This window comes from Coregonus lavaretus, assembly GCF_964263955.1.
Source record: "Coregonus lavaretus genome assembly, chromosome: 21".
NCBI classification, from domain to species: domain Eukaryota; kingdom Metazoa; phylum Chordata; class Actinopteri; order Salmoniformes; family Salmonidae; genus Coregonus; species Coregonus lavaretus.
Genome location: NC_140008.1, coordinates 21,727,308 through 22,842,597, shown reverse-complemented (window position 1 = coordinate 22,842,597; position 1,115,290 = coordinate 21,727,308). Strand labels below are relative to the sequence as shown.

Below are 1,115,290 nucleotides of genomic sequence, written 5' to 3'. Positions count from 1 at the left end.
TGTTGTAGCAATTTGTCAACTGTTGGTTGATGCGTCGCCTCACCTTAGCTGTGGAACGCGCCCGTTATGATTTTGGGGTTTCTGTCATTGAGACCTCAGCATCAGCAAACTTTCTATTCCACATTAAAGCTGTTATATTATTTATGCCATTTGTCTATTTGGCCAGTAGGCTATGGGCTGTCCCTGTCTGAAAGATATGAATTAGAGTTTTTGTGTTTGACTCTAAACTGTGTACGTCTGCATGCTGTACTCAATTAGCGAACATGGGAAGCTTCCTGTGTAAAAACCAGGCAGTGGAAAAGACTACATTATCAGTGCCACTAAAATGGTAAATACTAGTTTGCGTTTCCTAAGAAGAGTTATTTGCGTCATTGTCTTGTTTTATAGCAATATTTTCCAGACATCTAGTATAATCTGCCACAAAGGCTAATTTTCTCAGTTCAGCAATGAGCTTATAGGCTTATCTCTCCATCTGCAATGGAGTTCTTTTGACAGCAAAAGGCAAAGTTTGATCCGGCACAGTGGGCCCAACAGTAGAGGCCGCATTTTTCACTGAGAATTTTTATCAAAAGATGCAGGTTTCGGGAATCAGGATTAGTGCTCTCAATGCATGCCTCTAATGAAATGACCAGAATAGATTTGGTGTTATTTCTGGCATTCTTGTTTCTCATTTGGGTGGAGCGTCAGTCATTAAGGTAGAACAGGAGCTCATGCAGCGGGTTTCAGAACAGGAGAATGTGCGTTGGGTCATTGGTGAAAACAGGTGGCGAGCAAATAAGAAAATCCAGAAATTCTTAATCTTCTTGTCATATTGTGTGCATCTGACCTGTGAAGAGAAAATAATCTCTCCATCCTGGAGGCAAATTCAGCCCTCTGCAACATTCCCACAGCTTTCTTGGTTCTCACGCAAGGAATTTGAATGTTTAATGTGTTCAATCAGTCAGACTTCCACAGGCTTCTGTGTGTGCCTGGTGAGACAGAGCTGAGCATGCGTCAGTCGGTCCCCTTCACAACCTGACACACCCTGTCAGTAACCTACTGCTCAAAAGACACTCACAGAATTGTATCCCTCATTTGAATTATCCAGGTTTATACATAGATACAGGTGTAGGATCTTCATTTGATCATCCTGTTGCAGGTTAACTTTAAATTGTCTAGTGTATTTGAGGTTTTAAAAGGCTTCTGAAGTTTGTAATTTCCACTTTGAAATTTCAGACTTGATTTTTCCCTTATGAAAAATGAATCAACCTCTACAAAAATGTCCTTTAATTATAATCCACATAATTCAAATGTTCTGTTGCTGCAGGATTATTTTCCTGCTGTATGAAACTGGTTCAAATTAAGATCATACATATGTACATGGATTCTAGTGATTTAGCTAGTCATTACTCTTTCCAATGTTTGAGAAACGGATGGTGAGTACTAGGAGTGACAAGTTCATGTCACAGCGGAGACTGAACAGGGCATTTACAGGATGTGGTTGCAGATTCCTAAGGTTATCAATCACTCAATTTGTTATCCTGATTTGTGACATTTTTGTGACTGTTCCTGATACCCTGGCAAAACTAATAGCTGTCGCAGTTAAACTTCCCTCATGCATTCACACTTTAAGGTCCCACAACTATGACTTGTTGAAAAAGGTCAAATGTAGATTTTTAATTTAAGGAGCTTGCATGTCAGAAGTGTGCACATCCAGTTTACAGAGTTACCTATTTTGACCCAGAGTGCCATCATGGTTGTAAAAGTATGGAATCCTGAACAGAGCTTAAGGTAGAGGAGAGGTCACCGCAAGGTCAGGATGTTCATTGAACATGAGCTGGGTTCACATAAGCAAGAGACGGGTGCATCATTCTTGTCAGGCCTTCTTCCCCAGGGAACTATGTGGATTGTGCAACTCCTCTGATGTGTGACATTACAGTTTCAATCATTGAATGATTCACTAATGCACTTGGGCAACTTTTTTGTACAGCTGCAACTAATGATGATGATGCAGTCGGAAATGCCTATTGGATATTATATTTCTCTCAACTTGATCCAGCTTGTCACCTGATTTTTTTGTTGTTGTAACTGCCATGCTAAAAATATTATAGCCTACTAGAATTGCAATATGTTCTGTTAGATAATTTTATTTCAGAGGATTGGTTGGTTAATGTATTGATGTGTACATGGTTAATCAAAACGACCTCCTTACTAAATCATTGGTCTGTAAAGTTCTATTTTTAACAGTTTTACTGAAGTTTGTAGGTGTCATTATAGTCCCCAGGACATCCGTTCTCAAACATAGTGTTGCAGTAAACTGTGAGTGACGACCTTTGGATGTCTCAATCAGTGCGTCTTAAAGACCCTGGCTGTCACTCAGGGTCTCATCTTTAAGTAAAGCCTCCGCTGTTAAATCTCACATTTTGAGAATGTGGCTGTGTGACAATGGACCTATTCTCTGGCTTCCTGTGGCACAGATTCACTGGTGGCAACATCAGGTGGTGACTTTATTATTCCCTAACAAAAGGGAAGCGTTCAATAATGTTTAACCAGTCTTCCAGGGTCAAGAATGTTGGCCCCTGGTGATGGAACAGAATTCCCGATGCAAGTGATCTCTCCTTTGAAGTAAGATGTGATCCCACAGCATCCAGCATTTTAAATCCACTCACCCAGTGATGGAGGGATCCCAGACTAAACTAACCTGGAGGGTCACTCAACGTTTACTTTCTCAGAGATGTTGGCACTCAATGAGCGCCAAAGAAACAATCTATGCAGCTTAAACTGTTGGGCACAAAAGGGGGCTCATTTCTCTCTGGGTTTCTTGTTCAATAAGAGTGTGTGTGTGTGTGAGTGAGGGGGGGGGTGAGTAAGGAGAGTCTGGATGTGTGTGTGCATGATGGAAAGTGGGTAGGGGAGGTGGAGGAGGGGTCAAAAACGTTCATCTTAAACTTTTTTCTAATCAATGCATAATTGTACCTCCCTTTACAGCATAGCATCAGAAGATGTATGATTAATAAGGTTTAACAGCCTTATGATGATCCTGTCATTATTGTCTAATAACCAACCCTAATGCCAAAGTTATATTAATTTTTAAAGTCAATTTAGCTTTTGGCTCATGCAAGTATAAAGGTTCTGATATTAAAACCTATGGAAATGCTAATAGTTGTGAAAAATCAAAAATAAATATGATATATACTATAGGTAAAGTAGCTATGTAGAACACAAATCGGTGACCTGCATATTTATTTAATATGCGATGAAAGCCTATACCCCTACATGTATACAATACATTGGACCATTAAACACTCAAATATATGATTAAAGCAAGAGCCCCTAGTAATAAAACTCAAATCGGTTTTTCGATTGAAATTAAGAGAATTTATATCATTAAAAATGTATCATTAGTTTTTTATTCTTTCTCGCATTAATGTTGTTGCCTTTTATTTACTTCAAATTGAATGAAGTTATTTGATTTGATTTACCTCGAGGCCACCATTAAGCGTCTGTAGGCCTATAGGCTATGAAAATTAAATGAATGAAAGCGTTTTTATAAAATGTTGTCCTTTTAGGTAAATTAAACCAGGAATAATAACTATTTTGGATAACATAGACTATTTCAAATGCAGTTTCAAACATAGGCACAACAACAATATCCTATGTTTAATTATTTACATATATATTGGTTCGATGTAGCCTAGTTTGGACTGTAGGTCTTTATCAATATGTTCCGTTTTTAGGCCGTTTTTATTTTGATAGAATATAATAATTACAGGCTCCGTCTCCGTAAACCACAGGGTACACATAAATGATGCCATGTCCTATACTAAGACTGAGTGGTAGCTTTTGCAATTATGTTTTTGAAAGTTTTTTTTATCCATCATCACTAAAACCATGAGATAGTGAAAGGTGATATGCAGAGCGGGATTTTAATATAGCCTATTTCTGACTGCATGAATAACCAACCGTGCTGCATTTTAAAATAAACTATATAGGCGCATACAACAGGAGACAATATGTTATTGTTTCCCTCATGTAAATTAGATCATGAGAAACTAAATGTTGTGTGGCCTAATATAGCCTTTCAGTTATTACAAGAGCTGAAATTCTGACAATTGTGAACTCTTGTCAATAATTTCAGCTCTTGTAATAAAAGGTAAGGCAATAATTATGATCAAAGCCCACTCACCATCAGGCCTATAGGAGATGATGTTTGCAGTTTTGTAATTGTAGTAAATTGGTAATAGGTTAAACTCAAATTAACGCTTAATTGACTTGTTATTATGGGTCATAAAGTCATAACATCCGGCTAAACGTTATGTCTGATTAGAAGGCTACAATTCAACAGGCTATAATTGCAACGACATGGAACATTAAGTTATTTAACGATTCCCACATCCATTTATATGCTATTTTTTGTTAAACGTGAAAGAAAAAAGCTTAAACATGTGGCATTTGGATTATCATGCCCTCGAATAAAGCATTAAACAGGGCTAAAGGGGTTTGAATGGGAGCAGTGGTAGTGCGAAGTGAAGCAGAGTAATTATTGCTTCATAATTGTGTTCTTTTTCTTTTTGAACACGGTCTTGAGGCCAGTCACACTTGGAACCGGCGCGGTTGTGACATTTAGGAGGCTAGTCTTTGTACTGAACATTTCAAGTTTAAAAAACAAGGCCAATTGAAGCGGCAGAGCTCAAAGCCCAGACCATTGTAGCAGAACACATTGAGTTTTGATTGGGGACAATGGTGTTTCTCAAATTTCGCGCAAAAACCCAAACTCCATCTGTGATCTCAATGAACGACCATTCATAGGCTACCTTCTTTTCTGTACCATTCGTTTGCAAAGGAGGCAGATGTGGAAGGATAGAGCCTGCATTTTAATTGGCTGTGCGTACTTAACACACACACATTGAGGCTACTCTAAAACCGTGTTTAACATTTTACAATTGGAGGTGTGGAATGGCTGTAAATAAATAGCTTGATTACTTTTATTGACATACTTGTATGCACACTGTTGTCATTATTGTAGCCTAATACATACGTATGAAACATATTAAATGAATCTCCTCCTTATGGCTGAATAATTGTAGCCCACTCTATGTAAAGTGAGGGATGACACGCACTGCCAACCTGCCTTGAGGGCAGAAGAAACGGCCTGGCTTTGGAGAACGGTACGTGCGTGTGTGCTTGGTGCATGCACTGAGAGGTGGGAAAAAGGTTTGTCAAAGAGACTTTAAATTCATATGCGATTTCGGGTTTTAGAAATGCGTGTTGTTCCATCAGTCAAGAGCGGGAGAGAAGGACTCTCAGGCTCAAGTGTTTGTTGAGGAACTGAGACCTTTTCCCACTTATTCGCAGAGAAATACAGCAATGTCAGTATCTTCCATTGAGCCTATAGGCCTCATTTTTTTTGTCAAGAGTAGTCCGTGAGTTATGGGTAACCTAGGCTATCCTCATCTTCCAAGTTTTGGATATCAACATCGACCTAATCCATTTTTACTGGGGTAGCCTGTAAGGTTCGATATTGCCAAACCATTTCAGGTCCTATACAATAGTGGGCAATAGCTTTACCTCACAGTAATAAATTAATAGTTATTTTTCTGAAGTTATTTTAAGGTTGTGATCTACAATATCTTCAGGGAAATGCAACCATTCGCTTAAACTCCATCATCATCGCCAGAGCCTCATGTGAACTAGAGGTTAACAACGTAATGAGCACTTGGTGAGTAGATGAAGCGTGTAAATACGCACTGGTTTTCCCAAACCCTGTGCCTCTTACACCTTGTATAACTGCTACTCTAACCTCTGTCGCTGTTAATAGACTATGCGATTTCATCGGGAGACCCCAGGAGGCAATCCGTGTCCAGCCGTGCTCAGGCAGGGCAGCAGCAGCGAAAGAGGTCGCTCAAATACCTCACCAGGGTGCTGCGGCAGCAGAAACATGCTGCTACATATGTTGGGTCAAGCACTCCCTTTGTGGCTGCCTAAAATGGTGTAAAAACCCAGTCATCTGTAGCCTTTCTTAAAGAAATGAAAGCCTCGCATGGGTTTTTGAAGCATAGGCCTAATGAACTGTTCAAAGAATGTTGAATTTCTTAAGTGCCCACAGTCACGTTTTAATTGCGCTGGGGCATTTAATTGGAAGCCATGAGAGAACCCACATAAGAATGTTTTATGGTAGGCCTATTGGATTCTTATTTTATTAGATTTGTATTAAACTACCATATTAACTCACTTTATTAAGGCTGTTATATTTCCAACTTTAACCGATAGAATTGTCCATGCTTGTAGACTAATAGGCTAGTAGCCTACATTTAGGCCTAATTATTGTTAGATTAATGCCTCCAAATGGTCATTTATTGTGCCTGTGTTTTTTAGCATGTTGAGGTTTATCCTCAATCTATTAATCAACTAACTTTGTTCAACATTGACTATAAGTGACATCAACTCCACCTCAATGTTTATATATTAGGCTATGCCACACCGTGATTTATTATAAAAACGCAAATTAACACCTCTTGCTTGGCAATTTTCATGCGTGTGAGATTGCTGCGGAGATAATTAGTCTGAATGTCAAAAATATGTAGTTTAATTTCATCTCTATTAGGTAATTAAAGGTGCAGATGACAGCGGCGGGGGAAACAGATGGCATTTGCTTACTGTGGTTCATAGGTAAACAATGAGAAGAGCCGCAGGTCCGCGTGCTGGACACGCAGCGCGCGGAGCAGAGTGCAGCATGCACCCCTAGTAGAAGGGACCAGAAAAGTCCTAGCCTAAATGTGGAAAGGTGCTCAGGGTTACAGAGGAACAGGTTATGATGTTTTGGTTTGTTGTTATGAAATTACTCATGCAGCCCTATTCACTCAATATAAACCCACATTCGTTATAATACAATTAATGCAGTGTCCCATGTAGGCCTAAGGTTTAGTCGGTCTGTATTTGTAAATTATGAGAATTATTGCTAAATGTTACTAGAGAGGGGGCATGCAATGTTTTGGTTTTCTGCAATCCATCAATATTACTGTGAAATTACAGAATTTGGTGCAAATAAAACATACCACTCAACATTGCATGATCCACAAGGCCTAGTTCAGAAGAAAACATCATTGCCTAGCATAGACCTACATTTCACGTTCTTGGTAGGCCTATTTACATTTGTTTATCAATCTTGTGCCATTGCAAATAGTTATTAGAGTCCACTAAATAAAGTTATTGAATTGATGCACTCGAATGAACATTTCATATAAAACCTTTAAATATATATTATTGAATCGATCCTTATCGTTAGATATAGCCTATTCCTCCTTATTTAAATAAATGGTTTGTACAATGTTAAAATGGCGTTCTGTGGTTGATGAGAATTGACCAAGGGAAGCATACACCGCGAAGTTTCATCCAATGTATCAACCATATCCACATCATTTTTAAATTTGATTGTAGGCATTGGTCAACGAGAGCATGGATCCACAGGCAACATCAGGATCCCAAGTTCAGCCTGTAGTGACATCGGACATTTTACATTTTAGTCATTTAGCAGACGCTCTTATCCAGAGCGACTTACAGTAGTGAGTTCATACGTTATTTGTATTTTTTTTTCATACGGACGACTGCAACATCATCCCCGGGTATCCATGCATGGCCAGCAACCTCCAACAAGTTAGTAGGCTATATCACCTGCAAACTGGTCGACCAAAAATAGCCTACAAATTAGAAATCTTGATATCTTGTGAGAAAAATGTAAACAGTTCAATGTGCACTAATAAAAGTTGAATAATGGGTTCATACAGGCTAAGTTGGAATTCATTAGTCACATTGAATTATTGCAACTTTTTTGAGTAAAGGCTCAGAAAATGTGTAATAATAGTGATCATTATAATTATAATAATCGTACAAAAAATGACTGCATTATCGTTATCACTTCATTTGAGTAAACAATGATTTATTGATTCTCGCATTGTCAGTGTCGTTTTAAATGATTACATCTAAAAATAGGGTAATATGAATGAAACAACGAAAACACTTTTGTTATCAACATCTATGATTAATAGCAAATAGAAATTAGCTTGATTGCAGGAAAATATAGGCTTAAAACACGCGGTCTTCAAATTTCGAGCTGGCTGTAAAGGATTTGTTTAGGCTATAGCCTATGTACTCATAAAGGGTTAATAGTTTTTTCGCCATTTTATTTATGTATGTTGACGGTATTTGGTAGCTATGTGCTTGAATTTAAATATTGTAAAAATAATAGTAATAATAATAGTAATAATAAATAATAATATTAATAATAAAAAACAACTTTCAAATAAAACGAAAATTATGTTGGTTCATTGTTTGCTGAGTACATAAATAATATTTACTGCTTTGGGATATACTTTTAGACAACATGGTCTTCTATAGGCCTATATATTGTTTTCCTAAATATAACCAGACTGATTTATTAGTATATTTTAGTATTTTTTTTTTTTTTACATAATAAGATAAGTAGCGTATCGATGTAGCTAAGGGTCCGGCTTGCCTCAATCGCATAATGCATGTCCATGAGTAGCATTAAAATCGTGTCATAATTTGGATTAGGCCTATCATTGTACAATGAAAACACTTACAACGTTACTATTGTAAAACAAATACGTTACTATTGTTATTATAAAAAGTTGGGTTTATAATAAGGCAACCTCATTTTATTATTTTTTATTTATATGATAAAGACGTTCTTTTCCAACTCCATGCACACAATTCTACCAGCAATTGCATAGCATAGGCTAGTCTATTTGAATCAATATGTAAACGTCACTTACCTTGTGATTTGACAGAATTAAAAGGGCAGTGACGTCAGTGAGACTTTAATTATTGTCTGTCTCGAAAAAGGTGTAAATAAAATTGAAGGATCAATAACGGCTTTTTATACAAGCAAGACACGTGATGTACAACATCAATAAAAATAATCAAGCAAAGCAATATGGATCAACTTCAGATAGCTTAGGCCAATCGAATTATTGCCTGAAAATGTCTCTATTGAGAAAATTGCATTTAATTTGATCTTGGGAATCTTTTCCCATACTATTTCCCATAACAAATATGACTTAATTTAAAACGTAGTTCCATTTGCTTTGGAATTCGAGTTAGTTAAAAATAATGTATTTTAGCTCTGCAGGATCCCATTCAGATTCTAAACACTTGTTATTTGAGAAAGAACTCTGGTGGACACAGTTGAAAAAGGGACAAGCCAATCAGATTGCACCTTCCCCCTTTGGCCAATGACAGGCGCCACATTGTTGTCAAATTTGTCTAATGAAAACGTAGGAGCAACAATGGAGAGAGAGGGGATCTGTATCTAGTGGCAATCTCTTGAGTAAGTTAGTGTCTCACGCTGGTGCGAGTATAGCAACCTCGGCTCCTTTTGGTGAAATTAAGTTAAACAGGGGAGAGCACTAATTTCTGCAAGTCTCTTGGATTTTTCATCGTAAATAACACCTTTAAAGTTCGATTTCAGTATAGATTGTTGCAGAGTTCATCAAGTATTGACAGGTTGCACGGCGTTTTTATACCTTATTAGCGTAAATTGACGGCTATTTGACAACAGGTCCTTTATCTTGGTGAAGCTTTAGGTGAGGCTACATTCCGTTCTCTTCAATGGACAGAAAACACCAGTAGAAGATTACTTAATAAGTTGTGCAGATATGTTGAAAACTGTTCAGCTGTTGTGAACAATCCTCGATACATCATCACGTAACTTTTTCCCAATTGATAGTAGATATTGGTCAGCGACAGGACATGGATCTGAGACCAGAGCTCTCCACGGCGCCATCAGGATCTCAGGTCCACCCTGGAGGGTCTGTCAACATCCCTGTCTCCATGGCCAGTAGCCTCCTGCGGGGTCCGATGCTATATCGCACAACGGAGAAGTATCCCCGCACCCCGAAGTGCGCCCGCTGCAGGAATCATGGCGTGGTATCTGCGCTGAAGGGCCATAAACGCTATTGCCGCTGGAAGGACTGTATGTGCGCCAAATGCACCCTAATCGCCGAGAGACAGCGCGTCATGGCCGCACAAGTGGCACTCCGTAGACAACAAGCTCAGGAGGAGAACGAAGCCCGGGAGCTGCAGCTCCTGTACGGGACAGCAGAAGGGCTAGCTCTGGCGGCCGCAAACGGCATCATACCACCTCGTCAGAATTATGAGGTCTTCGGTTCTGTCAACAACGAAAGTAACTCAGGTGAGGGAATTTATAGATTATCCTGCTCAGATTAGCCTGTTCATAAACATGTTTAGGCCTAAATATTGGTGCAAGGTAGGTCAGGTTGTTTTGTGCGTAAATCCTGTGCATAGCATGTGCTTTGCGCATTGGTTTTTGGTAACTTTGAAGAGTAATGTAAAGGACCCCGATAGAGAAATAATGTTCTTATGTGATGCATATTTCAAGAGGACATATTGGCATTTAATTTATCAAACTGTCAAGTGAAAGTGACCATCTTGATAACGGTAACAAAATCAAACGTAGCCTATTAGGCGCCTCTTTTATTTAAGTGACATCAACATCTCATCGATTCTTTTTTTATGTATCTATTTCACAGATTCAAGCATGCAGAAGTATGAATTGTTTCCGAAGTCCCAAATGTCGGGATCAGTGACCCAGCAGCAGACGGTGGGCAAATCGGTTTCCACTGACAGCGAACCAGGGATCTCCTCCCCAGACGCGCGTCATGGCTCTGGCTCTGAGAATGGAGACGGAGAGTCGTTCATCAGCTCTCCTGTCTCCAAGGCTCTGAAAGACGGAGAGGACACCCCGGGTTCGATTAGCCCCCTAGGTTCTGACTCGGGTTCGGAGACCGACAAAGATGATCAAGAACCCTCCCCCTCCTCGGCCGTCTCCAGGCAAATGAACCCCATCGACATCCTGACCAGAGTGTTCCCCAGCCACAAGCGCAGTGTTCTGGAACTGGTTCTACAAGGCTGCGGGAAAGACGTGGTGCAGGCCATCGAGCAAATTCTCAACAACAGTGGACAAGCCAAGGCCCCCGAGCAGGTGTGGACAGCAGAACGCATACTCCAGAGCGCACAGCCTCCCCTCTCCTCCACTCCAAGGCCCATGTTACCGGGAGCCATGACGCTGAGCAACCGCTCTGCCTTCTCCCCACTGCAGCCAAACGCGACACATTTTGGCGCTGATCCCAGCACCTACCCCCTGAGCACCCATCTGGGACTAAACCCCTTGCGTCTGGCCTACTCGGCCCACAGCAGAGGGCTCACCTTCATGACACCTTACTCCACCACGGGGTTGATGCCAACTCTGGGCTTCAGACCGCCCATGGACTACGCATTCAGTGACCTCATACGGGACAGGACACTCTTGCACAAGGACCAGGGGTACACCAATGGGCTGTACAGGCCCCTCGGCAACAACAACACAGACAAACCGTGAGACTGAGAATGTACAATGTGTCATTAACTCAGTCGTGTTGGGACTATGATTCAAGTGGACACATTCATAGAGGGACAATGTCTTTGTAGCCACAAGTGTTGAATGTTATGGAGAGATCAGTAACGTGTTTGGCTATTGCACTGCTGTACACAATGCTTTGCTTTTAGTTGGTTTACTTGCCCAAAATGGCATGAGAAACCAAGCTCACTTATAAATAACGCTGTTTTCTTAGAGATAGCCTATTATTCCTTAAACATATGTCTTGCTAGAAATCCCCCGCCAAGTGTGTAACCTGAAAATATCTAGTCAATTAAAGTATTTTGTCTGAAAACATTACTAAAGCGGTTGCAATTCCCGAAAAATGGACAGGCAAACTATTCATCACACCATAATGTTTGCAGTAGCATAATAATGGAGTGCATATATGGAGAAGATACAAATTATAACTTCGATATGATTCCTGTAAATTGTGGGGTTTTGAGATTGGTCGCAACCCAATATCACTTTAAAACAAATGTGTTGTTGGATGATCCTGGTGCAATTGTTACTTTTACCTTTTCATTCCGAGTAATTTTTTTCTGGATGAAAACATCCAACCTTACTAACGAATTTTTGCTCACTCTTTTATAGTAGCCTACATCCATGCTTAACAAATGTTTAAGTGGGGTGTCTTAAATTATTACCATAACGTGTAAATTACTGACGTTGAACATTTAAAATCGGAAGCTTAATTGTAAAACTATTGATGTATTGGCATTCCTTCCCTGACTTTGTTTTGATTGTTTTCTCCAACAGTACAGTGTGTATTTAATTACAGTTAAGATTATTATATTACAGTTGACTTTACCTGTGTACTTGACCCAGCATTTATCAGCTACAACCCTTTTTCTCTATTTTGTGAAATAGCATTTTTTTGTGCTGAAAATATTTATTTTCTGTCACAAGCTGTACCTTCACGTGAAATTGCTGGAAATAAATGTTATTTTATACAAAATGATTGCCAATTCATTCTAGGCACTAATAAAGCATTTCTTTTCACACACACGCACGCGCACACGCGCGCACACACGCACACACACACACACACACACACACACACACACACACACACACACACACACTTATTACTAGGCTATTATTAGTAGTTGTTATTAGCCTATTATTTGCAGTAATTGGGGGTCGTCAGAATCTTGTCTTGTCTCATCATTACAATATTTTCATTCCCCATTTTGCCTTTATTCATTTATAATAATCGTATAGACTTAGACTCAGTCCTTGGAAACGGAAACACACAGGGAAGGGGCAAAGAACATATTCATTTAGGAATTAAAAATCCACTACACTTGGAATATGATGCTGTGGAAACATAATCTCTCTTGCTCGCAGGAATCGAAGTGTTTACTCACGCCCGCCAAATACTGTATAACAATGTAAACTAAGTATTTGACAGTGTGCCTTCATAATGACAAACGGAAAACGAAACCCAACACCTATTGAGAGCCCCTTATTCCACATTGCATGGCTTTGATGGCTTTAATTTAACTGGAAATACATGTTTTCTGTTATTCGATTAATTTCTTTGAATTAATATTTGTCCATTGATACATGTACAAAATAAGAATAAATCAAATCAAATCACATTTTATTTGTAGACCTTACAGTGAAATGCTTACTTACAAGCCCTTAACCAACAATGCAGTTTTAAGAAAGAATACCAAAACAAATTTCACAAAAAAATACAATATAAAATAATACAAAGTAAAAGTAACAAATAATTAAAGAGCAGCAGTAAAAATAACAATAGCGAGGCTATATACAGGGGGTACCGGTACCAAGTCAATGTGTGGGGGCACTGGTTAGTCGAGGTAATTGGACATGTAGGTAGAGTTATTAAAGTGACTATGCATAGATAATAAACAGAGAGTAGCAGCAGCGTAAAATAGGGGTGGGGGGGCAATGCAAATAGTCTGGGTAGCCATTTGGTAGATGTTCAGGAGTCTTATGGCTTGGGGGTAGAAGCTGTCAAGAAGCCTTTTGGACCTAGACGTGACGCTCCGGTAACGCTTGACATGCGGTAGCAGAGAGAACAGTCTATGACTAGGGTGGCTGGAGTATTTTACAATTTTTAGGGCCTTCCTCTGACACCGCCTGGTATAGAGGTCCTGGATGGCAGGAAGCTTGGCCCCAGTGATGTACTGGGCCGTACGCACTACCCTCTGTAGTACCTTGCGGTCGGGGGCAGAGCAGTTGCCATACCAGGCAGTGATGCAACCAGTCAGGATGCTCTCGATGGTGCAGCTGTAGAACCTTTTGAGGATCTGAGGACACATGCCAAATCTTTTCAGTCTCCTTAGGGGGAATAGGTTTTGTCGCGCCCTCTTCACGACTATCTTAGTGTGCTTGGACCATGTTAGTTTGTTGGTGATGTGGACACCAAGGAACTTGAAGCTCTCAACCTTCTCCACTACAGCCCTGTCGATGAGAAGGGAGGCGTGTCCTCGGTCCTCTTCTTTTTCCTGTAGTCCACAATCATCTCCTTTGTCTTGATCACGTTGAGGGAGAGGTTGTTGTCCTGGCACCACACGGCCAGGTCTCTGACCTCCTCCCTATGAGTTGTCTCGTCATGGTTGGTGATCAGGCCTACCACTGTTGTGTCATCGGCAAACTTAATGATGGTGTTGGAGTCGTGCCTGACCATGCAGTCATGAGTGAACAGGGAGTACAGGAGGGGACTGAGCATGCACCCCTGAGGGGCCCCCGTGTTGAGGATCAGCGTTGGCGAATGTGTTGTTACCTACCCTTACCACCTGGGGGCGGCCTGTCAGGAAGTCCAGGATCCAGTTGCAGAAGGAGGTGTTTAGTCCCAGGGTCCTTAGCTTAGTGATGAGCTTTGAGGGCACTATGGTGTTGAACGCTGAGCTGTAGTCAATGAATAGCATTCTCACATAGGTGTTCCTTTTGTCCAGGTGTGAAAGGGCAGTGTGGAGCGCAATAGAGATTGCTTCATCTGTGGATCTGTTGGGACGGTATGCAAATTGGAGTGGGTCTAGGGTTTCTGGGATAATGGTGTTGATGTGAGCCATGACCAGCCTTTCAAAGCACTTCATGGCTACAGACGTGAGTGCTATGGGTTCGGTAGTCATTTAGGCAGGTTACATTAGTGTTCTTGGGCACAGGGACTATGGTGGTCTGCTTGAAACATGTTGGTATTACAGACTCAGACAGGGACATGTTGAAAATGTCAGTGAAGACACTTGCCAGTTGGTCAGCACATGCTCAGAGTACATGTCCTGGTAATCCGTCTGGCCCTGTGGCCTTGTGAATGTTGACCTGTTTAAAGGTCTTACTCACATCGGCTATGGAGAGCGTGATCACACAGTCATCCGGAACAGCTGATGCTCTCATGCATGTTTCAGTGTTACTTGCTTCGAAGCGAGCATTGAAGTAATTTAGCTCGTCTGGTAGGCTCGTGTCACTGGGCAGCTTGCGGCTGTGCTTCCCTTTCTAGTCTGTAATAGTTTGCCAGCCCTGCCACATCCGAACGAGCGTCGGAGCCGGTGTATTACGATTCGATCTTAGTCCTGTATTGACGCTTTGCCTGTTTGATGGTTCGTCGGAGGGCATAGCGGGATTTCTTATAAGCTTCCGGGTTAGAGTCCCGCTCCTTGAAAGCGGCAGCTCTACCCTTTAGCTCAGTGCGGATGTTGCCTGTAATCCATGGCTTCTGGTTGGGGTATGTACGTATAGTCACTGTTGGGACGACGACATCAATGCACTTATTGATGAAGCCAGTGACTGATGTGGTGTACTCCTCAATGCCATCGGAAGAATCCCGGAACATATTTCAGTATGTGCTAGCAAAACAGTCCTGTAGCTTAGCATCTGCTTCATCTGACCACTTTTTGATTGACCGAGTCAATAGGCCTAGGCTATATTCGATGACAAACAATTCCAAGGTGTTCCATAGGCCTACATCTTGACCAAATTTAAGTTTCCCTTTGTTATTTTCTATTATCTGCATTTTTATTTGCTTTTATACAATGTACAATGTTTAAAGTGCATACAATGATACTCTGTATCAAAACATATTCCATACCTCAAACAGCAATTATGTAAACATTGTAGACTTTTGTTTTATTATAGACATGGCTTTACTACATCTGATCATCTTTAGCCAGAGTTGAAAGCTCTGTGAAACAGTTTAGCAGACTAAGGCCAGAACAGTTATGCTACAATGGCTTAAGGTCCAATGCAGCCGTTTTTATCTCAGTATCAAATCATTTCTGGGTAACAATTAAATACCTTACTGTGATTGTTTACAATTAAATTGGTCAAAAAGAAACAAAAATAGCTTCTTAGCATAAAGCAATATCTCAAGCAAGAATTTTGCTAGGACTGTCTGGGAGTGGGGAGGGGAAAACTGAAAATGATTTGTTATTGGCAGAGAGGTTTGGGACTCTGTTTCTAATTGGTCTATTAACTAATTTACCACATGGTGATGTCACCATGGAAGGCCAAAACCTAATCCCACCAAAACATGCTGAAATTTCAAAACAGCCCTGAAAGCTTTTAGGGAGATGAGCAGGCAGTCACTTCAGTTCAAGTTCAGGTACAGTGAGGGAAAAAAGTATTTGATCCCCTGCTGATTTTGTACGTTTGCCCACTGACAAAGACATGATCAGTCTATAATTTTAAAGGTAGGTTTATTTGAACAGTGAGAGACAGAATAACAAAATACAAATCCAGAAAAACACATGTCAAAAATGTTATAAATTGATTTGCATTTGAAATAAGTATTTGACCCCCTCTAATCAGAAAGATTTCTGGCTCCCAGGTGTCATTTATACAGGTAACGAGCTGAGATTTGGAGCACACTCTTAAAGGGAGGGCTCCTAATCTCAGTTTGTTACCTGTATAAAAGACACCAGTCCACAGAAGCAATCAATCAATCAGATTCCAAACTCTCCACCATAGCCAAGACCAAAGAGCTCTCCAAGGATGTCAGGGACAAGATTGTAGACCTACACAAGGCTGTCAGTGGGCAAATGTACAAAATCAGCAGGGGATCAAATACTTTGTTCCCTCACTGTATATATATGAGAGACCTCTTTGTAATTTAGGCAGCTACACGACTCCATATCTGGGCCCATATTCAATAGGTAACTGCATACCTTTGACCTGCCATTGTTGAATCACTCCCTTCGATGGGACAGAATTTGATAGGTGTAAGCTCCAGGTAGGTAAGCCCTATGTCAGACACTCCACCTGGCCTTCTAGCAGGCTTAGGTGGAGCTACTACCATATTGCTCAAACACATCCAATCCTTTCAGATAAGCAAGGGGTACTCAACAAGGGCAGAAAAAAGGGAGCAGGTTATTGATTTGGGATTCATCCCTGTTTACAGCCTATGTGACTAACTGGTGTCTGCCCTTCTCTCAGCTGTGCAAGTGAGAGGAGAGTAAATCCAGGAGTGGGCGGAAAACATCAGATCTGAGAATGCAGTTCAGTGCATATTCATTGCAGTTCACTGGGAGTTTTCTCTCTTTTCTTTTTTTATGACAATTAAATAAAGTCACATTTATGTCTTGACCTAGTTTTGATTCATTCTGTTTGAGTACTCTGTGACTACTCAAACTTCAGTGAAGGAAACTGTGAAATCCGTACCTAGTGTACCTAATGCTGTATCGGCTTTGGCCTGTCATCCTCCATCTTCATCATCAAGTTGAATACAGACAAGGAAAATACTTTTTGTTGTTATGATTCCAGAACTTGTCTGACAGCGGCTTCTTCTGTAAAACATTGGTGGGTAAACTAAACTCTTATCGCTAGTCACCGTGAAAAAAGTAACGCTTCCTATATTTCAATGCATTTTTCTGGAAAGGTGGGTAAACTGTTGGGCAAAAAAAGTGAGTAAACTGCGTTTCCTTGCATTTACCCTCAACTACACTGGTTATAACAACTAAACTTGGCAGCTCCTGTGTGACATCCTTCTCTATTTGTCCATCCTCTATTTTCTTTACAACAATACCACCTGGTGGTCAACTTGATAGATAATAGTACTCAGTTGCATCCCTACGTTTTCTTTCTCTTACAGAAGGGCAGCTAGCATTGCCATTTGGACCTGTTTGGGTTGAATCTCAATTTTTATATATATATATATATACATACATATGCATTCATAAAAAATAACAAATAGAAATACCTTATTTACATAAATATTCAGACCCTTTGCTATGAGACTCAGAATTGAGCTCAGGTGCATCCTGTTACCATTGATCATCCTTGAGATGTTTCTACAACTTGATTGGAGTCCACCTGTGGTAAATTCAATTGATTGGACATGATTTAGAAAGGCACACACCTGTCTATATAAGGTCCCACAGTTGACAGTGCATGTCAGAGCAAAAACCAAGAAATGAGGTCGAAGGAATTGTCCGTAGAGCTCAGAGACAGGATTGTGTAGAGGCACAGATATGGGGAAGGGTACCAAAACATTTCTGCAGCATTGAAGGTCCCCAAGAACACAGTGGCCTCCATCATTCTTAAATGGAAGAAGTTAAGAACCACCAAGACTCTTCCTAGAGCTGGCTGCCCGGCCAAACTGAGTAATTGGGGGAGAAGAGCCTTGGTCAAGGAGGTGACCAAGAACCCGATGGTCACTCTCACAGAGCTCCAGAGTTCCTCTGTGGAGATGGGAGAACCTTCCAGAAGGACAACCAACTCTGCAGCACTCCACCAATCCGGCCTTTATGGTAGAGTGGCCAGACGGAAGCCACTCCTCAGTAAAAGGCACATGACAGCCCGCTTGGAGTTTGCCAAAAGGCACCCAAACTACTCTCCGACCATGAGAAACAAGATTCTCTGGTCTGATGAAACCAAGATTGAACTCTTTGGCCTGAATGCCAAGCGTCACGTCTGGAGGAAACCTGGCACCATCCCTACGGTGAAGCATGGTGGTGGCAGCATCATGCTGTGGGGATCCTAGTCAGGATCGAGGGAAAGTTGAACGGAGCAAAGTACAGAGAGTTCCTTGATGAAAACCTACTCCAGAGTGCTCAGGACCTCAGATTGGGGCAAAGGTTCATCTTCCAACAGGACAACGACCCTAAGCACACAGCCAAGACAACGCAGGAGTGGCTTTGGGACAAGTCTCTGAATGTCCTTGAGTGGCCCAGCCAGAGCCCGGACTTGAACCTGATCGAACATCTCTGGCGAGACCTGAAAATAGCTGTGCAGCGATGCTCCCCGTCCAACCTGACAGAGCTTGAGAGGATCTGCAGAGAAGAATGGGAGAAACTCCCCAAATACAGCCTTGAGTCTTCTTGGGCATGACGCTACAAGCTTGGCACATCTGTATTTGGGGAGTTTCTGCCATTCTTCTCTGCAGATCCTCTCAAGCTCTGTCAGGTTGGATGGTCTGAATACTTATATAAATAAGGTATTTCTGTTTTTTATTTGTAATACATTTGCAAACATAAAAAAAAAACTGTTTTCGCTTTGTCATTATGGGGTATTGTGTGTAGATTGGTGAGGGAATTCTAAAAAATAAACAATTTTAGAATAAGGCTGTAACGTAACAAAATGTGGAAAAAGTAAAGGGGTCTGAATACTTTCCGAATGCACTGTGTTATGATATGTTTTTGGAAGGAGATGACGCCACTTTAGACTGGTAAGTGAAATACGTTTTTTCTACTCATGCTAATGCAGTTGTTTGAATGGTTGCATATTATTCATTTGAGATACATTTTAGATTTTTTCTTTGATTGCTTTATATACAGCTCTGATAAAATTAAGAGACCACTGCAAAAATATAAGTTTATCTGGTTTTACTATTTATAGGTATGTGTTTGGGTGAAATTAACATTTTTGTTTTATTCTATAAACTACTGACAACATTTCTCCCAAATTCCAAATAAAAATATTGTCATTTAGAGCATTTATTTGCAGAAAATGACAACTGGTCAAAATAACAAAAAATATACTGTGTTGTCAGACCTCGAATAATGCAAAGAAAATAAATTCATGTTCATTTTAAACAACACAATACTAATGTTTTAACTTAGGAAGAGTTCAGAAATCAATATTTGGTGGAATAACCTTGATTTTCAATCACAGCTTTCATGCGTCTTGGCATGCTCTCCACCAGTCTTTCACATTGATGTTGGGTGACTTTATGCCACTCCTGGCGCAAAAATTCAAGCAGCTCGGCTTTGTTTGATGGCTTGTGACCATCCATCTTCCTCTTGATCACATTCCAGAAGTTTTCAATGGGGTTCAGGTCTGGAGATTGGGCTGGCCATGACAGGGTCTTGATCTGGTGGTCCTCCATCCACACCTTGATTGACCTGGCTGTGTGGCATGGCGCATTGTCCTGCTGGAAAAACCAATCCTCAGAGTTGGGGAACAATGTCAGAGCAAAAGGAAGCAAGTTTTCTTCCAGGACAACCTTGTACGTGGCTTGATTCATGCGTCCTTCACAAATACAAATCTGCCCGATTCCAGCCTTGCTGAAGCACCCCCAGATCATCACCGATCCTCCACCAAATTTCACAGTGGGTGCGAGACACTGTGGCTTGTAGGCCTCTCCAGGTCTCCGTCTAACCATTAGACGACCAGGTGTTGGGCAAAGCTGAAAATTGGACTCATCAGAGAAGATTACCTTACTCCAGTCCTCTACGGGCCAATCCTTATGGTCTTTTGCAAACCTCAGCCTGGCTCTTCTTTGCTTCTCATTGATGAAGGGCTTTTTTCTAGCTTTGCACGACTTCAGCCCTGCCCCTAGGAGCCTGTTTCGAACCGTCCTCGCTGTGCACTTCACCCCAGCTGCCATTTGCCATTCTTTTTGTAGGTCACTTTATGTCATCCTATGGTTGTTGAGTGACATTCGAATGAGTTGGCGGTCATCCCGGTCAGTAGAGAGTCGTTTTCGCCCTCTGACGGCCTGTAGCTTTGTTGTCCCCAATGTCTGCTGCTTGACCTTGTTCTTATGAACCGCCATCTATGAAATTTTAAGGATGGAAGCAACCTGACGCTCACTGTATCCCTCTGCCAGTAAAGCCAGAATTGAACCCTTCTTTTCCTCACTCAAAACTTTCCTTTTCAACTCTTTTGGCATGGTCAATAGTTATTTTTTGATTAATATTACTTTTGAGGTACTATTAGCACTGTTTTTGCCATCCAGCTGGTCCTATTGCAAGAGGATAGTGATGACCACAGCAGTGGTTTTTATACTTTTCCTTGTTAAATAAGATTTGGTTCAGGTGATCACCTAATCAGTACCTAATTCAGTAGAATGAGGTGTGCCTGTGTTGGAATTCAACAGACACTGGAATGGAATGGCTGTCATACATGTAGAGATGCTGATTTAAGAAACATTTGCAGTGGTCTCTTAATTATTTCCTGAGCTGTATATATATATACATATATATATACTTATTTTTTTAAATCAATGATTGGCTTTAAAATTACATTTAGTCTAGATTTACATTTGAGTAATTTAGTAATTTTAGTCATCTTATACAGAGTGACTTAGTTAGTGCATTCATGTTAAGGTAGCTAGGTGAGACAACCACATCACAATCATAGCAAGTAAAACTTTATCAAAATGATCATGCATTTATTATTGCATCTTTTATATTATTTATTTCTTATGCTTATTATATATATTTAGTTTCTATCTGATTTATTGATAGGATGTTTAGCAGCACTATGCCTTTCTTGATAAAAGCAACTGAAAGCACCTGCCAGTTCAGTGTGAAGAGGAGGATTATTTGGAAACTACACTACCCATGAGGATCTCATCCATGATTCGATGTTCATGACTTGAGGAATTTAGTGTTGCATGCAAGTCTGATTTAAAACACTAGATGGTAGCCTATCCATACAAATGCCACTTTGGTCTGAGATATGCAGCATGGATGTGTCTGTCATATAAACAATAAGGTCAAACAGAACCCTGCATGCCCCCTAATAACTGCACTTCATATCGCACATTCAAGTAGTTGACATCGCATGTTGAAATGTTCTAAATTTAAGACACACTATCCTATTGCTTAAAATGATTGTTTTCTCTCTTAACGGAGATTGAGTAAATCCCACCAAAACAGTCCCAGGAATTGTAATCTCTCTGGTAATCAGATCCATTTGATGCTTTTAAGTTTACATTCTTACATAGGCCTACTACCTTTTTTAATGGTTAAGTGACTTGGTGATTGATGGATGTGAATATACTGTATGTTTCCAGGACATGGTTGAGGAGCCATGGAAATACAGATTGTGGAATACCACCACAGTCTATTCCCTGAGAATATATCTAATGCCCACAGAGCTGCATGTGTCTCTACAAGATAATGCTTTAATCCATTTATTTATCTGACTCAGTTCTGACTGCCCTCAGTTCTGTTGCCCTGACAACAGCAGTCTGCATTGGTGATTGGTTAGTTTAGCATGTTGGAGTGTGTCTTTGTGTAGTGCAGAGGTTAGAGAGGGGCCAGGTGGGTGTGTGGGGGAGGGGCTGTGGAGCATCAGTAGAGTAGGAGTTAGGGAACAACCGAGTTAAAGGTTAATTACAGTGGAAGTGTGTTGGTAAACAGAACCACAGTTTGTATTACCTAAAGGAGAGGGAGAGCTCCATCTTCTGGATTTAACCTGGTAGAGCACTTATTGCAGTTAAATAATTCCTAGTGCCGTATGCCCCACACTGATGATGGCGCTGCAATAGATAGCAACTGTTTTTACTTGCTCCTGACCAATTCTGCTATTTTGTGTTTTCTTTACGCTGATCATAATTTTTTTTCTACATAAAGTTTCCGCCATCATTTCCTACGACCGAAAACAGCTTATGGAGATCAGAACATCTCACTGACTTTTCCATGCATCGTCAAGACTGGTCGGCAGCCTCGGGCAAGATGAGGGGTGTGTCTCTTTGTTAACAACAGCTGGTGCGCGATCTCTAATGTTAAGGAAGTCTCACGTTTTTGCTCGCCTGAGTTAGAATACCTCATGATAAGCTGCAGACCATACTATTTACCAAGAGAGTTTTCATCTATATTTTTTGTAGCTGTCTATTCACCACCACAAACTGATGCTGGCATGAAGACAACACTCAACGAGCTGTTAAGGCCATAAGCAAACAAGAAAATGCACACCCAGAGGCAATGCTTCTCGTGGCCGGTGATTTTAAGGCCAAGGTATCCTGTCTAAATGACTATCGCCCTGTGGCACTCACATCTGTAGCCATGAAATGCTTTGAAAGGCTGATCATAGCTCACATCAACACCATCATCCCAGATACCCTGGACCCACTCGAAATCGCATACCGCCCCAACAGATCCACAGATGATGCAATCTCTATTGCACACTACCCTCTCCCACCTGGACAAGAAGAACACCTATGTGAAAATGCTGTTTATCGACTACAGCTCAGCGTTCAACACCATAGTGCCCTCCAAGCTCATCACTAAGCTCAGGACCCTGGGACTGAACACCTCCCACTGCAACTGGATCCTGGACTTCCTGATGGGCCGCCCCCAGATGGTGAGGGTAGGCTACAACACATTCGCCATGCTGACCCTTAACACGGGGGCCCCTCAGGGGTGCGTGCTTAGTCCCCTCCTGTTCCCCTTGTTCACCCATGACTGCATTGCATGGCCGCGCACGACTCAAACACCATCATTAAGTTTCCTACGACACGACGGTGGTAGGCCTGATCACCGACGACGATGAGACAGCCTATGGGGAGGAGGTCAGTGATCTGGCAGTGTGGTGCCAGGACAACAACCTCTCCCTCAACTTCAGCAAGACAAAGGAGCTGATCGTGGACTACAGGAAACAGAGGGCCGAGCACGCCCCCATCCATATCGACAGGGCTGTAGTGGAGTGGGTCGAGAGCTTCAAGTTCCTCGCTGTCCACATCACTAAGGTCCACACACACCAACACATTCGTGAAGAAGGCACGACAAGGCCTCTTGATCGACAACGGCCCTCAGATCCTCAAAAAGTTATACAGCTGCACCATTGAGAGCATCTTGACTGGCTGCATCACTGCTTGGTATGGCAACTGATTTGCAACCAACTGCAAGGCGCTATGGAGGGTTGCGCGTCCGGCCCAGTACATCACTGGGGCCGAGCTCCCTGCCATCCAGGACCTCTATACAAGGCGGTGTCAGAGAAAGGCCCTAAAAATTGTCAAAGACTCCAGCCACCCAAGTCACCGACTGTTCTCACTGCTACCTCATGGCAAGCGGTATTGACACACCAAGTTTGGAACCAACAGGATCCTGAACAGCTTCTACCCCAAGCCATAAGATTGCTAAATAGTTAACCAAGTAGCTACCCAGAATATCTGCATTGACCCTTTTTGCAATAACATTTTTGACTCATCACATACGCTGCTGCTACTGTTTATTATCTATCCTGTTGCCTAGTCACTTTACCCCTACCTACAGTATATGCACATCAACTCAGTACTGGTGATCCGTGTATTTAGCCAATTAATCGTTACTCATTATGTATTTACTCCCCATGTTATTATTTTCTTATATCATTTTTCTCTCTGCATTGTTGGGAAGGGCCCGCAAGTAAGCATTTCACTGTTAGTCTACACCTGTTGTTTACGAAGCATGTGACAAAGAAACATTTGATGTGAAATCAGTGATCACCACAATCTTTAGAAGATGTGCTAATCAAATGATCGATTTCTACAGTAAGTCAAAGCACACCAAAATCATTGTCATGTCAGTAATGAGGATATATTTAAAAATATATATATATTCAAGGACAGAAAATAGTCAAATTTTACCATTATTGCAGTGTAACTATAAGATAATACTATGTAACTTCTGCTCTTTCAATTATTCTCCCAAATAAGGGCTTTCCGGATGAAATCTGAAGGAAAAATCTGCCAGGACCAGAGTGCTAAAAGAAGAAACTAATTTGAGGTGCTATTTTAAGAAATGCTGTGCTGCTATCTGACTGTATGCTTTCCATGGTTCCCCTCAGTGTTTTGTAATGAATAATTAGCTAGGAGAAGATAAATAGCCACAGGGCCTCCTAGTGCAGAGAAAATCCATTTAGGTTATTACTCCTTACATAAAACTCATTTTCATTTTAAGAGCCCTGTTTACTGTCTGCACGGAATAGCAAATAGATAACCATAAACAAACAAAGAAAATAAAACAATTGCTTTCTTTCTACTGAATAGACAGAACTAAACACAACTAGCTAGCATACCAACTTTTAATTTGCTTTTCCTCTTAAAGGGTGTTATACACTGAGTGTACAAAGCATTAGAAACATCCTAACATTGAGTTGCAAAGGCACTTCAATCTTTTGTCTTGCCCATTCGCCCTCTGAATGGCACACATACACAATCCATGTCTCAATTGTCTCAAGGCTTCAAAATCCTTCTTTAACCTGTCTCCTCCCCTTCAACTACACTGATTGAAGTAGATTTAGCAAGTGACATCAATAAGGGATCATAGCTTTCACCTGGATTCACCTGGTCAGTCTGTGTTATGGAATGGAAAGGGGGATACCTAGTTAGTTGTACAACTGAATGCATTCAACTGAAATGTGTCTTCCGCATTTAACCCAACCCCTCTGAATCAGAGAGGTGCGGAGGGCTGTCTTAATCGACATCCACATCATTGGAGCCCGGGGAACAGTGGGTTAACTGCCTTGCTCAGGGGCAGAATGACAGATGTTTACCTTTTCAGCACGGGATTCGGTCCAGCAACCTTTTGGTTAGTGGCTCAACGCTCCTACTCGCCAGGCTACCTGAAATTGCAGGTGTTCCTAATGTTTTGTACTCTCAGTCTATGTACAGTATTTGGGTGTATTGCATTATTAATTATGACCCTGGTGTGGTGATGGGAATGATGATTGACTCCTTTGTCTTGCCATCTGTATTTTTGTGTCAGGTCAAGTTAAGGTATCTAAACCGGAGAGGGGTGGGGGAAGAGAGTCCGAGGTTGCTATTGAACATAGGTCATCTCTGCATGCATTGATAGTGGAGCACCTTGAGATATATTGATTCAAGAATCACATTTTTAACTGTCCTTTGAAAGGTCCTTCAATTATTCTGGCCCTGGGACTCCCTCCCTAATCCCTTTGACCCTCACGCTAAGGATTTAATCCATATCGCGGAAGTATCGCGGAAGAGCCACATAATAAAAAAAAATGTTATTTGTCACATGTGGAGAATACAACAGGTGAAATGCTTACTTACAAGCCTTTTCCCAACAATGTAGATTTAAATAAGTAGATAAAAACACAAGCATGATTTAAACCTGCTTGGGAACCTACGGCTCGATGTAATCATAATCAGAGTGTGTATGTATGTCAAAGTTCACAGAAAATGGGCCTTTTAATGCAAGAGTGAGATATCAGAAGCTGGTGATTACTGAGAAGGGAAGCGAGGGAATCTGCCTCCTAATATTATGGCAATGTAAACCAGGAGCTATGTATTGGGGGAACAGTCCTGACACAATGTAGTGTGCAGCGTGCACGGAGAGGTTGAGGTGCTCGTTGAAATTGCTCATACACCCGACCCACAGTTTGAGTCCGGAGGGAGCAGGAGTTATTCGGTCCACTGGCTTGGTGCGAGGAGCAGGAACATGCCGGGCCGGGCTGGCGACGCGCACCACTGGCTTGGTGCGAGGAGCAGGAGCAGGAACAGGCCGGGCCGGACTGGCGACGCGCACCACTGGCTTGGTGCGAGGAGCAGGAACAGGCCGGGCCGGGCTGGCGACGCGCACCACTGGCTTGGTGCGAGGAGCAGGAACAGGCCGGGCCGGACTGGCGACGCGCAGCACTGGCTTGGTGCGAGGAGCAGGAACAGGCCGGGCCGGGCTGGCGACACGCACCACTGGCTTGGTGCGAGGAGCAGGAACAGGCCGGGCCGGGCTGGCGACGCGCACCACTTGCTTGGTGCGAGGAGCGGGACTGGGTTCCTTTATTAACCCCCGCTCCTTCTGCTGCCTAACCAGCTCCTCTCGCCGTGCCTCTACACTTTCCTTCTCCCTTTTAGCCTCCTGTAGCGCCTCCCTCTGACCGAATAACTCCTGCTCCCTCTGAACCAATAGCCCCCGTAACATGGTGGCCTCCTCTCCTAACCTGCAGATTCGCCCTTCCACGGCCTCCTGCTGCCTCGTCATCCACCCCGTGTGCCCCCCCCAAAGATTTTCTTGGGGTTGCCTCTCGGGTCTCCGTCGTCGGCACGGTTGGCGCCGTTTCTCCTCTCCTACCTGGGCATCAACCTTCATCGCCTCCCGATAACGGACGGCCTCCTCCTCAGTAATTCTCCCCCAACCGAGGAGGACATCTACTAAAGTTACCTCACGTTGAATCCCCGGCGTTTGCTCCTTCTGGGCACGCTGCTTGGTCCTTGTTTGGTGGGATCTTCTGTCACGTTCGTTCATAGACGGGTCAGACCAAGGCGCAGCGTGATATGCATACATGTTTATTTTAAACTAAATAAACAACGACAAAACAATAAACCAACGAAACGTGCCGTCCAAAGGTAACACACAACGAACCTCACACGGAACAAGATCCCACAACCCACTAGTGCCAATAGGCTGCCTAAGTATGGTCCCCAATCAGAGACAACGAGCGACAGCTGCCTCTGATTGGGAACCACACCGGCCAACATAGATCTAGACCTACTAGATCCTATAACATAGAACAAGCACAACACGGAATATACACACCCTGACTCAACATATAAGCGTCCCCTGAGTCAGGGCGTGACAATTACTGTCAATAAAAAAGATCAGTGCATGAATGTACACCTTTCCTTTGCCATAAATCAAATGCTCTCTTTTCACATGATGGTGGGAACATAAGGTTCTTGCTTATTGACATGCAAATAGAAGCTGTGGAGCCATATTCTCATAGACTGTTTAACATTGGATTTGATGTATACCTAGATATTGGCAGAGGTAAGGGTGAACATCAAAGTGCAGATAAAGACGTGATATCACAAGCTGATTCTTCAATTTGCACCCAGAAAGGATGGGTGGATAGTTATGAGAGTCAAGGCAGTATGTCATATTTCTGATGTTTGCAGACCAATAGTAGAACTCAAATCAAATCAAATTAACGTTTATTGGTTGCGTACACAGATTTGCAGATGTTATCGCAGGTACAGCAATTTTGGCCCACTCCTCATTTTACATTTACATTTTAGTCATTCAGCAGACGCTCTTATCCAGAGCGACTTACAGTTAGTGCATACATTTAAAAATAAATAAATAAATGTCATACCCCTGTGGGAATCAAACCCACAACCCTGGCATTGCAAACGCCATGCTCTATCAACTGAGCTACATCCCTGCCGGCCATTCCCTCCCCTACCCTGGACGACACTGGGCCAATTGCGCGCCGCCCCATGGGTCTCCCGGTCGCGGCCGGCTACGACAGAGCCTGGATTCGAACCAGGATCTCCAGTGGCACAGCTAGCACTGCGATGCAGTGCCTTAGACCACTGCGCCACTCGGGAGACAAGTCCTCCATACAGACATTCTCCAGATCCTTCAGGTTTCGGGGCTGTCACTGGGCAATACGGACTTTCAGCTCCCTCCAAAGATTTTCTATTGGGTTCAGGTCTGGAGACTGGCTAGGCCACTCCAGGACCTTAAGATGCTTCTTATGGAGCCACTCCTTAGTTGCCCAGCCACGACCCATCTTCAATGCTCTTACTGAGGGAAGGAGGTTGTTGGCCAAGATCTCGCGATACATGGCCCCATCCATCCTCTCCTCAATACGGTGCAGTCGTCCTGTCCCCTTTGCAGAAAAGCATCCCCAAAGAATGATGTTTCCACCTCCATGCTTCACGGTTGGGATGGTGTTCTTGGGGTTGTACTCATCCTTCTTCTTCCTCCAAACACGGCGAGTGTTTAGACCAAAAAAGCTCTATTTTTGTCTCATCAGACCACATGACCTTCTCCCATTCCTCCTCTGGATCATCCAGATGGTCATTGGCAAACTTCAGACGGGCCTGGACATGCGCTGGCTTGAGCAGGGGGACCTTGCGTGTGCTGCAGGATTTTAATCCATGACGGCGTAGTGTGTTACTAATGGTTTTCTTTGAGACTGTGGTCCCAGCTCTCTTCAGGTCATTGACCAGGTCCTGCCGTGTAGTTCTGGGATGATCCCTCCCCTTCCTCATGATCATTGATGCCACACGAGGTGAGATCTTGCATGGAGCCCCAGACCGAGGGTGATTGACCGTCATCTTGAACTTCTTCCATTTTCTAATAATTGCGCCAACAGTTGATGCCTTCTCACCAAGCTGCTTGCCTATTGTCATGTAGCCCATCCCAGCCTTGTGCAGGTCTACAATTTTATCCCGGATGTCCTTACACAGCTCTCTGGTCTTGGCCATTGTGTAGAGGTTGGAGTCTGTTTGATTGAGTGTGTGGACAGGTGTCTTTTATACAGGTAACAAGTTCAAACAGGTGCAGTTAATACAGGTGATGAGTGGAGAACAGGAGGGCTTCTTACAGAAAAACGAACAGGTCTGTGAGAGCCGGAATTCTTACTGGTTGGTAGGTGATCTAATACTTATGTCATGCAATAAAATGCAAATTAATTACTTAAAAATCATAAAATGTGATTACAGACCTCTACATGCTTTGTAAGTAGGAAAACCGCAAAATCGGCAGTGTATCAAATACTTGTTCTCCCCAGTGTATATATATATATATAGGTGTGTATAGACAGTATGGGCAGTATGTGAATAGAAAAGGTGTGTACAGCAGTAGTTATATAGGATGAGCCATGACTAGAATACAGCATTTACACTGAGTGTACAAAACATTAAGGACCCCCCCCCCCCCCTTTTGCTCTCAGAATAGCCTCAATTTGTTGGGGCATGGACTCTACAAGGTGTCGAAAGCGTGCCATAGGGATGCTGTCAAGTTGGCTGGATGTCCTTTGGGTGGTGGACCATTCTTGATACACACGGGAAACTGTTGAGCATGAAAAACCCAGCAGTGTTGCAGTTCTTGACACAAACCGGTGCTCCTGGCACCTACTACCATACCCTGTTAAAAGGCACTTACATTTTTTGTCTTGCCCATTCACCCTCTGAATGGAACACATACACAATCCATGTCTCAAGGCTTAAAAATCCTTCTTTAACCTGTCTCCTCCCCTTCATCTACACTGATTGAAGTGGATTTAACAAGTGACATCCATAAGGGATTACATTTACATTACATTTTAGTCATTTAGCAGACACTCTTATCCAGAGCAACTTACAGTTAGTGAATATATATATTTTTTTATATTGGCCCCCCGTGGGAATTGAACCCACAACCCTGGCGTTGCAAACGCCATGCTCTATCAACTGAGCTACATCCCTGCCGGCCATTCCCTCCCCTACCCTGGACGAATTGTGCGCCGCCCATGAATCTCCCGGTCGCGGCCGGCTGCGACAGAGCCTGGATTCGAACCAGGATCTAGTGGCACAGTTAGCACTGCGATGCAGTGCCTTAGACCACTGCGCCACTCAGGAGTTATCATAGCTTTCAACTGAATTCACCTGGTCAGTTTATGTCATGGAAAGAGCAGGTGTCCTTAATGTTTTGTACACTCAGTGTACATATGAAGTGGGTAAAACAGTATGTAAACATTATTGAAGTGACCAGCGTTCAATGACTATGTACACAGGGCAGCAGTCTCCAAGGTGCAGGGTAGAGTACCGGGTGGTAGCCAGCTAGTAACAGTGACCAAAGATCACGGCAGGGTACTGTGCGAACTGCATGTTAGGTGTGGTCCTCTGTAGCTTAGCTGGTAGAGCACGGTGCTTGTAACGCCAAGGTAGTGGGTTCGATCCCCGGGACCACCCATACACAAAAATGTATGCACGCATGACTGTAAGTCGCTTTGGATAAAAGCATCTGCTAAATGACATATTATTAGGCAATGCCAGGCCACATTGGTTTTTAGGCCTTTGAAGGAAAACTTTATGTCGTCGGGGGGTTTTCTTTTTCCAAATGATAGAGGTAATACGTTGATCTAGATTGTTGAAGAAGGATATGGAGAGAACAATTGCAACACATTGAAATAGGTGGATAAACCTTGGCAGGACATTCCTTTTTACAGTATTTATACGCACAGATAGAGAAAAGTGAAGAAGTCGAGTTTGGCATTTTCCAGTAACTTTGTAAAGTTTGCCTTTAGGAGGCATTTTGCATCATCATGATGATGCGGCCGGTGACATTTTGCTTATTGAAAGTCCAATATCTTGAAAACTTGACTGCTGACATGCAAAACATTTTGGGACTGTATCAACAGTGGCCTAATGAAAAAATAATAATTTGAGTGGATTTTCCCTTTAAGATGGTGGGAAACTGAGACACCCAAATATGTAAATGAATTGAGACCCCTTTGAATGGAAGTGTAGCCAAAATTAAGGAGCTATCATGCGGGAGAACACAAAACATTTGACTTTCATTTTATGTAATTTTTTTCAAATTAAGCTTGTACCCAGATATTTTCCCAAAAGTTTCAATAGTATTCAAAATCATTGGTGCAGATGACATTGGATCAAAATGAAAGAAAAGTATATAATCAGCATAAAGTGAGATTTTATGATCGAGATCACCTCATGGTACCGCTTTCACTTCCTCACTGCTGCATAGAGCAATGTCTAGTGGCTTTATGGCTATAGAAAATTGGAGTGGACACATCAAACAGCCCTGCCTAGTAGAGTGTTGTAAAGGAAAGTATTCAGAAATCCATCCATCAAAATAACTATTTCTGAATTTGCAGATGGTCCCCCACCAGACTGCTAGTCGTTTAAACAGTCTGATTTGAAATAAGAGTATGGAAGCTGTCAGACTTCAGCAGTTTTAAAGGCGACCATCTAAAAATAGCAATTTTCTTAGAAAGAATTGAATCTTCAGGATGTGACTTTCCTCATGCTTTGATATTTCTGGGATGAAAACAAGCACTACAATGTGCAGAAAAAACCCTTCACTCCACACCCGGCATGTAGTGTGTTCAGTCAGTGGGGGTGTGGACGCTTTTCAAGTGTATGACTCAACAGATGAGAGACACCCCCAGCCTGAATGACAGAAGTAGGTCTGTATGAAATCTGCCACCTCCCTTCCATGCTACCTCTCTGTCTCTCTCACAATGAATTATGCTACGCCAGCTGACACTGAGTGAAAGTCATCAAATGAAGATTAAAGACGAGGCTGTTTCTATTGACAGGCACTGTCGCCAGGCTTGTCCCTGGGCCTCTGGGGAATGGAGACAATTACATTTAGAATGGGATTCATTCAAAGCGTTCAACAACTCATTAATTCCATATTGCAAACAGTACATTTCAGCAAAAAGCATTGATGAGGAACAGCAAGAAGCCTTTAGAGAAGCCGCCACCATTTTAATGTGTATTCGGAATTCGTTATTAGCATACCACATGGAGAGATGGGTAGGTTGGAATAAATTATTTTGCACATATTGCCCTCATATAAGCCTGCTTCGATTTGTTCACTGAAGTTTGCTTAAAGTTAATTTGTTATTTTTTACGTAAAGAACCAGGGTTCTCATTGTGCTGATAATATTGCAGGTATGTAGATACAGTAACGGCTTAGAGTGAACAAAAACTGTTGTAAGTTTGCTGTTCCAATGATGTTTAGGAGATCCTACAGCCAAAGGGGTACCTCTCCAACAGATACATGTTTCCTCTGCTAGTGTAAGCAGAAGAAGAGGATGACAGTCCAAACACAAAGCAGTCAGAGGGATCCCCGGCGAGCTGTCGTACGGGAACGGGTGGTTGGGATAACTAGATGGAAAACAGATCCTTACAGGCAGTGTGGGCTTTGTAGAGAATGGCTCTGCAATAGATAGCAGCCGTTTTACGGGCTCCTGACCAATTTTGTGTTGTTTTTGCACTGATCTTAATTTTTTGGGGACATAATGTTTCCGTCATCGTTTCCTATGACCGAAAAGAGCTTCTGGACATCAGAGCAATGATCACTAACCTCGATTTGGATGAAGATTTCTACTTCAACGAGTAGAAGGCGCAATAGAGGCCGACGTGTGGGCACCCTGACAAAACTACGTCGGCGAGTACATAAACCGCCTCCACCCTCCGTTCTATTGGCAAATGTACAATCACTGGAGAACAAACTTGACAAGCGCCGTTCGAGACTATCCTATCAACGGGACCTGAAGAACTATAACATCCTATGTTTCTGTAAGTCGTGGCTGAACAAGCACATGGATAATACACAGTGCCTTCAGAAAGTATTCATATCCCTTGACTTAATCCACATTTGTTGTGTTACAAATCTCACCCATCTACTCACAATACCCCAAAATGACAAAGTGAAAACATGTTTTTAGAAATTTTTGCAAATGTATTGAAAATGAAATACAGAAATATCTAATTTACATAAGTATTCACACCCCTTTGCTATGACACTCCAAACTGAGCTCAGGTGTGTCCAATTTCTTTGGTCATCCTTGAGATGTCACTACAACTTGATTGGAGTCCACCTGTGGCCAATTCAATTGTTTGAACATGATTTAGAAAGAAACACACCTGTCTATATAAGGTCCCACAGTTGACACTGCATGTCAGAGCAGAAACTATACCATGAAGTCCAAGGAACTGTTTGTAGATCTCTGAGATCTCTGTGATGAGGCATATATCTGGGGAAGGGTATAAAACAATTTCTAAAATGTTGAAAGTTTCCAAGAGCACAGTGGTCTCCATCATTGGGAAATTAAAAAATATGGAACTACCCAGACTCTGCCTAGAGCTGGCCGTCCGACCAAACTGAACAACCGGGCAAGAAGGACCTTGGTCAAGGAGGTGACCAAGAATCCAATGACCACTCTGACAGAACTACAGAGTTCCTTGGCAGAGATGGGAGAACTTGCCAGAAGGACAACAGTCTGTTCAGCACTTCACCAATCTGGGTTTATGGGAGAGTGACCAGATGGAAGCCACTACTGAGAAAAAGGCACATGACAGCATGCCCGGAGTTTGCAAAAAGGCATGTGAAATACTTTGAGAGCGTAAGGCAAAATATTCTATGGTCTGAAGAGACAAAAATTGAACTCTTTGGCCTGAATGCGAAGCGCCATGTCTGGAGAAAAAACACAGGCACAGCTCATCACCCGTCTAACACCATACCTACTGTGAAGCATGGTGGTGGCAGCATCATGCTATGGGGATGCTTTTCAGTGAAAGGACTGGTAGACTGGAAAGGATAGAGGGAACAATGAATTGACCAAAATACAGGCATATCCTTGATGAGAACCTGCTGAAGCAGGTTCTCATCAAGGATATGCCTGTATTTTGGTCAATTCATTGTGCAAATGACCTTAGACTGGGGTGAAGATGTACTTTCCAACAGGACAAGGACCTCAAGCATACAGCCAAATCATGTGAAATCATGTGAAAGTATTTGAGTCGCCCAGCCAAAGCCCAGACTTGAAAATCTGTGGAAAGACTTGAAGATTGCTGTTCACTGCCGCTCCCATTTAACTTAACAGAGCTTGAGAAAATCTGCAATGAAGAATGGGAACAAATCCCCAAATCCGGATGTGCAAAGCTAATACAGACATACCCAAGACGACTCAAAGCTGTAATCGCCGCCAAAGGTGCTTCTACAAAGTATTGACTCAGGGGTGTCAATACTTATGTAAATCAGATATTTCTGTGTTTCATTTTCAATAAATTTGCAAACATTTCTAAAAACATATTTTCACTTTGTCATTATGGAGTATTGTGTATAGATGGGTGAGAAAAACAAATCAATGTAATAATGTTTTTATTCGGGCTGTAACATAATGTGGAATAAGTCAAGGGGTATGAATACTTTCTGAAGACACTGTACATCTAGCTGGTATTTCTATGCATCGGCAGACCAGAACGGCAGTGTCGGGTAAGCTCAAGGGGGGAGGTGTGTGTCTCTTTGTTAACAACAGCTGGTGCGAAATCTCTAATATTAAGGAATTCTCAAGGTTCTGCTCGCCTGAGTTAGAATACCTCATGGTAAGCTGTAGACCACACTCTTTACCAAGAGTTTTCATCTATATGTTTTTGTCTATTTACCACCACAAACTGATGCTGGCACTAAGACCTCACTCAATGAGCTGTATAGGGCCATAAGCAAACAAGAAAATGCTCACCCAGAGGTGGCGCTCCTAGTGGCTGGTGATTTTAATGCAGGGAAACTGAAATCCGTCTTACCAAATTTCGAACATCATGTTACCTGTGAAACTAGAGGCGAAAAAACTCTAAATCACCTTTACTCCACACACAGAAACACATACAAAGCTCTCCCTCGCCCTCCATTTGGCAAATCTGACCATAACTCTATCCTCCTGATTCCTGCTTACAAGCAAAAACTCAAACAGGAAGTACCAGTGACGCGCTCAATACGGAAGTGGTTCGATGAAGCGGATGCTAAACTACAGGACTATTTCGCTAGCACAGACTGGAATATTTTCCGGGATTCATCCGATGGCATTGAGGAGTCTACCACAACAGTCATGGCTTCATTAATAACTGCATCGACAACATTGTCCCCACAGTGACCGTACGTACATATCCCAACCAGAAACCATGGATTACAGGCAACATCCGCACTGAGCTAAAGGCTAGAGCTGCCGCTTTCAAGGAGCGGGACACTAATCCAGATGCTTATAAAAAATCCAGCTACGCCCTCCGACGAATCATCAAACAGGCAAAGCGTCAATACAGTACTAAGATCAAATTCTACTACACCGGCTCTGACGCTCATTGGATGTGATAGGGCTAGGAAACTATCAGGGATTACAAAGGGAAACCCAGCCGCGAGCTGCCCAGTGAAGCTATCCTACCAGATGAGCTAAATGGCTTCAATGCTCGCTTCGAGGTAAGCAATGCTGAACCATGCATGAGAGCACCAGCTGTTCCAGACGACTTTGCAATCACACTCTCTGTGGTCGATGTGAGTAAGACCTTTAAACCGGTTAACATTCACAAAGCCGCTGGGCCAGACGGATTACCAGGACACGTACTCAGAGCATGCGCTGACCAACTGGCAAGTGTCTTCACTGACATTTTCAACCTCTCCCTGTCTGTCTGTAAATACCTACATGTTTCAAGCAGACCACCATAGTCCCAAGAACGCCAAGATAACCTGCCTAAATGACTATCGCCCCATAGCACTCACGTCTGTACCCATTAAATGCTTTGAAAGGCTGGTCATAGCTCACATCAACACCATCATCCCAGAAACCCTGGACCCACTCCAATTTGCATACCGCCCCAACAGATCCACAGATGACGCAATCTCTATTTCACTCCACACTGCCCTTTCCCACTTGGACAAGAGGAACACCTATGTGAGAATGCTGTTCATTGACTACAGCTCAGCGTTCAACACCATAGTGCCCTCAAAGCTCATCAATAAGCTCAGGACCCTGGGACTGAACACCTCCCTCTGCAATTAGATCCTGGACGTCCTGATGGGCCGCCCTCAGGTGGTGAGGGTAGGCTACAACATATCCGCCATGCTGACTCTCAACACGTGGGCATGTGCTTAGTCCCCTCCTGTACTCCCTGTTCACCCACAACTGCGTGGCTGCGCACGACTTCAACACCATCATTAAGTTTGCCGACAACACGACGGTGGTAGGCCTGATCACAGACGACGATGAGACAGCCTATAGGGAGGAGGTCAGAGACCTGGCAGTGTGGTGCCAGGAAAACAACCTCTCCCTCAACGTCAACAAGACAAAAGAGCTGATCGTGGACTACAGGAAACGGTGGGCTGAGCACGCCCCCATTCACATCGATGGGGCTCTAGTGGAGCGGGTCGAGAGCTTCAAGTTTCTAGGTATCCACATGACTTACAATCTATCATGGTCCACACAAACCAACACAGTCGTGAAGAGGGCACGACAACGCATCTTTCCCCTCAGAAAATTCTACAGCTGCACCATTAAAAGCATTTTGACTGGCCGCATCACCGCTTGGTATGGCAACTGCTTGGCATCCGACCGCAAGGCACTACAGAGGGTAGTGCGTACAGCCCAGTACATCACTGGGACCGAGCTCCCTGTCATCCAGGACCTCTATACCAGGCGGTGTCAGAGGAAGGCCCTAAAATTGTCAGACTCCAGCCACCCAAGTCATAGACTGTTCTCTCTGCTAGCGCACGGCAAGTGGTACTGATGCACCAAGTTTGGAACCAACAGGACCCTGAACAGCTTCTATCCCCAAGCCATGAGACGGCTAAATAGTTGGTCCGGGTAGCTATTTGGTTAACTATTTAATTATCTACATTGACCCTGTATTAACTTTTTTGACTCATCACATTCAATGCTGCTACTAGTCACTTTATTCCTGGTTATATTTATATATCTACCTCAATTACCTCGTACCCCTGCACATCTACTCCATACTGGTAACCGTGTATCTAGCCAAGTTATCGTTACTCATTGTGCTATACATTTTATTATACATTTTATTATTACATGTTCTACTTTTCTATTATTTCTTTATCTTCTTTCTCTCTGCATTATTGGGAAGGGCCCGTAAGTAAGTTAGTCTATACCTGTTGTTTACGAAGCATGTGACGAATAATATATAGTTTTATTTTATTTTATTTGAGGAGGTGGCTTAAGGGTGGGCACACTTCCAGAGTTGTTAAGGCCATTCATATTTCGAGGGCCCTTTCCATGAGGGTGATCTTTTACAAGCAGCCAATTAGTAGCTTAGGATTCACATGGGCCGGGGCTTTTCTTACTCACTGGCCGTCAATTAGTGCCCATGTGCCTGTGGATTGTACAGCTGTGCATTGACAAATCGTGGGACCCACTTGTTTGTCCAGTGCCAAACTGTGGAGATATCCCTCTTGGCTTGCATTGCTGTTGGCGCAGAAAACACCAGAAAAACTATTCAATTAGAAGATAGCCTAAATGTTCTTGGGCATTAGAATGAGTCAACACCCTGTCCTAATTTCCCACAAATAACTTCGCTTGATTTGATAATCATATCACCACATTCTGACTTGTGTTATGATTATTTTTAAATAGGGAATATCAGTGGTTAACAGCAGCAGTTAGCACAGTCCTGGGATTTCTTTTTTCTCAAGGTAAATTAATTAACAGTGTTTCGTTATGTGGAAACGTTGGATGCAGCTGATTGCTTCACTTACTCTGCAAGCAGCGCAGAGATTTGTGGTCCCTTGACAGCTCAAAACACACCCTCTGTGGAGGAACTCACAGAATCAACACCACCAGACCCTCAAGCACACACATTTAGACTCACAGAGTTACTTTGTTAATAATTCCTTTTATATTTTCTCTCTATTTAAAAAATCAACAATGGTTAACTAACTTTAAGTATAAAAATGTAGAGACACACAGGCCTTAAAGTGTGAGGGTTGTTTTTGTTGGGTTGTGTGTTTTCTTATAGTCTTGAAGAGAAGGAGGGAATTAGGAGTCAGAAGGAAATTAAGAAGAAGAAGAAGAAGAAGAAAGTGGGTCAGGTTGAGAGGTGGGCAGAGTGGTGGCCTGTGATAACATTAATGGACTCTCTTTCTCCGACCAGCAATTACAGCCCTCCAAATTATGATCTATACTGGCAGAGTGTGCTCAGCTACGCAATGGAGATGGATGGAGAGGGCGCAAGACACTGCAGATTGATTATTGATTGGGAGGACAGTGATGGATCGGGACTTGGAGAGGACCCCAAGAGTACAGAGAGTGGGTGGATTTAAAGGAATGTATGTTTTTGGAGTGTGGCTGGTGGGATGGTGATGAGGGGTGGGGGACGGGGGGGGGTGTGTATTGATCAACTGCCCGTTGCAACCTTGAGAGGGAGCTGTTCACTACAGTTCACACATTTCCTAGTTGCCAAGTTTTCATAGGACTAAGCAGAATGTTGTAAGGGAAAATGTTGTTGTCTGAAGAGATAGCATTGAATTGTACACAGCATCTCCTCTCCCTCTATCTTGGGTCGTGCAGGTGACTGTGACCTCCTCCTCGCCCAGAACATTGTTCTGAAAACCAAAAGGAATATCTCAGTTTCAAGGTTTCAGATTGGAGAGAAGAAGCCTCGTGAAGTATTGGTCAGTCACATGCAGGAACCAAATGTTAATGATGAATTAATTATGAATAATGAATAATGTAAATAATGCAAATGTAACTTGTCTGTGTAAGCAGTATATAAGAGAACTAACGGTACTGCCCCGACGGAGCTCCTGACAGAGGTGTACTACTTGGTGCATTAAGTTTGTTGGAACCTCTCCAGCTTGCTGATAATAAAGAATGATTCATTTAAGTTTGACTTTGAAACCCTGGTGGTAATTTCCATGACAATGTTGTTCATCATAAAAGTTGTAATATTTTTATTCTCCAAAGATACTTAATTGAAACAAAAATTAGAAATGTCTTCATTTTGGAATATACAGTTGAAGTCGGAAGTTTACATTCACCTTAGCTAAATACATTTAAACTCAGTTTTTCACAATTCCTGACATTTAATCCTAGTAAAAATTACATGTCTGAGGTCAGTTAGGATCACCACTTTATTTTAAGCTTTAATTTTTCCAACAATTGTTTACAGACAGATTATTTCACTTATAATTCACTGTATCACAATTCCAGTGGGTCAGAAGTTTACATACACTAAGTTGACTGTGCCTTTAAACAGCTTGGAAAATTCCAGAAAATGATGTTGTAGTGTATTAGGATTATGCCTTTGTTAAATGTTTTTCATGAAGAAATGGAATGTTGTTTATGTTAGGTCAAAAGTAGCCAGTTGTAGGGTGACGCCCCAGGGGAGACAGGTGATTGGACCGCAGAGGGAGCAACCCATATTTTTACATTGTTTATAAGTATATGCTGGGGGCACAGGAGAGCAGAGCAGCCATTAGAATTCGAGGACACTGCTCTCCGGGGGATCTTGACTCCTGTAACTCATGCTGAAAGCTTGTGATATGAATAAAACTTATGATCAAAGGTTCAGTATGAGCGGACTCTTTGTTTGACAGCAATAACCACCAGCATCCCACTTCGGACACGAGAGACGACAATGTCATGGCTTTAGAAGCTTCTGATAGGCTAATTGACATAATTTGAGTCAATTGGAGGTGTACCTGCGGATGTATTTCAAGGCCTACCTTCAAACCCAGTGCGTCTTTGCTTGACGTCATGGGAAAATCAAAAGAAATCAGCCAAGAACTCAGATTTGTTTTTCTCCAAACGCCTGAAGGTACCACGTTCATCTGTACAAACAATAGTATGCAAGGACAACAAAGTCAAGGTATTGGAGTGGCCATCACAAAGCCCTGCCCTCAATCCTATAGAAAATGTGTGGGCAGAACTGAAAAAGCGTGTGCGAGCAAGGAGGCCTACAAACCTGACTCAGTTACACCAGCTCTGTCAGGAGGAATGGGACAAAATTCACCCAACTTATTGTGGGAAGCTTGTGGAAGGCTACCCAAAACGTTTGACCCAAGTTAAACAATTTAAAGGCAATGCTACCAAATACTAATTGAGTGTATGTAAACTTCTGACCCACTGGGAATGTGATGAAAGAAATAAAAGCTTAAATAAATCATTCTCTACTATTATTCTGACATTTCACATTCTTATAATAAAGTGGTGATCCTAACTGACCGAAGACAGGGAATATTTACTAGGATTAAATGTCAGGAATTGTGAAAAACTGAGTTTAAATGTATTTGGCTAAGGTGTATGTAAACTTCCGACTTCAACTGTATATTACAATGGTATACAGTACCTTCTTATATCTTAAACACCACGTTCAGACTTTGTGATACACAAATTAATACTGCAAATTAAACAATGGAAGAAAGTAGGCATAAGAATGGACCATAACAGAGCACGACTAGTGAATGTGTTTGCCCAGAACACTGAGCCAATTTAAAGTGGGCAAATATTTGGTCCATTCATTTATTGCCCATTTCCAAATTATTAATTTCTGGCTGTGAGCAACACCTTAATGCAGTACAAATACTCTCACATTTGCTGTTAGAATTTACAAACCATTTTCCACTTCACACAACAGGTGGTCAAGGGTAGCACATACTGTATGAATGTAAATAGAAAAGCACAATGTGTTGGAAAGAAAGCTGATGCATCATGTGTTGACAGTTGGTACAATGAATGGGTATACATAACATAACATTTATTTCAGTTTACCCAATGGCCATATCCTAGCTTTGTTGCAGAGGTAAGCTGTACATATACAGTTTTAATGCTATTTCAGACCTCAATGCTGTTAGACGTATACTATTTCAGGATTCTATTACTTGTAAGACCATACTTTCCTCTTACACTTCTAGTTTTGATAACAGAATATGGTCCATATCTCAGAGTAACGAAGTATTTTAACACACAGGTCATGGTTGCACAGTGAGTATTTTTCATGCTGGCCTTGTCAACATCCGAACTGCAGTGAGGCGAGCAACTGTCCTGAGAGAACATTCGATGCTCTTATAATGGGCTATTTTGCTGTATTTTAAATTATTTTAGTTTTAAACTGTGCGCTGAGCTCCTCCTCTGCTTTAGATTAATCACTCGCAAAAGACTGATGAGGGGTAAATTAATGGCAGTAATGAAGCCATTAGTGTAATTAGAAGCGTGGCAATCAGCCCATGTTTTGACAAAAAATGTTTGCGTGTAGCTGGCAGAAAACACCTCACCAACGTGTGAAGGGGGGCTCTTAAACCTCCAACCCTCCATCAGTCGCCCCCTCTCCCTCTCCTCCACTCCCCAACCCAGTTCACCCATACCCCCCCACACACATGCTCCCCAGGGGGGGCTGCTGTGTGGGTGTAGTGGGTATGATGGGTGCTGGGTGGTCTCTATGGACCCTAGGTTTGTTGTTTAGTCCCTAGGGAAGCCTGCTGAGTCTGAAGGAGAGAGGGAGACCAGGGTAAGGAGCTACGGAGAGGTGTGGAGCATTCTTGTTAAAATAAGACCACCTCTTAACGAGTTAGCTGGTGTGTGTGATGCATTGCGCAGCTTATATTCCTGCCAATTAGCCACTGTTTACAGCTTTAAAAAGCTCCTTTAAGCCACATTAAACATGCACATCTCAATAAATGGTTGTGTGGCAGGGAGGTTAATGAATTTTCTCTCCACCAAGGCACAGGACATTATCAAGTGGATCAGGAAGAGATGGCCGCTTCTGAGAGTAAACAAACACTGTGTAAATCCCCTCTCCACTACACACATCTACCTGCCTCTTCCTATTGCACACACACACACACACACGCACGCACACGCGCACACACACACACACACACACACACACACACACACACACACACACACACACACACACACAAACACGTACATACACACACGCTTAGGCACTCGCACACGCACGCACAGGCGCACACACAAATAACCAGTCTATATGAAACGTTTTCTCTCCCGCAGATCACAGTTGTGAGTGTGTGGATTCTTCCTGACTGGTACAAATCAATGAGGGAGAGGGGAAATTGTGCAAATTATGAAAGAAGTGTGAAATATCTTGAGGCCTGTATCAAAGAGCATGCAGGACTACTACGTGTTAACAGGTATGATAATATATAGGTATAGACCATGAGGCTCCTTCTTCAACCCAGAGTCCACGCATATACACTGAGTGTACAAAATACCTGCTCTTTTCATGACATAGGTATGATCCTTTATTGATGTCACTTGTTAAATCCACTTCAATCCGTGTAGATGAAGGGGAGGAGACATGTTAAAGAAGGATTTCTAAGCCTTGAGACAATTGAGACAATTGAGACATGGATTGTGTATGTGTGCCATTTAGAGGGTGATTTGGCAAGACAAAATATTTAAGTGCCTTTGAACAGGGTATGGTAGTAGGTGCCTGGGGCACCAATTTGAGTGTGTCAAGAACTGCAACGCTGCAGCGTTTTTCACGCTCAACAGTTTCCTGTGTGTATCAAGAATGGTCCACCACCCAAAGGACATCCAGCCAACTTGACACAACTGTGGGAAGCATCGGAGTCAAAATGTATTTTTCTTCTTTCATTTCTGAGCAATTCGGAAAGTATTCAGACCTCTTGACTTTTTCCACATTTTGTTACGTTACAGCCGTATTCTAAAATGGATTAAATTGTTTTCCCCCCTCATCAATCTACACACAATACCCCATAATGACAAAGCAAAAACAGGTTTTTAGAAATTTTTGCAAATGTATTACAAATAAAAAACTGAAATATCACATAAGTATTCAGACTGTTTACGCAGTACTTTGTTGAAGCCCCTTTGGCAGCGATTACAGCCTCGAGTCTTCTTCGGTATGACACTACAAGCTTGGCACACCTGTACTTGGGGAGTTTCTCCTATTCTTGTCTGCTGATCCTCTCAAGCTCTGTCAGGTTGGATGGGGAGCGTCGCTGCACAGCTATTTTCAGGTCTCTCCAGAGATGTTCGATCGGGTTCAAGTCCGGGCTCTGGCTGGGCCACTCAAGGACATTCAGGGACTTGTCCCGAAGCCACTCCTGCGTTGTCTTGGATGTGTGCTTAGGGTCATTGTCCTGTTGGAAGGTGAACCTTCGCCCCAGTCTGAGGTCCAAAGCACTCTGGAGCAGGTTTTCATCAAGGATCTCTCTGTACTTTGCTCAGTTCATCTTTCCCTCGATTCTGACTAGTTTCCCAGTCCCTGCCGCTGAAAAACATCCCCACAGCATGATGCTGCCACCCCCATGCTTCACCGTAGGGATGGTGCCTGGTTTCATCCAGACGTGACGCTTGGCATTCAGGCCAAAGAGTTCAATCTTGGTTTCATCACAGAGAATCTTGTTTCTCATGGTCGGAGAGTCCTTTAGGTGCCTTTTGGCAAACTTCAAGCGGGCTGTCATGTACCTTTTATTGAGGAGTGGCTTCTTTCTGGCCGCTCTACCATAAAGGCCTGATTGGTGGAGTGCTGCAGAGATGGTTGTCCTTCTGGAAGGTTCTCCCATCTCCACAGAGGAACTCTGGAGCTCTGTCAGAGTGACCATCGGGTCCTTGGTCACCTCCCTGACCAAGGCCCATCTCCCCCGATTGCTCAGTTTGGCCAGGAGGCCAGCTCTAGGAAGAGTCTTGGTGGTTCCAAACTTCTTCCATTTAAGAATGATGGAGGCCACTGTGTTCTTGGGGACCTTCAATGCCGCAGACATTATCCTGTCTTGGAGCTCTACTGACAATTCCTTCAACCTCATGGCTTGGTTTTTGCTCTGACATGCACTGTCAGCTGTGGGACCTTATATAGACAGGTGTGTGCCTTTCCAAATCATGTCCAATCAATTGAATTTACCACAGGTGGACTCCAATCAAATTGTAGAAACATCTCAAGGATGATCAATGGAAACAGGATGCACCTGAGCTCAATTTCGAGTCTCATAGCAAGGTTCGGAATACTTATGTAAATAAGGTATTTCTGTTTTTAAGACAAAAATGTCTAAAAACCTGTTTTCGCTTTGTCATTATGGGGTATTGTGTGTAGATTGATAAGGATTTTTATTTATTTAATCAATTTTAGAATAAGGCTGTAACGTAACAAAATATGGAAAAAGGTAACGTAACAAAATATGAAAAAAGGTAAGGGGTCTGAATACTTTCCGAATGCACTGTACATTTGACTGCTGTATAGTTAAATTTGGGGGATATCACAATTTCCTGTTATTAAAGATCACACAATTCAAAATCATTGGGGGTAAAAAATGTGTCTTATTGGAATGGTTTGTTCTATACTGTGTGAGATGTTTTATTCAGACTTCTCCCACTGGTGTGTTCCACTCTGAGAAACCTTTTGGTGTTTACATAGCGAAAACAAACCTGACCTGATTAAGCCCACTGTAGCTAGTTCTCAGACGGCGAGGCTGGTGGAGAATATTGAGAGACAACAAGGAAGAGCAGAGGGGGAATCTGCTCTGCAGCCAGGAGATGAGCGCCAAACAGTTCCTCTGGACCAGAAGTGGCAGGTCCCTTTAACGACTCAGCAGGGAGGAGAGATGAGGCTGCCTATATAGGATATTCCACTGAGGAGGAACATATTTCTGGGAAGGGGATGATGTGTGATGTGTTATTTATAACGTTAGGTAGGTATCCTTTGTTGCCATTGGAGATGATATAAAAAAAATAAATTAAATGTGTTTATTTTCAAGAAAACAGGAAGGAAAACATTCTCACACATGCTCTCTCTCACACATTCACATACAAATAGTTACTATAAATCTTTGTAGTCATCCTAGTATTATATTTACTGGTGCACACTATTTTGTATTACACTTATACAGTCGTGGTCAAAAGTTTTGAGAATGACACAAGTATTGGTCTTCACAAAGTTCGCTGCTTCAGTGTTATGAGATATTTTTGTCAGATGTTACTATGGTATACTGAAGTATAATTACAAGCATTCCATAAGTGTCAAAGGCTTTTATTGACAATTACATTAAGTTTATGCAAAGAGTCAATATTTGCAGTGTTGACCCTTCTTTTTCAAGAGCTCTGAAATCGCCCTGGCATGCTGTCAATTAACTTCTGGGCCACATCCACTGATGGCAGCCCATTCTTGCATAATCAATGCTTGGAGTTTGTCAGAATTTGTGGGTTGTTGTTTGTCCACCCGCCTCTTGAGGATCGACCACAAGTTCTCAATGGGATTAAGGTCTGGGGAGTTTCCTGGCCATGGACCCAAAATGTTGATGTTTTGTTCCCCAAGCCACTTAGTTATCACTTTTGCCTTATGGCAAGGTGCTCCATCATGCTGGAAAAGGCATTGGTCGCCACCAAACTGTTCTTGGATGGTTGGGAGAAGTTGCTCTCTGAGGATGTGTTAGTACCATTCTTTATTCATGGCTGTGTTCTTAGGCAAAATTGTGAGTGAGCCCACTCCCTTGGCTGAGAAGCAACCCCACACATGAATGGTCTCAGGATGCTTTACTGTTGGCATGACACAGGACTGATGGTAGTGCTCACCTTGTCTTCTCCGGACAAGGTGTTTTCCGGATGCCCCAAACAATCGGAAAGGGGATTCATCAGAGTAAATGACTTTACCCCAGTCCTCAGCAGTCCAATCCCTGTACCTTTTGCAGAATATCAGTCTGTCCCTGATGTTTTTCCTGGAGAGAAGTGGCTTCTTTGCTGCCCTTCTTGACACCAGGCCATCCTCCAAAAGTCTTTGCCTCACTGTGCGTGCAGATGTACTCACACCTACCTGCTGCCATTCCTGAGCAAGCTCTGCACTGGTGGTGCCCTGATCCCGCAGCTGAATCAACTTTAGGAGACCGTTCTGGCGCTTGCTGGACTTTCTTGGGCGCCCTGACGCCTTCTTCACAACAATTGAACCTCTCTCCTTGAAGTTCTTGATGATCCGATAAATGGTTGATTTAGGTGCAATCTTACTAGCAGCAATATCCTTGCCTGTGAAGCCCTTTTTGTGCAAAGCAATGATGACGGCACGTGTTTCCTTGCAGGTAACCATGGTTAACAGAGGAAGAACAATGATTTCAAGCACCACCCTCCTTTTAAAGCTTCCAGTCTGTTATTCTAACTCAATCAGCATGACAGAGTGATCTCCAGAGTGATCTCACCTGTGTTAACGAGAGAATCACTGACATGATGGCAGCTGGTCCTTTTGTGGCAGGGCTGAAATGCAGTGGAAATGTTTTTTTGGCATTAAGTTCATTTTCATGGCAAAGAGGGACTTTGCAATTCATCTGATCACTCTTTGTGACATTCTGGAGTATATGCAAATTGCCATCATCAAAACTGAGGCAGCAGACTTTGTGAAAATTAGTATTTCTGTAATTCTCAAAACTTTCGACCACGACTGTATGGTAGTTCAGTTGTTTTCTTTAGTGGCTCATCACATCATGCTATAAATGGCTGCCTTGGGTTTGGCCCATTGGCATCTATTGATGGGTTACTACGGAAGATTTTGTAAGCTCAGAGGACCAGAGGGGTTGGGGTGAAGAGGGAGAGCACCAAGTGGAGGGGAGGGGGGCTGCCCCTGAATAGGTATTAAGGAAGAGTTCAATATGGCATTTGTTTTGAGCTGAAAGGAAAGGGCCAAAATTATTCGGAATAATGTATCACTGGCCTCTAATGCCTTCTGTTTAAGACTCGCCTAAATCCTTCAACTTCTCGTAAAACTTCAACAATTTCGCAGTCGAGTAATCTTCAGATTTAATAACCTTAAGCTTCCCTAGCTCCATAAATCTGACGTTCCTACGCCCCCTCCCTTCCTCCTCCTTCCCCCGTTCAGAGCGCCTGTGCATTTTATCTCCATAATAACACAAAGCCTCGTTCACAGCCTCGGTGGGCGAGATAAGGGAAATTCCTGCCCATATTTAATAGCTTCTCTCAGCTATCTCTGGCTCCCAATTCCTCAGGACCGAGCACACTCACCTTGGAAGCGGTGCCTGGAGGAGATTCCCTGAGAAAGGCGTGACTAGCGTGTGTGAGCACACGGGGAGAATCTTAATGTCACGGCTGCTCTCGCTCTGTCTGTCTCCTCTCTGTTACCTCTCACTGACCACTCCTTCATATACCAGTAGTCACTGCCTCAGCAGAGAAAAACACAACGAGATGGTTTGAAAGGAGACCACTTCTGTTGTTCTAAAACATACACTATGGCAAAACTGAAAGAACACCAAGGCTCCAATGACCAGCAAAAGTGTCGGTATGAATCTGTGATACTCTGTCTTCAAGATGGAGAACGTGGATGTCATATATAAAGAATTATTATTACGATGAGTTCAGCGGCTTTTAGGTCGGCAGGTAGCCTAGCGGTTAGAGCGTTGGGCCAGTAACCTTAAAGTCGCTGGTTCAAATACCTGAGACTGCAGGGTGAAAAATCTGTCAATGTGCCCTTCTGCTGGACACTTAATCAAAATTTGCTCAAGGGGTGCTATGCTACGATGCCTGACCCTATATAACAACACATTTCACTGCACCTATCTGGTGTATGTGACAATGAAACATATGTTTATAAAAAAAAATTGCTCTGACCAAGCTGGCCTCAGGCTGTGACCTCAGTTTTACTATAAACCTCTAAATAATAAATGATCTGGCAAACCTATCCTAGAGGTAGATAAGTGTTTTTTCAGTGCGTACTTGTGTTTTTCTTTATTTTCATACTGATGTTGTTTGGCCGTAGTGCATGGTCAAGCAAGTTAATGTTTCCGACATTTTCGTACCACTGAACAACTATTGATTTAGAACCACTGAGAGTTATTGCAAGTTACAAAGAAAACAGGAGCTGCCGCCACTATTCCAGAACCATTTCAACTTCAACATGTCAACATCATCAAATCACCTCTGCTTAGTCTAATACAGTGACAACTAAAAGATACCAAAATAATTTAGTCCAGTCAATGTAAGCTAAATATGATGTGGCTGTCCATGTTTCTGATTTCTCTGTGTGTGTGTGTGTGTGTGGTGTGTGTGTGTGCGTGCGTGTTCGTGCAAGTAGAAAAAACATGTTGACTCACCCTACTTGTAGAGAAATGCTTTCATGTTGACGAAACAGCCTATCACTCTGTCATACAGTACACACTTAGATTTTTTGTTGTCTTAGGTTACCTGGCTAAAATGCTTGCTCGCTAGCCTAACTTCCTTTCATGGGCAACGTTATCTAGTTAACATTATCCTTTTACATATAGCCACATATTGAACTTCCATCCTCTCAGGCCAGGGGCAACATTTATGAATTTATGGTTGGATCAGAATCACCACTATAATCATTGGCCAGTACATCTAAGGAATAGTTTTCTCTAATTTTCTCAAACCCCAAACTTCGGCCTGGTCTGCATGGTCTGTTTCGCAAGCGTTCCCGGAAGTCTTGCGATGTTGCGCCTCTGGGTTTAGAAACTCTGTGGCTTTACTCTACACAGAGTAAAAATTACACAACCACACTCAACTCTGGTTATTAATACAAACACGGGTTCTAGTGTTATGTTAATTTAACTCCTGAATCAACACTAGAAATGTTACATTGAAAAATCAACACTAGATATAAAAGGCCTATTTGCTGTGTACCATACAATACACTGCTGGTTCACTCATACTTGCCTATACTCTCTGCTCAATAAAATCATAGGAAAAAATAATTTGAAAGACAGACACTTAACGATATAAACTATGTTGGTTATCTATTGTGACGGGTCGAGTGGGACTCTGGCAAATGGTATATACAGTGGGGAGAACAAGTACTTGATATACTGCCGATTTTGCAGGTTTTCCTACTTACAAAGCATGTAGAGGTCTGTAATTTTTATCATAGGTACACTTCAACTGTGAGAGACGGAATCTAAAACAAAAATCCAGAAAATCACATTGTATGATTTTTAAGTAATTAATTTGCATTTTATTGCATGACATAAGTATTTGATCACCTACCAACCAGTAAGAATTCCGGCTCTCACAGACCTGTTAGTTTTTCTTTAAGAAGCCCTCCTGTTTGAACTCGTTACCTGTATAAAAGACACCTGTCCACACACTCAATCAAACAGACTCCAACCTCTCCACAATGGCCAAGACCAGAGAGCTGTGTAAGGACATCAGGGATAAAATTGTAGACCTGCACAAGGCTGGGATGGGCTACAGGACAATAGGCAAGCAGCTTGGTGAGAAGGCAACAACTGTTGGCGCAATTATTAGAAAATGGAAGAAGTTCAAGATGAAGGTCAATCACCCTCGGTCTGGGGCTCCATGCAAGATCTCATCTCGTGGGGCATCAATGATCATGAGGAAGGTGAGGGAACAGCCCAGAACTACACGGCAGGACCTGGTCAATGACCTGAAGAGAGCTGGGACCACAGTCTCAAAGAAAACCATTAGTAACACACTACGCCGTCATGGAATAAAATCCTGCAGCGCACGCAAGGTCCCCCTGCTCAAGCCAGCGCATGTCCAGGCCCGTCTGACGTTTGCCAATGACCATCTGGATGATCCAGAGGAGGAATGGGAGGTCATGTGGTCTGATGAGACAAAAATATAGCTTTTTGGTCTAAACTCCACTCGCTGTGTTTGTAGGAAGAAGAAGGATGAGTACAACCCCAAGAACACCATCCCAACCGTGAAGCATGGAGGTGGAAACATCATTCTTTGGGGATGCTTTTCTGCAAAGGGGACAGGACGACTGCACCGTATTGAGGGGAAGATGGAAGGGGCCATGTATCGCGAGATCTTGGCCAACAACCTCCTTCCCTGAGTAAGAGCATTGAAGATGGGTCGTGGCTGGGTCTTCCAGCATGACAACGACCCGAAACACACAGCCAGGGCAACTAAGGAGTGGCTCCGTAAGAAGCATCTCAAGGTCCTGGGTGGCCTAGCCAGTCTCCAGACCTGAACCCAATAGAAAATCTTTGGAGGGAGCTGAAAGTCCGTATTGCCCAGCGACAGCCCCGAAACCTGAAGGATCTGGAGAAGGTCTGTATGGAGGAGTGGGCCAAAATCCCTGCTGCAGTGTGTGCAAACCTGGTCAAGACCTACAGGAAACGTATGATCTCTGTAATTGCAAACAAAGGTTTCTGTACCAAATATTAAGTTCTGCTTTTCTGATGTATCAAATACTTTTGTCATGCAATAAAATGCAAATTAATTACTTAAAAATCATACAATGTGATTTTCTGGATTTTTGTTGATTTTCTGGATCTCACAGTTGAAGTGTACCTATGATAAAAATTACAGACCTCTACATGCTTTGTAAGTAGGAAAACCTGCAAAATCGGCAGTGTATCAAATACTTGTTCTCTCCACTGTATTTTGTTGTGTTACAGCCTGAATTTTAAATTGATTAAATTGAGTATTTGTGTCACTGGCCTACACACAATACCCCATAATGTCAACATGGAATTATGTTTTTAGACGTTTTTACAAAAAATTAATAAATGAAAAGATGAATAAGTAGTCAACTTGTTTGTTATGGCAAGCCTAAATAAGGTCAGGAGTAAAAATGTGCTTAACAAGTCACATAATAAATTGCATGGACTCACTGTGTGTGCAATAACCGTGTTTAACATGATTTTTGAATGACTACCTCATCTCTGTACCCACACATACAATTATCAGTCTAGCAAGCAGTGAATTTCAAACACAGATTCAACCACAAAGTCCAGGGAGGTTTTCCAATGCCTTGCAAAAAAGGGCACTTATTGGTAGATGGGTAAAAAAAAAACAGACATTGAATATCCCTTTGAGCATGGTGAAGTTATTAATTACACTTTGGATATAGGCGTCCTTCCTAACTCAGTTGCTGGAGAGGAAGGAAACTGCTCAGCGATTTCAGCATGAGGCAAATGGTGACTTTAAACATTTACAGAGTTTAAAAAATGTATGGCTGTGATAGGAGAAAACTGTGGATGGATTAATAACATTGTAGCTACTCATTTTTTACATTTTTACATTTTCGTCATTTAGCAGACACTCTTATCCAGAGCGACTTACAAATTGGTGCATTCACCTTATGATAGCCAGTGGGACAACCACTTGACAATATAATTTTTATTTTTGTCGTTTTTTTTATTTTTTAAAAACTTTTTTGGGTGGGGTAAGGGGGGGTAGAAGGATTACTTTATCGTATCCCAGGTATTCCTTAAAGAGGTGGGGTTTCAAGTGTCTCCGGAAGGTGGTGAGTGACTCCGCTGTCCTGGCGTCGTGAGGGAGCTTGTTCCACCATTGGGGTGCCAGAGCAGCGAACAGTTTTGACTGGGCTGAGCGGGAACTTTGCTTCCGCAGAGGTAGGGGGGCCAGCAGGCCAGAGGTGGATGAACGCAATGCCCTCGTTTGGGTGTAGGGACTGATCAGAGCCTGAAGGTACGGAGGCAAGCACCATGGTCTTGTAGCAGATGCAAGCTTCAACTGGAAGCCAGTGGAGTGTGCGGAGGAGTGGGGTGACGTGAGAGAACTTGGGAAGGTTGAACACCAGACGGGCTGCGGCATTCTGGATGAGTTGTAGGGGTTTAATGGCACAGGCAGGGAGCCCAGCCAACAGCGAGTTGCAGTAATCCAGACGGGAGATGACAAGTGCCTGGATTAGGACTACTCCACAATACTAACCTAAATGACAGAGTGAAAAGTAGGAAGCTTGTACAGAATAAAAATATTCCAAAACATGCATCCTGTTTGCATAAGCCACTGAAGTAAAACTGCAAAAAATGTGGCAAAGAAATTAACTTTATGTCCTGAATACAAATCGTTATGTTTGGGGCAAATCCAACACAACACATCACTGAGTACCAATCTTCATTTTCAAGCATGGTGGTGGCTGCATCATGTTATGGGTATGCTTGTCATCGACAAGGACTAGGGAGTTATTTTTTTAGGATAAAAAGAAACGGAATAGAGCTAAGCACAGGCAAGATCCTAGAGGAAAACCTGGTTCACTTTTTTTCCAACACTGGGAGACAAATTCACCTTTCAGTAGGACAATAACCTAAAACACAAGGCCAAATATACACTGGAGTTGCTTACCAAGACAACATTAAATGTGGCCTAGTTAAAGTTTGGACTTAATTCGGCTTAAAAGTATGTCAAGACTTGAAAATGGCTGTCTAGCAATGATCAACAACCAACTTGACAGAGGCTGAAGAATTTAAAAAAGAATAATGTGCAAATATTGTACAATCCAGGTGTGCAAAGATCTTAGAGACTTCCCCAAAAAGACTCACAGCTGTAATCACTGCCAAAGGTGATTCTAACAGGGGTTGACTCAGGGTTGTGAATACTTATGTAAATTAGATATTTCTGTATTTAATTTTCAATAAATTGAGAATAAATCTATTTAATCCATTTGGAATTCAGGCTGTAACACAACAAAAATGTAGAATAAGTCAAGGGGTATGAATACTTTCTGAAGGAACTGTAATATGATTAAGGGAATACCAGAGACATGCACAAATATTCCCATATAGGTACAGTTTAAAACATTCTCACACCTATCTTTTTAAATTTATCAGATTACTCCAACTCCTGATGTTAAAGTATAAACACTGATATAAACACCAATGCTCAGGCACTGTTTAAAAGAAAGAAAAAAATACAATAAAAAAGCTTATTCAGATTCAGAAGAGTTCTACAGTGCATTCGGAAATTATTCAGACCCTTCCCTTTTTCCACATTTTGTTACGTTACAGCTTATTCGAACATTTATTAAATATTTATTTTTTCATCATTCTACACACAATACCCCATTATGACGAAGCAGAAACTGGTTTTTATCATTTTTTGCAAATGTATAAAATATAAAAACAGAAATACCTTATTTACATTAGTATTCAGACCCTTTGCTATGAGACTCGAAATTGAGCTCAGGTGCATCCTGTTTCCATTGATCATCCTTGAGATGTTTCTACAACTTGATTGGAGTTCACCTTTGGTAAATTCAATTGATTGGACATGATTTGGAAAGGAACACACCTGTCCATATAAGGTCCCACAGTTGACAGTGCATGTCAGAGGAAAAACCAAGCCATGAGGTCGAAGGAATTGTCCGTAGATTTCCGAGACAGGATTGCGTCGAGGCACAGATCTGGGGAAGGGTACCAAAACTTATCTGCAGCATTGAAGGTTCCCAAGAACACAGTAGCCTCCATTATTCTTATATGGAAAAAGTTTGGAACCACCAAGACTCTTACCAGAGCTGGCCACCTGGCCAAACTGAGCAATCGGGGGAGAAGGGCCTTGGTCAGGGAGGTGACCAAGAACCCGATGGTCACTCTGACAGAGCTCCAGAGTTCCTCTGTGGAGATGGGAGAACCTTACAGAAGGACAACCATCTCTGCAGCAGTCCACCAATCAGGCCTTTATGGTAGAGTGGCCAGACGGAAGCCACCCCTCAGTAAAAGGGAGTTTGCCAAAAGGCACCTAAAGGACTCTCAGACCATGACAAACAAGATTCTCTGGTCTGATGAAACCATGATTGAACTCTTTGGCCTGAATGCCAAGTGTCACGTCTGGAGGAAACCTGACACCATCCCTACGGTGAAGCATGGTGGTGGCAGCATCATGCTGTGGGGATGTTTTTCAGCGGCAGGGACTGGGAGATGAGTCAGGATCGAGGGAAAGATGAACTGAGCAAAGTACAGAGAGATCCTTGATGAAAACCTGCTCCAGAGCACTCAGGATCTCAGACTGGGGCGAAGGTTCACCTTCCAACAGGCCAACAACACTAAGCACACATCCAAGACAACGCAGGAGTGGCTTCGGGACAAGTCTCTGAATGTATTTGAGTGGCCCAGCCAGAGCACGGACTTGAACCCGATTGAACATGTCTGGAGAGAACTGAAAATAGCTGTGCAGCGACGCTCCCCATCAAACCTGACAGAGCTTGAGAGGATCTGCAGAGAAGAATGGGAGAAACTCCCCAAATACAGGTGTGCCAAGCTTGTAGCATCATACCCAAGAAGACTCGAGGCTGTAATCGCTGCCGAAGGTGCTTCAACAAAGTACTGAGTAAAAGGACTGATATTTCCTTCTTTTTTTTATACATTTGCAAACATTTCTAAAAACCTGTTTTTCTTTGCCATTATGGGGTAGTGTGTGTAATCCATTTTAGAATAAGGCTGTAATGTAACAAAATGTGGAAAAAGTCAAGGGGTCTGAATACTTTCCGAATGCACTGTATGTAGAACCCTTCTTACCTTCCAAAGAATCCTTCTTGTCTTCCAAATAGTCACCAAAGAATCCTGTCTTTCAAAAACAGTTCTTAAGATGAAAAAGGTTCTTATTAGAACCCTATCCCTCTTCAAAGAACCCCTTTGGACCCCTTTTTTTCTAAGAGCGTAGGCTTGGAGGATGACACTTGAATCTCACCAGTATTTCCAACACCATAAGTGTGATCTAAGGAAGGGAGACATGTTTATCGCAGCTTGAGGAAGGAAACCTCACTGTCAGAGAGCTGTAAATCCAGAGGAGATCAGTGAAGGGAGATCCACAAAGAGGCATTCTGGTTGCAAGAACAGCATAATTGAAAGTCCTCCTTTTTCCTAGCAGCATCTTTGAAATTAAACAGTATGAGTAGTGCAAGTCAGAGTTGGGATCAATTACATTGCTATTCCTCTTCCTACTTAGAGGTTGAACATAATATGTATGGGATTTGAATAGTGAAAATTATCTGTTTATATTACTGGCCATTTCTTTATAATCCATATCCAACTTTGTCCCTGAACTGTAAAGTGGGAGTATGACATGTTTAGGATATAGTTTATTAGTTTATGTTTCAACCTTAAATGTGGATTGGAGAACTCTAAACTTTAGATTCCCTCTGACTTATAAACTATTCATGAACTCAATCAGTGGTTAGGGTGTCTGACTCTCTCTCTCTCTGTCTGGTTAATTACTGGTTAATTACTTCTTTAGACACAGGTCGCCATGGCAAATATTAGCTGTAACTTCCTAAGCTGACAGGGACTGAACCCGTGGAGACTTTGCTTACTTGCTGAACTATTCCCGAAGTGGGAATTTGAACAGACTAGCCTCTGTCTGAGAATTCCCCACAGTGGGCTAATGAAGAGAGGCTGTGAGAGAGAAAGGGGAGGTGCCTTCCCCTCTAAAGGACTCATCCAAAGGACACTGTATACCTCAGTGTGACAGATCTGCTTATATTGACAGCTATCCGTCCTGTCAGCATAAATAAGATGAATGGCACCGAATGAAAGGAAAATTATACATATAAAAGCTTAGTGTGCACATACGGTCCATTAAGCATTTTCCTGTTGTTTTTTTGACTGGTTTAATCTTTTTTAATTGGTCAGAAAATCTATTTGTTCATGTTGCTGCCAAGTTGTTGAGTGGGACACTCCATCATATTTACAGAGTGTCCGTCTGAGGCTGACTGGACGAGGCCTTATACCTTGTTCATCACTCATCCGACGTGCCACAGGCCACCACTGCAAAGACTGACAATCTGTAAATACTGCATGACTTATTGTTCTTGTTCTGCCCATTTTTGAAGGCATCAGTTTAATCGATGATAATTTAACACAACATCAATTCCATCATGGACTTTATTCCTTTGTCATCACTGTGGTGCACTTTGTCTCGCTTTGCAGTGGAGAACTGCATGATTTTGCTAGATATGTGCATTCAGATTGTCCTGTACGAATATACTAGTCTTGTTAGTGTGTGAAAATGTACATTGATGTCATTTGGGTCTCCTGATGATACACTATATATACAAAAGTATGTGGACACCCCTTCAAATTAGTGTATTTGGCTATTTCAGCCACACCCATTGCTGACAGGTATATAGAATTGAGCACACAGCCAAGCAATCTCCATAGACAAACATTGGCAGTATAATTACTGAAGAGTTACTGAAGAGCTCAATGGCCTTTAACGTGGCACCATCATAGGAATCCACCTTTTCAACAAGTCAGTTCGTCAAATTTCTGCCCTGCTAGAGCTGCCCTGGTCAACTGTAAGGGCTGTTATTGTGAAGTGGAAACGTTTAGGGGCAACAACGGCTCAGCCGCGCAGTGGTAGGCTACACAAGCTCACAGAACGGGATAGCCGAGTGCTGAAGCGCGTAGCGCGTAACAATCGTCTGTCCTTGATTGTAATACTCCCTACCGAGTTCCAAACTACCTCTGGAAGCAACGTCAGCACAATAACTATTCGTCGGGAGCTTAATGGAATGGGTTTTCATGGCCGAGCAGCCGCACACAAGCCTAAGATTACCATGCACAATGCCAAGCGTCGGCTGGAGTGGTGTAAAGCTCGCCGCCATTGGACTCTGGAGCAGTGGAAATGCGTTTTCTGGAGTGAGGAATCACTCTTCACCATCTGGCAGCCCGACGGATGAATCTGGGTCTGGTGGATGCCAGGCAAATGCTATCTGCCCGAATGCATTGTGCCAACTGTAAAGTTTGGTGGAGGAGGAATAATGGTCTGGGGCTGTTTGGTTCGGGCTAGGCCCCTTAGTTCCAGTGAAGGGAAATCTTAACGCTACAGCAGACAATGACATTCTAGACGATTCTGTGCTTGCAATTTTGTGGCAACAGTTTGGGGAAGGCCTTTTCCTGTTTCAGCATGATAATGCCCCGGTGCACAAAACGAGGTCCATACATCAATGGTTTGTCGAGATCAGTGTGGAAGAACTGGACTGCACAGAGCCCAGACCCCAACCCCATTGAACACCTTTGGGATGAATTGGAACGCCGACTGCGAGCCAGGTCCATGATTTTGGAATAAGATGTTCGACGAGCAGGTGTCCACATACTTTTGGTCATGTAGTGTACCTTTCTAGTATGTGGTATTATATTGTATTACACTGAACAAAAATATAAACGCAACATGGAAAGTGTTGGTCCCATGTTTCATGAGCTGAAATAAAATATCCCAGAAATGTTCCATACTCATAAAAAGCTTATTTCTCTAAAATGTTGTGCAAAAATTTGTTTAAATCCCTGTTAGTGAGCATTTCTCCTTTGTCAAGATAATCCATCCACCTGACAGGTGTGGCATATCAAGAAGCTGATTAAACAGCATGATCATTACACAGGTGCACCTTGTGCTGGGGACAATAAAGGGCCACAGTTTTGTCTCACAACACAATGCCACAGATATCTCAAGTTTTGAGGGAGTGTGCAATTGGCATGCTGATTGCAGGAATGTTCACCAGAGCTGTTGCCAGAGAATTTAACGTTAATTTCTCTATCAGAAGCCACCTCCAACGTCGTTTTAGAGAATTTAGCAGTGCGTCCAACCGGCTTCACATTCGCAGACCACATGTTACCACGCCAGCCCAGGACCTCCACATCCGGCTTCTTCACCTGTGGGATCGTCTGAGACCAGCCACCTGGACAGCTAATGAAACTGTGGGTTTGCACAACCAAATAATTTCTGCACAAACTGTCAGAAACTGTCTCAGGGAAGCTCACCTGCATGCTCATCGTCCTCAACAGGGTCTTGACCTGACTGCAGTTCGGCGTCGTAACCGACTTCAGTGGACAAACGCTCACCTTTGATGGCCAATCGCATTCTGGAGAAGTGTGCTCTTCACGGATTAATCCCAGTTTCAACTGTCCCGGGCAGATGGCAGACAGCGTGTATGCTGTCGTGTGGCCGAGCAGTTTGCTGATGTCAATGTTATGAACAGAGTTATGGGGTTATGGTATGGGAAGGCATAAGCTACGGAGAACGAACACAATTGCATTTTATCGATGGCAATTTTAATGCACAGAGATACCATGACGAGATCCTGAGGCCCATTGTCATGCCATTCATCCGCCACCATTACCTCATGTTTCAGCATGATAATGCATGTTGCTTTTATATTTTTGTTCAATGTATATATGTTCCTCTGGATGACATGACACTGCATCTGTTCCATCTAATGCTGGAGAATCTCCTATAGCAAGATGGCTCTTCATGTCATGGATTCTGAACATGTGTTGATTTCTATTTGGGTTTGTCTCTGGGGTCTGGAGAGAAAGACAGGTGGGGATACGTGTTTTCAATGTAGAAATGTATGTTTTCAACCTGTCAAACGTAAGATGCAAGTTGAATGGTAAGCTAATTCCCTTGCATATTCATGAATCACCATTTATCTTGCCACATAAAGAAACAATACATTTCACTATGGTGTGCCTCAGTCAGTATCCTTATTTCCATAAATTAAATATTGCCATGAATCTGATCCAAGCCAGACCTGGCATATGTTCACTGAGAATCCTACATGTAAAGTCTCCTGGTACTTGCTAGACTGTGTAAGACTGTAAGGGAATTCATCACATTCTGTGGCTCAAAGAGAAGGTGAGAATTCCCTCTGACATCAGATCAGTCATTGTGGGGGAACAGAACTCTGGGTGTTCCTTCTAAACCCTCAGTGAAATCTTGATTATCTGCATTCAGCAAAAATGAAATAAGTATGTAATTCCAGTGGGGGGAGGATGCTAAAATACCTAATTTGGCATAACAAGTATTACTATAAAAAATTATTTATATAATCATCAAGGGATTTAGCCGAGAACCTAGGCTACCTGGAGTGGGTTTACTGAATCCATTACTGCTGTAGGGAATCCATTACTGCTGTAGGGATTATTAACATCGCACCAGTTGCAATAACTGATAAATTCCACATTAAGACATAGCAGGGCATTGAAATATGTCATTTTTATTCACAGTGGCAGTGCCTCTGAAGCAAAAACCATTACAATTGCAAGCAATTTATTTGTCAGCTTAAAAAAAAGAGCTGTATCTTGTAGAAACCTTTTTTGCAAGATTTTTTCCCCCTTGAGCTCACTGGCTTATTAGAGAGACACAGAGCGTTATTTGCTTATGCAGTGAAGCCTAAAACAGTGGAGCAGCAGTATTTAAAAGCGTTTCGCCCCTCCATTTCCCTGAATGATTACCTCCGTCAAGGCTCCAGCAGACCTCAGAGCCCCCGATCACAGATATATCTCTGTTGGAGCCGTACACCTGTCTCTTAAAACGCTCCAGAAAACCTGCCAGGCCTTTTTGACACACCTCAGGGTGCGTTAACTCTAGCAGAAGAAGTCTTTAAATGCCTGCCCATAAAACCAGTAAGAGACTGAACCATTACATGACTACTATTGGCATCGAGATGAAGCTGCACACCAGCTAGAAAACATTATCTAACCATTACTCCCCCATCCTTAGACTGTACATTTTAATAATCTTCCAAACAGTGTTCTCCATATTGTACTGTACATGTCAGGGTAGGGGTGTTGAGTGGTCTAGGACTGCACCAAGGGAACATGAGATATCAAGTGAATGAAGGCTACTGCATAGTGTGCAGTGCTGTCTACCATGACCTTACAGTGAGAGGATGGGGTGGTGTAGAAGAGGAAGGTTAAGGGTGAGGTCATGTGTTGCACTGTCCAATGCCCAAATGTAAGGCCCTCAGTGCAATGTTCAGGGCCAGCAAAGTGTTAAGGCCCTGTGATGGGTTAAGGCTAAATGAGAGAGCTTACTGGATGCTGTCACGCTTGGACTGTCTCTATCTCTCACTCGCAGACACAGAGAGCAAGAGAGCAAGAGAGAGAGAGAGAGAGAGAGAGAGAGAGAGAGAGAGAGAGAGAGAGAGAGAGAGAGAAAGCGGGGGGGGGGGGGGGGGGGGAGAGAGACGGCCTACGTCTGCACAATTCTAATTTCCTCTCTCCTTTATGTTAATGGAAGGTAGTGGAGCAGGTCGAGAGCTTCAAGTTCCTCGGTGTCCACATCACTAAGGATCTATCATTGTCCAAACACACCAACACAGTCGGAAGAGGGCACGACAATGCTTCTTCCCCCTCAGGAGGCTGACAAGACTACAGCTGCACCATTAAGAGCATTTTGACTGGCTGCATCACCGCTTGGTATGGCAGCTGCTTGGCATCCAACCACAAGGCGCTACAGAGGGTAGTGCGGACGGCCCAGTACATCACTGGGGCTGAGCTCCCTGCATTCCAGGACCTCTGTACCAGGCAGTATCAGAGGAAGACCCTCAAAACTGTCAAAGACTCCAGCCACCCAAGTAATAGACTGTTCTCTCTGCTACTGCACGGCAAGCGTTACCGATGCACCAAGTCTGGAACAAACAGGAGCCTGAAAAGCTTCTACCCCCAAGCCATAAGACTGCTAAATAGTTAGTCAAATCGTTAACCAAATAGCTACCCGGACTATCTGCATTGACTCTTTTTGCTCTAACTTTTTTGATTCATCACATACGCTACTGCTACTGCTACTGTTTACTATCTGTCACTTTATTCCTAGTTATATGGACATATCTACCTCAATTATCTCGTACCCCTGCACATCGACTCGGTACTGGTACCCCTTGTATATAGCCAAGTTATCGCTATTCATTGTGCATCTATTATTACCTTTATTATTACCTGTTACTTTTCTATTATTTCTCTATTTTCTTTTTCTCTGCATTGTTGGGAAGGGCCTCTAAGTAAGCATTTAACTGTTAGTCTACACCTGTTGTTTATGAAGCATGTGACTTATAACATTTGATTTGATTTGATTTGATGGAATAAGGGGAGGAAAACCAACTGAGTCATTCCACCTCAAAAAGCACAAGATAGAGGATTATGACACCAACCATCTCAAATTGTTCTGAAGTCGTTTCTGTGGTTAGAAACAAATAAGATTAGCATTCCTGAAGCATTATTTTGTTGAAATATAATTTGAACTCTGAGATTAAGCTAATTGATTACACTCAAATTGGCCATTTTAATTTATAGGATTCATATAATCTTAAATAAATATACTGTAGTACCTAACATCCGATTTGGACCATAATTCTTCCTAGCAATGAGTAAGACATGAGGAATCCAATATAATGATCAAAAGCCACCCATGGACCCCCCCACACCCTATGCCAATCCCATCCCACCAACCAGTATACAGTATACATTTTCTATGTTTGACATGTAGTATGGAGCTGCTGCTTGGAGTTTTGCTTCTTCAACCTTTGTAATGTATTCCCTGTGAATCTGGTGATGTTTTTTTCCTTTGTTCAGAGAAATTAGGCAATGAAGTTGCTTGCATTATTTACCATAAAGTATTAGCTAAGTGTGTCATTCATACAGCTCAAAAGTCCTTACTATCAAACAAAATGCAATGGTTCTGGACCCGGTTTCTTGATAGCGATGGAATTTAGGCTTCCGAGTGTTTTAACAATGCATTTTTCCTACAAATGCTGAAGATGTAACATGCGTTTCCTAAAACACCACGCAGAGAGAACGTTCGCTAAATGCGTCATTGAGGCATGTGCCAATACTGATAGGATCGAAAGAAAGGCAGCGCAGCTCTCAGGTCAGCTTTCTCCATTCAAATCTTACGTTAACATTAGAATTATTACACAATACTGATGGCGGATCAGCTTCAAGAGAGATATTATCACCTATGGCTGCAAATATTGAGGTGGCTTATTCTAATGCTTACCCTATAATAATGCACTAAATCAGTGGTCACCAACCTTTTCTGAGTCAAGATCTTTTTTCTTTTTTACATTACATAAAAAAATGCAAGCCTTTGCAACATTAACCTATGACCTGCCCTGTCTGGAACTGGGAGGAGTAACAGCTTAACCTACATTGCTAGCTACCATGACAAAGACCAAAGCCGGCGGGAGTACCGTTGAGAACAGGTGAAGGATCTTTTAAACAAACAAAAATAGTTCTACAAGCAGTTGTTACAACAAAAAGAAAATAGCTTTGTGTTTTGTCCAAATACTGGTAGATTCAACTAATAAAAGAATGGACGACCTGACCAGAAAGGTCCAGGACCTGAAGAACAGTTTGCAGTTCTCCCAGGGTCAGCTCGATGACTTGAAACAGGAGAATGTCAAGATGACAGCAATCTGTAAGTCATTGAGAGAGTACATCAATTCTGTTTGTGAATCCATGATAACAATGACGGAGAAATCAGGGGACAATCAAGGCGGAACAACATGGTTGCGGATGGAATTGCAGAATCTCCACATGAGACCTGGACGGAGTCTGAGGACAAAGTGAGGCAAATGATCTCTGAGAAATTGAAGATGGACCACAGGAATATTGTGGTGGAGCACTCCCACAGGACTGGAAAACCCACCACCGGCCCAGGTGACAGGCCCAGGCTGATAGTGGTCAAGTTCCTGAGGTTCAAGGACAAGGTAGCTTTTCTGGAAAGAGCCAAGAACTTGAGAAGAACGTATATCTTCCTCAACTATCCTGAAGCTTTGCGCCAGAAGAGGAAAGAACTTATCCCAGCCATGAAAGCTGCCAGAGCGCGTGGGGACATTGCTTACATCCGCTATGACAGGCTCATTGTCCACCCTCCCTCTCAGAAGCTTGGAAGGGATGAGAGAGCCAAGCCTATGGGTTCGGAGCTTCAACCCCGCAGCACACACACACACCAATTGATTAATGGACTGCTGAATGTATATTGTTTTCTCTTGCTTTGTTTGCTCTTTTCCATATTATGTCTATCTGATAAGCTACCCAGGAAAGGGCTGAAAATAGCCCATATTAATATATGTAGCCTTAGAAATAAAACTCGCTAACATCAGATAACATTCATATATTAGCCATTTCTGAGACTCACTTAGAAAATTCATTTGATGATATGAAAATGTATGCACTCACTAACTGTAAGTCGCTCTGGATAAGAGCGTCTGCTAAATGACTAAAATGTAAAATGTAATGATACAGCAGTAGCAATACAAGGATATAACATCTACAGAAGAGACAGAAATGCTTATGGGGGAGATGTTCTTGTACATATTCAGAGCCATATCCCTTTAATGCTTAGAGAAGATCTTATGTCAAGTGTTATTGACGTGTTGTGGTTGCAGGTTTACTTGGCACATCTAAAGCCTTTTCTTTTGGGGTGTTGCTATAGGCCACCAAGTGCTAACAGTCAGTATCTAAATCATATGTGTGAAATGCTTGATAGTATATGTGATGTAAACAGAGAGGTCTACTTTCTTTGGGACCTGAATATTGACTGGTTTTCATCAAGCTGTCCGCTCAAGAGGGAGCTTCTCACTGTAACCAGTGTAACCAGTGGTTCAGGTTATTAATCAACCTACCAGGGTGTTTACAAACACTACAGGAACAAGATCATCCACATGTATCGATCACATTTTTACTAATACTGTAGAACTTTGTTCTAAAGCTGTATCCGTATCGATTGGATGCAGTGATCACAATATAGTGGCTATATCCAGGGAAGCCAAAGTTCCAAAAGCTGGGCCTAAAATAGTGTATAAGAGATCATACAAAAGATTTTGCTGTGACTCTTATGTGGATGATGGTAAAATTATTTGTTGGTCTGATGGGAGCATCCAGACGTTGCACTTGATTAATTTATTAAATTGCTTCTTCCAATTATTGATAAACATGCACCTGTTAAGAAACTGACTGTTAGAACTGTTAAGGCTCCATGGATTGATGAGGAATTGAAAAACTGTATGGTTGAAAGAGATGGGGCAAAAGGAGTGGCTAATAAGTCTGGCTGCATATCTGACTGGCTGACTTACTGCAAATTGAGAAATTATGTGACTAAACTGAACAAAAAGAAGAAGAAGCTACAGTGGGGGAAAAAAGTATTTAGTCAGCCACCAATTGTGCAAGTTCTCCCACTTAAAAAGATGAGAGAGGCCTGTAATTTTCATCATAGGTACACGTCAACTATGACAGACAAATTGAGATTTTTTTTCTCCAGAAAATCACATTGTAGGATTTTTAATGAATTTATTTGCAAATTATGGTGGAAAATAAGTATTTGGTCACCTACAAACAAGCAAGATTTCTGGCTCTCACAGACCTGTAACTTCTTCTTTAAGAGGCTCCTCTGTCCTCCACTCATTACCTGTATTAATGGCACCTGTTTGAACTTGTTATCAGTATAAAAGACACCTGTCCACAACCTCAAACAGTCACACTCCAAACTCCACTATGGCCAAGACCAAAGAGCTGTCAAAGGACACCAGAAACAAAATTGTAGACCTGCACCAGGCTGGGAAGACTGAATCTGCAATAGGTAAGCAGCTTGGTTTGAAGAAATCAACTGTGGGAGCAATTATTAGGAAATGGAAGACATACAAGACCACTGATAATCTCCCTCGATCTGGGGCTCCACGCAAGATCTCACCCCGTGGGGTCAAAATGATCACAAGAACGGTGAGCAAAAATCCCAGAACCACACAGGGGGACCTAGTGAATGACCTGCAGAGAGCTGGGACCAAAGTAACAAAGCCTACCATCAGTAACACACTACGCCGCCAGGGACTCAAATCCTGCAGTGCCAGACATGTCCCCCTGCTTAAGCCAGTACATGTCCAGGCCCGTCTGAAGTTTGCTAGAGTGCATTTGGATGATCCAGAAGAGGATTGGGAGAATGTCATATGGTCAGATGAAACCAAAATATAACTTTTTGGTAAGAACTCAACTCGTCGTGTTTGGAGGACAAAGAATGCTGAGTTGCATCCAAAGAACACCATACCTACTGTGAAGCATGGGGGTGGAAACATCATCGTGTTCATGCATAAAAAAACAAATTATGAAAGAAAAGCGTAGCAAGTTTGAATTTTGTAAAGTTAGTGTGGGAGAAGTGGAAGAATTATTGTTATCAATCAATAATGACAAGCCTCCTGGCATTGACAACTTAGATGGAAAGCTAGTGAGGATGGTAGCTGACTCTATAGCCACTCCTATCTGTCATATCTTTAATCTGAGCCTAGAGGAAAGTATTTGTCCTCAGGCCTGGAGGGAAGCCAAAGTAATTCCGCTACCCAAGAGTGGTAAAGCGGCCTTTACTGGTTCTAACAGCAGACCTATCAGCTTGCTGCAAGCTCTGCCATATGGTGGATGCAGAGCTATATATCTAATAGGACTCAAATGATTTTCTTTAATGGAAGCTTCTCTAATGTCAAACATGTAAAGTGTGGTGTACCACAGGGCAGCTTTCTAGGCCCTCTATGCTTTTCTATTTTTACCAATGACCTGCCACTGGCATTAAATAAAGCATGTGTGTCCATGTATGCTGATGATTCAACCATATACGCATCAGCAACCACAGCTAATGAAGTCACTGAAACCCTTAAAAAATAGTTTCAATCTGTTTTGGAATGTGTGGCCAGTAATAAACTGGCCCTGAACATCTCTAAAACTAAGAGCATTGCATTTGGTACAAATCATTCCCTAAGTTCTAGACCTCAGCTGAATCTGGTAATGAATGGTGTAGCTGTTGAACAAGTTGAGGAGACTAAATTGTTTGGCGTTACCTTAGATTGTAAACTGTCATGGTCAAAACATATAGATTCAATGGTTGTAAATATGGGGAGAGGTCTGTCCGTAATAAAGAGATGCTCTGCTTTTTTTGACACCACACTCCAAAAAGCAAGTCCTGCAGGCACTAGTTTTGTCTTATCTTTATTATTGTCCAGTCGTGTGGTCGAGTGCTGCAAGGGAAGACCTAGTTAAACTGCAGCTGGCCCAGAATAGAGCGGCATGTTTTGCTCTTCATTGTAATCAGAGGGCTGATATAAATATAATGCGTGCCAGTCTCTCTTGGCCAAGAGTTGAGGAGAGACTGACTGCATCACCTCTTCTTTTTATAAGAAACATTAATGTGTTGAAAATCCCCAATTGTTTGCATCGTCAACTTACACACAGCTCTGACACACACACTTACCCCACCAGACGTCTTTTCACTGTCCCCAAATCCAGCACAAATTCAAGAAAGCGTACAGTATTATATAGAGCCATTATTGCATCAAACTCCATTCCATCTCATATTGCTCAAACGAACAGCAAACCTGGTTTCAAAAAACAGATAAAGCAACACCTCACGGCACAACGCCTCGCCCCTATTTGACCTAGATAGTTTGTGTGTATGTATTGATATGTTGGCTAATGGGGATCCTAATAAAATACCAAAAACCAAATACTGTACCAATTAAAAACAGTACTGTAGCAATGAGGTTTTGTGCAGTAGGCTATAGGCCCAATACATTATCACCGCATATTGGCTTTGCCCTGCATTGTTGTTCGGTCCATTTCTTAAATTATATTAAAAGGTAGGCAATATTTGAGGTAGGCAATATGATCACACCGGTAATAGATAAGTTGTTGTATTACTTGTGAGGTGCAGCTGAGTGAGCATACATTTAAATACTTTGCTTTTCATTTTACTGGGCTGACGGTGCCTGCACCTGATGGCAGTGGTGGAAAAAGTACCCAATTGTCATACTTGAGTAAAAGTAAAGATACCTTAACAGAAAATGACTCAAGTAAAAGTCAAAGTCACCCAGTAAAATACTACAAGAGTAAAAGTCTAAAAGTATTTGATTTTAAATATACTGAAGTATCAAAAGTAAATGTAATTTAAAAAATATACTTAAGTATCAAAAGTAAAAGTAAAAGTATACATAATTTCCAATTCCTTATATCAGGCAAACCAGACCGAAAGATTTTCTTGTTTTTTTAATTTACGGATAGTCAAGGGGCACACTCCAACTCTCAGACATAATTTACAAATGAACCATTTGTTTTTAGTGAGTCCGCCAAATCAGAGGCAGTAGGGATGAGCAGGGATGTTCTCTTGATAAGTGCGTGAACTGGACAATTTTCCTGTCCTGTTAAGCATTGAACATTTGAGTAATTTTGGGTTTCAGGGAAAATGTATGGAGTAAAAAGTACATAATTTTTTTTAGGAATGTAGTGGAGTAAAAGTAGAAGTTGTAAAAAATATTAATAGTAAAGTAAAGATACCCCAAAAAACGACTTAAGTAGTACTTTAAAGTATTTTTACTTAAGTACTTTACACCACTGCCTGATGGTCAGTGTCAGCGGAGGGATAGAGCAGCAGACTGAGGGTCCGCCTCTCAAAATCCCTCCGCTCTCCCTTTCCTTTACTGACACTGGCCAAAAAGGGACACTGTCTTCCAGCTGATTGCGAAACTCGAGTCGCACAGCGTCATTTATGCCTCATGCACAAATTCATGTTGTTACTCTGTAGCTCAATTGGTAGAGCATGGCGCTTGTAACGCCAGGGTAGTGGGTTCGATCCCCGGGACCACCCATACGTAAAAATGTATGCACACATGACTGTAAGTCGCTTTGGATAAAAGCGTCTGCTAAATGGCATATTATTACTATGAACAGAGAAAATGAAATATTCCTCAATATTAAAAAAGACCCAAGTAGCTAATAATAATAACACAAGCCTATCGATACACGTTCCTACTCATTCATTACAGCTGCAGTGCTGGTTGTAGCATGAGTGGAAGTAGGAAGATCGCACATTTTATGGCTTATAAGTGTTGAATAAAAGGTGTTGACAGTGCTGAGTAAGAACTTAAACATGGACTCACTCATAAAAACAGCAGCTCTTTGCTGTATTCATTGACAATCTTTCTCTGGTCATGGTTTTAAAATTTTAGAAATATCACAGTATCAACATTGCTGTAGCTTTCTTTTATACCTGCTACTTTACTGCAGACACGGTAATCTGAGCCATCCGATTGGTCAGCGGTAGGCCTAATGTGCACTTGATTTGCTGAAAAAATAAACACTCATGTAGTCATCCAGTATTCATAAACCCACGCATAGACATAACCTCCTCTGATCAATTGCTATTTATTTAAAATGTTTCATAAGTTTGAGCAAAAAAGTATGGAAAGCCTTTTCAAATGTCAGACCATTCATGTGTGTTATTTCTTCCTCCATTACTTGATGTGTTGTCTGCTTGGTTTTTGCAGCCCAAGTTCAATGAATGTACCGATTTCCCTTGAAATCAACTGTGCCATATGCAAGAAAAAAACAAACAAAGGCCTATTTGGTAAGAAAAAAAGAAAATCAAATGTTTGCAGGATTCTGAAGGCCAAAGTATCCAATCAATATCCATCAAATGGAATTTGCTGTTTCTCCAGGATTGGGCAGTTCTTCTGGATGACTCATCCGTGCTTCCCCCTCTCTCAATTATGGAGAGACCATTATTCCTCCTCACCATAGCAGTCATGTTGTTCCGCTCTTCTCTACCCACCACAGATTTATTCAAGAATGTAAAGTGTGATCATCTCACACCTCTGGCTTGTACAAACATTTTATTCCAAGGGAGGTGTACAAGAGAATACTATTGAGAACGTGTCAGACCAAAGTGCTCTTCTGAATCAAGCAGCTCTCCTAAGACATGCCCTGCTCTGATATACAGTGTGACCTGTCAGCTAAGCGGCAAACAAAGGGGAAAGGAGAAAGGCTTCCACTAGTAATCTTAAGAGAGGGTTGTGAGCTACAAAAGAGGCAGGCAAATCATTTAAACAAGTTCCCTTACTACAATCTTAGAAAAAAAGGGTTCCAAAAGGGTTCTGCGGCTTTCCAAATAACCTTTTTTGGTTCTAGATAGCACCTTTTTTTTAAAGAGTGTACTCACATCATACTCTTCCTACTTAATTAGCTGTTCTGGTCACTGAGGTTCTCTCACCAACAGCAATCTCTGTTTTTAACATATTTATTTCCAACAAGTTTGAAGTTTGGTAAGAGCTCATGCATTACAATGAAATATCTGCTATTTCTATCCATCATGAAGTTTTCTTCAGAGCCAGGCCTGTTTACAGCGAGCTAGGTGTGAATGATGAATCAGTGCTGCGTAAAGCAGGCAAACAGATGTTTTCTCCTCCAGTTTGTAGAGAAATGCCCACTGCTTCCTGCATGGGACATTTGGCACCCTGATGTCCTCATTATTCATTGGGAGAAGGTTTCCAATAACAAGGGCAGACAGGGGACATCTTTGAACACATTATTCATTGAGAAATGCATAATGTATGGTGTGGTGCACACATAGGTAGTCATCACCTGGCCTCTGAGCCACTGAGATCGTGGGAGAGATTTAATTAGCGTGTGAAATGGCTCAGCCTATGGTAATCTGCCATCCTGCTGACACAGGTAGTCAGAGAGAGAGCGAGAGAGAGAGAGAGAGAGAGAGAGAGAGACCGAGACCGAGAGAGAGAGAGAGAGAGAGAGAGAGAGAGAGAGAGAGAGAGAGAGAGAGAGAGAGAGAGAGAGAGAGAGAGAGAGAGAGAGAGAGAGAGAGAGAGAGAGAGAGAAAGAGAGAGAAACACCTAATTTCACTTTGTTTTCCACTTTTTTTGCAGCCATTTCCCAATGTTCTTGAACCTGGGAATTAATTTGAAGTCATTGTCACATATAGCAGAGCACCCAGCTAATACAGCGCACCTGTTACCCACTCGACAATAAACATGTTCCTAGTTGGAAGTTTATGCTGCCGAAACTTGTTATTGTTAATCAGTGTTATCATAGCAATAGCAATAAAGGCTAATCAATCAACTTTATTTAAGCAATAAAGCACGAGAGGGTGTGGTATATGGCCAATATACCACGGCTAAGGGCTGTTCTTATGCACGACGCAAAGCGGAGTGCCTGGATACAGCCCTTAGCCATGGTATATTGGCCATATACCACACCCCCAAGTGCCTTATTGCTATTATAAACTGGTTACCAATGTAATTAGAGAAGTAAAAATACATGTTTTGTCATACACATGGTATTCGGTCTGATATACCACGGCTGTCAGCCAATCAGCATTCAGGGCTCGATTAACCCAGTTTATAATTGTGTTTATACCATGGCATTGTTGAATACTCGTTTCTGATTGGCTTTAAGGGCATTATTTCCCTATAACGCACAGTATATTTCCATGGTAGAATGATGGAATGATGGAATTCAATGACTATAGTTCATTCTTACATGTTCTATGTTTGAGCTGCTTTTGAAAGCAAAGGTCGAATTGAAAACATTATTGGCATTGTTGAATTCGATTTTCATAATAGCAAGCTAGGACTCATGGTTTGGTTAGCTAAACTAGCTAGTCTGTTTGTTTGGTTACCAAGGCAACTACTGTCGCTATCTAATAAACTTGCTAGCTACTTCACATTTGTAGCTGTAAATGATCACATTTCTAGAGGCTAACGTGTTAAATTATAGCCATGGTATGAAAGGGAAAATCAACTCTATTGGTTCTCTGGAAAATAATGCAACTTCGTGGAAGGTTAGTTCCACTCCGCTAGCGCGTCGTGGAACACACATTCCACGTCGTTCATTCTTTTCCATAGAACGCACAGCCACTTGTTGATTATCCCTTATATAATTCAGTTATACTTGTTCTGTGTAGTGTTCAAACTCATGTTCTGTCTGTTGTAGTGAAACCTAGTTAGGTAAAGATTGTAATGAAATTATACTGCATTTTATACAATTGCAGTCATTAATGCCTAGTTGGTTTATTATTACATTTACATTACATTTTAGTCATTTAGCAGATGCTCTTATCCAGAGCGACTTACAGTTAAGTGAGTGCATACATTATTTTTTTCATACTGCCCCCCCGTGGGAATCGAACCCACAACCCTGGCGTTGCAAACGCCATGCTCTACCAACTGAGCTACATCCCTGCCGGCCAATCCCCCCATTAAAATGCTTAAGTGATTCCTTGTGTTCTCTACAGCAATGGTCTCTACAGACAAGTCTTCTGGCAAGATACTGTACCTGATCATTTCCTAATACATCAAGGAGAGACATTATCAGGGAGAAAATGGGGAGTGGGACAATTAAGAGAGAAAGATAGACAGAACATATCAGCTATTTTCCTGAGATGGCCTCCCTTGGGAGGATTCACTGTTTCTGTTGGCATTAAGATGTGAGATCTTTTTAAAGGTACAAGTATGAGTGAAAGTAACATTAGTGGGAGTAGGAGTATAATGTTGGAATAAAAATGACATTTGGGATTCATCAGCACCTCTCTGAGGGTCTGGTACATGTATGACTCAAACCCCCCATCTCCCCCAAACACACTCTATCACTCCCTGCTGGGACATGCATTTCATTTAATCTTTAAACGAAGTCTATCTTTCTGAGTGAATGGATCATGGGCAGCTTTTAGATCAGACAGCCATCAGGTTGTCACTATGTCATTGTAACCACAGTCACTGCACTGCCTTGGACACCAGGGGACTGGATTCCTGAGAACTAGGTTTGACATTGAATACTTTGTTAGGGGCATGTGTTTTAGCAGATCACCCTCTTTACAAGTTGTATCCCTGTTGTCCAGAGGCGAGGGGAATTTTGTGTGCTGTGTGTTTTGCCATTCAGAGCAGCAAGACATCAGGGACATACAGTATATCATTTCTGTCCTGTCTTTTCTACAGAGCAAACCCAATGTACAGCATGCCATCTATAATTAGGATGAATTGCTTGACTTATTGATTGACTGATTGTTTGATTGGTTGCATTGCATGGCTGTCTACAATGTTAACACAAGTGTCATCATTTGGATACATGTCAGACTTGCCAATAGTGTGACAGCAACTAAGCTTTTCAGAGAAAAGATAAACCCAATAGAAAGTTGTATATTCCATTGGCTCTGTCTCCCTTTGTAGGTGGGTAGAGGGAGGAGTACTCCCTTGGACTAAAAAGAGCCTGTCCCCCTTATTTTTATACCAACCAGTTTCATCCTGATTAAAAGACCAGAGAGCGAAAAAAATCTGTTTTAATGAGAAAATAAAATCTATGATCTGCTCTTGTGGATAATTTGTTCCAACTGTTAAAGCTATTAGGAGTACAGGGGTGTTAGGTTGGAAATGTGGCTACCTACAAAGGCTGACTCTAATCTAAAGTAATTAGATCGTTTTAACAATCAGGAAATGGGATGCTCAGTTTGTTATGGTATTCATCGTAAACATTCCCCCGTCAAAAACAAAAGAGGTATATTTGAATAGGGAATTCCTAAAACAGAGCCATTTCATTTGAGTCAGATTACCAGGTAGGCCTAATTAGAAAGGATTTCAAAACGTTATAGTTTTTTGTAAAATTAAGCGTTGTATTGTGAGTTGAGAGTAAAGAAGATTGTTTGAAAGGGAACAGATTGTGGTTGTTGATGTTCTCGTTGACAGGTAGCATGTTGTCAATGCTTTGTGTTGTTATCATACAGCAGCTTTGAGTCTTAATTGGGACCCAGAAGGATTTTGCTTCAGAGCTGGGAGTGGAGGAAAAGAGAGAAGCAGAGACAGGAGAGAGCAGACAGAGCTTTTTTTCTCCAAGTGGCATGTGTATACTTAAAGAGCCAGAAATCTGTTTTCAGTCACTGTGTGTTGATAGAAATTGAATATGTCTGTTTATTTATTACATTTTTGGTGCAGTGCATGGCTAATGTAACATCAGAGTTCTTTCTAGTCGATATCCAAAACCTACTTTTATAATTTTAAACCCATATCCACTATTTTCCAACCATCTGAAAGTACCATGTTGTAGTAGTCGGTACCTGCACTCTAACGTGCCTTGTATTTAAACTTGGCCCAAGTTCAAAACCTTCATGTCAACTTTAATGAGTTTACAAAAAAAGGAAGACAGCAAGTTATTGACATTTCTCACAAGTTAGAGAGCTACAGCTGCAAACACAGATAGTTCATCTCAAAGAGAAAGCATCCCATGACCTTATTATGTAGAGAAAGGGAGCAGTTTGTGTTTGTTTTCTGACCATATGGCTCCATTAGTGGAGTAATGACCTCTGAGCCCCCCAGGACATTTAAACACTGCCTCTAGTGGCCATTCAGATTGAATAGTCTTTTCAATGCACCAGTTGGCATGTGCCAGTTTGGGTGCATTCTTGCATGTATGCGTGCACGTGTCGTGTGTGCGTGTATGTGTGTGTTTGGCAAAGGCTTGCGAGTATGTGCAGGAATATAAAATTGAAGTTCATGTCTTTGAGAACTTTGTGACTAAGAGGGTTGGTGAATGAGAGTACCGAATAGCTTTTGAAACAGAGCACAGCAGAGTGCAATAAACAGAAAAAGGCAAAATAGTGAGGACGCCCCAGAGATATTTGCATAGAGATCTCCAATTGAATAATGGTTCAGGATAAAAGCGGCCAGGATGGCTGAAGATACCGATTATGATATGAAAATCCTATATATGACTTAGTGGTGAAGGGGAATGAGAATCCATCTGACCTCCGGTAGCCTTCCCACAGTGTTGATAAATGGAAGACCAGGGACATACAGTATAATAATGTATATATTTATCTTATTATGATAACAACAATGGCAGCCAACTTTTTAAAAGTCAGTCTCCTTGTTATATCAAGGTGAACATCCAAAGAGACAAATAAAGTTAACATCATGACAATTAAAGATGAGTAACGAATACAGGTGATAACTCAATAAATGCTTCTGGATGTTTTACATTTACATTTACATTTACGTCATTTAGCAGACGCTCTTATCCAGAGCGACTTACAAATTGGTGCATTCACCTTATAGCCAGTGGGATAACCACTTTACAATATGTTTTTTTTTTGGGGGGGGGGGTAAAGGGGGGTAGAAGGATTACTTTATCCTATCCCAGGTATTCCTTAAAGAGATGGGGTTTCAAGTGTCTCCGGAAGGTGGTGAGTGACTCCGCTGTCCTGGCGTCGTGAGGGAGCTTGTTCCACCATTGGGGTGCCAGAGCAGCGAACAGTTTTGACTGGGCTGAGCGGGAACTGTGCTTTCGCAGAGGTAGGGGGGCCAGCAGGCCAGAGGTGGATGAACGCAATGCCGTCGTTTGGGTGTAGGGACTGATCAGAGCCTGAAGGTACGGAGGTGCCGTTCCCCTCACAGCTCCGTAGGCAAGCACCATGGTCTTGTAGCAGATGCGAGCTTCAACTGGAAGTGTGTGGAGGAGGAGCGGAGGAGCAGGGTGACGTGAGAGAACTTGGGAAGGTTGAACACCAGATGGGCTGCGGCATTATGGATGAGTTGTAGGGGTTTAATGGCACAGGCAGGGAGCCCAGCCAACAGCGAGTTGCAGTAATCCAGACGGGAGATGACAAGTGCCTGGATTAGGACCTGTGCCGCTTCCTGTGTAAGGCAGGGTCGTACTCTCCAAATGTTGTAGAGCATGAACCTACAGGATAGGGTCACCACCTTGATGTTAGCGGACAACAACAGGGTGTTGTCCAGGGTCACGCCAAGGCTCTTTGCACTCTGGGAGGAGGACACAACGGAGTTGTCAACCGTGATGGCGAGATCATGGAACGGGCAGTCCTTCCCCGGAGGAAGAGCAGCTCCGTCTTGCCGAGGTTCAGCTTGAGGTGGTGATCCGTCATCCACACTGATATGTCTGCCAGACATGCAGAGATGCGATTCGCCACCTGGTTATCAGAAGGGGGAAAGGAGAAGATTAGTTGTGTGTTGTCTGCGTAGCAATGTTAGGAGAGGCCATGTGAGGATATGACAGAGCCAAGTGACTTGGTGTATAGCGAGAATAGGAGAAGGTCTAGAACTGAGCCCTGGGGGACACCAGTGGTGAGAGCACGTGGTGCGGAGACAGATTCTCGCCACGCCACTTGGTAGGAGCGACCTGTCAGGTAGGACGCAATCCAAGAGTGAGCCGCGCCGGAGATGCCCAACTCGGAGAGGGTGGAGAGGAGGATCTGATGGTTCACAGTATCAAAGGCAGCAGACAGGTCTAGAAGGACAAGAGCAGAGGAGAGAGAGTTAGCTTTAGCTGTGCGGAGAGCCTCCGTGACACAGAGAAGAGCAGTCTCAGTTGAATGACCAGTCTTGAAACCGGACTGGTTTGGATCAAGAAGGTCATTCTGAGAGAGATAGCAAGAGAGTTGGCTAAAGACGGCACGCTCAAGAGTTTTGGAGAGAAAAGAAAGAAGGGATACTGGTCTGTAGTTGTTGACATCGGAGGGATCGAGTGTAGGTTTTTTGAGAAGGGGTGCAACTCTCGCTCGCTTGAAGACGGAAGGGACATAGCCAGCGGTCAAGGATGAGTTGATGAGCGAGGTGAGGTAAAGGAGAAGGTCTCCGGAATGGTCTGGAGAAGAGAGGAGGGGATAGGGTCAAGCAGGCAGGTTGTTGGGTGGCCGGCCGTCACAAGTCGCAATATTTCATCTGGAGAGAGAGGGGAGAAAGAAGTTAAAGCATAGGGTAGGGCAGTGTGAGCAGGACCAGAAGTGTCATTTGACTTAACAAACGAGGATCGGATGTCGTCAACCTTCTTTTCAAAATGGTTGACGAAGTCATCCACAGAGAGGGAGGAGGGGGGAGGGGGAGGAGGATTCAGCAGGGAGGAGAAGGTGGCAAAGAGCTTCCTAGGGTTAGAGGCAGATGCTTGGAATTTAGAGTGGTAGAACGTGGCTTTAGCAGCAGAAACAGAGGAAGAAAATGTAGAGAGGAGGGAGTGAAAAGATGCCAGGTCCGCAGGGAGTTTAGTTTTTCTCCATTTCCGCTCGGCTGCCCGGAGCCCTGTTCTGTGAGCTCGCAATGAGTCACGGAGCAGGAGGGGAGGACCGAGCTGGCCGGGAGGATATGGGACATAGAGAGTCAAAGGATGCAGAAAGGGAGGAGAGGAGGGTTGAGGAGGCAGAATCAGGAGATTGGAGGGAGAAGGATTGAGCAGAGGGAAGAGATGATAGGATGGAAGAGGAGAGAGTAGCGGGAGAGAGAGAGCGAAGGTTGCGACGGCGCATTACCATCTAAGTAGGGGCAGAGTGAGTAGTGTTGGAGGAGAGCGAGAGAGAAAAGGATACAAAGTAGTGGTCGGAGACCTGGAGGGGAGTTACAGTGAGATTAGTAGAAGAACAGCATCTAGTAAAGATTAGGTCAAGCGTATTGCCTGCCTTGTGAGTGGGGGGGACGGTGAGAGGGTGAGGTCAAAAGAGGAGAGGAGTGGAAAGAAGGAGGCAGAGAGAAATGAGTCAAAGGTAGACGTAGGGAGGTTAAAGTCACCCAGAACTGTGAGGGGTGAGCCATCCTCAGGAAAGGAACTTATCAAGGCGTCAAGCTCATTGATGAACTCTCCAAGGGAACCTGGAGGGCGATAAATGCTAAGAATGTTAAGCTTGAATGGGCTAGTGACTGTGACAGCATGGAATTCAAATGAGGAGATAGACAGATGGGTCAGGGGAAAAAGAGAGAATGTCCACTTGGGAGAGATGAGGATTCCTGTGCCACCACCCCGCTGACCAGATGCTCTCGGGGTATGCGAGAACACATGGTCAGACGAGGAGAGAGCAGTAGGAGTAGCAGTGTTTTCAGTGGTAATCCATGTTTCCGTCAGCGCCAAGAAGTCGAGGGACTGGAGGGTTGCATAGGCTGAGATGAACTCTGCCTTGTTGGCCGCGGAATGGCAGTTCCAGAGGCTGCCGGAGACCTGGAACTCCACGTTGGTCGTGCGTTCAGGGACCACCAGGTTAGAGTGGCAGCAGCCACGCGGTGTGAGGTGTTTGTATAGCCTGTGCGGAGAGGAGAGAACAGGGATAGACAGACACATAGTTGACAGGCTACAGAAAATGGCTACAATAATGCAAAGGAGATCGGAATTAAATGAACTAAACATCTGGGAAAGCGAGAGAGCGGGGCCTCCCTCACTTACATTTCACTGAAACACCCAAATATAACTCTCCCAACTTCCACCTCAGAAACTATAATTGTTGTAAACTATAGCAGTTCAATGTTTTCTAGGAATAGACTAACTTAGTTTATTCAGCTAGCTAACTTGGTACAGTATTCTTCCGTGAAAACCGTCCAGGGCACCGAATCTTATGACGCCACAGCCAACTAGCATGCCAGCCTCCAACAACACGGTTTAGCACCAATACTCGGCCACAACAAACCACCAGTGTGTCAACACGCCAAGCAGAACATTTGTGTCCATGTCTAACGTTGTGTAAAGTTCTGGGTTAGTCCCAACAGCTTGAGCGAGTCCGTCGTTAACTTATTCAGCCAGTTAGTTAGCTAGAATAGTTAGCATACTAGCTAGCCATTGCTTTCTGCCAACGAAAAAACTCCTCCTCCCACGGCACGAACACACAGAGAGAGCCAAGCTAACGTTAACTTGTCACCCATGTCCCGAATTCCCTTGAACAACTCTGGTTACCAGTATGTAAAAACAAAACACAAATGTAGGTTATAACTTCCCCTAGCAGCTACTGTTAGCTAGCCAAGTGCAAAGCTAGCCACTGAATCGACTCAGCCAGTCTGTTCGCTAGGTCGTTCCAGCTATTGTTTAGTTAGCTATCCAGGTAGCAACAAGCTAGCTACATTTCGAGCACAGTAGCTACTAACTACCTAACGTTAACGCTTCAGACTTCTTGTTCTGCAAAACAAAATGACTAATCGTAATGACTTATCATAATCAATCACTTTAATAGATGTATCAGAACGAATATACCCTGGGGTGAATGAGTTATCAGTCATAAAACAAAACGATCTACACCAAAAGATGACTGTTAATTAAATCAGATGGCATTTAGATTTAATTTAAAAACATCTCTGATAATCCAGACATAGGAAAAATTGTCAAATACTCGTAATTGCTGTAAATGTGGAACTTTGCCTAGGAATACATTACAAGGATTCTGAGTGCTGTCTAGGATAACAATTATCTTTGAAAGCGTCCACCTTCTCATCTAACCAAATACGTAGAAGTATCAGACACACTCATACGTCGAACTTTAGAACTGTCTAAAAATTATGAATACAAATCAATTGAACACATTATTTTTTCTCTAGTTAAAAGAAAAAACAACAGAAATATATAAATCTAAAAATATTTTGTTATGCCATGTATAAGGTTAGTCCACCCCTGTATTCTATCTTCTGCTAATTAGCTTTTAAGATGCCATGCAGGGTCTGCTGCTGGGGAGAATAATGTGGATAGATTTATCTCGTTGTCGTTTGATAGTTAGCAATCATTTGCAGAACTCTGATAGACGAATACATCAAAGCTGAACTTTGATGATTCCACCTCCAAATCAAATCAAATGTTATTTGTCACATGCTTCGTAAACAACAGGTGTAGATTAACAGTGTAATGCTTACTTACGGGTCCTTTTCCAACAATGCGGAGTTAAAGATAAAAAAATATGAATAAAAAATAGAAATAGTGACATGAGGAATAAATACACAGTGAATGACGAATAACAATGATCAGTAGAAATATCATGACTATATACTAGCAGTACCAGTACTGAGTCGATGTGGAGGGGTACGAGGTAATTGAGGTAGACACACTACATGACCAAAAGTTTGTGGACACCTGCTCGTCAAACATCTCATTCCAAAATCATGGGTATTAATATGGAGTTGGTCCCCCATTTGCTGCTATAACAGCCTCCACTCTTCTGGGAAGGCTTTCCACTAGATGTTGGAACATTACTGCAGGGACTTGCTTCCATTCAGCCACAAGAGCATTAGTGAGGTCGGGCACTGATATTGGGCGATTAGGCCTGGCTCGCAGTCGGTGTTCCAATTCATCCCAAAGGTGTTCAATGGGGTTGAGGTCAGGGCACTGTGCAGGCCAGTCAAGTTCTTCCACACCAATCTCCACAAATAATTTCTATATGGACCTCGCTTTGTGCACAGGGGCATTGTCATGCTGAAACAGGAAAGGGCCGTCCCTAAACTGTTGCCACAAAGTTGGAAGCACAGAATCGTCTAGAATGTCATTGTATGCTGTAGCATTAAGATTTCCCTTCACTGGAACTAAGGGGCCTAGCCCAAACCTTGAAAAACAGCCCCAGACCATTATTCCTCCTCCACCAAACTTTACAGTTGGCACTGTGCATTGGGACAGGTAGCGTTCTCTTGTCATCCGCCAAACCCAGATTCGTATGTCGGACTGCCAGATGGTGAAGCGTGATTCATCATTCCAGAGAACACGTTTCCACTGCTCCAGAGTCCAATGGCGGCGAGCTTTACATCACTCCAGCCGACGCTTGGCATTGCGCATGGTGATCTTAGGCTTGCATGCGGCTGCTCGGCCATAGAAACACATTTCATGAAGCTTCCGACGAACAGTTCTTGTGCTGACGTTGCTTTCAGAGGCAGTTTGGTAGTGAGTGTTGCAACCGAGGACAGACAATTTTTACGGGCTACGCGCTTCAGCACTCGGCAGTCCCGTTCTGTGAGCTTGTGTGGCCTACCACTTCGCGGCTGAGCCGTTGTTACTCCTAGATGTTTCCACTTCACAATAACAGCACTTACAGTTGACCAGGGCAGCTCTAGCAGGACAGAAATTTGACGAACTGACTTGTTGGAAAGGTGGCATCCTATAACGGTGCCACGTTGAAAGTCACTGAGATCTTCAGTAAGGCCATTCTACTGCCAATGTTTGTCTCCTGAGTGGCGCAGTGGTCTAAGGCACTGCATCGCAGTGCTAGTAGTGCCACTAGAGATCCTGGTTCAAAGCCAGTCGTAGCCAGCCGCGACTGGGAGACCCATGGGGCGGTGTACAATTGGCCCAGGGTAGGGGAGGGAATGGCCGGCAAGGATGTAGTTCAGTTGGTAGAGCATGGCGTTTGCAACACCAGGGTTGTGGGTTTGTTTCCCACGGGTGGCCAGTATATAAAATTAAAATAACATATTAGCACTCGCTAACTGAGATAAAATAAATAACATATTAGCACTCACTAACTGTAAGTCGCTCTGGGTAAGAGCGTCTGCTAAATGACTAAAATGGAGATTGCATGGCTGTGTGCTCAATTTTATATACCTGTCAGCAACTTGGTGTGGCTGAAATAGCCGAATCCACTAATTTGAAGTGGTGTCCACATACTTTTGTATATATAGTGTATGTACATATAATTTAGTAGGGGTAAAGTGACTAGGCAACAGCATAGATAATAGACAGCAGCAGCAGCGCATGTGGTGAGTGTGTGAGTGTGTGTGTGTGTGTGTGTGTGTGTGTGTGTGTGGCATCAGTATGCATGTGTTATGTGTGTGTGGGCATTGTGGTATGTGTGTGTGTGTATGTATGTATGTATGTGTGTGTTGGGGTGTCAGTGTAAGTATGTGTGAGTGTATGGGTAGAGTTCAGTGTGTGTGCATAGAGTCAGTGCAGGAGAGTTAGTGCAAAAAAGTGTATGTGTGTGATGGGGTGTGTGTGTTGGGATGTCAGTGTAAGTATGTGTGAGTGTGTGGGTAGAGTCCAGTGTGTGTGCATAGAGCCAGTGGACGAGAGTCAATGCAGGTAGTCCGGGTAGCCATTTGATGAGCTATTTAGCAGTCTTGTTTAGCAGTCATATGGCTTGGGGGTAGAAGCTGTTCAGGGTCCTATTGTTTCCAGACGCTGGTACCACTTGCCGTGCGGTAGCAGAGAGAACAGTCAATGGCTTGGGTGGCTGGAGTCTTTGCAAGGCACCCGCCTGGTATAGAGGTCCTGGATGGCAGGGAGCTTGGCCCCAGTGATGTAATAGGCTGCACTCTCCACCATCTGTAGCGCCTTGTGGTTGGGTGCCTTGCAGTTGCTGTAGTGATAACCAAAAGATACCTGTGTTTCAGGGTCAATGGTGCAGCTGTATAACTTTTTGAGGATCTGAGGGCCCATACCAAATCTTTTCAGCCTCCTAAGGGGGAAGAGGTTCGGGTGGGCCATCTTCACAACTGTGTGGGTGTGAGTGGACCACGTTAATTCCTTAGTGATGTGGACACTGAGGAACTCGAAGCTCTCGACCCACTCCACTACAGCCCAATCGAAGTGGATGGGGGCGTGCTCGCCCCTCCGTTTCCTGTAGTCCATGATCAGCTCCTTTGTCTTGCTGATGTTGAGGGAGAGGTTGTTGTCCTGGCACCACACTGCCAGGTCTATGACCTCCTCCCTATAAACTGCCTCGTTGTCGTCCTACCACGCTTGTGTCATCAGCAAACTTGATGATGGTGTTGGAGTCGTGATCAGCCATGCAGTCGTGGGTGAATAGGGAGTACAGAAGGAGACCAAGCACACATACCTGACGGGCCACCGTGTTTATGGAGGGAGGGGTTCAGTCCCAGGGTCCTGAGCTTGGTGATGCGCTTGGAGGGGATGATGGTGTTGAATGCTGAGCTGTAGTCAATTAACATTATTCTTACATAGGTATTACTTGTCCAGGTGGGTGAGGGAAGTGTGGAGTGCAATAGAGATTGAGTCATCTGTGGATCTGTTGGGGCGGTATGCGAATTGGAGTGGGTCCAGGGTGTCAGAGATGATCGTATTGACGCGAGCCATGACCAGCCTTTCAAAGCATTTCATTGCTCTAGCTGTGAGTGCTACGGGGTGGTAGTGATTCAGGCAGGTTACCTTGGCGTTCTTGGGCACGGGGACTATGGTGGTCCGCTTGAAACAAGTTGGTATTACAGACTGGGTCAGGGAGAGGTTGAAAATATCAGTGAAGACACTTACCAGCTGGTCAGCGCATGCTCTGAGTATGCGTCCTGGTAATCTGTCTGGCCCCGCAGCCTTGTGAATGTTAACTGGTTTTAAGGTCTTACTCACATCGGCTATGGAGAGCGAGATCACACAGTTGTCCAGAACAACTGGTGCTCTCATGCATGGTTCAGTGTTGCTTACCTCGAAGCGAGCATAGAAGGCATTTAGCTCATCTTGTAGGCTCACATCGCTGGGCATCTCGCGGCTGAGTTTCCCTTTGTAATCTGTGATAGTTTGCAAGCCCTGCCATATCCGTCGAGCGTCAGAGCCGGCGTAGTAGGATTCGATCTTAGTCATGTTTTGACGCTTTGCCTGTTTGATGGCTCGTCGGAAGTCATAGCGGGATTTTTTATAAGCGTCCGGATTAGTGTCCGCTCCTTGAAAGCGACAGCTCAAGCCTTTAGCTCAGTTCGGATGTTGCCTGTAATCCATGCTTTCTGGTTGGGGTATACAGTGCATTCAGAAAGTATTCAGACCCCTTGACTTTTTCCACATTTTGTTAAGTTACAGTCTTATTCTAAAATTGATCACATTTGATTACATACAATACCCCACAATGACAAAGCAAAAACAGGTTTTTAGTAAAAGTCAAGGGGTCTGAATACTTTCTGAATGCACTGTATATTTACGGTCACTGTGGGGACGACATCGTCGATGCAGTTATTAATGAAGCTGGTGATTGATGTGGTAAACTCCACTATCATGAGGTATTCTAACTCAGGGGAGCAAGCGTACATGCATAGAAAAACCAGTGAGATGTATAGTGAGGGAAAAAAATATTTGATCCCCTGCTGATTTTGTACGTTTGCCCACTGACAAAGAAATGATCAGTCTATAATTTTAATGTTAGGTTTATTTGAACAGTGAGAGACAGAATAATAACAACAAAAATCCAGAAAAACGCATGTCAAAAATGTTATAAATTGATTTGCATTTTAATGAGGGAAATAAGTATTTGACCCCTCTGCAAAACATGACTTAGTACTTTGTGGCAAAACCCTTGTTGGCAATCACAGAGGTCAGATGTTTCTTGTAGTTGGCCACCAGGTTTGCACACATCTCAGGAGGGATTTTGTTCCACTCCTCTTTGCAGATCTTCTCCAAGTCATTAAGGTTTTGAGCCTGACGTTTGGCAACTCGAACCTTCAGCTCCCTCCACAGATTTTTTATGGGATTAAGGTCTGGAGACTGGCTAGGCCACTCCAGGACCTTAATGTGCTTCTTCTTGAGCCACTCCTTTGTTGCCTTGGCAGTGTGTTTTGGGTCATGTCATGCTGGAATACCCATCCACGACCCATTTTCAATGCCCTGGCTGAGGGAAGGAGGTTCTCACCCAAGATTTGACGGTACATGGCCCCGTCCATTGTCCCTTTGATGCAGTGAAGTTGTCCTGTCCCTTAGCAGAAAAACACTCCCAAAGCATAATGTTTCCACCTCCATGTTTGACGGTGGGGATGGTGTTCTTGGGGTCATGGGCAGCATTCCTCCTCCTCCAAACACGGCGAGTTGAGTTGATGCCAAAGAGCTCCATTTTGGTCTCATCTGACCACAACATTTTCACCCAGTTCTCCTCTGAATCATTCAGATGTTCATTGGCAAACTTCAGACGGCCCTGTATATGTGCTTTCTTGAGCAGGGGGACCTTGTGGGCGCTGCAGGATTTCAGTCCTTCACGGCGTAGTGTGTTACCAATTGTTTTCTTGGTGACTATGGTCCCAGCTACCTTGAGATCATTGACAAGATCCTCCCATGTAGTTCTGGGCTGATTCCTCACTGTTCTCATGATCATTGCAACTCCACGAGGTGAGATCTTGCATGGAGCCTCAGGCCGAGGGAGATTTGACAGTTATTTTGTGTTTCTTCCATTTGCGAATAATCGCACCAACTGTTGTCACCTTCTCACCAAGCTGCTTGGCGATGGTCTTGTAGCCTTGTGTAGGTCTACAATATTGTCCCTGACATCCTTGGAGAGCTATTTGGTCTTGGCCATGGTGGAGAGTTTGGAATCTGATTGATTGATTGCTTCTGTGGACAGGTGTCTTTATACAGGTAACAAACTGAGATTAGGAGCACTCCCTTTAAGAGTGTGCTCCAAATCTCAGCTCGTTACCTGTATAAAAGACACCTGTGAGCCAGAAATCTTTCTGATTGAGAGGGGGTCAAATACTTATTTCCCTCATTAAAATGCAAATCAATTTATAACATTTTTGACATGCGTTTTTCTGGATTTTGTTGTTGTTATTCTGTCTCTCACTGTTCAAATAAACCTAGCATTAAAATTATAGACTGATCATTTCTTTGTCAGTGGGCAAATGTACAAAATCAGCAGGGGATCAAATACTTTTTTCCCTCACTGTATATTATCTATGTCAGGGGTGTCAAACTCATTTTAGCTCAGGGGCCACATGGAGGAAAATCTATTCCCAAGTGGGCCGGACCGGTAAAATCATGGTATATATAACTTAAAAACAACAACTTCAGATTGTTTTCTTTGTTTTAATACTATCAACATAAAACATAAAGCTGGAGCCTGAGGACAGTGTGTCCAAAATAGTACAAGCACAACATCACTATTAATCATAAAACACCTGAAGTTTATTTGAAAATTCTAAAGAAAAAGAACACACAAACACACAATGCCTCAGTGATTCACATAACTGTTTCACAGATCACAGAACTATATCAGGGTGTCATTTCTCAGGCAGAAATGTAGATACAAAAAATGAAATCCTGTTCCCCAAACAAGTGCAAGAACCACAGAGTCAAGAATAGGTTAAATATACAAATAAAATAAAATCAATTAAAAACAATAGCACATCAACATAAAAACATATAAACATAAAGCTGGAGCCTGAGGACAGTGTGTCCAAAAGCACAACATCACTATTAATCATAAAACACCTCAAGTTATTTGAAATTCTGAGGACAAACAACACACAAACACACAATGCCTCAGTGATTCACAGAAGTATATCACAGATCACAGAACTATATCAGGGTGTCTCATGCAGCACTTTAAGTGGGGTTCCTGATACCTGGCATCTTTTAGCTTTCACCAGCGCATCAATATCAGGCGTCACATCCTGAGTGGCAGCCAACTTCAGGATGTGATTCAAGTGCTTGTGCGTGAGCCTTGAGCGCAGCTTTGTTTTATTCATGACGTTATCCATCTTTAATGACTTGCAACACAAAGCCTCCTGGTGCAAAATACAGTGAAAAGTCCAAAAATCACGTCCTCCATTTGCAGATTGCACAACGCCTGCTTTTTTCCCGATAATTGAGGGCGCACCATCTGTAGCCAGGCTGACAGCGCGGGACCAGTCCACTCCGACCCTGTCCAGCGCGCCGACGAGTGCAGTGAAAATATCAGCTGCTGTCGTTGTATCTGTCATCGGCACCAACTCCACGAACTCCTCGGTGACGGTCAATGTGTCATCAACTCCGCGGATGAAAATGGCCAGTTGTGCAACATCTGTAATGTCCGTGCTTTCATCAATTGCAACCGAAAACGCAATAAATGACTTTACTTTTTGCTTCAACTGGCTGTCCAAATCCACTGAAAGATCGGAAATCCTGTCTGCAACTGTGTTTCTTGTCAGGCTGATATTTGCAAAAGCCTGGTGCTTTTCAGGGCACACAATCTCTGCTGCCTTCATCATGCATGTTTTTACAAATTCACCCTCACTAAATGGTTTTGAAGCCACTGCGATTTCATTAGCAATGAGGTAGCTAGCTTTCACTGCAGCGTCATTGATGTCTCGGCTGTGAGTAAACACAGACTGCTGTTTCTTCAGACCCACCAACAGTTCATTCACCTTCTCTCTTCTCCGCTGTCCTTGAAAGTTGTCATATTTGTCGGCATGAAGACTCACATAGTGGCGACGAAGGTTATATTCTTTCAGCACTGCAACATGCTGTGAACACACCAAACATACAGCTTTCCCATTCAATTCCGTGAATAAATAGAAGGATGACAATTTTTCTTGGAACACTCTGCACTCTGCGTCCACTTTTCTATTTTTTGACAGAGACATATTGGGGCAATGAGGGTGCCAAAGCACATAATGTTAAAAGTAGAAGCCGTAATAAATATCGCGGGCAAAACAAAGTAGCTCATCCGGACTGGCTGCACTTGCTTGACCTATTTGCTCTGCCCCGGTATAAACAGTTTGCTTGCTTAACACAATTGCTATTGCGCCATCCAGTGGACACAATTGGAACAGCAGTTTCTTTTATTGAAAAATTGCAGCTCATTTTTATACTTTACAAAATCATCTCGCGGGCCGGATTAAACCCGTTTGCGGGCCTGATCCGGCCCGCGGGCCGGACGTTTGACACCCCTGATCTATGTCCTCGTACAGCCACGACTCTGAGAAACAGTTTTTCAGGTCCTGTTGATGGGATTGTCTTGAGTGGAGCTCATCCAGTTTGTTCTCCAGTGACTGCATGTTCGCCAATAGAACAGAGGACAATGGCAGTCTATTCGGTCGCTGACGTAGTCTTGTCAGAACGCCTTCTCGCCTGCCTCTCTTTCGTCGCTGCTTCCTCTTTCGAGTCGTGGGGATTAGGGCTTGGTCCGGAGTAAGCAGAACGTCCAGAGCTGCCGACTCGTTGAAGTAGAAATCTTTATCCAAATGGAGGTTAGTGATCGCTGTCCTGATGTCCAGAAGCTGTTTTTGGTCATTGAAAATGATGGCGGAGTCATTGTGTACAAAAAAGTTAAGACCAGCATAGAAAAACACACAAAATAGCAGAATTAGTCAGGAGCCCGTAAGATGGCTACTATCCACTGCAGCGCCATCTTTTTCAAATCAGTACGGCTGTGATGTCACTGATGACAAAATCAATATATTGTTGTGCGTTGCTGGAAAGCTGCAAAAGAACCAGATATTCTGTACTACTTTATCAAATATCATCACAGTGCAGAGTTAGGGATGAAGCCACCCTGTTTAAAAGTTTTGTTTCCTGGTTGAAGAGACATCCATCTGACTTTCCATCTCAAGTTATTTCTCTGCAGTTGATGTTAAGTTAATAAGGAAGGCCTGGAATTAAAAAGGGAGAAAATTCCTGGGCTGCTGGCTAGATGGAGCGAATGGGAGGTTGATGAGTGCGGTTTGTTGGCCCATTGTCTCCTAGTGGAGTTGCTCTATGATTAGTCAGACAGTGTTCTGACTAGATGGAGACCCCCCGCCTGGATGCGCTGACTCAGGGAAGCCCACCACATCATTACATTCAGTTGTTGTGTCACTGAGGTAGACTCACCCTCTCATTACAGTCCTGCATTCTTCACACCCACACACCCACTTCAGGAGACCCTGTCTTTCTGTCTGTCTGTGTCTGTCTGACTGTCTGTGTCTGTCTGACTGTCTACCAGTCTGGAGGTAAAATTATCCAGTCATAGACATATAGTGAATTTTGATGTCCCCTTTACTTGTTACAGTTACAGGCTTTCTGATCTTATGAGCTTTCATGCTTTTGTGCATTTACTTAGGAACTAATTCCTCTGTTATAGTCTAAAAGCAGGTGGAGTGCACATAATTCCCTAAAAGTTTTATATTGGTGGTTGTCAGTTTGTATCCTATGTCATTGTATTCATTCCCTATCATTTCTGCTTCAATTATCTCAGCACTCTGACTGTCTTCTCCAGTGCTAGCTGCACTTGAGTTACTTCGCTGAGGATGTATGCCCTTGAATAAACATTACACTGACGGGCTGATATTCATGAGCTGCCACTCCTCAGCCCTGTGTATTTCCACACTCTGTCCCATGGAGCAGTGTCTAGACACCAGACACACCAGACACCCAACATCATCACAGATGCCTGCCTCGGACATCATTACGCATCCACCACTGTCATCTCTGAGCTCTACAGCCATATAAGCCCTGAGCTTGTTTGTGCTCCAACATGGATCACATAGCAGGGCCCCTTCTGCCTGCTGCAGCCTGCGGGGGCCCTGGAATGCTGGGTACGCTCGCCCATGGGGAGGCATGTCCCTGGGCCCTGACAGTGGCTGCTGCTGCCTGGCCCTGCTGATGGAGTATGCCTGGCCAGCTGCTGTTTCACGCCAGATTAGCCCTCCTGTGGTCAATTTGCTTTTCCTAATGTCAGGTCCCCTCTGCTGCTGGATCGCCTGTCGCCTAGCAACGCTGGCTGCAGCCAAGAAGCTCAGCCATGCATGTGAAATTCCACCTGCACGGTAGAGGGCGGGATGGCCTGTGTGAACTGCCTCCAAATGTTGTGTGGTGTGCACGCTTTCTACTGCAGGAACAGTGCAGAGGTGGCCAAGAAATCACTGGAAACCAGCGATCTCTCTCTCCAAAGCTCATTTCCACTAGACCCACTTGTCCCCCCTCCAGACTAGCAGAGTTGATTTAGTGGCTGTAGGGCTGGTGGTGTTTCGCTCTAGCTGGTGCAACAGCACTGTCTGTATCTCTCCCGCAGTCTCTGGGCTCTGAGCTGTAGGCTCTGACTCAGTCTCTCTTATAGAGTGTACTGCTGGATAGGTTTGAGGTGCTGGTGGGTTATAGATCTTCCCTGGATGTACAGCACATGCCAGAATGGGTTTGCCGGGGCATAGCTGCGATAGCTGCATTTGATTACATTTGCAAGGCATGAGCTCACAGAAGGTCAGTGAATCAGATACCAGTTCAATACTGCACACTTTAATGCAGGGCCTGTGGTAGTTGTTCGGGCCGAATGCAGAGGAAGCGTTTTTTTGTGAACGTGTTAAAGAATGGGACCACGCCAATGCTTAAGAGCTGACTTTGAGAACTGGCAACAGTCCTACTCATTTCCTAAAGAGGAAACATTGTTGCTGAGCAGATTTCAAAGTAGGGCGGGACCATAACAAATACCCTGTCACCATTATGTGGCTGCACCAGCAGACATCTTACTCTGCTCTTGTAAGTGAATGACATTTAGTAGACTTAAATCAAATAGACTGTATATATTATCTCTTACTTGTATTCAGGCAGTACTTCAGGAGTTTTTTCTCCCTGTTTCCTATCTATTACACCATTGGTGGACAGTGTGATCAAGAGGGTCAAGGTTTTAGTGTACTCCAGCGCTGTGCATTCAATTGGATTATAATTGACCCACTGCCTGTGAGTGAAACCCTCTGTAAAAGGTACTAGCGGCTAATTGTGAATAATCCACCAGGAGACCAGTTCATATCCATTAGCACTTCCCCTGGTCTTGGTCAGAAGAGGACTAAATGCACTGGTGGTCTGACAGCCCTCTGCTCTGCCTGGTGATTCTGGTGACCAATGCCATTGCACTCACTCTGCTTTTTATAACCATGAGTGTCCAATGCAGACCTTTTCCGACTGACATATGATTTAAAAACCCTGTACTTACATTTACGTCATTTAGCAGACACTCTTATTCAGAGCGACTTACAGTTAGTGCATAAATTTTTTCATACTGGCCCCCTGTGGGAAGCGAACCCACAACCCTGGCGTTGCAAACGCCATGCTCTACCAACTGAGCTACACGGGACGTACTTCAATGTTTTCCCACAGATGTCATTAAATTCACTGCGTTTCAGTTTCACTATGTTTGTAGCAGGGAAAATATGAGGGGATTGTAATGTCCACCAGATTAATAAACACCAAACAAAGCAATACCAAAAGCTTCAGTGAGGGTCCAGAATCAGTGTAAATGTAAATCACAATCTAAATCCCTGTAGAGTAGTGATGTGGCCAGGCCAGAACATGGGAGAGGGGGCCTACAGACAGTACTGTGGTTAATTAGACCTGGAGGTGAAGCTGAGGTGAGATGATGTTGAGTCTGTTGACCTAGAAGGGAAGTGAAGCATTCAGGCAGACAGTGGTGACAGCGGGAAGGAAGAGGGTGCCCACCAGTTGAACCACTACTTGTCTGACCCCAGCTGGCCTGTGTGTGGTGAGTGTGTGAGTATGCATGTGTGTGTGCTCCCTGTGTTTTTGCAATGCTCACAACCTCCTCTTCTACGGACCAAGGGCCAAATTAAATTCACCCTGTGCCTGACCTGCTGATTTCAAATTATAAGCACAGTGCTGATGATAGGTTCACCTCAGGCCTGAGACAGGAGCCGTTAGAATCCAAGAGCAAGTACCTGCCAGGCAACTGGATATGTGCAGGAGGGTCAGTGTTTATATCTAATCATAGCCTGTGGCTGGTGTTTGGATGTTTTTATGCCTCTAGCAGCTTTAGACAGCTGGTGGCATGTTTGGTAATCTCAAACAGGCTGCCCATTTCCAGAGCTGCTTTCAGTGTGGAGGTGCTGAGCTGTACCTGTAATGTCAAGTGCAATGGAGGATTTAGTGATTTGGAGGCCCCAGGCAGAAGCCAGTCTGAGCCCCCCCCTCCCCTTATATATATATATATATATATATATATATATATATATACAGTGGGGAGAACAAGTATTTGATATACTGCCGATTTTGCAGGTTTTCCTACTTACAAAGCATGTAGAGGTCTGTAATTTTTATCATAGGTACACTTAAACTGTGAGAGACGGAATCTAAAACAAAAATCCAGAAAATCACATTGTATGATTTTTAAGTAATTAATTTGCATTTTATTGCATGACCATAAGTATTTGATACATCAGAAAAGCAGAACTTAATATTTGGTACAGAAACCTTTGTTTGCAATTACAGAAATCATATGTTTCCTGTAGGTCTTGACCAGGTTTGCACACACTGCAGCAGGGATTTTGGCCCACTCCTCCATACAGAGCTTCTCCAGATCCTTCAGGTTTCGGGGCTGTCGCTGGGCAATACGGACTTTCAGATCCCTCCAAAGATTTTCTATTGGGTTCAGGTCTGGAGACTGGCTAGGCCACTCCAGGACCTTGAGATGCTTCTTATGGAGCCACTCCTTAGTTGCCCTGGCTGTGTGTTTCGGGTCGTTGTCATGCTGGAAGACCCAGCCACGACCCATCTTCAATGCTCTTACTGAGGGAAGGAGGTTGTTGGCCAAGATCTCACGATACATGGCCCCATCCATCCTCCCCTCAATACGGTGCAGTCGTCCTGTCCCCTTTGCAGAAAAGCATCCCCAAAGAATGATGTTTCGACCTACATGCTTCATGGTTGGGATGGTGTTCTTGGGGTTGTACTCATCCTTCTTCTTCCTCCAAACCCGGCGAGTGGAGTTTAGACCAAAAAGCTCTATTTTTGTCTCATCAGACCACATGACCTCCCATTCCTCCTCTGGATCATCCAGATGGTCATTGGCAAACTTCAGACGGGCCTGGACATGCGCTGGCTTGAGCAGGGGGACCTTGCGTGCGCTGCAGGATTTTAATCCATGACGGCGTAGTGTGTTACTAATGGTTTTCTTTGAGACTGTGGTCCCAGCTCTCTTCAGGTCATTGACCAGGTCCTGCCGTGTAGTTCTGGGCTGATCCCTCACCTTCCTCATGATCATTGATGCCCCACGAGGTGAGATCTTGCATGGAGCCCCAGACCGAGGGTGATTGACCGTCATCTTGAACTTCTTCCATTTTCTAATAATTGCGCCAACAGTTATTGCCTTCTCACCAAGCTGCTTGCCTATTGTCCTGTAGCCCATCCCAGCCTTGTGCAGGTCTACAATTTTATCCCTGATGTCCTTACACAGCTCTCTGGTCTTGGCCATTGTGGAGAGGTTGGAGTCTGTTTGATTGAGTGTGTGGACAGGTGTCTTTTATACAGGTAACGAGTTCAAACAGGTGCAGTTAATACAGGTAATGAGTGGAGAACAGGAGGGCTTCTTAAAGAAAAACTAACAGGTCTGTGAGAGCCGGAATTCTTACTGGTTGGTAGGTGATCAAATACTTATGTCATGCAATAAAATGCAAATGAATTACTTAAAAATCATACAATGTGATTTTCTGGATTACAGACCTCTACATGCTTTGTAAGTAGGAAAACCTGCAAAATCGGCAGTGTATCAAATACTTGTTCTCCCCCCCTATATATATATGTAAAAGAGTAAAGATAGTAATTTTACTTAAAAAATGTATTACCTTTTACAGTGGGGAAAAAAAGTATTTAGTCAGCCACCAATTGTTCAAGTTCTCCCACTTAAAAAGATGAGAGAGGCCTGTAATTTTCATCATAGGTACATGTCAACTATGACAGACAAAATGAGAAAAAAAAATCCAGAAAATCACATTGTAGGATTTTTAATGAATTTATTTGCAAATTATGGTGGAAAATAAGTATTTGGTCAATAACAAAAGTTTCTCAATACTTTGTTATATACCCTTTGTTGGCAATGACACAGGTCAAACGTTTTCTGTAAGTCTTCACAAGGTTTTCACACACTGTTGCTGGTATTTTGGCCCATTCCTCCATGCAGATCTCCTCTAGAGCAGTGATGTTTTGGGGCTGTCGCTGGGCAACACAGACTTTCAACTCCCTCCAAAGATTTTCTATGGGGTTGAGATCTGGAGACTGGCTAGGCCAATCCAGGACCTTGAAATGCTTCTTACGAAGCCACTCCTTCGTTGCCCAGGCGGTGTGTTTGGGATCATTGTCATGTTGAAAGACCCAGCCACGTTTCATCTTCAATGCCCTTGCTGATGGAAGGAGGTTTTCACTCAAAATCTCACGATACATGGCCCCATTCATTCTTTCCTTTACATGGATCAGTCGTCCTGGTCCCTTTGCAGAAAAACAGCCCCAAAGCATGATGTTTCCACCCCCATGCTTCACAGTAGGTATGGTGTTCTTTGGATGCAACTCAGCATTCTTTGTCCTCCAAACACGACGGCTTGAGTTTTTACCAAAAAGTTCTATTTTGGTTTCATCTGACCATATGACATTCTCCCAATCCTCATCCAAATGCACTCTAGCAAACTTCAGACGGGCCTGGACATGTACTGGCTTAAGCAGGGGGACACGTCTGGCACTGCAGGATTTGAGTCCCTGGCGGCGTAGTGTGTTACTGATGGTAGGCTTTGTTACTTTGGTCCCAGCTCTCTGCAGGTCATTCACTAGGTCCCCCCGTGTGGTTCTGGGATTTTTGCTCACCGTTCTTGTGATCATTTTGACCCCACGGGGTGAGATCTTGCGTGGAGCCCCAGATCGAGGGAGATTATCAGTGGTCTTGTATGTCTTCCATTTCCTAATAATTGCTCCCACAGTTGATTTCTTCAAACCAAGCTGCTTACCTATTGCAGATTCAGTCTTCCCAGCCTGGTGCAGGTCTACAATTTTGTTTCTGGTGTCCTTTGACAGCTCTTTGGTCTTGGCCATAGTGGAGTTTGGAGTGTGACTGTTTGAGGTTGTGGACAGGTGTCTTTTACACTGATAACAAGTTCAAACAGGTGCCATTAATACAGGTAACGAGTGGAGGACAGAGGAGCCTCTTAAAGAAGAAGTTACAGGTCTGTGAGAGCCAGAAATCTTGCTTGTTTGTAGGTGACCAAATACTTATTTTCCACCATAATTTGCAAATAAATTCATAAAAAATCCTACAATGTGATTTTCTGTATTTTTTTTCTCAATTTGTCTGTCATAGTTGACGTGTACCTATGATGAAAATTACAGGCCTCTCTCATCTTTTTCAGTGGGAGAATTTGACAATTGGTAGCTGACTAAATACTTTTTTCCCCCACTGTATCATGATGTTTTCATCTAATTGTCAAACAAATCACTATAAAAAGTAGGTTACATTCACACGTTCATCTAAAATAATTTCAGCATCCGAACAGTGCACTGTGCACCTGCCAACATTCCTTCAATTCGCAAGTGGCTGAAACTATCTCACCGGAAAAAGCATCCGAGTGAGCGAAACAGCACCCTTCTGTCTTACTATATGCATGTCATACTCTTTTTGGCCAGACAGCATCAGATACATTGGCTACACATACATTTACATTTTAGTCATTTAGCAGACGCTCTTATCCAGAGCGACTTACAGTTAGTGAGTGCATACATTTTCATACTGGCCCTCCTTGGGAAACGAACCCACAACCCTGGCGTTGCAAGCGCCATGCTCTACCAACTGAGCTACAGGGCACTCTGTCTCTGCCACAACGACAATGGCAGTATTATCAGCAGCACCTATCTTTTTACTAAAGAAATGCGTTAACTTAGGCAATTTCTGTTCAAATTATATCTTCTTACTTTATTTTTTATTTTCTTTGCCCAGCTCTGAAAGCTCCTCATTGCTGCATCTTAATTTCAATGAAAGTCATGTTTGCAAACATATTGAGTGAAAACAATGCACTGGAACTCTGTCAGGGTGAAGTAGTCCATTATTATGAATCAGCACGTGGGTGATTAATGACACTTGTTTCTACTATTATGAGAAAAACTTTCATCATATTAATACTGATACGAAATATATGTATATGTATGGAAATAAATTATTAATCTATTACTAATTATAATTAGGCTGTATGGATTAATTAACTTTTTTGAAGGCCTTTTTTGTCAACAATGTAGCAACATATTTTATTTACTTGATTTATTTCTTAATACCTTAGATAAAGTTAGGGAGGGGGGGCTGGAGAAGGAGGGGCTAGGAAGGGGAGGGTGGGAGGGGAACGACCAATGGGTGGGTTTCCCTGTGGGTCCTGCTTTTTGTTTCACATCCATGGGTTTATCAACACTAAAGATAACAATTACACAATTTTTAAACAATGTCAACGCTAGCTATTCTCTCTTGGAATTTGAAAGAACTTAATAGTCCTATCAAACGTTCTAGCTGTCTTGATATCCTAGCAAGAAACCATATTGATATAGAAATGCTCCAAGAAACACACCTGCTCCAAAAGGACGTGCATAGAATAGAGAACCATTTGTACAAACTGGCTGCTTGAAAAAATAAAGAAATGTTTAATCCAGTGGAGGCTGGTGGGAGGAGCTATAGGAGGACGGGCTCATTCTAATGGCTGGAAAGGAATTTATGGAACGGTATCAAACCCATCAAACATATGAAAGCCACGTTTGACTCAATTCCATTTACTCCATTTCAGCTATTACAATGAGTCCGTCCTTCTATAGCTCCTCCCACCAGCCTCCACTAGTGTAATCATAATGATACATAAGAAACACAAAATCACCATCTTGGGTAAATCACTTTCCTTAAATGTATCCTTAATGAAAAGAAAATGTTCTTTATTAATGTGTACGCTCGAAGTTCATCTGATCCTAAAAAAAATTATTCTCTGAACAGCATATTGTTAGAATTAACTAAATTCCATCTGGTTATTGGGACAGACATTAATGTCATTTTGGACATGCGAGACAACTCTAATAAGACCAACTACAATCTACACCTCTATTAACTTTCATCAAGAAAATAGAAATTCGACATATGAGCTTGTCTGACAACCACGCTTACTGCCAGTGGTGTAAAGTACTTAAGTAAAAATACTTTAAAGTACTACTTAAGTAGTTTTTATGGGAATCTGTATTTTACTTTACTATTTATATTTTTGACAAATTTGACTTTTACTTCACTACATTCCGAAATAAAATAATGTACTTTTTACTCCATACAGTGCATTCGGAGAGTTCTCAGACACCTTGACCTTTTCCATATTTTGTTACATTACAGCCTTATTCTAAAATTGATTAAATCGTTTTTTTTCCTCATCAATCTACACACAACACCCCATAATGAAAAAGCAAAAACAGGTTTTAAGAAATTGCTGTAAATTTATAAAACCAAAAAACTGAAATATCACATTTACATAAGTATTCAGACCCTTTACACAGTACTTCGTTGAAGCACCTTTGGCAGCGATTACAGCCTCGAGTCTTCTTGGGTATGACGCTACAAACTTGGCACACCTGTATTTGGGGAGTTTCTCCCATTCTTCTCTACAGATCCTCCCAAGCTCTGTCAGGTTGGATGGGGAGCGTCGCTGCACAGCTATTTTCAGGTCTCTCGTGAGATGTTCGATCAGCTGCAAGTCCGGGCTCAGGGCCGTTGTCCTGTTGGAAGGTGAACTTTCGCCCCAGTCAGAGGTCCTGAGCGCTCTGGAGCAGGTTTTCATCAAGGATCTCTCTGTTCTTTGATCCATTCATCTTTCCCTCGATCCTGACTCATCTCCCAGTCCCTGCCGCTGAAAAACATCCCCACAGCATGATGCTGCCACCACAGAGTTCAATCTTGGTTTCATCAGACCAGAGAATCTTATTTCTCATGGTCGGAGAGTCTTTAGGTGCCTTTTGGCAAACTCCAATCGGGCTGTCATGTGCCTTTTACTGAGGAGTGGCTTCCGTCTGGCCACTCTACCATAAAGGCCTGATTGGTGGAGTGCTGCAAAGATTGTCTGTCCTTCTGGATGGTTCTCCCATCTCCACAGAGGACCTCTGGAGCTCTGTCAGGGTGACCATCGGGTTCTTGGTCACCTCCCTGACCAAGGCCCTTCTCCCCCGATTGCTCAGTTTGGCCGGGCTGCCAGCTCTAGGAAGAGTCTTGCTGGTTCCAAACTTCTTCCATTTAAAAATGATGGAGACCACTGTGTTCTTGGGGACCTTCAATGCTGCAGAAATGTTTTGGTACCCTTCCCCAGATCTGTGCCTCAATACAATCCTGTCTCAGAGCTCTACGGACAATTCCTTCGACCTCATGGATTGGTTTTTGCTCTGACATGCACTGTCAACTGTGGGACCTTATAAAGACAGGTGTGTGCCTTTCCAAATCATGTCCAATCAATAGAATCTACCACAGGTGGACTCCAATCAAGTTGTAGAAACATCTCAAGGAATATCAATGGAAACAGGATGCACCTGAGCTCAATTTTGAGTCTCATAGCAAAGGGTCTGTAAATAAGGTATTTCAGTTTTTTATTTTTAATAAATGTGCAACATTTTCTAAAAACCTGTTTTTGCTTTGTCATTATGGGGTATTGTGTGTAGATTGATGAGGAAATGTTTTTATTTAATCAATTTTTGAATAAGGCTGTAAGGTAACAAAATGTGGAAAAAGTCAAGGGGTCTGAAAACTTTCCGAATGCATTGTACATTTTACCTGACACCCAAAAGTACTCGTTACATTTTGAATGCTGAGCAGGACAGAAAAATTGTCCAATTCACGGACTTATCAAGAGAACACGTGGTCATCCCTGCTACCTCTGATCTGGTGGACTCACTAAACACAAAGACATCTTTTTTAAACGATGTCTGAGGGTTGGAGTGTGCCCCTGGTTATCCGTTAATTTTTAAAACAAGAAAATGGTTCCGTCTGCTTTGCTTAATATAAGGAATTCTAAATGATTTATACTTTTACTTTTACTTTTGATACTTAAGTATATTTTAGCAATTACATTTACATTTGGTACTTAAGTATATTTAGAACCGAATACTTTTAGACTTTTACTCAAGTAGTATTTTACTGGGTCACTTTTATTTGAGTAACTTTCTATTAAGGTATCTACACCTTTACTCAAGTATGACAATTGGGTACTTTCCCACCACTGCTTACTGCTGCCAACTTCAAATCTTTTAATCTCCTAAAAGAGCCACAAGATGGCATTTCAACGTTTCATTACTACAAAATCCTAAATTAATTCATAATGATCAATACAAATTTAGTCGATGACCACAGGATTCTATGGGATGCCACCAAAGGTTTTAGTACAAATAATGCAACTGCATTTGCATCTGGGTTGAATAAATCACAGTTAAAGAAGATATCAGAATTGACAATGTTTTTAACTGCTTTAGAGCGTTCTCAACAAACACTATTTTCAGACCAGGTAGCTATTACTCTTTCCAAAGTTAAGACAGAACTTAATTTATTGATAAGACAGCGAGCAGAATTAGCCTTCCATCGAGTTAGACTCAAACATTACTTCCATAGTAATCATCAGATTCGTTTACTGGCCAACAAGCTACGCAGTAACGATCCATTGGCTGACATAACAACTATTGAATATAAAACAGGGGAATTACTATCAGAACCCAAATTAATCAATCAACGATTCTATCTTCTATAAAGAACTGTAAATGGTTGTCGAAGTTGCTCCAAACGTCACATTTTGAAGTTAAGGGTTAAGTTTAGGCACTCAGCATTACGAATGGTTAAGATAAGAGTTAAGGTTTGGGATAGGGTTAAAACAAAAGATACAAAAACAGTCTCCATGACTAGGATTGAACACGCTACCTTCTGATCAAGATTCATGGGATTACGCATAGCCTTCATCCTCGTCCACAACGCCCTAGCAAAACCCAAGCCTACTTGATCGTAATAGCGCTCACTGTTGCCACTACTGGCCACTTTTGAAGGCATTTTCCGTTATCAACAGTGCCTTGCAAAAGTATTCATCCCCCTTGGCGTTTTTCCTATTTTGTTGCATTACAACCTTTATTTTAAATATATTTTTATTTGGATTTCATGTAATGGACATACACAAAATAGTCCAAATTGGTGAAGTGAAATGAAAAAAATGACTTGTTTCAAAAAATTCAAAGAAATTAATAATGGAAAAGTGGTGCGTGCATATGTATTCACCCCTTTGCTATAAAGCCCCTAAATAATATCTGGTGCAACCAATTACCTTCAGAAGTCACATAATTAGTTAAATAAAGTCCACCTGTGTGCAATTAAAGTGTCACGTGATCTGTCACATGATCTCAGTATATATACACCTGTTCTGAAAGGCCCCAGAGTCTGCAAGACCACTAAGCAAGGGGCACCAACAAGCAAGCGGCACCATGAAGACTAAGGAGCTCTTCAAACAGGTTAGGGACAAAGTTGTGGTGAAGTACAGATCAGGGTTGGGTTATAAAAAAATATCCAAAACTTTGAACATCCCACGGAGCACCATTAAATCCATTATTAAAAAATTGAAAGAATATGGCACCAAACCTGTCAAGAGAGGGCCGCCCACCAAAACTCACGGACCAGGCAAAGAGGGCATTAATCAGAGAGGCAACAAAGAGACCAAAGATAACCCTGAAGGAGCTGAAAAGCTCCACAGCAGAGATTGGAGTATCTGTCCATAGGACCACTCCACAGAGCTGGGCTTTACGGAAGAGTGCCCAGAAAAAAGCCATTGCTTAAAGAAAAAAATAAGCAAACCTGTTTGGTGTTCGCCAAAAGGCATGTGGGAGACTCCCCAAACATATGGAAGAAGGTATTCTGGTCAGATGAGACTAAAATTGAGCTTTTTAGCCATCAAGGAAAACGCTATGTCTGGCGCAAACCCAACACCTCTCATTACCCCGAGAACACCATCCCCACAGTGAAGAATGGTGGTGGAGCATGGTGGTGGCAGTATCATGCTGTGGGGATGTTTTTCATCAGCAGGGACTGGGAAACTGATTGAAGGAAGGATGGATGGCGCTAAATACAGGGAAATTCTTGAGGGAAACCTGTTTCAGTCTTCCAGAGATTTGAGACTGGGACGGAGGTTCACCTTCCAGCAGGACAATGACTCTAAGCATACTGCTAAAACAACACTTGAGTGGTTTAAGGGGAAACATTTCAAATGTCTTGGAATGGCCTAGTCAAAGCCCAGACCTCAATCCAATTGAGAATCTGTGGTATGACATAAAGATTGCTGTACACCAGCGGAACCCATCCAACTTGAAGGAGCTGGAGCAGTTTTGCCTTGACGAATGGGCAAAAATCCCAGTGGCTAGATGTGCCAAGCTTATAGAGACATACCCCAAGAGACTTGCAGCTGTAATTGCTGCAAAAGGTGGCTCTACAAAGTATTAACTTTGGGGGGGGGGGGTGAATAGTTATGCACGCTCAAGTTTTCTTCAGTCTCCCCTGGTTTCTCAGCGGCAGCTGTAAGTGGTGGTCGTGTCAGTGGCGGTTTTGTGGAAAAACCAAGACCGTTGTCAAAAACAAAGATGGTTCTGCGGAGTTGTTCGAGGAAGGAAAGAGAGGAAGGCTCCACATCACTCTCTCACTTGAGTATTTTATCTAGTTATTTACAGATTTGCTCTTTTGTAGCTTTGTAAACTACGTGTGTTTTCTATACCTGTTCGCACCTCTCTCTGTAGGCTTTACAGATGCTCCCCACCCCTTGGCTGCAATCCTTCTAAAGTCCCAGCCCATCTCCTGAAAACATCTGAAACCCTACCTATTCAAGCAGTATCTTAAATAATCCTCCTCCTCACCATGCACTAACTCTAAGTCGCTCTGGATAAGAGCGTCTGCTAAATGCCAAAAATGTAAATGTAAAATGTATACTCACTTCCATCGGGCGTTGCACACCAAGCTAGCATTACTGGTGCAGACTTGGGGACCGACAAACTCCAAGCACCTATTCCGCATACTAGGGTCCTTCGGCAGGGCATGCAAACCATAGAACGTCAATCCGTATAGGGCTTTTCAGGGCTTTTCAGTCCTTTGAACACGTTGGGGCCAATGAAACAACAGAGCCCCATTAATGAAGGTAAGCGGAGTGGGCGGAGTGGCGATTTGCACATGAAGCTTGGCAAAAGGGGGCATGATTTGTTGACATAACTGTAATTCAAACCCAACCTTAATTTACTCTGTTTTAGACGAGACTGACTTTATGACCAAAATGATCCTATTTACACTTTATAGTGAATTTTGACACTAGAATAAATGTTTCTGACTCATATCGATGCCACATAGGCAGTTTTCAAAGGGATTAGTTGTTACATGCTTCATTAGAAACAACAGCTGCTTGGGCTGTATTATCTCTTGATGCAAAAAAAGCTTTTGATAGACTAGAATGGTCGTATATCTGGTCTTGGAACATATGGGAATTGCTGCCCATTTCATTAATAAGATAACAATTCTATATTCAATCCCTCAGCCATAGTTATAACAGCAATATCTGCTCCTTTCAGAAGCACTAAAAACAACAGACAAGGTGATCCAATTTCTCCTTTGCTATTTTTATTATCCATGCAACGCCTGGCCCAGACAATTCGTAAATCGAAGGAAATAACATCAATTTCCCTCAAATCTACTGACTCATTATGATCAGACGATATTTTACTATGTCTCAATCGCTCCCAAACTCATTGAAGATCATAGATAAATTGATCTTAACCAAATCAGCCCTGCTGCCCCTCAAGACCCCGATGGAGGACTCCATCTCTACTTATGGAATCCCAATTGTTTCCCATTTTAAATATTTGGGAGTAGATATATTTCCTTCCTTAGATAAAACCATTGCCAGAAACTGTAACAGAACTCCCAAATCAATTAAATCCGACCTCAGTAGATTGAATAACATCCCAGTTGCTTTAACTGGCAGAATATTTATTGTCAAAATGAATATATTGCCACGGCATAATTTCTGTATTTCAATGCTTCCCATGGCTCCGCTTACTAGCTATTGGGATATAATTAATAGTGCGGTTTCAAAAGAATATAGCAAGTTAAGCGATTCCGGATAACATTAACAAACTTACAAAGAGGGAAAGACGAAGGAGGACTATCCATACCAAACTTTAAATTGTATTTCCAGGCACTAGCTGAGTATAGAGAGAAATGTTGGCTGGGTGGGGTTGGGGGAATGGGAAGGGAGGGAGAAAACGTAATTCTCTACATACAAAACTCTCCCTCAGTTTTTAAAAGTATTTTATTACTATTTTTTATTTTTTATTTTGCGCAGCTCACAAGGCCCCTAGATGATGTGAGGCCTGAGGCAATTGCCTCTTCTGCGCCACTGGTCAGGTGTTAAAATACAGTGAACAGGAGGGGTGAAACCTCTGACAGGAAGGCCTGTGTACTGTGTGCTACATCAGACTGTAGCTAGTCATAGATCACTATGTCCTGTCAACTTCCACTAGAACTTGCTGTCCATTCCCCTTTTGAACTCTATCTTTGAATCATTTCAAATACAGCATGAAGTCAGTGGATCACGGTATATCTGTTTCAAGGGTTCATTATCACTGATATTCTCCTCAGCATTTGAGGAGAGGGCAGGATTATGGCATACTCATATTTCAAGGTTTGTTAAATCCTCTTTTCATGACCACCACTTTAAATGAGTCTGTTCTGCAACCTAATGGGCCTCAGGGATTTAGAACCAAGGCAAGCACATATTTGACTCTAACCTGTCTCGACCCTCTTCAAAAGTTCACTGTGCATATGCATGGTTCAGATATCCAATGAGATATACCACACAGACTATACCGTGTTGTTGAGAAATGATCAGCACGGTTAGAGCCATCATGTCATGAAACTCAGGAATTGTTGTGTCCTTACTGGCTGTGCAATAATTAAATAATATTCTCTCAATTGGTTATCTTCCAGCTGGCCAGGAGTGTATGTTCAGCAAGGTTGCCATTTGGTTGCTCTCTTTGAACTTGAGGTATTGTAAAGCAAGTATTTGTTGGGGAACCAAAGAGAGACATAAGTCATGTTTTGAAAGCATGGTATGTGTATGTGAAAGATGTGGCTAGTGTGTATGCCGACAGATGCATGTGGCATAGTTTGTCATTGTCTGACTATGAATGTGAGCCTGGTGTTGGGTTGTGTCCCAGTTTGATGTTGAAATGCGTAGCAAGGATTCTAGGGACATTGAAATTAGATGATTGGCTTTGGAACATGGCACCCTCTGTGACAGATGGTTGGAAGCTGTGGATGCTGAGATGAGATACTCACAGATCTACGGACAGTTTCTGTCCACAGCCATGCTGTGCTTTGGGAAAGGATAGATTAAATTGATGATGGATCTACTAGCAGATGATGAGCTATGTTTTTCAAAATATCTGACATTTTTTCTGCAATTTTCAGAGAATTTAAAATGTTTTATCTGAGTATGTATTCTGTATAACATGGAGCATCTCAGGATCTTAGATGTATCTACAGTCCCAATTCTGATATTATTTCCACTAATTGGTATTTTGACCAATCAGATCAGCTCTGAAAAAGCTCTGATAAGAAAAGATCTGATGTGATTGGTCAAAAGACCAATTAGGGGAAAAAAGATCAGAATTGGGCTGCCTGTCTAAATGCAGCCAAATGACAAAAAAAGAGAGAGAATCCAGCATGTGCTGCCTGGTGCTAGTGTCAGTGTGAGGGGCTTTAGCAGATTCCTGCCGTCTGTCTCTAAACAAACAGGCAGTATTGTGCGCCCAGTGCTCCTGCCAGCCACCTCCACCATGCTGCCACGCAGCCCGAAGACTTCTGCTGCCTGGGGAGGTGACAGAGGGGCGAGGAGAGGGGCGCAGCCACACTCTCCTTCATGCTTTCCTTTGGTAGCTTTGCTCTCTATCACACCAGAGCAGGATGCTGACATTCTCACGACGTAACAAGTGTGATCAGAGGTTTGTAAAAACTGAGAATCACGATCATATGGCACCACCACCTATCAGAAGAGAAGCCTTAGGGGATGAGAGATATCCAGGGAACATACAGTATCACTACACTGCCTTTGTTCTCATTAGAACTTAGAACTAGTTTGTTTGAGAAACTGTGTAGTGCTGTATGTAAACGTAAAGGTCATGTTGCAAGTTAAATTTGCCAATATAAATAGAATACACCACGTGTGGATGGCAATAAAAATAAACGTTTTTTCCACCGGGCTGATAAAGAAAGAAGCACATGCGCTAGTAAAATTTTGCATGTGATGTTCATTCAGGTGAAGACTCTGGAGCTGACTGGGGACTACATCTGGTGAAGATGCCAGTTCTACAAACAAGTAGCCATTACTCCTCGGCCTGAAGTCCTAGAATAAAACTAAAATGATCTGCTTGAAGGTAATTGCCTCCTTTATAAGTGTACATGAATTTTGTTGGTAAAAGGCATGAACTTGGCATTGCTAGCTGGCTTCTAACTTATTCATCCTACTTTACTAGCAACTGGCAAGCTGTATCAGATGCGAGGGGAAATCAAATAGCTACTGTGCCTTCAAAGTATTCAGACCCCTTGACTTTTTCCACATTTTGTTACGTTACAGCCTTATTCTAAAATTGATTAAATAAATACAAATCCTCAGCAATCTACACACAATACCCCATAATGACAAAGCGAAAACAGGTATTTATATAAGTATTCAGACCCTTTGCTATGAGACACAAAATTGAGGTCAGGTCCATCCTGTTTCCATTGATCATCCTTGAGGTGTTTCTACATCTTGATTGGAGTCCACCTGTGGTAAATCAATTGATTGGACATGATTTGGAAAGGCATATATAAGATCCCCAGTTGACAGTGCATGTCAGAGCAAAAACCAAACCATGAGGTCGAAGGAGTTGTCTGTACAGCTCCGAGACAGGATTGTGTCGAGGCACAGATCTGGGGAAGGGTACCAAAACATTTCTGCAGCATTGAAGGTCCCCAAGAACACAGTGGTCTTCATCATTCTTAAATGGAAGATGTTTGGAACCACCAAGACTCTTCCTAGAGCTGGCCGCCTGGCCAAACTGAGCAATCGGGGGAGAAGGGAGGTGACCAAGATCCCGATGGTCACTCTGACAGAGCTCTAGAGTTCCTCTGTGGAGATGGGAGAACCTTCCAGAAGGACAACCATCTCTGCAGCACTCCACTAATCAGGCCTTTATGGTAGAAGCCACTCCTCAGTAAAAGGCACATGACAGCCCACTTGGAGTTTGCCAAAAGGCACCTAAAGACTCTCAGACCATGAGAAACAAGATTATTCTGATGAAACCAAGATTGAATGCCTGAATGCTAAGCATCACATCTGGAGGAAACCTGCCACCATCCCTACGGTGAAGCATTGTGGTGGGAGCATCATGCTGTGGGAATGTTTTTCAGCGGCAGAGACTGGGACACTAGTCAGGATCGAGGGAAAGATGAACGGAACAGAGAGATCCTTGATGAAAACCTGCTCCAGAGCACTCAGGACCTCAGACTGGGGCGAAGGTTCACCTTCCAACAGGACAACGACCCTAAGCACACAGCCAAGACCACGCATGAGTGGCTTCGGGACAAGTCTCTGAATATCCTTGAGTGGCCCAGCCAGAACCCGGACTTGAACCCGATCGAACATCTCTGGAGAGACCTGAAAATAGCTGTGCAGCAACGCTCCCCATCCAACCTGACAGAGCTTGAGATTATCTGCAGAGAAGAATGGGAGAAACTCCCCAAATACAGGTGTGCCAAGCTTGTAGCGTCATGCCTAAGAAGACTCAAAGCTGTAATTGCTGCCAAAGATGCTTCAACAAAGTGGGGGCGGCAGGTAGCTTAGTGGTTAAGAGCGATGTGCCAGTAACCGAAAGGTCGCTGGTTCTAATCCCCGAGCCGACTAGGTGAAAAATCTGTCGTTGTGCCCTTTAGCAAGGCACTTAACCCTAATTGCTCCTGTAAGTCGCTCTGGATAAGAGTGTCTGCTAAATGACTAAAATGTAAAGTACTGAGTAAAGGGTCTGAATACTTATGTAAATGTGATATTTTGCAAAGATTTCTAAAAACCTGTTTTTGCTTTGTCATTATGGGGTATTGTGTGTAGATTGATGAGGGTAAAAAACTATTTAATCAGTTTTAGAATAAGGCTGTAACCTAACAAAATGTGGAAAAAGTCAAGTGGTCTGAATACTTTCCGAAGGCACTGTATATTTGCTAAGCTATCAATCTGATTGATAAAGTTGATAAAAAATGCCATTATCTATCTAGCTAGCTAGCTAGATTGAAACTGCTGTGGGAAAGTTAGCTAACATTGCCTAACTCCCACCATTAGTCTGAGTTCACCACCTTAGCTAGCTAAGTGGACTGTAGCTAGGTTTCTAGAAAATAACAGCTATATATTTGCTAGCTACGGTATAATATTGACTCAAGAACACTTTTTGTCAAACTACTTTGTTCCCCTGCTCGTTTATTGATGCACTGGTAACTGAAAAAGTTGGCAAGAAAAATGCCCCTCTTGGTTTCACTGCAAATAGGCTGTTTTTGTATAATATGGCTGAATAGGCTTGTGCACATTTACATTAGTGTTTCATTTGTTAACTAAGTTACTGACTGACTAGGCTAATTCTTATTCATGTTTTTGGTGTTGCATTTCCGATGAAGAGGGATTTAGATCACTAGAAAGCAGCATTCAGACAGACCAGGGCCAGTATTCACAAAGCATCTCAGAGTAGGAGTACTGATTTTAGGATCAGATTTGCCTTTTATATCACAATGAATGATTACATTGACAAGGGGGAGCTGGTCCTAGATGACTATTCCTACTCTGAAGACGCTTTGTGAATACGGGCCTGGGAAGAAAGCTGTTGCTCAATACCTTGCACAGCAGTCTTTCACCACAGGACCCTAGAGGTATTACAGTCAATGCTTATGAACTGAATATTTGTATGTGAATTTCCATATCAATGACACTAACAAATGGGTTGAATTGTTCAGCAACATGTGCAGTGAACATGGCTTTGGTGATGAAAGGTACATCATGCATTTGTCATCTCCCTATCAGGCAACTGCATACTGTGACATGGGCTTGGATCGCGACACTGATATTCTTCATGCTTCCTGACTTAATACTGGGGTCTTCAGTGGTTCCGGAAGCAAGGGCCTTACCTGGGAGTACAGCAACAGTCTCTCTGTCTCGCAGCAATTCTGTCAACATGTATTGTAAGTAACCACTCAAATTCATACAAACTAATATGGACGCAAGCTCTGACTTATATTCACTTTGTCCCATTCTTTAATCTTGTCTGGGATACTGTATATATTTTTGTTGCGAAACCTGTATGATATACATTAATAAAAATGTATTCACTCTGGACTTGAGACTTGCATTTATTTTAGACCTAAGTGTATTTGTCTGGATGTTTAAGTTATCACAGAAGTTAGTAAAAATGTGAAGACCAGCATGACAAACATGCTATGAAAAAGTTATTGTTTTGTAAAATACAATTTAAAAAATGAAAATGAGATGTTTATAAAAAACTATTACATTTGGTCATCCCCAAAATGTGGCCATTGAAAGTCTGCGGATAGCTGACAACAGGGTCGCAGTTTTTTTGATGTGCTGCTCTAGAGTTCCATAGCCCAGCAGACTCACCTAGAGGAAAGGGGGATGGACACATGTTAGTTCTGATATAAGTCTGGGAGACTTTTACAGGGAGGAGAGAGTTGGAGTTGGAGTGAGTACAGTAACTCCAATCCAACTATTGGCCCTGTATAATATGCTAGCATCACACAAGCAGACTGCCATAGTGAAGGGGGTTTACATAGTGCATTAAGTATACTATTATGAGTGGAGCTGACTTCTCTGTGCTCTGGAGAAATCGCAGGTAGTTGGTCAGAAGGCTCTGGAGCTCCTTGGACCAGTCTGTCTCTGTAGCACCTGGAGAGAGACAGATAGAGGTAGTGAGTGTGCTTGAAAGAGTGAGCCCTTACCGCTGACTTACCACTGGCCCAGGGCCTCCTGCCTAACCCTCTAATCGCAGTCTCTCTTACAGGGAGTTACTACAGGAGTAGACCATTGTATATAGGGCTTCTCCACTTATATGAGTGTAGCATTAGTTATTGAAATGGTATAATGCAATGTAAAGGAAAAAGCAATATCATGACTTACTCCATGTTCCTGCTGATAGCAAGCCTCAACCTAGATGCATGATTCATGCCTGTAAATGGCAACAGAGCCACTAGTTACCACAACCAGCCTATTTCTACAATTTATCTTCTTAAAATCTGATTTTAAGCCTAACCTAACCACACTGATAAGCTTATACCTAACCTTAAATTAAGACCAAAAAGCAAAAGTTTGTTATGAATTTTTACGATTTGGCCAATTTTGACTTTGTGGCTGTGGTAACTAGTGGAAACCCAACAGAGCTGATAAAAAATATGCATGCAATTTTAGGAGAAGGGTTATGACAAATTACATCGCATCCATGTGAATTTATAGCTAAGATATTATTTAGATTATGGCACCATGTATAATTTCACTAACAATTGCAACCTCAATTTATTCCATCATGACATCAATGACAACATGCTCCTTATCTGACTATAGTTGGCTGCTAGCTTAGCCAGATGCAGCATGTGAGGCCGGGCTAATTTTGTAGCCAAACTGCTTCACATAGGGTGATTTGTCTAGTTAGCTAGCTAGCTAAATTACAACCCTATTAATTCTAGAAGTATCGACTATTGCTTAATTCAGAAAGTAGGCATCAGCTCCGAGTTACATCTGTAGGCATTAACTCGCTAGCTAGCGTTATCTAGCTAACATAAGCTGGCTAGCCAACATGCCTTGTTTCTGACATGCCACGATCCTGCTTACTTTACATCTGACAGATATTTAGCTACTCTAGCTAGCTAGATAATAATGGTTAATGATAATTGCAGTTACAGCGCCTTGCAAAAGTATTCATCCACCTTGGTTATTTTCCTATTTTGTTGCATTACAACCTGTAATTTAAATGGATTTTTATTTGGATTTCATGTAATGGACATACACAAAATAGTCCAAATTGGTGAAGTGAAATGAAAAAAATTACTTGTTTCAAAAAATTCAAAAAAATAAATAACAGAAAAGTGGTGCGTGCATATGTATTCACCCCCTTTGCTATGAAGCCCCTAAAATAAGATCTGGTGCAACCAATTACCTTCAGAAGTCACATAATTAGTTAAATAAAGTCCACCTGTGTGCAATCTAAGTGTTTCATGATCTCAGTATATATACACCTGTTCTGAAAGGCCCCAGAGTCTGCAACACCACTAAGCAAGGGGCACCACCAAGCAAGCGGCACCATGAAGACCAAGGAGCTCTCCAAACAGGTCAGGGACAAAGTTGTGGTGAAGTACAGATCAGGGTTGGGTTATAACAAAATATCCAAAACTTTGAACATCCCACGGAGCACCATTAAATCCATTATTAAAAAATTGAAAGAATATGGCACCACAACAAACCTGCCAAGAGAGGGCCACCCACTAAAACTCACGGACCAGGCAAGGAGGGCATTAATCAGAGAGGCAACAAAGAGACCAAAGATAACCCTGAAGGAATTGCAAAGCTCCACAGCAGAGATTGGAGTATCTGTCCATAGGACCACTTTAAGCCGTACACTCCACAGAGCTGGGCTTTACGGAAGAGTGGCCAGAAAAAAGCCATTGCTTAAAGAAAAAAATAAGCAAACACGTTTGGTGTTCACCAAAAGGCATGTCGGAGACTAAAATTTAGCTTTTTGGCCATCAAGGAAAACGCTATGTCTGGCACAAACCCAACACCTCTCATCACCCCGAGAACACCATCCCCGCAGTGAAGCATGGTGGTGGCAGCATCATGCTGTAGAGATGCTTTTCGTCGGCAGGGACTGGGAAACTGGTCAGAATTGAAGGAATGATGGATGGCGCTAAATACAGGGAAATTCTTGAGGGAAACCTGTTTCAGTCTTCCAGAAATTTGAGACTGGGACGGAGGTTCACCTTCCAGCAGGACAATGACCCTAAGCATACTGCTAAAGCAACACTCGAGTGGTTTAAGGGGAAACATCTAAATGTCTTGGAATGGCCTAGTCAAAGCCCAGACCTCAATCCAATTGAGAATCGGTGGTATGACTTAAAGATTGCTGTACACCAGTGGAACCCATCCAACTTGAAGGAGCTGGAGCAGTTTTGCCTTGACGAATGGGCAAAAATCCCAGTGGCTAGATGTGCCAAGCTTATAGAGACATACCCCAAGAGACTTGCAGCTGTAATTGCTGCAAAAGGTGGCTCTACAAAGTATTAACTTTGGCGGGGGGGGTGGGTGGGGGGGTGAATAGTTATGCACGCTCAAGTTTTCTTCAGTCTCCCCTGGTTTCTCAGCGGCAGCTGTAAGTGGCAGTCGTGTCAGTGGCGGTTTTGTGGAAAAACCAAGACCGTTGTCAAAAACAAAGATGGTTCTGCGGAGTTGTTCGAGGAAGGAAAGAGAGGAAGGCTCCACATCACTCTCTCACTTGAGTATTTTATCTAGTTATTTACAGATTTGCTCTTTTGTAGCTTTGTAAACTACGTGTGTTTTCTATACCTGTTCGCACCTCTCTCTGTAGGCTTTACAGATGCTCCCCACCCCTTGGCTGCAATCCTTCTAAAGTCCCAGCCCATCTCCTGAAAACATCTGAAACCCTACCTATTCAAGCAGTATCTTAAATAATCCTCCTCCTCACCATGCACTAACTCTAAGTCGCTCTGGATAAGAGCGTCTGCTAAATACCAAAAATGTAAATGTAAAATGTATACTCACTTCCATCGGGCGTTGCACACCAAGCTAGCATTACTGGTGCAGACTTGGGGACCGACAAACTATTCCGCATACTAGGGTCCTTCGGCAGGGCATGCAAACCATAGAACGTCAATCCGTATAGGGCTTTTCAGGGCTGAATAGTAATGCACGCTCAAGTTTTCTGTTTATTTGTCTTATTTCTTGTTTGTTTCACAAGGAAAAATATTTTGCTTCTTCAAGGTGGTAGGCATGTTGTGTAAATCAAATGATACAAACCCCAAAAAGATCAAATTTAATTCCAGGTTGTAAGGCAACAAAATAGGAAAAATGCCAAGGGCGGTGAATACTTTCGGAAGGCACTGTAGTTAATTATCTAACTAGCTAAGTGTAAAACGCAGCCATTGACTGCCTGGCTGCACCAGATGGCAGTGTGTGAGTGGGTGTCTTTTGACAATGCAGCACCGGACTACAGCCATATCGTTTTATCCTAAGCCAGCTAGCTAACCAACTAGGCAACTTTTCTGACCAACTAGATATTACTTTAGCCAACATCGCCCGACATCTTCTTGGCTACTCCCATCTATTTCTTCTTCTAGGTTGAAAACGATATGGCTGTAGTACTGTGCTTAATTATTTTAAGAAACCCACTCGCACACTGCCATCTGGTGCAGCCAGGCAGTCAATGGCTAGGCGTTCCAAAAGTATTCACCTGAATCTAAGTCAAACCTGGACAACATTCTATTTCAGATTTTTATGGTGCGCGTATTATATCTCCAATTTACAATGTCAGATTGAAAAAAAAGGTGACATATCAGATTCATACATATATGCACTACTCATTATTATATGTTTTTTAAGTGAAACATGGCCTTTAATGGCCAGGGCCTCATTTCTCAGTTGTGATGTAACTTAAGCATTACAACGATCATACCAGATGCATCGTTATTTACGAGCCAACTTTTTAAGAGCGATTTCCAAACAAGTACGTAGAGAGAACGTGCTCTAAGTGTGTTGTTAGACCCACTATGCTGTTTACTTTCTGCATCTACATCCTATCGCTGAGTCTACCTTTACCATTATAATTATTCCACAATACTGACGAAGGATCAGCTCCTAAAGAGATACATTTTCTTAGGTTACAGCCTTATTCTAAAATTGATTAAATTGTTTTTCCCTCATCAATCTACACACAATATCCCATCATGAAAAAACTGGTTTTTAGAAATTTTTGCAAATGTATAAAAAATTTAAAACTGAAATATCACATTGACATAAGTATTCAGACCCTTTACTCAGTACTTTGTTGAAGCACCTTTGGTAGTGATTACAGCCTCGAGACTTCTTGGGTATGATGCTACAAGCTTGGCACACCTATATTTGGGGAGTTTCTCCCATTCTTCTCTGCAGATCATCTCAAGCTCTGTCAGGTTGGATGGGGAGCGTTGCTGCACAGCTATTTTCAGGTCTCTCCAGAGATGTTCGATCGGGTTCAAGTCTGGGCTCTGGCTGCGACACTCAAGGACATTCAGAGACTTGTCCCGAAGCCACTCCTGCGTGGTCTTGGCTGTGTGCTTAGGGTCGTTATCCTGTTGGAAGGTGAACCTTCGCCCCAGTCTGAGGTCCTGAGCGCTCTGGAGCAGGTTTTCATCAAGGATCAGTATGAAAAAATTTATGCACTCACTAACTGTAAGTCGCTCTGGATAAGAGCGTCTGCTAAATGACTAAAATGTAAATGTAAATCTCTCTACTTTGCTCCGTTCATCTTTCCCTCGATCCTGACTAGTGTCCCAGTCCCTGCCGCTGAAAAAAATCCCCACAGCATGATGCTGCCACCACCATGCTTCACCGTAGGGATGGTGTCAGGTTTCCTCCAGACGTGACTCTTGGCATTCATGGTCTGAGAGACCAAGTGGGCTGTCATGTGCTTTTTACTGAGGAGTGGCTTCCGTCTGGCCACTCTACCATAAAGGCCTGATCGGTGGAGCGCTGCACAGATGGTTGTCCTTCTCGAAGGTTTTCCCATCTCTACAGCTCTGTCAGAGTGACCATCGGGTTCTTGGTCACCTCCCTGACCAAGGCCCTTCTCCCCCGATTGCTCAGTTTGGCCGGGCGGCCAGCTCTAGGAAGAGTCTTGCTTGTTCCAAACTTCTTCCATTTAAGAATGATGGAGGCCACTGTGTTCTTGGGGACCTTCAATGCTGCAGAAATGTTTTGGTACCCTTCCCCAGATCTGTGCCTCGACACAATCCTGTCTCGGAGCTCTACGGACAATTCCTTTGACCTCATAGCTTGGTGTTTGCTCTGACATGCACTGTCACCTGTGGGACCTTATATAGACAGGTGTGTGCCTTTCCAAATCATGTCCAATCAATTTAATTTACCACAGGTGGACTCCAATCAAGTTGTAGAAACATCTCAAGGATGATTAATGGAAACAGGATGCACCTGAGCAAGGTATTTCTATTTTTAATTTTAATTATGTCATTATGGGGTATTGTATGTAGATGAATGAGGATTTTTTAACATTTATTTAATTTTAGATTAAGGCTGTAACGTAACAAAATGTGGAAAAAGTCAAGGGGTCTGAATACTTTCCGAAGGCACTGTATTACCACATATGGCTGCAAATAGGCTATTGAGGCGGCTTATTATTCTTACCTAATAATAATGCACTAAATCACAGATTGGGCACATTGTGCACATGTTATCACACATCATGAAACACATGGAGGCCAAAACAATTACAGACAGACAGCCTAGTCTCAAAATATAACTAAATTGATTGAACATGAAATAGATGTCAATATGATTGAAATAGCCTATATAGGCCCATGTAGCCTAGGTATCTTTTAATGCAGTCATCTCAGTTTTCATTTGAAGCAACATTTTATCCTTCACTTCAATTTCGTTCTGAAGTTATCGGCAGTCACAGTCAGACGCATAGAATCAGGATTTTTAGGCTATGTTTAGCGGAGATCTTCTTTGAATAAAGTGACGCGGAAGGGATAAAAAAACAGCCAACGATGCACTTTGGCTGCTCTATGAGTGGTCAGGATCACTCACAGATGTGCAAAGGTTTTTAAGAGCCACGTTACTAAAGAAGGCTCTGGGAAACACCTTGGCTACTAAATATACATCGTAATAAGTTTCTAACGATGATCTTAACGGTGTGAAGGCTCTGGGAAACGAGGCCCAGATTATTCCATCAGTAGGCTAAAGGCAGAGACTGAGGGCAGCTTTGAAGGGGACTCCAGAGCAGTGGAACAGAGTGACTCATGTTCTCAGAACCCGGCCTTGATGGGATTCTTGCCTCATTAAACCACTAACAACTGGAAAACACAAGGCTGGCTGGACAGCGCCTCTTACATCCATAATCTCCTCAGCATCCACAATGGCCTTTGTTTTTATTTAAGAGATTATTGTTGTTGGAAAATGTATTACATGAAAGGACACGATTGGCAGGGCCGGACTACCGCATTTGGGGCCCTGGGGCACCAACCTTTTTTTGCATTTCAACACATTTTGCCATGGTGCAGAGACAAATATGCAGTTTTATGCTATTCTATACATTTTGTCATGAGGCTAAGAGAAAATGTTGCAGTTTTAAAGCAAATTTCCTGCGTAATTCTACACTTTTTGCCATGGGGCAGAGAAAAATAATTGCTGTTTTATAGCTCATCTCATGCTTTTGTTCACATTTTGCCGTGAGGCTTAGAGAATGTGAAGTTTTAAACGTTCGATTTTTTTTCTCCTTGAGACTGAAAACGTTTTGAAGCTAATTCCCAGCAATTCAACACATTTCGCTATCATATGCTATCTGGGGGACCGTTCGGTAATCCGTCCCTGAAGGTTGGGCTATATTTCTGCAGTTTGTACATCAGTGTCAACAATGTGAGCTGTGATCAGCTCTGATGTTAAAATACTCCAGCAGGGATGCAGGGGGCACTATTATCTCACAATTGTACTTCTCCACATGCCACCTGACTGGGTTTTATATGACTCTCTCAGACAGAGAATGAATGCCTTTATTTTATTACTATATCAATATACTGTATTTCATGGTATTCAAAATGCCATGGTTTCGAGTGTTTGAGAAAGATACGAAGCAGTCATGAATTATGATAGGGACATTTTATATTGAGCAGTGAATAATTATCTATGAAATCTATATTCCAGGACCTCTATACCAGGCGGTGTCAGAGGAAGGCCCTCAAAATTGTCAAAGACTCCAGCCACCCTAGTCATAGACTGTTCTCTCTGCTACCGCACGGCAAGCGGTACCGGAGTGCCAAGTCTAGGTCCAAAAGACTTCTCAACAGCTTCTACCCCCAAGCCATAAGACTCCTGAACAGCTAATCATGGCTACCCGGACTATTTGCACTGCCCCCCCACCCCATCCTTTTACGCTGCTGCTACTCTGTTAATTACTTATGCATAGTCACTTTAACTCTACCCACATGTACATATTACTTCAACTACCTCAACTAGCCGGTGCCCCCGCACATTGACTCTGCACCGGTACCCCCCTGTATATATAGCCTCCCTACTGTTATTTTATTTTACTTCTGCTCTTTTCTTCTCAACACTTTTTTTGTTGTTGTTTTATTTTTACTTTTTTGTAAAAAATAAATGCACTGTTGGTTAAGGGCTGTAAGTAAGCATTTCACTGTAATGTCTGCACCTGTTGTATTCAGCGCATGTGGCCAATAAAATTTGATTTGATTTGATTTGATTTATTGACATATATATTTAGTATTACCAAGGCAGCAGTTATGTGAAGCTTTACATACATCACTCTGGATCTGCAGGATCTAGCTTCTAATCGTCCATTATTCTGCTTCTAAAAGGTGAGTGTGCAATTGATAATGTAATAACGCCATTAACGAGAAGAAACAACAAAGCTCTTCAACACCTCATTTTATTGTCCCAACATTCAAAAGTACAAATAATTCAAACACAACAGTTTTATGAGAAAAAAAAAACATTTACAGCAAGATTTTTATTTTGTTTCCAGTTTCAGAAATTACCTAAACTAGCAAGGATAACATGAAGTCATTCATCGCAGTAATTGGATTAAGAATAAGAATACTAAGAATAACAGCAATAATAATAATAATAATAACAATAATCAATAATCGATAATTGATAAGTGATAGCATAAGTAAGAGAGACCAGTAAGGCCCTGTGAACTTTTTTCTTATTTTTTTGTCTTTAAAGATAGATAATAGATTTTCAGATAGTAAACAAACACATTTCAGGAGAAAATGAAAAATAACAAGAGCCTTGTTCCTCTCTTTACCTTCCCTCCTACACTACTGGCTGTTGATTTCCTATTGGCAGGCTGCCACTATAAGGCGCTACAGGGGATGGTGTGAGCCATAGGGGTTGGACATAGACCGAGATGACACAGCCCCATGTTTCAAACACCCTTACAAACACACACACACACACAGAAACGTTTTCACTAACACACTCACACGCATGAACACACAGACGCACAAGAGGGTCTAGACGAAACACAGGCACACATCATAAGAGTTCAAAAGACATAGGAAATATGTTCACACATCAGAACGACATTCTACTGGGGTTGTTGCATAATTCAAGCTCCCAACAGCTCTGGAGCATGAAAAGGGGTCCGTTGGCGTTCTGAGGTCAGAACCTTATAGTGGTTGGATGATGTCAGATGGGCTGCCTAAGACGTAGTTATGAGAGAGTATGTATATGCATGTCAGTGTTTACAATTTCCCTACACCTCATGTTTTCTGGCTCAACAAAATCCAATTCAGTACTTCTGGAACCATTCCCTACCGTTACCTTTCAAAATATATATAATATTATAGTATATAAAATATAGAATGGGTACAATCCATGAAATACCTTCAGTCTTTTTAAATTGCAACAACTGCCATAAGTACAGTTAGTGTGCAATGCTCAAGATCTCTTTAAAGAGATGTTCTTATGTCATTTTCAAACATGATGATTCTCTAAAAATAAGTTTCACTCTTAGGTGAGTTGACTGATTACTCCAGTACAATGAATGACCCTCAAATACAATGGACATATATTTGCTCATCAAATTCATGTGCCCGAGCCTCCAAAATTGGATGTTATAAAATGTTTGAAAACTGAAAACTATGCTTCAGACCCACATTTTTGCATAAAGTTTCATCACAAAGCGGTAGTGTGGAGGGAGGGTGCGGAGTGGCTTTAAAACGACACAAACTTATCACAGGTTATATTGAACCAGAACAACTGTTATAACATTCTATTAAGACTAAACTGTATTGAAAAAGATTTTAACAAGACAAGAAAAAAGCAATAGCAAATTTAACTATCAACTAGGTTATGCATAGCGAGTAACTGTTTCTAGTAATAAGGGAAGAGCGTCACCAACCCTCTTGACATTTTTTTTAGTTTTCAACTTTTTGATTTTTTATACTGTAATTCTGATATATCGGTACAAAGCACAAACATACTAAAAGTTCTCAGTGCAGTGGACTAACGGAAGAGCCTCTCCCCTAGTCGCTTGGTTCCCTTTTGCTCAGAAACGTCCCCCCTCCCTGTACCAGAATCACGCAAATACACAGACGGAACAAATAAATACAAATATAAATAAATAATCAATATAAATAAATAAATACATAAATAAATAGTTGAAGCAATGAAACAATAAATAAATAAATGAATAAATAAGTTATTTTCTAAGCTTTTGTTCAATTTCTTTTGCCGCGGTAGTTAACAAAAATGTAATCCAAAATGTTTTTTTTCTTCCCACAAGCGACATGACAACATATTAAACAGGATTCCTCACTAGTTTTCTAAGTAACTGAACCATCACTTCATAAAGTTGTCATATGAAAAAGACAAGCTAAAACAAAAAACAGTGACAACTCATATAGATATAGATATTGTAAAACAAATGTAGACTATATATTATCTATTTGTACACAACAAATAAAGACACAGTTGTAATAGATCCTTTGAGGAAACAAATATCTAGACTAACAGAACTAGCTAATTATTATAGAATTTTGACAATGCTTCACACTCAGCAAGTAACCTAAAAGTCAGCAAGTCAAAGAAAACTCGTTAAGTGATTCTTACACGGCCCAAAGTCCGTCATCTGGTTTTTCAGCAAGGAATAGTCTAACCAGATGGGGGCCAACAATAAAAATAAAAAAGAACAGCAGCTCAATTCAATGTCAACATCAAAGTAGTTTTTTCCTCTAAACAACACATAGAACAACAAACTTGGATATTTAAGATATGTGAATCATGTAATATAGCACCTACTGTTGATCGCTAAAGGACGTTATTTTCAAAGTCCACAAAATGATAGCAAAGAAAACAATAGATAATGTATGTTTTCTAAATGGATAGATGTGTATATATTCATTACTGATATCCCATAGACTGATGACAAAAATAAAACAAGTGGACAATGCTTCTTGCTTTGGGCTCTGGACTGTGAGGATGGTTAGGCCTTGAAAGGCCTCTTTCCCTTCCCTTTTGGGTATCGCTGTTGAATAATTAAGCACTATGAAAAATTACGAATATCACCTGCCTCAATTTGCATCCCTTGACAAAACCTTCCATCTACAAAATCCTCACCAATCCATTTCTCCTACAAACAACCTTTGATCCTAAAAAGTACCACAGCAGAACGAACAAGACAAGGTGGCGCACATCCCTCCCCCCACCCTCTAATTAGCCAGTCAAAATATTTTTCTATTTTTTTCAAATCCAGATTCTTGTAAAAATTCTTCAATAATTATTATTTTAATTATCATATTATAAAAATAGATTTTCTTCTCTTTATTTTTTATTTTTCTAAACGCATTTTCAAGCAAAGAGATTTTCTCTTTGGCAATAGTGTTTTTTAAATCACTTAACGTGTCACCAGGAATGCTAACCCATCCCCTCCCTCTCCCGATCTCCCAAACCCCAGTGAGGAAAGACATGTTTTGTTTGCAATACAAAACATTTTTTTAATATACTTTTTTTCTGCATCAGAGAAAACAGGATTGTGTAATCCCTTAGAATTTATAGGGGTTTTTAAATATACACAAAAAATGAATGAATGGTCACCAATTTAAAAAAAGAGCCCCCTCCCTTCTTCTGTCAGGGAGACCTAATTCTAACGACAGTGGATCCGGATTTTAAAAAGAAAGAAATCCTGAATCAAGACCAAGAAAGTTCAATCTAAAAAGGATATTCTCTTCTTTGAAATAAGGGGACTGGTTTTGCTACTGTTTACATAGAAGAGAAAATAATTTAACAACCACAAGAACAGAAAGGATATACAACAGGAATCCTGTATTATCACAGAGGTTCCCAAATCATGGATATTTTTATCTTTCATTTTGTAATACTTAGGCAACATTGGCTTATAGGTCCAAAGCTATATTATAAGCCGTTTCTAGTTCTTTTTTGTTTGTTTGTTTGCTGTGTTCCTGTTGGAGAGTTGCTGTGTTGGGCGACTATAAGGGTGGTGGTGGTGACAGGGGATTTGGAGTGAGGAAGGGTTCAGGACTTGTGGGTCTTGTTGGTCTTGAACGAGACTTGCAAGACGCGGTCGCCCAACCGGTACCCATTGAGACTGGCGATGGCCATGGCTGCCTCGTCGTAGTTCGTCATGGTGACGAAGCCGAAGCCCTTGCACTTGTTAGTGTTGAAGTCGCGGATGACCTTGACGTTGTTGACTGCTCCGAAGGGCCCGAACAGCTGCCACAGGACGCTCTCGTCAGAGTCTGGAGACAGGTTGTAGACAAAGATGCACCAGCCAGTGCCTGTGTGGCCAGGGATGTTCATGCCCACCAGGCTAGTCATGCTGTCAATGGTGATGGGAGAAAACCTGCACCACAAGATAGACAGGGAGAGAGAGAGGGAGGGAGAGAAAGAGCACAATGTTAAGTGAAACAAATGTCAAATTGAGATAAATTGGAAACCTACTGCGTGTGCATGGATTTACAAGCTCTGAGCTTGTAGGACAAGCCATTTCCCAATACACTCAAGTTCCCAAAGTGAAACCAAACTCTGCAATCCCAAGCATCTACTGTATTGGTTTTAAGTCTTTATAACTAGCTCCAACCAGCCCTCAGTACATACAGTACCAACCAAACAGCTCTAGCATTCCTATCCATCCAACATGGATTATTACCAGTGCTATCCAGTGCACGATGCACTATGGGTATGTCTGTCTGTATACTGTATCCTCCTGCTAGACTATCTCCCTTCTATCGCTCCTCCATATTGACTGAGCGGCTTCTTCTCAAGGCTGACTGCTCTGTGGGGGCCTGCTGGGAAATGGCTCCAGCAGCAGCATCCGAGGGAGGGAGGCACAGGGGAAGCTTTTCTCCTTCTGTCTTCCTGAGTGCCTCTATTGGGAACTAAATTGCAGGAACTTGCTGACTTAAAACATTTGGAAATTCATTGATATTGAGTATGCAACCAAGTAAATCTGCTCTTATTCGTCCTGTAATCTTCTCCCTTTTTGCGATACAGAGATTTGAATGCTCAGTTGACTTCACTTATTGCCTTTCCGCTTAAAGGAAATTATCACTTTAAATAAAAGGTAAATTGGATAAAAGGTTCATTTCTTATGCCACCTCTGTAGGAATGACTATAAGCATTATTGGGTATGCTTTAATTGAGATTTCCGCTTTACTGCAGCTGTGTCAGAGAAGCCTCCCCCTTATTAAGGAAGGAGCAAACTAAATGGAAAATGGAAGCACTTTACAGCCCAGTACCAGTAGCATTACGAACAAGTGTATTCCATCCACCAACACTGCAGTCATCTGTTTTGGGGTGGATGAGGATGACAGTGATCAATAGTCTTGCTCAGACCCCAGAGCCTCTAAGTATCGGCAAGAATCAGTACTACATGAGCTTTAACATCTTTGTCAACACAATATGCTTTTTGGTTATTGTTTGTGTCTCATTACAGCCACTCTATCACCCTGTGTAAAATGTATATTTTTAACAGCAAGTCTTCCCTTGACTAGAGGTCTTAAAACGTACAGTTATGAATATAACTACTGTTCCCTGAAGGCGGGAACGAGGTATAACATACTATGGACAGTCAACGACCAATCATACTCACCTGAAAACTGAAACCACGCCCAAACCCCCTGGGCCAAAATATGTTATACCTCACTCCCTCCTTCAGGGAACAGTAGTTATATTCATAACTGTACACTCCCTTTCAGTCGGTCACTTGGTATAACATACTATGGGGACATAAAATCACGCCCCAAGCCGGCTCAGAGGGTACCAAACTAGGAGGCCCACAGCAGCCCAAGCACAGACAGGTTCCACCAGCTCCAAAAAGGGGTTACAGAAGCCACCTTTTCCCCTAAGGCCTGAACTGTCAGACCCCATATAGGGAAACAGAACCTGCTGCAACTTGGCTATGCCCACTGACACGCTACCACTGCAGCCCAAGTCCATAGACCCCATGTTTCCAAGAACAATACGTACCTTGCGAACCTGAAATGTCAGAACTCGTACAAGAAACGGTCCAAAACAACAGAACACCTGTCTTGACTTGGTAAAGAGCACACGCGCGCTGCATAGCATCGACCAGATGCGATGAAACACGGCAGCCCAAGGCTCAAACCCACAGGTAACTGTGATAAATGCACAACCTGCGCCCACTCCCAGACCCAGCCATAAGAACACTATGAGCCACACTGTTACATCCAAGCGATAAAACCTCACAAAGTTATGTGGGGAACCCAAACTCGCTGCAGCACAGACATTACCAATCGTCATTCCTCTGAAAAAGCCCAATGCCTGGTCCCAGGTCGGTGCCATAGGCTTAGACACTGGTCTGAGCCGACGCACACCTTTCAGGAACCGCACCACCAGAGGTTGAGACCCCGGGGTAGAGCCATCAATTCCTACAGGACATGCCAAAATGGCTACCATATAAACCTTCAATGTGGAAAAAGAAATGCCCTGCTCAAAAAGCTCTTGCGGGAACATCAAAATGTCCACCAAAGAGCTCTGAAAAGGAGAAACTCTTTTACACTGAAACCAAACCCTCAAATGCGCACCACTTACTGTATATGGATTGATGACCGAAATATTCAGCTTTTACAAAATGTTATGCTGTTTTCAAATTAAACAAAATACCTTGCTCTTGTTAAAGCTTTTAGAATAGTTTTTGTTGTTGTAGCGGGCGCATGCGCCAACTGTTTAGTCGTAATCACATTTGAGTGTAAACCCCTAGCCGTCAAATTCAACCTTTCAGAGGCCAAACCCACAGATTCCATATCTAAGGTCGTGGGTGCCAAACTCTCCTATGCATCTGGGACAATAGATCCCGACAACACGGAACCCTCCACGGGTCCCCGCCTAACAGGCAGATGATCTCCGGGAACCAGGGTTGTCTGGGCCAATGGGGAGCCACCAGAATCAACAACAGACCCTCCTGACGGACCCGCTCCATGGTGGCCTGAATCAGGTCCACTGGAGGAAACTCAGCTAGAGCAGGGTCCAACGGAGCACCCAGATCCCTCATTGAGAAGAATAGACGACAATGCACGTTTTCTCGCGATGCGTAAAGATCTACGGCAGCCCTGCCGAACCGGTCCCATATCTGGGCAACCACCAAGGGGTGCAGTCTCCACTCCATAGAGATATAACCCCCCCTGGAAAGTAGAACAACACCCACGTTGAGAGATCCGGGAAGATACGTTGCCCTGAGCGACAGGAAATGCGCACTGCTCCATACGAGCAGATAACGGGCGAGGAGAGAGAGAGACCGCGTCCCCCCTGCCTTGCTGATGTACATCACTGCCATCCTGATGTCGAACCTTACCAACACATGATGCCCCTCCAACATCGGAAGGAAATGCCTCAGCACTAGCAAAACAGTCAGTAGCTCTTGGTAATTGATATGCAGCGCCCTTTGCGCTGTTGACCAAATCCCTCTTTCCAAGTAGCCCACACACAGAGCTCCCCATCCCAGTAAGGATACGTCTGTCATGATCACCCTGCGGGACACTACCCAGCCCATGAGAACCCCCTGCAAACAGCAGTCACGGGTACCTCAAAGGAGTCAACGTCCTTAGGCACGACAGGAATACCTTGATAACTGATGTGGCGAGATGCGTCCAGACGCGTAGCAATCACCCAGCGCTGAAACAGACGCATCAACAGAAGTCCCAGAGGCACCACAGCTATCATAGAGGCCATCAGACCCAATAACCGCAGGCACAAGTGAAAAGGCACTGAGTGCCCCAGCTGAAACCGTGCCAGACAGAGCCGGAATGCAAACTTTTCTTGTGATCCACTATGAACCCCACAGACTGAATATGGGAAACCAGTGTGGCAGTGTGGAGCTCCACCTATTCCCTTGACTCCGCTATGACCAGCCAATCATCCAGATAGGCCAATACTCTGATCCCCTGGAGGGACAGGAAGTGTGTATGTATGTACGTGTATATATATATATATATATATATATATATATATATATATATATATATATATATATATATATATATATATATATATATATATATATATATATATATATATATATATATATTAGATGATAGGGAGAGCCCGAAAGGCAGGACCAGAAACTCTTAGGCCATACCCTCGAAATGGAGGATGTATAGCCACATGAAAATACGCATCCTTCAGATATATGGACGTGAACCAATCGCAGGGACGCACCGACTGCGAAGTGTGAGCATTTTAAACTTGCAAACCTTGAGGTGTTTGTTTAAAACACGCAAGTCCAGGATGGGATGCAATGTTCCATCACTCTTGGGAACTAAAAAGTACCGGCTGTACCAACCACTCTGTACTTCTGACACGTGGACCACCAGAATAGCCTGCTTTTGAAGGAGAGAAGAAATCTCCTCTCTCAAGACAGGCGCTAGGACCTTGGGGACCATTGACGTAATGACGCCACGAAAAGGAGGATGCACAGCATTGTGACCACATTCAAAGACCGGGCTGCCACACCCTCAGCCAGGTGATCTGCCACTCTACGACACAGCTACATCAAAGGCGCATTAACCACCAATGGTTCACTCTCCCCCGCCGATTCCAAAGCCGGGGCTTTAGGCTGCCCCGGACTGATGTCATCCGATTTACACTCTGAAAACCCTCCAGAGCCAACCAGAGATAGTATATCATCCCCGGAATCCGGACTCTGAACACAGCCGGAGAAACCGGAATGAGCCTCACTCGGCTTGGATGACACCCCAATAAACTCAGACCACCACTGCTGCTCTTTCCTGGCCTCAGACAACCCCATTCCTGAGGTCGCTTAACCCAATTTTTCTCACAAAGTCAGCCCGACCCCCAATGGAAGTTGAACCCAGCCGGAGACAATAGTCACATGAACTGGTCCGAGCCAAAGCCTCCTGAGCGTGTCTCCACCCCAGGCAAACAGGACAGCACTCGTGAGTGTCTTTTATTTTAATTGTGAAACCACATGCCCTAGGGAAAGGTCGGAGGTTCAAACTCAGGTTAGCCTTTTTTAACTTACTCTTACCACTGGCCATCTTACTCAAGCAAGGAAGCACTGACTACACAAGCAGAGCAGAAAATCGTGGGTTTTTAGCAAACACGAATCCTACCCAAGCAAGGAAGCATTAGCTACACAAGCAGAGCAGAAAGTAGTTAGCTTTTAGCAAACACAAAAACCAATACCAAGACCCAAGACTCGCAACATCTAGGGGGATGAGTACTCTCTCCCCACTAACAGACACCTAAGTCGGAGCCGAATCTCGTAGTCTTTGTGTGCTTGAAAAGCTTGTAAATTGCGTGACATGCGAGCTGAAGAGCGAAGAATTGAGGAAATGAATGCGAGCCCTGGTATTATAGCCAGGAAGGCAGGGTTTCTGAGGGTGGGCTCGGCATCCATTGGCCCGTTGGCCGTAATTTCAGTTTTCTTCAGGTGAATATGATTGGTCTTTGACTCCCAATAGTATGTTATACCGAGTGACAGACTGAAAGGTAACCTCTAGTAACTTCAAGGCCTTTTCTAACACGTTCAATTGTATTCTGATTTCTCTGTCTGGGAGAAAGAACAACTTCATGGTCATATGGATGCAAATGCAGGTGTGTGTGAGTGTGTGAGGGTCAGAGACATGCAGGCTGGCTAACAGAGCCACAGAAGAGACTACAGTGGTGTGTTGTTCTTCCATAGCTGACCTGCAGCGATCCCACCCTCCACTAGCTCCCACCTCCACCTTGTACTGCTCACTTTTAAAGCATACTGACTACTATTACTACGCCTGCCTTTGTTCATTAATCACCACTTCAAACCATGTGCTAAGCAGGCAAGAGGCTATTCTAAACGCATGGCCTGTTGGATTTCTGTATTCCAAACACTACTGCTTTGACAGTTTGTACATATTCAATAGTCTTTGCCTTGGTGCTGTGTTGTTGAACCAACAGGCACTGCAGCATATTAGTAAATATATTTAAGTAAATGTTTTCTCTTCTTTTTGTGGTAATTTTCTTGGTCAGATCATTTGCATCTCCCTTCCGTACAAATAGTGCTGCGTCGCCCGAGGAATGCTAGACAAACGAGTTGCTGCCTGGGACATTGAGGGAGAGCTAGGTGTTATTCTTTCCAATGCATCATTCTGTCACTGTGTTATAGTAGAGCCTTCGCTCTCTGATTCTGCCGAGCAGAAATGAATGCTAATCACTATTATGGAAACCGATGAATTCAGGGGATTGGCCCTCATCATAGAACAAGCTATTTAATCATTCCATTTAAAAATAGAAAAAAAGAAAATACTTCTTTTTTTCATGCTACATCTGGGATCACAGCCTTTCCATTCGAGTGCGGGAACATCAAAGGAACTCACTGATTACTGTAACATGCAACAAAATGTAATCAGCTGATATCATGTCTCAGAGCCGCTTCACTTTATGTAACATCAACAGTAGCAAAAGCAAAAGATATGAGCAAACGGAGGTGATCAAAAGTCGAACTGGCTTCAGTGAAACAGCATTTCCTGCAGGGATCCAGGTGTCTCCAGCCTCGCCTGCCTCGCCCCCTACTGACCGCTGACCCCTTAACCCCAACACCCATCACTACTTGTGCCTGTTGTTATAACCTATTGTAATACATGTATTATTACAAAAAATGGTGGCAAAGTCCTATTGAATTGGGTGGTTTCATACAGTAAATCTGCTTTAAAATGAGGTGATTCCAAACTGAGCTTGATCCCAATGTAACATATAGATCTGGACAGAGGTTAGACTAGAGTACCTGCATCTGGTAGAAAACCACACCTGAAAACAAGAGCTACACACAAGAGAACAGAAATATACACATAAACTATCCAAAGCATCGAAATGTAAAAGTCAGCAGTCATCATACAAAGCAAATGGAACATTAGAAAACAAAATACAATTTTTTCCCCTTTTGGACTAGTGGTTGGTGGATTCAAATTAAACAAGCCTAAAGAAAACCAAACAAATCAACGCAGAATAACCTTGAACTGAATCAAATGCAAGTGACTTCCAAAAATGAAGAAAACAAGATATAAATCATTTTGTCAACATGGACATTTGGCATTCAGTGAAGTTTTAATTACCTCTTTACGCCATAGGCCATATTAAGCAAATTGTCCAGCCTGTAAAGAGAAGGAGGGTTCTGGGGTTAATGCCAGGCAGATGGTCGACTCACTCAATGGAACTAATGCTACATCCCTGCCTCAATCAAAGAAGAAAGCCATCCAGAGATGGGCCATTACACTGAGGAGCCACACCGGTCAGGGTTGGTGTCATTCACACAGTAACAAAGCAGCAGGCTAGCTAGCAACAGTACTGTACAGCGCTATCACAACAGGTCACTTTGACGCCCAATCAGCCAGCACACTGAGAGCATGAGGCCCTATGGACAGCACTCTCACTCTCTACACATTCTTATGCTGAATGTGGCTTTCAGAGGTTCCGTTGTACATCTCTGCTGTTGTGTTGAGGTCAAATAATTGATAAGTGATTTATAATTGGGAGTTAAGCCATAGTACTTACGTCAAAGAAAATTTAGAAATCTTATCTTTCTCATTAAATTCAATGTCGATCCTGAGTCTGGACAGCATAATGAAATAATGATTATTCATTATTCATAAACTGTGAGGCATCATTATTCCAATTGCCCCTCAGGTACTTTGGCATTATGTTTGTAATTTTCAAGAAGGTTGTGAGATAAATTGTACTTATATTATAGTACTAAATAGAAGCCTACAATAATAATAAAAAAATGAAGACATGTCCCCTTCTCCAGAGTTCTGTCAGTGTAATGGTTTGGCATTTTGTGAGAGATGGTAACGGTTTTAAGAGAGGAAGATGACAGGTATAACGTTGCATGGTTTAAAAATAACTAAAAACACTACCTGAACAGTAACTGACCAAAACATTTTGTTTTCTGTTGACACCTTTCCATGTGGAAAGGGTATAACATTTCCAATGGGATGGTGTGTGTTAAGCCCAAATCAAACGAAAAGTGTTTTTTTTACGCACGTGAACACGCTGGAATTAGAATGCACGGTAGTGAATGAGAGAAAACAGACGGGCCGCGAGCGTCAACGGCGTCAACAGCATCATAGCGCGTCAAATTTAGAAAGCAAGTCTATTTTTCTTGCGTCTACGCAGCTACGCAAAGCCATGCTGGTAAAATGAACAGATAAATTACCAGAAAATAGGCATTGTTACATCTATTTAGTGTTTATAATAATACTGCCAGTGCCAATAATACATATTTGAAAACAATAATGTTATGCCTACCTGTGTTGATTTCGATCACAGGCATATAGACTAGGCAGGCTACGGCTGGGAAACTCGAGGAACTCCGATTTCAAGAGAGAATACTGTTAGTAGAAAGAACGAGACTAGATACATTCTTTACAAACTGCTTGGGTGTATTAGCTACAACTGTCCTCACAAACGTTTGTGAGCTAACATAACAGCTGTTTAGAGCAGGCAGGTACGGTGGCTCCCGTAGGACATATAAGGTGAGTCAAAGGAACATACAACAACAATTCACAAGGGCTACATAGCGAACTTAACAAACACAACTGTTTATTATGGATTCTCATGACAATTAAGTTGGCATACGCTATGCAGTGTATGTGAATTGACGCTCTCTACTCTTGCGTGCAAATTTGGACACCATTGACGGCGTCTCTCCGTGTGATTTGGGCTTTAGTCAGTGCTGCTAGCTGGCTGGGAGGAACAACTAGGCTGGTCATGCAGACAGATAGTCACTGTGCTCAGTGGGCCAAGGATGGAAGCCACTCAGCCACATAAATCAGAGGCTTTTTGGATGCGGCCTGCTTGGCCACTCAATGACCTTCATGTGTCACATGGGTCTGCACTGTCTCATGTCTTATTAAGCCCTTCAGCCTAATGGAAGGGTTGGGAACTTGGGGCCATTCTAAAGTACTTCAAAACACACTGAATGTGCTACAGGTCATCAGTGGGCAGAGATGCAGTCTGTGAACCTGACAAAAAAAATCTAAACAAAGCACAAAAATATGTTGACTCATTAAGGCAGCAATTACACCATTATGTGGGCTGGGACTGAGCAATCTGCTTTGTGGGTAAATGAGTCAATTGACTGGAAGCTCTGAGGAGGCTGTGCTGGAGACATCTGCTGGGCTGCTGCTGCAAAAACCAACCTACCTTGGATGCCAGCTTTTCATACAGCCTCTCCAAGCCCACAGCACACAATAGGGCCTTTGTGATGCCTCTCAATGCATGTAAATGGGAAAGGTCCGTTTAAAAAATCTGTTCAATTAAAACCTGCTCATACCTTAGATATAATAAACTTAATTGACTTATTACTGTAATTAGTAATGTGGAGCATCACTAATAACTGAAATCTACTGTTTTTCAATTTTTTTTGTTTGCTTCTTAGAGGAGGACCAGACAAACAGGCATTATATTTAATGGTGGCAAATGGGCGACATTGACAGGATATGTGATGCATTTCTGTCGGAGTTTGTGGATTAGGTTTAGTCCTGGGGCTGTTGGTTGTAATGGTGAGGCCTATGTGTATTACAGGCAGTGAGCTAGCTCTGTATCTCCTAACTTTGTTGGTCTAACCTTTCTGTAATATGCGCCACAATCTAAAATACATTTTTCATTAAGATCATAATTTAAATATTCTCATTGGGATTACAGTCTGGAATCAGTGAGTATCATGGGGTATATTTGATTTGGAAATGAACCTTGGATGGTGAGAGGGGATGACAGTTTGTTTCATTATGGAATAAGGAGGGTGATCTGATGAGGTGATGTGATGGAGACATTGTGAACGACAGAACCCCACTGTCTCTTGTGAACAGTTCTTCTCTGATATGGGTGGAGCTGCAGGAAACCCACTCTTTTGGAACAAAAATGCGTTCTTGGTTGAATGCACCAAGAATCAGAGATCTCATTGGTGATTGATGACTCACAAGGTGGTTGATCGTTGCAATTAGACATTAAAATCCCATACTCAACTTTACAGTACATATTACAGTAAAAACATCTCTCTGAACCAATATCCCAATGGCTGAACCTGACCACGACCTTCTGACCCTTGTTGTGAGCCCCAGGTGTTTACCTGAACCTCTGGGCCTGGTGGTGGAGGGGGCCTGGGTACCGGCGGTTGGGGGACTGGTACAGCTGGGACAGCAGGGCTTGGCTGGTCTTCTGGCTGGGGTTGTTGGCGAACTTGACAGTGATGGGCTCGGCAGCTCCAGAGGGTTTCTGTCCATTCAGCCCCTTGATGGCCTCCTCAGCCTCTATCCTCTTATCAAAGCGAATGAATCCCACACCCCGCGAACCACCTGTGGGGCCAACACATCACAAACAGGAGGGGCGTCCTTTTACTTCACGTGGTTCCAGTTAGATCACACACATCTACACACACATACTGTACATTTCACATCCCATGTTCTCTTTTTCATACATGGTACAGAGAGGATGTCTGTTATCTTATTAGTCATGTATAAAGCAATGTTTTGTAAAAGGGATACAATGAGTTGGAAATGATTTGTTTTCCATTCTGAGAGGGATTGTTTTATGGGTTATTTGAAGAAGACAGGATAGGGCAGAGGGAAAAGCGAAGGCACCACCATGATTTCCTGTGCTGTCAAAGAGACAGTTAATTTGTCTTCCTCTCTCACGAAGAGCATGAGAGCAGGCTATAGTGGAGCTGATGCTTGCTGATGCAGAAATGCTGTTACGTTGTTTGGGTGCTAGCTGCTGTAGTGCTGCGTCTCCTCACAGCTCGTTGAGGCTACAGCGTGAGGCACTTTGGACTCAGCACACACTGCAGCTCTCCTCCTAGCTGAAGGCCACGCACTCAGGCCTCACATCATGTTGCCGGCGACATTTGAGTCGTTTCCAAGGCAATGTTTTTTGACCGCCACCTGAAAGTAACATTTGAGAGACGCAATGCCCGGAAGGTCTTTTGTTGGTCTCCATAAACGCGTGCTTCTCATTTTGTTAATGAGGCTCGCTGACTGGCCCTGGGGACGCTCACTCAGTAACGGCACGCTGCCAGGACTATTTGCATAATACTGTGTGTGCACAGACTGGCATCTCTACACCACACACAGAAACACTTTTTATTGTCATTTCACTCTCCGCTCTCAAAATGCAGCTTGCGCTTATTGAAGTTTTTCTGTTCCGCTATCTCATTGTCTTCTTGTGCAGCCCTGAACAAACATTTACACACAATCTCTCCAATGCCGAATACTTTCATTCACTCTAATGCTGTATTATTTTCACTGAGGGTTGCTGCCACTCTTGACAATCTCTCTAAATCCCTTCCCTGCCTTCCCTGTATCTGTAATTTATAATTAGGTTGTCACAGGTAGAAAATAATGAACACATAGCCTGTTATTCCAAAGGGGTTTGAATTGTTGGCATACAGCTCTGGCTCCGGTGTGAAACTAGGGTCACTGCTGCTTCGGGAGAAAATAGTGTCATACCAGTATTCCTAGGTGGTAACTAGTGCATACTGTTTTTGTATATTCTGTTGATTTGTTTGTCACTTTACGCTGAGTGTACAAACTTTAGGAACACCTGCTCTTTCCATGACATAGCTTTCACCCGGATTCACCAGTCTATGATTCCTTATTGATGTCACTTGTTAAATCCACTTCAAATCAGTGTAGATGAAGGGGAGGAGACAGGTTAAAGAAGGATTTCTAAGCCTTGAGACAATTGAGACATGGATTGTGTATGTGTGCCATTCAGAGGGTGAATGGGCAAGACAAAAGATTTAAGTGCCTTTGAACGGAGTATGGTAGTAGGTGCCAGGTACACCGGTTTGAGTGTGTCAAGAACTGTAAAGCTGCTGTGTTTTTCACGCTCAATAGATTCCCGTGTGTATCAAGAATGGTCCACCACCCAAAGGACATCCAGCAAACTTAACACAACTGTGGGAAGCATTGGAGTCAACATGGGCCAGTATCCCTGTGGAACGCTTTCGACACCTTGTAGAGTCCATGCCCCGACGAATTGAGGCTGTTCTGAGGGTAAAAGGGGAAAAGGGAGAGGGTGCAACTGTAACACTCTGGCTCCGGGACTTTTGTATTTGAGCCAGGGTGTATTGTGTTTTGTTGGGTTTTGGGTGATTTTCTATGTTGGTAGTTCTGTTGTGTGTGTTTCTAGGTTTGGTCATTGACTCCCAATCGGAGGTAACGAGTGTCAGCTGTCGGCTCGTTATCTCTGATTGGGAGCCATATTTATTTCTGTATGTTTTCCTGTGGGGGTTGTGGGTTATTGTTCCGTGTTTCAGTCGTTGTACTGTGGACTTCACGAGTCGTCTTTTGTTTTGTATTTCGGTGCTTTTTCAATTAAAGTCATGTTCGTTCAACGCGCTGCGCTTTGGTCTCCTTCACTCCTAGACGATCGTGACAGAATAACCCACCATAAAAGGACCAAGCAGCGCGTCCAGGAGCAAAGGGTCTGGACATGGATGGAACTGTTGGACGGTAAAGGGTCCTGGACTTGGGAGGAGATCCTGGATGGTATGGATCGCCGACCATGGAACGAGACGGTGGAGAGGCGACGGCGAGAGGAGCAACGGCATCGGCAGGGCCATCGTCGGAAGGACGAGAGGCAACCCCAAAAAGTTTTTTGGGGGGGGCACATGGCTTGGGCGACTGAGCAGCAGGAGGCTGCCACAAGGCAGATTCAGAAGGCTACCAGGTTAAGGGGGCTGACGGAGGCAGAGAAGGGACGGATTCAGGAGGCTACCAGGTTAAGAGGGCGACTGGGAAAGGCAGGGAAGGAAGGTGTAGAGGCACGGCGAGAGGTACTGGGGTGTGTAACCAGTCCGGTCCGGCCCGTTCCTAATCCCGAGGTACAGCCAGTAGTGTGTGTCCCCAGTACGGTACGGCCTGTTCCGGCCCCTCGCACTAAGTGTACGGTGCGCGTCGCCAGCCCAGCCCGGCCTGTTCCTGAGCCTCATACGAAGCCTACGGTGCGCGTCGCCAGCCCAGCCCGGCCTGTTCCGGCCACTCGCACCAGGGATACGGTGCGCGTCGCCAGCCCAGCCCGGCCTGTTCCTACTCCACGCACCAGGGATACGGTGCGCTTCGCCAGCCCGGCCCGGCCTGTTCCGGCCACTCGCACCAGGGATACGGTGCGCGTCGCCAGCCCAGCCCGGCCTGTTCCTACTCCACGCACCAGGGATACGGTGCGCTTCGCCAGCCCGGCCCGGCCTGTTCCGGCCTCTCGCACCAGAGATACGGTGCGCGTCGCCAGCCCAGCCCGGCCTGTTCCTGCTCTCCGCACTAGGCCTTATGTGCGTCCCCAGGGTCCAGCATGCCCTGTTGCTGCTCTCCGCACTAGGCCTTATGTGCGTCCCCAGGGCCAAGCATGCCCTGTTGCTTCTCCCCGCACTAGCCCTGAGATGCGTGTCCTCAGCCCGGTACCTCCAGTTCCGGCACCACGCCTCAGGCCTACGGTGCGTCCCCAGGGCCAAGCATGCCCTGTTGCTTCTCCCCGCACTAGCCCTGAGAGGCGTGTCCTCAGCCCGGTACCTCCAGTTCCGGCACCACGCATCAGGCCTACGGTGCGTCTCAGACGGCCAGAGTCTGCCGTCTGCCCAACGGGGCCTGAACTGTCCGTCTGCCCAACGCCGCCTGAACTGCCCGTCTGCCTAAAGCCTGCAAAGCCGCCCGTCTGCCATGAGCCATCAGAGCCGTCCGCCAGACCAGAGCCGCTAGAGCCTTCCGCCAGACAGGATCAGCCAGAGCCTTCTGCCAGACAGGATCAGCCAGAGCCTTCTGCCAGACAGGATCAGCCAGAGCCTTCCGCCAGACAGGATCAGCCAGAGCCTTCCGCCAGACAGGATCAGCCAGAGCCTTCCGCCAGCCATGAGCAGCCAGATCCGTCGGCCAGCCATGAGCAGCCAGATCCGTTGGCCAGCCATGAGCAGCCAGATCCGTCGGCCAGCCATGAGCAGCCAGATCCGTCAGCCAGCCATGAGCAGCCAGATCCGTCAGCCAGCCATGAGCAGCCAGATCCTTCAGCCTGCCATGAGCCGTCCAGCCAGGATCCGCCAGAGCCAGCCAGCCAGGATCCGCCCCTTAGCCAGGTGCTGTCCCTTAGCCCGGTGCTGCCCCTAAATCCAGGTGGAGTAAGTTGGAGGGTGGTCATGTGGAGGAGGCTAGGGAAGCGGGTGGTGACTAAGGTGGGGTGGGGACCACGACCAGGGCCAGAACCGCCACCGTGGACAGACGCCCACCCAGACCCTCCCCGAGACTGTATGCTGGTGCGCCCGGAGTGCGCACCTTTAGGGGGGGGTACTGTAACACTCTGGCTCCGGGACTTTTGTATTTGAGCCAGGGTGTATTGTGTTTTGTTGGGTTTTGGGTGATTTTCTATGTTGGTAGTTCTGTTGTGTGTGTTTCTAGGTTTGGTCATTGACTCCCAATCGGAGGTAACGAGTGTCAGCTGTCGGCTCGTTATCTCTGATTGGGAGCCATATTTATTTCTGTATGTTTTCCTGTGGGGGTTGTGGGTTATTGTTCCGTGTTTCAGTCGTTGTACTGTGGACTTCACGAGTCGTCTTTTGTTTTGTATTTCGGTGCTTTTTCAATTAAAGTCATGTTCGTTCAACGCGCTGCGCTTTGGTCTCCTTCACTCCTAGACGATCGTGACAGCAACTTAATATTAGGAAGGTGCTCCTAATGTTTTGGACACTTAGTGTGTAAAAACGTAGTTGGGCTTTGTTTTACTAACTTTACTTTATGCATACCCACTGTGCAAAAACTGGTTGAATCAACATTGTTTCCACGTCATTTCAACCCAAAAAATCTATATGACGTCGTTAAATCAATTGGATTTTTTTTAACCCAACTTTTAACCTAAATCCAATGACATGGTGAATGTTTTTGTTGATTTCACGTTGAATTCACGGTAGCTGAAAACTCAACCAAATGTAATTCAAAACTTGACGTTGAACTGACGTCTGTGCCCAGTGGGTAGTTTGTTTGTTATACATAAACCCACTAGCTACTCCTGTCAAGAATGTCCCTTGTGGAATAGGAGGGGTTGCATTATAAGACTACAGTATTTTGAGATGCAAGGTGCTTATTTCACTGTTTCTAGAGCTGTGAAAGACATGTTGACACCCTGTGGACTCTTCTCCTGTGGGGATATGATCACACCTCATTGGAAGAGAGAAGACAAGCACCAGTCCTCTAAGCCCATTGGCCTTGAACTGCACCAGGCTGCAGCTGCTTGAAGAGGTCTACACACCAGCAGTGCTTGGCATAGAGATGAAGGCTGCAAACACATTCAGGGTGGGATCTGAGGAAAACACCCCAGCCACTTGAATGAAGTGATGAATTTAAGTGGTGTCTTTAAGAAATGGGTGTGAAGAGTGGAGGGCTACTGCATTGGTATATGGGGACTAGCTCAGTCCTTGTGTATGTGGAGAGGTAGGAGGGTCTTGTGCCTATACACTAGTGCTGTGGAGAGGTGGATGGTCTTGTGCCTATATGGAAGTGCTGTGGAGAGAGGTGAGAGGGTCTTGTGCCTATATGGAAGTGCTGTGGAGAGAGGTGAGAGGGTCTTGTGCCTATATGGAAGTGCTGTGGAGAGAGGTGAGAGGGTCTTGTGCCTATATGGAAGTGCTGTGGAGAGAGGTGAGAGGGTCTTGTGCCTATATGGAAGTGCTGTGGAGAGAGGCGAGAGGGTCTTGTGCCTATATGGAAGTGCTGTGGAGAGAGGTGAGAGGGTCTTGTGCCTATATGGAAGTGCTGTGGAGAGAGGTGAGAGGGTCTTGTGCCTATATGGAAGTGCTGTGGAGAGAGGTGAGAGGGTCTTGTGCCTATATGGAAGTGCTGTGGAGAGAGGTGAGAGGGTCTTGTGCCTATACGCTAGTGCTGTGGAGAGAGGTGAGAGAGTCTTTGACCCCACTAACAGTAACACCTCTCATTTCTCCTTTCACTGCCCTATAGACCTTCTGGGCATGAAGAGAAACACTGCTACTGCACTGCAAGGTCGGCTGGCCTAATGCAATTACACCACAGCAGGTTAGGCGACATTGCCCTTTGACTGTGATACAGCGGCAGAGAGACTCCATACAAGCAGGTCTGTGTGTCAGACTGCTGATAGCTGGTGCTTCGGAGGACAATCTAATGTAGGGTATCATTTGGATTCCATCTGGGGTTCCTCAAGCAAGGCAGAAATCGAAGAAAACGATCCCAGAAGTCATCTACCTAATAGTAAAAAAAAAACTAAATGACTGTCTTAGTGTTGATATAGTGGCTTTTTTTTACTAGCTTTTTCAGCATTAACATAATGAGCTTCTAGCGGTTTTTTTGTTTTTTTACAGCATACCAAAACAAAGCAAACAGGCAGGCTGAGGGAGGCTGGGAAGCAGACGGTACAGGCAGGCAGCTTCAGCCGGTTCCAGCACTTACACACAGGCCATACAGCGTTAGGCCACAAATGTACTACGTGCTACAGGCACTTTCCTCCACAGTAATCAGCAGGGCTTATGTAACTCTACCTGTACGTATCTATTCCCAGCACACAGGAACCCGGAGAATGGCTGGTTTATTAATAACCCCAACCAGAACAAGGAAAGACAGTGGCAAGGAGCTGCCGGTGCCCTGACAAAGATTTCTGCACGCCCACTGCACCTGGGCGCTACCAGGGCGCTCCACAACACTACGCTCGCAGTCCGGGGACAATAAGGCAAACATTCCTCTGGGAAATCTGGAGATCTGATAATCTGGCCAGGTGGCTGATGAAAGCCTTCGCTCTGCTCTCCAAACCTGAGCACTTCCTGCCGTTTCTCATTCCACTCTTTTAAGTGGCTATGCCAACTGTATGGAACATTTATTAAACACACACACTAAATAGAATGGAAGAAGAAAATAATCTTACCGCCTCCTAATCAGAGAGAGAGAGAAATAGAACAAGAGAGAAAAAATGTCCTTGTTTTATGTAACTTTGTTTGTGGGGATAGATACATATGGACATTGAAAAGGCAGTGGGATAGAAACCTACCTCTGAAGAGCTTACAGTAGGTGCTCTCTGCTGAGTTAAAGCCATCTGTCTGCTTCTATGTGTGACCGCAGGCCAAAGTAACCATGTAATACACTCCATGTTATGGAGTCTGGTGGGTTATAGACACCAGGACAGAGAGGACTTGTACAAGGTCTTATTTTATCTGAGCCAGAATGTATTACACCATTTATCATCAACCTCCACTGTAAGAGTGTAGATGTGTCTATGGAGAGGAAGTCACATACTGATTGATAAAGTAGAAATTCAATAGGGGTTGTATGTACAGTATGTGTGTAGTGCATATTAATGTTCTACATGCTCATTATTGTAATATATAATAATATACAGTGCCTTCGGAAAGTATTCAGACCCCTTGACTTTTTCCAAGCTCTGTCAGGTTGGATGGGGAGCGTTGCTGCACAGCTATTTCCAGGTATCTCCAGAGATGTTCAATCGGGTTCATGTCCAGGCTCTGGCTGGGCCACTCAAGGATATTCAGAGACTTGTCCCAAAGGCACTCCTGCGTTGTCTTGGCTGTGTGCTTATGGTCGTTGTCCTGTTGGAAGGTGAACCTTCGCCCCAGTCTGAGGTCCTGAGTGCTCTGGAGCAGATTTTCATCAAGGATCTCTCTGTACTTTGCTCCGTTCATCTTTGCCTCGATCCTGACTAGTCTCCCAGTCTCTGCCACTGAAAAACACCCCCACAGCATGATGCTGCCACCACCATGCTTCACCGTAGGGATGGTGCCAGGTTTCCTCCAGACATGACGCTTGGCATTCAGGCCAAATAGTTTAATCTTGGTTTCATCAGACCAGAGAATCTTGTTTCTCATGGTTTGAGAGTCTTTAGGTGCCTTTTGGCAAACTCCAACCGGGCTGTCGTGTGCCTTTTATTGAGGATTGGCTTTCGTCTGGCCACTCTACCATAAAGGCCTGTTTATTCAGTAGGCCCATTGTGTAACAACCGGTTGTAAATTATGGTGTAGGGTAGGTTCCATAAGGATAGGTCCCGAGATCCATGAGTGACATTACATCGGAGGGAGTGGAGAATCTATGCGAAATGCCAGGGGAATGGATTCTAAGAAGATAACAAATAAAAATTACCAGGCCAAACACTCCTTGCGAACTCAGAAAACCTTGTTAAAAAAAAAAATATCTTGGGACATTTTGTCTTATTATGAAATAGATTTGCATTTTATGTCGTCTTATTCTGAAATAGATTTATAGAATTGATGAAAGGGTGGATGGGTCATGAGGAATTAGATTGGAGTTAATATTGTGAGTAATTGTTAGAGTTTTAAAGAAGCAATTCTGTCAAGCGACAGCATTGGGGTTAACAAACCTAAAATTACCTTTTACAATTTTTGTTCATGAACATGAAGGGCATTGTGGTGTGGTGGTTACGGAGAATCATGGGCAAAAGAGACTCCAGTCATATACGGGAGTAAATTGTTAGACTCTGTGGCAAGATGAATGTTGCCGTGTTTAAGGGTAGTACATGCTAAATTAAGGGCACAGAAACGTTGGGGTAGATTAAAACAAACGATTAATGATTGGAGGGAGGACAGTGGACTTATCCTTTTCATGTTTTGTTTGTAATTAACACTTTTGGGTTGCTGATTAAGATGTAGCATAGTGAATACTAACGAAATGTACACTTTCTCTTCTAGGTGAGGAGGGGGTGTCATTATCTCTCTCTTTGAAATGTTTCCCGAGATGGTTGTCTTGGGAGAGCAGGTAGAGAAATTCTGCAGTTTTATAAATATAAAGGTATCTGGATCCGGCTGTAAAGGGAGCTCCCAGATAAGTAAGGCCTGGCCATTTGTGTGTTTTTGCTCTGCGTTTTACTACACACACCAGCACACACACACACAACCCAACTGTTATGAATATTTGTTAGTGGTGTTAATACCGTGTTAGATTTACTGTGTGGGGTCTTTTTGAATTTGGTTGTAAAATGAGTACGCAGAATGATGGAAATGTTTGAAATGTTTTTAAAGGGTTTCTGAAGTACAGGGACAGAAAAGTGACAGAAAATACTTAATGGTGTTGAATGACCTTTGTCCTGACTTTCTGGTGAGGCCTGATCAATCTCACTAGAAATGATAGACATTAGGATTTGTTAAGTATAATATTTTACCATTACCTTATGGGATACAATTATTTCCTTACGGAGTGTTCAAGAGTTGTAATTCTAATGGGATGTTAATATTCTAATTTGTTTATTTTTTATTTAATAGGCAGTGCTATTATTTTGGTTCTTGTTTTTGTTTTGATACAAGTGTCACCAGATTGGGTATGCTGTATTGTCGGGATCTCTCCCTAGGGGTTAGCACTCTCACTCCCTGACCCGGGGTGGTCAACTGTGCCCATAAAATGATTTAGGGTTGCCCTAAACTGTTTATTTGGGGTATCAGGTTGATTTCAGAGGTCTACACACTGGGAAATATATTGTAATCTAGGTTAAGAATGCATTGAGATACCGATCTGTCATTAACTTGCCACTCGCGACAGTAAAACAGGGACAAAACGGGGGCTGTAACGGGAAAAGTTAAAGCTGTGATATAAGTAGTAACATTACATACTGTTTATATATTTTCTCGGTTTATAAATGTACATTCTAACAGTGTAAGTTGAGGGTCTTGAATTCGAGTGGTAGACTCAACGTGAAGCACTAAGGACTGTCATTCTACATTTGGGTTGGATAATTTATCAGATGTTTTAATTATGATTTGGATAAAGAGAGAGAGTGCGTGGCTCCTAAGACATGAGAGGAGGGTGCACTGCTCAATTTTATTGGGTCTAGGGTTTTTTTTTTTTCTCCCTAGGAACCTTATTTTTTAGTGTCGTACGAGGGAGGTTATTAGAGAACTCACTCGATGATTGCTTGGGCTAACCATGAGGGGGTATTTGATAAAGGAATTTTGTTTACAATGTCATCAGAATCCTAATGTTAAAACACATCAATACATATGGCTTGCTGGATGATACAGTATAATTAATCATGTACAAGGCTGTGTCTGGCATGGAGAATAGCATTTCATTGGCATAGAAAATAAAGAATGGACGGTCCTTTCTCCAATCTGGTGAAATTATTAAACATGTATTTTCTCTCTTCCCTGTTCAAGTCAATATGTTTTCTAGGTGTCGTGGAACATAAGATTGATCATTGTTCCAGAGGAGGGATGAGGATTGTTGGAAATTGACTAATTGACCTGAAATTATAGATGTGGATTAGTAGTAGTGACTAATGTGTTATGGGTTAGATGGAAAGATGTATGTGCAAATGTATTTATCAGTGTATTCTGAGGAGTCCCAAAAACCAATGCATTAACGTTTTAAGGAATTGTGAGAGCGGAATGGAATGTGACTGGGGGTGGAGATCTGGGTGGCTGATAAATTAAGGAAGTGGGTAATAGAGTCTCTGGGAAATGGTACCACTCCTCTATGTATATTGTTACAGGAGACAGCTTGTAGGAGATGACAGCTAACTGTGCACAATATAGAGACTACTATTAAGTTAAATTGAACGTCACACATACCCAGATCATGGTGGGAGTAGCAGATATAGTGTAGTAATTTCAGACACTATTGTCAACTTTCAGTGAGGGGTTTGTCAAAGAAGGTACAACGCTTGAAAGAATAGCTACAGATCCCTGTTTACAGGAGGCAACATCACCGGAAGGGAAGTTCACTGTAATAATATCATCACATCTCCTGAAGAGCATGATTAAGGAACATATGACTCAGAGTTTTGTTAGGTTGGATACTCTTCCAAAGCCACCACAGGACTCATGCCACATGAAGTGGTAACTGGGAGACCGATGGGAGTAGACCGATGCTGTTATTCACATGTCACAAATTAGTGATCTGGCCATAATGGGAGAGTCTATGTTGTCCTATTGTTAGGAAATTACCCATGTGTTGCAATGTGTATATTCCCAGGTGAAAGCTGCACATGAGAAGCAGGCACCAGGAGATAACCGAGAGCACAGGCTGAATTCTGGAGATCGAGTGTACATCAAGATCTACCAGGCGGGGGGTGTTGGGACGGCGTTGGTCTGGTCCACACACAGTCCTCCTTACAGCACCTGCAGCGGTAAAGGCCACAGCCGCTCCTCGGTGGGTTCACACTTCTCACGTGAAGCGAGATCCAGCTGCATAATATGTGAGCCGGAAGCCGCCATGATGGAGGAGGAAGGAGATGGGGAGCAATGTGAAAATGACATGACTTGGGAACACCTCTTATAACCTGTGGCCGGAGGGGGAAGACTGGGTGAAAGCATGAGGAGGTTTTTTAGGGCCTTCATTTTTGTGGAACCCAGCAGAAAAGTATCCTGAAGGCATAGAGTCACGTGAAGAGAGAGTGGGAATAGTCACATTATCAAACTTTGTTTTTTCTTTGCATTTATAATTATACATAGCTTAACACATTGTTAATACTGTTATGTTTTGTGTTTCTCTTTGCTTTTCAAGTCTTGTGCTATCACTCTCTTAGGAACCAGAAGCTGAAATGGAGGAAGTCAACAGCTCCAGCGAACATGTTATTATCAGTGTTTGACAAGAAATGAAAATAAGAGTGTGCATGGTGTGATTATAGAACAGAGGCCATAAGTCTCGGAGTTTGTAAACCTAAGTGTTTAATTTTTTGTTCATGTTTTATTATCATTGTTTGTCCATTCATAAGTAATTCCCAAGTTTATATAATTGTGAACAGTATGGAGTTAAATGTTCAAAGGGGGGACTGATGGGTTCTGACTTCTAAACTTGAAATATTGTTAATCATCAGTTATCCTATAGACATGAGGAGTGACAGTCTGGTTTATACACCAGAAGTTAATGGTTATCTGTAGGAGGAATGTATATGGTGGAGGAAATTAAGCTTGGAATGTACTGCGTAAAGGAAAGGTTGCAGTCACTGATAAGGGTGGAGAGCTGTGGATTAGTGAGGAATGGGGTCGAGGTCAGGTCAGGTCACATTAAGGGAGAAGGAACAGTTTATTGCCTGCATCACTTAACGTCCTGCCTAGCAATGAAGATGTAATGTTTAGAGGGAAGGAGGAGGTCACCTACATTGGAGTATATACAGTGAGGGAAAAAAGTATTTGATCCCCTGCTGATTTTGTACGTTTGCCCACTGACAAAGAAATGATCAGTCTATCATTTTAATGGTAGGTTTATTTGAACAGTGAGAGACAGAATAACAACAACAAAATCCAGAAAAACGCATGTCAAAATGTTATAAATTGATTTGCATTTTAATGAGGGAAATAAGTATTTGACCCCCTCTCAATTAGAAAGATTTCTGGCTCCCAGGTGTCTTTTATACAGGTAACGAGCTGAGATTAGGAGCACACTCTTAAAGGGAGTGCTCCTAATCTCAGCTTGTTACCTGTATAAAAGACACCTGTCCACAGAAGCAATCAATCAATCAGATTCCAAACTCTCCACCATGGCCAAGACCAAAGAGCTCTCCAAGGATGTCAGGGACAAGGTTGTAGACCTACACAAGGCTGGAATGGGCTACAAGACCATTGCCAAGCAGCTTGGTGAGAAGGTGACAACAGTTGGTGCGATTATTCGCAAATGGAAGAAACACAAAAGAACTGTCAATCTCCCTCGGCCTGGGGCTCCATGCAAGATCTCACCTCGTGGAGTTGCAATGACATGAGAACGGTGAGGAATCAGCCCAGAACTACACGGGAGGATCTTGTCAATGATCTCAAGGCAGCTGGGACCATAGTCACCAAGAAAACAATTGGTAACACAATACGCTGTGAAGGACTGAAATCCTGCAGTGCCCGCAAGGTCCCCCTGCTCAAGAAAGCACATATACAGGGCCGTCTGAAGTTTGACAATGAACATCTGAACGATTCAGAGGAGAACTGGGTGAAAGTGTTGTGGTCAGATGAGACCAAAATCGAGCTCTTTGGCATCAACTCAACTCGCCGTGTTTGGAGGAGGAGGAATGCTGCCTATGACCCCAAGAACACCATCCCCACCGTCAAACATGGAGGTGGAAACATTATGCTTTGGGGGTGTTTTTCTGCTAAGGGGACAGGACAACTTCACCGCATCAAAGGGACGATGGACGGGGCCATGTACCGTCAAATCTTGGGTGTGAACCCCCTTCCCTCAGCCAGGGCATTGAAAATGGGTCGTGGATGGGTATTCCAGCATGACAATGACCCAAAACACACGGCCAAGGCAACAAAGGAGTGGCTCAAGAAGAAGCACATTAAGGTCCTGGAGTGGCCTAGCCAGTCTCCAGACCTTAATCCCATAGAACATCTGTGGAGGGAGCTGAAGGTTCGAGTTGCCAAACGTCAGGCTCGAAACCTTAATAACTTGGAGAAGATCTGCAAAGACGAGTGGGACAAATTCCCTCCTGAGATGTGTGCACACCTGGTGGCCAACTACAAGAAACGTCTGACCTCTGTGATTGCCAACAAGGGTTTTGCCACCAAGTACTAAGTCATGTTTTGCAGAGGGGTCAAATACTTATTTCCCTCATTAAAATGCAAATCAATTTCTAACATTTTTGACATGCATTTTTCTGGATTATTTTGTTGTTATTCTGTCTCTCACTGTTCAAATAAACCTACCATTAAAATTATAGACTGATCATGTCTTTGTCAGTGGGCAAACATACAAAATCAACAGGGGATCAAATACTTTTTTCCCTCACTGTATATCTGTGCTGGTTGGAACATGTCTTATGCAGCTATGTGACCCAGTGGGTGAATAAACTTGGTTTGAGCTTTACTAGTCGTCCATCGGTTTTGACCTTGTTATTTAGAACCTAACAATAGCAAATGGTCTGAATACTTATGTAAATAAGGTATTTCTGTTTTTGTTTTTTTATACATTTGCAAAAATTTATAAAAACCTTTTTTCACTTTGTCATTATGTGGTATTGTGTGTAGATTGTTGAGGATTTTTATTTATTTAATCCATTTTAGAATAAAGCTGTAATGTAACAAAATGTGGAAAAAGTCAAGGGGTCTGAATACTTTCCGAAGGCACTGTATGATCAATAGTAGTCTGTGTGACTAGGGGTAGACAACAACCCTCAGTAACATAAGAGAAACAGGCATTTCTAACTTGTAAAAGAGTTTAACTTGTAAAAGCAAGCTCACCGGATCAATTGTATTTGCTCTCATTGATGAGACGTGTATTAACTGACTGCTGTATGCCTGGGACCTGCAGAGATGTTCAGAATATTTAACTATTGATCAAAGCCTCTCATATTATATTTCCTTCACATTGATGTTAGCTTAAACCGGCTGTTAGTATTGAACATCATGATCTGACAACATTCCCTAAAGGTTAGCGAGAGTGATGCAGTATAAAAATGCTGCTCCGCGATATTTGTTCCAATAGAGGGGAAATTATGCAAATCCATTCTGCAGGGATCAATAGAAAGAGAGGGAGAGAAGAGAAGAGAAAGATACTAATATTGACAAAACACTTTGGTTACATGATGGATGTGTTACGCAATGACTGCCAGGCCTGCATCAGAGAGGTTGCGCCAAAGGGCTTCTGTGTGATATTCTGATTGTGTTGGAGAGAAGAATCTTCATGATCAGGACATTGCCACTCATGTGCGCTAAGGCTCTGTAATAACAGAACTCCCCAGTCCTGACTTATTGTTAAGTCAATGTGAGTTCACTCAGAAATCCTTGGACTATTTGTAACAGAACATTGTCTTCTCTGACTCCATGAACTATGCAAACTGTGACTCAACAAAGTTATTTCTGGACGATACTGAGCAGGAGACTGACTGCAATTTTCATCAGGTTGATGAAGGTCTGTGAAAATGAACTAAATCACCCCTTCAGTGGATTTAAGAACATTTGTCTATACCAAACTGATTCCTAGATTGGGCTTTGGAGCTTGTGGCTCACTCTGAACCACAGTCATGTGGGCTTGGCATCTACTGTCAGAACAGACATGTCTGAAACTGAACATATGGAGTGAAATTCTGATTTGGAATACCAACATTTGTTGATGCTATTGGATATTTGTGTGTGTAATGATGTTGAAATCAATACATGATTAACTGTCCTATACTGTACATATGAATGGTTAACCACTAAAAACTAAAGGACAAAGGCAAAGCTTTTGAACTCATCTCGTTTTCTTTTCCCCTCTCTCTCTCACCCACAGTTACACTTGTGCGAGTCGCAGGAGAGTTTTAATTTGCGGTCCATTCCTCTTTATAGCGGTACTTGTGAACTGGGAAGATGTGCCAGCGCTGAGCTCTCGTGGTCCTCTAAAATCCTCCTTGTTTCTTAATCACCAGCAACTAAAATGTAATTAGTCATTAAAATTCTTCCAGCGGATCCCCCTGCCTCAGGGGAGCCATTTCTGGGCTGGGTCTGCATGTGCTGCTGGGCCAGACACTGTGTGTATGTGAGAGAAGGAGAGAAGAAGAGAATAGAGGAGAGGAGAGAGAGGGAGAGACAGAGAGAGAGTGCGTGTACACGCATCTGAGGAGGCAGAAGCTTTGTCTGTCTCTCTGTGGAGTGGTTCTGGCACTGTGAGACATGTAAGGTTATGATCCTGCCTACTGTTCCCTTCAAGAGTGTGGTTGGGAAACAATGGAGAAGCAGAAGAGACTATTGGCAGATCAGCAGGCTGAGCACTGGGCTTGTGAAGAACCTGCTTGGGAAACTGTTCTGCTTTTTAAGACTGAAACTGTGCAACCATGGAAATACCATGAATTATTGAGACGCAGAATGTGTCAGACATTCTATTCCATGACCATTTAGGCTATGCCGAGGTTGATTTATTTATGATGGTGGTTTGAAACTAGGTAAAAAAAAACGGGAGTCTAATTAGCATTATAATTAGAACGCTTTTATTAATCAAAATCCCTGAGTTTGCATGGGCTGCGTCTCAATCCACTGCATCCGCCGGTGTCGGCCATTATGCCCTGCGGTGGAAGGCACCTGAACTATAACAGTGTTTATGAGACCAGGAGACATCCCGGAAATGGCGCTAGAAACGATTTGGACCCAGTTCTGAAAGCTGATACTCTCCCGAACACGAACGTGTCATCCGTTTTGCTCTACGAAGGCTAATTGCATTAAGGCCGAATTCAATGTTCCATCAAATATTTTCTTTACATGTATTTTTTATACATACAGGGGTACTAAAATTCCAAATCAAATAGCTAAAAGGTCCATCTTATGACAATCTTAAAATAATGACATATGTTAGCTAAGTAGATATCACCATCTAGACGCTTAGACTCTAGGGGGTAAGGGGAATATCAAGCTGGCTAGCTAGTACTATAGTCATATGAACAGATGTGTTTTTCACGGCCTTGACTTTGCGTGTTGTTGTTTGTGGGCTGTGTGGAACAGGTCTTGTGGAAGCATACAGTAGTTGCAAATAAACCGGCATGCTCTAAACTTGATCCTGCTCTGCTCTGCTCTGCCCCAGTACCAGGGCTGATTTATTCTGCTTAGGCAAATGAGTGTGGCTTACAATGTGCTGTACTCGTTCTGCTTCATCAATACACATTACACATAACATTGGAGCCTGCCGCAGGCAGACGAAACCTCTGAAATGGATCTAAGAGCTGTGCAATGGAAGTCATGCTGCATGATTCTGCATCATGACAATGGTTTCATCTCTTTGTGTGCCTGTGCTCGGGTTGTGAGTAGGGTGTATTAACTCTGATGAACATACGTTTGTGTTTTTATGTATGTGTTTGCGCACATTTGTGTGTGTTTAGACCAATGCATGTGTGCTGTGCTGGCTAGGGAGTTTGTTTCTGTGGGTGTGTGTGTGCATGTGCGTGTTAGTTTGTGTGTGTGTATAAACGAAAAGGCGACCCATGGATACCTGTGACCTGGTCCACCAGGATACGGGAGGTGATGATGCGTCCATACTGGGAGAAGAGCTGCTCCAGGTCCTTCTGGGTCATGGTCTTGGGCAGACCACTCACATACAGGTTAGCGTCTCGAATGGAGGCTGAGCTGGGTCGTGCATATGACACCTGAGGAGAAGGGGAGAATGGGGTAGAGATGGGTATTAGATATACAGTGAGGGAAAAAAGTATTTGATCACCTGCTGATTTTGTACGTTTGCCCACTGACAAAGACATGATCAGTCTATAATTTTAATGGTAGGTTTATTTGAACAGTGAGAGACAGAATAACAACAAAAACATCCATAAAAACGCATGTCAAAAATGTTATGAATTGATTTGCATTTTAATGAGGGAAATAAGTATTTGACCCCTCTGCAAAACATGACTTAGTACTTGGTGGCAAAACCCTTGTTGGCAATCACAGAGGTCAGACGTTTCTTGTAGTTGGCCACCAGGTTTGCACACATCTCAGGAGGGATTTTGTCCCACTCCTCTTTGCAGATCTTCTCCAAGTCATTAAGGTTTCGAGCCTGACGTTTGGCAACTCGAACCTTCAGCTCCCTCCACAGATGTTCTATGGGATTAAGGTCTGGAGACTGGCTAGGCCACTCCAGGACCTTAATGTGCATATTCTTGAGCCACTCCTTTGTTGCCTTGGCCGTGTGTTTTGGGTCATTGTCATGCTGGAATACCCATCCACAACCTATTTTCAATGCCCTGGCTGAGGGAAGGAGGTTCTCACCCAAGATTTGACGGTACATGGCCCCGTCCATCGTCCCTTTGATGCAGTGAAGTTGTCCTGTCCCCTTAGCAGAAAAACACCCCCAAAGCATAATGTTTCCACCTCCATGTTTGACGGTGGGGATGGTGTTCTTGGGGTCATAGGCAGCATTCCTCCTCCTCCAAACACGGCGAGTTGAGTTGATGCCAAAGAGCACTATTTTGGTCTCATCTGACCACAACACTTTCACCCAGTTCTCCTCTGAATCATTCAGATGTTCATTGGCAAACTTCAGACGGCCCTGTATATGTGCTTTCTTGAGCAGGGGGACCTTGTGGGCGCTGCAGGATTTCAGTCCTTCACGGCGTAGTGTGTTACCAATTGTTTTCTTGGTGACTATGGTCCCAGCTGCCTTGAGATCATTGACAAGATCCTCCCGTGTAGTTCTGGGCTGATTCCTCACCGTTCTCATGATCATTGCAACTCCACAAGGTGAGATCTTGCATGGAGCTCCAGGCCGAGGGAGATTGACAGTTATTTTGTGTCTCTGCCATTTGCGAATAATCGCACCAACTGTTGTCACCTTCTCACCAAGCTGCTTGGCGATGGTCTTGTAGCCCATTCCAGCCTTGTGTAGGTCTACAACCTTGTCCCTGACATCCTTGGAGAGCTCTTTGGTCTTGGCCATGGTGGAGAGTTTGGAATCTGATTGATTGATTGCTTCTGTGGACAGGTGTCTTTTATACAGGTAACAAACTGAGATTAGGAGCACTCCCTTTAAGAGTGTGCTCCTAATCTCAGCTCGTTACCTGTATAAAAGACACCTGGGAGCCAGAAATCTTTCTGATTGAGAGGGGGTCGAATACTTATTTCCCTCATTAAAATGCAAATCAATTTATAACATTTTTGACATGCGTTTTTATGGATTTTTCTGTTGTTATTCTGTCTTTCACTGTTCAAATAAACCTACCATTAAAATTATAGACTGATCATTTCTTTGTCAGTGGGCAAACATACAAAATCAGCAGGGGATCAAATACTTTTTTCCCTCACTGTAAGAGATGATGGACGTGACTGTAGCATAGCTTTTGTCTTACATCTATGAGAACATTTTGGGCCTACATCATTGGATTGTATTTTGTCCATGGCATTGGCAGAGATGTCTGTGTAACTTGTTTTTAATGACTTGAATCACAGGGCTTCACCTGACTGAGCTCGTTTTAATTAGCACATTAGTTTTCATCTAAAATCCATTTACACATTAGCCTTGCAGACCCCACGCAGAAGAGGTGTGAGGAAAGGTAGGTAGGCGCCAATTTATCTTCCGTTTCATTTGTTGTATTACATTTTATTTGTGTACTGTAGCGAAAGGCTCACACATGAACCCTCATCCCCATCAACCCTCATCCCCATCATTAATATGGAAGTATTGGACAAAAATATATCTGTCGCTATCTTGTTAATGCTGACAAAAAAACAAATGCACTCACGCATACATTAGATGTGTGTGTGTGTGAGAGAGAGAGAACGGGAGAGAAAGTGTGTTTACAGCCTGTGCATGAGGGTGTGAGAGAGAGAGAGATGAGAGCGCGAGAAAGAGAGAGAGAAAGAGGGTGAGACAAAAAGAGGTGGTTTGGCAATCCTAATTTGGTAAGGGGGGGTTGTATGGGGATGGCTTGTGCTGACTCTAACTGTGCGAGCTGAGCGAGGTGGGTGCCTTCTCTCACAGATCCCTCCACAGCTTTGCAACACCCATTTAGAAGCTATCATTTCGTTAACTTTTATTTTCAAAGGCAATATAAGCTGTAGAATTACACTACATTGGAAGCTAGTATTTTAATGAGTTTAATGAGACCTTGATGTTTAAGTTGTGCCATCGTAGCTCTCTCCTGAAAAAGTCCCTGTGCTTTGTCAAACGCTGTTCTAATTTCTCGATTGCGATCTGGTTTTCCTCTTTCAAAATGTTAATCTGATTAACATTGCTGACTGGGGGAGCTTTTCTATCCAGGGTTTTCATTAGGTTTAACATTTAGAGGCATAAGCCATCAAACACTGTTAAACTTGTACAAATATGATGGATATGCAAAACATCTCAGTGTAATCACAGGATATCCAGTTTAACTCTGAAGGCAAAATAATCGGATCACTGGCAGTTAGCTTCCCCTTTGCCCTTCTTTCCTTTCAAACTGTCTTTCCTTCTATCCCCTTTGGTTCTAATCCATCCCTTTCTCTCCTTCGCTCCCTGTCAGCCAGCCCCAGATCCATCAACACCTTCACTAGCTGTAAGAAGTACTTCTGCATGTGAGAGTGAAGTGTGTGTTGGAGTTTGACGAGCGTGTGTGTGTGTGTTCTTTCCCAGCATGTAGCCCTGCTCTTCTCACCTCCAGCGGGCTCCTTCCTCTCACACCTCCACAGGGTAGCAGCACCAGAGGTGCGCTGAGAAACTCTGAGGTGTCATGGAGGTGGAAACCACGTTTTAAAAGACAGAAAAAGACCCCAGAAAGACACCACCTGCGTGTGTGAAACTCTGTGGTGAACTGTGCCGCCCCTCTTTGTTTTCCCCCTACAGTGAGGCAGCACTGTGAGGAAGTGTTATGAGGGTACCAGAAGGGAGAAGTGTGTAGGGACTAGGAAGTGATGTGTCTGTGAATATTATGTCCACAAACAAATGGATGGATATTCCCAAAGGCTTACTGTACACTACCATGAGAGCCTACATACTAACTACAGTATTGTACTACATCAAAAACACGTTTCATCAGTTGAAGCCTTGTGTGAAACTGGAAAGTCATATCAAGGACACTGAGTTCTTTAAGTGTCTTCTGTAAAGAGGGCTCAAAATGTTTCCTCTGCACATTGGCGTATCAACTGTCGTTCAGTGACACCACAAGCAGCTCTCTCTTCTCTCCCACCAGAGCCTCACACTGGGCTGCAAGACAGAGCTGTCTGCTGCTATTAGGGAGTCTGTCTTCATTTTCATGGCAGCTTAAGATAACCTCTGGTGCAGATAGAAAGGCCCGTAGCACTGAATGGATATTTCAAGAAGATAATGACCTTGAACACACTTTACTAGAAGTTGTAAAAGGGGCCTTTTTCTTCAGTGCTACTCAGAAAAGGCTTATTGATATGGGTAGCACAGTCAAAATAATGGGTTTCGCAGTGGCAAGAATACAAAGGGCTGGCCTTACTCTCTCATGCAGAGAGGGACTCTGCTGCTATAACTGAGAGCCAGGGTGAAGTCTAGATGCTGCTCCGTCTGACTGGATAAGATGGATAGAGACAGACAGAGGGAGCTGTACAATGTGGAACGCTGTGTGTTTGAGAGAGAGAGAGAGAGAGAGAGAGAGAGAGAGAGAGAGAGAGAGAGAGAGAGAGAGAGAGAGAGAGAGAGAGAGAGAGAGAGAGAGAGAGAGAGAGAGAGAGAGAGAGAGAGAGAGAGAGAGAGAGAGAGAGAGAGAAGAGGACTGTGCGTGTGGGGGAAGCGGACGTCACTTACTGGTGTGATTGCTCTTTGGACGGTGTGTGTGCTCCAGGATGATAGACACGGAAGATTGTTCCCGCTTTATTACACACAAGCTGTGGGAGGAAAGAGGCTGTGCTAGGGCTGGAGATGGGATGAGAGCGTGTGTGTGCATATGTGTAGCTCTGAATATGTTATGGTTTTTGACAGCGTCATCAAGAAGGCTCTTCTCTCTAGCCCAAGGGGACTGGCCATGGCACGCTGGTGATTCCTAAGTGAGCTGGCTTCCTAAAAACATGCCTGGTGCATTGGGGACTGGGGAGGACTGGGGAGGACTGGGGAGCGTCACTGCTACAGTAGTGTGGGTTGGGGGCCTGGGTGCTAGCTTGGCCCTCTGGTGCCCCATCTCAGCAGAGTTCATTAGTGAGGGAGAGTGGCAGAGGGACATTACACACACGGACCCTGTGACTCATCCTAACTCCTGTCAGCTACGCTCAGTGGGTGAGACCTGCGCTGGAGTAACTGTGGGTCATGCTGACTGCGTCACACTGACACGCACATGGATACGCGGAGGCATATACACACTCACACAGCTCTGGTTGGCTGTCTCCCACGACCTTGCCTCTCAGAGCCCACTTCAAAGCACTGTGCTGGATTGAAAACAGGCCGGGCTGTGTTGATCTGGTGTGGCTGCTTCCCTTCACAAAGTTGACTTATCATGTTCAAGGCTGTCGAGGGATTGGGGATTCTGTATGGGCTTTTCCCATTCAGCTCGGCAGGGTAATCCGATCTGATTAGATTTAGAAATATGTTACTGAGAGGGCTTGGATTATGGTAGCAGAGCAGATTACAGTATGGCTTAAAGCGAACAGCATAACGGAGCTATATGAGAGGATATAGTATTTCTGCTCAACAAGTAGAGATAAAGTAGGCCTACTATATAAAATGGATGTTGAGTACACTAATACAACCATACCACTAATTAAATTATACTTACACATTTACCCTTCATCTTTATTTGACGTCCCAACCAATGCAATATCAATTTGAGTCCTCTAACTTTAGGCAGCATGTAATAAATGTGTTTTCCTTACTCCGTCTGAAAATCGTTCTAATTTCACCTTCATTTTGACATTTATAAATTAATTAGCATATCAGTTATACCTCACGGCTTTTAATGCGTCTGACTCTTTGATTCAGCCACCCATTCATTTGAATTCGCTCTCTCTCTGCATGTATGCAAATGAATTCCAACAATCTACATGGGAACTGAAGCAGTGCAGTCCTTATCACATGGACGCTGGGTGAATTGATATTCAGTGTACAGAAGGTGTTTTCCAAACGGACTTACCTTAATCGTTTTGGTTTGAAGTCTGAGTCCGTTTAATGTGTTGATGGCTTTCTCTGCATCCTTTGGGTCGATGTAGTTGACAAACCCATAGCCTAGACTCTGCCCTGTAAAACAAGAAAGAAGAGCATTTTTACAATACAGAATTCTACCCAGTACATATTAAATTGGTACAGATACAAGTCAAAATAATGTCTTGACAACTGGCTTTTAGATGTGATTTTTATTTTAAAAAACATCTGATAGCGTCATTAATACCAGATTTACTTTGACTCAATATTTTCCTGACATCTGTAGATATTTCTTTCAGGCATTGCCTGCTTTCATGAGCTAGTTGACTTTCAACAGAAGCCCAGAGCCACTGTGGCTGTGTGATAGTTACAAAAAAATCTAGCCACACAAGTGCCTGGCAAGTCCAAGTGGAGCAACGCACTTGTAGCCATTAATGGAAACAGACAACAGTAAGTCCACAGTGGAAAAGACAAAGTGAATCACAAATGTAGAACAGTGCTGCTCTAGCACCAAATAAATAGCATCCAAGGCAGGCAGGCTGCAGCTTTGGGCCAAAGGGGAGCTGTACTCCTCGCATGAAACACCTTGTGTCCTGGAGAGAATCTCATTGGTTCACAGCAATTCTTACCGCTCATCTCGCTGACACTAATCTGACAGCACCCTTCGGAAAGTTAGGACACTAAAATAGAACTACGCCGTTAACGCCAATATATCCGTTGGCCTGTGGACATGTGTTCAATATCAAAGTGCCTTTTACAAAGACTTCTCTTCTCATACTCCTCAATGTGGGTTGACAATAATTAGCCAACACAGCCAACTGCTGAGCGGCTCCCCACTCCCTGTCACCTTCTTCCTCCCATTTCCGCTGCTTCACAAGTAGAATTTAAGACTAAACAAGCGTAGCTTACAAAAGGTTAGCAGAAATTAAGTGTGCTTCCGAAGCGCACTCATGCAGAGCTGCCTGGATGTGCTGGGTTGTGGTTAATGATACAGTCCCACAGCACTCATGCAGGCAGACAGGCGCTGTGTGTGGAGAGAGTCTCCCATCATAGCCCCTCCATGCTCACCCTGGCCATCAGGGCCCACACTGTCATGTCTGCTCTGCCAATCACCTTCATACAGTACAGGTGTGTGTGTGTGTACAATATTTGTAGGCAGATGTACTGTATGTACACACTCCCTCCGTTTCTGGTGCAGTCCACAGTCCAGTGTGTCTTTGGGAGTTCACACCAGTCACTGTGCCCAATCCCACCTTGGCAAGGCTGGAGGGGAGATCGGGGTGTGCCTGCACCCCCACCCCTACCTGCCTGGCACCACTCCCCAGGTGAGTGGAGAGATGGGGCGAGGCAGCTGCTTTCAGCACGAGGCAGCTCCAAGAGGGGATTCCACCCACCAGTAAGAGCCCACAGTAGGGGGCCATGGACTGGCTGCCTTCCGGAGACAACGCCAACGCACAGACAAACACACTCATGCTGTATGCATGCATGCAAGTTAGGAAAATGTTGAAATTATCGGAGCAAACTATTAGCAGCGGAGGAGAATACACTGCTCAAAGTTACGCAATGAAGAGAATGTACACACACGCATCACACACACCCTGACAAGGTCAGAAAGCGGTGGTGCACTGACTGTGGGCCAACATATGCAGGCAAACTCATCTAGGCCTGTTACAACAACGGCTCGCTCCGCACGCACGCAGCCCAGCAGGTTCAGCCCAGCATGCTGCCTGCCTGAAATAAACACGCAGGCCTAGCACAGCACAGCACGGTTCAGAACAGCACAGATCAGCCAAGCACGGCGCAGCATAGCACACAGCATGCCTTAACACAGTTCTACACAGCTCAGCAAAGCTACTACTGTAAGATCACTAAATAGCAGTACATAACAGGATAGCACAGGTGTTTTAGCACAAGCCTTAAATGTTATATTTTTATATAAAGGCGTATTTTCTGGTTGTTTACTGTGTGAGATATATAGGAATCTAGATCAATGTGTTACTAGAAAGGCTGAGTGCCATTTTTAAGGATTGTACAAACGCCATTAAGGATATTATAGACAAACATCTGAAAGAAATGCATCTCAGGAAGCTGAAAGAACCCATTAAGATAGCATAATAAATACCCTTTAATGGAGGAGCAAACCGAAAACTATCCCTATGCCGTTTAATTAGTCTAATGGATACATTCATGTATATATATTTTAATTAACAATTAAATTCGCAAACCGAAATGATGCATTGCTGTTATAATGAGTTTTTAATGATGATAGATCTTAATTTCCTTGACTTTCCGTTCCTAACCACGGCATGTCCATCCCATCCCCAAATCTGGAGGCGTTTGAACAACATGTACAAAGACAATGCTTAACATCCATTAAAGGGATATTTTTCATAAATAAACAGCTTAGTAATGTCAGTGGTGGGATCGTGCTCAGCTCCCTCATTAGGATGAGTTGAGCTGAAAGCACAGGGCTAATAGTTGTGTGTGACATAGTGGATCCCCCCCTCTTCGTGATCCAGAGTGGTGCGTTGATTCGTAGCAGGTGAGCGTGGGGGTAATTGAGCTCATTAGTTGTGACATTACCACAGTAGTGCCATAATGCTTCATAACAGCTGTCCCATTATAGCTCAAGCCACTACTAATGAGAGAGAGGGCCGGGGTAATTGACACCACCTCACCAGGTCTTCACCGCTCCCTGTACAGTCGAAAATAAATACGAGAGGGAAATAGGTACAAGTGTACCAAATGTTTTTCCTTGGCAAATCACTGCTATTTCCAGTGAGTGGCTCCTCTCGGTGGTGCTACAGTATGACTAAGCCATTATTTGTTTCATGAAGAGCAGCAGGCTGCCGAATGTGTGAGATGAGAAAATGGGTGTGTTTCTAGCAGGTGTCCTGCCTCTCCCAATGTGGTGACTTATAGTGCCACACACACACACACACACACACACACACACACACACACACACACTCACACACACACACACACACAGAGTTTCCTGCTGGGGCCTCCTGTGTCACTGCTTTCATGCACTTATGGTCTTCTTTCCTTTTGTATGACCTTACCTTCTAGATATTAACAGTACCTTCCATTCTATTTATTGATACGCATGACTGTCCACAATATAGGATCTAACCTAGCAGCAAACAATATCCTTCTGTGATTGTGCCCTTAATAAAAATAAACATGAATTGCCTGTCCTTAATATTTCACAATGGTTAAGACAACATTGTGATGCGCTGTATTAATATGACAGACATTATTATATCCTAAGCTGACCTCTTCTCTCTAAACCCCCATGGTCTGTCTCTGAGTCCCCACTCCCTCCCTGTCAGTGAACATGGCTTCAGTCTGTCATATAAGATGCCAAGGGATGAGAGGGAAAAGTGCACTGTGCACAGGATGACAGTGCTATGAACAGCTGACGATAACATACCTTGATAGCACCAGGTTCCTAAGGTAGAAACAGGTAAATTGGTTTGGTCAGTCTTAAACTTAGCCACATTTAAGATATGGAGGAAGAAAGAAAACATTTCCGTTTGTCAAAACAGATGTGAATCATCGTGTTGGTTCCTTAACAATTTGCCCTTGCTGCAACAGCAACTTGGGATGGTGCTATTTTAGACCAGCACCCTTCAAAATATTTGCGGGAGAAGTCACCAACTAAAATCCAGATGATGAAATATACACTTATACAAACTTATAGAAGTTCCCAGTTCAGTATTATGTTTTTAGATGGGAGGAGAGAGTACAACAACTTTTGTTTGCTAATCTCCTAAAGAAAGTTAAATTACCTAATGTACAGAATTATAATATGATTGAATATACATTCATAATTCATACTTTGAATCTACATAAACCACTTACTGAGTGCTTTTAATAGGAAAAGCTGACAGAGGCTAAGTTCATTCTGACTGGCCGTAAATAGCTAAAGTAATTTAATTACAGCAAACGTGGACTCAGAGCTATTAAGCACATTTTGTATGCCACTATTTACCATTGCCTTTTTGGATATGTTTCACTGTTTTTCTCTATTAGCTTACAGCAACAGTATAACACTGTACAATTGACAAATATTAGGTCATAATATATTCAAACCTTTGACTATAATGGCATTCAAATGCTAATACAGCCTTACTGTAGCTTTATGTGCTTACATTAGTGTGACTAAAATGCTGACCAAATAAACAGTAGCACACATACACTGGCTACGCTCAGATGTCTGTTCTCTGGGGTTGCCAAGGTAGCAGCAACTGTAATATGCAGGAGTCTCCCACCCACCCCGAGTGGCTGCTGCCTGAGGTGAGTTGGATGGAAGCCTGAAATGTGTGGGATGTCTGGGATGATAGCAGCATAGCAGGAGAGAATCTGGGACACCCCAGCTCCGTGACGTCAGGCCTGGATATGACAACAGTGACAGCAGCAGCCGGAGCCGGGGGAGTCCTGCAGAGAGGGAGGGGACCAGTGATGAGCCAGCCCGGCCCTCAGGCCCTCCAGATCTGAGGCCCACAGGGGACTGGCTTACTGGCCCACTCTCTCTCCCAGGTATAGGCCACTCAAACAACACAGAGTGTGGGGGGAGAACGGAGGAGAGAGCAAGGATGTTTTTAGGCCTGGAACGCTAAAACCTATGTGTCTCCTGCTGGCGTCTGTACTTATGGGCCTGGCTAGTCTGTAATACCTGGATTAAGGGAAGATGCCAGGTGATCCTTCTAGCTCTGACTCTACTGATAGCTAAGTTATTGAGGAAAAATGTGCTTTCTATGCCTGTGATATGTGGTTGTCCAACCTAGCTATTTTAAGATGAATGCACTAACTGTAAGTCGCTCTGGATAAGAGTGTCTGCTAAATTACTAAAATGTAAAATGTAAAGCGCCTTTCAAAAAACCCAAGGACACGGTACAGCAAAGAAAATAAAGAAATAATATGACAATAACATAATAAAAAGCTACTTAGCTTAGCTAGGGCTGAGTAACGGGGAAGCTAAGTTGAGGGGAAAGCCAGACTGAACAGGTGGGGTTTGAGATTGTTTTTGAAGGTGCAATAGAGTCAGAGCTGCGGGATGCTGGGATGCTAGGGGGAGAGAGTTCCAGAGTTTGGGGGATGCTAGGGGGAGAGAGTTCCAGAGTTTGGGGGATGCTAGGGGGAGAGAGTTCCAGTGTTTGGGGGATGCTAGGGGGAGAGAGTTCCAGTGTTTGGGGGATGCTAGGGGGAGAGAGTTCCAGAGTTTGGGGGATGCTACGGGGAGAGAGTTCCAGAGTTTGGGGGATGCTAGGGGGAGAGAGTTCCAGAGTTTGGGGTCAGCGCAGCTGAATGCCCGGTCCCCCATGGTGCACAGTTTTGTTTTGGGGATGGTGAGTAGTCCAGAACCAGAGGAGCAGAGACAGCAGGAGGGTGTGTGTGTGTGTGGAGGAGGTCAGAAAGGTATGAGGGGGCTAGGCCATGTAGGGCCTTGTAGGTGAGCAGTAGGATCTTGTAGGTGATGCGGAATTTGACAGGAAGACAGTGAAGGTGATGTGTTCTCAGGGTTTGCTGCATGTGAGGAGCCTGGCAACGGAGGTCTGGACATACTGGAGCCTATCCAGGCCTTTCCTGGACACCCCGAATAAGACTCCATTGCAGTAGACCAGACGTGATGTAGCAAAGTCATGTATGAGGGTCTCCGCTATCGGGTCCATGAAGGATGGTCGAAGTCGGGAGATGTTACGGAGGTGGAAGAAGGCGGATTTGGTGATGGATTTGATGTGGGGCTGGAAGGAGAGAGTGGGGTCCAGGATGACACCCAGGTTTCTGACCTCGGATGTTGGACAGATGGAGCAGTGGTGTACCACACACCCCCACAGCCCCTGCAAGGGGGGGCCCCACACCCCAAAAAAATTACAAATAAAATGTTTTCCTGGAGGTCGCCCCCCCCCTCCCCAAATGACATATGAACACATAATAAGCCATGGTAAAAACATTTTAGAATTACAGGAAATTAGCTGTAAAACTGCAAAATGTTCTGTCTGCCCTATAGCAAAATGTGTAGAATTGCTGGAAATGTGTTTTAAAAATGCTAGATTCTCTCAGCCTCATTGCAAAATGTGTAGTATAGCATGAGATTAGCTACGAAACTGCAACATTTTCTCTCTGCCCCATAGCAATATGTGTAGAATTGCAGGAAATTAGCTTTAAAACAGCAACCTTGTGGCACACATTTGTTGACAGCAGCTGGGGAGGAATTGGAGTTCCAAGGGACACACTGCTTTCTGTCAGCCAGGTAGGCCCGGAACCAGCTGAGCGGATACTGATTCAGATACGTGTTCATCTCATCCAATGCCAGCTATATTCCCGCTTTCTTTTACCTTCTATAGAGCTGTGACGGTCATGGAATTTTGGATGACGCTAATTGGCCAGCCAATTGACCGCGGTCTACATAATAACCATTTGAATAGCAACAACAACAAAAAATGTCCCTCACCCCTGACTGCATGTGCTGCTATAGAAATAGAATGAATAGAACAGGCGTCCCTATTCAAGTCAGTGATGGCATAATGGGTGGACTGGCGGCCAATGCGAGTGTACCCATAGGAGCAACGTAAGAAGTAAGGAGCAGGAAGTAAAAGCAGGACGTGTACCTAGGGCCGTTACGGTGACCGTATTACCGACTTAAGGTCACCGAAGGCAGTCAAATTCCACGTGACTGTTTAGTCACGGTAATTAGGCTTCTCCAAGCTCTGATGCTGCTGATGGTCATTAGTAGCCTACCAAACTTGATAACTGCCTGGTACTCAGCACTCTATTGTCCCTCTAAACACTCTGACCTCAATGCAAATGTGTTCGAAAATCGAATCAAACACTTCATGAGAGCCCATGAGCTCATGTTGCGCAACATTTCTATAGGCTATGCAATTGTGTGAGAAAACAGACTGATGGCCTCTATTAAAAAGAGTAGGATCCCATCAGCTTTCTATAGGCTAGGCCTACTGTATTTATTTCTCAACTTTCCTAATATTAAGCACATTGCTTCTCTTTACAACAGGAGTATAGCCTACCTGGCTGGCATGAAAATGAACCACAGGAAAAGCGTCCTCCATTCACTATTTAAGTGCATAGATGACATGCCAGGTAGGCTCGAGACAGGTGCATGATAATGGTCCGTTCTAAATCAAAACAAATTTCACACATATATTTTTTTGTATACAGTGGGGAGAACAAGTATTTGATACTCTGCCGATTTTGCAGGTTTTCCTACGTACAAAGCATGTAGAGGTCTGTAATTTTTATCATAGGTACACTTCAACTGTGAGAGACGGAATCTAAAACAAAAATCCAGAAAATCACATTGTATGATTTTTAAGTAATTAATTTGCATTTTATTGCATGACATAAGTATTTGATACATCAGAAAAGCAGAACTTAATATTTGGTACAGAAACCTTTGTTTGCAATTACAGAGATCATACGTTTCCTGTAGGTCTTGACCAGGTTTGCACACACTGCAGCAGGGATTTTGGCCCACTCCTCCATACAGACCTTCTCCAGATCCTTCAGGTTTCGGGGCTGTCGCTGGGCAATACGGACTTTCAGCTCCCTCCAAAGATTTTCTATTGGGTTCAGGTCTGGAGACTGGCTAGGCCACTCCAGGACCTTGAGATGCTTCTTACGGAGCCACTCCTTAGTTGCCCTGGCTGTGTGTTTCAGGTCATTGTCATGCTGAAAGACCCAGCCACGACCCATCTTCAATGGTCTTACTGAGGGAAGGAGGTTGTTGGCCAAGATCTCGCAATACATGGCCCCATCCATCCTCCCCTCAATACGGTGCAGTCGTCCTGTCCCCTTTGCAGAAAAGCATCCCCAAAGAATGATGTTTCCACTGCCATGCTTCACGGTTGGGATGGTGTTCTTGGGGTTGTACTCATCCTTCTTCTTCCTCCAAACATGGTGAGTGGAGTTTAGACCAAAAAGCTCTATTTTTGTCTCATCAGACCACATGACCTTCTCCCATTCCTCCTCTGGATCATCCAGATGGTCATTGGCAAACTTCAGACGGGCCTGGACATGCGCTGGCTTGAGCAGGGGGACCTTGCGTGCGCTGCAGGATTTGAATCCATGACAGCGTAGTGTGTTACTAATGGTTTTCTTTGAGACTGTGGTCCCAGCTCTCTTCAGGTCATTGACCAGGTCCTGCCGTGTAGTTCTGGGCTGATCCCTCACCTTCCTCATGATCATTGATGCCCCACGAGGTGAGATCTTGCATGGAGCCCCAGACCGAGGGTGATTGACCGTCATCTTGAACTTCTTCCATTTTCTAATAATTGCGCCGACAGTTGTTGCCTTCTCACCAAGCTGCTTGCCTATTGTCCTGTAGCCCATCCCAGCCTTGTGCAGGTCTACAATTTTATCCCTGATGTCCTTACACAGCTCTCTGGTCTTGGCCATTGTGTAGAGGTTGGAGTCTGTTTGATTGAGTGTGTGGACAGGTGTCTTTTATACAGGTAACGAGTTCAAACAGGTGCAGTTAATACAGGTAATGAGTGGAGAACAGGATGGCTTCTTAAAGAAAAACTAACAGGTCTGTGAGAGCTGGAATTCTTACTGGTTGGTAGGTGATCAAATACTTATGTCATGCAATTAAATGCAAATTAATTACTTAAAAATCATACAATGTGATTTTCTGGATTTTTGTTGTAGATTCCGTCTCTCACAGTTGAAGTGTACCTATGATAAAAATTACAGACCTCTACATGCTTTGTAAGTAGGAAAACCTGCAAAATCGGCAGTGTATCAAATACTTGTTCTCCCCACTGTATGTAAAGACAAGATTAAATTAAGAATAGTGTGATGGGTGACAATATTAGCCTATCATTATATATTATCACTTGTGAATGATGCCCAGCGTAAGGCAAGAAACAATGCATACCTTTTTTTTGCAACTTTTTCAAATCACACCTAGCCCATAGGCCTATATGTTTTTATAAGGTTTGTATCACAACCAAAGTGCCCAAATAACTTCTTAAAATTAAGCACATTAATCCGCTTTACAACGGATGTAGATCCTAACTGGCATACATACGCAGCGCGTGAGTTTCAAGTTTTGGGAAGATAATTTTCATCATAAAAATGCACCTTTATAATAAAAGCATTACATGCATAATCACATTTGATAATGGTGTTTTCCCGCTAATAGAACATTCACGCTTATAGCCTACTGCTGTGTGTGCATTGCTGCGCTTATAATGTGAAGAAATAGCCTAATAGTTTATCAACATTTAATTTGGGATCTATCGCATCCTACAACTGTCCCAGACTATGTTTGGAATATTATTTTTTCCCGCACATAATAGAATGCCAACTTTTGTACTATGGGGGATAGTATATTGACATAGGCTAGTGCTTTTGCTGTTCATTAGGCCTACTCATCTTGTTGGCTGACAAAAAGTAAATGTGAACAGTTCTTCCAGTATCTTCAATATGCGCCTCGGAATTGGATGAGGACGTGCAGTTGCATCCCTGATGTGTCTGTTTTCACTTGTAGCCTGTGAGAAAGACCCGATCACGTGACTGAGAGCCATGTGAGTCAGAGGTGCTTCGGACCAAGCAGCACGAAGGGAAAAGGGCATTATAATGATTATATTCAGCCCAAGGGCACAATGGACACTGGCCGCAAAAGGCATGTTTTTTTTAGGGGGCATTACGGCCACACAAAGGGGATGCTGCCGGGAAATTCGAGGCATTATAATAATAAATAATAATAATATGCCATTTAGCAGACACTTTTATCCAAAGCGACTTACAGTCATGCTTGTGAAATTGTGAATGAGAGACTGATGAAATGTGTACAGCCTGCACAAAAAAAATGCATAATTAGAGTCGCATCATGCAGCCTTAGAATGTATAAAAAATTAATACATATAGCCCAATGTTTGTATCACAACTAAAGTTACATAAATAACTCTAAATTAAGCATATAGGAGTACCTGTTTCTTCGTTAACCGCTCAACACAGAATAGCTGCATGTGCGCACTCCCTCAAATCGTTTGGAGAAAATATCCTTTCTATTTTATTCAATTGTATTCTTCATAATATAAAATACTATAAAATAATGCCACAGAATTCTAAGCAAATCTTGTCTGCTAAATGAACTAGTGTAGCCCACAGCCATATGATATAGCCAGATCAGGGCCTAACTTAAGGACAACTTAGAGTATGCTATTCTGTTCTTCTGAAACAGGCTAGATTTTCTTCATATCATGTTTCTTTAGACCTGTCTAAAATAAATAATGGATTTATTGTGAAGGTGTAGACTATATTACATGGATTTATTTGACTTTTTAAAATGTAGATGTTCCAAAGGTCTGCATCAGTGGCTTGTACGCTATGTGTGGAAGCCAGAAGATACTAAATGTGTTTTTGTTAATTAACGGTCAATTACCGTGAGACCCGGCAGTTATATGCTCGACAATCACCAGCTGATGAAATGTCATGACCGCCACAGCTCTAAGTGTACCCATCAATATGTACTGTGATTTGTTGATTCAACTCAACTGACATTACAAAAAACACATTCCATTGCATTTGCCACATTAGTTAACATCATTTGAATGAACATTATACATTACCATGGAAATGATTGCATCGAGTGTACCCATGAGCTTACCAGTCAAATTGCCAGAGTTAGAGGTTCAAAGCCCATTCTATTCATGGTTTGCTACAACACCTTGCTTGTTTCAGCAAGGGGCAACAAAGTTTTATCACGTTGTTAAGAGTCCATTTTATTGCAGAAACGGACTCAACCACACAAATACTGTCCCGTCTTTAGTCAGTTCTTCGATACAAAAAACTATTTTTTTTAAACGGTTATTTTATTTTCATGACGGTCTTCATCCATTACCGTCGGTTACACAGTTATACGGTAATTGTGCCAGCCCTAACCTTTTATGATTTCTGTCTTACAGTATATTAATGTATTCTGGATTCAACATGCGAAAGTTGATTTGAAATTAAGTCAATAACGTTAGGTGTTTCACTTTGGTCCAATGTAAGAGCTACCAGCCTAATTGTCATACTAGCTAAATTGATTATATGACACTGTTTTTATCCTCAGTGTTCTACGGAGGAAGCTATTTTACGCATGCTTGCATCATATTAATTGTTATATGAACCAGTGAGATTCATGTGAACCGGAGGAGGGCGAATAAACACTGTGTTTCTCTCTGTAATGCACCGCCATTAATTCCTGATGCTCATCACTATGGAAGGTTTGATTGCGCAAGAGCTTGGTAAACAAACAGTTCCAGCAACAAACCAACAATACAAACCACGTACTGCAAGTAAATAAAACAATATTGGTTTTGACTGTGAACTCAATCTGAATGTATATTTTAGTATCAACAAAGAGATGTGGGTAAACTGAGTGAAACAGTGCATTTTTTATTTCCTCCCTGTCAGACCAATAAGTTAGCTGTGTGTGTCACAAGGAGGATTGGAGAGATTCCACACACACCTGTCTCAAACACGAGTTTCACACTCTCTCGGCTCTCAGATGCACAGCGAGGTGTTTCAGGGCCTACTACGCCGTAGCAGACATCAAGTAGGATGAATAATACATACACTACATCTGCTTTTCTTTTTTTTGCATTGTCAGAGTAATTTGCGTCAGTTGACCCATATAGGTAAAACTAAGGGAAGGTGACTGCATTGATTTGTACAGGGATCATTGTTGTCCTTGGTCAAACCTTACAGAGTGGGGTATACGCTGTAACTTAACATAGTGTCCCGTGATACAGCCAGGCTCAAAATGGCACCACCCAAAAGAGTGAGACCAAAGGCCAGTGCTATCACCATAGGACCAAATGGAAAACTAAAACAGAGGAGGGACACAGCAGTCATTGGACCAAAACTGTGTCCACTCCCTGGGTCTTCAGTGAAGGCCACTTCAAATGAAGAAAATATTTGAAGAAGATGGGTCTTGTATTCCAGTGCAGTAAGCATTTACTGTGTGGAGAATATGAACAGATGATTGTCTCAGCATGTAAAAAGTATCTCTCTTATCAGGAACCAAATCACAGGCACATTCAATTCCTGTTACATTTATTTTCTGCCATGTCATTATGAATACAAATGCATTCATTTTCCTAAAGAAATGCAGCCAGCGCAGAAAATGATCCAGAAAAATGGGCAACTGACGAGGAACCAATTCCTGCCTTGGCGGTGTCTGATCAGTAATTTCCATTCTCTGTGTGCTGATGGCCAGAAACACTAACACATTCCTAATGTATTCCATTAAAGGTTGTCATTCAATATGCTGCCAGGTCCACAAGAAAATCACCAGCTCTCTCCAAAGGCGTATGTTTATTTATTTTATTAGAGGCTAATAAAACTGAGGATTTTCATCTTAATAGCGGTCTTTAAAAAGAATCTGTTGGAGAACCATCTGTCAACGCCTCAAACATACCCTGTCCTTCACTTTAATAATTACATACAGCTTCTCCCTTCCCAGAGAAAGATGGAACCTACTACCACTCAATACAACTCACTTTATGTCTCTCTCTTTAGTTTGGTCGTTAGCCTGAGAGAAAGTTGAGGGGCTGATGTGCCAGTGTCAGTGAGGGCATGTATGGGCTCTAGCGATGTGCATGTAGGTTTGCCTTAAATAAAAGATTAACCTGCAGGTCCCTGGTGTATTACATGCACAGCAGGAATGCGTAGGTAAACAATCTGAGGTGGCACTTCACTGAGCTGAAGTCAGCTGGCCTGACAGACGAGCGCAGAGTGGATGGGCTGGCTGGTACCTCATGCCGCTCTTGCTTCATCAAAGCTGACAGCACCCGGTCCGGAGAAAGGAGAAGCCTGTCTCTTACAGCGCTGAGGCTTAGGTAGCTCTCCTCACCTTGTCCACAAAGACATCCTCCTTCCTTTTGAACTGCCGTGTAAAGGAATTTCACATTCTGTACTTCAAAAATGGACAGTAACTGAAAGGGCAGGAGGGTGAGGCCTAGAAGCACTATTGTCCTGTATGTGGTGCTTGAGAATGTAGCGTTTAAATGGTGTTCTGGTCAAATGTCTAAAAATGGATGTTTGGAAATGCACAAGAGAGAGGGCTCAGGGCCCGTATCCACAAAGCGTCGATCAGCACTCCTACTCTGAGACTCTTTTTGGATAAGGGCCCTAGTGCTTCAAAAATAGTCCTCCCTGAAACCTAGCTAAGTCAGTTAATGATGCCAACTGGTTTGCATGCAGCCTCCTGGCATTCCCTCTACTGAGAGGGAGAAGCGCTTTGTTAGTCTAAAGGTTTGAACGATAAAATTGCACCCATGGGAGCACAACACAGACATGCACCGCAGGAGGGGAATATTTATAACATATTTTGTGTTCCTAAGTCATACGAGACCTCGTACGGTAGAAAATAACTTTAAACGTTAACAGAAATGGCTTCACTTTCCCATTTAGGCCAGGGAGAGCTTCCTGTTAATCATGTCTCCTTTTACTCTCTCCAATATAAACTATTAGGTCTCCCCGTCTACTGTGAATCACACATATGGGAGAAATAGATGAAAAATGAGTGTACAGTCGTGGTCAAAAGTTTTGAGAATGACACACATATTAATTTTCACCAAGTCTGCTGCCTCAGTTTTTATGACGGTAATTTGCATATACTCCAGAATGTTATGAAGAGTGATCAGATGAATTGCAATTAATTGCAAAGTCCCTCTTTGCCATGAAAATGAACTTAACCCCCAAAAAACATTTCCACTGCATTTCAGCCCTGCCCAAAAGGACCAGCTGACATCATGTCAGTGATTCTCTCGTTAATACAGGTGAGAGTGTTGACGAGGACAAGGCTGGAGATCACTCTGTCATGCTGATTGAGTTAGAATAACAGACTGGAAGCTTTAAAAGGAGGGTGGTGCTTGATATCATTGTTCTTCCTCTGTTAACCATGGTTACCTGCAAGGAAAAACATGCCGTCATCATTGCTTTGCACAAAAAGGGCTTCACAGGCAAGGATATTGCTGCTAGTAAGATTGCACCTAAATCAACCATTTGTCGGATCATCAAGAACTTCAAGGAGAGAGGTTCAATTGTTGTGAAGAAGGCGTCAGGGCGCCCAAGAATGTCCAGCAAGCGCCAGGACTGTCTCCTAAAGTTGATTCAGCTGCGGGATCGGGGCACCACCAGTGCAGAGCTTGCTCAGGAATGGCAGCAGGCAGGTGTGAGTGCATCTGCACCCACAGTGAGGCGAAGACTTTTGGAGGATGGCCTGGTGTCAAGAAGGGCAGCGAGGAAGCCACTTCTCTCCCCAAAAAAAAACATCAGGGACAGACTGATATTCTGCAAAAGGTAACGGGATTGGACTGCTGAGGACTGGGGTAAAGTCATTTTCTCTGATGAATCCCCTTTCCGATTGTTTGGGGCATCCGGAAAAAAGCTTGTCCGGAGAAGACAAGGTGAGCGCTACCATCAGTCCTGTGTCATGCCAACAGTAAAGCATCCTGAGACCATTCATGTGTGGGGTTGCTTCTCAGCCAAGGGAGTGGGCTCACTTACAATTTTGCCTAAAGAACACAGCCATGAATAAAGAATGGTACCAACACATCCTCCGAGAGCAACTTCTCCCAACCATCCAAGAACAGTTTGGTGACGAACAATGCCTTTTCCAGCATGATGGAGCACCTTGCCATAAGGCAAAAGTGATAACTAAGTGGCTTGGGGAACAAAACATTGAAATGTTGGGTCCATGGCCAGGAAACTCCCCAGACCTTAATCCCATTGAGAACTTGTGGTCTATCCTCAAGAGGCGGGTGGACAAACAAAAACCCACAAATTCTGACAAACTCCAAGCATTGATTATGCAAGAATGGGCTGCCATTAGTCAGGATGTGGCCCAGAAGTTAATTGACAGCATTTCAGGGCAGATTGCAGAGGTCTTGAAAAAGAAGGGTCAACACTGCAAATATTGACTCTTTGCATAAACTTAATGTAATTGTCAATAAAAGCCTTTGACACTTATGGAATGCTTGTAATTATACTTCAGTATACCATAGTAACATCTGACAAAAATATCTAAAAACACTGAAGCAGCAAACTTTGTGAAGACCAAAACTTTCGACCACGACTGTAGTGTGGTTTCCAGGTGCTATTCTTGTATTACTACATATTACCTTCCTGCCAGTTCGGGCCCATTATTGTAAAAGATGGCCCTGTACTTCCACCAGCCTGAGCCTCAGTCTAGCCTGGCTTAATCTCATTGTCAAGAGTGGATGTTGCTCTTCAACACTGGCCCTTTTTAATGAGATTATCAAGGAAGAAGTGTCACTAAGTAGGATCTAAAATGAAAGCTATTATCTGACATTATCTAAGAGCAGCCTCCCCCATTTCATCTGCTATGCCACCCACACAGCCGCTGGGCTGGGATTAGAGGCATGACTAGCTGGGAAACACCTCTGTGCCACGTAGCGCTGGGCTCTGTCGCGTTGCCGCTAATCAGCCAGCTCCAGCCCCAGCCTCCTGCTCTGTGGTAACCAGCTGGAGTCCCGTCCAGGATCATAGGCCTCCAGCACCATGCCATCCCACCCTGCACCACACCCCGCCCACCAGGCCCACTTCCTTACACCTGCCTGAGTGTGTCATTGCCCCAATCTTCCCATGGCCTGTGTGTGTCATCGTACCTGTGATCTTGTCGCGAACCAGCTTGCAGGACTCGATCTCTCCAATGCTGCCGAACAGGCTGCGGAATTCCTCCTGGGTCATGTTCTGGGGCAGGTAGTTGACGATGAGGTTGGTCTTGCTGTCGTCGGTGGGGCCTCCAGTCTGCATGGGCGAAGGGCAGCTGCGGCTGTTGCTGGACGGCCCATTGGCCGTGGTGCCGTTGGGGCCGTTCGTCACCTGAGGCTCCATGTTGCTGATTATCTGAGAGAGGGAAGGGTCGGGAAGAAGACTCAAAGGAGAGGTAGAAGGTAGGGCTTCTCAATCTGAGAACCAGGATTCATTATTGTCCTTCACATTGAATCTACATTCCAGGCCATCAAAACTCAAAGACAAAAGAAAGACAACGTTTGACTCAGTATGAGACCATAAAATAAACACTATACAGTACGCATGCAACTTAAACTGCTAAATATTCATGCAGAAATGGCTTTTAGAGACATATGAGTGATATTTTTGAGTTCCTTTCTGTGCTTTGTTTAGCTGGTACAGTTAGAGAGGGGTAACAATTTGAGCCCTTCAGCAGGGCACTGCTGTCTGTCACAGGGAACAATAGTCTTTGCGGATGGTTTTGCAGTGCGCTTTAAGAGCAGGTGTTTGAAGTAGAGCTTGCTGGCCCCTGAGGGAGAAGGCAGTGAAAAGAAGACAGTCTGCTGTGCTTATCTACCGACAAACACTTACTTCAAGATCCCAAGACTGCCACCAAATGTATTCCGCCATTAGCATAAAATGTGTATGTGTTTAATTTAATTATTTGATTCTCAGTTAGTCAGTTGATTTCCATCATCCACTTACAAAGAAAAGCTGAACCTAAGAGGTTTATGGAAGGTGTGTGCATGTGTGGCGTGTTTGTGTTTGGAGATGTGGGGTGACAGGATAGGGACCTCAGGGTGCCTGCTATTAAAAGCATCATCCCCACATAGGGGTGAAAACTCCCCAAACAAGGTCCTTTGGTGTCAACATCAGCCACAGCACTGATTACTTTTCCGTGTTTTACTGAAAGTCTGTATCAGACAGAGGCACTGGGGAGTGGCTGTGTAGCCTATGAGTTATATCTGTCAGTGTCTGACCTGAAAAAACGATACAAAATCATTAACAAAGAACCTTGGAAAAAACACAGGTCAACACTTCCAGAGGAGAACCCAATTAACTATTATAAAGCTCACTTATAAAATGACTGACTGTGGTTAATTTGGTATCATTTAAATAAAGATCTAAAATATGAAGAAAATAGGTTACGTGTTCCTGCTGAATCATAGAGCAGGAGAAAAGGAAAGATCTTAGCAGAGGTTTGGGCATATTTATTTTTAACTATTCAAAAATACATTCAGTCTGCACTTCAAAGTTTGGCCCTCTCTATTTAAAACCAGCACATTTAGAAAGGTTAGAAAAAATGTAACACACCATAAACCTCTTTATTTCCCATCTGACTTACTGTAAGTTCATGTTTGGATAGCAATGAAGTTGCTGAAAACTGGTCTAAAAACTAAAATAGACAATATTTTATCACAATATTGCGAACAATCATTATCAGTCACGTAGACCGCAACTCTGTAGTTTTCTCCGTTGGTTTTCTAAAACTATCCTCAAGCCTATGTCAGAACTGAAACATATCTACAGTGGAGGATGGTATATAAATGTCAGACATGAATGTGAATTGTCTAAGCAGCTTCTCATTCCACACACACAGTCTTCTCTACAGTGGAACAACACACAAGACAATGCCTGGAGCCCACAGCAGAATACAAACAGAGAACTGCCTGTTTAAAAGCTCTCAAGATCTATTTTGCATGCAAATTGTGCTTTTGACAGTATCCTCACTACTCCACCAAAGACGGAGCATGGTGACAGTGAGGAAGGAGGAATAAAGTACCTCGCAGTAACAAAGTTGATTGGGGGGCCTTATTAAATCTGTTTACACATCCTGCTGAGCTCCATTCTGTCAAAAATACATTCAACTCCATGGGACGTGTGCTTTGAGTTTTCACCAGAAGAATCAACAAAATGGCTACCTTTAATCACCCAAGACCTGCCGATTCAGACTGACCAATTATAATTTCTACCCCCTGCCACCGGCACTACCCGTGCGCAGCTGTCCATTGTGCCTCATTGGCTGGGTATCTATGCTCTCCCACAGAGTAGCCCAGTGCTGAGGAAGGCAGTATCTCTCTGAGTTCCTTCCTGGCTGAGGCACTACAGCACACAGGCAAATCCTTCAGAGCAGCTCTAGTGTCAGCCTGAGGATGGGGTCTACTGATTCAACAGAACACTATCTAGCTAGCTAACACTAGCTTCAGATTACAGCTTGTTTCCCCTGACCGGGCTGAAATGCTGGATTTACAGCCTCCATTAATGCAGCTGGACATGGTGTGTGGGAGGGACCTGCTTCTTCTGGACTTAAATGGAGGCCTTAATGGGTTCCGAGTGGAGGAATTAAATATGGGTTCATGAATCTAATGTGTGTGAGTCATGCGAGGACTGAGTAAGGCAGTGTCTCTGGAGGCTGTGGGGAGGAGGACAGGGGAGATAGAGGTCCATTAGAAAAGGTTTTAAAGTTCACCCTTTGGATGAATGAGTTCACAAAAAACGATTATCCAGGCCTATCCTTAATACTTTAATTTAATGTAATTGGTTTGTTGTGTATTTTTTATTTTATTCATATTTGACATAAAATTGTATTTACGTGGCTATGAAACAGTAGCTCACATTGGGAGAAGTGATTTGTAAGACTATTTTACTCAGCTTGACAAAATGCACAATTCCTTCCATTACCTATACTGTCTTGATTTTTCAATAAATTACACAACAGATGCAAGAACAAAATTATGTAAGGGGAAATATAACCTACTACATAAAAACATTTGGATGCATATTTTAGAGCATTTATATTGAGCAGATAAAAAATGTAAATGTTAAGATTTATGAAAACTTAAAGAATAACACCTTTACATCCAATTTTGTAAACATAGAAAATTATACATAAAGCTACATTTACTCTGTATTTTTTCAGATTCAGAGTAAATCAATCAGCATCCTCCCAGCACACAGTACATTAGGTTGGCAGAAAAAGTAGCTGGCGTAGAGTGCCTTCCTTCCAGCTGTCCGGCATCAGGGCCCCTCCCCTCTGGTCCAGTAGACAGCCAGACAGCTCTGCTCCTTCAGCAGCACTGTCATCACCATTGGTAATGTTAGGTAAAAGGCAATTTGTGGCGGTCTCCTTACCATCTTTGGCTGTGTCAGCAATCCCTTCTCTGCCCAGCCCTGTAGCTGTGGGAGTTCTGCCTGACGCCACTGTGTCTCTGTCGATCCCTAGGAGGTTTCAGGGTCAAGATTTAACATGCTTGTTTTTCTACACAGGCCTTACGGTCACCAGTCACACTAAAACACACAGGTGGCTTGGCTTTCCTTCTAGGTAGGGGTTGGTTATTCTAGAAGATTACTGCTTATTGAGACTGTTTGGAAACAGGAATAATTCAGATAGGGGACAATTACTGTAATGTTGGTGTTGAGTATGAAGTGGTCTACTTGGGGAGAGGAGGGTGGAGCTGACATGGGAACTATGGTGCCCTCTGTAGTGGTAATGATGTGGGTATCCCTCTCACTCCTGGGGAGTAAAAAGGCCCTTGACAAAGACTGCTCCTCAAATGAGCGACAGGCTGCAGGCAGCAGCAGGCAGCATCCTCTGCAGAATATAGAGCTGAGGCTATAACGACAATAGCTAATACAGCCAATTTAGGAGGGGAGGAGATGACTTTGAGGCTGACCTCTGTCTTCATTTACTCTCTCAGACAGAGGGATGAGAAGGTAGAGGAATGCAATGGGAGGTATCCAGTCAGGGCAGGGTGGTGGAGGAGACACTTCATCCTCTAGGAGGGGGAGGGAGGGTGGGTGGGTGTGTTACTGTTGCCCATACATCTTAATAATGTTAATAAGGATGCATCATTGGGTTCTAAATGAGAATGGACTGTCAGCTAGAGAGGGACATGGGGAAGAGCAGCTTGTGTCTGCTGACAGGTCGGAGTGTGTCTGGATGTTTGGGTTGATCATTTGAGGAATATAAATTGAGCCAATTAATTATGGGTACCTTTCCTTTACCAGACGCCACCTCTGTTTTAGTTTAGGTGAAGACCGAAGGTTATAGCAACAACGTCTTACAGCTTTACAATATAAAGAACACACTGTATTACACATTATTCATCTATTGGGGAATTAATACTTATGTTAATATGCATTTTTGATATATATTTTTCTTATAATTTTTCAATTTACAGGGATTCAGAGGGAACAACAATCTGCTTGAGTCAACCAGAACCACCATATGCACAGGATTTGTCATAGAGAATACAGGTATATGACACAGACTACTACTTTTATCCAATAGAACCAGCATGGGCTGGACAGAGCATTAGATAGATATGCCCTCAAGGCTTGGATACCCAGTGACAATGAGAGGTCACCCAATATGGTGGACCAACGTCCATTTTAAAGGAGAGGGCACACTATAAATACAAATGGATATAGAGCTGGCACAGTTTTTATCTCATTTAAATATTTGAAAGCTAACCTGAAAAAAGAAATGTTAGACAGAGGTGAAACATCAAAACATTTTTCACTCCATCTGTTATGGATAGCTAGTCTAAAAAGGAATGGTTTGCCGAAGCAAGCATAATATGCAGCATGTTCAAATGAGGTACCAAAATGTTGTGAAAAGCAGCAAGCAGGTGTAGGACTAAACATTGGCTATGGTTAAGTTGACATTTTAGCAACTAATGTACTACCCACTGTACTGAGGGGTTGTGGGTAGTATTGCAACAAAAGGGTAGTTTGTATTTACATATTGTAGCTTCAATATTACTAACTCTATGCAAACAAAGATATCTATTTTAAATCCAATTTCCATGCAAGTATAAACTTACTGAAATATTGAAATATTTTAGAGGAGATGAGATAAAGTGGTATGGTAGCTAGAATCTACATACTATTGTTTTATAACCAGTACCAGTATAAACAGATATGCAGCCAAGTGTATCAGTATCAGACTCTAATATTGATTCTCTCCCTCTTTCTATCTCTGTCTGCCTCTCTCCAGTATGAACGTACTCTCTCACACACGCACGCGCGTACGCACACACAAAGACACACACACACACATTTCCTGATAATATCTCAAATAACATTTGAATAAAGGGAGAGTGCAATTACGTTTAAAAAAAACATAGGCGAGATGAGAAATCGCTCATGGGTACAATTATAATTATTCAGAGAATACATTTTGGTTGTGCGCAGCAGTCATTAGACAGACTTATTATATAATCAATATTCTCTGTAGTGTTCCATAAATATTTGACACCCTGTAAGCGTTCCCTCTCTCCTTGAACTCCTGAGGTGAGTGGTGTGTGTCTGGTATGGCAGTCATGTAGGACATTATCTCCCTCCACAGCCTGCATCCTCTAGCAAATCTCACATGACCAGACTCCTCTCCTATGCCACGGTGCCACCGTAAAAACTGCCGCTTTGCTGCCAGCCAAAACTCCCCTGCCCAAACGAACTTAGACAATACATTTCCTGTGGCTTTGCTGGGATGGATGCAGAGACGAGACACTGCAGTGGATCACAATGCGGCAGTAGTATCATTTAACTGATAGCGCCTGACACAAAATGGAGGTCAGATGGATGGTTACTTCTGATTTCAACGTCTCGCCACATCCCAGCATTCTGCTCTCTGCCGGTACAGAGGATGATCTGATGACCCCAACAGGATATTATACACTGAATCATTGGACTATCAGTAAAATGATCCTTTCAGATTTCCTGTTTACTGGGGAATATTAAATCATGAAACATGGAATGAAATCCAATCTGTTAGCTAAATGTTTTAAATAAATGGGTTGTTCATAGCACAGTATTCTGTAAATCTGTCCTCTAACAAGCACACTCTAATACAGTGGACGGACATAGAGTGTCCTCCATCCATTGAAATGGTAATTCCATGGCTCCAAGGAGACGGTAGGTCACAAACCCAACCCTTTAAACCCCAGCATGCCCCAACTCCCCCAAAGTGCTTCAGAGTAAGAGGGAACTTGAGTTATCAAACCCATTCAGACAAAGGGATTTATACAATTGTTGTATATTAACTCCTGGTCAGTGAAGTTCCCTCCATGCTTTCGATGTGTTATTTTTCCATATTTTTTTGGTTGCCTCTCCACATCCATCAGACACATCCTGGCTTCTCCACATCCTGCAGGTCAGACGGAAGGCTGGATCAATCAGGAAAGTAATCTGGGACACCTCGCCCGCCTGCCTCCACCAACATCGATCCGCATCTACTTTGCCAAATTGATTTTTTTTCTCTTCTTCTCTGTGTGACTCAGAATAATACGTGTTTAGGTGCTGTATGCACGCAATTTTTCACTTAACTTTGCTTGACTTTTTTCCCTTATGATGTCCACTGTTTCATAGGATCGATAGAACATTCCCAGAACCCCCAGCATGCCCCAACTCCCTCAAAGTGCACTCCACGCTTCCTAGGGTCAAAGGTCAGGAGATGAGAAGGCAGCCTGTCACTTTTAATTGCAGAAGCGGCGGTGAGCATCAGAGTCGAGCTCTTTAAATATCTACTCTAATCTCAGACTACCTTCGAGACATAAATCCTACATTTTGATTAATTCCCTATTTTATTGTCCAAATCCCAGAATATATCCTCAAAACAAACGTAAACTAATCACTGGTTATACAATAAATATGATGCGAGTGCATCCAAGGTCTGCTTTCTTGAAGGTCACAGCTAGCTGCGTCTCTGTCTGTGTAACTCCACTTCTTCTGAAAGCACCATGTACATCAAATGGACTTCTCACGCTAACTCACTGGCTGTTAAAGCTTTCTGCTAGCTCCTTAAATCACCCTCTCCTTCTCCCAGCTCTGATGATAATGGAAAATACAATTTATTAACACTAAAGCACAAGTAAATGTCAGCCAGACTATGTTCAGGGAACGTAAAATTATAAACAAAATACCACTTAATAACCACTAGAAGGGATAAGTTGGGAGAGTCTGAAACTTTTTCTTACACAACTGAATTGTAATTAGGCCTGAATTCAATCAACATTTAATCTAGCTTCTCTGCAGTGCACTTTCTTCTTGATTGTTTTCATGGTATTGGAGTTGTAAACTGTCTTAGTCTAGAGAATGAGTAGCCCATGAATAGTGACAGTAGGGACCTACAGACTGCAGTCCAATGCCACAGCCAAACCCTAGGTGGACTCAAGCCATTTGTACATTGGCTAAATCCCAACTCGGCACCAATGCATGGAAGCAGAAAATTGGTGAGCATCTTGATTCTGAGATGACAATTCAATTTATGTGGCTTTACTGACCTGTGCTATCCTTCGCCTCCCCTGCAGTGGTGTGAGAATTCCTGGCCACCTGCCTGGCAGCTTGGCCGTACCCTGTACCCAGTACCCTGGGCCTGTATGTTTGGCCCCAGCCCTGGGCCCAGGGGCCTCTGGAGGTCCTGTCCATGAGCCAGCATGGGGAGAGATGCTGTGATCTCTGCAGGCTGCCAAAGGCCTGCTGGAACTGAACTCTGAACACAGTGGTCCACCCAGAGGGCCTCACAGCCTCATCACTGACTAATCATCAATACTACATGCAGTGGACTAATCATACTGCTCATGAGGGATATGAATGATCCCTTAATATGTTATTAAGTCTTCATGACAGATTATGTGATTTAATTTAATATAGTTTAACTAAAGCAGATAGTAACTCAGTACACATATTCTAGAGAGAGAGAGAAAATTAGATTCTGTCAGTCTGTATCACCCATGTCAGCTTACCCCAGTCCTAAGGCTGATTCTCAGTGACAGGGCCAATACACTGTCACCCCTCACAGCACACACACGCCACTCTCTCACTACTAAATCCGTGATTGGACCCTCATCTACACGAGTGGGATACTTCTGAATGAAGGTGACATTGCCTTTGGAGAACAAGGAAAGCTACCTTTGACTAGAGTACAATGCGACCTTGGTTTGTATTAGTTTGCATTTCAAGCGAATGCTCATTTTTAGCCAGTGTAGAAGCCATGCACGGTTCCACTGCATCAGCACCAAGTGCCATGAGGACGTCTCTACAGGTAGCTGGCAAGCAGCCAGGTTCCTGATCAACCATCCGCTCATCTCCTTGCTAACTAAGTAAGGTCTAAAATATAAATAATATGTAAAAACCCCAGCCTAGTCGTAATTAAATATTTAAATGTTTTAGTTCAAATTAGAATGAACTAATGTACTTGGGAATCTAGTTCATCAAACCTTTGAGCATGCCTAAAGACCTTCTCCTGATTGTACTTTTAATTAATGCTGATTTGAAGCTAGGATGAGTCATAATTCCTCGGATAAAACAGGTATTTAAAGATGTACAAATAGCCTGTAGGTAAAAGACCAGAAAAGAAGCTGCAGCAGGTTAGCCAGCCTGTAAGACAGAGAGAGAGAGGAAGAGACCAAGGCTCCCTGCACAGACACACACACTAAGGCCCATCCTGAGCAGAGCAAGACTCCTCCTAATCTAATAACTGCTTCCCCATCAGCTGCTTCTCAGGCTGCCTGCCTGCCTGTGTGTGTCTCCAATGACCAGAATGTGTCCCTGACAGTGGGAAGGGGCCCTGCAGCTCACGCAGGAAGCTAAATCACACAGACGCCAGCCGTTGCATAGAGCTTCATTCCAAGGCCCACGATAACGGTACATTGCTAGGAGCTAATCTGGTTATTGATTAGGATGTGAACCGGAGCTCATATAATCAAATAGCTGCAAGAGGAAAGGACAACCTTCTATCATCTATCTTAATAAGTAAATAATATGATCGAAAATACAGAATTCATTAGAATATCCTTGTATGACAGTTTAATGGAAATGTCTGTATTAGTATCCATTATTTTATGGATCTATCTATGTGCAATACATTTCATTGAACTGGTATTTATCATACTATGTAGTGCAAGCTCTATTATGCATCTAAACAGTAATATTCCACTAAAACTGGTGTGTATGTGAAACTAACCCTCTAATTATTAGTAATATTATATACTAACTTGGAGCATATTAGGTCATTCGAAAATTGGAAAGATTTCAATATTTTAGGTCCAATAAAAATCGACTCTGTGTAGATTGGAAAAGGCTTCAATCATAAATTAGCTTCTGCTGCAGCAAGAAGACAAAAAGCCTAAATGTATACTCACAGCTAAAAGATTACCCTTCCTGCATATCAACTAAACCATAAAATGTTGCATGCATTCAAAATAGAAGATTAATCTCCTTCTGCCGTGGTACAGTGTAATTGAAAATGCCCACAGGAGACTATCTATGTTAATATAGTATGTGCCATGGAAAATTCTGGAACAGAGTTTTATTTCAATAGCATGCCGGGGAGACATGTATTTGGAAGATAGCAGATCACATCTATCTCTCTGGATCCCAACATGCCGGTTCTATTTATTGCTTCGAATGTTTATCTCTTTATAGATATCTGTAGTAAAATGTATATTTCCATCTAGTTTGAGGAGAACATGTTACAGTTGATATGAAGGGAATAGGCATTTACAGGATGAATCCCTTTCCCAAATGTCTACTCTACTGGCAGTGATCAAATCTCATGGCCCTCATGTTTGCCTCAGCTGTTGACAGAGATAGTAACATAAAGGTATGAGCCATATTCCTATTCATTCTTGAATACTTTTAGGTAGTAAAGCTTTCCACATGTTCTTAATAGGGAGTTAAGGAAGATACTGTCAGTTCCACAGTCATTACCCCTTGTCTGTGGGTGCTCTGTCCTCTACTGGTCTGTTGGGTTGGAAGGATGTCCTTGAAACATCCTTTAACATCACAGTACGAGGCCACTTCACTTGGCAACGTTGAACAATGAGACAGAGCAACTGCTAGCGACACCAAGCCTGCTGCTATCTTTTCTCCTTTTCCTGGGATGCAAAATGTAGATCAGAGGAGTGTGCGGTTTGTGAAACTGCCACTCAAACCCAAATGTCTGTATGAATACCAAAACACACGGAACACAGAGGAGGATTATGAAGAAAGAGAACCGTAGAAATAAGGAAGTCAGGGTTCTACTTACATCTTTGAATGAGCAGAGATGTAGATAGGATATATGAATATATATTCCCTGATTTTCCTTTAGAATATTTACTCAGAAAAGCAGGAGCAAAAACACAACAAGAACATGACCCTGTGTTTTCTACCGGGTTGTGTGCGCTAAGAATTTGCAGCTGATTATTGTCTGTCTGTGGCAATTTGAATTTCCCCCAAAGGAATTAGGCTTGTATTATTAAAGCATTTTCCCCTCACAGCTGAATTCCTTCGCCTCTGCTTTTCTGTGGAAGCCTATTACATTTTTTAAGAAACCGTTTTGTTGATATTCATGTATGTTTAGTCTTCAAACAAAAGGCATTTTTAAGAACGAAGCCATATAATTGAGATAATGGTTCAGTGTGGCTTATTCAAATAGGCATTAGCTCATTACTCCTTGCTGTTTTGGTCTGAGTATAGGCTAAGGTATGTTGAAAAGGAGTAAATACATTCACTGGAAAATGTTTGTGTGTGTTTTTCTCTACTACATTAGTATTATTAATAACGCCAAAACATTTATAGGGATACACTTATTTCACTGTTTTCAAATTCATAGTATTATCAATAACACTAACTGCTTTATTAAATCAATTATACACAAGCGACATTTATGGCATAAGTTTGAAGTTGAAATACGAATCTACTTTACAAAGCTAATTTTCTACTTGCATACATATGTGACTTATCATCCTGCTTTAAATCTCATTCCTATAGATCCCTTTCAGGGCATGAATAATCCAAACATGCAATTATCTAACAACTGTCACTTTGATTCAGATACTCCCATGTTAGTGACTATGCCTGACCGGAAGCAGGCAGGCAGCAGATAGATAGCATGAGACGATTGAGAGGACACCAACATGAGCGTGTCATTTCAGCTGGGAGTTGCATGTGACTAATTACCCACGCTGCTCAGGGACTGGAGACTCAGTCCAAGTCCTCTCCCAGAGGCACCTCAGCATGTCAACAGCAACAACACCATACCATCTCACACAAAATATTGGAGAGCTGCAGGGCGTTTATGGGTGATTTGTCCACATCTGGCTATTCAACGGTTCTACGGTATGATTCAGTTGCTATGTAAGGGCGAGGCATGTGGTCAGTTATATTACTGTAATGAATGGTTAGATGCCTCTATGATAGAGATGGTCCTGAACATTGATATCATGTACTGACCACAGATGGGTAGAAAGAAACTGCCATGTGGATTAATGGAGAAGCATTCCACTGTCCGTTTCAGTCAGCCTTACTCCTCTCTTAATTTGTCTAATAGTAACCTTTTACTGCAGTGGGCTAAATAAGGGTCACACAGTGTTTCTTGGTAGTCTTAAACAAACCACTTTGAAACAAAAGTATACACCTCACACACACAGTTATGGGCTTAAAAAAAAGAAGACACCTGTACCGTCAGATTTAGAGTTGAAATGTATTCAATTTTGAGTTTGCATCCCAATATTACACTTCATATATATCACAGAAGACTGAAACATAACAAAACTGTTTGACATAGAAACACTAGCTTTTTGGCTGTAAAAATAAATAAATATATATATATATATATAAATTATGAAAAAACATTCCACCCATGAGGCCACTAGAGGGCGATTTGGTCATTTGACTGCACGAAAGGGGTCTGGCTCTCATTTGCAATGTCTATCTACATCTGTACACTTGTCAGTTTTACTTTATCTTAGCTCTATGAACAACTGCATCAGCAAAGCATAGGAGAAAAGAAAAACATGAACTAACAGACAGCCATGACAAAACATATATAAGTGGTTTAGCATTTTTTTCCTAATCAGTATTATTTTGAAGCCAATATGTTATTTACTGTTTATCATGTAACTATCATGTAATCCTTTTAAATATGTATTTTTATACATGTAACAACGGTAACCATGATATTTAATACCTGATTGGATGGATGGAAACAGCACTCATTAAGTTGAACTTTGCCTTTACATGTTTAATTGTAGTACACTATTCTCAAGAGCACAGATTCTAAGGCGGAGCAAGACAAGCTAATTTAATCACCACAAATCACCTTCACTGTCGTTCGGCTGAGCCTCTACTAGCTTTAATACTCTTCTAACACCCACACTTATATCTCCTTCACCCATGACTTGATTCAGGTATATTCTTTTGTAAAAGCAGCTGTTGGCTTGCTGGAGGCTTAGGCCTATGAGCAGGGTGGAATTAAGATACAATAAAATCACAGATCACAACATTAAAAACTTGATGACTTGGTTTGAAGCACTAAAAGTACAAAACTAGATACTTAATGCATTTAAACATAGTATTTTCTAATTTTTATGACTTACAGTGGCTTGCGAAAGTATTCAACCCCCTTGGTATTTTTCCTATTTTGTTGCCTTACAACCTGGAATTAAAATTAATTTTGGGGGGGGTTTGTATCATTTCATTTACACAACATGCCTACCACTTTGAAGATGCAAAATATTTTTGGGGGTCAAACAAACAAGAAATCAGAGAAAAAAATTGAAACCTTGAGCGTGCATAACTATTCACCCCCCCAAAGTCAATACTTTGTAGAGCCACCTTTTGCAGCAATTATAGCTGCAAGTATCTTGGGGTAGGTCTCTATAAGCTTGGTACATCTAGCCACTGGGATTTTTGCCCATTCTTCGAGGCAAAACTGCTCCAGCTCCTTCAAGTTGGATGGGTTCCGCTGGTGTACAGCAATCTTTAAGTCATACCACAGATTCTAAATTGGATTGAGGTCTGGGCATTGACTAGGCCATTCCAAGACATTTAAATGTTTCCCCTTAAACCACTTGAGTGTTGCTTTAGCAGTATGCTTAGGGTCTCAAATCTTTGGAAGACTGAAACAGGTTTCCCTCAAGAATGTCCCTGTTTTTAGCGCCATCCATCATTCCTTCAATTCTGACCAGTTTCCCAGTCCCTGCCAATGAAAAACATCCCCACAGCATGATGCTGCCACCACCATGCTTCACTGTGGGGATGGTGTTCTCGGGGTGATGAGAGGTGTTGGGTTTGCGCCAGACATAGCGTTTTCCTTGATGGCCAAAAAGCTCCATTTTAGTCTCATCTGACCAGAGTGCCTTCTTCCATATGTTTGGGGAGTCTCCCACATGCCTTTTGGCGAACACCAAACGTGTTTGCTTATTTCTTTCTTTAAGCAATGGCTTTTTTCTGGCCACTCTTCCGTAAAGCCCAGCTCTCTGGAGTGTACGGCTTAAAGTGGTCCTATGGACAGATACTCCAATCTCTGCTCTGGAGCTTTGCAGCTCCTTCAGGGTTACCTTTGGTCTCTTTGTTGCCTCTCTGATTAATGCCCTCCTTGCCTGGTCCGTGAGTTTTGGTGGGTGGCCCTCTCTTGGCAGGTTTGTTGTGGTGCCATATTCTTTCAATTTTTTAATAATGGATTTAATGGTGCTCCGTAGGACATTCAAAGTTTTTGATCTTTTTTTATAACCTAACCCTGATCTGTACTTCTCCACAACTTTGTCCCTGACCTGTTTGGAGAGCTCCTTGGTCTTCATGGTGCCGCTTGCTTGGTGGTGCCCCTTGCTTAGTGGTGTTGCAGACTCTGGGGCCTTTCAGAACAGGTGTATATATACTGAGATCATGTGACAGATCATGTGACACTTAGATTGCACACAGGTGGACTTTATTTAACTAATTATGTGACTTCTGAAGGTAATTGGTTGCACCAGATCTTATTTAGGGGCTTCATAGCAAAGGGGGTGAATACATATGCACGCACCATTTTTTGAAACAAGTAATTTTTTTCATTTCACTTCACCAATTTTGACTATTTTGTGTATGTCTATTACATGAAATCCAAATAAAAATCCATTTAAATTACAGGTTGTAATGCAACAAAATTGGAAAAACGCCAAGGGGGATGAATACTTTTGCAAGGCACTGTACAACACTGTTCAAGACATAAAACAAGCAGTTGCACCAGCAAAACAGGGAAGAAATTGAATAATAGAAGACGTATGGAGAATAACATTAGTGTTCTTGCTGACACAAGCACACTAATTATTACCCTGCATTTTTGCCAATTTTAAGGAATGAGAATTGTTCTACTGACTAACATTAGCTATTGTGAAAGACTAAACAAGTTGTGTGGAAAATGTGAGTTGGTCAAGGTTGGAAGCAAAAATACTGAACGGATTCTGTATTTGGGCCTATTTATTTGTATTATTGTTCATTGAGATACATTAAATATACTACCAAAAGTGGGTTTTGTTTCATTCAGGGCCCTACTAAAAGTGGGTTTGGTTTCATTCAGGGCCCTAGGAATTGTTTGTTGTTTTGAAGCTAATTTCCTGCAATTCTACATAATGTACAGTGGGGAAAAAAAGTATTTAGTCAGCCACCAATTGTGCAAGTTCTCCCACTTAAAAAGATGAGAGAGGCCTGTAATTTTCATCATAGGTACACGTCAACTATGACAGACAAAATGAGAATTTTTTTTCCAGAAAATCACATTGTAGGATTTTTAATGAATTTATTTGCAAATTATGGTGAAAAATAAGTATTTGGTCAATAACAAAAGTTTCTCAATACTTTGTTATATACCCTTTGTTGGCAATGACACAGGTCAAACGTTTTCTGTAAGTCTTCACAAGGTTTTCACACACTGTTGCTGGTATTTTGGCCCATTCCTCCATGCAGATCTCCTCTAGAGCAGTGATGTTTTGGGGCTGTCGCTGGGCAACACGGACTTTCAACTCCCTCCAAAGATTGTCTATGGGGTTGAGATCTGGAGACTGGCTAGGCCACTCCAGGACCTTGAAATGCTTCTTACGAAGCCACTCCTTCGTTGCCCGGGCGGTGTGTTTGGGATCATTGTCATGCTGAAAGACCCAGCCACGTTTCATGTTCAATGCCCTTGCTGATGAAAGGAGGTTTTCACTCAAAATCTCACGATACATGGCCCCATTCATTCTTTCCTTTACACGGATCAGTCGTCCTGGTCCCTTTGCAGAAAAACAGCCCCAAAGCATGATGTTTCCACCCCCATGCTTCACAGTAGGTATGGTGTTCTTTGGATGCAACTCAGCATTCTTTGTCCTCCAAACACGACGAGTTGAGTTTTTACCAAAAAGTTATATTTCGGTTTCATCTGACCATATGACATTCTCCCAATCCTCTTCTGGATCATCCAAATGCACTCTAGCAAACTTCAGATGGGCCTGGACATGTACTGGCTTAAGCATGGGGACACGTCTGGCACTGCGTAGTGTGTTACTGATGGTAGGCTTTGTTACTTTGGTCCCAGCTCTCTGCAGGTCATTCACTAGGTCCCCCCGTGTGGTTCTGGGATTTTTGCTCACCGTTCTTGTGATCATTTTGACCCCACGGGGTGAGATCTTGCGTGGAGCCCCAGATCGAGGGAGATTATCAGTGGTCTTGTATGTCTTCCATTTCCTAATAATTGCTCCCACAGTTGATTTCTTCAAACCAAGCTGCTTACCTATTGCAGATTCAATCTTCCCAGCCTGGTGCAGGTCTACAATTTTGTTTCTCGTGTCCTTTGACAGCTCTTTGGTCTTGGCCATAGTGGAGTTTGGAGTGTGACTGTTTGAGGTTGTGGACAGGTGTCTTTTATACTGATAACAAGTTCAAACAGGTGCCATTAATACAGGTAACGAGTGGAGGACAGAGGAGCCTCTTAAAGAAGAAGTTACAAGTCTGTGAGAGCCAGAAATCTTGCTTGTTTTAGGTGACCAAATACTTATTTTCCACCATAATTTGCAAATAAATTCATAAAAAATCCTACAATGTAGTTTTCTGGATTTTTTTTTCTCAATTTGTCTGTCATAGTTGACGTGTACCTATGATGAAAATGACAGGCCTCTCTCATATTTTTAAGTGGGAGAACTTGCACAATTGGTGGCTGACTAAATACTTTTTTTCCCCACTGTAACATGACTCATGACATCTTTTGAGTAGGCTATTTAATTATAATTACATATAATATTTCATATAATATGGATAGGGAAAATAAAGTCTAGACTATTTTCACAAATGCTATTTCACTAACAAATATGTTCTAGAATTGTATTTCAACCATCAAGTATCAATTTAGTTAAACATATTTTTAAGAAAGTGATTAGCTCAATTGATAGCAACAGAGTCAGTCACACATTAGATTACTTCTGTAAGGATGATAATTGGATGTTCATGAGTGTGTCTATAAATTCCTGTTTGTCACGTGAACTAATTGAGATGATGGTTGCCTAACCCAGAATAAAGTAAAGTCCTGTTGAGCTTCGTATGTTGTCTCATTTCCAAGTCTTATCTTTCATATAGTTGATGTTCCACTCCCCGAACCCTCCAAACTGCGCGTAACACTTCCAAAGTATTTTTTAAATTATTTTTTTTTTACTTTAGAAGGTCGTAACTCAGCCTCAGATTGCCATAGAGACGAACCAAAAATGTGCATCGGAGTCGCGTCTTTCTCGTGGAATGTACAGCTTGTTTGTAGCCTAAAGAGCAGTTATAAATTGCTTAATATAATCGGGATCCATTTTTTCCCCTTCAAATTTTTACCCTAACAAGGCATACCCCCTCAAATTGAGCACTGCCTACAACCCTCTGTGCAATGCCTCCCACCTGCTCACAAAACCCTACTTTATATTAATTTGATCAACTTTACTTATTAGCATTGATATATAAGCTTGGTGCTGAACAGTAGAGACTGCACCGTGAGTGTTGTAGCTCTGCTGGAGGGCAGTAGTAGTGTAGCTCTGAGTGTGGTGACACTGCCCAGTGCTTGAGCTCCACTGACAGACAGCAGGGTGCTGCTCAACGAGGAGCATGCTCAGTTCCACACCATAAACACTGGATATCTCCCCCTATCTCTCTCTCTCCTTCCTTCTCTCTCTCCCAACGCCCCCGCCTCCTCTAGCACTGAGTTACTGGCAAGTCCCTCCATCATTACGCTACAGCGAGCAGTTAGGGAGACAGGGTGCTATCGCTGTCACCATGGTTGGGAATTGCATTATTTTCAATTAGCATTTTGATTGCACGGGAAAAGCCCACACACAAACAATCAAATATTCACTTCGAAAAATGAATAATGCTTCCCACATTCAAGATGCTAAGATGCTATGGAAGCTGGCAAATTCCCTTTGTGACAGGGACAACATTTTAAAATCAGTATAATGCCATTTTAACATTTTATGAATCTTATTATTAACAGCATACAATAAGAGAAAGTTTGATATGGATACAGGAATTTAGAGGTCAGGGAAGACAGCCTCCTTGTGTATGCAGAAAAAGTTAGTCAGCCCTGCCATGTTGTTTTGGATGGAAAGAGAATTAAACTGAGTCCCTGGCAGGCACTGCCTCCAACCAGTTGGGGGACAGCCCGGGGAGGCAGTCACTCTGAGCCCTTTGTCAACAATGGACACACAAACAAACACATCCAACATGCAGCACAGATGAGCGCTACCAGCAGCATCAGAGGCAGAAGCAGAGGAGGCACAGGCGAAAACCTGTCTAAGTGAAGGGAAATGTAAACACACACACACTCTATTACTCTCTCGGATACACTACACATTCACAAATGCAAGCTCACGACTGTAGCGCCATACACTGTCAAACGTTACAAAAATAAAACCTACCAAAATGTACACTATAATCCTTTGTATAGATACATAAATATACCAAGCCTACAAAAGTACTATCTACTATTTACAATGCACAACATGATAAAGAGATTTGATGCAGGCAAAATATCAGACATAAAACAACACAATGTACTGTATGTTTGCTGTTTGCAGGTAACATGAATAGTTATCTAAGACTTGTGCAAACCGATACCCATCTCCTTCTCCCAAAACTGGATGAACAACACCCCATTAACTGTTAAGGAAGGAAGGCACACTGAGTGAGGCATGGTGCTACTGCTACTGCTACAGGCTGTCGGGTGGATGCAAGGGCACAATGAGCGGCTGGCTAGCTGCAGCCTCCTTACCATTTTAAACCCATTCCACTCCATTTGTGAGCAGGCAGCCGTTTTCTATCCCCAGCGCCTGAGCAAATTTCCCCCTGACTTGGAGCTCTCTTTTTCTTTCTTTCTTTCTCTCTTAGTGGTGGTCAGACAGTGAAAGCAGGCATTCCCTTCTTCCAGAGACGCTGGGTGAGAATGCAAAAGGCTTCAGAGTGAGCTCTGGGCTGCAGTCCCCACCCCTGTCTCCTCCTCATCTGTGAGGTCAGAGCTCCCCTCTCTCTGGAAGGGTGTGCTGCAGCTTTCTCATTGGTTCCTGCGCCTGTCTGTCCAACACTCTCCTCCACAAAGTTAACACCTTCACTCTGGCAACCTTGCTGATTCAAGGAGCGCTTGGCAAAGAAAAGTATTTTGGTACCAAAAAAAGCTTTCAATCACTGCTAAGATCTTTGCTTGAGTGAGTGCAAAGAGTGATTGTACCAGTGGCGCAGGCAGAAATCCGTTAATGGCAGGGCCAGCAAATATTTAGGTGGGCCAAAATCTGGGCACTCAAATCATCATTAAATTATCAAAATAGCATAGCCTACCCTATACTCTACTGTAATCGATTGCACACAACAAACCATCTAACATGTGATTTCGCATTACAGATCAAATAGTCTTGTAGCTTACGTAAATCCACAACTCTTGTATTTAACACGCGACTCACATAGACCTACACATAATAAACCATTGTTTTCTTTATTTTTTATTAATAGAATACAAGACTAGAACATAGCGCCCTGATATAACAGGAATGATCACAATAGGCATCCATAGCTTATATAGACTAGAACAGTGGTCACCAACCTTTTCTTAGTCGAGATCACTTTATGAGTCAAAATGCAACCCGAGTGCAATTCTCAGCTGGGCGCAGGAGATCAAGTGCGCCTACAATGTATTGTGTGATATCAACTGAATGATCAATAGCCATACAGGGCCTAATACAGGGCCTAACTATAGTGCATGGGCGGAGAAGCACAGGGCAAAGTTATACTTCCAATTAATCTTAAAAATGACTGGAAATAAATATTGTTTCATGCATTTGCCTATTTTCATATATAATAAGGGAGGTCCGATTTTCTCCATGTAGGCCTACCCCTTATCATAAATAACGTAGAGTCCCTTATATATATTACAACTTGAGTCTCAAGCTAGGCTATATGATAACACTGGTAATAGGTCAGTTGTTGTAGCCTATTACTTGCGAGGCACATTGAAATAAATAGAAGAAAAAAAACATTCACTGGACTGATGGTCATGTCTCAGCGGAGGGTGGGAGAGAGTGCAAGTCGAAGTGTGTTACATGATTTCTAAAAGTGTTGAATAAAAACAGTGTTGTAGTGCTGATCATTGTCTCTGAATGTACTGAAACTGTCTTTAAGTCCCTCGTTAGAGCAATGCAATCAGTGATTGATATAGAGGGGGACTGGAGGCACTTCATGGCGAAATCACTGATATCAAATAACTTGGCAAATGCTTCAACATCCTCTTCTATACACGGTCTCTTGATTATTTTTTTTACTGAGCTTTGTTTGGCCATTACTTGTTTTTGCTAGCCAAGCTGGCTAGTGTGTCTTAGCTAGCTAGCTAACAGTGAGTAGCCTAGCCTACACAGCGATAGCTACTGTTTACTGCACATGGTATCAGTGCAAAGTGATACATGCCAGAACCCGCCCATTATTTTGCAACTGGATCCTGGACTTCCTGACGTCTGACCCCAGGTGTTAAGGGTAGGTAACAACACATCTGCCACGCTGACCCTCAACACGGGGGCCCCTCAGGGGTGCGTGCTCAGTCCCCTCCTGTACTCCCTGTTCACCCATGACTGCATAGCCAGGCACGACTCCAACACCATCATTAAATTTGCCGACGACACAACAGTGGTAGGCCTGATCACCAACAACGATGAGACAGCCTATAGGGAGGAGGCCAGAGACCTGGCTGTGTGGTGCCAGGATAACAACCTCTCCCTCAACGTGTAACTTATTTTGTACATAACGTTTCTGCCACCGTCTCTTATGACCGAAAAGAGCTTCTGGATAGCAGGACAGCGATTACTCACCTCATACTAGACGAAGATTTTTTCTTTAACGAGTCGGATGCAAAGGATTTTCTTCAGACACCCGACAAGGCCCAAATCCCTGTGATCAAGACAATGGAGATGATTGTGGCCTACAGGAAAAAGAGTACCGAGCACGCCCCCATTCTCATGGACAGGGCTGTGGTGGAGCAGGTTGAGAGCTTCAAGTTCCTTAGTGTCCACATCACCAACAAACTATCATGGTCCAAACACACCAAGACAGTCATGAAGAGGGCACGACAAAGCCTATTCCCCCTCAGGAGACTGAAAAGATTTGGCATTGTTCCTCAGATCTTTAAAAAGTTATACAGCTGCACCATCGAGAGCATCCTGACTGGTTGCATCACTGCCTGGTATGGTAACTGCTCGGCCTCCGACCACAAGGCACTACAGAGGGTAGTGTGTACGGCCCAGTACATCACTGGGGCCAAGCTTCCTGCCATCCAGGACATCTATACCAGGCAGTGTCAGAGGAAGGCCCTGAAAATTGTCAAAGACTCCAGCCACCCTAGTCATAGACTGTTCTCTCTGCTACCGCACGGCAAGCGGTACCGGAGCGCCAAGTCTAGGTCCAAAAGGCTTCTTAACAGCTTTTACCCCCAAGCCATAAGACTCCTGAACAGCTAATCAAATGGCTACCCGGACTATTTGCATTGTCCCACCCCCCACCCTTAACAAAAACATATGGAAATGTCTGCTCTACCCAAAATTACAACCAAATAATTCCAGCATTACCGCAAAAATGGAAGAGGAAAGTGGAAGGGGGAAAAAGTAAGGAACTTGTCTGTCGGCCCTGCATTAAAGACCATAATTGGTTAAAGAAAATTGTGATAAATAAAAAAGTATCCCAGTTTCATTTAAGGACCAAAGGATTGACAGCCGTCCCATATAGATTGGAAAATAGTTGGGAAGAGATTTTTTACGTACCGATTCCATGGCAAACGGTTTATGAACTGAAACGCAAAACGACGCCTGATTCAAAACTTAGAATTGTTCAATTTAAATTATTATACAAAATTATTGCAACCAATAGAATGTTATTTATATGGGGGATACAATCTTCCCAGCTCTGCAGATTTTGCTGCGAAGAGACAGAATCATTAGATCATTTGTTTTGGTACTGTCCATTTGTAGCTTGTTTTTGGTCACAGGTCCAGGAATGGCTGAAGGATTGCAATATTTACCTGGAGCTAACCCTGCAGATAGCACTACTGGGTGATCTGAAAAGTCATAGTCAATTGATCAATAATATAATAATACTTTTAGCAAAAATGTTTATTTTCAATCTGTAGAAACAATGAGAATAGAAGGGTTCATGACTTTTGTGAAACATTTTAGTCATTTAGCAGACACTCTTATCCAGAGCAACTTACAGTTAGTGAGTGCATACATGATTTTTTTTTCTCATACTGGCCCCCTGTGGGAATCGAACCCACAACCCTGGCGTTGCAAGCGCCATGCTCTACTGAGCTACACGGGGCCCCAGCTAGCAAAAAGACAGTACTAGACAACAACAAATTAAGACAAAAGTATAAAAACCACTGCTGTGGTCATCACTATCCTCTTGCAATAGGACCAGCTGGATGGCAAAAACTGTGCTAATAGTACCTCAAAAGTAATATAACTCTTCCTAAGTTAAAACATTACTATTGTGTTGTTTAAAAATGAACATTAACTTATTTTCTTTGCATTATTCGAGGTCTGACAACACTGCATCTTTTTTTGTTATTTTGACCAGTTGACATTTTCTGCAAATAAATGCTCTAAATGACAATATTTTTTAATTTGGAATTTGGGAGAAATGTTGTCAGTAGTTTATAGAATCAAACAAAAATGTTATTTTTACCCAAACACATACCTATAAATAGTAAAACCAGAGAAACGGATCATTTTGCAGTGGTCTCTTAATTTTTTCCCCAGCTGTATATTTATATATATTTGCAAAAATAAACATATGGGGGATTGGAAGTTATGCAGACAATTACATTGATGGAAGTTACAATCTATCTGCAGTATTAAAGCTGATCTACCCCCTAAAATATATATATATATATATATATATATATATATATATATATATATATATATATATATATATATATATATATACATATTCTATAGGCGGTGCAGGAACTCAAGCAGAAGAACATATGAGGTGCCGGTACTCAGTTCCGGTGAGCTCCTGCCCAAGTAAAGTACTGTGCTTAGGTAAAAAGACAAATAATGTCCCGTTGGGAACACTGACAAGTGTAGCAAAAAATTTATCTATATTTTTTTGTTGCTCAATCTGATTGGGTGGGTCTGCCTCCCCAGTGGGTGGGCCTGTGCCCACCCAGGCCCACCCGTGCCAACTCCCCTGGATTGTACCCTCAGGCACTACAGGATGTCTGAACAGCACTATGTATATCAATTAGCTATTACTGCATGCATGTTAAAGCCTGCAAATATACACTAGTTATATACATTGATACATGCTCATATTTGTTGCATGTATCTTTCCTATTCAAAGGAAAATCCAGTTAAAATGTTGATAATTTACAATTCATGATTCATATTACATTTCACCCACACAATCACACATTCACAAAATCACCCACATATGTTTACTAACAACTAAGCAAGCCTTGGCTTATCAGACACAGGCTACTGATATGAAATACTCACGTCAAACATGTACATTTCACACACAGATGCACGCACGCACGGACACACACACCTGCATGAGCAGCACGACTATGAACAACAAAGCGCCAAAAAAATAGGGATAGCTACGGATTAAAACGCAAACCGAAGTTTATCACCTGGCTAGAGGCTACTGCTGCGGAGGTGCAATAATGTCGCTGGTGACACAAAGCAGTTTATAAAATGTAGACAAATAATAACCTATGGTAGATATAGCCTATAAGACAGATGCGCTTAGCATAGGCTAAATAAATTGTTCCCTACTCACCATGACCATTCTTGTTTCGGGTTGAGCAGGATAAAGCGAAAGGAGAGCGGCTAGTGCTTAGTCTTCCTGTGGTTAAAGAAAATCGGTTGCTATCAAGAGTAGGTCCTCTTGCCGGGAGCGCGTGGTCCCAAGGACAATCCGATAGATAAGGCGCGTGTGAGTGGATGAATGAGCTTGCAGTGTGTGCGGCGTGTCGGAGACTGAGAGCCCTGGGTGGAAATCTCGTTGTTTCTCTTCGGGATCGTCGGAGGAAAGATACGGTCCCAAAAAAAGAAAACTAAAAAACTAAAAGGACAAGTCTTCACTGAAACGAAACAGCTAGTGCAAGCAGCTCTTTTTCCTACAACCGATTTATGGGTTATTCAGTCTGTCGGGTGTAGAATCTCATTGGCTGCGATAGAGCAAGGAAGGGGTGGTGCGCTAGCGGATGAGAGTGTTGGAGGAGGGCTAGAGCGAGGAGGGAACGACGGGGGCGATGCTACCAACGTAAGGTGCGATTGACATTATGCACTACAGCATAGACAGTGTTGATTTGACCTCCAAATCACCAAGCAAAGGCAAAGAAGATAATTGACAATTGCTAAATAACTAAAATGTTAAATGTAACATAGAGCAAGATAATCAATAACCATCTCGCACCGCCACACACCGTGTGACAAGGTTTTGTAGACATACCACAATCATCATTGTATAGAGAAGTAGCTTAATTGTTCCTCTTTGTGACATTACACAGTAGTCTATCTACCCTTTTGATGTTGGTGATGATGTTGTTCATGCCCCATGTCTCCACTCTATCCCCCCTGCTCCCTCCTCTCTTTTCTGTGAGCTTCAATCACCTGTGCTCCCCTTCACAGCTGCATGCAAGCATCATTAATAATTAACATGAGGCCCCTCAGCTCCCACCTCTGACAAAACCAATTTCAGCGCTGTGGTTGTAGAACTCTGGTGAGGGGCCTTTTGTACCTGTATAGTAGGAGATGCATAACATCCCATACCTATAAGCCTACTACTGCAGTCCTCTCAATCCTACCATGCACAAGCTAATTACAGTGCATGCCACATCTCATAAACATGAACTTCAGTAATGCCACCTGACCTACAATGCCACCTTTGCATTGTAAGAATGCCTCCATAAATGTATTCAATTTTGTCTCCAACACACAGAGGTGTGATTCGATGAACACAGTAATTAAAAAAATATTTTACAATGTTAAAATAACAATGCATCTTTCATACAGTATTTTAGATGCAATACACAATGCATATTTTATACAGTATCTCTTATCCCTTATCTACCTTGAAACCTAGCAGCCACATCCCCTTGGGGCAAGTCTGATTTGATTAGAATAGCTTTGGGTATGAGAGAGCAGCAGTGACCAGAGAGGCCATAACATATGAAGCAGATATACACTAGCTGGCCCCAGACTCACAGAGACAAGGAGAGCGAGCACCTGCGACAAGGAGAGCGAGCACCTGCATACTCTAATTCACTTAGTTATCATGGCACAATATATTACTCTTTGCTTTGTGGTTGTTTTGTAACGGCCCAATGTTTTGTTACAGCATTTGCCTGTGTGTTAGGCAGCAGTAGGCCTATTTGATCCATTATTTTATCCATTGTTCAACACTGCGTCATTACAGTACATTGTTTTATTCCAGACATCAGAGACAGAGAGACATCTAGCTGGTCCTCTCGTTCACATGCTGGTTTTTATTCAATTAGGAGGAGGCTCTCATGGCAGGCAGACTAACTTGAGTAAGTCCATTAACCTCCAGCTGAACAAGCACTGATAGGAAATCCCACAGAGCTCTTTACATCCTACAAAACACTGCAGCACTGTTAAACTAATCTATAATATGCCCAAAACATTTTCAGGAGTTTTTTGGTGTAGACGTGGGCTCGGAATGACTCAACTGTTCATTTCTCAATATGTAAAGTAGGCCTATCGTACAGATGTAACAATGTATGTATTTTTTTTATGAATGGATGCTTTACATTCAGTATAGTATATCTGCAAGTGATATGTTTGCATTGTATGTATATTTGTACATGTACAGTAGCATAATGAGAATGAGAAGAGACCAATGCGTTGGTCAGCTTTCACAGGGCACAGAATTTGCCCACAGTTGCATTCATTGAATAAAAAAGCGAGAGACTGAGCTTTGAAGCTCTCCAATCTCTCCACTACACCTCTGGCCCCTCCACCTCACTGAGTATTAAAGCCACGCACAACAATGTGCTTGAAATACTAATGAGCGTTAAAGCCACAGCTAAAGCATCGCCAACCTCAATTAGGAAGCAAAAGGATTTGGTTGTTTCCCGAATGGACGTGTTTGCTGGAGTTATTTTAATTATGTGTGGTATCTTCCTCCACGCCTTACTGCCAGGGACAACAACAGATACCAACTGCCTTTTGTTTGGGGTGCGTTCTGGTAAAATGCTTCTCAGTCTAGAAACCTGCAATGAATACCAGACCTGTTTTTTTCTATCGCTTTTATTCTTCTGACTTGACCTTTTTGAATTCAGTGCATTCTGTGCAAGCTTGGGAAATAATTATCAGCTTCACTGACTTTAATATTCTCTCTGGCACCATGTTTTTATTACCACCTTTTAATTATTGGCTGAAAATAATAGAACATAACACAGATGAATAACAATCATTTTTATTTTTGACTGCAGTCAACATTAACTATTGGATTAATAGGTACACAGTTAAGGAGAGTTCCAGGAAGCAGAAGATTCTTATCTATGGACAACATCCTCAATTACGTCAATTGATTTCTCTTAATGGGATTTCATTTGAGCAATCCATATCCTCTTCTGTACTTGCTTTCTTTTACCGAATTGTTTTAATAAATAGAAAGTGATGAGAGTGAATGGGTTCTTAAAGCAGTGCTACATATGACTCTCTCCTGCCCTGTGTTGTCAGATGGGGCGGTTGGCTGTCTGCTGGGAGATTTCAGACCTAGTCACTGGAGTTGCTGGGCAGGAAGGTTTGCCTCCCGTGGGCTTTGGCTCTTCCTACGTATTTTGTCAAATGTTGCATAAAAATAAAAGTGAATTTAGCTTTAGCCTTATGTACTGTACAGGCTAATGTATTTTGACTAAAGACTATGATAGCTATTTTCAGGAAAGTTTTTTTGTTCTTTTTTTTGTATATTCCTTAATTTTTTTAAGTGAAAAGCTAGACTGGCTCTAACCCAGGATGATTGCCAATCGTACAGTCAGCAATGTAAAGCCCATCTCATTGATTGTCTCTGCCTGGATAGGTACTGACACTCTCTCTCACCCACCCTCCTGAAGTACCTCTGACCTGACGCACCGATTGCTGTAGCCCCAATTATAGAGCCCCACCAGCATGGCTCCTGCCTCTGCTGAAAGCCTGCTAATTTTGAGACCAGAATCGGGCTAATTGTCATGAACTGCGCCTGCTCTCTCCTGCCCTCCCTACTCACCCCAAACCCCTCCCTCTCAAAACCACTCCACGGATTAACATCCAGTGAATGTTTTTTTCTGCTGCTGAAAATTGAGGCCCGTCCTCAATGCTGACTTGAATTTCAACTAAGAATTTTAAGGATTTCCACTGCTGACTGCACACATACACACTGTGTGGGTGATCTCCCCCCCCCCCCCCTCTCTCTCTCTCTCTCTCTCTCTCTCTCTCTCTCTCTCTCTCTCTCTCTCTCTCTCTCTCTCTCTCTCTCTCTCTCTCACCACACACACGAACACACAATTTGATATTACACTTAGATGTAGCAACATTGTAAGATAATATCTCTTCTGTATGTAGCTAGTATGAAACTAGACATGCAGCAGACAGTCTTATAGAATCAACTTCATCTAAGTCAGAGCAATCTAACTGTTAGATCCAGTGTCTTCACACCTTTCTCATGTTTCACTCTGAATAATCACAAGTTTATTTAAAGGTAGCAATGTGTTGGTGTCACCTGAAATGTGTGATGTGTGTCAAAAACTGTTAACATTGTAAGAAGTTTTAATTTGTCACGCTCATCCATGTACATGTAATCTTCTGCGCTCAATGCCAAACATGTATTTTCAATAAACACAATATAGATTTTTCAGAATTTGTTACGTTCATCCTTGGACTCATCCACCGGTATTGTACTCAGTGCCATATTTTAAATATCACAAATTGATATATTTGTATGAATATATGTATTAAGTTGTCTGAAATTCCCTTTGATTTTACAGAACAATAAAAAAAGTTATCTGTAAAGAAATGGTAACTTTCACAATGCGGTTTGTTTTAATGAACACCAGCCAACCATGTCACACTGGGCCTGTAGTTAGATCCTCTCAGCTTTTTTAACAGGGGGCCTCTCCCAGCTCACCTCTGCATTTCCAATTAGGGACACTAACCGGATTGGAAGTGTCGTCCCCTGCTTGCTTTTATAGCCCATTTGTGCCTGATCTGGCAGAGAAAGAGAGACCTCCAAAAAATTATGTTCATCATGCACTTTCCATGGAACTGAGCCTATCATGGAAAAATCCCAGTACAGTATGTCCCTAACTCCATCATAAACAAACCAACTACTTTTTATGACACCCTGGTTTGTCTTCTTAGGAGCTTATTTGGAGGAGCTTATTTGGCTCTCTTTGATTTGCCCTTGAAGAATCCATTTACTTCCTGTATAGAAGTTTTGGCAGCACCTGGCAGTGCAACTCAGATTGATCATTCTCTGGCTTAAGTCCATTCTCCACCCATAACAATCAACAAATTGGTGTCAGACCTTTTGTCTTGATACAGTGTGACAAACTCAGCATTGCTTACTCCGAGACATCAGGCATCAATTACAAATCTGCATTTAGCCTAGGACAGCAGTAGTTGTCCCTCGGGACTGGCTTTTGTTATCTTTGATGTTTAAGATGACTGACAAGCATTCTGCCAAATCCTTACTCATCAGCTCCTTAACTGCCCGAGACACATTTATCCTGTAAATACCTATCTTTCCATGTCATTGTACATGAATCACGGTCATTTCAACTCATGCTCATGTCACCACCTAAGAGAAACTTCTCAACAAGAAATGAATTCTTCATGGCGACTTCAGGACAAGGCTGTGCTATATTTGTCACAGGCGTTTGTCATTCCCTTGAACTCAAATCCATTTTATATAAATGGAGCAATTGAGAAGTGGCATGGCTTGTCTAACTGCGTAAGATATTCCTGTCTGTGGAACAGAATGTGACGGGAGAAAACCACATACTCTATATATGGAGAGATGGCCACCTTTATCACAAAATGCAGTATTAAGACAGTTATTACAATTCAATAGCGGTGCTAGAAGCAGTGGCCGTGCCAAAGGAAAGTGTTTCATAAATACTGAAGGGAGCCTACATCTGAAGTATAATTCAAAAAATACCATTGTAGAATAAGCATATGTACATATAACTACCTTTGTTTGCGAGCAAGGACTGAGGCCCCCATAACCTTTAACAGAAATGAGAGGGCTGTAAAATTGCACAGAGGGGTTTCCATGGTTGACATGTATTCTGGCACAGAGGGTGCAGTCACAGCAGGAGATTATGGATTACTGTCCATTTGGATTACAGAGGTGTTGCCACTTGATAAATGACATTCAACCGCAACAATACATTGCCGGCTCCCCTTGTCATTACCAGTGTTGCCCCTCGTCGCTATTGGCGTCTGTGTTGCCACTGTGTGTGGTGAGTGCTGTCATGGTGGTGTAGTGGTTGGCTGTGGGGCAGCCTGCTCTGTGTTTGATCCCAGTTGGGGTACCTCCACGCTCTGAGGGTGACCGCTGCGGTCCATCTGGCTGGGGCTTTAATCAGCACCTCCCCTCAGAGAGGGGACGCATTCTCCTGCCTGGCCCTAGCCCTTCGCTGTGCTGCCAGCCTGCCTCAGAGCACTGGAGCCCTTCTAACATGCCCACACTGAACATTTCATCTTTCTAAATGTCACTTCATGGTTTACTGCTCCTTCTTAAGATGCTAGTAGGAAAACGAGTGCACAATGCTACTCTGCCATATTTTAGTTTAACAGCATATATGCTTGGCGAATAGCTTTATCTCATATGTGTTGTATTAGCTGTTTATTTTTGTTGGTCAATGTAAAATGTTCTGTTTAGGTAGGCGTAGACCTATGTTTGATAAAATGCAATGCATTAATAAAGTATGTTGTGTTTCTCCCTGCCCTTGACCACTTTAGCTATGAAAGGAATGAACGCAGTGTTCTGTGTTCTGTCCACCTCTCTTTTTCTACCCCCTCCCCCCCAGACCCTCAGGAGGAAAGAGAATGAGATAGGGAGAGTAAAGAAATCAAGAATGGAGTGAGCAGCAAAGAAGGATACCTTAAGGAATAATTACCATACATAAATATGCTTTTCTCCTGCTTTAAATTGGGTTATTTTAGTCTTGTCACTGATGTCCCAGCCATCTAAACCTGAATGCTGCTGTTAGAAAGGATTCATTATTAATGGCTTGGAAAACTACTGGGGATGATGCTTTCCCAGGGCTGTGAAGAGAACCGCTATGTCTCTAAGGAAGTAATGCCTGGCCTCGCAGGTTTCCCTCAGTAATGCACACGTCAGGCACATATCATTTATTCATGACAACAGCCATCACTTTTATAGCTCCTAAACAATTAGTAAATCAATAAAAGGCATCGGCTAAGAAACTATAAATTCTGGAAAACAGCATTGTTCGTTAAGATGTCATGATTCGGCCACAGCCAACGCTCAAGTGTTGCCCACATTTGTCACTTCCTACCAAAAGGCAGTAAGCTGTGAGCTAAAGCATTCTCTAATCTCAGTTTTTAAGATGGCGGCCCGATACTGATGGCTCTCGAATAGCAGGTGCAGCCATTTGACTGGCCTTTTTTTGACATATTTTTATGCGTCTTAATGTGTTTTTTTTTAAATAATAGAAACTTGGATTTTATCTCCAGAAAAGGTAGAATGTGTCTTTTGTGAGGAGATAATCTTGACTTTAGCATAATGGTCATTGTTATTGTTATTGCTATTTTGAGCCCAGTCAGCTAAGAGAGATTACAATATAACTACACTGGTCAGTGGGGCTCAAGCTGGGTAATGCCTCCTTTGTAATGGCTGGAAGTGAGTGTATGGAAACAGTTGACTGAAAACGGTCAACCTTGCTCTCAGGCAATTTTCCTCCAAACTATTCAACATGGTTCCTTTTCTAATTACTCTGTTAAAAGCAGTGAAATAACTGTGATTTGATATAAAACAATGGTCACAGTAAGCATACAGTATATAAATGTGGCTCTAAAATTAAATGCTGGTTTAATCAACACAATAGAAGTGCTCTTTGGGGTTATAAGAGGAAAAAGCATTTGTTAAGCGCTCTTACATAACGGTCAAAGTAAAATTTTTTTTCTCAAAGTCATGGTTTTCAAGCTATCATCATCTTCTGTGTTTTCTCTGCAGTCTTTTCTTGGCACTGCTGTCTTCAAATGAAAGCTTTTATTTCTACTACAAAGTTTTCACTGTTCACAATTACACTGTTCAGATGTTCATTTTCGCAGCAACATAATCACATGCAACTCTCAGTCGATAAATAGACCCCTGTCACGTACGCGCACAGAGCAACGTGAGTGGCTTCTCCTCGGAAACCTTACCATTCGCCTCTCTACGGGGGAAATCACAGGCTGTTACTTCCAGGTCAGGGTACGTGTATCCAGAAAGCTGACCGTTAGCTGGGTGTAAGCTTCAGCTGTTTCTTTTGGGTGGCTATGTTTTATGGATCACAACCACCTCCCCTTGTACAGTGCCTTCAGAAGGTATTCATTTTGTTGTGTTACAGCCTGAATTCAAAATGGATTAAATATATTTTTTTCTCACCCATCTACACACAATACCTCATAATGACAAAGTGAAAACATGTTTTTCGAAGTCTTTGCAAATATATTGAAAAGGAAATACAGAAATATCTAATTTAAATAAGTATTCACACCCCTGAGTCAATACATGTTAGAATCATAATATAATAATAATATAATATAATAATAATATGCCATTTAGCAGACGCTTTTATCCAAAGCGACTTACAGTCATGCGTGCATACATTTTTTTTTTGTATATCTTTGGCAGCGATTACAGCTGTGAGTCTTTCTGGGTAAGTCTCTAATAGCTTTGCACACCTGGATTGTACAATATTTGCACATTGTTATTTTTTTAATCCTTGAAACTCTGTCAAGTTGATCATTGCTAGAAAGCTATTTTCAAGTCTTGCCATAGATTTTCAAGCCGATTTAAGTCAGAACTGTAACTAGGCAACTCAGGAACATTTAATGTCGTCTTGGTAAGCAACTCCAGTACATATTTGGCCTTGTGTTTTAGGTTATTGTCCTGCTAAAATGTGAATTTGTCTCCCAGTGTCTGTTGGAAAGCAGACTGAACCATGTTTTCCTCTAGGATTTTGCCTGTGCTTAGCTCTATTCCGTTTCTTTTTATGCTAAAAAATAACTCCCTAGTCCTTGCCGATGACAAGCATACCCATAACATGATGCAGCCACCCCAAACATAACGCTTTGTATTCAGGACATAAAGTTAATTTCTTTGCCACATTTTTTGCCGTTTTAGTTTAGTGCCTTATTGCAAACAGGATGCATGTTTTGGAATATTTCTATTCTGTACAAGCTTCCTTCTTTTCACTCTGGTTAATATTGTGGAGTAGCTACAATGTTGTTGATCCATCCTCAGTTTTCTCATATCACAGCCATTAAACTCGAACTGTTTTAAAGTCACCATTGGCCTCATGGTGAAATCCCTGAACGGTTTCTTTCCTCTCCGGCAACTGAGTTAGTAAGGACGCCTGTATCTTTGTAGTGACTGGGTCTATTGATACACCATCCAAAGTGTAAATAATAATTTCACCATGCTCAAAGGGATATGTCTGCTCTTCTTTGCGAGGTATTGGAAAAACTCCCTGGTGTTTGTGGTTGAATCTGTGTTTGAAATTCAATGCTCGACTGAGGGACCTTACATATAATTGAATGTGTGGGGTACAGAGATGAGGTAGTCATTCAAAAATCATGTTAAACACCATTTGCCATAACAAAGGGGTTGAATTCTTCTTGACTCAAGACATTTCATATTTCTATTTTTCAAACATTTGTAAAAAACTATTTGTGTAGTTCAGAGACACAAAGTCTCAATTTAATCCATTTTAAATTCAGGCTGTAACACAACAAAATGTGGAAAAAGTCAAGGGGTGTGAATACTTTCTGAAGGCACTGTATATCCATCTGGTACTTCAGCGCCATGGACAGCGACATTGCTAGCTAACATGCTAATGTGGTCACTCTGCAGACAAGATACACAATAGGAGAAAGAGAGAGAGAGAGAGAGAGAGAGTGGGCCACCTGTCCTCTGCGGGGCACACAGAGTCATGGCCGGCCCTGCCTCCTCTCTTCTCCTCTGGCTTAGGGAAGCTCTTTGCCTGGCTGGAGACACCTGCTCCACTCAGCAGTAACGGTTCCCAGCGGGACTCTGGCTCAGCTGCTGCTCACCAGGCCCCCCCATGCAGCACTGGCCCCCTCTTGGTGTGGCACTGCCAGCCTGCCCTCCTGGCCCTGCCTTGCTTGCAGGCACACACAGTACAGTAGCTACCACACCCATCTCAGGAACGAGAGAATCATGCAGGGTGACTGGGAAAGTAGCCCATGAATTGTAACCTACAACAGACAATGACCCCTTTTAATGTGTGATATCCGAAATTAATTGTTATATGATGGCACTGACTTGACACGGTCAGGGTAATTGGCATTCATTGGATCTTTACTGGGTTCTTTACAAGAAGCTGACAAAGCATACCCTATGCCACACAGGCCACCCAACAGCTATTGTTTCTTTATGGTCGTAATTAGGATGTAGCAAGCATGTAACTATTCAAGTAGCATAGTATATTCCCTCAACATATTCTCTAACATCCTTTTTTGTGGACATACACTACAATAATCTATGATAAGAGCTTCTACAGCCTATATGTATTTAACAGTTGTACTGCAGTGTGAGATGGGCTGTTCTCTTGCAGCTGTGTGCAGGTGACCGCTGATTGACCTGCATGATAAATAGCACTTTCGTGTGCCATCCTGATGATTGAGCAAAGTTCTCGTACCTCTGCTGAAAAAGGAAGTGCTCCTTTATTTTCACTGAGTAGTCGTGTGTCTTGGCTCTTTCTTACTCATTCTGCTGTGTTTTCAAAGAATCTAAATCTGGTTCAATGATTCATGTTGGTATTTGCATGTTATGAATTGGGATATCTTAGATATTTTATTTATATTTTTATAATTTGTTTTATTTCACCTTAATTTAACCAGGTAAGCCAGTTGAGAACAAGTTCTCATTTACAACTGTGACCTGGCCAAGATAAAGCAAAGCAGTGCGATAAAAACAACAACAACACAGAGTTACATATGGGATAAACAAAACGTACAGTCAAAAACACAATAGAAAATCTATATACAGTGTGTGCAAATATAGTAAGTTATGGAGGTAAGGCAATAAATAGGCCATAGTGCAAAATAATTACTATTTAGTATTAACACTCGTATTAACACTGGAGTAATAGATGTGCAGAAGACGATGCGCAAATAGAGATACTGGGGTGCAAATGAGCAAAATAAATAACAATATGGGGATGAGGTAGTTGGGTGGACTAATTACAGATGGGCTGTGTACAGGTGCAGTGATCGGTAAGCTGCTCTGACAACTGATGCTTAAAGTTAGTGAGGGAGATAAGAGTCTCCAGCTTCAGAGATTTTTGCAGTTCGTTCCAGTCATTGGCAGCAGAGAACTGGAAGGAATGGCGGCCAAAGGAGGTGTTGGCTTTGGGGATGACCAGTGAGATATACCTGCTGGAGCGCATACTACGGGTGGGTGTTGCTATGGGACCAATGAGCTAAGATAAGGCGGGGATTTGCCTAGCAGTGATTTATAGATGACCTGGAGCCAGTGGGTTTGGCGACGAATATGTAGTGAGGGCCAGCCAACGAGAGCGTACAGGTCACAATGGTGGGTAGTATATGGGGCTTTGGTGACAAAACGGATGGCACTGTGATAGACTACATCCAATTTGCTGATTAGTGTTGGAGGCTATTTTGTAAATTACATCACCGAAGTCAAGGATCGGTAGGATAGTCAGTTTTACAAGGGCATGTTTGGCAGCATGAGTGAAGGAGGCTTTGTTGCGAAATAGGAAGCAGATTCTAGATTTAACTTTGGATTGGAGATGCTTAATGTGAGTCTGGAAGGATAGTTTACGGTCTAACCAGATACCTAGGTATTTGTAGTTGTCCACATATTCTAAGTCAGACCCGCCGAGAGTAGTGATTCTAGTCGGGCGGGCGGGTGCAAGCAGCGTTCAATTGAAGAGCATGCAATTAGTTTTACTAACGTTTAAGAGCAGTTGGAGGCTACGGAAGGAGTGTTGTATGGCATTGAAGCTCGTTTGGAGGTTTGTTAACACAGTGTCCAATGAAGGGCCAGATGTATACAAAATGATGTCGTCTGCGTAGAGGTGGATCTGAGAGTCACCAGCAGCAAGAGCGACATCATTGATATACACAGAGAATAGAGTCGGCCCGAGAATTGAACCCTGTGGCACCCCCATAGAGACTGCCAGAGGTCCAGACAACAGGCCCTCCGATTTGACACATTGAACCCTATTTGAGAAGTAGTTGGTGAACAAGGCGAGGCAGTCATTTGAGAAACCAAGGCTATTTAGTCTGCAAATAAGAATGCGGTGATTGACAGAGTCTAAAGCCTTGGCCAGGTCGATGAAGATGACTGCACAGTACTGTCTTTTATCGATTGCGGTTATAATATTGTTTAGGACTTTGAGCATGGCTGAGGTGCACCCATGACCAGCTCGGAAACCAGATTGCATAGCGGAGAAGGTACGGTGGGATTCGAAATGGTCGGTGATCTGTTTGTTAACTTGGCTTTCAAATACTTTCGAAAGGCAGGGCATGGATATAGGTCTGTAACAGTTTGAATCTAGAGTGTCACCCCCTTTGAAGAGGGGGATGACCGCGGCAGCTTTCCAATCTCTGGGGATCTCAGACGATACAAAAGAGAGGTTGAACAGGCTAGTAATAGTGGTTGTGACAATTTCAGGCGGCTAATTTTAGAAAGAAAGGGTCCAGATTGTCTAGCCCAGCTGATTTGTAGGGGTCCAGATTTTGCAGCTCTTTCAGAACATCAGCTGTCTGAATTTAGGTGAAGGAGAAGCGGGGGGTGCAGAGCTGGTGGCTGGGGTAGGGGTAGCCAGGTGGAAAGCATGGCCAGCCGTAGCAAATTGCTTGTTGAAATTCTCAATTATCGTAGATTTATCGGTGGTGACAGTGTTTCCTAGCCTCAGTGCAGTGGGTAGCTGGGAGGAGGTGCCCTTATTCTCCATGGACTTTACAGTGTCCCAAAACCTTTTGGAGTTAGTGCTACAGGATGCACATTTCTGTTTGAAAAAGCTAGCCTTTGCTTTCCTAACTGATTGTGTATATTGGTTCCTGACTTCCCTGAAAAGTTGCATATCGCGGGGGCTTTTCGATGCTAATGCAGTACGCCACAGGATGTTTTTGTGCTGGTCAAGGGTAGTCAAGTCTGGGGTGAACCAGGGGCTATATCTGTTCTTAGTTCTGAATTTTTTGAATGGGGCATGCTTATTTAAGATGGAGAGGAATGTACTTTTAAAGAACAACCAGGCATCCTCTACTGACGGAATGAGGTCAATATCCATCCAGGATACCTGGGCCAGGTCAATTAGAAAGGCCTGCTCGCTAAAGTGTTTTAGGGAGCGTTTGACAGTGATGAGGGGTGGTTGTTTGACCGCGGACCCATTACGGACGTAGGCAATGAGGCAGTGATCGCTGAGATCCTCGTTGAAGACAGCGGAGGTGTATTTAGAGGGTAAATTAGTCAGGATGATATCTATGAGGGTGCCCATGTTTACGGATTTAGGGTTGTACCTGGTAGGTTCCTTGAAAATGTGTGTGAGATTGAGGGCATCTAGTTTAGATTGTAGGACGGCCGGGGAGTTAAGCATATCCCAGTTTAGGTCACCAAGCAGTACGAACTCTGAGGATAGATGGGGGGCAATCAATTCACATATGGTGTCCAGGGCACAGCTGGGGTCTGAGGGGGGTCTGTAGCAAGCGGCAACAGTGAGAGACTTGTTCCTGGAAAGGTGGATATTTAGAAGTAGAAGCTCAAACTGTTTGGGCACAGACCTGGATAGTATGATAGAGCTCTGCAGGCTATCTCTACAGTAGATTGCAATTTCTGAATTTTTGGTGGCCTTCCTAAGCCAGGATTCAGACACTGCAAGAACATCAGGGTTGGCGGAGTGTGCTAACACAGTGAATAACTCAAACTTAGGGAGGAGGCTTCTGATGTTAACATGCAAGAAACCAAGGCTTTTATGGTTACAGAAGTCAACAAATGATAGCGCCTGGGGAGTAGGAGTGATACTGGGGGCTACAGGGCCTGGGTTAACCTCTACATCACCAGAGGAACAGAGGAGGAATAGAATAAGGATAAGGCTAAAGGCTTTAAGAACTGGTCTTCTAGTGCGTTGGGTACAGAAAATAAAAGGGGCAGATTTCCAGGCGTTGTAGAATAGATTCAGGGCATTATGTACAGACAAGGATATGGAAGGATATGAGTACAGTGGAGGTAAACCTAAGCGTTGGTTAACGATTAAAGAGATAGCATCACTGGAGGCACCGATTGAGCCGGTCTCCGCGTGTATGGGGGGTGGGACAAAGGAGCTATCTGAGGCAGGTTGAGCGGGACTGGGGGCTCTACAGTGAAATAGTACAATAAGAACTAACCGAAACAGCAATAGGCAAGGCATATTGACATTGGAGAGAGGCATAAAGCAATCACAGGTGTTATTCGAGAGAGCTAAGACAACAGCTGGTAATGGTGATGAAAGTTTGGGCTGAGGCTAAACAGATAAACAGGATGGGGTACCGTATAAAGGAACAGTCCAGCAGGCATCAGCTGTGTAGCTGAGTGATCATAAGGTCCAGTGAACAGCAATAGGTGAGTTCGGGAGCATTTCGGTGGCTGCTACGGCACAGACGAGCAGGAGGCACGGATGTTGATTGCGTGTGCTAGCGGGCCGGGGCTAGCAGATGGCCCCGGCCCGCTAGCACTCAATATTGGTCCAAATCCACCATTCAACAAATCCAGGTTACTTCATAATTTCATTCTTCATAGATAGTAAATCCTAAAATGATGCTCCTGTCAGTTAATCAATATCAATCTATGGCCTTTGTATCCAATATTTGATTTTGTGTCGCAGTTAGGCTGGTGATTCTACCTCCTTGGCACAGTGCGCTGCCTCTCTCAGAGATGATACGTGCCTGTCTTTATACTGCACCTGTTTGTGCGTCAGCAAAGGCAGGGTTGTTGAGCATAAATTAACTAATTTCCTGGGGTAGATTATCCAGAGACACACTGCAATCAGGGAAGGAGGAAGTGATAGAAGCGGCAGATGGAAAGAGCTAATCATTGTTGTGAAATAGAGATGACCCTTACAATCTCGGGGGTGCCAATATGCCTTTGCCAATTGCTGTACAATCCCCTCTCTACTCGCCATGCTTCTGATTGTTGTGGTGATACATCAAATGAGTTTGAAGTCAAATCTAACCTTTTTTTGTTGAACCGAAGAATGGAGTTACCAAACAAAGCACAGCATTCTATGAAAAACAACAGCTGCATGATGACAGTAATCACAGGCTCGCAAATTAACATCATTCAGAACATAACAGACACTAGGTTCTGATAGAGAACTCAGTAGAAGTTGTTAGACATCCTTTCAAACACAATGTTCTCTAGGTCCCCTGCAGCCTGACAAATGGCTGCCTGGACTCCAGGGACATTGTTCAAGACTGCAGCCATTTAGCTATGTATGTATCTTGCTCAACCAAGTGATGTCTTTTGCTTTATCACTTTGCTATACTGGATTCCCTTTAAATATACTTGAAGGTGATCAGTATCATACCAGTAAAATAATAGCTTTTTATTATGGCTTTTGATTTAAGCTAGATCATAATTTCAATTTTGTCAATCCTACTGCTGTGATAATATCATAATGTAGCACAGCCATAGCCATACAGTGGTATCATGCAGATCACACACTGTACACATCTCAGACATCTAGGACTCAACATTTTGGTCTCTAGTATTATAATAGTATGCCTCGCATCCACCAAAATAATAAAATAATCCTGATCTCCAACAGCAAAGCCTCAACATTCTTCCAGCACATGTATCTAATGTATGTAAATGATCTAGCTGTGCTTAATGAAGGTACCATTAATCATTGTAACGATGGTCTGTTTTAACCAGGGTAATCACAATCCCAGTCACGTCTCATATATTCTGACTTACATACAACTAATGTAGTCACATTTATTTTAACAGGAAGTAGAATAGTATTTGTGGGTTTTCAGGGTCACATAGAAACAGGGTGATAAAACATTCTTCCTGGTTTGTGCGTATTCCAATCATAGCTTTAGAACGGTCTGCATAATCATGATCAGATATCATAAAAATGTATACAAACATCCACATCAAGTTCTTTAGCTCACCCAAATGCTAAATGCTTTTTTATGTGTTGCAATTAAAAGGCTTGAAAGAGTTGATTTAATAACTTGCCATAACCTCTCACTATCCATTATTACAATCTACTATTCAATTTTAATTTCAGCAGAAATTAAGGCACTGTGTGGTACTATTGTTATGTGAGAGAGAAATTACAGCATCAAGCTACTTTTCATCTGTAATTTAAGTCTATTTCATCTGTAGTACAACTAGGATTCTTCACAGGCAGCTAGTGAGCATGACTGTGTAGCCTATGCGAGAATAGTCTGTATGAGTGAATAAGATGGTTCTACCAGGTGAATAAGAACATTAAGTCTTTATAGATGACCAAACATTTCTTCTGCATTCGTGTACAGTCAACGGAAGACCTCAATGCTGTCAGCATTACAACAATTTCAGAAAAATTCTGGAAAGCTCTAGGGTGGGAAGCTGAGCCTGTTTGAAGGGAAGCCGAATGAGAGCCCATCACAGATTAGACACCCACAGTTTCATGTCGATTTAATGCACAGAGTAAGGGATTTTCTCTCAACAATTTCCAGTGAGGGTTTTCTCATGCCTCTCTTCCCCTTGAACAACACTCTACATTAGAAACAGCACATACTGTAGACTCACGTTCTAACAATGAGGATGAAGACTGGAATAAATTATCTCAAAGACCAGACTAAATGTACCTTTATTGCTGCTACCTCTTCTAATTCCGCACAGAATTTATCTGTTAATATATCCATAATGGTTTAACTTCAGGTTTACTTAGTTGCCTGCTTTACATAATGGCCATCAAGAGCAACTATCTGCATTACATAATGAAATCAGATCAGTATCATGTCTAAACAAATCTCTTATGTAGAAAAATGTCAAAATGTTAAACAAATAAACTACACTATATCCATACTTCTATATTCTCTCCATACAGAGCATCAGGCATTAAAGGTAACATCAATGTCTTACAGTATTTCATCATTGTGGCAAGGTTTCAGTGTATTGCAGTAGCCCTGTATTTCTAAGTTGCCGCACATCACATCTGCCAGTTACGAGTGTCAAGATGGTGAATGTACCCAACCCCACACTTTTCAATGAAAAACGATTACCTGACACCATATTACATACTACTTTCCATATTCTAATTTAGTCTCTGTTTCAGATTCAAATGTAGTTTAAAAATACATTGTTTATAAATATTGAGGTAACATTATTTTCATGCACATACAACACATAAAGCCATAAGCGCGCGCACACACACACACACACACACACACACACAACACACACACACACACACACACACACACACACACACACACACACACACACACACACATAGAAAATGCACATAAAGATGCAGGCATTGGCAAACTATGCATGCAGTGAGCCTGCTACACTGAATTCATACACACTGCACATGCACTCTGCCGCTCTTACTCCCAAGATAACGGACTGATTGACAGAGGGTTAAGGCAGAGTAGGCGGATGTAATTGAACACACATAAGCATGTTAATAGCTGCTAATACAATTCCTGGGGATACAGTCATCTTCCTAAACGGATCTATTATTTACTGCTCTCTCTCTCTCTCTCTCTCTCTCTCTCTCTCTCTCTCTCTCTCTCTCTCTATCTCTCTTTCTCGCTCTCTCTCTGTTATTTTTTCTCCTGTTTGTGTTTTAAGAGATGGAGATATTTCTGTCTATCCTCTTACCAAAAGTGACCTGGACCCCATCTGGGTGGATGGGAGATCCCTGGGAAATAGCGGCGAGAGCCTCTCAGGGACGGAGCCGTCAGCAGTGGCTAGTCCCGAGAGCTGGGGGTACCTCACCATCATCTTGAGATGCTGCTCACAGAGTGCACGCTCACACACAGATAGAGAGAGGGGGAGAGGGAGAGGAAGGAAGAGCAGAAACAGGAAAGTAGGAAGGACAGAAACAGAATGGCAAAGGACAGCGGGAGTGAGGGGGAGAGAGGAAGAGGAGGCAGAGGGAAATCACAGTACACTATGCACACACACAATCACACACACTCAGACATGCAGACACACAGGCACAGACACACAATCACACGCTCACACACATATGCACACACACACATGATCGGCGATTCCTCAAGCAAGCTTAGCAATGATAGCCACCTTGCTTTGGGGAAATTAGGGGAAATAAAACAGTTGTCACATAAATCAGCCAGCCGCCTAGCCTTCCATTTGTTACTGCAAGCAAGAATGAGTGAGAAGCGTAGTGATCCTTTTTCTACTAGCAACCATCGAGCTTGGCTAATACGCTAAGCTCTGGTCATGAATCAACCCTGCGTCTTTACACTTTACACAGAAATGTACACACACAATAATACACAAGACAGAATGGTAGGCAGCACATACACTGGGGAGGTGAGAAAAAACGAAACCAATTTGTCTTTACCTCATTGCTCAACAAAGCAGCGTTGAGTGTTCGGCTGATTTCGAACATCTTGTAGTCAATGCTTTTTCTCGTCCTTTTCTTATTTTCTAAGGGTTCCCTTTCAGTGATTTTCTCCCTCTTTCTACTGGAAATGAGAGTCAGTCCCAGGAAAAAAGAAAGAAAAAATTAATCAATTAAAAAATAGGAAAAAATCCTCTATAATTTCTTTTGTGTCAGATTTTTGTCCCCTTTTCCCCCTGTTTTGGTACACCTCTGGTGGATGTGGAGCTTGTGCCCAGGGTCTCGGCACACAACTGAAGAGTCAATTTTTTTTATCTCCCCAGAGTCAGCACATTAAAACAAGCAGTCAGGCTGGCGGGCTTGTTCCCTTATCTGTCCCCCGCACACTCGCTCACACAATGCGCTCCGATCCTCACACTGCTCTCTGGCAGATTAGCTTGTCCCAAAACATAGCTCTTGGTTTAAACTCCCTCTCTCTCTCTCTCTCTCTCTCTCTCTCTCTCTCTCTCTCTCTCTCTCTCTCTCTCTCTCTCTCTCTCTCTCTCTCTCTCTCTCTCTCTCTCTCTCTCTCTCTCTCTCTCTCTCTCTCTCTCTCTCTCTCACCCTTTCTCTCTCTCTCTCGCACTCTCATTCCATCTCTCTCTGTGTCACTCTCTCCCAACTTACTCGCTCACGCTCTCATGCAGGCGACTACAGTTCACTGTGCTACCACAAGGTGGGAAGACTGTTCTAACAACAACAGCTGCCTGTTCTCCCTGCTTTCTCTGTGTTTCCCATCTCCTCTTTCTCTATGTATATAAGACATGAGACACAGGGATCAGGCTCATTCCTTCTCTTTTTCTGCCCAGTCTTCATCTCAATAGGAGTACTTAGTAGTAGGATGATGGAGCACCATCATAAATTACAGGATTCTTGAAAGAAGGGGCAATTCCAACTTTTTCTCCACAAATATTTGTCTTAATATTAACCAAATTTGAAATATATATTTTTATCGACCAACATATCAGCTATCTCACCATGTAAAGGAACAACCTCTTTAAAAAAAAATGTTTATCATAAAATGCAACTAAGTAGATTTAAGTCAACTCCGTCAGACACCATAAAATACATTTCATTTTTACATTTACTATCCAACAACTGTTTAAAGGCCTTGATTGTTTAATTCTAACATTAGATTAATTACATATGCAATACAAATCTCCAAACTTAATTTTGTTTTGTTTTATACCACTATATAATTCTCCAGGGCTAATTTCATTAGCATTTTGGCATGTCTACCACAGCACATATTTCAATAGTTTAAGCAATTATTGCAGAACAGTGATGAACATATTTTTCAGAACATTTACAAAAAAAACTATCTTAAGGGGGTTAACAATCACTTACGGAGATGACAACAGTTACTCAAAACAGACATATTCTTGCCTCTAAAAGTAAAAGTTCAATACAAACATTGGTAAAATATGGAAAATGGTTCATTTGACAATCCTAAACAAAAACATAACCATTCTATAAGATCTTTCAGCACTCTGACGAGTTTACGTTTTACGGAGTTGACAAATCGTATATTTTTCTTCTTTACTCAAGTGGTATACAAAGTAGCAATTTAGTTTTTCCTCAGTTGCTTTATGACTATAAAAACGAATTAAAATGAACATATTTGAACTAAAAGTCATATTCTATCTTAATCTATAAGGGAGATGGAGTTGACAGGTTATGGTTGTGACTATGGTGATATCAATAATGTTTGTTTAAATCTATCAAAAGTAGAGGACTTTAGGGACCATGAGTCTTGTTGCAGTACATGTAATCAGGAGATGGTATAACTGACCCTCCTCATTTCTGATTAATTTAAGATTTGAGACAAATCTGAGTTAACCAAAACATTTTTTAGGAATCACGGTTTTGAGATAAATATTCCTTAAAGTCAGAGAGGGCTTTTGCAAGAAACTACATGAGATCCTTTTAAATAAATATTAATTTTGCCCGTTTTTAAACTTTTAAACACTTTTCTGGAGAGTTTGAAATTGTGATCCTTTGCTCTGGACAAGGGCATTTCCTGGCACACAGCCGGCAGTGCATGCCTTTTCAGCATGACATGTGGGAAATAGCCAGGTCAAATCAATGGTCAAAGGTCAAGGTCAGATGTTTGATCATTATCACATTATTGTCTGCATCACATCATGTTATTTTCCTATAGTTTCCTGTATATGTACAGTATTTCTACAGAATATAATAAACTGTGTGATGATACCGTTCATCAGCTTGGTGTGACTTCATCATCTTAAAATACAGTAAAAAGGTAAAAGTATCAGTACCTCCACAAGCAGCATGGCTTGTCTTTGTCTCCAGTACACTGTATGTGCTTTTTCTCCTGGCCCCAGGAGAGGACTGTGGCCAGTTAATAGCAACCTATTGACACTGGACCATCTGCTGGTATGGACCACAGCCAGCAGAGAGGAGAGAGTCACTGCAAGCAGAGAGGCGAGATAGAGTCACTTCAATTCTCCCCTAATGCTGTTAATGATGTGTATTTGAACGTGTGATTATGTGCATATGTGCATGGATATGTAAACGATAGTTAGAGAGAGTGAGAATATGGCTGAAATCTTACTCACATAGAGAACAAGTGAGACCATACAGCACTATCAGTGAATATTACAACTACTAGTTTCAACTACTGGCTTCTGAGTCATTCCATGTCATTTCAGCAAGCCATGACACCCACCATCTCAGATTGTTCTGAAATTGTTTCTGTAGTTAGATTATTTTGTTGAAATTTAAATTAATCTTGGAGAAATTAAGCTAATTGATTGCACCCAAATTGACAATTTTAATTTATAGGATTCAGATAATACTCAATAAATATAGTACCCAATATCCAATTTGGACCAAGCTTATTCCTGCCAATGAGTAAGACATGAGGAATAACAGAAAATGGTCAAAAGCCACCCACTGACCCCCCACATCCCATGCCAATCAAATAAAATAAAATTGTATTTGTCACATGCACCGAATACTACAGGTGTAGACCTTACAGTGAAATGCTTACTTACAAGCCCTTAACCAACAATGCAGTTTTAAGAAAAATAAGTGTTAAGTAAAAAATGTATAACTAAAAAACAAAAATAACAAATAATTAAAGAGCAGAAGTAAAATAACAGTAGCGAGGCTATATACAAGGGGTACCAGTACAGAGTCAATGTGTGGGGGCACAGGTTAGTCGAGGTAACTGAGGTAATATGTACGTGTAGGTAGAGTTAAAGTGACTATGCATAGATAATAAACAGAGAGTAGCAGCAGCGTAAAAGGGGGGGGGGGGGGACAATGCAAATAGTCTGGGTAGCCATGTTTAGCTGTTCAGGAGTCTTATGGCTTGGGGGTAGAAGCTGTTAAGAAGCCTTTTGGACCTAGACGTGGCGCTCCGGTAACGCTTGACGTGCGGTAGCAGAGAGAACAGTCTATGACTAGGGTGGCTGGATTCTTTGACAATTTCTAGGGCCTTCCTCTGACAGCGCCTGGTATAGAGGTCCTGGATGGCAGGAAGCTTGGCCCCAGTGATGTACTGGGCCGTACGCACTACCCTCTGTAGTGCCTTGCGGTCGGAGGCCGAGCAGTTGCCATACCAGGCAGTGATGCAACCAGTTAGGATGCTCTCGATGGTGCAGCTGTAGAACTTTTGAGGATCTGAGGACCCATGCCAAATCTTTTCAGTCTCCTGAGGGGGAATAGGCTTTGTCGTGCCCTCTTCACGACTGTCTTGGTGTGTTTGGACCATGATAGTTTGTTGGTGAAGTGGACACCAAGGAACTTGAAGGTCTCAACTTGAAGCTCTCAACAATCCCACCCCAACAACCAGTATAAAGTATCAGTTCTCTATGTTTGACAACTAGTATGAAGCTGCGGCTTGGAATATTGCTTCTCCATACTATGTAATGTATGAATCTGGTAATGGTTATTTTCCTTCATTCAGAGAAATTAGTAATTGAAGTCCCTTGCATTATTTACCATAAAGTAGTGTGAAACTACCAGGTTTTGCTCATTAGATGCCACTGTTTATGCTATAGCGCCACACTCTTCAAATCAAATGTTATTTGTCACATGCGTCGTAAACAACAGGTGTAGACTAACAATGAAATACTTACTTATGGTTTCTTTTCGGACAATGCAGAGTTAAAGATAAAGATGAAAAATACTGTAAAAAAATTGATGTGTGATGATACCGTTCATCAGCTTGAAATAGTCACATGAGGAATAAGTATACTGTGAATAATGAATAACGAATAACGAGTTAAAATAACATGGCTATATACAGAGAGTACCAGTACCGAGTCGATGTGTATGTGTACGATGTAATTGAGGTAGCTATGTACATATAGGTAGGGGTAAAGTGACTAGGCAACATGCACATTATATACTTACTTAGTCCTATTCAACTATCAATAAAATAGGCTAATAAATAGCCAAATGCGTGGCTGACTACTACTGTCTGCATTTATTCCAGATTAAGGTAGGCAAATTTACTTTGCCCCACATATTGTTAAATTTTCGAGAGGAGCAAAACTTTTCTCTCCCGACACATACGCCACATTTGTACAATCAATATAAACGAACCATACGGCCTCAGCAAAGTCGACTGGAAATAACTAGATTGAACAACAATGACTAGCTACGGATTCTGATTCATAAACGATGTTTGGAGAAGGGGAGACTTGAGCGCTGAGACGAGTAACTGTGAGTGAGTGAAACAGAAAATGGGGAATTGAGAGCAGAGGGAGAGCGGCTTGTTCTAATCCAATTGTTGCAGCAGGCTCAACCGATAACCCCGCCCGTTTCTTTACAGACAGAAGAACTGGCCAATAGTTGTTTAAAGCACAAAGCGCTTCACACTGTTTGAGTGAAAGAGAGGTGCGTGCTGGCAGCTGAACATTTCTTTTTTTACCGATCATGGATAATTACAAAACATACTTGTGTCATAATCGTATTAGAATACTTCTCCATATCCATTACGATACTCATTTTGTCTGAGTACTCGGCACACTGCTACTCACCACCCTCTGTAGCGCCTTGCGGTCGGGTGCCTTGCAGTTGCCGTACCAAGCGGTGATGCAGCCAGTCAAGATGCATTCAATGGTGCAGCTGTAGACGTTTTCTTGAGGATCTGAGGGCCCATGCCAAATCTTTTCAGCCTCCTGAGGGGGAAGAGGTGCGTGGTGCCCTCTTCACAACTGTGTTGGTGTGTGTGGACCATGTTCATTCCTTGGTGATGTGGACACCAAGGAACTTGAACCTCGAGACCCGCTCCACTACATCGATGTGGATGGGGGCGCGCTCGACCCTCCATTTCCTGTTGTCCACGATCAGCTCCTTTATCTTGCTGACGTTGAGGGAGAGGTTGTTGTCCTGGCACCAGGTCTCTGACCTCCCTATAGGCTGCCTCATCTTCGTCTGTGATCAGCCCTACCACCGTCTTGTCGTCAGCAAACTTGATATTGGTGTTGGAGTCGTGCGCAGCCACACAGTTGTGGGTGAACAGGGAGTACAGGAGGGGAATAAGCACACACCCCTGATGGGCCCCCGTGTTGATGGTCAGCAAGCCCTCACTGCCTGGGGGGCGGCCCGTCAGGAATTCCAGGCTCCAGTTGCAGAGGAAGGTGTTCAGTCCCAGGGCACTATGGTGTTGAACGCTGAGCTGTAGTCAATGAACAGCATTCTAACTGTTATTTTTGTCCAAGTGGGAAAGGGCAGTGTGTAGTACAATTGAGATTGCATCGTCTGTGGATCTGTTGGGGCGATACGCGAATTGGAGTGGGTCCAGGGTGTTTGGGATGATGGTGTTGATGTGAGCCATGACCAGCCTTTCAAAGCATTTAATGGCTATAGGTGTGAGTGATACGGGCTGATAGTCATTTAGGCAGGTTACCTTAGTGTTCTTGGGCACGGGGACTATGGTGGTCTGCTTGAAACAAGTTGGTATTACAGACCGGGTCAGGGATAGGTTCATAATGTCAGTGTAGACACTTGACAGCTGGTCAGCACATACTCTTTTATTCATTTTGCTGGTCTCTTGTATTTATTAAATAGATCACAACATTTCCTTTGCAACTTTGGGTTAAGAAAAAAAGGATTTGGCTCATGATAAAAAATGTATTGTGTGGTCATCCTTACAATTCAAGCCAGTCCTCCATGAAAGCAATTCAGTTTGTCCTCTTTTACTTCCAGGAAACAGACCTTTGTGTGTGGTTTATTATTGATTAGTTACTGTTAGACCATTCCTGGTGAACAAGCAAACCATTAGGCAACAGCAGTTCTAATGGTTTCAATGTTATGGTCTCTAATGGTGTGTAATGGTAAAAGTCCCAAACACACACTGTATAGTGTTTTGTAATTTTAATGGTATTGGGTTTGGTTGGGTTTAATGGTAAATGTAACTGATCACAGTACATACAGTTGTAGGCAAATATATTGGCACAATTTTCTTAAATAATTCCCTATTTCTTCTAAAATAAGTTTAAATAAAAAGAAAACGTTCTGTCTCCACACGTTGTAATTGGATTTTCAACATTGCAGAACCAATTTTATTTTTGTAAACTTAAGTTTACTATTTTAATTGAGAAAATAAAGACGAATGGCATGGACAAAATTATTGACACCCTGGAGCTAGTACTTGCTTGCACAGCCTTTGTCAAAGATAACTGCATTCAAATGCTTCTTGTAGCCATCAATGAGCTTGCTGCACCTTTCTACTGGCAAATTGGCCAAACTGCACACATTTTTCAATGTTTGAGGGGTGCCCTCCACCAATTGCTGTTTACAGATCTCGCCATAGGTTTGCTTTGCTGCCCATTGTACTGGGGACATGGAATGTATGCAAGACATCATGAAATCAGTAGTTAGTCAAGGTTTTTTGGAGTGCAATGTTCAACAAAGTGTCCAAAAACGGGGTCTCTGTTGAAGGTTGTTGGTCTTCCAGCAGCACAACAAGCCCAAACACACATCTAAAGCACACAGGAATGGCACAAGAAGAGGCGCTGGAGAGTTCTGGAGTGGCCAGCGAAGAGTCCAGATCTGAATCACATCCAAAACCTATGACGAGAGCTGAAAACAGCAGTTAGCGTAGGGCACCTCTTAAACATTGAAGAACTAGATACATTTTACATATTTAGCACACGCTCTTATCCAGATCGACTTACAGTTAGTGAGTGCATACCTTTTTCATACTGGCCCCCCATGGGAATCGAACCCACAACCCTGGCGTTGCAAACGCCATGCTCTACCAACTGAGCTACACGGGACTGATACTGTACACTGGTTGTTGGGGTGGGAATGGCATGGGGTGTGGGGTGTCCCGTGGGTGGCTTTTTAATTTATCCTGTCTAACTCATTGGTAGGAAGAAGTTTGGTCCAAATCGGATGCTAGGTACTATATTTATTGAATATTATCTGAAATCCCATAAATTAAAATGCCCAATTGGGGTGCAATCAATTAGTTTAATTTCTCAGAGATAAAATTATGTTTCAACAAAGTAATGTTTCAGGAATACTAATCGTATCTGTTACTAACTACAGAAACAATTTCAGAACAATCTGAGATGGTGGGTGTCAAAATCCTCTTTCTTGTGCTTTTTGAGGTGGAACGACCCTTCTCAAAACAGTCTCTGTGGGGACAGCCAGGCTTCCTGTACTCTGGGATGAGCTGTCACTTGAATCATCCAGTCTGAGGGTTGATTTCTCTGTCAGCTGCCTCTCAAGCCCTCTTCTCTGACCTGCTCAGTCCCAAGAGTCTCTTGATTGCTGTCGCCATAGTGACTGTCTTCATGCTGCCTGTTCTTCCCAATCCCCCATGTCCTGCCTTTTGATTTTGCATGACTTCCTTTTCGTTGATGGTGCTTTATATGCCTACATGGTCAAACTAAAAAGGGTTTCCCTGTTCCAATACTGCACATGAAAACACATGCAGAGTTCCATCTGAAAAGACAAGACTAGAAGCTATCTCTAAGAAAAGTAGCCATGAAAACAGTATGGATTTTTTTTAAAATCATTTCAGTCATGCTATAAATACAAATATTTTAAAATTGTAACAGTGAAAAGAGAGTTTTGAAAATATAATTTGAGGAGGATGATCTGAGGATCATGGACTGGACTGTACTTTAATTTTATTTTCGATGATTGATGTGTTCATTAAATGATATTTTCAGTCTGCAAACTTGATGAAAGATTACAGATGTGCAGATGTGGAGATGTATTGTCAGGAGTTCCTGGGCTTCATCATCATCCTCTAAAACTTTGATACCACTGAGATGAGTCCAGAGATATACAAACCTTATCCCAGGTAGACACATCCAAGTTGATGATCTGGGCAATTCCACGGAAACAGAATGACGCAAAAACCAATGATTGCAAAGTTAAACAAACCATTCACACCCCCTTGACTTTTTCCACATTTTGTTGTGTGACAGCCTGAATTTAAAATGGATTAAATTAAGATTTTGTGTCACTGGCCTACACACAATACCCCATAATGTCAAAGTGGAAAAAATCACTACCTCATCTCTGTACCTGTCACGTCTCCTCCCGTTGCTCCCCTCCGGCGCTCTGATTCGCCGGTCTACTGAGCCACCGGTCTGAGCGCACCACCTCGGCAACACCGGAATGGAAACCCAATGCACCCTAATCACCTCCAGCGCAACTGCACCTCATCATCTCATCATGGGGCATCTCCATCGGACCAAGCCAGGATAGCGCTGGTGATTTCTCTACTGAAGGGAAAGGTGCTGGATTGGGCCACGGCAGTCTGTGAAGGAAGTGAGGGTGCGGCACTTCCCTACTCCACCTTCCTCGCTCGGTTCAGGGCGGTGTTCGATCATCCCACGGAGGGAAAGGACGGGGGTGAGCATCTACTCCGGCTACAACAGGGAGAGGGGGCCGCGTGCGAGTACGCCCTGAGCTTTCGCACGGTGGCGGCGTCTTCCGGCTGGAATGAGCGTGCTCTGTGCACGGCCTTCAGGAGAGGCTTACGGGAGGACATTATGACGGAACTCGCATGTCGGGACGACGAGATGGACCTTGATACCCTCATCGCCACGTCCATTCATCTTGAAGAGAGAGAGAGACCGACGGCGTTCCCAACACCTCCCGGAGCCTCGACGCTCACCCCATCTGAGCTTTGGAAGCCGCCCTGCCTCCGAGTCCTCACCCATGGAGGTGGGCAGCACCCCCTACACCACCACGGACCACAGATCTCCTGGCGGCTCCTTATCTAGGCGGTATGACTCCCGTTGCCGCTCTGTGAGTGTTCCGTCATCACCTGTCACCAAACCATTGTTTTTAGTTCCCTAACGGTGAATGGTTCTTCCTTCTCTTTGCTTTCCACGGCAATGATAGATTCCGGATCAGCGGGGAACCTTATAAATAAGGAGCTGGTCTCTGAATGGGGGTTTCCCACCGTGCCACTGCCATCTCCGCTACACGTCACCTCGATGGACAATAAACCACTTGGATCAAGCACCATTACGCACGTCACTCTCCCCATCACCATCACCATTCCCACACTACCGGAGCTGTCCTTCCACATCGTCACGTGACCCCTTCACCGGATCGTCTTTGGATTGCCCTGGCTCAGACTACACAACCCCACCATCAATTGGATCACCAAGAGGATCACAGCCTGGTCCGCCTCATGCCGGTGGACCTGCCTGCCGGTGGTTTGTTGTTCCACGTCAAGTACCGGTACCCCCTCCCTCTGGTTCCGTCGGCCATTGAGCAGCTGCGAGTGGCCCGGTACTTTACCAAGTTGGACCTGAGGAGTGCCTACAACCTGATCCGAATCCGGGAAGGAGACGAGTGGAAGACGGCACTCAGCACTACCTCAGGCCACTATGAATACTGCGTCATGCCCTACGGCCTCACCAACGCACCTTCCATGTTCCAGTCCTTCGTCAATGACGTGTTCCGAGACATGCTGAGTAGACAGGTGGGGGTGTACATCGATGATATACTGATCTACTCGGCTGCGTGAAGGGGGAGAAATGTGAATTCCACCAACAGGCCATCTCCTTCCTAGGATACAGGTTCAGTCCTCAGGGGGTGTTCATGGAAAGGGCGAAGATGGACGCCGTCAGGTCAGGGCCAGTTCCCACCACCATCAAGGGCCTACAGAGCTTCCTGGGCTTCGCAAATTTCTACCGGCGTTTCATCAGGTGCTTCAGCTCCATAGCCGCCCCGCTCACCTCTCTCCTTAAGGGGGGGCCTCAGAAGCTGGCCTGGAACCCTGAGGCTGACGCTGCCTTCAAGAGGCTGAAGGAGAGGTTCACCACAGCGCCCCTCCTAAAACACCCAGATCCAGCTCGTCCTTTCATCCTGGAGGTGGACGCATCTGAGGAGGGCGTGGGTGGGGTCCTCTCCCAGTGGCAAGGTAAGCCAGAGAAAATGTATCCCTGTGCCTTTTTCTCGAAAAATGAACTATGGAGTTGGAGACAGGGAGCTGTTGGCGGTGGTCCTCGCTCTGGAGGAATGGAGACACTGCATGGAGAGCGCAGTCCATCGATTCCGGATTCTCACTGACCACCGGAATTTGAAGCACATACGGGCAGCGAAACGGATGAACTCTCGTCAAGCCAGGTGGGCCCAATTGCTTACTCGCTTTCAGTTTATTCTATCCTACCGCCCAGGATCCCAGAATGTGAAAGCCGAAGCACTCTCCAGGATGCACCATACAGGAGAAAGGAAGGATCTGGGGGGTCCTATCCTGCCACCGTCTCTCATCGTGGCACCTGTCATTTGGGATGTGGACGAAGACATCCGCCTGGCGGCTCAGGAGGACCCAGCACCTGCCAACGCCCCTCCGGGGCGCGTGAATGTACCCACCGTGTCCGTGACCGCCTGCTGATCTGGGCGCACACCACCCTTACGGCAGGGCACTCCGGTATGACGCGCACCCTACATTCTCTCTCACAAAAATACTGGTGGCCCTCCTTGGCTACTGATGTCTCCCGCTATATCAACTCCTGTTCCGTATGTGCCCAAAAGAACACACCTCGGAACGCCCAGTGCCTCAGCAACCTTGGTCACACCTGTCCATAGACTTTGTCACCGACCTCCCACGTTCTGACTGCTTCACCACAGTCCTGGTGGTCGTAGATCGGTTCTCCAAATCATGCCGTGTTTTGCCACTAACTGGTCTTCCTTCTGCTCTCCAGGTCGCTGAGGTCCTGTTCCAACAGGTCTTCTGGCATTATGGACTTCCAGAGGACATCGTCTCGGACCGTGGCCCCCAATTCACCTCCCGAGTGTGGAAGGCTTTCCTGGAGAAGATCGGGGCCACGGCCAGCCTCACTTCCGGGTATAGGCCTCAGTCGAATGGGCAGGTGGAGCGCATTAACCAGGAGCTGGGGAGGTTTCTTCGCTGCCACTGTCAGGACCGGCAGGGTGAGTGGGCGAGGTTTCTACCCTGGTCAGAATATGCCCAGAACTCCCTCGTTCACTCCTCCATGGGGCTCACTCCCTTCCAGTGCGTCCTGGGGTACCAGCCGGCCCTGGCCCCTTGGACACCCAGCCAGACCGATGCGCCCGCTGTCGACGAGTGGTTCCGCAGGACCGGACATTCGTCGGCAGAAGGACCAAGCCGACCGCCACCGCAGCGAGGCCCCCGTATTCCAGCCTGGTGATTTTGTCTGGTTGTCCTCAAAAAACCTCCCTCTCCACCTGCAAGAAACTGAGCCCCCGGTTTGTGGGGCTGTTTAAGGTCCTCCTGCAAATAAATGAGGTATCGTACCGGCTGCTCTTCCCCATCACTACCGTGTCTCACCCACTTTTCATTGTGTCTCTCCTCAGGCCGGTAGTTCCTGGTCCTCTGGCGGATGCCGTCCCCCGGGGTACGCCCCCGCCACCCCTGGACATTGACGGGAGTCCGGCGTATGCGGTGAAGGACCTGCTGGACTCCAGGTTCCGTGGGGGAAGGCTCCATTACCTGGTGGACTGGGAGGGGTATGGTCCTGAGGAGAGGAGCTGGGGACCTTCTGGACCCCAACCTAATTCGGGACTTCCACCGTCGCCGCCCTGACCGGCCTGCTCCTCGTCGCCGGCAACGTCCTGCAGCAGGAGTCGCGCGTCCGGGGGGGGGGGGGGGGGGGGGGGGGTACTCTCACGTCTCCTCCCGTTGCTCCCCTCCGGTGCGCTGATTTGCCGGTCTACTGAGCCACCGGTCTGAGCGCACCACCTCGGCAACACCGGAATGGAAACCCAACGCACCCTAATCAACTCCAGCGCACCTGCACCTCATCATCTCATCACCATCCCTATTTAGCCCTGGACTGTTCAGTGTGTGATTGTTAGTGTCTTGTCGTGGACTCACTCTTTGTTGTTCTCTTGCTCAGTGTTAAGTAAACCTTTACATTGTTGGTTCCTGCGTCTGCGTCCTGCCTCTTCGTATCCTCAGTACTCGTCACAGTACCCCACACATACAATTGTCTGTAAGGTCCTTAAGTCGAGCAGTGAATTTCAAACACAGATTCAATCACAAAGACGAGGGAGGTTTCTCAATGCCTTGCAAAGAAGGGCACCTATTGGTTGATGGGGGAAAAAACAGACATTGAATATGCCTTTGAGCATGGTGAAGTTATTAAATACACTTTGGATGGTGTATCAATACACCCAGTCACTACAAAGACACACGCGTCTATCCTAATTCAGTTGCCGGAGAGGAAGGAAACCGCTCAGGGATTATACCATGAGGCCAATGGTGATTTTAAAACAGTTACATAGTTTAATGGCTGTGATATGAGAAAACTGAAAACACTGTAGTTACTCCACAATACTAAACTAAATGACAAAGTGAAAAGAAGGACGCTTGTACAGAATACAATTCCATAATTCCACAACATGCATCCTGTTTGCAATAAGGTACTAAAGTGAAACTGCAAAACATTTGGCAAAGAAATTAACTTTATGTCCTGAATACAAAGCGTTATGTTTGGGGCAAACACAACATATCAATGAGTACCACTCTTTCAAGCACGGTTGTGTTATGGGTATGCTTGTCATCGGCAAGGACTAGGGAGGTTTTTGTTAGGATAAAAAGAAACGGAATAGAGCTAAGCACAGGCAAAATCCTAGAGAAAAACCTGGTTCAATCTGCTTTCCAACAGACGCTGGGAGACAAATTCACCTTTCAGCAGGACAACCTAAAACACAAGGTCAAATCTACACTGGAGTTGCTTACCAAGATTACATTGAATGTTCCTGAGAGGCCTAGTTACAGTTTTGACTTAAATCGTCTTGAAAATCTATGGCAGGACTTGAAAATGTCTGTCTAGCAATGATCAACAACCAACTTGACAGAGCTTGAAGAATAAAAAAAAAAAAAAAAAGTGCAAATATTGTACAATCCAGGTGTGCAAATCTCTTAGAGATTTACCCAGAAAGACTCACAGCCGTAATCGCTGCCAAAGGTGATTCTAACATGTATTGACTCAGGGGTGTGATTACTTATGTAATGAGATATTTCTGTATTATATTTCCAATCAATTTGCAAAAAATTCAAAAAAGATGATTTCACTTTGTCATTATGGTGTATTGTGTGTAGATGGGTGAGAATTGGTATTTATTTAATCGATTTGTAGGTCTACAAATGGAACAGTAAAGACTAGAAACGTTTAATGTTTAACACATAATTTTGTTTCTTGTCTCATAGTAATTTCATTGAACATCAGTCCAAAAATAAATCCAGCACCATGGAGCCCATTAATTGGCTAGAGTTAAGGGATGACATACCATGAAGGACAGTTATTCAATTTTCTATTTTAAGGAAATATTGCACAGCAGTTCTTTATCATTAAGAAATAATCATGCCATCCTAGCTGTTCAGCTGCCTGTAGCTTGCCATTAAACATCATCACAGGGAGAAAAATCCTTTCCCTCCTCCCAGCCTTATTCAGTTTCTCCTGTTACACAAAGCTTATAACCTGAAAAGTAGCAACAGAAAGTCTATATGTCTCTTGCTCTGGAGTCATATGGCCATTAATTTGACACAGCTAATAATAATAATAATAATAATAGATTGGATTTACAGTGGGGAAAAAAAGTATTTAGTCAGCCACCAATTGTGCAAGTTCTCCCACTTAAAAAGATGAGAGAGGCCTGTAATTTTCATCATAGGTACACGTCAACTATGACAGACAAAATGAGATTTTTTCCCCCAGAAAATCACATTGTAGGATTTTTTATGAATTTATTTGCAAATTATGGTGGAAAATAAGTATTTGGTCACCTACAAACAAGCAAGATTTCTGGCTCTCACAGACCTGTAACTTCTTCTTTAAGAGGCTCCTCTGTCCTCCACTCATTACCTGTATTAATGGCACCTGTTTGAACTTGTTATCAGTATAAAAGACACCTGTCCACAACCTCAAACAGTCACACTCCAAACTCCACTATGGCCAAGACCAAAGAGCTGTCAAAGGACACCAGAAACAAAATTGTAGACCTGCACCAGGCTGGGAAGACTGAATCTGCAATAGGTAAGCAGCTTGGTTTGAAGAAATCAACTGTGGGAGCAATTATTAGGAAATGGAAGACATACAAGACCACTGATAATCTCCCTCGATCTGGGGCTCCACACAAGATCTCACCCCGTGAGGTCAAAATGATCACAAGAACGGTGAGCAAAAATCCCAGAACCACACGGGGGGACCTAGTGAATGACCTGCAGAGAGCTGGGACCAAAGTAACAAAGCCTACCATCAGTAACACACTACGCCGCCAGGCACTCAAATCCTGCAGTGCCAGACGTGTCCCCCTGCTTAAGCCAGTACATGTCCAGGCCCGTCTGAAGTTTGCTAGAGTGCATTTGGATGATCCAGAAGAGGATTGGGAGAATGTCATATGGTCAGATGAAACCAAAATATAACTTTTTGGTAAAAACTCAACTCGTCGTGTTTGGAGGACAAAGAATGCTGAGTTGCATCCAAAGAACACCATACCTACTGTGAAGCATGGGGGTGGAAACATCATGCTTTGGGGCTGTTTTTCTGCAAAGGGACCAGGACGACTGATCCGTGTAAAGGAAAGAATGAATGGGGCCATGTATCGTGAGATTTTGAGTGAAAACCTCCTTCCATCAGCAAGGGCATTGAAGATGAAACGTGGCTGGGTCTTTCAGCATGACAATGATCCCAAACACACCGCCCGGGCAACGAAGGAGTGGCTTCGTAAGAAGCATTTCAAGGTCCTGGAGTGGCCTAGCCAGTCTCCAGATCTCAACCCCATAGAAAATATTTGGAGGGAGTTGAAAGTCCGTGTTGCCCAGCGACAGCCCCAAAACATCACTGCTCTAGAGGAGATCTGCATGGAGGAATGGGCCAAAATACCAGCAACAGTGTGTGAAAACCTTGTGAAGACTTACAGAAAACGTTTGACCTGTGTCATTGCCAACAAAGGGTATATAACAAAGTATTGAGAAACTTTTGTTATTGACCAAATACTTATTTTCCACCATAATTTGCAAATAAATTCATAAAAAATCCTACAATGTGATTTTCTGGATTTTTTTTCCTCATTTTGTCTGTCATAGTTGACGTGTACCTATGATGAAAATTACAGGCCTCTCTCATCTTTTTAAGTGGGAGAACTTGCACAATTGGTGGCTGACTAAATACTTTTTTCCCCCACTGTATATAGCGTTTGTCTACCAAGTGAGGTACTCAAAGCGCTTTGCATAGTAGCGGGGCACTCACCTCGTCCACCATAAATGTGCGGCACCCCCTTGGGTGATGCACAGGGACCATTTTGTGCCAGAACGCTCACCACACATCAGCTATCAGGTGGAGAGGTGAGGAGTTATACAGTTGAAGTCGGAAGTTTACATACACCTTAGCCAAATACATTTAAACTCAGTTTTTCACAATTCCTGACATTTAATCCTTGTAAAAATTCCCTGTCTTAGGTCAGTTAGGATCATCACTTTATTTTAAGAATGTGAAATGTCAGAATACTAGTAGAGAGAATGATTTATTTCAGCTTTTATTTCTTTCATCACATTCTCAGTGGGTCAGTTTACATACACTCAATTGGTATTTGGTAGCATTGCCTTTAAATTGTTTAACTTTTAAGTCGGAAGTTTACATACACTTAGGTTGGAGTCATTAAAACTCGTTTTTCAACCACTCCACAAATTTCTTGTTAACAAACTATAGTTTTGGCAAGTCGGTTAGGACATCTACTTTGTGCATGACACAAGTAATTTTTCCAACAATTGTTTACAGACAGATTATTTCACTTATAATTCACTGTATCACAATCCCAGTTGGTCAGAAGTTTACATGCACTAAGTTGACTGTGCCTTTAAACAGCATGGAAAATTCCAGAAAATTAAGTCATGGCTTTAGAAGCTTCTGATAGGCTAATTGACATAATTTGAGTAAATTGGAGGTGTACCTGTAGATGTATTTCAAGGCCTACCTTCAAACTCAGTGCCTCTTTGCTTGACATCATGGGAAAATCAAAAGAAATCAGCCAAGACCTCAGAGAAAAATGTGTAGACCTCCACAAGTCTGGTCCATCTTTGGGAGCAATTTCCAAACGCCTGAAGGTACCACGTTCATCTGTACAAACAATAGTACGCAAGTATAAACACCATGGGACCACGCAGCCGTCATACCACTCAGGAAGGAGATGCGTTCTGTCTCCTAGAGATGAACGTACTTTGGTGCGAAAAGTGCAAATCAACCCCAGAACAACAACAAAGGACCTTGTGAAGATGCTGCAGGAGGGACTGGTGCACTTCACAAAATAGATGGCATCATGAGGAAGGAAAATTATGTGGATATATTGAAGCAACATCTCAAGACATCAGTCAGGAAGTTAAAGCTTGGTCGCAAATGGGTCTTCCAAATGGACAATGACCCCAAGCATACTTCCAAAGTCGTGGCAAAATGGCTTAAGAACAACAAAGTAAAGGTATTGGAGTGGCCATCACAAAGCCCTGACCTCAATCCTATAGAAAATGTGTGGGCAGAACTGAAAAAAACGTGTACGAACAAGGAGGCCTACAAACCTGACTCAGTTACACCAGCTCTGTCAGGAGGAATGGGCCAAAATTCATCCAACTTATTGTGGGAAGCTTGAAGAAGGCTACTCAAAATGTTTGACCCAAGTTAAACGATTTAAAAGCAATGCTACCAAATACTAATTGAGTGTATGTAAACTTCTGACCCACTGGGAATGTGATGAAAGAAATAAAAGCTGAAATAAATCATTCTCTCTACTATTATTCTGACATTTCACATTCTTAAAATAAAATGGTGATCCTAATTGACCTAAAACAGGGAATGTTTACAAGGATTAAATGTCAGGAATTGTGAAAAACTGAGTTTAAATGTATTTGGCTAAGGTGTATGTAAACCTCTGACTTCAACTGTAACTAGAGAGGCTATGTCATAAACCCTCAAAGTTTCAAAATGGGGTGAAATGGCAGCCATATTGGTCAGGAAGAAATCCAAACCAGTGTAATTGGAATAAATGGCAGTAGAGACATAATCCTGATTTTACTTATGCAGAAAAATCTATATTACTTTAAACTGTGTTCTTACTTTAAACAGTTCACAAAGTTATTTAACTACATTTAAATGTCAAACACCATTATTCTATTTGTGTGCCCTTCACCACTCTTGGCTAGTACATGGTCTTGAATAACTAATTTCTTATACCCAATTAACTTAAAAGGAGTCAAGGCAATCTGAGTCCAGAAACGTCTTACTTGGTTACACAATTTCATTGCAGTATTAATTCATAAAATGATTCAGTGACAGTGAAAATAACTCTTCAATATGGATCAAGCAATAGACGTCAAAATAAACCAATCAGTATGGCATCATGATCAAGCAATAGACGTCAAAACTACATTGAAACAACTTTGTTGCATTTACAACTTGTCTAACAAGCCATATCATCAACTGATTTCAGCCAGTGTATGGCTGTGGATTGACTGCATTGTTTGAATGGAATGTTGGCATATTGGCAGTCAATTTGAGAAAATAATGGAATCATGACTCTAAAACTGTCTGGCTAGCTAGATAACAAACAGTGCAGATACATTCTTAAAATGCATTATTTTACACAATATCTTATCACAGCACTGGTCAGCACTCCCTGACCAAAATGGCTGACATTTAAACCATTACAAGAAGGTTAATGTCCATTATAGTATTTTAATTCATAATTATATGGAATAAACAACCAACTAAAAAACCAAAAACATTGCAGTGGCATGACTTAACAAAATAAACATTTAAAATATTGTCAAACTTGAATAAACAGACACTGATACAAATATTCTCAGAAAACTTTTGACCAGACTCTAACACTTCTTCAAAAATAGCATGGTCACATAATGGTTGCTCTCACACCAATGGATTAGTACACCCAGAGATATGAGGAGGTGATTAAGGTGCGGAGGTAAGGAGTTTTTGTATGGGGGGCAATGAGAGTGTCGAATTTAGTCAAGATAAACATGAATTGCTATTTTGATACGTGAGGCATTTTTATTTATTATTATTATTATTATTATTTTTGATCTAATAGAAGTCATGCTTAGGTTGTTGAGAGTGTACTGATATAAGTTTGATGCACTTGACATCCCAGCAACTTTGAGAAAAAACACTATATATCGGAGTTGTCCCTGTCGAGACAGTCTATGCATATCCCCTTATCCCCCTCACGCTGCGTTGCCGTGGCAACACTCAGCCAGAGACGTGCACTGTGCCGGTGTATTGTGCAAAAATGGAAAGGAAGATGGAGGAGAACATGGGAGACGTCGACACTGGTGTGTAAATACAGTAGTGCTAGCTAGATACCTCTATAGTACCTATATGAGAGTGCATAGCAGGTTGCTGCACATTTAGTTAGTGCATGAGTATGGACTGCTGCATCACTCACCTAGACCGACGCATCATCGTCTGTGAACATCAACATATAGCTAGCTTGTTAGCTAGCTAACCTGTTACTGTACCTAGCTAGCTAACGTTCCTAGTTTAGCTACCTGAGCTAAATAATACTAGTTAGTATCATCAATATTAAAATGTTCAGCAAATTGAACTGTTTGCCGTGAACATTCTGCCTGGACATGTTAGCTACTTGCCATTCAGTTTATGCTGTTTTGCTATGAATTTAGCTAACAGCTATTGTTAGCTAGCTAGCTCTGGTCCAGGGCGTCTTGTCCAGGGCGTCGTTCTGCTGTACTCAGCGAACGACGTCCAGGACCAGAGTTAGCAAATACCTGATGTCTGTTGTAGCAACTGGCAGTGGCAAGAAATAGTGGCTACCTATGTCGATTCGCTCTGTATCTAGCTATGGTAATAGCATGGTAGTGGGTACACATAATTGTACGGCTTTTAATTAGTCTACAATTACAAGACTTGAGTTCATAGAGTTAAATCCTAATCCACATCATGTGTAAGATCCATGGCATGGCATGGTATTAGCTACCTAGGCTGTACTGTAATTAAATGCAACACTAGCAGTGCCACTTGATTTATAAAGTGAGATTATTATTAATGCATTAGTCCCCTGTATCTCAGTTGGTAGAGCATGGCGTTTGCAACGTCAGGGTTGTGGGTTCGTTTCCCACGGGGGGCCAGTATGAACATGTATGCACTCACTAACTGTAAGTCGCTCTGGATAAGAGCGTCTGCTAAATGACTAAAATGTAAATGTAATAAATGTAATTAGCTGCTGTTAATGGACAGTATGTTCACTTCAAATAGCATAGGCTATTTAACCACCTGCTTTAGCACCTGTCAACAAAGCAGGGCCAAGCACTTGTTATACCTGACTATAGGCCTAGCTGTTTGTGGTTGTGAGGTTTAAACTAGTAACAATCCATTTGTTTACAATAGTGAAATGTCTGAAGTCACCAAAATAAATAATTTATCACACCTTTTTGTTGTTTTGAGGTTTTTATTTTGTTCTAATACAAGTAGATATATTTCTGCAAGGATACTTCAGTTAAGGCTTTGCCAACAGTATGCCTTATTTACTATGCATAAGGCAGGCATGGACCAATGGTCACTTTTCAAACCTCGGCTAGCCACATTCGATGCATGAAGAAACCTTGTCATATGTACTTCTGATTCAATTTGTTTTTGTGGAATCAAGGCACAAAGTGTCATATTTAGATATCTAGCCTTAATATTATATTTAGCCCATGTGATATCCTAAAACTGATTGGGTGTTTAATAGAGATTAGTTCAGATTAAGTGGTTTGACAAGTGATATGTGGTTGTCCTAGGCAGTGAAGCTGGAAGAGAGGAAGCCTTAGTGGGCAATGTGAACAAGCTGATGGTGACTCCACCAGGATACACAGGAGTTTCACGGAAAAGCCACCTTATCTTTGATGCTTGCTTTGAGAGTGGTAAGTACAAACTGTACTGTCTAATGTCAGAATTTACTACTGCAACATTTGATACATTTGTACTTAATATTTGTAAATATATCCACAGACTAGGCTTACTCTTATTAGGCTAATTTGGAATTGTATTTTACCTAGCTTAATTAGTTATAGGCTATGTAAATCTACTTTGGATCACAAAAAAATCCAGTGTTATCAAGCTATTATACAACGGGTGGGTCTAATCCTGAATGCTCATTGGTTAAAAGCGCATTCCAGCCGGTGTCTATTCCACAAGTTACCACCGGCTAAATCCATTATGACATTATAGTCGGTCCCTCAATTTAAAAAAGGCAGTATTTGGCAAAGAGATGGTGGGACTTAGGCTTATAGTAAATAATGTATTTAATGTAGGCTATGCCTGCTCATACAAGGCAAGTTGACAGGTCGTTCATCACCAGATACCATATTTCTGGGTCCTGTACTACATTTTCAGCCACAATTTTTCTTGTTTACTAATATACAAGAAGACCCATTTAAACACAAAAAGGTTGTTTTGTAGTGCGATCCTCTCTGTCTGATCCTCCTTTACAGTCCTCTGTAGCTCAATTGGTAGAGCATGGCGCTTGTAACGCCAGGGCAGTGGGTTCGATCCCCGGGACCACCCATACGTAAAAATGTATGCACACATGACTGTAAGTCGCTTTGGATAAAAGCGTCTGCTAAATGGAATATTATATTATTATTATATTATATACTTTAGTTACACTTTTTTTTTTTTCTTAGATATGTTTCTGTGATTTGAATTGCATCATATCAAAGCAGTAAAATTATATTAAATATTGCCTTTATGTTCTCAATTATTAATAAAAGCAGAATATTCTATACATCAACTATGCCTAAATCATCTCTTTGATTGTGGCTTTTAATGGTTAATCATCTATAGAAAAGGGTAACACATTTTTTTTTTTACCTTGTCCATCGTCCTGGTTGAAGACTATTAAACAAGTTAATATGTTCCAGAATGCTTTGTAAATGGCCTTTGTTTAGCACTTTTCAACCAAATGAATGGCACTGCAATGAAAATAAAGTGCTTTCCCCTGTGACAAGGTCAAGTGGGCAGCAAAGTGAGTGGCTCTGGGCTGGAGTGACAGTGAATCAGTGGGCCTGTGGAACATTCACAATATCATTCTCTGCTGGGAGATTAGGTTCAGGGTCTTCAACAGATGATACACAGCTTTCATATTCTTGACAGGCAACCAATTTTTGGCTGTGCAGAGATGAGAAGTTTAACTTGTGTTTCTATGCTGTTTAGCTCAGTTGTCAGAGGATAGACTTTATAAGTTTATTACATTTTAAAAAGTTATTTGGATATAGTTTGAAACTTCTGAGAAGATTCTCTGTTTTTCTCCCAGACGTCATACTGAGCAAAACAAGCCATTAGAGGTTTATAAGACACTATTTTTTAAAGGTAAGCTTAAACTACCGAACGGAACTGTCAATCAAATTAAATTCAGATGATAGGGGTATTACTACAATATAATATATATTATTGTCCGTCACACCATGGCACCACATAACAGGTGAGAGGTTTGACAGTTAAGAGATAAACAAAGAGCTTCTAAGGATCACGGGAGCCATGAGGATTTAAGGATATGTCTTAAAGTGAGTGTTACGCTAGATCCAGAGTTATGAATGAGGATAAAAACAGCTATGCGTGTGGGCTGTCAAGGGGTGTGAGTAGAGGTTAGACTAGATACAAATATGGTTTAGGAGGTTGATATGAATAAATAATCAGGAGCCTTTTAATTTTATTTTTACATTTCCCTATTTTCCCAGATGACATGCTCGGAGGACCTCAGACATTGATTAATGGGCGTTAAGCTCCCAGACGGAGATCAGCTAACATATATGACATTATCCCGATGACTCTAGGTCTGAAAATTCTCCTGAATGATTTATGGAATTGATATTAATCTCTTTCCAGTAAATGCATTACCAAAGTTGGAAACAGAGAGGGATTGATGTTACTGCGCTAATGTCATATTAATGTCCTGTTGCTGTTTCAGCGAAGCAACACTGTAGCTAGGCTAAATGTTTTTAAATGTTTGTAAGCCAACAGGACTGAATGAGTAATTTTTCGCATCAGTGGTCATACTGTATGTTGTCTACAGCGTATCTGTCAATCTGTTTTTTTAGGGCTTAGCCCTCACTCGCTTTAAATAATTGGGGTTTGCTTTGTTGGTGGAATTGAGAAACAAGGAGAACTATTCATAATACATCAATTTCGTATCGCATACCTTGACTAGCAACACACATTCAACATCAATGTGTTTACGTTGAAGAAGAATGCCTTTCATATTACCAAGGTGTAAGCTTATTTCAAACATGTCTGTTTGTTTGTTTGTCATACTTACTAAGAGGATTCAAGATCTACTGTTAATGTAGTGCTTAAATTGACCCTTTAGGCTGTGTTTACACAGGCAGTCTAATTCTGATCTTTTGACCGTAATTGGTGTTTTGACCAATCAGATCTTTTGCCAATAATTGGGCAAAAGATTAGAATTAGGCTGCCTGTGAAAATGCAGCCTTAGAGGACATCCATATCTAGACAGTATCACATGGTAAAATAATTAGCATCCATATTCCATGCAGTCACAGTGATATCTGTGAATGTCTCACATTTCCAATTCATGCATATGTTAGGCCTATATGATACGACACTGACAGGAAGGAAATTAGAGTACCCTCATAGAGGCTACTGAATGGATCACATGCAAATGCCCTCAAATCTATATTGTAATGGCCTTTCATGCCAGTAAAAGTCATTTTTACTCTCCTCAAACTAATGTATTGCCTGAAACATGGGAATTCAAGCAGACATCTTTTTTTGAATTTATGCAGAGATATCACTCAGCGAGGTTCATGCTGCCAATATTGCAGCTTTTTTTGTAGGACAGCTGTCAGCATGTTGCATACATTTTAGAAACTAGAGATTTTATTAGATTTCTTTAGTATCCCTGGTAATAAATTCTAATGGTTTATTAAAACAGACTATGGCAATGTAAGCTGTTTACTAAAGGTATAAAACACCTAATTTACATTTAGATGAGAGATTCAGTTTCTTGTCAACCAAATGCAGATTAGGTCAGTGGTATATATTTTCATGGGCATTGCGGCCCACAGGTCTCTGAGTCACACTAAAATGCTTCAGCAGTCCTCCATTTGCTTTTTAAGATAATACAAGAGCATTACCTCCATTATGCAGACTTTGATAGTACAGAAACATAATGACTATTTCCTCTAGGAGTCATTAAAACCATATTGATGGTCCTGTTGATATAGAGGTATGAGAAACAATATGCACATTTCCATAGACTCCTATATGCTAATTGAGTTTTAATAGTTATAATTATCTCTTTAGTGCCTCAATTTCATTTTTGTTATGGATGTTTATTAATCAATGGGTTTTTATTTAGAGAAAGGAACATATTTGTATATATAATTACTTGGACCTTTATCATTAGTTATACGATGTTTACATGGAGAAATGAAATGTTTATATCTCTTTGACAGTTATTTTCTATCAATGTCAGACAGAAATATGGCATTGTTTTAATGTGAAAGCATGATTAGTGCTCAAAACATAATTCTTTACATTGGGAATATTAATCACCAATCAGAATTCACATGTGCTCACAGATCCATTAGTGTTACGAAGAAACAGAAATAATCTAACAGTCAAATTAGATATATATATATTCTATACAGTAAATTATTTCCCAGAATACAACATGTGCATCCATCTGTGCACATTCAGGATTTACCTAAAACATACTGTAGCATATATTTTTGGGAAATTATTTTCTGTATATCAACTAATTGCCAATATCTTTGTCAAAGTAGCAGTTCAGCAAACTTTGTATTTTGGTAAACAGACAGTTATTTCCCCTTGTTTAGTGCACTGGTTTGTTGTAGACCTATTGTAAGTCACTGCTGTTTTTATTAAGTATTATTCCTCTTTCTGGGGTTACAGCTTTGATATTGTCATGTGAGTTGAGGGAATTAGTAATAAGTCAGGTTAAGAAAAAGACAGAGGCAGGGATGTTATGATGGTATGCCAGAGTATAGGGTGAAAGTTTGTCACTGGTCTGGAAGAAAAGGTGATTTATCAGGGCTAAACAGATGCTCTGTTCATAGACCTGGATGTGCCAGTGAGTGTTTTTTTATTTGCTATGCAGATAACTTGAGTCCACCACTGTATCCTCTGCTGTAGGAAGCCATTTCCCTTCACACTTCATCAACTGTCTTACCTGCATGCGTCTGCGTTTGCCACTCGCTTTCACCATTTTTGTGGAATATCAGGCTGATGCACCCCATCGCATTTGGGCTCTGGGCAAATCCTGTGCGCACCTATCAGACAAGGCAGATGGGCAGACTTACTTGCTAGTGTTGTTTTTCCTGCTGAGATAACACTGAATGTAGGAAGGGGGGACAGGGGTTTCCTTCCAAAATATTTAAAGTTCTGTACCGTAGTGTTTATTCAAATTTGGTATTTTGTGTTTCTAACCATTTGTGATGGAAATGTTTTATCCAAACTTGGAAAGTGAATCTAATTCATGCAACATTTAAATGGCTATAATGTAACAGATAAAATATTTATTATTGTGTACTGCTGACTGCTAAATTACATCAAAGAATGACAAAATAAGACCAAATGATTGTGTACAAATAGTTTTTTTAATGGAAGTTCTGTTCTTTATGATACCGATACCTCTGAAAGGCCTACTAAATCTGTTGAAGTAGTCTAAGAGGAGTAAGTAGCATAATACAGTGGCTTGCAAAAGTATTCACCCCCCTTGGCATTTTTCCTATTTTGTTGCCTTACAACCTGTAATTAAAATTGATTTTGGGGGGGTTTGTATCATTTGATTTACATAACATGCCTACCACTTTGAAGATGCAAAATATTTTTTATTGTGAAACAAACAAGAAATAAGACACAAAAACTGAAAACTTGAGCGTGCATAACTATTCACCCCCCCCAAAGTCAATACTTTGTAGAGCCAACTTTTGCAGCAATTACAACTGCAATTATCTTGGGGTATGTCTCTATAAGCTTGGCACATCTAGCAACTGGGATTTTTGCCCATTCTTCAAGGCAAAACTGCTCCAGCTCCTTCAAGTTGGATGGGTTCCGCTGGTGTACAGCAATCTTTAAGTCATACCACAGATTCTCAATTGGATTGAGGTCTGGGCTTTGACTAGGCCATTCCAAGACATTTGAAATGTTTCCCCTTAAACCACTCAAGTGTTGTTTTAGCAGTATGCTTAGAGTCATTGTCCTGCTGGAAGGTGAACCTCCGTCCCAGTCTCAAATCTCTGGAAGACTGAAACAGGTTTCCCGCAAGAATTTCCCTGTATTTAGCGCCATCCATCATTCCTTCAATTCTGACCAGTTTCCCAGTCCCTGCCGAGGAAAAACATCCCCACAGCATGATGCTGCCACCACCATGCTGCACTGTGGGGATGGTGTTCTCGGGGTGATGAGAGGTGTTGGGTTCGCGGCAGACATACAGTGGGGAAAAAAAGTATTTAGTCAGCCACCAATTGTGCAAGTTCTCCCACTTAAAAAGATGAGAGAGGCCTGTAATTTTCATCATAGGTACACGTCAACTATGACAGATAAAATGAGGGAAAAAAATCCAGAAAATCACATTGTAGGATTTTTAATGAATTAATTTGCTAATTATGGTGGGAAAATAAGTATTTGGTCAATAACTAAAGTTTCTCAATACTTTGTTATATACCCTTTGTTGGCAATGACACAGGTCAAACGTTTTCTGTAAGTCTTCACAAGGTTTTCACACACTGTTGCTGGTATTTTGGCCCATTCCTCCATGCAGATCTCCTCTAGAGCAGTGATGTTTTGGGGCTGTCGCTGGGCAACACGGACTTTCAACTCCCTCCAAAGATTTTCTATGGTGTTGAGATCTGGAGACTGGCTAGGCCACTCCAGGACCTTGAAATGCTTCTTACGAAGCCACTCCTTCGTTGCCCGGGCGGTGTGTTTGGGATCATTGTCATGCTGAAAGACCCAGCCACGTTTCATCTTCAATGCCCTTGCTGATGGAAGGAGGTTTTCACTCAAAATCTCACGATACATGGCCCCATTCATTCTTTCCTTTACACGGATCAGTCGTCCTGGTCCCTTTGCAGAAAAACAGCCCCAAAGCATGATGTTTCCACCCCCATGCTTCACAGTAGGTATGGTGTTCTTTGGATGCAACTCAGCATTCTTTGTCCTCCAAACACGACGAGTTGAGTTTTTACCAAAAAGTTATATTTTGGTTTCATGTGACCATATGACATTCTCCCAATCCTCTTCTGGATCATCCAAATGCACTCTAGCAAACTTCAGACGGGCCTGGACATGTACTGGCTTAAGCAGGGGGACACGTCTGCTGGCACTGCAGGATTTGAGTCCCTGGCGGCGTAGTGTGTTACTGATGGTAGGCTTTGTTACTTTGGTCCCAGCTTTCTGCAGGTCATTCACTAGGTCCCCCCGTGTGGTTCTGGGATTTTTGCTCACCGTTCTTGTGATCATTTTGACCCCACGGGGTGAGATCTTGCATAGAGCCCCAGATCGAGGGAGATTATCAGTGGTCTTGTATGTCTTCCATTTCCTAATAATTGCTCCCACAGTTGATTTCTTCAAACCAAGCTGCTTATCTATTGCAGATTCAGTCTTCCCAGCCTGGTGCAGGTCTACAATTTTGTTTCTGGTGTCCTTTGACAGCTCTTTGGTCTTGGCCATAGTGGAGTTTGGAGTGTGACTGTTTGAAGTTGTGGACAGGTGTCTTTTATACTGATAACAAGTTCAAACAGGTGCCATTAATACAGGTAACGAGTGGAGGACAGAGGAGCCTCTTAAAGAAGAAGTTACAGGTCTGTGAGAGCCAGAAATCTTGCTTGTTTGTAGGTGACCAAATACTTATTTTCCACCATAATTTGCAAATAAATTCATTAAAAATCCTACAATGTGATTTTCTGGAAAAAATTTCTCAATTTGTCTGTCATAGTTGACTTGTACCTATGATTAAAATTACAGGCCTCTCTCATCTTTTAAAGTGGGAAAACTTGCACAATTGGTGGCTGACTAAATACTTTTTCCCCCCACTGTAGCTTTTTCCTTGATGGCCAGAAAGCTCAATTTTAGTCTCATCTGACCAGAGTACCTTCTTCCATATGTTTGGGGAGTCTCCCACATGCCTTTTGGTGAACACCAAACGTGTTTGCTTATTTTTTTCTTTAAGCAATGGCTTTTTATCTGGCCACTCTGTGGAGTGTACGGCTTAAAGTGGTCCTATGGACAGATACTCCAATCTCCGCTGTGGAGCTTTGCAGCTCCTTCAGGGTTATCTTTGGTCTCTTTGTTGCCTCTCTGATTAATGCCCTCCTTGCCTGGTCTGTGAGTTTTGGTGGGCGGCCCTCTCTTGGCAGGTTTGTTGTGGTGCCATATTCTTTCAATTTTTTAATAATGGATTTAATGGTGCGCCGTGGGATGTTCAATGTTTCAGATATTTTTTTATAACTGTTATGATGAGTTTCTCGGGTATCAAGTAATTAAGAATGTAATTATATACTTAGACACTTTTGATGGGGAGTTCATATAAGATATTTAATATGGTACCATGGTTCGTATAACAGAATAAGGACATAGCCCTGCCTCTACCATCTCCGAACTCCAGAACAAAGAGCCACTCTCTCTATATATACACTCTGTTACACGTTTCTTCACGAACATCTGGTACCCATCAGTGGGCATTACCTTCTTTGATGTTATTATCCTTTACCCCAAGTCAGTATATCCTGTCCATCAATTATTCTAAGATCAACATCAGTCATCTCCTTTGACATAAGGAATGCAGACTGTGGCACCAAGTCACTTATCTACCAACTCTCCCCTGGGTCACACAACACTATGAAATGACATCATTACAATAACCCAACCCTGATCTTTACTTCTCCACAACTTTGTCCCTGACCTGTTTGGAGAGCTCCTTGGTCTTCATGGTGCCGCTTACTTGCTAGTGCCCCTTGCTTAGTGGTGTTGCAGACTCTGGGGCCTTTCAGAACAGGTGTATATATACTGAGAACATGTGACACTTAGATTGCACACAGTTGGACTTTATTTAACTAATTATGTGACTGAAGGTAATTGGTTGCACCAGATCATATTTAGGGGCTTCATAGCAAAGGGTGTGAATACATATGCACGCACCACTTTTCCGTTATTTATTTTGTAATTTTTTTTTACACAAGTTATTTTTTTCATTTCACTTCACCAATTTGGACTATTTTGTGTATGTCCATTACATGAAATCCAAATAAAAATCAATTTAAATTACAGGTTGTAATGCAACAAATTAGGAAAAACGCAGAGGGGGATGAATACTTTTCCAAGGCACTGTATAACTCAGGACAATCCAAACTTTTTGTTCACAAATATTTTCTTAAGAATAACAAGAGTTGAAATATATATTTATATAGACCAAAGAATCAGCTATCACACCATGTAAAGGAACAACCTCTTATTAAAACATTTTTTCCATATAATGCACCTAACTGGTGATTGTTTTTATATTTATTGTCCAACAAGTGTTGAAAGGCCTTGATTGTTTTATTCTGACATTAAATTATTAAAATATGTAATATAAATTTTTGTTTTATTTTATACCACTGTAAAATGCTCCATGGCTAATTTCGTCAGCATTTTGGTATGTTTTTCTAGATTCAGAACATAAAACAAGATTTATAAATAAAACATGATCATTTATGTCTAGCACAGCAAATACTTCAATAGTTTAAACATATATTGCAGAACAATGATTAACATATATTTTCAGAATATTTACAAAAGCATTATCTTAAGGGGGTTAGCAACTAGCGACGGAATTGACAAGCCACTGACAGAGTTGAAAACAGATACTCAAAACAGACATATTTCTGTCTCTAAAAATAAGTTCTATACCAACATTAGTAAAATATGGAAAATGATGTATTTAAATTTCCCCAACAAAAACATAACCATTCTCTCAGATCTTTCAGCACTCTGACAGAGTTGACGTTAGACAAAAATCTGACAGAGTTTGTTTTACCGAGTTGACAAATTGCATATTTTCCTTCTTTATTCAAGTGTTATACTACGAAGCAATTTTGTTTTTCCTCAGTTAAAATGAACATATTTGAACCAAAATTAATATTCTGTCTTTACAAGGGAGATGGAGTTGACAGGTTATGATTGTGACCATGGTAATATCAATAATGTTTGTTTGAATCTCTGTTGCACTACATGTAATCAGGAGATGAAGAAGGGGTTCCCATGTTATACTGCCCTGCAAAGGTAAAACGCAGTAACTATGTTTTAATGCAAAATCTGACTTCAAAGTATTTTTCTGTCTAGACAGACAGCAATTTCTGATACTCCATGATATATTATGATCCACTGGCTTGTTCTTGTGTCAGGAAACTAAATACCACATTAATCACATTAACTCAATGAGCTGTATAAGGCCATAAGCAAACAGGAAAACGCTCATCCAGAGGCAGCGCTCCTAGTGGCCGGGGACTTTAATGCAGGGAAACTGAAATCCGTTCTACCTAATTTCTACTAGCATGTTAAATGTGAACCAGAGGAAAAAAAACTCTAGACCACCTTTACTCCACACACAGAGACGCGTACAGAGCTCTCCCTTGCCCTCCATTTGGCAAATCTGACCATAATTCTATCCTCCTGATTCCTGCTTATGAGCACAAACTAAAGCAGGAAGCACCAGTGACTTGGTTAATGAGGAAGTAGTCAGATAACGCAGATGCTAAGCTACAGGACTGTTTTGCTAGCACAGACTGGAATATGTTCTGAGATTCTTCCGATGGCATTGAGGAGTACACTACATCAGTCACTGGCTTCATCAATAAGTGCATTGATGACGTCCTCTCCACAGTGACCGGACGTACATACCCCAACCAGAAGCCATGGATTACAGGCAACATCTGTACTGAGCTAAAGGGTAGAGCTGCCGCTTTCAAGGAGCAGGACTCTAACCCGTACGCTTATAAGAAATCCCGCTATGCCCTCCGACGAACCATCCAACAGGCAAATAGTCAAAACAGGACTAAGATTGAATCGTACTACACCGGCTCCGACACTTGTCGGATGTGGCAGAGTTTGCAAACTATTACAGACCACAAAGGGAAGCACAGCCGCGAGCCTACCGGATGAGCTAAATCACTTCTATACTCGCTTCGTGGCAAGCAACACTGAAGTATGCATGAGTGCATCAGCTGTTCCGGATGACTACAGTGGGGAAAAAAAGTATTTAGTCAGCCACCAATTGTGCAAGTTGTCCCACTTAAAAAGATGAGAGAGGCCTGTAATTTTCATCATAGGTACACGTCAACTATGACAGACAAATTGAGATTTTTTTTTCCAGAAAATCACATTGTAGGATTTTGAATGAATTTATTTGCAAATTATGGTGGAAAATAAGTATTTGGTCACCTACAAACAAGCAAGATTTCTGGCTCTCACAGACCTGTAACTTCTTCTTTAAGAGGCTCCTCTGTCCTCCACTCGTTACCTGTATTAATGGCACCTGTTTGAACTTGTTATCAGTATAAAAGACACCTGTCCACAGCCTCAAACAGTCACACTCCAAACTCCACTATGGCCAAGACCAAAGAGCTGTCAAAGGACACCAGAAACAAAATTGTAGACCTGCACCAGGCTGGGAAGACTGAATCTGCAATAGGTAAGCAGCTTGGTTTGAAGAAATCAACTGTGGGAGCAATTATTAGGAAATGGAAGACATACAAGACCACTGATAATCTCCCTCGATCTGGGGCTCCACGCAAGATCTCACCCCGTGGGGTCAAAATGATCACAAGAACGGTGAGCAAAAATCCCAGAACCACACGGGGGGACCTAGTGAATGACCTGCAGAGAGCTGGGACCAAAGTAACAAAGCCTACCATCAGTAACACACTACGCCGCCAGGGACTCAAATCCTGCAGTGCCAGACGTGTCCCCCTGCTTAAGCCAGTACATATCCAGGCCCGTCTGAAGTTTGCTAGAGTGCATTTGGATGATCCAGAAGAGGATTGGGAGAATGTCATATGGTCAGATGAAACCAAAATATAACTTTTTGGTAAAAACTCAACTCGTCGTGTTTGGAGGACAAAGAATGCTGAGTTGCATCCAAAGAACACCATACCTACTGTGAAGCATGGGGGTGGAAACATCATGCTTTGGGGCTGTTTTTCTGCAAAGGGACCAGGACGACTGATCCGTGTAAAGGAAAGAATGAATGGGGCCATGTATCGTGAGATTTTGAGTGAAAACCTCCTTCCATCAGCAAGGGCATTGAAGATGAAACGTGGCTGGGTCTTTCAGCATGACAATGATCCCAAACACACCGCCCGGGCAACGAAGGAGTGGCTTCGTAAGAAGCATTTCAAGGTCCTGGAGTGGCCTAGCCAGTCTCCAGATCTCAACCCCATAGAAAATCTTTGGAGGGAGTTGAAAGTCCGTGTTGCCCAGCGACAGCCCCAAAACATCACTGCTCTAGAGGAGATCTGCATGGAGGAATGGGCCAAAATACCAGCAACAGTGTGTGAAAACCTTGTGAAGACTTACAGAAAACGTTTGACCTGTGTCATTGCCAACAAAGGGTATATAACAAAGTATTGAGAAACTTTTGTTATTGACCAAATACTTATTTTCCACCATAATTTGCAAATAAATTCATTAAAAATCCTACAATGTGATTTTCTGGATTTTTTTTCTAATTTTGTCTGTCATAGTTGACGTGTACCTATGATGAAAATTACAGGCCTCTCTCATCTTTTTAAGTGGGAGAACTTGCACAATTGGTGGCTGACTAAATACTTTTTTTCCCCACTGTATGTGATCACGCTCTCCGTAGCCGATGTGAGTAAGACTTTTAAGCAGGTCAACATTCACAAGGCTGCAGGACCAGACAGATTACCAGAATGTGTACTCCGAGCATGACCAACTGGCAAGTGTCTTCACTGACATTTTCAACATGTCCCTGACTGAGTCTGTAATACCAACATGTTTCAAGCAGACCACCATAGTCTCTGTGCCCAAGAACAGTAAGGTAACCTGCCTAAATGACTACCGACCCGTAGCACTGATGTCTGTAGCCATGAAGTGCTTTGAAAGGCTGGTCATGGCTCACATCAACAGCATAATCCCAGAAACCCTAGACCCACTCCAATTTGCATACCGCCCCAACAGATCCACAGATGATGCAATCTCTATTGCACTCCACACTGCCCTTTCCCACCTGGACAAGAGGAACACCTACGTGAGAATGCTATTCTTTGACTACAGCTCAGCGTTTAACACCATACTGCCATCAAAGCTCATCACTAAGCTAAGGACACTGGGACTAAACACCTCCCTCTGCAACTGGATCCTGGACGTCCTGACGGGCCGCCCCAGGTGGTAAGGGTAGGTAACAACACATCTGGCCCTCCTGTAGCTCAGTTGGTAGAGCATGACTCTTGCAACGCCAGGGTTGTGGGTTCGATTCCCACGGGGGGCCAGTATGAGAAATGTATGCACTCACTAACTGTAAGTCGCTCTGGATAAGAGCATCTGCTAAATTTCTAAAATGTAAAATGTAAATCTGCCACGCTGATCCTCAACACGGGGGCCCCTCAGGGGTGCGTGCTCAGTCCCCTCCTGTACTCCCTGTTCACCCATGACTGCATGGCCAGGCACGACTCCAATACCATCATTAAGTTTGCCGACGACACAACAGAGGTAGGCCTGATCACCGACAACGATGAGACAGTCTATAGGGAGGGGGTCAGAGACCTGGCCGTGTGGTGCCAGGATAACAACCTCTCCCTCAACGTGATCAAGACAAAGGAGATGATTGTGGACTACAGGAGAAAAAAGAGGACTGCGCATGCCCCCATTCTCATCGACGGGGCTGTAGTGGAACAGGTTGAGAGCTTCAAGTTCCTTGGTGTCTACATCACCAACAAACTATCATGGTCCAAACACACCAAGACAGTCGTGAAGAGGGCACGACAAAGCCTATTCCCCCTCAGGAGATTGAAAAGATTTGGCATGGGTCCTCAGATCCTCAAAAAGTTATACAGCTGCACCATCGAGGGCATCCTGACTGGTTGCATCACCGCCTGGTATGGCAACTGCTCGGCCTCTGACCGCAAGGCGCTACAGAGGGTAGTGCGTACGGCCCAGTACATCATTGGGGCCAAGCTTCCTGCCATCCAGGACCTCTATACTGTTATTTTATTTTACTGCTGCTCTTTAATTATTTTCTATTTGTATTTTTTACTTATCTATTTTTTACTTAACACTGCATTGCTGGTTAAGGGCTTGTAAGTAAGCATTTCACTGTAAGGTCTACACCAGTTGTATTCGGCGCATGTGGCAAATAACATTTGATTTGATTTGAGATAATATACCTGGCCATTACAACAGATCAAAGATTGTTGACCAAATTCGTACTTACTCCGTTTTGCCTTTGTAGGGCAGTATAGTTGACCCTGCTCATTTTTTATTAAAGTGGAAGTTTACCTAAAATCAAACATTTCTCAAGAGATTCCGTACATAGAAACTAGTTACAGTGAGGGAAAAAAGTATTTGATCCCCTGCTAATTTTGTATGTTTGCCCACTGACAAAGAAATGATCAGTCTATAATTTTAATGGTAGGTTTATTTGAACAGTGAGAGACAGAATAACAACAACAAAATCCAGAAAAACTTATGTCAAAAATGTTATAAATTGATTTGCATTTTAATGAGGGAAATAAGTATTTGACCCCCTCTCAATCAGAAAGATTTCTTGCTCCCAGGGGTCTTTTATACAGGTAACGAGCTGAGATTAGGAGCACACTCTTAAAGGGAGTGCTCCTAATCTCAGTTTCTTACCTGTATAAAATACACCTGTCCACAGAAGCAATCAATTAATCAGATTCCAAACTCTCCACCATGGCCAAGACCAAAGAGCTCTCCAAGGATGTCAGAGACAAGATTGTAGACCTACACAAGGCATGAATGTGTAGGTCTACAATTTGTGGAGGGAGCTGAAGGTTCGAGTTGCCAAACGTCAGCCGCGAAACCTTAATGACTTGGAGAAGATCTGCAAAGAGGAGTGGGAAAAAATCCCTCCTGAGATGTGTGCAAACCTGGTGGCCAACTACAAGAAACGTCTGACCACTGTGATTGCCAGCAAGGGTTTTGCCACCAAGTACTAAGTCATGTTTTGTCAAATACTTATTTCCCTCATTAAAATGCAAATCAATTTATAACATTTTTGACATGCGTTTTTCTGGATTTTTTTGTTGTTATTCTGTCTCTCACTGTTCAAATAAACCTACCATTAAAATTATAAACTGATCATTTCTTTGTCAGTGGGTAAACTTACAAAATCAGCAGGGGATCAAATACTTTTTCCCCTCACTGTAGGTGTAGTTTGCCTTCTCCCCCTCTCTCCCTGCTGTCTAGAACTGGAAAGCTGCAAAATTGGGTCATGTGACTCGTGACATGTCTTTATGCACTACTAGCGCTGCTCTGTTGTCAGCCAAAGAGCGATTGAGAAATCTTTGTATTATTGAAAGCGTACGGTCGAATTAGCTATTCTTATCACAAGTACTATCCGTTTCGAGTCAGGAAATATGTACTTTTTCACCTAAAACTATGGCGATTATTTTATATCATTATTTTATGTGTCTGACTGCAACAACAGAGGAAATAGGTGACAACTGCGCATGTGCGCTCTCGTGGGGGAATCCCTTTACATAAAAACTGCACGTAATGTCCTTATTCACAATCATAGATGCACATTTTTTGGGGTGGGAAGCAAAGAAGGTAGCCTAGCATTACAGATGAGTTATACAAAGTTAACTTCAACCTACAGGGAGGTGGGGGTTACGAATACACAATATACCAGTCTACATGCAACCAAATAGACCTACCCCAGGTGGTTCCTGGGGCCATGTATTTCACGCAAGGCTATACAGTTGTTAAAAGCATGAAATGTTGTCATGCAAATAAACCATGGCTAGCCAACACATCCGACATTTGAGATTATGATTATGAAGAAAAGCAAGTAGACCCGATCCTAAGTAATTAAAATGCAGCAACACCTTTCATTTTTATTCTAAGATGGCACAATTACTGTATATTACAATGTAAGGTGACACAATTACTGTCTATTATCTCCTGAACATACAGTGCCTTCGGAAAGTATTCAGACCCCTTGACTTTTTCCACATTTTGTTATGTTACAGCCTTATTCTAAAATTGATGAGGAAATGTTTTATTTAATCTATCTACAAACAATACTCCATAAAGCGAAAAACAGGTTTTTAGAAATGTTTGCAAATGTATTAAAAATAAAAAACAGAAATACCTTATTTACATAAGTATTCATACCCTTTGCAATGAGAATCGAAATTGAGCTCAGGTGCATCCTGTTTCCATTGATCATCCTTGAAATGTTTCTAAAACTTGATTGGAGGCCACCTGTCTATATAAGGTCCCACAGTTGACAGTGCATGTCAGAGCAAAAATCAAGCCATGAGGTTGAAGGAATTGTTCATAGAGCTCCAAGACAGGATTGTGTCAAGGCACAGATCTGGGGAAGGGTACCAAAACATTTATGCAGTATTGAAGGTCCCCAAGAACACAGTGGCTCCATCATTCTTAAATTGAAGAAGTTTGGAACCACCAAGACTCTTCCTAGAGCTGGCCGCCCGGCAAAACTGAGCAATCGGGGAAGAAGTGCCTTGGTCAGGGAGGTGCCAAGAACCCAATGGTCACACTGACAGAGCTCCAGAGTTCCTCTGTGGAGATGGGAGAACCTTCCAGAAGGACAATCATCTCTGCAGCACTCCACCAATCAGGCCTTTATGGTAGAGTGTCCAGACGGAAGCCACTCCTCAGTAAAAGGCACATGACAGCCCGCTTGGCATTTGCCAGAAGGCACATAATGACTCTCAGACCATGAGAAACAAGATTCTCTGCTCTGATGAAACCAAGATTGAACTCTTTGGCCTGAATGCCAAGCGTCACGTCTGGAGGAAACCTGGAACAATCCATAGGGGACGCATGGTGGTGGCAGGGACTGGGAGCAGCAGGGACTGGGAGACTAGTCAGGATCGAGACAAATATGAACGGAGCAAAGCACAGAGAGATCCTTGATGAAAACCTGCTCCAGAGCGCTCAGGACCTCAGACTGGGGCGAACGTTCACCTTCCAACAGGACAACGACCCTAAGCACACAGCCAAGACAACACAGGAGTGGCTTCGGGACAAGTCTCTAAATGTCCTTGAGTGGCCCAGCCAGAGCCTGGGCTTGAACCTGATCGAACATCTCTGAAGAGACCTCAATATAGCTGTGCAGCAACGCTCCCCAGCCAACCTGACAGAGCTTGAGAGGATCTGCAGAGAAGAATGGGAGAAACTCCCCAAATACAGGTGTGCCAAGCTTGTAGTGTCAAACCCAAGAAGACTTGAGGCTGTAATCGCTGCCAAAGGTGTGTCAACGAAGTACTGAGTAAAGGGTCTGAATACTTATGTAAATCTATATTTCAGTTTTTGATTTTTAATACATTTGCAAACATTTCTAAAAACCTGTTTTTGCTTTGTCATTATGGGGTATTGTGTGTAGATTGATGAGGGGAAAAAAACAATTTTAATCAATTTTAGAATAAGGCTGTAACATAACAAAATGTGGAAAAGGTAAAGGGGTCTGAATACTTTCCGAATGCACTGTATGCTAACCGGTAGAGCGCCTAGTCTACCACACAATAAGATCAACTCGAATAGCAATGATTAGACAACATACCTCTGCAAGATTGCATTGACACTTTCTCTTCTTAAAAGTGCCTCTGTATTTTGGCACGGCACCAGATCCAGTCCATGGGAATACAGAAGGTACAGCTGTGTCTTCGTGTTTTCTTTTGTGATTTGTTCCCATCATTTCCGATTGTATGTCTCTTTCGTAGTCCTCGTCGATGAAGTGCTTACAAAAAAAATGTAAATGTAAAAAATGTGGTTTTGGAAGATTGGCTGTAGGAGGGTTTACATCGTATTTCCTATTTTTTTATCGCTACTAGACATTTTCTGCATCTTTCAACAGGAAAATGTAGTGCCTTCTTCCCTAGATTTCCTATATAAAGTGCAGCCAGGGACCGATCACCAGCTTGCTCTTGCTGCCATCTCTTTGGATTTCCACTTTTCAGAACTTTAGGCTACCTGTGATAAGTCTTTCAACTTTTGTGCCAGCTCCCCCCCCCCCCCCCCCCCCCCCCATAAAACTTGCATCTGTGACGTCAAGCTCCAAATAAGGGCATACAGTATAGAATGCCTTCAGAAATAATTCATACTCCTTGACTTATTCCACATTTTGTTGTGTTACAGCCTGAATTCAGAATGGATTTTTTTCTTTCACCCATCTGCACACAATAACCCATAATTACAAAGTGAAAATAAAATACAGCAATACAGCAATGTTTACGTAAGTATTCACACCCCTGAGTCAGTACTTTGTAGAAGCATCTTTGGAAGCGATTACAAATGTGAGTCTTTCTGGGTAAGTCTCTAAGAGCTTTCCACCCCTGGATTGTGCAACATTTGCCCATTATTCTTTTCAAAATTCTTCAAGCTCTGTCAAATGTGTTGTTGATCATTGCTAGACAACCATTTCAAGGTCTTGCCATAGATTGTCAAGTAGATTTAAGCCAAAACTGTAACTTGACTACTCAGGAACATTCACTGTCTTCTTGGTAAGCAACTCCAGTGTAGATTTGGCCTTTTAAGTTAATTTGCTGCTGAAAGGTGAATTCATCTCCCAGTGTCTGGTGGAAAGCAGACTGAACCAGGTTTTCCTCTAGGATTTTGCCTGTGCTTAGCCCCATTCCATTTATTTTTTATCCTGAAAAACTCCCCAGTCCTTAACGATTACAAGCATACCCACAACATGGTTCATCCACCAATAGTCGGGAAAATATGGAGAGTGGTACTTAGTAATGTGTTGTATTGGATTTACTCCAAACATAACACTTTGTATTCAGGACAAAAAGTGAATTGCTTTGCCACGGTATTACTTTAGTGCCTTGTTGCAAACAGGATGTGTCAGAATGGTGTGTGTAGGTGAGTGGAAGGAATCAAGCGCAGGACCCAGGATGACTTCAACCGTCTTTAGTAATGTTCCCAAAGCAACGAGAACAAGGAGTAGCCAACCCAACCGGGTGGCGCACACAATTACGCACAAAACACACAGTGCGTCAAAACAAGAAAAGCGCACACAGTGCGAGCTCTCGGTAAAACACAACGAGAGAAATAATCCGAACTTCACAGAGGCAGGCTGACAATGAACAATCACGCATAACACCTGACCCAAACACACGAACTAAATAAGGGAAACAATTAATACACAAATAAGGGACAGGTGTTATGAAACAGACAAAACCAAAAGAACATGAAACATAGAACGGTGGCAGCTAGTACTCCGGAGACGACGACCGCCGAAGCCTGCCCGAACAAGGAAGAGGAGCAGCCTCGGCCGAAACCGTGACAGGATGCATGTTTTGGAATATTTTTTTATTCTGTACAAGCTTCCTTCTTTTCACTCTGTCAATCAGGTTAGTATTGTGGAGTAACTATAATGTTGTTGATCCATCCTCCTATCACAGCCATTACACTCTGTAACTGTTTTACAGTTGGCCTCATGGTAAAATCCCTGAGCGGTTTCCTTCCTCTCCGGCAACTGAGTTAGGAAGGACGCCTGCATCTGTATAGTGTCTGGGTGTATTGATACACCATCCAAAGTGTAATGAATAACTTCACCATGCTCAAAGGGATTTTCAATGTTTGCTTTATTTTTTTATTTTTTACCCATCTATCAATAGGTGGCCTTCTTTGCGAGGCATTGGAAACCTCCCTGGTCTTTGTGGTTAAATCTGTTTTTGAAATTTACTGCTCGACTGGGAGACCTTACAGATAATTGTATGTGTGGGGTACAGAGATGAGGTAGTCATTAAAAAATCACGTTAAACATTATTATTGCATACAGAGCGAGTCCATGCAAATTATTATTTGACTTGTTAAGCAAATATTTACTCCTGAACTTATTTAGGCTTGCCATAACAAAGGGGTTGAATACTTGTTGACTGAAGACATAACCAGCTTTACATTTTTTATGAATTTGTAAACATTTCTAAAAACATAATTCCACTTTGACATTATGGGGTATTGTGTGTAAGCCAATGACAAAAAATCTACATTTAATCAATTTAAAATTCACGCTGTAACACAACATGTTGAAAAAGTCAAGGGGTGTGAATACATTCTGAAGGCACTGTATACTTATGTTTATTCTTGATGATCAAATTATTTCCAAATGCAAAAATGATGTATCTGCCAATTATATTATAGAAAGTATGGAACCTCTTCAACATTTCATGGATTTGCTCCTTGGATTTTAAATCTTGCACAGTAATGATAATAGATGAAAAAATATTTTTTCAATCGGCAAACAAAAGAAAAGGGTATAAAATGGCCTTAAAGGATTCTGCAGAGAGATTACTAATGAGGATAAACACTATGGAAAATTCCTCCACAGTTCACTGCTTTTTTCCTGAGCTGTTTGCGGAATCTATCTTGCCTTATCTTCTCTCAGAAGTGTTCATGTTGCAATTGCAGGGCCCATGTACAGGATGAGTGATTACAGCCAGAGCTAAACCAACATTTTGAGGGGAAAAAACAAAACAGGAACCAAATGTACGCTGGGGGATAATGCAGTCAATCTTGTCAGAATATATTTATATACTCCAGAGTACCCATGAATCAAGACAGTTGGGTCTTCATTGATTAAAGTACAGGGAAACGTTTTAATAATCAAGATAGTTGCTTAGCACAAGTGACTTGGAGAGGGCTGAGCTACAGTGCCACTCCTAATGTCCTGTTGTTGGCTTTATTCTAAGACTAAAAGGTGATTAAAACATAACATAGGGGAAGGCAGTTGACAAAACATGTTTTTTTCTTCTGAAAAGGAAAAACAGAACTTAAAAGGGAAATCTTTAGTTCTAACAATAACAAAGTGGACCCTGCCACTGTTTTGATATACAGCTATGGGATGGGGCTGGAGAAAAGTAATCACTTTAAAATTCATGGACAGAGCAAAGGATACTGACCATCCATGCTATCAAAGTTAAAGTTTTAACTATGTTTTGAGGTTATATGGTATTTGTTTACAATTACATTACATTGTTTACAAATGAAGGAGTAAAACAAGCTTTTGGTTTCTGATGGGGTACGACAGTTGAACTAAGCTCATGAGGCATCGGTAAATTGTATTCTATAATAATTAATGTAATTATTCAGAAAGTATTCACACCCCTTGACTTTCTCCACATTTTGTTGTGTTACAAAGTGGGATTAAAATGGATTGAATTGTCATTTTTTTGTCAACGATCTACCCAAAATAGTCTTTAATGTCAAAGTGGACGACAAATTTTAACATTTTCAAAAAATTAATGGGAAATAAAACACTAATATATTTTGATTAGGTAAGTATTCAACCCCCTGAGTCAATACATGTTAGAATCACCTTTGGCAGAGATTACAGCTGTGAGTCTTTCTGGGTAAGTCTTTAAATATTTGCCCATTATTCTTTAAACATTTCTTCAAGCTCTGTCAAGTTGGTTGTTGATCATTGCCAGACAGCCATTTTCAAGTCGATTTAAGTCAAAACTGTAACCAGGCCACTCAGGAACATTCAATGTCGTCTTGGTAAGCAACTCTGGTGTTTATTTGGCCTTGTGTTTTAGGTAATTGTCTTGCTAAAAAGTGAATTTGTCTCCCAGTGTCTGTTGGAAAGCAGACTGAACCAGGTTTTTCTCTAAGATTTTGCCTGTGCTTAGCTCTATTCTGTTTAAAAAGCCACCACCATGCTTGAAAATATAAAGAGTGATACTCAGTGATGTGTTGTGTTGGATTTGCCCCAAACATAATGCTTTGTATTCAGGAAAAAAAGTACATTTCTTTGCCACATTTTTTGCAGTATTACTTTAGTGCCTTATTGCAAACGGGATACATGTTTTGGAATATTTGTATTCTGTACAGGCGTCATTCTTTTCACTCTGTAATTTATGTTAGTATTATGGAGAAACTACAGTGTTGTTGATCCATATTCAGTTATCTTCTATCACAGCCATTAAACTCTGTAACTGTTTTAAAATCACCATTGGTCTCATGTTGAAATCCCTGAATGGTTTTCTTCCTCTCCGGCAACTGAGTTAGGAAAGGCACCTGTTTCTTCGTAGTGACTGGGTGTATTGATACACCATCCAAAGTGTAATTAATAACTGCACCATGCTCAAAGGGACATTCAATGTCAGTTTTTTTTTTTTTTACCAATCTACCAATAGGTGCCCTTCTATGCAAACCATTGGAAAACCTACCTGGTCTTTGTGGTTGAATCTGTGCTTGAAATTCACTACTCAACTGAGGGACGTTACAGATAATTATACAGTGGGGGAAAAAAGTATTTAGTCAGCCACCAATTGTGCAAGTTCTCCCACTTAAAAAGATGAGAGAGGCCTGTAATTTTCATCATAGGTACACGTCAACTATGACAGATAAAATGAGGAAAAAAAATCCAGAAAATCACATTGTAGGATTTTTTATGAATTTATTTGCAAATTATGGTGGAAAATAAGTATTTGGTCAATAACAAAAGTTTCTCAATACTTTGTTATATACCCTTTGTTGGCAATGACACAGGTCAAACGTTTTCTGTAAGTCTTCACAAGGTTTTCACACACTGTTGCTGATATTTTGGCCCATTCCTCCATGCAGATCTCCTCTAGAGCAGTGATGTTTTGGGGCTGTCGCTGGGCAACACGGACTTTCAACTCCCTCCAAATATTTTCTATGGGGTTGAGATCTGGAGACTGGCTAGGCCACTCCAGGACCTTGAAATGCTTCTTACGAAGCCACTCCTTCGTTGCCCGGGCGGTGTGTTTGGGATCATTGTCATGCTGAAGGACCCAGCCACGTTTCATCTTCATTGCCCTTGCTGATGGAAGGAGGTTTTCATTCAAAATCTCACGATACATGGCCCCATTCATTCTTTCCTTTACACGGATCAGTCGTCCTGGTCCCTTTGCAGAAAAACAGCCCCAAAGCATGATGTTTCCACCCCCATGCTTCACAGTAGGTATGGTGTTCTTTGGATGCAACTCAGCATTCTTTGTCCTCCAAACACGACGAGTTGAGTTTTTACCAAAAAGTTATATTTTGGTTTCATCTGACCATATGACATTCTCCCAATCCTCTTCTGGATCATCCAAATGCACTCTAGCAAACTTCAGACGGGCCTGGACACGTCTGGCACTGCAGGATTTGAGTCCCTGGCGGCGTAGTGTGTTACTGATGGTAGGCTTTGTTACTTTGGTCCCAGCTCTCTGCAGGTCACTCACTAGGTCCCCCCGTGTGGTTCTGGGATTTTTGCTCACCGTTCTTGTGATCATTTTGACCCCACGGGGTGAGATCTTGCGTGGAGCCCCAGATCGAGGGAGATTATCAGTGGTCTTGTATGTCTTCCATTTCCTAATAATTGCTCCCACAGTTGATTTCTTCAAACCAAGCTGCTTACCTATTGCAGATTCAGTCTTCCCAGCCTGGTGCAGGTCTACAATTTTGTTTCTGGTGTCCTTTGACAGCTCTTTGGTCTTGGCCATAGTGGAGTTTGGAGTGTGACTGTTTGAGGTTGTGGACAGGTGTCTTTTATACTGATAACAAGTTCAAACAGGTGCCATTAATACAGGTAACGAGTGGAGGACAGAGGAGCCTCTTAAAGAAGAAGTTACAGGTCTGTGAGAGCCAGAAATCTTGCTTGTTTGTAGGTGACAAAATTCTTATTTTCCACCATAATTTGCAAATAAATTCATAAAAAATCCTACAATGTGATTTTCAGGATTTTTTTTCTCAATTTGTCTGTCATAGTTGACGTGTACCTATGATGAAAATTACAGGCCTCTCTCATCTTTTTAAGTGGGAGAACTTGCACAATTGGTGGCTGACTAAATACTTTTTCCCCCCACTGTATGTGTGGGGTACAGAGATGGGGTAGTCATTTAAAAATCATGTTAAACACTATTATTGCACACAGAGTGAATCCATGTAACTTATGTGACTTGTTAAGCACATTTTTACTCCTGTACTTATTTAGGCTTGCCATAGCAAAATGGTTGTATAATTATTGACTGAAGAATTTTCAAAACTGATTTCCACTTGACATTATGGGATATTGTGTGTAGATCAGTGACACAAAATCTCAATTTAGTCCATTTTAAATTCATGCTGTAACACAACAAAGTGTGGAAAAAGTCAAGGGGTGTGAATACTTTCTGAAGGCACTGTATATAAATAATTGAAGTCTAAAAATGTATGTAGGACTCATTATTACTTGATTTGTGATTAGATTGGTACGTAAATATATTTTAATTGAGGATATATTGTAAAAGTACATTAAATACTTCTGATATTTTCTGATTTTATGTGTGTGTAATTTTGGAAGTAATCTCTTTTCACAGTCACATGCTAGCCATTCGACATCGGCTACACTTGGGATCCATGTTTTAACTTTGTCTTATGTAAGCTTATATAACTTTAACTGAGTGACAGGTTTTCCAGCGGAAGATTTTGCCATGCAGTAACACATATGACTCTGATGTATTGAGAGGAACTCTGGCCTCTCCGTCTCCCTTACTTGTCCTTGGTACTGAAGTGGCTTCACTTCCCAACACACTAAATGGGCTTTTAACATTTTCCTTTTTTTCTTATTTTAATTCGGGAGGAGAATATGAAGATACATTTGGGCTGTCAAGTGAGCGTCGGCTGGACTATTCCTTTTGATTTATTCTAGTTTTCAACCATTTATAACTGTAATAGTTAATTTTGTATTATTATTTTATTTTTCTATGTCCATTGCCTGCTTTCTCTCTCTCTTTCCCGTGGACTCTTTTGTCAATTGTATTTCCTTATACTGTACGTCCCATCTGATACCTAGTGAGTGTGGTGTCGTTATATAGGCATGACCCTGAAGGAAACATAATAATAATAATAATAATATGCCATTTAGCAGACGCTTTTATCCAAAGCGACTTACAGTGATGCGTGCATACATTTTTGTGTATGGGTGGTCCCGGGGATCGAACCCACTACCCTGGCGTTACAAGCGCCGTGCTCTACCAGCTGAGCTACAGAGGACCACAGCTACAACATCCCAAGACTAAGGTGCCACGCTTAAGGAGGCACATAGCTTTGTAGCTCTGGAGACATGGGCAGCCTATTGCGCTTAACCAAGGGTCATAACGTGAGCAAAATCCTTGCCAATCCCCGTGCTTGACTTTCAACTGTAGGAGACACTTAACTTTGCAAAGGTGGGTCGATGAAATGGGTGCATTTTGCGTCACTTTTTGTATTTTAAGTAGAAATTATGCACAAATATTGAATTTGAAAGCCTGTTATATTAAATGAAGTGAACTTTATTATAGACCACATGGAGAATTCAATATATCAGGTTTTTTGTATTCTTTATGTAAGAATACTTGCTCTATTTTCTCGTTGCTTGCTGGAGCAGAGCACACTTTCCTTCAAGAGTCCCATGTAGTGTCATAATATTTGCAAACTACAGTAGTTTCAGTTATCATATGTGTCTTTGCCATGCCACTGAACGAGGCAGGGGAGGTGATATCAGGGTTGTGCAAAAGCAGAGCAAATGAAACAGGCGATAATCCTGTCTGACATTCCTCGCCTGCTGCACTTGGTTTCATCTAATCAGAGAGGGAACACATGGCCCAGTTTGCTGTGGTTTCAGGCACTTCTCCTGGCAGAAGTAGTACAAACATCTTCAGTTCTTTGAAAGTTAATTGTTGATTGCTGAGATACATAGACATATTGAGCTGACATCTCTTGTTCTCCAGTATGAAAAATGTATGCACTCACTAATTGTAAGTCGCTCTGGATAAGAGCGTCTGCTAAATGACTAAAATGTCAATTGGATCACAAAAAAATTTTTTTTCTCAAAATGTCACAAAATGCTAGTCATCACACAAAAGTTTTGTAGGATAAATGCTGAAACAAAATATTCCTATTGCTGGCAACTTTTCCCACTACATGGTGGAGCTTTAGCGATAGGAAGAAAAGGTTTTAACAAGTTAATATATGCGTATGATTTTGTAATGCAGCAGTCGTGCACTTTATTGCCACTAATGTTTTGCTCATGGAGCCTAGTTAAAGCATCTTATATTAGGTTAATGTTGGCTTGCTTCCCTTTAGTGTCGACATGTGTTTGTGTGCACATATACTTCTGTCTTTGTTGTGTGTTTGGCTGTGATCAATCATGTATTCGTTGTCTCTTAAATATCCAGAGATGGAGGTATGGGGATTGTGAGCCTCTGAGTCATAGTCCACAGGGTCCAAGCCATGCTTCTCCATCTCTCAGCGATATAAATATGTTGTAAGTGAAAATGAAGGCTAAAAGCTTCTATTGCACATTTTGGTGTGTGAACGCAGGGCTCCAATGATGGAGTAATTAATTTCCAAGCAATCCTGATGCCATAAAAACAGTTTCAAGGCAGACATGCCATTTTTCATCTGAGGCAAGAGGATGCAGTTTGTGAAAATGGCAAGGATTTGTAACATTTTACCAGTTCATGTTTTTTAAGCTGCCTCTGTTATTGTGCTGATTTATTTAGAATGCCTTCCTGAGATGAGCTTTATTCATGTGTCAGGTTTTGTTTGATATCACAAATTCATGCACAGAATATGTTTGCAAAGCGAAGTGCAAAATATAGACTGGAGAGGAATTTTGATAGAATACATGAGATTTTGATACTGACAGCTGTCTTGCACTATGCAGAGTAAACAACATTAAGATGTACACCACATATTTTCCAGGAGCTCTTGCAAGGGAGGTTTAACAAGATCTCATATTGAATGTAAGCATGTATCCCCTTTGAAATAATAAAGTTCAAGATGCATAGATACTTCGGTGTCACAAGCAGAATAGAAGATAGAATCTTTAGCCAAGTACAAAATGCTTTGAGTGGTTTTCATTTGTTTGTGATGACCAGTTGCTTCAGGGTAGGTAGAGATTTAACAGAGCTTCCTACCAGGATAATGACTTTAGATTGTTTCTGTCTTCCCTCTGCCAAACACTGTGCATAATATGCAGGCAGGGATCCGACAGATTGGGAGAGAAGTGAAGCTATTAGACAATCATATTCTCAAAGGCTAGGCTATAATTCAATGTCTGCCTCCACAATATTCATTGATGGGGCAACCACCTATGAATGTCATCTTGGTAGAAATTGTGTTTTAGCACATTTGAACGATTCTTTCCTGATTCATTTTGACACATGAGGATAGTAGATGTACGGCAAATCAAGATTCAGTTGTAATCAGAGGAGGCTGGTGGAATGAGCTATAGGAGGACGGGATCATTGTAATAGCTGGAATATAATAAATGGAACGTTATCAAACACATCAAACATATGGAAACCACTCCTTCCATTCCAGCCATTACAATGAGCCCGTCCTCATATAGCTCCTCCCACCAGCCTCCTCTGGTTGAAATGTGCAAGGGGCAAACTAGTCATGATTTTCAAGTGGTATAGGTTAATATGCATATGCATATCACAATGATTGTCATTTCCCAGTAACATATTGCCATGATATGCAGTACAGACAAGTCAACAAATGGATTTAATCTTATCTGATTTTGACATGGATAGCAAATACAGACATAAAAACCTCTGTAGCCAAAATATCATGACAGACATCTTATTTTATAAAGCAAGCCTGGTCCTTCACATACATAGGCATCACATTGTGAGAGATATGTCTCTTCAAAACACTTGAAATTATTTTTTTTGCAAGCTATGAGATGCCTCTGTGGACTCTGTCGTTTACCAGAAAACCAATTTGAGACTGCCCACTGGCTGTGAATAAGGGCTATTTGAGTATTTGAGCACTCTCCTTCTAATGAAAGGGAAACTTTGCATTCGTCTTCTGAAGAATGGTAAATCTGCACTCTGCTCTTGGCAACCTCTGTTGGGATCTGCACTTCCTGCAGTGATAGCCAAAATGCCCTCATCAAAAAAAAATCCTGGTAAAAGATTTTTGTAAATTGATATGTCCAAATTATGCATTTTCTCTCACATCCGATGCATTTTATACGGATTAGGATGTCTGTGAATGGCATTTTTGAAAATCTGGTATTTTTCTTTTCTTTTTCTTTGTACTTTTTGACTTTGTAATATATATTTATTGCGCTGTTGCTTAATTTCTCTTAAGTAATTGCACCATGCTTGGGTACAGCTTGCCAGAGTGATTACACAAAAACCTGATACTCTGCCAAGCCTTTTGAATGGTTTCAGTAGAGCCTTTTTCCTGCCCTTTTACATTTTTATGTAAAGCTGGCTGTGCATTGACAGTAGCAGCACTTTGTGTAATTCCTCAGATTGAAAAGCTGTTTCACAATGAGAGATTTCCTCAGCGTTGCTCCTGACGGTTGGAAACCATACTGGGATTTGCAGACATCCTCTATCCGACTAGCTCAACTCTCAGATTCAGTCTGATTAACTTCAACCTCCCCTTCTTAACTATGGACCGATACGATTAACACACAATACTGGACAGGTGCAGGTAAAAAAATATATATATATTTGCTAACAAAATCATAGCAGTGATGTTGGTCCTCAGTTTGACCTGTGACATTGACTCTGAGGGTTACACCCCCCTCTCTGTTACACTGTATTGTAGGTCAAGAGTCACTTACTGCCAGATTAGCCCCTCATTGGGGACCCTTCCCCCTCCTTTACTATTGGAAAGATTTGTTTGGTTTCAAATGGAAGGGTGGGCATGGAGAGAAGAACCATCCTAGTAGTTCACTCTCCTTTTGTCTCACTTGCATTTTCAGTGAAACCTTTCAATTTTTTCTTCTTCTGACCTATCGGAGTGGCCGTTGATTTCTAGCCTCCATTGTTTCTCCCCTTTTCTCTTGTTCACTCCCTGTGTTCCTGAACTCATTACAGAGCAATAGGCCCCAAGCGCTGAAGTGTGCACCCAGAGGGAGCAGTTAACTGTAAATAACCAGGACTGCAGGCTTCCTGATAACATGTTACCAAGATGATAACAGCCCTTCTTAGCAGTCCTGTTGACCTTCTCCTTGCCTTGGGCTCGCCAAGGACCTTTCAGCTCTCTCTGTTTTTATCTCCAAACTCTCTGCAGGAAAGATTATTCTCCTGTGTTCTCCTGGGAGGAGAAGAAGCAAACAAAACAACAGATAAAACAACAATGAACAGACTGGACTGTTGTCCCTCTGCCAAAGCCTCTCCTGTCCTTTGTAGGCCTTCACATAATTAACTTGTAAAAAGATAGCATTAAATTGGAACATACTTGTATTTACTCTCTGAAGAGGCTACCACTGCACAGCACTCAAAATGATAAGAGAGAAAAAACACAACCAAAACAATGCACAAGCGTACTATAGATTCCACTGGTAAAGCATGATCCTTTAAGGCTTCAAAAATCAATAAAAGTAAAGATGATCATTTTTAAGTGCTTTTACAGGTTCATGTCATGGGCTAGCTTGATGTGACTAGAGCTTGTGGGCAAAAACATTGGCTGGCTGAGATTGATAATACAATTAAGCCAATTTGACTAAGAATGCATCAATATGACCCATTACCACACCAACTGCTCTGGATGTAACAAATTTGATTTAGGGTCTTTTGAAAACGATTATAAAAGGGCAGAGAGAAAATGTGGTCTCTTTTGAATATACAGGCTTCCACATCATTCGTGCCAAATATGTGGGTGGCATATCTCACTGGTATCCCCAGGCTGAGTCATTTTCATATCTGTTGAGTTTGCTGGTGCTCAAATGGTTTCATAAAGACATGATATTGTTTACCTATTCTCTCCTGTTCAGTTGTTATCACCTTTTTTCACATACAGATTCACCTTCTTTTCAGGTCTGTCTCTAGGACCATATTTCAGCGAGGCATTCCATTAATGCCAAACAATGTAATATAGTTTTAACAAAAAGTTATTTAAATTCACTATGTTTTGACACCTGTTACAGATTTTGGTGGAACTTGGAGTCACCTCTTTACTCTGGCTTGGAGATTTAATGATAAGGCAGAGGAAAAAAAGGTTTTTAAGAAGTCATGAAGCAAGAGATTGATGTTTTCTCTGTGACAACTTGCCTTTAGACACCGGAGGAAAAGTGCAAGGACAGACATTTTGCTCCAGGTCTAAACTGAGACACCTCTGCTGGATGGAATCAATTCCGTCTTTATCAGTTGTCTGTACCCTGGAATTCCCACACCAGGGGCAAGCTGATGTGTTTCCAATAATGGAGCGCATAGCAAAAATAAGTTAAAAAGGTTCCCACTCTCATGTCCCTTTTTAATTTCCAGTGCAGCTTGTATCACAGAGGAAAGCCCCGGAGAAGGATAGAGGGATGTCTTTGTCCAGCCCAGTTTATTTTGTGTTAAAATGGTTGAGGTGGAATTTGCAGCATTATTTTTTATTTGGATTCAGTTGTCAGTGCCAAGAGCCACTATATGTACTGGTGCTTTATACCAATATTATAGTAAGTCATGACTATATCAAGCAATATTCAGCAAGTTATTGGTGTTGGTATTTAATTGATTTTAAACACCTCACTCCATGTGGGCAGTCAATTTGTCTTAATGTGTATAGTCAATTTCCATTCTAAAGCCTTTTATGCTATTTCATTTCAGACATACGCTACCAGTCAAAAGTTTGGACATACCTACTCATTCAAGGGCTTTTCTTTATTTTTACTATTTTTTACATTGTATAAAAAAAGTGAAGACATCAAAACTATGATATAACACTTGGAATCCTGTAGTAAACAAAAAAGTGTTAAACAAATCAAAATATATTTTATATTTGAGATTCTTCAAATAGCCACCCTTTGCCTTGATGACAGCTTTGCACACTCTTGGCATTCTTTCAACCAGCTTCATGAGATAGTCACCTGGAATGCATTTCAATTAACAGGTGTGCCTTCTTAAAAGTTAATTTGTGGAATTTCTTTCCTTCTTAATGCGTTTGAGCCAATCAGTTGTGTTGTAACAAGGTAGGGGGGTATACAGAAGATAGCCCTATTTGGTAAAAGACCAAGTCCATATTATGGCAAGAACTGCTCAAATAAGCAGAGAGAAACAACAGTCCATCATTACTTTAAGACATGAAGATCAGTCAATACGGAACATTTCAAGAACTTTTAAAGTTTCTTCAAGTGCAGTTGCAAAAACCATCAAGTGCTATGATGAAACTGGCTCTCATGAGGAACGCCACAGGAATGCAAGACCCAGAGTTACCTCTGCTGCAGAGGATAAGTTCATTAGAGTTACCAGCCTCAGAAATTTCAGCCCAAATAAATGCTTCACAGAGTTCAAGTAACAGACACATCTCAACATCAACTGTTCAGAGGAGAATGTGTGAATCAGGACTTCATTATCAAATTGCTGCAAAGAAACCACTACTAAAGGACACCAATAAGAAGAAGAGGCTTGCTTGGGCCAAGAAACACGAGCAATGGACATTAGACCGGTGGAAATGTGTCCTTTGGTCTGGAGTCCAGGTTGTGAGACGCGGTGTGGGTGAACGGATGATCTCCGCATGTGTATTTCCCACCGTAAAGCATGGAGGAGGAGGTGTTATGGTGTAGGGGTGCTTTGCTGGTGACACTGTCTGTGATTTATTTAGAATTCAAGGCACACTTAACCAGCATGGCTACCACAGTATTCTGCAGCGATACGCCATCCCATCTGGTTTGGCCTTCCTTCTTCAAGATCCCTTTTACCCTGTACAAATCTCCCACTTTACCACCACCAAAGCACCCCCAGACCATCACATTGCCTCCACCATGCTTGACAGATGGCATCAAGCACTCCTCCAGCCTCTTTTCATTTGGTCTGCGTCTCACAAATGTTATTCTTTGTGATCCAAACACCTCAAACTTAGATTTGTCTGTCCATAACACTTTTTTTCCAATCTTCCTCTGGCCAGTGTCTATGTTCTTTCGCCCATGTTAATCTTTTCTTTTTATTGGCCAGTCTGAGATATGGCTTTTTCTTTGCAACTCTGCCTAGAAGGTCAGCATCCCGGAGTCTCCTTTTCACTGTTGACGTTGAGACAAGTGTTTTACGGGTACTATTTAATGAAGTTGCCAGTTGAGGACCTGTGAGGCGTCTGTTTCTCAAACTAGACACTCTAATGTATTTGTCCTCTTGCTCAGTTGTGCACCGGGGCCTCCCACTCCTCTTTCTATTCTGGTTAGAGCCAGTTTGCGCTGTTCTGTGAAGGGAGTAGTACACAGCGTTGTACGAGATCTTCAGTTTCTTGGCAATTTCTCGCATGGAATAGCCTTCATTTCTCAGAACAAGAATAGACTGACGAGTTTCAGAAGAAAGTTATTTGTTTCTGGCCATTTTGAGCCTGTAATTGAACCCACAATTGCTGATGCTCCAGATACTCAACTAGTCTCAAGAAGGCCAGTTTTATTGCTTCTTTAATCAGCACAACAGTTTTCAGCTGTGCTAACATAATTGCAAAAGGGTTTTCTAATAATCAATTAGCCTTTTAAAGTGATAAACTTGGATTAGCAAACACAACGTGCCATTGGAACACAGGACTGATGGTTGCTGATAATGGGCCTTTGTACGCCTATGTAGATATTCCATTAAAAATCAGCCATTTCCAGCTACAATAGCCATTTACAACATTAAAAATGTCTACACTGTATTTCTGATACATTTGCTGTTATTTTAATGGACAAAAAAATTGCTTTTCTTTCGAAAACAAGGACATTTCTTAGTGACCCCAAACTTTTGAACGGTAGTGTAGAAAATAGTAAAAATAAAGATAAACTCTGGAATGAGTAGTTGTGTCCAAACTTTTGACTGGTACTGTATGTTATCCTTTTTATTGTGCCGTGAGGAAAAGTGTGGGAGAGCAAAATGTTGTGGAAAATGTTTATTTGTTATTGTAGTTAGGCTACCATAAATGGAAGCCATCACAAGAAAACCCATAAATCAATAATTGAAATAATGCTCCAAAATCTCCATTACCATGGCTCTGTTGAACAGAGCACCTCGGGCATGCTGCATGATACATCTGCATGGGATAGGCACACAGGACATCCATCCAGTGCAGCTGCAGGCTGTCCCATTGTGTGGGCTGAGCACTGACTGCTCCCCATTGTACCTCCGTAATGTGATTTGATTAGCCATGGAATGACCCTTTGCTTGCCTTGCCCATGCACTTGCACACTCCTGCAGTTACAGGTTTTTCAGCTCTCATGTTACTGTCAAATGAACAGTGTTACATTCATAATTTTCTTTTTCAGTAATGTTGTTCTTCTATGCATGAAATTCAGCAACTTGTAAAAAAAAAAAAGTAGCTTTTTTTTAACAAAGCACATAAGTGAATGTATAAAACCAGTTTACCATTGTAAAATAGGGACCTGTTATCAGTCGTAACAGCAGAAATGTTGTAGGAGGCAGGCAGGTTCAGGTGCAGAAGTTGTGCTTTCATTTGTATGACGATAGTGGTCCAGAGTCCAGACGTGCAACAAAATAATCAAAATAGATATTTTAAATAAATAGATAAACTTCTCAATATAACTTCTTGAAATGTAAAGGCCCTGGAGCAGGCAAACCTGTCTATTACATTTAGGTTGGGGTATACCAGGCTCAAATAAGCCTCCCCTCACAATGACCAAAATCAATCTGCCAAAGAAGCCAAAAACAGGCACTTTCAATTATTAGCCCCTCCCAGGAACACACCACTGTCAAAATGACAACCACATAAATGTTATTCACTTTAAAAGGCCTAGGCCCTATTCCAAAGTACTTCATTACAACGTTTTCTATAAATCCAAAGCAGACATTATCAGAATCAGAACCCGCTCACAAAGGACATCTCTAATTTGCAATTCTCGACTCATTAATTGGCGTCCTCGCCGGGAAAGCCACGTATAACTGTTGGAATGCACACGCGCCCGCACTCCTTACTTCGAGAGGTAGGCCAAAGATGGTGGATAAATGAAGATGTCTTACTCAGGCCATTTACAGTGAGGGAAAAAATATTTGATCCCCTGCTGATTTTGTACGTTTGCCCACTGACAAAGACATGATCAGTCTATAATTTTAATGGTAGGTTTATTTGAACAGTGAGAGACAGAATAACAACAAAAAAATCCAGAAAAACGCATGTCAAAAATGTTATAAATTGATTTGCATTTTAATGAGGGAAATAAGTATTTGACCCCTCTGCAAAACATGACTTAGTACTTTGTGGCAAAACCCTTGTTGGCAATCACAGAGGTCAGACGATTCTTGTAGTTGGCCACCAGGTTTGCACACATCTCAGGAGGGATTTTGTCCCACTCCTCTTTGCAGATCTTCTCCAAGTCATTAAGGTTTTGAGGCTGACGTTTGGCAACTCGAACCTTCAGCTCCCTCCATAGATTTTCTATGGGATTAAGGTCTGGAGACTGGCTACTCCAGGACCTTAATGTGCTTCTTCTTGAGCCACTCCTTTGTTGCCTTGGCCGTGTGTTTTGGGTCATTGTCATGCTGGAATACCCATCCACGACCCATTTTCAATGCCCTGGCTGAGGGAAGGAGATTCTCACCCAAGATTTGACGGTACATGGCCCCGTCCATCGTCCCTTTGTTGCGGTGAAGTTGTCCTGTCCCCTTAGCAGAAAAACACCCCCAAAGCATAATGTTTCCACTTCCATGTTTGATGGTGGGGATGGTGTTCTTGGGGTCATAGGCAGCATTCCTCCTCCTCCAAACACGGCGAGTTGAGTTGATGCCAAAGAGCTCGATTTTGGTCTCATCTGACAACAACACTTTCACCCAGTTACATTTACATTTACATTTACGTCATTTAGCAGACGCTCTTATCCAGAGCGACTTACAGTTCTCCTCTGAATCATTCAGATGTTCATTGGCAAACTTCAGACGGGACTGTATATGTGCTTTCTTGAGCAGGGGGACCTTGCGGGCGCTGCAGGATTTCAGTCCTTCACGGCGTAGTGTGTTACCAATTGTTTTCTTGGTGACTATGGTCCCAGCTGCCTTGAGATCATTGACAAGATCCTCCCGTGTAGTTCTGGGCTGATTCCTCACCGATCTCATGATCATTGCAACTCCACGAGGTGAGTTCTTGCATGGAGCCGCAGGCTTTTTTTTTTTTTACATGCTGCCCAATGCTCCTCAGCTTGGCAACAAAAACAATGGTTGTGGGGCGGCCAGTGGCACTGTTTCCCCTACTGCGGATTCCAGCTTTAAGGTGTGGCACTCCCATAGGCACCAATGTGATAGCAACTGGGTCTGGTCTGCCTAATTCAATGTCTGTATATGAACCAGAAAAAAGGAGCCAGTGAGATGTCTTGCTGCCTCTTCCTTCTCTCGGTAGGCTACCGTACATGACAAACGGTGCGACAATGACTAAATAGCAAACAAAAACATTTATTGGAGATAATATTAACTTCTACCTCGTGAGTCTACCAAATGTTCATGTGCACTTGTCGACAATGTTGCAATAAACGGTAAGGGAATGAAATTGTGTAACAATATTGTAAGATTGTCTATCGATTAGGCTACTGTAAGATTATATGGAATATACACTCAGTGGCCAGTTTATATACACTCAGCCCCTGTTCACAAAAATGGTTCCCATGTGGCCGTGGCTTGCTATATAAAGCAGGCAGACAGGCATTGAGGCATTCAGTTACTGTTAGAACATTAGAATGGGCAAATCAAGTGACCTAAGCGACATACAATTAAACAACTTTCGTCTAAGAACCAAACAGCTTTTACGTCATGTTGAAGAGTGTTTGGAGTAAACGGTATCTGTTGCAAAACGTTTTGCCTCCTCGACTAATGAATACACCCCCGGTATACATTTCTGATGGTTCAACATTACCTCCAATCAAATTTAATTAAGAAAATAAATACATAGACTAGAGAAAAAGAGAGAGAGAGGGAGAGAGTTTTGTATGAACTACATAGAGTCCTTAAGGAGAACCTGTCATGTTTAAACTGATTGTCCAAGAACAGCAAAGTCTTCAGTACTCAGCCTACTGGGTGGGTTCTTAAAGTTAAGCTGTTTGTTGAAACCCAATTTATTAAATAGTAAGTGCTGCATATGTTTCTCCCAATGGTTGATGATTAATATGGAACATAACTTATGAAGACTCTCCACTGAGTACGAATGTAGACACACAAGCCTCCAGAGGAATCATGCAGTATTAACTCTCTTAAAGAGAACGGAGGTTTTTTTCTGTTGCTTGCTCCCTCCATCTTTTATCTTTCTATTTCCTCAGGTCTATACTAGTTACACTATAGTTTGAGTGCATCTTTGTGCAAATGAGTAAAATAACTTTGGCTAAGGCATTCTCACTGTTCCAAGTAGTCCTGCATAGGCTACCAATATGAAGGCTATCAAGAATGTATATTTTTTCCTAATGGTATTTTTATGCTTTAGGATTTTAGAGATTTGTTTGCCATTTATGTTTGTTAAAAACTGAACAATATGGAATTTATTAAAGGACTGCAGCATAAAATTAAAACTGAAATCAATACCGTGTCATATCTCTGCTTCACAAGTTGAACATGCAATTCTAACCTTGAGGCCTGTGTTATCCCTCACGTCAGGTCTTTAAGCATCAAGCTCAATAACCTAGCAGCGCATGGCTGCTGTGCTTTGAATTAGAGAGACCGTTTTGTATCGCCATGCGACAACATCCGCAGTGTGTTTTAAAAGTTTGTTGATCAACTTTCTATTTGTCTGTTACTCTTCTGATTAGTAACTTCTACCTCACCAGTTTGTGGTAGGGTAAATGCACTTTTGGTTGGACTCTCTCACCATGCAATGAAGACATTCAGTGCTGTTGTTGAAATTCTGTTGTTGAAATTCCTCTGAACCTCTTGTTGCAGTAGTGCCTGAGAGATTCCTCAGCTATGTGCTCAGATGCTGTCCATGGTCCTGAAAGGCCAAACGAGTGGAGAGACAGAAAGTTAGTGAAATTTTGTATAGCTATTTATGTTGCCGCATTAGTGTATGCAAGGTTCCGATTTAGTTGTGGCTCCATAAACATATGCAGGCGTGTGCTCTGAGGAGTCATTTACCCGATTCAATGGACTTAGTTATTATTTTAGGTATAAAAAGCATACTGCATGCAATATTTTTGGCTCTTCAGAAATCATATGCAATTGAAAAGCATCAATCTCTTGAAGTGTATTTTTAACACACTTCCGGGTCTATGTTTAATCCATGTTTACATGTCTCTAGTTTAGAAACTTAGATAAATCCTTCATTGTATTAATTTGAATACTGAAAGTAGCCTAAATATATCAGTCAAGAAAAACAGTAGCTGTGTTATCCACACATCCATATGAAACAACCTTTAGAGACTTATCTGCGTTCTCTAATAGCCAATATTTGGTTGTGTAAACCAGATAAATGGCTAAGACATTGGTATTCAAGATGATAAATTATACAGCACATCTGGTTGGAACAGGTGCGGTTCTCATATCCCCATCATGCTATCTGCAGCTGTGGGTGTTTCAGCTAACTCTTGGCTTTATCTGTTGTCAATGGCTCTGGATTGCTTTGCCAGCGCCTGCCACTTCTCAGTCGGTCTGTACAGTACAGTGAGGGAAAAAGGTTTTTGATCCCCTGCTGATTTTGTACGTTTGCCCACTGACAAAGACATGATCAGTCTATAATTTTAATGGTAGGTTTATTTGAACAGTGAGAGACAGAATAACAACAACAAAAATCCAGAAAAACGCATGTCAAAAATGTTATAAATTGATTTGCATTTTAATGAGGGAAATAAGTATTTGACCCCTCTGCAAAACATGACATAGTACTTTGTGGCAAAACCCTTGTTGGCAATCACAGAGGTCAGACATTTCTTGTAGTTGGCCACCAGGTTTGCACACATCTCAGGACGGATTTTGTTCCATTCCTCTATGCAGATCTTCTCCAAGTCATTAAGGTTTTGAGGCTGACGTTTGGAAACTCGAACCTTCAGCTCCCTCCACAGATTTTCTATGGGATTAAGGTCTGGAGACTGGCTAGGCCACTCCAGGACCTTAATGTGCTTCTTCTTGAGCCACTCCTTTGTTGCCTTGGCCGTGTGTTTTGGGTCATTGTCATGCTGGAATACCCATCCACGACCCATTTTCAATGCCCTGGCTGAGGGAAGGAGGTTCTCACCCAGGATTTGACGGTACATGGCCCCGTCCATCGTCCCTTTGATGCGGTGAAGTTGTCCTGTCCCCTTAGCAGAAAAACACCCCCAAAGCATAATGTTTCCACCTCCATGTTTGACGGTGGGGATGGTGTTCTTGGGGTCATAGGCAGCATTCCTCCTCCTCCAAACACGGCGAGTTGAGTTGATACCAAAGAGCTCGATTTTGGTCTCATCTGACCACAACACTTTCACCCAGTTCTCCTCTGAATCATTCAGATGTTCATTGGCAAACTTCAGACGGGCCTGTATATGTGCTTTCTTGATCAGGGGGACCTTGCGGGCGCTGCAGGATTTCAGTCCTTCACGGCGTAGTGTGTTACCAATTGTTTTCTTGGTGACTATGGTCCCAGCTGCCTTGAGATCATTGACAAGATCCTCCCGTGTAGTTCTGGCCTGATTCCTCACCGATCTCATGATCATTGCAACTCCACAAGGTGAGATCTTGCATGGAGCCCCAGGCCGAGGGAGATTGACAGTTCTTTTGTGTTTCTTCCATTTGCGAATAATCACACCAACTGTTTTCACCTTCTCACCAAGCTGCTTGGCGATGGTCTTGTAGCCCATTCCAGCCTTGTGTAGGTCTACAATCTTGTCCCTGACATCCTTGGAGAGCTCTTTGGTCTTGGCCATGGTGGAGAGTTTGGAATCTGATTGATTGATTGCTTCTGTGGACAGGTGTCTTTTATACAGGTAACAAACTGAGATTAGGAGCACTCCCTTTAAGAGTGTGCTCCTAATCTCAGCTCGTTACCTGTATAAAAGACACCTGGGAGCCAGAAATCTTTCTGATTGAGAGGGGGTCAAATACTTATTTCCCTCATTAAAATGCAAATCAATTTATAACATTTTTGACATGCGTTTTTCTGGATTTTGTTGTTGTTATTCTGTTCTCACTGTTCAAATAAACCTACCATAAAAATGATAGACTGATCATTTCTTTGTCAGTGGGCAAACGTACACCCTCACTGTATGTGGTTTTAAATAAGTTATTTAATGTAAGGATTGTAAAACAGATGCGTCTTTGGTTTGAGGTACAGTATGTTTCACTTATCTTCTCCCAGCCACCACCAAGTGTAGCAATATGTGGAGTAGGTTGTGTGTCATTAAATGAAATAGCTCTGATGATATGTTACGCCCTTATAAACTACATGCACGCAAGCACACACACCATGTTTGTTCATGCAATGGACACGGTAAAGGTTAGTTGTAAAGTTGTAAAAGGCTCTCACTATGTCTGACCGTATTTATATTCTTACAGCTCTACCATTGTTCACAAGAGCTACAGGCTCACTCTAGTGCCAATATACATTTTTGCAGAGAGAATTTCCATTTTGCAACCAATGTGTTGGAATGGAACACCGGGACGCTGTTAGAGAATGGCAGACATATACACTGAGTATACAAACATTAGTAACACCTTTCTAATATTGAGTTGCACCCCCTTTTGTCCTCAGAACAGCCTCAATTCGTCAGGGTATGGACTCTACAAGGTGTCGAAAGCATTCCACAGGGATGCTGGCCCATGTTGACTCCAATACTTCCCACAGATGTGTCAAGTTGGCTTGATACATACGGGAAACTGTTGAGCATGAAAAACCCAGCAGTTCTTGACACACTCAAACCGGTGCGCCTGGCACCTACTACCATACCCCATTCAAAGGCACTTAAATATTTTGTCTTGCCCATTCACCCTCTGAATGGCACACATACACAATCCATGTCTCAGTTGTCTCAAGGCTTAAAAATCCTTCTTTAACCTGTCTCCTCCCCTTCATCTACACTGATTAAAGTGGATTTAACAGGTGACGTCAATAAGGGATCATAGCTTTCACCTGGATTCACCTGGTCAGTCTGTCATGGAAAGAGCAGGTTTTCCTAATGTTTTGTACACAGTGTGAATACAACATCATGTGTTACAAAATAAACATAGACACGTCCAAAATTATTTCCAGATAATATTCTGTAGGGTTCTGTTATCCATCTTCCATTTTCCCAGTAGGGTGTTTGATGTATTTGTATGAAAATAATAATGCATATATTTTAAAGCTCATTAAGGAGCATCATGCAGTGTCCTGTGAGGGTTGGCAGATGATGGTGTTTCTGTGGACAGTGAGACGAGTGAAGGGATTTTCAGGAAGCGGGTGGATTAGCCCTCTCAGATGGCAGAAGGAGAACGATCTGCTCTGATGGTGTGGTGGTTACCCCATCTGTCAATAATTAGCTCAGTGCTACCTGGCACCAGGTGGTCGTTCGCTTCCACACTCCTTCCACACCACATGGACAGGCTGAGGTACGCAGAGTAGAGCACGTTGTCCTCTTGCCTAGGGAGTTAACTCTGTGAGCCAGTGGGCAAGCTGGGCTAGGTTTATATGCCAATGTATAAATCACACAGCGGTGGATGATGCAACTTTGCTGTTAATCTATATGTATCCCGCTGCATGTAGAGACAAGATGAAAATCTTTGAAGGCTTGTTATTTTGAAGTTACCACCATCCAAAGCTGTCCCAGTTGTCACCTGAACAGTAGCTAAGTTCCATTCTCTTCATCCCACCCATTGTCACTGTCCCTGTGCCTGCTGGGAGGAGCTATGGTGAGGGATGGACAGGGTTAGTCTTCCCGTCCGTGTCTGATACATTTCAATGTTGACATTTTAGTAATTTAGCAGACACTCTTATCCAGAGTGACTTATAGGAGCAATTAGGTTTAAGTTCCTTGCTCAAGGGCACATCGGTAGATGTTTCACCTAGTCGGCGCTGGGATTCGAACCAGCGACCATTTGGTTACTGGCCCAACGCTCTTAACCCGCTAGGCTACTTACATTATATACACATTAAATCTACACAGTTTACAATGGATATTATTTGATCACTTGCATTTTTATTAATCCATTGGGAAATATCTCCCAAGTGTCTAGCCACCTGAGCTGTCTAGGAGATGCCTGGGAGGTAAATTGATGAAACATTTTTCAGATTTATGTCAGGCTATACTTCACTTTTTTTTTACATGTTGGTTAGCCCTAACTGTTGGTAGCCCAACATGATTCCTGATAGTCTGAATGTGATCTTTATTTTCCCAGGTAACCTTGGACGCGTTGATTGCATCAGTGAATTTGAATTTGACCTTTTCATCAGACCGGACACCTGTAACCCTCGCTTCAGACTATGGTTCAACTTCACAGTGGAGAATGTGCAGGAGACACAGGTAGGTGATTGATTTACCTGAAATTGTATGAATACTGTAGTATACACTAAAATGTTATTCTATAATTTTCTATAACTGGTAGAGCTATCAACCTGTCTGTATTCATTCAAATGTCTATGCACACTTTGAGTTTTTTTAAAACGTAGCCCACAATTCAAAATGATTTGAAGTTTTGTTGTTTCACAGACCTTCAGAAGAGTTGTTTGTTTGTACCTGATTCCTTTTTAAAATACTGAGCCACTTGCCTGCGTTGAGCTCTAGGATTGGCTGAGAGCAGTGGTCACATGCCAAGGGCATTTGCTTAGTTTTATCAACCCTGATTGGAGCTTCATAAGTTCTGTAATTTCAATGTAATTCAGAGAGAGAAAACAAGATACTAAAAAGGAGACAATCAGCAGCAAATTCTATTCCTGCTATCTAATGTGTAGGTATACACGCCTGGGTAGGTCTATGCTGAAAAGAGAGATAGGGAAAACAGAAAAAGACTAAGAGAGAGGGGGAGAGCGCAAGCGTGCATGAAAATGTGGAATGCTGCAGCTGTCTCCTGCAGCCCGGCCCTATCGGCCCCATCTCCCTGCAGTGCTGTAGTCAGCGCTAATCAAATTTTATGGCCAAGGGATGAATGGGAGCCCTTTGCCAGGAGCCTGATCGATTCTAGGGCCAGATACCGCCCGGCATCCTGTGCCATCAGGATATTTGCTGTTGTGGCAAAAAAAAGAGGAGAAAGAAAGGGTAGTGAGAAGCCCACACAAACCAGTTGAAGAAATATATCTTTCTATCTCTCCAATTTCTGTTTAGAAATGTAATCTACTTCAGTAGAGGTTGTTAGGGGATCTGGTGCTTGTGTGCTTTGGTACGGTGTGTGTTATACCTATGTGCACTGTGAGAGAGAGAGAGTAATTGTGAATTTACTTTAAAAATTGTAATAGAAATAAAAAATAATGAGTAAGTAAATAAATAGAGCTATCTGGAAGCTGTGCTATAGAGATATCGGTACATTCACAGGGAACTGGGCTGGAGTGTTTTATCCAGCTAAGCCTGCCAACTCTCAGTTGAGAATAGGGAAATTGGAAACAGTAAAAGCCCGTGATATTGGAACTGAGATGACCATTTTGAAGGAATGTAAGCTGGTGAAACAGATTTGGTCGGCCTCAATCAGTTTAGCAGCTTTGTGGAAATTGGCTGCACCAGCTTTTAATTTTATTTTCTTCTCCCCAAAATCTTCACCTCAAACCGTATCTTACATATTGATGAACACTGATAGTGATGTCAGTGATGAATTGGTGTTAGACTGCCTCTCCTTGTGATATACTCTTTTTAATTTTTTTATATACCACTTTAGCCATTTTTGTAAATAAGCCACTGTTATTACAAATACATCTCTTTCATATTTCGAATTGAGAGAGCATGGAAACGATTCAATATTCTTGCCCATCATTTCTCACCTCTGAAAAATATATCTTGAGGTTTTTATCCAGTGGAAACAGTGATGTGCTGTGGCCTAGAGTCGATGTCCGTGCCCGTGCGGAATCGCCGTTTTAGTCATTAAAATCCGTCTGATTAATCTAGAGACTTCCGGGTTTTTGCCTGGGTTGCGTCTCAACCAACCGCATCCGCCGATGTCGGACTTCCGCATCTGCGGTGGAAGGCGGCTGTAGTACAACACTGTCAGACCAGGAGTAATCCTTTTTTTTGTGACCAACTTTTTATTTGTTTTTTTACAGGTACAAAAAAACAATCAAAGAAATGCATACAAAGATAACCCCAACCTATTGTTCTTTACAGAGTCAAGTATTTTTGACCAGGCCTCAATTGTTCTTTGACTAGCACCATTCATTCTCGCTGTCGATAATTCTAATGATATATATTCTAATACAGTAGTAACTGTATCCACTGGTTAAATCGGAGAGAGTGAGGTGGTTGCCATCTTACAGACACATTTGTTTTTGCAGCAGTGATGCCTACCATCAGTAATCTTCTCTGATTGATTGAGAGATTCAAGGGGCTATCATTGTTAAGTAACATAATATATGCAAAGCGTTGAATATTTAAATTCTTGCACTTCAAAATGAATTTTGTAACTTTGCCCCAGAAGCATTTTACGGCAGAGCACTCCCATATCATATGAGGGAATGTGCCTACCTGATTTAGGGGACACAGTGAACAGTTGGGAGTTGGGGACAATTTAATCGTAAAAAGTTTCCTTGGTGTGAACAAACTTGTATAAGTTGATGGTTCGGATTACGGGATGCCAAGGTCATATCTTTTCCATATTCTGTTCCAGTTAAAGAGTCGATTGACGCACCCGTGTGTCACACAGTGATGTCATTTTGAATATTGAATAGCTCCCTGTGTGTTTATGCTAGAGACACACCGTTTGTTGTAGTGGCTGCAGCTAAATCCCCTCTTTCCGCCTATATAAAGTTTGCGCCTATTCCATAACATGGGGCTTGTGAAAGCAGCCTTTTTCTAAAAACAATCGTCACAAAACTATCAGTAAAACCCAAACCGTGTGAACTACAAACGGATATGTCACCAATATCGAAAGGGGAGACTCTCACGTACACTGAGGTGTTCTGGTCTAGGACGCACACAAGCTTCAGGGGAGACGTCTGTAAAAAATTGCAAAAATTATGTGTCCACAAAAAAACATTCCCCTAAGTTTTCTTATCTCTCAGATATAGGACAGACACTTCAAAACCTTGTTCCTTATGATTTATTTTTTTGACTTTCTGTTTTGCCATTTATGAATATGTTATTCAATGCATTTCTATGGGCTATAGCAATAAAGGTCAAATTCAATGTTTCATCACATTTTTGTTTTGTTTATACCTACAGGGGTCCTAAAATTCTAAATCAAATGGCTAAAAGATACATTTTATGACCATCTTAAAACAATTCAAAATGTTAGCTTAGTAGATATTCTGATCTAAGGGCTTAGACCTAAACAGGTTTTAAAGGGTTGTTCAGATTCAATTAGATCTATGGACCATACTTTTTTAATCTCTAGCTCAGAATATGTTTTTTTAGTATATTATAAAGATCAGTCCTTTCGGAAGCCCAGATAATGTATTTATAAATCCCATCATTGGATGGTTCAGTAGTGAGTTTCCCAAGGGACTCCATAGGCCAGCATAGCTAACCTAAATTGTAAATATAGAAAAAAGGAGTTGCCTTGGAATGTGTATGTATCTTTCAAATCTTGGAATGTTCTCAAACCATTACTGTCCATGATATCGGTAAGGGCACGGATTCTACATTTGGACCATTGGGGGGATGCAAAATGCCACTCTCTAGATCGCCAGGCATTATTGTGAAAAATGGGATTATGGGCATGCCATTTTGATTCCCAGTTACGTTGTTTTTCAATTTTGCGCCAAATAGAAATTGTGTGAGCAATATTAGGACCAAACGTATTTTACATTGTTTAAGGGATATATCAGTGAAGACCACCTCTTCCAGGGCAATAGGATACTCAGCCAGGGGGCAGAAGAATCATGTTTGGTCCCTTTTACTCTATGAAACTCACAAGCTTCACATGACTTGTGAGAAGGTCACCTGTGATTGTGCAGTGAAAAATGAATGAAATGAATAGTTTTTTTAGGAACCAGGGTTACACATGTAACCTCTTTTGTTTTTGTTTATTGTCCCTGATGCTTATCATATATCTCTCAGATGCATTTCAGACACATCAAACCGTACTAATTTTTTGGGCTATCTTTTTTGCCATTCATGAATATGTATTATTCATTGTGTTTCTATGGGCTAATAGCAGTAACGCCAAATTCTATGTTTACATTTGTACATTTTAGTCATTTAGCAGATCCAGAGAAACTTACAGGAGCAATTAGGGTTAAGTGCATTGTTCAAGGGTATTTCTGTATTTTGAAAGTTATATATCTTGAAGACTTGCCTTATGTTTCATAAGATCATTTATATATAGTTTTGGGGGATACCTACAGCTGTCCTAAAACTTCAAATCAAATAGCTAAATGGGCCATCTTATGACCATATAAAATAAATATATATATATATACAGTGGGGGAAAAAAGTATTTAGTCAGCCACCAATTGTGCAAGTTCTCCCACTTAAAAAGATGAGAGAGGCCTGTAATTTTCATCATAGGTACACGTCAACTATGACAGACAAATGGAGATTTTTTTCCCCAGAAATTCACATTGTAGGATTTTTAATGAATTTATTTGCAAATTATGGTGGAAAATAAGTATTTGGTCACCTACAAACAAGCAAGATTTCTGGCTCTCACAGACCTGTAACTTCTTCTTTAAGAGGCTCCTCTGTCCTCCACTCGTTACCTGTATTAATGGCACCTGTTTGAACTTGTTATCAGTATAAAATACACCTGTCCACAACCTCAAACAGTCACACTCCAAACTCCACTATGGCCAAGACCAAAGAGCTGTCAAAGGACACCAGAAACAAAATTGTAGACCTGCACCAAGCTGGGAAGACTGAATCAGCAATAGATAAGCAGCTTGGTTTGAAGAAATCAACTGTGGGAGCAATTATTAGGAAATGGAAGACATACAAGACCACTGATAATCTCCCTTGATCTGGGGCTCCATGCAAGTTCTCACCCCGTGGGGTCAAAATGATCACAAGAACGGTGAGCAAAAATCCCAGAACCACACGGGGGGACCTAGTGAATGACCTGCAGAGAGCTGGGACCAAAGTAACAAAGCCTACCATCAGTAACGCACTACGCCGCCAGGGACTCAAATCCTGCAGTGCCAGACGTGTCCCCCTGCTTAAGCCAGTACATGTCCAGGCCCGTCTGAAGTTTGCTAGAGTGCATTTGGATGATCCAGAAGAGGATTGGGAGAATGTCATATGGTCAGATGAAACCAAAATAGAACTTTTTGGTAAAAACTCAACTCGTCGTGTTTGGAGGACAAAGAATGCTGAGTTGCATCCAAAGAACACCATACCTACTGTGAAGCATGGGTGTGGAAACATCATGTGTTGGGGCTGTTTTTCTGCAAAGGGACCAGGACGACTGATCCGTGTAAAGGAAAGAATGAATGGGGCCATGTATCGTGAGATTTTGAGTGAAAACCTCCTTCCATCAGCAAGGGCATTGAAGATGAAACGTGGCTGGGTCTTTCAGCATGACAATGATCCCAAACACACCGCCCGGGCAACGAAGGAGTGGCTTCGTAAGAAGCATTTCAAGGTCCTGGAGTGGCCTAGCCAGTCTCCAGATCTCAACCCCATAGAAAATCTTTGGAGGGAGTTGAAGTCCGTGTTGCCCAGCGACAGCCCCAAAACATCACTGCTCTAGAGGAGATCTGTATGGAGGAATGGGCCAAAATAGTGTGTGAAAACCTTGTGAAGACTTACAGAAAACGTTTGACCTGTGTCATTGCCAACAAAGGGTATATAACAAAGTATTGAGAAACTTTTGTTATTGACCAAATACTTATTTTCCACCATAATTTGCAAATAAATTCATTAAAAATCCTACAATGTGATTTTCTGGATTTCTTTTTTCCCCCACAGTATCTTAGCCATCTAAAGGGTTAGACTCTTATGGGTTAAAATATTGAATGAGTTGGAGGCGAAAGACATATTAATTATCCCGGACCAGGCCCTAATCCCCGACACTCATAGATGGCGAAGACGGCGCTATAGAGGCCGGCACGCGTTCACCCTGGTGAGACTACGGCGGCTAATGAATTAGGGCTGACCCCAATTAGTCGACTGGTCGATTGTTTGGTCGATAGGCTGTTGGTCGACCAAGATAATTTTTTTTGTCAAGCAGTAGTAAATATATACAGTTGAAATCGGAAGTTTACATACACCTTAGCCAAATACATTTAAACTCAGTTTTTCACAATTCCTGACATTTAATCCTAGTAAAAATTCCCTGTTTTAGGTCAGTTAGGATCACCACTTTATTTTAAGAATGGGAAATGTCAGAATAATAGTAGAGAGAATGATTTATTTCAGCTTTTATTTCTTTCATCACATTCCCAGTGGGTCAGAAGTTTACAAACACTCAATAAGTATTTGGTAGCATTGCCCTTAAATTGTTTAACTTGGGTCAAACGTTTCGGGTAGCCTTCCACATGCTTCCCACAATAAGTTGGGTGAATTTTGGCCCATTCCTCCTGACAGAGCTGGTGTAACTGAGTCAGGTTTGTAGGCCTCCTTGATCGCACACACTTTTTCAGTTCTGCCCACAAATGTTCTATAGGATTGAGGTCAGGGCTTTGTGATGGCCACTCCAATACCTTGACTTTGTTGTCCTTAAGCCATTTTGCCACAGCTTTGGAAGTATGCTTGGGGTCAAGACCCATTTGCAACCAAGCTTTAACTTCCTGACTGATGTCTTGAGATGTTGCTTCAATATATCCACATAATTTTCCTTCCTCATGATGCTATCTATTTTGTGAAGTGCACCAGTCCCTCCTGCAGCAAAGCACCCCAACAGCATGATGCTTTTTTATGATGGTTTTGGAGCAGTGGCTTCTTCCTTGCTGAGCGGCTTTTCAGGTTACTGTGGATATAGATACTTTTTGTACCTGTTTCCTCCAGCATCTTCACAAGGTCCTTTGCTGTTGTTCTGGGATTGATTTGCACTTTTAGCACCAAAGTACGTTCATCTCTAGGAGACAGAACGCGTCTCCTTCCTGAGCGGTATGACAGCTGCGTGGTCCCATGGTGTTTATACTTGCGTACTATTGTTTGTACAGATGAACGTGGTACCTTCAGGCGTTTGGAAATTGTTCCCAAGGATGAACCAGACTTGTGGAGGTCTACACTTTTTTTTCTTGGCTGATTTCTTTAGATTTTCCCATGATGTCAAGCAAAGAGGCACTGAGTTTGAAGGTAGGCCTTGAAATACATCCACAGGTACACCTCCAATTTACTCAAATGATGTCAATTAGCCTATCAAAAGCTTTTAAAGCCATGACATAATTTTCTGGAATTGTTCAAGCTGTTTAAAGGCACAGTCAACTTAGTGTATGTAAATTTCTGACCCACTGGAATTGTGATACAGTGAATTATAAGTGAAATAATCTGTCTGTAAACAATTGTTGGAAAAATGACTTGTGTCATGCACAAAGTAGATGTCCTAACCGATTTGCCAAAACTATAGTTTGTTAAGAAGAAATTTGTGGAGTGGTTGAAAAACTAGTTTTAATGACTCCAACCTAAGTGTATGTAAACTTCCGATATATATATATATATATATATATATATATATATATTCACTACCGTTCAAAAGTTTGGGGTCACTTAGAATTTTCCTTGTTTTCCATGAAAACATACATTAAATGAGTTTGAATAGGAAATACAGTGAGGGAAAAAAGTATTTGATCCCCTGCTGATTTTGTACGTTTGCCCACTGACAAAGACATGATCAGTCTATCATTTGAATGGTAGGTTTATTTGAACAGTGAGAGACAGAATAACAACAATAAAATCCAGAAAAACGCATGTCAAAAATGTTATAAATTGATTTGCATTTTAATGAGGGAAATAAGTATTTGACCCCTCTGCAAAACATGACTTAGTACTTTGTGGCAAAACCCTTGTTAGCAATCACAGAGGTCAGAGGTTTCTTGTAGTTGGCCACCAGGTTTGCACACATCTCAGCAGGGATTTTGTCCCACTCCTCTTTGCAGATCTTCTCCAAGTCATTAAGGTTTCGAGGCTGACGTTTGGCAACTCGAACCTTCAGCTCCCTCCACAGATTTTCTATGGGATTAAGGTCTGGAGACTGGCTAGGCCACTCCAGGACCTTAATGTGCTTCTTCTTGAGCCACTCCTTTGTTGCCTTGGCCGTGTGTTTTGGGTCATTGTCATGCTGGAATACCCATCCACGACCCATTTTCAATGCCCTGGCTGAGGGAAGGAGGTTCTCACCCAGGATTTGACGGTACATGGCCCCGTCCATCGTCCCTTTGATGCGGTGAAGTTGTCCTGTCCCCTTAGCAGAAAAACACCCCCAATGCATAATGTTTCCACCTCCATGTTTGACGGTGGGGATGGTGTTCTTGGGGTCATAGGCAGCATTCCTCCTCCTCCAAACACGGCGAGTTGAGTTGATGCCAAAGAGCTCGATTTTGGTCTCATCTGACCACAACACTTTCACCCAGTTCTCCTCTGAATCATTCAGATGTTCATTGGCAAACTTCAGACGGGCATGTATATGTGCTTTCTTGAGCAGGGGGACCTTGCGGGCGCTGCAGGATTTCAGTCCTTCACGGCGTAGTGTGTTTCCAATTGTTTTCTTGGTGACTATGGTCCCAGCTGCCTTGAGATCATTGACAAGATCCTCCCGTGTAGTTCTGGGCTGATTCCTCACCGTTCTCATGATCATTGCAACTCCACAAGGTGAGATCTTGCATGGAGCCCCAGGCCGAGGGAGATTGACAGTTATTTTGTGTTTCTTCCATTTGCGAATAATCGCACCAACTGTTGTCACCTTCTCACCAAGCTGCTTGGCGATGGTCTTGTAGCCCATTCCAGCCTTGTGTAGGTCTACAATCTTGTCCCTGACATCCTTGGAGAGCTCTTTGGTCTTGGCCATGGTGGAGAGTTTGGAATCTGATTGATTGATTGCTTCTGTGGATAGGTGTCTTTTATACAGGTAACAAGCTGAGATTAGGAGCACTCCCTTTAAGAGTGTGCTCCTAATCTCAGCTTGTTACCTGTATAAAAGACACCTGGGAGCCAGAAATCTTTCTGATTTCCCTCATTAAAATGCAAATCAATTTATAACATTTTTGACATGTGTTTTTCTGGATGTTTTTGTTGTTATTCTGTCTCTCATTGTTCAAATAAACCTACCATTAAAATTATAGACTCTCACTATATAGCGAAATGCATAGGAAATGTCGTCATTGACGAGGTTAGAAATAATGATTTTTGTGTCTTTTAAACTTTGCTTTCGTCAAAGAATCCTCCATTTGCAACAATTACAGCCTTGCAGACCTTGGACCAGGAAATTGGCTCCAATCAAGCACCGTCCACAGGGTATGGCATGGTGTTGCAAAATGGAGTGATAGCCTTCCTTCTTCAAGATCCCTTTTACCCTGTACAAATCTCCCACTTTACCACCACCAAAGCACCCCCAGACCATCACATTGCCTCCACCATGCTTGACAGATGGCATCAAGAACTCCTCCAGCATCTTTTCATTTAGTCTGCGTCTCACAAATGTTCTTCTTTGTGATCCAAACACCTCAAACTTCGATTCGTCTGTCCATAACAGATGACCTCGTCTGTTGTCCCAATCTTCCTCTGTCCAGTGTCTGTGTTCTTTTGCCCATCTTAATCTTTTCTTTTTATTTGTCAGTCTGAGAAATTGCTTTTTCTTAGCTACTCTGCCTAGAAGGTCAGCATCCCGGAGTCACCTGTTCACTGTTGACATTGAGACTGGTGTTTTGCAGGTACTATTTCATGAAGCTGCCAGTTGAGGACCTGTGAGGCGTCTGTTTCTCAAACTAGACACTATAATGTATTTGTCCTCTTGCTCAGTTGTGCACCGTGGCCTCCCACTCCTCTTTCTATTCTGGTTAGAGCCAGTTTGCGCTGTTCTGTGAAGGGAGTAGTACACAGCGTTGTACGAGATCTTCAGTTTCTTGGCAATTTCTCGCATGGAATAGCCTTCATTTCTCAGAACAAGAATAGACTGACGAGTTTCAGAAGAAAGTTATTTGTTTCTGGCCATTTTGATCCTGAAAATGAACCCACAATTGCTGATGCTCCAGATACTCAACTAGTCTCAAGAAGGCCAGTTTTATAGCACAACAGTTTTCAGCTGTGCTAACATAATTGCAAAATGGTTTTCTAATGATCAATTAGCCTTTTAAAATGATCAACTTGGATTAGCAAACACAATGTGCCATTGGAACACAGGACTGATGGTTTCTGATAATGGGCCTCTGTATGCCTATGTAGATATTCCATAAAAAATCAGCCGTTTCCAGCTACAATAGCCATTTACAACATTTAACAATGTCTACACTGTATTTCTGATCAATTTGATGTTATTTTAATGGACAAAAAATTGCTTTTCTTTCGAAAACAAGGACATTTCTAAGTGTCCCCAAACTTTTGAATGGTAGTATATATATATATATATATATATATATATATATATATATATATATATATATATATATATATATATATATATATATATACAGTGGGGAGAACAAGTATTTGATACACTGCCGATTTTGCAGGTTTTCCTACTTACAAAGCATGTAGAGGTCTGTAATTTTTATCATAGGTGCACTTCAACTGTGAGAGACCAGAAAATCACATTGTATGATTTTTAAGTAATTAATTTGCATTTTATTGCATGACAAGTATTTGATACATCAGAAAAGCAGAACTTAATATTTGGTACAGAAACCTTTGTTTGCAATTACAGAGATCATACGTTTCCTGAAGGTCTTGACCAGTTTTGCACACACTGCAGCAGGGATTTTGGCCCACTCCTCCATACAGACCTTCTCCAGATCCTTCAGGTTTCGGGGCTGTCGCTGGGCAATACAGACTTTCAGCTCCCTCCAAAGATTTTCTATTGGGTTCAGGTCTGGAGACTGGCTAGGCCACTCCAGGACCTTGAGATGCTTCTTACGGAGCCACTCCTTAGTTGCCCTGGCTGTGTGTTTCGGGTCGTTGTCATGCTGGAAGACCCAGCCACGACCCATCTTCAATGGTCTTACTGAGGGAAGGAGGTTGTTGGCCAAGATCTTGCGATACATGGCCCCATCCATCCTCCCCTCAATACGGTGGACGTCCTGTCCCCTTTGCAGAAAAGCATCCCCAAAGAATGATGTTTCCACCTCCATGCTTCACGGTTGGGATGGTGTTCTTGGGGTTGTACTCATCCTTCTTCTTCCTCCAAACACAGCGAGTGGAGTTTATTTTTGTCTCATCAAACCACATGACCTTCTCCCATTCCTCCTCTGGATCATCCAGATGGTCATTGGCAAACTTCAGACGGGCCTGGACATGTGCTGGCTTGAGCAGGGGGACCTTGCTTGCACTGCAGGATTTTAATCCATGACGGCGTAGTGTGTTACAATTTTATCCCTGATGTCCTTACACAGCTCTCTGGTCATGGCCATTGTGGAGAGGTTGGAGTCTGTTTGATTGAGTGTGTGGACAGGTGTCTTTTATACAGGTAACGAGTTCAAACAGGTGCAGTTAATACAGGTAATGAGTGGAGAACAGGAGGGCTTCTTAAAGAAAAACTAACAGGTCTGTGAGAGCCGGAATTCTTACTGGTTGGTAGGTGATCAAATACTTATGTCATGCAATAAAATGCAAATTAATTACTTAAAAATCATACAATGTGATGATTTCTGGATTTTTGTTTTAGATTCCGTCTCTCACAGTTGAAGTGTACCTATGATAAAAATTACAGACTTCTACATGCTTTGTAAGTAGGAAAATCGGCAGGGTATCAAATACTTGTTCTCCCCACTGTATATATATATATATGTAAAAGAGTAAAGATAGTAATTTTATATTATATATATATATATATATATACACAGTTGAAGTCGGAAGATTAAAACTAGTTTTTCAACCACTCCACAAATTTCTTGTTAACAAACTATAGTTTTGGCAAGTCTGTTAGGACTTCTACTTTGTGCATGACACAAGTAATTTTTCCAACAATTGTTTACAGACAGATTATTTCACTTATAATTCACTGTATCACAATTCCAGTGGGTCAGAAGTTTACATACACTAAGATTCACTAAAATTCCCCAAAAAAATGTCATGGCTTTAGAAGCTTCTGATAGGCTAATTGACATGTATTTCAGGGCCTAACTTCAAACTCAGTGCATCTTTGCTTGACATCATGGGAAAATGAAAATAAATCAGCCAAGACCTCCGAAAAAAGCGTTCTGTCTACTTGAGATTAACGTACTTTGGTGTGAAAAGTGCAAATCAATCCCAGAACAACAGCAAAGGACCTTGTGAAGATGCTGGAGGAAACAGGTACAAAAGTATCTATATCCACAGTAAAACGAGTCCTATATCGACATAACCTGAAAGGCCGCTCAGCAAGGAAGAAGCCACTGCTCCAAAAGCGCCATAAAAAAGCCAGACTACGGTTTGCAACTGCAAATGGGGACAAAGATTGTACTTTTGGGAGAAATGTCCTCTGGTCTGATGAATCAAAAATAGAACTGTTTGGCCATAATGACCATTGTTTTGTTTGGAGGAAAAAGGGGAGATTGCGAGCCGAAGAACACCATCCCAACCGTGAAGTACGGAGGTGGCAGCATCATGCTTTGGGGGTGCTTTGCTGCAGGAGGGACTGGTGCACTTCACAAAATAGATGGCATCATGAGGAAGGAAATTTATGTGGATATATTGAAGCAACATCTCAAGACATCAGTCAGGAAGTTAAAGCTAGGTCGCAAATGGGTCTTCCAAATGGACAATGACCCCAAGCATACTTCCAAAGTTGTGGCAAAATGGTTAAGGACAACAAAGTCAAGGTATTGAAGTGGCCATCACAAAGCCCTGACCTCAGTCCTATAGAACATTTGTGGGCAGAACTGAAAAAGCGTGTGCGAACAAGGAGGACTACAAACCTGACTCAGTTACACCAGCTCTGTCAGGAGGAATGGTCCATATCACTAAGGACCTATCATGGTCCAAACACACCAACACAGTCATGAAGAGAGCATGACAACGCCTCTTCCCCCTCAGGAGGTTTAAAAGATTTCGCATGGGCCCTCAGATCCTCAAAAAGTTATACAGCTGCACCATTGAGAGCATCTTGACTGGCTGCATTAACGCTTGGTATGGCAACTGCTCGGCATCCGACCGCAAGGTGCTACAGAGCGTAGTGCGTACGGCCCAGTACATCACTGGAGCCAAACTCCCTGCCACCCAGGACCTCTATACCAGGCGGTGTCATTGGAAGGCCCATAAAATTGTCAAAGACCCCAGCCACCCAAGTCATAATCTGTGTTCGAATACTCATACTAACCACACTATTTGTGACGTAAATTGAGTATGTAGTATGCTTATTTGTCATAGTATGGATGTCTTGCTAATTGCCTATAATTGCCTATAATTGCCACTGCTCAAAAAAATAAAGGGAACACAATGTAACTCCAAGTCAATCACACTTCTGTGAAATCAAACTGTCCACTTAGGAAGCAACACTGATTGACAATAAATTTCACATGCTGTTGTGCAAATGGAATAGACAACAGGTGGAAATTATAGGCAATTAGCAAGACACCCCCAATAAAGAAGTGGTTCTGCAGGTGGTGACCACAGACCACTTCTCAGTTCCTATGCTTCCTGGCTGATGTTTTGGTCACTTTTGAATGCTGGCGGTGCTTTCACTCTAGTGGTAGCATGAGACGGAGTCTACAACCCACACAAGTGGCTCAGGTAGTGCAGCTCATCCAGGATGGCACATCAATGCGAGCTGTGGCAAGAAGGTTTTCTGTGTCGGTCAGCGTAGTGTCCAGAGCATGGAGGCGCTACCAGGAGACAGGCCAGTACATCAGGAGACGTGGAGGAGGCCGTAGGAGGGCAACAACCCAGCAGCAGGACCGCTACCTCTGCCTTTGTGCAAGGAGGAGCAGGAGGAGCACTGCCAGAGCCCTGCAAAATGACCTCCAGCAGGCCACAAATGTGCATGTGTCTGCTCAAACGGTCAGAAACAGACTCCATGAGGGTGGTATGAGGGCCCGACGTCCACAGGTGGGGGTTGTGCTTACAGCCCAACACCGTGCAGGACGTTTGGCATTTGCCAGAGAACACCAAGATTGGCAAATTCGCCACTGGCGCCCTGTGCTCTTCACAGATGAAAGCAGGTTCACACTGAGCACATGTGACAGACGTGACAGAGTCTGGAGACGCCGTGGAGAACATTCTGCTGCCTGCAACATCCTCCAGCATGACCGGTTTGGCGGTGGGACAGTCATGGTGTGGGGTGGCATTTCTTTGGGGGGCCGCACAGCCCTCCATGTGCTCGCCAGAGGTAGCCTGACTGCCATTAGGTACCGAGATGAGATCCTCAGACCCCTTGTGAGACCATATGCTGGTGCGGTTGGCCCTGGGTTCCTCCTAATGCAAGACAATGCTAGACCTCATGTGGCTGGAGTGTGTCAGCAGTTCCTGCAAGAGGAAGGCATTGATGCTATGGACTGGCCCGCCCGTTCCCCAGACCTGAATCCAATTGAGCACATCTGGGACATCATGTCTCGCTCCATCCACCAACGCCACGTTGCACCACAGACTGTCCAGGAGTTGGCGGATGCTTTAGTCCAAAGTCTGGGAGGAGATCCCTCAGGAGACCATCTGCCACCTCATCAGGAGCATGCCCAGGCGTTGTAGGGAGGTCATACAGGCACGTGGAGGCCACACACACTACTGAGCCTCATTTTGACTTGTTTTAAGGACATTACATCAAAGTTGGATCAGCCTGTAGTGTGGTTTTCCACTTTAATTTTGAGGGTGACTCCAAATCCAGACCTCCATGGGTTGATACATTTGATTTCCATTGATAATTTTTGTGTGATTTTGTTGTCAGCACATTCAACTATGTAAAGAAAAAAGTATTTAATAAGATTATTTCATTCATTCAGATCTAGGATGTGTTGTTTAAGTGTTCCCTTATGCCAAAAGTTCCTGGATGTTGTACTACATACACCAAAATAAGAAGTATACAAGCAGTCACCACGATTTCTGTGCTTTTAGGGCCCATAATGTAATTCTTCAGAAAATGGGCATGGCTTCACAACGTTTTCAGATTTGAAGAAAATGGCGGAAAATATGCAGCCGAAGTCCGACAGGAGCGGATACAAATTCATTGCTTTAACTAATTATGACAAATGTTAAGAAAATGTTGTTTAATGTAATAAAGTAATTACTTTTCAAATAAGTTACGTTACACGTTATGTTGGCTAACAATTTGTTAGCTGCGCTATCCTTACGAACCGCATAGCATATCATTACAGCAGTATCTACCGGTATGTTAGCTAGCTACCTAACTTTTGTTGGCTACTAATACATCAAACTTGCTAGTATATTAACTATATGCTATCTAACTAACTACCCAACGTTTAGGGTGTGTTCGTAAATTCAAAGTGTTGTCAGATTGTCAGTAAATTCAGAGCGTAACTGGCTAACGTTGGGTAGCTTGCTAGCTACTTCCAGACACAAATGAGAGAACACCTCACTCTGACCATTTTACTCGTCCTAGCAGAGCTGGTTAGGCTGTTTTCATGTTGTCCAGAGCGTTGGTGACTGTAACTGTGCTGCTGGCAACAATTTAACTACGCTTTTTGCCGACATTTACTGACACCGGACATATTCAACGGGTGTTGAGCGTTCGTAAATTCGACAGTTATTCTGCGCTCTAGCACACAGATGAAAGTGCGCTGAAATCGGAGTAGATAGCCAGAGTGAATTTACGAACGCACCCTTATTGACTTGATTATTCACGTCATTCTTAGCTTAGGTAAGTGGTGTAGTCGTTGTGCGTTCTCAATGGACATTGTTAATGAAGTCGTAAGATGTCTAGCTAGTAATTTGTTATGCTAACAAGCTAGCAAGAAGTTGCATAGCAACAGCATCAACTTCCGGTAGACAGGCGAAGCGCTAGTACGCTCAACTGAAAGGATACCATTCATTTACAGTATACTAAAATGAACTAATAGTATATAGTATGTAGTATAAACTCATTAAGTATGTAGTATACAGTATGTTATTATGGGTATTTGAACACAGCTATAGACTGTTCTCTCTTCTACTGCACGGCAAGCGGTACCGGAGCGCCAAGTATGTGACCAAAAGGCTCCTGAACAGCTTCTACCCCCAAGCCATAAGACTGCTGAACAGTTAATCAAATAGCTACCCGGACAATTTACATTGATCCTCTTTATTATATATTTCTTTATCTTAATTGTTTTGCACTGACTCCCTTGCCCTGGCTCTATTCACACTCAGTAGACTCTACCTACACACTCACACGTACTACGCTGCCACTCTAACACACACACACACACACACACACAGACACAGACACAGACTGCATACGCACACACAGACAAAACACACCCACACACTCATATTGACTCCAAGCGCACACACACACACACACACACACTCACACATAGACACACTTTACATACGCTGCTGCTACTCTGTTTATTATAATACCTGATTGCCTAATCACTTTTACCCCTACCCAGATGTACATACTGTATTACCTCAACTACCTCGTACCCCTGCACATTGACTCGGTACTGGTACTCCTTGTATATAGCCTCGTTATTGTTTTTATTGTGTTACACTTTCCTTTTCTTTTTTTTCTTTTTGCAAATATTTGCCTTACTTTTTAATTCTGCACTGTTGGGAATGGGCTCGTAAGTAAGCATTTCACCTGTTGTATTCGGCGCATGTGACCAATAACCTTTTTTTTTTATCATAGAAATCTTTGGGGAGTGATACTTGGAGGCAGTGAAACGACTGCCTTCAGCTACTGAAATCCATGTGTGATTTGCAAGCTTCACTTGTCTAGGAACAGCTCAGCAGAGGCAGTTATTCTCCATAACGGAAAAAGCAGTAGTGGTTTGTGGGTAAAATCACTGAGGAAGCCAGGGAAAAAAAGCCATATTACAACCTATGTGTTGTGATAATTGCGTTGTTTGATCTATAACCTGTTAGTTCATGTCCCTTGCCACCGTGATATGTAGGCCTAAAGCCGAGACAATAAGAAGACACAGTGTCAGAATAAATTCAACTGCACCTTTGTTTCATCACAAATCCGGAGAGCAACATCTGTCCGGTGATGTCCGCAAACAAACAGTTACATGACCTACTACAGCATGGTCAAGCAAGTTAATGTTTCCAAAAAGGTTGGACTCCTAAACAACTATTGATTTAGAACAATGGAGAGTTAATGCAAGTCTCAAAGAAAACAGGAGCTGCCTCCACTATTCCAGCACCATTTCAACTTCAATATTTCAATATAATCTAATCACCTATGCATAGTCTAATACATTGACAACTAAGATACCAAAAACGATTTAGTCTAATCAACGTAAGCTAAATAGGATATGGCTGTCCATGGTACTGATTTCTGTGTGTGTGTGTGTGTGTGCAAGTAGAAAAAACAACAACATGTTGACTCACCCAGAAACGCCAATGCCATCCTCCTCTCTTTCATAACTCTGTCATACAGTACACGCTTTTAGTTTTTGTTGTCCTAGGCTACCTGGCTAAAATGCTTGCTTGCTAGCCTAACTTCCATTCATGGGCAACGTTGCGCCAGGCCAGCTAGTTAACATTATCCTACTACATCTAGCGACAAATTGAACTTCCATCCTCTCAGGCCAGGGCAACAATGTATGAATTTATGGTTAGATCAGAATCGCCGTTATAATCATTGGCCAGTACGGATAATTAAGTAAAAACAGAAATCTAAACCCCAATCTCCATCCATGGCTAATATAGAAAAGGGACAATTTTAGCTAGCTAGCTACCGAAGTACAACGACACAACGAGATGCAACAATTCAAGTTTTTTCTGTATATTACGTTTGGCTTGTAATTGGTGTGATGCCAAATCCAAACTGGCTTCGCTTTACACTTTTTTTTGGTGCGCCAGGACCATTCACAGTTGAGCTCACTCAGTTTAGCTCAATGCTGATTGGCTATTATTTTGTATAATTTTTTTATCAAGGGAAGTCAAATGCTCGCTGGCTTCCCTTGCATTCAATGCTATGAGCGGCAACAGTGTCATAATCTTTTTGACCAGACAGCATCAGATATATGGCCTACACATACTTAGACAGAGGGGCGCTGTTTCGCTTGCTCGAATGCTTTCTCCGGTGAGATACAGTACATTCAGCCTCTTGCGAATTGAAGGGAAATTATGAAACACAGAGAGACGAAAGATAAATCATTTTTAAAAAATCTTGGTCAATTTTTTGGGGAAGCCTGGGTTCCCTTGGCACCCATGAATACACGGCACTCTAATTTAGTTAGAATGTGAGCTATCTTGAATTTCTAACGGACAATAATTTATCCTCTTTTACTCCAGAACAGACTTTTTACATTTGTGACTAGTTTCAGGAAACTAGGTGTATGTCGTGCTTCACTACTTCACAGGAGAGCCATTTGAATGTAAACTTTAATTTTTTATCAAAATGCGTTTTTTGGCAGAAATGCCTTCTGGAACATGTGAACTTTCATATGCCTTAATAACAAACTTGTATGCCATCTGTAAATACAAATAAAATTACGAGCCTAGTTGGTTTAGCCACAGAAAAAGACAGCAAACTTCCCGCTAGCCATGATTGGCTGAGATAATGAGTGGGTTGGACATGCCAAGAGATGAGTTTGGATTGGTCTGCCATGTAGCCCGCTTCTTTCTATTTGAGCTGGTCAGTATGTGTACGTAATCCTGCCTATCGCGGCTTTAAAAAATATATATCTCATAGTAGAACTGCGTAAGTGTTGTGTTGCTCTCCACTTTCTGGAGGACTGAGTTTTGATATCAGTGGAATTAGAGTATGATAGCTAAGGAGATGGAGAAAACACCTGTCTCCGGATTACATCTTCAAACTAAGGGCAACCATGGCATCCATGAGAGAGGGAGAAGTGTCCATCCATGTATATGGGTAAGATTTTCAGATATTACATGTTTCTAATTTTGTCAGAAAGTCGTTTTCATTTCAAGTTCTGTTAGCTAGCTAGCTAATGTTAGCTGGCTCGCTAGCTAACGTTGCGTGTATGATCTGTGTAGTAATATTATTAGTGTCTCAGAGCCATTTGCTTTGCTAGTTATAGCCTAATGTTAGTTAGCTAACATTGAACCTGTTTGGTTAGCTACCTGCAGATTCATACAGGGTAGTAATGTCATGAGTTGGGATTATGGTTCATTGTTTAGCTAGCTAGCTACATGTCTTAACAAAAGACTCCACTATGCAAGTATCCATTTCAATAGGGCGAGTAAAATGGTCAGAGTGAGCTGTTCTCTCATTTGTGTCTGGAAGTAGCTAGCAAGCTAGCCAACGTTAGCCAGTTAGATTGGGCGCTTGACTGCTGTTGTTAGGACAGAACGCTCGGATCAACCCTTAAAGATATGGGTGGGGCTAAAGCTTAAGAGGGTGTGAACGATGCTGAATGGGTGTAGACAAAGAAGAGTACCAAAAAGGCAATATTCTCAAAAGTGAGGTTACAAGTTGATCAACTTTCAAAGCAGAATTACTTTCCCATTGTTCCTGAACTGTAGTGGATGATATACCATTTTCTATCTCTGAGTCTCTACTTTTATCCAATGTACAAAATACAATTTCAAATTTTGCTACATAAGACCGAATCGAGCCGGTCGGTCACATTTATTGAAGATGATGTTATGTAATCTAACATGAGATATATGGCACATACAGTGCAAGATTAAAGGACATTTAATCTCAGGTGACTGACTAATTATGTGCAGTGTCATGCTGATAGGAGCTATTAGATCACTCAATCGTGAACGAGTATAACAATTTAACTGCCGTCAATGGGCATGCCATAGCTTTCTCAGATTGATGAATATTTTTTATTGGGCTTAAAAGGTCTTTAGATTTCCTCTGCACTTTGCTATATTCTGAATAGAATGTGAAATGTACATTTGCACATTAGTTTAAGAGATGTGAATGGTTGGACGTCTTTCTGCAGTGTATTGAGGAGAAAATAAACACTCAGTAGTTTGGAGTCCCTGTCTTGTCCACGAGCACGGTAATGGATGTGAAGCACATAGATTTTTTTTCGCCGAGAAGGGAGGGAGGGAAATATAGTTATGAGAATTGGCCTGTTTATATATACACTACCGTTCAAAAGTTTGGGGTCACTTAGAAATGTCCTTGTTTTCCATGAAAACATACATGAAATGAGTTTGAATAGGAAATATAGCAAAATCCATAGGAAATGTAGTCATTGACAAGGTTAGAAATAATGATTTTTAATTGAAATAATAATTGTGTCCTTCAAACTTTGCTTTCATCAAAGAATCCTCCATTTGCAGCAATTACAGCCTTGCAGACCTTTGGCATTCTAGTTGTCAATTTGTTGAGGTAATCTGAAAAGATTTCACCCATGCTTCCTGAAGCACCTCCCACAAGTTGGATTGGCTTGATGGGCACTTCTTACGTACCATACGGTCAAGCTGCTCCCACAACAGCTCAATAGGGTTGAGATCCGGTGACTGTGCTGGCCACTCCATTATAGACAGAATACCAGCTGACTGCTTCTTCCCTAAATAGTTATTGCATAGTTTGGAGCTGTGCTTTGGGTCATTGTCCTGTTGTAGGAGGAAATTGGCTCCAATCAAGTGCCGTCAACAGGGTAAGGCATGGCGTTGCAAAATGGAGTGATAGCTTTCCTTCTTCAAGGTCCCTTTTACCCTGTACAAATCTCCCACTTTACCACCACCAAAGCACCCCCAGACCATCACATTGCCTCCACCATGCTTGACAGATGGCATCAAGCACTCCTCCAGCATCTTTTCATTTGGATTAGCAAACACAACGTGCCATTGGAACACAGGACTGATGGTTACTGATAATGGGCCTTTGTACGCCTATGTAGATATTCCATTAAAAATCAGCCATTTCCAGCTACAATAGCCATTTACAACATTAACAATGTCTACACTGTATTTCTGATCAATTTGATGTTATTTTAATGGACCAAAAAATTGCTTAGCTTTCGAAAACAAGGAAACTTCTAAGTGACCCCAAACTTTATATATATATATATATATATATATATATATATAAAGACAATTGAGACATGGATTGTGTATGTGTGCCATTCAGAGGGTGAATGGGCAAGACAAAATATTGAAGTTCCTTTGATCCGGGTATGGTAGTAGGTGCCACGCGCACCGATTTGTGTCAGGAACTGCAACGCTGCTGGGTTTTACTGGAACCATGTCGTCCAAAAAGTTATATTTTTGAATAATCTGTCCATAGAACGTTCTTCCAAGAGTCTTGATGATCATCCAGGTGCTTTTTGGCAAACTTGAGTCAACTTTTTGGACGAGATGGGTCCCATTATGCTTAGCGAAAACCAAACTCTGCATTCCACAGTAAGAACATCATACCAAAGGTCAAGCATGGTGGTGGTGGTGTGATGGTTTGGGGATGCTTTGCTGCCTCAGGACCTGGACGACTTGCCTTAATAGAAGGAACCATGAATTCTGCTCTGTATCAGAGAATTCTACAGGAGAATGTCAGACCATCCGTCTGTGAGCTGAAGCTGAAGCGCAGCTGGGTCATGCAGCAAGACAATGATCCAAAACACACAATCAAGTCTACATGAAAATTGCTAAAAAGCAACAAATTGGATGTTTTGGAATGGCCTAGTCAAAGTCCAGACCTAATCCCAATTGAGATGTTGTGGCAGGACTTGAAACGAGCAGTTCATGCTTGAAAACCTACACGTCACTGAGTTAAAGCAGTTCTGCATGGAAGAGTGGGCCACAATTCCTCCACAGCGACGTGAGAGACTGATCAACAACTACAGGAAGCATTTGGTTGGAGTCATTGCAGCTAAAGGTGGCACAACCAGTTATTGAGTGTAAGGGGGCAATTCCTTTTTCACACAGGGGAATTGGGTGTTGCATAAATGAAATAAATATGTAATTTTTGTGTTATTTGTTCACTTATGTTCCCTTTATCTAATATTAGGTTTTGGTTGAAGATCTGATAACATTCAGTATCACAAATATGCAAAAGTAGAGAAAATTAGAAAGGGGGCAAATACTTTTTCATAGCACTGTATTTTCTTTGTTATTTTTGGAGCAAATATTTTCTTACTCACTCTTTAAAAAATTATTGTAAGGGCTTGTAAGTAAGCATTTCACGGTAAGGTCTGCACTTGTTATATTGTGACAAATACAATTTGATTTGATTTGGCTGTACTTGTGTATGTGACATTAAAACTTGAATCTTGAAACAGAGTCTTTTCTGGGAAGCCTTCTGGTTATCGTGCTGCGTAATATCAGTGCTTGCCAGAGCCGGGCCCCTGCACCTCTTGAATGCTGCATAATGTGTTTTTTTTATCTGTGATGGCAGGTTTGACCTGACACCCTGTGGAAGGAGGCCTTGGTCCATGTCTGGATGTGGCTGTTTAACCTCTCCTCTCCTCTGTTGCCTGATGTCCTTCACTGCTGATGGGGACGGCCGGGTCCCCCGTGACTGCTGGCAGATGAGTGTAATCATGGCCGGCGGCAGCTCAATGTGGGGCCCGCCTGTGGGAGGGCTTACGGCTCTGAGCTCCTGGATTAGAGACTGCACAAGCAGTTTATCAGGTCTCCCCACTCTGGCACCCCCACTCTGCAACAGGTCTCGTCCTCTGTTTTCTCTGCAATGCTAAAAAGACTGCACAGGCAGAGTCCCTGTTTTTTTATTCTTTGGCTTTTTCCTTCTTCCTCTGCTTTGGGAATAGGATAGCCATTTATGTTTCCTATGCCTCTGCTCTGCTGTGGGGAATGCTTTCAGGGTTTCTCTCCCAGTCACTATAGAAGAGGAATGGGCGTTTGTGGTATGCCAAAGGGATTATTCAACAAAGCGGTATTTGGGAACAAATAGGCCTACACCGGATACAACGTTTTGGATTGTAGGTTTAAACCTTAGTAGAAACATAGTAAGAGAACATTGTGATTTTGAAAGACATAGCTAGGCCTACAAGTCATTAAACAGTGCACTCAGAGAGTTATCATGATATCAAGTAGCTTTCCTCTCCAAGGGGAACTAATAGATCTTATTCTTTGTCAAGACTGAAAGTCTTCAGATTTTGCATAATGACATAGACAAAAGGATATGAGGGCACACATTGGATTTTCTAATTATAGCTAAATACGTTTCCATGGGTTATCTTCTGAGACAGACTCATCAGAATGTATAGCTTTATTTTTTAGCTTTATTCAGTCTACGCCTCCTAGTAAAATCCATTCTGATATGAGTTTTGTTTTTAAATAGAACAGACACCAAGTAGACTAAAGCCAACTTAGCAGTAGGCGTACTTCTGTTTCTATACAGTGTTTGAAATATGATCACTATAACAGAATTGATCTCAGTATTTACAGTATTACTGTGGATTGTTATTTAACAGATAAGCAATCTTGTTTAGGATTTGACAGTATAGAACCCCATCTCTGTGTCCTGTGTTCATCAGGAATGTATGCATCTGTGCGCCATATGGATACCAACAGAGTGACACTGTGAATCACTGCCAAATCCAGTCACAGACTGGTCCTCAATTATATCTGTATGGCACTGCTACTACAAATATCAGGCAGACACAGGAGGCTAATTTACATTAAAAGAGCAAAATATCTCACGCTTTAACTTTTGATGTCTGCACCTTTTCATACTCCCTGCCATGGGCGGTGGGGATGTGCCTGGGAGGCCTTTTGAGTTCCTAAAAGGCTAAAATTGTCTGAGCAGCGCTGCTGAGCCCAGCATGTGAGGCGGCAGAGAGGAGCTTAGCAGAGCCGTTGTAAGGGAAGCACTGGGGCCATTTGGAGCGCTGTGCATCTGCATGAAATTATCAGTGCAGAGTCAGGACATGGATCATCCTTTACACAGCGTAATGAATACAGATTGCACACCGGATAAAGATGCTCTGCAATCTGCTGCGCCACAAATGAAACAACTGCAGTTCTAATCAAATAGTATTTTCATGCCAGCGCAGCCTTAAGTTGGACTAAATTAAATTCCAGATTTGGGGTTATAAATGTTGTAATTAGGTTATTGTTTAAAAAGGGGGCCTGGTGTTGGCTCCCTCGCAGTGTGTGAGCAGTCCCCGGTCTGTTGTTGTAACCCGGTGGTGTCCAGATAGTAGAAGGACTGAGTGCAATCACAGCACCGATGGGTTTAACGCCAGCATTCAGACACAGAAACATTCATTATGCCAACTAGCGGCCTGGGAGCACACATTTTTCCCTGTTTATTAAACATCAAGGATCTACTAAGCAGCACCGTGGTGCTGCTTTGATGCTGCTTTTGTTTCTATTTACAGTATGTGGTTAATTCAATCAGAAAACGACCTCCTTCTTGCTGCACTGTTTGTTCATCGTGGCTAATTACTTGGTAAATTGTTCTCATGATGTTACATCTGTAAATTTATATCCAATGAGGGGCATGCTGATGGCTATCATTTAGAAGTGTTGAGTTAGGCTACACTATTGTTGTTGACTGTCTGGAGATTCTGGTAATGAGCTAGAGATGCTTAGGTAAAGTGTTTCAGTTGTTCATATGCTTACCCTTCACTTTGGAGTTGGTATAACAAAACTGATTGTCTAGTGAAACAATCAACACAGGTCGGTGAGCTAACGCAGTGAGGTTTTGGGGGGTTGCGAGTGTGAAACTGAATGGGAAAAATATATATTTTTTCATACATATTTTAATAGGCTACACATAGCCTACCATTTGTATTTTATATTTATACCTTTGCTTATTTGATCTGGTCACTAACATAGGCCTACAGTATTGCACCAAAATCTTGTTTCAAAAACCTTTAATCTCTGCTTCAGAACCAAAACGTTGCGCGTCTTGACTGTTGACCAATGACCAGTCATCAGCATTGGTGCGCAAAGGCGGGTGCACATATCCAGATTAGTGACCAGAAAGTGCTTGTTTAATTTTCTACGGTTTTGCCTGGCAAAAACAGAGTAGCCTACCTACGTTAATATTATCCATATAAAGTACCATTTAGCAATTACATTTTTACATTTTAGTCATTTAGCAGACACTCTTATCCAGAGCGACTTACAGTTAGCAAGTGCATAAATTATTTTTTTGATACTGGTCCCCCGTGGGAATCGAACCCACAACCCTGGCGTTGCAAACACCATGCTCTACCAACTGAGCTACGTCCCTGCCGGCCATTCCCTCCCCTACCCTGGACGACGCTGGGCCAATTGTGCACCGCCCCATGGGTCTCCCGGTCACGGCTGGCTACGACAGAGCCTGGATTCGAACCAGGATCTCTAGTGGCACAGCTAGCACTGCGATGCAGTGCCTTAGACCACTGCGCCACTCGGGAGGTAGGCGCAGTGGTGCAATCTGCTATGGACGCATATTTCCCACAACAATAGGCTACCCGGTGATTTTATTGATCGTTTTCATATTTCAGAAAGGCCTAGTTTGGGTGGGTTATAATCAAGGGTTGGAATCGGTTCAGTGAATGGTGATCTATACTGTTCCAGAACAGAACCGTTATTTTAAAAGCATGGGAACCGGTTAATGACGTTATTTTACGTTCCAGCATTTTTTTCCAGTCCCACAAAAATCGCAACAAAGCGCCTATGCAAAGCCTTCACTCTGTCACTCAGAAACGTATTCTAGCGTCTGCCTGCCAGCTGGAAATCTTTGCCAGTGGGTGTAAATGTATGTGTAGGCTAACTGCCCCTCCCCTCTGAAGCATAGGTTACTGTAACCAACTGACGACGTTACATGTGTAATTCAGAAATTAGGGAGAGTTGTTTAATTAGAGAAGAATGGATTTACTTTTTCAGTGCTAGTTAAGAATACTATAGTTATCACGTTTCATGTTGGATTTATTAACTACAAAAAGGTAAGACATGTTTTTTTATTCTAGTGCTGCTCTGCACACACAAGCTTGTTAGCTAGCTAGCATTTACTCTGGTTCAACGTTAAATCAACTCGGAAGTTCAAAGACATTCAAAGTTCCTCCATAGAAGCCGCTCCTCCGTAGGACATCAGTATCAAGCCCGTCTGTCAGTCTGGACTTCATCACATCATCTTGCAAGTCTCCATGTGCTGGCTCCATACATGTTTCTGTGAACACATACACACGTAGTCACTGTTCTATTACCAATGGCAGTTAGGATAGGTAATATCTGACACACAAACAGGTACTATGTTGAAGTTTGAACAGGTCAGATAAAACCTACCCAATTATGGTCTCCCCATCAAACGACTGAGGTTGCCATCTGGCAAAAGCACCTCCAGGCCATCTGTAGAAATAGGCAGAGTTGAGTTGAGGCAGTGACACATGGAATGAAAAGGGTGTTGCTATTACTGGACATTTGTGCTGTACTGTATTATTAGTAATCATCTCATTGTGGATGTGTTGAGTGGATGTGTTGAGTGCCACGTCTCTCTGCATCTCATGCATCTGTGAACACATACAGTCACTGGTCTATTACCAATGGCAGTTAGGGATAGGTGATATCTGACACACAAACATATACTATGTTGAACAGGTCAGACTAAACCCACCTAATTCTGTTCTCCCCGACCGTTGGTGAGCAGGCAAGAGTTGAGGCTGGAGGTGAGGTTAGCTAGCTAGCTAGTTAGGGTAGCTAGCTAGCTAATGTTTCTTCAGCTATGCTAGTGATGATAGTGATAATGATTATCAAAATATACATAACCAAATACATAACCAGCAGTCGAACTCCAACCACCTATTCCGCATGATAGGGTCCTTCGGCAGGGCATGCAAACCAGTTGGCTGTGCATCCTGCTGGAAGCATGCATTGCATGGCTAATCCATATAGGGCTTTACAGTCTCTCTCTCTCTCTCTCTCTCTCTCTCTCTCTCTCTCTCTCTCTCTCTCTCTCTCTCTCTCTCTCTCTCACACTCACACTCACACACACACACACACACACACACACACACACACACACACTCTCTCGCTCTCTCTCTCTCTCTCTCTCTCTCTCTCTCTCTCTCTCTCTCTCTCTCTCTCTCTCTCTCTCTCTCTCTCTCTCTCTCTCTCTCTCTCTCTCTCTCTCTCTCTCTCTCTCTCTCTCTCTCACACACACACACACTCTAAAACACACTCTAAGACACACTCTTTAAAACCCACACCACACATTATTCTTAGTATTGTAATGTAATAATGGAGTAGTGTAAATTCGTATAATGCACAATGTTTTGTTTGATGTAATGTTTTTACCCCGTTTTGTTACCCAGCAAGAGTAGCTGCTGCCTTGTCAACAGATAATGGGGATGCTAATAAAATACTAAATACTCAGAACCATCACTCTGTAGGAGTGCAGACTGAAGCATTGACTAGGCTTCATATGGAATAGCTGATTAAATCTCCATGTTGTTGGTGTAATTATCACTCATGTAACCAAATCAACCGTAAAACTAAATTAGCGCTTCTAGGAAAAAAACAACCCTCTTGTAAGATATTAGAGGGACCACAGAGGATAAACACATTTTTTCACAACAGTTCGATGCCCCTAATGTACTGTATGTGTTTGAAAAGCCAGGCAGGAGGTTTGTCTTGTTTTGAAACATGCGAGTCCTCAGCCCACATTTGCATTTTCATTCTATTCAGTGGCTTTCACTTATTACTTTAAAATTGTTTTTGAATCTCTAATTCCCTGGATGGCTCGCTGTATTGAATGCTATTTGCTCTGTATTATTTGATGTAGGAGGCTGTGGGGAGCTGCTGTCAATCTGTGTTCACGGTTAATGTTCTTAAGTAAAGCCAATATGGTTGTTTTCGCTGCGTGTTGTCATAAAGGTGGGGCGGGCAGGCCTGGTAACATGATGGATGAGCGTGGGCATCTGACGCCCCTGCTGCAGGAGACGAGAGGAGAAGAGAGGAGCCCATGCTGGGAGAGCCATTGAGAGCCACTGCACTGCAGAGGGGGCTCAGTGGGTTAGAGGGCCAGCATAATACAAACTCACAATGGGCTGCAGTTTAATATAGGGCTATGATAGGACTCTGACTGTGCTCTCACACTGAACCATGCTGAGGCAAGTTCAGGTGCTCCTGCTACAAATGCCCAAATGGTGCCTAAATGCTTTGAGATAGACTAATTATTTTAGGTAGAGGCAATGTGAATATTAGTAACGTGTAATTCTATCTATATAAAAGTGGGCAAATTATTTGAACTGCTCTTTTTATTTCCTTGCTGAATTTACCTTTCTTAAGAAGGATAAGCTAGTATTAGTATATGTTGTCCAATTGATATAAATAGGAAAAAATAACTATTTTGAAATGTTTTAATGAGTGAATTCATCAGTATTGTTCCTTGACATTTACAGCTTTGTTAAACCTAACAGATCAGGCGTGTGGTTGCTAGTTGGTCCGTTTAGGGCTGTGAAAGGGTGGTGTGTCGCAGCTAGCTATGGCATGATATGATGTTTCGGCCTTGGAGGTGAAGCGTGCGGTGCAACTAGCAGAGAGGGGAGTGTGAGATGGTTGTCCGTGATGGCCGTTGGTCCATGCAGGATTTTATCTCCCAGCTGCACCTTGGGGTCGGTGCCGCCTGAACTCTGCAGTGCCATAAATCAGAGCCGGGGCCTTGACAGTGTGTATTCTTCCTGTCATGGCTGAAGTTAGATCCAGAGAGGAAGGATGTCAATGAAACAAAGCAGCACTTATTCACACTGTGGTGATTCAGTGCAGACCAGAGCCCTGGGGGATTTCTCATTGTCCCTTTTTTCACTTCCTCCTCTATGATGCCTGCACAGCAAATTGGCCAGTGTTACCTAGTGTTGATTTTTCAGTGTAACATTTCTAGTTTTGATTCAGGTGTTAAATTAACACCCATTGGTGTAAAAGAACCCCAGTGTTGGTGTTAATAACCAGTTTTAAACCAAAACCACACCCATCATTATCATATTTCTTGCCAATTAACATCTGAATGATTCAGAGGGGAACTGGGTGAATGTGTTGTGGTCAGATGAGACCAAAATCGAGCTCTTTGGCATCAACTCAACTCGCCGTGTTTGGAGGAGGAGGAATGCTGCCTATGACCCCAAGTACCGTCAAATCTTGGGTGAGAACCTCCTTCCCTCAGCCAGGGCATTGAAAATGGGTCGTGGATGGGTATTCCAGCATGACAATGACCCAAAACACACGGCCAAGGCAACAAAGGAGTGGCTCAAGAAGAAGCACATTAAGGTCCTGGAGTGGCCTAGCCAGTCTCCAGACCTTAATCCCATAGAAAATCTGTGGAGGGAGCTGAAGGTTCGAGTTGCCAAACGTCAGGCTCGAAACCTTAATGATTTGGAGAAGATCTGCAAAGAGGAGTGGGACAAAATCCCTCCTGAGATGTGTGCAAACCTGGTGGCCAACTACAAGAAACGTCTGACCTCTGTGATTGCCAACAAGGGTTTTGCCACCAAGTACTAAGTCATGTTTTGCAGAGGGGTCAAATACTTATTTCCCTCATTAAAATGCAAATCAATTTATAACATTTTTGACATGCGTTTTTCTGGATATTATTGTTGTTATTCTGTCTCTCACTGTTCAAATAAACCTACCATTAAAATTATAGACTGATCATTTCTTTGTCAGTGGGCAAACGTACAAAATCAGCAGGGGATCAAATACTTTTTTCCCTCACTGTAGCTGCAAGCAACAATGAACAGGGTTCACAGGACAGAAAGGACACAAGATCAGTTGGATAACAAAGCGAGCACTCTATCATGTAAGAACTATCTCCTTTCATGTGCAATCATGAGTCTAAATGCAAAATCTGGAGGGAATCTGACATATGGTTCATGAGGAGAAGATGTTTTTGAGCATTAGAGTTACATATGCAAAGAATTAGTCAATAGTTTGCTTGTTTTTTGATATATCAATACCAAATTCAGTGTGGTTCAACTTAGGGACGTCCATGATAGCGTTATCAAGTTTCAAGTTGATAGGCCACTGTGGAGTGGATCTATAGTGGTTTAAAGGACACGTAAAATCAGATTTTAGATTTGTCAATTACTCAGCCATCTTTTGACCAATTCCTTAGTTTAAGTTAAGACATGTACCATGGGCCTAAACATTACACATTTGGTGCAATTTTGTCCTATAGTTCATGAGAAGAAGATTTTAAAAGTATTTTTTGCATATTTTAGCATGTTAGCGTATGTGCTAATCTGCATCTACTGGTATAGTGTGGCTACATTTAAGAAAGGTTCCCTAACGTTCTCACTACTTAGAGAAATTGAATATTGTAGGGCTTCCCTCATGCCCCTTTTCATGACGGTGCTAGCAGCCACGTCGTGAGTGAGTGCTAGCTAGCTACCGACTGGAACATTAAGTTAGCCAAGAACAACAACACAAACAAACGGACTATGCAGCTACAAGTAGTGAGTGGAGTTACAAACAGACTATACTAAACAAGTTAAATGTCTTACCTGTGATTAAATGTTTTCCACACACATACAGTGGGGAGAACAAGTATTTGATACACTGCCGATTTTGCAGGTTTTCCTACTTACAAAGCATGTAGAGGTCTGTAATTTTTATCATAGGTACACTTCAACTCTGAGAGACGGAATCTAAAACAAAAATCCAGAAAATCACATTGTATGATTTTTAAGTAATTAATTTGCATTTTATTGCATGACATAAGTATTTGATCACCTACCAACCAGTAAGAATTCCGACTCTCACAGACCTGTTAGTTTTTCTTTAAGAAGCCCTCCTGTTCTCCACTCATTACCTGTATTAACTGCACCTGTTTGAACTCGTTACCTGTATAAAAGACACCTGTCCACACACTCAATCAAACAGACTCCAACCTCTCCACAATGGCCAAGAACAGAGAGCTGTGTAAGGACATCAGGGATAAAATTGTAGACCTGCACAAGGCTGGGATGGGCTACAGGACAATAGGCAAGCAGCTTGGTGAGAAGGCAACAACTGTTGGCGCAATTATTAGAAAATGGAAGAAGTTCAAGATGACGGTCAATCACCCTCGGTCTGGGACTCCATGCAAGATCTCACCTCGTGGGGCATCAATGATCATGAGGAAGGTGAGGGATCAGCCCAGAACTACACGGCAGGACCTGGTCAATGACCTGAAGAGAGCTGGGACCACAGTCTCAAAGAAGACCATTAGTAACACACTACGCCGTCATGGATTCAAATCCTGCAGCGCACGCAAGGTCCCCCTGCTCAAGCCAGCGCATGTCCAGGCCCGTCTGAAGTTTGCCAATGACCATCTGGATGATCCAGAGGAGGAATGGGAAAAGGTCATGTGGTCTGATGGGACAAAAATAGAGCTTTTTGGTCTAAACTCCACTCGCCGTGTTTGGAGGAAGAAGAAGGATGAGTACAACCCCAAGAACACCATCCCAACCGTGAAGCATGGAGGTGGAAACATCATTCTTTGGGGATGCTTTTCTGCAAAGGGGACAGGACGACTGCACCGTATTGAGGGGAGGATGGATGGGGCCATGTATCGCGAGATCTTACTTCCCTCAGTAAGAGCATTGAAGATGGGTCGTGGCTGGGTCTTCCAGCATGACAATGACCCGAAACACACAGCCAGGGCAACTAAGGAGTGGCTCCGTAAGAAGCATCTCAAGGTCCTGGAGTGGCCTAGCCAGTCTCCAGACCTGAACCCAATAGAAAATCTTTGGAGGGAGCTGAAAGTCTGTATTGCCCAGCGACAGCCCCGAAACCTGAAGGATCTGGAGAAGGTCTGTATGGAGTAGTGGGCCAAAATCCCTGCTGTAGTGTATGCAAACCTGGTCAAGACCTACAGGAAACGTATGATCTCTGTAATTGTCACGCCCTGACTTATGGGACTCTTGTATGTTAAGTCAGGGTGTGGAGATCTGTGTTATTATTTCTATGTTCTCGTTCTAGGTTTTGTGTTTCTATGTTTCGCCGGGTGTGATTCCCAATCAGAGGCAGCTGTCGCTCGTTGTCTCTGATTGGGGATCATACTTTAGCAGCCTGTTTGTTATCATTAGTTGTGGGATCTTGTTCCGTGTAGAGGCTTGTATTGTGTTAAGCCTGTGGACTTCATTTCACGTTACGTTGTTTTGTTCGTGTGTTTTTGTTATAATAAACATATATGCATTCCATGCTGCATCTTGGTCTGACCCGTCCTTCAACAAACGTGACAGTAATTGCAAACAAAGGTTTCTGTACCAAATATTAAGTTCTGCTTTTCTGATGTATCAAATACTTATGTCATGCAATAAAATGCAAATGAATTACTTAAAAATCATACAATGTGATTTTCTGGATTTTTGTTTTAGATTCCGTCTCTCACAGTTGAAGTGTACCTATGACAAAAATTACAGACCTCTACATGCTTTGTAAGTAGGAAAACCTGCAAAATCGTATCAAATACTTGTTCTCCCCACTGTAGCTACGTGTAGCCTACTTGGACACAGGGTCCTCACATTTCCCACTCTCCCACGCCGAATAGCCTGAAGCAACAGGGCTCTTCTCGCAGGCTCTTTTTCCCTACGTGGGACCATTGCGAACCTTAGGTCAGGTTTTTTACCTGGTTACATGTACATTAAACAACACAGCAACTTTTCGGCATGCTTTGTTATTTCTGTATTACAAAAAATCGACGACGAAGTTGGCTCTTTTACAGTGGTTGTTAATGGGACAGAATGTTTTATTTTCCCTAATTTGTGGGCGTGGTCGAGGGGATTTCCTTATTATTACGTGAATATCGAGAATGCCTCAACCCAGGCATGCTGGGTTTCTCTGCAAAATGCTCTCATGGTCAACAGAGCTGATCATGGACTGTTGGATTGCATTACTATTGTTTTAGAACTAATTACAGAATACAGTTCACTGATACACCTTAGAAGCTTGAAAACAGCATACATGACAGAACATGAAAACCGCATACAATAAGTGTATTGGACTGTTTATTAATTAAGCATTAGCATTATAAATTACAATATGTTCAGAATTGTACAGTATGTATTGATCAGACATGTATTTGATCATTTACAATAGGACAGCATAGCCAAAATATTGATCAACATGAACACTCATAAAAAATAAAGGTGAGAAATATTGGAGAGACATCCTTTGACATTAAAACATATTAGAGCCTTAAGCCTAATATAGGCCTTGGCCGCCCTACAGTGTGCAGGACCCCATTGATTCTTACAATTTGTAACACTTATCTCTTGTCTGAATGCTTAAAAAAACAATACAAAGTAACAAAATGTGATATCATATCACGTTAAAGTGAATTACTTAGGCTTTAAGAAATGCAACCAACTACAGAGATTGATGGGGAGATGAGGGTGACCTATGTACCCCACTTCAATCAAGCAGGCTTCAGTCACCCACTTGGCTTCAGTCACCCCCAAGATTGAAGCGGGAGACAAATCCAGCTATGGCCTCCTCCTTGTCAGGCCTCTCACACTGGGCAGACAGGGGTCCTGGGATGGACAGCTCACACAGCTTCCCCACATACAGTGCTGGATCAAAGATGAGCTTGTTGAAGAGGAGATCCAGGAGCCTGTCTACGTAGCCTGTAATGTTTTTGAAAAAGGAAATGTTTGTTAAATGGGTAGTGAATTTAATTTCCTTTTATTTACTGTTCTGAGTTATGATGCTATCAATTCATTGATGTAGTGATCTATTCATTCTACGTTTTCTGGTGTTTTTCTAAGTACTCAGTTTGAAATATGCTATATTTAATATTTAGTTTTTGTGAAACTTTTCAATGTTTGTATTTGGAATTTTTGTGTGCCTGAAATGCTGAGTTGATGCAGATTTGAAAGGAATAACAATGACGTACAGTATATTGGGTCTGTCTTCACAGGCTTCACAGCATATCCCCCCTTCTTTGCCTTGGGAAAGCTCTTTTTGTATCACAGCATTCCTGATGCCGTGGGTGCCTGTGAAGCTGTCCAGACAGAGTAGATGTTGGATTTTCTAAAATGTCTATCATTACAGCTTGATGATAGTGGAAAGATAAAAGGATATCGAAAGTGAAATAATAATAATAAGGCTTTGTGATGTTGCATAAAGCCGGAAGTACATCCTTTGTAATGCCTGCCTCCTGAATCCAAGTGTTTGACACAGGGGGAGGGGACCAGTAACTTTATGATAAAACTTTATCAATGTACCAGATAGTCATTTTCCATACTTGGGTCACCCTATTTTGAACTGGTTTCATCCAAATATCATCCACAAACATGATTTTCACTGTACGGGACAGTTAAGAGATGTACCATGGGCATACAGTGCATTCGGAAAGTATTCAGTCCCCTTCACTTTTTCCACATTTGGTCTGTTACAGCCTTATTCTAAAATGGATTAAATAGTTTTTTTCCCCCTCATCAATCTACACACTATACCCCATAATGACAAAGCAAAAACAGTTTTTTTTTAAATGTTTGGAAAATATATATATTTTAAAACTAATACATTTACATAAGTATTCAGACCCTTTACTCAGTACTTTGTTGAAGCACCTTTGGCAGCGATTACTGCCTCAAGTCTTCTTGGGTATGACACTACATGCTTGGTACACCTGTATTTGGGGAGTTTCTTCCATTCTTCTCTGCAGATCCTCTCAAGCTCTGTCAGGTTGGAGGGGAGCGTTACTGCACAGCTATTTTCAGGTCTCTCCGGAGATCGGGTTCAAGTCCGGGCTCTGGCTGGGCCCCTCAAGGACATTCAGAGACTTGTCCCGAAGCAACTCCTGCGTTGTCTTGGCTGTGTGCTTAGGGTCGTTGTCCTGTTGGAAGGTGAACCTTAGCCCCAGTCTGAGGTCCTGAGCGCTCTGGAGCAGGTTTTAATCAAGGAGCTCTCTGTACATTGCTTCGTTCATCTTTCCCTCGATCCTGACTAGTCTCCCAGTTCTTGCCGCTGAAAAACATCCCCACAGCATGATGCTGCCACCACCATTCTTCACCATAGGGATGGTATTGGCCAGGTGATGAGCGGTGCCTGGTTTCCTCCAGATGGGATGCTTGGCATTCGGGCCAAAGAGTTCAATCTTGGTTTCATCAGACCAAAGAATCTTGTTTCTCATGGTTTGAGAGTCCTTTAGGTGCCTTTTGGCAAACTACAAGTGGGCTGTCATGTGCCTTTAACTGAGGAGTGGCTTCCGTCTGGCCACTCTACCATAAAGGCCTGATTGGTGGAGTGCTTCAGAGATGGTTGTCCTTCTAGAAGGTTCTCCCATCTCCACAGAGGAACTCTGGAGCTCTGTCAGAGTGACCATCGGGTTCTTGGTCACCTCCCTGACCAAGGCCCTTCTCCCCCAATTGCTCAGTTTGGCTGGGCGGCCAGCTCTAGGAAGAGTCTTGCTGGTTCCAAACTTCTTCCATTTAAGAATGATGGAGGCCACTGTGTTCTTGGGGACCTTCAATGCTGGATAAGTTTTTTTGGTACCCTTCCCCAGATCTGTGCCCCGACACAATCCTGTCTCGGAGCTCTACGGACAATTCCTTCGACCTCATGGCTTTGTTTTTGCTCTGACATGCACTGTCAACTATATAGACAGGTGTGTGCCTTTCCAAATCATGTCCATTCAATTGAATTTACCACAGGTGTACGCCAATCAAGTTGTAGAGACATCTCAAGGATGGTCAATGGAAACAGGATGCACCTGAGCTCAATTTCGAGTCTCATAGCAAAGGGTCTGAATACTTATGTAAATAAGGTATTTATGTTTCTTACTTTTAATAAATCCGCAAACATTTCTGAAAACCTGTTTTCGCTATGTCATTATGGGGTATTGTGTGTAGATTGATGAGGAAAAACTTTAATTTAATCAATTTTAGAATAAGGCTGTAACGTAACAAAATGTGGAAAAATTGAAGGGGTCTGAATACTTTCCGAATGCACTGTACATACCGAATTTTGTGATATTTTGACTTATGGTTCATGAGAATACGTTTTTCAAAGGTTTGCTGTGAACCCCCTAATTATAACATATTTGCTTAGGATCTCGTTTGGTGAAGGCCACAGGACTGAAAATGGATGAATGCAACAACCATGTCTCTGTCATTAACAAATAAAATCATGGGTTGTAACTCCACAATTCACTGAAAAGGCACCCACACCCACATTGAATGCAACATGTTCATAATGTTTTTTATCAGTTGCTTTTTGGGTTAAATCATGCCTTTTGTGGGTGCATCATGTCAAGGAAAGTGCATGGATGCAAAACCAATAGTCTATCCCGGTCATTTTTTATTTATTTGACAACAGAAGCAGAATAGCTGTGACTAAAATTGTATCTTGAATATAACCTGTTAATCCCAGTGTGATACACACTTAAAAAACCCACTGCTTGTACATCCTGTGTATGATATTTCCACCACAGCTTCACCAGAGATTGTTTGCTGGGAGTAAACAGATGTTGTTTGTCTTTCAGATGTAGATATTTAGCTTCTCCAGGGAGCCAATAGACCTGTGCAACTTCCTAACTGAATTAAAAGTTGACTCATTGTTATCATATTAGGCTAAGAGTGTTAAAGAGAAAGGTGAATGTTAGAAAGAGGATGAGACGACACCTCTATCTAGTGTCAATACGGAACTGTATTTATTGTTTTTAATAACATACATTCTTTTTAAATCATCAAAAGAGTATTTTCTCCCCAATTTTGTGATATCCAATTGGACGTTACAGTCTTGTCCCATCGCTGCAACTCCCGTACGGACTCAGGAGAGGCAAAGGTCGAGAGCCATGCGTCCTCCGAAATACGACCCTGCCACGCCGCACTGCTTCTTGACACACTGCTCGCTTAACCCGGAAGCCAGCCGCACCAATGTGTCGGAGTAAACACCGTACAACTGGGGACCGAAGTCAGCTTGCAGGCGCCCCGGCCCGCCACAAGGAGTCGCTAGAGCACGATGGGACAAGGAAATCCCGGCCGGCTAAACCCTCACCTACCCGGACGATGCTGGGCCAATTGTGCGCCGCCTCATGGGAACCCGGGTCTGTAGTGACGCCTCAAGCACTGCGAAGCAGTGCCTTAGACCGCGGCGCCACTCGGGAAGCGTTAGCTAGCTATCTTAACAATGAACCGTAATCCGAACTCATACTACCATGCATGAATCTGCAGATAGCTAAAGCTAACCAACTAGGTTCAATGTTAGCTAGCTAGCTAACATTAGGCTATAACTAACAATGCAAATGGCTTACTGAGATACGAATAATATTACTACACAGATCATACACATAACGTTAGCTAGCGAGCCATCCAGCTAACGTTAGCCAGCTAGCAAACAGTACGCTTTAACTTGCAATGAAAACGATTTTCGGACAAAATTAGGAATGTATAATATCTGAAAATGTGCTAGACTCTTACCCGTATGCATGGATGAATGCTTCTCCCTCTGTCATGGATGCCAAGGTTGCCCGTAGTTTGAAGATGTAATCCGGAGACAGGTGTTTTATACAACAGCCTCCTGTGTTTTCTTTTCGACTCTCTCCGCATTTGGCAAGCATCTCTCTGCTTCCACCGCACATTCCACTGATTTCAAAAGTTGGTCAACTTCTTCTGTGACAACAACATTGTTGATCGCCATTTCTTCCCCCATCACGGTCATCAGAAGAATCTACAATGTCTGGTTCAATGAAAATGTTTTTACCTAAATCAGGGATTTCCTCATTGTCTGATTCAGAGAGAGTCAGCATGGCACGATCATCCTCCAGAAAGTAGCCCATCACAACTTTTTCCCACTGATCTTTGTTGATAGCGTTATTAACTTCAGGGCAGCAATGCAACACTTTTTCAGTTCTTCATTAAAAAACAAAAGCCGCGGTATAAAGGATTATCCACACATACTAAGCAGACAGTAGCAGCTACAACTCATCTCTCGGCATGTCCAGCCAATCATGGCTAGCGGGAAGGTTCTTGGCTGTGACACAGCCTGGGATCGAACACGGGTCTGTAGTGACCGCTGCGCCACTCGGGAGGCCCCGTGATTAAATTGAACTATAACTATAGATTGGAATTTAAATTGCACAATAATTATTTTTACATTTAAGTCATTTAGCAGACGCTCTTATCCAGAGCGACTTACAAATTGGTGCATTCAACTTAGGATAGCCAGTGGGACAACCACCACTGGGGGGGGGGGGGGGGGGTGTAGAAGGATTACTGTTAGACTATTCCAGGTATTCCTTAAAGAGGTAGGGTTTCAAGTGTCTCCGGAAGGTGGTCAGTGACTCCGCTGTCCTGGCGTCATGGGGGAGCTTGTTCCACCATTGGGGTGCCAGAGCCGCGAATAGCTTTGACTGGGCTGAGCAGGAACTGTGCTTCCGTAGAGGTAGGGGGGCTAGCAGGCCAGAGGTGGATGAACGTAGTGCCCTTGTTTGGGTGTAGGGTCTGATCAGAGCCTGAAGGTAAGGAGGTGCCGTTCCCCACACAGCTCCGTAGGCAAACACCATGGTTTTGTAGTAGATGCTAGCTTCAACTGGAAGCCAGTGGCGTGTGCGGAGGAGCGGGGTGACATGAGAGAACTTGGGAAGGTTGAACACCAGACGGGCTGCAGCGTTCTGGGTAAGTTGTAGGGGTTTAATGGCACAGGCAGGGAGCCCAGCCAACAGCGAGTTGCAGTAATCCAGACGGAAGATGACAAGTGCCTGGATTAGGACCTGTGCCGCTTTCTGTGTAAGGTAGGGTTGTCCTCTGCGAATGTTGTAGAGCATGAACCTGCAGGATCGGGTCACCGCTTTGATGTTAGCGGAGAACGACAGGGTGTTGTCCAGGGTCACGCCAAGGTTCTTTGCACTCTGGGAGGAGGACACAATGGAGTTGCCAACCGTGATGGCGAGATCATGGAGCGGGCAGTCCTCCCCCGGGAGGAAGAGCAGCTCCGTCTTGCCGAGGTTCAGCTTGAGGTGGTGATCCGACATCCACACTGATATGTCTGCCAGACATGCAGAGATGCAATTTGCCACCTGGTTATCAGAAGGGGGAAAGGAGAAAATTAATTGTGTTTAATCTGCGTAGCAATGATAGGAGAGACCATGTGAGGATATGACAGAGCCAAGTGACTTGGTGTATAGAGAGAATAGGAGAAGGCCTAGAACTGAGCCCTGGGGGGACACCAGTGGTGAGAGCACGTGGTGCAGAGACAGATTCTCGCCACGCCACCTGGTAGGAGCGACCTGTCAGGTAGGACGCAATCCAAGAGGGAGCAGCGCCAGAGATGCCCAACTCGGTGAGAGTGGAGAGGAGGATCTGATGGTTCACAGTATCAAAGGCAGCAGATAGGTCTAGAAGGATAAGAGCAGAGGAGAGAGAGTTAACTTTAGCAGTGCGGAGAGCCTCCGTGACACAGAGAAGAGCAGTCTCAGTTGAATGAGCAGTCTTGAAACCTGACTTGTTTGGATCAAGAAGGTCATTCTGAGAGAGATAGCAGGAGAGTGGGCTAGAGACGGCACACTCAAGAGTTTTGGAGAGAAAAGAAAGAAGGGATACTGGTCTGTAGTTGTTGACATTGGAGGGTTCGTAGGTTTTTTGAGGAGGGGTGCAACTCTTGCTCTCTTGAAGACGGAAGGGACATAGCCAGCGATCAAGGATGAGTTGATGAGCGAGGTGAGGTAAGGGAGAAGGTCTCTGGAAATGTTCTGGAGAAGAGAGGAAGGGATAGGGTCAAGCGGGCAGGTTGTTGGGTGGCCGGCCGTCACAAGTCGCAAGATTTCATCTGGAGAGAGAGGGGAGAAAGAAGTCAAAGCATAGGGTAGGGCAGTGTGAGCAGGACCAGCGGTGTCATTTAACTTAATAAATGAGGATCGGATGTCGTTAACCTTCTTTTCAAAAGAAGGGAAGAGGGAGGGGGAGGAGGAGGAGGATTCAGCAGGGAGGAGAAGGTGGCAAAGAGCTTCCTAGTGTTAGAGGCAGAGGCTTGAAATTTAGAGTGGTAGAAAGTGGCTTTAGCAGCAGAAACAGAGGAAGAAAATGTAGAGAGGAGGGAGTGAAAAGATGACAGGTCCGCAGGGAGTCTAGTTTTCCTCCATTTCCGCTCGGCTGCCCGGAGCCCTGTTCTGTGAGCTCGCAATGAGTCGTCAAGCCACGGAGCAGGAGGGGAGGACCGAGCCGGCCGGGAGGATAGGGGACATAGAGACATTTACATTTCCTATTAGTGTTGGCCAACATACTGTGACAGGCTATCAGTGCTGTCAAACTATTTCTCCAAAAATGCACTACCACTGGCTGGCAGTGAATACATGACGCTACTCAGTTGAAAAGCGTGAAATGCTGAGGACTGGAAAAGAAAGGAAAATTAAGTGGAAAAGACATACATAAAAGCCAAGAAAGTAAAAGTTTGGAGTATAATGAGCAGTTGGAATGTGGGTTTTGCTGAATAAATCAGCTGGAGTGCTATTAGAACACATAAAAAGTAGGCTGAATGCTTTTCATGTGACAAATGTGTAATTAAGAATGATTTTATACTCCCTGTATTCACAGGCTTGTAGATAGAGGACAAAGAACGTTCATCTCCTTCTGTAGTTGATGAGATGCAGCTTTTAATTACACCCCCATTAGAATGACACAATTTCCCATTCCAAATGTAAATCTGAGCTTCATACTTGAATGTTGTCATGTTTTGAGAGAGGGCCCTTTTGAGACGTCTGTATATACTCTGACACCACACCATCTCTACAGCCAGAACATTCTGTATTAGACTCACTGACTCACTTTGACACTTGGAGAAAAGTGTGTTCTCTCTTTGTCTGTAACAAATGTATAATCCATCCTTGTCTGTCTTGTATATGCCCAAAATCAGAGCTGAGTTTTACAGGTCAGCAGGACACTTATATCCCTTTGATACTAAGACGTTTTTCCGCCGACTTTATCATACCGCCAACTTCTTTATGCCTTTTCTATATATCTGAAAGTTATTACAGGTATCAAAGACAAAACTTTTATTTTCGCCTAACGACCTAGTTAGTAATAATTTCGGTAAAGTTCTGCCTACGGCTTAGTATGAAACGTAACCGTAATGCTGAGGCGGCTTTGACACGCACTACGCTCTTAAACTCTTGATGGTTGCTAGGCAGCACCCGTTAACCATCCTCCTGCCAGTTCTAAAATTGGCAAGGCATGTCACTTCGTTCATCTCTGCGCATAGCCCACCACTAAGCATGCACTGTTTTCGTAACCACAACTGGATGGATCCATAAAGAATTAGACAGCTGTGGGAATAAATATCACTAAATGATGAAAATATTGGAATAAAGTAGCTAATGCAATTGAAGGCATGTATCAAACTGTTGCTTACTGAAACTCCCAAAGTCATCCAATCCTTGTAATAAATTTGAAGCAATAGTCTACTGCGTGTGGTCAACTAGATGATCATTTCAGTACCGTTTTGATTGGGACAGCGCCATCGCGCTGCTTTGAGACAAGCGTGGGGACTCGTCTTGATAAATCAATAAATGTCAGATTTTAGTTAGCTAAATTGAGGTGAGTGCTACCCATCTTCGTCTTGTCTAGTTGGCTAATTTATTAGCACATTTTGCCATGTTAAACTATGTAGTTCACAAGTGGATTATTTTGCTCTTCACTCGCCGTCGTTTAGGAGCCTAGGCCTACTCCCGACCAAAAGCCTGTGACTTCACTGACTTGTCTGATAATCAATCAATGTGATTTTGTTTGAGACTCAAATGCTTTTGAAAATAGGATTGCTATTATTTTCTATCTGTATCATGATGAAGGTAAGACCCTACACCTGCTCCCTAACAAAGCGGAGTGAGGATAGGAAAGAGATTAAACTTGGATTTAAAAAGCATGGGCTTGGGCTCTGTTTCAAAATATCATTTTATTTATATGACAGAGGTTGCACACGTTCTCGTGACACAAGTTATGTAGGAAAAATATTTATTGTATTTTATTTTGTTATATTATATTCTTACTATAAAATATATGTGTGTTGACTGTGATTGTGTAGGTGTGTCTTGTCTGTTTAACTAACAAAATAACTAACTATTTGGATGGTGCAGCCATGGCTGCAGAGACCCGTAACATAGCCCTAATTAAACAAAAAATATTATATTATATTATTTTGAAAATAAATTGTATTAGTCTTATAATGTTTCTTAGGACCTGCCTAAATGAATTAATAATGGTTTTCTTTTTGATGATGTATATTCTCAATGAATTTATTAAAGATGCACTATGCAGAAATCATTCCGCCATTTCCTGGTTGCTAAAATTATAATAGTTTGTCAGTTTATGTGACAAAACAAGCAAGTATAGTGTAGAGAATCATTGTACAATCTAAACCGCTGTGAAATATATTTTCCATAACCAAAAATATTGTATTTTCAACTGTATGAAGCTGGTGTACAAAACCGAAAGTAAAAGATGCAAAAGATACACTTAAGATACACTTAAGAACGGGATGCATAGAAATAGAGCACATAGAACATATCTAACTCTTCTGAGATTTGCTTTTAATGAGAATCACAGATCTATAACAGACAGTCGGGTAGCCCAAATATTTACATATTGCATCCTTAATTTAGACACCCACCTGCACCTGCACACCACTACTACCCAGTGGTGGAAAAAGTACACAATTGTCATAATTGACTAAAAGTAAAGATACCTTAATAGATACTACTTGAGTAAAAGTATTTGGTTTTAAAAGTACTTAAGTATCAAAAGTAAATGTAATTGCTAAAATATACTTAAGTATCAAAAGTCAAATCATTTCAAATTCCTTATATTTAGCAAACCAGACGGCACAATTATTATAATTTTTGTAAATTTATGGATAGCCAGGGGCACACTCCAACACTCAGACATAATTTACAAACGAAGCATTTGTGTTTAGTGAGTCTGCCAGATCAGAGGCAGTTGGGATGACAAGGGATGTTCTCTTGATACAGTGGCTTGCGAAAGTATTCACCCCCCTTGGCATTTTTCCTATTTTGTTGCCTTACAACCTGGAATTAAAATTGATTTTTGGGAGGTTTGTATCATTTGATTTACACAACATGCCTACCACTTTGAAGATGCACCATTTTTTGTTGTTGTGTGAAACAAACAAGAAATAAGACAAAATAACAGAAAACTTGAGCGTGCGTAACTATTCACCCCCCCCAAAGTCAATACTTTGTAGAGCCACCTTTTGCAGCAATTACAGCTGCAAGTCTCTTGGGGTATGTCTCTATAAGCTTGGCACATCTAGCCACTGGGATTTTTTCCCATTCTTCAAGGGAAAACTGTTCCAGTTCCTTCAAGTTGGATGGGTTCCGCTGGTGTACAGCAATCTTTAAGTCATACCACAGATTCTCAATTGGATTGAGGTCTGGGCTTTGACTAGGCCATTCCAAGACATTTAAATGTTTCCCCTTAAACCACTCAAGTGTTGCTTTAGCAGTATGCTTAGGGTCATTGTCCTGCTGGAAGGAGAACCTCCGTCCCAGTCTCAAATTTCTGGAAGACTGAAACAGGTTTCCCTCAAGAATTTCCCTGTATTTAGCGCCATCCATCAGTCCTTCAATTCTGACCAGTTTCCCAGTCCCTGCCGATGAAAAACATCCCCACAGAATGATGCTGCCACCACCATGCTTCACTGTGGGGATGGTGTTCTCGGGGTGATGAGAGGTGTTGGGTTTGCGCCAGACATAGCGTTTTCCTTGATGGCCAAAAAGCTCACTTTTAGTCTCATCTGACCAGAGTACCTTCTTCCATATGTTTGGGGAGTCTCCCACATGACTTTTGGCGAACACCAAACGTGTTTGCTTATTTATTTTTTTTAATGCTTTTTTTCTGGCCACTCTTCCATAAAGCCCAGCTCTGTGGAGTGTATGGTTAAAGTGGTCCTATGGACAGATACTCCAACCTCCGCTGTGGAGCTTTGCAGCTCCTTCAGGGTTATCTTTGGTCTCTTTGTTGCCTCTCTGATTAATGCCCTCCTTGCCTGGGCCGTTAGTTTTGATGGGCGGCCCTCTCTTGGCAGGTTTGTTGTGGTGCCATATTCTTTCCATTTTTTAATAATGGATTTAATGGTGCTCCGTGGGATGTTCAACATTTCTGATATTTTTTTATAACCCAACCCTGATCTGTACTTCTCCACAACTTTGTCCCTGACCTGTTTGGAGAGCTCCTTGGTCTTCATGGTGCCGCTTGCTTGGTGGTGCCCCTTGCTTAGTCGTGTTGCAGACTCTGGGGCCTTTCAGAACAGGTGTATATATACTGAGATCATGTGACAGATCATGTGACACTTAGATTGCACACAGGTGGACTTTATTTAACTAATTATGTGACTTCTGAAGGTAATTGGTTGCACCAGATCTTATTTAGGGGCTTCATAGCAAAGGGGGTGAATACATATGCACGCACCACTTTTTCATTATTTATTTTTTAGAATTTTTTGAAACAAGTTATTTTCTTCATTTCACTTCACCAATTTGGACTATTTTGTGTATGTCCATTACATAAAATCCAAATAAAAATCAATTTAAATTACAGGTTGTAATGCAACAGAATAGGAAAAACGCCAAGGGGATGAATACTTTTACAAGGTACTGTAAGTGCGTGAATTTGACAATTTTCCTGTCCTGCTAAGTACATTATTTATTTAGGAATATAGTGGATTAAAAGTAAAAGTTGTCAAACATATAGATAGTAAAGAATAGTACAGATACACCAAAAAACGACTTAAGTAGTATTTTAAAGTAATTTTACTTAAGTACTTTACACCACTGCTACTACCACTCTTTCCCGGCATGCCGGTTTGGTAGGTATAAAAGGTGTATGCAGGCAAGAATGTGGTAAAAATGGGCCTGTTTGTAAGGGGGTCATATAAACATTGGCCAATTTTTTTTAAAGACTAAATACCGTAATTCCTATGTAAAAACAGTATAAGAGCAAAATCAAAGCCCCAAAAGAGCGGATGATGGAGCGTTGGTGTTATGGAGACAGACTGGCGGACTGCCAGGTGCCATCATCTCACTGAGCAGACAGGAGTGGCAGACAGAGGGCATGGCACTGGACAGGTATATCTGCTCAGGGTTGTCTCTGCTGTCTCAATTTGACATGGTTATGTCATCAATGTTTTCTATTGTATGGAGAGGAATTGGTAATGCTGTTTGTTTTGTTAGTCTTGAAATACACAGAAAACGAACAAATTCTCCCTTCTACAGTATCATACACCAAATGTTAATGTTATGTCACGTTGAAATTATTAGGATTTCGTGTTCTGCAATTCCAGCTAAACAACTTATTTCACTTGTCCGATGGTACTGGAGATGTGCTGGAGGAAAGATACCACAACAAATATAGGCCTTTTTCTTGTCGGTTTGCAAAATCTCATGTCTTTACTTTAGCGAGCCGAGAAGCAATACATATCCATAAAAAATATAATTTCATCGTTATAAAATCAAGCAACGAAATATCCATTGAAATGATTGCTATCAAAATATTATGGATAAGTAATTGCATGGTATCTAGTAGACAGATGGGCCTTGCAGACTGGCTGGAGCCTATTTTTAACAACGGTTTCAGTTGGAGAGTTGTTGTTGCTGAGCCCCTCATCAACACAAACTACATTAACCTTAGCAGCCATGCCTGTGGGGCTCATTCTTCAATTTCTTAGAGAGAAATAAAGGTCCTGACTCAGGGTACACAGGCAGGCAGCATTGTTAATGGCTTATTTACTGGTTAATGGCTATACTGAACCACAACAGCAATTAATGTGGAAAAATGGCAATCAAACAGCACGGTTTGGTGGAAGTTATTTGCTAACTGCATTTTGCATACCTAATAATAATATAATATGCCATTTAGCAGACGCTTTTATCCAAAGCGACTTACAGTCATGTGTGCATAAATTTTTACGTATGGGTGGTCCCGGGGATCGAACCCACTACCCTGGCGTTACAAGCGCCATGCTCTACCAATTGAGCTACAGAGGACCTCTAACTTTGGCTCACTTTATGTGGAAGCTGGTTTACAGTTACAGTGGGGAGAACAAGTATTTGATACACTGCCGATTTTGCAGGTTTTCCTATTTACAAAGGATGTAGAGGTCTGTAATTTTTATCATAGGTACACTTCAACTGTGAGAGACGGAATCTAAAACAAAAATCCAGAAAATCACATTGTATGATTTTTAAGTAATTAATTTGCATTTTATTGCATGACATAAGTATTTGATCACCTACCAACCAGTAAGAATTCCGGCTCTCACAAACCTGTTAGTTTTTCTTTAAGAAGCCCTCCTGTTCTCCACTCATTTCCTGTATTAACTGCACCTGTTTGAACTCGTTACCTGTATAAAAGACACCTGTCCACACACTCAATCAAACAGACTCCAACCTCTCCACAATGGCCAAGACCAGAGAGCTGTGTAAGGACATCAGGGATAAATTGTAGACCTGCACAAGGCTGGGATGGACTACAGGACAATAGGCAAGCAGCTTGGTGAGAAGGCAACAACTGTTGGCGTAATTATTAGAAAATGGAAGAAGTTCAAGATGACGGTCAATCACCCTCGGTCTGGGGCTCCATGCAAGATCTCACCTCGTGGGGCATCAATGATCATGAGGAAGGTGAGGGATCAGCCCAGAACTACACGGCAGGACCTGGTCAATGACCTGAAGAGAGCTGGGACCACAGTCTCAAAGAAAACCATTAGTAACACACTATGCCGTCATGGATTAAAATCCTGCAGCGCACGCAAGGTCCCCCTGCTCAAGCCAGCGCATGTCCAGGCCCGTCTGAAGTTTGCCAATGACCATCTGGATGATCCAGAGGAGGAATGGGAGAAGGTCATGTGGTCTGATGAGACATAAATAGAGCTTTTTGGTCTAAACTCCACTCGCCGTGTTTGGAGGAAGAAGAAGGATGAGTACAACCCCAAGAACACCATCCCAACCATGAAGCATGGAGGTGGAAACATCATTCTTTGGGGATGCTTTTCTGCAAAGGGGACAGACGACTGCACCGTATTGAGGGGAGGATGGATGGGGCCATGTATCGCGAGATCTTGGCCAACAACCTCCTTCCCTCAGTAAGAGCATTGAAGATGGGTCGTGGCTGGGTCTTCCAGCATGACAACGACCCGAAACACACAGCCAGGGCAACTAAGGAGTGGCTCCGTAAGAAGCATCTCAAGGTCCTGGAGTGGCTTAGCCAGTCTCCAGACCTGAACCCAATAGAAAATCTTTGGAGGGAGCTGAAAGTCCGTATTTCCCAGCGACAGCCCCGAAACCTGAAGGATCTGGAGAAGGTCTGTATGGAGGAGTGGGCCAAAATCCCTTCTGCAGTGTGTGCAAACCTGGTCAAGACCTACAGGAAACGTATGATCTCTGTAATTGCAAACAAAGGTTTCTGTACCAAATATTAAGTTCTGCTTTTCTGATGTATCAAATACTTATGTCATGCAATAAAATGCAAATTAATTACTTAAAAATCATACAATGTGATTTTCTGGATTACAGACCTCTACATGCTTTGTAAGTAGGGAAACCTGCAAAATCGGCAGTGTATCAAATACTTGTTCTCCCCACTGTACTTCCAACTCAGGAAACAGGCTAGTATACACAACCTTATCCTCTCTTTCCTATAGGCCTGCTCCAGATGCTGGTCTTTATTCAACGCTTTTCATTTATTCTACAGAATAAGCTTTTGATTTAGCTTACCATCAACCTTTACTCAATGTTTTAGTATTCCAGACCATGAAAATCCAACAAAACAACTCAAAGTACAACACATATTTGCTCCATAATATCTTTATCTCCTCTTCTCCTTTATCTCCTTTTCTTTTTCCCTCAATCCCACTCCCAACAATCTCTGTCTCTCATTTTCTCTGTTTCACTGTGGCTCTCTCTAGCTTTGTGAATACCATTGTTCAAGCAGTGAGGTGTTGCGGGCACTTTGTTGCTGACCATGGTGCTGAAAGACTCCTGCCTTCAAATTGCCAGAGTGTTCATTTCATGGTTCGTATACCCCAGTCTCCATTTGTCAGGGTGCCATTAGCGTGGGTGCTTATTTCTTTAACCCCTTCCCTTACAAATGATAACAAATCAAACACACATTTGTTTCGGCTCATGGGGACGGCTCTCTGCCATGGCCGTGATTGGGTAAATGTTGAGTGAGAGGTTATTTGAGCTGTGTGCCACCCTTGAACATTGTTCTACTTGCTGTTTTGTCTTTGAATTCCCCTTTCGAGAGGCCAGGTCAATATTGCAGTCATGTATGGTACTTAATCATTGTAGTCATCATGTGATATGTATTGCACTGTACTCATTACACTGCAACGACTCACATTAACAGGCTGGTGATATTATGGACTTGATTTCTCAGAATAGTGAGATAGTTTCAAAGCAAAAGAGCCAAATAAGATGAAATGGTCTTGACTATATGTCATGACTCATGAAGCATATTATGCTCCTGAACTAGATGCTGCAGCTTTGCTCTTTTAAATGTGAAAGGAGCGTGACACACTTCTACTGTTCTTTGGTAACTAAGGCATTCACATTCTGGGGACTTTGGCCTCATGTCCTGTAGCAGGCATCTTTATTTGCATTTGCAAAAGTTGAAGATGAGATGACCTTATCTAGGTTCTGCCAAGGTAGAGGGAGATCTGCAGGATGAGTAAATGTGGTGAGCTCTCCCACCAAAGCTAGCCCCTTGCTCCCTCCCACTTACTCTCCAGTGTCCTTGATTTAGAATGCGTCTTCTCTGAGGTCCAAATTGTCCGTCATGCCAAGCTGGATTTGTGAGCAGTAAGCCAAACACAAAGTAAATGTGTTTTTCAATCTATCAGCTCCGCTACCACCCCCTCCCCACGCCCTAATTCCCCATGCTTTCTAGAACCTTCTTTCTCTCTGTCTTCTGCTCCTGCCTGGCTGTTGTTGACACAATCCTAGCGCGTCGTCCCTCCCAGGCCTCGATAAATAACCCTGTACCTTTGCCCCTGAGCTCCACTGAATCACATTTGTTAAACCATCACCTGCAGTGAAGGAATTTATGCTCTTGCTATTTGCTGAAGGGGATTGAGTTTTAAAATGCTACAGTACAACCTTGGGTGCTAGAAGGCTTTGGATTACAAAAAAAACCCAGACAGAATATTTACACCATGAATTTCTATTGTTTTATAAAATAGTGATTAATAATTTCTACGGAGAAGTCTCCAACTGTAAATCTGTACTGCAGTCCTTGGCAAAACAAGTACTAAGTTGCATTGAAAGGAACACACAGCAAAACAAATATTTGTTCAAAAAAAGAAAAGAAAATGGGGCAATTAATTTGCGGAGTTCGCTAGCTCCCCAAATGCAGTTGCTTTTGCATAGAAATTAAGATTAAGCAGGGCCTCTTGTACACACACAGAGGCAAATATGCTAGTTGAGGAGTTAAATAGGAACGTCATTAAAAATGAAAAACAGTTTCTCTTTCGGTTATACTCCATTGCTCTAGAGCCTGGTAGAACGGAAAATCCCCAGATGACCAGATAAGAAGTCTTCTCTGAAATCGCCATTATCCAGATGGCACCATTAACGATTAAGCCAGTACATTTTCCTTTTATAATTGACTAGGCTATTAGGCAGGTTGGCACAAGGTTGGCTCTGTGAAAGTTGTCCAGATGTTCTCCTGCAGACAGCAGTGCGTCAAGTGGAGATTTATTTTGGGGAGTGCAGGTTGTTGTTGTGGATGCGTGCGGTAGGTCCAAGGCTGTGTGCAGAAGGATGGAGGGGTGGGTGGTGGAAGAAGTCCGACTCAATTATATCAGTTTCTCTATCAGTCCGGCTCTCTCCCTCTTTCTGTAACCTCAGGGAATGATCCAAGACTGATATGCTCTCCTTCCTGTTCGAAGTATTTGTCTGTTTTGGGTTTGTTTACATATTGAGTTAGCTTTTACATCCCTGTATACATGAACAGAAAGTAGTTTAACATTTTGACTTTAAATTATGCTGTTACACATATTTTTGTATAGAGCAGTTTCACTTATCAAGTATCATGCAACATGAGATAGCAATGTTTTTGGTAAGTTTTAGCATGTCAGTGACTGGCATCATTGAAGATGTGCAATTGGATGATGAACAGTAGGCCATTTGTCTTGATGTAGATAAGGTCCAAAGATCATGTTTTATATCTCCTTTCATTGAAACATAACAAATCTCATGTTTAGAATGGTGGTCTATACTCAATATATCCATTGTGAGTTGATAAATCCTCCCACAAGGAAGTAAATATGGTGTAAATGTTGCTTTCTCTCAATAATAGATGTCTTCTAAAACATTTAGCAGAAAGTACAATTGGTGGATATATTTGATTTACATATTCTGTCAAATAGCTATTAAATCAGTTTACATAGCGGTATTGTAATCTGACACCATTAATGTGGATGCTACCATGATTACGGATAATCCTAAATTAATCGTGAATAATGATGAGTGAGAAAGTTACAGATGCACAAATATCATACCCCCCCCCCCCCCCCAAAATGCTAACCTCCCCTGTTATTGTAATGGTGAGTTAGCATGTCTTGGGGGTATGATATTTGTGTGTCTGTAACTTTTGTCACTCATCATTATTCACGATTCATTCAGGATTATCTGTAATCATGGTAGTAAGTTGCCTTGCACGAGCCTTGGCTTGTGCGAGCCGGAACGGCTCATAGGGCAGGAGCCGATCTCCTGTTTCTGTAGTGTGATATACAAGTACCTCCCCTGGAAAGGACGCTAGTCTATCGCAGGGCCTGAACCCCAATCTATCTCCTTAATGCTGAGTGCCAAGAGGAGATGACTCGGCCAGGGATTGAACTCACAACCTTCCAATCTCAGGGTGCACACTCATAATCATGGTAGCATCCATATTAATGTAGAAGTGTTTAGCAACATATTATATTCTTATTTACAATAAAAGTGACTTCAAAATGCACAATACATTATTGACCATTCATTTCTATTGGGCACAAAATAATCTGAAACACAACCAAAACAAACAGAAAATGCATCCAACAAATTTGTAGAGTTACAAGCTTGATGTAGTCATTGTGTGCTATGAATATGGGACCAAATACTTAACTTTTTACTACTTGAATACACATATAAGTGAATTTGTCCCAAAACTTTTGGTCTCCTAAAATGGGGGGACTATGAACAAAAAAAAAGGGCTGTAATTTCTAAACGATTCACCCAATATGGATGAAAATACCCTGAAATTAAAACTGACAGTCTGCACTTTAACCTCATAGCTTTTGGAGCTCACTGTCTTAGGTTATGAAATCTGACTTTTTGGATTAAATGTTAATGATATGTTAGAGAAAGACCCCACTGAACGATTTAGAACATTAATAATCATATTTGTCTTGGTAAAATATATTTTATAAGTGCAATTTCATCACCCAAACGCATTTTCACCCACTCTGGGCGGAGTGGGTGAACACCCTACCAGATATTGAGTACATTTACATTACAGTCATTTAGCAGACGCTCTTATCCAGAGCAACTTACAGTTAGTGAGTGCATACATTATTTTTTATATTTTTCATACTGGCCCCCCGTGGGAATCGAACCCACAACCCTGCCGTTGCAAACGCCATGCTCTACATCCCTGCCGGCCATTCCCTCCCCTACCCCGGACGAATTGTGCGCCACCCCATGGGTCTCCCGATCGCGGCCGGCTACGACAGAGCCTGGATTCGAACCAGGATCTCTAGTGGCACAGTAGACCACTGCGCCACTCGGGAGACAGTAGCCTACAATCAGCTTTCACAGAGTCTAAAACTATCTCTACACAATATTCTCAGTTTAGGGAAGCCTGGTGAAGCTAATTAAGAATTGTGAATGCTACACAATTTTTGTGAAAATATATTATTAGTCTAACAACATGTATTTTCCTCTATCTGGGTACTCAGTCTAGGCTGTAGATAGGCTACAGCTGGGTCTTGATTCCGAGAACATACAGCTTGGTTGAAAGGCTGGTTGTATAATGTCTGTGTTATATTACTGATCAGACTTTCAGCAATCCCTTTAACAAAAAGGCTATTGATTATTCAATACTCTGCCTGGTTTGAAAACAGAGAGCTAGGCTACTGTTTCCAGACGCTTTTAGTAAACAAATCAATGCGACAGACTTAGCACGATGTCGATTCATGCTGATCAGCCCTTTCTCTGACTTTCAAGACCAGCTTAGAAAACAGGCATACATGATACATGATATATTTTTTTTTTTTTAAGATTCAGAAATAGAGAGAAGATTTGATTGTGTTCTGCTGATAATATTAGACTCACTACAGCTATTTTTTTTACTTTTCCTGTTGAAAAACAATATCCCACCTATAAATACAATAATGTACACACAGAAGCAGAAATCCGCAGGCCATGGGTGACCTTATGTCGCCCCACTTCTTGTGTAGTGTTTTTTCGACTTTGAATGAAAACAAGGGGGTTGAGCCATGAGCCGCCTTGGGCTGGCCTTCTGGACTAGGTGTGCCTTTGCGCTAATCGCGCCTACTCGAATGTCCCTGCTCCCCAAGCATCATTCTCTGTTCTTGGATCTGAACAGTGGCGGCTCCTGAAAAAATTCTCAGGGGGGGCAATTTTTCTGATGATTTAGGTGACCTACACACATTTTAAAAAATATATGTCCAGCAACAACATGAAGACAGGGGCAGCATATAAGTCAATACCAGAAGCATTTATTGACTGATCTCAAAAGTGTTGGCTTACCAGGGTTGGTGGAGCCCTCAGTTTCATCTTTGCCTCGCAAAGCTAACTCAAACACTCCGCAAAACTTCACACACTGGATTAGCCGGCTGAGGATGTGGCGGTTCTTGCTAATGTCGTAGTAAATATATTTGTTATAGTGAATATGGAATATGATATGTTGAGTAAAATGTTGTGCTAAGATCTATTTAGGTCAGGAGCTGGTTATAAGTTCTGTTCCTATCCAATAACAATGGACAAAAGGGTCCTATCTTGTCAGCCTTGTCAGTTTCAGTTCTCCAGTAAACTTGTGATTATCAACACTAACCTCATCGTTGTGGCGGCGGACAGCTAGCCTGTATCCCTCATCCAGTTGAGTGGGAATGTTCACTCTCCCCAAAGCAGACAATCTCAAACAGCTATCCATGTGGGTCTTTGACAGCTCATGTTTCTTAATCTTTCCTGAAAGATGGTGCATGTCCGTTACACACCAGTCGCTGTCCAAGCGGTGCTGTCTGCCGTGCCGCCTTCAGGGTGAAAGAGTAAGCAGGGGGTAGCAGAAGACTGCATTAGCTACATCGCAGCCTGCTAGCCAGGTTTTTCGTTCGTACCAATTTTTGGAAAATCCTCGGGTGTAGGACTTCCCCCCTTTAGTAGAAACCTGTTGAATTATTAAATTTGGTCTGGGAGGTCCTAATTGTTTCGTTGCCAATTTATCTTCATTTGTTCGCCGACAAAAAGGAACTTCTTTCAAAGACACAATCGAGTTGCACTGAAGCCTAGCCATTTTGATAGTAGTAGTGAATTGATTGACGCTCACGCTGCTACCCGCTCTTTTCTTAGTTACGTTCATGGTTATGTTACGTATGACGAAAGCGCGTAAGTGCAAGCCCTCAGAAACCCATAGAGATTGTATTGAAAGCTCTGATATTTGAAAAAAAATAGATTTTACATGGGAGTCTATGACATACTTCTGGGCGATTTTCAACCTGACTGAAATCGCCCCAAAAGGGGGGGGGGCCATTTGAAGCACGACTTTATCCTGATTGGACATTTAGTGGCACTGTGGCAGATCAGACGTCTAGATTACAACACTGATAACTACTGTTGCCGTGATATAATTGATTAGAAAAAAAATCCCTTCCTTTTCCCGTTTGGCAGTGCGTCGCCCATATCGCCCTATTGAACACACCGCCCCTGGATCTGAATCAACACGACCCTAAAAGAGAAAAAGACTGATAATGACCAATCCATGAAACAAATAAACATTATTAATTTTGAAAGGCGGAAGAGTGACACCGAAATGGCCACCGTTCTCATGGACTGGTAACGTTAGATAAGTGTTGGGTTGTGTTTTTAGCCTGCTAGCTACGTTAGCTGCTAACCTTAGTGTGTTCAATGTTCAAGCTAGCTAACAAGGCTACTTAGCTAGCTAACATCTTCTGTATTCAGACTGTTTTGTACTCAAAGGAATCTAATGATAGCATCATGTAGCTGAACTGCATAAACTTCACAATATGCCCAATGCCTTTATTTCAACCAGCTAACATTAGCTAGCTAAAGCTAGATATGCAAATTGTTGACATGATGTTGTGTTTCGTTTGTAGATGATCATGCTAGCTAGCTAGGTGGTCGACAACATTTTCTGCCAAGGACCACCCTCCCCAAAAAACACTTATAGGACTGCAGGTAGCCTAGCGGTTAAGAGCATTGGGCCAGTAACCGAAAGGTTGCTGGTTCGAATCCCTGAGCTGACTAGGTGAAAAATCTGTCGATGTGCCCTTGAGCAAGACACTTAACCCTAATTGCTCCTGTAAGTCACTCTGAATAAGAGCGTCTGCTAAATGACTAAAGTGTAAATGTAATGTCTTCCCATCCATTTAGCTGTAGTCAACAAAGCATTGATGGTGATTCACAACCCTGGAGAGCATTGAAGATGATGTGGTTGAATGTGTAAATGGTGCGTACATTCTCACTATAATGTGCTCCTCCTTCATCAGTATTATGTTATCAAATAAAAATATAAAATAATTTGGTATATTTACAGGATACAATGTGATGTATACAGGAATATGACATTGCATTGTACCGTGTACTTTTGAAGTAGAATTATTTTAATATTTTCCCAATGTCAACCTATAATGCACAGGATAGCTTGGACCTGTTGGATGGAGGAAACAAAGTCAGCCATAGATGATGACGAACATCCTAACCCTTCAGCTGCAATACATGCGTCGCCATCAGCCATTTTCATGTGACGTTCTACCTGCTACACCAGAAACCAACCAATCAACTTGCGCATCAGCCATTGAGAATTGAACCTCTGTAGCAGGGCCGTAAGGATGCATTACGTTCATACTGGCTCTGATGACCTCCTAGTAGGGGGTGAAAGGTGGGAACCAGGAGCAGCACATAACAGTTTGTGGCCTGGATGTGTGGGACCTGGCAACAGGGTCGTCATTCCAAGCTTCTGTGTGTGGCGAGTACTGTCCTCCCGTGATCCACTGCGGCACCATGTAGGCTTTTTTTATCCTGGGAGCTGGTAGCTAGCTGTATATGTCCTGCCTTGCATGTGTGTTTTATTTAAGTGTTCAATTGTAATTGTCCCATATTGTTTTTTGAAAACTCACTTTTACCTTGCAAAGTTTTTAATGGTGGATTATGTGGATTTTTACATAACAGAGATTTATGTGGTCAGTTTATCATGCAGCAAGTAGTCCACGTGATCCATGGTTCTGTTAGTGTTGATGCTAATGGGAGAAAAAAAAGTAATATCAATGTATTGAAATCACTTATTAGCGCAAGTGTCAATGGCCTTTTCATAGTATTGATTATAACTCAATGTAATTGTGTATTAATTTCTCAAGTTTCATCAGGAAAGGTCAAATACAGTACTTGTAATGAGCATAATGTCTGCCATTCTGTATGAACAAAAGTTTCCTACCAAGCCCTTTGCACTGATGTTCCTGGAGATAATCTTGCTTGTTTGGTAGTGGGACAGGAGGGACGAGTCTGTGGGGGTTGTTGGCACTGTGGGAAAACATAAAACAAATTGTTACTTCAATAGTACACGATACAATGCAATGTCATATTCCCGTATACACCCTACTGTATCCTTTGCATATGACAAATAAACGTTGATTTTGATAACATAATATGGATGGAATATGTGTTGTTGTGCTGCTGTAACCAGTGTAACATGCTAATGTCACCATCCTATGACTTGATGGCCCATAGTCCACCAATATGTCATGCAGATGAGCCATTGTTTACTTGACTGACCACGCTGGATATTCATTCAGTCGTTCTTGTTGGTAGTTCACACTAGGTAGGAATCAATGCTGTATATAGGCAGGCAATGTGCTGAACAGGCAAACATAGCTTATTATTTTGGTCGATTACCAACAAAATAATTATTGAATCACAAAGCATAACAGAAAATGCATACAGCATTTCTTACCTCTCTTTCAGTGTTGGGGTTTGCACAACCACAACGTATATGTAGCCTCAGGTTCCCTCGAAATCAGATTGCCTCCACCTGTATCGCCCCCTGAGAAATACATGTTTGTGTGATGGTACTGTACCGAATTGTATAGCTAGATGCATTTTTTAGGGTGGTCCTGGGCCGATCACCTAGCTAGCTAGCATTATCATCTGCAAACGAAACACACTATCATGTCAACTTTCTGCATATCTAGCTTTAGCTAGCTAACCTTAGCTAGTTGAAATAAAGGCATTGGGCATCTTGTGGGGTTTATGCAGTGTAGCTACATGAGGCTATCATTAGATAGCTGATGGCTGAGTTGTACTTTGGAAGGCCTTCACATCGTTTACCCAGAGCATACTTGCCAGCTGGTCAGCACATCTTCACTGACATTTTCAACCTCTCCCTGACCCAGTCCGTAATACCTGCATGTTTCAAGCTGACCACCATAGTCCCTGTGCCCAAGAACGCCAAGGTAACCTGTCTAACTGATTATCGCCCCGTAACACTCACATCTGTAGCCATGAAATGCTTCGAAATGCTGGTCATGGCTCACATCATCCCAGACACCCTGGACCCACACCAATTCGCATACTGCCGCAACAGATCCACAGATGACGTAATCTCTATTGCACTCCACACTGCCCTTTCCCACCTGGACAAAAGGAACACCTACGTGAGAATGCTGTTCATTGACTACAGCTCAGCGTTCAACACCATAGTGCCCTCAAAGCTCATTACTAAGTTAAGGACTCTGGGACTGAACACCTCCCTCAGCAACTGGATCCTGGACTTCCTGACGGGCCGCCCCCAGGTGGTGAGGATAGGCAACAACACATCTGCCACGCTGGATGTGATTTTTACATGTAGAATCACATGAAAAAGTCAGCAGTCAGACATCAGCAGCGCGCTGAACGATCCGTAGACAAACGGAGATCCACATTCCAGTGCAACCGTTTAGTTTAGCCTACTTCTTCCAGTGGGGAGAACAAGTATTTGATACACTGCCGATTCTGCAGGTTTTCCTACTTACAAAGCATGTAGAGGTCTGTAATTATTATCATAGGTACACTTCAACTGTGAGAGACGGAATCTAAAACAAAAATCCAGAAAATCACATTGTGTGATTTTTAAGTAATTAATTTGCATTTTATTGCATGACATAAGTATTTGATCACCTACCAACCAGTAAGAATTCCGGCTCTCACAGACCTGTTAGTTTTTCTTTAAGAAGCCCTCCTGTTCTCCACTCATTACCTGTATTAACTGCACCTGTTTGAACTCGTTACCTGTATAAAAGACACCTGTCCACACACTCAATCAAACAGACTCCAACCTCTCCACAATGGCCAAGACCAGAGAGCTGTATAAGGACATCAGGGATAAAATTGTCGACCTGCACAAGGCTGGGATGGGCTACAGGACAATAGGCAAGCAGCTTGGTGAGAAGGCAACAACTGTTGGCGCAATTATTAGAAAATGGAAGAAATTCAAGATGACGGTCAATCACCCTCGGTCTGGGGCTCCATGCAAGATCTCACCTCGTGGGGCATCAATGATCATGAGGAAGGTGAGGGATCAGCCCAGAACTACACAGCAGGACCTGGTCAATGACCTGAAGAGAGCTGGGACCACAGTCTCAAAGAAAACCATCAGTAACACACTACGCCGTCATGGATTAAAATCCTGCAGCGCACGCAAGGTCCCCCTGCTCAAGCCAGCGCATGTCCAGGACCGTCTGAAGTTTGCCAATGACCATCTGGATGATCCAGAGGAGGAACGGGAGAAGGTCATGTGGTCTGATGAGACAAAAATAGAGCTTTTTGGTCTAAACTCCACTCGCCGTGTTTGGAGGAAGAAGAAGGATGAGTACAACCCCAAGAACACCATCCCAACCGTGAAGCATGGAGGTGGAAACATCATTCTTTGGGGATGCTTTTCTGCAAAAGGGACAGGACGACTGCACCGTATTGAGGGGAGGATGGATGGGGCCATGTATCGCGAGATCTTGGCCAACAACCTCCTTCCCTCAGTAAGAGCATTGAAGATGGGTCGTGGCTGGGTCTTCCAGCATGACAACGACCCGAAACACACAGCCAGGGCAACTAAGGAGTGGCTCCGTAAGAAGCATCTCAAGGTCCTGGAGTGGCCTAGCCAGTCTCCAGACCTGAACCCAATAGAAAATCTTTGGAGGGAGCTGAAAGTCCGTATCGCCCAGCGACAGCCCCGAAACCTGAAGGATCTGGAGAAGGTCTGTATGGAGGAGTGGGCCAAAATCCCTGCTGCAGTGTGTGCAAACCTGGTCAAGACCTACAGGAAACGTATGATCTCTGTAATTGCAAACAAAGGTTTCTGTACCAAATATTAAGTTCTGCTTTTCTGATGTATCAAATACTTATGTCATGCAATAAAATGCAAATTATTACTTAAAAATCATACAATGGGATTTTCTGGATTTTTGTTTTAGATTCCGTCTCTCACAGTTGAAGTGTACCTATGATAAAAAATTACAGACCTCTACATGCTTTGTAAGTAGGAAAACCTGCAAAATCGGCAGTGTATCAAATACTTGTTCTCCCCACTGTATATATATATATATATATATATATACACTGCTAAAAAAAATAAAGGGAACACTTAAACAACACAATGTTTGCAATGTTTGCAAAAAAAAAAAAAAAAAGATATTGTAAAGTGGTTATCCCACTGGCTATAGGGTGAATGCACCTATTTGTAAGTCGCTCTGGATAAGAGCGTCTGCTAAATGACGTAAATGTAAATGTAAATGTAACTCCAAGTCAATCACACTTCTGTGAAATCAAACTGTCCACTTAGGAAGCAACACTGATTGACAATAAATGTCACATGCTGTTGTGCAAATGGAATAGACAACAGGTGGAAATTATAGGCAATTAGCAAGACACCCCCAATAAAGGACTGGTTTTGCAGGTGGTGACCACAGACCACTTCTCAGTTCCTATGCTTCCTGGCTGATGTTTTGGTCACTTTTGAATGCTGGCGGTGCTTTCACTCTAGTGGTAGCATGAGACAGAGTCTACAACCCACACAAGTGGCTCAGGTAGTGCAGCTCATCCAGGATGGCACATCAATGCGAGCTGTGGCAAGAAGGTTTGCTGTGTCTGTCAGCGTAGTGTCCAGAGCATGGAGGCGCTACCAGGAGACAGCCAGTACATCAGGAGACGTGGAGGAGGCCGTAGGAGGGCAACAACCCAGCAGCAGGACTGCTACCTCCGCCTTTGTGCAAGGAGGAGCAGGAGGACCACTGCCAGAGCCCTGCAAAATGACCTCCAGCAGGCCACAAATGTGCATGTGTCTGCTCAAACGGTCAGAAACAGACTCCATGAGGGTGGTATGAGGGCCCGACGTCCACAGGTGGGGGTTGTGCTTACAGCCCAACACCGTGCAGTACGTTTGGCATTTGCCAGAGAACACCAAGATTGGCAATTCGCCACTGGCGCCCTGTGCTCTTCACAGATGAAAGCAGGTTCACACTGAGCACGTGACAGACGTGACAGAGTCTGGAGACGCCGTGGAGAACGTTCTGCTGCCTGCAACATCCTCCAGCATGACCGGTTTGGCGGTGGGTCAGTCATGGTGTGGGGTGGCAAAAATACAGCCCAACACCGTGCAGTACGTTTGGCATTTGCCAGAGAACACCAAGATTGGCAATTCGCCACTGGCGCCCTGTGCTCTTCACAGATGAAAGCAGGTTCACACTGAGCACGTGACAGACGTGACAGAGTCTGGAGACGCCGTGGAGAATGTTCTGCTGCCTGCAACATCCTCCAGCATGACCGGTTTGGCGGTGGGTCAGTCATGGTGTGGGGTGGCATTTCTTTGGGGGGCCGCACAGCCCTCCATGTGCTCGCCAGAGGTAGCCTGACTGCCATTAGGTACCGAGATGAGATCCTCAGACCCCTTGTGAGACCATATGCTGGTGCGGTTGGCCCTGGGTTCCTCCTAATGCAAGACAATGCTAGACCTCATGTGGCTGGAGTGTGTCAGCAGTTCCTGCAAGAGGAAGGCATTGATGCTATGGACTGGCCCGCTCGTTCCCGCACATCTGGGACATCATGTCTCGCGCCATCCACCAACGCCACGTTGCACCACAGACTGTCCAGGAGTTGGCGGATGCTTTAGTCCAGATCTGGGAGGAGATCCCTCAGGAGACCATCCGCCACCTCATCAGGAGCATGCCCAGGCGTTGTAGGGAGGTCATACAGGCACGTGGAGGCCACACACACTACTGAGCCTCATTTTGACTTGTTTTAAGGACATTACATCAAAGTGGGATCAGCCTGTAGTGTGGTTTTCCACTTTAATTTTGAGGGTGACTCCAAATCCAGACCTCCATGGGTTGATACATTTGATTTCCATTGATAGTTTTTGTGTGATTTTGTTGTCAGCACATTCAACTATGTAAAGAAAAAAGTATTTAATAAGATTATTTCATTCATTCAGATCTAGGATGTGTTATTTTAGTGTTCCCTTTATTTTTTTGAGCAGTGTATATACATACATACATACATACACTACCAGTCAAAAGTTTGGACACCTACTCGTTCAAGGGTTTTTCTTTAATTTTTTACTATTTTTTACATTGTAGAATAATAGTGAAGACGTCAAAACTATTAAATAACACATATGGAATCATGTAGTAAACAAATCAAAATATATTTTATATTTGAGATTCTTCAAATAGCCACCCTTTGCCTTGATGACAGCTTTGCACACTCTTGGCATTCTCTCAACCAGCTTCATGAGGTAGTCACCTGGAATGCATTTCAATTAACAGGTGTGCCTTCTTACATTTACATTTTAGTCATTTAGCAGACACTCTTATCCAGAGCGACTTACAATTAGTGAGTGCATACATTTATAAGTTCATTTGTGGAATTTCTTTCCTTCTTAATGCGTTTGAGCCAATCAGTTGTGTTGTGACAAGGTAGGGGGGTACACAGAAGATAGCCCTATTTGGTAAAATACCAAGTCCATATAATGGCAAGAACAGCTCAAATAAGCAAATAGAAATGACAGTCCATCATTATTTTAAGACATGAAGGTCAGTCAATATGGAACATTTCAAGAACTTTGAAAGTTTCTTCAAGTGCAGTCACAAAAACCATCAAGTGCTATGATGAAATTGGCTCTCATGAGGACCGCCACATGAATGGAAGACCCAGAGTTACCTCTGCTGCAGAGGATAAGTTCATTAGAGTTACCAGCCTCAGAAAATGCAGCCCAAATAAATGCTTCACAGAGTTCAAGTCAGACACATCTCAACATCATCTGTTCAGAGGGGACTGTGTGAATCAGGCCTTCATGGTCTAATTGCTACAAAGAAACCACTACTAAAGGACACCAATAATAAGAAGAGACCTGCTTGGGCCAAGAAACACGAGCAATGGACATTAGACCGGTGGAAATGTGTCCTTTGGTCTGGAGTCCAAATTTGAGATTTTTGGTTCCAACCACCGTGTCTTTGTGAGACGCGGTGTGGGTGAACGGATTATCTCCACATGTGTTGTTCCCACCGTAAAGTCCTTCTAGACCTGTCTTGTCCTTCTAGACCTGTCTGCTGCCTTTGATACAGTGAACCATCAGATCCTCCTCTCCACCCTCTCCGAGCTGGGCATCTCCGGCGCGGCTCACTCCTGGATTGCGTCCTACCTGACCGGTCGCTCCTACCAAGTGGCGTGGCGAGAAGCTGTCTCCGCACCACGTGCTCTCACCACTGGTGTCCCCCAGGGCTCAGTTCTAGGCCCTCTCCTTTTCTCCCTATACACCAAGTCACTTGGCTCTGTCATATCCTCACATGGCCTCTCCTATCATTGCTACGCTGACGATACACAACTAATCTTCTCCTTTCCCCCTTCTGATAACCAGGTGGCGAATCGCATCTCTGCATGTCTGGCCGACATATCAGTATGGATGACGGATCACCACCTCAAGCTGAACCCTGGCAAGACGGAGCTGCTCTTCCTCCCAGGGAAGGACTGCCCGTTCCATGATCTCGCCATCACGGTTGACAACTCCGTTGTGTCCTCCTCCCAGAGTGCGAAGAGCCTTGGCGTGACCCTGGACAACACCCTGTCGTTCTCCGCTAACATCAAGGCGGTGACCCGATCCTGCAGGTTCATGCTCTACAACATTCGGAGAGTACGACCCTGCCTTACACAGGAAGCGGCACAGGTCCTAATCCAGGCACTTGTCATCTCCCGTCTGGATTACTGCAACTCGCTGTTGGCTGGGCTCCCTGCCTGTGCCATTAAACCCCTACAACTCATCCAGAATGCCGCAGCCCGTCTGGTGTTCAACCTTCCCAAGTTCTCTCACGTCACCCCCCTCCTCCGCACACTCCACTGGCTTCCAGTTGAAGCTCGCATCCATTACAAGACCATGGTGCTTGCCTATGGAGCAGTGAGGGGAACGGCACCTCCGTACCTTCAGGCTCTGATCAGTCCCTACACCCAGGCGAGGGCATTGCGTTCATCCACCTCTGGCCTGCTGGCTCCCCTTCCTCTGCGGAAGCATAGTTCCCGCTCAGCCCAGTCAAAGCTGTTCGCTGCTCTGGCACCCCAATGGTGGAACAAGCTCCCTCACGACGCCAGGACAGCGGAGTCACTCACCACCTTCCGGAGACATTTGAAACCCCACCTCTTTAAGGAACACCTGGGATAGGATAAAGTAATCCTTCTACCCACCCCCCCCCCCCAAAAAAAATAAAAAAAATATGTATAATTGTAAAGTGGTTATCCCACTGGCTATAGGGTGAATGCACCAATTTGTAGTCGCTCTGGATAAGAGCGTCTGCTAAATGACGTAAATGTGCCCTTGAGCAAGGCACTTAACCCTAATTGCTCCTGTAAGTCGCTCTGGATAAGAGCGTCTGCTAAATGACTAAAATATAACTGTAAAATGTAAAGCATGGAGGAAAATGTGTTATGGTGTGGGGGTGCTTTGCTGGTGACACTGTCTTTGATTTATTTTGAATTCAAGGCACACTTAACCAGCATGGCTACCACAGCATTCTGCAGTGATACGCCATCCCATCTGGTTACACCATCCCGTGTGTGTGTGTATGTGTGTGTGTGTGTGTGTATACATATACACACACTCACACACAGTCAGGTCCATAAATATTTGGACATTGACACAATTTGCATCATTTTGGCTCTGTATGCCACCACAATGGATTTGAAAGGAAACAATATATTTTAGAATACTTCGTGTTTGTCTGGGCTTGCTAGCAGTAGCCACTAGCCAGCCAGAAGGGTCCAGCCACTGAGGTATAATAAGACCTGGAGACTGTGTCCAAGATGTCCGCCCGTTGTGTTCAAGGTAATCTACTCACATTCGCATACGCCGATTCATGGCCAATCTACTGTATATCCGGGTTGCATCCGGTTGATACGGACCAACATCACATACACTAGCACTCAGTGCGCACAGGGAGCAGTGCAAGCAGCGACGACATCATCACTGTATTATCCAAAAACATGGGAGACAGATGAATATAAAATGTTATTATCTTCGGCTGTGAGTGATGGAAATAGAAATCCCAGATCACGCTTGTAGGCGATGTGATAGCGACGTTGGATAGCTAAGCTCATGCGCAAAAAGACGTTATCGGGTCTAACGGTCGTCTCGCACCGAACTGCACATGTGCAGGCCGTCAAATCAAAGTCACGCCTTCGATATACAGTTGTTTTTGACAAATGAAAATGTGTCTGTCACTTTCTCGAGGTAGGAGTAATAACATGTTCAACTACAGTACTTAAGACATTGGCTCGAATCTAGGTTGTGCCTTTAGATTTCGAGAAAAATTAACAACTAAGGAAGAATGTTTCACTTCTCTCATTGACTTCTTAAACCCCAAACCCCGGCCTTGTCTGCTTGGTTGTGTCACGCTCTGGCTCCGGGACTTTGTATGTTGAGCCAGGGTGTGTTCGTTTCGTGGTGTTCTGTTTGGTTGGGTTGTTCTATGTGGTTGTATTTCTTTGTTTGAATGAGTGACTCCCAATCAGAGGTAACGAGTGTCAGCTGTTGGCTCGTTGTCTCTGATTGGGAGCCATATTTATACTGGCTGTTTTCACCTTGGGGTTGTGGGTTTTTGTTCCGTGTTCAGTCAGTGTTACTGTGGACTTCACGATCGTGTTTTGTTTTGTACTTGTGCTTTAACATATTAAAGTCATGTTCGTTTCACACGCTGCGCCTTGGTCTACTCCTTCTCGTCAAGACGATCGTGACAGAAAAACCCACCGTACAAGGACCAAGCAGCGTGTCCAGGAGCAGGCAGCCTGGTCATGGGAGGAAGCGCCAGGAAAGGAGATAGAGAGGCTGGCGATGGCCCAGGTGGGCAAAGTGTGGTCCTGGGAGGACATGCTCGGGGGCAAGGGACCTTGGGGTAGGATCAAGGCCCTGGCGAGAGAGGAGCAGCGGCGTCAGCAGTGCCATCGTCGGAGGGACGAGAGGCACCCCCAAGAAATTTTTAGGGGGGGGCACACGGCATGGGCGACTGGGCAGCAGGATGCTGCCACAGGGCGAAATAGGAGAAGAGGAGAGAAGGCCACCGGGTTACGGGAGCCATTGGCGAGAGGAGGGAAGGAAGTCGTAGAGGCACGGCGAGAGGGACTGAGGTGGATTGCCAGTCCGGTCCGGCCCGTTCCTGATCCCCGTTTAAAGCCAGTGGTGTGTGTTCCCAGTACGGTCCGGCCTGTCCCTGCTCCACGCACCAAACCTACGGTGTGCGTCGCCAGCCCAGCCCGGCCTGTCCCTGCTCCACGCACCAAACCTACGGTGTGTGTCGCCAGCCCAGCCCGGCCTGTCCCTGCTCCACGCATCAAACCTACGGTGTGCGTCGCCAGCCCTGCCCGGCCTGTTCCTGCTCCACGCACCAAGTCTACGGTGTGCGTCGACAGCCCTGCCCGGCCTGTTCCTGCTCCACGCACCAAGTCTACGGTGTGCGTCGACAGCCCTGCCCGGCCTGTTCCTGCTCCACGCACCAAGTCTACGGTGTGCGTTGACAGCCCTGCCCGGCCTGTTCCTGCTCCACGCACCAAGTCTACGGTGTGCGTCGACAGCCCTGCCCGGCCTGTTCCTGCTCCACGCACCAAGTCTACGGTGTGCGTCGTCAGCCCTGCCCGGCCTGTTCCTGCTCCACGCACCAAGTCTACGGTGTGCGTCGACAGTCCTGCCCGGCCTGTTCCTGCTCCACGCACCAAGTCTACGGTGTGCGTCGACAGCCCTGCCCGGCCTGTTCCTGCTCCACGCACCAAGTCTACGGTGTGCGTCGTCAGCCCGGCCCGGCCTGTCCCTGCTCCACGCACCAAACCTACGGTGTGCGTCGCCAGCCCTGCCCGGCCTGTTCCTGCTCCACGCACTAAGCCTACGGTGTGCGTCGCCAGCCCAGCCCGGCCTGTTCCTGCTCCACGCACCAAGCCTACGGGGTGCGTCGTCGGCCTGGTCCAGCTCGTTCCTGCTACTCGCACCAAGCCAAGGGTGCGAGTCGTCAGCCTGATCCAGCCCATTCCTGCTACTCGCACCAAGCCAAGGATGCGAGTCGTCAGCCTGGTGAGGTCCGTTCCGGCTCCACGCACCAAGCCAAGGGTGCGTATCGTCAGCCAGGTCCGGTCCGTTCCTGCCTCACGCGCCAAGCCAGGGGTGCGCGTCGTCAGTCCGGTGCCTGGTCAGGTCAGCTACTCCACTACGGAGTTTGAGCAATCCGCTCCGTCTATGTCCGGTCCAGATCCAGCCAGCGGGGTCAGACCGGACCGGGGGCGCTACGGGGGGATTGTGGAAGGGTGGTGGTCAAGCCCGGAGCCGGAGCCGCCTCCGAGGAGAAATGCCCACCCAGCCCTCCCCTGTTTGGGGTTTTGAGGCGCGGTCGCAGTCCGCGCCTTTAGGGGGGGGTACTGTCACGCTCTGGCTCCGGGACTTTGTATGTTGAGCCAGGGTGTGTTCGTTTCGTGGTGTTCTGTTTGGTTGGGTTGTTCTATGTGGTTGTATTTCTTTGTTTGGATGAGTGACTCCCAATCAGAGGTAACGAGTGTCAGCTGTTGGCTCGTTGTCTCTGATTGGGAGCCATATTTATACTGTCTGTTTTCACCTTGGGGTTGTGGGTTTTTGTTCCGTGTTCAGTCAGTGTTACTGTGGACTTCACGATCGTGTTTTGTTTTGTACTTGTGCTTTAACATATTAAAGTCATGTTCGTTTCACACGCTGCGCCTTGGTCTACTCCTTCTCGTCAAGACGATCGTGACAGGTTGCTTCACACGTGTTCCCAGAAGTCTCGCCATGTTGCGCCTCTGGGTTTAGAAACTCTATGCCTGAACTCTGGCCCCTTGGGTCCAGCAGCCCTGGGCAGAGCATTGCACCCTGGGAGATGAAATGCACTATGGAAATCGTAGTATGCTGTGTAAAATCCATTGTATTTCTATGGTGTGAAGACTATTGCAATATAGAAGCTTCAGAAATGAATTGTTTGCAACTAAACTTCATTTAATACATTTAAATATTTAGCTGTAATGATTAATGAGTCATTAGTCAAATGAATGTCATTTGACCCAATATTATCGCCATAGATGAGCAAATAACCCTGATGTACGAAAAAAAACAAATGTATGCACTCACTAACTGTAAGTCGCTAAATGACTAAAATGTAAATGTAATGTAATTAGATTCCTTTGAGTACAAAACAGTCCGAATACAGAAGATGTTAGCAAGCTAGATAGCTAGCTAAGTAGCCTTGTTAGCTAGCTTGAACATTGAACACACTAAGGTTAGCAGTTAACGTAGCTAGCAGGTAAAAACTCAACCCAACACTTACCTAACGTTACCAGTCCATGAGAACGGTGGCTATTTTGGTGTCACTCTTCTACCTTTCAAAATTAATTCCAATGTTTATCCGGTTTATGGATTGGTTATGAGCAGTCTTTTTCTCGCTTCTTTTTCTCTTTTGGGGTTGAGTTGATTCAGATCCAAGAACAGAGAATGATGCTTGTTGGCTTCGTTTGCTCTTTTTGTTTCTAGCGGTTGTAACATTACGTTGCAAGTGACTTTCACTTCCAGCTCCAGGGCAGCAGGGTCATTCGAATAGGCGGGATTTGCATAAAGACACACCTAGCCCAGAAGGCCAGCCCAAGGGCTCAACCCCCTTGTTTTCGTTCAAAGTGAAAACACTACACAAGGAGTAGGGCGACATAGGATCGCCCACGACCTGCGGATTTCTTTGTTAAGGGAAAAAAAAAATGTTTTAAGCAAAATAGTGTTTTTTTACATAAAAGTGCAAACTTCATGGAGTAGGTCATTCAAGGAGTTGGTCTGATGTCATTGGCCTCTCCCGTGCTTGAGGAGCAATAGAGAACAAAAGAGGAAAGGACACTTGGACCACCTACTGAGATGTGCCCTTTTATAAAGTGCAACTGAACCAAAAAATGACTTTGAACTTTTGAATACAGCCTATGTGGCATCGATATGTGGCATCGATATGAGTCAGAAACATTTATTCTAGTGTCAAAATTGACTATAAAGTGTAAATAACATAATTTTGGTCATAAAGTCAGTCTCGTCCAAAACGGAGATTTGCGAGATAATTAGGAAAAAAGTGTATGTCACGAAATGAAGGGTAGGCCTACCGTAACAGTTTTCCTTGATTTGAGTTGATTTCAATCCTGCCCACAGCTGGCAGCACCCAAGTATTCATCAATTCGGAGCACAGCTGCACGCGACCCGATTGTAATGCCCATGGTCAATTTGGTTTGACATTCAATATCCCTATGGGGCTAGTTAGGGACCATCTGTATATTATGTACATGGGACAATATAAAAAAATTAAATAGCTCCAAATTTCAATGACTTAAAAACCTCAAACCAACTATCAGTTGTAGAAATTCATATACAAATATTGAAAACATTTAATGTGTCTTAAAGGTGTGCAATATGAAAATATTGTCCCATTTACATTGTGTAATTTATTGACGGAACCTAACTATCTCCACAGATAGGATATCCAAAGACAAATCAACTTTGCCACGGTCACACACCGACCAGCTGACGCTAATTGGCAAAAGAGGTTGGCTAGCTTGCTAGCTAGTCTAGGCTATTTCCAGACACAAGGTTAGGCTATTGTAAGTTATCTAGAAGGGTGAGTGACTGTAACTGTGTACTGTTTTGGCAGAGTGAAAGTACAAACGCTTCCCACGTTCGAACACACACCCAAGAGACACCCACATCTAAGCACGCCTCCAAAAACCAAATCTCGTTCTCAGTCGCATTTCCTAATGAGGAAATGAAACCAAGGCTAAATCAGGAAGTTTAGCCCCCCTTTAAGTAAATCAGTTGATTAATGAGCTGAAAAGGAAACTGGAGTAGGACTTTAACTTTATTGCAGATTTTGTTGTCTGATCTGGATGTTTATTTCAAACATATTATAGTTTCCTCATGCACCCAACTGTGGGAACCTCGTATGATGGATTTCTGCTATAATAACACGGCTCAGTTTGTCGCTGTAATCCAATTACTTTAGCAAGTTACATAGTAATTCGGTATTGTGGTAATTATGAACTGAGTTGTGAACCGCCTGTAATGGAATGGAATTAGCTCAGTGAAGAAGTATAATATGATAGGGAATACAGAAAATCAATACAGTTCTGCTCATCTAAACAATATGTATGCTGAATGAATCTCTATCATGAGGGATTCACCTTAATTAAATCTGGTAAAGCTAACATGTTCTTTGTCCCATTCACTGTGTTGACAACAGTTCCATCTTGATTTGAGTTGCCAGGCATCCCCCTCTGTAGAATCCATCAGCTAAGTTGTTTGATTAAATCCTCAGCAGGCAGTGTGGGCAGTATATGCAGTGTATGAAGAATACTATAGGCATATAGGCAAATTTGATTTGTCACATGCACTGAATACCTTACCGTGAAATGTTTACTTACAAGCCCTTAACCAACAATGTAGTTTTAAGAAAAATAAGAGTTAAGAAAAATATTTACTAAATAAACTAAAGTTAAAAATAAAAGAGCAATAATAAAATAACAATAACGAGGCTATATACAGGGGGTACCGGTACCGTGTCAATGTGTGGGGGTACAGGTTAGTCTAGGTAATTGAGGTAATATGTACATGTAGGTAGGGGTAAAGTGACTATGCATAGATAATAGGTAATAAACAGCGAGTAGCAGCAGGGTAAAAAAGGGAGGGGGGGTCAATGCAAATAGTCCGGGTAGCCATTTTATTAGCTGTTCAGCCGTCATATGGTTTGGAGATAGAAGCTGTTAAGAAGCCATTTGGACCTAGACTTGGCACTCCGATACCGCTTGCCGTGCGGTAGCAGAAAGAACAGTGTATGACTAGGGTGGCTGGAGTCTTTGACAATTTTTAGGGCCTTCCTCTGACAGCGCCTGGTATAGAGGTCCTGGATGGCAGGAAGCTTGGCCCCAGTGATGTACTGGGTCGTACGTACTACCCTCTGTAGTGCCTTGTGGTCGGAGGCCGAGCAGTTGCCATACCAGGCGGTGATGCAACCAGTCAGGATGCTCTCGATGGTGCAGCTGTATAACGTTTTGAGGATATGAGGAACAATGCCAAATCTTTTCAGTCTCCTGAGGGGGAATAGGCTTTGTCGTGCCCTCTTCATGACTGTCTTGGTGTGTTTGGACCATGATAGTTTGTTGGTGATGTGGACACTAAGGAACTTGAAGCTCTCAACCTGCTCCACTACAGTCCCGTCGATGAGAATGGGGGCGTGCTCGGCCCTCCTTTTCCTGTAGTCCACGATCATCTCCTTTGTCTTGATCATGTTGAGGGAGAGGTTGTTGTCCTGGCACCACACTACCAGGTCTCTGACCTTCTCCCTATAGGCTGTATCATCGTTGTCGGTGATCAGGCCTAACACCGTTGTGTCGTCGGCAAACTTAATGATGGTGTTGGAGTCATGCTTGGCCACGCAGTCATGGGTGAACAGGGAGTACAGGAGGGGACTAAGCACGCACCCCAGAGGGGCCCCCGTGTTGAGGATCAGTTTGGCAGATGTATTGTTGCCTACCCTTACCACCTGGGGGCGGCCATCAGGAAGTCCAGGATCCAGTTGCAAAGGGAGGTGTTTAGTCCCAGGGTCCTTAGCTTAGTGATGAGCTTTGAGGGCACTATGGTGTTGAACGCTGAGCTGTAGTCAATGAACAGCATTCTCAGTAGGTGTTCCTTTTGTCCAGGTGGGAAAGGGCAGTGTTGAGTGCAATAGAGATTGCGTCATCTGTGGATCTGTTGGGGCGGTATGCAAATTGGAGTGGGTGTAGGGTTTCTGGGATGATGGTGTTGATGTGAAGTCACCAAATGTATTATTGGTGGCTTGCTGAGGTTTTCAGAAAATGCATGAATGGCTAGTTACAGTCAAGACACATTAATCCCAGCCAATGAAATATAGCCTATGTACAGGGGTTAAATTGGGCCAGGGCCCGCTGGGACCGAGACCCGGCACCTATGATCCAAATGAGAGCCAGGCCGCCTACTTGCACACCAACTTAAAAAAGAACATTTATTTACATAATTTAGCAGACGCTCTTATCCAGAGCGACTTACAGTTTAGTGCATACATTATTATTTTTCATACCCCCTGTGGGAATCGAACCCACAACCCTGGCGTTGCAAACGCCATGCTCTACCAAGTGAGCTACATCCCTGCCGGCCATTCCCTCCCCTACCCTGGACGACGCTGGGCCAATTGCGCGCCGCCCCATGGGTCTCCCGGTCGTGGCCGGCTACGACAGAGCCTGGATTCGAACCAGGATCTCTAGTGGCACAGCTAGCACTGCGATGCAGTGCCTTAGACCACTGCGCCACTCGGGAGACACAGAGTGAAATATCTATAAAGTCTATAAGAATGGCAGATGGCTCCACTACTTATGATCCATTGCTTATCAATAATACATTTGGTGACTTCTATAAATCTCTTTATACTTTTTTAATTTTAATTTTATTTAACCGTTATTTAACCAGGTTAGCCAGTTGAGAACAAGTTCTCATTTACAACTGCAACCTGGCCAAGATAAAGCAAAGCAGTGCGATAAAAACAACAACAACACAGAGTTACATATGGAATAAACAAAACGTAAAGTCAATAACACAATATAAAATCTATATAGAGTGTGTGCAAATGTCACATTCGTTGTGTAAAGGATCGGACCATGGTGCAGCGTGGTATGCGTACATAGTCGTTTATTTTAATAAACACCGACAAAATAGCAAAATCCAACAGAACGTGAAGTTCAAGAGGCTAAACATTAAACAAGCCAAACAGAAACAAGATCCCACAACTAAGGTAGGCAACATGGCTGCCTAAGTATGATCCCCAATCAGAGACAACGACCGACAGCTACCTCTGATTGGGAACCACACCCGGCCAACATAGAAATATATAAATTAGATTTCACACCCTGACCAACCCATTGCCTACCTTAGTTGTGGGATCCCCCTCTCCGGCCGCAAAAACCTGACTCATTAGGGGAGGGTCCGGGTGGGCATCTAGCCTCGGTGGCGGCTCCGGCTTCGGACGTGACGTAGGCAGTAAACTCTTCTCCCATCCTGCCTCCCCTTTGCACGCCCGGTCCGGTCTGGACCCCGGCATGATGCTCCCCCTCTCAGTCATCCCACAATGCACCAAGCCCTGTCTGGACCCTGGTGTGGGAGCCCTTGACCCTGGAGAGGGGCTGACGTCTGGTCCCGGCCCAGCAGTCCTCCCGCGATGCACCAAGTCCTGTCTGGACACTGGTGTGGGAGACCCCGATCCTGGAGAGGGGTTGACGTCTGGCTCCGGCTTGGACCGCGGTGGAGCGGATGGATCCGGCATGGGGGAAGAGTAGACGACCGGACCCGGACTGGGCAACGGTGAAGCGGACTGCCCTGGCTCTGGTAGGGAGCAGATAACCGGAGCTGGACTAAGCACCGGTGGAGCGGACTGCTCTGGCACTGGAGTGAAGCTGCTGACCGGAGCTGGACTAGGCACCGGTGGAGCGGACTGCTCTGGCACTGGAGTGGAGCAGCTGACCGGAGCTGGATTAGGCACCGGTGGAGTGGACTGCTCTGGCACTGGAGTGGAGCAGCTGACCGTCGCTGGAGGTCGGGTGCGTGGCGCTGGAACGGGCCATACCGGCCTGGGGACACACACCACTGGCTTGGTGCGAGGAGCAGGAACGGGCCGTACCGGACTGGAGACACGCACCACTGGTTTGGTGTGAGGAGCAGGAACGGGCTGTACCGGACTGGATACACGCACCACTGGTTTGGTGCGAGGAGCACGAACGGGCCGTACCGGACTGGAGACACGCACCACTGGTTTGGTGCGAGGGGCAGGAACGGGCCGTACCGGACTGGAGACACGCACCACTGGTTTGGTGCGAGGAGCAGGCACGGGCCGTACCGGACTGGAGACACGCACCACTGGTTTGGTGCGAGGAGCAGGCACGGGCCTACCGGACTGGAGACACGCACCACTGGTTTGGTGCGAGGAGCAGGCACGGGTCGTACCGGACTGGAGACATACACCACTGGTTTGGTGCGAGGAGCAGGCACGACCCGTCCTGGCTGAACGCTCACTTTAGCCCGGCAAGAGCGGGGCGCGGGCACCAAGCGCACCGGGCTGTGAATGCGCACTGGAGATACAGTGCGTATCACAGCATAACAGGGTGCCTGAACGGTCCCACGCTCCTTAACGCGAGTGCGGGGAGTTGGCTCTACTCTGAAACCTGGCTCCGCCAGCCTCTGCTCTAAGGACTGCGTTCTCTGCTGATGTAGGGTTAACTCCTCTCTCAGCTCCTCTTGCTGCCTAGCATCCACAGACTCCTTCTCCCTGTGGGCCTCCTGCAGCGCCTCCTTCTGAAGGGAGAGCTCCTACTCCCTCTTCGCTAACAGCCCCCGTAAGGTGGTGGTCTCCTCTCTCAGAGTACTGAGCTGCAGGTCTTGGAGGGCATCTATCATAGCAGCTTCTTCTATCGCTATCTCCCTCTCCACAATCAGCTCTTCCAGGGCCTCCTGCTGCTCCGCCAACCACCCCGTGTGCCCCCCCCCCCCCAACTTTTTTTTTATTGGGGCTGCCTCTCGGGCTTCCTTCGCGGTCTTGAACTACGATGTCGCCGTTGATCCTTTCCTGCCTGGGCTTCTTCCTTCGCCCAGGTTCCCTTACCGGCCAATATCTCCTCCCATGTCCAGAATGTTTTCTCCACCTTTGTCCAGCATGTCTGCTCCTCCTGGCCACGCTGCTAGATCCGTTGGTGGTGGGATCTTCTGTCACGTTCGTTGTGTAAAGGATCGGACCATGGTGCAGCGTGGTATGCGTACATAGTCGTTTATTTTAATAAACACAGACAAAATAGCAAAATCCAACAGAACGTGAAGTTCAAGAGGCTAAACATCAAACAAGCCAAACAGAAACAAGATCCCACAACTAAGGTAGGCAACATGGCTGCCTAAGTATGATCCCCAATCAGAGACAACGACCGACAGCTGCCTCTGATTGGGAACCACACCCGGCCAACATAGAAATATATAAATTAGATTTCGCACCCTGACCAACCCAACTAGAGATCTCAATGTCAGGGCGTGACAGCAAATGTAGTAAGTTATGGAGGTAAGGCAATAAATAGGCCATAGTGCAAAATAATTACAATTTAGTATTAACACTGGAGTGATAGATGTGCAGAAGATGATGTGCAAATAGAGATACTTCTCAATATACAGGAGCGACTGACGAAATCACAAAATATCTGAATAAGATCACTTTACCCACTGTATTGGAAGAGCCCCCTTTACTTCTGAAGAGGTTTGAGAAGCTATTAAGACAATGCCCTCAGGAAAACCACCTGGTCTAGATGGCTACTCGGTAGAGTTTTGTAAGAAGTCTTGGCCTGAGATATGCCCTATCTTTATGCCTGCTCTTAAGGATATGTTTGAAAGAGACATACCAGAGTCCTAGAAAACTGACTCCATGAGCTTGTTACAAAAAAATAAAAAAAATCCATTAGAGTGCTTTTCTTTTAGACCAATCAGTTTGTGAGACGCACTTTGAATATCATAAACCATCTTGGCAGGAATAAAGAGCCTGCACTCATTGTTTCTCTCGATGCCGAAAAGGCTTTGGACAGAGTTGAGTGAGAATTATTTTTTGCTGTACTAGAAATGGTGAATCTGGGTTACCATTTTATGAATTTAGTAAAATTACTATACTCTGATCCATCATCAGCAGTTTTTTCTATCGGTAGGGGTTGTCGGCAACGCTGTCCTCTGTCGCCTGGACTGTTCTCATTGGACATAGAACCATTGGCTGAGGCAGTAAGGACATCAGAGCCATTTTCGTGAGAGATGAAGAACATTATTTGCTTATGATGTGCTTTTATACATATCCAAACTAGGGATGGGCACGGTTATTCAACTATCCAAAGACGTTAGTATTCTAATATTGTGAGAGTATTCATTTTCTAGGAAAATAATATAATTGGCCTATTTCTACAATGAAAAGGCTTTGTCTCAATTAAATATCATTATTTATGTGACATTGCTACACACAAGGATACACCATGACATTTGAAACTCTTAATTTAATAAAACAAACTTTTGAATATAGTTTTAATGACGTGCGCCACGTAAAAAGACGTACCATGCGTGTAGTTTGTTGTTATTGTCTGCCAATAAACGTGGCACGCGCTACAGTCAGAGGCTCCATGTGTAGCAACGTGAAGTTGGAGATCTCTAATCAATGAAAAATTGAATTACAATTATGGAATTAAGTTACCTAAATGAGAAGGGTTAGGCCACAACGAGCAACCGAAAGGTAGGCTGTTATTTAATCTGAATGAAGTTGTTGTAGACAAGGATGGGGAGCGCAGCAAAATAGCCTCAACTAGCTAGCTTCTTTACATCGATTCAATGCAGTAAAGACAGCCACTGCCAGATGCGATGATAGATGAACTAGGCATTTACAAGTTTGTGTAACTAGCGCAAGTCAGTGGCCACTTTTACCTCTCTCTGCCTCAGTGTCACACACACCGGCTCATCCCCGGCCCTGCTAGAGTGCGCACCGTCTCTCCCGAGTCGACTCTTCCGAAAGCCGAAAAAAGTTCATGATATTATTTGAATAGTGAAATTATTTCAAATGCCCATCCCTAGTCCAAACCAGAGACCTCTGTTGCTGCAGTAATGGACATTATACACTATATATACAAAAGTATGTGGACACCACTTCAAATTAGTGGATTCGGCTATTTCAGCCACACCTAACAGGTGTATAAAATCTAGTACACAGCCATGCAATCTCCATAGACAAACATTGGCAGTAGAATGGCCTTACTGAAGAGCTCAGTGACTTTTAACGTGGCACTGTCATACAGTAGGATGCCACCTTTCCAACCTTTCCAACAAGTGAGTTCCTCAAATGTCTGCCCTGCTTGAGCTGCCCCGGTCAACTGTTATTGTGAAGTGGAAACATCTAGGAGCAACAATGGCTCAGCCCTGAAGTGGTAGGCCACACAAGCTCACAGAACAGGTTGCAACACTCACTACTGAGTTCCAAACTGCCTCGGGAAGCAACGTCTTCACAAGAACTGTTCGTCGGGAGCTTCATGAAATGGGTTTCCATGGCCGAGCAGCTGCACACAAGCCTAAGATCACCATGCGCAATGCCAAGAGTGCAGCCATTGGACACTGGAGCAGTGGAAACGCGTTATCTGGAGTGATGACTCACTCTTCACCATCTGGCAGTTCGACGGACGAATCTGGGTTTGGCAGATGCCAGGAGAAGGCTACCTGCCCCAATGCATAGTGGCAACTGTAAAGTTTGGTGGAGGAGGAATAATGGTATCAGGCTGTTTGTTTACATTTACATTTACGTCATTTAGCAGACGCTCTTATCCAGAGCGACTTACAAATTGGTGCATTCACCTTATAGCCAGTGGGATAACCACTTTACAATGTTTTTTATTTTTTTTTATTTTTTTATTTTTTGGGGGGGCCCAAAAAATAGGATTACTTTATCCTATCCCAGGTATTCCTTAAAGGAGGTGGGGTTTCAAATGTCTCCGGAAGGTGCCGAGGGGTGCGCTCGGTGTCAGCCCCCCCCCCCCCCCCCCCTTCGTCTCTGTTTAACTGATGTACTGTACTTATCAATATGTGCCTCATGTTTTAGACAGGTTTAAAAAGGACTGCTAAAATGTAGCAGAATCTTGGCTTTATATTAACATCTTAGAGCTAGCAACATTGATAAAATATGTAAAAATCTAAGTGACAATAGTGTTCTAGAAAGTCTATGGCTGAGCCACAGCTCCATAAACCAGTTAAACTTTTTAGTGTGATAAAAACACACTGGGTGACAAGACTGGATCTTTTCAGCTAGCACAAAGTAATTTAATCTCAGCTGCCTCCAGGCTCTCAGACCCCCACTGTGCCCCTACCAATGAGCTGGGCAGTGTCATCGTCTGAGGGGTGGGAGTCCACCCCTCCCTCCTCAGTATCAGAGTCTGATTCCTCCTGAGGGGAGTAGTAGCCCTCATATTCCAGGATGGGCGAGTCACAGTGAGTGAGAGAGCCTAGGCACTGGGCGGTGGTTACTGTAGTGACAGTGGCAGAATAGGCCCCTGGATTGCCAGAGGGGAAGCCTGGGTTGGAGGGGCGGAGCAGAGGGGTGCGCTCGGTGTCAGCTTCGCCCTCCCCCCCTCTTCGTCTCGACCACTTGCCCTCTCATCCTCAGACTCGGACTCAGAGTACTCCGGATTGGGCCGGGTTACACGTTGTTTGCACACAGGGCAAGTTTTCTTAGTCCCTGTAAGCCAGGGATCCACACACTTGCTGTGGTACGCGTGTGAGCAAGGCAACAATTTACTGTTGTAAATTTACTGTGGTACGCGTGTGTTTGTCATGGTTCGGGCTAGGCCCCTTAGTTCCAGTGAAGGGAAATCTTAATGCTACAGCATACAATTACATTCTAGATGATTCTGTGCATCTTTGTGGCAACAGTTTGGGGAAGGCCCATTTCCTGTTTCACCATCACAATGCCCCTGTGCACAAAGCAAGGTCCATACAGAAATGGTTTGTCGAGATTGGTGTGGAAGAACTTGACTGTCCTGCACAGAGCCCTGACCTCAACCTCATCAAACACCTTTGGGATAAATTGGAACGCCGACTGCGAGCCAGATCTAATCGCCCAACATCAGTGCCCGACCTCACTAATGCTCTTGTGGCTGAATGGAAGCAAGTCCCCGCAGCAATGTTTCAACATCTAGTGGAAAGCCTTTCCAGAAGAGTGGAGGCTGTTGATTTTGGAATGAGATGTTCGACGAGTAGATGTCCACATTGGTCATCTAGTGTATCTGCAGTGGTGGAAAAAGTACCGAATTGTCATACTTGAGTCAAAGTAAAAATACCTTAATAGAAAATGACTCAAGTAAAAGTAAAAGTCACCAAGTAAAATACCACTTGAGTAAAAGTATTTGGTTTTAAATATACTTAAGTATCAAAAGTAAATGTAATTGCTAAAATATACCTAAGTATCAAAGGTAAAAATAAAAGTATGAATCATTTCAAATTCCTTATATTTAGCAAAACAACCGGCACCATTTCATTTTTTTTAAAGGATAGCCAGGAGCACACTCCAACACTCAGACGTCATTTACAAACGAAGCATGTGTGTTTGGTGAGTTTGCCAGATCAGAGGCAGTAGGGATGACCAGGGATGTTCTCTTGATAAGTGCATGAATTGGACCATTTTCCTGTCCTGCTAAGAATTCAAAATGTAGCGAGTACTTTTGGGTGTCAGGGAAAATGTATGGAGTAAAAAGTACATTATTTTCTTAAGGAATGTAGTTAAGTAAAAATAAAAGTTGTCAAAAATATAAATTTAAACTTAAGTACTACTTTCAAGTAGTTTTACGCCACTGCATACCTGAATATGGTAGCCTGTCAGGGTACAAAATAATGTGGGGAAATCCATGGCTTTACCTTTGAATATCCCCTCTACCATCAATTTAGAATCAATATCCCCATTCCAATTGGCCGAAACAGGCTTCAAATACTTGGGCATATACAGTATGTCACACCAGACCTTAAAGACCAGTTCTCTTCAAATGATGTGCCTTTGCTCAGAAAAATTAAGCAGGATCTGGCTAACTGGTCTGTTTTACCAAACTCCGTTTTGGGCGGGATTAATGTAGTCCAGATGAACATCCTCCCTCAATTAAAATGATCTATTCCAAAATATTCTCTGACACATCTCAGTCCTTTTTTCAGGAAGTTAATGCCAGTGTCACTAAATATATCTGGAACAATAAAAAACCTAGAATCAAATTTACCAAACTAATTAAGCATAAGGATTTGGGAGTGGTCTCTTTGCCAAATTTGCAAGTATATTATTGGTCTGCTCAGATCAAGCACATGATTAGTTGGTGCCTAGACAGACATGGCACACTTTGAGTTGGGATGGAATCAACAGCATGTCATCCAATTATTAATCATTTTGAAAAAATTAATAATTCTAGAATTCTGTTTCTCTATATCTAGAATCCACTCCAGGAAGAAGCACAGGCACCACACAGTATTGTCTATAAGACAAAAAATGATAATAAATGATACTCTATTGTACAGTTTGAACTACAGTTGAACTGTGCCAGCATAACATCAACATTAGGGTAGGCTTACATGTGTACAGGCACATAGATTACATTTAGAACAATATCTAGCCTAATAGAAAGAAATATGGCATAACCCTCAACTTGTGCATAGCGACCAGACCGTACAAATGTACCAAGGAAGGTAGGCAGACATTATCTAGCTACAGCCATGTCTATCAGGCATGCTTGGGCAAATATTTTACTAGTAAAACCAGCTTATCTGTTTTAGAGATTTACAACAGTAAATTGTTGTATTATTGTTTCTCCTCACTGTTAGTAAACTAGCTAGCTTGCTGGATAGCCAATAATTGTTATTTACATCTGTTTGGAATCCTATCTTGTATCATGCCTTTAATTTTGTGAGATCGAAATGCATCCACTGTCATAATCATAACCAATGTCAACCCACTTCAATTATGTTACATAGCTAGCTAGTAAAATTATTTACAGTTGCTGATGTTACATGTTTGCTAACAAGTTACAAAGTTAGCAGGCGCCAGGCTAAATAGCTAGCCAACTCCAGTTATGTGATAACATTTGCTGGTAAACCTAGCTTTAGGTGGCTGGTTGTAATGTTGTAGCTTGCTGTTTAATAGCCATATCTACGACTAAAAAGAGAAGAGGTTTTACAAAATAACTATGATTTAACAGACTTATTTTCTAATAATTGTCAACATATAACATCACATTAAGGTGTATTACTGTATTACAGGGAACAATAGCAGGTCTATTTGGCTCCAGAAAAGTAACTCATTGTTTCCTCGTTGGCGCAGACGCTAGCCTAGCTTCTAACTAACGTTAGCTAGCTATGAAGCTAGACAGATTTCCATAGCAGCTTGTACACAACCCACAGCCCTTGCGGCTAGGTCCACGGATTGTTCCGGGAGTGTGACTGTTTGAATCCTTGCTGTTTGTTGCTGTTTCCATCTGCTCTGTGACATGCCCTGTCTGGAACTGTGAGGAGTAACGGCGTAGCCTACGTTGCTACCATGACAAAGACCAAAACTGGTGTGAGTACCATTGAAGACAGTGGTGTCTCTCTATCACAGGTGAAGGATCTTTTAAACGAACAAACATAGTTCTACAAGCAGTTGTTTGAACAAAAAGAAAATAGCTTTGTGTTGTGTACAAATACCGGTGGAGTCAACTAATAAAATAATGGACGATCTGACCAGAGAGGTCCATGACCTGAAGAACAGTTTGCAGTTCTCCCAGGGTCAGTCCAATGAGTTTAAACAGGAGAACCACAAGAAGACAGCAATCTGTCAGCATGCAGTCATTTAGAGAAGACATCATTTTTGTATGTGAATCCATGATAACAATGACAGGGAAATCTGATTATCTCGAGGGACAATCAAGGTGGAACAACATTGTTGTGGACGGAATTGCAGAATCTCCACATGAGACCTGGACAGAGTCTGAGGACAAAGGGAGGTAAATTATCACTGAGAAACTAAAGATGGACCACAGGAAGATTGAGGTGGAGTGCGCCCACAGGATTGGAAAACCCACCACCGGCACAGGTGACAGGCCCAGTCCGATAGTGGTCAAGTTCCTGAGGTTCAAGGACAAGGTAGCTGTTCTGGAAAGAGTCAAGAACTTGAGAGGAACGTACATCATCCACAATGAGGACTACCCTGAATCTGTGCGCCAGAAGAGGAAATAACTTATCCCAGCCATGAAAGCTGCCAGAGCGCATGGGGATATTACTTACATCCACTATGAGAGGCACATTGTCCACCCTCCCTCCCAAAAGCCTCGAAGGGAAGCGAGGGCCAAGCCTGTGGGTTCATAGCTTCAACCCCGCAGCACACACACAGTTACTCACACCAACTGATTTATGGAATGCTGAATAATCTTTTAATCTTCTCTTGCTTTGTTTGTTCCTTTCCATATTATGTCTATCTCTGATAAGCTACCAACGAAGGGGCAAAAAATATCCCATATTAATATATGTAGCCTTACAAATAAGGTTCATGAAATCAATAACTTGCTAACATCAGATAACATTATTATTAATGTTAATAGATAATTCCTTTGATGATACAGCAGTAACAATACAAAGATATGACATCTACAGAAGAGACAGGAATGCCTATGGGGGAGGTGTTGCTGTATATGTTCAGAGCCATATCCCTGTAAAGCTTAGAGAAGATCTCATGTCAAGTGTTATTGAAGTGTTGTGGTTGCTGGTTCACCTGCAACATCTAAAGCCTATTATTTGAGGTTGTTGCTATAGGCCATCAAGTGCTAACAGTCAGTATCTAGATAATGTGTGCAGAATGCTTGATAGTGTATGTGATGTAAACAGAAAGGTCTACTTTCTTGGGTACCTGAATATTGACTGATTTTCATCAAGCTTTCTGCTCAAGAGGGAACTTCTCACTGTAACCAGTGCCTGTAATCTGGTTCAGATCATTAATCAACCTACCAGGGTGTTTACAAACACTACAGGTATCAGGACTCAGGCTAAGACCCAGATGCAGACACAGGAGGCGGATAGCACCAGTCTCAGAGTTTATTATAGTACAAAGGGCAGGCAAAGGGTAAGTCAAGGCAGGCAAAGAGTCGTAATCTAAATCAGAGTCAGACAGGTACAGGACGGCAGGCAGGATCAAGCTCAGGACAGGCAGAAAGGTCAGAACTGGGAAGACTATGAAAAACAAAAACTAGCGCACAGGAAACACAGGAACACGATGGTAGGACTTGACGGAACAAGACGAACTGGCAACAGACAAACAGAGAACACTGGTGTAAATACACAGGGGATAATGGGGACAAGTGGGAGACACCTGGTGGGGGATGGAGACAAGCACAAGACAGGTGAAACAGATCAGGGCGTGACAACAGGAACTATATCATCCACATGTATGGATCACATTTTTACTAATACTATATAACTTTGTTCTAACGGTGTATTCGTACCCATTGGATGCAGTGACCACAATATAGTGGCTTTATCCAGGAAAGACAAGGTTCCAAAAGCTGGGCCTAAAATATTGTATAAGAGATTGTACAAACGATTTTTCTGTGACTCTTATGTGGATGATGTTAAAAATATTTGTTGGTCTGATGTGATTAATAAGGAGCATCCAGACACGGCACTTGATGAATTTATGAAATTGCTTCTTCTAATTATTGATAAACATGCACCTGTTAAGAAGATCGGAAAGGGGATTCATCAGAGAAAATGACTTTACCCCAGTCCTCAGCAGTCCAATCCCTGTACCTTTTGCAGAATATCAGTCTGTCCCTGATGTTTTTCCTGGAGAGAAGTGGCTTCTTTGCTGCCCTTCTTGACACCAGGACATCCTCCAAAAGTCTTCGCCTCACTGTGCGTGCAGATGCACTCACACCTGCCTGCTGCCATTCCTGAGCAAGCTCTGCACTGGTGGTGCCCCAATCCCGCAGCTGAATCAACTTTAGGAGACGGTCCTGGAGCTTGCTGGACTTTCTTGGGCGCCCTGACGCCTTCTTCACAACAATTGAACCTCTCTCCTTGAAGTTGTTGATGATCCGATAAATGGTTGATTTAGGTGCAATCTTACTAGCAGCAATATCCTTGCCTGTGAAGCCCTTTTTGTGCAAAGCAATGATGACGGCACGTGTTTCCTTGCAGGTAACCATGGTTAACAGAGGAAGAACAATGATTTCAAGCACCACCCTCCTTTTAAAGCTTCCAGTCTGTTATTCTAACTCAATCAGCATGACAGAGTGATCTCCAGCCTTGTCCTCGTCAACACTCTCACCTGTGTTAACGAGAGAATCGCTGACATGATGGCAGCTGGTCCTTTTGTGGCAGGGCTGAAATGCAGTGGAAATTTTTTGGGGGGATTAAGTTCATTTTCATGGCACAGAGGGACTTTGCAATTAATTGCAATTCATCTGATCACTCTTCATGACATTCTGGAGCATATGCAAATTGCCATCATCAAAACTGAGGCAGCAGACTTTGTGAAAATTAGTATTTGTGTCATTCTCAAAACATTTACCACGACTGTATATTTAGCAATGCATCCGCTGATAGGAACATCGCTGAAAGACGTCCAATGGCTCTATCAAACAAGGACAACCATATAAAAAACATACAGTGCGATCGGTATAACATAGAGGCTTCGCAAAATACCAAAAAGCAGGACTACATTTATTTTCAGATCTCGCACCCCCCTCTCAATACACCGGAAGTTGTCATAGGGTGTATCGTTCGGCACGTGAAGCCCAGTCCCGCCCTCTTCGTGGCCAATGATGTGTGAAATAAATCTCACTGACCTAGAAACAAGTCCAGGGGTCCCCCAGGGTGAAATTCCCCTTTAATTAATAGCCTGTAGTATGCTATCATACGTACTTTTGTTGGATATTGTTTAGGTTAGTGCATTTTAGCAAAATCCCCCCCCCCCCCCCCCACAGCTCTCTATTGCATTCTACTGTTTGTACTGTATGAGAAATGTATAAGATATCACCAGCTGTATTGACAAATGTGTTACATCTACATGCGTGGGGTTACTAGTGCTTGGCTTGAAGGACACGTGACAGTCCACCTCCCTGGTGATTGAGCCTGTGACCTGAGGAGATGGTGGAAATGCCTTTTAATGTGCGGCAGAACAGCAGTCCCTCCTGATGGATGGGCCCTGTAAAGCTGTAGCATTTCCTCAGACATATTGGGGACTGCAGGCTCATGCTGCCTTTCTTTATCTCCATCTTTATTCCCCTCCTTTACTTTTGTCACGGAATCTGCCGAGGCTGCTCCTCCTCCTTGCTCGGGCAGGTTTCGGCGGTCGTCGTCCCCGGAATACTAGCTACCACCGTTGTATGTTTCTATGTTCGTTTGCTTTTGTCTGATTGTTGTACACCTGTGGTTAGTTAGCGTTGATTATGTGTCCTATAAGTTCTCGTTTTGTTAGTCTTGTGTTGTGTGTTATTGAGCTTCCTGTCTTCGTGTCTGTATTGGTTTTCCCTCCTTGGTTTTTAGAAGAGGTTTTCGCACTTGTTGTGCGCTTTAGTATTTTTCCTGTTCATTTACGCCTGTGTGCGTATCGCTCGTCTCCGGGCACTTTTGCTCGTATTGATTCACTAAAGACTGTTGAACGTAGCTTCTGTGTCCTGCGCCTGATTCCCGCACCTTCCACATACAGCACTCCTGACAACTTTGACTGTTTCTCAGTCATTTAACCAGTCCTGAATTATTCAACTGTTATGGGGGAAGTAACAGAGGGCACAAGGCTTTTGTTCCACTCTGTCTTGAAAATGCACACAGTATTGTGTTTAATGTTTGACATTCCAATAAGGTCCAATACTCTTTGTAGACTTGATAAGAACTTGATAGCTACAGTGCCTTCAAAAAGTATTCATACCCATTTACATTTACATCATTTAGCAGACGCTCTTATCCAGAGCGACTTACAATACCCCTTAACTTAATCCACATTTTGTTGTGTAACAGCCTGAATTAAAAAAAGTATTACATATATTTTTCTCTCTCACCCATCTTCACACAATACCCCATAATGACAAAGTGAAAATGTGTTTTTCTATTTTTTTCTCCAAATTTATTGAAAATGAAATACAGAAATATCTCATTTACATAGGTATTCACACCACTGAATCAATACATGTTAGAATCACCTTTGGCAGCGATTATAGCTGTGAGTCTTTCTGGGTAAGTCTCTAAGAGCTTTGCACACCTGGATTGTACAATATTTGGAAAACCTGCTTCAGTCTGCTTTCCAACAGACACTGGGAGACAAATTAACCTTTCAGCAGGAAAATAACCTAAAGCACAAGGCCAAATATACACTGGAGTTGCTTACTAAGATGACATTGAATGTGGCCTAGTTACAGTTTTGACTTAAATCTGCTTGAAAATCTATGGCAACACTTGACAATGGCTGTCTAGCAATGATCAACAACCAATTTGACAGAGCTTGAAGAATTTTGAAAAGAATAATGGGCAAATATTGTACAATCCAGGTGTGCAAAGCGCTTACCCAGAAAGCTCTTACCCAGACTTACCCAGAAAGACTAACCGCTTTAATCTCTGCCAAAGGTGATTCTAACATGTATTGACTCAAGGGTGTGAATACTTATGTAAATGAGATATTTATGTATTTCATTTTCAATAAATCTGCAAAAATGTGTCATTAAGAGATATTGTGTGTAGATGGGTGAGAAAAAAAAATCAATTTTGAATTCAGGCTGTAACACAACAAAATGTGGAAAAGGGTGTGAATACTTTCTGAAGGCACTGTACTGTATGTGCTCAAATACTTTTAGCCTCTCTACTCATAGGTAGTTTTTCCAATTCGAAGACACATTTTTATTTGAGTGAACTTGATTTGATTATGCACATTGTGTTGTCTATATAGAATATAGAGTGTAGTGAAATACATCTCATTCAGTGATAGAAGAGGAGGGAAGATCCCTGGAGCTATGGAGAATTGGTTTTGTAACCTGATGGGTTTTTCTAGCTTCTTTAAAACAATTTTTTTTTTTTTTCACCTTTATTTAACTAGGTAAGCCAGTTGAGAACAAGTTCTCATTTACAACTGCGACCTGGCCAAGATAAAGCAAAGCAGTGCGATAAAAACAACAACACAGATTTACATATGGGGTAAAACAAAACATAAAGTCAAAAATATTAAGGATGCAGTGTTAAGGTGGTGAACACACTGAAGGGTGCTCACTGTTTTGGACTTTTACAAATCATCAGGAGATCAACTCACTGTCATTCTGCCATCATGCATGATTATTATTTCATCCATCATCTCTTTTTCCCATCATTTAGTTGGTTACATCAGCAGCATTGCATCCTATTACCCAAGGTCATGGCTTTAATTCTATAGATTCTGCTCTATTTAGGAGGGAGGGGAGGGGGAGAAGATATTCCGATGCTATATATCCCCTTTACAATGATGGAATAGTTTGAGGGAAACAGGAAGAAATCATTGCTAGCCTCAGAGAAGCGAAAGCTATTCAACAGGGATGCCCACGGTACCAAAGCCATTTCCAATAATGTCCTCTTTCTGCAACAACAATTGCACTTAATGCCAGTGGCTTCAGCTAGCCTCTAATTTTCTTTCCCCCTCCCTGCCATCACACTGGCAATGGGAATGGGAATCAGTCCCTGTTTTGGCTGGTATTTTATAATGTGACTCATTGAGTTAGTTTGCAATTTCGTCATGTAAAAACTGATGCACTGGCATATTCCATCCCTAATGCCAGGTTTGGTAATTTACCTGTCTAACATCAGCATGCTTTCGCTCAGATGGGAGCGGTGGAAATATTTGAGGCATGTCCTTAAAAACATGATCCAAAGTGCTAATTTCAGGCAGCGCTGGTAGGGATATTTAAGACCAACCAAAAGCTTGTTGTAGCGGTAACGCAGTTGGTTATGGCATGGATTTTGATGGTGGAAATGCAGCCTATCCAGCCGTGACGCTCACTGCCCATATGCGCATGGAACAAGATGTGCTTTTGGTATTTAGAAACATAAAACAGTAATATTTTTTTCCTATTTCGGTTTATTTAATTTAAAAAGCTTAGCCTCCCCTCCTCTCAAGGAAGGCTGTTTTCTTTTTGTCCTGCCCAATGTAATCAAGTAGGCTAGTCAAGACCGTTGATAAAGTGTTTGGCTCGTGAGACCACTTGGAAATAAATCGTAATCACCAAAGCTTTATTAATAAAATATCAAGTTTGAGAGGAGTAAAACAGTGAGCCGACATTCCATTTTTATCTATGTATTGTAGGCAGGCCTACATTATTTTAGCCATGCTTTGGACCTGCGTAAAAACCCCTCCATGATGTAGGCTACATGTGTCCATGCCTATCATGAAACAAGTGATGAGAACCTTAGTGAATACTGGTGAACCTTGTATTTAGAAGTTATTTTCCGGTAACAATTGTTTGTTTTCCGTTACATATTTTTAAAACCCAAGCCCTCCATAGGCTACCCTTACCGTAGGCCTACTATAAAGAAGGCTGGTTCAACAGCAGTGCGCTGTCTTCTTTTTAATCCTGGCGATTTTATGATATCATTACATTTTACGTGCATTTATTGTTGTTTAAAATAATTTGATTAAAACCAAATTTATTAGAATTATTCACTGTCCTGGTTTGATGGTGAGAAAGTCCATGGTGCTCATGCAATGCAACTTCTGGAGAAGTGTGAATGCGATCTGTAAGATGGTTCCATGATGTTTATAAAACATTATATTTGGGAGCAGTATAACGGTGAGTGGACATTCCCCCTTTCTCTTTTTATTGGTTCTTTATCCAGCTCCTATGAAAAGTTTAGATGTGTGTAAAACCCTCCATAGTCTGCGTTGTTTTAATATTATATGCCCACGGGAAGCAATTATGGTGCCCTTAAATGTATTTAGACATAGCCTATTTGACAACATTTGGCATGTGCGTGCTCAGCCATAATTCAATTTACAGTAGTCTGGGTCTATATTTCAACATTGAAGCCATGCAATTATTTAGAACAAAGTGGACTGCAAACAGGTTCAAGTTAACATATTTTTTATTTTGTTTCTGTAAGCTATTTAACAAACTATAACGGACTAACAATGGAATTGGAGTTGATTCCAACGCAATACATGAAAGACCATAAATACACAACTTGAAACAACCACATATATAGCCATGGAGCACGTTCTGATTGGCCAGTGAGGGGCCAAGCCTCACACCCACAACTTGTTTATTCATCAAAAACCAGCCCTTTCGCACCAACGCCAGCAACTGCGCCGATAATTGTGCTTGTGAAAATAGCAAAAATATTTCTGACACAACCCCAAACCTATAGCGCTACCACCCAGCACTTAGATTGACCATTGCGTTAGGTTTGTTAAAATAGAGCCCTTAGTCTAATAATTTTCCCATAATCTCCTAACTGTTCCCTTTTAATTGCTGCCATGGTTACGCATGTGCTTTTCATATTTCTTCTGTAAGAAACATTTCAATTTAGCCCTATCCCACGAGTGTAAGGGGTTAAAAGACTAATTACAAGGAGAGTTTCAAACCTCTCGGCCAATACAGCTAGTTTTCAGGTTACATATTCTCCTCCAATCAGGCCCTTCACTTGCTAAGAAGCTATTTTATTTATTTTTGACCATTTTAATTGAAAACCATCACAATAAGGTACTTAATTGTTACTCAGAAATAATTTGATATTGAAATAAAAACGGCTGTATTGGACCTTTAAATGTGGTCAATGGAGCAGATCTGAAGGTCAAATTTAACCTCAGTCTCCAAAGTGAGGAAGGAAAGAAAGTTGAGCAATGAAATCATACATCTATCTCAAAACCTCTGCTTCATATAAAATACGCTGAACAAAAATATAAGCGCAACATTCAACAATTTCAGAGATTTTACTGAGTTACAGTTCATTTAAGGAAATCAGTCAATTGAAATACATTCATTAGGCCCTAATCTATGAATTTCACATGACTGGGAATACAGATATGAATCAGTTGGTGACAGATACCTAAAGAAAAAAGGAATGGCCGTGGATCAGAAAACCAGTCAGTATCTGGTGTGACCACCATTTGCCTCATGCAGCGCGACACATCTCCTTCACATAGAGTTGATCAGGCTGTTGATTGTGGCCTGTGGAATGTTCTCCCACTCCTCTTCAATGGCTGTGCGAAGTTGCTGAATATTGGCAGGAACTGGAACACGCAGTCGTACACGTCGATCCAGAGCATTCCAAACATGCTCAATAGGTGACATGTCTGGTGAGTATGCAGGCCATGGAAGAACTGGGACATTTTCAGTTTCCAAGAATTGTGTACAGATCCTTGCGACATGGAGCCGTGCATTATCATGAGGTAATGGCGGCGGATGAATGGCACGACAATTGGCCTCAGGATCTCGTCACGGTATCTCTGTGCATTCAAATTGCCATCGATAAAATGCAATTGTGTTCGTTGTAAGTAGCTTATGTCTGCCCATAGCATAACCACACCGCCACCATGGGGCACACTGTTCATAATGTCTGCCATCTTCCTGGTACAGTTGAAACCGGGATTAATCCGTGAAGAGCACACTTCTCCAGCGTGCCAGTGGCCATCGAAGGTGAGCATTTGCCCACTGAAGTCGGTTAACTGAACTGCAGTCAGGTCAAGACCCTGGTGAGGACGATGAGCATGCAGATGAGCTCCCCTGAGACAGTTTCTGACAGTTTGTGCAGAAATTCCTTGGTAGTGCAAACCCACAGTTTCATCAGCTGTCTGGGTGGATGGTCTCAGTAGATCCCGCAGGTGAAGAAGCCAGATGTGGAGGTCCTGGGCTGGCGTGGTTACACGTGGTCTGTGGTTGTGAGGCCGGTTGGACGTACTGCCAATTTATCTAAAACGATGTTGGAGGCGGCTTATGGTAGAGAAATAAACATTTAATTTCTCTGGCAATAGCTCTGGTGGACATTCCTGCAGTCTGCATACCAATTGCATGCTCCCTCAACTTGTGGCATTGTGTTGTGTGACAAAACTGCACATTTTAGAGTGGCCTTTCATTGTCCCCAGCACAAGGTGCACCTGTGTAAACATCATGCTGTTTAATTAGCTTATTGATATGCCACACCTGTCAGGTGGCTGGATTATCTTGGCAAAGGAGAAATGCTCACTAACAGGGATGTAAACAAATTTGTGCACAAAATGTGACAGAAATAAGCTTTTTGTGCATATGGAACATTTCTGGGATCTTTTATATCAGCTCATGAAACATTGGACCAACACTTTACATGTTGCGTTTATATTTTTGTCCAGTATAAATCTCATACTGTAGTTTGGATGAGATCCAGTTCCTGTTTTCTGTTCAGCTTCAAGACTGAGGAAAATATTATCTGTATTACTATTGTATTCAGTGTGTGTCTTTTTTCTGGTACTATGAAATAAAAAAAGATGGGCTTATTCACCCAAACTCAGTAAGATGTTCTCTGAAACTAAGTTAGATCCCGGTACATCATACTCATGTACTGTGAGAATATACAGCACCAGTCAAAAGTTTGGACACACCTACTCATTCCAGGGTTTTTCTTAATTTTTACTATTTTCTACATTGTAGAATAATAGTGAAGACATCAAAACTATGAAATAACACATATGGAATCGTGTAGTAACCAAAAAAGTGTTAAACAAATCAAAATGTATTTTATATTTGAGATTCTTCAAAGTAGCCACCCTTTGCATTGATGGCAGCTTTGCACACTCGTGGCATTCTCTCAACCAGATTCATGAGGTGTTCACCTGGAATGCATTTCAATGAACAGGTGTGCCTTGTTAAAAGTTAATTTCTGGAATTTCTTTCCTTCTTAATGGGTTTGAGCCAATCAGTTGTGTTGTGACAAGGTAGGGGTTTTCGATACAGTCAATACCGTATAAATTATTTATTTGAAGTTTTTTTTAAATACATTTGAATATTTGTAGCTAAAATCAAGAATTTGCTTGGTAACAGTAGAGAATCCCCTCCTGGATCAAGAGCCTTGCTTGCTAACAGTTGTTTTGTGCGTGCAGCAAACCGTGAGTTGCATTTTTGAGGTATTTGTATACTTGTATAGTTTAGGTCAGAAACCGTACAAAATGTTCGCGCTCGTAAGCATTTAGTTAGCATTCTCTACGGGATTAAACATTTACTTGTTAGCATTGCTAACCTTTGGATTACAGAGTATCAGTGGGGTATGAAAACAGCGCCCCTTGTGTTCAGTGCCGATATTATTGAATATCCCTGTATGGCACAAGGTCGGTATGAAGGTATGACAATCTGGATACCGCCAAAGCCTATTCAAGATACAGTGGGGAGAACAAGTATTTGATACACTGCCAATTTTGCAGGTTTTCCTACTTACAAAGCATGTGGAGGTCTTTAATTTTTATCATAGGTACACTTCAACTGTGAGAGATGGAATCTAAAACAAAAATCCAGAAAAACACATTGTATGATTTTTAAGTAATTAATTTGCATTTTATTGCATGACATAAGTATTTGATCACCTACCAACCAGTAAGAATTCCGGCTCTCACAGACCTGTTAGTTTTTCTTTAAGAAACCCTCCTGTTCTCCACTCATTACCTGTATTAACTGCACCTGTTTGAACTCATTACCTCATTCCCTGATGTCCTTACACAGCTCTCCACAATGGCCAAGACCAGAGAGCTGTGTAAGGACATCAGGGATAAAATTGTAGACCTGCACAAGGCTGGGATGGGCTTCAGGACAATAGGCAAGCAGCTTGGTGAGAAGGCAACAACTGTTGGCGCAATTATTAGAAAATGGAAGAAGTTCAAGATGACGGTCAATCACCCTCGGTCTGGGGCACCATGCAATATCTCACCTCGTGGGGCATCAATGATCATGAGGAAGGTGAGGGATCAGCCCAGAACTACACGGCAGGACCTGGTCAATGACCTGAAGAGAGCTGGGACCACAGTCTCAAAGAAAACCATTAGTATAACACTACGCCGTCATGGATTAAAATCCTGCAGCGCACGCAAGGTCCCCCTGCTCAAGCCAGCGCATGTCCAGGCCCGTCTGAAGTTTGCCAATGACCATCTGGATGATCCAGAGGAGGAATGGGAGAAGGTCATGTGGTCGATGAGACAAAAATATAGCTTTTTGGTCTAAACTCCACTCGCCGTGTTTGGAGGAAGAAGAAGGATGAGTACAACCCCAAGAACACCATCCCAACCGTGAAGCATGGAGGTGGAAACATCATTATTTGGGGATGCTTTTCTGCAAAGGGGACAGGACGACTGCACCGTATTGAGGGGAGGATGGATGGGGCCATGTATCGCGAGATCTTGGCCAACAACCTCCTTCCCTCAGTAAGAGCATTGAAGATGGGTCGTGGCTGGGTTTTCCAGCATGACAACGACCCGAAACACACAGCCAGGGCAACTAAGGAGTGGCTCTGTAAGAAGCTTCTCAAGGTCCTGGAGTGGCCTAGCCAGTCTCCAGACCTGAACCCAATAGAAAATCTTTGGAGGGAGCTGAAAGTCCGTATTGCCCAGCGACAGCCCCGAAACCTGAAGGATCTGGAGAAGGTCTGTATGGAGGAGTGGGCCAAAATCCCTGCTGCAGTGTGTGCAAACCTGGTCAAGACCTACAGGAAACGTATGATCTCTGTAATTGCAAACAAAGGTTTCTGTACCAAATATTAAGTTCTGCTTTTCTGATGTATCAAATACTTATGTCATGCAATAAAATGCAAATTAATTACTTAAAAATCATACAATGTGATTTTCTGGATTTTTGTTTTAGATTCCGTCTCTCACAGTTGAAGTGTACCTATGATAAAAATGACAGACCTCTACATGCTTTGTAAGTAGGAAAACCTGCAAAATCAGCAGTGTATCAAATACTTGTTCTCCCCACTGTAGATAGATTTATAAACTGGATGGTTCGAGCACCGAATGCTGATAAGCCGCCTCCAACATCGTTTTAGAGAATTTGGCAGTACGTCCAACCGGCCTCACAACCACAGACCACGTGTAACCACGCCAGCCCAGGACCTCCACATCTGGCTTCTTCACCTGCGGGATCTACTGAGACCACGGGTATGACAAAACATTTATTTTTACTCTTCTAATTATGTTGATAACCAGTTTATAATAGCATATAGACGCATTGCGTCTTGCATAAGAACAGCCCTTAGCCGTGGTATATTGGCCATATATCACACCCCCTCTGGCCTTAAATATAAATGAATGAATGAATGAATGAAGAGAGAGGTCCTAGCCTACCTCTTTCAGGTAATACATTCAATGCAGTATTAGCCTTATATGTAGATAATGCATGATGCATAAGCTTCTAACTTACAGCCTCTGTCTCTTGCACAATACGCACCTGCGCTCCGCTGTCCTTTCTCCTTTAAAAACGCTCCTTAGCTCTTGGAGACCCATGAAAAGCTAGACTAGAAAAGCTTAATGGACTTTTTCTTTTTTCTTTTCTAATAGATTTTTCGAAGAGGAATGCAAGCTCTTGTTTGCTGAATGTTAAATACAGCAGCCAATAGAACTCACAGGGAGTTTGAAAGAAGAGAGAACGTGCGATGGCAGTAGGCTATAGCAGTTATTTATTCAGACTCATAACCATTCAATCAATGGTCCGACTCTTTTCTCTGTGTATATCAATGATGTCGCTCTTGCTGCTGGTGATACGCAGATGACACCATTTTGTATACATCTGGCCCTTCATTGGACACTGTGTTAACAAACCTCCAAACGAGCTTCAATGCCATTCAACACTCCTTCCGTAGCCTCCAACTGCTCTTAAACACAAGTAAAACTAAATGCATGCTCTTCAATCGAACGCTGCTGGCACCCGCCCACCCGACTAGAATCACTACTCTCGACGGGTCTGACCTAGAGTATGTGGACAACTACAAATACCTAGGTGTCTGGTTAGACTGTAAACACTCCTTCCAGACTCACATTAAGCATCTCCAATCCAAAGTTAAATCCAGAATCGTCTTCCTATTTCGCAACAAAGCCTCCTTCACTCATGCTGCCAAACATGCCCTCGGAAAACTGACTATCCTACCGATCCTTGACTTTGGCGATGTCATTTACAAAATTGGATGTAGTCTATCACAGTGCCATCCGTTTTGTCACCAAAGCCCCATATACTACCCACCACTGTGACCTGTACGCTCGTTGGCTGGTCCTCACTACATATTCGTCGCCAAACCCACTGGCTCCAGGCCATCTACAAATCACTGCTAGGCATATCCCCGCCTTATCTTAGCTCATTGGTCACCATAGCAACACCCACCCGTAGTATGTGCTCCAGCAGTTATATCTCACTGGTCATCCCCAAAGCCAACACCTCCTTTGGCCGCCATTCCTTCCAGTTCTCTGCTGCCAATGACTGGAACGAACTGCAAAAATCTCTGAAGCTGGAGACTCTTATCTCCCTCACTAACTTTAAGCATCAGTTGTCAGAGCACCTTACCGATCACTGCACCTGTAAGCCCATCTGAAATTAGCCCACCCAACTACCTCATCCCCATATTGTTATTTATTTTGCTAATTTGCACCCCAGTATCTCTATTTGCACATCATCTCTTGCACATCTATCATTCCAGTGGTAATACTAATTGTAATTATTTTGCACTATGGCCTATTTATTGCCTTACCTCCATAACTTGCTACATTTGCACACACTTTATATATGTTTTCTGTTTTCTGTTGTATTTTTGACTTTATGTTTTGTTTTACCCCATATGTAACTCTGTGTTGTTGTTTTTATCGCACTGCTTTGCTTTATCTTGGCCAGGTCGCAGTTGTAAATGAGAACTTGTTCTCAACTGGCATACCTGGTTAAATAAAGGTGAACAATTAAAAATTAAAATCTTCATGAAGAGAAGTGAAAGCCGTATGCATCTTATTCAAGTCCTACATTATTCAAGCATGTCAGTACAATGATGAAGGTAAGGACAACAGAAGGTATTTAACTGTTGAAAGTGAGGAAGGAGTGAAGCAACAGTAGAGAGAGAAAGAGGTGGGAGGCTAATACACAACATTAGGGGAAATATTATGAACGTTTTAGAACACCTACTCATTCCAGGGTTTTTCTTTATCGTTGCTATTTTCTATATTTTAGAATAATAGTGAAGACATCAAATCTATGAAATAACACATGGAATCAAAGTGTTAAACAAATCAAAATATATTTTAAATTTGAGATTCTTCAAATAGCCACCCTTTGCTTTGATGACAGCTTTGCACACTCTTGGCATTCTCTCAACCAGCTTCATGGAGGTAGTCACCTGGAATGCATTTCAATTAACAGGTGTGCCTTCTTAAAAGTTCATTTGTGGAATTTATTTTCTTCTTAATGCGTTTCAGCCAATCAGTTGTGTTGTGACAAGGTATGAGTGGTATACAGAAGATAGCCCTATTTGGTAAAAGACCAAGTCCATATTATGGCAAGAACAGCTGAAATAAGCAAAGAGAAACGACAGTACATCATTACCTTAAGACATGAAGGTCAGTCAATACGGAACATTTCAAGAACTTTGAAAGTTTCTTCAAATGCAGTTGCAAAAACCATTAAGCGCTATGATGAAACTGGCTCTCATGAGGACCGCCACAGGAAAGGAAGACCCAGAGTTACCTTTGCTGCAGAGGATAAGTTCATTAGAGTTAACTGCACCTCAAATTGCAGCCCAAATAAATGCTTCACAGAGTTCAAGTAACAGACACATCTCAACATCAACTGTTCAGAGGAGACTGCGTGAATCAGGCCTTCATGGTTGAATTGCTGCAAAGACACCATTACTAAAGGACACCAATAAGAAGAAGAGACTTGCTTGGGCCAAGAAACACGAGCAATGGACATTAGACTGGTGGAAATATGTCCTTTGGTCTGATGAGTCCAAATTGAAGATTTTTGGTTCCAACCGCCGTGTCTTTGTGAGACGCAGAGTAGGTGAACGGATGATCTCTGCATGTGTAGTTCCCACCGTGAAGCATGGAGGAGGAGGTGTGATGGTGTGGGGATGCTTTGCTGGTGACACTGTCTGTGATTTATTTAGAATTCAAGGCACACTTAACCAGCATGGCTACCACAGCATTTTGCAGCGATACGCCATCCCATCTGGTTTGCGCTTAGTGGGACTATCATTTGTTTTTCAACAGGACAATGACCCAAAACACACCTCCAGGATGTGTAAGAGCTATTTGACCAAGAAGGAGAGTGATGGAATGCTGCATCAGATGACCTGGCCTCCACAATCACCCGACCTCAACCCAATTGAGATGGTTTGGGATGAGTTTTACCGCAGAGTGAAGGAAAAGCAGCCAACAAGTGCTCAGCATATGTGGGAACTCCTTCAAGACTGTTGGAAAAGCATTCCTCATGAAGCTGGTTGAGAGAATGCCAAGAGTGTGCAAAGCTGTCATCAAGGCAAAGGGTGACTACTTTGAAGAATCTAACATAAAATATATTTTGATTTGTTTAACACTCTTTTGGTTACTACATGATTCCATATGTGTTATTTCATAGTTTTGATGTCTTCAGTATTATTCTACAATGTAGAAAATAGTAAAAATAAAGAAAATCCCTTGAATGAGTAGGGGTGGCCAAACTTTTGACTGGTACTGTATGTTTACATTTACATTTACGTCATTTAGAAGACGCTCTTATCCAGAGCGACTTACATTATTGAGTGCATACATTATTTTTGATTTTTTCATACTGGCCCCCCCTGGGAATCAAACCCACAACCCTGGCGTTGCAAACACCATGCTCTACCAACTGAGCTACATCCCTGCCGGCCATTCCCTCCCTTACCCTGGACGACGCTGTGCCAATTGTGCGCCACCCCATGGGTCTCCCGGTCACGGCCGGCTACGACAGAGCCTGGATTCGAACCAGGATCTCTAGTGGCACAGCTAGCACTGCGATGCAGTGCCTTTGTCACACCCTGGCTCTGGGGACTCTATATGTTGAGCCAGGGTGTGTAGATTCTATGTGTTTGTGTTCTGTGTTGATATTCTATGTGTGCTATTTCTATGTTGGCCAGTGTGGTTCTCAATCAGAGGCAACGAGTGTCAGCTGTGGCTGGTTGTCTCTGATTGGGAACCACATTTAAACAGGCAGTTTACCCACAGTAGTTGTGGGATCTTGTTCCGTTTGGTTTGTTCCGTGTTGGTTGTTAACCTAGGACGTCACGTCATCATTTTGTTGTTTTGTTTGTTCGTATTATCACTAAAGATAATAAAGATTGAATATGTTCGTTCATCACGCTGCGCCTTGGTCTACTCCGTATAACGATCCTGACAGAAGATCCCACCATACCAGGACCAAGCAGCGTGTCCAGGAGCAGGCAGCCTGGACGTGGGAACAGATCATGGACGGGCAGGGGTCCTGGACCTGGGAGGAAATCCAGGCCGGGATGGATCGCCGTCCATGGAGGGAGACGGTAGAGGCGCGACGGAGAGAGGAGCAACGGCGTCAACAGTGTTGTCGTCGGACGGACGAGAGGCAACCCCAAACATTTTTTAGGGGGGGGCACACGGCATGGGCGACGGGGCAGCAGGAGGCAGCTACAGGGCGTATTAGGAGGTTAGGTGAGGAGGCCACCAGGTTAAGGGGGCTATTGGTGCAGAGGGAGCAGGAGTTAGTGGTGCAGAGGGTAGAGTTACTGGAGGCGATAAGGGAGAAGGTGAGAATAGAGGCACGGCGAGAGGAACTAGGTAGGCAGCTGAGGGAGCGGAGGGTTATGACGAAACCCAGTCCCGCTCCTCACACCAAGCAAGTGGTGTGCGTCACCAGTCCGGTCCGGCCCGTTCCTGCTCCCCGCACTAAGTTAATGGTGCGCGTCGCCAGTCCGGCCCGGCCTGTTCCTGCCACTCGCACCAAGCCTACGGTGCGCGTCGCCAGCCCGGCCCGGCCTGTTCCTGCTCCACGCACCAAGCCTACGGTGCGCATCGCCAGCCCGGCCCGGCCTGTTCCTGCCACTCGCACCAAGCCTACGGTGCGCGTCGCCAGCCCGGCCCGGCCTGTTCCTGCCACTCGCACCAAGCCTACGGTGCGCGTCGCCAGCCCGGCCCGGCCTGTTCCTGCCCCACGCACCAAGCCTATGGTGCGCGTCGCCAGCCCGGCCCGGCCTGTTCCTGCCACTCGCACCAAGCCAGAGGTGCGAGTCGTCAGCCCGGTAAGGCCCGTTCCTGCTCCACGCACCAAGCCAGGGGTGCGCATCGTCAGCCCGGTACGGCCCGTTCCGGCTCCACGCACCAAGCCAGGGGTGCGCATCGTCAGCCCGGTCCGGCCCGTAGCTGCTCCACGCACCAAGCCAGAGGTGCGCATCGTCAGCCCGGTCCGGCCCGTCCCTGCTCCACGCACCAAGCCAGGGGTACGCATCGTCAGCCCGGTCCGGCCCGTTGCTGCTCCACGCACCAAGCCAGGGGTGCGCATCGTCAGCCCGGTCCGGCCCGTTCCTGCTCCACGCACCAGGCCAGGGGTGTGCGTCGTCAGTCCGGCACAACCCGTGCCTGGGTCACCGGTGCCTGGTCAGGTACCGGTCAGCTGCTCCACACCGGAGCTGAAGCAATCCGCTCCTACGATGTCCAGTCCAGCTCCAGCCAGCGGGGCCAGACCGGACCAGGGGCGCTACGGGGGGATTATTAGAGGGTGGTGGTCAAGCCCGGAGCCGGAACCGCCTCCGTGGAGGAATGCCCACCCAGCCCTCCCCTGTTTTGTTTATGTTGAGGCGCGGTCGCAGTCCGCGCCTTTGGTGGGGGGTACTGTCACACCCTGGCTCTGGGGACTCTATATGTTGAGCCAGGGTGTGTAGGTTCTATGTGTTTGTGTTCTGTGTTGATATTCTATGTGTGCTATTTCTATGTTGGCCAGTGTGGTTCTCAATCAGAGGCAACGAGTGTCAGCTGTGGCTGGTTGTCTCTGATTGGGAACCACATTTAAACAGGCAGTTTACCCACAGTAGTTGTGGGATCTTGTTCCGTTTGGTTTGTTCCGTGTTGGCTGTTAACCTAGGACGTCACGTCATCGTTTTGTTGTTTTGTTTGTTCGTATTATCACTAAAGATAATAAAGATTGAATATGTTCGTTCATCACGCTGCGCCTTGGTCTACTCCGTATAACGATCCTGACAGCCTTAGACCACTGCGCCACTCGTATGTTCCTCATATGCGGTCTTATTTATAGTAACAGTTTATAGTAACAATAATTAGGATAGATTAGGATCATAATTATCAATAGGGATGTATCTTGTTTTTATTATGTCTCTAAAATTCTCAAATCATTAGAAGTGGAATGAAAATGTAAGTCCTGTTATCCCTCTGTCCCTTCCTGTGTCAAGTTTTTTAATTTAGTTTAAATCCCTACCTCTCTCCTTCACCCCATCTTACTTTTTCTTTCTCCCTCCCCCTCTCTTGCTCTCCCTCTAATCTCTTTCCCATTCCCCCTGTCCCTGTGCTGTGTAACTGTGTGTGGAAGTGATTTATCTGACAGTCACTGGGGTCCCAGTGCAGTCTCCCACACACAGACAGGTATGTCTGCATCTGTGATATATTTTAATTACACATTTAGTCAGAAGTAATTAAGGTTTTATATCGGGGGGCGGGGGGGCAGCCCCTCCCTCCCTCCCTCCCATCCTCCCTCCATCCTCTACCACCACCCCCCCCCCCCCCCATGACAAACATGAACACATGCATGTGTGCTTTTTGACACAGCCACTAACACACACACACATTCACACACTCATCCTCCATTGCCTGTGTGGCTCCTCTCCTGTGTCTCTCATTGTTTTTCTGTATTTTCGTTTTCTAAAAAGGTAGCTAGCCTACTTGTTTCTGAAGTCAACACCCAAAGTTAGTTGCCACCATACAAATTGATGGATTGCAAAGTTTCAGTCATAGAGGTGTGAATATGTGGTGAAACCTCTGATAACCTTCAGAGGAATAGAGAGTAGTGCACAATGAATTATGAATGGAGTAGTAAATCTGTTTTTGTCTTGTTCTTTTTTTAAAGAGGAATCTTAGGTGATTATTTACACCCTCAAGCAGAAACATCCATCTGAAGGGTGATTCAGTCCCAGCAGATAAATATTACGTAGAGAGAGAACCCCCACAGAACGAAGCTAATGTTTCTGAGTGTAGTCGAAGTGGCCAAAGGATAGAATGGATGAGGAAACAGACTATTATTGTAGATGTGCAGCACATAAAGGAGGGGAAGCTAAAGGGAGAATGCTGTTGAGGTGAGGAGGAGATGGTAGGCTGAATATGGCACAGATGGAATGACTTCTCTGGGATTACTGTGTTGCTGGGGGAGGAGAGAGGTGGTAATTGCATTTTAATTACAGTGTTGATGGTTTTGTGCTCTGCCAGATGGAAGGTTCTTTACAGATATGCACAAAATAAATCAGCCCTTTGCAGCACCCCTCCCATCTCTATACCAGAGCTCACAATTAGCTTAGCACTAGTCTAATTCCCACCCAGCTCTATTTCGCCTTTGGCAGCCTTTCCAGCTAAAACAGTTCGGAAGAGTTTGTACATATATTATGATTACATTTTGTGAGGTTTTTGTTCGTTTTGGACTTCGGTAAGGGTTTTGTCGGCTGTTCGGGCACACAACATTTTTTCTCAAGACCAGCCGAAGTTCGGGAGCCGAAGTCTACTCCCCATTGTCGGTGATTGGTCAACAGTAGGGATTCTTCAATAAAGTGTTTGTTGTCATTCAACGAGAGACGACTCATTTTCATGCACATTTTTTCATTGAGAAATACTGCACCAAACATCTTAGTTAGATGTAAAACTGCACGACTAAGATCTCCTCGGCAAAAACGTCCAAATGAATGACAGATTTCTTGAGTTATCTTAGATTAATTCTGACTATTTTGAGGAATTGTATACTGGCTACGGCGTCTCAAAATGGACAAACAGTACTATTGTCGCTTTTTTCTCATTTTTCAAACGAAGGTCTTTTAAGGGAGTGTGCGCCTAGCCGACACAGGCTAGCCACCAGCCGAACTGAAGCATGCTGACGGCTTTACTCAAGACTTTCACCCCTCCCGTGCACTGATCCATAGAAGGGTGAGAGATAAATGTAGGTGTAGGCCTATTCTTTTTAACATTATGACATGAAAGAAAACCCACTCATCAAACATCAGTAATAAGTAATTAAGAATTTCTTAGTCACATTTAGCATAAATCTTATTTTTTATGCATGCCCTGGCATTGTTTTTGCATAATTTCTTCAAACACATTAGCATTTTGTTCAGAAAAGTTTCAGTTGACTTCCTCTCCACATCAAGGTGAGACTTTCACCTTAGTTGTTAATGACAGGATCCCCCTTAAAGGGTTTCACTCCTAACATTCCACGGATTTCTGGGGGTGGATGACCTGTAGCTGTGCTGTTACCTCAGTCTATACATGTCCACTGATAAGCTGTCTGGCATCAAATGCTCTCCCATATCCTTGGAACTGAACCTTAGAGGAAAATGTATTTATATATCACAGGCTAACATGGGTGTTGGGGAGGTGATAGTAACTTAATAGGTTTATTATACAGGGGAGAAAATGCCTCCTGTCTTACCTTTTCAGCCTAATGCCTGGATTGCAACTTGAGAGAGATGGAGACAGGGGGAAATACCTCTGGGTTTCATCGACCAGAACTGGTGGCTATTTTTCCTCAGCAAAAGAGGTTAACTTACATATTAAACCGGCAACAAATGTTCACCTTTCAATTAAAATTGCCAAGACACATTCCAACTCCTCCAGAGATATGTTCAGTGGTTTGTGGTGGCAGGTTTACAGGCTTAATGGTGTTGGTGTGCAGGTCATTTGAATAAATTCAACAATTATAACAGCGTTCATTCTATCTTGTCTGGAGCCAAACCATTACTGTTGTGATATTTTCGAGAACATTACAGTTGCAACGTTTCCCTCGTTGTAAAAAATAAAAAATAAAAAATAAAAATAAAAATAAAATAGGTGGTTGTCCCACTGGCTATCATAAGTTGAATGCACCAATTTGTAAGTCGCTCTGGATAAGAGCGTCTGCTAAATGATGTAAATGTAAATGTAAATGTTGTAGAAATGGACAGGGTAATTTGCTGAGAAATGACCTGTGTTTCCTTGTAATGTAAGCTTGGCAGTGCAATTTCGAAACACAATGACACTGGCACAATGCTCCGAGCTTAATCCACATTATACGGACATGTGAAGGTTCGGAAATGTATTTCTATGCTAGTCAAATAACTATTTGTGTTGAAATGTGCAGTATTTTATACCTGCCGTTTTCTGTCTTCCTGTTCCTGGGTTAATCTGACACATTTACCAAAGGAATTCCATTTTAGAAAGCAACAATAAACTCCAAGATGGATGGACGCTTTTTGTAGGGGCTTGTATGTTTTTCCATGTTTTCTACATGTTGCTAGAGTGCTGATTTGGCAGAAAGGGTTGTGTTTAGTGGGATTAAACCTGATTTCTCTTCCTGTGGTGTCTGGCAACACAATTATCAGCTTAATCTATTTACTTTCTACTGTATTCTCAATAATCCTTTTATATGAAAGCGAAAACAATGCCTGTTATCGAGTTCCAACATTAGTTTAACTAACTTGTCTCCTGCTTTTCCAATGAAGAAGTATAGACTAGCTGTCTATTGAACTCTTGGTGAAGTCCTTATGTTGAGAAACCAGAGATATTTTCCAGTTTTTGTACTGTAGCTGTGTCTATTACAGTACCCATGGAACTCTGAAAGTGCAGTAACATTGTCATGCACTGTAGATATACAATGCATTCGGAAAGTATTCAGAACCCTTGACTTTTTCCAAATGTTGTTACGTTAGACTTATTCTAAAATGGATTAAATTGTTTTTTATTTTCCCTCATCAATCTACACACAATACCCCATAATGACAAAGCAAAAACAGGTTTTTAGAGATTTTGTAAATTACATTTACATAAGTATTCAGACCCTTTACTCAGCACTTTGTTGACGCACCTTTGGCAGTGATTACAGACACGAGTCTTCTTGGTATGACACTACAAGCTTGGCACGCCTGTATTTGGGGAGTTTCTCCCATTCTTCTCTGCAGATCCTCTCAAGCTCTGTCAGGTTGGATGAGGAGCGTCGCTGCACAGCTATTTTCAGGTCTCTCCAGAGATGTTAGATCGGGTTCGAGTCCGGGCTCTGGCTGGGCCACTCAAGGACATTCAGAGACTTGTCTCTAAGCCACTCCTGCGTTGTCTCGGCTGTGTGCTTAGGGTCATTGTCCTGTTGGAAGGTGAACCTTTGCCCCAGTCTGAGGTCCTGAGCCCTCTGGAGCTGGTTTTCATCAAGGATCTCTCTGTACTTTGCTCCATTCATCTTGCCCTCGATCCTGACTAGTCTCCCAGTCACTGCCACTGAAAAACATCCCCACAGCATGATGCTGCCACCACCATGCTACACCGTAGGAATAGTGCCAGGTTTCCTCCAGATGTGACTCTTGGCATTCAGGCCAAAGAGTTTAATCTTGGTTTCATCAGACCAGAGATTCTTGTTTCTCATGGTCTGAGAGTCCTTTAGGTGCCTTTTGGCAAACTCCAAGCGGGCTGTCATGTGCCTTTTACTGAGGAGTGGCTTCCGTCTGGCCACTCTACAATAAAGGCCTGATTGGTGGAGTGCTGCAGAGATGGTTGTCCTTCTGGAAGGTTCTCCCATCTCCACAGAGGAACTCTGGAGCTCTGTCAGAGTGACCATCAGGTTCTTGGTCACCTCCCTGACCAAGGCCCTTCTCCCCTGATTGCTCAGTTTGGCCTGGAGGCCAGCTCTAGTAAGAGTCTTGGTGGTTCCAAACTTCTTCCATTTAAGAATGATGGAGGACACTGTGTTCTTGGGGACCTTCAATGCTGCAGAAATTTTTTGGTACCTTTCCCCAGATCTGTGCCTCGACACAATCCTGTCTCAGAGCTCTACGGCCAATTCCTTCGACCTCATGGCTTTGTTTTTGCTCTGACATGCACTGTCAACTGTGGGGCCTTATATAGACAGGTGTGCCTTTCCAAATCATGTCCAATCAATTGAATTGACCACAGGTGGACTCCAATGACGTTGTGGAAACATCTCAAGGATGGTCAATGGAAACATGATGCACCTGAGCTCAATTTCAAGTCTCATAGCAAAGGGTCTGAATACTAATGTAAATAAGGTATTTCTGTTTTTTTATTTTAAATTCATTTGCAAAAATGTCTTAAAGCATGTTTTTGCCTTATCATTATAGGGTATTGTGTGTAGATTGATGAAAACAAAATACATATTTAATACATTTTAGAATAAGGCTGTAATGTAACAAAGTGTGGAAAAAGTGAAGTGGCCTGAATACTTTCCGAATGCACTGTATGTAACACATAGGCCTAAGTCTGTGGTAAGCTAAATGCTAATTTAAGGCAGGAATGGCTGCAGAAGTTTGTGTTATGGACATGTTAGTATTAAAGATTATACAAAACGTCCTCTTGTGCCTCCCCCCTCCCCCCACTCTTCCCCCACATCCCTTGTTTCTGATCTGCCAACATTAGTTGATAATGAGTTCCTACACGATGGGGAATTCCAGTGAGACAAGAGGCCCACTTTAAATGCTGCTGGCTTCTACAGCCTATGTCCTCAGAGAGGTAGAGTATTGAATAAAATGGAAAGGAAAAACTGTGTAAACACACACAATCAATGGGGAATTTCTGGTGTCCTGTGGTTTTGTTGAAATAAACCACTGCGAAGTGTCTGAGTTGGGTGCTTTAGATTATGATTTTAAATATCAGAAGATGACGAACCACTGCCATGTGTAAACATGTTGTTGAGGTGTGGTCATAGTAATGTTTCCCCTATATTAATTAATAGTTGCAGCCACAAAAAAAATAAAAAGATAGATATTCAGGGAGAATCTAAACCTAAAGAAATGTCATTGATTTTGTTATAACATTTGAGTCACTCATATAGAATAATAACACGGCATAAACCATGGCTAAATGTGTAGAATTGCAGGAAATATTTTGTCTCTGTCTCGGAGGGCCTCTAAATGTTTTGGTCAGAGACCGTGCTATTGCCCATGCCCACTACCATGCCCTCCTACCTAGGGTATCTTTGCCACCGCTGCTGAAACAAATCCTTGGGGAAACACTGGGTCATAGAGCACTGTACATTGTACTGCTAGTACCAACCCATTCAACACTGTGTTCAGTGTGTTGGTATGATTGGGGCCCCAGCGTAATACAGGATAAGTGTTTGGAGAGGGCTTGTTGATTTGCCTTTTTCCGTCCTCAAATCACATTTGTGCCGCTTTCTAGGCTGTGATAATCCTAGCCAAATGAAAAGCATTACCAGTTGATAATCCAGGTGTTTGAATGTCCTCTGAGTGTCTCATTTAAACAACCTGGGCTGCATGAAGCTTTTTCTGGGATGCTGCTGAGGACATGAACAACTGGCTGCACTGCTCTCTGTAATCATTCAAAATGTAAAACAAAAAAGATTGTGTCTTCTTGCATGGATTCAATGCAGCTCAAAAACAAACCCAAAAGTTAGATTGTCATCTCCTCTGTAAATTATCCATTATAGACAAAGCAAGCCTCAAGTAACATGGATTTCCACTGTTCTCCCAGTCGTCGATTAAGATTCCCTCCAGGCTTTATCTGCACCCCAAACTGTCTACTGTATATCCAACACATTGAATCTGTAGGCAGTTTTTTCAATCCCAGATCGAATGGCGCATTCACACTTATGCCACATAGTAATCTGTGGCATCAGCCGTTTTACACCAGCCATTTTAATCCATTTACCCTTTTCATATTAATTAGAATGCATGTGATTTTATTGGTGTTATTCTGGCTGCACTGTTTGACGTGACTGTAAATTAGCTCTAGTTGGCTAGCTAGCAAGCAAGGGATAAGAACGTTGCCAGCCAGTATGGCAATGGAACATTTTCAACGAATGACTGGGTCGCGTCCATAGATACAGAACAAAAAGACTGAACGACTGGTTCGTGTCTCTGGCAACCGAACCGATAGAACGAACGACCAGCCGGCATGGGTAGCAACCCAAGGTTTATGTCGGGACTATATCTTGTGGAAGGATCAAAATAGGAATAAATTGATCAAAATAATGTTTTTAATGAAAATATGTCTGTCATTATTTGAATATGTTGGTAACCCGTTGTATAAAAGCAATAATACCCTTTTGGAGCTGGATTTAGCATAAAGAATCGCGGAGGAAAGCGTCGTTACAGATCGCTTTATAAAATCACAAACCATTTTCATTTCTTCTAATTCTTAAGCTAAAAAGGGGTATGCTTTTTGCCATTTTCTTTAACAAAAAGTAGGCTATTGCATACCCTCACATAGGCCTACCTCCTCAATTTGAGCACTGGTTTTAACCTAAGACACCAAGCCCTCTGATTCAGAGGGGTTGGGTTAAATGCGGAAGACACATTTCAGTTGAATGCATTCAGTTGTACAACTGACTAGGTATCCCCCTTTACCTTGCCTTTCCTTCACGGACACAGGGGTATTTAAGGAGTGGTGATACTATTGGAGGCATTGTCCGAGCTATCTATGGATAGCCTATAATGTTGTCTGTCAAACAGGTCTTATAGGAAGAAATAGGCTCCAACGCAAAGCCCTCTTGTTGTTAGTTAATTCGAATTAAAATGAAGACTGTTAAAATGAATTACTTGAATTAGCCTAATTTCAGCACCATGTGCTGCCCATATCCCGATTGATTGTGCCGTGGCTACCGCTTCACGTTTCAGCACCACAAAGCTGTCATGGATGTTACTCAAATCCTTCTTATTGTGAGGTCAATAACTATGATAAAAAGCCTCATCATGGGCAATGAAACATGTTGTTTCGTGGCCTTTCGAGACGCAAATATCAAAGGTGCGAGTGGGACGAATATGAGCCAAGAGCCGACGGCAGCAACCCATGTGGGTACTGTGACATATACAGTAGGCTAGTGTATAAGTAAAGTACCAAAACCCCGTGATAGGAGAGGCGCATGCAAGCAGATGGAGAAAGTTGGCTAGGATAGGGTGGAATAAATTATATAGGAAAACCTACAAAACTCCCCTGTGCCCAATAAAAATCCACATAACCCTCCCCAAAGCAAAAAGAAAAGTTATACACCACTCCCCTATTTTGGACCTCCCCTCCCCCAGTAATATTCGAACGGTCCCCTGATATGAGTGATATAAGAGACAGTGGAAGAACAAACATATAACAATAATGAAGCTTGGGAAAATATACAGAGAAATAGTATTCATCTGTCTATAACTTCACCTTTGAAGACAATTGGCTGAACATAGTGCGAGTGCACTCTTATTTCTTAGGAGAAAAATAGACCATGATGATAATATAGAGGAGAAAAGTGGAGTAGAGATTTGATACAGTCGAGTGCAATAGTCCATTGCAAGTGTGGCAGGGGTCACAGTCAATTTCAAAAGGAGCATTCCTTCTGTATTAGAGTCTAGAGACTAGAGACTTTCCTGCTCTCAATCATCAAATCCCTCTGTTAGAGCAGGGTCCCAACAGTACTCTTTTTGTAAGGGGTTGTATAACAATACAAAGGAATACACAGACTGTAAATTAGATATTAATATTCAGGACCCTGTTAAATCTTTTTTTTGTACTTGACCAGAACTTCACAGAACGATAGTGTATTACTGTGTCTTCAAAAAGTGAAGAAAAACAGTAGTGTGTTCGCGAATGTCTGTGTGTGTGCATTCGTGCGTACATATGTGATGTGTATGTGTATTCACCAGTGAGTGTGTGAAAGACCTGAGGAGTTGAGGGCTCTCTTCCTGTTTACATGGTCACTGTGCCCCTCGCCCCCAACTCTGCCATGCACTCACCCCATCCCCATTGCTATTCATTGGGACAGCTGTCTTTTTTCTGCTGCACTGAGACAGACGCCACTGTCTTAGTTACCGTGAGCCTGAGGACTCTCCCACCAGCCATCAGTTTGAAGGCCTCATTCATTTCCCTCCTCAGGGTCTGTTTAGCACTCGCCTTGATGAACCGGCAGCCACCACCAGCCTTAACCTTTCCACTCGCTTTGTTAGCTTACCCATGCTTAGTTTGTAGACATAATAGTTGATGCACAGTTCCTGTTTTGATTTCATGCCCTAGACTGGATGTGCTATGAAGTCTTGGTGTGACTGCCAACATGCCATCTTTTCTTGAAATGCCCATGACTGTTCCTCCTTGGCTCTCTCAGTATTATGGAGACCAATGTGAAGGCTGTGCTAATTGACGTGAGTAGAGTTGACATTCCGGGCAACGCAGCACAGGTTTATTCTCGACTGGGACAGCGCAGCCCATCATTGCCAGTTATTAAGCACCTTGTGCTTGGCTGCACTCACTCAGTGGGAGGGAGGCAGCGGTGGAAAGAAACCCATGTGTCTGGTGGCGGAGCGGCAGAGGTAATGTACCAGGCTGAATTAGCCTCCCCATCCAACAACTTCCAAACAGGTCAGGCCAGGACTCTAGTCCACACAGTTCTTCAGCGGGGCCAATGTGTGGTCTGTTTCCCCCCCACCACACACACACACACAGAGAGAGTTACACAGCCAATGGTGCTCAAGGAGCAATGCAGTCATTTAATTTGATAAGCTCTACTGGTTAACACCATGATGATGTTAATGCCATTTATTAACTTCAGTATGTAGGTATAGACGTGAATGGTAAAACACATTTTACAAATCTCATATCGAACACACTCCAACCAATTGCCATTCAGGTAGTATATGTATCAATATTTAATGCTTGGTTCATAAACCAGCTGATTAACCTGTTTGAAACTTAATCCAGACATAGTCCATGATTGGGAGAAAGGTCAAGATGCTCACAGGAAAAATATGCTCTGGGCTCCAGGCAACACTGGGCTTCCTCTGCCTTGTTGGACCCTGTTTCCCGGATGATAGAGTAAGCGTGGTCTGCTCAGTGTTGTGAAATCTGCCCTGACATGGTGCTTACCCTTGAAAACTCACATCCATCAATTCCAGCCATCATCCAATCAGACTCCAAATGATAGCTGTTCCGCCTTTGATGGAGTGTTCCTCTTACTGAGGTAAGCAGGTGTGACTCTACCCACACTCTGCTGTATTCATATTCAATTACAGATGCACGTGCCATCACACCTCTTTGTTCTCATTCGATAGGCTATCATCTTTTGGATATTCTCTATAGCAACTGAACAGGAAGGACTCTGTTCTCTACATTTGTGTTGTTACTGAAACTGTGGTGAAAAAGTGCTGGTCAATCCCGTAAGAAATCAAGGCACACTTACAGTGCCTTGCAAAAGTATTCAGATCCTTTGGATTTCTTCAAACGTTATTGTGTTACAAAGTGTGATTTAAAAAAATGTATTGTCATTTTTGGTCAACCATCTACACAAAATACTCTGTAATGTCAGTGGAAGAATATATATATATATATATTTTAAAGACAAATAAAAAATGCATAACTAAAATATACTGAGTATACAAAACATTAAGAACACCCAATAGAGTCGTCCTTTTGAACTGAGCTGCAGTACAGGAATGAAACTGCTTAGGGATGTTACCATGAGGCCATTGGTGATTTTAAAACAGCTACAGAGTTCAATGGCAGTGATGGGAGAAAATGGAGGATGGATCAACAACATTGTAGTGACTCCACAACAATGACCTAAATGCCAGAGTGAAAAGAATAATACAAATATACAGAATAAATTAAATCCTAAACATGCATCTTGAATGTACACAAGGCACTAAATTAATACTGGGAAAAAATACAGCAAAGGAATACACTTTTTGGCCTAAATGCAAAGCCTTTTATTTGGGGCAAATCCAACACAACACATCACTGAGTAACTGCCTCCTTATTTTCAAGCATGGTGGTGACTGCACCATGGTATGGGTGTGCTTGACAAATACTGGGGAGTTTTTCAGGATACAAATAAACGTATTGGAGCTAAGCACAGTCAAAATCCTAGAGGAAAACCTGCTTCAGTCTGCTTTACATCAGAGACTGGGAGAGGAATTCACCTTTCAGCAGGACAATAACCTACAACACAAGGCCAAATCTACACTGGAATGTTCCTGAGTGGCCAAGTTACAGTTTTGACTTAAATCTGCTTGAAAATCTATGGCAATACATGAAAACTGCTGGCTAGCCATGATTCCCAACATCTTGACAGAGCTTGAAGAATTTGTAAAATAATAATGGGCAAATATTGGCACAATCCAGGTGTGCAAAGCTCTTATAGACTTACCCAAGAAGACTCACAGCTGTAATCGATGAGAAAGGTGTTTCTAACATGTATTGACTCAGGGAGCTGAAAGTTATGCAACTACTATATTTTTGTTGTTTAATTTCTATGAATCTTAAAAAAATGGAGAGAAGAAAATCTTCCACTTTGACATTACAGAGTATTTTGTGTAGATTGTTGACAAAATAAAGACAATTAAATAAATGATTATCCCACTTTGTAACAAAATAAAATGTGAAGAAACCCAAGGGGTCTGAATACTTTTGCAAGGCACTGTATGTGGGCTCCCCTATCTGCTTCAAAAATATTAATGTGGGTCGAGCACTATCTTTAGGGCACCCCCAAGAGTCAATTTTTAATTCAAAACCTGCTTTATAGGTATCCTTCCCCTTATGGGGCAGCTAGGATGGTTGTAGGTTTTTGGAGAATTAGATTTTCAGATATGATATGCATAGGCACTGAGTAGCCACTGTGAAATGGAGCACATTACTTTTAGCTCCTAACCAGTTAGGGAATACAGAGCAACAGTGGTTAAGCACACTTTTGAGTGAGACTTCAAAGAGTTGTGTAACTGCCACTGCTTTACTTACAGTCTGCCTCAATGGGAGAAGTGATTGCACACACGTACTTGGAGATACAGTACAGTGTCTAGTCTACGGATTGTAGAGTATGAGCAGCTACGTTTTAAACAGACAGTCGACTTGGCTGGCTCCTACCTTTGATGCTATTCCAAGTGCTGTCAATCAGACTTCATGTCTGAGAGAGGAAAGACAGTTGAGCAGATCCTTCCTTGGTCTACAACTCTGATGAAGGCAATGAGTGCCAACACATATCAACAGAGGAATAGCTCCAGTGAGTTTATTCTCTTTTCATTATAGTTTAACAGCTTTTCTTTGACTCAGAAGAAAACACACTGATAGAGGTCTCAATAATCGAAATATTTACCGTTGCCATCCATCCTTACATTTAATACAGCAAGGATTTGTTGATATGTGCAGTGGACAAGTAGGTATGACTAACTTTGGAGAATAAAAACAATCCCTGTGTTAGAAAAGTGTTCTGGATGCTTTGAATTATACCGAGGTCATGTATTAACAACAACGTGCCATTCTTAAAGCTATTTTATCACAGTGTGTTACCTAGGTATTAATAGGCATTCAGCATCTCATGTCTAGGCAAGAGTAATGATGTCAAATTCTTTCTTCATTACCAGGATCCAGCAGTCTTGGCAGTATATCATTAGTATTGTGACTCGGGATCGATCTGCCCGTCTAATTATTATTGTTGTTGATGTTAGGAAGAAGAAATGTGGCCCCTATAGTGCATCTCTCTGCCTGACATTTCCACCTGCCTAATCTACCTCTCTCTGCCACAATGAGTTTGCAGTCTGTGCAAAAACTTTGAAGTGGATTGAGATAAATATAAAAATGGCAGAACCACCAATGAATAGGCCTTTTGCTTTCATTCCTCAAATGTTTTCTCTGTCACTTTTTTCATCCCTTACAGTAGATCCATAATTGGACATTTCCTCTGCTTAGCTGTCAATCTGACTCATCATGTACTTATGTTATTGTAGGGGGAGACCAGTTCTCCAACTCTCAAGTTTTACTTTACTTTTCTGCTGTGTTATGCTGTATTTTAATGTACAGTGTGTGTACAAAACATTATGAACACCTGCTTTTTCCATGTCACTTGTTAAATCCACTTCAGTGTAGATGAAGGGGAGGAGACAGGTTAAAGAAGGACTTTTAAGCCTTGAGACAATTGAGTCATGGATTGTGTATGTGTGTTATCAGAGGGTGAATGGTCAAGACAAAATATTTAAGTGCCTTTGAACAGGGTATGATAGTAGGCAGGGGTTGGAACTGAAATTATTTTCCAATCGTTTTGTTTTGTTTTGAACTATAATTTTTTTCATTCCATTCCACTTTTCCGACCAGCATAATAAGGTTCAGAACCGGTTCTAACCAAAAAAAAGTCACAGTTTATATCGTTCCTTTCTGTTCCTTTTTAAACCTCTGAAATCAACATTTTGTTTTACATTTAGCTCGACATTAAATTACTTCACCAATGGATAGCAGCTTGCTATGAAGCGGGCAAGCTTTGTACATGCATTGGTCTGACAAGCGACTGAAACTTTGCAGGTGAGGATGCATTATCTGAATTAGGCCCACAGAATTATACCTACAGAGGAGCGGCTTCTATGAAGGAACTTTGAATGTATTTTAACTTCAGAGAGTTGGCTTAGCTAGCTAACGTTGGACCAAAGCTAGACATTGATCATGACTCTCAGTTCCATTACATTACACATAATGCCGCCTAGAGTTTTCGAGAGCTAGACCAGAGCTAGCTAAGAAGCTAGCTAGCTAACAAGCTTGTGTGTGCAGAGCGACACCAGAATTAAAATAAAAGCACGTCTTAACTTCTTGTAGTTAATAAAATGTGAAACCTGATAATTATAGTATCCTTAACTAGCATTGAAAAAAGTTAATCCATTGTTCTCTAATTAAAAATATGTCCCTAATTTCTGAAAAATACCTGTAACGTCAGTGGCTACAGTAGACTATGCATGCTTCGGAGGGAGGGGCAGGTAGCCTACACACACTGGCAAAGATTTTCAGCTGGCAGGCAGGCAGACACTGGAATAAGTTTCTGAGTGACAGTTTTTTTTTAAATGCCCGGAACTTAAAATAACGTTATTAACCGGTTCCCATGCTTTTAAAATAATGGTTCTGTTTCGGAACAGTATAGATCACTTTCATACTCGGTTCTGGTTCTTTTCCTCAAACCATTTTGTTATTTTCCGGTTTTCGGTTCTGTTCCCTGAACCGGTTCCAACCACTGGTAGTAGATGCCAGGCACACTGGTTTGTGTGAAGAACTGCAATGCTGCTGAGTTTTCCGTGTGTATCAAGAATGGTCCACCACGCAAAGGACATCCAGCCAACTTGACACAACTGTGGGAAGCATTGGAGTCAACATGGGCCAGCATCACTGTGGAACGCTTTTGACACCTTGTAGATCAAACCAGTGCAGCTGGCACCTACTACCATACCCTGTACAAAGGCACTTAAATATTTTGTCTTGCCCATTCACCCTCAGAATGGCACACATACACAATCCATGTCTCAATTGTTGCAAGGCTTAAAAATCCTACTTGAACCTGTCTCTTCCCCTTCATCTACATTGATTGAAGTGGATTTAACATCAATAAGGGATCATAGCTTTCACGTGGATTCACCTGGTCAGTCTTCACCTGGTCAGTCATGGAAAGAGCAGGTGTTCCTAATGTTTTGTACACTTAGTGTATATATTATTAGGCTGGATGTAGTTTTTGATATAGGCCTATTGGAAATGTTTATTATTGTAGCGTCACCATCTTTATTGCAAAAATAAATACAAATACAAACATAACTTTAAGCTACATATTCATTTGACAGAGGTAATGAACTGTCCATTGATCATTATAACAACTGATAAAACAGGACCATGTTTGCAAAATATTACACACGAAAGCTAATCAGGAATGCAGACAAGCTAGCTCATTATATCTATATGAGTGACTGTGTCCAACACACCACCACCTGTTGTTATGTTGGGCACCTACTGACCAAAAAAAAGAAAGTTATTACGAAATATATATTTTTCTCAATTACATGTATTGCTAAAGGTTTAAAGAAATACAGCAGGCACCACATTATTACAAGACAAAACAGCTCACACTATCAAGCATGATGGTCTTGTAAGTATAAAAGCAAAGCTAAGCTTGCTTTCATCTAGGCCTAATAAAAATGGGATAATGTCTTGGTGTGGTGTGTGAAGAATCCAATACTTTACCTTGTATGTGGTACAGATCATGTTAAGAGAATGAATTAGGCTGTTTGAGAAGGTTTGAATCCTAAGCAAGTACAATAAACCAACACCTGCTCATCGAACATCTCATTCCAAAATCATGGGCAATAATATGGAGTTGGTCCCCCCTTTGCTGCTATAACAGCCTCCACTCTTCTGGGAAGGCTTTCCACTAGATGTTGGAAACTTGCTGTGGGGACTTGCTTCCATTCAGCCACAAAAGCATTAGTGAGGTCGGGCACTGATGTTGGGCGATTAGGCCTGGCTCGCAGTCGGCATTCCAATTCATCCCAAAGGTGTTTGATTGGGTTGAGGTCAGGGCTCTCTGCAAGCTAGTCAAGTTCTTCCACACCGATCTCGACAAACCATTTCTGTATGGACCTCGCTTTGTGCACGGGGGCATTGCCATGCTGAAACAGGAAAGGGCCTTCCCCAAACTGTTGCCACAAAGTTGGAGACACAGAATCTTCTAGAATGTCAGTGTATGCTGTAGCGTTAAGATTTCCCTTCACTGGAACTAAGGGGCCTAGCCCGAACCATGAAAAACAGCCCCAGACCATTATTCCTCCTCCAAACTTTACAGTTGCCACTATGCATTGGGGCAGGTAGCATTCTCCTGGCATCCGCCAAACCCAGATTCGTCCGTCGGACTACCAGATGTTGAAGCATGATTCATCACTCCAGAGAACGCGTTTCTACTGCTTCAGAGTCCAATGGCTGACGCTTGGCATTGCGCATGGTGATCTTAGTCTTGTGCGCGGCTGCTCGGCCATGGAAACCCATTTCATGAAGCTCCCGACAAACAGTTATTGTGCTGACGTTGCTTCCAGAGGCAGTTTGGAACTCGGTAGTGAGTGTTGCAACCGAGAACAGACAATTTTTATGCACTACACACTTCAGCACTCAGCGTTCTCGTTCTTCTGAGCTTGTGTGGCCTACCACTTCGCGGCTGAGCCGTTGTTGCTCCTAGACATTTCCCCTTCACAATATCAGCACCTACAGTTGACCTTGGCAGCTCTAGCAGGGCAGAAATTTGACGAACTGACTTGTTGGAAAGGTGGCATCATATGACGGTGCAGCGTTGAAAGTCACTGAGCTCTTCAGTAAGGCCATTCTACTGCCAATGTTTGTCCATGGAGATTGCATGGCTGTACCTAGTTGTGCTTATATTTGGCTAGTGGCAGTTCAACTCTTTCAACCCACCTCTGCTAAAGCCTAATCACACTGCATGACAAATAATGCCTTCAATATGGTTTTGCTGGCTTTTCATTTCGGAGGTACAATAGCACAGCCAAAATGGTTATTGAATTGGGTTGTTCCTTTAACCTTGTGTTTTGATTAGATGAGTATTCAACCCCCTGAGTTAATGCATGTTAGAATCACCTTTGGCAACGATTACAGATTTGAGTCTTTCTGGGTAAGACTCTTCAGAGCTTTGCAAACCTGGTTTGTACAATATTTTGTCCATTATTCTTTTTAAAATTCTACAAGCCTTGTCAAGTTGGTTGTTGATTATTGCCAGACAAGCCATTTTCAAGTCTTGCCATAGATTTTCAAGCTGATTTAAGCCAAAACTGTAACTAGGCCACTCAGGAACATTCAATGTTGTCTTGGTAAGTAACTCCAATGTGTATTTGGCTTTGCGTTTTAGGTTATTGTCCTGCTGAAAGGTGGATTTGCAAATAAAAAAAATGCAAATAGTCCGGGTAGCCATTTGATTAGCTGTTCAGCAGTCTTATGGCTTGGGGGTAGAAGCTGTTAAGAAGCCTTTTGGACCTAGACTTGGCGCTCCGGTACTGTTTGCCATGGGGCAGCAGAGAGAACAGTATGACTAGGGTGGTTGGAGTCTTTGGCAATTTCTCGGGCATTCCTCTGACACCCCCTGGCATAGAGATCCTGGATGGCAGGAAGCTTGGCCCCAGTGATGTACTGGGCCGTACGCACTACACTCTGTAGCGCTTTGCGGTCGGAGGCTGAGCAGTTGCCATACCAGGCAGTGATGCAACCAGTCAGGATGCTCTCAATGGTGCAGCTGTAGAACATTTTGAGGATCTGAGGACCCATGCCAAATCTTTTCAGTCTCCTGAAGGGGAATAGGCATTGTCGTACCCTCTTCATGATTGTCTTGGTATGTTTGGACCATGATAATTTGTTGGTGATGTGGACACCAAGGAACTCAAAGCTCTCAACTTGCTCCACTACAGCCCCGTCGATGAGAATGGGGGCGTGCTCGGCCCTCCTTTTCCTGTAGTCTACGATCATCTCCTTTGTCTTGATCACGTTGAGGGAGAGATTATTCAGTCCCTCCAGAATTGTTTTTGTGATTTCTGCGGCCAAAAATGCTTGATTCTTTTTCTGAACAAAAAATTGGTGGAAGCTAGCTCAAAGTTCCAACATAAAAAAATGCATGCCCCCATAATCTGTAGGTACTAAAAAAGATTAAACTAGGACAAAAGAAACACCTGGGGTCTATTTGCAATTAAGACATATTATATCTCAAGTTCATCTTCCATGAAATCAATTAGAGACAAAGTGCTCTTTTGGGCTGTTTCTTTTTTTGAACAAGCACAGCTCTTTTTCTGAACATAACGAGAGGTGGGGTGTGACCAAGGGCCTAGCTCATCTAGGCCTATATCTCAATGTAATCATCCATTTCATCCTCCATTTCATCCTCCCTATCCTCCATATCAATTGCTCCACTGCGGAGTCGTTGGTTGTGGTACATGAAGACCAAGGCTCGTAGGTTGATTGACTATTGCTGGACAGCACAAGCTTGTAGATACTATTGCTTCGCTCAGCATCAGCTGAGTTTGAGACTGCATCTTTGTAGCGTTTGGCCAGGGTGCTCAGCACAGGAAGTTTCTCTTGGAGTCCATCCCAGAAGATATCCAAATCCACCACCCCACTCACTGTGTCTCTCAGTGCTGCTGGTCCTACATTGGTCAAGTAGGCATCCAGTTCATCTCTCTGTACCTTACTGAAGCCTGGAATAGCCTTGCAGCTGGACACTCTGTCATCCATAAACGCAAAGTGACGTGGATCAAACACCCTAACTTCTTGGAGGAACGCCATGGCAGGCTGCTCATCTGACATGTACTTTGTACGTTTTTCCTCTGCATTGCTGTATGCCTCTTCAACAGTGCTCAAGATGTTTGTTTTCACAGCAAAGGGCAAGTCGTCAACTGCGTCAAAGTAATGTGAACAAGCCTCATACTGTAGTTCTTTGTTGGCTGCAATGTTCCTCTGTAAGTCCTCTAAATAGTGAAAGATCTTTGTTGTCACGGGGTGTCTGCTCTGGAAGATGTTGAGAAGCTGCAGGATGACTTTGCACTTGTCTGCCATGATGTTCAGCTGAATCTGCAGCGGCTGAACCAGCTCTTGGTCTTGTAGCATCTCATGGAGTTTCTCTACAGACTGTGGTGCACTTCGGCCACACACCTGTGAATGACAAGGAATAAAAAAGAGGAACATAAGAAATTTTACTTATACTCACTGTGAAATGCCATCACGGCTTACAAAAAATGTAGGCCACTTTTTTTCAGCATAATTACAATGATATAAATGACAATGACTAAAGCAATTGTAGAATGCAAGTAGATTTAAATCATACCTGTATTTCCGTCTCTATGAACCCCTTGTAGAGGGCAAACTGCTCTGAGTGGTACTGCACTGCTGAGAACCATGAGTTCCAGCGTGTTGCACATGGATTGGGAGCCATAGTTGCTCTCTTCCGTCCTGCCAGTTTGGTGGTGAGGAAGGTAAGGTATCTTCTTTTGCATGCCCCTGCCTGGTAAAACATCTGCGAAAAACTTAGCATGAATGCGTTCAGCTGATGAAAAGGTTTGCGGAAAGCACTCCCTATCAGATTCATGATGTGAGCCATGCATGTTATGTGCAGGGAGTTGGGGAACAATGACTGAAGTGCAGCTTTGTAGGCTTCTGTGTCAAAGACAATGACGTCATCATTGGAGATATTGTAGTCTTGTAGACATTTCACCACCGCCATGGAAACTGTTGAATGGTTGCACTGCTCCAGAAACACTGTCTCTGCGAGGTAGGCAAGAATTCTCCCCGAGGGATCCTTTTCAAGTGGTGCGATGAGGATGTTTAGTACACATCTTCCTTCAACATCTGGAGTTTCATCAAAGATGACTGCCACTGGCTTCCCTGCAAGATGTTGCTGAGTTCTTCCTTCACCTTCAGGTAGACATCTCCCAAGTACTTCTCCTGTAGCTGGTGGTATCCAGGGATGGCACCTCCATTGATGACTTTCTCCTTCAGAAACTGCCTCATTGAGGGGTGACCACTTTTGGAAAGGGGCATTTTGACTGCTGTGCAAGTGCATACCCAATCTGAAAAATAACAATTAATTAGATAAAATATATATATCCGTGTGTCATAATCCACTCACACACACCTCTCCTCTCCATCAGGCTTGGGGCTTGCTATCAACACGAGATGCTCATCCCATTCCCACTCACACTCTCTTTCTCTCTCAAAAAACCCCAAATAGATTCAAAGCTGATCAATCACTTTCAATTTGAGGATCGATATTTCTTTCGCACAAGTTGTCTTCAAAATACTTGAGATTGTGATTTTTTCTGAAAGGGTAGCAAGGGAGATAAAGAACAGATAACATAAAAATAGAGTATTATGGTTGATATGTACTTTTAAAACACTATTACCATTTCTAAAAAATACAGAAACATTGTACTTTCGTGATCCGTATTAAGTTTTACAGAGAGTTTAAAACGGCAAAGCTGACAAATTGCACTCAGTGCTTTGAGCAGCGCTCTCCATAGACAGACTGGGGAGAGCAGAGTGCCGACCACCCTACTAAAGCCCAGAATAGCGGAGTAAAAGTTTGAGTAAAACGCCACTCACCTTGATTCTTTCAGCGCTTGCCACGGTCTTCCCTGCTACCGCTTCAGTCATGGTGATCTGCTGCTGCTGTGGGAACTGTTCTGACATTCTCATATGCTTTGCTGATTCGAAGTGACTGTTGATTGTCGACTTTCTCTTGTGTTCCAGCACAACGTTACACGGAGTGCAAAACAATTTCCCCCCACTTTCATGTAAAACATTTGGAAATTGTTTCGCACGGTCTTTAGCTGTTATTTTTATTGGCAAATGAGATTGAGTCAATGTCTGTTTTCTTCTTTTTTTTTACCCATTTACCAATAGGTGCCCTTCTTTGTGAGGCATTGGAAAACCTCCCTGGTCTTTGTCGTTGAATATGTGCTTGAAATTGACTGCTCGACTGAGGGACCTTAAAGATAATTGTATGGGGTACAGAGATGAGGTAGTCATTCAAAAATCATGTTAAACACTATTATTGCACACAAAGTTATTATCTGACTTGTTAAGCAAATGTTTCCTCCTGAAGTTATTTAGGCTTGCCATAACAAAGGGGTTGAATACTTATTGACTCAAGACATTTCAGCTTTTCATTTTTATTAATTTGTAAACATTTCTAAAAACATAATTCCACTTTACCATTATGGGGTATTGTGTGTAGATCAGTGACACAAAATCTAAATGTAATCCATTTTAAATTCAGGCTGCAACACAACAAAATGTGGAAAAAGTCAAGGGGTGTGAATACTTTCTGAAGGCACTGTATCTATGCTATTCTGTCATAATGTTAAATCCACTGTGGTCTTCAAGGGCAGTAAAGTTCTGCTATATTTAATTCAATATTACTTAATAATAAAAATGTATTATTAAAGAGGAAATCTTATTTAACCTCAAAGGAAGGTTTACAATAGCAAGACAACAACTTAGTACCTACAACGTGTCAGTTTGGTACAAGACAATAAACTTTCCATAATGATGAGACAGTTAGTCTTTAGGAGCATATTAAACACGCAGAGGGCTGTAGCTAGATGACTGATGGGCAGACAGACTATGAGAGACCCTGCCACTCAGGAGTCTGGATGGACGCGCGAGCAGTCTCTATCACTGTCACAGCCTCTCAAGACAACACAGGGCCACTCACACACAGAGACTAAGAGACCAATCTCATATGTCCATCCAACACACACAGACCATCAGACAAGCTTGTTTTCAAAGAAAACCTTTGGTTGTTTTTGTTTCTTTCGTGTTTTTGTTTTAGAGGAGGAACATTTGGCCCTATTTAGCATTGGGAAACAGATCCACTGTTGCGTCTGATGTTGATGATAGCTGTATCGCGTCGCACAGGTTCCCTCTAAATTTCATCCCAGATTAATTACATATAATCTGTGCTGGATGAGTAGGCCTACCCAAATGGATTTGTATGAGCATTCCCAAGTTAATTCATTTTCTCTCAAATGTTTTAACATTTGGGATTGTTTTTCCTCCAGAATGAAAACTAGTGGAAGATAGATGTGCTTAGTGTACTCACAAGACTTCTCGCTAACAGGATTGCTAATTAACACTAGATAAAACAGTAGGAGTAGGTGAGAATCTCTGAGTAGGAATAGAAGTGTTAGTTCTCACATGCACTTGTATTACAGTAGTTCTGCCAAGTGCCTTTGATGAATATACCTTGTTGAAGTTGAACTGGACTATGTTTTCATGGAATCTCTTCTCAGTATCACCAAGGTAGCTAACTTGTTTCGGTAATGCTCACAAGCTGCACTCATAACAGCTTTATTGCAAATAGAAGGCTAACATCCATTTGAACTTTCCTGATAAGGCAGTGATCAAAGTATCAAGTAGTTTATGGCACAATATCATGATCACTGTATATCCACCCCTTCAACTAAAGACTCTGGGTGGCTGACTCCAACAAAATCCTGGCCTTTTTCTTTGTCAGTCTGGTTTGAAAGGAGATTGAATGCAAAAAGATCTGACCTTTCAGTCATTAGAGAGGGAAGATAAAAGAGTGAGTGTGTAGTAGGGAGGGGTGTGTGTGGGGTAAAATAGATCTGCCTTCAGAGAGAACTATTAGAGCTAAAGATCGCTCAGGCCGTCTCTGAGCTCATGCCTTTTAAAAGGTTGAAATGGGTCCTCATGGCTCCATTATCGGCAATTGCCATTGTTTGTTTGTTTTTAATGTAACATGAACCCCTGTTGAAGCTCAAGGCCTTTTAACAGCTCAATATGTGGTTATTGCCAGGCTCCATACTGCTGAACTGCATGCTGACACCCCTCTCAACCCCCTCTCAGGGAAAGCGCTTTGACAAGAGGGAGCACTGACTCTGAGCACTTGGAGATTAAGTGATTTATAATGAAAACTCACTGCCTTTAGTTAATGTACTGAGCTACTGCAGGAAACTATTGACACACCAGAAAACATTTGAAAATAAAGTGCAGTCTATCTGGTTATCTACACTATTCTAACTATTGCCCTTGTCAATAGTCACCCTTCAAAAGTTATTGAAGCAGTGGTTTGTTGAACCTGTCTCAAGTATAGTGCTTGCTAACTGAGATCCATTGTGGACCTCTACCTGCTACAGAGAGAGAGAGCTTCGGAACACTGCTGCTACAGTACAGGCCTAGTGTTTGTGTCCAAGGTCATCTGGCTGATGGCTGAGACTGTGACCTCTTCCCCCAGTGATGTTAGACATCCCTCCAGGCCTGTCATACTGATCAGCTCAGGGTGGGTGACTCCTGGGTAATGGATTGAGCTGGCTAGCCAGTCAGAAATCACGCTGATGAAGTTCCTCAGACTGATCAATGACTTATGTGGACTTCTGGCAGACAGACAGCAGTTTGTCCTGTGCTTTCTCCTAAGACATATGGGGAACATTATCTTGTTCCGCCTCTTACCTTGGCCTAACTTGTAGCTCTACTGCAGTTGGGTTTGAAACCAAATAAGCATAAGGTACTGTAGTGTTGTAATATTCATTAATTCTAATCAAGGCATATGAAGATGTAGCTCAAAAATGTCCCTCCCCTTAGCTCCTGTCTCTGGCAACCCTTTGCGAAGGTCATCTCTAAATTTGGAAAGTGCACGAAACTGATGCAGAGCACAGATACTGCAGTGTTTATCTAATCTTGTATCAGCTGCTGTAACGAAGTACAAACACAAAGTCCCGGAATCAGATGGGAGCTTTTTTGTCAAGGCAAGTATTTTGTCAAGGCAAGTTGGTTGAGGAAGAGTTTGCACAAAACACTCACCACTGTAGCTCACGGTGAGGGTCCCTTTGGAATACAAGCCAGGTAACACTCCCTGCAACCCTATTCCTCCATTCTTTGACGCTCTGATTCACATCCCCTGATTTTCTCCCTCTTAAGCAAATGAGTGCTCCAGAAATGTACTGCATTTTCCATGGGTAGCTGTGGACCCTGAGTAAATGTCTGGGAGCTGAAGCAGGACCTAGACTCTGGGCTGAATAATGATAGTCATACATTGACTGAGGTCTTACATTAAGGGTACTTATCTTAATTGAACATCTGAAATAATGTTTTATTTACAACAAAGGGAAGGTGCAAGAGAAATCAACCGATTGCTAGTGCTGTCAAGCGCTCGCCTCTCCGTCATTTGCTCTTGTTGGCAGAGGTGCGGTACATTACTGATGAACTGGCTGCGGCTCACACATTTGGAAAAGTCAAGGTCATTATGACAGGAATCAGGTTTGAGTGACTGTTAGGGTCACCATGGTCAAGTGTTGATAACTGGGAAATAATCATCTTAAATGGTAGTAGGCTACTGTGTATATGTGTTAAATATTAGTACACTGTTATTGTATAGCTTATGTAGACCTGTAGTTTTAGTTGTGAGTTCATAATTGTTGTAGTGAAGTCTGCAGACAGTGCTGATGGTGGGAGGAATCATTTTTGTGTGGACCAACAGTATATTAGGTGACGTGGCAAAGGACAAAGAAAAATGCCCATGACTTTTCCAGCTTGATTATAAGGCCACTGTTTCCCATCAGAACTAATCAACTGTATTGTACTGCAGTCAATTTGATTCCACTTTCATCAATGTGATTATGCTGATTAAACCCCAAGTAACACCTTCTGTGAAGTAATGTGACTTGAAGATTTATATATGGGATATTTGAGCAAAACCAGTGAACTTCTTTATCCATTCATTTACATTTACATTTTAGTCATTTAGCAGACGCTCTTATCCAGAGCGACTTACAGTTAGTGAGTGCATACATTTTTGTAAATTTTTAAAAACATTTTCATACTGGTCCCCCGTGGGAAATGAACCCACAACCCTGGCGTTGCAAACGGCATGCTCTACCAACTGAGCTACAGTGATTACTTTAAATTACCAGTTTGAATAATAGATTGGCGAATATAGCATTTAGCACACAGAAATAGCAGTGATTTTGATTAAAATGTCAAGTAGTTATTCATATACCTAAATTCACTATACAGTGCTTTCCTTTGGTTATATGAGTCCCTATATATAGGTCCCTATATGACTAGCAGTGGTACTAACAGAAATAGATGGAGGGGAATGTGTAGGAACGTGGCCCAATGTTGTGACAGGCTGGAGAGAGACAGGGTCCAGAGTGTGATGCATAACAACCCAACCCACTGCCCTCCACCAGAATCCCCAGACAATATTTCATCTCAATAGTCTGTTTTCTAAGTCTGGCTCTGGGATCACAGAGAGTCTATCTATCGGCCGTCCTGTCTTTCTCTCACTGTCTGCTGTCCACATGTGGACAAGGAGAGGCCTGATTGCAATGTGACAACATCCTCCTCTTCTGAAGGGGAATGGCAAGTGTAGTAGTTGTCTACTTTAAATAAGAATTTTCTCATCCAAACACGTCATTGACTGACCAAATATTATATCCCAAATCTGCTCTTGCTATTGTTTGATGCTCTTGCTTTGAAATAACTTTTTTGAGCAATTGTAAGGAATTAGCTGCAGTGTAGTGTGAAATATATCACCTTCTAATGAAATAGGCTAATACACATTGGTGTTCGGGAGTTCATGTATGTCTGGCATAACATTATCACCAGGAAAGCAAACAGCAAGTAGAACTAATGAACTCAGCACAATCATTTGAAAGAGTTAAATTGCACAGTGGGTTATGTATAATGGATGCGTTTCCTGACAGTATCACTTAGACATTTGAACAATATTCCACATCTGAAGTTGGAGATCAATGCTGAACTATCCGTGCTGTCTGTACTGTCAGTCATGTCTATGCCTCGTAGAGTGTAGTATATCAGACAGCAGAGCGAGGCTGCTCCAGGGTCCAGCAGGGTGGAGATAAGTGGAGAGGACTTAGTGGGGACGGTAATGGCCCCCAGACCTCATCCCTGACCACGGCTGATAGATAGTTAGCCTTCCGGTCAAGGGTGATAAAAAAAAAAAAAAAAAAAGAAATTGGTTGGATACATATATTTAGCAGATGTTATTGCAGGGTTAGCGAAATGCTTGTGTTCCTAGCTCCAACAGTATAGTAATATCTAACAATACACACAAATCTAAAAAGTAAAAGAATGGAATTAAGAAATATATAAATATTGGGACGAGCAATGTCAGAGTCTGGAGTATATATATATATGCATTACCAGTCAAAGGTTTGGACACACCTACTCATTCAAGGGTTTTTCTTTATTTTTACTCTTTTCTACATTGTAGAATAATACTGAAGACATCAAAGCTATGAAATAACACATATGGAATCATGTAGGAACCAAAAAAGTGTTAAACAAATCAAAATATATTTTATATTTGAGATTCTTCAAAGAGCCACCCTTTGCCTTGATGACAGCTTTGCACACTCTTGGCATTCTCTCAACCAGCTTCATGAGGTAGTCACCTGGAATGCATTTCAATTAACAGGTGTTCTACAATGTAGAAAATAGTAAAAATAAAGAAAAACCCTTGAATGAGTAGGTGTGTCCAAACTTTTGACTGGTACTGTCTATACAGTGCATTCGGAAAGTATTCAGATCCCTTAACTTTTTCCACATTTTGTTACTTTACAGCCTTATTCTAAAATTGAATTTTTTTATTTATTCCCTCATCAATCTACACACAATACCCCATAATGACAAAGCAGAAACAGGTTTTTAGAAATGTTTGTACATGTATTAAAAATAAAAACTGATAACACATTTACATAAGTATTCCAATCCTTTACTCAGTACTTTCTTGAAGCACCTTTCGCAGCAATTACAGCCTCGAGTCATCTTGGGTATGACACTACAAGCTTGGCACACCTGTATTTGGGGAGTTTCTCCCATTCTTCTCTGCAGATCCTCTCAAGCTCTGTCAGGTTGGAGGGGAGCGTTACTGCACAGCTATTTTCAGATCTCTCCAGAGATGTTTGATCTGGTTCAAGTCCGGGCTCTGGCTGGGCCACTCAAGGACATTCAGAGACTTGTCCCGAAGCCACTCCTGTGTTGTCTTGGCTGTGTGCTTAGTGTCATTGTCCTGTTGGAAGGTGAACCTTCACCCCAGTCTGAGGTCCTGAGCCCTCTGGATCAAGTTTTCATCAAGGATCTCTCTGTACTTTGCTCCGTTCATCTTTCCCTTGATCCTGACTAGTCTCCCAGTCCCTGCCACTGAAAAACATCCCCACAGCATGATGCAGCCACCACCATGCTTCACTGTAGGGATGGTGCCAGGTTTCCTCCAGACTTGACACTTGGCATTCAGGCCAAAGAGTTCAATCTTGGTTTCATCAGACCAGAAAATCTTGTTTCTCATGGTCTGAGAATCCTTTAGATGCCTTTTGGCAAACTCCAAGCGGGCTGTCATGTGCCTTTTACTGAGGAGTGGCTTTAGTCTGGCGACTGTACCATAAAGGCCTGATTGGTGGAGTGCTGCAGAGATGGTTGTCCTTCTGGATGGTTCTCCCATCTCCACAGAGGAACCCTGGAGCTCTGTCAGAGTGACCATCGGGTTCTTGGTCACCTCCCTGACCAAGGCCCTTCTCCCCTGATTGCTCAGTTTGGCCTGGCGGCCAGCTCTAGGAAAAGTCTTGGTGGTTCCAAACTTCTTCCATTTAAGAATGATGGAGGCCACTGTGTTCTTGGGGACCTTCAATGCTGCAGACATTTTTTTGGTACCCTTCCCCAGATCTGTGCCTCGACACAATCCTGTCTCGGGGCTCTACGGACAATCACTTCGACCTCATGGCTTGGTTTTTGCTCTGACATGCACTCTCAACTGTGGGACCTTATATAGACAGGTGTATGCCTTTACAAATCATGTCCAATCAATTGAAATTACCACAGGTGGACTCCAATCAAGTTGTAGAAACATCTCAAGGATGATCAATTGAAACAGGATGCACCGGAGCTCAAGGGTCTGAATATTTATGTAAATAAGGTATTTCTGCTTTTTTATTTTTAATACATTTGCAAAAATGTCAAAAAACCTGTTTTCACTTTGTCATTATGAGGTATTGTGTGTAGATTGATGAAGATTATATATATAAAAAAACATTTTTAGAATAAGGCTGTAACATAACAACATATGGAAAAAGTCAAGGGGTCTGAATACTTTCCAAATGCACTGTATATGATGGGATGCATAGACATTATGTACAGTATATGGATAGAATATGCAGTATATCTGTAGAATACGTAAGATATAATGGTATATAGGGCGGCAGGTAGCTTAGTGGGTAAGAGCGTTGTGCCAGTAACCGAAAGGTCGCTGGTTCTAATCCCCGAGCCGACTAGGTGAAAAATCTGTTGATGTGCCCTTAAGCAAGGCACTTAACCCTAATTGCTCATGTAAGTCGCTCTGGATAAGAGCGTCTGCTAAATGACTAAAATGTAAAAATGTATATGTATAGCTATATTTAAAAAGGATAGGCCTTGAGTAGAATACAGTATATACTGTACATATGAAGTGGTTAAAACAGTTTGTAAACATTATTAAAGTGACCAGTGTTCATTGACTATGTACATAGCGCAGCAGCCTCTAAGATGCAGGGTTGAGTAACCAGGTGTTAGCCGGCTAGTAACAGTGACTAAAGTTTAGGTCAGGGTACTGTACTGGGCGGAGGCCAGCTAGTGGTGACTATTTAACAGTCGGATGGCCTTCAGATAGAAGCTGTTTTTCAGTCTCTCGGTCCCAGCTTTGATGCACTTGTACTGACCTCGCCTTTAGGATGGTAGCGGGGCCCTTGATGATCTTCTTGGCCTTCCTGTGACACCGGTTGATTCGTTGGTCAGACCGCATCCCACTCTGGAGAGTACGCCGAGGAACTTGAAGCTTTTCACATTCTCCACTGCTGCCCCGTCGATGTTGATGGGGGCGTGCACCCTCTGCTGTCTCCTTAAGTCCACGATCAGCTCCTTCGTTTTGTTGACGTTGAGGGAGAGGATATTTTCCTGGCACCACTCCGCCAGGGTGCTCACCTCCTCCCTGTAGGCTGTCTCATCGTTGTTATTAATCAGGCCTGCCACTGTTGTGTCTTCTGCAAATTTAATGATTGAGTTGGAGACGTGTGTGGCCACGTAGTCATGGGTAAACAGGGAGTACAGGAGGGGGCTGAGCACGCACCCTTGTGGGGCCCCAGCGTTGAGGATCAGCGTAGTGGAGGTGTTGCCTATCTTCATCACCTGCGGGTGGCCCGTCCGGATGTCCAGTTGCACAGGGCGTGGTTCAGACCCAGGGCCCCAAGCTTAATGATGATCCTTAACTAGCCTCTCAAAGCACTTCATGATGACACTTCATGATCCTCCTCTCACACAGGGTTCTTACAATGGGAGACTCAATGCACCCTCTTTTCAAAACTCTGAGGGTCAATTCTAACCCCACTCTGTTCATAGGACCAACTTCTGGTTTACAACCCGAGGTTCTTCCTGAGATTTAAAGGCCGCTTGTTGGCCACACATTCACTGCTGCGCAGTGCTTGAAGATACTTAGGGCTGTTAAGTTTTATCCAAGTGGTTTCTCTTAATTAACCTCAAATTAAAAATTAAATAATTAGAGTCAGAGTGTATCCCGTGTGGTGTGATACTTGTTTTTGTGTCTGAGAGAGTGAAAGAGTAGCTTCTTTCTGGCTCCAACTCTGGCTCCCATCTCCCTGTGCTCCTTCCACAACTTCCCCTTGAGTTTGCAGGCTCTCATGGTGACAAATGGAGCATCTCTGGCTCCGAGTTTGAGTCCAGGTGGATATTTCTTCATTCTCTGTCAGCCTGGGCTGCAGCAGTGCTTCTTTAGACTCACAAGCTAATGAAGTAGCAGATGCTGGCAGTCTCACCACCCCGTCCATCTCACACTTTTTTTTCTTGTGGCTGCAAGCTCCCAGCTCGGTGCTAGCTACCTCCCAACTGCCTATTTGTTCCACCTGAACCAAATGAAATCAGGTGGAACTGGCAGAGAATGATGTAGGCCCACCTGAGTAGAGGGGCCCTCCAGCACCACAGCCATGGAGCCCCAGGCCTCCCCAGGCACAAGGCGCCGCAGACGCACACTGCCTGCAGTAACTCCATCTATAAAACAACCACTCTGAAAAAACAACCCCAACTCAAAAGCAACAAAGACATACATAAAAGCTGTGTTTTATGAGTTTTGATTTATTTGTTTTTCACTTTTATTCTGCCTACTCGCTTCTAACTATTTTACATAATGTTGATTTCTACAGTCCGAATGTAGTGCTATGATGAATTCTTGTGTGGCTTAATTTTTTGTGATTAATCATATACCGGGGAAAGGGAGACAGTGTGTTTCTGTTCTAAAAAGTGCCCTCGCACTGAGCACTTATAATTGTCACCCGCTACCAGCTCTGCTGCCTTGGCTTGGCTTGAGATCACTGTGTCAATTATATATATTTTTTCAATGTTAATTATCTTATGAACCGAGAAAATTATAGAATGATTCATGTCAGATCTTGACTTTATTAAGGGAGGAACGCTAGTAAAAATGTTGGGGGGTTGGAAGAGGGATATCATTATTACTGATATGTATTGATCCCCCACACTACCCTGCACCACCCCATATTGAGTTACTGGTCTGCAGTAATTTGTAATGGGCATTCACTGCAGTTGCAGTGGAGATATCCTATTTTGTGATGGCTGGATAATGTGATCAGGAGCATTTTAAGCTGCTGTTTTTGGTCCTCTGAAATTACATCTCCTCAGAACCCTCTTTCCTATTTGATTTGATTAGAAGAACGAACTGCCCTGCTGGTTTTGTTTGCTTCCTGCCGCAGACAGTTAACCTTGACATGGCAGACTTGTCCTGCAAGTCCCATCTTCTCAAAATAAGCGGTGTATGACTCAACATCCTGTGGGAAGCCAACAAGCACTGCCAAGCTTCTCTGTTCTCTCTGAATCAGAAGAACACTCATATGTCTAATGCAAAATGTAATTAGCATAACTGATTCTGGATGACTTCTAGAATATTAGGTAGTATACTACTAGCTACACTGAACAAAAATATAAACGCAACATGTAAAGTGTTGGTCCCATGTTTCATTAGCTGAAGTAAAAGATCCCAGAAATGTTCCATATGCACAAAAAGCATATTTCTCTAAAATGTTGTGCACAAATTTGTTTACATCCCTGTTAGTGAGCATGTCTCCTTTGCCAAGATAATCCGTCCACCTGACAGGTGTGGCATATCAAGAAGCTGATTAAACAGCATGATCATTACACAGGTGCACCTTTTGCTGGGGACAATGAAAGGCCACTCTAACATGTGCAGTTTTGTCACACAACACAATGCCACAGATGTCTCAGATTTTGAGGGAGTGTGCAATTGGCATGCTGACTGCGGAAATGTCCACCAGAGCTGTTGCCAGAGAATTTAATGTGCATTTCTCTACCATAAGTCGCCTCCAACGTCATTTTACAGAATTTGGCAGTACATCCAACCGGCCTCACAACCACAGACCATGTGTATGGCGTCGTGTGGGTGATCAGTTTGCTAATGTCAACGTTGTGAACAGAGTGCCCCATGGTGGTGGTGGGGTTATGGTATGGGCAGGCATAAGCTATGGACAACAAGCACAATTGCATTTTATCTATAGCAATTTGAATGCACAAAAATACAGTGACAAGATCCTGAGGCCCATTGTGAGGCCCATTTTTTTAAGGTATCTGTGTCCAACAGATGCATATCTGTATTCCCAGTCATGTGAAATCCATAGATTAGGACCTAATGAATTTATTTCAATTGACTGATTTCCTCATATGACCTGTAAAATATTTGAAATTGTTGCATGTTGCGTTTATATTTTTGTTCAGTGTAGTAGTATAATTCTACAACTATTATTAGCGGTATTTGTATTACTTTTATGATTAAATTAATATTTTAATTTGCCATTGAAAACTGTGGTACTTACACAGGCCTAAATGTGCCGTAGCTGTATGAACTGAAAGAGAAATGTCTTCATCTCAGGAGTAGCCAAGAGCATTTCCATGAACAATAATAAATGCAAAGATATTAAAGTACTGTCAGGCAGCATCATCTCTGAATACCGCAACATATTGTAGGAAAACACTCACACTTACAGCTCACAGTTGCCGCTGCCAAACTTTGTAACACTCACTGTGCAGTGCGAGGTTCTGTCAGAAACTCTGGCGTCAGGAAACATATTTATTTCCTCCCTGCCTCTTGTCCCAAGGGAGCTGTTTAGTGTGAAGGCAGTGATTTGTGGGAGTGAGGGTTTTGCACATTCCGAGAATCAGAAGTGTGCATGTGGAAGCTGAGTGTTAGGTGGCGGTGGCAGTGAAAGGCGAGCCGATCTGTGCAATGCTGTGCTGTGCTGTGTGGCAGACAGGGCGCGGCACGGCGTGCTGGGGTGTAGGGAGGAGGTGAAAGCTGAGAGCTCGCCCTTGTGCTCCCCAGACGCTGGCAACGAGGAGGGGGAGAGCTGCTCACATTCTGCTGAACCAACAGCCATCGCTCCCCGCTCAACACTGCTCTCCTCTCCCCTGCTTTTTATGGTGAAGCAGCCAGGTCACCTTCTCAGCTGGTAAATGTAATACTGGGGAGAAAAAAAGAAAAGAAGAGGGGGAAAAATGAAGTCATAGATATGTTATGGTATGGATTTTGAGCTGGGCTGAGGCTCAGGGACAGTGGTGCAGATGGACAGCTGCTGAGGACTCAACTAGAGTTGATGCTTAATACGGCAAGATTAAAGGCCCAGTGCAGTCAAAAACATGATTTTCCTGTGTTTTATATATTTTCCATTTATGAGGTTGGACTAATACTGTGAAAATGTGAAAATTATGATAATGCCCTTTTAATGTAAGAGCTGTATGAAAAGACAGCCGGACATTTCAGCCTATTTTGGTGGGATAGAGTTTTGGCCAATTAGTTAATAGACCAATAACTGCCAATAACAGTTTTCAGTTTTCCCCTCCCCACTCAGACCACTCCCAGACAGTCCTAGCAAAATTCCTGCTTGAGAAATTGCTCTTTGCTAAGAAGCTATTGTTTCTTTTTGACCATTTTAATTTAAAACAATCACAGTAAGGTACTTAATTGTTATCCAGAAATGATGTGATATTGCGATAAAAATGTCTGCATTGGACCTTTAATAAGAGTATGGGAATAAACACACACATAAATACCCAGTAAACAAAAATTGCCTCTGTGAATGTTCCCAGAACATTCGTTAGGTTGTGGCAAATGTTTTCATAACACAAAAACTGTCCAGTTGTGCTGATGATTATACAATATTTGTATAAAACATTCTCCTGACGTTGCAAGAATGTTCCCAGAACACATTTTGTCTGTTATTTAAAGGTTCCCAGAATGTTTCATTAGGTTGTGGGAACAGTCTGGTGGGAACATTGTTGGGACAGCACAAAAAATATGTCCCCAAAACAGAAACTGTCCAGTTGTGCAGATGATTATACAATGTTTATTTTAGGGCGCAAAAACATTCACCTAATGTTGCAAAAACATTCCCAGAACAATTTGTTTTATGTTCTTTAAAAGTTCTTAAAACATTTATTTAGGTTGTGGGAACATTGTGGAGATAGAGTCCCAAAACACTAAAACTGTCCAGTTGTGCTGACATTCAGACAATGTTTGTATCAGGGTGCACAAAACATTCCTTTGATGTTTTAAGAATGTTGACAGAACAGCCATTATGAGTTCTTTAAAGGTTTCCAAAACATATATTTAAGTTGTGGGAACAGTGTGGGTACATTACAAGTGATGGGTTCCCAAAACACAAAATCTGTCCAGTTGTGATGACATTCTTACAATGAGTGTATCAGGGTGCACAAAATATTCCCTCAATGTTCTTAGAATGTTATTCCTATGTTCCCAGAATTATACAATAAAGTTTTGAACAGTCCATGGAGGTTTATTTCGTGTGGAAGTGTTATCTTACTGTTGAGGTTAGTTGTACAATAATCCACGCAGAAACACATATGCCTATGAAAATTATTTGGAATCACATGACAATTTATTACACATTTCTTGTACAAACATAGTTTTACCGTATTTTGTTGATAATCGCAAGCGGGGTTGAAACCTGGGAGCTTTGGAGTGTTATCCCTGGAATTAATCCACTGCGCCACTGGGATGGGACTAACACAAATATAAAGCTATTTACACCTTTACTCTGACTTCCAGGTTGGGGTATTTGTCTTTGCAAAAGCGAGGATAACTAAATCTAGAAAAGTATCCTCTATTATTTCTAACTCTACTAATCTTCTTTATATACTTTAAAGTTGGGATGTTTTGACTTATTTTCCCTACAAACTTGATTTCAGAAATCATGTTAAATTATTGCCTGGCAGGTTGCGGTGAGGTGTGCATAGATGTGCGTATGTACTAAGACATACAGTGGGGAAAAAAAGTATTTAGTCAGCCACTATTTGTGCAAGTTCTCCCACTTAAAAAGATGAGAGAGGCCTGTAATTTTCATCATAGGTACATGTCAACTATGAAAGACAAATTGAGAAAAAAAAATCCAGAAAATCACATTGTAGGATTTTTAATGAATTTATTTGCAAATGATGGTGGAAAATAAGTATTTGGTCACCTACAAACAAGCAAGATTTCTGGCTCTCACAGACCTGTAACTTCTTCTTTAAGAGGCTCCTCTGTCCTCCACTCGTTACCTGTATTAATGGCATCTGTTTGAACTTGTTATCAGTATAAAAGACACCTGTCCACAACCTCAAACAGTCACACTCCAAACTCCACTATGGCCAAGACCAAAGAGCTGACAAAGGACACCAGAAACAAAATTGTAGACCTGCACCAGGCTGGGAAGACTGAATCTGCAATAGGTAAGCAGCTTGGTTTGAAGAAATCAACTGTGGGAGCAATTATTAGGAAATGGAAGACATACAAGACCACTGATAATCTCCCTCGATCTGGGGCTCCACGCAAGATCTCACCCCGTAGGGTCAAAATGATCACAAGAACGGTGAGCAAAAATCCCAGAACCACACGGGGGGACCTAGTGAATGACCTGCAGAGAGCTGGGACCAAAGTAACAAAGCCTACCATCAGTAACACACTACGCCGCCAGGGACTCAAATCCTGCAGTGCAAGACGTGTCCGCCTGCTTAAGCCAGTACATGTCCAGGCCTGTCTGAAGTTTGCTAGAGTGCATTTGGATGATCCAGAAGAGGATTGGGAGAATGTCATATGGTCACATGAAACCAAAATATAACTTTTTGGTAAAAACTCAACTCGTCGTGTTTGGAGGACAAAGAATGCTGAGTTGCATCCAAATAACACCATACCTACTGTGAAGTATGGGGGTGGAAACATCATGCTTTGGGGCTGTTTTTCTGCAAAGGGACCAGGACGACTGATCCGTGTAAAGGAACGAATGAATGGGGCCATGTATCGTGAGATTTTGAGTGAAAAACTCCTTCCATCAGCAAGGGCATTGAAGATGAAACGTGGCTGGGTCTTTCAGCATGACAATGATCCCAAACACACCGCCCGGGCAATGAAGGAGTGGCTTCGTAAGAAGCATTTCAAGGTCCTGGAGTGGCCTAGCCAGTCTCCTGATCTCAACCCCATAGAAAATCTTTGGAGGGAGTTGAAAGTCTGTGTTGCCCAGCGACAGCCCCAAAACATCACTGCTCTAGTGGAGATCTGCATGGAGGAATGGGCCAAAATACCAGCAACAGTGTGTGAAAACCTTGTGAAGACTTACAGAAAACGTTTGACCTGTGTCATTGCCAACAAAGGGTATATAACAAAGTATTGAGAAACTTTTGTTATTGACCAAATACTTATTTTCCACCATAATTTGCAAATAAATTCATTAAAAATCCTACAATGTGATTTTCTGGATTTTTTTTTCTCATTTTGTCTGTCATAGTTGACGTGTACCTATGATGAAAATTACAGGCCTCTCTCATCTTTTTAAGTGGGAGAACTTGCACAATTGGTGGCTGACTAAATACTTTTTTTCCCCACTGTATAGCCATAGTTTAGATTATAATTTAAGGATTTAATTACAAAGGGAAATTAAATCCACTAGAAACATTAGGATCCTGTTGGCACAGCAGACTACGTAGCCTACAGGGCTTTAAGTTCAAATCTACTTGATTACCATTCTTTAAAAAAGCTATAGAGACCGGTGTGTTTGGTCAATACCCTAATAAAATATAATGATGTAAGAAGATTGAAATGCCATTTGTTTAAAAGTTTGACAACTATATATAATAATGTTAAATTCCATTCCTTACTAGATTTGTGTATATTGGGTATATGTTGTGAAATTGTTAGATATTACTTGTTAGATATTACTGCACTATCGGAGCTAGAAGCACAAGCATTTCGCTACATCTGCAATAACATCTGCTAAGCACGTGTATGTGTCAAATAAAATTTGATTTGATTTGATGTTACAGTGAGGGAAAAAAGTATTTGATCCCCTGCTGATTTTGTACGTTTGCCCACTGACAAAGACATGATCAGTCTATAATTTTTATGATAGGTTTATTTGAACAGTGGGAGACAGAATAACAACAACAAAAATCCAGAAAAACGCATGTCAAAAATGTTATAAATTGATTTGCATTTTAATGAGGGAAATAAGTATTTGACCCCTCTGCAAAACATAACTTAGGACTTGGTGGCAAAACCCTTGTTGGCAATCACAGAGGTCAGACGTTTCTTGTAGTTGGCCACCAGGTTTGCACACATCTCAGGAGGGATTTTGTTCCACTCCTCTTTGCAGATCTTCTCCAAGTCATTAAGGTTTTGAGGCTGACGTTTGGCAACTCGAACCTTCAGCTCCCTCCACAGATTTTCTATGGGATTAAGGTCTGGAGACTGGCTAGGCCACTCCAGGCCCTTAATGTGCTTCTTCTTGAGCCACTCCTTTGTTGCCTTGGCCGTGTGTTTTGGGTCATTGTCATGCTGCAATACCCATCCACGACCCATTTTCAATGCCCTGGCTGAGGGAAGGAGGTTCTCACCCAAGATTTGACGGTACATGGCCCCGTCCATCGTCCCTTTGATGCGGTGAAGTTGTCCTGTCCCCTTAGCAGAAAAACACCCCCAAAACATAATGTTTCCACCTCCATGTTTGACGGTGGGGATGGTGTTCTTGGGGTCATAGGCAGCATTCCTCCTCCTCCAAACACGGTGAGTTGAGTTGATGCCAAAGAGCTCCATTTTGGTCTCATCTGACCACAACACTTTCACCCAGTTCTCCTCTGAATCATTCAGATGTTCATTGGCAAACTTCAGATGGCCCTGTATATGTGCTTTCTTGAGCAGGGGGACCTTGCGGGCGCTGCAGGATTTCAGTCCTTCACGGCGTAGTGTGTTACCAATTGTTTTCTTGGTGACTATGGTCCCAGCTGCCTTGAGATCATTGACAAGATCCTCCCGTGTAGTTCTGGGCTGATTCCTCACCGTTCTCATGATCATTGCAACTCCACGAGGTGAGATCTTGCATGGAGCCCCAGGCCGACGGAGATTTACAGTTCTTTTGTGTTTCTTCCATTTGCAAATAATCGCACCAACTGTTGTCACCTTCTCACCAAGCTGCTTGGCGATGGTCTTGTAGCCCATTCCAGCCTTGTGTAGGTCTACAATCTTGTCCCTGACATCCTTGGAGAGCTCTTTGGTCTTGGCCATGGTAGAGAGTTTGGAATCTGATTGATTGATTCCTTCTGTGGACAAGTGTCTTTTATACAGGTAACAAACTGAGATTAGGAGCACTCCCTTTAAGAGTGTGCTCCTAATCTCAGCTCGTTACCTGTATAAAAGACACCTGGGAGCCAGAAATCTTTCTGATTGAGAGGGGGTCAAATACTTATTTCCTTCATTAAAATGCAAATCAATTTATAACATTTTTCCCTCACTGTACATTACACATCAATATTAGCAGAACATTGCAGCAAAGTTTTCAGAACTACTTCCATTATCGTTGAAGTATGTTTTACAGAATAACTTCATGAGTCTCACAGGAATGTTTCTTGTTTGTTGTTATACAGTAGGAGTTAGTAATAATATCTCCATCAACATTAGATGAATATTCCAGGAATGTTTTTTTAGAACAACTTCTATTGTTCCAACATTTTATTGCTGAAGTATGTTCAGGGAACGGTATTATAACCATCATGTAATAATGTCATACTAGAACTTTATGAGACCATTGTAGGAATATTCACTGCTTGTTGTTATAGGTGTTTTGAATAACATATCCATCAACATTAGCAGAACGTTTCTGTAATGTTTCCTCAGAACCACTTCTATTGCTCCCACATTTTGTTGTGGCAGTATATTCTAAGAACTGTACCGGAACATTGTGATATTACATTATTTGGCAATCTAATGAGAACCTAAGGGTAATGTTTTGTGGTAGTTTCTACAGATGTTGTGAACAACATTTTAGTGAATGTTAAGAGAACATTCCAAGGATATTTCATTTCAAACATTTTCTTAGAAAAAAATATTTGGTGATCAAAAACATTCTTTGAATGTTTGTGGGACATTATCATCTTAATGTTAGCTCAAACCCTAACTTAATGGGAATGTTAGCTAATGTAATGGGTATGTTCCCGGTTGGCTGGGCGGTTTGTTGTTATCAATACACGTAATTGGTTGTTAGGCCTATACAGGATCTTAATTTGACCACCCTGTTGCAGGAGAAATGTTCCTGCGCTTTAGGAAATGAAAACTTGTAGTGTACTTGAGGTTTAAAAATGCTTCTAAAGTTTGTAATTTTCACTTTAAAATGTTAGACTTCATTTACCCTAACGAAAAAATGTTCAACCCATACAAAAATGTCCATTATATATAATCCACATAGTAATTCACATTTCCTGTTGTTGCAGGATTATTTTCCTGCTATGAGAAACTGGTCAAATTAAGATCCTATACCTGGGTAGGTGTCTCGGATGACATCTCCATTAATGTTAGTGGAACGTTCCAGTAATGTTCAATTTAATTGAATCCAGACATGATTGTTGAAGAATGTTTAGGTAACGCTATTGAAACAACCATGTCATAACGTCACACTATAACTTTGAGAGCATTGCGGAAATATTCCCTGCTTGTTGTTATGGGTGTTTTTAATAACATCTCCATCAACATTAGCAGAATGTTCCGGTAATGTTTTTTCAGAACCATTTTGATTGCTCTCACATTTTGTTGTGGCAGTATGTTCTAAAAACATGAATGGTACAATGTGTTATTACAGTACCTGGAAACCTAATGAGAATGTTTGTGGAATGTTCTGTGGTGGTTGTTACGGATTTTAGTGAACGTTAGGAGAACATTCCAAGCAAGGCCCACCTCACAGGCAAAACATTTTAGTGGTCCCCCTCTTGATGGAGGATAGAAAAATGTATGTTTTAATGTTAATTACTACACATTTTGCCATGGGGTGAAGAGAAAAATTTGCAATTTTATAGCTAATTTCCTGCAATTCTACCCATTTTGCCATGGGGTGGAGATAATTATTTTCAGTTTTAAAGCTAATTTCCTGCAATTCTACACATTTTGCCATGACTAATGCCATGTTAATGTTATCTCATGTGAGAGTCAATGGGGCCCCCCTAGAGTCCAAATAGGAGATGTTTGGTTCAAACCGCCATGTCTTTGTGAGACACGGTGTGGGTGAACGGATGATCTCCGCATGTGTAGTTCCCACCGTAAAGCATGGAGGAGGAGGTGTTATGGTGTGGGGGTGCAGTGGTCTAAGGCACTGCATCACAGTGCTAACTGTGCCACTAGAGATCCTGGTTCGAATCCAGGCTCTGTCGCAGCCGGCCGCGACCGGGAGACTCATGGGCGGCGCACAATTGGCCCAGCGTTGTCCAGGGTAGGGGAGGGAATGGCCGGCAGGGATGTAGCTCAGTTGATAGAGCATGGCGTTTGCAACGCCAGGGTTGTGGGTTCGATTCCCACGGGGGGCCAGTATAAAAAATAATAATAAAATGTATTCACTAACTGTAAGTCGCTCTGGATAAGAGCGTCTGCTAAATGACTAAAATGTAAAAATGTAAATGTGCTTTGCTGGTGACACTGTCTGTGATTTATTTAGAATTCAAGGCACACTTTACCAGCATGGCTAGCACAGCATTCTGCAGCGATACGCCATCCCATCTGGTTTGGGCTTAGTGGAACTATCATTTGTTTTTCAACAGGACAATGACCCAACACACCTCCAGGTTGTGCAAGGGCTATTTTACCAAGAAGCAGAGTGATGGAGTGCTGCATCAGATGACCTGGCCTCCACAATCCCCCGACCTCAACCCAATTGAGATGGTTTGGGATGAGTCGGACGGCAGAGTGAAGGAAAAGCAGCCAACAAGTGCTCAGCATATGTGGGAACTCCTTCAAAACTGTTGGAAAAGCATTCCAGGTGAAGCTGGTTGAGAGAATGCCAAGAGTGTGCAAAGCTGTCATCAAGGCAAAGGGTGGCTATTTGAAGAATCTCAAATATAAAATATATTTTGATTTGTTTAAAAAATAAAATGTTACTACATGATTCTATATGTGTTATTTCAAAGTTTTGATGTCTTCACTATTATCCTACAATATAAAAAATTTACAAAAACCTTTGAATGAGTAGGTGTGTCCAAACTTTTGACTAGTACTGTATGGTACTGTATATATATATATATATATATATATATATATATATATATATATATATACACTCAGTGTAGAAAATGTTAGGAACACCTAAAATTGAGTTGCACCCCATTTTGCCCTCAGAACAGTCTCAGTTCGTTGGGGCATGGCCTCTACAAGGTGTCGAAAGCATTCCACAGGGATGCTGGCACATGTTGACTCCAATGCTTCCCACAGTTGTGTCAAGTTGGCTGGATGTCTTTTGGGTGATGGACCATTCGTGATACACACGGGAAACTGTTGAGCGTGAAAAACCCAGCAGCGTTGCAGTTCTTGACACAAACCGGTGCGCCTGGCACCTACTACCATACCCCGTTCAAAGGCACTTAAATCTTTTGTCTGGCCCATTCACCCTCTGAATGGCACACATAAACAATCCATGTCTCAATTGTCTCAAGGCTTAAAAATCATTTTTTAACCTGTCTCTTCCCCTTCATCCACACTGATTTTAAGTGGATTTAACAAGTGACATCAATAAGGGATCATAGCTTTTTCATGGAAAGAGCAGGTGTTCTTAATGTTTTGTGTACTCATTGTATATATATTTATTTATTTTTGGTCGGGGGCTCCCTAGCGGCCTGGGGCTCTAAGAAACCGTTTATGCCTTGAGCTGGCCCTGATTCCAAGGATATTTTTTTTTTCTTCATATTTTTATCTGGAAAAATAAACATTTTGTTATGTTTTTTGGGCTGTTTTTGGGATGTTATCATCCTAATGTTAGATAAAACCCTAACTTGAACTTAATGGGAATCTTAGGTAATGTTCTGGCAATGTTCCCGGTTTGCTAGGTATGCTGTGGCATGTACGGCTCATTAGCAAGCAGGTTACCTTTTTCCAGCTGTGAGTTTGATTAATTTAGATTTGAATGATACAACAGAAAACATAGCTTCAAGCTGAGATAACAGTGACCGAGAGTAACAACAACAACAACATAGCTTGGCTTGCAGACAATATGGAATAATTTTCTATATATTACAGACATACAGTGCATTCGGAAAGTATTCAGACCCCTTGACTTTTTCCATATTTTGTTATGTTACAGCCTTATTTTAAAATGGATTAAATACCCCATAATGACAAAGCAAAAACAGATTTTTTGAAATGATTGCAAATGTGTATATAAAAAAATAAAATACAAATATTACATAAGTATTCAGACTCTTTACTCAGTACTTTGTTGAAGCATCTTTGGCAGCGATTACAGCTTTGAGTGTTCTTGGGTATGACGCTACAAGCTTGGCTCACCTGTATTTGGGGAGTTTCTCCCATTCTTCTCTGCAGATCCTCTCAAGCTCTGTCAGGTTGGATGGGGAGCGTCACTGCACAGCTATTTTCAGGTCTCTCCAGAGATGTTCAATCGGGTTCAAGTCCGGCTCTGGCTGGGCCACTCAAGGACATTCAGAGACTCCTGTGTTGTCTTGGCTGTGTGCTTAGGGTCGTTGTCCTGTTGGAAGGTGAACCTTCGCCCCAGCCTGAGGTCCTGAGCGCCTCTGGAGCAGATTTTCATTAAGGATCTCTCTGTACTTTGCTCAGTTCATCTTTCCCTCGATCCTGACTAGTCTCCCAGTCCCCTGCCGCTGAATAACATCCCCACAGCATGATGGTGCCACTACCATGCTTCACCGTAGGGATGGTGCCAGGTTTTCTCCAGACGGGACACTTGGCATTCAGGCCAAAGAGTTCAATCTTGGTTTCATCAGACCAGAGAATCTTGTTTCTCATGGTCTGAGAATCCTTTAGGTGCCTTTTGGCAAACTCCAAGCGGCTGTCATGTGCCTTTTACTGAGGAGTGGCTTCCATGTGGCCACTCTACCATAAAGGTCTGATTGGTGGAGTGCTGCAGAGATGGTTGTCCTTCTGGAAGGTTCTCCCATCTCCACAGAGGAACTCTGGAGCTCTGTCAGAGTGACCATCAGGTTCTTGGTCACCTCTCTGACCAAGGCCCTTCTCCCCGATTGCTCAGTTTGGCCGGGTGGCCAGCTCTAGGAAGAGTCTTGGTGGTTCAAAACTTCTTCCATTTAAGAATGATGAAGGCCACTGTGTTCTTGGGGACCTTCAATGCTGCAGAAATGTTTTGGTACCCTTCTCCAGATCTGTGCCTCGACACAATTGAATCACGGAGCTCTGCGGACAATTCCTTCGACCTCATGGCTTGTTTTGTTGCTCTGACATGCACTGTCAGCTGTGGGACCTTATATAGACAGGTGTGTGCCTTTCCAAATCATGTCCAATCACTTGCATTTACCACAGGTGGACTCCAATCAAGATGTAGAAACATCTCAAGGATGATAAATAGAAACAGGATGCACCTGAGCTCAATTTCGAGTCTCATAGCAAAGGGTCTGAGTACATATGTAAATAAGATATTTCTGTTTTTTATTTTTAATAAGTTTGCAAAAATGTCTAAAATCATGTTTTCTCTTTGTCATTATGGGGTATTGTGTGTAGATTGATGAGGGGAAAAAAGTAATGTAATACATTTTAGAATAAGGCTGTAACGTAACAAGATGTGGAAAAAGTCAAGGGGGCTGAATATTTTCTGAATGCACTGTATGAGGATTTATGTTTTTACCAAATATTTTGCAATTGGACCCCATGCCAGATTTGACAACAACACCTTTTATGGCTATTCCTTTCACTGTTCTGTGCATTGGTCTGTAGTGTGCCCAGTACCTGAAACTTTTGGCTCCCTGGATTGTTGTTTGTGTACTTTTCATGTTTTTTTCCCTATAAGAAACTGTCTGTGTGAGTATTCTTTGAAACAGTACAGTATATTGAACTGTTTTGCTTATGTAAGAAACTCTCTGACATGTAGTCTAAAATAACCTTTTTGGTATTTTTGCTGTGACTGGCATTTTAGAATGGTTTGCATGCTAGAGCTCTCTGTGGAGCAGGATGATGGTCTGTGGCAGTCAGAAAAGAGAAAACACACAGACAGAAAGGGAGGGAGAGATAAATATATTGGCTCTACTGGGACTCTTAGTGTCTGTATAGCAAAACTAGTGCTAACCATACAAGGTGACGACTGCCCATGCACCTCATACGAGCCTCTGTTTTCATTTTTTGTACTAGTACTACACTTAAACCTGGTTACAGTTAGGTCATAATTGTAGGTTGTTGAATTGTAGGTGTAATTCTGAAGAGGTATTTAGTTATGGGAATGTAAGTTATGATTCTAATATTCCATTTGGGAGACCCCTGATCATCATCATCGTCATCATCATCATCATCCTCATCATCATCATCATCACCATCCTCATTATCTGCAGAAACATTAAAGCCATATAGTCCAGCTACATCCTATCATAACAACAGAATAGTGCCATACACAAATTACAAAGCATCAATGTAATTTTGTACAGATTAATCAGTGAAATGAATCTGTTATCCCCCTAAGGCAAGCTCAACTATGAAAAGGAGACTGATTGGAAAACACAGTATGGAGCCTAGTCTCGTGTAGCCATATCTCCAAATCAAGACTTTGTCGCCCCTCCTTTGGAGGTCTGGAGAATTTGGTATTAGCCGAAACGTCTAGAATGGTCCGCTGGCTTCCAGCAACTACAGCAAATGTTTATGCCCGTAGAAGGAGCGCTGAGTGTTATGTTCGTCACGGTGAGAGACGTTATGGCGTGTCTACTTGCAGGCATGGTAAAAGCTTTTTTAGTATATCAATATTGTGGCCGACAGTTAGCCATTTATTGACATTGAAAGTCACCACAAACACAGCATACATCAACATATTATGATGGGGTTTTAATCAGCGATTTCCTGGCCATCTTCACGCACTGTTGCTCCTACGGCACTAATCTTAGTGAGCAGTGAGAACCTTTTCAGCTCCGGCCAAGCAAGGCATTTGGTTTGTGGCTTCCACCCCTTTGTAGCTACCTTCTGCCATAGACTTCACCAGGCTTTCCGATTAGGGAGGCCTGGTTCTCGACGAGGCTACATGGAGCCCAACATCCTTCTGAATGCCCTGTTGCTGAGAGATTGTGCATCAGCCAGGTCCACTCAGTGACTGCAGAAGAGCAGGCTGAGTGCCCAGCCCAGCATCCAAACAGGGCTCACATATGGCGTGGACTGGCTCTACTGCCAGAGCTCCAGAGTTGGGAGAGGAGCGGGTGAATCATTGCTGGGTATTGTGTGGGCTGCAGCTGGCCCTTTGAAACCTGGCGCTACCTCCTGTTTCATCTCAGTACTGTCAAACTTACTTACGACCGCTGGTAATGGTATTCTATCTGAAAGTGTTCAAGTTGTTGCCCAAGGTACACATGGTTGTGTTTGCCGTCTGTCAGTCATCATAAATCTTCTCATGCCAGTTATTTCTTTATTTCAGTAGGCAGCAGTGTGAAGGGTCCTCACCTGGTGCAAAACGGAGCTGTGTTGATTAGTGACGGGGGGAAAAATGGATACAGTTACATATCGGAATATGTTTTCTCATGGCTCTCTCTTGTCCCTCTGCAGCAGACATATTGTGAGCAATATGTTTGGAACAGCGAATCGCAATAAAATCAAAGTATCGAATCACAATACATATAGAATCGTGAAAATCGCAATACATATCGTATCGACACCAAAGTATCGTGATAATATCATATCGTGAGGTCCCTGGCAATTCCCAGACCTAGTGTTGATGTGTGCGCATCTGTGGAGGTGGAGAGCTGAAGTGAGTGTTGAGGGAATACTAGGTGAAATGGAAGGGCTCATCAGAGATATTTGGTTATGCAGTAGTTGTAACATTCATATTCTTGCCATTTTGAGTCAACATTATTTATCTACCTGGCACAGTATTATATTAGAGCATTGAAATTGATACAGTAGCATACACGCCTACATCATAATGTTTATGTGCAATCACCTCCATGTAACCTCGCTGGCCCAGCATCAACACAGCCACTGCCAAGCTGCTCTCTGAGAGGGGCTCATACACACACACACGCATTTAGAGCTGTAACGTGAACATATAAACATCAACGGCTCCCCCTGTGGCAACTTTTAATATGCTTTTTGAATTCTCCTCTGTGCTCAGGGAGCTTTATGCTGTTTACTTCTAAAATAAATAGATATATCGGCTGGCAGCGCTGATGCCAACCCTTTTATGTTATTTTATTAACCGCTTGGTAACCTTGCTCAGGCAGAGGTTTTGACACGGCATAAAATGATTTTGGTGCAATGCACATAACCCTGGAATAGTGTTGTCAGATGAGGAATCTCTATCTGTTCCAAATGACAGGCAGATTTACGACATGTATTGACTAACTGCAGAATGCACTTTTTTGTACTGCTATAATTAATTTGCCATTATTTTTGCCAGACAAATATTCGTACAAACTGCTGAAAATGCCATGTTTTATACTCCTCATCTCTCCTCGATCTAGACAGTTTTGTATTTGAGCTTTGATTCCAGTGACAGAAAAAGAAAGCCCTTTGACAAAATGGCTTCAGTCTATCTTAGTGTGTGTGGTATTTGAGCCCAAAAGAAGGTTAGAAATTAAAAAGAAATTAGAAATTGATTTCATAAATGAAAATATTTGTGCCAGAATCTAAATACGTTTGGGCAGTGGATCGCCCGCTGAGTGCTCTGGCTGGGGGGTTGGGTACGATAGGGTGAGGAGGGTGCTGCTGTTGGTTGCTGTGATTGGGCTACAGAGGTAATATTACAGTAAATATAAATTACAGTAATTTACTTTCAAACAACGTTTTTTTTGTGTTTGACACGTCCATTAACCCCAGCTAGAAATATCATACATTTTTCACCAATGAAGAAATTAGTCATTTGAGTGACTTTCATTACTGTCTGCTGCACAGGCGAAATGGAGCCAGATCTCATTGCCCATAGCCATCGCCAGACAGACACAGTGAGAGAGAGAGACTCACTGGCTTCTCTAGCGTGGCTTATCGGGGGCTTTATTGTTCCACACAATGCTGGGTAATTAGGTGTCCTCTGCTATGCCTGGCTCTTTTATAAAACTGGAGAGAAATAGACCTGTCAGTATTTGGGCACCAAAGAAATTCAACAAATGGTAAGCAGTAATTACTTTCTTTGTATACTGGTGATGCTTTGCATTGACAGGGATTCTTATAAAAAATACTTTCTCTGTTCTCTTTCAATTTGACCTTTATCTCTAAATGTGAGGCAGAACTCCAAAAATTGCATATGTAGCAAGAAGATTACTACCACTGTTATTAAACTGAACTGATGACACTCGTTGGAAGAGGAAGCAGTGTGAATTATGGAGCTATATTAACAACAAAGATATTGATAATGCTCAATATTATACACTGAGTATACCAAACATTAGGAACACCTTCCTAAAATTGAGTTGCATATCGCGGGGGCTGTTCAATGCTAATGTAGTACGCCACAGGATGTTTTTGTGCTGGTCAAGGGCAGTCAAGTCTGGGGTGAACCAGGGGCTATATCTGTTCTTAGTTCTGAATTTTTTGAATGGGGCATGCTTATTTAAGATGGAGAGGAAAGCACTTTTAAAGAACAACCAGGCATCCTCTACTGACGGAATGAGGTCAATATCCATCCAGGACACCCGGGCCAGGTCAATTAGAAAGGCCTGCTCGCTAAAGTGTTTTATGGAGCGTTTGACAGTGATGAGAGGTGGTCGTTTGACCGCGGACCCATTACGGACACAGGCAATGAGGCAGTGATCGCTGAGATCCTGGTTGAAGACAGCGGAGGTGTATTTAGAGGATCATAGCTTTCACCTGGATTCAGCTGGTCAGACTATGTCATGAAAAGAGCAGTATTTAATGTTTTGTGAAGTGTCAAGAACAAATCGCCATCTCATTGTACTAAATGGTTTGTGGCTGACTTGCTGAGTGATATCTAGCAGGCAGAGCTTGAAAACAACACCAGCATCCATTTTAGTCATTTAGTAAACGCTCCTATCCAGAGCGAGTTACAGTTAGTGCATACATCTTAAGATAGCTACAGTGCCTTCCAAAAGTATTCATCCCCCTTGGCGTTTTCCTATTTTGTTGCATTACTTGGATTATTTGGATTTCATGTAATGGACATGCACAAATTAGTCCAAATTGGTGAAGTGAAATGAAAAAATAACTTAATTCAAAAAATAAATAACGGAAAAGGGGTGCGTGCATATGTATTCACCCCCTTTGCTATGAAGCCCCTAAATAAGATCTGGTGCAACCAATTACCTTCAGAAGTCACATTAGATAAATAAAGTCCACCTGTGCGCAATCTAAGTGTCACATGATCTGTCACATGATCTCAGTATATATACACCTGTTCTGAAAGTGTCTGCAACACCACTAAGCAAGGGGCACCACCAAGCAAGCGGCACCATGAAGACCAATGAGCTCTCCAAACAGATCAGGGTTGGGTTATAAAAAAATATCAGAAACTTTGAACATCCCACGGAGCACCATTAAATCCATTATTTAAAAATGGAAAGAATATGGCACCACAACAAACCTGCCAAGAGAGGGCCGCCCACCAAAACTCACGGACCAGGCAAGGAGGGCATTAATCAGAGAGGCAACAAAGAGACCAAAGATAACCCTGAAGGAGCTGCAAAGCTCCACAGCGGAGATTGGAGTATCTGTCCATAGGACCACTTTAAGCCGTACACTCCACAGAGCTGGGCTTTACGGAACAGTGGCCAGAAAAAAGCCATTGCTTAAAGTAAAAAATAAGCAAACACATTTGGTGTTCGCCAAAAGGCATGTGGGAGACTCCCCAAACATATGGAAGAAGGTACTCTGGCCATCAAGGAAAACGCTATGTCTGGCGCAAACCCAACACCTCTCATCATCCCGAGAACACCATCCCCACAGTGAAGCATGGTGGTGGCAGCATCATGCTGTGGGGATGTTTTTCATTGGCAGGGACTGGGAAACTGGTCAGACTTGAAGGAATGATGGATGGCGCTAAATACAGGGAAATTCTTGAGGGAAACCTGTTTCAGTTTTCCAGAGATTTGAGACTGGGAGGTTCACCTTCCAGCAGGACAATGACCCTAAGCATACTGCTAAAGCAATACTCGAGTGGTTTAAGGGGAAACATTTAAATGTCTTGGAATGGCTTAGTCAAAGCCCAGATCTCAATCCAATTGAGAATCTGTGGTATGACTTAAAGATTGCTGTACACCAGCGGAACCCATCCAACTTGAAGGCGCTGGAGCAGTTTTGCCTTGAAGAATGGGCAAAGATTCCAGTGGCTAGATGTGCCAAGCTCATAGAGACATACCCCAAGAGACTTGCAGCTGTAATTGCTGCAAAAGGTGGCTCTACAAAGTATTGACTTTGGGGGGGTGAATAGTTATGCATGCTCAAGTCTTCTTTTTTTTTCTTATTTCTTGTTTGTTTCACAATAAAAAATATTTGCATCTTCAAATGGTAGGCATGTTGTGTAAATCAAATGATACAAACCCCCCAAAAATCAATTTTAATTCCAGGTTGCAAGGCAACGAAGTTCCCTGTAGCTCAGTTGGTAGAGCATGGCGCTTGCAACGCCAGGGTTGTGGGTTCGTTTCCCTCTGGGGGCCAGTATGAAAAATGAATGCACTCACTAACTGTAAGTCGCTCTGGATAAGAGTGTCTGCTAAAATGACTAAAATGTAAATGCAACAAAATAGGAAAAATGCCAAGGGGGGTGAATACGATCGCAAGCCACTGTAGGTGTGACATCCACATATCTCATTCATAGTAAGTACATTTTTCCTCAATAAAGTAGCAATCAGCTAAATCAGTGCTAGTAGGGGGGAAAAGAGTCAAGTGCTAGTGTTAGTTCACAAAAGGCAATTTATTTATTTTATTTAGGGGGGAGGGGGTTGAAGGGTGAGGGCGGGGTGCGAGGGGGTTGCTGTGGTATTATTTAAGATACTATTTTAATAGGTAGGGTTTCAGATGTTTTCGGAAGATGGGGAGGGACTCTGCTGTCCTAGCTTCAGGGGGAAGCTGGTTCACCATTGGGGTGCCAGGACAGAGAAGCGCTTTGACTGGGCTGAGTGGGAATTGCCCTCCCGTAGGGGTGAGAGGGCCAAGAGAGCAGAGGTGGCAGAACATACTCGGGTGTAGGGTTTGAGTATAGCCTGAAGGTAGGAAGGGGCAGTTCCTCTTGCTCGGTAGACAAGTACCATGGTCTTGTAGGTTGCCGGGTGGCCGGACCTCACTAGTTGCAGGATTTCATCTGGAGAGAAGGGGGAAAGAGGTCAAGGTGTAGGGTAGTTCTGTGTTAGTGGGACCAGTGGACTCAATAGGCTGAGTGAATGAGGAGTGGATGTCGTCAACCTTTTCAAAGTGGTTGACAAAGTCATCCGCAGAGAGGGAGGAGGGAAAGGGTGGAGGATTAAGGAGGGAGGAGAAAGTGGAAAATAGTTTCCTAGTGTTAGAGGCAGAAGCTTGAAATTTAGATTACATTTTACATTTACATTTTAGTCATTTAGCAGACGCTCTCATCCAGAGCGACTTACAGTTAGTAGATTGATAGAAAGTGGCTTTAGCAGTGGATACAGAGGAAGAGAAGGTAGAGAGGAGGCAGTTAAAAGATGATACGTCCTCCAGAAGTTTAGTTTTCCTCCATTTACGCTCAGCTGCCCGCAGCCCTGTTCTGTAAGCTCACAATGAGTCACTCAGCAATGGAGCGGGAGGGGACGGCAGATCCAGCCGGGAGGAAAGGGGACAGTGTAAGGCGGAAAGGGAGGAGAGTAGGGTCGAAGAGGCATAATCAGGAGACGAGGGAGAAGGATTTAGCAGAAGGGAGAGATGATAGGATAAAAGAAGGGAGAGTAGTGGGAGAGAGAGTGAAGATTGTGACGGCGCATGACCATCTGGGTAGGGGATGAGTGGGTAGGTTTGGAGGAGAAGGAGAAAGAAAAGTTAACAAAGTAGTGATCAGAGACTTCAAATGAAATCTCAAGTTCAAGAAACATTGATAAACGGCAGCACTCCAAAAAGTAAAAAAATGACAAAAAGACGTCACCTCATTTCACCTTTTTATTTTCGGCCGGACAGGCTGTGATCAGAGACCTGGACGGGAGTTGCAGTGAGATTAGTAGGCGAACAGCCTCTAGTAAAGATGAGGTCAAGCGAATTGCCTGCCTTGTGAGTGGGAGGGGACTGGGAAAAGGTGAAGTCAAAAGAGACAAGGAGGGGAAAGAGAGGTGGAAAGAAATGAATCGGTGGCAGACGTCAGGATGTTGAAGTCACCCAGTACGATGAGCAGCGAGCCATCGTCATGGAATGAGCTTATCAAGGTGTCAAGCTCATTGAGGAACTCTCTAAGGGCACTTGGTGGGCGATAGATGACAACAATGTTAAGCGTGAGTGGACAAGGGACAGTGGCAGCATGGAATTCAAATGAGGAGTTTGACTGGTAAATTAGGGAGAAAATAGAAAATCTCCACTTAGGAGAAATGAATAGCCCTGTGCCACCACCGCGACGACCGGATGCTCTCGGACTATGACAGAACAAGTAGTCAGATGAAGAGAGAGCAGCTTGAGTAGTGGTGTTCTCTGGGGTGATCCATGTCTCTGTCAGGGCCAAAAGGTTTAGGGACTGAAGGGTAGCATAGGCTGAGATGAACTAGGCATTCTTGACCGCAGATCAGCAGTTCCAAACGCTTCCGGAGACCAGGATTTCCACATGGGTTGTGCACGCAAGGTACACTAAAATAGAAGGGTTGCAGCCAAGGGGTGTCGAGCGTCTGTAAAGCCTACAGGGAGTGGAGCGAACAGGTATAGAAAACACACATAGTTGGTAAAGCTACAAAAGAGCAAAATAAGATAATCTGAAAATAACTATGTAAAATACTCAAATGAGAGAGTGGTGTGGAGCCTTCCTTTCTTTACATCCTCGAATAACTCTGCTGAACAACTCGGCAGAACCGTCGTTGTTTCGGCGACGGTCTTAGTTTTGGCGATGAGACCGCCACTGACACGAACGCTTACATCTGCCGCTGAGAAAACAGGGGAGACTGAAGCACTAACACTAATTGCTAATTGCCTAGCAGAGGTAAAGAGCACACCTCCCGGTACTAATTGCTGATTGCCTAGGAGAGGAGAAACCAATCTCCCTCTAATTCGGCTGACTAGCTAGCAAAAAGACAGTACTAGACAACAACAGATTAAGACAAAAATTATACTTATCACTCCTGGAGATGTCAGGAGTCCTCTACCTATAGATTGAAGGACACATCCAGCAACATAATGTGTTTATGTGAATTTCAAGGGCACTACCTCAATATGGCAGAGAGGGAGAAATCTCTTCAGGTTAATCCTTACATTCCTGACCTGTCAGTACAATGTCACATAAAACCAGGAGGACGGGAGAAGGTGTTAGAACGCTCAGCAGAGAGATCCAAACAAACACATGGCTGTCCCAGCCCTAAACCCCCACAAGCACAGAAACACACACATAGACAGGATAGACAGGCAAACAAATAAGAAGTGAACACAGGGCTATTAAAGGGCTGGATATGGGGTCATGGTTTTAGGAACCATAACCCCATGGTTCCTAAAACCCCAAGTCCAATCAAGTCCAATCGCAAGTTTAGACAAAACCAGGTGTCATTCATAGCTGTCATGCCTGTCAAATCCAGAGAGGGTAAGAGGAGTGAGACGCTACCTTCAACCTACTCTCTCTGTGGTGTGTGTCATGTCAAGGTGACCTGCTGTAGAAAATACTACCGTATGCAGATGAGAGAGAATCCCTGTTATACAGCACCTCTCATTTACTGCACTTTCAACAGGTCAAAACACTCTCAAATATGTAGTGACATGGGTTGAATATTGTACATTAGAATGTCACTCAGAAATTCAAGGAAAAACTAACTTTTATCATCCCTTAGTAATGTATATTTGTATAGATCTTTCTACATTGTATTTTAGACAGCAGGTAAAACATTGAAAGCTCAGTGACCACTGCATAGTTCCTAACTGTAATTATTATGACAGTTTAGTAGTTTAGTGAACTTGAAGTAAAAATAGCATAGCATGGCTTTTCAAAGATTTTGACATTCTGAATCCGTCAAAAGAAGACACAATTCATTAGGGTCTGTTGTATAAATAGATAATGGATCAGAGCGAGATATTATATTTATCCAACTCAATAAAGCAAGATGAAGAAGATTATTCTGTCCTGAGTCACAGAGATAATGATATCTGGCTCCAGCGCCTTACAGGCTGCAGCTCTCTATAAAAACCCTCTGCTTTCGCCATATAGAGAGGCTGGTGCTGTGAGACTCCTGTGGCCTGCCTAAGCCCAGGACTGCTTGAGTCAGCCCTCTGCTGTTCCATGAAAGTCACCTTCCCCTGTACTCCATCCCCACACTGGGGTTAAGGGAGGGAGGATTTATTCGTGCGGCTCCAGAATTCCAGGGGCCAGGTGGGCTCGTTACTCATGTCAAATGGAAGTCGTGATAAAATGACAGGTCTCACAACTGGTTGCTGCCATCAGATTAATTCTGCCCTATTAGTGTAACGAGAACAGCGCTTTCCAAGTCACATTAAAACACTGCAGATCAATTAGCCAGGAGAGCTGTAACCTTGGCCCAGGGAGCGGTGGTGGGAAGTCTGAGCTGCTACCTGAAGCTCTGGCCCTGTTCTGATGAACCCTCCCTGGCTTTCAGTACATCTCTCTCTCCCTCCACTCCCATTCTCCTCCCCTCAGCTCACATGTAATCCTCCCAAACTCCTTAGAAATGGCTGCTTTCTGCTGGCTCCCTATGGTGTCATGTGGTAATCATTTTATAACATCATATTGCAGTTTTCTTTTTCTTTGTCTTCTGACATGGAATAGTGGTTTCTGTCTCTTGGTCAACTGTTGCACTTAGTATTAAAAATACAAATTATTTTAACAAAGTATACATTTGTCTCAAATCCACATTTGAGGGAGTGCTCCAAAAGGCTTAGCCAGTGAGAGGCAAACAAATGTGAAGACTAGGCTACTTTGTTATACTTTGTGTTTGGTGGTCCTCCTCGGTCTAAAGTACATCACTTGCACAACTTTGTCAGCCATTCCATTCCCATTTCTACCTCTTTGAATACGGCTGATAAGAATGGAATTAGTATGAGTGCCTTAAATTCATCTACATAATCCCTTGACAAAGCTTTGACATCTTTGCATGGTGTTCTTCACTTAAAATGTAGCGCTAAATTATGTGTTTTGTGCTCTCACTAAATTTGACTCTGTAAAGTCGTTCTAATCAAGACTTCATAGACACATGATTTGGGTTCCTGCCGTTCAACAGATTTGACATTTTCCAAAGCAGCAGCTCAATTCTTCCGAGGACCCAGCCCCTCTCTGTCTGATTGCAATGGAAATACATATGATTGGATTGTCTCTTATTGAAATTATGTTGGTCTACCAAAGTAATGGCCCCACGATCCACAGAACAATGGCATATTATTTTTATTTTTGTATTATTTTTATACAAGTATGATGCACTACCATCTCAGAGATTTTCATCCTCTGGAAGCCAAAAAGTGGTGTTGACGGTGTGCGATGTGATTTTATGGAATGGTGACAGTGATTTTATGTTATTTCTAAAGAGCAAACAAAGACCATTTGTCTTGCAGCAAGTAAATGTTTGTAATAGCCTGGCTCTCTAGCATTCTCAGGATAATAAATACAGTGCATTTGGAAAGTATTCAGACCCCTTCACTTTTTCCACATTTTGTTACGTTACAGCCTTATTCTAAAATGGATTGAATAAAAAATGTTCCTCATCAATCTACACATAATACCCCATAATGACAAAGCTTTCGAAATTTTCGAAATGTAGACATTTTTGCAAATTTATTAAAAAATAAAAAACAGAAATACCTTATTTACATAAGTATTCAGACCCTTTGCTATGAGACTCGAAATTGAGCTCAGGTGCATCCTGTTTCCATTGATCATCCTTGAGATGTTTCTACAACTTGATTGGAGTCCACATGTGGTAAATTTAATTGATTAGACATGATTTGGAAAGGCACACAACTGTCTTTATAAGGTCCCACAGTTCACAATGCAAAACAAAGACTCTTCCTAGAGCTGGCCACCCGGCCAAATTGAGCAATCGGGGGAGAAGGGCCTTGGTCAGGGAGGTGACCAAGAACCCGATGGTCACTCTGACAGAGCTCCAGAGTTCCTCTGTGGAGATGGGAGAACCTTCCAGAAGGACAACCATCACTGCAGCACATCACTCCACCAATCAGGCCTTTATGGTAGAGTGACTAGACGGAAGCCACTCCACAGTAAAAGGCACATGACAGCCCGCTTGGAGTTTGCCAAAAGGTACCTAAAGACTCTCAGACCATGAGAAACAAGATTCTCTGGTCTGATGAAACCAAGATTGAACTCTTTGGCCTGAATACCAAGTGTCCCATCTGGAGGAAACCTGGCACCGCGCATCACCTGGCCAATACCATCCCTACAGTGAAGCATGGTGGTGGCAGCATCATGCTGTGGGGATGTTTTTCAGTGGCAGGGACTGGGAGACAAGTCAGGATCGAGGGAAAGATGAATGGAGCAAAGTACAGAGAGATCCTTGATGACAACTTGCTCCAGAGCGCTCAGGACCTCAGACTTGGGCAAAGGTTCACCTTCCAACAGGACAACGAGCCAAGACAATGCAGGAGTGGCTTCGGGATAAGTCTCTGAATGTCCTTGAGTGGCCCAGGCTCATTGTAATGGCTGAAATGGAATTAATGGAACGGAGTCAAACATGTGGTTTCCATGTGTGTGATGTGTTTGATATACGTTCCATTAATTCCATTCCAGCCATTACAATGAGCCCGTCCTCCTATAGCTCCTCCCACCAGCCTCCACTGATATGTATATTTTTTGGGGGAACTCAGTCGGTGTCTCATCTTACTGTTGAGAGGTAGAATAGTAGAAACTAAGTCGCTCTGGATAAGAGCGTCTGCTAAATGATGTAAATGTAAATGTAGAAACAGGGTGCAAGTTTGAAATTTGGTTGTGCATCAGCAATCTTTCTCTTGTTATCTCAGTCACGGACGTTCACTCAATTAGCAATGTCAGCTAACAATTTTTAGATTGGTAAAACCCTTGAATGAGTAAGTGTGTCCAAACTTTTGACTGGTACTGTATGTAAATGTGATATTTTAGATTTTCCTAAATATATTAAAATTAGCAAAAATGTCAAAAAACCTGTTTTTGCTTTGTCATTAAGGGGTATTGTGTGTGGATTGATGGGGCGAAAAAACATAGACCATACTATTTACCAACAGAGTTTTCATCAAAAGTGAGCTACAAAAGTATTGGGACAGTTGCAATTTTGTTGTTGTTTTTGCTCTGTACTCCACTTTGGATTTGAAATGATACACTGACTATGAAGGAAAAGTGCAGACTGTCAGCTTTAATTTGAGGGTATTTTCATCCATATCGGGTGAACCGTTACATCACTTTTTGTACATAGTCCCCCACAAGCTTGATGTAGTCATTGCATGCTATGAATATGGGACTAGATACTTAACTTTTCACTACTTTGATACACATATAATTAATTTGTCCCAATACTTTATGTCCCCTAAAATGGGGGGACTATGTACAAAAAGCTGACAGTCTGCACTTTAACCTTATAGTCATTGTCTCATTTCAAATCCAAAGTGCTGGAGTACAGAGCCAAAATAACAAAAAATGTGTCACTGTTCCAATACTTTTGGAGCTCATTGTATATTTTTCGTAGCTGTCTATTTACCACCACAAACCGATGCTGGCACCAAGACCGTGCTCAACGAGCTATACACTGAGTATTCCAAACATTAGGAACACCTTCCTAATATTGACTTGCACGCCCCCCTTTTACCCTCAGAACTGCCTCAATTCGTCAGGGCATGGACTCTACAAGGTGTCGAAAGCGTTCCACGGGGATGCTGGCCTATGTTGACTCCAATGCTTCCCACAGTTGTGTCATGTTGGTTGGATGTCCTTTGGGTGGTGGACCATTCGTGATACACACGGGAAACTGTTGAGCATGAAAAACCCAGCAGCGTTGCAGTTCTTGACACAAACCGGTGTGTCTGGTACCTACTACCATACCCCGTTCAAAGGCACTTAAATATTTTGTCTTGCCCATTCACCCTTTGAATGGCACACACACAATCCATATCTCAATTGTCTCAAGGCTTAGAAATCCATCTTTAACCTGTCTCCTCCCCTTCATCTACATTGATTGAAGTGGATTTAACAAGTGACATCAATAAGGAATCATAGCTTCCAACTGGATTCACCTGGTCAATCTAAATCATGGAAAGAGCAGGTGTTCTTAATGTTTTGTATACTCAGTGTTAGAGCTGACCCCATTTAGTCGACTGGTCGATTGTTTGGTCCATAGGCTTTTGGTCGACAATAGGCTGTTTAGTCGAGCAGTGGCAAATATATGTAAAACAATTATGGCACACGAGACACCTGTCTGATTCAGGCCTGTCTGAGTGGACTAATCCATTGCGGAGGCCGCGGGGATGGCACACCAGTGTCACCAGTAGTACATTTACCGATAATTCCCATAATTTCTTATCAACGTTTTTTTGGTTATGGTCATTTCTGTTAATGCATTCAATATATTATTATTACAGTCTTACCGTTGTGATTGTAGGAGTGGACACGTTGTTTGCAGAGCGCACAACCTAGGCTACACTTGTGAGAAAAAAGGTTTGGTTTATTTAATTCTATTTACGAGTTGTCAATTTATTCATTGTCTTTTGTTTGGAGCGCTCCTGTCAATCTTGAGTAAGGACACGCACATGATTACTCATAGAACTAGGCCTAGGCTACCTGGCCTGTGCGCAAATGTAAGCCTTTAAATGTGCCCATTTGGGGATCTGATATTATTTCTGATTGTCTTAACTCACCATCACTGTGGAGCTTCTCAAAGTAATGTTTTCTTTGCCTCAAACAGTAAGTAAACAAAGTCTGTTTTTACATCCATTAAGAATGACAATAGTTCCTGAACGTAGCCCATTTGAAACATCTGTGATGCGTGTGATAGAAGGAGTCAGGCGCAGGAGAGTAATACGCATCCAAAAAGTTTATTCCGTCGATAAACAGTTGAGCAAGCATGCGACAACAAAACTCAGGCACAGGGGAAATATCTACCCTGGGAAACAACATGGTAAGGGTAGCTCAACCGAGCTACACACAGCTCACAACAAACAATCACCCACACAGACAAGGAAGCAGAGGGACGACTTATACGATGACTAATTGGGGATAAGGACCAGGTGTGTGTGATTACTTAGACAAGACAAGTGGAGTGATGAAAAATGGATTGGCAGCATCTAGTAAGCCGATGACGACGAACGCCGACACCTGCCCGAACAAGGTGGGGAGACAGCCTCGGCGGAAGTCGTGACAGTACCCCCCCACCTTGAGCCGCGCGCCGACCCTGGCCTCGACGTCCAGAGGAGGTGGAGGGACCTCCCGCACCTCAGACTCCTGGAGCGGACCAGCTACCACCGGCCTGAGGAGAGACACATGAAACGAGGGGTTAATATGGTAATCAGGGGGAAGTAATAACCTATATGTAACCTCGTTGACTCTCCTCAGGGCTTTGAACGGCCCCACAAACCGGGAGCTCAGCTTCCGGCAGGGCAGGCGGAGGGGCAGATTCTGGGTCGAGAGCCAGACACGATCCCACGGTACAAAGACGGGGGCCTCACTGTGGTGGCAGTCAGCGTTGGCCTTCTGACGACGCACGGCGCGTTGGAGGTGAACGTGGGCAGCATCCCACGTCTCCTCTGCGCCCCGAAACCAGTCATCCACCGCAGGAGCTTCGGTCTGGCTCTGGTGCCACGGTGCCAGAACCGGTTGGTAACCTAGAACACACTGGAAAGGCGTTAGGTTAGTGGAGGAGTGGCGGAGAGAGTTCTGGGCATATTCTGCCCATGGCAAGAACACCGACCACTCCCCCGGCCGGTCCTGGCAGTAGGACCGCAGGAACCTACCCACGTCCTGATTTACCCGTTCCACCTGCCCATTACTCTCTGGGTGGAACCCAGAGGTCAGGCTGACCGAGACCCCCAGACGTTCCATGAACGCCTTCCAGACCTTGGACGTGAACTGGGGATCCCGGTCAGACACTATATCCTCTGGTACACCGTAGTGCCGGAAGTCGTTAGTAAAAAGGGCCTCTGCAGTCTGCAGGGCCGTGGGGAGACCGGGCAGAGGAAGGAGGCAGCAGGACTTGGAAAAGTGGTCCACAACGACCAGGATGGTGGTGTTACCTTGGGAGAGGGGAAGATCAGTTAGAAAATCAATGCTAAGGTGAGACCATGGTCGTTGTGGAACTGGTAACGGTTGTAGCTTACCCGCTGGGAGGTGCCTAGGTGCCTTACTCTGGGCGCACACCGAGCAGGAGGAGACGTACACCCTCACGTCCTTAGCCAAGGTAGGCCACCAGTACTTTCCGCTCAGGCAGCGCACTGTACAGCCGATACCTGGGTGACCAGAGGAGGGTGCCTTGTGTGCCCAGGAGATTAGACTTTCACGGATAAGAGCAGGCACGTACTGCAGCCCATCTGGACACTGAGGTGAAGAGGGATCCGTGCGTAATGCCTGCTCTATATCCGCGTCCATCGCCCATACTACCGGCGCTACAATGCAGGAGGCCGGCAGTATGGGAGTGTTGTCTCTGGGCCTCTCCTCTGTGTCATACAGCCGGGACAGCGTGTCTGCCTTCACGTTCTTCGTACCCGGGATGTATGATAGAGTGAAATCAAACCGGATGAAGAATAGAGTCCATCTGGCCTGGCGAGGATTCAGCCTCCTCGCTGCCCGGATGTACTCCAGGTTACGGTGGTCCGTCCAGACGAGGAAAGGGTGTTTTGTCCCCTCGAGCCAATGCCTCCACACGGTCAAGGCTCGAACAACAGCCAACAGCTCCCGATAACCAACGCCATAGTTCTGCTCCGCCGGGCTGAGCTTCTTCGAAAAGAACGCACAGGGTCGGAGCTTGGGTGGCGTACCCGAGCGTTGAGACAGGACAGCTCCTATCCCAAACTCGGACGCATCCACCTCCACTATGAACGGTAGTGATGAATCGGGGTGAGCCAGTACTGGGGCTGAGGTGAACAGACCCCGCAGTTTGCAGAAGGCCAGGTCAGCCTCAGCAGACCAGCGGAGCCGGGATGGCCCACCCTTCAACAGGGAGGTAATGAAAGCTGCGACCTTGCCAAAGCCTCGGATAAACCTCCAATAATAGTTGGCAAAGCCAAGGAAGCGCTGCACCTCCTTAACCGTGGTTGGAGTCGGCCAATTACGCACGGCTGAAATGCGATCTCCCTCCTTCTCCACACCTGAGGTGGAAATGCGATATCCAAGGAAGGAGACGGACTGCTGGAAAAACATACACTTCTCTGCCTTAGCATAAAGGTCATTTTCCAACAGTCGGGCCAGCACCTTGCGAACCAGGGACACATGCTCGGCGCGCGTAGCGAAATACACCAGGATGTCATCGATGTAGACCACTACACCGCGACCAAGCATGTCCCGAAACACCTCTTTCACAAAGGACTGGAAAACTGAGAGAGCATTCATCAAACCATAGGGCATCACCTGAATGCTGTCTTCCACTCATCTCCCTCTCGGATACGCACCAGGTTGTACGCACTCCTGAGATCTAATTTGGTGTAGAAGCACGCCCCATGCATTGATTCAATCACTGAAGGAATGAGGGGGAGAGGATAACTAAATCTTATCGTTCAGTGGTCGATAATCAATGCACGGGCGCAGACCTCCGTCCTTCTTCTTCACAAAGAAGAAACTCGAGGAGGCGGGTGAAGTGGAGGGACGTATATACCCCTGGCGTAGGGACTCAGTGACATATGTTTCCATAGCCACCGTTTCAGCCTGTGACAGGGGGTATATATGACTCCTGGGAGGTACAGCATCTACCCGGAGGTTTATCGCGCAATCCCCCGCCCGATGAGGTGGTAATTTAGTAGCCTGCGTTTTAGAGAACGCTTGGGCCAGATCTAGGTATTCAGGGGGAATGCGCATGGTAGAGGTACTGTCTGGACTTTCCACCGTGGTTGCACCAACAGAAACACCTAGACACCTACCCTGACACTCTCGCGACCACCCCGTGAGAACCCTCTGCGGCCATGAAAAGGTGGGGTTGTGGAGTGCTAGCCAAGGGATACCTAATACCACAGGGAAAGCAGGAGACTCAATAATGGAAAAAGTCACCTGCTCACAATGATTCTCCTGGGTAATCATGGTGACTGGTGCAGTAACTTCCTTAACCAACCCGGACCCTAATGGTCGATTATCAAGTGCTCTGATGGGGCGTGGAATGAATAGGGGAATCAATGGAATGCCTATACGGTGTGCGAATGCCCTGTCCATAAAGTTCCCAGCTGCGCCTGAATCGACTAGCGCCTTACACTGGTGAACATCCATGTGCTCAGGAAAGGAGACGAGTATTTTACAGTGCGCAGCAGAGGGCTCTGAACGAGTGTGGGTGTTCGATACCTGGGGTGATGCGAGAGTGCCCTGCCTTCCGCCTCCAGGCTCAAAAGAATGTTGACTACGACGTGTGGTGAAATGTGTCCTCCCTCGTTCCACACTGCGTTGGCCCACTCCAGGGCTTTCCCACAGAGGCAGGAAACGAGGACGGACACCTTCTCCCGCTCAGATGGTGCCGGCCTGATGCTGGTAAAGTAAAGCTCCAATTGGAGGAGGAATCCCTGGCACAGCGCCGCTGTCCCCTCAAACGCCCGTGGTCGGGATATCTGGATTCCTCCTGGTGCTGGGGTATAGGTGGCTGGATCCGGTTGGCCAGCTGGTCTCGACAGATCGGGTCTGTTCTTCTCCAGGCGTTGGACTACCTGAAGAACCCGATCCATTGCTTCCCCCAAGCTGGCCAGCATCGTGGAGTGCTCCTGGACCCGTGCCACGACTCCAGGCATGCGCTCTTCTCCCGCTGACTCCATAGCGGGTGGGTGATTCTGTGATGCGTGTGATAGAAGGAGTCAGGCGCAGGAAAGTAATACGCATCCAAAAAGTTTATTCCGTCGATAAACAGTTGAGCAAGCATGCGACAACAAAACTCAGGCACAGGGGAAATATCTACCCTGGCAAACAACAAGGTAAGGGTAGCTCAACCGAGCTACACACAGCTCACAACAAACAATCACCCACACAGACAAGGAAGCAGAGGGAACACTTATACAATGACTAATTGGGGATAAGGACCAGGGGTGTGTGATTACTTAGACAAGACAAGTGGAGTGATGAAAAATGGATCGGCAGCAGCTAGTAATCCGGTGACAACGAACGCCGAAACCTGCCCGAACAAGGAGGGGAGGCAGCCTCGGCGGAAGTCGTGACAACATCTTTCCAGCTGTCTACCTTTCGATAACAACTCAGCTTGAAATGGGAAGAAATGTAATGTATATGTATATTGGGCAGCAGCCGCTAAGGTGCAGGGTTACGTAACCGGGTGGAAGTCGCCTAGTGATGGCTATTTAACAGTCTGATGGCCTTGAGATAGAAGTAGTTTTTCAGTCTCTCAGTCCCAGCATTGATGCACCTGTACTGACCTCGCCTTCTGGATGATAGCGGGGTGAACAGGCAGTGGCTCAGGTGGTTGTTGTCCTTGATGATCTTTTTGGCCTTGCTGAGACATCGGGTGCTGTAGGTGTCCTGGAGGGCAGGTAGTTCGCCCCTGGTGATGCGTTGGGCAGACCGCACCACCCTCTGGAGAGCCCTGCGGTTGCGGGCGATGCAGTTGCCATGTCAGGCGGTGATACAGCCCGTCAGGATGCTCTCAAATGTGTATCTGTAAAAGTTTGTGAGGGTTTTAGGTGCCAAGCCAAATTTCTTCAGCCTCCTGAGGTTGAAAAGGCGCTGTTGTGCCTTCTTCACCACACTGTCTGTGTGGGTGGACCATTTCAGATTGTCAGTGATGTGTACGCCGAGGAACTTGAAGCTTTCCACCTGCTCCACAGCGGTCGATGTGGATAGGGGCATGCTCCCTCTGCTGTTTCCTGAAGTCCACGATCAGCAACTTTGTTTTGTCGACATTGAGGGAGAAGTTATTTTCCTGGCACCACACTCCCAGGGCCTTCACCTCCTCTCTGTAGGCTGTCTCGTCATTGTTGGTAATCAGTCCTACTACTGTTGTGTCGTCTGCAAACTTGATGATTGAGTTGGAGGCATGCGTGGCCACGCAGTCATGGGTGAACAGGGAGCACAGGAGGGGGCTGAGCACGCACCCTTGTGGGGCCCCTGTGTTGAGGATCAGCGAAGTGGAGGCGTTGTTTCCTACCTTCACCACCTGGGGGCGGCCCGTCAGGAAGTCTAGGACCCAGTTGCACAGGGCGGGGTTCAGACCCAGAGCCCTGAGCTTAACGATGAGCTTGGAGGCTACTATGGTGTTGAATGCTGAGCTATAGTCAATAAACAGCATTCTTACATAGGTATTCCTCTTGTCCAGATGGGATAGGGCAGTGTGCAGTCCGATGGCGATTGCCTCATCTGTGGATCTATTGGGGCGGTAAGGAAATTAAAGTGGGTCTAGGGTGTCAGGTAAGGTAGAGGTTATATGATCCTTAATTAGCCTCTCAAAGCACTTAATGATGACAGAAGTGAGTGCTATGGGTCGATAGCCATTTAGTTCATTTACCTTTGATTTCTTGGATACAGGAACAATGGTGGACATCTTGAAGCAAGTGGGGACAGCAGACTGGGATAGAGAGAGATTGAATATGTCTGTAAACACTCCAGCCAGCTGGTCTGCGCATGCTCTGAGGACGCGGCTAGGGATGTCGTCTGGGCCGGCAGCCTTGCGAGGGTTAACACGCTTAAATGTCTTACTCACATTGGCCACGGAGAAGGAGAGCCCACAGTCCTTGGTAGCAGGCCACGTCGGTGGCACTTGTCCGGAAGCAAGACATCGGTGTCCGCGACGTGGCTGGTTTACCCTTTGTATTCCGTGATTGCCTGTAGACCCTGCCACAGACGTCTCGTGTCTGAGCCGTTGAATTGCGACTCCACTTTGTCTCTATACTGACGTTTTGCCTGTTTGATTGCCTTATGGAGGGAATAACTACACTGTTTGTATTCGGCCATATTCCCAGACACCTTGCCATGGTTAAATGCGGTGGTTCGCACTTTCAGTTTTGCACAAATGCTGCCATCTATCCACGGTTTCTGGTTAGGGTAGGTTTTAATAGTCACAGTGGGTACAACATCTCCTATACACTTCCTAATAAACTCAGTCACCGTATCCGTGTATTCGTCGATGTTATTCTCGGAGGGTACCCGGAACATATCCCAATCCGCGTGATCAAAACAATCTTGAAGCGTGGATTCCGATTGGTCAGACCAGCGTTGAATAGTCCTTAGCATGGGTACTTCCTGTTTCTGCCTATAGGAAGGGAGGAGCAAAATGAAGTCATGATCAGATTTGCCGTAGGGAGGGCGGGGGAGGGTCTTGTAGGCATCCCAGAAGTTGGAGTAGCAGTGGTTGAGTGTTTTAGCAATGCGAGTACTACAGTCAATGTGTTGATAGAACTTCGGTAGCGTTTTCCTCAAATTTACTTTGTTAAAATCTCCATCTACAATAAATGCGGCTGTGACTATAACTGAAGAGAACTGAAGAGCATTTGATTGTGAAGTATTTTAGGTCGGGTGAACAAAAGGACTTGAGTTCCTGTATGTTATCACAATCACACCATGAGTGGTTAATCATGAAACAAACACCCCTGCCTTTCTTCTTCCCGTAGAGTATTTTATTTCTGTCTGTGCGATATACTGAGAACCCAGCTGGCTGTATGGACAAGCCAGTATATCCCGAGAGAGCCATGTTTCTGTGAAACAGAGTGTATTACAATCCCTGATGTCTCTCTGGAAGGAGATTCTTGCCCTGAGCTCTACTTTATTATCCAGAGACTGAACAGTAGCGAGTAATATACTTGGAAGCGGTGGATGGTGTGCGCTCTTCTCCGCCGGCGGTGTTTTGGATCAGCCTCTGGAATCAGTTCAGTTGCCCTGGGGGGTACGAACAAAGGATCCAATTCGGGAAAGTCGTGTTCCCGGTCGTAATGCTAGTGAGTTACTGCCGCTCTGATATCCAATGGTTATTTCCGGCTGTATGTTATAACATAAAAAATGTCCTGGGCTAATAATGTAAGAAATAACACACAAAAAAACAAAATACGGCAAAGTTGCTTAGGAGCTAGAAGCAGAGCTGCCATGTCTGTCGGCGCCATTTTCAAGTGGTCCGATGAAGTGAATGCTAAGCTACAGGACTGTTTTGCTAGCACAGACTGGAATATGTTCAGGGATTCATCCGATTGCATTGAGGAGTTTACCACGAGTCACCGGCTTCATTAATAAGCGCAACGACGATGTCGTCCCCACAGTGCTCTTACCTACATATGCTTATAAGAAATCCCGCTAGGCCCTCCGACGAACCATCAAACAAGCAAAGGGTCAATACAGGACTAAGATCGAATCCTATTACACTGGCTCTGACACTCGTCGGATGTGGCAGGGCTTGCAAACTATAATGGATTACAAAGGGAAACCCAGCCACGAGCTGCCAAGTGACACAAACCTACCAGACGAGCTAAATGCCTTCTATGCTCGCTTCGAGGCAAGCAACACTGAAGCATGCGTGAGAGCACCAGCTTTTCCGGACTATTGTGTGATCTCGGTAGCCGATGTGAGTAAGACCTTTAAACACCCCAACACGCACACACACACAGTACAAATGCCACACACACATGACATGCACACACATGCATACTGATGCCACACAAACACAAACTCACTCACACACACACACGCACACACACAGACACACACACACACACACACACTTTCACACTCACCACATACGCTGCAGCTATCCTGTTGCCTTGTCACTTTACCTCTACCTATATGTACAGTACATAGCTACCTCAATTACCTCGTAACCTTGCACATCGACTCGGTAAAACAACCTCTCCCTCAACGTTAGTAAGACAAAGGAGCTGATCGTGGACTACAGAAAACAGAGGGCTGAGCACACCCCCATTCACATCGACGGGGCTGTAAGTATTGTATATAGCCATGTTATTTTCTACTCCCTATATACAGTATATCCATGTCATTTTTACTTTTTATTCGTTATTCACTGTGTATTTATTCACTATTTCTATTTTTTTATTTTTTTAAAAGTATTATCTTTAACTTTGCATTGTTGGAAAAGGACACCTGTTGTCTACGAAGCATGTGATAAATACAATTTTATTTTATTTGAATTAGTAGGCTATTCATACTTAGTTGTGGAGCCGTGTATCACTCTGGACTGAAATTGAACTACTGTAGATGTGGAAAAAGATGAATGGGTCAGTCACTAAACATCACTTTCCTTTGAACCATCAGTAACAGTCTCTTTCATTGCTGGATATTCTCTAATGAAACTGAAGTGGTGCCTAGAAGGCTCTGCCTGAGTGGTGAAGATCACAGCTGCCCTCATCTACAATCTTGTTTTGACTCGCGCTGAGCCTGGAATGACAGCCATTTGTGTTTGCAGTTGATGTAGTGGTGACTCCCTGGGTCTTCAAACCCATTTCTCCTCCCTCTGTGTTTGGAGCGAAGGGAATTCCACATCGTCCCACAGTATCCTTTGAACGTATTTTCATTTAATCATTTCGTAAAAAGATTTTGGTGCGAGGTCACAGATCACATCAGGGCTGCTTTCCGACTCAGTGACCATTTAATCAAGCTCGAGTCCATTTGCAGTGCTCTTTCATGGTCCCTTTTGTTCATGGTGTGCAAAGGTGATGTCAGTCAGCACAGACCTGAAAATCCCATTCCTCCTAGCTTTAGGGGTTGAGTGGGTGATTTACTAGTCTGGGTACCAGTCATTTTAGCTAACATTCCACTCCTTGCCACTCCTGTCATTTGCCAAAGAGACTGGCTTTTCAGCAATGTCACCGTTCAATATGCAGCCGGATTTACGGTGCAATTGCTGATTGGTAGTTGGAAACAACATTAATATTTTCCATGATAACGTTATGGGACATGGGGTGCGCAGAAACACACACACCCTAAAATGATCCATCAATCAAAGCCAACAGCGCACCTCACACACACAAATCACATTTCTCCTTTCCTAAAAACATAATCAAAACCTAGGCTCACCTTCAAATCTAGGCTGTAGTCCATCAGAAGCAAGGCCTACATTATAGTATAATACTAAAATAATGTAGCCTATCAAATTAATTGACAAGGAAAGTTTGAAGGGGGGAGAGAGACAACTATAGTTTTACAAGAGATGTTGCGTTGGTTATGTAATTATCCCAGCATGTGCCTTATTCCAGAGAAAGATTTGCACAGGATTCGTTTTTCCGAACTGCCCCCCGTAATTCTTAATGTTTTTTCATTCAGTTGAGTCTATATCTGAAGCCTTGTGGTTTTTATTCTAGGTGTGAATATATTTTAACATCGTATAGACGGCTGCCAAATGTATACAGTGCCTTCAGAAAGTATTCACACCCCTTGACTGTGTTTCACCCTGAATTTAAAATGGATTAAATTAAGATTTTGTGTCACTGGCCTACACACAATATCCCATAATGTCAAAGTGGAATTATGTTTATAGACATTTTTACACATTAATAAAAAATGAAAAGCTGAAATGTCTTGATTCAGTAAGTATTCAACCCCTTTGTTATGGCAAGCCTAAATAAGTTCAGGAGTAAAAATGTGTTTAACATGATTTTGGAATGACGACCTCATCTCTGTACCCCACGCATTCTGTACAATTATCTGTAAGGTCCCTCAGTCTAGCAGTGAATTTCAAACACAGATTCAACCACAAAGACCAGGGAGGATTTCCAATGCCTCACAAAGAAGGGCATCTATTGGTAGATGGGTAAAAATAAAAACGCAGACATTGAATATCCCTTTGAGCATGGTGAAGTTATTAATTACACTTTGGATGTTGTATCAATACACCCATTCACTACAAAGATACAGGCGTCCTTCCTAACTCAGTTGCCGGAGAGGAAGGAATCCGCTCAGGGATTTCACCATGAGGCCAATGGTGACTTTAAAACAGTTACAGAGTTTAATGGCTGTGATAGGAGAAAACTGAGGATGGATCAACAACATTGTAGTTACTCCACAATACTAACCTAAATGACAGAGTGAAAAGAAGGAAGCCTGTACAGAATACAAATATTCCAAAACCTGCATCCTGTTTGCAATAAGGCACTAAAGTAAAACTGCAAAAAATGTGGCAAAGAAAATTTGTCCTGAGTACAAAGCATTATGTTTGGGGCAAATCCAACATAACACATCGCTGAGTATCACTCTTTATATTTTCAAGCATGGTAGAGTTTATTGGTGGTGGCTGCATCATGTTATGGGTATGCTTGTCATGGGCAAGGACTAGGGAGTTTTCTAGAATAAAAAGAAACAGTTCAAACAATTCTTGAGGAAAACCTGGTTCAGTCTACTTTCCAACAGACACTGGGTGAAATATTAACCGTTCAGCAGGACAATAACCTAAAACACAAGGCCAAATATACACTGGAGTTGCTTACCAAGACGACATTGAATGTTCCTGAGTGGCCTAGTTACAGTTTTGTCTTAAATTGGCTTGAAAATCTATGGCAAGACTTGAAAATTGCTGTCTAGCAACGATCAGCAACCAACTCGACAGAGCTTGAAGAATTTAAAAAGAATAATGTGCAAATATTGTACAAACCAAGTATGCAAAGCTCTTAGAGACTTACCCAGAACGACTCACAGCTGTAATCACTGCCAAAGGTGATTCTAACATGTATTGACTCAGGTATGTGTATACTTATGTAAATTAGATATTTTATTTTTCATTCCCCCCCCCCCACAAAACATGCGTCTGTAGCGGGTGATTTGGACGGAGTCAGACGCAGGAGGTGTAAATCACAGAATAATGGTTTATTCGACCAATACAGCGGTTCGCAGCAATGCGTAAAACAGCTACAGTGCGAATTAACGGCGCACTGGGAAAAACAAAACACGGGTGAATATCCCGGCAATAAAGTACATAATGCTCCACCGAGCTATCGACACCTCCACATGGAAACAATCACACACAAAGACATGGGGGGCAGAGGGAATACTTATACAGGGACTGGTGATGGGATATGTACCAGGTGTGTGTAATAAACAAGACAAAACAAATGGATTGATGAGAAGAGGAGCGGCAGTGGCTAGAAGGCCGGTGACGACGAACGCCGAAGCCTGCCAGAACAAGGAGAGGAGGCAACTTCGGAGGAAGTCGTGACAGTACCCCCCCCCCCCCCCCCCCCCCCCCCCCACCTTGATGCACAGCTCCAGCAGCGCGCCGACACCGGCTTCGGGGATGGCCAGGAGGACGCGGAGCAGGGCGATCCGGATGGCGACGGTGGAAATCCCACAACACGGAGGGATCGAGGACATCCTTCACCGGGACCCAGCACCGCTCCTCCGGACCGTACCCCTCCCACTCCAAGAGGTACTCAAGTCCCCCCACCCGACGCCTCGAATCCAGGATGGAACGGAAGGAGTACGCCGGGGCCGCCTCGATGTCCAGAGGGGGCAGAGGAACCTCCCGCACCTCAGAATCCTGGAGCGGACCAGCCACCACCGGCCTGAGGAGAGACACGTGAAACAAGGGGTTAATACGGTAATCAAGAGGGAGTAGCAACCTATACATAACCTAATTTTCTCTCCTCAGGACTTTGAACGGCCCCAGAAATCGCGGCCTCAGCTTCCGGCAGGGCAGGCGGAGGGGCAGGTTCTGGGTCGAGAGCCAGACCCGATCACCCGGTACAAAGACCGGGGCCTCACTGCGGTGGCGGTCAGCGCTGGCATTCTGGCAACGCACGGCGCGCTGGAGGTGGACATGGGCAGCGTTCCACGTCTCCTCTGTGCGCCGAAACCAGTTGTCCACCACAGGAGCTTCGGTCTGGCTCTGATGCCACAGTTCCAGGACCGGCTGATACCCTAAAACACATTGAAATGGTGACAGGTTAGTGGAGGAGTGGCGGAGAGAGTTCTGTGCATATTCGACCCAGGGCAAGAACACAGACCACTCCCCCGGCCGGTCCTGTCAGTAGGACCACAGGAACCTACCCACATCCTGATTCACCCGTTCCATCTGCCCATTAGATTCGGGGTGAAACACAGAGGTCAGGCTGACCGAGACCCCTAGACGTTCCATGAACGCCTTCCAGACCCTGGACGTAAACTGGGGACCCCAGTCAGACACTATGTCCTCTGGCACCCCGTAGTGCCGGAAGACATGAGTAAACAGGGCTTCCGCAGTTTGCAGGGCCGTGGGGAGACCGGGCAGAGGAAGGAGGCGGCAAGCTTTAGAGAAGCGGTCCACAATGACCAGGATGGTGGTGTTACCCTGAGAGAGGGGAAGATCAGTTATGAAATCAATGGATAAGTGGTACCATGGCCGTTGTGGAACTGGTAAGGGATGTAACTTACCCGCTGGAAGGTGCCTAGGTGCCTTACTCTGGGTGCACACCGAGCAGGAGGAGACATACACCCTCACGTCCTTAGTCAAGGTAGGCCACCAGTACTTCCCGGTCAGGCAGCGCACTGTACGGCCGATGCCTGGGTGACCAGAGGATGGGGACGTGTGTGCCCAATAGATAAGACGGTCACGGACACTAGACGGCATGTACCGAAGCCCAGCGGGGCACTGAGGTGGAGATGGCTTTGTGTGTAACGCCCGCTCTATGTCCACGTCCACCGCCCACACCACCGGCGCCACAATGCAGGAGGCTGGGAGTATGGGGGTGTTGTCAATGGTACTCTCCTCTGGGTCGTACAGCCGTGACAGTGTGTCTGCCTTCACGTTCTTTGTGCCTGGTATATAGGACAGCGTGAAATCAAACCGGGTGAAGAACAAGACCCACCTGGCCTGGCGAGGGTTCAGCCTCCTCGCTGCCCGGATGTACTCCAGGCTACGGTGATCAGTCCAGACGAGGAAAGGGTGTTTCGCACCCTCAAGCCAGTGCCTCCACGCTGTCAGGGCTCTAACAACAGCCAACAGCTCCCGATCACCAACGTCATAGTTCTGCTCCGCCGGGCTGATCTTCTTAGAGAAGAAGGCACAGGGGCGGAGCTTGAGTGGCGTACCCGAGCGTTGGGATAGGACAGCGCCTACCCCTACCTCGGACGCATCCACCTCCACTACGAACGGTAGTGATGGATCGGGATGGGCCAGTACCGGGACTGAGGTGAACAGAGCCCTCAGGTTACTGAAAGCCCTGTCAGCCTCAGCAGACCAGCGGAGCCGGGACGGCCCACCCTTCAACAGAGAGGTGATGGGAGCTGCGACCTTGCCAAAGCCCCGGATAAACCTCCGATAGTAATTGGCAAAGCCAATGAAGCGCTGCACCTCCTTTACCATGGTTGAAGTCGGCCAATTATGCACGGCTGAAATGCGGTCTCCCTCCATCTCCACACCTGAGGTCGTGATGTGGTATCCGAGGAAGGAGACGGATTGTTGGAAGAACAGACACTTTTCAGCCTGGGCATACAGGTCATGCTCCAACAGTCGGCCCAGCACTCTGCGAACCAGGGACACATGCTCGGCGCGCGTAGCGGAATACACCAGGATGTCATCGATGTAGACCACTACACCGCGACCAAGCATGTCCCGAAACATCTCGTTCACAAAGGACTGGAAGACGGATGGTGCATTCATCAAACCATAGGGCATCACCAGGTATTCATAATGCCCCGTGGTTGTGCTAAATGCTGTCTTCCACTCGTCCCCTTCCCGGACACGCACCAGGTTGTACGCACTCCTGAGATCTAATTTCGTGAAGAAGCGCGCCCCATGCATTGATTCGATCACAGAGGAAATTAGGGGTAAAGGATAACTATAGCGAATGGTCGTTTTATTAAGTGCATGGTAATCAATGCAAGTGTATATATTCCTTTATTATTATTTTTTTATATTTTTTATTCCTCTTGGGCCCCCAATGGGCCTGGGCCTCCCACGGGCCTGGGCCCAGGGGCTTTAGCCCCGGTAAGTACCTGCATTAATCCGGCCCTGGACACACTCATTCAAAGCAACTTGCAATCAGTCCATTCGATTTGAAGGATGGATAATGGTACAAATATAGGGATCACAATCACTTCAACAGTAAGAAGCTAGTCATAACATTCAGTGACATACACTTTTTTATAAAGTGCACAAACACTGGTTATAAAAAGGAGAGGGAAATGCTGGAGGCCCTGCACACTTTTACCATTTCAATGCTGCAGCTCGTTGTTGATGGTGTGGCTCAGCGGTTGTGTTGCTCCACCGTACCAAGACATGGGAAGTCAGCTCTCCTGTAATCCCCTTATGGCACATAGGGAATAAACCAGTCAAATGAATCTGATCTCTAAAGTCAGCGCCTCCCTGTTTCTGAATTGTTTGCTTTGTTGTGGAGTTGCACGTAGTACGCTTTGAAGGGAATTTTCACTCAAATAGCTGTGACTGTTGCAATTGCACATAGCAGGAAAATCCATTCAGTGGTCTTCAGATGGGCAATGTGACACACAAAACTTTATCTGATTTTTCATGTCTTAACCTCTTACACTTGTGGGAATTGGCCTATATGGATAGGGCTAAATTGAAATGTTTCTTACAGAAGAAATATGGAAAGCATATGCATAACCATGGTAACAATTAAAAGGATATTATGGGGAAACTATTAGGTGAGGACACAACAGTTCACCTGACACAAGACTGAATCCAAACATTACACTGTTGATTTTATGTGCATTTTACATGTACTATACTTTTAGAAATCTGAAAATACTCTGGATATATTCAGTGACATGATATTCAGAATATTCTTGGAAAATGTGGGGTAGGTGCAACATAAGACAAAAAATGACAAGGGTTTGAGTGAGAGGACTAACTGGTGTCTCCAAGTGGCCACACACCTCTCCAAAGGGTGCACAGTTCCTAAGTAATTTCAATGCACTTTTATGACTCAAAGAAGAGTCTTCAACTATAAGGTACTTTTTAGAGATCTCCTTGCTGTACCATTGAGGAACTAAAGCAAGCACACTTTTGTAGTTGTTTTGTTTGGAACACAACCCTGCATCCCTGCCTTTACACTATTACTGTTATTGTTTACGCAATCTAAAAACTGTCCGTTATAAACCACAATCTGGTTCAGGTGGGCATGATTTGAAAGCTTGTTCTATTGCCATCATTCTGTTCAGAACAACCCAGGGTATAATGACATGTCATCTTGTAACTGTACATCAAACATAGTGATCATAAACGTTGACACTGTATATTACATGAGTTTTATGATATGGAAATGTGAAGTGCACATTTGGACTCACGGGTGTTTGGCTTGCTTGTATGACATCAAAGCGCTATTTATTATAATCCTCAACGTCTCATCTTTCAAAACACATAGAGTCCTCTTTATTTACAGCATTTCCCTCACTCAGACAAAAACATTTGCAAAAGTTGCCCAATTAGTGGGAGGGATGGGGCAACTTCTTGTCGCACGGTGCTCAAGTTCAGAACGGCTGTCAGTCAAAACCCACACAGAGCTGTGAAGCGGTGATCTGACGTCATGTATAGCATGTTCCAATTTAGGCGCTTATCAGTGTCCAAATCTGCCATTTTCTACCCGTATACGGGTACGAGTGTAAAGGGCTACGTCTAAAGTTTCAGTGGGGGAAGCTGATTGAAAGGAAACTGTTAATGAGCAATGATAAAATACTACTGAAACCACCAAACTCATTATTTCTGCTGCTCATATAGGGCCTATGTGAGCTTTACTTCTGATGGATTTGTTTTCTTTGAGATTCCATAAGAGAGATGTTACATATAGGCATCTTTGTGCCTCTCTCAGTCATTGGCCAATCATGTGGTGGTAAAGCATTTAGCTAAAGCTACTGTACAAATACTAATGATCCTTATTAATATGCAAGAGTGACACAACTCCTTCCTGTCACCTCATATTCATCAACATAACCTTTTTTTTCTCGCTAAACATGTTTCTCTTTCTTTCTCTCTCTCTCTCGCTCTCTGTCTCCCTCTCTCTCTTTCTCCTCTTTCATTCTGTCTAAACTTTCCTCCCTCTTCTTGTTTTATCTATGTTGTGCCAGGTGGTGGATTCATTAATTTGATCTCCTGGACTGATATTCTCTCTAGCATCTTTATGGTTGTTACTCCTGCATTGGAATTAGGCCTCTCTTTTATACTGAAAGATGAGAGGAGAATAGTGTTTATATGACTTTATCTATGCATATCTCAGATCCTTTAGGGCACACATTTTGTATTGATTAATTTTATACGGTAGTGTAATGAATTTAAACCTTGGCATGTAAGCCAACATTCTTCATCTCTTTTCTCTGTTTTTCTCACCTGTTTCTTTTTCTGTGACCTTACCTGCAGTCTGCCTCCACTTATATTTGCAATGCTAGTATGTGCTGCACATACTGAAGTAATGACATGACTGTAATTCTATTGAGGTCCTATTTCAGAGGGAAATCAATATCAGGATACAATGCCAAATTTGTTCTTGTGATTTATTCTGTTATATTCACATTCAGTTAATATAATGCAGCATGATTCACCATAAGTGAACAGGAAAACACTCATCCAGAGGCAGCGCTCCTAGTGGCCGGGGACTTTAATGCAGGGAAACTTAAATCCGTTCTCCCTAATTTCTACCAGCATGTTAAATGTGCAACCAGAGGAAAAAAAACTCTAGACCACCTTTACTCCACACACAGAGACGCATACAAAGCTCTCCCTCGCCCTCCATTTGGCAAATCTGACCATAACTATATCCTCCTGATTCCTGCTTATAAGCAAAAACTAAAGCAGGAAGCACCAGTGACTCGGTTAATAAAAAAGTGGTCAGATGACGCAGATGCTAAGCTACAGGACTGTTTTGCTACCACAGACTGGAACATGTTCCGGGATTCTTCAGATAGCATTGAGGAGTACACCACATCAGTCACTGGCTTCATCAATAAGTGCATCGATGATGTCGTCCCCACAGTGACCGTACGTACATACCCCAAACAGAAGCCATGGATTACAGGAAACATCCGCACTGAGCTAAAGGGTAGAGCTGCCGCTTTCAAGGAGCGGGACTCTAACCCGGACGCTTATAAGAAATCCTGCTATGCCCTCCGACGAACCATCAAACAGGCAAAGAGTCAATACAGGACTAAGATTGAATCGTACTACACCGGCTCTGACGCTCGTCGGATGTGGCAGGGCTTGAAAACTATTACAGACTACAAAGGGAAGCACAGCCGCGAGCTGCCCAGTGACACAAGACTTCCAGACGAGCTAAACCACTTCTATGCTCGCTTCGAGGCAAGCAACACTGAAGCATGCATGAGAGCACCAGCTGTTCCGGATGACTATGTGATCACGCTCTCCGTAGCCGATGTGAGTAAGACTTTTAAGCAGGTCAACATTCACAAGGCCGCAGGGCCAGACGGATTACCAGGACGTGTACTCCGAGCATGTGCTGACCAATTGGCAAGTGTCTTCACTGACATTTTCAACATGTCCCTGACTGAGTCTGTAATACCAACATGTTTCAAGCAGACCACCATAGTCCCCGTGCCCAAGGACACTAAGATAACCTGCCTAAATGACTACCGACCCGTAGCACTGACGTCTGTAGCCATGAAGTGCTTTGAAAGGCTGGTCATGACTCACATCAACACCATTATCCCAGAAACCCTAGACCCACTCCAATTTGCATACCGCCCCAACAGATCCACAGATGATGCAATCTCTATTGCACTCCACACTGCCCTTTCCCACCTGGACAAGAGGAACACCTACGTGAGAATGCTATTCATTGACTACAGCTCAGCATTCAACACCGTAGTGCCCTCAAAGCTCATCACTAAGCTAAGGATCCTGGGACTAAACACCTCCCTCTGCAACTGGATCCTGGACTTCCTGACGGGCCGCCCCCAGGTGGTAAGGGTAGGTAACAACACATCTGCCACACTGATCCTCAACACGGGGGCCCCTCAGGGGTGCGTGCTCAGTCCCCTCCTGTACTCCCTGTTCACCCATGACTGCATGGCCAGGCACGACTCCAACACCTTCATTAAGTTTGCCGACGACACAACAGTGGTAGGCCTGATCACCGACAACGATGAGACAGCCTATAGGGAGGAGGTCAGAGACCTGGCCGTGTGGTGCCAGCATAACAACCTCTCCCTCAACGTGAACAAGACAAAGGAGATGATTGTGGACTACAGGGAAAAAAAAGAGGACTGAGCAAGCCCCCATTCTCATCGACGGGGCTGTAGTGGAACAGGTTGAGAGCTTCAAGTTCCTTGGTGTCCACATCACCAATGAACTATCATGGTCCAAACACACCAAGACAGTCGTGAAGAGGGCACGACAAAGCCTATTCCCCCTCAGGAGACTGAAAAGATTTGGCATGGGTCCTCAGATCCTCAAAAAATTCTACAGCTGCACCATCGAGAGCATCCTGACTGGTTGCATCACCGCCTGGTATGGCAACTGCTCGGCCTCTGACCGCAAGGTACTACAGAGGGTAGTGCGTACGGCCCAGTACATCACTGGGGCCAAGCTTCCTGCCATCCAGGACCTCTATACCAGGCGGTGTCAGAGGAAGGCCCTCAAAATTGTCAAAGACTCCAGCCACCCTAGTCATAGACTGTTCTCTCTGCTACCACACGGCAAGCGGTACCGGAGTGCCAAGTCTAGGTCCAAAAGACTTCTCAACAGCTTCTACCCCCAAGCCATAAGACTCCTGAACAGCTAATCATGGCTACCCAGACTATTTGCACTGCCCCCCTACCCCCACCTCATCTTTTTACGCTGCTGCTACTCTGTTAATTATTTATGCATAGTCACTTTAACTCTACCCACATGTACATATTACTTCAACTACCTCAACTAGCCGGTGCCCCCGCACATTGACTCTGCACCGGTACCCCCCTGTATATATAGCCTCCCTACTGTTATTTTATTTTACTTCTGCTCTTTTTTTCTCAACACTTTTTTGTTGTTGTTTTATTTTACTTTTTTATTAAAAATAAATGCACTGTTGGTTAAGGGCTGTAAGTAAGCATTTCACTGTAATGTCTGCACCTGTTGTATTCTGCGCATGTGGCCAATAAAATTTGATTTGATTTGATTTGATTTAGGTAGGCATGCTGTACCCTGTCGGGACATGGGTACAATAATTTTGTTTCAAGGCTTTCAATAGAGAGATATTCCTAAAGACCGGAGAAGACAGACTGAAAATAAATCAGGATTACGTTCTCAACTCACAAATCCCTTTCTTTTACAAACTTAGGCTATATGAATATGGTTTGTCAATGTCAGTGGAGAAATGCTCATCAAGAGGTTTTGATGGGCTAGGTTATGTCTTTTCATCATGAGTAATGTCAAATATTATTGCTACAAGAGCATGTTTAATTGCTTGAAATGTTTGCTTTCCTCCTGTAATTCCCATTTACTCATATACACTGCAAATGTCTTCAATAGGGACAGCTCATACGTAACCACTTAAAATGTACACTATGTTACACTATGATTGAATCATGTATTCCACTAGAACTAGATAACTTTATGAGTGGTGTCAACTAAGATACATGGAAGTCTGTATATAGGGGGATGAGGGAACAGCACAAGTTCCTTTATTTTGTTCTAAATGTAACAAGAAACATCTACAGTCATTCTTTATGGTATGGATTTGCTGTAAGGTGTGCCGGTTGTATGTTTTGAGCTTTTAGAATTCTTGGATTTCCTGTGTTGTGTTTTTGTGTTTATTGATCTGTTTGCCTGGGAATCGATGGTGGGTGTGGTGTTTTCCATGGTTATCAGACTGTAATCAGTCAACTGCAGGAAAACCATCACTTTTTGTTACGCGTGACATTCCAAAGGTTACTCTGTGCATTAATGCGATCATGCATTCAATAAAAAGCGGGCATTTTTGGAGTCATGATGCATTACATTAGAGGAATGGTATAAAGGCATCACAGAAAGCCATTAGACACCTCAACACATTTTTCAAGTGATGAGCCTGAGACTATTATCCTGTTTCTTGTCCTTCTTTACTCTGCTCTCTTGCTTTTCGAAGCTGTTGATGTGAGCTGTCCATTTCAATCCTTTTTCATCATCTGCAGACAGAGGCCCTTGGAGCTGATACCAGCATGGCTCCACAATAAACTGTGTGCTATGTTTTAACGGTCTGCCTCGGAGGCATGTGGGCAGACACGCGGTGTGCATGTAGATGAGCCCCAGTCTAGAAGATTGCTTTTTTTACTGCCTCCCAATCAAGAGCTTACCTCTCGCATTACAATACTCTCCCACAGCCATTGTTGCTGTATGATGTGCTAAGATACAGAGGAGTTAAAGAATAGGGGAGGGAAATAAAAAGCATGGAGCGACCGCACAGAGGCAGTTGATTGATTAATGAGGATGTTAGCTCACGTGTGAGAAGTGCGCAGCAACCAGATTGATATTTTAAAGCCATTCACATTGAGTTCTGCTGCTGATCCAGCAGGGCTGTGGGGTCCAAGTCCCCTGGATTCTGCATTAAAAACATTGACCTGTGACATTACTTCTTGCCAACGTGGCACTGCTTTCATGACTGTGATGTCCTTCGACCCCCTTGTTGTTGGTCCTGTTGACCCCGTTATTTATTGATTATTTATATTTTTCTCAAATTGTTCTCTGTTATTTTGAGGTGTGCTGTTGTTAAGGCCTTCGGCAGCGAGGCTGAAAATACACTACATGACCAAAAGAAGCCCTTCAAATTAGTGGATTCGGCTATTTAAGCCACACTCGTTGCTGACAGGTGTATAAAATCTAGGTGTATAAAAGCCATGCAATCTCCATAAACAAACATTGGCAGTAGAATGGCCCGTACTGAAGATCTCAGTGACTTTCAACGTGGCACCTTTCCAACAAGTTTGTCAAATTTATGCCCTGCTAGAGCTGCCCCGGTCAACTGAACTGTAAGTGCTGTTATTGTGAAGTGGAAATGTCTAGGAGCAACAAAAGCTGAGCCACAAAGTGGTAGGCCACACAAGCTCACAGAGTGATGTAGCGCGTAAAAATCTTCTTTCCTCGGTTGCAACACTCACTACCAAGTTCCAAACTGCCTCTGGAAGCAACGTCAGCACAATAACTGTTCATCGGGAGCTTCAGGAAATGGGTTTCCATGGTCGAGCAGCCACACACAAGCCTAAGATCACCATGCGCAATGCCAAGCGTCGGCTGGAGTAGTGTAAAACTCGCTGCCATTGGACACAGTTGAAACGTGTTCTCCGGAGTGATGAATCACGCTTCACCATCTGGCAGTCCGATGGACGAATCCGGATTTGGCGGATGCCAGGAGAACGCTACCTGCCCGACTGCATAGTGCCAACTGTTAAGTTTGGTGGAGGAGGAATAATGGTCTGGGGCTGTTTTTCATGGTTCGGGCTAGGCCCCTTTGTTCCAGTGAAGGGAAATCTTAACGCTACAGCATACATTCTAAATGATTCTGTGCTTCCAACTTTGTGGCAACAGTTTGGGGAAGGCCCTTTCCTGTTTCAGCATGACAATGCCCCCGTGCACAAAGCGAGGTCCATACAGAAATGGTTTGTTGAGATCGGTGTGGAAAACTTGACTGGCCTGCACAGAACCCTGACCTCAACCCCATCGAACACCTTTGGGATGAATTGGAACGCCGACTGCGAGCCAGGCCTAATCGCCCAACATCAGTGCCTGACCTCACTAATGCTATTGTGGTTGAATGCAGCAATGTTCCAACATCTAGTAGAAAGCCTTCCCAGAAAAGTGGAGGCTGTTATAGCAGCAAAGGGGAGACCAACTCCATATTAATGCCCATGATTTTGGAATGAGATGTTCGACGAGCAGGTGTCTACATACTTTTGACCATGTAGTGTATGCTCTGCCAACAGCGCTGGACATTCATTAACCTCCCCCTCTCCATCAGCACGGCCCTGACGCATCACCCTGCTGAGTGTCACAAGCAATAAAGCCGCGCCACTTTCATTTTTTAATTTGGGCTGCTGTTGATGTTTGAACAGCTGCAGGATGGAAGGACATATCTATCATCTTCCGCCTCAGAATGGCACAGTTACTATCACAGGAAACCCCTGATGCTTTTATTTATTTGGTCTTTTCTCAGATCTGCATATTCATGTGCGTACTAGAGAGATGCAAGAGCACCTGCTGGGGTGGGCTCTATGAGATGTCCAGCACTGTTATTTATAGCCAGGATCCTGGGATCCTGGGTTCACTCTCCGATGTTGGCGCTTCCCATCTAGACAGTAATGCATTATTAATCTCAAAATGACTCATATATTGCCCCATGGCTCTTGGCAGTGTTCCAGGCTTGACCAAGGGCTGTTTTGTAATTATTGCAGATCGAGCAAAAAGCAAAATAACATATTTACTTTCAGTCTTGATATTATTCGCATGCTCGACTGAAACACTGCCGGTGGCTACATTTACAGTGGGGAAAAAAGTATTTAGTCAGCCACCAATTGTGCAAGTTCTCCCACTTAAAAAGATGAGAGAGGCCTGTAATTTTCATCATAGGTACACGTCAACTATGACAGACAAAATGAGGAAAAAAAATCCAGAAAATCACATTGTAGGATTTTTAATGAATTTATTTGCAAATGATGGTGGAAAATAAGGATTTGGTCAATAACAAAAGTTTCTCAATACTTTGTTATATACCCTTTGTTGGCAATGACACAGGTCAAACGTTTTCTGTAAGTCTTCACAAGGTTTTCACACACTGTTGCTGGTATTTTGGCCCATTCCTCCATGCAGATCTCCTCTAGAGCAGTGATGTTTTGGGGCTGTCGCTGGGCAACACGGACTTTCAACTCCCTCCAAAGATTTTCTATGGGGTTGAGATCTGGAGACTGGCTAGGCCACTCCAGGACCTTGAAATGCTTCTTTTACGAAGCCACTCCTTCGTTGCCCGGGCGGTGTGTTTGGGATCATTGTCATGCTGAAAGACCCAGCCACGTTTCATCTTCAATGCCCTTGCTGATGGAAGGAGGTTTTCACTCAAAATCTCACTATACATGGCCCCATTCATTCTTTCCTTTACACGGATCAGTCGTCCTGGTCCCTTTGCAGAAAAACAGCCCCAAAGCATGATGTTCCCACCCCCATGCTTCACAGTAGGTATGGTGTTCTGTGGATGCCACTCAGCATTCTTTGTCCTCCAAACACGACGAGTTGAGTTTTTACCAAAAAGTTATATTTTGGTTTCATCTGACCATATGACATTCTCCCAATCCTCTTCTGGATCATCCAAATGCACTCTAGCAAACTTCAGACGGGCCTGGACATGTACTGGCTTAAGCAGGGGGACACGTCTTGCACTGCAGGATTTGAGTCCCTGGCGGCATAGTGTGTTACTGATGGTAGGCTTTGTTACTTTGGTCCCAGCTTTCTGCAGGTCATTCACTAGGTCCCCCCGTGTGGTTCTGGGATTTTTGCTCACCGTTCTTGTGATCATTTTGACCCCACGGGGTGAGATCTTGCGTGGAGCCCCAGATCGAGGGAGATTATCAGTGGTCTTGTATGTCTTCCATTTCCTAATAATTGCTCCCACAGTTGATTTCTTCAAACCCAGCTGCTTACCTATTGCAGATTCAGTCTTCCCAGCCTGGTGCAGGTCTACAATTTTGTTTCTGGTGTCCTTTGACAGCTCTTTGGTCTTGGCCATAGTGGAGTTTGGAGTGTGACTGTTTGAGGTTGTGGACAGGTGTCTTTTATACTGATAACAAGTTCAAACAGGTGCCATTAATACAGGTAACGAGTGGAGGACAGAGGAGCCTCTTAAAGAATAAGTTACAGGTCTGTGAGAGCCAGAAATCTTGCTTGTTTGTAGGTGACCAAATACTTATTTTCCACCATAATTTGCAAATAAATTCATAAAAAATCCTACAATGTGATTTTCTGGATTTTTTTCCCTAATTTTGTCTGTCATAGTTGACGTGTACCTGTGATGAAAATTACAGGCCTCTCTCATCTTTTTAAGTGGGAGAACTTGCACAATTGGTGGCTGACTAAATACTTTTTTCCCCCACTGTAAAATACTCAACCAACACCAGACATAGAGATAGCAAGACCAGATTGGTTCTCTGCAATGCACATCTGTCTCCTCACAATATCATTGGTTTCTGGCCCAAAGGTCACTGGGATTTGAAGTTCAAACTGTAGGATGAAGCAACCATGGTGGATAAATGAAGATAGTTCACTCATGCCGTTTGCCATTAAAGAAAAAGTTAGTTCCTGTGGCTCTTCCATAGCCTAGCAGTTAAGAGCGTTAGGCTAGTAACCGGAAGGTTGCTGGTTTGAATCCCCGAGCCGACTAGGTGAGAAATCTGTCTGTGTCCTTGAATAAGGCACTTAACCCTAGTTGCTCTGGATAAGAGTAGCTGCTAAAATGTAATGTGATAGCAGCTGGTTCTGGTCTATTGACTTCCGTTGATCCGAAAAGAAACTGTAAGTGGGGTGTCTTGCTTCCTCTTCCGTCTCTGGATGAAGGTTTAAATGTAGACAGAGCAGTGGGAGAGAAGGTAAAGCCTAAAAATGCTGAACAGCTCCATTGTGTCACCTTCAAGTGGGCATAGGAACTCACTGTGTGGTTATAGACTGATGATCAGACTAGTCACCATACATACTCTAACCAGAGCAATGGAAACCATCCCCAAAAGAGTGATTCTCTGTCAGGGAATGGCTTCATCGTGAGAGTGGTTAAAAATAACCCAGGACACCATTAGCTGATGCTTTTCAGCTTGTGTGTGTGCAAAGCTCTGTGATGGTATATTTCAGCCTTCCTGTCTAGGTGTTCATTGTAATCACACCACCCTGTCTCTGCTCCAGTGAAAAAAGAGACAGACAAATAAACATGTCTCAGCACAGAAACGAGATTCCAATCTGGGAGAAATTTGGGCCCTCTGAAGATTTCATTGGAATGTAATGTGCCACAGAATATAAATGGAAAGTGTGAACATGTCTGATTAAGCTCAGCATAAACTGTGTAATAGGCTGACAGATAGGCTAGAGATCATTCGCTCAGGTACCATTACAGTGGCTTCCAGTGAATTCACGAGTAGGAGGTGGCCACGTTTCTCAAGCTCAAATAATTGATAAGGCTACTCAGAACACTCTTTTGCATTTTATTAGACTGCTATCTAAATAACATTTGCATGTTATTTATGTATATTACCCTCTTTTCTGAAGCTCTGTGTCAGCTCCATATACTTAAATAGAAATGTATTCCACCATTCAGCATGTCTCCTTTGAAAAATGTGCCAATTAATGCAAATATTATGTTTCTTCCTAGATAGTCCATTTTTAGAACCGAAAAGTCATAGATCTACATTTTGTCATATAAACATAAATGTAACATCAAATTGATTGAGTCGTGACCTATGTCTTTGTCCAGTAAATTTCCCTTAGGCCTAAATGTACAATCTGTAGTTTCATTTCTGGTATAGAAAGAAACTATTGATCTGGTAGGACAGAGGAAGAGGGTTTTTGCATGAGCTAAAAGTGATCCTCTATTGTTTTCACATTATAGTCTATTTCCACTTGTGTCAGTACATTCTATGAATTTTATATGGTTTGCACAGTTTAGTCCACTCCTGTTCTTCTTTTCTGTTTTTTAGCCCAAAGTAGTGTTTAGATGCAACTTTGCTTATTTAAGGACTTGCGCCTGGAAAATACCCCCAATTAGTGGGGGAATAATAGTAATGAAACCGTTTAATTACATTAACATAATGCCTTCTAACAATCATTATGTCCACCAAGTCATGATAATAAAGCAATTACTTTTTCTAACTTTTTTATTTATTTAAAATGTTAACCCCTTTATTACAGTCTTGTCCCATCGCTGCCACTCCCGTACAGACTCGGGAGAGGCGAAGGTCGAGAGCCATGCGTCCTCCGAAAAACAACCCAACCGCACTGCTTCTTGACACAATGCCCGCTTAACCCGGAAGCCAGCCGCACCATTGTGTCGGAGGAAACACTGTACACCTGGCGACCGTGTCAGTGTGCACTGCGCCCAGCCCGCCACAGGAGTCGCTAGTGCGCGATGGGACAAAACATCCCTGCCGGCCAAACCCTCCCCTAACCTGGACAACGCTGGGCCAATTGTGCGCCGCCCCATGGGTCTCCCGGTCGCGGCCGGCTGCGACAGAGCCTAGACTCGAACCAGGATCTCTAGTGGCACAGCTAGCGCTGCGATGCAGTGCCTTATACCACTGCGCCACTTGGGAGGCCCAGCAATTACTTTTTTGTGAGCGCAATTAGCCTCACACCTTTTTGATGCTATAATTTCAACACATACAGTACATGTAGATGGATATTTTCAGTGACTTGGCCTGTGGAGAAGTTGGACGTAGAGAGAGGTTGTCAGAGAACAGCCAGTCAGTTTAAAGATGTTATGGTGTAGTGACATTCAAGAGACAAATTGGTTTTTCTGTTTGCGTGAATATTTGTGTTGTTTTGCACACTTTTAGGAACAGAGGTGGTTTAAATGGAGAGAATTAGGTGGTGTGAAGGACGGAGGGAGAGAGGGAGGAATGAGAAAGAGGGATTGGTTTTCATGCCTGGTAGTCAGCGGGCCTGTAAATCTCCCAGGAGCGGTCCGGAAGACAGCCGAAAGTTGATAGTCATCCATCACTTCTGACAATTCCAGCGCTCTGGAGTGGCTTGATGGGGGACCCCGAGCAAAATCGCTGCAAGAGTTAGGCCTAGAGAGAACTGCTAGACTAAGCAAATGAACTCTGCCATGTTTAAAGCAGGAGGAACATCAGTTGGCTCTGAATTAGGTTAGCAGGAGACTGGTGTCTGTACAGGCTGTCATTAGTTCTAGCCTGGCCATATGAAGTGAGTGATCCTGTAGGACTAGCAACTCTTCTAAATCATACAGGAGGGAATCGTAGAGGGAAAATGCTTCAGTGGGAGAAAAAAATTAGCCAGGTCTCCTCAAGAGACCAGAGATTGTGCTTAATATTTAGAGCACAGGCATTTCTCTTGCTAAGGTGAATATATTAAAATAATGGGCTGTCAGTATGCATCGCTCTGCTCTTGTGTGGATAGTGGAGAAGGCACATGTTTGACAGGGGAGGGTTGCGTGAGCACAGAGATACAGTACTTTGTGGTGCACGGACATCAATATTCCTCATATTTATCTGGTTGTGGGTTTATCCATCTGAAAATTCAGCAGGAAAGAAATGAAGACCAGGCTAATAAAGAGAGCTGCGTGTTCACAGCATGCACCAAAGCTCACTGTGTCTTATTGCCTGGGAGCTGTCAACACTGTCAATTAAACTGGAGGCAGTGGAGTCTATTCATATCTAAAGGAGTGTGGCAAGCTGACCATGAAAACACACACACACAAACACAATCAATTGAACAAATAAAAAGTATGCATACATAATAACACTGTATATAAGTATCTACTATAGCCTACATATGGCATACATAAAGCTGCAATATGTAACTTTTGGGGCGACCCGACCAAATTCACATAGAAATGTGAGTTAAAGATCTGTCATTCTCATTGAAATCAAGTCTAAGAAGCGGTAGATCGGTTCTATGTGCATTATTTCTATGCTTCCCATTCTTAAGTTTAGTTTTTGCGTCTTACTTTCGGTTTTGTACACCAGCTTCAAACAAGCTGAAAATGCAATATTTTGGGTTATTGAAAATATATTTCACAGCGGTTTAGATGGTACAATGTTTCTCCAAAAAAGTGCTTGTTTTGTCACGTATACTGAAATTACTATTAGAATTTTTGCAACCAATAAATGGCGGAGCAATTTCTACATAAGGCACCTTTAATTACCGGTATATGCAGAATATTAGCAAAGGTCATCGAAATTGTTAAAATGTTTTAAAAACAATTCTAATAAATGCAACAGTTGGACAATGGATGAAATTACTTCAAACTTTTAGAATTATTATAATCCATCAGATATTGACTGAATTATAGCACATACAAATTTTTACTGGCACGGACAAATAATGAATGGAGTTCAGTGATTTTGGTGGAAATTCAGGTATTCCATTTATTCTCAAATTTCACTTATTCATTTTTTAGAATGCACTTATATATAAATGTTCTTATTGTATCAGGTATGCAAAAAAAGTATGTTTTGTGTTCAAATTAAGACAATTATATGTGCTGAATTTGCACAAATACACTGGGTGTATTTACACATATGAATAAATTAACATAAAGGGGAGGAACAGGGATGAAACCACCAAACACTTGCTCTGTTTACCATACCTGTGCTCACCTGTGCTGTCTAGACTGCCTCATTAATTACTGTTGTTGTCACGTTACCTTGCATAATTCAACAAGTGTGCTAATGGCAGGATACCCTCGGATTAAAAATCAACACGCTTGGCTCTAGATTACACCTATCTAAACATACTTTACATTGTTTGCGAGATCAGACATAATATCACTATAATCTGAGTGTTCATTTTCAGAGATTGCTTTCATTTCAGCTCATCTAATTTTTCAACTGCATTAAATTATAAAGAAATTCAATTCCACAAAAAATGAACACCCATCAAAATAAAGTTATCTTTCTTCTCTTTCTTGTGATGTAAGCATTGAGACGGTGCACTAAATCCCTGACGAAGCTTTAGCGTTCTTATTGTTTCAACGGAAAGCCAATGTATCTCACTGAGCCCATCTCAGCCATTACCGGGGTGTGTTTGACAGGTCATTACAAACATTTCCGCGGTCGTAACGTTAACCGGAAAAAACGACAGGCACAAGCCAAGAGTATGAAAAAGTTACAGGAGTAAAATGGAAGCAGTCAATCCAGCGACATTTAAGTGACAAGTGGATTTTTCACCCGTCAAACACAGGAAATAGATGGCTGAAAAAGACAAATCCTCAGCTGGGCGAGGCATGCGCGTTGCTAAGTATATATGCTTGAAAATGCACGCATAGTGCAGTAGCGCAGTCTGTTATACACAGTAATTTAGCAGTTTTATTTTATTATTGCCTCAGCTGTAGAAATGTCCTCAATAGGTTAATGGAATGCTTTTCGAACTCAGAGAGTATTATTGACTCTCTTTGTCTGACCTCCTACATTGTCTGGAGGATATTGCACTTCACTGTCAGTCACTCAAAGGAAAGGCCAATTAAACGTATTTAAATCGTACATTGCCATACAATGGACTACTTCCTGGTTCTCCGGTGGAATAATAGAGACCGATACGAATGTAAATGCCTATCCAAACAAAAGGTCCTGTGGCTGCTTTAAAGGATTGTCACCATTTCCTGCAATCTGATTGCTCTGAAACAATTCTTTTTAATACATATTTTTGGGGGAGGGAGAAGGAAATGAAAAGCTGACATTTAAAGGCTGCCCAGCAGGTCTTCAGATCAATAAGTAGGTATCTGAGACTTCACTACTTTATTTTCCAGAGGACATTTCAAAACAATACAAAACCTCAAAAAACAGCATCTTTTTTTTGTTTTGTCCATATGAGGCTCAGGTGGCGACAGGAAGACAACAGGAGATTCCCGACATTGGAATAGTTTTAACCTGAGGTCAGTGTCTCCTCTACAGGCCGCCATCCTGAGCTGACATTGGCTGCTTGTGAGCAACCTGTCAGGTCTTCCATAGCCAACCCTGTACCTCTGCATCTTGAACTCATGGCCACTTTATGGCCAAGCAGCTTTTCGCAACAAGTGTGATGAAGGGAGGTTAACCACAGGTCATGATTGTGTGGCATTAGACTGGGCTTTCACCACTGGGGCCAATGGAGTAATGCCTTGGGATTGCAGTGATCTGACTGTGTGAATCCACAAAGGCATACTCCACAACACTAAAAGTGTGAAATGAAACCCTTTGCCGTATCTTTAGTTTGTTGGTCTAGTCCTATGTTTTATTGGGAGGGACTGTGGCTGGCGCCCTTGCTTTTCCCCTCTGTATTCCTGTCTGCCGTGGCATCAGGGCTGTGTCAGTCACTGTGAATCTGTTGGCCTGGTTGTGATGCTTTGCCAGCGATCTAGTGATCAAAGCCTGCTGGAGAGGAACAGGTAGGCTGCCATGAAAAATAAGCCTGGGTGTCTGTGATGGCTGAGGGGCTCTCTGCTGTGTACTGTGAGCCAGACAGACACCGCTCCACTAGTTCTACAGTCCAGTCTGTGTTCCACAGAGGGCAATGGGTCACTTCCTGTTCATTCCCTGTATCCTGCTTAGTACCCATGACCCTCTGCTGATTCTCAATGTAAACAAAAGTGTCTACCATTCAACTCTGAATCATGTACCATGATTTCTCAACTTGCACTTCTAGCTAGCTAGTTCACGTTGTTGTTTTTCCCCAGAATTTGTTCCATGGGTAGAGGGATTGCATTGTCCAGATAGGCTACCACCCCATTTAGAATAGTCTCTTTAATATTTCAGTGTTTTTTTCCCAGGATCGATGGGAATCAAAAGACAACATTTGCCCCCGAACCGCGTTTGACATGGAGCTATTTTAGTGTGGAGCCTGCCATGGTCTGGGTTATCTGTGCCTGAGAGCTCTTGAGTGCCGTGTCTCTGTAGAAGTCAGTGGGGAGGTGAGGGCCACACACCCTTTACATGAACTATCCTGCTGCCTGTCTCTGCTGCTTACAGTCAACACATTGGAGCTAGATCAAAACATTCACAAATGTAAGAGATGGTACTCAAAGTAGAATTTCTGGTTTTCTATTAATTTTACATTATTTCACCAGAATGGATACATAGTGGTTACATGGTGCTTGTATGATGTGTGCTGCAGGGTGACACTGAGACACCTGGTTTGGCCTTCACTCTGGCAGTGACTGGACATAGGGGGGTTTGACATGCTTCATTGAGATGACAGCTCAGACAGCCTGGATGTTAATCTGTTCTAACTGTTCTATGTGTAATTACATTTCCAGGACAGCGCTCCCCGCACACGCACATAGGGAGACAGGTGCCCAAATTGGTCCTGGGTGTAGGTAGAGTTATAACGAGAGCACCCAACCACCAGCCTGCGTGCGTGTGATGAGGGGGCTCCAGGCGGCGTGGCCCAGACAAACCATTTAAGATAAAAAGACTCTCCAATTTACCTCCTCACTCGTCCTCACCTCAAACTAATCCCCCAATTTGCCTCCATGATGATGCTGTTGGTAGTGTGCTGACGGTTGCTGGAGAGCCACTGCTCATGGTAGCTAACACAGCTAACACATCCAGAAGTGAGCAGCAGCAGCAGTAGCAGCAGTGTTGGATGTGGAAAGGTGAATGTGTGCATAAGCACAGACAGGAATTCAGGAAAGGAAAGGGAAAGGGGGGGCTAGTGATGACGTGCCATTATAAAGGACAGGGACACATATGAGTTATGATGCCGTGTAGGGTACATGTGAGAGGCTTGGTGTCAGGGAAGTGGACGATGAATGATGAAATTGGAAGCTGAATGATGACCCCTCGGGTGTAGATCTGTCACACTCATGCCACTTCTGTTCCCAGTTAAAGCCCCCATGCAGTCTTTTTAATTACATTTTTAAATCATCACTTTATGTCTAATAAATCACTGTTTGTTATTATTTTTTGAATATAACTTTTTTTTAATCATTTATTTCCCTGAGCCTCCTTGGGCCCCTGAAATGCTCAGTCTGATCGTGTGGGCGTTAGGAAACAAATTTGAATATGAAATTAGATATTTACATACACAGCACAGCCCTGATTAGCTGATAGGATGGTCTAGAGCCCACCCCCTTACCCCTTCAAAAAAAAATAAGCACATGGTATTCAACCTGTCAGTTAGAGCTGGAGTTGGACCCTGAAAGCGACGAACTTCCACAAGTTTGTAGGCTACTTTGTCTGGTCATCAAAACAAAAGTGCATCTTAATTTACTATATCATTGTTGTACAATTTTCAATAGGTCACCAGAAGATGCAGGACCAGAACAGCCTGTTTTTCATGGTGGACCGACCATCCTGGCCTATATCCTGCAGATTATCTACAGGGCAGACTGTGGTATAATCTTCAGTATCATCCCAAAGTCTATTTAATAGTTTTACTAAATAGACATTGTGATGATACTGGAGATTATAACTTATTAAACATTTTCTAATGTGTAAACACTCTTGAATTACACATTTTGGAATGTTTTCTGCTGTTGAAAGTAAATAAAGAAACCAGACTGCAATGAAAGTTTGTTGTCATTCTTCAAATATTATCTCATCAGTTATTTACATAACATAATAAACTGATCATAAACAAGGTTATAATGAAAGTCTGAATCATGGCTTGTAAGTATCTTATCAAGTTATTGTTGTACATGTGTGCAAGCTCTGTAAGGTGTTCCTGTGAGAGGAAAACAGATCATGGTGAAAGTAAGATGGTGTTAGCTAAACATAATCATATAGGAGGTATAGCGCAGTGGTCTAAGGCTGTGCCACTAGAGATCCTGGTTCGAATCCAAGCTCTGTCATAGCCGGCCGCGACCGGGAGACCCATAGGGCGGCGCACAATTGGCCCAGCGTCATCCAGGGTAGGGGAGGGAATGGCCGGCAGGGATGTAGCTCAGTTGGTAGAGCATGGCGTTTGCAACGCCAAGGTTGTGGGTTCGATTCCCACAGGGGGCCAGTATGAAAAATTTAAAAATAATGTATGCACTCACTAACTGTAAGTCGCTCTGGATAAGAGCGTCTGCTAAATTACTAAAATGTAAACAGAGTAGTCATCGATTGTATAAAGTAAAAAAAAACTAGTGGTTGTATTTACATTGTCATCACCAGCTTTCTCCAACACTGACATTACTATACACAACTATAATTTCATCCTGTGACAGGAAAGGTGGAGGAGTTAGTATTTCACACTTATTGGCAGAATCTGTTGTGATATGTGATGGTTGGGGTGAACATCTACCGGAGAATAGATCTCCAAGAGGATAGTTGGTGACGACTGCCCCTACACACACTACAAATGGGTTTTAAAATAGTCATACACTCAATCACAGAGAGACCCGTAGACCCTACCCATTGACAAGTCCTATTAAGCAGTTATAGGGCATGGTTCAACCACTACACTCTCAGAAAAAAAGTAATTTATAGAACTTTTGTCCCCATAACAGAACATTCTTGGATCTATATAGTACTCTTTTTCAGTACATGTAGTGGTTAAACCATGCCCTTTCAAATCAAATCAAATCAAATGTTATATGTCACATGCGCCGAATACAACAGCTTTGACGCTTTGCCTGTTTGATGGTTCATTGGAAGGGCGTAGCGGGATTTCTTGTAAGCGTCCGGATTAATGTCCCATTCCTTGAAAGCGGCAGCTCTAGCCTTTAGCTCAGTGTGGATGTTGCCTGTAATCCATGGCTTCTGGTTGGGATATGTACGTACGGTCACTGTGGGGCCGACATCGTCAATGCACTTATTAATGAAGCCAGTGACTGATGAGGTATACTCCTCAATGCCATCAGATGAATCCCGGAACATATTCCAGTCTGTGCTACCGAAACAGTCCTGTAGCTTAGCATCCACTTCATCGGACCACTTCCGTATTGAGCGCGTCATTGGTACTTCCTGTTTGAGTTTTTGCTTGTAAGCAGGAATCAGCAGGATAGAGTTATGGTCAGATTTGCCAAATGGAGGGTGAGAGAGCTTTGTACGCATCTCTGTGTGTGGAGTAAAGGTTAGTTTTTTTCAGTTTTCCTGCATTAAAGCCCCCGGCCACTGGGAGCGCCGCCTCTGGATGAGCATTTTCTTGTTTGCTTATGGGCTTATACAGTTTGTTGAGTGTGGTCTTAGTGCCAGCATCAGTTTGTGGTGGTAAATAGACAGCTACTAAGAATATTGATGAAAACTCTCTTGGTAAATAGTATGGTCTACAGCTTATAATGAGGTATTCTAACTCAGGCGAACAAAACCTTGAGGCTTCCTTAATATTAGAGATTGCACATCAGCTGTTGTTAACAAAGAGACACACACCACCCCCCCTGATCATACCGGAGGCTGCTGTTCTGTCTTGCCGATGCACGGAAAACCCAGTTAACTGTATATGATCCATGTCCTTGTTCAGCCACGACTCAGTGAAACATAGGATATTAAAGTTTTTAATGTCCCGTTGATAGGATAGTCTTGAACGGCGCTCATCCAGTTTGACAGACTTAGTAGGACTTGTCAATGGACAGGGGAGTGGCTGTATGACCAATAGAATACATGGGTAGTCATTACAGGTATCTGGCCTATAGGAGCTTTGTCAGTTGGTGCTGGGGCTATCTGGGCCGTAGGAACTGAGTGGTGCTGCAGCCTGAGTAGTCATTCACATTTACCAGGAGTTCCGGGATGCCCAGGGAACCCATCCTGGATGGATTTGGGAACTTGTCTGCAGAAAGAAATGGACAGACAAACAAAATATGCCCTGTAATACAACAGAACCACTTTCATATCCATACCATAATTTGCTAGATTGAAACTGAATATTCACTGCCTTACATCTTATTTTCTGTTTATAGAATGTGGTGACATCATTTCGTTTTTATTGGTAAGTGGTAACCCAATCAACAGCTAAAGTTTACTTTTTTATTTGGGGCTATGACAGTCTATTACAAATCAGTCTGACTGTACTTTGACAGTATGTCAATCTGAAGGAAGTATGGTTTGAAGTCACTGAAATGATTCAGAAAGGTATTGGAAAGTGATCAGAAGATCACCAGGCAATAATCTTCTGTGTAGAAAATAACATAATTGACATTGCTTTCAGTGATGTGATGCTCCCCCCCCAGTCTGATTATGCCTGGTCCTGTCCACTCTCTGTTCTAATGAGTCCTGCGCAGCTTGTGTGCATCAGATTCGTGTTCCTGATAGTTTATAGCTCCAACCGTTCAAAAGTTAGAGACATATTTGCAGGAGAAAAACAGAAAGCACTCTGTTTATCACAACCGTATTTAGGCTATCGGAGGTTAGCCCTAGGTTGGGGAGTTAGCTAGTAAGGATACTGACGTGACATACAGTACATTAACATTGCCTTTAGAAAGTATTGTTGTTGTTACAAAGTGGGATTAAAATGGATTTGTCATTTTTTGTGAACGACACAAAATACTCTAACATTTGTAAAAACAAAAGAAAATAAGAAAGAAAAGAAAAATATACTGAAGAAAAATATAAACGCAAGTGTTGGTCCAATGTTTCATGAGCTGAAATAAAAGATACCAGAACTTTTCCATACGCACAAAAAGCTTATTTCTCACAAAATGTTGTGCACAAATTAGTTTACTTCCCTGTTAGTGAGCATTTCTCCTTTGCCAAGATAATCCATCCACCTGACAGGTGTGGGATATCAAGAAGCTGATTAAACGGCATGATCCCGAGTGGCGCAGCGGTCTAAGGCTGTGCCACTAGAGATCCTGGTTCGAATCCAGGCTCTGTCGTAGCCGGCCGCGACCGGGAGACCCATGGGGCGGCACGCAAATGACGCAGCGTCGTCCAGGGTAGGGGAGGGAATGGCCGGCAGGGATGTAGCTCAGTTGATAGAGCATGGCGTTTGCAACGCCAGGGTTGTGGGTTCGATTCCCACAGGGGGTATGAAAAAAAAATAATGTATGCACTAACTGTAAGTTGCTCTGGATAAGAGCATCTGCTAAATGACTCAAATGTAAAATGACGGCCGTGATTGGGAGTCCCATAGGCCAGCGCACAATTGGCCAAGCATTGTCCGGGTTTGGCCGGTGTAGGCCGTCATTGTAAATAAGAATTTGTTCTTAACTGACATTCCTAGTTAAGTAAAAAATAAACGAATTACACAGGTGCAGCTTGTGCTGGGGACAATAAAAGGCCACTTTAAAATGTGCAGTTTTGTAACACAACACAATGCCACAGATGTCTCAAGTTTTGAGGGAGCGTGCAATTGGCATGCTGACTGCAGGAATGTCCACCATTCTGATTGGCTGGGCCTGGTTCCCCAGTGGGTGGGCCTGGCTCCCAAGTGGGTGGCAGGGGTGCCCAGTCATGTGAAATACATAGATTAGGGCCTAATTTATTCATTTCAATTGACTTATTTCCTTATATGAACTATAACTCAGTAAAACCGTTGAAATTGTTGCATGTTGTGTTTATATTTCTGTTCAGTTGCTGGAGTTGCTTACCAAGACGACATGAAAGGTTCCTGAGTGGCCTAGTTCCAGTTTTGACTTAACGGCCTGAAAATCTATGGCAAGACTTGAAAAGGGCTGTCTAGCAATGATCAACAGCCAACTTGACAGAGCTTGAAGAATTATAAAAAGAATAATGTGCAAATACTGTACAATCCATGTGTGCAAAGCTCTTAGAGACTTACCCAGAAAGACTCACAACTGTAATCGCTACCAAAGGTGATTATGTCTGTCTGTCTGTCTGTCTGTATGTCTGTCTGTCTGTCTGTCTGTCTGTCTGTCTGTCTGTCTGTCTGTCTGTCTGTCTGTCTGTCTGTCTGTCTGTCTGTCTGTCTCTCTCTGCCTGCCTGCCTGCCTAATGTGTTGTGTTGGATTTGCCCCAAACATAACGCTTTGTACCCAGGACATAAAGTTAATTTCCTTGCCGCAGTTTTACTTTAGTGCCTTATTGCAAACAGGATGCATGTTTTGGAATATTTGTATTCTGTACAGGCTTCCTTTTTTTCACTCTGTCAATTAGGTTAGTATTGTGGAGTAACTACAATGTTGTTGATCCATCCTCAGTTTTCTCCTATCACAGCAAATAAACTCTGTAACTATTTTAAAGTCACCATTGGCCTCATGTTGAAATCCCTGAGCGGTTTCCTTCCTCTCCGGCAACTGAGTTAGGAAGGACGCCTGTATCTTTGTAGTGACTGGATGTATTGATACACCGTCCAAAGTATATTTAATAACTTGGAAAAACTGCCCTGATCTTTATGGTTGAATCTGTGTTTGAAATTCACTGCTCAACTGAGGGACCTTACATATAGTTGTATGTGTGGGGTACAGAGATGAGGTAGTCATTCAAACATCATGTTAAAAACTATTATTGCACACAGAGTGAGTCCATGCAACTTATTACGTGACTTGTTAAGCAAACCTTTACTTCTGAACTTATTTAGGCTTGCCATAACAAAGGGGTTGAATACTTATTGACTCAAGACATTACAGCTTTTCATTTTTTATAACAAATTCGAAAAACTTGATTCCACTCTGTCAATTAGGCTAGCATTGTGGCGTAACTACAATGTTGTTGACTAAAAGATCTGTCGTAGGCACATTTTTATCATTTTAATAATGATTTAGTCTTGTTATTGTAAAAATATCAAAAACAGCGGGCCATTTTAGTCAACTAAAAGCCCTTTCATTTTAGTCACATTTTAGTCAAGTCACATTTGTATTGCCTCATTAACCTATATTAAACAAACATACATCACAGACATCCATGTGCACAAACATACTGTTCAAATAAACCTATCATTAAAATGATAGACTGATAATTTCTTTGTCAGTGGGCAAACGTACAAAATCATCAGGGGATCAAATACTTTTTTCCCTCACTGTATATAATATGTTTCTAAACGCTTCTACATTATTGTGGATGCTACCATGATTACGAATAATCCTGAATGAATCGTGAATAATGATGAGTGAGAAAGTTACAGACGCACAAATATCATACCCCCCAAAAAATGCTAACCTCCCGTTATTGTAATGGTGAGAGGTTAGCATGTCTTCGGAGTATGATATTTGTGCATCTGTAACTTTCTTACTCATCATTATTCACGATTAATTCAGGTGTTTAGAAACATATAATATATATTTTTTGCGAAATCAGACTAATTGACTGTTCTGATGGAAGACAGTGCAAAGAATCAATCGCTGCCTTACAGCCAGCTACTCCACAATCTCTCTTGCTTTTGGCCGTGCATCACTAGCTACCTCTCCTGTGCATGTCAACATTTTGACCGGGCGGGATAGTAGGAGGGGATATGGAAATCAAAGATGAATTGTCATTGGTCTATTACAATCAGACCACCAGGTGACGTTATGCGGCGGACAAAAACACCTACAGTGCCTTGTCTTAACAGAAGTACAGAGACTGTTGTAGCCTGCCTGCCTTGGTGGAGTACAGAGCTCCATCTTGGAGTTAAAGAAGCTTGACAAATAGATTACAGGCATGAGACACAGCCACTAAATAAGACAATCTGAATTGGTGAAAAAGAAGAAAGAGGACCAATGTAAGTCAGAAAATGAGGATGTATTTGCCTGAGGAAAAGCCGAAAGTAGGGTTGGCAACAGATGTGCAGGGCAGTAAAGTTTAATTGAAATGCCAGCAGCGATGGTCTTATCTCCACGGTACAGGAGCCTGCTGCCAGTCAGAACATCAGTTAAATGTCATTTTACCTAAGTCTGAATCAGCCTGCCACAATCCCTGCTCCTGTGATGGCAATGAGTGAGAGGGAGGGAGGGGGAGGCGGAGGGGGGGTTGTAATAGGATTTCAGTAGCACACAGTTCACTTCCACCACCTGGACTTAGTTGGTAATTTGATATGGTCCATCAATAGGATTCATTTACTGCACAGTGATAATAGTATTGTCATTTTTTATTTTATTTATTATTTATACATTTATTCATCTCTCCCCCTTCATATTTCTTCCCCTGATCCTAATCAGGATCCTGGTGTAGGAGGGGGGTCCCAGTGCATTTCCTGGGAGAGTAGGACATATCCCTCATCTAGTCATGAATGAATGTTTTAAAGCCAAGCTGGCCCCACGGTAGCCTGTCTGTTTCAGCATGATCATCTGCTAGGCCACCGTTTCACCACGCTATCTGTTGACAGATATGTCTTTTCATCTCTACTTTATAATGTGTTGTGCTATCATGCTTTGAAGCACACTTTCTTATCTCTACTCAGGCATAATAATCAGTCATTATGTACGATTGACGGTGGTGTGTTGACATCATGAACTTTCCTCCGTTTCTCATTCATTGCTCCATTTCTGATATTTCACTTTCATAGCATCCCCATTTTGTTGTTCACAAATTCTTCCAATCTAATGGAATGTTCACATTTGTCTTTCAGAGGGTGATTTTCAACATTGTCAACTTCAGCAAGACCAAGAGCCTGTACAGGGATGGCATGTCTCCAGTGGTGAAGTCCACCAGCCGGCCTAAATGGTACAGTCACAGTTTAAAGAAAACAAAAACAAAGAACACTTCACTTCATGCGATACAAGGGACTGTCCTATCTTATGATGAAAGCTTAAACCCAAACATTAACAGATAGCTATATCCAGCAAAACTTGTCCAAACTGTCAGAATCAGAGTAATCTAACAGGTGCATAAAGGGGCTGTTTGATCACACTCAAACACATCTATACCAATGAAGTTGAGGGTAGATTTGTAGATGTTCTATTTGTCCAAAGTACTACTTGCTTGAGGATTATTTACTTGTGCTCTAATTTCTCTGCTACAATCTGTTCAACCTGTATGTCTTTAGTTTTCCAGACGTTAAAAATAGTGTTTGAAGTTGTGAGATTGGAGATCTTGCTAGAGATGTTCTGTTTCCATGACAGCGATGGCCTGGTAGCTAGAGGGACAGTGACAGGGATGCTGATTAGATAATTAGACCTGAGGCGAGAGCAGCTGCACACATAACACTTTGTCGTAGACGTGGACCTACATAGGTTTCATTTTCTCTTGTAACTGAAAACCTGTCCTCTGTGTCACACTGCTATGTGTCAAATGTAAGACCCCTTTAACAGCTATATTAAGTAGTTCCACAGACCTGCTTAGTCATATTTTACCTATTCATCTCTAACTCTCAATGTTACTTTATCTGTGATCATGTATAGTTTTGCAACATTCTTTTAAAATCCATTGATTTGTGGGTCGTTCCACGAAATGAGTGCCTTTTGCGAACTTTTGATTTTTTCAGTAGACGTGCACAAATACAGAATTTTAAAAGCCTTTTATATTAAATGAAGTGCCCTTTAATATATAGACCACATGGACATTCAATGAATCTGATTTTTTTTATATGAATGAAGACTTGCTAAAGTGCCAAAATTCAGCCTTTTGACATGGCCCCTGTGCATCCTTTATGACTTCTAGGAAGATTTTAACCCACTTCAAATCAAATGTTATTGGTCACGTACACATATTTTGCAGATGTTATTGCAGGTGCAGGGAAATGCTTGTGTTTCTAGCTCCAACAGTGCAGTAATACCTAACAATACAAAACAATGCACACAAAAGAAAGGAATTAAGAAATATCAGGATGAGCAATGTCAGGGTCGGGAATATACAGTGAGGGAAAAAAGTATTTGATCCCCTGCTGATTTTGTACGTTTGCCCACTGACAAAGACATGATCAGTCTATAATTTTAATGGTAGGTTTATTTGAACAGTGAGAGACAGAATAAAAACAAAACAAAATCCAGAAAAACGCATGTCAAAAATGTTATAAATTGATTTGAATTTTAATGAGGGAAATAAGTATTTGACCCCTCTGCAAAACATGACTTAGTACTTGGTGGCAAAACCCTTGTTGGCAATCACAGAGGTCAGACGTTTCTTGTAGTTGGCCACCAGGTTTGCACACATCTCAGGAGGGATTTTGTCCAACTCCTCTTTGCAGATCTTCTCCAGGTCATTAAGGTTTCGAGGCTGACGTTTGGAAACTCGAACCTTCAGCTCCCTCCACAGATTTTCTATGGGATTAAGGTCTGAAGACTGGCTAGGCCACTCCAGGACCTTAATGTGCTTCTTCTTGAGCCACTCCTTTGTTGCCTTGGCCGTGTGTTTTGGGTCATTGTCATGCTGGAATACCCATCCACGACCCATTTTCAATGCCCTGGCTGAGGGAAGGAGGTTCTCACCCAAGATTTGACGGTACATGGTCCCGTCCATCGTCCCTTTGATGCGGTGAAGTTGTCCTGTCCCCTTAGCAGAAAAACACCCCCAAAGCATAATGTTTCCACCTCCATGTTTGACGGTGGGGATGGTGTTCTTGGGGTCATAGGCAGCATTCCTCCTCCTCCAAACACGGCGAGTTGAGTTGATGCCAAAGAGCTCGATTTTGGTCTCATCTGACCACAACACTTTCACCCAGTTCTCCTCTGAATCATTCAGATGTTCATTGGCAAACTTCAGACGGGACTGTATATGTGCTTTCTTGAGCAGGGGGACCTTGCGGGCGCTGCAGGATTTCAGTCCTTCACGGCGTAGTGTGTTACCAATTGTTTTCTTGGTGACTATGGTCCCAGCTGCCTTGAGATCATTGACAATATCCTCCCGTGTAGTTCTGGGCTGATTCCTCACCGTTCTCATGATCATTGCAACTCCACGAGGTGAGATCTTGCATGGAGCCCCAGGACGAGGAAGATTGACAGTTATTTTGTGTTTCTTCCATTTGCGAATAATCACACCAACTGTTGTCACCTTCTCACCAAGCTGCTTGGTGATGGTCTTGTAGCCCATTCCAGCCTTGTGTAGGTCTACAATCATGTCCCTGACATCCTTGGAGAGCTCTTTGGTCTTGGCCATGGTAGAGAGTTTGGAATCTGATTGATTGATTGCTTCTGTGGACAGGTGTCTTTTATACAGGTAACAAGCTGAGATTAGGAGCACTCCCTTTAAGAGTGTGCTCCTAATCTCAGCTCATTACCTGTATAAAAGACACCTGGGAGCCAGAAATCTTTCTGTTTGAGAGGGGGTCAAATACTTATTTCCCTCATTAAAATTCAAATCAATTTATAACATTTTTGACATGCATTTTTCTGGATTTTTTGGTTGTTATTCTGTCTCTCACTGTTCAAATAAACCTACCATTAAAATTATAGACTGATCATTTCTTTGTCAGTGGGCAAACGGACAAAATCAGCAGGGGATCAAATACTTTTTTCCCTCACTGTATATTCCCGACCCTGACATTGCTCATCCTGATATTTCTTAATTCCTTTCTTTGAATTTTTTGGATTTGTGTGCATATATATGTATATGATGGTGTGTATAGACATTATGGACAGTATGAATAGAAAATGTGTGTACAGCAGTAGTTATATAAGATGAGCCTTGACTAGAATACAATATATACATATGAAGTGGGTCAAAGCGGGAGCTGGTTCTACTCTTTTTGGCCATTTTCTGGTGTTTTGTGGTGGAAAACTGAGCGGGTCAAGCATATCACATCAACGGTGTTACACGTAGATAGACAGGCTAGAAATGTTTTAACAATTTAAAAAATGTTGTGAAGCATGCATACAATTGCCCCTCCTTGTTGCACACAACAAGCTTCCAATCCCCCTGTCACAAGGGGATTTATGGCTGATTTAAGATGAAGTCGTCAACCCTGTTACTTTATTTGGCACTTAATAGGCACTTACTATAGTCATTTTTTTATTTAACCTCTTGAGATGGGAAAATGTGTTTTATATTAAGTTGAACTTGTGCTCTTTATGACAGAATGTTAAAATTAAACAGTTTATTTTTCTCACCAAGTTATGCTACTCAAAAGGCACCTAATTGGTGGAACAACCCATGTACTGCAGCTGCCTGCTTCTTTGGTATTGATGCTAATTAGAGACTGCTATTGATAAAATGACAGACACCGACATTGCCTTCCTCTTACTGAAGCATTTCGCTTTCGTTGGTAATTTTATGTGATTTTGCTACACAGCAGTCCTGTAAATTGTTCTAAAACCATTATTTGGTCAACAGTTATAGCCTATGCATTATGTTGAACCCTGCCATGAAAGTATCTGCCTGTCCCTGTTTCGCTGTCGGCTGCTGACACTCACTCCCTCTGAGAAGCACAAACATATGACTGTTGCTCAAAATGCTATTACAGTTTTCAAAGCAACTACTGTTGTTCTCGTTACAGAGATGAGTCAGCTTTCTGTGAGTATATGATGTATTTCTCACCTCTTATTTATTATGTTTTTTTTTATGTACCCCCTTTTTCACCCCAATTTCGTGATATCCAATTGCAATCTTGTCTCAACTCTGCAACTCCCCAACGGGCTCGGGAGAGGCGAAGGTCGAGTCATGCATCCTCCGAAACATGACCTGCCAAACCACTCTTCTTAACACCCGCCCGCTTAACCCGGAAGCACCAATATGTCGGAGGAAACACTGTTCAACTGACGACTGAAGTCACCCTGTAGGCTCCTGGCCCGCCACAAGGAGTTGCTACAGCGCGATGAGCCAAGTAAAGCCCTCCCGGCCAAACCCTCCCCTAACCCGGTCGACGTTGGGCCAATTGTGTGCCGCCCTATGGGACTCCTGGTCACGGCCGGTTGTGACACAGCCTGGGATCGAACCCGGTTCTGTAGTGAAGCAGTGCCTAAGACCGCTGCGCCACTCGGGAGGCCTTCACCTCTTAATATTGAGTTCATGGCACCACTTTACAACCGGAGTAAGCTGTAGTTAGTATGGTTTTGATACACCCGTGGAGCCGAGCAGAGTGCTTCTTCTGGCGGCGGACGGCACATTGGAGCCTGACGTGGGCAGCGTTCCAAACCTCCTCAGTGCGCCGGAAACACTCGTCCACCGCAGGAGTGTTGGTCTGGCACAGGGTCCATGGAGCCAGGGCCGGCTGGTACCCCAGGACACATTGGAAGGGAAACTAAGTGAATTCTGGGCAAATTTAGCCCAAGAAAGGAATCGGGCCCACTCCCCCTGTCGGTCCTGGCAGTGACTCCTCAGGAACCTCCCCAGCTCCTGGTTCATCCTCTCCACCTGCCCGTTAGATTGAGGCCGGTACCCGGAAGTGAGGCTGACCATGACCCCCAGCTTCTCCATGAAAGCCTTCCATATACAGTGGGGGAAAAAAGTATTTAGTCAGCCACCAATTGTGCAAGTTCTCCCACTTAAAAAGATGAGAGAGGCCTGTAATTTTCATCGTAGGTACACGTCAACTATGACAGACAAAATGAGAAAATAAAATCCAGAAAATCACATTGTAGGATTTTTAATGAATTTATTTGCAAATGATGGTGGAAAATAAGTATTTGGTCAATAACAAAAGTTTCTCAATACTTTGTTACATACCCTTTGTTGGCAATGACACAGGTCAAACGTTTTCTGTAAGTCTTCACACGGTTTTCACACACTGTTGCTGGTATTTTGGCCCATTCCTCCATGCAGATCTCCTCTAGAGCAGTGATGTTTTGGGGCTGTCGCTGGGCAACACGGACTTTCAACTCCCTCCAAAGATTTTCTATGGGGTTGAGATCTGGAGACTGGCTAGGCCACTCCAGGACCTTGAAATGCTTCTTACGAAGCCACTCCTTCGTTGCCCGGGCGGTGTGTTTGGAATCATTGTCATGCTGAAAGACCCAGCCACGTTTCATCTTCAATGCCCTTGCTGATGGAAGGAGGTTTTCACTCAAAATCTCACGATACATGGCCCCATTCATTCTTTCCTTTACACGGATCAGTCGTCCTGGTCCCTTTGCAGAAAAACAGCCCCAAAGCATGATGTTTCCACCCCCATGCTTCACAGTAGGTATGGTGTTCTTTGGATGCAACTCAGCATTCTTTGTCCTCCAAACACGACGAGTTGAGTTTTTACCAAAAAGTTATATTTTGGTTTCATCTGACCATATGACATTCTCCCAATCCTCTTCTGGATCATCCAAATGCACTCTAGCAAACTTCAGACGGGCCTGGACATGTACTGGCTTAAGCAGGGGGACACGTCTGGCACTGCAGGATTTGAGTCCCTGGCGGTGTAGTGTGTTACTGATGGTAGGCTTTGTTACTTTGGTCCCAGCTCTCTGCAGGTCATTCACTAGGTCCCCCCGTGTGGTTCTGGGATTTTTGCTCACCGTTCTTGTGATCATTTTGACCCCACGGGGTGAGATCTTGCGTGGAACCCCAGATCGAGGGAGATTATCAGTGGTCTTGTATGTCTTCCATTTCCTAATAATTGCTCCCACAGTTGATTTCTTCAAACCAAGCTGCTTACCTATTGCAGATTCAGTCTTCCCAGCCTGGTGCAGGTCTACAATTGTGTTTCTGGTGTCCTTTGACAGCTCTTTGGTCTTGGCCATAGTGGAGTTTGGAGTGTGACTGTTTGAGGTTGTGGACAGGTGTCTTTTATACTGATAACAAGTTCAAACAGGTGCCATTAATACAGGTAACGAGTGGAGGACAGAGGAGCCTCTTAAAGAAGAAGTTACAGGTCTGTAAGAGCCATAAATCTAGCTTGTTTGTAGGTGACCAAATACTTATTTTCCACCATAATTTGCAAATAAATTCATTAAAAATCCTACAATGTGATTTTCTGGATTTCTTTTTCTCAATTTGTCTGTCATAGTTGACGTGTACCTATGATGAAAATTACAGGCCTCTCTCATTTTTTTAAGTGGGAGAACTTGCACAATTGGTGTCTGACTAAATACTTTTTTTCCCCACTGTACGTGATACACGATCGGAGACGATATCCTCCGGAAGGCCATAGTGCCGGAAGACCTGCTGGAACAGTGCCTCAGCGACCTGGAGAGTGGTAGGGAGACCAGAGAGAGGGATGAAACGGCATGATTTTGAGAATCTGTCCACAACCACCAACATGGAGATCAGTGACGAAATCAATGGACAGATGAGACCAGGGACACTGAGGCACGGGAAGGGGAAGGAGTTTTCCTGCTGGAGTGTGCCGGGGAGATTTAGATTGAGTACATACTGAGAGCGGGTATGAGGTGATGTGCTGGGAGGAGGCAAGGGCCTGGTCAATAAAATTCCCAGCGGCACCGGAATCCACTAGAGCTGTAGAAACAATAGATGAGGGACAGCCAGCCAGTGAAATCGATACTAAAAAAGGTTTGGCGGAAAGTGATAGAGTACTCACGCCTAACCCAGGACACGGATGATCACGGGGCCGGCCCTCTGCTCTCGTGGATTCCGTTGAAGCTGGTGCCCCTTCTGGCCGCAATAGGGACAGAGCCCTAACAGCCTCGGTGAGGTGTGTGGCCCCTACCTCCATGGGTTCAGGCTCTGACTCAGAATGGTCAACGAAGGAGGGAGAGAGACGATGGGGATGCCGACACGCCCAAAGTTTTTATCCAGACGGATGGCCATCGCAATGACTGTGTCCAAGGTTAGATTGTCATCTCGGCACACCAACTCCATCTGGACCTCTTCACGCAAACCTCTTCTGAATAGAGGTTTGGACAGTGCCAGCATCCGCTGGATGCTGGCACTGTCCAAAAGGTTAGTGCGTACTCCGCCGTGGTCTGACCATCCTGCCTTAGTTGGATTAGGCGCTCACCCCCCTCTACGTTCTCACTCATTACTCATCTCATATGTATATACTGTGTTCTATACTATTCTGCTGTATCTTAGTCTATGCCGCATTGACATTGCTCGTCCATATATTGATATATTCTTAATTCCATTGCTTTACTTAGATTTGTGTGTATTGGGTATATGTTGAGATATTTTTAAATATTACTTGTTAGATATTACTGCACTGTCGGAGCTAGAAACACAAGCATTTCGCTACACCCGCAATAACATCTGCTAAACAGTAGCCCACTCCAATGCCCGTCCGGTCAGCAGGGAAATAACTGTGGCAACCTTGGACCTCTCCATGGTCGGGGCTCCCATCTGATGAGTGAAATAGAGGGAGCACTGGAGTATGAAGCCACGATATTTGGAGGGAGACGTCATATTTGTCCAGGAGGGACAAACGGGCATCGCTGACCTGGGCAGCCTGTTGGATGGGCTGGGGTTCTGGCTCGCTGGGTCGACTTGTGGTAGAGAATCCTCCGCTTGTTGGAGGTGACACCCCTTGGGAAATGTCGAGACGTTGAAGAACGCGGAGGACCTCATCCATAGCCGTCCCCAGTTGTGCCAGCTGGTCGTAGTGTTGGCGAAGTAGGTGTCTGGGAGATGTCCTGATTAACTTCTGCTCCATTTGGTGAGGCAGTATACTGTAACGTGGACACAGGGACTCAGGAAGCAAGTGCAGTTTTTTGGCCCATTCCTCCTGACAGAACTGGTGTAACTGAGTCAGGTTTGTAGGCCTCCTTGCTCGCACATGCTTTTTCAGTTCTGCCCACAAATGTTCTATAGGATTGAGGTCAAGGCTTTGTGATGGCCATTCCAATACCTTGCTTGGGGTCATTGTCCATTTGGAAGACCCATTTGCGACCAAGCTTTAACTTCCTGACTGATGTCTTGAGATGTTGCTTCAATATAACCACATAATTTTCCTTCCTCATGATGCCATCTATTTTATGAAGTGCACCAGTCCCTCCTGCAGCAAAGCACCCCCACAGCATGATGTTGCCACCCCCCGTGCTTCACGGTTGGGATGGTGTTCTTTGGCTTGCAAGCCTACCCCTTTTTCCTCCAAACATAACGATGGTCATTATGGCCAAACAGTTCTATATTTGTGTCGTCAGACCAGAGGACATTTCTCCAAAAAGTACGGTCTTTGTCCCCATGTGCAGTTGCAAACCGTAGTCTAGCTTTTTTATGGCAGTTTTGGAGCAGTGGCTTCTTCCTTGCTGAGCGGCCTTTCAGGTTATGTCGATATAGGACTCGTTTTACTGTGGATATAGATACTTTTGTACCTGTTTCCACCAGCATCTTCACAAGGTCCTTTGCTGTTGTTCAGAGATTGATTTGCACTTTTCGTACCAAAGTACGTTCATCTCTAGGAGACAGAACGCGTCTCCTTCCTGAGCGGTATGATAGCTGTGTGGTCCCATGGTGTTTATACTTGCGTACTATTGTTTGTACAGATGAACGTGGTACCTTCAGGCATTTGGAAATTGCTCCCAAGGATGAACCAGACTTTTGGAGGGCTACCATTGTTTTTCTGAGGTCTTGGCTGATTTCTTTTGATTTCCATGATGTCAAGCAAAGAGTCACTGAGTTTGAAGGTAGGTCTTGAAATACATCCACAGGTACACCTACAATTGACTCAAATTATGTCAATTAGCCTATCAGAAGCTTCTAAAGCCATGACATAATTTTCTGGAATTCTGGAAGCTGTTTAAAGGCACAGTCAACTTAGTGTTTGTAAACTTCTGACACACTGGAATTGTGATACAGTGAATTATAAGTGAAATAATATGTCTGTAAACAATTGTTGAAAGAATCACTTGTGTCATGCACAAAGTAGATGTCCTAACCGACTTGCCAAAACTATAGTTTGTTAACAAGAAATTTGTGGAGTGGTTGAAAAACGAGTTTTAATGACTCCAACCTAAGTGTATGTAAACTTCCGACTTCAACTGTACATCTGTATGTTGTTACATGAAGTACTGTAGCTTAATTTGTGAATCATAGGCTACCATCTTAGTTGTCTTACTTGGCACTAATGTAAAGTAACTGTCCTTTAAAACTTTTTTATTGTTTCGTTTGTTGTTATCGAGAAAAATAGCTACATTTCTCACAATATGACTTTTTGTCCATATCGCCCAGCTCTAGCACCTCCCCCAAAAAAGTATTTATCGTAATTTCAGGTTTCACGTTTTTCACGTCCAACGAAATGCTTACTTGCAGGTTCCTTTTCAACAATGCAACAACAATAAGAAATAATAAAAGATAAGAATACGAACGTAAAGTAAATGTCTCAGTAGAATAGAATAAACATTTTAGCATAATACAGGAAGGCACAATTTATAGTCCAATATTTACATGTGTTTTGGGGACTCTTAGCAATAAGAGTCTAGTAGCAGTGGTTGTATATATGTGTGGGTGTGTGCGTGAGTGAGTGCGTGTGTGCTAAGGTGTTATTGCATAAAATTGGTAGATTTTTCGCAAATATGGATTTTTGTCCATATCTCCCAACTCTAATTGAAACCATTCACATACATTTTTGAGGACTTCTAGTAGGCCTATCTCTGTCATGGCCATTGTAATAGTCAAACATTGCAGCACCTCAACTTTTCTTTTTTAAAGAATGAAACTTTAGAATTCCAAAACGGATGTTTCTGGCACCATTTGCAGATGAACCGTTGGTTGCTTATGTGATTGCTGTCGGAGGTAATAGTCGTGGACTGATGGATGCAGAGGTGGGGGCGGGAGGGTGTCGTGGGGCTGGGTGCGTCTGCCAGACATGCCGAGGCACAGGGCTGACGTGGGAAACAGGGTTACGTGATCGAGTGTGCCCATTCAACAGGAGCCTTGACATCTGTCATAAGGCGATCAAGGGCAGCCATCGAAACGCCAGGCATCTGCCACAGGAAACTGTCGACATCTGCCAACCCCTGGTTACAGGCTAATGGGGAGAGACAATGAGAACGAGATGCCAGAGAGCAACAATAAACTACACCGCATCTCACAGCCAGATTCACACTTTTTACACTCCATGTTACCTAAGGGCTGTTCTGACTCGTTGAGCTCCACTTTATGTCTGTGTTCTGTTCAGATGCTTTGTGTCCAAATGTATTTGATCTTGATCTGCTGGGAGAAACTATGGCAAATCCTTTGAAATCAAAAAAATATAACTTGCTGTGCTGTAAGAAATTGTATTACTCTATTCTACATTGTTCTGAGAGAAAAAGTGGATACCTGTAAATATTTTCTACAAGATGTGTTAAGGGATACAATGGGGAATAGATAGAGTTGTACATTAGGGACTGCTTTTGATGTCAGTGTTAGAATGTTGCCCAGAAGTCAAGTCCTTCCTAACTGTATTTTCAAATCCCGGGCCTGTTTGTGGCTATATGCAGAATTATAATGACCCTCTGCCATTTATGAAAGGGGAGTATCCAACTGAGAACAATTCTGCCTACATTATGCCATACTCCCCTCATTTCAAATTGTTGGTCATTTAGCAGACACTCTTATCCAGAGCAACTTAGGGTTAAGTACCTTGATCAAGGGCACATCGGCATATTTTTCACCTAGCCTGCGTGGGGATTCAAACCAGCAACTTTACAGTTACTGGCCCAGCGCTCTTAACCACTAAGCGCTCTACCTGCCGCACATCAAAGGACTGCATGGGGAGGCCTAATCAAACAGAGGCCTGCCACCTGCAACGCCTGCATCCACAGCCACAACCTGAGTGAACTGTGGTCAAGATACAGAGTTGGAAGGCGACTAAAAGGCTACAGTAAACATCTGCTGTCACCCAACAGGAGCTTGGGCCTACATTAGGAGGTTACCGTAAGCCTATTGGTTTTAAGCTGTTTAATACTGCACTAATCGTATAAAGCTGGTTTAATTGCTACATAAACTTTTGGACTTATAAACTGTTGATTTTTGAAGAATATAAATTATAAATGCCTCATGAGCTTAGTTCAACAGTCGTACCCCATCAGAGCCCAAAATAGAAGCTTGTTTTACTCCATTGTTTGTAAACAAAGTAAATGTAAACAAACACCTCAAAACATGGTTAAAACTATACTTTTGAAATCATGGATGGTCAGTCCTTGCATCCATACTTCTGTCTATTCATTTGAGAGTGTTTAATTTCTCTTGTGGCTAAATATTTAAGGGACAGGCACAGCATGAGTACCTCACTATTCTAATACCTTTTTATTTTTAACCCTAATTGGTAGTTACAGTCTTGTCCCATCGCTGCAACGCCTGTATGGACTAGGAGAGGCGAAGGTTGAGAGTCATGCATCCTCCAAAACACGACCTTCTTGACACACTGCTCACTTAACCCGGAAGCCAGCCACACCAATGTGTTGGAGGAAACACTGTACAACTGGTGACCGTGTCAGCGTGCATGCGCCCAGCCCGCCACATGAGTCGCTAAAGAGCGATGGGACAGCCAAATCATCCTCTAACCTGCACGACGCTGGGTCAATTGTTCGCCGCCTCATGGATCTCCCGGTCGCGACACAGCCAGGGATCGAACCCGGATCTGTAGTGATGCCTTAAGCACTGCGATGCAGTGTCTTAGACCACTGCGCCACTTGGGAAGCCCTCTAATACCTTGTTTAAACAACTCTTTCAGTAAAACTGTAGAAAGGGAGCCTCAGTTCTTTTTTTAAAGACATCTGAAGGAATGAATAAAACTCTGTGAGCTTACTAAGACCGAACATGGCATTGTTTGTTTGGCCACGTGGTCAAGATGCTTTTAACAGCTTCTCCGTTTCCTTTCCATAATGACAAGCAGGCTCAAAATGAGCAATCGTCTTTTGACAGTCACAGATATGGAATAAATCAAGCAAATGGCAAAGAGTTTTAACTGTCTGATCAATGCCGGATGGAATAATGAAGAAAGGGAGACATAGAGAAGAGAGAGAGGGTGACAGACAGGGAGAAAAGGGAGAATACATTGCTTTTGCTGTATTTATCATTGGAAAAGTCCCTTTTAACCCAGAAGTTGAAGCCGTTATCCCTATCCGCAGGAGCAGTTCTTCCTGGGGCCCCTGATTGCGCTACTGGTGGCTAGGTTGTGTTCCCCTGTTTGAGATAGCAATCCGATTAGAGCCCATTGCCAAGTGCAGGGATCCATCGTGAGCCTGAAGGTGCAGTAATTAGAGGAGAAAGAGCACTGTATTTACACTGTGTTACAGCAAGCAGGTTATGCCAGGTGATAAATGCTAGCGTTGAGGGAGCTGACATAGCTGGAGCACCATGTGAGCTGCTGGTCCATTCTGACACCCTTCATCAGTATTAGTTGGATAAGAGGGTGGAGAGATGGGAAGATGTCAGCCGGTGTAATGTTTAGGAGCCGGTGAGTTAATGTAATGTGAAAGCCCCCGGGTCATTGTTATCCAAATGGGACTTTTTATTGGAAGCACTCTCACTTCTTGATATATCTCCCAAGTGAACTTCACTGCTCTCTAGTTAAGTGGATCGAAGCCAATGTACAGCTCATGCGTGGGTGTGTGGAGTCAGCCTGCTCTCAACAGGTCTGTGGGCTTTTTAACATTCTGCTCATCCACCCCTGAGCTGCATGATGAAGAGCTTGCAGACAATTGAACTGTCCGACTTCTGATCTCTCTGGTTTCCTTCGAGGAATATAGGTTTTCCCTGGGAGGGGGCGGGCTCAAGCTAGGACATGACTCATCACTTTGCAGTGTGATTCTCTGATTTTACCATTGCAAAGCTCTCCACCACCAGCCCAGCTCAATCCACCACTAGCAATAGCAGCAGATAATCACATCTTTCCTTTGTGTATTCTAAGACCGAGGTACTTATTGTTGGAGCCAAAGCACAGAGACAGAATCTGGCCGCACATTTTAATTCACAGGCAATAAAGATAAAACACCAGGGAAGAAACCTAGGAGTTATTTTAGATTCTGAACTCAATTTCGAATAACACATTAGGAATGTGACCAAAATAGCTTTTTACCACCTGGTGAACATCGCCAAGGTGATGCTGTTTCTTTCTCAGGCTGATACAGAGAGACTCATCCATGCTTTTATTACAAGCAGGCTTGACTACTGTAATGCTCTCCTGTCTGGTCTACCCAAGAAAGCCATTGGTCAACTGCAAAACATACAGAATGCTGCAGCACGGGTACTGACCAAGACCAGACGGAGAGCACACATTACACTGGTTTTAAAGTCTCTGCACTGGCTGCCTGTGAGTTTTAAAATTCATTTTAAGATTATTCTATTGGTTTTTAAATAAATCCACGATTGTGCACCCCAATACATGTCAGACATGCTTTTAAGTTATGTACCCAGTAGGTCCCTCAGGTCCTCTGGCACTGGCCTTTTAACTATCCCAAAACCTAGGAGGCAGCCTTTAGTTATTATGCCCCCTGCCTCTGGAATAGCCTACCAGAGAACCTGACGGAGGTGAAACTGTGGACATAGAGATCTTAAAACACACGTTTTTAGCTTTGCTTTTCCTTAGGGTGCTTGTTATTCTTTAGTTTTTTATCCTCTTATGTTTGTTGTGTAGTAAATATTTCAGTTTTCATTGTTCTTATTCGTTTTTTCCTGTGGAGAACATTGTGATGCATTCCATGTCTGAAATGTGCTGTATAAATAAAGCTTGATTTGATATTGTCCTTCTCCTCTCTCTTTGGAGGAGCTCTCCTTCTCCAGTTTGTTGTTGCATTACAAATGGATGTGAAACTGTGATGAGAGGGTGCAGCCATGGGACTGGCATGCTGAGTTGTTTGTGTGTTGTGTTTGTGTAAGCTCAGAGAGAGTGTGACATACTTTCCTCTGCTTTTCTTTCCAAGTTGTTGACCTTGACAATGCATTCTTGACAAAGAATTACTAATCATTATTTTTACAAAGCAAATAAAACAAATCTCTGTTTGTAATGTATTTCAGCGTGTGGCATCCGGGCTTTTTCTAGTTGGGAGCATGGTGAACGGTAGAGTGGCTCAACCCACATACAGTGGGGAAAAAAAGTATTTAGTCAGCCACCAATTGTGCAAGTTCTCCCACTTAAAAAGATGAGAGAGGCCTGTAATTTTCATCATAGGTACACGTCAACTATGACAGACAAAATGAGGATTTTTAATGAATTTATTTGCAAATTATGGTGGAAAATAAGTATTTGGTCAATAACAAAAGTTTCTCAATACTTTGTTATATACCCTTTGTTGGCAATGACCCAGGTCAAACGTTTTATGTAAGTCTTCACAAGGTTTTCACACACTGTTGCTGGTATTTTGGCCCATTCCTCCATGCAGATCTCCTCTAGAGCAGTGATGTTTTGGGGCTGTCACTGGGCAACACGGACTTTCAACTCCCTCCAAAGATTTTCTATGGGGTTGAGATCTGGAGACTGGCTAGGCCACTCCAGGACCTTGAAATGCTTCTTACGAAGCCACTCCTTCGTTGCCCGGGCGGTGTGTTTGGGATCATTGTCATGCTGAAAGACCCAGCCACGTTTCATCTTCAATGCCCTTGCTGATGGAAGGAGGTTTTCACTCAAAATCTCACGATACATGGCCCCATTCATTCTTTCCTTTACACAGATCAGTCGTCCTGGTCCCTTTGCAGAAAAACAGCCCCAAAGCATGATGTTTCCACCCCCATGCTTTACAGTAGGTATGGTGTTCTTTGGATGCAACTCAGCATTCTTTGTCCTCCAAACACGACGAGTTGAGTTTTTACCAAAAATTTATATTTTGGTTTCATCTGACCATATGACATTCTCCCAATCCTCTTCTGGATCATCCAAATGCACTCTAGCAAACTTCAGACGGGCCTGGACATGTACTGGCTTAAGCAGGGGGACACGTCTGGCACTGCAGGATTTGAGTCCCTGGTGGCGTAGTGTGTTACTGATGGTAGGCTTTGTTACTTTGGTCCCAGCTCTCTGCAGGTCATTCACTAGGTCCCCCCGTGTGGTTCTGGGATTTTGCTCACCGTTCTTGTGATAATTTTGACCCCACGGGGTGAGATCTTGCGTGGAGCCCCAGATCAAGGGAGATTATTAGTGGTCTTGTATGTCTTCAATTTCCTAATAATTGCTCCCACAGTTGATTTCTTCAAACCAAGCTGCTTACCTATTGCAGATTCAGTCTTCCCAGCCTGGTGCAGGTCTACAATTTTGTTTCTGGTGTCCTTTGACAGCTCTTTGGTCTTGGCCATAGTGGAGTTTGCAGTGTGACTGTTTGAGGTTGTGGACAGGTGTCTTTTATACTGATAACAAGTTCAAACAGGTGCCATTAATACAGGTAACGAGTGAAGGACAGAGGAGCCTCTTAAAGAAGAAGTTACAGGTCTGTGAGAGCCAGAAATCTTGCTTGTTTGTAGGTGACCAAATTCTTATTTTCCACCATAATTTGCAAATAAATTCATTAAAAATCCTACAATTTGATTTTCTGGATTTCTTTTTCTCAATTTTGTCTGTCATAGTTGACATGTACCTATGATGAAAATTACAGGCCTCTCTCATCTTTTTAAGTGGGAGAACTTGCACAATTGGTGGTTGACTAAATACTTTTTTCCCCACTGTATGCTGCTGGGAGCTCCCAGGTTGTGAGGAAGAGAAGGAGAGCATTGCTGTCTACAAAAAGCTCTCATTATATTTATTTGGAAGCGGTCGTCTTTCTGCTTTGTATGCGTTATCCTACCTATTGAATTAAAAGCACCTCTTTGTCACATTATTCAGACACTCTCAGCATTCGCTGCTTCAAGTTCAGTAGCCTACCTCCCCTTTCCTAGTTGGGTATGCAAGATTAAATGTGCTTATGCACAGAGTTTACAAAACATTCCATTGAGACACCTGCTCTTTCCATTGAGACAATTGAGACATGGATTGTGTATGTGTGCCATTCCGAGGGTGAATGGGAAAGACAAAATATTTAAGTGCCTTTGAATGGGGTATGGTAGTAGGTGCCAGGCGCACCGGTTTGTGTCAAGAACTGCAACGCTGCTGAGTTTTTCATGCTCAACAGTTTCCCATGTGTATCAAGAATGGTCCACCACCCAAAGGACATCCAGCCAACTTGACACAACTGTGGGAAGCATTGGAGTCAACATGGACCAGCATCCCTGTGAAACACTTTCGACACCTTGTAGAGTCCACGTCCCAACGAACTGAGGCTGTTCTGAGGGCAAAAGGGGGTGCAACTCAATATTAGGAAGGTGTTCCTAATGTTTGTTATACTCAGTGTATGTGTGGTCACAATTAAATAGAGTAGGCTGCCTTATGCATGGGCGGAGAATCACTTGGCAGTAATCTTTCCAAGGAAATTAACTTATATATGATTAGGCTATAGTTTACTACAGTGTCTGTAAATAAATATTGATAATGGAAAGAAGTGGTGGGCAATCAACCAACTTGAGTAGAGGTGCAATCAAAAATGTGTATCATCATTGAAAAGGAAAAGGCTCAAGTAGTAGAATACACAAGGTGCGATAAAAAATGTAGCTTCAAAATTTTTTGTGTATTTTGATATTGCTTATAGGGGGCAAAATTGCTGGGACCATAGCTGGCAAGCTGCATCATACGCCTAAAATAACATTGCGGGACTGCGGTTGGGTTCGGGACCAGTTGTTGCGGGTGGGAGTTGGACAGAAAGCCAGTGGGAGGTGGGCGGCGGGCGGTTGCGGTGTGAAAAGCTACGTGCGGGAGCAGGATGAAGAAATCAGACCTCTAAGCTGAAGTAAGTGAAAAAGCAGCATAGATCCGCCACAATGCTGCAATAACTTTTAAACAGGCTTTTTTTGCACTCAAACTTATATGATTTATAGATCATTATATTCAAGTCCAGAATTCTGTCAGATGTAATTAGCAATTTAGTTTTTCAAAACTCAGCAGCTCACAGCCTTTCAAGTAAAAATAGACAGCCCTCTAACTGAGCAAACAAATTAATAGTTTGAGGAAGGAAAAGTATAACAAAACAGTGACAAAAGTTAGAAGAAGCCAACCTTGGACAAGGGTATATGTTTTCTCTCAAAGGAGAAAAAACACAAACACAGAAGTTCTCCGCAAGCAGAGGTGCTCCGTTTTCAGTCGGTCGGGCAAATATGGTTTTGCACAAAATCCTTCCTGTAAGCATCTGATGCAACAAAATAGTGAAATTCTATTTGGAGATGTCTCCAGCTCCATCAGGGCCCATGTTAGCAGTAATTGCTCTGTCAATCACAGCAGGTCCTGCTGCTCTCTGGACTCGTTAAGCCCTGGGTAAGGGAGGCTGGCCTCAGCGGGGGGGTGACAGACAGACAGCGTCTCTAGTCTCTCCTCTTCCCTGCCCATCCGTCTCAAACGTCCTGCTCTCTGATCACTACTGGCCCACACCAACCTTTGTCTTTATCAAAGCCCAGACACAGTCGACACACAGTCCATCTTAAATGTCTGGACATTTTAAAGCTAGAATCCTTAATTGCTACATCCATTGTTGGACTTTTAAATTAATGATATACAGTGCCCTCCTTAATTATTGGGACAGTGAAGCATTTTTTCTTATTTTGGCTCTATACTCCAAAAGTTTGGATTTGAAATCAAACAATGACTGAAGTTAAAGTGCATATCGGGTGAACTATTTAGAAATTACAGCCCTTTTTGTACATAGTGCCCCCATTTTAGGAGACCAAAAGTATTGGGACAAATTCACTTATATGTGTATTAAAGTATTTGGTCCCATATTCATAGCACTCAATGACTACATCAAGCGTGTGACTCTACACATTTATTGGATGCATTTGCTGTTTGTTTTGGTTGTGTTTAAGATTATTTTGTGCCCAATAGAAATGAATGGTCAAAAATGTATTGTGCATTTTGGAGTCACTTTTATTGTAAATAAGAATATAATGTGTTTCTAAACACTTCTACATTATTGTGGATGCTACCATGATTAGGATAATCCTGAATGAATTGTGAATAATGATGAGTGAGAAAGTTACAGACGCACAAATGTCATACCCCCAAGACATGCTAACTTCTCACCATTACAAAAACATGGGTGTCACGTCTCCTCCCGTTGCTCCCCTCCGGCGCTCTGATTCGCCGGTCTACTGAGCCACCGGTCTGAGCGCACCACCTGAATGGAAACCCAACGCACCATAATCACCTCCAGCGCACCTGCACATCATCTTCTCATCACCACCCCTATTTAGCCCTGGACTGTTCTGCATTGTGTTGTGTGATTGTTAAGCGTTGTGTCGTTCACTCTCTCTTTGTTATTCTCTTTCTCGTTATTAAGTAAACCTTGACCTTGTTAATTCCTGCGTCTGCGTCCTGCCTCTTCGTATACTCAGTACTCGTCACTATGGGAGGTTAGCATTTTTTGGGGGGTATGATATTTGTGAGTCTCTTGGGCGGGCAGTCTTCTTTCCAACTCGTTACACTGGTGGTGGGAAAAACACTCTCAGGATCATGTCGTCTTTAGTATCTGGGGGACAAAGACATAACAAGCTTTTAGGGGACAGACAAAATGGATAAACGTGGATGAACATTTGAGACACTACTTTCATTTATGTAGCTACCTGCATTCAGCACACTGGTGGCGGGAGAAGCACTGTCAGGGCCATGCAGCCTCTAGTATCTGGGCAGTGGTGGACATTGACATAACGTTAACACAGTTTAAGTGGAGAGTAAAAATGGATAGCCTAAACTTGGATGAACAATTTCAACATAATGTTAAAGTAACTGTCTGCATCCAAACTGAGACTAGCTAGTTAGCTAGCTAGCTCAGAAACAATTAGGCTATAAAAACATAAAGTAACTGAACCACCATAAAAGCATGAGTTATAAGCTTGCCAACTAGCTACAACCATGTTAAATTAACTCAGAGACAGGGATTATCTAAAATTGTCAATGACTGAGATAATCTGTAATTATGATAACTAGGTCTATTAACTAACCTGAATGGATAATTAGTAATGTTAGCTAGCTAGCTTTTTACTCACCGTTTTTGGTCAGACACAACGCATTGCCCAGTTGTCCGTCGAAAAGTAATTCTGCACAGCTGCAACAATCTCATTCACGAGCTTGCCAGATCACTTTGATCTTCTGGATTTGGCAGGAGAATTAACCCACCCACTGGGTCATATCTCAATAACCCAGCATCAATAACCTAGCATCAACAACCCAAACTTGCTCTTTTTATAGAAAACAACCCAAATAAGTGATCCAATGCCTGCAACCCAGCAGTTGGGTCATCCAAACAACCCAGATTTTGTTTGTGTAAAGAAGTGGCTGCGTTTACATACTCTATTTGTTTAGAGAGTTTTGTGATGTAAAAAAATATATAAAGAAAGTCAAAGTTGAATGAACTTGGCAGCCAAGGACTGTCTGAGGGTCTGTCTGTGAGAGGTAAACTCCTGCCCCACTGAACACCAGAGGAGTCTGTGTTTGCCAGGCAGGCACACTGTGTACCACAGAGAGATCGTTCCCAACACACAGGGAGGGAGAACGCTTGGCCACAGCACCCAGGAGAACCTCTCTGAAACGACACAGCATGCAGATCAACCCTCCTACGAATCCCTATTGTCCAAGAACAAACATTTTTTATTTTCAATTCGCCCACTGCAAACCTGGCTGGAAGTGAACAGTAGGTGTTTGACGGGCGCAAGGACAAGTTATTTCCTCCTGAAGAGTACAAGAGCAGAACAGGAGGGAATTCATACTTTTTTTCCAACAACGAGACAAGACAGACAGGAAAGGTTGCAGGGACTACTTTGACTCCCAACTCCTGTAGTCTGTCAGGGCAATCTCTTCACTTGCCGGACTGCTCGAACAATTAACTGTGTGGCATTCTTTTAATAATAAGCCTTTTAATTGTCTTTAAATGAAGAGTGATGTAAAATAGCTAATAGCTTGTGCTAATTAATAGAGGAATTGAATGCCTGTTAATTAAGGGCAAACAGGACAAGGACCGGCTCTGGTAATTTGAACAATAAAGCCGGGCCTAATTACTAATTTCCAAACAGACGTGATTCATAAAAACGTCAAACACCCCATTCCACTCCTGATGAACCCCCCTGCCCCAACCCCCACCCTCAACCTCATTCCCTTCCCCCATCAAGCATACAAACACATAAACACACACACATACAAAGCCCTGCATGTACTCGGTTTCTGTGAATACCTTCAATTGTGGAAAACTCATTTCCATTTCCTTACAGAAAATCATGTATTTCAAATGATGCTTGTGCTCACATCCCTTGGTGCGTACTGAATACTTTCATGTTTTGGTTAAATTGTTTTCTACCATCCCTTAACCCATTTGGATATTCAACATGTTACACAGTGATATTAGAGTTCAGTGGTACTATCTAGAATGTAAGTACCGGCCATATACCAGGGCAATTTCTTATACTGCAACCTGGGTTTAGCAGACTTTAGGCTTTGTCAAAGAGTAATTACAGAATTATATTTATTAGATGAAATGGAACTCCATTTTCAGCTTCCAATTCCATCTTGGAGGCTTCATTCACATGTTTATTATATTAGGAAAAATAGGAAATGGAGAGCAAGTGGGGGCTCCAATCGGAATAATCTATGGAGCGCTGTTGTTCAGAGGAACTCATTAGCATTCATGAAGAGAGGAGGTAAAAGAGGATTATTTGAGAAATAATGGGAGAAAATGTAACAAATAGATTAATAGCCTTCCAATGAGGATAAGGGAGTGTAATTGTGTGTGTGTGTGTGTGTGTGTGTGTGTGTGTGTGTGTGTGTGTGTGTGTGTGTGTGTGTGTGTGTGTGTGTGTGTGTGTGTGTGTGTGTGTGTGTGTGTGTGTGTGTGTGTGTGTGTGTTCCTGCTGCAACCTAATAGTATAAGGACCCACAAATGACGCTTGCCTTTTGAGCCTAGCAGGATTTGCATTGCTTACTGGCCAGGCCTGCATGTGGTGCAGAAATAAGGCGGGTTTGCAGTTGATACGGGTTGCGGTGCTGTGCAGAGGTTTATTGGGCGTGCTCAGCACATTGGTGAGGTGACCTTTGAACTAAGTGGGGAGATTATGGGTATCTCAGTGATTCCACAAAGCTCTCCTGTCAGCCGCTTAGGGACACATTAGGACACTCCGAAGGGCTTGTTGATATCTGCATTCTGTTCTGCAAAGACTTTGTGGGTTTTTTCGGCAGCGTACAAGAGAGTGTGGCAAATTCAAACAGCTCTGCTAAGTCAACAGCTTGGCTGGAGGAGCCCAGACAGATGCTTCTGCTGCACGTATCGGCACAGAGCAGGCCTGGAAACCATTTTCCTCCCTTTTGAAGATGGACCCTTGAAGAAATCCTCCTCGTCCTAATTGCATTCGCCCTCCTCGTCTCTCTCTCTCTCCCTTTCTCCTCTCTCCCTCTTTCTCTCCTCTGCCAGCTATCAACTAAAGTATCCCCCGTCAGACCACGGGCCATGCTGAGAAGTTTAATCTATTTGATCGCACAGCTCTCAAACATTTAAATGTATACTTCATATATAAATATATGATATGTTCTTGATATTAATCTCTGTGACAACTGTTTTCATTCACGTGTTGTTTACCATTTTGTATTTTAAATGGTTATTTTGGTCATGCTCTGGTGCGCCTCTGTGTCAGAAATGTGAATGAGTAAATTGAGTGTGAAGCTTGGGGGATTGGGCTGTCTCACAAATCAGAGCTGGGATTTAATTAATGCGGCAGAGAAATAATCAAATTTAGTCTGATAGAATAATGATTATTTATTCTGTGGGAGCACTGTTTGCTGTCCAGGTACTGCCTTCCAGCACTCAGGTATAACCCATATACTATATTGTCAAACATCTATTTTAATTGTTAAAGTCTTTACATAAAGATTGATGAGCCTCCTGTAGCTCAGTTGGTAGAGCATGGCACTTGCAATGCCAGGGTTGTGGGTTTGATTCCCACGGGGGGCCAGTATGAAAAATGTATGCACTCACTAACCGTAAGTTGCTCTGGATAAGAGCGTCTGCTAAATGACTAAAATGTAAATGACTGTTTTGAGTTATTTATATTAATTGTAGCATTTTAAGCTATGTTCAATTAGCAAATCTGTGTCTTGAGTCATATTTGTTGTAAAGGGTTACAGTAAACTGTTTTGGTCATGCTTTTGTTTATATTGTTGTCCCTATCTCAGGCTGCAGTTTGGTTTACATAACAGTTTGCATATAACCGGGTTGGTCTTGTCATTCATTCAGAAAAGTAAAGGATGTTGAGATTGTAGGACAACAGTGTAGATTATTATGGATCTGAGGAAACAGCTAATATGAATATAGATTGGTCCCATTTGGTTTGGCACCACTCGCCTGTAATCTGGTAAGCATCTGGAGCTGCTAATGAAACAAAAGGCACATGAGAGGCTAAGGGAGAATTTGTCAGTATTTGGCTTGATGGGAAAGGTGGGGCATCATGAATATCTCCCAGAGTGTGCTGAGAATATTAAAGGGCCATAGCTCTGGGCTACAGGACACCATGATACCTATAACTCATCATATACAAGTAAAAGTATCCTCTAATGTGCTTTATTAACTCCTATATTCAGAGAGATAGGCCCCACTACATGTGATGATAGGGTTGAGGGCATACTAGTTGTATTATTGCATACAAATCTAGTCGTCGTCCTACAGCACGTGTATAACATTTTATAAGACACTTAACTCTTCATAATGTGGATGGGGTGGCGATCAGAAACACAGTAGTACTAGAGAGCCTCAGCATGAGAGTCATTCCAGGCTTTAACACCAGCCCACCCTGTCAGCCTTCTGCACCCAGGGCCAATGTCGCACTGTGTTGCCACTTTAGGGTCTCCTGTTCACCAAAACAAACATTATTACAGTATCACTCCGCCACTGCTGAAATGAAGAGGTATTAAATGTGACTGACCCTCATACCTGTGTTGGATTACACAGGGAATGGAAAGCTACAGGTTCCTCTTAAACTTTATTATTGTATTGCATTTATTTCTCTCAACAGATTTCCCGGTGGAAATGAAATGAAAAAGCAATTGTTTTCCTTTTTATTACGGTCTCTTTGTTTTTGGCCTGTGAAGTAAATTGCCTTGCTTTGAGAGGACAGAAGTTGCACTTTTACCCCATTTGAAGTAGGAAAACAGTAACAACAACAAAAATATACAGGCTTCAAAGTGAATGTGTTGGAGAGTGGAATATGGTGGCCTGTGTGGCAGCATGTATTCTGTAAAAGGTGCCAATCGTTGCCCTGGTGAGCCCTGCATTACTCAGACTTATTTATGATTAGATGAGTCAGTTCATAACCTTCATGTTTCCAGATAGCAGTGTGGTCATGGAGTTGAGGAAATGATGTTTTGAAGAGATTAGGAGCAGAGTATTTGCCTGTGGAGCCCAAGGGGCCCGTCCCAGCCCAGCCATGCTGTGAGGGAGGGATTGAGGGAGGGCGGGAGGGAGAGAGATAGAGAGGGAGAGAGAGGGAGAGAGAGAGAGAGGAGAGAGAGAGAGAGAGAGAGAGAGAGAGAGAGAGAGAGAGAGAGAGAGAGAGAGAGAGAGAGGGAGAGGGAGAGAGAGAGAGAGAGAGAGAGAGAGAGAGAGAGAGAGAGAGAGAGAGAGAGAGAGTGAGAGATCATGCAGAACGACTAAAACATTTATATATTACCTTAATTAGAGAGAATTACAAGGCTGCTCATGACCACAGGTGACTCACTATTGGTCTTTACTTGTATTCTTTACAAAAAGCTTTTTTACTGTATCTTAATTCACAGCTATTTGCAGATTCATGGAGTGGTTTATGTAGATACTAAGGGACATATTTTGTAAACATTTGCATATTTAATTCAAAAGGGAATAATAGAACTAAAATATTAAAGCTGCAATATGTAACTTTTTGGGTGACCTGACCAAATTCACATAGAAATATGAGTTATAGGTCTGTCATTCTCATTGAAAGCAAGTCTTAGAAGCAGTAGATATGTTCTATGTGTGCTATTTCTATGCATTGTGTTCTTAAGTTTCGTTTTTGCGTCTTTTACATTCGGTTTTGTACACAAGATTCAAACAGCGGAAAATGCTATATTTTTAGTTATTGCAAAGATACAGTATTTCACAGCGGTTTAGATGGTACAATGATTCTCTACACTACACATTGCTTGTTTGGTCACATAAACTGAAATCAGGCAAACTATTAGAATTTTAGCAACCAGGGAATGGCGGAGCGATTTCTGGATGTTGCACCTTTAATATACTGTATTTTCATGTTTGTTTTCCAGTTATTATTTTCTGAAAGTACCAAGTACATAGTGTGCTAGTTCTTAATGTATCAGACCCTAAGAATAATGAAATGTTTACTACCAGTCACATTAACACTTCATTAACATTTACCATTGATTGCTACTATAAAATAAACTATTCCAGCATATAACATCCCCACTTTGTATAGCACATTCATTTCCCAATGACTCAACAGTAGCTAGCAGTCATAATTTGAGAAGACTGGGAAAATGGTGAGTGTCCCGTAGACCTCGATCTGCATAATTATAACTTTGAAATACAATTAAGGAGGCGGAGAAGGAAACAGATTCTATAATTTATTGAACAATGCAGCCCAATTCTCTCATGTTGATTCGGCACAGTAAATTAGTAACTGACATGTCCATGCAATCAGTCTGCTTTGCACAGAGCTTGTTTGGAAACATGACCAGTGCTTCCCAAAATAGGCAAAGTCTGAATGTCAATACGAAACATCTCATCTAGTTTAGACCCTCCTGGTGGGAAACTAAATATGCGTTGCAGAGGTTAGGCTAGTATTCAGACTGGGATTTCTGTCCCTTGAGTTTCTTCCAGATTATTTAGTCAACAAAAACGATTTACCCCGGGTTCAATATAAAATGTAAGCTGCTCAAACCCACAAAGATGGCAGTGTCCACTTAAATCTGGAATCCTTAATGGTGAAAAATGTCAGTTTGTGATATTCCGACAACAAAGAAATTACTGCCAACAACAACAGTGTTTTTTCCCCTCGGACATCATTGCACGTGCGATAGAACAGCAGAATATGTACTGCCATTTTCTTTTACCACACTGCTCAAAAACAATAACAAAGGTGCTGGGGCGGACAGTGGCACTGTTCTTCCTAATAGGGATTCCATCTTTAAGTCAAATACCTATTGATCAAAATTCCTTGCACAGGTCAGCCAGTATCAGTAGTGGAATAAAGCACCAAGCAGAATCTGCAATGCGCCATGAAATAATGTCCCTTGAAGATAAAAGAGAATTCTCTAGCAGAATGTCATTCAAGTTTATTTTCTAACTTCCTCTTTTTGCCCTTACATATTCTGCTGCTCTCCTCCTCCTGCCATATTAGAAGACCGTTTTTATCTGATATGTTTGCTAACAGACAGTCTCTGACTGGCTCCATTAAAGTGACTGGTGGTTCAATGAATTCTGCGGGTCCACTCGATCAAAGAGTTACATATTAACCCATTAGGGGGAAGCAGGGCCACTGGTGACTGTGTTTGAGCAGGATTTGGAGGGTTTCTAGCCGCCCGGCCCTATCCCCCTAATGGCTTTTCTAATGATGTGTCCCTCCCAGCCTGCACAGGCACAGTGTGCATCCCCATGCCTTCTGTAGCACGCCCTCCTCCACTCCACGCTAGGCTCAAATCAGCCCCTTCACTGGCAGCCAGTCTGACCCACTCTGCAGGCCACAGCAACAGGGAGTTACACTGCTTATGGCCTGTTTAGTTTTCTTTGCATAAGAGTGAATGGAAGATGCAGTACCACATTGACCAAAAGCCAAGGTATTTCATGGCTATCGTGGTGTCAGAGAAATGCAGTTCTGTGCTCTGTGTGTTGGCCAGCCCTCTGTGGGTCCAGTCCTACCAGGGTCTGGCTGTGACTAGAATGAGAGGAGGGGTGGGAGGGGCCACAGCCAAGCGGTTGATTACTGTGGAGCGCCTGCCACTGAGGGGTTCAAGTCAAGTTCATTTGAGAGACTCCAACTCCTCCGGCTACTTGATGAGATGGGACATCAAATCTTCACCTCTCCATTGCTTGAGTAATGTTGGAAGTGTTGGCGCATCCCTCTCTCCCTCCCCACCCACAGAGACATTTATCATCAACTGGGCTCATCGAGGAGGGGGGGTAGGGTGGCGGGTAGTGGGTAGTGCTGAGCAACTGAACAGAAATGTCATGCATTTTTCCGTTTAAAAAAAACGAATTGACCAACGTCGGTTCAATTATTTGAATTCCATTTTGTTATTTTCTTTTTTTGTGAGCTCAATGTGCAGTTTCTGTATACATACATCAGATCAAGCCGGAACTGTGCGATGTAGTAGGGAGTTGTAGTTTCCAACAGGCCAATATTCTACATAGTTTAGTGCCGAAAACGTGGGAATTAACTACAATGACCATAATCCATTGCACGCCCGCTTAAACTGTCTGTCCGGGACATGGAGACTGAGAGAAGAGAGAACACGCGGTTGAGAGGGATAGAAAGCAGTTGCTTCATGAGCCTGAAAATACATGATGATCTAAGTGATTGATAGTTGATATTCAGCATTATGCCTTATTTACTTTGAAGAACTACTAAAATAGTGATTTTGTCAGACAGCAAAGGCAGCAGCTCTATAGAGATGAGATGATGACTTGGAATGAAATAATAAAGTCATCAAATAAAACAATATTTTATTAAAGTAATGTGAATAAATTGATGGTTAATAAGTGATAAGCAGTAATGGACAGTCACTACCATCATGGGACTTTTATTAATTGTTTTATTCTGTGTTGTTACAACATTCAACCCACATAATGCATATTGCATTTATTTAAAAAATATATATAATCGAAACCGAAAACCGTGATTATTTTTTTCTAATCGAACCAAAACCAAACCGACCTCAAAAAGCAAAAATCGCTCAGCACTAGTAGTGGGAGACTGTATGGTGGGACTCCTCACCACTAATTATTGTGATCTGTGTTTTGGAGGCGGCGGCATTATTTCTCTCTTGATCTTTATGTTTTTTCAAGATATGAAGAAGAAGTCATCAGAATCACTCTTTCTTCCTTTCTTCACAGACAGAGCATACTCATTTTAGAAGATCCATATGGGACTGTTAATGGTATCTTTTAAGGAGGAGAAATTAGGGGAGAAAAAATACTTTTGGGCAGTTTCCATTCAGCATAATTTCAGGGAAATATGTTATAATCAAATTAGACAGACACAGCAACGTGATGATCAATGAAATGGGATTAAATGTTCCTCCTGTCATTGGTAAAATGGGGCATTTCCTGTGGTGAATGGTGAAGTTCAATGTGTCTGATCAGTTGGCAAAGCTCCTTTCTGTGTGTTTTGATGTGCCAGGTCTCTCAGCGGTCAAACAGAATAGAATAGTTCCCTCGTGTAGCACATTAAGCAGATTCTCTGGCCCACTGATGCATGCTAGCTCCCTCACTGGACCTCCTGAAGGACGTGTGATGTCATAGCCTGAGGGCACCCACTTCCCCACAAACGTGTCTGACAGTTTTTTGCCTTTTAGAGAAGGGACTGTCATTTGGGCAAAGGCCTGAGAATGAGCTGTTTAAGTTGAACTGGTTCTCATTTGTCAGGACCTGTCAGTGCTTTGGATGTCTATATCTCAGCCATGTCACCAGGGTGCATGGCTCTGAGATATTTTCAGTAGTCACTCCGGAGAGAGAGGCTGTGGCTTTGCCCTGAGACAGTTTTCGGTAGGTGAGCTGGTCTTCACTCACAGTGGCACCTCACCAGTTGTAGGAGCCAGCTGAGCAGCTGGGAGACAGAGATTGCCAGCTCATCAAGGCGGTTTAACACGATGCAAAAAAATTCAAGTATGCCATCAGACTTATACTGAGCTCTTTACCTTAACAAAAAGTAGGGAATCACACAATAAATCTGTCCGTTGGCATTTATGTTGAAACGTGACGGCATCATTGAAGAAGAGGGTTTCATACTAGGAACTAATAAGAGTTGATTGGGTAACAGTGAATTATAGGATCTCTATGAACGGCACACACACACACACTATTCTAGCAAATATCATCACCAGTGAATCCCCAACTGTAAGGGATCGGGGGTTGGCTGGTTCTAGACAGAGTCTGACACTTCCCCGATCTACAGAGAGGGGGAGTCATCAGACTCGATCTGGTTCACCTGAGTTCTGAGCACACCTGTCAGTAATTAGTGTAGGATTTAAGGTGTGCTCAGAAGCTCAGTCGGTGCGAGGTATTGTTCCATTGTGACTTGCTAAGCGTTTTGTTCCGAGAGAGAGAGAGAGAGAGAGAGTTTGTTGTTTTTGATTACCCGTGTATCCGACCAGTGCCTTGTTGTTTGACTACCCGTATTGCTTAACCCTCTGCTTGTCTATCTCAGTGATTACCGTACTCTGACCCTGTGCCTGTGCCCTCGACTACGACTACGCCCGCTCCCTTGGTACCTCTGCCTGTATATGCCTGGCCCGGTTTTGACCATAGCCCGCCCGACCACGATTAAGCTATTCCCTTGTCTGTACTCTAATAAAGCATCGCAATTCTGCGATTGGATCTTACCACTCTGTCCGAGTATTCATTACACCAACTGTAAATTACGTCTACTAAATAGGAAAAATGTTTGCAATTTGCTCCTGGTTTGGAGGTTAATATTTTGTAGTAATCAAGTGGTTTTCTTGGGTGAGGCTCAAATCAGTGTTTGGGCCATTAAAGGCTGATCATTTTGCTATTCTAGTCTGTTTGACAGATCAGCAGATACCACTTTACCACTGTAAAATCACTTTAACCTTCCGCCCATTGCTTCACTGCTAATATACATTAGCAACCAGCAGTAATCTGTAACAAGCCTCTCTCCTCCTGTTGGGATAATGTCTTTTCTGACACTTTTCCCATTAAATTTGGTCAGACAGCTTGCAGGAACCCTCGGTGTTAGCTATTGTGCTAAATATGTTATATAACTCCCATAAACAAGCTAGGAAGTGTAAATGACTTTTAGAGTGCCTCTCAGCTCCTCTTCAGAACGGGCGGGAGGGGAGGGAAATGATTGTGTGAAAATATTCATTGGCAAGATTCCCTTGTGCAAGTTCCTTGTCTTCTCTTCGTGTGAAGGCAAACAAAATATCTGTTTAAGAAAGCCAAAGCAATTGCTTTCGGTGGGCAAGCGGCTTTGTAACATTTGCATTTGTGTGCATGGCTGTTGTACCAGTGTGTAGCCCTGTCCTGATTCTATGGCCATTTAACTCTTATTCAGAAATACCACCATGAGTGTGCATTTTGTATGTTGTCAATGAGTATTGTCTTTTGATGAATCTGTACTCACTCACTGAGGCAGAGCTAATAGGGTACTGTATATCCAGAGATTCCTATGCAATAGTGTTGAATGAGCATGCATAGTAGTCATACACAAGCAGCTCATAGAAAAGCAGCTCAGTTGTGTGTATAATACGGATAGTAAACAGTATTGGTTTCAAGCAGAATAAAGTCCCTGCAGCATTTGGCCCTCATATAAAATGGCCTCCATCACTGTAATAAGGAGAGCGGAGCTACCTCATCAGATTAAGATATAAATAAGTAGACATGTCTCCTGCATCTAATGAGATGTTACAGCCACACATAAATGTGTATATATCATCTCACCGATAGGAGATAAGATCGATTTTCTTTCTGTGTGATGAAATTTCTTATAGGTCTCTAGATAACATTATCAGCGTCCTTAACTATTACTGTAACAAATGAGAGCGTTGATCCCGTACGATAAGCACCACATTCATTTGTTTAATTAAAACAGGTTGTCTGTTCGTAGTGAGGGGGCATTTAAAAAATGTTAGAATTAAAGCACGTAATTAAGTGGAGCCCAGATAAGGACCCCTGTGTGGTGGTTGCTTCTGCTAGTGGGGAAGGGAAACTTCATTTATCCCCTGTACAATCCCACAAGGTCGTTCAGTTTATTAAAGTTAGCGGGGCGCCATCACGATAAAATATTTTATGTGCTTGTTGGAAGGGAGGGTTAGGGTGAGTCGGTGCCTAATGCTCACAGAGTCTATGGGATGGAAGTAATTAAGGCGGCATGTTATTGTGTCTTTGAGAACAGGAGAAGGACTTGTATGGCAACAAGCACCTTGACAAAGATATTTGTTTGGCCAGTGGAGTGTAGCATTAATTATCACACTCTTTGATTAAATGAGTCGTCCGGAAATGAATGTAATTTGTCTTGCCTGGTTTTAACATGGGTGTCAGAGAGGGTAATATTTTGGTTGACTGAGCTATTTTTGTATGCCAGTGTCACAAGCAGTTGAATGGAAGCCCACTCTCTGTGGCCTCTACGACTATCTGGTCTCACGGGAAGGATTGCTTTCATGCATTCCGACTTGGAAGCTTTGTCGCTTTTACAAGATAATTTGTAGTCGTGTAATACCTCAATCTCACAGAATTCAAAGAGTAATCCAGATATTCAACAAATAATCAGCTCTGCACTCTGTCAATATTGTCTATCCCAAACAAACAACCAAGGAGATCAATCCAAGGTAGGCTTTCTAGTACATTTCTTACAATCAAATGAGTCATGTCACAGATGTGACTTTGTCTTGGTAGGTGGGTTTAGAGGGAGGAACCATCAGAGGCTAAATATGATCAAGAGTTTGTTTGAAGAAATTGGAATCACATTCCATCATTTATCTCACAGGATTACAGGGGTTATGTATTCTTTCTGATTTTTTTGTTGAACTCAATTAAATGAAGAGGGGGGCTTCAAGACTTCAATGTAATCATACTGTTCTACAGTCTTCTGTGAGTTAGGGAGTTTTCTCTAACTGGTTGAGCTTTCGCAATATGAAAAAGCTGGTAATTGTTTTGTTAAGGATTATAATAACACAAAGAGCACGAGTGGCGCAGTGGTCTAAGGCACTGCATTGCAGTGCTAGCTGTGCCACTAGAGATCCTGGTTCGAGTCCAGGCTCTGTCGCAGCCGGCCACGACCGGGAGACCCATGGGCGGTGCACAATTGGTCCAAGGTAGGGGAGGTTTTGGCCGGCAGGGATGTGGGTTTGTTTCCCACGGGGGCCAGTATAAAACAAAAAAACATGTATGCATTCACTAACTGTAAGTCGCTCTGGATAAGAGCGTCATGTAAAATGTAAGTATGTTTTGATCTTGTCGTGGTTATTTGTTATGCAGTGAAAGTAGTGCAGGATTGAGAGTGACATCTTTTAGTCACTTATGCAAATAAAACATTGGCCACAAGAAATGCTTGCAGACTCCTGTATAACCACAATAAACTCACATACAATTCACCCAGTAGACTCCTGCTGTGTGAAATAGCAGACATTCCCATTACGGAAATGCGTGAAGACTACAGGATATATATATTTTTTAATCTCTTTAGCAACTTTTCCTGAGAGTTAGTCTCGCCATGTATCCATTGAAGCAGTTGGTGTTTGTAAATAAGATATGCCTATATCTTATATTTTTCATTGCTATTCCTTCATCATCCTGTTTTAATACTGAACAAAAATATATACTCAACATGCAACAATTTAAAAGATTTTGCTGAGTTACAGTTCATATAAGGAAATCAGTCAATTTAAATAAATAAATTAGGCCCTAATCTATGGATTTCACATAACTGGGCAGGGGTGCAGCCATAGTTGGCCATAGGCCCACCCACTTGGGAGCCAGGCCCAGCCAATCAGAATGAGTTTTTCCCCACAAAAAGACAGAAATATTATGTAGTTAGAACAGGTGCTTTCACACTCATCCCTGTAGCCTTCTCATTATCATTCTATGTCCCTCTCTTGCCTCTTTTAGACTCCACTCCATGAAGGCTGGTGCGTACTGCAGTATCACTGGCTCCAGATGAGGGAGGACTAAATTATCTGGTTAATATTACCAGCAATGCTCCTTGTTTGGTTACATAAATCATCAGATGAGCACCTGGAGCTATATTACAAAGGTCACTTCAAATGTGAAATCAAATGGAGCTGGGAGGGGGGGCTTCTGGCTGTAGAAGGCACGTCCAGGGCCAGTAGCAGCTAGTGGGGAGTCAGAGCTGAAGCACATTGTCTTCTGTCAAAGCTATACGACAGGGGAGAAGAGTCCAGTGCGATCTGCTAGGAGCAAAACACAAGTACACTCAAAGATGGTGGTTTATTAAGATGATGCAAAAAGGCCTTTTACCATTGAAAAAAAATGGTCACAGTTCCGGTTGACTTAAAGGGAAACTTCACCACTAGACACTATTTGGGGTATTTTCCAGTCTCCCTACATAATTCTGATTGATGAGAGGGTGTTTCAGACATAATTATGCACTATAGCTGTATTTTTTTATTTTTGCGCCGGGAGAGTTCAACCAATGACATCATTGGTTGATTGAGCCTGCTGTCTGATCTAAAAATTAATGGAGTCATGTTTTGTAGCAATTATTGTGGCCTTTGAGTATCGCCGATTGCACGATCATGCTAGCAGCGAGTAGATATGGTTGTCCTTGTTCAATAAAACCATTGGACTTGTCTCAATGATGTTCCTATCTGCCAGGACATTGCAAGATATCTAGGTTGACTCATAAAGACTACTTCCTTGTTCCCACCCTCGAAGGCTGGCTTTTCAAAATGGGGCAGTACTAGTTTACAGGTTCGCAGGAGCTATGTTACCGTGCACTGTCTATCCGAAATTGCTAAATAATTAGCTACAATGGCTGCTTCTGATGATTCCTCTTTCCAAGAAGAGCTGGACGACTAAACATTTTTTGATGTTCTTTTACATAGGAACATACAGCCCTATTTATTTGAGCCGGAATACACTGAAGAGGAGTTGAGACAGCGAGAAAAAGAATTGCGAGACCAGTAAGCAGAGGTGGCAGCCTAGACAAGTAAGTTGTTTTGCTCTTGGTCGCGAGCTAGCAATATAAGCTCTCTTTTCACACTAGGCACTGTTGTTCAGTACAGTACAATTTGGTGATCAATTTAGCCATAACGGAGTTTGCTAGTACCACTACAAACCAAGCTAGCCAAGTTAAGCTAGCTAGCTAACTAGCTGTGTTTGCTATACCTAAAATGTATTGTAGTCTGACGTTATAACTAGCAAGCTAAATAGCCTAGCTAGCCTCAGTGCCTCTCATTAGGAGCAAAACTGGAGAAATGTTTTGATGATGATGGAGGAGAGTAAAGGAATGACTTTGGCTTGATGACTCATATTAGTCTTGGAGTAATTATACCTGTGTAATGTAGCTAGCTAGCTAACGTGTGTTTGTCAGATGTCTCATATTCTACACCATGTTGCTACAGTAGGAATACAGACAGTACACAGTGATTACCTATGAATGTATAATAGCGTTTTCATCTTTCTCTCACAGACTGCTTGGATACAAAGAAGTTGATGACTCTCAAGAGGAGATGTGAAAGGTCCCATAACAACAATCTCTCCTGGTATCAAAGTGACTCCAAACACCTCACTGCACCACCCAAACACACCATATGCAAGTATTCTCTTTGTAGAACTGTAGTATTTACAGTGCATTCGGAAATTATTCAGACACCTTCCCTTTTTCCACATTTTGTTACATTACAGCCTTATTCTAAAATGGACTCAATATTTATTTTTTTACCCCGTAATGACAAAGCGAAAAAAACAGGTTTTAATTTTGGGGGGCAAATAAAACAAATAATTACAAAAAATAGCTTATTTACATAAATATTCAGACCCTTTGCAATGAGATTCTAAATTGAGCTCAGGTGCATCCTGTTTCCATTGATCATCCTTGAGATGTTTCTACAACATGATTGGAGTCCACCTGTGGTAAATTCAATTGATTGGACATGATTTGGAAAGGCACACCTGTCTATATAAGGTCCCACAGTTGACAGTGCATATCAGAGCAAAAACCAAGCCATGAGGTCTAAAAACCTTTTTTTTCTTCTTCTAAAAACCTGTTTTCGCTTTGTCATTATGGGGTATTGTGTGTAGACTGATGAGGGGGAAAAACGATTTAACCCATTTTATAATAAGGCTGTAACATAACAAAATGTGGAAAAAGTCAAGGGGTCTGAATACTTTCCGAATGCACTGTATTATAAGCATTAGTAGTATATTTTTCTTCTGCTGTATACAGTATATGTCATACATTGCCATAACTGTTCCTGCATACTGCTGTGTAAACTCACCTCGGTATCCAAAGCAAATAAACTTTGTCTTGAAAACAAGCATGTATACTTATTTGCTATATTGAGACTAATCTACTATTTTATTAAAACATGTTTACTTGCCAACAAATGTATGTTTAAATGATAAACCAACTCTCTGCATCATTTGTTTTAGCAGTAAGACTGAGGTTAGTTTATCCAAATACATTTCATGTATCACAATGAATTGATCAAGAAGTTGAAGTCAACACTTTATTGGTTTCTGATACAGCTGGAATCATTTAGTCACTTGTCAGTACACTGAAAAAGTAAAGTGTTGGTCCCATGTTTCATGAGCTGAAATAAAAGATTCCAGAAATGTTCCATATGCACAAAAAATGTATTTCTCTAAAATGTTGTGCACAAATTTGTTTACATCCCTGTTAGTGAGCATTTCAACTTTGCCAAGATAATCCATCCACCTGACAGGTGTGGCACATCAAGAAGCTGATTAAAGAGCATGATCATTACACAGGTGCACCTTGTGCTGGGGACAATTAAAGGCCACTCTAAAATGTGCAGTTTTGTCACACAACACTATGCCATAGATGTCTCAAGTTTTGAGGGAGTGTGCAATTGGCATGCTGACTGCAGGAATGTCCACCAGAGCTGTTGCCTTTCGGTTACTGGCACAACGCTCTTACCCACTAAGCTACCTGCCACCCTATGTTCATCTGTAAACAAAAAAGGGTACAGTAGACTGGTATGTATTTTGTTACACTCAGAGTTAATAATGGGGCATTGATGGGCTGTTAGCAAAGATGTGAAAAGTTTGAGAGGGGCTTGACTTGTAGACAGTTTAGTCGTGTATTGTTGTGTATGAGCACCAACAGTTGTGCTGTTGAGTAGACAAGCACTGCCAACAATAGAGTGAATAGGCTAGAAAAGTATACTAACAGCCCCTCTCCCCCATGCCAAAGAACTGACTGCAAGGGTGTGAAATGTTTGAGGAGCACTTGTCTTGTAGACAGTTTAGTGTATTGGTGATTTTATTTTTTATGTCAATAGGTCAGGCATACTAACGTTCACATAATACCCACCCCCAAGACACCAGTCAGTCACCCACACCATTCCCTCCTTACTAATTCCTCCTTTTCTCAGAAAGTATTAAACTGTCAAGAGGAGTGAAACAGGGTTGTCCACTAACTGCATATCTATTTATTATGACCATTGAAATGTTAGTTATTAAAATTAGATCCAACAATAATATCAAGGGGCTAGAAATCCAGGGCTTAAATACAAAGGTGTCATTGTACGCTGATGACTCATGTTTTCTTTTAAATCCTCAATTTGAATCCCTGCACAGCCTCATAGAGAATCTAGATAATTTCTAACCTCTCTGGATTACAACTGAACTATAATAAGTGTTAGGTATTACGTATAGGACCGCTAAAAAATACAACTTTTACATTACCATGTAGTTTACCAATAAAATTGTCTGACGGTGAAGTAGACATACTCAGTATTCATATCCCGAAAGAAAGAAACAATCTCACTACAATACATTTTAATATAAAGTTAGATCAGATCTTGCTAACATGGAAAGGTAAATACCTGTCTATTTGTGGAGAAATCACCCTGATTAATTCTTTAGTCATATCCCAGTTTACCTATTTACTTATGGCCCTGCCTACACTGAACAACTTGTTTTTTAAATTATATGAGCAAAAAACGATTCCACTTTATTCGGAACAGCAAGCCAGACAAAATTAAACGGGCCTATTTATATAATGAATATGATTTCGGAGGGCTGAAATTATTACATATTAAAGCATTGAACCTCTCACTAAAGGCTTCAGTCATACAAAAGTTGTACTTTTGGTTTTCCAGCAGATTAGTAACAATGGCTCACACCATGTAAAAAAAATTGCCATTTCCCCTTTATTCAGATTACAACCTCTCACTTTTGGTTATTTGAAAATGAAATAATCTCCAGAATATTGCTATTTTTAAAACAAGCCATAGAAAGCTGGTTGCAATTTCAGTTTAAGCCACCAGAAAAGACAGAACAAATATTACAACAAATATAATGGTGAAACTCAAATATACAAATTGATAAAAAAAACGTTTTCATAAAAAATGTTTAAAAACGTTTGAATCTTTGTTAATGATATCATAAATAGGACTGGTGGAGTTATGTCACACATGCAGCTAACAAAAATATATGAAATGTCAGCTCTATCCAAAATTACAACCAACTGATTGCAGCATTACCGCAAAAATGGAAGAGGCAAGTGGAAAGGGGAGAAGGTAAGGAACTTGTCTGTCGGCTAAAATTGGTTAAAGAAAATTTTAATCAATAAAAAGGTATACCAGTTTCATTTAAGGACCAAAAAATTGGCAGCTGTGCCACACAGGTTGCAAAATAGTTGGGAAGAGATTTTCGATGTGCCGATTCCATGGCACATGGTTTATGAACTGATACATAAAACAATGCCGGATTCTAAACTTTGAGTTTTTCAATTTAAATGATTATACAAAATTCTTGCAAACCAATAGAATGTTATGAATATGGGGGCTACAACCATCCTAACTCTGCAGAGTTTGCTTTTACTGGTCCAGTCCAGTAGTAATTCCCCACTGGAATGGGAGCCAAGCCTAAATGTATGAATTACAGTCAGAGTCAGAGGTTCTTGTGTCCTGTGGTACCAATGAAGATGTCAGTAGTCTCACTAGGGCAGGGGTAGGCAACTAGATTCAGCCACAGGATGATTTTTGTCAGAGCTTATGTGGCCAGAACATAATTATAAATATAGCTGTGAGCAGCAATGAACGGGGTTCAAAGGATGACAGAAAGGAAACAAGATCAGTTGGATAACAAAGCAAGCACTCTATCATGTAGGAACTATCTTCCTTTACGTGCAATCAGTGAAAGCATTACCATGTTTATCTCTCAATACTACAAGGATGACACAAGTGACGTTTAGTCTAGTTTGTGTAAATTATTTAAATCTCACTTACACTCTCACAGCTGTAATTTTTTAAAAATCTTTATTTTAACAGGGAAAAACAGACTGAGACCTGGATCTCTTTTACGGCTGTGCCCTGTGTAAACATGTTGACATGTACAGTTTTAGACATACAGACAAGAACATTTCAAACATACAAAACAAAAAACACAATTCAACAGAAACAATCACAGACAACATCATATTGATCCTCCATAACATTTTTAAAATGGGCAGGGACACCAGAGTGTCTAACTTAAGTTGGATCTGCAGTTTGTTCCATAAATAAGGTGCAAAGGAACTGAAGGCAGTCCTACCCAACTCCGTGGAGACCACAGAAGTCTCTAATGTAATCCACATCTGTGATCTGGTTTTAAAATTAGTATATCTAGTGGAAATTGATGATGATATATATGGAGGTAGTTTTAAAAGAAGTGCTTTATAAATAAACAAGAGAGCATGTTGCTCTCGCCTCACAGATAGAGAGGCCCAACCCACATGTTGATATAGGATACAGTGATGAGTTTTGTAACTATCACCCGTGATAAACCTGAGTGCACAATGGTAAATAGCATCCAGTGGTTTTAATATGTTTGCCGATGCATGCATATAGATAATATCACCATAATCTAAAACGGACATAAAAATAGCCTGCACAATTTGTTTTCTATTTACGGAGGACAGACAAGCCCTGTTTCTGTAAAATATGCTGACTGCCCAAGCGGCAGGACTTCTAGTTTAACATTTTCCTGAATAAAATAGACACTTTTCACTACGTTCAGACCACATGCTAGGGCAACAATATGTGATTATACAGATATACTAATCACGATATTTCACATTGTTCATCTGCATAATTTAAATCTAATCTATAGTGCCACCAACTGGTCTGGTGCAGCCATCTAAGGTTGCAGTGACTTTATATTCACACAGTTGCTAAGGACATATACTGTACATAAGGTTTACATACCCAACTGGTGTGATATGATACCATCTAGTGGTGTAGCATGGCCAACTTTGAATGCAGTAACTAATCATTCTCAAATTAATTAGAGGCTAATTCATTGAGTCTATATACCAAATCTGGAGTCAATTTGACTAATAGTTCATGAGAACAAGATTTTGTATTTTTTTCATTAGCATATATGCTAATGTTCATCTACAGGTACAATTCGGTCCTATTTGAATGCAGAAAAAAAATGATCTAAACTATTAAAGACTAATATAATGAGTCAAAATACAAAATCTTGAGTGAATCTGGCGTACGGTTCATCACGAGAAGATGATTGCAGATTATTTTGAACATTAGTGTTACATATTCAAAGAAGTTGTTGTTAATAGTTTCCTTGTTTTTATAGATAATAATAATTTGTTACACTTTAATAGCACTTTTCATTACAGACAGAATCTCAAAGCGCTTGTTGAGGAAAATAAACAACAATAAGTACTTTAAAAAGAAATATAGGCTACAACAGTAGCTAGATCAGCTAGATCAAGTCTGTTTAAGTGCTTCTTGGAGCCTCCAGCAGATGGGCAGCCCAGTCATGAGAGGATCTGGAAGCTCATAGCTACTGTAGATGGTCAGCAGAGGTGGTGGTCGGAGGTGGTGGTCAGGTCAGCATGTCCGAGGGTAGGTAGGTAGGCAGGCAGCTCGATGTCATCAGGGCATCTCACTGTCTGCAAATTCTCTGTATTGGGACTCTGTGATGAAGTTTGAGCTCCCCACAGAGAACAGCCCACTCCTTACTTCAGAAGTATCCTCCTGAGCAATGAAAAAGCTGACCCACTGCCAACTCTGCATGCATAGCCTCCACTTGGGTCACCGTTGGTGAAAAATAACCCAAAGTCAGTATGTGTAATTCAAATGAAAACACACCGGCTAGCTAGCATTAGCTAGCTTGTTGACAATGCTCATTTTCATCAATTTACCGGCCTGAATCCAATTCATGATATCAAGACTTGATCTACACACATTTATCTATTGAAAAATAAAAATATTTACATAAAAAATAAATACATATGATAAAATATGTACAGAATTTACATGAGCTCTCTGCCTAGGCTGCCACTAGGCGCCATGGCAACTATAGAACTAGTTGCTATTTAAATATCAATAATGTTTCTTTGGCATATTTTAGCATATTAGCTTATGTGCTACTGCTATAGTGTCGCCATCTTTGAATGCGTCAACGTTATTTTCTCAAACTCTTTAGGGACTGTTGTGATAAGTGAATCTCACTTTTAGTCCATGAGAAGATGTTTTATGATTGTTTTAAGCATTAGCGTGATATAGTCAAAAAAGTGAATTGTTAATAGTTGAGAGATGTACCATGGGCCTACATGTTTGGTGTTATTTGGACTTATGGCTCATGATACGTTTTTCAAAGGTTTTCAAAAATATCCAAGATGTGACGGATCTTATGAGTCCTTGAGGCAAATTTGTTCAGCACGAGGAAAGACACCTACATACAACGTTTCAAGTCTTTAGGTCAAACGAGGCGATGGATATGAGGGTCTAAGTGAGACTGCTTATAACAGCGCCACCAATAGGTCAATCGGTGCCATTATTTTTGACCAAGTTACTCATGGCCTCTACTTTCTGTGTGGCAAATTAGTAAAAAAGTTATGAATCTATGCTTGAGTTATTTGACCATGTCAACAAGAAGAAAAAAAATAAAAAAAAATAACTAATAATTTGTACACTACAAATTGACCACAACTAAACACCAAAATAGATTGTATTTGAAAATAACAATCATTTCATATCTTCATTACGTGGGAATACTTGGGAACAGATTTCCTAAAGTAAACTAATTTTTAGTTGAATTCCTGGTGATTTTACAGTCCCCCCCCCATCACTTGCGGGCCACATGTTGCTGTTGCTGACCCCTGCTCTAGGACCTGTGGGGCTGTGTGTATGTGTCTCTGTAGAGCCATGATGCTGCGGACCCAGAGCACGTCTGCCTTCACCGGCACCAGGGGTGCCCGGGGTTGCTAACAGACACCCGGTTGCACTCCATGATTCAACATCACGGTCTCAAGGCCGAGGAAACAAACATCCTGATTTTCCTATTTCATTGCGTGTCAGTATGAAGAAGAAGGGCGACAGGTGTAATGCATAAAACGGCCCCGCGGCTCCATCAGCCCTCTGACAGCTTTATGGGGAGAGGTGTTTCAATCACGCAACAGTGTCAGCGCACATCAATCTCCACACCACTGCACAGCACAGGCAGCCCACCGCATGGCGCATCCACCCCGGCACAGGGCGTAGGAGGGGGGAGCAGAGAGAGAGAGAGAGAAAGAGGGGACGATTCCTGACAAACACAGAAGGAAGATTTTTAACAGACCAGCAGGACTTCAGGGAACACACACTAGGACAGAAATGCACATATACAGTCTTTGTACCTTAGTTAGGTAGTACATACTTTGGCTGGAGCCAAACACTGTGAGCAGCTATTTCAGGCAGGGTGAACAGCAGCAATAAAGTATCTCTCTAAGGTACCAGCTGTAATGAATATGGGTGAGGACTGCCTGTGGAGGACATGCCTAAATGACCTCCATTTAGTGAATTCAACCAAACACAGGGATCACATTTGTGTGTGTGTGTGTGTGTGTGTGTGTGTGTGTGTATTGTGGGGGGTTAAATGAATGTCACTGAGCACACACAGAACGTCATAAGCAGACAATGAAAAATGACTGGCGAAACTCTCCTGCAATTTCACAGTGGGAGTACAAGCAGGAGAGTGTTGGGGCGATAATCACTGGGCTGGCGCTAGTGGACTGCTAATTCATCCAGGCCTGTTGTCCCCTCTCCCAGCTCAGGTGCAGGTTATTGCCTTTCTCTGTGTAATTCTGAGTGGGGTTGACGAGGGCACCTGCTGTACTGGACAATTACTCTCAGCTTGTTCTGAAGCTCACTCAAACATAAGCCCAGTGATTTCACCATCGGGGGTGTATTGTAAGGCAGATGTGACTGAGGGTGATTTGCTATGATTTGGCCATATACGGCCCATCCTCCTGGTCACACACTATCTCTGCCTGGTCTGCTCCAAGTTAGGTTAACCCATAATGCCCCAAAGGACACCACAACTGTAACAAAGGTTGATTTAAAGGAGGAATGTAATCCTTGGAAATATCATCTTGATGTCAAAATATTTTAGTTTGCTTGGTTGCTTTTTTATGCAGTTGTATTTTCCCTTGTACATTCCCTCAGCCTTGATCTCTGTGTTGTTTTTATCAACCACAGGCCGGCCCATTACAGTTTAGTAGTGTGTTAAAGAGATTTCTGCCGTATAACAGTGTTGGCAGGAGGGATGCCATCATGGCAACAGTCATCTGCAGTCCAGCTCGCTGCTAGCTCACTAAATCCCACTCCTCTGCCAGAAAAATAAATAAGTAATATTTTCATTAATCCTCACACACCTTCAAAATAATAACCCTGTTGCTTAATTGAACATTGATGTGGATCGTCCATTATTCATAGTGGAGGTCCTGTTCTTTTGTTCTGGAGAGGAAATGAAAGATGGGTGACAAGGGGTAAAACAGTCGGGAGGAAGACAACATGCATGTGTTGAGGACGGTGATACCTTCCAGGACACTGTTAGGCATCACTCTTTATCTCTACTCTGGCCAACTGCTTATTTCCTGCTGTGGGATATTTGATTTGGTGCAGGGTGACAGCATGCCAATCTGCTGTGAAAGGGATGGATCTGTGTGTACGTGTCACAGCACCAAGGTGTAAAATGCCATTTGTCTTTTCATTACATGAGACTGTTGAACCATGTCAGAGAAAATTGTGGGTATGCACTCAACAGGAGAGTGAAAATTGGCATTATACATAATGGGAAAATGGACTATTGCCTAGTGTTTTTGTTGTGCGGTCTCCTCATTTACATATTGCTCGTATGAGAAAATGTTTTTGACGTCACTGAAAGGGATGGCTCTGTGGGTGGCAGGTAGCCTAGAGGTTAGAGCACTGGGCCAGTAACTGAAACCATGCTAGTTCGAATCCCAGAGCTGACAAGGTGAAATATCTGTTGATCTGCGCTTGAGCAAGGCACTTAACCCTAATTCCTCCAGGGTTAAGGCTAATCCCTGGCTGTGACCCCACTCTCGGGGGGAGTTGGGATATGCAAAAAACACATTTCCATTTCATAGGTTATGGACTTATACATGCAGTGAAACAGGACAAAAATAAGCACCCTCTATTTGATGTAGGTGTAACCATGCTATGTTCAGATTTGAATATTTTGTAATAAGGTGCATAGAGGAAAAGGTCATTGTGTTTTTCCCAGAACCCTGTTTCTTAATTAAGACAAATCGTGAAAGCCTAACGTGATATTTTTCTCAAGGACGTACTTTGAACTATGGTTAGATGAGATATTGGTTGTATGAAGCAGGTTTGATAGTTTATTAGGGCCAACAAATGATCTCCAGCAGCATTTCCATGGTGTGTGATGGTGAGTGGAGGAGAATGGAGTGGTTGGGGGAGTCTGACATGTATTATGAGGTGAAATGTTCTAATGATGTTAGATGACATGGAACACATACCATCAATCAGTCATCCTGCCTTGCTTCATGCCAATGGAAACATGCCATAAGGTGTTGAGGGGAAACGTACAGTACCAATATGTAGTTTAAGGGTTTGCTGTGAAATGATATTATTTTGGCAAGACATGCAAAAGCATATTTTATTTTTCAATAACATGAATATTCTTGTCACAATGTTAGAGGTCTTAATGGGTTCCTGTGTCATTAGTGTACACACTATGGCAGCCCAGGGGAGTCAGGTGAAACTCAAAATAAAATAAGACAGCGGGAGACTGTTTTGCAGAGCTCAAACAAAAGTTGTACTTTAAAGGTTGGGGGAACGGGAGGGAAGAAATCCAAGTGAAAGGCCTCCCAGGTAACGGGTGGGTCACTGTGTCCGACGTGGAGGCTCCTCGGACCGCCTGTGTTAATGAAAAAAAAAAAAAATAGGACTGGTGGAGTTGTCGCACATGCAGCTAACAAAAACATATGGAAATGTGTGCTCTACCCAAAATTACAACCAAATAATTGCAGCATTACCTCAAAAATGGAAGAGGAAAATGGAAGGGGGAAAGTAAGGAACTTGGTCAGCCCTGCATTAAAGAACATAATTGGTTAAAGAAAGTGGTGATAAATAAAAAAGTACACCAGTTTCATTTAAGGACCAAAGGATTGAAAGCCGTCCCATATAGATTGCAAAATAGTTGGGAAGAGATTTTTGATGTACCGATTCCATGGCATAGTGTTTATGAACTGATACGCAAAACGACACTGGATTCAAAACTTATAATTATTCAATTTAAATTATGCAAAATTTTTGCTACCAATATAATGTTATTTATATGGGGGATACAATCTTCTTTTTGAATAAAAAAAAAAAAAAAGGTATAATCTTCGTAAATGATATCATAGGTAGGACTCCTCGGACCGCCTGTGTTAATGAAGAAAAAAAAAATGAAAACAAAAAAAGCGAGAGAGTAGGACTGGTGGAGTTATGTCGCACATGCAGCTAACAAAAACATATGGAAATGTCTGCTCTACCCACAATTACAACCAGATAATTGCAGCATTACCGCAAAAATGGAAGAGGAAATTGTAAGGTAGAAAAAGTAAGGAACTTGTCTGTCGGCCCTGCATTAAAGAACATAATTGTTCAAAGAAAATTGTGATAAATAAAAAAGTATACCAGTTTCATTTAAGGACCAAAGGATTGACAGCCGTCCCATATAGATTGCAAAATAGTTGGGAAGAGATTTTTGACGTACTGATTCCATGGCATAGTGTTTATGAACTGATACACAAAACGACGCCGATACACAAAACTTAGAATTGTTCAATTTAAATTATTATACAATATTCTTGCTACCAATAGAATGTCATTTATATATACAATCTTCCCAGCTCTGCAGATTTTGCTGCGAAGAGACAGAATCATTAGATCATTCGTTTTGGTACTGTCCATTTGTAGCTTGTTTTTGGTCACAGGTCCAGGAATGGCTGAAGGATTGCAATATTTACCTGGAGCTAACCCTGCAGATAGCACTACTGGGTGATCTGAAAGTCATAGTCAATCAATCAATAATATAATAACACCTTTAGCAAAAATGTTTATTTTCAAACTGTAGAAACAATGAGAATAGAAGGGTTCAGAACTTGTGAAACATCACAATACAGTTGAAAAATATATGGCAAATAGAAATCCAATATGATGGTGTTAAGACATAGATGGGAGGTATTGAATGGAACTGAAGATGGACTAATAACAAGATAACTAATGTAAAGCATACTGTGTATACATAATAAGTATATAGGTTATAGGTTGAGAGCTTTTGTGAAAGAGCACAGTTAGAAAGATATGGCATATAGAAGCAAATCAGATGGACATCATGAAACTGATCAGAGAGGTCGAGGGTAGAGGAAGTTCAGGAGTAAAAACAAACAAAATATAATTATTGTAAAATTGACTGTGTCCATAAAATGTATATATGCAGTTTAGGCATACCCTCTGCCTGTCTGCCCAAGCACCCAACTGACTGCACCTCTACTTATACCCATTTTGGGTAACGAGGGACAGGTGGGACCAATTCCAGGTGCCAATTGGTTGCAGCACCTGGACTGGATAGTATTGGTGTTGAATCACCAGCCCCTGTTGGTGCCTGTAGAGCTGTCCATGGTGCTGACTCACCTTGGCCTCTCTAGCCCTCTGGAGCTGACCAAGGTCCTGATCCTTCCTTTGTAGCTCCCTGCTGGGCCCCGGATTGCCACAACACACACACACACACAGTCGTGTACAACTAACCTTGTGGGGACACAAAATTCAGTCCCATTCAAAATCCTGTTTTCCCTAACCCCTAACCTTAACTCTAACCCTTACCCTAACCTTAACCCTAACCTTAACCCCAAAACCTAACCTTAACCCTAACCCTAAACCTAACCCTAGCTCCTAACCCTAACCCTAAAACTAACCCTAGCTCCTAACCCTAAACCTAATTTTAACCCTAACACTAATTCTAACCTTAACCCTAAACCCCCTAGAAATAGCGTCTGAACTTGTGGGGACTTCTGGTCCTCACAAGTATAGTTATAACCGTCCACACACACACACACACACACACACACACACACACACACACACACACACACACACACACACACACACACGCACACGCACACACAGCAAGAGGGAAATAAAAATGTATTTGCATATGAAAATGCATGGATATGTGTAAATTACATTCTGGGAGCTCCAGCACATTGATTGATTTACCTTTGTGGCGTAATGGAGCAATTTTGTTCTTCTCTCTTTTTTTCTGCTTTTCAATCTGCAGTAAAATTCTCGCTTCGCTCTGCGACAAGTCATCTGTCACTCTGCGCATGGCGGATTAGACTCTGGTGACAAAGTGGCCCCAAGACTTGCGAATCTATTGCCCATCAGGGATATTAAAGAGCAAGCATCAAGTAAATACCCGCTGCTTTATAGAAGGGAATAAATATAGTTCTGCTTAGTGCAAGGCAATGCTGCATAGTCATGCAGTTGATTAGTTGGTGATCTGCGATAGTGTGTTGTATACAGATGAAGGATCTTCATTTGAGCCAGTTTGCTACAGCAGGAAAATAATCCTGCAGCAACAGGAAATGTGAATTATTATGTGGATTATAGTTAGTCTACATGTTTTGTAAGGGTTGATAGATTTTTCGTAAGGGAAAATCAAGTCTGACTTTTTAAACCTCAAATACACTACAAGTTTTACATTTTAGAAAAGGTATCCTGCAACAGGGTGATCAAATTAAGATCCTACATCTGTATGGATGGTTAGCTTAGTGATGATGGGGGTCAGATGTGATGGACGAGGTTATGGAACATCAGTGTTATGTTTTTTTGTTCGTTTTTCTGTACATTAGGCATGCAGGTTTGTATTTTGTTGACATGACAATATAAATATAAATGTTGTTTGAGAGAGTGTTGGGGCTTTAAGGGCAAGACTTTTGCAGCCAGAATCTCTCCATAATGTCCAGTAATTCCCAGTGTCCAGGGTAATTACTGCAATGGCCTGTCAACACAGCCAGAGGAAACAAGCAAACAATGCACATGTTACTTACCCACCGCCAACTAATCCCTGCTTGGTGTGTGTGGTGAGAGAGAAAGAGAGAGAATCCCTGACAGTAAAACCCCTGCTCTTCAGTTAGGGGTTGATCCCCTTTCCTGCCCAATGTCATGGCTGTCACATCCTTTTTGTGCTGTGTGTGTGTGTGTGTGTGTGTGTGTGTGTGTGTGTTTGTGTGTGTGTGTGTGTGTGTGAGGGAGAGAAAAAGAGAGGGCAGGGTGGGCTGTGGTCCAGGGGTCACCCGAGAGGAGCAGCTGGCCCCTGTTTTCACACTGCTGTCCTGTGGCCAAGCAGGGCTGTCACTCAAACCCACAACCCACATCAGAGAGGCTGAGAGGTGGTCTCCCCACCTACCTGTGAGATACAGTCCCTCATGCCCCTCCACTCATCACAATCTCTTCCTCCTCTGCACCTCACTTGTTGGAGGCCATTTTTTTCTCTCACCCCCAATTGATGAGCTCTCCATGTCATGTCATCCATCCCTATTCCACTACACCTACAGCTATACTCCTACCATCTCTTAGAGAGGCTACGGTCTAGCTGGTCTTTTTTCATCCCACAAGGTTGCCTTTTGTTATTCTGACTTCGCTACAATTCGCTAGGTTCAATCAAAAACTGAGATTGCCATCCCAGCTGTGATAAAAGTACACTCGGCTCGAAATTAAATTAAACATAACTGTGAAATGAAGCAAATGTGAATAAACAAAAGGGATGCTGGAGTGATTTGACTGTGAGTGATGGCGCTGGAGTGTGAAGGGTAATGTATTGTTTCCACCCTACCATAATTGAGCTGTGCCTCTCAGAGGCTCTGAAGTGACATGTGGTGCCCCGGGACAGGGCACAAAGACAGTAAGAGGATAGCAGCACTCTGCTCGGCCTGTGACGCGCTAGCTTACTCCAGTCAACCTCAATAAGTGCTGTGCCCGCTCCCGCTCCCCTAGCCCCTCTTCCAGCCTGTGGCGTGGAAGTTAATTGGCAGCATCTGCTGTCTGGGAGCCCGAGTGCCCAGCTACCCCCCTGGCTACCCCCTGGCACCTGGAGTCACCAGCCTGGCTGCAGCAGCGAGCGGAGAAAGCCCAAACCCCACAGCTGCCACCAGTACCAGGGGAGATGTGGTCAGACAAGCTTGCCGGCTGTGCCAGGCAGGGACGCCCTCAGGGGACAGATGGTTTACAGATCTGGGTGGGAGTGGAGAGGGGGAGAGGGAGAGAGGATGGAAAGAGAGGGTGAAAGAGACTCACCTGCCATGCCCTAACAGGCACAATACTGAGTAGGCAAAGAGCCTGCTGGATTCGGTTGTAGTATAAAATTGCCTTATTTTTAAACAACAAAAGTGAAAATGTTGCATTTTTGTAGGAGAATCATAATTATTGTAATGCCGGTTGTGGTGAAATTATACTTTAGACCAGTAGTTCTCAACTGGTTTAGCCTTTATATATATATATATATATATATATATATATATATATATATATATATATATATATATATATATACAGTGGGGAGAACAAGTATTTGATACACTGCCGATTTTGCAGGTTTTCCTACTTACAAAGCAGGTAGAGGTCTGTAATTTTTGTCATAGATACACTTCAACTGTGAGAGACGGAATCTCAAACAAAAATCCAGAAAATCACATTGTATGATTTTTAAGTAATTAATTTGCATTTTATTGCATGACATAAGTATTTGATCACCTAACAACCAGTAAGAATTCCGGCTCTCGCAGACCTGTTAGTTTTTCTTTAAGAAGCCCTCCTGTTCTCCACTCATTACCTGTATTAACTGCACCTGTTTGAACTTGTTACCTGTATAAAAGACACCTGTCCACACACTCAATCAAACAGACTCCAACCTCTCCACAATGGCCAAGACCAGAGAGCTGTGTAAGGACATCAGGGATACAATTGTAGACCTGCACAAGGCTGGGATGGGATACAGGACAATAGGCAAACAGCTTGGTGAGAAGGCAACAACTGTTGGCGCAATTATTAGAAAATGGAAGAAGTTCAAGATGACGGTCAATCACCCTCGGTCTGGGGCTCCATGCAAGATCTCATCTCGTGGGGCATCAATGATCATAAGGAAGGTGAGGGATCAGCCCAGAACTACAAGGCAGGACCTGGTCAATGACCTGAAGAGAGCTGGGACCACAGTCTTAAAGAAAACCATTAGTAACACACTACGCCGTCATGGATTAAAATCCTGCAGCGCACGCAAGGTCCCCCTGCTCAAGCCAGCGCATGTCCAGGCGCGTCTGAAGTTTGCCAATGACCATCTGGATGATCCAGAGGAGGAATGGGAGAAGGTCATGTGGTCTGATGAGACAAAAATAGAGCTTTTTGGTCTAAACTCCACTCGCCGTGTTTGGAGGAAGAAGAAGGATGAGTACAACCCCAAGAACACCATCCCAACCGTGAAGCATGGAGGTGGAAACATCATTCTTTGGGGATGCTTTTCTGCAAAGGGGACAGGACGACTGCACCGTATTGAGGGGAGGATGGATGGGGCCATGTATCGCGAGATCTTGGCCAACAACCTCCTTCCCTCAGTAAGAGCATTGAAGATGGGTCATGGCTGGGTCTTCCAGCATGACAACAACCCGAAACACACAGCCAGGGCAACTAAGGAGTGGCTCCGTAAGAAGCTTCTCAAGGTCCTGGAGTGGCCTAGCCAGTCTCCAGACCTGAACCCAATAGAAAATCTTTGGAGGGAGCTGAAAGTCCGTATTGCCCAGCGACAGCCCCGAAACCTGAAGGATCTGGAGAAGGTCTGTATGGAGGAGTGGGCCAAAATCCCTGCTGAAGTGTGTGCAAACCTGGTCAAGACCTACAGGAAACGTATGATCTCTGTAATTGCAAACAAAGGTTTCTGTACCAAATATTAAGTTCTGCTTTTCTGATGTATCAAATACTTATGTCATGCAATAAAATGCAAAGTAATTACTTAAAAATCATACAATGTGATTTTCTGGATTTTTGTTTTAGATTCCGTCTCTCACAGTTGAAGTGTACCTATGATAAAAATTACAGACCTCTACATGCTTTGTAAGTAGGAAAACCTGCAAAATCGGCAGTGTATCAAATACTTGTTCTCCCCACTGTATATATATATATATTCTTTTTTGTTATCTTCTCTCTGTATTTTTGTTAAAAAATAAATAGTAATTAAATTAAAATATATTTCCCTTTATTACTTTACAACCCCACCACATCATCCCTAATTTGAGTAAACTAGTGAACAACAACGCTAGGCCTCTACTTCCAGCTTATACATACTACAGTGGGGAAAAAATGTATTTAGTCAGCCACCAATTGTGCAAGTTCTCCCACTTTAAAAGATGAGAGAGGCCTGTAATCTTCATCATAGGTACACATCAACTATGACAGACAAATTGAGAAAAGAAAATCCAGAAAATCACATTGTAGGATTTTTTATGAATTTATTTGCAAATTATGGTGGAAAATAAGTATTTGGTCACCTACAAACAAGCAAGATTTCTGGCTCTCACAGACCTGTAACTTCTTCTTTAAGAGGCTCCTCTGTCCTCCACTCGTTACCTTTATTAATGGCACCTGTTTGAACTTGTTATCAGTATAAAAGACACCTGTCCACAACCTCAAACAGTCACACTCCAAACTCCACTATGGCCAAGACCAAAGAGCTGTCAAAGGACACCAGAAACAAAATTGTAGACCTGCACCAGGCTGGGAAGACTGAATCTGCAATAGGTAAGCAGCTTGGTTTGAAGAAATCAACTGTGGGAGCAATTATTAGGAAATGGAAGACATACAAGACCACTGATAATCTCCCTCGATCTGGGGCTCCATGCAAGATCTCACCCTGTGGGGTCAAAATGATCACAAGAACGGTGATTAAAAATCCCAGAACCACACGGGGGGACCTAGTGAATGACCTGCAGAGAGCTGGGACCAAAGTAACAAAGCCTACCATCAGTAACACACTACGCCGCCAGGGACTCAAATCCTGCAGTGCCAGACGTGTCCCCCTGCTTAAGCCAGTATATGTCCAGGCCCATCTGAAATTTGCTAGAGTGCATTTGGATGATCCAGAAGAGGATTGGGAGAATGTCATATGGTCAGATGAAACCAAAATAGAACTTTTTGGTAAAAACTCAACTCGTCGTGTTTGGAGGACAAAGAATGCTGAGTTGCATCCAAAGAACACCATACCTACTGTGAAGCATGGGGGTGGAAACATCATGCTTTGGGGCTGTTTTTCTGCAAAGGGACCAGGACGACTGATCCGTGTAAAGGAAAGAATAAATGGGGCCATGTATGGTGAGATTTTGAGTGAAAACCTCCTTCCATCAGCAAGGGCATTGAAGATGAAACGTGGCTGGGTCTTTCAGCATGACAATGATCCCAAACACACCGCCCGGGCAACGAAGGAGTGGCTTCGTAAGAAGCATTTCAATAATAATAATAATAATATGCCATTTAGCAGACGCTTTTATCCAAAGCGACTTACAGTCATGCTTGCATACATTTTTGTGTATGGGTGGTCCCGGGGATCGAACCCACTACCTTGGCGTTACATGTGCTGTGCTCTGCTCTACCAGCTGAGCTACAGAGGACCATTTCAAGGTCCTGGAGTGGCCTAGCCAGTCTCCAGATCTCAACCCCATAGAAAATCTTTGGAGGGAGTTGAAAGTCCGTGTTGCCCAGCGACAGCCCCAAAACATCACTGCTCTAGAGGAGATCTGCATGGAGGAATGGGCCAAAATACCACCAACAGTGTGTGAAAACCTTGTGAAGACTTACAGAAAACGTTTGACCTGTGTCATTGCCAACAAAAGGTATATAACAAAGTATTGAGAAACTTTTGTTATTGACCAAATACTTATTTTCCACCATAATTTGCAAATAAATTCATTAAAAATCCTACAATGTGATTTTCTGGATTTTTTTTCTCATTTTGTCTGTCATAGTTGACGTGTACCTATGATGAAAATTACAGGCCTCTCTCATCTTTTTAAGTGGGAGAACTTGCACAATTGGTGGCTGACTAAATACTTTTTTCCCCCACTGTATATAAATTTTATGGACACAGTCAATTTTACAATAATTCTATTTTGTTTGTTTTTACTCCTGAACTTCCTCTACCCTCAACCTCTCCGATCATTTTCATGATGTCCATCCGGTTTGCTTCTATATGCCATATCTTTCTAAATGTGCTCTTTCACAAAAGCTCTCAACCTATAACCTATATACTTATTATGGACACAGTATGCTTTACATTAGTTATATTGTTGTTATTAGTTGTTGTTAGTTCTGAACCCTTCTATTCTAATTGTTTCTACAGATTGTAAATTGAAAATATTTTTTTTTGCTAAAAGTATTATTATATTATTGATCGATTGACTATGACTTTCAGATCACCCAGTAGTGCTATCTGCAGGGTTATCTCCAGGTAAATATTGCAATTCTTCTGCCATTCCTGGACCTGTGACCAAAAACAAGCTACAAATGGACAGTACCAAAACAAATGATCTAATGATTCTGTCTCTTCGCAGCAAAATCTGCAGAGCTGGGAAGATTGTATATATAAATGACATTCTATTGGTAGCAAGAATATTGTATAATAATTTAAATTGAACAATTCTAAGTTTTGTGTATCGGCGTCGTTTTGTGTATCAGTTCATAAACACTATGCCATGGAATCAGTACGTCAAAAATCTCTTCCCAACTATTTTGCAATCTATATGGGACGGCTGTCAATCCTTTGGTCCTTAAATGAAACTGGTATACTTTTTTATTTATCACAATTTTCTTTAACCAATTATGTTCTTTAATGCAGGGCCGACAGACAAGTTCCTTACTTTTTCTCCCTTACACTTTCCTCTTCAATTTTTGCGGTAATGCTGCAATTATCTGGTTGTAATTGTGGGTAGAGCAGACATTTCCATATGTTTTTGTTAGCTGCATGTGCGACATAACTCCACCAGTCCTACCTATGATATCATTTACGAAGATTATACCTTTTTTTTTTTACAATTCAAAAAATTATGTTTTTTTATCAATTAGTATATTTGAGTTTAACCACAATATTTGTTGCATTATTTGTTCTGTCGTTTCTGGAGGATTCAATTGAAATTGCAACCAACTTTCTATGGCTTGTTTTAGAAATAGTGATATTTGGGAGATTATTTCCTTTTCAAATAACTGAAAGTGAGATGTTGTAATCTGAATAACGGGGAAAAGGCCATTCTTGAACATGGGGTGAGACAATCTTACTAATTTGCTAGAGAACCAGTTCGGATTTAAGTCTAACTTTTGAATGACTGAAGCTTTCAGTGATAGGTCTAATCCTTTAATATTTAATAATTTCTGTCCTCCGAATTCATATTCATTATATAAATCGGACGTTTAATTTTGTCTGGCTTGCCGTTCCAAATAAAATGGAAAAAATGTTTCTCATATAATTTAAAAAACTGTTCGCTAGGCGTAGGCAAGACCATAAGCAAATAGGTAAACTGGGATAATACTAAAGGGCTAATCAGGGTGATTTTTCCACAAATAGACAGGTATTTTACCTTTCCATGGTAGCAAGATCTTATCTATTTTTGCTAACCTTCTATTAAAATCTATTGGAGTGAGATCATTTATTTCATTTGGGATATATATTCAGAGTATATCCACATCACCATCAGACCATTATATTGGTAAACTACATGGTAATGTAAAAATTGTATTTTTTAGTGATCCAATACGTAATATAGTACATTTATCATAATTTGGTTGTAATCCAGAGTGGTTCGAAAATGTATCTAGATCCTCTATGAGGCTGTGGAGGGATTCAAGTTGTGGATTTAAAAGAAAACATGAATCATTAGCGTACAATGACACCTTTGTTTTTAAGCCCTGGATTTCTAATCCCTTGATATTATTGTTGGATCTGATTTTAATAGCTAACATTTCGATGGCCATAATAAATAGATATGCCGATATTGGACAACCTTGTTTTACTCCTCTTGACAGTTTAAAACTTTCTGAGAAATATCCATTATTTACTATTTTACACCTAGGGTTACTATACATGATTTTAACCCATTTTATAAGAGATTCTCCAAAATTGAAATGCTCCAGGCATTTATATATAAACTCCAGTCGTACTTTATCAAATGCCTTTTCAAAGTCTGCTATGAATAACAGGCCTGGTTTCCCAGGTTTTTCATGGTGTCTATTGTTTCCAGTACTTGCTTTATATTATCTCCAATGTATCGTCCATGTAAAAAACCTGTCTGATTAGAATGAATAATGTCCGACAATACCTTTTTAATTCTATGCGCTATACATTTTGCTAGAATTTTTGCATCACAACACTGAAGTGTAAGGGGCCCCCAATTTTTTAAATGGACTGGATCTTTATATTTCCCACTTGTATCCTGTTTCAGTAATAATGAAATCAGACCTTTTTCTTGAGTTTCTGATAATCTACCATTTACATAGGAGTGGTTAAAACATGCTAATAACGGTCCTCTGAGTATATCAAAAAAAGGTTTGGTATTCCTCGACTGGTATGCCATCCAACCCTGGAGTTTTCCCAGACTTAAAGTCTTTAGTTGCATCCAGAAGTTCCCTCTCTGTAATTTCACCTTCACATGAGTCTTTCTGTATGGCTGTTAATTTTACATTATTAAGAGAAAAAAAATCCCTACAATTAGCTTAAATTAGAGGAGATTGAGGTGACTGAAACGAAAACATATGCTTAAAGTACTTTGCTTCCTCTTTCAAAATATAACTTGGTGAATCATGGGTGACTCCGTCATTTGTAACCAGTTTCAGTAAATTATTTTTGGTATCATTTCTATGTTGAAGATAAAAAAATTATTTGGTGCATTTTTCCCCATATTCCATCCAGTTTGATTTATTATTTATTATATATTACACTTGATCTTTCTTGAATAAGTTTCTCAATTTCTTTTTGTTTTTAATTTTAATTTATTCTGAGCCTATATGTTACAGTTTTTATTGTTATATATTTGTTCTGTTTGACCTTCTATTTCCTTTGTTAGTGTGGACTCTTTTGACCTAAATTGCTTTTGTTTTCGAGATGAGTACTGAATTGCATGGCCTCTAAAGGCACATTTAAAAGTGTCCCATACAATAAGGGGATTTGCTGTACCTATGTTATGTCGGAAACAATCAGTTATAAATTCCTCTGTCCTAGTTAAAAACAAGTTATCATCCAAAAGGCTTTGATTAAATTTCCAATATCCTCGCCCACGTGGAAATTCAGTAAGAGTAATGTATATGCCAATTATATGATGGTCCGACCGCAATCTGTCCCTATCAACACTTTTTAAACTTTTGGTGCCAACGAGAATGACATAAGAAAGAAGTCAAGACGACTAGCTTGATTGAGTCTCCACCATGTACATCTCACTAGGTCAGGATATTTAAGCCTCCATATACAGTTGAAGTCGGAAGTATACGTACACTTAGGTTGGAGTCATTAAAACTCGTTTTTCAACCACTCCACAAATGTATTGTTAACAAACTATAGTTTTGGCAAGTCGGTTAGGACATCTACTTTGTGCATGACACAAGTAATTTTTCCAACAATTGTTTACAGACAGATTATTTCACTTATAATTCACTGTATCACAATTCCAGTGGGTCAGAAATGTACATACACTAAGTTGACTGTGCCTTTAAACAGCTTGGAAAATTCCAGCAAATGATGTCATGGCTTTAGAAGCTTCTGATAGGCTCATTTGAGTCAATTGGTGGTGTACCTGTGGATGTATTTCAAGGCCTACCTTCAAACTCAGTGCCTCTTTGCTTGACATCATGGGAAAATCTAAATAAATCAGCCAAGACCTCAGAAAAAAATTGGTAGACCTCCACAAGTCTGGTTCATCCTTGGGAGCAATTTCCAAATGCCTGAAGGTACCACGTTCATCTGTACAAACAATAGTACGCAAGTATAAACACCATGGGACCACGCAGCTGTCATACCGCTCAGGAAGGAGACGCGTTCTGTCTCCTAGAGATGAACGTACTTTGGTGCGAAAAGTGTTAATCAATCCCAGAACAACAGCAAGGGACCTTGTGAAGATGCTGGAGGAAACAGGTACAAAAGTATCTATATCCACAGTAAAACAAATCCTATATCGACATAACCTGAAAGGCCGCTCAGAAAGGAAGAAGCCACTGCTCCATAAAAAGCCCGACTACGGTTTGAAACTGCACATGGGGACAAAGATTGTACTTTTTGGAGAAATGTCCTCTGGTCTGATGAAACAAAAATAGAACTGTTTGGCCATAATGACCATTGTTATGTTTGGAGGAAAAAGGGGGTAGGCTTGCAAGCCGGAGAACACCATCCCAACTGTGAAGCACGGGGGTGGCAGCATCATGCTGTGGGGGTGCTTTGCTGCAGGAGGAATGGGACAAAATTCACCCAACGTATTGTGGGAAGCTTGTGGAAGGCTACCCGAAACGTTTGACCCAAGTTAAACAATTTAAAGGCAATGCTACCAAATACCAACTGAGTGTATGTAAACTTCTGACCCACTGGGAATGTGATGAAATAAATAAAAGCTGAAATAAATCATTCTCTCTACTATTATTCTGACATTTCACATTCTTAAAATAAAGTGGTGATCCTAACTGACCTAAGACAGGGAATTTGTATTAGGATTAAATGTCAGGAATTGTGAAATATACCGTTTAAAAGTATTTGGCATATGTAAACTTCCAACTTCAAATACTAGTTATTTTTTTGTCATTTAGCAGACGCTCTTATCCAGAGCGACTTACAGTTAGTGAGTGCATACATTTTCATACTGGCCCCCCGTGGGAAACGAACCCACAACCCTGGCATTGCAAGCGCCATGCTCTACCAACTGAGCTACATCACATTCATGATTTCCTTAAGAGAATGAGGGTGATAGTTTGTAGTGTGATTTCCTTTTCGGTCCATTGAGCGATTTAAAACAGTATTATAATCTCCCACCATAATAATAGAGTATTGTATTGCTTGCAGGGTTGATAATTTATTATATACAGTGAGGAGAACAAGTATTTTATACACTGCCGATTTTGCAGGTTTTCCTACTTACAAAGCATGTAGAGGTCTGTAATTTTTATCATAGGTACACTTCAACTGTGAGAGACGGAATCTAAAACAAAAATTCAGAAAATCACATTGTATGATTTTTAAGTAATTAATTTGCATTTTATTGCATGACATAAGTATTTGATCACCTACCAACCAGTAAGAATTCCGGCTCTCACAGACCTGTTAGTTTTTCTTTAAGAAGCCCTCCTGTTCTCCACTCATTACCTGTATTAACTGCACCTGTTTGAACTCGTTACCTGTATAAAAGACACCTGTCCACACACTCAATCAAACAGACTCCAACCTCTCCACAATGACCAAGACCAGAGAGCTGTGTAAGGACATCAGGGATAAAATTGTAGACCTGCACAAGGCTGGGATGGGCTACAGGACAATAGGCAAGCAGCTTGGTGAGAAGGCAACAACTGTTGGCGCAATTATTAGAAAATGGAAGAAGTTCAAGATTACGGTCAATCACCCTCGGTCTGGGGCTCCATGCAAGATCTCACCTCGTGGGGCATCAATGATCATGAGGAAGGTGAGGGAACAGCCCAGAACTACATGGCAGGACCTGGTCAATGACCTGAAGAGAGCTGGGACCACAGTCTCAAAGAAAACCATTAGTAACACACTACGCCGTCATGGATTAAAATCCTGCAGCACACGCAAGGTCCCCCTGCTCAAGCCAGCGCATGTCCAGGCCCGTCTGAAGTTTGCCAATGACCATCTGGATGATCCAGAGGAGGAATGGGAGAAGGTCATGTGGTCTGATGAGACAAAAATAGAGCTTTTTGGTCTAAACTCCACTCGCCATGTTTGGAGGAAGAAGAAGGATGAGTACAACCCCAAGAACACCATCCCAACCGTGAAGCATGGAGGTGGAAACATCATTCTTTGGGGATGCTTTTCTGCAAAGGGGACAGGACGACTGCACCTTATTGAGGGGAAGATGGATGGGGCCATGTATCGCGAGATCTTGGCCAACAACCTCCTTCCCTCAGTAAGAACATTGAAGATGGGTCGTGGCTGGGTCTTCCAGCATGACAACGACCCGAAACACACAGCCAGGGCAACTAAGGAGTGGCTCCGTAAGAAGCATCTCAAGGTCCTGGGTGGCCTAGCCAGTCTCCAGACCTGAACCCAATAGAACATCTTTGGAGGGAGCTGAAAGTCCGTATTGCCCAGCGATAGCCCCGAAACCTGAAGGATCTGGAGAAGGTCTGTATGGAGGAGTGGGCCAAAATCCCTGCTGCAGTGTGTGCAAACCTGGTCAAGACCTACAGGAAATCTGTAATTGCAAACAAAGGTTTCTGTACCAAATATTAAGTTCTGCTTTTCTGATGTATCAAATACTTATGTCATGCAATAAAATGCAAATTAATTACTTAAAAATCATACAATGTGATTTTCTGGATTTTTGTTTTAGATTCCGTCTCTCACAGTTGAAGTGTACCTATGATAAAAATTACAGACCTCTACATGCTTTGTAAGTAGGAAAACATGCAAAATCGGCAGTGTATCAAATACTTGTTCTCCCCACTGTAGCTGTACCATGATATTTGCATTGCTACTAAGTAACCCTCCAATTGTTCTCCACTATTACCCCCGCTAAAGCCCCTCCCCATCCCACGTTGGGTTGTCATCCCAGTGATCGTCATACCACCCCCGTCCCCACGGATCCCTAGGCCCCCCGAGAGGCCAGTACTCATCCTTCGAAAACAGCTCACAGTGCCACCCACAAAACAGAAGCAGGTCAACCGCCAAAAGCATTTCCAATGCTCTCACCTCAATATTTATATATATATATATATATATATATATATATATATATATATATATATAGCTATTAAAAATATCTATTCAAATATCTTGCATATCTTAATTTCCATCATTATCAATTAATGTGCGTAATAATGTCGGCAGTTCATGCGAAGGATTGTTATCTATAACCCGGAATGCCATTGTATTACATTACATTTTTGTCATGGTCCTCTGTAGCTCAGCTGGTAGAGCAGAGCACAGCACATGTAACGCCAAGGTAGTGGGTTCGATCCCCGGGACCACCCATACACAAAAATGTATGCACGCACGACTGTAAGTCGCTTTGGATAAAAGCGTCTGCTAAATGGCATATTATTATTGTCAAGCAATTATTATTTTAGCAAACAGTTATTGTGGTTCATCCTATATTCTCCCTAACATCCTTAGCCCCTTGCAACAGATGTGGGATACACACACACACACACGCACATACTCTAACACACTCAACCCCTTTCCTCCACAATCAACCATAAGCTCAGATGCTCAACAGTTTTTACATCCCAGAGCCCAACTCAAGAAATGATCTGATTTACGAATGCATATACAGTTACAGCTATTTGAGAAAGCATGCAAAATTGAGCAAAAATTGACAAACGTTTGAGATTTGATTAACCTATGTCAAGTCCTAGGTGATGGAAATCAGATCCACCCTCTTCCCCTGAGACACAAACACTCTGGTCCCCCGTTGTAACCATTTTTCCCAAGCATCTCCGTGCAGTCAGACCTTTTGTTATTTTGTGCCACCAGGGCCACAATTATATGCCCCCTCTCTGATTGTCCGAGTGTGACCCCCTCCCCATGGGTTACTGCAGCCAGTGTTGCCAGCACTGCCACTACCTGGGTGGGGGTACCCCACCGGAATCCCCACCGGCTAGGTACAAGGTCGTCAAGGTTCTCATTAGCAGCTTGGAGAATTTCCTTGTATATTATGCTCTCCCATCAGGGGGCTCTGGCGTTGTAGGACCAACCCTGCCAGGCAGGTTCAGAATCTTGAGGGGGCAGTGCTGCTCTAGTAGGTCTCTGACTGCATTTAACTTTCTGTTTTGGCTGCATATAGGCGACTTACAGCAGGGCCATAAAACAGATGGGGACTTCTCTTTGTTGTATGGGTCGCTCTGGTGGGTGTCTAGGATATAGGGTTGGGGACTGTTCCATCATGATAGGACAATAAAAAAATAGATTAGATGTATACTTTATTTTAAAATGTATATCCCTCATTTTAGTCGTGAACCAATATTCGCATCGCGAAAAAGTATCCGCAAAATACAATCTGGAAAACTTTTTTTAATGCTATAATGATAGTAAATGTAGCAATTATATGACATGGGAACAACATTTCCACCTATTTCATTGTCAGTAAAAAAAAAAGCTAATATTCTTGATGAAGAATGTTAATAAACTCACTGGCTTAAGGCCAAAATACTATGATTGAAGTTTTTTCCCCAAGATTGTTAAGTTCATTATTTCTACCTGGTTTAAGTCATTTAAGTTCAGACTGGAGTATTTCTTCATTTAAAAAAATTATATGTTTTTGGATTTTTTACACCCACGACCCACTCAAAACCTCCAGCAACCCAAATGTGGGTCGCGACCCACCAGTTGAGAATCGCTGCTTTAGACTTTTGTTGAGGCAGTATCCTGAATTCAAAGTGCAGATCCTATCCAATATGATGTTATTGTTTTGAATGAAGGATTGTAGCTATCCTGAATCTGTAGCTGTCCTGGAATGTCCTTGTGTAGGTGTGAGGTCATTCTCCTAACCAGTCAGTGTAATTACTGGTTCTTGCTCTTCATTTCTCGTATATAGTATGACATCACTCCAAGTGTATGACATCTTTATGATGACCTCAGTGTGATCTCATGGTTTGTCGTGTTGCCATCAGGAGAGCAACATCACTGTGAGGGGATGATCTCATCATTCTAACCTCTATCTGATGAGTCATACTGACACAGACTCAGTAACATGGTTATGATACGGCTGAGACCATTGTTATACTCTAATGAGTATGTGGATGTACATTTCAAGACTTTATGACTCAGAGAAAACAACAAAGATGTTCTACATAGAGAGCTGAGATGGGAATACTTTCACCATTGGAATTTAATTAGCAGAAAACATGTCTCCTTTGATGAACACATTTCCAACACAACTTATATATTTCAGTAACCTGCAGGTGGATTTACTGTATATGGATTACTCTACAGAAATCATTACATATTAGACTCCAGTCCTATCCCAGTATGGATGTTTATGTAAATACCTGAGGTAAGCCTTACTATTCAGTGCACAGACAACAAAGGAGTGAGAGGGGAGATTGTTTGTATGGGAAGATAATGCTATCAGAGTGCAGGCAAATTGAATCTGGAGATGCAGCTGGATAAGCCCTCAAAAAGCCCTGTCACTCCCCCATCTCTCCCCCATCTCTCCTCCATCTCTCCCCCATCTCTCCTCCATCTCTACAGCATCTCTCCAGCACACTGCCCCGGGCTACATTAAGCTACATGTCTGCCTTCCTGTAATTAAGAGAGAGAGCCATTGTTCGCCTTCGAAGGAGAATGAGATGCCGTCCAGTTGTCAGGAGCAGACTGCTCTATGTCTGGGTTCTAACCAATGTGTGTGTGTGTGTGTGTTTTAAGTTTCTTAGCTTTTTGTGTGTGTGTGTGTGTGTGTATGTGAGTGCAGTGTTGTTAGCCAGGCATGCAGACTGGTGCCAGGCTGTCTACCTGGGTCCACTCCACCCAGTGAGCTGATGCAGACAGCAGACATCCCCAGCTCCCCTGGGAGAGGAGAGAGGTCTCAACCACTCCACCTGCGCTCTCCTCTCCTCTCTCAATTCTTTATCTCATTGACACTGTTTTTGTTTACAACAGGCTTTTAAGTCTCAGACACTTTTAGATGGTTTATCAATGTTTCTAATAGAATTTTGCTATTCTCTGTTGTGCTTGCGGCTGGACAAGGTCAGCAGCTTTTTTGTTGCTTACAGGAGTGCATCTCAAAGTTATTATGACATTAGCTTTACTCCATATTTAGCATTCTCATTAGCTGTACTCCTAGTATGATGGGTGTGTTGGTATCAGCTGTGATCCAGACCACTCTGTGGCGTTGTGGCTCCCCTGGGACCGGAGACTGAACACTAATGTGGGGTGGGGTCTACTGCTGCATGCTGTGGATGCATGGGGAGCTGGTGTTTGTTCCTGTTATCATAACCCCTCATATACTTTCACACATTTATAAACACACACACACACACACACCAGGGTACAACGCTGACATCATGGTTTCTGCGTGTTAGTGCCCCCCCACAGACGAATTCCACCTGCCCTCTTGCCCCAGATGGGGGTGGCGGCGCCACGCTGGCGATGGCAGGGTGATCATCTGCTCTCAGCTAATTGCCCCATCACCTCCCAGCACAGTGGGACCTGTAGCTGAACCAGAATGGAGCCATGGGTGGAGGCTGGGGGCTGGGAGCTGGGGGAGGGAGGGAGGGTACAGTGGTGTTACAGTCAACCCTCTGCCCTGTCTGGCACATAGGCCACTCTGGCACTGTCTCTAGCAGAGATGGGAAGGTCATGCTACTACTCATCACCACCAAGAGGTGTGGCCATCTGCTGGCCAATCAGGGTGCTGGCACAGCCATACTCCTCTCTGGCATTTTGCTGAGCACAGAGTCCAAGGTTGCCTGATCAGACATGACATGATTCTCAATAATTTATTTAAGACATGTATGCCCTGGTTTTGTCTCTGAATGCTATCACAAGCCTCTGGCCCTACATCACACCTGTCTGTCTGTCAGACCTGCTGTGTATGAGTGCGATGTATATGAATGAGATCCAGTGTTTACACACAGATGTGAGTAGAATATCTCCACACTACAGAGTAATGGCCTGATACTGGATAATGCAGCTATCTCACCAGAGGGGTTGTAGAAGGACTATCGTCAGCCATCACAAGGCTCTGTGTTTCACCACTAACCCTACTGTATAAACCCACTTTACAGTGCTGCCTGCTGGGCTCACTCCATACCACCACTACCCAGCCCAGACTGGATATAAATCTTCCACTGCGTTTCAAAGAACTGTCAGGAGTACTACAATGTATCACCCCTGAGCCCACTGAGTAATCCTAATGGCATGTGCAGACCACTTGTATTTTGATTACTTATTTTGATATAATTAATGACGCCATAAAGTGAACTCTGAAGTTGAGTCGATGCCTCTAGCTGAAGTACGCAGTGTGTGTATGTGTGTGTGTCCTGAGTGAATTGTCCAAGAGCATTTGCAACACTCTTAAAACCATAATAAGTGAGCTGGGTGATCTGAAAAGTCATAGTCAATCGATCAATAATATAATAATACTTTTAGCAAAAATGTTTATTTTCAATTCACAATCTGTAGAAACAATGAGAATAGAAAGGTTCAGAACTTTTGTAAGACATCACAGTACAGTTGAAATATATATGGCAAATAGAAATCCTATATGGATGGTGTTAAGAGATAGATGGGAGGTGTTGAATGGAATTGAAGGATGGGACTAATAACAACTAACAACAAATAATAACAAGATAACTAATAATGTAAGCATACTGTGTCCATAATAAGTATATAGGTTGTAGGTTGGGAGCTTTTGTGAAAGAGCAAAGTTAGAAAGATATGGCATATAGAAGCAAACCGGATGGACATTATGAAAATGATCGGAGAGGTTGAGAGTAGAAGAAGTTCAGGAGAAAAAACAAACAAAATATAATTATTGTAAAATTGACTGTGTCCATAAAATGTAGATAGTAAGTATAAGCTGGAAGTAGAGGCCTAAGCATTGTTGTTCACTAGTTTACTCCAAGTAGGGAAAGGGTGGCGGGGTTGGAAAGTAATAAAGGGGAATCTTTTTTTTTCAAAGGATATGTATGTGTATGTGTATGTATGTATGTGTGTATGTATGTATGTGTGTATATGTGTATATATATGTATATATATATATATATATATATATATATATATATATATATATATATATATATATATATATATATGTATGTGTATATATATATATATATATATATATATATATATATATATATATATATATATATATATATATATATAAACATGGGGGATTGGAAGTGATGCAGACAATTACATTGATAGAAGTTACAATCTATCTGCAATATTAAGTTGATCTACCCCCCCCCCCCACAAAAAAAAATAAAAAAATAAAAAAATAAAACAATAAGTGAGCTGGGGAGCAGTGCCTTATTTGTGTAATAAACAGAATAGGCACAGCAGTAATACGCAGCAACCTTACATGGTCTCATGTGACCTGATACCTCTCTGCAATGATAGCCCTCATCTAGTTTTTTATTTATTTTCATGCTACCTGTTCCCATAGACTTCCAGTCATTGTGCTAACGATAGTTAGCAATTGTACTATTGCTGGTTAGCAACTTCCTTCAAACTGCACACATACATAAAAATGGTATCCACAAGTTCTTCTGACTCTGGGGAAGTGGATAAAGGGCCTTTGCCAAAATCCCAAACTATCTCTTTAAAATCCACTCTGTGCTTGTCTATGATGTCACATTTCATCACTAGTCCAAATAGAGATAAATTAAGAATTAAAGGGTTTGGGCATTTTGATAGATGTAAGAAACCGTATATGAATGAATGCCCTATTGCTATCAGTTAATATCAACTTAGTGTCTTAGACCTGGCTCAAGTTCCTCCTAGTTTCCATTTTTGCATGCAAGCAGTAGTCGTAAAAGCACTATACTGGAATATACAACAGTGCATTTCCTCCAATTACTCTGGGGCTTTGAGTTTATGATTTCAGTTTATGATTTAAGGTCTGGGAGGCTGTGTGTTGCTGTTCGCCAGGCACTTAGCTTTAACACGGCTACGTCCCAATAGCATTTATGAGTGGATTTGATGCCGCACCCCTATGCTCCTGCAATAGAACAAACAGTACTACTGAGCCCAGCCATTTTGTGCACTTACACATTGGGTGCTTTTAGGTGGGATTTAGGACTATTTGGTTCAACTCTGGTAGAAATACTGTATCTGCTGCTGCATTCTATTAACTCAAGTGAAGCACTATGAATGTGATCTGGTATTGATTGTTGGCCTGTTTGATCTAATTCACCCAAGGGTTTGTAATTTATTGAAGTCTCTAAAGGGAAATTATATTTTAAAAGCCGATATCAGATAGCTTAACGTTGGGAAGACAAATAAACTAATGTACTTAGAGGGAATAGAGTAATCAAATCATGCGGGTTGAATGGTGAAAAGAGAACAACAATGCTGACATAGATGTGTGACGTCTTTTATCACTTCTGTCTTTCCCCAAAAAATGCTGTTGAAAAAGAGATTAAATAGAAAATTTAATGACTTTATGGTTTTGATGTCTCTTGTAAACTGCTGATTGTCTCTACAGTAAGTGGGCTTTGAGATGCCTTTCCAAAGGAAAGCCCGGAGCCTACTAATTACCCATGACTACTGTACATTGTTTCAAACCCACTCACTGATTTGATGCTTTCCAGGCCATTCAATGACTTGCAATGGCAACTGCTTTACATGGTATTCCAGTATACCATCAGTGATCACATATTGCCAACAGAATGACAAAGCAAGAGAGGTTGCTTAGTAACAGTGACATTGGATACCGTCTTTATGCCTGATCTGCATCCAAAATGATGGATAGATACATTACATGTGTGAGAGTAGGAGGCATACTTGACTTTTTTTCGGATATTTCTAAAGCTATTTTCTTCTTGGATTAGTATTCAAAACAAGGAGGCTGTGCCATGTTTTAACAACAGTGGAATTCTACAACATCTGGCAGCGTTTGCGTTAGGAAGAGAAATTGGCTCTTCAAATGCTGCTAGTAGTATATTATCTTTGTGAAAAATATCATTCAAAAAATAAATAAATATATTTTAGGAACAGAGCTTCCATTAGTCACAAAATTGAGCTGGTGACTAGTTTTATGCACTTATTCTAAACCATTTAACCTTCCCATCATTAATATAATATGCCATTTAGTAGACACTTTTACCAAAGCTACTTACAGTCTTGTATGCATGCACTTTACATATGGGTGGTCCCAGTGGGAATCGAACCCACGACCCTTGGTATTGTAAGCGCCATGCTCTACAGACTAAGCCACACAGGATCGCATTGAGCATTTGACAGCCTCAGATCTAAAAGGAAGCAGAGAGAGAAGAGAGAAGCGAGAAGCGAGAAGTGTGACTGCAGTGACCTCTACGCTTGATTGATTTGAGAATATAGACAAGATGTCCCCCAGTATGAAAGCAACCAATTTTATCCCTCATCTCTGAGACTTCTGAGGGAAACAGATCAACATCAAAGTCAAAGCCCTTCTTGTATCTGCTAACAGTTGAGAAGTTGAAAAGCAGAGGGAAGAGGAGTGGCATCAATAAAGGCTTGCTTTTAGCTGCCAGTGCTCTGCGCTCTTTGGTGCCTGCATATAAACGTTGACCGGGATTCTGCTGGGGCAGCCATGTTATCACATAAGGAATTTCAAGCAGAGAGTTGCGTTTTTCTTATCTTCCTGTATGCCTGCTCTTGTATAGAAGTTGTGTTGTTGTCTCACAGCCCTCGTTCAGTTGATGACCTTGAGCTCTAGGATGGAGCTTTCTGTGGTGTAGAATGTGTTTGTGGCGTGTGTGTGAGTGTGTGTTGTCTGCGGCGCTGAGTTGTGAAACCACGTGTGCATATTATTATCCGGGGGTGGCTTTTTTTGAGCCACATGCAGCGATAAATCTGTTTGGGAATGGGGGCACTGTACCACATCCTGAAGTACGAGACACATGGGGCGTCTCGTACTTCAGCAAAACAAATTGCCAGCAGCCGTTCAGGGGCAGCTACTGCCGAGATATAAACCAGGGGGACAGCAGTCTCTGCATCGCTGCTCTCCAGAGGAAGACTCAAAGCTATTTTCTTTGGCCAATAACAGTAAAGCAGTCCTGGGATGGCCAGCAGTAAATTCCTGTCAGGTAATTAAAGTCAATAGCGAAGCCTCGCTCAGTCAGTAGCCAACAAGGTCAAATGGTACAGAGGAGAGCTGCACGGTTGGATAATGCCAAACAAATATATAAATAAATAAAGTGTCATCTTATTTCATTAACTGAGCGGTGTGGGATGTGACAGGGTAATGCAGCCCGCCCCCTGTTCTCAGCCTGCCACGCCTCCTGTGTGTGCAGGGAACAGCAGGAGCTCCTGATCTCAGCTCTGGACTAACACAGGAGAAGGCAAAACACCTGGGACCTCCTGACACAAACTATCATGCATGTGTACGTGTGTGTGTTTGTGCATCTGTGCGTAATTCGTCTTTGTCTTCTTCACATTACCAGGACAAACACTTCTCCAAGATAAACACATTTTTCATCCAACAATAAACCAATATGGTTGATATTAATGAAACCCTTTGATTTAAAAAGAAGGTCATATATTTAATTGTAATCAAAGGTAACTGCATGAGCCATGAAACCAAAATATCACACTGAGTATACATATATTTGATTACACAAGCAGATCAAACAAGTAGGGAACATTTAGAAATTCTTCAAAGATTACGTTTTTCATTATTGCTTCCCTGTTCTTCCTTCTCCTCTTCATGGCGCTTGTTGAGCACATGCATACATACAGTACCAGTCCAAAGTTTGGACACACCTACTCATTCCAGGGTTTTTCTTTATTTTGACTATTTTCAACATTGTAGAATATTAGTGAAGACATCAAAACTATGAAATAACACATATGGAATCATGTAGTAACCAAAAAAGTTAACAGGTGTGCCTTGTTCAAAGTTAATTTGTGGAATTTCTTTCCTTCTTAAATGTGTTTCAGCCTATCAGTTGTGTTGTGACAAGGTAGGGGTGGTATACAGAAGATAGCCCTATTAGGTAAAAGACCAAGTCCAGATTATGGCAAGAACAGCTCAAATAAGCAAAGAGAAACGACAGTCCATCATCACTTTAAGACATGATGGTTAGTCAATCAGGAAAATGTCATGAACTTTGAACGTTTCTTCAAGTGCAGTCGCAAAAACCATCAAGCGCTATGATGAAACTGGCTCTCATGAGGACCGCCACAGGAAAGGAAGACCCAGAGTTACCTCTGCTGCAGAGGATAAGTTCATTAGAGTTAACTGCACCTCAGATTGCAGCCCAAATAAATGCTTCACAGAGTTCAAGTAACAGACACATCTCAACATCAACTGTTCAGAGGAGACTGCGTGAATCAGACCTTCATGGTCGAATTGCTGCAAAGAAACCACTACTAAAGGACACCAATAAGAAGAAGAGACTTGATTGGGCCAAGAAACACAAGCAATGGACATTAGACCGGTGGAAATCTGTCCTTTGGTCTGATGAGTCTAAATTTGAGATTTTTGGTTCCAACCGCCGTGTCTTTGTGAGACGCAGAGTAGGTGAACGGATGATCTCCACATGTGTGGTTCCCACCGTGAAGCATGAAGGAGGAGGTGAGATGGTGTGGGGGTGCGTTGCTGGTGATACTGTCTGTGATTTATTTAGAATTCAAGGCACACTTAACCATCATGGCTACCACAGCATTCTGCAGCGATACGCCATCCCATCTGGTTTGCGCTTAGTGGGACTATCATTTGTTTTTCAACAGGACAATGACCCAAAACACACCTCCAGGTTGTGTAAGGGCTATTTGACCAAGAAGGAGAGTGATGGAGTGCTGCATCAGATGACCTGGCCTCCACAATCACCCGACCTCAACCCAATTGAAATGGTTTGGGATGAGTTGGACCGCAGAGTGAAGGAAAAGCAGCCAACAAGTGCTCAGCATATGTGGGAACTCCATCAAGACTGTTGGAAAAGCATTCCAGGTGACTACCTCATGAAGCTGGTTGAGAGAATGCCAAGAGTGTGCAAAGTTGTCATCAAGGCAACGGGTGGCTACTTTGAAGAATCTAAAATCTAAAATATATTTTGATTTGTTTAACACTTTTTTGGTTACTTCATGATTCCATATGTGTTATTTCATAGTTTTGATGTCTTCACTAATATTCTACAATGTTGAAAATAGTCCAAATAAAGAAAAACCCTTGAATAAGTAGGTGTGTCCAAACTTTTGACTGGTACTGTACGTATGTGTGGTGTATTTTCTGTGCCTGTGCCCAGTAGTATTGTTAACAAGCTCGTGAGTCCCCTAATGCCCTGTAGGATGCAGTGCACTGATGTGGAATAGACACCCGCCCAGGCAGCCAGCCTTGGGACTCTGCAGACACTGGATAAGAGCCTGCTCTGGAGGGAGGAGGGGTCCAGGGGCAGGCCAGCACTGCTCACTGCCCCCTCTTCTCTCAATCCCCTCTCTCAACCTCCTTCCCTTCAGCCAGGCATGAGGCAGGGTGGCTGCATTAGTATTCTGCTGAGACAGGCACACAGAGATAGGAACTCTTTCTCCTCTACCAGTGGATTTATCAGCTTGGCCTTTTTCCCCTTTCTTTCCTTTGCCTTACTAAGCTAGGCTAATTTTGTTTAATTTTAATTTAGTGTTTCACTTTGTAGCTGCATTAAAAACAAAAGCCTTTTCCCACCTCTGCCCATCCCTAGTTGAGAGGATATACAGTAGAGTATGGGGTTTATTGAGAGGGGGGTCAGTGAGTCCCAGGTTCATTTGAGACAGGTTGCCTGTTCCTTCTGCTTACCAGACGGGCTGTTCAGGACTGCAGGCTGCTATCAGACATTGATAGCATCTCCATCTGATCCTGGTCCTACAGGAGAGACACCGGCAGCCTGTCGTCACAGCCTCTGATCTGCCTCCTCCTTCTCATCCTGTCCTTATCTTCTGTTTCCTCCTCCTCCCTAACTTCCTCTCTGTCTTCCTCCTCCTCCCTAACTTCCTCTCTGTCTCCCTCCTCCTCACTCTCTTACCCTCTCTCTCTCCCTCCAGTCCTCCTCTCTGTGGCCTTAGATCAGTGCCTTTCCGTTATTGCGTTTTCAAAAGATTTTCAAAAGATTCACTCTCTTCTACTCCTCTTCTCAAGCATTTGTTGTGGATCGTTATTCCCTGTCTTCCCCACCACCTTTTCTCTCACATTTCATTTCTGTCAGATTTTTGATTAGCATGTGCACAGCTTTATATGCAGTTATCAGCTGCGTAGACATTCATTCAGCCAGGCTGTACCATTATTTGTTAGCCTGTATGAAATGTCCTCCTTTATTTACTGCTTAATACAGTTAGTTTGGGATGCAACTCAGGGTGATGAAGCCCAGTGAACAGGAGAGATGTAGAGGCAGCCAGGGGAATAGAGCAGAGCAGAGCAGTAAACTGAGCGCCTGTAGGGGATGCGGTAGTGTCACATTTCTCATTGATCGCTACCTAAGGCCCATTAATCACTCTGTCCTTGCAGCCCTTGGCATTACCACCAGATGATAGTAAGACTAGAAATATCCACTATTGGTCAGTCCCTGTAGGGTTTTGCGATTCTGAGATCACAATACATTTTAGCAAAATCAACAATTCCCTGCATATTATGCGAGGGCTTGCAAATTTGACCAATCATTGCACTATTACCGCATAAAACTGTCTGATCCTTACTCTATGAAAAGAGGGCTCGCAATTTTAACCAATCACCAGACTTTTACCGCATTAAATCAAGCCACACATCAACAAATGTTTTCCCCCATCAGCGCATTTTTTTTGTGACAATTTGGACAAAATCATTGCATATTGCCATGCAAAATGTCAGAATTGCCGCAGCAAAGTCACGCATTTTTGCTATCTATCACAAAAAACTGCCGCGAAACCATGGAGGGACTGATTGGTCCATGCACTCACATTGGTACCATGACCTTATAGACATAAATCTGTCATCAATTGTCATCAATGATCACCATGTATTGTATATGAGAGATGAATTCACTGTAAATCCTTTATATGTCCTTCTGCCATTGCAGGCAAAGACTCCCAGCTAAGAATGTATACTACTACCGCTGCCCTGACCATCGGAGGAACTATGTGATGTCCTTCGCCTTCTGCTTTGACCGAGAGGATGATGTGTACCAGTTTGCCTACTGTTACCCCTACACCTATACCAGACTGCAGCACTACCTGGACAGCTTGGAGCGCAGGAACCTGGACTACCTGCAGAGAGAGCAGCTGGGGCTCAGTGTGGTGAGTGTGTGCATGCTTGCTTGCATGCGTGCGTATACGTGTGTGTGTTTGTGTCGTTGTGTGTCATCTCTCCCTCATCATACTGTTTTCAACAGACTACCAGAGAGCCCCCAGCCCAGGTCCAGCAGTCCTCTGCTTCATCTTTTCATGTTATCAGTATGACTGTTCAACTCTTTGTGATTGTAGCCTGAGAGAGGACAGGATTAGCGTCCTTGACTGTGCTAGAAGGTGTGGTGTGGTGTGGAGGCTGGTGGAGCCAGCCAGAGTGTGTCTCTCTGCCTCTCTCTGTGTTGTGCCTGTGCAGCATTGCACGCTGGTTGCCCTCTGAGGGATAACACTGCTGCGTGTAATCAGGAGAGCTCTCACCTTTCACAGGAGCAGGTGCTGGATCATGCACGCTGCCTGCAGTACTGTTTTCTCTTATCAAATAATTGTAGGAGAAAATCTCATTAGAAATGCTTGAGAGTTAATTTTTTTTACATTTTTCAAGGAAAGCTAGCTGCAAGCGCCAATGATGAAATTGCATTTATTGATAAAAAGGAGTCAAATATTTATGAAATTTGGTTTGAAGGGCAGATGATGTTGGTGATGGTGATATCTCAACCAATAGGAGCCCAGAATTGGCAACAAAGACAAGAACAGGCATCAGCATATTCCTTCCATAGTTCCCATCATAGAATTAGAATTAAATTGAATTGTATTTATATGCTTCCCACTGTCCTATCACACTTTCAAGTACAAATGAGGGCTTTTATGCCTCACCAGCACTTTGTTCAGACATAAAACGGAGTGAGTTGGCACTCAGACTAAGGATTAGTATGCATAGTCATAGAGGTGTTTTATGGCCTTATTTGTCTTTTAATGTCCTGTGGTCCTGGGTCTTTGACAGCCCGGCCCAACCCTCTCATTACGACCTGCAATGAGAGAGGGATGAGGGGACCTTTCCGTCTGCTGCAGTAAAGAGCCCCAGTCCCTCCAGTGGCTCCACACACCCACATGATACATGTTTGCTGGAGGAGCTTACCATACGTGTATGGAGATAATATACTCCACACGCACACGCACACGCACACACACACACACACACACACAGATCACATGTGCATATCTACACACACAGTGAAAGAATGATTTTTGTCCCATTGCCCTTTCAGATGCAGCGATGGCACCATGGCATTAAATAGCAAATGGACCCTATAGGAAATCATCAGGGGGTAAGAAAAAAGCCTTGCCATTTAGTGTGACATTCTCCAGTGTCCTTGACTGAGTGCCTTATCATGAATAATAGCATTTTCAATCAGCCTCTCACTCTCAGTTTAAGTTGTGCATGAAGGCATAAGATAGAAAGTGCTTTACAATCCTCATTATTTCTGATCATTAGGTATGGCTTGCTCATAGGCTAGTCATAGCTCCAAATGGAACTGATTGGAAAGATGTATCTACACTTTTGAGGTGTGATTATAAATGTAAAATGTGATTATAAATCAGCAGGTGCTTAGATTGTTTCAGCCCAGAATGAGCCTGGAAGTGCTTGTCAGATCTGCAGGGCTGGAATTTGTGACACAGGTCCTCCACTTTTACTTTAAAAACCTCTGTTAGCCACCTGGGCTGCATCTTTGTTGGAATCTTGGGGGGTGTGAGCATGGCCAATAAAATGCTAGGGAAGGTTAATGCTAGGACCAAGTTTTGGGCTAGAAAGTGCAAGCTGCTTGATAAGGACTCAATGAGAGTGCTAGCCACTGCCCTCATTCAATGCCATTTTGACATACGCTACTCTGGTTTTGGGGCTTATTTAAGCTTCTGAAGGGGAAGCTCCAGATAGCCCAGAATAAGCTGATCAGGGTAATATTGAAGGTGAGTCCATGTAATCACATATGCAGGAGCTGCTTTCAGGAACTCAACTGGCTGCCTGTTGAGGCTAGGGTGTCCCAGATTAGACTGGGTTTGGTTTACAGGAGTATTTATGGTTCTGCGCCCAGATATGGAACTGATTACTTTCCCCATGTTAGGGATGCACACAACCACAGCACCAGATCAGGTGTTGCTAATGTGTGCTTATACAGGTTCAGGAATAATGCTGGGAAAGGCACTTTCTTGTATACAGGAGCCTCAGAGTGCCCATAAAAACGACGCCCTCTCTGGGAAGCTTTAAAAAGAAGGTTAAAAACTGTCTGTCTTGTGTGCCCATATGAATGTTCCCTCCGATGTAACAGTCATAATGAAATAGATGTTTTTATTTTGTATATGTTTTGCTGCCATACTGTGTAACGCTGTGTTGCCGATCTTGCCGAGCCATCTTGTCACAAGAGGACCACAATGGAAATAAGTCCTAGATTTTGTTTGTTATCCTCCATGAATTTACTTATGTACATGTATGTCTTTTTTGAGTTTTATGTATGCTTGTTTTAATAATATGTACTAAAACCCCCTCTTCTACTCAGAGTTTACTGATGCACAGTCCCTCATTGTTGGAGGGATTTGAAAGGAGAGTCAAGTCTGTGAGTACATTGGCTGCTGTCTCAGGGAAAGTAAACAAAGCCAGAAAAGAGGAGGAGGAGAGAAACTCGACTGAGAGTGGAAGACAAGCAGACAGAGGAAAGCAGGCCTCAGGGCCGAGCTGCTGTAGCACACTAGGTCTACCTGCCTACCGATAAACAGCTGCAGTAATTGTGATGTCTCATCTCCACCAAACGCACAGAGAGAACATAGCTCCACTGTAATAGGGGAGGACTACTATAATTGCACTTCTGGGATAATAACAAATGCTTGAACTGCGTATTGCCTTTCAGCCTCCCTCTCTCTACCATCCCTTTATCGTTCTCTTTCACTTTTCCCCACTCCCTTTACATGCAGTCGGTTTTTATAAGCACCTAGATCTGCTGCAGGGACCAGTAGTAAAACTGCTTTTTGATGGCGTATGTGCCAGGTGAAGACAAAGGCATTGTAAGCATAGTAAGCAGTGTGTGTGTGTGCATGTTTGTGTCAGTGAGTGTATGGAAATATTTTTGCCATCTGCATTTGCCCAGGTGTCAATCAATGAGATGTGGGGTGAGGTTTGAAAAACCTCTGTTCATCTGTGACAACTTGAAACAGCAGAACAGACAGCTCAGGCTTTTTTTAATGGTCAGAGGTTTCTTTCCTTTGTCTCTTTTAAGGCAGACTTTACGGATATAGCTGATGTCTCTCTTGCTACTTGTACCCTAACACATTCTTTGTGATGGTCTACAGGCCTGTGATGGACTAGTGGATTTTATAGAGGGTTTTATAGAGTTTCTGTGGAAGGGTCATGCACTGTATCCATTCCCCTGTTCTCTCACTGTCTGAAGATTTCTCCAACAATCCATTCCTTGACAGTTGTGTGAGCTATCTCCCACCAGAGGGACAAGTCCATGGAGACAGAGTGGATTCTGCCTGGACCTTTCTCTGCTAACAAGTGTGCGCACTCCAGGCATAAGTTTCCTTAAAACTATTCCACCATTTATTTCGTATTGACTGCTAGAAAGACAGTCAGGGCCCAGTATTGGTGCTAGTACACAAGTTGACAAAGCATTTTCTTATGGGCAGAGTAGGAGTTGCAGAGAAAGCATTTTTACCATTCCTTTCCTGTCATGATGGCCAACTGTGACACATTTTGTTTTACCTCTAACAAAGCAGCCTGTATCTGCAGCCATCTAAGATGAATGTGCAAATGAGAGTGAGGAGTCGATAGCCATCCTTAAGTCTGCACCCCTAAGTTCCACAATACTTATCATGTTTCAAGAGGAAATAATCACCCTAAAAGTATTGCGCAACATACAGGATTTGTTTAATTTTTAAGTGTGCAGCTGAATAAGAAACATAAGTTCCTCAAATTTGACTTAGGAAAACAATAAACGCACATGGTTGCAATGGAGCGTACACAATGCTTGCTGTAATATCCACAACACCCTTTGCTCCTTTAGGTATTTTGAATTCTTCACAAAACCGAGCTCGTCTAGAATAATAGGCCTTCTACAGTGCCCTGTGGATGTCACCTTCAAACGTTTAAGGCTCTGTGGGACCCGGCAGCTCACACAGACTGAGGACTAAGAGGCTCCTCCATCCAAAGGCTCCAAGGAGGGGGAGGCGTGTGGAAGCTGGAGATGATATGCTGGTCTGGGAAGGTGATATTCTGCGGTCGTAATGTCACTGGGTCTCCTGCAGACAGGCTGTAGTGGACTGTGTCCTGGTGCCTGTTAGTGGGAATAAAGGATGAGAGGGGCCTTTGGCCCACGGAGTGGGCACTGCGGCTGTCTACTGAGCTTATCGCTGTGTTTGTACACTGGGTGCCAAGATTTAATCAATAGCGACTTTACCTTCCGCTAGGAGATAAGGTCAAACTGACTGGAACGTTAGTAGCTGATGCTAGAGAAGAGTGAGACTAGGCTTGTCTTTCCTACTGCATGGCGGATGGATGGCTGTGCCGTGTGAAACCAGGCTGCTGGGTAATTGAATGAAGTCTTGTCATTTACTGGCTTAACAGCAGCCAAAGTGTCTCTCGCAATATCATGAAGCATCCTGCTCTTCTTTGTGTGTCCACTCTTTCACATCCCCCGTTCAAGGATGCTGTTGACATGTCGGTTCTTCTATGAATTATTCTATGATGGTGTTCTAATTTGGAGAGCTCACCAACAGCGGACCAAATTATTATTATTATTGTTGGTCCACCATCAGACCGCCTGCCAATCTACCCTCATTATCATCTATATGAGCTGAGAGCACAATATCACATACAGCAACAGTACTAAGTGGAAGTCCTTAGGAACATGTAGAGGGAATAGATTATATCTAGTTCTGCTGTCACCCTGAACTAGAGAGATAGTGTTTGCCCATATGTGAATAGCCTGGAATGTCTACACCAGACCTCGACTCAACCTTTCTGATTGGGTTGTGGGATCATGCATGATCACTTCTGATTGACGGTTGTCCCTGGCTCTGGTTTCTATGAGAAGAAGCTGGTGGACTGTCAGTATTTTCCATTGGCTTTTATTGGTATTTGACCTCTATTCCAACAGAAAGTGCTGATGTGACTGGATGTGCATAGGGATATAAATGGGTCGGTTTCACCTGTTCTATCTCAGCGAGGTTGCATCAATGGCTTGGCCTCTGACCCCAACAGTAGAGCAGGGAACTTATTCCACATGAAATTGAAGATAAAAGGGTTTATCTGAGCCCATGCTATTAAGCTGGCCTTTCATCTAGAACAATGATTCCTCCAGGCTGTAGTCCCAGTGCTTTATTGCATATCAAGACCCCTATATCAATGCCATCTTACTGTATAGTACAGTAATGAAGGAAAGATGGAATGGGCTGGAGAAAAGGTAGGTATGGCTTGTGTGGTGGAGACAGTGGCCATTGGCAGTAACATACTTAATATTAAGTGGAATTGGAGGCCATAGCCTATATGTGGTCGAAAGATTATTCAGTAGAGGGGTTGTCAGACAGTGGTGTATTTTCCAAGTTGACTTCCAAAATTGTAAGTTGATCCTCTGACAGCAGACTTGCTGTCAGAGATATTTATTTTTGAAATTGGAAATTGCACACACCTTTAAGTGTTAACTCTCTCTCAACCTTGTGCAGCAGATAGAATGTCTGAGTGGTGAGAGAGGAGAGAGAGGTGCTTTATGGAGAGGAGAATATCACCCAGCATGGCTTCATGTTGTCACTTAGCTGGCAGCAGCTCTCTCTCTGCCTCAGATACAACATCATGCCAGAGCCTCCTCTCTCAGTCTGTCCTATATGCACTCACCTGTACTAGATAGAACTCCTCCATCATCAACAACCCTGTCCTCACACCCTGAAGACTTCTGCAACGGAGGAGAAGTGGTACTGTAGCTGACCCTGGAGCCTCAGTTTGGGCCAGAGACTTCTCACTCTCAGTGGTGTAGCTAGCTGGGTAATGGTGGTGCAGTGTGGGAAGGAAGGCTCTGTGGAGGGAGGTGGGTACTGTAGGTGCTGCCTAGCGGCAGGCAGGGCGGCATTGGAGTCATGTGGAGGTGGTTTGGGGAGTGAGTTATCGAGTGACAGAGGACGAGGGATGCGTTCTCAAATGGAGCCCCTGCAGTGTTCAGAGTCTCACTCTCTCAGAGAAATCTAATCCCAGCCGCAGAGCTCTGTACTGCTGTCTATCTCTCTCTCTCTGCTGCCCGCCAATTAATATTTACTAACAACTGCTTTCTAGATGACTCCAAAAAGTGTCTGTTTAATTTTGTTGTCAGGCTTCCTCTCCCATGGGGCCAAGGAAGAGGAAAAAAATGAATCGTTTTCTGAGAGTTTTCAGGTTTTTAATAAGACAGAATATACTTTTCTGACAGTGTAATTGCTTTCCATTCCTAGATCCATAGTTGGGACCCTGGAAAGAAGAAAAGAGGAGAGAGAGAACGAGAGGGAAGGGGAGAGATAGGAGCAAGCAGTACAGTAGATAATGTGTTAGGAGAAAACAATGAAAATTAATAGAAAGAGTTGCTCACCCTCCAAATGCAGCCAAGCTTGAAATGTACTTTGATGGAAACTTAATTTGTTGTAAATGGGTGAAAAACATATTTAGGTATAGGGAGGAGCGGCTGTGGCGCCTGTCTGTGGCAGATGAGGATGCTATGCTCTGAATGCTTCAGCTGAATGGGGAGAAAAATACATAGCCTGTAGTATGCTCATTCAATTTGGAGATGGATATTCATTATCACTCCCTCCTTTCACATCTTTTGGGCTGCAGATAAGTCTGTGATACTAGTGTATTTCTGATAACTTCAGCCTGTAAAACGTTACCTAGAAGGATGATAGTGTGTGTGTGTGACCAAGTTGGTTTGGGGACAGATCTTATGTGTCTGCGTGTCTAATTCCACAGGGGAAGATTATCTTGCGCTGGTTTTGAATCTTCAGTACTGTATAGATCAATACAGACAAATTTGTTTTCTGATAAACTGGAGGCTAGGGTATGGAATTACTGTCAGATACTGTGAACCTCAACATACAGTACCAGTCAAAAGTTTGGACACACCTACTCATTCAAGGGTTTTTCTTTATTTTTACTATTTTCTACATTGTAGAATAATAGTGAAGACATCAAAACTATGAAATAACACATATGGAATCATGTAGTAACCAAAAAAGTGTTAAACAAATGAAAATATATTTTATATTTGAGATTCTTCAAAGTAGCCACCCTTTGCCTTGATGACAGCTTTGCACACTCTTGGCATTCTCTCAACCAGCTTCATGAGGTAGTCACCTGGAATGCATTTCAATTAACAGGTGTGCCTTCTTAAAAGTTCATTTGTGGAATTTATTTCCGTGATAATGCGTTTGAGCCAATCAGTTGTGTTGTGACAAGGTAGGGGTGGTATACAGAAGATAGCCCTATTTGTTAAAAGACCAAGTCAATATTATGGCAAGAACAGCTCAAATAAGCAAAGCGAAACGACAGTCCATCATTACTTTAAGACATGATGGTTAGTCAATCTGGAAAATGTCATGAACTTTTAAAGTTTCTTCAAGTGCAGTCGCAAAAACCATCAAGCGCTATGATGAAACTGGCTCTCATGAGGACCGCCACAGGAAAGGAAGAACCAGAGTTACCTCTGCTGCAGAGGATAAGTTCATTAGAGTTAACTGCACCTCAGATTGCAGCCCAAATAAATGCTTCACAGAGTTCAAGTAACAGACACATCTCAACATCAACTGTTCAGAGGAGACTGCGTGAATCAGACCTTCATGGTCGAAATGCTGCAAAGAAACCAGTACTAAAGGACACCAATAAGAAGAAGAGACTTGCTTGGGCCAAGAAACACGAGCAATGGACATTACTCCGGTGGAAATTTGTCCATTGGTCTGATGAGTCAAAATTTGAGATTTTTGGTTCCAACCGCCGTGTCTTTGTGAGACGCAGAGTAGGTGAACGGATGATCTCCGCATTTGTGGTTCCCACCATGAAGCATGGAGGAGGAGGTGTAAGGGGAGAGGTTGTCGGGTGAGGTCGTCGGGTAAGCTTGGCTTTATACATAGTTTGGGCTTTGTCGAGTAAGGCTTAAACTATGTATTTAGATTGTAGTTAGGTATTGTAGTTAGGTATTGTAGGTAGTTATCGTGGGTTGTTGTATGTAATTATTGTAGGTTAGTATTGTATTCGGCTGAGCCCGGTGAAGCACGAAGCTAGCTGGCTAACCCACTACCTAGCGGGTAGCTACTGGCAACTATTAGCAACGGCATAGTTGTTTCACGCCTGAGAGTGCCTGTAATTACGCCAGCTGGCTGCCTACAATAATTACATACAATAATTGCCTACCATTCAGCTGTTTTCTAACCTCATTGTCTGAACCGTTAACGTTAGGTAGTAAGTGGCTACTGTGCTTGAAATTTAGCTAGCTTGTTGCTACCTGGATAGCAACTAGTAAACAATAGCTGGAACGACCTAGCGAACAGACGCGAACTGGCTGAGTCAATTCAGTGGCTAGCTTTGCACTTGGCTATCTAACAGTAGCTGCTAGGGGTAAGTCATAACCTACATTTGTGTTTTATTTTTACATATTGGTAGCTAGAGTCGTTCAAGGAATTCGGGACATGGGTGACTAGTTAACGTTAGTTTTGCTCTCTCTGTGTGTTCGTGCCGTGAAAGGAGGGGTTTCTTCTTTGTCTGAAAGCAATGGCTAGCTAGTATGCTAACTATTCTAGCTAACTAACTGGCTGAATAAGTTGACGACGGACTCGCTCAAGCTGTCGGGACTAACCCACAACGTTAGACACGGACACGAACGATCTGCTTGGCGTGTTGACACACTGGTGGTTTGTTGTGGCCGAGTATTGGTGCTAAACCGTGTTGTTGGAGTCCGGCATGCTAACTGGCTGTGGCGTCTTATGACTAGGTGCCCTGGACGATTTTCACGGAAGAATACTGTACCTAGTTAGCTAGCTGAATAAACTAAGTTAGTCTATTCCTAGAAAACATTGAACCGCTGTAGTTTACAACAATTATAGTTTCTGAGGTGGAAGTTGGGAGAGTTATATTTGGGTGTTGTGGTGAGGGAGGCCCCGCTCTCTCCTTTCCCAGATGTTTAGTTAATTTCATTCCGATCTCCTTTGCATTATTGTAGCCATTTTCTGCAGCCTGTCAACTATGCCTCTGTCTATCCCTGTTCTCTCCTCTCCGCACAGGCTATACAAACGCCTCACACCGCGTGGCTGCTGCCTCTCTAACCTGGTGGTCCCTGCACGCACCACCCACGTGGAGTTCCAGGTCTCAGGCAGCCTCTGGAACTGCCGTTCTGCTGCCATCAAGGCAGAGTTCATCTCAGCCTATGCTACCCTCCAGTCCCTCGACTTCTTGGCGCTGACAGAAACATGGATTACCACTGAAAACACTGCTACTCCTACTGCTCTCTCCTCGTCTGACCATGTGTTCTCGCATACCCCGAGAGCATCTGGTCAGCGGGGTGGTGGCACAGGAATCCTCATCTCTCCCAAATGGACATTCTCTATTTTTCCCCTGACCCATCTGTCTATCTCTGACTGCTCTTCTCTGTGTCACGGAGGCTCTCCGCACTGCTAAAGCTAACTCTCTCTCCTCTGCTCTTGTCCTTCTAGACCTGTCTGCTGCCTTTGATACTGTGAACCATCAGATCCTCCTCTCCACCCTCTCCGAACTGGGCATCTCCGGCGCGGCTCACTCTTGGATTGCGTCCTACCTGACCGGTCGCTCCTACCAAGTGGCGTGGCGAGAAGCTGTCTCCGCACCACGTGCTCTCACCACTGGTGTCCCCCAGGGCTCAGTTCTAGGCCCTCTCCTATTCTCGCTATACACCAAGTCACTTGGCTCTGTCATATCCTCACATGGCCTCTCCTATCATTGCTACGCAGACGACACACAACTAATCTTCTCCTTTCCCCCTTCTGATAACCAGGTGGCGAATCGCATCTCTGCATGTCTGGCAGACATATCAGTATGGATGACGGATCACCACCTCAAGCTGAACCTTGGCAAGACGGAGCTGCTCTTCCTCCCGGGGAAGGACTGCCCGTTCCATGATCTCGCCATCACGGTTGACAACTCCGTTGTGTCCAAGGCGAAGAGCCTTGGCGTGTGTCACGATCGTCGTAGGAGTGAGTAGACCAAGGCGCAGCGTGTGAAACAAACATGACTTTATTTAATTAAAGTATCAAACAAAACACGACTCGTGAAGTCCACGGTTAACAATACCGACACGGAACAAAAACCCACAACACCCAAGGTAAAACATACAGTTTAAATATGGCTCCCAATCAGAGACAACCAGCCGACAGCTGACACTCGTTGCCTCTGATTGGGAGTCACACAGGCAAACATAGAAACAGACAACCTAGAACACCCAAACAAAGAAACAGAACACATAGAATAAACACACCCTGGCTCAACATATAGAGTCCCAGAGCCAGGGTGTGACAGTACCCCCCCCTAAAGGCGCGGACTGCGACCGCGCCTCAACTAAAGCAAAACAGGGGAGGGCTGGGCGGGCATACCTCCTCGGCGGCGGCTCCGGCTCCGGGCTTGCCCACCACCCTCCAACAAACCCCCCATAGCGCCCCTGGTCCGGTCTGGCCCCGCTGGCTGGAGCTGGACTGGACGTAGCAGGAGCGGTAGGCTTCAGCTCCTTAGTGGAGCAGTAGAGCGGTACCTGAATTGGCACCGATGACCCAGGCACGGGTTGTGCCGGACTGACGACTCGCACCCCTGGCTTGGTGCGAGTGGCAGGAACGGGCCGGGCCGGGCTGGCGACGCGCACCGTAGACTTGGTGCGAGTGGCAGGAACAGGCCGGACCGGGCTGGCGACGCGCACCGTAGACTTGGTGCGTGGAGCAGGGACAGGCCGGGCCGGGCTGGCGACGCACCCCGTAGGCTTGGTGCGTGGAGCAGGGACAGGCCGGGCTGGGCTGACGACGCACACCGTAGGCTTGGTGCGTGGAGCAGGGACAGGCCGGACAGGGCTGGCGACGCACACCGTAGGCTTGGTGCGTGGAGCAGGGACAGGCCGGACTGGGCTGACGACGCACACCGTAGGTTTGGTGCGTGGAGCAGGGACAGGCCGGGCTGGGCTGTCGACGCACACCGTAGGCTTGGTGCGTGGAGCAGGAACAGGCCGGACTGGGCTGGCGACGCACACCGTAGGCTTGGTGCGTGGAGCAGGAACAGGCCGGGCAGGGCTGGCGACGCACACCGTAGGCTTGGTGCGTGGAGCAGGAACAGGCCGGGCTGGGCTGTCGACGCACACCGTAGGCTTGGTGCGTGGAGCAGGAACAGGCCGGGCAGGGCTGGCGACGCACACCGTAGGCTTGGTGCGTGGAGCAGGAACAGGCCGGGCAGGGCTGGCGACGCACACCGTAGGCTTGGTGCGTGGAGCAGGAACAGGCCGGGCTGGGCTGTCGACGCACACCGTAGGCTTGGTGCGTGGAGCAGGGACAGGCCGGACAGGGCCGTCGACGCACACCGTAGGCTTGGTGCGTGGAGCAGGGACAGGCCGGACTGGGCTGGCGACGCACACCGTAGGCTTGGTGCGTGGAGCAGGGACAGGCCGGACTGGGCTGGCGACGCACACCGTAGGCTTGGTGCGTGGAGCAGGAACAGGCCGGACCGTACTGGGAACACACACCACTGGCCTTAAACGGGGATCAGGAACGGGCCGGACCGGACTGGCAATACACCTCAGTACCTCTCGCCGTGCCTCTACAACTTCCTTCCCTCCTCCCGCCAATGGCTCCCGTAACCCGGTGGCCTTCTCTCCTCGTCTCCCATTTCGCCCTGTGGCAGCCTCCTGCTGCCCAGTCGCCCATGCCGTGTGCCCCCCCCTAAAAATTTATTGGGGTTGCCTCTCGCCTGTCCGACGTTGACCCGTTTGGCGCCGCTGCTCCTCTCCTGCCTGGGTCTCCCCCTTTATCGCCTTCCGGTACCGGACGGCCTCCTCCTCAGTAATCTGCCCCCAACCGAGGAGGACATCCACAAGAGTCACCTCCTGCGTGTGTTCCTGGACACGCTGCTTGGTCCTGGTATGGTGGGTTTTTCTGTCACGATCGTCGTAGGAGTGAGTAGACCAAGGCGCAGCGTGTGAAACAAACATGACTTTATTTAATTAAAGTATCAAACAAAACACGACTCGTGAAGTCCACGGTTAACAATACCGACACGGAACAAAAACCCACAACACCCAAGGTAAAACATACAGAACACATAGAATAAACACACCCTGGCTCAACATATAGAGTCCCAGAGCCAGGGTGTGACAGCGTGACCCTGGACAACACCCTGTCGTTCTCCGCTAACATCAAGGCGGTGACCCGATCCTGTAGGTTCATGCTCTACAACATTCGGAGAGTACGACCCTGCCTTACACAGGAAGCGGCACAGGTCCTAATCCAGGCACTTGTCATCTCCCGTCTGGATTACTGCAACTCGCTGTTGGCTGGGCTCCCTGCCTGTGCCATTAAACCCCTACAACTCATCCAGAATGCCGCAGCCCGTCTGGTGTTCAACCTTCCCAAGTTCTCTCACGTCACCCCGCTCCTCCGCACACTACACTGGCTTCCAGTTGAAGCTCGCATCTGCTACAAGACCATGGTGCTTGCCTACGGAGCTGTGAGGGGAACGGCACCTCCGTACCTTCAGGCTCTGATCAGTCCCTACACCCAAACGAGGGCATTACGTTCATCCACCTCTGGCCTGCTGGCTCCCCTACCTCTGCTGAAGCACAGTTCCCGCTCAGCCCAGTCAAAACTGTTCGCTGCTCTGGCACCCCAATGGTGGAACAAGCTCCCTCACGACGCCAGGACAGCGGAGTCACTCACCACCTTCCGGAGACATTTGAAACCCCACCTCTTTAAGGAACACCTGGGATAGGATAAAGTAATCCTTCTAACACCCCCCTTACCCCACCCCCCCCCCCCCAAAAAAAAATAAAAATAAAAAATAAAAAAATGGTAAAGTGGTTATCCCACTGGCTATAAGGTGAATGCACCAATTTGTAAGTCGCTCTGGATAAGAGCGTCTGCTAAATGACGTAAATGTAAATGTAATGGTGTGGGCATGCGTTGCTGGTGATACTGTCTGTGATTTATTTAGAATTCAAGGCACACTTAACCATCATGGCTACCACAGCATTCTGCAGCGATACGCCATCCCATCTGGTTTGCTCTTAGTGGGAATATCATTTGTTTTTCAACAGTACAATGACCCAAAACACACCTCCAGGCTGTCTAAGGGCTATTTGACCAAGAAGGAGAGTGATGGAGTGCTGCATCAGATGACCTGGCCTCCACAATCACCCGACCTCAACCCAATTGAGATGGCTTGGGATGAGTTGGATCGCAGAGTGAAGCAAAAGATGCCAACAAGTGCTCAGCATATGTGGGAACTCCTTCAAGACTGTTGGAAAAGCGTGACAGTACCCCCCCCCCCCCCCCCCCCAAAAGGCGCGGACTGCGACCGCGCCAACCGAGTCCCCAGAGCCAGGGTGTGACAGTGTGTCCAAACTTTTGACTGGTACTGTATATATAATGTTCCAAGATAGCGTGGCAGTGCGGACGTGTTCTCTTGTGTGTCCATGTAAATAGCCTGTTTTTTGTATTTTTTTTGTATTTTTCATCCTTCTACTAAATATACTTTTCTGCAACCCGCCTCACTCAATGTGGAATGGATTATATTATTTACTCACCTTTATCTAGAATCTCCAGTTGAAACTAGCCAGCCAGCTAACTAGCTAACTAGCTACTTGCTATTAGCCACCGTTAGCGATTTTCACCCAGAACATCGGATTTTCTGCCGGAATAACTGAATCACTGGACCTTAACACCGGATCTAGCTAGCCGCAACAGAATGGATGTCGAATGGATGTTGCTGTAGGCTAATCACCACTGCCCCCGTAGCACCAGTTAGCCTTGAGCCTTGAGCTAGCCCCGGCTATCTACCTCTCTGTCTACTGGACGGGAGTAGCCAGCTAACCAGCTAACTAGCTACTTGCTATTAGCCACCGTTAGCGGCTTTTTCTCCATTGTCCATGGCCTGTACTACCTACCAGCCAGCTCTAGCCTGGACTATTATCGGCCAGTCTGCACTGTCTGCACAGCGAGTTATCGACCCAGAACCTATCGGATTTTCTGCCGGAATCACTGAATCACTGGACCTTTAACACTGAATAATCGCAACTAGCTAGCTGCAACCAAATGAGCGTTGTTGTTGGCTAATTAGCCTTGAGCTAGCCTTGAGTCAAGCACATCTCCCGGCTATCTACCTCTCTGTCAACCGGACGGGACCTCCTAGAGTCGACACGTAGCCCTGCCGATCCATCACGATTGGTCTGCCGACGTAATCATCTTTGGTTTCAACAGGCTTCCCGTTGCGACGACCACGAAGATCCATCTGCTAGCCCCAGCCCGCTAGCACACGCAAACTACAACCGTGCTTCCTGCTCGCTGTGCTGAAGCACCAATTTCAACTGCTCTCTGACTCACATATTGTTCACTGGACCTTATTATCACTCAGCTGCACAGCTGATGCCTGCTGGACTGTTCCTTTACACGGTACCCTGTCCTGTTTATTCTGTTTAGCCTCAGCCCAAACTTTATCGCCATTACCAGTTGTTGTCTTAGCTCTCTCTAATAACACCCGTGATTGCTTTATGCCTCTCTCCCATGTCAATATGCCTTGCCTATTGCTGTTCCAGTTAGTTCTTATTATACAATTTCACTGTAGAACCCCAAGTCCCTCTCAAACTGCCTCAAATAGTTCCTTTGTTCCACCCCCCATACACGCCGAGACCGGCTCAATCGGTGCCTCCAGTGATGCTATCTCTTTCATTGTTACCCAACGCTTAGGTTTACCTCCACTGTACTCATATCTTTCCATATCCTTGTCTGTACATAATGCCCTGAATCTTTTCTACAACGCCCGGAAATCTGCCCCCTTTATTCTCTGTACCCAACGCACTAGAAGACCAGTTCTTATAGCCTTTAGCCGTATCCTTATTCTAGTCCTCCTCTGTTCCTCTGGTGATGTAGAGGCTAACCCAGGCCCTGCAGCCCCTAGTATCACTCCTACTCCCCAGGAGCTATCATTTGTTCACTTCTGTAACCATAAAAGCTTTGGTTTTCTGCACGTTAACATCAGAAGCCTCCTCCCTATTCACTGTGTTAGCACACTCCGCCAACCCTGATGTTCTAGCAGTGTCTGAATCCTGGCTTAGGAAGGCCACCAAAAATTCTGAAATTTCCATCCCCAACTTTTCAGTCTAGATAGAACTGCCAAAGGGGGTGGAGTTGCAATCTACTGTAGAGATAGCCTGCAGAGCTCTATCAGACTATCCAGGTCTGTGCCCAAACAGTTTGAGCTTCTACTTCTAAAAATCCACCTTTCCAGAAATAAGTCTCTCACTGTTGCCGCTTGCTACAGACCCCCCTCAGCCCCCAGCTGTGCCCTGGACACCATATGTGAATTGATTGCCGCCCATTTATCCTCAGAGTTTGTACTGCTTGGTGACCTAAATTGGGATATGCTTAACATCCCGGCCATCCTACAATCCAAACTAGATGCCCTCAATGTCACACAAATTATCAAGGAACCTACCAGGTACAACCCTAAATCCGTAATCATGGGTACCCTCATAGATATCATCCTGACTAACTTACCCTCTAAATACACCTCCGTCTTCAACCAGGATCTCAGCGATCACTGCCTTATTGCCTGTGTCCGTAACGGGTCCGCGGTCAAGCGACCACCCCTCATCACTGTCAAACGCTCCCTAAAACACTTTAGCGAGCAGGCCTTCCTAATTGACCTGGCCCAGGTATCCTGGATGGATATAGATCTCATTCCGTCAGTAGAGGATGCCTGGTTGTTCTTTAAAAGTAATTTCCTCTCAATCTTAAATAAACATGCCCCATTCAAAAAATACAGAACTAAGAACAGATATAGCCCCTGGTTCTCCTCAGACTTGACTGCCCTTGACCAGCACAAAAACATCCTGTGGCGTACTGCATTAGCATCAAATAGCCCCCGCGATATGCAACTTTTCAGGGAAGTTAGGAACCAATATACACAAGCAGTTAGGAAAGCAAAGGCTAACTTTTTCAAACAGAAATTTGCATCCTGTAGCACTAACTCCAAAAGTTTTGGGACACTGTAAAGTCCATGGAGAATAAGAGCACCTCCTCCCAGCTGCCCACTGCACTGAGGCTAGGAAACACTATCACCACCGATAAATCTACAATAATCGAGAATTTCAACAAGCATTTTGCTACGGCTGGCCATGCTTTCCACCTGGATACCACTACCCCGGCCACCAGCTCTGCACCCTCCGCTGCAACTTGCCCATGCCCCCCCCCCCCCCCCCCCCCCCCGCTTCTCCTTCACACAAATTCAGACAGCTGATGTTCTGAAAGAGCTGCAAAATCTGGACCCCTACAAATCATCTGGGCTAGACAATCTGGACCCTTTCTTTCTAAAACTAGCCGCCGAAATTGTCGCAACCCCTATTACTAGCCTGTTCAACCTCTCTTTCGTAACGTCTGAGATCCCCAGGGATTGGAAAGCTGCCGCGGTCATCCCCCTCATCAAAGGGGGTGACACTCTAGATCCAAACTGTTACAGACCTATATCCATCTTGCCCTGCCTTTCGAAAGTTTTTGAAAGCCAAGTTAACATACAGATCACCAACCATTTCGAATCCCACCGTACCTTCTCCGCTATGCAATCCGGTTTCCGAGCTGGTCATGGGTGCACCTCAGCCACGCTCAAGGTCCTAAACGATATTATAACCACGATCGATAATAGACAGTACTGTGCAGCCGTCTTCATCGACCTGGCCAAGGCTTTCGACTCTGTCAACCACCGCATTCTTATTGGCAGACTAAATAGCCTTGGTTTCTCAAATGACTGCCTCGCCTGGTTCACCAACTACTTCTCAGATGGAGTTCAATGTGTCAAATCGGAGGGCCTGTTGTCTGGAACTATGGCAGTCTCTATGGGGGTGCCACAGGGTTCAATTCTTGGGCCGACTCTTTTCTCTGTGTATATCAATGATGTCGCTCTTGCTGCTGGTGACTCTCAGATCCACCTCTACGCAGACAACACCATTTTGTATACATCTGGCCCTTCATTGGACACTGTGTTAACAAACCTCCATACGAGCTTCAATGCCATACAACACTCCTTCAGTAGCCTCCAACTGCTCTTAAACACTAGTAAAACTAAATGCATGCTCTTCAATCGAACGCTGCTGGCACCAGCCCACCCGACTAGAATCACTACTCTCGACGGGTCTGACCTAGAGTATGTGGACAACTACAAATACCTAGGTGTCTGGTTAGACTGTAAACTCTCCTTCCAGACTCACATTAAGAATCTCCAATCCAAAGTTAAATCTAGAATCGGCTTCCTATTTCGCAACAAAGCCTCCTTCACTCATGCTGCCAAACATGCCCTCGTAAAACTGACTATCCTACCGATCCTTGACTTCGGCGATGTCATTTACAAAATAGCCTCCAACACTCTACTCAGCAAATTGGATGTAGTCTATCACAGTGCCATCCGTTTTGTCACCAAAGCCCCATATACTACCCACACTGTGACCTGTACGCTCTTGTTGGCTGGTCCTCACTACATATTCGTCGCCAAACCCACTGGCTCCAGGCCATCTATAAATCACTGCTAGGCAAATCCCCGCCTTATCTTAGCTCATTGGTCACCATAGCAACACCCACCTGTAGTATGCGCTCCAGCAGGTATATCTCACTGGTCATCCCCAAAGCCAACACCTCCTTTGGCCGCCATTCCTTCCAGTTCTCTGCTGCCAATGACTGGAACAAACTGCAAAAATCTCTGAAGCTGGAGACTCTTATCTCCCTCACTAACTTTAAGCATCAGTTGTCAGAGCACCTTACCGATCACTGCACCTGTACACAGCCCATCTGTAATTAGCCCACACAACTACCTCATCCCCATATTGTTATTTATTTTGCTCATTTGCACCCCAGTATCTCTATTTGCACATCATCTCTTGCACATCTATCATTCCAGTGTTAATACTAATTGTAATTATTTTGCACTATAGCCTATTTATTGCCTTACTTCCATAACTTGCTACATTTGCACACACTGTATATATATTTTCTGTTGTATTTTTGACATTTCTGTTTTGTTTTACCCCATATGTAACTCTGTGTTGTTGTTTTTATCGCACTGTTTTAATTTATCTTGGCCAGGTCGTAGTTGTAAATGAGAACATGTTCTCAACTGGCTTACCTGGTTAAATAAAGGTGAAATAAAAAAATTAATAAAAATATGTGATGGGATGTATATAGGCGTTATGGACAGTATGTGGATAGAATATATATTATATCTGAAGAATAGGTGGATAGAATAGTAGCTATATACAGCAATAGTTGAATAGGATGGCATTGACTAGAATACAGTATATACATATGAAATGAGTAAAACAGTATGTAAACATTATTAAAGTGACCAGTGTTCCATTATTAAAGTGACCAGTGTTACATGTCTATGTACTTAGGGCAGCAGCCTTTAAGGTGCAGGAATGAGTACTCGGGAGGTAGCCGGCTAGTGACAGTGACTAAGTTCAAGGCAGGGTACTGGGTGGAGGCCGGCTAGAGATGGCTATTCAACAGTTTGATGGCCTTGAGATAGAAGTTGTTTTTCAGTTTCTCGGTCCTAGCTTTGATGCACCTGTACTGACCTTACCTTCTGGATGATAGCGGGGTGAACAGGCCGTGGTTCGGGTGGCTGAGGTCCTTGATGATCTTCTTGGCCTTCTTGTGATACCGTGGATGTCTTGAAGGGCAGGCAGTGTGCTCCCGGTGACGCGTTGGGCTGACCACACCACCCTCTTGAGAGCCCTGCAGTTGCGGACGGTGCCGTTGCCGTACCAGGCGGTGATACAGCCCGACAGAATGCTCTTAATGGTGCATCTGTAAAATTATGTGAGGGTCTTAGGGGCCAAGCTGAATTTCTTCAGCCTCCTGAGGTTGAAGAGACGCTGTTGTGTCGTCTTCACCACAATGTCTGTGTGGGTGGACCATTTCAGATTGTCAGTGATGTGTACGCTGAGTAATTTGAAGCTTTTCACCTTCTCCACTGTGTCCCTGTCAATGTGGAAGGGGGATTGCTCCCTCTGCTGTCTCCTGAAGTCCACGATCAGCTCCTTCGTTTTGTTGACGTTGAGGGAGAGGTTATTTTCCTGGAACCACTCCACCAGGGCCCTCACCTCCTCCCTGTAGGCTATCAGGCCTACCACTGGCGTCTGCAAACTTGATGATTGAGTTGGAGGCGTGCGTGGCCACTCAGTCATGGGTAAACAGGGAGTACAGGAGGGGGCTGAGCACGCACCCTTGTGGGGCCCCCGTGTTGAGGATCAGCGTAGTGGAGGTGTTGCCACCTGGGGGCGGCCCATCAGGAAGTCCAGGACCCAGTTGTACAGGGCGGGGTTCAGATCCAGGGCCCCGAGCTTAATGATGAGGATGGAAGGTACTATGGTGTTGAAGGCTGAGCTGGAGTCAATGAACAGCATTCTTACATAGGTATTCCTCTTGTCCAGATGGGATAGGGCAGTGATGGTGATTGCATCATCCGTGGATCTATTGGGGCGAATTGGGTCTAGTGTGTCGGGTAAGGTGGAGGTGATATGATCCTTAACTAGCCTCTCAAGGCACTTTATGATGACAGAAGTGAGTGCTATGGGGCAATAGTCATTTAGTTCAGTTACCTTCGCTTTCTTGGGTACAGGAACAATAGTGGACATCTTGAAGCAAGTGGGGACAGCAGACTGGAATAGGGAGGGATTGAATATGCCCGTCAACACTGGTCTGCGCATGCTCTGAGGACGCGGCTAGGGATGCCGTCTGGGCCAGCAGCCTTGCGAGGGTTAACATGCTTAAATGTCTTACTCATGTCGGCCACAGAGAACGAGAGCTCACATTCTGTGACCAACAGATGGAAATCAGTCAATTGAAATAAATTCATTAGGCCCTAATTTATGGATTTTACATGACTGGGAATACAGATATGCATCTGTTGGTCACAGATACCTTTTTAAAAAAGGTAGGGGCATGGATCAGAAAACCAGTCAGTATCTCCTTTGCATATAGTTGATCAGGCTGTTGATTGTGGCCTGTGGAATATTGTCCAACTCCTCTTCAATGGCTGTGTGAAGTTGCTGGATATTGGTGGGAACTGGAACACGCTGTCGTACACGTCGATCCTCCCAAACATGCTCAATGGGTGACATGCCTGGTGAGTATGCAGGCCATGGAATAACTTGGACATTTTCAGCTTCCTGGAATTGTGGACAAATCCTTGTGACATGGGTCTGTGCATTATCATGCTGAAACATGAGGTGATGGCAGCGGATGAATGGCATGACAATGGGCCTCAGGATCTTGACACGGTATCTCTGTGCATTTAAATAGCTGTCGATAAAATGCAATTGTGTTTGTTGTGCGTAGCTTATGCCTGCCCATACCATAACCCCACCGCCACCATGGGGCACACTGTTCACAACGTTGGCATCAGCAAACCGCTCACCCACACAACGTCATGCATGTGGTCTGCGGTTATAAGGTCGGTTGGACGGTCTGACAAATTCTCTAAAATGACGTTGGAAGCGGCTTATGGTAGAGAAATGAACATTCCGTTCTCTGGCAAAAGCTCTGGTGGACATTCCTACAGTCAGCATGCCAATTGCACGCTCCCTCAAAACTTGAGACATCTGTGACATTGTGTTGTGTGACAAAACTGCACATTTTAAAGTGGCCTTTTATTGTCCCCAGCACAAAGTGCACCTGTGTAATGATCATGCTGTTTAATCAGCTTCTTGATATGCCACACCTGTTAGGTGGTTGGATTATCTTGGCAAAGCAGAAATGCTCACTAACAGGGATGTAAACTAATTTGTGCACAACATTTGTGAGAAATAAGCTTTTTGTGCGTATGGAACATTTCTGGGATCTTTTATTTCAGCTGAAACATTGGACCAACACTTTACATGTTGCGTTTATATTTGTATATATATTATAACTAAAAAACACATTTCCCATCTCAAGAGGTTAAATTAAAAAAAGTACTATAGTACATGCCTATTAAGTGCCAAATAAAGTAACAGGGTTGACCGTAACAGGGTTGACCGTAACAGGGTTGACGATTTTATCTTAAATCAGCCATAAATCCCTGTGACAAGGGGAATGAAGACTTGTTGTGTGCAACAGGGATGGGCATATATGAGTAACAGGGTTGATGTGTTATTGTCACGCCCTGACTTATGGGACTCTTGTATGTTGAGTCAGGGTGTGGATATCTATGTTAGTATTTCTAGGTTTACTTTCTAGGTGTTGTATTTCTATGTTTGGCCGGGTGTGATTCCCAATCAGAGACAGCTGTCGCTCGTTGTCTCTGATTGGGGATCATACTTAGGCAGCCTGTTTGCAATCATTAGTTGTGGGATCTTGTTCCGTGTATAGGCTTGTTTTGTGTTTAGCCTTAGGACTTCACGTGTCGTTGGTTTGTTGTTTTGTTCATGTGTTTATCGGTGAAATAAACATGTACGCATTTCACGCTGCGCCTTGGTCTGACCCGTCCTTAAACGAACGTGACAGAAGATCCCACCCAACACGGACCAAGCAGCGTGCCCAGGAGCAGCAGGCACCCTGGACACAGGTAGTGGAGCAGAGATCATGGACTTGGGGGGAGATAAGAGAGGATCTGGCTAAGCAGATGGAGGCCCTGAAAGGGATGAGGGTGGAGAAGGAGAGAGTAGCCGGTAGAGGATCCTGGGCGAAGGAGGAAGCCCAGGCAGGAGAGGAGAAACGGCGGCCCAAGAGGACGCGGTCACAACGAAAGCCTGAGAAGCAGCCCCAATAATTTTTTTTGGGGGGGTACACGGGGTGGTTGGCGGAGCCTGGGTTCAGAGCAGAGCCAACTCCCCGTACTCACGCTAGGAAGTGTGTGACCGTGCAGGTTCCGTGTTATGCAGAGCTGCGCACTGTGTCGCCAGTGCGCCGGCACAGTCCAGTGCGTCCTGTGCTAGCACCACGCACGTGCCGTGCAAAAGTGGGCATCCAGCCAGGACGGGTTGTGCCAGCTCTCTGCTCCAGACCTCCAGTCCGCCTCCACAGTCCGGTACGGCCTGTGCCTGCTCCCCGCACCAAGCCAGTGGTGCATGTTCCCAGTCCGGCCCGGCCCGTTCCTGCTCCTCGCACCAGGCCAGTGGTGCGTGTCGCCAGTCCGGCTCGGCCCGCTCCTGCTCCTCGCACCAGACCAGTGGTGCGTGTTCCCAGTGCAGTCCGGCCCATATCTGTTCCTCGCACCAAGCCAGTGGTGTGTGGTCCCAGTCCAGCCCGGCCCGTTCCTGCTCCTCGCACCAAGCCAGTGGTGCGTGTTCCCAGTCCGGTACGGCCCGTGCCTGCTCCCCGCACCAAGCCAGTGGTGCGTGTCGCCAGCCCGGTACGCCCCGTACCTGCTCCCCGCACCAAGCCAGTGGTGTGTGTCCCCAGTCCGGCCCGGCCCGTTCCTGCTCCTCGCACCAGACTAGTGGTGCGTGTTCCCAGTCCAGCCCGGCCCGTTCCTGTTCCTCGCACCAGGCCAGTGGTGCGTGTCGCCAGTCCGGCCCGGCCCGTCCCTGCTCCTCGCACCAGACCAGTGGTGCATGTTCCCAGTTCGGTCCTGCCCGTTCCTGTTCCTCGCACCAAGCCAGTGGTGCATGTTCCTAGTCCGGTACGGCCCGTGCCTGCTCCTCGCACCAGACCAGTGGTGCGTATGTCCAGTCCGGCACGGCCCGTGCTCGGTCCACCGGTGCCTGGTCCGGCACCGGTCAGCTGCTCCTCTCTGGAGCCAGAGCAGTCCGCTCCAACGGGGTCCAGTCCAGCTCCGGTCAGCTGCTCCACTCCGGAGCTAGAGCAGTCCGCTCCACCGGTGCCCAGTCCAGCTCCGGTCAGCGGCTCCACTCCGGAGCCAGAGCAGTCCGTTCCACCGGTGCCCAGCTCCGGTCAGCGGATCAACTCCGGAACCAGAGCAGTCCGCTCCACCGGGGTATAGTCCAGCTCCGGTCAACAGCTTCACTCCGGAGCCAGAGCAGTCCGCTCCACCGGTGCCTAGTCCAGCTCCGGTCAGCGGCTCCAGTCCAGACCCAGACGTCAGCCCCTCTCCAGGTTCGGGGTCTCCCACACCAGGGCCCACCACTTGGTGCATCGTGGGAGGAAGGAGAGGGGAAGCAGCGCGCCGAGGTCCAGACCAGACCAGGGGCGCAATGGGGAGGCTGAGAGAATGTGGTCGTCACGCCCGGAGCCGGATCCGCCTCCCGGACCCTACCCTGTTATGTCAGGTTTGTGCGGTCGGAGTCCGCACCTTTTGGGGGGGGGGGGGGGGGGTACTGTCACGCCCTGACTTATGGGACTCTTGTATGTTGAGTCAGGGTGTGGATATCTATGTTAGTATTTCTAGGTTTACTTTCTAGGTGTTGTATTTCTATGTTTGGCCGGGTGTGATTCCCAATCAGAGACAGCTGTCGCTCGTTGCCTCTGATTGGGGATCATACTTAGGCAGCCTGTTTGCAATAATTAGTTGTGGGATCTTGTTCCGTGTAGAGGCTTGTTTTGTGTTTAGCCTTAGGACTTCACGTTACGTTGTTTTGTTCGTATGTTTATCGGTGAAATAAACATGTATGCATTTCACGCTGCGCCTTGGTCTGACCCGTCCTTCAACGAACGTGACAGTTATGCTCGACCCGTTCAGTTTTCCACCATAAAACACCATAAAATTGCCAAAAAGAGTAGAACCAGCTCACCTGCTTTTACACTATGATATTTTTTTGCAAAATGCTATATATCCGCCTTACTCTCAGAGAAACAGGTAGTACTGCTAGGTTTTACATGGTCAAATGTAAAAAATACCTTATTTTTTTATATTATAAAGAACTGTAATATTTTACACACATGAAGGTATTCATAAGCAATCATTTCTGATGAAAAAAACACAAATGTGATTTTTTGGGGATATAGCGTTTTGGAAATAAACTCTTAATATATTTAATTTTCCATGTGGTTTAGTTTAGTTTAATAATTCAACCATTTAAAAAAACAAGCACACATAAAACTTGAAAAAGCCATACATGCACATTAGTAAAATCATTGAAGATAACACACAATAAAGTCTGGGACTTACTTCCATTGTGGTCCTCTTGAAATAAGATGGCTAGGCAAGATCGAACACGGTTGAACACAGTATGACAACGAGACAATAAAACAAAAAACAAAGGAGAAGAACATCTATCTCATTATTGCAGTTACATCATAGGGGTCATTCATATGGGCACAGAAGACATCAAACAGTGTTTTACTTTATTTTTTAAAGCTGCCCAGAGAGGACGTCGTTTTTATGGGCAGAGACAACTCATTCCACTCTGAGGCTCCAGTATACAATAAAGTATTACTCCTGAACCTGTATAAGCACACATTAGCAACACCTGATCTGGTGCTGTGATTGTGTGTATCCCTAACATGGGGAAAGTAATCAGTTAGATATCTGGGCGCAGAACCATAAATTCTCCTGTAAAGCAAACCCAGTCTAATCTGGGACACCCTAGCCTCAACAGGCAGCCAGTTGAGTTCCTGAAAGTAGCTCCTGCCTATGTGATTACGTGGACTCACCTTCAATACTACCCTGATCAGCTTATTCTGGGCTATCTGGAGCTTCCCCTTCAGAAGCTTAGATAAGCCCCCCAACCAGGAAGTACTAGCATAGTCAAAATGGCATTGAATAAGGGCAGTGGCTAGCACTTTCATGGAGTCTTTCTAGCCAAAAACTTGATCTATATTAAAGGGCACTTCATTCAATATAACAGGCTTTTCAAATTCAATATTAGGGTTAGGCACTTTTAAAGGCACTTTTTTCGTGGAACGACCCCTCTACAGTATGTGTCTGAGTGGGTGTGGGTGAGATGCACTGCCATGGAATTGAATGTGAGGATAAGAGTCAATGAAGAGGAGCATCCTATCTTCTTTCATGAGCCTGTCACACACAAGGCATCCTCAGATGCTGCTGATCACAGCAAGATAAACACAGGTGAGGAGAGGAAGTAGTGTACCTGATTAATAAAACAACAAGAGGCAGTCTCACTCTAAATAAAACACATAGGGCCTTGAGGCAGTCATAGGCAGGACAGGACAGCCCATGGGTGAGGGCGTGTTTAGGGCGGTCAGGGTTGGGGATGGGGGCCACTGAAGCACTCTCTCACTCTCTCTCTGTGGTCCTGGGGTCCTCCACAGAACAGTGGCCTCCACCCTGGCCACAGGCCACAGGCCCTAACCCCATACTCCTCCGGGCTCAGCCCCTCTACCTCGCCTTGCCAAGCGCCCTGACGTGTGGGGACTGGAGACGACTGATAACAAACATTTCCAGTCATCCTCCTCTGCGTCTTACGCCCACCAGGCCCCTTATCCGCCCGCACAGATAATGTTGTCCATTCCACACTTCTCTTTTCACTCTCCTGTTGCACAAAAAATACATTTATTCTCCTTTTTACCTGACGTAAAGAAAAAATGAAGGACGTGACGGGCCCGTATTTCCTCCACTTTCTATTCTCTCCTGTTCCTTTCTCCGTCAGCTCCCCCCTGCCCCCCTGCGTGTGTGTCTGCTCCTCCCCCCAGAGCTGAAGCGTCTGCCTGAGAGAGATGGATGCCAGCTCCTCTCTCTCCAAAGGCACAATGTCTCTCCTCTTCAGCACGCCTGCACCTGCATATTGTGATATAGTGCCTCTATTCACTGAGTCGATTGCCTTTAACGGCACCCGGGCAGACTGGGGAAAATTGAAAGGGATTGCGGCCTGCTTTTCATCAGAGCAGGAGCGGAGCAGGCTGGAGGGTCCGGAGCGTGGGGGGCTCAGGGGGAGCCTGACTGGAGAGGGGGCATGGGGGGACGGGAGGGGAGGGGAGGGAGGGAGGGAAAGGGGACATGGCTGTCAAGGAGATGCACCTGGACCTGCAGCCAAGTGGGGTTCCAGTTGATTTCAGTCGATTCACTCCTATCTGCATGGCTATTCATCTATATAGCGCTGGTTATGTTAGGAAATACTGTAATGGTGCATGACATTATTCTCAGGAGAAGGGAGTAAAAGTAGAAGCCGTTTGTTCTTGTATCAACTGGTTTCTATGTGGGAGTTCCTTTTGATCAGTTAAGTATTGGAATAAAGAGGGAAACGCAGAAAGAAATACTGTACTGTACTTCAAGGAATAGGTCTTGGTTTTCTTCATTTCATATCAATATTTAGTTGATTCTTTGAACGTGTTATCTGTAAGCTTTCCCCTTACCATCTTCATTCCTTTTGGAGAGAATCTCTGAATGTAATTATTGCATTTTTATTTAGAAATCCTTGGTCATTCTAACGAGTTAGCAACACATTTACAGCAGCTTGTTATCACTTTGAAGTGACAGATCGGCAGCTATATGCAAATGAGCAGTCGACTGTGCTGCTAAAGAAGAGAGATTACCTGAAAATATAGCCAGCCCTAAGAACAAATATATATCTTTTTAGAATGCCTATTGATATCAAAGGGAATTAAATTATTCCAATTAAAATGACAAACTATTGACTATAGTTATGTAGGATTTATGATGAGAACGGTGTGGTTCATATAGAGGATTTCGCTCTCTAGATGTTTTTTCTTGAACCTCTGTAGGCTATATCTGACTGTTACCTCTATCTTCCTCTGTGTGGCCCACAGTAGTGTGTCTGATGCATTAGCCCTGATAGTCTTTGAATGGGATCCACACAAAGCTCAGCATTTCTCCACTCTCCCCAAATATACAGTACTGTATTACTGTAAACCCCTAGCAAAATTATACACAGAACGTGTCTTAATTTCTTTGTATGGTCAGTTGTTCATTAGGTTGGACACCTACGGTTATGTAAGATTTGTACATGTTTGTTTGTGTGAGGGCAGAGTAAAAGGAGAGGGCTGTGGCCAAAGAGCATGGCTCTACCAAGAATGGATTCTCCTCTGATCACTGCTACTGTAGCAGACACTTAAAGATCTCTTTAGAATGTAATAATAAAAGATAACTGCATTAAACCCCATCCCAATATAATTGGATTATGTTAAGATAAATTACTCATGTCACTTTCATGCCAGGCTGCATTTGGAAGTTTCGACCTGTCATACATAATAAAGTTTATGCCATTCCTGAAAGATGTTTAAATATTAGGGATTTGTGGATGAGGAATGGTGACAGCACTTCCTTATCCATTCCTCGTTTCTATGGAAACACCGTAGAGACGGCCAGATTTTTAGCTTGCTGTCACCTATTATTTCTATTATGAATTGAAGACATTAAACTTTTGTCCCATAAAGACCTCTGTAAGAGATCTTCACATTTTCCCCCGCTGCTACCACAGAGCATGGAGGGAAAATAACACAGTCTCATCCACATGCACAAAAGCGCTCTGTCATGAGAAGAATCTGATATCTATTCAGTGACTTACCCTCAGATGTTCAATGACTTTTCCCCATTGATTTGAAGGAGATGAAGAGGCTGAGGGATGAGGGAGAGAAGGGGATGGAGGGGCAACTTGAAAAGGAAATAACCTTTCTGACGATGGATGTCAGATATAGCATCCCATAGATGCCCATTGTGGAGCCGTCAAGCTGCCACCCTATGATTTGAAACTTGCATTGGAAAGGCACAAAGCGGCTGCACTGGGCTTCCAGTGTCCATCTCTTTTCACTGAGCGATCAATTGTCTTTGTCTCCCTCGCTCTCCTCTTGACAGGCCTGCTTTTAAATGGCTGGTTTAACTAGTTACTCACCGGTCTCCTCAGCCTGCCATTTACATCCAAATCAATCACTGTAATGAAAATTCATGGCACAGTGAAAGTGTAAGAATTGGGGGACAACAATTCTCTCTCCATGATAGACCCGTTTTTTTTTTTCATGTACACTATACTGTAAATGCATAATTACTGTTTTTTCTACATATCATTGACTCCCTCACTTGGCTGTATGTATGAAGAATGCCTATTGAAATAGGATGCATTGGTCCATTCAGATTAGTGTCTAGTGTGCAGTAATATGTGGTGTCCCAGTCAGCTCCATTCTGCAGAGAGAACTGCAGGGCTTTCCTAATGATTCAATACTGTAAATTAATTATGCTGATGAAGGGCATCGCCTCCCTCTCAAAGCCAGCCTGCTCATTCTAAGACGGAGCAGCTCTTCCTTGGGACTGACTAGGGTTGCAAAATTCCCTGTTTTTCTCGAAATCCCAGTTGAAGGATTCCTAGAATTAGGAGGGAATAAGCAGGAAATCCGAAATCCTCCAACCAGGATTTCTGGAAAACCAGGGAATTTATTGAAAGTTCCCGGAATAATGCAACCCTAGGACTGACTGAGGCACTAGTGAGAGGCAAAACGATATGACAGAATGATGGAAGCCCTCTGATTATAGAGCTTTGGAACAACAATTACACTGTACTACAACTACAGGAAGGCTAAATTGGGTAGGTTTCATGTGTATCTGTTTTATTTTTATCAACCAAAACTTAGAGTTGTTACTCTGTCCTTGATCAACTAGGGGAGATCATAGGCTAGGGTGTACTGGCATGTAACTGTGTTTATTTCAATATAACCAAAAGACCGTCAACTTACTTTAGAGCAGAAAGTGTAAATAATTTTCAGTTTATCACCCCAAATACAGTAGTTACATTGTTGAGAGTACACTTATTTCAAGCCATTTGAAATTTATATTTGATATTTTAGTCATTTAGCAGATGCTCTTATCCAGAGCGACTTACAGTTAGTGAATTTATCTTAAGATAGCTAGGTGAGACAACCACATACCTCATTCGTAGTAAGTACATTTTTCGTCAATAAAGAAGTTATCAGCAAAGTCAATGCTAGTGGGAAAAGTCAAGTGCAATTTTATTAAAAACATTTTGGGGGGAGGGTGGGATAAGACTGAGATGTCTTATTTAAGATACTCTTTGAAGAGGTAGGGTTTCAGATGTTTCCGGAAGATGGGCAGGGACTCTGCTGTCCTAGCATCAGAAGGAAGCTGGTTACACCATTGGGGTGCCAGGAAGGAGAAGAGCTTTGACTGGGCTGAGCGGGAGCTGACCTCCCATAGGGGTGGGATGGCCAAGAGACCAGAGGTGGCAGAACGCAGTACTTGGGTTGGGATGTAAGGTTTGAGCATAGCCTGAAGGTAGGGAGAGGCAGTTCCCCTTGCTGCTCCATAGGCAGGCATCATGGTCTTGTAGTGGATGCGAGCGGAGGAGAGGGGTGACATGGGAGAATTTGGGAAGGTTGAACACCAGGCTGGCACCAGTGTTCTGGATAAGTTGCAGGCATTCGATGGCACAAACGGGGAGCCTAGCCAGCAGAGAGTTGCAATAGTCCAGACAGGATATGATGAGTGCCTGGATTAGGACCTGCGCCACTTCGTTTTTTTGTGAACAATTGTTTTTTATTGGGTCACAAGGGCAATAGAAAGATCGTACTCTACGGATGATGTAGAGCATGAACCTGCAGGAGCGAGTCAATGCTCTGATGTTTGCAGAGAACGACAGGGTGTTGTCCAGGGTCGCGCCAAGATTATTTGCACTCTGGGAGGGGAACACCGTGGAGTTGTCGACCGTGATGGAGAGGTCTTGGAGCTGGCAGTCCTTCCCCGGGAGGAAGAGCAGCTCCATCTTGTCGAGGTTGAGCTTGAGGTGGTGGACCAACATACCAGCTGAGATAGCTGCCAGACATGCGTGTCGCCACCTGGGTGTCAGAGGGGGGGATGAGAAAAGTAGTTTAGTGTCATCCGCATAGCAATGATAGGAGGGACCATGAGAGGACATGACAGAACCAAGTGACTTGGTGTATAGAGAAAAGAGAAAAGGGCCTAGAACCGAGCCCTGGGGAACACCAGTAGTGAGAGTACATGGTGCAGACACAGATCCTCGCCACGTCACCTGGTAGGAGCGACCTGCCAGGTAGGATGTAATCCAAGAGCATGCAGAGCCTGAGACACCCAGCCTGAGAGTGTGGAGAGGAGAATCTGATGGTTCATGGTGTCGAAGGCAGCGGATAGATCTAGGAGGATGTCACGTTCGTTGAATGATGGGTCAGACCAAGGCGCAGCGTGATATGCGTACATGTTTATTTTAACTATTAAACACACGACAAAACAACAAAGGAAACGAAACGTGAAGTCCAAGGTAGAACACACAACATACCTTACAAGGAACAAGATCCCACAACTAGACAGTGCCACTAGGCTGCCTAAGTATGGTCCCCAATCAGAGACAACGAGCGACAGCTGCCTCTGATTGGGAACCACACCGGCCAACATAGAACTAGACATACTAGATCCTAAAACATAGACAAAGCACAACAAGGAATATACACACCCTGACTCAACATATAAGCGTCCCCTGAGTCAGGGCGTGACAGAGGATGAGAACAGAGGGGAGAGAGTCCGTTTTGGCAGTGCGGAGAGCCTCCGTGACACAGAGGAGAGAAGTCAGTTGAGTGACCCGTTTTGAAGCCTGACTGGTTAGGGTCAAGAAGATCTTTCTGCGAGAGAGTTGGTCAGAGACAGAACGCTCAAGTGTTTTGGAAAAAAATAAAGAACAGATACCTGGTGACTGGTAGTGACAGCATGGAATTCAAATGAGGAGATGGACAGGTGAGAGAGAGAACATCTACATTTTGGAGAAATTAGTAGCCCTGTGCCACCACGACCAGATGCTCTAGGACTATAAGAGAACACAGTCAGATGACGAAAGAGCAGCTGGAGTGGTAGTGTTTTCTGGGGTAATCCATGTCTCCGTCAGGGCCAAAAAGTGTAGGGACTGAAGGGTAACATAGTCTGAGATTAACTCAGCCTTCTTGACCACAGATTGGCAGTTCCAAAGGCTGCCGGAGAATAGGGAGTACACATTGGTTGTGCGCGCAGGGTATACTAGATTAGAAGAGTTGCAGCCACAGGGTGTGGAGGGTTTGTAAAATCTACAGGGAGAGGAGCGAACAGGGATAGAAATCACACATATACTTGACAAAGCTACAACGAGCAAAATGAGAATCTGAAAATAACTAGTGAGAGAGTGGTTTGAAGCCTTCCTCTTTTTCCTTCCTCGAACAACTCGGCAGAACAATTCAGCAGAACATCATTTTGGCAATGAGACCACCAATGACACAATCGCAGCTTACAACTGCCGCTGAAAAAACAGGGGAGACTGAGGTACACACCTCCCAGCGTTATTGCAGATTGCCTAGGACAGGTGAGACCACTCCCCCTCCAAGACAGGCACTATATAACTTGAAATTGATACAATTGTTTGCTGCATAATCCTGCCAGTCACAGGAGGTTGGTGGCACCTTAATTGGGGATGTTGTGGAAAATAATCACTATACTTTATTACAAATCAAAATACATCCAGAGTTTTTGTAGAATCAAGAATGACTTTATTACAATTTCAACAAAGTCGAGGCCGGTCTGCAGAGTAGCGCCATTTTTTTCTCTCTCTCGCCCAGTTATATATCCCATCCATATCTCCTCTAGCTCAAAATCCCTCCCTCTTCAGTTTCCCGCTCTTTATCGCTCTGCCCACTTCCTTTGTCTATGATTGCGGCTAAATTCGACTTTCATTCAGTTCAGAATCAATAGTAATACCATCAATCAATCCCTTATCTTGCAAAAACACTCATGTTTAGTTTAAACTCTGTTCAACCCCGGCTCTCCCGGGCTTGACCTGAAGACCGATTGTTGGACATGACAGGTCCCTAAAATCCTTGAAACATACACAAACACCCACACACACAGTGAAATGATCCAATTAAGTTCCTGGCCCAATAACAAAGAACTCTAACTCTATGTTCGTGATTGACCCAGTTTTATCTCATAGTCCACTAAAAAATCTCCATCAGGGAGAACGGGCTTGTGGGAATGGCTGGAGCGGAATAAGTGGAATGGTATCAAATACATCAAACACATGGTTTCCATATGTTTGATGCCATTCCATTTGCGCCATTCCAGCCATTATTATGAGCCGTCCTCCCCTCAGCAGCCTCCACTGCTGCCAGTAATAGACCTTGTTTTGTTCACATTCATCTGCTTCTTTACGGTCATTCTTCATAAAATAAATGATAACCTTGGTTTAAAGATATGGAGGCTGTGCATCTGAAGGAGCAGATTAAGGGCCCATCTGCATGTGAAATCACAGCAGTGCCATTAGAATGCCTAATATTCCATGTACCATAAGTACCTTCCAAATGTAACTAGATATATAACAAAGGGGCTAGTAAATAACTGATAAAGTACCAACACAAAGGTAGAGGGAGGGAGGATTAGTCTTTACCTTCACATAAGATTAGATAGCCTTGAGTTCTAATTAAAATCCCCATTCCAGTTCTAAGGTAGTAATTGCGATCTTAAAGAGAGAAGAAAGTTTGATGTTTTGAAGACAGCTTCCCTCTTCACTTCCAAACCTGTATCTATCTTTCTCTTTTCTTAGACTTTATCGAAATCAATGTTATCTCTTCCACCGGGTAACACTTTCTTGCCCTTTCTCTGCCTGAAAGTCAAATGCCGTAATTTAATTTACCAGAGAAACTGCCCACTACACACCAGCACACACTTACACAGATAAAAAACATATATTATGTGAACACACACACTGACACACACACGTTTTCCCTCTATTTCCTGTATAGATAAAGATTTCTGTCCTCCTCATTAATGCAACCATGCCCTCTGCTCCTCCCGATGTTTGTTGTCAGAGGCCGGAGGTATTTTCTTTAAAGAACAACAATAAACAGGTTGCTCTCCAGGGGAGAAGCATTGACATTGAGCCATTGGTGAGTTGTGAAGGGTATGCATCTACATTAAGACATTTACAATTAAACTGATTGAGTAGAGAGGGTGGCAACATCACCTCTCGGTGACTAGCCCAGTTAGACTGTGTAATTATTTCCCCCGTGCTTGTTGTGACAGAGGGATGTTTACCTTGTTGCTTTTCAAACTTTCATCCACCTAATAGTCTCAGGTTTTTCCAGCTCATTAAACCCAAACAATGATATTCCAGTAGAAAGCCTCTCAGGCTGCTGTCTAAAATGAAAACAGTCAGAACAGAGGGCGATAGGATGGATCACCGTGCCAAAGCAAAAAGTTATCATCACGTGCTTGATTTATTTTGCTCTGTTCACTAGTCTTAAGGCTCACTGGAAAAACCATTACTCTGCAAAAGAGGATTCCAATAGTAGACCCCTGAAATTAAACAGGCAATTTCACCTGGTAATTGGATGGTAGGATCTTTGATCAAACCCTGTGCTAAGGACCATACACTGTGGCCAGTCAGCCATAAACCTTGCCTGTTTTCTTCCAAGCATTTTAGCAGACACGGTAAAAGAGAAATATTACCCAGAGTAAGTGTTCACTGAAAGTCTTATATGATTACTGGTAAGTATTGTACACTATGAAGGACCTCCATTTTCAATAAAGTTTCAGGTGCTAAAGAAACGTGTAGCAAGGACACGTTTTATTACTGTCACGATCGTCAGGGAGAGACCAAGGCGCAGCATGATGAACGAACATGTTTAACTTTATTATCTTTAGTGATAATAGAACACAATCAACAAAACAAGAAACGACTCGTGAAGTCCACGGTAACAATGACCGAACACGGAACAAGAACCCACAAACACAAAGGGAAAATAGACAGTATAAATATGGCTCCCAATCAGAGACAACCAACGACAGCTGACACTCATTGCCTCTGATTGGGAGTCACTCTAGCCAACATAGAAATAAACACAACAGAATTACCAACATAGAAATAAACACATAGAATGAACACACCCTGGCTCAACATATAGAGTCCCAGAGCCAGGGTGTGACAGTACCCCCCCCTAAAGGCGCGGACTGCGACCGCGCCTCAACCTGAACAAAACAGGGGAGGGCTGGGCGGGCATACCTCCTCGGCGGCGGTTCTGGCTCCGGCCTTGACCACCACCCTCCAATAAACCCCCCATAGCGCCCCTGGTCCAGTCTGGCCCCGCCGGCTGGAGCTGAACTGGACTTAGCAGGAGCGGTTAGCTTCAGCTCCATAGTGGAGCAGTTGACCGGTACCTTACCAGGCACCGGTGACCCAGGCACGGGTTGTGCTGGACTGACGACGTGCACCCCTGGCTTGGTGCGTGGAGAAGGAACGGGCCTTACCAGGCTGACGACTCGCACCCCTGGCTTAGTGCGTGGAGGAGGAACGGGCCTTACCAGGCTGACGACTCGCACCCCTGGCTTGGTGCGTGGAGGAGGGACGGGCCTTACCAGGCTGACGTCTCGCACCCCTGGCTTAGTGCGAGTAGCAGGAACAGGCCTTACCAGGCTGACGTCTCGCACCCCTGGCTTAGTGCGAGTAGCAGGAACAGGCCTTACCAGGCTGACGTCTCGCACCCCTGGCTTAGTGCGAGTGGCAGGAAAAGGCCGGGCCGGGCTGGCGACGCGCACCGTAGACTTGGTGCGAGTGGCAGGAACAGGCCGGGCCGGGCTGGCGACGCGCACCGTAGACTTGGTGCGAGTGGCAGGAACAGGCCGGGCCGGGCTGGCGACGCGCACCGTAGGCTTGGTGCGAGTGGCAGGAACAGGCCGGGCCGGGCTGGCGCTGCTCCACGCACCAAGCCTACGGTGTGCGTCGCCAGCCCAGTCCGGCCTGTCCCTGCTCCACGCACCAAGTCTACGGTGCGCGTCGCCAGCCCGGCCCGGCCTGTTCCTGCCACTCGCACCAAGTCTACGGTGCGCGTCGCCAGCCCGGCCTGGCCTGTTCCTGCCACTCGCACCAAGTATATGGTGCGCGTCCCCGGCCCGGCCTGTTCCTGCCACTCGCACCAAGTATACGGTGCGCGTCGCCAGCCCGGCCCGGCCTGTTCCTGCCACTCGCACCAAGTATACGGTGCGCGTCGCCAGCCCGGCCCGGCCTGTTCCTGCCACTCGCACCAAGTATACGGTGCGCGTCGCCAGCCCGGCCCGGCCTGTTCCTGCCACTCGCACCAAGTCTACGGTGCGCGTCGCCAGCCCGGCCCGGCCTGTTCCTGCCACTCGCACTAAGCCAGGGGTGCGAGACGTCAGCCTGGTAAGGCCCGTTCCTCCTCCACGCACTAAGCCAGGGGTGCGAGTCGTCAGCCTGGTAAGGCCCGTTCCTCCTCCACGCACCAAGCCAGGGGTGCGCGTCGTCAGCCTGGTAAGGCCCGTTCCTCCTCCACGCACCAAGCCAGGGGTGCTAGTCGTCAGCCTGGTAAGGCCCGTCCCTCCTCCACGCACCAAGCCAGGGGTGCGAGTCGTCAGTCTGGTAAGGCCCGTTCCTCCTCCACGCACTAAGCCAGGGGTGCGAGTCGTCAGCCTGGTAAGGCCCGTTCCTCCTCCACGCACCAAGCCAGGGGTGCGCGTCGTCAGCCTGGTAAGGCCCGTTCCTCCTCCACGCACCAAGCCAGGGGTGCGCGTCGTCAGTCCAGCACAACCCGTGCCTGGGTCACCGGTGCCTGGTAAGGTACCGGTCAACTGCTCCACTATGGAGCTGAAGCTAACCGCTCCTGCTAAGTCCAGTTCAGCTCCAGCCGGCGGGGCCAGACTGGACCAGGGGCGCTATGGGGGGTGTATTGGAGGGTGGTGGTCAAGGCCGGAGCCAGAACCGCCGCCGAGGAGGTATGCCCGCCCAGCCCTCCCCTGTTTTGTTCAAGTTGAGGCGCGGTCGCAGTCCGCGCCTTTAGGGGGGGGTACTGTCACACCCTGGCTCTGGGACTCTATATGTTGAGCCAGGGTGTGTTCATTCTATGTGTTTATTTCTATGTTGGTAATTCTGGTGTGTTTATTTCTATGTTGGCTAGAGTGACTCCCAATCAGAGGCAACGAGTGTCAGCTGTCGTTGGTTGTCTCTGATTGGGAGCCATATTTATACTGTCTATTTTCCCTTTGTGTTTGTGGGTTCTTGTTCCGTGTTCGGTCATTGTTACCGTGGACTTCACGAGTCGTTTCTTGTTTTGTTGATTGTGTTCTATTATCACTAAAGATAATAAAGTTAAACATGTTCGTTCATCACGCTGCGCCTTGGTCTGTTCAATACGACGAGCGTGACAATTACCGTATTTACTTATTTCTTTGCTCAATGTTATTTATTTAAGCGGGAAAACATGGTCACAACAAACCAGGATCATTTTACTAAAAACAGTCAGTTATTAGTAAAATGAAAAGTGTCTCTGGCCATCTGCAGTGATTTAAACAGAGAGAGGAAACCAACTTTCAGAGACACAGGGACACCACCTCACACCAGCCAGCTCCTCAGTTCATACACACAGGCTCAAACTGACACACAGCACAGCCAGACTCACCTCTGTTTTATGAATCAGTTGAACTTGAAACCCTTTTGGAATTCAAAATGTACTGTACATGCTAAATGATAATATATCTCAGGGTGAAATGTTAAGAATTCTCTCAGTTAGCATTATAAAAGCAGGGAGCTCTAATTGCCATAAATATAGCCTACAGATTAGTGGCGTAGCACAGTTTCGCAGGGCCCCCCGCAAGGTCCGAGCAAGCAAAAATGTGCAGTCTTATAGCGAATCTTATGCTATTTTACTAATTTTACCATGAGGTTGAGAGAAAATGATGCTGTTTTAGAGCAACATTTCTGCTATTCTACACATTTTGCCATGAGGCTGAGAGAAAATGTTACAGTTTTAAAGTTAATTTCCTGCAACAGGGTGATCCATTTAAGATCATACATAGGTCTTGGGTGTACAGTATGTGATGTTTTTCACCCTGGCACATATAAAATCATTTATAGCTTTTGTTAATTTTCAGTATTTCTGCAGAGATTAAACAACTAGCTAACCAACAGATGGCATGCCATTTCTCCAGTGTTTGCTTTTTTATAGTGGATGTTTGGTGTTCAAAGATACTAAGAAACCCAATTGGGTAACACTGTGCAGTTAGTCAGTGTTAGTCACCAGGATCAAACACAGGACAGCCTGATGACCCATCTCAACACCGGCTTTTCTACCCACCTTAGTCCTGGGTCGTTCCACCAATTAGGTGCCTTTTGAGTAGTGTAACTTGGTGAAATAAACATTTAAATCACCTAATTTTAACATTCTGTCATAAAGAGCACATGTTCAACTTAATAAAAATAAAAACATCCCATCTCAAAACATTTGTTTTTACTATACTAAGTGCCTATTAAGTGCAAAATAAAGTAACAAGGTTGACTGTAACAGGGTTGACGACTTCATCTTAAATCAGCCATAAATCCCCTTGTGACACGGGGATTGGAATCTTGTTGTGTGCAACATTGAGAGGATATTGAATGCAAGCTTCACAAAAAAAAATTAATTGTTAAAACATTCTAGCCTGTCTATCTGTGGGTAACAGGGTTGACATGTTATGCTCGACCACTCAGTTTTCCACCACAAAACACTAGAAAATGGCCAAAAAGAGTAGAACCAGCTCACCTGCTTTTACACTATGATTTGACTTTAATGTTCAATGTCACTTTAAAAAAAAATATTTTAAAAATGAATAGTTTCACCATATTAAAACCAAAGTTCAGTTAATGTAACAGGGTTGACCTTAAAATGAGGGATAGGTTGTTGTTTTTTACCTTAAAATGAATCACTAATAACATTAAATAAATAATAATCTTCAGAAATGACTTGTCAGAGCAATACATTAACTAGGGCTTTTCAATGATGGTGAAAACTTGGAGAAATGTTGCGGTTAAGTCGGTTAAAATCTTCCTAGAAGTCACAGAGGATGCACAAAGGGCCATGTCAAAATGCAGAATTTTTGCACTTTAGCAAGTTTATATTTATATTAAAAATCCAATTCAATAATTTTCTGTGTCATCTATATTAAAGGACACTTCATTTAATATAACAGATTTTTTTAATGCAATATTTATGCACAAAAATAAAATCAAAGGGATGCAAAAGGCACTCATTTCATGGAACCATTCATCCTACCATTTGGGGCTACTTTGCCTCCCCAGCCCCCTCCGGGTCTTTACTTTGAACTCCACTTCTGATGCTGTTCAAACGTGTTATAGAATGTTCTAATGGGCAAAATGGTATATGTGTAATGGTTGGTATATGTGTAATGGTGGTAGTCCAGAGTGCCAATTAGTCATGAAGACTCATCTTCACCAGAGGTGGTGAAGAGAGGTAGCAGCATGCCCATTATATAGATCCGTATGGATGTTAATATCACTGCCGGGTACTGTAGCTAATGCCTATTCCCCTCATTTGTAACATGATCCCTCTCTAACCAATGGCTCACTTTACATGTATATCATCGTGTTTGCCATGGGGCAGAGAGAAAGATTTGCAGTTTTATAGCTAATCTCATGCTATTTTACACATTTGTGACCAACTGGCTCGATTTGGTCTTATGTAGCAAAATTTGACATGGTGTTTTTTTACATTGGATAAAAGTAGAGACTCAGACCTAGAAAATGGTAGAGCTAGAAAATGGTATATCATACACTACAGTTGAGGAACAATGGAAAAAGCATTCTGTTTTGAAAGTTGATAAACTTGCAACACACTTTTGAGAAAATGGCCCTTGAATGTTTTGGTACACCTACTGGAGAGCTCTTCTTTGTCTACACCCATTCAGCATCGTTCACACCCTCTTAAGCCTTAGCCCCACCCATCTCTTTAAGGATTCACGTGAGGCCATGTGCTAAACAGAGTGAGTATATCCCTTATGAGAAAAGATTGCAGTTAGAGTGCAGTATAACTGCAGTATGATGCAAATACTGCGTCCAAAATAACATTTTTTTTACTGCAGTAAGTTTGCAGTGTAACTGAAGTTAGAGTGCGATATAACTGCAGTTCAACTGCAGTACACTGAAGTTATTCTGCAATTACTGCATCCAAAATACCACAGTCGATTTCAGTTACTGCACTTATACAGCAGTTTCAAAACTGCAATCTTTTTTTGTAAGGGATCAAATAAAATCTATGTTTATTTGTTACATGCACAGGATACAGAAGGTGTAAACAGTACAGTGAAATGGTTACTTGCATAGTGGAGTCTTTTGTTTAGACATGTAGCTAGCTAAACAATGAACCATAATCCCAACTCATAACGTTACTACCCTGCATTAATCTTCAGGTAGCTAAAGCTAACCAACTAGGTTCGATGTTCGCTAGCTAGCTAACATTAGGCTATAACTAGCAATGCAAATGGCTCTGAGATACGAATTATATTACTACACAGATCATACACATAACATTAGCTAGTGAGCCAGCCAGCTAAAGTTAGCTACCTAGCTAACAGTATGCTTTAACTTGCAATGAAAATGACTTTCTGACAAAATGAACAACGTATAATATCTGAAAATTTAGCTAACTAGACTCTCTTACCCGTATACATGGATGATCACATATCCCTCTCTGTCACGGATGCCATGGTTGCCCTTAGTTTGAAGATGTAATCCGGAGACAGGTGTTTTATACAACAGCCTTCTGTGTGTTCTCTTTTCGACTCCCTCCGCATATTTGCAATAAAATGCCTGAATCGCCTTAACTATCATACTCTGCTTCCACCAGGCATTCCACTGATTTCCTCCAGAAAGTGGAGCGCATTAGCAACACTATTGCAGTTCTTCGTGACTGAATCCGAACTCATCTCTCGGCATGACCTGCCCATCCATTATCTCAGCCAATCATGGCTAGCAGGAAGGTTCCTGTCTTTATCCATGGCTAAACCAAATAGGCTCATAATTTAACAATTGAATTCGTATTTACAGATACAAGTTTGTTATTAAGGCACATGAAAGTTCACATGTTCCAGGAGGCATTTCTGCCAAAAAACGCATTTTGATAAAAAAAAATTAAAAAATGTTTACGTTCAAATGCATCTCCTGTGAAGTAGTGACGCGCAACATATGCCTAGTTTCCTGAAACGAGTCACATTTTACCATGAAGCTGAGAGAAAACTGTTGCTGTTTTAGAGCTGATTTCCTGCTATTCTACACATTTTGTGGTGAGGCTGAGAGAAAATGTTGCAGTTTTAAAGTTTATTTCCTGTAACAAAAAAATAAAAATCATAGCTTATGTCGTGTTCATATGCTATCCCAAAGCTTGTGGAAATTACACATTTCAGAATTTGTGTACTCTAGCTAATGCCTCTTCCCCCCATTTCTAACACTATCCCTCTCTAACCTATGGCTCACTTTACATATACACTACTAGTCAAAAGTTTGGACACACCTACTCATTCAAGGGTTTTTCTATATTTTTACTATTTTTTACATTGTAGAATAATAGTGAAGACACCAAAACTATGAAATAACACATATGGAATCATGTGGTCCTCTGTAGCTCAGCTGGTAGAGCACGGTGCTTGTAACGCCAAGGTAGTGGGTTCGATCCCCGGGACCACCCATACACAAAAATGTATGCACGCATGACTGTAAGTCGCTTTGGATAAAAGCGTCTGCTAAATGGCATATTATTATTATGTAGTAACCAAAAAAGTGTTAAACAAATCAAAATATATTTTATATTTGAGATTCTTCAAATAGCCACCCTTTGCCTTGATGGCAGCTTTGCACACTCTTGGCATTCTCTCAACCAGCACCTGGAATGCATTTCAATTAACAGGGGTGCCTTCTTAAAAGTTAATTTGTGGAATTTCTTTCCTTCTTAATGCATTTGAGCCAATCAGTTGTGTTGTGACAAGGTAGGGAGGGGTATACAGAAGATAGCCCTATTTGGTAAAAGTCCAAGTCCATATTATGGCAAGAACAGCTCAAATAAGCAAAGAGAAACGACAGTCCATCATTATTTTAACCCTCCCGTTGTCCTAGGGTCAAAATGACCCGCCACTGTGTTGAACCAACTTTATTTAATTTTTATATTTTTTGGATCATTTGTGAGAAGGAGGCAGTGATACTTTCTTTAAAGTCTCACTGCCTCCTTCTCACAAATTATCCCAAAAATATAAAAATTTAATAAAGTTGGTTCAACACAGTGGCGGGTCATTTTGACCCTAGGACAACGGGAGGGTTAAGACATGAAGGTCAGTCAATACGGAACATTTCAATAACTTTTAAAGTTTCTTAAAGTGCAGTCGCAAAAACCATCAAGTGCTTTGATGAAACTGGCTCTCATGAGGACCGCCAAAGGAATGGAAGACCCAGAGTTACCTCTGCTGCAGAGGATAAGTTCATTAGAGTTACCAGCCTCAGAAATTGCAGCCCAAATAAATGCTTTCCAGAGTTCAAGTCACAGACACATCTCAACATCAACTGTTCAGAATGGAACTGTGTGAATCAGGCCTTCATGGTCGAATTCCTGCAAAGAAAGCACTACTAAAGGACACCAATAAGAAGAAGAGACCAGCTTGGGCCAAGAAACACGAGCAATGGACATTATACCGGTGGAAATTTGTCCTTTGGTCTGAAGTCCAAATTTGAGATTTTTGGTTCCAACCGCCGTGTCTTTGTGAGACGCTGTGTGGGTGAACGGATGATCTCCGCATGTGTAGTTCCCACCGTAAAAAGCATGGAGGAGGAGGTGTTATGGTGTGGGGGTGCTTTGCTGGTGACACTGTCTGAGAATTCAAGGTACACTTAACCAGCATGGCTACCACAGCATTCTGCAGCGATACGCCATCCCATCTGGTTTGGGCTTAGTGGGACTATCATTTGTTTTTCAACAGGACAATGACCCAACACACCTCCAGGCTGTGAAAGGGCTATTTTACCAAGAAGGAGAGTGATGGAGTGCTGCATCAGATGACCTGGCCTCCACAATCCCCCGACCTCAACCCAATTGAGATGGTTTGGGATGAGTTGGACCGCAGAGTGAAGGAAAAGCAGCCAACAGGTGCACAGCATATGTGGGAACTCATTCAAGACTGTTGGTAAAGCATTCCAGGTGAAGCTGGTTGAGAGAATGCCAAGAGTGTGCAAAGCTGTGAATCCTTTATTGCTGTCCCGTGTCGCTCAGTTGGTAGAGCATGGTGTTTGCAATGCCAGGGTTGTGGGTTCGTTTCCCACGGGGGGCCAGTATGAAAAAAATAATAAAAATGTATGCTCTGGATAAAAGCGTCTGCTGAATGACTAAAATGTAAAAATTGCTCAATGTGTGTTTTTACAGCCCTCCTCCATCCATCATTCTCTCTAATTCATCCCTTTTTTTCTCTGTCTATGCTCGGCTGCCAAAAGGCCCTATAAACATGAGAGAAGGTAGCAAATGGAGCCGCATAGTCAGGTGCAGGTTGGGCCCTTATCAATACAGCAGGACTGCCAGTAATTAGTAGCATAATCACCTTGGTAATTTAACCACTGCTCACTGTCACGCCCTGCTCTCTCTGCTCTCTGCTTCACCAGGCCTGGGGACACTGCAGGGCCATCAGGGCTCCAGGACACATATCTATCTATCTTTCGCTCTTTTTCTTTCTCTCTTTTTCTTTCTCTCTTTCTTTCTTTCTTTCTTTCTTTCTTTCTTTCTTTCTTTCTTTCTTTCTTTCTTTCTTTCTTTCTTTCTTTTGTTCTTTCTTTCTCGCTCTCTCTTTTTTTTCTATATCTATATTTCTGCCCCTCTCTCTCTCTTTCTTTCTCTCGTTCTTCTTTCTCTTTTTTCTCTCCCTTTCTCTCTTCTTCTCTCTGTCCGCTCCTGCTGCACAACTTAGCACAACTTGGGGAATTCTTCTCATTAGCAGCGGGCCCATGTGACTGGAGGGTGGCTGAACACAGGCTCAGAGAGTAAATGAGCTGTTTAAGGATTGATGTTTAATACTGGTCGATTTATGCATAATTAAGCTGTGGGAAGGATAAGCACGCCAGTGGAGGCAATAAAGCCAATGACCCTGCCTTCAGTGTGGGGTTATCACTGGGGCTGCTGGAAGCATGCCCACAGAAAGCAAAGTTACACCCTTGTCTGGATACATGCTCTATGGGAGAGACAGTACTTTTACTTTATCATAGCTTGGACTCTGTAATATACTGTACAACTAAATTCTAGCCTAACATTTTAAATGATACCATATGATTTTGGTTATTACTCCACACTTTTACTTTTATGGTTAACATGAATTGTAAGCAATGACTAACTGATGTGAACCTCAACGCCTAGAGTAGTGTACTTTGGCAATACTCAATATTCCTTCAGTTATAGTAGCTACATATCCAGCTCTATAATGTATGTTGAAACATGGATTATGATTACAGAGCTAGGAGCCGGGCGGCGTACATCTCTCTGTTATTGCTCCTCCATCTTAGAGTAAAGCAGATGATGTGGTAAAGCCAAAGCGGATTGGAGATGTGAGTGGAGGGAAGCAGGAGGAGAAGCTATCTTTCTGTATGTGGTGCAGAGTTTGTGTGAATGTCTGAGTGGCCATCTGGGTAGTTGTAGTGAATGCAGACACACTGCCAGAGCCTGTAGGACAGCCTGGAATGCACCTCTCCTGCGCTCCTCTATACCTCTCCTGCGCTCCTCTATACCTCTCCTGCGCTCCTCTATACCTCTCCTGCGCTCCTCTATACCTCTCCTGCGCTCCTCTATACATCTCCTGCACCCCCCCCCCCCCCCCCCCAGATTTCCACACTAACGTTAACTCAATTAGCACCTCGTCAATAATACTCGGCATTTCATTTTCCTGCTTTAATTAACAAATTCAATTTGCTCGAACCGCTGTGAAAACAAATTAAAAGCGTGCAGAATGAAAGCCTGCAGGTCCAAGGATGTGGCTAAGGTGATTACAGATGCGTCAAATTACTGTTTTCTTGTTGATTTTATCTGAGGAGGAAAAAAGGTGAGAGGAGACAACACATAGATTTTGACTGTTGTGCGGTTCCAGGGACTGACTGGTAGTGGATTGGGGAGGTGGAGACCCCTTCCCAGTGGCATCAGTCAGTATGACTCTGGCCTCACATCATAACCATCTCTCTCCTCTCTGGGCGACCACAGGGCACACCGCTCCTCAACCTGCATACACTTATCTACTCATTTACACTCCAGTCATGCTGCTGAAGAGCTGCTGCCTACCAGCAGGGCCTACTCCAAGGCCAACTCTACCCCACCATGTTTTCGTCTCTGCCTGTATGCTCGCACAGCCTCCCTGAGCATCATAGTAGCAGGTATGGATGCTCAGCCTGAAGAGCCACAGGGTATCTAAAGCAAAACAATCAGCTGAAAAAATTATCAGAGATATCAGATTTTATTCTAGCTATTACCTCTGGATTACCTCTGACTAGAGAGCAGAAGGGCAACTAGAAGTGCAACATCTCAGCGTTTTGTCTGTTTAGATCAGAACTGGTTTCCCTCTACTTGTGTCTGTGAGTAGCTGAGAATGTATGAGCAGCAGCCAGAAGCTCACTCCAAAGAATCTAAGGAAAGGAATGTCACAGTAAATCATCAAAACACAGCCACATTCAGCCAGTTGTCATAGATAATAGTGTCCTACAACAATGTCCTCTGCATGTGTTTAGTATGCCACTCTCAGCCTCCTCGCTTCGGTCTGCCACTGTGGAAATGCAGCCAGACCAGCCGGGATAATCCCCTTGACATTGTACGGCTGTCATGTAAATAATGCACGCTCCATCAACCCAGTTCAGCACCTCCACCTTGCCATCTCACAAACGGCTAACGAAATTAGCCAAAAGCCATGTACAATGGTCAATGCTTTCTTTCATTTGTTGCTAAATTGATTTGGTAAGTTCCAACTCACAAGACAGGATATTGGCAGACCCCCCCCCCCCCCCCCCCCCCCCCCCCCCCCCCCCAACCCAATGTAGAGCTGCCTCTCAGTGCTAGGCACCTGCCTGCCCTTCTCTCCGGCCCAGCCCAACACTGCTCTGCTCTCCACTGACAGCTAAGTCTGTGTACTGGTCTGCATTTTAAAAGCAGGGTGATGGTTTGGGAGTGTGACACCTTTTGAAAAGAGACAATGAGTATGTTTACATGCACACTAATCATTTAATATTAAACTGATTATGGCAGTAGGCCAGTTTTGGCATTTGTCATGTAAACACCTTACTCTGCTTATCTTAATCGGTATAAGGTCATAATCGAAGTAAGCATACGCGGATTAAAACACCTGTTTTTTTTAGCAATCTTTCGAATTATTAGGACATGTAAACGCCTTAATCAGAGTTATAGCAGTGTATTTTATCTGCCCATGTGCTAGCACAAGCAGTGCGAGCTTCCTTCTTTTGCGTGAGTGAAGTGAGTGAAGTATGCATCTCTACCAACTGAGCCTCCTGTGGCTCAGTTGGTAGAGCATGGCGCTTGCAACGCCAGGGTTGTGAGTTCGTTTCCCATGGGGGGCCAGTATGAAAAATGTATGCACTCACTAACTGTAAGTCGCTCTGGATAAGAGTATCTGCTAAAATGACTAAAATGTAAATAGTTTTCACATACAAACTTTATGTCCGAACTCATAATCAAATATGCTTCACAAAAATAACATGGTCGCTGTGGTAGAACATTTATTTTGATTGGTGATTTTCAGCATTTATCAAAGTCCCATCAGGTAACCTGATTTCAGATCTGTCCATATTAACAGGATTATTAGGGAAATTGTTCTTCTTGCAAAGCATGCAAACGTTTAAATCAAACTATTATATTAATCTGACTATTCACAATAATCATATTATTGTGTGCATGTAACCGTACTCAATGTTTCTCTGGTCGCCCACTTCCACTGAGTACTAAGAATACCATCAACAAAGCTATTTAGTCTGACACTCTGAGAAATAAGGCTGCCATGTTTTGCGTGTCGGTTTCTCCATCTCTTTTTTCATGTCATGATTAAAAGTTTCCACCCTCCAAGCACAATTTCCATCTGGGTAGCCAACATGTCAACATCTGTGGGATTTGTTTTATCATTGTGAAGTGGCATGGAGAATTCCCAAATGTGTCAATATTTAATAAACCGCTCTCTCGATATCAACATTTTTCAGCCTCCTTCCACATCTCCATATTTTTTATTTTACTATTTTTATTTCCCCATAATGTTGTGTTTCCATTTCCCACCTGCCTCTGTGCTTTCTGTGCATTCATCTGAGCAGACACACAACTTTTGGGATTGTAAACATGACTAGTAGATTGCTTGGACGCTAATTATTGTCATTTTTAATTACCAGAAAGAATGTTCACTAACAATGAACTATACTTGGTTTAACATTAAATACATTTATTCCCATGCCTGAATGAACTACTGAAATGAAAAGTTATTCAGAAGAAAACCAGTTTAGTCACACTATTTTTGTAATATCTTCCCTGCTACTGTTACGTTGTGATTACAACAAATTAAATGTAAAAAAAATAAAAGAGACGTTACGTAATAGAAGAAGCACCAGCATTGCAGACAATTGTATAACATTATTAATTATGCATACACATTCATACAACTTTTAATCCACAACAGCAATAAACCAATTAAGGGATACTCATTACTTGACACTTGACCCTAATTAGGTCCTATGGATTTAACTTTTCAGTGTTAAAATGACTTGACATGTTCATCAGAGCTGCTGATTGAACTGGATTACACTGTGGTTGGTGGAGGTTCTACACAGTGTTTGCTGGTAGGGGGTCATTGATCCTAGCCTCTGGTAAATACCAAATCACTTGATCTGCACTCCATCGATGAGGGGTCACTTAGATTCCAATGGGCAAGTAATGGGAGGTTAGGGGGAACCATTAGGTATGCTAACCCCTTTTCACAGATCATTGATCGGTCACAATGTCAACATGCTGCCATTGATTATCTTCCTAGTCACAGAAGAAGGCCAGTCTGTGCTCAGTGTTCAGTGGGTGTGGGGTTAAAGGTCAGTCTGTGCTCAGTGTTCAGTGGGTGTGGGGTTAAAGGTCAGTCTGTGCTCAGTGCTCAGCAGGTGTGGGGTTAAAGGTCAGTTTGTGCTCAGTGCTCAGCGGGTGTGGGGTTACAACAGGAGTCCAATACATTTCTGACAACTACTGTACTGTATAAAGTGTATCTCTGAGAGGGAAGTCGGTGCTGTAGTCGGTGAGAAGCTGTGATGAAAAGTTCCCCTCTGCTCTATAAGCTCCAGCTCCAGTGAGCCCTGCTCATGTAGATGGGTGGCAAGCAGTGTGTGACTATGACTTCTCATTCCTAAAATGATGTATTTAATTACTGCAGTGCGTGATTGATTACATATCGCCCATTCAGCCTCCCTCCGCCAGCCGCAAATCAAAGAGGCCCTGACTGCACCTCCACTTTCTCAGCTTTTCAATACAGTTGGAAATGAGCTGTTGGAGGACGGGTGGGCTGCAAAGTTAAATCCGTTTGATATTCCATCTATCACAAAACAGTGGTTCTTCGCCTATGAATCAGAGCCCAAAAGGCATATTGAAATGGCTGCGTGGTTAGTATATGATATCCCTCTGCTTCCCTCTGGATATATGCCTCTTAGTTTTTAGCCCACATCGTATTTTAGGTGTCCGTGCTCCTTGTCTCTGTCCCTGTCTCTGTCTCCCTACCTGCCTCATTCTCTGTGTGAGAGAGGGACTCATAGGATTTGGAGGGAGGGGAAGCAGGAGGAGTCAGGGTCAAGCATATGGACTCTTGGGGTCCATTTTCAAAACGATCCGTCTGATGGACTACATGTGACAGAATAATGGAAAAGTGTCCTTGCAGCCAGCTAAGCTGCCCTTCTAATTGGCCTTTATGAATATTTAATGAAATCAAGATGAAATTCAATCGTGGCTTTTAAGTGCTGAGTTGGAGAGTGGTGTGTGTCAGTGCGTTATTCGATTTCTCTGGCCTACTGTGGAAGGAGGACTGCAGGAGTCAGTGTGGACTCAGTGGAGCGCAGGTGGCAGAGTTAGATTTTTGGTCTGAGGGGAGCCAGCTGTCTCACTCTCTTTCTCTGAAGAAATTAATATTTTATTTGTTTTTCGTTGTATTTTTAACCAAGGGCTCCTGGTCACGCAACAGCATCCCCTGCCCGGACCTGAAATTTTTACACAGCCCTATTGCTTTTAATTGCATGCATACTGAGTGATGGATACATTTTTCCTACACTGGCAGCCATATTAAATAGAGCCAGGTCAATAATAACCCTTGACACCTTTTAATATTGTTTGTGCTAATACAGGTAATAATGTGGTGATATTGGCAGAAATTATAGAAATTATACACTCTCAATACAAGTGTACTCACTGAAATACAATAAACCAATCAAGAATACCATTGTTTATTATTGTATGATTAATGTTGATTAATATCAATTACTCTTAAATTACACAAATTCCCCACAGCTATTTCTAGAATACTCTGCAGCTACAAGTCAGTTCCATGTTCATGAAAATATATACAGATATGGAAAAACCAAAGATTTGCACCTTTTTTGTACAAATAGACGGGTTGGCTGACAATGTCACGAAAGAGATTCTGAACAGTCAGATAGCTAGCAACAATGACAAGAAGTTGCCTTGTGGGGAATCGTAGGTAGCTCGTTTCAACTCATTGTATCTTGTTATTGATACCATGTCTTGTTTTAAGGTGATTTGACTAATTACATGTCTATGCTAATATGGCAAAAATGTGCTAGCTAACTAACCAACAACTGTAACGATGTATTTGAGAGACAACAAGTGCTCATTGTGCAAATGTATTTATGTTTTCAATAGACTGAATATAGTTTACATGTTGTAAACAGTCTAAGCAAACCACGTCTATTTTGCCCCATAGTTGCGCACATGTCAGTTTTGTTGCTAAACAACCAACCCATCTATAGTAATACAGAGCCAATAAAGCAAAATCCAGTGTGTTTTATGTGTGAGCTTTTGTGCATGTAAATGACTTATTACCAATAATTGTAAAAAATAATGAAGAGCATCTTGCAGAATATCCAGTGTGTTAAATAATATATTTTCAGTCATATAATATTATAGGCACTCACAAATACAGCATTGACCTGTGAAGGCAAAGCCCAGGAGACGATTAGCTCACTATTACCTCACTCCTGTTTTTCCCTTTGGATGATGAGTAAGAGACAGAGGCTTCCTTAACTTCATCTTGTGGTGTGTTAGTGATATGGCAAGCTGGCTAGAGACTGGGGCGTGGGGGAGTTGAGCATGTAGCGTGGGGGAGGGATTGAGGGGGAGGCAGGGTGGTGACTCACAGTAGGGTGGAGTTCTCCTGGCCTGCTGCTGAAGCTGAGCTCTCAGAGAGAGAGAGAGAGAGAGAGAGAGAGAGAGAGCGAGAGAGCGAGAGAGAGAGAGAGAGAGAGAGAGAGAGAGAGAGAGAGAGAGAGAGAGAGAGAGAGAGAGAGAGAGAGAGAGAGAGAGAGAAAGAGAGATTGTTGATTCGCCCCCCTCCGTCTCTGTCTCCCTCCACCTCTCCCAGTCCTGACCTTGGTAAGCGGGTGTCAGACGGAATGGTCCTGGAGGACATCAGCAAGGACAATGAATACCCGAGCAGGGACGGAAGCAGACGGTTTAAATAGCTCCCTGCTGATTTACCTTACCTCATCTGGACAGGGACGGGGTTCACCAGGGTCAATAATAACTGACATAACCAGATGATGATATTACTGCATGCATTTACTCCCCCTGTGGATGTACCTGCAAGATTTGCCTCCATAATATTATTTCCTTGCTAATATAACCTTACCATTTCAGTGCTATTTTTGTTTAATTACATTTGCGATATATCCATCTATATGTTTAAATTGATAACTTGGAAGGGATGGGATGTGAAAATTGACCTTACATGAATTTGAAATGAGCTACAAAATTGTGGGTGGATTTGAAATACCTTTCTTCTCTCACATGATAATCATCAGCAAATATGAAAAGTAAATTCAGGGGGAAATATTGCAAATGGGGTTCGGTAGATTGCACATGAATATTTAATTTAGTCATAAAAGTTAGGTTTAGTAAATTAATGGTTTTGCTGACGGCTGCGGTCTCTCCCTAGATTATTGCTGTGGAGGGATTGTCTCCCCCCCTCGCCTATCTGCAGGCCTGCTTTGTTAATTACAGCCGTGCTGTTCCTCACCTGCACCAGATTACACCTACTTTAGACAGGGGGAGAATCAGACAGATCAAATTAATGACCTTTGGAATAGAGGTTGTGGTATAGAGCCACAGATTACTTGTCCTTGCAACTTCATTCTGTAACCTGTGGCTCTATACCACAAACTCTATTCCATCTACTGGTTAAACAATTATAGACTGGCTTGATTAAGTGATTGGTTTATTGCACTCTGTTTTGTTGATCAGGATTCACCATAAGCATCAGCAAATAAAAACGGACACCTGAAACCTTCCTTCCAAAAGTCATTAATTTGATCATGACAATCCCAATTTACCGATGTCAACCTGTCCTGAGCATGTCCTCTTAGTCCTTTAAATATGATCTTGTGTTTGTTTGCTGTAGTGTGACACTGGAACTTTTAGAATGAACACTGGGGGTTTAGGTGTTACCATGATAGCTGGGTAGGTGCATCATTGGCAACCTACAGTCGGTTCCCAGCCTCAAAGCCCTTTAACCTATTCAACCCATTAAATTTAGACTCAGGCTGGGCCACAGGGAATTATCAGCACTGTCAACCTGACGCACATGTAAAGGACATCACACGGCTTGTTTAGCGAGTACCACTTCCTCCCGATTCGGCCCATTCATGGCGCAAACTCAGGACCTCTGCCTTGCTATCACACGTGACTGCCCTCCTGAAGCATCTTACCAGTCAGCGCTATGCAAAAAGCTAGCTATTCGCTGGCACAAGTGGAGACATTTCAGGCTGAGGAGTAAGTTTCACACATCCCCATATGCTACATACACACACACATGCACAAGCACACACACACACACACACACACTGACACAGTATCATTCTATATCAGGCCCTGGTTAAGCCATGTGACAGCCTGGGGGCACTGGACACCCACTCTACATGGTGGCTGGGCTGGCCAAGGGTGTATTGGGTGGTGTGATTCCACAGCTCTTGGCTGAGTTTGATAAAGATTAATACAATCCTATTTTCTGCCCAGGATTGCCTTTCCTAATGTGATTCCTCTCTCTCTCTCTCTCTCTCTCTCTCTCTCTCTCTCTCTCTCTCTCTCTCTCTCTCTCTCTCTCTCTCTCTCTCTTCCTGGGAAACACTAAGCACCTTATCCATGTAAGGAGTGACAATGAGAGAGTGAGGCAAGCAGTGTTAGTGTGCTGTAATACTCTAATTCACAGTAGATGAATTATCTCAGGATAAGCAGCGTCAGGGTACAGGATTGGGCCAGGCTGAAACACAGTATGGTAAATCCTCCTCCACTCCTCTCCAGGCTGGCCAGTGGCACACAGTAGCCCTGTTTCATGGACTGGCTGGTTAGAGGGACGTATATGGCAGATCAATGTTATTTTATTTAGAGCTATCATGAATGGGCTTTCACACCTGTATGCATATGGTTTCTAATCTCTTTATTTCACAAAACTGAGTATTCAGGCAACACCAGAATTTTGATGGATTGTTATTAATTAGTTTGTACAAGGGAAATGTCTTCATGTACACAATGCTCTCTGAATGCTGTAGAGGTCTGTTTGAATGTGCTGTGTCAAAGGTTTTGAAGGGGACTTTGATTTTAATAACGTGGACATACTCCACTGATTTTGATCACCCAGCCAGCCTTACTTTCCCAAAGAGAGTGTATCTCGTGACAATAGAGAAGCATTGTTTTCATTCTATTTCTATGGTTTTTTTCTCTTCACACGTTCACTTGCCGAATAACAGAGGACCAGTAGAGGGCAGTACAAAGGTCTAAATAGGAATTCTGCATGAATACCAGCCTGTTGGTCTAAACAAAATCAGAGAGGTCATTTATAAATTGATAGGATGGTAGAATAATTTCAAAAGACCTTTAATAAAGAAATCAATCAATGGCCAAAAATATCAAGTTGGAATTTGATGTAATAATTTCAATAATGCGACTGTGATATGTGGTTGTCTTACCTACCTTAGTTGAATGCACTGGCTAAGAGTGTCTGCTAAATGACCTAAATGTAAATGTAAATGATATTGATTAGTGTGGTGGTTCCATATCAACTAATGGTTTATTGGGGCTAGTTGCTCTCATGCTGTCACAGTGTCCTCTGCTGCCTAGTCTACCACTCTGTGCTTCCTGCTCTCTCTACTCCACAACACTTACTCATCTGCAATGTGTTTAGAGCAGTTAGAGTATCTGAGAGGATTTTTACATTAAGATTCTTGAATCCTGATGGAGTAGGCTTCAAACTCCTGATTGCACTCACATCGATTATAGTCTGTTACCCAGCAGGTGAACCTACAATATCATCAGCCTTCCATTGGGAAACGCCCAAAAATATGCAGCGTTGGGTGAATACACATACACGAATACACACACACACACACAGACACATGCACGCACATGAGCTGGTTCCTCAGGGACACACAGTGTAAGAGAGGGAGAAGGTGTTGATTAATGCAGTACTCAGGAGCCTGCAGCCTTGGCAGAGGGTTTACATTTACATTTACATTTTAGTCATTTAGCAGACGCTCTTATCCAGAGCGACTTACAGGAGCAATTAGGGTTAAGTGCCTTGCTCAAGGGCACATCGACAGATTTTTCACCTAGTCGGCTCGGGGATTAGAACCAGCGACCTTTCGGTTACTGGCACAACGCTCTTACCCACTAAGCTACCTGCCGCCGGGTTAAAGAGAGGGGGGAGCTAGCAACTCTTCCGGGCCCCCCTTTCCAAACTAGAGACATGAAGTGTAAAATTGGGCACTCTCTCAAACACACTCCGTCACACAGTCTTTCTCAAACACACTCCATCACACAGTCTTTAGCACGAGCGGAGAGGGAAGACACATTCCCCTGGCTGTAATAGAGACAACACAGAGAACGAATGTTGGAAATGGATCAGACAAACTATAATAAACTGATACCAATCATTTTAAGGCTGAGATACACTGTGCCATCTTGTAATTTTCCAGTCTTAAATAGTAGTGTTTCACATGCCCATCATTTACATAATGTACATATTACGCATACTCTGGGGTTGCAGGTAGCCTAGCGGTTAAGAGCGTTGGGCCAGTAACCGAAAGATCGCTGGTTCGAATCCGCAAGCCGACTAGAGGAGAAATCTGCCGGTGTGCCCTTGAGCAAGGCATTTAACCCTAATTCCTCCTGTAAGTCACTCTGGATAAGAGCGTCTGCTAAATGTAGATGTACTCTGATCTGCAAGAGGATGACGTGATAGTAATATGACATGTTATTTCTTTTGGAGAGATTTTGAGTTGACATTTTCGCCCTAAGCCCTTTTGAGTATCTCTGACCACGCTTCTATTTTTATTTTCCTTACAGCAACAGCGACGTCTAGACCTCCTAACCATCACCAGCCCTGGTGAGTGCCCACTGTCTACTAACTAACTCTACTGATGCTGATGGGATGTGAGTGAGTGTAGACACTAGACAGAAAATAAACACTAGACAGACAGAAACAACCTCTGTTCTCAGAGATGATAGTTACTACTAGCACACAGTACACATGTAGGGATAAAGGTTCACTGGATAATTCAGCAGTACAGGATCAGTTACCAGACAACCTGGTGTCATTGCTTTGTTAATTATACCACACTAACATTCACTTGAAACTTTCAAAATATCTGCACAATGATATAGCAATGTGCATGAAGACATCAAAATAGCTATTATATTTATTTTCGTTTAATTGATTTGATGAGCGTAACTCCTGTCTATTATTTTCATATTATATGGTATTATGAAACAGCATGTGTGTGACACTCAGCAGAGCTGCAATGTGTTTTGCGATCTGGAGCTCCCCAGTTGGACTGGTGCTGAGTCTTTGCTGGGGAAGGGGAACTCAATGTCTTGGAAAAGCAGCTGGGTGATGGAGCAAATTGCAGAGATGGCAAGAGGAAACAGATGGGTACGTCAGAAAGGATACATTGCCCATATGTCTAAAGGATCTGGATGGTCTAATATCCTTTGATTAAAATAATGTTTATGTGAGACACGTGGAGCCTGTTAATTTCCCAGATTTATTTTGCAGGCAAGAATATCTCTGACCTTGACAACTCTGGAAAGGGCAACCAGACACGCAGAAAGAGAGAGAGAGGGCAACATTTAGCATTGTACCTCATATTAGGTTCTTTGTCTCTTTTTTAAGTGACACCTCTTCTGCTCAATGCACTCGCCAGTTTGGTTATTTTCCTGGTTTGGCATTTTATTCTATTTGTATTATCTGACTGTACTGCTGTACTGTACTGTATTCCTGTCAGACATATTGTATGGTGCACTGTGCCACAATTTACAGTGGGTGAACAATAAGGAATCAAAAGAAAGAAAACATTGCTCACTTCCCCCAACTTATGGCACTTCAAGGCGCTGGCAATCTGTGAGAAGGTTATTACGCCTGTTGTATGGAAAACAACCTGTGCTTTTAGATGAATGGGGCTGATAGAGAGGAGGACACACTCTCCCCTTCAGTCTCAACATTAAAGGAGACTTCTCCTGTCCCCTCCTGTCAGAATGCTGAATGTGGATGTGGTGCAGGAATCAGGCGCAGGACACAGAAGCTTCGTCCAACAGACTTTAGTAGACGACAACGAAATACAAACGGGCCTCAAAAGAGCCCGGAGGCGAGCGATTACGCACACCGTGCGTAAACACCAAAATACAATAAGCGCGCACACAAGTGCGAAAACTCTCCAAACAATGGAGCAAAACAATCACAGCACCTGCTGACAGGCGGAACAATTACACACAACACACGACTAACAAAACGAGAACTTATAGGACACATAATTAACACTAAACGGAAACAGGTGTACAAATAAGACAAAACCAAACAAACATCGAAAACATACAACGGTGGCAGCTAGTACTCCGGGGACGACGACCGCCGAAGCCTGCCCGAGCAAGGAGGAGGAGCAGCCTCGGCCGAAACCGTGACACCTCCCTCTTCTTTGTTCTCTCTCCTCCTCCCCTATCTTTTCTCTCCCTCCCTTTCTGTCCTCTCTCCAACCCATCTCTCCTCTTTCTTTTACGTGCAGCTGGGAAGCTGGGCTGCAGACAGTGCTGGGGGTGTGAGGACACTAATAAGATCAAGTGGAGGCTACGGCCGTGGGTGTGGGGGTCTGAGGGAGGTCCAGAGGAGGGGAGGCCCCCATGCAGCTCAGTAAGAGATGGTGTATGTGGGAGGGCTCCAGGATGCTTCGTAGATCAGCATAAGCCATCCCAGCCACTGCCTCCGTCCAGGGGCCCTCATTAGCCCCTCTATCTGAAGTGCGCTTCACCCACAACCTCGGTATTCTCTATTTAATTGGACACTTGAGCGGAGCAATGCGCATCTGGCTCTATTGAAGTCTGACATTTCAGACTGCTGACCTTTCCAGGTATATAATGATTAGCCCTGGCCATTGTTCCACCACAATCGTACACACCCACACACAGTGGTGTGCACAGGAAAAGTGGAAAGGTGCTGAACTAAACACCTGCAGTATCTAGCACTCTCTGACCAAAAATACACACTGTACATCCAGAAACCTTTATTCACACAAATGCTGGGGTGTTCACAATAGAAAAATTGGGTGCAGACATTCTTTTGAGAACCTATTGTCAATCTATTGATCTGAATGCCCTTTCCATTTCTGTGGACATCTTACAATAGTGTGTTGATCTAAATTAACTTTGCTTGGTGGTGTTTAGTCCCTTTTTCCCTCGAATGCTCTGTGCATTACAGGGTGTACAAAAGGTAAATTACATTCATGAGCTTCAGATAGATGTGCGAGGACTCGGAGCAGCAGAAAGATAATAGGCAACCTTCAGATCTCTAATGGTGTGGTCATTTCTCTTCAGTCTCTGTCTTCACGGTCTCTAGGGCTGTGGGACTACACATGCTCTGGGCTCTGATAGTAAAGAGGGCCTTAAATACTATACAGCTCTCTCTCTTTCTCTTTCTCTCTCTCTCTATCGCTCAATACCTTTCAGTTCCTCTTCATTTATCTCTATCTCATAATTACCACGCATGCTTCGATCAAAACAAAGGCCTCAAAAACAAATTAGCCCGAGGTAAGGTGGGCTGTTAGTGGGGAGAGATATAGCAGGTTCCGTCACACGTCTTATGCATGATGTGACAGTCAATATGTTTTGCCCAATGTTGTATTGTCCTTCGGTTTTCATTTACAGATATACCACAATATTTCTATATTTGTATCTCTGTTTTTCAAACACATACCACTCCAAGTTAGAGAACTGGTGTCTGGAGTACACTAGATGTACCTCAGTTGGTAGAGCATGGTGCTTGCAACACCAGGGTTGTGGGTTTGTTTCCCACGGGGGGCCAGTATGAATATTTATGCACTCACTAAACTGTAAGTGGCTCTGGATAAGAGCGTCTGCTAAATGAAGTAAATGTAGATCTATACAGAAAGCCATTCATTCCTTGTGAAAAGCTGAAACTGAAAGAGCCCATTTGTGCATTTCTATTTCCACTGGCATCGCAGTATTTCATGCCAGAGCTCTGAGAGGCTGCACGTGTGTTTTTGCTTTCTGTCCGATGTGGCAGAGGGATGCTTTTCATGGAGCCATGCTGGGTAAGTCTGCTGGTGTGATAGACACTGGAGAAAGGCCCAGTGGCAGGCTACTGGCTATGCTCCCCAGGCCAGGCCTCGGCTCTGTGTGTGGATTGGACTGGGGCTACAGCCAGTAGGGCAGCAGGACAGCTGCACAGGCCTGCACTCAATACCTGGGCTCTGAATCTGGAGCTGGGCTGGAGCGGAGAGATGTGTCTTTAATGGAGCGCAAGGACTTGGCGCCTTGCTGAGAGAGAGAGGGTCTTTATTTATAAAACACTATCAGGGCTTTGTATTATCAAGCAGCTGTGAAAACAACACTTCCTATTATTGCCCTATTTATATTCTTTCTCTGTGAATTTGCATATTTTATCTCCCTGCACTTCATTATAGGGGACTTATACAACACAAACACAGAGAGGGATGAGCAGAGGAGGGAGGGGGGTTCTTTCTTCTCTGGCTGCCTTATATTGACTATTTTCCAGTAGTTCTTTCGAAACCCTCTCAGAAGCGTGGCTAAAAAAGCAAGCTGATGAATTGAGAATGAGTGTGATAATTCAGCAGGCAAATAAGAGGGGGCTAGGGAGTGGGGGGCACAATAGGGAAAAATATTGAGAAAATATGCATCCCTAAATCAGTATTTAAAGGCCCAGTGCAGTCAAACACGGGATTGTCCTGTGTTTTATATATATTTCCACAATAGGAGGTTGGAATAATAATGTGAAATTGTGAAAATTATGATAATGCCCTTTTAGTGTAAGAGCTGTTTGACAAGACTGCCTGAAATTTCTGCCTGTTTTGGTTGGATGGAGTTAACAGCTAATTTTCAGTTTCCCCCTCTACCACTCACAGACAGTCCTAGCTACATTCTTGGTTGAGAAATTACCATTTGCTAAGAAGCTAGTTTTGTTTCTTTTTGACAATTTTTTTATTGAAATGAATCACAGGAAGGTACTTCATTGTTACCCAGAAATTATTTGATATTCAGGCATAAATGGCTGCATTGGACCTTTAAAAACATGTATCTTGCCTACCCTCAATATTCTTGACTACTAATGCCTAGCGTCAATATCCCCTGCCTTGCAAATACAACAATTTCACGCACTCTTCACATAATCAGCCATGGGTTTCGTGTTTGGCATGTTGGAAAACGTAAACAACATTTTCACAGCCTCTTTCTCCAACAGGGAAGACAGCTGTGATTATTTCTTTGTCATCAGAGCCACCACTGTTGCTGAGCACGGCTGTGTAGCAAATCCTTATAGAAAATAAAGATCAGATTTTTGTTCCTGGGTGTCAAGTAAGGGAGTGTATAATAGAGGTTGATGCCGTGGTGTCTGTGCTGTGTTGATTGAGTTGGTGGGCGCTGGTGTGTGTGTGTGGAGTTGTCTATTTCTCAGAGCCAGTGCAAAAACCATAGCACCCATTGAACAGCAGCAGTCTCTGCTCTGCAACCTGCTCAGGTACAGTGGTTACCTGTTGGCTACGCTTGCTTGTTTGCAGGGTCACTTCAGGAGCCATTTTTCATTCTCTTACTTAGCGGTGGCGTCCTGTGTTGGCTCAATAAGGAGGAGCTAGCTGTCAGGATGTATCTGCAGTGCCGTGTAGCACCTGGTTATCAGATCATGTCTCCATGTTCCCTTTCCCATCAGACATTTACATGTTCTAACAGCCCAAAATGAGCTGTGTTTTCACTGTGTCATATTAACTTGCCTCCATTTTCTGGATGTGAAAGGAGATGCTTGATGCAACCCCCCTGTGTCACAATCAAAAGGGAATCTTGCTCATTTTGAAGGGGCCCTTCTTTACTGATAAATATCTGTTGTGGACTGTACACTGAGTGGACAAAACATTAGGAACACCTTAATATTACGTTGCACCCTGTTTTGCCTTCAGAACAGCCTCAATTCGTCGGGGTACGGAATTTACAAGGTGTTGAAAGCGTTCCTCAGGGATGCTGGTCCATGTTGACTCCAATGCTTCCCACAGTTGTGTCAAGTTGGCTGGATGTCCTTTGGGTGGTGGACCATTCTTGATACACATGGGAAACTGTTGAGTGTGAAAAACCCAGCAGCATTGCAGTTCTTGACACACTCAAACCGCCGCCTGGCACCTACTACCATACCCCGTTCAAAGGCACTTAAAACGTTTGTCTTGCCCATTCACCCTCTGCATGGCACACATACACAATCCATGTCTCAAGGCTTAAAAACCTGTCTCCTCCCCTTCATCTACACTGATTGAAGTGGATTTAACAGGTGACATCAATAAGGGATCATAGCTTCACCTGGATTCACCTGGTCAGTCTATGTCATGGAAAGATTAGGTGTTCCTAATGTTCGTACACTCAGTGTACCATCTCTTTGCTTTTTTGGGGGTGTGTTTCACTGTGGACCTTTTGTTTCTCAACTTTTCCCTGTGAAACGAAGCAGGGTACAAAACATAGTGCGCCACAAAATTGTGTTATTACTTTGATTGAAAATCGACCAAGCTGTTAAACAAAATAACTAAGATCCCCCCTCTAAATTGTGGGTGGCATACACAAATTAATTGTATTGTATGAGGTATTTCTAGAAAAAGAAACTGCAAGAATCAAAAACATGGCTTAGCTCTTGGAACTTAATTCAACAACTCAGCTATGATATCTCATAAGCTTTAAATCAATTTTGAGCTCCAATTATAGGCATTCAAACTGATGCTGAGGAGGTGTTTGTGAGGGGAGATGACCCTGAGTGTCTTTGACTTGTAGGTTTGGCTTCAGGATCCTGCTGGATGGCTAAAGGCACAGTTCCTCCTCATATGCCGCCTGTCCCTCAGCGGGCTAACTGCTGTTTGGGCATGGGTTTGGGCATGGGTTTATCTGCTATTATCTGTCAAACATCACACACATGCTAGCGACGCTGGCCTCTGGTGCAATCCCACAGGCAACGTGCTGTCAACACCAACACCTACAATGTGTCACTTGCTGCCTCCATTTGTGGCAGCTCCAGGGGCTGTGGGGATAACCATTAAGCCCTATTCCCTATGACCAAAGCCTCCCCAACAGCTATGTGTTTAGTAAGCTGACAGTTTGTGGACATGGAAAAATAGAAATATGATGGATTAAAATACACCCGAATAACTAACTTTTTATTAGACATTTGCTGTCCACTGTTTGTCATATTGACATGTTTACCTCAGTGAAAATATTTGAAATATTAATGATACACTATATATACAAACGTATGTGGACACCCCTTCAAATTAGTGGATTCGGTCATTTTAGCTACACACGTTGCTGACAGGTGTATAAAATCGAGCACACAGCCATGCAATCTCCATAGACAAACATTGCCAGTAGAATGGCCTTACTGATGAGCTCAGTGACTTTAAAAATGGCACCGTCATAGTATGCCACCTTTCCAACAAGTCAGTTCGTCAAATTTCTACCCTGCTAGAGCTGCCCCGGTCAACTGTAAGTGCTGTTATTGTGAAGTGGAAACGTCTAGGAGCAACAACGGTGCAGCCGCAAAGTGGTAGGCCACACAAGTTCACAGAACGGGACCGTCAAGTGCTGAAGCACGTAGCACGTAAAAATCGTCTGTCCTCGGTTGCAACAATCACTACCGAGTTCCAAACTGCCTCTGGAAGCAATGTCAGCACAAGAACTGTTCGTCGGGAGCTTCATGAAATGGGTTAAGGGCTTCCATGGCCGAGCAGTCGCACACAAGCCTAAGATCACCATGCGCAATGCCAAGCGTCGGCTGGAGTGGTGTAAAGCTCGCCGCCATTGGACTCTGGAGCAGTGGAAACGCATTCTCTGGAGTGATGAATCACGCTTCACCATCTGGCAGTCCAACGGACGAATCTGGGTTTGGCGGATGCCAGGAGAACGCTACCTGCCCGAATGCAGTTGGTGGAGGAGGAATAATGGTCTGGGGCTGTTTTTCATGGATCGGGCTAGGCCCCTTAGTTCCAGTGAAGGGAAATCTTAACGCTACAGCATACAATGACATTCTAGACGATTCTGTGCTTCTAACTTTGGGGCAACAGTTTAGGGAAGGACCTTTCTTGTTTCAGTATGACAATGCCCCCGTTCACAAAGCGAGGTCCATACAGAAATGGTTTGTTGAGATCGGTGTGGAATAACTTGACTGTCCTGCACAGAGCCCTGACCTCAATCCCATCTAACACCTTTGGGATGAATTGGAACGCCAACTGCGAGCCAGGCCTAATCGCCCAACATCAGTGCCCGACCTCAGTAATGCTCTTGTGGCTGAATGGAAGCAAGTTCCCGCAGCAATGTTCCAACATCTAGTGGAAAGCCTTCCCAGAAGATTCAAGGCTGTTATAGCAGAAAAGGGGGGACCAACTCCATATTAATGCTTATGATTTTGGAATGAGATGTTCGATGAGCAGGTGTCCACATACGTTTGGTCATGTAGTGTATATGCAACAAATTGCCAATAACTTTCAGTTAAGTGACTGTAGCGTCAATTCTTTATAGTCTATCTGTCCATACTAATACAGCTTTGAGAATTCATATTTAGAGAGTGCAGAATAGCCCCATGACCGTCGCCAATCAATACAAAATACCCAGGGGGGAGAGTGGCCCAAATGAGCTGAATTGACCGGCACTGAAATATGATCACTATATCTGTGGCAGTCATTTGTTATTTTAAGAAAATATCAATGTCCTCTGGTGTATCAGTGAGAATACACTGTAGGATGGTGGGGGGAGCGATGATACCTCTCTAAATATTTAATGAAGTTTGTTCGTGCTCTTGCTGTCAGTTTGGAAGTCTGTCTGACTACTTCAGGGTCACTTAGTTATTCATGAAATGCTAATTAAGAGGCAAAACAAAGGAACACTTTTAAGACGCAATTCAAAATGGAACCCCCTCCCCCCCATTATGTTTATGTAAATATTCACTTGAAAAATACTCTTCCAAGTTTTTTAAAAAGGCCGTCTTGGATTTACTCCCATACCCTCATTTCCTGTGAGTGTTTCCCTTAAACTCACGATCTTAAGGCATACTTCTAATAGATCTCCAAATGATCCTGATGTCCCTGCTGTACTCTCATATGCCTGGCCAAGGCTGTAGCGTTCTGCATGCCATCCTGCTGCCATCAGCCCAGCCAGCCATCAGACACACCTGTGCTTGCGTCTGTCCATCGCACAGATTGGCACAGGTACTTTGTTTTGATTGGCTGCGCGCTAATGCTAATACATAACTAGCGTCACAGCGTTTCCACCAAAATCCCACGTCCACTTGAAAGCCCCGTCCAACACACAGGCATGGAGGCACTAAAGACCTGCTGTGATCATAATGCGAAGCCAATTTGAATTCCAGTCACAACGAGATGACGTCCGTCTCAGCAGTCTAATTCCATCATCAACATCATTACTGCTATTATCCCATGTCTATTTTTAATACAGGGTAATGTATCACCAATAAAGATAAATGAGGAAGGCAGCGAGGAGCTAATTGGCAGGACATGATGTCTGACTCTGCACTGACTAAAGTCTACAGTGCCAACTGTTCCCAATATGTACCCTTTATGTGGCCTGAGTACTCCTTTAATAGTGTTTGTCCTCATTGTATTACCTTCTAACTGTGCTATAAAAGTGTATTTAAAATGCTGCTTTTATGTATTTAAGGGTGAGGAAACTTAATTGTTTCTTGTGTAATGTCATTTTTACATTTGGTTTGTAGTTTTAATGGTTTTAAGTATATCTATTCTCATTCCACAGTATATAGAATTAGTGAGCAGATCCATTATGCTACATGCTGGGGTCAGGTAGCTTGAGGTAGGACAGGGGAAGTTCAGTCTTAAGCCTGAGACACTTCAAGACAACAGCTCCTGGAATTGAGCGGTCTTATTGTGCCAGACATGGGCTTGAGGACCTAGCCATTAAACAGTAGAGATTAGATTAACAGTAATCCTTCATTGGAGATGAGAAACTGCTGAAATCTCTTGTCTACCAGTGAGGCTCACTGGTCTTGTTTATTAAAGTGCCCTTTGTCTTACTATTTCAGCATTTCAGAGAATTGTTGAGTATTTTATTTATTCCGGTAAATTGACTGAGAACACATTCTCATTTACAGCAACAACCTGGTGTCACACCCTGGCTCTGGGACTCTATATGTTGAGCCAGGGTGTGTTCATTCTGTGGTGTTCATTCTAGTTTGTTGTATTCTATGTTTGCCTGAGTGACTCCCAATCAGAGGCAACGAGTGTCAGCTGTTGGCTGGTTGTCTCTGATTGGGAGCCATATTTAAACTGTCTGTTTTCCCTTTGTGTTTGTGGGTTTTTGTTTCCAGTTGGTCATTGTTACCGTTGGACGTTACGAGTCGTTTATTGTTTTGTTGATGGTTGTGTATGTTATCACTGAAGATAATAAATACCATGTTCGTTCAACACGCTGCGCATTGGTCTCTCCCTGACGATCGTGACAGAAGAACCCACCAAGTAAGGACCAAGCAGCGTGTCCCGGGGCAGAACTTGGACTGGACATGGGAGGAAGCGCCGGGAGAGGCCCTGGCGAAAGAGGAGCAGCGGCGTCAGCAGTGTCAACGTCGGACAGGCGAGAGGCAACCCCAGAAATTTTTTAGGGGGGGGGCACACGGCATGGACGACGGGGCTGACGGAGGCAGAAAAGGGGCGGATTCAGAAGGCCACCAGGTTACGGGGGCCACTGGTCAAAGCAGGGAAGGAAGGTGTAGAGGCACGGCGAGAGGTACTGGGGTGTGTTACCAGTCCGGTCCGGCCCGTTCCAGATCCCGAGGTAGAGCCAGTGGTGTGTGTCCCCAGTACGGTCCGGCCTGTTCCGGCCCCTCGCACCAAGTGTACGGTGCGCGTCGCCAGCCCGGTCCGGCCTGTCCCTGCTCCTTGCACCAAGCCTACGGTATGCGTCGCCAGCCCAGTCCGGCCTGTCCCTGCTCCACGCACCAAGCCTACGGTGTGCGTCGCCAGCCCAGTCCGGCCTGTCCCTGCTCCACGCACCAAGCCTACGGTGTGCGTCGCCAGCCCAGTCCGGCCTGTCCCTGCTCTACGCACCAAGCCTACGGTGTGCGTCGCCAGCCCAGTCCGGCCTGTCCCTGCTCCACGCACCAAGCCTACGGTGTGCGTCGCCAGCCCAGTCCGGCCTGTCCCTGCTCCACGCACCAAGCCTACGGTGTGCGTCGTCAGCCCGGCCCGGCCTGTTCCTGCCACTCGCACCAAGTCTACGGTGCGCGTCGCCAGCCCGGCCCGGCCTGTCCCTGCTCCACGCACCAAGCCTATGGTGCGCATCGTCAGCCCGGCCCGGCCTGTTCCTGCCACTCGCACCAAGTCTACGGTGCGCGTCGCCAGCCCGGCCCGGCCTGTTCCTGCCACTCGCACTAAGCCAGGGGTGCGAGACGTCAGCCTGGTAAGGCCCGTTCCTCCTCCACGCACCAAGCCAGGGGTGCGAGTCGTCAGCCTGGTAAGGCCCGTTCCTCCTCCACGCACTAAGCCAGGGGTGCGAGTCGTCAGCCTGGTAAGGCCCTTTCCTCCTCCACGCACCAAGCCAGGGGTGCGCGTCGTCAGCCTGGTAAGGCCTGTTCCTCCTCCACGCACCAAGCCAGGGGTGCGCGTGGTCAGTCCAGCACAACCCGTGCCTGGGCCACCGGTGCCTGGGAAGGTACCGGTCAACTGCTCCACTATGGAGCTGAAGCTAACCGCTCCTGCTAAGTCAAGTTCAGCTCCAGCCAGCGGGGCCAGACTGGACCAGGGGCGCTATGGGGGGTTGATTGGAGGGTGGTGGTCAAGGCCGGAGCCAGAACCGCCGCCGAGGAGGTATGCCCGCCCAGCCCTCCCCTGTTTTGTTTTAGTTGAGGCGCGGTCGCAGTCCGCGCCTTTAGGGGGGGGTACTGTCACACCCTGGCTCTGGGACTCTATATGTTGAGCCAGGGTGTGTTCATTCTGTGGTGTTCATTCTAGTTTGTTGTATTCTATGTTTGCCTGAGTGACTCCCAATCAGAGGCAACGAGTGTCAGCTGTTGGCTGGTTGTCTCTGATTGGGAGCCATATTTAAACTGTCTGTTTTCCCTTTGTGTTTGTGGGTTTTTGTTTCCAGTTGGTCATTATTACCGTTGGACGTTACGAGTCGTTTATTGTTTTGTTGATGGTTGTGTATGTTATCACTGAAGATAATAAATACCATGTTCGTTCAACACGCTGCGCATTGGTCTCTCCCTGATGATCGTGACACCTGGGGAGAGGAGGGGGGGATGAATGAGCCAATTGGAAGCTGGGGATGATTAGGTGGCCATGATGGTATGAGGGCCAGATTGGGATTTTAGCCAGGACACCAGGGTTAACACCCCTACTCTTACGATAAGTGCCATGGGATCTTTAGTGACCACAGAAAGTCAGGACACACGTTTAATATCCCATCCATAAGACAGCACCCTACACAGAGCAATGTCCCCAATCACTGCCGTGGGGCATTGGGCTATATTTTTAGACCAGAGGAAAGTGCCTCCTACACCACTTCCAGCAGCATCTGGTCTCTCATCCAGGGACCGACCAGGACCAACCCTGCTTAGCTTCAGAGGCAAGCCAGCAGGGTGGTATGGGATGCAGGGTGGTATGCTGCTGGCAGTGATTGACGTACTGACACACAACACATTTTCCTATGAATATTAGCGTTGCAATACTTTGCACAACCCCCGGGGATAAAAGCAGTTACCATATTGGAATAGGAGATCAAGTTCTATAACAACAATTGAAATAGCCATCCAGACACCCGTCCTCATTCTCTGTCTGAGAAAATCTCCACTGGACCACCATACCTCTCACAACCCTCAACGAAGGAAAATTCACACTAAAATAACAGCAACCTATGCCTTGATGTCTGATCTGAATCAAAAAATGTAATGAAATTACAGACGAGAACAGCATCCAAGTTCTGCATGAGTTACTTTTCAATTACGACAGGTGAAGCAGAAAAAGATTGTTAGTGCCATTTATCGACTATGCTACTCTCTATTAAAGTACAAGTAAAGAAATCAATCCCATTGTGTAACAACTGGACTATTTTACAATAGCAAACAGTTCCCTGTCTGTCAGATGACCTTTGTCATCCTAGTGTAAAACAAGGGAAAGATGAAAAGGTACACCAGGCAACACATTGACTGAGACACACTTGTACGCCCACAGACAAATGGAATCAGAGATTAGACCAGATAATCATCTCTGTGGCCTTCTTCTCTTCTTTTGGTTTCATTCCAGGGGGTTGAGGACTCAATGGGACCTACAGAGGCAGAATGAAAGTAATAGGTGAATTTATTGATTACAATAATGATGTTTTTTTTGTCTTCTAACTGGAAGTATCTGGAAAGAAACAGCAGGACAAAAAGCTGAAATATTGTAGTCAGCTCACCAGGGACCATGTTTCTTGAATATCCTCAGTAGTTGAGGTAGTTGACTTTTACTGTATTTCAAACTATAATTTCTGTATGTACAAACACCAAAATAAAGATTCCTCTAGATTAAACCTCTGATGAGTGATGACATAAATGTGTGCTTTATCACTGACAGTCACAATCACCAACAAGGTGCTATCGTTCAGCTCCTTTTGAGTTACAGTTAAGGGGTGGTTTTTAAATCAATCACATTTTCTGTGCCACAAAAAATATACTTCCAAATAATTAAAAACTTTATGGCGCAAAAACAAAAACACAAAAAAAAGTGTCAGGCTTCTGAGATGCAGGTTTGATTGAATTCCTGCCATTGTCTTTACTTTAGGATATTATGTAGGGTAGATGTGTAGGTAGTGTGGCCTGTTATCTTATGTACTGTATCTGTCAGTCAATAGATATATTATTTCAATGATTTCATTAATTTATTTTCAATTGAATTTTGATAAAGAAAAATATAAGAAGCTCGTTCTTGTCTCCATTAGCAAGGTCTTGTGATGGAGCGCCCAGCTAATTTCCTGAAATGATGTGGACCAGGCCAGAGTAGCAGAGTGCAGAATAGAAGCCCTTCCCAATTCCCATTTGTGTTATATATATATATATATATATATATATATATATATATATATATATATATATTATACTTATAGAGGGAAAACTGTCAACCATATCCAAAGTGCAAGACCAAAGAGAAATAATGTATGCTTTTGTGAGGTTCTTGGAAGACGATATGTGTTACGCTTTATCCGCTTCAAATGTGAAAGATTTTAGACCTCTGCACAAAACAGATTTTGATAATCAGAAGGTGTATCTGGTTCTCAGAACAGAAGGGAATGGTACAGGCCAGCCGTGCAAAGCACATATTCTTGCCCTTGCAGGTATGTTATCTTCATGCTCTCTTAGTTTGACTGTTTATGCATTTAAATAGTTCAATTGTTTGACAAATGTAGACTAGACAGATCCTAGAGAATAAGAAAACAAGCCTTTCGGTCTGCTGTCAAACACATTAAGTTTGCTAGTTAGCTAACGTTAGTTATCAAGCTGACAACAATGTTCTCGCCACGATGCTATTGCTAACGTTACCTAGTTTAAAGACGGTTATTTTTCAGGGCGGCATTTGCTGTCATCCCATATTTGCATAGGTAGCTTTCTTGCTGACAGTGTTTTTAGCTAACTAATATATCTAACGTTACCTAACTAACTATGTGACATTAACGTTAGCTTGCTAGCTAAGGTGAGCTAGCTAGCCAGCCAGCCAGCTAACGCGTTAGTTTAGCCAGCCACTCACACATCCAGATTGTTTACTAACATTGTATACGTTACTTTAGGTTGCAATACACCCCAATATGGATGTTGATATGATAGCTAGCTAGCTACATGATGTGATGACTGTCACTGTCAGTCGACATTTGCTAGTTAGCTCGGACAACGTCAAGCCAGCTGCATACAAGTTAGCTAGCAATATGTATCGATCACACCGGTTATTATAGCTATCAATAACGTTTCCCAGACACATATTTGAGTGTAACGTTTTGTGCACGCATTCACACATGCATCGTGTAACAGATAGGGTATTTAGCTAGATTACTAATCCTCGTGTCTGAACAGTCCCTGGCTAATGATGTCAGTTGAGTGCATTAGCTAGGGTTGTTGTTGTTGTTGTTGTTGTTTGAGATTGTCGTACTGTAGCTAGCTAACCATTCTCGGTTCACACTGGATAGCAAACTATATTAGCTAGTTGGCTAGAAAACAAAAACTACATACAACTTGTTTACTAAGGATGGGTGAAATTCAGGCAAGATTGAGATGCATGGATGAAGAATGGTTTTATGGTTCATATTTGCTATAACACTCCTGGAAAATTCCCTCCAGACTTTTTCTGTCTCGAGTTTATATATCAAATGTTTGCTAACACTTAGCTCTTTTTGCAGATAACATTGATGAGTTTGAACATAGTATAATGCAGAAAAAGATGAAAATGTCGACAAGGAATATGGGAAATTCAGTTGAGAACCACTTTGGGGAGGAACGACTGCCACTGAGACGTAAAAAGGTAAGTGCAACTGAGCAAGGTAGCTAGTCAACTAGAAGTCATAGTTTTCAAACTGTTAGAGCATTTCTGTGATTTGGTGCTCTGTGAATATGATGGTGTGTGATTCAACCTCTTAACCAATATAATGCGGTTCATGATGAATATAAAGAATACTGATTGTAATTTGTCTTTTGATAATTGAACTAACTGTTACCATGAGTTTTGGACGTTTCGTAAAAATCCCCCTGCGATATTATTATTTATATATTTTTTTACCATATGCTGGATTAACACAAATGTAGCACTCTGGACAGCTGCAAATCCTCTGAGCTGCTCATCCAAGAACCTCACGACTACACTCTTCCCAGTTCCCAGTGATTTTAGCCCATCCGTATAATTTTGTCAAGCAAAGGCCCCCACAGCTATGGATATACAGTGCCTTTGAAATTATTCAGACCCCTAGACTTTTTCCACATTTTGTTACGTTACAGCCTTATTCTAAAATTGATTAAATAAAACATTTTTCTCAGCTATCTACACACAATACCCCATAATGACAAAGTGAAAACAGTTTTTTAGAAATGCTTCCACGTGTGTGTGTGTGTGTGTGTGTGTGTATATACAGTCGTGGTCAAAAGTTTTGAAAATGACACAAATACTAATTTTCACAAAGTCTGCTGCCTCAGTTTTGATGATGGCAATTTGCAAATACTCCAGAATGTTATGAAGAGTGATCAGATGAATTGCAATGAATTGCAAAGTCCCTCTTTGCCATGAAAATGAACTTAATCCCCAAAAAACATTTCCACTGCATTTCAGCCCTGCCACAAAAGGACCAGCTGACATCATGTCAGTGATTCTCTCGTTAACACAGGTGAGAGTGTTGAAGAGGACAAGGCTGGAGATCACTCTGTCATGCTGATTGAGTTAGAATAACAGACTGGAAGCTTTAAAAGGAGGGTGGTGCTTGAAATCATTGTTCTTCCTCTGTTAACCATGGTTACCTACAAGGAAACATGTGCCGTCATCATTGCTTTGCACAAAAAGGGCTTCACAGGCAAGGATATTGCTGCTAGTAAGATTCCACCTAAATCAACAATTTATCGGATCATCAAGAACATCAAGGAGAGAGGTTCAATTGTTGTGAAGAAGGCGTCAGGGCGCCCAAGAAAGTCCAGCAAGCGCCAGGACCGTCTCCTAAAGTTGATTCAGCTGCGGGATCAGGGCACCACCAGTGCAGAGCTTTCTCAGGAATGGCAGCAGGCAGTTGTGAGTGCATCAGCACGCACAGTGAGGCAAAGACTTTTGGAGGATGGCCTGGTGTCAAGAAGGGCAGCAAAGAAGCCACTTCTCTCTAGGAAAAACATCAGGGCCAGACTGATATTCTGCAAAAGGTACAGGGATTGGACTGCTGAGGACTGGGGTAAAGTAATTTTCTCTGATGAATCCCCTTTCCGATTGTTTGGGGCATCCGGAAAACACCTTGTCCGGAGAAGACAAGGTGAGCACTACCATCAGTCCTGTGTCATGCCAACAGTAAAGCATCCTGAGACTATTCATGTGTGGGGTTGCTTCTCAGCCAAGGGAGTGGGCTCACTCACAATTTTGCCTAAGTACACAGCCATGAATAAAGAATGGTACCAACACATCCTCAGAGAGCAACTTCTCCCAACCATCCAAGAACAGTTTGGTGACGACCAATGCCTTTTCCAGCATGATGGAGCACCTTGCCATAAGGCAAAAGTGATAACTAAGTGGCTCGGGGAACAAAACATCGACATTTTGGGTCCATGGCCAGGAAACTCCCAGACCTTAATCCCATTTGAGAACTTGTGGTCGATCCTCAAGAGGCGGGTGGACAAACAAAAACCCACAAATTCTGACAAACTCCAAGCATTGATTATGCAAGAATAGGCTGCCATCAGTCAGGATGTGGCCCAGAAGTTAATTGACAGCATGCCGCGGTGGATTGCAGAGGTCTTGAAAAATATTGACTCTTTGCATAAACTTAGTGTAATTGTCAATAAACGCCTTTGACACTTATGGAATGCTTGTAATTATACTTCAGTATACCATAGTAACATCTGACAAAAATATATCATAACACGGAAGCAGCCAACTTTGTGAAGACCAATACTTGTGTCATTCTCAAGTTTTGACCATGACTGTACATTACCGTTCAAAAGTTTGGGGTCACTTAGAAATGTCCTTGTTTTTGAAAGAAAAGCAATTTTTTGTTCATTAAAATAACATCAAACAGAAATACAGTGTAGACATTGTTAATGTTTTAACTTTGTGCAGCTACAATAGCCATTTATTTGTTTCTGGCCATTTTGAGCCTGTAATCGAACCCACAATTGCTGATTTTTTTTAAAAATTGTTAATTTTTTTATATTTAACCAGGTAAGCCAGTTGAGAACAAGTTCTCATTTACAACTGCGACCTGGCCTGATGCTCCAGCTACTCAACTAGTCTCAAGAAGGCCAGTGTTATTGCTTCTTTAATCAGCACAACAGTTTTCAGCTGTGCTAAATTAATTGCAAAAGGGTTTTCTAATGATCAATTAGCCTTTTAAAATGATAAACTTGGATTAGCAAACACAACGTGCCATTGGAACACAGGACTGATGGTTGCTGATAATGGACATACAGTGGGGAGAACAAGTATTTGATACACTGCCGATTTTGCAGGTTTTCCTACTTACAAAGCATGTAGAGGTCTGTCATTTTTATAATAGGTACACTTCAACTGTGAGAGACGGAATCTAAAACAAAAATCCAGAAAATCACATTGTATGATTTTTAAGTAATTCATTTGCATTTTATTGCATGACATAAGTATTTGATCACCTACCAACCAGTAAGAATTCCGGCTCTCACAGACCTGTTAGTTTTTCTTTAAGAAGCCCTCCTGTTCTCCACTTATTACCTGTATTAACAGCACCTGTTTGAACTCGTTACCTGTATAAAAGACACCTGTCCACACACTCAATCAAACAGACTCCAACCTCTCCACAATGGCCAAGACCAGAGAGCTGTGTAAGGACATCAGGGATAAAATTGTAGACCTGCACAAGGCTGGAATGGGCTACAGGACAATAGGCAAGCAGCTTGGTGAGAAGGCAACAACTGTTGGCGCAATTATTAGAAAATGGAAGAAGTTCAAGATGATGGTCAATCACCCTCGGTCTGGGGCTCCATGCAAGATCTCACCTCGTGGGGCATCAATGATCATGAGGAAGGTGAGGGATCAGCCCAGAACTACACGGCAGGACCTGGTCAATGACCTGAAGAGAGCTGGGACCACAGTCTCAAAGAAAACCATTAGTAACACACTACGCCGTCATGGATTAAAATCCTGCAGCACACGCAAGGTCCCCCTGCTCAAGCCAGCGCATGTCCAGGCCCGTCTGAAGTTTGCCAATGACCATCTGGATGATCCAGAGGAGGAATGGGAGAAGGTCATGTGGTCTGATGAGACAAAAATATAGCTTTTTGGTCTAAACTCCACTCGCCATGTTTGGAGGAAGAAGAAGGATGAGTACAACCCCAAGAACACCGTCCCAACCGTGAAGCATGGAGTTGGAAACATAATTCTTTGGGTATGCTTTTCTGCAAAGGGGACAGGACGACTGCACTGTATTGAGGGGAGGATGGATGGGGCCATGTATCGCGAGATCTTGGCCAACAACCTCCTTCCCTCAGTAAGAGCATTGAAGATGGGTCGTGGCTGGGTCTTCCAGCATGACAACGACCCGAAACACATAGCCAGGGCAACTAAGGAGTGGCTCTGTAAGAAGCTTCTCAAGGTCCTGGAGTGGCCTAGCCAGTCTCCAGACCTGAACCCAATAGAAAATCTTTGGAGGGAGCTGAAAGTCCGTATTGCCCAGCGACAGCCCCGAAACCTGAAGGATCTGGAGAAGGTCTGTATGGAGGAGTGGGCCAAAATCCCTGCTGCAGTGTGTGCAAACCTGGTCAAGACCTACAGGAAACGTATGATCTCTGTAATTGCAAACAAAGGTTTCTGTACCAAATATTAAGTTCTGCTTTTCTGATGTATCAAATACTTACGTCATGCAATAAAATGCAAATTAATTACTTAAAAATCATACAATGTGATTTTCTGGATTTTTGTTTTAGATTCCGTCTCTCACAGTTGAAGTGTACCTATGATAAAAATGACAGACCTCTACATGGTTTGTAAGTAGGAAAACCTGCAAAATCGGCAGTGTATCAAATACTTGTTCTCCCCACTGTATGTAGATATTCCATAAAAAATCAGCCGTTTCCAGCTACAATAGCCATTTACAACATTAACAATGTCTACACTGTATTTGTGATCAATTTGATGTTATTTTAATGGACAAAATAATTGCTTTTCTTTCGAAAACAAGGACATTTCTAAGTGACCCCAAACTTTTGAACGGGTGTGTGTGAGAGATATATATATATATATATATATATATGAAATACCTAATTTACATAAGTATTCAGTCCTTTTGCTATGAGACTCGAAATTGAGCTCAGGTGCATCCTGTTTCCATTGATCATCCTTGAGATGTTTCTACAACTTGATTGGAGTACACCTGTGGTACATTCAATTGATTGGACATGATTTGGAAAGGCACACACCTGTCTATATAAGGTCCCACAGTTGACAGTGCATGTCAGCAAAAACCAAGCCATGAGGTCGAAGGAATTGTCCGCAGAGCTCCGAGACAGGATTGTGTCGAGGCACAGATCTGGGGAAGGGTACCAAAAAATGTCTGCTGCATTGAAGGTCCACAAGAACACCGTGGCCTCCATCATTCTTAAATGAAAGAAGTTTGGAACCAACAAGAGCCTTCCTAGAGCTGGCCGTCCCGCCAAACTGAGAAATCGGGGGAGAAGGGCCTTGGTCAGGGAGGTGACCATGAACCCGATGGTCACTCTGACAGAGTTCTAAAGTTCCTCTGTGGAGATGCTTGTCCTTCTGGAAGGTTCTCCCATCTCTGCACCACTCCACCAATCAGGCCATTATGGTGGAGTGGCCAGACAGAAGCCACTCCTCAGTAAAAGGCACATGACAGCCCGCGTGGAGTTTGCCAAAAGGCACCTAAAGACTCTCGGACCATGAGAAACAAGATTCTCTGGTCTGATGAAACCAAGATTCAACTCTTTGGCCTGAATGCCAAGTGTCACGTCTGGAGGAAACCTGGCACCATCCCTACGGTGAAGCATGGTAGCATCATGCTCTGGGGATGTTTTTCAGCGGCAGGGATGGGAGACTAGTCAGGATCGAGGCAAAGATGAACGGAGCAAAGTACAGAGAGAACCTTGATGAAAACCTGCTCCTGAGCGCTCAGGACCTCAGACTGGGGCGAAGGTTCACCTTCCAACAGGACAACGACCCTAAGCACACAGCCAAGACAATGCAGGAGTGGCTTCGAGACAAGTCTCTGAATGTCCTTGACTGGCCCAGCCAAAGCCCAGACTTGAACCCGATCGAACATCTCTGGAGAGACCTGAAAATAGCTGTGCAGCAATGCTCCCCATCCAACCTTACAGAGCTTGAGAGGATCTGCAGAGAAGAATGGGAGAAACTCCCCAAATACAGGTGTGCCAAGCTTGTAGTGTCATACCCAAGAAGACTTGACGCTGTAATCGCTGCCAAAGGCGCTTCAACAAAGTGCTGAGTGAAGGGTCTGAATAGTTACATAAATTGAATATTTCAGTTTTTTATTTTTAATAAATTAGCAAACATTTCTAAACCAGTTTTTTGCTTTGTCATTATGGGGTATTGTCTGTAGATTGAAGGGGGGAAAAAACAATTTCATCAATTTTAGAATAAGGCTGTAATGTAACAAAATGTGGGAAAAGCCAAGGGGTCTGAAAACTTTCCGAAGCCACTGTATGTGGGTTTTTGACATCTACTCAACATTTCAAAATAAATATATAGTCACACATTCATAACGTACAGTAAGTGTTTTTATTTGAGTGAAATTATGACAGTTATGACACACACCAGATCACTCTTATCACATGAAATGATTATGCAGTGTCCACATCATTATCACATTGATATCCCTTGTGCTTTAAATAACGATAAACTGCATAAAGTCCCTTTTTGATTCCACAGGCCCAGACACAGGACCATGGGCGTCCCACTGCCAACTCCTCCAAGAGCCTGGCAGCGGTGGTGGCCCGCCTGGAGAGGAACGCTGTGGGTTCCTGCATGGAGGAAGAGGAAGACCTGGAGGAGGACAGGCTGGCTGAGGAGGAGGAGGAAGAAGAAGAGGAGGAGGAAGAGGAGGGGGACTCTGTGCCTGAGGAGGCGTTGGTACCGCGGGTTCTATATGAGGAGCTGGTCCACAGCTACAGGCAGCAGGAGGAAGAGGTGAGGAGGCTACAACAGGAGCTGGAGAGAACCCGCAGGCAGCTGGTCCAGCAGGCCAAGAAGCTGAAGGAGTATGGCAGCCTGCTGACAGAAGTGAAGGAGCTACGTGACTTCAACAGGAGGCTGCAGGACGTGCTCCTCATGAGGCTGGGCAGCGGTGAGAGACACACACTCTCCAGTCACCTCTCACTGCAGCCTCCCATTCACATCTGTTCAGGTTAAGAAAAAACTGTTTTACTAGACTAGTGTCGCCCACATTTAGAGTTGTCTGGATTTTGAATTATTGGGTTTGTAGGTAACCTTCCTATATTGCGTAAATATTGAGTGTGAAGTGCTTGTTCACTCAATGCTCAACTAAATACAAAAATATAGTTTTTTTGTGGATTTTCCCTTTAAGCCAGTCCCATGGCCATCTGCACATGTTCTGCATTGGTGCCCCTGGTGTGTGATATGGGGGCCAGGCAGTCTAATGGACAGGCTAAAGATTAGACTGGCCAGGGTGCTTTGGGATCAGGAATGCAGTGCGCTGACCGATATTAAAACTCATCAGCTACATTAGAGCTTAGTGTGGCCAGCCACCAAGCCAGCTTACTGGGCTAAAATAGTACCGCTGTCTCGATGCACAGTGAAGCCTTGCTGCATGCACTGGTCCAAAGCTAAGACTAGAACTCCCTGACCACATGCTGTTGTGGTTGAGTCAAAGACTGTTAGTGCTGTAGGCTTGTTGTTCCTGAGAGACTACACAATATGCCTAGAGATATGCATCTCAACATTACTTTTGTTTTTGCACCTTATACAGAGCCTATGCATGACAATGGCACTCAGACAATCAAAGCGGAGGTGGTGGAGCCCATCATTGAGCCACAGGAAGTGTGCAGAGAAGAGGCCAATACCAGCTCCAGCCACTCCCCCTCCCCAAGAACAGTCTACACTTTTAATGATGGCAAGGTGAGTCTCACCACCCCCGGTCTCCCCCCCTGTCTTCCTCGCTGTGGTCGCTTTGATGGGGAGGAAGCAATACATTTTCCTTTACACATGTACTTGCATTGCATTAGCCTTCTCCTCTCCTTGAGGGTAAACAAGGCTGAGATGATTGTCCTTATTATAGCTTCGGCATCAGCACTGTTTATTGCCCTGTTAGTGGTTGCAGGGCTAATTCTGCCTGCTTCACATGACGGGGGAATTTGTGTTACAAGCAGAGAGCCTCTCAGTTCAAGCGTGAAGAACAAAAGCAAATTAGAACTCTCACACATTGCCTGCTATTAATGATTTCTACCAGAGGAATTGAAGTGACTGACAGGTAGTCCTAGAAAGAAAATAGAGAAAGGGTTCCTCTAAGTTAAGAGCAGTGGAAAGCTTGTCTGCTGGCCATGGGCCTAAAGCACATTAGCTGCAAAGGGAAAAGCCTTTGGATGCCAGCCTAAAGACTTCTCAACTTCTCAGTGATAAAGGCAGGGTGGCACACATGGCGCTCTCAGCATTAGCTCACCTATAACTCAGGGCAGGCCTGTCAATCCGCTTGTAGCGTTGTTTGGTGCAGACTTACGCAATGTGCCATTCTGTGGTTCTATGCCATTATAAATACTCAGTCATCCAGGCTGGAAACCATTGCCCCTTACTTATTTATGCAGCTGCTGAAACATGGCTCTTTGATTTCTTATTTGGGCTGAATGGTTGTAGGATGGGCTTTGCTGCTATAGGTTATAGTGTGGCCTCAGGTCTGAGTGTAGGTGAACTTCGCTACATAGCTGTGCTGTGTTCCTGCAGGTGCACCTGGGTGGGGGTATCTGGGTGCAGGAAGAGAAGTGGCACCAGCTGCAGCGGACACAGGGAGACTCCAAGTTCACCAAGAACCTTGCCGTCATGATCTGGGGCACTGAGACCCTCAAGAACAGGAGTGTCACTGGCGTGGCCACCAAAAAGAAGAAAGATGCCCTTCCCAAGCCCCCCCTCTCCCCAAGCAAGCTCAAAATAGTCAGAGGTAAAACTGTGTAGGCCTGTTGGTCAGATGTTTTAGGCACGGTTTGCAACTCACAAAGTTTGGAATATCTCTTGTGATTTGATGAATAATACACACTTTTATTTATTTCCCTTTTTTGCAGAGTGTCTGTATGACAGAGTGTCTCAAGAAACGGCAGACGGCGCAGAGATCACACAAAGATTGTCCAAAGTGAACAAATACATCTGTGAAAAAATTATGGATATCAACAAATCCATCAAGAACGAGGAGAGGCGGGAATCGAAGCTGCTTATTAGACAAACCGTCAAGATGGAGAATTTCACATACGATGGCATGTAGTGATGAAAAGTTGTCACCATACAAGAGCTCATTCTCTTTTCTTGGACTGCTGAAACAGAAGAGGGTGGGTAGGTTCATGTGTGCCAGGCCAGCACTAGAGATTGTCAGTAGGCGCTCAAGGCCCTAAATCCATTAGCTGGAAGACAGCTTTACCTGCCAATCAATGCAGGGAGTGGTTAAACGTTTTGGTGTGTCGTATGAACTGGTGTGAGAGATTCTAAAATCAAACTGGTTGTGAGAGAATGCAGTGGCGCTCAAACAAAATGTTCTGTGTCAGAACATGACATTGTGTCCTAATATTCTTAGTGATTTCCCTTGAAAAATTACTCTTCTGATAGTAAGAAGATATTCTGGAATAATCATGCTAGTGTGTGGTGGTTGAGAGGTTAGCCATGCTGAAGGCCTTAGTGTTGAGGTCTCTGTGTGCTATTGGTACTTACAGTGACGTGGAGAGGATGTTAATACACACTTCTTCAACGGGGTCTCTCCGATATACATGTCTTCATTGATAGATGCCACATTGAGCAGATATTCCGTTGCCCTAGAGATGATTGCTGTGTGCTCGTCTAGTTTGGAGGCAAGGTTTGAGGACTCCTTATCGTCCATGGAAATATGCCATTTGGATTTCCATAGTATAGAGCACCAATGAATATTAACAGTTTTGTAAAGAGAGGTTTATCATTGTTTGTCTGCGGTGCTTGTCCACATCAGACGTGTAACGTTCTTGAGAAGATATGTTGTTTTCTGTATAATGATTTACAGTATATACCCTACTTGAGAGATCCAACTTTTAGATTTGAGTTTACATAAATGTGATTGTTGTGGTAGTGTCTTTATTCAAGCTCTCCTGCAGATCGTTCGACTGTTTTGGAGTTGTGGTACAAGATTTTAAGCCCAGAAAGGCCTTACGGTTATGGAAATCATTGGGGACTGTGTCCTCCAGTTATTTAGTAAGCTATGATTTTTATTTAAAGTAAAGCTGATATCTTTAAACTGCACTTTGGTGTCTGAATGTGAAAGGTTGCCAGGTACTGTGTTTGTTTGGCTGTGGGTAAAGCTGTCTGCAGCGGTCAGTGTTAGGCTAGATCCCTGTGGGCCTGGATAAAGCAGGATTCCTGCTCTCTCACAGCCCTTTTCTTTGAGGCACACCACTAGGAATGAAATGCTATATAGTGACAACTCTCAATGACATGCCATCAGAACTTTTCAAATGTTTTTTCCCCAAACGGTTTGACTGGCTGTCTGCAACCTGGAACTAAATGCTGCAGATTGAATTCTCAACTGTGACCATGTGGCTAACTGTGAATCACCTGCAGGTCTGCCTGTCAAGCCTTTTTGTCTCCTCACTGTCTATGTATTTGTGTTTGTGTGTATGGTTTTTCTTTGTGTCTATGGTTTTTCTTTGTATTTCTTACGGTTCGATCAACCTTTTGTTAAGCTACCATATGTGGGGATATTTTAGTGTATATAACTAGTCTCTTTTCACAAATCATGGACTTTTCCGTTTTTAGTCCGACTTACACATTACCATGCTAAACTCTTTTTAAACTTTTTTTTGGATTGACATTGTAATTCCTTTGTTACCTGGCGGTAATTTTTATGTTTGTTAATTTCATAATCATTGTTGGCTTTAAGCTTGATATTGTATCCAAATGTAGATCAGGAGCATCTAAACTCAAAGAAAAGAAGTGTCCCTCACTTAGGTAATCTCTATGAAAAAGAAACAAGGCAAACCACAATGTGATGTCAATATGGCCATGTCAGCCTCTGACATATCTTAACCCTTCCCTTATGTTCGATTTGGCCTACACCGTTTGTTCCCGGGTTAATTTGACCCATACAGTAAGTACATCAAGATCACAAATATGACTTTAACCTCCCATAATGTATTTATTTTCCGGTAGCTAAGAATGTCCTCTTTCGTATGCTTTTATCCCTTTGTTGATAGACTCAACTGTTCAAAATTTAGAGCCAAATGTTTGATTACTGTACCAAAGTCGTAAATCTAAATTACATTTTATAACATTTATGACATCAGATCACTGTCCCTCAGCCTCTGAACATCACAGGGAGAACATACGTATATCCTTGTGATCATCATGGATAGATCTTTACTGCACAGAAGACCATTTGTCTCTAGCACAAAGGTCAACGTCATGGTCAAATTAACTTCAGATAAGTGTTGCTCAGCTTCTAAGCATCATAGGGACATCATAATTATATGTGATCAGCATGGTTGCAAAAATCAGCTAGGACAAACTGTTCAAAAGTTATATAGACTAAGGTCAAATTCCGGGTCCAATTGACCCAGAACATCGTTGATGTCAATATTCCGGTACCGGGTCTAATTATTATTATTATTTCTTTTTTTATTACGCGTTTAACAAGTTTGAGACCCATACTTAGGAAAGTAGATGAAGGGTCATGGTGTAAAAATTACGTAAAATAGTATTTTAGTGATTTCAAACTGTCCTGGGTTAAATCGACCAGGAAAATAAGGGAAGGGTTAAGTTTCCCCTATTTTAAGGATGGGCCGTATTATCAAATCAATCAATGAATGCACTTTAAATCTCTTGTGACAGATTCTCAATTTCTAAAGAAATGGATTTGTTTGCAAAACCGATTTGCTCAACTTATTTTGGCTATTTAGGAAAAAAAAGACATAGAACAATAATAATCAATGCACCTTTAAATGATCCTGATAGGTCTGAGTTCTGGTTTATTTGTATGAACTGAATAAGTGTGAAGAGTGGTCCTTAGTAAGCTATGCCTCTTGCACACAGTGCTTTATATTCCCCAGGGTTAGCCTATTCCCTCCAACCTGCCACTCCCCAGGCATTGGAATGGGCTTTAGGCATCAAACTAATATGTAAAACAAGGATGTGTTTTTGTATGAACCAGATAGTAGAGCTGTATGATAGTAGAGCTGTATGATAGTAGAGCTGTATGATAGTAGAGCTGTATGATAGTAGAGCTGTATGATAGCTAGTTCTTTAAAATGTTGCGCTAATCTTCTGTCTGCTGCTCTCTTGTCCCATTGTTTCTATTTTCCATGTTTTGACAGTTCTTTTTATGTGCTTTGAATTGGCCCCACTATTTCAGTGTTTTTTTTTAAAGACGTAGACTAGGGTTCAGTGGGAAGTTGGGAACACTGGAAGTTCAACTGGAAATATATCCTGGTTTGGACACGGATGGATCTCAGTCCACTGTTCTTTTTACAGACAACTTTTAAAATGTGAGAAATTGCACCTTCCCTATATTTTGTGGTGCAGTGGAGTAGCTAGTTGTTAGGAAAGCAAAGCTTTATAACTGGTCCCTCCCTCTAGCTGTTTGGACAGCTACATGGCCTGGCGTCTCAGCCCTTAAGAGAAAATAGGCAAGGTGTCATATTGCATTGCTATAGCTTTGCTGTTATTGACAGTAGAATAATAATAATAATATGCCATTTAGCAGACACTTTTATCCAAAGCGACTTAGTCATGTGCGCATACATTTTTACGTATGGGTGGTCCCGGGGATCGAACCCACTACCCTGGCGTTACAAGCACCATGCTCTACCAATTGAGCTACAGAGGACCACATTTAGAAGCATGCTAAATCCCAGAGTACACTAGGTGCCATTCTCTCTTGAGTGGTTAAATGTTGGATCCATCTGTTTTACCAGACAGGTCATGTGTTGGAATGGCTATACAGCAGGGGAGGGCAGCTCTGATCCACAGGGCTGGCAGGCTCCCTGAGCTTAGTACAAACAGACAGCATGGGGACTGGCTGGGGGGAACCGGGGGAGTTGACATATGAAACTGTACTGTGCTTTTTCATCATCTAAAGTGATTCACAAATTCAAGGACCTTGAAAATGTGCATCACGACTGGATTGTTTGCTCTTAACTGAATGTGTAAAGATGCTGGGTGTCTTGAGCGTTGTTGTTGGTGAGTGGTAATATTAAGCCAAAGTTTTGAATGCTGACGATGGAGAGGGGGGTTGAACTTGCACAAAAATGTCCCTTGCCAAGGTTTTAGTCCAGAGTTATCTAAGCTACAACAGAGACTGAATATATTTTAGTTTTTTAAAATTCTCCCTATTGTAGATGTTGTCCTGCTATCAATTCTGTAGAAATCAACATGGTCCTGTCGGGTCCTTACGCACAGTATGTATTACAATACATACGTTTTAAAGCTTTTAGGTGGTGTGTGAAAACTGTTCTGCTGTGTGGCCCACGATGAATTCCTGTGACACGTTGTTGATGTTGTTTACTCGTTTGTTTGTTTTCTGATGCCAAAAAAGGGTGTGTGGTTAAATAGCGATGAAGATAGAATATTCTACTTATATTGTCAACTGAAAGGCTGACCCGTTCATGAAAACATGCTGATGCTGAGGACCAGTCCAGGTTTAACCCACCAAACTGCCCAGTGTTCCTACTACTGTACTATCACAGACACTAGATGTACTGACAACACTTCCTTAGGTATGCAGTGGATATAATAATATGCCATTTAGCAGACGCTTTTATCCAAAGCGAGTTACAGTCATGATATGAGGTTTTACATAAGGAAGATTAATTTGGCATAGCCTCATTATGGCAGTGAGTCCCACTGCTCTCTCTTCCTCTCTCTCTCTCTCTCTCTCTCTCTCTCTCTCTCTCTCTCTCTCTCTCTCTCTCTCAGTACTGTGAATCATGAAGCCCAATATCCTCACCTCGGATACAATGGCTTTTTCTAATTTGGGCAAAAGTCTGTCCTTCACCCTCTCTCCTCCGTCCTCTCTCCTCCATGACCCTGAAACCGATAAGTGGTCGAGGAGATGTGAATTCATTAGTAAGCGAACGGAAGAGTGTCCTCCCCTCTTCGATAACCACCTTTCATCAAGGATAGTCATATGTATCCAACCGGAGTCCTTCGCGGACTACCTTTGAATCAGCTTTTGTTTTGTCATCGGAGAAAAACATGCACATGTTTAAAAACAATATGCTAGTTATAGTTTTCATCTATAAAATGTCTTGCACAACTGAGTAAATGTTTTTATCATTTTACACATGTATTATTACGTAAACATCACTGCCTGATGACATGCGAGTGGAGGAGGAGTCTCATTTCATACAAGCGCATTTTCATCCATGTTCCCTCTCCTCGATTACCTTTTGACCTTTTTCAAAGGAGGCGAGAGAGGACACAGGAGTTGGGCAAATCCAATTCAGAAAAGGCCAATGTAAAGCTTACTCTAAATGAACTTTAAGTGTAGTTCCAAAATTCATTGTCAAGTATACTTCATATAGCTTCACTATCCTACCTCATTGCTTCTCTTGTGTTTGTTTGTGATGTATATTTTTTTAACTATAGGAAAATACCTTATTGATAACTCCTTTCCACATGTACAGTATATGTAAACTCGTAACACCTCAGTACTACACAGTTGATATCATTATGAGGAAATCTGTTTTGTACTAAAGATCCTACTGTCAATGGATGCCCAGTTGTCTCCAAAAATGTATTTCAACTGATTGCTCATTTTCACTGGTTGATGGTGCTACCAGCAAACGGGTTAAATGATCTGTCTATTACCTCAAATGGTGCTAATTTTTTCTATGTTTTTATTCTCATTAAGTTGTATGTTATTCAAGTTGGTGATCCTAAAATAAACGACATATCACATTTCTAAAATGTTAAACTACACATTGCAAATACTATCAGATACATTCTGGTTTTAGCCAAATCAACTCTGCTGTTTTAAGTCCAGTACATCATAAGCAAGGAATTATCTTAAAATATACTTTTAGCAGTTATCTGCATAATTTGTATGTACATTTGAATTGTACATTTTGGATTGCTTCAGATTTGAGAAGGTGGTAACTTTTCATAAGCACATCTCACATCACCATTTATCCAAATACTGCTATTTTGTTGCATATTGGCTTTATGGGCAGTTGTGCTAAAACCATTTAAAAACTGGACTGGGCAGTTCTATTAAAGATAGATTTGGTCCTCAGCAAATGTTTGGATATCCACAGGTCAATGCTGTGACAACACTTCTACAGACAGATTGCAATTACATTATAAGGGTATTTCTAGGCAGTGTCTCTAATATTTAGCTAGAAATTTAATATTGGGTTGTGAACTTTCCTCTAAGAGATTATCACATTTACCATTCATTGTATCTTGTAAAATTTGTTTATAGATTGGTGTGAACTGTCCTGATATCTTCATGTTGATATGTGACAATTTGAAGAATGTCAAAAATGTGTCAATTTGACCTCTGAAAATTTTAATTGCAATCAAAAGTTTAGTTTCACTTCTTGTTAATCTCCTTCATTCTTGCTGCTGAATATACATTTCTATAAATATATACGTATCAATATTTTTTCTAAATATGTTAATTGAGAGCGTGTTCCATAAGTACTGTGAACCAGAGCCATAGATATATGAACAGTATATGTACTGTATGTGTCTATGTACTCCATATCTGTGGCTCTGCTGTAATGATGTTGTCTTTTTACATCCTTGTTTTCTTGGAGCCAGAGATACATGCACAGAGGGTTTTAGGAACAGTCTATTTTCTTGGAGCCAGAGATACATGCACAGAGGGTTTTAGGAACAGTCTATTTTCTTGGAGCCAGAGATACATGCACAGAGGGTTTTAGGAACAGTCTATTTTCTTGGAGCCAGAGATACATGCACAGAGGGTTTTAGGAACAGTCTATTTTCTTGGAGCCAGAGATACATGCACAGAGGGTTTTAGGAACAGTCTATTTTCTGAGATCCCTGTGTTAGGTGGGGTGGGGGAAGTAGAGGGAGCCTACGTCTGTGAATGTGTCCGTGGGCCCCAGAGTTTGAGAACGGGGGGGAGCTCATCAGTGTGTCCTGGGGGGGGGACCCTCACACAGTCACCATCCCCCAGAGCTGGCCTATACAGAAAGAAAATGTTATAAAAATAAATGTCCTTGCAAACCGGTCACACCTCCGCTATATGACCGACTTTGACTCTTAGCATCATTCTTCTGTGTTTGCTGCAGTCCATGTACACCTGTTCAATGTTCAGATCAACAAAATAAATCCAGACTTTTATTCTACCAGAACATTTGACTCATCGCTCTTTTTTCAATAAAGTTTTCATTTTATTTTGCATTCTCTCTTTTTTTAACTTGTTGCCATGTAAGCCTACAGCCGACTGTATGTTTAACAAATAACAAAAAATCTGGTTCTCGCTCAAATAACACCTGCCCAAGTCTCAAGCTCAGGAAATTGTCTATAACTTTGGCACTCTTTTGTTGTTGACAGCAACTTTGACTAGAGCTGTGAAACCACGCAGGCAGACAAATACAGATGAGCCCAATGATACATCACAGCTCTGCTGAGCGTAGCGTATGCAAATCAGACACCTTATTTGGTATTTAGATTAGCATTATGGCGTTTTACAGTAGATCACACATAAGGCCTGTATGCACTCTGAATGAGTTTCCTACCATCAATCCTCGCTCCCCATCTCTTCCTGTGGCTTTGACTTTGGATTTGGGACACAGGCTGGCAGGCTGTGTCTGATGTGCTGGCTTCACACTAGGCGGAGTGGGCTGGGGATTAAAAGACAGATTGATCTGGGTATCAGACAGAGATAAGCAGACAGGGCTCCCTGATTTATTGGGGAGACAGGAAGTTAATATCAGCCCACATGCTGCAGTGGCACACAAAGTATGAACTTTGGCAATACTGGGGGTTTAGAATGTATGACAATGTCAAAGCCCCATTGTAATATGAAATTAGCAATTATTACAATGATTGAAAATCTCAACCTTTGACGATGTGGAGGTGGGGGGGACAGATTTTGGGCAGTTTTGCGCTGAAGTAGTCATTTGTATATTGTTGTTGAAAATGGCGGTGAAATGGCACTCCTTGTGAGCAGGCCTCTTAGCCAAATCCACCTTCTCCTCTCTGTTTGCCTCACAATTAATTTCCATATATTATTGCCTTACTAAGCAAGTGTGTTGTGCATCTAGGCTTTTTCTGTACCCACAGGGACTGCTCAATGTCATTAACGCTAACAGTTACCACATGGCTGTAGTGTATTGCTCCATCCGTTATTGACAATGAAATGATTCAGTGTAGTAATGATGGATGGATCGGCCTGGGAGGAAAGCCAGTGCTGGGCTCTGTATCCTGACACCAAGTCTCAGTACACTGTGTCCTTAGTCAACGCTGCAGTACTGGAGACACATTCATCTTAAACCCTCAGTTTATATTATACAGTGAAGAAGGATACTAATTTCAATGCCTTTATATTGCTGTTGGTTTGTTTAAAACAACACAGTGACAATAGGCCTGCATACTATACTGTGCATTTTAGCAAACATGACCACATACTCCATTGCCACAGTTTTGACCAACACATCACAGGATATCTACTGTATAATCAACAGGATCTGAAAACAATTTGTGCTAGGCCTTTGGTCCCTCTCAGAAACCATTGCCTTTTTTGGATATCTAAAATGACATGGCAGTTTGATATCTCATTTACAATGGTAGGAAGAGGCTGATGTGACATTTGCTGTAAAAGCCTGAGTCTCATTCTACCATCAGTAGTTCTCAAGATGAGAGTCTGAATATAAACCTGACAGCAGTGATCAGCTCCACTGTTCTAATTAGATCAGGCTTCATAGAGTGAAGTTCAGTTGTGTGGTTTAATTCTGTTTGGCCAGTTTGGTGTGACCTGTCTGCTGCCTTGCAGTTAAAACACACAGTTGAAGGATCCCCTATTAATTAAGGGGGGAAATAGTGACAGAAGGAGTCAACCATTATTTCTAATCACACTGTGTGAGCACTGGAATTCTTAGTATTGGCTGGTAAATCATTCTATTTTGGGACAGTTGGAGAAGGAGAGAGGGTTGAGCGGCACCTCTAAATGTATGCTTTCTGCCACATCATCAAAAACCTTGGTGACCCTGAACACTATTTCACTCTCAGTGGTTGAGCTGCCATTGGTGACGGGTGGGAGTCCGGAGAGACGTCAGCTCCGACAACGATTGGTTTAATCAGCGCTGCTGCTCCCAGGCTCCCATCCATCCGACTCCAATTGATATGCTGTCAGATAGCTAGGCCACGGCCGCCTGGTGCAGTCAGCACCTACTGATGCTTCACATTTCATCCCTTACCTGGGAGTGGCTTAATTGGGACGATTCTGGGACAAATGCTCTGGCCAGAAGTGGACACGAGTTATGGAAACAGAATGTAATGGAGAGTATGTAGAGAAACATAGTCCTGAATGCATATTTTTAGAATTCCACAAGTTAAGACCTCTCTCCATAATAAACTGGTGGTCTTTTGACAGTCTTGAAGCACAGCAGTGTGTGTGTGTGTGTGGATTCAGTAGATTGGTTAATACAATGTAGCACATGGGGAGACTATTACTGGCAACACAGACACAAATAATCATGGATCTGCCATACTGGTGAAAAAGCCTTAAGGAGAGAAATCTGTTTTTGTTCAAATAGTAGCCATGCTGAGCTACATACTCCATGTGTCCATATTGCCTTGTTCTCCTGTGGATCTGATCGCAACTATCCCGTTATTTCAAACTCAACCTCAATTCACAAGATTCCATGTATCAAGCCACCAATTGTAGGCCATGTGAAAGACTGCCCCAAATGTTATTTTTGTTTAGTTTTTTACCAATATAATCCAAATTGCTTGCAGTGTTTCTTAATCATCTCCCACTGGGCACAAATTGATTAAATCGACGTTGTTTCAACATAATTTGTCAACGTATTGTGACGTGGAATCTATGTGGAAAACACATTGGATTTGAATAAAGTCATCAACGTAAACTGTTGTTTTGAGGGTAAAATTTCAACCACAGGATTATGTCATGGTAACCTTGTATAAAATAAGTTGAATTTATAACTTTGAAACAACATCAGATCTTAAATGTAATATCCACTATAAGAAAGAAACAATAGGCTGTGCAGCACCTCCTACTGGATGACTTATTTATTTACAGCTATCCCTTCAATCTCCCATCCAGGGTTTTAATCAAGCCCAGCCCTGCTTCATTTTGATATTTGTCACTGACTACCAATGTGCTATCGTGAGAATGATTGTTGAGAAATCTCCAATTAATAGATTCACTGTTGCTATCGAAGACATTCCAAAGGGTAGGTTCAACAGCAAATTAAATGTAACCATACTTCATCAATCATATATCATCAATGATGCCATTTAGGCCTACCAGTATATAGCATTTGGGAAGTCATCAACAGCTATTGTTTAAATTCAGCCCAGGATTCACTAAAAATAGACAATACATATAGGCCTAGGGTTTCAAGCTTTGTTTGATTTCAAATGGAATCTACATTAAAAATAAATATGTTGCATTCACATCTCCATCTCAACCAAAAATGTAAGTAAAAAATGTGGATGAAATCAAATCAAACTGTATTTAAAATGCATTTAAAGTTTGCTTTGATTCAGTCCTATTCTTTAACCCTTTACACTCGTGGGAATTGGCCTATATGGATAGATGTAAATGTTTCTTACAGAGGAAATATGAAATACATATGCATAAGCATGGTAGCAATTCAAAGGGAACAGTTTGGAGATTATGGGGAAATTATTAGATGAAAGTTTAGGACACAACAGTTCACCTGACACAAGACTGAATCCAAACATTACACTGTTGATTTTGTGCATTTTACATTTACTGTTCTTTTCACCGCATTTGTTGATAACGAAATCAGAAAATACTCTAGATACATTCAGTAAAATTATAAGAATTTTCCTGGAAAATCTGGGGTAGGTGCAACATAAGACAAAAAATGACAAGGGTTTGAGTGAGAGGACTAACTGGTGTCTCCAAGTGGCCACACACCTCTCCAAAGGGTGCACAGTTCCTAATTAATTTCAATGCACTTTTATGACTCAAAGAAGAGTCTTCAACTATAAATATCAATCTGGGTCAGGTAGGCATAATTTGAAAGCTTGTTCTATTGCCATCATGACTAGCTAAGTTATAAAATACGATCTTACAGTGTTAGGCTTTCACAAGGCAATTCAGAGAAACAGATTGTAATTGTGGTGCACATAGAAAGGAGTCGTGTGTATTCAGGTGTGTGTTCCGCAGCAAATTTTCTTCACAATAGACAAACATAGGCTCATTCTGTTCAGAACAACCCAGGGTATGACGCTATGTCATCTTGTAACTGTACATCAAACGTTGACACTGTATATGACATGAGTTTTATGATCAAATTGTATTTGTCACATGTGCCGAATACAACTGGACTTTACCGTGAAATGCTTGCTTACGAGGTCTTCCCAACGATGCAGAGTTAAAAAATAAAATAGTAACAAAAGAGTAATAAAATAAAATACACAAGAATGGCGCTACGGTAGGGAGAACAAGTATTTGATACACTGCCGATTTTGCAGGTTTTCCTACTTACAAAGCATGTAGAGGTCTGTAATTTTTATCATAGGTACACTTCAACTGTGAGAGACGGAATCTAAAACAGAAAATCCAGAATCACATTGTATGATTTTTAAGTAATTAATATGCATTTTATTGCATGACATAAGTATTTGATACATCAGAAAAGCAGAACTTAATATTTGGTACAGAAACTTTTGTTTGCAATTACAGAGATCATACGTTTCCTGTAGGTCTTGACCAGGTTTGCACACACTGCAGCAGGGATTTTGGCCCACTCCTCCATACAGACCTTCTCCAGATCCTTCAGGTTTCGGGGCTGTCGCTGGGCAATACAGACTTTCAGCTCCCTCCAAAGATTTTCTATTGGGTTCAGGTCTGGAGACTGGCTAGGCCACTCCAGGACCTTGAGATGCTGCTTACAGAGCCACTCCTTTGTTGCCCTGGCTGTGTGTTTCGGGTCGTTGTCATGCTGGAAGACCCAGCCACGACCCATCTTCAATGCTCTTACTGAGGGAAGGAGGTTGTTGGCCAAGATCTCGCGATACATGGCCCCATCCATCCTCCCCTCAATACGATGCAGTCGTCCTGTCCCCTTTGCAGAAAAGCATCCCCAAAGAATGATGTTTCCACCTCCATGCTTCACAGTTGGGATGGTGTTCTTGAGGTTGCACTCATCCTTCTTCTTCCTTCAAACACGGCGAGTGGAGTTTAGACCAAAAAGCTCTATTTTTGTCTCATCAGACCACATGACCTTCTCCCATTCCTCCTCTGGATCATCCAGATGGTCATTGGCAAACTTCAGACGGGCCTGGACATGCGTTGGCTTGAGCAGGGGGACCTTGCGTGCGCTGCAGGATTTTAATCCATGACGGCGTAGTGTGTTACTAATGGTTTTCTTTGAGACTGTGGTCCCAGCTCTCTTCAGGTCATTGACCAGGTCCTCCCGTGTAGTTCTGGGCTGATCCCTCACCTTCCTCATGATCATTGATGCCCCACGAGGTGAGATCTTGCATGGAGCCCCAGAACGAGGGTGATTGACCATCATCTTGAACTTCTTCCATTTTCTAATAATTGCACCAACAGTTGTTGCCTTCTCACCAAGCTGCTTGCCTATTGTCCTGTAGCCCATCCCAGCCTTGTGCAGGTCTACACTTTTATCCCTGATGTCCTTACACAGCTCTCTGGTCTTGGCCATTGTGGAGAGATTGGAGTCTGTTCGATTGAGTGTGTGGACAGGTGTCTTTTATACAGGTAACGAGTTCAAACAGGTGCAGTTAATACAGGTAATGAGTGGAGAACAGGAGGGCTTCTTAAAGAAAAACGAACAGGTCTGTGAGAGCCGGAATTCTTAATGCCATGCAATAAAATGCAAATTAATTACTTAAAAATCATACAATGTGATTTTCTGGATTTTCTGTTTTAGATTCCGTCTCTCACAGTTGAAGTGTACCTATGATAAAAAATTACAGACCTCTACATGCTTTGTAAGTAGGAAAACCTGCAAAATCGGCAGTGTATCAAATACTTGTTCTCCCCACAGTATATACAGGGAGTACCAATATCAGATCAATGTGCAGAGGTACGAGGTATTTGAGGTAGATATGTACATGAAGGCAGTGTAAAGTGACTAGGCATCAGGATAGATAATAATAATAAGAGTAAAATAAAGAACAGAGTAGCAACAGCAAATTATGAGTGTAAAAGTGTATGTGTATGTGTACAGTGCCTTCAGAAAGTATTCACACCCCTTGACTTTTTCAAAATTTTGTGAGTTACAGCCTAAATTTTAAATGGATTAAATTTAGATTTTTTGTCACTGGCCTACACACAATACCCCATAATGTCAAAGCAAAGTCATGTTTTTCAAATTTTCTACAAATCTTTAAAAATGAAAAGCTGAAATATCTTGAGTCAATAAGTATTCAACCCCTTTGTTATGGCAAGCCTAAATAAGTTCAGGAGTCAAAATGTAAGTCACATAATATGTTGCATGGACTCACTCTGTGTGCAATAATAGTGTTTAACATGATTTTTGAATGACTACCTCATCTCTGTACCCCACATATGCAATGATTTGTAAGGTCCCTCAGTCGAGCAGTGAATTTCAAACAAAGATTCAACCACAAAGACCAGGGAGGTTTTACAATGCCTTGCAAAGAAAGGCACCTATTGGTGGATTGGTAAAATAAAATAAAAAGCAGACATTGAATATCCCTTTGAGCATGGTGAAGTTATTAATTAAACTTTGGATGGTGTATCAATACACCCAGTCACTACAAAGATACAGGCGTCTTTCCTAACTCTTTCCTGTTATAAAACATTTACAGAGTTTAATGGCTGTGATGGGAGAAAACTGAGGATGGATCAACAACATTGTAGTTACTCCACAATACTAACCTAATTGACAGAGTTAAAAGAAGAAAGCCTGTACAGAATAAAAATATTCCAAAACATGTATCCTGTTTGCAACAAGGCACTAAAGTAATACTGCAAAAAATTTGGCAAAGCAATTCACTTTTTGTACTAAATACTATGTGTTATGTTTGGGGCAAATCCAATACAACACATTACTGAGTACCACTCACCATATTTTCAAGCATCATGGTGACTGCATCATGTTATGGGTATGCTTGTAATCGTTAAGGACTGGAGAGTTTTTCAGGATAAAAAAATTAAGAAAAAAAAGGACAGCCAAAATCCTAGAGGAAAACCTAGTTTAATCTGCTTTCCACCAGACACTGGGAGATGAATACCTAAAACACAAGGCCAAATATACACTGGAGTTGCTAACCAAAAAGACAAGGGAAAGTTCCTGAGTGGCCGAGTTACAGTTTTGACTTAAATCTACTTGAATATCTATGAAAAGACCTGAAAATGGCTGTCTAGCAGTAATCAACAACCAATTTGACAGAGCTTGAAGAATTTTGAAAAGAATAATGGTCAAATGTTGCACAATCCAGGTGTGGAAAGCTCTTAGAGACTTACGGAAAGGTGCTTCTACAAAGTATTGACTCAGGGATGTGAATACTTATGTATATTTTCTGTATTTCTGTATTTCATTTTCAATACATTTGCCATAATTAAAAAAGATGTTTTCACTTATGGGTTATTGTGTGTAGATGGGTGAGAAAGAAAGAAAAAATGAATCCATTTCGAATTCAGGCTGTAACACAACAAAATGTGGAATAAGTCAAGGGGTATGAATACTTTCTGAAGCCACTGTATGTATGTGTGTTTGTGTTGTGTCGGTATGTGTGTGTTATGTGTATGCGTGCATATGTAGTGTTTATGAACAGCTTCAATTCATCAGGGAATGGACACTACAAGGTGTCGAAAGCGTTCCACAGGGATGCTGGCCCATGTTGACTCCACTGCTTCCCACTGTTGTCAAATTGGCTGGATGTTCTTTGGGTGGTGGACCATTCTTGATACACACAGGAAACTGTTGAGTGTGAAAAATCCAGCAGCATTGTAGTTCTTGACACAAACCTGTGCACCTGGCACCTACTACCATACCCCGTTCAAAGCCGTTTTTTTAAATTGTTGGAAATGTATTCAAAAATTTTTTTTAAAGAAACACCTTATTTACATAAGTATTCAGACATTTTGCTATGAGACTCGAAATTGAGCTCAGGTGCATCCTGTTTCCATTGATCATCCTTGAGATATTTCTACAACTTGATTGGAGTCCACCTGTGGTAAATTAAATTGATTGGACATAATTTGGAAAGGCACACATCTGTCTATATAAGGTCCCACGGTTGACAGTGCATGTCAGAGCAAAAACCGTCGAAGGAATTGTCCGTAGAGCTCCAAGACAGGATTGTGTCGAGGTACAGATCTGGGGAAGGATACCAAAGCAATTCTGCAGCATTGAAGGTCCCCAAGAACACAGTGGCCTCCATCATTCTTAAATGCAAGAAGTTTAGAACCAGCAAGACTCTTCCTAGAGCTGGCCAAACTGAGCAATTGCAGGAGAAGGGCCTTGGTCAGGGAGGTGACCAAGAACCCGATGGTCACTCTGACAGAGCTCCAGAGCTCCAGAGTTCCTCTGTGGAGATGGGAGAACCTTCCAGAAGGACAACCATCTCTGCAGCACTCTACCAATCAGGCCTTTATGGTAGATTGGCCAGACGGAAGCCACTCCTCAGTAAAAGGCACATGACAGCCCGCTTGGAGTTTGCCAAAAGGCACCTAAAGACTCTCGGACCATGAGAAACAAGATTCTCTGGTCTGATGAAACCAAGATTGAACTCTTTAGCCTGAATGCCAAGCGTCACGTCTGGAGGAAACCTGGCACCATCCCTATGGTGAAGCATGGTGGTGGCAGCATCATGCTGTGGGGATGTTTTTCAGTGGCAGGGACTGGGAGACTACTCAGGATCGAGGGAAAGATGAACAGAGCAAAGTACAGAGAGATCCTTGATGAAAACCTGCTCCAGAGCGCTCAGGACCTCAGACTGGGGCGAAGGTTCACCTTCCAACAGGACAACGACCCTAAGCACACAGCCAAGACAATGCAGGAGTGGCTTCGGGACAAGTCTCTGAATGTCCTTCAGTGGCCCAGCCAGAGCCCGGACTTGAACCCGATCGAACATATCTGTTGAGACCTGAAAATTACTCTACAGCAACGCTCCCAATCCAACCTGACAGCGCTTGAGAGGATCTGCAGAGAAGAATGGGAGAAACTCCCCAAATACAGGTGTGCCAAGCTTGTAGTGTCATACCCAAGAAGGCTCAAGGCTGTAATCGCTGCCAAAGGTGCTTCAACAGAGTACTGAGTAAAGGGTCTGAATACTTATGTAAATGTGATATTTCCACATTGTCATTATGGGGTATTATGTGTAGATCGATGAGGATTTGTATTTATTTACTCAGTTTTAGAATAAGTATTGTGTATTGTGTGTAGATTGATGAGGGAAAAAAACAATTTAATCAATTTTAGAATAAGGCTGTAACATAACAAAATGTGGAAAAAGTCAAGGGGTCTGAATACTTTCTGAATGCACTGTAGATACAGACATAAATGTGGAAATGTGAAATGCACATTTGGAGTCACGGGTGTTTGGCTTGCTTGATATCAAAGTGGTATTTTTTATAATCCTCTCATCTTTCAAAATACATTAAGTCGTCATTATTTACAGCATTTCCCTCACTCAGACAACAAAAAAAGTTGCCCAATTAGTGGGAGGGATGGGGCAACTTCTTGCCACGCGCAGTGCTCAAGTTCAGAACAGCTGTCAGTCAAAACCCACACAGGGCTTTGAAGGGCAGTGCCTGATCTCTGACGTAAGTCATAGCATGTTACTGTAAAGCCACTGCGTTCCAATTTAGGCGTTTATCAGTGCCGAAATATGCAATTTCTCAACCCGTGTACCGGTATGAGTGTAAAGGGCTACCTTAGATTTGTGGTTGAAATGGAGACGTGAAACCAACATATCAACTATTCATTTGTAGACAAATCGGAAATTAAAGCCAGACTCAGTGGCACAGAAAGAACTATCCAAGCAGAAGATACATCTCCTACAAAAGTTGATATTTGATTGTGTTGACAACCAATCACAATTCAATATCACTTTTACAGTACGGTAGGCTACGTAGCCTATTAACTTGTCGACAAGTTAACAAATGATATGTTGGATTCACTTCTCCATCTCAACTAAAAATAAAAGTTAAAGAATAGGATTAAGCCAGTGGCTCAAATGGAACTGTCCAAGCAGTAGATACAATATCTCCTTTAAAGGTAGACTCAGCGATATGACATAGGTGCAAAAAGTAAACAGCAACAACTAAGAGCTTTGAAGCGCGAGGCTAAGCTCCCCGACTGTTTTGGTCTTGACCTACCATGCTTTAACCACGTAAAGTGAACCCATGCACATACGCAGATACTGTGTGGGAGCGAAGTCTTGCATCTCGCTCATTGTAATATCTGCGTTGTGAGTCTACCTTTAATATTTGGTTTCATTGTCAACCATACACAATTCAACATTACTTTTGTAAGACAGTAAATAGCCTAATGTTAAGGCTATCTTATAAACTAATGTTACAGTATTATTTAAACCTTAAAATGAGTAACATGGCCACATTTTTATGTTACTGTAACAATAAATGGCTTCTTATGTAATCATAGAAAGCGTGCATTTAGGTGACAACTAAACCAAAAATCAGAGATTAATTTTCCATTGGAATTTGGTTGTGTGTCTAAATGGTTGAAAGCATAGTGATAACACATTGGGAATTCAACAAAGTTTTGGCTGTCTTTTTGAGTGAGTGAAAATATGTTGGAATCTCATTGATCAATGACAGTGGTGGAACATATACCCAATTGTCATAATTGAGTAAAAGGAAAGATACCTTAATAGAAAATGACTCAAGTATAAGTGAAAGTCTCCCAGTAAAATAGTACTTGAGTAAAAGTTTTAAAGTATTTGGTACTTAAGTGTCAAAAGTCAATTTAATTGCTAAAATATACTTAAGTATCAAAAGTAAAAGTATCAATAATTTCAAATTCCTTATATTAACCAGATGACGCACAATTTTCTTTTTTTAATTTACGGATAACCAGGGGCACTCTGCAACACTCAGACACAATTTACAAACGAAGCATTCGTGTTTAGTGAGTCCGCCAGATCAGAGGCAGTAGGGAAGACCAGGGATGTTCTCTTGATAAGTGTGTGAATTGGACAATTTTCCTGTCCTGCTAAACATTCAAAATGTAACGAGTACTTTTGGGTGTCAGGGAAAATGTATGGAGTAAAAAGTACATTATTTTCTTTAGGAATGTAGTGAAGTAAAAGTTTTCAAAAATATAAATAGTAAAGTAAAGTACAGATACCTCAAAAAACTACTTAAGTAGTACTTTAAAGTATTTTTACTTAAGTACTTTACACCACTGATCAATGAATCTACCAAATATTACCAAATTCTACACGTTAAAATGACGTAGTGTGCCCAGTGGGCTGTATGAGTGCACAATAGAGGAGCTTTAGCTCTGAGTACAATTGCAGATTATTTGTATTCACTTACAGGATTTACCGATAGGCACGCAATACTTTTCCAGATCACATTTCATTGAGTGAAATCATGCAACATTAAAACATTTGTTTTAATGGTTATGGTATATTGATGCGTGCACATTGATTTGGTCCAGCTAATGTAGTGAACGGGTTTGTAATAGTTTGGGGGGGGAAAGAGACCATTGATATATCACAAAACAATCTCCTTTTTGTTCTTGGTAATTTATTTTTGTGCTGCTCCATTTTTCATGTTGGAAAATAGACTCCAGGGTTAACAGACAAAGCCTTTGTCTTCAAAGTCATTAATTTACATGGTTAAGCATGCCAATCAAGCAACCAAGCTAAAATGGCTCAATCTCTCCCCCCATCCATCCATCCATCCATCGTGGCCCTTGTGTCCATGGGAGTGGTGTCTGGAGACGTGGTGCTGGGGGGCCAGTGTGACTGTGATGCCCTCTAGTCAACCTCTCATCCATGGAAGGTAACAGAGGGGACCTCAGTGTTAACACTATGACCTCCCACAACGCCATGGACACAGTCACCTGTCTCATCTAATATTGAATACAGAGAATTATGAAAATATTTGATGTTTTAAAGATAAGCTTAGTCTCTTATACGTCACTCTCTCTCCCACGCACACGCACGCTCACACATCAGAATTAAGTGTTGTGGAGGTTAAGGGATTTGGCATCTGTGAGTGAGCATCTGTCTGTGGAGTCTCACATTCTCATAAATTGGCCTTATTTAAAAGGTTAAAACGAAATAGTTTAGGTGGCGAAGAGACTCCTTCCTTTGAATTTCTCACTCGTTTTTTCTTGAGCAGGCTTCCAACTGTCTTTAATTAATACAGAATGCTCCCTCAAATAAAAAATAAAAAGAAATCAATTCTTTATTCTTTTTCATTTAAGCAAATTATGGCACAAAATGAAGCACATTGCCACAAAAGGGGCTGACATGTCAAAAGAACCGATGTGGATGTGGTGGAGGAGTCAGGCGCAGGACACAGAGGATTCGTCCAAAAAGACTTTACTAGTCCAAAGTGCAACAAAACAATACACGACCTCGAAAACAAACGGAGGCGAGGGAATTACGCAACATGCGTAAAACAATAAACAAAACTAACAGAGCGCAAACACGCAGCTCCGCACGACAGGCAAACAACAACACACAATCTAACTAATACAAAACAGGGAACTTATAGGACACGTAATCAGAACACAAACAGACACAGGTGTACAAGACAGACTAAAGCAATCACACCACGAAACATACAACGGTGGCAGCTAGTACTCCGGGGACGGCGAACGCCGAAGCCTGCCCGAACCAGGAGGAGGAGCAGTCTCGGCCGAAACCGTGACAGTACCCCCCCCCTTGACGCGCGGCTCCAGCCGTGCGCCGACCCCGGCCTCGGGGACGGCCAGGAGGACACGGACCCGGGCGCGTGGGATGCCCACGGTGGAACTCAGTCAGGAGGGATGGATCGAGGATGTCCCTCCTAGGCACCCAGCACCGTTCCTCCGGACCGTACCCCTCCCACTCCACGAGATACTGGAGACCACTCATCCGGCGCCTCGAGTCCAAGATGGTCCGGACCCTGTACGCCGGGGCCCCCTCGATGTCCAAAGGGGGCAGAGGGGTCTCTCCTATCTCATCCTCTTGGAGTGGGCCAGCTACCACCGGCCTGAGAAGAGACACATGGAACGAGGGGTTAATATTTTTGTATTCAATAGGCAGTTGTAACCTGTAACACACCTCGTTCAATCTTCTCAGGACTTTGAAGGGCCCCACAAACCGCCGACCCAGCTTCCGGCAGGGCAGGCGGAGGGGCAGGTTTCGAGTCGAGAGCCAGACTCGATCTCCCGGTGCGTACACCGGTCCCTCACTGCGGTGGCGATCGGCGCTCGCCTTTTGTTGACGGATGGCCCGCTGCAGATGGACATGGGCAGCGTCCCACGTCTCCTCCGAGCGCCGAATCCACTCGTCCACCGCAGGGGCCTCGATCTGGCTCTCGTGCCACGGTGCCAGGACCGGCTGATACCCTAAAACACACTGGAAAGGTGTTAAACCGGTGGAGGAGTGGCGGAGAGAGTTCTGGGCCATCTCGGCCCAGGGGATATACCTGGACCACTCCTCCGGCCGGTCCCGGCAATAGGACCTCAAAAACCTACCCACATCCTGGTTGACTCGTTCAACCTGCCCATTGCTCTCTGGGTGGTACCCCGAGGTAAGGCTCACCGAGACCCCCAAGCGTTCCATGAACGCCCCCCAGACTCTGGAGGTAAACTGGGGACCTCGGTCAGACACAATATCCTCGGGGACCCCATAGTGCCGGAACACGTGGGTAAATAGGGCCTCGGCGGTCTGTAGGGCAGTAGGGAGAACCGGCATTGGGAGGAGACGACAGGCCTTGGAAAACCGATCCACAACGACCAAAATGGTGGTATTCCCCTGGGAAGGGGGTAGGTCGGTCACAAAATCCACCGAGAGGTGGGACCATGGTCGTTGTGGAACGGGCAGGGGATGTAACTTACCCCTGGGCAAATGTCTAGGCGCCTTACACTGGGCGCACACCGAGCAGGAGGAGACATAAACCCTCACATCCTTAGCTAACGTTGGCCACCAGTATTTCACGCTAAGGCAGTGCACTGTCCGGCCAATACCTGGATGTCCAGAGGAGGGTGATGTATGAGCCCAATAAATAAGACGATCACGAACCTCGAGTGGAACGTACTTCCGCCCCACAGGACACTCGGGGGGAGTAGGGTCGGCACGCAGTGCCCGCTCGATTTCCGTATCGACCTCCCATACCACCGGAGCCACCAGACAAGACTCCGGCAGTATGGAAGTGGGCTCAATGGACCTCTCCTCTGTGTCATACCGCCGGGACAGGGCGTCTGCCTTACCGTTCTGGGACCCTGGGATGTATCTGATCTTAAAAACAAACCGGGTCAGGAACATGTTCCACCTAGCCTGACGAGGGTTCAATCTCCTAGCTGCCCGGATGTACTCCAGGTTACGGTGATCGGTCAGAATGAGGAAAGGGTGTTGAGCCCCCTCAAGCCAATGCCTCCACACCTTTAGGGCCTGGACTACAGCTAACAGCTCCCTGTCCCCAACGTCATAACTGCGCTCCGCCGAGCGGAGTTTCTTAGAGTAGAACGCACAGGGGCGGAGCTTAGGTGGCGTGCCGGACCGTTGTGACAGGACTGCCCCAATACCGGTCTCGGACGCGTCTACCTCTACTTGGAATGGTAAAGAGGGATCCGGATGCGCCAGCACCGGGGCCGAGGTGAACAGGTTCTTCAGTTTGACAAATGCCCTGTCCGCCTCAGCTGACCACTGCATACGAACCGGACCCCCCTTTAACAGGGACGTAATGGGCGCTGCAACCTGTCCAAAGCCCCGAATAAACCTCCGGTAGTAATTAGCAAAACCCAAGAACTGCTGCACCTCTTTTACAGTGATTGGAGTTTGCCAATTATGCACGGCCGACACACGGTCTACCTCTATCTCCACACCAGACGCGGACAACCGATAACCCAAAAAGGAGACGGACTCCTGGAAGAACAGGCATTTCTCTGCCTTGACATACAAGTCATGCTCCAACAGTCTTCTCAACACTCGGCGCACCAGGGCTACATGCTCGGCTCGTGTAGAAGAGTACACTAGGATGTCGTCGATGTACACTACCACACCCTGCCCATGCATGTCCCGGAAAATCTCGTCAACAAAGGATTGGAAGACTGAAGGAGCATTCATTAGCCCGTATGGCATGACGAGATACTCGTAATGACCCGAGGTGGTGCTAAATGCCGTTTTCCATTCATCCCCCTCCCTAATGCGCACCAGATTGTACGCGCTCCTGAGATCCAACTTTGTGAAGAACTGCGCTCTGCGTAATGACTCCGTCATAGTCGCAATCAGTGGAAGAGGGTAACTGTACTTAACCGTGATCTGATTGAGACTACGGTAATCAATACACGGGCGCAAACCCCCGTCCTTCTTCTTCACAAAGAAGAAACTCGAAGAAACCGGGGAAGTGGAGGACCGTATGTATCCCTGTGCCAAGGACTCAGCTATGTAAGTCTCCATAGCCGCTGTCTCCTCTTGAGACAGGGGATACACACGGCTCCGCGGAAGAGCCGCTCCTGTTTGGAGATTTATCGCACAGTCCCCCTGTCTATGAGGTGGTAGCCGTGTTGCCCTCGTCTTGCTGAACACGAGTGCTAAGTCCTCATACTCAGGGGGAATGCGCATTGCGGGCACTTGGTTCGGACTCTCAACCGAGGTCGCCCCTAAGGAAACACCTAGACATCTCCCTACACACTGGGCAGACCACTCCATAAGAGCCCTCTGTTGCCACGCAATGGTAGGATCATGGGTGCTTAACCAGGGAAGCCCCAACACCACGGGGTACGCAGGAGAGTCAATCAGATAAAACTGAATGATCTCCTCATGACCCCCCTGCGTCGTCATAGTAAGTGGTGCTGTGACTTCTCTGATCAGCCCCGACCCCAACGGCCGGCTGTCTAAGGCGTGGACAGGAAAGGGGGCTTCTACCGGCCGAAGGGGAATTCCAAACCTATAACAAAATCCCCAATCAATAAAATTCCCAGCTGCGCCTGAATCTACTAGCGCCTTATGCTGGGAATGAGGTGCCACCTGTGGAAATCTCACAGGAATACTCATGTGACCAACAGAAAGCTCTGGGTAAGTGGGGCGCCTACTCACCTGAAATGACTCCCCAGTGCGTGACCTGTTGTCCCCTCTCCCAGGAGACCCTCCCCAGCACCTGGCCGTGGTGTGTCCTCCACGGCCACAGTTGGTGCAGGGGGTGGCCCCCCTCGGGTTCTCTCTCCTCCTCTCTCTAGCGCCAGCACCCCCGAGCTCCATGGGAATCGGCTCGGAGGTGCTGGAGGGTGGAATGGTCGGCCCCCACTCGGGACGTCCGCGGGTAGCCAGCAGGGTGTCGAGACGTATGGAGATGTCCACCAACTGGTCGAATGATAGGTTGGTGTCCCTGCAGGCCAGCTCACGACGAACGTCCTCTCGTAGGCTGCACCGGTAATGGTCGATGAGGGCCCTCTCATTCCACCCCGCATCCGCCGCTAGCGTCCGGAACTCTAGTGCGAACTCCTGTGCGCTCCTCTTCCCCTGTCGGAGGTGGAACAGACGCTCCCCCGCCGCTTTCCCTTCAGGTGGGTGATCGAAGACAGCCCTGAAGCGGCGGGAGAACTCCGCGTAGGTGATGGTAGCGGCGTCTATTCCCCTCCATTCGGCGTTGGCCCACTCCAACGCCTTGCCGGATAGACAGGAGATGAGGGCGGAGACGCTCTCGTATCCCGAGGGCGCTGGGTGTATGGTAGCCAGGTAGAGTTCCACCTGCAGGAGGAACCCCTGACACCCGGCTGCAGAACCGTCATATGCCCTCGGGAGCGAGAGCCGAATGACACTGGGTTCCGGTGCTGAGAGAGGAGGACTGGCCGTTGGAGATGGGATGGAGTAAGAAGGCGTAGGCACCTCTCCAGTCACCAACCGGCGCAGAGTGTTGGACACCTCGTCCATGGCGGCCCCAAGTTGCCGGATCATGGTGTCTTGATAGCTGATCCGCTCTTCCAGCGACTTGGGTGCCGCCGCTGCTCCTGCTGACTCCATAGTTGGGTGTGTTGTTCTGTCAAAAGAACCGATGTGGATGTGGTGGAGGAGTCAGGCGCAGGACACAGAGGATTCGTCCAAAAAGACTTTACTAGTCCAAAGTGCAACAAAACAATACACGACCTCGAAAACAAACGGAGGCGAGGGAATTACGCAACATGCGTAAAACAATAAACAAAACTAACAGAGCGCAAACACGCAGCTCCGCACGACAGGCAAACAACAACACACAATCTAACTAATACAAAACAGGGAATTTATAGGACACGTAATCAGAACACAAACAGACACAGGTGTACAAGACAGACTAAAGCAATCACACCACGAAACATACAACGGTGGCAGCTAGTACTCCGGGGACGGCGAACGTCGAAGCCTGCCCGAACCAGGAGGAGGAGCAGTCTCGGCCGAAACCGTGACATGACATTGATGTCCAATGTCACTGTCACAGGGCCACTCTCTGCCAGGATGCTAATCACCACAGTTGTTTCATATTCCTGCCCGTGTATTCTCCTCTCCACTGTCCTCTATCAATGCTCTCCCTCCCTCCTGCCCTCCTTTTCCTTTTCTCTCCCCTCGCTCTCTCCCTCTCTTTCCTCTCTCTCTCCTTCTCTTCAACTGTCTCTCTCTTTTCTCCCTCTCTCTCCCTCTCTGCCCCTCTCCATCTCTCCCTCTCTCTATGGATGGTGTTTATAATGCAAATTAACTAATTGTTGTAACATTTTAATGATTATATAATGCAATAAATATATCTTGTTACTTGCTAAGCAATTTTGTTACATTTCAAGGGCAATCAATTTGTATTAGGCTAGATAAAATCTGCCCGCCTCTGTCATGAGAGACAAGGGAACATTGTGCTGCTCCCCAGACTAGATATTCATGACAAGCCACTACGATCCTCAACAATGACTCTAAACCTACATATAGACAATGTGTCAGTCATATGGAGGTCACTTACTGCCTGCTTGGATATGTGCTGAATTGATGATGCATTGATGGGAAGTTGATATATCATTCACACGTATATTGATTTAATTTTGTCTGCTTGTTTCATGTCCTTCTATTTCTAGCATAAGGCTACTTCTTCAATTCCTGCATCATCAATACCTCAGGATTACATTGAGATTTTGTGTCACTGATCTACACACAATACCCTATCATGTCAAAGTGGAATTACGTTTTTAGAAATGTTTAATTAAAATGAAAACCTGAAATGTCTTGACTTTAAGTATTCCACCCTTTAGTTATGGCAAGACTAAATAAGTTCAGGAGTAAAAATGTGCTTAACAAGTCACATAATAAGATGCATGGACTCACTCTGTGTGCAATAATAGTGTTTAACTGACTATCCCATCTCTGTACCCCACACATACAATTATCTGTAAGGTCCCTCAATCGAGTAGTGAATTTCAAGCACAGATTCATCCAAAAAGACAGGAAGATTTTCGTATGGCTCACAAAGAAGGACACCTATTGGTAGATAGGTAAAAACAAAGCAGACATTGAATATCTCTTTGAGCATGGTGCAGTTATTATTGTTACACTTTGGATGGTGTATCAATACACCCAGTCACTACAAAGATACAGGTGCCCTTCCTAAATCAGTTGCCATAGAGGAAGGAAACCACTCAAGGAGGCCAAAACACTAAACTCTGTATGGTCAAAACACTTACAGAGTTTAATGGCTGTGATAGGAGATAACTGAGGATGGATCAACAACATTGTAGTTACTCCACAATACTAATATAAATGACAGAGTGAAAAGAAGGAAGCCTGTACATAATACAAATATTCCAAAAGATGCATCATGTTTGCAATAAGGTACTAAAGTAATACTGCAAAAAAATTGGCAATGAAAATAACTTTTTGTCCTGAATTCAAAGTGTTATGTTTGGGGCAAATCCAACACAACACATCACTGAGTACCACGCTTCATATTTTCAGGAATGGCGGTGGCTGCATCATGTTATGGGTATGCTTGTCATAAGCAAGGACTAGGGAGTTATTTAGAAAAAAAGAAATGGAATAGAACTAAGTACAGGCCAAGTAAAAGGCCAAATATACACTGGAGTGGCTTACCAAGATGACATTGAATGTTCATGAGTGGCCTAGTTACAGTTTTGACTTAAATCAGCTTGAAAATCTATGGCAAGACTTGAAAATGGCTGTCTAGCAATGATCAACAACCAACTTAACAGAGCTTGATTATTTTTTAAAGAATAATGGGCAAATATTGTACACTCCAGGTGTGCAAAGCTCTTAGAGACTTACCCAGAAAGACTCACAGCTGTAATCGCTGACAAAGGTGAGTCTAACATGTATTGACTCAGGGGGTTGAGTACTTATCCAATCAAAATATATTCGTGTTTTATTTTCCATTAATTAAAAAAAAGCATATATAATTTTTGTCCACTTTGACATTAAATAGTATTTTGTGTAGATCGTTGACAAAAGATTACAATTACAGTGGGGGAAAAAAGTATTTAGTCAGCCACCAATTGTGCAAGTTCTCCCACTTAAAAAGATGAGAGAGGCCTGTAATTTTCATCATAGGTACACGTCAACTATGACAGACAAATTGAGATTTTTTTTTCTCCAGAAAATCACATTGTAGGATTTTTAATGAATTTATTAGCAAATTATGGTGGAAAATAAGTATTTGGTCACCTACAAACAAGCAAGATTTCTGGCTCTCACAGACCTGTAACTTCTTCTTTAAGAGGCTCCTCTGTCCTCCACTCGTTACCCGTATTAATGGCACCTGTTTGAACTTGTTATCAGTATAAAAGACACCTGTCCACAACCTCAAACAGTCACACTCCAAACTCCACTATGGCCAAGACCAAAGAGCTGTCAAAGGACACCAGAAACAAAATTGTAGACCTGCACCAGGCTGGGAAGACTGAATCTGCAATAGGTAAGCAGCTTGGTTTGAAGAAATCAACTGTGGGAGCAATTATTAGGAAATGGAAGACATACAAGACCACTGATAATCTCCCTCGATCTGGGGCTCCACGCAAGATCTCACCCCGTGGGGTCAAAATGATCACGAAAACGGTGAGCAAAAAACCACACGAGGGGACCTAGTGAATGACCTGCAGAGAGCTGGGACCAAAGTAACAAAGCCTACCATCAGTAACACACTACGCCGCCAGGGACTCAAATCCTGCAGTGCCAGACGTGTCCCCCTGCTTATGCCAGTACATGTCCAGGCCCGTCTGAAGTTTGCTAGAGTGCATTTGGATGATCCAGAAGAGGATTGGGAGAATGTCATATGGTCAGATGTAACCAAAATATAACTTTTTGGTAAAAACTCAACTCGTCGTGTTTGGAGGACAAAGAATGCTGAGTTGCATCCAAAGAACACCATACCTACTGTGAAGCATGGGGGTGGAAACATCATACTTTGGGGCTGTTTTTCTGCAAAGGGACCAGGACGACTGATCCGTGTAAAGGAAAGAATGAATGGGGCCATGTATCGTGAGATTTTGAGTGAAAACCTCCTTCCATCAGCAAGGACATTGAATATGAAATGTGGCTGGGTCTTTCAGCATGACAATGATCCCAAACACACCGCCCGGGCAATGAAGGAGTGGCTTCGTAAGAAGCATTTCAAGGTCCTGGAGTGGCCTAGCCAGTCTCCAGATCTCAACCCCATAGAAAATCTTTGGAGTCCGTGTTGCCCAGCGACAGCCCCAAAACATCACTGCTCTAGAGGAGATCTGCATGGAGGAATGGGCCAAAATACCAGCAACAGTGTGTGAAAACCTTGTGAAGACTTACAGAAAATGTTTGACCTGTGTCATTGCCAACAAAGGGTATATAACAAAGTATTGAGAAACTTTTGTTATTGACCAAATACTTATTTTCCACCATAATTTGCAAATAAATTCATTAAAAATCCTACAATGTGATTTTCTGGAGAAAAAAAATCTAATTTTGTCTGTCATAGTTGACGTGTACCTATGATGAAAATTACAGGCCTCTCTCATCTTTTTAAGTGGGAGAACTTGCACAATTGGTGGCTGACTAAATACTTTTTTCCCCCACTATAAATCCATTTAAATCCCATTTTGTAACACATTCAAATGTGGAAAAAGTTGGGGTGTGAATACTTTCTGAAAGCACTGTATATTTGACTGTGATATGTGGTTGTCTCACCTGGCTATCTTAAGATGAATGCACTTACTGTAAGTCGCTCTGGATAAGAGCATCTGCTAAATGACTAAAATGTAAAATGTAAATGTTTTACATACAGATCTCATATTACTGTATTTAGAAAAATTCAAAAATAATAATAATATTGATGTCACAAATGTATCATTTCTACAGTTCTTTATAAAAAATGTAGTTATTGGTTACATTTGTCTGTGTAAAACCTAGCAGTACTACTTTTTTTCCCTGAGAGTGAGGTGGATATATAGTATTTAACAACAAAAACAACATGATTATTTGTGTCCTTGAATGAAACCATAAAAAAAAGTACATTGAACAACCCCATGCCATGATTAGAAAGTGAAAAAACACACCAATCTCTTTCATAATTTCTTTAAACAATACAAGCTGATTTACCAACATTACTGAAAATGGATATATAGCATTTTGTAATGTTATCCCTTAGATCTAGCACAGCAAATACTTCAATAGTTTAAGCATATGTTGCAGAACAATGATATAAATATTTTTTTCAGAATATTGACAATTTTTTATCTGAAGTGGGTAAGCCATCTGTGACGGAGTTGACAAGCTACTGACGGAGTTGACAACAAATACTTAAAACAAACAATTTTTGCCTCCAAAAGTAAAAGTAAAATACAAACATTTGTAAAATATAGAAAAATATTAATTTGAAAAGTCCCAATTAAAACATAACCATTCTATCAGATCTTTCAGCACTCTGACGGAGTTGACGTTAGACGAAAATCTGACGGAGTTTATATTTTACAGAGTTGTGACCATGGTGATTTCAATATTGTTTGTTTAATTCTATCAAAAGTAGAGAACTTCACAGACCATGAGTGGTCTTGTTGCACTACAAAACTGCTATTGTGAAAGAAGAGTAATCTAGATTAGTCAACTCTCGATTTTCAGCCAATCTCCAACCTTCCATTCTTAAGTAAAATTCTGGAAAAATTGGTTTTTAAACAGCTAAATGTGCCAACTGTATTTTTGAAAATGTCCAATCTGGTTTTCATGCCCACCACAGCACAGAGACGGCCTTAGTTAAAGTGGTAAATGACCTAAAAGCCAACACAGATGCCAAACAGCTCTCTGTCCTTGTACTCTTGGATTTAAGTGCTGCATTCGACACTGTTAAACAGTATGTACTTCTAGACAGACTGTAGAGCTGGGTTGGCCTCTCCAGTCCAGCTCTAAATTGGTTTAGGACCTATTTAACCGGTCAAGAGTTTTTTGTCACCCTTGATGAACATAACTCAGAGAAAATAAATATCACGTGGCGTTCCACAAGGTTCGATTTTGGGTCCGGTACTCTTGTTATTATGCATCCTGATTCCTAGTCACTTTACCCTGCCTTCATGGACATATCTACCTCAAGTGCCTCATACCTCTGCACATTGATCTGGTACTGGTACTCCCTGTATATACAGTAGCTCTATTCTTTGTATTTTATTTTATTCCTCTTGTGTTACCATTTAATTTGTATGTATAATGTATAATTATTTTTAAATTCTGCATTGTTGGGAAGGGCTCATAAGCAAGCATTTCACGGTAAAGTCTACACCAGTTGTATTCGGCACGTGATAAATAAAATTGGATTTGAGATTTGTTCAGATGTGTTACCTCTTGGCAGCATAATCAGAAAGCACAGGACTGATTTTCACTGCTACGCAGACGATACACAACTTTACATTTCTTTGTCAGAAGAGTATTTTAGCTCCACGGATAAATTATTAGACTGTATTGGTGATTTAAATACTCACATGGCTCACAACTTCCTCCAGCTAAATCAAGACAAAACCGAGGTACTTATTGTTGGAGCCAAAGCACAGAGGGAGTCTGGCCACACATTTTAATTCACGGGCAATAAAGATAAAACACCAGGTAAAAAACCTAGGTGACATTTTAGATTCTGAACTCAATTTCGAATCACACATTAGAAATGTAACCAAAATAGCTTTTTACCACCTGATGAACACTGCCAAGGTGATGCAGTTTCTTTCTCAGGCTGATACAGAGAGACTCATCCATGCTTTTATTACAAGCAGGCTTGACTACTGTAATGCTCTCCTGTCTGGCCTACCCAAGAAAGCCATTGGTCAACTGCAAAACATACAGAATGCTGCAACACGGGTACTGACCAAGACCAGACGGAGAGCACACGTTACACTGGTTTTAACGTCTCTGCACTGGCTGCCTGTGAGTTTTAGAATTAATTTTAAGATTATTCTAATGGTTTTTAAATCAATCCATGATTGTGCACCCCAATACATGTAGGTCCCTCAGGTCCTCTGGCACTGGCCTTTTAACTATCTAAAAGCCTAGGACCAAGAGGCATGGAGAGGCAGCCTTTAGTTACTATGTCCCCTGCCTCTGGAATCGCCTGCCAGAGAACCTGAGAGGGGCCGAAACTGTGGACATATTTTAAAAAACACACGTTTTTAGCTTTGCTTTTCCTTAGGGTGCTTTTTAGTCTTTCCGTTTTTATTGTTATCCTTTAGTTATTTATCCTCTGGTGTTTGTTGTGTAGTAAATATTTATGTTTCTTTTTTATCGTTTTTTTTGTTTGTTAGTTTTTTCCTATGAAGCACATTGCGTTGCATCTATGTCTGAAATGTGCGATATAAATAAAGCTGATTTGATTTGATACATGTAATGAGGACATAAAGGAGGGGTCCTTATGGTGTAGCTGACCCTGCTCATTCCTGATTAATTTAGGATTTCAGACAAATCTAAGGAATCACAGTTTTGAAAAAAATATTATTTAAAGTCAGAGAGGACTATTGCAAGAAACTGCATAAGATAATTTTTCTGTTCATATTAATTATTGCCAGTTTTTAGTTTGAAATTGGGATCCTTCACTTTTCCGTTATAAAATTCCCCTAAATGTAATTTTTAAGCTCAACTAATGTACTAATAAATAAATAAAACAATCTAAAAGTAAAGTTTACCTGTTAGGCTGGGTGGGGGACTCAGGCGCAGAGACGGACACACGGACAAAAGAGGGTGAATTAAGATGTTGTTTAATCAGCGTGTTTAGGCAGAGAGAAACAGTTCAGGGTGGAGCAGCTTCAGACCGGGGTAGGAGCTGAGTGGGGTGGTGAGCCAGTAGCACTGAGAGCTGGATGACGAGGATATCAGACAACAGATGAGCAGGTCGCGGCGTGGGAGTGGCAGGCAGGCAGGCAGCAGGAACAGACGGGATCTGGTCGAAAGAGAGACCGGTTACAAACGTGGCAGAGACAACTATAATGCTGAGAGAGTAACAACTAAACTGAGATTTGCTGTACGGAGCCAAGTTACCACAGGTGGTGTAGGAACGAACTGGCGCTGGAGAGGTGTCCAGCCCGGGTAGATAACTGCTGGTTGATTGGTGACAATGAGCCGCAGCTGGAGGTAACTGAGCATGAGAGAGAATGGCCACGCCCCCTGACCTAGATCCTCTGACTGGGCTGCACAGCAGGGGGAGACAGACACAGACAACACACACAGGGGAAAAAGGAAAAGGGAAACAAGTGGGGACAGGACCAACAGTGCCGGACCGTAACAGTACCCCCCCCTCAACGGGCGCCACCCGGCGACCCACCCGGCTTGTCAGGGTGGTCCCTATGGAAATCAGCCACCAGCTGCGGATCCAGTATAAATCGTCGGGGAATCCAGGACCTCTCCTCGGGACCGTATCCCTCCCAGTCCACCAGGTACTGAAGCCCTCTACCACGCCTCCGGACGTCCAGCAGTCTCCGCACCGTGTAGGCTGGATGGTCGTCAATAATACGCGGTGGCGGAGGGGGATCCACAGGCGGACACAAAGGGCTGGAGGAGACCAGCTTCAGCTGGGACACGTGAAATGTAGGATGGACTCTCATGGCCTGGGGAAGCTTCAACCGAACAGCCGAAGGGTTGATGATGGAATCGATCTCGAAAGGACCCAAATACCGGGGCGACAGCTTACGGGAGTCAGTGCGCAGGGGGATGTTGCTGGAGGAGAGCCAGACTCGCTGACCAGGCTGGAACTGGGGAGCGACTACCCTGTGCCTGTCCGCCACTCTCTTGTTACGCTCTGCTGTCCGTAGAAGGGCCTCACGGGTGTCCACCCACACCTTGCGGCAGCGACGAAGGTTATCCTGAACTGACGGGACGGCTAACTCCCTTTCCTGAGACGGGAACAATGGCGGTTGGTACCCCAAAGCCGCCTCAAATGGTGAGAGGCCGGTGGCAGATGAGGTGAGGGAATTGTGGGCATATTCGACCCACGGGAGATGTTTGGCCCAGGTGGACGGGTTCTGGGATGTCACACAGCGTAGAGCAGCCTCCAGGTCCTGATTGGTCCTCTCAGTCTGGCCATTGGACTGGGGATGGAAACCTGATGAGAGACTGACAGAGGCACCCAGAGCAGAACAAAACTCCTTCCATACCCGAGAAATGAACTGTGGGCCTCTATCGGACACTATGTCCACAGGTATTCCATGGGGACGGAATACATGTAGGACAAAAAGGTCGGCTGTCTCACTGGCAGACGGTAATTTTGGTAATGCAACAAAATGGGCAGATTTAGAGAATCTGTCCACGATGGTGAGTATGGTGTCATTACCCTCAGACATAGTGACGAAGTCCAAGCCCACGTGAGACCAAGGACGACTCGGGACTGGGAGAGGCCGCAGCAGGCCCGAAGGAGCCCGGTGGGAAGCCTTATTTTGGGCACAGATGGAACAGGCCGCCACGTATTCCCGGACGTCAGTCTCGACGGATGGCCACCAAAAGTGCCTCTTCAGTAGTGACAGTGTACGGTTCATACCAGGGTGGCAGGAGAAGCGCGAGGTGTGGATCCAGTTGAGCACTTGCGGCCGCACGGCTGCGGGAACATAGAGAAGGTCGGGGGGGCCATCGGCCGGTCCAGGTTCCGACTCTTGTGCCGATCGGACGAGGGACTCGATTTCCCAGTGAACAGCCGCCACCAAACAGGAAGCGGGCAGAACAGGTTCAGGATTGCTGGAGTCTTCATTGTCTGTAAACTGGCGAGAGAGAGCATCAGGCTTGACATTACGTGTGCCAGGACGATATGTTAAAATAAACTTGAACCTGCTGAAGAACAGAGCCCATCTGGCCTGACGGGAGTTTAGCCTCTTGGATGACTGGATGTAGGCCAGTTTCTTGTGGTCTGTCCAGACTATGAAGGGTTGTTCTGCTCCGTCTAGCCAGTGCCTCCACTCCTCCAACGCCAACTTGACAGCAAGCAACTCCCGGTTACCCACGTCGTAGTTCTTCTCAGCAGGGGTCAATCTCCTGGAGAAAAAGGCCACAGGATGGAGCTTCTGGTCCGTGGGGGAACGTTGTGACAGGACAGCCCCCACCCCCGAATCAGAGGCGTCCACTTCCACAATAAACTGCAACCTAGTGTCTGGATGAATAAGAACAGGTGAGGTGGAGAACAGTTCCTTCAATGTACTCACGGCTGACTCGGCCTCAGGCGTCCACAGGAATGGCACCTTTGGGGAGGTGAGCTTGGTCAGGGGGGCAACCACTCGGCTGAAACCCCTGATGAAGCGGCGGTAGAAGTTGGCGAAGCCCAGGAAGCGTTGTAGCTGCTTCCGAGACGTGGGTGTGGGCCACTCCGCAACCGCTCTGATCTTGTCAGGGTCTGGTGACACTTGTCCCCGCTCGATAATAAAGCCCAAAAAGGGGACGGACTGCCGGTGGAACTCACATTTTTCTGCTTTCACATACAGTTTATTTTCCATGAGGCGTTGGAGAACCAGACGGACGTGGGAGACGTGTTCATCCTGTGACTTAGAGAATATTAGAATGTCATCCAAATAGACAAACACAAAACGGTGTAGAAAATCCCTCAACACATCGTTAACCATGGCCTGAAACACTGCTGGGGCGTTAGTGAGACCAAATGGCATGACTAGGTATTCAAAGTGTCCGAGAGGGGTATTGAACCCAGTTTTCCATTCGTCTCCCTGCCTGATCCTAACGAGGTGGTAAGCGTTACGCAGGTCGAGTTTGGTAAACACGGTGGCACCATGAAGGGGTTCAAATGCTGAGTTGATGAGAGGCAGGGGGTACGTATTTCTGACTGTGATGTTATTTAGTCCTCTGTAGTCAATGCAGGGGCGTAATGTTTTGTCCTTCTTCTCAACAAAAAAGAACCCAGCACCAACAGCGGAAGATGAGGGACGAATGATGCCAGAGGTTAGGGAGTCGCCTATGTAGGTTTCCATAGCTTCTCTCTCAGGACGGGACAGATTGAAAAGCCGACTGGACGGCAAAGGGGCTCCAGGCAGTAACTCAATAGCGCAATCGTATGGCCTATGAGGTGGTAGTGAAAGTGCTTTGGATTTACTGAATACCTCGGCCAGGTCCAGGTACTCTTCGGGGACTGAAGAGAGGTCTGAGGGTTTGACAGGGGAAGCAGGGGAACCTACCGAGGGCGGAATAGCCGACCCAAGGCAAGCAGAATGGCAGTGAGTGCTCCAACTGTGTATTTTGTGGTTTTGCCAGTCAATATGGGGGTTGTGGAGGCTAAGCCAAGGGAAACCGAGGATAAGAGGGGAGGCCGAGGAGGAGACTACTTTAAACTGGATGGTTTCTTTGTGATTGCCGGACAGCATGAGAGAAACGGGGACAGTTTGGTGGGTGATGTTGGCAAACTGATGGCCGTCTATAGCGGTTACTGTTATAGGCTTAGGCAGGGGCTTAACAGGGATCTCCGCCTGAGTGACCAGGTTAACGTCAAGGAAACTATCCTCAGCACCAGAGTCAATGAGAGCAGCTAATGGGAGATACAGATTCCTGAACTGGACTGTAGCTGGGATAACTAGACGGGGTGCTGTGGGCATTGAGTCAGGTGTAGCACTCGCAAGTACGCCCACCTTTACTTGCGAGCTTGGTCTTTTGGGCGAACCGGACAGTTAACCAGGAAATGAGTGCGGTCCCCACAGTATATGCACTCACCAGCCCGCATGCGCCGTTCCTTTTCGGCAGGGGACAGACGAGCACGGCCCAGCTGCATGGGCTCGTCTAGTTCCGTGGAGGGATCCGCTGAGGTGTGTGGGCGGTGTCCGAGTGGTGGTGTTGCTCGGGTTGCAGAAAGCGAGGGGGCCCCGCCTGCGGTGCGGACCCGACCGCCCCTCTCCTGTCTCCTCTCCCGTAGCCTGTTGTCTATTCGTGTAGCAAGGGAAACGAGAAAATGAAGGTTAGCAGGCTCATCACGAACAGCTAGTTCATCCTTGATCGTGTCACTCAAACCGTTAACAAACGCTCCCTGAAGAGCTTCGTCATTCCACTTGGAATCGGCTGCCAAGGTCCAAAAATCAATGGCGTATTCAGCCACGCTACCCGTGCCCTGTCGTAGCTTCAACAGTCTCTTTGTGGCGGTCCCGGCATGGTCCGGGTGATCAAACACAATTTCCAATTGAGAGGAAAAATCGTCAAACGACAGGCTGGCAATCTGCTGAGTAGAACAAGCCGCTTCTGCCCAAATCAAAGCTTTGCCCCTCAGTAACCCCAGAGCGTAATGTACCTTTGAGGATTCCGTGGAGAAGGACAGGGGCTTCTGTTGGAACACCAAGCGGCACTGAAGCAGGAAACCACGGCATTTGTTCAGGTCCCCGGTGAAAGGTTCGGGTGAGGTTGTAGGGGGTTCCCGAAGGGCAGGAGCGGAAGCCGAGCCTGGAGCCACTGTAGGAGGAACAGGCGGAGGAGAAGCAGAGGGAGGAAGGGTAGTGAGTGTTACCAGGTTAGCTACCTGAGAGGTGAGATGAGATACTTGATCCAACAACTGCTGGTTGTTATCCAATAGAGTCCGGATGAGTTGGTCGTGTTGTCCCAATAACATTCCCTGTGAATGGAGGGCGCGTTGTACGCCATCACCCGTTGTTTCATGTGGCATCTCTGCTGAGTCCATGTTAGGCCAGTTCGTTCTGTTAGGCTGGGTGGGGGACTCAGGCGCAGAGACGGACACACGGACAAAAGAGGGTGAATTAAGATGTTGTTTAATCAGCGTGTTTAGGCAGAGAGAAACAGTTCAGGGTGGAGCAGCTTCAGACCGGGGTAGGAGCTGAGTGGGGTGGTGAGCCAGTAGCACTGAGAGCTGGATGACGAGGATATCAGACAACAGATGAGCAGGTCGCGGCGTGGGAGTGGCAGGCAGGCAGGCAGCAGGAACAGACGGGATCTGGTCGAAAGAGAGACCGGTTACAAACGTGGCAGAGACAACTATAATGCTGAGAGAGTAACAACTAAACTGAGATTTGCTGTACGGAGCCAAGTTACCACAGGTGGTGTAGGAACGAACTGGCGCTGGAGAGGTGTCCAGCCCGGGTAGATAACTGCTGGTTGATTGGTGACAATGAGCCGCAGCTGGAGGTAACTGAGCATGAGAGAGAATGGCCACGCCCCCTGACCTAGATCCTCTGACTGGGCTGCACAGCAGGGGGAGACAGACACAGACAACACACACAGGGGAAAAAGGAAAAGGGAAACAAGTGGGGACAGGACCAACAGTGCCGGACCGTAACATTACCTGCCAGACAAGGATTGTCCCGACTTTCAAGAATCTCTGAAATGTAGACTAAATGTTTGACACAAGACACTGATAGGAGGAATTATGATTAACTGATGAACAACAACAACTAACTTAAAAGAGGGTAAAGGCGTCCGCATGCTTCCCAGCTGAAACAGTTTGACAGAGTTTGTGCATATATTATGACAACATTTTGTGACATTTCTGTTCATTTTGGACTTTGTGAGGTTTTTTTCGGCTGTTCGGGCACACCCAAACAATTCTGGAGGCAAGCCAAAGTTCGGAGCCGAAGTCTACGCCCCTTCCGCGGTGATTGGTCAACAGTCGGGATTCGTCTATAAAGTCTTTGTTGCCATTCAACTAGAGACGGCTCATTTTACTGCACCAAACATCTTAGTTAGATGTAAAATTGTGCAACTAAGATCTCTTCAGCAAAAACGTCAAAATGAATGACAGATTTCTTGAGTTATCTTAGATTCATTCTGACTATTTAGAGGAAGTGTATACTGGCTATGGCATCTCAAAATGGACAAACAGTACCATTGCTGCTTTTTTCTAATTTTTTCAAGCGAAGGTCTTTTAAGGGAGTGTGCGAGCACACTCGTTCGGTTCAGCTAGCCGAGTTCGGCTAGGCGCCAGCCGAACTGAAGCATGGTGATGCCTTAAGGAAGTCAACTGTAAAGAAAACAGTACAAACAACAGAGAGAAACTCCATAGCCCTAGTAGGCCTTTCACACCCTGATCTGTTTCACCTCCGTTTTGTCTCCAAAGCCCCATACACTACCCACTACTGTGACCTGTACGCTCTTGTTGGCTGGTCCTCACTACATGTTCGTCGTCAAACCCACTGGCTCCAGGCCATCTATAAATCACTGCTAGGCAAATCCCCGCCTTATCTTAGCTCATTGGTCACCATAGCAGCACCCACCCGTAGTCTGCGCTCCAGCAGGTATATCTCACTGGTCATTCCCAAAGCCAACACCTCCTTTGGCCGCCATTCCTTCCAGTTCTCTGCTGCCAATGACTGGAACGAATTGCAAAAATCTCTGAAGCTGGAGACTCTTATCTCCCTCAATAACTTTAAGCATCAGTTGTCAGAGCACCTTACCGATCACTGCACCTGTACACAGCCCATCTGAAATTATCCCACCCAACTACCTCATCCCTATATTGTTATTTATTTTGCTCTTTTGCACCCCAGTATCTCTATTTGCACATAATCTCTTGCACATCTAGCATTCCAGTGTTAATACTATTGTAATTATTCTGCACTATAGCCTATTTATTGCCTTACCTCCATAACTTGCTACATTTGCACACACTGTATATATATTTTCTGTTGTATTTTTGACTTTATGTTTTTTACCCCATATGTAACTCTGTGTTGTTTTTATTGCACTGCTTTGCTTTATCTTGGCCAGGTCGCAGTTGTAAATGAGAACCTGTTCTCAACTGGCTTACCTGGTTAAATAAAGGTGAAATAAAAAAATAAAAATAAAACCTGTCTTTGTGATTATCTCCACCCGCCTCCAGGTGTTGCCCATCTTCCCCATTATCCCCAGTGTATTTATACCTGTGTTCTCTGTTTGTCTGTTGCCAGTTCGTTTTGTTTCGTCAAGCCTACCAGCGTTTTTCCCCTTGCGCCTGTGTTTCTCAAGTTCCTTTTTTCTAGTTTTCCCGGTTTTGACCATTCTGCCTGCCCCGACCCTGAGCCTGCCTGCCGTTCTGTACCTTGTCACACCACCCTGTATTATTGACCTCTGCCTGCCCTGACCCTGAGACTGCCTGCCATTCTGTACCTTTTGGACTCTGATCTGGATTACTGACCTCTGCCTGCCCTTGACCTGTCATTTGCCTGCCCCCTGTTTTTGTAATAAACATTTGTTACTTCGACACTGTCTGCATCTGCGTCTTCTCCTGAAACGTGATAAGGCCTACAGATCATCAGTACTGTCTGAGTACTCTCTGAATCCCTGTGTCCTTTGAAGAGGTCTGTAGTGAGCCATGTGATGCATTATGTTAATTGCATAACTAGGTTTCTGGAAGCAATGCTGATTAAATATTCATTGACTTTGATTATAGTGAAATTAAGACTGAAGCCTCGTCTCAAATCCAGAGTAATAATGGCACTGTAAATAATGCATTGCTATTAAGTGGAGAACAGCAGATTGAACGCCCCTACCCTGTTTACTGTTTAGCCATTTGTCGGAGGCAGTGATTAGTATGGAAAATGTATGCACTCACTAACTGTAAGTCGCTCTGGATAAGAGCGTCTGCTAAATGACTAAAATGTAATGTAAATGTAATTAGATCTCTGTGTATATACAGTTGAAGTCGGAAGTTTACATACACTTAGGTTGGAGTCATTAAAACCCGTTTTTCAACCACTCCACACATTTCTTGTTAACAAACTATAGTTTTGGCAAGTCGGTTAGGACATCTACTTTGTGCATGACCAAGTAATTTTACCAACAATTGTCTACAGACAGATTATTTCACTTATAATTCACTGTATCACAATTCCAGTGGGTCAGAAGTTTACATACACTAAGTTGACTGTGCCTTTAAACAGCTTGGAAAATTCCAGAAAATGATGTAATTGCTTTAGAAGCTTCTGATAGGCTAATTGATATAATTTGAGTCAATTGGATGTGTACCTGTGAATGTATTTCAAGGCCTACCTTCAAACTCAGTGCCTCTTTGCTTGACATCATGGAAAAATCTAAAGAAATCAGCCAAGACCACAGAAAATAAATGCCTGAAGGTTCCACGTTCATCTGTACAAACAATAGTACGCAAGTATAAACGCCATGGGACCACGCAGCTGTCATACCGCTCAGGAAGGAGACACGTTTTGTCTCCTAGCGATGAACGTACTTTGGTGCGAAAAGTGCGAATCAATCCCAGAACAACAGCAAAGGACCTTGTGAAGATGCTGGAGGAAACAGGTACAAAAGTATCTATATCCACAGTAAAACGAGTCCTATATCGACATAACCTGAAAGGCTTCTCAGCAAGGAAGAAGCCTCTTCTCCAAAACTGCCATAGAAAAGCCAGACTACGGTTTGAAACTGCACATTGGGACAACGATCATACTTTTTGGAGAAATGTCCTCTGGTCTGATGAAACAAAAATAGAACTGTTTGGCCATAATGACCATTGTTATGTTTGGAGGAAAAAGGGGTATGCTTGCAAGCTGAAGAACACCATCCCAACCGTGAAGCACAGGGTGGCAGCATCATGCTGTGGGGGTGCTTTGCTGCAGGAGGGACTGGTGCACTTCACAAATAGATAGCATCATGAGGAAGGAAAATGATGTTGATATATTGAAGCAACATCTCAAGACATCAGTCAAGAAGTAAAGCTTGGTCGCAAATCGGTCTTCCAAATGGACAATGACCCCAAGCATACTTCCAAAGTTGTGGCAAAATGGCTTAAGGACAACAAAGTCAAGGTATTGGAGTGGCCATCACAAAGCCCTGACATCAATCCTATAGAAAATGTGTGGGCAGAACTGAAAAAGCGTGTGTGAGCAAAGAGGCCTACAAACCTGACTCAATTACACCAGCTCTGTCAGGAGGAATGGGCCAAAACTCACCCAACTTATTGTGGGAAGCTTGTGGAATGCTACCCGAAACGTTTGACCCAAGTTAAACAATTTAAAGGCAATGCTACCAAATACTAATTGAGTGTATGTAAACTTCTGACCCACTGGGAATGTGATGAAAGAAATAAAAGCTGAAATAAATTATTCTCTCTACTATTATTCTGACATTTCACATTCTTAAAATAAAGTGGTGATCCAAACTGACCTAAAACAGGGAATGTTTACAAGGATTAAATGTCAGGAATTGTGAAAAACTGAGTTTAAATGTATTTGGCTAAGGTGTATGTAAACTTCCGAATTCAACTGTATTTAAATATCACTGCAGCTTGGCACTCTGACAGCAAGATGACTGTCTCACAGGCTGTCATGACTTTGGGAAAGCTATTGGAGAGGTATGGGCACACTGGGCGAGGTTAGGCTGACTGATAATGTAATTGAACTCTACCTGAATTGTACTGTAGTTTGGTTATATAATCATGTCATCAAGAATCATTGGTCTGGCTGTCCATTTTGTGTCCTTTTCACAATTGTTTTGTTGTTGTACTTACTGCACCTAATCTGGATTAAACGTTTTGTTGGTGTGTGTGTGATGATGTTTATCTTGAAATATCCCTTAGTGATGCTGTGGGTGGAATACTCAACAGAACAGCTCCGTTTAATGTCTAAACATTCTGAGTCGTATACATTGTTATCAGTTAAAGAGATGTATACCTTTTAATTAAAGATTGGGAATTCATTCATATTCCTTGGCACTTCAACTGTTTTCTCAGCTAAACAAAAACAAATATGATCAGGGGAAGTATAAGAGTAGAAAGGGAGAGTGAGTATATACTGTATATATATATACTTTTTAAAGGGCAACTCCGCCACTTTTCAACCTCATATTCATTATCTCCAGCACCATTCTAGTGTCTACATATGTGAAAACGGTGTGTTTCTATGATCTGTGGTTAAAAAGAGAAAAGGTCCTAAAAAATACATCTCTGTGACATCACAGGGTAGGATTATAAGTAAGAAAAACCTGCAACAAGTTTCTAGCCAGAGGGAGGGTATTTTCTTGCTCCCCATGTCACTGCGAATCTCATAGTTTTTGAAAATCACTATTAATTTTTTTTTTTTTACTTTTGATGATGTCATCAGGTAGAACTTTTCAACTTTATATTTCTTTCTACAAAACGTAGAAAAGCGCAGTTTTCACATATATAGACATATGAATTGCCCTTTAAGTTTCAGCAGCGGTCATTTAGCTAACTTCTTGATTTAATGGTAATGTGCCGCATGTGAAAAATGCATGGAAAATCGAGTTGAGTAGAAAGAGGACTTCAAATAAGCAGTGGCAAGAGCTTGCTTTTGAAGGTGCCTGTGTGAGTTCATCTTTGTCCTTTTCTCCGTTTTAAGTGGGCTACAAAGTTGGGAGTTTTGCATGAAGATGATCTCCCCTGTGATTGTGAATAATTCATTAGGCATGATAAATTATTCCATTCTCAACCAACACTACCGCCACCATCACCATCCACACCGACTCCTTTTTGTGACAGATAAGTATTACAATTTCAGAAGACCCCTTATCAGTCTTCTAAGAGTTGGGATTTATCGCAGAGAAGTTCCTGTCAGTCGTCACACGCCACAACTCTAAAAAACATTAGCTGCTCGTTTTTGGGAGGTGTGGGCAAACACACAAGAAGAGAAATGGTTTTATACATTCAGTTTTGAAATGGCCTGATGTGCCAGTACTTTATGGGTTATGGTGATCCAAACAATTGGTCCAAGTGTGTAGCTATATACAGTATCAGTGGTTGGACCCCCAGGTAGAGAGTACTAGGCTCAGGGGCCTCCAAGTGAGTGTGGTCTTCACCACAGCTCTCTAGTCCAGCCTGTAGTGGGGGAACGCCCTCCTGCTTCCTGGCTGCTGGCTGCTCAGGACCTGACTGTGGCTGATGGATTGCAGCACACCCTGCGACACCTCAGCACTTTCCACCAGCTCAAGCACTGCTTACAAATTACCTTAAGATGTTATTTGTCGCTTAGTGAGAAGTTTGAAGGAAGACAAGGTGAAAATATAGCTGCAAGCAGCAATGCCATTTTAGATGTGGGCCCATAGTGCCACCATCAGGACAAATTGGACACATCGCCGTAGATGAGCTACTTTTGTACTGTTTACCACGCTTGCCAAATATCAGAACTCAAAATCGAACTGATCATGCTATTTGCTTTTGATGTTTTTTGGACTATTTTTTATGACATTGACTACTTTAAACCCTGCTCTACAGCTTAGCTAGACTCACATCCCTGAGCATTTGTGGCAAATTTCATCACTCTGAGTCAAACAGATCAATATATAAATACGTGCCTGTTATAGCGCCACTGTGTGGCTGATCTAAATGTGCTTGCAGTTGTTGAGTCTTGACAGCATTTGGAACATGTGTATCAAGTTTTGTTACAATACGAATATCCATGTCTGATTTATATGCATTTCTGTGCCATACCACGCCCACATGACAGTTTATTGGTCAGTAGCGGCCATGTTGTTTGAGCTACTAGCCTGGAAATTGTTGATTTGAGAGACCTTGGTCCATAAATGCCACAGATTTTGTGCAGATCGGTCATTCAGTGCCAGAGGAGTAGCGTTGTGTCTTTCACAAAATAAAACATAGCGGGAAATCCATCATGGCGGACCTTATGGGTCCTTGAGGGAGTGGTCCTCTGTAGCTCAATTGGTAGAGCATGGTGCTTGTAACGCCAGGGTAGTGGGTTCGATCCCCGGGACCACCCATACGTAAAAATGTATGCACACATGACTGTAAGTCGCTTTGGATAAAAGCGTCTGCTAAATGGCACATTAAATTAAATGTGTTCCTTGTGAGGAGAGGGACCTATGTACATAATTTCAGATTTCTCGGTCTCATAACAATTGCTTGTTATAGTGCCACTATGTGGCCAATTAACATGGCATCACTTGAGCGGGTGTGGCCCTTAGGCCTTTACCTTTTTTCAAAGTCTCAAGCTTGTAAGTCTTACCATCTCACAGGAATTTGCAAGTGAATTTTCGCTTACAGAAGAAGAAGAATAACGCCAACAAATACAATAGGGTTTCACCAGCTTCGCTGCTGAACCCCTAAAAAGGAAAGAGTAGACTAACCACTTGCCTCCTCATTGATATTCCTCCGAGAGAGGAGAGGGAGGGAGAGGGCCGTTGTGCAGTGGCTGAAGGAGTGGGTGCTAAAGGCCAGAGGAGGGGAGGGTTATCAATCAGCTGCTGTGGCAGCTGAGATTATGGGTGAGGGAGAGGTGAGGAGGGAGGGAGGGAGTGGGAGGCCCTGTGGGAGACTGAGATGGTTCTGTTCTGTTTGGCTCCTGTCTGACTATGTGACTCCTGGGCAGGACACTGAGGGACCTCTCCACTCAGGTCTCACACCGCACTGCAGCAGAACATGTTATCATTGCTCAGCACCTGGCTGGGCCCATTCTCATTCTTCTGTCTCTCACACTCACTCTCTCATCAAAGTCTTATTCAGCTGAATCTGCAGTGGAATTCTCTATGACTATAAGAAGTCTTCACTAACTCAGTGAGCACCGGGGTTCTGAACTGGAGGGCACTTGTAAGCACCTTGTCTTAGCATTATTCACACAGACACCAAACTCATTGAAGCAGCTGCATAGGTTTATTAAAACCCAACTCATTCGGTTTGTGAGGGAATCTTTTTTCCCTGCCAAATGAGAGATTGGCTTTAAGTCACAGAAGACACACTAAAAGAGCAAACTGACGAGGGTCGTCCCTCCTCACTGTCACTGGCTGGTCCCCAGAGACTGCATTAGAGGAGGTGACATTAAGCGCCCTCCCCTGCCAGGGCCCCTGCCAGGCCCATGTTAATTAGAGACCTCTAACACGGTCAGATAACCAAGAACCAAGAGCCATTCAAACAAACAGCACCTTTATGTCCAGAGATCAGGAGGCAGCAGACAGCTCTGCCCTCTCTACTACCACTCCCAGATGGGAACATGGCTTACAGGGGACAGGGGAGGTCTGTATTGCACTGTTTACACTAACTGGTCATTGTAGGTCATGATATAGATTCTCATGCATCAGGTCTTATAAGTTTATACGGAAGTGGCAGTTCTTGCATTATATCATGCATTGTGTGAATGCATGGGTCCACATGGGTATAAATGAATGGGCTCATGGATCCCAGTAGTGGATACAGTACCTGATTTGGATAGGGTTCTGGAACTTGTCAGGAAGTTGTGATGGCGGTAGGGAGAACAGGGAGTGATAGAGGGTGGATGTGTGTCTGACAGTGGGGGCCAGAGGAGAGGGAGGTGAAGATGGCTCCAATCAGAATGAGGCCTCACTTTGTTGGTAGAGAGAAAGTGGGATGGAGAGATCTGAGAGACAAGGCAAGAATGGCCTTCTATGCCATCAAAAGGAACATACAATTTGACATATCAATTAGGATCTGGCAAAAAATACTTGAATCAGTTATAGAACCCATTGCCCTTTATGGTTGTGAGGTCTGGGGTCCGCTCACCAACCAAGAATTCACAAAATGGGACAAACACCAAATTGAGACTGCATGCAGAATTCTGCAAAAATAGCCTCCTTGTACAACGAAAAACATCAAATAATGCATGCAGAGCAGAATTAGGCCGATACCCGCTAATGATCAAAATCCAGAAAAGAGCCATTAAATTCTATAACCACTTAAAAGGAAGCGATTCCCAAACCTTCCATAACAAAGCCATCACCTACAAAGAGATTAACTTGGAGAAGAGTCCCCTAAGTAAGCTGGTCCTGGGGCTCTGTTCACAAACACAAACAGACCCCACAGAGCCCCAGGACAACAACAACAACACAATTAGACCCAACCAAATCATGAGAAAACTAAAAGAGAATTACTTGACACATTGGAAAGAATTAACAAAAAAACAGAGCAAACTAGAATGCTGTTTGGCTCTAAACAGAGAGTACACAGTGGCAGAATACCTGACCACTGTGACTGACCCAAACTTAAGGAAAGCTTTGACTATGTACAGACTCAGTGAGCATAGCCTTGCTATTGAGAAAGGCCGCTGTAGGCAGACCTGGCTCTCAAGAGAAGACAGGCTATGTGCACACTGCCCACAAAATGAGGTGGAAACTGAGCTGCACTTCCTAACCTCCTGCCAAATGTATGACCATATTAGAGACACATATTTCCCTCAGATTACAGAGATCCACAAAGAATTCGAAAACAAACCCAATTTTGATAAACTCCCTTATCTACTGGGTGAAAAACCACAGTGTGCCATTACAGCAGCAATATTTGTGACCTGTTGCCACAAGAAAAGGGCAACCAGTGAAGAACAAACACCATTGTAAATACAACCCATATTTATGTTTATTTATTTTCCCATTTGTACTTTAACTATTTGCACATTGTTACAACACTGTATATATACATAATATATACTTTATTCTTTTGGAACTTCTGAGTGTAATGTTTACTGTTAATATTTATTATTAATTTCACTTTTGTTTACTATCTACTTCACTTGCTTTGGCAATGTTAACTTACGTTTCCCATGCCAATAAAGCCCTTAAATTGAAATTGAAATTGAATTGAGAGAGAGTGCCAGTGCTCCACAGTGCAGTTGGGCAGCGTGGCTGTGACTTCCTGCTGGCCGCCTGGCTGTCTGTCTGTCTGTCTAGAAGCTGCTATGGCGACCCAGCTGCTGTCAGCTCTCTTCATTGTCCCCAGTGTGGGACAGGCACGCTCGCTGTCAACTCCACACTCGTATCTCCTCTCTGCTCATCTCTCCCTGTCCCGTTGTTAACGCAACACCACAGCCTCCTAACCGGCTACACTTCCCTGAGTGGACGACAAAACAGAATAGAAATATGTGAATAATCTTTGACAGCTTTTTATACTTTGTATTCTGGTATGTTCTAAACTTGATCTGGTTTGTATGTCCCCTCTGACCGCAGCCTGTGCTGCAAGGCAGCCACTACTGGCAGGTTTGAGTCAGACTGTTCTGCTACGCTCCTGGGATGATAATAACGGGGAGCAGTGTTGAAGCCAAGCTGAGAGAGTGTGACTGTGCGTGTGGCTAGTGGAAACTCATCCCGACAGCTAGCCAGCAGCCGTGCACCTGCACACAGCAAGGTGTTGGCCTAGCACTGAGGCGTGAGGCCTTTACTGGAGGATAACACGAGCTGAGAGGACCCAGTCACCCATCCAGGATTCCCTGCGCCCTACTGGCTGGGGCCTTAGTCTCTACATGGAGAGGAAAAAGGATGCAGATGTGTGAAAACAAAAATAGAGAAAGAGGCAATTGGATTTGACACATTCTCTCTTTTTTAGCCTAAGGGTAGTTTGCAGTGCCAGGACTTAATTTGTAAGACTTAAGGAAATAGCATTACACTGTGACGGTGTAACACTTAAAGAGCTATCTGTTCCACTGCCTCCGGATGCTTTTTGATGAGGCCATAATTAAGGAGAAGTGTAAAGAGCTGGTAGCTATGGTTTCCATATAGCATGTTTGCCACGTGTCAAGGCTTCATCGGGGTGTGTGTTTTGTGTTTGTGTGGGTGTGTGTTGGCATGAGTGTTCATCCAGTGAGTAAGTACTGTATACTGTGTTCAGTATGATTGCCAACAGTGAATCACATCTTTATCAGTTAGCGAACATCCATATAAATAGGATAGGTATATTCATGTTGAATATATTAAGATCATGTATTATGTGCCCCTGTCATTATTACTATACTTACTAATGACATACTGATAAAGAGGAATTATTTATCAACACTCTGTATTGATGCAATTTTCTATGAAAGCTGTAAAGTATATCTGTTCCCGGTTCTATAGTATAAAAGTGAGAAAATGAGAGTGAGTTGAAGTGATGTGTCCCGTGCCAGTATCCCCAGCTGGAGTTTCTTTCCAGCCTGTACGTTTCTGCCTGGACTCTCATGTTGCCTGGCTGGGGAGGGATGTAGGGCTGGTAGCTGGTGACATTCTCATCAGCGGCTGTGTGACGGCAGAGATTGCGGCCATTCTAGTGTGGAACCCCAGAGCACATCTGAGACTGGTGTTTGTCTGTCTGTCAGGGAAGGAGCAGTGTGGTCCCACGGTGGGACATGGGGGTGTCAGGGGGCTTTGGGCCTCATCACCACACCCCTCTTTCTAACAGCAAAGGTCAGGGCTTCTCCTGCCTGTCTCTCCGTGCTCCTGACAGGCCTTCCTGTGGGACCAGGCCGGGCCCCTGCTCCGGGCCCCTGCTCACTGACACGCCGCGTACAATTAAAATGTAATCGCTGTTTTCCCTTCCCCTTTAATCCACCCCCAGAGCTCTCGATAGGGGCCCTTCTGATGAGAACACCTTTTCACACCACTGAACTTCCCCAAACCTGCAGGAAGTTAGCCGGGTAAGTTTAGATGTGACTTTGCGTATGCAATTGATAAAGGTTCTAATTGTGAATCACTGAAGAGAGAGCACGGTGTGTTTTTTGCTTCTGACTGGGAGGTTCATTGTCCTGGTTTAGTGTGTTAGTCAGAGCTATTGAGAGCTGTTACAGGCATTGGTTTTTCCATTTCTGTTTTGAGGTTGGACTTTAGCACGTAGGGCGCACCGATTGGTGTCACCTTGTTAGTCAGTAGGAGTTACACCTGTGCTGGTTGCCATCTCGTTAGTGGGAAGATGTTTCACCTGTACTGGCCCAGGTGCTATTTAAGAGTGCCCAGTGCTCCAGTTGTCTGGATAAATGTGGAGGGTTAATACCTTTAGTTGGCTTGCCCTATTTTGAGTTCTAGACAAACAATCCTTTATCTTGTTTTGCTCTACCTTTTTGTTTGCTTCCTGTCTTTAAGTTTGGTGTGGATTTTTCTTTTGTTTGCCTCTTCTTGGGCAAATTTAGTGGGCAGTCATGGTGGGGGTCTTTTAGGTTCCAGTTGTTGTTAGTGAACTTTCAGTGGACAACCCCATGAGTGTCTTTCAGAACCCCTCCTAAAACCACACCTGTTTCGTTTTGGTTGTTAGACTCTGTTAGTTTCCCCTTCTATTTGAGTGACATATTTGGTTTTCTTGCTGGGGAACGTAACAGAGCCTAAATGCAGAATAGACTGTAAGTACAGCATGGCCATCAGCGGGATATTTTAGCTATTAATAATACATTAGCCTATCTGATGCTCCTGCTATGCAACAATCACCCATTCCTTTCCCTCCCTGAAGTCCAGACGGGGGAGAATTCAAATGAGGGGGGGAAGCACTAATGACATTCTGGAAAGGAATATGTCAAGATTATTGACGAAGAAGAGGGGTACAGGGGGATGCTTGGCAAACACTTATCATCTAGAGCTTATTATAGAGACAGACCTTCTATAGAGGCCTCTATGGAACAGTCTGTACTGCTACAACTTAATAACATGGCATATCATCTACTAAACCCAACGTAATTCTGTTCCAAGTTCAAACAATGAATAAATAACATTCATCTTTGGCTTGGGGCACCGTGACTCACAATGGCTCTGTAACCGTTTCACTTTGGCAAGCACACAGACCCAACTTGGACTGGGAAATATATGACCTTTGTGCCTGACTTGTTCTTTTACCTTGAAGTGAGTAATGTGGTTTCTGCTTTGAGAAAAGCCACAATAAAGTGTGACTTGGGGGACATGGTTGGTTGGGAGCGGCAGCCTGTGCATTTGTCTGAATCAATGTCCCTAGCCCGGGTCCTGACTGCCGTTGCCTCTGCCACAGCGTGATGGAGGAGCACTGGGGCACTGTCACACCCTCAGCACTAAAGCACTCACCCTGCCTCCGGTGAGCCCACATGGCTTTACACTGGGCCTGCAGGGTAACACTGCATTGGCCTCTAGTTTGCCTGTCTAATGTTACAGCAAAGACAAGACCCATGTGTGTCTCAGAAGATTACATGGGCTGATGGAAAGACAGACTGTTAAGTATGCAAGGTAATTGTGGATGTACTGACTGTGATACGGACTGTAAACAGTGAGACCGGTGACCCAGGGTGGTCTCACTGCATACACAAATGAGCCACACCCCAGGACTAGTCTGTAATGAGTAATATGACCAGCAGACCATATACCAAGGTCAGCTCTGCTTGTTCTAATACATTCCCTCTGACCTTGAGTGTCACCAGCAGCACTCCATGCTAATCTCTGTCTCCTGTTAATGAGCCTTATGTCCCATTAGAGAGAATGGACTGTAACAACACATTGTACCAGAGGACTCATAATCATTAGTGCTCAGCCCAGTGTGTATGGATCAATCCCACTGTACTGTACTGTGGCATGGAGGGCCATGCAGCGTAGGCATTTTCAAGCATTAGGGCCTTTCGTTGAAGACTCTATAAAACACCATCAGCCATCCAGTTTAGCTTATTCTGTGCCCTCCAGTGTGTGTGTTCTCTTTTGTTTTCTGTGTAAAGAAAGTGGGGAAAGGAAAAGTGGATGAGTTGGAACCTGTTTTCCTAGTGGCTACTCTCTCCGTTTGCCCTCTTTTCTTCCCACGGTAATCTACATAAAAAAGGGAGTGATTATCATTTGAGAAGCTGAGGTCGTGGATTTTTAAAAGCTGTCTTCAAGACAGGACTATATTCCACAAATAACTCATCTCTCAAAAGTCCTGTTTGTTCTTGAGGTTTGCCCCCACTACAAACATTTTCTTGATCAAAGCCCTATGAAAGGGCCTGCCACTTCAAACATAGGCCCCCATTCCACCACATTGGTATGCCAGCTCATCGCCATGGCAACTCTGTGATCCGCCAACCTCTATGGAGCAGGTAGCCAGGAGTGTGATGGAAGTGAAAATACCTCATTTAAATTAGCTTAACTTTATCAACCTTATTTAATTGATTTCAAAGGTGAGCTGTCTGCCATTACTGAGGTGACGCATGAGAATATTGATATAGTGAGTAGCCCACTATACACACACAAACTAATCTACCGTTTTGTGTATTCATTGTGAAAATCCAAATGAGGTCTAGCCATTTGAGCAGCTTTCCTCAGGGTCCAAATCATTTTCTGAACAAAATCCCAACTGAGTGGCCAGCCCAGCCCTCTTTAAACTAACATGTGGAGTTATTTCTCAACTAAATTTGATTAAAAGATAAGTACAGATATAATCTCTCACTTTTGATGTTCATTTTATCAGTGGATTATAGTAGCGGCAGGTATTGAGATGTGTATTCATCTATTTTATGTAAAGTTACAAAGGGATTAAAATGAGGGATAGGATTTAATCATTCCACCGGAGTGAGAAGGTCTTCTCAGTCTCAAAGTAAACACGAAGACCAAACTTTGCCTCATCTTAATCTGTTGTCTGTCAGTGTTCTATGTGAGCTGAATCTTCATGTCGCATGCATTCATCATCATTAGGGATTGGTTACCCAAGTTTTTTTATATTCATTTATGTTGTGCTTTGCTTCAGAATATATTCCTCTCTCTAACCAGTTTGCCCTGCCAATCAACTGAGCCTCGTCAATCACCTCCGAGGCCCAGGTGGCAACAGGCATCCGAGCAGCAGTGCCTATTTCACCCAGCCAATCAGGATTTCCCAGAATTACCTGACATTTCATTAATCTCTATCAAAGTATGGCTAACTACATCCTACAAGATTGATGTTGCAATAAAGCATACAGGGCATTATTACATTTTCCAGCATCGTTGTAAAGGAAATGGCAAAAGCATTCAAGTAAAAGGCCACCAAAGAGGAGAGTCTCTTTAAGACAAAACCCAATTAAATTAGAAGTGCTTAGCTACAGGACTGTTTTGCTAGCACAGACTGGAATATGTTCTGGGATTCTTCCGATGGCATTGAAGAGTACACCACATCAGTCACTGGCTTCATCAATAAGTGTATCGATGACGTCGTCCCCACAGTGACTGTACGTACATACCCCAACCAGAAGCCATGGATTACAGGCAACATCCGCACTGAGATAAAGGATAGAGCTGCCGCTTTCAAGGAGGGGGACTCTAACCCGATAGCTTATATGAAATCCCACTATGCCCTCCGACAAACCATCAAACAGGCAAAACGTCAATACAGGACTAAGATCGAATCGTACTACACAGGCTCCGACGCTCGTCGGATGTGGCAGGGCTTGCAAACTATTACAGACTACAAAGGGAAGCACAGCCGCAAGCTGCCCAGTGACACACGGGGGCCCCTCAGGGGTGAATGCTTAGTCCCCTCCTGTACTCCCTGTTCACCCATGACTGCATTGCCACTCACAACTCCAACACCATCATCAAATTTGCTGACACCATCATCAAGTTTAGATTCAGAGAAACGAGCTGGGTTCATGTACAGTGCAGCGGATGTTGTCTGTCTCTGGATCCAATCACTGTGAATAAAGAACAATAGCAGTGAAAAGCTCCTGTGTTGTTGGAACAGACCCAGCTAGCACATAACGTTCTGAGAACCATATGTTTCTTAGAGCTTGGTGAGAGCGTGGTTGTCCTATGGTTATTTTGCATAAAACCTTCCCAGAACTTTCTCGGAATGGTGACGGATAGTCGCTTGGCTTTGAAACATTCTCAGCACATTTAAGGAACTTGACAAAAAAACGTTGTTTTCTTGTCATTTCATTACTTTAACAAAACGTTTCCTAAAAGTTCAAACATGGTTATATTTCATTTCAATTTTGGTAATGTTCAAGGAACGTTCTCCAACTAAGTTGACATTGGGAATATTCTCAAAATTGGCTCAGAACATGTTAAGAAAAATCATTATTCTGTGGGAATTTCAGTACTTCAGCATAATGTTTGCTACAAGTTTCCTCATGCTTCTATTTAGAGTCATGTTCTCAGAACGTTCAGAAACAAAGTTCTTCTGTGGGGATTTCAGAAAACGTTAACTTTGAGAACATTCTAAGAATGTTATTTAAAAACATATTAATTCCGTTCTCAGAACATTAAGTAAACTTTCCAAAAAACCACAAGAAAACATTAGCAATGTTCAGAGAACGTTCTAGGAATGTTATTTCAAAACATGTACATTCCACTCTCAGTGTCAACAAAACTATATCTATCCTCTATCTTGATCTTAATGAGTGCTTGTATGAGTATTTTTTGTTGTTGTTGCCATGTTAGCTCCATCCTGGTGGCGTAGTGGACGAATTCCATGGATAGAGAACAGAAAATAAGAGATTTTAATCTCATTGACACCATGTCACAATAAAAAAGATATGTGTTTGCATTATTAATGCCTAAACAAATGTGTCCTATTTGTGCTTGGAGTTCAAAACAGTTAACCCAAACTAAGCTAGCAGTGTTATTAGAAGTCTTATTGAAACATTCAGTTAAGGAAGTTTACATTTCCAGAACATTCATAACATAACATTTATAGGGTGGCAGGCAGCCTAGCGGTTAAGAGTGTTGGGTCAGTAACCAGAAGGTCACTGGTTTGAATCCCTGAGCCGACTAGGTGAAAAATAAAAATCTGTCAATATGCCCTTGAGCAAGGCACTTAACCCTAATTTCTTCGCTCTGGATAAGAGCATCTGCTAAATGTAAGTTATAGAATATTCTCAGAACGTTATAACCTAGAATTTCCGTTCTCAGAACATGTATAAAACCTCCCAGGAAAACTTTCAGGGAACCATAGTAAAAAGTTCTCAGAACCTCCCTGCAACCTAAAAATAAACATTACCAGAATAGGCGAAATTTTCACTTCCGTTCTCAGAACGTGTAAAAAACTTTCAGTTTTACTGGTCAGGAAAAGTATGGCGTCGTTCCCAGAACCAATGGGAAACCAAAAATGTACGTTCCCACAACTTCCAAGGAACCAAATGTTCTAGCTGGGGATCTACCAGGTGAGCTAGTGTATCAGGAGTCCTCTCCATGTTTCTCACATTGACCACTCTCCGTCAGGTGTGTTTCACTTGGAAAAGGGTATACGGACACTCCTGGCCTGCAAAACAATATTTAATTTCAGAATTGGTTAAAATTAGGTTAGGGATAGGGTTAGGGTTAGGGTTATGGGTTTGGTTAAGGTAATGGTCTGTTTTAGATTTTGGTAAGTTGTTTTACAGGTCAGGAGTGTCCTAATAGCCTCTCCCGTTTCACCTATTTGGCCCCAGTGGCTCATGGGAGGTTGTCATGTGTGTGCACTGGCATATGGCTTCAGGCCAGTTTCCAAATTTTCGCTTTATGGTAAGAGCGTCCTTACTGTTCTCTGTGTCAAAATATCTTCAGTTCTCTATACATTTGTAATCATGTGGTGCTCTAAGAAACATGTGGAGTTGCTTTTGAAGGCGTTATGATAAAAGGGAGTGGGTTGTTTGCCTGGGAAAACACAGTCCATTGTTTTACATGAGAGAGGAAGCTTATGGGGTGACCTAGCTAAGCTGACCTCGGCTAACGCCTGCACAGATCTGTTGGAAAAGAACACAAAGGAACTGCAGGCTTACATGGTCAATTATTGCTGTGGGGCCATATCTCAGGTCGGCCTCTCACATTTGCATAATTAGGAGCGCCTCGTTTAAGAGAAAAGTCCCCACCCCACCCTCAGTCCTCAGCCCCTGCCATGGAGCTGTCACTTCCAATCGCCCATGACCTCAATTGTCATCAATCTTGCCCTTGAAATGAAGAAATCTCTCTATTTCACAGGGACAAGGCATAAGGGCCTTGATTGTAGCAAATCGATCTGTAATCAGTAATCACACAGCGCTCAGTGCTTTTATCCTGTAGGCTTCATCTCCATTTGAGAGGCCGGGGTTGATCCAAGATGGCGTAGCAGTGCGGTCGTGTTTTTTTCTGTGTCCTTGTGTAAATAGCCAGTTTTTTTTTTTTTTTTTTGTCTATTTTGTATATATTTCTCAATTTTACTTTTCACTTTTTAACTAAATATACTTTCCTGCAACCCACCTCACCCAACGTGGAAAGGATTCTATTATTTCTTTATAACTTTTATCAAGAACCTTAAGCTGAAACTAGTCTAGCTGCAACCAAATGGCTACTTGCTATTAGTCACCGTTAGCGTCTTCACCATTGTCCGTGGCCTGCACTACCCACCAGCCAGCTCTAGCTCTAGCCTGGACAATTTGTCGGCCAGTCTGCACAGCGTGCTATCGACCCAGAGCATATCGGATTTTCTGCCGGAATCACTGGACCCTAGCGCCGGATCATCGCAACCAGCTAGCTGCAACCAAATGGCTGTTGTCGTTGGCTAATTACCATTGCCACTTAGCAAGCACCAGTTAGCCTTGAGCTAGCCTCGAGCCAGGACCATCTCCCGGCTATCTACCTCTCTGTCAACCGGACGGGACCTCCTAGTGTTGACACGGAGCCCCGCCGATCCAACACGACTGGTTTGCCGACGAAATCGTCTGATGTGGTTTCAACAGGCTTCCCGTTACGACGTCGACCACGAAGATCCATCTGCTAGCCCCGGCCCGCTAGCACACGCAAGCCGGGCCTCTTGCTCGCCAGTGCTGTAGCAGCCCCCGAACTACCTCCGAACTCTCCTATTGCTATTCACCGGACCTTATGATAACTCAGCTATACAGCTGATGCCTGCTGGACTGTTCCTTTATACGGTACCGCATCCTGTTTATATTTAGCCTCAGCCCAAACTTTGTCGCCATTACCAGCTGTTGTCTGAGCTCTCTCGAATTGCACCTGTGATTGCTTTATGCCTCTCTTCCATGTCAATATGCGTTGCTTATTGCTGTTTCGGTTATTTCTTATTGTACTATTTCACTGTAGAGCCCCCAGCCCAGCCCAGCTCAACCTGCCTTAGACAGCTCCTTTGTCCCACCCCCCATACACGCGGAGACCGACTCAATCGGTGCCTCCAGTGATGCTATCTCTTTCATCGTTACCCAACGCTTAGGTTTACCTCCGCTGTACTCATATCCTTCCATATCCTTGTCTGTACATAATGCCCTGAATCTATTCTACAACGCCCGGAAATCTGCCCCTTTTTTTCTCTGTACCCAACGCACTAGAAGACCAGTTCTTAAAGCCTTTAGTCGTATCCTTATTCTAGTCCTCCTCTGTTCCTCTGGTGATGTAGAGGTTAACCCAGGCCCTGTAGCCCCCAGTATCACTCCGACTTCCCAGGCGTTATCATTTGTTGACTTCTGTAACCGTAAAAGCCTTGGTTTCTTGCACGTTAACATCCGAAGCCTCCTCCCTAAGTTTTAGTTATTCACTGCGTTAGCACACTCCACCAACCCTGATGTTCTAGCAGTGTCTGAATCCTGGCTTAGGAAGGCCACCAAAATTTCAGAAATGTCCATCCCCAACTACAACATTTTCCGTCTCGATAGAACTGCCAAAGGGGGTGGGGTTGCAATCTACTGTAGAGAGAGCCTGCAGAGCTCTATCATACTATCCAGGTCTGTGCCCAAACAGTTTGAGCTTCTACTTACAGAAATAAGTCTCTCACTGTTGCCGCTTGCTACAGACCCCCCTCAGCCCTGAGCTGTGCCCTGGACACCATATGTGAACTGATTGCCCCCCATCTATCCTCAGAGTTCGTACTGCTTAGTGACCTAAACTGGGATATGCTTAACACCCCGGCCAACCTACAATCTAAACTAGATGCCCTCAATCTCACACAAATTATCAACAAACCTACCAGGTACAACCCAAAATCTGTAAACATGGGCACCCTCATATATGTCATCCTGACAAATGTACCCTCTAAATACACCTCCGCTGTCTTCAACCAGGATCTCAGCGATCACTGTCTTATTGCCTGCGTCCGTAATGGGTCCGCGGTCAAACGACCACCTCTCATCACTGTCAAACACTCCCTAAAACACTTTAGCGAGCAGGCCTTTCTAATTGACCTGGCCCGGGTATCCTGGATGGATATTGACCTCATTCCGTCAGTAGAGGATGCCTGGTTGTTCTTTAAAAGTGCTTTCCTCTCAATCTTAAATAAGCATGCCCCATTCAAAAAATTCAGAACTAAGAACAGATATAGCCCCTGGTTCTCCTCAGACTTGACTGCCCTTGACCAGCACAAAAACATCCTGTGGCGTACTGCATTAGCATCGAATAGCCCCCGCGATATGCAACTTTTCAGGGAAGTCAGGAACCAATATACACAATCAGTTAGGAAAGCAAATTTGCATCCTGTAGCACTAACTCCAAAAAGTTTTGGGACACTGTAAAGTCCATGGAGAATAAGAGCACCTCCTCCCAACTGCCTACTGCACTGAGGCTAGGAAACACTGTCACCACCGATAAATCAACAATAATCGAGAATGTCAACAAGCATTTTGCTACGGCTGGCCACGCTTTCCACCTGGCTACCACTACCCCGGCCACCAGCTCTGCACCCTCCGCTGCAACTTGCCCATACTTGCAGACTAAATAGCCTTGGTTTCTCAAATGACTGCCTCGCCTGGTTCACCAACTACTTCTCAGATAGAGTTCAATGTGTCAAATCGGAGGGCCTGTTGTCTGGACCTCTGGCAGTCTCTATGGGGGTCCCACAGGGTTCAATTCTCGGGCCGACTCTATTCTCTGTGTATATCAATGATGTTGCTCTTGCTTCTGGTGACGCTCGGATCCACCTCTATGCGGACGACACCATTTTGTATACATCTGGCCCTTCATTGGACACTGTGTTAACAAACCTCCAAACGAGCTTCAACGCCATACAACACCCCTTCCGTAGCCTCCAACTGCTTTTAAACACTAGTAAAACTAAATGCATGCTCTTCAACCAAACGCTGCTTGCACCCGCCCACCCGACTAGAATCACTACTCTCGGTGGGTCTGACCTAGAGTATGTGGACAACTTTCAAATACCTAGGTGTCTGGTTAGACTGTAAACTCTCCTTCCAGACTCACATTAAGCATCTCCAATCAAAAGTTAGATCTAGAATCAGCTTCCTATTTCGCAACAAAGCCTCCTTCACTCACGCTGACAAACATGCCCTCGAAAAACGGACTATCCTACCGATCCTTGACTTCGGCGATGTCATTTACAAAATAGCCTCCAACACTCTACTCAGCAAATTGGATGTAGTCTGTCACAGTGCCATCCGTTTTGTCACCAAAGCCCCATATACTACCCACCATTGTGACCTGTACGCTCTTGTTGGCTGGCCCTCACTACATATTCGTCGCCAAACCCACTGGCTCCAGGTCATCTATAAATCACTGCTAGGCAAATCCCTGTCTTATCTTAGCTTATTGGTCACCATAGCAACACCCACCCGTAGTCTGCGCTCCAGCAGGTATATCTCACTGGTCATCCCCAAAGCCAATACCTCCTTAAGCCGCCATTCCTTCCAGTTCTCTGCTGCCAATGACTGGAACGAACTGCAAAAATCTCTGAAGCTGGAGACTCTTATCTCCCTCACTAACTTTAGGCATCAGTTGTCAGAGCAGCTGTACACAGCCCATCTGTAATTAGCCCATCCAACTACCTCATCCCCATATTGTTATTTATTTTGCTAATTTGCACCCCAGCATCTCTATTTGCACATCATCTTTTGCACATCTATCATTCCAGTGTTAATACGAAATTGTAACTATTTTGCACTATGGCCTATTTATTGCCTTACCTCCATAATTTACTACATTCGCACACACTGTATATATATATTTTCAGTTGTATTTTTGACTTTATGTTTTGTTTACCCCATATGTAACTCTGTGTTGTTTTTATCGCACTGCTTTGCTTTACCTTGGCCAGGTCGCAGTTGTAAATGAGAACTTGTTCTCAACTGGCTTACCTGGTTAAATAAAGGTGAAATAAAATAAAAATAAAATATTTACATGCTATGTTTTCCAGGATTTCTCTCTCGCTGTGATTCTGATATGTGTCACAACATGCCATTCTAATCCTCTTTTCAGGCTGACTGTGAAATCACTGCCACTGATTGCCCACTTCAGCTGTCGTCTTATCAGCTCTGTTGTGATGGCCAGGGGAGTTGTGTTTTAGACAGAATAGTGACTTGACCTTTGTGGCCCCTCTTTCCTCTCAGTGGTCAATCCGCACCTTCGACCAACGTCAGCATCGCACGTCATACTGTCCTCTGTTACCTCTGCCTGGTCCTAGAATATCATGGAATATGAGTCTGCGGTGGCTATCTGCTTTGCATTTTCATTTTGTAGCAGTCAGAGAGGGAGTTGGCGTTGGGTGGAATCTAAATTTGGTATGATTGTCAGCTCTGTTGTCGGTCTGTGACACTAGGGATGTTGTGGGGGCCAGGGGTATCTCTTCGGGAGTGGCTATGTGTGGCCTGTAGTGGGAGTGACGGCGGATGGTTTAATGAGTGTATGAGGAGGCCTTGGCACCAACATGCCTCTCCAAATTAAGATGAGCTGAATAAATCTGAGAGAGACCAGAGGCTTTGTGTTCCCACAGTCTTATATCCTGTCATGGCCTGACCTTTTCTGAAGGAAGAAAACAGTGGCATGAAGCTCCATTGCTTTTAAAGCCCTCTTTCTTCCTCCTTCTCTGCCTGTCCTTGAGGAACAGAGGGTGGCAGGGGGGCAAAGAGGGGGGCTCTGATGGTTGTTCGGGCTCAGTCGACTGGGTAGAACAACTGTCTACATTTTATTCCAAGGCCCTGTATACATTTTACATGAGTGACAATTATAGCTACCACACGTCCCCGAATATGACGCGCGAACAGGCAAGCGTGTCCTGTTTCCACCTCGGGAAAGTGAAGCTAATTTATTACAGCGTAAAAGGCTCAGTGTGTTTAGAGGGAGTAGGGATTTGGTAGGGGCTGGGGGCTGCACTGGGTTATTGAAGTCTTTGGACAACTGAGTGGAAGGCAGCATTGGTCTCTCCTCACAGAGCCCACCTAGGGGCAGTGTGGCATCATCTCACCCACTCACAGTCCCATAGAACTCAGTCAACCCTTTTGCTAATCTGCCTGTTCACTGGTTTTAATGGTCTGTGTGTTTTACATTAACCATGAATTACTTGAGTTAAAGCCCAATGCAGCAGTTTTTTTTTATATATCAAAATTCAATAATTTCTGGGTAACTATTAAGTAACTTACTTTAAAAGTTTTCCACTAAAATAAATAAAATAAAAAAGCTTTTTGTTGTTATTGGCAAAGACGTTTGGAACTCTATTATTGGTCTGTTAATCAATTTACTGTCTGGTGATGTCACCAGGCAAGCCGAAACTCCCGCCCATGCAAACAGGCTGATTAGAAGGTCCTGTGTAGATTGTGTTTCAACCAGCAATGATCAGGAAATAACACTGATAAAATCTTTTCACACTTTTACATGGTTAGTTTCATCAGCTGTTGTACAATATGATACAAAACACAGGAAAAACAGAATTTTGACTGCACTGGGCCTTTAATAATACACAACCAAGTAAGGAAAATGCGTCATGGCATTGACTTGATGAGATAGTTAAACTCCCACTCAAAAAATATTTTCAACAAAGTGTCTAGAATAACACCTGGAATAAAATACCTTTGTAACAGACATATAAAGTACATGAATACTGAATGGATGACAATAGTATCCAGTAAAAAAGCTGTCATCTATGCAGAATGTGATATCCCATGAATCCAGCTGAGGAAAACAATGACTCGGTTTATTGTGTTATGTCAGAAGCCTTTTCAACAGAGGAGGCTGGTGGTAGGAGCTATAGAAAGACGGGCTCATTGTAATGGCTGGAATGGAATAAATTGATCAAACATATGGAATCCACATGTTTGATCCATTCTATAAACTCCATTCCAGCCATTACAATGAGCCCGTCCTCCCATAGCTCCTCCCACCAGCCTCCTCTGATTTTCATGTCTTATGTACTTGAATTAGAAGGATTGAGGCTGTCGTAACAAAAAAAAACTGAACTGCACAATCGGAGTGACCTTCAAATTCCATAACATTTTGGTTGTTTGTCAAAGACACTTTTCTTCTTTGATGCAATTTACATATTTATCAGACCTGATCGTAAAATGACATATTTTTTTTATTTTTTCTGAGCTCCGAGCGTTAATGTGGCGTATGTGACTTTCTCAGGTGAGAAATATGCTGAGAGAGCAGTTTGATGCAAAGGTGTGGGCATACATTTCCCTCCCTCCCTCCCTCCCGATCTCTCTGTCTCTCTTTTTCTCTTACACACATTCACTCTCCCTTTTACACTCACTTATTATCCTCCCTGACTCTTGTGACTTTCCTAATGTAAGTCCCCTCCTTATCTGCAGTGCTGTGACAGGCCCATTGAGGTCTGTGATGATGGGAGTGTTAAGAGGTTCATTACAGGTAGACCTGCTCAGCAAGGTACACTCTCAATCTCTCCTCTTATCACCCCTCCACTCTGCTTATATAGTACTAAGGAGAGGGCGGCAGAGCCATTGGTAAAGACTACATATTCAAGATAAAAAACCTGGTTTTCAACTAAAACAAGGTATGTTTTTCAAGGCTAACTGATAGCGCTGACAGTATCAGTTTAACTATGACAAGTGTAGTTTGACATTGACTCAGTCCTCTGTGGTGGCTTTATTTTGATTCCTTATCCTGTCTCTGAGAATGTGTTTCAGTAGTTGTAGATGTCAGTGTATATGCCTGGACAGTATACATAATATACACATGTATCAGACTGTCTTTCCAATGCTTAGCCAAAATAAAGTGAGCAAAAAACTCAGTGGAAAGTGAGTTTGCCAGCAGGAAAGTGAGTTTGCCTCTACAGCAGGGTTTGAAATGATTATGTTTTAGTCAAACATTATATCTGTTTGGGCTTCTTGCGGTCAATTTGCAGTCTACAAATTATTTGTAATTATGTTACGGCCTCCGACCATCCACTCAAGAAAATTCGTCCCGGGGCTGAATTTAGTTGATGATGCCTGCTCTACAGCATATTTGTCTTATGTTAAAAGGTTTTATTTCACTCCCCCCTAGACTAGTATTTTTCTGTGTATCTGGATCAGTTGGGATTACATATCCTCCTGCTGATCTTTAGCGGCACCTGCAGGCAAAGCTGTACCACTGCAGCTGTGTGCTGTGCTGTGCGCCTGGAGGCTGGAAACCTGTGGTGCTGTTTGGCTAAACGCTTGGCTGGGCAGAGGCAGAGGCAGACAGACAGAGCTGCAGGGAAGTGCTTGGGCTGAGGAGGCAGCAGGGACCCTAGGCACTCCCCATACACTGCACTAAGATAAACTATAGATCTTCGCTAAGCTGCAAGCCTGGTGGAAATTGCACTGATGAAGTGCAAGGGCAAATTAGCATAAAAATATATAGAGCATTCTTTTCTAACCCCACACAGATTTGTGTTGTGTGGTGGCTGTTGGAGTCTTTTTCAAGGCTGTTGGTTTTAATGTGGAGGGGCTTTGTGTGCATGCTAGGTTTACTCTGTAAGTCCTCTCTGAATGGAGCGCTCCCTGTGCTCGCCCACGGCACTATATGGGCACTGTTCCATTGTTTTGCATCAGGAGCCATGTCGCGTCGGGTCGAGGCCAAGGTGGAATTTATAACTGATGGAATTTCACACCCAAGTGAGCGCCGGGCCTGGTGAAACGCAAGCACTCACATTTACAAGAAACGCCCTGGCTGTTCCGCCGAGACTCCTGAATGGCAAAGCCATTTGTCTCTGTGAAGGGCAAAGAGAGAAAAACAGAATAATGCTGTATGTTTACACACACCCCCTCAAACCATAAATCCATGTTTTCCAAGGCCCTCAGAAACGTAATTGGAATTAAAGAGGGGAAAGGGTGTGCAGCCAATTGCCAATTAGCATTTTCTCTGCTCAGCAGAAGCTCAGGGGGGATCAATAGGATATTAAGTTTGTGTACATAGCAATAAGGCACACAATCACTTCCAAACGTGTGGAGAAATGTCGACATCCGATAGCTGCGTTCTGTGAAAATCATTTGGCAGTTTTCAAGCTTGGCTGAAGTGCATTGGTACAGTTTGCTTCCAGTGGGCACAACAGTATTTGGCCCTGACAAATAGTAGTCTATAGAAACTCTGAGATGGTGAGATGGAATCTTACACTTGTGTATCTTTAGTATCACTGAGGACCAACTGTAGCAAACAACACAGTTATAGGCTTATGTTGGGTTCTCTAAACACCCACATGAAAAAATAGTGTAGTATTTACAGTTTACTATAGTATAAATACTATAGTAAGAAAAAACGGTATTATATACTATAGGAATTACTGTAGTGTTTTTGCAGACTGTAGTATACTGTTGTATTTACTGTAGTGTTTTTGTTTTATTATCTTTGACATACTATAGCAGTGGGGGCTTTGTCCTTGAGGAAGCCTACTGGACAAAATACTCAGAGCAAATTTTTCATAACCTGTAGGTAGGTAGCTAGGATTTAGGTCTAAATGGACAGTTAAGCGCTTCTGCTATTTTCTATAACCTGTAGGGAACACTATATGGTCTATACTTGGCATGTAGGTTTCTTACTTATGGGTGGCACAAATTGGGATACGGGGGAGGGGAATGGGCAGGGTATATGCAAATTAAATACTGTATTATATACTATAGTCATTACTGTAGAGTTTTTAAAGTGTTTTTTACGAACATTACTGTAGTATTTACAGTAGTGTTTTTGCGGACTGTAGTGTTTTTGCGAACATTACTGTAGTATTTAATGTTGTGTTTTTGTGGTTTGTAGTATACTGTAGTATTTACTATAGTGTTCTACAGTATACTACAACATGTTATAGTAAGTACTACACATTATCAAAGTATTCAACAGTGTGTAGTATAGTATTCTACAATATACTACAGTTTAATACATCATTCTATATTAAGGACTGTAGTATTCTATAGTAAACTGTAGTCTTTTTTCATGTGGGCAGGCCTGGTTTTCTCTTAGCAGTGGCTAGAAACATCTCAAGAGAACCATCTTTCCAAACCACAGTGATTGGTTGTGGTCTCAACTGCAGAGTAACTGTCTGTTATCACAGACAGTGATACCTGCTCTCAAGCTGAAGTTGCTGCCTATCTCACAACCCTCCAGCGTTGGGCCAGCCCACATAAAAAATACTATACTATACTATGGTTTAAATACTATAGTATTCACTGTAGTGTTTTTGCAGACTAAAGTCAGACAAAGTGGTATACTGTATTATACTGTAGTATTTACAGTTAACTATAGAATGGTTACTACAGTATTTATATTATAGTTAAGTACTACACATTATCAAGCTTTACTACAGTGTGAAGTATAGTATTCTACTGTATACTACAGTTTACTATAGAATTCTATAGTAAGTACTGTAGTATTCTATAGTAAACTGTAGTATTATTTCATGTGGGAGTGACACAAAGATCGAGCTGACAAGGTGAAAAATCAGTTGATGTGCCCTTGAGCAAGGCACTTAACCCTAATTGCTCCAGGGTCGCTATTGATAATAGCAGACCCTGGCTATGACCCCAATCTCCGAGGGTGTCTCAGGGGGAGTTGGGACATGCAAAAAACACATTTCCAATTCGCACCCACCAACCCACAACCCTAACAACATTAGCCACAGTCCCCTTTTATCCTCCCCGGCAGCATCCTCAAATCTCCCCAGGTCTGGGACTCTCCTCTGGAGACCAAATTAAGAGCCATAATGTATTAGGTCTATTCATGCTTGTTTTTACAGACCATGATATATGTATATATTATTCAAAGAGCGTGCTGAATAATCCATGCGCTTATTTAATGATTCATTCATGCGCGGGCTGAGAGTGAGGGGAAGTATTTGTGGGTTGACCTGGGCACCAGTGATACCCCCTCCTCCATACCAGCCAAGGTGTCAATCCATCCTCTCCTCCATTGTGCTTGGCATCTCTCTATCACTTATTCATCCACTGGACTCTCTGAAGATGCAAACGCACGCCTTCCTCTTTGTGACCACTGGGCCGCATGCCCAGAGATATATCAATTTTTCATATAGTTGAATATGATCCCTGCTATATGGAATATAGTCATCCATATTGAATAAGAGACAAAGCGAAGGAAGGTTTGACATGCATGTGGTAATGTATGGTGTGTAACTATATGTAGTGAGGTAGAGGGGGCCATTGTGGATGCAGGGTGTGGTGAATACCAGCGCTCCAATCAGCAGGTAACCATGTTGATGGTAATGAAACCTGCCTGCTCTCTTTGGAAATGAGAGGCAGAGCCTGGTGTTTGGAAAGCCCATCATGTAGTTGATAACGAGGGGAACATTGTGCTACATGAACAAAGGCTGCTGCCGCGCCAGAGCCCTGTACCGCCGTCCGCCACCCAGAACAGAGGAGGCAGGAATAGGTATGAGCGTGACTCGCAGCAGGTGGAGGCAGATCAGCATGTTAACAGCTTTTTGTCCAGCAGCACCGGTATTCATCCAGCCGATTTTATTAGCCTGAATGCAATTCTTCCTCATTTCCCCTACAGCCTGGCACTTTCACAGAGAGAAAATAGCAGGCAGATTTGATTTATGGTGCATTAAACTGGGCAGTCTATCATGGACATCATATAGATTGTCAAAACATACCTCCAGCAGAATATCTCCAAATAGATCTGGAGGTCATTATAGCATCTTTAGTGGGGAAAACTGTACATGGAATTTAATTTGCAGCATTACAAAGAGCCTGTCCTTGGACAAATGAGTTAGAGGAGCCTCACTAGCACACGTCACATCATTTCCATTGGGTCACAATGTCCCTTTTTAACAATGTTAAATAAAATTGATTTCCATCCCAGTCTGCAGATACTGTATGTTCCTTATTACACCAGCATGCAGTAGTCACTGAATTGACCTGAATGCTAATTTACACCACATACCTGTGAAGTGTGTGTGTTTAGTGACCAATTAATTCTGACAGCAGGGCCCCAGTGTCCCTGACCATATTCTCATCTAACGTGTGTGGTGTGTTTCATCTCCAGCTCAACAGAATCCAGAGAAGCAGAAGAAGCTTGTTGTCCTCACAGCCCGTGTACACCCTGGGGAGTCGCCTGCATCCTTCATCTGTCAAGGTAGGTCTCTGTCTCCACTCATCTGTCCAGGTAGGTCTCTGTCTCCACCCATCTGTCAAGGTAGGTCTCTGTCTCCACTCATCTGTCAAGGTAGGTCTCTGTCTCCACCCATCTGTCCAGGTAGGTCTCTGTCTCCACCCATCTGTCCAGGTAGGTCTCTGTCTCCACCCATCTGTCAAGGTAGGTCTCTGTCTCCACCCATCTGTCCAGGTAGGTCTCTGTCTCCACCCATCTGTCAAGGTAGGTCTCTACTCTCCACCCATCTGTCAAGGTAGGTCTGTGCTCTTCACCCATCTGCCAATATAGGTCTCTGTCTCCACCAGTCTGGCAAGGTAGGTCTCTGTCTCCACCCATCTGTCCAGGTAGGTCTCTGTCTCCACCCATCTGTCAAGGTAGGTCTCTGTCTCCACCCATCTGTCAAGGTAGGTCTCTACTCTCCACCCATCTGTCAAGGTAGGTCTGTGCTCTTCACCCATCTGCCAAGATAGGTCTCTGTCTCCACCAGTCTGGCAAGGTAGGTCTCTGTCTCCACCCATCTGCCAAGGTAGGTCTCTGTCTCCACCAGTCTGGCAAGGTAGATCTCTGCTTTCCACCCACCTGCCAACGTAGGTCTCTCTCTGCTCTACACACCTCCCTAATACGCATACGCATGCGCATGCGCGCACACACACACACACAAACACAAACACAAACACACACACACACACACACACACACACACACAGACACACAGCCCAGGTGGAGCATCTCACAATCAGTTTATCAAGTTCTCATAGAATTACAGAGAAATAAGTAGAAAAAGGAGCAGATTATTAAAAAACAGTCTTGGCTTCCACTCATACCTCCCTTAACATGTCTGGCATTTTTCATGCTTTTATTAAGATAGGCTCTTCAGGTGAGAGCTACTTGTTTCATTGACAAGTAACTGAACTCCTGGAGGGTTTCTCTCCTCAACATAAAGGACATCAGAAGTGCAGAAAGAGTGAGTTACAGTTAATAAGATGTCTTGTCTTGGGTCTTCTTTACTTTCCCATTGTTGAAAATAGAGTGTAAGAAACAGTGAAAAGCTCCCAGTCTGTGTTGTAGTGTTTGGTCACCCCATAGTCCTGAGAGCAGACAGTGCACGTAGCTCAATGTGACTTTGAGCTCCACTTAGGAACAGCCCCTACTCCGACACGCAGATGTGCATGAAATCATTTCAGGAAGTCCGAGCAATTAGACGGCACACTCTGTGGCCTGTACCTGTATCCCACGCTCTCTCTCTCCTCCTGCCTGCCACATTGACTCAATTAGAGAGCTTGTTATGCCTCCATTAGTGGTAACGAGCAGGACAGAGTGGGGCTGGCGGCTGGAGTAGGAGGGATGGGGTGAGGGAGGGAGGGAGGCAGGGAGGGGTACACAGTGTTGGCTGTCGGCCCTCTCTGCTTCTTATTTACTTGTCAATTATCCTGCTTCAGTCCAGGGCTGTGGAGGGCTTTTCAGTGGCCGGCACTGTTGACATCTCTCAATGCTATCTCTCTCTCTATCTCTCTCTCTATTTCCATCTCCCTCTCTCTCTTGTTGGCTGTCTCTGTGTCTCATCTGTAGCAGATAGCATTATCTCCTTCACTCAGTGTTTGAGGCCCTTCGGGCTAATCAGGTCCTCTATGCTGTCTGTTTTTATCCCACTGTCAGCTCTATTCAATTTGTATCGATTTTGGAAGGATGTCTCAGATTTCCCCTCTGATTTTTATAATGCTTTTGTCCTCTTTTTGTTCCTCAAAACTCAATTAACTGTGGCCTTGGGTTTTCATTTAAAGTCAATTTTACTGGGAGTGTGTGTGAGGATGTGTGTGTGTGTGCATATTTGTGTGAATGAAAAAGAATAGCTTTGAGCATGATTATCTCCAGCCGTACAGTAGAGTGAATCAGGAGGGTTTAATAACCCTGACAGTCTCCTTTGTGTTGCTTTAGGAGTGATTGACTTCCTGGTCAGCCAGCACCCTGTAGCCCTAATCCTGCGTGACCATGTGATCTTTAAGATTGTACCCATGCTCAACCCTGATGGGGTCTACTTAGGCAACTACAGGTAAGCTCAACCTTCAATATATAAAATCCCCTTTTCTTCATGGACAAAATTAGCTGTTCAGTTGTTTTATGACATTTACTGCTGTAATAATTTCCATCCTGTTGCTTGAGGTCTACCTCTGAAAAGTTGTAAGTTTGATCGATTCCGATAGAAATTTCTGACTAGACTGCAGCACGTTGCTAGTGCTAAAGAGAGATGCTGTGATGATGTGATTGGTAACGCCCACTGTGTAGGTCCCCTACCAGATGATTTATGGGCCGCTAGATGCATGTGTGGGAATAGCTCGCTGGGCTGCCAGCCCTCTCATCTTCTATTTCTCCCACTGCCTCCAAAGCGCCATACCTGGAATATGAATGGCTGGTTTTCCTATTCAGCTGTCTCTTTTCTCCTCTGTTGACAGTTCAACTCAATTTAATTGCTGCAATAGTCCAGGCTGTTGCAGGTACTCTAAATCAAATCACCTCTTATTCCCCACTGCTTGTTGTCAATCCAATCGTGCGCGCAAAGACACACACACACACACACACACACATACACACACACCTTTCTATCTCTGTTCTTGTGTAAGATATATATTGCCTATGCCATATGTATGCCCCTGCAGTACTGTGTCTCCTACACTGGGCTGTGTGTGTTTTCTGAGGCCATACGCTCCAGCCTTTGTTTAGCGTTGAGACACAGGCTCCATGGGCATCGTTTCCACTTCCCTCTCCATAATTGCCTTTTACTTAATGGGGTGGACATGAGGAATACAAATGTGCTGAGATGATAGTGCTGCCATTGAACGTGTGTTTGTGGCTGCCATCTAGTGGCCACTCTCCCGCACTGCACTGAGTCTGTCTATTGCAGATCAAGTGTGCTCTCTGACAATGACTGGGTTAGACACATTTTGTTGCTAATCCTTCAGTTTTAAAGGTTGTTTTCATCAACTCTGAAAAATTATGCGGTCGGCCTGGCTGAATGGTGTGTGTGTGTGTGAGTGTCTTTGAGCACACGATTGGATTGACAACAAGCAGTGGGGAATAAGAGGTGATTTGATTTAGAGTACCTGCAACAGCCTGGACTATTGCAGCAATTACATTGAGTTGAACTGTCAACAGAGGAGAAAAGAGACAGCTGAATAGGAAAACCAGCCGTTCATATTCCAGGGATGGCGCTTTGGAGGCAGAGGGAGAAATAGAGAATGACTCCTTACCCACACTAAGTCCTGGCACCACATCGCCCCTGTCCTCCGTGAACTCCACCGGCTTCCTGTCTCCCAATGCATTGATTACAAGATCCTCCTTCTGACCGAAAAAGCCCCCCCCCCCACACACACACACACATACAAGCAAATACATACACTACTAAGAAAATCCTCTCTTCACCATAATGAGCAGCACTTAACCCTTACCCTACCCCTTACCCTAAACTGGGTTCATATCCAAATCCCAACCCTCCCCATAAATTGATACATCACACTCTTTCCCTTCTTTGAGCCCACCTCTCTCTTTTTTCATGTTTTTGTTTAGTTTGATGTTTTGTTTTGACTCCTGTTTTTTAGTTTTTCTTTTCATTTCTACAATTGTAAAGCGACTTTGGGTTCTTGAAAGCGCTGTATGCAGTTGAAGTCGGAAGTTTACATACACTGAGGTTGGAGTCATTAAAACTCGTTTTTCAACCACTCCACAAATTTCTTGTTAACAAACTATAGTTTTGGGAAGTCGGTTAGGACATCTACTTTGTGCATGACACAAGTAATTTTTCCAATAATTGTTCACAGACAGATTATTTCACTTACAATTCACTGTATCACAATTCCAGTGGGTCAGAAGTTTACATACACTAAGTTGACTGTGCCTTTAAACAGCTTGGAAAATTCCAGAAAATTATGTCATGGCTTTAGAAGCTTCTGATAGGCTAATTGACATCATTTGAGTCAATTGGAGGTATACCTGTGGATGTATTTCAAGGCCTACCTTCAAACTCAGTGCCTCTTTGCTTGACATCATGGGAAAATCAAAAGAAATCAGCCAAGACCTCAGAAAAAAGATGGTAGACCTCCACAAGTCTGGTTCATCCTTGGGAGCAATTTCCCAACGCCTGAATGTACCACGTTCATCTGTACAAACAATAGTATGAAAGTATAAACACCATGGGACCACGCAGCCATCATACCGCACAGGAAGGAGATGCGTTCTGTCTCCTAGAGATGAACGTACTTTGGTGCGAAAAGTGACAACAGCAAAGGACCTTGTGAAGATGCTGGAGGAAACAGGTACAAAAGTATCTATGTCCACAGTAAAACGAGTCCTATATCGACATAACCTGAAAGGCCGCTCAGCAAGGAAGAAGCCACTGCTCCAAAACCGCCATAAAAAAGACAGACTACGGTTTGCAACTGCACAAGGGGACAAAGATCGTACTTTTTGGAGAAATGTCCTCTGGTCTGATGAAACAAAAATAGAACTGTTTGGCCATAATGACCATCGTTATGTTTGGAGGAAAAAGGGGGATGGCTTGCAAGCCGAAGAACACCATCCCAACCGTGAAGCACGGGGGTGGCAGCATCATGCTGTGGGGGTGCTTTGCTGCAGGAGGGACTGGTGCACTTCACAAAATAGATGGCATCATGAGGAAGGAAAATTATGTGGATATATTGAAGCAACATCTCAAGACATCAGTCAGCAAGTTAAAGCTTGGTCGCAAATGAGTCTTCCAAATTGACAATGACCCCAAGCATACTTACTTCCAAAGTTGTGGCAAAATGGCTTAAGGACAACAAAGTCAAGGTATTGGAGTGGCCATCACAAAGCCCTGACCTCAATCCTATAGAACATTTGTGGGCAGAACTGAAAAAGTGTGTGCGAGCAAGGAGGCCTACAAACCTGACCCTGTTACACCAGCTCTGTCAGGAGGAATGGGCCAAAATTCACCCAACTTATTGTGGGAAGCTTGTGGAAGGCTACCCGAAACGTTTGACCCAAGTTAAACAATTTAAAGGCAATGCTACCAAATACTAATTGAGTGTATGTAAACTTCTGACCCACTGGGAATGTGATGAAATAAATAAAAGCTGAAATAAATAATTCTCTCTACTATGATTCTGACAGTTCACATTCTTAAAATAAAGTGGTGATCCTAACTGACCTAAAACACGGATTTATTACTAGGATTAAATGTCAGGAATTGTGAAAAACTGAGTTGAAATGTATTTGGCTAAGGTGTATGTAAACGTCTGACTTCAACTGTAAGTCCCATGTATTATTATTATTAACTCCATATTAAATATGATGTGAATTAGAGCGTCTCTTTCTGCCCTTACCAATGAAGCCAATTTGGCCTTTCTGAGTGCTCAGCAGCACACTGCATCTGGAGGGGGATCGAACAGATGCATGCAGGGAACAGAATCAATCACTGCTGACCACAGATTAGTATCTCAGGCATGCACAGTGACATTGACACACAGACAGGCCCCCGTGAAAGTCATGGATACTGAGCAGCAGCAGCTGAATAGCCCAGAGTCCTTTCTTCCACAGCCACTCTGACTAGAGGTCCTGGCATCAGCTGCTTTTTGACTGGAGTCCAATAACTTTCTGGAGAAATACATCCGGGCCTTTAGTATTAGCTACACTACATTGCCAAAAGTATGTGGACACCTGCTCGTCGAACATCTCATTCCAAAATCATGGGCATTAATATGGAGTTGGTCCCCCTTTGCTGCTATAACAGGCTCCACTCTTCTGGGAAGACTTTCCACTAGATGTTGGAACATTGCTGCGGGCACTTGCTTCCATTACACCACAAGAACATTAGTGAGGTCGGCCACTGATGTTGAGCGATTAGGCCTTGTCCGTCAGACTGCCAGATCGTGAAGCGCGATTCATCACTCCAGAGAACCCGTTTCCACTGCTCCAGAGTCCAATGGCGGCGAGCTTTATACCACTCCAGCCAACGCTTGGCTTTGCGCATGGTGATCTTAGACTTGTGTGCGGCTGCTCTGCCATGGAAACCCATTTCATGAAGCTCCCAACAAACAGTTATTGTGCTGACAAACAGTTATTGTGCTGACGTTGCTTCCAGAGGCAGTTTGGAACTCGGTGGGTGAGTGTTGCAACCGAGGACAGACGATTTTCACACACTACGTGCTTCAGCACTCAGCGGTCCCATTCTGTGAGCTTGTGTGGTCTACCACTTCGCGGCTGAGCCGTTGTTGCTTCTAGTCGTTTCCACTTCACAATAACAGCACTTACAGTTGACCGGGGCAGCTCTAGAAGGGCAGACATTTGTCTAACTGACTTGTTGGAAAGGTGGCATCCTATGACGGTGCCATGTTGAAAGTCACTGAGCTCTTCATAATGGGCCATTCTACTGCCTATGTTTGTCCATGGAGATTGCATGGCTGTGTGCTCAATTTTATAAACCTGTCAGCAATGGGTGTGGCTGAAATGGACAAATTCACTAATTTGAAGGCGTGCCCACATACTTTTGGCCATGTAGTGTATGTGCGGATTGGTTCTTGTAGAACAATCGGGTCGTTAAAGCTAATTGACTGTTCAGTTAAAATCTGAAAGAAAATATTGATTGTTGATTGAATTGATTATATATAAACACATAGAGCCACAACATTATTGTTGTAGGTATCTGAAAATATTCAACTCATGTGTGTGTGGTCATTTCCAGGTGTTCTCTGATGGGTTTTGACCTGAACCGTCACTGGCAGGAGCCGTCCCCCTGGGTCCACCCCACCCTCCACGCCGTCAAACAGCTCATAGTCCAGCTCAGCCAAGACCCAGTGAGTCCCAATCTCCAACCTGCTTACACACTTTATACAGCTGTGTATTCTTCACCCTGCAGCACACAACATACAACCGTTTCAGAGTCAAGAATGGGCTCAAATTCCACGTAGATACTAGCTCTACACTGAGTGGACAAACCATTAAGAACACCGGCTCTTTCCATTACATAGACTGACCAGGTGAATCCAGGGGAAAGCTATGATCCCTTATTGATGTCATTTGTTAAATCCACTTCAATCAGTGTAGATGAAGGGGAGAAGACAGGTTAAATAAGGATTTTTTTAAGCCTTGAGAAAATTGAGACTTGGATTGTGTATGTGTGCCATTGAGGGTGAATGGGACAAAATATTTAAGTATCTTTGAATGGGGTATGGTAGAGGGTGCAACTCAATATTAGAAAGGTGTTCTTAATGTTTTGTACACTCAGTATATAAAACACCTGAGTTGAGGTTTGAACTATGTTCTGAACTCTATTTCCAGTTTAGTGCTTAGTTCAATCCTGTGGAACTAAAGAAAGGTGTGCTGTGGGATTGATACTCAGCAGCTCCCTGTAACATGTAGGTCTCTGGGACGTTAGATATTACTGAGGGGCCGGTGTCTATAGTGTACTCTATATTCAGCTTGCACTTTCTTTCTTAGAGGACCGGGCCCTTGTGTTTTATTTTGCCTTCATGTTAATTGTAAGTGAAAACGCTGGTTGTTAGATTACTGAAGGTCAGAGTCTGTCCTGGGAATCGTCTGCCATTTCTTACACTTTCTAATCCTGATAAGACCAGGGCATTCTGCTGAGCAAAGGGGTGCGCCCCTCAGTTTAACCTTTTCCCCCAGCGCTGACATGCTGATCGATGGGCTCCTTCATGGCAGAGTGATCCACTCATGTCCCTCACACTTCTGCAAACTACACACACACACACACACACTCACATCCAAACACACACCACACAAAAGTACATTCTGTAGGTTCTCTCTCTCTCTCTCTCTCTCTCTCTCTCTCTCTCTCTCTCTCTCTCTCTCTCTCTCTCTCTCTCTCTCTCTCTGACTTTCTTTCTCAGACACAAACACACAACACCATTTGCATTCACTCTCATACTCACACACATACATTGTTTTCCCTCAGTCTCCCTCCAATGCACTCTAACTCTGATAGAGAACATGCACATGTAGCTCAGTGCAGAGCTACGGGCTGAGAGAGAGAACCTCTGCCTGCCTGCTACCCACATGTGTAATTATGATTCCACTGGCTGATCCAGTGGTTGGAAGGAGAACTCTCATTAAGCTCTTCACCCCTTCACCACCTCAGTCTCTGAACCCCCCAGCACCCTCAGCACTACATTCATCCATATAGTACAATCCCAACCAAGGCCATGTGCCCACATCACATCAGCACCACTCTCTCCATCCCATCCCCAGGCCTGGCTGTGGCCGACTGGCCCTGTCAGAGGAGAGACCTGGGCTGCCTCTCTCCAGCTAATAACATCAGACACAGCACTCACATCTGGGGCTCCCACATGCCAGTCCCAGTGCCAGCTCTATGGCCAGGGGCCTGGCCCTCCATCCACTGCTGTCTCACACTGTGCATATCCACTAATGAGGCTACAAGGCCACGGTCTGAGGACAACAGGAGGAGATCAGCGCCGGGCTAACATGCTACTCTTTATTTGTCCGCTTCCCTCTAGCTGGCAGATGGTAGCAGACGCAGAGGATTCCAAGCTGTCACTGGCCATTTGACTCTTGAAGAATGTCAAACCAAAGCCATTTCTCTAGCTTTAGGAAAGGGCTCAGTGACAGTCAGACTGCAAAAGCATTTATTTAATCCCTTTTAGTAATGTAGAAGTCTTGTTTTTTATTTTGGAAAATGTATAATTGTATCTCTCTATCATTAGAGAAAGATCCCTCCTTTTTTGATAATCTCTAAAAAGCCATTTATCTAAGCTTGATTGACAAAGATTTATTTTCATTAAATACAGATTTCAGTTGCTTCTTAGAAAACCTAGAAGCTGTCACCTTACATCCTTATATTAGCTCTGAAACCATCTGAATGTAAGGACATTTGAACAGTTATATAAAATCCTGTCATTTCACATCCACAGCTGAGCATTGGTCAAAAGCAGAAATGGCATAGAGTCAGTGATGCAAGAAAATATATCTGTTCCCAAGTTCCTTGGTGGAAAAGAGTGAAGAAACAAATGGACCCATCTCCTAATCATTATTTTTGATTGGCTGATTACTCAGAACATTCATCATAGTGAATGTATCCCCACCAATCTGACAGATAATTTGTTAAGGATGACAAAAGGGCCAGTATTGCTATGGTTAATTTCTGACCTTTTTAATATTACAAAATACATTTTCTATCTGAAACAAATGTATTTGGTCCTGTCATGCCTGTTAGATGAATACTGCACCTTGAAAATCACCCCTCCTCCTTCTGGCTGTACTTTATTGTATTTATTTTCTGTGGGGAGCCATTGTCTGCTGTATTCAGGGCGCTTGGGGAAAATGCTATTTTCGTATGTCTGTTGAGATGTCCTCTGGTGTCATCGGCCCATTTCTTATCCATTTCTGAGATTTACGGCCAATTTGTCCACATCATTACTCCCCCTTTTCACTTCCTCAACCGCCTACTCCAGTTTGAAGCAGAACTGTCTGGCTCTCACAGGCAAAGAACAAGAAAATAGCACCGCAGAGGAACCCATTTGGGGTTTCTCTCTAGTTTTGTGCTGTTTGTGCTAAAGATGCATAGATCCACCAAACAGGGTGTGTGAGAGGTTGGGAGGTGGATAGATGGAGTAACAGACATTGACTGTGGCCAGCTCTTTGCTGCTTTTCCTGGCACACGGGGCTTCCAGACAGATGCAGCTGCTTACGAAGCACTAACAGCCCTGTTGCAGAGGGCTGTCTGAGTGCCCGTTCAGCTTGATTACAAGTCACCTCTGTGTTAAAAAGGAACAAATACGTCCATCAATTAGTCTGTGGCAGAGAGAGAATGAGGGGCTTACAGGTTTGAGCGCTGTCACGTCTGTTCTCTCTCTGTAGCACATCTGGACCCACCCACCGCACCGACCACACTGTATCAGTGTGAAAATGTATGCACTCACTAACTGTAAGTCGCTCTGGATAAGAGCGTCTGCTAAATGACTCAAATGTAAATGTAAATGTATCACTCATAACTCTGCTCCCCAGTCATACAGGGATACTTATAGGTTTTAGTCTACATTTATAAACACTCTACACGCCCTGGATGTTGGAGTATCATTTGAGCATGTTCAGCTATATGTTAAAAGTTTTATGAAGTAAGTTCCACTGAACGCAGCTAGGGTTTCTTCTAAAGGTATTGCTGATGCTAAGGGCTTTGTAAGAGAATCTGCCTCTAATCTGTAATCCTGCTTAAATCAGCAACAAAAAAATTGTGTTAAGATAAGCGAACCGTTTATGGCCCAGACTAATTAATATGCAGCAGATAAGTACTTGTCTGACTAAATTCATTTGACCTTCCGCATTGAACTAAACTGCAGAAACCCCAGTTCTGATGAAATTGTGCCCAAGTCCTTCTATTGAGTTGTAGGGAGCTGCTGTCTAACAAGCCGTTCTCTCTCCCTCTCTCCCTCTCTCCCTCTCTCTTTCTCTCGCTCTCTCTATGAGAGGTGTAATTTGTAAAGCCTCTACACTCAGATTGTCTGTTGACTTTCATTCTCTACGTTTCTTAATTGCCTCTAATTGCTTGATTACAATTTCAAATGAACAATTCTCTAGGTCAAAGTGGGTTGGTAATTAAACAATCAATCACTGCTCCAGCCACACAGTCCTGTCTGCCTGTGATTGACAGCACATTAGGAGACTGTTATGCTAGCTCTCAGTTGACATTGTGGGCTGGATTGAACTTCACTGTATCATTGTACTTCCATTGTCCTTGAGATATTAGGGGGAATCACCACTTAGGGTCCAGAGTGATTCCTTGTTTGGAGACTGGGAGATGCTGTTGGTGATTCACTTTGGCTTCCCAGCTTGAATCTTTTATATAATTCTGGAGCAAACCACTGGATCGCGGCCATTTAAGCGACCCAACGCTGTACGAACATTTAATTTAGATTTTTAATTACATTGTTAACAGAGAAAAGCAGTCAAGCCAACTCATCGAGCAAATGGTGCCATTACATACAATACTCCATCATTTGAGCTGTACTTTAACAAGGGGAAGGGTCGTTTTACGTCTGTGTAAAAAATCCCACTGGGTGGTTCCGAAGTCCCAACACCCTCCACCCTCCTCCCTTTACCTGGGTGAGCGCTGCCGATTAGAGGGCTTTCTGCCTCTAGCAGACCCTGGGAAGTGGGAACTCCTTCAACTGCCTGATGGAGCTGCCTTAATGGCGGCTGTGTTTTGCTTTCTTTTTCTGTTTTTTTGTTGTTTCCCGCTCTTCCTCTCGGGCTCCATCCATCAGCCTGCCAGAGCCTGCTGCCGGCCCACTCCCAGCCACAATATTTCACAGCCAGCCATCAGAGCAGCTGACAGCACCGCGCTCGCCAGGAAATTGCTTTGGCTGTGAGCAGAATTTCAAGCATCGCATCGCCCCCCCCCCCCTTCCTTTTCCTCTTCTCCCTCTCCTTCTCCATCCCTCCCTTCCGCCTGACGACCCCCGGGAACTGAGATACGGTCTGGAATGTGTAATGAGAGGAGAAGGAGAGAGAGATAGGGAGGGAAAGGAGGCTGTGCTGGGCTGACCTGGAGAATGAGGGGTCAGGGGGAGTGAGAGTGAGAGAGGGCTCATTAAACCTGCTTCACCGTGTCCACGGCTAGAGAGAGAGAGCTTTATACACTGGCCACAGTAGCATGGGATTGGCTTGGAATTTCATTCTACAATTCTCTAACATGAAACTGAACTATTATTCCCCACTGTGTCACCCCTGCTGTGCAGCCTTGTTAACTGAGGAGATTTTCACAAGACTGTCCCTAGAAGAATGTCTATCACCATATTGCACTGCTTTTATCTCTGTCTTTTAAAGCCAAACTTTTGAAATAAAGCCAGGATTAATTATGAGGGGTGTGTACTGACGCAGATGTGATCTGAGGGGCGCTGTAGCGGTGTGTGTGTGTGTGTCCTTGAGTGTGTGGCAGCTGGTTCTCATAGTGTATTCCTCTCAGCTCCTCAGATTGCTGTGTGGGAAGGAGTGCAGCTACAGTACCTGGTAGTCTGAGTAAAGCCTGATTGTGTGTGGGCTGGACTGTTGTATTGTTGTGCAGCTGTATCTGGAGAGGTCACCCCCAGCCAGTCTCCATATCTCCTCTGTGTGGGGCCACCAAGCCCGTCTCCTGGGCACTCCTCTCTTTAGCTCTGTCCCTGGGCTCTACTGGGGATAAAAATAGGACTTGTATCCTATCATTCTACCCCCCCCCCCCCCCCCCCCCTCTCCATCTCACTCTCTCTCTCTGTCGCTGTGGGAGGTGTGTCATCTCCTCTGTGCTTTCTCCTCTGCTGCTCTGCCACCTCTGAGAGTCGTCTTTCAGATGGCACTCCCATGCCGCCTCTTCCCGCTGCCCTCCCCAGGAAGCTGCCCTCCACAGCCAACCAAAGCATTTGTGTTACACAGCTTAGTTGTTGTTTAGTGCTCGGTTGAATCCATGCTGTGGGCATATGAAAACAGTGTAGGCAAGGAGTCTCAGTAAAATCAAGAACTTTACATTTTGATGGAAATGGCAATGGCTATGAAATGTGTAAATGGTGTATATTCGGCAGGTTAGCACTCTATTTGTGACACCACTGCCCTGGGCCCCTTTCTCTCTCTCTCTCTCTCTCTCTCTCTCTCTCTCTCTCTCTCTCTCTCTCTCTCTCTCTCTCTCTCTCTCTCTCTCTCTCTCTCTCTCTCTCTCTCTCTCTCTCTCTCTCTCTCTCTCTCTCTCTCTCTCTCTCTCTCTCTCTCTCTCTCTCTCACTCTCTCACTCTCTCTCTCTGTCTGTCTGTCTGTCTGTCTCTGTGGCCTTTACAGAAGATGGGTCTGGAGTTCTACATTGACGTGCACGCCCACTCCACCATGATGAATGGCTTCATGTACGGGAACGTGTTTGAGGAGGAGGAGAGAGTCCAGAGACAGGCCGTGTTCCCTCGTCTCCTCTGCCAAAACGCCCCAGACTTCTCCTTCGTAAGTTCCTCACATCAATCATACCAGGGTAAACTTTACAAGTACTGCAGGGCCAAGAGATTTCCCTGGTCAGGCCATATCAATCCTAACCCTACTCATCTCACGTATGTTCCACAGGAAATACAGACCACATATTAGCTAGTTGTCTATGCTACGGTAGTGACTGTATGAACCTCAAGGTTAACTGAGATCTATCATACAGCTGGGTGTGGAAGCTTTATATTTGAGAAGTCTGTTTCCCTCCTCCTCCCAGCCACACTGACCTTCAGCACTCAGCCAAAGTGACATTTTGCAGCAGTGCCAGTTACATATAGCCAGAAGAATAACCTTTTCTGTGCAGCGACACATTCACAGCTCTCATAGACTTTCTTCACCAGTACACAAGGAAAGTCTTTCAACAGCCAAAATGATTTTAGCCACCCACCATACATAACGAATTGTCCACCAGTTATTTATTATGCTGTTTTAATAAAGAGCTAACCTTTGGCGAGTGTATACTGCAGTTTGTGTGCCTGCATGTGTGCGTGTGTGTGCGTGTGTGTGTGTATTCCGTTGGGGTGTGTACAATAGCGGTGACAGCTGGCCATAAGTCATGTCCCTTACTGTGCTCTATTTTTTTCCTGCCCATTCAGCACTGCCCAAAGCACATAGTCATAGAACTCAATAAGTTCTGCCAGGAGTGGAAGCCTGCATTTAAGTTACAGGGGTCAAATTCCATTGAAGTTGAGTGGACTAGAGGGAAATGGAAACAGCCTAAATTGACTGAATCATGTATAACACTGAAGCTGACTTAAAATCCATGTTAATATGCATAACAACAAGACTGCAATGAGTTGTATAGGCATTGTTAGAATGAAGCATTGAAATTCACCAACACACTTCTACAGATCTTAATTTGAGGCAGTTTGCTACAGCAGGTAAATAATCCTGCAGCAACAAGAAATGTGAATTATTATGTAGATTATAATTAATGGGCATTTTTGTAGGGGTTGATACATTTTTCGTAAGGGAAAAGTGGAAATTACAAACTTCAGAAGCTTTTTTAAACCTCAAATACATTGCATTGCAGGAATGTTCTCCTGCAACAGGGTGATCAAATTAAGATCCCACATCTGGCTACAACATATACTTTGTCACTTTTCTGACTAATCAAATCTTATTTGATTTATAATGTTGGTATAGTAGAATGCACTCTGTATTAACAGTGTGTTTCACCCCCACAGTCCAACACGTCATTTAACCATGACGTGGTGAAAGCTGGCACCGGGAGGCGCTTCCTGGGCGGCCTACTGGATGACATGTCCTACTGCTACACCCTGGAGGTGTCCTTCTACAGCTACATGGCAGCAGGGAGCACGGCGCCTGTTCCCTACACAGAGGACACCTGTATCCTTCTCTCTCAATGTCCTCATTAGGGGCCCCAGGTGGCCAACCCCCACCCCTCAACCTCCCCTGCCTCTCCCGCTGGCTGTTAGGGGAGAGGAGAGGAGGCATCAGAGGGAGAGACAGAGATTGAGAACACAACATGTGTACCTCACTGATGTTTCCTCCATCTCTCCCTCCCTCCACTAACTTCCCCAAACTTCTGAGCTTCACATCCCATAGCAATCATGCTGTATTGATGTCAGAGTTGATTGATAGTTCAATCAATACATCCTGTCCATCCATGAAGAAGTTAGGCAACAGGAGCACAGGGAATTGTGGTGTTGTGGTGCCTGGGACTCATGGGATGCAGGCTGCAGCATAGATAGATTGGTTTAAAGGGATATTGAGTGTGAGGTTCTGTCCCAGGAAGGTGTGTGACAGAGTCCTCTGTAGATTGTTTTCTTGTTGCCTCGTGTATTGAAAGGCTTGTGTCATTGAGCCAGCAAACCAGTGTTCAAACACCAACAGTGTTTTCTGTATTTGTGGACACCAAAACACGTCACAAACAGAATCCGATTTCTTCTTGAGAGCCCGGCCTGTGCGCAGAGATTGGGCACTGTGGGCAGATTGCATTTGTGTCCTCTTAAGGGAGATACCCCAGACTACAAAAGGTCTGATTCTCCAAATCAATGCTGCTCCTGAGTAGACAAAAGCCAGCCCTGTACAGTTGTCTGGGCCAGTGATGTCTGTACACCAGGCAACAGAACAGGCATCTGTAGAGCCCAGTAATGAGGGCTGAGGGTGATAATGTCAGGCTATTGTAGTGGCGCTCCATCCCCTAGCGTTTATCCACATGCTGCCTGCCCCTATAGTAACAACCTCTCATTTAGGGCCAGACGAGAGCCTATTGATTTCTTAATTATTCCAGGAGTCATCATTATTGGAGGCCTGGCTCGATTGGCAGGCAGTGCAGGGCTGAGGTGTGGATGAGTCAGGTCAGCCCCTATCACGCGGCCTTGCTCTCATGTTCCGACAGATACATAGTGACAGTGGGGAGGCGGCACCTGCCACATTGATTTTGTTTACAAAAGAGGTAGAGAGCATGTATGTTCTGCTTTTATTGTGATGAAGAATAGAATACAGCAGGCCTGTTAATCGCACAGTGTTTTGTACAAGCCAAAGGGATTCAGGGTTAAATTGACATTTTCTATAGACTCAAGTTTTCCTTCAGATTACCTTGTATTTAACCACCTTAACAACATTTGTTGGAAAAGAGGAGACACAGCTCAGATCCATGGGATAGAGAAGAGGCAGAAAACCAGAGTGGTGTGAAGCCTCAGCCTACAGTCAGAAAGTGTACTGTGCAGTGCCCAGATTGCCTGAGATGAGAGGAGATATTATGTGTAGCCTAAGTGCCCTCTAGTGTCAGGAGGGTGAGGTGTCTGTGTGTGGCTCAGCTCTGTGTAGCTATGGCCATGCCTGCCTGGTATCACTCTGTCACACTGTAGACAACTCACTGCCAGCCACCCTTATTTACAGGGAATCATTCACTTCTTTGTTTATTTATTTGATTATTTATTTATTTATCTTGTGTATATCAAAAAGTCTGTAAAGCCTGTGATTGATGCTGTAACTTCAAATAAAATGTTATTTGTCACATGCTTCGTAAACAACAGGTGTAGACTAACAGTGAAATGCTTACTCACGGGTCCTTCCCAACAATACAGAAAGAAAAAAAAGAGAAATAATAGAAAAATAAAAACACGAGGAGTATATATACAAGGAGTAATGATAACTTGGCTATATACACGGGTACCAGTACCGAGTTGATGTGCAGGGGTACGAGGTAATTGAGGTAGGTATGTACATATAGGTAGGGATAAAGTGACTAGGCAACAGCATAGATAATAAACAGTAGCAGCAACGTATGTGATGAGTCAAAATAGTTAGTGCAAAAGGGTCAATGCAGATAGTCCGGGAAGCTATTGGTTAACTATTTAACTAACTACAGTGGAGGAAAAAAGTATTAGTCAGCCACCAATTGTGCATGTTCTCCCACTTAAAAAGATGAGAGAGGCCTGTAATTTTCATCATAGGTACACGTCAACTATGACAGACAAAATGAGAAAAAAAATCCAGAAAATCACATTGTAGGATTTTTAATGAATTTATTTGCAAATTATGGTGGAAAATAAGTATTTGGTCAATAACAGAAGTTTCTCAATACTTTGTTATATACCCTTTGTTGGCAATGACACAGGTCAAACGTTTTCTGTAAGTCTTCACAAGGTTTTCACACACTGTTGCTGGTATTTTGGCCCATTCCTCCATGCAGATCTCCTCTAGAGCAGTGATGTTTTGGGGCTGTCGCTGGGCAACACAGACTTTCAACTCCCTCCAAAGATTTTCTATGGGGTTGAGATCTGGAGACTGGCTAGGCCACTCCAGGACCTTGAAATGCTTCTTACGAAGCCACTCCTTCGTTGCCCGGGCGGTGTGTTTGGGATCATTGTCATGCTGAAAGACCCAGCCACGTTTCATCTTCAATGCCCTTGCTGATGGAAGGAGGTTTTCACTCAAAATCTCACGATACATGGCCCCATTCATTCTTTCCTTTACACGGATCAGTCGTCCTGGTCCCTTTGCAGAAAAACAGCCCCAAAGCATGATGTTTCCACCCCCATGCTTCACAGTAGGTATGGTGTTCTTTGGATGCAACTCAGCATTCTTTGTCCTCCAAACACGACGAGTTGAGTTTTTACCAAAAAGTTATATTTTGGTTTCATCTGACCATATGACATTCTCCCAATCCTCTTCTGGATCATCCAAATGCACTCTAGCAAACTTCAGACGGGCCTGGACATGTACTGGCTTAAGCAGGGGGACACGTCTGGCACTGCAGGATTTGAGTCCCTGGTGGCGTAGTGTGTTACTGATGGTAGGCTTTGTTACTTTGGTCCCAGCTCTCTGCAGGTCATTCACTAAGTCCCCCTGTGTGGTTCTGGGATTTTTGCTCACCGTTCTTGTGATCATTTTGACCCCACAGGGTGAGATCTTGCGTGGAGCCCCAGATCGAGGGAGATTATCAGTGGTCTTGTATGTCTTCCATTTCCTAATAATTGCTCCCACAGTTGATTTCTTCAAACCAAGCTGCTTACCTATTGCAGATTCAGTCTTCCCAGCCTGGTGCAGGTCTACAATTTTGTTTCTGGTGTCTTTTGACAGCTCTTTGGTCTTGGCCATAGTGGAGTTTGGAGTGTGACTGTTTGAGGTTGTGGACAGGTGTCTTTTATACTGATAACAAGTTCAAACAGGTGCCATTAATACAGGTAACGAGTGGAGGACAGAGGAGCCTCTTAAAGAAGAAGTTACAGGTCTGTGAGAGACAGAAATCTTGCTTGTTTGTAGGTGACCAAATACTTATTTTCCACCATAATTTGCAAATAAATTCATTAAAAATCCTACAATGTGATTTTCTGGAGAAAAAAATTCTCAATTTGTCTGTCATGGTTGACGTGTACCTATGATGAAAATTACAGGCCTCTCTCATCTTTTTAAGTGGGAGAACTTGCACAATTGGTGGCTGACTAAATACTTTTTTTCCTCACTGTATTTAGCAGTCTTATGGCTTGGGGGTAGAAGTTGTTCAGGGTCCTGTTGGTTCCAGACTTGCTGCATCAGTACCGCTTGCCGTGCGGTAGCAGGGAGAACAGTCTATGACTTGGGTCATTTTTAGGTCCTTCCTCTGACACCGCCTGGTATAGAGGTTCTGGATGGCAGGGAGCTCGGCCCCAGTAATGTACTGGTACCCTCTTTAGCACCTTGCGGTCGGATGCCAAGCAGTTGTCATACCAAGCGGTGATGCAGCCAGTCAAGATGCTCTCAATGGTGCAGCTGTATAACTTTTTGAGGATCTGAGGGCCCATGCCAAATCTTTTCAGCCTCCTGAGCAGCCTTCTTCATGACTGTGTTGGTGTGTGTGGACCGTGAGAATTCCTTAGTGATGTGGACACCGAGGAACTTGAAGCTCTCGACCTGCTCCACTACAGCCCTGTTGATGTGGATGGGGGCCCTCCATTTCCTGTAGTCCAGGATCAGCTCCATTGTCTTGCTGACGTTGAGGGAGAGATTGTTGTCCTGGCACCACACTCATCGTTATCGGTGATCAGGCAAGCCACCATCGTCATCAGCAAACGTAATGATGGTGTTGGAGTCATGCGCAGCCACGCAGTTGTGGGTGAACAGGGAGTACAGGAGGGGACTAAGCACTCACCCCTGAGGGGCCTCCGTGTTGAGGGTCAGTGTGGCGGATATGTTGTTGCATACCCTCACCACCTGGGGGCTCCTTGAAAGCGGCAGCTCTAGCCTTTAGCTCAGTGCGGATGTTTTATGTAATCCATGGCTTCTGGTTGGGATATGTACGTGAGGTCACTGTGGGGACGACGTCGTCGATGCACTTATTAATGAAGCCGGTGATTGAGGAGGTATACTCCTCAATGTTATCGGATGAATCCCGGAACATATTCCAGTCTGTGCTAGCGAAACAGTCCTGTATTTTAGCATCCGCTTCATCGGACCACTTCTGAATTAAGAGCGTCACTGGTATTTCCTGTTTGAGTTTTTGCTTGTAAGCAGGAATCAGGAGGATATAGTTATGGTCAGATTTGCCAAATGGAGGGCGAGGGAGAGCTTTGTATGTGTTTTTTTGCCTCTGGTTGCACAGGTGACATGCTGCTAAAAATGAGGTAAGACGGATTTCAGTTTCCTTGCATTGCCTCTGGATATGCATTTTCTTGTTTGCTTATGGCCCTATGCAGCTCAATCTTAGTGCCAGCATTGGTTTGTGGTGGTAAATGGACAGCTACGAAAAACGTGGAGGAAAACTCACTTGGTAAATAGTATGGTCTACAGCTTATCATGAGGTATTCTAACTCAAGCGAGCAAAACCTAGAGACTTCCTTAATATGAGAGAATGCGCACCAGCTGTTGTTAACAAAGAGGCACACACCTCCCCCCTTATCCTTACCCAAAGCTGCCGTTCGGTCTTGATGATGCATAGAAAAACTAGCTAGATGTACAGTATATTATCCATAGTCTTTGTTCAGCCACGACTCCGAGAAACATAGGATATTATAGTTCTTCTGGTCCCGTTGATAGGATAGTCTCGAACGGAGCTTGTCCATGTTGTTCTCTAGTGAACGGAGGGTAGAGGCGGAGTCAATAGAACGGAGGGTAGAGGCGGAGTCAATAGAATGGAGGGTAGAGGCGGAGTCAATAGAACGGAGGGTAGAGGCGGAGTCAATAGAACGGAGGGTAGAGGCGGAGTCAATAGAACAGAGGGTAGAGGCGGAGTCAATAGAACGGAGGGTAGAGGCGGAGTCAATAGAACGGAGGGTAGAGGCGGAGTCAATAGAGCGGAGGGTAGAGGCGGTTTATTTACTCATCGACATAGTCTGGTCAGGGAGCCACTTGTTTGCCTCTCTTGTACCGTCTCTTCCTCTTTCGAGGCCTGGGGATTAGGGCCTGGTCTAGAATGAGCAGTACATCCACGCTGTTCTGATGTCCAGAAGCTGTTTTTGGTCATAGGAAATGATGGCGGAAATATGATGTAAAATCACACAGCTATCAAATGCAGCGCCATCTTCAAAACTTCTCATTTCACTCAGTGTTTTTTCCCCACCTAGTGTTTCACTGAATTGTCAAGTCCAAGGACTAGTTGACTGGCTCTCTATAATAAGAAACACATACATGTAGAATTACTCTGTAGCCAGGAGATTATTTTCCCTAAGTGTCAAAGATGGGATGGAAACAAAAAATAGCAATTTACTGTGTGTGGAAAGAGTCATAACTTACCCATGATGCCCCTCTCCTTGAAAATGTTCCATTTTTTGTTTTCCCACATAAAACAGCTGTGCTGTTAGAGAAGACAGTTGGAACAGAGATGCTTCTGTAATATGTATTCACATAGCATAACCACAGTGATAGCCAGCATCACACTGCATAGACAGGTGGCCGCTATGCAGAATAACCATGGCATAACAAGTCCCTTGATTATCTGTCGCTGTGCATTGGGCTTAAAGAAAGAGATAAGAAAACAGAACAGAGCTACTGCAGCCTGTCACACCCCTCCTTTATGCTTCAGGAACAGCGGTGTTTAGTGGCTGTCTTTGTTGGTCTCTCTGTGCTAAAGTCTGCTGGCTGAGAGCAAGATGGATTAAGTGAGGTATTCATCTAAATGGCAGAGCATTTTATAGTAATTCCATGGCGGGGTGAGCGTAGTGGGTGATGGGGAGGTGGAGGGGAGGACTGAGGAGTCATGGTAGGGGGGTGGGGTGCCCTGCTGAAGGTCAGGCAGGAACAGGCCTGAGGGCTGAGTGAGGCGGGGCCTGGGGATGGGGAGTGTCAGCGTTACGCAGGGAGAGGACAGCGGGGACTTCATGTAGAGCAAAGATTGGGGTCAGACAGGTTGAAGGAACCAGCCATGTCGCTTTTACGCGCCAGTGATCTGGTCTATGGAGCGTGCAAATCATCAACAAAGACCTTTACGCTTTGCAACCCCCATCCTGCTCTAAACACAAATTCATGACAAATAAATAATTACCTGGACCCCCAAATTAACCCCACCTTCTCTGGTCTGCTGCTGAGACTATTGTAGCCACCAGAATTGAAATCTTAACCTTTCTAGCAGCATGGACCTTTATCACAGTATAGAGGGCCTCAGAGAGGGAGCTTCTCACAGTGCAGGATGGGAAATTGTTCAATCCCACAGATTTGTCCTTCCTTTCCTTCCCCCTGTGTATGGTCACCCAGGTCTTAAAGACTCATTATATTGGATGACAAGCTGTGAATGTTCCCTGCCAGAGCAGTTGGAATTTTTCTGTCGTTTAATGATTCAGCACCACCTGTAATCTCACACATAATGGAGAGAAATGATGTTTCTTGCTGAGAATTCACTGTGGCATTTGCTTTGTTCTAATGTTGGGACGATTCCATAGAGGCTTCATAAGACTGGTGTCCCTCTGAGTCTAGTCTCTGTGTGTTGGTCTGTTATGGCTCTTCGTGGATGGGTATGGGCAACATTGTGAGGAGATGAGCACTCATCCAGATGAAGGTACAATACCAGCCTCTTGCTCGAAGTCTTTGTTGTGGAGCTGTTTTCTTCAAATAAATGAAAACGTTTTTTCTTCAAAAGTTATGTGGTACTTCAAGTATATGTAATATCTCTGAAGCAGGACAGAGCAGGCACATTTAGTTTACCCTTGTGTCGAGGTTATTCTACTTTGTCCTTTAGGTTATTGTGGGGGTTTTCAGGTTATTCTAGTTTCTCCATCAAACATATTTTTTTATGATATGTTGTATACACACTGTAATGACAAAGCATCATTAACAGAGAGACCAGCCAGTGTGAAGGTTGAGAGAATCTGGGACCTTATTCAAAACCCAGCTTGACGCTTTTACTGGGAGAGCAAGTACTCTTTCAAATCTTCCCACTTTTTGGTATTTTATAAAACTTTACGCAATGCCTTCCATTTATTCAAAGTAAGATGATGAGGGTTGATTGGACGATGAACTCCAGCACTAGCTGTGTCATATGACCAGATATGCCACTGGTGACAGGCAGCTACGTGTTGCCCTTTTTACTTTGACAAGTTAACAAGTCCAGCGCTGGACTTTGATCCACTGAAGAGAGACTGCTCCATGTTCCGGCTGTGTGCCATTTCCCCCTGTCCTTTAGGCTCCAGACGGCTCCTGAAATACCTATTATCCCTGGGTCTCACCGTAAAAGTTTCACTCAAGCACAGCCATGTTGTCAAACCCTTAGTTTGGTATTGCTGCCTCACTTAAGTGTAGTGCTGGCTTGAAGACGTTCCGTACACATAAATTGATACATCACGAGGAGCACAATGTGGAACCGGACAGCTCGGTGGTTCCTCCTGGCTTCAACATCAATCACCAGCCCACTGGTTCCCTGCCTGAAGACGGCACGGCCTGACAGCTAGCTGCAGTCTAGCAGATCATTCTGACAACAGTATGACATTGGCACACACAAAGTATGGGACAGTGACTCACACAGGGACATTTGAATACCAAACCTGCCAATTGAACATTTCAGGCTTCGCTGATTGTGAGACATAATTGATGGACAGTGACAAGTATGCAAATGATGGCTATAGGGCAAATATGCTCCCCCAGTTATAAAAAATATATTCACCATGTGATGTGGTGGGATTTGTTCTATTGCTGCCTTCCTTTCTTTCTTTCCCCCCTTTAAATCACACAGTGTCGGCTTACTTTTATCTTCAAACAAATGCAATGATTAATTTTGTGCTATTCAAAACCCTATTAGTTGTCTTACATGACAGTACACATGGAGACTTGAGACTCGTGACGCAGTTTAATTAAATGAAGTTTCCATCACCATCCCTACTGGCTTTTAGACAGACAGATTAAATAGACAGAGGTCATCTGATACAACTCAGCCAGCGCCTCAGAGCTTTATGGCATGAGATGGACATCATTGTGTACGTACTTACCAATCTAGCCACTGGCCAAATCTGCTGCCTGCCAGCCCTCTGCTCCTCTTAGGCAACGGACACTGGACAGACCCCAGACCTGCAGCACTCTGGGCTACTCCATATCACTGCTGTCATTCCCGATTAGGAGTCTGCTGAAGATGGGCCCCTATCTGATGGCTGTGTGTGTGTGTGTGTGTGTGTGTGTGTGTGTGTGTGTGTGTGTGTGTGTGTGTGTGTGTGTGTGTGTGTGTGTGTGTGTGTGTGTGTGTGTGTGTGTGTGTGTGTGTGTGTGTGTGTGTGTGTGTGTGTGTGTGTGTGTGTGTGTGTGTGTGTGTGTGTGTGATTCCGTGTGCATGACCCTGCACACGTGTGCGTGTCTTCGTTACTGCATGGATGCCTGTGTTTTGTGTCTGGATGTCTGTAAGAGGGAGCCATAAGTCTATAGGGGGAACAGGTGTTGTATGTCAAATGAATGAAGCTTTACACATTAGCTACAAAGTTCTAGAACTTTACTACCTGGTTGTGTCCTCTTGTTGGAGATGGATGTTTTGTTGATTTTGTCCTATAGGAAAATGACACAAGGTCTTTGAGCATAGTTGAGCTGCGGGGGGAAAACATGCTTCCTTTGTCCACCGCTGTTTACTGTTTTAATTAGCATTGTTAATTGGCTCTTTGTGACACCATGGTGACAGGCCTGTCACTTGATGGTATTGATGGTGCTGATGTCCCTAATTTGTTTTCTTGTTAGGGATGGTCTGCTGTGGATGCTGGTGTCTTGTTCCTTGTCATTGGGGAATCATTGTCCGTCTGTCTGTCTGTTTAGACTGGGCGCATGACACTGAAAGCAGATAAACAGCCTGGTAAACAAATCATCTGTCGTAGCTAATGTGTAGTGTCCATTTCCCTGTTGTCTCATCACCTCACCAGCCCCATGTTGGCTCGTCCTTGAGTCACAACAAAGGCCTTTATCGATCCTATAAGGATGGATAGAAGAGATATTAAAGCCCCTCACGATCTAATGACAGAGAGAGAGGCTGCTTCCTTCCAACGCTGCAGCAGCATCCTCTCTGCCCCACTGTAGATCCAGCACAACTCTCCCCTTCTCATTGACCTGACATTCAAATGTACCAAAAGATGAGTTCACATCACCTTAACCAACAAGCTACACACACACACAGAATTCCTCTCTGAGATCTACTGTAGTCTACCTCCCCTGTTCTGTTCTCCATCTGATAACGCGATGAAGCACTCACCCTAATTTACCACCCAATTTCTTGCCTTGTTTCATAAGGACATCCTGTATTCTCTGGCCTGTCCTCTCTGTGAATTACAGTAGAATGGACTGCTAATAAGTTCAGAGCCAGCTGTCTAGTGTCCAGTCTTTTTTCCTCATGTCCTGCGTTTATCTCCATGGAGGGAGATTTAGTATAGAAATTAGCCTAAGAGGAAGATATTGTCCATCTTGGCAGGGCAGGTCCTTCAGGGAAGGCTTATTCTCTGCCTGACTGTGCCAGTGGACCTACTTATATTGTGCAGCCTTATTTTATGGAGACAAGGAATTGGAAGAAGCTTTTATAGTAAAAGAGAAATTCTGATGTGTGCCTTCATTCTGAAAGGAAAAATGTACTGTCTAGGTGTTGTAAGTGGAATGTGTCATTTTGTGTCAGTTAAATTACTTGAATTTTTTTTTTTTATGCACAGGAAGGGATGCCAAACTTCCACACCCCTTGATTATGCAACACCTTTTCTTCCTGCCTGGTGTGTAGAGTTAATATTTTGGAACTTGCAAGTTGTGCTTTGGCAGAGTCCCACTTCCTGCCACTAGCAGCCCATCCCGACCGCTCTGGTTGCCTTTGGCAATGGGCCAGCAGCCAATCAGGTTGCTGGAGTGTCCCGCCTGCAGCTGTGATGCAGATGAAGTCTTCTCCTTCCGAAACGGCCGTCCATCACCAACTTCCTGTAATAGATGTGAAATGTGACATCACAAGCTGAGAGGCCATCTGCACTCCACGGGATCCTGGGCTATTTCTGTCATTGCTCAGAGCATGCGTTTGCCCTGGCGCCATTTCTGTTGATCAAGGGGTAACACAAAACTTTCCCGAGGTCAAAATGAAGATGTCAAGGATATATGACAGATGGTGGTCTCCCAGTGGCTGGAGGGGCTGGTGTAGCTTGACCTCTTAGGATAACCTCCTGGAGAGCACTGTAGGTTAAAATAGATCTATATATACTGAACAAAAATATAAACGCATCATGTAAAGTGTTGGTCCCATGTTTCATGAGCTGAAATAAAAGATCCCAAAAATGTTCCATACGTACAAAAAGCTTATTTCTCTCAAATGATGTGCACAAATTTGTTTACATCCCTGTTAGTGAGCATTTCTCCTTTGCCAAGGTAATCCATCCACCTGACAGGTGTGGCATATCAAGGAGCTGATTAAACAGCATGACAATTACACAGGTGCACCTTGTGCTGGGGGCAATACAGTGCCACTTTAAAATGTGCAGTTTTGTCACACAACCCAATGCCACAGATGTCTCAATATTTGAGGGAGCGTGCAATTGGCATGCTGACTGCAGGAATGTCCACCAGAGCTGTTGCCAGAGAATTGAATGTTAATTTCTCTACCATGTCATTTTAGAGAATTTGGCAGTACGTCCAACCGGCCTCACAACTGCAGAGCACGTGTAACCACGCCAGCCCAGGACCTCCACATCCGGCTTCTTCACCTGTGGGATCGTCTGAGACCCTCCACCCGGACAGCTGATGAAACTTTGGGTTTGCACAACCTAATAATTTCTGCACAAACTGTCAGAAACCGTCTCAGGGAAGCTCATCTGCATGCTCGTCGTCCTCACCAGGGTCTTGACCTGACTGCAGTTCGGCGTCATAACCGTCTTCAGTGGGCAAATGCTCACCTTCGATGGCCACTGGCCCGCTGGAGAAGTGTGCTCTTCACGGATTGCATGTATGGGGTTGTGTGGGTGAGCGGTTTGCTGATGTCAACGTTGTGAACAGAGCGCCCCATGGTGGCGTGGGGTTATGGTATGGACAGGCATAAGCTACGGACAAATGCGGCATGAGGTAAATGGTCACACCAGATACTGACTTGTTTTCTGATCTACACCCCTACTTTTTTTTAAGGTACAGTATCTGTGACCAACAGATGCATATCTGTATTCCCATCCATGTGAAATCCATAGATTAGGGCCTAATTTATTTATTTCAATTAACTGATTTCCTTATATGAACTGTAGCTCTCTTTAAAATTGTTGCATGTTGCGTTTATATTTTTGTTCAGTGTAGATTCAGTCATTCTGTATGGAGGACGAATAGGCCTATTTTGTCTTCAAAAGAATCCTCAAAATTATAGAGCTCACTTCAGAGGGGGGCTAGAATTAAGATATGTTGCTCTTCTAACATAACAAGAGAAGAATAGTATTTTAACTATACACAAGAATAGTATTTTAACTATACACAGATGCTAAGTAGAACCATATAGTGTTCTTCAGCTTGTCCCCAGGGACAAGGGGAACCCTTTTTGGTGCTAGTGTGTGCTTTCTTCCTGGAACCCTCTATAAACGGTTCTACCAATAACCTTTTTATCTTATGTTATCTTTAAAATTAAACTCTTTATGACAATAAATTATATATATCAAAAGGACTTTCTTTGAGGACCCTAACACAGTGGTCTGAAACGCCACAGCTGTCTGAAACTCCTAGTTTACAGACCACATCAGGCCTGCAAATCACATTATGCTGGCTTGCAAAGTGATGTGTAATTCATTTTGGAATCCAGCCAAAGTGAGGATATCCCAAAATGTTAACTTTTAATCACCCGCAACCTGTATTCAAAATGACTGCCAGGGTAGGGAAGGTTGATTACTGAGACTACCTAAACCATCTAAACTGGATCAACCATCTCAGTAACTGATGCAATAAATCCAACAACTTACCGATTGGATTAGTTTAGAAAAATGTAATTTTATTTATCTTTGTGTTGCATAAGATTAATCAACCAATCAATGCACATGCAAAAACACAGATATTGACACAACAATTCTGAAAATCAACCTGCAATTGAGCATGCTGGGAAATATGATGGCAATGGGCTTGGTCTATTCAGAGTAAAAATGACACAATTACACTCAACTCTGGTTATTAACACCAACACTGGGGTTATTTTACACCACTGAGTCACTGAGTGTTAATTTAACTCCTCAATCAACACTAGAAATGTTATACTGAAAAACACTAGCTAACACTGGCCAATTTGCTGTGTACCATACAATACACTGCTGGGTCACTCAAACTCCCTTCTATCCTCTTACTCTCTGGTCAATAAAATTACAGAAAATATTAATTTGAAAGACAAATCATGGCAAAGATATCAACTATAGGCTTTAAAAAATAGAGTCACACACTATATAAGCTGGCAGTAATTTATTCGGTAAACCACCAACGTTTTGGCATCACAGTGCCTTCTTACATTTTAGCAGACACGCTTATCCAGACCGACTTACAGGAGCAATTAGGGTTAAGGGCCTTGCTCAAGGGCACGTCGACAGACTTTTCACCTAGGCTGCGTTTCAAATACATGAAAGACACACCCTCCTCCACTTACCCTCACCTTATGCCCTTGGGGGAATCCCCACGGCCATCTTTGCCGTCGGTCCAAACAATTAGCCAAACAAGGGAAGTTGGCAACGTAAGCCCCTCAGCCCTCGTTTGTGATCGAGTGTGAGAGTGTACAATTCTGTTTACTCCGGGGCCTGAAAATCCCCATAATTCAGTTCGTGATAATTGTACATCCGCTAAGAAAAGTCAGCCAAAACGTAAAACCAACATCAATATGGAGAAGTCAACATACAAGTGTAAGTAAAAATGAATGTCAATAAGTTAGAACTTGTGCTACTAATCAAATCAAAGCAAATGTTATTTGCCACATGCGCCGAATACAACAGGTGTAGACATTACCGTGAAATGCTTACTTACAGCCCTTAACCAACAATGCATTTATTTTTTAATAAAAATTTAAAATAAAACAACAACAACAAAAAAGTGTTGTGAAAAAAAGAGCAGAAGTAAAATAAAATAACAGTAGGGAGGCTATATACAGGGGGGTACCGGTGCAGAGTCAATGTGCGGGGGCACCGGCTAGTTGAGGTAGTTGAGGTAATATGTACATGTGGGTAGAGTTAAAGTGACTATGCATAAATAATTAACAGAGTAGCAGCAGCGTAAAAAGATGGGGTGGGGGTAAGGGGGGCAGTGCAAATAGTCCGGGTAGCCATGATTAGCTGTTCAGGAGTCTTATGGCTTGGGGGTAGAAGCTGTTGAGAAGCCTTTTGGACCTAGACTTGGTGCTCCGGTACCGCTTGCCGTGCGGTAGTAGAGAGAACAGTCTATGACTAGGGTGGCTGGAGTCTTTGACAATTTTGAGGGCCTTCCTCTGACACTGCCTGGTATAGAGGTCCTGGATGGCAGGAAGCTTGGCCCCAGTGATGTACTGGGCCGTACGCACTACCCTCTGTAGTGCCTTGCGGTCGGAGGCCGAGCAGTTGCCATACCAGGTGGTGATGCAACCAGTCAGGATGCTCTCGATGGTGCAGCTGTAGAACTTTTTGAGGATCTGAGGACCCATGCCAAATCTTTTCAGTCTCCTGAGGGGGAATAGGCTTTGTCGTGCCCTCTTCACAACTGTCTTGGTGTGTTTGGACCATGATAGTTTGGTGGGGATGTGGACACCAAGGAACTTGAAGCTCTCAACCTGTTCCACTACAGCCCGTTGATGAGAATGGGGGCGTGCTCAGTCCTCTTTTTTTCCCTGTAGTCCACAATCATCTCCTTTGTCTTGGTCACGTTGAGGGAGAGGTTGTTATCCTGGCACCACACGGCCAGGTCTCTGACCTCCTCCCTATAGGCTGTCTCATCGTTGTTGGTGATCAGGCCTACCACTGTTGTGTCGTCGGCAAACTTAATGATGGTGTTGGAGTTGTCCCTGGCCATGCAGTCATGGGTGAACAGGGAGTACAGGAGGGGACTGGGCATGCACCCCTGAGGGGCCCCCGTGTTGAGGATCAGCGTGGCAGATGTGTTGTTACCTACCCTTACCACCTGGGGCGGCCCGTCAGGAAGTCCAGGATCCAGTTGCAGAGGGAGGTGTTAAGTCCCAGGATCCTTAGCTTAGTGATGAGCTTTGAGGGCACTATGGTGTTGAACGCTGAGCTGTAGTCAATGAATAGCATTCTCACGTAGGTGTTCCTCTTGTCCAGGTGGGAAAGAGCAGAGTGGAGTGCAATAGAGATTGCATCATCTGTGGATCTGTTGGGGCGGTATGCAAATTGGAGTGGGTCTAGGGTTTCTGGGATAATGGTGTTGATGTGAGCCATGACCAGCCTTTCAAAGCACTTCATGGCTACAGACGTCAGTGCTACGGGTCGGTAGTCATTTAGGCAGGTTATCTTAGTGTCCTTGGGAACGGGGACTATGGTAGTCTGCTTGAAACATGTTGGTATTACAGACTCAGTCAGGGACATGTTGAAAATGTCAGTGAAGACACTTGCCAGTTGGTCAGAACATGCTCGGAGTACACATCCTGGTAATCAGTCTGGCCCTGCGGCCTTGTGAATGTTGACCTGCTTAAAAGTCTTACTCACATCGGCTACGGAGAGCGTGATCACATAGTCATCCGGAACAGCTGGTGCTCTCATGCATGCTTCAGTGTTGCATGCCTCGAAGCGAGCATAGAAGTGGTTTAGCTCGTCTGGTAGGCTTGTGTCACTGGGCAGCTCGCGGCTGTGCTTCCCTTTGTAGTCTGTAATAGTTTTCAAGCCCTGCCACATCTGACAAGCGTCAGAGCCGGTGTAGTACGATTCAATCTTAGTCCTGTATTGACTATTTGCCTGTTTGATGGTTTGTCGGAGGGCATAGCGGGATTTCTTATAAGTGTCCGGGTTAGAGTCCCGCTCCTTGAAAGCGGCAGCTCTACCCTTTAGCTCAGTGCGGATGTTGCCTGTAATCCATGGCTTCTGGTTGGGGTATGTACGTATGGTCACTGTGGGGACGACGTCATCGATGCACTTATTGATGAAGCCAGTGACTGATGTGGTGTACTCCTCAATGCTATTTGAAGAATCCCGGAAAATGTTCCAGTCTGTGCTAGCAAAACAGTCCTGTAGCTTAGCATCTGCGTCATCTGACCACTTTTTTATTAACTGAGTCACTGGTGCTTCCTGCTTTAGGTTTTGCTTATAAGCAGGAATCAGGAGGATAGAGTTATGGTCAGATTTGCCAAATGGAGGGCGAGGGAGAGCTTTGTATGCGTCTCTGTGTGTGGAGTAAAGGTGGTCTAGAGTTTTTTTTCCTCTGGTTGCACATTTAACATGCTGGTAGAAATTAGGTAGAACGGATTTAAATTTCCCTGCATTAAAGTTCCCGCCCACTAGGAGCGCTGCCTCTGGATGAGCGTTTTCCTGTTTACATATGGCTTTATACAGCTCATTGAGTGCAATCTTAATGCCAGCATTGGTTTGTGGTGGTAAATAGACAGCTATGAAAAATATAGATGAAAACTCTCTTGGTAAATAGTGTGGACTACAGCTTATCATAAGATACTCTACCTCAAGCGAGCAAAACCTCGAGACTTCCTTAGTATTTGATTTTGTGCACCAGCTGTTGTTTACAAATATACACAGACCGCCACCCCTTGTCTTACCGGAGTCAGCCGTTCTATTCTGCCGATGTAGTGTATACAGTATCCCGTCAGCTGTATGTTGTCCATGTCGTCGTTCAGCCACGACTCGGTGAAACATAAGATATTACAGTTTTTAATGTCCTGTTGGGAGGATAACCTTAATTTTAGGTCAATTTATTTTCAAATGATTGAACGTTGGCTAATAGGATTGATGGAAGAGGCAGTTTACTCGCTCGCCGTCGGATCCTTACAAGGCACCCCGACCTACGTCCACGATATCTCAGTCTCTTTCTCCTGCGAATGACGGGGATTTGGGCCTTGTCGGGTGTCTGTAGGATATCCTTCGCGTCCGACTCATGAAGAAAATTTCTTCATCCAATACGAGGTGAATAATCGCTGTCCTAATATCCAGAAGCTCTTTTTGCTTATAAGAGACGATGGCAGAAACATTATGTACAGAATAAATTACAAATAACGCGAAAAAACACACATAATAGTACAATTGGTTAGAGGGATGTAAAACGGCAGCCATCTTCTCCAGCGTCATCATTACTAATGCACATGACTGCACAAACACGTATCGTGAAAGTAATGATGTTTTTGTTTGGTTAGCTTTTGGAAACGTTAGCTAGCCATACAACTTTCCCTGACATCACACTTATACATTGTAATTTTCGATTTACCTTGTATAGTCGGATGGGTAGTATTCGATGTCTGCGGATGCGTTGTCTTCTAGCCAAGATACGAAATACAATCATAATTGACTGTAGCGCATATAAAGCACACACAACAGCTACCGGTGGTTCCACGATGACTGAAAACACAACCTTGGGAGGAACGAGTGACGAATTTCCAGCCTGTATTCATTCTTGTGTGTCAACTCATCATCAAATCAAATTGTATTTGCCACATGCGCCGAATACAACAGGTGTAGACATCACAGTGAAATGCTTACTGTAGCAACATGCAGTTTTGAAAAAATAAAAAAGTAAAATAAAAAAGTGTTAAGTAAAAAAAATCAAAGCAAATAACTAAAGAGCAGCAGTAAAGTAAAATAACAGTAGGGAGGCTATATATAGCGGGGTACCGGTACAGAGTCAATGTGCGGGGGCACCGGTTAATCGAGGTAATTGAGGTAATATGTACATGTGGGTAGAGTTAAAGTGACTATGCATAAATAATAAACAGAGTAGCAGCAGCGTAAAAGAGGGGGATGGGGTGGTGGGGCAGTGCAAATAGTCTGGGTAGCCATGATTAGCTGTTCAGGAGTCTTATGGCTTGGGGGTAGAAGCTGTTGAGAAGCCTTTTGGACCTAGACTTGGCGCTCCGGTACCGCATGAGAAGTGTCCACTTAATTTGAGGGCTGAGGGTGTTTCTTTTACGTGTTTGGAATGCAGCCCTAGTAAGCTCGGGGATTCAAACCAGCGACCTTTCGGTTACTGGCCCAACTTTATTAACCGCTAGGCTACAGTGCCTTCTTCAGGGTCAAGAAGGCACTGTGATGCCAAAACGTTGATGGTTTACCCGATAAATTACTGGGAGCTTATACAGTGTCTTGAAAAAGCATTGTATTTGAATCTGTGCTTGAAATCCAATACTTGACTGAAGGGCCTTACAGATGTTGTATGTATTTGTAAGTCGCTCTGGATAAGAGCGTCTGCTAAATGACGAAAATATAATGTAAATGTATTGGGGATGGAGGAAGGGTTAGTCATTTAATAATCATGTCAACCCCTATTATTTCACACACAGTGAGTCCATGTAACTTTTTATGTGATTTATTAAGCCACATTTTACTCCTGAACTAATTTAGGATTGCCTAAACAAAGCGGCTGAATATTTATACAATGACTATATTTTATTAATTACATTTTTATTAATCTTAAATAAAACAAAAACCAAATCTTCCACTTTGACATTACACAATATTTTGTGTAGATTGTTGACAAAAAATTACAATTAAATACATTTTAATCCCACTTTGTAACACAACAAAATGTTACGAAATCCAAGGGGTCTGAATACTTTTGCGACTCTTTATTTTTGTAGCCTACAGTTTACTCGCCGTTAGTCAGCAACTCAACTAACTTTTTGGGTGTGGGCCAGCTCATGCTTTTCACTAAAGATATCAACTATCTCAGTAGGGTATATGTAAAATGATTAAGGGAATACCAGATACATGCACATATATTCCCATAATATAGGTACAGTTTAAAACATTCTCACACTTATCTTTTTAAATGTATCAGATTACTCAAACTCCTGTTGTTAAAGTGTAAACACTGAAGTAAACACTAATGCTCAGGCACTTTCTAAAAGAAAGAACAAAAATTACAATTTAAAAAACGAATACAGATTCAGAAGAGTTCTATGTAGAACCCTTCTTACCTTCCAAAGAATCCTTCTTGCCTTCCAAACAATCACCAAAGAACCCTTTCTTCCAAAAACGGTTCTTAGGATAAAAAAGGGTCTAGGTAGAACCCTTTGCCTTACAAAGAACCATCGTCTTCCGAAAAAGGGTTCTTCAGATGAAAACGGTTCTTGGTAGAACCCTATCCCTCTGCATAGAACCCTTTTGGAACCCTTTTTTCTAAGAGTGTAGGTTCATAGCGGGTTATGAGCCTAAAATAGTTAATGGCATGATGCAGGAGCTGGAGCCTTGTGGAGAGTGCCCATCAGCCCTCTGAGTGACGAATGGAGGCCCACAGAGACACCACCTTTCCAGGCTAAGGTGATGGACTAGCAACAGTGGGGTATGAAAGGGGGATGAGGAAGGTGCTGGCCAAAATGGGGCAAATGGGAGGCACCCTCCCTGCCTCCTCTAGTATTCTAGGGAATGTTAGCTTCCATACTCTGTGTGTGTGTGTGTGTGTGTACGTGTGCGTGTGCGTGTGCATGTGTGTGTGCATGCGCAGGTGCATGTGTGTTCACTGACAAGAAACAAAGGCATGGACCTCCACCCAGACACTCCATTCAGCCCAAGGATGGATTTTTTATGAGTTAACTGCTTTGGGTAATATAATTTCACCTATAGGGCCTAGGATTTATGTTTAATGGGTCAATTCTGACCTTTGAAAGAAATTGAAAAAATGAAAAACGATTGAATCACTTTCTTTATATATTTTTTCACGGGCACTTGTTTCAATCACAAAGGTGTGACAGATAGACAGGTCAAATCTGAACATCAACAAGGAAATGACAACAAGAGGTGAACGATTATGTCTCTGTGACATTTCATAATTTGTCTGTCTGGTAAAGAACACATTCGTAACAACAAAGCACCTAGACTGGGGAACCTCTGTGTCCATCTCTGATGGAATATGGATTATTTGTAGTTGTCACTAATGTTTTTTCATGAGCTCTGGCCCTATGAATTATAATTGTACATGAGGAAATGTTTCTCTCATTGTTTTCCCTATTGGCATAACAGTATTTATGTGTGTACTGATTCATCCAGATTGACCACAGTGTTTGTTTACTGTTTTCTAGATTTTTCCTTAATCTAAATCATCTTGTTATTATCTGTGTTTGTTGTCTAATCCAGCCCAGCGTCATGGCAACAGCATGCAGAGTGGCCACACAGTTTTATGATGGAGTGTTTCAAGTTATTGATGCCCTCCATAATGTGGTTGGTGCTGAGGGCTAGACTTATGAATTTAAATAAAGCCTAGGTGGTAAGTAATTGCCGCTATGTGATGCCTTCCACCGTCGTGTTTTTGGCTGACCAGACTGAAATGCAGTTGATTTACCCTCACTTAGTGTGGAACACAGTGTGTTGTATCCTGGTAATTTATATGCCACATTTCTCTACTGGTTATTGCTTAGTTATTTACTGCAAATGGTTCTATTCGTTCTGTGAGGGAGAAGCTAGGGCTTTATTTTTTTAAATTAATAGTAGAGCGTTGGAGGCAGGATTTAGAGGCTTTGTAACTCCAGTAAAGGCCTCCCAGCCAGGGAGAAATTGCCGTATTGTTGACTAAACTAAAGGCCAACAGCGCCATATGTTCATGTTATAGAAAATAACCTTAACACGGTCCCCTCAGACATGAAGCTGGGAAGAAATGTTGCCCGCACTTTCCTCGACTACTACAGGCACAACAACTTCATCGATGACAACAAACCACAAATCCCAAATCACATCAACACGTAATGTTTTTAATGACACATTTCTATAACTTGTCAGTTTACATCCTTTTTGTTTAACTTGATCATATTCACTAATATTTGTGTTTTTGTGTCCTCAGTACGGAGGTATTGTCCCAGGGTCGACTGGGGAATGGAACTGGGAATAAGAAGACCTCGGGGTGTGAGAGAGGAGCAGAGAGGAAGAACCTGGGACTTAAAGATTAGACCACTAGACACCAGGCAGCGCCACAACATACTGGAAACACCAGTCCAGTCTGACTACTGTATAGAGGCTCCTGACTCACAGGCCTATACTACATCCACACAGCCCTCATGAAAATTAGATGCACCAGTCTGAGATAAAGGACTCATTTTCACAAACGGATCACGTATGGATAGCATGTTAATTGGAGGATATTTACCCATGGGATTTCATTAGAGCATGTTGCTCTGACTTTGTATGAAATGTATGGGACCGATCAAGGTGAAACATATACATCTCATGCTCCATTTGAGGACTTCATATGTCATTCTTATATATTACCACAATGTGCTTTTTCCATTGTAGGTGTTGCTTTTTATTCAGATGTATTTACGTATGTCATTGTAAATAAGTGCATGTGTTTTCTCTTGTACGTAACTTATTTTGTGTTTATCTTGCCTCTCTCTAGCATACATTATTTGGAAGGGTTCAATGGGAGGGGTAACCCATTTCTGTTTAGTCATGACCTTATCAGTATCTAAGTATTGTGTTGATAAAAACTATGAAATATAACACACATTTGTAAGTTTGTCAAATTAATGTTCAGTCATTGTCAGAGTATTAGTTTACACAGGTGTTTATGATTCAAAGAAACAGACTTGGGTTCAGTTTGATTTAAACTGAACTCATTTCATGGATAATAAAATTTTACTCAAGAATTTTAAGTCCCTATAGAAAATGGTGTGCATCTCTCAAGTATGAATTTAATTACCTAAATTCACTGATACCCATTCACTTCCCTTTCTTACTGTAATGTAAACATCTATTTAACCTATCTGTTCAGAGCACTGAGTGCTTTTTCACTGCATTATGTAAAACACGATCCATGGGATTTGCTCAATACAAAGGCATAAGTAGGAGAGCGAGAGAGAATGGTACATTAGTCAAGTGAAGCGTGAAGAACAACATGTATTTTTTCAGACCAGTCATTTGGAAGAAGTGAGGCAATCACTCAGCATAACAGCATAAACAAATTACTGTTACATGGTTGACGAAAAGATGGAGAGGCTGAATGAGAATGACGAAAGACATTTGTCTTTTGATGCTTTTACTGTCAGACTTTGACCTGTCCAACACTGTAGCGTATGTTAGCACATCACTCTATCTACCTCTCTCTCTCTCTCTCTCTCTCACACACACACACACACACAAAATCTGCAGACACACACACACACACACACACACAGGGAAATGCTTCCTTATATTCAAAGTGTCACGGTTCAGACAGACGACCAGAGGACCACAATTGCGTCACACCAGAAAGTTTATTAAACTTAAGGGAAGAGGGAAGTAGGGAGTGAATGAAGGCTCCAGGGGTAACAGGGGTCCCGTCCAATGCGCTGGGTCTGTGCCCCCCCCAGTGGCAGCGATGCGTCCTATGAAGCCGGTGGTGGGTGGTCCAGAAGTCCTGGGGGGGGGAGACACAGACACAACAGGGCGGAATGAAACCAGGCAGCAGTACAGTTCAAGGGAAATCCAAAATACGTAGTAGCAAGGCAGAAGGCTGGTCAGAGTTACCGGGATTGAAGAGTAGTCAGGAGTCGTAATGGCAGAAGCAGGTCTGGATCTCCTGAGGCAGAAGAGTATCCAAAAAAACAGGCAGGTCCGGGGTCACAAAACCAGGGTGAGCCAGAAGCGCGAGCAAACAGGTTCCGGGTGTGAGCTTTGCAGACGATCTGACACCGGAGAGCTGAAAGACAGGGCCTTAAATACTGGGAGAGGTAGTGGGTAATGCAGCGCAGCTGGCAGAGTAATTAGAGCAGAGCAGAGCAGGGACAGGTGGAGCTAGTTAGGCTGAGTAGAGAGAGTGGTGAGCAGAGTGGAAGAAAATTAAGGTGGTAACCCGGTGGAGTGAGAGGCCCATGACACAAAGAGCATAGTCCACACTGTGCTGCTATAATTTTAAGCTTTATCTAGAGCCATTATTCTCTGTTGCTTGCTCCACTAGACTGGGCATATTACTTTCTAATTATTTGTAAACAGCTATGCATGCATCATTCTTAATACAGTTGAAGTCGGAAGTTTACATACACTTAGGTTGGAGTCATCAATACTCGTTATTCAACCACTCCACAAAGTTCTTGTTAACAAACTATAGTTTTGGCAAGTCGGTTAGGACATCTACTTTGTGCATGACACAAGTCATTTTTCCAGCAATTGTTTACAGACAGATTATTTCACTTATAATTCACTGGATCACAATTCCAGTGGGTCAGAAGTTTACATACACTAAGTTGAATGTGCCTTTAAACAGCTTGGAAAATTCCAGAAAATGATGTCATGGCTTTAGAAGCTTCTGATTGGCTAATCGACATCATTTGAGTCAATTGGAGGTGTACCTGTGGATGTATTTCAAGGCCTACCTTCAAACTCAGTGCCTCTTTGCTTGACATTGTGGGAAAATCAAAAGAAATCAGCCAAGACCTCAGAAAAAAAATTGTAGACCTCCACAAGTCTGGTTCATCCTTGGGAGCAATTTCCAAACGCCTGAAGGTACCACGTTCATCTGTACAAACAGTAGTACGCAAGTATAAACACCATGGGACCACGCAGCCGTCATACCGCTCAGGAAGGAGACGCGTTCTGTCTCCTAGAGATGAACGTACTTTGGTGCGAAAAGTGACAATCAATCCCAGAACAACAGCAAAGGACCTTGTGAAGATGCTGGAGGAAACAGGTACAAAAGTATCTACTGTGGGGGGGAAAAGTATTTAGTCAGACACCAATTGTGCAAGTTCTCCCACTTAAAAAGATGAGAGAGGCCTGTAATTTTCATCATAGGTACACGTCAACTATGACAGACAAAATGAGAAAAAGAAATCCAGAAAATCACATTGTAGGATTTTTTATGAATTTATTTGCAAATTATGGTGGAAAATAAGTATTTGGTCAATAACAAAAGTTTCTCAATACTTTGTTATATACCCTTTGTTGGCAATGACACAGGTCAAACGTTTTCTGTAAGTCTTCACAAGGTTTTCACACACTGTTGCTGGTATTTTGGCCCATTCCTCCATGCAGATCTCCTCTAGAGCAGTGATGTTTTGGGGCTGTCGCTGGGCAACACGGACTTTCAACTCCCTCCAAAGATTTTCTATGGGGTTGAGATCTGGAGACTGGCTAGGCCACTCCAGGACCTTGAAATGCTTCTTACGAAGCCACTCCTTCGTTGCCCGGGCGGTGTGTTTGGGATCATTGTCATGCTGAAAGACCCAGCCACGTTTCATCTTCAATGCCCTTGCTGATGGAAGGAGGTTTTCACTCAAAATCTCACGATACATGGCCCCATTCATTCTTTCCTTTACACGGATCAGTCGTCCTGGTCCCTTTGCAGAAAAACAGCCCCAAAGCATGATGTTTCCACCCCCATGCTTCACAGTAGGTATGGTGTTCTTTGGATGCAACTCAGCATTCTTTGTCCTCCAAACACGACGAGTTGAGTTTTTACCAAAAAGTTCTATTTTGGTTTCATCTGACCATATGACATTCTCCCAATCCTCTTCTGGATCATCCAAATGCACTCTAGCAAACTTCAGACGGGCCTGGACATGTACTGGCTTAAGCAGGAGGACACGTCTGGCACTGCAGGATTTGAGTCCCTGGCGGCGTAGTGTGTTACTGATGGTAGGCTTTGTTACTTTGGTCCCAGCTCTCTGCAGGTCATTCACTAGGTCCCCCCGTGTGGTTCTGGGATTTTTGCTCACCATTCTTGTGATCATTTTCACCCCACGGGATGAGATCTTGCGTGGAGCCCCAGATCGAGGGAGATTATCAGTGGTCTTGTATGTCTTCCATTTCCTAATAATTGCTCCCACAGTTGATTTCTTCAAACCAAGCTGCTTACCTATTGCAGATTCAGTCTTCCCAGCCTGGTGCAGGTCTACAATTTTGTTTCTGGTGTCCTTTGACAGCTCTTTGGTCTTGGCCATAGTGGAGTTTGGAGTGTGACTGTTTGAGGTTGTGGACAGGTGTCTTTTATACTGATAACAAGTTCAAACAGGTGCCATTAATACAGGTAACGAGTGGAGGACAGAGGAGCCTCTTAAAGAAGAAGTTACAGGTCTGTGAGAGACAGAAATCTTGCTTGTTTGTAGGTGACCAAATACTTATTTTCCACCATAATTTGCAAATAAATTCATTAAAAATCCTACAATGTGATTTCTCAATTTGTCTGTCATAGTTGATGTGTACCTATGATGAAAATTACAGGCCTCTCTCATCTTTTTAAGTGGGAGAACTTGCACAATTGGTGGCTGACTAAATACTTTTTTCCCCCACTGTATATCCACAGTAAAACGAGTCCTATATCGACATAACCTGAAAGGCCGCTCAGCAAGGAAGAAGCCACTGCTCCAAAACCGCCATAGAAAAGTCAGACTACAGTTTGCAACTGCACAAGGGGACAAAGATCGTACTTTTTGGAGAATTGTCCTCTGGTCTGATTAAACAAAAATTTAACTGTTTGGCCATAATGACCATTGTTATGTTTGGAGGAAAAAGGGGGTGGCTTGCAAGCTGAAGAACACCATCCCAACCAGGAAGCACAGGGGTGGCAGCATCATGCTGTGGGGGTGATTTGCTGCAGGAGGGACTGGTGCACTTCACAAAATAGATGGCATCATGAGGAAGAAAAATGATGTGGATATATTGAAGCAACATCTCAAGACATCAGTCAGGAAATTAAAGCTTGATCGCAAATTGGACTTCCAAATGGACAATGACCCCAAGCATACTTCCAAAGTTGTGGCAAAATGGCTTAAGGACAACAAAGTCAAGGTATTGGAGTGGCCATCACAAAGCCCTGACCTCAATCCTATAGAAAATGTGTGGGCAGAACTGAAAAAGCGTGTGCGAGCAAGGAGGCCTACAAACCTGACTCAGTTACACCAGCTCTGTCAGGAGGAATGGACCAAAATTCACCCAACTTATTGTGGGAAGCTTGTGGAAGGCTACCCAACACGTTTGACCCAAGTTAAACATTTTAAAGGCAATGCTACCAAATACTATTTGAGTGTATGTAAACTTCTGACCCACTGGGAATGTGATGAAAGAAATAAAAGCTGAAATATATCGTTCTCTCTACTATTATTCTGACATTTCATATTCTTAAAATAAAGAGGTGATCCTAACTGACCTAAGACAGGGAATTTCTACTAGGAATAAATGTCAGGAATTGTGAAAAACTGAGTTGAAATGTATTTGGCTAAGGTGTATGTAAACTTCCGAATTCAACTGTACATGCGTGGCGGGATATAAAGTCCACTTATTTGATCACTCTGGTCTATCGATTGTCAGGACATCGTAACTTAGAAAATTCTATTGATTCTCAATCTGCCCAATAAATGGTTTTAGACTTTTGTTGCGTCCACTGAACTATGGAATGCAGATTTGATTGAATTCCAGTTTTATTTTCCCTCAAGAGTCACATGACCACCAATATCTCTGCTTCCTGTTAGTTTGGCAGCTATGACAACAATGTTTGAAAATGGGTGGGTTGACACCTCAAAAGAAGCTTTCCTCCTCCAAAATGTCTCAGAAAGCTCTGAAATGCACAAGTACAGTGAAATGCCTTTCTTGTAAGCTCTAAATCCAACAATGCAGTAATAAATAACAATGTAATACTACAAATAACATAAGGTAGAATGAAAACACAAGAGAAAGAAAAATAAGAAGAACACAAGAAAATAAGTAAGCATACTATAAGTACAACCTGATATGTTATTTATTCTCACTAAGTTTTTACTTTATCAATAATGCAAATAATATCCCACTCAATAATATTTGCCACTCAGCTAGCTAGCAAATGTTAGCTAGCAAACGTTAGCTTGCTATCTATCTTCCAACCATCAATATACACTATTACATACACTAGTATAGCCTAAAACTTTTGCAGCCAACTGCTCCCACTGTGAACAAAAGTAAACTCCCAAGTGAAATAGCTAGCTTGCCAGCCCATAGGCTCTATGCACGCATCACTTCCGCATTAGCGTAAGGATGCTTGAGCATTTCCGGTTACCGGAAAAAAACATTAGACAGTGACAGTAGACCGTTATGATGGCAGAGATGAAGTTTACAAGGTGTTTGCTGGCGTTCCCTAAAGTATCTGTTAATGATATACAGAGGGTCGTCCGGACATCCAGTACGACACCACGTAGCAAACTGGATAAAGGCTTCACATTTTACGTTTCTTCTTTTCTTTGCAACTTTGAAGGTAATATGCTAACGCTAGCTAGCCTGAGCTAGAAGCCTTGCTTTGGTGTTTTAAGTCATGACTCCGTCCTGCTTCAGGTTAGTCATGCTTTAAATAAAGTTTAATCATGTGTATATACCTCTCACTTCATGTGTTTGTACTTTTATGAAAGTATCAGGTAAAAACAGGGCTACAAATGAGATCTCTGTGAGAGCCCACTGCTACCGCTCAATGAAGAAACTAAAGCCACCACACCAGCTGAGAGTAGGACTAGATTATTGGCATTGCCAGTGTGAGGGACGTCATCAGTCTTTGCTACACTTCGTGCTCTTGTCACCCGTATGATCTTGCAGGTGGCTGGCTCTATCTGCTTCCAAAAGGCCATCAGGTGGGCATGACTTGCAAACCTGTGGGACTTACGTGTTACATTTCTATATGTTAAGTGTCTATACACAACATTAAATTGCAAGCATGTTAGCATCCTTATTGACAGTTATACAACATCTTAGAACATTTGGCACTAAGGTCAGAAACTGGACCACGCACATGTCAGTCCTTTTGCTTACTGCTCTTCTCACTATTTTAAAATACAATTAATGCGCTAGTAGATAGCCTAGATCTAGATAGTTTTAGATAGATACTTTACTCATCCCGAGGGAAATTCAAGGTTTCCAGTAGCTTACAACAACACACACCACACATGCAACATTTAAACAGATAATAATACTAGTCATTGTTGAAAGCTCAAATACATAGGCCTATATATTAAACACATTGGACATTTTAATTTACCTTGTGAAAAACCTTATGTCATAATCAGATCCAGCAAACCGCTCCAAGCAGAACTTGCTGCTGATAGTTATCTCCTCAATTTGATTTTGGAGCCTTGCTATCTCTACACTAAGTTTTTCATTGTGGTCAAGGGACATATCCAGCGCAGCAGGTTCAGTACTGTTGCAGTAGTCATGGTCAGGAGGACAGTCCAATTCCACAGACCGATCATTCATGGTTTCTGTGTTGGGACGCTTGGTCCTTTCCCAAACTCCGGGCCGTGGGGCTGGAAGACTGAAATTGTTCAATTGAAACAGCACTGGAACTGCTCCCTTCTTCAGACGTCTGCGCCCAGCTGGAGTCGGAGGCTCTATCACATCTTCACTTAGAAAGTTTCGGCTGCAGACTCGTGTGTTTGTTGTAAGAAAGTTGACTCGTCGAATGTTAATCACCCACCGTTTATGTAATTCACTGTCTTTGGGAAAAGTAAAAAAAAATAACAGAAGAATAGCATCTGGCAGACACTGTACATTGGTACATTGCGGCACACACAGTGATGGCTGGAAGAGCTGTCATCCCGTTTTTGAAAGGACACTTTCGTACATTTACACGTCATCGTGTTATAAGTCAAGACGAAGTATTACAAGTAAAAACATTAACATAAACATTAAGATAAACAACAACAACAACGAAAATGAAACGTTTCGGATGTTTTTGATGACAAGCATTCAATGCTAGCATACGGTAGCACAGCATTCTACGATAACCGGAAGTTTACATCCATCCTGAGATTTAACCGGAAATACATCATGCTCGCCTGTGCATATCGCCTATCGGGTTTGTCTCATGGACTGTAAAAAAAAAATGGACGAAGCCATCGATGACATCACCCCATTTTTTCCTATGAGAATGCTCAGTGGCACGTTTGAAAATCAGAAAGTGTAATTTCAGCGTGTCACCATCTTGCTACATGGAGCAGTTTGAACTACTCTAGGAAGTGACGTTGCAGGCTAGCTCATTGCTGCCCCCTCTCATTGAGTATATACAATTGAAGGCTGACCGAGGTACTGCAGGCTGCCTTTAGCAACTCAATTATCCTTTTAACTTCGACTGTGTGTGATTTTAAAGTAATCGGTTCAAGGAAGTACATCTTGTGAAATAGAAGCAATTATTGGTACCATGATTGTGTTCGATTTTTGTTATTATATCCACGAACCACGAAGATTTCCCCATTCACTATAATGGGGGATCCTGTTTTCTGGAAACAATGCCTGCAGTACCGCGGCCGGCCTTCAACTTGAAATCCTCAATGCGAGGGGGCAGTCGTTCTCCTCTGGTTTGTCTCTAGCTAGCTAATAAATAGTAATGGCTTCTTTTTATAGGCACTAACTCCGCCATGGTTTGTTGGACAAAGCCTATTAGGAAAACGAATGGCGTTTTTGCAGGGTTTTTGGATAAACGCAGAAAATAAGGTCTGTGGTAAACACAGGCTTAGAAGATCTAATACTTTTTGTTCTATGAGATAATCTTCAGCTAACATCACTTTTTGTGAATTTTGCAGAGTTTATGTAATAATAAAACACTCATGTTAGCTGACTGCTATTACGTATAAGGTCTCCTAATACTGTGTTAACCTTATCCAAAACACAATTCTTTCCCCATTAATTTTTCCCAAAGGGATGGCTGAACGAACCAGAGGTAACTTCTTTCCGGCTTATAGAACTACAAGCTGGCGAGCTCTGTAGCTCCTACCTAGCAACTTGTTGCACAAAGCAAGCAATTAGCCTTGTAATGTTAGCTATCTACAGTTGATTTGTTTGATTACAGATTACTTGTCCAGGTTGTATTACCCAATCAGGAAGACATATGCCTGAGTGTCTGCATCATGGGACAGTTCAAGAAGACTTTCTGTCTGCCTCCTGTATTTCCTCTTTTATTCCATGAGAAGATGGTCTTTGTGAAGGTAAGAAGGATAGAAACCTCACTCTTTACCCCGACCAACAACGTTGCTTAGAGGAAGACAAAACAACCTTATTGTCATCCTCAAACTTGCTTTCATATGCTCTTTATCTCTCTCTAAAGACGTTCACAGGAGCTGCTGACCCCGGTCCCATTGCAGACCTAGAAGGTAGTAGTATCTTTCTCATTTTGAGCCTTTCTGTGATATCATTCCATAATATTAAACATCGTATGTCTCTGTGTTATATTCCCTTAGCTGACACAACATCCTTTGAACTGATTCAGCTTGGCCCCGATTCCGACCCGAGTTAAGCACCGTAAATGGAACGTTACATAGCCGCGGGAAGTAGGGGTGCTGAGGGCGCTGCAGCACCCCCTGAAAAAGCGTAATTACATTTTGTTTTTAATCAAATAAATGAAAGAAATATTTTTTCACAAAAGTAGTGGACTGGGCCTTTATTAGTCCTGTATTAGCAGACCGATATCGCTGTCTGTAGCGCGGGCCCCCCAAAAATTCAGCCCCCCCCAACTAAAAGTACTTTATTTTTTCTAATAGAAATAACAGCATTCTCCATGCACTGGAATTTACAACTTGATAAGAGTGATTGATAAGAGCTAAGTAAATTAGTAATCTGTTTGGATAAGGGAATTGAAAATATAAATGACACTTGTTTTAGATCTATTTGACCTTATAATCGCTGACAAATGTGAAACCAGTAATATGGCAGCAAACTGAATATCAACATATCAACTTTCCCACAGTAAAGTTTATGAAATTCTGTGCCAATATGCAGAATTTTATTTTACTTAATTGTACAGCCTTTTAACTTACAGGGATGAGCACTCTTGAATGTCTTAATTATGGACTACCCCAAATTTCTCTGTTTCCTTTTTCTATAATGTTAAATATTAGCCACTATCAATATCGACCTTCAGTAGGCGTAATAATAACACATATTCAACTGCCAATTTACTGTTAGTTCCCTTCAGTTGGTATAGCCTACATTATCATTCCATTTAATTACATTGTTTTGTTTACCTTCATTTGCTTCCTCTGTAAATCCCATTACGGCTATGTGGTTGTTGCTGAGGATCATTAGTAACAATTGATAATATAAAAAAAGAAATGTAGGCTAATTAAATCGTTATGGAGCAGAGGGCAGACCAAGCCTTAAAAGTTTGAACCCGACGCATGGCGCAATACTTGTCTGTGTCATCACACAGTTCCATGGTCAGTGCAGGCAATAGAGGAGGGTATATCCTACTATTGTACACTATTCTCCCTATTATACTTCTATGTACACTAATCTTACAACATTACCATGGGTTAAAAAATGGAATGTGCCAATTTTCAGAATTCGTCACTAAAGGCTCACCAAACCAGATCCTCTCTTGACTTTTCTCTGGTGTTAATGAGCATAGCTATACATAGAAAAGCATTAAGCTATATATTCCTATGTGGTTTTAAAGGGAGATATTTTGGCCACTATTGAAGAGAACACCAGGCCCCAAGCTGACGCCATCGCCTAGAGCCGGTGGTCCCAATAGAGAGACGCTGATGAGGAGATCCATCTCTTTCCCTGTTGGTGCACCGCCTCCTCCACAGGCTTTGTCATATATGTTAAACATCTCCAAAGCCATTTCCCTTCCATTTTGTTTTCTTGAGAATGCAACGATGGTAGATGTTGTGTTTGCACATTTATATTTCAAGCAGTGTGTTATCTGAAGTCACCTTTCTTGTTTGGTTTCCATCACCTTGTTAAAGGCTTTTGTTTTCTACTGTCCCTTCAGGGAATCTCTCCCAAAGTGGAATTTGCAAGCACAGCCATCATTAAGGAATGTGATGGGAAAGATAGCCAGCCTCAGCCTGCCTCCTTTGTAAGTGTGTGTCCTCTCCTCTCTGTCCTCATCACACCCAGTGTTCCCGCGATCATAAAGAATTGTGTTCAGCTGTGAGAGATTTGGATGATACCCAGACAGCCACGGTTGACAGGAAGGAGATGAGGGTTTCTCATTGCCACACAAGACAGTGATCCAAATGGCTCTTTGGTTTTAAAGCATGTCTTATACAATATTTCCCATTATCTTTGCTCTTGTGTTCTTTTGAATTGATGCTCCCATTTCACTATAAGATCACTTAATGGTGGGAGTACATTAAATATATTTTGTGTAGTCAGTTTAGGTTTGCAGCCTGTATTGGAATTTATTGTATAGCTCCACATATAGTGAGCTAAACATGTATATACTTAAGCTGTATCAATTATCCTTACACTCGTCAAGACCCTTGACTTAGACGCTTGGCGTGCGGTAGCAGAGAGAACAGTCTATGACTTGGGTGGCTGAAGTCATTGATCATATTTAGGGCCTTCCTCTGACACCGCCTGGTATAGAGGTCCTTTATGGCAGGGAGCTCGGCCCCAGTAATGTACTGGTACCCTCTTTAGCACCTTGCGGTCGGATGCCAAGCAGTTGGCAGGGAGTTCGGCCCCAGTGCGGATGTTGCCTGTAATCCATGGCTTCTGGTTGGGGTATGTACGTACAGTCACTGTGGGGATGATGTCGTCGATGCACTTATTAATGAAGCCGGTGACTGATGTGGTAAACTCCTCAATGCCATCGGCTGAATCCCAGAACATATTCCAGTCTGTGCTACCAAAACAGTCCTGTAGCTTAGCATCCGCTTCATCTGACCACTTCCGTATTAAGTGTGTCACTGGTACTTCCTGTTTGAATCAGGAGGATAGCGTTATGGTCAGATTTGCGAAATGGAGGGCGAGGGAGAGCTTCGTATGTGTTTCTGTGTGTGGAGTAAAGGTGATCTAGAGTTTTGCACAGGTGACATGCTGGTAGAAATGAGGCAAAACAGATTTCAATTTCCCTGCATTAAAATCACCAGCTACTAGGAGCACCGCCTCTGGATGAGCATTTCCTTGTTTGCTTATGGCCCTATAGATTGGTTGGTTGTTTAGCAACAAAACCGAGGCGTGCACAATTATGGGGCAAAACAGACGGGTTTGGCTTAGATTGTTGACAACATTTAAGCTATATTTAGTCTACATTGTTTATTGAAAAAATAAATACATTTGCACAATGACCACTTGTTGTCTCTCAAATACATTGTTACAGTTGTTGGTTAGTTAGCTAGCAAATTATTTGCCTTATTAGCATTGACATGATATCAGTCAAAACACCTCAAAGACATGGTATCAATAACAAGATTAAATGAGCTGAAACAAGCTGCTTACGATTCTCCACATGGCAGTTTCTTGTCATTCTTGCTAGAAATCTGGCCATTTAGAATCACAACTACATGCTGACTTCTGCCCCATGGAAGCGCGCACATCGTTTTCGTGACATTGTCAGTTAACCCATCTATGCTTGTTGAGTGTGGTCTTAGTGGCAGCATCGATTTGTGGTGGTAAATAGACAGCTATGAAAAATATAGATGAAAACTCTCTTGGTAAATAGTATGTTCTACAGCTTATCATGAGGTATGCTAACTCAGGCGAGCAGAACCTCGAGACTTCCTTAAAACCCTTTCCTGCAGTCAAAGGACCTAGTGGCCTCATGGGTGGAATGTTATTAATATTTTTAAAAATCTGCAGAAAATCTGGTGTTTCTATGTCAAACATTTTTTTAAATATATTTTCAGTTTTCTGTGATGTATATAAAGTGTAATATTGCAAACAAAAAATGTAATACATTTCAACTCTATATCTGACATGGTCCAGGCGTTTTCTTTATTTTAAGCCCATAACCACGTGTGTGAGGTATATACTTTTGTTTCAAAGTAGATTTGTTTAAGACTACCAAGAAACACTGTGTGTGACCCTGATTTAGCCCACTGTAGTTAATATTAGAGATTGCACACCAGCTTTTGTTAACAAAGAGACACACCCCTCCCCCATAACCTTACCCAACGCTGTCATATGGTCTTGACGATGCATAGAAAAACCAGCCAGATGTACAGTGCATTCGGAAAGTATTCAGACCACTTGACTTTTTCCACATTTTGTTACGTTACAGCCTTATTCTAAAATTGATTACATTTGTTTTTTTTCCCTCATCAATCTACACACAATACCACATAACGACAAAACAAAAACAAGAAAGACATTTTAGAAATGTGTGTATATATATACAGTGAGGGAAAAAAGTATTTGATCCCCTGCTGATTTTGTACGTTTGCCCACTGACAAAGAAATGATCTGTCTATAATTTTAATGGTAGGTTTATTTGAACAGTGAGAGACAGAATAACAACAACAAAATCCAGAAAAACGCATGTCAAAAATGTTATAAATTGATTTGCATTTTTATGATGGAAATAAGTATATGACCCCCTCTCAATCAGAAAGATTTCTGGCTCCCAGGTGTCTTTTATACAGGTAACGAGCTGAGATTAGGAGCACACTCTTAAAGGGAGTGCTCCTAATCTCAGCTTGTTACCTGTATAAAAGACACCTGTCCACAGAAGCAATCAATCAATCAGATTCCAAACTCTCCACCATGGCCAAGACCAAAGAGTTCTCCAAGGATGTCAGGGACAAGATTGTAGACCTACACAAGGCTGGAATGGGCTACAAGACCATCGCCAAGCAGTTTGGTGAGAAGGTGACAACAGTTGGTGCGATGATTCGCAAATGGAAGAAACACAAAAGAACTGTCAATCTCCCTCGGCCTGGGGCTCCATGCAAGATCTCACCTCGTGGAGTTACAATGATCATGAGAACGGTGAGGAATCAGCCCAGAACTACACAGGAGGATCTTGTCAATGATCTCAAGGCAGCTGGGACCATAGTCACCAAGAAAACAATTGGTAACACATTACGCTGTGAAGGACTGAAATCCTGCAGCGCCCGCAAGGTCCCCCTGCTCAAGAAAGCACATATGCAGGGCCGTCTGAAGTTTGCCAATGAACATCTGAATGATTCAGAGGAGAACTGGGTGAAAGTGTTGTGGTCAGATGAGACCAAAATGGAGCTCTTTGGCATCAACTCAACTCGCTGTGTTTGGAGGAGGAATGCTGCCTATGACCCCAAGAAGACCATCCTCACCGTCATACATGGAGGTGGAAACATTATGCTTTGGGGGTGTTTTTCTGCTAAGGGGACAGGACAACTTCACTGCATCAAAGGGACGATGGACGGGGCCATGTACCGTCAAATCTTGGGTGAGAACCTCCTTCTCTCAGCCATGGCATTGAAAATGGGTCGTGGATGGGTATTCCAGCATGACAATGACCCAAAACACACGGCCAAGGCAACAAAGGAGTGGCTCAAGAAGAAGCACATTAAGGTCCTGGAGTGGCCTAGCCAGTCTCCAGACCTTAATCCCATAGAAAATCTGTGGAGGGAGCTGAAGGTTTGAGTTGCCAAACGTCAGCCTCGAAACCTTAATGACTTGAAGAAGATCTGCAAAGAGGAGTGGAACAAAATCCCTCCTGAGATGTGTGCAAACCTGGTGGCCAACTACAAGAAACGTCTGACCTCTGTGATTTCCAACAAGGGTTTTGCCACCAAGTACTAAGTCATGTTTTGCAGAGGGGTCAAATACTTATTTCCCTCATTAAAATGCAATTTTGTTGTTGTTATTCTGTCTCTCACTGTTCAAATAAACCTACCATTAAAATTATAGACTGATCATGTCTTTGTCAGTGGGCAAACGTACAAAATCATCAGGGGATCAAATACTTTTTTCCCTCACTGTATATATATATATATATATAAAACGGAAATATGACATTTACATAAGTATTTAGACCCTTTACTCAGTACTTTGTTGAAGCACCTTTGGCATTGATTACAGCCTCGAGTCTTCTTGGGTATGACGCTACAAGCTTGGCACACCTGTGTTTGGGGAGTTTCTCCCATTCTTCTCTGCAGATCCTCTCAAGCTCTGTCAGGTTGGATGGGGAGCGTCGCAGCACAGCTATTTTCAGGTTTCTCCAGAGATGTTAGATCGGGTTCAAGTCCGGGCTCTGGCTGGGCCACTCAAGGACATTCAGAGACTTGTCCCGAAGCCACTCCTGCGTTGTCTTGGCTGTGTGCTTAGGGTCATTGTCCTGTTGGAAGGTGAACCTTCGCCCCAGTCTGAGGTCCTGAGCACTCTGGAGCAGGTTTTCATCAAGGATCTCTCTGTACTTTGCTCTGTTCATCTTTCCCTCGATCCTGACTAGTCTCCCAGTCCCTGCCGCTGAGAATCATCCCCACAGCATGATGCAGCCACCACCATGCTTCACCATAGGAATGGTGCCAGGTTTCCTCCAGATGTGACGCTTGGCATTCAGGCCAAAGAGTTCAATCTTGGTTTCATCAGACCAGAGAATCTTGTTTCTCATGTTCTGAGAGTCCTTTAGGTGACCTTTGGCAAACTCCAAGCGGGCTTTCATGTGCCTTTTACTGAGGTGTGGTTTCTGTCTGGCCACTCTACCATAAAGGCCTGATTGGTGGAGTGCTGCAGAGATGGTTGTCCTTCTGGAAGGTTCTCCCATCTCGACAGAGGAACTCTGGAGCTCTGTCAGAGTGATCATTGGGTTCTTGGTCACCTCCCTGACCAAGGCCCTTCTCCCCCAATTGCTCAGTTTGGCCGGGCGGCCAGGTCTAAGAAGAGTCTTGGTGGTTCCAAACTTCTTCCATTTAGGAATGATGGAGGCCACTGTGTCCTTGGGGCACTTCAATGCTGCAGAAATGTTTTGGTACCCTTCCCCAGATCTGTGCCTCGACACATTCCTGTCTCGGAGCTCTACGGACAATTCCTTCGACCTAATTTGCTCTGACATGCACTGTCAACTGTGGACCTTATATAAACAGGTGTGTGCCTTTCCAAATCATGTCCAATCAATTGAATTACCACAGGTGGACTCCAATCAAGTTGTGGAAACATCTCAAGGATGATCAATGGAAACCGGATGCACCTGAGCTCAATTTCGAGTCTCATAGCAAAGGGTCTGAATACTTATGTAAATAAGGTATTTCAGTTCAAAAATATCTAAAAACCTGTTTTCACTTTGTCATTATGGGGTATTGTGTGTAGATTGATGAGGGGAAAATGAATTTAATCAATTTTAGAATAAGGCTGTAACGTAACAAAATGTGAAAAAAGTCAAGGGGTCTGAATACTTTCCAAATGCACTTTATATTATCCATGTCCTTGTTCAGCCACGACTCCGAGAAACATAGGATATTACAGTTCTTCAGGTCCCATTAATAGGATAGTCTCGAACAGAACTCGTCCAGTTTGTTCTCCAGAGACAGTCAAGATATGATATCTAAATTGTTTTACTTGTTATAATTCCGATCACAGTTTTACATTAAGATTTGTACCTCCTTGATAATATTCGTAGTTTAAAAATACAAAAACAGGCTGATATAATGCTAGCATATCAACATTGGTATCCTCAACAGTTAAAATGCACTGACATTAATTAAATTGATTTCCTTTCTGTTCAAAATGAGGCAGAGGTTGATCCTGCCACTGATAAGAGCACAGTGACCCCCATAGTTAGACATTGAATAACTATTTCTGGACTTTACAGAATGGCATTGTCTATCATTCCAGTCGCATTCAACCATATACCTCTTTTGTTGCCATGGCTACTGACATCCCAGTAGTTTAGCAGCACATTTAAGGGTATCCTCTCCTTGTGAATGCAATTATATAGAAGCAGATCAGTGGAATTGATATCCAGGTCTGGTTCCTGGATGCTTGTTTAAAGGAACAGGCAGTCAATCAGCATTCATATCCCCTGTTCTCACCTGGCTTCTCACCGTGTCCTTTGGATTTGAAGGGCAACTTGTGCTCAGTTGCATAACATGTCCATTTACTTTTCAAATGGAAAATGTTTAGCTCCTTTCAGGATTTGTGTTTTATAACGTGTTCTATCAATTTTGCCAGTGTAATCCGCTCTTTGATGGCTATGCTTTAAAGGGGTAGGCCTATTTGGCAGACAGACAGCAGGAGAGTGAGAGCAAGGTAGTCATCCATTTTCCCTGAGAATTTAAAAGCCCGTCAGTCAGTCCAAAAAGGAATTTGTTATTGTTCCAAACCTCACAGTCCTTTCAAAAAATAATGATCTATCATCAAGTAAGTGTTGTGAAATTTAGGGCCATTCTCCAGGTGCTGTTACCAGAGACATTTATTTTAATTGGAATTATTGACAAAATGGGAGGGTTCATCATGGCCCCCAAGGGGATGTGGATCAGAGTAAAGTGATAGGGAGAAGAATCACTGCTGCTGCCTTTAGCCTTTCTTCATACAATGCTAATGTATACTCAGGATTCTCATTACCCTGACAGGTTGAGGAAAGCACTGAGGCTCCTCTTTTCCACTTTTATAGCAACCCTTTCAAAATGTCCTGACCTGTGATGGAGAATGTAGTCATTCTCTTCTCCCTCTCTTATTTCTAGTCTCTCAGACAGCTGTCTGTTGTCACTCCTATTTTGTCTGTGTTTGTGTGCATGTCCCTCTTTGTAAAGTCTCATGGTGTGGACTTGACATGGTATTCTTTTTAAATGGGTTTTCTCAACATGATTTGCATACGTTTGAACGGGTCTCGTTTCTTGTTTAATAAGCTATGTGTGGCTCCGGCTTTGTTGTTTCAAGAACACCCTGCTTTATCACCCGTTACCAATACCACCAGGCCACTAATCACATCCAAACAAGCACGACTCATTGTCGAAAATGGCCGCTTTGTGTTCACAGCAAAAAAAGAGAAAGAAAAAACTACTTCTTTTAATTTCATTAAATCGGTCCCTTCCAAATGGCAATCTCAATCAGGATTTATTTATTAAATTTCCTAAAAATCTGTTTATATGCCAGGATGTCGCAATTAGCATTTAAAGTATCTTTATTCTACAACCCATGTAATGTTATTATCATATTAGTCTGAAGCTGGCTATCAAATGCAATTAACATTTTTTAAACTTATTTATCTGGGCATCGCCCGCAGGAACTAAGATATTGCATCTCAGAATTATGTTAGTGACCATTAGAATTATTGAAGTCATTTTGCAACCATGGCGATATCCAAGTACAGAAGTGTAACATTTTAAGCTGCACGGTTTTAATGAAGGAAATCACATATTTGTGGTGGAGCTATTTTGTTCATATCCAGCTTAGTTCTGTGGCTTGTGCTTTTGAATCAACATAAGCTCCTATGTTTATTCAAAATAAAGAAATCAACATTGAAATATCAAAAAGTAGCTTAGTTGTGCAATTGCAGTATATAGTTGCAGCTGTGGTCCTATAATTTTTTTCACTCCAACCTGTTGCCTCTCCCTGCAACCTTGCTGTAGTCCCTCACCAGCCAAACAGTCCCCAGCCAGACCGAGACTGCTGTAGTCCCTCCCCAGCCAAACAGACCCCAGCCAGACGAAGACCAGACCAAGGGGCTGTGGGGAGCCCTGGACGGATGCTGAAAGGGAAGAATCTGACTCTGACTCTGAATGGTCCATCCAGTGGATATGAGCAGCCCACTTTAGCCTCCCAGAACCGTGCTCACTCTCCTTACACCCACCGCAGGATGTGTCAGCTGTCTGAAGTCAGGCAGCGACTCAGCCACCTCCAACTGGGTCTCTACAAGTTCAAGAAGTAAACAGAGCCACAGATCCCATTAGTGGTTGGTGTTTTTCTCGCTGTCTGAAAAACAGTTAGTCTGACTGTGTTTGTTGGGCTAGGCTACATCTAGAATATTCCTTAGTATTGCCTGGGCAGCAGGTAGCCTAGTGGTTAGAGCGTTGGGCCAGAATGTTTGCTGGTTTGGATACCCGAGCACACAAGGTAAAAATCTGTTGATGTGCCCTTGAGCAAGGCACTTAACCCCAATTTGCCCAAGGGGCGCCGTACTACTATGGCTGACCCTGTAAAACAACGCATTTCACAATACAATATATACAGTGCATTCGGAAAGTATTCAGACCCCTTGAATTTTTCCAAATTTTGTTACATTACAGCCTTATTCAAAAATTTATTAAATTGTTTTTTTCCCCTCATCAATCTACATACTATACCCCATAATGACAAAGCAAAAACAAGTTTTAGAAATATTTGCTAATAAAAAAAAATAAAAAAACTGGAATATTACATTTACATAAGTATTCAGACACTTTACTCTGTTGAAGCACATTTGGCAGTGATTACAGACTCGAGTCTTCGTGGGTATGACACTACAAGCTTGGCACACCTGTATTTGGGGAGTTTCTCCCATTCTTCTCTGCCGATCCTCTCAAGCTCTGTCAGGTTCGATCGGGTTCAAGTCCGGGTTCTGGCTGGCCCACTCAAGGACATTCAGGTACTTGTCCCGAAGCCACTCCTGCGTTGTCTTGGCTGTGTGCTTAGGGTCATTGTCCTGTTGGAAGGTGAACCTTCGCCCCAGTCTGAGGTCCTGAGCACTCTGGAGCAGGTTTTCATCAAGGATCTCTCTGTACTTTGCTCTGTTCATCTTTCCCTCGATCCTGACTAGTCTCCCAGTCCCTGCCGCTGAATAACATCCCCACAGCATGATGCTGCCACCACCATGCTTCACCATAAAGATGGTGCCAGGTTTCCTCCAGACGTGACGCTTCGCATTCAGGCCAAAGAGTTCAATCTTGGTTTCATCAGACCAGAGAATCTTGTTTCTCATGGTCTGAGAGTCTTTATGTACCTTTTGGCAAACTCCAAGCAGGCTGTCATGTGCCTTTTACTGAGGAGTGGCTTCCTTCTGGCCACTCTACTATAAAGGCCTGATTGGTGGAGGACCTATATACTAGGCGATGTCAGAGGAAGGCCCAAAAAATTGTCAAAGACTCCAGTCACCCAAGTCATAGACTGTTCTCTCTGCTACCATACGGCAAGTGGCACCGGAGCGCCAAGTCTAGGACCAAAAGGCTCCTTAACAGCTTCTACCCCCATGCCATAAGAATGCTGAACAATTAATCAAATGGCCAAACACATATTTACATTGACACCCCTCCCCCCTCCCTTTGTTTTTACACTGCTGCTACTCGCTGTTTATTATCTATGCATAGTCACTTTACCCCTACCTACATGTACAAATGACCTCGACTAACCTGTGCCTCCTGTATATAGCCTCGTTATTGTTATTATATTGTGTAACTTTATTGTGTAACTTTTTTATTACATTTTTAGCTTTAGTTGATTTAGTAAATATTTTCTTAACTCTATTTCTTGAACTGCATTGTTGGTTAAGGGCCTGTAAGTAAGCATTTCATGGTAAGGTCTACACCTGTTGTATTAAGCGCATGTGACAAATAACATTTGATTTGATTTGATTTGGAGTGCTGCAGAGATGGTTGTCCTTCTGGAAGGTTCTCCCATCTCCACAGACAAACTCTAGAGCTCTCTCAGAGTGACCATCGGGTTCTTGTTCACCTCTCTGACCAAGGCCCTTCTCCCCCAATTGCTCAGTTTGGCCGGGCGGCCAGCTCTAGGAAGAGTCTTGGTGGTTCCAAACTTCTTCCATTTAAGAATGATTGAGGCCACTGTGTTCTTGGGGACCTTCAATGCTGCAGAAATATTTCAGTATCCTTCCCCAGATCGGAGCTCTACGGACAATTCCTTCGACCTCATGGCTTCGTTTTTGCACTGACATGCACTGTCAACTGTGGGACCTTATTTAGACAGGTGTGTGCCTTCCCAAATCATGCAATCAAATGAATTTACCACAGGTTGACTCCAATCAAGGATGATCAATGGAAACAGGATGCACCTGAGCTCAATTCAGAGTCTCATAGCAAAGGGTCTGAATACTTATGTAAATAAGGTATTTCCGTTTTTTATTTTTAATACATTTGCAAAAATATCTAAAAATCGGTTTTCGCTTTGTCATTATGGGGTATTGTGTGTAGATTGCTGAGGATTTGTATTTATTTAATCCATTTTAGAATAACGCTGTAACGTAACAAAGTGGAAAAAGTCAAGGGGTCTGAATACATTCTGAAGGCACTGTATGTATGTTAAGCTTTTTGCAGTTTATTCCACCAGCACTTCTTTCACTCTCTTTCTTTAAGCCTCTCTATATGTATTGTCAGTATAATAGTTTGCATTTTTTACTACAAACATTGTAAATGTATCACGATTGAAGGATTTGCATATCTTATATAGGGTATTGCTATGATCAAGCTCAATAAATCCAAAGCCCCTGGGAATGGATTGAGAACAACTGGAAATCCTTTCACTGGCTCCTCATGTTTCTGTTTGATTGTTAATTTAAAGAACATCCAGTCCTGAGGTGTAAGTCAAAGCTGTCATGTCATAAACATCCACGGGATCGGTGTCCCGTATAAGGGACGGTTGAGCTAACGTGCACTAATGTGATTAGCATGAATGTTGTAAGTAACAGCAAACTTTCCAGGACATAGACATATCTTATATGGACAGAAAGCTTACATTCTTGTAAATCTAACTGCACTGTCCAATTTACAGTAGCTATTACAGTGAAAACATACCATGCTATTGTTTGAGGCAAGAGTACAACAACAAAAAACTTATCACTGCAACTGGTTTGATACATTCACCTCTGAAGGTAAATAATGTACTTACATTCAGTAATCTTGCTCTGATTTGTCATCCTAAGGGTCACAGAGATAAAATGTAGCATAGTTTTGTTTGATAAAATCCATTTTTTATATTCAAATGTAGGAACTGGGTTCTACAGTTTGAACCCTTGCTGTCTCTGGCTCCACACCCACCCCGCCCGGCCATCTAGATGTGTGAAAGTTAGTGTATAAGCTAATGATCCATCATGTATGACATTCCTGGGAGTGTGTAAACTTACATTTTGTATTAACATATCATTTTTGTATGTTCTCTATAGTTATGTACTTGAAAATGTATCAATTGACCAATTCGGCACATTTGGGCAGACTTGATACAAAATAGTCCAGTATTGCAATGCTTCACTGGAACAATCTGAAACTTTAAACACACACCGCTGCCATCTACTGGACAACATCTAAATTGTGCCTAAACTGCAATATTATATTGTGGCCTTTCTCTTGCATTTCAAAGATCATGGAACAAAAATAAAAGTAGAAAACACATGTTTTTTTGTTTGTATTATCTTTTACCAGAGCTAATGTATCATATTCTCCTACATTATTTTCACATTTCCACAAACTTCAAAGTGTTTCCTTTCAAATGGTATCAAGAATATGCATATCCTTGCTTCAGGTCCTGAGCTACAGGCAGTTAGATTTGGGTATGTCATTTTAGGCGAAAATTGAAAAAAAGGGTCCGATCCTTAAGAGGTTGAAGTAAAGATTGGAATTAAACCTTAATATCAGTGGACATCCTGGGGCTACAATTAACCAAGGTAATTAAGAGTCAAACCATGATTAACAAATAGTTACCTATTGAAGTAGCTGCATTATCAATTTGTGTTTAAAGCACTTGTTTATGTGGAAGCAAATGGCTAATTTCTTCAGTGAGGGTGACAATATTCATGTTTAATTGATGTACCAGTGGTTTAATTGAAGAGTGTGGTTTAACCTTTTTTTCTCTTTGGTTTAACCTTTTTATAGTCTTTATATGGAGTGATAAACTCTTGAATGAAAAATATAGCAGAAGAAATGAAGCCCCTGTGTGTCGTTACATGCTGCCTAGCACCTCTACTACTCTGATAATGACTGACGTTAGCTGATTGTTTTATATTTTATCTGCTACAGGTCTCCAGTACTCTGAGTGCCTTCATGATTGAGACTCCTTCTTCTCATCTCCCCACAGCAGGTCCACCAGCTTTGCTGCAGACGGGAGGTGAGATTATGTGTAGCAATATCACATTTTATTTGTCACATGCACCGAATACAATTTACATTTACATTTATAAGTGTAGACCTTACTGTGAAATGCTTACTTACAAGCCCTTAACCAACAATGCAGTTCAACAAATATAGTTAAGAAAATATTAAAGTAAAATTAACTAAAGTTAAAAAAAATCAAATCAAATAAAAAAGTAACACAAGAAAATTACATAACAATAATGAGGCTATATACAGGTGGTACCGGTACCGAGTCAATGTGCGGGGGTACAGGTTAGTCGAGGTAATTTCTAAAGTGACTATGCATAGATAATAAACAGCGAGTAGCAGCAGTGTAAAAACAAAGGGAGGGGGGAGGGGTGTCAATGTAAATATGTGGGGGGGGTTCAATGTAAATAGTCTGGGTGGCCATTTGATTAATTGTTCAGCAGTCTTATGGCTTGGGGGTAGAAGCTGTTAAGGAGCCTTTTGGTCCTAGACTTGGCGCTCCGGTACCGCTTGCCGTGCGGTAGCAGAGAGAACAGTCTATGACTTGGGTGACTGGAGTCTTTGACAATTTTTTGGGCCTTCCTCTGACACCGCCTAGTACAGTGGGGAAAAAAAGTATTTAGTCAGCCACCAATTGTGCAAGTTCTCCCACTTAAAAAGATGAGAGAGGCCTATAATTTTCATCATAGGTACACGTCAACTATGACAGACAAATTGAGAAAAAAAAATCCCGAAAATCACATTGTAGGATTTTTAATGAATTTATTTGCTAATTATGGTGGAAAATAAGTATTTGGTCACCTACAAACAAGCAAGATTTCTGGCTTTCACAGACCTGTAACTTCTTCTTTAAGAGGCTCCTCTGTCCTCCACTCGTTACCCGTATTAATGGCACCTGTTTGAACTTGTTATCAGTATAAAAGACACCTGTCCACAACCTCAAACAGTCACACTCCAAACTCCACTATGGCCAAGACCAAAGAGCTGTCAAAGGACACCAGAAACAAAATTGTAGACCTGCACCAGGCTGGGAAGACTGAATCTGCAATAGGTAAGCAGCTTGGTTTGAAGAAATCAACTGTGGGAGCAATTATTAGGAAATGGAAGACATACAAGACCACTGATAATCTCCCTCGATCTGGGGCTCCACGCAAGATCTCACCCCGTGGGGTCAAAATGATCACAAGAACGGTGAGCAAAAATCCCAGAACCACACACATTCACCTAGTGAATGACCTGCAGAGAGCTGGGACCAAAGTAACAAAGCCTACCATCAGTAACACACTACGCCGCCAGGGACTCAAATCCTGCAGTGCAAGACGTGTCCCCCTGCTTAAGCCAGTACATGTCCAGGCCCGTCTGAAGTTTGCTAAAGTGCATTTGGATGATCCAGAAGAGGATTGGGAGAATGTCATATGGTCAGATGAAACCAAAATAGAACTTTTTGGTAAAAACTCAACTCGTCGTGTTTGGAGGACAAAGAATGCTGCGTTGCATCCAAAGAACACCATAGCTACTGTGAAGCATGGGGGTGGAAACCTCATACTTTGGGGCTGTTTTTCTGCAAAGGGACCAGGACGACTGATCCGTGTAAAGGAAAGAATGAATGGGGCCATGTATCGTGAGATTTTGAGTGAAAACTTCCTTCCATCAGCAAGGGCATTGAAGATGAAACGTGGCTGGGTCTTTCAGCATGACAATGATCCCAAACACACCGCCCGGGCAACAAAGTAGTGGCTTCGTAAGAAGCATTTCAAGGTCCTGGAGTGGCCTAGACAGTCTCCAGATCTCAACCCCATAGAAAATATTTGGAGGGAGTTGAAAGTCCGTGTTGCCCAGCGACAGCCCCAAAACATCACTGCTCTAGAGGAGATCTGCATGGAGGAATGGGCCAAAATACCAGCAACAGTGTGTGAAAACCTTGTGAAGACTTACAGAAAACGTTTGACCTGTGTCATTGCCAACAAAGGGTATATAACAAAGTATTGAGAAACTTTTGTTATTGACCAAATACTTATTTTCCACCATAATTTGCAAATAAATTAATGAAAAATCCTACAATGTGATTTTCTGGAATTTTTTTTCTCATTTTGTCTGTCATAGTTGACGTGTACCTATGATGAAAATTACAGGCCTCTCATCTTTTTAAGTGGGAGAACTTGCACAATTGGTGGCTGACTAAATACTTTTTTTCCCCACTGTATATAGGTCCTGGATGTCAGGAAGCTTGGCCCCAGTGATGTACTGGGCCGTACGCACTACCCTCTGTAGCGCCTTATGGTCAGATGCAGAGCAGTTGCCATACCAGGCGGTGATGCAACCGGTCAGGATGCTCTCGATGGTGCAGCTGTATAACTTGTTGAGGATCTGGGTACCCATGCAAAATCTTTTCAGTCTCCTGAGAGGGAACAGGTGTTGTCGTGCCCTCTTCACAACTGTCTTGGTGTGTTTGGACGATGATATTTGGTTGGTGATATGGACATCAAGGAACCTGAAACTCTCGACCCGCTCCACTTCAGCCCCGTCAATGTTAATGGGGGCTTGTTCGGCCCTCCTTTTCCTATAGACCACGATCAGCTCCTTTGTCTTGCTCACATTGAGGGAGAGGTTGTTGTCCTGGTACCACACTGCCAGGTCTCTGACGTCCTCCCTATAGGCTGTCTCATCATGTCGGTGATCAGGCCTACCACTGTTGTGTCGTCAGCAAACATAATGAGGGTGTTGGAGTCGTGCTTGGCCACGCAGTCGTGGGTGAACACGGATTTCATTAAAGGGGACTAAGCACGCACCCCTGAGGGGCCCCAGTGTTGAGGATCAGCGTGGCAGATGTGTTGTTGCCTACCCTTACCACCTGGGGGCGGCCCATCAGGAAGACCAGGATCCAGTTGCAGAGGGAGATGTTTAGTCCCTGGGTCCTTAGCTTAGTGATGAGCTTTGAGGGAACTATGGTGTTGAACGCTGAGCTGTAGGCAATGAACAGCATTCTCACATAGGTGTTCCTTTTATCCAGGTGGGAAAGAGCGATTGAGATTGCATCATCTGTGGATCTGTTGTGGTGGTGTGCAACACAATATCTTTGTTGGTGGATATAAACACATTCTATTTGTTGAAATACTTGACTAACTTACAGGTTACTACTTTTGCACTTATGGTACAGTACAGTTATTCTTATTTTTCTCTCCATAGATTCCTCCCTCCATGTCATCATGAATTTTGAACATGGATCATTACTGTCATTCAATCAATTACAAGTAAGATTTGGATTATCCATGGCCAATTTCTTAAGTTCTTACAGCTCAGAAATATTCATATAAATATTCAATCGCTTCAACAGAATCTGGATGAACCTAAGGCATTTAGCATAGACAAAATACTGACAGAAGCTGATATGCCAAATAAGTTTATTGCCAAGTTATATCAAGGGTTGATTGAAACTCTACCTGATGGTTCAGAACCTATAAGGAAAAAATGGGAAACAGATCTGAAGGAAGAAATTGAGGAGAATCATTGGTCACAGATACAGTTGAAGTCAGGGTACAGGGTCAACTGTAGCTCAGTTGGTAGAGCATGGCGCTTGCAACACCAGGGTTGTGGGTTCGTTTCCCACGGGGGGCCAGTATGAAAATGTATGCACTCACTAACTGTAAGTCGCTCTGGATAAGAGCGTCTGCTAAATGACAAATGTAAGTCGGAGGTTTACATACACTTAGGTTGGAGTCATTAAAACTCATTTTTCAACCACTGCACAAATTTCTTGTTAACAAACTATAGTTTTGGCAAGTCGGTTAGGACATCTACTTTGTGCATGACACAAGTACAATTTGAGGTGTACCTGTGGATGTATTTCAAGGCCTACCTTCAAACTCAGTGCCTCTTTGCTTGACATCATGGGAAAATCAAAAGAAATCAGCCAAGACCTCAGAAAAAGAATTGTAGACCTCCACAAGTCTGGTTCATCCTTGGGAGCAATTTCCAAACACCTGAAGGTACCACGTTCATCTGTACAAACAATAGTACGCAAGTATAAACACCATGGGACCACGCAGCCGTCATACCGCTCAGGAAGGAGACGCATTCTGTCTCCAAGAGATGAACGTACTTTGGTGTGAAAAATACAAATAAATCCCAGAACAACAGCAAAGGACCTTGTGAAGATACTGGAGGAAACAGGTACAAAAGTATCTTTATCCACAGTAAAACAAGTCCTATATCGACATAACCTGAAAGGCTGCTGAGCAAGGAAGAAGCCACTGCTCCAAGACCACCATAAAAAAGCCAGACTACGGTTTGCAACTGCACATGCACATGGGGACAAAGATCGTACTTTTTATAGAAATGTCCTCTGGTCTGATGAAACAAAACTGTTTGGCCATAATTACCATCGTTATGTTTGGAGGAATAAGGGGGGGCGGCTTGCAAGCCGAAGAACACCATCCCAACCGTGAAGCACGGGGGTGGCAGCATCATGCTGTGGGGGTGCTTTGCTGCAGGAGGGACTGGTGCACTTCACAAAATAGATGGAATCACGAGGAAGGAAAATTATGTGGATATATTGAAGCAGCATCTCAAGACAAGTCAGGAAGTTAAAGCTTGGTCGCAAATGGGTCTTCCAAATGGACAATGACCCCAAGCATACTTCCAAAGTTGTGGCAAAATGGTTTAAGGACAACAAAGTCAAGGTATTGGAGTGGCCATCTCAAAGCCCTGACCTCAATCCTATAGAACATTTGTGGGCAGAACTGAAAAAGCAAGGAGGCCTACAAACCTGACTCAGTTACACCAGCTATGTCAGCAGGAATGGGCCAAAATTCACCCAACTTATTGTGGGAAGCTTGTGGAAGGCTACCCGAAACATTTGACCCAAGTTAAACAATTTAAAGGCAACGCTACCAAATACTAATTGAGTGTATGTAAACTTCTGAACCACTGGGAATGTGATGAAAGAAATAAAAGCTGAACTAAATCATTCTACTATTATTCTGACATTTCACATTCTTAAAATAAAGTGGTGATCCTAACTGACAGGGAATTTTTACTAGGATTAAATGTCAGGAATTGTGAAAAACTGAGTTTAAATGTATTTGGCTAAGGTGTATGTAAACTTCCGACTTCAACTGTATGTGAAAATGTTCATACCTGATCCTACAACTAAGACATAAACTACTGCAATTTAAGATAATTCATAGGACTTACTACACTCCTGCCAGAATGCATATAATTCACAATTTTGGGATAATGTATGTGCTATCATTTCATTGTGTCTAGGAATTTATATCCATCCATCTCCACGATTATGTCTGTTGGGAAATGTAAATATTGGTGATCAATATCAGAGAAAGTTTTGTTATCTAGGTCTAATTGCTGCAAAAACATTTATAGCCGTTAATTGGATAGCCTCATATTCACCCTCAATAACAAACTGGAGGATTGAACTATCTAGCTACATACCGATTTTGTATATTATAAAATGAAACAAAAACCAGAAGTGGAAACCATGATCACCGGAAGTGGAAGCCATGATCACCTTGGGGAATGTGTTGTCTAGTGGATATTTTGTTTTTGTGTTGTTTGTGTGGTGTTGCGAAAAACTGTCAAAAAATAAAGATTCCTGCCTCCTTGGCAGCGGCTACAGACCAAAGCCTGTTAAAGTAGGTCAATATATTGAATATACACTACCGGTCAAAAGTTTTAGAACACCTACTTATTCAAGGGGTTTTCTTTATTTTTACTATTTTCTGCATTGTAGAATAATAGTGAAGACATCAAAATTATGAAATAACACATATGGAATCATGTAGTAACCAAAAAAGTGTTAAACAAATCTAAATATATGTTATATTTGAGATTCTTCAAATAGCCACCCTTTGACTTGATGACAGCTTTGCACATTCTTGGCATTCTCTCAACCAGCTTCACCTGGAATGCTTTTCCAACAGTCTTGAAGGAGTTCCCACATATGCTGAGCACTTGTTGGCTGCTTTTCCTTCACTCTGCGGTCCGACTCATCCCAAACCATCTCAATTTGGTTGAGGTCGGGGGATTGTGGAGGCCAGGTCATCTGATGCAGCACTCCATCACTCTCCTTCTTGGTAAAATAGCCCTTACACAGCCTGGAGGTGTGTTGGGTCATTGTCCTGTTGAAAAACAAATGATAGTCCCACTAAGCCCAAACCAGATGGGATGGCATATCGCTGCAGAATGCTGTGGTAGCCATGCTGGTTAAGTGTGCCTTGAATTCTAAATAAATCACAGACAGTGTCACCAGCAAAGCACCATAACACCTCCTCCTCCATGCTTTACGGTGGGAAATACACATGCAGCGTCTCACAAAGACATGGCGGTTGGAACCAAAAATCTCAAACTTGGACTCCATACCAAAGGACACATTTCCACTTGTCTAATGTCCATTACTCGTGTTTCTTGGCCCAAGCAAGTCTTTTCTTCTTATTGGTGTCCTTTAATAGTGGTTTATTTGCAGAAATTTGATCATGAAGGCCTGATTCACACAGTCTCCTCTGACCAATTGAGGTTGAGATGTGTCTGTTACTTGAACTCTGTGAAGCATTAATTTGGGCTGCAATTTCTGAGGCTGGTAACTCTAATGAACTTATCCTCTGCAGCAGAGGTAACTCTGAGTCTTCCATTCCTGTGGCGGTCCTCATGAGAGCCAGTTTCATCATAGCACTTGATAGTTTTTGCGACTGCACTTGAAGAAACGTTCAAAGTTCTTGAAATGTTGCGTATTGACTGACCTTCATGTCTTAAAGTAATGATGGACTGTCGTTTCTCTTTGCTTATTTGAGCTGTTCTTGCCATAATATGGACTTGGTCTTTTACCAAATAGGGCTATCTTCTGTATGCCCCCACTACCTTGTCACAACACAACTGATTGGCTCAAACGCATTAAGAATGAAAGAAATTCCACAAATTAACTTTTAAGAAGGCACACCTGTTAATTGAAATGCATTCCAGGTGACTACCTCATGAAGCTGGTTGAGAGAATGCCAAGAGTGTGCAAAGCTGTCGTCAAGGCAAAGGGTGGCTATTTGAAGAATCTCAAATATAAAATATATTTTGATTTGTTTAACACTTTTTTGGTCACTACATGATTCCATATGTGTTATTTCGTTGTTTTGATGTCTTCGCTATTATTCTACAATGTAAAAAATAGTAAAAATAAAGAACAACCCTTGAATGAATAGGTGTTCTAAAACTTTTGACCGGTAGTGTATGTAACACATGAAAAACAGCACATTAATTATCTGTTGCTTGTAAAGAATGGAAATACTGCATTTAATCATGTGATATAAATAACTAATGCAGTGCATTCAATAGTGCTGACCATAGGGCTTCTGGTCTCTCTCAAGGTAGGCACTGGCTGTCTGAAGACTCAGAAATACCTAGGGAAGTTTTCTAGACAGGACTGTTCCAGAACCCTAGTCAGGGTGGCTCGGTCAGACCTGGCTGCCCAGTCCTCCACCTGTGTCTGGCCCGAGGAGTCCCCTGCTCAGTCCCCTGCTCAGTTGCTCCTCCCTCAGAAAGGTAACAACACACACACCCGCTACTGGAACACAGTTCAACATTCATGGATTTTTCTGTCCTGGCCTCCTGTGGGTTTTATGCTATGTTAGTTTCCCACACAGCCGTCCTCCTGAGATAAAGTCTGATAATAAGGAGCATAATTAAAGTCCCTGCTAATGACTTGGTGTTTTGGCCCTGAGCAGTTTGTGCAGATGTTCACCAATGACAAGATCTGAAGCTGTGTGTCATTAGGTATCTTCTCTAGCTTGAAATCAGTTTTTCTTCCAGTTGAGTAAAAAGGGGAAGAAAAAAAGTTTGGGGCAGAATTTGCCTAGACTTCGTCATGCTCCGAGCTAAACTGTTTGTGTTTGCTCAAAAGCTGTTGAAAAGATTGCGGGTAAACCACTTCTCCCATATGAATTTCCAATTATGTGGAATTGACAAAATGTGTACCTCATGAGAGCCTGGCCAGATACAAAAGGCTGTGTACGTCTAAGCTTTTTTTTGATCACACTCGACAGCCAAGATGAATATCCCCCTCTCTCAAATTACGGGATCTGATGTCTTGTCATGTTTGTTCATTACTTAAAAGAAAAAAAGGATCCCTGAGAAAATGGTATTGAGTGTGGTTCAGCGAGACCGAATGCATTTGACCTGACACACACTTTAATACATTCTGAGAGACCCTGTCATTGATCTGAACAGGTGCGAACTAAACCAACAAATGTTTGTTTGTTTGTTCCCCCACCTCCCTGTTTCAGTTCTTAAGTAAACATTAAAATCAATATACAATTTTAAACTGGAGAGTAAATTGTAGGAAATGAATGATACTTCTCTCAATTGAAAACGCGACCGAAGTCACAGAGCTGGAGATTAAGCTGGGCTTTGTAGATTCCAACAACGGGAGAAGGAGCACGTCTTCTGGAAGTCTTTCATGGAAAAGCCTATGATAGATGCTCACATCAACTCTGCCCTCCACCCTCAGTCTATTCATGTTCTAATGATTTATCCTTTATGACTATCTATCTGAAGCAGTGACTACATTTAGCAGCACCAAACGGCAAGACAGCACGACTCCCTTACCAATCAGATGTGGATAGGAAGTAATCCAGGAATTAGAAGTATTTACTTTGTATGTCTTTGTAAGCTTCCTTTTATTTTATATGGCCATTCTGCCCATTAATGGACAGCAATACTTTTATGTTGTACTGAAAAATAAGTCTGTGTCCCTAAACTAATAAAGTATTTTCTGTTGAAATTACACTGCTCAGGATCAGAACGGAGATTCAAATCACACTTTTAGAAGAGTTGAAACATTCAAAGCCTCAATAATATAAAGTAGTTACCTACATGCTACAGTGGGTACATTTATATATTTTGTCGACATGTTTAATGCCTGTGTTATATCCACTGATATTTGTATCCCATGTCTTTCCTTGGGATACAGCACAGTATAGTGGAGAAAAGGAGTAATGTCAGAATACAAAATTATTGGCACCCTTGATAAAGATGAGCAAAGAATACTGTGTAAAATCAAAATTTCACATCTCAGTCTCCGGACTTGAACCAAATGGAAAACCTGTAGTTTGAATTGAAGAGGGCAGTCTATAAGTGCAGACAAAGGATATCAAGGACCTGGAAAGCTTATGTATGGAGGAATGGTCTAAGATCCCTCCCAATGTGTTCTCCAATCTCATAAAACATTTCAGAAAAATACTCTGTGCCATTATCCTCGCAAGGTGAGGTATTGAAAACAGGGATGCCAATAATTTCGACCCCTATCTTTTTTTGCATTACTTGTTAAACAAGATATATTTCTCTGAGCAATTGTATTAGTCTAAAATAATATAATTATCACAAAAAAATGCATACAATATAGCTCTGTTTTTGTATTCTTTATTTTATACTGTCTTTTTTGCTAATCTTTATCAAGGGTGCCAATAATTTTGGACCTGACTGTACATAAAATACTTTCTTTTTTGAGGTGAAGGGGACAATATTGCAGATTTTCATTGTGTCTCCAGCTTACCATAATGTTACATACTTTGTTGTATGAAGCTAATGTGATGTGACTCACTGATGTCATTATTCTAGGTTCCATAGTAGCGTGTCCAGTCCGTCTGTGGAGATCCACAGTCGAGTCCAGAAGATTCTCCACACCCATGCTACTGACAGGAAACTACACTTTGTGAGTAACCTATGACCTTTTAGGATAGACAAAGCATAGGCCCCCACTGATATTGACTGATACTGATCAATGTCTAAGACGCATTTATAATATGGAGCTTGGCACTCGTTGGCTATGAAGCTTAATATGCATGTTCTGGGACATTAGTTCTGCACTACATCTTTTTCTAGTCACACTTTGATTTGACTTATTTAGTGAGCTGAACTTCCTCTCACCTCTGTGTTCATATTTGTTCCACATATCATTTTAATTTTAATTTAAAGCCCTGAAATACCTGTTAGGATCGGTTTGCCTCAAATGGAAAAAGCTGGCAAGCTGGCAGGTGTTGTGTTAAAAAAGTTTCACCTCCCACCCTTTGCTGTTTGAAATGTCTTGATGGCAAAATCAAAGTGAAATCTGTTTAATTACTCTAAAGCTAGCTGAAATCCGCTCTGAAATAAAAGGGAGACGGGGTTTTGTGTGTGTGTGGGGGGGGGGGATCTTCAGGCAGTAAGCTGCTGTTAAGGGCTCAACTTCCCCAGCATAAAAAGAGAGAAGGTACCAAGGAGCCTCAGCATGGTGCCAACAGCTACATGGCTGAAGCAGAGCTTCAAGACGAATAATTGCCTAATCCACACATAATTAAAAGGAAAGACTAAGGGGGATTTGATTAATGATAATTAAATCAAACAACTGAAAGAGCTTGACTTAAAAGCTGGAATCCTTAATGGTGAAACAGCCTCGTCCGTTTGCGATATTAAAACAACAAAAGAAGTTTCTGCAAAAAAACAACTAACACTGTTTTTTTCCCCTCTGACATCATTGCACGCGTGATAGAACCACGATGTGCGACGCTCCCCAGCTCTACTTAGTAAACAAAACAATAGCTGTGGGGCGGACAATGGTGCATTTTCCCCTACTGCGGATTCCATCTTTAAATATGATATTTTGAATTATACTAAACAACTAGTGCAGTCTTAAAACATTTGTTTTGATATTAATTGATTCGCTAATGTCACATATTTATTTCACACACTTGCTCTATTCAATCCGTATCGCGGAAATTCAGCGTTACAGCGTGATTGAAATTTAAAGGCAATGTTCCCGCGTTAGCAGAGACCGAATTCACTGTAAACACTGCAGATTTCGTTTCAATAGGAAATTACCTTAACATTTCTAGCTTCAGTGATACAGATTGAATAGAGCCTTTGGTGTGTGTAATCTGTTAATCTTTTCAGTGACGCTCAATAATATTTTTTTTTTTTGTGGTATATTTTCAGGACGAGGATGGGTGTTCGGCAGCTCTCCTGTGAAAACTCTTTATATGACAGCCAGGACTTTCAGGACAGGTACACACTCTTTAGCCTGTCATAATACATTTAAACACTTTGTCACTGACATCTTAATTTTATAACAACCAGAAAGACAATGGGCTCTATTCAATCAGATCCACTTCAGCCGAAATCTAAGCAGTTGTTTTGGCGGTGTCAGAGGTGGAACTGTATTAGAGTTGTCAAAACCACAAGCAGCTCCTGGAATTATGCCTAAAGCGGACATTGCCGTTGGCTGCATGGAGCCGCATTAACAGAAATCACATGCAGGCTTGTATACATGTTTGAACACTGGAATGTGAGATGCAATCTACACCTCAATTAAGATGCTAGAAATCCTAATTATTTCATTTTTCAATTTGAGCATAATTATTTATAAAAAGCCCTTTCTCGTTCTGAACTTCTAAAACAAGTGTGGCGGGTGTGGCTTCCTCACAATGATCGCAAAAGCAGCTGCTCACCTCTGACACTGCCAAAACATCCGCTATGTGGGTGTCTGCTATCGCCAGTTAATGCTTGATCTGATTGAATTTAGGCCAATATCTATTATTCCACAGACTGGATACCATCTATCCACTGTTTTGACAATAGCTTTTTGTGTGGCAATTAATCCTGTCTTTTTTTAAACGTTAGTTATCTTTGAACAATAATTAGAACAATGTGCATTAAATGACCCATACTGTGGCATTCTTCTCAACCTGAGGCCTTGTCTGATGTCATCCAGCTGTAGGGACACTCTTGGAGAGACATCTGTCCACCTAGACGGTGGGACGTTCTGGAGCAGCCAGGCTTCTCCCTACACAGGGAAATCCCAAAGGGCTGTGTTTGAGGAGTCTGGAACGCATCTATAAGAACATGTACAGGAGGGCCTCCAGCACCACCTTAGATCTACATACATAATTGCTACAGACACCTGTCTGGGCTCCAATTATGACAGAGGTGGTACATGAGATGGCTAAGATGAAGGAACACTGAAGAAATACTGACACTGTGCTAACAAGACCGGATTACTGAATGGGCATGCAGTTGGGGGCCCCCCGAGATACAGTAGCATATGAACACGTCATAAGCAATGGTAAAATGTGTAGAATTGCAGGAAATTAGCTTTAAAACTGCAACATTTTCTCTCGGCCTCATGAAAGAATGTGTAGAATAGCATAAAACTGCACATTTTTCTCTGCCCCATGGCAAAATGTGTTGAAATGCAGGGAGTTAGCTGTTTTCATATACTATATATATATATATATATATACACACATATATACACACATACAGTTGGGAAAAGAGGCCTGTAATTTTCATCATAGGTACACGTCAACTATGACAGACAAATTGAGAGAAAAAAAATCCAGAAAATCACATTGTAGGATTTTTAATGAATTTATTTGCAAATTATGGTGGAAAATAAGTATTTGGTCACCTACAAACATGCAAGATTTCTGTCTCTCACAGACCTGTAACTTCTTCTTTAAGAGGCTCCTCTGTCCTCCACTCGTTACCTGTATTAATGGCACCTGTTTGAACTTGTTATCAGTATAAAAGACACCTGTCCACAACCTCAAACAGTCACACTCCAAACTCCACTATGGCCAAGACCAAAGAGCTGTCAAAGGACACCAGAAACAAAATTGTAGACCTGCACCAGGCTGGGAAGACTGAATCTGCAATAGGTAAGCAGCTTGGTTTGAAGAAATCAACTGTGGGAGCAATTATTAGGAAATGGAAGACATACAAGACCACTGATAATCTCCCTCGATCTGGGGCTCCACGCAAGATCTCACCCCGTGGGGTCAAAATGATCACAAGAACGGTGAGCAAAAATCCCAGAACCACACGGGGGGACCTAGTGAATGACCTGCAGAGAGCTGGGACCAAAGTAACAAAGCCTACCATCAGTAACACACTACGCCGCCAGGGACTCAAATCCTGCAGTGCCAGACGTGTCCCCCTGCTTAAGCCAGTACATGTCCAGGCCCGTCTGAAGTTTGCTAGAGGATTGGGAGAATGTCATATGGTCAGATGAAACCAAAATAGAACTTTTTGGTAAAAACTCAACTCGTCGTGTTTGGAGGCCAAAGAATGCTGAGTTGCATCCAAAGAACACCATACCTACTGTGAAGCATGGGGGTGGAAACATCATGCTTTGGGGCTGTTTTTCTGCAAAGGGACCAGGACGACTGATCTGTGTAAAGGAAAGAATGAATGGGGCCATGTATCGTGAGATTTTGAGTGAAAACCTCCTTCCATCAGCAAGGGCATTGAAGATGAAACGTGGCTGGGTCTTTCAGCATGACAATGATACCAAACACACCGCCCGGGCAACGAAGGAGTGGCTTCGTAAGAATAATTTCAAGGTCCTGGAGTGGCCTAGCCAGTCTCCAGATCTCAACCCCATAGAAAATGTTTGGAGGGAGTTGAAAGTCCGTGTTGCCCATCGATAGCCCCAAAACATCACTGCTCTAGAGGAGATCTGCATGGAGGAATGGGCCAAAATACCAGCAACAGTGTGTGAAAACCTTGTGAAGACTTACAGAAAACGTTTGACCTGTGTCATTCAAACAAAGGGTATATAACAAAGTATTGAGAAACTTTTGTTATTGACCAAATACTTATTTTCCACCATAATTTGCAAATAAATTCATTAAAAATCTTAATGTGATTTTCTGGAAAATAAAATCTCATTTTGTCTGTCATAGTTGACGTGTACCTATGATGAAAATTACAGGCCTCTCATCTTTTTAAGTGGGAGAACTTGCACAATTGGTGGCTGACTAAATACTTTTTTCCCCCCACTGTATATACACACACACAGTAAATATATATCACACACAGTTGAAGTCGCAAGTTTACATACATTTAACAGTAATGTCTACACCTGTTGTATTCGAGTCATTAAAACTCATTTTTCAACCACTCCACAAATTTCTTGTTAACCAACTATTGTTTTGGCAATCTACTTTGTGCATGACAAGTAATTTTTCCAACAATTGTTTAGACAGATTATTTCACTTATAATTCACTGTATCACAATTTCAGTGGGTCAGAAGTTTACATACACTAAGTTGACTGTGCCTTTAAACAGCTTGGAAAATTCCAGAAAATGATGTCATGGATTTAGAAGCTTCTGATAGGCTAATTGACATCATTTGAGTCAATTGGAGGTGTACCTGTGGATGTATTTCAAGGCCTACCTTCAAACTCAGTGCCTCTTTGCTTGACATCATGGGAAAATCAAAAGAAATCAGCCAAGACCTCAGAAAAAAAATGGTAGACCTCCACAAGTCTGGTTCATCCTTGGGATCAATTTCCAAACGCCTGAAGGTACCACGTTCATCTGTACAAACAATAGTACGCAAGTATAAACACCATGGGACCACGCAGCCGTCATACCGCTCAGGAAGGAGACGCATTCCGTCTCCTAGAGATGAACGTACTTTGGTGTGAAAAGTTCAATATCGACATAACCTGATAGGCCGTTCAGCAAGGAAGAAGCCACTTCTCCAAAACCGCCATAAAAAAGCCAGACTAGTTTACAACTGCACATGGGGACAAAGATCTTACTTTTTGGAGAAATGTACTCTGGTCTGATGAAACAAAAATAGAACTGTTTGGCCATAATGACCTTCGTTATGTTTGAAGGAAAAAGGGGGTGGCTTGCAAGCCAAAAAACACCATCCCAACTGTGAAGCACGGGGGTGGCAGCATCATGCTGTGGGGGTGCTTTGCTGCAGGAGGGACTGGTGCACTTCACAAAATAGATGGCATCATGGGGAAGGAAAATTATGTGGATATATTGAAGCAACATCTCAAGACTTCAGTCAGGAAGTTAAAGCTTGGTCGCAAATGGGTCTTCCAAATAGACAATGAGACTCCAAGCATACTTCCAAAGTTGTGGCAAAATGGCTTAAGGACAACAAAGTCAAGGTATTGGAGTGGCCATCACAAAGCCCTGACCTCAATCCTATAGAACATTTGTGGGCAGAACTGAAAATGCGTGTGCGAGTAAGGAGGCCTACAAACCTGACTCTGTTACACCAGCTCTGTCAGGAGGAATGGGCCAAAATTCACCCAACTTATTGTGGGAAGCTTGTGGAAGGCTACCCGAAACGTTTGACCCAAGTTAAACAATTTAAAGGCAATGCTACCAAATACTAATTGAGTGTATGTAAACTTCTGACCCACTGGGAATGTGATGAAAGAAATAAAAGCTGAAATAAATAATTCTCTCTATTATTCTGACATTTCACATTCTTAAAATAAAGTGGTGATCCTAACTGACCTAAGATTTTAACTAGGATTAAATGTCAGGAATTGTGAAAAACTGAGTTTAAATGTATTTCGCTAAGGTGTATGTAAACTTCCGACTTCAACTATACATACATACATACATACATACATATATATACATACATATATATATATACATACATACACACACAACCAGTCAAAAGTTTGGACACACCTACTCATTCAAGGGTTTCTTAATTTTTACTATTTTTTTTACATTGTAGAATAATAGTGAAGTCATAAACTATGAAATAACACATATGGAAACATGTAGTAACCAAAAAAAAAGTGTTAACAAATCAAAATACATTTTATATTTGAGATTCTTCAAATAGCCACCCTTTGCCTTGATGACAGCTTTGCACACACTTGGCATTCTCTCAACCAGCTTCACCTGGAATGCTTTTCCAACAGTCTTGAAGGAGATCCCACATATGCTGAGTACTTGTTGGCTGCTTTTCCTTAACTCTGCCTTCCGACTCATCCCAAACCATCTCAATTGGGTTGAGTTCGGGGGATTGTGGAGGCCAGGCCATCTGATACAGCACTCCATCACTCTCCTTCTTGGTAAAATAGCCCTTACACAGCCTGGAGACGTGTTGGGCCATTGTCCTGTTGAAAATCAAATGATAGTCCCACTAAGCCCAAACCAGATGGGATGGCGTCTCGCTGCAGAATGCTGTGGTAGCCATGCTGGTTAAGTGTGCCTTGAATTCTAAATAAAATCAGTTTCACCAGCATAGCACCCCCAACACCATAACACCTCCTCCTCCATGCTTTACGATGGGAACTACACATGCAGAGATTATCCATTCACCCACACCGTGTCTCACAAAGACATGGCGGTTGGAACCAAAAATCTCAAATTTGGACAAGCAGGTCTCTTCTTATTATTGGTGTCCTTAAGTAATGGTTTCTTTGCAGCAATTCGACCATGAAGGCCTGATTCACACAGTCCCCTCTGAACAGTTGATGTTGAGATGTGTCTGTGACTTGAACTCTGTGAAGCATTTATTTTGGCTGCAATTTCTGAGGCTGATACTAATGAACTTATCTGCAGCAGAGGTAACTCTGGGTCTTCCTTTCCTGTGGCGGTCCTCGTGAGAGCCAGTTTCATCATAGCGCTTGATGGTTTTTGCAACTGCACTTGAAGAAATGCTGTCATCAAGGCAAATGGTGGCTACTTTGAAGAATCTCAAATATAAAATATATTTTGATTTGTTTAACACTTTTGGTTACTACATGATTCCATATGTGTTATTTCATAGTTTTGATGTCTTCACTATTATTATACAACGTAGAAAATAGTAAAAATAAAGAAAAACCCTTGAATGAGTAGGTGTGTCCAAACTCTTGAATTGGTACTGTGTGTGTGTGTGTGTATATATATATATATATATATATATATATATATATATATATATACACACATACTGTATCTACTGTGTGCCCAAACAATTCTTACAGTATATAAAAACGAATTATAAAAGACAGGCATTATGTTTTACTCTGTAAACTGATTATAATAACTATACTTTGACAGATTAAATATTTGTCTTGAATTAGAATTGTCTTTCCGGTCTTATTCGTGTATTTGGTGAACTCTGGCTATCTTCAATCACTGATAACTTGTTGGATGTAAATTAACCAAAGATCTGCTACTGAAAAAATTGCTTCTTGGTCTTGTTCCTGACTGTTCTTTTGGGTAGGCTGTTGATGGGGATGCGCTCCAATGAGTCCACCACCTGTGGTTTAGCCAGAGAATGGGCCACCTGGACAGAAGACTTGACAGTGCAGTTCTCAAGCGTCTTTTCTTTCTTTCCATGTGATCGTCACGCGTCCAATAGAGCTCTGGAGCTGCTGGCCACAAACACACTGAGCCAACAGGAGGCTGGCAAGCGGGGGGCAAGATTTTTCTGGGTAGAAACTGGGTGAGCAGATGTTAATTCATTTGATCTCTTTGTATGCGGATTTGCATCGGCAGAGACGAGAAAATCTGTTTGATGTTCCAGCAAATATACACAGATAATGGGAAGGGTTACAGACAACAGAGCTATTGTACAACAGTCCCTTCAGGCACAATGCAGCCAACTCAATTGTTTTCTCAGGATGGAGCCAAAGACAAAGTCAACCAACGGTTCAAACTGATCTTGATTTATTAAACATTGTGAAGTTGAGTTAGACATTTTCTCAACAATATTAGTGCTTGAAATAGGTGTCCCGTTAGTTTTATCCTGTAGTATTTTAGTAATTTGACTTTAAAAATGGATATTTGTCAGGGAAAATAAGTATGTTTTACGCAAGTATACGAATGGGGAAATTCAGAGCCAGTATAGCATAGGCTATGCATAAATACTGTATAAATCTATGTTTTTTGTTAATAGCTACTAATGTGAACCTTTAAACTACAAAGTAAAAATCTCTTTATACAGTTTGTTCATGTTACGTGAAAAATTTATAAAGACCTTTAGCTCCATAAAGCCACTGTAAATGGTATGTGTTTAATTAATAGGCTTTGATTCAGACGTTAACATATTATGGTCTCAATACAGACATATGATTGCATTGTGTATTACATCACTCAAAGTTACTGTTACTTTCTGAACTTATTGTTCTTCCTATTCTTCTTGCCAGCACCAATGGCTGCTTTTTCTGTCATGATCTGTTGGTATTTCTTCTTGTTATTGCTGTTGAAGTTAAAGGGAAAGTATTAGCACTTGACAATTCAAGTAGTTCATATCAGGTATTTAATGTCAATTCAATTGTTCTGCATTTCCATGAACTTTATGCCAAAACGATAATTTCAGGAACACACAAGCTATTAAATTCAATACCGTAACATGACAAAGAAACTGAAACTTACTGTCTGAACTCGGCATCAGCAAGCAACTCCTCCACCATGGTTCTCTTCCTGTCTTTCTTCGGGACACGGGAATGGTAGAAGTCCACAGGGCTATCTACTACTGTAGCAACCTACGACAGAAAGACATTAAATAAATGTTGGGGGATATTGTTTTTTGTGGGGGGGGGGGGGGGGGGGGGGTAGTTCTAGCTGGGAGTAGTGAGGACTAGTGACTTGAGTTTTTTTTCACATGGCATTGAACAAAACTGCCAAAATAAAGGAAACACTTGAGTAAATGAGTATATTGAAAGCAGGTGCTTCCAGACAGGTGTGGTTCCTGAGTTAATTAAGCAATTAACATCCCATTGTGCTTAGGGTTATGTATAAAAATGCCCAGTTGCCCATTATTTTGGCTACCATGGCAAGAAGAGATTTAAGTGACTTTGAAAGAGGGGTCTCAATGGAGCATAGGGGGTTTAAAGGGTGTGTGCATCGCAGTCACCAGAGCTCAACCCAATTGAACATTTATGGAAGATTCTGGAGCGGCGCCAGAGACAGCGTTTTCCACCACCATCAACAAAACACCAAATGATGGAATTTCTTGTGGAAGAATGGTGTCGCATCCCTCCAATAGAGTTCCAGACACTTGTAGAATCTATGCCAAGGCGCATTTAAGCTGTTCAGGTGCTCGTGATGGTCCAACGCCCTATTAAGACACTTTATGTTGGTGTTTCCTTGATTTTTGCATTTACCTACAGTTGAAGTCGGAAGTTTACATACACCTTAGCCAAATACATTTAAACTCAGTTTTTCACAATTCCTGACATTTAATCCTAGTAAAAATTCCGTCTTAGGTCAGTTAGGATCACCACTTTATATTAAGAATTTGAAAAGTCAGAATAATAGTAGAGAGAATGATTTATTTAAGCTTTTACTTCTTTCATCACATTCCCAGTTGGTCAGAAGTTTACATACACTCAATTAGTATTTGGTAGCATTGCCTTTAAATTGTTTAACTTGGGTCAAACGTTTCAGGTAGCCTTCCACAAGCTTCCCACAATACGTTGGGTGAATTTTGGCCCATTCCTCCTGACAGAGCTGGTGTAACTGAGTCAGGTTTGTAGGCCTCCTTGCTCGCACACGCCTTTTCAGTTCTGCCACTCCAATACCTTTACTTTGTTGTCCTTAAGCCATTTTGCCACAACTTTGCAAGTATGCTTGGGGTCATTGTCCATTTGGAAGACCCATTTGCGATCAAGCTTTAACTTCCTGACTGATGAGGCGGCAGGTAGCTTAGTGGGTAAGAGCGTTGTGCCAGTAACCGAAAGGTCGCTGGTTCTAATCCCCGAGCCGACTAAGTGAAAAATTTGTCGATGTGCCCTTAAGCAAGGCACTTCACCCTAATTGCTCCTGTAAGCCGCTCTGGATAAGAGCGTCTGCTAAATGACGAAAATGTAAAATGTAAATGTTGCTTCAATATATCCACCATTTTCCTTCCTCATGATGCCATCTATTTTGTGAAGTGCACCAGTCCCTCCTGCAGCAAAGCACCCCCACAGCATGATGCTGCCACCACCGTGCTTCACGGTTGGGATGGTGTCCTTCGGCTTGCAAGCACCCCCTTTTTCCTCCAAACATAGCGATGGTCATTATGGCCAAACAGTTCTATTTTTGTTTCATCAGACCAGTACGAAAGTAAAATTTTTGTCCCCATGTGCAGTTGCAAACCGTAGTCTGGCTTTTTTATGGCGGTTTTGGAGCAGTGGCTTCTTCCTTGCTGAGCGGCCTTTCAGGTTAGATCGATATAGGACTCGTTTTACTATGGATATAGATAATTTTGTACCCGTTTCCTCCAGCATCTTCACAAGGTCCTTTGCTGCTGTTCTGGGATTGATTTGCACTTTTCACACCAAAATACGTTAATCTCTAAGAGACAGAACGCGTCTCCTTCCTGAGCGGTGTGACCGCTGCGTGGTCCCATGGTGTTTATACTTGCGTACTATTGTTTGTACAGATGAACGTGGTACCTTCAGGCATTTGGAAATTGCTCCCAAGTATGAACCAGACTTTTGGAGGTCCATAATTGTTTTTCTGATGTCTTGGCTGATTTCTTTTGATTTTCCCATGATGTCAAGCAAAGAGGCACTGAGTTTGAAGGTAAGCCTTGAAATACATCCACAGGTACACCTCCAATTGACTCAAATGATGTCAATTAGCCTATCAGAAGCTTCTAAAGCCATGACATCATTTTTCTGGAATTTTCCAAGCTGTTTAAAGGCACAGTCAACTTAGTGTATGTAAACTTCTGACCCACTGGAATTGTGATACAGTGAATTATAAGTGAAATAATCTGTCTGTGAACAATCGTTGGAAAGATTACTTGTGTCATGCACAAAGTAGATGTCCTAACCGACTTGCCAAAACTATAGTTTGTTAACAAGAAATTTGTGGAGTGGTTGAAAAACGAGTTTTAATGACTCCAACCTAAGTGTATGTAAACTTCCGACTTCAACTGTATATAACATGGACCACTGCGAAAACCGAGCACAGTTGAGGGTTAGATGCTTACTGACCTGGAAGTACTTGGGGAATCCATCTCTATCATTCTTCTTATAAAACCGCTTGGGGTCCATTGCTCCACGCATTTTCAGTGCTTTGAGGTCACCCTTTAATTCCTCTGTCATTTCAGGAGCCCTCATGTTAAACCAGCCGGCTCCAGTTGTTTTGTCCCGCTCCTCCTGAGCATGGCAAGACAAGGAGGAAACATGTCAGTCAGGATAGTCAATGAGTGAGCAAACTAAACAAAAATAGCTAAAATGTACTCAAAATATAACGACTACTTCTCCTCATATCACACTGTTGGTGTTTTCTACTTTCTCTTCTAAATTAATAAACAAGGGCATATGGACTTGTATTCACTTTGCGCTTCAGTTTCGCAGCCTGTTTGGACTCCCTGTATGGAGGCACAGCATCTCTCTTCTCAAACTCTGGGCCAATAACACTCTTCTTCATCAACTGCCAACAGAGAAAATAAATCACAATGTAGGAGCTGTAGAAAATCTAAAAAACGCAGAGATCCGTTAAAGTCAAAAGGTTTGAAATTGCATGAAAAACTTCCTCTCATTGAATTACCCAGCCTTGCATAACTACACAATTCATTACCGATTCTACACCATATATCACCTTCAAACAAAATCAATGAGTTATTTACCTCATCTTGGCTCTTCTGTTCCTTCAGGGAGTTAGAGACAGTCTTTGATTTGCTGCCATCAAAATTGATGTATAATCCCCCAAGCTCCTTCACTTTCAGGCCCGGGTCAATACGGCTGGACAACTCTTTCCTATAACGGATTGTAACAACTAATTACCCAGGAGGTGCAGCATTGCCTATTCTCTAACTGGTTCACTCTTGATATGTTAATGAAAATGAATGTGAAAATTATTTATACGTGCTTGGCATTGCAATGCAATAAAATAGCTAGATCCTGCAATACATTCAGATACATACAAAAAAACTAGATCCTGCAATACATTCAGAATAAGATGGCATAGTGGTGCTGGAGCCCTAACTGTCAAATTAAATAGCCATTTTTAAAGCACAGATGACAACTGACATTGGCATGACCAAAAAAGATACTTACAATTGTGGATTTCTGCTTGTGAAGAGGACTTGTTCATCTTCATCATCATCATCATCTCCCTCTTCATCAACAAACTCTTCCTCATCTTGCTCTTCTTCAGCCTCCGTGTCTCCCCCCTCCTTTTCCTTGTCATCCACGTAGTACTGTTGACCTGACTGAAGGCCAGGCCGGGTGTCTATGACAAACAAGCCATCATCAGCTGAGGACTGAGCAGCAGCTTGGGGTCTGGATGGGCCTGCCTCCTCCTCTATACAGACAGCTTCCTCTTCACCATCAGAACCCTGTCTTTTCCTCTCATCTGCTTCCTCAGAATGCTGACTGTTGTCGTCATCCTCTTCATCCTCACTGCTCTCCAGCAGACTGATCACGCCAGATTTCTGTACGATGACACAGTCTCTGGGCTCCCCTAGCTTGTCAGCATCAGACACACTGACCTTCAGGTTCTGGCTGGAGGTCACCTTAATGGGCTCTGTGGTGTGAGGGGATTTATCTTGGTCAGCCTTTTTATTCTCAGTTACTAGTGTGCTGCTGACATCCATAGCCTCCTCACTAGGCACTGCCTTACATTCCTGGTTCTCTACCTCCGATGGAGGATTTGTGTGGGTGTTTACATCCACATCCATGGCCTTTTCCTCCTCGTCCTCATCAGACACCACTATAACAGGGGACACTGCATTTTCACACGCTGCTACTTTTACTGTTTTCTCAAGAGAGACTTGTGAATCAGCTGGCATTATCGTCTCCTGTTCTGTTATCACTGGGACATCCGTATCTGCTGCATCCTCAGTGGACAGCTCCCTCTGCTGGTCTTCTGCTTCCACTGCAAGCTCACAGACTGCCTCAGCCATCTCTGTATCAGCACTCTCACAGAGGGTCACTTTGACTTCAGAATCAGCTGGGATCAGCTTCTCCTGTAGGATGTTTTCCTGAGCAGGGATATCCACCACAGAGGTATTCTTCTCTGGGTCTTCACTGACGGTTGTCTCGGCTGACTCCTGTTGTACACTCGTGACCTCTGGCATCTCTGCATCCTCAGAGACTGTCACACTCCCTGTATGCTCCCGAGCAGGTGCTGCATCTTGGATGGGCGCTGCTGGTTCAGCGATCACTACATCCTCAAGGGTTAGTGTCTTATCTTCTTCTGCCACTTCTTCTATCATGGAGCAGTCTGGATCAGCGTAGACTGTGTCGTCTAACTTATTGTCCTCCAACACTTCACTTTCCTCAGCAACCTCAGATACACTCACCTTATCTGACTGGCATTGGGCTTTCTCAACTAGTATATCCAGGGCCTTGGCTGTCAGCCGGGTAACTGGTGCTGCCCTGGAACTGCTGTTGGATCCAGTGCGACTACTGCAAGGAGTGCCCCTGCCTCTCACCGACCTAGGGCTCCCCAGAGGGGTATTCACATCAGGCAGGTCAGACTCAGAGTCTGTAACAGTGGTGCCTGTCTGTTTCGGCTCAGTCCTCCTGCGAGTGGACCTCCTGGGAGTAATGCTTGGCCCAGACTCAAAGCTCTCGGAGTCCTGGGGACTCTGGGGGTCACAGGGATATCCTTTACATACAACTCTGCTTCTCCTACGGGGTAGAGGAGAGATGGAGCCATCAGTGGTTTCCTCCAAATGCATGGGGATAGCTTCAACAAACCTTCCACTCCTGCATCTGGTAACTCTGTGCACCGTGGAGGTCTGAGCACCAGAGATACCTGAGGCACAGGACTCAGGATCAGAAAGCTCTGTGTCCTCGGTGTGAGACTTTAAAGAGGCCCGGCTGCTGGACACAGCAGTCCTTCTGGTCACTCTGGTCTGCGAGTCAGGCACCTTGGACTCAGACACCACAGAGCTGCAGGACTCTGCCTCTGAAACATCATTGTCCATTTTGGCAGAGTCTGTGAGAACAGCCTTCCTCAGACTCCTGGTGGCTCTGCGAGTGTTTGGTCTTCTGGAGGCAGACAATGAACAAGAGTCTACCTCAGACACAGCCTCTTCCTTTGTGGAGTCAGACTGCTCCCCGCCTGCGGCTCTCCTTCGGCCCCTGCGAGCTGGCTGTGTGTCGGGGATAGCCTCCATATCTGATATAGCAGAACAGCAGGACTCTGACTCGGACACATCAGCTTCATGGGTGGAGTCTACCTGGTTAGCAGAGCCAGTTTCACGTTTAGATGCCCTGGTCTTCCTCTTCACGGTGGAGCTCTGGGCCTTGGAGGGAACATCTTGCTGGGAGTCACTGGTCACCTCAGACTGGGTTGCAGTCTCCTCTTTATCAGCTGTCCTCCTAGTTCTCCGAGTGGTCTGTGGAGAAATATTTGTCAATATCAGTATTCTGAACTAAAGAGGTCACAGAGAGACATTTTTGTTGAAAGATTGATTCGATTTAATAACTACTGTATTTTTAAGCAAACCAATATCTGGCATGACAAATCTATTGAAAAGGGTTGGGTGTTTCGGGAATTGACAACCATCAAATACAAGGGTATGTTTTTGACAGTGGAGCAGTGCTAAAACGACTAATGAACTCATCAAGACATTGACCACGTTTACATGCACACAATATTCTGGATAGTAGCTCATATCCCGCTTATTCGCAATAAGCTACATGCACCTTCGATATCCCGCTCATGAGTATCCCTGTAACCATGAAAACAGAATATTCCTCATTTAAGTTCATATGGTTTAAATGGAATAGTAACTGAAATATGGACACTGACTGTAGGCCTATAGCCTCTCACATGTAGCATAATATTATATTAACTACTGCAGAATTATGAATTTCTTGCAGTAAGGGACAAATCGCAATTTACTGGGTGGCGGGAGGGTGGGGCAAAATAGGGGAGGGTTGTCAAACAGTTTTTTGTTGCTCCGGGGAGGGTAGTGCATTTTTTACCCTGGATTACTATATACAATTCTTCCATCCTATCAAAATTCCTCATCTGCTTGCATGCGCCTCCCCTTCATCAAGGTGTTTTGGTACTTCCCTTATGCACTACGCTTTTCCATGTGCTAACTTTTACTATACCACAGGTCAGTGTAGTCTACCAGTCTAAAGGTCTATCGTGCACTCTATCTACCATTCATAGTGACAATAGTGGTAGGTGGATCGTTTGTCCAGATCTGCAATAGGCTAACTAGCAATCATACCACACATTCAAAGCTGCATCAATTGTAATGTGAATCCAAAAGAACAAATAGGAATAGCTGACAGGCAGCGGAGAGGCCAGGTGCATCATTGGGCATGAAAGAACTGTGAAAAAGTGACACAGCTCAAAAAGCTCCCCTATTGATCTTGTTTAGGGACAATACAATTATCCTACCTAGACTAGCCTACAACACTACAATGCAATTAATAATTGAAATATTGTTTTCAAGCGAGTACAAAATTCTACTATAGGCTGCAGTGAAAATGTCAATTGAATAATGGCGCAAAAACCTCTTGGTGGTTCCAAACTTCTTCCATTTAAGAAAGATGGATGCCACTGTGCTCTAGAGGACCTTCAATGCTGCAGAAATGTTTTGGTACCCTTCCCCAGATCTGTGCCTCGACACAATCCTGTCTCCGAGCTCTACGGACAATTCCTTCGACCTCATGGCTTGGTTTTGGCTCTGACATGCACTGTCAACTGTGGGACCTTATATAGACTGGTGTGTGCCTTTCCAAATCATATCCAATCAATTGAATTTACCACAGGTGGCCTCCAATCAAGTTGTAGAAACATCTCAAGGATGCACCTGTGCTCAATTTCGAGTCTCATAGCAAAGGGTCTGAACACTTACAGTGGGGAGAACAAGTATTTGATACTCTGCCGATTTTGCAGGTTTTCCTACTTACAAAGCATGTAGAGGTCTGTAATTTTTATCATAGGTACACTTCAACTGTGAGAGACGGAATCTAAAACAAAAATCCAGAAAATCACATTGTATGATTTTTAAGTAATTAATTTGCATTTTATTGCGTGACATAAGTATTTGATCACCTACCAACCAGTAAGAATTCCGGCTCTCACAGACCTGTTAGTTTTTCTTTAAGAAGCCCTCCTGTTCTCCACTCATTACCTGTATTAACTGCACCTGTTTGAACTCGTTACCTATATAAAAGACACCTGTCCACACACTCAAACAAACAGACTCCAACCTCTCCACAATGGCCAAGACCAGAGAGCTGTGTAAGGACATCAGGGATAAAATTGTAGACCTGCACAAGGCTGGGATGGGCTACAGGACAATAGGCAAGCAGCTTGGTGAGAAGGCAACAACTGTTGGCGCAATTATTAGAAAATGGAAGAAGTTCAAGATGACGGTTAATCACCCTCGGTCTGGGGTTCCATGCAAGATCTCACCTCGTGGGGCATCAATGATCATGAGAAAGGTAAGGGATCAGCCCAGAACTACACGGCAGGACCTGGTCAATGACCTGAAGAGAGCTGCGACCACAGTCTCAAAGAAAACCATTAGTAACACACTACGCCGTCATGGATTAAAATCCTGCAGCGCACGCAAGGTCCCCCTGCTCAAGACAGCGCATGTCCAGGCCCATTTGAAGTTTGCCAATGACCATCTGGATGATCCAGAGAAGGAATGGGAGAAGGTCATGTGGTCTGATGAGACAAAAATATAGCTTTTTGGTCTAAACTCCACTCGCCGTGTTTGGAGGAAGAAGAAGGATGAGTACAACCCCAAGAACACCATCCCAACCGTGAAGCATGGAGGTGGAAACATCATTCTTTGGGGACGCTTTTCTGCAAAGGGGACAGGACGACTGCACCGTATTGAGGGGAGGATGGATGGGGCCATGTATCTCGAGATCTTGGCCAACAACCTCCTTCCCTCAGTAAGAGCATTGAAGATGGGTCGTGGCTGGGTCTTCCAGCATGACAACGACCCGAAACACACAGCCAGGGCAACTAAGGAGTGGCTCCGTAAGAGGCATCTCAAGGTCCTGGGGTGGCCTAGCCAGTCTCCAGACCTGAACCCAATAGAAAATCTTTGGAGGGAGCTGATAGTCCGTATTGCCCAGCGACAGCCCCGAAACCTGAAGGATCTGGAGAAGGTCTGTATGGAGGAGTGGGCCAAAATCCCTGCTGCAGTGTGTGCAAACCTGGTCAAGACCTACAGGAAACGTATGATCTCTGTAATTGCAAACAAAGGTTTCTGTACCAAATATTAAGTTCTGCTTTTCTGATGTATCAAATACTTATGTCATGCAATAAAATGCAAATTAATTACTTAAAAATCATACAATGTGATTTTCTGGATCTTTGTTTTAGATTCCGTCTTTCACAGTTGAAGTGTACCTATGATAAAAAATTACAGAAGTAGGAAAACCTGCAAAATCGGCAGTGTATCAAATACTTGTTCTCCCCACTGTATGTAAATAAGGTATTTATGTATTTTAATAGAAATTTAAAAAACCTGTTTTCACTTTGTCATTATGGGGTATTGTGTGTAGATTGATGAGGGGGAAAAATGTATTTTACCCTTTTTAGAATAAGGCTGTAACGTAAGAAAATGCGGAAAAAGCGAAGGGGTCTGAATACTTTCAGAATGCACTGTACAGGTTATTCAATCATTTCATCCAAACTGCTCACAAGCGTCTGCGTAGCCAGGCGCTAAAATAATTTCCGAAGGCACTGTATGCATGCAATGTCCTGATGCATTTAGTGCTCAAATCTTTTTTTTTTTGTAGTTATTTTTTTTAATAGGCTGTTTTTAATGTGGTTCATTTGGCCAAATGATGGCGCTGGCTGTGCCAGGTCTGAATGGATGTCCGGTAAATGTTCACGTTGTCCAGCACCAAATTTTCCTAAAGGAAACTCTGAAATGCGTATATTGTTTTTATACAGATTCTAGAATATTTGCATGAAAATCTGTCTCCAATTGGATGGAAACCTAGCGAGACACACTAAAGACTATGGCAAGTGTGCTAGTCCAGTGTCACGTTGATTATGCCTGCATATCATGGTTCACCAGCAGCCCCAAGCATCTAAAGAACACCCTAAAGCTACAGACCAAACAAGCTTGAAAGAATTGTACTTAAACTCCACCCGCATTCTCATTTGGAGGTTGAGCTTTTTTTTGTCTGTATCTATGTAGCCTAATTGTATGTAGAACTATTTATGTAAAAAATAGGGACAACAATGGAAATAAGTCTGCCTTTATTGTGCAATCACTTAAAAATCTTAGGGTCGTGGCTGTTCACCTTCCTTGCAAAAGTATTCATCCCCCCTTAGCGTTTTTCCTATTTTGTTGCATTACAACCTGTAATTTAAACTGATTTTTATTTGGATTTCATGTAAACATGACATACACAAAATAGTCCAAATTGGTGAAGTGAAATGAAAAAAATAACATTTCTAAAAATTACACAAAATAAATAACGGAAAAGTGGTGCGTGCATATGTATTCACCCCCTTTGATATGAAGCCCTAAATAAGATATGGTGCAACCAATTACCTTCAGAAGTCACATAATTATTTAAATAAAGTCCACCTGTGTGCAATCTAAGTGTCACATGATCTCAGTATATATATATATATATATATATATATATATATATATATATATATATATATATATACACACACACCTGTTCTGAAAGGCCCCAGAGTCTGCAACACCACTAAGCAAGGGGCACCATGAAGACCAAGGAGCTCTCCAAACAGGTCAGGGACAAATTTGTGGAGAAGTACAGATCAGGGTTGGGTTTTTAAAAAATATCTGAAACTTTGAACATCCCACGGAGCACCATTAAATCCATTATTTAAAGAAATAAGAAAAAAATAAGCAAACATATGGAAGCAGGTACTCTGGTCAGATGAGACTAAAATTGAGCTTTTTGGCCATCAAGGACAACGCTATGTGTGGCGCAAACCCAACACTTCTCATCACCCCGGGAACACCATCCCCACAGTGAAGCATGGTGGTGGCAGCATCATGCTGTGGGGATGTTTTTTCATCAGCAGGGACTGGGAAACTGGTCAGAATTGAAGGAATGATGGATGGCGCTAAATACAGGGAAATTCTTGAGGGAAACCTGTTTCAGTCTTCCAGAGATTTTAGACTGGGACGGAGGTTCACCTTCCAGCAGGACAATGACCCTAAGCATACTGCTAAAGCAACACTCGTGTGGTTTAAGGGGAAACATTTAAATGTCTTGGAATGGCCAAGTTAATGCCCAGACCTAAATCCAAGCCCAGACCTGTGCCAAGCTTATGGAGACATACCCCAAGAGACTTGCAGCTGTAATTGTAATTGAATAGTTATGCAGCTCAAGTTCTATTTTTTTGTCTTATTTGTTTGTTTACCAATAAAAAATATTTTGCATCTTCAAAGTGCTAGGCATGTTGTGTAAATCAAATGATAGAACCCCCCCAAAAAATCTATTTTAATTCCAGGTTGTAAGGGAACAAAATATGAAAAATGCCAAAAGTTTGGACACACCTATTAATTCAAGGGTTTTTCATTATTTTTTATAATTTTCTACAATGTATGAAATAACATGAAATAACACGTATGGAATCATGTAGTAGACAGAAAAGTGTTAAACAAATCAAAATATATTTTACATTTGAGATTGTTCAAATAGCCACCCTTTTCCTTGATGACAGCTTTGCACACACTTGGCATTCTCTCAACCAGCTTCACCTGGAATGCTTTTCCAACAGACTTGAAGGAGTTCCCACATATGCTAAGCACTTGTTGGCTGCTTTTCCTTCACTCTGCGGTCCAACTCATCCCAAACCATCTCAATTGGGTTGAGGTCGGGGGATTGTGGAGGCCAGGTCATCTGATGCAGCAATCCATCACTATCCCTCTTGGTCAAACAGCCTGGAGGTGTGTTGGGTCATTGTCCTGTTGAAAAACAAATTACTGTCCCACTAAGCTCAAACCAGATGGGATGGTGTGTCGCTGCAGAATGCTGTGGTAGCCATGCTGGTTAAGTGTGCCTTGAATTCTAAATAAATCACAGACAGTGTCACCAACAAAGCACCCCTACACCTCCATGCTTCACGGTGGGAATTACACATGCAGAGATCATCCATTCACCTACACTGCGTCTCACAAAGACACAGCGGTTGGAACCAAAAATCTCTAATTTCGACAGATTTCCACCGGTCTAATGTCCATTGCTTGTGTTTCTTGGCCCAAGCAAGTCTCTTATTATTATTGGTGTCCTTTAGTAATGGTTTCTTTGCAGCAATTCAACCATGAAGGCTTGATTTACGTAGTCTCCTCTGAACAGTTGATGTTGAGATGTGTCTGTTACTTGAACACTGTGAAGAACTTATTTGGGCTGCAATATTCTGAGGCTGGTAACTAATGAACTTATCCTCTGCAGCAGAGGTAGCTCTGGGTCTTCCATTCCTGTGGCGGTCCTCATGAGAGCCAGTTTCATCATAGCGCTTGATGGTTTTTGTGACTGCACTTGAAGAAACGTTCAAAGTTCTTGAAACGTTCCGGATTGACTGACCATCATGTCTTAAAGTAATGATGGACTGTCGTTTCTCTTTGATTATTTGAGCTGTTCTTGCCATAATATGGACTTGGTCTTTTACCAAATAGGGCTGTCTTCTGTATACCCCCCCTGTTAATTGAAATGCATTCCAGGTGACTACCTCATGAATCTGGTTGTGAGAATGCCAAGCGTCTGCAAAGCTGTCATCAAGGCAAAGGGTGGCTATTTGAACAATCTCATATATAAAATATTTTGATTTGTTTAACACTTTTTTGGTTACTACATGATTCCATGTGTTATTCCATTGTTTTGATGTCATCACTATTATTCTACAATTGAAAAATAAAGAAAAACCGTGGAATGAGTAGGTGTCCAAACTTTTGACTGGTATTGTATGTATTTTTTTAACTGATCAAAATCAGTCAATCAATCCAAACTGTGCAGCAGCCATTTGATGAATGGAAAGAGACTGTCACAAAACACCAAAAAGTTTAATGACATTGGGAGATTGCCAAGCCTTCGATACTGGGTAAGCCTACAAACTAGGGAGTAGGAATGTCCCCAACTAAAACAAATCTTGGTTGACCGAGAGCTCCCTTCTTTCGACCAATCAAATTTTCAAACGTTTATTTTTCCATACATAAAAACATCCTGTGTTTTTAAAAAGTCAACTGTATGTACTTGATGTGGGCCGGACTCGGACTAGCCATGCTGTGTTAAAAAAGACAGCTAGTGCCTGTGTGACTGGCGCACGCTGTCGCTCTCTCCTCCCTGCTGCAGCGACCATACATAGCACAGTAAGTGTTTATCGAGTTGTCCGTGGGGCTGAAGCTGCAACATAATTACAGACATTTCTAGTTTCTTACTTTGAAAAGTTCTGTTATCAAAATTCCTCATTTGTTTAGGAAAAACATTTCATATTCCCTCAACCCTTGTTCTCTTTACGTGACATGTACGAATCGCATGTACAAGACCAATAGAGCATATCATATCAATACATTTGTTATAACAAACTCCAACACCGCAGCACGTGGCAGCATAATGGATGTAGAGGACGTGACAAATAAACTTGAAAAGGGGGAATGTTTACTGTTTGCTCAGGAGGGAAAGGGGAAATCCGATGTGTGGAAGACATTTGAATTAGTGGGTGGAAGCTTAGAATTGTTTTAAAAATTTGACCATTTGGAAGAGTGTAAACAACACTAAATAAGTGTACCAGAGAGTCTCTTAAAGATTTTTTTCTGTAAAGGCCTTTATTACTGCAAAGACTAAAAACAGTTGCATGCGTTCATGAATGCAATTGCAGACATGTTGCAGTTTATTTATTGTTTAGGCTAATTATTCAAGGCTAACAAAAGGTGTCATGGGTCCACATAAAGATTACATAAATTACGATTATTTTTCACTGTATCAGGGAAAGCGTCCGGGAAGGCGCCAATTCAACTGCGCACCGAAGATTAGGCTGTGTTTCAGAACCGCAGACAGCGACCACTATACAACGCGGGTGAAAGCGCATCGGTCACAAAATAATATTATTTTTTTATTAGTGTTGCAAAATTCCAGGAATTTTCTATAAATTCACTAGTTTTCCAAAAATCCTGGTTGGAGGTATACGGATTTCCTGTTTATTCTATCCTGATTCCAGCACACCTCCAACCGGGATTTCGGGAAAACCAGGGAATTTATTGAAAGTAATTTTGCAACCCTAGTTGCACCATTGTTCTTACATAATATGACCATTTACAATTTCAGTAGCACATGTCTTAAGCTGTGTTCAAATACCCATACTAACATACTGTATACTACATCCTTAATGAGTATATACAGTACAAGTTCGATATATTAGTAGCCAACTAACGTTAGGTAGCTAGCTAACACACTGGTACATACAACTGCTGAAATGATATGCTATGCGGTTGGTAAGGACAGCGTATCTAACAAATTGTCAGCCAACATAACGTGTAACGTAACTTGTTTGAAAAGTCATTATATTGCTCAATATTTTCTTAAAATTGGTCATAATTTGTTAAAGCAATGAATTATTATTATATTTTATTATTATTAATTTGTATCCGCTCTCGTCGGACTTCGGCTGCATATTTTCCACCATTTTCTTTTAATCTAAAAATGATGTGAAACCACGCCCATTCTCTGAAGAATTGCATTATGGGCCCTAAAAGCACAGAAATAGTGTTCATATATATTTGCGAATGCTCAACTAAAGAAATCTCAGTCTACCAAAATGGGGCCAGCTCTAGTAGGGAGGGGTGTACTTTCTGTTTGTCGAGATTGACAGTTTATTATTGGTGTTGAACACCTAAACCATGATATTTAAGTGCCCTAAATCGGTATGCTTTGTTAATTGGTTGTGTACATGCCACAGTATCCCGTTTAAGATCAGCATATCCCAGTCATATTATCCGTGTTTCGCATAAGCTTTTACGGGTTATTGTAAACGGAATATGATGTCTAAATGCGTCAAAAACAGAATACTCAAGTATCCCGAATAATAATGGGATATTGGTGTCAAAGACTCCAGTCACCCAAGGCATAGACTGTTCTCTCTGCTACCGCACAGCAAGAGGTACCAGAGCGCCAAGTCTAGGTCCAAAAGGCTCCTTAACAGCCTTCTACCCACAAGCCATAAGACAGCTAAACAATTAATCAAATGGCCACCCAGAATATTTGTATTGACCCCCCTCCCTTGTTTTTTTCACTACTGCTACTCGCTGTTTATTATCTATGCATAGTCACTTTACCCCTACCTAAATGTATAAATGACCTCGACTAACCTGTACCCCTGCACATTGACTCGGTACCCCCTGTATATAGCCAGATTATTTTACTGTCTGACTTTCTTTTTTTTAAACTTTCGTTTATTTAGTACATATTTTAACTATTTCCTTAAAACTGCATTGTTGGTTAAGGACTTGTAAGTAAGCATTTCACGGTAAGGTGTTGTATTCGCCGCATGTGACAAATACAATTTCATGTAAACGTGGTCATTGATTAGCTAGCTATTTGATTTCGGTGTCAGTGATGAGCTGAAAGAAAACTCTGTAGCTAACTAACAACAGCAAACTCTCCAGGACTAATTTGTGAGTGTGTAACTTATTCAGTGGAAATGGCAATATTGTACTGATGTATACAACGGATTGCCTCCTAAAAACAAAAGCGGAAAAGTGTTTTTATGCTTGCAAAACAAATGAGGGACTCAAGCTAGGCTAGCTAGCTTGCTGCCACGTGAACATGAACAACCAAGTATTACACACTGAAAACTATCTGTATATACGAAACGCGCTGAACTGTATCTAAATCACACACATATCTACCCATAATCACGCAATTAAAACCTACCATAACTCCAGAGGATTCATCGGAGTTTGTTTTAGTTGGGGAGCACACGCGTACTCCTCTTCTGGTGGCCACCATCTTGTTCGCGCTGTTCGGTCGCACTTCCGCCACGTGTTCCCAACGCGTCAGCCAGACTCGACCAATCGAATCGCAATGCATGCTAAGGAACATTAAAAAAAAAAAAGTGTGGATGAAAGTACTCCAATGAGACGAAAGTCTAGTAAAGTTTATCATTCATTCCTTTAAGATTTATGTTAAATATTATTCCCCCCCCGTTTTTATGTGATCTGAAATAAATGTATAGTGAGCATGTGCACCCATCTCTTCCAATGAACACAAAACACTTCAAAAGCGTTTAATCATTTAATAAACCCAATTCTAGAACAATACAGGAAATGGTAACATTAAATTTATTAATTATTACAGCACAATAGTGAACTCAAACTTCATAGGATTGTGGACCCTGTCTGGAAGAAATGCCATGATTAATAAATAAGACATCCTTCCAGATACTTCTGAGCTTGTAATTCATTTTCCATGCCAATCTGGAATATTCCAGTACTATCATGTACACGATAAAGAAGGTGTCAAGCCTACTATGAATGTAAGCCTCATTTGGGGACATTTCTCATATTACCACGCAGATGGGGGACACATTTTCTCATAAGAATATTGTATGAGCAGTCAGGGCTATAGGACAAATCATGTACTGGCATACCCTGTCAGTAGCACAGGGCTTTAATTTTTTTAAATATATATATATATATATATATATATATACACACACACACACACACACACACACAGTGAGGGAAATAAGTATTTGATCCCCTGCTGATTTTGTACGTTTGCCCACTGACAACAGTCTAGAATTTTTTAATGGTAGGTTTATTTGAACAGTGAGAGACAGAATAACAACAACAAAAATCCAGAAAAACATGTCAAAAATGTTATAAATTGATTTGCATTTTAATGAGGGAAATAAGTATTTGAGCCCTCTGCAAAACATGACTTAGTACTTGGTGGCAAAACCCTTGTTGGCAATCACAGAGGTCAGACGTTTCTTGTAGTTGGCCACCAGGTTTGCACACATCTCAGGAGGGATTTTGTCCCACTCCTCTTTGCAGATCTTCTCCAAGTCATTAAGGTTTCGAGCCTGACGTTTGGCAACTCGAACCTTCAGCTCCCTCCACAGATTTTCTATGGGATTAAGGTCTGGAGACTGGCTAGGCCACTCCAGGACCTTAATGTGCTTCTTCTTGAGCCACTCCTTTGTTGCCTTGGCCGTGTGTTTTGGGTCATTGTCATGCTGGAATACCCATCCACGACCCATTTTCAATGCCCTGGCTGAGAGAAGGAGGTTCTCACCCAAGATTTGACAGTACATGGCCCCGTCCATCGTCCCTTTGATGCAGTGAAGTTGTCCTGTCCCCTTAGCAGAAAAACACCCCCAAAGCATAATGTTTCCACCACCATGTTTGACGGTGGGGATGGTATTCTTGGGGTCATAGGCAGCATTCCTCCTCCTCCAAACACGGCGAGTTGAGTTGATGCCAAAGAGCTCCATTTTGGTCTCATCTGACCACAACACTTTCACCCAGTTCTCCTCTGTATCATTCAGATGTTCATTGGCAAACTTCAGACGGGCCTGTATATGTGCTTTCTTGAGCAGGGGGACCTTGCGGGTGCTGCAGGATTTCAGTCCTTCACGGCGTAGTGTGTTTCCAATTGTTTTCTTGGTGACTATTGTCCCAGCTGCCTTGAGATCATTGACAAGATCCTCCTGTGTTGTTCTGGGCTGATTCCTCACCGTTCTCATGATCATTGCAACTCCACAAGGTGAGATCTTGCATGTAGCCCCAGGCCGAATTTGCGAATAATTCCATTTGCGAATAATCGCACCAACTGTTGTCACCTTTTCACCAAGCTGCTTGGCGATGGTCTTGTAGCCCATTCCAGCCTTGTGTAGGTCCACAATCTTGTCCCTGACATCCTTGGAGACCTCTTTGGTCTTGGCCATGGTGGAGAGTTTGGAATCTGATTGAATGATTGCTTCTGTGGACAGGTGTCTTTTATACAGGTAAGAAACTGAGATTAGGAGCACTCCCTTTAAGAGTGTGCTCCTAATCTCAGCTCGTTACCTGTATAAAAGACACCTGGGAGCCAGAAATCTTTCTGATTGAGAGGGGGTCAAATACTTATTTCCCTCATTAAAATGCAAATCAATTTATAACATTTTTTATATGCGTTTTTCTGGATTTTTTTGTTGTTATTCTGACTCTCACTGTTCAAATAAACCTACCATTAAAATTATAGACTGATCATTTCTTTGTCAGTGGGCAAACGTACAAAATCAGCAGGGGATTAAATACTTTTTTCCCCTTACTGTGTGTGTGTGTGTGTGTGTGTGTGTGTGTGTGTGTGTGTGTGATATACAGGTAAAAGTCAGTAAATTAGAATATTTTGAAAAACTTGATTTATTTCAGTAATTGCATTCAAAAGGTGTAACTTGTACATTATATTTATTCATTGCACACAGACTGATGCATTCAAATGTTTATTTCATTTAATTTTGATGATTTGAAGTGGCAACAAATGAAAATCCAAAATTCCGTGTGTCACAAAATTAGAATATTGTGTAAGGGTTACATTTTGAAGACACCTGGTGCCACAAAATAATCAGCTGATTAACTCAAAACACCTGCAAAGGGCTTTAAATGGTCTCTCAGTCCAGTTCTGAAGCCTACACAAACATGGGGAAGACTTCAGATTTGACAGCTGTCCAAAAGGCGACCATCGACACATTGCACAAGGAGGGAAAGACACAAAAGGTTATTGCAGAAGAGGCTGGCTGTTCTCAGAGCTCTGTGTCCAAACACATTAATAGAGAGGCAAAGGGAAGGAAAAACTGTGGTCAGAAAAAGTGTACAAGCGATAGGGATCACCGCGCCCTAGTCAAGATTGTGAAAAAAAACCCATTCAAAAATGTGGGGGAGATTCACAAGGAGTGGACAGCTGCTGGAGTCAGGGCTTCAAGATCCACCACCAAGAGACGCTTGAAAGACATGGGTTTCAACTGCCGCATACCTCGTGTCAAGCCACTGTTGACCAAGAAACAGCGCGAAAAGAGTCTCACCTGGGCTAAGGAAAAAAAGAGCTGGACTGCTGCTGAGTGGTCTAAAGTCATGTTTTCTGACGAAAGCAAATTTTGCATTTCCTTTGGAAATCGAGGTCCCAGAGTCTGGAGGAAGACAGGAGAGGCACAGGATCCACGTTGCCTGAAGTCTAGTGTAAAGTTTCCACCATCAGTGATGGTTTGGGGTGCCATGTCATCTGCTGGTGTCGGTCCACTCTGTTTCCTGAGATCAAGGGTCAACGCAGCCGTCTACCAGCAAGTTTTAGAGCACTTCATGCTTCCTGCTGCTGACCTGCTCTATGGAGATGGAGATTTCAGGTTCCAACAGGACTTGGCGCCTGCACACAGCGCAAAATCTACCCGTGCCTGGTTTACGGACCATGGTATTTCTGTTCTAAATTGGCCAGCCAACTCCCCTGACCTTAGCCCCATAGAAAATCTGTGGGGTATTGTGAAAAGGAAGATGCAGAATGCCAGACCCAACAACGCAGAAGAGTTGAAGGCCACTATCAGAGCAACCTGGGCTCTCATAACACCTGAGCAGTGCCAGAAACTCATCGACTCCATGCCACGCCGCATTAATGCAGTAATTGAGGCAAAAGGAGCTCCAACCAAGTATTGAGTATTGTACATGCTCATATTTTTCATTTTCATACTTTTCAGTTGGCCAACATTTCTAAAAAATCCCTTTTTTGTATTAGCCTTAAGTAATATTCTAATTTTGTGACACACGGAATTTTGGATTTTCATTTGTTGCCACTTCAAATCATCAAAATTAAATGAAATAAACATTTGAATGCATCAGTCTGTGTGCAATGAATAAATATAATGTACAAGTTACACCTTTTGAATGCAATTACTGAAATAAATCAAGTTTTTCAAAATATTCTAATTTACTGACTTTTACCTGTATATATATATATATACACACACACACACACAAATATTTGCCAAGACAATACTTTAACATCCATAAAGTACTTTCTAAAAATCTAATATCTACTGTACACTAAATGAAGAAGTTTATGAACTAACCATACATTTTTTTCACTGACCAGAAATCGATTGGAATTAGGCCATTGTCCCCATTATACAGGATGCCAGTATTATACAGTAGAAAACAGAAGGAGCTGTTCATACACGTCAGAGCGCACTAGGACTTTACATATGACTCTGTTGCTTTAACCGATCCAAAGTACTCACCTCTACTTAACTTTCTCATCAATTTACAATGTAAAAATATTGTGGGACATTTCCGTAGTGGGTTAGAGGCTGTTTAACCTTTAAACTGCTTTGCAATCATTCTAACATTGTACTAAAACAAGGTGTTACATCTACACAATTTAATTATTTCTGGGGTTCCAATTCAGTTTTGTAGCCATGTTTGCTAAAAGTTGATCTACCTATATCTCCGTCTTTAAAACAAAGCCTCCACTGCAATGCAGGAGTGTAAGTGGTTTGACTACTATAAATGTATTGGTCATGAGTAACATCTGAATAACTGATTTTCAGAGGACACGCTACAGGTTGCTTCTCTTTGAGTGAACAAGGTAGCCTTTTGCTTTAATGATCCCCCTGCTTTTGACAATGATGGAGTAGCGCAAAACCCACTCCAACCTCCAGTCTGCTACCTTCAGGTCCTGAGTGCTCTCCTGCACTGCCTCCTGGAAGCTGGCAGCAGTAATCAGTTCTACAGGAAAATACAATGCATTAATTCAGTGCCCCTCAGAGCACATACAGCCTTTCCTTAACATTTATTATCTGATTATACAGTGAAAATATTACAAATTGAAATTAGCACAATTTTCACCTTTTGGGTCATTATGAGTCAGTAGCTGAATGTCAAACTCCTTTGCAAAAGCAGTCAGGTCAGGGGGCATCACACAGCAGGAGGCCAGATTTACCTGGTTACTACTGGGTTTCACCTAGACCAGGAGAAAATAAATCAATTCAAAACCCCAAATACACCAACCTATTAAAATCTGACAGGTCTCGTCAGCATCACCACTCACCTGGGCCCAGTTGTAGAGCTGCTCCAGGAGCTCCTTGTCCAGGTCAGAGGTGCCGATGGCAGCGATCTTGTGGCTCTGAACCAAGCCCTCCAGTTCCCTCCAGGCAGGCTGCAGGTTCTCCAGGGTCTGACTCTCCCCTTCAGGCAGAACAGGGGGTGCGATGATCACCGAGTCCAGCAGGGACACAGCCAGGGCCTGACAAGCTGTCACAAACAGAGTCTTATGAGCATGAAACTTGAATGAAGTCATAGTATACAGTCAGTGCATGCTTCTTAAAGCTGAAATCTGTAAAGGGGGAAACAGTGCCTTTGTTTTTACATTTACATTTTAGTCATTTAGCAGACGCTCTTATCCAGAGCGACTTACAGTTAGTGAGTGCATACATTATTAATTTTTTATTTTTCATACTGGCCCCCCGTGGGAATTGAACCCACAACCCTGGCGTTGCAAATGCCATGCTCTACCAACTGAGCTACATCCCTGCCGGCCATTCCCTCCCCTACCCTGGACGACGCTGGGCCAATTGTGCGCCGCCCCATGGGTCTCCCGGTCGCGGCCGGCTACGACAGAGCCTGGATTCGAACCAGGATCTCTAGTGGCACAGCTAGCACTGCGATGCAGTGCCTTAGACCACTGCGCCACTCGGGAGGTTAACGTACAGGTTTTTGTTTTGTTTAGATGAAACAGAGAAGAGGAGCTTCCAGCAGCGTGATAAAAATAAATACATCTCAGTACATATTCTGGTGTTCTATCGCACGTTCAATGATGTCGGCAAAAATAAAATAAAAAAAGTTTGTTGTTTGAAGTGACTTCTTTGTTGTTGTAGTATCCCAAACGGACGTGACAGCTTCTCCCTTTATGGATTTCAGCTTTCAAATACAAAAAAAAATGGGATTTCAGCTTTCAAATACAAAAAAATTGAGGTAAGGAAAGGAGTTGGCATGCCAACGAAAGCAGTTCACTGATACTGTCTACTTAAGTCTGTTGCATTTTGATTTGACAACATGGTCAGGTTTACAGACAATCGCCTGTGCCAAATTACTTTTCTGTGCAGTCACTGAGTGTAATACTCACCCTTATCAACTGCATCTTTGATTGAAGAGAGGTCTGCCTCGCAAATAAATAGTTTCACTGTAAAGCAAGAATATGGACATGGTATTTTTGTCATGAAATTCACATACTGGGCTCATAATTCCTTATTTTTCAGGCCGTGGACCCCTTTCTGATAGCAAATTCATCAGGGACCCCCTCATAAATCAGAGGGACCCCCTCATAAATCAGAACACAACTCGAGTGAGATAAAAATAGCATACAAAGAGTTCTACTATGACTTTGGCAATGCATGGCTCGACGAAACAAGTCTCTGGCCCTGGGAAGGAACATTTTAAAAGACCCATTTCTTGGCACCGGAGAGAAAATTCTGCAGTTTAAGGGGTAGAGACATTTTTTGTTGTTGAAGCTTCAAAGCTAATATCCTGCATTTCTTCATATTTTGCCATGAGGCAGAGAGAAAACTTTGCAGTTTTAAAACTTAGATTACAGCGCATTTATGTATAAAAAAAAAAAAAAAAAAAAAAAACTTGGGGGGGAATACAATAAGTTTTGAGTTGAAAAATGTGTAATTTGTGGAATACTGTGGATACCAATATCCCTGTGAGCCTCCCAGGCCCATGTTGCCCAGGGTTAAGAACAACATTTTCGATTAATAATTACATTGTATTACACCCTCTAAACTTACTCCGCAGATCCCTTGGCCAAAATTAATTTAATATGTTGTTAGTAACATTCATAAAAATATATATACATACACACACAGTGGGGAGAACAAGTGTTTGATTCACTGCCGATTTTGCAGGTTTTCCTACTTACAAAGCATGTAGAGGTCTGTCATTTTTATCATAGGTACACTTCAACTGTGAGAGATGGAATCTAAAAGAAAAATCCAGAAAATCACATTGTATGATTTTTAAGTAATTAATTTGCATTTTATTGCATGACATAAGTATTTGATCACCTACCAACCAGTAAGAATTCCGGCTCTCACAGACCTGTTAGTTTTTCTTTAAGAAGCCCTCCTGTTCTCCACTCATTACCTGTATTAACTGCACGTTTGAACTCGTTACCTGTATAAAAGACACCTGTCCACACACTCAATCAAACAGACTCCAACCTCTCCACAATGGCCAAGACCAGAGAGCTGTGTAAGGACATCAGGGATAAAATTGTAGACCTGCACAAGGCTGGGATGGGCTACAGGACAATAGGCAAGCAGCATGGTGAGAAGGCAACAACTGTTGGCGCAATTATTAGAAAATGGAAGAAGTTCAAGATGATGGTCAATCCCCCTCGGTCTGGGGCTCCATGCAAGATCTCACCTCGTGGGGCATCAATGATCATGAGGAAGGTGAGGGATCAGCCCAGAACTACACGGCAGGACCTGGTCAATGACCTGAAGAAAGCTGGGACCACAGTCTCAAAGAAAACCATTAGGAACACACTACGCCGTCATGGATTAAAATCCTGCAGCGCACACAAGGTCCCCCTGCTCAATCCAGCGCATGTCCAGGCCCGTCTGAAGTTTGCCAATGACCATCTGGATGATCCAGAGGAGGAATGGGAGAAGGTCATGTGGTCTGATGAGACAAAAATAGAGCTTTTTGGTCTAAACTCCACTCGCCGTGTTTGGAGGAAGAAGGAGGATGAGTACAACCCCAAGAACACCATTATTATTATTATTATTATTAACACCATCCCAACCGTGAAGCATGGAGGTGGAAACATCATTCTTTGGGGATGCTTTTCTGCAAAGGGGACAGGACGACTGCACCGTATTGAGGGGAGGATGGATGGGGCCATGCATCGCGAGATCTTGGCCAACATCCTCCTTCCCTTAGTAAGAGCATTGAAGATGGGTCGTGGCTGGGTCTTCCAGCATGACAACGACCCGAAACACACAGCCAGGGCAACTAAGGAGTGGCTCCGTAAGAAGCATCAAGGTCCTGGAGTGGCCTAGCCAGTCTCCAGACCTGAATCCAATAGAAAATCTTTGGAGGGAGCTGAAAGTCCGTATTGCCCAGCGACAGCCCCGAAACCTGAAGGATCTGGAGAAGGTCTGTATGGAGGAGTGGGCCAAAATCCCTTCTGCAGTGTGTGCAAACCTGGTCCAGACCTACAGGAAACGTATGATCTCTGTAATTGCAAACAAAGGTTTCTGTACCAAATATTAAGTTCTGCTTTTCTGATTTATCAAATACTTATGTCATGCAATAAAATGCAAATTAATTACTTAAAAATCATAGCGATTTTCTGGATTTTTGTTTTAGATTCCGTCTCTCACAGTTGTAGTGTACCTATGATAAAAAGTACAGACCTCTACATGCTTTGTAAGTAGGAAAACCTGCAAAATTGGCAGTGTATCAAATACTTGTTCTCCCCACTGTGTGTGTATATATATTTTTTTAAAGTGTGGTCCACGGACCACTTTGAGAACCCCCGTCATAGACTACCAGTAAAACTCACCTGAGACCTTCAGCTCCTCCCTCTCCTCAGGTGTGATTGCTTCTGTAGCTTGAGGGATAGAGCAGTCAACCGTGTCTGGTAGGTCCTAAAAGGTGTCAATCAATTTTAGAAAATGTACAAAATCGGTTTCAATCTTGTTGTGGGATTTCATTGCAGGGAATATAAGCTTTGGCTTTGTGTATGTAAGACCCCCCCCCTGTACTCACAGAGTGCTGAAGCAGATTAGCTGACCCCAGCAGAAACGCAACAGGGCAAAGCCACTCCAACTTCACAACAGAAGCACATGTAGAACCTTTCGCAGCCAACGTTGCATGAATGATCACTATGACAGTTCCCTTTCATCAGTCTGAAATTATTTGCGGTCAATCAACAGGCAGCTATTTTGTTTTCCCAGCAAGAGAATGCAATTGCGTTGTAGTAACGTAACAACTACAGTGAGCTCCAAAAGTATTGTGACAGTGAGTTTTTCCCCCATTGTTTTGGCTGTGTTTACTCCAGCACTTTGTATTTGAAATGATACAACGACTGAGGTTAAAGTGCAGACTGTCAGCTTTATTTTTAGGGTATTTTCATACATATCGGGTAAACAGTTTAGAAATTACAGCACTTTTTGTACATAGTACCCCACATTTTAGGGGACCAAAAGTATTGGGACAAATTCACTTATGCGCATTAAAAGTAATCAAAAGTTTAGTATTTGGTCCCATATTTCTAGCACTACATCAAGCTTGTGACTCTACAAACTTGTTGGATGCATTTGCGGTTGGTTTTGGTTGCGTTTCAGATTATTTTGTGCCCAATAGAAATGAATGTTAAATAATTTATTGTGTCATTTTGGAGTCACTTTCATTGTAAATAAGAATATGTTTCTACACAATTCTAAATGAATGTGGATGCTTCCATGATAACAGATTATTGTGAATGAATGGTGAATAATGATGAGCGACAAAGTTAGACGCACAAATATACTTTTGGTCCCCTAAAATGGGAGGACTATATACAAAAAAAGTGCTATAATTTCTCAACGGTTCACCCAATATGGGTGAAGATACCCTCAAATTAAAGCTGACAGTCGGCACCTTAACCCCATAGTCATTGTATCATTTGAAATCCAAAATGCTGGGGTACAGATCAAAAACAAACAAAAAATGTCACTGTCCCAATATTTTGAGCTCACTGTATAACTACTGTTCCCTGAAGGAGGGAAATGAATTACAACATACTATGGGGAGTCGCACTCTCGCGACTTCGGTTTAAGGATCTACAATCACGCCTCGCAATGCCAATGAATTCCACGCCTCGCTGGAATCCCTGCCTTACACAGGTGATAAGCGTGAGGCTGTGATTAATTCCTTCAATTTAATACCACTCTTCACCGAGCCCAGGAACAGGTGGCCAAACAGGTGTTGTACCTCATTTCCCTCCTTCAGGGAACAGTTATAGTCATAACGTTAACGTCGGTACAACAAACTATGGGGAAATAATAATCACGGCCCAAGCTGACCCCAGTGGTTACTAAATTAAATGGCCCATGGCAGAGCACCCAGACCTGACTCTGCTAGATGCGGCAGTCTGGGTATTGCGCACACGGTGTACTGCCTAGTGACTTTCCCCTGTCCGTAAGCTCACTGTGGGCTACACTGGGAGCAGTGACAAGCGATAAAATCTCACAAAAAAAGTGTGGTGATGCCCAACTGGCCGCAGCACAAATAACTCCTACAGTCAATCCTTTAAACAATGACCGAGACACTGCCAGACCCCTGGTAGGCGAGTACACCACTAGGGAATGCTTGCTGCAATATGCCAGGGAGATCTGGTGGGAGATGCCTCTACAATCCAGTGGGAGAGACGCTCCTTAAAGAGCGCCCTGCCATGAGCTGGATTAGCAAAAAACAGAAACGCTGGTCACATAACCGGATGGGTCTGTTCAGCGTACGTGTGTAAAGCTCGCACTGGACACAGGGCATAACCTCTCCTGCTCTTCAGAAGCAAAAGGAGGAGGTGAAAAGGGAAATACCTCAAAGCCATGAGCAAGGGGGTTTTGTAGGAGAGGATCTTCAGATCCACCGACTCCAGAGACTCAAAAGGGGGACACACAGTGCCCCCAAAACCAGTGGCAAGTCCCATGTGGGTGCAATAGGTTTGAAGACCAGTCTGAGACCATGTACCCCTTTCAGGAACCGCACAACAGAGGGTGGGCCCCCGGTGTGGCTCTGTCAATTCCCACACGACACGCAGAGATAGCGGCCATGTACACTTTTAAAGTGGAGAATGCCCGTCCCTGCTCGAATAGCTCCTGTAGGAACATATGGATGTACCTCACAGAGCACTGAAAAGGAACCAGCCCTTTATCTTGGCAACAGAGCTCAAAACACTTGCCACAAACGCATACAGCCTTCTTGTGGAGGGCGCCCTTACGGACTGAATGGTAGCAATAACATTCGTAGGAAAACCTCTAGCCATCAGATTAGCTTACTCGGACCAGGCAAAAAATAACAAAATCTCTGGCCTCTCATGCCAAACCCATCTGTGCACCTGGGACAACAGGTCCCTGCGCAATGGGAGTTGCCACGGGTCCCCGCCTAAAAAGGTGAATGATCTCCGCGAACCAAGGCTGCCTGGGCCAACGGGGAGACACAAGAATCAATGATAAGCTCTCCTGGCGCACCCTCTCCAATGTGGGCTGAATCAGAACCACTGGCGGAAACACTTAAAGGAGAGTCCGAAGCCACTCCAGAGCATCCATTCCCAACGGTGCACTCTGTTCTCTCATCGAGAAAAATAGACGAAACTGCGCGTTCTCATTATGTGTAAAGACCTATGCGCACTGCTAAACATTTTACATTTCCATTTTAGTCATTTATCCAGAGCAACTTACAGTAGTGTGTGTATACATTTTCGTACTGGTCCCCAATGGCAATAGAACCCACAACACTGGTGTTGCAAGCGCCATGCTCTACTAACTGAGCCACAAAGGATCTCCACAGCAACAGGGTGTGAGCCAAGGTGTTGACGTATGCCACCGTCGTCATGACGGCTCTGACCAGCACATGCCGGCCCGACAAATGTGGGATGCAGCGCCTGAGCGCTACGTACATTGTCAGAAGTTCCAGGTAATTGATATGCCAGACACTCTGTGACACCGTCCAGACAACCCGAATTGAGTAACCCTCGCACAGCTCGCGGGGGGGAGGGGGGGGGGACGTGTCTGTCGTGACCATATTGCGGAACAATACCTGGCCCATGAGAGCCCCTTGTGACTGTAGTCAGCGTTCGCTCCACTGGGCCAATGCCCTGAAGTCATGTTGGGGACACCTGAATCGAGCGGTTTAGGTGGCGATATGCATCCAAGCGCGTGGCTAGCGCCCAGCACCAGAACAGTCACATCAATAATAGTCCCAGGGGAATGACCACTATCAACCTCAGGTGGCGCAGAGACTGGATAAAAAGTACTGTGCGGCCCAACCTAAATTGGGCCAAGCAGAGCTGGAACCCAGACACCCTATCCAGGGTTAGAAAAGCGCAATTTCCAACTCGAGACCCAGGAATGGAATGCGCTGCAATGGGGTTAGACGACTCTTATGGTTTACAATAAACCCCAGAGGCTGAAAATGGGACACCAGCCTGGATGTGTGCAACACTGCTTATTCCCTTGACTCTGCTGCTGTCAGCCAATCGTCCAGATAGGCCAACACCCTTAGGCCCTGGCCCCTTATTGGTGCCAGAGCCGCCTCCACCACCATTGAATAGATGCGAAGCGAGAGGGTCAAGCCGAATGAGGACCAAAATAATGGAACCTCAAACTTTCTGTGACTTGGGCAGATGGAAGTACGCATCCTTAAGGTCGATGGTGGTGAACCAAATCGCCGGGACGCATGGACTGTAACAGCCTCTGGTTTGAGAGCATTTTGAACGTGTGAACTCCAAGATGCTTGCTGAGGACACATAAGTCTAGAACGGGGTGTAAAGTCCCGACCCCATCCAGAACCAGGAAATACCGGCTGTACCAGCCATCCTAGATCCTACATAGAAAACACTAGGATTGCTCGCGTCTGGAGACGGGAGGATATTACCTCCCTCAAAACGGGTACTGAAGCGCCGGGAACAGTCGATGTGATGACGCCGCAGAAGCGTGGATGATGCGCGCAACAAATTGTAGCCTGTACCCCGACGTCACTGTTCGCATGTCCAGAGCAACCTTGCGCATGCGCGCCATTGGTTGGAGCAGATAGCGAGCCTCCCGTCAAATGCCATTTGAAGGGGCGGGCTGCCACCAGCGGGACTGGGAGATTGGTTATTTTTCCCCATTGTGTCTGAATGTGGAGAAGGGACACTTTTCATTGCACCCACGTGGGAGGCACAACACTTGACACCTGTGAACACTGTGGAACTTTGGGTTTACACAACTGTGTTTATGCGCCAAAGTTTGCCTGAAGCCCGTTCACTCTGGATTCAGGGGCTCCGGCAATAAGTGACGCACCCCGATTGGCAGTGCCCCTTGGGATACTTCTGTCACAACGAGCTTCGCTCAGTTTAGGCGGCAAGATAGGTCCCGGTAACCGGCTGGCACCCAGCACACATTAAAAACAGACCCAGGGGAAAACCGCTATCATGATGGTTATCATACCCACCAGTCATAGGTACCTGTGCCACAGCACCTTGTAACCCAGCTGGAAAAGGGACAGACAGCTCTGAAAAACGGACCCCTTCCAAGGTAACAGACGGGGGTGATTCGGAATTGAATCCAATTCTCAGGAATGAAACCAATCGCCTATAGAACCCAGATCACTAAGCACCTCATAGGACTAGTGAGCTACAGGCAGCTATGAATTCCAGTAATGAGACACATATGGGGAAGCAGTGTCCCCTTGTGGACAGAGAGTGAATCGCCCAACTTATTACCCTCACCCTGGGGAGAATGATATACCCCTTGAACCCTCTGAACACCATGGAACGCAGGGTAACAGAGGAGCTTTAAACATGGGACAAGACTCCAAACTAAGTTGTGCTTCCGTTAGTATAGCCTGGATGAAGCCCGGCCCCTTATGGACACAGGGGGCTCCGGCAATGGCTGACGTAGCACCCCGTTTGGCCGTAACCAAAGGTGGGGGCAATGACATCACAGTAATGTTTTTGTAGTGGGGCTCACCGGTTGCGCAGACCCGTGAGAAGGCCCCTCACTCCGGGGGTTACCCATGCCCAGTGCTCGGAAGCAGCTTCATCATTGAAGGTGCCCGCAAGCCCCGCTTCCTCCACTCTAGGAATGTGATTGCCAAAACGCCAGAGGAAAGCTAGTAAGCTTAATTTGCCAGAAGTTATGCATGCTAGCCGACGTTAGCCTTGAGGCTTTTAGTCTAAGCTAGCTAGCCTCTGACCGCAGCACAGTCTATTTAGACTAACCAAGCGACTTAACGCTAGCTACGTATACTAAACAGGAGAGCTACCCAAGCAATTCCACAGCTAGGAAGCCGGAATAGCTAGCAGTAGCTAGCTAAGCTACTGCTAGGACTGAATCACCGGATGTGGAACCCGGCCCCTTCTGCGAAGAGGCAAGTGTTGCTTAACCAAGGCAGACACAGGCGGCGAGGGGATACCCACAGAACCTGGTCATCCTCTCTCTTCGAGTAGCCTCCCGTAACCGGCGACAGAGCACACAGGAGCAGCCGGGAGATGCAACGACCCAATCCATCGCCGCGTCCATCAACTCCGACTCAGCCGAGGTACAGGCACCCGGGAGAGGAAGTCACTATTGGAAACACCAAGCTCCCTAAAGAATGCTGCACGATTGTCAAGAGAACCTGCGCCACAAACTAGTAGGGGAACAGTGACAGCTATCTCCTTGTCTAGCACATGAACTGATTCGAGTGAGGTCAGCCTAAGCATGCACCGAGCCGAGACATACACTACCAGTCAAAAGTTTGGACACACCTACTCATTCAAGGGTTTCTCTTTATTTTTACATTGTAGAATAATAGTGAAGACATCAAAACCATGAAATAACAAAGTGTTAAACAAATCAAAATACATTTTATATTTGACATTCTTCAAATAGCCACCCTTTGCCTTGATGACAGCTTTGCAAACACATTCACCTGGAATGCTATTCCAACAGTCTTGAAGGAGTTCCCACATATGCAGAGCACTTGTTGGCTGCTTTTCCTTCACTCTCCCGTCCGACTCATCCCAAACCATCTCAATTGGGTTGAGGTCGGGTGATTGTGGAGGCCAGGTCATCTGATGCAGCACTCCACTCTCCTTCTTGGTAAAATAGCCCTTACACAGCTTGGAGGTGTGTTGGGTCATTGTCCTGTTGAAAAACAAATGAAAGTCCCACTAAGCCCAAACCAGATGGGATGGAGTATCGCTGTAGAATGCTGTGGTAGCCATGCTGGTTAAGTGTGCCTTGAATTCTAAGTAAAATTAGACAGTGTCACCAGCAAAGCACACCCACACCATAACACCTCCTCCTCCATGCTTTATGGTGGGAACTACACATGCGGAGATCATCCGTTCACCCACACCACGTCTCACAAAGACACAGCGGATGGAACCAAAAATCTCAAATTTGGACTCCAGACCAAAGGACACATTTCCACCGGTCTAATGTCCATTGCTCGTGTTTCTTGGCCCAAGCAGGTCTCTTCTTCTTATTGGTGTCCTTTAGTATTGGTTTCTTTGCAGCAATTCGACCATGAAGGCCTGATTCACACAGTCTCCTCTGAACAGTTGATGTTGAGATGTGTCTATTACTTGAACTCTGTGAAGTATTTATTCGGGCTGCAATTTGAGGCTGGTAACTCTAATGAACTTATCCTCTGCAGCAGAGGTAACTCTGGGTCTTCCATTCCTGTGGTGGTCCTCATGAGAGCCAGTTTCATCATAGCGCTTGATGGTTTTTGCGACTGCACTTGAAGAAACTTTAAAAGTTCTTGAAATGTTCCATATTGACTGACCTTCATATCTTAAAGAAATTATGGACTGTTGTTTCTCTTTGCTTATTTGAGCTGTTCTTGCCATAATATGGACTTGGTCTTTTACCAAATAGGGCTATCTTCTGTATACCCCCCCTACCTTGTCACAACACAACTGATTGGCTCAAATGCATTAAGAAGGAAAGAAATTCCAGAAATTAACTTTTAAGAAGGTACACCTGTTAATTGAAAAGCATTCCAGGTGAAGCTGATTGAGAGAATGCCAAGAGTGTGCAACACTGTCATCAAAGCAAAGAGTGGCTATTTGAAGAATCTCAAATATAAAAAATATTTTGATTTGTTTAACACTTTTTTGCTTACTACATGATTCCCTATGTGTTATTTCATAGTTTTGATGTCTTCACTATTATTCTACAATGTAAAAAATAGTAAAAATAAAGAAAAACCCTTGAATGAGTAGGTGTGTCCAAACCTTTGACAAGTACTGTCCAAGAAAACAAACTTGAAGAACTAATTGTATGTGATTAGGAAACTTATGCGAACCATACAAACTTCAGCAAACAACATCCAGGGGGTGAGCACGCTTAGTTGGTGCAATGTAAGACAGTCTCATGTTCCAATTGTTTGTTTTAGTAGCGCAAATCGTTCCTGTCCACACTGAGGTGAAGAGCAGAATAATTTAAGGAATGAATCCGAGCCTCACGCTTATCACCCAGTGGTGTATAAACCCTGGATGACTGACAGGGGGCGCTGGACTGAAGCCATCGCGCAGCTATCTTGGTACTCCATTGTATTTTTTTTTAGGGAAGCTTTAGAAATACATTTATTAAATGTCTACATTTGTTTTTAACATGTTTATTCTATTAGACACCTTCATTTAATACTTTAAAATTATATGAGCTAAACAAAATATATATACACACACAGAACCAAAATATAAACACAACATGCAACAATTTCAACTATTTTACTAAATTACAGTTCATAAGGAAATCTGTCAATTGAAATAAATTCATTATGCCCTAATCTATGGATTTCACATGACTGGGCTGGAGTGCAGCCATGGTTGGGCCTGGGAGGGCATAGGCCCACCCACTAGGGAGCCAGGCCCAGCCAATCAGAATGAGTTATTCCCCACAAAAGGGCTTTATCACAGACCGAAATACACAGTTTCATCAGCTGTCCAGGTGACTTGTCTCAGACGATCCAGCAGGTAAAGAAGCCAGATTTGGAGGTCATTGGCTGACGTGGTTACACGTGGTCTGCGGTTGTGAGGCCGGTTGGACGTACTGCCAAATTCTCTAAAACGACATTCAATTCTCTGGCAATAGTTCTGGTGGACATTCCTGTAGTCAGCATGCCAATTGCATGATCCCTCAACTTGAGACATCTGTGGCATTGTGTTGTGTGACAAAACGGCACATTTTAGAGTGGCCTTTTATTGTCCCCAGGACAAGCTGCACCTGTGTAATGATCATGCTGTTTAATCAGCTTCTTGATATGCCACACCTGTCAGGTGGATGGATTATCTTGGCAAAGGAGAAATGCTCAGGGATGTAAACAAATTTGTGCACAAAATTTGAGAGAAATAAGCTTTTTGTGCATATGGAACATTTCTGGGATCTTTTAGTTCAGCTCATGAAACCAACACTTTACATGTTGCGTTTATATTTTTTGTTCAGTGTGTGTGTACACACACATTCCTTAAAGTATTAGTATTTTTAGAGACTACTAATGTTCCTGTCCCACTACAACAGAAATACTTAAATAAATGTTATTTTGTCCTTGGAAACATTTAATTGAAATACTGTAGAATTACATTCATTCCTATGGAGGACTGCTCCTACTGGGGAATGCCAATATGGCCGATCGGTGGCTTCAAAGCCTCTCAATGGCCAATACATTGCATCAGCAATCCAGGATTTATATACATTACTGTTATCACCTGTGGAATGCGGGGCTTCCTGCGAGGCACGGATTTCATTGGCCTTATCAGGCGCGATTGTAGATCCTTCAACTGAAGTTGCCAGAGTGCGACTCCCCATAGTTTGTTGTACCGAACTTGACTGACCGAAAGGGAACCAATGGTTACACAAGTGTTGTTCATTATGGATCCATCCCTGCCTTTTTCATTATTAAAGCTAGATGATGTAAAATGTTAGTAGGTACTTTAGACACTTGGTCACTATGGGAACTTGGTAAAGAGGGATTATGGACACTTGATACTGTTTGGATGTTGGTGAATAGCTGTTATGTAGCTATGTGTGTAATGAAATATGCATGGGAAATACAACTATATGGTATTGAATAATGAGTGGGTAGACGGAGTGATGTCTCACCGTTGATGAAGTTGGTGGTGGTATGGTGGCAAACCACTCATTAAGCGTGGCTCGAACACAGTCTTGAATCTGTATTGGAAAAAAATTGAGAAAGAGTGGACTGTAAATTACTAGCAGTGTTAACAGGGTTGCTATAAACACTTGTGGTAACTAGGTAGGGCTTTCATGGACACCTACAGATCACTCAATGATGCCAAATTATCTAGCATTACTTTGAAAGATTGTCTGAGATGGAAAGTATAGGATTATTTTGTACAGTGCTGGGCACAATGGGTGATTTGCACAGTATAAAAATGTGTGGCCAGAGTTATGGCTTGCTATACAACACCAACACTATGAAATGCTGAAGCCAAAGGAGATTTTAGTTACACTTATGAGAGTCAGGTGGTGCACAGCTTCAGGGAAATAGTTGTATGATTGTTCTCATGCTAAATAAAGTCTGGCCTTCTAGCACCTACACATGACAAGTCCTGGCTTTCTTAATAAAAATTCTCATGCATCTTTGAATCTCATTCTCAGGTGAATCCTGGCCCAGATACTGACTGGTTTTCTGATCCACGCCCCTAATATATATATATATATTTTTTTTTTTTTAAGTATGTGACGAACAGATGCATATCTGTGTTCCCAGTCATGTGAAATCCATAGATTACATTTAAGTCATTTAGCAGACGCTCTTGGCCTAATTTATTTATTTCAATTGACTGATTTCCTTATATGAACTGTAACTCAGTAAAATCTTCGACATTGTTGCGTTTATATTTTTGTTCTGTATAGGTAGCTAGTTCACGTCGAGGCTATGGTTTTTCATCTAGCTAGTTATAACTTTATATAGCCAGGGGTGTATTCATTCCGCCAACTCTGTTGCAAAACGTTTCTTAAAAACGGGAGCAAACATAACGGGACCTACCAGAATTTATCAGTTTTAGCTGGGGTGTAATTCATGATTACACCCCAGCTAACTGACCAATGTAGCACTCTTTTTAAACCTCTTACTTTAGCTAGCCAGTCATTTATGACAGAGTCCAATTGTCAGTCTTACCTCTTCGCTAGGTGAAGACGGACATTTTTTCTTGAGACGGCTTCGGTTTACTAAATTCCCCGTGTGCAGATTCAAAATCGTAGCATGGTTGAGAAGCACCTTAGCACTGGTGGTGTGATTTTCCATGTGGTGTCCTTGGTAGTCAGTAAATGTATCGTGGTAGAACGCCTTTATTAGCTATTCAGCAACTTCTTTAGTTACTTTATTCTAACAGGAGTGACCTCGTTTCCAAACTGTAGCTACCCCTGAATTAGAATGACTTCCATTTGTAGATTATTTAACTGCCGGTAGAAAGTAGTTATGAGGACGCCCACATTGGTGTTGTGTGCAAAACCTGGCATGGATTTCTGTTTAATCTTTTAACCAAGATCTTGTTACAGCTCAGCACTGGTGTTATCTGACTCACCGTACATTGGAATGTACACTGTAATCATGACACAGCTTGTTTCAAGAGACCAGATGTTTCATTTTTAATTCAACATTCATCCCTTGACCCTGATCAGAGGGCACACACCCACACAGAAGGCAGTTTTGGCAATAAAAAGTCTAAATCCTCAAAAACGACATACCATATTGTTTGACATTCTAAATTGTAAACTAATAGGCTTTCATTTTGTGAGTGATAAATAATTATATAAACAATATGTGATTTAAGAATATACTGAAAGTGAGAGTTAACTCCACACAGAAAGACATTGGGCGCGTTCCACAGCTAAGGCGAGGCGACGCAACAACCACTGGTTGCGTGCCATGTCATCAACTGTGTCATTGACTGACAAATTGCATCCAATGGTTGAGTGCCACGTCATCGACTGACAGATTGCTATAACATATGTGGTTAGCTGATACTCAAAATACCTATCCAGGTGTTGTAAGATTTGGCATGCGTCAGCAACACCTGGGCAGAGGAAACTGCCCATCAACATGTAGGGCATGTAGGTATCAGCAAACCATATATGGTATAGCAATCTGTCAGTCGATGACACAGTCGATGACATGGCACGCAACCATTGGTTGATGCATGCAACGTCTGAGCAGATGATGTGGTTAGCTGATACTTAAAATACACAGGAGGTTGGTGGCACCTTAATTGGGGAGAACGGGCTTGTGGGAATGGCTGGAGCGGAATTAGTAGAATGGTATCAAATACATCAAACACATGGTTTCCGTTCCAGCCATTATTATGAGCCGTCCTCCCCTCAGCAGCCTCCACTGTTAAAATATCTATCCAGGCGTTGTAAGATCTCGCAGGCGTCAGCAACGTATGAGGGCATTGGCAATGCAGACATTCCGCCAGATTGGTTCTTCCTCAACATTGTCAGTTTTAACTCCAAGGCATGTTTCTCCTCCAGGGTTAACCCTTTCTTCTCAGGCCCAGACAGCCACATTCCTATGCACTTCCTGCAAGGCCGGCCTCCACAGCAGCCTCCTCCCCAACGCTGGGGTCAGGAGTTGTGGGTGGTATCCTGGGCTTGGTGGCCCATGGGTCATTGAAGTCAATGCGCGGCTCCTTGCTGTGTCATGTCCACCATGTCAGGCGATGGAGCTGCAGGAAGATTGAGAAGGGGCAGAATTAATAGGTTATAAAAGATAATGAAACCTGTACATGTTTTTTCTTTCACTTAAATTAATCCCAGGTGACATCAAATATGTTGTAAACCAGTTTAATGTGTATGATTAGTCTATGTGGCACTCTTACCAGTGGCGAACCGTGACTATATGACCTAGGCCTTCAGAGGGTCCAAAAATCTTCCAATACGTTGTATCAAACTCAAAAATCAGGAAAATAACAGAAAACATAGCATCACTTAATGTCTCCGACATTATATCATCTGTAGTCGGACCATTCTAGTGTAGTTGGATCATAGTTCTAGTGGAGAAGCAATGCTTTTTGATTACATTTATGAATGAATCAAACAAGCCTGGCTGCGCTTCAGGCTGCCGCACAGAGACAGAACCAGTGTGGTGAGATAACTCAATCAGTTGGAAAAAGGCGATACGAGAGCTTATTTGAAAGAGCGCTCCATAAGCCACGCCCCAGTGGGCAGAACTAGGCATGTTGGACTGGGACACGTTTCAATACTATGAAAACCCTCTCAATTTACAATGGGTCCGCCATGGTTCTGTGTAGCCTAGTTATGCTAATATATTTGAGACCAGTGTATTGCAGTTAATTTAGTCTTGAACTTAATAAGTAAAATATTTTTTTGTAGTACAAATGGAAACAACAAGTCCCAGACAGTTCTCAATAGAAAATACTATTGGTTACTAGGCTACCTAAATTATTGGGATCATCTGGTTACCACCAGTGTTTGGAATACATTGAGTTCGTTGACAAAACAGACCATGGGACGCCTTTTCACATGGATATTTATTTGTCAAAGGTCCGCGGTGGGTCTGTGTAAACTATGCGATAGCAGTGAGTGTAATCTATTCATTTACTGTTATAGTATTTCTAAGTATCAGCCACATCAGCCAGGGAAACTAATTGTTCTCACTTTATGATAGAACATTCAGATTATTTTGCCTGACTGTTGCGCTCTTTACCTGAATAGGATTTTCTTTTGATCATAACAAAACTACTTACTTTGTTCAAATATAGATATAATTTAATTGTGTTTTCTTTGAAAAGTTGGCCCTGGCTGAGAATATAATCGCACATTGTTTTCAGTATTACTTTAGTGCCTTGTTGCAAACAGGATGCATGTTTTGGAATATTTTTATTCTGTACAGGCTTCCTTCTTTTCACTCTTGTCAATTAGGTTAGTATTGTGGAGTAACTACAATGTTGTTGATCCATCCTCAGTTTTCTCCTGTCACAGCCATTAAACTCTGTAACTGTTTTAAAGTCACTTAGGTGAAATCCCTAAGAAGTTTCCTTCCTCTCCAGCAACTGAGTTAGGAAGGACGCCTGTATCTTTGTAGTGACTGGGTGTATTGATACACCATCCCAAGTGTAATTAATAACTTCACCACGCTCAAAGGGATATTCAATGAATGCTTTTTATTTTACCCATCTACCAATAGGTGCCCTTCTTTACAAGGCATTGGTAAACCTCCCTGGTCTTTGTGGTTGAATCTGTGTTTGCAATTCACTGCTCGACTGAGGGACCTTACTGATAATTATAATTATATAATAAACGGGGCCCGTGTAGCTCAGTTGTGTAGCTCAGTTGGTAGAGCATGGCGTTTGCAACGCCAGGGTTGTGGGTTCGTTTCCCACAGAGGGCCAGTATGAAAAATGTATGCACTCACTAGCTGTAAGTCGCTCTGGATAAGAGCGTCTGCTAAATGACTAAAATGTAAAATGTAAATAATTATATGTGTGGGGTATGGAGATGAGGTAGTCATTAAAAAATTATGTTAAACACTTATTACACACAGAGTGAGTCTATGCAACTTATGTGACTTGTAAAGCAAATTTGTACTGCTGAACTTATTTAGACTTTCCATAACAAAGGGGTTAAACACTTGACTCAAGACATTAATGTAAAAATTCCGAAAAACATAATTCCACTTTGACATTATAGGGTATTGTGTTTAGGCCAGAGACAAAAAATTATTTATTTAATCCATTGTAAATTCAGGCTGTAACACAACAAAATATGGAAAAAGTCAAGGGGTGTGAATACTTTTCTTAGCTACAGTATTATCACTATTAACTATTTTCAACCAATTGTTTACTGTTATTCAAAAAACATATTTCCTAATAGAAAATAGATGATCATACTTAGATTCTGGATCATAATGAACTTTTTCCTGTAGTTGACATCACTCATTTCATTTGAGTTTAAATACCATCGAAATCTCAGGCTACTTACAGGCCACCATGTCATGGATCTTCCAGTCAAGAAGTATCCACCCACTGTCCCTCAGATTGCTCTGACAGAGGACTGCAATAAATAATTAATTTACATCACACAAACTATACTGTCCGTAGATATTAGTTTTAGCAAAGCTTTCTCAATGACATTGCTTTCTACTTCTTATTCAGTCAATATTGCATTTATTTTAACAGATTTTACGTGAGGAAGTGTTCTGATGAATTAATCTCCAGTCCTACTCAGTGTCTGATTACTGTACCTGTCCTCGTCACACAATGAAAGCTTCCATTCTTCAGGTGTAACCAGGTAATAGGAGTTCTTACTAAATACCCATATTCCCACCACAAGAACAAAGACGAAGTATCCCACAACCACAATACCAAAAGCAAACATTTGATGTAATTCAGCAGTGTTGGGGTGTAGTGAACTACATGTTCAACTAGTAATGAAACTACATTTTGCAGTAGCTTGGTGGTAGTTTAACTCAATTCAAATATTTCAGTAGTATGTATGGATGTAGCTAACTACTAGAACTACACTACTTTCTTTGCGACAAAAATCATATACAGTGGGGAGAACAAGTATTTGATACACTGCCGATTTTGCAGGTTTTCCTACATACAAAGCATGTAGAGGTCTGTAATTTTTATCATAGGTACACTTTAACTGTGAGAGACGGAATCTAAAACAAAAATCTAGAAAATCACATTGTATTATTTTTAAGTAATTAATTTGCATTTTATTGCATGACATAAGTATTTGATACATCAGAAAAGCAGAACTTAATATGTGGTACAGAAACCTTTGTTTGCAATTACAGAGATCATACGTTTCCTGTAGGTCTTGACCAGGTTTGCACACACTGCAGCAGGGATATTGGCCCACTCCTCCATACAGACCTTCTCCAGATCCTTCAGGTTTCGGGGCTGTCGCTGGGCAATACGGACTTTCAGCTCCCTCCAAAGATGTTCTATTGGGTTCAGGTCTGGAGTCTGGCTAGGCCACTCCAGGACCTTGAGATGCTTCTTACGGAGCCACTCCTTAGTTGCCCTGGCTGTGTGTTTCGGGTCGTTGTCATGCTGGAAGACCCAGCCACGACCCATCTTCAATGCTCTTACTGAGGGAAGGAGGTTGTTGGCCAATATCTCGCGATACATGGCCCCATCCATCCTCCCCTCAATACAGTGCAGTCGTCCTGCCCCCTTTGCAGAAAAGCATCCCCAAAGAATGATGTTTCCACCTCCATGCTTCACGGTTGGGATGGTGTTCTTGGGGTTGTACTCATCCTTCTTCTTCCTCCAAACAGGGCGAGTGGAGTTTAGACCAAAAAGCTCTATTTTTGTCTCATCAGACCACATGACCTTCTCCCATTCCTCCTCTGGATCATCCAGATGGTCATTGGCAAACTTCAGATGGGCCTGGACATGCACTGGCTTGAGCAGGGGGACTTTGCGTGCGCTGCAGGATTTTAATCCATGACGGCGTAATGTGTTACTAATGGTTTTCTTTGAGACTGTGGTCCCAGCTCTCTTCAGGTCATTGACCAGGTCCTGCCGTGTAGTTCTGGGCTGATCCCTCACCTTCCTCATGATCAATGATGCCCCACGAGGTGAGATCTTGCATGGAGCCCCAGACCGAGGGTGATTGACCGTCATCTTGAACTTCTTCCATTTTCTAATAATTGCGCCAACAGTTTTTGCCTTCTCACCAAGCTGCTTGCCTATTGTCCTGTAGCCCATCCCAGCCTTGTGCAGGTCTACAATTTTATCCCTGATGTCCTTACACAGCTCTCTGGTCTTGGCCATTGTGGAGAGGTTGGAGTCTGTTTGATTGAGTGTGTGGACAGGTGTCTTTTATACAGGTAACGAGTTCAAACAGGTGCAGTTAATACAGGTAATGAGTGGAGAACAGGAGGGCTTCTTAAAGAAAAACTAACAGGTCTGTGAGAGCCGAAATTCTTACTGGTTGGTAGGTGATCAAATACTTATGTCATGCAATAAAATGCAAATTAATTACTTAAAAATCATACAATGTGATTTTCTGGATTTTTGTTTTAGATTCCATCTCTCACAGTTGAAGTGTACCTATGATAAAATTACAGACCTCTACATGTTTTGTAAGTAGGAAAACCTGCAAAATCGGCAGTGTATCAAATACTTGTTCTCCCCACTGTAGGTGAAGTAGGCAAGAATGTCCTTCCTTTTTCAGCATCAGACCAGCTTCATTCTCACTTGAAGCATTGTTATTGTATTTAATAGGCTAAAACACTCTGTTAACATCCGACTCCAGAGTGAACTGTTCTTGTAATTTGTATTCTATGAGATTTCAGGTTTAGTATATTGTATTCTATGACATTCACAAAGTAGTTTGGATGTAGTGAACCACTTTTTCAAAGTAACTATTTTTCTTATGGGTAGCTTTAGTGTAGCCTAACTTCTTCCAGTGTGAAGCAATTGGTATCTTGGTAAACTATATTTTCTGAGTAGCTTCCCCAACACTGTAATTCAGGCACAGAAGTTGTCACAAGACTAGCCGTGTTGACGTTGTTTTGAAAAAAACACAGAAAATCGTGTGAACTTTGAGGCTAGCGTGAAGCAAGTCAATGATTACTCAGCTTGTTGTCAAGACAGTAAGTAACCCCATTCATTGGTCACTTATGAACCAGAAACTCTGCTTTAGAAATACCTGGCAGATTGAAGAGGATGCTCCCTTCAAAGATTTTGACGTTATGGTGACATTTTCCTAAAATCCATAGATGTGTGTGTGTGCTGTATGCTCTGTTGGACAGCTAACAAACATACTAAGTATTATGCATGTCCTTATTCGGTCACAAAATGATATCTCTAGCTATGTGAATAAAACTACTCCTTATCATTCAGAACAAATGTATTACCAATACGGGATGAAGATGATGTACATCTACAAATAATATTAGTATGTATACATTGGATTTCACGTGACCGGGAAGATTTTAATTTACCAGCCATTTGAGACATTTACCGGACACATATGCATTGGGTGCATAACCCATTAGGGCGTCCACCCACGGTGCTCAGAATAACAGAAATCACATTTTGATTATGGTAATTCAAAATGCAACTCCTGTAATGAAGCAGCCAATAAAACGTAATTTTCAAACGTTTGAAAAAATGCAATTCGCGGGAAAACTCCATTCTAAACAGCGTACCGGATGAGAGCGGTTCCATATTTGACTGAGATGAAAATCTCAGAAACTTAGAAATAGGGGGAATAAAAAAAAAATAATCTCCCCAATTTCGTGATATCCAATTAGTAGTTATAGTCTTGTCCCATCGCTGCAACTCCCGTACGGACTCGGGAGAGGCGAAGGTCGAGAGTCATGCGTCCTGCGAAACACGACCCCGCCAAGCCGCACTGCTTCTTGACACACTGCTCGCTTAACCCGGAAGTCAGCCGCACCAATGTGTCGGCAGAAACACTGTACAGCTGGCAACCGAAGTCAGCGTGCATGCGCCCGGCCGCCACAAGGAGTCGCTAGAGCCAATGGGACTAGGACATCCCAGCCGGGCAAACCATCCCCTAACCCGGACGACGCTGTGCCAATTGTGTGCCACCTCATGGGTCTCTCGGTCGCGGCCGGCTGCGACACAGCCCAGGATCAAACCCGGATCTGTAGTGACGCCTCTAGCACTGCGATGCAGTGAGGGGGGAATCTAAAGATGCAACAACTAGAATGGGTTGCTAATATGACTAGGATTGTGCCTTTGGCTTCTGGACAATGAAAGAAAGTTAATATGAAAACCAATAGAACAGGAGAGAAATGGCGTATGACAATGAAAGAAAGTTAATATGAAAACCAATAGAACAGGAGAGAAATGGCGTATGAGGAAATATTTAATAGTTGGGGCATCGAATAGGCTAGAGAAGTAAATTGAAATACATTTGACAAAATTATATAACTACTCCTGTCTATACGGAAATAAATTAAATCACTCAAAATACTTCACCAGAAAGCATGACAAGCCCGCAATTTGGCCAGCACGTGTGGCAATAGGCCTAGCTGATTAATGAGTCGCAGCTGTCAGTGAAAAGCATTTAAATACACTACATGACCAAAAGTATGTGAACACCTGCTCGTCGAATATCTCATTCCAAAATCATGGGCATTAATATGTAGTTGGTCCCCCCTTTGCTGCTATATCAGCCTCCACTCTTCTGGGAAGGCTTTCCATTTCTGCATGGACCTCGCTTTGTGCACGGTGGCATTGTCATGCTGAAACAGGAAAGGGCCTTCCCCAAACTGTTGCCACAAAGTTGGAAGCACAGAATCATCTAGAATGTCATTGTATGCTGCAGCGTTACGATTTCCCTTCACTGGAACTAAGGGGCCTAGCCCGAACCATGAAAAACAGCCCCAGACCATTATTCCTCCTCCACCAAACTTTACAGTTGGCACTATGCATTGGGGTAGGTAGCGTTCTCCTGGCATCCGCCAAACCCAGATTTGACCGTCGGACTGCCAGATGGTGAAGCGTGATTCATCACTCCAGAGAGCACGTTTCCACTGCTCCAGAGTCCAATGGCGAAGCTTTACACCACTCCAGCCGACGCTTGGTATTGCGCATGGTGATCTTAGGCTTGTGTATGGCTGCTCGGCCATGGAAACCCATTTCATGAGGCTCCCGACTAACAGTTCTTGTGCTGACAGATCGGTTGAAATGGTAGGATAAATTGTAAGTTTGCCCAAACTTGAAACTCACTCGCTGCCTATGAATTCGTTTCCATTGTCGGATTTTGCCTATAGGCTACTCTGAAGCAAAGTAAGACATGCCTCATAATATGAAGTAAAACATTTAGATTTCAAACATTGCATTTCAAAATGCATACTGCCTCCAGCTCACATGTTAAAGTGGTAGTGACGCGCTGATAGCCTTTTGCCTGCACTTGAATGGTAAATGGGAGGCGAGCTTCAATTAGACTACCAGTTGAGAAATAAAAATAGTAGGCCTAGCTCTTTTTAACATGCAATTGCATTTAGAATTGTTGTGCAATGAATGGGCTTATAAAAGCACACATTTTACTCAGCAGTAACCAACTGAGGAGCTGCAGGAGAAATCCCGCTCAAAATGTTGGATAACTAAGATGACTAACGAAAATGCACATGGCAATTTAATTCCACTATATTATGCAAATTAACCTATAGACCGATAAGAATGACGGTCAAATGTATTTCCATCGACTGGTATTTCCATCAATTAATAAAAACATTTTGGACTGCAACAGTTTTATTTATCGGCTTTTCATTTATTCATTTGTTTTCCAAAAGCTGGCAATTGCCGGCTAACGGAAAACACTGATCGGCAGAACATTCAAAGTTAAATAGCAACAACAGGCTCTATCACTTCTTCCAAAACTTGCTGTAATCATCCGCTTTGAAATCGTCTTCGAATTCCACTGTCCTCTGCTTAACAGCTCCCTTCCTGGGATCCCGCTTCCGCATCTTGATCTTCCTTTCTTCTTCTGAGAGTGTACTGATGTCCACAGGCAACTGAAGAAGGGATACAATAGAAAATCCTCACAATCAGTCTCACAATCTGATTAGCATTCAAATGTAGTATTCCTGAAAAGCCAGACACCGCAAAAACTGATCAATCCAATTTTTGTTTTCAGTTCAAGGATGCTTACCATGAGTATCCTCTTGGGCTCTTTGTACCTAATGTTAATTGTGGAACCATCGGGTTGTACGAGCAACAGTGGATACAACCTTTCATACTTCTGTCGACTGCTTCGTACAATTGATGTCTTGTTAGAGTTGTGCTGAGTGGTTGTTGTGTGTAAACTTGATACAGGAAGGAAATGCCTCTGAGCAACCACCTCTTGTAGACATCTAAAATACAAAACATTCACAATGTTGAAACAATTAGGATCTAGAAAGGACAAACTAATATAAAGGCGTAATGCAAATGTACTCAGAAGCTTGCTAGCTAGTTTATCCCAATCTGGCAGTCATAAGTGGTTAGCTAGCTAGCTCTGATCCAGGGCGTTATGTGCATCTTGAGCCTTCTTCAACGCCCTGCATCTTTTCACTCAAAGTAAAGATGTTGCTGGTGTGTTCACAAACGTTTCTCTGTACACGCATTGTCTGACGACCAGGGGTGTAATCATTACGCTGAGCTGTTGAAAAACGTTTTGCAACAGAAACGGTTTACTCCAAATGAGATTTTCTATTGGACAAATTTAGGTAGGCCCCTCCCCGTTTCATTCGCTTCCGCTTGGTTCTTAAACGGTAAATGGAATCTGTAATGAATACACCCCCACGGTTGGGGAGTACATGTAATCTGATTACCAAAAAAACGAACTATTCAGTTTAACAGCAAAAACATTGTAATCGGATGACAGATACTTTTGAAAAAATAGATTACTTCTTGGATAAATTTTCAGAAAGGATATTTGCGGAACAAAAATACATTAGGACACCTTTCTGTTTACTCAATTACATTAAATTCAGCATTGAAAAAAAGGCACAACTTTAAGTTTGCTCCACCTGCATGAGTCTGACCACAAGTCAGAGAACACTATGATAACACACCAAATTCGTTTGATGGATACTTTTTGTCTTCTTCGATTGCCTCTTAAGGGGAAGATAATCTAAAAGTTACTGAAAGTACTCAGATTACGTTTCTGAGATCGGGTAATCCAAAGGTTACGATGCCGAACACAGTTTTGGACAGGTACCTAACTAGTAACTGTAACCAATTACATTTAGAAACCTACCTACCCAACCCTGCTGACGACACATGCGCATGGACAACGCATACAGAGAAACCAAAGACAGTAGAGTAATAAGATAGTCAGAAACTGCTTCTTCAATAGACATCCCCGATCAAACCAATGAGGTATAATAAGAACTGGCGACTGCATGCAAGATGTCCGACTGTTGTTCAAGGTAATCTACTCATGTTAGCAAACGCCGATTCATGGAGCGTCTACAGTTGAAGTCGGAAGTTTACATACACTTAGGTTGGAGTCATTAAATCCACTCCACAAATTTCTTGTTAACAAACTATAGTTTTTTCGGAAGTCGGTTAGGACATCTACTTTGTGCATGACACAAGTATTTCTTCCAACAATTGTTTACAGACATATTATTTCACTTATAATTCACTGTATCACAATTCCAGTGGGTCAGAAGTTTACATACACTAAGTTGACTGTGCCTTTAAACGGCTTGGAAAATTCCAGAAAATGATGTCATGGCTTTAGAAGCTTCTGATAGGCTAATTGACATAATTTGAGTCAATTGGAGGTGTACCTGTGGATGTATTTCAAGGCCTACCTTCAAACTCAATGCCTCTTTGCTTGAAATCATGGGAAAATCAAAAGAAATCAGCCAAGACCTCAGGAAAAAATTGTAGACCTCCACAAGTCTGGTTCATCCTTGGGAGCAATTTCCAAACGGCTGGAGGTACCACGTTCATCTGTACAAACAATAGTATGCAAGTATAAACACCATGGGACCACGCAGCCGTCATACCGCTCAGGAAGGAGACGCGTTTTGTCTCCTAGAGATGAACACACTTTGGTGCGAAAAGTGCAAATCAATCAAAGAACAACAGCAAAGGACCTTGTGAAGATGCTGGAGGAAACAGGTACAAAAGTATCTACAGTGAGGGAAAAAAAGTATTTGATCCCCTGCTGATTTTGTACATTTGCCCACTGACAAAGAAATTATCAGTCTATAATTTTAATGGTAGGTTCATTTGAACAGTGAGAGACAGAATAAGAACAACAAAATCCAGAAAAACGCATGGCAAAATTTTTATACATTTATTTGCATTTTAATGAGGGAAATAAGTATTTGGCCCCCTCTCAATCAGAAAGATTTCTGGCTCCCAGGTGTCTTTTATACAGGTAACGAGCTGAGATTAGGAACACACTCTTAAAGGGAGTGCTCCTAATCTCAGTTTGTTACCTGTATAAAAGACACCTGTCCACAGAAGCAATCAATCAATCAGATTCCAAACTCTCCACCATGGCCAAGACCAAAGAGCTCTCCAAGGATGTCAGGGACAAGATTGTAGACCTACACAAGGCTGGAATGGGCTACAAGACCATCGCCAAGCAGCTTGGTGAGAAGGTGACAACAGTTGGTGCAATTATTCGCAAATGGAAGAAACACAAAAGAACTGTCAATCTCCCTCGTCCTGGGGCTCCATGCAAGATCTCACCTCGTGGAGTTGCAATGATCATGAGAATGGTGAGGAATCTGTCCAGAACTACACGGGAGGATCTTGTCAATGATCTCAAGGCAGCTGGGACCATAGTCACCAAGAAAACAATTGGTAACACACTACGCTGTGAAGGACTGAAATCCTGCAGCGCCCGCAAGGTCCCCCTGCTCAAGAAAGCACATATACAGGGCCGTCTGAAGTTTGCCAATGAACATGTGAATGATTCAGAGGAGAACTGGGTGAAAGTGTTGTGGTCAGATGAGACCAAAATCGAGCTCTTTGGCATCAACTCAACTCGCCGTGTTTGGAGGAGGAGGAATGCTGCCTATGACCACAAGAACAACATCCCCACCGTCAAACATGGAGGTGGAAACATTATGCTTTGGGGGTGTTTTTCTGCTAAGGGGACAGCACAACTTCACCGCATCAAAGGGACGATGGACGGGGCCATGTACCATCAAAAAAATCCCTCAGCCAGGGAATTGAAAATGGATCGTGGCTGGGTATTCCAGCATGACAATGACCCAAAACACACGGCCAAGGCAACAAAGGAGTGGCTCAAGAAGAAGCACATTCAAGTCCTGGAGTGGCCTAGCCAGTCTCCAGACCTTAATCCCATAGAAAATCTGTGGAGGGAGCTGAAGGTTTGAGTTGCCAAACGTCAGCCTCGAAACCTTAATGACTTGGAGAAGATCTGCAAAGAGGAGTGGAACAAAATCCCTCCTGAGATGTGTGCAAACCTGGTGGCCAACTACAAGAAACGTCTGACCTCTGTGATTGCCAACAAGGGTTTTGCCACCAAGTACTAAGTCATGTTTTGCAGAGGGGTCAAATACTTATTTCCCTCAATAAAATTCAAATCAATTTATAACATTTTTGACATGCGTTTTTCTGGATTTTTTTGTTGTTATTCTGTCTCTCACTGTTCAAATAAACCTACCATTAAAATTATAGACTGATCATGTCTTTGTCAGTGGGCAAACGTACAAAATCAGCAGGGGATCAAATACTTGTTTCCCTCACTGTATATCCACAGTAAAACGAGTCCTATATCGACATAACCGGAAAGGCCGCTCAGCAAGGAAGAAGCCACTGCTCCAAAACCGCCATTAAAAAGCCAGACTACGGTTTTCAACTGCACATGGGTCCAAAGATCGTACTTTTTTAGAGGAATGTCCTCTGGTCTGATGAAACAAAAATAGAACTGTTTGGCCATAATGACCATCATTATGTTTGGAGGAAAAGGGGGGTAGCTTGCAAGAACACCATCCCAACCGTGACGCACAGGGGTGGCAGCATCATGCTGTGGGGGTGCTTTGCTGCAGGAGAGACTGGTGCACTTCACAAAATAGATGGCATCATGAGGAAGGAAGATTATGTGGATATATTGAAGCAACATCTCAAGACATCAGTCAGAAAGTTAAAGCTTGGTCGCAAATGGGTCTTCCTAATGGAGAATGACCCCAAGCATACTTCCAAAGTTGTGGCAAAATGGCTTAAGGACAACAAAGTCAAGGTATTGGAGTGGCCATCACAAAGCCCTGACCTCAATCCTATAGAAAATGTGTGGGCAGAACTGAAATAGTGTGTGCGAGCAAGGAGGCCTACAAACCTGAATCAGTTACACCAGCTCTGTCAGGAGGAATGGGCCAAAATTCACCCAACTTATTGTGGGAAGCTTGTGGAAGGCTTCCTGAAACGTTTGACCCAAGTTAAACAATTTAAAGGCAATGCTTCCAAATACTAATTGAGTATATGTAAACTTCTGACCCACTGGGAATGTGATGAAAGAAATAAAAGCTGAAATAAATCATTCTCTCCACTATTATTCTGACATTTCATTTTCTTAAAATAAAGTGGTGATCCTAACTGACCTAAGACAGGGAATTTTTACTAGGATTAAATGTCAGGAATTGTGAAAAACTGAGTTTAAATGTATTTGCCTAAGGTGTATGTAAACTTCCTACTTCAACTGTATATCCGGGTTGCATCTGGTTTATATGGACCAACATCACACGCAAACTAGCACTAAGTGTGCACAGGGAGCAGTGCAAGCAGTGACAATGTCATCATGGCAGACATTGGATGAATATACATACACTGAACAAAGAAAAAATGCAACATGCAAACATTTCTAAGATTTTACTGAGTTACAGTTCATAAGAAAATCAGACAATTTAAATACATTCATTAGGCCCTAATCTATGGATTTCACATGACTGTGGATACAGATATGCATCTGTTGGTCACAGATACCTTTTATAAAAAATAAAGTAGTGGCATGGATCAGAAAACCAGTCAGTATCTGGTGTGACCACCATTTGCCTCATCTAGCGCGACACATCTCCTTCGCATAGAGTGTATCAGGCAGTTGATTTTGGCCTGCAGAATGTTGTTCCACTCCTCCTCAATGGCTGTGTGAAGTTGCTGGATATTGGCAGGAACTGGAACATGCTGTCGTACACATCAATCCAGAGCACCCCAAACATGGTCAATGGGTGACATGTCTTGTGTGTTTGCAGGCCATGGAAGAACTGGGACATTTTCAGCTTCCAGGAATTGTGTACAGATCCATGCGACATGGGGCAGTGCATTATCAGGCTTTATCAGGCTGAAACATGAGGTGATGGCGGCGGATGGGCCTCAGGATCTTGTCACTGTATTTCTGTGCATTCAAATAGCCATCGATAAAATGCAATTTTGTTCGTTATCTGTAGCTTACACCTGCCAATACCATAACCATTTCTGGTCGGAATGCTGGTGAGTTACCTCCGCTCTGATGTCCAAAAGTTATTTCCGGCTGTATGTAATAACAACACAAAAAACATTCTGTACTAATAATGTAAGAAAATTAAAAATAAAAAAATAGAGCAAAGTTGCATAGGAGCTAGAAACAGAGCTGCCATGTCTACCGGCTTCATCTTGCTGTTGCTAGCTAATTTTTCCTAAGAGATAAAAATTTTTTTAGATGAATCTTTGTCGAGTTTTGACCCATTTTGAGTCATAAAAAATGTTGTGTTCTCTACTCCGACAATTAATCCACAGATAAAAGGGGAAAGCTAGTTAGTTTTTAGTTAGTTTTCTTTTATTAATCTCTCCTTGTTCATCCTTCTGCTTCTTCTGGATTTTATATGGCGGTTGGCAACCAACTTTAAAGGTGCATACCGCCACCAACTGGACTGGAGTGTGGACCTTGTTCATCTTTCAATCATGTGGGTTAGTATGCTCATAAAAACCAATGAGTAGATGGGAGAGGCGGGACATGCAGGACGTCAAGATTCCATTTTAGCTCCTGGCTATGCAGACATGCGAGAGTAGTTTGGATTAAATTATTCACAAACATGCATGTGTACATTTATTTTGTAATGTGGACAGTTTAGTCAGCATGTAAGGAATCATTTTTCACTTCTCTCATTGACTTCCCAAACCCCGGCCTGGTCTGCTCGTTCTGTTTCGCAAGCGTTCCCAGAAGTCTTGCGATGTTGCACCTCTGGGTTTAGAAATTCTGTGGCAAAATGTTTGTGAACACACCAGGGGTGTATTCATTACGGAAACCATTTAAGAACCAAACTGAAGCCAACAGAGCAAAACAAGAGCTTTTATTGAACAAATTCAGGTAGGTCCCTCCCCGTTTCGTTAGTTTCCGTTGAAGAAACATGTTGCAACAGAATTGGCTAAATGAATATGCCCCCAGGGATGTATTCGTTACGTATTGCAACGGAAACCATTTACCATTTAAGAACCAAATAGAAGCAAACAAAGCAAAACCTGAATTTGTCCAATAGAAACTTTCGTTTTCGTTGTAAAACATTTTCCGTTTGGAATAAAAGTTTTCTGTTGCAAAACAGATTAAACGCTTTGCAACAGAATCGGCGTAATGAATACACCCCTGCACAGTGGCGACCCGTCATTCAGGGCAGGTGGGGCAGAGCCACCTGTTTTGAGCCCCACCTGTTTTACATGTTATTTTGCCATTAATACGTGTCACATATCAGTTTGCAAACAATGTAAAAAAATATATAATTGAGTTAATAAAGCCGCATACAAACGATTATTTTGCTTTTTTGAGTAAGGCAGCTCCAAAATGCAGGTGTTTAAGCCTAGCTTAGTGCTTTATGTGGTGGTGGGGCAGCCAGTGGAAAATACAGAACGTAGGGGTTGCTAATGTTCTCTAGTTGCGTCGTGATTGGCTCAGTGTTCTGTCACTCATGGGGACACTATGTCACCTCAAAATCTATGGGGAGAGCTCAAAAATTCAAGCCCCTTGGGTGCTGTCATAGATTTACATTAGAAGTGCCCATCCAAGAAGGCTCAAGGTCATTGGCCACAGATAAAATGACATCAAATCATGCTATATCTACCGTAGCTTTGATTGGACTGATCATGAAAACATCATACTTTCAAAATCTTAGCTAGCAAGCTAGACAAGCAGTCATCATCATGAAACAAGTCGACAATCTACTGGCAATCCTTTTCAATCCTTGTCATATGAAGAGAAAGAAAGTATAGATAATAATATGCCATTTAGCAGACGCTTTTATCCAAAGCGTCTTACAGTCATGTGTGCATACATTTTTACGTATGGGTGGTCCCGGGGATCGAACACACTACCCTGGCGTTACAAGCGCCATGCTCTACCAATTGAGCTACAGAGGACCACTAAATAAAACATAGATAAAACATATTGGTGCTCATCGGTCATAAACATTAAACAACAAGCTGGAAATAGCTAATTCAACAATGAGTGGTTTGGAAGGAATCATTGGCTAACTGCAAGCATTGCAAAGCAATCACTAGCCTGCTATTCAGTGGAGAGGGGGTGTGGTCCAAGTCAGGGTTTAAGGGTCTCTTTCCCAAGCTTAAAATGATAAACATTCACATGCAACACCATGGGCCAGAAAAGGTTGAATACATTGGCCATGCTGTCAATCCAACATGCCTTCTGCTGTGTTCAAAACAACTGGAAACTCAGAACTAGGATATCTGAGACTTCAGTGAGTTCAAGACAACTGGGAACTTTGAAAAAAAACAAGCTTTGACTGGGAAAATACGTTTTGAACGGTCATCCAACTCAGAATTCCAAATCTGGAACTCGGGCCTCTTCTCTAGAGCTCTGACCTTAAGATCACTGACATCATGATTTGACCTTGTTTTTTTCAGAGTTCCCAGTTGTCTTGAAAGCACCATAAATCGAGAGAATGACAGACTTTGATGACAAAGTTTCATGACAATATTTGCCCACAAGAAGGACCGCCGTGCCACCTTCCTGTTGAAGTGAGCACAGCACAACAAGGCAAGTCCAAAAAGATATTGTATGCTGCAGCATAAATTATGTAATATGCCAGGGAGATATGTATACTGTAGCTAAGAAAGTAATACTAAGTGTATGTTGTGTAGTAAGCTGTTAGTAGCCCATGTGCCTCACCCTAATAATTTGGTCCATTTCCCCCTCAGAACTTAGCCTACTGTTCTGACTTGGTGGTGCACATGCAGCCTATAGGCTGTTTTAGAGAAATGTCATCAACAAATATTGTAAGAGCTTTCATTGTCTGCTTATATTGCCCCTTTATTTATCCTACGGTTCTGACTTGGTGTACAGGGAGAATACTGCAAGAACTGCCCATATTCTGAATTCTGTCGCTGTACATTTCAAAAGTACTGAACAAATAGTTATATTAACTACGTAAATCTTAGCTCGCTCATTAATGTCTTAATCGAATTTACGGATTGCCTCTTATCCGCTCATCGTTCCCTTATGCCATAGTTTGTACATCTCAATTGTCAATAGAAACCATATTTGTTTAAGCAAGTCAGCAATGTTTTTTAAAAAGGCAATAAATGAGGCTGAATTATGTTTCGCTGCCATACTAGGCTCCGCTGATAGCCAGGTGTAGCAGTGGTAAGGATTCACTCCATGGTGCTGAAAAGAAAGCTCTGCTGTCGGGACAGCTTTATATAGGCCCTAACAGTTTGTGGTCACCGTTATAGTGCAATGAATGTATTGTTTAGTATCGTGGCTTTGCTGGCATGCATCTAAACAAAATTGGGGGAGGGTTTGCCCCACCAAGATTGACATGCTAAAATCGCCACTGTACCTGCAACATCTTTACTTTGGTGAGTAACTAAAGTAACTAAAATATATATCACTAAAAAAAATCGCTTAAATGGAGGGATGAATTGAGCACCAATTTGTAAGTCGATCTGGATAAGAGCGTCTGCTAAATGACGTAAATGTAAAGATGCAAGGCGGCTCAGGCAGCACGTAACGCCCTGGACCAGAGCTACTAGTTAGCTAACGTGCGTCCCAATGAATATCTTCAAAACCAACACTTCGTTTATTTACCTGTTTAAAACACTCTTCGACGTCCATACTTTCAGTAGGGCCATGTCGAATATTAGCTAGCGTTTTTCTCAAAGGAACTTGAAATTGTTTGTTATCTTGCTAATCGTTACGTTTTACAGTTCTAAAAGAGAGAACAAGGAAGTGGAAGGTCATGCGCAGTTGTCCGGTAAATAAACGACGTCAGGAAAGAATTACCATCCAAATAGTTCCTATCAACCAAATGGTTCCTACATGGTTTGAATCAAATCAAATGTCAACATTTAACAATAATTTAATACAGTTGAGTTTAGTAAAGAAGAAATTATCAACTTCATGCGTTATATACATTATAGCTATACTTTATTCCTAGTTATAGGGCGGCAGGTAGCGTAGTGGGTAAGAGCGTTGTGCCAGTAACCGAAAGGTCGCTGGTTCTAATCCCCGAGCCGACTAGGTGAAAAATCTGTCGATGTGCCCTTAAGCAAGGCACTTAACCCTAATTGCTCTTGTAAGTCGCTCTGGATAAGAGTGTCTGCTAAAATAGTAATATGCTCTGTCTATTTGTAGTTCAGTCCTCCTGGGATTTTTATGGTCAGGGAACCACAGGCTGAAGAGCCAGCTGGCCTAATGCTCACCCTCCCTGTAGCCAGAAAACAAGACTCCCTAATCTGTCTCCGCAGGCTTGTTTGATAATAAATTATGGATGGTTGAAATATTTTCCTTTACTAATCAATAGTCTTAATAATACATAGAGTTATTAACATGTGTTAACATATGTAAGCCTTTAACTCACTAATGTTCTCAGATGTTCGGTGATCGCTACAGAGAGTGTCCTTCTCTGTCATGGTTTCTATCAGCCTTCCGTCAGCTTGGACACTTCAATAGGCTACATGTGCAACGTCATTCACTTTAATTGAGGTTTACTTTTTTGTTTTAGCTGAGAAGGGAAGGTAGCATTATAATATTTGGTTACTATATATCAAACATCTGCACTTCACCTGCCGTGGTCCAGCCATTCCATCCACAATGAAAATGTGCATTCTTGTCATTAACCACTAGAGAGCGCACAACAATAGGATAGTGTTGAGTTTTCAATGTGTCAACCAAAGGGCTCTATCACCTCAACTTGAGAAGTGTTACACCAGTAACTCTATCAGGGCTTATTTGATTCAGCTATTGTATTTCATTTATTTGCTGATCAGACCTGTTTGTTTTGCTATATTTGAGTGTAAGGCCTGCCCATTGGTTTTAAAGTAATGAAACTGTGAAAGAGAATTTGTTTATGACACAATAACAAAGAAAAATGAATGCATGGCAGGGCATATTTTAGTTCCCCTACTGCCAAGGGTATGAGCAGATGCTGGTTGGAATAAGTAACAATCCCTCTACTTCCCTTCACAAGCTACGGTTAAAAGTGAACTGTTAGAGGTGTGTGTGTGTGTTTGTGTGTGTGTGTGTGTTTGTGTGTGTGTGTGTGCGTGGGTGGGTGTGCGTGGGTGTGCGTGTGTGCGTGCGGCTTCTTTTTATCCCTGGAGGCCAGTTGAACTGTATTATGATGAATACTATTTTCCTTTCAATTCCGGAACCAATAATTCACTTGAACAAAAGAGGATGAATTATGTGGCAGGTATAAGTGAGTGTTGATAATGGTGGAGGCTGATTCTCAGGGGGGTGCAGTTTCCAACCACAGTGGATCACCATCACCTGTTGCTATTAATACTGTAGTTACCTTACCCCGCAGGTAAGGTAACTACATTGGCACAATTGTCAGATTTGATATGACAGAGTTCCCCAACTGGCGGCAGCCCCTGTGTGGTTTATAAGTTTATGGACATAAAAGACTGTAAATATGACAAGCATCAAGTTTGTGTTTATTTCCTAGCCAAGAATAAACCATACTGTAAATGCATGACAGTGAAATTAGATTCAACAATAGGAGAGGGCAACCTTCCCCTCTTTTATCAAGCCCTCCAAAGAGAGGAGTTATTGTACCGCGCTGTCAGTCTGCACCCAATCGCTGTGCATAGCACTGGCCTTTCAACACATACATACAGCCAGGGCACTGCAGAGTCAAGCCATTCACTTTCCTCACAATGAGAGTTTGCCTTTTGTTCTGCTAGCCCAGATGAATCAATGACCTTATTGTGAAATGAACTTATCATCAGTCTAATTTATAATCTTTCCGCGTTATTGTGCACACATCTCAGTTTTCAATATTCCAGGGTTCTCCCATTCAAAGACAGGGCTCAGATTGGTGCTGGGGCTGTGGGCAGGTGAGTGTGGGTGAAAAATGATATCTGATGAGGAGAAAAGGCATTCTTCGTACGCCACAGATGGCAAAAGAATACCCAGACAGCAGGCCCCTTATTTTTCAGGGGTAGTACAGAGAACACTGTGCATCCATGTCCATTTTTATATAGATTAATCCCAAGAGTAAGAATAGACATATTTATACACTGTTATTCAACCTTACCTTATCTGTTTAAAGGAGCAATAGGCAGTAGCTACATCAATTTTTGGACTTATAAATTAAAGATATGTACCCATTGATTCTTGAAGAATATAACTTATAAATGCCTCATGAGCTTAGTTTAACTGTCATACACCAGCAGAACCCAAAATATAAGCTTGTAAACAACCTAAATGTAAACAAACACTGTTTGTTTCGAAACATGTATAAAACTATTATTTTGCGTCCATACCTCTATCTATGAATTTGAGAGTGGTTACATTTCTCCAGCCGCACCGCTCTGGGCTTTTTAGCAAAACAGTGGCAGGGAAAACATTTTGTTATTTTTTCAACTGCCGCTTTAACATTTACATTTTAGTCATTTAGCAGACGCTCTTATCCAGAGCAATTAGGGTTAAGTGCCTTGCTCAAGGGCACAGACAGACTTTTCACCTAGTCAGCTCGGGGATTAGAACCAGCGACCTTTCGGTTACTGGCACAACGCTCTTAACCACTAAGCTACCTGCCGCCCCGACAAGTTTGTTTAGACAATAACTGAGACTTTGCATTAAATACTTTCTTCTGAAACCATCAGACTTGCAGATGTAATAATAAAACACATTGACTGACAGTTGAAAGGTGTGTTTAAGGGCTAAATTGAATTACCAGATGTCTCATAATGGTTCAATTTAATCTTGAGTGAGCGCAGTAAAACTGGAGAAGTAGGGAATGTTTGGTTGGAGGGGAAGAACACTAACAGTGTAGTTTTTCTCAGGGTGATATTTTCCCATTCCCACAGATGTGACTTGTCAGGACAGGACTATCCAGGGGCAATAGTGCAACTAATTTCAGTTTGTCTATGTGCAGTCCCTGTACACACAATCTTGACTGACTGCCTCCTGCATGGAGTCCCCATGTCCCTGGGACTAAACACGTCCATCTGCAACTGGATCCTGGACTTCCTGACGGGCCGCCCCCAGGTGGTAAGGGTAGGTAACAACACATCTGCCACACTGATCCTCAACACGGGGGCCCCTCAGGGGTGTGTGCTCAGTCCCCTCCTGTACTCCCTGTTCACCCATGACTGCATGGCCAAGCACGACTCCAACACCATCATTAAGTTTGCCGACGACACAATACACACACACACACACACACACACATATTGACGCCACACACACACACACACCCATTCCTTCACACTCTTCACATACGCTGCTACTACTCTCTGTTTATTATCTATGCAGTCACTTTACCTCTACCTCCATGTACAAATTACCTCAATTACCTCGATTAACCTGTGCCCCCGCACATTGACTCTGTACCGGTACCCCCTGTATATAGCGTCGTACTGTTATTTTACTGCTGCTCTTTAATTATTTCTTTTTTTTCTTTTTTTTTTTCTTTTTACTTATCTATTTTTTACTTAACACTTTTTTTTCTTAAAACTGCATTGTTGGTTAAGGGCTTGCAATAACATTTGATTTGATTTGATTTTCAGAGGCATTTCAGACAGGGTTCTAGGCACCCTGAGTGGCTTGTTTGACCTAAGACAGTTGAGAGGGATACACAGTGGGGGGAAAACATATTTTTCTTTCACCTTATGCCATCAGTACACCATTGCAGTTCCCCATCAACACATTTTTGTTGCTCAAGACATTACATGGACTGTTGAGAAGCTTTCTAATAACACGTGTGAAACATAAAGCATCTGAAGAATACTTGTTTGAGGAATATTGTTTGAAAGGCCTTCAAGTGTTACAGTATGTAATACAGCTGTGGTGGTAAGCGATAGGGACCGTAGAATACAAAACATCTAGACGCTTGTGTTCTGTATCACTGATCTCTGTGGGTGCTTTCTCTCCTACACAGGCAAATGAAAATGTGTCCCAGACAATGTAACAGTTGTTGGGTGTTTCAGAGGGCTTATTGAGTTGTTTTGTGTGTGTCTCGTTCTAGGGTCTGCAGACGAGCAGTCTTGCCTGCCTCCTGCCATTACAACCAAACTAGATGGCCATGCCAAGCATGTCATCTGCTATGGTTACCAACAACTGACATGTAAATATTTGTAGTTCCAATTACTGTATCACACAGAGAAAGGGCTGCCTGTCGTCTCGTTCCCAGACTAATTACACATCAATGTTGGGTTCGTTCTGGCGCCGCAGCAGAAATCAAAGGGGATTCTGAGACACCATGCCAAATAGAGTCTCATCTTCACAAAGGGGAAAGGGTATTAAACTATGATAACAGAGTTTTTCTCTCACCAGTCTCTTGGAACATTCAGTTGAATCAGAGAACATAGTCCCATGTGAAAAATGAATTTAATTCAAATGCATTACTGCTCAATAATAGGCAATACAGTGAGGGAAAAAAAGTTTTTGATCCCCTGATGATTTTGTACGTTTGCCCACTGACAAAGACATGATCAGTCTATAATTTTAATGGTAGGTTTATTTGAACAGTGAGAGACAGAATAACAAACAAAAAAATCCAGAAAAACGCATGTCAAAAATGTTATAAATTGATTTGCATTTTAATGAGGGAAATAAGTATTTGACCCCTCTGCAAAACATGACTTAGTACTTGGTGGCAAAACCCTTGTTGGAAATCATAGAGGTCAGACGTTTCTTGTAGTTGGCCACCAGGTTTGCACACATCTCAGGAGGGATTTTGTTCCACTCCTCTTTGCAGATCTTCTCCAAGTCATTAAGGTTTCGAGGCTGACGTTTGGCAACTCAAACCTTCAGCTCCCTCCACAGATTTTCTATGGGATTAAGGTCTGGAGACTGGCTAGGCCACTCCAGGACCTTAATGTGCTTCTTCTTGAGCCACTCCTTTGTTGCCTTGGCCGTGTGTTTTGGGTCATTGTCATGCTGGAATACCCATCCACGACCCATTTTCAATGCCCTGGCTGAGGGAAGGAGGTTCTCACCCAAGATTTGACGGTACATGACCCCGTCCATCGTCCCTTTGATGCGGTGAAGTTGTCCTGTCCCCTTAGCAGAAAAACACCCCCAAAGCATAATGTTTCCACCTCCATGTTTGACGGTGAGGATGGTGTTCTTGGGGTCATAGGCAGCATTCCTCCTCCTCTAAACACGGCGAGTTGAGTTGATGCCAAAGAGCTCCATTTTGGTCTCATCTGACCACAACACTTTCACCCAGTTCTCCTCTGAATCATTCAGATGTTCATTGGCAAACTTCAGACGGCCCTGTATATGTGCTTTCTTGAGCAGGGGGACCTTGCGGGCGCTGCAGGATTTCAGTCCTTCACAGCGTAGTGTGTTACCAATTGTTTTCTTGGTGACTATGGTCCTAGCTGCCTTGAGATCATTGACAAGATCCTCCTGTGTAGTTCTGGGCTGATTCCTCACCGTTCTCATGATCATTGTAACTCTACGAGGTGAGATCTTGCATGGAGCCCCAGGCCGAGGGAGATTGACAGTTATTTTGTGTTTCTTCCATTTGCGAATCATCGCACCAACTGTTGTCACCTTCTCACCAAACTGCTTGGCGATGGTCTTGTAGCCCATTCCAGCCTTGTGTAGGTCTACAATCTTGTCCCTGACATCCTTGGAGAACTCTTTGGTCTTGGCCATGGTGGAGAGTTTGGAATCTGATTGATTGATTGCTTCTGTGGACAGGTGTCTTTTATACAGGTAACAAGCTGAGATTAGGAGCACTCCCTTTAAGAGTGTGCTCCTAATCTCAGCTCGTTACCTGTATAAAAGACACCTGGGAGCCAGAAATCTTTCTGATTGAGAGGGGGTCAAATACTTATTTCCATCATAAAAATGCAAATCAATTCATAACATTTTTGACATGCGTTTTTCTGGATTTTGTTGTTGTTATTCTGTCTCTCACTGTTCAAATAAACCTACCATTAAAATTATAGACTGATCATTTCTTTGTCAGTGGGCAAACGTACAAAATCAGCAGGGGATCAAATACTTTTTTCCCTCACTGTACATGATTTACTCATGGATGTTACTGTAAATATGAGACACACATTGTCAATTTACTCTTTATTTCGTTTATTTGGTTTTCTCTACAAATGTATGTTTATACTGTACATCCCATATTATCGTACACTTTTGTTCCCTTTAGTGAAAACAAAAAATAATTAGTTACATCTGGAATTAGTTTACAAGTTTACATCAGTTTGTACAGTTTACACTTGTAAATGTGTAACTACATAGTTATACAGTAGCCTATCTTAAAGATATCTTCAGAAGTTTCTGATTGAAATATATAGAAGTCCAGTTTGAATATGACCCACATCCTGATGAGACAAGAGGTAAATGATAAACCAAGGTCATATCTTAGCAAGAACAATGGTCAGACTCAGACAGCTGAATTGGTTCTGGCTGCCTGCCCTGCATGGGAAAAGTTTAATTATCTAAGTGCTAGTAGTCTTGTCCACAGGACTGCAGAGCATTTAGTGTGAAGAATACGGGTCAAGAGGTAAAGGTAGAATTCAGCTTAGGTGAGGATATTTAAATCCTCCACCTACCATTGTTCTTTAGCTGTGGCAGAGTGCTTCCTAAAGTGATATAGCCTCATGAGCTGAGTCAGAGGGAGTGACCATTGTTATGCTGATTACAGAAACAATGACTGAGCCCTAATGAAGCATTAATGACCACACTCCATGTAGCTCAATATTTATATTTTGTCCTAATCAATTGGACCATAGCCTACACTGTAAAAAAAAATATTATTATTTCAACTTGTTACAAGTAAATGAGTTAGGTTTTCTCAATTGAAAAATAAGACATTTGTTGAAACCAAATATGATTAAATGCCAACTGTTTTATTTTTAAGTGCTTTGACATTCTATAGAAATGTAGTAGATCATTATTATTGTTATTTGACCATTACCAAACCTATACTTCAAGTTGCAACCTATTTCTTTCAACACTCAACTTTCTTCTCCCCTTTGGGATAAACCTAATAAATGACAAATATAAACTAATATTTCATATAAATACAACCAATTTTTGCATCTTGTTCCAAGTTAACTTTTAAATTTAGAATGTCTTCAATTAGGTTACAATCAATGAACATATTATTTACATTTAGTTGTTACAATATCCTGAACAAGCATTGGCTACCTTAAAGGGATTCTCCACTGCTTTTGTATACTTTTTAGCCAGCAGTTTTGAAAGTAGCGCTCACAAGCCAAAAGTGGTCCCCCAAAATGCATACTACGTCACATATGTGCAGATATGTGAATCACATCATTGTCCTCTCTCTCGCTCTGCTGTGGGTGCATCATGTGCATCTTGCTAGCTGTTACTCATGGTGAGGGGCTAAAGGCTCATTGGTTGAACTCGAATTGCTAGGGGTCTGGCCCATATGGGGGTAAATGTAGGGAAAATGGCACAGCACAGTTTCCAGAAAAACTGTTGCTTTCAAACTAGGGATTTCGTGTTTAATTAAGGTAAGACAGTAATTCTGCTCATAGATGATGCATGTATGAACTCGCTCAATATGTAAGTGGTCCGATGAAGCGGATGCTAGAACAGACTGGAATATGTTCCAGGATTTATCCGACGGCATTGAGGAGTATAGCACATCAGTCACCAGCTTCATTAATAAGTTAATCTACGACGTCGTCCCCAATGACTGTACGTACATATCCCAACCAAAAGCCATGGATTACAGGCAACATCCGCACTGAGCTAAAGGCTAGAGCTGCCGCTTTCGAGGAGCGGGACACTAATCCGGACGCTTATAAGAAATCCCACTTCGCCTCCGACGAACCATCAAACAGGCAAAGTGTCAATACAGGACTAAGATCGAATCCTACTACACCGGCTCTGACGCTCGTCGGATGTAGCAGCACTCACATCTGTAGCCATGAAATGCTTTGAAAGGCTGGTCATGGCTCACATCAACACCATCATCCCAAAAACCCTGGACCCACTCCAATTCGCATACCGCCCCAACAGATCCACAGTTGACACATTCACTATTCCACTCCACACTGCCCTTTCCCACCTGGACAAGAGGAACACCTACATGAGAATGATGTTCATTGACTACAGCTCAGCATTCAACACCATAGTGCCCTCCAAGCTCATCACTAAGCTAAGGACCCTGGGACTGAACACTTCCCTCTGCAACTGGATCCTGGACTTCTTGATGGGCCACCCCCAGGATGTGAGGGTAGACAACAACACATCCGCCACGCTAACCCTTAACACGGAGATCCCTCAGGGGTGCATGCTTAGTCCCCTCCTGTACTCCCTGTTCACCTACGACTGCTTGGACACGCACGACTCCAACACCATTATTAAGTTTGCCAACGACATGACGGTGGTAGGCCTGATCACCGATGACAATGAGAGCCTCCCTCAACGTGAGCAAGGCAAAGGAGCTGATCGTGGACTACAGGAAAAGGAGGGCCGAGCACGCCCCCATTCACATCTGTAGAGGAGCGGGTCGAGATCTTCAAGTTCCTTGGTGTCCACATCACTAATGACCTATCATGGTCCAAACACAACAAGACAGATGTGAAGAGGGCACGACAATGCCTATTCCCCCTAAGAAGACTGAAAAGATTTGGCATGGGACCTCAGATCCTCAAAAAGTTCTACAGCTGCACCATCGAGAGCATCCTGACTGGTTGCATCACCATTTGGTATGGCAACTGCTCTACAGTGGGTAGTGCGGACGTCCTAGTACATCACGGGGGCCGAGCTTCCTGCCATTCAGGACCTCTATACCAGGTGGTGTCAGAGGAAGGCCCTAAACATTGTCAAAGACTCCAGTCATAGACTGGGTACTGGAGCGCCAAGTCTGGGACCCCTTAACAACTTCTACCCCCAAGCCATAAGACTGCTGAACAGTTAATCAAATGGCTACTCAGGCTATTTGCATTGACCCCTTATTTTATTCTTATTTTTTGCACTGACTCTCTTGCACAGGCTCAATGTACACTCATTGGACTCTAACCACAAACTCACACATACTACACTGACACTCCAACACCCACACACACACAAACACACACATATTGACACCACACACACACACACATTCCTTCACACTCTTCACATACGCTGCTGCTACTCTCTGTTTATTATCTATGCATAGTCACTTTACCCCTACCTACATGTACATATTACCTCAATTACCTCGACTAACCCAAACCCCTGCACATTGACTCGGCACCGGTACCCCTTGTACAGTGCCTTGCAGAAGTATTCATCCCCTTTGGCGTTTTTCCTATTTTGTTGCATTACAACCTGTAATTTAAATTGATTTTTATTTGGATTTCATGTAATGAACATCACCAAATTGGTGAAGTGAAATTTTAAAAATAACTGGAAAAGTGGTGTGTGCATATGTATTCACCCCCTTTGCTATGAAGCCCCTAAATAAGATCTGATGCAACCAATTACCTTCAGAAGTCACATAATTAGTTAAATAAAGTCCACCTGTGTGCAATCACATGATCCCAGAGTCTGCAACACCACTAAGCAAGAGGCACTAACAAGCAAGCGGCACCATGAAGACCAAGGAGCTTTCCAAACAGGTCAGGGACAAAGTTGTGGAGAAGTACAGATCAGGGTTGGGTTATAAAAAAATATCTGAAACTTTGAACATCCCACAGAGCACCATTAAATCCATTATAAAAAAATTGAAAGAATATGGCACCACAACAAACCTGCCAAGAGAGGGCCGCCCACCAAAACATACGGACCAGGCAAGGAGGGCATTAATCAGAGAGGCAACAAAGAGCTTCCAACACTCTACTCAGCAAATTGGATGTAGTATATCACAGTGCCATCCGTTTTGTCACCAAGCCCCATATACTACCCACCATTGTGACCTGTACGCTCTCGTCGGCTGGCCCTCACTACATATTAGTCGCCAAACCCACTGGCTCCAGGTCATCTATAAATCTCTTCTAGGCAAATCCCCGCCTTATCTTAGCTCATTGGTCACCATAGCAACACCCACCCGTAGTATGCGTTCCAGCAGGTATATCTCACTGGTCATCCCCAAAGCAAACACCTCCTTTGGCCGCCATTCCTTCCAGTTCTCTGCTGCAAATGACTGGAACAAACTGAAAAAATCTCTGAAGCTGGAGACACTTATCTCCCTCACTATCTTTAAGCATCAGTTGTCAGAGCAGCTTACCGATCACTGCACCTGTAAACAGCCCGTCTGTAATCAGCCAACCCAACTACCTCATCACCATATTTTTATTTACATTGTTATTTATTTTGCTCATTTGCACCCCAGTATCTCTATTTGCACATCATCTTCTGCACATCTATCACTCCAGTGTTAATACTAAATTGTAATTATTTTGAACTATGGCCTATTTATTACCTTACCTCCATAACGTACTACATTTGCACACACTGTATATAGATTTTCTATTGTGTTATTGACTGTACGTTTTGTTTATTCCATATGTAACTCTGTGTTTGTTGTTTTTATCGCACTGCTTTGCTTTATCTTGGCCAGGTCCCAGTTGTAAATGAGAACTTGTTCTCAACTGGCTTACCTGGTTAAATAAAGGTTAAAAAAAATGTTTGACCAAAGATGACCCTGAAGGAGCTGCAAAGCTCCACATCTTAGGACCACTTTAAGCAGTACACTCCACAGAGCTGGGCTTTACAGAAGAGTGGGCAGAAAAAAGCCATTGCTTAAAGAAAAAAATAAGCAAACACGTTTGGTGTTCGCCAAAAGGCATGTGGGAGACTCCCCAAACATATGGAAGAAGGTACTCTGGTCAGATGAGACTAAAATTGAGCTGTTTGGCCATCAAAGAAAACGCTATGTCTGGCGCAAACCCAACACCTCTCATCACCCCGAGAACACCATCCCCACAGTGAAGCATGGTGGTGGCAGCATCATGCTGTGGGGATGTTTTTCATCGGCAGGGACTGGGAAACTGGTCAGAATTGAAGGAATGATGAATGGCGCTAAATACAGGGAAATTATTGAGGGAAACCTGTTTCAGTCTTCCAGAGATTTGAGACTGGGACGGAGGTTCACCTTCCAGCAGGACAATGACTCTAAGCATACTGCTAAAGCAACACTTGAGTGGTTTAAGGGGACTCATTTAAATGTCTTTGAATGGCCTAGTCAAAGCCCAGACCTCAATCCAATTGAGAATCTGTGGTATGACTTAAAGATTGCTGTACACCAGCGGAACCCATCCAACTTGAAGGAGCTGGAGCAGTTTTGCCTTGAAGAATGGCCAAAATTCCCAGTGGCTAGATGTGCCAAGCTTATAGAGACTTACCCCAAGAGACTTGCAGCTGTAATTGCTGCAAAAGGTGGTTCTACAAAATATTTGTGATGGGTGATTTGAAGGAGTCAGGCGCAGGAGGTTAAATCACAGAATAACTGGATTTATTCCAGAATACAGTTACACAATAATTCATCAAAACCGTCCAGTGCGCAAAACAGGCGCACTGGAACCAACAAGGCACACTGGGAAAATAACCTGTTGATACAAAATGCAAGGAGCTCAACCGAGCTTCACTATCCTCACAATAAACAATCACACAGAAAGACAAGGGGGCAGAGGGAACATTTATACAGGTACTGATGAGGGGATATGAACCAGGTGTGTGTAATAAACAAGACAAAACAAATGGAATGATGAGATGAGGAGCGGCAGTGGCTAGAAGGCCGGTAACGAGGAACGCCGAAGCCTGCCCGAACAAGGCGAGGTGGCAGCTTCGGAGGGAGTCGTGACAGTACCCCCCCTTGATGCGCAGCTCCAGCAGCGCGCCGACACTGGGCTCAGGAGGACGCGGAGCAGAGCGAGCCAGATGGTGACGGTGGAAATCCCGCAATAGGGAGGGACCGAGGATATCCCTCACCGGAACCCAGCACCGCTCCTCCAGACCTTACCCCTCCCACTCCACGAGGTACTGAAGGACACCCACCCGACGCCTCGAATCCAGGATGGAACGGACGGAGTATGCCGGGGGTCCCTCGATGTCCAGAGGGGGCTTAGGAACCTCTCGCACCTCAGACTCCTGGAATGGACCAGCCACCACCGGCCTGAGGAGAGACACATGGAACTAGAGGTTAATAAATTAATCTGGAGGGAGTAATAACCTATATGTAACCTCGTTTATCCTCCTCAGGACTTTGAACGGCCCCACAAACCGCGAGCTCAGCTTCCGGCAGGGCAGGTGGAGGGGCAGGTTCCGGGTCGAGAGCCAGACCCGATCACCCAGTACAAAGACCGGGGCCTCACTGCGTTGGCGGTCAGCGTTGGCCTTCTGGCGACGCACGGCGCGCTGGAGGTGGACATGAGCAGCGTTCCACGTCTCCTCCATGCGCCGAAACCAGTCAACCACCGCAGAAGCTTCGGTCTGGCTCTGATGCCATGGTGCCAGAACCGGCTGATAACCTAAAACACATTGAAAGGGCGATAGGTTAGTAGAGGAGTGGCGGAGAGAGTTCTGGGCATATTCTGCCCATAGCAAGAACACTGACCACTCCCCCAGCCGGTCCTGGCAGTTGGACCGCAAGAACCTACCCACATCCTGATTCACCCGTTCCACCTGCCCATTACTCTCGGGGTGAAAACCAGAGGTCAGGCTGACCGAGACCCCAAAACATTCCATGAACGCCTTCCAGACCCTGGATGTAAACTGGGGACCCCGGTCAGACACTATGTCCTCTGGCACCCCGTAGTGCCGGAAGACGTGAGAAAACAGGGCCTCCGCAGTCTGCAGGGCCGTGGGGAGAGCGGGCAGAGGAAGGAGGTGGCAGGCTTTGGAAAAGCGGTCCACAACGACCAGGATGGTGGTGTTACCCTGAGAGAGGGGAAGATCAGTGAGAAAGTCAATACACAGGTCGGACCATGGGCGTTGCCTGCTGGGAGGTGCCTAGGTGCCTTTCTCTGGGCGCACACCGAGCAGGAGGAGACCTACACCCTCACGAGCAGGAGGAGACCTACACCCTCACATCCTTAGCCAAGGTAGGCCACCAGTACTTTCCGGTGAGGCAGTGCACTGTACGACCAATACCTGGGTGACCAGAGGAGTGGGACGTGTGTGCCCAATAGATCAGACATCACGGACAAGAGACGGCATGTACTGCAGCCCAGCTGGACACTGAGATGGAGATGGCTCTGTGCGTAACGTCCACTCTATGTCCGCGTCCATCGCCCATACTATCGGCGCCACAATACAAGAGGCCGGGAGTATGGGTGTGTTGTCTATGGGCCTCTCCTCTGCGTCGTACAGCCGTTACAGTGCGTCTGCCTTCACGTTCTTCGTTCCCGGGATGTATGATAGAGTAAAATCAAACCGGGTGAAGAATAGGGCCCATCTGGCCTGGTGAGGGTTCAGCCTCCTCGCTGCCCGGATGTACTCCAGGTTACGGTGGTCCGTCCAGACGAGGAAAGGGTGTTTCGCCCCCTTGAGCCAGTACCTCCACACGGTCAGGGCTCGGACAACAGCCAACAGCTCCTGATCACCAACGTCATAGTTCTGCTCCGCCAGGCTGAGCTTCTTGGAGAAGACGGCACAGGGGCGGAGCTTGGGTGGCGTGCCCGAGCGTTGAGATAGGACAGCGCCTATCCCTACCTCGGACGCATCCACCTCCACTACGAACGGTAGTGATGGATCGGGATGGGCCAGTACCGGGGCTGAGGTGAACAGAACCCTCAGGTTACTGAAGGCCCTGTCAGCCTCAGCAGACCAGCGGAGCCGGGACGGCCCACTCTTAAACAGAGATGTGATGGGAGCTGCGACTTTGCCAAAGCCCCGGATAAACCTCTGATAGTAGTTGGCAAAGCCAATAAAGCGCTGCACCTCCTTAACCGTGGTTGGAGTCGGCCAATTACGCACGGCTGAAATGCGATCTCCCTCCATCTCCACACCTGAGGTGGTAATGCGATATCCGACGAAGGAGACGGACTTTTGGAAAAACAGACACTTTTCTGCCTTGGCATAAAGGTCATGTTCCAACAGTCGGGCCACACTTTGCGAACCAGGGACACATGCTCGGCGCGCTTAGCGGAATACACCAGAATGTCATCGATGTAGACCACTACACAGCGACCAAGCATGTCCCAAAACAACTTGTTCACAAAGGACTGGAAGACTGATGGAGCATTCATCAAACATTACGGCATCACCAGGTATTCGTAATGCCCCGTGGTTGTGCTGAATGCTGTCTTCCACTCGTCCCCCTCTCTGACACGCACCAGCTTGTACGCACTCCGGAGATCTAATTTTGTGAAGAAGCATTCCCCATGCATTTACTCGATCACAGATGGAATGATGGGTAGGGGATAACTATAACGTATTGTCCCCTTGTTCAGTGCTCGGTAATCAATGCACGGGCACAGACCTCCGTCTTTCTTCTTCACAAAAAATAAACTTGAGGAGGCGGGTGAAGTAGAGGGACGTATGAACCCCTGACGCAGGGACTCGGAGACGTATGTCTCCATCACCTCCGTTTCAGCCTGCGACAGGGTTACACATGACTCCTGGGAGGCACAGCGTCTACCCGTAGGTTTATCGCGCAATCCCCCGCCCGATGAGGTGGTAATTTGGTCACCTGCGTTTTGGAAAACGCGTGCGTCAAATCGAGGTATTCAGGGGTAATGCGCACGGTGGAGGTAGTGTCTGGACTTTCCACCGTGGTTGCACCAACGGAAACACCTAGACACCTACCCTGACACTCTCGCGACCACCCCGTGAGAACCCTCTGCGGCCATGAAAAGGTGGGGTTTTGTAGTGCTAACCAGGGAAGACCTAACACAACAGGGAAATCAGGAGACTCAATAATAAAAAAGGTGACTTGCTCTCTTTGGGTCTCGTGCGTAACCATAGTGACTGGTGCTGTAACTTCCCTAACGAACCCAGACCCTAGTGGTCGACTGTCAAGTGCTTTGATGGGGAGTGGAATGTATAGGGAACTACTGTGTAATCAGGAAAGTGGATGGGTAGGGTGCAGTGCGCAGCAGAGGGCAGGTTGTTACGACCCCCCCCCCCCCTGAATCGACCAGCAGGTTGTCCAACCGTAAAGGCCATGTCCACCAGTTGATTGAAGGACAACATGGTGTCCTGGCAGGCTAGCTCCCTTCGGACGTCCTCTCGTAGATGGCACCGGAAGTGGTCGATGAAGGCCCGCTCAATCCACCCGGACCCAGCCTCTAGAGTCTGAAACTCCAGGGCGAAGTCATGCGCGGTCCTCGTCCCCTGCTTCAGATGGACCAGCCGCTCACCCGCCTCTCTACCTTCGGGCGGGTGATCGAAGACGGCCCAAAAGAGGCGAGCGAACTCCCCGTAGTTGTCCAACGCGGCTCCTCCTTCACTCCAGACCGCGTTGGCCCACTCCAGGGCTTTCCCCATGAGGCAGGAGACGAGGGAGGACACCTTCTCCCGGGCTGATGTTCGAATAATATAACTCCAGTTGTAGGAGGAATCCCTGGCAGAGAGCAGCTGTCCCATTCAAATCCCGTGGTCGGGATATATGGATCCCTCTGGGTGCTGGGGTGTGGGTGGCTGGATCCGGTCCTCTCCTCTCCAGGCGATGGACGACCTGGAGAACCTGTTCCATCGCTTCTCCCAAGCTGGCTAGCATCGTCGAATGCTCCCGGACCCGTGCCATGACTCCAGGCATGTGCTCCTCTCCTGCTGACTCCATAGCAAGTGTGTGATTCTGTGATAGGTGATTTGAAGGAGTCAGGCGCAGGAGGGTAAATCACAGAATAACAGGATTTATTCCGGAATGCAGAGTTACGCAGTAATGCATCAAAACCGAAAAACAGGCGCACTGGAACTAACAAGGCACACTGGGGAAATAACCCGGCGATACAAAATACAAGGAGCTCAACCGAGCTTCACTATCCTCACAATAAACAATCACACACAAAGACAAGGGGCAGAGGGAACACTTATACAGGTACTGATGAGGGGATATGAACCAGGTGTGTGTAATAGACAAGACAAAAGAAATGGAATGATGAGATGAGGAGCGGCAGTGGCTAGAACGCCGAAGCCTGCCCGAACAAGGCGAGGTGGTAGCTTCGGAGGGAGTCGTGACAATATTGACTTTGGGGGGGTGAATGGTTATGCACGCTCAAGTTTTCTGTTTTTTTGTGTCTTATTTCTTGTTTGTTTCACAATAAAACATATTTTGCATCTTCAAAGTGGTAGGCATGTTGTGTAAATCAAATGATACAACCCCCCCAAAACATCCATTTTAATTCCAGGTTGTAAGGCAACAAAATAGGAAAAATGCCAAGGTGGGTGAATACTTTTGTTATTGTTATTTTATTGTGTATTTTTCCTTTAGTTTATTTAGCAAATGTTTCTTACTTACTTTTTTAAAACTCTGCATTGTTGGTTAAGGGCTCGTAAGTAAGCATTTGACAGTAAGGTCTACACCTGTTGTATTTGGCGCATGTGACAAATAAAATGTGATTTGATTTGTACTGCACTTGACACATCCAGCCCAAAGCGGGAGGTTTAAAAAATACTTAGTTATTGCCAAATTTCAGGAGCATGTCTTTAACATAGAAACCTTATCAGGCCCTTTAGTATCACATGCACTTATGCAAGTATCATTACATATGCTGGCAGTGTACAATAATACGTTAAAATTATGAATAGAATAGACCACATTAACTGGTTCTGACTAAAGGAAGTACAGCTACGACTGGAAGTGCCTTTTCTGTAGCAGGTTAGGAGAACTTAAACTACAGTTAGTGTCATTAACATGGCAGGTTAGGAAAATTAAATTAATTAGGAAAATGTTTAGGGTTAGCTATAACGCTCTCCTAATCTGCTAAGAAAAGTCACTTCCGGTCATAACTGTACTCCGTCTAGTCACAACCACATACACCTGTTGTATTCGGTGCATGTGACAAATAACATTTGATTTGATTTGATTTGAATGACGTTCACGTTCATGGGTGGGCAAAAAGTAAAAGCACTTTAGATTAACAACAGCATCTTCCCACTTTTTAGTGTGTAGCCTATGCATAATTTCAGGCAAGTGACAATGGATTCAGTTTTACTGAGAGGGGGCGGTTAGATGTGATGATGGCATGGCATTGAAGTTATTTTGTCATCTGTAAAAGGTGGCAATTGTAAACACATAGCCTAAACTGATTCACAGAGGCAGAACACGGGCAGGTTAGCGGCCGTATGAAAGGAATGTGGATGAAGCGCCATCGACAGATACCATGAAGATCGCCGAGCGTCGCGCTGTCAGCGAAAGTGAGGTCAAGCGGGTTGCAGTTGCAACCTGAAGCCCAGTCAGTGTAGATTGGAGTTGGCAGTTGCTGCTGTTATCTCTGCAGCATCAAACCGGACCTTTTATCCACTGGCGTGCATCTTTGAGGTATGTGCACTCCACAGGTTTTCTGTCTCCCAAAGGGCGATATACCGCGATGGTTATCCACCTGATAAAGAAAGAGACACTTTTCTCATAAAGATTTCATCTCTACTCTTCAGCAACTCTTTTCGGACTGCTCTTGTGTTTTGGATTGCCTTGAATTTCTCGAGTATTTCAAGGTACGTTGTGTGTTTATTTCTAAGGCTATCCTTCAATTGTTCATGATGAACGTGTGTTAATCAAATGAAATGGAATGCGGGACATTTGTTTATTTTATATTTTCATGTTTGATGCTGCAATGTACTTGCAATGTACTTTTAGAACATCTTCATTCAAAAATGTGTAGGTAATTATTCATTCCACATACACCTGCTCATGTTGTAGCATGGCATGCAATTAGAAGCTACAAATGTAAAGTCCTGACTCCTGTGATTTATTGCAGGGTGATGTGTACTCACATGCATCCCACAAGAATGTTAGACAAATTATGTAAATGATAGGCGAGGAACACATCACCATTTTATAACGATTTTCTGTAACTCATGATATACACAAACTTTAATCCTTGACATCATGTATTGTCATAGGGTAGAGTGGGGTAAGGTGAGCCTAAGAGTCAATTTGAGCCACCCTTGTTTCTGGGAAACCATACACAAAATTAGTAATTTGACCAAATATTTAGTAGGTCATAATTTCATGTAGTCTGTGAAGTAAGAAACCACATGGAAAAAGTTGTAATCAAGTTAGGTCCAAAAAACACATTTATTGTGTTTAGGTTTCATGATGCTTGTATCTAAACCAAAGTATGTAATTATAAGATTGTTCTATACATCAGTTGGGGTCTCTATAAGCTTCAATATGAGGTCCTAAACATAGCATCAAACTGTATCCTTGTAGCTGTGTGGGCTAATATAGTGAAAATGTTTGCCTTGGGGTAAATTGAGCCAATGGCAAGTTGAGCAAACTGAAGTGTTTTCTTCCCAGGCGTTATGCAAGGTAATAGGGCCTGGCCTATGTTAAAATTGTTTTTTAAAAGTACAAAGTGTTTGTTAGGTGTTAAGCCTGTGTTAAAATATTTTTAAAATGATTAAAATACAAAAAAGTGATTGTGATTGTGTTGAATTGTGTTTGGGAAATAAAGATAGACATGGTTTTACAAGGGAAGTGGTAATATTTAATTCAGAACATTTTTAGGCGGCTTAATTTATGGCTCAATGTACACCATATCCGGGGTAAGTTGTGCCAAGAGACCACTTTTTTTGGACAAGCAAAGTTTTCAAAACTGTAATGTTTACATGAATTCATATTATTTCCAGGGATACACAACATCCTGAAATATATGTGGATATCATCTTTGTTAGAACAAATACTATATTTCCCTTGACGGAGTGATGCTGAATGTAAAAAATGGCTAAACTTACACCACTCTCCCTTAGTTCTGTTTATCAAGATGTCTAATGAATAAATCAAAAACATTAGGGAGACCATACAAGAGAATTTCAACTTGCCATGGATAATATATACAGGTGCAGCTCAATAAATTAGAATATTGTGGAAAAGTTAAGTAATTTCAGTAATTCAATTGACAAAGTGAAACTCATATATCGTGGATTAATTACACAAAAAGTGAAATAGTTCAAGCCTGTATTTGTTTTAATCTTGATGATTACGGCTTACAGCTCATGAAAACCCCACATTCAGTATCTCAGAAAATTAGAATATTGTGAAAAAGTTCAATATTGTACAGTGAGGGAAAAAAGTATTTGATCCCCTGCTGATTTTGTACGTTTGCCTACTGACAAAAAATGATCAGTCTATAATTTTAATGGTAGGTTTATTTGAGCAGTGAGAGACAGAATAACAACAAAAAAATCCGGAAAAATGCATGTCAAAAATGTTATAAATTGATTTGCATTTTAATGAGGGAAATAAGTATTTGACCCCCTCTCAATCAGAAAGATTTCTGGCTCCCAGGTGTCTTTTATACAGGTAACGAGCTGAGATTAGGAGCACACTCTTAAAGGGAGTGCTCCTAATCTCAGCTTGTTACCTGTATAAAAGACACCTGTCCACAGAAGCAATCAATCAATCAGATTCCAAACTCTCCACCATGGCCAAGACCAAAGAGCTCTCCAAGGATGTCAGGGACAAGATTGTAGACCTACACAAGGCTGGAATGGGTTACAAGACCATCGCCAAGCAGCTTGGTGAGAACGTGACAACAGTTGGTGCGATTATTCGCAAATGGAAGAAACACAAAATAACTGTCAATCTCCCTCGGCCTGGGGCTCCATGCAAGATCTCACCTCGTGGAGTTGCAATGATCATGAGAACGGTGAGGAATCAGCCCAGAACTACACGGGAGGATCTTGTCAATGATCTCAAGGCAGCTGGGACCATAGTCACCAAGAAAACAATTGGTAACACAATACGCCGTGAAGGACTGAAATCCTGCAGCACCCGCATGGTCCCCCTGCTCAAGAAAGCACATATACAGGGCCGTCTAAAGTTTGCCAATGAACATCTGAATGATTCAGAGGAGAACTGGGTGAAAGTGTTGTGGTCAGATGAGACCAAAATCGAGCTCTTTGGCATCAACTCAATTCGAGGAGGAATGCTGCCTATGACCCCAAGAACACCATCCCCACCATCAAACATGGAGGTGGAAACATTATGCTTTGGGGGTGTTTTTCTGCTAAGGGGACAGGACAACTTCACCACATCAAAGGGACGATGGACGGGGCCATGTACCGTCAAATCTTGGGTGAGAACCTCCTTCCCTCAGCCAGGGCATTGAAAATGGGTCGTGGATGGGTATTCCAGCATGACAATTACCCAAAACACACGGCCAAGGCAACAAAGGAGTGGCTCAAGAAGAAGCACATTAAGGTCCTGGAGTGGCCTAGCCAGTCTCCAGACCTTAATCCCATAGAAAATCTGTAGAGGGAGCTGAAGGTTAAAGTTGCCAAACGTCAGGCTCGAAACCTTAATGACTTGGAGAAGATCTGCAAAGAGGAGTGGGACAAAATCCCTCCTGAGATGTGTGCAAACCTGGTGGCCAACTACAAGAAACGTCTGACCTCTGTGATTACCAACAAGGGTTTTGCCACCAAGTACTAAGTCATGTTTTGCAGAGAGGTCAAATACTTATTTCCCTCATTAAAATGCAAATCAATTTATAACATTTTTGACATGCGTTTTTCTGGATTTTGTTGTTGTTATTCTGTCTCTCACTGTTCAAATAAACCTACCATTAAAATTATAGACTGATCATGTCTTTGTCAGTGGGCAAACATACAAAATCAGCAGGGGATCAAATACTTTTTTCCCTCACTGTAGACTCAAGGTGTCACACTCTAATCAGCTAACTAACTCAAAACACCTGCAAAGGTTTCCTGAGCCTTTAAATGGTATCTCAGTCCAGTTCAGTAGGCTTCACAATCATGGGCAAGACTGCTGACTTGACAGTTGTGCAGAAGACAGTCATCAACACCCTCCACAAGGAGGGAAAGCCTCAAAAGACCATTGCTAAAGAAGCTGGCTGTTTACAGAGTGCTGTATCCAAGCATATTCATGGAAAGTTTAGTGGAAGGAAGAAGTGTGGTAGGAAAAGGTGCACAAGCAACAGGGATAACCAGAGCCTTGAGAGGATTGTCAAGCAAAGGCCATTCAAAAATGTGGGGGAGCTTCACAAGGAGTGGACTGAGGCAGGAGTCAGTGCATCAAGAGCCACCACGCACAGACGTATCCAGGAAATGGGCTACAACTGTCGCATTCCTGATGTCAAGCCACTCCTGAACCAGAGGCAACGTCAGAAGGCTAAGGAGAAAAATAACTGGTCTGTCGCTCAGTGGTACTTTTCAGATGAAAGTAAATGTTGCATTTCATTTGGCAATCAAGTTCCCAGAGTCTGGTGGAAGAGTGGAAAGTTGCTTGAAGTCCAGTGTGAAGTTTCCACAGTCAGTGATGATTTGGGGAGCCATGTCATCTTCTGGTGTTGGGCCACTGTGTTTCATGAAGTCCAAAGTCAACTCAGCTGTCTACCAGGAAATGTTAGAGCACTTCATGCTTCCTTCTGCTGACAAGCTTTACGGAGATGCTGATTTCATTTTCCAGCAGGACTTGGCACCTGCCCACACTGCCAAAGGTACCAATACCTGGTTCAATGACCATGGGATTACTGTGCTTGATTGGCCAGCAAACTCGCCTGATCTGAACCCCATAGAGAATTTATGGGGTATTGTCAAGAGGAAGATGAGAGATACGAGACCCAACAATGCAGACGAGCTGAAGGCCGCTATCGAAGCAACCTGGGCTTCCACAGGCTGATCGACTCCATGACATGCCGCATAGATGCAGTGATTCATGCAAAAGGAGCCCCAACCAAGTACTGACTGCATGTACAAGAACATACTTTTCAGAAGGCCGTCATGTCTGTATTATATTTCCTTTTTTCACTGGTCTTATGTCATATTCAAATTTTCTGAGATACTGAATTTGGGGTTTTCATGAGCTGTAAGGCGTAATCATCAAGATTAAAACAAATACAGGCTTTAACTATTTCACTTTTTGTGAAATTAATCCACGATATATACAGTGGGGAAAAAAAGTATTTAGTCAGCCACCAATTGTGCAAGTTCTCCCACTTAAAAAGATGAGAGAGGCCTGTAATTTTCATCATAGGTACACGTCAACTATGACAGACAAAATGAGATTTTTTTTCTCCAGAAAATCACATTGTAGGATTTTTAATGAATTTATTTGCAAATTATGGTGGAAAATAAGTATTTGGTCAATAACAAAAGTTTCTCAATACTTTGTTATATACCCTTTGTTGGCAATGACACAGGTCAAACGTTTTCTGTAAGTCTTCACAAGGTTTTCACATACTGTTGCTGGTATTTTGGCCCATTCCTCCATGCAGATCTCCTCTAGAGCAGTGATGTTTTGGGGCTGTCGCTGGGCAACACGGACTTTCAACTCCCTCCAAAGATTTTCTATGGGGTTGAGATCTGGAGACTGGCTAGGCCACTCCAGGACCTTGAAATGCTTCTTACGAAGCCACTCCTTCGTTGCCCGGGCGGTATGTTTGGGATCATTGTCATGCTGAAAGACCCAGCCACGTTTCATCTTCAATGCCCTTGCTGATGGAAGGAGGTTTTCACTCAAAATCTCACGATACATGGCCCCATTCATTCTTTCCTTTACACGGATCAGTCGTCCTGGTCCCTTTGCAGAAAAACAGCCCCAAAGCATGATGTTTCCACCCCCATGCTTCACAGTAGGTATGGTGTTCTTTGGATGCAACTCAGCATTCTTTGTCCTCCAAACACGACGGGTTGAGTTTTTACCAAAGAGTTCTATTTTGGTTTCATCTGACCATATGACATTCTCCCAATCCTCTTCTGGATCATCCAAATGCATTCTAGCAAACTTCAGACGGGCCTGGACATGTACTGGCTTAAGCAGGGGGACACGTCTGGCACTGCAGGATTTGAGTCCCTGGCGGCGTAGTGTGTTACTGATGGTAGGCTTTGTTACTTTGGTCCTAGCTCTCTGCAGGTCATTCACTAGGTCCCCCCGTGTGGTTCTAGGATTTTTGCTCACCGTACTTGTGATCATTTTGACCCCACGGGGTGAGATCTTGCGTGGAGCCTCAGATCGAGGGAGATTATCAGTGGTCTTGTATGTCTTCCATTTCCTAATAATTGCTCCCACAGTTGATTTCTTCAAACCAAGCTGCTTACCTATTGCAGATTCAGTCTTCCCAGCCTGGTGCAGGTCTACAATTTTGTTTCTGGTGTCCTTTGACAGCTCTTTGGTCTTGGCCATAGTGGAGTTTGGAGTGTGACTGTTTGAGGTTGTGGACAGGTGTCTTTTATACTGATAACAAGTTAAAACAGGTGCCATTAATACAGGTAACGAGTGGAGGACAGAGGAGCCTCTTAAATAAGAAGTTACAGGTCTGTGAGAGCCAGAAATCTTGCTTGTTTGTAGGTGACCAAATACTTATTTTCCACCATAATTTGCAAATAAATTCATTAAAAATCCTACAATGTGATTTTCTGGAATTTTCTTTCTCAATTTGTCTGTCATAGTTGACGTGTACCTATGATGAAAATTACAGGCCTCTCTCATCTTTTTAAGTGGGAGAACTTGCACAATTGGTGGCTGACTAAATACTTTTTTCCCCCACTGTATGAGTTTCACTTTGTCAATTGAATTATTGAAATTACTTAACTTTCCACAATATTCTAATTTATTGAGCTGCACCTGTACAGTCGTGGTCAACGTTTTGAGAATGACACAAATACTAATTTTCACAAAGTCTGCTGCCTCAGTTTTGATGATGGAAATTTGCATATACTCCAGAATGTCATGAAGAGTGATCAGATGAATTGCAATTAATTGCAAAGTCCCTCTTTGCCATGAAAATGAACTTAATCCCAAAAAAACATTTCCACTGCATTTCAGCCCTGCCACAAAAGGACCAGCTGCCATCATGTCAGTGATTCTCTCATTAACACAGCTGAGAGTGTTGACGAGGACAAGGCTGGAGTTCACTCTGTCATGCTGATTGAGTTAGAATAACAGACTGGAAGCTTTAAAAGGAGGGTGGTGCTTGAAATCATTGTTCTTCCTCTGTTAACCATGGTTACCTGCAAGGAAACGTGCCGTTATCATTGCTTTGCACAAAAAGGGCTTCACAGGCAAGGATATTGCTGCTAGTAAGATTGCACCTAAATCAACCATTTATCGGATCATCAAGAACTTAAAGGAGAGCGGTTCAATTGTTGTGAAGAAGGCATCAGGGCACCCAAGAAAGTCCAGCAAGCGCCAGGACCGTCTCCTAAAGTTGATTCAGCTGCGGGATTGTGGCACCACCAGTGCAGAGCTTGCTCAAGAATGGCAGCAGGCAGATGTGAGTGCATCAGCACGCACAGTGAGGCGAAGACTTTTGGAGGATGGCCTGGTGTTAAGAAGGGCAGCAAAGAAGCCACTTCTCTCTAGGAAAAACATCAGGGACAGACTGATATTCTGCAAAAGGTACAGGGATTGGACTGCTGAGGACTGGGGTAAAGTCATTTTCTCTGATGAATCCCCTTTCCGATTGTTTGGGGCATCCGGAAAAAAGCTTGTCCGGAGAAGACAAGGTGAGCGCTACCATCAGTCCTGTGTCATGCCAACAGTAAAGCATCCTGAGACCATTCATGTGTGGGGTTGCTTCTCAGCCAAGGGTGTGGGCTCACTCACAATTTTGCCTAAGAACACAGCCATGAATAAATAATGGTACCAACACATCCTCCGAGAGCAACTTCTCCCAACCATCCAAGAATAGTTTGGTGACGACCAATGCCTTTTCCAGTATCATGGAGCACCTTGCCATAAGGCAAAAGTGATAACTAAGTGGCTCTGGGAACAAAACATCTACATTTTGGGTCCATGGCCAGGAAACTCCCCAGACCTTAATCCCATTGAGAACTTGTGGTCGATCCTCAAGAGGCGGGTGGACAAACAAAAACCCACAAATTCTGACAAACTCCAAGCATTGATTATGCAAGAATGGGCTGCCATCAGTCAGGATGTGGCCCAGAAATTAATTGACAGCATGCCAGGGCGGATTGCAGAGGTCTTGAAAAAGATGTGTCAACACTGCAAATATTGACTCTTTGCATTAACTTAATGCAATTGTCAATAAAAGCATTGGACACTTATGGAATGCTTGTAATTATACTTCAGTATACCATAGTAACATCTGACAAAAATATGTCATAACACTGAAGCAGCAAACTTTCTGAAGACCAATACTTGTGTCATTCTCAAAACCTTTGACCACGACTGTATGGTGTTTTTATGCTTGGCTGTTTTTATTCTTCTCCCTAGGGGGCATCACTGTGGAGAGAGTGAAAGTCACCTGCTGCATTGACATTAGTACCATGTCTTCTTCACAAGCCCAGTCATGCAGAGTTAACATAGAAAGATCTCTGCCACAGTACCAATAAGCCACCTCTGATCCCAGGGTCCTGTCATCCTCAGGCTGTTTGGTACAGGGACCTTGTATCAGTCCAGACATGAGAGCCAGAAGTGCAAATCTCTCCAAATTAAAGAAATTAGATATTTCTCACTGGAAGGCGCATGGATGCCAAGGGGACTGAGGAATGGGTTATTACCGTCCTGGATGTAATTTCAGGAGACAGAGACCTGAGCCCCTTCTGGCAGTGTTTAGGAGCTAACCACACCACAGCGCTGCAGAATGTTGAGGGCTTTTCATGTGGCGCACTTCATCATGCCTTAGCACGATGGGAAGGCAGGTGGGCAGGTGACTGAAGAGATGTTGCTCTTCCACTCTGCTCCCACAGCTTTCACACTCACAGCTCCACAGGATGCTGTCAACTGAACTCTCTCAACTCTCTCCCCCCAAAGTGGTGAGGATTTGAAGTTATGCAGTAGCCAAGAGATGTGTAATGATAACTGTTTAGGAACATGTTCCCTCTGAACTTCTGAACTGAATCATTTGAGGCATGCTCAGAGAGAAGACAAATCAAGAAAATGGCATTTGACTTTAAAAAACAACATATTACATAAAAAGCAAAACCGAATTGTGTCTTATTGGTCCTTTCACTTTATTTCAGATGACTGTACTACTGACTTTGGCTTGTAAAGAACAAGATTAAACTAGCTGAAACTAGCTCAAATGCACCACCTAAGGTTCCCCGAATGGCAGCTTCTTGTCATTGTTGCTAGCTATCTGACCGTTCATAATCATAACATTGCACGGCTTCCAGCCCCATCGATGTGCGCGCATCATTTTCATGACGTTGTCAGCCAACCCGTCTATAGATGTCTTTTTTTTGTCCGAAACTTTAAAATCTCATGAGGATACTCAATAATTTAGAGGTTTGTAGCCCAGAAGAGTTTAAGAAAAATATATAAGGACAAAAGTGAATCTTTCTGAATAGACAGGTTCTTGACATGGTGGCCTTTTTGTTGACTTCAGCTGATATTGGCAGCTCATAAAGGGAATTCACGGAACCACAGTGAAATAGGACATGGGAAACAGGGCTATATGGCTCTGTTTTTATCATTATCTGTGACCTTTGGTAATCCCTTAGAACCTCTATGGCCTTCAGCCTCAGTTTTGACATAGAGTTGCAGAGTTTTCCTGTTTGGAGTTGAGGACGGACCCGTTCCCAAACTGAAAATGAAAATAACATGTGAGTGTTTGGACTTTCACAGCAGGACTTGACCCAGATTACTCCGGTGTACAGTATGGGTGTGTGTAATATGATTGATGCTATACTGGAAAATATGCATCATATTTGTGTTTGAATGGTTAACTGTGTGATACATGGGACCATGTCAAGGGTTGCGGTTAGGAATCCAAAGCCAGTGTACTGGGAGTGTTCTGGGCCTAACTCATCAGCACAGTCATATGTACTTGTCAGATCTGTGAAAAAACATAATGTTCACGCAACACACTGACGGGTGCAGACCCTCCCCTTCACTCAGGACTAGGAGTGTTCCGGTAGTGTTTACAGTACACTACAAAGCTGACATACCAGCTCTATCTAACAGCATGTCAGAGACGATGAGTCAAGCCAGAGAATGTGGTGAGCTGTATTGGCCTTAATGCCACGGCTCAGGCATGGCAGGCACACAGTGATTAAGCATGGCACTCACAAGCCTTTTCCATAGAGCTATGAACTGGCAGATTATGGGTAATGACCAGTTCTGGGTACTTCAAGTCCTGATCAAGTGCACTGATTTCAGGAGACTTGGACCAGAACTCTCAACCACTGCAGAATGCTGATAGTAGATCTTCTGCAGTGCACTGCACATGGATGACGTCTTTCAGACAGGTTCAGTGTCAGTACTGAATGGGTCATGCTAAATGACTGCCAATGTCTAAATTGAGTCCCTCCATCTCTCCAGCCTTGATTGATATCAGGTTACTGTTGGTGATACCGGCTTACCTGGCTGGTACAGTCCCTGACTAAAGGCTTGACAAGTGGCTCTTGGTCAATACTGTCTATTCAAAGAAATGACATCACCGCTTATGTAATGAGCTTTGTACCCTCAATTCTTTGTAACAAGAAACTTAAGGACTGTGCTTGATATCATCATCAGAGAGGCTTTCAGAGCAACAGCTCAGACCCTCACAACAGACATTTGATCTATTATTATGTCAAAATTGTATGAGATGCATTAAAAACATATTTTTGTTTCCCCCCAATATTGGTGATTATAATCCTCATTTCAGTAGATCAGAAAATGAAAAACAAATGACACAGAGAAGATATAGTTATAAAAAAAAATTGTTGTGTCACTACTGTATTACACTAGGGGCTCTATTTTAACAAACCTAACACACTGTTAAATCTAAACGCTGGTGGTAGCGCTATATTTTTTCTATTGTCACAGTCATTATTATGAGCGCAATAGCTGGCGGTAGTGTGAAAGGGCTGGGTTTTGATGAACAAGCAAGTTGTAGGTGTGATGGAGTGGCCACTCACTGGCCAATCAAGGTGTTTTCATGGCTTAATACTGCATGCGATTGTCTCAAATTCTGTAGGTTATTGACGGTCTTTGCAATTCGGCTGGCGGCTTGGGAATATTCTCCTCCTACTCCATTATGGATTGAAAAACTACAGTTTAAATAGCATAGGCTTCAGTAACATGTGATAGCAACAGTAAAAAATAACATCCAGTGTTTGCTCAATATGTTTGGAGTGTTGACAGTCAACATCGTTGTAATTGGCTTCAACGAGTAGGCCTATAGGACTTTATGCACTGCACTTCTCCTCAAATAAAAATACTAGGCTCCTGTAAATTGTATTGTATGTGTGAGGCACTATCTCAATAAGCAAGATATAGCCTTACCATTGACATGCCGTTATAGGACTGAAACATTTCAATAGCCGATGTTTGGAGGAGCGGGTCTTTGGTAACCTGACAAAAGGCGCTCTTTGGAAATGAGGATGGATACAAGCCGAATGGAGAATGCAGTGCAGGTAGGCCTATGAATTGTGAATAATGCAATTCGGCAAAAGCCTCACACGAGTAGACAATTAGAAATATGTTATGGATAGGCTCTTTGGCTAATGAATGGCCAGGATAAGAAAGACACCAGATGCATTGTTGTTGAACCAGCTTTGGTTATAGTAGGGTAAGGGTAGCCTTGTTTTTTAATCAAACAAAACGGAAAACAAGCAATTATTACAGGAAAATAACTTGAATGTTTTTAATTATGAGTGTCAATGGATTTTCTCATCTCTCGTTTCATGGCATATAGCCTACATGGAGGGTTTTTTACGCACATCCAAAATAATAACAGGGCTGGCTAAAATAATGTAATAGCCTACATAGATAAAAAGGAGATGTCCGCTCACTGTTTTGCTGCTGCCGAACTTGATCTTTGAATAATGCTTTGGTGATGAACATTTATTTTAAAGCGGTCTCACAAGCTAAACCCGTAATCGATAGTCTTGACTACTTGGAGAATGCATTGGGTATGACAAAAAAAGGGGAGGCTATGCTTTTTTTTTTTTTTTGGGGGGGGGTAGAATATATATACAGTCATGGCCAAAATTGTTGGCACCCCTGAAATTTTTCCAGAAAATGAAGTATTTCTCACAGAAAAGTATTGAAATTACACATGTTTTGCTATGCACATGTTTATTTCCTTTGTGTGTATTGGAATAACACAAAAAAACAGGAAAAAAGCAAATTTGACATAATTTCACACAAAACTCAAAAAATGGGCCGGACAAAATGATTGGCACCCTTAACTTAATATTTAGTTGCACACCCTTTGGAAAAAATAACTGAAATCAGTCGCTTCCTATAACCATCAATAAGCTTCTTACACCTCTCACCCGGAATTTTGGACCACTCTTCTTTTGCAAACTGCTCCAGGTCTCTCATATTGGATGGGTGCCTTTTCCCAACAGCAATTTTAAGATCTCTCCACAGGTGTTCAATGGGATTAAGATCTGGACTCATTGCTGGCCACTTCAGAACTCTCCAGCGCTTTGTTGCCATCCATTTCTGGGTGCTTTTTGAAGTATGTTTGGGGTCATTGTCCTGCTGGAAGACCCATGATCTCGGACGCAAACCCAGCTTTCTGACACTGGGCCCTACATTGCGACCCAAAATCCTTTGGTAATCCTCAGATTTCATGATGCCTTGCACACAGTCAAGGCACCCAGTGCCAGAGGCAGCAAAACAACCCCAAAACATCTTTGAACCTCCACCATATTTGACTGTAGGTACTGTGTTCTTTTCTTTGAAGGCTTCATTACATTTTCGGTAAACAGTAGAACGATGTGCTTTACCAAAAAGCTCTATCTTGGTCTCATCTGTCCATAAGACGTTCTCCCAGAAGGAATTTGGCTTACTCATGTACATTTTGGCAAACTGTAGTCTTGCTTTTTTATGTCTCTGTGTCAGCAGTGGGGTCCTCCTGGGTCTCCTGCCATAGCGTTTCATTTCATTCAAATTTCGACGTATAGTTCGCGCTGACACTGATGCACCCTGAGCCTGCAGGACAGCTTGAATTTCTTTGGAACTTGTTTGGGGCTGCTTATCCACCATCCGGACTATCCTGCGTTGCAACCTTTCATCAATTTTTCTCTTCCGTCCACGTCCAGGGAGATTAGCTACAGTGCCATGGGTTGCAAACTTCTTGATCATGTTGCGCACTGTGGACAAAGGAACATCTAGATCTCTGGAGATGGACTTGTAACCTTGAGATTGTTGATATTTTTCCACAATTTTGGTTCTCAAGTCCTCAGACAGTTCTCTTTTCCTCTTTCTGTTCTCCATGCTTAGTGTGGCACACACAGAAACACAATGCAAAGACTGAGTCAACTTCTCTCCTTTTTATCTGCTTTCAGGTGTGATTTTTAGATTGCCCACACCTGTTACTTGCCCCAGGTGAGTTTAAAGGAGCATCACATGCTTGGAACAAACTTATTTATCCACAATTTTGAAAGGGTGCCAATAACTTTGTCCGGCCCATTTTTTTAGTTTTGTGTGAAATTATGTCAAATTTGCTTTTTTCCTGTTTTTTTTTGTGTTATTCCAATACACACAAAGGAAATAAACATGTGCATAGCAAAACATGTGTAATTTCAATACTTTTCTGTGAGAAATACTTCATTTTCTGGAAAAATTTCAGGGGTGCCAACAATTTTGGCCATGACTGTATATACAGTGAGGGGAAAAAAGTATTTGATCCCCTGCTGATTTTGTACGTTTGCCCACTGACAAAGAAATGATCAGTCTATAATTTTAATGGTAGGTTTATTTGAACAGTGAGAGACAGAATAACAACAAAAAAATCCAGAAAAATGCATGTCAAAAATGTTATAAATTGATTTGCATTTTAATGAGGGAAATAAGTCTTTGACCCCCTCTCAATCAGAAAGATTTCTGGCTCCCAGGTGTCTTTTATACAGGTAACGAGCTGAGATTAGGAGCACACTCTTAAAGGGAGTGCTCCTAATCTCAGCTTGTTACCTGTACAAAAGACACCTGTCCACAGAAGCAATCAATCAATCAGATTCCAAACTCTCCACCATGGCCAAGACCAAAGAGCTCTCCAAGGATCTCATGGACAAGATTGTAGACCTACACAAGGCTGGAATGGGCTACAAGACCATTGCCAAGCAGCTTGGTGAGAAGGTGACAACAGCTGGTGCGATTATTCACAAATGGAAGAAACACAAAAGAACAGTGAATCTCCCTCGGCCTGGGGCTCCATGCAAGATCTCACCTCGTGGAGTTGCAATGATCATGAGAACGGTGAGGAATCAGCCCAGAACTACACGGGAGGATCTTGTCAATGATCTCAAGGCAGTTGGGACCATAGTCACCAAGAAAACAATTGGTAACACACTACGCCGCGAAGGACTGAAATCCTGCAGTGCCCGCAAGGTCCCCCTGCTCAAGAAAGCACATATACAGGCCCGTCTGAAGTTTGCCATTGAACATCTGAATGATTCAGAGGAGAACTGGGTGAAAGTGTTGTGGTCAGATGAGACCAAAATCGAGCTCTTTGGCATCAACTCAACTCGCCGTGTTTGGAGGAGGAGGTATGCTGCCTATGACCCCAAGAACACCATCCCCACCGTCAAACATGGAGGTGGAAACATTATTGGGGGTGTTTTTCTGCTAAGGGGACAGGACAACTTCACCGCATCAAAGGGACGATGGACGGCGCCATGTAACGTCAAATCTTGGGTGAGAACGTCCTTCCCTCAGCCAGGGCATTGAAAATGGGTTGTGGATGGGTATTGCAGCATGACAATGACCCATAACACACGGCCAAGGCAACAAAGGAGTGGCTCAAGAAGGAGCACATTAAGGTCCTGGAGTGGCCTATCCAGTCTCCAGACCTTAATCCCATAGAAAATCTGTAGAGGGAGCTGAAGGTTCGAATTGCCAAACGTCATCCTCGAAACCTTAATGACTAAAGATCTGCAAAGAAGAGTGGGACAAAATCCCTCCTGAGATGTGTGCAAACCTGGTGGCCAACTACAAGAAACGTCTGACCTCTGTGATTGCCAACAAGGGTTTTGCCACCAAGTACTAAGTCATGTTTTGCAGAGGGGTCAAATACTTATTTCCCTCATTAAAATGCAAATAAATGTATAACATTTTTGCCATGCATTTTTCTGGATTTTGTTGTTGTTATTCTGTCTCTCACTGTTCAAATAAACCTACCATTAAAATTATAGACTGATAATTTCTTTGTCAGTGGGCAAACGTACAAAATCAGCAGGGGATCATATACTTTTTTCCCTCACTGTATGTATATACACATACACATACATATGGGTCATTCTACAGATTCGGTGACATTTCAGTATTGTCAGTGTCCCAAGATGTACTAGTGTTATAACTTGTCAGAACATTTATCAAACTACACTTAAATTACAACATTTCAAAGTTTTACATGTTTTTAATATGGAGTAGAGAATATGATTTTAAACAGAGATGAATTTCAATACTTATATGTTTGCTTTTCTTAGGAGTATTAAGAATTTCGCCTGTCCCTATTGACCATCATGCAAATGGCGTGACTCATTTTGAGTACACAGTGTTAAATAATAATGCTTTTTTTTTGTTAAATTAATTGTATATGCCCCCTTATTATGCATAATCCATTTTCTCAGCATAAGACATTTTATTTTCTGAGAAATTCAGGCTTTTACCCCTGTCCTTGTATTTCTTTCAACCCCGTAACGCAACAATACCCCACTCACAATTAAATAATGGTTTGATCCTGTGGACATCATTTATGAGGAAGTGACATCATACAAGTCTTCAGAGAAGCCTGGTGTGACAAGTGGTAAGCTGCTCTCTCACTTTTTATAAATATTTCATGTTTTTTAAGCACATATGGGCTTTGTCAATCTCAGGTATTCAACTCTGTTGGGGGGGGGGGAATTCATAGTTAAGATTTTACCAAGAATTGTTTTTATAGCTATGAAGTATAACAATGTATTTTGTTGAATAAGGCCATGTGGCACACTGCTAGCTGCTAGCATCCCGAATTAGCAACAGATTAGCACAAAATCTTCAACCCTGTCACATTCAACCCCATCACATTTTTCAATGTTACGGGGTTGAATGGCTGTTACAGGGTTGAATAGCTGTTAAATCTTAGCAATATTTAATGTATATTGCTTAATACCAATCATATTTTCTTGTTGAATGTTTGTTGTTTACGGTTTTACAGTATCAACTAAAAGTACGAGGAATTTTTGAAAATAATAACTTTAAAAAAGTGACAATTAATTTGTTCTCTCTCCTATATACATTGACATATTTAGGAGTATTATCTGCAAGTTCATGTTCATTTTACTACATAGTGATTAAAAGGATACAATATTTAGTCTTGAAGAGTAAGCAGGTCATTGACTTGACCTTGACCTACAATTTCAGATTCAACAATGGAAAAAACAGCAGCAGAAAGGAAACACACATAGAGAGGAAGGTGAGGGACATCCGCGCGCCGGTGGTCAGGTAATTCTCCTGGAAATGTAAGATCTTTAAGACACGAGGTGGTGGTGGTCATGGACACACAATCAACAGAAAATAAAGTTTTGTTGCTTTAAAGCATAATTTGGTAATGCATAAAAAGACTAGAGAATGTAAATGAAGACTAGTCTAAAAAGACATACAGTATACTGCCTTGGCAACTGGTGCGTGAGGGGTTCATGTTCACTAGCCGACTGGTTTGTACTGACATATTTAGGAGTATTATCTGCAAGTTCACGTTCATTTTACTACATAGTGATTAAAAGGATACAGTAATTAGTTTTGGAGAGTAAACTGGTCATTGACTTGACCTTGACCTACAATTTCAGATTCAACAATGGCAAAAACAGCAGCAGAAAGGCAAAGATTTGCCAGTAGTTCCATCCACAATGCGGATCCACCAAGTTGTTTGTGTGGCTGCAAGGCAAATTGCCTACCGTGATGTAAGCTGTATGTGCACAGTCCACAACAAGAAACTGGAATGCCAGTGTTTCAATACACAACATTTCACATTTACCCCTAAAGTTACATCAGTCGTGTCACAGAGGGAGGTTGATTGGGCAAATCCAGACATATGCGGGAAATGGTGCGTGGCCAAATATGATGACGATTTCTATCCCGGAATAATTCTAGCCACAGATGAATCCCATGTGCAGGTCAAATGCATGTGCTGTGCTGGACCAAATAGGTACTTCTGGCCACTTCTTGATGATATCCTGTGGTATCCATTTGAGGACATCTTCGAACACATTGATCCCCCTAAACCGGTGACTTCTAGGCACATGGAAATACAGAAGGAAGTGTGGGCTAGGCTCTCTCAGTAAAAATGGTGAACAAACTGTAGGCTTACCTATAGGTTATTAATGTTAAGATGTTTGCTTAATGTTCAAACATTCAAACAACACAGACATTCCTGCCATTACTCTGGATATTTCTATGAAATGTTGTAACTGTTGTTAGTTTATTAATGTGTTTTAATCTGTCTAGATTTCATCTTGATTGTTTAAACTTTAAAAGCTATGTTGACAGTAGTTTAAAATGTTAAAAAATGGCAACATGTGACCTATATAGGTTATCAATGTTAAGATGTTTGCTCAATGTTCAAACAGACTCCTGCCATTATCAGATGGATATTTTTATGAAATCAATGAAATGTTGTTACTGTTATTAGTTCATTAATGTGTTTTACTCTGTCTAGCTTTCATCTAGATTCTTTAGATTTTAAAAGCTATGTTGACAGTAGGTTTAAAAATGTTTAAAATGTTTAAAAAATGGCAACCTGTTAGTGATCTCAAAAGATAAAACATATGACACGTGATGCTTTTCACTCAACCCTGTTACATGATTTTCAACCCTGTTGCGGTGCATTCATCCCTGTTACGAGATTATTTTTTTACATTTTTGTATTAAATACACAAAATATAACATCAATAGTGTTTTTATTGTGTGTATTAAATCAGGGTAAATAAGGCTATTTCAATTTTGTCAGGAATTACGCAGCATTCTTGCACATTTCTTGCGAAAATGTGGAGTTAGATTAGACATTTCTTCATCGTAAACTGGAAAGGATGGTGCTGGTCAGTTTTTCTTGATTTTCTCTTTAATTACAATATGCCATTATTTACAAGGGACATCTAAACTGTGAGATTATGCCAGAAGCTGATCTCAAGCTTATTGGAAAAATGAATAGTTGAATAACAAAATGACTGTGACGGGGTTGAATTAAATTGGGACTTGTTTGAGAAAATAATACAGAATAATAACTTAATACTCTACATTGAGATGGGAAAAGGTATTTTCTATCAAGTACACACATTACTTTGTCACATCAAATAAAAAAAAGCTTAAGATTTTAATGTTCATTGTTTCATCCTCCTCAATCACAAAAGGCACCGAATCTGTAGAATGACCCATATACATATCCTTTAAAAAATATATATTTCCCTTTATTACTTTCCAACCCCACCACCCCTTCCCTAATTGGAGTAAACTAGTGAACAACAATGTTTAGGTCTCTACTTCCAGCTTATACATACTATATACATTTTATGGACACAGTCAATTTTACAATAATTCTATTTTGTTTGTTTTTACTCCTGAACTTCCTCTACCCTCAACCTCTCCGATCATTTTCATGATGTCCATCCGGTTTGCTTCTATATCCCATATCTTTCTAACTGTGCTCTTTCACAAAAGCTCTCAACCTATAACCTATATACTTATTATGGACACAGTATGCTTGCATTATTAGTTATCTTGTTGTAATTAGTTGTTGTTAGTTGTTATTAGTCCCATTCTTCAACTCCATTCAACACCACCCATCTATCTCTTAACACCATCCATATTGGATTTCTATTTGCCATATATTTTTCAACTGTACTGTGATGTTTTACAAAAGTTCTGAACCTTTCTATTCTCAATGTTTCTACAGATTGTAAATTGAAAATAAACATTTTTGCTAAAAGTATTATTATATTATTGATCGATTGAATATGACTTTTCAGATCACCCAGTAATGCTATCTGCAGGGTTAGCTCCAGGTAAATATTGCAATCCTTTGGCCATTCCTGGACCTGTGTCCAAAAACAAGCTATGCTTGGTTTTTAATCAAATGAAACAAAATGGGAAAACAACATTTCGTTTTTTATGTTTCTAAATACGAGGTTTATGGGCACAAAAACCACATCTCTTGTTCCATGTGAATATGGGCAATGTGCGTCACGGCTGGATAGGCTGCGCTTCCGCTGTCAAAATCCATGCCATAACCAACAGTGTTAACAAATATTTTTTTATAACTAAACTCTCATTGTTCGATCTGTGATGTTACCTCTAATGCCCTGATCACATTGGGACGTATTTCATTTCATTACTGCGTACAGTGGGGAAAAAAAGTATTTAGTCAGCCACCAATTGTGCAAGTTCTCCCACTTAAAAAGATGAGAGAGGCCTGTAATTTTCATCATAGGTACACGTCAACTATGACAGACAAAATGAGGAAAAAAAATCCAGAAAATCACATTGTAGGATTTGTAATGAATTTATTTGCAAATTATGGTGGAAAATAAGTATTTGGTCAATAACAAAAGTTTCTCAATACTTTGTTATATACCCTTTGTTGGCAATGACACAGGTCAAACGTTTTCTGTAAGTCTTCACAAGGTTTTCACACACTGTTGCTGGTATTTTGGCCCATTCCTCCATGCAGATCTCCTCTAGAGCAGTGATGTTTTGGGGCTGTCGCTGGGCAACACGGACTTTCAACTCCCTCCAAAGATTTTCTATGGGGTTGAGATCTGGAGACTGGCAAGGCCACTCCAGGACCTTGAAATGCTTCTTACGAAGCCACTCCTTCGTTGCCCGGGCGGTGTGTTTGGGATCATTGTCATGCTGAAAGACCCAGCCACGTTTCATCTTCAATGCCCTTGCTGATGGAAGGAGGTTTTCACTCAAAATCTCACGATACATGGCCCCATTCATTCTTTCCTTTACACGGATCAGTCGTCCTGGTCCCTTTGCAGAAAAACAGCCCCAAAGCATGATGTTTCCACCCCCATGCTTCACAGTAGGTATGGTGTTCTTTGGATGCAACTCAGCATTCTTTGGCCTCCAAACACGACGAGTTGAGTTTTTACCAAAAAGTTCTATTTTGGTTTCATCTGACCATATGACATTCTCCCAATCCTCTTCTGGATCATCCAAATGCACTCTAGCAAACTTCAGACGGGCCTGGACATGTACTGGCTTAAGCAGGGGGACACGTCTGGCACTGCAGGATTTGAGTCCCTGGCGGCGTAGTGTGTTACTGATGGTAGGCTTTGTTACTTTGGTCCCAGCTCTCTGCAGGTCATTCACTAGGTCCCCCCGTGTGGTTCTGGGATTTTTGCTCACCGTTCTTGTGATCATTTTGACCCCACGAGGTGAGATCTTGCGTGGAGCCCCAGATCGAGGGAGATTATCAGTGGTCTTGTATGTCTTCCATTTCCTAATAATTGCTCCCACAGTTGATTTCTTCAAACCAAGCTGCTTACCTTTTGCAGATTCAGTCTTCCCAGCCTGGTGCAGGTCTACAATTTTGTTTCTGGTGTCCTTTGACAGCTCTTTGGTCTTGGCCATAGTGGAGTTTGGAGTGTGACTGTTTGAGGTTGTGGACAGGTGTCTTTTATACTGATAACAAGTTCAAACAGGTGCCATTAATACAGGTAACGAGTGGAGGACAGAGGAGCCTCTTAAAGAAGAAGTTACAGGTCTGTGAGTGCCAGAAATCTTGCTTGTTTGTAGGTGACCAAATACTTATTTTCCACCATAATTTGCAAATAAATTCATAAAAAATCCTACAATGTGATTTTCTGGAATTTTCTTTCTCAATTTGTCTGTCATAGTTGACGTGTACCTATGATGAAAATTACAGGCCTCTCTCATCTTTTTAAGTGGGAGAACTTGCACTATTGGTGGCTGACTAAATACATTTTTCCCCCACTGTACGTCATCTTCACGGAGTCTTGCCCGGCTACTGAACTGACAAGTGTAGAGTTTGTAACGTATGATGGAGGAGAGCCTGTCTCTCGGCAGAGATCGCATTTATTTTGAGAGATAGCAAAATATGACCTTTTCATTCGAGGCAGGGTTATATATTGTTTCAGGTGATAATAAAACATGATTTGTTTTGTTACTTTTTCCTCAACTTGTTTCTCTAACTTATTGCAAGTCAAGCTAGCTTGCACTGAAGAGCAGCTCACCAGCTAGCTAAAAGCTAGGCTTGGTTGAAGATACCATTGTAGCTAGCGACCTCCACCTAACAATTAACGTTATCATCAAAAACAAACGCCATTACCGTCACAATAAACTTCAACGGGAGGCAACAGTCATACAGTATAATATAATTGGCTTAACAGCCAATGTATATTATTTAACATTGCTATTAACATAGTATTCACTTGGTGTCACGATCGTTGAGAGACGGGTCAGACCAAGGTGCAGCGTGAAAAGCGTACATGTTTATTAACTAAATAAACATACAAGAAACAACATAACGTGAAGTCCTCCGGCTATACACATACAAGCCTAAACGGAACAAGATCCCACAACTAAGGTAGGCAACCAGGCTACCTAAGTATGATCCCCAATCAGAGACAACGAGCGACAGCTGTCTCTGATTGGGAATCACACCCGGCCAAACATAGAAATACAACCTAGATCTACTACATAGAAATACACTAACATAGATCTCAACAGAAAACTCACACCCTGACCCAACCAACGAGAGTTCCCTTGATCAGGTCGTGACACTTGGATAATTGTTTACAAGTTGCTAGCTATCCCATAAAGCCATCACGGAAAACCACATATTTTTAACTTCTCTGTTTTTCAACTCTGGCTGGACTGAAGACAACGCAAAACATTTCTAAGTACCAGGTGTCTGTCTCACAACGGAGCCTTCAACCGCAAGAGGGCATTGTGTTTTCACTCCATTGTGTACGTCTCGGTTGAAATGCAAGACATCTGGCGCAACATAATGGAGTACTAATGGGGTAATGTGAACGAGGCTTAAGATCGGCTTTTGGTTGGTCATAAATATCCCCACCAGCGCATGCTGAAATGGGCACTTTGGTGCACGTTTTTAAGGACACACCTCAGATATTGCCACTGCTCCCACCTCATCGTAAGCGAGCTCATATAAAACAGGTACATTACGAATCCTGGGTCTAGGGTTTGAAAATAGAAGAGCCCGGGCTTTAACATGTTGAAATTGCAAATGAGTGTGCGTTTGACAATTGCGCTGGCTTAACGCCAGCCGAAAATAGAGCCCTAGGCCTGCACCAGTCAGTATGTAGATATGGGTTGTTCCTAAGTCATGAAACTATTTAGTATTGACTTGTCACGGATGAATGCAGTCTTATCTGGCACAAAGTTGCAATTAAAGATAATGACTTCCAACTGGTTTTCACTAAGCATTTAGGAAACAAAATCAGCAGTTGCTGAGAGTTGGCACATTGAGCTATAAGCATTCACTATACTGTATAATGTGCCAGGTTACATTACCTATGTGACTATAAATTTGACTGCAAGAATCCTGTGTGGCAATACAGTTTTTATCCAATATTAGAATATATTTCCCTAGAGAGGTTCCTTTGAACCACCAACAATGATTAGCATGCCTTTCTCAATGACACAAAGAACAGCTGCAGAACGCACACATGCACACACAAACTCACACATACATGCACCATTTCTCTGTTGTGGATATAGAGAGTAAATATTGGAATTCCTATCAATGCTGATTGAATTCCTTATCTGATCCCAGGTCTGTCACCACGTTGCCTAAGAAATATTTGTATCTCAGTGGTCAAATCAAGTCAAATTGTATTTGTCACATGCGTCACGAACAACAGGTGTAGACTAACAGTAAAATGCTTACTTACGGGCCCTTCCCAACAATGCAGAGAGAAAAAGAGGAAAAATAATTGAAAAATAATAACACAAGGAATAAATACACTATGAGAAATGACTAGGCAACAGGATAGATAATAAACAGTAGCTGCAGCGTATGTGATGAGTCAAAAGAGTTAGTGCAAAAGGGCCTTCCTCTGACGCCGCCTGGTATAGAGGTCATGTATGGCAGGGAGCTCGGCCCCAGTGATGTACAGTGGTGGACTGCACACTCTGATCTGACACACTCAATGCTGTCATGGTAATCACCATCCACATGTGCACACACACACACATACGCAAGCAGGATGTTTTCATTAATCAACAGTGCTCTGGTGCTGTTTCTCTGCATTGTACCGTTCATAGCGGCCTCCCAGGCTTCCACTAGTACAGTACAGTAGACATCTGGCCCTGAGGAATCTGGAGCTATGACCACTGAACAGAACAGACCAATTATTTCTGAAGAGATTCATTATTTTCATATTTTCGTCTTCTCATCTCTCCAGATCAGCAAAAATGCCAATCTTAACCTGGGATACTTATTTAGTCTGTATAGAGTTATGGCTGGATATCCGAAATCATTTTCATATCCAATGATACTGTCAAGACATGCTGTTGTTGTACTTATTATCAAACCTGAGTTTATTCTAAATATTTGTAGTATTCTAGTGGAGGGATATGTGTGTTTGGCTGTGTGTGATTTGGCCCCAGCTCTGAGAAGAGAAGACTCATAGCAGAATTTTCTGCTTCATTTCTGCTGAGAACAATAGGTGTCCTGAGTCAGACTTGTAGCCTCCATGGTAAGGTGTTTCAACACATCCCCACACAGACAGCTTTGGGAGGGCTATTTAGGCCAGCTCTGAATAGAACCATCTGGAGGGACATGAATGGCCTGTACTGAGGCGCTAGGACTGGGGCCTCAGTGTATGTTTAGGGCTAGGGAAGGAGTTCAGGAAATGAGGGCCATATAAAATCCACCCCACTGGTGTGTCCACCCAACAACAGATGATGTAGAGCAGCGGCTGGCAACAGGCTTCCATGGTAATAATACCAAACAATGATGAGCTATCAAATAGTGGCCACTTGCCCATCTATATAGCAGTACATGACGCAATACACTGCATCATCAGGTGTGAGTCATTGAAGACATGAAGGGAAGGAGTCGAGGGACACTGGACAAAGCATGTTGTCAGAACGGGTATAGATTTTAAAGTGCTAGGAGAATGTGAACTCAATAATCCTCCAAACTCTACAGAAGCCTGTCTTAAAGTTTGTCTATAAGCATAGCCACAGGAAGTAGGGGTGCTGCACCCCCTGATGAATTTAAATAAATAAAAAATATTTTAAAACATGTATATCCACAAAATGTGTGAATTAGGCCTTTATTACTCCTATAGGAAGCCACTCAGGTGGGGACCCTCGGGACACATGACATCATGTATGTAGGTGCGCAACATCGAAAACATAGAAAATGTATGCACTCACTACTGTAAGTCGCTCTGGATAAGAGCGCCTGCTAAATGACTAAAATGTAAATGTAAACATCACTTAGCGTGATTGAGGCAGCAGAGGGGACCTGATGAAGCCTACTGCACTAACCATTCAGTGGCTCTTAAGGGAATTGGATCATTCTGATGTGGCTGTCATGTCTAGGGCAATAGCTCTAACACCTGAGTCAATCATATGGTGGTCCCTCATTAGTTATGGTTGGGTGTCGTTGGGTATCAGTGGGTGTTAGGGTGTAACTTTGCCATAGTAGATGAATAAGCAATGTCATTACTAATTATATTACTGGCCATCGATTTATTTATTCTTGTCCTCTGTTTAGCCACTGATCCAAAATTCTGTTTTCCTGTGTATGTGTTATGCAACTGCAAACAGTCGTTTATGGCATTGTTAAACAAATTACATATTGAACAGGCATTTCCTAATGGCTTGGCATGGTGCATTGTACCAACAGACATGGTTGTGTATTAAAAGCCAACTCCATTTTCTGTGTGTTTGTGTAAAACAGCACAACCATAATGATGGTAATGAGTGAGTGTGTGACACCATTGGATGCTTCCCCAGAGTCAACAATTCCAGGGAAGAGCCTACTCAGCTATTCCAGCCCCAGGGGTGTGAAGAGGCAATGCATCTCACTGTGTGTTCTGTCTGACATTGACATTCATGATTTGAGATGAATGGGGGATGAATCTGCCCCTGTTTTACTCTGCTGATTGCTTCACCCCAGGAGCACCACCCCAGTCAGTGGACTCAGCTGGTGGAACACACAGCAGGTTGGATTAACTAACTACAACTTTACCACCTCATTGTCCCTTTCAGGGTTTATGACCCATGCTATGAGCCTCCATCTCCACTTTATAGAGCATTGTTTGAGTATGTAGAGAGAGGACCTATTGTAGTCTGGAGAGGGCTGCACTCTGCAGGAGTTTGGCAGAAGTTTACATTGGGAAAATTAAGGATGGAGTGGGGAGAGCAAGGGAACTATTTGAATATGGTGCCTCCTGTAACAGCAACAATTCTCATCAAGCAATGATACAGCTACAAAATGAAGAATATAAAATAAAGACTGGCAGTGCTTTAAGCTAAAGTTGTCTCTTGTCCAACTTGATATACCTGCCACCTCTCATTTAGTGTTGCTGTGGTGCACCTGTAGAGGAGCTGAAAGCCATTGGTCAGTCAGAGTGAGCCTGGCTGTGATGGAGTGTGTCTGGGCTGAGCTGAGCGGTGGGAAGAGGACACTTCAGCTGGCATAGAGAACACTTGACAAAGCACTTCTCTGCCTGAGAGGTGACCAGCCTGGTCTTTACCTAGCTGGCAAGGCCCAAGTAATAACTATAATGGCCTCTCTCCAATGGCCATCTCTCATCATTGAAGAAGTTCTTTGCCAAGTTATTAAAGTTATATTGTTTAACACGTAATCCCTGTTTTTACCCAGTATTACGGGGAAAAAAATAGTAGAAACTGATGACAATGTTTTAGATTATGTTTGATAAGTATCTTATTAAACTCTTATTTCTGTTTTTTCACACATTTCTAACCATTCTGAACATTCTGAACATTGAGGAAAGCTATTTTATCATATGAGCAAAGTGTGTGAAGTGACAGCTAAATGATTTGTTGATGGCAGGGTGTAGTAGGCCTAATACTGCTTCACTGTAAATCCCCCATTATGCTGAGTAAAAATGAAAGCTGATGACATCGTCTGCTGTTGGTTCCTTTAATGTGGTTTTGATCACCACAAACAGATGTAGCAGCCATCCTGAGTGGGTAATAATGGTGATGCTGTGCCTGGTCCTCTCAGGTGACAGAAGCCCCAGGCCCCAGGGGAGGGAGAGGCTGGCCTTATGGTAGGCTGGCAGCATGAAGCACCTAGCCATCTCCAAGTGGCTCTGTCAGCTGGGTCTGCCGCAGTACTGCACTCTGTTCGACGAGGACTATGATGGCGTGGAGGTAAAAGCAGATCTCAGCCTGATTCACTATGCAGACACTGCACACTCAAGCACACACATACACACACAAACACAGACACGACACACACACAAAAGCATGCACACTAAAGGACACACACGCAGACTCCGCTGCCTAAGCAGGTCAGTGGAAAAGACTGCTAAAGCACAGCAGTGGGTCTCAAATGACCTACTTAGCTTACCAAAAGCAGTGAAAGTATACTGAACAAAAATATAAATGCAACATGCAGTGTTGGTCCAATGTTTCATGAACTGAAATAAAATACATTTTCCATATGCCCAAAATGCTTATTTCTCTCAAATTTTGTGCACAAATTTATTTACATCCCTGTTAGTGAGCATTTCTCATTTGCCAAGACAATCCATCCACCTGACAGGTGTGGCATATCAAGAAGCTGATTAACACAGGTGCACCTTGTGCTGGGGACAATAAAAGTCCACTCTAAAATGTGCAGTTTTGTCACACAACACAATGCCACTGATGCCTCAAGTTTTGATGGAGCATGTAATTGGCATGCTGACTGCAGGAATGTCAACCACAGCTGTTGCCAGAGAATTTCATGTTCATTTCTCTACCATAAGCCACCTCCAACATCATTTTAGAGAGTTTGGCAGTACGTCCAATTGGCCTCACAACCGCAGACCACTTGTATGGTGTTGTGTGGGCGAGCGGTTTGCTGATGTCAACGTTGTGAACAGAGTGCCCCATGGTGGTGGTGTGGTTACGGTATGGGCAGGCATAAGCTACGGACAACAAACACAATTGCATTTTATTAATGGCAATTTGAATGCACAGAGATACCGTGACGAGAGCCTGAGGCCCATTGTCGTGCCATTCATCCGTCATCATCACCTCATGTTTCAGCATGATAATGCACAGCCCCATTTTCAACGCTGCAGGAGCTGTGTTTACTTTGCTTTATTCCAGGACAATATGGACCGCCCGGACTTTCAATGTAGCAGTGGTCTAAGGCACTGCATCGCAGTGCTAGCTGTGCCACTAGAGATCCTGGTTCGAATCCAGGCTCTGTCGTAGCCGGCCGCGACCGGGAGACTCATGGGGCGGCGCACAATTGGCCCAGCGTCGTCCAGGGTAGGGGAGGGAATGGCCGGCAGGGATGTAGCTCAGTTGGTAGAGCATGGCGTTTGCAATGCCAGGGTTGTGGGTTCGATTCCAGTATAAAAATTAAAAATGTATGCACTAACTGTAAGTCGCTCTGGATAAGAGCATCTGCTAAATGACTAAAATGTAAAATGTTAGCTTGCAGAGGACTACTGGGGTGAAGTGGCTACTCTTAGCAAACAAGTAGTGAACCTACACAAGCTACTGGGGAATCCACGCCCGCCTTCTTTTTCTTCTACCCCAGTAGCCGGACGCCGCTCTGGTCTAGTGTAAGTGTCGCCGCCGTGGAGGATCTCCACAGCCGACTGGCCGGCACTCTGCAGGGATCCCTTCCCGAAGGGGTCTCCCCCTTCCCTGGAGAACGGAGCTAGTAGGATGCTCCTGGATGACTTGGGGATGTTCATGTTCTCAACCCAATGAACCAGCCATGGAGATATGTTACTCGCCGTGGAAGTCGAAGAAAGTGTCCTCTGGCAACGGGGGCCTCCTTGGAGATGTTAAACCCGGACTGGACACGGATCCAGAGGTTACGGCACCTTCTTCCTTAGGGGCTTCCGATTCGAGATTGGATCCGGAGGTACCTGCGCCTTCGTCCTCTGTTCTGTCTCCCTCTCCGGTGGCTTCTACCATGGGTTCAGATCCTCAGAGCTCTCACCCTCATCAGACCATGAGGCTGCCTGAGAGATCGGCCCATTCATCATCCACGATGGATACTACAGCTGGCTCGGGTCCATCAGGCCCCACCGCCCTTCGGTCCTCGAGGGGTCTTCTAAACCAAAGAACGGCTGGACCTCCCCGGCTGTTTCACCAGCTGTCATCATCGGCAGGTCAATGGTGAGAAACATCTCTGTTCCCAGTGCAAAAACCCTGTGCTACCCAGGAGCACGAGTACAGGACATTACAAGGCTGCTTCCAACTGTTCTACGACAGATGCCGGGAGCTGACGCTGTCATAGTCCATGTGGGGTCAAACGACATCAGGAGGGCTAGCTCTGAACTTTTGAAAATTGATTTTAAAGAACTGATTCTAGCATTAAAATATTCCAAAAAGCGGCCAATCATTTCAGGTCCGGTACCATCGTTGAGCCGCGGGTGTGAACGATTCAGCAGGCTACTGGCATGACATATCTGGCTAAAAGATTACTGTAGCTCTGTTGGAATCACCTTTATAGAAAACTTTGACACCTTCTGGAAACAGAAGATACTCTACAGGAATGACGGAGTCCATCCAAATCATCTTGGCTCCTGGACTCTGTCCATGTATTTCAAGGCTGCATTGAGACAATGACTTATCAATGACCCAATATCAGCTCAGTTAATCCCTACCAATGTCAAGATGAGTCGTCATAATGCTGAATCAAATGTACAATATCCCAGTGGTGTTGGCAGACACAATGTAAGTCACTTAATTAATGTCCCCCAACTGCCCTGAATACCTCTGTTGATCCTACAGCTATTGTATGCAGTAATCATGTGCCTATGAACCAGAGTTACACTGTTAGCACTGAGGAGGTGTGCCCTAGTAGGAAGTCCACTGTGCAGCTAACTATGCACTATCAGCTCCAATATAAATAACATGAGCAAGTCTACTTCTGATAAGCTTCCCAGTAAAGCATTCAAAAAAAATTATCAAGCAACTCAGAAAGTGCAAGAAAATAGCCCATATTAACATATATAGCCTAAGAAACAAGGTTCATGAAGTCAATAACTTGCTTGTAACAGATGATGTTCATATTCTATCACTGAAACTCACTTAGATAATACCTTTGATGATACAGTGGTAGCAATACATGGTTATAACATCTACCGAAGATACAGAAATGCCAACAGGGGCGGTGTTGCGATCTACACTGCTCAAAAAAATAAAGGGAACACTTAAACAACACAATGTAACTCCAAGTCAATCACACTTCTGTGAAATCAAACTGTCCACTTAGGAAGCAACACTGATTGACAATACATTTCACATGCTGTTGTGCAAATGGAATAGACAACAGGTGGAAATTATAGGCAATTAGCAAGACACCCCCAATAAAGAACTGGTTTTGCAGGTGGTGACCACAGACCACTTCTCAGTTCCTATGCTTCCTGGCTGATGTTTTGGTCACTTTTGAATGCTGGCGGTGCTTTCACTCTAGTGGTAGCATGAGACGGAGTCTACAACCCACACAAGTGGCTCAGGTAGTGCAGCTCATCCAGGATGGCACATCAATGCGAGCTGTGGCAAGAAGGTTTGCTGTGTCTGTCAGCGTAGTGTCCAGAGCATGGAGGCGCTACCAGGAGACAGGCCAGTACATCAGGAGACGTGGAGGAGGCCGTAGGAGGGCAACAACCCAGCAGCAGGACTGCTACCTCCGCCTTTGTGCAAGGAGGAGCAGGAGGAGCACTGCCAGAGCCCTGCAAAATGACCTCCAGCATGCCACAAATGTGCATGTGTCTGCTCAAACGGTCAGAAACAGACTCCATGAGGGTGGTATGAGGGCCCGACGTCCACAGGTGGGGGTTGTGCTTACAGCCCAACACCGTGCAGGACGTTTGGCATTTGCCAGAGAACACCAAGATTGGCAAATTCGCCACTGGCGCCCTGTGCTCTTCACAGATGAAAGCAGGTTCACACTGAGCACATGTGACAGACGTGACAGAGTCTGGAGATGCCGTGGAGAACGTTCTGCTGCCTGCAACATCCTCCAGCATGACCGGTTTGGCGGTGGGTCAGTCATGGTGTGGGGTGGCATTTCTTTGGGGGGCCGCACAGCCCTCCATGTGCTCGCCAGAGGTAGCCTGACTGCCATTAGGTACCGAGATGAGATCCTCAGACCCCTTGTGAGACCATATGCTGGTGCGGTTGGCCCTGGGTTCCTCATAATGCAAGACAATGCTAGACCTCATGTGGCTGGAGTGTGTCAGCAGTTCCTGCAAGAGGAAGGCATTGATGCTATGGACTGGACCGCCCGTTCCCCAGACCTGAATCCAATTGAGCACATCTGGGACATCATGTCTCGCTCCATCCACCAACGCCATGTTGCACCACAGACTGTCCAGGAGTTGGCGGATGCTTTAGTCCAGGTCTGGGAGGAGATCCCTCAGGAGACCATCCGCCACCTCATCAGGAGCATGCCCAGGCGTTGTAGGGAGGTCATACAGGAACGTGGAGGCCACACACACTACTGAGCCTCATTTTGACTTGTTTTAAGGACATTACATCAAAGTTGGATTAGCCTGTAGTGTGGTTTTCCACTTTTAATTTTGAGGGTGACTCCAAATCCAGACCTCCATGGGTTGATAAATTTGATTTCCATTGATCATTTTTGTGTGATTTTGTTGTCAGCACATTCAACTATGTAAAGAAAAAAGTATTTAATAAGATTATTTCATTCATTCAGATCTAGGATGTGTTATTTTAGTGTTCCCTTTATTTTTTTTGAGCAGTGTATATTCAGAACCACATTCCTGTAAAGCTTAGAGAGGATCTCATGTTAAATACTGTTGAAGTAATATGGCTACAGGTTCATCTGCCTCACCTAAAGCCCATTATTGTGGGAAGCTGCTATAGACCACCAGGTGCTAACAGTCAGTATCTGGATAATATGTGTGAAATGCTTGATAATGTATGTGATATCAACAGAGAAGTATATTTTCTGGGTGATTTAAATATTGACTGGCTTTCATCAAGCTGCCCACTCAAGAAAAAAATGCAAACAGTAACCAGTGCCTGCAACCTGGTTCAGGTTGTCAGTCAACCTACCAGGGTAGTTACAAATAGCACAGGAATGAAATCATCAACATGTATTAATCACATCTTTACTAATGCTGCAGAAATTTGTTTTAAAGCAGTATCCACATCCATAGGATGTAGTGATCACAATATAGTAGCCATATCTAGGAAAACCAAAGTTCCAAAGGCTGGGCCTAATATAGTGTATAAGAGGTCATACAATAAGTTTTGTAGTGATTCTTATGTTGATAATGTAAAGAATATTTGCTGGTCTGTGGTGTCTAATGAGGAGCAACCAGACGCTGCACTTGACACATTTATGAAATTGCTTATTCCAGTTATTATAAGTCTGCACCCATTAAGAAAATGACTATAAACACTGTTAAATCCCCTTGGATTGATGAGGAATTGAAAAATGGTATGGTTGAGAGGGAGGAGGCAAAAGCTATGGCAAATAAGTCTGGCAGCCCAACCGATTGGCAAACGTACTGCAAATTGAGAAATCATGTGACTAAACTAAATAAAAATAAAAATAAACAACACTATGAAACAAAAATAAATGATATAAAGAATTATAGTAAAAAGCTTTGGAGCACCTTAAATGACATTTTGGAAAAAAGGGCAAACTCGACGCCATCATTCATTGAATCAGATGGGTCATTCATCACAAAACCCACTGATATTGCCAACTACTTTAATGACTTTTTCATTGGCAAGATTAGCAAACTTAGGCATGACATGCCAGCAACAAACGCTGACACTACACATCCAAGTATATCTGACCAAATTATGAAAGACAAGCATTGTACTTTTGAATTTCGTAAAGTGAGTGTGGAAAAGGTGAAAAAATTACTGTTGTCTATCAACAATGACAAACCACCGGTGTCTGACAATCTGGATGGAAAATAATAGCGGACGATATTGCCACTCCTATTTGCCATATCTTCAATTTAAGTCTACTAGAAAGTGTGTGCCCTCAGGCCTGGAGCAAAGCAAAAGTCATTCCACTACCCAAGAATAGTAAAGCCCCCTTTACTGGCTCAAATAGCTGACCAATCAGCCTGACACCAACCCTTAGTAAACGTCTGGAAAAAATGGTGTTTGACCAGATACAATGCTATTTTACAGTAAACAAATTGACAACAGACTTTCAGCACGGTTATAGGGAAGGACATTCAACAAGCACTTAAAAAAATGACTGATGATTGGCTGAGAGAAATTGATGATAAAACATTTGTGGTGGCTGTTTTATTAGACTTCAGTGCGTTTTTTTTTGTGGTAACTTTTTACCCCAATTGGCAGTTACAGTCTTGTCCCATCGCTGCAACTCCCGTACGGACTCGGGAGAGGCGAAGGTCGAGAGCCATGCGTCCTCCGAAACTAACAAGCCGCACTGCTTCTTGACACACTGCTCACTTAACCCAGAAGCCAGCCGCACCAATGTGTCGGAGGAAACACCATACAACTGGCGACCGTTTCAGCGTGCATGCGCCCGGCCTGCCACAGGAGTCGCTAGAGCATGATGGGACAAGGACATCCCGGCCAAACCCTCCCCTAACCCGGACGAAGCTGGGCCGATTGTGCACCGCCTCATGGGTCTCTCGTTCGCGGCCGGCTGTGACACAGCCTGGGATCTAACCTGGGTCTGTAGTGACGCCTCAAGCACTGCGATGCAGTGCCTTAGACCACTGCGCCACTCGGGAGTTCAGTGTGGCTTTTGACATTATCGATCATAGTCTGCTGCTGGAAACAGTTATTTGTTATGGCTTTACACCCCCTGCTATGTTGTGGATAAAGAGTTACTTGTCTAACAGAACACAGAGGGTGTTCTTTAATGGAAGCCTCTTCAACAAAATTCAGGTAGAATCAGGAATTCCCCAGAGTGCTGTTTAGGCTCCTTACTTTTTTCAATCTTTAATAACGACATGCCTTTGAGTAAAGCCAGTGTGTCTATGTATGTGGATGACTCAACACTATACATGTCAGCTACTACAGCAACTGAAATGACTGCAACACTTAACAAATAGCTGCAGTTAGTTTAAGAATGGGTGGCAAGGAATAAGTTAGTCCTAAATATTTCCTAAACTAAAAGCATTGTATTTGGAACAAATCATTCACTAAACCCTAAACCTCAACTTAAATCTCGTAATGAATAATGTGGAAATTGAGCAAGTTGAGGTGACTTAACTGCTTGGAGTAACCCTGGATTGTAAACTGTCATGGTCAAAAAAATTGATACAACAGTAGCTAAGATGGGGAGAAGTCTGTCCATAATAAAGCGCTTCTCTGCCTTCAACACTATCAACAAGGCAGGTACTACAGGCCCTAGGTTTGTCACACCTAGACTACTGTTCAGTATTGTGGTCTGGTGCCACAAAGAGGGACTTAGGAAAAGTACAATTGGCTCAGAACAGGACAGCACGGAGAGCTAACATTAATGATATGCATGTCAATCTGGCTCAAAGTGGAAGAAAGATCGACTTCATCACTACTTGTTTTTGTAAGAAGTGTTGACAAGCTGAATGTACCGAGCTGTCTGTTTAAACTACTAGCACACAGCTCGGACACCCATGCATACCCCACAAGACATGCCACCAGAAGTCTCTTCACAATCCCCAAGTCCAGAACAGATTAAGGGAGGCACACAGTACTACATAGAGCCATGACTACATGGAACTCTATTCCACATCAGGTAACTGATACAAGCAGTAGAATCAGATTTAAAACACAGGTTAAAATATACCTTATGGAACAGCGGGGACTGTGAAGAGACACACACAAAGGTACAGACACACGCATACGCATACGCATACATTGTAATATTGTTGTATGGTGGTATTATACATTTTGTATTGTACATTTTGTATTGTAGATATGTAGTGATGTAATAATGTTATATGATGTACTGTTTTATCTTTTGTTTTATATGTAATGTAAGTGCTTTAATGTGTTTGGACCCCAGGAAGAGTAGCTGCTGCCTTAGCATATCCTTGGGGATCCCTAAAAAATACAAATATCCAGCAACTTCGCACAGCCATTGAAGAGCAGTGGGACATTCCACAGGCCACAATCAACAGCCTGATCAACTCTATGCGAAGGAGATGTCATGCTGCATGAGGCAAATGGTGGTCACACCAGATACTGACTGGTTTTATGATCCACGCCGTACCTTTTTTTTAAAGGTATCTGTGACCAACAGATGCATGTCTGTATTCCCAGTCATGTGAAATCCATAGATTAGGGCCTAATGAATTTATTTCAATTGACTGATTTCCTTATATGAACTGTAACTCAGTAAAATCGTATAAATTGTTGCATGTTGCGTTTATATTTTTGTTCAGTATAGTTTTAGCAAAATAAAACAAAAGTCAACAGAGACACATTTTATTAAAATGTGATTCATTAACTTTTTTTCCAATGTCATACTGTAGATAGTTTTTCATTTATAGATTCGATCTCCTCAGAGAATGCAGTCTGCAATCCTCAAATTCTTCCACAGGTCAAACCAGGGAATACAAAAACAGATAGCAATATCGCTGCCCTGGCAAATCCATCACTTCTCTGAGATAAAAACAACCTCTTACCCTAGATCCCTAAACTGCAGGCCTAAAATACGATTATTGGTATACATTTAAAGCTGTGGCTGAACATGTGAGGAGTGTGTGTTTGCAAGGCAGGAGTGTTTGATGGTGTGTGAGCCCTGGGCTGTCGTGGTGATGGACATGTTTGGAGCCTGTAAACAGTAGCTGTCCTCCCTCTGACCTCCAACCCAGGCTGCTGTGGACATTCCTTTTCCCTCTGCCTCTCCTAACCGCCCACCCACCCACCCACCCACCCACCCACTAACTCCCTCCCCCTGGCTCCCCCCTGTCTCTTTCCACCCCTATCAATTCAATTTCAATTCAATTTAAGGGCTTTATTGGCATGGGAAACTTATGTTAACATTGCCAAAGCAAGTGAAGTAGATAGTAAACAAAAGTGAAATAAACAATAAATATTAACAGTAAACATTACACTCAGAAGTTCCAAAAGAATAAAGACATTTCAAATGTCATATTATGTACAGTGGGGAGAACAAGTATTTGATACACTGCCGATTTTGCAGGTTTTCCTACTTACAAAGCATGTAGAGGTCTGTAATTTTTTATCATAGGTACACTTCAAAAGTGAGAGACAAAAAAAATCCAGAAAATCAAATTGTATGATTTTTAAGTAATTAATTTGCTTTTTATTGCATGACATAAGTATTTGATCACCTACCAACCAGTAAGAATTCCGGCTCTCACAGACCTGTTCATTTTTCTTTAAGAAGCCCTCCTGTTCTCCACTCATTACCTGTATTAACTGCACCTGTTTGAACTCGTTACCTGTATAAAAGACACCTGTCCACACACTCAATCAAACACACTCCAACCTCTCCACAATGGCCAAGACCAGAGAGCTGTGTAAGGACATCAGGGATAAAATTGTAGACCTGCAAAAGGATGGGATGGGCTACAGGACAATAGGCAAGCAGCTTGGTGAGAAGGCAACAACTGTTGGCGCAATTATTAGAAAATGGAAGAAGTTCAAGATGACGGTCAATCACCCTCGGTCTGGGGCTCCATGCAAGATCTCACCTCGTGGGGCATCAATGATCATGAGGAAGGTGAGGGATCAGCCCAGAACTACACGGCAGGACCTGGTCAATAACCTGAAGAGAGCTGGGACCACAGTCTCAAAGAAAACCATTAGTAACACACTACGCCGTCATGGATTAAAATCCTGCAGCGCACGCAAGGTCCCCCTGCTCAAGCCAGCGCGTGTCCAGGCCCATCTGAAGTTTGCCAATGACCATCTGGATGATCCAGAGGAGGAATGGGAGAAGGTCATGTGGTCTGATGAGACAAAAATATAGCTTTTTGGTCTAAACTCCACTCGCCGTGTTTAGAGGAAGAAGAAGGATGAGTACAACCCCAAGAACACCATCCCAACCGTGAAGCATGGAGGTGGAAACATCATTCTTTGGGGATGCTTTTCTGCAAAGGGGACAGGACGACTGCACCGTATTGAGGGGAGGATGGATGGGACCATGTATCGCAAGATCTTGGCCAACAACCACCTTCCCTCAGTAAGAGCATTGAAGATGGGTCGTGGCTGGGTCTTCCAGCATGACAACGACCCGAAACACACAGCCAGGGCAACTAAGGAGTGGCTCCGTAAGAAGCATCTCAAGGTCCTGGAGTGGCCTAGCCAGTCTCCAGACCTGAACCCAATAGAAAATCTTTGGAGGGAGCTGAAAGTCCGTATTGCCCAGCGACAGCCCCGAAACCTGAAGGATCTGGAGAAGGTCTGTATGGAGGAGTGGGCCAAAATCCCTGCTGCAGTGTGTGCAAACCTGGTCAAGACCTACAGGAAACGTATGATCTCTGTAATTGCAAACTGTACCAAATATTAAGTTCTGCTTTTCTGATGTATCAAATACTCTGTCATGCAATAAAATGCAAATTAATTACTTTAAAATCATACAATGTGATTTTCTGGATTTTTGTTTTAGATTCCGTCTCTCACAGTTGAAGTGTACCTATGATAAAAATGACAGACCTCTACATGCTTTGTAAGTAGGAAAACCTGCAAAATCGGCAGTGTATCAAATACTTGTTCTCCCCACTGTATATATACAGTGTTGTAACAATGTGCAAATAAATATGGGTTGTATTAACTTATTTTTTTGTCATTTAGCAGACGCTCTTATCCAGAGCGACTTACAGGAGCAATCAGGGTTAAGTGCCTTGCTTAAGGGCACATCGACAGATTTTTCACCTAGTCGGCTCGGGGATTAGAACCAGCGACCTTTCGGTTACTGGCACAACGCTCTTACTCACTAAGCTACCTGCCGCCCGAACAATGGTGTTTGTTCTTCACTGGTTGCCCTTTTCTTGTGGCAACAGGTCACAAATCTTGCTGCTGTGATGGCACACTGTGGTTTTTCACCCAGTAGATAAGGGAGTTTATCAAAATTGGGTTTGTTTTCGAATTCTTTGTGGATCTCTGTAATCTGAGGGAAATATGTGTCTGTAATATGGTCATACATTTTGCAGGTTAGGAAGTGCAGCTCAGTTTCCACCTCATTTTGTGGGCAGTGTTCACATAGCCTGTCTTCTCTTGAGAGCCAGGTCTGCCTACGGCGGCCTTTCTCAATAGCAAGGCTATGCTCACTGAGTCTGTACATAGTCAAAGCTTTCCTTAAGTTTGGGTCAGTCACAGTGGTCAGGTATTCTCTGTTTAGAGCCAAATAGCATTCTAGTTTGCTTTGTTTTTTTGTTAATTCTTTCCAATGTGTCAAGTAATTCTCTTTTTGTTTTCTCATGATTTGGTTGGGTCTAATTGTGTTGTTGTTGTTGTCCTATCTCTCTCCACCTCTGTCTCCCTCCCCCTGGCTACCCCCTATCTCTCTCCACCTTTGTCTTCCTTCCCCTGTCTTCCTCTCACTCTCCCTGAACACTTCCTCATGTCTCCTACACCCTTTCTCTCTCCTCTCGTCTCCTTCCCTCATCTATCTTATCCCTACCTCCTTCTGTCTCATTCCCTTTGTCTCTCTCCCCCAGTCTCTCTCCACCTCCCTCTCACTCTCCCTTCCACTGTCTCCCCCTCCGCCCAATGCACCCAGCACCTCTCCAGGGCTTCCCATCCCTCCTCCCCAGGAGACAGCAGCAGCACTGCAGTCCTCTCAGAGACCCTTATTACTGGGGATTCATGACACCCACTTAACTCGGTTCGTTTTTGGAATCAGCTGTCTGCTGGCTGTCACAGAGGAGAAAGGGTTTTAGAGTGACCAGACTTAACCCAGAGCTAACCCTCTCTCCCCAAGAGTGATCCTCAGTGGTGGAAAAAGTACCCAATTGTCATACTTGAGTAAAAGTAAAGATACCTTAATAGAAAATGATTCAAGTAAAAGTGAAAGTCACCCAGTAAAATACTACTTGAGTAAAAGTCTAAAAGTATTTGGTTCTAAATATGCTTAAGTATGAAAAGTAAAAGTATAACTCATTTCAAATTCCTTATATTAAGCAAGCCAGACGACACCATCTTCTTGTTTTTTATTTATGGACAGCCAGGGGCACACTCCAACAGTCAGACATCATTTACAAACAAAGCATGTGTGTTTGGTGAGTCCGCCAGATCAGAGGCAGTAGGGATGATCAGGGATGTTCTCTTGATAAGTGCGAGAATTTGACCATTTTCCTGTCCTGCTAAGCATTTGGGTGTCAGGGAAAATATATTGAGTAAAAAGTACATCATGTTCTTTAGGTATGTAGTGAAGTAAAAGTTGTAAAAAATATTAAATAGTAAAGAAAAGTACAGATACCCTAAAAAACGACTTAAGTAGTACTTTAACCTCTAATGGATTGGTGTCCCATATACGGGACGGTTGAGCTAACGTGCGCTAATGTGATTAGCATGACTGTTGTAAGTAACAGCAAACTTTCCAGGACATAGACATGTCTTATATGGGCAGAAAGCTTACATTCTTATTAATCTAACTGCACTGTCCAATTTACAGTAGATATTACAGTGAAAACATACCATGCTATTGTTTGAGGAGAGTGCACAACAACAAAAACGTATCACGGCAACTGGTTTGATATGTTCACCTCTGAAGGTAAATCATGTACGTACATTCAGTAATCTTGCTCTGATTTGTCATCCTAAGGGTCCCAGAGATAAAATGTAGCATAGTTTTGTTTGATAAAATAATTTTTTATATTCAAATGTAGGAACTGGGTTCTACAGTTTGAACCTCTTCTGTCTCTGGCTCCACGCCCACCCCGCCCGGCCATCTAGATGTGTGAAAGTTAGTGTATAAGCTAATGATCCACCATGTATTATGTAATGTTTCATGTTTTGTGTGGACCCCAGGAAGAGTAGCTGCTGCTTTTGCAACAGCTAATGCGGATCCTAATAAAATACCAAAAAATGTATGACATTCCTGGGAGTGTGTAAACTTACATTTTGTATTACCATATCATTTTTGTATGTTCTCTATAGTTATGTACTTGAAAATGTATCAATTGACCAATTCAGCATATTTGGGCAGACTTGATACAACATAGTCCAGTATTGCAATGCTTCACTGGATCAATCTGAAACTTTGCACATACACTGCTTCCATCTAGTGACCAAAATCTAAATTGCGCCTAAACTGCATTATTATATTGTGGCCTTTCTCTTGCATTTCAAATATGATTGGAAAAAAACAACAACAAAAATTTTTGTTTGTATTATCTTTTACCAGATCTAATGTGTTATTTTCTCCTACATTAATTTCACATTTCCACAAATGTCAAAGTGTTTCCTTTCAAATGGTATCAAGAATACAGTGCGGGAAAAAAGTATTTGATTTTGTACGTTTGCCCACTGACAAAGAAATGATCAAATAATTTTAATAATAATCATCTATAATTTTAATGGTAGGTTTATTTGAACAATGAGAGACAGAATAACAACAAATAAATCCAGAAAAAACGCATGTAACAAATGTTATAAAATTATTTGCATTTTAATGAGGGAACTATTTATTTGACCCCCTCTCAATCAGAAAGATTTCTGGCTCCCAGGTGTCTTTTATACAGGTAACGAGCTGAGATTAGAAGCACACTCTTAAAGGGAGTGCTCCTAATCTCAGCTTGTTACCTGTATAAAAGACACCTGTCCACAGAAGCAATCAATCAATCAATCAGATTCCAAACTCTCCACCATGGCCAAGACCAAAGAGCTGTCCAAGGATGTCAGGGACAAGATTGTAGACCTACACAAGGCTGGAATGGGCTACAAGATCATCGCCAAGCAGTTTGGTGAGAAGGTGACAACAGTTGGTGCGATTATTCGCAAATGAAAGAAACACAAAATAACTGTCAATCTCCCTCGGCCTGGGGCTGCATGCAAGATCTCACCTCGTGGAGTTGCAATGATCATGAGAACGGTGAGGAATCAGCCCAGAACTACACGGGAGGATCTTGTCAATGATCTCAAGGCAGCTGGGACCATAGTCACCAAGAAAACAATTGGTAACACACTACGCCGTGAAGGACTGAAATCCTGCAGTGCCCGCAAGGTCCCCCTGCTCAAGAAAGCACATATACAGGCCCGTCTGAAGTTTGCCATTGAACATCTGAATGATTCAGAGGAGAACTGGGTGACAAAATTGAGCTCTTTGGCATCAACTCAACTCACCGTGTTTGGAGGAGGAGGAATGCTGTCTATGACCCCAAGAACACCATCCCCACCGTCAAACATGGAGGTGGAAATATTATGCTTTGGGGGTGTTTTTCTGCTAAGGGGACAGGACAACTTCACTGCATCAAAGGGACGATGGACGGGGCCATGTACTGTCAAATCTTGGGTGAAAACCTCCTTCCCTCAGCCAGGGCATTGAAAATGGGTCGTGGATGGATATTCCAGCATGACAATGACCCAAAACACATGGCCAAGGCAACAAAGGAGTGGCTCAAGAAGAAGCACATTAAGGTCCTGGAGTGGCCTAGCCAGTCTCCAGACCTTAATCCTATAGAAAATCTGTGGAGGGAGCTGAAGGTTCGAGTTGCCAAACGTCAGCCTCGAAACCGTAATGACTTGGAGAAGATCTGCAAAGAGGAGTGGAACAAAATCCCTCCTGAGATGTGTGCAAACCTGGTGGCCAACTACAAGAAACATCTGACCTCTGTGATTGCCAACAAGGGTTTTGCCACCAAGTACTAAGTCATGTTTTGCGGAGGGGTCAAATACTTATTTCCCTCATTAAAATGCAAATCAATTCATAATTTTTTTACATGCGTTTTTCTGGATTTTTGTTGTTGTTATTCTGTCTCTCACTGTTCAAATAAACCTACCATTAAAATTATAGACTGATCATGTCTTTGTCAGTGGGCAAACATACAAAATCAGGAGTGGATCAAATACTTTTTTCCCTCACTGTATGCATATCCTTGCTTCAGGTCCTGAGCTACAGGCAGTTAGATTTGGGTATGTCATTTTAGGTGAAAATTGAAAAAAAATGGTCACTTATGTACTTTACACCACTGCTGATCCTGTTCTGCTACACCCATAAGTTATTTCCTCTGCAGTGATGTGACTATGGTGAAGGGTTAACGGACATATGCTTGGATCAGATCTCATTAAAGGGAGAAAGTTCTATCTTCATGACCCCAGTAAAAAGGGCAGCAGGTAGCCTAGCAGTTAAGAGTGTTGGGCCAGTTACCGAAAGGATGCTGGTTCGATCCCCGAGCTGACTAGGTCAAAAATCTGTCGATGTGGCCTAAATGCTCCTGTAAATCGCTCTGGATAAGAGCATCTGCTAAGTGAGTAAATCTTATGAAAAGGGGATAAAACCTATCAGAATGAGCCTGTCAAGAGTCTCTTAATGCACCATATCAATGGGAAGTCCTAGCACTCTAACTCATGTCAAGTGAAGGAGCTACTTGCCAAGGCCTCCATATTGCTGCAACTTGTACTTAACCATGACTCACACTGCTTGTTTTTGTAGTCTGAGGATGATATGTTGTCTGTGGTTACCATTATCCCATCCCTTTGTTTCACTTTTGTTTTGGCAATATGTTATTAGATGATGAACCTACAGTATATGATGACTTACCAGCTTACAGTAGATATACTCAGCTTGTTCAAAACATGTTTTGAACAATTCATGTGATGAAGGATTAAATACAGTAAATATTAAAGTCCATGCCTAACAGAACAGCAGTGAGAGGCCTAAGAGTTCCACCTGTCCCCACATTATAACACATACCATCCTATGTATGAGGACTTAAACAGGCTTCATAAAGCTTCCCAGTTGTCCTCTAAAAGCGTTTTACAATAAGCAACACAAATAACCTTGGTAGAGTCACACGCTGTGGTCAATGATAGACAGTGTTCCCCCATGTTAATCAGGCTGAAGGACAAGTACAGAGAGGCTATTAGTGAGGGTATCTTTATACCACCAGCCTGTAAAACCTTCTATCCCACCGTTACAGAATAGAGATAGTTCAGAGTGAACTCTTCAGATCTCAACATAAATGAGTGTAGCTGACTTTGTTATATGCTCGGATCAATAGCTGTTAGTTATTCCAACCATGTCTTGCTCCTGCTAATGAAGACCCACAATGCCTCAGTAATGTGAAACAGAGATAATGGAGAGAGCTAATGAAATCTCCATTACTGCTCCATTAGTGGTGGATTTAAGGGAGAAAAGAGAGGGAGGGATAAAAGTTATCACGTTTTTCTCAAATGGACCTTCTATTTTAGACTAAGTTTATTTCTAAGCCTACTCTGCAAAACTGAATCCTATAATGCCACACACGTTAACTGCCCTCAGAGGGGTGGAAAAGTGTCTTGGGGGCAAACCAGAGATAAAACCATACACAGTGTGGTTAAATATGATACAGGTATAGCACAGACAGGCTTTATTTATGCCTTCCTATCAACCATTGGAGAGCATCAATCAGCCAGGAGATTGTGTGTGACATCTCTCTGCTCCACTGCTGCTCAGACAGGCGAACGAGATGAGGGGGAACGAATGACTGCATGGCTGCCTACCTCTCTGCGTCTCTGCCTCTCTGGCCATGCAGCCTGATAACCAGCCCTGTAATGAGAGTAATGGGGAGATATCAGCACTTGCTCCTCACCCCCTGAGGACGCGTTCTGCTACACCTCACCAAATTGTAACGCTGGTGAGCGTCAGCGTTACATTAACTGCCAGTCAGTCAGACCTGCCGGTGCTCCTCTCTCTGCCCATCGTCGTCTCAAATATCCAGACAAGAAAACAACGACTCAGACCAAACCACAACACGCCACCCGCTGACAAACTATTCAAATATCTGCCTGAGGAATTTGTTGAAATGCCTGTCAGTTCTAAAGGTAGTTATGTGACCACATATGGCACAGTCGGATAATGCATAAGAGAGTCTTCAGGACAGACCAAGGGCTGTTTTTGCCTATTGATGTCAGCCTTGCCTGGAAGTGGGCAAGAGGGTGTGGAACTACTAGGGGCCTCTATGGGTAAGCACTGCACACCCAGAAGCCATCAGGGGATAATGGACCCTTACCAGCATAGGGCACCCAGCGCCCTAGTGGAGCCCTATCTGGATACCCTCACACAGACACACTCCAGCCCAGCTGCCCTGGGAAGCTGGCAGGGCCTGGGCTCCCTCTCACTCTCTCTCCAACCCCCCCGTCATAACAGAGGCAGGACAAAGCAGAAGAATGCCTGGTGATCACAAAGATCCTGGCTGAGATTCCACCGGGACAGAGCACAGATAACAAGGACAAAGACTAATGCACTGTGGAGGAAAACTAACTCTCTGATGCCTTAAACCAATCTGGTCCAGATCACTGCTCCATTGCACCAGGGATTAAAAAGGCAAAGCAAACAGCCTAGCTGAGAATTTGAACTTTGCTCATTGTTGTTATGAATGATGTTATTTTCATGTGACTAAAGCGAACTTGTCACTTCACTTGCATCAATAATATACGTTATGAATGATTTGTAATTATTTGTAAGCTAACCCTGATCTCACAAAGTACATGAACGCAGAATAATTTCCTCTGTTTGGATATTTCAGTATTGTTAACACAAGCTGAAAGGCATGTTCCAAACAGCAGAAAATATATTCTAACCAAACCTACCATTTAACTTGTCTGTTTTGTCTTGCTGGGGAACAATGCACACTGGAACTCTGAGGGAAACAAAGTGGTGTTTGTGAAGACACCACCAAGAATGTATTGTTTTGAAACCAAAACAAGCCCCTGGTTTGAAGTGTAAGAAAGGGCACCGTCGGCAGCAGAGTGTCAGCCCAGTAATGACAGGCAGTGTGTGGCGCTGGCCTCACTAGATTAGGGGGAGGAGAGGACACACTCTTCAGTTTGGGGAAAGGTGTCCTTGGTGTCTGCCTGGCTAAAAAGGGTCCTGTCTAGCCCCCGAAGAAGGCTGTTGTAGTTTACATGTTGTCTGCATTGTGGTACAGTTTGGTATACCTTGCGGGCTTGTACTTTGAAGGCTTTCTTTCCTTCTTCATACTGTCTAACCCTTCACCCATCCATCTCTGCAGGACTTGTTGCATCTGAATGAGCTGGATCTGCTGGAGATGGGGGTCCATAACCACCTCCACCGCATCCACCTCCTCACCAGCATCCAGATATTGCAGGAGAGCGAGAGGAGGAGAGGTCAGTGGCTCAACATCTCAATGGTATCTTCCTATACCAAACCTGTTCATGAGAAATATACTTTGATGGTCTGTTCACATAATGAGTCACTGTTGTTGTGACTCAAATACTGAAAAGTCATTCCCACTGAAATATTCCCAGTCCTAGTTATTCATTTTGAAAGCCACAAGATTACAGCATACATTTTGAGCTTTTGTTTGCTAAATGCAATATGCTGTGCATATGCCACATACTGTAACACCTACTGCCGATGCACTGACACTTGTTTGGAAAGTGGCAGTGCTTTAACAAGAGACGTGTCCTTCTCTTCCAACACTCACATGGCCGACCAAACAGGAGCAGGCCTTATCATGGCTGTTTTCACAGACTGGCTCAGGCCCTGTTTGTCTGGTTCCCAGCCCTCCCTCCCTCCATCTCCCCATGTCCGGTCCTCTGTTTGTGTTGGGAAGCGCAGGCCCCATAATGTGTTTGGAAGTATAGAGAGAATAAAGAGGATAGGTGGGGAACAAGACCCCCGGCACTCTCCCACCAGCCACTGCCACCCCACGGCCCCACCTCACTGGTCCAGGGGTCAGAGGAGAGGCCCCTCCAGAGAAACAGTGTTGTGCTGAATAGTAGCTGACACTTTACTTATAGTCACCAGGGAAAACGAATGTGCCCTAGTTAAAGGCTATAGGCTTTTTCCTGGCCATCTGAGTGAATAAGCTCAGGACTCATCAGGGACTTCATGAGGATATTCAACAGATTCTTTGTTCTTCTCTTGTTCTTATCCCTTGATGCCACCTATAAAGACAGGAGAAACTAATGAGGTGTTCAGCTGTGAGTCATGAAAGCACCAGGAGGCTGATGGCAACACGTAGGGATTACTGAGATAAGACAGACAGGCATCATGCTCCATGGAACAGAGGAGGAAATCAAAACAGTCTCATTTACTGTAAACACAGGTATTGTGTCATGCAAAGGCATGCTTCCGCCTTGGTGAGTGTACAGCACCCCATACACATCACAGCATCATACTCCTACAACCACGGTGGAACACACACACACACACACACCATCAATGTAATGGTATCAAACACATCTAACACATGGTTTCCATGTGGTTAATACCATTCCATTCACTCCATTCCAGCCATTATTATGAGCCTTCTTCCCCTCAGCAGTCTCCTGTAATACACACACACACACACCAGGCATACACTGGAAAGACATCTGGAATCAGACAGGCCCTCTCCAGTTTCACTGCACCTGCCAGGACTATACTCTCGATGAGTATACCTCATTACACCCCTCATTAATCAAGGTGTCAGGAATCTGAAAATGTTTCACGTTACAAATATTACAGAATGGCATACTATGTGATGTAACTTCAATCAGTCAAAGTCATGTTCTTTGACATGAACAAATTAAAGAACTGTTGGTAGTGTAGACAATGTATGTGTTCTCCTTTGTTATTTCTTGGTGCAGTCTGGCTAGGCACAGTTTGTCACTGACCTGCTCACACCCTGCTGCTATCTGATGACCTGGGTGTCCTCAGGCACCTCAACTACATACACACACGGATGCACGGACGCACGCAAGCGACACACACACACACACAAACTCTCTCCAGTGCACATCAGTGCTCATTAAGGGAACGTTTGGATGCCAGGTGCTATGTTTTTTCCCCTCTGAAAAGATCCAAAAGTCCTGATCCATCCCATTCCTCACATGGTTGTAAAGGAAGGAGGGCATTTCCAGGAAATCACTCCTCTGATCACTCCTCCACCCATTATTTGCTCTGAGTCAATACCCTGATCTGTAATCTGCTGTTGGTTACTCACTGTACTGCCTGTTTATGCCTAAAGATAACCACAGTGACTCAGGAGCCATCCCATGCCCATGAGCTGTCAATCATAACAAAGTTCCCTCTGGGAAAAATATAGTTATTTTATTCTGTAAAGGGGAATGTTTCTACTAAGACTGTTTCTCTACCGGTCTTTTCCCTATGCTGTAGTTTTAATATAAGGCACTTCTTGTTTTTATGTGTCTGCATTAAGTGGCTTTGGGCTGCTGGTAAATCCTGTTGTAGCACCTGAGAGAGTTTGTGGTATAAGGGTAATCAATTGTCCTGTTGCACCATCCATCCACACCACAAGTTTAAATGCCTCTCACACTAACGATCAGAAAAACAAACTTGCAGGGAGTGTTGGTCAATGTTGTGTGGATTCGGGGATAGTGCTAAATAGACTTAGGATGGCTGACTCGACACACTGGTCTGGACAGGAGACCGTTGCAGAAATGTGCTCCTAAACTTGCTGAGCTTTGAATGGTTCTCTCAAAAAAAGAATATTTCCTGGAGGGTTTAAACCTCACGCTGTTTGGATTTGAAAATCCAACAGTTGTATTGGAAGGGGGCGGCGCTCACGGCTGTGTGTGGCTGTCCATGTGGGTGTTTGAGTGAGAAAGACACAAGGAGAACCAATCAGTAAAAAGGCACATCCCCTTCATTATTGACTGGTGCCGACAACATCAACATCAGACTCTGAAGTCAGGAGGACTTGGAGTTAGGTGTTAGCCAGACTAAAATAGATTAGCCTTCTTCTGTTATTCTGACTGTTATCTTTTCTCTTTGAGGAGTCGGAGCTGTATGAGACAAATATGACACATCCAACATTGTGATTCAGTCTTGTTTAGCAGATGGATAAGTGGCCTCAAAACAACGATTAGAGTGGAATTGACACTAATGAAAAGTCTTGAAATTCTGTTGAAACATTTTCCCATTCAGTACTGTGTGGACCACAGAGGTAGATGACATTTTTCAGTCATGCTGTGTGTTTATTTCATAAGATAAATTTGAAGACATCCTCCGGAACTTTGGCGACTACTAACTATTTTTCAAACCTCCCGCTTTGGGCTGGTTGTGACAATATGTAGTTCATACATGCATAATCTAATTAGCCACGAAATGCCTAGGTTGAAAGTGTTTCCCCACATGGGCCAGCCCCCTAGCAATTTGAGTTCAACCAATGAGTTTCAGCCCCTCGCCATATGAGTGACAGCTAGCAAGATGCACATGATGAACCCACAGCAGAGCGAGAGAGAGAGCAATGACGTGGTGCACATATCTGTACATACAGTGCATTCGGAAAGTATTCAGACCCCTTGACTTTTTCCACATTTTGTTACGTTACAGCCTTATTCTAAAATGGATTAAATCATTTCCCCCCCCCCCTCATCAATCTACACACAATACCCCATAATGACAAAGCAAAAACAGGTTTTTAGAAATGTTATACAAAATACAAAAATGAAATATTACATTTACATAAGTATTCAGACCCTTTACTCAGTACTTTGTTTGAAGCACCTTAGGCAGCGATTACAGCCTCAAGTCTTCTTGGGTATGATGCTACAAGCTTGGCATACCTGTATTTGGGAAGTTTCTCCCATTCTTCTCTGCAGATCCTCTAAAGCTTTGTCAGGTTGGATGGGGAGCGTCGCTGCACAGCTATTTTCAGATCTCTCCAGAGATGTTCGATCGGGTTCAAGTCCGGGCTCTGGCTGGCCCACTCAAGGACATTCAGAGACTTGTCCCGAAGCCACTCCTGTGTTTCTTGGCTGTGTGCTTAGGCTCGTTGTCCTGTTGGAAGGTGAACCTTCACCCCAGTCTGAGGTCCTGAGCGCTCTGGAGCAGGTGTACTTTGCTTCATTCATCTTTTTCTCGATCCTGACCAGTCTCCCAGACCCTGCCGCTGAAAAACATCCCCACAACAGAATGCTTACACCACCATGCTTCACCGTAGGGATGGTGCCAGGTTTCCTCCAGACGTGACGCTTGGCATTCAGGCCAAAGAGTTGAATCTTGGTTTCATCAGACCAGAGAATCATGTTTCTCATGGTCTGAGAGTCTTTAGGTGCCTTTTGGTAAATTCCAAGCGGGCTTTCATGTGCCTTTTACTGAGGAGTGGCTTCCGTCTGGCCACTCTACCATAAAGGCCTGATTGGTGGAGTGCTGCAGAGATGGTTGTCCTTCTGGAAGGTTCTCCCATCTCCACAGAGGAACTCTAGAGCTCTGTCAGAGTGACCATCGGGTTCTTGGTCACATCCCTGACCAAGGCCCTTCTCCCTCGATTGCTCAGTTTGGCCGGTCGGCCAGCTCTAGGAAGAGTCTTGGTGGTTCCAAACTTCTTCCATTTAAGAATGATGAAGGCCACTGTGTTTTTGGGCACCTTCAATGCTCCAGACATTTTTTGGTACCCTTCCCCAGATCTGTGCCTCGACACAATCCTGTCTCGGAGCTCTAAGGACAATTCCTTCGACCTCATGGCTTGGTTTTTGCTCTGACGTGAACTGTCAACTGTGGGACCTTATATAGACAGGTGTGTGCCTTTCCAAACCTAAAAAGTATACAAAAGTACCGGAGAATCTCTTTAATCAAATGATCATCATTTTAACCATTCAAGCACATTGTCATGTAATGCTTTATGACTTTTGTGAAATGCTATCTCTCATAACCCACTTTTTCCAAGCCTAATATATGTTATAAGTATTAGGCTAAGATCCAAAACCTTGTATTTACATTTTAGTCATTTAGCAGACGCTCTTATCCAGAGCGACTTACAGTTAGTGAGTGCATACATTTTCATACTGGTCCCCCATGGGAAACGAACCCACAACCCTGGCGTTGCAAGCGCCATGCTCTACCAACTGAGCTACAGGGGACTAGAGTCATAAACAATCTTTCAAGCCCTCTTCTTGATTAGGGAGACTTTTAAAATACATTTCATAATATTTGTTATCTCATTTATTCCTTGAGTATTCTACAGACCTCTAAACATACAGGAAATTGCTTTTCTTTGGAAAAAACATTATAATTGTCATGCCCTGACTCAGGGGACGCTTATTTGTTGAGTCAGGGTGTGTATATTCTATGTTGTGTATTTCTATGTTTTCTATCTAGTATGTCTAGATCTATGTTGGCCGGTGTGGTTCCCAATCAGAGGCAGCTGTCGCTCGTTGTCTCTGATTGGGGACCATACTTAGGCAGCCTATTGGCACTAGTGGGTTGTGGGATCTTGTTCCTTGTGAGGTATGTTGTTTGTGTACCTTGGACTTCACGTTTCGTTTAGTTTGTTGTTTTGTTGTTGTTTATTCGGTTCAAATAAACATGTATGCATATCACGCTGCGCCTTGGTCTGACCCGTCTGTGAACGAGCGTGACAGAAGATCCCACCAAACGAGGACCAAGCAGCGTGTCCAGGAGCAGACAGCCTGGACCTGGGAGGAGATCCTGGACGGTAAGGGATCCTGGACATGGGAGGAGATTCAGGCTGGGATGGATCGCCGTCCTTGGAAGGAGACAGTGGAGGCCCGGTATAGAGAGGAGAAACGGCGCCAACAGTGCCGACGACGGAGACCCGAGAGGCAACCCCAATAAAAAAAATGGGGGGGGGGCACACGGTGTGGACGACGAGGCAGCAGGAGGCCGTTAAAGGGCGGGTCTGCAGGTTAGGAGAGGAGGCCAACATGATACGGGGGCTATTGGTTCAGAGGGAGCAGGAGTTATTCGGTCAGAGGGAGGCGCTACAGGAGGCTAAAAGGGAGAAGGAAAGTGTATAGGCACGGCGAGAGGAGCTGGTTAGGCAGCAAAAGGAACCCAGTCCCGCTCCTCGCAAGTGGTGCGTGTCGCCAGTCCGGTGCGGCCCGTTCCTGCTCCCCGCACTAAGCCAGTGGTGCGTGTTCCCAGTATGGCCCGACCCGTTCCTGCTCCTCGCACTAAGCCAGTGGTGCGTGTTCCCAGTACGGCCCGACCCGTTCCTGCTCCTCGCACCAAGCCAGTGATGCACATCGGCAACCCGTTCCGGCATGTTCATGCTCCTCTCACCAAGCCAGTGGTGCGCGTCGCCAGCCCGGCCCAGCCTGTTCCTGCCCCTCGCACCAAGCCAGTGGTGCGCATCGCCAGCCCGGCCCGGCCTGTTCCTACCCCTCGCACCAAGCCAGTGGTGCGCGTCGCCAGCCCGGTCCGGCCTGTTCCTGTCCCTCGCACCAAGCCAGTGTGGCACGTCGCCAGCCCGGCCCGGCCTGTTCCTGCCCCTCGCACCAAGCCAGTGGTGCGCGTCGCCAGCCCGGCCCGGCCTGTTCCTGCCCCTCGCACCAAGCCAGTGGTGCGCGTCGCACCAAGCCAGTGGTGCGCGTCGCCAGCCCGGTCCGGCCTGTTCCTGTCCCTCGCACCAAGCCAGTGGTGCGCGTCGCCAGCCCTGTCCGGCCTGTTCCTGTCCCTCGCACCAAGCCAGTGGTGCACGTCGCCAGCCCGGTCCGGCCTGTTCCTGTCCCTCGCACCAAGCCAGTGGTGCGCGTCGCCAGCCCTGTCCGGCCTGTTCCTGCCCCTCGCACCAAGCCAGTGGTGCGCGTCGCCGGCCCGGCCTGGTCCTGCTCCACTCCGGAGCCAGAGCAGTCCTCTCCACCGGGGTCTTGTCCAGATCCGGTCAGCGGCTCCACTCCGGAGCCAGAGCAGTCCGCTCCACCGGTACCCAGTCCAGCTCCGGTCAGCGGCTCCAGTCCGGAGCCTGAGCAGTCCGCTCCACCGGTGCCCGGTCCAGCTCCGGGGTGTACTGTCACGCCCTGACTCAGGGGACGCTTATTTGTTGAGTCAGGGTGTATATATTCTATGTTGTGTAGTTCTATATTTTCTATCTAGTATGTCTAGATCTATGTTGGCCGGTGTGGTTCCCAATCAGAGGCAGCTGTCGCTCGTTGTCTCTGATTGGGGTCCATACTTAGGCAGCCTATTGGCACTAGTGGGTTGTGGGATCTTGTTCCTTGTGAGGTATGTTGTTTGTGTACCTTGGACTTCACGTTTCGTTTAGTTTGTTGTTTTGTCATTGTTTATTCGGTTCAAATAAACATGAATGCATATCACGCTGCGCCTTGGTCTGACCCGTCTGTGAACGAGCGTGACAATAATGCATCCTGTTTTCGCTCCTAATGCTCCTATAAGATTCCTTATTGAGCATTTAAGTCACCACACAGCATCGACATAGATGACAGGCCAGAGTATCGCTGAGAGGAGGTAGGATAGGCCTACTATTAAATGGATAGCTGGCATGCTGCCTTCCCTTCAATTAGGGCAGATTGTCAATGTACAGTATTTGTTCAAGTTAATGGCTTCCTTTGGAAATTGCAAACTCATCTTGTGACCCAGATAAGAGCATTTGAAAGAAATAGCACTTTCATCCCTGAGAATTAAAAACGCTGCAAAAAAAGTTAGATGTAATAAATAAAGGCATAAGATAAATGAGTCCCACACTATAATTTAATCTCATCATGACATACAGCAATCCTCTCTGCTTTGCCCCTTGGGTTCTGAAGGTGACCTGTGATGTCACAGACATGGCCATGATTGATGGGATGGTTATTGAAACTATTGTGTCCCTGATGTGATAACAACAATGCCTGCTACCATGACAACACTCAGAGATGCCTTTTAAAACCTCATGGGATCAACGTGTTGTGATGGAGGAGGGCGTTCTCAGGGTGGTCCCAGTTCCCATGTCTCCTCTGTCACATGGGGCGGGACAGTGGAAGGTTTGACGGTTAGTGGTGAGAGGGTTCAGTTTGTCCAGACCAAACTAGCTCTGTTCCTCACCAACATAAACAAAGTCCTCCATTGTCAACAGCTGGGCATGCTCCGTAAAGAAAGAGAGAGAGAGAGCTAGCTCAGTTTGGAAAAACACTGGTCCTAATATCTCTTTCTTAGTGCTGATAGCTGATTGTAAAACAGTCACAGGCCACTCCAACTAGAAATCACTGGTCAGTTGTATTATCAACCAGGCTTGTGTGACAAATGTCACCATGCAATGTGAGCATAAACCAAGCTTAAGCAGCGTGTCCAATCCAAGGCCATCCACTAGCCCGCCTGCATTAGCCACCATGCCATACAGCATTGTCACTGACACAGGGACATCCATTATTTTTATAACACTCACTGCTGACCTAAAGCCATAGCTTTTGTTGTGCTGTTTGGTCTCAGGTCGTTCCCCTTGGTGACAGGCTGACAGGCCGTCAGTAATGTGAGAAGGCAGATGATGGACAGAAATTCAGCAGCATGCCGAGGAGCGGTTATTTGTCCCTGATGGAAAACATGAGTTACCATGGTGAGAGAATTCCACATGGTGCTCGGCTGAGACTGTGGACCAAAGATAGACCACCTGTGAAGAGTGTGATAGAAGGAGTCAGGCGCAGGAGGGTATTCACCGAATGCAGAGTTTATTCCGTCGTACACACATAGCGCTGGATAGCGACAAACGAAACAGGCACAGGGGAAATAACTACCCTGGCAATACAAGGTAACGGTAGCTCCAACAATAACAGGCACAGGGGAAATATCTACCCCGGCAATAACAAGGTACGAGTAGCTCCACCGAACTACACTACTCTCACAAATAAACAATCACCCACAAGGACAAGGGGGGCAGAGGGAACACTTATACACAGACTAATGAGTGGATAAGAACCAGGTGTGTGTGATTGACAAGACAAGACAAATGGAATGATGAATAATGGAGCGGCAGTGGCTAGTAAGCCGGTGACGACGAACGCCGAAGCCTGCCCGAACAAGTAAGGGAGGCAGCCTCGGTGGAAGTTGTGACAGTACCCCCCCTTGACGCGCAGCTCCAGCAGCGCGCCGACCCCGACCTCGGGGACGGCCAGGAGGACTCGGAGCAGGGCGAGCCGGATGGCGACGGTGGAAATCCCGCAACAGGGAGGGATCGAGGATATCCCTCACCGGGAACCCAGCACCGTTCCTCCGGACCGTACCCTTCCCACTCCACTAGGTACTGAAGGCCCCCTACCCGACGCCTCGAATCCAGGATGGAACGGACGGAGTACGCCGGGGCCCCCTCGATGTCCAGAGGAGGTGGAGGAAACTCCCGCACCTCAGACTCCTGGAGCGGACCAACCACCACCGGCCTGAGGAGAGACACATGAAACGAGGGGTTAATATGGTAATCAGGGGGAAGTAATAACCTATAAGTGACCTCGTTGATTCTCCTCAGGACTTTGAACGACCCCACAAACCGCGGGCTCAGCTTCTGGCAGGGCAGGCGGAGGGGCAGATTCCGGGTCGAGAGCCAGACCTGATCCCCCGGTACGAAGACCGGGGCCTCACTGTGGTGATGGTCAGCGTTGGCCTTCTGACGACGCACGGCGCGCTGGAGGTGAACATGGAATGCGTCCGACGTCTCTTCCGCGCGCCGAAACCAGTCATCCACCGCAGGAGCCTCGGTCTGGCTCTGGTGCCACGGTGCCAGAACCGGTTGGTAACCTAAAACACATTGGAATGGTGTTAGGTTAGTAGAGGAGTGGCGGAGAGAGTTCTGGGCATATTCCGCCCATGGCAAGAACACCGACCACTCTGGCTGACCGAGACCCCCAGACGTTCCATGAATGCCTTCCAAACCTTGGACATGAACTGGGGACCTCAGTCGGACACTATCCTCTGGCACCCCGTAGTGCCGGAAGACGTGAGTAAACAGGGCCTCCGCAGTCTGCAGGGCCGTGGGGAGACCGGGCAGAGGAAGGAGGCGGCAGGACTTGGAAAAGCGGTCCACAACGACCAGGATGGTGGTGTTACCTTGGGAGAGGGGAAGATCAGTCAAGAAATCAACACACGGGACAGTGCGTCTGTCTTCACGTTCTTCATACCCGGAATGTATGACAGTGTAAAATCACCGGGTGAAGAATAGGGCCCATCTGGCCTGGTGAGGGTTCAGCCTCCTCGCTGCCCGGATGTACTCCAGGTTACGGTGGTCCGTCCAGACGAGGAAAGGGTGTTTCGCCCCCTTGAGCCAGTACCTCCACACGGTCAAAGCTCGGACAACAGCCAACAGCTCCCGATCACCAACGTCGTAGTTCTGCTCCGCCGGGCTGAGCTTCTTAGAGAAAAATGCACAGGGGCGGAGCTTGGGTGGCGTGCCCGAGCGTTGGGAGAGAACAGCGCCTATCCCTACCTCGGACGCATCCACCTCCACTACGAACGGTAGTAATGGATAGGGGTGGGCCAGTACCGGGGCTGAGGTGAACAGACCCCGCAGTCTCCTGAAGGCCAGGTCAGCCTCAGCAGACCAGCGGAGCCGGGACGGCCCACCCTTCAACAGGGATGTAATGGGAGCTGCGACCTTGCCAAAGCCCCGGATAAACCTCCGATAGTAGTTGGCAAAGCCAAGGAAGCGCTGCACCTCCTTAACCGTGGTTGGAGTCGGCCAATTACGCACGGCTGAAATGCGATCTCCCTCCATCTCCACACCTGAGGTGGTAATGCGGTATCTGAGGAAGGAGACGAACTGCTGGAAAAACATACACTTCTCTGCCTTGGCATAAAGGTCATTTTCCAACAGTCGGGCCAGCACTTTGCGAACCATGGAGACATGCTCGGTGCGCGTAACGGAATACACCAGGATGTCATCGATGTAGACCACCACATCGTGACCAAGCATGTCCCGAAAGACCTCGTTCACAAAGGACTGGAAGACGGATGGAGCATTTATCAAACCGTAGGGCATCACCAGGTATTCATAATGCCTCGTGGTTGTGCTGAATGCTGTCTTCCACTCATCCCCCTCCCAAACACGCACCAGGTTGTATGCACTCCTGAGATCTAATTTGGTGAAGAAGCGCACCCCATGCATTGACTCAATCACTGAAGGAATGAGGGGGAGAGGATAACTAAATCTAAGTCTCCTTGTTCAGTGATTGATCGATAATCAATGCACGGGCGCAGACCGCCGTCTTTCTTCTTCACAAAGAAGAAACTCGAGGAGGCGGGTGAAGTGGAGGGACGTATATACCCCTGGCCCAGGGACTCGGTGACTCCGTTTCAGCCTGCGACAGGGGGTTCACATGACTCCTGGGAGGTACAGCGTCTACCCAAAGGTTTATCGCGCAATTCCCGCCCGATGAGGTGGTAATTTTGTTGCCTGTGTCTTAGAAAACACGTGCGGCAGATCATGGTATTCGGGGGGAATGCGCACGGTGGAGATACCGTCTGGACTTTCCACCGTGGTTGCACCAACGGAAACACCTAGACACCTACCCTGACACTCTCGCGACCACCCCGTGAGAACCCTCTGCGGCCATGAGAAGGTGGGGTTATGAAGTGCTAGCCAAGGAATACCTAATACCACAGGGAAAGCAGGAGACTCAATAATCGAAAAAATAACCTGCTCACAATGAGTCTCCTGGGTGATCATGGTGACTGGTACAGTGACTTCCTTTACAAACCCGGACCCTAATGGTCGACTATCAAGTGCTCTGATGGGGAGTGGAATGGATAGGGGAACCAATTAAATGCCTTGACGGCGTGAGAATGCCCATAAAGTTCCCAGCTGCGCCTGAATCGACTAGCGCCTTACACTGGTGAACTACCATGTGATCGGGAAAGTGGATAGGTAGGGTACAGTGCGCAGCAGAGGGCTCTGAATGAGTGTGGATGTTCGATACCTGGGGTGATGCGAGAGAGCCCTGCCTGCCACCTCCAGGCCCAAAAGAGTGTTGACTACGACATGTGGTGTACTGTCCCTTCGTGCCACCAGAGTGGCACAGTCGCTGTCGTCCTCCGCTTTCTCGGACGGCGGCTCCACCCAGCTCCATCAGCTCGGGATCCGAGTCGTCCGGGGTGGAAACAGGCAGACCCCTACCAGGACCTGGCTGCCAGCAGGTTGTCCAAACGGATGGCCATGTCCACCAGTTTCGTGAAAGACAACATGGTGTCCCAGCAGGCTAGCTCCCGTCGGACGTCCTCCCGCAGATGGCACCGGAAATGGTCGATCAGGGCCCGCTCGTTCACCCGGACCCCGCTGCCGGAGTCCGAAACTCCAACGCGAAGTCCTGCGCGGTCCTCGTCCCCTGCCTCAGGTGGACCAGCCGCTCCCCGTAGTCCTCCAACGCGGCTCCTCCTTTGTTCAAAACCGCGTTGGCCCACTCCAGGGCTTTCCCCGAGAGGCAGAAAATGAGGACGGACACCTTCTCCCGCTCCGATGGCGCCGGCCTGATGCTGGAGAAGTAAAGCTCCAGTTGGAGGAGGAATCCTTGGCAGAGTGCCGCCGTCCCGTCGAACGCCCGTGGTCGGGATATCTGGATCCCTCCGGGTGCTGGGGTGTAGGTGGCTGGATCCGGTTGGCCCGCTGGTCTCGACAGATCGGGTTCTCTCCTCTCCAGGCGTTGGACGACCTGAAGAAGCTGATCCATCGCTTCCCCCAAGCTGGCCAGCATCGTGGAATGCTCCTGGACCCGTGCCACGACTTCAGGCATGCGCTCTTCTCCCGCTGACTCCATAGCGGGTGGGATTCTGTGATGAGTGTGATAGAAGGAGTCAGGCGCAGGAGGGTAATCACCGAATGCAGAGTTTATTCCGTCGTACACACATAGTGCTGGATAGCGACAAACGAAACAGGCACAGGGGAAATAACTACCCTGGCAATACAAGGTAACGGTAGCTCCAACAATAACAGGCACAGGGGAAATATCTACCCCGGCAATACAAATTGCGAGTAGCTCCACCGAGCTCCACTATTCTCACAAATAAACAATCACCCACAAGGACAAGGGGGGCAGAGGGAACACTTATACACAGACTAATGAGGGGATAAGAACCAAGTGTGTGTGATTGACAAGACAAGACAAATGGAATGATGAATAATGGAGCGGCAGTGGCTAGTAAGCCAGTGACGACGAACGCCGAAGCCTGCCCGAACAAGGAGGGGAGGCAGCCTCAGCGGAAGTCGTGACACCACCTCTCAACTCTCAACAAAGACTGCCAGAGCAACACTCATCTGCTTGGCTGCACGTACAGTGGCTGCACGTACAGTATGTTGCACATGTATATTTGTGTAGTGACAACCACCGACAAACATTAGTCATAACTGAACAACAGAGAATTCTATGAGTTGGTGTTGTAGTTGAGTAATAGTCAGTTTAACCTGGTCCCACTAACGTTGTTCTGTTATCAGAAGAGTGTTCACCAACAGAGTTAGGATGATGCAGTAACACTGTGGTTGTGTAGCCCTTGGTTTGATCTGTTTGATCACAGGTTAAATATATACTCTCCTCTAAAGAAATCGATTCCGTGCCAGCGGAAGTACAACACATCCTTGAATTTATACGACATTAAAAGTTATGGAATGAGGTGTTCTTTAAAACAAGAATAGTTTACATGAGCTGATAAACTGTTCCTCTTCTTCTCAGCCTTGGGTACGGGGCCGGAGGGGGACGTCATCAGGTTTACATAATGTTCTCTACCCAGATCAAAACTACAGCATATGGAAAAGACTGGTTGAGAAACAGTCTTAGAAGACATCCAATACTAGTACTTCCCTGTACAGAAACATTCCCCTTTACAGAATAAAATAACTGTATTTTTCCCAGAGGGAACTTGGTTATGATTGACAGCTCATGGGCATGGGATGGCTCCTGAGTCACTGTGGTTATCTTTAGGCATAAACAGGCAGTACTGTGAGTAACCAACAGCAGATTACAGATCAGGGTATTGACTCAGAGCAAATAATGGGTGGAGGAGTGATCAGAGGAGTGATTTCCTGGAAATGCCCTCCTTCCTTTACAACCATGTGAGGAATGGGATGGATCAGGACTTTTGGATCTTTTCAGAGGGGAAAAAACATAGCACCTGGTATCCAAACGTTCCCTTAATGCAGTGCTTCTCAATTATTTTCTGTTACGCCCCTCCTAGGAAGAAGTAAACATTTCGCGCCCCCCAACTCTCCGCCGCGACTGTAAATAGTATAATTTGTCTATAAAATTGTTATATGTACACCTCTGCATAACATTGTATCCTTATTAACATTAAAGAAAATAAAAAAGAAAGAAATATAGATCAACTTACAACAAATAATAACTTTATTAACATTGTAACAGAAAATACTTAAAGTGCATCAATTTGCCTGAAATTTTAAAAAAAATGCAACCCTTATTTAAACTGTAAAATTTTTTCAACCATTTGATACTGAAAAATAAAATAAAATATAATCAATAAATAATAATACATTCAAATTGATCAGCAACATTAACTCAGGAGCACAATATATGAAACACTTTGACCTATAAAACAAAAATGAATAAAACAATTTGTGCTGATTTTTTTATTTTTTATTTTTATAAAAATGAGGAAGTCAGGATTAATGGCTACAATGAGCACGTTTTGCAGTGCACAGCTTTTCAAAGCGGGGTTTGAAGCATGATACTGCAACTCTCAGTGTCATTGGCGACGGTGTCATTGGACAGAGGGATAGTTTTTATTTTTGCAGCACTTGCGTCATCCAGCATGACAGAGACCATGTCTAATGCTGCAGGCAGTATCAGCTCCTCTGCTATGGAGTGGGGTTTTCTGCACTGAGCAATTTGGTACGCCACCTTATATGATGCTAACAGTGCTCGCTGGTTTACTGAAGTAGCATTCACAAAGCGGGACGATTGTTGGCAATATTCGGCACGTTTTCGCTGAAAAAACTCAAGCGGCTTATCAGCGTGATTGGGGTGTAATGTCTTTAAGTGACGCCTTAATTTATTTGGCTTCATGCTGTCCGCTGCCAACATTTTTAGACACAGTAAACATACCGGTCTTTCCTCGTCTCCCACCGTAGTCACAGTGAAGCCAAGCGCTACATACGCTTCGTCATATTTCCTCGTCTTCGCTTTCGGGAGACTTTGTCTCATTATCTCCGTCTCTCTCCGCCTTTCTTTTCATCCCTGTTAGATATGTTTCCATGGTGTCTCTTAAGGGTTTGTTATCTGCACTTCATATCTCCTGCTCTGTGCTCTTGTTCGGTGCAAAAAAAAAACTACTCCCTGCGGCTAAAAAAAAGCATGTTCCCCGGGGTCACACGCGCCCCCCCTGGCATGGCTCCGAGGCCCCCCAGGGGGGTGCGCCCCACTATTTGAGAAGGACTGCCTTAATGAGTGCATGTGCACTGGAGATTTTCTGACACCTATCCTGACACCTTGATATATGAGGGGTGTTATAAGGTATACTCATCTAGAGTATAGTCCTGGCAGGTGCAGTGAAACTGAAGATTGTCTGATTCCAGATGTCTTTCCAGTGTATGCCTGGTGTGTGTGTGTGTGTGTGTGTGTGTGTGTGTCCTCCTGACCAGTGCCTGACTTTGACTGAAATAGTTGCCGTTACTCATGTTGGGTGCCGGTACTGTTTATATTTAGGTGCATGAGCTCCACAATACTTTTGAGCTAATATTCTATAAGAGGAAATGGAGCTCAAGCAGTAGAACATTTGAGGTGCCGGTACTCAGCTCCGGTGAGCTCCTGCCCAAGTCAAGCACTGCTCCTGACAAAATACCCAGCTGGGACTCAGGTGCTGAAGGCTTCTGTGGAGACACACACACATTCATACACACACATTCAAATCAAATCAAATCAAATTTTATTGGCCACATGCGCCGAATACAATAGGTGCAGACATTACAGTGAAATGCTTACTTATAGCCCTTAACCAACAGTGCATTTATTTTTAATAAAAAAAGTTGAATAAAACAACAAAAAAGTGTTGAGAAAAAAAGAGCAGAAGTAAAATAAAATAACAGTAGGGAGGCTATATATACAGGGGGGTACCGGTGCAGAGTCAATGTGCGGGGGCACCGGCTAGTTGAGGTAGTTGAAATAATATGTACATGTGAGTAGAGTTAAAGTGACTATGCATAAATAATTAACAGAGTAGCAGCAGCGTAAAAAGATGGGGTGGGGGGGCAGTGCAAATAGTCCGGATAGCCATGATTAGCAGTTCAGGAGTCTTATGGCTTGGGGGTAGAAGCTGTGGAGAAGTCTTTTGGACCTAGACTTGGCACTCCAGTACCGCTTGCCGTGCGGTAGCAGAGAGAACAGTCTATGACTAGGGTGGCTGGAGTCTTTGACAATTTTGAGGGCCTTCCTCTGACACCGCCTGGTATAGAGGTCCTGGATGGCAGGAAGCTTGGCCCCAGTGATGTACTGGGCCGTACGCACTACCCTCATTCATGCACACAAACACACACACACACACACACACACACAGAGCCCTGACCCTGAGTCACCGTGGCAGATTTAGCATTACGTTACACAAAAAAAACATCACCTGTACTCTCAATCACGGGGCCACAGCACTGGTATCCTCTGCCAGGGTGAGCCAGGAAGGAACACACACACTGTGTTATCTTTAGAAGACAATGTGTAAGATTTATAGGACAAAGACAGGGGAAAGTGTATTCAGTAACACAGTCAACACAAACACAACTTCCTCTGTCTGCTGGGGACATTTACACGTGTTACAAGACAGAATACTAGCTACCTTAAAATTGTATACAAATTATTTTCATGCTTACAGAGACGTGAGCAGATTGCACATCATAGGCCCACTGTTGCACTGTCTGTATAGTGACAAGTGACAGGAATAGAATTTCTTGTTCAAAGAACATTAAAGGATATTTATCACTACTTAGACCTTTTTGTTTCTAGCTGCCATGACATAATGTGGAGTGAAACTGGGCAGTAACAAAGGCTGTTGTTAGGAGGGTTAAGCTGCTCTGTCCTCTGTCCTGGGCTTTGGTGAAAGAGGAGAGGAGGGAAAGAGGAAGGAAGAGGAGAGGGAAGTTTTCAGTGCTGGGGGGGGGGGCCGGTCAGGAGACAACTCTGCTGGCTCCACCCAGCCCAGAGGGTGTGGCTGGGAAGTCGTAAATCACTCCCCTGTGGGGCGGTGTGTGTGGAGGAGCAGGGGCATCTGTGTGTGTGTCTGTGATTGTGTATTTCAGAGAGAGAGATAGATAGATAGAGAAAGAGGTCATACTACTGAGGGGAATAGGAAGGCAACACAGCCACTGTGGGAGGCCCAAGGACACAAAGCCAGAGAGAGAGAGAGAGAGAGAGAGAGAGAGAGTGAGAGAGAGAGAGAGGAGGAAGGAATTTGTTTCTGCACGCTGGTCTTGTTGTTGCCTGTCTGTGTGAGTCTTTGTGCTGGTCAGTCAGTCTACTATGCCTGGGACTCTGTAGTGCTACTGCTCAGGAGGAACTCTACTGAAGTGAAGTGAGGAGGAAATCTCTGGCTGTGCTCTTTTTCAAAACAAGTGCAACTTTAAATAGACAGGTAAGCATTTCTGGAAATGACACTGAATTGAAGTCACAGGGAGTGTTGCAGTGTGTTGGTGGTGTATCTAGATGCTGATAGGAGGTGTGGGCAGTATCTATCTCTCTAGTTTGTTTACAACTTCAAAGAACGTTGATTTATTCAGACTTTACACGTATTCACAACAACAGGAAACTCTTAGTATTGCTTTTAATAGAATAACTTCAGTCAATTCAGTTGCTGATGCTTTTTCTCAGTAACAAGGTCAAACTTTTACAAATATTTCCTAAAACGTTTTTTTTTCTTTATTTTACACAATATCATAAGATAAGCATTTAGACTACTGAATCGATGTCTTTCAAGGACTGTCTTAGTCAATGGAAAGGATTTCTGAGACTTTTCCCCTGGGAATTTGGCCACCTAAGATGCTGTGTGTGTAGGAGAGAGATGACAGTAGCTGGTGTTGTCGGTGAGGAATTGAGTGGCAGCCACTGCTGTGGGCTTTAATAACTAGTGATTAATATGTCACACACAGTCCAGCCATGCAGCCCATAGACTGAAAGACTCAGCGGGTTTCTCTCTCTCTCTCTCTCTCTCTCTCTCTCTCTCTCTCTCTCTCTCTCTCTCTCTCTCTCTCTCTCTCTCTCTCTCTCTCTCTCTCTCTCTCTCTCTCTCTCTCTCTCTCTCTCTCTCTCTCTCTCTCTCTCTCTCTCTCTCTCTCTCTCTCTCTCTCTCTCTCTCTCTCTCTCTCTCTCTCTCTCTCTCTCTCTCTCTCTCTCTGAGGAGGAGGAGGAGGAGGAGAGGAAGGAGGGAGAGATCTGAGTTCATATCAAACACCCCCCTTTCTCAACAAAAGAAGGGCCCAAACAAGTGTCATGTGACAGTTGGGCTCATTGTTCTTTTCAGAGATCTGGAGAGAAAGACTAGCCAGGGGTTGCTTCAGTAATGCACTGCTGTGTGTGTGTGTGTTTATGTTAATGTCTGTGTGCAAGCATGTTTGTCCTCAGTTTTCCGCCCATCCACTCTCTCCAGTTTGCGGTGAGAGAGGAAGGGCAACCTCACTCAATCAGTTTCCTCTGGTTAATGTTATGCCTCTTCATTTCCCTGTATGCTTTTTATTTGTGGCGTTGTTTTCCTGTGCCACTCATTAGCTTTCCCGGTGTGTCTGATTGGCTGTCTGGGTAATGAGGGGCCAGGCCTGCAGCATGTGACAGAGCTGGAGCTGTAGGGCCCTATAACATCTGCGTTGTGGAGAATGTGGACGGAATCCAGACATTAAAACGGAATTCAACAATATTCAAACATGTATTGGACTTAGTAGGAAATCAACTAAATCTATTGAACTTATTAGAAAATGCATTAATTTGCCCAAGTTATCATAAGACATTAACAAAATGCACCAGTGAGTCGTATTTTCCTGCAACTTTGTGAAACGGCACAGGAATGCCCCTGTCTATGTCTGTATGTGTGGTGCACGTGTAGTCTACACTTTTTGTAGCCATTAGCGATGATGCTAATGATAACCTCCTTCTGGTTGAGATGGAAAGGCTTTCCCAAAAACCTTCTCAATTACATGTTAAATACAAAGTAGCCTTTGCCTACCTGGCAGAATGATATCATGATATCATTATTCGCATCAATCCAGTGTTCAATTGTTTTGCAAACTCTGCAATCAAATGAGTGCTACAGAAACACTGATAACCAAACAACGGTCTATTGCTGGTGCACACAAAATGTATTAGATTCTTCACAGATGTCAAAAGTGGTCTCCTGATGTGGTTTAAACATTGTTGTGGACATAACACATCCAATTGTGTTGTTTTTCTATAAAAAAGTATGATTATAAGACCAAAAACCTGAAAGAAAATTAAATCAGGCAAAAAATAAAACAGATTTTATAGGGCCCTAGAGCTGTGAAGTGTCTGCTGGCTGCTGCTTTTAGCTGAAAGACATCCGGATCTCCCTGCCCTGCCTGTTGCCTCCACACCTTATCTGATTGGGCATGTGAGCTATTCACAAGTCAGACCCTTTCTCCACAGCTCCCTATTCCTTCCTGTACACTAGATAAGATGCAGGCTGGACGCTCTGCTATAGAAACCATGAGAGCCGGCTCAGAGCCTGTCTCCAGCCTGATTCACTGTGATTTGTGTACTGAGTGGAGGACCAGCATTAATGGGGAGATGAACTCCCAAAGCCCTGTGTGTGATGGGTCTGATGGGGGTAGAGATGTATGGCCAGCCCAGATGTCTACTGAATACAGGCGATATTTTAAAATAGAGCAGACCTAACTGTTTTGTCTCCCTCAGAACTGCCTGCTTCCATTGTCAGATATGGGATAGATAGGAGAAGCCGGATGGGAATAGCAGTCAGCCTATAGTGACAAATGTATTAGAGGGTTTATTCTGCAGAGTACTCTCGTGGCCCACAGCCTCTCTCTGCCTTTTGTCCACTCAACGCAAGTTTGAATTCATTAAAGGGGACTTGCATTATTCACTAGATTCACATGGAGGAGTGAGTGTGGGGGAAGGCTGGAGAAAACAACATAACACTGATAACACTGGCCAGTTTGTCTTGAAATGCGCTGGAATATTCTCTTCCTCCACCTTTTCAGTAACTTCTCTAATAAGCTTTAGTTTTGAGGTTTATAGTTTCATTTCCTTTGCATGTTGACTCACATATCTTTCTGATTAAGGCCAATTTTGGCATTGCTCACTTTCAAGTAACAGATTTGGACATGCTATTAGTACATGCGACTAGTGCAGGACACAATGTTCCTACTATAAGTACAGTAAAGGAAAGACAATATTTGTGTTTGTTGACATGAGCAATGACATGTGCCCTGTGTCATGAGCCAGATGCAAACAAAGAACTTTAAAGAGTGTGTGTGTGTGTGTGTGTGTGTGTGTGTGTGTGTGTGTGTGTGTGTGTGTGTGTGTAAAAGACGCATAGGATGATGTCAGCAGTGGGCAGCAGTTAAAGTGAGGAGAGAACAGAGACAGAGATGGAGAGAGCCAGAGAAAGACCCTTGTGAGAGGTAGAGAGACAAAAGAGAGAAAGGAAGTGAAACAGTGTGAGGTAAAGCGGAGTGACATCATGAGAGGCACAAAGGAGATAGACAAAAGAAGAGGGACGGTGGCGATTTTCTACACTCACACCTCAGTTCAAATGATGGCCATAACCTTGTCACCTCTTACAGTCAGTGGTGTAGTGGAGGGTATACGCAGGTGTACGCCGTATACCCACTTATTGTTCAGTAGTCATTGCATATACTCACTTCTTAATCCACACTGATACGAATAAAAAACGTGTGACTGAGAACGAAAAACCAGAAAATCTGAAACCTGTGAATTTCTGACCCTGTTTATATTTCAATAGTAGGCCCACTATTAGCCTACTGCACAGTACAGCTTGGGTTGGCGTGACTGTGAAAGACCAATATGGGATTTATTATTTTAGGTCATTCAGAGTGTATGTCACTGTTTCTCATAGAATTTGTCACACAGGGCGCCTTTCCTTCTCCCAGCTGGCCTTTGAAAAGATTTTGGAAAAATTTGAGTATACCCACTTCTCCAGGCACCACTACAGTGCTGCTTACAGTATTTCACAGGAATAATTTATGTTATCAGAATATTGAATATTCATGTTGTCTTAGTGAGCCCAGAGAGAGTTAACCCTTTGTCTTCCACCACGTGCGACAGACTGTCACCACAGGGGAGTAATTATCAAACAGCATTCCTTAAGTGGGAACAGATGTGCCTGGTTCTGGCCACACTGACTCACTGCTGGTTTCTCATTCTGCTCTTTCTGAGGTCAACAGCAGGCCTCCAAACACTGACCAGCCCTCAGCCCTCAGGCACCAGCCAATTAACTCACTGCCCCGGCCCCAGCCCCAGCCCCACCAGTTTCACTGGCTTCTATAGGAATCATCACCTGGCCACTGCAGTAAGGTATGTGTTGTGGTGACTGGAGAGTGGTCTGGCACAAAATGGCTGTTTTGCACCAGGTGGGTGCTGTTGGTTAAGGTTGGGTGTTTGGTTGAGTCAATGATTGTCCATTATATTGACAAGATAGTCAAGTGACCACTTTAACAATGGAAATACAGTGCATTCGGAAAGTATTCGGTCTCCTTCCATTTTTCCACATTTTGTTACGTTACAGCCTTATTCTAAAATTGATTAAATTAAATGTTTTCCTCATCAATCTACACACAATACCCATAATGACAAAGTGAAAACAGGTTTTTAGACATTTTTGCTTTGCTATGAGATTCGAAGTTGAGCTCAGGTGCATCCTGTTTCCATTGATCATCTTTGAGATGTTTCTACAACTTGATGGGAGTCCACCTGTGGTAAAATCAATTGATTGGTCATGATTTGGAAAGGCACACACCTGTCTATATAAATGTCCCACAGTTGACAGTGCATGTCAGAGCAAAATCCAAGCCATGAGGTCGAAGGAATTGTCCGTAGAGCTCCGAGACAGGATTGTGTCAAGGCACCAATCTGGGGAAGGGTACAAAAACAATCTGCAGCATTGAAGGTCCCCAGGAACACAGTGGCCTCCATCATTCTTAAATGGAAGAAGTTTGGAACCACCAAAACTCTTCCTAGAGCTGGCCGCCGGCAATCGGGGGAGAAGGGCCTTGGTCAGGAAGGTGACCGAGAACCCGCTGATCACTCTGACAGAGCTCCAGAGTTCCTCTGTGGAGATGGGAGAACCTTCCAGAAGGACAACCATTTCTGCAGCACTCCACCAATCAGGCCTTTATGATAGAGTGGCCAGACGGAAGCCACTCCTCAGTAAAAGGCACATGACAGCCCACTTGGAGTTTGCCAAAAGCCACCTAAAGGACTCTCAGACCATGAGAAACATGATTCTCTGGTATGATGAAACCAAGATTGAACTCTTTGGCCTGAATGCCGAGCGTCACGTCTGGAGGAAACCTGGCACCATCCCTACGGTGAAGCATGGTGGTGGCAGCATCATGCTGTGGGGATGTTTTTCAGCAACAGGGACTGGGAGACTAGTCAGGATCGAGGGAAAGATGAACGGAGCAAACTACAGAGAGATCCTTGATGAAAACCTGCTCCAGAGCGCTCAGGACCTCAGACTGGGGAGAAGGTTCACCTTCCAACAGGACAACGACCCTAAGCACACAGCCAAGACAACGCAGGAGTGGCTTCAGGACAAGTCTCTGAATGTCCTTGAGTGGCCCAGGCAGAGCCCGGACTTGAACCCGATCGAACATCTCTGGGGAGATCTGAAAATAGCTGTGCAGTGACGCTCCCCATCCAACCTGACAGAGCTTTAGAGGATCTGCAGAGAAGAATACAGGTATGCCAAGCTTGTAGCATCATACCCAAGAAGACTTGAGGCTGTAATCGCTGCCTAAGGTGCTTCAAACAAAGTACTGAGTAAAGGGTCTGAATACTTATGTAAATGTAATATTTCATTTTTGTATTTTGTATAACATTTCTAAAAACCTGTTTTTGCTTTGTCATTATGGGGTATTGTGTGTAGATTGATGAGGGGAAAAAAAACAATTTAATCAATTTTAGAATAAGGCTGTAACGTAACAAAATGTGGAAAAAGTCAAGGGGTCTGAATACTTTCTGGATGCACTGTACATGTCCTCAATGATGGAAGGCAGGCGGTAGGAGGCAAGATCAGGTGGGACCATTCTAGCCAATGAGATGGCAGATACACGTGTGAACAACAGGCCATAGAGATAGATAGAGGACTCATCTTTGTATCTGGCCATTATAGCGTCTGTGACCAGCCAGGTCATCCGTGATACAAGTCAGTATTCAACGTCCATCCATGTCTGAGGACGTCAGGAGATGACATGGAAACCGGCCAAGTAGGTTTCGGTTTTGCTAGGGTGTTGTGGACGGGGATGGCGGATGGGCATAAGCATCTGCCTCTGATTAGGGCGGCAGGTAGCTTAGTGGGTAAGAGTGTTGTGCCAGTAACCGAAAGGTCGCTGGTTCTAATCCCCGAGCCGACTAGGTGAAAAATCTGTCGATGTGCCCTTAAGCAAGGCACTTAACCCTAATTGCTCCTGTAAGTCGCTCTGGATAAGAGCGTCTGCTAAATGACTAAAATGTAAATGTAATTCCAAAGGTTGCAATTTCAAATCCAGCGGTAGAAAGTTGTTTTTGAGATTTTTGTTTAAAGCCTATCCCAAACCTTGACCCTTACTTCAACCATTCGGCGTTAATGCCTAACCTTAAGATTCCGGAGTTAAAGCCTAAACTTAACCCTAACCTTAAACATTCAGAGTTAATGCCTAAACTTAACCCTAACCTTAAACATTCAGAGTTAATGCCTAAACTTAACCCTAACCTTAAACATTCAGAGTTAAAGCCTAAACTTAACCCTAACCTTAAACATTCAGAGTTAAAGCCTAAACTTAACCCTAACCTTAAACATTCAGAGTTAATGCCTAAACTGAAACACTTCTAAATGTGACTTTTGCAACAACTTCTAAATTTGACATTTGAGAAACATGGATGGACGTCTAATTCTGACATGAGACTGTGAGAGCTAGTTGCTGTGACAGCATGGGCAGCACCATTGAGGCTATCTTCATTTTAAAGTAGTCAATTTTCTTCTTCATTGGCTGACTGCTCCCAACTCATAGGAATCCCCACCCAGTTGACTAATTTAAAATGGTGGAAGCCCTTAATGGCAATGTCCATGAAAAAGTTGTTGAAATGCCACGTGCGTCCACTTATATCAGTGCATTCGTAACAACCTAACCATTACACAACTTCTATTCGATCAAATCAGCCAGATTCAGTTTTTTGTTGACCAAATTCCACACTCTCTCATTGACCGCCATTCCAAAATTGCTCACTTCGTTGGGTTATTTTTGTGGACAGATTTTGGGCGGAGTAAAACCTTTCGCTTCGCCTCTTCCTCTCTGGTTGAGTTGTGTGAATTGGTATGATGATGACATTTGAAATGTCTTTATTCTTTTGGAACTTCTGAGTGTAATGTTTACTGTTAATATTTATTGTTTATTTCACTTTTGTTTAGTATCTACTTCACTTGCTTTGGCAATGTTAACATACATTTCCCATGCCAATAAAGCCCTTTAATTGAATTGAATTGAAAAATTGAAGTGGAATGTGCTCAGTGACTCAGTCCACCTGATGAGTCTGACACAGAGCAGGGGAATAAACATCTGTGGTGGTCTGATCTGATCTGAGATCCACTTGTGATCGATTGACATGATATTAGAGGAGATAAGGAATTTCTGGGAAAGAAAATCACTTTTCATATAGGGGTGGTGGAGTTTTTGATTCTGGATAGCTAACAGTACCATATCACTCTGTGAAAGCCTGTACTCTGCTCTGATCTTTAGTCTCACAATACACATGGAACACAGTAGGTGGATCAAAAGTGTTTCTGATCCAATTTCCCCCTGAAATGTCCTCAGTTCTCCTGAGATTGAAACCTGTTGGTAACCATGGTTATTTCCCAGTATAAGGAGCTAGATTTATGTCTACACTACTGGCATTCTATCTTCTCCTTGATGCTGCTATGCTGAGTAAGGAGACATAGCACAGATAGAAGGTAGATCTTATCATACGTTAATTACAGGACTATATTGTACTTCTATTTTAATTGATTGCCTTTGCATGATAGGAATGAGGGTGTCTGTGTATTTGGAAGTGTGCTGTCATCACAGGGCAGATTAAGGTACTCTCCCATCAGTCAGTCAGTCAGCAGCACCCGTGATGGTGGGGAATTCCTCCCATGCTACAGTATAGTCCTCCCTGCTGCTGCCCTCCTGGCATTCAGCCAGTGGGGTAAAATAGCAAAGCATCTCCCCATAGAAGAACATATCTGGTTGCACTGCAATTCCTGTGGGGAGGATTAACCATTTTAGGGACGTGAAGCAGGGCCTTAAATCTCCCCCTCTCAGTTAGAGACAGTTCACAGCGTTAATACCAGACCGAAACACTGACACCAGCCCTGGCTCAGATTACATTTCACACAGTAGAAAGAGGACAAAGGCTCTGAAAGTAGCACCAGGCCTTGTGTGTCTGTGTGTGTGTGTCTGTGTGTGTGTGTCTTGGGGTCACGGTGACAGTATGTGTGTTGAATAGCGCTAGTTAATAGGGTCAGTGCGTGCTCACAGTCAGCTGTTGTCTGGGTCAGTGGATTCTCCACCTCTCCTCATCCTCCCCAAGGGGCTTCTATAGGACTGCTGCTCCCTCAACCCACCACCCATTGTTTTACACGCATTCTGCACTACTCAGCTTTTTTAATCACACAGAGGTTCACATCCATGCATAAGTGTGTAAAGCAAACCCTGATGAAAATAACAGCATAGACCAGCCAAAATGTCAAGCTGGTCTATGCTGGTCAAGCTGGTCTGACCAGCATGGTCTAGCTGGTTAGGCTGGCCGACCAGCTGGTCAAGCTGGTGATGCTGGTGACCAGCTCATGCTGGTGACCAGTTTATGATAGTATGCTGGTATGCTGGTGACCAAGCTGATCCATGCCGGTCTATGCTGGTCCACAATGGTCTAACTGGTCAAGCTGGTCTGGCAAAAGCATGCCCATCATTATCATATTTCCCAGCATTCTCTATTGCAGTAAGATTTTTTGAATTGTTTGTTTCAATATCTTTTTTGTTTGTTGTGTTTTTGCAAGTACATTGATTGGTTAATTAATCTTATGCTACACAAAGATAAATAACATACATGTTTCTAAACTAATCCAATCTGTTAGTTGGATTTATTGCACCCGTTACTGAAATGGTTGTTCCAGTTTAGATGGTTTAGGTAGACTCATTTATTAATCTTTCTAACCCTGGCAGTAATTCTGAATACAGATTGTGGGTGAATAAAAGTTATAATTGTTGGATATCCCCACTCTGGCTGGATTCCAACAGGAATTAAAAATCGATTTGCAAGCCAGCCTAATGTGACTTGAAGGCCTGATGTGGCCACTGTATTAGGGAAAAACTAGAACCTGAAAATTAAAGCCTTATAATATATGTAATGTTCTGTCTTAAATAATTAAGCACTTTGATGCTGGTTTTGCTGGTGACCAGCATACCAGAATAAACTGGTTAACAGCATACCATGCTGGTCACCAGTGTCCTAAACACAGCGAAGGCTGGTCACCAGCAGAAATACAGCGAAGGCACCAGCAAAAACACAATGAAGGCACCAGCAAAAACACAGTGAAGACACCAGCAAAAACACAGTGAAGACACCAGCAAAAACACAGTGAAGGCACCAGCAAAAACACAGTGAAGACACCAGCAAAAACACAGTGAAGACACCAGCAAAAACACAGTGAAGACACCAGCAAAAACACAGTGAAGACACCAGCAAAAACACAGTGAAGACACCAGCAAAAACACAGCAAAGGCACCAGAAAAAACAAGGTGAAGGCTGGTGACCAGCCTATGCTTGTCTAGGCTGTTTTTTAAGAAATGATCAAAGTGCTAGGCGTTCTTAACCAAAGTTTTTCTTTATCTTTCATCACCACACAATTGCATTTTAATGAAGACCGCAGGCTTTATCCTCAGTTGACCCCTTACAGTATGATAATCAAACAACCTAAATTACGGCTAAACCCTGAGAAGATTGACCTACATAAAAAAAAAACTTTCACACCCCCTTCACATGCCAAGTCAAGTTTAGGAAATAAAACAGGTTATGAATAATCCTTTGCCGCTGCTCTGTGAGGAAACAGCAGCAGCAACAACAAGTGACGACAGCCCCTCTCTGCTGAGGAGTGAGTTTAGTTTCTCTGCTCGTTAGCATGTTAAGGAGGTGGCTGGGGGCAACAGATAAAAGCTGAAAGCTGAGCAGAAAAGCTTCTTGGCTTAGAAAATAGTCTTTATTTCATTGTCCAATTAGTGGCGTAGTGGTCCAAACTGGGTGTGGAACACTGAGGTAAACATGTTTTTGGAGAAGACAGGGAACAAGAGATCCCTGTCTGCTGTTGTGTTGTCAGAGTCAGACTGGCTGGTGGTTCACTGATAGCCTGGAGTTGTCTCTGTGCTCCTTGCTGCTCCTCTCTCTGCCAGGTTGTATGGAGGGATCATCAGTGGATTGTATTTATTTATTTAACCTTTATTTAACTAGGCAAGTCAGTTAAGAACGAAGGATGGTGGTCTCTATGCCACTGGCTTCATTTCACTGTACTTACGTATATACAGTAACATCATTATCTAAACATATCCAGTACCAATGCCATTGTCACTGTGCTATACTATACTGGCAGCTTAAGAGGAACTGTACGCACGCACGCACATGTTGCCACCCATCTTGTGCATCAGCAGCACATGTTTGCTGTCCCTGACAACAAAACACAGTCATCTGAGATAACCAGCCTTATATAACCTCTAGGTGGAAATAGATCCTCAGTCCACTCCTACTCCTGCCATCTGATCTGATGTGTGCCTCTCTCTTTCTTCCCTCTCAGAGCTGAGGATGATGGCAGAGGGGAAGTTTGCCAGTCTGCCCAGGAATATGCACATGGGCGTGGGCAGCAGGCAGTGTCCCCTGGCCTCCTCCATGGACCTGCTGACATCCAGGCCTGCAGTACCGGAACTGCCCCCAGCCGGATACCACAGTGTCTCCATCCACGGCACTCTGCCTAGGAGGAAGAAAGGGTCTCCAGCCCCGTCCCAGGGCCCTGCCCGCTCCTGGGACATGTACAGCCACATGGGCACCCTGCCCCACCCAGCACGCACCCGCCTGCCCTCCTCGCCACTCATCCACAACATCATAGAGGAACACCAGCCTTACCATACAGGGAGGGAAGGCCACTCTGCATACAGGTACATACACACAGTCCTATGGTTTATATGTTGGACTAGTTTAGGACTACCTTGGCAGCAGCTAATGTGGATCCTAATAAATACTAAATACTACATTTTCATTTGTTCATATCACACAATCTAAAACCAATAGTTTTGTTTTGTACAATAAGACACTTAGGGGTCGCTCTTCAAAGCTACTTGAGTGCTGTGCTGCTATCACCCCCCTGACTGACTGAGACTACTTCACTCTGAAATAGTGTCCCAGCTCAAGTGTCTGCCATGGTAAGCAGGTCAGCTGAGATGTAATCAGTGAGCAGCACATGTTATCACTAGCCTCTCTGCTACTGTCTGTCAGGGCAGGGGGCTGTATCCCTCAGGCCCTGTTGAGTCACTGCACTGCAGCTTCCCTGTGGCCTCCTCTAGATGTTATCTGGGGCTTGGGCCCTCCTCCTCCCCACAGCACCTTGCACTCACTACTGAAACACAACAGCTTGATCTCAGATAACACAGAAAGTGAAGGTAGAAGTTCCACAGCATCAATTCATGTGATTAGCCCAGAAAACTGTGGGCAGAGACACAACAACATATACACAGAGATGGAGTGACGGTAAGCCTTCTGTTTAAGGTGATATAAACCACCCAACACAACAACAAAGATTGTCTCTAGTTGAGATTTATACTCCCAGACAGCCCTGGCTGTGAGTTAGATCCTGTGTGGCAGAGTTTTAAAGTGGCACTCCAGTCTCCTTTTCACCTCATCTAACACCTGATTTACTTAACAAAAAGCACATCTCAATAGGTGGTCCACCAAATCATGACATAGCACAAGTGGGAGGGTGGGCCTTTCATATTTTGTTCTCTATTGCGCCTCTATTGTTCCTCAAGCAAGGGGGGAGGCCAATGACATCATGGATTCCCATCAGACCAACTCCTTGAATGCCCTACATACTCCTTCAAGTATGCAGTTGTGTCTTAAAAAAAACACTATTTTGCTCAAAACATTTTTTTTTACCCTTTAGTGTGTGAACTTTACTGTATTTATACTTGGGACATCGCATTTTAACATTAAAAGTAAAATGGCTCAGAGCAACCGAGCAGCACGGGACAGAATGAAACACAGCCCCCTTCTTTAGACACGCTATGGGCAGGCAGACAGAATATGTCTGGGCCTGGGTGGAGGAAGGGGGTTGGGGTGCGAGGGTGTTGTTAATTAGAACTGAAAAGCCTGTGTCCATCCCTTGACATTTGAAGGTTATCTAATATAGGTCTAGTATTTCATCCCCACAAAGCTGGTGAGGTTAGTGAAGGTAAAAACTAGACAAAGGGAAAGAGAATGAATCAGCCACTGGTTTCCATAACAACCTCCATTCTGGCACTATGGGATACACAGTGGAGGTGAAGAGAAGCAACATGGGTAGAGGACTGTCTGGGAAGGAGGGTGGGAGAGATAGTGAGAGAGGGCAGCAGAGGAGAGGTAGAGAGGTACTGAAGAGAGCCATGAGGTGCAGTGTCTTCTTCAGAACATTGCTCATCCTAATATTTATATATATCTTAATTCCATTCTTTTACTTTTAGATTTGTGTGTATTGTTGTGAATTGTTAGATACTACGGCACTGTTGGAGCTAGGAACACAAGCATTTCACTACACCCGCAATAACATCTGCTAAATATGTGTATGTGACCAATAACATTTGATTTGATCTGAACAGAGGATCCTGTGGCATTAAGTACACAGCCCAGAGCCCAGCCGTAGCGTATCCGATTGTGGCTGCTGCTGTAACTCTAGACGCTGATGTGGGGACATGGACAGGGATGAAGGCTAACAGAACACTATAAAATCTTTAGTTCTTAGGGACCCATTCTGCCTGCACTGTGCTGTCTGCTACAGGACAAGACTGCAGCCCCATTGTGTCTATCTTAAGGCCACTGGTTGACTGGTTGTAGCTGGCTAGAGGGGAAATTTCAGGATTACTCTGTTATAAAAAGATAGGTCTGTTATTAACTTCAGATGGGAGGATATGCCACTCTATCCATTTATTTTCATGGAGATTACATTAACGAATTACCACTTCATTTCTGCTCACTGACTGAACTACTTGACTAATTGTTATTCCTTGGATATTGCACATGTTCTAAACAAACCTATGTTTCTTTGTGCTGACCTGTTAGTCTCCCTGACTGTCTGTTGACCCTTGCCCCAGACAGTGCTCCTTCCATCAGCAACACGCTACTTAATCAGGGTTTACTCTGTATCGATGACGCTATCTGGATTGATCCACAAAGTGAGACATTTTTCAGGTGACCCCTGACCTCAGTCTGTCTGTGTGCGTATGTATAAGCCAGATAGTTCCTATAACCCAGGGCCCACTCACTCTGCTCCAGGGAGAGGTAGACAGCTCTGGCTGTGGTATGCCTGCAAATCCTTTACGAGTTGGACTCAGGTTGACTCAGGTTGAGATGGAGAGGAGATTTCAGCCTCGTAGAGGAGATGAAAGGGCTGATTAAAGACGGAGCTGGCCGTGAGCTCAGAATCTAGACTGACTGAGTCTCTCTGTTTGTTCTGTTGAGAAATGGGCTGCTGCTGAGTTTGGACCTGACACCTGTATGGTAACAGGCAAGGCTAGAGAATGGGGAACAGTGGTGAAGGTTAAAAAACAGTGAAGATGTCTGACTGTCAGGGTCAGTTCTGAATAAACCACTCTGATCGAAAACAAAAACATGGAGCTGCAGATGCAGTGTGTACAGGACATTGATAGGACCATGTAGGTAGGCAAATAGACATCCCACACACCACATCTTTTCAAGGAAAGGATTGTTGTATTCCGCCATGCCAAGGCTGTCCTTGGTATCACAGCAGAGATAAGTCATGATGCCGTGATGCCAGGCCTCGATGTTCCCAAGGACGCTTTGAGCTAACCCGACTCCAGGACAAAGATGCTATTGTTATGATGAAATCATGCTGTGGTAGGGTTGGTTAGGTACAGTAAACATTCCATTCCAATATCAAACACAGCCACGGAACAAACATTTACTGTACGCCATCATTTTCAGTGATTGGCTGTGGGACTCACATGCTTCTAAGCCAATCACAGTGTATACACTATAATTCCTGTACGTGTTTGCAGTTCTGTTCATAATGTTCAGTCAGCCCAGACCAGCAGGTGCTGGTTCTGCTTTTAGAAGGCTGCTGCTACTTGTCCTTCTCCCCAGCTGAACCAGCCAGCAGCAGGCTGAGGGACAGCACATGTTTTGTCTGAGGGGACACACACCTGCAGCTACCCTGTAAAATATAGAAAGAGATCCGACTCACCCTGGGCCAATCATTCACGCCCCTTCACCTCCCCAAGTTTTTCCTGTATTCACTATTTCATGGCCAGATTGTCACTCAATGTTGTTTAGGAGGGAATAGTATATGTATGCATTTATTAAGGAAAATGACTTCAATAAGGTGACTTGATTTAAGTTATTTTGTGCCCAGCAGAGCGCTGATGCACTGTACTATACGTGTAGAAGTTGAGGGATTTGCCAATAGAGTCACACTGCCCCTTAAGTCAGTAGTGTGCATGTGCCTTAGGCATCCAGAACAACCTTTGACTCCTCTGTAGGGCTGAAGGAGTGTTGCATGTCAAGTGCCCCTCTCTCTCTCTGTCAGTCAGTCAGAGAAGGGGAGGCTGTGTGCGGAAATCCAATTATAGCCAGGTCGTCTGTGTGTGACCTGCCCTGTCCTTGTCCTTGGCTTGACTGAGCTCCATTTGAACTTGAGGTTTGGGGAAAGTCAGTGGTTGAGCAGGGTACACATTTCCTCTCAGAGACACGATGCAGCTGTGGTTTGGCTGACACTCAACCGGTTGGAGGGATAGGCTCTTTGGTTGGCCTGCGGCCTCGCTCGTCCTCTTTCTGTGAGAAAGGATAAAATCTCCATTATGCCTCCCAACACCTCTGTTCTCTACCCTCTAGGACCTGGGAGGTTGGGGATATACTGTATGTCCTGAATGATACCACCGTACTGTGAACTGTATGATACCACCGTACTGTGAACTGTATGATACCACCGTACTGTGAACTGTATGATACCACCGTACTGTGAACTGTATGATACCACCGTACTGTGAACTGTATGATACCACCGTCCTGTGAACTGTATGATACCACCGTACCGTGAACTGTATGATACCACCGTACCATGAACGGATTGTGATGTTACCTAACACTGTAGCTGTAGGTGTTGAGTAACAAGGCCAGCTCTTTATTCCGATGCGGAGGGAGCGACTTCAGAGCTAAACCAGCCAGCGCAGCAGCCTGCCTGTGTTGTGTTCCTCTGAGGGAGCGTGACATACAACCACCCACTCACCTTGCTGAAAGAGAAGCCAGGTTACTGTGTAGGCTGACATGAAAGAATAGGCAGAGGAGAGAAAGTTCAGCTCTCCCCACAGTGAGTAGACGAGATGCGGTCGTACAGATTCTAAATGGAGAAAGAGCTGAGAGGAGCTGTTTAAGAACTAGTGGCCGGCGCTGAACTTCTTAGAATGCAGCAAACATACTCTTTTCAGTTGACTTTACTCGCCACCGTATTTCCTGCTGCATTCACACCTTTTTCAGAAAATTAGGGAGAAAAGGAAAGACCAAGGGCCGTCAAAGTAGTCCGGTGAGTTATTTTTACATTGTAATCTTACTGTAAATTCTTTAGTTTGGATACTCGCTCGCTTAGTCAACATTTTGTATGGATTAAGGGGCAACATTCCACAGTTTTCTACTCCACAGAGGCTCTTAAATAAGATGTTTGTGTTTTTTCCCCTTCACAATCTCTATGGGAAAAGTGGTGAAAGGCTCAAGGAATTATTTCCCCTCTTGACTGACTGTAAGGCCTCTGCATCAAGGCTTTGGATTCAACTACTCTTAAACACACAAAAAAACAGAATATTGGAGAAAAAAGTAGAGTAGAGAGACAGAGACAGAGACAGAGACAGACAGAAACAGACACAGAGACAGAGACAGACAGATACAGACACAGAGACAGAGACAGGCAGAGGCAGAGGCAGAAAGAGTCAGAAGCAGAGACAGAGGCAGAGAGAGACAGAGGCAGAGACAGAGACAGAGGCAGAGGCAGAGGCAGAGGCAGAGAGAGACAGAGGCAGAGGCAGAGACAGAGACAGAGACAGAGACAGGCAGAGGCAGAGGCAGAAAGAGTCAGAAGCAGAGGCAGAGAGAGACAGAGGCAGAGGCAGAGGCAGAGGCAGAGGCAGAGGCAGAGGCAGAGACAGAGGCAGAGGCAGAGGCAAAGAGAGGCAGAACTCAAATAAACTTAATGTTTAGCAGAACTCTGAGGATGCATCTTGTCCTCCTCAGGAATTTGAAATTAACTCCTCTCAGCCTTTAGAAGTTATTTCCTCTCAAAATACATTTTGGACATCTCAAGTTGGTTCTGAGAATTTAGGGAGGACTAGCCCTGCTAATGACAGGGACAGTTTAAACCCCATTTTCTCATCTAATGTAACAGAGACAGGACTAATGTGGGAGTTTCTCTTACCCCTCTGTGAATTTGCCACTGAGGTCAGAAGAAGGGGACACATGTGGCTGTGACTTGTGTGGGGGGTGGTTGGGTAGACAAGTGGGTGGGGGGAGGCAGGTGGTGTCTGAGCATGCCACTCCTGTCAGAGAGGAGGTCGAATCTCAGTCAGCAGCCAGGGTAGTAGCAGCAGCAGCTCTGCAGACACAACACAGCACAGGGAGGGAGTGGATGGGACCAGCAGCAGCCAGTAGGAATGTGTTCACTCAACAGAACCCTGTCTCTGTCTCTGTTCCCCAGGGACCCCAGCAGCAGCATGGATCCCACCATGGAGTATGTCAAGGTAGGAACCCAGTCAACCATTATACTGCTGGCTGAGACACAGGGCTCAACAGGTGTCACTATTGTTTTGTTATCTCACTTTAAGCGGTCAAAAATATTTAGGTTTGATTCAACACTGATCTGAATGGTGTTTTAGTCAGGAATGGCAATACCAGTCATACAGGTTTAAGTTTTCTACCAGACAACAAATACTGTAAGGATATAGTTCAGCTTTTTGAAGTTGATATGAAACTAATTCCTACAAAACAGTTTAGACTAGTTTTGTAACTCTGAGGTCAGTGAAATAGGGCAAGAATGCTAGTAGCTCTCAGGGACCTCTGACACAAGATGTTGATCTGACATCAAGGATATGAAGTGATCTTAGTTTATTTTTCCAGGATTTTAAAGAGATAGAAAGAAAGATTAATAGACAGTAAATATGTACCGTATATATGGAGAAGACATTATGTGTGTACAGTACGTGTGTGTGTATGTGTACATCAGTGGAGGCTCCTCAGAGGAAGAAGGGGAGAACCATCCTCCTCAGGGAATTTCATACAAATAAAAATGGTCAAACATTGAAAAGGTTATCCTTTTTAGATAAAACTGTACTAAATACAGTGGGGGAAAAAAGTATTTAGTCAGCTTCCAATTGTGCAAGTTCTCCCACTTAAAAAGATGAGAGAGGTCTGTAATTTTCATCATAGGTACACGTCAACTATGACAGACAAATTGAGAAAAAAAATCCAGAAAATCACATTGTAGGATTTTTTATGAATTTCTTTGCAAATTATGGTGGAAAATAAGTATTTGGTCACCTACAAACAAGCAAGATTTCTGGCTCTCACAGACCTATAACTTCTTCTTTAAGAGGCTCCTCTGTCCTTCACTCGTTACCTGTATTAATGGCACCTGTTTGAACTTGTTATCAGTATAAAAGACACCTGTCCACAACCTCAAACAGTCACACTCCAAACTCCACTATGGCCAAGACCAAAGAGCTGTCAAAGGACACCAGAAACAAAATTGTAGACCTGCACCAGGCTGGGAAGACTGAATCTGCAATAGGTAAGCAGCTTGGTTTGAAGAAATCAACTGTGGGAGCAATTATTAGGAAATGGAAGACATACAAGACCACTGATAATCTCCCTCGATCTGGGGCTCCACGCAAGATCTCACCCAGTGGGGTCAAAATGATCACAAGAACGGTGAGCAAAAATCACAGAACCACACGGGGGGACCTAGTGAATGACCTGCAGAGAGCTGGGACCAAAGTAACAAAGCCTACCATCAGTAACACACAACGCCGCCAGGGACTCAAATCCTGCAGTGCCAGATGTGTCCCCCTGCTTAAGCCAGTACATGTCCAGGCCCGTCTGAAGTTTGCTAGAGTGCATTTGTATGATCCAGAAGAGGATTGGGAGAATGTCATATGGTCAGATGAAACCAAAATAGAACTTTTTGGTAAAAACTCAACTCGTCGTGTTTGGAGGACAAAGAATGCTGAGTTGCATCCAAAGAACACCATACCTACTGTGAAGCATGGGGGTGGAAACATCATGCTTTGGGGCTGTTTTTCTGCAAAGGGACCAGGACGACTGATCCGTGTAAAGGAAAGAATGAATGGGGCCATGTATCGTGAGATTTTGAGTGAAAACCTCCTTCCATCAGCAAGGGCATTGAAGATGAAACGTGGCTGGGTCTTTCAGCATGACAATGATCCCAAACACACCGCCCGGGCAACGAAGGAGTGGCTTCGTAAGAAGCATTTCAAGGTCCTGGAGTGGCCTAGCCAGTCTCCAGATCTCAACCCCATAGAAAATCTTTGGAGGGAGTTGAAAGTCTGTGTTGCCCAGCGACAGCCCCAAAACATCACTGCTCTAGAGGAGATCTGCATGGAGGAATGGGCCAAAATACCAGCAACAGTGTGTGAAAACCTTGTGAAGACTTACAGAAAACGTTTGACCTGTGTCATTGCCAACAAAGGGTATATAACAAAGTATTGAGAAACTTTTGTTATTGACCAAATACTTATGTTCCACCATAATTTGCAAATAAATTCATAAAAAATCCTACAATGTGATTTTCTGGATTTTTTTTCTCATTTTGTCTGTCATAGTTGATGTGTACCTATGATGAAAATTACAGGCCTCTCTCATTTTTTTAAGTGGGAGAACTTGCACAATTGGTGGCTGACTAAATACTTTTTTTCCCCACTGTATATTCACGTCACCAAATAATTGATTAAAACACACAATGAAGGTCTACAGTAGCCTCAACAGCACTCTGTAGGGGAGCACCATGGTATAGCCGGAGGACAGCTAGCTTCCGTCCTCCTCTTGGTACATTGACTTCAATACAAAACCTAGGAGGCTCTTGGTTCTCACCCCCTTCCAGAGCTCTTGCAGCATGAACTGACATGTTGTCCACCCAATCAAAGGATCAGAGAATGAATCTAGTACTGAAAACATAAGCTACAGCTAGCTAGCACTGCATAAAGTGTGGTGAGTAGTTGACTCAAAGAGAGAAAGACAATAGTTGAACAGTTTTCAACAAATTAATTTCTTCAAAAATGAAGGAGAAGCAAGAGAATGGAAAATGAATGACAGTCATCCAACACGCTGTTATAGAAATAAGGCCATGCTCATGAGAAGAAAAAAAATTATCCTCCCTCATCATAAACAGCACTGACCGCCACTGGTGTACATGTGTACTGTACGTGTGTGTGTTCCTGTGTTTGAGGTATAAGGTCTGATGATGTCATATTTTGTAATGCACTATTCTTTCGACAAGAGGTTTTACTTTTTGTTCTCCAGCAGACAGGTTGAGCATTCAGTTCATAAAGTTTAGCTGTGTAACAGTGTCCTCTTCAAGCTTTGTTTCCTGTGTAGACATCATCCAATATACCCATTGGTTAATGGCAGAGAGAAAGGGGCATTTGTTTGAAAAGGAGTGAAGATCCTGACATAGCCCTCATAAGCTCTCAACTATTATCGCAACACCACATGAAAACAGTAGGCAGACAGGAGATTGTGATCACTAGATTAGTTATGTTTTGTCTCAGAAGGAGCCACACTGTACTCATCTGTAGTTAAGGAGGTGAGTAACTTCAGTGGAGTAATGTCTCTTTGGTTAAAAAGTAGCAGAGACCACTTGGGGTAGAAAGGAGTGGCTCTTAGATGTAAACGATGTGGAACAATGTTCAATTTCCACCAAGAAGAGAGACATTTCTCTTTAGACTTTTTTGAAATCTAGTGCTCTAAAAGTTTTTTGTATAGTACATGTTTAATAGCTAAGTAACAGATGTTGGCTCTAGCTATAATTCCTATTTATGTAAGGTTGCAGTGAGCATAGATAATTCTACTCTCTCTAAGGCTGGAGGCTGTCAAAAAGCCTCATAAGGAAAAGGATGAGTGAGCGGAGGAAATGTCCTCAGTCTAGTACACTAATCTAATTTCTCTCCAGGCTATGAGGCACTTTGTCTCAGAAGTAGGTCATTGCATCGACCAAATCATATTTCCCATTACCTTCACCTGTGTCCCTGCACACTGTGATTGGGCTTGAGTGGTGACTGAGGCCTGTGTGTTCTGATACCACACAACCATCTCTCTCACACGCCTGACATTTCTCTCTCTCCCTCTCTCTTTCGCTCAGTCACACACATGCTCATTCACCCACTCCTTCAATCTTTCCCTCACCCACTTTCTCAGTCTGTCGCTCTTACCCTGGGCTGCTTGCCTCATGCGATAGGATGCTCTCAGTTCAGTGTGAAAAGCAAACCCAGTGGTTCCTCACATGCAGGTCAGGAGAGCAAACCAAGCAGCTCTCCCATCAGGTGCCATGGCAGCCTTTCATGAACACACACACACCGCTCTGCTACCTCAATAAGGTAGTAGGCAATGTTCCCTATAAACTGCGCAAGCTCCCCTTGGACAGATTAAATATCAGCCCGCGCAGAGATGCACGAGATTGAACTTCACTTTCTAGAGTTTTCCCCTTTAGTTAGCACTATCAACATTTAGCTCTACTGTGGGAATTGTGCCACATTTGTTCATATTCTTTCCTAGTTAGCGAGTTATTAGCCCAGTTATAGCAAATTTCTGGTTGCATCCTACAAGAGCATAAAATGTGTGCATTTCTAGTCATCTTTGGAAGCAAGTCAGGTAAAGAGGTTTTTTTATGTGTTAAAGGGGCAGTGTTGTATTTTGAGACGGTCTTGAATAAGCTAAGTAGCCAATAGGCAGAGGGTAGCATAATTTGTCTGATTCTCTGTAATAATGGTGTGGGAATAATAATTAATTTTATTTTGTAAAGTAGTTTCTTGCATCAAACATCACAACATTTTCAGTCACATCCTTGTCTGAAAGACAAGTGGATAAACAGGTTAATGTCAAGGCCTGAATGTTTTTTTCAAAAGACTCATGGAATGTTGGCCTACATTGAACAGCTGTTGAATTGTTATGGGATGCATTTTTCTCCATTGTTTTTGATGGTATGCCACTCTGGTAGGCCTACATTATGATCAAATAGCCACAGTAGCCGACTTGGCCACTGTTAAAACTGTAACTTAAAGCGGGTACAGCCTCAATGTTCACAGTAAACGTACACCGGAAGTTGCACAATGTTCAAGTTTGCGCTCAGCAGACCTGAAATTTGCTCAGTGCCAAAGTAAATAAGAGGGAACATTGGTAGTAGGTAGTCCTAACCACTACTCAGGGCACTGGCTCAACATGCCTTAGAATGAGAAAGTGGCCCAAATCAGAAACACTCAGTTCTTCAGTCCATTGTTATCTACCCTTTATGTCAAATATTAATTCTCTCACTACCATCTCCATTCATTCATGCTCATTCAGTCACCTCAACATGTTGGAACAGGCGACCACGTCTTCCCTCATTATTAATTGTGATGTTGGAGAGTGCTGCCAGCCTTGTCTGACTCAGGTTGATGACAGAAAGTGTTATATGAGGATGAACGATCCCAAACGCTGTGACATCAGAGCCCTGTCCTCACCTCAGCTCACCTCACAGGGATTACACCGATGGGGGTGCAACTGAGACCATGCAGGGCCTCATTCTTAGGCATATGTCATCTATGCTAGGCACGTACACGCATGCACATCTAATCGCACGTACACTAACAAACATTTGCACACCCACACACAAACAAACTCTGTGGTGAGTTTCACCAGATTCAAGGTGGTAGTGTAGAGTTACTCCTGTGGTGTTTAACCAACACTAGAGAGGCCTGACGAAGCACAGCCCGCCTCCCACAGACTCATCCCACTGTGTTATTCTGGGCAGCCACAGAGCAGGAGGATTTCCATATCGGAAAGCCCAGAGGACAATAGGTGTACAGCAGACTGGAGCTCCTCCTGTTATTATCTCTCCCATTGTTTTGGTGGGAGATCCAGCTGCTGTGTGTGGAGCCTTGCTGCTCAACTGCACTGTCTGGCCCAGGCCTTACATAACACCCATGATACTTTTTCCACTGTTACTGTAAGCTCCACATAGCCGCTCCACAGCCCATCCAGGTGTATTTGTTTTTCCACCCAGCTGGGCCTTAAATTAACAAGCTATTGAAGCAACAATGAATGTTTGCCACACATGAACAGGAAACATCAAAGGCTGATGTGCCGAAGTAATTTCCTGTGGGTAGGTGACCTGTGTTGCAACACGGAGCTGGTCAGGGTAATGCCCACAATCCCACTGCAACCAACCACTGGGATAGTGTTTTAGATGGGTGGACTATAGAGACAATACAACAGAATGACTGAATGCATCTACAGTGTAGCTGGAAACTGTTCCTTGTGAAAGTCTTGTTTTGCCTCCGATTTCACATGGCTACTATCTTCAAAGCCAATCTAGAAGGCGGGAGAGTGGAAATTGTTCAAGAAGGACTCAATGCCTAAAAATACCCCTCTTTTTCCTGGGTGGAGCCGAACTTCTCCCTCTGGGAGTGTGTGGTGTTTATGAGAAACAGGTTTTAAATCATGGTCATGCAATGCGACTCTACATGGATTAGATTGAGACTTAGTGTAAGAGTGACTCAGAGATACAGTCACAAAGAGAAAATGGTGTCAGATGAGGACAGAGGGCCAGGACCAGAGACACTTGCTACTCCAGTAGACTCCTCAGTTCAACGTCTAGTTTTGATTTACATTTGATTGAGTTGTCAACTAACGTGAAATCAACCAAAAATGTCACCATGTCATTGGATTTAGGTTAAAAGTTGTGTGAAAAAAATACAAAATGGCCTAACGTTGATGACTTTTTGCAAATCCAATGAGTTTTCCACGTTGATTCAACGTCATCGCATTGATTCTTTTGGTTGAAATGACGTAGAAATAATAAAATCAAATCACATTTTATTTGCCACATGCGCCGAATACAACAGGTGTAGACATTACTGTGAAATGCTTACTTACAGCCCTTAACCAACAATGCATTTATTTTTAAATAAAAAAGTTAAATAAAACAACAACAACAAAAAAGTGTTGAGAAAAAAAGAGCAGAAGTAAAATAAAATAACAGTAGGGAGGCTATATACAGGGGGGTACAGGTGCAGAGTCAATGTGTGGGGGCACCGGCTAGTTGAGGTAGTTGAGGTAATATGTAGATGTGGGTAGAGTTAAAGTGACTATGCATTAATAATTAACAGAGTAGCAGCAGCATAAAAAGATGGGGTGGGGGTGGGGGTGGGGGGGCAGTGCAAATAGTCTGGGTAGCCATGATTAGCTGTTCAGGAGTCTTATGGCTTTGGGGTAGAAGCTGTTGAGAAGCCTTTTGGACCTAGACTTGGCGCTTCGGTACTGCTTGCCATGCGGTAGCAGAGAGAACAGTCTATGACTAGGGTGGCTGGAGTCTTTGACAATTTTTTGGGCCTTCCTCTGATACCACCTGGTATAGAGGTCCTGGATGGCAGGAAGCTTGGCCCCAGTGATGCACTGGGCCGTACACACTACCCTCTGTAGTGCCTTGCGGTCGGAGGCCGAGCAGTTGCCATACCAGGCAGTGTTGCAACCAGTCAGGATGCTCTCGATGGTGCAGCTGTATAACTTTTTGAGGATCTGAGGACCCATGCCAAATCTTTTCAGTCTCCTTTCCAGTCTGAGGGGGAATAGGCTTTGTCGTGCCCTCTTCACGACTGTCTTGGTGTGTTTGGACCATGATAGTTTGTTGGTGATGTGGACACCAAGGAACTTGAAGCTCTCAACCTGTTCCACTACAGCCCCGTCGATGAGAATGGGGGCGTGCTCAGTCCTCTTTTAACGTTGATTCAACCAGTTTTTGCCCAGTGGCTGGAGTGTAGAAGAGAAAGAGGGGTAGAGAGTGAAAGACTGATTGAGAGTGAGAGAGTGAGATAGACAGAGAAGAATGGAAAGAGAGAGCACGAGAGAGAAAGAAGAAGAGAGAGAGGAAGAACAGGAGGAGAAGAAAGACAGGATGGAGAATATCATGCCTAGTGGATTGTTTGACCTGTTGGTCTCCCCGGGCCCCTGATGAAGGGAGTTCTTTGCTTCTTTTAACACAGCCTCTCTCTCTCTCCTCTTAGAGCCTGCTGAACAGTAAGCAGCTAACTGCTTATGAAAGAGCTTTAAGGGGAACAATGGCTCTCTGTGCCTCCTGTGAGATCTCCAGCCCTCGCTAAACACCAGATGAAGACCGTTTTGGCACTCCGTGTGGCCTGCACAGTACAGAACAGCACGCACAGCCTGCAGAAATACATACTATTTGTGACAGGCAGGGTGAGATCTGACTGTCTGACTACTCACCAGACTAGACAGCCTGTATGTGGGATTGCCGTCCTATTATCTTCATCAATACCAAGTAAATTAATTTGCCCAGTACATAAAACGTTTTCTACTGCAAGGTCAAAGACTGGGGAGTTGAAGTGATATTGCTGTAGATCAGGAGAATAGTGTTGAGTTCAGAGAAATAGCCAGCAGTGTCAATTTCCCAGGGGTTAGAGAGATTGACTTGGCAATTTGAAGAAAATAATTGCCAGAACTGCAAAGACATTGTAAGTTTGGATTTCTGACAATACTTCTAAATAGGAACATGGGAGCACATAGCTCCTCTGGACTGATTTCATCTGCATAAATTAGTTGCTCATTTCACCCAACTCTCCAAGCCCCACTCATACATAATGTGTACATGGTGTGGCTAGAATATGCAGCACAGGTGTGATTGAGACGGACACAGACTGTATATAACAGTTAGCTGCTCCCGGTTAGAGGCAGATGCCAGCAGGTTTATGAGGATGGGATCCATAAAACCCAAGTACCAGTGACAGTGATCCCCTCAGGATAGTTCCATCATCTACCTCAGGCAAATGGCTGTCCTTCATCTCTCCCTGTTGCTCCTACCTACAGTGGGCCTACCTACTGTACCTGGCTGTATCCTAGACGAGTTACAACTAAGTTCTACCCTTCAGCAGGGTCATGGGCTGCGTTTACACAGGCAGTCCAATTCTGATCATTTTTTCAATCAGATCAGCTCTTTTTGTCAATAATTGGGCAGGTAGCTTAGTGGTTAAGAGCGTTGTGCCAGTAACCGAAAGGTCGCTGGTTCTAATCCCCGAGCCGACAAGGTGAAAAATCTGTCGATGTGCCCTTGAGCAAGGCACTTAACCCTAACTGCTCCTGTAAGTCATTCTGGATAAGAGTGTCTGCTAAATGACTAAAATGTAAATGTAAGATCCGATTTGGGCTGCCTGTGTAAATGCAGCCATGGAGTCCACAGTTCATTCTACCACAATGGAAGAGAAATGGCACTCTCTAGTGGTTTGATGGAAGTACTACAGTATAATTTAATACACAGCAGAACAGCTGGACAGACAGGATTGAAGTGCACCCACTTATAATACCAGTCAATCTCTTGATAGTCTGTTGTTATCTTTTTATTTTCAGCAGTTGAATCAAAAGACGTGCCAATATGCTTTCCAGGGAAATTGTATTTGTGTTATCCATTGTAGTTTCCCAAAGTCTAAAGGACAGACAGACATTACACACAGTTTCTAGATCTTTTAGAAATGACCAAGAGAAAAATGTTGATGTTGTATGTGATGCGCCTTAATAGCACACTTGGCACTGATCAATACTGCTCTGTGGTTCTGTGCCAGCATTAGTGTTGTATGTCTCACGTTTCATCACGGCATTGTCATCATCAGTGTCACTGACACGCTAAAGGCATTCTGATTAATTAATCACATACTGATGCTTGGGCGCACACTTCCATCTGGCTCTATATCCACCTGGCTCTATATCCGTCTGGCTCTACTTCCATCTGGCTCTACTTCCATCTGGCTCTATATCCATCTGGCTCTATGCCCGTGCCCAAGAATGGGAAAGTAACTGAACTGAATGACTACCGACCCGTAGCACTCACTTCCGTCATCATGAAGTGCTTAGAGAGGCTAGTCAAAGACTACATCACCTCCTCCCTCCCTGACACACTCAACCCTCTCCAATTCACCGACGGCCCTGACAGATCCACGGACGACGCAATCGCCATTGCACTGCACACTGCTGTCAACGACCTGGACAAGAGGAATCCATATGTGAGGATGCTGTTCATCGCCTACAGCTCGACCTTCAATACCATAGTGCCCTCTAAGCTCACCACAAAGCTCATAGCCCTGAGACTGAACTCCTGAAGGGCCGAGGTGTTGAAGTAGGCACCATTACCTCCTCCACACTGATCCTCAACATGGGGGCCTCACAAGGGTGCGTCCTCAGTCCCCTCCTGTACTCCCTGTATACCCACGACTGCGTGGCCTCACACAGTTCCAACACCATCATCAAGTTTGCTGACGACGGGACAGTCGTAGGCCTGATTACCAACAATGACGAGATGGCCTACATGGAGGAGGTAGGTACTCTGACAGTGTGGTGCCAAGTGAAAAACCTCTCCCTCAACATCAGCAAAACAAAGGAGCTGATTGTGGACTTCAGGAGGAACCAGGCTGGACACGCCCCCATCCTCATCAATGGGTCCACGGTGGAGATGGTCAAAAACGTCAAGTTCTCGGTGTACACATCTCAGAGGAGCTGAAATGGCCAAACCACACAGACACCGTGGTGAAGAAGGCACGACAGCGATTCTTCAACTTCTGGAGGCTGAAGAAATTTGGCCTGTCTCCGAGGGCCCTCACAGTGTTCTAAAGGAGCACCATCGAGAGCATACTGTCACGCTGCATCACAGCCTGGTACAGCAACTCCACCGCCACTGACCACAAGGCGCTACAGAGGGTGGTACGCTCAGTGAAAGCACCATTGGGTGCACACTGCCTGCCCTCCAGGACACCTATAACACCAGGTGTTGCAGGAAGGTCAAGAAGATCATCAGGGACCTCAGCCACCCGAGCCACGGCCTGTTCTCCCCGCTTCAATCACGCGGGCAGTACAGGAGCATCATGGCTAAAACTAACAGACTGGCCAATAGCTTTTACCCCCAGACCATCAGGCTGCTGAATAGCCACCACTAGTCAGCTACCTGCTCCTCCTGCCCCCCCGGACTTCCTAGAGTTGTGTTCCTCATCCTACATCCTCATCCACTGTTTGTTTGCGGTTGTATTTGTGCTGTTGCCAGTGTCTTCTGTCTGTGTTGTCCACATCAACTATGACAGACAAAATGAGAAAAAAAAATCCAGAAAATCACATTGTAGGATTTTTAATGAATTTATTTGCAAATTATGGTGGAAAATAAGTATTTGGTCAATAACAAAAGTTTCTCAATACTTTGTTATATACCCTTTGTTGGCAATGACACAGGTCAAACGTTTTCTGTAAGTCTTCACAAGGTTTTCACACACTGTTGCTGGTATTTTGGCCCATTCCTCCATGCAGATCTCCTCTAGAGCAGTGATGTTTTGGGGCTGTCGCTGGGCAACACGGACTTTCAACTCCCTCCAAAGATTTTCTATGGGGTTGAGATCTGGAGACTGGCTAGGCCACTCCAGGACCTTGAAATGCTTCTTACGAAGCCACTCCTTCGTTGCCCGGGCGGTGTGTTTGGGATCAGCCACGTTTCATCTTCAATGCCCTTGCTGATGGAAGGAGGTTTTCACTCAAAATCTCACGATACATGGCCCCATTCATTCTTTCCTTTACACGGATCAGTCGTCCTGGTCCCTTTGCAGAAAAACAGCCCCAAAGCATGATGTTTCCTTCCACCCCCATGCTTCACAGTAGGTATGGTGTTCTTTGGATGCAACTCAGCATTCTTTGTCCTCCAAACACGACGAGTTGAGTTTTTACCAAAAAGTTCTATTTTGGTTTCATCTGACCATATGACATTCTCCCAATCCTCTTCTGGATCATCCAAATGCACTCTAGCAAACTTCAGACGGGCCTGGACATGTACTGGCTTAAGCAGGGGGACACGTCTGGCACTGCAGGATTTGAGTCCCTGGCGGCGTAGTGTGTTACTGATGGTAGGCTTTGTTACTTTGGTCCCAGCTCTCTGCAGGTCATTCACTAGGTCCCCCCGTGTGGTTCTGGGATTTTTGCTCACCGTTCTTGTGATCATTTTGACCCCACGGGGTGAGATCTTGCGTGGAGCCCCAGATCGAGGGAGATTATCAGTGGTCTTGTATGTCTTCCATTTCCTAATAATTGCTCCCACAGTTGATTTCTTCAAACCAAGCTGCTTACCTATTGCAGATTCAGTCTTCCCAGCCTGGTGCAGGTCTACAATTTTGTTTCTGGTGTGCTTTGACAGCTCTTTGGTCTTGGCCATAGTGGAGTTTGGAGTGTGACTGTTTGAGGTTGTGGACAGGTGTCTTTTATACTGATAACAAGTTCAAACAGGTGCCATTAATACAGGTAACGAGTGGAGGACAGAGGAGCCTCTTAAAGAAGAAGTTACAGGTCTGTGAGAGCCAGAAATCTTTCTTGTTTGTAGGTGACCAAATACTTATTTTCCACCATAATTTGCAAATAAATTCATTAAAAATCCTACAATGTGATTTTCTGGAAAAAGAATTCTCAATTTGTCTGTCATAGTTGACGTGTACCTATGATGAAAATTACAGGCCTCTCTCATCTTTTTAAGTGGGAGAACTTGCACAATTGGTGACTGACTAAATACTTTTTTTCCCCACTGTAAATGTGTGTATTTTGGGGGGGTACTTTTCTTAAAGCTGGTGATTTGAAGCTTGTGAAATCTCTCTAACAGGTCCCTCTCTTTCCCAGGGGCAGGCAGTCTTCTGGGGCTTTATTGAGTGCAATTAGCTTGTTTGGTGTGTTTCCTGCAGGAAAGCATTTCTGCACTGGGTAGAGAGGAGGGAGTGCCAGCCTGCCTTCCCTAATGTCTTTGTTTACACTTTATGAGCGTTTTGGAGGCAGATGAATGGAACCCAGCCGATAGATAGCCAACTGTTTGCATTTCTTAATGGCTCTTGGGTAATTACACTCCCACACTCATTGGACCTCCTGACCCTTTCCCAGTGCGGTTACAACGGGCTGATTTGGTGGACTTGGTGTTTGAGTTTTTTGTTCTTGCAACAGTTTTATGAATGGTGCAAGACAGAGATGACCACTTAAAACTATTATACAACATGAAAACAAAGCACATGGATTACTGATTTGTCTTCTAGAGCCCCAGGTGTGCTCCAGAGGCATCTTGGAGATAGATGGAGTAGAAGAACATGCTTAATAGAGTATTCACTTTACATAGTTTCAAAATGGCAGATTTCCTTCTTTTTAGAAAATGTGTAAATGGAGCAGCAGTATGCATTGCAGTCATTCACTGTCACACATCTGCATCATTAGTCAGTCAGTTCTCACTTCCCCTCTCCTGTAGTTGGACCTTATCTCTGATTCATAGGTCTGAAGCAAGCCAGTCCTGTGAGGCTGTATCTGCTGATTGCTATGGTATATTTTCATCCGTTTAGCAATCTGGCTTTTTTCCACATGCCTGTAATAGGCCATAAGTTTCCCTAAAGCTTTTTCAACGGACAAGTGAATTAAGCAGGATTTTACTGTTCACACATTAGGATCTCTGCTGATATCATGGTATTGGAGGTCCAACCAAACATTCCATGAACAGCTGAGAGCCCAAGCTAATGAAATGTGGTTGGTCAATTCCTGTAGTTGTTGGAGTGGTTGACATTCCACTCTGTTGGCATTACTTAGGCAGTTGACAAAAAGTGGTCCTGTGTCAAATCAAATCAAATCAAATGTTATTTGTCACATGCGCCGAATACAACAGATGGAGACTTTACTGTGAAATGCTTACTTACGAGCCCCTTCCCAACAATGCAGAGTTAAAAAGTATGAAAATGTGCTAATAAAAATAGAAAATAGTAACAACAAATAACAATAACGAAGCTACTGTATATATGTACAAGGAGTACCGGTACTGAGTCAATGTGCCGGGGTACGAGGTAATTGAGGCAATATGTACATGTATGTAGGGGTAAAAGTGACTAGGCAATCAGGATAGATAATAAACAGAGCAGCTGCAGCGTATGTGAAGTGTGAATGTGTGTGTGTGTGCCGATAATATACGTGTGTGTGTGTGTGTGTGTGTGTGTGTGTGTGTGTGTGTGTGTGTGTGTGTGTGTGTGTGTGTGTGTGTGTGTGCGTATGTATATGTAGTGTTTGTGTGAGTGTGTGTCAGTGTAAGTATGTGTAAGTATGTGTGAATGTGTGGGTAGAGTCCAGTGAGTGTGCTTAGGGTCAGTGTAAGACAGTGCAAAAAAGGGTCAATGCAATAGTCCGGGTAGCCATTTGATTAACTGTGCAGCAGTCTTTGGGGTAGAAGCTTTTGGTCACAGACTTGGAGCTCCGGTACCGCTTGCCATGAGGTAGCAGAGTGAACAGTCTATGACTTGGGTGGCTGGGGTCTTTGACAATTTTCCAGGCCTTCCTCTCACACCGCCTGGTCTAGAGGTCCTGGATGGCAAGGAGCTCGGCCCCAGTGATGTACTGGGTCATACGCACTGCCCTCTGTAGCGCCTGTGTTGCTCAGTTGGTAAGAGCGTTCACATAACGCCAAGGTCGTGGGTTCAATTCCCTGCAGGGATCACATACATAATATGTATGCAGTCACTGCCCTGTAAGTAATTTGGATAAAAGCGCCTGCTAAGTAGAATTGCTTTGAATTAAGAATACAGTCTTCTGGACATACTCAGTTATACTCCAACCATCTCTCCATCTGACTGAAGTTAAGTGGCCTTAGCATTGAAGGACACAGAGAGACATAGCTCTGACCCCAGTGAATATGTATCTTGTCACTCATCACTACTCCTGCTTCCCCCCTTGCTCCACGTCTGTGTACTAATACATTCTGCTCAATGGTTGTTCAGAGAGACTAAATAAATATAGACTAAGAAACAAGATAATTTCGCTATTTCTCTGTTCAACAACACAGATTATGTCTGACCGATTTAGGATTAGATCAAGTATGAATAAAATACCTTCACAGTTCAAAACACCCGTGTGTTAAAAGAACAGAAGAGTCACACATCATGTTTATGGTGGTGGTGTTAATCAGAGCAGCACTGTTGGTAGGATACGGGGCTTCAGAAGAACACACAGGAGCTTCTCCCCCCCCCCCTCCCTCCCTCCCCCCTCTTTCTTTCTCTCCCCTCCCTCTAAACTCAGCCAGGAGTGAGAGGGGGCTGCAGGGGTTAGTCTTGGTAGAGCCAGAGGCAGGAGATGCAGTGTCCTTCCAGCTGGCTCCGATTTCATTCGTGGGAGAGCAAGATCACATGGAGTTTCCACAGCTCCATACATGGAGCTCCGGGACTGCGTGAAGCAGCGTGGAGTAGTGTGTTCACCGTGTAGCGCACAGACAGCAGGGCTGCTTAGACTGAAAAAGAGACTAGAGAGAGCCACAGAGTAAGGTGATGCAATGTTCACCAGATGTGAAGGCTAACTGAGAATCTTTGTGCTTTTTTGATGCCAAGTTTTGTTTTTGAGGCTGTTATTGCGAGTTAACTGAGAGGTGTGAAAGATGTCAGAGAGATGCAACGTTCTGAGTACCTTGACTGCAGCCCTGTGCTGCTTCTACCAGAAGAGCTCCATCATCGGGGCCAAGGTGAGTGACATCATGGCCTACTGTGTGTTCTCATAGTCAGTGTCTTGCATGTTTTGAAACCAGGTAATCTTTACTGCATGCACTGTATTTCCTGGAATTACTTCTGTACTTTAGTGAAAGGAAAATGAATCAAACCTGGAAAAAGGCTTTGTATCGTCCTCTGTAATCTTATTCTAAGCTTTGTTTGGGCAAACAGGCTTAGCCAATGGTAAATTAGATGAATCATCAGTTGCTCCTTTAAAAATAGGCTTTATCCTTGATCCCTTACTGTATCCTGCATATTTGGGTGTGATGAATGTGCCCTCTGTGGGTTGTGTAAGTGCTGAATGTCGTTTTTGGGGGAGCTTAGCTTTCTATCCTATATTGACAAGTTCAGAACTTTAACTTTCTCTCTGTTTTTCTATGCTCTGTGCTGCCTGGCCCATATGTCTGAGTGAAAGCTTTAAATATCCCAGTTAGTCAGTGCTGGTTGTTTTTTTTTCTCCCAGACCAGACGTGCTGTTTAGATATATGACTGTTTTCATTATAGTAAGTGAAGAGGTCCGCCAGACATCCCACTCCATGTGACGACTTACGGGAGTTGGAAAGTGATGCTAAGTGTGTTTGTGATTGTGCTGGTGTTTTTTCTTTATGACATCAGGGGGAATTGTTACTGTGGCATTAAGTGAATTGGATGGTGAGGCTGGAAATAGAGAGACCATACAGTATATATGTCCCAACAGACCATACAGTATATATGTCCCAACAGACCATACAGTATATATGTCCCAACAGACCATACAGTATATATGTCCCAACAGTATTATAGAGAGGCCCTATATCTGTCCCAACAGCGTTTATGGAAGTGACACAGGCATGTAACTCCAGAAGGGGCTAGGGGGTCATGAGATGGACCAAAATACTGACATTATTAATAGCCATTATCAATTATGCCAATTATTTGCGGCTGGCTGAAGAATGACACATACTGTAGGCCTATACTGTACAGTACAGTACTTACAGAGACACTTTGTACTACTGCACACAGTATTTAATACAAATGGTTTGTAAAAATTGTCTTAACAGATAAGCTGCAAATGAGTAAAAGGCTTATAGGAAGTAACTTTTCCCTGGAGGTCTACTGTTCCAAAGCTCATTAGTGTTAACCACAGTGAGATCAGCCCCTCACCCCCAGTCCCCCTCCTCATCTACATCCATACTGGCTCTCACGCTCGTCCATCAGGAAGGGCTATTGATCCCTCCATCCCCATTTATTTCTTTATCCATCGTTCTCTCTCTCTTTTCTTTGGTGACCCTCTCTCATCATCACCCATAGTGGAGAACGGCATGTTTCGTACAAGTCTATGATCCATCTGACTATCATTTTAAGGAAAGATATTTGCCCCAAAAATAGCCCACAGTTTGTTGCTCCTCGAGTCTGGCCGTTTGGACCCAGCAGACCCTAGAGAGTCCGGGAAGTCTGCTAGCTTAGACATGGGCTTTGTTTTGTTTGGCCCAGGCTTAAAATAGCTCCATGTAAACGCCTGGTTCGGACACGCTAGTCTGTGTGTGGGGGTCAGGGGGTAACACAGTGGGCAGTGTTGGGGCTCTGGGCTCTGGTGCATGGGGTCATTGAAGAGGGAGAGAGAGACGGAGAATTATTGCCTGACGACTCACCCTGAATTTAATTCCACTGCTCTGTCGATCGCTACGTACATTCAGTCTGAATCTCCCATCCTAGAAGTTGATAACGTCATCATGTAGGCTGGCTCTGGGACCAATAAGAATGGTCACAATGTGTTCCCATTCTAGAAATTGTATGGGAGTGCGGCAAATCCAGACTCATCGTGAAGAAGAAACGTCAGTTTGGCCGGAGCGATGTGGATGGGTAGCCAAGTAAGGAGAATTACTCTGGGGCCTGTGCTATGTGCTAGCTACTGAAAGACATCTCACAAATTTCCTCTCCATTAAAACAACACCCAAAAGCCCCTTAAGACTTAGCACTATTAAAGGACCCAGGCAGCTCAGCAGCACAGCTGGGAGTGGAGGACAGCCATGTAGATCCAAGGAGCTGTATGCTGAGGGTGCAAACACCACATACACTCTGGAAGGTCAGAGTAGTAGTGCTAAGCAATTAACCAACATTGGTTATTTTTCGGTTTTTAAACAACTAATTGACCGTCTGTTGAATTATTTGAATTCCATTTTGTTCCGTTTTTTTCTGTGAGCTCAATGTGTCGTTTCTGTAGCGATAAATCAGATCAAGGCTGAACTGTGCGATGTAGTAGGGAGTTGTAGTTTCCAACAGGCCAATATTCTACATAATTACCACGTTTTCTGCGCTAAACTAACTACAATTACCATAATCCATTGCGTGCCCGCTTAAACTTGTCCGGTCTGTGTGGAGCAGACATGGAGATTGAGAAGAGAGAACCAGCGATCGAGAGAGATAGAAAGCAGTTGCTTCATGAGCCTGAAAATACATGATGATCTAAGTGATTGATAGTTGGTATTCAGCATTATGCCTTATTTGCTTTGAAGAACTACTAAAATAGTGAATTTGTCAGACAGCATAGGCATCAGCTCTACAGAGATGAGATGATGACTTGGAATGAAATAATAAAGTCATCAAATAAAACAAATATTTTATTCAAGTAATGTAAATAAATTGATGGTTAATAAGTGATAAGCAGTAATGGGCAGTCACTACCATCATGGGACTTTTATTAATAGTTTCATTCTGTGTTGTTACAGCATTCAACCCACATAATGCATAGTGCATTTAATGTCTTTAACATTTTTTTTTTAACCAAAATTGATAACCGTGATTATTCTTTCATAATCAAACCGAAACCGAACCAACCTCAAAAAGCACTAAATCGCTCAGCACTACAGAGTAGTCTCTATTAACATCCTATACTGATGCAATATGCACTTCCCTGTTACACAACACACACTGCACACACACACGAGAACACGCAAGCACACACATGCAAGCGCACACACACAGAGAGGTTTTAAGCTGTGTGTAACAGAATGGCGGTGAGGTACCAAGCGTCATCATGTCAGGACTCAGCAGCCCTCTGGCAGATGCAGCACTAATTGACAGGAGATGTGAGTTGCTGAAACAGCATGGCTGAAGTCCATCCATTACCAGCAGTAGCATCACTACAGACAGGTGTCAATCCATATCATTTACATTTTAGTCATTTAGCAGACGCTCTTATCCAGAGCGACTTACAGTTAGTGTGAGTGCATACATTTTCATACTGGCCCCCCGTGGGAAACGAACCCACAACCCTGGCGTTGCAAGCACCATGCTCTACCAACTGAGCTACATCTCAATCTCTCTATTTATTGCTCTTTCTATCCCTCAGGGGTTTTTCCGTTCTGTACTCCTTAGCTCCCTCCGTTTCAGCCAGGAGGTTTTGCCTCCAGCCCCTCCTTTCCCCGGGGGTTACGCCAGTTCTCTCTGTAGTCCAACTGCTCTGCACTTGAGGAAACACATTAAAGATGACCACCCCAGGTTTCCAGTGATCTGGCCCAGCTGCCTTGGGTCCTAATCCTTTCTGCGTGCCCTTCCTAGGATGCCAGCGATGGGCCTGGGCTGAGTGGAGCGCTGTGGGGGAGGGCGGGGAGTTAAGAGAAAAGCCCCAGGAAGGTGCTGATTTAGCACAGCCAAGGTGGACTCAAAAGCCCACATTCTTCTACTCCATCTAAACAATGAGGTCTTACAAATCGTCACAAATGGCCATAAAACTCTGTGAAGGAAGGCTTTAAGCTTTTAGACAAAGTGACGAATTAGAAGAAGTACCACCGATCAGAACTACGTAGCTTCAGAGAAATTTGGACATTAAAGCAGCAATCAGCAGTTGAAACAATAACAAAGTTACCCCCCCGTTTTGGGAAAAAGCTGAGAGATGGGGCTGGAGAAATGTAGACACTCTCAAATTCATAGACCGAGCTATGGATGCAAGGACTGACCATCCATGATATCAAAATTATAGTTCTAACCATGTTTTGAGGCTAAACAGTCTAGTGTGTGTTCACTTTTTTTTTTTTTTTACAAACATTGGAGTAAAACAAGCTTATATTTTGAGTTTTGATGGGGTACAACAGTTGAACTAAGCATTATATTCTTCAAGAATCAATGGGTACATATCATTCTAAAGAGGGATGTAGCAACTTCAGATTGCCCATTTAAGGCTCACGTTCAAAGCAGCTCAGGTCCTCTCCTCCAAATCCATCACTTACCATGCTTTTTCCTGTGTGGATTTGTCCTGTTGCTGGGCATAATATTACCAGTGTATTGTTGTGGATAGACATTGCCATGGAGCCCAGTTGTCGTAAACAGGTCAGGAGATAGTGGGGATAATGGAGGGTGAGTGGACTGCAGCAGGTCTCCTGAGGGGCCTCAGACAGAGATAGGATGCCCTGATGGCCCTATCAGTTTACCCCTACACAGGAAGGGTGAGCCCACGTACCCAATCACAGATGAGAGCGATAAAAAGGCAATTAAAAGACAACTAACTACCCCCTCTCTTCCTTAACTTCTGCAACGCAGTGTCCTCTCCCCATCCCTTCTTCCCCACAGGAAACTCAGTAAACACCCTCAGTGTTTATGTTCTGAGGGAACATTTTGGCTGTCACGTTTCTGTGACAAACGTTGGACGTGTACTAGGCCATTGGTATTAAAGGTCTCCCTGGGTTCAGCTCCACATGTAATACTAAATCTGCACTGCCGACTGACTAGGGTTTCAACCATTTAGGCCAGTGTTTCCCAACTCCAGTCCTCCAGTGCCCCCAACAGCACACATTTCTGTTGTAGCCCCGGACAAACATACCTGATTTAATTAATTGAGGGCTTGATGATTAGTTGACAAGTTGAATCAGATGTGCTTGTCCAGGGCTACAATAAAAATGTGTAGTGTTGGTACTTGAGGACTGGAGATAGTCCCGTGTAGCTCAGTTGTAGAGCATGGCGCTTGCAACGCCAGGGTTGTGGGTTCGATTCCCACGGGGGACCAGTATGAAAAAAAAAAAATGTATGCACTCACTAACTGTAAGTCGCTCTGGATAAGAGTCTCTGCTAAATGACGATAATGTAATGTAATGTATCATGAGATGGGAAACACTGATTTAGGCTATGTATATATACTACAGGATTAGCAATGTAAGGACCAGGATTAGGAATAAGAAATCGACAGGAGAATAATTTCTCATCAGAGGTCATTATCTCCAAGCGGCTTATGATGGTTCTGTTAACTAGAGGGGCTGGAGACTGACTGACTGACTGACTGACTGGGCCATCAGCTTAAAAGGGCAATTTTAAAAATATTCTACTTCATATTCATCATCTCCAGCACCACCCCAACATCAACATATGTGAAAATGCCACGTTTCTATGTTTTGTAGTAAAAAAAGATAAAGATAAGTGTTTCCAATGACATCAACCAATTAGTAGACAATTAGTAGGCAATGCCTACTAACAATTGGTCAAAATCACATGATACACTGATGTCATTGGAAACGCTTCTCTTCCTCTATCCTTTTTTATTACAAAACATAGAAACGCACTATTTTCACATGTTGATGTTGGGGTGCTGCTGGAGAGGATGAATATGAAGTTGAAAAATTGTGAAGTTTCCCTTTAATAGCAGCCAGACCCTAGGGTCCACTGAGCCCTGTGGTGCCATCTCTGTGTGTACAAAACATTAGGAACACCTTCTTAATATTGAGTTGCCCACAGGGCTTTTTCTTTATTTGTACTATTTTCTACATTGTAGAATAATAGTGAAGACATCAAAACTATGAAATAACACATATGGAATCATGTAGTACCCAAAAAAGTGTTAAACAAATAAAAATATATTTTATATTTGAGATTCTTCAAATAGCCACCCTTTTCCTTGATGACGGCTTTGCACACTCTTGGATTTCTCTCAACCAGCTTCCCCTGGAATGCTTTTCCAACAGTCTTGAAGGAGTTCCCACATATGCTGAGCACTTGTTGGCTGCTTTTCCTTCACTCTGTGGTCCGACTCATCCCAAACCATTTCATTTTGGTTCAGGTCGGGGGATTGTGGAGGCCAGGTCATCTGATGCAGCACTCCATCACTCTCCTTCTTGGTAAAATAGCCCGTACACAGCCTGGAGGTGTGTTGGGTCATTGTCCTGTTGAAAAACAAATGATAGTTCCACTAAGCCCAAACCAGATGGGATGGCGTATCGCTGCAGAATGGTGTGGTAGCCATGCTGGTTAAGTGTGTCTTGAATTCTAAATAAATCACAGACAGTGTCACCAGCAAAGCACTTCCACACCATAACACCTCCTCCTCCATGCTTTACGGTGGGAAATACACATGCGGAGATCATCCGTTCACCCACAACGCGTCTCACAAAGACACGGCGGTTGGAACCAAAAATCTCCAAAAGGACACATTTCCACCGGTCCATTGCTCGTGTTTCTTGGCCCAAGCAAGTCTCTTCTTCTTATTGGTGTCCTTTAGTAGTGGTTTCTTTGCAACAATTCGACCATGAAGGCCTGATTCACCTCTGAATCAGGCCTTCCTCTGAACAGTTGATGTTGAGATATGTCTGTTACTTGAACTCTGTGAAGCATTTATTTGGGCTGTAATTTCTGAGGCTGGTAACTCTAATGAACTTATCCTCTGCAGCAGAGGTAACTCTGGGTCTTCCATTCCTGTGGTGGTCCTCATGAGAGCCAGTTTCATCATAGCGCTTGATGGTTTTTGTGACTGCACTTTAATAAACTTTCAAAGTTCTTGAAATGTTCCGTATTGACTGACCTTCATGTCTTAAAGTAATGATGGGCTGTCGTTTCTCTTTGCTTCGTTGAACGGTTCTTGCCATAATATGGACTTGGTCTTTTACCAAATAGGGTTATCTTCTGTATACCCTCCCTAACTTGTCACAACACAACTGATAGGCTCAAACGCATTAAGAAGGAAAGACATTCCACAAATTAACTTTTAAGAAGGCACACCGGTTAATTGAAATGCATTCCAGGTGACTACCTCATGAAGCTGGTTGAGAGAATGCCAAGAGTGTGCAAAGCTGTCATCAAGGCAAAGGGTGGCTATTTGAAGAATCTCAAATATAAAATATATTTTGATTTGTTTAACACTTTTTTGGTTACTACATATTTCCATATGTGTTATTTCATAGTTTTGATGTCTTTACTATTATTCAACAATGTAGAAAATAGTAAAAAAAAAAAAAAAAAAAAATTTTTGAATGAGTAGGTGTTCTAAAACTTTTGACCGGTAGTGTATTGTGGCGTACAGCAGGTCAGCCACCAGGGGGAGACTCGTCGAGGCCTGGTAACAGATGGAGTATACATCACGAGGCGGTGGCTCCATCTGCTGGACGTGCCAGGTCTCGACGGGCTCCCCGGACAGGACTAATTGGGGCTGATTGGGAGCTGATGAGTAATATCCAAGATGGCATAGCAGTGCGGTCGTGTATTATGTTGTGTCCTCATGTAAATAGCCTGTTTTTTTTGTATTTTTTTCGTATATATTTCTCTCTCACTTTCCATCCTTAACTAAATATACTTTCCTGCAACCCGCCTCACCCAATGTGGAACGGATTCTATTATTTCTTCATACCTTTTATCAAGAACCCACGGCTGAAACTAGCCAGCTAACAGCTAATAGCTATTGCTATTAGCCACCGTTAGCGGTCTTCACCACTGTCCGTGGCCTGCACTACCTACCAGCCAGCTCTAGCCTGGACAATTATCGGCCAGTCTGCACAGCGTGCTATCGACCCAGAGCAGCACCAGTTAGCCTTGAGCTAGCCTCGAGCCAGGCCTATCTCCCGGCTATCCACCTCTCTGTCAACCGGACGGGACCTCCTTGTGTCGACACGGAGCCCCGCCGATCCATCACGACTGCTGATCTGCCGACATAATCGTCTGATGTGGTTTCAACAGGCTTCCCGTTGTGACGACCATGAATATCCATCTGCTAGCACGCGCAATCAACAGCCGTGCCTCCTGCTCGCCTATGCCGTAGCAGCCTACGAACTGCTCCCGGACATACCTATTGCTGTTCACTGGACCTTATGATCACTCAGCTACACATCTGATGCCCGCTGGACTGTTCCTTTACACCAGGGTTCTTCAAATCCGGTCTTGTAGGGCCGTAACACGTCTGTTTTTTATTTCTACCTGGTAGTTAATTGCACTCACCTGGTGTCCCAGGTCTGAATTAGCCCCTGATTAGAAGGAGAGGATGAAAAACAGAGATGTTTCGGCCCTCCAGGACCGGAATTGAAGAACCCTGCTTTACACGGTACCCCATCCTGATAATCTGTTCAGCCTCAGCCCAAACTTTTGTCGCCATTACCAGTTGTTGTCTTAGCCCTCTCGAATAACACCTGTGATTGCATTATGCCTCTCTCCCATGTCAATATGACTAGCCTATTGCTGTTTGGGTTAGTTATTGGACTATTTCACTGTAAAGCCCCCAGTCCCGCTCAACCTGACTCAGATAGCTTCTTTGTCCCACCCCCCATACACTCGGAGACCGGCTCAATCGGTACCTCCAGTGATGCTATCACTTTCATCGTTACCCAATGCTTAGGTGTACCTCCACTGTACTCATATCCTTCCATATCCTTGTCTGTACATAATGCCCTGAATCTATTCAACAACGCCTGGAAATCTGCCCCATTTTATTATCTGTACCCAACGCACTAGAAGACCAGTTCTTAAAGCCTTTAGCCGTATCATTATTTTATTCCTCCTCTGTTCCTCTGGTGATGTAAAGGTTAACCCAGGCCCTGTAGCCCACAGTATCACTCCTACTCCCCAGGCGCTATCATTTGTTGACTTCTGTAACCGTAAAATCCTTGGTTTCTTGCATGTTAACATCAGAAGCCTCCTCCCCAAGTTTGAGTTATTCACTGCGTTAGCACAATCTGCCAACCTTGATGTTCTAGCAGTGTCTGAATCCTGGCTTGGGAAGGCCACCAAAAATTCAGAAATGTCCATCCCGAACTACAACATTTTCCGTCTAGATAGAACTGCCAAAGGGGGCGGGGTTGCAATCTACTGTAGAGATAGCCTGCAGAGCTCTATCATACTATCCAGGTCTGTGCCCAAACAGTTTGAGCTTCTACTTCTAAAAATCCACCTTTCCAGAAATAAGTCTCTCACTGTTGCCGCTTGCTACAGACCCCCCTCAGCCCCCAGTTGTGCCCTGGACACCATATGTGAATTGCTTGCCCCCCATCGATCCTCAGAGTTCGTACTGCTTGATGACCTAAACTGGGATATGCTTAACACCCCGGCCGTCCTACAATCCAAACTAGATGCCCTCAATCTCACACAAATTATCAAGGAACCTACCAGGTACAACCCTAAATCCGTAAATATGGGCACCCTCATAGATGTCATCCTGACTAATTTACCCTCTAAATACACCTCCGCTGTCTTCAACCAGGATCTCAGCGATCACTGCCTCATTGCCTGCGTCCGTAATGGGACCACCCCTCATCACTGTCAAACGCTCCCTAAAACACTTCAGCGAGCAGGTCTTTCTAATTGACCTGGCCCGGGTACCCTGGACGGATATTGACCTCATTCCGTCAGTAGAGGATGCCTGGATGTTCTTCAAAAGTGCTTTCCTCTCCATCTTAAATAAGCATGCCCCATTCAAAAAATGCAGAACTAAGAACAGATATAGCCCCTGGTTCACCCCAGACTTGACTGCCCTTGACCAGCACAAAAACATCCTGTGGCGTACTGCATTAGCATCGAACAGCCCCCGCGATATGCAACTTTTCAGGGAAGTCAGGAACAAATATACACAATCAGTTAGGAAAGCAAAGGCTAGCTTTTTCAAACAGAAATGTGCATCCTGTAGCACTAACTCCAAAATGTTTTGGGATACTGTAAAGTCCATGAAGAATAAAAGCACCTCCTCCCAGCTACCCACTGCACTGAGGCTAGGAAACACTGTCACCACCGATAAATCTACGATAATCGAGAATTTCAATAAGCATTTTGCTGCAGCTGGCCATGCTTTCCACCTGGCTACCCCTACCCCGGCCACCAGCTCTGCACCCTCCGCTGCAACATGCCCATGCCCCCCCCGCTTCTCCTTCACCCAAATTCAGATAGCTGATGTCCTGAAAGAGCTGCAAAATCTGGACCCCTACAAATCAGCTGGGCTAGAAAATCTGGACCCTTTCTTTCTAAAAATAGCCGCCCGAAATTGTCGCAACCCCTATTACTAGCCTGTTCAACCTCTCTTTCGTATCGTCTGAGATCCCGAGAGATTGGAAAGCTGCCGCGGTCATCCCCCTCTTCAAAGGTGGTGACACTCTAGATCCAAACTGTTACAGACCTATATCCATCCTACCCTGCCTTTCGAAAGTATTTGAAAGCCAAGTTAACAAACAGATCACAGACCACATCGAATCCCACCGTACTTTCTCTGCTATGCAATCTGGTTTCCGAGCTGGTCATGGGTGCACCTCAGCCACGCTCAAGGTCCTAAACGATATAATAACCGCGATTGATAAAAGACAGTACTGTGCAGCCATCTTCATCGACCTGGCCAAGGCTTTTGACTCTGTCAATCACAGCATTCTTATTGGCAGACTAAATAGCCTTGGTTTCTCAACTGACTGCCTCGCCTGGTTCACATACTACTTTTCAGATAGAGTTCAATGTGTCAAATCGGAGGGCCTGTTATCTGGACCTCTGGCAGTCTCTATGGGGGTGCCACAGGGTTCAATTCTCGGGCCGACTCTATTCTCTGTGTATATCAATGATGTTGCTCTTGCTGCTGGTGACTCTCAGATCCACCTCTACGCAGACGACACCATTTTGTATACATCTGGCCTTTCATTGGACACTGTGTTAACAAACCTCCAAACGAGCTTCAATGCCGACTAGAATCACTACTCTCGGCGGGTCTGACTTAGAATATGTGGACAACTACAAATACCTAGGTGTCTGGTTAGACCGTAAACTCTCCTTCCAGACTCACATTAAGCATCTCCAATCCAAAGTTAAATCTAGAATCGGCTTCCTGTTTCGCAACAAAGCCTCCTTCACTCATGCTGCTAAACATGCCCTCGTAAAACAGACTATCCTACCGATCCTTGACTTCGGCGATGTCATTTACAAAATATCTTCCAACACTCAACTCAGCAAATTGGATGTAGTCTATCACAGTGCCATCCGTTTTGTCACCAAAGCCCCATATACTACCCACCATTGTGACCTGTACGCTCTCGTTGGCTGGCCCTCAGTACATATTCGTTGCCAAACCCACTGGCTCCAGGTCATCTATAAATCACTTCTAGGCAAATCCCCGCCTTATCTTAGCTCATTGGTCACCATAGCAACACCCACCCGTAGTATGCGCTCCAGCAGGTATATCTCACTGGTCATCCCCAAAGCCAACACCTCCTTTGGCCGCCATTCCTTCCAGTTCTCTGCTGCAAATGACTGGAACGAACTACAAAAATCTCTGAAGCTAGAGAACCTTATCTCCCTCACTAACTTTAAGCATCAGTTGTCAGAGCAGCTTACCGATCACTGTACCTGTACACAGCCCATCTGTAATTAGCCCACCCAACTACCTCATCCCCATATTGTTATTTACATTGTTATTTATTTTGCTCATTTGCACCCCAGTATCTCTATTTGCACATCTATTACTCCAGTGTTAATACTAAATTGTAATTATTCTGCACTATAGCCTATTTATTGCCTTACCTCCATAACTTACTACATTTGCACACACTGTATATAGATGTTCTATTTTCTATTGTGTTATTGACTGTACGTTTTTGTTTATTCCATATGTAACTCTGTGTTGTTGTTGTTTTTATCGCACTGCTTTGCTTTATCTTGGCCAGGTCAATGTTGTAAATGAGAACTTGTTCTCAACTGGCTTACCTGGTTAAATAAAAAAATTAAGGGCGGATTGCTCACCAGCTGTGCAAGGCCCATAAAGCTGCCAGAAGGGCAGCACATGGGAGAGGACTGGGGGAAGTAATGTAACTTCCGTGTAGTTGGAGACGGTATCCTGGAGATGATCTCATGGGGGAGACCTAACCTTTTCTTTTGATTATTTTATTAATAAACACCCTTGAAACCGAGCTAATCATACTCTGTCCGTGTCTGATCTGTGTAAACGTCTTGACCCAACCCCCTGATCTGCCAAAGTATGTGTGTGTGTATATATATATATATATATATATAATATTCTGAGAAATCAATGATACTCATGAGATGAACATGGGGCAAGGTCATGGCTCTTCATAATCATTTTCTCAAAGACAAGGACCAGCGGTAAGCTAGACCCCGGTTAAAACCCAGAGAGATGTACTAATAACGAACCGCTACAGAAAACATCATCTGGAGCAGGGGCTGGAGGGGCCAGCTCTCTGAGGAGAACCCACTAAACACATCACTATTTCCTCAAGTCATTAAATCAGACAATGAATCTGAACCATGTCCAGTAACTCACAGCCCTCAGAACAAACAAACTATTCTCGCCCATGTTCATCTGGAAGGATGAAACTTCTGTCACTGTTTGGCTCTGTATCCTTCTGGAGGTAATAATAAATAATAATAATAATAATAATAATAATAATAAGCCATTTAGCAGACGCTTTTATCCAAAGCGACTTACAGTCATGCGTGCATAAATGTTTTGTGTATGGGTGGTCCCGGGGATCGAACCCACTACCTTGGCGTTACAAGCGCTGTGCTCTACCAGCTGAGCTACAGAGGACCACAGTTGTGCTATTTAACTAGTAATCTGGATGAAGATGACGGTGACACCACTGAACTGTTTTAGGGAATGGTAGTCAGGGTAATGTGACTGAGCCCAGCCAGAGATATGAACTCGACACACTCATGAGTGAGAGTCAGTCTAACATGGATGGGTGCTTTCCAAGATGATGACATGGAGAGTAAAGGGAAGGTCTATAAAAAGCCACCACATGATCAGTCAAACAAATGTGTGAACATGCCGGCATAACGTGTGCAGCGCTGAACAATATAAATGAGCAGTTTATTAAAAGCAGTGGCATTTAGTTGATTGATTCCAACTTGCAGATCAAATAAAATGTTATTTGTCACATACACGTGTTTAGCAGATGTTATAGCGGGTGTAGCGAAATGCTTGTGCTTCTAGCTCCGACAGTGCAGTAATATCTAACAATTTCACAACATATACACACAAAAAAGTAAGGAATGGGATTTAAGAATATATACATATATGGACAAGCAATGACAGAGCGTCATGGGCTAAGATACAGAAGAATATTATAGAATAGAATGCAGTATATACATATGAGATGAGTAGTGCAAGATATGTAAACATTATTAAAGTGACTAGTGTTCCATTTCTTAAAGTGGCCAGTGATTTCAATAGGCAGCAGCAGCCTCTAATGTGCTAGTGATGGCTATTTAACAGTCTGATGGCCTTGAGATAGAAGCTGTTTTTAATTCTCTCGGTCCCAGCTTTGATGCACCTGTACTGACCTCACCTTCTGGATGATAGCGGGGTGAACAGGCAGTGGCTCGGGTGGTTGATGTCCTTGATGATCTTTTTGGCCTTCCTGTGACATCGGGTGCTGTATGTGTCTTGGAGGGCGGGTAGTTTGCCCCCGGTAATGCGTTCGGCAGACCGCACCACCATCTGGAGAGCCCTGCGGTTGTGGGCGGTGCAGTTGCCGTACCAGGTGGTGATACAGCCCGACAGGATGCTCTCAATTGTGCATCTGTAAAAGTTTGTGAGGGTTTTAGGTGATAAGCCACATTTCTTCAGCCTCCTGAGGTTGAAGAGGCTCTGTTGCGCCTTCTTCACCACACTGTCTGCGTGGGTGGACCATTTCAGTTTGTCGGTTATGTGTACGCCAAGCTTTCCACCTTCTCCACTGCGGTCCCGTCGATGTGGATAGGGGGGTGCACCCTCACGATCATCCCCTTAGATGCATGTAGTTACCCTGATGGATTAACTGTGGCCATCGTATCATCAGGCTCCTCAGAAGTAATTATACCAGAGCTATTTTAAAACTCAGGTTAAGAGTTGATTGCCTCCAGCTAAGTGGACCAGGGCCTGCTGTAATTCCCCAGCATCATAAAGTGGCGCTTCAGTGCTGTTGAAAAGCCAGGAAATGCCAAGAAAATCTACATCAGTCGGCGTCAAGTTCCCCATACCGCTATAAAACACCCTTAAATCAACTGGGCTAAGTGTCGAGGAGAGGGAGAGAAGGAGCTCTGTGAGTGTGGATGGAGGTTGAAGGTCTTCGGTAGTATTATGTAATTAATTGAAAAAAGGAAAGACTGAAGTAAAGACAAACAGCTCTCTGAGAGATGCTTTTCTCAGGCTGCTGTGTAGGTATGGAGCGTCTGGTAATTTTGAGGCAGAGGGGTGCTGGCTGGGCCTGAAGGCCTTTAAAGACTGTTGACAACATAGAGAGAGAATGCCTGCCCTGCCACGGCGTGGCCGCCCATCCTTCAGTACAATGCCAGTGCCAACAGTGGATATTTTAGTCTGTGCTCGCCTGCCCAGGCCTGCGATTGTAAGCCTCTATGCCTGACGTATAAATACCCAGTGGAGATAGTGAGATTTCGGAGGATTTACATTACATCATTGACATACAGTAGTGGCCATGCTATGTTTGCTTTCTTTTTCTGTGGTATTGTATGTAATAATGCACTGCACACTATTCAGGCCTAGCCAGGGGTCAATTTTTTATTGCAGGTTGACATTTATTGTCATGAATCTTGCCCTGGAGGCAGAAATGAACGATTTCCATCAGGTGGGCCAGCTGCATAGTCAAAATGGGCTATATCGTAAAAATTCATGAAAACTAAAATTAGCACTCGTCATTACTCAGTTCAATGACAGACCCGTGGGGGCACACACAAGAGTCATGCAACGACATAGTACAGCTCTGACACATGCCACACATAACCTTCTGCAACGGTGAAACGGGTTCACCCTGTCAGCGTATCCATGGGAATAGCATGATGCCTGAAAGCCTGTGACAGAGGCTAATGCCAGAGCCATAAATATGATTCTGGTTGATATTTCAGGACAGTAAAACACTACACTGAACTGTATGCTTATCCTATAGTATTCTCTATTCTCACTGGATGGTATCACTCTGAACTTGCTCTGACAGAGTCACACAGGGAGGTCACCCACCTGTGATGCACAGCAGGGCATATCCAGGAATTGATTGATTTGATTGACACACTGGCATTCATGTTATACAAGTATGTTATAGTTAAGCAATAAGGCCCTAGGGGGTGTGGTATATTTGCCATAATAAACTGGGTAGTTCGAGCCCTGAATGCTGATTGGCTGACAGCCGTGGTATATCAGACCGTATACCATGGGTATGACAAAACATTTATTTGTATTGCTCTAATTATGTTGATAACCCGTTTATAATAGCAATAAGGCACCTCGGGGGTTTGTGATATATGGCCAACATACCACAGCTAAGGGCTGTATCCAGGCACTCCACGTTGCGTCGTGAATAAGAACAGCCCTTAGCCGTGGTATATTGGCCATATACCACAGCTCCTCGGGCCTTATTGCTTAAACATACCACAGTTCTTAGGCATGATGCAAAGCAGAGTTTCAGCCAATCAGCATCTAGGACCCAAACTACCCGGTTTATAATTGATAATCAATCACTCATTGAGTACACATAAGCGGGTCAGAACAGAATTAATTTCAGCCCCCTAGAGCAGATTTTTCTCCATGTAACACTCTCTCAGGCCATCAAAGTGCCTGGTATAGGATAGATACCATACTCAAGACTGGAGTTACAGTATATAACATCCATCAGGACTGCTTTACCATATGGACCAAAAGCTTGTCTCTGACCATTCTGAATAATCTTACCATAATCTTACCATTAGCCGTGACTTCTAGACTTTCAGCTTTAGAGGACACAGGCCACCACTAGTATCTAGGATCTCTGGCTTTGTCTGGCAGTGTTTGTGAGATGCAGACTCTCTCTCCTCAGCTGCCCCAGGGCAGTGGGCCGTTTCTAGGGGAGCGTTGGGCCGTGCGGGCATCAAACATGTCTGACCGGCTGTTGACAGCCCCTTCTCCCCCAGGGTGTGTGTGCAGGCACACTCATGCGTGTGTTTGTGTGTATGTGCGTGTCCACAGTAAAGTGAAGGCCTGCCAGCTCGAAGGATGCAGTGTAGGATGAATATTAACTACTACTGTGATGACATGGACAGAGCTTGAATGCTTCACATACATTGCCCACCACTGTAAGTTCAGCATGTATGTCTGTATGGGGGAGAATTTGGGAGGCTTTCTCATGTTCTACAGGTTCAGTCTCAGCCATCTGTATCCTCACTAGAGGAAGCCTAACTCTCTCTCTCTCTCTCTCTCTCTCTCTCTCTCTCTCTCTCTCTCTCTCTCTCTCTCTCTTCTCTCTCTCTCTCTCTCTCTCTCTCTCTCTCTCTCTCTCTCTCTCTCTCTCTCTCTCTCTCTCTCTCTCTCTCTCTCTCTCTCTCTCTCTCTCTCTCTCTCTCTCTTCTCTCTCTCTCTCTCTCTCTCTCTCTCTCTCTCTCTCTCTCTCTCTCTCTCTCTCTCTCTCTCTCTCTCTCTCTCTCTCTCTCTCTCTCTCTCTCTCTCTCTCTCTCTCTCTCTCTCTCTCTCTCTCTCTCTCTCTCTCTCTCTCTCTCTCATAGTGTACTGACATCTTGGCCTCATAATTAAGTCTGAGACTTGCCTTTGAAACATATAAAACGCTAGCATGAGTTAATATGGTGCTATTTGTTTTACCAGAGAGCTAATTTAGTGGACTGAATCACTGTCTCCCCAACGGGCCTAATAAGATGTATAAGCTATAGCAGCAGCCCGTAGCTGACAGTGATTCAGTCCACTAAATTAGCTCTCTGGTAAAACAAATAGCACCATATTAACTCATGCTAGAGTTTCCAATGCTTACCCCCTCCACCCGCCAAAATAAAAAATAATTTCCTGGAGCCTTACTTCAGTTATAGTTGGCATATAATTCAGTCGACCACAACATAAAAAACTCAAATATACAGTCCTTCAAATGTTCTCTCTGGGGACGAGGGTGAGCACAGTCTAACAGATTTAGCCCTGGGTTAAACAGTGGTAGCAAATTGCCTGTTATGAGCAGCACAATGCAGAGTGTCTGCTTCTGGAAGTGGTCAGTGAAGCTAAACACTGTGCATTATGAACATTCCTAACAGTTAGCCAATGGCAAGAAGGCCTCATGCTATTTTAGAAGGGGACAAATGGGTGTACGATATGTTCTTGTCCCAGTCCCTTAAAGTGAAAAACAGAGCTTTATGAAGAGTTTCTGTCCTCAATGCTATTGTTATATCAGATCATTGTTGGTGATGTCAATATTCCCCAGAAATACCAGTTTTAGTGTGCAGGGGCAAAGATAGCACTAGGCAAGTAAGGTTAATGCATTAGAAAACCAAGTATAATATTGGTTACTGGAGGAAGGTATTGAGTTGACGCAACACAATAATCCTACTGGTCATCGCTCACCCTTAGGGTCGACGCTGAATAGCCAATCAACTCCCTCCCCCCACAACCCACTTTACAGCACAATCTCTTTATGAACCAAGTCTTGGCAGGCACTTGTAATCCTCAGATTGTGTTTTGGAAAGATGCAGGTTGGGTGCCAACAACCCAGAAGAACACAATGGCTACAGTACTTTCCTCCAGAGTCTAATGCTGCCTGCCATCTCCAGGGGGTTGGTTTAAAGAGCAGCACAGTTATAAAACATTATGGAATGTATTGTGTTGTTCTGGGTCTACTGGACCTCAAGTTAATAAAGTGGAAAAGTGATGCTCGGTTCAACCCCACGAGTGGCGCCACTGGAGTGAAATTTCATTACGTCTCCAGAAGTATTACGTCTAACACAGTACAACATATATTGCGGACAGACAGAGAGGTTGCGCAACAGACCAATCCATTTATAATGCGTTTAGAAAATATAAGCCAAAGCAGGAAGAGAGTGTGGAGGGGAAGTCTATTGATTGTAAAAGAGGATAGGCTTCCTTTGAAGCAGGACTGAGAAGAGTCTCTTTATGATGAACCGGAGAGGTATTTCCTGGCAGGTACCTGCTATGATAAATGAGGTCATCCCATTTCTCCTTTTTGCTATATGTGTGTTTTGTAAATCCTAGTGTGAATCACAGCAGCCCGGAATAGTGGACTGTGTGTGTATATGAGTGTGTGTGTCACAGTAGTCAGGGTGAGTGTGTTGTTGTTCTGCCCGTAGGCCTCTCGCTGGGGCAGGACAGGGCAGAGGGGCGTGGCAACAAGGCCAAGATATGACACAGCAGTCAAAGCAGAGGCAGGTAGAGCCCTCAGCCAATTGGAGCCGTCGGCATGGAGTAGCTCTGGGAAATTACAGCTCAGGACACAAAGAGGGGAGGAGAGCTCTGTATGACACATGCTTACACAGAAAGAAAGAAAGAAAGAAAGAGGGAGAGAGAAAAAGAAAGAGTGTGTGAGAGGTAGCTAGATACAGTAGAGGGAGAGTTATATTACAAAGGTTTACTGGCACACAGACAGACCGACAGATAGATGCAGGCAGCCAGTGCAGTGCACACAGTGTGCCCCCTCAGTACAGCAAACATGTCTGTGAGGATACCAGTACTGAAAGAGCCTGTTCTTCCTGTCTATGTGCAGTTCTCCAGGGACAAGTACATAATGGAGGGCCCACCGGAGAAACTACGCAAGGAGCTGGAGGACGAGCTGAAGCTGGGCAGTGAGGAACCACGCAGCCACGCCTGGTACCATGGTGCCATCCCCAGACAGGTAAAAGAAAACACACACCCACACACACTCTGGAGGGACAACTCGGCTGCCTGTTTGCCTGACTGTTTTAGAGTCTAATGATTTCCGAGCCTTATTTTAGCTTGGGTCAAAGGATTCTTGATAAAGTATTTTTTGGCGGCCGGCGGCACACGCTGGCTCTTTGTGAAAGAGGATAGTCATATAAAGAGATGGAGCTGAGAGGGGCTTACTGTGAAAAACGACCAGCCCAATGATAGCATGCAGAGAGGGGAGGGGTTCCTCTGTTGCCAACAGCTACGGCCGGGTGTCCAGTTGCGCACTGATTTCATGCAGGGGCCTGTCACTCCCACTGTCTGTTGGTCACCCACCCACCCTGTGGAGGAATCACAGCACTGGCGCTCTGAAAACATGGCAACCATGCAAAACCTTGCGCATACCCGGGCAGAGCAGGACAGCTGGCCAGACAGACATGTGTCCAAGCTCAACCAAACACAATACTTTGTTTGGTAACACTGGGGAGTATTATGTGAATGGAGAGTCAGGGAGCTCAGACACTTTGGCAGGCAGCTCGTCATAAATATGTGAAAACTCCCAGTGTGTCTAGAGGTTTCCAGAGGGGAGCTGTGTGTCTTTCATGTGGACTAAAGAATAAAAGCTGGCTGAGGGTCTGGACTTAGGAGGAGGCTGTGACAGAGTGTGACAGATCCCTGCCCTCTGACCTCTAGGGCAGGGGTGTTCAACTCTTACCCTACGAGGTCCGGAGCCTGCTGGTTTTCTGTTCTGTCAGATAATTAATTGCACCCACCTGGTGTCCCAGGTCTAAATCAGTCCCTGATTAGAAAGGAACAATGGATAAAAACGCAGTGGAACTGACTTCGAGGTCCAGATTTGAGTTTGAGGGCTCTAGGGGCTGAGCCTTGTTTTGAAAACAGGGATGTAAAGTCTGAGGAGAGTTAGTGAGGATAGTGACCCACCTCAACACCCAGGGCTCAGCTCAAAGAAGTGCTTATACACAGAATAGTAAATCAGGGACAGTGTTTTTTCCTATGATTCACTCTCAGGTAGCAGCTTGTCTGAAACTGGTTGAGCCAGATCAGAATCAGACAAACAAGGACAGGTCAACAACAGAAATAAGTATTTATCTTGACAGGTCTGTTCTACAGCACTAGCTGTATTGAGTCCATTGAGCTGTGTGAGGCTCAGTGATCAAAGGGCAGACTCACTGTCAGTTTGACATACTGTGGCTGAATGAGGCTGCATGGTTAATTGAAATGGGCTTCATTTCAACCTTGTGCTTTCATCAGTATCTCACTAAGAGCTTGTCACTGAGAACATGTCAGTGTGAACAGAGCGGCGCTGACACACACTTAGTAGTGAAAGCTCAGACCGCAGAGCTCGGTCCATGAACCCCTGCCTCAGTGAGGATGCTCTGTCTGCCTCAGCACACACACAGAGCGAGAGAGACAGGTCTTAATTTGATGGTAACGACACATGGGTGCCATCAGATGACATTATGCTTTTTATTAACGTCTTCTCTTACAGCCGTCCACTGATCTGCCAGGGACCACGCCTCTATAAGTCTAATCATTATCCCTAAGATAAAAGCTCATCTGTGCTCACTGTGCCACCAATCCCATTTCTCAGTACACCCATCATCTCCTAGTTTCGTTCTACTGTATCTCCCAGTGGAGTGGGTGTAGGCCAGGGAGCCCTGCAGCCTTGTTCCATGTCTTACGTGTGACCTTGTAAGGGGTGTGAGCCAGCATGTATCACAGCCCTCCATTAGGCATTGTGAGAGTCACAATGGCTCTGCCAGGCCCTGGTTAGCTACACACGGTACAGTACAGTACACGACTGGGTGTCTCTCAACTAGAACTAGTAAGATCAGCTCAGTCCACTCCCATTATACCATTAGAGAACACATCAGCAGCTCCAGGCTTCAGGTGATTGAGGAGGTTTTTTTCCCCCATGCCAGTGCATGGGGATAGTAAAGGCTGTCACAGTGCATGTATGTCATACGGAAAAACACTGGCTACTCAAGTTGCTCAACAAGTTGTGCTGGCTATAGGATTGTGAGACATTGATATAGATTGCAATAATTATCAAGTTACACACATGTCACCCTAGAGTTTTCTTCAAACAAAATGAGTTGTTGAAAAGTTTCCTAATGTCTTTACAGACAACAAATAAGGCTTTGTGGTGCTACAATTTTCCCTGCAGTAAAAAAAAAACATAGCTGTTTAAGAAACACTTTCAATAACCATCTAATTTCACAACAAAACATTTCACAAGGGTTATCTGCCAGAAATATATAAATAACATTGCATGGCTAATGGATGTAATACGGATCTCAATTTCAATGAGCAATTTCATGAGGTATAAATCAAATGACTTTGAATGCGTCAGACTGGGTTGATAAACCCAAAGCTTCGCCTCGTGTGTAAAATCACAGATGAGACCCTGAATAAGAAATGGAGCTCTTTTGAGCTTGTCCTTGCAGACATGTGACAGGGTGGCATAAGACTGGTAAACACACACACGATCCTAATAAGGTTTAATAAGCTCCTTCCTGGTGCTACTGCAGCCCGATTGTGAAAAGAGGGCTTTTAAAACTTTTAATTAAAAACCCTCAACCTTCCAACTCCAAAACATGATGATATAAACATAATTACTTAGTTCAATACTAACTTAATTAAAAAGTAAAGTAATTAAATGTTTGGAAGAACAACATGAGTGAAGTGGAGTGTGTAGACCAATGTATGAGGTGACTGGGGGTTTTCGTCATTTGACCCTCCAGTTTGGCTGTGTGGCCTGGGCTCAGAGAGCATTCTGGGAAGTATCATGATGTCACAGTACAGTAACAGTAGCACTAGAAAAAAATTTCAGTGAGCCAAGCATGTTACTTAGAAGGCCATTCAGTGAGAGGGAGTAGAGCGCCTGTAGCCACAAATCCAACTGTGAGACGAGTGTGACAAACTGAAAACACACTAGACACAGTTCTAACTGTGTGATATTGAAAATACAGTGTGTGAGCTATATAGCTGTGTGTATGTGTGCTCAACATGTGTCCTCTGGTGTCCAGGTGGCAGAGAACCTGATCCAGAGAGATGGGGACTTCCTGATCCGGGACTCTCTGTCCAGCCCTGGGAACTACGTCCTGACCTGCCAGTGGAAGAACAGCCCACAGCACTTTAAGATAAACAAGAAGGTGGTGGCCATGAATGAGGCCTACTCCCGGGTGCAGTACCTGTTTGAGAAGGAGGGCTTTGACAGCGTGCCCGCCCTGGTGCGCTACTACGTGGGCAACAGAAAGCCAGTGACTGAGGTGGTGGGGGCCGTCATCTTTCAACCCATCAACAGGGCCTTGCCCCTGCGCTGCCTAGAGGAGAAGTATGGGGTGGCCTGTGTCCGTGTGGAGGCTGGCCTGACCCTGCCCGACAGGAAGAGCCAGACGTCTAAACGCCTGAGCCTCAACATCATGAACGGACACACCCAGGACCACAGCCTCGGACGGGGGAACCTGCTTAGGTTAGTAGGCTATCTACAGCGGTTCAGGCCTGTCTGCTCTGGACATAGTGTATGTAGTTGGAAATTGTCTGTGAACGGTAGGCTACAATGGAGATGCTTGCTTGCAGGCGCAAGATACATTTACATTTATTACAGCAATAACGTTCCATGTATTTTCCTCTGCAGCCAGGAGCTTATATAGACACTGTACATTCCGTCATACATTTATAGGCAGGCAATTTATAGGTAGCTATAAAATATAATTTTGTAGGGGTTTAGTCCAAATGGAATTGGCTCCGTATAATTTCATGTATAGCCTAACATGCAAACAACACATGTGCACTCCAAATTTGTAACACGAATGTGGGAGTAACAGAGATAAGTACACGTCTACAATAAACCATTCCTGAGGTAAAGTAAGGAGTGGTGTTTAGCCTGGATGGTGAATACCAACCTCTGAGCACAATACCAAGGCAAACCAGGACAAAAATGACCCCATCAAATTACACTGTACCATTTTACATAACAAACAGTGCACACAATGTATCAGGTTTCTTTAGGGGTTAGTGGTGTGGTGTGCCCAGTGGACGTGTCTCTGTTGGTAGCTAGAGGGCTCAGTCCAATTGAACACTCTCTTTTTCTCCTTCTGTTTCTCTCCCTCTTTCTCTTCCTCACTCTCTTTCTGTCTATCAGGAACAAAGACAAGTGTGGAAGCCAGCCGGCGTGTCTGAACCACGTTCAGGAGAGACGACGGCCCCTCAAAACCCACCAGTCAGAGAGCTTCCTCCCGCTAGGTATGTACCGTCTGCTCTAACTCCCTCGCTCTATACTCCTCTTTCTCTCTCTCTCTCTCTCTCCCTCTCTCTCTCTCTCATATCCTGTCATTATGCTACAGTCAGAGGATTTACAGCTCTGACGAGCCTGCAAAATACTTGTTTCCGTGAACATGCATTCTTTGCACAGGGGTGGGAATATTTCAAAGGCAAATGTTAATATTTTCTTCTTCAAAATGTTGCTTTGTATTCTTTCAACTCAGAAGTGAAAAGTGTGACATGAGCTAGGGATGAAGATAAATGTATTTCTGAAAGGATTACAGATAAAAGTTGAAATGGAAATCGATAGATGTGCTTGAAGTCTGAGTCTTTGGCATAAAAGAGCCGAGAGATCAGAGAGATTCAAAATGCTGCATTCCATTCTGTGACTGACAATGTAATTAAGCTTTGTATGCAGAGTCAGACTTCAAATAGACAGCAGGACTCCCAGGCAGCAGCTACAGAACACAGCATGGCTCTAGCTGTGTGGTGTTGCTAGGCTGCAGTGTGCAGGTTTAAATAATGATGTTCACCTCTTTCTCGCTCACCCTCTCCCCAGGCTCCAGGCCCCAGCCCCAGTCCCAGCTCATGGAGCACCAGCCCAGCCCCAAGTCTCCAGTATTCAGGACGGGCAGTGAGCCGGCCCTCAGCCCCACCGTGCCAAGGAGGATGGCCTTTGAGACCCAGGCTGGGGAGGCCATCCGGGGCTCAGACAGCCAACTCTGCCCCAAGCCCCCCCCTAAGCCCAGCAAGGTGCCCTCCATCAGGATGCCCTGCTCCCCACGTCTGCAGCCCCTGGCTGCCCCAGCCCCGGGTCCCCCTGTACCCCCACTGAAACCCAAGAAGCAGCATGTGATCCAGGCTCTCCAGCCTCCGCAGCCCCCCAGCCCGGAAGTGAACTACTGTGAGCTGGGCCCCTGCAGCCCAGCAGAGTGGGACAGGCTCCAGGCCCCAGCCCCAGGGCCCCAGCCCAACAACAACAGTTACGTAGAGAGGCTGAGGACAGAGGAGAGCCAGAGGAGCAGCCACGGCTCCAAACTGGACCGCAGCTCCTACCACCACGCCATCGTAGCCCTGGAGAATGGCAGCGAAGAGGTGGAAGGAGGTGGAAAAGGAGGGATGGAGGAGATAGAGGAGACTGTGGAGGAGAAGGAGAGAAGCTTCCGGCGGCCGGTGTTGGAGACTGCGTCTGTGTTCCGGCCGGGGGAGTTTGAGTCGAGGCTGCTGCCTGCAGAGAACAAACCCCTCGAGATGAGTGTGCTGAAGAGAGTCAAAGAGCTGCTGGTCCATAAAGACCACCACATCATCGCCAAGCACATCCTCATGGCAGACTGCCAGGTACTGCAGTGCACTGTCCCACTACACACCATACCCACATTACATTCACCACTAGTCCTACTGGATGTCTCCTACTCAGGGCTGAATCCCAACCAGAGATCATAACTGATATTTCAGTGTACATCATGAATTGATGATATACACTGAGTATACAAAACATTAAGAACACCTTCCTAATATTGAGTTGCACCACACCCCCTTTTGCCCTCAGAACAGCCTCAATTTGTCAGGGCATGGACACTACAAGGTGTCGAAAGCGTTCCACAGGGATGCTGGCCCATGTTGACTCCATTGCTTCCCACAGTTGTTTCAAGTGTGCTGGATGTCCTTTGGGTGGTGGACCATTCTTGATACACACAGGAAACTGTTGAGCATGAAAAAGCCAGCAGCGTTGCAGTTCTTGACACAAACCAGTGTGCCTGGCCCCTACTACCATACCCCGTTCAAAGGCACTTGAATATATTGTCTTGCCCATTCACTCTCTGAATGGCACACATACACAATCCATGTCTCAATTGTCCTTCTTTAACCTGTCGTCTCCTCTCTTCATCTACACTGATTGAAGTGGATTTAACAAGTGACATCAATAAGGGATCATAGCTTTCACCTGGATAGTCTACGTCATGGAAAGAGTAGGTGTTCTTAATGTTTTGTATACCCAGAGTAAATTTGCAGGACAGTTTGATGAGTTAGGATTCAGGTCTCATTCTTCAGCAACATCTAACTAAGTGGCTAGACACAGTCAGGCACACAGAGGGCATCAGAGACAGACTGGCATTTCATTAATTTCCTCTCGTTGGTATTTGGCCTTTTACAGACAGGTGTCTTAAGTCTGTCTGGGTGTGGTACACCACACAAGTGCAAAATGAAACCAGTGAATTTAATTTAGTAGCCTAGGCTTGAAGGGAACATCTTTATAGTGTTGTTGAAAACAGCTATGGTACAAAGTTATGTAAATGTTGCTTTGAGATGTCGCTTGTTTAATTCAGTTAGAAGGAACTAATGATCAATGATAGGATTTCCCCAAACATGACCATACTAAAACACTTCCAAAACCACACTAATACAAAAAATTATGTACCTGACAGATTGCGAGGGTACATGGCATCTCTGAGGAGGTGAAAGGTCAAATGGGTGTGTCCTCTGGTCTGGAGCTGGTGACCTTACCCCATGGCAGGCAGCTGCGGCAAGACCTGATGGAAAGGTAAACACACACATATACACACCCAAATCCTCCTCAGGTGCTAGTGACCCCACATGTAGACCACAAGAGGTTATAGGGACTTATGACTGAACTTTCTGTTGTGTAACCCAGGCACCACACCATGGCCATCGGGGTTGCCGTGGACATCCTGGGCTGCACAGGAAGTCTGGAGGAGCGGACCGCCACGCTGAACCGCATCATCATGGTGGCTCTAGAACTGAAAGACTCCATGGGGGACCTGTATGCTTTCTCCTCCATCATGAAAGCGCTGGACATGCCTCAGGTACCACACTCAATACAGCCGGACACATAAGACACGGTCCCCCAAACCCACCACGTGGTCTGAGATTAGTCCTTAACCCTTCACACTTGTGGGAATTGGCCTATATGGATAGGGCTAAATTGAAATGTTTCTTACAGAAGAAATATGAAAACGCATAACCATGGTAGCTATTGAAAGGGAACAGTTTAGAGATTATGGGGAAATTATTAGACCAAAGGTGAGGACAACAGTTCACCTGACAAGACTGAATCCAAACATTACACTGTTGATTTTGTGCATTTTACATTTACTGTACTTTTCGCCGCATTTGTTGATAACGAAATCTGATAATACTCTGGATACATTCAGTAGCATGATAAGACTATTCCTGGAAAATGTGGGGTAGGTGCAACATAAGACAAAAAATGACAAGGGTTTGAGTGAGAGGACTAACTGGTGTCTCCAAGTGGCCACACACCTCTCCAAAGTGTGCACAGCGCCTAAGTAATGTCAATGCACTTTTATGACTCAAACGTCAACTATAAGGTGCTTTTTTGAGCTCTCCTAGCTGTGCCGTTGTGGAACTAGAGCAAGCACACTTGTAGTTGATTTGTTTGGAATAAAACCCTGCATCCCCGCCATCACACAATTACTGTTGTTGTTTACGCAATCTAAAAACAGTCTATTATAAATCGCAATCTTGGTCAGGTGGGCATGATTTGAAAGCTTGCTCTATTGCCAACATGACTAGCTAAGTTATAAAATACGATCTTACAATGTTAGGCTTTCACAAAGCAATTCAGAGAAACAGATTGTAATTTTGGTTGCCATAGAAAGGAGTAGTGTGTGTATTCAGGTGCGTGTTCCGTGGCAGATTTTCTTCACATTAGACAAACAGACTCACTCACTCAGAACAACCCAGCGTGACGCATTGTCATCCTGTAACTGTACATCAAACATAGTGACCATAAACGTTGACATTGTATATGACATGAGTTTTATGATTTGAAAATGTGAAGTGCACATTTGAACTCACTGGTGTTTGGCTTGCTTGTATGACATCAAAGCTGTATTTATTATAATCCTCAACGTCTCATTTTAAAGTCCTCTTAATTTACAGAATTTCCCTCACTCAGGCAACAAAAAATTTGCCAAAGTTGCCCAATTAGTGGGAGGGATGGGGCAACTTCTTGTCGTGTGCGGCGCTCAAGTTCAGAATGGCTGTCATCAAAACCCACACAGAGCTGTGAAGCGCAGAGCCAGGGCTCTGATGTCATGTATAGCATGTTACTGTACAGCCACTGCGTTCCAATTTAGGCGTCTATCAGTGTCCAAATCTGCCATTTTCAACCCGTATAATGGTATGAGTGTAAAGGGCTGCAGGCGTAGGCTGAAGAGATATTGTGGTTGTTTCCTAACAGCTCTCTGCTCTTGACCACAGATCACACGGTTAGACCACACCTGGACCATGCTGAGGAGGAAGTACACTCAGACTGCCATCATATACGAGAAGTCTCTCAAGCCCTTTTACAAGGGACTGTATGAAGGAACAGGTAAAAGCACTTCAATGGAGCCTTCAGTTGTAGTTGTGTGTTAGTGGTTGCAGTCTCTGACCGTGTCCCTGTGTGTGCGCGTGTATAGCGGACATGCCCCTGACAGGCACCACGGTGCCTCTACTGATGCCCCTGCTGACGCTGATGGAGCGCCCGGCGGTGGCATTCGAGGGCATGGAGCTGTGGGAAAGCAACGACCAGGGCTGTGAAATCCTGCTACGCCACCTGGAGGAGGCCCGCAGCGTGGCACACAACGCTGACTCATACACCGCCAACACTGAACGCGTCCTGCAAGGTAATACACTCCACACCCACTGCTAGATACACACCTACTGCTAGATACAGGGCTCACAGTTGTCCAAATGAATTGCTATGCAAATACTCCTGTCCAAAACGACCTGTATTCACATTTGCCCATAGCTTTTTTCATAGTGCCCGAGATTGCGAAAGACACTATAACAAAAGCCATACTGCATGTCTCAGCAGGTATGAGTTACAAGGCTAATGATAACGTGTTCCTCTTTCTGGTTGCAGATTTCCATGCTGACAAGGACCTTTTAGAGATCTGTAAAACAGACTTCCAGCTGCGTCTGCTGTGGGGCAGCAGAGGGGCGGCCGTCAACCAGACGGAGAGATACGACAAGTTCACACTCATCCTGACTGCTCTGTCCAGGAAACTGGAGCCAGCGGTCAAACACACAGAACTCTAATCAGAGCCTGTGGTAAACAGAATCTGTATTACTGAACAGTGGTTGGTCGTATGTAAAAGGACAGTCAGGCTGGTTAAGAGAGGACAAACTGTGCCCTGTATTGTCTGGGATGAGGAAGACTGTTACAGAGCGAGACTGCTGTCCTTTCTCAACCTGTCCACTGGAGGGAGTGTGAGTCAGATCCAGTTGGAACATCCCTGTCAGGACACTGATCTGAGTGTGCTGATATGAAGGGGAAATATTTCCCTCCGTGACGCAGGAGGTGGGTAGCCTGGTCCCAGATCTGTTTGTGCTCTTGCCTACTCCATTGCAGTCATTGTCAAGTCAATGGCATGACAATGAGTGTCAGGGAGTTGGCATGATAGCACAAACAGACTAGCACCCAGGCTAGGAGGGGGGCGTTTACACCATATATGTGGTAGTGTAGCCCCTTGGCCCTTAGTCATCCTTCTGTATGTTACTGAGTGGAACACACACTGACCACAGAGGACCCAAGAAGCATCTCTGAAAGTGTTTGTCAGAAGGAAATGGGTGTATGTTTGAATGTATCACTAAAGTAGTGATTGAACACCCTTGTTATAAGGGTTCAACAATGACTTTGAAAGGAGAACATAGAATGACGAGACAGAAGAAATGGAAGAATGAAAACGATTGGTCGCTATACAATAGAGGCAGTTTAACCGTATATTGTCTTAAATACTATATACTGTATGTATATTAACTAGATCTTCGACTGTCTGTTCATTGTTCCTCAGATGTGGTATATTATGAGTTCATCTGGATAATCCTGAATGGTGAAAGGTGTACATAATACATAAGCATGTGAATGCTAGACTGTAATATATTTCCCTCTTAAATATTGACTTGTAAATAGAGTTGCGTACAATTGTAATATCTTTATATGAACTATTGTGGCAAGAAATGAATAAATAGATGATGAAATTACATGCAGATGGTGTCTGACTAACAACAACAACCTTGGAACATTTCTACATTTCACAGGAAGTATTATGATGGTCTGGATTCAATCTGCATCGCAGAAGTATTGTGGAAGATCAGAGTTCTTGCTCGATTGAAATTGAAAGGCGGAGACTGCATTGACGGGAAACGCTGCATATGTCGGCTCAATCGGAAATTACCTTTACATTTTAACATGGATCTTACGCGATACGGATTGAATCCAGCCCTGTGTTGATGAAGAGCAGGCTTGCAAAATTAGGAGGGAATAAGCAGAAAAAATCCGGAATCCTCCAACCAGGATTTCTGGAAAACCAGGGGATTTACTGAAAGTTTCCGGAATTTTGCAACCCTAATGAAGTCTTCAATAAGATGCTAAATGTTCTTTGGTATGTTCATGTGTTTGTTTTATTAGAACAAAGAGAGAAAACATTTTTTTCCACAAAGTGTCTGACAACATTAAAAAGTAAAAAGAGATGTGCACAACAACATGAAGAAATAGAAGTACTGCCATTGATTATTAAAATAAGAGTCAACTGAGATTCTCATATCTACTTGTTTGCCATTAGATGAATTTGCCGCCATGCCAACTCAGCTGGGTTGGTAGATAACACAATTTGCTCCTTGCCGTGATATGCGTGAATACTTTATATCATCTTAAAGCATATTGTTAGGAGCTTTTTTGCATAATGATCAGAATTACAGCATAATGGATATGATTTAGCTCACAGTTTTAATCCAAAGTGAAAATCACATTTTTAATCGCATAACTTTTAGTTGAGGATGCTAGTGAAAAACCTACAGCATTATCTATTATCATACTTTGTCACCACTGAAGGCCACTTGCACCAAGGTGCCAAGAATACGGTCAGCACTGTTTTAGACCATTAGAGACAAGCTTGTCAAAATCCTTGTTATATTACTGATGAAGGATCGCCAGACACACACTGCAGAAATTAATGGGTTAATTCATATTCAAATCAACTACTTACACTTTGACATCCTCTCCTGATTTAGAGATCCACAATAACATGTTCATCAGGGATGTAACCAGTATTACTAGATATTGGTTGATATTGTAGGGTAGGGTAAAGGGTCTACAATACAGGCAGGTAGCCAATATCCAGAGCTTACATATTTGCTGTAAACTCCAGATATGTGGAGTCAAGCATGCACCATCATGCTCTGAAAGCCACTCAAGGGAATTTCACTGAAACGAAAGCGAGGATTTTCCCCCACTTGATTTCTGACAACACACCTATTAACCAGTTCGAGGAGAGGAGTGACGATTCAAATGAGAGCATTCATCCAGACAACGGAAATGACATGATAAACTAAGAATCACAGGATTTATATAACCTGAACTGTTCCATTTTATCTGCATTATCTTTGTTAGTGCACATTCATTAACGAAGCAGATAGGTGTTAATAAAGACATCCAATGGATGTAAGAACATAGGGTTCTTTAGGAAGTTCAGAGGTACAGTTAAAGTAAGATGAGCATATCATGATATGATAATAATGTAATTTCACAGCTTTAAGTATTTATTAAGAATTAAAGCACTGCTCGTATTAGCATTTTAATAGTGAATATTATACACTGCCAAGGGTAAAACCCTGTGTCAGTCTCATAAAAGCTACTTAACTTCTTTGATTTAAGTCCAATCACTCACCATGTCAATTATGCTCATATGCTCATATGGTCAATTATGCAAATTCACTTTCAAATTCATTCAATTCAAGACGGTTAGGACTAGGAGTATCAAAAGCATGGCTAGCTACAGTAAAGGCCTTTATTTTGTGGTAGTTCTGAACTCTACACCTCCTATAATAACATAGTGGTCACCTTACATTTGTACAAAAGGTAGCATACAGAGTCCATTTCATTCATTCATTTATTCATTGATATTCAATTCAAATGCTATAGGGCAAAAGTGCATCAGTGAAGACCATGTTCCTATTCAGAAGGTTGTTCTGACAAACAACGCATGGTTACTTTGAGCTAACGGCACGATTCTGAAAAGAGAGTCATTCGTCTGATTAAAAACCCTATAAAAAGTCACGATAAAAACACATTCAGTATGAAATAAAAGAGATGTTAATACATACAATTTAGTAATAAAACTAACTACATATATGTATACACCCACATTAATATGCATACACATGTTTATATATGTATAATCACATTCACAATTATAATATGCGCTTGAAAGAGGAACGTTATGGGAATGCAACACTCTTTCACGTGGAGACCGCACGCAGCAAGGCCCCAGGACGCTCCTGTGAGACAGAGGAGAAGAGACGCACGCGGCAGGGGTCTGGGTGGGGCCCAAAGGAGCACCACAGCAAGCCAGCGTAGACTTTGTCGGTTGGAGCCCTTGTGTGTAGCAGAGAGTGATGGAAGAGCAATCAGCAGGTCCATCCCCACTCTCAGAGTTAGTATTAAGGCAGAGACTGCAAGGAGAGTTGGAGAGTTGTTGTTGTTGAATTGCGGGTGGATGGCCTGTAATTTGTCTCAGCTCAGCCTCCAGGTTTCCTGGCCTGAGCCTGAGCTGCTGTGTGGCGACTGAATGGTTATGGAGGAGAGCCCTCTGCTGGCATGCTGATGTCACTGCACTGCCGCTCCAGCCTTCCTCTGGTCTGAGGTGCTGGTGCAGGGAGGAGGAGGAGGGGATGAAGAGGTAGGGTGAAGGGCAGGCATGCTGTTTCTAGAGTAGTACTGCTCCTACTCTGATCTGAGTGGCCATGTGGGGCCACACGAGTTACTGAACAACAGCATGACAGAGGTGATGTTCAACACACGCACAGCATGATGGGAATGTTTCGATCAACACAGAAATAAAAGAAACGGAGAGATAAAATAAACAAAAATCATGGATGAATGAAGGAGACACACAGGAAGATTAGAAGTGAACGAATGGGCGGCGGGGGCAACCACAGAGTTACAGCCAATCCACTGCATTCATCATGACCAGTCCTGTTTGACGTAATGACAGTTCATATTACGGACATGCTGAAGCACGTTAAGGTAAGGCGACCACAGGAGAGCAGCGCAGTCTGGCAGGCATTCACAACATTGGAATGAGAATGTAACAATGCAACAACAAGGCAGGCTGTTAGTGCTGGACGTCGCCTGAAGAGCAGAAACACAACATTAAGAGGTGCGTCATAGTGTAGTAGTAGTAGTAGTAGTAGTAGTAGTAGTGTATTAATTGCTTCTCTCTCATTATAAATGATGATGTTGTAAGTCGCTAACTATAAGCCCCCTCCCTGGTCCCTGATTCTTGCTGGTATGCTGCAGTGGATCGGTTACTCTGTGCTGTGTATAGACAGACAGTTTAGAATAACACTCCCTTCCTATAGAGGCACAGCTACTACCTCAGGAATCTCTGCTGCTATGGAATGATGTTAATGGCCATGGATGTGTGCATGCAAACATGCAACCTGCCAACCCCCTCCCCTCCCCGCCCAAGACAAGACCTGTCTCCCACTAGTTCCACCAGATTCAGCATGTACCCTCCACCAAAGACCTCGCCACACTGCTCCACTCAGGAACCTGCAGTCCAACAGGAGAGAGAAAGGAGAGGAGTTACTGTACCGACCCCCACCACTGGGACAGAGACAGATAGTGGACAGTAGTACACACTGAAGAACCCTGCCCCTGGGTGTAATATAGCCCTGACCACCAGAGAGCAGCATTGTTGTGAGACACAAACGAAGAAAGAAGGAGTGTCCAATTATCTTAAAGCGTAGTATCATAGTGGGCACATAGACCAGACCACTCCTTACCGGGACCGTATTACTGCATTCATGTCTTAATAGGTGGAGCAGAGCACTTAACATACAAGAATCACAACAGGTGACTGATAACATATAGACAATACAATGGGTAAAATCAGTAAGAGTCACTTTTCCTATTTCCCAAACCACTTCGATCCAAAGTAGAAAGATCTTAAAACCAGAAGAGCATTTTAACATCTACCTCTAAAAACAAAAGATACATGAATTAAAAACAACAAATCACAATCTGCCCTAAGGGGTGATGAGTCCCCTTGCCATAGAGCATGGCTATGGATATGTTGTCCTACAGACACACATAGCTTAATTCATTGATACAGAGCTCCTGTAGGGTCACTATAATACCAGGATTGTGGAGTGTTTGTTTGTCCGTGAGCTCACACAGTGAACAAAGAGAAGCTGCTGTTCAGACCAGCGCTCCCCAGAGGAGGAAGAGGGGATATGATATAGGAGGAGTCCATGCAGGTGGTCAGATCAGATGTAGGTGACCGCACCTTTGCTGTTCTTCTCCATGGCGATCTCCACGTAGGACGTGGGCACGTAGCCCTCCTCTCCGCTCTGCTTCCTGGCTCGCGTCCAGCCGTCGCCCTTGTCCTCCTCGATGATGTACAGCACCTCGTCCTCCTTCATCAACAGTGTTCCCTCGTTCTGACCTGGGAGTCAACAGCACAACACAGACCAAACACATTCTGTTAGCGCACAGAGAAAGGACCACAACACACACACACTTTACAGGAATACCACATCACATCATCTACATTCCATATTCACATTCATGCAAATACTAAAAACTGCTCCAGTGTTTGAGACAGTATCGCTAGTCGAAATGCCAACCCAGCACACATACTGTCACCACACAGTGAGACAGTGAAATGCAGAGAGAGCACCACTGGCTCTGCTGTCTTGTACTATACCATCAAAGGAGTAGAGCGCTTTGCAGTGGCCAAGGACTGGGAGCGGGTCGTCGTCGTCAAACTCATCATCAAACTCGTCTGGCTGGTGGGCCTGTCGGGGGTCTGGCTGGTGAGGGGGAGTGCGGTGCTCCTGGCTGGGGTCGTCTGTGTAACTGCCGTCAGGGCTGGAGGAGGAGGAGGAGGAGAGGGGGATGAGAGAGTCAGTGCTATCTCAGCCACTCGGGTCTAGATGGCTGAACTCAAGCTGTGGGATTCTGCTCCAGTCAGACTGTGACTGAGCCATCCGAGTCACTTTCCTTTAGAAAAACTATTACGACTCCACCCATGTTACGTTTTCAAAGACACAAAGAACAAGAATGTGTGTCATTCTATTTATATGCAAAGACATCTGGTGAACCTGCTAGATTGGATTTGTTCAATTTACGCTATGGCCCATGGGCACGTGTCACTTTCACTACAATAAATAACTCTATTACTACTATTACTATTTCTTCTACAATCTATTACTACTACATAAACAATGTGTTTCGGTGCCCTCTGACCTCTCTCTGCCGTGGGAGGCGTGATGGTTGACGTCGGCACTGGGTCTTCGATCTCCTCTTGTGCTCACCTTCCCCTCCACCTCCGACAGCCAGCTCTGTGTGAGAGTGAGAGAGTGAGTGAGTGAGTGAGTGAGTGAGAGAAGGAAATTAAGAGGTAGAAACAGTCATACTGCTGTTTACAACCCCACGATGGATACACTCATTCTTACCCCCTGAATCTCTAAGAACTCCTATCCTGTTCTACTCAGTGTGCTGTTGACAAAGGGAAGCAGTGCAAATAGTCATCCTCCAGAGGGGGATAACTCAGCACAGCAAACCTTAGCCCAGTCAATATTTCTCCAGATGTACTGTGATGCCTTTCTTGCGCTCCCCTCCACCCATTCCTCCCTCTGGCTGGGGCTTCAGGGCTCTTGGCTGGGGAGGCTTACCTCATTCTTGTGGATCTCGGAGCGCAGTTTCTCCATGTTGCACATGGTCTCGGAGATCTTGGGCTGGAGGCTCTGTGGGTCGCCCATCTGAGGATTCTTCTCATACACATCCTTCATCTTGTTCAGCGCATCTCTTCACACACATACACACAGTCACAATGTGAACACATTGTACATAAACAATTTAACAAATGACACTGACATGTCAATGAAATACTACTGGAGCAGAAACGTGGACAGTATAAAAGAGACACAGATCAGTGTTAAAGTAAGTCTTCCCATGGTCTACCTTTGGTCCACCTCTTTCTGTAGTTCTTTGCTGAGCTCGTCAATCCTAGCCTGCAGCCTCTTGCGTCTCTGTTCGGGAGGCAGATGACTGAAGTCCTCCAGTGATGGAGCCTGAAATCACATCAGTACACTGTCCAGTTACATTGACACAGTCACTCGTAGTCTCTAGAAACCTTCTCACAGCAAGAACCTACGAGAATTATACTAGGAGACCAGAGAAAGAATAGGTTTGAGAACCTCACTCTAGAACGGCGTGTAACACTAGACTTGTGCTATAGAACGCCACAAGGTGGGACAAATGCACAACTAGCTATGGCAGTCCAGATATCACACTACTGACTCACAACTTACCTTCACTGACCACTGTGTAGGTTTTGGTTACAATAGAAGAAAAGACAAAAAAATAAAAGATGGAATGGTTATCGAAACGTATGTGGCTCATGTAGGTTATTATGGTAACTAAGAGCACAGCATCACAAGGGTGTGACTATGGAAGGAGAGTTAGAGGTTGTCGGGGGTGTTTTCCTTTGGGAACAGAGTTACCCACAGTTGTCAAGAACAAAGGTAGACACAATCTGATGAGCACTATTAGTGTGTCAATCTGGGTGAAGTTATACTTGTTAATCTGTGTTATTATATTTCATTAATTGAATGGATAGCTTGATGCTACATAGTATTGGAAAGGCTATTCTCCAAGGAGAATACACTGTTCAAGATATCCTTTTAATTCCACTAAAAACAAGTTGACATCTTAAAAGCCCTCTTTAGATGATGTGATGCTATTTGAAGCAAGAAGAGGGTTGTTTCCAGGAAGTCCGTCTCTTTACTGCAGACAACCATGAATCACCTCATACATTAAGGAAATTAAACCAGGTCCTTCAGCCAGAAACCAATGAGACACACAGGGGTGACACACAATCAATGGTCTGGCACAGTAATACCACTGTGTGACATTGATTAGACTGTGTAGCCATCATTCAGTATATTGGCTGGCTCATGACGAGGTAAAGTTGACCTTCATTTCAAATCGACATACCACTGTAACCACCCCCTATCCAAATACCACCTACAGCTTCAGTATCGCTTCCTACACTTCACACAACACACTCAATAATGGCACTCCTGTGATTTCAACACCCCCTGTTCCTAACTAGAGAATAACTGATTCAAAACCAGAGACAGAAGAGAGGGAGGTGAGAAGGGAGAGAGAGAGAAAGATAAAATAATGAAATCACTGCAAACCCAAACACACTGACATGCTCTTAGTCTTACCCCTCGTTTAAGACCCCTGAAAGAGGCTATCCTGGGTTTGACCGTTCTCATTTCAGACAGACAGAAAGCTATGGGGTCACTGGCAAATTTAGGAGACTGACAGTGGCTGGCGGTAGCCAAGTCGGGGCGGTGGGGAGCAGGGGGAGGAGAGGAGGGGGGAGACTGGGACAACAAAAAAGAGGTGATCAACCTCCAAACTTTTAGAACTAGGAACATATTGTAACGATTGAACATAAACTCATGGTGTTGTGTCTATATAAGTGATAAGCAGAGGTAAAAAAGTGGTTATCCAACGTATTATCCCACAAAACAAATCTCAACAGGAGAAACTCCAGGTAAGCAAGATCATGCAAGACGAAATTTGAGAGACCCTCGGGTGAGAAACAAGAATGGACATCAGACGAGCAGGCAAATCAAAGTCAATATGAGCACCAACACCCCTTGTATTAGACAAGTCATTTGAAATGGTGAGCTACTCTCACACAAACCTACAACAAGTTATAGATGAATAGACGGTATCGCCTTTGGCAGGTCAAAGTGTAGTGATTTAGGCAATGAGATAGACAATGCTAGATTTAGGTGACTGTTATAAAACACAGCTACCGTAAGGTATAAACCTACCAGTGGACTCTGTTATGAGAAAAAAAACAGACAAAAATCAGTGAGTGGGCATTAATACAAGTAGTTCACTATTGAAACAGTGAGCAAAGGTCTTGATAGCTGGTGATGATGAATCTCTCACCTTGGGCTTTTTCCCAAAGAGCCACAGTTTGTTCTTGGCCGCCTTGCTGATCGAGTGTTTGGGGTCTGGCTTGACCCCCCCCTCGTTCTTGGGGGTGCTGATAGTGTTGTCTGAGCCCGTCCGGGAGAGGTTCTGACTGTAGTCCTCAAACGGGAAGTCCCCTGGAGGCTCAAAGCCCGACTTAAACGACTCCACTACAATCGCTGAGTCCTGACAGAGAGAGAAGAGAAAGAGAGCATGAGACTGCATGACAGTGAACATCAATCAAACATTACAGACTGACATTTCTTTAAAATGATGTTTTCTGGGACACCATGACCACAGTGTAAAGCACAGCTCAGCCCCTGGTGGAAACCACAGGGTAGCATGCGCTGTGTGCATAAAGAAGAATCAAAGGAAAACATGTCACACTGAGTGGGAACAACTCTGCTCAGCTGGCTCCAGCAGTAGCAACAGCCAGGCTGTATGTAGGCCCATGGGTGGGAAGGGGAGAGGAGGCTCTGCCTGCCGGGGCCAGCCAGCAACACAAACACTGGAGGAGACAGAGGCCAGAGGCTGGAAATTAGGCAGGGGCTAACTGATACACCACAGCTAGCATGCTAGCAGATGCCCATAGTCTTCCAGTCATTGTGCTAATGCTAGTAGGCATTGGCTGACGAGACTTCCTCTAACCTCCTTCATACTGGACACAGAGACAATAAAATGGTATCCACCAGTTCAGCTGACTCTGGGGCAGTAGATAAAGGGCCTCATTGCCAAAATCCCAAAGTATCCCTTTAACACTAGAACCGCCCGGCCTTTCAGCACCCGATAGAGAACGTTGCCGGGCGTCCTCTTCAGCACCCGATAGAGAACGTTGCCGGGCGTCCTCTTCAGCATATGCATCAGATGCATATCAACCTACAAGGTGCGCAAACATAAGCACCAAAGTTTGATAAATAGTGCATAAACTATTGGAAAGGATAAATTGCATGAAGAAATATTAGTGAAAATATATCCATGTAAAAATATAACAACAATAGCTATTTGTTTAGATAGTCTAGGATATGTTTTGTATAATTCTACAAAGTCCTGGTGGAAAAACGTAGGCCTATAGCCTATTTGACACCACTTCCAGCCAATGACGCATCAACATTCTAACAATCTAATAAATACATTTCCTACATGCTATCGGAAGAATAATCATTTGGTTGTGTGTATGAAGGTCTTAGGTAACATTCGAATACTAAAAAACAATTATTTCAAAAGAACATAATAGCATTTTCATTAGTTTGTGTTACTCTAGGCCAGAGGTGTCAAACTCATTCCATGGAGGGCCTAGTGTCTGCTGGTTTTTGTTTTTTCCTTTCAATTAAGACCTAGACAACCAGGTGAGGGGAGTTCTTTACCAATTAGTGACCTTAATTCATCAATCAAGTACAAGGGAGTAGCGAAAACCCGCAGACACTCGGCCCTCTGTGGAATGAGTTTGACACGTGTGCTTCTAGGCTATAAGTAAAAACGAAAAACTACTAATTCAAGAGTTCAATCCATCACAAAGAAATCCATTATAATTTCGTTTTGGAAGGTCTAAAGAAACATTGTGGAAATAAGAAGATTTATTTAAAAAATAAAAGCATATTTTAAGTTTATTATGTTACTAGTCTTTGCCTAGTTGCCAGTGCAATGCTGCCACACAAGCAGTCATGTGCATGGACAGCGCTGATATTCTTGGAAAAAGTGATATTTGGAAATAGAGCTGCACCTCTTGAATTTTGAGAGTTAGTTGACAAAGGTAAGTGTCATAGAAACTGCAGAATATGCTCTTTCTGATACTATACACAAATCTAAACGTTTTACCTGAATGTGACTGTAGGAGGATTTGATAAAGTGGTGCTCCTTTCCCTGCATCTGTCAATTCCAAGCTGCGCCCATCTCTTCATGTACAATTTGACAACTGATAATATTGTCACTCATCAGACTAATGTCAATTTAATATGGTCTTTAGTTTGGGTATAGTTTAGGTGTAGTTTCGATGGGCCGGCTGGTCAGGCTGGTCAGGCTGACTGGCATCGTTTGCTTCCCCTCACTCATCAACTCGGAAAGAGTCAAGGATATGTTTTGCATTATTCTAAAGGCCTACTGTAACACATAACATGTTTTCATTTCCCACAATACATTTTATTAGTAATAGAGTTATAGTAAATAAAACAGTCCCATAACAGCTTCTTTTTACAAAGTAAAACGTAAAAGAAAATGGTAGCAACCCGCAAGGTGCGCCGACAAATTATTAACATGAGTGCCAACGCTGATAAATAGGCATATAAACTCAACATTACACAACTGTTGTTCTAAATTAAATCAACCTCTTCACCCTCCTTATCATTCAGTTAGGCCTAATTGAAATTAAATTGTGAAGTAACGTGCACAATTATCTCCCATTCATCCATGTAATTCATTCAGTGAGGGGAGAGAGACACAATAGCACCTGGCTGGGTACCAACGTCCTACAGCGCAAGTTGGTGAAAAGGTTCAATACTTTGAAAATGAGCAATGTAAAATACAAACATTTTGTAAAAGTCAGGGAAGGAGCAAGAGGTTGCATTTTGTTTTAGCATATTTTTTATTTATTTACTAAATCAAACATCAGTGGCCGTTGGCCTATGGCGTTCCAGTGTTTAGAGAGCCCAGGGAGCCATTGCCTCACCGCTGGCCTGGCTGCTGGGTGGATGACTAACTACTGGTCCTGCTCCACCCATGCCATGAGCTGCCTCCGCTCTGTACCCTGCGCTAAAGTCACCATGCTAAAGCATAGACTTGTGTACACCCTGCTCCAAATTATAGAACACTGTGCTATATGCTTATGCTATAGGGAATCATGCTACTGTGTAGGCCACCATACCATAGTGCATCATGCTATAGGGCACCATGCTCCAGACCCACCTTGCGTTGGTCCACAGCCTTGGCAGCAGTCACCATGCCCTCCAGACACTTAGAGATGATGGGGATGACTCTGCGCTCCACGTCGGCAAAGCTCCGGTACGTCTCTCCCAGCTTCACTGTTCGCCTCTCGTCCATGTCCTGCAGGTTCTGGAGAGGTGGGAACACACACACAGTGACTTCTGACCTTTTGGTCTCCTGTTAGCCAATTACAGCTCAGAGTTCCATCTCTCCGGCCAATGCGGGATGAGACAGAAGTTGGAGCCTGGAGGAGAATGGCTGGCCGTGGCTTACCTTGAATATCTGTGGAATGGCCACGTTGAAATGTTTCCACTGCTCCCCGTTAAAGTTCTGCAGCTGAGCAGCGTACTCATTCTTACTCTCGTCTGCAGAGTGTGTGCGCAGGTACAACTGGGACTTTGCCTGCAGTGGACAAGAGGGAAAATTCAGGACCACTCAACATACACGGCAAAGGACAACCTCCGAGGTGTATGGGTGTAGGTAGTGTACATGTCATGGCTCAAGCCAGGTCAGGACGTACCTTTTCTACCTCTGACTTGGTGGCGTTGATGTCGTTGTCTAACCTGTCGTAGCTGATCTGTGATTTCTCTGCCTCCTTACACTCCCGCTCAAACTTCTTCTTGCTCTAAGAAAGTCAAATGGGAGATTGAGATTATTAGTCAAGACATTTTGACCTCTTCTCAAAACCAAGAGTCATCCTGCCTCGTAATGAATGCAAGCCTCTACTATTTCTACAGGACATACAGTGGGGAGAACAAGTATTTGATACACTGCCGATTTTGCAGGTTTTCCTACATACAAAGCATGTAGAGGTCTGTAATTTTTTTATCATAGGTACACTTCAACTGTGAGAGACGGAATCTAAAACAAAAATCCAGAAAATCACATTGTATGATTTTTAAGTACGGTAACTAATTTGCATTTTATTGCATGACATAAGTATTTGATACATCAGAAAAGCAGAACTTAATATTTGGTACAGAAACCTGTTTGCAATTACAGAGATCATACGTTTCCTGTAGGTCTTGACCAGGTTTGTATACACTGCAGCAGGGATTTTGGCCCACTCCTCCATACAGACCTTCTCCAGATCCTTCAGGTTTCGGGGCTGTCACTGGGCAATACGGACTTTCAGCTCCCTCCAAAGATTTTCTATTGGGTTCAGGTCTGGAGACTGGCTAGGCCACTCCAGGACCTTGAGATGCTTCTTACGGAGCCACTCCTTAGTTGCCCCGGCTGTGTGTTTCGGGTCGTTGTCATGCTGGAAGACCCAGCCACAACCCATCTTCAATGCTCTTACTGAGGGAAGGAGGTTGTTGGCCAAGATCTCTCGATACATGGCCCCATCCATCCTCCCCTCAATACGGTGCAGTCGTCCTGTCCCCTTTGCAGAAAAGCATCCCCAAAGAATGATGTTTCCACCTCCATGCTTCACGGTTGGGATGGTGTTCTTGGGGTTGTACTCATCCTTCTTCTTCCTCCAAACACGGCGAGTGGAGTTTAGACCAAAAAGCTATATTTTTGTCTCATCAGACCACATGACCTTCTCCCATTCCTTCTCTGGATCATCCAGATGGTCATTGGCAAACTTCAGACGGGCCTGGACATGCGCTGGCTTGAGCAGGGGGACCTTGCGTGCGCTGCAGGATTTTAATCCATGACGGCGTAGTGTGTTACTAATGGTTTTCTTTGAGACTGTGGTCCCAGCTCTCTTCAGGTCATTGACCAGGTCCTGCCGTGTAGTTCTGGGCTGATCCCTCACCTTCCTTATGATCATTGATGCCCCACGAGGTGAGATCTTGCATGGAGCCCCAGACTGAGGGTGATTGACCGTCATCTTGAACTTCTTCCATTTTCTAATAATTGCGCCAACAGTTGTTGCCTTCTCACCAAGCTGCTTGCCTATTGTCCTGTAGCCCATCCCAGCCTTGTGCAGGTCTACAACTTTATCCCTGATGTCCTTACACAGCTCTCTGGTCTTGGCCATTGTGGAGAGGTTGGAGTCTGTTTGATTGAGTGTGTGGAGAGGTGTCTTTTATACAGGTAACGAGTTCAAACAGGTGCAGTTAATACAGGTAATGAGTGGAGAACAGGAGGGCTTCTTAAAGAAAAACTAACAGGTCTGTGAGAGCCGGAATTCTTACTGGTTGGTAGGTGATCAAATACTTATGTCATGCAATAAAATGCAAATTAATTACTTAAAAATCATACAATGTGATTTTCTGGCTTTTTGTTTTAGATTCCGTCTCTCACAGTTGAAGTGTACCTATGATAAAAATGACAGACCTCTACATGCTTTGTAAGTAGGAAAACCTGCAAAATCGGCAGTGTATCAAATACTTGTTCTCCCCACTGTAGATAGGAGAGCAAAACAGAGCAGAAGCACTATTTATTGTGGTTAATAAACAGGCAGCAGTGCAAACAAAAAACCTCTAAAGAAATGTATGCTCTCGTCCTGCCAGAACATCTGTGCTGCATTACGTGACAGTGCAACAAAGAGGAATACCTAAGGCATTACAACGCTGCCATTCTCAATGCGAGAATAATTCAGCCTTTGAAAATGTGACTCACAGGCAAACTGCAAAGGCATGAAATGCAGGAATACTTCTCTCATCAGTGTGTGTGTGTGTGTGCCCATGTGCTCTTTTATGTATGCATCTTCCTGTGTGTGTGTGTGTGTGTGTGTGTGTGTGTATGCAGTCCTTTAAATGTGTGTGTGTTTATGCAGTCCTTTAAATGTATGTCTATGTGTGTGTGTGTGTGTGTGTGTGTGTGTTTATGCGTTTATGCAGTCCTATAAATGTATGTCTATGTGTGTGTGTGTGTGTGTGTGTCTGTGTGTGTGTCTGTGTGTGTGTGTGTGTGTGTGTGCGCAGATGTAAATGGAGATCCTCTTGGCCCTCTCTCACACGCGGCCCAGCAGGACTGAGCGTCTAGCTGTCGGCAGAGGGGAGCAGGTCCCTGCTGGTGGTCCACGTGTCACGCAGGCCTCCTGCCCTGCGAGGGGCCTTCCCTGTCCCCGCCGTGCCCTGTGCCACGTGGCCCTCCCTCCCTCCATCCCTTCTCTTCTTCCCTGCCTCCTCTCACACACTCACATTGTCCATATGTTTCCAACACTGGTCCAGATACTGCTGAGCCTTCCTGCCCTCCTGGAGGTGCTGTGGAGTCAACACACACAAACATACAGATGTACTATCTTAATTTGACTAGTTTCTCACAGCGGGAAAATAATCCTGCAGCAACAGGAAATGTGAATTATTATGTGGATTATAATTAATGGACAATTTTGTGTAGGGTTTGATACATATTTAGTTAGGATAAATCAAGTATGACATTTTAAAGTGGAAATTACAAACCTTAGAAGCCTTTTTAAACTTTGAATACCCTACAATTTGCATGTCCTGCTGCACATTAAAATTATCTGCGACAACAGTGATCAAATTAAGATAGCACACCAGTATGAACAGGAGGATCTCAATACACACGTACAGTTGAAGTCGGAAGTTTACATACACCTTAGCCAAATACATTTAAACTCAGTTTTTCACAATTCCTGACATTTAATCCTAGTAAAAATTCCCTGTCTTAGGTCAGTTAGGATCACCACTTTATTTAAAGAATGTGAAATGTCTGAATAGAAGTAGAGTGAATGATTCATTTCAGCTTTTATTTATTTCATCACATTCCCAGTGGGTCAGAAGTTTACATACACTCAATTAGTATTTGGTAGCATTGCCTTTAAATTGTTTAACTTGGGTCAAACGTTTCGGGTAGCCTTCCACAAGCTTCCCACAATAAGTTGGGTGAATTTTGGCCCATTCCTCCTGACAGAGCTGGTGTAACTGAGTCAGGTTTGTAGGCCTCCTTGCTCGCACACACTTTTTCAGTTCTGCCCACAAATGTTCTATAGGATTGAGGTCAGGGCTTTGTGATGGCCACTCCAATACCTTGACTTTGTTGTCCTTAAGCCATTTTGCCACAACTTTGGAAGTATGCTTGGGGTCATTGTCCAGTTGGAAGACCCATTTGCGACCAAGCTTTAACTTCCTGACTGATGTCTTGAGATGTTGCTTCAATATATCCACATAATTTTCCTCCCTCATGATGCCATCTATTTTGTGAAGTGCACCAGTCCCTCCTGCAGCAAAGCACCCCCACAGCATGATGCTGCCACCCCCGTGCTTCACGGTTGGGATGGTGTTCTTCGGCTTGCAAGCCGCCCCCCTTTTCCTCCAAACATAACGATGGTCATTATGGCCAAACAGTTCTATTTTTGTTTCATCAGACTAGAGGACATTTCTCCAAAAAGTACGATCTTTGTACGCATGTGCAGTTGCATACCGTAGTCTGGCTTTTTTATGGCGGTTTTGGAGCAGTGGCTTCTTCCTTGCTGAGCGGCCTTTCAGGTTATGTCGATATAGGACTCGTTTTACTGTGGATATAGATACTTTTGTACCGGTTTCCTCCAGCATCTTCACAAGGTCCTTTGCTGTTGTTCTGGGATTGATTTGCACTTTTCGCACCAAAGTACGTTCATCTCTAGGAGACAGAACGCGCCTCCTTCCTGAGTGGTATGACGGATGCGTGGTCCCATGGTGTTTATACTTGCGTACTATTGTTTGTACAGATGAACGTGGTACCTTCAGGCGTTTGGAAATTGCTCCCAAGGATGAACCAGACTTGAGGTCTACAGTTATTTTTCTGAGGTCTTGGCTGATTTCTTTTGATTTTCCTATGATGTCAAGCAAAGAGGCACTGAGTTTGAAGGTAGGCCTTGAAATACATCAACAGGTACACTTCCAATTGACTCAAATGATGTCAATTCGCCTATCAGAAGCTTCTAAAGCCATGACATCAATTTTTGAATTTTCCAAGCTGTTTAAAGGCACAGTCAACTTAGTGTATGTAAACTTCTGACCCACTGGAATTGTGATACAGTGAATTATAAGTGAAATAATCTGTCTGTAAACAATTGTTGGAAAAATTATTCATGCACAAAGTTTGTTAAAAATACATTTGTGGAGTGGTTGAAAAACGAGTTTTCATGACTCCAACGTAAGTGTATGTAAACTTCCGACTTCAACTATATAACTTACTCACTACGGCATAGACAAAATAACCAAACTATACACAACGTAACCACACTGTACATAATGAAGGCCTGCAATACGTACAACCAGGGATTAGTGTCCTACTAGTAAAGCCACTCACGTGTTTCCTCTCTGACTTGAGGTCCTGTGAATACCTCATCAGCTCTCCGTACACATTGTGTCCCATCTCCTCGGCCACTACCTCCCTCTGCCCAGCGTAGTCATTCAGCTCATTCAGGATGGAGTAGAACGACACGCACGACGAGAACCTGAACACACAGGACAGGATACTCAACACTTGAGGTAAGCATTTATACTGGCCTCGGCCCTAGGGCACAGCAAACAAGGGTACTAGCAAGTGAAGTTTGACAAATGTATTTGTATGGATAGAGGGTAAGACAGAGAGAGATCCATGCTGTGGAACCCCTCCGATGGCAGTGGTTATGGCCAGGGCTATAATATGGTCGGTCCTATTCTGGACCTAGGCTCTGATTAAAAAGAGAGACCAGCTCCCTCTGTATCACACAGAGAGGAGGACGCCTAGTGGGAGCTAGAAGGCCAATAACATGCCGGACTCTGTATTCATATTGATAACAGGCCCACCTCCTCCTTAGTGACGTTACCATCACACTTTATTAGAATTCTCCTAAACCTCCACCCCCCCCCACATACACGCATCCACTGAGGAAGGACCAAGGAAGGTGGGACAGGGACATATGTTATGTATCCCTTAGAGGGCCTCCCTCACTCACTCCAGCCCTCCCTCCCTCGTCCTGTCCGGTTACAGTACCAGTGTTAGGAATTAGGACACAGGGCCAAATGATGCAAGGATAATGTAATTAATTAGGGGGAGGGTTTCAGAGAATTCAGAGGGTGGTGTCCCAACCATAGCCTGTCTTAAATATGTCCACTGTAAATATCAGTGCTGTGAGGCTGAGGCTAAAGGGAGCCAGCTCTCGCTCTCTCCCTCCTTCCCTCAGTCTCTCCCTCCTTCCCCCTCCCCCTCTCCCTCTCCTTCCCTCACAGCCCTTTCCTTTGATATCATTACTGTGCATTAGCAGCCAATAATGTCACCGTGGAGTGGCCAAGCACTGTGACCGTACATCAGAGCCAGATATTCTACACAGCTGTAGGACTTGCTAACTCTGTTACAGTGAGGGAAAAAAGTATTTGATCCCCTGCTGATTTTGTACGTTTGCCCACTGACAAAGAAATGATCAGTCTATAATTTTAATGGTAGGTTTATTTGAACAGTGAGAGACAGAATAACAACAAAAAAATCCAGAAATAAGATTGTAGACCTACACAAGGCTGGAATGGCCTACAAGACCATCACCAAGCAGCTTGGTGAGAAGGTGACAACAGTTGGTGCAATTATTCGCAAATGGAAGAAACACAAAAGACCTGTCAATCTCCCTCGGCCTGGGGCTCCATGCAAGATCTCACCTTGTGGAGTTGCAATGATCATGAGAACGGTGAGGAATCAGCCCAGAACTACACGGGAGGATCTTGTCAATGATCTCAAGGCAGCTGGGACCATAGTCACCAAGAAAACAATTGGTAACACACTACGCCGTGAAGGACTGAAATCCTGCAGTGCCCGCAAGTTCCCCCTGCTCAAGAAAGCACATATACAGGCCCGTCTGAAGTTTGCCAATGAACATCTGAATGATTCAGAGGAGAACTGGGTGAAAGTGTTGTGGTCAGATGAGACCAAAATGGAGCTCTTTGGCATCAACTCAACTCGCCGTGTTTGGAGTAGGAGGAATGCTGCCTATGACCCCAAGAACACCATACCCACCGTCAAACATGGAGGTGGAAACATTATGCTTTGGGGGTGTTTTTCTGCTAAGGGGACAGGACAACTTCACCGCATCAAAGGGACGATGGATGGGGCCATGTACCATCAAATCTTGGGTGAGAACCTCCTTCCCTCAGCCAGGGCATTGAAAATGGGTCATGGATGGGTATTCCAGCATGACAATGACCCAAAACACACGGCCAAGGCAACAAAGGAGTGGCTCAAGAAGAAGCACATTAAGGTCCTGGAGTGGCCTAGCCAGTCTCCAGACCTTAATCCCATAGAAAATCTGTGGAGGGAGCTGAAGGTTCGAGTTGCCAAACGTCAGCCTCGAAACCTTAATGACTTGGAGAAGATCTGCAAAGAGGAGTGGAACAAAATCCCTCCTGAGATGTGTGCAAACCTGGTGGCCAACTACAAGAAACATCTGACCTCTGTGATTGCCAACAAGGGTTTTTGCCACCAAGTACTGTCATGTTTTGCAGAGGGGTCAAATACTTATTTCCCTCATTAAAATGCAAATCAATTTATAACATTTTTGACATGCGTTTTTCTGGATTTTTGTCTCTCACTTTTCAAATAAACCTACCATTAAAATGATAGACTGATCAAGTCTTTGTCAGTGGGCAAACGTACAAAATCAGCAGGGGATCAAATACTATTTTCCCTCACTGTACTCTATTCTATGGAAGCAATTATACATTTAAAAAGTGCTGGGTTGCCATGGCAGTCCGTGTTTGTTGATGACAGGTCTAGTTGAAAGGCCCTGTGTGTGTGGTATAAAGCTGATACCGCTCACAGGTTGTTAACCATTTAATAAAACTGGGGCTAATCTACTTGCCTAGGTTCCTCCTCTTTGGAGCGCTTGGGACAGTACTTCTTCACCAGGTTCCTGTGAGGGGAGAGGAGACAGATGGTCAGAGACAGATAAGAGTGACAGACAGCTGCCTTTTTCACTCTCCAAGGCAGGAGCACATTAACCAAAATTACACAGATTTTTCATTATTTCAATAATTCCTGTATGTGAATATGAGGAAGTGATATGCTGAGATCGCTCAGTTAGTTTCCCTCAGTTAGATGCTCCTCTGAGACAGAGAGAGACTAGATAAAAGTAGGTCAGACTGACACAGATAACCTGGTACTGTGTGATATTCCTACTCTCTCCTCTGTTGTTCCCAACAGAACACATGCAGGAGGAGCAACACAAAGAAATGGTTCTCTTTGATAAAGTAGTCCCTCTGGAGAGGGGCTCCTGTAGTGTGGGGCGGTGCTGTGGGGCTCTTCAGGCATCGCTCCGGTTCCACTCGCTCTTCAGGGATGAATAGAGGAGGAATACAGAGAGGTTTTCAGAACTTGCCGCCGCCGTGCCCCCTCCTCCAATCAGCCCCCACTGAGCCCAACTAATGATGTCTGGTGCTTCCACCAAACAGCACTCTGTTTCCCCATCCTGGGGAGCAGGGGAGTAGCTCCCTGCACACACAGACTGATAAACATCAGCCTTGCCTGGTGCCGCTCTATGATTCACACAGAACAATACCTGAACACAGACAGACTGTCCAGGGAGTCAGGGACGGGGGAGAAATACCTCTACAGAAACGGTAGGGAGAGAAGGAGTGCTGGAAATGGTAGAAAATACTCATTCCACCCACAGCGTGAAGCCTATCAGCGTCTAACGCACGTTTTAAGAATGCATGAAGGCAAAATCACTGAGCTCTTCTTCTTCAGCCCATGATTCATAGCTGGTTCAATTATTCACTGGGTTACACACGCCGTGACTAAACATCCCCAGTTTAATAGGTTAGTCGTCATTCACACTCATCTCCTTAAATAAAAAAATCTTCAGCGTATTGATGCTGTAACTAGGCAACACTCAAAGGGGGGTGTAGAGCCTCCTGGCGGGTGCAGAGGCCACAGCTGGAGCCTCTACGTTACCAGGCAGTGACGATGACAGCTCCAGGGGGACTGCGCTGGGGGTCGGAGGGACACGGGGGTGTTTCTAAATCTTACTAACAGAGATACTTACGGCAGGTTGCATTTTATGTGGGCTTGAATGTGCCTATATGACATCTAATACCGGATGAGGCACCAGTTATTCACAAACAAGTATAGAAAAATACATTAAATTAAATGTGTTAGCAGCAACCATTTTTTCCAGACTGCATTTATTTCATTGGGGAAACAAACCAGTTTAATAAAACTGATCACGTGAGAGGAAAGGACAGTGAGCGTCATGCTCTGTCAGCCATGGCAGCAGCTCCGAGTAGAGGGGACAATTAAGCAGGAAGCAAAGGTGTGAAGTTGAACCCCATCATGTCATGGTCATCATGTCATGCTGACGTCACACGTGTGTGTGGGCAGGTTCAGTGAGTGGTCACCTATGGTTTACGAACCTAGCCTAAACAGTATCTTCCTATTCCCAGCCTAATCTTGTTAAACCAGTGGTCTCACAATCTAATTCAAGAACTGGTAGAATGTCGTTTTAGAACTCCTTGTTAGGGGTTTTGCTCCTTGGTAGATTTGCTCCAAAAGGTTATAACACATGGATGTCAGGGAGGACACAGCCTTGAGAGCATAATCCAACAGCGTATAATGGGTATACATCTGTAACCAACTCCAGCTTTACCATTTGAGGGGCGTTGGCATCTGCCCACTCCTCTAATGTCTAGAGACTGGCCAGTAGCCACCTCCTAGAAATCAATTTGTTCCGTGGTTAAGCCTATTATATTGATTTGTGGCCCCCCAAAAATCAATTCATGGCAGCACAACCATGTCAAATTGGGCTGAGTTGGCCCAATTGTTCAGGCTGAGTGGTCTGTCTGTACCACAGATGATTTTAGATATTCATCAAAAGACAGGATCCAATTACATTATTTGATAATTATCCTAGTCATTATTTAATTACCTGACATACAACACTGATATAACATGATTAACATATTGAAGGTTAATATGCAGTACTAATGCATCCATGTCTAATATACGTCTACATCTATAACACAGAATACAGTATTCTACACAGAATACTAATTAAATTAATTGTTCAAAGTATAGGTAAAACACCTCAAAAACAGTTACGATAAAAGCCACATGGGCCAGAGAGTTTGAATAGGTTCTTACCTTAACTGTTTTGCATATGTCTGTTCGATCTCCAGCCTTTCCTTGACAAACTTTGCATACCTCTCTAGGAAGTCGATCCCCCATTGAGTATGCTTGTCAAGGTTTTCAAACTGGTCCTGAGAGAGAGATGGGGAGAAGGAGAGTGGTTAGGGTTGGAGGGAGACATTGTATGAGCGCTTACAGTGACATGCACATGATGGATTCAATTAAATGAGCCATGAATGAGAACCCAGTCGTCTGACATTGAATAACAAACACATGTTGAGTCACTACTTTATTCCTGTGCCAGGCTGTATTTCCTCAATGATCACACTGGGTAATATCAAGAGTATGTCAAATGAAAGGAAAGCTACAGACACACAGCGCAGGCATACAGAGTACAGACACTCCATACTTCTATTGATGAGAATTCCAGCTAAGGTGTCTAAGAGAAGAACCAGTAACCTTTCGTCTCCAGAGTTAAAGGGAAACTTCACAATTGTTCAACTTCATATTCATCATCTCCAGCAGCACCCCAACATCAACATATGTGAAAATGGCGTGCTTCTATGTTTTGTAGTAAAAATGATGTGTGTGTCTGTGTTTCCAATGACATCAGTGAAAACCCTAACCCAGTCAACACAGCGCATACTTTCAGCGGTCTGTCCTCATGTGACCCTCTTCTTCTTTTTGAGGTTAACCTATCCAGTAAGCACTGTGCACATTCTACACACAACCACACATAGCTGAGGCAATCCCCATTAACTGAAGACCTACTTGGAACAACTCAACATCTAGCCTACATGATATCAGTAGCCAGTTTGAGCCTATAGAGGCGGCTTAAGGAGGATGGATTAAAATGGTGTGATCTCATTTATGACCATTACATTTCTGTTCCCTATTCTGACTGACTCTACCCTTTCCTCAACTTCATTCACACCACTGGTTCTCCTCCACTACTGGGTTGGTCCCTCTCCTCTCTGCTTTAAGGTCTGAGCTGCAGCTGACAAACAGAGAGACAGGACAGTGATGATTTGATTATTCTGTGCCACTGGACGCTAACCCTCTGAAGCCAGCTTGGCTCCACGACAGTCTGGCACAACCAGCCAGGGAGACTAGCCTACATGTCCCCTACTTCAGCCATGACGTTCACCTAGAACACTGGATCAGAAAGGATATATGTTCAGCAAGGCCAAGTTTGAGATTCAGCCCAACTAAAGTGAAGAGAAACAGATTGTACAGTAAGCTTGGGCGGTATACCGTATACTGGGGTATTTGGAAATAGCCAAGGAATGGTTTTTCAATAAATCGTTATATTTGTAGCTACTTTTTAAGTAAATACGTGCAGTCAACTTATGCAATACGTTAGGAGATAAAGCAGATTGGGTTCTTCATTTCACCTGTCTAGGGATGTCCGCGACAAAAAAAAAAATATTGGTCGACCGAGAGTCGTCTGCTCTTTCGACCAATCGATTGGTCAACATTTTATTTTTCCATATATAGACACATTCTATGTGTTTTAAATCAAATCAACTATATGCACTGAGCTTGTCTGATGCTTTAAGCGCACTGTTTGATTAAATAATTTTTTCATACTGGCCCCCCGTGGGAAGGTATTGATTTGATTGTGCAGGGCTGGACTCCGACTTGCTGCGCTGTGTTAAAGAAAGACAGCCAGTGACTGTTTGACTAGCACCCATTGTCTCACTCTCCTCCCTGCTGCAGTGACCACCACAGAACATCAACAGTGTTTATCACGCTGTCCGTGTTTCTGAAGCTGCAACATAATTACAGCCATTACTGACTGAAAAGTTCTGTTACTGAAATCCTTCATTTGTTTAGGAAAAACATTCCCTATTCCCTCAACCCTTGCTCTCTTTACATGACACATGTATGCTTTGCATGCTGACCTTTAGCATATCATGATCACATCAATAAATTGGTTATAACAAACTCTGAACACCGTACCACATTTGACAGCAAAATGGATGCAGAGGACGTGACAAACTCGAAACGGGGGAATGTTTACTGGTTGCTCAGGAGGTAAAGGTGAAGTCAGATGTGTGGAATACATTTAACTAGTTGTAGAAAATACTGGAGATCAAGAAAAATAAGGTAAGGAGCAAGTGCTGCGTGCATATTATGTGTACCAAACAGGTGTTGTTCGATTACAATATAATATTCCTGACCGATTGGAACAATGCAAACAACAATAAATTATAAGCGTACCAGAGTCTGCAGTAAAAAAAAAAAAAGTAAAACCTTTATTACAGCAAAGACTAAAAACAGTCGCATTCATTCGTGAATGCAATTTCTGAAAATGAACGGTTTATTGTTTACGCTAATTATTCAAGGGTTGCTTTGTTCTTTTATTTAAAAATGAAAATGCTTGATTGCATTTCAAATCATGAATGACTCGTATGCTATGTGATGACATGAACAAATGAATGATTGATTGATACAGCAGCCTACATAAGTATTGAAATATAGGCCTAAGTAAGTTACGGTATTAAGACTAAACAGGATGAGCTCTTAGGCCTACAGCTCGATGGTTGTTATACTTATAATTATAATGATAATAATATAATAATAATAATATGCCATTTAGCAGACGCTTTTATCCAAAGCGACTTACAGTCATGCGTGCATACATTTTTGTGTATGAGTGGTCCCGGGGATCGAACCCACTACCTTGGCGTTACAAGCGCCGTGCTCTACCAGCTGAGCTACAGAGGACCATGATCATCATAATAATAATAATAATAATAATAATAATAATAATAATAAGGAGGAGAAAACTGAGAGTTATTATTATTATAAATAACAAATTTGACAATTTGGAACACTGTAAACACTAAATCAATTATAAATAATACCAGAGGCTGTGAAGCCTTTATTACAGCATAGCAAAGATTAAAAACAGCCGAATTTTTGTGAAATTGTTTATCCGACATGTTGTGGTCGCTTGAGGCTTGGTGCTCACAGAATCAGTAGGCTATTAAACAAACACTCAAACAGGCAACAGAAGCAGGACCCGTCTTATTTCTGTAAATATACAGTACCAGTCAAAAGTTTGGACACACCTACTCATTCAAGGGTTTTTCTTTAATTGTACTATTTTCTACATTGTAGAATAATAGTGAAGAAATCAAAACTATGAAATAACACATTTGAAATCATGTAGCAAACCAAAAAGGGTTCAACAAATCAAAATATATTTTATATTTGAGATTCTTCAAATAGCCACCGTTTGCCTTGATGACAGCTTTGCACACTCTTGGCATTCTCTCAACCCGCTTCACCTGGAATGCTTTTCCAACAGTCTTGAAGGAGTTCCCACATATGCTGAATACTTGTTGGCTGCGGTCGACTCATCCCAAACCATCTCAATTGGGTTGAGGGATTGTGGAGGCCAGGTCATCTGATGCAGCACTCCATCACTCTCCTTGGTAAAATAGCCCGTACACAGCCTGGAGGTGTGTTGGGTCATTGTCCTGTTGAAAAACAAATGATAGTGGGACTAAGCCCAAACCAGATGGGATGGTGTATCGCTGCAGAATGCTGTGGTAGCCATGCTGGTTAAGTGTGCCTTGAATTCTAAATAAATCACAGACAGTGTCACCAGCAAAGCACCCCCACACCATAACACCTCCTCCTCCATTCTTTATGGTGGGAAATACACATGCGGAGATCATCCGTTCACACACACCGCGTCTCACAAAGACACGGCGGTTGGAACCAAAAATCTCCAATTTGGACTCCAGACCAAATGACAAATTTCCACTGGTCTAATGTCCATTGTTTGTGTTTCTTGGCCCAAGCAGGTCTCTTCTTCTTACTGGTGTCCTTTAGTAGTGGTTTCTTTGCAGCAATTCGACCATGGAAGGCCTGATGCACACAGTCCCCTCTGAACAGTTGATGTTGAGATGTGTCTGTTACTTGAACTCTGTGAAGCATTTATTTGGGCTGAATTTCTGAGGCTGGTAACTCTAATGATCCTAACCTCTGCAGTAGAGGTAACTCTGGGTCTTCCATTCCTGTGGCGGTCCTCATGAGAGCCAGTTTCATCATAGCGCTTGATGGTTTTTGTGACTGCACTTGAAGAAACGTTTCGAAGTTCTTGAAATGTTCCGTATTGTCTGACCTTCATGTCTTAACGTAATGATGGACTGTCGTTTCTCTTTGCTTATTTGAGCTGTTCTTGCCATAATATGGACTTGGTCTTTTACCACATAGGGCCATCTTCTGTATACCCCCCCCCCCCTACCTTGTCACAACACAACTGTTTGGCGCAAACGCATTACAAAGGAAAGAAATACCACAAATTAACTTTTAAGAAGGCACACCTGTTAATTGAAATGCATTCCAGGTGACTACCTCATGAAGCTGGTTGAGAGAATGCCAAGAGTGTGCAAAACTGTCATCAAGTCAAAAGGGTGGCTATTTGAAGAATCTCAAATGTAAAATATATTTTGATTAGTTTAACACTTTTTTGGTAATTACATGATTCCATGTGTTATTTCATAGTTTATGTCTTCACTATTATTCTACAATGTAGAAAATAGTAAAAATAAAGAAAAACCATGGAATGAGTAGGTGTGTCCAAACATTTGACTGGTACTGTATGTATAACTTCATGAGCTGGATTGCCATTCTTTGCAATTCGTTTATTTTCGTTTGCGGTCGTTAGCATATTTAGCTAGCTGCCTACATGGAAATTCACCATTACTTGTGCTAATTTTCTTAGCATTCTGGTAATAGATGCCCAATGGGCTTTTTTGCAGGGTTTTTAGGCGCCCCCTTGTGTACTAAGCCGGTAATAACGTAAATCCCGGCGTGAGAGAAGGACGGTATGAGGATATGAAAATCTGGATACTGCCCAACCCTACTGTACAGTACAGCTAGCTAGGTCTAGGAGGGAACAGTGGAGCTATACCAAAGTCAGTCAGACTCAGCATACTGTTAGCCTTTGATTTCACCTGAGGGCTAACCTTCGTACTTCAGAGCTTGTTAGGAGGCTGAGAATATATAGTGAGAAACTGTCAGTATCATCCCCACCACAGATCTATACACAGCTAAGCCCCGAGTCAGGTGAGGTGAGTGACTCTCTCATGCTGTGTTCTGGGATATAGAGGGAAAGAGAGGAGGATAATATAGAGGGAAAGAGAGGAGGATAATATATAGGGAAAGAGAGGGGGATAATATAGAGGGAAAGAGAGGGGGATAATATAGAGGGAAAGAGAGGGGGATAATATAGAGGGAAAGAGAGGGGGATAATATAGAGGGAAAGAGAGGGGGATAATATAGCGGGAAAGAGAGGGGGATAATATAGAGGGAAAGAGAGGGGGATAATATAGCGGGAAAGAGAGGGGGATAATATAGAGGGAAAGAGAGGGGGATAATATAGCGGGAAAGAGAGGGGGATAATATAGAGGGAAAGAGAGGGGGATAATATAGCGGGAAAGAGAGGGGGATAATATAGAGGGAAAGAGAGGGGGATAATATAGCGGGAAAGAGAGGGGGATAATATAGAGGGAAAGAGAGGGGGATAATATAGAGGGAAAGAGAGGGGGATAATATAGAGGGAAAGAGAGGGGGATAATATAGCGGGAAAGAGAGGGGGATAATATAGAGGGAAAGAGAGGGGGGTAATATAGAGGGAAAGAGAGGGGGGTAATATAGAGGGAAAGAGAGGGGGATAATATAGAGGGAAAGAGAGGGGGATAATATAGAGGGAAAGAGAGGAGGATAATATAGAGGGAAAGAGAGGGGGATAATATATAGGGAAAGAGAGGGGGATAATATAGAGGGAAAGAGAGGGGGGTAATATAGAGGGAAAGAGAAAGAAGGTTGGATTCCAGTTTCACCCTGAAGCAGACTGTCTGAAGAGAGCTCCGGTGTCTCCTCCTCTCCCCATGTCTGAGCTGTGCTGGAGGAGAGGGGGAGAAAGGGAGAGAAGGAGAAAAGTAGAGAGAGAGGGGAAGGGGTGTCTCAATCTCTCCCATGGCTTGGTCCCTGCCTGGGAGCGAGGCAGTGTTTAGGCTTGGCTTAGGACCTAGACAGACCCACAGAGACTGACTGGTGGACTCCAGCCAACACACTTCCTCTGTGAGAGAACACTACGCAGGCCGCCCCCACGGACCCCTCCTCACTGACGCGTCACACAGACTCTGTCCATATGCACACGGGGAGGGAGGGAGGAGAAAAAGAAAGCGCGGGCTACAGTCAATTCCATGGGCCTGTTATATCATACATTAAACACATTCTCAGAAAATGTGAGCACAGATCATGGGCTAATACTATGAGTCTTTCCTACGACTAATACCATGACTTTACCTTCCTCTGACTCAGGGACAGAGATGTGTTGTTCATGTAAAAATATTCATGAACATGTAAGTATCTGTACCCTGTAGGCTCTATAAGATCAACAACTGATACTGAATTGACAACCATTCCAGAAGTACATCCCTGCGACTAGGCAAAGCATGCCAAATGAGATATGCAAGACAGCACATGTACACAACCTTTCTTTCACACCAAGACACAGACAGACAGAGACAGAGACAGAGAGACAGAGAGACAGAGACAGAGACAGAGACAGAGACAGAGACAGAGACAGAGACAGAGACAGAGAGAGAGAGAGAGAGAGAGAGAGAGAGAGAGAGAGAGAGAGAGAGAGAGAAACAATGCGCTAAAGTATTTTCAGGAGCATTGACTGTGACCAGGTCTGCCTGAGCGGCCAGGCCCCTACTGTTGCTACATTCTGATTCACACAGCTTTATCAGCCGCCTGGATGTAAATCATTTATCCTCCAATAAAATGGCTTCCTTTGCCATTTCAGGCCCTCCAGAGTTTAAATGCTCAGCACATGTCAGGGTCATGTACTCATGAAAGCCTGGGGGGGGGGGGGGGGGGACAGAGAACAGAGAACAGAGAAGGAGAGGCCTTATGGCTCCAATAACGATAAGAACCAATGCTTCTCACTTCTGCTTTATTCTCCTCTGACTTTTCACACAGTAAACAAACAGAGCTACTCTTAGTTGTGTTAATGAATGTTGACATTTGAGAACGACCACATTAGTTGCGCTGATGCCAATACCGATTTTTGGGGGTCAAGGAGGTTGATATTTTAGGCCGATATTCAATATCATTATATTTGAAAATGCTGATGAGAACATTTATCTTAAACAATTCAGCTGCCAGGATGAAAAATTTTAACAACTTAATAGGCTCTATGCACGCATCACTTCCGCATTGGCGTAAGGATACTTGGGCATTTCCGGTTACGAGAAAAAAACAGACAGTGACAGTAGACCGTTATGATGGCAGAGATGACGTTTACAAGGTGTTTGCTGGAGTTGCCTAAAGTATCTGTTAATGATATACGGAGGGTCGTCCGGACATCTAGTACGACACCACGTAGCAAACTGGATAAAGGCTTCAAATTTTACGTTTCTTCTTTTCTTTGCAACTTTGAAGGTAATATGCTAACGCTAGCTAGCCTGAGCTAGAAGCCTTGCTTTGGTGTTTTAAGTCATGACTCCGTCCTGCTTCAGGTTAATCATGCTTTAAATAAAGTTTAATCATGTGTATATACCTCTCACTTCATGTGTTTGTACTTTTATGAAAGTATCAGGTAAAAACAGGGCTACAAATGAGATCTCTGTGAGAGCCCACTGCTACCGCTCAATGAAGAAACTAAAGCCACCACACCAGCTGAGAGTAGGACTAGATTAAGTGACACGTTCAAAGTTCTGTTGAACTTGTTCAAGGTTCTGTTCAACACGTTTTACTCGTTTAATGTTACCACAGCTTTGATTGCCATTGCTAAGGGAACACTTTAGAACTTGTGGTTTTCACGATAGCTGAACAGTGGTAGCCTAATACAGACCAGGGTAGCTGAGTGGGAATTGCCATGCTTTGTTGTTGGGTCTGTTGTAAACAAATTGGAGTTTGGTTTGAAATGTAAACAATAATGAGATTACTACTTTTTCCTGACTTGAGGACTGCAATGACAGTAACATATTCCACTCAGCTATTCTTCAAACTGCTGATGTTCTACTCAAAACTGTCCTGTCATCTTTACTTCTTTCTTTATAAACATATGGCCCAACTTCCTTGCTTTTGTACTTGATGTTTCTATTTTTCAAGAGGAATTAGGAGCAAAACCTTCACTCTACTATTGTTATTGGTACTAGGCTACAATGCTGCACCACTCACCTACTGCTCTGCCAATACTGTTTGAAGGAAGGTAAATGGCACAAGACAATAGGTAAGTGGTGGGAGACAGTATAGCCAAGTGGTGCAAGACAGTAGGAAAGTGATGCAGAAAGCACAAAAGTGTGATGTAATGTGTGTAATTATGTAATTCACTGTCTTTGGGAAAAGTGAAAAAACTAACAGAAGAATTGCATCTGGCAGACACTGTACATTGCGTGTACAAAGTGTACACACTTTCGTACGTTTACACGTCATCGTGTTATAAGTCAAGACGAAGTATTACAAGTAAAAACATGAACAAACATAAAGATAAACAACAACGACGAAAATTAACCGTTTCGGATGTTTTTGACGACAAGCATTCAATGCTAGCATACGGTAGCACGGCATTCTACGATAACCGGAAGTTTACATCCATCCTGAGATTTAACCAGAAATACGTCATGCTCGCCTGTGCCTATCGCCTATTGGCTAGTTCAGCTATCTGTCAAAAAATGGGCGGGTTGTAACTTGATCCTACTGCTACGATTGGATAGAGCGAGGCTGTAACTCCGCTCCTTTTCACATCTCTCATATCACTTGCTGGCTGCTGTTTAATGCTACTATGATAACTAGCTCAATGGCGATGACATTTGCTACCAAGCCATAAATATGCATAATATCTAACAAGGAGAGCGAGAGTAGGAAAACGATTTAACGACGATTCACGTCCTGTCTGAATGACTCAAATCTGCCCATAGTTTGAGAAGTGAGAACGCATACACGCACGCTGATCTACAACTTCTTGGATGGCTAAATAATCCACCCAAAAAATTAAGCATTCAACCTCAGTCCCCACCCAATGTTCAATCTCAGGGTCCATTGTCTGTCCTGGACAGCCAATTTGACACTAGACAGGGATAAATTGCCCCGTGCTGGAAATGTTACATTTTCAAAAACTGGAAATGTGCTTTTCATTCAGTTACAACACTGACATAATGCAGGAAGATTCTTAGGTAGCTAAACCTATTGCCAACCTTTATTTAGGCAAACACTTCCTTCTTTCCCTATTACGACAATCATCTAATCTGACTATCAAGTGTCAATTTACGGATACGATTGCGGATGGTCAGATCAGTACACCAGTAAATAGCTAAAGTTACACCAAAGAGGTTTAGAAACTCTGTGGTTACACCGCAAGACAGATGGCTCGTTGCCGAAAATGGTGCACGTTCAAAATGATAAACAACTAACGTTAGCTAGCTACGTTGGCTATTCGCTCCCATCTGATATCTTAGCACCGTGGTTATCTAGCCAGCTAGCTAGAATAGTAGCTAATATAGCTAGCTAGCTAACACCAAGGATGAATTAGTTATTGTAATCTTTGCAGGTCACAAGCTTGCTTATTACATGCATGTCCGGGCACGTCGACACGAGCCTTGTTATTAGTGAATTAAACTAAACTAATATTTGCAACAGGCCACTAAATTCATCAGTTTCTCAATACTGCACCTTTCTGTTGGAGAATGAGATAGCTTGCTTGCTGCTACTGATTTTCGATAGTCGATAGACGATAGACTAGAAAAGGCCAATATCGGCCTGATAATGACACGTAAACGGAAGTGACCACAAATAAAGTTGGGTCAGACGGGTTGTCCTTCCTTCCATTAACGTCAGCAGGTAAACCAGCTCCTCCTTACCCTCCACGCTCTGATTCCATCCAAACCCAAATAGATAGTTAAGATAAATAGTTCATGACAACCTACATGAGACGGCGTTAGTTGGTGTATGTCACATTCTGTCAATGATGGGTGTGTGTGTGTGTGTGTGTGTGTGTGTGTGTGTGTGTAATGGACACATCTAGGGATTACTCAGGGTACACTGAGCACTATCCCCAGCCCCTGCAGCATGCCTCCCAAGGAAATGACTTTACCAGGAGACTTGTGCTCTGCTCAAGTGGAAAAACAGTATGACTTCAAGCATCTGTCTGCCAGCCACCATCTCTTACAGGCCCCTGCACACGGACACACACGCATGCTGTAAACACACGTGCAGACGTAGGTAATACTGTTAGAGCATGACGGTGATAGGTACCATACCAAAAAAGAATTACATTAAAGTAATAATATTTCTATGATAGCTTCTCTCCTCAGGTCAGTGGTAAGATCTGTGATGTGCCTTGATTGTATAGCAAGTTCAGACGAGCACCCCATCAACCATCACATCCTCTATGCTGTGCACAGAGCAGACAGAGCTGTGTACAGTACTAAGCCTGTGTTTTCTCCCTCAACAACACCACTCTACACTCTAACCTCTAGGCATGGCCTGTTCAGAGTTATGACGTTATGAGTGAAATGGTTGAAAAGCACCTGACTCATCCAGCAGGTGACGGCATGTCTGCATGTAGGCTACAGTATATAGCAGCCAAACTTCCTCAACTAAACAAGGTCAACTCAGTCCCTGGTAAAGGTGTGGTCTACCGGATAATTCATACTGACAGTAACAGCTTGGGTACAATACAATGCTAATGGAAAATCAGGGCAGAATACGCACGCGCGCAAAGAATCGGCCAGACTACTGTCACATGGTTTGTGCCAAGACAGCAACATGAGAGGTATTTACAGTGTGAAGGGCAGAACAATGGGATAGGAGGAAAACCACAACACCTCAAGTCCCCAAAATAATCTCTCAATGGACTGAGCTCAGCAACCCACAGTGACTACTATGATGACAACGGGTAACAACCTTGCAATAGCACTGAATCAGAGCAAGGGAGGAGGGGGGCTTGTGATGAAAAAATAATAAGTGGGTCCCAAAAAATAAATAAAAATATATGTTACAGCAGCAAGGTCTGTTTCACAGTTTCATCGAACTAAGACCCCCTGTGAATGTAACTTCAGTTGTTGGTGCTGTGCTGCTTCCTCTCCGACATAAGCCTGTTGTTTACTGACACTAGCCCATTCCCATATGGGTCCCCTGGCGTAGCTGCACCGCTGGGCCTAATGGATGTTTTCAATAACACAAGGCAGTTTGAACTCATCATAGTGGGCCTGGGAGCAGAGCCTATCCTCCCAGGACAGCCTGTGTACTATGAAAGCACAGCCTGTGTTTTCATTCTCCGGTCACTGCTTAATCTCAAAGTGATAGTATTCTCTCTCTGCGGCAGAGATATCACAATATGCTGAATGTGGTCCAGAGCCAAAGAAGGGCTTGATTCTGGCCCAGTATATATAGTGGTGTTTAGGGCCAGCACTGCATCTGTTGGGAAACAGCTTACACATACAGTACAGCCAGTCCTTACAACATAGAACACAGCTAGAGCCTCTTCAGTCTGTCAGTCAGAGAAAAACGAGCTTCAATGGACCAATGACAACAACATAAAGGCAAAATGCTATGGAAAGTTATGTTTTTCAGCGCAGCCCTTACTTATCCTGCAGGAAAATAACTTTCCTGTGGGAGAACCTGCAGGCTATGAGCTGCATTAATAAACAAGTATAATTCATCTGAATAATCTGAGCATTAAAATGAATAGGCCTAGGTCTCCTATAAACCACTGTGTTGACTTCATGAAGAGTGGAGACAACTGAAGACTTATGGCTAGGCCCAGGACAGACTGGCTCCTGTCTTACAGCAGAAACACAGCTTTGGCCATTACACCAAAGCCTCCTGTTGACCCATGAACTGCTGTTACTCTTTGCTCCTCACTTTTGAGTGTTGTGATGATACAGGTTACTGGTGCCATCGAAGTGCAGAATACTATTACTAATTAACTCAACTACCAGGCATAGCTGACAGTGCAGTGCAGTGCAGGAGCAAACGTTCATTTTACATTTTAGTCATTTAGCAGATGCTCTTATCCAGAGCAACTTACAGTTAGTGAGTGCATACATTCTTTTTTTTCTTTTTTCATACTGGCCCCCCGTGGGAATCGAACCCACAACCCTGGCGTTGCAAGCGCCATGCTCTACCAACTGAGCTACACGGGTTCATGTTCCGAGAGTTTCTGTGTCGGTCTGTCCCGTCTGTCTGCCTTACGTCAGCTTTCCTCCATCGCTCGATACTCATGAATAAGTAACTCCATGAGCTCATCATCCCATCCTTGGCCTGCCTGCTCCTCTCTGGCTCACCACATCCACGTCTGTACTGTGACACACCATACAGTAACACAACATACAGAACAAAGCTTCACAGTGCAATGCAGCACAATAGAGCACAGTGCAGAATGGACTGGCCAGTAATCTGGGCCCAGAGCTCACCTTTCAGTAACCCGACCTCCACACAGAAGCCTGTCACCACTAGGATCTCTCCATGGATAAGCCTGAGGGGGAACAGCAGTATGGAGGCCAGAGTACAAGCCAAGTTGGATCTGTCTGGGAAAGAGACTTCAAGCCAGGGTTCTCATTCTCAGGGGCTGGACTGACTGAGAGGAATGTATTTTTTGGTGTGAAGAGGGGAGAAACGTCCTTATGTATTCCCAGGAATTTGGGTGGAGATTCCCAAAATGCCAGTTCAGCAGATCAGGTTTCTCTTTTAAGTGTTTCTCTGTTTCATTCTCCAAGGTTTCTCTTTTCAATGTCAGGGGATGATGTGTTCTGAGACACACAGGGCAGTTCCAACATCACTGCTATGCCATTTAGCCTGCCCGGTCTCCCTTTCACTCACTCTATACCTCAACTAGAGTCAGATGTTTTCATGGAGTTCCGATGGTTGAGTTTCAATGTAATTAATCTATCTTGTAAACGATCTCCCCATTTCCAAAAGTATTTTTCCCTCTAGAGAAGATCCCTCGTCCCAGAGTGGGAGCCCTGTTAACACATGGGACAGTACTAAGGGGCAGTGCACAGGAGAAATTTAACAGAGATGGCCGTCTTACATTTCCTCTCATGATGAAAGATGCAGAGCAAACATTATGATTTGATGAAATTCAGTACCCATACCGCTAACATTTCAGTAAAGACTTTACTGACCATAAGACCACATTTACTGACCATGCAATAACTTTCACTGAACAAAAACAAAGGGATCATGTAAGGCAGCCTCCCAAAACTGCAGACTAGCAGCAACTAGCCACAACCCCAGAGGAACACAAGCATATCTGAAAAGGCATCTCCCTAGGCCAGAGGAAAACAGCCTTACTAAGAATGTCAGGAAGTGATGTCATCACTGGAAAAATAACATCAGGACTCCCAAGGTCTCTCTCTACTTGAAATGCTCTGCTCCATGTAGATAATAAAGGGGTTTGATACATCAAGCTACACACAATACCCCATGATGAGAATATATTTTTTTTAAAACGGAAATATCACATTTACATAAGTATTCAGACCCTTCACTCAATACTTTGTTGACGCACATTTGGCAGCGATTACAGCCTCAAGTCTTCTTGGGTATTACGCTACAAGCTTGGCACGCCTGTATTTGGGGAGTTTCTCCCATTCTTCTCCGTAGATCCTCTCAAGCTCTGTCAGGTTGGATGGGGAGCGTCGCTGCACAGCTATTTTCAGATCTCTCCAGAGATGTTCGATCGGGTTTTATGTCCGTGCTCTGGCTGGGCCACTAAAGGACATTCAGAGACTTGTCCTGAAGCCACTCCTGCGTTGTCTTGGCTGTGTGCTTAGGGTCGTTGTCCTGTTGGAAGGTGAACCTTCGCCCCAGTCTGAGGTCCTGAGCGCTCTGGAGCAGGTTTTCATCAAGGATCTCTCTGTACTTTGCTCTGTTCTTCTTTCCCTTGATCCTGACTAGTCTCCCAGTCCCTGCCGCTGAAAAACATCCCAACAGCATGATGCTGCCACCACCATGCAGGTTTCCTCCAGACATGACGCTTGGAATTCAGGCCAAATAGTTCAATCTAGGTTTAAATCAGACCAGAGAATCTTGAGTCCTTTAGGTGCCTTTTGGCGAACTCTGTCAGAGTGACCATCTGGTTCTTTGTCACCTCCCTGACAAAGGCCCTTCTCCCCCGATTGCTCAGTTTGGCCGGGGAGGCCAGCTCTAGGAAGAGTTTTGGTGGTTCTAAACTTATTCCATTTAAGAATGATGGAGGCCACTGTGTTCTTGGGGACCTTCAATGCTGCACACATTTTTTAGTACCCTTCCCAAGACCTGTGCCTCGACACAATCCTGTCTCGGAGCTCTACAGACAATTCCTTCGATCTCATGGCTTGGTTTTTGCTCTGACATGCACTGTCAACTGTGGGACATTATATAGACAGGTGTGTGCCTTTCCAAATCATGTCCAATCAATTGAATTTACCACAGGTTGACTCCAATCAAGTTGTAGAAACATCTCAAGGATGATCAATGGAAACAGGATGCACCTGAGCTCAATTTCGAGTATCATAGCAAAGAGTCTGAATACCTATGTCAACAAGATGATTTTTTATAAACGTGAAAACATTTCTAAAAACCTGTTTTTGCTTTGTCATTATGGGGTATTGTGTGTAGTTTGATTAGGATTATTTATTTTTTAAATCCATTTTAGAATAAGGCTGCAATGTAACAAAATGTGGAAAAAGTCAAGGGGTCTGAATACTTTCCGAATGCACTGTAGCTGCAGGGACAATACCCTCATTACACCCTGGTGTTCTGAGGCAGTGTAAAAAGCAGGCAGCTAGTTGCTAGGAGAGCGGGGCAGAGAGCAGGGTGGAAAATGTCACCCTGTCTAAAACACTGGCATCACTCTGCAGGCCCTGCCGTGAGTCAGTGAGTTTGTGAGTGTGTGTGAGTGTGAGTGCACAGACAGTACAGGTACATCAAAGCTTGGACCGAGAGACTGAGAAACAGCTTCTATCTCCAGGCAATCAGACTGTTAAACAGTCACCACTAGCTGGCCTCCGTCCAGTACACTGCCCTGAACTTTAGTCACTGTTACTAGCCGGCTACCACCCGGTACTCTACCCTGCAACTTAAGAGACTGCTTCCCTATATAGATCATTGAACACTGGTCACTTTAGTAAAGTTTGCATACTGTTTTACCCACTTTATATGTATATACTGTATTCTAGTTATTGCTCATCCTATATACAGTTGAAGTCAGAGGTTTACATACACTTAGGTTGGAGTCATTAAAACTTGTTTTTCAACTCCACAAATTTCTTGTTAACAAACTATAGTTTTGGCAAGTCGGTTAGGACATCTACTTTGTGAATGACACAAGTAATTTTTCCAACAATTGTTTACAGACAGATTATTTCACTTATAATTCACTGTATCACAATTCCAGTGGGTCAGAAGTTTACATACACTAAGTTGAATGTGCCTTTAAACAGCATGGACAATTCCAGAAAATGATGTCATGGCTTTAGAAACTTCTGATAGGCTAATTGACATCATTTGAGGTCAATTGGAGGTGTACCTGTGGATGTATTTCAAGGCTTACCTTCAAACTCAGTGCCTCTTTGCTTGACATCATGGGAAAATCAAAAGAAATCAGCCAAGCCCTCAGAAAGAAAATTGTAGACCTCCACAAGTCTGGTTCATCCTTGGGAGCAATTTCTAAAACGCCTGAAGGTACCACGGTCATCTGTACAAACAATATTACGCAAGTATAAACACCATGGGACCACGCAGCTGTCATACCGCTCAGGAAGGAGACGCGTTCTGTCTCCCAGAGATCAACAGCATCATGCTGTGGGGGTGCTTTGCTGCAGGAGAGACTGGTGCACTTCACAAAATAGATGGCATCATGAGGAAGTAAAATTATGTGGATATATTGAAGCAACATCTCAAGACATCAGTCAGGAAGTTAAAGCTTGGTCGCGAATGGGTTTTCCAAATGGACAATGACCCCAAGCATACTTCCAAAGTTGTGGCAAAATGGCTTAAGGACAACAAAGTCAAGGTATTGGAGTGGCCATCACAAAGCCCTGACATCAATCCTATAGAAAATGTGTGGGCAGAACTGAAAAAGCATGTGGGAGCAAGGAGGCCTACAAACCTGACTCAGTTACACCAGCTCTGTCAGGAGGAATGGGCCAAAACTCACCCATCTTATTGTGGGAAGCTTGTGGAAGGCTACCCGAAACGTTTGACTCAAGTTAAACAATTTAAAGGCAATGCTACCAAATACTAATTGAGTGTATGTAAACTTCTGACCCACTGGGAATGTGATGAAAGAAATAAAAGCTAAAATAAATCATTCTCTCTACTATTATTCTGACATTTCACATTCTTTAAATAAAATGGTGATCCTAACTGACCTAAGACAGGGAATTTTTACTAGGATTAAATGTCAGGAATTGTGAAAAACTGAGTTTACATGTATTTGGCTAAGGTGTATGTAAACTTCCGACTTCAACTGTAACTACTGCTGTACACACATTTATATTCACATACTGTCCATACTCACCATTCACATACATATACAGTGGGGAGAACAAGTATTTGATACACTGCCGATTTTGCAGGTTTTCCTACTTACAAAGCATGTAGAGGTCTGTAATTTTTATCATAGGTACACTTCAACTGTGAGAGACGGAATCATGCAATAAAATGCAAATGAATTACTTAAAAATCATACAATGTGATTTTCTGGATTTTTGTTTTAGATTCCGTCTCTCACAGTTGAAGTGTACCTATGATAAAAAATTACAGACCTCTACATGCTTTGTAAGTAGGAAAACCTGCAAAATCGGCAGTGTATCAAATACTTGTTCTCCCCACTGTATACAATATTCCAGTCTCTGGTCCGGAAGCTAATTTCCTACAATTCTATCAATTTTGCCATGGGATTTTGCACTGTGTGTTTATATACTGTATTCTCAACACAGCTCATTCTAATATTTCTACTACTGTACATTGCATTTTAGTTACACTGTTCATACACACTGCATATTTCTTTGTATACTTGATTCTTGACATCACTATTATACACTATATATACAAAAGTATGTGGACACCCCTTCAAATTAGTGGATTCGACTATTTCAGTCACACCCGTTGCTGACAGGTGTATAAAATCGAGCACACAGCCATGCAATCTCCATAGACAAACATTGGCAGTAGAATGGCCCGTACTGAAGAGCTCAGTGACTCAACGTGGCACCGTCAGAGGATGCCACCTTTCCAACAAGTCAGTTATTCATATTCTGCCCTGCTAGAGCTGCCCTGGTCAACTGTAAGTGTTGTTATTGTGAAGTGGAAACATGTAGGAGCAACAACGGCTCAGCCACGAAGTGGTAGGCCACACAGAACGGGACCGCTAAGTGCTGAAGCACCTAGCACATAAAAATCGCTTGTCCTCGGTCCAACACTCACTACCGAGTTCCAAACTACCTCTGGAAGCGATGTCAGCACAATAACTGTTCGTCGGGAGCTTCATGAAATGGGTTTCCATGGCCGAGCAGCCACACACAAGCCTAAGATAACCATGTGCAATGCCAAGCGTCGGCTGGAGTGGTGTAAAGCTCAACGCAATTGGACTCTGGAGCAGCGGAAACGCGTTCTCTGGAGTGATGAATCACGCTTCACCATCTGACAGACAAATCTGGGTTTGGCAGATGCCAGCAGAACGCTACCTGCCCCAATGCATAGTACCAACTGTCAAGTTTGGTGGAGGAGGAATAATTGCATTCTAGATGATTGTGTGCTTCCAACTTTGTGGCAACAGTTTGGGGAAGGCCCTTTCCTGTTTCAGCATGACAATGCCCGCGTGCACAAAGCGAGGTCCATACAGAAATGGTTTGTTGAGATCGGTGTGGAAGAACTTGACTGGCCTGCACAGAGCACTGACCTCAACCCCATCTAACAACTTTGGGATGAATTGGAACACCGACTGCGAACCAGGCCTAATCGCCCAACATCAGTGCTCGACCTCACTAACGCTCTTGTGGCTGAATGGAAGCATGTCCCCGCAGCAATGTTCCAACATCTAGTGGAAAGCCTTCCCAGAAGAGTGGAGGCTGTTAAAGCAGCAAAAGGGGGGACCAACTCCATATTAATGTCCATGATTTTGGAATGAGATGTTCGACGAGCAGGTGTCCACATGCTTTTGGTCATGTAGTGTCTCTACTGCTGTACATATTGTTCTTAGTATATCTTGTGTAAATTAATCTGGTGTATATACGTATAGATTGCATTTGGAATACTGTTACAGTTCTATTTGGGTTGTTAAATTGGATTCATTCCGACATTTCTTGATTTCTTGTTTTTTTGTAAATATTTGTTTATTATTTGTGTACTTGTTTGACATTTTACTGCATTGTTAGGAGCTAGTAACACAAGCATTTCTCTGCATCTGCTATAACATCTGCTTAACTGTGTACACGACCAATAAACTTTGATTTGATTTGGCTGTGACAACACCCAGAAAAGAGAGGCTCGGGCTCTGGGTTGAATGTAGGGGGGAGGTGAAACTATGCAGCCCCCAGTCTTTCTTCATTTCATGAATAATGCACAGGGAATAAAATAAAAATCAAGGCAGCTTTGGGGAGTTGATGCCGAATAATGTAATAGACAATGTGTTCTTGTAGAACGCAGATAAATGTCTCATTTGCAAATGGGACTCTAGGTAAGATTCTTGTGTCTTCATCAGGTTGAGTTTTTCTGGAAAAATACCCCGGTTCTGTCACTGTGGCTTTTCCCCCTTCTTATCGCAACAGAAAAGCAGCCAAAAATTCCCCCTTGAGAGGGATAGTGAAAAATAAATAAATAATAATAATAATAATAATAATAATAATACAGTAAGAGCTGGCTAGCTCTGAAGTTAGTTACCACATCATCCCTGCAACCTGCTGTCCTAATGAAGCACCCGGGGCACAGGAGCTAATGTTCCCTTCATCCCCAACAACGCTCTACCCCTCAGACAGATCCAAACCCCTGTCCTAATCCAATCTCTATCATCCAGACCTTTTGATGTGCTGAAAATACAGAGGAGAGAAGGGGAGAGGCACAGGGGTGAAAATACATGTCTTGTATTAAGTTGCCTGGCTGCCTGCAACATTTATGACTCTGGTTAGTCGATCCCTAGTTGTTCTGCCGGCAGGCAGGCAGGAAAAGTTACAGTAGGCCTGGAGGCTGACCGTGCAGAGTGCAGATAAACAGAGGCTGCAGCAGCAGCACCGTGGAGCTGGTAATCCAATTCCCATGCAGAGCAGGGAACTGACTGGATCATTCATCCCCCTTCCTCTCCCCTGTAACTATTCCTAAGGTCGTTACTGTAAATGAGAATGGAGATCCAGGAGATGAATGTGATCATGCGTAGGAGGACTTGGGACAGGAAGAGGCTGTGGGGCCCAGGGACTAACGCTACACAATGACTCTTTAGTCATGGCTGTCCTGGCCAGGCGTTTCCCACTGGTGCTGTAGGCCGCAGCCCCATGCACTCAGCCTGGTAGGGAAGACTCACTGGCTCCTTTGACAGCAAGTTCCAGCCGGATGGCAGTCAGGCAGTCACATTGGATCACATGGCGAGAGATGGTACTCTACCCCCCTCTACTCCACTCGCTGAAGAGGCGTCGGTTCAAAGTCTACAACTCTGCCTCTGTCCGTTCGGAGTGTGTCTGTCATGATGACCTCTCATCGCCACTCCTGGGGCCCAAAGAGTAGTGGAATTGATGTGGCAGACAGAGACTCTGGCTTGTCCAGGACATGGTCAGGTGGATCTGAGATTTACAACCTCAGGAGTCTTCAGGAGCATCAGGGTTTGCATTCAACTGCCTGAGACTGGCCATTTAGAGGGGTTACAGTAGTTTGCGATGAAGGGAATTGTGAAACAAGATAGGCCCATCGTACGCTTTCCAGACGATACGCCTACGATTCAGAAGCACTACAGTTGCATATAATTTCATATTTGTCTAGATTTTGATTACCAATGAATAGACTTGGTGAAATATGAGTTCATTCATGGGCCATTTGAGACAAACTGATGAGTTAAGTCTGATAAGAAGGAACACAAGGGCTATTTTGTGCATGACCCAGTATTTCAGCAATATTTATGCAATGACTTTAGTAAAATTTACACAAGTTGACAAGTAAGGAACATTGTGCTTCACTCCATGGCACAGAGGCTAAATGTTTAGTGTGCAGAAAGACAACATTGATGGAGAGGAAGTGGCCAATGTCTTTAGTGAGTCATTGGGGGTCAGTGGAATTTAAACCAAGCCACTGCCATTATGAGTCCAACTAACACCACGGGCTCCAAGGGGGCGGAAACAATGGCTTCTTGTCATACTAGTAGTGCCTTGGCTATTTCATATATACTCTTATACCCCAGCCCCAGAACAAAAGACATACTGTGGTGTATGACCAACTAACCCTTATGGAGGGGGGCCTGGGGGACATAAACTAGACCCTGTTTTCTCATCAGAGCACCAGCCCTTCAGCATGTGAGAGTTGTATTCATCCAGTAGCACTCTGGTCATGCATAATGTGCAAGACAGATTGGCCAAATAAAGTTAATGACATAATTTAAGTGACCTGGTTACACACCACAATAGTCATTTATTAAACACATACTAAATTCCTTTAACATGACACAGAGCCCTAGAGGGTCTCAGCCGGACATTACTTTATATATGGATTAAGGAAGAGGGAGGAAGACCATTTTTAGACATCTCCCAAAGTCCTCAGCTAGCCTATATTTCTGGGTCTCACTCTTTAGCTCTGTCTGTGGATTATGTAAAAAATTAAAATAAAAAATAAAAGAAGAAATATAAGACTGAAGGACAAATCTTTACATTCATACAAACAATGTCTGTAAAACATTTAGCTCAGAGATTTGTTTATTGCACGCCACATAAATCATAGGGGGTGCTTCCAAAGTCTGAATACATGTTATGAAAAGTATATGCCTTAAAAAAATATGTCAATAAAATACATACATCTTCTGCCTCAGGTCAGACAAATAGGTTAAATCTGGGCTAAACTTACTATTTTCAGAAAGAGAGCAAATGCTTACATTTTAAGCAGACATCTAATTTTCCTGTTCTGTGATTGGCTCTTGCCTTGTTTGGCTGTTGGCTGTAGAGCAGCAGTCTAAATACAGGGCTGACCCTAGCCTGCCTGACACCATCTGGACCTGAGCTGGTCAGCTCATCATTGCTCCTGGACCAAGGAATGACATCTGACAGGGTGGACCTAGCAATGCAGTCAGGCTCCCTAAAGAGTCCACTATAAGAGCACAGTACACACTAGGGTTGAAAAGCGGGACCTGGGTTACCGACATTTCCCGCCCAAAGCCACTCCCTTTTCCCGGGATAAATAACTGTGAGCAATCGGTAAATTCTTTCTATCAACAGCTAAATCTAGCTTCTCTGCGGTATTAATACGCTATCTGAATGATCAATCAACGCTCAGGGTGGGGACAGACAGTGCATCTCAGTATGGAGCGCAGTTCACAATGCATGTACAATCTCATCATGGTAACTTTTTTTCTTGTGACAGGTAGGCCTAGATTTGCTGCAGCATAGCTTATGCTACAGTAATAAAATGACTGACTGCGCATCTAATTTACACATCTCCCTCTGGCTTTTCGGGGTCACCTTATTTATTTAATTGCAGTTGCAGAGTTTTAAAACAGCCCATGACTCAAATATCGTTGCTTTAAATCAGTGCGCATGTGAGCACTCTCTCGCAGTCTCTCTCTCCATTAATTCCATTCAAATTGCATCCAAAATAGATAGTCCTGTTCAAGATTAGGTTTAGGCGGTATACCGTATACCGGGGTATTTGGAAAAAGCAATGGGATGGTTTTTCTATACAGTCAATACCGCAGAAATTATTTCTTACGTTTTTTTTATATACATTTCGATATTTATAGCAAAAATCAAGAATTTGCTTGGTAACAGCAGATAATCCCCTCCTGGATCGAGAGCCTTGCTTGCTAATATTTGTTTTGTGTGTGCAGCAAACCGTGAGTAGCATTTTTGAGGTATTTGTATACTTGTATAGTTTAGGTCAGAAACCGTACAAAATGTTCTCGCTCGTAAGCATTTAGGTTAGCATTCTCTACGGGATTAAACATTTACTTGTTAGCATTGCTAACCTTTGGATTACAGAGTATCAGTGGGGTTTGAAAACAGCACCCCTTGTGTTCAGTGCCGGTATTATTGAATATCCCTGTATGGCACAAGGTCGGTATGAAGGTATGACAATCTGGATACCGCCCAAGCCTATTCAAGATAGATAGATTTATAAACTGGATGGTTCGAGCACCGAATGCTGATAGGCTGAAAGCCGTGGTATATCAGACCGTATACCATGGGTATGACAAAACATTTCTTTCTACTCTTCTAATTATGTTGATAACCAATTTATAATAGCAATAAGGCACCTCGGGGGTCTGTGATATATGGCCAACATACCACGGCTAAGGGCTGTATCCAGGCACTCCGCATTGCGTCTTGCATAAGAACAGCCCTTAGCCGTGTTATATTGGCCATATATCACACCCCCTCAGGCCTTATTGCTTAAATATATATGAATGAATGAATGAATGAATGAATGAATGAATGAATGAATGAATGAATGAATGAATGAATGAATGAATGAATGAATGAATGAATGAAGAGAGAGGTCCTAGCCTACCTCTTTCAGGTAATACATTCAATGCAGTACTAGCCTTATACAGTTGAAGTCAGAAGTTTACATACACTTAGGTTGGAGTCATTAAAACTAGTTTTTCAACCACTCCACAAATTTCTTGTTAACAAACTATAGCTTTGGCTATAATTTTTCCAACAATTGTTACAGACAGATTATTCCACTTATAATTGACTGTATCACAATTCCAGTGGGTCAGAAGTTTACATACACCAAGTTGACTGTGCCTTTAAACAGCTTGGAAAATTCCAGAAAATTATGTCATGGCTTTAGAAGCTTCTGATAGGCTAATTGACATCATTTGAGTCAATTGGAGGTGTACCTGTGGATGTATTTCAAGGCCTACCTTCAAACTCAGTGCCTCTTTGCTTGACATCATGGGAAAATGAAAATAAATCAGCCAAGACCTCAGAAAAAAAATTGTAGACCTCCACAAGTCTGGTTCATCCTTGGGAGCAATTTCCAAATGCCTGAAGGTACCACGTTCATCTGTACAAACAATAGTACGCAAGTATAAACACCATGGGACCACGCACCCGTCATACCGCTCAGGAAGGAGACGCGTTCTGTCTCCTATCGATGAACGTACTTTGGTGCGAAAAGTGCAAATCAATCCCAGAACAACAGCAAAGGACCTTATGAAGATGCTGGAGGAAACAGGTACAAAAGTATCTATATCCACAATAAAACGAGTCCTATATTGACATAACCTGAAAGGCCGCTCAGCAAAGAAGAAACCACTGCTCCAAAAACCGCCATAAAAAAGCCAGACTACGCTTTGCAACTGCACATGGGGACAAAGATCGTACTTTTTGGAGAAAGGTCCTCTGGTCTGATGAAACAAAAATATAACTGTTTGGCCATAATGACCATCGTTATGTTTGGAGGAAAAAGGGGGTACCTTGCAAGCCAAAGAACACCATCCCAACCGTGAAGCACGGGGGTGGCAGCATCATGCTGTGGGGGTGCTTTGCTGCAGGAGGGACTGGTGCACTTCACAAAATAGATGGCATCATGAGGAAGGAAAATTATGTGGATATATTGAAGCAACAGCTCAAGACATCAGTCAGGAAGTTAAAGCTTGGTCGTAAATGGGTCTTCCAAATGGACAATGACCCCAAGCAGGGTTTTTCTTTATTGATGCTATTTTCTACATTGTATAATAATAGTGAAGACATCAAAACTATGAAATAACACATATAGAATCATGTAGTAACCCAAAAAGTGTTAAACAAATCAAAATATATTTTAAATTTGAGATTCTTCAAATAGCCACCCAGCTTCATGGTTTATACCAGGTGTGTAATTCCAGTCCATATAATACAGTATAATAGAGTCCACACTCAAAAAGATTAGCTTACTGGAGATTGTTTCATTTACTTACCCAAGAGAGCATAGCTACATCTATGGGCTGTTGTTTTTCTGTCATGTGTAATGTGCAGTAGCCTATATATCATATATGTTTTGAATAACGGCACAATCATTTGGGCTTTTTTGGGCTTGGGATCATAAAATGTCTAATGTATGGCTAATGTATGGCTCAGGTCACTTCAGGCTTTAATTTTCATGCCAATGAAAGCTCTAATCAAATCCAGATTTATATATCCATATTTATATGCTTTAGAAGGACACTTCCGGTTTGAGTGGGAAATACCGGGTTACCCGGAAAATATTCTACCCTAGTACACACACAAGCCAGGAAGGAAGAGCATATGTGTGTGCATCCACATTCAACACACACACACACACACACACACACACACACACACACACACACACACACACACAGAGAAAGACAGATGCACACAACACAAGAATACCATCATTTCCTACTTCTATACAGTACAATTTAAATATTTCCGTTCCATGTACTTGCGACCTGCCATGTTATGTGCCCTGGACGTGTAGTTCCTGTTCTAATAAGGAGCTTGGGAATGTTGTTCCGTCCCAACTCCTCAGCGTGATGGCTGGGGGCGAACATTCACAGGACAGTACACACATCTACTGTGGGAGAGAAACTTGAATCAAAGCTCAGAGAGACCTGTTCATTAACAGTGTTAATAACACAGTCAACCCAACTAATGGTACCAGACCACATAAACACAGAGCCAATCCTCCTGAGGCCATGTAGTGTGGTTTAGTTTAGTAACCTTGAGACAGGTCTGCGGTTTATATATCCACACCCAGAGGTCTCTTGGCTGTGGTTTGATAGAGCCTGACTGAATGGAGTTGTGGGTGTTTTTTTCTCTTCATATCACAGATATTTGATTACTCTAGAGTTGTCATAGGTACACTACACGCCTCTATATTTAATCCTGAAAAAAACCTGGTCGGGTTTCATAGCAACCCGATCTGCCCATTGTCTGCTCTGTTCCTTCTGCAAAAAAACACCCCAACCCTGTTGTGCAAGTTGAGTGTTTTTTCTGCAGCTTCCAGTCACAAGGCAGGCATGGCTGGGTGAGGGTGACATTTCTGTCACTAGCAATCGAGGCCTGTGGAGTTACATGGAAGCTAGGGATATCAGAATATTAGAGCAATATTAGCACACAAATGCTAATGGAGGTTGTTGATGTTACAGGCTCTTCCTGTAAACTAATGAAAATAGATACAGATAAACAAGTTGAATACTTGATCGAGACAGATGGTCACAGTTTCTGTCACTTAAAATGATTAGCCTATTTATTTCTTGTTCATCAATAAAACATGAGGGCTTGATTATGTTGTCCTGGCAGTAAATACAAGACAACATGCCTCATCTTGCACCTGTTATAGTGCTCCCAGGTTCCTTTGAGTTCGCATGTATCATGTAGGGTGGCAGAAGGCACTGTGAGGAGTGGATAGGGTGGCCAGACAGGCAGCCTGGGTGCCAGGCCAGCACACTGACCATCCTGCAGATACATGCCATTTATCAGCCTCTGGGCCTAATGAGACACACACTGGCACAGAACATGGCAGAGAGAGGGACAAAACACGACTACAGTGATTGACCCATTCACCTTACCTGGATGTACCAGAGTTTAGTGAAAGAGAAATCATGTGAATGCCTAATGCCTAAAATGTCATACAGAAACACCCTACTACTTGAAAGGATGTGCCTGTCTATGACTTTCCTTGTCATACAGCCGAACTGCTTTGATGTCACATGGTTCCCTGACTCCCTGTTGATATGATCAGCGCAGTGTGCGAGTGTCTCACAAGAGGCCAACCCATGTTAATGCATGTAGGGCTATCTGCTCTCGTGCATCTTTCTTATTGTGTGTATATCTTTGAACACTGGGCTAACTACCGTAATTTTCGGACTATAAGCCGCGCCTTTTTTCCCATTTTTCGACCCAGCGGCTTATATAACGGTGCGGCTAATCTATGGATTTTTACAGCTAACGGCCACTAGAAGACCTCCTAAATCTATGGATTTTACAGGTTACAGTCCACCAACTTTAACTCTATGACCGGTCCGCGCCCCCCACCTTTAAGCGGCGGGCTCCAGCAGAAAAAGCTGGAGGCCGGAAAAGAGTGAGACAGGTAGCGCGCAAAAGTAAAAGTGGAACCGAGAGTGGTACGAGAGACAGAACGAGAGACAGAACGAGAGCAAGACAGACAGACAGACATTACGAGAGCGAGACAGTTTGTGCAAAGGAAGTTTTCATGCACAAACCCTCATTATGGAAAACAAACGTAGAAATGCATATGATGCAGCTTTTAAGTTAAAGGCATTCAATCTAGCTGTCAAAACATCCACGATCATTAACGGGTTCCGAAAGGCTGGACTGCTGCGTGATGAAGAGGAGGACGCCGCCACAGCTGAGGCCCTTCAGAGGCTGTTCGATTCCGACAGTGACGAAGAGGAGTTCGTTGGTTTTGAGAGCGACAACGAAGGAGAGAGGAGAGTGGCTGACGAAGCCACCCTGAGCCTGTTCGTTTCCGACACTGAAGATGAGGACTTTGGTGGTTTTAGTACGCAGGAAGAAGACGGAGATGAGGATTAATGACTTGACTTTTCTGGTTACAGCCGTGTACTGCACCTTTGCCTAAAAGATGAAGACGAGGATTAATGACTTTTCTGGTAGGCTGATTACCGTATATTTTAAGCAGCCGTGTTGCTGCAACTTTAGGCTTACGCGCTTACTGTCGTGTTACAGGCACTTTATTTTGCACTTTCAAAAAAACACATTTAATTTAGCCATTGATATTGCCTCGTCAAGCGCTGTAAGCTTTGTTTTTTGTTATGGTACTACTGTAGGCTATAATGTAGATAAATATTCAAAGATGTGCACACTTTTTCAAGGTTTTTCAAAAATAACCAAAGTTAAGTGGTTAAATGATTGTGACGCTATTAACTAATTTTGCTGGGGAACCCCTAGCACTCCCTCAAGGACCACTGGTTGAAAACCACTGCTGTAGATCACTGCCGGTATGTGCGCTGGGAGCGCACCGTTTAAGTTTGAAAGTTGAAAAGTTTGTGTGTCTGAAACGCTGTGTGATACAGTACAGTTTACACAGCACAGTATATGTTCTGTAGCTACTATTGCACTAAATGGTAACACTTGAATACGTTATGCAAATATGCAACTTGTTTGTTGAAATGTTAATAAATGGGAGCTTCCTCAAGCAGCCATCTCTTTCCCGACAATCCCCTCTGTGCACGAACCCTTACATATGGTAATTAAACATTAAAACAACTGCGGCTTATAGTCCAGTGCGGCTTATATATGTACACATCATTCAATATCATTCAATTTAGCTGCTGCGGCTTATACTCCGGTGCGCCTTATAGTGCGGAAAATACGGTACTTGTCTACAGGTATGTGGTTAGAAAAACAGTCCCCTGGCCTGACATAGCCTCTCTGTTAGTCAGAATGCTGAGGTGGCACAACGTTTGTTTGGCCAAGAGGGCAAGGCATGGCCAGAGAGTAAACACCTGCTACGGCTGCTGCACGCAAGCACGCATGTCACATGCACAACACAGTCACACACACACACACGTGACGTCATGGTCCAACCTCAGGGCCTAAGTCTGTGTAGAAAGGGCACCTCCACAGCTGGCTGCTAACCTGACAGCTTTCATATCTCAGTAAGCAGACAAGAGCTCTGCCTGCATGACATATGGAATACCCAACACCTACAAGCCTGACTCTAATGCCCAGACACACAGGATAAAAATGGAAAGGCCTGCCATGCCTTGAGGAAGTCAAATCCGAGTTCCAATGTTAGGAGTGATCAAGAAACCACAGAAGTTTGATGTGACAGTGGTGCGGGGTTGTTGAAGTATCTGTACTACTGCTTGGCCATGGTGACTTACTGACTTAATACACACACCAGGGATTCCGTTAGCCGGTAAAAGAGGATAAATAAAATTGGCACCGGCCAAAGCAACAACAAAAATCCCACTGCCAAATAATACTTCATTGACGGATATACCAGTTGATGTAAATACATTTGACCGGTCATGCTTATCGGTCTATAGGTTAATTTGCATAAGTTTGTGGAATTAAATTGGCGAATGTGTATATTCGTTATGCATCTTATTTATCACACTCTCACAGCATACAAATACAGAGCCTTTGAACGGAAAATCTGTAGGACAGCACTTTTAAGCCCAATCATTGCGCAACAATTTTAAAAGCAATCGTGTGTTAAAAATAGTTTTGGGGCCACGATTAAAAAGAGCTACTATTTTTATTTCTCAACTGGTAATTGCATAGGCAACAGAAGGCAGACTTCATCAGTGCGTCACACCACTTTTCAATGAGCTGGAGGCAGAATGCATTTAGAAAATGTAATTGTTTAAAACCTGAACGTTTTACTGCAAATTATGAGGCATGTTTTACCTTGCTTCAAAGTAGCCTAGGCAAAATCCGACCATATCCATGGAGGCAATTATTTTATAAATGAATGGTCCCGTGTAGCCATGGCGTTTGCAACGCCAGGGTTGTGGGTTCGATTCCCACGGGGGGCCAGTATGAAAATGTATGCACTCACTAACTGTAAGTCGCTCTGGATAAGAGCGTCTGCTAAATGGCTAAAATGTAAAATGTAATAAAACCAGTAGCCTCTCTCTCTCTCTCTCTCTCATGTTCTATTTGTTTTCAACTTTATTTTATTGTCCGGTAGCCAAATGCACATTCGCGCGTAGACTACTGCCTTGTGCGCATTACTGCGCTAATAATGTTCAGAAATAATAGTTTATCAACATTTTAAGCTAAACGTTCTGATCTGCTGCATCAGACTCATTGCTTTTTAACGTTTTTTTTTTTTTTTTTGCCTAGGCCTACTGGTTGGATGAATTTGGGATCTATCGTCCCACAACTGTACCAGAGTCTGTTTGGGCCATTTCTTTTTCGAAAAGCTGACCAATAGAAAAGGTACACTTTTCTACTAGATTGACATAGGCTCATAGGCGGCACGTACATAAGGCTAGGGGAAGCTTTCCCTAAATTTCATTCCAGTATGAAAATGTATGCACTCACTAACTGTAAGTCGCTCTGGATAAGAGCGTCTGCTAAACGACTAAAATGTCAAATGTTAAATTGCCAAAATTATATAGCCTACTCCTGTCTAAACATAAATAAATAAAATCATTCAAAATAGGTTACTAAAACATGATTTGGCCACAGAGGATCATTAGCTTCCCCTAGCAAAAAATAAATCAATAAATCACAATGCCTACAGTCGGAAGGAAAGGTAGCGCGCGCGGCAAATACCAAATAGATAATTGTTGAGTTGCGATTGTCAGTGAAAAGAGGCCCAAGCCAGGCATATCGCAATATTTCTAAATTAAATTGCGGAAAAACATCGTTTGGAAAGAGAAGACAATGAAAATACTCTAATCTGTCTTTTAGTTATCAAAATTCTCAACTTAATTGAGCAAACTACAGTAGGCCTATAACCTATTCTTATTGGCAACAGCAGAGAGCATCGGTCATGTCACCGGTGAGTGTGCAATGTGCATATTCACTATCATTGAAGGGTCAATGCCACTTAAGTTTGTTTTTGGACAATAATTTCCTCCTCCAGTTTAGATGGACGTCATACTCTATCTGTGTCTCCCCTTCTCGTAGGCCTATTATTTGGACATTGTTTTCATTTATCTGTTTGTCAGTGTCAGCAGAGTAGGCTACCCTGTAATTTGACGTATTAAAAAATATTCTGCTAATCTCTGTAGTCATATAAAGTGTAGCAGAATTGCATGAAATGTGTTTATAAAAAAGGCCATATTTTTCCTGTGCAAAGAAAGAAAAAACGTATCTGATATAGCCTGAGCCTCTACGCCAGCCTCAACAAGACTCAGTCGCGGGCCAATTTCTTTTTAGCGGAAGGGCAAGGGGCCGGAAAACAATTAAAAAGAAATTGTAGACAAAAATTGACAGCAAGAAGCCCAAACAGATATATTTCACTAAAACATAATAATTTCAAACCTTGCTTACATTTGTATACGATCACATACCGTATATAGAGTGTGTGTGTATATACGTGCCATCGGAAAGTATTCAGACCACTTCACTTTTTCCACACTGTTACATTACAGCCTTACTCTAAAATTGATTAAATTGTTTTCTTTCCTCATCAATTTACACACAATATCCCATAATGACAAAGCAAAAACAGGTTTGTAGAATTTTTTGCTAATTTATCAAATAAAATAAAACTGAAATATTACATTTACATAAGTATTCAGACCCTTTACTCAGTACTTTGTTGAAGCACCTTTGGCAGCGATTATAGCCTAGAGTCTTCTTGGGTATGACGCTACAAGCTTGGCACACCTGTATTTGGGGAGTTCTCCCATTCTTCTCTGCAGATCCTCTCAAGCTCTGTCAGGTTGGATGGGGAGTGTTGCTGCACAGCTATTTTCAGGTTTATCCAGAGATGTTCGATCGGGTTCAAGTCCGGGCTCTGGCTGGGACACTCAAGGACATTGAGAGATTTGTCCCGAACTACTCCTGCGTTGTCTTGGCTGTGTGCTTGGGTCATTGTCCTGTTGGAAGGTGAACCGTCGCCCCAGTCTGAAGTCCTGAGCGCTCAGGAGCAGGTTTTCATCAAGGATCTCTCTGCTCCGTTCATATTTGCCTCGATCCTGACTAGTCTCCCAGTCCCTGCTGCTGAAAAACATCCCCACAGCATGATGCTGCCACCACCATGCTTCACTGTAGGGATGGTACCAGGTTTCTTCCAGACGTGACGCTTGGCATTCAGGCCAAAGAGTTAAATCTTAGTTTCATCAGACCAGAGAATCTTGTTTCTCATGGTCAGAGTCTTTATGTGCCTTTTGGCAAACTTCAAGCGGGCTGTCATGTGCCTTTTACTGAGGAGTGGCTTCCGTCTGGCCACTCTACCATAAAGGCCTGATTGTTGGAGAGCTGCAGAGATGGTTGTCCTTCTGGAAGATTCTCCCATCTCCACAGAGGAACTCCGGAGCTCTGTCAGAGTGAAAATCGGGTTCTAGGTCACCTCCCTGACCAAGGCCCTTCTCCCCGATTTGCTCAGTTTGGCCAGGAGGCCAGCTATAGGAAGAGTCTTGGTAGTTCCACATTTTTTCCATTTAAGAAAGATGGAGGCCACTGTGTTCTTGGGGACCTTCAATGCTGCAGAAATGTTTTGGTACCCTTCGCTAGACCTGTGCCTCAACACAATCCTGTCTCAGAGCTCTAGGGACAATTCCTTCGACCTCATGGCTTGGCTTTTGCTCTGACATGCACTGTCAACTGTGGGACTTTATATAGACAGGTGTGTGCCTTTCCAAATCATGTTCAATCAATTGAATTTACCACAGGTGGACTCCAATCAAGTCATAGAAACATCAAGGATGATCAATGGAAACAGGATGCACCTGAGCTCAATTTCGAGTCTCATAGCAAAGGGTCTGAATACTTAGGTAAATAAGGTATTTCTGTTTTATTTTTTTGAATAATGTGCAAAAATGTCTAAAAACCTGTTTTCACTTTGTCATTATGGGGTATTGTGAGTAGATTGATGAGGGTTATTTTTTAATCCATTTTAGAATAAGGTTGTAATGTAACAAAATATGGGAAAAGGGAAGGGGTCTGAATACTTTCCGAATGCAATGTAAATACAGTACCAGTCAAAAGTTTGGACACACCTACTCATTCCAGGGTTTTTCTTCATTTGTACTATTTTCTACATTGTATAATAATAGTGAAGACATCAAAACTATGAAATAACACATATGGAATCATGTAGTAACCAAAAAAAGTGTTAATCAAATCAAAATATATTTTATATTTGAGATTCTTCAAATAGCCTCCCTTTGCCTTGATGACAGAGTTGCAAAGAAAAAGCCATATCTCAGACTGCCCATCTTCATCTTTTATTTTTATTGGCCAGTCTGAGATATGTCTTGACAATAGTGACCCATCCACTTAGCTAGATGTGGCTTGGGGGTGGTTATAGCATTTCCTTCACATGACCCATCAATTTAGACAAGTGTGTCGGGTAAGCGTCATCTAATAATTATAAAATATTTTTATTTGGACACTTTCTGTTTTTAATGTTGCTACTATGCAAGTAACCATTTCACTGTACCGTTTACACCTTCGGTATCCTGCGCATGTGACAAATAAACTTCGATTTGATTTGATATAGTGTGTGTTTACCAGAGACGGTAATGTGAAGAACAACATGACCTGCACCAAAGTCAGATTAGGATATAGGCCAAGGACTAGATAATATTTTTACCTGGAGTTTTTCCTTATTGTAAGCTACTACTTTTACTACTTTTAGTCTTGAAATCTTTGGTTGTTTACTAAAACTACTCACTCTGTTTAGCACATGGCCTCACATGTGAATCTTAAAAGAGATGGGTGGGGCTAAGCTTAAGAGGGTGTGAACGATGCTGAATGGGTGTAGACAAAGAAGAGCTCTCTGGTAAGTGTACCAAAACATTCAAGGGCCATTTTCTCAAAAGTGGGGTTACAAGTTTATCAACTTTCAAAGCAGAATGACTTCCCCATTGTTCCTCAACTGCAGTGATATACAATTTTCTAGCTCCGAGTCTCTATTTTTATCCAACGGAAAAAACACAATTTCAAATTTTGCTACATAAGACCGAATCGAGGAGGTTGGTCACATATCTATTATGCGTGGGAATACTTTGGAACAGATTTCCGAAAATAAAATCACTTAGAGCTGGTGTTTATACAGTCTTTTATGTCCAACAACAACAAAAATTTGCGAACAGTGATTGAGTTATATTATTAGCCTAAATTATGAATATCCAATCTACTCATCATGAATAGTAGGCTATCTTACATAAGTCTGCAAATGTGATGATGCATGGAACGCTTTATTCTAAATGTACATTTTTATGGTGAAAATAAGCTTCCCCAAAATTGAAACTCATGTGCCGCCTATGCATAGGCTAGTGATCTTGCTGTTCGTTACTCGTCTTCTTGGCTGAGAAAAAGTAAATGTGAACATTATTCTAACATCTTCAAAGTGCGCGGTAAGGACATACGTCATTGCATCCTCGACTTGCATGCCCTGTTAAGATTAATTACCATGATCTAAATGTGATTTCTGTCATTCTGAGTACCGTGGGTGGATGCCCTAATCAAATGTCCTGTAAATTAAAATGCTGCCGGTCAAATGTCCGGCGCCACATTTTCATAACGGAAATCCTGACACACACTGACTCTGAGGGGAACCACAAATCACAATCAAGGAGAAGCACCACTGATTATCCCTCTCTCTCTCTAACAGCCCCCTTATTTCCTGCCTCTCTGAAGTATGGTTACAAAGTGCCCCTTAAATTGTGAACAAGACAGTCATCACATCCTCCTCCTCTCGCGGCCTGCTGGGCGATACACAGAGCAATACCACGGCTGACGTGACTAATAGCACACAGTGCAGTGGATCCTAGTGAGTTCATACTACTACTACTACTACTACTACTACTACTACTACTAAAGCCATTGGCTGCCTTTAAGGTGCCCCACCGGTAAAAAAAAAAAAGAGTCTCCAAACATCCGCTATCAATTAAGCTCCAGCAAGAAACTGTTTCTTTCCTGACATCCACTTGAGACAGAGAGAGGAGAGAAGGAGAGACAGAGAGAGAGAGAGAGAGTGGAGGAAAGGGCTGTATAGAGAGGAGAGAGGAGGACAGGGCTGTATACAAAGAAAAGAGAGAGGAGACAGAGGACAGAGCTGTAGAGAGAGAAATAAGATAGGAAGAGAGAATAGGGGAAGACGGGAACAGAGAGGGGGTTAGAGACAGAAATAGAGAATGGGGAGGGGGAAGAGAGAGAGAGAAGACCGGAGAAGACAGAATAGTGAAAGAGAGCAACAGAGAGAGGACACAGTCCACATGTCACCGGCACTGCCATAATGCGGCACATCACAAGTTCACAACTGGCTGGCCTCTGCGTTTTGTTTACTGGTCAGTTAGTATCTCCATGTAGCAGGAGCCTAAGCTTTAGCCCAGCCAGCCAGGTTTTTTCCAACTACTGTACTGAGGAAGCAGCAGCAGCAGCAGCACTGACCTCAACCAGATGACCTGCCCAAGCCACAAACATGAACCACCACAGCTATTATTTTCTGCACCAAACAGAAACGACTCTTCTCCCTCTGCGAGTGTATTATGACAGCACATCCATTCTCACTTAGTCTCCCTGCTGAATGACTAACCAGAAGGAGATAATGTTTTCAAAGTCAGGATGAGAATGTTTGTATGTTCTGCTGTCCTAGTAAATCATCTCCAGGACGTTTTTAATCAGAAGAGTCCAGGGAAGTTCCTGGCACAGCTGGTGGAGAGGCTGAGGGGGCAGCCAGGCCTGAAAGGGGGGTAAGCAAATATGTTGTGCCCTTGTGTCACTTGGCTGTCTTCCTAGCTCACTCCAGAGCCTGCTTCCAAACACACACACATATACACATACACACATATAATTACAGTGAGGGAAAAAAGTATTTGATCCCCTGCTGATTTTGTACGTTTGCCCACTGACAAAGAAATGATCTGTCTATAATTTTAATGGTAGGTTTATTTGAACAGTGAGAGACAGAATAACAACAACAAAATCCTGAAAAACGCATGTCAAAAATGTTATAAATTGATTTGCATTTTAATGAGGGAAATACGTATTTGACCCCTCTGCAAAACATTACTTAGTACTTGGTGGCAAAAACTTGTTGGCAATCACAGAGGTCAGACGTTTCTTGTAGTTGGCCGCCAGGTTTGCACACATCTCAGGAGGGATTTTGTCCCACTCCTCTTTGCAGATCTTCTCCAAGTCATTAAGGTTTCGAGGCTGATGTTTGGCAACTCAAACCTTCAGCTCCCTCCACAGATTTTCTATGGGATTAAGGTCTGGAGACTGGCTAGGCCACTCCAGGACCTTAATGTGCTTCTTCTTGAGCCACTCCTTTGTTGCCTTGGCCATGTGTTTTGGGTCATTGTCATGCTGGAATACCCATCCACGACCCATTTTCAATGCCCTGGCTGAGGGAAGGAGGTTCTCACCCAAGATTTGACGGTACATGGCCCCGTCCATCTTCCCTTTGATGCGGTGAAGTTGTCCTGTCCCCTTAGCAGAAAAACACCCCCAAAGCATAATGTTTCCACCTCCATGTTTGACGGTGGGGATGGTGTTCTTGGGGTCATAGGCAGCATTCCTCCTCCTCCAAACACGGCGAGTTGAGTTGATGCCAAAGAGCTCCATTTTGGTCTTATCTGACCACAACAATTTCACCCAGTTCTCCTCTGAATCATTCAGATGTTCATTGGCAAACTTCAGACGGGCATGTATATGTGCTTTCTTGAGCAGGGGGACCTTGCGGGCGCTGCAGGATTTCAGTCCTTCACGGCGTAGTGTGTTACAAATTGTTTTCTTGGTGACTATGGTCCCAGCTGCCTTGAGATCATTGACAAGATCCTCCCGTGTAGTTCTGGGCTGATTCCTCACCGTTCTCATGACCATTGCAACTCCACGAGGTGAGATCTTGCATGGAGCCCCAGGCTGAGGGAGATTGACAGTTATTTTGTGTTTCTTCCATTTGCGAATAATCGCACCAACTGTTGTCACCTTCTCACCAAGCTGCTTGGCGAGGGTCTTGTAGCCCATTCCAGCCTTGTGTAGGTCTACAATCTTGTCCCTGACATCCTTGGAGAGCTCTTTGGTCTTGGTAATGGTGGAGAGTTTGGAATCTGATTGATTGATTGCTTCTGTGGACAGGTGTCTTTTATACAGGTAACAAACTGAGATTAGGAGCACTCCCTTTAAGAGTGTGCTCCTAATCTCAGCTCGTTATCTGTATAAAAGACACCTGGGAGCCAGAAATCTTTCTGATTGAGAGGGGGTCAAATACTTATTTCCCTCATTAAAATGCAAATCAATTTATAACATTTTTGACATGCGTTTTTCTGGATTGTTTTGTTGTTATTCTGTCTCTCACTGTTCAAATAAACCTACCATTAAAATTATAGACTGATCATTTCTTTGTCAGTGGGCAAACGTACAAAATCAGCAGGGGATCAAATACTTTTTTCCCCTCACTGTATGTATATATATATATATATATATACACACATACATCCATCCATACATACACATATATATATATATATATATATATATATATATATACACAGTGGGGAAAAAAAGTATTTAGTCAGCCACCAATTGTGCAAGTTCTCCCACTTAAAAAGATGAGAGAGGCCTGTAATTTTCATCATAGGTACACGTCAACTATGACAGACAAAATGAGATTTTTTTTTCTCCAGAAAATCACATTGTAGGATTTTTTATGAATTTATTTGCAAATTATGGTGGAAAATAAGTATTTGGTCAATAACAAAAGTTTCTCAATACTTTGTTATATACCCTTTGTTGGCAATGACACAGGTCAAACGTTTTCTGTAAGTCTTCACAAGGTTTTCACACACTTTTGCTGGTATTTTGGCCCATTCCTCCATGCAGATCTCCTCTAGAGCAGTGATGTTTTGGGGCTATCGCTGGGCAACACAGACTTTCAACTCCCTCCAAAGATTTTCTATGGGGTTGAGATCTGGAGACTGGCTAGGCCACTCCAGGACCTTGAAATGCTTCTTACGAAGCCACTCCTTCGTTGCCCGGGCGGTGTGTTTGGGATCATTGTCATGCTGAAAGACCCAGCCACGTTTCATCTTCAATGCCCTTGCTGATGGAAGGAGGTTTTCACTCAAAATCTCACGATACATGGCCCCATTCATTCTTTCCTTTACACGGATCAGTCGTCCTGGTCCCTTTGCAGAAAAACAGCCCCAAAGCATGATGTTTCCACCCCCATGCTTCACAGTAGGTAGGTGAGATCTTGCGTGGAGCCCCAGATCGAGGGAGATTATCAGTGGTCTTGTATGTCTTCCATTTCCTAATAATTGCTCCCACAGTTGATTTCTTCAAACCAAGCTGCTTACCTATTGCAGATTCAGTCTTCCCAGCCTGGTGCAGGTCTACAATTTTGTTTCTGGTGTCCTTTGACAGCTCTTTGGTCTTGGCCATAGTGGAGTTTGGAGTGTGACTGTTTGAGGTTGTGGACAGGTGTCTTTTAAAATGATAACAAGTTCAAACAGGTGCCATTAATACAGGTAACGAGTGGAGGACAGAGGAGCCTCTTAAAGAAGAAGTTACAGGTCTGTGAGAGCCAGAAATCTTGCTTGTTTGTAGGTGACCAAATACTTATTTTCCACCATAATTTGCAAATAAATTCATTAAAAATCCTACAAATGTGATTTTCTGGAGAAAAAAATTCTCAATTTGTCTGTCATAGTTGACGTGTACCTATGATGAAAATTACAGGCCTCTCTCATCTTTTTAAGTGGGAGAACTTGCACAATTGGTGGCTGACTAAATACTTTTTTCCCCCACTGTATATATATATATATATATATATATATATACACATACACACACATACATACATTATAGTCCTCCAGTCCAGTGCAGCAGGCTGAGTCAGCCGAATGGACCGTAAATTAAAATCTTCCCTATGCAATCTGACAAGGTAATTTCAACGCTCTGCAGTCCTGAGCACTCCAAATGACAATCTTGATGATCAGTTAAAGGCTCTGAACTGAAAACTAATTTGAATATTTTACAGTACAATAGCCCTGTGATCCATGAGCAGCTTCCAGGAATATGAACTAGGCGGTTTGCCAAACAATCTTTTGGGATGTGTCCCTGCCTCCTCCGAAGAGAGATAGAGCGCGTGTGTGTGAGAGCTACGCATGCGTGTGAGAGAGAAATCAGAACGCCACTGTTTCTGTCTGCCCCAGTGCCTGGTACGTGAAGTGACAGTTAAAAGACATTCCTTGGTAGATGCTGGCTGTGGTGATGTAGTGTAGGCCCCAACACGGTCCTGTCATCTGTCCCTGTCAACGCCTTTGTTCCCCACGTCCCAGCCCACCAGCACAGAGGTCACTGAAGAGAACATAATGCTTGAACATCCTATCCCGTTTGTATGATGACTTAGGGGCCATCAAATGTTATGTTGTACTGTATAATTCCGAGTAGGACTGATTTTGCAAAGAAAGCTTGTGAAGGAGAGACCAGGGGCAATTGTAAAATAAAATTGTATTTGACTCTATTGCTGAGTGACCACTTGAACTATGCCAGTAATGTTTTTATAGAAGAAACTTACTTCGGTCTCCAAATCATTCATAGGTCTGTACATAAGTCTCAAATCTCTGGAAGACTGAAAAAGGTTTCCCTCAACAATTTCCCTGTATTTAGCACCATCCATCATTCCTTCAATTCTGACCAGTTTCCCAGTCCCTGCCGATGAAAAACATCCCCACAGCATGATGCTGCCACCACCATGATTCAGTGTGGGGATGGTGTTCTCGGGTTGATGAGAGGTGTTGGCCTTTCAGAACAGGTGTATATATACACTGAGATCATGTGACAGATCATGTGACACTTAGATTGCACACAGGTGGACTTTATTTAACTAATTATGTGACTTCTGAAGGTAATTGGTTGCACCATATCTTATTTAGGGGCTTCATAGCAAAGGGGGTGAATACATGCACACGCACCACTTCTCCGTTATAATTTTTTTGGGAATATTTTTGAAACAAGTAATTTTTTTCATTTCACTTCACCAATTTGGACTATTTTGTGTATGTCCATTTAAATTACAGGTTGTAATGCAACAAAATAGGAAAAACGCCAAAGGGGATGAATACTTTTGTAAGGCACTGTAAATTCACTTAAAGCTGCAATACAGTGCATTCGGAAAGTATTCAGACCCCTGGAGTTTTTCCACATTTTGTTACGTTACAGCCTTATTCTAAAATTGATTAAATTGTTTTTTTTTCTCCTCATCAATCTACACACAATTCCCAATAATAACAATTCAAAAACAGGTTTTTAGAAATGTATAAAAAAATAAAAACTGAAATATCACATTTACATAAGTATTCAGACCCCTTACTCAGTACTTTGTTGAAGCACCAATCAGGCCTTTCTGGTAGAGTGGCCAGACAGAAGGCACTCCTCAGTAAAAGGCACATGACAGCCCGCTTGGAGTTTACCAAAAGGCACCTAAATGACTCTGACCATAAGAAACAAGATTCTCTGGTCTGATGAAACCAAGATTGAACTCTTTGGCCTGAATGCCAAGCGTCACGTCTGGAGGAAACCTGGCACCATCCCTATGGTGAAGCATGGTGGTGGCAGCATCATGCTGTGGGGATGTTTTTCAGCGGCAGGGACTGGGAGACTAGTCAGGATCGAGGGAAAGGACCTCAGACTGGGGCAAAGGTTCACCTTCCAACAGGACAACGACCCTAAGCACACAGCCAAGACAACGCAGGAGTGGCTTCGGGACAAATCTCTGAATGTCCTTGAGTGGCCCAGCCAGAGCCCGGACTTTAACCAGATCGAACATCTCTGGAGAGCCCTGAAAATAGCTGTGCAGCGACGCTCCCCATCCACCCTGACAGAGCTTGAGAGGATCTGCAGAGAATAATGGGAGAAACTCCCCAAATACAGGTGTGCCAAGTTTGTAGTGTCATACCCAAGAAGACTCTAGGCTGTAATCATTGCCAAAGGTGCTTCAACAAAGTACTGAGTAAAGGGTCTGAATACTTATGTAAATATGATATTTCCATTTTATATTTATTATACATTTTCAAACATTTCTAAAAACCTTGTCATTATGGGGTATTGTGTGTAGACTGATGAGGGAAATAAAACTATTTAATTCATTTTAGAATAAGGCTGTAAAGTGACAAACTGTGGAAAAGTCAAGGGGTCTAAATAATTTCCGAATGCACTGTATATCCTCTTGAATGGATGCCAGTTCAGTGATGATGCATCAGGTTCCGCTTTCTATCGCAATTTGACAAGACGTCAAAGCATTAGGAATTCTATTTAGAAAGCGTGGTAATTTTTGCAAAAACTCCAACTTCAAAAACTAACAATATTCTTAATACAGTCTTTTTCATTACTCTCACATGTCTGGTTTGTTTGCCAAATGTACGTTTGGAACATAGGCTCTAAAATGCCTGTTGTAGCCTCTGTGACAAAAGTGTCCTTGGGAACGCAGCTAATGCCTCCAATAAGGTGAATGAAAACCCATTTGACCACCCTCTAAATTTACACACTCATGAAGTGGTAGACTTTTTGAAACTGTTATGTCCTGGGTTCATACAGGTAGAAGATCTGCTGACTCTTCCACACAACACAGTAAGAGGACCCTGTGGGTGTAAAGTAAGCTTATTGCTCTGGAGCACTGAAGGCTTTTGACACTGCTGCAATTGATGTCTGTCTGATGCCTTTCCTCAATGTGTACAAAACAGCATGCAAACTCAGCCAGGTGATTTGTTGTGATTCTTATCTGTACTGTGGACATCCTTACTACAAACATGCATATCACCTGAACTCTTGCGCTGCACCATATTCAATAACTCTTTAAACCAGGCATAGCATGATGTTGTAATTAACAAAAATACAAGTTTTGAACATGTATTTGAAACATTGAATGGAGACTGAGTACTGTCACGGCAAGTTATTTTGTGCCAAACAAACCCTGTCCTGGTGTCCCACTTCTGTTTGATTAATTTCTGCTTTTGTTCCAAGAACTCTGAGCATTTGGCAGCCATTGTTCTGCGAGCATGGAAAATGAATTTAGCTTTAGCATGGCCTCTCTGGGAGTGGGTTGGAGTTGTATAAGAGGGTAACAGAGTTTATTTTTCACTTACTCCCCATTCGTTTTTTACTGGGCCTCTTGCAGCTTGACTAATAGTTTGGGTCTGTTTACATGAAGTGGAAAAAAAGACATGAGAAAGTGCACCGCACTGTTTCACCTTTTTGTTTAGATGACAAAGCAATGTATTGCTTATTGACCAGATAAATACAGACTGAACCACTTTATCTAGGGGGGATTGAGTTGTGTGTGTGCCAAGATTCCAGGAATGTTGTCGTTTGCACACATTTACTCTAGCCTACCTATTGATTCACAGGCTGTTGTTTTCCTTCCCAGACAGACAATGAGTCAAGTAGGATGAAGGCATGTGTAAGAAAGGAGAATTATCAGGCTGTGTTTTAGTGACCTGCATACTAACATGTTGACTGTGAGTTGTTTTTGCTGTGGAACCATAGGACAGACAGACAGGGGGTTGTTTGTATCCCAGGCAACATTTCACTAAGCTGACACTTTAGTACACAATGTGCTTGCTTGGTTACCCTCCTCTCAAAGAAGACTGACTTTAAAAAATATATAAATATAAGTCAGGTAGTCAACTTTCACAAAAAAAACGGGGATTTTGGCAGTGACCCAGACCAGACTAGTCCTGAGTATCAGGATCAGCCCATATGCTGCAGGCCAGGGGTAGACAACTAAATTAGATTCAGCCGTGGGCCCATTTTTGTCAGAGTGAAATGGTCAGGGTGCCAGAACATGATTATAATAATTTGTACACTGCAAATTGACCACAACTAAGCCCAAAAGGAGACTGTATTTGAAAATAACAATAGTTTCATATCTTGATAAAATTGAGGCACCATCACTTCCCTTTTTTTTAATTTGTGGGAATACTTGGGAACAGATTTCCTTAGTTAAACTCATTTTTAGCTGAATTATTGGTGATTTTACTATTTTTTTAACTAAACTTTGTCCCGTGGGCTGTCTGTTGCAGGCTGTGTTTTACAAGACAATCCTTTAGCAGTACAAGAAATGTAGGCCTAGTCTACAGAAGTTAATTATTTAACAGAGAAGTAGATTAGCCAAGATTTCCAGGCTCTTAAACTAACCTACACTCCAGTTGACACAGTGACTCAGACTAACCCTAGTGTTTCACATTTTTTTCTCCATTTATGTCATTTAGCAAACGCTCTTATCCAGAGTGACTTACAGAAACAATTCGGCTTAAGTGCCTTGCTCAAGAGCATACTCAACCAATTTTATTTTACCTAGTCGGCTCAGGAATTCAAACCAGCAACCTTTCGGTTACTGGCCCAACGCTCTTAACCGTATATGTTGCAGCAAGCCTATTCTATTTCTTTATTTTATGGTGAAATATTTCCTCCTCGGAGTCACAGTCAATTTTTCATATGCTCCAGAGGCTAGTGCTGAGCGATTAGAGCTTTTTGAGGTTGGTTTAGATAATGCATTTAATGTTTAAAATGTGTTATGTGCGTTCAATGCTGTAACACAGAATAAAACAATTAATAAAAGTCCCATGATGGCAGTGACTGCCCATGACTGTTTATCACTTATTAACCATCAGTTATTCACATTACTTTACGTTAATAAAATATTTAAGTTGTTGTGTATATTACATTTATTTTACTTGATGACTTTATTATTTCATTCCAAGTCATCATTTCACCTCTATAGAGCTGCTGCCTATGCTGTCTGACAAAATAACTATTTTAGTATGACCACTGAATACCAACTATCAATCACTTAGACCATGTATTTTCAAGAAACAGCTCCTAAGAAACTGCTCTCTATGTATCCCCTCTTGATCACACATTCTTCTGTCTCTTACATAGTAGGCATAAAAGAAACACATACCGGACAAGTTTAGCAACGCAATGGATTATGGTGATTGTAGTAAATTATCACGTTTTCTGCGCTAAACTATGTAGAACATTGGCCTGTTGGAAACTACAACTCCCTACTACATCACAATGTTCGGGCATATGATCTGATTTATCTCTAGAGAAACTGCAGTGCAATGAGCGCATTGAGCTCACAGAAAAAAAACGAACGAAATGGAATTCAAATAATTGAACCAACATCTGTCGATCAATTGTTTGAAAAACAAAAAAGAACCAACATTCCGGTTAATCGCTCAGCACTACCAGAGGCCTACGGGCCAAAGTCTCATACACTCATCATCTGAGACATAGCTTCACACACACACCACTGGTGTCTCCTCTACTCGGTTTACCCAGCAGAGAGATGGCGATAAGCTCTGCTTACTGGTCAAAGTCACCTTGAAATTGAGTGGGGGCGATATGAGCCCCTTGTATTGAATGGGACAGGAAGAGAAGAGGGGGTGGGGGATGCAGGCCTCATGGTCTGTGTCCCCATCACTCCTATCCTCCTCGGCGGACCCCCAGCCACACAATAAAGCTGTAGTGCTTTGTAGTGTCAGTACATGCCCATTTAGGTTCTCTCCCTGCTTGAAAGGTTTCAGTCAAATCTTGCCCTCTGCATGTTTGATGAGCAAATTTAGTTTCTTATACTGTCCTGAGCATCAATTTCCAAGAATTCAAACATGCATAATTATCATCACTACATGTTGGCTAAACATTGACATGATTTTACATTTGTCACCATTGTTGTCTATTGCTAGGCACATTAGGTTGTGTCATGGCTGCTGAGTTGGGGGCAATTGTAACACAGTGTTAAAATGAACCTGAGCCAAGCAGCCAAATGATTTTTTTTTTTTAAAGAAGTGATTTTAACTTTAGGATTGTATGAATGATACATTAATTATACAAAAACTAACTTTAAAATAGCCTTGAGGTCCTGTAGCGTGCCAAAGAAGTTGTAAAGGGATGTTACTGTAGACATTGGTAACATACACAGAAATAATTATATTTCTTGCAAAATCATTATATTTCTTGCAAAATCATTATATGTATATGATATGTATATGATATATATATATATATATATATATATATATATATATATCTTTTAATGTTTATGAATTAAGTTAAAGATGCACTATGCAGAAATCGCTCCTCCATTTCTTAGTTGCAAAAATTCTAATAGTAGGCCTAATTTAAGTTTGTGACAAAACAAGCAAGTATAGTGTAGAGCAGGACTGCCCAACCCTGTTCCTGGAAAGCTACCGTCCAGTAGGTTTTTGCTCCAACCCTAATCTAGCACACCTGATTCTAATAATTAGCAAGTTGATAAGATGAATCAGGTTAGTAACTACTGGGGTTGGAGCGAAAACCTACAGGAGGGTAGATCTCCAGAAACATGGTTGGGCAACCCTGGTGTAGAGAATCATTGTACAATCTAAACCGCTATGAAATATATTTTCCATAACCAAAAATATTGTATTTTCAGCTGTTTTGAAGCTGGTGTACAAAACCAAAAGTAAGGCGCAAAAACAATAATAATAAGAACGGGAAGCATAGAAATAACACAAACAGAACAGATCTACCGCTTCTTAGAGTTGCTTTCAATGAGTGACAGATCTATAACTCACATTTCTAAATTCAATTGATTGGACATGATTTGGAAAGGCACACACCTGTCTATATATGGTCCCACAGTTGACAGTGCATGTCAGAGCAAAAACCAAGCCATGAGGTCGAAGGAATTGTTCGTAGAGCTCAAGGCACAGATCTGGGGAAGGGTACCAAAGATTTTCTGCAGCTTGAAGGTCCCCAAGAAAACAGTGGCATCCATCATTCTTAAGTGGAAGAAGTTTCGAACCACCAAGACTCTTCCTAGAGCTGGCCGCCCAGCAAAACTGAGCAATCGGTGGAGAAGGGCCTTGGTCAGGGAGGTGACCAAGAACCCAATGGTTACTCTAACAGAGCTCCAGAGTTCCTCTGTGGAGATGGGAGAACCTTCCAGAAGGACAACCATTTCTGCAGCACTCCACCAATCAGGCCTTTATGGTAGAGTGGCCAGACGGAAGTCACTCTTCAGTAAAAGGCACAGCCCGCTTGGAGTTTGCCAAAAGGCGCCTAAAGTACTCTCAGACCATGAGAAACAAGATTCTCTGGTCTGATGAAACCAAGATTGAACTCTTTGGCCTGAATGGCAAGCGTCACGTCTGGAGGAAACCTGGCACCATCCCTACGTTGAAGCATGGTGGTGGCATCATGCTATGGGGATGTTTTTCAGCGGCAGGGACTGGGAGAATAGTCAGGATCGAACGGAGCAAAGTACAGAGAGATCCTTGATGAAAACCTGCTCCAGAGCGCTCAGGACCTCAGACTGGGGCGAAGGCTCACCTTCCAACAGGAGAAACGACCCTAAGCACACAGCCAAGACAATGCAGGAGTGGCTTCGGGACAAGTCTCTGAATGTCCTTGAGTGGCCCAGCCAGAGCCCGGACTTGAACCCCATCTAACATCTCTGAAGAGACCTGAAAATAGCTGTGCAGCAACGCTCCCCATTTAACCTGACAGAGCTTGAGAGGATCTGCAGAGAAGAATGGGAGAAACTCCCCAAATACAGGTGTGCCAAGCTTGTAGCTTCATACCCAAGAAGACTCGAGGCAGTAATCGCTGCCAAAGGTGCTTCAACAAAGTACTGAGTAAAGGGTCTGAATACTTATGTAAATGTGATTTTTCCATTTTATATTTATTATACATTTGCAAACATTTCTAAAAACCTGTTTTTGCTTTGTCATTATGGGGTATTGTGTGTAGTTTAAAAATAATCAATTTTAGAATAAAGCTGCAATGTAACAAAACGTGGAAAAGGTCAAGAGGTCTGAATATTTTCCGAATGCACTGTCAGTGTAACGTAATCATGCACTGCATTTTGGGAACTGGGTGCCTAACGTGTAATGACTTTAGGCTACTACAAACAAAGCACATAGCCTATAGGCTAGCTAGTGAACTCTCACAGTTAATCAATAAAGCCAATTAAGTTCAGCAATATGCTTAGTTACAGCCTATGGCTAGGTTACATGTTCCTGATAAGCTTAAAAAATAAGGGATTCTATGAAAGAGCATAGACATTGAGGTTACATGGCATATAAAATCCCTTTAGGGATGGGAAGAGTTGCAGGGACGAGAGTGGGGTCACATTTACAGAGCACACCAGCACAACAGGAAGAGCCCAGCAGCTGTGAATTTGAATGTGATTGTCAGAGGACATAGAGTATTAAAAGGTACAAAGCTATAATTGTGTGTAAATCTCTGTTGGATTGCACTCATTACCCTGGGGTTGTACTGTGCAGGAAATGTGTAAAGTGCCATAAAAAATATTAACATGATTCTACAAATTCGTTTTAAAACAGTTTTTTTATCTGAATTGTGCCAAGCCATCTTGAGAGAATACCATCTCTCTCCACCTTTATCCAGGTACAGTGCATGATCCCAAAAACCACAGATTAGAGGGAAAATCACAGACAGGAGATTGCCATGGCATGTAGACAAACACTAGTATTTTCACACTGCAAAATAAAATAACTCTTCATTTCAGCTGAGATTTTCAGTTTGGTCAATGTCCTACTGTTTTAATCTTATCAGCAGTGGATTTGAAATGTGTGCTCATGTAAAACCATTATCTTTGCTCCTGACTGGAAATAGATCACAGAGACAAAATAAATATGCTGGGTCATGGTGAACCACAGCCTCAGTCTTCAATTGATGTGACCAGATCTCAAAAACTTGATAGGATAGAATACCAAATACAGACCAACTACAGCCTACTCATTAGTCATTACCCAGTCTTCATTCACCATGGTTGTTAGTGGAAGGATGCCTTGAAAGCCCCTCTGTGAGGCAGGCTGGCAGCACCCCCAGACTGGCAGGGAGTGAGCTTAGCTCTAATCTTGGCCAGTTGGCCTCACCTGATTTAACCCCATGTTGTCCAGATTAACACTAAGAAGGAAGCCTGGACAAAGGGGTCCACCAGCCAACCCACAAACCATAGGAGGAACTGAGCAACCCAGAATGTGAATCATCTTCTCTAACAAGCTATTACACGTAGGCATAGTCTACATTATTCACAGGACATGGGATTGCCCTATTAGAGATAGATAAATATATAATAAATGTTGTATCGCTGTAAACCAACTGAATATCACAAATTGATGCTGCAGAAATCTGCATTAGGCCTGGAAACATCTGCCAAAAAGTGCCTACTAATCCTATAATGGAGAAGGAGGGGTTCAGGTTGTCAAAAACATGACAGAATCCCAAGGCCAGGATGATGATTCAGGCCAGTCTGGAAGATTAGCATTAATTGAACTGTCTTAAACTGAGCTCTGCTGCTTCTGTGGCTGAGGCTCCCTTCTTAATCACAAAAGAGAAACGGTCTGTCTGATCATTATGACAGATTATGGTTTATTTACCTTTTAAAAAGCAAAGACTCCAAAGACAGTCCAGTATGTCCAGGGCAGGCTTTGACAAGAGGCAAATTATAGGGCCCCAAAATAGAAGAAACTAGGGGATTGAGCACAACTAGCTAGGCTAGTTGTGGTCCTCATACCTTTCTGAAAAGAAAGGTATGAGGACACCATTTCTTTGAGTGTGTGACATAGTAACCTCATGTTGCACTGTTTTATATCAGAGAAATCCCCTGACAGTATCTCTAAAAACATACAGTATGTCAGCTTGTGAAACAAGTCTAGACAAATCAGGTTAAGCAATCATAAACCACAACAAACTCTCTTTCATTAAATATTAGGTCCAATGGCCTGACATGCCTCAGCCAATGAGCTCTACTATTTACCATATAACTGCACAACTAAAGCTCAAACGTGACCAATGGATTTACACTGAAAATCTGTGCAGATTAAGTAAAACAAAAATAAAACAAATGCATGCAATCCAACGCTGCAGGCACTCTGGATATGCAGTAGTGTCGCCACCTATCAAATCCCTGTTTGCTTGTGATTCCTCCTGATACACCTCCTCTCTCGTTGATTGTTTTACCACATTTATTTTGTTTTGTGCTGCGTAATTTACCTGGGCAGGGCAGCATTTCCCCTCAATGTTCCCAGTCTGCCCCTGGGAATGCATGGGAACACATGTTACGTACCAGACCCTCTGTCTCCACGACCCTGTCTACCTCCTCCCTCCACTCTCTCCCTGCTCAACACCTCCCTAAATCATACCTGCTTGCACAACTTCCCTTTATTAAAGACGACATCCACCCTCACATCCACACACTCCCCTACACAATCATGTGATATCACAACCCTCTCTACCTACTGAGGAGAAGGATTTCATGTTGGGTGCTGTGAACTGAATGCAATGCCAGGTCTCAGCTGGGACTCAACATCTGTGTCCTGAATTGAACTCTCTCGAACTCCATCACTCTTCATTGCACAAACGACAAGCCAGACTTTAACCATGATCATAATCATATCCCTCCCTGTTAACAGCTGTTGCAGTCAACAGAACATAAACTAGCCTATAAGACATCTGTTATGAAAAATAATGCTAGAATAACTGTTGATAGCCTGTGATAGCCTGTGTGCTCAGCATGGTAACATTTCGTAGACACACTGCTTCCATTCACAAATCATCTCTAGTCAGTCAGTCTCAGTCAGTTAGCTGGTGGGGGCATGCCGACCCCATGTAATAGGATGTGTTAGTCTCAGGCTTTAAGTCTCAAAGCCATGGATGAATGCCAACATGCCAGGCAGACAGACAGTACTTTGACATGTGAACATAGAAATGTGTAATGCACACACATGGCCTACAGTAACAGTCCATCAGAGCCCAAAATCATGTCAATATGACACCTGTCATTCCTTGACTACAGACAGGCCCAGATGTGTTTTTTTGCATTATTGCATTGCGGTTAGTACGCTTACATGCACACTAATAATTCGATATTAAACTGATTATGGCAGTAGGTTGAGTATGGCATTAGTCATGTAAACACCTTATCTTCTTCAGCGTAAGGTCATAATCTAAGTAAGCATGCAACGATTAAAACACCTGGTTTTCTGAATCTTACGAATTATTAGGACATGTAAACAGCTTAATCGGTGTTCCAGCAGTGTATTTGATCTGCCGCATGTGCCAGCACCAATCAAACTATTATATTAATCTGACTCAATGTGTAGGTAGGAACCAGAAGGCATCAGGGCTAAATTAATTTCATTAATAAAAAGAGACAAGGCAGATGACATCGGTGTTACTGTGCTACAGATGCAAATCAATCTACTGTATGTAACTAGAGATGCCTTTCAGTGAACCAGAGACAGTGGAATAAATAACCCAATCAGGTCTTGAAGGGATTCCTGATAGAGATTTAAGAGTAAAATAATATGGAATGAGCATTCTGAATCAAGTTGGTGCCTGCATGGCACACAGTTAAAATATAAGGGATAAGGGCCTAACACATGCAGCCAGAAAATCAGACAGCAAAGGTTAATGTGTTTACAGCGCAAATTAAAACATTTGAATTGGAGAAGGTTGGGCAAATTAGGCATTTTACAGCATGGTGCAGTAGGTTAGGTTTATGAGACCTTTATCATACAGACATCTCTTGCAATCAAGCAGTAAGATCCTCACAGACTGAGCTGTAGGCTATTGCCGGAATATACATACTTTAGTCTTTTCAGGGCACCGGCATGCTTTAAAGAATGTTAATTTAGCAGTAACGGAATCATTCAGGAAAAACTGTAGCAAATCTACATTTTCTCAGGAATACAGGTTCAAAGTTCATCATACTGAAGTGAACCCATATGAGCCACATCAATCACATGTTGAATAAAGCTTTAACATATTGTTCTCTTCCCTCACACTACATAACAGTGCAGTTATCTCTATCAATGTTAGCTATCAATGTAAATGGTATGAAACAGGCTCATCACTTCCTTGACTAGCAATCATGTTGGCAGCGACACTGCAGTCTTTGCAACTATACATTTTAGAATGATTAGGGGGAGAAACTGCCCCATTGCCCCATTGGTAGGCTACCGGTGGTGACCAAAACGTTTTACGGGCAACACCCATGTAACTGAAATACATGTCATAGGAGTTTAATGTCCCTGCTGACGAATATTTTGATAGGTGAAGATTATGTTCTCAATAACAAAAAAATGTGGAACAGATTTTTGCTGCAGTAACATGTTAGCTAGCTATAGTCACAAAAATAATGTTGACGATTAAACCCCTTGGACAAGCCGGGTGGTGTAGCCAGGGGGCTGGCTGTCAGAGGGCAAGCCAGACCAGACATGACAAAGACGGCACCTGGAATAAGCCCCCCCACACGTCTGTTCAATGGGTGGGTAGTTTATTGTTACGTTATATTTGGGGGAGAAAAAAATGCTTGATTTCCTCAAGTCTACTATTGTTTAACTATTTGACTTGCGCAATCTCCTAGTAGCAAACTGGGACCAATGCTGGTTAAGCAGCTTGAAGAGTCACTCACAAAGACCCAGCGAGGAAACAGAGCCATAAAATAACTCGAGCTTTAAAACCAAGTTAAACGAAATGTGTACGTGTATTGTTTTCTGCTGGTAGCCATCAGATCCATAAAAGCATTGAGCGAGAAAACAGTACAGGAGGTTGCTTGCTAGCTACCGGTGTTACCCTCCTGTCTCCACCTTTTTGGGGGGATTGCTAACGTTAGCTAGCTAGTTAGTCTGTATGTGAACTAAGAGACAGGGTGTGATAGACGTCCTATTCAACTGCTAAACATAAATCAATAACTGATTAATCAAGCCAGATACAGTGTTATGATAACAAGTACTAGACAAAGATAAGCAAATTATTATCTTTGCTTGGCGGACATTTCTACACGCCTTGCCTATTGTTTACCGTCTCTACTATGGTAAAGGCGCTTGTCTGTCAGGCTTAGCTGGCTAGCAGCTTACACAATGCTAAGGTAACCGAGCACCTTCATCGAATTCGTGCTAAGTTGTGGCAAGCGTGTTATCCACACAAGAACAAAGAAGAGAGCGAAATGGTTTATACCAATAGCAAACTTACCCAAAGCTCCGTTCCCCAAGTCATTGTGGACTCCCTGGTTGCTAAACCCCCAGATTGTCAGTGTATTCCCCCCTCAAAACTCGCCAATGTTGCGATTCCCAATCGTCTGCAGTCGTCTGTGGTGTACACTCCTTGCTCACTCCTGAGGAGCTGTCTAAATTCAGCTCTGGCGAAGGAAGTTGGGATCTAGGATACAGAGAAACGGGAGGTTCAGGTTCTCCAATAAAATGTCCAATGCATGCATGTTATTCCTTATTATTTAGTAATCAAGAAAACAGTTTAAACACATAAAATAATTAAATGAGCTATTCTAGAACTATGCTGATGAGACGATCCTCTGCACACTATTTTTGAAATTCCCAAAATTTGGTGCGAAGGGAAGACTTTCTGAATAAATTGTATCCTCAACCGATTAATTTTGTTGAAATATTCATATTAGCTGCGGACATATTCATAATAGCTGCTATTGACCATTTGATCAGTTGTCAAAACAATCACTTGGATGATTTGGTTGGAATAAATTGGCCTCAAAAGTTATCCACAGTAAGTCATTAACCTTTCATTTATTTAACTCTTACTGTTGAATACAATGAATTTATAAATATACATTTAGTGGGCAATGTTAGGGGACTAATGTTACCTTTTTTTAATGAATTGCACCGACACTTATCAGTTCTGCGATTGACAATCATGCTTAATCTGTTTTATTGATTAGTAAATGGCGCCATTTAGTGGTATGTATGGGGTATAGGCCAACCAGATAGGAGCATTGAGGGATCATTTTGTTTCTGTCAAGACGTTAGTTCGTGTAACACCTATAAGCAAAGTTATTTTATGGGAGTAAACTATATTAGACGTAAACATATTTTACGCAGCTAAACAGTCATCTATAGATAACTATCAATGTAAGTAGCTACTTTGGTGCACATAGTCCAAATGATTTGTCATATTGCTAAAAGTATGTCTGTGTACTGTAAACATAATTGCTACCAAGCTAGATGACTGCTGCTAGTTAGCTCTCGAAAACGTTAGGTATTCTACCTTCTCCCGCTATGAGTGCCTTCATTCAACGAACTACACTTCCAGAGTTACGCTTACACACAGGTGTTATGCGCATGGTAGAGAGCTAATTAGCACAGGTGATTGTCTCTTGTCTTAACCAAACAAGCGCTGTAACATGGAAATATGGCCATTTGAGAACACTAACACTAAACAAGGTGTGTATCAGAGGAAGCTGGTCAGAGGAGTTATAGGAGGACAGGCTCATTGTAATGGCTGGAATGGAATACATGTAATTGTAATTTCTAAATGTTTGATACCATTCCGTTAATTCCATTCCAGCCATTACAATGAGCCTGTCCTCCTATAGCGCCTCCCACCAGCCTCCTCTGGTGTGTATCAATTTAACCTATATTTTTTAAATTTTTTATTATTTCTTGCTGATATGAAAGGGAAGGTCTTATGCTTCCATAACCATACTGCAAGCGATGCGTGTTAATGTTCAGATTGAGTGTCGGGGCTCTTAACAAAACACCCCCCTACAGAAGACACCTTCGTCCAATGACTCTTATTTATAATGTAATGGAACTGAGAGTCATGATCAAGGGCTAGCTAGCTAGCTTAGTTCACAACAGCCAAAATACAGTGATGACCTTGGCATACTTAGGTGACATACATAGCTCTGTGTGTTAGATTGTAACAAAATAGTCTGCTAGCTACAATGTTTTTTTTGTTGTTGCTACAATTGTCAACAAACCAGAAATAATGGGGAGTGTTGTCAATCAATTAGCTAGATATCTCATTAAAACATTCTCTAACAAACATGTCATCCATTCATTGCTTTTCAGGGGTTTGAGGATCAAAGGCAGACTACGTCCTATTTATAGCTCATCTCAGTCAACTCCATGGAACGTTGACCCATGCAATCCTAGCATGCCCAGGTGTCCAGAACACACTCAAAGATATCAGCAGGCAACCTATGGTAACCTTTGGCACACATTCTCTCAGGCCGAGCTAAGCAGCAGCCAGTGTCAGCCTACTTGATGAGCACCAGTGTGCGCAGAAGGCGATTGCCAAGTGCCTTTCTAGTTTTAGATGACGCCCTCCAGCCAATTCACAATGATGTATTCAAGGCAGAGGAGGCTGGTGGGAGGAGCTATAGGAGGACATGCTCATTGTAATGACTGGAATGAAAACATATGGAAACCACATGTTTGACTCTGTTCCATTTATTCCATTCCATCCATTACTGTGGTCGTCTGTAGCTCAATTGGTAGAGCATGGCGCTTGTAACGCCAGGGTAGTGGGTTCGATCCCCGGGACCACCCATACGTAAAAATGTATGCGCACATGACTGTAAGTCGCTTTGTATAAAAGCGTCTGCTAAATGGCATATTATATTATTATTATTATATTACAATGAGTCCATCCTCCTATAGCTCCTCCCACCAGCCTCTACTGATTCCATGCTAACCTACCAAACAGCCGAAACAACAAAGGTAGGTAGAAACTCCATACAACTCAGCAATCTCAGTGTATCAACTAGTTTTCCATTTCAGCTGTATAGCAACAGCCTTCTGACTATGGTGGCCCTTGCAGGTATATTGAATATTTAAAGAAGTGGGTGGAGAGAATGCAGTAAAGAGGCACACCCAGAGAAACAAGAAGATGTTGGTTACGGCCCGTCTTCGCATGCTGTTAGACGACGGATACTACCTTGAGCTGTCTCCCTTCGCTGGAATGGGCCTGCCCTATGGAGACATCCCCTCAGCAGGCTGTGTAACAGGTAGAGAGGGTGCTCTGCTCTGTCAGTGATGGATGCTATTAATGCATGCCTATCACTCATGTAAATGTCCAACCTCAAATTTGGCAGCAAGGGAAATGTCTTGGTGCAGTGCATTGTAATAATGAAATATGTATAAGTAAGAATAGGTGTTATACTCGTCATAATGACTTTTCACTTCATTGGGCACTCTCCACTGTTGCAGGCATAGGTCAAATCAACGGGCTGTGGTGTGTGTTTATTGCTAATGATGTCACTGTGAGTGGTGGTACAGCCTACCCCATCACTGTCAAGAAGCAGCTCAGAGCCCAGGATGTGGCCATCCAGAACCGGCTGCCCTGTGTATACCTGGTGGATAGTGGAGGTGATTCCCTCTTCAGGTATGAACTGGAATCACTGAGACCAATACAAATAATGAATGACTCATATCAAGATACAACAGAACACTAATACTACTGATGAAATTATTTCATTGACAGTCTGAGATCTTCCCTGATAAAAACCAAGGAGGACGTACTTTCTACAGTGAAGCCATCATGTCTGCCATGTCTCAATTCCTCTAGGTGTCAGTGGTTTGTGGTTCATGTACAGCCGGCGGTGCATACATCCCCACTATGGCAGAAGAGACAGTGATGGTACACTGGATCAGGACGATATTTCGGGGGGCAGATCTCCCTTGGTGAAAGGGGCCACAGGGGAAGATGTGTCCCCAGTCTGGGTGGGGCCACGCTGGATGTCAAACTGGTCAGCTCAACATGCGCACACACACAGGAATTAAAGGCTCAATATGGAACAACCCTTGTGACTGGTTTTGCCTCAATTCACAGGTAAGAGCTGTTGATTGTGTGAAGCATTTACCTATCCTCCTACAAGATGCCGTCTAGACTTTTTCTTAAAGGTCAGACTTTTACAACTAACTTCATTATATTTTCATGCAGTCTTTCATTGCTTCATAAAGTACATGCATATTGGAACCTCTTAAAACCTCTATGTTCAGATAATATATGAATTACATGACACATTTTTGAAGCAGAATATTGAACGAAAGAGCGTCAGCAGATTAACGTTTAACCCTGTTAATTTGCAAATCAGATTAGTGTGTTCTGACCAATCATATCTTTACTTACCAAAACAAGAGCCAGATTAAGATGGGCAATCTTTTTTAATGAGAATGGAGAACACAAGGCAAAAGAAGGAAAATAAGTCTCTTCAGCCAGCTTTCATCTGCTTTTACAAAGAGCTTCTCTGAGAGCGGCTCGTTGCCATGGCAGCTGAATATTCTAGATGCAGAGGGTATTGCAATCTTGATCAGGTGCTGGCGCTCAAACAATTGATCAGGATAACAGAAATTACTTGATGAAAAAAGTAATAAATCATGACAAAAAGTTTGCTTTTGTTTGCATTCTTAAAAACTCCACTAAAAGTATTTTTTTTTTATTATGAAGGCAATACGTTTTATTCAAGTGTAATTGCCTGACTTGTATGTTTTTCTTCAGGCATCAGGTTGGCAATGTGGCGAGCAATGGGGAGCTAACGCACAACGCATCATTGAAAGGCAGCCACTCTGTCCAGCTGTGTGACCAGCGAGACATTCCCCTGATATTTCTACAGAACACCGTCCCAACGCCAGAGCTGACCCTTTCCCTAACCCAGGTATGGCACTGCAGGCAACCCTGAGCACTCACCACATAATAAAACAGCACTTTGTTATGAAGCACAAAAACTGGTGAAGAGGAGCACAGAGAGGCATCTCAACATGCCTTTGTAAACACACATACACTCCTGTGGAACTCAGCCAGCTCTGTTATATAGCACTATGATTAGAATCCGGTCTTGAATTCAAAACAGCCATGTCATCAGAATGTTTCATTAGCTGTTATTTAACATTTTAGTCATTTAGCAGACACTGTTATGCGCTCAGTTCTCACACTCGTTCTTAAACATGGTTGTGGAATTTCATGTCAGTGTCTTAAAAAGGTTATGCTGGTGTTACTCATGGAACAGATCTGTGAGTATTTATCCTCTCTCCTGTAGGCAGAGACCAACAGACTAACGGCTCAGGGTTCAATGATGTCTGCTGTGTCTCTGTTCCAAAAATCACAGTCGTCATTGGGGGATACCATGGCCCTGACAGTTATGCTATGGTTTGTACAATAATGCCAGCAGTAGTCACTGTATTAAAATCTGCCTAGTGTCTACACATCAATTCCTTAATATATTTAAAATACTAACTGAACTGGTCCCTCTCTTTTGTGTGTGGTTTTCTTTATCTAGTGTGGCAGGTCCTTTGACCCAAAATTCCTATTCCCATGGCCTAATGCCAGAGTATCCCTGTTAACCCCTGGTCAATCTGCAGCTCTGGCACAAGAGGAGGAGGACATTGAGAAGATCAATAAGAGGTAAGACACCCATAGTACTGTATTTCATACAGGAATATTATGAATATTTGATTTGTGTGGTTGTAAATGTCTGAATGTTTGTTAATTACACTTCTGGAAATTGGCCTACAGTGAGGGAAAAAAGTATTTGATCCCCTGCTGATTTTGTACGTTTGCCCACTGACAAAGACATGATCAGTCTATAATTTTAATGGTAGGTTTATTTGAACAATGAGAGACAGAATAGCAACAAAAAAATCCAGAAAAACGCATGTCAAAAATGTTATCAATTGATTTGCATTTTAATGAGGGAAATAAGTATTTGACCCCTCTGCAAAACATGACTTAGTACTTGGTGGCAAAACCCTTGTTGGCAATCACAGAGGTCAGACATTTCTTGTAGTTGGCCACCAGGTTTGCACACATCTCAGGAGGGATTTTGTCCCACTCCTCTTTGCAGATCTTCTCCAAGTCATTAAGGTTTCGAGGCTGACGTTTGGCAACTCGAACCTTCAGCTACCTCCACAGATGTTCTATGGGATTAAGGTCTGGAGACTGGCTAGGCCACTCCAGGACCTTAATGTGCTTCTTCTTGAGCCACTCCTTTGTTGCCTTGGCTGTGTGTTTTGGGTCATTGTGATGCTGGAATACCCATCCACGACCCATTTTCAATGCCCTGGCTGAGGGAAGGAGGTTCTCACCCAAGATTTGACGGTACATGGCCCCGTCCATCATCCCTTAGATGCGGTGTAGTTGTCCTGTCCCATTAGCAGAAAAACACCCCCAAAGCATAATGTTTCCACCTCCATGTTTGACGGTGGGGATGGTGTTCTTGGGGTCATAGACAGCATTCCTCTTCCTCCAAACATGGCGAGTTGAATTGATGCCAAAGAGCTCGATTTTGGTCTCATCTGACCACAACACTTTCACCCAGTTCTCCTCTGAATCATTCAGATGTTCATTGGCAAACTTCAGACGGGCCTGTATATGTGCTTTCTTGAGCAGGGGGACCTTGCGGGCGCTGCAGGATTTTAGTCCTTCACGCCGTAGTGTGTTACCAATTGTTTTCTTGGTGACTATGGTCCCAGCTGCCTTGAGATCATTGACAAGATCCTCCCGTGTAGTTCTGGGCTGATTCCTCACCGTTCTCATGATTATTGCAACACCACGAGGTGAGATCTTGCATGGAGCCCCAGGCCGAGGGAGATTGACAGTTATTTTGTGTTTCTTCCATTTGCGAATAATCGCACCAACTGTTGTCATCCTTCTCACCAAACTGCTTGGCGATGGTCTTGTAGCCCATTCCAGCCTTGTGTAGGTCTACAATCTTGTCCCTGACATCCTTGGAGAGCTCTTTGGTCTTGGCCATGGTGGAGAGTTTGGAATCTGATTGATTGATTGCTTCTGTGGACAGGTGTCTTTTATACAGGTAACAAACTGAGATTAGGAGCACTCCCTTTAAGAGTGTGCTCCTAATCTCAGCTCGTTACCTGTATAAAGACACCTGGGAGCCAGAAATCTTTCTGATTGAGAGGGGGTCAAATACTTATTTCCCTCATTAAAATGCAAATCAATTTATAACATTTTTGACATGCGTTTTTCTGGATTTTTGTTGTTGTTATTCTGTCTCTCACTGTTCAAATAAACCTACCATTAAAATTATAGACTGATAATTTCTTTGTCAGTGGACAAACGTACAAAATCAGCAGGGGATCAAATACTTTTTTCCCTCACTGTATATAGTTAGGGCTACATTGAAATGTTTCTTACAGAAGACATTTGGAAGGCATACACATAACCATGGTAGCAATTAAAAGGGAACCGTTTGGAGATTATGGGGAAATTATTAGATGAAAGGTGAAGACACAACAGTTCACCTGACACAAGACGGAATCCAAACATTACACTGTTGATTTTATGTGCATTTTACATTTACTGTACTTTTCACCACATTTGTTGATAACGAAATCTGAAAATACTCTGGATACATTCAGTAACATGATCATAATATTATTGTAAAATATGGGGTAGTCACAAAATAAAACAAATAAATGACAAGGGTTTGAGTGAGAGGTCTAACTGGTGTCTCCAAGTGGCTACACACCTTTCCAATATGTACACAGTTCCTAAGTCATTTCAAGGCACTTTTATGACTCAAAAGAAGAGTCTTCAACTATAGGGTGCTTTTTTGAGCTCTCCTAGCTGTGCCATTGAGGAATTAGAACAAAAAGACTTGCACCTGCATCCCTGTCTTTACACAATTACCTGTTGTTTATGCAATCAAAAAACGGTCCATTATATATCACTATCTGGGTCAGGTGGGAATCATTTGAAAGGTTGTTATATTGCCAACATGACTAGCTAAATTATAAAATACGATCTTAGTGTTAGGCTTTCACAAAGCAATTCAGAGAAACAGATCATAATTTTGGTACGCATAGAATGGAGTCATGCATGCATTCAGATGCGTGGTCCACAGGACATTTTCTTTACAATACAACAAAGATAGGCTCATTCTGTTTAGGACAACCCAGGGTATAACGCAATGTCATTTTATAACTGTACATCAAACATAGTGATCATAAATGTTGACACTGTATGTAACATTAGTTTTATTATATGGAAATGTGAAGTGCGCATTTGGACTGGGTTTGACTTGCTTGTATGACAAAGCGGTATTTATTATAATCTTCATCCTTTCAAAATACATAGGCCTCGTAATTTACAGCAGTTCCCCCATGCAACAAAACATTTGCTAAAGTTTCCCAATTAGCGGGAGGGATGGGGGCAGCTTCTTGCGGCGCTCAAGTTCAGAATGGCTGTCAGTCAAAACCCAATTAGAGCTGTGAAGCGCTGAGCCAGAGCTCTGACGTCATGTATAGCATGTTACTGTGCAGCCACTGCGGTCCAATCAGTGTCCAAATCTGCCATTTTCAACCCGTATAATGGTTACGAGTGTAAAGGACTACCAGGAGTATTTATCCTTTTAGGTTGGAGAAGGAGAGTTCTGCGTTCTTCTCGTCTGGCAGACTCTGGGATGATGGAGTGATTCTTCCCCAGGACACGTGGAAGGTAAATCTCTGAGAATCATACCTGACACTTATATAGGTTCACAGAGTCCTGGCTGGAAGCAGCTGTTGAGGTTTTCCATGGAAATACCAAAACACTTACATAATGGCATAGTTTAGTTGGCTCTGGCCGTCACAAGACGTTATGTTGGTTAGGATTTGCCTTTTAAAAGATACAGGATTAATGAATGCTACTTAGTATTTTTTCATTAATAACCTGTTAAGTGAATTATTTAACAAACTATTTTAGTGTCTCTGTGCGTCTCCCAAAAGGTTGTAAGTCTTTTGGGATTTAAGTAACGGCCAGAGTCCCGGTCTGCATGGTCAGAGATATTTATTCATTGAGAATTCTGCCATCACAATTTCAGAGTCCATCTTTTATACTCATACGTCATGCAAAAAGAAATCCCTTCCCTCTGTAGGCGGGCTGTAGTTTTCCACTCTAAAACTGCTCTACTGACCTTCAGTTCACACACACACACATATACACACATGCATACACACATACATACACACACACACACACATATCCTACTCCCTGCTTTACTCAGTTATTGCCGTTCTCACAATATTCTGCACCATGTTTTCATAACAGTTTCTCCCCTCCCTAAATTGGGAGGCCTCTTTATCTTAGTTTCTCAGTTGTCTTTGTTGTCTGGCCTGACTCTTACTCACATTGCTAAATAGTGGCTCAATGCCATAGCCTTTACTGGTCCTACACTCACACATTATACACAGTTTCAGGGTGTAATAATTAGTCATTAATAATTAATCTATCAATTCCACCCTTTGACTAAATATTACACACATACAAAATATATGTTGTTATAGAAATGAATCACACTCATTGAAGTATATAAGTTGGTTTGCATATTAAAACATTACAGGTTCATCAGGGTTACCCCATGATTAAAAGCATAACGTTACTTTTTAGCAATGGTAACTAGTACATCATACTTAAAACGAGACTTTAATACACAAAAGATCATTACAATAACTTTTAAACTAGAGATTTATAGTTCTAGGAAAACATCCAGTCCCAAATTATCTGGATCGTCGTCGTCCTCCACCAAGCCTGGTAGGTCATATCCTTCAGTCGGAGTCCGGGATTGGGCCGTATCTCACCATCTGTTGGGAAACCGCCTTGCTCACCAACCCTCAGACACAGGGAATAAGACAACATCCACAAAGAACAAGTATACCCATAGAAGCTATAACTTCACCCAGAATAGTTACAACAATAGTTTTCCATTTACCAAATATGTTATCAAACTAACCGTTTAGGGAGCTATCAATACCAGAGTTCTCAGCCAGTTCATTCGCCAGCGTGGTGAGTCCCTGAAGCGCTTTGGTCACGGACCCGTCCGGTGCTGTATTGTTTGGGGATGAAAGTACAGCACATAGATCCAAACAGAACACAAACCCCGTCCCGCTCAGCCAAAAGCATATCTAAAGCTATTCTATTCTGCCATGTCATTAAGCTAGTTGCCGCTGTCTGCTCAGCTAATCCCTTTATTGCATCACAAATGTGGTTTATAAATCTTTGCTGGTTATAGTAAACATAATTCATCCAATCTAAGTTTTTATTAATTGTTGACCACCAGAAAATACTTGATTCAAACCCAGCTGCGATCTGATTCCTAGCTTTGAATTGTTCTGGAACCCCTCGAGGTACTCCTATCCCATCAATATATATATCCTTTCATCAAAGGATCCCGGGAGGAGGTTCTACTTTCTACGTGACAACTCACCAGTCTCTGACACGTTTGATTGTTTGCGTATGTAGGTGAGTTCACAATCAGTTATCACCACACAACCATCAGATGTCAGCACGGGCCTGGTTTTGGTTCCTAAAATCCTCTGGCTGCAACAAAGAGGAGAGATTAGTCATGGTCTCTTTTAGTTGTGATATTCTCTGTGTGGGAGCAGGAGCTAAGATGCCTTACCCTGTATCCTATCTTATTAGTCATAGAAAAACAATAAGAATCCCCTGTGACTTCAAACTGAGGCAACCCAGGTCGGGATGACTTTGTTTATCGGGGGAAACAGATAGTGCAAGTTACCATAAGACTCTTTCACCACATTCCCAGGTGGCTTGCATAAAGGATAAACCTTACAGAGAGTCAAAGCCTGTCAAGGGGAACGGAGTAGTTGTTAACCTTGGTTTGGCTGTCCTACAGGCATAACAGTCCTCTTTAGACCATATACTGAATCCATTCCAACCACAGGTTAAAATCTATCTACTCCATCTCCATCTGTACTACTTCATTCAGGTCTATAGTTTGCACTGTCTCACTACCTCCCTCAGAGAGGTTTACTCTATAGGGTGCCCCAGTTGAAGAGGATAACTCACCTGTCAGGTCTGTAATCTGTTTTAGCATAATTCAGACTTTCAGACAGTACCTACCCTCATATGGGTCGCACTGCCATTTCTGATAATTCCCTACTTTCACAATACTCCACCTGTCCCTAAACTGTGTAGGGAGATTGGTGATGTCCTTCCCTAAAGTCCCTAGTATTTCCCCTTTCCCTACATCTAGCTGTCTCCTATGCCTTTTCAACTTGTGTTAGGTTAACTACCACTTCTGGCTGAAACAGGAGGGTCCGTGTGTGTTAGGACTATGGCCCCCACAATCAGACAGCTACCTACCGTCGGGAGACCTGTGAATCCCCACCCTCGGCCTGAGAACATGTCAGATGCCAGAGGCCAACCCATTGCTTTACCTTCTATCGAACTCACACAGGGATGATCAGACAGGGTAAGGGAATCTTCGTTAAGGAGCCAACCCCCGAGCCCTAGTGGTGATCGGATCTTTCTCCTAACTCTGTGTTTGTTCGTCAGGTGTAGCTGGTTTTACCTTTTTACAGTGTGTGACATGCACCCAGATGGATCTCTCAGCTATTCTGCTGGCAAAGGCAGTACTTGGTAGGGCCCTTCCCGCCAGGCCTGCTTCAGTCTCCTGGTTAGATAGAGTGGGTCACCTTCTCCTTTAATTCACCTGTGGGGGCACAAAACCTCTGACATACAGGTGTGGTTAATAAACGACCTTCTCACGTGTTCTGCTAGGGTGCTCTCTAGTTCTATGTCTGCCTGTCTGGTCCTGCCAACTGTGGCATTCTGTAAGGTCTTCCAAACACTTTCTCAAAGGGGGATAACCCATCTTTATCTGGGGTTACTCTAAATTTCTTCCCTTCACTCCGTGATAACTCTATAAAATCCATTTCCAATTGCTGGAAAGGGTATTTAGCCGGAGGATACTCACCCTGAGGTGCCCTTTGTCTGCCCTGGTGATTATTTTGAGCACAGATAACACATCTTTTTTTTTTAATAATTAGTAATCCCATGTGCAACAAAGTGTTGTCTAATCTGTTCTACCATCCATCCCTCCTTTTGACACATGTCACTGCCCATGTGTCAATATTATCACCTACCTAACAATCACTTAGGTAATATTGGTAATTTATCATCCAATTGCCATCCCTTATTTTTATTTATTGGTAAAATAAACTATCTTAAAGTCCTCCTCTCATGCCTTTAGAATTTACCAGTGTGGATGATTAATTAACACCAGAAAGTTAAAACAGAGTTCAGAGGCAATTGAAATTCCATCCCATAGTATACCAAACATTACCATTATTCTAAATATTTAATAAATGTTACTTATCCCAAGTGTTCATTAATCCTCATGACATTCATTCTCATAAGAAATCATATATACCCCAAACTCAGCAAAAACCTAAAAAACTCCATAAAATTCACTGTGTGCTCCTCTAAGACCTATCACCCTTGACCTGCTGAAAACCCCCCAAAATTGAAACATCATACTAGGTGTGTTGTTTTTTATTTGAAAACCCCAATTAAAAAACAACAACCAAACAGCCAGGTCATGAGGACTCCTGATTTCTCTCTTCCCCTTCTGCCTACAGTTTCTTAACTGGTGCCCTTTCCTTGCACAGTAACTACACGGTTCCTCACATTCTCTAGCAAAATGTCCCGTTTTGTCACAATTGTAACACTTCCACTCACTCCTGTCTCCACTATTACCATTTCCTTCTTGTCTGTCTTTGCTACCGTAACCTCTCTTCTCTACTAGCTATTGACTAATAGTCTCACTGTCTCTAATTCAACACAAAACCCCATCATCCAATGTACTCCCAGCAGAACTGAAAAAAACAAAACAGACTGTGATTTCCAGGACACTGCACCTTTGTTTCTGGCCTCACTATCTCCCCGGGAATTGGCCCTCCCTCAAGGTCCCTCCCAATCTGCTCTTGGTAAACTGCAAACCTTGTATTGCTTCTGGTTACATAGGGTATTGCTTCTGATATGGCCTATGATTAGATTTGGGTATCACCTGTACTGGAATTACCCCTTTTATTAATCCTACGTCTGCTGGACCCCGGGACCACAAATGCTCTGGAACTTCTTTTAAGTCTGACTCCTGTTGTTCTGTCAACAGGTATTCCTCTCCTCAGCATCTGCTATTCTCATCTAAATGTACTATCTGTGGATGGGCTGTGTTGATCGCCACTCACAATATTGACCCAATCAGTGATCCTCTTACCCTTGGATACCCACTGGCCCATGTCTTTCCAGTCCTCTGCTGGCTCCTTTGCTAGGGACACATGTGGGCTCCATCTTTCCCTGAACAGTCTCTGACTTTGGGGCCCTATTTCCACCTCCACTACTGCGTGGGTGTTGTCATAGTGAAACCATTTCAAGGCTATAGTCCTTTCTGTGGTTTTAAATAATGCTTTCTCATAGATTGCATCTGGACCTGGGTGTTTGTTATACCAGAGAGTACAGTGTAGGTCATCGGGGGACATTTTAGTGGGGCCTGGTACTACATCATCAGCAAGTTCCATCAAGGTTCGGGGAATATCAGTTATTCCCACCCTAAACAAATCTTGCCTATCCCAATAACATGGCTCCCCTTCCCCACAGACCACCATATTGTCTCTGACTATGTGTACTTTCATTCCCCTCTCAGCGGAAATGACAGCCACATTCAATTTAGTCATTACATCACGTCCTAGTAAATTTACCCGACACAGCTTAGATATCAGGATGGGTATGGTTGCCTCATCCTGATTGGTCATGTTTTAGGGTTATTGGGGCTGATAACCTTTCAATAAATTGATGACCAGAGGCAGATCGCACTATGATTTTCTCCCCATCAATCCTGACTCCATCTGGCTTGTCTGTTGCACAGGTTGCTGTCCTGCAGGCTCCCGTATCACAAAGGAATTTAATTTTCATACCCATTACTGTCAATGTCAAATAAGGTTTCTGTTCCTGTTGAAGTGCTAAGTCAATAGTAGCCAATTCAAACACCTCACAATTTGGATCAAAGGGTTCCTTAGTCTTCCCCCCACTAGAGTCTACTATTTCTCCCTCAAGGACTAGTCATGCCTTATCTTCCTCTTCCTCACGCTCAAAGCTGGGGGATGGACTTCTCTCTCCCTCTCTTCTCTCTTTTCTCTCTTTTCTCTCCTGTCTGACTTTCTCTGCCCTTGTCTGGTACTCCTCTACCTCTGGCTCTTCCTCACCTTCATCTTCCCTTCCTCCTCCAGCCCCTTCTTCCTCATAGGGAGGTGGGGCCGGTTGGGGGCAACATTATTCCCCTGCACTCTCCTTCTCCTCCCTACGTATTCATCATCTGGATTTTCTCTCCATGCCTGGTCTGCCAAGTTTGGATATAACCTTTCTGCCCTCTGCTCTGGGGGAGGCACGGAGACCTCAACCTTCACTTCTCTTTCCCTCTCACTCACTTCTCTTTTCTTCCTGCCTTATCTCCTCTCTCTCCTAAGTTTCTAGTTCTACCCGCCATCTCTCCCAGAGTGGCAATTAGTTACTCTGCATCTTCCTCTTCTTTCTTGGCTCTGTCCTGTCTGTTATTCTGCTCATGATGGATTGCATGTCTCTCTGAGGCTATTACACAATTCAGTTATTTTCCCAACATACTCTCCGTAATCGGCCCATGGCAAAAGTGTCCTCTGGGCATCCCCTGAAACCCACTGCCCTCTAACGGCAGCCCAAACCTTACTATTCCTGTTTTGGGGTGGGTCATTCCTTCTACCGCTCTGGCCACGTCCTCTGTGTTCATGGCCTGTCTGCTAAATGGCATATTATTATTATTACTGTATACATCTAAGGTTGCTGGGGCCCCTTTCATTCCCCGCCAATAGATTAGGTAAGGCTATCAGTGGGTACTGGCCCCCTCCTACTCTCTCTCTCTCTCACTGCTTATTTCTCCTTTACACACCTTATGTATCTGTTTAAGCATGGATTCGAGTTTATCTGCGTCTAGACGTCACTCAAAACCATACCTCTCCCTCCACCTGGTTACATAATGGACATTTCTTCTATCCCTGGATTCCATTTTAATTACATCAAGTATTTCTCGTCCCCAGTAAATTCTGGGACCTCTTGTGAGGATTTGCCCCCCCCATGGTTGGTACTGTTAAAAATCCCTTAGCCACCTCTTCTATATAACAAGTCAATTTAACAAGTAATTCAAAATAGCTTCACACAACAACACCTTGAATCACCCCTTCCTGTATATGTAATCTTGACTAGTCCCCCAGAATTATCTCATACTTTTACAGAGGGATTGATCCCCACAATGTAATCTTGATAATTCCTGACAGTCTCATACAACAGGAATGGGTTCTCCCTCCTCTATACAACCACCTCTCCCTGTATATGTAGTCTTGACTAGTCCCCCAGAATTATCTCATACTTTTACAGAGGGATTGATCCCCACAATGTAATCTTGATAATTCCTGACAGTCTCATACAACAGGAATGGGTTCTCCCTCCTCTATACAACCACCTGGAATTATTCATGTGACTTTTGAGCAAACATTAGGTCTCACACGTATACAACCTTACATGATTATTGGTGTTGTATCGGTAACCTGGAGTTTATAAGGCTCCAGAACGGATAGAGTTACAGCAAAATCTACAGTTGTTTGTGACTTTTGACTTAACTAATATTCTATTTCTCACACATGCTATTTTAATTCCTTCTGGTGTACTTTTTGTATTTGTTTAACCCGGATTATTTGTTGACTGCTCAATAATCTCTTACAGGTTACATCCCATAGGTGTACTTTTAATAGTTCCTTCTATTTCAACACCGGGTAGTTTCTTTTGGTAATGGCCTATTACCGTGAATCATTACGGACCCACCACCAGGTTGACTAGTCCCCCAGAATTATCTCATACTTTACGGAGGAGTCTATCCTCACAATGTAATCTTGATAATTCCTGACAGTCAACCCCACATTTCACTTAAAATGGCTACGCATTGATCAATTTGCTACTTTTCAATATTTTAGCAAGTCCTCAAATCAATTTCACCAAGTTAATGAATAAAGACTACTGACCTTATCCTTGCAGCCGAGATTCAATGTAGGTTTGGATTCCGTCACCGTCTCTGTCATTAATCAGGTGTCCTCTGGCCTGTTTTAACCCTTAATGTCAAAGGGCAGGACTTTCTATTTACGAATGTATCATTCGCCCGTCGACGGTTTTCAGAGTTACCTGGAATGACAGAAACAGGGTATTGGAGTCCGGCTCAGAAGGACCAAGCTGTTAAGTGAATTATTTAACAAACTATTTTAGTGTCTCTGTGCGTCTCCCAAAAGGTTGTAAGTCTTTTGGGATTTAAGTAACGGCCAGAGTCCCGGTCTGCATGGTCAGAGATATTTATTCATTGAGAATTCTGCCATCACAATTTCAGAGTCCATCTTTTATACTCATACGTCATACAAAAAGAAATCCCTTCCCTCTGTAGGCGGGCTGTAGTTTTCCACTCTAAAACTGCTCTACTGACCTTCAGTTCACACACACACACATATACACACATGCATACACACATACATACACACACACACACATATCCTACTCCCTGCTTTACTCAGTTATTGCCGTTCTCACAATATTCTGCACCATGTTTTCATAACAGTTTCTCCCCTCCCTAAATTGGGAGGCCTCTTTATCTTAGTTTCTCAGTTGTCTTTGTTGTCTGGCCTGACTCTTACTCACATTGCTAAATAGTGGCTCAATGCCATAGCCTTTACTGGTCCTACACTCACACATTATACACAGTTTCAGGGTGTAATAATTAGTCATTAATAATTAATCTATCATAACCTACCTAGTGTTGCAAATAATTTCGTAGTGGAAATCGTAATCAGTTTGCACATGCCTATTACATGTTTTTTTTTTTTTCCCTTTCTCCTCAGGTTTTGAGTGATAGTCTGAAAATCAAACAACAGGAATACCAGCTCTCCAAAAACAAACTAAGGACTCCATTACTCTGAATGTGAAACTGCCTCACTGGTTTTTATTTTAAACAATTGCCTTTATCAGAAAAAGTATCATGTTAAATCTTTTTGACAAAACACCTTTTATAGGAGGAACTAATTACCATAACTGATGTACTGATCAGAGGAGAAAAAATTAACATTTGAGATTTGTAATGTAATAACACTATCAATGCAAATTTGTTTATTTGTATAAAAGTAGCAGAACACATTTGTAAATACAACTTGAAACATGTACCATAGAAATCTCAAATAAGTTGTGTGTCTTAATTCTTACTATGCTGTGCATACATTACATGGTTCCATTATAGCTAATGAGCACTAGGCCTCTAGGTCAGAGAGTGCAACACAGTTCAGGGTCACGGTTAAGACATTCATTACTATGTGGACTTTGAAACTAAGCAAATGAACAGGCTACATGATCACACAGTACATACATATTCCATAGGCAACACCAGCGATGCCTCAACAAATAGATACTCAAATGATATACAGTGTATTGTTGAAAGTATTCAGACCCCTTGACTTTTTCCACATTTTGTTATGATACAGCCTTATTCTACAATTTTTTAATTGTTTCCCCCCCAATCAATCTACACACAATACCCCATAATGACAAAGCAAAAACAGATGTATACATTTTTGCACAAATAAACTGAAAAATCAGTTTTACATAAGTATTCAGACCCTTTACTCAGTACTTTGTTGAAGCACCTTTGGCAGCGATTACAGCCTCGAGTCTTCTTGGGTATGACGCTACAAGCTTGGCACACGTGTATTTGGGAGGTTTCTCCCGTTCTTCTCTGCAGATAATCTCAAGCTCTGTCAGGTTGGATGGGGAGTGTCGCTGCACAGCTATTTTCAGGTCTCTCCAGAGATGTTAGATCGGGTTCAAGTCTGGGCTCTGGCTGGGCCACTCAAGGTCATTGAGATTTGTCCCAAAGCCACACCTGCGTTGTCTTGGCTGTGTGCTTAGGGTCGTTGTCCTGTTGTAAGGTGAACCTTTTCCCCAGTCTGAGGTCCTGAGCGCTCTGGAGCAGGTTTTCATCAAGAATCTCTCTCTGTACTTTGCTCCGTTCATCTTTCCCTCATTCCTGACTAGTCTCCCAGTCCCTGCCGCTGAAAAACATCCCCAGAGCAGGATGCTGCCACCACCATGCTTCACCATAGGGATGGTACCAGGTTTCCTCCAGACGTGACGCTTGGCATTCAGGCCAAAGAGTTCAATCTTGGTTTCATCAGACCAGAGCATATTTTTTCTCATGGCAAGGTGCCTTTTGGCAAACGCCAAGCGGGCTGTCATGTGCCTTTTACTGAGTAGTGGCTTCCGTCTGGCCGCTCTACCATAAAGGCCTGATTGGTGGAGTGCTGTAGAGATGGTTGTCCTTCTGGAAGGTTCTCCCATCGCCACAGAGGAACTCTGGAGCTCTGTCATAGAGTGACCATCGGGTTCTTGGTCACCTCCCTGACCAAGGCCCTTCTCCCCCGATTGCTCAGTTTGGCCGGGGGCCAGCTCTAGGAAGAGTTTTGGTGGTTCCAAACTTCTTCCATTATAGAATGATGGAGGACACTGTGTTCTTGGGGACTGTCTTGTTTTGTACGCTTTGTACAAAATAATAAAATGCAGGACGACAGGATATTTATAAACGTAGCTCTTTATTAACTAGCTATAACGTGCATGTCCATGTGTCTCTGGCCATGATCATCTTAGAATGACCTCACCACCTGGGTGGTCTTAACCAATCATTGCACAGTATGATGCATCCAATTACAATTCAGTATGGTGACACATATGAATATTACATCCCCCTTCTTTTAAAAAAAAGAAAAAATATGTGGAACAATAAAGCGTTTCTTTTGAATATATGCTCTGTAGTTTGAACTCGAGGTAAGTAACCATTTAAACTGCACCAACTGCATCAACATAACAGACAAACAATGATTCAGCATATTGTTATTTTTAGAACAAATATTTCTCAGCAACTCAGCTTTTCACTGTAGCAATGACATCTCAACATATCAAACAAATACAATACCAAAGCATTTCAAGTTAACTTTCAATAACAAGTTTACAGTCTGGAAACTCTTTTAGGGCAGCGATCCGCCTACACCCTTTGACATTTCACAGGTCTAGGACAGCTCTAGGCTTGACCTCTCTTCCTGACCTTGTGTGATATGAAGCTGAGCATGCTTCTGTGTCAGTCAACAGTTCTTGTGGTGTTGCAGGTAAGTATGGTGTATGTTGTGTTGTGTCTGTGTTTAGTCCATCCCGTTCTCTTTCAGGGGAACAGTTCATCTCGTCAGTGTGTTGTTCTTTTGTGTTCAGTAGGTGACGACGATTGCGGCGGTACACCGCTCCTTCTGCGGTGCGAACGTGATATGAACGTTCAGTGTCAGCTGGTTGGATGACGACTGCTGGCTTCCAGTAGCCATGCTCCTGGATTCTAACTGACTCTCCGTCGTTCAGTGGTGGCAGTGGTCTGGCTGACCTGTCGTAGTATCGCTTTTGCTGTTGCTGTCTCTGTGCACGTTTTGCATGCACTTCCTTGTAGCTGACGACCTCAGGTTGCAGCTGCTGGTTGGTGCTGGGGAGGATTGAGCGAAGTCTGCGGCTCATCAACAGCTGGGCTGGTGATTTGAAGTTGTCAACTGGAGTGTTGCGGTATTCAAGGAGACTGAGGTAGGGGTCTCTCTTGTCTGCTTTTGCTTTGTCCATGAGTGATTTAGCGATCTGCACAGATTTTTCAGCAAGGCCATTACTTTGAGGGTAATGTGGGCTTGTGGTGACGTGTGTGAACTCCCATGCTTTTGTGAAGGATTCAAACTCATTTGATTTGTAACAGGGCCCATTGTCAGATATTAAAGTCTCTACAATGCCATACCTGGCAAAGGCTGCTTTCAGCTTGTGTATCACAGCTGCAGATGTGGTGCTGTGAAGCTTGTCGAGTTCGAAGTATCTGCTGTAGTAGTCCACTGTTATAATGTAGTCCTCGTTGTTCCACGTGAACAGATCGGTTGCCACGACCTGCCAGGGTCGGTCTGGGATACGGTGAGGTAACATTGGCTCTTTGGTGTTCGAGGGGCGTCGTTCAAGACAGGTGGGGCATTTACCAACCATGTCCTCTATTTGTTTGCACATTCCGGGCCAAAACAAAATGTCCCGTGCTCTCTGTTTGCACTTTTCCATGCCCATGTGTCCAGCATGGATCTTTGTCAAAATCTCTTCTCTGAGACTGGTAGGAATGATGATTTTCTCTCCTTTGAAAATGATTCCGTTGATCTGTGATAGTTCGTCACGATGGTTCCAGAACTCTGAGACGCTCTGAGGGCATTTTCTCCTCTCCTCAGGCCATCCTGACTGTATGACTTTCCTCAGCTGTGTGAGTTGTGTGTCTTTTTCTGTTTCTGCTCGGATCTCCTTCAGTTTTGTGTCACTAACTGGTAAGTTGCTGTACACAGTGTGCACCTGCATGTCCATGCCTTCACTGAGGCTGCTGTCCTTGTAGGTAAGAAACTTCCTGGAGAGTGTGTCTGCGACAGGGATGTCTTTGCCTGGACGGTGAGTGATTGTGAAGTCGTATTTTTGTAGTTGAAGGATCATTCTCTGTAGCCTTGGCGGGGCTGCGGCTAACGGTTTCCTCATGATTGACTCGAGGGGCTTGTGGTCTGATTCCACAATGACTTGTCGTCCATAGACATACTGATGGAAACGCTTACATCCGAACAGAATGGCGTACAGCTCCTTTTCGATTTGAGCGTAGTTGATTTCACAGTCTGTGAGAGATTTGGAAGCGTAGCCGATGGGTTTTCCTTCTTGCAGTAGCACTGCCCCTAGTCCATACTTTGACGCGTCCACCTGGAGTCTGAGCTCTTTGTTGGGGTCGTAGTAGGCAAGGATTGGTCCTGGTTCTCTCGTGATCAAGTCTTTCACTTTCTGGAAAGCGATGTCGTGTTGGTTGTCCCAGAGGAACTCACTGGACTGCTTTAGCAGCTGACGCAGGGGTGCATTAGCATTGGAGAGGCTGGGTGCGAACTTGGCTAAGTAGTTGACCATGCCAAGCACTGTTTCCAGCTCTGCGCGGTTCTTTGGTGGCTCCATTTCCTTTATGGCTGAGATCTTCTGCGGATCTGGCTTGATTCCATTCGCTGTGAGAAGATGCCCGAAGTAGCTGACCTCTGTAGCGCCGACTGTGCTCTTCTCGGGGTTGAGCCGGACTCCTCTCTCGCGGGACCTTTGCAGCATCGCGCTGAGGTTTCTGTCGTGTTCCTCTTTGGTTCGACCATAGACAAGGATGTCGTCCACAATTGCCACGACTCCGTCGAGGCCTTCGTACACCTCGTCGATCTTTCGCTGAAACTCGTCTTGGGCTGAGATAATCCCAAAAGGCAGGCGACGGAACCTGTAGCGTCCAAACGGTGTGTTGAACGTTGTGAGCTTAGATGACTCTTCTGTGAGCTTGATAGCCCAGTAGCCTGATCTGGCGTCCATGACACTGAAGTAGCGTGCGCCCGCTAGCTTGTGTGTGATGCCATCTAGCGTCGGTAAGGGGTAATGGGGGCGTTTGATAGCCTTGTTCAAGTCTCTTGGGTCGAGACATACTCTGAGCTTGCCTGTCCGTGGTTTCTCCACCACCACTAACGCGTTGACCCAATCCGTCGGTTCTGTAACCTTGGTGACGATGTCAGATTGCTCCATGCTCTCCAACTATTTCTTCAGACGGGCGCGGAGAGCAAGTGGAATCTTTCTCGGTGGGTAGATCACAGGGGTTGCGTCTGGGTTAAGGTGAATGGTACATTCTCCTGGGAATAGTCCTATTCCTGTAAAAACATCAGCAAACTCCTCCATGACATTCTCTATCTCTACTGGTGCTGTCACTGATAAAACTAGCTTGATAAGGTCCATGTCTAAACATGCTTTAAGACCTAGCACTGCAGGTGCTCGAGTGTCAACAACGTAAAAGTCCAACATCATGTCCCTTTCCTTGTATTTGCATTTGAGAGTGCATGTGCCTTTTACTGGGAGCTGTTCACCACCATAACCAGTCAGTCTGCGCGTGGTGGGCTGTAGCTCACACTCAGATGTCAAGCTTCTGTACTTACTCAGAGGAATAATGTTTACTTGTGCACCAGTGTCTAGTTTGAATTTTAGCTCTGTGCCTTGTCTTCCTATCTCAATGTCAGCAAAGGCTTGCTCTGTCTCTGATATCTGACTTTTCTGTGTCACTGAATCAATAAACAGTTCATCAGCATTTGACTCTTTGATTGACATTTCATCTTCACTCACTGTATGTACTGTTTTTCCACGGTAAACTCTGCACACTTTTGCAAAGTGATTCCATTTTCCACATTTAGTACACTGTTTGCCTTTAGCTGGGCAATTCCCCTGTTCGCCATGCACTTTGTATCCACAATATCCACATGTTTTGGGGCGTTTGGAGTCTGTGTCGCTCTGTTTTGGAGTTCTGTCTGTCTCCGCTCTGAAACATGCTCTCTGGGCACTGGAGGTGTGCTTTGATGTCTGCCTGACTGCGTGCACTGCTTGTTCACGTGATGCGCTCATGCTGCCGCCTGAAATGGTTTTCATCTGAACCTGTGCTAGCTCGTGAGATCTGGCTATGTCGATAGCTTTGTCCAGCGTTAACTCTGATCCAACATTCAAAAGTTTCTCTCTCACTCGCGGTGATTGTATTCCAAATACAATACGGTCCCTGACCATCTCATCCTTGTTTGCATAATCACAGTCTTTCACAAGCAGACGCAGCTCAGTGACAAACTGTTCAAACGATTCGCTAGCGCCTTGTACTTTCTCATGGAATTTGTACCTAGCGAAAATTGTATTGGTCTTTGGCACAACATATGCTTCATAACGATCGTAGTATGTTTTCAGTACCTTTGATTCAGCCTCGGTAAGTGTCCATGTGTTGTAAATGTCTCTCCCTTTTTCACCGATCCAGAGGAGCAGGTAGCTGCACTTTTCCTCTTCTCCTCTTTCCTTCAGAGGACCCGTGAACATCAGCTCCACATGCTGTTTGAACTTACGCCATGCATCGGGTAGATTTGTAGACCCCCAATCCATTCGAGGTGAAGGAACTCCAGCAAAATCCATCTTTTAGTCCTTTTACTCTGACACCATGTCTTGTTTTGTACGCTTTGTACAAAATAATAAAATGCAGGACGACAGGATATTTATAAACGTAGCTCTTTATTAACTAGCTATAACGTGCATGTCCATGTGTCTCTGGCCATGATCATCTTAGAATGACCTCGCCACCTGGGTGGTCTTAACCAATCATTGCACAGTATGATGCATCCAATTACAATTCAGTATGGTGACACATATGAATATTACAGGGACCTTCAATGCTGCAGACATTTTTTGGTACCCTTCTCCAGATCTGTGCCTCGACACAATCCTGTCTTGGAGCTCTACGAACAATTCCTTCGACCTGATGGCTTGGTTTTTGCTCTGACATGCACTGTCAACTGTGGGACCTTATATAGACAGGTAGGTGTGTGCCTTTCCAGATCATGTCCAATCAACTGAATTTACCACAGGTGGATTCCAATCATGTTGTAGAAACATCTCAAGGATGATCAATGTAAACAGGATGCACCTGAGCTCAATTTCGAGTCTCATAGCAAAGGGTCTGAATACTTATGTAAATAAGGTATGTTTTTTATTGTTAATACATTTTTAAAAAATGTCTGAACCTGTTTTCACTGTCATTATGGGGTATTGTGTGTAGATTGAGATTCTTTTTTTGATTAAATCAATTTTAGAATAAGGCTGTAATGTAACAAAATGTGGGAAGAGGTCTGAATACCTTCCGAATGCACTATAAGTAGGTGTCTTATATAAAGTATAATCCAACAAAGGTTTTAGTATCATGATTGATTGTCCTGTAGATGTGTTGAGAAAGTAGTCCTAAGGCTTGTACATTCCATGGAAGGTGACAGGGATGATGACCTCCACCTCAGCCCGTGCGATCTCTGTCAGGTCTCTGGCATTGAGGATGAGGAGGTATCCTGGCCTCTGGTCTGCTCCAGGGTTCACCACGATACTCAACAACACCCCTAGCAGGAGGAAAAGAGAGCAGTATCACAATCACAAAACCAGAAGTGTGCGAGAGAGGCATACCTACATTTGTATTTCAAGTTGTATACTACCGGTATGTCAGCATTTTATATCACAGTAAGGTGAATCCGGCTTAGGTATGGGAATTCATGCCACCTGATCCAGTTGAAATGTTAGACAACAGATTGTGATATTATAGAATCCCCTAAAACCCTTCTGTTTACCGTCATCTTCCTCCACAGAGTCTGGGGTCTGCACAAAGATGGGCTCTGAGGGGTAAGAGTCTGGCTCCTGCCACACCCACGTCTCCTTGGTCTTCACGTTCAGTTTGCAGATCTGGAGCAGGACACAATCAAACTTACTCCCTGAATGACTATCAGCAGGTTAGTTTAATCATAAACCTAATCATCAGACTTGGATAATGTACCACTAGTTCTCGTCTGTGTGCTAGACTCACCCTGTCAGGGATGAAGTGGTTCAGACCCAGTCCATAGGCATAGCTGTAGTTCTTCCCAGAGAACTTACTGTAGTTGATCTGAGGGAACTCGAATGCTGCAATGATAAAGGAATTCAGATGACTGATTCAGTCGAATGAGAAAAATCTTACGACTGATGATATGACAAATGAACAGATATTTAGTGGCATTAAATGCTATAAGAATAGGGGAACCATCAAGGTTTAATGAAACAAGCTGTGTGTGGGTTACCTTGTCGTGGTCCAGAAAACAGAACCTCAGGCTCCAGCCAGATGGTTCCATCACTGCGCATCACTGCAGTGGCTGTGGTGTATGGAAGGGATATCAGATTCTTCCCCTGTTTCTCCTGCAAGTAAAAAAGGGAAAGACTTCACCGATGTAGTCCTCTATCCTGAGAGGATAGCATCAAAGCAGTGATAAGTCCTTATTCCAGAAATGACAAGATTAAGGGCATAAAACTTACTCTGTGAATGTCCATGGGCAGAACGTATCGCCGGACCTCCGGCTGAGGTGCCATCATAGCAGCTTTCTTCACTTCCTCCCAGTTCTCCCTCAGGTTGGCCAGATATAGGTAGTTGTAGACAAACTCATGACTGAAACCAAACGAGAAAGGGGCACTGGATAAGTGTCTTGTACATCTGTTATTCTCGTCATTATAACAACCGGTCAGTATTCACCCTTTCCAAGTACACAGGTCAACAACGATGAAGCCATCGTCCTCATAGCTGTTGATGTGATGGAAGAGATTGAAGGCAGAGGTCCTGAATTTATGCTCTATGTATTTAGCTGGGTCCTTCATAGCCAGATGGAACCATGTCTAGATAAGAAAAAAAAATACTATTATATGGTGATGAAAACATTTATAATAGTGTGCTTAATATAGTGCCAATATATCAATAATCAGTATTGAAATGCTAACAGGCTTTGTATACAATTAGAGAATAGTGGTCTACAAGTTCCTTTACTTACACCCATGGTTTCGTTTGACTCAAAGCAATCCATGTAATTTGTGCCCCAGATGCTCCAAGCAGTCAAGAATTTTAGAAGGTTGATCTTTATTGGAGTCTCAACAAAGACAAAGTAGTTTTCTGTCATTCCAAAGCTGATGGAGGACACAGAAAAAGCATTGAAATAAATGTAATAAGCACAAATGTTTCAATATAGAATGTGAACTCAATCAACGATGTCACTAACCTGTGAACATATGAGGGCTTGAATCTCTCACTGCTGGGGAGCTGCACAAGAACCTTGGACTTTTCAATGGGATCTGACTTGTCTGAAAACAAGCATCAGAAAAAGACAGACAAGTAAGACCCAATGCATTTAATTTAGGGACATCTCACTTCAAGAAAATAGTCTCAATGCTGTATGCAGAACTAACCTTTCTGTGTGGGAGGAATTTTTACAATGTTGTAGGCCAGTGACATGTTCTTCCCAAAACAGTTCCCAAGGTTGTACACCGTTCCATCACTTTCAATGTGTGGATGAGCTGTCACCCCATTGACCGAGAGGTAATCACAAAGGTCCACCTGGAGAAACAGTTTGTGAGACTTTTCCTTTGTGGCGTATGACAGTTCTTATGTTCAATCAATCTGATGTTAGCCAGGGTGAGCAGCACATACCCTTTTCAGAGTCTCCAGTGTGTCTGGGTCCACTTTGGTGATGTAGTTGGTTTCTGTGCAGGCATAGAAATCCTCACCAACAGGGTACACGTTCACTAAGCAATTATCTGTCACCTCAATCCCTTTGAAGTAGGTGAAAAACCTACAAAGACAACAGAGAAGGAGAAAAGGGTTCATGAAATGAGGAAAGCATGGATCATTTGTATGTAATGCCTAATAACTGAATCATGACGACATTTGTTTTACTTTATCATAACATTAGAGCAAATCAGACCTTGAGAATATATTTTTGCAGGGGTCTGGGTAGGCTGCTGTTCCAAACTCAGTGATGACCACTCTTTTCTCTGTCATGGCTCGCACATAGGCATCCGTTTTGACAAATCTACAGAGGAACATAAGTTAACCCATAACAGTCTAAGCCCTGTTAATTATTAGCCCATACAAACGCATTGAATAACAGATTCACTACATTGAACAGATAGTCCCCCAAAAAAATCTAAATAAAGTTTGTTCTGAAGTGTCCGTCCTATATCAGAGATATTAGTTCAGGAAAAAAATGTTTTTTGGACATGTATTGAAGCCCTTATTTTTGGCACTAAACAGTCTCCATATATACTGTACTTTCATTCATTTTTTTTCAACTGGTACTGTGGGATCTTCAGACAAGTCTTGAGGCCTGTGGGCGTCCTAGAGCAAAACAACATGTATGACATGTACGTGTTCCACAGAGGGGTCATATTAGTGTGTAGCCCAAACTGTTCGGACGCTACAGACAGAAGTTGGCAGATCAGCTGGACCCACTACAGACAAGTCCCAAGACGCTTCTGGGGGTCGTAAAGCAAAACAGAGAACACCATTGTGTTCGTGAGAGTCCCATCTTCAGACGCTACAGGCGATTTTGTGAGAACACCGATTTTCGGGATGTCTCATGGTCTGACAAACACCGCTCTAGCTCGGTCACCTTTTACAGCAGATGTGGAAGTGGGACATCGGCGGATGCGGTGGATTGAGACTCATCCAATGCAAAACAATATATAGCTCTAGCTAAAACGGACTGATTTTAATGGGAATTTTTTTATTATGCTAATTCAATTTGCGCTGGGCGTGGACATCGACTACGTTTTTTTTTAAAGGAAATAGTTCAAGGGGCAGTGCAGTCAAAAACCAGAGTTTCCTGTGTTCTCTTTGGTATTTCCACTCTGAAGTTGAAATACTGTGAAATTGTGAAAATTATGATAATACCCTTTTAGTGTAAGAGCAGTTTGAAAAAATCAAAAAATATATGCTTGGAATTTCAGCCTGTTTTGGAGGGATGTAGTTTTGGCTTGCCTGGCGACATCACCAGGTGGTATAAGTTAATTGACCAATAACAAAGACTTAAACTGCTCTGCCAATAACAGTTCATTTTCAGGATACATACTGTCGCTCCCCCATTAGGCTCCTCCAATTAGGTCCCTCACTCAGACCACTCCCAGACAGTCCTAGCTAAATTCTTGCTTGAATAATTACTTTGTTTCTTTTTGACCATTTTAATTGAAAACAATCACAGTAAGGTACTTAATTGTTAGCTAGAAATGATTTGATATTGAGATAAAAACAGCTGCATTGGACCTTTAAAAACAATTAAAACCATCATTTAAACAACATGTAGTTTGGAACATACAGATTGGGAATTGATAGGCCCACTTGTTTCAGCTTTCAGAAGCTTTTGAGAGCAGACGTAGCAGGTCTCTGTGCTTTGGTATTCACTGTTTTAAATTAGAAACAGCCCACACTGAGGTTCCCCAAAACATTCCAGTCAAATTTATAGGCAGAGGGGAACATTTCACATAACTGCACAACTACTACCAGTGTGTTACTGTAAAATTGCAAGCCCTCCTCATATATATTTCACCACCTTCAGTGTGTAAACGTGTTATGCATTATCACTGAAGTCAACATCAACACACAGGGGCTTACTTCCGATAGTAGGTCACATGGCCATTCTTTAGGTCAAACTTGTGCATGAGGGCCTGGCCATCAAAGAGGTGGTAGAAAGGCTCAGCCCCCACCTCGAACAGGCCGGGTCCCAGACGCAATAGACTGCCACTCAGCCATTCTGGAATCACACCTGAACACAGCATGAAATGATCCATGTTACCCTGTTGTGCTCAATGCTCACTCAACCTCAACCATGATAAAAACCAAACCTTCTCGCTTGTAAACCAAAGGGGAGTGGAGTCTAAGAGACCTTTTCCTCACCTACCTACAACCATAGCAGGAATAGGCTCATTCAATTCTTCACACGTCTCAAAGATTTTCTTGTACCCACCAGCCGGATGCTGAATTCTGAAAATCAAAACAAATAAGTTATCAAATATAACATCTATTTACAAAAAAGAATAGGCTGCTGAACTGACAAACGTTTTCTGCCCTGACCTAAAAACCCAAATTAGGTACCTCATTCTGGCCTAAATTAAAAGTTTTACTTGTTCATCAAAACCAAAAACTACAATCTGAGACCAGAAAAATATGTTCAACTGCTTGACAATAGCGTGCAGTAAAACAGTAATGCGAGGAGAAAAAAATTCTAAAAATCAAAAAGCTTTGCAAAGTTAGCACAAGGAGACAGTTACTCAACAATTTACATACTCCTGTCAAAGTTATGCAATGCGGAAAGTCTGCAAAATGTTGGTTTGCTCACCAACTTACTATATTCTTGTATGGGAAAATGTTATGCGAAGCTAAGGAAAATGTACAAAAAGGATTTACTCACCGACTAACCATTTTCCTTTAGAGAATAAACACAGTTTGTGTGCAGGAAGCCCAGTCTGAACTGCGGAGTAATCAAGTAGCCTTTATAGACACAGTTCCATTCCCATACAGAGCGCCGGGAGTCTGAGAACCTACCCCCAAACCAGTGGTCTCTGAAACAAAAGTTCCTTTGTGTCCAGACCATTCAGTTTCCATTGACGTTTAGCCCACCGCCACCACACAATTGTACCCCTTCAAGGAATTTCTCTGCCTAATTAAGACCAGAACCAGAACCACATTTGCTAACCTGAGAGCCCCAAAAGGATACAAAAGGGTCTGCACAACAAACACTTGGAAAGTAATGCAGTTCATTATGCAATATCTTTGTTTCAAAATGTTTGTTCTACATGTTGTTATGTCAGAGAAAGATGTTCCCACACTAGTTAACTAATTTGATGGATTCCAGATTAAAACAAGTTTATTTAATCAATATTCTCTGTAGTCACCCACACTGAGGGTGTTTGTTATGGACGTGTATGATTAACGGTGTCTTCCTTTTCTTCCTACGGATCTAGATGAATGAAGCTGTCAGTTGAGGTCCGCCTCAGAGGGACATGTGATTCATCATCTTGGGTTGCAATGCACTTGGAATTCTAACAACAGATTTCTCTGCCACATCCACCAGAGATATGTGGAATTTGTGCATTTTAAAAGTAATTAGTGATGCAAGGCAGTTATTCTGTGTGAGTAGCAACATTTACTCTCCCTTCCTGTGCCACACTATAGGGTAAACAACAAATATGATGAAATAAACCACATCCTTTATAGAACACTAATAAACCGGATACATTTGCATAATTAGTCAAGAGTAAACATTTTGTTTTACAGTTGGACATTTTCCTAAGAATGTTGCATAGTAAACATAATTTTTGGCAAGGAAATAATACACAAAAGGTTATAACTGTTGTCATTGGCTCTTTCTTTGAGGTAAGTATACAGCCACAGAGGTATTTGAAAAATGCGTCAAATGGAGTCCAAAAGTCCCCCCTACAGAAGGTTTATTAATACTTCATCGATGGCAGTAACAATACATAATATGGCAAGTATATATTAACAATTGTATTGATTGATCAAAGTTACCATTCATTTAAAATGACAGAAAATTGTGCAAAACTTTTCTGTATCCCAAATGGCTGAACATAACTTGCCAGGGAAGAAAATAGACAAATCCCATGCCCAATATATAGTATTAAGCAGTTTGAGCTTAACTTTAAGAGAATGTTATGTAATAAAAAAAATACATTATGAGATGAAAGAACAACAGAAAAGTGCAATTCCAAAACATACACAGAAAAAAGTGAAACATGGACAAAATGTTATGAGCACTTCGGACAACCCTAATGAACTAGGTAGACAAATCACACTTAATAACAAATGTAATCCCTAAAAATGCTCAAACGTTTGAAAGTTTAAATACTGTACTCTTATCAATGGTGGTGTATGAATGTAGATCAATTGCAACATTGACAGAAAAACACCAAATCAGAAATTTGACTCACAAATTGTTTTGATTTGCTTTAGTTTCTCTTTAGTCTCTTATTATACTCCATAAGAGGTCATTATCGATCCCAAAGTAACTTAATTGGTGCACTAAAGATACCTACTGCAGTATTTCAAAATAACATACACATAAACACATTACTCAATATAAAATATGCATAATTCAACCCTAAAGACAATTGTTACACAGTTGCAGTCTAGATTGGGAGGTGGTCTCCCCTGTATAGCCCTCCCACCTTCATTTAGCTGCAAGAACAGTAGTTGGAAAACGGCGTGCGTAAGTGTCTGGATACTGCCTCTGAAACTAATCATAGAAAAATGTATTAGAGTTTATTTCTATTTTTTACACTTTTCAGTTAGAATTTCGAAATCATCAATTGTAAACAAAGTTGTAGTACGATGATTAGAGAAAAATATGAAAGCGTTCAGACAACATGCCATCCACCTTGTTACCTGCTTAAGATTCTTCTTCCTGTCCTTCATAGACCAGGCTCTCCAGCAGGTCAGCGTTGGCAGCCTGGGAGACACTCAGCTTCTGCTCCTCAAACTCTTTGGTGCTGATCCGTCTACAAAAGGAGTAGACGGGCACTGGGGCACCAACACTGCCTGGTATTTTATCTAGGAGAGGAAAGAGAACAGGCTCATAATTCTCATACACATCAATGTAAAGCAGTTGAAAATCAAAGAAAATTGATAATGGAAAAAAAAACATGCGACAGCAGTACTGTACCTGTACTTTCCTGAGGTAGGCGATGTGGTCCTGGACTGCGTTCTGCAGATAGACGGGCACCTGGAGGATCTCCTGGTGATGGTCCATGAGGAAGGAGACCAGTCTGGTGGCCAGCAGCTCATCCAGGTCCATCTCTTCCTCACAGCCCAGCATGCAGTGAGAGAACGCATGCACCATCTGGAAACACCATGGGATTGAATAATGGAGTTGAGGACATGTTCATTTCATTCTCTTTTTAGACTTACTAAGTCCAGATCATCACGCAGAATTGTAAAACCTGTGTTTCTCCTCACCAGTGTGTGTGTTGCTATGGCATCGTGGAGCCGAGGCAGGGGGGGGGGGAGCTAAATTGGACACACATGAGTTAGTAATAACAAAAGTCAGACACATTGAGCAGTCGAGTCACATCCTCCGTTATGAGGCAAATAACACAAGCCAGTTGCAGTTTCTTGCTGCTTGTATTAGATCTGGTCAATCTTATTGTTCAGTTGGAGTGGAGACATGTATCAAACAAAATATCATCCAAAAGAAGTTCTCCATTTACAGAGGCATTTCATAGAGAAGGATGAAAATTTGTAAATGTGAGTAATGTAAACTTCTCAGAACATTTGCCTGAATACATTAACCACACCTGAGTCCTCTAATTTACAAATGACTGCAAATGTTAATAGCCAAGTTGCAAAAGATGGAGGGCCAATGACATTACAGGTGAATTGACCCTTTGCTAAGCCCCACCCCAGAATATTGGGCAACCAATCGCAGCGCTCCAATGGATAGCAACTGTTGTCGAGTACGACACCTCGGACAAGCTTACGTTTCAATTACCAGTGAGGGCAGTAGTTTAAAATGGCTAAATCATTGAAGAGTGCACCAGGAGCACTTGCTACTGTGATTCCTGAAATGCAGAGCCTGTTAAGTATTTTTCTACTCTGAAATTATACTTTCATTACATTGTTTGCTAGCTCAGCTGGTTAGCTAGCCCAGTCTCATTGGCCACCAAACCAACCAAACATTGCCAATGTTAGCTAGCCACGTCATATAACTTGTTCTCTAAATGCATGTTAGCTAGCGAAGTTAGCCATGTCATGAATACAACTCCCATCTGCTGTCAACATCAGGATATGATTTGAGAGCTCTAGCTAGTTAGATCCAAGATAGCGTAGCAGTGCGGTCGTGTATTCTGTAGTGTGCTCGTGTAAATAGCCAGTTTTTTAAAGTTTTTTGTCTTTTTCGTATATATTTCTCAATGTCACTTTTAGCCTTGAGCCCAGTTAGCCTTGAGCTAGCCTCGAGCCAGGCCCATCTCCCGGCTATCTACCTCTCTGTCAACCGGACGGGACCTCCTAGTGTCGACACGGAGCCCCGCCGATCCATCACAACTGGTCTGCTGACGTAATCGCCTGATGTGGTTTCAACAGGCTTCCCGTTGCGACGACCACGAGGATCCATCTGCTAGCCCCGGCCCGCTAGCACACGCAATCAACAGCAGTGCCTCCTGCTCGCCTGTGCCGTAGCAGCCATCAAACTACTCCCGGACTCAGCTATTGCTGTTCACTGGACCTTATGATCACTCAGATACACAGCTGATGCCTGCTGGACTGTTCCTTTACACGGTACCCCATCCTGTTTATCTGTTTAGCCTCAGCCCAAACTTTCGTCGCCATTACCAGTTGTTGTCTTAACTCTCTCTAATAACACCTGTGATTGCTTTATGCCTCTCTCCCATGTCAATATGCCTTGCCTATTGCTGTCTCAGTTAGTTCTTATTATACAATTTCACTGTAGAGCACCCAGTCCCGGAGACCAGCTCAGCCGGTGCCTCCTGTGATGCTATCTCTTTCATCGTTACCCAACACTTAGGTTTACCTCCACTGTACTCATATCCTTCCATATCCTTGTCTGTACATAATGCCCTGAATCTATTCTACAACGCCCGGAAATCTGCCCCTTTTATTCTCTGTACCCAACGCACTAGAAGACCAGTTCTTAAAGCCTTTAGTCGTATCCTTATTCTACTCCTCCTCTGTTCCTCTGGTGATGTAGAGGTTAACCCAGGCCCTGTAGCCCCCAGTATCACTCCGACTCCCCAGGCGCTATCATTTGTTGACTTCTGTAACCGTAAAAGCCTTGGTTTCTTGCATGTTAACATCAGAAGCCTCCTCCCTAACTTTGAGTTATTCACTGCATTAGCACACTCCACCAGCCCTGATGTTCTAGCAGTGTCTGAATCCTGGCTTAGGAAGGCCACCAAAAACTCTGAAATTTCCATCCCCAACTACAACATTTTCCGTCTAGATAGAACTGCCAAAGGGGGCGGAGTTGCAATCTACTGTAGAGATAGAGCTATGCAGGCTATCATACTATCCAGGTCTGTGCCCAAACAGTTTGAGCGTCTACTTCTAAAAATCCACCTTTCCAGAAATAAGTCTCTCACTGTTAATGCTTGCTACAGACCCCCCTCAGCCCCCAGCTGTGCCCTGGACACCATATGTGAATTGATTGCCCCCCATTTATCCTTTGAGTTGGAGGATAGTTGCTTGGTGACCTAAACTGGGATATGCTTAACACACCGGCCGTCCTACAATCTAAACTAGATGCCCTCAATCTCACACAAATTATCAAGGAACCTACCAGGTACAACCCTAAATCCGTAAACATGGGCACCCTCATAAGATATCATCCTGACTAATTTACCCTCTAAATACACCTCTGCTGTCTTCAACCAGGATCTCAGCGATCACTGCCTCAATGCCTGCGTCCGTAATGGGTCTGCGGTCAAACGACCACCCCTCATCACTGTCAAACGCTACCTAAAACACTTCAGCGAGCAGGCCTTTCTAATTGACCTGGCCCGGGTATCCTGGATGGATATTGACCTCATTCCGTCAGTAGAGGATGCCTGGTTGTTCTTCAAAAGTCCTTTCCTCTCCATCTTAAATAAGCATGCCCCATTCAAAAAATTCAGAACTAAGAACAGATATAGCCCCGGTTCACCCCAGACTTCACTGCCCTTGACCAGCACAAAAACATCCTGTGGCGTATTGCATTAGCATCGAACTGCCCCCGCGATATGCAACTTTTCAGGGAAGTCAGGAACAAATATACACAATCAGTTAAGAAAGCAGAGGCTAGCTTTTTCAAACAGAAATTTGCATCCTGTAGCACTAACTCCAAAAGGTTTTGGGACACCGTAAAGTCCATGGAGAATAAGAGCATCTCCTCCCAGCTGCCCACTGCACTGAGGCTATGAAACACTGTCACCACTGATAAATCTACGATAATCGTGAATTTCAATAAGCATTTTGCTACGGCTGGCCATGCTTTCCACCTGGCTACCCCTACCTCGGCCACCAGCTCTGCACCCTCCGCTGCAACTTGCCCATGCCCCCCCCCCGCTTCTCCTTCACCCAAATTCAGATAGCTGATGTTCTGAAAGAGCTGCAAAATCTGGACCCCTACAAATCAGCTGGGCTAGACAATCTGGACCCTTTCTTTCTAAAAATTAGCAGCCAAAAGTGTAGCAACCCCTGTTACTAGCCTGTTCAACCTGTCTTTCGTGTCATCTGAGATCCCCAGAGATTGGAAAGCTACCGCGGTCATCCCCCTCTTCAAAGGGGGTGACACTCTAGATCCAAACTGTTACAGACCTATATCCATCCTGCCCTGCTTCGAAAGTATTTGAAAGCCAAGTTAATAAACAGATCACCGACCATTTCGAATCCCACCGTACCTTCTCTGCTATGCAATCTGGTTTCCGAGCTGGTAATGGGTGCACCTCAGCCACGCTCAAGGTCCTAAACAATATTATAACCACAATCAATAAAAGACAGTTCTGGCCAAGGCACAGAGTGCAGATATAAAATCAGAGACCTACCCGTCATATCCTCAAGTTTAACAACCCCATGCTTGTTCACATTGGTCATATTGTACACAATGTTTTGAGGATTGATGTGTCTTGGATCCAAAACATCCTCAACTGCGGTCAATCCCAATGTTTTCTGCAGGCTGAAAACATAAAATGGCAATGGATTAAGGATCTAATCATTCAAACTTTTGAGAAGGATTTAAAGGAATTTAAGAGTGGAGCTTACTGTGGGAGAGTGTACAAACATCCTGGATATATTCCTCTGTTAGTTCTCTGGGCTGGACCACTTCTATCACAGACTCAGTATCCATGTCTTGTTTTGAGGGATCCACATTTTCCTGTGAGAAACAATAATGTATCTGTCAGTTATGTAGATAAGTGAGCAAGGGCCTCCTGAGTGGCGCAGCGGTCTAAGGCACTGCATCGCAGTGCTTGAGGCGTCACTACAGACCCAGGTTCGATCCCAGGCTGTGTCACAGCCGGCTGTGACCAGGAGACCCATGAGGCGGCGCACAATTGGCCCAGCGTCGTCCGGGTTAGGGGAGGGTTTGGACGGCCGGGATTTCCTGGTCCCATCGCGCTCTAGCGACTCCTTGTTGCAGGCCGGACGCCAGCAAGCTGACTTCAGTCTCAAGCTAGACGGTGTTTAATCCGACACATTGCCTGGCTACCCATCCACGTCGCGCCAGCCAAATGGATCATAGAGAGAGAGGACTCTAGTGCTAAAAAGCATGTTTTAGCAGGATAAGCACCATTGAGGACTAAAACCATTTTAAAGTAGTCGACTGGGTGAGACTTCCTATGCGTCGGACAATTCCATCCAGGTCATCAGGAGGGATCAGCAAATGAATTACACTCATGAGAAAACAGTCCATATCTGCAGGTGGCAGTAAATTACCAACCTTTGCTTTATACCTGTTCAAACCACACTCCAGGTGGCAGTATGCACCCTTTCAGTTTGTTTACCAAGTCATAGAAGTAGTAGAAGAAAATGGACAACTGCAAAATGGAGATGGCCTCAATGGCACTGCCCGTGCGCTCACAGACTCCATAATGGGACAGATACAATTTAGAGTCATTATCATTCTCAATGGTCTGGATAAGCCTCCCTCCCCGACGACTTCTGGAATGCGAACACGTGACCGTTCTGATTGGTCCCAGAAACCGATGGGTTGGGCCAGAATTGGCCTACATGATGACATTATCAACTTTGATACTAGTATGCAGATGTTAGAGACGATCCAATAGCTAATTAGTTTTCTACAACGGCCCTCATTTTGACTTCACACAAATTACTTCTAGGATGGAGAGTGACTGCATGTACATTACCAAAAGTATATGGACACCTGCTTGTCGAACATATCATTCCAAAATCATGGGCATTAATATGGAGTTGGTCCCCCTTTGCTGCTATAACGGCCTCCACACTTCTGTGAAGGCTTTCCACTAGATGTTGGAACATTGCTGTGGGGACTTGCTTCTATTCAGCCACAAGAGCATTAGTGATGTCGGGCACTGATGTTGGGCGATTAGGCCTGGCTCGCAGTCGGCGTTCCAATTCATCCCAAAGGTATTCGATGGGGTTGAGGTTAGGGCTCTGTGCAGGCCAGTCAAGTTCTTCCTCATCGATTGACAAACCATTTCTGTATGGACCTCGCTTTGTGCATGGTCATGCTGAAACAGGAAAGGGCCTTCCCCAAACTGTTGCCACAAGGTTTGAAGCACAGAATCGTCTAGAATGTCATTGTATGCTGTAGCGTTACTTCTCAATCACCACCTCAAGCTGAACCTTGGCAAGACGGAGCTGCTCTTCCTCCCGGGGAAGGACTGCCTGTTCCATGATCTCGCCATCACGGTTGACAACTCCGTTGTGTCCTCCTCCCAGAGTGCGAAAAGCCTTGGCGTGACCCTGGACAACACCCTGTCGTTCTCCGCTAATATCAAGGCGGTGACCCGATCCTGTAGGTTCATGCTCTACAACATTCTGAGAGTACGACCCTGCCTTACACAGGAAGCGGCACAGGTCCTAATCCAGGCACTTGTCATCTCCCGTCTGGATTACTGCAACTCGCTGTTGGCTGGGCTCCCTGCCTGTGCCATTAAACCCCTACAACTCAACCAAACATGAATAAACACGCACAACATACAGTGGGAGCCAGAGGGTTAAATAGGGAAGTGATCAATACTAATGGGAACCAGGTGGGAACAATCAAGACAAGACAAGTAGAACACAGACACATAGATCGGTAGCAGCTAGTACTCCGGTGACGACGAACGCCGAAGCCTGCCCGAACAAGGAGGAGGAGCAGCCTCTGCTGAATCCGTGACAGTACCCTCGCTGACACAGACCTCGGGGACGGCCAGGAGGACGCGGCACAGGGCGAGTCGGATGACGACGGTGGAAATCCCTCAACATGGAGGGATCGAGGATGTCCCTCCTAGGGACCCAGCACCATTCCTCCGGACCATACCCCTCCCACTCCACGAGATACTGCAGGCCCCCCATCCGACACCTCGAATCCAGGATGGAACGGACCGAGTACGCCGGTGCCCCCTCGATGTCCAGTGGGGGCGGAGGAACCTCCCGTACCTCAGACTCCTGGAGTGGACCAGCTACCACCGGACTGAGGAGAGACACATGGAACGAGAGGTTAATACGGTAATTCAGAGGAAGCTGTAACCTATAACAAACCTTGTTCAATCTCCTCAGGACTTTAAATGGCCCCACAAACCGCCGACCCAGCTTCCGGCAGGGCAGGTGAAGGGGCAAGTTTCGGGTCGAGAGCCAGACCCAGTCCCCCGGTGCATACACCGGAGCCTCACTGCGGTGGCGGTCGGCGCTCGCCTTTTGTTGCCTGATGGCCCGCTGCAGGCGTACATGGGCAGCGTTCCAGGTCTATTCCTTCAGACCCTTGAGGTGAATTGGGGACCTCGATCCGATACAATATCCTCAGGCACCGTAGTGCCGGAAGACGTGTGTAAATAGGGCCTCAGCAGTTTGTAGGGCCGTAGGGAGACCTGGCATAGGAATGAGACGGCAGGACTTAGAAAACCGATCCACAACGACCAGGATCGTGGTGTTCCCTTGTGAGGGGGGAAGGTCCGTAACAAAATCAACCGAAAGATGGGACCACGGCCGTTGTGGAATTGGTAGGGGTTGTAATTTCCCTCTGGGCAGGTGTCTAGGTGCCTTAAACTGGGCGCACACCGAGCAGGAGGAAACGTAAACCCTCACGTCCTTGGCTAAGGTGGGCCATCAGTACTTCCCACTAAGTGCACTGTCCGACCGATGCCAGGATGACCAGAGGAGGGTGACGTGTGAGCCCAATAGATTAATCGATCGCAAACCTCGAGCGGCACGTACACACGACCCTCTGGACACTGGGGGGGAGTGGGCTCGGTACGTAATGCCCGCTCGATGTCCGCGTCAACCTCCCACACCACCGGTGCCACCAAACACGACGCCGGAAGTATGGGAGTGGGCTCAATTGACCTCTCCTCTGTGTCATACAGTCGGGACAGGGCATCTGCCTTAGCGTTCTGGGAACCTGGTCTGTAAGTAAGCGTAAACACAAAACGAGTAAAGAACATGGCCCACCTTGCCTGGTGAGTGTTCAATCTCCTCGCCGCCCGGATGTACTCCAGATTGCGATGGTCAGTCAAAATGAGAAAAGGGTGTTTAGCCCCCTCAAGCCAATGCCTCCACACTTACAGGGCCTTAACCACAGCTAACAGCTCCCGGTCCCACACATCATAGTTGCGCTCTGCCGGACTGAGCTTCTTAGAAAAGAAAGCACAGGGGCGGAGCTTTGGTGGCGTACCGGAGCTCTGAGACAGTACAGCTCCTATCCCAGCCTCGGACGCGTCCACCTCAACCTGGAATGCTAAGGAGGGATCCGGATGAGCCAGCACTGGAGCCAAGGTAAACAGGTCCTTCAGATGACCAAAAGCCCGTTCGCCTCAGCTGACCATTGCAGTCGCACCGGTCCCCCCTTCAGCAAGGAGGTAATGGGAGCCGCCACTTGACCAAAGCCCCGGATAAACCTCCGGTAGTAGTTGGCAAAACCCAAAAAGCGCTGCGCCTCCTTCACCGTGGTTGGAGTCGGCCAATTACGCAAGGCCGAAATGTGGTCAATCTCCATCTCCACCCCTGACGCGGACAGGCGGTGCCCTAGGAAGGAGATGGACTCTTGGAAGAACAGACATTCCTCTGCCTTTACATACAGATCATGCTCCAACAGTCGACCAAGCACTTGACGCACCAGGGACACATGCTCGGCCCGTGTAGCGGAGTATATGAGAATGTCATCAATATACACCACTACACCCTGTCCGTGCAGGTCCCTAAAAATCTCATCAACAAAGGATTGGAAGACTGATGGAGCATTGATCAACCCGTATGGCATGACGAGGTACTCATAGTGCCCCGAGGTGGTACTGAATGCTGTCTTCCACTCATCTCCCTCCCGGATACGCACCAGGTTGTACGCGCTCCTGAGATCCAATTTTATGAAGAAGCGCGCGCCGTGCAATGAGCGGTAGTGGATAACTGTTCTTGATAGTAATCTGATTGAGACCCCGGTAGTCAATGCACGGGCGTAAATCTCCATCCTTCTTCTTCACAAAAAAGAAACTTGAGGAGACAGGTGAAGTGGATGGCCGAATGTATCCCTGCCCCAGAGATTCGGACACATATGTCTCCATAGCCGCCGTCTCTTCCTGTGACAGGGGATACACGTGACTCCTGGGAAGTGCAGCGCCTACCTGGAGATTTATCGCACAATCCCCCTGTCGATGGGATGGTAATTGAGTCGCCTTCTTTTTACAGAAGGCGAGAGACAGATCAGCATATTCAGGGGGAATGTGCATGGTGGAGACCTGGTTTGGACTTTCCACCGTAGTTGCCCCTATGGAAACACCTACACACCTCCCCGAGCACTGACTTGACCATCCCTTGAGAGCCCTCTGTTGCCATGAAATAGTGGGGTCATGAGAAGTTAACCAGGGAAGCCCCAACACAACTGGAAACGCAGGAGAATCAATCAGATAGAGACTCATTTTCTCCTCATGACCCCCCTGCGTTTTCATCCAGATTGGAGCTGTGACCTCCCTAATCAGGCCTGACCCTAAAGGGCAACTATCTAAGGCGTGTACAGGGAAGGGCACATCTACAGGAACAATAGGAATCCCTAAACTACTGGAAAAATGACGATCAATAAAGTTCCCAGCTGCGCCTGAATCTACGAGCGCCTTATGCTGGGAATGAGGGGAAAACTCTGGAAATACAATATCAATACACATATGCGCAACAGGGAGCTCTGGGTGAGTCGGGGGCCTACTCACCTGAGACGGTCCACCAGTGCTCTGCCTACCGCCTCGACTCCTGAAGGACCCTCCCCAGCACCGACCAGCAGTATGTCCTCCGAGGCCACAGTTGGTGCAGGAGATGACCCTCCTTCCGGTCTCCCTAAGTACAGCACCTCCGAGCTCCATAGGGGTAGGGTCGGAGGTGCTGGGGGATGGAATGGACGGCCCCGGGTTGCCAACAGGTTATCCAGCCTGATCGACATGTCCACCAGTTGGTCCAGGTTAAGGGTGGTGTTCTGCAGGCCAGTTCCCGACGAACGTCCTCCCGGAGGCTGCATCGGTAGTGATCGATCAGGGCCCTCTCATTCCATCCTGCGCTGGCAGCCAGATTCCTGAAGTCCAGGTCAAAGTCCTGTGCGCTCCTCCTCCCCTGTCTGAGGTGGAATAGACGTTCCCCCGCCGCTCTCCCCTCCGGTGGATGATCGAATACCGCCGGAAAGCGGCGGGTGAAATCCTCATAGCGTACTGACGCTGCATCTATTCCTCCCCACTCTGCGTTGGCCCACTCGAGCGCTCTTCCAGACAGACAGGAGATGAGGGCGGACACGCTCTCGTATCCCGAGGGAGCCGGGTGGATGGTAGCCAGGTAGAGCTCTACCTGGAGCAGAAAACCCTGGCACCCGGCAGCTGTACCATCGTACGCCCTCGGGAGCGAGAGCCGAATCCCACTGGACCCAGGTGACGAAGGGGTGGACAGCGGTATGGGTGGTTGTGTAGTTGGAGGAGGTGTAGGACCACCACCTCTCTCCCATCGTTCCATAGTGTTCAACACGCGCTCCATAGCAGTACCGAGAGTCTGGATCATGGTCGCCTGCTGTTGGACACGTTCCTCCATTGATCCTGACAAAATGAATGTACCTGCTGACTCCATATTTTGGTGCGTGTTTCTGTCAGGATGTCAGTGTGATGCGGTAGGACGAAGTCAGGTGCAGGACACAGAGCTAATCGAAAACATACTTTACTCGTAGGTAACGTAAAATAACATAACCTCCACGCAGGGAGGAAACAAACCCGCTCACCAGACGACAACCAAACATGAATAAACACGCACAACATACATTGGGAGCCAGAGGGTTAAATAGGGAAGTGATCAATACTAATGGGAACCAGGTGTGAACAATCAAGACAAGACAAGTAGAACACAGAGACATAGATCGGTAGCAGCTAGTACTCCGGTGACGACAAACGCCGAAGCCTGCCCGAACAAGGAGGAGCAGCCTTGGCTGAATCCGTGACAATAATAGCGGTACATTTTCAACAACATCAAGAGTACTTACTAGAGTCTGTCAGGTTTCTTGGAACTCCTAAATTTGAAGAAACCTTCCCTTTCCCTCATTGAGAAACTCTTCTTTACTGATGCAGACCCCGAAGCAGGTGGGCGATGGGAAATTCAAGGTGTAATCATTTAAATAAATTATGAAAAACAAAATGTTTTGTCAATCATATACACAGTAAGGAATACAGTCACCAGACAAATATCAAGTTGTTTGTTTTGATATTGCCTGTTTACAGATAAGTTACATTGTATCTGCAGCTATAGTTCTTCAAATGATAAACACAAATAGATAATTTACATGTAGAGATGGCTAGGATTAAATGTCAGGAATTGTGAAAAACTGAGTTTAAATGTATTTGGCTGAGGTGTATGTAAACTTCTGACTTCAACTGTAGCTTAAAGGTCTAATGTAGCAGTTTTTATCTCGATATCAAATCATTTCTGGGTAACATTGATTACCTTACTGTGATTTGTTTTCAATTAAAATGGTCAACAATAAAGAAATGGCTTCTTAGCAAAGACCAATTTCTCCAGTAAGGATTTTGCTATTACTATCTTGGAGTGGTCTGAGTGGGGAGGGGATAACGGAAAACTAGCTGTTATAGGGCTGCAACGAGGACATGGATTCTCAATCCTCAATCCGTGGTGATATCAAATATTAGCGTGATTACTGTGCAACGTAGAGGTTCTATTTTTTTAGCTAACAGGTCACGTGACTTGTATCTGCTGTGATTGGACAATACAGCAGCTATCTAGTGCCATCATGTGGCACTCTACCTACATGTACATATTTCCTCGACTAACCTGTGCCCCCGCACATTGACTCTGTACCGGTACCCCCTGTTTATAGCCTTGCTACTGTTATTTTACTGCTGCTCTTTAATTATTTTTATTTTTTAGTTATCTATTTTTTACATAACACTTCTTTTTTTTAAACTGCATTTTTGGTTAAGGGCTTGTAAGTAAGCGTTTCACTGTAAGGTCTACACCTGTTGTATTCGGCTCATGTGACAAATACAATTTGATTTGATCATGTGTTCGCTGACATACCACATTACTTTATCTATTCTGTGATTGAATGATTCAGACCACAATGCTGTATGGGATGAGTAGTTTGTTTGCCAACTAACTCTGGTATGTACACAGTCTTGTACCCTTTACTTTTCTTTCATATTGTCACAAACGAGACTCCCGCTGTTCCTCCTGCTCACCACCAGAGGGAACCCTCTCCTGAGTATTAAACCCCTGAACTACATTTCCCACATACCTGGCTCTGATTACCGTTGCACCTGACTCCCATCAGTAGACTATTTAGGTGCTCTCAAACTCTCTCTCTTTGCGAAGTCTTGTTTACCCTGGTGATCATTTCTGAGCGTTTTCGCCTGTGTCTGTCTGCCCGTGGATTTACTCTGGACTGTTTTTCCCTCCTTGATTCTTTGCTGCCTGCCCTGGACTATATTCTTTACTGGACTGATTTTTGTAAGCTTGCTGCCTGCCCTGACCTTATGCCTGTACCTGGATTACGAGTTGCCTTATCCCTACTGTTGTGTCTGCTGGCGATTGACCCTGTTTGTACGACCCAGATTGTAATAAAACTGCAAATGGATCCTCACTCTCCTGGAGCGTCATTACAGAAGACTTCGCCAACACACGATCCAGCAGCTCTGGTTCAGATGTCCACGGAGATCTCCACTCAAGCTCACCAACTCGCCATTCATCAACAGCAGCTAACCCATTTAACTACAGTAACAGAGGAACTCGTCAGGACGCTACAGAGGTTGCCGGTGTCGCTAACGAACCCAGCCCCTCCTCCACCGAACGCGAGTGTGGGCGCTTCTCCACCACCGTCACTCACAGTTAACCCACGTCTGGCTCTCCCTGATAAGTTCGACGGCAACCCAACTAAAAGTAAGGGATTTCTACTGCAATGTTCATTATTCATTGATCAACAACCAGCTATGTATGTCACCGATGCCAGCAAGATTTCCTTGGTATGCTCACTCCTCGCTGACAAGGCGTTAGAGTGGGTGACGGCGGTTTGGAGAAAGGATGGCACTGCTTTTCCATCGTTTGGTACCTTTCTTCAACGCTTCCGGGAAATATTTGAACACCCGGAGGGAGGTATGAGAGCTGATGACCGACTACTTGCGTTGAGCCAGGGCAGGAATACCGCAGCAGAATATGCTTTGACATTTCGCACTCTAGCAGCTCAAACCGACTGGGTGGAGAGCACACTTAAACTGCTCTTTCGCAAGGGACTCAGCTTGGAGTTGCAATCCGAACTGGCCTGCCGAGATGAAGGGAAATCGCTGAATCAATTCATCGAACTAACCATTCAGATTGACAATCTGATTCGTTCACGTCGTCCACTCAGAACGGTACCCACCAGCACACAATACCCGGTCACTCTGTCTCAAACTGAACCCATGCAGCTCGGATATACTCACCTGACTCCGGAAGAACGAGAACGCCGCATACGTCAACATCTCTGCCTCTATTGTGGTCAACCGGGCCATCTGAGGGCGTTTTGCCCCACAAGACCACCTCCTCGTAATCCCTCTTCGGTGAGTCCTTGTGTTCAAGCACATCATTCCAGTTCTTGCATCAAAGTACCTATAGTATTATCTCTAGAGGGCAATCATATATCCACATCAGCTCTATTAGACTCAGGAGCAGCCGGGAACTTTATGTCTCACGAGTTTGCCCAACAACAACAACTCCCATTAATCTCCTGTAACTCTCAATTGGCAGTGGAGGCGCTAGATGGACGGCCTCTCGGCGATGGGAGGGTCCTGCACACCACCGTGGACCTTCAACTACAGACCGGTACCCTTCACACTGAGGTAATTCGTTTCTACGTCATCTCATCACCTCATAACCCGGTTATTCTTGGACTCCCCTGGCTACGTCAACATAATCCCCTCATCTCATGGAGGGAGGGTCGTATCATCAAATGGGACCCGTCATGTCACTCCAACTGCTTAACTGGCAGCCCTTCACTCTCCATTCAGACCGTCACGCTAAAGGACGAGCCGGTCCTTTTCCCCACTCTTCCCATTGAATACTCTGACCTCATCGAAGCTTTTAGCAAGACCAAGGCGATGGAACTCCCCTCCCACCGATCAAGCGACTGTTCCATCGAACTATTACCAGGCACAACACCACCTAAGGGCCGAATCTTCCCCCTATCACAACCCGAATCAGAAGCCATGAACAACTACATCGAGGAGGAACTTTCGAAGGGGTTCATTAGAACGTCGACATCACCTGCAGCCTCTGGCTTCTTCTTTGTTAAAAAAAAAGACGGTGGCCCACGCCCTTGTATCGACTACCGGGGTCTCAACGACATCACCGTCAAGTTTCGATATCCTTTACCGCTGGTACCAGCTGCCCTAGAACAACTCCGCAAAGCCAAGTACTTCTCCAAACTGGACCTCCGCAGCGCCTACAATCTCATTCGCATCCGGGACGGTGATGAATGGAAGACAGCCTTCTCTACCAGCACTGGGCACTATGAGTATTTGGTGATGCCTTTCGGGCTGTCCAATAGTCCGTCCGTATTTCAGTCGTTTATCAATGACGTCTTTCGGGACATGCTTAATCGTTGGGTAATTGTTTACATCGATGACATTCTCGTCTATTCCAACACCTATGAGGAACACGTGCAACACGTGAGAACAGTATTACAACGACTCATTGATCACCAATTATACGCCAAAGCAGAGAAGTGCGAATTTCACCAGACTTCCACGTCTTTCTTGGGCTACATCATCAACCAGGAGGGAGTCGCCATGGACGAGAAGAAGGTCAAGGCCGTTCTAGACTGGCCACTGCCAGTAACCTTAAAGGAGTTACAACGCTTCTTGGGATTTGCGAACTTCTACCGACGCTTCATCAGGAATTTCAGCTCGGTAGCCTCTCCCTTAACCTCTATGACTAAGAGAAATGCACCACACCTCACCTGGTCAACTACAGCACAGGAGGCTTTCGCAGAACTCAAGTCACGTTTCACATCTGCCCCCATCCTCCACCACCCTAATCCTGAAATCCCGTTTACAGTTGAGGTGGACGCTTCTAATACGGGCATTGGAGCCATCCTCTCACAGCGGCACGGATCCCCACTCAAGCTCTATCCGTGCGCCTATTACTCCCGCAAACTTAGTCCAGCCGAACAGAACTACGACGTCGGTAACCGAGAACTGTTGGCCATGAAAGCAGCTATGGAGGAGTGGCGTCATTGGCTGGAGGGAGCTAAACACCCGTTTGTGATTCTAACTGACCACAAGAATCTGGAATACTTGCGATCTGCCAAGAGACTGAATCCCAGACAAGCGAGGTGGGCTCTCTTCTTTACACGATTTGACTTCACCGTTACCTATCGTCCCGGTTCAAAGAACACCAAAGCAGACGCATTATCACGCCAACACGACGGTGTAGTTCCCACTGAATCCAAGGAAACCCTGCTTCCTGAGTCATTAATCGTGGCCCCTATTCAGTGGGACATCATGACAGAGCTCACCCAGGCCAATTCACATCCAGAGTATGGTCAGCATTCTTCCAACAACTCAACATCAACATTAGCCTCACTTCAGGATATCACCCACAATCTAATGGTCAGACAGAACGCCTCAATCAGGAGATCACCCGGTTTCTCAGAGCCTACTGTCATCAGAACCAAGCAGACTGGAGTCGATTCCTCATGTGGGCGGAGTATGCACAGAACTCACTCCAGAAACCCTCCACCGGTCTAACTCCATTCCAATGTGTAATGGGCTTCCAACCTCCCCTATTTCCATGGTCAGGGGAACCCACCGAGGTACCCTCTGTCAACGACTGGCTCCAGAGAAGCGAGGACATCTGGAGTCAGGCTCACACCCACTTGCTACGTGCTGTCAGGAGACAGAAGTTGCAGGCCAATCGTCACCGTCGCCCCAATCCCGAATATACTCCAGGTCAATGGGTCTGGCTATCCACTCGAGACCTACGCCTCAGACTTCCTTGCAAGAAACTCAGTCCCAGGTATGTAGGTCCCTTCCAAATTGTTAAACAGATTACACCAGTTTCCTTCCGTTTGGCATTACCCTCTAATTATCGTATCTCTCCCACTTTTCATGTATCACTTCTCAAACCCGCTGGTGGTCCGAGAGCGGAGGAGGAGGAGCAGACCAGTGATCAGGGCCTCCCACCCATCTTGGTGGACGGCGAGGAGGCATATCAGGTTCGAGATCTACTCGATTCCAGACGCCGGGGCAGGCTCCTCCAATATCTGGTGGATTGGGAAGGGTACGGACCGGAAGAGCGATCCTGGGTTAATACAGAGGACATACTCGACCCCGCACTCATGACTGAGTTCCATAGGACGCACCCGGAGAAACCGGCCCCCCGACCTCGAGGAAGACCCCGGCGTCGTTCGCCTCTTCGCGTCAGGAGCCGCTCGCAGGGGGGGGGCTCTGTCACAAACGAGACTCCCGCTGTTCCTCCTGCTCACCACCAGAGGGAACCCTCTCCTGAGTATTAAACCCCTGAACTACATTTCCCACATACCTGGCTCTGATTACCGTTGCACCTGACTCCCATCAGTAGACTATTTAGGTGCTCTCAAACTCTCTCTCTTTGCGAAGTCTTGTTTACCCTGGTGATCATTTCTGAGCGTTTTCGCCTGTGTCTGTCTGCCCGTGGATTTACTCTGGACTGTTTTTCCCTCCTTGATTCTTTGCTGCCTGCCCTGGACTATATTCTTTACTGGACTGATTTTTGTAAGCTTGCTGCCTGCCCTGACCTTATGCCTGTACCTGGATTACGAGTTGCCTTATCCCTACTGTTGTGTCTGCTGGCGATTGACCCTGTTTGTACGACCCAGATTGTAATAAAACTGCAAATGGATCCTCACTCTCCTGGAGCGTCATTACACATATATCAGTTTTTTAAACGCTTTTTCTTAATGTTTCACCCCAGAGATTTTTGTACCCATTCATCTTTTGGAACCACGCGACCAGCATTTTGAAATTTGTATGCAAAAAATGTGTGGGTGTGTCAGTTCCGGAAACATAACCGTGGAAAGAGGGGCATGGCCTTTTGGAGTCCTATAGGCAGAGTTTTGGAACTGTCTTTCTTATTGGGCTATTAACTAATGTATGATGTCACCAGCCAGGCCAAAACTCCATATCCCACCAAAACAGGCTGAAATGTCAGTATTTTCAAACAGCTCTTACACTAAAATGGCATTAGCATGTTCACAGTATTATTCCAACCTCCTAGTGTAAAAAAAATATTTATATATATACAGTGAGGGAAAAAAGTATTTGATCCCCTGCTGATTTTGTACATTTGCCCACTGACAAAGAAATGATAGTCTATAATTTTAATGGTAGGTTTATTTGAACAGTGAGAGACAGAATAACAACAACAAAAATCCAGAAGAACGCATGTCAAAAATGTTATAAATTGATTTGCATTTTAATGATGGAAATAAGTATTTGACCCCCTCTCAATCAGAAAGATTTCTGGCTCCCAGGTGTCTTTTATACAGGTAACGAGCTGAGATTAGGAGCACACTCTTGAAGGGACTGCTGCTAATCTCAGCTTCTTACCTGTACAAAAGACACCTGTCCACAGAAGCAATCAATCAATCAGATTCCAAACTCTCCACCATGGCCAAGACCAAAGAGCTCTCCAAGGATGTCAGGGACAAGATTGTAGACCTACACAAGGCTGGAATGGGCTACAAGACCATCGCCAAGCAGCTTGGTGAGAAGGTGACAACAGTTGGTGCGATTATTCGCAAATGGAAGAAACACAAAATAACTGTCAATCTCCCTCGGCCTGGGGCTCCATGCAAGATCTCACCTCGTGGAGTTGCAATGATCATGAGAACGGTGAGGAATCAGCCCAGAACTACACGGGAGGATCTTGTCAATGATCTCAAGGCAGCTGGGACCATAGTCACCAAGAAAACAATTGGTAACACACTACGCCGTGAAGGACTGAAATCCTGCAGCGCCCGCAAGGTCCCCCTGCTCAAGAAAGCACATATACAGGCCCGTCTGAAGTTTGCCAATGAACATCTGAATGATTCAGAGGAGAACTGGGTGAAAGTGTTGTGGTCAGATGAGACCAAAATCGAGCTCTTTGGCATCAACTCAACTCGCCGTGTTTGGAGGAGGAGGAATGCTGCCTATGACCCCAAGAACACCATCCCCACCGTCAAACATGGAGGTGGAAACATTATGCTTTGGGGGTGTTTTTCTGCTAAGGGGACAGGACAACTTCACCGCATCAAAGGGACGATGGACGGTGCCATGTACCGTCAAATCTTGGAGATAGCCCTATTTGGTAAAAGACCAAGTCCATATTATGGCAAGAACAGCTTAAATAAGCAAAAAGAAACGACAGTCCATCATTACTTTAAGACATGAAGGTCAGTCAATACGGAACATTTCAAGAACTTTGAAAGTTTCTTCAAGTGCAGTTGCAAAAACCATCAAGCGCTGTGATGAAACTGGCTCTCATGAGGACCACCACAGGAATGGAAGACCCAGAGTTACCTCTGCTGCAGAGGATAAGTTCATTAGAGTTACCAGCCTCAGAAATTGCAGCCCAAATAAATGCTTCACAGATTTCAAGTCACATACACATCTCAACATCAATTGTTCAAAGGGGACTGTGTGAATCAGGCCTTCATGGTCGAATTGCTGCAAATAAACCACTACTAATGGACACCAATAAAAAGAAGAGACCTGCTTGTGCCAAGAAACACAATCAATGGACATTAGACCAAATTGGAGATTTTTGGTTTCAACTGTGGTGTGGGTGAATGGATGAACTCCGGATGTGTACTTCCCACCGTAAAGCATGGAGGAGGAGGTGTTGTGGTGTGGGGGTGCTTTGCTGGTGACACAGTCTGTGATTTACGTAGAATTCAAGGCATACTTAACCAGCATGGCTACCACAGCATTCTGCAGCGATACGCCATCCCATCTGGTTTGGGCTTAGTCCCACTATCATTTGTTTTTCAACAGGACAATGACCCAACACACCTCCAGGCTGTATAAGGGCTATTTGACCAAGAAGGAGAGTGATGGCGTGCTGCATCAGATTACCTGGCCACAATTCCCCGACCTCAACCCAATTGAGATGGTTTGGGTAGAGTCGGACGGCAGAGTGAAGGAAAAGCAGCCAACAAGTGCTCAGCATATGTGGGAACTCCTTCAAGACTGTTTGAAAAGCATTCCAGGTGAAGCATTCATGAGAGCCAGTTTCATCATAGCACTTGATGGTTTTTGCAACTGCACTTGAAGAAACTTTCAAAGTTCTTGGAATTGTCCGGATTGACTGACCATGTCTTAAAGTAATGATGGACTGTTATTTCTCTTTGCTTATTTGAGCTGTTCTTGCCATAATATGTTCTTGGTCTTTTACCAAATAGGGCTATCCCCCCACCTTGTCACAACTCAACTGATTGGCTCAAACGCATTAAGAAGGAAAGAAATTCCACAAATTAACTTTTAAGAAGGCACACCTGTTAATTAAAATGCATTCCAGGTGACTACCTCATGAAGCTGGTTGAGAGAATGCCAAGAGTGTGCAAAGCTGTCATCAAGGCAAAGGGTGGCTATTGGAAGAATCTCAAATATAAAATATATTTGGATTTGTTTAACACTTTTTTGGTTACTACATGATTCCATATGTGTTATTTCATAATGTTGATGTCTTCACTATTATTCTACAATGTAGAAAATAGTAGAAATAAAGAAAAACATTTGAATGAGTAGGTGTTCTAACACTTTTGACCGGTAGTGTACATGAACATTTTCTACCTTTTTCGTCTTTTCAAATAAAATGTATCTGAATACTTACTTCGAAATATATGTGAAGGTAATTGAGATATTTGAAATAGTATTTTAACCCATGTCTGGTTGGAATAATTCCTGTGAAATTGTGAAAATGTTGATAATACCCTTTTAGTGTTAAAGCTGTTGGAAAAGACCACCTGAAATTTCAGCCTGTTTTCGTGGGATGGAGTTTTGGGCTGCCTGGCGACATCACCAGGCAGTATAAGTTAATAGACCAATAACAAAGAGCGTTTCAAACCTCTATGCCAATAACAGTTAGTTTTCAGGTTACATATCCCTCCAATTAGTCCCCTCACTTAGACCACTCCCAGACAGTGCTAGCAAAATTCTTGCTTGAGAAATTTTAATTGAAAACAATCCCAGTAAGGTACTTAATTGTTACCCAGAAATGATTTGATATTGAGATAAAATCGGCTGTATTGGAACTTTAAGAAATGGGTTTTGGGGAACAGATCTGCTGAGCTGAAAGCAAACTAGTGTGGTTCTCTCTGATCTTCGGAGGAGGCAGCTTCAGTACTACACACAGTCCCTCCTCCTGAGTTGTGCAGGACAGGAAGCTCTAATACTATCATCTCATCACCAAGGGCCTCCACTATCCAGGGTTACTGCCTGGTTCCCGTAGACAAGTCCTCCCTTATTTAAAAAAAATAGTAATATTATTCCGTAACTTAACTCTGGATTCTAATCATATTCTGCATTATTGAATTATTGGTGCACCTTTCCTCAGGACATGTGAAAGGTAGTAACACAGCAGAGAACTGTCGTGTGGGAATAACAGCTGTAATCGTGTGTATATAACCATAGAATGTCCTTACCCCTGTGTAATATCAGTATACCAATATGTTATTTGGGTATTATGGTAAAAATTTGTTGTTGCATAGATCTTTGTAAAACCTTTGAAAAACAATATGATGAGGGCTCATGTTGAAGGTGGGGAGAGTTTGACAGATGGGTAGGAGAATAAAGCAAGTGGCTCTACTTTGTATAATAAAAGGCCTGGGTGAGTTGAATTACAGTGGGACACAGCTGGATAGCAACACTGTGTAAATCATCTAATGAGGCCCTCTCCTTTTGTCTCTTTAAGAATGTTTCTGCACTTTGCTTCTTACATTTTCTAATGAACTAATAAACCAATGCATATAGCAATTTTTACTTGTTTTTTATTTTCCTTATTTTTTGCAAAGTAGCACAGAGAAAACAGTGATATTATATACATGGTTTTCTCTAGGCTCTTAACAACCACCTCCTGCTGTATGTTATCCAGTTAGGCGTTGCTGTGACACAAAATATGAAAAGTAAAGTGGAAGGAGATTAGATACACATGGTCAAAAAAGGTTAGGGTAGTACTTTAGATTTGCTGATGTCAGGACATTTTATTTGTCACATGCGACGAATACAACTGGTTAAGACTTTGCTGTGAAATGCTTGCTTACGAGCCCTTCCCAACAATGCAGTGTTTAAAATAGTAACACAAGAGGAATAAAATAAACTACACAAGAATGGAGCTATATACAGGGAGTACCAGTATCAGTGTGACAAGGTGTGAATGAAGGAGTCAGGCGCAGCAGGTAAAATACCGAAGTCCAGAGTTTAATCTGTTTGCATAAATCCAATGCCCCAAGCGTCAAAACGAAACTGTACAAGGGAAAACATCCACCTTGGCAATAACACAGTGAAATGTAGCTCAACCGAGCTACACGCTCTCACAACAAAACAATCACTCACAAAGACAAGGGGAACAGAGGGAACACTTATACACATACTAATTAGGGGAATGAGCACCAGGTGTGTGTGATTGACAAGCCATGACAAGTGGAGTGATGAGAATGGGATCGACAGTAGCTAGTACTCCGGTGACGACGAACGCCGAAGCCTGCCCGAACCAGGAGGGGGGGCGGAGGTTGTGACAACCAGATCAATGTGCAGAGGTACGAGGTATTTGAGGAAGATATGTACATTAAGGCAGGGTAAAGTGACTAGACATCAGGATAGATAATAATAAGAGTGCAATAAAGAACAGAGTAGCAGCAGCAAATGATGAGTGTAAAAGTGTGTGTGTGTGTAATGTGTATGCATGTGTGTTTGTGTTGTGTCGATATGCGTGTGTGTTTGTTATGTGTGTGGGTTTTGTGTGGGAGTATCAATGTAGTGTGTGTGAGTGAGTGTGTATATGGTGTTGTCATTACTCTCCCTCTGTGAGGATCAAAGGCCTCATATCAGCCAAGACAATGGCCGACAACAACCAGACCCTCTTACCCATGGGGTGTGCCGGTCTTGACACCTCAATACTGCCATAAATTAGAGATAGGAGAATCTATCTTTGGCCCTGTAATATGGTGAAAGGAATGTCCTTTGTTTCAGAGACTTTGTCACGGATTCAGCCGAGGCTGCTCCTCCTCCTTGTTTGGGCAGGCTTCGGCGTTCGTCGTCACCGGAGTACTAGCTGCTACCGATCTATGTTTCTGTGTTCTACTTGTCTTGTCTTGATTGTTCACACCTGGTTCCCATTAATATTGATCACTTCCCTATTTAACCCTCTGGCTCCCACTGTATGTTGTGCGTGTTTGTTCATGTTTGGTTGTCGTCTGGTGAGCGGGTTTGTTCCTCCATGCGTGGAGGTTATGTTATTTACGTTACCTACGAGTAAAGTACGTTTTCGATTAGCTCTGTGTCCTGCGCCTGACTTCGTCCTACCACATCACACTGACATCCTGACAGAAACACACACCAAAATATGGAGTCAGCAGGTGCATTCATTTAGTCCGGATCAATGGAGGAACGTGTCCAACAGCAGGCGACCATGATCCAGACTCTCGGTACCGCTATGGAGCGCGTGTTGAACACTATGGAACGATGGGAGAGAGGTGGTGGTCCTACACCTCCTTCAACTGCACAACCACCCACACCGCTGTCCACCCCTTCGTCACCTGGGTCCAGTGGGATTCGGCTCTCGCTCCCGAGGGTGTACGATGGTACAGCTGCCGGGTGCCAGGGTTTTCTGCTCCAGGTAGAGTTCTACCTGGCTACCATCCACCCGGCTCCCTCGGGATACGAGAGCGTGTCCGCCCTCATCTCCTGTCTGTCTGGAAGAGCGCTCGAGTGGGCCAATGCAGAGTGGGGAGGAATAGACACAGAGTCAGTACGCTATGAGGATTTCACCCGACGCTTTCGGGCGGTATTCGATCATCCACCGGAGGGGAGAGTGGCGGGGGAACGTCTATTCCACCTCAGACAGGGGAGGAGGAGCGCACAGGACTTTAACCTGGACTTCAGGAATCTGGCTGCCAGCGCAGAATGGAATGAGAGGGCCCTGATCGATCACTACCGATGCAGCCTCCGGTAGGACGTTCGTCAGGAACTGGCCTGCAGGGACACCACCCTTAACCTGGACCAACTGGTGGACATGTCGATCAGGCTGGATAACCTGTTGGCAACCCGCGGACATCCGGATCAGGGGCCGTCCATTCCATCCCCCAGCACCTCCGACCCTACCCCTATGGAGCTCAGAGGTGCTGCACTTAGGGAGAACGGAAGGAGGGCCATCTCCTGCACCAACTGTGGCCTCGGAGGACATACTGCTGGTCGGTGCTGGGGAGGGTCCTTCAGGAGTCGAGGCGGTAGGCAGAGCACTGGTGGACCGTCTCAGGTGAGTAGACCCCCGACTCACCCAGAGCTCCCTGTTGCGCATATGTGTATTGATATTGTATTTCCAGAGTTTTCCCCTTATTCCCAGCATAAGGCGCTCGTAGATTCAGGCGCAGCTGGGAACTTTATTGATCGTCAGTTTTCCCGTAGTTTAGGGATTCCTATTGTTCCTGTAGATGTGCCCTTCCCTGTACACGCCTTAGATAGTCGCCCTTTAGGGTCAGGCCTGATTAGGGAGATCACAGCTCCAATCTGGATGAAAATGCAGGGGGGTCATGAGGAGAAAATTAGTCTCTATCTGATTGATTCTCCTGCGTTTCCAGTTGTGTTGGGGCTTCCCTGGTTAACTTCTCATGACCCCACTATTTCATGGCAACAGAGGGCTCTCAAGGGATGGTCAAGTCAGTGCTCGGGGAGGTGTGTAGGTGTTTCCATAGGGGCAACTACGGTGGAAAGTCCAAACCAGGTCTCCACCATGCACATTCCCCCCGAATGTGCCGATCTGTCTCTCGCCTTCTGTAAAAAGAAGGCGACTCAATTACCATCCCATCGACAGGGGGATTGTGCGATAAATCTCCAAGTAGGCGCTGCACTTCCCAGGAGTCACGTGTATCCCCTGTCACAGGAAGAGATGGCGGCTATGGAGACATATGTGTCCGAATCTCTGGGGCAGGGATACATTCGGCCATCCACTTCACCTGTCTCCTCGAGTTTCTTTTTTGTGAAGAAGAAGGATGGAGGTTTACGCCCGTACATTGACTACCGGGGTCTCAATCAGATTACTATCAAGTACAGTTATCCACTACCGCTCATTGCTAGTATGACGGAGTCATTGCACGGGGCGCGCTTCTTCACAAAATTGGATCTCAGGAGCGCGTACAACCTGGTGCGTATCCGGGAGGGAGATGAGTGGAAGACAGCATTCAGTACCACCTCGGGGCACTATGAGTACCTCGTCATGCCATACGGGTTGATGAATGCTCCATCAGTCTTCCAATCCTTTGTTGATGAGATTTTTAGGGACCTGCACGGACAGGGTGTAGTGGTGTATATTGATGACATTCTCATATACTCCGCTACACGGGCAGAGCATGTGTCCCTGGTGCGTCAAGTGCTTGGTCGACTGTTGGAGCATGATCTGTATGTAAAGGCAGAGAAATGTCTGTTCTTCCAAGAGTCCATCTCCTTCTTAGGGCAATGCCTGTCCGCGTAAGGGGTGGAGATGGAGATTTACCACATTTCGACCGTGCGTAATTGGCCGACTCGGTGAAGGAGGCGCAGCGTTTTGGGGGTTTTGCCAACTACTACCGGAGGTTTATCCGGGGCTTTGGTCAGGTGGCGGCTCCCATTACCTCCTTGCTGAAGGGGGGACCGGTGCGACTGCAATGGTCAGCTGAGGCGAACAGGGCTTTTGGTCAACTGAAGGACCTGTTTACCTCGGCTCCAGTGCTGGCTCATCCGGATCCCTCCTTAGCATTCCAGGTTGAGGTGGACGCGTCCGAGGCTGGGATAGGAGCTGTACAGTCTCAGAGCTCGGGTACGCCACCAAAGCTCCGCCCCTGTGCTTTTCTTTTCTAAGAAGCTCAGTCCGGCAGAGCGCAACTATGATGTGGGGGACCGGAAGCTGTTAGCTGTGGTTAAGGCCCTGAAAGTGTGGAGGCATTGGCTTGAGGGGGCTAAACACCCTTTTCTCATTTTGACTGACCGTCGCAATCTGGAGTACATCCGGGCGGCGAGGAGATTGAACCCTCGCCAGGCAAGGTGGGCCATGTTCTTTACTCGTTTTGTGTTTACGCTTACTTACAGACCAGGTCCATTGAGCCCACTCCCATACTTCCGGCGTCGTGTTTGGTGACACCGGTGGTGTGGGAAGTTGACTCGGACATCGAGCGGGCTTTACGTACCGAGCCCACTCCCCCCCCCCAGTGTCCAGAGGGTCGTGTGTACGTGCCGCTCGAGGTTTGCGATCGATCAATCTATTGGGCTCACACGTCACCCTCCTCTGGTCATCCTGACATCGGTCGGACAGTGCACTGTCTTAGTGGGAAGTACTGGTGTCCCACTTTAGCCAAGGACGTGAGGGTTTACGTTTCTTCCTGCTCTGTGTGCCCAGTGTAAGGCACCTAGACACCTGTCCATGTTACGCCCCTGAAAAAGGGGAGAAATAATCACGAGATTGATGCAGTTATGTTTCCTCAATGAAAACTTTAGTATAATCCTTTTACAAAAATACCACATTTTACAGAACAACAGATCTACGGGAACTAGATAGTTTTGTAGGGTACAAAGCTTATTCAAGTCACAACAGCATAAACTGTAATTCACTAAAACATATACAAATGTTTCAATATAACTGTCAAACACAAAGTAGCTTTAGCTCAGTAACCCATAACTACATTTAACAACCATGTCAACAAAGTATTAGAAACACATTATACAAATAACCCCAAAATATATTATTAACAACGCACATGTTCATTCACAATTAACATAAAATGGCAGCTACTCTCAGTACGAAGCTATTCTTCGCTGCAACCGAGCAGGGTTTCACTCACACACGCACATATTACTCTCTGCAACTTAACTCTAACTTACTCAAGATGTTACTAAAACACACCTTAAACACTCTTGACATGTTAGCAAGTTATTACATTCAAATTAACTCGTTTTATATCAATAACGTACCTGAAAAAGGGGAGAAATAATCACGAGAGTGATGCAGTTATGTTTCCTTAATGAAAACTTTAGTATAATGAGGAAAAACACTGCGACTTCCCCGGGAACTTGGGTGGAGACCAGAGCAATCGATCTCAGGCTCATAGATTAAGAGCATTTAGTAGATCACAGATTAACACCTTTACCCTTAAATTAGACACCACAAAATAAAGTAGTCAATATAACGTTTACACATTCCTCTTACAATTTTTACCCTTTGTACACTTGACGGATTTTAACCTTTTAACACAATTATGAATTTTATCAATCTCTATGACTAGTACTGAATGAATGATCTTTTTAACCTTAGATATTTTAAGATCCTAACATACCATGAACTTACTAATACATTTTAGTGTATAACAGGCTATGAATATTTCCTTTAACCTGTCACACCCAGAGGGAAATTACAACCCCTACCCGTTCCACAACGGCCGTGGTCCCATCTTTCGGTTGATTTTGTTACGGACCTTCCCCCCTCACAAGGGAACACCACGATCCTGATCGGTATTCTAAGTCCTGCCGTCTCATTCCTATGCCAGGTCTCCCTACGGCCCTACAAACTGCTGAGGCCCTATTTACACACGTCTTCCGGCACTACGGGGTGCCTGAGGATATTGTATCGGATCGAGGTCCCCAGTTCACCTCAAGGGTCTGGAGGGCGTTCATGGAATGTCTGGGAGTATCGATCATCCTGACCTCAGGTTTTCACCCCGAGAGTAATGGGCAGGTGGAGAGAGTTAACCAGGATGTGGGTAGGTTTCTGCGGTCCTATTGCCAGGACCGGCCGGGGGAGTGGTCGGGTTTTATCCCCTGGGCAGAAATGGCCCAAAACTCACTCCGCCACTCTTCCACTAACCTTTCTCCCCTTCAGTGTGTGTTAGGTTATCAGCCGGTCCTGGCACCTTGGCATCAGAGCCAGATCGAGGCTCCTGCGGTGGATGAGTGGTTTCGGCGCTCGGAAGAGACCTGGAACGCTGCCCATGTACGCCTGCAGCGGGCCATCAGGCGACAAAAGGCGAGCGCCGACCACCACCGCAGTGAGGCTCCGGTGTATGCACCGGGGGACCTGGTCTGGCTCTCGACCCGAAACCTGCCTCTTCGCCTGCCCTGCCAGAAGCTGGGTCGGCGGTTTGTGGGGCCATTTAAAGTCCTGAGGAGATTGAACGAGGTTTGTTATAGGTTACAGCTTCCTCTGAATTACCGTATTAACCCCTCGTTACATGTGTCTCTCCTCAGGCCGGTGGTAGCTGGTCCACTCCAGGAGTCTGAGGTACGGGAGGTTCCTCCGCCCCCACTGGACATCGAGGGGGCACCGGCGTACTCGGTCCGTTCCATCCTGGATTTGAGGCGTCGGGTGGGGGGCCTGCAGTATCTCGTGGAGTGGGAGGGGTATGGTCCGGAGGAACAGTGCTGGGTCCCTAGGAGGGACATCCTCGATCCCTCCATGTTGAGGGATTTCCACCGTCGTCATCCGACTCGCCCTGCGCCGCGTCCTCCTGGCTGTCCCCGAGGCCGGTGTCGGCGCACGGCTGGAGCCACACGTCAAGGGGGGGAGGGGGGGGTACTGTCATGGATTCAGCCGAGGCTGCTCCTCCTCCTTGTTCGGGCAGGCTTCGGCGTTCGTCGTCACCGGAGTACTAGCTGCTACCGATCTATGTTTCTGTGTTCTACTTGTCTTGTCTTGATTGTTCCCACCTGGTTCCCATTAGTATTGATCACTTCCCTATTTAACCCTCTGGCTCCAACTGTATGTTTTGCGTGTTTGTTCATGTTTGGTTGTCATCTGGTGAGCGGGTTTGTTCCTCCCTGCGTGGAGGTTATGTTATTTACGTTACCTACGAGTAAAGTACGTTTTCGATGAGCTCTGTGTCCTGCGCCTGACTTCGTCCTACCGCATCACACTGACATCCTGACAGACTTTTGCCGCCCAAAATCTTCAACATCCAACAATGAACATGATGAGAAATGAAATATGGAAAATGAATGTCTATTTTGTGATGTCATTAAAAATCGTGTAAAGGCGTTATAATGAAAACATTGTGACGTGAAGAGCTTTTACACTGTGGATATCAGGCTTACATCCTTTACCTTGTGTAGAAAATATCAAGGAGGAAGACAATGTTTCCGTGAAGATCGGAATGTGATTTTAGCTCTCTAACAAAATCATAGTGATAATAATACTTTTACCTCGTAACTAGCCACGCCCGAGGGAGCTCAGAGAGCGTGTCAGTATGACGGAAACGCCTCTCTTTACCAGAGTGCATAAAAGACTGAGATAAGAATTATCAGATCAGATTAGACTAACCTTAAGCTGCAGCTGTTGTCCATATTGGTCCCGACCCTGTCAATCAACACGAGGTGAAGATACAAAGTTGCCTTCACTAACAATCAATGTTACGGCTGAGTAGCTGTTGTAAGTACTGTATCTAATAAGGTGAATTTAAGTGGGACCATCCTGTTACTCTCTTCAAACCATCGTCTACTACACTGCTCTCATCACCCCACAGGGGATCATCGACACGGCTGATTAGCCATCCTCAGAAGACCACTTCCAGAACGAGTGAAAGTAAACAGACAACTAAGAAGAAGGACATTGTGACCTCTTGTGGACAATCTGAGCCTTACATATGAACCTTACATCTAAAAGGCCAATCGAAAAGATAAGGCCAAATCGACCCTTCCCACGAAGGCCTGTGTCCAACAGAGACGACGAAGACAAACACGTAAATACATGCATTACTTCTTACCAAACGGGCGGCAATTCTGGCAAAGTATTAGGATTACTATGAGCTTAGGTCCATGTGTATCCAAGTTTTTTTCTCTCTCTCTCTCTCCTTAACTCGCCATCTTTTGTAACAAGTGTCATATTGTGTTGGTCCGCTAGGTACCCATTTTCATTGTATTAAGTTTCTAATCCCTACCTATACCGTGTATGTGTTTGTATCTTGTGTTTACATTTTTAATTAGTTAGTAAATAAATAATTAAATCAATTTGTGTGGTACGGAATGATCAGTAAGACCCGGGTTCGTGCAGACTTAAAGAGCCTACGATTTTCAGAATGAGACTGATATGAGGTAAATGATTAATAAATGACTGTTAAATTATAAGAGATATCTAGATATCTTCAGAGTTAATTTGGGAAATGGTAACTCGTTAAACAACTTTTCCCGTGGTGTCCCAAATTCCTAATGAGTTAATTGTTACATGATTCATTTAATTTAGTAACAATTCAACATAGTAGGTAATTATTCGATAAATAATAGTCATCACAACACTGAAAGGCACGTCACGACAGTGTGTATTCCCTGTCTTAGGTCAGTTAGGATCACCACTTTATTTTAAGAATGGGAAATGTCAGAATAATAGTAGATAGAATGATTTATTATCACATTTATTTATCACATTCCCAGGGGTCAGAAGTTTACATACACTCAATTAGTATTTGGTAGCATTGCCTTTAAATTGTTTAACTTGGGTCAAACATTTCGGGTAGCCTTCCACAAGCTTCCCACAATAAGTTGGGTGAATTTTGGCCCATTCCTCCTAACAGAGCTGGTGTAACTGAGTCAGGTTTGTAGGCCTCCTTGCTCGCACACGCTTTTTCAGTTCTGCCCACAAATGTTCTATAGGATTGAGGTCAGGGCTTTGTGATGGCCACTACAATACCTTGACTTTGTTGTCCTTAAGCCATTTTGCCACAACTTTGGAAGTATTCTTGGGGTCATTGTCCATTTGGAAGACCCATTTGCGACCAAGCTTTAACTTCCTGACTGATGTCTTGAGATGTTGCTTCAATATATCCACATAATTTTCCTTCCTCATGATGCCATCTATTTTGTGAAGTGCACCAGTCCCTCCTGCAGCAAATCACCCCCACAGCATGATGCTGCCACCCCCGTGCTTCACGGTTGGGATGGTGTTCTTCGGCTTGCAAGCAACCCCCTTTTTCCTCCAAACATAACGATGGTCATTATGGCCAAACAGTTCTATTTTTGTTTCATTAAACAATTCAACATTTCTCCAAAAAGTATGATCTATGTCCCCATGTGCAGTTGCAAACCGTAGTCTGGCTTTATTATGGCGATTTTGGAGCAGTGGCTTCTTCCTTGCTGAACGGCCTTTCAGGTTATGTTGATATAGGACTCGTTTTACTGTGGATATAGATACTTTTGTACCTGTTTCCTCCAGCATCTTCACAAGGTCCTTTGCTGTTGTTCTGGGATTGATTTGCACCAAAGTACATTCATCTCTAGGAGACAGAACGCGGCTCCTTCCTGAGCGGTATGACGGCTGCGTGGTCCCATGGTGTTTATACTTGCGTGCTATTGTTTGTACAGATGAACGTGGTACCTTCAGGCGTTTTGAAATTGCTCCCAAGGATGAACCAGACTTGTGGAGGTTTACAATTTTTTGATTTTCCCATGATGTCAAGCAAAGAGGCAGTGAGTTTGAAAGGAAAGCCTTGAAATACATCCACAGGTACACCTCCAATTGATGTCAATTAGCTTATCAGAAGCTTCTAAAGCCATGACATCATTTTCTTGAATTTTCCAAGCTGTTTAAAGGCACAGTCAACTTAGTGTATGTAAACTTCTGACCCACTGGAATTGTGATACAGTGAATTATAAGTGGAATAATCTGTCTGTAAACAATTGTTGGAAAAATTACTTGTGTCATGCACAAAGTAGATGTCCTAACCGACTTGCCAAAACTATAGTTTGTTAACAAGAAATTTGTGGAGTGGTTGAAAAACAAGTTTTAATGACTCCAACCTAAGTGTATGTAAACTTCCGACTTCAACTGTATAGTCTAGTGAGTGTGCATAGGGTCAGTGCAAGATAGAGTCAGTGCAGATAGTTCGGGAGTGCAAGATAGAGTCAGTGCAGATAGTTCGGGAGTGCAAGATAGAGTCAGTGCAGATAGTTTGGGTACCATTAATTGACTATTTAGCAGTCTGGCTACATATCAGTCTTATGTCTTGGGGGTAGAAGCTGTCTAGGAGCATTTTGGTCCGAGAGCCGATGCTCTGGTACGATATTTGCCGGACGATAGCAGAGTGAACAGTCTATGGCTTGGATGTCTTTGGCAATTTTTGGGCCTTCCTCTGACACCGCCTGACATAGAGGTCCTGGATGGCAGGGAGCTCGGTCCCAGTGATGTACTGGGCTGTCCGCACCACCCTCTCAAGCGCTTTGTGGTCAAGGGCGGTGCATTTGCCATACCAAGCGGTGATGCAGCCAGTCAACATACTCTAGATGGTGCAGCTGTCAAACCTTTTGAAGATCCGAGGGCCCATGCCAAATCTTTTCAGCCTCCTGAGGGGGAAGAGGTGCTGCCGTGCCCTCTGCATGACTGTGCGGGTGTGTGTGGACCATGTTAAGTCCTTAGTGATGTGGACGCCAAGGAACTTGAAGCTCTCGACCCGCTCAACAACAGCCCTGTCGATGTGGATGGGGGTGTGCTCTCCCCTCTTTCTCCTATAGTCCACAATCAGCTCCTTGGTCTTAGTGACGTTGAGGGAGAGGCAAACTTGATGATGGTGTTGGAGTCGTGCATGGCCACGTAGTTGTGGATGAACAGGGAGTACAGGAGGGGACTAAGCACACACCCCTGAGGGACCCCCATGTTGAGGGTCAGCATGGTAGAGGTGTTATTGCCTACCCTCACCTGGGGCCGACCCATCAGGAAGTTCAGGATACAGTTGCAGAGGGAGGGGTTCAGTCCCAGGGTCCCTAGCTTGGTGTTGAGCTTGGAGGGGACTATGGTGTTGAACGCTGAGCTGTAGTCTATGAACAGCATTCTCACAGGTGGGAGAGGGCAGTGTGAAGTACAATTGCGATTGCGTCATCTTGGATCTGTATTCAAATTGGAGTGGGTTGGAGTGGGTCTAGGGTGTCATGACCAGCCTTTCAAAGCACTTCATAATTACAGATGTGAGTGCTACAGGGCGATAGTCATTTAGGCAGGTTACCTTGGAGCTCTTGATAACAGGGACAATGGTGGTCAGCTTGAAATATGTTGGGATTACAGACTGGGACAAGGAGAGATTGAAAATGTCTGTGAAGACACTTGCCAGCTGGTCTGCGCATGTTTTGAGAACACACCCTGGTATTCCTTCTAGGTAAGTGGTTTCTTGTTTGTTTATGGCCCCATACAGTTCGTTGAGTGCCAGAGTGGTGTTGGCTTGTGGAGGGATGTAGACAGCCGTGATGGTTACGGATGAGAACTCTCTTGGTAGATAAAAGGGTCTGCAGCTTACCATTAATATTCTATATCAGGTGAGTAAAAGATAGACATTTCCTTCACACTTGAAGCAGCACACCAGTTGTTACTTATGAAAAAAGACACTCCACCTCCTTTTGACTTCCCCAAAGCCGCTGTATGATCCTGCCACTGCATGGAGTATCCGCCGAGTACTACATGCATAGCATCATCATCCACCCACGTTTCAGGAAGATATATATATTGCAGCTTTTCAAGTCTCTCGATAGGAGACTCTCAAACGAAGCCCATCCATCTTATTCTCGAGTGACTGGGCATTTGCCTATAGAATGGAGGGGAGCGCTCGGTTTTCTCTTTGCCTCAATTTCACCAGGACTCCACCTCATCTCCCGTGTCTACGCCTGCTGTGTTTTGGTAGACCATGGAACAAAGGAATACAATTAATTTGGAAATGTTTCTATAATTTTCTTTCACTTTGAAAATACAGAGTATAGGTTGTGTATATCTAAAGGAAAAATATAGAATGTAATCCCTTTTCAGACTTTCACTAGGCACTGTGGGTCCATTATCATTTCTACATATTCTCTCTGTTTATAACACTTTCAAGTTAGGGATTCATGATGTGTAAATTCCAAGCCAATACCAATATCTGATATTTTCAATACCGGTCAATAGTTTTCGTCATTTTTTTACCCCTTTTTCTTCCCAATTGGTAGTTACAGTCTTGTCCCATCGCTACAACTCCCGTACGGACTTGGGAGAGGCGAAGGTCAAGAGCCATGCATCCTCCGAAACACAGCCCTGCCAAGCCGCACTGCTCACTTAACCTGGAAGCCAGCCGCACCAATGTGTCAGAGGAAACACTATACAACTGGCGATGGGACAAGGACATCGCGGCCGGCCAAACCCTCCCCTAACGCGGACGACCAACTGTGCGCCGCCTCATGGGTCTCCCAGTCGCGGCCGGCTGCGACACAGCCCGGGATTGAACCCGGGTCTGTAGTGACGCCTCAAGCATTGTGATGCAGTGCCTTAGACCGCTGCGCCACTCGGTAGGCCCCATTTTATATACTTATTTTTCTAGCACAAATACAAACTGCAACCAAGTTTCTATGTTCATAAAGCTAATAAGAAAATAATGTCAAATTACTTGATAATGGGAAAGTGAAATGAATCAAAAAGGTATTGGAAAGTTTTGGAAATCATCAGGGAAGATCATCAGGTAATAATTATGTGTGTAGAACAATTGCGGTTTTGTCACAGTCCCTTCTAGCGTGTCCTGTGCGGTTTGTGAGCATTGTAAAAGGAAATAGTACATAAGACATGTACGTTTTCCTGAGAGTCATAGCTTTCAGGCATGGGGTCGTAAATAGCTAATAGCCCCAACCATTCAAAAGCTAGAGCCAAATTCAGAAGAAGAAAACAGAAACCGATCATTTTGCTAAATAGCGCACATCAGAGTTTACTCAAGAGCGGAGGAGGGCCTCAAGCAGAGGAGGAAGGTAGGATAACATAAACAATGTATTATTCAACTAATTATTAGTTCAGGAGGCCCCCTGATGGTGTGAGGCCCCAGGCAATTGCTTTAGTTACCTAATGATAAGTCCGCCACTGAGTGAATGTAATGTAAAGGCAGAGGAGAAAGGGCATGAGTCTGTGATACCGATCATTTAATTGAGGATCACTGTTCGACAGCAGTGGGCGATTTCGGTCTCATATTAAATGAAATTTTAAAAAATGGTCATATGTTTTGTAAACAACAGGTGTAGACTAACAGTGAAATCCTTACGGGCCCTTCCCAACAATGTAGAGAGAAATAAAACATTAGAAATTATAGAATAGTAATAGCAGGGGAACTAGGGGAACTAGGAATAAAGTGACTAGGCAACAGGGTAGATAATAAACAGTAGGAGAAGCGTGTGATGAGTCAAAAAAAGTTAGTGCAAAAAGGGTTGTAGTGTCCAAAAGACACACCTTTGCTGATCCATGCTGTGATGATAAGGAGTCCGCCGACACTGTACTTTGTTTATAAAGGTTTATTATAACAAAGGGTTTTCAGCATCGAATTTACAGATACCTGCAGATATCTTAAGAACAGCAAGAGCCAAATTCTGTAATTCGCTATTCCTCCCTCCTATTGTTCAAGACAAGGTTTTATATCATTTATGACGTAATATGGTGTGATTCTAAAATCCAATCCCTGGCCTTTTCCACATCTCTCCCCATATCATTTTTCCATGAACTTTAGTAATGCTTTCCAGATGTTTCAGCAAAGTAGAGTAAAGTTCATCTGTTACCCCATATGCAACATCAGCAAAATCCTAGAGTCAAGTTTCCTCTAACACACTTTTTGCAAAGGTCAGCACATCACAGACTCTAAGACACTACATATTTCCCCCCTTCGAGACTAATTAAGTCTCGAAAACAAAAAGAATAGGATTATGACAAATAACAATTCTTGTTCTTGAGTAACTTTAACAATAAACCAAATTTATGGAGAGTAAACACATGTCTATATAGACATATTTTTGTATGTAGTGTAAATAAAATTATTATGGAGTGTAAATAAATTGTTATGGAGTGTGAATAAATTGTTATGGAGTGTAAGAGCGAAAAACCTGTCTGGCAGCTTTCATTCCAAATATCCATCAGTCAGTCAAGACAGGAAAATTCTCTCACGGCCCCTCTGCCCTAGGCGACCACCTAAGTACTCCAGATCAATTTATACATCTTTATCAATACATTTTAAGCTATGATGCCATTGAATACATATGAAAACCCCAGCAAACAAAATACAATCAAAATGTCCACATTCAGGCTGGTCGACCCATCGGACCCTCCTGTGGATTCTCTCTGTCCTTGCCTAGACCCCATATCCCTAAACTTCAACGAAATAAACAAAAACATCTGAGGTCCCCACATGTACCCAACAACAGAAAACATAATTCTTCAAAAATTAATACAGAAAGAATATAACACTGGAATGTAGTCCACTACACTTCATCTCCTCCACAGTGTCGACTTTCAATGCGACGTTGATGATGGAATCTGAACATTTCCACTCCTTCCTTGTTCCACTTCCTCCAGTCCATTCATATTGTCCATGTTTGAGTATTTGAGTCCCTCTACATATTCCCCCATATGCTTCTGGAAGAAAAGAAAATACCAAACAGTATCTTTTGCAAAACAACACATGCAAATTAAAACATCAATATCAACTAAAAATGATATATAAAATTAGATATAAAATGAATCACATTCCATTTCCCCCCTTTGATTCATCACAATAATATAATCATCCCACAATCAGATATTCAAAATTTCCTAGAGTTATTTCAACCCTAGTTTTCAGAACATTTTAGTCTGACTTTTTCCAAAAAAAATTCTTTCTCTAATTTTTTCAAAAACCATTTCACTGATTTATTCACAAAACTCTTTCCCATTTTCTGAGGATATTAAAATCGGGAAATTCCCACCTGCTGATGACTTCTTTACACAACAACTTTGCAACCGACTGAGCATCTTTTAGCTTAGTTGAACATCTTATGCGTCTCTTGGTATATAAATGTAACCAATAATAACAGTCACACATTATTTTTCAGACAGATTGTGCACCTGCCTATGACATAGTCAATCTATTCAAGAAAATATGGTTCCCAAAAACTCTACTCCTTTGTGATTTTTATCCTAATCTCCCCTTTACAACATTAGCTAACCCATAGCTTCCTAAATCATCATGGTTTCTCCCGAAACAATAATTGATTGCTACTCTAACGATTTTTTCTATTGTCTTTGAAACACTTGCTTTCGAAAGTCCTTCAATTTCTGGTTCAATCCCTTGGATTGCTTCATCTTTCAATGGATACTGATTCTTCCAAGGAGGTCTGGCTCCTCAACTTTCACCTCAATTGAGCTGATTTCACAAATCCAATATCAGTCCTACTTTGATATCTCAAACATTCTTGAACTTTTTTCAACATCTCTTCTTCCATAGATTCTCAATTCATCTTCACACTTCAAATAGATTCATCTGTCATCCATACAGCTTATGACTCTCCATGTCCTTGAGCCAAAATCATCATTTTCAGAAATTGCTGATCTTCACTCCTCCAAATCCTTCTCCTAATTAGTTGATTTGACATAGTGAGATGTGTAACCTCTTCAGGCTGAACACAGATAAAAGCCTTTCTGCTATCCATCATCACTTCTCATAGTCCATTGTTTATTTTCACTTCATTTGTTGGATCTTTTTCCCTAACTGGTGCTACCAGCTGAAAACTCCTTTCGGATCTTCTAGGCACCTCTAGAGTCCTTGCTCCTTTCTCCTATAGGGTTCACCTGGAGGACAGGTGATCTTCACTTGCTCCTTTATCTTCCTCTGAAGTTCTTTCTTTCCAGAAACTATCTATGGATATGAAACAATTTATACCACTTGTTGTGGCTGGTATAATTGTATTTGACCTTGTTCAGTTGAAGCTGTAGCAGTGATTGTTGATTTGTTTCACACTGATTCTGCATAACCAAAACTTCTCTTCTCCTTCTTCTTCTCCACCAGTTGTATTTGATTGAGTTTTCTGAGAGTTTCTTGGTCCTGTTCTTTCTGGTTGTGTTCCTTTTTCCGGTACAGATCCACTTGATGGGCTATATGATCTGTATAGACACCTTTTGTCATGCTCCCAAGTCCAACCACTTCTGCCAGTTTGCTCCTTACCGGTAAGGGCAGTCCCATCTGTAGTTTAGCTCTCAAGATTGACTGCTCAATTTGACTCACATCTGGATCATTTCCGGTAATATTTCTCCACACTTGATGAACTCTTGACACGTAGGCTCTCGGATTTTCTTGTTGTCCTAGTGGGTCAATCAGAATGTTATCAGGATGCACATTTGTTGGAAACGTATCTTTCAGTGCTCTCCACAGCCGATTCCTGCTTGCAGCCAACAATTCAGGATCATTCACAGCAGTTCCCACATATCTATGAAGTCCAGCTCTCTGAAAAATTTCTTCCATGCCTGGAATCCCAAGGAGATTAGCCAAAAGTCTCTTAATGTCTCCTATGGCAGACTGTGTTCCCACCGTAATTTCTTCCAACTTTGAAATCCAAGGATATGCTCCATCTTGAAGAGTAGGCAGCTTCTCAAGTATATCTGACATATCGGTGTTCTGCAAAGGCTTATATTCTAGGTTTTGTCCTCGAATGATCACCGGCATAATTTTCTTACTAGTGCCATCTTTCCTTGGCCTCAATGTATATTTCTTCTCAGATTCTTGGGATTCTTTTCTCAGCAGCTTCTTTTCCTTCGTCTTCAGCTTCTTGAGTTGTTCTTCCAGTTCTTTTACTTCTTCTAAATTATTGGCCTTATACAGGAATGATACGCATCGGTCTATATCTCTTTCTATTTCTTCTGTGTTAGTCATTGGAGGATAAAATCCTCTTGAATATGAAGCACCTTTAGTCTCCAAATCTTCATCATTGTCTCCATCTTCGTTTTCATCAGAACTCGAATCACTTGTATTCTTCTTCTTCCAACTTCCATCACCCCTTCTTTCCGCTCTGGCCAACCTCTGTCTGATGACAGGGTCATATCCACCCATGATCTCTTCTGAATCACTCTGATCATCATCATCATCATCATCATCGTCATCATCAAGTTCCATCCTCCTTGACCTCACTCTACCCTTAGTCTCCAGACATCTCGTTTTCTTCCTGCTTTTGGAGTTTGGATTCATCTTTATGGTCGTTTCTGCTTGTCCTCTCTCTATTATTTGTTCATCTTCATCTCTGATGCAATAGTCACCCTCCTGAATGATCACTGGAAGCTGAGGATAAACGTCCTTAAACTTGGCTTCTTTCTCATAAGGTGGGGGTGTTTTTGCTGAATCCATATATGAGAAAGGTGTATTGACTTCTGCCATTAGCTTTTCTGTCACCTTCACCTCTTTTGCCATTTTCTCTGTACCTCTGTCTCTCTTATCTTTTGTATCTTTTATCAGTTTTTGTCCTTCATTTTCAAACAGCTTAAGAACACCCAGCTCTCTTTGTCTTTTTTCTTTACGAAGTTTTCCTTTCTTCCCCTTCTTTTGATCTGCCTTATACGTGGATACAAGCACTTGCATTATCTTGATGACGTCTGGGTTAAGAGTCCCTTCCACTGGCCATGGTTGTTCAATGTCAGGCCAACGTTTATTCCATTTTTCAGATAATTTTGCTATACCATTAACTAGAGGATTACTATTCTGTACTACATGAAGAGGAGTAATTGCTTTTGTAGTTTTGATGTCCTTTTTCCCCATTGTAATGACTATGTTATGTGTTTCCCTCTTGTTTCCCTCTTGTTTCCCTCCTTTTTTTTTTTTTTTTTTTTTTATTAAAAAATAATTAATCAATTAATCCAATCAATCAATTAACCAATTAAATCAATCAATCAATCAACCAATTTATTTCAATCAATCAATCAAGTAACTAAATCAATCAAACAATCAATCAATCCAATCAATCAAATCAATCAACTAATTCAACCAATCAACCAACTAATCCAATCAATAAATCAATCAATCAATCAAATCAATCAATCAACTAATCAATCAAATCAATCAATCAATCAAATCAACCAATTTATTTCAATCAATCAATCAAGTAACTAAATAAATCAAACAATCAATCAATCCAATCAATCAATCAATCAACTAATCAATCAAATCAATCAACTAATTCAACCAATCAACCAACTAATCCAATCAATCAACTAACCAATCAAATCAATCAACCAAATCAATCAATCCAATCAATCAACAAATCAATCAAATCACTCAATCAACTAATTAATCAATATATCAATTTATTTTGTGGATTTTATTTTACCCAATTATTGATTAGTGGCAGTCTTACCACATCCGATGAGGAAGAGTAAAGGAAAGTAGTCAACTCCAGAGCAATTCAAAAATAAAAGACCTGTACCAGCAACACTACCCACAACTACTCACAACCCAATTGCTTAATAAGCACCTAATTACCTTAATTTTACAGAATAATGTCAATGCTGGATTTCCAACACAACTCTAATCAAAACAAGTCATTGACAAAAACTCTAATGTGCAATTATCAATTACATCAATTCATCAGTCTGTTGCCAAGTTCCTGCGAAATGGTCACAACATGAAATATTCTATGTAGACACAATGTATCAATTATATCCTGTAAGGGAAAGTAGGTTTTGTGGATAAGAACAGTACTGGCCTTAATTTGGCTGGGTTGTTGTCACCGATGCCAGCTGATGTCAGCACCTCCTCTCTCTCTCTCTCTCTCTGTCTCCTCCTTCTCGTCTCTCATATGACAGAAAGACAAAAGAACAAACAAGAATTTAGTTTATTATTATTTATATATATATATTTTTTTTTCACATTCACGCTAAGAAATAAGCAAACAGCTTAACTCAGGAATATTATAAATAGCTCAATAACATTTTATTTTATTCATTTATTTTATTATTATTATTTTTAATCCGTCAATATATCTCTCATTCACCAAACTCAACCGATTATCAACCAAACAGTTTTACAGTCAAGCAACAGTTAATTCAACAGAACATTTCACTTGTGTGCAAGATTCCCCCTCCCTTTTCTTTTTGTCTGCTCTGAAACTGCCTCTCCCAACAGTTCAGTGCAGGGGAGTGGCTAAACTCATAAAATCCTACGCATGCGCAGTTCAGTCACCCATGCGATTTCAGAGTGAAAGGAACTACAGAGTAGACAGACCCGCTGTCGCTCCGCTCTCTCCTCCCATAGACAAACAACAAGATTCTACAGAACTCACAAACGAAGACGAAACACACAGAACACAGAACACAAATCCCACTTCCAAGTTATGTTATCTTTCACTTATCCTAATTTGCAGATTGATAGTTATGCTGTTATCAATTACAAAACATCTCTATACACTCTTAAAAAGTCCTCCCTGTAGGCTCATGATTAGTAAGTAAACGTTCTCTTTTTCTAGAGACTCATAAGATTTTTAAACTTATTGTCCTTCCAGGGGGCTCATAGTTTATATAGTTTAAGAATTATAAACGTTCTCACAAACAGAGACTCATAAGATGTTTAACCTTAACTTCGTTGTAGGGGCTTAACTTTTTTTTTTTTTTTTTTCTAGGGGCTTAACTTCTTATGAAAACATCCCTGTTCTCAACCAAAACATATATACAGTGGGGAAAATAAGTATTTAGTCAGCCACCAATTGTGCAAGTTCTCCCACTTAAAAAGATGAGAGAGGTCTGTCATTTTCATCATAGGTACACGTCAACTATGACAGACAAATTGAGGGAAAAAAATCCAGAAAATCACATTGTAGGATTTTTAATGAATTTATTTGCAAATTATGGTGGAAAATAAGTATTTGGTCACCTACAAACAAGCAAGATTTCTGGCTCTCACAGACCTGTAACTTCTTCTTTAAGAGGCTCCTCTGTCCTCCACTCGTTACCTGTATTAATGGCACCTGTTTGAACTTGTTATCAGTATAAAAGACACCTGTCCACAACCTCAAACAGTCACACTCCAAACTCCACTATGGTCAAGACCAAAGAGCTGTCAAAGGACACCAGAAACAAAATTGTAGACCTGCACCAGGCTGGGAAGACTGAATCTGCAATAGGTAAGCAGCTTGGTTTGAAGAAATCAACTGTGGGAGCAATTATTAGGAAATGGAAGACATACAAGACCACTGATAATCTCCCTCGATCTGGGGCTCCATGCAAGATCTCACCCCGTGGGGTCAAAATGATCACAAGAACGGTGAGCAAAAATCCCAGAACCACACGGGGGGACCTAGTGAATGACCTGCAGAGAGCTGGGACCAAAGTAAAAAAGCCTACCATCAGTAACACACTACTCCGCCAGGGACTCAAATCCTGCATTGCCAGACGTGTCCCCCTGCTTAAGCCAGTACATGTCCAGGCCCGTCTGAAGTTTGCTAGAGTGCATTTGGATGATCCAGAAGAGGATTGGGAGAATGTCATATGGTCAGATGAAACCAAAATATAACGTTTTGGTAAAAACTCAACTCATCGTGTTTGGAGGACAAAGAATGCTGAGTTGCATCCAAAGAACACCATACCTACTGTGAAGCATGGGGGTGGAAACTTCATGCTTTGGGGCTGTTTTTCTGCAAAGGGACCAGGACGACTGATCCGTGTAAAGGAAAGAATGAATGGGGCCATGTATCATGAGATTTTGAGTGAAAACCTCCTTCCATCAGCAAGGGCATTGAAGATGAAACGTGGCTGGGTCTTTTAGCATGACAATGATCCCAAACACACCTCCCGGGCAACGAAGGAGTGGCTTCGTAAGAAGCATTTCAAGGTCCTGGAGTGGCCTAGCCAGTCTCCAGATCTCAACCCCATAGAAAATCTTTGGAGGGAGTTGAAAGTCCGTGTTGCCCAGGGACAGCCCCAAAACATCACTGCTCTAGAGGAGATCTGCATGGAGGAATGGGCCAAAATACCAGCAACAGTGTGTGAAAACCTTGTGAAGACTTACAGAAAACGTTTGACCTGTGTCATTGCCAACAAGGGGTATATAACAAAGTATTGAGAAACTTTTGTTATTGACCAAATACTTATTTTCCACCATAATTTGCAAATAAACTCATAAAAAATCCTACAATGTGATTTTCTGGAATTGTTTTTCTCATTTTGTCTGTCATAGTTGACATGTACCTATGATGAAAATTACAGGCCTCTCTCATCTTTTTAAGTGGGAGAACTTGCACAATTGGTGGCTGACTAAATACTTTTTTTCCCCACTGTATATATATATATATGTATAAATCTCTAACATAGATCTTATTTTAACATGAGTCGACACACAGCTGGAACTCATCAGAGACGCAGCCCCCCCTCTCTCTGTTTCACACACACACAGAGAGACATAGGCTGTCCTCCTCTCACACACACAGTTCAAGAGGAATGCATCCGTTCATACAAAGCATGCTTACCGCCGTTCCTAATTTTCTTTATATTCCTTTTACTAAATTTCTGCTACCTTCAGGTTTTAGACATTCAAAAGAGAGGATTACGTCAGACAAACATTTCGTCAAATAGATTTCTGAGCGGTAAACATACAATTGAACATATTGTGTTAAAACCTGCAGTTCCCAGAACTGACTTGAGAGTTAATCTAATAACTATCAAGATTTATGGCCATCATATTGATGCCTTGTTTTTCAAGGGCTTCCTTAAATTTAACGGCGTCCTAAAGTATACTTTTACTTATTTTCTAGCCTTATTCCTTGTACTCTTAGACACTTCTAGACACTCCTTGTACGTTTAGTCAAGCCAAAATATCGGTGTGCCCCATCGGTGTGCCCTATAGACACTCCCCACTTTTTGCGTTGTTCTCAACGCAAACTAATTTAGAAAATTTAGAACGGAATTCCTATCACACAGCAAAAAAACCAGCAAAGCGCACGCACAGATTCTTTGACGGTACATCTTGAATGCACACACTCTCTGGACTCACAAAACGGCCAGCGCCCAATGTAAGGGATTAAACTCACCTTATTTGCCGGCTTCTTGAGCGGGAGTCACTTTGTAGCCCAGGAATGGAATGCTGAGAAAAGATGTAGCACGACCCAAAAAAATAAAACAACCTCGTCGCCATTAATGTAGTGTCCAAAAGACACACCTTTGCTGATCCATGCTGTGATGATAAGGAGTCCGCCGACACTGTACTTTGTTTATAAAGGTTTATTATAACAAAGGGTTTTCAGCATCGAATTTACAGATACCTGCAGATATCTTAAGAACAGCAAGAGCCAAATTCTGTAATTCGCTATTCCTCCCTCCTATTGTTCAAGACAAGGTTTTATATCATTTATGACGTAATATGGTGTGATTCTAAAATCCAATCCCTGGCCTTTTCCACATCTCTCCCCATATCATTTTTCCATGAACTTTAGTAATGCTTTCCAGATGTTTCAGCAAAGTAGAGTAAAGTTCATCTGTTACCCCATATGCAACATCAGCAAAATCCTAGAGTCAAGTTTCCTCTAACACACTTTTTGCAAAGGCCAGCACATCACAGACTCTAAGACACTACAGGGTCAATACAGATAGTCCGGGTATCTATTTGGTTAACTATTTAACTAACTACAGTGGGGAAAAAAAGTATTTAGTCAGCCACCAATTGTGCAAGTTCTCCCACTTAAAAAGATGAGAGAGGCCTGTAATTTTCATCATAGGTACACGTCAACTATGACAGACAAATTGAGAAGAAAAAAATCCAGAAAATCACATTGTAGGATTTTTTATGAATTTATTTGCAAATTATGGTGGAAAATAAGTATTTGGTCACCTACAAACAAGCAAGATTTCTGCCTCTCACAGACCTGTAACTTATTCTTTAAGAGGCTCCTCTGTCCTCCACTCGTTACCTGTATTAATGGCACCTGTTTGAACTTGTTATCAGTATAAAAGACACCTGTCCCCAACCTCAAACAGTCACACTCCAAACTCCACTATGGCCAAGACCAAAGAGCTGTCAAAGGACACCAGAAACAAAATTGTAGACCTGCACCAGGCTGGGAAGACTGAATCTGCAATAGGTAAGCAGCTTGGTTGGAAGAAATCAACTGTGGGAGCAATTATTAGGAAATGGAAGACATACAAGACCACTGATAATCTCCCTCGATCTGGGGCCGAGTACTACATGCATAGCATCATCATCCACCCACGTTTCAGGAAGATATACATATTGCAGCTTTTCAAGTCTCTCGATAGGAGACTCTCAAACGAAGCCCATCCATCTTATTCTCGAGTGACTGGGCATTTGCCTATAGAATGGAGGGGAGCGCTCGGTTTTCTCTTTGCCTCAATTTCACCAGGACTCCACCTCATCTCCCATGTCTACGCCTGCTGTGTTTTGGTAGACCATGGAACAAAGGAATACAATTAATTTGGAAATGTTTCTATAATTTTCTTTCACTTTGAAAATACAGAGTATAGGTTGTGTATATCTAAAGGAAAAATATAGAATGTAATCCCTTTTCAGACTTTCACTAGACACTGTGGGTCCATTATCATTTCTACATATTCTCTCTGTTTATAACACTTTCAAGTTAGGGATTCATGATGTGTAAATTCCAAGCCAATACCAATATCTGATATTTTCAATACCGGTCAATAGTTTTCGTCATTTTTTTACCCCTTTTTCTTCCCAATTGGTAGTTACAGTCTTGTCCCATCGCTACAACTCCCGTACGGACTTGGGAGAGGCGAAGGTCAAGAGCCATGCATCCTCCGAAACACAGCCCTGCCAAGCCGCACTGCTACACTGCTCACTTAACCTGGAAGCCAGCCGCACCAATGTGTCAGAGGAAACACTATACAACTGGCGATGGGACAAGGACATCGCGGCCGGCCAAACCCTCCCCTAACGCGGACGACCAACTGTGCGCCGCCTCATGGGTCTCCCAGTCGCGGCCGGCTGCGACACAGCCCGGGATTGAACCCGGGTCTGTAGTGACGCCTCAAGCATTGTGATGCAGTGCCTTAGACCGCTGCGCCACTCGGTAGGCCCCATTATATATACTTATTTTTCTAGCACAAATACAAACTGCAACCAAGTTTCTATGTTCATGAAGCTAATAAGAAAATAACGTCAAATTACTTGATAATGGGAAAGTGAAATGAATCAAAAAGGTATTGGAAAGTTTTGGAAATCATCAGGGAAGATCATCAGGTAATAATTATGTGTGTAGAACAATTGCGGTTTTGTCACAGTCCCTTCTAGCGTGTCCTGTGCGGTTTGTGAGCATTGTAAAAGGAAATAGTACATAAGACATGTACGTTTTCCTGAGAGTCATAGCTTTCAGGCATGGGGTCATAAATAGCTAATAGCCCCAACCATTCAAAAGCTAGAGCCAAATTCAGAAGTAGAAAACAGAAACCGATCATTTTGCTAAATAGCGCACATCAGAGTTTACTCAAGAGCGGAGGAGGGCCTCAAGCAGAGGAGGAAGGTAGGATAACATAAACAATGTATTATTCAACTAATTATTAGTTCAGGAGGCCCCCTGATGGTGTGAGGCCCCAGGCAATTGCTTTAGTTACCTAATGATAAGTCCGCCACTGAGTGAATGTGATGTAAAGGCAGAGGAGAAAGGGCATGAGTCTGTGATACCGATCATTTAATTATGGATCACTGTTCGACAGCAGTGGGCGATTTCGGTCTCATATTAAATGAAATTTTAAAAATTGGTCATATGTTTTGTAAACAACAAGTGTAGACTAACAGTGAAATCCTTACGGGCCCTTCCCAACAATGTAGAGAGAAATAAAACATTAGAAATTATAGAATAGTAATAGCAGGGGAACTAGGGGAACTAGGAATAAAGTGACTAGGCAACAGGGTAGATAATAAACAGTAGGAGAAGCGTGTGATGAGTCAAAAAAAGTTAGTGCAAAAAGGGTCAATACAGATAGTCCGGGTATCTATTTGGTTAACTATTTAACTAACTATAGTGGGGGAAAAAAGTATTTTGTCAGCCACCAATTGTGCAAGTTCTCCCACTTAAAAAGATGAGAGAGGCCTGTGATTTTCATCATAGGTACACGTCAACTATGACAGACAAATTGAGAAGAAAAAAATCCAGAAAATCACATTGTAGGATTTTTTATGAATTTATTTGCAAATTATGGTGGAAAATAAGTATTTGGTCACCTACAAACAAGCAAGATTTCTGCCTCTCACAGACCTGTAACTTATTCTTTAAGAGGCTCCTCTGTCCTCCACTCGTTACCTGTATTAATGGCACCTGTTTGAACTTGTTATTAGTATAAAAGACACCTGTCCACAACCTCAAACAGTCACACTCCAAACTCCACTATGGCCAAGACCAAAGAGCTGTCAAAGGACACCAGAAACAAAATTGTAGACCTGCACCAGGCTGGGAAGACTGAATCTGCAATAGGTAAGCAGCTTGGTTTGAAGAAATCAACTGTGGGAGCAATTATTAGGAAATGGAAGACATACAAGACCACTGATAATCTCCCTCGATCTGGGGCTCCACGCAAGATCTCACCCCGTGGGGTCAAAATGATCACAAGAACGGTGAGCAAAAATCCCAGAACCACACGGGGGGACCTAGTGAATGACCTGCAGAGAGCTGGGACCAAAGTAACAAAGCCTACCATAGTAACACACTACGCCGCCAGGAACTCAAATCCTGCAGTGCCAGACGTGTCCCCCTGCTTAAGCCAGTACATGTCCAGGCCCGTCTGAAGTTTGCTAGAGTGCATTTGGATGATCCAGAAGAGCATTGGGAGAATGTCATATGGTCAGATGAAACCAAAATATAACTTTTTGGTAAAAACTCAACTCGTCGTGTTTGGAGGACAAAGAATGCTGAGTTGCATCCAAAGAACACCATACCTACTGTGAAGCATGGGGGTGGAAGGAAACATCATGCTTTGGGGCTGTTTTTCTGCAAAGGGACCAGGACGACTGATCCGTGTAAAGGAAAGAATGAATGGGGCCATGTATCGTGAGATTTTGAGTGAAAACCTCCTTCCATCAGCAAGGGCATTGAAGATGAAACGTGGCTGGGTCTTTCAGCATGACAATGATCCCAAACACACCGCCCGGGCAACGAAGGAGTGGCTTCGTAAGAAGCATTTCAAGGTCCTGGAGTGGCCTAGCCAGTCTCCAGATCTCAACCCCATAGAAAATCTTTGGAGGGAGTTGAAAGTTCGTGTTGCCCAGCAACAGCCCCAAAACATCACTGCTCTAGAGGAGATCTGCATGGAGGAATGGGCCAAAATACCAGCAACAGTGTGTGAAAACCTTGTGAAGACTTACAGAAAACGTTTGACCTGTGTCATTGCCAACAAAGGGTATATAACAAAGTATTGAGAAACTTTTGTTATTGACCAAATACTTATATTCCACCATAATTTGCAAATAAATTCATTAAAAATCCTACAATGTGATTTTCTGGATTTTTTTCTCTCACTTTGTCTGTCATAGTTGACGTGTACCTATGATGAAAATTACAGGCCTCTCTCATCTTTTTAAGTGGGAGAACATGCACAATTGGTGAATGAGTAAATAAATTTTTTCCCCACTGTATTTAGCAGTCTTATGGCTTGGGGGTAGAAGCTGTTCAGGGCCCTGTTGGTTCCAGACTTGGTGCATCGGTACCGCTTGCCATGTTGTAGCAGAGAGAACAGTCTATGACTTGGGTGGCTGTATTCTTTGAACATTTCTAGGGCTTTCCTGTGACACCACCTGGTATAGAGGTCCTGGATGGCAGGGAGCTCGGCCCCAGTGATGTGTTGGGCCGTACGCGCTACCCTCTGTAGCGTCTTGAGGTCGGATGCCAAGCAGTGCTATACCAAGCGGTGATGCAGCCAGTCAAAATGCTCTCAATGGTGCAGCTATATAACTTTTTGAGGATCTGAGAGTGGATGACAAATCTTTTCAGCCTCAAGTGTGGCCAATAAATTGTGTTGGAATGAGAGCTTTATCTTATTATTATTATTATTATTTATCGCCTTATCTTAGCTCAGTGGTCACCATAGCAACACCCACCCGTAAAATGCACTCCAGCAGGTATATCTCACTGGTCATCCCCAAAGCCAACACCTCCTTTGGCCGCCATTCCTTCCAGTTCTCTGCTGCCAATGACTGGAACGAACTGCAAAAATCTCTGAAGCTGGAGACTCTTATCTGAAGCTGGTCCTCTGTAGGTCAATTGGTAGAGCAGGACCACCCATACATAAAAATGTATGCACACATGACTGTAATAAAAACGTCTGCTAAATGGCATGTTATATTATTATTATCTCCCTCACTAACTTTAAGCATCAGTTGTCAGAGCACCTTACCGATCACTGCACCTGTACACAGCCCATCTGAAAGCCCACCCAACTACCTCATCCCCATATTGTTATTTATTTTGCTAATTTGCACCCCAGTATCTCTATTTGCACATCATCTTCTGCACATCTATCATTCCAGTGTTAATACTAATTGTAATTATTTTGCACTATGGCCTATTTATTGCCTTACCTCCATAACTTGCCACATTTGCACACACTGTATATATTATTTCTGTTGTATTTTTGACTTTATGTTTTGTTTTACCCCATATGTAACTCTGTGTTGTTGTTGTTTTTATCGCACTGTTTTGCTTTATCTTGGCCAGGTCACAGTTGTAAATGAGAACTTGTTCTCAACTGGCTTACCTGGTTAAATAAAGGTTAAATAAAAAAATAAAAAAAACTATATTTTTGGCTGTGATGAATGAAGTGGCATGTGTAATACAAGCATATGATACAGTAGTATAATGTATTGCCTTTGAATAGCACACTGTCACGGATTCAGCCGAGGCTGCTCCTCCTCCTTGCTCGGGCAGGCTTCGGCGTTCGTCGTCCCCGGAGTACTAGCTGCTGCCGATTGATGTTTCGGTGTTTGTCTTGTTTGGTCTTTATTGTTTACACCTGTTTCCCATTATGTTGGATTGTATTCCCTATATTAACCCCTGTCTCTCATTGGTACTTTGTGTGTTATTGTTTGTTGTCATTCCGGCAGTTCTGTATGTACGGGTATTTGTGCTTTTCTCCCTGTTTGGAGGTTTGTTGTTTGTACGTTGATTTTACTGTGTTCAGTAAAAAACGTTGCCAGCCGCTCTGTGTCCTGCTTTTGACTTCGCTACCGCATACACGTCGCATGACACACATATGCAATGAGTAGCCTAATTCATGGATCTCTCCTCTCAAGGTGCTACATAGAAAAGTAAGAAACAACAATTCATATTCAGAGGTTCTTTAAATATTCTAAATTCCAACTGAATAAAAACATTTCAAACCGGCCTGGAGTCAAGGACTTGATAACTAAAGACCATCAGCTCTTAACAGTTTTTTTCCACATCCATTCTCTGCTTCACTTTCCACAGATCAGTCTGTTGCTAAGCAACTGTAAAATAAAGCAGAAAACCTCTGAAGTCAGATAGCCTCCTACCAATCACCCTCCACTTCATATTCACAGCATAGATATGGGCCTTTCGATTATTACATAGGAGTGGGAGGATTTGGAGGGGAGTGATTATGATGGCATTTTTCACAAGCGACATAAAATTATATTTAGAAGAAATGTCTTTATAGACGTTTGAAGCCTATACACTTGATGGAATTCTCTGAATAAAAGTTTTATCAGTTCCTTCATGTGGCATTGGTCTAGTCTTTGTTCTTCGATATGATTCCTCCTAGCCTACTGATCCCATGCTTATGGATTATGAAAAGAGGTTGTGTTATCTTAAGTAACTATGTTATAGATTTATGTGACAGGGTGCTACTGTTGCTCTGTCACATGGGGATACCTGGGTTGGGTCTGGAATAGCCTATCCTAATTCAGTGTATTATTGACAATGCTATTATAACACTGTAATAATACCCACATAAGTACAGTGCAATTCAAGTTTAGGTGCACATTTACAACGGTGCTAAACTCGCAATATGCATTTATTTATTTATTTTTTATTTAACCTTTATTTAACCAGGTAAGCCAGTTGAGAACAAGTTCTCATTTACAACTGCGACCTGGCCAAGATAAAGCAAAGCAGTGCGATAAAAACAACGACACAGAGTTACATATGGGGTAAAACAAAACATAAAGTCAAAAATACCACAGAAAATATAGATACAGTGTGTGCAAATGTAGCAAGTTATGGAGGTAAGGCAATAAATAGGCCATAGTGCAAAATAATTACAATTAGTATTAACACAGGAATGATAGATGTGCAAGAGATGGTGTGCAAATAGAGATACTGGGGTGCAAATGAGCAAAATAAATAACAATATGGGGATGAGGTAGTTGAGTGGGCTAATTTCAGAAGGGATGTGTACAGGTGCAGTGATCGGTAAGGTGCTCTGACAACTGATGCTTAAAGTTAGTGAGGGAGATAAGAGTCTCCAGCTTCAGAGATTTTTGCAGTTCGTTCCAGTCATTGGCAGCAGAGAACTGGAAGGAATGGCGGCCAAAGGAGGTGTTGGCTTTGGGGATGACCAGTGAGATATACCTGCTGGAGCGCATACTACGGGTGGGTGTTGCTATGGTGACCAATGAGCTAAGATAAGGCAGAGATTTGCCTAGCAGTGATTTATAGATGGCCTGGAGCCAGTGGGTTTGGCGACAAATATGTAGTGAGGACCAACCAACAAGAGTGTACAGGTCACAGTGGTGGGTAGTATATGGGGCTTTGGTGACAAAACGGATGGCACTGTGATAGACTACATCCAATTAGCTGAGTAGAGTGTTGGAGGGTATTTTGTAAATGACATCGCCAAAGTCAAGGATCTGTAGGATAGTCAGTTTTACGAGGGCATGTTTGGCAGCATGAGTGAAGGAGGCTTTGTTGCGAAATAGGAAGCCGATTCAGATTTAACTTTGGATTGGAGATGCTTAATGTGAGTCTGGAAGGAGAGTTTACAGTCTATAATAATAATAATAATAATATGCCATTTAGCAGACGCTTTTATCCAAAGCGACTTACAGTCATGTGTGCATACATTTTTACGTATGGGTGGTCCCGGGGATCGAACCCATTACCCTGGCGTTACAAGCGCCATGCTCTACCAATTGAGATACAGAGGACACCTAGGTATTTGTAGTTGTCCACATACTCTAGGTCAGACCCGTCAAGAGTAGTGATTCTAGTCGGGTGGGCGGGTGCCAGCAGCGTTCGATTGAAGAGCATGCATTTAGTTTTACTAGTGTTTAAGAGCAGTTGGAGGCTACGGAAGGAGTGTTGTATGGCATTGAAGCTCGTTTGAAGGTTTGTTAACACAGTGTCCAATGAAGGGCCAGATGTATACAAAATGGTGTCGTCTGCGTAGAGGTGGATCTGAGAGTCACCAGCAGCAAGAGCGACATCATTGATATACACGGAGAAAAGAGTAGGCCCAAGAATTGAACCCTGTGGCACCCCCATAGAGACTGCAATAGGTCCAGACAACAGGCCCTCCGATTTGACACATTGAACTCTATCTGAGAAGTAGTTGGTGAACCAGGCGAGGCAGTCATTTGAGAAACCAAGGCTATTTAGTCTGCCAATAAGAATGCGGTGGTTGACAGAGAAAAAAGCCTTGGCCAGGTCGATGAAGACGGCTGCACAGAACTGTATTTTATTGATCGCGGTTATAATATCGTTTAGGACCTTGAGCGTGGCTGAGGTGCACCCATGACCAGCTCGGAGACCGGATTGCATAGCGGAGAAGTTACGGTGGGATTCGAAATGGTCGGTGATCTGTTTGTTAACTTGGCTTTCAAAAACATATGAAAGGCAGGGCAGGATGGATATAGGTCTGTAACAGTTTGGATCTAGAGTGTCACCCCCTTTGAAGAGGGGGATGACCGCGGCAGCTTTCCAATCTCTGGGGATCTCAGACGTTACGAAAGAGAGGTTGAACAGTCTAGTAATAGGGGTTGCGACAATTTCGGTGGCTATTTTTTAGAAAGAAAGGGTCCAGATTGTCTAGCCCAGATGATTCGTAGGGGTCCAGATTTTGCAGCTCTTTCAGAACATCAGCTGTCTGAATTTGTGTGAAGGAGAAGCGGTGGGGGCATGCGCAAGTTGCAGCAGAGGGTGCAGAGCTGGTGGCTGGGGTAGTGGTAGCCAGGTGGAAAGCATGGCCAGCCGTAGCAAAATGCTTGTTGAAATTCTCGATTATTGTAGATTTATCGGTGGTGATAGTGTTTCCTAGCCTCAGTGCAGTGGGCAGCTGGGAGGAGGTGCTCTTATTCTCCATGGACTTTACAGTGTCCCAAACTTTTTGGAGTTAGTGCTACAGGATGCAAATTTCTGTTTGAAAAAGCTAGCCTTTGCTTTCCTAACTGCTTGTGTATATTGGTTCCTAACTTCCCTGAAAAGTTGCATATCGCGGGGGCTATTCGATGCTAATGCAGTACGCCACAGGATGTTTTTGTGCTGGTCAAGGGCAGTCAAGTCTGAGGAGAACCAGGGGCTATATCTGTTCTTAGTTCTTAGGGCATGCTTATTTAAGATTGAGAGGAAAGCACTTTTAGAGAACAACCAGGCATCCTCTACTGACGGAATGAGACCGATATCCATCCAGGATACCTGGGCCAGGTCAATTAGGAAGGCCTGCTCGCTAAAGTGTTTTAGGGAGCGTTTGACAGTGATGAGGGGTGGTCGTTTGACCGCGAACCCGTTATGGACGCAGGCAATAAGGCAGTGATCGCTGAGATCCTGGTTGAAGACAGTGGAGGTGTATTTAGAGGGTAAGTTAGTCAGGATGATATCTATGAGGGTGCCCATGTTTACGGATTTAGGGTTGTACCTGGTAGGTTCCTTGATAATTTCTGTGAGATTGAGGGCATCTAGTTTGGATTGTAGGGTGGCCGGGGTGTTAAGCATATCCCAGTTTAGGTCACCAAGCAGTACGAACTCTGAGGATAGATGGGGGGCAATCAATTCACATATGGTGTCCAGGGCACAGCTGGGGGCTGAGGGGGGTCTGTTGCAAGCGGCAACAGTGAGAGACTTATTTCTGGAAAGGTGGATTTTTAGAAGTAGGAGCTCAAACTGTTTGGGCACAGACCTGGATAGTATGATAGAGCTCTGCAGGCTATCTCTACAGTAGATTGCAACTCCACCCCCTTTGGCAGTTCTATCTACACGGAAAATGTTGTAGTTGGGGATGGACATTTCTGAGTTTTTGGTGGCCTTCCTAAGCCAGGATTCAGACACTGCTAGAACATCAGGGTTGGCGGAGTGTGCTAACGCAGTGAATAACTCAAACTTAGGAAGGGTGCTTCTGATGTTAACGTGCAGAAAACCAAGGCTTTTACGGTTACAGAAGTCAACAAATGATAACTCCTGGGGAGTAGGAGTGATACTGGGGGCTGCAGGGCCTGGGTTAGCCTCTACATCACCAGAGGAACAGAGGATGACTAGAATAAGGATACGGCTAAAGGCTTTAAGAACTGGTCTTCTAGTGCGTTGGGTACAGAGAATAAAGGAGGCAGATTTCCGGGCGTTGTAGAATAGATTCAGGGCATTATGTACAGACAAGGATATGGAAGGATATGAGTACAGTGGAGGTAAACCTAAGCGTTGGATAACAATGAAAGAGATAGCATCACTGGAGGCACCGTATGAGCCGGTCTCTGTGTGTATGGGGGGTGGAACAAAGGACCTATTTGAGGCAGTTTGAGAATGACTTGGGGTTCTATATTGAAATTATATAATAAGAACTAACTGGAACAGCAATAGGCAAGGCATATTGACATGGGAGAGAGGGATAAAGCAATCACAGGTGTTATTAGAGAGAGCTAAGACAACAACTGGTAATGGCGATGAAAGTTTGGGCTGAGGCTAAACAGATAAACAGGACAGGGTACGGTGTAAAGGACAGTCCAGCAGGCATCAGCTGTGCAGCTGAGTGATCATAAGGATGGATACTGTGTATTGATTCTAAAGCCATAGATTTTTTTGTTTTGTAAATCATATACATAATAAATGTAAATGTGTAATTACACAAACAGGTATTGCTGCAGGTACACCTATAGGCCTATGTAGTTATAGTAGCGAACGGCGGGTCAGGGAATCGAAACGGGGGTCGCTAGGGTGAAAGGCAAATATAACCATCGAGCAAATATAATTATTTATTTGGTGGGAATTGTAACGTGGCTCATATAGCGAGGTTCGCTACAATTTCATAAAACATAATTTTCCTCCAATTCTCTGAGGTGATTAGAAAATATGTATTGCTCAGAAAATGTCTGCATACATTGAGGATAAATATAATAAAATATGGAATGTAACCATCTGTATCAACAGCCTGCACCCTGTGAGTTTACAATCTGGCTTCTAGTTTGTGAACATCGGTGCAGTGACGTTATAATGAATGTCAATCAAACATAATGAGCCAATCCGCGTTATAGGGGTGGGAGCTCCAATTGCCAATGAACCTGTGTGATTGACTTTGAAAGTCCATAGCGCAGCTCACTGTGCAGCAAATATTTCACAGCTGAATATGTAGATAAATGATTCAGAAATCTAAAGACCATGCGAGGAAGTAGCGAAAGCACATTTAGTCCAACCGTCACCATCCCGAAAGGAGGCATTTGGGCAAATTGTATTAAGAACGTGATTAATTCGTAAAATAGAGGATTTGACAGAGGGAAAGCTATACTAACCTTGTGAAGGTTTTATCAAAATGTAGCCTACGACCTGCTCAATAAGGTAGGTAATCTTTAAACAAGTGATTATGCATGTGCATGTTCTCTGTGCTACGCAGAAGGCTCATTACATCATGTTACTGTACGGGTCCAGTGCTGTAGTCAACTGTACTGTATCTGCATTGTCGAGGAGAAACTACGCCTACTGAATTAGGCAGATAATGTCTATTCAGGTAAACACTTGTATTTACTAAAGCGAGTATATTGGCTCTGTTGTTTATTTAATATTTACTCTAAGGCTGTACAATGATACCCAACTTCAAGGAATTACACTAGCTTCATGAAAAACTCCAGCAACACTTCAGTTGCATATAAGGGTTGTCATCAATCGTGAAGGGGCAGTTTACATTGGTTACATTGCAGGTTACATTCTTGCATGTAAACATCACCAGCTCTTAGACAACTTTGCTTATGTGCCCAGAGCAGTGCCTCCTATGAATAGGCATATACTAGAGTGGATGCTTATACAGACTAGCCCTCATCCCTACTATGCCAAATTATCTGATTTCTGAAGTCCATCCATTATGACTCTAAAAACACTATTCACAGTGCTGTGTAAAGCTGCTGATGCCTTACATTACGTCAACGAGACTGACTAATGTGGGAGTTACATATGAGGGGAACTAAATAATATAATTTATCAGGCTGTATTCCAGTAGGCTGAGGCTTTGAAAGGATTGATTGGAAAGCACTCTGTAATTTTATATAATCAGCTTTGTGTATGTTTTGTGTTTGGCCACTCTCTTGACTATCACTAGCACTTTTGTACTAGTACAGTTGAGACTTAAGAACACATGTACATAACTCCTGTACTGAATGGACTTCATGCCTCATAAACCTCCATTTCACAGCTCTCAGCCAAATACCAATGATCCTATCAAAAGTTTTTGTGCTATAAGTGCTCAAACTTTTTTTGCCCTTGTAAGAAATATATTTTTCACATAACAAAATGATCTTTGATGCTAGCTGACCTATGCAATTTTTTCTTAGAGAGGGGAGGGGTTCTCCATGTCTTTGCTAGCTCAGCTGGGCTGAGACACCACTCACAGGCCAGAGCTGAAATCAAAAGGCAATGGATAGAATTATTACCAGTAAAACAATATCCGGTAATACGGGTTGTTTTACTTATGATATTGGTAGTACTTGGTCACATAATCTGATATGGTATCTTTTTAGACCTTAGAAACTGACCCTTATTTGGAAAATGTGTCAGCTACTAAAGCCTCCCAGGTACCAATGTGTAAGGTAGTGGACCCTAGGTGGTCTTGTCAGGGGGTGCGAAGCATTATGAGTCAGACGAAATCAGGTGCAGAATTTAGGTATATTTACAGGTGCAGAAGGTGAGTTGGTTCCATGGATAATAACAAGACATTGATGAACAATGACATATAAATGTACACCTTCAAAATAACAGAGAATAACCTAAATGGCCAATTCACTGAAGGCAGAGTGCCTTCAAACTAGACAGAGCGTCTTTAACTTTTACAAAGTGTCAATATTTGCTCACACAGCTGAGTTTAGTAACTCTCTTAATAATACATCCTTTTCACTAGTTTCAATATCAATGGCCTAAACATTCCAACATATCAGGATCACGAATAAAGACATTAGGAAAACACCCCTCAACGTAGAACATTCAAATTACTGAGCGTGTTCACCTGCTGGATAAGTATGGTGACTTCACCCGAGCGCACTCCTTAACCTTTTACTGCAGTAGGCTAAATCAGGGTCACACAGAGTGATTCTTGGTAGTCTTAAACACATCTACTTTGAAACAAAAGTGTACACCTCACACACATGGTTATGGGCTTTTAATAAAGAAGACACCTGTACCATGTCAGATATAAAGTTGAAATGTATTACATTTTTAGTTTGCATTCCAATATTACACTTTTTATACACCACGGAAGACTGAAATATAACAAAATTGTTTGACATAGAAACACTGGATTTTCGTGGTAAAAAAAAGAAAAACGTTATTAATTATGAAATTATGAAAAATATTAATAACATTCCACCCATGAGGCCAAAGAGGGCGCTTTTGGTCATTGACTGGGCAGGAAAGGGCTACATCAGTCCACTGATTCTACGTTGGCGAAGCCTACAGCTCGGCGATACAATATATATACTTAGTAGCCTAACTTTAAACAATGTTAACAGTTTTACTAGGGTGTGATATTTTGTATAACAATTAATGTTTTTAATCGCTAGCATCATGAACAAACATTTGCAAACATTTAGAAACTGTGTTTTGTGCTATTGCCGGGTTCACGTGCAAGTCGGAACTGTTTGACTTGCTAATTGGTTGATCGTGGCACGTGTATAATGGCACATTCACTTCATGTGGGAAACTTGGGACCTCCGAGTTAAAATTAAAGTAAGTTATTTGCGTAGACAAGAGCTTCCTATTGGTTGATTCTGATACCTCCCAAGTGGGAAACTCGGAATCCGACTCTTCCGCCTAGGTAAACAAGTCGGAAATGTCGGAGTTTCCACATTTCTGACATGACGTGAACAAGGCATTATGCCGGGGATAGCGGAGTGAAATGTACCACGTATAGAGGTTTATGCCACGTTCACGTCATGTCGGAAACTCTGACATTTCCAACTTGTTAACTTAGGCGGAAGTGTCGCATCCCGAGTTTCCCACTTGCGAGGTATCAGAATCAACCAATAGGAAACTCTACACAAATAACTTACGTTCATTTTAACTCGAAGGTCCTGAGTTTCCGACATGACATGAATGCAGCATATAGGACAAACAGAGAAACACTTTTTTTTATATTCAGACAGTTATAAAATAGGTTTGGGATGTACTACCCATGCAGAATCTGTAATGACATTCCTAATTACATTGCAAAGCCTGTTCACACCGGAAGCAATCAGGGTTAAATTCCAGCTACTTCCAATCAAATCCAATGAACCTTTCCCTAATGCACAAACAAATCATGAAAAATAAAATAATTCTGTGGTGAAAAAAACACCAGTGGTAAAATATAATACAATCTTCAAAAAGCAAGCAGTGCAGGTCAATAACATTAACCTGATACCCCTCCAAGTAATGGATGTCCATTCTTCATTTCATATATTAAACATGTTTTCATATTAGCCTCATGAAATGTATGAATATTGATGTTTTCCATTAGTGACCGAAGGAGTGTACAGTATTAGGATATCCTGTTGAGCTCTGTATGTCCCAATTAGTATGATCTGAAATCCATTAATTAGGTTATTTATGTAATGCTAAATGCTATGACATTACTGCCTTGTCAATAATGACTTTGACAGAGAGTACCTTGGCTTGAATGGTTTGTCTTTGGGCATTATTGTTGCACACTGCTTGTTCCTCACCTATGCTATAGGGAACAAACAAAGACAACAGTATAATCATTAAGATTGTGTCGTGAAATTTTAAGGCTATTTTCACTGTGGGCTCTATTTTTGGCTGGTGCTAAGGAGGCACAAGTGTCAAACAAACATTAGTTTGCAATTACGTAATGTAAAACCTGGCGCACTGGCCTTTTCCAGCCCTAACACCAGGTTCGGCAATTTACCTGTCTAACATCAGCTCGCTTGTGCTGAGGTGGGAGGGGTGGTAATATTTGAGGTGTGTCCTTAAAAACAAGTGCAAAAGTGACAATTTCATGCAGCGCTAATTGGATGTTTTAAGACCCACAAAAAGCAGTTGTTAACAGTAACACAGTTGATAATGGCATGGATTTTGAGAGTGGAAGCACAGCCTATCCAGCCATGACACACAGTGCCCATGGGAGGAGAGATGTACCTTTTGTGTCGTGAATCTCGTATTTATCCACTGGGCAAAAACTGGTTGAATCAATGTTGTTTCCACGTCATTTCAACAACAAAAAATATATGTGATGATGTAGGAATCAACGTGGAAAATTGATTGGATTTGCTAAAATTAATCAACATACGGGAATTTAGTAGTTTTTTCACCCAACTTTTAACCTAAATGGTGCCAGAGGGGATGGCTGCCGTTTAATGGACTGTTAACCAACCGTGCTATTTTTTGTGTTTTATCGCATTGTTTGTAACTTATTTTGTACATAATGTTGCTGCTACCGTCTCTTATGACCGAAAAGAGCTTCTGGACATCAGAACAGTGATGACTCACCTTGAACTGGACCCCAAAAAATTATTTAATGAGTCGGACGGTTAGGGATTTGCTCCAGACACCCGACAGGGCCCTCATCCCCGTCATTCGCAGTAGAAAGAAATGGATATATCGCGGAAGGAGATTGGGGTCCTTGGTAAGGAGCTGGCGACGAGTGGCTAATCTGCCTTTGCCATCGATACTATTGGCCAATTTACAATCGCTTGATAATAAAGTGGACGAACTACAGGCACGAATATCCTACCAACGGGACATTAAAAACTGTAATATCTTATGTTTCACCGAGTCGTGGCTGAACGAAGACATGAATAACATACAGCTGGCGGGTTATACACTGTATCGGCAGGATAGAACAGCAGCCTCTGGTAAGACAAGGTGTGGTGGTCTATGTATATTTGTAAACAACAGCTGGTGCACGATATCTAAGGAAGTCTTGATGTTTTGCTCGCCTGAGGTAGAGTATCTCATGAGAGAGTTTTCATCTATATTCTTCGTAGCTGTCTATTTACCACCACAAACCGATGCTGGCACTAAGACCGCACTCAATGAACTGTATACGGCCATAATCAAACAGGAACACTCTCATCCAGATGCGGTGCTCCTAGTGGCCAGGGACTTTAATGCAGGGAAACTTCAATCCGTTTTACCTCATTTCTACTACTTGTTTCTACTACTTGTTAAATGTGCAACCAAAGGGAAAAAAACTCTAGACCACCTTTACTCCACACACAGAGACGCATACAAAGCTCTCCCTCACCCTCACAAAGTGGTCAGATGAAGCAGATGCTAAGCTAGATGACTGTTTTGCTAGCACAGACTGGAATATGTTCCGGGATTCTTCCGATGGCATTAAGGAGTACACCACATCAGTCACTGGCTTCATCAATAAGTGCATCGATGACGTCCTCCCCACAGTGACCGTACGTACATACCCCAACCAGAAGCCATGGATTACAGGCAACATCCGCACTGAGCTAAAGGGTAGAGCTTTATAAGAAATCCCACTATGCCCTCCGACGAACCATCAAACAGGCAAAGCGTCAATACAGGACTAAGATCAAATCGTACTACATCGGCTCCGACGCTTGTCGGATGTGGCAGGGCTTGCAAACTATCACAGACTACAAAGGGAAGCACAGCCGCGAGCTGCCCAGTGACACGAGCCTACCAGACAAACTGAATTACTTCTATGCTTGCTTCGAGGCAAGTAACACTGAAACATGCATGAGAGCATCAGCTGTTCCGGACGACTGTGTGATCACGCTCTCCGTAGCCGATGTGAGTAAGACCTTTAAGCAGGTCAACATTCACAAGGCCGCAGGGCCAGATCGATTACCAGGACGTGTACTATGAGCATGTGCTGACGAACTGGCAAGTGTCTTCACTGACATTTTCATCCTCTCCCTGTCTGAGTCTGTTTCAAGCAGACCACCATAGTCCCTGTGCCCAAGAACACTAAGGTAACCTGCCTAAATGACTACAGACCCGTAGCACTCACGTCTGTAGGCATGAAATTCTTTGAAAGGCTGGTCATGGCTCACATCAACACCATTATCCCAGAAACCCTATACCCACTCCAATTTGCATACCGCACCAACAGATCCACAGATGATGCAATCTCTATTGAGCTACACACTGCCCTTTCACACCTAGACAAATGAAACACTTATGTGAGAATGCTATTCATTGACTACAGCTCAGCTTTCAACACCATAGTGCCCTCAAAGCTCATCACTAAGCTAAGGACCCTGGGACTAAACACCTCCCTCTACAACTGGATGCTGGACTTCCTGACGGGCCGCCCCCTGGTGGTAAGGGTAGGTAACAACACATCCGCCACACTGATCCTCAACACGGGGGCCCCTCAGGGGTGCGTGTTCAGTCCCCTCCTGTACTCCCTGTTCACTCGACTGCATGGCCAGGCACGACTCCAACACCATCATTAAGTGTGCCGATGACATAACAGTGGTAGGCCTTATCACCGACAACGACGAGACAGCCTATAGGGAGGAGGTCAGAGACCTGGCCGTGTGGTGCCAGGACAACAACCTCTCCCTCAACGTGATCAAGACAAAGGAGATGATTTTGGACTACAGGAAAAAGAAGAGGACCGAGCACGCCCCCATTCTCTTTGACGGGGCTGTAGTGGAGCAGGTTGAGAGCTTCAAGTTCCTTGGTGTCCACATCACCAACAAACTAACATGGTCCATGCACACCAAGACAGTTGTGAAGAGGGCACGACAAAACATATTCCCCCTAAGGAGACTGAAAAGATTTGGCATGGGTCCTCAGCTCCTCAAAAGGTTTTACAGCTGCACCATCGAGAGCATCCTGACTGGTCGCATCACTGCCTGGTATGGCAACTGCTCGGCCGCCGACCGCAAGGCACCACAGAGGGCAGTGCATACGGCCCAGTACATCACTGGGGCCAAGCTTCCTGCCATCCAGTACCCCCTTTATATAGCCTTGCTATTGTTATTTTTACAGCTTCTCCTTAATTATTTGTTACTTTTATTTTATATTGTATTTTTTAATGATTTTTTTGGTGTTCTTTCTTAAAACTGCATTGTTGGTTAAGGGCTTGTAAGTAAGCATTTCACTGTAAGGTCTACACCTGTTGTATTCGGCGCATGTGAAAATACAATTTGATTTGAAATCCATTGACATGGTGACATTTGTTGTTGATTTCACGTTGAATTCACGTTAGTTGACAACTCAATCAAATGTAAATTAAAACTAGACGTAGAAATGAAGTCTGTGCCCAGTGGGTAGAAACATAAAAAAAGATTGTTTTCCCCTCATTTCGTTTAATTTAATTAAAACCAAGCATAGCATACCCTCCCCTTAATCAAGTCTGGTTTAGCAGGTGCGTCGTTTTATCCTGGCCATTAGCCAAAAGTAGCCTATAAATAAAGGGGTTTTAAATGGTCTACTGAGAGTGATTTGACATTTTATTTACAATTTACATACCTGCATTTCGCTTGTTCATAGTCTATCCATCCCCATTTTCAAAGAGCGCCCCTTGTCCAATTACCGAAGACACGCTCCTCCAAACTATTCAGTTCTCGCACATAGGCAACGATACAATTGACAGGAGCCTAGCATTTTGTATAGATGTGCAAATGTTATGCATAATGACATTTAGGCCTATGTGTGCACACAGTGCCATGGAACGAGAAAAGCGATTTATGATATCATGCTTCTGACCCGATCCTAATTAGAAATATTGTTGTTGGTTTAAAAAACAGATTGATTGTTTTTAGTTTCATTTAATTAAAATCAAAACTTATTAGAAAGATTCACCGTCCATGGGTTAATGGTGAGATTTACATTTACATTTACATTTTAGTCATTTAGCAGACGCTCTTATCCAGAGCGACTTACATGGCTCGAATGCAATGCAATTTCATCTGCTATTTCTGGAGAAGTGCAAATATGATCTGTAAGATGGTTCCATGATGTTTATAAAACATTCCATTTGCGAGCAGTATAATAGTGAGTGGACATTCCCCCTTTCTCTTTATATTGGATCTTTATCCAGCTCCTATGAAAAGTTTAGATATGTGTAAAACCCTCCATAGTCTAAGTTGCCTTGTCTGTATTATATGCCCACAGGGAGCAATTATGATGCCTGTATCTGCATTTAGACATACAGTAGCTTATTTCAAACAAGTTGTTGTTTCATTTTTATTAGCATTTGATTAGATTGATATACTGTATTTTTAGGCCTTATCAGTAGCCTAGGGAATTTAATCTTGCTTATTGACTAGGTTTTGTCCAGACTGCAATTTACAGTACGACCCTGCCTTACACAGGAAGCGGCACAGGTCCTAATCCAGGCACTTGTCATCTCCCGTCTGGACTACTGCAACTCGCTGTTGGCTGGCCTCCCTGCCTGTGCCATTAAACCCCTACAACTCATCCAGAATGCCGCAGCCCGTCTGGTGTTCAACCTTCCCAAGTTCTCTCACGTCACCCCCCTCCTCCGCACACTCCACTGGCTTCCAGTTGAAGCTCGCATCCGCTACAAGACCATGGTGCTTGCCTATGGAGCAGTGAGGGGAACGGCACCTCTGTACCTTCGGGCTCTGATCAGTCCCTACACCCAAACGAGGGCATTGCGTTCATCCACCTCTGGCCTGCTGGCTCCCCTTCCTCTGCGGAAGCATAGTTCCCGCTCAGCCCAGTCAAAACTGTTCGCTGCTCTGGCACCCCAATGGTGGAACAAGCTCCCTCACGACGCCAGGACAGCGGAGTCACTCACCACCTTCCGGAGGCATTTGAAACCCCACCTCTTTAAGGAATACCTGGGATAGGATAAAGTAATCCTTCTACCCCCCCCCCCCCCCCCCCCCCCCCCCCCCAAAATTGTAAAGTGGTTATCCCACTGGCTATAGGGTGAACGCACCAATTGGTGAGTCGCTCTGGATAAGAGCGTCTGCTAAATGACGTAAATGTGCCCTTGAGCAAGGCACTTAACCCTAATTGCTCCTGTAAGTCGCTCTGGATAAGAGCGTCTGCTAAATGACTAAAATGTAAATGTAAATGTACAGTAGACCTAGCCTCTATATCAGTGTGAATGCTATAGCCTATGTTTAAGTATGTATTTCCATATTGAAGCAATGCAATTAGAACAATGTGGACTGCAAACATGTTCAATATATTTAGCAAGTATGGGGTTGGCTATTTAATGAACTAGGCTATAATGGACTAACATTCGAATTGCAGTTGATTACAACGCAAAATACATAAAAGACCATAAATACACAACTTGAAGCAAACACATATTTAGCCATGGATCACATTCTGATTGGCCAGTGAGGGGCCAATCCTCGACACACCCACAACTTGTTTATTCATCAAAACTCAGCCCTTTTGCACCACCGCCAGCTACTGCGCCCATAATTCCAGTTGTGAAAATAGCACAAATATTTCTGACACAACCCCGAACCTATAATGCTACCGCCAGCTCTAAGATTTACCATTGTGTTAGGTTTTAAAAAATAGAGCCCTGTGTTTCCTTAGAAATGACGTTCCCGGCCCTCCCGAGTGGCGCAGCGGTCTAAGGCACTGCGTCACTACAGACCCGGGTTCGATCCCAGGCTGTGTTGCAGGTTAGGGGAGGGTTTGGCTGGCTGGGATGTCCTTGTCCCATCGTGCTCTACCGACTCCTTGTGGTGGGCCGGGCACTGACTTTGGTCGCCAGTTGTACGGCGTTTCCTCAGACACATTGGTGTGGCTGGCTTCTGGGTTAAGTGAGCAGTGTGTCAAGAAGCAGTGCGGCTTGGCAGGGTCGTGTTTCGGAGGACGCATGGCTCTCTCCCAAGTCTGTATGGGAGTTACAGCGATGGGACAAGACTGTAACTACCAATTGGATATCACGAAAAAGGGGTAGAAAGTACAAAAAGAAACTACGTTCTCTGATTTCTCCTTTGTTCCAATAGTCTTGGGTTCTATTCACCAGACGGAGTATGGAGTGGAGTTATGGAGTTATGGCCTCTGGCTGAGAGGGATTTGGTTGCTCATTGTAAAATGTACCCTCTCAGCACCAAGCCATTCTATTTAACCACTGTAATAAATGAAGAGACATCCGTTATCTCTCTCACTGCTCTGAATGCGATCATATCTGATGTTCATGCATTTATCCTCACCATGAAGAAATATATATTTTTGAGGATAGCACAGCAATCTCATCAGACTGCCTTATACTTACCCTCTCAGTTGATTCGTGACCTTCCTCCAGACAAGTTATATTGTTTGTCCCCTTGCCTTTACACTGCCTCCATTCTTTTGGAAGCTCATGATTCGTAAGTTCAGCTACACTCCTACTATTGTAATACAACAAAATGGCAGGTGTCTCAGGTAAAAGCATTGTTTCTTTGTCATTTCAAGCTATAAAGCATCGTTTTCTCAACTTCTCTCAGTCTCAGCCCACAAACAGAATACTTTGGTCTGACAGAACAGAGCCATTGCATAGATAATGACCCATGGGGCGGCGCACAATTGGCCCAGCATCGTCCAGGGTAGGGGAGGGAATGGCCGGCAGGGGATGTAGCTCAGTTGGTAGAGCATGGCGTTTGCAACGCCAGGGTTGTGGGTTCGATAAAATAATGTGCTCTTATCCAGAGCGACTTATGTATGTGCTAACTGTAAGTCGCTCTGGATAAGAGCGTCTGCTAAATGACTAAAATGTAAATGTAAATGTAAATAACAGACAATCAGACATATCTCTTAAAATCACTCACTTTTCAAGCAATACATTGTTTGGTCCAGTATATTGACTATGAATTTATGTTCCATGCAGATTTCCTAAGTTTCCACTTTGACTATCCAAACTTTGATCATTTTGATGTCATTCCTGAAATCAAAAGAATGTGTGTTAACTTGGAAGTATCTGAATTCGTCTCCAGTTATTCTGAGGGATGATATTCATGCCTTGGAGGGTTGGATGTTGCTCCTGCCGAAGGTCACGTCCCTGAATAATTTTTCCTATTCAAAGTCATTGGAGAGCCAGTGGACCTGGCAACTAGCCAAGAAGAAGAAGGAGCCATAGCCTATCATCTGGTTATCTGCTATCTGGAGAAAGAGAGAGACAGAGAGGATTTGTTGAAAAGAATCAAGCATATACTGTAACAATGCAAAGTATGAGGAGGAGATCTTTTTCAATTTGTCATTTTCCAACCTTCATTAAAATCACAGTTTTTCATTGAGTGGGTGTGTGTGTGTCGTCATTATTCATTCTAGGCCTTGGCATCTCACCACCTCCATTTACATAAGTAAGACAATGAAGCAAAATTATTATACTTTCTAGTAAAAGCCCATGAGGCTAGTTGTTGTCATTGCGTACTGTATAACATTTGGAGTAAAATTATGTCAGAGTTGTTGTCTTATTGTGGAAATCATGGTGGAACTACCCACATAAAAAAATACTACAGTTTTCTATAGAATACTACAGTACTTACTGTAGAATTCTGTGGTAAACAGTAGTGTACTGTAGAATACTATACTACACACTGTAGTATCCCTCAATCATGTGTAGTACTTAGTATAGAATTGTGTAGTATACTGTAGAATGCTATAGTAAATACTACAGTATTATCCACAAAAAAACCACTAGTAAATACTACAGAAATGTCAAAAACACTACAGTCCGCAAATACACATATATTTTTTTATTATAGTAAATACAACAGTATTTAATTTGCATATACCTAACCCTGCCCATTCCCATTCCCCTCCCCCATATCCCAATTTGTGCCACCTGTATGTGGAACATTTGCTCTTTTAGTATTTCTCCAGTAGATTTCCTCAAGGAGAAAGCCCCCCAATTCTATGTCAAAGATAATAAAACTTTAGTAAATACTCAGTAATATCCCCCAAAACACTACAGTAAATACTACAGTATGCTACAATCTGCAAAAACACTACAGTAATTACTATAATATATTCTACAATTTTTTTTACTACCTATACTAAACTGTAAATACTATAGTATACTGCAGTAAATACTACAATATTAACTGTAACACTACAGGGAATACAACAGTAAAGTCTGCAAAAACACTACAGTGAAGACTATATAATTCCTACCATTGTATACACTATTATTTTTTCATGTGGGTAACTGTAAGAGGACACATTTGGGACAAACAAGCAGAATGTCTGCTAGCCGTTACTCAGTAGGACCTGTCTTTACCATGAGAGAGATGACAAGCATTAGGGTATGATTAAATATATGACTGAGGCTTTTTCACTCTTTTCAATGCAGTGGTTATTCCCCACAATACCTCTACAGAGATTAATAAAGTGATGGCATGCATGACTTTGAATAGGGAACATATAGCCACAGTGGGGGAATCTGATATGTACTGCTGATGCTGAGCATTAAGGCCTGGTACTGCTACTTTCTGTGACATGTCACGTTCCAGCTGGGATCTGCAGGGGAAGAAGGAGGATATGGCTGTGAGACAGGGGTGGTTTGGATGAAGCCTGGGAACTGGTAGTGAATAAAGCTTGATAAAGCCAATCAGATGAAAGTAGGTCCTATGTCATCTAGGTCACTATGGCCTACATTCACTCGTCCCATGGAGTACCTTGACTGATTTTAACATTCTTTTTCATAACAAAGGGATGGGCAAAGGGAAGTTTTCAATTCAGTATACGCTCAATATGGCCAAAGACATAGCCTTATGTGAGCATTACTCAGTTGTTGCATCATCTACTCTTCGATTATGAAATTCAAGAAATTTGAAGATTTTGTTAAGAACAGAGAACTGTGTGTGGGTTTTTACCTGTTGCAGACTTTATTAAAGTACTATCTCAAAGTTTCACCTTTGGCGTCCTCACAGCACTCTCAACATCAGTTCTGGTTTTCAAGTCTCTCTTTTCTTTTGGCTGAGTATTCAAGGAATTGCAAAGAGAGTTCTCGTGATGTGTTAATCAAGTGTAATATCTTACACTTCTTATGACTACACAGGCACATCGACTTCAGATTTATATTCTGTTGGTCATTGCTTTCATCTGAAGGTGATAGTATTGTAGAGGGTGGAGTAAGTGCTTATGGAAGAGAGATAGATCCGCAACACTGATAAATGATTCAATAAGTCAAGTTTCTTCATAGTCTCCCCTCAAGATGAACAGAAGCTTTCTGGAATTGCACTCATTCTAAATATAGCCTGCCTTGCCTTGATGCACTTGATGGAGCTCCATCTTGTCATTAAAAAAGGGTCCCTCCTCACCCTGGCTGCTCCCTGTCCCTATCCCTTAAAACGAGCACCACCTGCTGGTAGAGCAGTGAATTACCTTGGCCTCAGGGAAAATATATAATATTGTATAGAAGTAATCACATTTTATTTGTCACATGCTTCGTAAACAACGGGTGTAAACTAACAGTGAAATGCTTACTTATGGGCCCTTCCCAACAATGCAGAGAGAAAAATAGAAAAATAATTGGAAAAAATAATAACACGAGAAATAAATACACAGTGAGTAATGATAACATGGCTATATACACAGGGTACCAGTACCAAGTCGATGTGCAGGGGTACGAGGTAATTGAGGTAGATATGTGTATATATAGGTAGGGGTAAAGTGACAAGGCAACAGGATAGATAATAAACAGTAGCAGCAGCAGATCTGGTAAGTCAAAAGAGTGCAAAAAAGGGTCAGTGCAGATAGTCCGGGTAGCTACTTGTTTAACTATTTAGCAGTTTTATGGCTTGGGGGTAGAAGCTGTTTAGGGTCCTGTTGGTTCCAGACATGGTGCATGGGTACCGCTTGCCATGCGGTAGCAGAGAGAACAGTCTATGACTTGGGTGGCTGGAGTCTTTTAACATTTTTAGGGCCTTCTTCTGACACCACCTGGTATAGAGTATCATGCATAGTACGCAAACAGAGCAAGGTAATTTACTTGATGCAATTGATTAAGTATATGTCTTTGTTATGCTCTACAGTCAAATGTCTTGTAGGCACATTTACCTTAGGCACATTTACCGTAGGCATATTTACTGTAGGCATATTTACCATAGGCCCATTTCTTAGACAAACAACATTTGTGGAAACCCCTTCTTCCAGACCTCCACCCAAAATGTTTTGTTACAAGGAGACAAGAAACCTGTTGGGCTTGAACAAACGTATAAAAAAAAAAAATTAAGCAAACTGTTGAAAGATATTCCGTTAATTTGATGAAATGGCACCGGAGGAGATGGCTGCTCTTTTACGGGCTCCTAAACAAAATAGCTATTGTGCTATTGTGCTATTGTGTGTGTTATTTCGCATTATTTGTAACTTATTTTGTATATAATGTTTCTGTCACCGTCTCTTATGACCGAAAAGAGCTTCTGGATATCAGGACAGCGATTACTCACCTCGTACTGGATGAAGATTTTTTCTTTAACGAGGCGGACGCGAAGGATTTACTTCAGACACCCGACAAGGCCCAAATCCCTGTCATTCACAGGAGAAAGAGACAGAGATATCGGGGACGTAGGTCGGGGTGCCTTGTAAGGATCCGACGGCGAGTGGGTAATCTGCCTATTAGTCCTATTAGCCAACGTACAATCATTGGATAACAAAATAGACGAGCTACGATCACAAATATCCTACCAACATGACATTAAAAACTGCAATATCTTATGTTTCACCGAGTCGTGGCTGAATGACGACATGGATAACATACAGCTGGCGGGGTTTATGCTGCATCGGGAAAGATAGAACAGCGGCCTCCGGTAAGACAAGGGGTGGCGGTGTATATTTGTAAACAACAGCTGGTGCACGAAATCTAATATTAAGGAAGTCTCGAGGTTTTGCTCGCCTGAGGTAGAGTATCTCATGATAAGCTGTAGACCACACTATTTACCAAGAGAGTTTTCATCTATATTTTTCATAGCTGTCTATTTACCACCACAAACCGATGCTGGCGCTAAGACCACACTCAATGAGCTGTATAAGGCCATACGCAAACAGGAAAACGCTCAACCAGAGGCGGCGCTCCTAGTGGCCGGGGACTTTAATGCAGGGAAACTTAAATCCGTTTTACCTAATCTCTACCGGTATGTTAAATGTGCAACCAGAGGAAAAAAGATTCTAGACCATCTTTACTCCACACACAGAGACACGTACAAAGCTCTCCCTCGCCCTCCATTTGGCAAATCTGACCATAATTCTATCCTCCTGATTCCTGCTTATGAGCAAAAACTAAAGCAGGAAGCACCAGTGACTCGGTTAATAAAAAACAATTTGTAAGTCGCTCTGGATAAGAGCGTCTGCTAAATGACGTAAATGTAAATGTATAAGGAAGTGGTCAGATGACGCAGATGCTAAGCTACAGGACTGTTTTGCTAGCACAGACTGGAATATGTTCCGGGATTCTTCCGATGGCATTGAGGAGTACACCACATCAGTCACTGGCTTCATCAATAAGTGCATTGATGACGTCGTCCCCACAGTGACCGTACGTACATACCCCAACCAGAAGCCATGGATTACAGGCAACATCCGCACTGAGCTAAAGGGTAGAGCTGCCGCTTTCAAGGAGCGGGACTCTAACCCGGACGCTTATAAGAAATCCCGCTATGCCCTCCGACGAACGATCAAACAGGCAAAGCGTCAATACAGGACTAAGATTGAATCGTACTACACCAGCTCCGATGCTCGTCGGATGTGGCAGGGCTTGCAAACGATTACAGACTACAAAGGGAAGTACAGCCGCAAAATGCCCAGTGACACGAGCCTACCAGACAAGCTAAATTACTTCTATGCTCGCATCGAGGCAAGCAACACTGAAGCATACATGAGAGCATCAGCTGTTCCGGACGACTGTGTGATCACACTCTTCGTAGCCGATGTGAGTAAGACCTTTAAACAGGTCAACATTCACAAGGCTGCAGGGCCAGACGGATTACCAGGACGTTTACTCCGAGCATGCGCTGACCAACTGGGAAGTGTCTTCACTGACATTTTCAACCTGTCCCTGACTGTCTGTACTACCAACATGTTTCAAGCAGACCACCATAGTCCCTTTGCCCAAGAACACTAAGGTATCCTGCCTAAATGACTACCGACCCGTAGCACTCACGTCTGTAGCCATGAAATGCTTTGAAAGGCTGGTCATGGCTCACATCAACACCATTATCCCAGAAACCCTAGACCCACTCCAATTTGCATACCACCCCAAC

At 43.4% G+C, this 1,115,290-nt stretch overlaps 10 protein-coding genes and 2 pseudogenes across 24 annotated transcripts; 6 read left to right on the top strand and 6 right to left on the bottom strand.

Annotated features, from left to right (window-relative positions):
* Positions 1–9,747: 9,747 nt before the first annotated feature.
* On the top strand, positions 9,748–11,395 carry dmrta2 (DMRT-like family A2; the record flags this gene model as incomplete). The annotated part of the gene is made up of 2 exons (XM_084185363.1): positions 9,748–10,189; positions 10,548–11,395. 2 exons carry the CDS (start codon positions 9,748–9,750, stop codon positions 11,393–11,395), a joined length of 1,290 nt encoding a protein of 429 aa, XP_084041489.1.
* Positions 11,396–117,647: 106,252 nt separating this feature from the next.
* Positions 117,648–206,957, bottom strand: elavl4 (ELAV like neuron-specific RNA binding protein 4; the record flags this gene model as incomplete). Of its 10 annotated transcripts, none has more annotated exons than XM_084186373.1 (9): positions 117,648–117,975; positions 124,700–124,738; positions 127,714–127,948; positions 144,488–144,641; positions 150,048–150,151; positions 165,706–165,946; positions 168,965–169,051; positions 206,201–206,335; positions 206,910–206,957. In XM_084186373.1, the coding sequence occupies 9 exons, from the start codon at positions 206,955–206,957 to the stop codon at positions 117,648–117,650; spliced, it is 1,371 nt and encodes a 456-aa protein (XP_084042499.1). The 10 variants fall into 10 exon arrangements, with proteins under 10 accessions (XP_084042499.1, XP_084042498.1, XP_084042500.1 ...); XM_084186372.1 differs by having other exon boundaries at positions 127,714–127,939; positions 144,467–144,641; positions 206,201–206,332; XM_084186374.1 differs by having other exon boundaries at positions 206,201–206,332.
* An 18,726-nt stretch (positions 206,958–225,683) lies between these two features.
* On the top strand, positions 225,684–709,461 carry agbl4 (AGBL carboxypeptidase 4; the record flags this gene model as incomplete). Its single annotated transcript, XM_084186220.1, has 13 exons — positions 225,684–225,730; positions 227,195–227,313; positions 267,820–267,944; positions 462,042–462,136; positions 532,320–532,536; positions 585,895–585,934; positions 674,463–674,552; positions 676,506–676,620; positions 681,283–681,394; positions 687,384–687,533; positions 688,757–688,919; positions 709,155–709,257; positions 709,356–709,461. 13 exons carry the CDS (start codon positions 225,684–225,686, stop codon positions 709,459–709,461), a joined length of 1,482 nt encoding a protein of 493 aa, XP_084042346.1.
* On the top strand, positions 599,250–611,591 carry bend5 (BEN domain containing 5; the record flags this gene model as incomplete). Of its 2 annotated transcripts, none has more annotated exons than XM_084185786.1 (6): positions 599,250–599,430; positions 600,484–600,605; positions 606,702–607,116; positions 607,759–607,907; positions 608,727–608,940; positions 609,062–611,591. In XM_084185786.1, 6 exons carry the CDS (start codon positions 599,250–599,252, stop codon positions 609,256–609,258), a joined length of 1,278 nt encoding a protein of 425 aa, XP_084041912.1. In that variant the 3' UTR covers positions 609,259–611,591. The 2 variants fall into 2 exon arrangements, with proteins under 2 accessions (XP_084041912.1, XP_084041911.1); XM_084185785.1 differs by having other exon boundaries at positions 606,702–607,176.
* Positions 709,462–714,983: 5,522 nt separating the features above from the next.
* LOC311149118 (spermatogenesis-associated protein 6-like) lies at positions 714,984–744,084 on the top strand (annotated as a pseudogene). Its single transcript has 11 exons — positions 714,984–715,058; positions 718,287–718,422; positions 718,542–718,590; positions 718,675–718,718; positions 719,889–720,000; positions 720,210–720,296; positions 727,740–728,036; positions 739,533–739,707; positions 741,781–741,874; positions 743,134–743,202; positions 743,909–744,084. The product of its transcript is annotated as a spermatogenesis-associated protein 6-like (transcript).
* A 5,520-nt stretch (positions 744,085–749,604) lies between these two features.
* dnttip2 (deoxynucleotidyltransferase, terminal, interacting protein 2) lies at positions 749,605–765,850 on the bottom strand. Its single transcript, XM_084185341.1, has 7 exons — positions 765,760–765,850; positions 753,955–756,245; positions 753,525–753,654; positions 753,233–753,328; positions 752,887–753,051; positions 750,335–750,444; positions 749,605–750,158 (listed from the first exon to the last, which is right to left on the bottom strand). The coding sequence occupies exons 1-7, from the start codon at positions 765,832–765,834 to the stop codon at positions 750,065–750,067; spliced, it is 2,961 nt and encodes a 986-aa protein (XP_084041467.1). The 5' UTR covers positions 765,835–765,850; the 3' UTR covers positions 749,605–750,064.
* A 3,847-nt stretch (positions 765,851–769,697) lies between these two features.
* On the bottom strand, positions 769,698–785,021 carry LOC311149279 (glutamate--cysteine ligase regulatory subunit-like). Its single transcript, XM_084186406.1, has 7 exons — positions 784,737–785,021; positions 783,695–783,763; positions 774,424–774,508; positions 771,979–772,035; positions 770,905–771,107; positions 770,703–770,817; positions 769,698–770,582 (listed from the first exon to the last, which is right to left on the bottom strand). Exons 1-7 carry the CDS (start codon positions 784,860–784,862, stop codon positions 770,413–770,415), a joined length of 825 nt encoding a protein of 274 aa, XP_084042532.1. The 5' UTR covers positions 784,863–785,021; the 3' UTR covers positions 769,698–770,412.
* A 7,395-nt stretch (positions 785,022–792,416) lies between these two features.
* mrpl55 (mitochondrial ribosomal protein L55) lies at positions 792,417–803,281 on the bottom strand. The gene is made up of 3 exons (XM_084185442.1): positions 803,114–803,281; positions 794,225–794,426; positions 792,417–794,087 (listed from the first exon to the last, which is right to left on the bottom strand). The coding sequence occupies exons 1-3, from the start codon at positions 803,155–803,157 to the stop codon at positions 793,938–793,940; spliced, it is 396 nt and encodes a 131-aa protein (XP_084041568.1). The 5' UTR covers positions 803,158–803,281; the 3' UTR covers positions 792,417–793,937.
* A 78,526-nt stretch (positions 803,282–881,807) lies between these two features.
* LOC311149309 (breast cancer anti-estrogen resistance protein 3-like) lies at positions 881,808–943,313 on the top strand. Its single transcript, XM_084186447.1, has 12 exons — positions 881,808–881,982; positions 892,417–892,774; positions 898,564–898,606; positions 932,323–932,451; positions 935,513–935,958; positions 936,631–936,731; positions 937,309–938,087; positions 939,176–939,291; positions 939,403–939,574; positions 940,995–941,106; positions 941,195–941,401; positions 941,641–943,313. Exons 2-12 carry the CDS (start codon positions 892,425–892,427, stop codon positions 941,814–941,816), a joined length of 2,631 nt encoding a protein of 876 aa, XP_084042573.1. The 5' UTR covers positions 881,808–881,982; positions 892,417–892,424; the 3' UTR covers positions 941,817–943,313.
* Positions 943,314–944,650: 1,337 nt separating this feature from the next.
* LOC311149310 (formin-binding protein 1-like) lies at positions 944,651–1,014,651 on the bottom strand. 3 transcript variants are annotated; one of them, XM_084186450.1, is made up of 15 exons: positions 997,920–998,070; positions 963,709–963,824; positions 961,433–961,483; positions 958,912–959,059; positions 956,796–956,858; positions 954,221–954,325; positions 953,974–954,102; positions 953,683–953,829; positions 950,761–950,970; positions 948,748–948,857; positions 948,459–948,591; positions 948,031–948,125; positions 947,489–947,652; positions 947,069–947,227; positions 944,651–946,332 (listed from the first exon to the last, which is right to left on the bottom strand). In XM_084186450.1, the coding sequence occupies exons 1-15, from the start codon at positions 997,950–997,952 to the stop codon at positions 946,325–946,327; spliced, it is 1,671 nt and encodes a 556-aa protein (XP_084042576.1). In that variant the 5' UTR covers positions 997,953–998,070; the 3' UTR covers positions 944,651–946,324. The 3 variants fall into 3 exon arrangements, with proteins under 3 accessions (XP_084042576.1, XP_084042575.1, XP_084042574.1); XM_084186449.1 differs by lacking the exon at positions 997,920–998,070 and adding an exon at positions 1,014,522–1,014,651 and having other exon boundaries at positions 944,651–947,227; XM_084186448.1 differs by having other exon boundaries at positions 944,651–947,227; positions 997,920–998,069.
* Positions 1,014,652–1,017,134: 2,483 nt separating this feature from the next.
* On the top strand, positions 1,017,135–1,031,307 carry LOC311149117 (biotin-dependent 3-methylcrotonyl-coenzyme A carboxylase beta1 subunit-like; annotated as a pseudogene). The gene is made up of 8 exons (XR_014615662.1): positions 1,017,135–1,017,306; positions 1,017,509–1,017,683; positions 1,017,783–1,018,130; positions 1,018,800–1,018,956; positions 1,019,338–1,019,447; positions 1,019,578–1,019,702; positions 1,022,672–1,022,753; positions 1,031,003–1,031,307. The product of XR_014615662.1 is annotated as a biotin-dependent 3-methylcrotonyl-coenzyme A carboxylase beta1 subunit-like (transcript).
* Positions 1,031,308–1,037,271: 5,964 nt separating this feature from the next.
* Positions 1,037,272–1,043,084, bottom strand: LOC311148516 (retinal Mueller cells isomerohydrolase). Its single transcript, XM_084185497.1, has 14 exons — positions 1,043,012–1,043,084; positions 1,042,502–1,042,584; positions 1,042,216–1,042,366; positions 1,040,531–1,040,638; positions 1,040,257–1,040,398; positions 1,040,016–1,040,163; positions 1,039,829–1,039,910; positions 1,039,604–1,039,736; positions 1,039,312–1,039,451; positions 1,039,098–1,039,227; positions 1,038,866–1,038,980; positions 1,038,616–1,038,710; positions 1,038,383–1,038,494; positions 1,037,272–1,038,157 (listed from the first exon to the last, which is right to left on the bottom strand). Exons 1-14 carry the CDS (start codon positions 1,043,020–1,043,022, stop codon positions 1,038,009–1,038,011), a joined length of 1,599 nt encoding a protein of 532 aa, XP_084041623.1. The 5' UTR covers positions 1,043,023–1,043,084; the 3' UTR covers positions 1,037,272–1,038,008.
* Positions 1,043,085–1,115,290: the final 72,206 nt, after the last annotated feature.

Coding starts and splice junctions, on each gene's coding strand:
- dnttip2 (XM_084185341.1), bottom strand. CDS start 765,834: ATGGTGGCCACCAGAAGAGGAGTACGCGTGTGCTCCCCAACTAAAACA. Junction 756,246..765,759: donor ATGAATCCTCTGGAGTTATG/GTAGGTTTTAAT, acceptor ATTTCTCCACAG/ACCACTCGGAGAACTAGGAG. Junction 753,052..753,232: donor CTGCGAAACTGAAGCGCAAA/GTGAATACAAGT, acceptor TGCCATGCTCAG/GAGGAGCGGGACAAAACAAC.
- LOC311149279 (XM_084186406.1), bottom strand. CDS start 784,862: ATGGAAAATCACACCACCAGTGCTAAGGTGCTTCTCAACCATGCTACG. Junction 772,036..774,423: donor GGAGGAGCTGAAGGTCTCAG/GTGAGTTTTACT, acceptor CTTGCTTTACAG/TGAAACTATTTATTTGCGAG. Junction 770,818..770,904: donor AGCTCTACAACTGGGCCCAG/GTGAGTGGTGAT, acceptor CTCCTGGTCTAG/GTGAAACCCAGTAGTAACCA.
- mrpl55 (XM_084185442.1), bottom strand. CDS start 803,157: ATGGCCCTACTGAAAGTATGGACGTCGAAGAGTGTTTTAAACAG. Junction 794,427..803,113: donor TCGAAGAGTGTTTTAAACAG/GTAAATAAACGA, acceptor TTTGTATTTTAG/ATGTCTACAAGAGGTGGTTG. Junction 794,088..794,224: donor AGCCCAAGAGGATACTCATG/GTAAGCATCCTT, acceptor TCCCTTCTTCAG/TTGCCTGTGGACATCAGTAC.
- LOC311149309 (XM_084186447.1), top strand. CDS start 892,425: ATGATGGCAGAGGGGAAGTTTGCCAGTCTGCCCAGGAATATGCACATG. Junction 938,088..939,175: donor TCCTCATGGCAGACTGCCAG/GTACTGCAGTGC, acceptor TGTACCTGACAG/ATTGCGAGGGTACATGGCAT. Junction 941,107..941,194: donor GGGACTGTATGAAGGAACAG/GTAAAAGCACTT, acceptor GCGCGTGTATAG/CGGACATGCCCCTGACAGGC.
- LOC311149310 (XM_084186448.1), bottom strand. CDS start 997,952: ATGTTTGTGGCTTGGGCAGGTCATCTGGTTGAG. Junction 961,484..963,708: donor ACATATGCAAAACAGTTAAG/GTAAGAACCTAT, acceptor CTCCCCTCACAG/GAACCTGGTGAAGAAGTACT. Junction 948,858..950,760: donor TCTTTGGGAAAAAGCCCAAG/GTGAGAGATTCA, acceptor ATGTGATTTCAG/GCTCCATCACTGGAGGACTT.
- LOC311148516 (XM_084185497.1), bottom strand. Junction 1,039,228..1,039,311: donor GACCTGTGTACTTGGAAAGG/GTGAATACTGAC, acceptor GTTTGGTTTCAG/TCATGAGTTTGTCTACAACT. Junction 1,038,158..1,038,382: donor CTCTGTGGAGGAAGATGACG/GTAAACAGAAGG, acceptor TCCTCCTGCTAG/GGGTGTTGTTGAGTATCGTG.